We start from the raw sequence: 1,115,460 nt of genomic DNA, 5'->3' as shown, positions 1-1,115,460 counted from the left end.
GGAAGAAGGTGGACCCAGGTAACTATAGGCCGGTGAGTCTGACTTCTATACCAGGAAAGATCTTTGAACAAATTATTAAACAACATGTATGTCAATACCTGGATAAGAATGAAGTGATTAAACAGAGTCAGCATGGGTTTGTAACTAATAAGTCATGTCAGACTAACTTAATTTCCTTCTATGACGGTATCACTGATTGGGTGGATCAAGGAAATGCTGTAGATATAGTATATCTTGACTTCAGCAAAGCATTTGACAAAGTCTCTCATACAATCCTTATTGAAAAAATGACTAAGTATGGAATGGACAAGGCAACTGTTAGGTGGATTCATAACTGGCTTAGTGATCGGACCCAAAGAGTGGTCGTAAATGGCTGCACATCCAGTTGGAAGAATGTCTCAAGTGGGGTACCACAGGGCTCTGTCCTGGGCCCTGTATTGTTCAACATCTTTATCAACGATTTAGATGAAGGCATTGAGGGTAAACTGATTAAATTTGCTGATGACACAAAGCTAGGAGGGATAGCTAATACTAGAGAAGAGAGAGAGAGGATTCAAAAAGATTTAAATAAACTGGAGAAGTGGGCAGCAACAAACAGAATGGTTTTTAACAGGGAGAAATGCAAAGTACTACATCTGGGCAATAAAAATGGAAAAAGCATATATAGAATGGGAGGAATAGGGCTAAGTGACAGCACATGTGAAAAAGACTTGGGTATACTAATAGATCACAGACTGAATATGAGTCAACAGTGTGATGCAGCAGCAAAAAAGGCAAATGCAATTCTAGGATGTATTAACAGAAGCATACAGTCTAGATCACGTGAAGTCATTATTTCCCTCTACTCCTCTTTGGTCAGACCTCATCTGGAATATTGTGTCCAGTTTTGGGCACCACATTTTAAAAAAGACATCAACAAACTGGAGCAAGTTCAGAAAAGAGCGACCAGAATGGTGACCGGTCTGCAAACCCTGTCTTATGAGGAAAGGTTGCAGGATTTGGGAATGTTTAGTTTGCAAAAGAGAAGACTGAGAGGAGACTTAATAGCTGTCTACAAATATCTAAAGGGCTGTCACATTGTAGAAGGATCAACTTTATTCTCATTTGCACAAGGAAAGACTAGAAGCAATGGGATGAAACTGAATGGGAGGAGACACAGATTAGATATTAGAAAAAACTTTTTGACAGTTAGAGTGATCAATGAGTGGAACAGGCTGCCACGAGAAGTGGTGAGTTCTCCTTCAATGGAAGTCTTCAAACAGAGGCTGGACAGACATCTGACTGGGATGATTTAGCGAATCCTGCTTTGAGCAGGGGGTTGGACCAGATGGCCCAGGAGGTCCCTTCCAACTCTACGATTCTATGATTCTATGATTCTATGATTCTACTAAAGCACTTTATGTACACCTTAGGTAAAAGGATGCAAAATAGAACAAAGGTAATGTTCTTCCTACCATGACATGTATACATTTGCTAACGCAGGAGAGCATTTCATCCCCATAGAACCTCCCAAAATCTGCAGATAAAAATTATCAAATATAAAAAATATAGGTAAGGAGAAAAGATACAGCAGATAAAATAAAGGGACTAAATAGTATGCAGACTTAGATAAATAGGTGGATAATGCTAACCTCTGACAGCAGACCCGATTAATCTGGAATACAATTTAAACACATTATATAGGATTTGGAAAAGCTGTTCTCACAGAGATTACGGGTGTGGTGGGATGCCACTACTCTTCAGCAGTATTTGGACACAAACAACATCCCCGGAGGAGTTAGGGCCCCGTCACACATAGCGACTCACCAGTGATCCCGACAACGATATGAACTTGTCAGGATCGCTGGTGTGTTGCTACATGATCGCTGGTGAGCTGCCAAACAGGCAGATCTCAGCAGCGATCAGGACACCGACACGTGGGTAACAAGCGACGCATGTCGCTTAGTTACCCGCAATGTTCGTTAAGATACCAGCGTGCTGGTCCGGGGAGCTGGTAACCAAGGTAAACATCGGTTTTCTAAGCGCCGCGCGGCCCTTAGAAACCCGATGTTTACCTTGGTTACCAGCTCGCTGATCGCTGGTCTCGCGCCTGCCACATGCAGCCAGGCATGCTGGGCAGCAGGAGACCAACAATCAAAAAAAGTCCAGGCCATTCAAGCATGATCAGCGATACCCGGCAGGGGGGCCGGTCGCTGATAGGTGTCACACAGCGATCTCGCTGGCGAGATCGCTGTTGCGTCACAAAACTTGTGACTCAGCAGCGATCTCGCTAGCGAGATCGCTGTGTGTGACAAGGGCTTTAGACTTTAGAAAAAATTCCAAATGCACAATTGTTTATTGTTTATTAGAGTGAAATGAGATTTTGTCTAAGTGTTCTGGCAAACTAATACAGTTAATAATTAAATATGAACATCAGAAGCTAAATAACTTTGTAAAATCTATATTACCGCGCCAAGAAAAACTGAGCACATTTTCTAAATTGTCAGATTATGCCAAACTAAATTGCAAACTTTCTTTGAATCTTGCAGAAATGGAGGAATCAATCGTATCCATAAAACAGAAAAGATTTAATAGAGATTCACATGATCTGATTGTGAGAGCGTGTCTGTGTATACAAGGAAAAGTTCTGGTTTTAGACAGTTATCTACCTCAAAAACACGTCTAAACCACGCAGGCAGGAATAGAGAAATTCACGAGTAAGCTTCAGCTCATCTGAATTGGATACCACAGATTGCATATTGGACCTGTCTGAACAAGACCGCTCAGACTGTAAATCCAAAGGAGATCTTCTAGAGGCAGTAGATAACCTATTCTAAACGCCACAATATGGACAGACCACATGTGAGTTCAAAAAAGATCTAAAGGGGGGCGTGGCCTAGGTGCAGGTGATGTAAGTCGCACTGCGTGCGTGCTCCTGAGGTAACCCTCTACAGCTACTGACTACACAACTATATTTCTAAATTTTCGCTCTCATTCATACTTACGTTTATTCAGCAAGTTGTTTGGCACGTTTTAAGACGTTTCCTGTCAAAATCGGATATACCTAGGACATTTTATCCTGTGGCGAAGACTGCGGCCTGCTAAAATGGCGTCGGTTGATGCCGTGTCACTGTGAGAGATCCTGTCTGAGGTAAAAAAAAAAGACTGAGAGACTGCCTCTTTCTTCTTTATAGATATTTTATTTTTCACCTTTCATCACATTGGTGTTGATTTATATTCATTTTCCCACAATTTTTTTGACTTTTGGAGCTTTTTTCAATTTTCAGTGACATTTTCGTTATTTTGATATTGCGCCGATTTATTGGAAGATTTCCTCTTGGACCCTCTCTAGATGTACCCCTGTTCAACCAGGCGGTTTTAGCCCCCTTTTGACTGTGTTATACCCTGGCACAGCGGGGGGTGAAGATCCTGTCAGAAATTTCTCTGGGCGCCATCTTCTGTCTTCCAGTGACATCACCGCTAATCGGTGGGTATCATAAAACATATCAAAACACCTTCTGGGAACTTCTGTGTGTGTGCCCCTACCCAACCGGGGGGTTTCGCCCCCTTTTAATTTTGTTTAGCCATGGCACATCGCAGGTGAAGACTTGGACTGAGACCGCTGCAGGCGCCATCTCCCTCCCTCTCAGTGATGTCACCGCTATAAGCGTTTTTTTTCCTGTGATCAAATTTGAACTAGACTGGTTTTAACTCTTATTTTGGGGCTGCCCCTTGTGGACCGGGGGGTCGAGGATCTCTTTTGTGTGTGTTTTCATTGGACACACTGCTGTGGATCCTCCTCTGCCAGTGACGTCACCGCTATTCGGGTGGCGTCACAAAATACATTGGAACCCCCCCGTGACCTTCTATAGGTCTGCCCCTGTCTAACCGGGGGGTTTGCACCCCCTTTTAACTTTATTTTGCCTGGGCACATCGCAGGTGAAGATTTGGATTGGGACTGCTGCAGGTGCCGCCTCCCTCCCAGTGAAGTCACCGCTATATGCGTTTTTTTTTCTGGGCTCAAAATTGAATAAAAATGTATCCCCATTTATGGGGTTGCCTCTGATGGACCGGGGGGGCTTTGGATCTTTTTTGAATTTGTTTTACCGGGGCACATTGCCCGAGAAATTCCTTTGTCAGCTCGCCCTGTTCCTCTATACTCCGGCTGCTCCTCCTCCTGTGACATCATCGCTGGACCAGGGTCTTCTTCTGAATGAAGTGGAGATCCCCAGCTGCATTGTCCTGACCTGTCTGGCTGTGACAGGCACGGATCACTGTATACTCCTGCTCCACAGGCTTCCTCACCTCTGCCTGTGACATCGCCGTCGATTGCAGCCTGTCTGGAAGCTGTGGGGGACTGCAGTCGCCGCCTATGGTAGCGGCCATTTTATTGGTGGGTCTAGTGTCGCAGCTGCTGGGGGCGGCCATATTCTTGGTGGGTTTGAACTCAATATTTGATGTTGCTTTATTTGCTGTTCTTGCATTGAAAAGTGTATACACATACTTCATCATACTGATTGGTATAGGGGATTGTTGCTCATTTAATATATAAATAACAAATATACTATATAATTAATATTATTTAAAACTAAATAATTTTATAAAGTATAATTATAATATTTAATATATAAATTGGGGAGAGAGGAAACAGAAGAAACAATAATAGAAATAATAAATAAAACATAATAAAATACAAAAAACAAAAAAATAAATAAAACAAATAAATAAATAAAAATTTTTAGTAAAAATTGATGTTGGGTAGCGGTGGTCCCTAGCCGGTCACCTCAAAATAACAACCCTATACACTTCTGTGACATTATCTCCCGGGTTAATTTATTTAATATAAAGTTACTATTCTACTCTTTCTCAGTTCTTGGTTATATCACTTGGCAAAATGAGTCATTTCAACTCAAAATTACCTATGGCTAAATCTACAGGTGTCTCTAGAGGGCAAAAGCAAAATAAAGAACCCAAGTCTCCTCATGGTTCTTCCAGGGACACGGTTAATCTATTGAGTCCGCTTAAGTCCCGTTCTCCCATTGACAGAGACTGTTCGCAGCTTTCTACTGACAATGCGTCTCTCTCGTTGTCCACAGATGGTGCTTGTTTGACAAAGTTAAGTGAAGATCTTCCTTCCTCAAATTCTCATACTGAGACAATGGATCTTTCTTCCTCTTCAAAGAGGAAGGGTCCCTCGGGTGGGGGGAGTACACGGTCTTCCAGTGCCAATTCCTCGGGGGAGGATTGTAGCTCTTCTTCCCCCAACCCTACTCCAAAAAAATCCAGGCCGAAACCTGAGGAGTTGTCCAGGGCCTTCCCTGGTGCTACAACCCTTGAAGCATATATGAACACATTAGATGAAAAACTTAGTGTCAGGATGTGTATCGACATGGCTAATCAAACAAAGCTTTTTCAAGACACTCTTGAACACTTTACAGCTCGGTTGGATAACCATGAGTCTAGATTGGGGGAATTGGAAAAATCACAAACGCTATCTCTAAAACACCATTCGGAGTCCAAGTCTGAGATACACCAGTTGCGACTTAAATTGGCGGATCTGGAGGACCGCTCCCTCTGCAACAATATTAAAATCGGGTATATCGGAAGATATTTTACCTGTCAAGCTTTCTGACTATGTTAAGGGAGTTTTTAGGAGGATGATTCCCAATCTTTCGTATACGGATCTTATCATTGATCGTATCCATCGTCTTCCTAAGCCTCCTTCCATCCCTAAAGACCTACCCAGGGATCTAATTATGAAAATTCATTTCTACCACATAAAAGAGAAAATTCAGAATTTGGTCAGAATTAAGGGAGGCTTCCCGGAACCATATCACCATCTAAAGTTGTTTTCTGATCTATCTAAAGCAACTATAGAAGGTCGGAAACACTTTCGATCACTGACCTCTGTGTTGAGGGAGCGAGGCCTTCCTTATAAGTGGGGCTTTCCTCTACGCCTCTTTTTTAATTACAAAGGGAAGAATGCAACTTTTCTATCACCTGAAGAGGGGTTCCATTTTCTGAAATCTCAGGGTGTCTTGTCCTCTGTTCCTACAGTTTCTTCTGCTGGTCCAGGACATGTCACCTGAGCCTATTGTGATGTGTGTCTATGGGTTATATGATATTATATGATTTAATATTGTGCTTAGCTTGTATATTTGTCTATTTGATATAGGTGTTAATGAGGGTTTCCTTAGCCTTGCGCTGCATGGACTTTTCCCCCGGGGCAAGTAGGAGACCCATCTTCTGTGGTTTCCCTCTTAGGGTTCTAACACTGTACAATTTTAAGTTTGTACTTATTTTTTGGTTATTTAGCTTTGTAGTGTTTTTTTTTTGACACTTTCCAGCTGGTGATTGTTTTTTAACGCCAATTTTTCTCTTTTTTTATGGTACTTACATTAATTACTTATAACGTTAAGGGGCTTAATAGTCCAAATAGGCATTTTTCCTTTCAGAGAGAAATTAATAAATCTGCAGCAGATGTCGTGTGCCTCCAGGAGACTAAATTTAAAATTAATAATCATCCCACGTTTTCCCTAAAAAATTACCCTCTTGTTTTTGAGGCCTCGGGTCCCTCTAAAAAGGCAGGTGTCATGACCCTAGTCAGGGACTCCTTGTCGTTCGAACTGCTGGAGGAATTGGTTGATGTGAATGGTCATTTTCATGTCTTTGTCTGTTCTATAGACTTCCAAATTTATACCATTGTCAATATCTGCACTCCTACTAAAGGTCAAATTAGGTTTTTGAACAAATTACTAAAAAAAACTTGAACCTCTAAAGAGAGGCATTCTTTTACTCTTAGGTGATTTTAACTTGGTACCCGATAATACGCTTGATGCCTCTTCTTCCAGTAGACTTAATTTCCCTTCTTTAAATAATTGGCTTTTCACTAATGAATTTTTTGACGTTTTTCGTTGTCTCAATTCCACCTCAAAGGAATATACATTTGTTTCTGACTCTCATTTATCTGCCTCTCGTATTGACCTCATTTTGTCAGACGTTTTTTCTCTCCCTAGATTTTCCTCAGTTTCAATTGGAAATAAATCTATTTTAGATTATGCTCCTGTTATTGCCAAGTTGGTGGAGGGGCACTCTGTTAATAATCAGCAGTTGTGGAAGTGTAATGCTTCTAGTTTTAAAAATCCTACTTACCATGAGGAAATATCTAAATCTCTCAATTTTAATTTTTCAGAAAATATATTTGATCCTTCCAAACCATTCCTCCAGTGGAATGCTCACAAGGCGGTTATACGAGGCACTCTTATTCGTATTTCCTCCCGTATAAAAAATTTTAACCGTCAAAAAATTAAAAATTTGCAGGCTTTGATTAAGGAGAACGAGTTGGAATTGTCCTTATCTAAGAATCCTCCCTCTAGCTCCACATCTCTAGCTGATTTATCCCGTCTTCGAAATGAATTAAGGGCCACAATTTTTTCGTTCTATGATTCAACAGTAAAGCAATCAAAATTTCATCATTACATGTCCCTTAATAAACCCAACCGTTTTATGTTTAATCGAATAAAGTAGCTTAGAGTACACAACCGCATTGACAAAATTACTTATCCTAAGGGATTATCCCTCACCCACCCACAAGACATTGCAAATGAATTTGCGAAATATTCCAATCAACTGTATAATTTGAGGTCTGATCCCTCTCTTCCCGCTCCAGATGCGGACTCTATTAATAATTTTTTATCTTCGGTTAACCTTCCAAATCTCAACTCTGTGGACGCAGATTTTTTATCTGCTCCTTTTACTGCTGAAGAGATTGGTGACACCATTAGTCAATTAAAGTCATATAAAGCCCCTGGTCCCGATGGTTATAGTAACAACTAGATGGTGGCCCGATTCTAACGCATCGGGTATTCTAGAATATATATGCAGTTTAGTTTTGAAGATTTAATAATAATGCAATAATGCACCCCCCAATCCTGATATGTATGGTCCCCTCACCCCCCAATCCTGCTATGCATGGTCTCCTCACCCCCCTATCCTGGTATGCATGGTCCCCTCACTCCCCTTTCCTGATATGCATGGTCCCCTCACCCCCCAAACCTGGTATGCATGGCATCCTCACTCCCCCTTTCCTGGTATGCATGGTCTCCTCACCCCCCATCCTGGTATGCATGGTCCCCTCACCCCCCTTTCCTGATATGCATGGTCCCCTCACCCCCCAATCCTGGTATGCATGGTCCTCTTACCCCCCTTTTGGGGTATGCATGGTCCCCTCACCCCCCAGTCATGGTATGCATGGTCCTCTCAACCCCCAATCCTGGTATGCATGGTCCCCTCACCCCCAATCCTGATATGCATGGTCCCCTCACCCCCCCTTTTCTGATATGCATGGTCCCCTCACCCCCCTTTCCTGGTATGCATGGTCCCCTCACCCCCCTTTCTTGGTATGCATGGTCCCCTCACCCACCAATCCTGGTATGCATGGTCCCCTCACCCCCCAATCCTGGTATGCATGGTCCCCTCACCCCCCAATCCTGGTATGCATGGTCCCCTCGCCCCCCAATCCTGGTATGCATGGTCCCCTCGCCCCCCAATCCTGGTATGCATGGTCCCCTCGCCCCCCAATCCTGGTATGCATGGTCCCCTCGCCCCCCAATCCTGGTATGCATGGTCCCCTCGCCCCCCCAATCCTGGTATGCATGGTCCCCTCGCCCCCCAATCCTGGTATGCATGGTCCCCTCGCCCCCAATCCTGATATGCATGGTCCCCTCGCCCCCCAATCCTGATATGCATGGTCCCCTCACCCCAAATATACCTTCATGGGTGGACTTGGAATTTTATTATAATAAAAATTCCCCTCCTTGTTCTCTTATTTTGAATCTATTGACATCTAAACATTTATCTCAGTCTAATCATCCAATTTTTATGGCTGCTATTGTGGCTTGGAGGAAGTTTTTTAAATTTAAGAGTGGTTTTTCTAGGATTCAACTCCTGTTGAGGTTTCCTCTCTCTTTTCTGGCCTCTGTTTATTCATTCGATTTGCATTCTACTTGGGCTGACTGGGGTATTTCTAAATTAAATGACATCTTTGATGGTCATAAATTTGTATCTTTTTCTCATCTTAAGAATAGGTTTGGGGTTCCCGCCTCTGCTTTTCTACACTTTACTATGTTGAAAGAATTTTTGACTCCATTGGTGACTCGCTGCCCTCCGCTATCGGAGCCAGCGATCAATATTTTATGCAACTCAGGCCATAATATTTTTTGGTCCACTCGTTATATCTACCAGTGGTTCAACAATGATTCTGCATTTATAAAATCCCCATATATGAAAAAATGGGAATCGGTTTTGAATTTTTCTGTTACCCCAGATGTTTGGCAACTGACCATGTCTCTAACCTATTCTGCTACCATGTCTATGGCTCTCCATGAGTCCTACTTTAAAATCATATCGAGATGGTACTATTTGCCATCTCGTCTAGCTTTTATCAACCCTTCCACCTCCCCTCTCTGTTGGAGGGATTGCAGGCATCATGGTACCCTTTCCCATTTATTTTGGTTTTGTCCACGTCTTCAGCATTTTTGGGACGACATCTCCTCTCTTATTTCTCATATTTTAAATCAATCAGATTTTTCACTGACTCCTCAGTTCACCCTTCTCTCGTTGGATGCAAGTCGTTTGAATCCTTATGTTAGGAAATTGGTTATTCATTTACTTTTGGTTTCTAAAAATGAAATTGCGTTTTATTGGAAATCCACTCGAGTGCCCTCTTCACTCGATATTATTGCAAAGCTGACTTTACATAAGTCATATGAGCAAAAATTGGCGTTGCTGAATGGCTGTCTTCCTTCCTTTATAAAGAAATGGTCTCGCTGGCTGGAAATGTTTCCATGAGTTCTTATTATTATTATTTATAGTCTGGTTGTGTTTTTTTATTTTTTCTTTCATGTGTCATGAATGCCTCATGATATTGCATTTATGTATGCTCTGTTAATAAAATTGTTTGGAAAAAAAGATCTAAACACCGAGGGGTGTTAGAAAACAACATGAGGAAACAAAACAAAACCATATTACATGAGGAATCACAGAGCGCTCCTACTTAATTCACAAAAATACAGTACAAATGTCTCACTAATAATCAGTCTGGTAGAACCTCCATCATTTCAGTTATTAATATGTCTACCATGGTACTAAGTCATTCACAATTGTTAGTATATAGTGACATTTAGCTAGTTGCTAGTGAACATAACCATGGATTCCTAAAGTCCTGTAATGCCTGCACATGAGGAAAGAGAAATAGCGAATCAGAAAAATTATACTACATTTATAATTAGAGGTATTTGCTAATATTATTATTACGCCTACTACATATTGGGATAGGATCTTGGAGAAGGGAATACCCCCTTTATCCCCTTTCTGACATTGGACGTACTAACCCGTTCACGTGACCCGGGCCCATATGACTGTGGACGGTATAGTACGTCATCGCGATCAGCTGCGCAAACGGGGGGAGCGCAGCTGATCGCGGCCGGGTGTCAGCTGATTATCACAGCTGACACCCGGCACTATGTGCCAGGAGCTGTCACGGACTGCCCCCGGCACATTAACCCCTGGCACACTGCGATCAAACATGAGTGCAGTGTACTGGGGCATAGGGAAGAATCGCACAGGCAGGAGGCTCACTGCATGCTTCCCTGAGCCCCTCAGAACAACACGATGTGCTTGCGTTGTTCCGAGGGCCTCCTTACTGCAGGCCCCCGGATCCAATATGGCCACGGAGGCCTTCGGGGTCCTGCAGGGAGGCGGCTTTCTCAGTGCCTGCTGAGAAAGCCTCCTGCAGTGTCTGTCAGATCGCTGATCTGACACAGTGCACTGCAAAGTGTCAGATCAGCGATCTAACACTACCGTATATAGTGATGTCCCACACTGGGACAAAGTACTAAAGTAAAAAAAAAAACAAGTGTAAAAATATTTTTTTTAATTCCTAAATAAATTAAAAAAAATTTCCTAATAAATTCTTTTTTTGTAAATAATAAAAAAACAATAAAAGTGCACATATTTAGTATTGCCGCGTCCATAACGACCCGCCCTATAAAACTGTTCCACTAGTTAACCCCTTTAGTGAACCCCTTAAAAAAAAACAAAAAAGGCAAAAGACAGTGCTTTATCATCATACCGCCGATCAAAAAGTGCAATAACACGTGATCAAAAAGACGAATATAAATAAACATTGTACCGCTGAAAATGGCATCTTGTCCCGCAAAAAAGAGCCATCATACAGCGTCATCAGCGAAAAAATAAAGTTATAGCTCGCAGAATAAAGCGATGTAAAAATAATTATTTTTATATACAATTGTTTTTATTGTATAAAAGCGCCAAAACATAAAAAAAGATATAAATGAGGTATCGCTGTAATCATACTGACAAGAAGAATAAAACCGCTTTATCAATTTTACCACACGCAGAACGGTGTAAACCCCCCCCCAAAAGAAATTCATGAAAAGCTGGTTTTTGTTCATTCTGCGTCCCAAAAATAATAAAATAAATAAAAAAATAAATAAATAAAAGTGATCAAAAAATGTCACGCGCCCGAATATGATACCAATCAAAACATCAACTCGTCCCGCAAAAAATAAGACCTCACATGACTCTGTGCGCCAAAATATGGAAAAGTGATAGTTCTCAAAATGTGGTGATGCAAAAACTATTTTTACAATAAAAAGAGTCTTTTAGCGTGCAACAGCTGCCAAATATAAAAAAACACCATAAATAGTAAATAAAAACCCCCTTTATCACCCCCTTAGTTAGGGAAAAATAATAAAATAAAAAAAAATGTATTTATTTCCATTTTCCCATTAGGGTTAGGGCTCGGGTTAGGGCTAGGGTTAGGGGTGTGTTGTGGTTAGGGTTGGAGTTAGAATGGGGTGGTTTCCACTGTATAGGCACATCAGGGGTTTTCCAAACGCAACATGGCATCTGATCTCAATTCCAGCAAATTCTGCGTTGAAAAAGTCAAATGGTGCTCCTTCCCTTCCAAGCTCTGCCATGCGCCCAAACAGTGGTTTACTCCCACATGTGGGATATCAGCCTACTCAGGACAAATTGTACAACCACTTGGGAAAATAAAAAATTGGGGTCAAAAATATAATTTTGTGGAAAAAAATATGATTTTTTTATTTTTATGGCTCTACGTTATAAACTTCTGTGAAGCACTTGGGGGTTCAAAGTGCTCACCACACATCTAGATAAGTTCATTGGGGGGTCTAGTTTCCAAAATTGGGTCACTTGTGGGGGGTTTCCACAGTTTAGGCACATCAAGGGCTTTCCAAACGCGACATGACACCCGCAGACCATTCCATCCAAGTCTGCATTCCAAAACATCACTACTTCCCTTCCGAGCCCCAGGGTGTGCCCATACAGTGGTTTTCTCCCATATATGGGGTATCAGCGTACTCAGGACAAATTGGACAACAACACTTAGGGTCCAATCTCTCCTGTTACCCTCGGGAAAATAAAGTATTGGGGACTAAAAGATCATGTTTGTGGAAAAAATATGATTTTTTTTCACGCCCGGGTGTTATAAACTTCTGTGAAGCACTTGGGGGTTCAAAGTGCTGACCACACATCTAGATAAGTTCCTTGGGGGGGTCTAGTTTCCAAAATGGGGTCGCTTGTGGGGGGTTTCCACAGTTTAAGCACATCAGGGGCTCTCCAAACACGACATGACACCCGCAGACCATTCTATCAAAGTCTGCATTCCAAAACATCACTACTTCCCTTCCGAGCCCAGACGTGTGCCCATACAGTAGTTTTCTCCCACATATGGGGTATCAATGTAATCAGGACAATTTGGACAACTTTTGGGGTCCAATTTCTCCTGTTACTCTTGGGAAAATAAAAAAAATTAGGGACTAAAAGATCATGTTTGTGGAAAAAATATGACCCACATATGAGGTATTAGCGTACTCAGGACAAATTGCATAATAACTTTTGGGGTCCTGTTTCCCTTGGGAAAATAAAAATTGGGGGTGAAAAGATCATTTTTGTGGAAAAATATGATTTTTTAATTTTACGGCTATATGTTATAAAATTCGATATGGCATCAAGCCAATTCTGCGTTGAAATAGTCAAACAGCACTCATTCCCTTCCGAGCTATACCATGCACTCAAACAGTGGCTTACCCCCACATATGGGGTATCAGCATACTCAGGACAAATTGTACAATAAATTTTGGGGTCCTGTTTCCTTTGGGAAAATAAAAATTGGGGGTGAAAAGATCATTTTTGTGGAAAAAATATGATTTTTTTAATTGTACGGCTGAACGTTATAAACTTCTGTGAAGCCCTTGGGGGTTCAAAGTTCTCACCACATATCTAGATAAGTTCCATGGGGGTCTAGTTTCCAAAATGGGGTCACTTGTGGGGGGTTTCCACTGTTTAGGCACATCAGGGGCTCTCCAAACGTGACATGGCATCTAATCTCAATTCCAACCAATTTTGCATCGAAAAAGTCAAACGGCACTCCTTCCCTTCTGAGCTCTGCCATTCGCCGAAACAGTGGTTCCCCTTCACATATCAGGTATCAGCGTACTCAGGACAAATTGCACAATAACTTTTGCAGTCCAATTTCTCCTGTTACTGTTGGTAAAATAAAAAAAATTGGACCTGAAGTAATTTTTTGTGAAAAAAAGTTAAATGTTCATTTTTTTTAAACATTCAAGAATTCCTGTGAAGCACATGAATGGTTAATATACTTCTTGAATGTGGTTTTGAGTACTGTCAGGGGTGCAGTTTTTAGAATGGTGTCACTTTTGGGTATTTTCTATCATATAGACCCCTCATAGTGACTTCAAATGTGATGTGGTCCCTAACAAAAATAGTGTTGTAAAAATGAGAAATCGCTGGTCAACTTTTAACCCTTATAACTGCCTAACAAAAAAAAAATTTAGTTACAAAGTTGTGCTGATGTAAAGTAAACATGTGGGAAATGTTACTTATTAATTTTTTTGTGTGCCATGTCTCTGTGATTTAAGGGCATAAAAATTCAAAGTTGGAAAATTTTCGCCAAATTTTCATTTTTTATGAATGAAATTTTACCACTAACATGAAGTACAATATGCCATGAGAAAACAATGTCAGAATCACAGTCATCCATGGAAGCGTTCCAGAGTTATTATTACATCTAATATATAAAGCTCAAAGTGTGTATGTATGTATGTGTGTATGTGTGTGTGTGTGTGTATGTCCGGGATAGGCATCCGCACCGTCGCAGCTGCAGCCACAAAATTTGGCACAGTCACACGTCTGGACCCCAAGAGCGTCCTAAGCTATGTTGTGAGGCAAAATTTTAACCCCGCGCGTTCCAATTCACCAAACAATTTTGCCCCTATCTACATACTGGGGAAAAAGTGTGTGCGCGTCAAGCCCCGCCCCTCATTATGATGTCATAATGCCCCTATCTACATAATGGGGAAACAGTGTGTGCGTATCAAGCCCCGCCCCTCATTATGATGTCACAATGGTTGCCATGGCGACGCTGATGTCATCATAGGTTGCAAGCCCCGCCGCTCATTATGATGTCATAATGGTTGACTATGAGCTGGAGGATGTGTGATGGGTATATGGGCACTGGACTATGGGATGGAGGATATGTATGATGGGTATATGGGCACAGGACTATGGGATGGAGGATGTGTGATCGGTATATGGGCACGGGACTATGGGATGGAGGATATGTAAGATGGGTATATGGGCACGGGACTATGGGATGGAGGATGTGTGATGGGTATATGGGCACTCGACTATGGGATGGCGAATATGTATGATGGGTAATATGGGCATGGGACTATGGGATGGAGAATATGTATGATGGGTATATGGGCATGGGACTATGGGATGGAGGATGTGTGATGGGTATATGGGCATGGGACTATGGGATGGAGGATATGTATGATGGGTATATGGGCACGGGACTATGGGATGGAGGATGTGTGATGGTATATGGGCACGGGACTATGGGATGGAGGATATGTATGACGGGTATATGGGCACGGGACTATGGGATGGCGGATATGTATGATGGGTATATGGGCACGTGACTATGGGATGGAGGATATGTATGATGGGTATATGGGCATGGGACTATGAGATGAAGGATGTGTGATGGGTATATGGGCACTCGACTATGGGATGGCGAATATGTATGATGGGCATATGGGCATGGGACTATGGGATGGAGAATATGTATGATGGGTATATGGGCATGGGACTATGGGATGGAGGATGTGTGATGGGTATATGGGCACTCGACTATGGGATGGAGGATATGTATGATGGGTATATGGGCACGGGCCTATGGGATCATGGATATGTATGATGGGGATATGGGCACGGGCCTATGGGATGGAGGATAATTATAATTTGTTATAACTAACCACAGTTAGTTACTTGCCCGGGCAGTGCCGGGCTCTTCAGCTAGTTACATCATAAAGGGACAGTGGTCAGAATTGTAAAAATTGGCCCGGTCATTAACATGGAAACCACCCTTGGGGGTAAAGGGGTTAAGATTCATGTCTGAAAAGAAAAAAATATCACTTCCTTTTTCATTACACTTTTGAGGGGAAATTTGTCTATAGGAAAAGCTGTACCACAATTATACAGAAAAACTACTGGTAATACTCTCCTACATGTCACCAATTTTAGGAGTAAGATAAGTCGCTAAAAAATCTAAAGCTTTACTAAACATTTTATCACCCAAGATATATTCTAATGTACAGTAGATATACCTAGAGAAACATGGTTATCAACGAAAGGATGTTGCAAATGTGGCACACCACGATGTGTATTATGCAGGCACATTCAAAAAGCAGCTAATTATACATTGAATGTTACTGGAGTTAAGGCCCTGTTACACATAACGATGTCCCAGCGATCCCACCAACGATCCAACATGATGGGATCGCTGGGACATCGTTAGGCTGATCGCTGGTGAGCTGTCACAAGACAGCCCCTCCAGCGATCAGGACCAGCGACGCTGGACGCTGGTTCCTAATGTAAACATCGGGTATCCAGGAGCCGCGGCTCCTGGATACCCGATGTTTATATTAGAAACCAGCGTCGCTGATCGCTGGTCTCTCGCTGCCACACGCAGTGATGCGTGCTGGCCAGTGGGAGACCAGCGATCGAAAAACGGCCAGGCCAATCGAGGACGATCAGCGATCCCCGTCACACACAGCGATCTCGCTAGCGAGATCGCTGTGTGTGATGGGGCCTTTACTTTAGGAATAAAAACATTTATCATCTGCATTTCTACACAATTGTTATATCTGGCTACATGCAGGGCTTGTAACCTTCAATTTGGAGACACACAATGGGGATACAGTGAATCTGATGGTCTGTGGCATAGGGAGAGTTTACTGCCCTCCAAGAGGTGGAGATTGGTCTGTCCTCATGCAGACACGTGAGGCGTTTTGGATTCTGTGTATGGAAACCTGGGCACCATTAGGTTTGTATTTTAAAACAGATTTGCTATACTATTAAGATAAACTAATACTAAAATATACCTACCTGGATGCCTGTTTCTTGTACATCTTCTGTTGAAGTAAATAAATGATGAGATAATTATTGTTTTCCATTACAGGGTTAAATCTATGACACTATATCATTGATTCTAGACATGATTAGGGACAGCAACCCTGTGAAGTGTCATGATGCTTATAGGTATATAAGGATTACACTTAAGGCCCCGTCTCACTAAGCGATCTCGGTAGCGAGATCACTGCTGAGTCACAACTTTTGTGACGTAACAGCGATCTCACCAGCGAGATCGCTGTGTGTGACAGCGATCAGCGAGCGGCCCCCCTGCCGGTATCGCTGATCGCTGGAAGAAACCTCTGGACATTTCTTTGGTCGCTGGTCTCCCGCTGGCCAGCACGCATCGCTGTGTGTGACAGGCGGGAGACCAGCGATCAGGTGTAAAAAATAATTAAAAAAAATATATAGTTATTCTCACCTTCCGACGTCGCGTTCAGCCATCCTGCCTCTCTCCACGCTCCGGTCCCAGTGATCCTCTGCACGAATGACCGCGAGACTTTGTTATCCCTCGAGACCGTGACATCTCGCGGTCATTCGTGCAAAGGATCACTGGGCGTGGAGAGAGGCAGGATGGCTGAACAGGACGTCGGAAGGTGAGAATAACTATATTTTTTATTTTGATTCTATTTTTTACACCTGATCGCTGGTGAAGCTGTCTGTGTGACAGCTCACCAGCGATCACATAGCGACTTACTAGCAATCCTGACACCTTGATATCGGTGTCGGGATCGCTGGTAAGTCGCTTAGTGTGACGGGGCCTTTACACAACTAATAGCGCCATGACTAAGCATTCTAATACTTGAAATGTGCAGGACAAGTGGTTCCCTTTGTTTTTTACTACTTCTATTTTTAGAGCATACCAACAGAAAATGATTTTAAGTAAATAATAATTATTTTGGACGGATGCTGGATACCTGTTTGTATATAGCTGTAATACAGTGTCCATTTTAGGACATGATCATATATCAAAGTCAAACATCAGAAATACTCTGTCTGATACCTGACTCATACTTGAGTCTGATCAGAATCAGGTATCAGAGTATTTCTGATGTTTGTCTTTGATATATGATCATGTCCTAAAATGGACACTGTAGTGGTAATATGAAGTCAACTAGTGTGTTAAAGATATTTGGCAGTGTAACTGAATAACTGAAACAGCAGCTACTGGGAGAAAATAAAGTTACAGTTAGGTCCATATATATTTGGACAGAGACAACATTTTTCTAATTTTGGTTCTAGACATTACCGCAATGAATTTTAAACAAAACAATTCAGATGCAGTTGAAGTTCAGACTTTCAGCTTTCATTTGAGGGTATCCACATTAAAATTGGATGAAGGGTTTAGGAGTTTCAGCTCCTTAACATGTGCCACCCTGTTTTTAAAGGGACCAAAAGTAATTGGACAATTGACTCCAAGGCTATTTCATGGACAGGTGTGGGCAATCCCTTCGTAATGTCATTCTCAATTAAGCAGATAAAAGGCCTGGAGTTGATTTGAGGTGTGGTGCTTACATTTGGAAGGTTTTTGTTGTGAAGGAAACATGCGGTCAAAGAGCTCTCCATGCAGGTGAAACAAGCCATCCTTAAGCTGCAAAAACAGAAAAAACCCATCCGAGAAATTGCTTAAAATTCATTGTGGTAATGTCTAGAACCAAAATTAGAAAAATGTTATCTCTGTCCAAATATATATGCACCTAACCGTATATTCTTCCTGTAGCTGCTCACTTCCAGACATAAGTGTAGGAGACATTAAAGTGAGTTTGTTAACACATAAATGTATTTTAAATGGGCTACACAGTGTTGTATGGGACTTAGCCCCTGTAACAACCATACCGGCACTGGATACAGTGCCTTAAAAATATAAGTTTTACTTCATATGCATATCAGGAGGCTTTGATGCATCCTTGGTGTGGCCAAGAGTTTTGTACACTGTTTTGCCTCCTCAAATGCATATTGGGGTTTAGAAAATATCACAATTTATGAAATATTTGTTGGTTTTAATAGAAACTTAACAGGAAGTTGTGTATTTCTGAATAGCTATTTGCTAAATATTCTAAAAAACCTTTTTGAAAGCATAAATATATCTTGTATATATGTGATACTTATTTACAGTGGTGTGAAAAAGTGTTTTCCCCTTACTGATTTCATATTCTTTTGCATGTTTGTCAATAGGCCCCCTAACCCCTCGAGGCCCCATAGCAGTCACGTGGCCTTCTGCCATTGGCGGTACGCCACTGACGGCAACAGCATCACAATGCAGCCTCAGACATCTGAAAGAATAGCAAAGCTGCTGGCCATAAATAGATGACTTAATGATTATGCCACATATTCAGAGACAGAGCACAGTTAATTTTATTAATGTCTGATGAAAATATAATAAACGCAATACATCCTCATGTATATGAGGGACAAATAAGATAAGAGGTGTCATGATCCAGCACCCCGTGGTGGAGGTTGCGCTATACTGCACTGCAGTAGCATGACATTATCGCTAACCTGAAGCCAGGCTGAGGCAGAGATAAGTTAACCCCTGGAATGACCAGACTGGGAATATGGAAAGACAGGACTCAAAACCCGGTCTGGTCATTTCAGGGGTTAACTTTTCTCAGCCTCAATTTGGTTTCAGGTATACTGCAGTGCAGTATAGCGCAACCTCCACCAGGGGGTGCTAGTGAGGAAAGAGATTTTGCACATAGTGTAGCAACACTGAGCAGCAGCACAAGCGCCACCAGGTGGCGAAAGATTGGTCAGACGAGCCGAGTCAGAAACAGTCAGGAGTACCAGAGGTCACAGCAGTACATGTGGTCCGAAACAAGTCAGGGGATCAGCAATGGTCAGAAGCAGATAAGACACAAGACAGAAGCAGGTCCGAATGCAAGCCAAGTCAAAACCAGGGAGTCAACAAGCTTACAGGGAAACACTGAGTCAGGACAGACAGAGGGAATAAACAGACACGGGGCAAGTCAGGGATCACAGCAGGAGAAATCAGGATATACCAGAGTCAGATACACACGCCGAAGGCAGAAATATAGCTGCACCGCCTGCAGGATGCAACGGAGCTAAATAGCAAACCTAAAACCAGACTGAGGCTGAGAAAATTTAACCTCTGATATGACCAGACTGGGAACATGGAAAGACAGGACTCAAAACCCGGTCTGTATCATGACAACAGGAGCATAATGTAGGAAGAATGTACCAAATATTCCAGGTAACTTTCGATAATCTTCTATGACGCTGTACAAGGTTTTCACAAAATGTGTAGAACAGAAAATACAAGAACGACTTAAAACATTCAAATGTCAGAAAGAAGATGTGGAAGGAGAAAGCCCTACCCCATGTGGAAGGAGAAAGCCCTACCCCATGTGAGCTTGCAATCTGAAGTTATCAGAGGAGATAGAAAAAGAGATGGAGGTTGTGGAAATACAGGATCGCTGGCACCATGCGCAACTACCAGAGCTATCTGGTTATGACAGATTATAAGATTATTCAGAGCGTTTAGGTTTTATTTGAAGTTTTGTAGCATTAGGAAATATGTGATTGCCTCGAGTGCAGAATTCCAGAAGCGGGGGAGGAAAATGAGAAGTCCCTAAGGCCTCCTTCACATGCCCGTGTTCGCAGTACATGTGCCATCCGAGTATAGAAGATTTTTCTTTTGTCATACCATAAAAACACTGATGGCACATTGATGACACCTGTACTGTTTTTTTCTGGTCCATTTTTTATGGAAGTGTGAAGATTGCCTTAAGGAAAGTGTAACAACCCTGCTGGCATCACTGCATGGCCTCCCATCCCCCGCACACCAACTTACTTTCTGCTTCAAGCCATGCTGTGAATTCTGTCTGTTGCCAGCCTCTGCTCTCCATGTTTCCTGCCTGTGTGTATAGGGGGGCAGCGCCTGAACTCTCTGGTTCTTATGCAGTCAGGGTGCACCTGGCTAATGGGTCCCTGACCAATCACCTAGAGCCCTTGACTATTTAACTCCGCCACAACCACTGAAACATTGCCTGAGCAATGTCTATACTCAGTTAGCAACTTGCTGCTGAGCTAGCCAGGCCCTGTTCTGTGTATCTCCTTCTCTGGAGGATTACTCCTAGTATTGCCTTGTACCTTGTCTGCCTGCCAGGAGGCTGAATATCCTGGCCCTTGAGTCTTGGTCCCTGTACCTTGTCTGTACTCTGTCCTACCTTAATCTCCTTTTCTCCTTGTCCGTGGCTTCCTTCCCTGCTGTGTCTTTCCTTGTGTCCTCCCTGTCTGTGAATCTGCACCCTTGCAGCTCTGTCTGTGAATCTGCAACCTTGCAGCTCTGTCTGTGCATCTGCTCCCTAGCCTCTCTGCCTGCACGGCTCCCTAGCCTCTCTGCCTGCACGGCTCTCTAGCCGCTCTGCCTACTCCACACTCCTGCCTATATCCATACCTGCACCTCCTGTGTGAACAGGTACAAATCCTGTTCCAACAGACACCACTCCCTCCAGCCTGCTCCTGCTGTGTGAACAAGTCCCTACCTGCCCCTTCTCCCAGCCGTGCCCGCCTGTCCTGTGTCTCCCAGCCGTGCCCGCCTGTCCTGGGTCTCCAAGCCGTGCCTGCCTGCCAGTGTACCAAGCCGTGCCTGCTTGCCCTGTGTCCCAGCCGTGTCCGCTTGCCCTGTGTCTCAGCCTGCTTGTCACTCACACCTATCCAGGTGTCCTGTTCCTGAGTGGGATCAGCAGTCACAGCCAGACACCACCCTGGAGTGGCACCCGGCAGCTACCTGCCGCAGAAGCCTGACCTCACCATCAGAGGCTCCAGCGAAGACCGAGGTAGCTGCCGTAGTTACACCCCTTCCAGGGTAGTCTGGTTTGTGGCACAGTGGGGCCACAACCCCCCGGCTCGCGCCACTCAGCCAAGGCGCGAGTGTGACAGAGATTTTGACAAGGTAGAGGAGATATGAAAACAAGAGTAAGGCTGGTTTAACATTTGCGTATCTGTGCACAGAGTTTGATCTGCATAGATCTGCATGCGTCATGCATACATATCTTTAACATGGTATACACAGGAACATGCGTTTGTATGCGTTCGCTTGTAGATACGTACGCATGCGTCATTTCGCAGTGTGCGGCGAATGCAACATGTTTCATTTTTCGAGGTGTCAAATATGCGCAGCCATACGCATGCAGATGATTGAGTTCTTAAGAATGAGCAGGTCCAGGAACTGTTAAATTTAACATTGCTTTTATTTTTGTTAATAAAATTATTTTTTTCACAATCCCTGTCTCCCTGTGTTTTCTTTATCTCTTTATTTAAACATGTGTGTATTGTTGAGTGAAGTATTAACGGGTGTTTCAGTCAAGGTGTTTAGTATTAAAGTTACAGAAAAGGTGTTAGTATTAAAGTCAGCAAACATTACAGGTACATTTTACTTATTAGCTGCTTAAACCATTTCGTCTTGCCATGCCACATGTCCAATATCAGAAACAAAGTAGGCAGCAAATTTATCCATTATGTGGGCAACCTTCCACTGTTGTCCTCAGTGGGTGATCTTGGTAATCTTGCAATGTGGTAGCAACAGGTTCATCAAGTTCTAAGTTGGGTCGCTCTTTTGCCAGGATGTAATTGTGCAGAACAACACACGCTTTCACAACCTCATCAATTGTCTTTTTTTAGATTGATGGCTGTTCCCAAAATGCGCCATTTAGATGCCACACAGTTCTTCGTGCCCTTGTCAGTCAGTAGTTGTAAATCCATTTGGTGTGATTCAAGTCCCGACTTGAGTACGGTTCTATGAGGTTGGCACACATTTGAAACACCTCATCCCCAACCACAACAAACGGCACTGGCGGTCCTTCAGTGTTCGGAAGAGGTTGTGGCTGTAGAAAATTAAAATTATTCCCACACAAACATTGTCCCATGTCAGAGTTTTTGAAAATCTGTGAGTCATTTTCTCGTCCAAATGAGCCAACGTCCATGGCGACAAATCGACAGTCAGCATCTGCAATTGCCATGAGAACAGTAGAAAAATATTTTTTGTAATTGAAATACCTGTATATACTCGTGTATAAGCCGACCCCCCCCTAATTTTGCCACCAAAAACTGGACAAACTTATCGACTCACGTATAAGCCTAGGGTGTAAAATGCAGAAGCTACTGGTAAATTTCAAAAATAAAAATAGATACCAATAAAAGTAAAATTAATTGAGACATTAGTAGGTTAAAATGTTTTTGAATATCCATATTGAATCAGGAGCCCCATATAATGCTCCATACAGTTTATGATAGGTCCCATAAAATGCTCCATACAAAATACACCCCATATAATGCTCCACAAAGGTTAATAATGGCCCCATAAGATGCTCCATAGAATAATATGACCCATATAATGCTGCTCAAACGTTATACCCCCATAAGATGCTCCATAGATTATCACACCATAAAATGCCCCATAGATTATGCCCCCATAAGATGCTCTATAGATTATGCCACCCATAAGATGCTCCATAGATTATGCCACATAGATCATGCCCCCATAAGATGCTCCATAGATTGTGCCCCCATAAGATGCTTCATAGATTGTGCTCTCATAAGCTGCCCCATAAAATGCTCTATAGATTATGCCCCATAAGATGCTCCATACATTATGCCCCCATATGCTGCCACTGCTGCTGCAAATAAAAAAAATGACATACTCACCTCTTGTCCCTAGGTGCCAGGTCCAGAGCAGGCCGAGACACCAGCGCGCTATGGGGGAGAGGTGCCGGTGTCACTGATGGCTCTGGACCCGTCACCTGTGATATTCACCTGTCCCGGGTCCATCACTGCTCGCCGCTGTCTGCCGGGGCCTCTGCAGTGACCTTCAGCAGAGGGCGCACACTGACTACATCATCGCGCCCTCTGCTGTCTGAATGTCACTGACAGAGGACCCAGCAGACAGTGGCGAGCAGCGATAGACCCGGAACAGGGGAATATCGCATATACTTACCCCCTCCTGGCGCGGTCTCTGAAGCCCCGCTTCTCCACGGTCTCCGGCAGCTATTCCTTCCTTCAGCGGACAAGTGGTACAGCTCATTAAAGCCATGAATATGTCCATATTCATGACTTTAATGAGCGGTACCACATGACCGCTGAAGGAAGGAGCCTGAGACCGTGGGACAAGCAGGGGGGCTGCAGAGACGCGTTAGGGTGGGTCAGTATGATATGACACCCCCGTTCCCCCTCCCCCACCACCCCCTCACGTATATGACTCGCATATAAGCCAAGAGGGGGACTTTCAGCCCCCCAAAAATGGGCTGAATATCGCGGCTTATATGCGAATATATGGTACTTGGATCCACTTCCAGCAGGTTTCTTAATCCGAATGTATTTGCCGTCCACAGCCCCCAAACAGTTGGAAAAAGGAGAAATGTCCTGGAACTTTCCAGCATTATTCAGCCAGAGTTCAGTTGTGGGTTGTGGGAGGAATTCCTCAGGCAGATCGTCATATAAAAAGCACGGCAGGTGCCTCCATCAATCCCAGAAAGGTGGACACTCCAATGCGGAATTGAAAATGTAGAGATGATAAGGTCTCTTCAGTAGCTAGGAATCTGCGGAACAGAAAATGGTGGGAAAAAAATCAGTAAATGGCTTTTATAACAATAATATTAATGACAGATGTTTCTTTTTCAAAATTACGTACCTTGCTACAAAATTGAAAGCGACTGGAAATGTAAGCGGCACTGATGAAAAACTGCTGAAGGGTCAATATTCAACTAAGTCACGTAACTTTGTATAAAAAGAGCACATTAGAGAGATGTCTTTCAGAATTTCACCAAATTGAACAACTGCATCTGAAAATTGTGGAACAATTTCAGAAAAATGTTCCTCAATGTAAAATTGCAAAGACCTTGAATATCACAGCATGTACAGTACATATCTTCAAAAGATTTAGATATTCTGGAGAAATCCATGTGCACAATGGTCAATATTGGATGTGCATGATTAATGGGCCCTTAAGCAGCATTGCATTAAAAACTGCACACTGATTCACTGCGGAGCCGAATTTTCATTCCGGCACCTGCAAACTTTTCAACACTACTAACCTGAAGACTGACCCTATATCTGCAGGATAGTATCATTCTTTGACATGACTGATTCCCTTGAAAATCCAGAATACTACTCTGGCTAGAACTCGTTCGGTCCAGCTCTAATTGATTTATACACCTGTTCCATAGCAAAGAACGAGAATATCTCATGATTTCCATTACATTTCTTAGGCTAAGTGCACACGTACCGGAACTCTCGCGGAAATTCCCGCGAGAATTCCGGAATTCCATTCCGCAGGAAAATCGCATTTTAAATTCCCGCGATTTTCCAGCGGAAAAACTAGCATTTTGCAAGCGTAATTAGCTTGCAAAATGCTAGCGTTATCCAAGCGATCTGTAGCATCGCTTGGAGAACTGATTGACAGGTTGGTCACACTCGTCAAACAGTGTTTGACGAGTGTGACCAACTTTTTACTACTGAGGCCGCCTATGCGGCCTCAGTAGTAAAAGATAGAATGTAAAAAAAAATGGTGTTATTCTTACCTTCCGACATCCCGCGCAGGCGTTCCCAGTAATCCTTTGCGAAAATGCCCGCGATGACGTCCATTCTCGCGGGATCGCGATGTCTCGCGGTCATTCGCGATGACGTCGCGCGAACGACCGCGAGACTTCGCGATCCCGCGAGAACGGACGTCATCGCGGGCATTTTCGCAAAGGATTACTGGGAACGGGAGCGTGGAGAGAGGCGGGAATGCTGCGCGGGACGCCGGAAGGTGAGAATAACAATATTTTTTATTTTAAAATTCTATTTTTTACAGGGATATGGTACCCAAAGCCCGGAGGACAGTCTCCTCTCCTCCGGACCGTGGCTACCATCCGCAATTGTTCTGCTTACTTTCCGCATGGTGTGCACAGCCACATGCGGAAAGTAAGCGGAACAATGCATTCCTATGGGTGCGGGATCGCTGCGATTCCGCAAATTAATGAGCATGCTGCGTCTTTTACCGTGAAGCGATTCCGCCGCGGTAAAAACCGCAGCATTAGCACAGCATTGCGGAATCCCATAGGAATGCATGGGATGCTTATTTTTCGCGGCAAAATCGTGCGGTTAAAACCGCTGCGGAAACGCGAAAAAAACGCCACGTGTGAACTCAGCCTTAAAGTGCTTGGCTGCTTCTGATGCTTTTTTTTTGTTATTATTTATGTTGTTAATGTGTTCATTAATTCTAACTTTTAAATTCCTGATGGTATCACCTTCATAAAAAATGTCACAACAAATGCAGTGTATAATATACACAACAAGATAACTATCACAAGTTAGCAATGACTTTATTCGACACGCTGTGCAGAGCATTGAAGCTGCTGAACAGAGGCGCTACAGAAACCAGAGCAGCAGGAAAAGGAGGAGAGGTGAGTATTGTATTTATTTATTTTTAAGTCAATGAGTACAGTACATGGTGGCAATAAAAATGGAGTAACAGGGGGTTTGTATTATACTATTTGAGGCTGTATTATACTCTATGAGGCTGCATTATACTATATGGGGCTACATTATATTATATGAGGCTCCATTATGCTCTATGGGGTCTGCATTATACTATATTAAGCTCCATTATACTATATGAGGCTGCATTATACTCTATGGGGGCTGTGTTATACTCTATCAAATACTATGGGGAGTGCATTATACTATGTGTACTATATAGGGACTGCATTATACTCTGCACTAGTGATGAGCGAGTATACTCATTGCTCGGATTTTCCCAAGGATGCTCGGGTGTCCTCCGAGCATTTTGGCGTGCTCGGAGATTTAGTTTTCGTCACCTCAGCTGCATGATTTGCAGCTGCTGGACAGCCTGAATACATATGGTAATTCCCTAACAAACAGGCATTCCTCACATGTATTCAGACAGAAACAATCTGCGAGCACGCCAAAATACTCGGAGGTCACCCGAGCATGCTCAGAAAAACTTGAGCAACGAGTATACTCGCTCATCACTACTCTGTACTATATGGGGGCTGCATTATACTCTGTGTACTATATGTGGGATGCATTGTACTTTGTGTACTATATGGGGGCTGCATTATACTCTATTAAGGACTATTGTAAGTGCATTATACTATATGGGGGCTGCATTAAACTGTATGTAGGACTATGGGAAATGCATTATACGGTATGGAGGAATATGGGGAATGCACTATATGAAGGACTACGGAGGTATATTGTACTATATGAAGGACTATGGGCGTGCTTTATATAATATGGAGGACTATAGGATGCATTATACAATATTGAGGACTATTGGGTGCATTATACTATATGGAGTGCTATGGGATGCATCATACTATATTTAGGACTATGGGTAGTATATTATACTATATGGAGGACTATGGGGAGTGCATTATAGTATATGGAGAACTATGGGCAGTGCATTATACTATATGGAGGACTATGGGGCACATTATACTACATGGAATAGTATGGGATGTGCATTATGCTAAAATAAGGACTATGGGGTACATTATACTATGTGAAGGACTATAGGGTGCTTTATACTAAATGAGCAAAATACTGCCTACTCACTGAGTGATTGGATTGTTTATGCCACAACAGAACTCATTGTTCTCAGCAGCACATTGCCCCTTGAAACCTGCAGCTCTGTGGCTGATAACTTGATACTGTATGGGGACAGATTGATCTACAAGTGAGCGTTCTGTGCCCATCATTCTTCCTCAGCCAGTGTAAAGAGGCAAAGAAACAAGCGTTGAACAACTTCAAGGTTGTTGATCAAGCTCATTTAATGGTCAGAACTCAACAAATATAAATACAACCAAAATGTTTCTGTGTAATGATGCAATAAGTTAGCATTTAGGGCATCACTTTAAACTTTTGCCTAGGGCCCCATTTTGTCTAAAACCAGCTCTGGATGCACAGGTTGCACCAATGGTGTGTATGCCACTGGGATTATTCATTCCCCAGTGTCTGTCCCCTCCTTGGCACACATTAAACACCCTGATAAAAAATATTGGACAGAATATTATATTGTATAATAGGTAAATGTTTATGAAAAATATCTTTAGTTGCCAAAAGTTATTACTAAAAGATGTGGGAAAAAAACATGTTTGTATTCATAACAGATTTTTTCTTTTTTTTTTTTTTTTCAGTAATTCACATAGTGTTTCATGCTTTTTTTTAATTTTCTGCATTATAGAGTAAACCTTCTGAATAACCTTTTTTCTTAACCTGTTCTTAAGTTTTTCTGTGGGATTTGAATAATCAGTAGTTCTGCTGCATGCTCAAATTTTCCCTTCGGAATGGCTTTTAGTGAATATTTTAAATGGACACTGTGAAGAATGGTACAGAGAGATCACGTAGATCACACAGCTGCTGCCCCCACTTCCGATGAACCCGCACTTCGGCGCACTGTTAACGGACCGGGCTTATATCTAACGAGGAACTTGTGACAGTTCTACCGGGCTGATAAGATTCTGTTTCATTGGCACTATTGAAAGGAGACTCTCAACCTGTCAGGGTTGCGAGTGTGGTGCTAAGGCTAGTTTCACACTTGCTTTTTTTTGCAGCGCGTTTTTCCCGCAAAAAAACGCATTGAAAAAACGCATACATAAGCATACAACTGCTGCGTTTTTTTCAAGCATTTTTATGAGCATGCATGAAAAAAACGCAGCGTTTTTATGCGTTTGTATGCGTTTTTAGCGCGTTTTTACCGCGTTTGCGTTTTTTTCCAACATTTTTAGGTGGCCCCTCACACTACCCAAACCATGACTTTACTAACCCTAACCCTGACCCTAACCCTAACCCTGACCCTAACCCTAACCCTAACCCTGACCCTAACCCTTAACCAAATCATACTTAACCCTAACCCAAACCCTAAACCCTAACTAACCCTAACCCTAACCCTAACCCTGACCCTAACCCTAACCCTGACCCTAACCCTAACCCTAACCCTAACCCTGACCCTAACCCTAACCCTAACCCTGACCCTAACCCTAACCCTGACCCTAACCCTAACCCTAACCCTGACCCTAACCCTAACCCTAACCCTGACCCTAACCCTTAACAAAACCATACTTAACCCTAACCCTGACCCTGACCCTAACCCTAACCCTAACCCTAACCCTAACCCTGACCCTGACCCTAACCCTAACCCTAACCCTAACCCTAACCCTAACCCTGACCCTGACCCTAACCCTTAACAAAACCATACTTAACCCTAACCCTGACCCTAACCCTAACCCTAACCCTAACCCTAACCCTAACCCTGACCCTAACCCTAACCCTAACCCTGACCCTAACCCTAACCCTAACCCTAACCCTGACCCTAACCCTTAACAAAACCATACTTAACCCTAATCCTGACCCTAACCCTGACCCTAATCCTTAACAAAACCATACTTAACCCTAACCCTGACCCTAACCCTAACCCTGACCCTAACCCTAACCCTAACCCTAACCCTAACCCTGACCCTAACCCTTAACAAAACCATACTTAACCCTAATCCTGACCCTAACCCTGACCCTAACCCTTAACCAAACCATACTAAACCCTAACCCTGACCCAAAACCCAACCCTAACCCTGACCCTGACCCTAACCCTAACCCTAAACCCCCTTAACTAACCCTAACTCTAACTCAAACCCCTAAATTCCATGGTTAAAAAAAAAAAACGCATATGCAAAAAAACGCTTACATGAGCATGCCAGTGCGCACATATGCGCATCCATAGGCTATAATGGCCCTTTTTAGCGCAAAACGTGCGCATATGTGCGCATGCGCTTTTTTGCAGGGCCAAAAAATGCAACATGATGCGTCTGGAAAATCCAATCGCACACCCCAAAAAAACGCAGCGCATGAAAATCGCATACATGCGCTTACAAGCGCGCAAGTATGCGCACCCATGTTAAAGATAGGGGAAAAAACGCATGCGCAGGTTAGCGTTTTTTTCCAGCGCTAAAAAACGCAAATGTGAAACCAGCCTAAGTCAGTGACGGCGCGGGCCACATCCTCTCATGCCCCGGTAGCATGGAAAGTTAAAACCGAGAACACAGACGTGTGGATTCATGGATCGAGATAAAAGAGCAGCCAAGGTTAAATTATATATTTAATCAACTTAAGGGCACACTAGACATTACATTATATACACAATGGTTATACATATACATTGGTCAGATATGCAAATACAGGTGATAGTACAAGAGTATAAGAAGATGATACAAAAGTCAGTTACCGGCTTGATGTTCGGTCGTTGGATGTTGGCAACCACATGGGAGGAATGGGGGGCCAGCTATTTCTGGCTTCTTCCAGCAAGCTGTACGGCGTGACCTCCCTTGAAAAAGAACAAAGGCTCACATCATCACATGTGCACTTAACCATTGGTTAGTCACTCCCTTCACCCGCCCCCCAGGATGGACCTAGTTTCCCTCCCATGTGTTCTGGCAGCTGAAACTCAAAACCTATGAGGGATCATAACTTCTCTATGGAAGATCATAGGACGGCGGTTTTGGCGCCATCGGATCTGACCGGGTCCCCGTCATACTTGGAGACCCAACACGGCTTCACTACCTGGCTTCTACTAGCTGTTCTACATATCTACCTACCCCTGGATGTAGAATGGGTCAAGATGCCAGCGGACATTCTGCCCGTTCCCAAGATCTTGAAAATTTAACCAATTTGTGACTAGGACTGCATATTCTCCTTAAATCTCCTTTTGAAACTCCCCTCAGACTGGAAGAAGTTTGAATGCAGCAGTCACACAGCATGGGCTTTACAGGTGGTCATTCTGTGTGAACTTGGATACTAGCTTGTATGGTTGGACCACCTGCTGAGCCAAGCATTCTATTACAGCTACACATGCTGAATGAGGATTGTAAGTTGCTAGTAAATCCCCCATATTCTTCAAAGTCACTATAAGTTTCTAGGTCAGTGTTCCCAGAACGAGGTTTCCTTTAAAGACAAGTGTAAACAATTGTATTTGTATTAGCTCCTTTTAAAGTTAAATCTAAAAATTAATTATTTGTTGATGGTAAAATTTTAGATTACAATTGTTATTATTAATGTAAGCAAGAAAAGTCGCACAGACGCGAGATCCCGAGCCCATACCAGTAGGAGGTCGTCTATGTACTGTCCATACCATTTAATACAACTGATGATTATCAATAAAAAAAAATACATGATTCGTCCCACAATGACATTTCTAGACCTGCAAGGGATTGTTAGATGAAGACCCCATTCGGGGCTCCCGTTACCTAAAGAAATTAATTGTCATCAAACATTAAAAAATGACATGTTATTGATTACTGATGAGTATGATGTATTGTGTAAGAGTAAGAACTGTACTTATTTAAATGAAATTCCACATCCATAACTGTTAGGTCGTATGGAATACAAGTAGTGTTGAGCATTCCGATACCGCAAGTATCGGGTATCGGCCGATATTAGCGGTATTGGAATTCCGATACTGACTTCCGATACTTTTGTCATATCGGATTCCGGAATCGGAAGTTCCCATCATGCTATGAGCCTGCTTGCTTTGATTAAGCCAATGGGAATCCTCCGAAGTGTGGGCACATCCTGTTGTAAATCTTTTGTGACAGGCAGAACGGAAGGTGTAAACTTCTAACTTTTCTAGATAACAACTACAGGAATGCCTGACACAAACAAGAATATGATGAAGAAGAATAGGAAGAAGATGAAGAAGTTGAATATGTAGAATAATAATTGTTGAATAAGAAGAATATGAAGAATGTAAGAAAAGGAAGAAGAAGAAGAATGTAAAAAAAAGGAAGTAGAAGAATTTAAAAAAAGGAAGAAGAAGAATGTAAAAAAAGGAATAAGAAGAAGAATGTAAAAAAAGGAAGTAGAAGAATGTAAAAAAAGGAAGAAGAAGAAGAAGAATGTAAAAAAAAGGAATAAGATGAAGAAGGTAAAAAAAGGAAGAAGAATAAGAAAGAAGAAGAAAGAAGAAGAAGACATACATGTCTGACAAAATATAAATGAGGCTAACATAGTCAATATCTTTGTAACTCCTAACGTCTTTAAAAAAAAAGTTTAATTCCTGCTATTCCATTTGATTGGGCTAAACCTCTATGGCTTTAATGTCTCCTCCACCTCCCACAATACATTCTACATTATTCTTAGTTGTTTTTCTTCATGTAGAATTAACCTACAAGGAAAGAAAGGGTTTTTTTTAATTCCGATATTTTGGCCCCATTGACTTGCATTGGTTCCCGGTATCGGAATCGGCGATACCGATACTTTTTTTTAAGATCGGCCGATCCATTCCGATCCGATATTTTCAAGTATCGGCTGGTATCGCTCAACTCTAAATGCAAGATTATAACCTCACGACATTGCATCATTCTCAGGCATAATTTTTATGCCATTTAAACTCAGAGAAAACCTCCAAAACATCTCTGCTAGCTTTCAGATAACATGGTCTTGTATGTGTCAATGGTTGGAGAAAATCATCTGTGAGGGAACTAAACCCCTCATTAAAAGAGGCTATGCCAGCGACCATCAGATGTAGATCCAGTGGGCCCTTTGGCATGTACTATAATAATTAACTATTAAAGTGCACCTCTTAACTTGCTGGTATATTTTGTTAAAATAGTGTGTTTAAAAAAAATTCTTGTGGATAATAATTTCATGAACTGCAATTGTATATGTCTTCTCTTACATAACCACTGTGTATCTATAAACTAATTAGAGGGATGCGTTTTTTCATTTTGCTAATTGGTTTATAGCTTGTATTTTGTATTTTCAGATTCATGCCATGAGTATGAACATTTAATTTTGAAATGCGTAGGTTTCTTCCAACACCTTTCTTGTCTGTGTGTCCATTTTACTTGTCTGTGTGTCCATTTAATCCATTTGGATTAAAACAAAGGAGTGATTTATGGATTTAAAAAAATGCTGGATTGCGCAGTAGATTTTTTTTACTTTGATGCCCTGCTGTCCTGCAGGTTCAGTGGATGACGATGAATGGCTGGACATTTGCCTTTTCTACTAGGTAAGCACCATGGATCTCACTTTCCTAACACATGAAACCACTGTCTAAAACCTGAGCATACCAGTGAGCTACAGGAGCGATTCACCAAAAAGCAACCATGGATCCTCCAAACAAAAGGAAACTGTAAAACGAAGGCTAGGTTGGACACCTCCACTCCATTGTATTTGGAGCTTCTTTCTTGATTGTCACCGTAAGGGCTGGCACATTTGTGTATAACACAGCCAAATATTATTTATGATTTGATCGCACTCGGCCCGATGTTATATCATGAGGCAGTGTAGACAAGCACCAAATAGGCATGAAAAAAAAATTGCAGTATGCTGTGAGTGCATCCGATAATCAACCCATGTGCATCCATACAAGTTTACGAGTGCCTGTAAAACGTCGGACTGAACTAAGATGTGAGAGAGAATGGGATCACACTAAGACGACACTCTGACAGAGTTTGAGCCAGTGATATTAGCATAATCGTCTCGATTCTCTCACATGAGAGAACATACAGACGTCAGACTGCAGCCTGACGGAAACTCATTGGCGGACGTACCGCCTGTGCAGCCTGTGCGGCTCCAAGGGGCCCCTGTAGGGCGGCTAATAATGAAGGCATCTGACCTGTTCCTTCGGGCCCGAGGCTCCGGGGGGCCCCTGGCCAGATTGTGTGGCGGGCAGGGAGTGATCCCAACAGCTCCGATGCCTACAAGAGAAAATAGCAGCGGAGCTGTAGGGATCCGTCCTGCTTCCTGCCCGGCGCCCTTGCTTCCTGTCTCTGACACTGACAGCAGTGCTGCTGGATGACGTTGCTGGATGATGTCATCATTCAGTGGCTGGCTGTGCCAGAGAGAGGAAGCAGCCGGAGGCGGTGATGCTGCAGCTGAGCGTGCGGACAGCTGAGAGGGGCTGTGTGTGTGTTTTTTTTGTATGTACGGGTGTTGTGTGTGTGTGTAGAGATGAGTGGTGGTGGTGTGTGTGTGTGTGCATGCGTAATGCTGCGGGGGAATGTGCAGAAATGTGAATGGTGCTGTGTGTGTGTGTAGGTGGAGGAGAAGGCAATGATGGGGGAGAAGGCAATAATGAGGGTGATGGAGAAGGCAATGATGGGGAGAAGGCAATGATGGGGGTGATCGAGAGAAGGCAATGATGGGGGTGATCGAGAGAAGGCAATGATGGGGGTGATCGAGAGAAGGCAATGATGGGGTGATGGGGAGAAGGCAATGATGGGGTGATGGGGAAAAGTCAATAATAGGGGTGATGGGGAGAAGGCAATAATGGGAGTGATTGAGAAGGCAATGATGGGGATGGTGGTGGAGGAGGAAATGATGAAGTTGGTGGAAAGGGCAATGATGGGGTGGAGGAGAAGGAAATGATGGAGATGAGGGAGAAGGGTATGATGGTGGTAGTGGAAAAGACAATGATGGGAGTGGTGGGGAAGGAGGCAATGATGGGGGGTGGTGGAGGAGAAGGCAATGATGGAGGTGGTGGAAAGGACAATGATGGGGTGGTGGAGGAAAAAGCAATGATGATGGGGAGAATGCAATGATGGTGGTGGAAAGGGCAATAATGGGGGTGGTGGGGGAGGAGGAAATGATGGAGTTGGTGGAATGGGCAATGATGGGAGTTGTGGGGGAAGAGACATTGATGGGGGAGGTGGGGGAGGAGGAAATGATTGAGGTGGTGGAATAGGCAGTGATGGGGTGGCAGAGGAGAAAGCATTGATAGTGGTGGGGGAGAAAGCAATGATGGAGGTGGTGAAGAGGGCAATGATGGGGTGGGGAGAGGACAATAATGGGATGCAGGGGAGGAGGACAATGAGGGGTGTGGGGGATTGGGATGGGAGGAAGGGGGACTTATAGTGAACTTAGGAACAGGGGGAGGTGGAGGAAGATTATTATTGCTTATTAAGTCTAACAGTCCCTTAGTATATAGTGTATGTACTTATTATGTATAACACAGTGCCTTACTATATAGTGTACTCACTTATTATGTCTAACACAGTCCCTTAGTATATAGTGTACATACTTATTATGTATAACACAGTCCCTTAGTATATAGTGTACTCACTAATTCTGTACTTCTGTATACCACCATCCTTAGTTACATAGTTTCCTCTTTTATAATGTATAACACCGTCCCTTATTAGGTACCATCCTCTCCAGTTATATATGGTGCCGTCCCTTATTATATAGCTTCCTCTGCTGTTATGTGCAGTGCTTTCTCTTACATAGTGTATTGTTAATTTTGTTATTCACAGCGCCCTCTTATGACATAGTCCCCTCTCTTTTTAGATATAAAATGACTGCTGATGGAGCAGCCGGTGACCACACTACCAGTCCATCAGCTCCTCCATTAGAAAGGAAGCTTTCCCATGCTCCATCAGCCATCATTGCATTATACAGCTAACAAGACTGGACGGTTTGTCATAAAAAACAGGGCTCTATATAATCCAATATGTAAGGGACGGTACTGTACATAACAAGAGAGGGCACTGTAAAAGGGACAGCAATATACATAATATAGGAGACTATGTAATATATATACATGTATGTGTGTGTGGATATATATATATATATGTTGTAAGGTAGCGCTTGTCATTCAGGTAGGGGATACTCGCTAGGCAGCCGATAAATCACGTCCGGCACAGGTTTCTCAACATAACTCAGTCCATTTGGTTTATTATGCAGCATAAACCATCAACAGCAACAGAAAGTTCATATACAACAGCAAAGCGTCCATGACAGAGCTTCACTCTGTTAATCCTGTGGTCACACAGGTTATGCAATGTCCAGCAATCAGGCTCTCTAGCCTCACAGTTATATCCTCCTGTTCGGGTTACCTCATGGTTGCTTCTCCGTGCAGATGTTCATTTCCTCTCCCTGGGAACTCTCAGATGTTTGCAGCCATTAGACACAGCCTCTCCACGTGCTGTCAGGAAGGCAGCCACGTCAGCCCAGACGAGACCTTCCATACGGACCAACCGGGTCCAAGCATTCACTCATGTGACCTACCCTGGCCACCTTATATGGTCCGTAGCCATGCCCACCGGATCACATGGCTATGACCTCATCACAGGTCCTTCAAGTATTCATACACATATACTTTACTATGGCGTTTTAGACACCCGTCCCTAGGTGGGTTTGTAGGTGATTGATCCCACCCGTCTCACCAATCACCTGAAGGCTTCTCCCTAATACATTGGCATGAAAGATCAGCTCTGCTGATCATCACATAATCAAGCCTTCATCCCAAGGCCACCCACCTTGGGATGCATAACGACACCACAATATATACAGTATATGTAGCTTTGTCGCCATAAAAGGAAGGGGGCCCAGACACATTTCTTGCACAGGGGCCCCAAGCTGTCAGTGTGCGCCCCTGGGGAAACTGTTACCTAGTTTTGCCTAAGATGTATGTTGTGATATAATTAAATTAGCTTATTGATATGACAAAAGAGGAGATGAGCTTACTTTGAGCTAATGTCAATGGTGCTTATCAGAAAGACAGAAATTGAAGAAAATTAACTTACACCTTCATCTCTCTTGTTTTAGTAGTGCAGCCTCTGGATAATGGATGCGTGTCCAGCCGGATATACCCATCATTGTGCCTTGCATAGCCGAACAATGACCTTTTGTTGTTCCTTCCCCTCTTGAGTTGCAGGCTTCTCAGGTGACTGTTTGTGCATTGCTCCTCTAATGAGTCTCTTCCTATCCAGATCACGGGTCTATTCTTCTGCACTCTGATCTATGTCACTGATAAGGAGCAGGATCCTGTGTATCACTCGGTGTACAACAAGGGGAAGTGAAGAGAATTGGTACTGAACCACAAAAATGTCAATGAGGCCACATCAAGGCTACTATGTATACAACAGCAAGTGAAAAACAATGTTTCCTGAGTGATGCAATACATAGAAAAAGGCAGATCTGTCATCCAACATCTCAACAGCAAAATGTGTCCATGTTACCAAGCCGATGTAATGGAGGCCGCATATGTCCTCACTTTCAAAGCATTTACTTGTGAATAGAGAAGTTGTTCCACTTTGTCAATTCCCATCTATTAGCCAAAGTCCAAAGCCGGTTTGACATATGAAGCTTTGCTCCCCAATGTAAGTGACAAGAAGCATATCTGATATACCTGGAATTGCAAATATTCATTCATCTATTAACATTGGACTCCCTGAGACTAATAACAGAATACCATTACATAGATATAAATCTTACAAAGTAGCTAAATTATACGGCACATAAAGAAGTTAAAATAAGACTCAAAGGGGTTGTCCACATTGTGTTGGGGGTATGAATTTTCCTCTCACACTACACAGCGCTTCTGTCCTCAAAATGGTGATTGCTGGAGGGACATGTGACTAGACCTGTTCATCAGCCTCCTTCTACGGAACAATACAGCCGTACCATGTGCAGTGTTTTTCATTTGGAGGCTGATGGATGAATCTGTCACAAGCGACTCCTGTCATTTCAGGTAACTTTCAGAATAGACTTTTGTTTGTGTGTACATGAGAAATAGCATTATGCACATGGACATTATATGACATATATCCTAAATTGTCATCATTTTCCCAGGGTGTGACAGGTTTAATGCAACAGATTGGAGCCGAAGGACAGCACCATCTTATTTCTCCTACTCTTGCACTGATTAGAAGCATGTAAATTTCTTTTAGCAGTGAAGGGGCTAATCTGCTCAGTTGAGAGTTCCTGGAACCTTTCTTGCATTTAGGCTCTCAGCTGTGCTCTGTTAGCCACTCCCATCTCCTATATAAACAAAACCATGGCAAGCACTCATTGTCAGAGATAGCTTATGCTGCATGGCTGGAGGATGTTGTTGGTTATTATTGGAGAAAGGTGTTTAGTGGATTTATCTGTGATTGTTGCTAGGTTTTGAATGTGTGATAATTCCCTTTCTTCTCCTACTTTGTTTTAACCCCATCCTCCCCTCCCCAGTGTATTCCTTTGTTGTTTGTGTGAGTATATTTGCATGTTTGGTATTTGTCGTTACCCCTGTTTGTATTACCTTGTTAGTCTGGTTAATGTATTATGGTACACTACTACTCCCCTCTTCCATGGGTTGCTGAAGGGTACAGACTGAGAGCGAATTCAGGAGCTAAGGTAAGGTATGTGGCCCCGGCATCTACACCATCAGAAGTAATCCAGGCAACAAGGCGAGCTAAGGAGCCAATAGTGTTAGGGACAGGAAAGGAGCCCCTGGTCTTGGGACACCGAACAACAGAGTCATGGCACTGGGGCTCATAACTTACCATTGTTGCTTAGCAAATCTGGGGTCCCATTAACAACATCTGGAAAGTGTATTTAAAAATAACAATCACAGTCATACAGTAAAGATATATATCTTTGTACCGGGTTAGCCAGTAGATAGAAAAATATTTAGAATTGAGAGTCCTCAGTGGATGATACCTTTTAATGGCTAACTGAAAAGATGGTAACAAATTGCAAGCTTTCGAGACTACTCATGTCTCTTCAGCAGGCATATAGACTAATACAAAATCTGAAGAATCACATATTTATACACAGCACAGAAAGAAATAATACAATAGATAAGTCAAGTGACGTGAAGCTTAACTATCATTATGGGAGAGTGATAAACAGTTGTGGCCATAAATATTGGAACAGTTTCCTAGATAAGGAGTGTGATATACAATTAAAGAATTTGCTCCTCAGACCTTGAGTAAAAATGGAAAAGTTTGTTTTGTTTTTATTTGAAATAAAAGACTATAGACGCTTCTCCATTACGAAGTCGTGGGTTTCATGTCACCGGACAATACAAGGGTATCATCAACCCCACAAATATCAACCCCACTTGCCACCACCACAGGGCAAGTGGAAAGAGCCGGGCAAAGCGCCAGAATTGGCACATCTAGTAGATGTGCCTTTTCTGGGCGGTTGCGGGCTGCTATTTTTAGGCTTGAGAGACCAATATGCATGACCCCTTACCAGCCTGAGAATACATTTATATATATTTATTTATAGCACAGGCAGAGGCTGATGAACAATCCTATCAACTGCCGATTGCTCTCACTGTTATTAGTGGCAGCAGGTGTAGGCTGATGAGAGTAGTAGGCCCATCAGCTGCCGCTTGCTCTCGCTATTTTCAATTGAATACAACACTCAACATTCCTCCCTGCTAGTGCTAATCTCAACGCGAGCAGGGAAGAATGATGAGAGAAGTCTTCTGCACCCGGCGCCGGGGAACAGCACGAACTGTGCCGCTGATTCTCAGGCGCCAGCACGTGTCACACGGATGTCATCAGTGTGTCAACAGTGTGCACGTGTGCGGGACGTTTTGTGGCCGGTGCTGCTGTTAAAAAACGGACATGTCATTGTATTTTGCCCATGGACACAGTACGCAGAAATTCACTGACATGTGCACAGACCCATTCACTTGTGTAAGTGTCTCTGGTACGTGTCAAAACTGTCACCACACGTCCCAGACACACTGACGTGTGAAAGAGCCCTAAAGGGGTATTCCTATCTCCATAATCATACCCTATTATATAGAAGATGTTATTGTAGAGATATGTGGATTATATCCGCGCTGCCATAATAATACAAATCTAGATATAATTGGACAGAAACTCAGGTGGTTTATTCTACGCATTTCAAAGTCTATATGACTTCTTCTTCAGGAAAATACCACAAAGACATCAGTTTCTTTCCAATTATATCTGGATTTGTATTATGGCAGCACGGATATAATCCACACATATCTCTACTATAACGTCTTTGATAAAGTCGCTAGTCGACTTGTGGATCTGCAGCAGCTGATATATACGTGCATTCATTCTACACCAGGTGAGTAGTTCTATGAAATCAATTGGAAATTATTCCGGGGGATAAGACCCTATTTGCGCTTTTTTTGTTTCCCTTGTTTTACTATTATATAGAAGGTGTAATAATAATAATATTAGCAAATACCTCCAATTAAAAATGTGGCATAGTTTTTCTGAGTCTCCATGTCATTTGTTCCATGTTCAGAGCATTGCTTATGTATCCATGGTCACGTCCACTATCAGCTAACTTTCACAATATGAGTGGTCGTAACCATGAATACCTAAGCTATTGCAATGCCCTGCACATGGATTACGTGAAATAGCGAATTAAGAGAACTATACTATATTTCTAATTGGAGGAATTTGCTATTATTATTATTATTATTATTACTACACCTACTACATATTGGGATATGATCTTGGAGATGGGAACACTCCTTTAACCCCTTCACGCCGCAGCTCTTTTTCGTTTTTGCATTTCTGTTTTTTGCTCCTCTTCTGCCCAGAGCCATATCTTTTTTATTTTTCCGTCAATATGGCCATGTGAGGGTTTGTTTTTTGTGAGACGAGTTGTACCATTGGTTTTAGCATATCTTGTACTGGTAAATGGGAAAAAAAATTCCAAGTGCGGTAAAATTGCAAAAAAGTGCAATCCCACAATTGTTTTTTCGATTTTTTTTTTTACCATGTTCACCAAATGCTAAAACTGACCTGTCATAATGATTCTTCAGGTCATTATGAGTTCGTAGATACCAAACATGTATAGGTTCTTTTTTAATTAAGTGGTGAAAAAAAATTCCAAAGTTTGTTAAAAAAAAAAAAAAAAATCCTCATTTTCCGAGACCCGTAGCAGCTCCATTTTATGTGATCTCAGGTTGGGTGAGAGCTTATTTTTTGCATGCCGAGCTGAAGTTTTTAATGATACCATTTTGGTGTGGATATGACCTTTTAGTCGCCCGTTATTGCATTTAAATGCAATGTTGTGACAACCAAAAAAACGTAATTCTGGCATTTTTTTTCCGCTACGCCGTTTACTGATCAGATTAATTCTTTTTATAGCTTGCTAGATAGGGCGATTCTGAATGCGGCGATACCAAATATGTGTATTTTTTTTATTGTTTTATTTTGAATGGGGGGTGATTTGAGCTTTTATATTTTTTTAAATATTTTTCAAAACATTTTCTTTTTACTTTTCACTTACTTCAATAGTCTCCATGGTAGACTAGAAGCTGCGATAATCTGATCGCCTCCGCTGCACACAGGCGATGATCAGATCGCCTCTGTGTAGCAGATATGCTCACTTGCAATGAGCACCATCCTTTGGGTGGTACTCATAGTAATCCGGCAATGACAACCACAGGGTCTCCTTGCAAACCCTGGGTTGCATGCCAACCCATCGGCGACCCACGGTCATGTGACACGGGCGCCGATGGGCAAGATCACATTAAATTCCGCTGTCAGAGATTGACATCGGCATTTAACAGGTTAACAGCCACGGGTGGATCGCAATTCCATCCGTGCATGTTAGGGGCACATGTTAGCTGTTCAAAACAGCTGACATGTGCCAGGAAAGATGTGGGCTCAGCGCCGTAGCCCACATCAAAGGAAGGGACACGACATGCGCAGTACTTGTACGTGCATGTCGTGAAGGGGTTAAAGTGCGCCAACAGTTCCTGTATGAGTGCCAAAATCAATGGTAACTGGACCCATCGCTGGATGGTGTTACTGACAGCCATTATAGGGCTATGTATTATTTAGGAGTGTGTTTGCTGTCACTTAAAGGTTAAGTGCCATCCTTAACTGAGGGTCAGCAGTGTTGGTAGAATTGGGGAATTTGTGTGATTCCTGTCCTGTTGTACCCCCCAGGGATTGCCCTGTGCTATCACAACACCTAGGCTGGATGAAAAGCACATCTTTTACCTTTAAGAGGGTCGCACATCTGCTGTGCGCATGTGATTTCCTTAATTCACTGTTCCCTATTAGCCCCCTGCCTTTTATACCTTTTAACCCCTGTACAATAAACTTGTTGGGTTGCTTTAATCTCATCTCTTGTGAGTGTGTACGGACCATGGACAGCAGTTTCCCAAGTCGATCCCTGGAAGAAGAGTTAGACCCTCCTGCATTCCCCTAGAACTCCCAGAATGAGTCGGGTGAAGGCACTGAGCCATATTAAAGTGAAAACTACCAGACACCCTGCCTATGGAGACAGCTTAGGCTACTTTCACACATCAGGTTTTCGGCGTCAGGCGCGATCCGGCGTCGTGCCGGAGCGCCGGATCCGGCAAATATTTCGTAAAACCGGATGTGACGGATCCGTTTTTCTGCCGGATCTGTCTTGTTCTTGACAGACAAAACCGGATCCGTCTCATCCGGTTCATCCGGTTTTTGTTCCGTTTTTCGACGGATTACGCCGGATCCGGTTTTTAAAATCGCCCCTTGTGGCCTTCCGAATGGGATTGGCTACTGAAAAACTATATATAGCATGTTCCTACAGCCCTTCTTTGACAGGTTGTAGAGGAGAAAGTGCAGGTTGGAGAGAAGAGCAAGTTACTGGCGAAGATGGATGTTGTGATTGGAAATATTTTGAAGAATTTGGCGGATTTTACAGCGGAGGCGAATCGTTTCAGGGTGATTGTTCTGGAGAAGGAGAGAGTGAGAGCAGCGCATCAGGCATCGTAGACGACGTTTGTGGATCCACCCCATCACAGCCAAGAGAATGACGCGTGGGGTCTATTCTACACTCTGCATGGACCTTAGACGAAACCCGGATAAATTTTTTGGATATGTTCGGATGAAAATGGAGAATTTTGATTACTTGGTGGAGCGCATTGCACACCTCATAAGAAAAGCGGACACCTATTGCCGCTTCTCTGTTTCACCCGCAGAGCGTCTGATGGTGACTTTAAGGTAAGCCACATTTATTGGATATGCTCGCGTCAGAGCACACTTTCACTGCAATCTTGTTGGTGGTAGTTTGTATCTCCAAGTGTTATAGCTGAGTTTTGGTATGTAATGCTGTGATTTTAAACTAATTGATTGTTTTTTAATTGCCCACAGATTTCTTGCAACTGGAGAATCCCTTTCGTCACTGCATTTCCAGTACAGACTCGGGATTTCCACCATATCTGGAATAGTGAAGTACACATGCCGTGCACTGTGGGACTCCTTAGCTGAAGAGTTTTTACCAGAGCCCACAACAGAGAGGTGGATTGAAATTTCAGAAAAGTTTCAACAGATATGTCAGTTTCCGAACTGCTTGGGCGCTATGGACGGGAAACATATCCGCATTGTAAAGCCAGCCGGATCGGGATCGGAATATTTCAATTACAAGAAATATTTTTCAATTGTCCTCATGGCCATCGCTGACGCGGAATACAAATTTATTGCTGTTGATATTGGGGCCTATGGCCGCTCCAATGACGCTCAAGTTTTCAAACTGTCTGCCATGGGGCGTAAACTGTATGGAAACACCTTCCAGTTCCCACTACCTAGACCGCTGCCGCAAACATCTGGTCCACCTATGCCATTTGTCTGTGTAGGGGATGAAGCCTTCCAGCTGTCAGAACACCTTTTGAAACCGTACGGTAGCAGAGGATTGTCAAGAACAAAACGCATTTTTAATTACCGCCTCACAAGAGCAAGAAGAATGGTTGAATGTACCTTTGGTATTCTGACAGCCAAATGGCGGGTCCTATTGACTGCGATCAACCTCAAGACAGAAACTGTGGACGAGGTGATCAAAGCTTGCGTGGTACTCCACAATTTTGTTATCTGCAAGGAACCCATTTCCATTGAGGACACCTCTGAAGAAACCACCTTGCAAGATTACCATGACATTACCACTAGAAGTTCTGTGACGGTTTCAGTAATGAGGGACAATTTTGCACTATACTTTATGTCACCTCAAGGCAGAGTACACTGGCAGGATGACAGAGTGTGAAAGATTTGTGCCCTTAACCAAACTTGTGTACCTTCTGTACCAACAGTATATACCTTTGCCAACCAAAGTTGGCTATCTTGTCATGATCTCTATTTTTACCTTTAGGCCACAGGTGTGTACCTGGTTGTGTTTTATGCAAAGTATTTCACCTTTTAACAAAAGTTGTGTACATTGTTAGGAAATCACCAACAATAAACACAACTTTTTAGGTGAAATACTTTGCTTCAAACACAACCAGGAACACAACTGTGGCAAAAAGCTAAAATTTACCCACAGTTATATACCTGGTTTTGAATACCTTTTTACCTTTGAAATACCCTGTATTTAACCTTTTTTTTAAACATAGTTCGCCGCAGAAAGAAATGACAGACAACCATTGTGAAACGATAATTTAACTTTTATTTAAAAATTTTTTTTTTTGTAAAATGTTTTTAATGTGCAAAAAAACTTTTTTAATTAAGGTTTTAAACCCAATGGGCATTTTTATTAAAAAGCACATTATAAATCTGTGTAGTGTGGGGTGGAAATACTGCTGGAGGGGCTGCGGGACACTTCGACACTGGGAGTGTGGAAAGAGGACTGGGATCGTGGTGGGGAAGGAACAGTTAGAGGTGAAGGTGTGGAAAAAGCTACAGAATGGGTGGACATGTGGGAGGCAGAAGAGGTGGTGGGCGGTGGAGTGGAGGGTTGGGCAGGGACTGTAGGAGCAGATGATGTTGATCGCAAGTTGTATGGGGAAGGAGTTTGGTACGGGGAAGGAGTTTGGTACGGGGCAGGTTGCTGGAAGTGGGGAGATGTCTGGTACTGGGGAGGTTGCTGGTACTGGGGAGGTTGCTGGTACTGGGGAGGTGGCTGGTATGTAATAGGAGGGGGAGGATGGAAAGTGGCTGGAGGGGGTGCAGGAACTACTGGGGTGGGAGGAGGAGGTTGGGAGGTAACGTGCTGGAGAGCACCGTGGCATGAATGCATTACATGCATCTGCTGGGTAGGAGAGAGCGTTTCCATGCGCTCCACATCAGACCTGAAAAAGGTGTGGTTTGGCGAAGATCTTGCTTCTGAATGCATGGTTTGCAGAAGTGTCTTCACCTCCAGAATGCTGGAGTTGATCTGCTGAAAGCCTGCGGAGATTTGCTCTGACAAGACTTTTAGACAGTTCTGGAAAAATGCATTCAGATGCAAGAACTCTGGCGCATAAGTCTTTTCCTGACCCCTCTGCCGCTGCCGCCCAGTACCCGCAGGTGTACTAGAGGTGGCAGGGGCAGAAGGGTGGGGTAAAAAATTTATGCGCCAGAGTAAAGGGAAAGCGATCTCCTCACCAGCAGCTTCATGTAATGTAGGCGGCCACGATGCTCCTGTGCTGGTGGATGGGACAGATGGGTCGAATGTGTGGGAAGGCTGGGAAGGTGCAGATGTACCTGAACACATGATCCGTGGGGACCACGAGGACTGGAGTTCGGGAAACACTGGTTTACATCAAGCAACCGGTACTGTATATACTTACGCTCTTTAATCTGGTCGAGGTCCTCCCAGCGGTCCACAAGGAGCGAACAGATTTCCTCCCAGAGTCGTCGGGTAACGATCAGGTCAGCATGGCGGCGGTCAGCCATATTCCATAGCGGCTCCCTTTCTCTGACGAGATCGATGAGGTGGTCCACATCAATTCCTCCATCCTCACCGTCTGAGTCGGGAGCACGCTGTGATGGCTGTTAAAGTAAAAGAGAAAAATAGCAAAATTAGTCACCACACTTAAGACATGATATAAAAAGTGTACCAAAATTTCACTTAAATATTATACTTACACGCTGGTGACCGCCGCGTTGCTGTCGCCGACGACCCTGGGAGGCACTGCGAGGACCTCTTGGCCGAGCACCAGATTGGGAGGACTAGAGAAGAAAAGAAAAAAATTTATGTGTTTGGATGTAGGCATTTGTTTGCTGTGTGTGGTCTGCAGAACATTGTTTTCTGTGTGTTGTGTGTAGTGTGATGTTGTGTTTCTGCGTTTGATGCCAAAAACTTACCAATTGTGAGCCCACTCCAGGTGTCTGTCCACCCCTTCCTTCTTTTTCTGGGAGCTCCTCTTCAGCTTGTGATTCCTGTTTTGAAATAAAAGGCAATGAATAGACATATATTACAGAGATGATGGATTTTGGAAATAAAAACTTACCGTCAAACGCTGACGATGCGAGGGAGGGCTCCCAGAAGAAGATGTGCTGTCTTCCTGCTGGCCAGACTCCATGCCTGTGGGTGGTGCTACTGCTGCTGCCAGTGCTGACACTCTTGCTGCTGCTGCATCTCTTGGGCGGCTGTTGAATAAAGAGAAACAAAGGGCCAATGAATATCTTGATATTCCATGGCCCTAGTTTGGAGGAATGGGGGATTTGATAATTACCGTCTCTCATCTGCTGCTGGACTCCCCTCCCGTTGTTCAGCATGCTGCTCCATTTGGGGTGGTGGTGGTGCTGATGGTGCTGCTGCAGTGGTCTCCTGCCTTCTCCTGCGCCTGGTTGCTGTCTTGGGTGGCATGTTGGGTGTGGCTGAGGGTCCCATTGTCATGCTTTTATATATGTGTCTTGTGGGCAGAGCTACTGAGCATGCTCAGACAAAAAAAACGGATCCGGCGCATTGCGGCGCTCATAGGCTTTCATTGTGTGAAAAAGCCGGAGACAAAAAACGTTACAGTAGCCGTTTTTTCCAGACGCCGGACTTGCGACACATTGCCGGATCCGGCGAAAACCGGATGAAACGCATGGCCATCCGGCACGATCCGGCGCTAATGCAAGTCAATGGGGGGAAACCGGATCCGGCATTGCATTTCGCCGGATCCGGTTTTTGTCAAAAGTGCCGGATTGCGCCTGACGGCGAAAACCTGATGTGTGAAAGAGGCCTTAAAGGTGTGTTACGTAACCTATTATGGTCTGTGGCGCTGTTCACATGTCCATGTAGTTTTGTGAACTTAGTTGTCTGCATCAAAACACGGAGACTTGTCCAATTTAGATCCAAGTTACAGATCAAACACCCCAATGAAATTCTGTGGGTCTATGAAAAAAATCGACCAGCACTCGCATTCCATCGCAGCATCTTACATTTCCAGGAAAGTAGATGGGATTTATAGAACTCTCATACCCGCTGTGCATTTGTTTGACCTGTGGTGCGTGTGTGAAATTTACAGTATGTTCATTTCTCTTGTGAATGCGCTGAGTTTTATGTGCAGATTTTCCCAATGGAATTGCATTAGATGCAGAAAATCTGCAGGTAAAAAGGCATTTTTAGTTGGTTTCTATTGTGGAGCACTAAACCGCATATAATCCTCACATGACTATCAGTAAAGTTTTGTCAAAAAACAAATGCCAGGAAGTAAAGCAGCTTTATGAACACTTGAAATACCCAAAAGCGACAAATACAGCAGTATCAAAAACGTGATAAAAACGCAAGTATTTAAATTCACCTAAAAGGTGCAGAAATTCTGCAGGAAAACTTAACATCAAGAACTCACCAAATATTCATATGTAGGAATGAGGCTTTGTAAGTTGTAATACCCTCCGTACGCACCTGCAGTGTAGAATATTGGCACCGCAGTGACTGATCTCATTGATACATCACACACCTGTTTCTCTAAACTGCCTGTTGTGCACCGGGACTTTTCCAATACTTTAATGTGGCAATTTCATGTGTTGTTGTAAGATAACGGATCTGCAAGTGCTGACAGCCCTGTCTGCGCACACGTTACCTAGCATGTCTGATAGGCAGATGAAGAATTCAGCGACTTCATCTTTAAGAACAGCATATGCCTTGTGTGCAGTTTGTAGCTATTTACTGTTTCTCTGAAGTACTTTGCTTATAGAACAGATACAATGATGTCAATGCTGATGGTGAATTAGAAATATAGAATAACATAATTATAAAGGTTGTTATGCAGCTTTCAAAACTGCCTCGCTATAATGAGAAAAATACTTCTGCTGTAGTAGCACAGCACCTGTCACGTGCTGATGCCATTACCAGTTAAATAACCCCAGTAAAGATATCAACTTAGTGTATATGTAAGGGGCTGTAAAGTCCAGCATCTCTCACTAACCCCTTAAGTGACGTCCCGGTTTTATATCATTGTGGTTTATTAATAATGTATATTAATGTAAATACTGTATGCATATAGGGAAAGTGCAGTGTTCCTTTTGACCACTAGATGGTGACATTATAATGACAGCTGTAAATAGTTAACAAAAGAGGAGCACGGTGGATAAGGCAGGAAAGATTTCCTGAAAGAGTCAGTGGGGGCCAGGGTGCCCGTTTAGCTCGGATGGGCCCTATAGCCCCTGGGCAACACCGTGTCGCGTAACGTTTTCCACAAGAACAGCGCTCAGCCTTCTATCATCTGGGGGGGAACATCAGCAGTGGAGGCAGTGCAGCAGAGCTAGTGGTGCAGTATAAGTGAGAATGCAGTTGCTATAGAGGACTAAACAGTACAGGCAGGTCGCTCATCATGTGGCAGCTTATCGCGTGGGCTGATGCCCTTAGAACCGGGGCGAAGCAGCTGAGGGAACTCCCAAACAAAGTAAGTCTGGCCAGGGAGGACGCTGAGGAACTGAATGGCATGGTTCATCCCAGAAGTGAGCTTAGTGACAGGAACAGAAGTGCAGGGAAAGAGAAAGAATTGTGCATTGTGGAATCTGATGTTTACGTATTGAAGAATATGGATGTGCTGCATACAGAAATGAGTAAAGATGCTTATTTAAAATTTGAATTGGACTGTGTCTCTATTTATGTGGAACCTTCTATAGGAAGCCTCCAGCACCGTAGAATGGGCCCTGACGGCGCAGAGAACGAAGACACAGTTACGCAGAATGATGGACAGTATGTGTAAGCGATGGGAGGACAGGGCGCGCTAACGCAAATGCTATCATCTACGACTACCAACCTAGCTTTCCCTCACATATACATCCTTTTATTTAAAAGGACGAGGAAAAATGTGCATGCCTCTTAGGCTATGTTCAGAAGTTTTGTTTTTGCTGCATTTTTAATGCAAAATTTAACCCCTTTCTGACATCTGTCGTACTATCCTGTCCATGGGACCCTGGCCCCTATGCCCATGGATAGGATAGTAAGTCATAGCGATCAGCGGCGCTCAAGTGGTGAGCGCCGCTGATCGTGGCCAGGTGTCAGCTGATTATCACAGCTGACACCCGGCACTATGTGTCAGGGGTGGTCACGGACCGCCCCGACATGTTAACCCCTGGCACACTGAGATCAAACACGATCGCAGTGTATAGGGGGTTTAGGGAAGCATCGGCAGGGAGGGGTCTCCCTCCGTGCTTCCCTGAGCCCCCCATAGCAGCGTGATGTGCAGCGCTGCTGTGGGGGCCTCCTTCCCTGCAGATCCCGGATCCAAAATGGAGGCGGTGACCTTCAGGGGCCTGCAGGGAGCCAGCTTCCTCATGCCTGCAAAACGCCAGCATGAGGAAGCCTCTAGCACTGCCTGTGACAGATCGCTGATCTGTCACAGCGATCTGTGATGTGACAGATCAGGAATCTGTCACATGACAGTTATGTCCCCCCTGGGACATTGTAATAAAGTAAAAAAAAAAAATGTAAAAATAATTTATAAAAAAAATCGCTAAATAAATAAAAAAAAAAAAATTCCCTAATAAATTCATTTTTTGGAAATAAAAAAAAAACACAATAAAAGTAAATATATTTGGTATCACCGTGTCCGTAACGACCCGCCCTATCAAACTGTCCTATTAGTTAACCCCTTTAGCGAACCTCTTAAAAGATTAAAATAAAAAAGCAAAAAATAATGCTTTATTATCATACCGCCGAACAAAAAGTGCAATAAAGCGCGATGAAAAAGATGGATATAAATAACCATGGTACCGCTGAAAACGTCATCATGTCCCACAAAAAACGAGCTGTGATACAGCATCATCAGTGAAAAAATAAAAAAGTTATAGCTCACAGAATAAAGTGATGCAAAAATAATTAATTTTTATATAAAATTGTTTTATTGCATAAAAGCGCCAAAACATAAAAAAAGTCATAAATGAGGTATCGCTGTAATCATACTGACCCGAAGAATAAAACCGCCTTATCAATTTTACCGCACGCGGAACGATGTAAACGCACCCCCCAAAAGAAATTCTTGAAATGCTGGTTTTTGTTCATTCTGGATCCCAAAAATCGGAATAAAAAGCGATCAAAAAAGTCACGTGCCTGAAAATGGTACCAATAAAAACGTCAACTCGTTCCACAAAAAATAAGACCTCACGTGACTCAGTGGGTCAAAATATGGAAAAATTATAGCTCTCAAAATGTGGTGATGCAAAAACTATTTTTACAATAAAAATCATCTTTTAGCATGCGACAGCTGCCAAACATAAAAACCTGCCATAAATAGTAAATCAAGCCCCCCTTTATCACCCCCTTAGTTAGGGAAAAAATAATAAAATTAAAAAAAGTTATTCCCATTAGGGTTAGGGATAGGGTTAGGGTTAGGGCTAGGGCTGAGATTAGGGTTAGGGGTGTGTTGGGGTTAGGGTTGGAGTTAGAATTGGGGGTTTCCACTGTTTGGGAACATCAGGTTCTCTCCAAACGCAACATGGCGCCTGATCTCAAATCCAGCCAATTATGCGTTGAAAAAAATCAAAAGGTGCTCCTTCCCTTCCAAGCTCTGATATGCGCCCAAACAGTGTTTTACCCCCACATATGGGGTATCAGCCTACTCAGGACAAATTGCAAAACAACTTTTGGGGTCCAATTTCTCCTGTTACCATTAGGAAAATAAAAAATTGGGGGCAAAAACATCATTTTTGTGGAAATAAAAATATGATTTTTTATTTTCACGCCCGTGCGTTATAAACTTCTGTGAAGCACTTGGTGGTTCAAAGTGCTCACCACACATCTAGATAAGTTCCTTAGGCGGTCTAGTTTCCAAAATGGGGTCACTTGTGGGGAGTTTTAACAGTTTAGGCACATCAGAGGCTCTCCAAACGCGACATGACACCTGCAGACCAGTCCATCAAAGTCTGCATTCCAAAACGTCACTACTTCCCTTCCGAGCCCCGACGTGTGCCCATATGGTAGTTTTCTCCCACATATGGGGTATCAGCGTACTCAGGACAAATTGAACAACAACACTTGGGGTCCAATTTTTCCTGTTACCCTTGGGAAAATAAAAAATTGGGGACTAAAAGATCATGTTTGTGGAAAAAATATGATTTTATTATTTTCACGCCCGGGCGTTATAAACTTCTGTGAAGCCCTTGGGGGTTCAAAGTGCTCACCACACATCTAGATAAGTTCCATGGGGGGGTCTAGTTTCCAAAATGGTGTCATTTGTGGGGTTTCCTCTGTTTAGGCACATCAGGGGCTTACCAAACGCGGCATGGCATCCAATCCCAATTCCAGCCATAAAAGTCAAATGGCGCTGCTTCCCTTCCGAGCTCTGTCATGCGCCCAATTAGTGGTTTACCCCCACATATGGGGTATGAGCGTACTCAGTACAAATTGCACAATAACTTTTGGGGTCCTGTTACTCTTGGGAAAATAAAAATTGGGGGTAAAAAGATCATTTTTGTGGAAAAAATATGATTTTTTAATTGTACGGCTGTACGCTATAAACTTCTGTGAAGCCCTTGTGGGTTCAAAGTTCTCACCACATATCTAAATAAGTTTCATGGGGGCACATCAGGGGCTTTCCAAACATGACATGGTGTCCGATCTGAATTCCTGCCAATTTTGCATTGAAAAAGTCAAACGGCGCTCCTTTCCTTCTGAGCTCTGCCATGCGCCGAAACAGTGGTTCCCCCCACATATCAGGTATCAGCATACTCAGGAGAAATTGCACAATAACTTTTGCAGTCCAATTTCTTCTGTTACCCTTGGTAAAATAAAAAAAAAATTGGACCTGAAGTAATTTTTTTGTGAAAAAAAGTTAAATGTTAATTTTTTTTAACCATTCAAAAAATTCCTGTGAAGCACCTGAAGGGTTAATAATTTTCTTGAATGTGGTTTTGAGCACCTTGAGGGGTTCAGTTTTTAGAATGGTGTCACTTTTGGGTATTTTCTGTCATATAGACCCCTCAAAGTGACTTCAAATGTTATGTGGTCCGTAAAAATAAAATGGTGTTGTAAAAATGGGAAATCGCTGGTCAACTTTTAACCCTTATAACTTCCTAACAAAAAAAAATTTTGGTTCCAAAATTGTACTGATGTAAAGTAAACATATGTAAAATGTTACTTATTAAGTTTGTTGTGTGCCATATCTCTGTGATTTAAGGGCATAAAAAGTCAAATTTGGAAAATTGCGAAATTTTCAAAATTTTCTCCAAATTTCCATTTTTTTCACAAATAAACGCAAGTTATTTGAATTAAATTTTACCACTATCATGAAGTACCATATGTCACGAGAAAATAATGTCAGAATCACTGGGATCCATGGAAGCATTTCAGAGTTATTACCTCTTAAAGGGACAGTGGTCAGAATTGTAAAAATTGGCCCGGTCATGAACGTGTAAACCACCCTTGGTGGTAAAGGGGTTAAGCTGCAATTTACAGTGCCAGAAAAAGCTATTAGGTTTCAGAAATCTCATGCACACATTGTTTTCTTTTTCTTGAAAGAATTGTAAAACTGCTGCTTTTTTTTTTAAACTGAAGCATGTCACTTCTTTCAGCTTTTTTGGTGCAATTTTTCACTCATAGAAAGCAACAACTGTAAAAGCGCAGAAAACTTACGTATCCGGTTTTGCAGCGTTTTTGGTGCAAAAACCTTAGGAAGTTGCATCATATTTTTGGGGGGGCACTAAACTTTATCAGCATGCACAAGAGACAATAAAAAGCAGCAAAAAAACACAGCCATAAAGCATCAAATATGCAACAAAATCTGCTTTTCATATGCATATTCTTTACTGCCAAGAGAGCAGGTTTTGCCTGCAGAAAAATACAGCTAAAACGCAACTTGTGAACATAGCCTTAATTAGGAAATGTTACTCCAGTTACTAATTTACTCCACTTTTGTGGAGCAAATTATAAAGAAAATGATGGTTGAAGATTCAAGAATAAAAAAACAGCAGTGAATTAGTTACTCATTAATGCTATCTATTCACTCTTCAAGCATATTTGTGACATACTGTGTGGATGATTATTAACTCACATATTCGACAAGCATATTCAACAAGCCTACAACCTGCAGTAACCACCGATCCACCAACCCGCAGCACGACCAGCTCTACCCCCGCCAGGGGCATAACTACCATGGTCGCAGCAGTCGCCACCGCAACCGGGTCCGAGGGGAGTCAGTGGCCCAGCAGGTCAGACCATGATATCTCCCAACCGTCCCGAGTCTTGCGAGACAGTCCCATTTTTGACACACCCCCCGCGTCCCACCCGGGACTCTATTCTTTCTGCACTGCACTGAGCCGCCACGCCCCCCATGCACCCCATACTCGCCCTCCCAGATAGACCCACTGCAGCCCCTCACAATGACGTCCTAGGCTGTTCTTTTATGTGCGCACAGGACCTGTGATGAGGTCACAGAAGGGGGGGAGTCAGGGGTCACATGATCAGGGGTCTCTTCTGCAGGACGCTGCCGTGCTGGTTGTCATGGTGCTGGATGAGGTAAAGTTTCTGTGTGGGGTCAGGAGGGGTTTACAGGGTGGCTGTAGAAGAGCTGTGTGTGTACAAGGTGTACGGAGTGGAGATGTGTGTATGAGGTGTATGGAGCGCACCCGTGTGTACGAGGTGAGTGGAGCCGCGCGTGTACGAGGTGTAAGGAGCAGAGCCGTGTGTGCACGAGGTGTACGGAGCAGAGCCGTGTGTGTACGGAGCAGAGCCGTGTGTGTACGAGGTGTACGAAGCAGAGCCGTGTGTGTACGAGGTGTACGGAGCAGAGCCATGTGCATACGAGGTGTACGGAGCAGAGTCATGTGTGTACGAGATGTACGGAGCGGAGCCGTGTGTGTATAAGGTGTACGGAGCAGAGCTGCATGTATACGAGGTGTACGGAGAGGAGCCGCGTGTGTACGAGATGTACGGAGCGGAGCCGTGTGTGTACGAGGTGTATGGAGCGGAGCCACGTGTTTACGAGGTGGACAGAGCAGAGCCGCATGTGTACGACGTGGACGGAGCAGAGCCGCATGTGTACGACATGGACGGAGCAGAGCCACGTGTGTACGAGGTGTACGGAGCGGAGCTAGGTGTGTACGAGGTGTACGGAGCAAAGATGTGCATGTATTTTGGCATGGGGGTTGGCCCCATTTGAAAGTTCGCATCGGGGCCCATAACTTTGCAGTTACGCCACTGACCCCTGCCTACTGTTTCCTCACCCATCCCTTGTAGATTGTGAGCCCACACAGGCAGGCTCCTCTCCTCCTGTACCAGTCATGACTTGTATTGTTTAAGATTACTGTACTTGTATTTATTATGTATACCCCCCTCACATGTAAAGCGCCATGGAATAAATGTCGCTATAATAATAAATAATAATTATAATATTCAGTGTACAGTGTGATTTCTGGCACCTTTCTATCCCAATTGCAGGTATTCTAATACTGAAGATTGTATTTGCTTAATATATGTAATTTTCTCATTATTTATGGATGAATCAATAGTAAAGTCGGTTAGGTCGTTACTGCTGAAATAGCTATTCTCATGTTATTAAATTGCTTTAATTAGAATGAAAATAAGCAAGTCTGCAATCAACTTGCTTTTCCTATCTGCTTTCATTCTTCTGCTTTTATCTTATAGGGTACGTTCCCATGGTCAGTAATTTGGAAGCAGCACCTGCCGGCTATTGAACGCAGGTGATTCCGCATGTGTTCATTGAACCATGCGGAACCACTGCGTCCAATACATTGTGCGGGTGTAATTTATCTTGCGAAGACTCACATCTCCACAAGATAAATTGACATGCTGCAGTCTGGAAAGACGCGCCCGCATGTTCGTCTCAACAGGTAAGCCGGTGGACGTCTGCATGCATAGTGAACATGGGATTTCTTGAAATGCCATCCACTATGCTGTAACATCTAGACGCTACGGGTTGGACACTACGGATGTATGCAGCGTCCAACCAGCAGCGTTTACAGATCATGGGAACATACCCATATAGGGCTCATATTCATCTGCACTCTGACCAATGTTAATCTATGAGTCCCTGCTCATCTGCCATTTTTTTTCTCAACTCAGATGGAGCTGAGAAAAAAATCACAGCATCGTGCGTTTGTCCTCATATGTCAGACGAGGCTCACCAATGCAAGTCAATGGGTGTGATAAAAAAAATCTCACAGCACTCGGACCATGCAGGTGCCACCCGATTTTTACACAACCATATCCTTCAAAACACGACATTTCATTAGCCTCGCACAGTAAAATCACAGCATGACAAGTTAGAATAGAAAACATACCGTATTTTTGGGATTATAAGACGCATCCCAAATTTTGAGGAGAAAAATCGGCAAAAAACTTTTTTTTAATAAAACGGTGCTTCTTATAATCCATGTGTCTTATTGCTTACTGGGGGTGGTGTCTGTGATGAAGCGGGTCCCAGGGTTGCTGCTGGAGGAGGCAATAGTGGAGCGTTGCTGCAGGCCGCAGGCTGGGATGAGGGGGTGTTCCAAAGTGCGGCACGCCGCTGTGGATGTGCAGTCCTGCTGCACTGTGTCCGGACATAGGGCAGGGAAGCGACAGCACCTGACATAGGGCAGCGGCAGCACTGGACACAGGGCAGTGGCAGCACCGGACATAGGACAGCAGCAGCACCAGACAAAGGGCAGCGGCAGCACTGGACACAAGGCAGTGGCTGCACCAATAAGGTATATATGCATTATAATATGCACCCCCATTTTCCCTCCAAATTTTTTGGGGAAAAAAGTGAGTCTTATAATCCGAAAAATACGATATATATAGATATATATATATAAAATAATTAGATATAAAGATGTCAGTTGCATATTAGTACAGTGCTTGTGTAGCTTACTGTACAAGTATTTAATTAATAAATAAATACATTTCTGAAAAAAAATGGTGAGGAATCCCTTGAAATTTTATTAACTAGCAGAGGGATAGTGGACAGCTGGAGGCAGATGTTTAGGCTGTGTGCACACGCTGCGGATTAGGTGCGGATTTATCCGCGCGGATTTTGTCAAATCCGCAGGTGAAACCGCATGTCAAAAGACCTGCGGTTTTACCTGCGGATTGCTCTGCGGTTTGGCCCTGCGGTTTTTCATCTCCTCAATGGAGGAGATGGGAATCCGCAGAAAGAATTGACAGGTCAATTCTTTCTGCGGATTGAAAACCGCAGATAATCCGCGCGGAAAATTCCGCACCGTCTGCATTGCGGTTTTTGATTCCCATAGGGAATCATGGTACTGTACACCGCAGCAAAAACTGCTGCGGGTCCGCAGCGGCCAAAACCGCAGCGTGTGCACACAGCCTTATAGCCTGGGAAGAAGGTAATACCCATCAAGCTTACCAGGCTATTAATATCAGCTCACAGCTGTATACTTAGGCATTACTGGTTATTAAAATGAGGGACCTCACAAAAAAATTATGTAGGGTCCCCCTACAATTAATAACCATCAAAGACTAGGAAAACAGCTGCGAGCTTGCGACACCGTCAGAAATCTCATCGGTGTTCCGAGCCAATGAACTCAGTTCAACTCAATGATGTCAGCGCGAGCGTCGTTAGAACCTCTCCTACGGCACTCGCGCTGATGTAATCAATGGGAAATAAAAGTCGGCATTGAGTGGATGAATGTCATCCGCTCAATGCTAAATTTTATTTCCCATTGACTTGCATTGGGGTCGGGTTTCGGACGAAACTCCGACTTTTTTTGCCGTAGTCGGACCAATTTCATCTGAAACAAATTTTGTTTCATGAAACCCGATCCGACTAAAGTCGCTCAACTCTACAGCCTACCATCTACATGTAGCAGAGCTAGACGTGTCGCGGGCCAATTGGATTATTATCTTCTCATTGGACAGGTGAGGAATATGGTTGTTTATTTTTTTTACTTTTTACAGGGGATATTGGCTTCAATGGATTGGGTGTAAAAGTGTGTAAGTGTTTTAATAAATTTAGATTCAATAATGGAGTCTGTATCATTATTTCAAATAAAGGACTTTATTCTGGGTGTTAAATTTTTTTACAAATTTACTATGGGGTTAGTAATGGGGGTGTCTTAAAGATGCCTCTCCATTACTAACCCCCGGGCTTTATGTTAGTTCTCAATACAAAGCTGACATCAACCCCAAACCTATCACCTCACTTACCAATGCACCAGGGCAGGGAAGAGCGAGGCTAAGCACCAGGTTTTCTGAGGTGGCTGAGTGCTGATGTTTTTAGCCTGGGACAGGGAAAATATCCATGACTCTTTACTACCTTATTAATAACAGCCCTCAGCTGTCTGCCTAGCCTTTGCTGGTTACTAATTATAGGGGGACCCTATGTCATTTTTTGGGGGGTCCTCCATTTTTAGCACCAGTATAGACTTAGTATACAGCTATGAACTTATATAAATAACCTGGGTAGCTCCATTTATATTATCCGCTTCCCTGGCTAAAAAAAAATCAGCCTCCAGCTGTCATTTTTCTGTCATGCACACTGTGGGAAGACCAAGTGCAACACGACGGCAAGAGGGGAAGGAGGCCCAAACGCCAGGGAAAGGGGGAGTGGAGACCCCTAGGTAGGTCTAATAGCACCCTGCCTCCCCTACCATCCCCATATTGGTTCCAAAATAATCATCGAGCAGGAACCTAAACCCTGTATATCCTTAGAGCTAGGCCCTGAATAGGGAAGGGGGATGAGCACTGGTCAATCCCTACTGAACACTATAGATAAGAAGGGAGACAAACAAGGGGAAGCAACTTAACCTGAGCAGACTCCAGAGAGATAACATCAAACGTCCTACAACAGCACCAGACAGGGAGTAAGCCGACTGCTATAGCTCCAAGCCTTCACGAGGGGAAAATGTGAATATCACCGGTGACTCCCTGAAGCAGAGTGGGAGTCTATACACACCCAGGCCCAGGAGTGTCAATTAAGGCATGAGGAAGGTTGCCACTGGGTCCAAAAGTCAGAAGGATTAAGAAGGGGTTTGCAATGCCAAATGCAGACACCTTCTGAAGCCAGATGCAGAGCGACTGTCTATAGCATCTGACGCACACATGACAGTGCCCCCCCTTCTATGAGTGGGCTCCGAACTCTCAGGACCAGGTGTCTCAGGATAACAGGTTGTAACAATTATATGGGTACTACGGAATCTGATTGCGTGGGATAATACGAAACTGAGACCAAAGTTGATGCAAATGACTTTATTAACAAGAGAAACAAAACTAACAGAGCACTTTCTGCAATAGTAGCAAAAACACAGCACAATATAAAATGATGCAAGTAAAGCAAAACTAACAGAGCACTTCCTGCAACAGTAACGAATGCACAGCCCAATGTGGAAATGTCCAGTGTAACTGAAGAGCGGGGCTCAACTGCTAATATGAACCAGTCCAACAGTAATATGATGCAGGTGTGCACAAGGCACTAAATGTGGGAGTCCAACAGTAAGTATGAGAGTAAGCACACTGCGTTTAATAAGTTAGTCCAGCTATATTATGAATGAGCTCACACACAGCACTAAAGTGTAGAAGTCCGGCAATCATATGGGTGGAAATCCACACGGCACTTAAATGTAGAAGACCAGCATTATACAGGAGTGGCATCGACAGGAGAAGGTCACTATATGTACCTTTTTGGGCTAAAAGTCCCACACAAGTCCAGCACTGCAGCCCAACAAACACAGGCCTAGAGGATATGGTGATGTCAGGATTCTTTACAGGCCACAATAGATCCAGAGGCGAATAGTTCCACACTAGAAGTCCAGACAGTATCTAAGCACAGACAGCATCAGGGAGACGCACAGAGGACTGAAGGCAGCATAATGTGGAGATGTAGAGCACCGAGTAATGAGCAGCAGCAGAAGCAGGGAGTCAACCAATAGACAGGCAGGAGCTCAGAATCCAACAGCAACAAAATACTCAGGCAAAGAGGAACACACGGCCCAGACTTAAATAATCAGAACAGACAGGAAGTTCCATGACAAGGCGAGATACAAGACTTCATCTTGGATAAGGGCGAACAGGCAGAAAGGAAATTCCAGAATCCTTACACAGGTGTGGAATGAACGAACCAGCCTGGGGGCATTCACCTCAGATGCTGAAACCCACATCCTTTCCTCTGGGCCATAACCCTTCTAGTGCACCAAGTATTGTAGGGAACGACGTTGGAGGCGAGACTCTACAATCCTCAAAATCTGAAACTCTAGATTTCCATCAACCATTATTGGGGTGGCCATAGGGTTGAGGACTCAAGAGGTTCCACATATTTCTTGAGCAGAGACCTGTGTAAGACATTGTGGATCTTAAGGGCCTGGGGTGGTTCAAGACGAAACGCTGCTAGGTTAATGATATTGATTATTTCATAGGGGGTCAATAAATCTAGGTCCCAACTTCCAGGAAGGAACCCTCATCTTGATATTCCTGGTAGACAACCACACAAAGTCATTCACATTCAGGTCCGGACCTGGCAAATATTTTCTGTCAGCCATACATTTGTATCTGTCTCCAATGATCTTCAAATTACTCAGAACCCCTTGCCACGCCAAAGAGAGCGACAAAGAAAAACATTCCTCCTGAGGAACTCCCGAAGCCCCTCTCCCGCTAAAAGTACCAAACTGTGGATGGTAACCGTACGCACCAAAGAACGGTGACCTTCAGATAGACTCCTGTCGATGATTATTAATAGCACATTCTGCCAGCGGTAAGTAGGATACCCAATCTTCCTGATTCTCAGAGACAAAACAGCTGAGGTAAGTCTCCAAATTCTGTTTAATGCGCACAGTGTGTCCATTTGACTGGGGAAGAAAGGCAGAGGAAAAGAACAGCTGCACCACCAGTTGAGAACAGAACGCACTTCAGAACTTGGAAAAAAATTGGGTCCCCCGATCTGACACCACATTGGAGGGAACCCCGTGAATCTTCATAATCTCATTTATAAACGCCTGACCAAGAATCTTGGCATTTTACTGAACCTAACTACAACCATCAAAACCACAGTCTTACCTGCAGATACTGGTAGGTCAGTAATAAAATCATGGACAAGTGCATCCATGGCCTACTAGGAATAAGTAGCGAAAGAAGAGTACCAGATGGACGGGTATGCAATACCTTAGAAAGGGCGCAGATTCGGGGCCTGCAGCAGTGCCTCAGTCCAAGATGGTGCTGAGAGAGAGGAGGAGGCGGGAAGAAGAAACACAGCCTTTGCACAGAGGCTGGAAGTCTCAGCCCGGCTGAACAGGTATGTGAGGGGCATAGAGACAGATGAAGAAGGAAATGGAGGGAGTGAGAAGCACAGAGATGAGGAGGAAGACGATGAGGAGATGCCTGTGCTGAATGCAGAGCTGGAGCAGGAGGAAGAGGGGGATGGTGACACTGTGCAGTTAGCTGAAAGTGCAGATGTAGCAGAGCCCACCCTGCGGGATGTATTCCAAGCTGTCTTATACTGCAAGACTGCCTTAACTTCTCTAACAAAGCAGGTGAATTGCTTGAAAGAAGAAATGGGAGGCATAAAAACATCTATGCAGAAAGTTACAGCCAGATTAACTGAGGTGGAGGACAGAGTTGGTGTAACAGAAGATCACTTAACCTCAGTGCAAAAGACACAACAACAGCACACTCAGAGGATCACGGTAGTAGCCAATAAAAATGATGACCTGGAAAACCGGTCACGTAGGAACAATTTGCGCATTGTGGGCATCCCTGAGAGAGCTGAGGGTGCTGACCCCACAGCCTTTATTGAAACCTGGCTGCTGGACAAGTTTGGTGCTGATAACTTGTCGAGAGTGTTTGCGGTGGAGCGTGCCCATCGCGTACCCATGAGACCCCCAGTGCCGGGAGATGGACCTCGCACGATGCTAGCCAGAATCCTGAATTGCAGAGACAGGGACACTATCTTACGAAAGGCTGGAAAGTTGACAGATCTTAACCTGGAGGGCAAACGAATCGAAATATACCCGGATTACTCAGCCGAGGTGCAAAAGTTGCGACTGCGGTATGGCGAAGTGAAGAAACAGCTCCGCTCTTTGCATTTGAAATACTCTACAATTTATCCTGCTAAATTAAGAGTGGAAGCTTTTGGAAAGGTCATTTTTTTCCCGTCACCGGTTGAGGCTGCTTCGTGGTTGGAGCGCAACCGGAGCAAATTGAGAGAAGATAATGGCAATATGACCACATGACCCTGCTAGACTGATCACTGGACAGGGTTGTGGCGTGGCTTTACTCTGCGAAATAGGAGCGCAGAGGAGGGGGAGAACTCCCCACTGGGATTTACGTATTATGGTTAATTGTTTGACTAATGGTTCGGGACTATGCATACTGTTGACAATATGGCGGAGAGGCTGCCAATGATGGAGGAGGACACGACGCATGTTGAAGTGCGGAATACTGAGAAGTTGCTCAGGTTCTTTGAGCTCCCACTCTCACGTTGCGGATTTGTAGAGAGATGGGGGTTTTCATGCTGTTTGACCGGGTATGATTGGGACCACAATGTAATGATGTTACTTGATGATGATGGATTGTTCTTTCTAATGCACAATGAGCAACCGTACTGTTCGGATGTTAAGTTGGAATGTGCGTGGTATATCTGATAAGGTTAAGAGGGCGGCTGTTCTGAATCATATCAAATCCTGTGAACCTATGATCGCGTGCTTGCAGGAGACACATCTCACTAGAGACACTATGCACTGGTTGTCAAGAGCCTGGATGCTAAAGACATATTCTACTTATTCCTCGTACTCCAGGGGGGTGTCAGTCCTAATACACAAAAACACACATTATGAAGAGCTGGAAGTGCATGTAGACAGTGAAGGGCAGTATGTATGGATTGCTTGCAGATTGTTCAGACACAAAATGATTTTAGTGGCTTTATATATCCCTCCACCTAACTCTAAAAAGAAACTACAAGCAGTACTGGAACTGACGGGCAGATGGGGGGAGACTCCGTTGTTGATTATGGGAGATGTTAACAACACTATGAATGATTATTGGGATAAAGTAAGACCGGCAGGTACGGAAGCTGGACAGGACAGGATGACTGCGTTTGGCAAGTATGTAGGGGAACTTGGGCTGGTAGATCTGTGGAGAGTACGAAATGAGGGTAAGAGGACTTTTTCATGTCATTCGGCAACACATGGAACACTGTCGAGGATAGACCTGGCTTTGGGGGATACTGCTATGGACGGGATGGTGGGGGAGGTGGAATACCTACAGAGGACTCTCTCGGATCATGGTCCTATGGTGGTCACGCTTCTGGTGAGATCTGCTCAGGGTCAGAGGGGAGGTTGGCGTCTTCACCCGACGTGGCTTAAAGTGGTGGACATGGGTGGCATAACCAAAGAGCTAGAGCACTTCTTCCAAATGAACGAAGGGAGTACTGAGGCCACAACGGTATGGGATGCCATGAAGGCGTTTACGAGGGGACTTTTTATAAGTGAGATTGCGAGGTGTAAGACCAAAACTAAATTGGCAGATCAACAAATAAAGGATGACCTGACAAGAGCGGAGGCAGACATGATTTTGGCGCCAACGAGTGAAGCTCACAATAGACTAAAATTGGCTCAGGAGGCAGTTGATAAACTGCACATGATGCAAGCTGAGAGGAAAAGGGCATTTCAGCAAGCCCAATTCTTTGAAGAAGGAGAGAGAGTGGGTCACTTGTTGGCGGTGATATCTGCGGCACAGAGGGAGTCTTCCAGGGTGTTTAAACTGAGAGATCAAACAGGGGCGACTCTGACAGACACAAAGGACATACTGGAGGTCTTCAAGGCATATTACATGGCACTGTACACTTCGAGAGCACGGGACACAGAGGGGGATGTGGAGAAATTTTTGGAAGGCATTTCACTACCTAAATTGTCTGAGGAAGATAGGTTGAGGTTGGAAGAACCTGTGAGTGTGGAGGAGGTGGAATGTGCAATACTGTCTATGCCCAATAACAAATCACCAGGAGCTGATGGTCTACCTGGGGAGATGTACAGGGAGTTAGTGGAACTGCTGGCTCCGAAATTGAAATCTGTGTTTGATGAGGCTTTAGTGACGGGGGCACTGCCAAGGTCAATGGAGGAAGCGGTGATAGTAGTTCTGCCGAAGGTGGGAAAAGATCCCATGGATGCGGAGTCGTACAGGCCCATTTCGTTGTTGACAACGGATGTCAAAATACTCGCTAAGATCCTGGCCACCCGGCTCACCGGGGTTGCGCATACCATTATACACGAGGACCAGTCGGGCTTTATGCCTAACCGCTCCACGGCTGTTAACTTAAGAAGATTATTTCTTAATATGCAACTGCCTGCTGATAATGGTGGCAGGAGAATAGTGATGTCATTGGACGCTAGGAAAGCATTTGATAGCGTGGAATGGCAATACTTATGGAAAATCATGGAACTGATGGGATTCGGCCCCGCGTTCATGGCCTGGGTGAAGTTATTGTACTCATCCCCAAAGGCGGTAGTTAAGGTGAATGGAGAACAGTCCGGGATGTTTGACTTGCATAGGGGCACAAGGCAGGGGTGTCCGCTGTCCCCGCTATTGTTCGCGGTGGCAGTGGAGCCCCTGGCGGGCGAAGATCAGAGCTGAGAGGGGAGTGGTCGGATTTAAATTTGGGAAGCTGGAAGAAAAAATATCATTGTATGCCGACGACATCCTGTTGTTTTTGGAAAGTGCAGGAGAGACACTGGGGTGCGCGATGGATGTAATCACACAATTTGGGTGCATTTCGGGACTGGAGATAAATTGGCACAAGTCTTATGTCATGGCTGTGGATAGAGCAATAGAAGCGGAGGAGATAGATGAGAGGGGGAAACAACTCCAGCTAGTTTCACAGTTTAAATATCTAGGGATATGGGTAGCTCTTCCACTGTCACGATTCACGGGTCTGAATTTGGTTCCTCTGCTAGAGAAATTTAAAGGGAAAATAGGTGCATGGTGCAAATTGGCTTTAACGGTAACGGGTAGAACTAACCTGATTAAGATGGTCCTTATGCCACAACTAATGTACGTTTTGCACAATTCGCCGATATGGCTACCCAAAAAACGGTTTCGGGGCATTAATTCTATCTTCAGATCCTTGATATGGGGCAAGAAGCAGGCACGGATTAAATTTGGAACTCTGCAAAAAGGAAAGGAAGAGGGAGGACTGGCCGCACCAAATCCATGGGTCTATTTCTTGGCAGTACAGGGCCAGCATGCCAGGGGATGGAGAGAGCTCGATTGTGGAGGAGCAGCTCACCGGGTGCTGGTACATGTGACGGGGAGACGCCCACTTATCCAGGGTCTAGAGGATGGTACCTTTAAGAAACTGGGAGCACCATATCCTACCATAGGCATGATTCAGAAGGTATGAGACACCATTAAAAGGATCAGAGGGGTGGATGAGCTGACTAGGTACTCACCGGTGTGGGACAATGAGCATCTGCCGGAAATTAATAAACTGCGTCAAATGGGCAATTGGAAGGCGAAAGGAGTGAGATATGTGTGCCAGCTGCAGAGTGGAACAGACCTGAAGACCTTTGAGACATTGAGAGAGGAATTTGATTTGCCTTCGGTATGGGGGTTTCAATACTATATGCTTCGACATGCTTGGAGGGCACAGTGTAGTTTGGGAGCCATGACGGTTCAGGGCGACATTGTACTAGACTTTGTGTGTATGAAGGGAGGGACGAGGGGAGTTATATCGAGCATATATCATGATCTACTACACTCCTATCTGGGGGACAATCACCTCACTGCAAAGAGTAAATGGGAGAGGGAGGTTGGTACCCTCACAACAGAACAATGGGCGGCTATTCTTGAATATGTCCCGAAGATCTCTCTAAGCGAGCAGGCACGGCTCTCCCAATTATATGTAATACATAGAACATACAAAACACCGCTGGTCCTATTCAAGGCGGGCTTGAGGGGAGACTCTAGCTGCCCTAGATGTGGCACAGACCAGGCCGGACTGTTACACATGCTATGGTCGTGTCTGCGGCTGGTGGCATACTGGCTGGTCGTTGTCAACAAAATTGGGACAGCTTATGCATGTACGCTCGACAGGAATCCAGTGCTGTGTGTTTTGGGGGAGGTGGATGGAATACCTGTCTCAGAACATTACAAAGTGGCAATAGCGAGGTTGCTGTATGTGGCACGCAAACTAATAGCACGAAAATGGAAGGATTCGGAACCCCCCACTAGGAGGGAATTTATTGCTCAGACACGTATGGTAATGCATTTAGAGGAAAGCATTTACAGGCGAAGGCATGGTGAAAGAACTTTCGAAAAAATATGGTCCGCCTGGATGGCGGTGATATGATTGCTAAGACTCTCAAGTATACCCGGCATAAGGAGTATTGGGGGAGGGGGGAGGGGGGGATGGCTTTGATTGTATTACTACAAGATATGTGAATTGTTACATGTATATTGATATCCACTGTTTATTGTTTAAAATCTTTTGAAACCTAAATAAAAATAACTGGTTTAAAAAAAAAAAGAAAGCGCGCAGATATTACAAGCAGATACGTGTTCAACCACATCCTGATGCAACCCCGGCCACCAAAAACGACAAGAAATGAGGTCCGCAGTAGCCTTAACACCTGGAAGGCCAGGAAGCACAGAGTTGTGATATTTCTTAATTACTTTGTGGCGCAGATTAGATGGTACTAATAAACGTCCTGAAGGGCAGGAGGCTGGGGCGTCCCCCTGGGCCTCCAATACCTCATTCTCCAGCTCAGGGTACAGTGCTGAAATGACTACCCCCTTCTGCAAAATCAGGGCAGGGTTCTCATGGTCACCATCACCAGGGAGGCTCTGGGACAAAGCATCAGACTTGACATTTTTGACCCCTGAATGGAAAGTGACAACAATATTGAACCCAGTAAAAAACAGGGACCATCTAGTTTGCCTAGGGTTGGGACATTTAGCAGATTGAAGATATGAGAGGTTCTTATGGTATTAGAGTTTTTATACTACTGTGTAGATAAACAATTTTTGGTTTATTTTGGTCCTTATGATACATAATTTTCTAAAAAATCTTATATACCATATCCTATATCTTAACTAGTATCCCCCCTTTTTTTTGCCCAGAGTCCCTTACGGTATTACTGCTTTATATGTCATGTGCATTTTTTTAAATAATTATCCTTAATAAAATGTAAATATTTTTATACTACTGGTGGATCTCTTCTCTTTTCCCTTGTTCATAGCTACATGGGTATTTGTTGTTTATGTATTTATGAAGTGCCTCTCCTTACCTAGGACTGTGTGGTGAATCATTACAGTACATTCAAGCCAGCCCATGAGTTCCAGCAAACTCAGCATCAATCATGCTGACTCCAGATCCACTGTCAACAAACATAGAAATCTCCTCGGTTTTACTCTCCAGCAGCCACTCTACTGTCAGGACAAATCGGGAACTGCAGATTGATGATAAATGCATCCCTTGCTTACTTGCTTATTCAAACAAGTCTCCTTTTGCTTAGGCATCAAAGGACAAAGCCCTTTTATCCACAATAAAACACACTCCCTTCTTTTTGCGAACCTCCAGGGAAATGTACAATGCAGAGGCACCCCCTAAAAGCATGGGTTCCTCCACCTTCCCCAGAACTGGATCGCTACTAGACCGCTACCCTGGCAAAGGAGCAATACCTTGAAAAAGAGGCTCCAGAGAAGGTTGTCTTACCCCTCTATCCCGAAGGTGTCTATCAACAGGTATAGCCAACGACATAGCAGCCTCCAAGGATTCAGGGGTTTCATACACTGCCAAAGCATCCTTCAACCTTTCAGTAAGGGCCTGAAGAAATTGGCTTCTGAGAGCCGGGTCATTCCATTTTGTATCAGTTGCCCATCAGCGGAGCTCGGAGCTAGTCGTCTCTACTGACCGATTTCCCTGCTAAGGGCGACGCAACCTGGACTCAGCCAAGGAGACTTGGTCGAGATCATCATAGATAAAGGCTAAAAAATATCCCTCCATAGACTGGAGACAAACCAAATCCTGCGGCAAAAAGAATGCCCAGGATTGAGGATTTCCTTGCAGCAGATAGATCACAATACCAACTCATTGCTCCTCATTTCCGGAGGAGTGAAGAAGAAGTTTAAAATACAGTTTGCAAGCTTCCTTGAACACAGAAAACTTGTCTCTACCTCTGGAAAACCTGTCTGGGAGCGCAATCTGGGGTTCCAGCTGGACAGGCCTATCTGCAGAGACCACAACATCAGCAACCTGCAGCCGCTGTAGGTGCTGCTACACCTCATAGCAGAGGTCATTCACCTCCAGAGACAGACAGCGTAGCTGTTCCACCAGCCCTGCATCTGAATCCATAACCAAAGGAGAAAAGAAAAAACAACACGCCCAAGGGAAAAAAAATGCACAAATAAAACCACATGTCAGTGTTTCTTTTTTCCTAAATATGCACGGCCGATGATAATGTCACGCACAGTGTGAAAAGAATAAGTGCAACATGAGGGGAAGGAAGCCCAAATGCTAGGAAAGGGGGAGTTAAGACCCCTAGGTAGATCTAATAGCACCCTGCCTCCTCTAACGTCCCTATGTTGGTTCCACACAAATCGCCGAACAGAAACCTAAACCCTATATATCCCTAGAGCTAGGCCCTGAGTAGGGAAGAGGGATGAGAACTGGATAGTTCCCATTGAACACTAAAGAGAAGAAGGCAGACAAACAAGGGGAAGTAACTTAACTTGAGCAGACTCCAGAGAGATAACACCAAACGTCCTCCAACAGCACCAGAGGAAGTAAGCCGACTGCTATAGCTCCAAGCCTTCACAAGGGAAAATGTGAATATCACTGGCATCTCCATGAAGCAGACTGAGAGTCTATAAACTCCCAGGTCCAGGTGTGTCAATTGGAGCCGGAAGGAGATTGACACTGGGTCGTAAAGTCAGAAGGATTAAAAAGGCGTCTGCAATACCAAATGCAGAAACCTTCTGTAGCCAGATGCAGAGCGATTGTCTGTAGCATCTGACACACCCGTGACACTTTCCCACTGCTGGTTAATCAAATTTCAGGAGAAATAAAATACATTTAGAGTAAACTACACACCCAAAGAACTCATTATATATCTCACTCACGCTTATGTCTATATTTATCTAATATATATATATATACACACAGTGCCTTGCAAAAGTATTTGGCCCCCTGGAACTTTTCAACCTTTTCCCATACAGTTGTGGCCAAAAGTATTGACAACCCTGCAATTCTGTCAGATAATACTCAGTTTCTTCCTGAAAATGATTGCAAACGCAAATTCTTTGGTATTATTATCTTCATTTAATTTGTCTTAAATGAAAAAACACAAAAGAGAATGAAGCAAAAAGCAAAACATGATCATTTCACACAAAACTCCAAAAATAGGTCAGACAAAAGTATTGGCACCCTCAGCCTAATACTTGGTTGCACAACCTTTAGACAAAATAACTGCGACCAACCGCTTCCGGTAACCATCAATGAGTTTCTTACAATGCTCTGCTGGAATTTTAGACCATTCTTCTTTGGCAAACTGCTCCAGGTCCCTGATATTTGAAGGGTGCCTTCTCCAAACTGCCATTTTTAGATCTCGCCACAGGTGTTCTATGGGATTCAGGTCTGGACTCATTGCTGGCCACCTTAGAAGTCTCCAGTGCTTTCTCTCAAACCATTTTCTAGTGCTTTTTGAAGTGTGTTTTGGGTCATTGTCCTGCTGGAAGACCCATGACCTCTGAGGGAGACCCATCTTTCTCACACTGGGCCCTACATTATGCTGCAAAATTTGTTGGTAGTCTTCAGACTTCATAATGCCATGCACACGGTCAAGCAGTCCAGTGCCAGAGGCAGCAAAGCAACCCCAAAACATCAGGGAACCTCCACCATGTTTGACTGTAGGGACCGTGTTCTTTTCTTTGAATGCCTCTTTTTTTCTCCTGTAAACTCTATGTTGATGCCTTTGCCCAAAAAGCTCTACTCTTGCCTCATCTGACCAGAGAACATTCTTCCAAAACATTTTAGGCTTTTTCAGGTAAGTTTTGACAAACTCCAGCCTGGCTTTTTTATGTCTCGGGGTAAGAAGTGGGGTCTTCCTGGGTCTCCTACCATACAGTCCCTTTTCATTCAGACGCCGACGGATAGTACAGGTTGACACTGTTGTACCCTCGGACTGCAGGGCAGCTTGAACTTGTTTGGATGTTAGTCGAGGTTCTTTATCCAACATCCGCACAATCTTTCCGTTCACATCTAGGGAGGTTAGCCACAGTGCCATGGGCTTTAAACTTCTTGATGACACTGCGCACGGTAGACACAGGAACATTCAGGTCTTTGGAGATGGACTTGTAGCCTTGAGATTGCTCATGCTTCCTCACAATTTGGTTTCTCAAGTCCTCAGACAGTTCTTTGGTCTGCTTTCTTTTCTCCATGCTCAATGTGGTACACACAAGGACACAGGACAGAGGTTGAGTCAACTTTAATCCATGTCAACTGGCTGCAAGTTATATAGACTTGGCACACACCAAAAAGATTCTGATGCAGAAAGGTGGTTTTAATGAATTGCAGTACATACATACAGACGTTTCGGTCTAGGACCTTCATCAATGTACAATAAGCTGTACTGTGAACTCTTAGTGACTGGGCTTTAAGGGAGACACCAATACTGCAAGGAGGCACCTGCGGCCGTCCCACGTGGTTCTATATAACAAGTGGACGCAGTATCCGCCGCGAATCCAATCCTTGGATTCGCGGCGGATACTGCGTCCACTTGTTATATAGAACCACGTGGGACGGCCGCAGGTGCCTCCTTGCAGTATTGGTGTCTCCCTTAAAGCCCAGTCACTAAGAGCTCACAGTACAGCTTATTGTACATTGATGAAGGTCCTAGACCGAAACGTCTGTATGTATGTACTGCAATTCATTAAAACCACCTTTCTGCATCAGAATCTTTTTGGTGTGTGCCAAGTCTATATAAATTGAAGTTCACGGATTGGGATCCTACTTGTGCACCACCTCCGGTTACCAGGGTTGTGCCAATGGTTTTGTTCTAAAACTGGCTGCAAGTGTGATTTAGTTATTGCCAACACCCGTTAGGTGCCACAGGTAAGTTACAGGTGCTGTTAATTACACAAATTAGAGAAGCATCACATGATTTTTCGAACAGTGCCAATCCTTTTGTCCACCCTCTTTTTTATGTTTGGTGTGGAATTATATCCAATTTGGCTTTAGGACAATTCTTTTTGTGTTTTTTCATTTAAGACAAATTAAATGAAGATAACAATACCAAAGAATTTGGGTTTGCAATCATTTTCAGGAAGAAACTGAGTATTATCTGACAGAATTGCAGGGGTGTCAATACTTTTGGCCACAACTGTATATCATGCTTCAAACATAAAGATACCAAATGTAAATTTTTGGTGAAGAATCAACAACAAGTGGAACACAATTGTGAAGTTGAACGAAATTTATTGGTTATTTTAAATTTTTGTGGAAATTCAAAAATTGAAAAGTGGGGCGTGCAATATTATTCGGCCCCTTTAACTTAATACTTTGTTGCGCCACCTTTTGCTGCGACTTCAGCTGCAAGTCGCTTGGGGTATGTCTCTATCAGTTTTTTACATTGAGAGACTGAAATTCTTGCCCATTCTTCCTTGGCAAACAGCTCGAGCTCAGTGAGGTTTGATGGAGATCATTTGTGAACAGCAGTTTTCAGCTCTTTCTACAGATTCTATGTTGGATTCAGGTCTGGACTTTGACTTGGCCATTCTAACACCTGGATACGTTTATTTGTGAACCATTCCATTGTACATTTTGCTTTATGTTTGGGATCATTGTCTTGTTGGAAGACAAATCTCCATCCCAGTCTCAGGTCTTTTGTAGACTCCAACAGGTTTTCTTCAAGAATGGTCCTGTATTTGGCTCCATCCATCTTCCCATCAATTTTAACCATCTTTCCTGTCCCTGCTGAAGAAAATCTGGCCCAAACCATGATGCTGCCACCACCATGTTTGACAGTGAGGATGGTGTGTTCAGGGTGATGAGCTATATTGCCTTTACGCCAAACATATCGTTTGGCATTGTTGCCAAAAAGTTTTATTTTGGTCTCAACTGACCAGAGCACCTTCTTCCACATGTTTGGTGTGTCTCCCAGGTGGCTTGTTGCAAACTTTAAACAACACTTTTTTATGGATTTCTTTAAGAAATGGCTTTCTTCTTGCCACTCTTCCACAAAGGCCAGATTTGTGCAGTGTACGAGTGATTGCTGTCCTATAGACAGACTGTCCCACCTCAGCTGTAGATCTCTGCAGTTCATCTAGTGATCATGGGCCTCTTGGCTGCATCTCTGATCAGTCTTCTCCTTGTCTGAGATGAAAGTTTAGAGGGATGGCCGGGTCTTTGTAGATTTGCAGTAGTATGATACTACTTCCATTTCAATATGATCGCTTGTACAGTGCTCCTTGGGATGTTTAAAGTTTTGGAAATCATTTTGTATCCAAATCCGGCTTTAAACTTTTCCACAACAATATCACGGACCTGCCTGTTGTGTTCCTTAGTCTTCATGATGCTCTCTGTGCATCAAACAGAACCCTGAGAAGGTGCATTTATACGGAGACTTGAATACACACAAGTGGATTATATTTATCATCATTAGTCATTTAGGACAACATTGGATCATTCAGAGATCCACAATGAACTTCTGGAGTGAGTTTGCTGCACTGTAAGTAAAGGGGCCGAATAATATTGCACGCCCCACTTTTCAGTTTTTGAATTTCCACAAAACTTTAAAATAACCAATAAATTTCGTTCAACTTCTCAATTGTGCCCCAATTGTTGTTGATTCTTCACCAAAAATTTACATTTGGTATCTTTATGTTTGAAGCATAATATGTGTGAAAAGGTTGAAAAGTTCCAGGGGACCGAATACTTTCGCAAGGCACTGTAAATATATATATATATGCAACCCCTGGCAAAAATTATGGAATCTTCAGCCTTGGAGGATGTTCATTCACTTGTTTAATTTTGTAGAAAATAAACAGCAGATCACAGACATGGCACAAAACCAAAGTCATTTCAAATGGCAATTTCTGGCTTTAAGAAACACTAAAAGAAATTAAGAACAAAAAATGTGGTGGTCAGTAATGGTTAGTTTTTTTAAACCAAGCATAGGGAAAAAATTATGGAATCACTAAATTCTGAGGAAAAAATTATGGAATCACCCTGTAAATTTTCATTCCAAAACTAACACCTGCATTAAATTAGATCTGCTCGTTAGCCTCATCTAAAAGGAGTGAGCACACCTTGGAGAATCAGGGCTCCAACACGAGAGATGTCAATTGAAACAAAGGAAAGGATTATTAATCTCTTAAAAGAGGGGAAATCATCACACAATGTTGCAAAAGATGTTGGTTGTTCTAGAGGAGATCTACATAGAGGAATGGGCCAACATACCACCAACAGTGTGTGCTAACCTTGTGAAGACTTACAGAAAACTTTTGATAACAAAAAACTGACCGTCACATCCAAACATAAATTGGGTCTGAGTCGCCAACTCATATACAATCAAACAAAAAACAGCACTCTGTTTTAGTGCTATAGCATGCAAATATGAAATATGAAAAATTAATTGCATTGCTGCACTAGAAATATGAAAATTGGCCATCCTCTTTTCAACTTTAGCTTTTTTAGAGATTATGTTATGTTTGCCCCAATAATTTGCTGAAATTTCATTGAATCCCTTGAATTTCCCTTTACATGTGAAATATTCCCAATGCCATTGGCTGCAACACAAACCCAAAGTATGATTGATCCACCCCCATGCTTAATAGTTGTCAACATGTTCTTTTCCTGAAATTCTGTGACCTTTTTTCTCCACATATACCATCATGATACCATCATTGTGGCCAAAGAGTTGTATCCTAACCTCATCAGTCCACAGGACTTGTTTTCAAAATGCATCAGGCTTGTTTAGATGTTCTTTTGCATACTTCTGACTCTAAATTTTATGGCGAGGATGCAGGAGAGATTTTCTTCTGATGACTTTTCGATGAAGGCCATAAGTTTGCAGGTGTCTCCGTACAGTAGAACAATGTACCACAACTCCAGAGTCTGCTACATTTTTTCTGAAGGTCTTTTGCAGTGTGGGGGGGGTTCTGATTTGCCTCTCTAGCAATCATTCAAGCAGCTCTCACTGAAATTTTGCTTGGTCTTCCAGGCCTTATCTTGACTTCCACTGTTCTTGTTAACTTCCATTTGTTAATTACATTTCGAACTAAGGAAAGGGCTACTTGAAAACGATTTGCTATCTTTTTATAGTTTACTCCTTCTTTGTTGGCCCCCACCATTTTCATTTTCAGATTGCTAGGCAGCTGCATATAAGAACCCATGGAGGCTTATTCTTAAAATTAAAAAGATGAAAATATATATATGTTTTGCCTAAAATACAAAAATGTGTCATCTTTAACTTTTGACCTTTTAGAGATCATATCATCTTCAACTTTCTTAACAGTTCACAATAACAGTAATTTTGACCAGGGGTGCCCAAACTTTTACATGCCACTGTAGTAGCAGATAAAGCTCTTGGATCAGAACTGTAATTCAAGGAGGAGTGTGCGCACCAAAAGGAACCAGGAAGTAAGGAGACCTAAAATACAAAGTAGAAAAGTGAGCAAAGAAAATCATTTAAGACATTTTTCTGTCATAAATTTCAACCATTGGATTTTTTATTGGATTGTACCACAAAATGGACCTAAAAAATTTGTATTTATGCAGATGTACCCTAAATTTGTTTTTAGAAGTTCAGTTAGCATTCCTCATCAGAACCTGGACAAGGCAAAAAAATGTCCCACATATGGAGATTAACATATTTAGGCTAGTTTCACACTAGCGCTTTTGAGCGCAGCGACGGCCTGCGCACGGCTGCCGCTAAGCCCCGCCCCCTGCCGCGCCTCCGCCGGTAGCTCCGCATACCGGCGCATGACGCTGCATGCGTCCTGTGTCCCCTATCTTTATCACTGGGGGCGCAGGCCGTGCGCAGTATGCGTTTGGCGGCGCATGCGCCTTTTTGACAGTGCGCCGAGCGCAACCAAACTGCAGCAGGTTGCGTTTGGCGCAGGTCGGCGCACCGTCAAAAGGACGCATGCGCCGCCAAACGCCTACTGCGCACGGCCTGCACCCCCAGTGATAAAGATAGGGGACGCAGGACGCATGCAGCGTCATGCGCCGGTAGGTGGAGCTACCGGTGGAGGCGTGGCAGGGGCGGGGCTTAGCGGCGGCCGTGTGCAGGCCGTCGCTGCGCTCAAAAGCGCTAGTGTGAAACTAGCCTTAGAGGCATGATCTCGCTGAATTAATGTATTCTGAATTGACATTTTATTCTTGTAGCTTCCTTTCAAGGTTCTCTACCTTTAGAAGTGAAGAAATATACGGTACTTTACAATTCTCATCTGATAATCTAGATATCTGAAAATGAAGCATATACCAGATAACATAAAGAATGTTACTGTCTACATTTTATTCAAAATTCATTGAATACTGAAAGGGTTTCCCCTACATACCCCGTTTCCTACTAAATGCCACCTCCTCCTCACCATCTATTCTCTATCACTTGGATAAAGAACTGATTTCGTCCCAGGATTATTATGTCCACATCAAATAGCCCTCTGGGGTGCTCAAGGGACAGAGAGAATGAATTGCTACAGCCTATATAAAGCTTGCATTGAACAAGGAGATGACCTTTCGCAAAGGTCCTACAAGCCACATTTAGAGTATTGTCTCATTGAATATTACTTTTCTGCCTCTTCTTTTCAGTGACAGGTCATTTTCTACAACCTTTAAATGTGGTATAAAGTATACACACATGGGTAATATGTGTTACAATATGTAGAAGGTAGAAATGCTCATTAGTGCAACATAAAAACTAGTCATTTCTTAGGGTCCTGCTCAAAATTGTGTTATAAAAGTGCGTAAAGAGCACATTTGGAATAATTGAGCCATTTCACTCTTTGGTAGTATATTTTATTTTAGTGTTATTGTGAACAACAATGACTATAGAACAAGGTTACAAAGACTGTTGCAAAAGCGCTGTTTGCATAAAATACACTCCTCAACATTAAAATTGCCAACCAAAATGGGAAAGTAAGGGCAGTGAGTATTCATTGCTCACTCTTTAGTAGTGCGCACATTATCAGCCGCCGGTTTCCTGCCGCTGCCGGAGATCACGTGTGTCAGCTGCCTAAGAAAAATGAATATTCACAGCATTCCATACCCATGGGTGTGGAAAGCGGTGAATATTCATTTCTCTTAAGTAGCGGGCACACGTGATCTCCGGCAGCGGCAGGAAGCCGACGTCTGACACTGTGCCCGTGACTAAAGAGTGAGCAATGAATACTCACTGCCCTCCACGCACATAGTCTCAGTGTGCAGAACAGTGAGTATTCCGGCAGCTGTGCTCTGCTTGTAAGCACACATGACATCTCTAGCATCGGAACAAGACACTGCAAGGGAACGCAGAAAGGAAAGGGGTGGTTCACATTGCGTTATGGCGCTGAGTTTAATGCATCTGTTACATAGCGGCACTAATTAACTATGTAACGGATGCGTTAACACGCCCATTGGCCGCAATGATAGTGACGCATCCTAACGCATGCCAATATCGGCATGCATTAGTGATGATGCGTTACTTTGTGACACACCTGAGAACGCGGTCTGCAGCATTTTCGGGTGCGTCAGGTCTAGCGCACAGCGAACGGATGCGTTCGCTGTGCATAGACCTGTATGGCTAACGCATGGTAGCAAAATGCTACCATGTGTTAGCGCATACCATTAGTGCTAGGGAACAAAAGATGTCATCTGCGTTAGCGCATCCGTTTAACGGATCCATTAAACGGATGCCCCTAATGCAATGTGAACCTAGCCTAAGTGTAATGTCTATTTTTAAATGTTATTTCTGATGGGGCCATACATACTAGGACGGGATGGGGCCAATCATACAAGGATAAGGATGAGCCATGCATACCAGGACTGAGATGGGGGACCTGCATGCCAGGATAGGGATGAGAAGGGGACCATTCCTACCAGGATAGGGATGAGGGGGCCATGCACACCACGATGGGCATGAGAGGGGCCATGCACACCAGGTTAAGGATGAGAGGGGCCATGCACACCAGGTTAAGGATGAGAGAGGCTAAGTATTCCAGGATAAGGATGAGGGGTCCATGCATTCCAGGATATAAATGAGGGGGCTATGCACACCTGGATGGGAATGATGGGGTCATGCATACCAGGATGGGGATGAGAGGACCATATATACCAGGATGGGGGATATTAAGTACAGAATTGACCACATTTTTTTCTTCAATTTTTTTTCTAATTTACTCCTCTAAAACCTAGGTGAGTCGTATGGTCCCGTGCGCCTTATAGTCCAAAACATAAGTTCTGTTTTTCTATTGTATCATATACTTATTTCATGCAATAAAATGCAAATTAATTATGTAAAAAATCATACCATGTGATTTTCTGGATTTATTTTTTTTTAGATTGTGTCACTCACAGTTGAAGTGTACCTACGATACAAATTACAGACCTCTCTATTTGATATATTGCCAATTTTGCAAGTTTTCCCACCTACAAAGAATAGAGAGGTCTGTAATTTGTATCGTAGGTACACTTCAACTGTGAGTGACACAATCTAAAAAAAAATAAATCCAGAAAATCACATGGTATGATTTTTTACATAATTAATTTGCATTTTATTGCATGAAATTACATATCATGTACAGTGGGGGAAATAAGTATTTGATATATTGCCAATTTTGCAAGTTTTCCCACCTACAAAGAATACTTATTTCCCCCACTGTACATGATATGTAATAGATCAGAATGTTTTAAACATGTTTAAATGTTTTCATAAATTTCATATCACTGACATGTCTATTTATACTGTAATTTCCATAATTCCACGACTTTTTCTACTTCATGTTGCAAGTTAAATGTCGAGGAATATAATAATATAAGGGTTGCGACTAGCGATGAGTGAGTACACTCATTGCTCGGGTTTTCCCGAGCATTTTGGCATGCTCGGAGATTTAGTTTGCGTTGACGCAGCTGCATGATTTACGGCTGCTAGACAGCCTGAATACATGTGGGGATTCTCTAACAAACAGGCATTCCTCACATGTATTTAGGCTTCCCAGCAGCCGTAACTCATGTAGCTGCGTCGACACAAACTAAATCTCCGAACACGACAAAATACTCGGAGACCACCCGAGCATGCTCGTAAACACCCGAGCAACGAGTATGCTTGCTCATCACTAGTCGTGACCCTAGACACCAGTGACATGGGTTCTTCTGGGTGTGTGTTCATTACTGTTTTGCTCTGGCATCCCTCACTCAGGTCACATACTGTTATATGATATAGGAACTCTCCGGTCTATGCAGTACACAAGGAAGATTTCAGTCAACTATGTTAAAATAGAACATTCTTTACTGATTGAACTAGAGTAAGATATATACAGTTGGCAGTAAGTACAAAGCTTCGTTTTCACATCTTCTTCTGTTTGGCACAGATATCCTGGTTGTAAATGGCATAGTTCTTGCAAAGTATTTTTTAATTACACGACATACATAACTTGAACTCTCCATCTCCATGTTATCTTCTTTCTGTCTATTAATACTTCTGCAGTATTACCTATGCCACTATATGGTGAGCTTATACTGTGTGCACAATTATTAGAAAATTTGTATTTTTTATCATTTAAGGGAATCTGTCACCAGTATTTTGCTACCACATCTGAGAGCAGCATAATGTAGGTAAAGTAGTTGTGATACAGAGAGTTTTCTCTGCTGTAGATGTAGCAGGGCTCAGAAAGATGACCTTGCTCAAGCCACTGAGTAGCAGTTTTCTGCATACATCATACATAGACAGTAAGCTGCTAATCAGTGCTGGGGGCTTGGTTGGACCAGGGGGCGTGGTTGGACCAGGAGGCGCACTCTGCAAGCTAGACCAGCAGTGAAATCTCCTGATGATAAAGCTCTGATAATATTGAATCTACAGCACGCAGCCCAGTAAGTGACAAATCATTAAAATCAGTGTCTTAGCCACTACATAATAGTGTTCTCAGATTACATAGCAAAAACTTGCTGACAGACTCCCTTCAATTTTATTATTGTACAACTACCATGCTGTCGGTCAATCCAAAAGGTTGATAAACCTGAATATTTTAGAAACTAAAGTTGCAGTTTTGACTTTCTTAGGAGAAAATCTACTCATGCATACTTATTAGGCAACTATTAGTGAATGGAATTATTATGCAAATAAATGAAAAATCTAAATTTTTCCATCTCCATTGCTTATTTCCATCTGTTAAAGTGAAAATAACCAAACAACTCAAAATGTACAAAAATACAGCCACCCTTCTATACAATAAGTTACAAACCTTTCATCCATAGAGTCTGTCAGTTTCTTAAAGAAGCACTCTCATCAAAGTTTTTATCCTCTTAATATATTGCAATCATCATACTTTAAAAACATATGTGACAAGTGTGAAGTCGGTCAGACACTGTTCACGCCACCCACTGGCTGAAACACAAGAAAACACAAAATGACAAATTTGCAAAAATACTTTGCAGTAAAAAAATGACAGTAATCAGCAAGTGCTGGATAACAAATACAGGGTATTTAGTCGATACATTTTTTGCAAAAACTGTATAGCAAGCTGCTCCACCACGTCACAGTAACCCTTCACGGAGCAGTCCCTATCTAATGTATTTAAAACCTGAACATGTGAACAGTGTCTAAATGAACAGGATACAGACAGGCGCCCCCCAGTATTGGCTCGTGGTGCAAGGCAGCTCATTTATGTGCATGTCACAAAAGAGAGGGGTGGGGTCTCCCAAACCATGCTAAGCAAGGAAAAAACGGATTAAAAACATATGTGACATACACAAGTGTGAACAAGTTGGTCAGACACTGTTCACGCCACCCACTGGCTGAAACACAACAAGCAAACACAAAATGACAAATTTGCAAAAATACAGTAAAAAATATGACAGTAATCAGCAAGTGCTGGATAACAAATACAGGGTATTTAGTCGATACTTCTAAGATCTATGTAGTAACTTGAAGTCAATTTTCCCTGTTTGACTCATCAGTCACTAAAAAAGTCAATGGCAGGGGGAGGAAGGAGCAGCTGGGTCAGGAGTTGAAAAGATAAATTATTTCTGCAAGGATAAGAAACTTCTACACAGAGCAGAGAAAAGAGAAGAATTAACTGGGTAGAAAGGCAAAATGAGCAAATGTAAGTACACATTGCTGTATAATATGATGATTGCAATATAATAACAGAATAAAAACTTTGAAAGGAGTGCATCTTTAATCTGTTGACTATTAACTGTTGGACAGCACTAACAAAACCCTCACAGACACTGTTTTGAGAGGTGTACAGTTTTTCTTCACAGTAAACTTTCCCTTTAAAAATGCCCACAAATTTTCAATATGGTTTAGGTCAGGTGAGGAGAAGTCCATGTCATCATTCTTTCATCTTTAAAGCCTGTCTTTCTTGAAAGATGCAATTTTGTTTCTGTACCACTGCTTGAAAGAAAGCTAGGGAGTTACTTTTGAGACCCTCTTCCACCCAAGAAGGTTCAATTAGCTCATCGATAATAATACCAGCCCATAGCAGTACTCCAGTATCTTGACTTCAGCAAAGCATTTGACAAAGTATCTCACACAATCCTTATTGTAAAAATGACTAAGTATGGAATGGACAAGGCAACTGTTAGGTGGATTCATAACTGGCTTAGTGATCGGACCCAAAGTGTGGTCGTAAATGGCTGCACATCCAGTTGGAAGAATGTCTCAAGTGGGGTACCACAGGGCTCTGTCCTGGGCCCTGTATTGCTCAATATCTTTATCAATGATTTAGATAAAGGAATTGAGGGTAAACTGATTAAATTTGCTGATGACACAAAGCTAGGAGGGATAGCTAATACTAGAAAAGAGAGAGAGGATTCGAAAAGATATAAATAAATTGAAGCAGTGGGCAGCAACTAAAAGAATGGCTTTTAACAGGGAAAAATGCAAAGTACTACATCTGGGCAATAAAAATGAAAAAAGCATATACAGAATGGGAGGAATAGGGCTAAGCAACAGCTGATGTGAAAAAGACTTGGGTATACTAATAGATCACAGACTGAATATGAGTCAACAGTGTGATGCAGCAGCAAAAAAGACAAATTCAATTCTAGGATGTATCAACAGAAGCATACAGTCTAGATCACGTGAAGTCATTATTTTCCTCTACTCCTCTTTGGTCAGACCTCATCTGGAATACTATGTCCAGTTTTGGGCGCCACAATTTAAAAAAGACATCAACAAACTGGAGCAAGTTCAGAAAAGAGCGACCAGAATGGTGACCGGTCTACAAAGCCTGTCTTATGAGGAAAGGTTGCATGATTTGGGAATGTTTAGCTTGCAAAAGAGAAGACTGAGAGGAGACTTAATAGCTGTCTACAAATATCTCAAGGGCTGTCACATTGTAGAAGGATCATCCTTATTCTCATTTGCACAAGGAAAGACTAGAAGCAATGGGATGCAACTGAATGGGAGGAGACACAGATTAGATATTAGAAAAAACTTTTTGACAGTTAGAGTGATCAATGAGTGGAACAGGCTGCCACAAGAGGTGGTGAGTTCTCCTTCAATAGAAGTCTTCAAACAGAGGCTGGACAGACATCTGTCTGGGATGATTTAGTGAATCCTGCTTTGAGCAGGGGATTGGACTAGATGGCCCAGGAGGTCCCTTCCAACTCTACGATTCTATGATTCTCCACCTCCACCTTGCTGGCATCTGAGCTGAAGCAGAGGTCTGTGAGCTTTACCGATTCAGGCACAGGCCCATCCATCTGGCCTGTCAAAAGTCACTCTCTCATAAATGTATAAAACTTCTGAAAAATCTGTCTTCAGATATTTCTTGGCTCAGTCTTAACATTTCAACTCCTGTACCTTGTTCAGTAGTATAATAATACCATAATCAATAGCTTAAAGCATCAAATATAGAAATTGCATTGAGTTTATAATCATCACTCTATATTCAATATTATACTATGCATTACAATTAACATCACACTTTCAGGGGGCGTTTCTTCTTCTGCCATATTCTTACAGTAATACAGAAAAAGTGATATGACAGACGTCAAAACGCGAACCATGTGAAATATATCAGTAATAGCAAAAATGTCCCTTGATAATTTCCTACAATATTAGATGATAGAGACACTTTCTGTTCATTGACAGTGTTTGAACAGTAGGGTAACATATTCCTAAGTTTTTTTAAGCTCAATAAATAATCATGAAGTTTCACTTGAATGGGCCATAAAAGGTTAATCCCTTCCTTCTGTTAATATCATAGAAAAAAGCAAACTGGAACCCTTGGACTGTAGTAGAAGATACTGTTAAAGGGAACCTGTCATCAGATTTTCCCATTTAAAGTAGGGCCAGCACCTGTAAGCCTTGCGTGACTGCATTCTAGAATGCACTCTCCACAAAACAAAAAATAGCTGCTACTATACTCACCTAGGAGGCGGCCCGGTTCATTGGGCATTTCTGGTCTTGTTCCGTTGCCTCCCTTCTTCTTGTGTTTGCCATCCTCCTTCTGGCTTGGTGTAGATGACACGGCCCACATCAACACACAATGTCCTCGGCATTGGGCTCCTGAGCATGCACACTTCTATCTGCCCTGCTAAGGGCAGAGCAAAGTATTGTAGTGTGTATTAGCCGACACTCTTTTACTTTTCCTCGCAACTGCACACAACAGTAGGCTTGGCAGGGCAGAGAGAAGTGCACCTGCACAGAGGCGAGATGCTGAGTACACTGTGTGGATGACATAGAACGTCATCCACACCAAGCAAGAAAAGTGGAGGCACCGGACCAAGACCAGCAACCCCTATCAGACTGGACTGTCCAGTACGTGAGCATAATAAAAGCTAATTTTAGTTTTATGGAGAGCACATTGGAGACATATAGACAACATTCTAGAATGCTGTATATGCGGACTTACAGGTGCTGACTGTACTTTATATGGGAAAAACCTGGTGACAGGTTCCCTTTAACAATACTAAGTAAAAGGAAGAAGAGACAAATGTGTAAGTGTAAAGATTATCAAATCATCAAATTTAATTTACAATTTAATTACAGAATGTTTTTGGAACCAAATGCAATTTTCTTGGTAAAGACATGAAATTTAGGATTGGGTTAACAAGCCACAAGTTTCAAAGCCATAACAGGTTGCACACTCCTAATGTCTAATCCACCTAGGGCAAGGTACACTGCCGTGGATTTTTTGCAATAAAGCAATCCCACTGTAAAATGTTCCCAAGTGCAAGAAATTGAATTGTAACCTCTGCAGTTAGGAATAAAAAACTACAGCCCCCTGAGGAAGCCAATGCGAAACGTGTGTTGGGGCTGTGCGCATGGCCTCACAAACTGGAATATGGGTAAGAGTCCTTGAATGAATGATGCATTTTGCCGTTAGAAACACTGGTAGTGGTACTAGGGATTTTACCACGTACAATATGATTTTATTCCTTTCCTTAATGGCCTAATGCTATTATGCTGATATTATGTTGCACTGTCACTTTATACAAACATTGTAATCCACTATTTACTCCCTCTTGACTCTATTCCAGCTGTGGGATACCCACGCTCCCCTATTATTGGTACCCGTTCTCCGATTTGAACTACTTTGTTCTTTGATAAATATTTTATTAATATATTTTTTGCTTTGTATGTCCTACTTTGAAGAAAATACTTTTTTATTGCGTCCTGGATTATACACTCCAATTCTTTTGTATGCATCCTTGATAGGAGTACCATGCACTTGATTTTTCAGTCAGCCCTGCTATGTAGGTATAGGATCACATAATTTTCTAAGAGACTAGGTGATTATGTCTGCTTTGAGGATATTGTATTAAGGAATAAAAACTAGTATGAGCTTTTTCTGTGATTCACTACTTAATATGTTATCAATATAAGACAAATGATACATAAAATTTCTACAGAAAGTGTAATTTAGAAACACATGAAATTTTTATAGTGTAGCTTACAATAAATATTGTAAACTGCTATTCCAAGGATACAATAGGTTTATCTGAACACAGCATCTTCATGGCAGGAGGCAGCAGCAAACTGATGGCTGTTCTCAGTTTTGGCTTCTAACATATACCGTATTTAAAGGGAACATGCATAGCTGACTACAAAGAGACCTATGGAGGCAGCGCTCAGTGACTGAATGAAAGCCTTCTTTTTCTATCAGTAAAGGATGAAGTAAATGGCAATAATTCCAGCAAATGATACATCTTCTTAGTGCAGCTAAATCCAGAATAGCATTTCAGCTTGAGGCCATTCTATGTGACTATGACAGAACGGGAAAAAAGCAAAGGTCAGATGGAGCAATCAGGTTTCCTTGTATGTTGTTTGAGCAGATGTTAATGGAGAACAGACAACAGATCAGATGGACAGGGACAAAATGATTTAACATAACATAAAACATTGCCTGGTAATTTGTAGCCAGACAAATAGAATTTCACAACAAACTATTGGAAAATACAAATATAGAAAGAAAAGACTGCTGTAAACATAATAAGGTCACAGCGTTCTGCCTCGTCTACCAATTGTAAGGACGTTCTGTCAGTAATCACCTGACAGCTCTAAAACGGCTACCACGGACAGGCTTAGCACAAGCCACTCTGCTCACCAGATCCCAGGGGTTGCTTGGCGTTCAACTTTAACCCCTGTACAGGGATCTGCACTTAAACAGGGGCCCATGGGCTGGGGCCATGGAATAAACTGCTGTTCGGTGGTGCAGGCTGGAAGAAGTGGTCAGGCAGCCAGTCACAACCAAGAGGGCAGGAAAGGTACAAAATCAGAATCCGTAAGAATAGTCAGAAACACAAGCAAAGGTCAAAACAAGGAACAATGATAACAACAAGACGCTAAATAGCCAGGACTAAACCAGAGAACACAAGACTATATCTGGCAACTTCCAGCAGTAAGCTGGAAGCTAAAAGGGAATCTGTCACCCATTTTTAGTGATATCATATAAAAATATCACCCAATTATGCGTCCCATAAGGATTCTATTAGGACTTTTGATTCCCCCCGACCCCGCACCTTTGATGCATAAATACCTTTTTTATCTTGGTGGAGATGTATGGAAATCGCCGCGGTCCGGTCCGATGGGCAGGGCTTATTCACCTTCTTCCCCCCCTCCTCGGCTTGCTGAACGTAATCTTCATCTGTGAATATCACAGATGCCGTAGTTTTCTGCACTTGCGCATTGAAAAGGCCTCCGGCACTTGCGCAGTATGCTTTGCCCAACTGTGGGCAAAGCATATAAACGGTACTGCGCATGCGCCTGTATTTTTCAGCTTGGTCTATGCCCCGGAAGTGTGTCCTACATGTGAAGACTTCCGGGGCATAGACCGCGCTGAAAAATATCAGCTAATACTCCACATTTTTTAATGTGTTTTTTACACTTTTTATTCAGGGTGCAGTTGGGCCCATTTGGTCTTGTAAACTGCGGTTTCTGATCACATGGCATGCATTTTGATAGCGCTGGGCAGCCCGACTGAGCTAACAGAAGGGTGTCACTACTAGGCTGGCCTGGATGTTGTGCATGGCCATAGTGTGAACAGTGCCACATACAAGTGTTTTGTTGTGCATTAACATACCAGGCAACCGCCCCCTCCATGTATTGGTAGGCTGTGAGCGGTTGTTTCATCGGTATTCTTGCACCTGTGTTGCCATCTTAATTATATGGGTCCACTGCATTTGTCTGGAGGCCTGGACGGGTAAACCTTTTTGCTCTTTTGCCGTTTTCTCTCTTCTCTATTGGAGCTTGACACCTCTTGTTGGTAGCAGATACATCTGAGTCTGTTAGCTGATCTGCTCGTCATAGGAAATATAGCTGAAAAGGGATAGAACAAATACAGCACAAATGTAAATATTTGATGTCATGCAGGGAAAGCACTGGTTATGATGGTATGTAGATCTAGTATACCTTCATGGAAAACAGGTGGCATTGAAGGAGTTTTAGAAATCTTAGTTTAAAAAAATCCTGAAATAAATAAGCAATCTCCTACCAATGTGAAGGCGAAAAACTGTTTCCTTATTTCTAATCTCTCTCCATTTGTAGTAGCAGAAGCCTTATCATCTTATTTGAAGAGAACAGTAAAGGGGAGGGTGGTTTCTGCTGAATTAAGGTGCTTCCCAGTCAAAGACAAATTAACCTAAGCTACAGTACGTCAACTTTACTAAATATATTCTTTAAACGGTTGTAGCATTTGAAGTGTAGGACAGAAAAATATCAATTCCTGTGTGAACTTAGCTGGAAGACTGTTTTTTACCCTTTTAACTGTGATATGCACCATACTAATTTGATCATCAGTCTTGTTCTGTTTCATGTTATTGTACTTTTCACATTCATTGTTCCATAAATTTTTTTTAGTCCAAAATTAATTTCACTGTAAGAGTGTCAGCACGTGCGTGATTACCTCTAGGCCAATATCCTTGACCTCCACTGTGTGCACAATTATTAGGCAATTTGTATGTTTGATGATTAATTTTATAATTGAAAAATTACAATCCTGTCAATCAATCTAAAAGGTTAATAAACCTGAAACCTAAATATTTGAGAAAGTAAAACTGAGGTTTTGTCTTCCTTAGGAGAATAACTATGTGCATAATTATTGGACAACTATTAGTGTGCAGAATTATTATGCAGCTAATTGAAAAGCATACATTTTCCCATTTCATTTATTTTCATCTGTTAAAGTGAAAATATTAACCAAACTACTCACTATGTACCAAAATACACTTCTGAAAGGTAAAAAAATATATCTGTGATCAATATGGCCACCCTTCTTTTCAATAACAGTTGTAATCCTTCCCTCCATGGAGTCTGTCAGTTTCTTAATCTGTTGATGATCAACGTTTTGGGCAGCACCAATCACAACCTACCAGACACTGTTCAGACAGGTGACTGTTTTAATTTACCGTAAATCTTCTATTTAAGCATGGCCCACAAGTTCTCAATAGGTCACGTGAGGAAGGGGCCATGTCATTATTGTTTCATCTTCAAGGCTTCCTCTGGCAGCCAACTGTGATGCATTCAATGAAGCATTGCATAAAAATCATGGTTTTATTGAAATGTACAGACTTTTTCCTGTACCACTGCTTGAAAAAAGTGTCTTCTAAAAACTGCCAGTAGGTTTGGTAGTTAATTTTGAGTTCTTCCTCAACCCAAAAATGTCCAACTAGCTCATCTTAATAATATTGTGACATGTTCTTATATTATTTTTTGCTCTGAAAAATGGGATAGTACTTATTTTCAGGGGATGTCTTATTTTTTCCATGAACAACAGTCCACATTTATTCTGAAACAAAAAATTTAAAACTTATTCAAATAGAATCATATCATAACGCACACTACACATAACCATGTATGCACACACACTGCACTTACACATGTAAATATACACACACTGCACATACACATGTATACACACACTGCATATATACATGTAAATATACACACACTGCACAAACACATGTGTTATGAATGGGTCACCGAGGTGGATGGCAGGAACAGGGTAAACCACCAGAAGACCAGAGAGGTTGGTAACTAAACGGATTGCAGACCCCTGATCCTATCCGCACAACTAGCAGTAGCCGTGGAGCGTTCCTACGATGCCCTAGACGCCTTGTCACAGCTGGAGGACTAACTAAGCCTAAAGACAGAAAGATGAAATCTAAACTGCACTGGAGCAGATCCCCAAAGGAATAGACAGCCCCCAAACATATATTGTCGGTGAGACATGATGACACACAAACACAGGCAGAGAACAGACTGAGCAAACAGTGGGGCCCAAGCAGTCTAGACTGGACAGGATAGAAAAGATATTGTCTGCAATCATGCACAAAACTGTTATGAATGGGTCACCGAGGAGGAAAACAAGACCAAGCTAAGTCATAGAAAAACCAGAGAGGTTGGTAACTACGTGGATTGCAGACCCCTGATCCTGACCACACAACAGTAGCCGTGAAGCTTACCTACAATGATTCTAGATGCCTTGTCACAGCCGGAGGACTAAATAAGCTTAAAGCAAGAAAAGGGGAAATCTAAACTGCCCCAGAGCAGACCCCAAAGGAATAGACAGCCCCCACACATGTATTGATGGTGAGACAAGATGAAAGCACAAACACAGGTAGGAAAATAGGCTGAGCAAATGATGGGGCCCACACTAACTAGAAACGACAGGAAAGGAAAGATACTGTCTGCAATCACACCAAAAACCCTGCAAAAAATGTCCAACACTTCTGATAGCAAAAAAACCCTGAAGTCACTAGACTTCTCCCACTATATCAGCACTCTGGCATATTCTGAGAACAGAGCAAAAAGAGGCCAATCTAATGAGGGACAAAAAGCAAACTGGCACATACAGCGCCATAAGAATAGAAATTCAGCACAGCCACAGCCGGGGCTGGCTGACCACACAAAAAACTGAATAGACCAAACGAAATCAAATGTGAACATTAGCAGAGAACACTTAGCTTTGAGAAGGCATGAACTGGACTGGAAACTAAGACCTCAGGAGGCAGGAAAAAATCACCAGCATGGTAATAGGGAGTCGGCTGTCTTAAATCCAGTCTGAGACTCCAGATGTCCACTCCTCATCCTCATTATCAGGGGGCAGGTCTCTGTCAATTAGATCATCTTCATTACCTCCTGCCACCACCAGAGGGAGCCCAGAAAGAGAACTCACAACTCCTCTTTCAGCACAACCAGCTCCTTCACCAGAAACCAGAGGCAGACCAGAAAATGAGTTCACAACACAAAACCCTGAAAAAGTCCAACACTACTGATATACAAAAAACCTGAGATCACACAATCTCACCCCCACTAGATCAGCACTCTGGTTTAAACTGGCAGCAAGCCAAAAGATACTAACATAACAAGGGACTTAACAAGCTGCAACATATGGAGCAGGGCCCAGCACTGCCCCCCAGCAGGGAACACACTGAACCCTAGCAGCAAAACAGAAAGCAAAAAAAGACACAACCAGATTAGATGCAAAGGATTAGCAAAAGAATCACTTAGCTGAACCATGCAGATCAGGCTCAGGACAAAAGAGCTCCAAATGCACACTGAGGAAATCACCAGCAACCTCCAAGAGCAGCCAGCTCAATTATATGCTCCCAGCCAGCAATCCCAGGTTTCCAATTATCGTCATCAGGTAGGGAACTTCCATCCACCTGGCCAGCTCCACTACTCTCAGCAACCACCAGAGGGAGCTTTTGCTCAGAACTCTGAGCAAGAGAATTCACAACACACATGTATACACACTCTGCACTTACACATGCAAATATACACACACAGCACATGCACACGTGTAAACACACACTGCATATACACATGTAAATATACACACACTGCACAAACACATGTTTACACACACTGCACTTACACATGCAAATATACAAACACAGCACATAACAATGTATACACACACACTGCACTTACACATGCAAATATACACACACAGCACATGTATACACACACTGCATATACAGTTAGGTCCATATATATTTGGACAGAGACAACATTTTTCTAATTTTGGTTCTAGACCTTACCACAATGAATTTTAAACAAAACAATTCAGATGCAGTTGAAGTTCAGACTTTCAGCTTTCATTTGAGGGTATCCACATTAAAATTGGATGAAGGATTTAGGAGTTTCAGCTCCTTAACATGTGCCACCCTGTTTTTAAAGGGACTAAAAGTAATTGGACAATTGACTACAAGGATATTTCATGGACAGGTGTGGGCAATCCCTTCGTAATGTCATTCTCAATTAAGCAGATAAAAGGCCTGGAGTTGATTTGAGGTGTGGTGCTTTCATTTGGAAAGTTTTGCTGTGAAGGAAACATGCGGTCAAAGGAACTCTCCATGCAGGTGAAATAAGCCATCCTTAAGCTGCAAAAACAGAAAAAACCCATCCGAGAAATTGCTACAACATTAGGAGTGGCAAAATCTACAGTTTGGTACATCCTGAGAAAGAAAGAGTGCACTGGTGAACTCATCAATGCAAAAAGACCTGGGCGCCCACGGAAGACAACAGTGCTTGATGATTGCAGAATAGTCTCCATGGTGAAGAGAAACCCCTTCACAACAGCCAACCAAGTGAACAACACTCTCCAGGAGGTAGACGTATCAATATCCAAATCTACCATAAAGAGAAAGTAAATACAGAGGGTTCACTGCACGGTGCAAGCCACTCATAAGCATCAAGAATAAAAAGGCTAGACTGGACTTTGCTAAAAAACATCTAAAAAAGCCAGCACAGTTCTGGAAGAACATTCTTTGGACAGATGAAACCAAGATCAACCTCTACCAGAATGATGGAAAGAGAAAAGTATGGCGAAGGCGTGGTACAGCTCATGATCCAAAGCATACCACATCATCTGTAAAACACGGCGGAGGCAGTGTGATGGCTTGGTCATGCATGGCTGCCAGTGGCACTGGGTCACTAGTGTTTATTGATGATGTGACACAGGACAGAAGCAGCCGAATGAATTCTGAGGTATTCAGAGCCATACTGTATGCTCAGATCCAGCCAAATGCAGCCAAATTGATTGGTCGTCGTTTCATACTACAGATGGACAATAACCCAAAACATAAAGCCAAAGCAACCCATGAGTTTATTAAAGCAAAGACGTGGAATATTCTTGAATGGCCAAGTCAGTCACCTGATCTCAACCCAATTGAGCATGCATTTCACTTGTTAAAGACTAAACTTCAGACAGAAAGGCCCACAAACACATAACAACTGAAAACCACTGCAGTGAAGGCCTGGCAGAGCATCAAAAAGGAGGAAACACAGCGTCTGGTGATGTCCATGAGTTCAAGACTTCAGGCAGTCATTGCCAACAAAGGGTTTTCAACCAAGTACTAGAAACGAACATTTTATTTACAATTATTTAATCTGTCCAATTTCTTTTGGTCCCTTTAAAACAGGGTGGCACACGTTAAGGAGCTGAAACTCCTAAACCCTTCAGCCAATTTTAATGTGGATACCCTCAAATGAAAGCTGAAATTCTGAACTTCAACTGCATCTGAATTGTTTTGTTTAAAATTCATTGTGGTCATGTCTAGAACCAAAATTTGAAAAATGTTGTCTCTGTCCAAATATATATGGACCTAACTGTACACATGTAAATATACACACACTGCACATACGGTACATATCAGCCTGTCTCCTCTTCAATTGCTCTATACTCTTGCATTAAACGACCTTTGGTGACATTATAATCACATGACCATGATGTCACTAAAGATCCTTAAGCATTTTTAATTTCAGAAAAGAAATACTGGGGGCTTTTAAGAGAGTGCGGGCCCTGGGCAATTGACCAGTTGGCCCACCATACCCCAAACGCCAGTTTTGACTATAACAAGGGCTTATTTTTTTGGAGGGCTTATATTTTGAGCATACTCCAAAAATTCTTTAAAATCATGCTAGGGCTTATTTTTGGGGTAGGGCTCATTTTTGGGGAAACATGGTGCCAGCCTTAGCAATACTCCACCTCCACCTTGCTGGTGTCTGAGTTACAGTGGAGGGCTGTGCCTGTTACTGATCCAGCCATGAATAAGTCCAGCCATGAGTCACTCTCATCTTATCAGTTCCTGAAACCTTTGAAAAATCTGTCTTCAGATATTTATATTTCTTGGTTCAGTATTTATAATTCAACTGCTGTGTTTTGTGCAGTGGTGATCTGGTTTCAGCCTTCCCTACCTCGGCCATGTCTCTGAGCATTGTACACCTTGTACTTCTGAGCTCTCCAGGGAGGTTGCAGTTCTTCAATATGAAATCACTGGAGGACATTGAATTCATAGCAGCTTCATGTTTAATTCTTCTCAAATCTTTGGCAGTTAATGTGCATCTTTTTTTGTAAACATGTTTTTGCGACTCTGATGACCAGTTCCACAAAACTTTTGATGGTTCTATGATCACGCCCCAATATCTTAGCACTTTCAAGAATGCTACATCCTTCTGTAAGACTTGTCACAATTTTTTACTTTTCAGAGTCAGCTAAATCTCTTATTTGGTGCATTTTGCTTAAGCAAAACAAGCTGCCTAATAATTCTGCACCTTGATAAAGGGTGATGATATCCTTAGGCCTCGCCCTCTCATAACACAAATACACATCACCTGATCTGCTTCATCCAATAAACAGTCACATTTATACAGCTTAGAGTTGGACAATCTGCATAAAAATGATGACACCCTCTAAAATGTAAAGTGCTGCTAAATATATTGGTAGAATAGAAATAGAAATTATTATTGTGATATGGAAAAAAAATCACTTGCAGAATAATTATGAACATAGTGTATATTGTGTTATTTACTGACGTCTATGAACTTCCAGTAGCCACCTTGTTAGCTGTACCTTTCAATGACCCATCTCACTTAAATCTATTGTTTATACTGTACTACCGTAGTGAATCATGAAGACAGAGAGGAACCAAAAATCTAGAAATCAAATTTTCATGCACAATGTAACAACAGACTGGAGGAAAAATCAAATTAGATTTTCAGAGGTTGTGTTGACAGATTTACTATAAGTCTAGAAATAATATCAGGATAGGGATCGAGCTTGATATGAAAAAGTATATGCGATTAAAAAGTAGCACCGGTCAGCAAAATTACCGTAATATTTACAAAGTGTGGGAGTGGTTAGACGGCAGTGAAAGTTATGGAAATTACAGTACATGAGCTTGAATGTTTCTCAGAGGACATATTTCTCTGGTCCCTTTGAGTTACAGCTCCTACACAGCGTCTATTCATAAGTGTTGTTGAGTTAAGGTTGCGTAACAGGTCACCTGGAGCAGGATGAAGGAAAAGATATTTTGAAGTTGTGCACTCAGTTCTATATGTTTGTAGATGTTGAGTGTAAAATCAGCACTTTGCCACTGAAGTTCTACAAAAAGGTGCGATTGAGGCGTGGCTTTAGAAAAACAGGAGCTGTACAGAAAAACAGAACACTTTGGAAGATAGAATGTAAAGAGAAGAGGGTAAAAAACTTTCCAAAGCCCTGACTGTGAAAGAGATCAAGCATATGGTAAATAGCAGTGGTCTATGAACCTGACCTATAACATCACAGACCTTCCTCTACATTTGACTCAGGTTATCTGTTCCTGTCCACATCAAATACTCCAGTATACTACTTTACCAAGCTTGACCTTGGACCTTTGTCACTCAACTGGAAATTCGGGCTAAGACACACGGGTGACATATGATTAGCAGAATTGCTTCTTACTGCGTGACTACAGTGGCTACATAAAGTATTCAGACCCCTTTAAATTTTTCACTCTTTGTTTCATTGCAGCCATTGCAAAAATTTCGACATTTCTGTGTTTTTTTTTTCAATCAAGATGGGGTGCATAGTTTAATGAGAAAAAAAATGAACTTTTTTGAATTTACCAAATGGCTGCAATGAAACAAAGAGAGAAAATTTAAAGGGGTCTGAATACTTTCCACACCCACTGTATAGCAGTCATGCAGAACTATGGAGCTTTGTGCAGAAGTTCAAGAATTGGCAGCGCTTTGGTCACAAAGCATGTCCGCTGCATCCAAAGCGCTGCCGTCTATTGAGCGCAGGTGATTCCGCATGTGTTCACTGAACCGTGCAGAGTCACCGTGTCCAATACATTGTATGGGTGAGATTTATTCTGCAGAGGCTCGCTGCTCCGCAAGATAAATAGTCATACTGCGGTGTGGAAAGACGCGCCACATGTCCTTCTCCGCAGAGAAGCCACGGGCTTCTGTGCGCGCATACCAGGAACATGCATATTTCTGAACAGCTTTATGATATTACGTGTTCTGCCAATTCTCACTGTACTGTTTCCTATGCGTCTAGACACTTCATATTGCACCATCAATGATGGTTATTATCGTTCAGAGTATTTAGCATAGAAAGAATCTATAAATCAACCAGAGGAGAAGATCTCAGGAGATGCCTCCTAACACGTGAGGCATTCTGGGTATACAACCTTGGGACCTACTGTATCTTCCCTGTGGTCTTAACAAACGCAAAGAAATTACGCTTATTCTTATCTATTAAGTACTTTATATTTCCTCCCTTGTGATTTCTGATTTGCTTTTAAATAGTTTTTCTGACCAAAAAAGTATGAAAGGCTAAATGAGGAGATCGTAATCTATGCTTCTTCCAGTCCTCTACTCATGTGACAACCACAATAAAGCTATTTTTTTTTCACATACCGGTGGTAAGTGCCGCACTCATTTAGTTTTTCATGTTTCTTTGCTCACAATTTTGTACTGCTTTATCTGAAGCTGAGCACTGCTATATCTAGTAATCCACAAATAAAGGGAAGGTGCCGCAATTTTTATTTTTGCATTAATAATTATTGATTATAAATTCAATTATTTTTAATACAAAATTAAATTCACAGATTTAATATATATATTTTTTAATTACCATTTTCTGCAACCACTGGGGGCTGCCATTTGCTGGTGTGTAATGACAGTTACACACCGCAAATACGGCAGCCCCTGGGCATACTAGACTGCGGTCACCATCCGACCCCATATCTTGTATTATGGCTGACTCCTGCTGGTACCTTTTTAGCATTTGTAACTGGAGTAATGATTTACTTCCATGCCTTAATATTTAAATTCCGTGTCTAAATGGTCCTTGTAATCCAATTCTTATGTAAATGAGTTACAGGTACAGGGGCTTGGTCTGCACTTACATCTCTCTGGCATCTTCTCTACCTCTTTCCTCTCCCTGTGCCAGTCTCCTGCCAATGATTGACAGGTCATTCTTCTCTGTGACCTACTGCTATCGCTGACATAATTCGAGGGTGCAGTGCAAGACCATCCATGTGTGCATGTGCCGCCTACGGATATCATGGTACCTACAGTGAAGGAAATAATTATTTGATCCCTTGCTGATTTTGTAAGTTTGCCCACTGACATAGACATGAACAGTCTATAATTTTAAGGGTAGGTTAATTTTAACATTGAGTGATAGAATATCATAAATATAATCCAGAAAATCACATTGTATTAATTATATAAATTTATTGCATTTTGCAGTGATAAATAAGTATTTGATCCCCTACCAACCATTAAGAGTACTGGCTCCTACAGACCAGTTAGACGCTCCTAATCAACTCATTACCTGCATTAAAGACAGCTGTCTTACATAGTCACCTTTATAAAAGACTCCTGTCCACAGACTCAATTAATCAGTCAGACTCTAACCTCTACAACATGGGCAAGACCAAAGAGCTTTCTAAGAATGTCAGGGACAAGATCATAGACCTGCATAAAGCTGGAATGGGCTACAAAACCATAAGGAAGACGCTGGGTGAGAAGGAGACAACTGTTGGTGCAATAGTCAGAAAATGGAAGAAATACTAAATGACTGTCAATTGACATCGATCTGGGGCACCATGCAAAATCTCACCTCATGGGGTATGCTTGATCATGAGGAAGGTGAGAGATCAGCCTAAAACTACACAGGGGGAACTTGTTAATGATCTCAAGGAAGCTGGGACCATAGTCATCAAGAAAACCATTGGTAACACATTGCGTCGTAAAGGATTACAATCCTGCAGTGCTCACAAGGTCCCCTGCTCAAGAAGGCACATGTGTAGGCCCTTCTGAAGTTTGCCAGTGAACACCTGCATGATTCTGTGAGTGATTGGGAGAAGGTGCTGTGGTCTGATGAGACAAAAAATTGGCATTCACTCAATTCGCTGTGTTTGGAGGAAGATAAATACTGCCTATGACCCAACGAACACTATCCCCACTGTCAACATGGAGGTGGAAGCATTATGTTTGGGGGGTGTTTCTCTGCTAAGGGCACAGGACTACTTCACCGCATCAATGGGAGAATGGATTGGAGAGTGGATTGAGCCATGTACTGTAAAATCCTGAGTGACAACCTCTTTCCCTCCGCCAGGACATTAAAAATGGGTCGTTGTTACAGAACCACTCAGCACCCAGAATATGTTGTACAGTTATATGTATATATAATAGGTTCCATGTGAGATGCATGTCCCTAATGTATCAGCAGTGTCCGCCCTCCCCCCACCTTTGTAATTCCCACAGTAAACCACCGCAGGCTCCGGCCACCTGCGGCTTTTGTAATGCATATCTGGCCTGACGCTTGTCTATTGGCCGGCCCTCTGTATCTGTGTGATATATTCTCTGTCCTGTGAGTAAAGTGTTGTCAGACTGGAAATACATGGAGAAGCAGTGATCTTTTATATGCGCCCATGCACTCAGAGGAATTCCAGCCAGCGTCATTCATTCTGACTCCAGCCAACGCAGAGCAGACCTCTGAAAACACGGGGTGGTACTGAAAGAGGTACCCCAGCTTGGAAGACCCCGTTACACTGGTGGCAGCAGTGGGATTTGATACCCCTTCTACAGGAGGAAAGGAATGAATGGAAAATAACTACCAGAAGTTAAAGAGGACTACATTAAAAGATCTGGTGGAAGCCCGAGGGTTGATCGCCAGCAACAAAACAAAAGCGGATTTGATAGCAGCCATCATGGAACATGACAGTGCAGCGCTCCACAATGTGAACGTGGAGGAGACCGAATTCCAGAGGGAGGTAAAGAACAGACTGGCGTTCTATGGCCCAAACCCTGCAGAAGAGATCATACGAGAGGTGATGGCTGATGTGCGTACTGATCTGAAGGAAAAGATGGCCGAGCAGACCAGGATAGCGCTAACCAAGATGGAAATGGCAGAGCGGACCAAAGTGGAGTTGGCCGAGATGGAGATGGCAGAGCTGAGAGAGGAGAGTCAGCGAGCAGGGGGAGCTCTGGCCTTCGACCAGGTACCTTCAACAGTAAGCCACAAAAAGATCCAGTACAATGCCTTCCGACAGTTGGGGGAGGCAGAGGAAGACATTGATGGCTTTCTGCAGGACTTTGAGCGGCAGTGTGCCCTTCATCAAGTAAAGCCGGAGGAACGGGTTCAGATTCTGGCCAGCAAGCTGACAGGCCGGGCAGCGGACGCCTATCGCACGGTACCTGATGAGGACTGTATGGACTATGAGCGGATCAAAGAAGTGATCTTGGCCCGGTATGCGCTGACACCAGAGGCCTACCGCCAAAAGTTCCGCGGACTTATAAAACTCGTAACCGATACCCACGCTGAATGGGCCTGTAAATTACGGCGGTCACTGCTACAGTGGGTACAAGGGAGCCAAGCAACCACTAAGGAGGACGTCCTCCAGCTCTTCCTGTTAGAACGATTCTTTAATGGACTAAACCCCGAGACACAGGAATGGCTTTGGGACAGGCAGCCAACGACTCTTGAGGAAGCCGCTCGTCTGGCCGATGAACATCATGATGCCAGGAGGCCGCAGTTCTCTGGATCAAAGGTGGTCACTAGGGGCCCGCCCAAGGACCTGGAGGGCCCCAAACCACCGAAGATTGTAGGGGGATCAGCTAGAAACCCGGCCTACCACAGTCCCCCTGGGGTGCGATGCCACACCTGCCGTCAGCTGGGCCACCTGCAAAGACAATGCCCCAACCGGACTCAGCATACCCAGTGGCCAAAGGTGGGAACAGCTACCTTCAGCCGGGCTGCTGTACACTGCTACCAAGGCGAAGCTGACCCGGTATTGGGGACTACGACTAACCAAGGGGTGGAAGAGATGGAGGAAGTGCTGCATGAAGTAGACCCCGTGCAAGCAGCCCGGGCAGATAATCGACAACAGCATCGACAGGTCGTGTGGGTTAATGGGAAACGTATGCAGGGACTAAAAGATTCCGGAGCAACTTTGACCCTTGTGAAGCCTCATCTCGTCCGGGACCAAGAGAAGACGGACCGGACAGTGGCAGTCCGTGTAGCAGGGGGAGCCATACATTGACTACCCACTGCCAGGATTCACCTGAACTGGGGAGTCGGGGATGGCCTTGTTGAGGTCGGCTTGATGGAGGATTTGCCTGCAGACGTCTTGCTGGGAAATGACTTGGGGCCCATGTTGTCTGCATTCTCGGTGGCCCCTCTGGCTGAGACCTATCCTGTGACCACCCGGAGACAAGCTCGAGCTGCGGAGGCGGAATCACACTCAGAGGAGGCCCAGGTAAGACATCCCAGCCCTGCACGTATTCCCATAGCCAGACACATTTCTTGGGCCACCCCAGATGAATTTAAGAGGGAGTTACTTGAGGATCCTTCATTGGAGGGATATCGTGGGAAGGCACAGGAGGGGAGAGGAGTACTAGAAGGGGAACAGTTTGTATGGAAGCAGGGACTCCTCTACCGGATCACAGAGCAGCACCACACAGGGATGAGCACCACTATAAAACAACAGCTGGTAGTTCCCAAGAAGTATAGGCAGGAGCTACTGCGAATCTCTCATGATATACCCTTGGCCGGGCACCTCGGCGTCAGTCGCACCAGGCATCGTCTGACACAAAACTTCCTTTTGGCCAGGGGTAACCTATGATGTTCGTCAGTACTGCCAAACCTGTGACAGTTGTCAGTGCATTGGCAAGAGGGAGGATCGATGCAAGGCCAAATTACGCCCCCTCCCCATTGTGGAGGAACCATTTAGCCGAGTAGCGGTTGATTTGGTAGGGCCGTTAGCCAAACCCAGTCCGTCCGGGAAAAAGTATATATTGACAGTGGTAGATTATGCCACACGGTATCCAGAGGCGGTTGCGTTACCTAACATACTGGCAGAGACGGTGGCGGCCGCCCTGCTCCAGGTTTTCTCACGGGTTGGATTTCCCCGGGAGATAATCTCGGACCAGGGTACCTAGTTTACAGCAGAGGTGACCAACCAACTGTGGAAGCTGTTCGGCGTAAAGTCCATTAGAAGTGCCCCGTACCACCCGCAAACCAATGGGTTGTGTGAACGCTTTAACGGGACATTAAAACAGCTCATTGGGACTTTTACCAGGACCTACAGGGACTGGGAGAAATTCTTGCCACACCTCCTGTTTGCCTATCGGGAGGTGCCCCAAGAATCCACGGGGTTCTCCCCGTTCGAGCTGGTATACGGGAGACGAGTAAGGGGACCCCTAGACTTAGTGCTGGAACACTGGGAAGGGGAGGGCCTCATAGAAGGGGTACCTATTGTACCCTATGTGCTGGAATTCTGGGACCGCCTACAGGAGCTGACTCAGGCTGTACGTGAGAACATGCAGGCGACCCAGCAGCGGCAGCGCATATGGTACGATCGGAGGGCCAGAGAGCGCACCTTGGAAATAGGACAGAAGGTCCTGGTGTTAGAGCCCACTAAGCAGAATAAGTTTCAAGCTGCATGGCAGGGGCCCTACCAGGTAGTGGGGAAAATAGCCGACGCAACCTATAATGTCGCCGATTGTGACGACCTCAGGGTTATCCGCATGTTCCACGTGAATATGCTTAAGCCCTACCGGGAGCGCCCTCAAGAGGTAGTGGCCATCTGTGCACTTGAAGCAGAGGATTTAGCCGGACTTCCCTTGCCGGATGTCTTAGGGGAAAGGACTCAGTCCAAAACATGGGACCAGGTACACTTGGGTGAAGACCTAGGCCCTCGGAAGAGACAGCAGGCGGAGGCGTTGTTGAGGCTGCGACAGAGGATGTTTTCAGAGAGACCGGGGTACACTCGCCTGGCACAACACAAGGTTGAGACCCAGGATCAGACCCCCCTGCGACAAAACCCCTTCCGCGTCCCTGAGTCTGTACGAGATGGGATGCGACAAGAGATACAAGAGATGCTGCGTTTAGGGGTCATTGAAGAGTCAGATAGTCCCTGGGCATCCCCTGTAGTGTCAGTGCCCAAGAAGGATGGGACTACACGGTTTTGTGTAGACTATTGTAAGCTCAATGAGAAAACAGTGATGGATGCATACCCCATGCTGCGTGTGGATGAGTTGTTAGACCGGCTAGCGGGGGCAAAGTATTTGACCACCATGCAAAGGCTACTGGCAGATTCCCCTTAGTCCTGACGCTATTCCCAAGTCGGCATTTGTCACCCCGTTCGGCTTATTCCAGTTTCGAGTTATGCCATTCGGGATGAAGAATGCCTCGGCGACCTTCCAAAGGCTGGCTGACCGGCTTCTGGATGGTCTCCAGGACTATGCTTGTGCCTACCTGGACGACATCGCCATCTACAGTGCGACATGGGAAGAGCATCTAAATCACCTAGAAACAGTATTGGACAGGATCCACCAGGCCGGAATCACCCTGAACCCAAACAAGTGTCACGTGGGCAAAGCAGAGGTTCAGTATTTAGGGCATTGGGTGGGAAGTGGGAAACAGCGACCAGAACCAGCCAAGATTGAGGCCATAGCCAAATGGCCCATGCCACGCACTAAAACCCAGGTAATGGTGTTTCTAGGGACAGCGGGGTATTACAGGAAATTCGTTCCCAATTACAGCAGCGCAGCCAAGCCCCTCACTGATTTGACCTGTAAGAACCAACCCCGCCAGGTAACCTGGACCTCAAAGTGTGAAGAAGCCTTCTGCCAACTAAAGGACGCCCTCACCAATACCCCTGTATTGGCCGCACCCGATCCAACTACACGTTTCCTTGTTCATACAGACGCTTCTATGTTTGGATTGGGAGCAGTACTGAGCCAAGTCGGGACGGATGGCCAAGAACACCCGGTAGCTTACCTGAGTCGGAAACTACTGCCCTGTGAAGTAAGCTATGCGGCCATCGAGAAGGAGTGCCTGGCGGTAGTATGGGCACTCAAGAAGTTGCAACCATATTTGTATGGACGACAGTTTTCCCTCCTAACGGACCATAATCCCCTAGTCTGGCTTAATCGGGTCTCTGGAGACAACGCCAGATTGCTGCGGTGGAGTTTAGCCCTACAACCTCTGGACTTCACCATCCACTACAGACCCGGCAAACAAAATGGTAACGCCGATGGACTAAGTCGACAAACGGAACTTGTACAAACCACATAAACTTCGGTCATCCCTAAACCGATCCGTTGAGGATCAGACTGTGTATGCCGATCGCGTCGCTGAAAAGGGGAGCCATGTTACAGAACCACTCAGCACCCAGAATATGTTGTGCAGTTATATGTATATATAATAGGTTCCATGTGAGATGCATGTCCCTAATGTATCAGCAGTGTCCGCCCTCCCCCCACCTTTGTAATGCCCACAGTAAACCACCGCAGGCTCCGGCCACCTTAAGGGTAACCCGGGTCATTAGGGTTAGCTGCCGATGAGTGGGGGTGCCATGCTGAAGAAACTAAAGGTGTCAACCCCCACTGGTAGGTAAGGTAACCTTGAGGGAACTCTAGAGCATACTAGCCCACACATACATATTGAGATTTTCATTGTTCCCTTGGTAGTAGACCCTTATATCCCCTTTTTTCCACATTCGGTATTGTTTTCCATATATTTCGTTAACATAAACCTGTTTTTTTAACTTTCTAATAAAAGTTTTATTTTAGGGGTCCATTTGTGTTCGGTTCTTTACTGTATGGAGCACTATGTAGAGCACATTATACTTTATATAACTAGCTTAGAGGATTTTCTTAATATATAACTTTTAGTAAACACAATGTAAAATCATCTGAGTCCGGTTTAAATAGATAAGTATAATCAAAAAATGCCCCTCATCATTTCCCAGATCTATAATTCAACACATAGCACATCATATTTAATTTATCCAAAATGATCAGTCAACAACAAGACCCATGTGATTAGTCAACAACAAAACCTATATCTGATCTACTAGTTTGTGAATATACATGGTAAGACATATCACATATAAAGTGTTATTGTGCATTCAAATTAAAATAAAATGTGTGGATCTCACCCATTTGAGCCGCACAGATGTCAAAGGTCACATGTTTTCTTCTACAGAGGTAGACTTGATCTAATTACTCTACCCTCATGCCCCTTGTATTAGAGTACAGCCCTTTGGCCTATTCAGTAAACCTATTTTTTTCCTCTACTGGCATTGTGAAGTGACTTCTAACTATTCTCCTTTGAGTGTTCTATTCTTTGTGGTTTTGGTCCGACACTTGCCTTCAAATCCCTGCTCATACTCAAAATACCCCAATATTTTTCCAGAATCATTTTAACCTGGGTTTTTCCATTATCATATGTTGCTATCAATCTGATAGGGTCATTATTTCCATTTTTTTTCACAACTGGAGAAAGTAGGGTTACCCTATTTTGTTTCAAGGAAAATTGATATGCCCTTCTCCAGACCCAATCCGGGTAGCCTCTCTTATGGAACCTCTCTCTTAAGTCCCTAGCCTGCCGTATAAATTCATTCGCAGTTGAGCAGTTTCTTTTCAGGCTAATATACTGGCTTTTGAAATGCAGTTCCTCAGAGGGAGAGGATGATGACTCTTCCAGCGGAGAAGGGAATTTGTAGCTCTGGGTTTTTGGAAGATTGTGGTGTACAGGATGCCACCATTTTGTTTTGTAATTAGGACGTGTAAAAATGGTAACTGTGTCTGGTCTATTTCAGATGTAAACTTTATACCCAGCGGGTTATTATTGAGAAATTCTACAAATTTTTCTTTTGACCCCTTCCATAGTACCAGTATATCATCGATATACCTTGTCCATTGTTCAACATGTGCAATATAGTTATTTATTTTATCGACAAATACTCCGTTTCCTCCCAACAGCCCAGGAACAAGTTGGCATAAGATGACCCACAGGAATTGCCCATGAGCTGGTGGAAGATTTTGTCAAAAAGGAAAACATTATTAGTTAGTACATTTTCCAAAAGGCTGAGTATTAAATCATTATTTGCCTGGAATTGTATACCTCTTGATGAAAGGAAGTGTTAGGAGTGGCGGAAGACACTAAATAAAAAAATATAAATAAAATGCCTTCGCCACTCGGGGTCCACCGCGCGGTGGATGGAAAAACCGCAGCCAGTAGATGCAGAGCACTAAGGCGGTAATGTGCACAGGGTTGCATATCACACAGGTGCAAATTAGCAGTCTCTGTTAAGGTACTGTCACACTTAGCGATGTACCAGCGATCCCGACCAGCGATATGACGAGGTCAGGATCGCTGGTACATCGCTAAGTGGTCGCTAGTGAGCTGCCACACAGGCAGATCTCACCAGCGACATCGCTGGGGACGGGGGTCGCTACTTACCTGTCACACTAGGCGATCCTGCGTCCTCCCGCCCGCGTCCACGCTCGTCGCTTGTCTCTCCACAGGAAGCGCCGCAGGAAGCTGACGACGAGAAACAGTCCTGAACGTTCTCGCGCGATCAGCGATAAGCAGCGGGGGAGCGGGCCGTAGGTATCAGACACAGCGATGTCGCTAGCAATATCGCTATAACGTCACAAGTTATAGCGCTATTGCTAGCGATATCGCTTAGTGTGACAGTACCTTTATGGACACAGAGCTGCAATGGCAGATAATAGAACTGAAAACGCTGAGCCTGTTAACAGCACAGGTACTCAGCGGCACACATGCGGTAACCGGTCACCAGAGTAGTTATAAAAATAACGTCACTACATCCGAAAGGACCTACCGTAACTGAACGTGTGAGTGGCATCGCAACTGCAAATGCCAGGCAGGACTGCAAGCACAGCACGGCGTAAACTGTGGCACTGCAGAGATGGCACTGCTATATCGCAAGCGCGATGCAGGATGCTAGCTGCTGAGGTAGATGGAGCATAGGCACGCTGGCGCTAGCGCTGCTACTGGCTGAACCTAAACACTCACACAATCGTATTATCAGAGGGAAGGGGTGTCTTAATAAGTCTGTCACCAGTCCAAGCATCCATCAGCAAACATACAGCAGCAAGTAAGAAAATACTAGCGCATGGCGCAACAGCCATGCATGCTTTTTATACCGAACGGGACCTTCCGGAAATCTCCAAGGCTCCAGGAAGAGCCAATGGGATTCGACACAGGACCTGAGCACCTGACTCCCGAACTCCAATGGGAGTTCGTCCCATGAGCATGCTCAGATAAGGGAACAAAGGACTTAGCCTCTGGAGAGAGCTGCTGCAGGGCAATCTCCTCTGCAATCTCTTCTGCAGCAGGAAAAGCACAGGAGACTGCAGAATGTGAGGACCTAGATTTCAACAAAGGAGAGGCAGAAATCTGAGTCCTAACATTAACACCCCTCCTAGGGCCCCCTCCTCCGTGAGCCCTCCGGACCATCAACCTGTGCCCTGTGGTGGCATAGGGCATAAACTCGTCCGAAGGCGAGCTTGGTGTCCTGGTAGGTGAGAAGGTAAACCGGGACACCTGGACGGCATCAGTGGAGGCAAGGTCACCAGGTTTCAGAAGAGACACATGAGGAATGGCGGGAGCGGCCGATGCAACAGAGCGTCACCATGAGTCGGCGGCCGTCGCCACCCTCTGCCTAGGAAGGCTATTCTGAGAACATGCGATGCAAGCCTGGATACATTTTTTGATGTCCCGAGCCCTGTGGGGCCACCAATACGCTCCAGCCAATAGCTTCAAGATTTGCATGTAACCCCGATGGTGGGGCGCATTGGACGCATGTGCCCAGGCGAGAACCTGAGCCCTAAGAAGAGGAGGGACAAAGGTCTCGATAACCGGTTCAGACTCCGACCATTGCGGGGAGCTGGCTTCCGGAGAAACCGCACATACATGGTGACAACCGCAAATGGATTCCTGGTCTGAGTCCGTATTAAGATTGGTACGAGACACCTCCATGGGCTCAGGGGGTAGAACCTCTGGCTCAGACAGCTCAATAGGTTCAAAAAATTTAGGAGCCGAAACAGCTCTTCGCTTGGAGTGAGCCCACTCCATACCGCGCACCGAAAAACGGAAGTCGATACGTGAGGAGACGGAGATTAACTCCTCCAAACTGGTGGGGAACTCTCTAGTGGAGAGAGTATCTTTCACGTGCTCTGCTAGACCTTGCCAAAAAATGGGGATAAGGGCTTTGTCGGACCACTCCAACTCCAGTGTCCGAAAATGGACGGCATACTGGCTAACCGAAAGTGACCCCTGAGTATGGGCGAGAAGTTGCAGAGACGTATCGTGCGTGACCCGTGGACCGAGAAGCACTTGCTTGATGGCTGTTAGCAAGTTAGCCGCGGTCCGAATCTCATGGTCACCACGCTCCAATAAAGGCGTAGCCAATTCCAAGGCCTTGCCCGACAGTAGGGAGATAATAAAGGCCACCTTAGCCCGCTCTGTAGGAAATTGCGCAGCTCCAGGTGTATTGAGCACGGGCTGATGAAACCCCTGCAGGAGGCGCCATCCCCAGAGTATTTTTCGGGCAACGGGAGGCGGGTAACTGTCGGCGCAATGGCGGACATGGACATACGCCCTACCGCATCTGCGAGTGCCTGAACAGCAGCATCCGTGGCCTGCGCAGCTGTGAGAGCTCTCTCAAGGGTAGCCAAGCGAGCCACGAGATGTCGCACACCCTGCAAAAGTTGCTGCTGGTCTGCCATCTCTAGCCAGACCCTAGCGCTAGTATTATGTTAGGAGTGGCGGAAGACACTAAATAAAAAAATATAAATATAGTGCCTTCGCCACTCGGGGTCCACCGTGCGGTGGATGGAAAAACCGCAGCTAGTAGATGCAGAGCACTAAGGCGGTAATGTGCACAGGGTTGGATATCACCCAGGTGCAAGTTAGCAGTCTCTGTTATGGACACAGAGCTGCAATGGCAGACAATGGAACTGAAAACGCTGAGCCTGTTAACAGCACAGGTACTCAGCGGCACACATGCGGTAACTGGTCACCGGAGTAGATATAAAAATAAGGTCACTACATCCGAAAGGACCTACCGTAACTGGACGTGTGCGTGGCGTCGCAACTGCGAACGCCAGGCAGGACTGCAAGCACAGCGCGGCGTAAACTGTGCCGCAGAGATGGCACTGCTATATTGCAAGCGCGATGCAGGACGCTAGCTGCTGAGGTAGATGGAGCATAGGCGCGCTGGCGCTAGCGCTGCTACTGGCTGAACCCAAACACTCACACAATCGTATTATCAGAGGGAAGGGGTTTCTTAATAAGTCAGTCACCAGTCCAAGCATCCATCAGCAAACATACAGCAGCAAGTAAGAAAATACTAGCGCCTGGCGGAACAGCCATGCGCGCTTTTTATACCAAACGGGACCTTCCGGAAATCTCCAAGGCTCCAGGAAGAGCCAATGGGATTCGACACAGGACCTGGGCACCTGACTCCCGAACTCCAATGGGAGTCCGTCCCATGAGCATGCTCAGATGAGGGAACAAAGGACTTAGCCTCTGGAGAGAGTTGCCGCAGGGCAATCTCCTCTGTAATCTCTTCTGCAGCAGGAAAAGCGCAGGAGACTGCAGAATGTGAGGACCTAGATTTCAGCAAAGGAGAGGCAGAAATCTGTGTCCTAACAGGAATTATTTTACTGCCTCAATACCTTTCTCATGTGGTATCGAGGAGTAGAACTCCTCCGTGTGATGTGTCTTATGTATAATTAGGAACTAGTGGATCAGATATGGGTCTTGTTGTTGACTATTCATTTTGGATAAAGTAAATATGATGTGATGTGTGTTGAATTATATATCCAGAAAATTATTAAGGCCATTTTTTTATTAATCTTGTCTATTCAAACTGGACTGGGGCTATGTTAGATGATTTTATACTATGTTTACTATATTTTAAGGGAATCCTCTAAGCTAGTTATATATATTCATTCTGAGGAGTAGAACCTGCATAAATTCAAGCAGGTTTTGATGTTATTTAATTTGCATTATACTTCATGTAGCACTATGTTGGGTCATTATACTGTATGGAGCACCATGTGTGGCCCTTTATACTGTATGGAGCACTACGGGAGGCCATTTTACTGTATGGAGCACTATATGGGGCCCTATATACTGTATTGATCCCTATGTGGGGCTATTATACTATATGGAGCACTATGTGAGGCCATTATACTATATGAAACACCATGTGGAGCCATTATACTGTATGGAGCATTATGGAAGGCCATTACACTGTATTGAGCACTATATGGGCCCATTATACTGTATTGAGCACTATGTGAGATCATTATACTGTATGGAGCAGTATAAGACCATTATACTGTATTGAGCACTATGTGGGGCCTTTTATACTATATGAAGAACTATGCGAGGCCATTATACTTTATGGAGCACTATGTGGGGCCTTGTTATATTGCATGGACCACTATGTGGAACCATCATACTGTTTGGAGCATTATGTGAGGCAATTATACTGAATGGAGCATTATGTGGGACCTTTTATACTGTATGAAGCACTATGTGAGGCCAATATACTGTATGGAGCACTATGTGAGGCAATTATACGATATGTAGCATTATGTGGGACTTTTTATACTGTATGGAACACTATGTAAGGCCATTATATTGTATGGAGCACTATATGGGGCACATTTTTCTGTATGGGGCACTAGCACTATGTCGGGCCTATTATACTGAATAAAGCACTATGTGAGGCCCATCATACTGAATGGAGCAATATGTGGGGTCCATTATACTGTATGGAGCATTACATAGGGTCACTATACTGTTTGGACCACTTTGTGATGCCCATTATACTGTATGAAGCACTTTGCGGAGCCCATTATATTGTATGGAGCACTATGTGGGGCCCATTATACTGTATGGAGCACTATGAGAGTCCGTTGCAGTGTATGGAGAACTATGTGGAGCTTATTATACTGTACAGAGCACTAGCTAGAGCCTATTATACTGTATTGAGCACTATGTGGGGCCATTATACTGTATGGAGCACAATGTGGGGTCATTATACTGTATGGAGAACCATATATGTCCTGTTATGAATGGGTCACCGAGGAGGATGGCAGGAACAGGCTAAGCCACCAGAAAACCAGAGGGGTTGGTAACTAAGCGGATTGCAGACCCCTGATCCTATCAACACAACTAGCAGTAGCCATGGAGCGCTCCCACGATGCCCTAGACGCCTCATCACAGCTGGAGAACTAACCAAGCCTGAAGTCAGAAGGGTGAAATCTAAACTACCCCGGAGCAGATCCCCAAAGGAATAGACAGCCCCCAAACATATATTGTTGGTGAGACAAGATGAGACACAAACAAAGTCAGAAAACAGAATGAGCAAACGGTAGGGCCCAAGCTGTCTAGACAGGACAGGACAGAAAAGACACTGTCTGCAATCACGCACAAAACCCTAGAAAAATCCAACACTTCTAATATACAAAAAACCTGAGGCCACACAACCTCTCCCCCACTAGATCAGCACTCTGGTATAAATTGGAAGTAAAGCAAAAGATGCTAACATAACAGGGTACTGAACAAACTGACACAAGCTGTAACATATAGAGCAGGGCCCAGCGCAGCCCCCAGCAGGGAGTACGCTGAATCCTAGCAACAAAGCAGAAAGCAAAAAAAAGGCACAACCAAATTAGATGCAAAGGATTAGCAAAAGAATCACTTAACTGAACCATGCAGATCAGGCAGGGGACAAAAGAACTCCAAATGCACAAGGAGGAAAATTACCAGCAACCTTCAAGAGCAGCCAGCTCAGTTATATGCTCCCAGCCAGTAATCCCAGGTTCCCAATTATCGTGGTCAGGTGGGGAACTTCCATCAACCTGGCCAGCTCCACTACTCTCAGTAATCACCAGAGGGAGCAGAGGGAGCTTCGGCTCAGAGATCCAAGCAAGGGAATTCACAACAAGGTGCATTACACTATATGGAGCATTATGTAGTGCGCATTATACTTTATCTAGCATTCATTGGGGCCATTATACTATATTGAGCAATATATGGGGACATTATACTGTTTGGGGCACTATGCAGAGCCATTACATTGTAGGAAGCATTATATGGGGGCTTTTATACTGTATGGAGCACTATGTGGGGACATTATACTGTATGGAGCACTATGTGGGGACATTATACTGTATGGAGCACTATGTGGGGACATATTGTATGGAGCACTATATGGGGCCACTATGTGTGGGTCATTATACTGTATGAAGCACTTTTTGTGGCCATTATACTGCATGGAGGGCTGTGTGGGGAGTACAGTTGGAGAATCATGCTGTGATGGTCACCATTCTTTGCCGAGTGGATTGAATGAGGAGGGTACAGTAAGGTCATCTTACCGTGCATGTGAAGGGTATTGTGGAGGAATTCACTGTGGGGGTATCATACTGCGTTTGCCATCACGTTTGTTGCATCATATTTTATTATTTGTATTATTCAAAGTTTTTTATCCTTTGTCATCACTGTGGTAGATTGGCTCACTCTGCTTCTTAAAGAGGTAGACACGGGAACCGTTTCTATTTAAAGTCCACCTGGTTTATTGAAATTCTCATAAACCACGTCACCAGAAAACGTAAATACAGCCTTTGTGTGGCAGAAGGTAAAACAAATACTGCAGGTTTGCCAACCAGGCTGATATTCCAGCTTCTAGGTCCTTAGCAAAAGACATTCAATCCAAGAGCCCTGCAATCTCCATACATCCAGCTTTTCTTAACAAAAAAGCACATCTCCTGAGCTTTCACCTCAAGACCCACCCACACTCAAACGCTCTAGAAAGCTGGGTATTTATCATCTGAACTCCTCCCACTCTACAGCTGCTCAATCATTCTAGCACTAAACATCGCTGATTAACCCCTCTCATCACATAGTGTGCTGGATGATTTTTCCTCAGTTTATTTTACTGAAGCTAACAGCCTCAGTGCTACTTTGGCAGTGACTTTGTCACATCACATATGTAAAATAGTACATTGAGCCATATGCTTTTTACAGCTCTTAGAAAACATATTTGTAACAATTATGTAGGTACTAAGGAATCTGATAGCGTGGGATAAAACTAGTCTACAGCAAAAAATGTATTTAACCCCTTTCTGACATGAGACGTACTATCCCGTCCACGATACCCGGGTCCCTATGACCGGGAACGGGATAGTACGTCTCAGCGATCAGTGGCGCTCCCGGCGGGGGGCGCCGCTGATCGCAGGCGAGTGTCAGCTGATTATCACAGCTGACACCCGGCACTATGTGTCATGGGGCGGTAACAGACCACCCCCGGCACGTTAACCCCTGGTACACTGCGATCAAACATGATCGTAGTGTACCGGGGGATTAGGGAAGCATCGGGTCTGCTGAGAGCAGGCATGAGGAAGCCTTTTGCAGCGCCTGTCAGATCGCTGATCTGACAGTGTGCTGTCCAAACTGTCAGATCAGCAATCTGACAAATGACAGTGATGTCCCCCCCGGGACAATAAAATAAAGCGAAAAAAAAAGTGTAAGAATAATTTATAGAAAATCGCTAAATAAATTTTAAAAAAAATATATATTCCCTAATTAATTTATTTTTTTATTTCCAAAAAATGAATTTAAGTACACATATTAAGTATCGCCATGTCCGTGTCGACCCGCCCTATAAAATTGTCCCACTAGTTAACCCCTTTATTGAATCCCTTAAAAAATAAAAAACAAAGCAAAAAACAATGCTTTATCATCATACTGCCGAACAAAAAGTGCAATAACGCGCGATCAAAAAGACGGATATAAATAACCATAATACCGCTGAAAACATCATCTTGTTCCGCAAAAAACAAGCTGCCATACAGCATCATCAGCGAAAAAATAAAAAAGTTATAGCTCTCAGAATAAAGCGATGCAAAAATAATTATTTGTTATATAAAATTGTTTTTATTGTATAAAAGCGCTAAAACATAAAAAAAGACATAAATGAGATATCGCTGTAATCGTACTGACCAGAAAAATAAAACCGCTTTATCAATTTTACCACACGCGGAACGGTGTAAACGCGCCCCCCAAAAGAAATTCATGAAATGCTATTTTTTGTTCATTCTGCGTCCCAAAAATCTGAATAAAAAGCGATCAAAAAAGTCACGTGCCCGAAAATGGTACCAATTACAATTTCAACTCGTCCTGCAAAAAATAAGACCTCACATGACTCGGTGGGTCAAAATATGTAAAAATTATAGCTCTCAAAATGTGGTGATGCAAAAACTATTTTTACAATAGAAAGCATCTTTTAGCGTGTGACAGCTGCCAAACACAAAAACCTGCTATAAATAGTAAATCAAACCCCCCTTTATCATCCCCTTACTTAGGGAAAAATAATAAAATAAAAAAAAAGTATTTATTTCCATTTTCCCATTAGGGTTAGGGCTAGGATTAGAGTTAGGGCTAGGGTTAGGTATGGTCTAGGGTTAGGGCTGAGAATAGGGTTAGGGGTGTGTTGGAGTTAGAATTGGGGGGTTTCCACTGTTTAGGCACATCAGGTGCTCTCCAAACGCAACATGGCGTCTGATCTCAATTCCAGCCAATTCTACGTTGAAAAAGTCAAACATTATTCCTTCCCTTCCAAGCTCTGCCATGTGCCCAAACATTGGTTTACCCCCACATATGAGGTATCAGCCTACTCAGGACAAATTGGACAACTTTTGGGGTCCAATTTCTCCTGCTACCCTTGGGAAAATAAAAAATTGGGGACAAAAATATCAATTTTGTGGAAAAAAAATATGATTTTTTTTATTTTTATGGGTCTAAGTTATAAACTTCTGTGAAGCACTTTGGGAATCAAAGTGCTCACCACACATCTAGATAAGTTCCTTGGGGGGTCTAGTTTACAAAATGGGGTCACTTGTGGGGGGTTTCCTCAGTTTAGGCACATCAGAGGCTCTCCAAACGTGACATGACACACGCAGACCATTCCATCAAAGTCTGCATTCCAAAACGTCACTACTTCCCTTCCTAGCCCCGTGTGCCCATACAGTAGTTTTCTCCCACATATGGGGTATCAGCGTACTCAGGACAAATTGGACAACAACTTTTGGGGTCCAATTTCTCCTGGTACCCTTGGGAAAATAAAAAAAGTGGGGACTAAAATATCATGTTTGTGGAAAAAATATGATTTTTTTTATTTTCACTCCCGGGCGTTATAAACTTCTGTGAAGCCCTTGGGGGTTCAAAGTGCTCACCACACATCTAGATAAGTTCCTTGGGGGGTCTAGTTTCCAAAATGGTTTCAGTTGTGGGGGGTTTCCACTGTTTTGGCACATCAGGGACTTTCCAAACGCGACATGGCGTCCGATCTCAATTCCAGCCAAAAAAGTCAAATGGCGCTGCTTCCCTTCCGAGCTCTGCCATGCGCCCATATAGTCATTTACCCCCACATATGGGGTATCAGCATACTCAGGACAAATTGCACAATAACTTTTGGGGTCCTGTTACCCTTGGAAAAGTAAAAATTGGGGGTGAAAAGATCATTTTTGTGGAAAAAATATGATTTTTTAATTTTACGGCTGTACGTTATAAACTTCTGTGAAGCCCTTTGGGGTTCAACGTTCTCACCACACATCTAGATAAGTTCCTTGGGGGGGGTCTAATTTCCAAAATGGTGTCATTTGTGGGGGGTTTACATTGTTTTGGCACAACAGGGGCTTTCCAAACGCGACATGGCGTCCGATCTCAATTCCAGCCACAAAAGTCAAATGGCGCTGCTTCCCTTCCGAGCTCTGTCATGCGCCAAAACAGTGGTTCCCCCCAACATATCAGGTATCAGCGTACTCAGGACAAATTGCATAATAACTTTTGCAGTCCAATTTCTCCTGTTACCCTTGGTAAAATAAAACAAAATGGACCTGAATTATTTTTTTTGTGAAAAAAGTTAAATGTTCATTTTTTAAAAACATTCAAAAAATTCCTGTGAAGCACCTGAAGGGTTAATAAACTTCTTGAATGTGGTTTTGAGCACCTTGAGGGGCCCAGTTTTTAGAACGGTGTAACTTTTGGGTATTTTCTATCATATAGACCCCTCAAAGTGACTTCAAATCTGATATGGTCCCTAAAAATAAAATGGTGTTGTAAAAATGAGAAATCGCTGGTAAACTTTTAACCCTTATAACTGCCTAACAAAAAAAAATTTTGGTTCCCAAATTGTGCTGATGTAAAGTAAACATGTGGGAAATGTTATTTATTAAGTTTTTTGTGTGCCATGTCTCTATGATTTGAGGGTATAAAAATTGAACTTTGGAAAATTGCGAAATTTTCAACATTTTCGCCAAATTTCCATTTTTTTCACAAATAAACGCAAGTTATATCAATGAAATTTTACCACTAACATGAAGTACAATATGTCATGAGAAAACAATGTCAGAATCACCGGGATCCTTGGAAGCGTTCCAGAGTTATGAGCGCGAACCAGTCACGGGGATGGCAATCAATCAGAGAATGCCCCTGCTATTCGGGTGAGATTGTTCCGTGTTTTACTAGATTTTTTGGTGTCATAATACTGGTCTCACTTTCATAAGAGACGGTTTATTTAAGATATTTATGCATACCTGGTGGATTTAGATCCGGTATTAAGATATATGAAGGGTATGCGGGAGTATATATCTCTATTATGACATACGATATATTTCTATCTGATATTATTTGTGTGTTATAGAACCCGTAGCAAATGCAGCAATTGAGGCTGGGTGGTTCTTATTAATGCTGTGTAGCAGTATTGTGCCTTGCATTACATGATACTCCTGATCAGGAGAGGGGTATGGTTATGCCTAACTTGGGAATATACTGATGGCATGACACCTACTCTCAATAAGAGATGGCTAATGTTATGATATGTTAAACATAGAGATTATCTTGAGAATTATGTACTCTATGTTTTTGGATGAGGTTGGCCGTATTTGAATTACTCTAGGCACCCAATGAACATTTGGATATTTGGGATGCTCAGCAATGATGGGCAATACTGTATCTACTAGCTTTTTTCATTTGTGTGTTCTTCTTTTGTGTTTGATGTAATTTGAGCACCTTGCACTTTATTTTATTTTATTGTATAGTAATCTAATAAAAGGTATATTTTAATTACTCTATCCATTGGCTGGTTAAACAATTTAGGAAGTGGATATCCTAGTGCTGTTTATATAGATGAAAATGAAGCCTTAAAGGAAGAATTGGCTTGTGTCAGTGATAAAACATACAACTTGGAGGATAGATCGCGCAGGAATAATGTTCGGGTGAGAGGGATCCCTGAGGAGGTCTTGGTTAAGGATTTGCCTGCTTTCCTGCATAACTTTTTAAAGGCTGTTCTCCCTGAAATGTCCATTAAAGACGTAATGGTTGATAGGGTCCATAGAACCCCCAAACCAAAACATGTGGATCAAGATCTGCCTAGAGACACGCTCTCAAGAATACACTTTTTTACCACCAAGGATGTATTCATGCAAAGAATGAGGAAAAACCCGACTCTGCCCCAGGAGATGCAATCACAACAAGTTTTCCCGGACTTATCTGCAGTGACTCTGGCCAAGAGGCGTGAATAAGCACATGTACAGTTGTGGCCAAAAGTATTAACACCTCTGCAATTCTGTCAGATAATACTCAGTTTCTTCCTGAAAATGATTGCGAACACAAATTCTTTGGTATTATTATCTTCATTTAATTTGTCTTAAATGAAAAACCACAAAAAGAATTGTCCTAAAGCCAAATTGGATATAATTGCACACCAAACATAAAAAAGAGGCTGGAAAAAAGTATTGGCACTGTTCGAAAAATCATGTGATGCTTCTCTAATTTGTGTAATTAACAGCACCTGTAAGTTACCTGTGGCACCTAACAGGTGTTGGCAATAACTAAATCACACTTGCAGCCAGTTGACATGGATTAAAGTTGACTCAACCTCTGTCCTGTGTTCTTGTGTGTACCACATTGAGCATGGAGAAAAGAAAGAAGACCAAAGAACTGTCTGAGGACTTGAGAAACCAAATTGTGAGGAAGCATGAGCAATCTCAAGGCTACAAGTCCATCTCCAAAGACCTGAATGTTCCTGTGTCTACCGTGTGCAGTGTCATCAAGAAGTTTAAAGCCCATGGCACTGTGGCTAACCTCCCTAGATGTGGACGGAAAAGAAAAATTGACAAGAGATTTCAACACAAGATTGTGCGGATGTTGGATAAAGAACCTCGACTAACATCCAAACAAGTTCAAGCTGCCCTGCAGTCCAAGGGTACAACAGTGTCAACCCGTACTATCCATCGGCGTCTGAATGAAAAGGGACTGTATGGTGGGAGACCCAGGAACACCCCACTTCTTACCCCGAGACATAAAAAAGCCAGGCTGGAGTTTGCCAAAACTTACCTGAAAAAGCCTAAAACGTTTTGGAAGAATGCTCTCTGGTCAGATGAGACAAAAGTAGAGCTTTTTGGGCAAAGGTATCAACATAGAGTTTACAGGAGAAAAAAGAGGCATTCAAAGAAAAAAACACGGTCCCTACAGCCAAACATGGCGGAGGTTCCCTGATGTTTTGGAGTTGATTTGCTGCCTCTAGCACTGGACTGCTTGACCGTGTGCATGGCATTATGAAGTCTGAAGACTACCAACAAATTTTACAGAATAATGTAGGGCCCAGTGTGAGAAAGCTGAGTCTCCCTCAGAGGTCATGGGTCTTCCAGCAGGACAATGACCCAAAACACACTTCAAAAAGCACTAGAAAATGGTTTGAGAGAAAGCACTGGAGACTTCTAAGGTGGCCAGCAATGAGTCCAGACCTGAATCCCATAGAACACCTGTGGAGAGATCTAAAAATGGCAGTTTGGAGAAGGCACCCTTCTAATATCAGGGACCTGGAGCAGTTTGCCAAAGAAGAATGGTCTAAAATTCCAGCAGAGCATTGTAAGAAACTCATTGATGGTTACCGGAAGCGGCTGGTCGCAGTTATTTTGGCTAAAGGTTGTGCAACCAAGTATTAAGCTGAGGGTGCCAATACTTTTGTCTGGCCCATTTTTGGAGTTTTGTGTGAAATGATCAATGTTCTGCTTTTTGCTTCATTCTCTTTTGTGTTTTTTCATTTAAGACAAATGAAATGAAGATAATAATACCAAAGAATTTGTGTTTGCAATCATTTTCAGGAAGAAACTGAGTATTATCTGACAGAATTGCAGGGGTGTCAATACTTTTGGCCACAACTGTATGTAAAGCTCTGCGTGATGTGGGCACCAAATATAGAAGGGGCTTTAACCCAGTGAAACTGTTGATTATGCATGAGGGGAGAATAATTGCTTGTCATACCCCTAAACAAGCTGAAGACAGACTTAAGGATTGGAATATTCCTTTTGCACAGTGACAAGTGCCTAGGGGGAAAATGTTAAACCCAGAATGGTCTCAACTATAAGGTGGCAGCCTGGAAAGGTCCGTCTTTTGGAGCTGGTGGAAGATTGCTCGGACTTTTATTCTGTTCTCACTGTTCCTAGCAACCTGTGTCTGTTGGCAACTCTGCTGAGGATCTCTGTAGAGTAAGAAGAGCTCACCAACCCCATTGCAGTCATTTTTCTGCATTCTTTGGATGGTACTTGAGGATGTGCATATTTTTTTGCGCATCCAGTTGTTTGGATTATGTTTTGAGTACTGCTGCTTTTTCTATTTTTTCCTTTTTTATGACTCTTCTTTTTTTTTTTGACTATTGTGCATTCTGTGATAATTGACACTTGCATATCTGTTCAGTTCATAAGGATATATAACTTATGGTTTTATATTTATGCTGGGGACCTAATTAGCTGTTATGGTGGAGGGGATTGGTGTGTTGGGGCCTGCTGCATCCATAGCAAGTTTGTTATTTAGACATGAGTACACAGTTTATGTCCTTGAATGTTCGAGGCCTCAATTCACCTATGAAACGTTCCATGTTATGGAGGGAAGTTAGAAATCACGTGCTGACGTCATATGTTTGCAGGGAACGCATTTATTGGAAGCTGATAATAGCAGACTTCACCCTCCACAGTTCCCTCATAGGTTTTTCGCTAATAATGCAAGTAAAAAGGCAGGGGTCTGCATAGTGCTTAAAAACACTGTGGCATTTAGAAATATAGAGATGTATGCGGATCCTATGGGCAGATTTTTAATCCTAGTCTGCTCCCTCAATGGTGAACTACATACGCTGGTGGTGGTGTATGCCCCTAATGAAGCCCAATGCACATTTGCTCGCAAGGCGTTTCAGAAAATGACTGAATTGGCTAAAGGAGAAAAGATTATATGTGGAGACTTCAATGCCACTATAGATAGAGAGATGGACTGCTCTAGAAAATTAACCCATTCTAGGAGGGACCTAAAAGTAGTAGTGAAGGAATATCGTTTCCATGATTATTGGAGATATTCCCATGCTACGGAGCATGACTATACATTCTACTCCTCCCGTCACCGGACATATAGTAGAATAGATTATTTCTTGGTTGACAATACGACTCTAAATAGATGCAGATCAGCGGATATTGGATTGATTATGGGGTCAGACCACGCTCCGATATTCCTGAGACTAAAGGGCCTGTCACACTAAGCGATATCACTAGCAATATCGCTATAACTTGTGATGTTATAGTGATATTGCTAGCGATATCGCTGTGTGTGATACTTACCTACGACCCGCTCCCCCGCTGGTAATTGCTGATCGCGCGAGAACGTCCTGGACTGTTTCTCGTCGTCAGCTTCCTTCGGCGCTTCCTGTGGAGAGACGAGCGTGGAGCCAGGTGGGAGGACGCAGGATCGCCTGGTGTGACAGGTAAGTAGCGACCCCCGTCCCCAGCGATGTCGCTGGTGAGATCTGCCTGTGTGGCAGCTCACTAGCGACCACTTAGTGATGTACCAGCGATCCTGACCGCGTCATATCGCTGGTACATCGCTAAGTGTGACAGTACCTTTACTCTAAGTCATCAGTCTAATCCTTCTGCTAGGTGGCAGTTAAATACATCCTTATTGTTACAAAGCAAGGTGGTAGAGAAAGTACAGACTGAGCTCCAACATTACTTCCAGTCGAACGACAATGGAGAAATCAAAGACGAGTCCTTGTGATCGGCTCATAAAGCTGTAATTAGATGCATCTTTCTGCAACAAGCTTCCTATATGAAGCGTAAAAGGGAATCCAGCAAAGTTACTTTGTTAGCCAGGCTTCAAAAATTAGAGTCTTTAAAGGGAATCTGTCACCCCTTTTTTGAGATATCATATAATGACATCATTCAATTGTGTGTCACATAAGGATTCTCTTAGTACTTTTGCTTCCCCCTGACCCCGCACCTTTCATGCATAAATACCTTGTTTATATTGGTTCAGATGTATGTAAACTGCCACGGTCCGGTCCGCTGGGCGGGGCTTATTCACCTGCTCTCCCCCTCCCTGTCTTGCTCTTCTTGTGTAGAGCAAGACAGGGAGGGGGAGCAGTTGAATAAGCCTCGCCCATCGGACCGGACCGTGGCAGTTTACATACATCTGAACCGATATAAAAAAAAAAAGGTATTTATGCATGAAAGGTGCGGGGTCAGGGGGAAGCAAAAGTACTAAGAGAATCCTTCTGTGACACACAATTGAATGATATCATTATATGATATCTCAAAAAAGGGGTGACAGATTCCCTTTAAACAAAACAGCGATCACACCTGCTCTGTCTGATGAAATCTATAATATCCGATTCAAACGACGAGAAAACCTGTTGTCGCTATATGAATATAATCTTAAGAAACTTAAAAGTAATTATTATGCAACAGGAGATAGAGCTGGGGCGCTGTTAGCCCGTAGAGTTAAAAAAAAGAGAGGGACGAGCTAGAATTGACCATTTGGTAGATCAACAAGGGAAATGTATCAGAAATCCAATAGAAATAGTAAAGGTTTTTGCTAATTACTATAAACATCTCTATATTCTAGTGACTGATCCCACCACTCCGCAGCCCTCCCAAACTAATATTGATAGATATCTCCAATCTATAAACTTACCCCAAATATCACAGGAACAACTGAACATACTAAATGCCCCATTTACAGAGGAGGAAATTCGGAACACCATCAAACTTACAAAATGTCATAAAGCCCCTGGCCCAGATGGGTTATCAAATGAGTACTATTGCCAATTTCATCAATATTTGACTCCCTACCTCCTTCGTATATTTAATTCATGGCAAAATTTAGAATCTGTATCTGTCACAAATCTAGAGGCCACTATTACTACTCCGGGGAAACCTCCAATATGTCCCAGTAATTTTAGGATCATTGCACTCAAACTGTGATGTTAAATTTTTTTCTAAAATGCTTGCAATCAGATTACATCATGTGATCCCCTCCTTGGTTTCATCTGATCAAGTTGGATTTGTAGCAGGGCAGGAAGCAAAGGACGGAACATGCATGTTTGATAAATTTAATCCTGATAGCGGAATTTAGTGGGGTCCCCAGTGCATTCCTGTCCCTAGATGCTAAAAAAGCGTTTGACAGGGTGCACTGGGGGTATCTCAAAAGTGTTCTACGAAAATTTGGTCCGACGGGCCCCGTTTACTCGGCAATATGTGCTATGTACTCAAATCCCTCTGCCAAAGTTTTATCATCAGGGTTCCTTTCAGAGTGGTTTTGTATATCGAATGGTACACGTCAAGGCTGCTCATTGTCTCCTATTTTTGCCTTGTGCATGGAACCTTTGGCAGAAAAAATAAGAAGTGCCCAGGATATAGCAGGTATTAGAGTTGGAAAGGTGTCTCACAAAATGAGGTTATACGCAGATGATGTGATTATCTCTTGTACTAATGTAGAGTCCTCCTTTCGTGCTATTATCCTTGCTTTGGAGGAGTTTGCTAATGTCTCATATTATAAACTAAATGCTGCTAAGTCTTTGGTCTTTCCTGTATTGGTTCCACCCACAATTCAGGAATGTTTGGCGCGGGAGTATCCCTTTAAGTGGGTGACTGATGAACTCCCATATTTAGGCATAGTCCTCACTAATTCTACACAATTGGTGGAAAGGAATTTCTCAGAATTGATACAAGAATCGACGTACAGCTACTATGTAATGGATAGCAAGGATTAACATTTATAAGATGTTGGTACTTCCCAAGGTTTTATATTATTTTCGTTGCGTCCCTGTCCAGATTCCTCTTAGGATAATTATATCCCTTCAAAAAATAGCTAATGACTTCATTTGGGCATATAAAAAAACAAGAGTGGCTGGTAGGTTACTATATTATCCTTATGAATTTGGGGGAGAGGTGCCCCTAACTTACATGCTTATCATAAAGCGGCGGTATTAACGGGTATTAGAGACTGGTGGTTATTGGATAAGACACATAAGTGGCTTCAGATTGAGTCATTTTATTCTAAATTGAACTCGACGCGGCTTACGTTGGAAATGGAAGCTATTAAATTTAGTAACTACACCCCGTGTCTACCTACCGCATCAACAGCAATACGTTATTGGAGGAAATTTGCTTCAAGCCTTCTAAATATTCCTTTAACAAATATTTCCTTAAAAGCTTTGGAAATGCATATCCCCTTTATTAACTTACAATGCTGGTCTACTGCAGGAGTTGAATCCCTCCAGGACCTGATAGATGGCTCTCTTGTCATCCCATTCGATCAACTCTGTTCCAAATTCCCTAGTATTAGGTATCTTTTTTTACCAATATCTACAGATCAGACATCTGCTCCCAACTATGGCAGACTCCCTCTTCCTTAAACCCCCTGTGAATCACAAAGCAATGGGATTCCTCCTACGACCTGAATCAGGCCCCAAAGGTGTTTCAATCCTCTATAGTGTATTAACCCCTTCACGACCCATGACGCCTACGTAGGCGTCATGAAAAGCCGTGCCCAAACGACCTATGACGCCTACGTAGGCGTCATGCTATAAATAGCCCCCCTGCGGGTCGGTTGACCGGGGTCACTGAAAGGTCACCCGACCCGCACACAGAGGACACTCTACAGTTAATCCCTGGGGGCATGGCTTAGCCCCCACGTGCCTACGATCGCTCTGATTGGCTGTTAAAAGTGAAACAGCCAATCAGAGCGATTTGTAATATTTCACCAATGAAATTTGGTGAAATATTACAATCCAGCCATGGCCGATGCTGCAATAGCATCGGACATGGCTGGACACCAACACCCGACCCCCCCCACACACCGACTGGCGGGGCCGATCGGCCCCCGCCACCGATGGATGGCGGCGATCGGTCGCCGCCGTCATCATCTGCTCCCCCTCCCCTTCCTATCGCTCCCTCCCACCTTCCGATCCCCCCGGGACCTCCGATCATGCTCCCGGTGTCCCACCGTGGCTCCCGGCGTCCGGATCATGGGGCGCCGCCATCTTGCAAAATGGCGGGCGCATGCGCAGTGCGCTGCCATTGTCCAAGATGGCGGCGCCCATGAATTTGCCGGCTGCCCGTTCATTTTTCATTTTGATCACTGTGATACACTCTCACAGTGATCAAAATTTAAAAAAAAGTAAATACACCCCCCTTTTATCACCCCCATAGCCAGGCGCAAATAATAAAATAAAAAAAATATTTTTTTTTCCATTTAGGGTTCGAACTAGGGTTAGGGTTGGAATTAGGGTTAGGGTTGGAATTAGGGTTACAGATAGGGTTAGAAATAGGGTTAGGGCTAGAATTAGGGTTAGGGCTGGAATTAGGGTTAGGGCTGGAATTAGGGTTAGGGGTGGGTTGGGATTAGGGTTAGGCTTGTAGTTAGGGTTAGAGTTGGGATTAGGGTTAGGAGTGTGTTGGCGTTAGGGTTGTGGTTAGGGTTATTATTAGGGTTGGGTTAGGGGTGTGTTGGGGTTAGAGTTGGAGTTAGAATTGAGGGGTTTCCACTGTTTAGGCACATCAGGGGGTCTCCGAACGCGACATGGCGCCACGATTTATTTCAGCCAATTTTGCGTTCAAAATGTCAAACAGCACTCTCTCCAATCCGAGCCCCGACGTGTGCCCAAACAGTGGTTTACCCCCACATATGGGGTATCAGCGTACTCAGGAGAAATTGCACAACAACTTTGGGAGTCTAATTTCTCCTGTTACCCTTGGGAAAATAAAAAATTGGGGGCTAAAAAAACGATTTTTGTGAAAAAAAATGATTTTTTTCGTTTTCACGGCTGAGTTATAAACTTCGGTGAAGCACTTGGGGGTTCAAAGTGCTCATCAAACATCTAGATAAGTTCCTTGGGGGGTCTAGTTTCCAAAATGGGATCACTTGTGGGGGGTTTCCACTGTTTAGCCACATCAGGGGCTCTGCAAACGTAACATGACGCCCGCAGACCATTCCATCAAGTCGGTATTTCAAAACGTCACTACTTCCCTTCCGAGCCCTGATGTGTGCCCAAACAGTGGTCCCTCCCCACATATTGGGTACCTGCGTACTCAGGACAAACTGGACAACTACTTTTGGGGTCCAATTTCTCCTGTTACAATTGTGAAAATAAAAATTGCGGGCTAAAAAATCATTTTTTGAGGAAAAATATAGATTTCTTATTTTCACGGTTCTGCGTTATAAACTTGTGAAGCACTTGGGGGTTCAAAGTGCTCACCACACATCTAGATAAGTTCCTTGGGTGGTTTAGTTTTCAAAATGGGATCACTTGTGGGGGGTTTCCACTGTTTAGCCACATCAGGGGCTCTGCAAACGTAACATGATGCCCGCAGACCATTCCATCAAGTCGGTATTTCAAAACGTCACTACTTCCCTTCCGAGCCCTGATGTGTGCCCAAACAGTGGTCCCTCCCCACATATTGGGTACCTGCGTACTCAGGACAAACTAGACAACTACTTTTGGGGTCCAATTTCTCCTGTTAACATTGTGAAAATAAAAAATTGCGGGCTAAAAAAAATCATTTTTTGAGGAAAAAAATAGATTTCTTATTTTCACGGTTCTGCGTTATAAACTTCTGTGAAGCACTTGGGGGTTCAAAGTGCTCACCACACATCTAGATAAGTTCCTTGGGTGGTCTAGTTTCCAAAATGGGATCACTTGTGGGGGGTTTCCACTGTTTAGCCACATCAGGGGCTCTGCAAACGTAACATGACACCCGCAGACCATTCCATCAAGTCGGTATTTCAAAACGTCACTACTTCCCTTCCGAGCCCCGATGTGTGCCCAAACAGTGGTCCCTCCCCACATATTGGGTACCTGCGTACTCAGGACAAACTGGACAACTACTTTTGGGGTCCAATTTCTCCTGTTACCATTGTGAAAATAAAAAATTGCGGGCTAAAAAATCATTTTTTGAGGAAAAATTTTTTTTTTATTTTCACGGTTCTGCGTTATAAACTTCTGTGAAGCACTTGGGGGTTCAAAGTGCTCACCACACACCTATATAAGTTCCTTGGGTGGTCTAGTTTCCAAAATGGGGTCACATGTGGGGGGTTTCCACTGTTTAGGCACATCAGTGGCTCTGCAAACGTAACATGACGCCCGCAGACAATTCCATTAAGTCGGTATTTCAAAACGTCACTACTTCCCTTCCGAGCCCCGACGTGTGCCCAAACAGTGGTCCCTCCCCACATATTGTGTACCAGCGTACTCAGGACAAACTGGACAACAACTTTTGGGGTCAAATTTCTCCTGTTACTATTGTGAAAATAAAAAATAGCGGGCTAAAAAAATCATTTTTTGAGGAAAAAAAATAAATTTTATTTTCACAGCTCTGCGTTATACACTTCTGTAAAGCACCTGGGGGTTCAAAGTGCTCACTATGCATCTAGATAACTTCCTTAGGGGGTCTAGTTTCCAAAATGGGGTGATATGTGGGGGAGCTCCAAAGTGTAGGCAGACAGGGCCTCTCCAAACACGACATGGTGTCCGCTAACGATTGGAGCTAATTTTCCATTCAAAAAGTCAAATGGCGCTCCTTCCCTTCTGAGCCCTGCCGTGCGCCCAAACAGTGGTTCCCCCCCACATATGGGGTGCCAGCGTACTCAGGACAAACTGAACAGCAACTTTAGGGGTCCAATTTATCCTGTTACCCTTGTGAAAATAAAAAATAGCGGGCTAAAAAATAATTTTTGAGGAAAAAAAAAGATTTTTTATTTTCATGGCTCTGCGTTTATAAACTTCTGTGAAGCACTTGGGGGTTCAAAGTGCTCACTACACATCTAGATAAGCTCCTTGGGGGTCTAGTTTCCAAAATGGGGTCACTTGTAGGGGGTTTCTACTGTTTAGGCACATCAGGGGCTCTGCAAACGCAACATGATGCCCGCAGAACATCCCATCAGTCTGCATTCCAAAATCGCGCTCCTTCCCTTCTGAGCTCTCCCATGCGCCCAAACAGTGGTTTCCCCTGACATATGGGGTATCGGTGTACTCAGGACAAATTACACAACAATTTTTGTGGTCCAATTTCTCCTATTAGCCTTGTAAAATAAAAAATAGCGGGCTAAAAAATCATTTTTGAGGAAAAAAAATTATTTTTTTATTTTCACTGCTCTGCGTCATAAACTTCTGTGAAGCACTTGGGGGTTCAAAGTCCTCACCACACATCTAGATAAGTTCCTTGGGTGGTCTAGTTTCCAAAATGGGGTCACTTGTGGGGGAGCTCTAATGTTTAGGCACACAGGGGCTCTCCAAACACGACATGGTGTCCACTAATGATTGGAGCTAATTTTCCATTCAAAAAGTCAAATGGTGCTCCTTCCCTTCGGGACCCTGCGGTGTGCCCAAACAGTGCACTCAGGAAAAATTGCCCAACAAATTTTAGGATCCATTTTATAACATTGCCCATGCGAAAATGAAAAAACTGAGGCTAAAAGAAAATTTTTGTGAAAAAAAAGTCCTTTTTTTTTTACGGATCAATTTGTGAAGCACCTGGCGGTTCAAAGTGCTCACTATGCATCTAAATAAGTTCCTTGGAGGGTCTAGTTTCCAAAATGGGGTCACTTGTGGGGGAGCTCCAATGTTTAGGCGCACAGGGACTCTCCAAACGCGACATGGCAACCGCTAAATATTCCAGCATATTTTCCATTCAAAAAGTCAAATGGCGCTCCTTCCCTTCTGAGCCCTGCCGTGCGCCCAAACAGTGGTTTATGACCACATATGAGGTATCGGTGTACTCAGGAGAAATTGCCCAACAAATTTAAGGATCCATTTTATCCTGTTGCCCATGTGAAAAATGAAAAAATTGATGCAAAAAGAAAATTTTTATTGGAAAAATTAAAATGTTCATTTTTTCCTTCCACATTGCTTTAGTTGCTGTGAAGCACCTGAAGGGTTAATAATCTTCTTGAATGTAGTTTTGAGTAGCTTGAGGGGTGCAGTTTTTAGAATGGTGTCACTTTTGGGTATTTTCTGCCATATAGACCCCTCAAAGTGACTTCAAATGTGAGGTGGTCCCTAAAAAAAATGGTTTTGTAAATTTTGTTGTAAAAATGAGAAATCGCTGGTCAACTTTTAACCCTTATAACTTCCCAACAAAAAAAAATTTTGTTTCCAAAATTGTGCTGATGTAAAGTATACATGTGGGAAATGTTATTTATTAACTATTTTGTGTCACATAACTCTCTGGTTTAATGGATTAAAAATTCAAAATGTGAAAATTGCGAAATTTTCAAAATTTTCGCCAAATTTCCATTTTTTTCACAAATAAATGCAAACATTATTGACCTAAGTTTACCACTAACATGAAGCCAAATATGTCACGAAAAAACAATCTCAGAATCGCTAGGATCCGTTGAAGCGTTCCTGAGTTATTACCTCATAAAGGGACACTGGTCAATATTGCCAAAAATGGCCAGGTCACTAAGGTCAAATAGGCTGGGTCATGAAGGGGTTAAATGAACCAGAGGTGGATGCTAAATTATCATATATACTAAAATGGGAGGAGGAATTGGGAACAACGTGGGATCCAGAGGAATGGAGGGATAGTTTAAGAGAAATACGTAGTGTATTGTATTGGTCACCTAGAACAGTTAAAGAAGATGCATCTTGGGAGGTATAGGTGTCCAAGACAACGGCTTGCTGGAGAGGTTGTGGTGGTTTGGGATCGTTGAGCCACATGTGGTGGTCCTGTCCAGTGGCGATCGGTTTTTGGAATACTATAAATATGTTGTTAAGGGAGGTGACTGGGATTCAGGTTAACTTGACACCATCAATGAGACTGTTGCATATAGGGACAACTGATTTTCCTTTAAATATCAGGGGTATAGTGTCACATATTCTGATTGTGGCTAGGCTCACCTTTGCTGCTAAATGGAAGGGGATGTCTCTTCCCACCATGAGAGAAGTGGTGGACAAAATTAATATACATTGTCAATATGAACAAACTCTGGCGCACTCGTCAGTTACCAAGAAAAAGGTTGATCGAATATGGGAAGCGTGGTTACTTAGTCAGAGGTGTGCTCCTTTGCATTGAAGATATATATCTTTTCATACGATTTTTTTTATGCAAGTGTCAATACGTTTTCTGTTTTATTCATTATGTCAATCTATGAGTATGCGCATTTATGCTTATGTTTCCCTTGTTTAAACCCCTACGTTGGGGGTGTTGTTAATTATATGTTTTCTATTTCGAAAATATGCAATAAAAATTTATTGAAGTAAAAAAAAAAAAAGAAGTTACACTTCTTACTGACCGCAGCAGCTGCTGAGGCGAGAGACAGCATCCAAGTATTCTGGTCAATAGGCAACCCCGGTCAGGATCCACTAGTACACGGAAAAGTAAAGGCAGCTGAATGAGGCGAGGCAGACCACCGAGTAATGAGCTGCAGTAGCAGGGAGTTCACCAGCACAACGGGCAGGAGCTCAGGAGCCAACAGCACAAAATACTCAGGCAAGGAGGAACACACAACCCGGACTTAAATAACAGGACAGACAGGAAGTTCCATGACAGGGCTAGATACAAGACTCCATCTCGGATAAGGGCAAACAGGCTCAAAAGGGAAATCCTGAATCCTTACAGTATTATTCCAATATTTTACTCTAAGATCTGTTATTTAAAATGTACTTTGTTCATAGGGCAACCTCTTTGAGTTTGTTTCCATATGAAAAAGTTAACAATTATATTTGATGATAAAGAAAAACTTTTGCAAATGTAGACATTTTTTTAATACAGTAGATATCAATGTTGGCCCGCAACTTTGGCCCTCTGTATTTGAGTTTGACAACACTGCCTTAAAGAGAACCTGTCAACACATGTGACCTATATAAACTACTAATCTGGCCATACAGTTTATAGACTGCTGAGGAGAGTGATACCTGTATGATTCATATCAGATGCCTTGTTATTAAAAAAAAATCATCTTATATAAATTACATCTTCCAGGCTATGGGAACGAGGCTGCCTGGAAGATAACTCTGCCCCCAGAGATTATTTTACATGATGGGGAGTTATCACTGTGAGACAAATAACTAACACAGAACAGAAGAAATGACATTTGTCTTCCTGCAAACACATTTTTTGCTTCTCTCTGAGCTCTGCTGTATTGCAACAATATTGTAACCCTGTCTGCCTGTGTAGATGGAATCTAAAGCTGAGGAACTTGCAGATGTGTCAGGTATACTCACACATTTCTGCAGTGAGATCAGGAGAGCAGAGAGCGGCCATTACATATCATACTAGTAACTCTCCTTCATGTAAAATAATCTCTGGAGGAAGAGTTATCTTACAGGCAGCATCCTCCTTATAGCCTGGAAGAGGTCATTTACATAAAGTGATAAAAGATGATTTATCAACAACTAATTTACCTTGTAAGGCATCTCTGGGAGAGATGAAAGCATGCATCAACAAACATGAGATTTCACACACTGTGCTCCAAAACCAATAAATGTTAACATGTCTGCAATGGAGCAACAAAGCACAAAACACAGGAAAAGAAGCAAAATAAGGGGAGCTCATGGATTTTTACAAGGTATTTAACTTTTTTAAGCAAATGAAAGGTCATCTTTAAAGTGTTTTCAGCAAGTTTTGTAAAAAAAAAAAAAAAATGAAAGAGGGCTCTTCATAGTGGAAAACCAAATGGCAATATGGGGTGATGTATATATGCTCACCTTGTCTAGTTGTGAAAAGGTCAGGCACTACTCTGAGGTACCTCCAGAGGTGTCTTACAAGACATTATTCCACTGTCCCTATTAAAAATGCAGGCAACCTTGGAGAAGCGGAACATGTATAGAGATGGGGGGTCTGGAGGAAAAGCTGCCGTCTTTGAGCTGACAGTGTATAGCCAACTTTACTTATTGGAAAGAATGTGAGATAAGAGAAGCTGCCCAAGTGCAGTTCATCAAGTCACTTATAATGAGAGCACACACCCATTAATAGCCATTAACTGCTTCAGGGCTAGCATTTCCTGTTAATACCATACGGTGTAACATATGTTTCTATCAGTCCAAACAGGAGGTCAGAGTTCACAGTATGATGACCCTCAGGCCCATACCTCTCTATAATTAAAACAAAAACTAATTTCAAGATGCTGCTATGAAAGCAACGTTGGGTAAATCCTCAGGAATGTTCATATCTGCTCACACGTAATACTGCATGAAGATTGTCCTAATAATGAACTTTCACCCAAAGAAGAAAAGCTGACCCTGTCCCGATGAATTCTTTAATGATGACAGACTGCAAATATAACAGAAAACCGGTAATTAACCTATGATACTCTAATTATTGCCAATAGAGAGCACTTATCAGTTCTCCAACACCTGCACAAAAGGGAAATATAGTATGTCTTTACAGCAAGTTAATAGGTAAAGACAGCCTAATAAATACTCCACTCAGAATTTCGATACTGCAAAATATCAAAGAAGATAGATATCAGTTTATCTAATTTCTGTATTTTCATAAAGAAAAATGTGCTCATCCAGCCCCAAAACAAGTTTCTCTAATTTAAAAAAAGACCGAAAAACTTGGACAAGTTCAGAGAAGAGCTACCAGTATATCTTGAACTGTCCTCCCACCTCTCCTCCTGTTCCCTCTTTGACCGGTTACAATCTGGCTTCCGACCCAATTACTCAACTGAAACTGCCCTAACTAAAGTCACTAACCACTTACTAACGGCCAAGAGCAAGCGACACTACTCTGTCCTCCTTCTCCTGGACCTGTCCTCTGCCTTCAACACTGTAGACCATTCCCTCCTGCTACAGACTCTCTCATCTCTTGGCATCACAGACTTGGCCCTATCCTGGATCTCATCATACCTAACAGACCGAACATTTAGTGTCTCCCTCTCACACACCACCTCCTCACCTCGCCCCGTCTGTTGGTGTTCCTCAAGGCTCTGTCCTAGGACCCCTACTATTCTCCATCTACACCTTTAGCTTGGGACAGCTCATAGAATCCTACGGTTTGTAGTATCATCTCTATGCCGATGACATGCAGATCTACCTATCTGGACCCAACCTCGCCTCCTTACTGACTGAAATCCCACAATGTCTGTCTGCTATCTCAGCCTTCTTCTCTGCTCGCTTTCTCAAACTGAACATGGACAAAACAGAATTCATCATCTTTCCCCCATCTCACTCTACCCCTCCACCAGACCTATCCATCAATGTCAATGGCTGCTTTCTTTCCTCAGTCCCGCACGCTCGGTGCCTTGGGGTGATCCTCGACTCTGTGCTCTCTTTCAAACCACATATCCAAGCCCTCGCCTCCTCCTGCCACCTCAAACTCAAAAATATTTCCCTGATCTGCACTTTCCTCAACCACGAAACCACAAAAACACTAGTGCATGCTCTTATCTCCCGCCTCGACTACTGCAACCTCCTACTCTCTGGCCTCCCCTCTAGCACTCTGGCTCCGCTCCAGTCCATCCTACACTCTGCTGCCCGACTAATCCACCTGTCTCCCCGCTATTCCCGTCTCCCCCCTATGCCAGGCCCTTCACTGGCTTCCTATTGCCCAGAGGCTCCAATTCAAAACCCTAACCATGACATACAAAGCCATCCACAACCTGTCCCCTCCATACATCTGTGACATGGTCTCTAGGTACCTACCCGCACGCAACCTTCGATCATCTCAAGATCTCCTTCTCTACTCCCCCCTTATCTCTTCTTCCCACAACCGCATACAAGACTTCTTCCATGCTTCCCCCATACTCTGGAACTCTATGCCGCAATACATCAGACTCTCACCATCAACGGAAACCTTCAAGAAGAACCTGAAGACCCACCTGTTCCGACAAGCCTACAATGATCGGTCTACTGAACCACCGCACGACCTGCTCTACCCTCTCCTACTGTATGCTCACCCAACCCTGAAGACTGTGAGCCCTTGCGGGCAGGGTCCCCTCTCCTTATGTACTTGTGTGTCCCTTGTCTTACACATGTTTATTATACTTGTCTATATTTCCCCTTTTCACATGTAAAGCGCCATGGAATAAATGGCGCTATATAAATGCATAATAATAATATAGTGAGTGGACTGCAAAGTATGCCCTACGAGAAATGGTTAAAGGATTTGGGAATGTTTAGCTTGCAATAAAGAAGGCTAAGAGGAGACTTAAAAGATGTCTACAAATATCTGAAGGGATGTCACAATGTAGAGGTATCATCCTTATTCTCATTTCCACATGGAAACACGAGTAGCAATAGAATGAAACTGAAAGGGAGAAGATACAGATCAGATATTAGAATAAAAACTTTTTGACAATGAGGGTGATCAATGAGTGGAACAGGCTGCCAGGAGAGGTGGTAAGTTCTCCTTCAATGGAAGTCTTCAAACAGAGGCTGGACAGACATCTCTCTGAGATGGTTTAGTGATCCTGAATTGAGCAGGGGTTGGACATGATGACCCTGGAGGTCTCATCAAACTCTAACATTCTATTCTACGACTCTATCCATGGACCTTCCCATCCTATTAATATCAGCATCAGCTGTCTGCTTTTCCTAGCTGGTTTCTAAAAATACAGGAGAACTCACATTGTTTTTTTTAAGGTCCCCCCATTTTTAGTAACCAGCAAAGGCTAATCAGACAACTGGAAGTTGATATTAAGAGGTTGGTAAGGTCCATGGATATTGGCCCCTTTCCAGCATAATAAGACCAGCTCACCGCTGTCTGCTTTCCCTTGGCTTGTTATTAAAAATATGGTGGACCCCACATAGTTTCTTTATACTTATTTATTTTTTACACTGTTCCAATGCTAGTCAGAGCACAATGGTGGCGCCAACCGTTATACATCGGATACATCTCCTCCCTCTCATGTCCTGATTCTGCATTGAAGCATTACAATGAAACACTTCAATGTGCCCTGAATGAATTTGCACCCCCTATAAATACAGTTAGGTCCATATATATTTGGACAGAAGACAACATTTTTCTAATTTTGGTTCTAGACATTACCACAATTAATTTTAAACAAAACAATTCAGATGCAGTTGAAGTTCAGACTTTCATCTTTCATTTGAGGGTATCCACATTAAAATTGGATGAAGGGTTTAGTAGTCTCAGCTCCTTAACATGTGCCACCCTGTTTTTAAAGGGACCAAAAGTAATTGGACAGATTAAATAATTTCAAATAAAATGTTCATCTCTAGTACTTGGTTGAAAACCCTTTGTTGGCAATGACTGCCTGAAGTCTTGAACTCATGGACATCACCAGACGCTGTGTTTCCTCCTTTTTGATGCTCTGCCAGGCCTTCACTGCGGTGGTTTTCAGTTGCTGTTTGTTTGTGGGCCTTTCTGTCTGAAGTTTAGTCTTTAACAAGTGAAATGCATGCTCAATTGGGTTGAGATCAGGTGACTGACTTGGCCATTCAAGAATATTCCACTTCTTTGCTTTAATAATCTCCTGGGTTGCTTTGGCTTTATGTTTTGGGTCATTGTCCATCTGTAGTATGAAACAACAACTAATCAGTTTGGCTGCATTTGACTGGATCTGAGCACACAGTATGGCTCTAAATACCTCAGAATTCATTTGGCTGCTTCTGTCCTGTGTCACATCATCAATAAACACTAGTGACCCAGTGCCACTGGCAGCCATGCATGCCCAAGCCATCACACTGCCTCCGTGTTTTACAGATGATGTGGCATGCTTTGGATCATGAGCTGTACCACGCCTTCGCCATACTTTTCTCTTTCCTTCATTCTGGTAGAGGTTGATCTTGGTTTCGGTCCAAAGAATGTTCTTCCAGAACTGTACTGGCTTTTTTAGATGCTTTTTTTTAGCAAAGTCCAGTCTAGCCTTTTGATTCTTGATTCTTATGAGTGGCTTGCACCATGCAGTGAACCCACTGTATTTACTTTCATGCAGTCTTCTCTTTATGGTAGATTTGGATATTGATACACCTATCTCCTGGAGAGTGTTGCTCAGTTGGTTGGCTGTTGTGAAGGGGTTTCTCTTCACCATGGAGATTATTCTGCGATCATCCGCCACTGTTGTCTTCTGTGGGCGACCAGGTCTTTTTGCATTGATGAGTTCACCAGTACTTTCTTTCTTTCTCAGGATGTACCAAACTGTAGATTTTGCCACTCCTAATGTTGTAGCAATTTCTCGGATGGGTTTTTCTGTTTTTGCAGCTTAAGGATGGCTTGTTTCACCTGCATGGAGAGCTCCTTTGACCGCATGTTTCCTTCACAGCAAAACCTTCCAACTGCAAGCACCACACCTCAAATCAACTCCAGACCTTTTATCTGCTTAATTGAGAATGACATAACAAAGGGATTGCCCACACCTGCCCATGAAATAGCCTTGGAGTCAATTGTCCAATTACTTTTGGTCCCTCTAAAAACAGGGTGGCACATGTTAAGGAGCTGAAACTCCTAAACCCTTCATCCAATTTTAATGTGGATACCCTCAAATGAAAGCTGAAAGTCTGAACTTCAACTGCATCTGAATTGTTTTGTTTAAAATTCATTGTGGTAATGTCTAGAACCAAAATTATAAAAATGCTGTCTGTCCAAATATTTATGGACCTAACTGTAGAACACCACAACACAGACGGCGACAACCCTGGCACACCCTGCAGACACGTTTCCTGCAACGGTGCTCCAGGTGCGCCGAACGTCTGTGGAGAAAATCCAATCTACATGAAGATTTCATCCATTATGAGTTTATGCTTAGAACATACAACACTGCCCTTCACCTCTCCAAACAAACCTATTTCAACACCCTCATCACCTCACTGTCCAATAACCCGAAAACGTCTCTTTGACACTTTTCATTCTCTACTCAACCCAAGAGTACAGGCCCCAATCACGGAGCTCCGAGCTGACGATCTGGCCAATTACTTCAAAGAAAAAATTGACCAGATTCGACAGGAAATTAGCTCCCAATCACCTCATACCATGCACTGTCCTCCCTCCCCCACTCCATCTAGCTCACTCTCTGATTTTGAACCAGTCACAGAAGTAAGCAGGCTCCTTGCATCTTCTCGCCCAACCACTTGCACCAGTGGCCCATTTCCGTCACATCTCCTCCAGTCCCTTTCCCCTGCTGTCACCCCTCAGCTAACTAAAATATTTATCCTCTCTCTCTTCTGGTATCTTTCCCTCCTCATTTAAGCATGCGGTCATACATCCACTACCTAAAAAACCATCCCTCGACCACAACTGTGCCGCTAACTATAGACCTGTCTCTAATCTTCCCTTCATCTCTAAACTCCTGGAATGCTTGGTCCACTCCCGTCTTATCCGCTATCTCTTTGATAACTCTCTTCTCGACCCTCTCCAATCCAGTTTCCGCTCTTTACACTCTACTGAAACTGCCCTCACTAAAGTCTCTAATGATCTACTAACAGCTAAATCAAATGGTCATTACTCCATGCTAATTCTCTTGGATCTGTCTGCAGCATTCGACACTGTGGATCATCAGCTCCTCCTCACTATGCTCCGTTCCATTGGCCTCAAGGACACCGTTCTCTCCTGGTTCTCCTCCTATCTCTCTGACTGCTCCTTTACTGTATCTTTTGCCGGTTCCTCCTCCTCTCACCTTCCCCTTACTGTTGGGGTTCCTCAAGGATCGGTTCTAGGCCCCCTCCTCTTCTCCTTGTACAATGCCCCTATTGGTCAAACAATCAGTAGATTTGGTTTCCAGTACCATCTCTATGCTGATGACACCCAATTATACGCTTCTTCTCCTGACATCATGCCAGCCTTTCTAGAAAACACCGGCGATTGTCTAAGACACAGATTAGATATTAGAATTTTTTTTTTTAACAATTCTTTAACATTTTTTTTTAAGTTAGCAGTAAACATTTGAACAGATAACTGTTACAATATAGTACCGAAGATGCAATATATCGAATGTAAGTGATAATGTCGGTACAACATGATTGCATTACATCAAACGTTGACATAAAACAAATTGGATAGTATAAACAGTGTATTCACATTACAGCAACTATAAATTACCAAAAAGGGGAGGGGGATCAGGCAACAGTCCTTGGTAGTGAAAATAACTAGGCTAGTTTATTTTGCAGAGTCAAAAATCATATCAAATGAGAAGGCAAACGGCAGACCCATCAAAGCTAGTAGTGTATAACACAGAAGTATTTATCTATAGGCCTTGTTTATAGACAGAAAAAATTAAATCACAACATTGGGTGACAGAAGGTGGAAGCAAGAGCTACAAGGATGCAAGAGAGGCGATAGGAAAGGCATAGCATAAAGGGTGTCAGGCTCGACCACTGCAGCAGGAAATGTGAAAAAAAAAATTACAGATAACAGGCAGCTAACTATATGGAGCGAACATATAAATCCCTTAAAACGAATTATTTATTTTATACATTAAAAAACACCTATCCCAGTGAAAAATGGCCAATGCCAAAATTAACCAGACCTACGCTGGGATGCTACATAGCCCTACTTTAAGGCTCACTGATACCTTCCTAGCCGTGGAGGTTGGCACCCTAAAAACGAGAACTGGCGCCCCCACTCAACGTGGACTATCCCTCACTCCCCTACCAGTCCCTATTCAGACAGGAGGGAAAGGTGGGATAGGTGTTTTTTAATGTATAAAATAAATAATTCGTTTTAAGGGATTTATATGTTCGCACTATTTCTGATTCCCATGAGATATATATTTCATACGTTCGACAGCTAACTATATGGACTATCAAAAGATGGGGAAGAGTTCAAAGGGGGCTTGATGTTCATAATGAGAGGCGAGTTCTCAGCCTCTGGGAATTTTTAGTCCAAGGTTGCCTAGAAAAAACTTTTTAACAGGGTGATCAATGAGTGGAACAGACTGCCACTAGAGGTGGTGAGTTCTCCTTCCATGGAAGTCTTCAAACAGAGGCTGGACAGACATCTGTCTGGGATGATTTAGTGAATCCTGCTTGGAACAGAGCGGTTATACCACATGGCCCAGGCGGTCCATTCCAACTCTACCATTCTAAGATTCTATAATCCTATGATATAGGGAACATAGGGCAATGTTAATTAGTTGTGTCCCAAATTTAAACAGTTTCAAATTAGAGTAGAAATAAACTTTAACTGAAGTTGAATGGAGAAATGTTTGGACTAGAGTAGCTAAAACGGCATCAAGCATCACATTTGGTATCACACACCCAAATTTTTCGATAAGTTGAACCTATATCTTGGTGATGCGCCTCAACAAGAGGCTCCATTTTTCATATATTTTTGGACAATTCTCTGATCAAACCACTGTGGAAAAAGGCCTATAATATTGCATGGAGGATTATGTGGTGCCCATAATACTGTATGGAAGACTATGTGTTGCTCATAATAGTGTATGGAAGACTGTGGTGCCTATAATACTGTATAGAGGAGTATGTGATGCCCATAATATTGTATGGAGGACTATGTTGTGCCCATAATACTGTATGGAGATCTATGTGATGCTCATTATACTGTATTGAGGACTATGTTGTGATCATAATACTGTTTGGAGAACTATACTGTCCAGTCTAAAATGAAAAGTCTGCAGTCACTCAGGTGTCAGTACTGTACTAATGATACTTCTGGTTCTGTATTCACGTACTAATGATGGTTTTGATTCTCTTTGCATGTACTAATTATCATTCTGGGTTCGTATTTATTTACTAACTTTAATTTTGAAACTGCATTCATGCACTGATAATGGTTCTGTATTTATGTAATGTATTATGTATGTTATGCATTTATGATAATGGCTCTTCGGTTTAATTCATATACTGATCTTGGGCCAGGTGCTGTATGTATATACTAATGGTTCTGATGATGCCTTCAATGCAATTACACACTAATGTTGGGTCTGGTGCTATATTCATAATAATAATTTTATTTACATAGCGCCGACATATTCTGCAGCACTTTACATTTCAGAGGGCACTTGTACAGACGATAGACATAACAGCATAACAGTAATCACATAGGTCATAACAGATACCAAGAGGAATGAAGGCCCTGCTCACAAGCTTACAATCTTTGAGGAAAAAAGGGAGACACCAAAGGTGGGTGGTAACAATTGCCCTGATTGTTTGGACCAGCCATAATGTTGAGTATGTAACAGTACGGACACAGAGGGATAATAGATGCATAAAGCATGTGGGAACATGATGCGGGGAACCTGGTTATGGTAAAACTTTTGACTGGGCCACCCAGGGATAGTTAGGTTAATGTGTTGAGGCAGTAGGCCAGTCTGAATAAATGTGTTTTTAGGGCACGCTTAAAATTGTAGGGATTGAGGACTCTTAGTTTTGACCTGGGTAGTACATTCCAAAGAATTGGCGCAGCACGTGTAAAGTCTTGGAGACGGGAGTGGGAGGTACTGATTATTGAGGATGCTAACCTCAGGTCATCAGCAGAATGGAGGGCACGGGTGGGGTGGTAGACTGAGATGAGGGAGGAGATATAGGCCGGTGCTGAGCCGTGGAGTGCTTTGTGAGTGAGAGTAATAAGTTTGTACTGGATTAAGGAGTGGATGGGTAACCAGTGTAAGGACTGGCACAAGGTAGAGGCACTCTCTGTAATGATTGGTGAGAATTATGGTCCTGGCTGCAGCATTTAAGACAGATTGGAGGGGGGAGAGTTTGGTAAGAGGGAGACCGATTAGTAGAGCGTTACATTATTCATATATTGATGCTATGTCTGGTGCTGTACTAATACACTGATGGTGGTACTGGTGCTGAACTCATGTACTGATGGTAGTTCTGGTGCTATATTCATGTACTGTTGGTAGTTCTAGTGCTGTATTCATGTACTTGTTATGACAGAGCATGTCAGTACATTTATCTAATTTGTGCCATCTTCGAGAAGCTATCCTGTTCACATGGTTCATTAGCTTTTCAGAATAATCTTAGCATACAGTAAAATATATGCCACTACAAATGCTGATGGTGTACTGATAGTGGTTTTGGGCCTACATCCATGTATTGATAATGGTCCTGATTCTATTAAGTTGTATAAAATAGTGTAGGTAGGTCAGTGCAGAAATGGCAAGGAAAAAAAAAATATGTGCACTGCTATTTTTTTTTTACCTCTACCTGTTCTACCAAATGTCCTTCCTTAGATTTGCCACGTATAGTTATATGACAGATCACCTTGGAAACATGGCCTTATACTATTAAAACACTTATTCTATAGTGTTGTTTTGATAATAACACTCCTCAATAAATCAGTCTTAAACAGTGTATTGATGAGTGTCCCTTTGGCTTGATCCAAGGTAAACTTCTGGGTGCACTGGTTCTGTCACTTATACAGAATTTCTACTAATAATGATTTTATGCTGCCCGGAGTGCAAGCAGTAAGATAAAGCATCCCATGGGTAAAAGGGTGCAAAGATCGGATCACTGAACAGTGGAAAAATGTTGGCTGACAAGATAAATTCAAATATTTGTGTACCATGCTGATGCCAGTATTAACAGTTCAGGCTGGTGTATGTAAATAGTATGTGAAGTGTTTTCGTGCCACATTGTGAATTCTCTGATACCAATTCATGGATATTTCAACAGTAGATTTGCCTAAGCATTTGTGGCCAACCAAGTTCACTCCTTAAAGAGGACCATTCATCAAATTTTTCATGTTGAACTAGACATACGATGCAATGGTGGCAATTGAGCACAATTATACATGTTTTTTTTTTCAATTTTGCCTTTCTGTTAAGAGAAACCTGCTGAGATATAATAAGGACGTGTTCTTATTTAGTTTGAGTGTTGATACCTGGTTATTATTGGCCAGCATCATACAGGGAGAAGTAGTACAAGCCCCAGTGAAAACTATCGGATAACACCCGCTTCAATTAAACATGAAAAAATTGTTGAAAAGTCATTTTTAATGCCAGTTGTTTACCCTATGACAGAAAGAATCATAGAATGGTAGAGTTGGAAGGGACCTCCTAGACCATCTGGTCCAACCCCCTGCTAAAAGCAGGATTCAATAAATCATCCCAGACAGATGTCTATCCAGCCTCTGTTTGACGACTTCTATTGAAGGAGAACTCACCACCTCTTGTGGCAGCCTGTTCCACTCATTGATCACCCCTGTCAAAAAGTTTTTTCCAATATCTAATCTGTGTCTCCTCCCATTCAGTTTCATTCCATTGCTTCTAGTCTATCCTGGTGCAAATGAGAATAAAGATGATCCGTCTACAATGTGACAGCCGTTGAGATAATTGTAGACAGCTATTAAGTCTCCTCTCAGTCTTCTTTTTTGCAAGCTAAACATTCCAAAATCCTGTAACCGTTCCCCATAAGACAGGGTTTGCAGACCGGCCACCATTCTGGTCGCTTTTCTCTGAACTATAGAATCATAGAATAAAATTTTTCCTCCTTCTATCACTCTCATTTCCCTAAATTCTCATCCAACCCTCAAAAACACCGGATAGCAGCTGTTTACCTCCTTGATACAGGTAACACCATCGTTCAGCACAGCACTTCCATCACTGTCCCCTACCTGTCTGTCTTTGGAGCAGAGGAATACAAGCTCCTTGCAGATGTCATCCATGGTGGAATATGAACCCTGGACTCTCATGCTGCAAAGCACCAGTGCTTTCCACTGAGCCACCGTGCTGCTCAAAAAACAGTAATTCTGGCTTTTTAATTTTTTTCTCATTTACCGATAGGATTAATTATTTTTATATATTGATAGATTGGTTGTTAGGTGCCAGAATTCTCCAGCTGCATGAGATGGATCTCAAACCTGGTGCTGTGGTCTCCCATTCAGGCTCGGCCGCTGGGATGACTGCTCAGCACAGACTTCGGTCCCAGCTCCTTGCCCAGGCTCGTGCTGCATGTGTAGTTAAGGACACTTTCAGCGCAACAGTGCACCATTTCACAATCATATAATCATGCATTGGTTCCAGGGACATGACAGAGTTTCCATGCTTCCACGTCCTTCACAATTTTCAAACATTAATTCTGTAGCGCACCTTTGGGACAAGAGACAGCATGGCAGTACATCCATTTAACTTGCATCATTTGCATCATTATTCTACTTGTTTCAATAATACTACAGAACAATTTCAGCATATAGTGGAATCTGTGCTACCACAAATTGATGTAGCACTGAAGACCAAAGGAGGTCTAAGAAGCTACTAGATGGAGGTAATTGTGTATACCGTATTTCACATATTGACAGCTAACTATTTACAACAGCTAAATAATATAACAGGACTGAGAATAAAGTGTCTACAATATGAAATCAAAGATGTATAGGACCTATCAGAATGCACAATATGAAAATTACAGGATATGCTATGAGACTTCTGAAGTTAGAGAACCATCAGTCTTATTTAAATATCAGGGACCCTACATGGTTCAAAGAGATGCTAAAAAAAGAAGCAAGGGAAATATAGTATAATAAAAGCTTAGACTATGTTGTGGGTGTAAATGAGTATTACATAAGTACAGAGGTGTAGGAGTGTTATTGAACACATGACATTTAAGGGAATATGTGGGAGGGAAGACGCATGACACATGAGATGAATAACACATCCTGTAGCACTGGACGTAGGCATAACAACATTATGTACTATGAAGATAGTTGGCCATTTTGAACTCTCCAGCACTTTTTTTTTTATAAAATTGTAATTTTTTTAAGTTTTTCAAATTTTGCAGGAAAAGAAAAAATAATTAGGTATTTTAGATTTTTCACTATAATTTATATGTTAACAACCAATCTTATACTATAGTAATACTTATACTATAGTAATAGTTAAACATGTTCAAGTTGATAAATAATAAAATTTTACAAACACACAGACTCAGACAAAAGGAAAAGGGGGAAATGATGTGGAATGTTACGACCTAGTTATAGCCATCTCATATATAGAGGTCATATATTTAATATGGACAGAAAGGAATCCCAAGGAGACCAAACAAGGCTAAATCTCTCTACAGTATTGTCTTGAAGTGCTGCCCGGTATAACTCTTCAGTCCTTTCATAAAAACACTATTCAAGGATCGTCATAAAGCAGTCATAGAATCATAGAATCATAGAATCGTAGAGTTGGAAGGGACCTCCTGGGCCATCTGGTCCAACCCCCTGCTCAAAGCAGGATTCGCTAAATCATCCCAGTCAGATGTCTGTCCAGCCTCTGTTTGAAGACTTCCATTGAAGGAGAACTCACCACTTCTCGTGGCAGCCTGTTCCACTCATTGATCACTCTAACTGTCAAAAAGTTTTTTCTAATATCTAATCTGTGTCTCTTCCCATTCAGTTTCATCCCATTGCTTCTAGTCTTTCCTTGTGCAAATGAGAATAAAGTTGATCCTTCTACAATGTGACAGCCCTTTAGATATTTGTAGACAGCTATTAAGTCTCCTCTCAGTCTTCTCTTTTGCAAACTAAACATTCCCAAATCCTGCAACCTTTCCTCATAAGACAGGGTTTGCAGACCGGTCACCATTCTGGTCGCTCTTTTCTGAACTTGCTCCAGTTTGTTGATGTCTTTTTTAAAATGTGGTGCCCAAAACTGGACACAATATTCCAGATGAGGTCTGACCAAAGAGGAGTAGAGGGAAATAATGACTTCACGTGATCTAGACTGTATGCTTCTGTTAATACATCCTAGAATTGCATTTGCCTTTTTTGCTGCTGCATCACACTGTTGACTCATATTCAGTCTGTGATCTATTAGTATACCCAAGTCTTTTTCACATGTGCTGTCACTTAGCCCTATTCCTCCCATTCTATATATGCTTTTTTCATTTTTATTGCCCAGATGTAGTACTTTGCATTTCTCCCTGTTAAAAACCATTCTGTTAGTTGCTGCCCACTTCTCCAGTTTATTTAAATCTTTTTGAATCCTCTCTTTCTTCTCTAGTATTAGCTATCCCTCCTAGCTTTGTGTCATCAGCAAATTTAATCAGTTTACCCTCAATTCCTTCATCTAAATCGTTGATAAAGATGTTGAACAATACAGGGCCCAGGACAGAGCCCTGTGGTACCCCACTTGAGACATTCTTCCAACTGGATGTGCAGCCATTTACGACCACTCTTTGGGTCTGATCACTAAGCCAGTTATAAATCCACCTAACAGTTGCCTTGTCCATTCCATACTTAGTCATTTTTTCAATAAGGATTGTATGAGAGACTTTGTCAAATGCTTTGCTGAAGTCAAGATATACTATATCTACAGCATTTCCTTGATCCACCCAATCAGTGATACCGTCATAGAAGGAAATTAAGTTAGTCTGACATGACTTATTAGTTAGAAACCCATGCTGACTCTGTTTAATCACTTCATTCTTATCCAGGTATTGACATACATGTTGTTTAATAATTTGTTCAAAGATCTTTCCTGGTATAGAAGTCAGACTCACCGGCCTATAGTTGCCTGGGTCCACCTTCTTCCCCTTTTTGAAGATAGGAACAACATTTGCTCTTCTCTAGTCTTCTGGGACTTCTCCTGTTCTCCAAGAATTTTCAAAGATTATGGAGAGGGGTTCAAAAATTTCTTCTGCTATCTCCTTCAGTACTTCCTTCAGTACTCTGGGGTGTAATTCATCTGGACCTGGAGACTTGAATTCATTTAGGTTAGCTAAGTGTTTCCTCACTATCTTTCTGTTTATAGATATCCTGGATTCTTCTATTCCCTTAATAGGACAGTGAATAACAGTTGATGTTGCATTTCCTTTCTGAGAGAAAACAGATGCAAAATAGGAATTTAAAAGTTCAGCCTTCTCAACATCCTGTCTTACCATTTCATCATTTTCATCCTGTAAAAATCCTATAGCATCTTTGACTTTTCTTTTACTTTTGACATATCCCCAAAATCCTTTATTATTGCTTTTGACATCCATAAATACTGCAAGACAGTTAATGTAGTAGCATGTGCAAGAATGTCCCAGAAAAGTAAGGCTAATTTCAGGTTAGTTTTATTTGGTATTTCACATAACTTATGTAGATTGTCACGAGAAATTATGAAAAATATAGCAGATTGAAAACAACCTCATTGTCATGTACTCACCTGTCCCTGCTCCCATGTCCATCTTCTCCGTTAGACACCACTACTTTATTCTATGCAGGTACCAGCCAGCAAGAGTGGTTTAAGATAATTAGGGGGTCCAGCAGATTGTTCAGTCAGAAAGACTGGTCATTGGATGGGTTCGATGGCCAATCACTGCTCCCGATGCAGCAATTAAATCCCCCCTTATTCTGTCACCTGTGTTACCTGCTATATACTTTTTTGGATTCTATTCTGGGGTACAACATGGATTGAACTACTGTGTTCTGACCTGGCTATATTCCTGGCTTTTCACTTGATTAACCCCTGGATGCCCTACCTAATTTAACCTTTTAGTTCTGACACCTCTTCTGCTTGATTACTCTTAATGACTCCCTGTATCCAGTTTTATTCTTGTCTCCATCTCTCTGGTACTGATTGAGCTTGTCATGTTATCCCTCATTTTGCTCTACAAGTCAGCAGCTACTCCACAGATGCAACTAAGGCCGGTTTCACACTAGCGCATTTTCAGCGCGCGCACGGCCGGGGGTAGCTCCGCCCCCGATCCGGCTCTCTGCCCGGCGTGCCCGCCCCTTCCTTGTAGCGCCGCCTCCTAGCGGACAGCGGCGCCTGCGATCGGCGCACCCTATCTTTAGCATAGGGTGCGCCGATCGTGCGCAGGCCGTGCGCTAGTTGCGCTTTGACCTGCGCTGCGCACTTTTGACGGTGCGCCGTGCGCGCCAAAATCAAACTTTTCGGATTTTGGCGCGCACGGCGCACCGTCAAAAGTGCGCAGCGCAGGTCAAAGCGCAACTAGTGCACGGCCTGCGCACGATCGGCGCACCCTATGCTAAAGATAGGGTGCGCCGATCGCAGGCGCCGCTGTCCGCTAGGAGGAGCCGCTACAAGGAAGGGGCGGGCACGCCGGGCAGAGAGCCGGATCGGGGGCGGAGCTACCCCCGGCCGTGCGCGCGCTGAAAATGCGCTAGTGTGAAACCGGCCTAAGTGGCCCTTTCAGCAAAGTGGAAAAATCAGAAAGCTCCTGGACCCTGCGAAGCACAATTTATCAAATCTGACTGTGACAGCTGTCTTTTAGTTTAGGACTTTGTTACAATTACCAACTCTGCAATACTGTACACAAATAGAACCATTGTTCCTAAATAGAAATGTGCAGAACACTAGTTTTGTTAGTGATACTGAAATACCCCTTAACATTTTGAGGATAAGATGAGAAACAGTTACAATAGCAAAAGGAATTGTATTCAATAGACAAAATATGATGAGACTGAAGCTCAGCATCAAAGGCATCTCAAGTCCTCAGTTTTCTTCTCTTTCTGTCCTCCATGATTAGTGTGGCACACACAGACACACAATGCAAAGAATGGGTCAACTCTTACCTTTTTTTCTTGTTTTAGGTGTGAATTTCATATTGCCCACACCTGTTACTTGCCACAGGTGAGTTTGAATGAGCATCACATGCTTGAAACAAAGTTGCTTACCCACAATTTTAGAAAGTGTGTGAAACTATGTCCAATTTGCCTTTTTTCCTCATTTCTTTGTGTTGTTCCAATACACACAAAGTGAATAAATATGTGCATAACAAAACATATATAGAAACAGGCTATGTGGCACTCACCACTTGTTTCGGGTGTTCAAATAGGAATCCACTTCAAAATAAGATATGAAAAATTAGGCACTCCAGATATTGATGCAAAAATTATTTATTTAATGTGATAACTCTGTTGCACAAGATAATATATATAACATTTGGTCTGGGTTAAAGAAGCCGGTCTGGAGAGTCAGATGTCGTGACTTGGGAGAGGAGGACCTCCCACGAGGCTCCAGAAGGAGCTGAGAACATTGTGTGGTGTCTGCTGGTGAAACCTGCAGAGAAAGGACTCTTTTTTACTTTGCTTTGCTTTCCATTAAGCCAGGAAGCCTCTGCTTATTTTCCCTGAACCCTGCTTTGGTCTATGCTGACTATAATAAGCCAGCAGGTAATTTACTACCAAAACGTTCCTGTATCTACCTTAAGAAGCACCTGAGTGTGTCAATCCCTCACACTATACACAGAGCTCCTGTGTATAATGTCACTGGTGATTACTGTATTACCTGTACACTACACACTATATACAGAACTACTATGTATAATATCACTGGTGATCCCTGTATTACCTGTACACTGACACTATAAAAAGAGCTCCTGTGTATGTCACTGGTGATCAGTGTATTACATGTACACTGACACTATAAACAGAGCTCCTGTGTATAATTTCACTGGTGAGTCACTGTATTACCTGTACACTGATACTATGCACTATATACTATGTATAGAGCTCCTGTGCATAATGTCACTGGTGATTCCTGTATTACCTGTACACTGACACTATATACTATATACTATGTACAGAGCTACTATGTATATTGGCACTGATGGTAATATTAGTATTGTGTTGTTTTTATTAATGATCAGTATTATAGAATTCGGTCACTATATGGTGATAATATGTGACATAGTCATGGTGTGGTGGTATTTGTTTCTTGTACGTTGTATTATTTGTCACTTTGTGGTGGTAACATATGATGTGGTGGCATTTGTCCCTTGTATGTAGCATTATTGATCATTTTAATAATGTGACTTAATCCCTTAAAGAAAAATGAATATATACCTAAAGAGAGTATTTAGAATTTTAGCACATTTTTAATACGATATAGGAGAGTAAGGCCCGGTCAAAACAGTCTACCTTGTCATGGTGGCAGCTTAAAAAAATATTTTCGCCAAATCAAAAGCTTATGTATTATGAATGAGTCACCGAAGGAGGAAAAAACACAAATACAAGCTAAGTCCAGAAAACCGGAGAGGTTGGTAGCTATCGGATTGCAGACCCCTGATCCTTTTCACCACAATTAACAGTAGCTGTGGGGGGTTCCTACGGTGCCCTAGACCCCTCGACCACAGCCGGAGAACTAAATAAGCCTAAAGAAAGAAAGGGGAAATCTAAACTGCCCCAGAGCAGACCCCAAAGCAATAGACAGCCCCCAACATGTATTGTCGGTGAAAAGCAGATGAAAACACAAACACAGACAGAAAGACAGGTTGAGCAAACGATGGGGCCCAACTAACTAAATAGGAAAGGACAGAAAAGATGCTGGCTGCAATCCGCAAAAAACCCTACCAAAAAAGTCCCAACCGTCTGATAGGGAAAAAGGCCCTGAAGTCGCTAGACTTCAAAATCCCTATATCAGCACTCAGGTATATTCTGAAAACAGAGCAAAGAGATAAACTGATCAGAGACAAAAATGGAGCTCAGCCCGTCCCAGCAAAGGCAGGCTGAACACAAAACACTAAGCAAACAGACAAAATCTCATGGAAAAATAAGAGAACAAAAACTTAGCTTTCAGTAGACAGGACTAAACAGGTTGCAAGAGCTCAGAGCAGAAAGGATCACCTGCACCCCTGTAGGGCGTCGGCTGCCTTATATCCACTCAGTGATTCCGGGTGTCCAATCAGGCTCCACCTCTTCAGATGACAGGTTCTTCTCAACCCAATCAATTTCACTACCTCTCTTCACCAGCAGAGGGAGTTCATCAGACATCAACGGTGAAAGGGAAAATGAACTCACAACACTTATGGCTATGTATGTGATATGATGTTTGATGGGAATTGTTAATGTATGATTGATGATGACATGGTGCACAAGTGGAGTTTTTTAAATAGTGAGCGGTGGTACTGTGGAAAGTTTGATAGGTGGAGGCGGAGCTGGGGTGGAGCTTGGGCAGAGTCTCAAGGAGGCTCGAAAATTTTGTCACTATGGGGTCCTGAAATTCCTGGTGGCAGCCCTGAATACAAGTCTATGGAGCGAGGCAGCTTCACTGCCCGGGAGTATGTATAACTCATCCCAGCAAAGAGCAAACAGATGAACGGCAAACTAGGGCACACAAATCACCACATTAACAGACGGAGCTATTTATCTGAAGTATTGCGGCATATGATTCAGACAAAAAATGGGGGTGCTTGCATGAAAAAACATGAATATTTCAATGTGAAGCAAAAAAGAAAAATATGCAGCGCTCACCAATGTAGCTGAAAAACTGTGTCTTTATTTCACATATTTTCCATCAAATGTGTGGACATGCAGAACGTGGAGGAATGCTAGAGGAGGGAGGTGCCGGACAATGGCCGTTTCGCGATTACTCGCTTCTACGGGTCCAGTCCGTCCCAGCAAAGGCAGGCTGAACACAAAACCCTAAGCAAACAGACAAAATCTCATGGAAAAATAAGAGAGCAAAAACTTAGCTTTCAGTAGACAGGACTAAACAGGTTGCAAGAGCTCAGAGCAGAAAGGATCACCTGCACCCCTGTAGGGCGTCGGCTGCCTTATATCCACTCAGTGATTCCGGGTGTCCAATCAGGCTCCACCTGTTCAGATGACAGGTTCTTCTCAACCCAATCAATTTCACTACCTCTCTTCACCAGCAGAGGGAGTTCATCAGACATCAACGGTGAAGGGGAAAATGAACTCACAACACATTTTTGCTATGTATGTGATATGATGTTTGATGGGAATTGTTAATGTATGATTGATGATGACATGGTGCACAAGTGGAGTTTTTTAAATAGTGAGCGGTGGTACTGTGGAAAGTTTGATAGGTGGAGGCGGAGCTGGGGTGGAGCTTGGGCAGAGTCTCAAGGAGGCTCGAAAATTTTGTCACTATGGGGTCCTGAAATTCCTGGTGGCAGCCCTGAATACAAGTGTATGGAGCGAGGCAGCTTCACTGCCCGGGAGTATGGATAACTCATACATACCCTCCGGTCCGAGCTCAGAAATTGGTGAACCCCTGCAATGCACAGTGTGTGCACTGGGGAGATTCATAAGTCTGCAGTCAGGCAGAGTCACTGTAGACTTATCGATTTGGATCGGATAACCTCTTTAACTGGGTAAAAGGGCACAATGAACAATTGTAAGCACATAGTGCTATATAATATGATGATTGCAATATATTAAAAGCCCTTCGTAACCAGGCCAATTTTTAAAATTCTGACCAATGTCACTTTATGTGGTCATAACTCTGGAATTCTTCAACAAATCCCAGTGATTTTGAGACTGTTTTTTCGTGGAACATTATAATTTATGATAGTGGTAAATTTAGATTGATATATTTTGTGCTTATTTATAAAAAATATCAGAAACTTGACAAAAATGTTAAAAAATTAGCAATTTTCAAACTTTAAATGATTATCCCTTTAATCCAGATAGTCATACCACAGAAAAACATTAATAAATAACATTTCCCTCATGCCTGCATTACATCAGCACCATTTTTAAAACGCTAATTTATTTTGTTAGCCTTTTAGGAGGTTTAAAAATGTAGCAGTAATTTTTCATTTTTTCAAGGAAATTTACAAAATTTATTTTTTTGAGGGACATATCCAAGTTTGAAGTGACTTTGGGGGTGCTATATATTGGAAAACCCCAAACGTGATACCATTTTAAAAACTGCACCCCCTGACATACTGAAAAGTGCTGTCAGGTAGTTCATTAACCCTTTAGATGATTTTCAAGAATTAATGCAAAGTGGTATAGCCGGAATGAAAAAGTGTGTGTTTACCATCTAAATGTCGCTAACTTCTGAACTGGCCACTGTAGCCGGCAAACTCTAAGGGTACTGTCACACTTAGCGATGTACCAGCGATCCCGACCAGCGATATGACGCGGTCAGGATCGCTGGTACATCTCTAAGTGGTCGCTAGTGAGCTGCCACACAGGCAGATCTCACCAGCGACATCGCTGGGGACGGGGGTCGCTACTTACCTGTCATACTAGGCGATCCTGCGTCCTCCCGCCCGGCTCCACGCTCGTCGCTCGTCTCTCCACAGGAAGCGCCGCAGGAAGCTGACGACGAGAAACAGTCCAGCCAGTTCTCGCGCGATCAGCGATAACCAGCGGGGGAGCCGGTCGTAGTTAAGTATCAGACACAGCGATATCGCTAGCAATATCGCTATAACGTCACAAGTTATAGTGATATTGCTAGCGATATCGCTTAGTGTGACAGGCCCTTAAGGCTGCTATTTGGTCATGAACTGCTATGGCAAACATCAGGACCACACAATCATGATCTTGGTGTGTCAATTAGATTAAAGTGCAAGCCCCCACAATCTATTAACCATTTATTTGATGTAGTCACTTTTGACAGCAGCAACTAAGGGGTTAAACAGATATGGACGGTGCCAACACTGATCATTTATGATACAGCAAGTTGTCAGATATAGTGGACAGCCGACAGCTGCTGGATTGTCATCTGTGTGGGGATGATATTCTCTTATATCTCAGGTCAGTAAAAAGACATATTGGCGGTCATGAAGGGGTTTTAAGAGGATAAACATTTTGATGAGAGGAGTGCTTCTTCAATCAGAGAGGTCACTTCAGAGCCAAGCGCGAAATAAAAGACTACAAGCTGTATAGGAGACATGGTCCTTTTAATATATAGCAGCCATTTATAAATCTCGTATATATTCTCATAATGAAGTTAAGTCATTGGAATTTAATTTAAACTGATTAATCCAAGCATATTAAATAATAGTAGTAAAACCATAATCTAACACAAAAGTGCTGAAAAGGTTAAAATCAGATTATTCAGAATGAGAATGCAATATTTACAACTGAATCATCTACATTTCATTGCGGTTTTCTCCTTGGACAGGAACCAGTCCTTGATATTGCATCTAAGCACTTGACAACAAGGTGGATGTGAATATTTGTTTCAGGATGTGTGGGATCTGCTTTGTATCCATTGCAACAAAAGACCGCCCCGCTGGAAGAGTCCGCTGGAGCCTTTGGGTTAAAGGGGGAAAGAAAAGTTTATTAGCAATGCAAATCTCTTGGCCATGGAGAGTTAGAGTTAAAAAAAGCTTTCAATTGTGAATAATGAAATGATACACACTATTCAATTGCCCAGTGAATAAATGTTCCTGAATAGACCAAGGAAGGATACACTAACACAGGCGGCTATGCCAAGGAAAGAAATAGAACAAGAAGGCTACACAACATTAGATAAATGACTCATTGTGTTTAAGATCATCTTTATTAGAATACTAGATGGAGGCCCGATGCACAGAAATATACTTACCTTCCGACAGCCCCCGATCTCCTCCCCACGCTCCGGGCATCTTCCGGTCCCAGTAATGCTTAGCGCGAAGGACCTGAGATGATGTCACTCTCGCGAGAGCGCGACGTCATCAGCGGTCTTTCACGCAAAGCATTACTGGAACCGGAAGATGCCGGGTGCGTGGTGAGAGGAGGGAAAGTGTCCGGGGCCGTCGCAAGGTGAGTATATCACTATTTTTTATTTTAATTCTATTTTTTACAGTTTTATGGTACCCAGGGTCCGGAGGAGTCTTCTCTCCTCCGGGCCCTGGGTACCGGCTAGCGCCGGTCATCTCCCGTCTGCGTCGCCGCTGACCTCCGTGCGGCAAGAGAAGAACCGCGGCAACTGTCGGGAGAACAGCGGCTAGCGCCGCAGATCTTCCGATGGTAGTGGTGGCATGTGTCGTTCGAATGCCACGCCAATTCGCGGCTGGACTGCGCTGTTGCTGATTGGTCGCGGCCGGCTGCGACCAATCAGCGACGCGGGATTTCCGTTACAGACAGACAGAACTAGATGATTATACAGTAGATTTCTTTATCTAAATTACCCTATATCGGCAGGACAATTGCTTGGCATAGCCTAGAGTACAATATACATTACTTACATCATTTCAACATATAATACACAAAATCCCATTTTAAAAGTAAAAGGGATAAAGAGGTAAATGTGCTAAAAAATTATATTTTATTCTCAAAGTTTATAAAATTGCTAGGAAATAAAATAAACAGGATAAACTCAAATTAGTTGGGTGAAAATCCACAGAGGCTCTGAACATAGAGCCGCTGAATACATACCCCCATTTGAGGAAGCCGTGTCAGGTGAAATGGCTCTGTCAGGGTTCAGCTGTGGTGCACCCGGGTCCAGGACTTGTACTCATGTACAGTAAGTTAAATTGGTAACTTCATATTTACTTGGCACCCGTGCAATACAGGCCCTTATGCACTTTATGTTTTATTGTACTCATATTTATTGTGATTAGATTGTTATTTGTTTTAATGACAGAATTTCACAGTATATAGAAGCACTTGGCACTTTATACTAATTTTTGTGATTGCTGCTAATAATGTATTAGTACATACCATGCTATTTAATATCAGTATATGTGAACAAAGGCTGCTCTAATTCTATGTCCTGAGCCTCTGTGGGTTATCACCCAGCGAATTTGAGTTAATCCTGTTGCTTATTTTATTTTCCAACAATTTTCTAAACTTTGAGAATAAATATAACTAGCTTGGCCCGTGCAAAATTTCCGCACATTGGTCGTTGGGGGCACAGGGAATTTCAGAAAAAGCAAGCTGGTGAAATATAAATGTATTTCATGAGATGATGAAGACAGACAGGTATTTATATATGTAGATTGGTAATACAATAAATTGTTTAGATAAGTAGAGGCCAAAAAATGTTTTCCAGTTGAGGTGCCACCTGTAGATCATTGTGTCTTTCTGCAGGTTTATGAAAATGAATGTTTAAACTGTATTTAGTGATATAATTGTGAATGTGTGGTTTGTTTGGCTAGTTTCTTGCTGAAGGGAGCAAGTTTACCTTTCAAATGGTGTATAAGTTGTGTGTGTGGGGAGAAGTAATCAGCGAAAAATCAGTGCATGTTTTCAAATGTGTTTGCATATGTGACTCACCATTTGCGTGTGTGGGGCGAAGCAATCACCGAAAAAGCAGTGCATGTATACAAATGTGTTTGCATATGTGACTCACCTGCAGTGAAGTGTGCAATCCTCCAATGTGCCTGAAATAGGCTGGGCAAGCACTTGAGCAAGCTGAAAAGACCCCAAGGCAAATGTTTGGAATTGTTTGTGATGTCTGTAAGCAGCTTTGTGGTAGTGTGCTGCCACCTGCAAGTAATTAGACCTTTCATATGGTGTATCATTTGTGTGGGTGGAGTATGAATGAAGCAAGTGTGCAATTCAATAGGCAGTGCATGTTTACAAATGTGTTTGCATATGTGCCTCTCCTGCAGTGAAGTGTGCAATCCTCCAATTTGGCTAAAATAGGCTGGGCAAGCAGTTTGTCAAGCTGGAAAGCCCCCAAGGCAAATGCTTGGATTTGTTTGTGATGTCTGTAAGCAGCTTTGTGGTAGTGTGCTTTGAGGTACTGTGGTGCCACCTGCAGGTCATTTTTCTTTACTGCAGGTTTATGAAAATTAATGTTTAAACTGTATTTTGTGATCAAATCGTGGATGTGTGGTTTGTTTGGCTATTTTCTTGCTGAAGGGGGCAAGTTTACCTTTCAAATAGTGTATCATTTGTGTGTGTGGGTGCAGTATGAACGGAGATACAAAGTAATCACCAAAAAACAGTGTTTAGAAATAATAGAATAGAGTTTTTAGCACATTTTGCCTATGCCTCTTTATCCCTTTTACTTTTAAAATGGGATTTTGTGTATTATAATTTACATGAGATTGGTTTCATATTTTGATGGACTTTTGATATGTATATAATTTCAACATGTCTGATGACCATTTATTAAAGAATTTTGGCATATAAAGGTTCTTACGATCTCATAATGCCTTTTGGGAGATTTATCAATACAGGAACACTATAAAAAACATTGCATTAGTCTCTTATTTATTATGCTTTGCTTATAAAGGGGTATCATATTGTTAGAAGCTTTACATACATTATAATCATTGTCCCCATTGGGGCTCACAATCTAGATTCCCTATCAGTATGTTTCTGGAATGTGGGAGGGGGAAACCCACGCAAACTTGGGGAGAACTTCCAAACTCGTTTTAGATGTTGTCCTTGGTGGGACTTAAACCCAGGACCCCAGCGCTGCAAAATCTTTATCTTCTTGCACATGATCTATTGATAAATATAATGGCCGGACTAAGCAAACAATAAGCCGAGAACAATGTAATTAAAGCCCTCACTTAGTGAGGAAGCACACAGCGAAACGCGTGTAGGAATGTGTGACAGGGAAACTGGAATGCTACTCAAAGAAGTTACTTCAGATCTTTATATATTTAGGTATATAACTGTTTGTTTAGGTTATACTTCAAAACCACAGTTACTTACATGAATTTTGGGCACCACTTGACCTGTTACCTATAAAGCCTGAACTAATATATGTATATCTATATTGCTTGTTATTTAATTCATTTGGGGCCAGCATGTGATCAAATATTGATAGTATTGATGAGCAGGAATGGTGTGAAGTGTTCATGATCAATAAGTTCACTTCGCAGGTCTTTACTTGTGATTTAAAGGGCCGGCATTTATTTACTTACAGTGCATAGACTTCGTCAGTAATATAATTGCTGATTTTGTATACATACATGGTCCTTTAAGCTTTGGTCCTACCTTTCCCCTCATCCTCTACTGTACATTAAGTCTGTCTATGTGGATGTTGTCTTTAATGTGTAGCAAAGTTTTACACATTACATTGGTTGAGGTACTTTTATTGGTACTCTGTCGCACTGGACATAAGTCAGCAGTATATATTCTTCAGCAATTGTCAGTATTTCCTCTGTTGATGGCCACATCCACTTGTGTCAAACACCAGGTTGCATGTGGTGAAAAAGTGACACAGCAGCATCATAAAAAAATGGCATTAATCTGAAAGTCATGTTTTTCAATATTCCACAACAGATCATTAAAAGAATGTATAGTATAAAAGCAATAAACCCATCTATAGCCACATTATTACTCATTTCAGCCTTCCATCTCTTCTGGCATGCAATGCTTTGTGGCAATAAAAATTAGTTTAACTGCACAACACCAACTTATAATCAGTTCTGGTTTTAGATCCATTTCAAGAAAGTTCAATATCATATTACACTGTTTTTAACTTTCTAAAAACAAGGAAAAAAACTTTGTCAGAAATAGGATGGGAAAGATTAATGTTGTATTGCAATAAGGGAACTGATGTAACCAACATCTTTTTACTTGGAAAAAACTAAATGTTTCACACAAATCAAGCAAGGAAAAAAGGCGGGCAAACACATGAAAGCTCAGCTGCTGGGAGGAAATTACCATATTTTCCAGCGTATAAGATGACCTTTTAACCCCTGAAAATCTTCTTAAAAGTCGGAGGTCGTCTTATACGCTGGGTGTCGTCTTGTACACCGAGTGCATATGTTGGGGAAGTGGCCCCGATGACGATGGGAGGGTGTAAGTGGAGTTATCATCCCCTTTTACCTCATTGGTGACAGCAGTGTGGAGGCTCCTCCTTCAGCAGTGTGGTGGCTCTGTGCTGGGGGTCGGCGGCGGCTCCTCTTTGTGCAGCGTGGGGGAGACGAGATCTGAATCTGAGCATGCGCGGGCTCAGGCGGCCATTTTCCCAGAGGCCACCGCATCGCAGCAATGGAGCTACCTGGGCCTCCGGTTTTGGGGGAAATGCCGGAGGAGCCCCGACACTGGACAAAGAGCCGCTGCAGCCGCCCCCAGTACAGAGCCCCCAAGCTGCACAAAGAGGAGCCACCTCCACCGCCGACCCCCAGCACAGAGCCGCCACACTGCTGAAGGAGGAGCCGCCAACCCCCAGCACAGAGACCAGCAGATAGCACCGCTGCCCCCAATGAGGTAAAAGGGGGATGATAACTCCACTTACACCCTCCCTTCGTCATCGGGAACACTCCCCCGCCATATGCAGATTGCTCCACACCCGGCATATAAGATGACACAAGGCATATAAGAAGACCCCCGACTTTTAAGAGGATTTTCTATTTTAACTGGAAAAGTTGGAGGGTCGTCTTATATCCCAGTGGTCTTATAAGTCGGAAAATACGGTAACTTTATTCTCCCTGGCAGTCTCTGGCTTTCAGTCATAGAGGCGTGGCTTCAGTCAGTGCTCAGTATACAGTAAGTTGCACCTGTCACTACAAACCGTCACTGATTGACAGCACTGAGGCTCTGTAGGGCAAATAAACTGTCCTACATGTTTCACTGAGAGGAGGATCTCTGTGAATATTTATCCCTTAGAGATTGGCAAGATATGGCCACAGTCCACAGCTAAATTTTCTACATATTTGAAGGAATCTGGAAATAAACTCCTCATGAGGTGGTAACTGACACCTCAGAAATTTGGCACAGATTTGTCCGGGACCCTCTCCCCTTTGTTACGGGTTGTGGGAGTGAGGGATTTGGCATTACATATCTGATGGTCCTGCCCTAGGGTACAATGATGTAGAGTTTGCTTTTATTACCCATATCTCCTTCACCTAATTGCCATGGGAGGCGTTACTAAACAAACTTATACCTGATATCCCGAAACAGTAGCTAGTCTCATATGTTCCTTGCTGCTTACTATGGCAGGTGCTTAGAGGACTCGTTCAATTAACAATCACTGACTAAAATTAAAATTCTCATGGATCATGGCTAATGATGTATTCTCTAGTATCCTTTTACATAAGGCTACCTTGTTTGATAAGACTTAGTTACCATTAATCTAATATATGAGTCTTAAACTAGAGTTTTCCGATGTGGGGTCAGGAATCGTAGGTATTCTCTCTCTAAATTTCAATTCTTGCTACCAGGCCTATGGAGTTGGAAAGCAAAACCTCAGACACACTATGACTCCTCAATTACCCTGACTCCCAGCTCCACAGCACCGGTCACTACTAAGTGTGTACATAAAGTGCAGCACAGATTCATCTCAAATAAAAGCCAAGATAGGACATTTCATAACTTTTCCAAATTATTATGAAAAGGTTTACAGCACATCCTGAACTAATCTATTGTACCCAATTTTTATTATATATTTTAGGAGTCGGTCCATTTTCCATTTTATACCGATTCCACCAAAATGGATACCGACTCCACAGCTGTGCTTGCTACCTAGTCTTCTCTTCCCTTCTTTTTCTTCCTATTGCTCTCTTCTCTATCTTATTCTTTTCATTTTATTGTGACTTCCTATGAACTGATTCGTGGAAGAAAAGTACTCCTATCAAAAAAGTGATTTTTTTGGGGGTCCTGGAGTTGACAGTCTTGCCATATCATAAGTTATACTTAAAGCCTCATATTCTAATTGACATAACGTCATGGTTCAGGGACATAGACTTATTTTTTTCCTGCTGTTATCTTTTTACCATTCAGATGATCTAAATGAAGTTTTCTTTTTATCTGCACTAATTTCAGTGTATAATGGTTAAAAATAAACATTTTGAAATATAGATTATATGGACAAAGATAAACACATTCAAATATAAAACGTTTTGCACTTTGGCTCCAATTCACAGAATTCTACAATCAACTTACATGTACTATTTCTCCAAAGAGGACTTTATAAGGGGTTAAAACCAATATATATTAGGTCACATAGACTCAGAAAAAATTGATTATTTCATAAAAATTAATAAAGTAAATTGTCTGAGTAACGTAATTCAGTGGTGACTTGGTGGTTATGTCTAATTTGAACCCTTACCTTTCAGCTTGGTCTCCTAAGGATCCAATAAAAATAGCAAAGGCATTAACCTGAGGATTAATCGTCAAGGCTTGGGAAAACCTTGCTGCTGGTATGCCATAACGTTCTAGGTTGGCATCACTCAAAACGATGACAAAATATTCATCTGCGTCCTCCTTGGCAATCTCTTTTATAGCATGCTCTGTGGCTTCTAGTGTGTAGTCTCCACTCATACAGAACTGCGAGTGGGCATGCATGGTCTAATGAAAAAGTAGGTAAGCAAATGGAAATTTTACAGTTGCCATAACATTCAATTCCTTTACAAATACAAATACTTTCGAAGACTGGGTCACAAAAGGTCTGTGGCAAACAATTAGTATTCCAAGCACAAAGTTTGGAAACTACAACATATAGGAAGAACCTTCTGTATGTAGACACAGAGTAGTCAAACCTTAACGGGAACCTGTTGTGTGGAAAATGGTGATATTCAGGCAAAATGCTATAAAGCAGGAGCGGCTGATCCGATCGATATATATCTTTTGTGGAAAAAGTTTCAGTAAAGCTTCCACTTTATTTATTGAAATTCATGATGTTTGTTTGCATATTAGCCCAGTTCTCGGTACTATTGGGTGATTGACAGTCTTCCCTGTGTGACTGTGTGTTCGGAAAGAGCTGACAATCACCAGTAGCACCACCCACACCAAGGATTTCAATAAATAACACAATCTTTTCCCACAAACCTGCATATCATTGTGCTCAGCTTTTCGTTCTCCGCACCCACCATAATGTCCACAGATCGGACTACATGTACAACCCGACAGGTTCCATTTAAGCTTCACAGAGCAGAAGAGAATTATTTTTCCTAACTGGGTTCACATATAGTACTATGCTGCTGGAAGTAAAAGACCTTCCAAATGTTCAACCAATACAAATATAACAAGAAGCTATGCCAATGTGAATATTTGCCTATGAATCGTTTAGCGAAAGGCAAGTATTTGTCTCCTTTCAGTTTCTACTCTAATGTTAGAAATTTCATTCGTAATGTTTTAAAAATTTAAATATCAATAACCAAACAGGACTTTTTGCCAATTACATTGCATTTCCAACCCGTTTACCTTCAGAATCTCCAGCCTCTGTTTATTATTTCTGGGAATCTTGTCACTTCTGATCAATTCAATGCTGTAGCCATCTCCTGAATGACCCGATACATCGTACTGATGTAAAATAAATAAAAAAAATGAAATGGTATCAAGACTGAAAACACACGCTCTGGTTACTCAGGACTTCAATTAAGGCAGACCTATGCATAGTTTTATTATTTAGGTTGTTTCCTACATCCCTTCATCCTTCCATGGAGACCAGTGTTCCACAGGCGTTCTACTTTTGAGGTACAGTGCTTAATTCCCTATATATAAATTATACATAGGAATACATTAACTGTCAGGCTGCATTGAATTTACGTGTTGTCTTTTGTACTTCAGTCCATGACGCACTTACAGCATACCACATACAAGCCGTACGTGTGATAGCTGTGCGGATCAATTAATACAGTTTGCACTGCTCTACTTCACGCCAGCATTTTCTACATTTCAGCCTGTTATGTTATTTCTGTACATTCTTCACCTTCTTCACACAGCCCCTAAGAAGGCCTGCACAGAAAGATTACCACACTTTAAAGTTTACTCATCTGCCTCCAGGTTGGAAACTACCCACTCGGCATTCCTAAACACTCCTGTGGATTCACACACTGAAGATGACCAGACTAGCTTGATCTGCTCATTACAAATAATCATTTGTTAACATCAACCAAGCATTTAATGTATATATTATATGGAACAAACATCTTGGCAACTGAAGTCTTGCCTAGCATATGGAGGCTTCGATATAAGGGCAATTCCATCCTTTCTTATCTTTTGACCTATCAGAAGAGTTATGGCAGAAGATACCATTGGTATGGAGATATATTCTACGTGTACCACTACTTAATCCACTAAACAAAGTGGAAATTTGAGAGATACATTATGAGACTAATTCATTATAGTCATCAATAATCTGGCAAAAATATCATATTGCCTGTGTAAACAGAGGCTTAAAGGGCTATTCCCACCTTAAGGCTGTGTGCACATGTCTGAAATTCCAGGAAAGATTTTATGTGTTCTTTTGCCGCAAAAACGCATAAAATAAGCAACCCATTGAGTTCAATGACATTCCGCACTTGCTGTGCTAATGCTGCGTATTTGTCCGCGGCGGAATCGCACTGCAGAAAAATAAGCAGCAGTCTCGTTCTTTTTGTGGAATCGCGGGAATTCCGCACACATAGGAATGCATTGTTCCGCTTACTTTCCGCATGTGGCTGTGCCCACCATGTGCAAAGTAAGCGGAAAATGTGTGGATGGTACCCAGGGTCTGGAGGAGAGATTCTACTCCAGACCATGGGTACCATATACCTGTAAAAAAACAGAATTAAAATAAAAAATTGTGATATTCTCGCCTTCCAGCGTCCCCCGCTGCGTTCCCAGGCTTCAGCAATGCTCCCGGCAACTCCCATTCATAGTGATGCCTTGCGACAATGACCTGTGATGATGTAGTGGTCTCGCGAGATGCTACGTCATCTGGGGTTATTGTCGCAAGGCATCGCTGGGAACGGGACCTGCTGGGAGCATCGTGAGAATCGTGAAGGCTGCAGGGGACGCCGGAAGGTGAGAATAACACGATATTTTATTTTTTATAAATTATTTTTATCTTTATATCTTTTACTACTGATGCTGCATAGGCAGCATCAACAGTAAAAAGTTTGTCACTCTTGTCAAACACTATGTTTGACGAGTGTGACCAACCTGTCAATCAGTTTTCCAAGCGATGCTAGAGATCGCTTGGAAAACGCTAGTAATTTGCAAGCTAATTATGCTTGCAAAACGCTAGTTTTTCACGTGAATTACGTATGCGGATTTCTAGCGTATTTCCCGCGGCAGGGAGTTGCAAAATTGCCGCGGAAATTTCCGTGAGAATTCCGCATGCGTGCACATAGCCTAATACAGGAAAGATATACATCTCTGTACAATGTTAGCTAGTAGACAGAAAAATATTTACATAAAGATGTGGTACATTCTGGTATCCTTCATTTTAAATAATTTTTTAGACCCATCTTAGACATCCATGGCATATCCTGTGAATGTGTGTAAAAGTAAAAAATAAAATATCCCCCAAAATGTCTACAGTCATTCTGGCAGAACATTTTAGCACATTAAACTCTTAGGCTATGTTCACACATTCTGCTTTTGCGGCATTTTTTATGCAAAGTTTCGGCTGCATTTTACAGTACCAGCAAAGTCTATGTGATTTCAGAAATCTCATGCACACAGGTTGATTTTTTTTGTCCACATTATTTTGCACAATACCTTGGTTTTTGCATAATGCAGCATGTTACTTCAGCATTTTTTCACACACAGAAAGCAATGGGTAAGTGCAAAAATGCAGCAAAAAATGCAGGTATCAGATTTTGCTGTGTTTTGAGTGAAAAAAGCACGTGCAGCACTATGTGAAAACCTATTTATTTTTGAGATTTTTCCCAAGTTTAAACCATATTGTTTTGATGTTCTTGGCAGTTGAGAATTGCAGTTTAGGATTAGTACAGTTTAATGGAATTAGTACAGTTTCATTAAATTAGTGATATGTACAAAGTAAATGTTAACCAACCAAAGTGTGAAATTGAATAATGCCTTTGGCCAAAAAAAGGGTGAAAGTAAACAGTGTCCTACAAACTTAATGTTCTGTCCATGTCTTAGGTAAACTATTCCTGACAAATTCACCTCCCCCTTTGGTACATTTTCCAAAAATGGTTTTATGTTCTCACATATGTCTCGCATTGGTGACCTAGGTTCATGCTATTGTGGTGGAAGCATCCATAGGAACCCCAGATACAGGGAAAACAGCCCCCTGCTGTGCCAGACATCACTAGCACAGCTGATCTGGCTCTGCTAGGACCCAGAATCTGTTATGCCAGCGGAGACCCAGGAGTCATATGATCGCAGGTCACACAGAAGCTTTAGCAGCAAAGGAGAAGACAGAAGAGGTAATACACCTTTACTATCTTCTCACCAAGGTCATCGATTGTGTCTGAAAGCGAATGGTCAGGCCTGCTCCTGCTAGATTACAAGAGGTTTGGTGATGGAATAGGGGTAAAGCCCAGGACCAAGCATTATAAATTATAAAACAATATTGTTGCACATCATGTATACTATGTAAACTTTGGCATTTTAAGTGGACCTAGTGCTGTTAATTGAAGGGTTATTCCCCTCCCAACCTTTCAGGTCTAGACAGGGATAACTACATCAAGGCCTTATCCACTGTATGTGGAGCACTGGAAATGGTTGGGGGTGGCTGAGCTACATTGTTTCCATAGCATTGAAATGACTGGGAATTATAGATATAACATTGGCTTTTGCAGATGCACCACCCCAGGATAATGGAGTTAACCCTTATCTGAAAGCTTAAAAATCCTTTAATTAAATGAAACCAATATTTTACTCTTTAAGTGCACAATTCTAGTTGTCAACTTTTTTCTATCATAGTTGACCATTGCTCCATACAAGATCCTTCTTGGCTTGAAAAATGCCCTGTGGGAGCGAATAATTGCGTTTTCACACTATGAGAAATAAGAGAATTACAAAAAATATTTGGCTCCTTGGAAAACTACTTGACTTCAGGAGAAGCCTGGAAATAAGGTGTAAGTAGAGATGATTTGTCTTTTATAAATTATGAGTTCTGATAAAGCTCTTTTAGCTACATGGTCTAGACATGTCTTGATCACAGTTGCCAACCGTCAGTAAATTTACGGACAATCCGTAAAATCCAGGTGCTTTTTTTCTGCCGTCTGTAGTGTCCGGTAGATCATCCAATATCCATCCATTCCCCACAGGTCCAGTGAAGTGTAATATATATAATATATACCCTGCTAGACTAGCATCGGCTGCTGCTGACTGTGTGTCCAGTAAGTTTGTACTGCTTATACTGGTTCTGTATGCATATGCAGCAATTAAACCACCTCAGCTGCTGCAGAACATCATATATGACTATTCTATATGCAGAGCTGCTGCAGTGCTGTATAATAAACTTCACTGTACATAATATGGGTTCAGAGGTGTATCTAGATTTTCTGGCACCTGGGGCAAGCATTCAGTTTGGTGCCCATCCCCCCCAAAGAGAAGCTCGTTGCCACAGGACCATAAGTATGAAAGTCGCATATGAGTGAACTGTCCATGTGATGACTGCTGGAACCTGCAGAGCTGAATCCTGACACTGCAGGCTTCTGAATTCTCACAAAGAATCCACTGCACACTTTTAGGATTTTGGTGGCAAGAGAGGACAGTCATGTCAGCACAAGCATGTAGTTTGTATAGAGTGGGGGAAAAAAAGTATTTAGTCGCCACCAATTGTGCAAGTTCTCCCACTTAAAAAGATGAGAGAAGCCTATAATTGACATCATAGGTAGACCACAACCATGAGAGTCGAAATGAGAAAGCAAATCCAGAAAATCACCTTGTCTGATTTGGCTAGATTTAGTTAGCAAATTATGGTGGAAAATAAGTATTTGTTCATTAACAAAAGTCCAGCTCAATATTTTGTTATATATCCTTTGTTGGCAATGACAGAGGTCAAACGTTTTCTGTAAGTCCTGACAAGGTTGGCACACACTGTTGGTGGTATGTGGGCCCATTCCTAAATGCAGATCTCCTCTAGAGCAGTGATGTTTTAGGCCTGTCGCTGGGCAACACGGATTTTCAAATCCCTCTGAAGGTTTTCTATGGGTTTGAGATCTGGAGACTGGCTAGGCCACTCCAGGACCTTCATATGTTTCTTACGAAGCCACTCCTTCGTTGCCTTGGTGGTGTGCTTGGGATTATTATCATGCTGAAAGACCCATCCACATTTCATCTTCAATGCCCTTGCTGATGGAAGGAGGTTTGCACTCAAAATCTCACGATACATGGCCCCATTCATTCTTTCATGTACACAGATCAGTCGTCCTGGTCCCTTTGCAGAGAAACAGCCCCAAAGCATGATGTTGCCACCCCATGCTTCACAGGAGAGGAAGGCGACTAAGAACCCTGTGTTATTTAGATGCACTTGTGCTTTTTACTTATTTAGTTACAGCAGGATTTTTGCTCATTTTATCTCTTGTAGGTTTTGTATGCTTTATGGCCAATGTGAACATTCGTTTATGTGCTGCATGTATACCAACTCATACCAAGCTCAATTTTTGTGTTTTTTCTTTGTATTTTTGCATTCTGTGCAAGCCGGGGTGTGGCCTCCCTTTCCTAAGCTGGTAATTACATTTAAAGGTTTCCCCAGATTGGTGTCTACAGGTCGGGACCCGGTCCTTTTGTCTGCCCTTATTCACACACTGAGGTCAACTTTGACACATGGTAAGGTTTTTAATATTAAACAGCCTAGGACCGTCCCAATCAAGGTCACCTTGTCAATGGTGGGACGGTTTTTATGCTATTTTTGATCAAAAACAGTATTACTAAGATCCCTGTGTTATTTAAATACACTTTTGCTTTTTACTTATTTAATTACAGCAGGATTTTTGCTCATTTTGTCTCTTGTAATTGTTGTATGATTTATTTATGGCCAATGTGAACATGCGTTTTATGCGCGGCATGTATATTAACTTAAACCAGCCTCAATTTTCGTGTTTTTTTCTGTATAGACATTGTTAATAGTCCAGAGAAGATATGCATATATTAATTATAGTGCTGTGCATATAGCAATCCCCTGGACTCCAGCAATATTGTATGCATAGCCCGGGGAACCACACAGTTACATAGCTCCTGTGGAGCTGTATAGAAAATTGTAAATATTCTAAGTATCGCCTCTGGCTCCTATTCAGGTCATTTTAGGATGTGGTCTTTATGGGGTATGGTCTTCAGGGGGGGCATGTCAAGTGTTTGTAAAAATTTTAGGCCATCCGTGAATTTGGGTCTAGTAGTCCAGAATTTTTTTTTTTTTGTTTTTCTTTTAGGAGGTTGGCAACCCTGGTCATGATCACCATTATTATATTTGCACAGCTTTACTTTTAAAATGGAAAATGCATAAAATCACTAACAATAACTAAAACTTTCATCAACTAATTTTGCAAATGAAAAGAAAGGAGTAATTATTTTTTATAGATTTACCACTGAACTTAAATCTGCTTTTTAGCAAAAAAAAAAAAGTGTCATCAACTTTCTGCTGACATATTCCTTTCCTAGTTTAATCCAGTATTTCATCTGAAAAATGAAACATCAACCGCGGTTAAGTGTTTTTTCTTATCCTGGCAACAGACACAATGAATCACACCATCACATGTGATGGGCCATGGAGCATGAATCAGCTCTCAGGTTACCTTTAAGGGCATCATGCATGTGTAATTCTTATTTGTAATTACCTTAAACTTATGCTCGTAGTTCTCAAATGCTTCCATCAGCATGCATGTTGCTTCCATAGAGCGCTCCAACCTGCCATCCAACCCATTAAAGCGATACATACTGCCAGAAACATCAACCAGGAGACGCAACCGCTTGGGTTTTTGCTGTGGACTTCCAAGCTGTGGAAGAGTTCAGTATATGAGACAGAGCTGTCAGGCATACTGCAGTTATATATTAAAAATATTGAATTTTTACTGATTGACAACACAGGAAAATTACTAAAAGTGGGTTTCTAGGCACGTAGTACATTTCTACAGTCAACCTATGTGATTGTAGGTTGCTGAATCTTGACAGTGAGCACAATGCACACTTTTAGGACTTTTCTCTACTGCCAGGTTGAGCAGACGACAAGAGTGCAAATTTTCGACTTGCAAACATGCTGTCTCATGCCAACTACAATCCGATGAGAATCTATGGGCAAGTGACCGCCAGTATGCAAATTGTGTACTCATGATACTCGAGCTGGCAATACAGGAGAATCCTGGCAGTGTGTAAGTTTTCAGTCACAGAAAACTGCAGAAATTTAGCCGAAGCCTTGGAAACCCATTGACAATGAACTATGCACCTATTTTATATTACACACATTTATTTTCAGCAGTCTTCGCAAACAATTTATATCTAAAATTGAATTTTGATAGCATTTCCCAAACAGGTTTGGTATCTGTCTCAGTAACAAGCACTGTTGGTGGGTTTCATCACTGAATTTAGTCCACATTCCAGGAGATACTTGATCCTTCCCTCACGCAGGACAGAATGGTCACAGATCAAGGCAGTGATCGATTGCTGATTTATCATTTTCACTGGTGGCACTGTCATCCAGAACATTAACCATCAGAGACGAACCATGAGTGACAAGTTGTTGAGAAAACGGCCATGTGAAATAATATAGTCACTGTGGTCAGGATTATGCATGTCAGGTATGTCACGCACTAGATTTTGTGTATACGTCTTGAGGTCCTTTGTACGGTCTTCTAACATTATCCTTATTGATAAATGCTAATGTCAGTTGTACAGAAATGGTAGTGGACCTACAATCAGCAGTAAATGTACTATATTTATATGTATATTCAGTAACTATAGAATTAAAAATCGTTTTTAAAATAATTAATAAAATAATCTGTATCACCCTTCAAAGTATTAACACTGGAAAAGAAATGTCTTCTGGAAAGGTCTACGCTTGCAGACTTGGTATTCACCTGCCATCTGACCAATATGATTAGTCAGACATGATTCCACTAGATAGCCGCACCTCGAGGACAACATGTCATAGAAACACTTCAGCAGACTACTTACTTCGGGCTCAAGCTCCCCACGCCTTTTGTAAATTGCTTTTTCTCCTGTCAAACCATCAATGATTTTGGTGTCATCCAGTTCTCCCATTGCTTGATGCTTAAGCCATTGTCGTTCTTTACCCTTTGCCTTTAATAAAACATAGGACAGGAAAAACACGATTATCTGTTATACTGTGCTGAATTGGGGATTTCACTCAACACTTTGTAGTACTATTAGCATTTTTTTATTTTCACATTCTGCTCAAAAGACCACTTTTAGTATGCTTGTACTCTCACATGATAAAATATATCTATTCAGAGGCCACAGTATTATCTTGTAGACTCATATTTGGACACCCATAAAACTGTGTTTCCTCTAGGAGGGATGGGAATTGACATAAATCTGTGATTTCCCTTTAGCGCTTGTTTTTAAATGCTTTTATTACTACTACTACTACTAATAATAATCTTTATTTATATAGCGCCAACATATTCCGCAGCGCTTTACAGTTTAACAGTTTCAAAACACAAGTAATAAGTGTAACGGGGTCTACCAAGCTGGGGTACCTCTTTCAGTACCACCCCGTGTTTTCGGAGGTCCGCTCTGTGTTGGCTGGAGTCTGAATGAATGACGCTGGCTGGAATTCCTTGGTTACATGGGCGCATATAAAAGATCACTGCTTCTCCATGTATTTCCAGCCTGACAACACTTTACTCACAGGACACAGAATATATCACACAGATACAGAGGGCCAGCCAATAGAAAAGCGGCAGGCCAGACATACATCACAAAAGCCGCAGGTGGCCGGAGCCTGCCGATGTTTACTGTGGGAATTACAAAGGTGGAGGGAGGGTGGACAAAAGGAGAATATCGAGTGGTTCTGTAACACGTAACAATAAGTAACAACGTTAACAATAGAATAATTAAAGCAAAATAAGACGACCCTGCTCGTGAGAGCTTACAATCTACAATGAGGTGGGGGAGATAAAAAGTACAGGTGTGTATTTACAATGATGTATTTACAATGATGGTCCAACCATCTTGAGTAGGTGGGGGATAGAGATAGGGAATGGGCTACACACGCACACTTACACACAAAATGACTTTGATTAGTGAATGTGATAGGCTGCTCTGAACAGATGTGTTTTGAGGGAGCGCCTAAAACTGTGCAAATTGTGGATAGTCCTAATTTCTTGGGGTAGAGCATTCCAGAGGATTGGCGCAGCGCGGGAGAAGTCTTGGAGTCGGAGGTGCGGATTACTGCAGAGGTTAGTCGAAAGTCTTTTGCAGAGCGCAGCGGTCGGCTAGGCCGATAGACAGAAATGAAGGAGGGGATGTAGGGGGGTGCCGCACTGTGGAGAGCTTTGTGGGTGAGAACAAGTACTTTGTATTAGATCCTATAATGAATGGGCAGCCAGTGTAACGATTGGCGAAGAGCGGACGCGTCCGAGTACCGATTAGCCAGATGGATGACCCTGGCTGCAGCATTAAGTATGGACTGGAGAGGGGAAAGTCAAGTAACGGGGAGGCCAATTAATAGAGCGTTGCAGTAGTCCAGGCGGGAGTGGATCAATGCGACAGTGAGGGTTTTTGTTGTTTCCATGGTGAGAAAAGGGCAAATTCTGGAGATGTTCTTTAGGTGTAAGCGGCAAGAGCGGGCAAGAGATTGTATATGGGATGTGAAGGAGAGATTGGTGTCAAACATAACGCCCAGACAGCGCGCCTGCTGCCGGGGTGTTATTATGGTGCCACCCACGGAGAGGGAAATGTCAGATTTAGGGAGGTTAGTAGACGGCGGGAGCAGAAGAAGTTCAGTTTTGGAGAGGTTGAGCTTCAGATAGAGAGCGGACATGATGTTGGAGACTGCGGACAGACAGTCAGTGGCGTTCTGTAGTACAGCGGGTGTAAGGTCGGGGAATGACGTATATAGTTGTGTGTCATCAGCATAAAGATGGTACTGAAAGCCAAATCTGCTGATGGTCTGTCCAATTGGGGCAGTGTAGAGAGAGAAGAGAAGGGGGCCAAGGACTGAGCCCTGAGGTATCCCGACAGCGAGAGGAAGAGGAGATGACGTGGAGCCAGCGAACAAAACACTGAAAGAGTGGTCAGAAAGATAGGAAGAGAACCAGGAGAGAGTGATGTCCTTATTGCCTAGTGACTGGAGCCTATGGAGTAGAAGACGGTGGTCAACAGTGTCAAATGCTGCAGAAAGGTCAAGAAGAATGAGCAGAGAGTGTTCACCATTACATTTTGCTGTCAGAAGGTCATTGGTATCTTTGATGAGTGCAGTTTCAGTCGAATGTAGGGGTCGGAAGCCAGACTGTGAAGGGTCTAGGAGGGAGTGAGTGGAGAGGTAACGGGTAAGGCAGAGTAGACTAGGCGCTCCAAAAGTTTAGAGATGAAGGGGAGACTGGTCTGTAGTTGTTTGTGCAGGATGGGTCAAGAGCAGGTTTCTTTAATAATGGAGTAATGATAGAGTGTTTGAAGGAGGATGGGAAAATGCCCGAGGAGAGGGAGAGATTAAAGATTGTAGTTAGGTGAGTTGTGACGACTGGAGAGAGATGGAGAGACTGGAGGAGATGTGAGGGAATGCGGTCGGTAGTGCATGTAGTTGGACGAGAAGAAGAGAGGAGTCTGGAGACGACTTCTTCTGTGATGGGATCAAATGTGGAAAGTGAGCCAGGGGAAATGCAGGTAGGGATGGGAATCACAGCATTTGCTTTTAATATCTCGTGTTCTGTATGTGATTGAATGAAGACTCCGACGCCTCAATTTCCCTGACTCGGACTCCACAGCGAAGTGATGGGACAAACAGACTTGAATTTTCCCCTGTGGAGTCAGGAATCGTACGTATACTCCCTCTAAATTGCAATTCTTGCTACCAGGGCTGTGGAGTCGATAAGCAAAACCTCCAACTCAGACTCTGACTCCTCAATATCCCTGACTCTGACTCCACAGTACCAGTCACTACTGAGCATGGACATAAAGTGCAGCACAGATTCATCTCAACTAAAAGCCGAGATCCTTAGATCAGGAAAAGAACAGACATTTATAGGAGATTTCATAACTTTCCCAAATTCTTAAGAAAACATTTACCACACATCCTGCATTGTACTACTGGACCCAATTTATTATTTATTTTAGGAGTCGAGTCAGTCCATTCTGTACCTTCTCCAACTCGACCAAAACGTACACTGACTCTGACTCCACAGCCCTGATAGCCATTTTGACTACCTAGGCATTTTCTCAGGGTCACACATTACTTTTACAACACACAATCAAAAGACGTAGAACTCATAATGTGATGATTTTTCCCATTTTGTAGAGATGACTTTTTGGCTTGAAGCAAAAAAACAAACCCAGACACAGGGCAGGGTCAGCAGTTACCTTATTTTCAGCAGAGGGCATGATTATAATGACAGGCAATATCTCAATTACAAAGCTGGAAGCACAGAACACGATTCAATAGAAGATGTGGACATATCACGCTCTGTTACGCCTTTCTACACAATGTACAAAGTGATTATCGGACATGACAAAAAGCATGCTCAAAATATTCTTCCACCGGGAGAGATATATTAATACTGTCTTAACGTAAAGAACATAAAACAAAACAAGGCATACAGAAGCTATGCCAACTTTTCACAGCGCAATACATTTGGCACATCTTGCTAGACACTGTTTTCTTTCGCTATATGTCATCTCTTGGTTTCTTTTTATTTCCATTGCATCTATAAAGGTTCCACAGACTGGAGATACTATTTTGACTTATAACTGAAAGTATCTGTAAAATCATGAGGTCTACACTTTTTTATTTTGCTTTTAACAGAACTATAACAAGAGAATGTAACTCCCTAAATTTATGCATGAATAAAGTAAAGCCATGTGGTTTCATTATATTAAAAGGTTATTCCCAAAATCATAATGTGGTCTCAGTTTTTGGAACATACAGAATTAGGCCCCCTTTACACGTCCTTTTTTTATGTCTGTATGTGTTTTGTTTTTTAAGGACTGCAAATATGGACACACGCACACCCATTGTATTCAATGGTGGTGCGCACATGTCAAGTTTTTCATACGGACTGTGTGTCTATGTTAAAAACTAACAGAAATGTCAGTTTTTTATACGTATCACGGACAAAGTGTGTGTGCAAACTTATGACATCCATATCTCATCTGCATGACACGTACCAGTGCCTGAGAAAATCCGTACAGTTAGCACTTTTCCAAGGTGTCGGGTGCTGAAGCCAGCTCTCATTATTGTCGCCTGGTCTCCCTGAGCTCAGCTCGACCAAGCAACAATGATGGGAGTTGTATTCAGCACCCGCTGTGTACATTGTGTGTAAAGTAAAGAATTAAAATAATTGGCGTGGATTCAAAGTAATTTTGATAACCCGGGAAAAGGGCATGGATTAGAAATCACACTGACATATTCTTGTCTGTCTATCTATCATGTTCATTATCACTATCTTCGAATATCTTTAATACATAACACTCTTTCATTTCTATGCTGCATTTCATTCCATATGTGTCACACTGACAGTTCACTGAAACACGGACATGGACAGCACACGGACACACTGATTTCACATGGGCCCCCGGATGCAGCACACGACCACACAGATGGCACACGGACCATAGATCACACCGGTACAGTTTTTTCCTGTACAGAAATCACCAGGACATGTGAAGAGAGGCTCAATCATGTGTGTCCATGACATCTCCATTTTTAACATATGCTCTGCTTTGCAGCTATAATTCCCCTTAATGACGCCTTCCCCTCCCCCCACTGGATCCAGCCTCCATTATTTAAAATGCCGAGCAGGCACAGATGCACCTTATGACCCCGTCTATTAAAACACTTGAGACATTGTCACTGATCTGACTGCAGGTTTGTAGCACAGCTCAGCTACTGAGGATCCTACTGATACTTGTTGCCTTTACACCTAATGACTATATCTAATTCAAGAAAAACTGATGCACCTAATGATTTCTACGAATAACCTATGACCCAAAACCTCTCACAGAATCTTGATTGCTCTCACTGCCAGGTTGTAGCACTACTCACTATGTTATGCTCAGCTCTGCTGTGCCTGCAGGATGCATGATCACATGTATAAGAGGAGACAGGAACACCCAAGTGTACATTGCAACAACAAAAATATTTAAACAATGTGTGCTTACCAACTCATCACTCTGATTACTCAACACATTGATGACTTGATGTGGATATATATTTTATTAACAATTTGCAAAAAAAAAAAAATTTTGAAAGGAAGGTAATGATCCAGCTTCTGTCCATAAAATGACTGAAAAAGTTTTATTGTTTCTTTTTAAAACATAGCAAGCACTACGGCATACACCTTAGCACAGATGATGGAGATAAGGGGTGTGAGGGAAAACACCGGACGCGTTTCGAACGTTAGCTGCATTTTTTATACTCCTTAGTATAGGTGTGAATTGGGGGTAAGAGGTGTGAGGAAACCGCTGGACGCGTTTCGAACGTTAGCTGCGTTCTTATACACCTTCGCATAGGTGTGAGTTGGGGATAAGGGTGTGAGAAAAAGGCCGGATGCGTTTCGATTGTTAGCTGCATTCTTAGACTTAGCCAAGTCTAAGAATACAGCTAGCATTAGAAACACATCCGGCATTTACCTCACACCCCTTATCCCCAACTCATACCTATGCTAAGGCGTATGCAGTAGTGCATGCTATGTTTTAAAAAGAAACAAAACTTTATGAATTTTATGGACTGAAGGTGGATCCTTACTTTCCTTGCAAGTATACATTGATGTCTGGCAGAGACGTGGCAGGGAGTTTCCACCAATGCGAGCTGATACTGTCTTTTTTTCAAAAACTATGTATCAAAAAAAATATTGCCATTGTGAGCATAATCCTTTAACTAAACCAGAAATTTATTTACCATATTAAATTTATTTAAATATGTGCTCCTCAATGGACACAACGTCCTAATTATCAGTTTGGCAGGTAATATTCTGTTTCTTTACTATCTTGCGCCTTCTTTACATTTGACAATGCCATGCTAGATTCCTGTAAAGCCTTACAAATGAATGAATGCCTGTGCTTCCTATGGGACGTATGCTCTCTTTGTTACATGTCTTGCTTATCAGCTGGTGTGCTAGCTCCCAGACTATGAGTAGCTCTTTCATAGCAAGCTGGCTGGCTGCCTTTTCACAGACATGATACAATCTCGCTGGAGTTAGCATCTTCATGCTGTTGGCCAGCTCAGAGCTGAGCAAATTATTACTTGAAAAGCATGTCTTGGAAGTGACATCATGCAATGCTGGATATGAGCCGCTCATGTGCATGGCTCACAAAGAGGTGCAGAAGTCCTTTGAAGGTTGAGAGCACTAACAAAAAGAGATGAATTTTTCTTGTTATTGGATCTGTATCTCGGTTAATGGCAGAACACATTAAGGCAGGTTTAAATGGCAGAAAAAAAGGACAAAAAATAGAAATCCATGTTTTCATCAGTATAAAAATTACTTTCCCATTTATGTGAATCTTATTTGTATTATTTATTATTAGGAATACACATCTTGATCATTAAAGTAAGGTTTGTCACTCAAGTCACACTAATACAGGTGGATAAAATCCAGCCCCTCACTATGCAGTCTGCCTTTACATACATTTTAGAAACAATGGCTCATTCTAAACTCACTGAATTAGAGAGTGGTACTGTAACAAGAAGTCACAGGTCTAATAAGTGAGGACATGAGAATTCTTCCCTCCTATGTATTCAATGATCAACTAAGAACAGTGGACACATATAGGAGCCACATTTAGGAACATATCAAATCATAGAGAGGGTCACGGAGTGCTGAGCCGCTTAGTGCATAAGTCACCAATGTTCTGCTGACTCAATAGCTGCAGAGAGACAAACCTACACTTGTATTAACATCAGCACAAAAATATTTCATTCCGATGTTCATGGCATGGGTTTCCAAGACCAAGCAGCTGCAGTCAAGCATTACATCACCAAGCGCAATGCTAATCGTTAGATGAAGTGACGTAAAGCACGCTGCTACTACACTTTGAAGCTGTAGAAATGTTTTCTGTGGAGTAATAGATCAGGGGTCCCCAACCACCGGTCCGCGGCCCAGGACCGGGCCGTTGCAGTTCTGTTGCCGGTCCGCGGAGCCATGGCTCAGAATGCTGGACACAAGGGGAGCTGGCAGCTGTAGCACTGTAGTGACAGCTGCAATCGCCGGCTTCCAGAAGACATCGATATTAACCCTCAGTTCTTGCATCCCTGTCGGGCGCGGCAGCTTCATCCAGTGATGAGCGGTCACGTAGTACCGCTCATTAAGGTTATGAATATGGATGCGACTCCACTCTCATAGGCGTGGCATCCATATTCATGACCTTAATGAGCGATACTACGTGACCGCTCTGCACAGGAAGAAGCTGACGCGCCAGGATAGAGATGCAGGGAAGTTCAGCGACGGTGTGATGGTAAGTATGTTGGGGGAGGATGGGGGATCCCAGCCATGCATACAAGGGTGGGAGCAGAGCCATGCAAACAAGGGTGGGAGCGGAGCCGTGTATACAAGGGTGGGAGCGGAGCCATGCATACAAGGGTGGGAGCAGAGAGATCGCCACAAAAGCACTGAAAACTCTGCTTCAATCTCCAACATCCTATCTGTGTGAAATTGGATTTTCTGCAATGACAGCAGCAAAAACGAGATTACGGAGTAGACTGGACATAAGGAACACACTTCGGGTGTCGCTGTCTCCCATCACTCCTAGATGGGACCGTCTTGTTGCAGGAAAACAAGCCCAGTGCTCTGCTCCCACTGATACAGGGAAACAAGCCCGGTGCTCCCACTCATTCAAAACCTATGGTGAGTTGAGTCACATTCACATTATAAATGTTATAATTAAATGATAAGTATGAACTACTAAACTACAACCCCATCTATAGCCCCACCCCCTAAAACCCCAAACCCCGCCCCTGCCACACCTCCATCCTCGCCCTGCCGGGCCATGGAAGAATGGTCATGCTTGAAGCCGAACCCTGGTGCAAAAAAGGTTGGGGACCACTGTAGTAGATCAAATTCTCTATCTGGCAGTCTGATGGATGATTGTGGATTTGGTAAATGTAAAGTGAATGTCACCTGACTGATTGCATTGCATGAACAACTGTGAGGTTTGGTGAAGAAGAGATAGTGCTATATGGTTATATTTAAAGTGTGGAAGCAGGCACGTTACTTCCTGTTAAGGGAAATCTTAATGTTTCGGTATACCAAGACAAGGCCCTTTCTGTTTCAGCATAACTTTGCCCTGATGCACAAAACATGGTCAATAGAAGCATGTTTGGGTAAGTTTAGTGTTTAAGAACTTGACAAACCCGCATTTCACCAAAGATCTTTGGGAAGAACTAGAGAGGAAATTGCAGGACAGGCCCTCTTGTCTAACTTCAGCTCATCTCACAAATGCTCTTCTGGATTAACGGGCAAAGATTCCCACAGACCCTTCAAAATCTTGTAGAACGCCTTCTCAGAAAAGTGGAAGCTAGTTTAGTTGCAAAACAGTGACTAACGTGTTAATTCCTATGGATTTAAGGTACTGTCACACTTAGCGATGTACCAGCGATCCCGACCAGCGATATGACGCGGTCAGGATCGCTGGTGCATCGCTAAGTGGTCGCTAGTGAGCTGCCACACAGGCAGATCTCACCAGCGACATCGCTGGGGACGGGGATCGCTACTTACCTGTCACACCAGGCGATCCTGCGTCCTCCCGCCCGGCTCCACGCGTCGCTCGTCCACACAGCAGGAAGCGCCGCAGGAAGCTGACGACGAGAAACAGTCCTGAACGTTCTCGCGCGATCAGCGATAACCAGCGGGGGAGCCGGTCGTAGGTAAGATCAGACACAGAGATATCGCTAGCAATATCGCTATAACGTCACTAGTTATAGCGATATTGCTAGCGATATCTCTTAGTGTGACATGCCCTTTAGAATGGGAAGTTATAAAAGCTCCTGTTAGTGTAACATGTAGGTGTCTCATATTGTCGATCAAGTTATCAGCTATCCATACATTTCTGACTGTTGGTGGTCTGACCTGAGGGATGATCCCCACTGATCTTGATGATTCTGTTCTGCAATGGGAGTCTAGCTTGTTCTCCGTTCATAGTATGGCGCAAGGCTATTTCCTTCAATTCCTCAAGCAATGATTGTCTGGTAGCTCTGCTCAACCACCATTCAGTTTTAATGGGGGACCACCCCACCCAGTTATTGGGACTAGCGGTTGGTCCTAGATTATTTCTTTTTACTTTAAAACAGAAAACATGACATTTTATATAAGAATAGAAATAATGAAGCTCCTCATAAAATCATTTTAATTATAAAAACTTATTTTCTAGTCCTGTTTGCTAGTAATTTGTCAATAATATACAGTGGGTACGGAAAGTATTCAGACCCCTTTAAATTTTTCACTCTTTGTTTCATTGCCACCATTTGGTAGGAGGCATGAAAGCGGCTAAGTACAGAGAAAGACTTAGCCGAAGTTTCACCTTCCAACAAGACAATGACCCTAAGCACACAGATAAAATAACAAAGGAGTGGCTTCAGAACAACTCTGTGACCATTCTTGACTGGCCCAGCCAGACCTAAACCCAATTGAGCATCTCTGTAGACACCTGAAAATGGCTGTCCTCCAATGTTCACCATCCAACCTGATGGAACTGGAGAGGATCTGCAAGGAAGAATGGCAGAAGATCCACAAATCCAGGTGTGAAAAACTTGTTGCATCATTCCCAAGAAGACTCATGGCTGTACAAGCGCAAAACGGTGTTTCTACTCAATACTGAGCAAAGGGTCTGAATACTTATGACTATGTGATATTTCAGGTTTTCTTTTTTAATAAATTTGCAAAAATTTCTACATTTCTGTTTTTTTTTAGTCAAGATGGGGTGCAGAGTGTACATTTATGAAAAAAATGAACTTTTTTGAATTTACCAAAATGACTGAAATGCAACAAAGAGTGAAAAACTTAGAGGGGTCTGAATACTTTCCGTACCCACTGTATTTTAGTTATCTTGTCAGAAAATATCTGTTTCTGAGAATTGATTGATGATAGCACATACAGACTTTTTGTTACATATGAATGACTAAACAATAATTGCCTAAGAGAAGCACCAGAGATAATCTATTGGGATGCAGAATTTTAAATTATATTACTAGAAAGTTTCAAAGAACTATCAATCTCCTGTATTCTGCAGAAATGTATTGTTTTGAAACCACAACAATGTCCTTTAAATGTCCGTAGTTTCTCTTCTCTGTGGGCGTGTGGTAGTTCTTATTATACACTGAGCATAATATCTTTGCAGCCAAGAATACTCTTGCCAGACTCATCAGTCCATATATAATGGTAAGTGCAACAAGATGACACGGAGTTTCGCCCTGGGGCTTCACCTGCCCTTAGAAATAAGGGCACTAATGCCCTAATGAGGAAACACAAAACACATGGGAAGGTATACGGAAACAGACAATGACAAAGGAGCAAGGTGCACAATTAGTGCATTAGTATATTTTAATCCTTGTTTGTATTTCACTTTGTAACCAGTGTTCAAGAGCCGTGTTGCTCCAAACACATATGGTCTCATTACACACCACCCCCTGTCATTGCTGTGCCATCTGAGATGTCTGTTTTGTCATTTTGAATTTTTTAAGGATCATCCAATAAAAATGTTCTAATTTTTAAATAAGCCCTGTGAGTGAGATGGATCCACTTCTATTTTTCCTATTGCCTTGGACGCTGTGCAGCAGTGAGGAAGCCATGCTCCTTCTTGTGCTTGGAATTACATCTCAGGGGTGAGCTGAATGTTCTCTTTTGTTTTTGTTTGGTGCAGGTCGCCGCACCGTCAAAAAGACGCATGCGAAGGCATCTGCATTCATCAGCACGTCCTGCATACCTAATGCTAAAGATAGGGTACGCAGACCGCATGCCAACAGAGGCGGGGCTGAACGGAGAAGGTGAAGCCTGGGGCGGAGCTTCATGGAAGAAGCCCTCAGCAGATCCTCCATAGCTTAACCTGTCACTAGGATTGCAGTCACTAAACCACCAGCATGTCATTATGCAGCTGAAGTTTAGTGTTCTAAACATGCCCATATCAAAACAGATTTCAGAATTAAACAGTATAACTAATTATACAATTTTGGGACGAGTGGGAGATGAGTTCAGGAGTAGAGGGCACATGTGTTTTGCACCCCTGAGTACAGTATATGTAAAATAATTCATCCCAAATTGCTTACCAAGCTGTGTAGCACTTGTGATTTTATATATACACACACACACACACACACACACAAAATAAAGATTTTTTACTTTTTTTTTTAACCAGGTGCTACATTGGATACATATTGTTACACTTGAGTAGTAGTTCTTGATGCCCCATAAGCTGGATATGTGCACAGAAATGTGTATTGCCTAAGGACTGGACAATACAACAGGTATAACATTGAATGCAGTGAGCTGTATCAAAACACTTATTTCACTGCTAAATTACCTTTCCTACTCTTGAATACCTGACTACAGTTGCGTTCAAAAAATTTGCTATCTACAGATGGTCTGAATGTGAACGCAATTAAGACTTAATCTGTCATCAAGGCTTCATTCGAGTAGTATTTGAAAAATTTCCAATATTCTGCTAATCCCTTATTTTCAAATAGTTAAATATTTATGTAAAATAACTGAATAATCCTTTGTACTACTAAGTCCATAAATTATATTGGAAATAAAAAGTCTACACATCCCTGTTAAAATATCAGGTTTTTGTTACCCTTTGAATTTATGGCAGCAATCAGTCTGTTTGGTTAGGAGTCTACCAGCATGGCACATCTAGAATTGGCAATCTTTGTCCACTCTTATTTATAGTAGTTCTCAAAATCTGTGAGATCAAAAATGCATATCCTGTGTACAACGCCCTCTTCAGGCTATCCACAGATTCCCAATAGGAATCAGGTCTGGCCTCTGGCTGGGCCATTCCAAAACTTTGATCATCTTCTGGTGAAGCCATTCTTTTGCTCATTTGGATGTATGCTTAGGGCTGTTGTCTTGCTGACTGGTGAAATTCCTCTTCATCTTTTTAGCAAAGGTATGAAGGTTATTATGCAAAATTGACTAATATCTGGAACTGTTCATAATTCCCTCCACCTTGACAATAGCCCCAGTTCCAGCTGCCGAAAAACAGACCCAGAGCACAATACTGCCTCCACGTTTTGCTGGGGTATAGTGTTCTTTTGGTGATGCACAGTGTTGGCTTTGCATTAAACATACCTTTTTGTAAGAAAAGGCTTCTGTCTTGCCAACCCACTCCATAAGCCAGACATCTGAAGAATATGGGAGACTGCTGTCACATGCAGTACACAACCAGTTCTTGACAGAAATTCCTGCAGCTCCTTTAATGTTGCAATAGACCTCTTTGCAGTTTCCCTGACCCATTTTCTTCTTGTCTTTCCATCAGTTTTTAAGGGACATACAGTACAGTACACACTCAAAACCTAACAACAGTCACAGATAAATTCACCAAACGCCTTCTCCAATGATAACCAACAACCTCCAGCGATGCTCCATAAGCCAACTCTGACAATGAGTGCTAGCCAGGGCCCAGGCTAACAGTGCACAGCTGAGCCTTAAGCAGGAAAGCTTCCAGGAACTCTCAACTGAGCAGATTAACCCCTGTACTGCGAAAAGAAATTTACACCGTTTAATATGTAGTTGAAGTGCTTCTAACCAGTGCAGGAGTAGGAGACGCTGCGGGTTTCTGGCTCCATTCTGTTCTGGTAAACACGTGACAGGTTCTTCTTGGTTTGATTTTTTTATTATGATAAAAATCTGGAGTTTTAACAGGAGTGTGTAGACATATCTATTTTACATGCATTGGCATGCAATCAATTAAATTATTAATAGTTGTCTGAGTGTTCTACCACTCTGAATACACTGAGGCAAGCAAATCATCTACATCCGCAGCTGGCAGCTCCCCGGACAATCGCCAACCAATGACATCCCAGATGTGCTTGATGGGAGACAAGTCCGGAGATGCTGTGAGCTGCACAGACTGCTCACAGTAGAAAGATGAACATGCAGCTTGGCATTGTAGTGTTGTAAAATGGCAAAATGAGATTTCTCAGAAGTTACTCAATCCAATAACCATATTATGTAAGATGGTATATGTGATCGTTAAAAGGCAAAAGGAGTAATTTTTCCTCATCTCCATTCTTACAATGAAATATCATAATTAGAGATGAGCGAATATTTCAATGTTCGCCGATAGATTCGTCGAATATTCGCCGAACATAACCGAATGCCATTCAGTTCAATGGGAGGCAAAAACAAACGCATGCAAAACACCTTATAATGGCCCCAAACGCTGCCAAAACACATCAAATGAGGGACAGACATCAGGAAAGTGGCCTCAATTCACCCACAGTACAAATTTTAGCATGGAACTGCAGCAGTCAGCCAGGCATGAGGTATCAGGGTCTGGGACAGCATTTACAGCTTTCAACTGAACGTCACAGTAAGATGAGGTGGGTGAGGGATCAGTGTAGGCCCCCTTTGCTGGGAGGCCTTATACCACATGCAACACCTCTACCTGCTTTCATGCTGAGCCACACTCAGGTGACACAAATCAGTTTTGCAGACTACCAATGTCAGAAAATTTTAAGGATAGGAACACGGGTAGTTGAGTCCAAGGAAATGGAGGCCTGACGGTGTCGGTGGCCTACTGCAACAGACAACATGTACGAAGGAGATCCAACCATGAATGTTCACATTTCCAAACATTATTGGCAGACACCACCAAAGTGGCATCAATTTCACCACAGTATAAATAGTATAATAGGGACCAATAGAATTTCCACTACATCCAAACCAACAGATGGACGCCCAACCACTAGTGTTCACATTTAAACAAATGAGCGCCTTACACCACGGAAGTGGCATGAATTTCACCATAGAAGAAGTAGTATAATAGGGACCGAAAGGTCTTTCATTACACTCAATCCAGCAGATGGACACCCAACCAGGAGTGTTCATATTTCCAAAAATTATTTAGAGACACCACCAAAGTGGCATGAATTTCACCACAGTAGAAATAGTATAATAGGGACTGACAGGTCTTTCACTACACCGAATCCAGCAGAAGGACACCCAACCAGGAGTGCTCACATTTAAACAAATGAGGGCCTTACACCACAGAAGTGGCATCAATTTCACGACAGTAGAAATAGTATAAGGCCGGGGTCAGACTTGCGAGAAACTCGCATGAGTCTCGCACGTCAATATCCGTCACTGCCGCCGGCACTCGGAGTTTCTCACAAGTCTGACCCCGAACAAATAGGGACCGATAGGTTTTCCACTACACCCAATCCAGCAGATAGACACCCAACCAGGAGTGTTCAAATTTAAACAAATGTGGGCCTTACACCACAGAAGTGGCATCAATTTCATGAGAGTAGAAACAGCATAATAGGGACCATTAGGTCTTCCACTAAACCCAAGTCAGCAGATGAACACCCAACCAAGAGTGTTCACATTTCCAAAAATTACTGGCAGACACCACAAAAGAGGCATCACATTATAGATAGTATAATAGGGCCCGGCAGGTCTTCCACTACACTCAAACTAGCCGATGGACACCCAACCAGGAGTGTTGACATTTTAAAAAATGAGGGCCTGACACTACCGAAGTGCAATAACTGTCATGAGAATAGAAATAGTATACGGTGCCTTGCGAAAGTATTCGGCCCCCTGGAACTTTTCAAGCTTTTTCCACTTTTCAGTTTTTGAATTTCCACAAAAATTTAAAATAACCAATAAATTTCATTCAACTTCACAATTGTGTTCCACTTGTTGCTGATTCTAAACCAAAAATTCACATTTGGTAACTTTATGTTTGAAGCATGATATGTGGGAAAAGGTTGAAAAGTTCCAGGGGCCCAATACTTTCGCAAGGCACTGTAATTGGGACCGAGACGTCTTCACAATTCCACAAATTTGTGTTAGCATCAGCAGGCGCCACAGCAGGCACAGAAGTCACACGAAAGATATCACAGAGTGCAGTTACGTGACATTAATATATCACATTAAAAACTGCAATATCGCTTAGTCTGTACATTCTGCGATTGGGGTGCAAAAGCCCTTGGTGATCCATGACTTGTTAATCTTCATGAAAGTTAGGCGGTCTACACTATCAGGGGACAGCCAGCTGCGCTTATCCGTCAGGACACCACCAGCAGTGCTGAAGACACATTCTGAGAAAAAGAATGTTGCCGGACACGATAAAACCTCCAAGGCGTGTGAGGCGAACTCAGGCCACTCATCCATTTTGGAAGACCAAAATGTGAAAGGGTCAAAACCCTCCCTGATACTCCTGTACCATCCTCTCTATTAGTTCACCACGTGTAAGACTTGGACTCTGCTGTGCTGGTGCATGAGTTGGTCTAAAAAAAAGTGTCAAAGGACTCACAGAAGTTGCTTCTTCCACTTCCACCACCACTGCTGCTAATGTTTTGGTGATGATGAATTGATGTGCCGGAGGTTGGAAGTGTAGAGCTGCAATGTGAACTGTGTGCTTCATTGTTTTCTTGGGGGAAAAGCTCTCTTAAAGGTTGTGATTCGATACATCAGCATTTGCGGGTCCCTTTCTAGGGAGGGAATCATCTGGCAGAACTTGGTTTTATAACGTGGAACTAACAGAGTGGCAACCCAGTAGTCAGCATTATTCCTAATCATATCTATACAGGAATCATGTTGCAGATAGTGCAGCAAGAAGGCACTCATATGTTGGGCTCTACCATCAGGTTCAAGTCCATGCTGTGTTGGTGACTGGGTAACAATGAGGCTTGTTTCCTCCATCCCCTCCCGCCAACCATGAACAACAGAGAGGGGAGGATTATTCTCTTCATATGACAGTTGCTCACTCATCATCTCTTCCTCCTCCATTTGTTCCTCGGATCTTGCACCTTCGATAACAGTTTGTTATCACCAGCCCCCCTCGATCGCAGTAATTCACCCTCCCTTGCCACGCCTGTGTGACGTCAGTCTTGAACCTAGAGACAATGTTATCCCTTCCGCATCCTCCTCTGCTTCCTCCTTTTCTTCTGGAACCACCATCTCCTCCCGCAGGCTATTCAAAATCTGCTCCAGCATATAGATGACCGAAATAGTGATGCTGATGATGGCGTCGTCAGCACTAACCATCTTAGTAGCCATTTCAAAACTTTGCAGAAGGGTGCAGAGGTCCTTAATCTATGCCCACTCTGTAAACGTGATATGCGCCATGTCCGTACTGCATTGGACCAGGCTATATAACATACTGCTTCAGGGATCGTTACTGCTGCCACAGTCGCTGCAACATGTGCAGAGTGGAATTCCACTATGTCGGCACATCGCATATCAACCTGTTAACTGGCTTGGACAAAGACCTCTGTATCGATGCAAGTCGATGACCAGAGGGGTGCGAACAGCGGAAATGAGTATACAGCTTACGTGCTTTCTGGAGCAGCTCACCCAGGCCAGGATAGTGGCGGAGAAAACACTGTACCACCAGGTTAAGGACGTCAGCCATGCAAGGCACGTGTGTGAACTTGCCTCGCCGTAGAGCCGCTACCAGGTTCGCACCATTATTGGACACGGCTTTCTCTGGATGCAGGTTCAGCGGAGACAGCCATTGATCAAACTCAACCTGGAGAGCTGTCCACAACTCTTCAGCTGTATGACTGCGATCTCTAAGGCATATCAATTTTAATACTGCCTGATTGCAGTAAGCCCTGGCTGCGCAGTACAGAGGTGGTGGGTATTTTTTCTGCACGGTTGGAACGCGTGTCTCGTTAAGGCAGAGGGTGCAGGTGGAGGCCCTAGTGGAGATAGAGGAGGCAGAAGCAGTGGAGGAAGTGTTAAATGTAGAGGTTTGTCCTGCAAACCTTGGAGATTCCCAGACTTGTGGAGCAGCGCCTGTCCCCACAGCCACCAGGGTCACCCAGTGTCCAGTTAGCAACATGTAACGCCCTTGGCCATGCTTACTCGTAAATGTGTCTATGGTGAAATGCAACCTGGCAGACAGAGATTTTTATCAAGGAACGGGTGATGTTGTCTGCGACATGCTGGTGTATCGTAGGAACAGCTTTCTTAGAAAAGTAATGGCGACTGGGTAATTGGTACTGGGGGACTGCCATGGCCATAAGCTTTCAGAAACCATCTGTATCTACCAGGTGGAAAGGCAGCATTTCCGTGGCCAACAGATTGGAGATGGTGGAGTTCAACCTCTTAGATTTGTCATGTGTAGGAGGAAGCAATCTTTTATGTGACCACAACTGCTGAACCCATGGGCTGGCTGCAGTGCTGAGAGAGGGCGGAGTACGGAGAACTGGACAAACTGCTGGATCGTGAGAGAGGTGCAGGCGGAGATGTTATGGTGGATCGAGAAACTTGTGGTGTGCTCGTTCTCTGAGATCGGTCAAAAACAGCAGGCATGTCTGCTTCCTCTACAGCTGAAGACGGGGTCTCAGTCAGTGTGACTGGAGCGGGTAAAGAACCTGAGGTTCTGCAGTTGACAACCTGCATCTCAATAGTTGGCATGGTAACCGAGGTGGAGGAAGCAGCAGATACGATTGATAGGGCAGCTGATGGTTGCTGAGGTCCGCTGGTCCACATTTTTGAGCAGTGGGATTCCCACAGTAAAGCATGTTGATTGCGCATGTGAAGGTTCATACATGTAGTAGTCAAATTATTGCACTTTTTACCTCAACTTTTTATTTTTTCAAAGTTTGCAGATTACGTGAGTTGGCTCATCCTTTGCAGTGTCAAAAAAGGCCCAGGCGATGCAACCATTGCACCTCTGCGAGCTGCAGACCCACGGACGATGCTGGTCAAAGACACAGTTATGGCTGAGGATGCATTGCTCGTCATGGCCGCATCACTATGTATCTGCGACAGACGGCGCAACATAACCTCCTCATCTTCCTCCTCAGATCACCTACTCAGCTGTGTGCCTCTATGTTCACGCCAACTGGGATCTAACACCTCATCATCATCATCATCCTCTGTGTTATCACATTTCTCGGCCTTGGACTCACCCTCCTCCTCTTGCCCTGACAGCACAGTACAGTCCGAGTGAGCCTCAGATGAGTCTCACCAGGATCACCTCCCCCCAGGGGTTAAAGTCTGATCACAAGAGTCAGGATGGTGTTAGGACCGTACTTTGTCCTGCCCTGAATCCAAGCTAAAAATATTTTGGGCAACGGTGCAAATTTCCTCCTCTTGACTCTGCGAAGCTTTTGAGTTCACTTCTGATGAACATGGTATAGAATTTGTGAACAGCTCTTCAGACACATCTATCTGTGGTTCCGTACAGTCAGTTGTACAGTTGGATAGTTGGGACGTGGGGGAAAGCAAGGAGAATTTGGGTGCCACCTTTGTGGACTGTACTGGGTGTGATGTTGAGGTGGAGGAAGAGGAGGAGAGGACAACTGAAGCTGCGCTTGCCATCCACTCGAGTACTTGCTCTTTCTGGGCATCATCGACAAGCCATACCGCTGTGCGTCTGCCAAAGAAAGGTATTGGTGTAGCCTGTCCAGTAACATAAGTTATCAGATATCTCTGTATTGGACGTGATATTGTTGGTTTACTAGTGCTCTCACTTACCTTACCACCTACCCCACAAACACCTTGAACACAAAGCATAATTCCCCTTCCACCACCGCCTTCCTTTTTCCTAGGCATGTTGCTCAGATAGTGTGGTAGGAGCACAGAATTAGCAACAAAAAATTAGATTTTAAACTCTGCACCACGTCTGTAAACAGCTGAATTTCAGCTACAGTAAATTCCAAGTTGAAATATAAGCAAAAATAAATTTGGCACTCAAATTGATGAAAGATGAGGAAATTTCACTTATTTTGCATCCAGAAAAATAGAAGAAATAACTGAACGTTTCGGTCCCACATTAGACCTTCATCAGAGTACTATTCTGGTTCAAAGGGATAAGACAGTGTTCTTCAAATTAGCTGGAAGGATGATAAGAGGAAAATGCCTGAATGAGAATGCCATTTAAGGAGGCAAGATTCAATGAGGCCAAAATAATTGTAGCGCGTCCATAAATGGCGACTACCGTCACTGTAGAAGAGTACTGGATGCTGCGTAGGGAATCAGGATTTAGTTCAGCATGTCTTTTATATGTAATTACTATCGCTGTAACCAAGCGCTGATTGCTGAATATGTAGATCAGATTATGGGCAGTGCATGCATGTGGGGCGACTATGGTCGCTGCTTCAAATTGCTGTGTGTAGAGAGATATTTTTCCGCCTATATGGCCGCGTGAGAGCTTGTTTTTTGCAAGACGAGTTGTACTTTTGAACGACCATTAGTTTTACCATGTCGTGTACTAGAAAAAGGGAAAAAAAATTCCAAGTGCAGTGAAATTGCAAAAAAAAGTGCAATCCCGCACTTGTTTTTTGTTTGGCTTTTTTACTAGATTCACTAAATGTTAAAACTGACCTGCCATTATGATTCTCCAGGTCATTACAAGTTCATAGACACCAAACATGTCTAGGTTCTTTTTTTATCTAAGTGGTGACAAATAATTTCATTCTTTGTTAAAAAAATTGCACCATATTCAGATACCCATAGCATTTCCATTTTTCGTGATCTCGGGTTGGGTGACTGCTTATTTTTTGCGTGTCGAGCTGACGTTTTTAATGAGACCATTTTGGTGCCGTTACGATCTTTTGATCACCCGTTATTGCATTTTAATTCAATGTTGTGGCAACCAAAAAAAGTAATTCTGGTGTTTTTACTTTTTCTCTCACTACGCCATTTAGCGATCAACTTAATGCTTTTTTTAATTGATAGATCGGGCGATTCTGAACACGGCGATACCAAAAATGTGAATGTTTGATTTTTTTTTTATTGTTTTATTTTGAATGGGGCGAAAGGGGGGTGATTTGAACTTTTATTTTTAAAAACATTTTTTTTTTAACTTTTGGCATGCTTCAATAGTCTCCATGGGAGACTAGAAGCTGCCATAACCTGATCGGCTCTGCTACATACAGGCGATGATCAGATCACCTCTATGTAGTAGAATTACTCAGTTGCTATGAGCGCCGACCACCGGGTGGTGTTCACAACAAGCCAGCAGTGACAACCAAAGAGGTCTCCAGGAGATCTCCGGCTGCCATGCCAACCCACCGGTGACCTGCAATCACGTGACGGGGGTCACCGATGTGTGGATTTCCGGCCCGATGGCTAGAAGCCATTTAAATGCCGGTGTCAGAGTTTAACAGCGGCATTTAAAGGGTTAATAGCCATGGGTGAACCGCGATTCCACCTGCGGCCATTCTGGGAACGTCAGCTGTTCAAAACAGCTGACATGTCCCGGGAAAGATGTTGGTTCACCACCAGAGTCTACATCAAAGGGAGGTTGTCCAACGTGGGCGTACTATTATGCCCAACGTCGGAAAGGGGATAAAGTCAGGTCCCTTACTGTAGGACGTTAATAACAGAAGACTTTTTTGTGGCCTGTGGATCAGGCCTCTATAACACACTACATGCTACAAACTATTTTAAAGTCAGGTCCCTTACTGTATGACGTTAATAACAGAAGAATTTGTTTGTGGCCTCTGGATCAGGCCTCTACAGCTTAATTTCAATCTAACCAAATGACAAAGTGTGATACAGCAGGTTGTCTAACTTTTTGCCACTGGAAAATTATAATTTTTTTATGTGCCTTAGGTCTGCAGACAGGTTCATATCACCGCCACAAAATGACAAAGTGGGACACAGCAGGCTGTGTCACATTTAGCAACAGAAAAAAAATCATAACTTTTTTTTTAATGTGCCTTAGGTATGTACACAGTTTTATATCACCACAACACTAAATGACAAGGTGGGATACAGCAGGCTAGTTCACATTTAGCTTGTGAAAAAATATTAATTAGAATGATATACTCGTGCATGGAGCACAATAGAAGCAGTGCACTTGTAGGACATGTGTCCTGCTGGCTTTGTCTGTGGACCTCAGTAATGACAAAAAAAAAAATGCTGAAAGGTAAATTTAACAGCTACACTGGACACTGGCTAGCTACACTATCTGGCTGATAAACAACCGCCCAACTAACTAGTTAAAATGTGGGATACAGCAGGCTTTTTCACATTTAGGTAGTGAAAAAATATTAATTAGAATGCTATACTCGTGCATGGAGCACAATAGAAGCAGTGCAAAATATATGCCCTGCTGGCTTTCTTTGTGGACCTCAGTAATGTCCAAAAAAGAAAAGAAAAAGTGATGTAAGGTAAATTTAACAGCCACTGTGGACAGTAGCTCACTACACTATCTGACTGATATACAACCGCCTAACTAGCTAAAATCTTGCTGTTAACAGTGGCAACATCAGGAGCAGCCTCTCTGCGCTGTTACAAGTGTCAAAATGGCACTATAAAACAAGATGTCCGCTATTTATATGGGTAAGGACATGTGATTTCAGCAGCCAATGACACAAGCCGTTGTGTCAGGACATTGTGGGTGTTTCCTGCGCCCTGATTGGCTAGCCGCAATATGCACACATAAAGTTAGGGGGAAAAAAAGACTGTTTGCAAGAACGCCGCACCTCTGAACACTGCAAACCCCCTCCCCTCGTCAAACACGTGCCAAACACTCATGATACACCACCATTATCGTTGCTAAAGTGCTGAAAATACTTTTGTGGCAACGCAAATATTTTCCGGCACTTTTTACTGAAAGTCCCTGATTTGATAAAATTTTGCTTGTGTTTCCGATCACGAAACTGAATATGCCATATTCGTGCCAAATTTATGTTTGGCGATCGTTTTCTGAACAAATTCGCTCATCACTAATGACAATTTTATAACTTGTACCTTTTGCATTCACTTTTACTAATATTTAATGTTCTATTAGTTGCTGTTTAGAAGAAAAAAAGGTTCTTTCTTACGCAATAAAACGTTTACTATGTAAAAGCAAACTCATCATTCTTGGCAGCATATCACCCTGTGAAAATACTACATGTGCTGCTGAGAATACTTATATTCTATGTGTGCAGAGTGATCTGATTAACCATCGTCTGTGCGCATGAATGTGTGGTAAGCAGGCATCAGCAGTAGTTGTCATAGGTCGCCCAATATAAACACACCATTAGGATTCAGGGATTGATTATTATTTTTAATAAAGGCAGATAAGTAATCATTTCCTCACATGGGTAAGGAGTATTGATAGGAATTAACAATGTGAAGGCGGCAGAAGTCCGCATATCTAATCTCAGCCTCACCTTGTAGCGGACATCATGATAATATACTCACTGCTATGAAGCCTGGGATTGCAGCCAGGAGGTAATCTGCTGGTGCTAAATCATGTTCTCTCCTGATGCCCTGATTATAATAATAATAATTACAAAAAAGTGAAAACACACACTGGCGCTCACTGAGTGCTGATATAATGAAGGTGCTGGTAGTAAGACAGGCTCTGAGAGATATCCTATCAACAAATGGGCAAAACGTGGTATCAGTGTATACTACCGCGCTAACACACATACATGGTACAAGTGATGTGTGTAGCCAAAGTTGTTGGATGTTAGATCACATACTGTATGTACATGAAACACAGCAATAGTTAATAGTTGCCAACTAATCACAGGCTGGCAGCTGATGTCAGTGTGCACGTCGCTGGCATATGATGTCACTGTCATGCGCCAGCGAGTCCGCGCTTCAAATGGATGGAGGAGATGACGCCGCTGGACTGCAGCCAGGTAAGGAGAAAGTGTTGTTTTTTTATTGAAAGCGGCAAGCTACAATATGTACACAGATTGGGCAGCATCATGTGACACATGGGGCAGGAACATGGGGCAGGATGGAGACACATGGTGCAGTATGGAGACAGATGGGGCAGGATAGACACACAAGGGGTAGGATCATGTGGCAGGATAGAGACACATGGGGCAGGATGGAGACATGGGGCAGGATGGTGACACATGGGGCATGATCATGGGACAGATGAGTCAGAAGCATGGGACATATGGTACAGGATCATGGGACAGATGGGGCAGAATCATGGGACAGATAGGGCAGGATCATGGGACAGATGGGGCAGGATCATGGGACAGATGGGGCAAGATCATGGAACACATGGGGCAAGATGGAGAAAGATAAGGCAGGATGATGGGGCAGGACAGAGACACATGGGACAGGATCATGGGACAGGACAGAGACACATGGGACAGGATCATGGGACAGTATCATGGGACAGTATCATGGGACACATGGGGCAGGATTATAGGACACATGGGGTGGGATCATGGGACACATGGGGCGGGATCATAGGACACATGGGGCAGGTTCATGAGACAGATGAGTCAGGATCATCAGATAGATGAGACAGAATCATGGGTCATATGGCGCAGGATCATGGAACAAATGAGGCAGGATCATTGGATAGATGGGGACACCTGGGACAGGATCATGGGACAGGACAGAAACATATGGGACAGGATCATGGGACACATGGGGCAAGATCATGGCACACATGAGGCAGGATCATGGGACACATGGGGCAGGGTCATGGGACACATGGGGCAGGATCACGTGGCAGGATGGAGACACATGGGGCAGTATGGGAGATCATATGACGCCGAATTGAATACCACATGGGGCAGAATGGAGACAATAGAACAGGATGGGAGAACAAATGGTTGGAGCTAGGAATGAGACACAAGGGTGTTGTAAATTCGCTTTCTTGCCTACCTCTGGTTACTAGTGAAGGTAGTGGAGCTGGTTATATTGACAGAGGGGTCGTGAGTTCTCTTTCTGGGCTCCCTCTGGTGGTTATTGGAGGTAATGGAGCTGATCTGATTAACAGAGGCTTGCCACCTGATAATGAGGAGGACGATTGGAGATCTGGAGTTTCTGACTGGATTTAAGACAGCCGACACCCTCTATCCCTGCTGGTGATTTTTTCCTGCCTCTTGAGGTCTTAGTTTCCAGCTCAGTCCCTGCATGCTCAGCTAAGTGTTCTTTTGCTATTGTTCACATTTGATCTGGTTTTGTCTATTTCAGTTTTATGTGGTCAGCCAGCTCCGGCTGGGGCTGTGCTGAATCTCCATCCATATGTTACTGCTTGTGCCAGTTTGTTTTTGTCCCTTATTAGATTGGCCTCTTTTTGCTCTGCTTTCAGAATATACCAGAGTGCTGATACAGTGGGCAAAGTCGTGCGACTTCAGTATTTTTCTATCAGACGTGTTGGACATTTTTTGCAGGGTTTTTTGCGTGATTGCAGACAGTGTCTTTCCTTTCCTGTCCTGTCTAGTTAGTGTGGGCCCCATTGTTTGCTCAGTCTATTTTCCTACCTGTGTTTGTGTTTTCATCTTGTCTCACCGACAATATATGTTTGGGGGCAGTTTAGATTTCCCCTGTCTTGCTTTAGGCTTATTTAGCTCTCCGGCTGTGTCGAGGCATCTAGGATCATTGTAGGTACGCTCCACGGCTACTGCTAGTTGTGTGGATAGGATCAGGGGTCTGCAATCCGCTTAGTTACCAACCTCTCTGGTTTTCTGTGGCTTAGCTTGGTCTTGCTCTCCTCCTCGGTGACCCAATCATAACACAAGGGGCTAGTAATGAGACACAAGGATACCAGGATGGGGGATATTAGATAGAGGCTCCAGTTCAAAACCCTAACTATGACATACAAAGCAATCCACAACCTGTCTCCTCAATACATCTGTGACGTGGTCTCCCGGTACTTACCCATACGCAACCATCGATCCTCTCAAGATCTCCTTCTCTACTCCCCTCATATCTCTTCTTCCCACAACCGCATACAAGACTTCTCCCATGCTTCCCCCATACTCTGGAATTCTCTACCCCAACACATCAGACTCTCACCTAGCATGGAAACCTTCAAAAAGAACCTGAAGACCCACCTTTCCGACAAGCCTATAACCTGCAGTGATCCTCAGTCTACTGAACTGCCGCACGACCAGCTCTACCCTCTCCTAGTGTATCCTCCCCCATACCCTGAAGACTGTGAGCCCCTGCGGGCAGGGTCCTCTCTCCTTCTGTACTTATGTTTGTCTTGTATTGCTCATGTTTATTGAACTTGTCTATATTTGCGCCTTTTCACATGTAAAGCGCAATTAAATAAATGGCGCTATAAAAATGTATAATAATATTATTACTGTACGAACTAACTAAGGGATATTTATTATTACTGCAGCGATGTATTTTATTTTTCAGGATACTGTTTTCAATGGGGGGTAATGGTGCTGTGTTCATATGGTGTAGTGTAGAATTTGGAAAAAATTAAGTAATGTGCTCTGCAAGCCGTGCTCTAGACAACTTATTTCTGCAGACACGTGTCCTGGTTGAAGACGTGATGGCGGTCTAAGCTGGATGGAGAAGAAAAGCGAAGATGAAGGACTTCAACTAGAGACGTCACTGGTGAGTCAGTGTATTACCTGTACACTTACACTATGCACTGTATATTATATGCAGAGCTCTTGTGTATGTCACCAATGACCCCTGTATTACCTGTACACTATATACAGAGCTCCTGAGTATAATGTCACTAAGTGATCACTGTATTATTGCTTGTATAATGACACTATACACTGTATACTACATACAGAGCTCCTATATATATTGTCACTGGTGATCACTGTATTATCTGTACATTGACACTATATACAGAGCTCCTGTGTATTATGTCACTGGTGATCGCTATAAAGTATTACCTGTACACTGACACTACATACAGATCAGTATTGTAGTATTCGGTCACTATCTCGTGGCAATATGTGATCTGGGTCATGGCGTGGTGGTATCTGTTTCTTGTAAGTGGTATTACTCCGTCACTGTGGTGGTAAGATCTGGTCTGCTCATTGTGAGGTGGTATTTATTCCTTGTATATGGTATTATTTGATCACTATGTGGTGGTAATATGTGATATGGTCATGGTGTGATGGTGTTTGTCCCTAGTATGTGGTATTATTTGGTCACTATGTGGTGGTAATATGTGGTCTGGTCATGGTGTGGCGGTGTTTATTCTTTATATGTGGTATTATTCAGTCACTATGTGGTGTTAATATGTGGTCCTGCCATGGTGTGACGGTATTGTATGTGGTATTATTGATCATTTTAAAAATTGAAAAATAAATAAACTATACCTAAAATGAGTACTGGATATTTTAACAAATGTTTAATAGATTATAGTAGAGTAGGGCCCGGCCAAAATAGTCTACCTTGTCTACCTTCTCTGATAGTCTGGTATGGGGGAGCCACTGCGCATGACAAACTCCGCTTACAAAGGACTTTCAGAACAGCAGAGAGAATTATAGGCTCCCCCCTGCCTAAAATCCAGGATCTTTATGATAAGAGTATTCGATCCCACGCATTGAAAATTTCATCCGATCCCTCTCACCCGGGACACTCCTCATTCCAACTACTCCCTTCAGGACGTCGCTTCAGAGTCCCCAAATGCAGTACCAACCGCCATATGAACAGCTTCTATCCACTCTCTGTTCAACAATTAAATCGTCATGTGTAGACTATATACTGTATCTGTCTTGTTAGATGTTACTTGTTGTATCTGTTGTTATATATTATGTTGCCTCTTTGCCACAAAGAATTCCTTGTATATATGTAATATGTACTTGGCGATAATAAATTTGATTGATTGATTGATGGTGGCGGATTAAAAAATATTTTGGCCAAAACAAAAGCTGATGGCTATGTATTTGATATGGTGATGGGAACTGTTAATCTGTGATTGATGAGGACGTTATACAGAGGTGGAGTTTTTAGAAAGAGGGAGCAGTAGGACTGTGGAAGCTTTGAGGGGTGGAGGTGGGGTTGGGGTCATGTCTGGATGGAGTCTCAAGGGAGCCCGAAACTTTTGCTGGTATGGAGCCCTGAAATTCTTGATGGCAACCCTGCCCAAAATGACATACAGTGGGAATAGAGCTGTAATTGAAATTCATGGAATCAATGATCCAAGGGTGTCCTCTGATCCACCGCGGAGAGACTGTTTAAATGTGATTTTTCTAAGTATGTGCTGCAAAGTTAGTTCCATTGTGTAAGTGGTGAACTTAGGCTACGTTAACATTAGCGTTCGGAGGCTCTGCTGAGGGCTGCGTACTTCCTCCGTTAAGCCCCGCCTACTTCCGCATACTTCTGCATGCGTCCTGCATACCTATCTTTAACAATGGGTATGTAGGACATGCGGATGCGTTGTTTTGACGTGCCCGTTGACCGCACGGGAACGCAAGTTGTGCTTTGCGCAGATGGCGAGCGCATCAAAACGATGCATCCATCCGCATGTCCTGCGTACCCAATGTTAAAGATTGCTATGCAGGAGTATGCGGAAGTAGGCAGGGCTTAACGGAGGAAGTACGCAGCCCTCCGCAAAGGCCCCGAACGCTAATGTGAACCCGGCCTTACTGATCCATAGCTTTGCATGTTAGTAGTTGGGATTCATCCAGCTCCCACTCCAGAATAATAATTATTCATGAAGGACATTTTGCCCTAACACATTTATCACACCATCTAGACTTGCACATACAGCCTACATGGCATTATGATCTAATAGAGATCACTGCTGCTGGTTTCAGTAGCTGTTTAGCAGACAATGTGGTATTTACCATGGGCTCAGTATAATTAGTAAGACATAATTACATAAACATATTAAATGTAATTGGTATTAATTGACAGCTGCAATGTACTACTGCTTATTACTTGTAGCTGGAATCAGCAGTAATTTCAGCATATCACGCTATGTGCATCAGCCTTGTTTTCTTGACCTGTTTTCCTACTTCATTTTTATAACATGTTTATTATACAGTAGTACCTATTAGGACATGTGCACATGTCTAGTATTAGGCAGTGCGCTCAGTGTTTTGTAGTTGGAGGTGCAGGTCAGGGTGGATCCCTTCATACATATATCTGTTTGCACTTGCACACTCATTGGATCAGGGACCGACATACTGGTGGTGTAACCTGTGCAGGGGCCAATTCCACCTCCAAAGCAGCAAGCATTGGACTGCAAAGGGCACATATACTGTTCTTACACAAAGGCTCTCTTTGTGTCCGCGCCTGTTTTGCATGATGCAAAAATTCACGTTTTATTAAAGCAGTCAGCATAATACACAGATGATGAAAGAATATTCGGTGCTTCAAGCGACCGGCAAAGATTGAGACTCGGGAGAGTCAAAACTTTTTGTCGCTTGAAGGTCTGAAAACACATTGCTGTTTGCATCAGCCAAGGAGTATACAGTCAATTCGAAAACGTTAATTATTTGCAGCAGAAATTTCTGCTCCCAAACCGAATCTCTTGGTGGAAAGAATGCTGCATAAAATACATGCATTTCTGATGATTTTTCCCCCATTCATTCAAACGCTGACAGAATTGACTGCTGCTGATTTCATACTGCTTCCAATCTACAAAAAACTGTAAGCGGCACAAGATTTCAGAAATCTCATTCATCTTGTTGGTTCTGTAAAATGAAGCGTTTTGGTGCTGAAGCTTCTGCTACAAATACTTAGCGTGTGTACATAAACTTAGGGTTTTTAACTTATAAACGGAGTGCAACATAGTTTAATTAAAAAATAATAAGTATCTATACTAATACATTAAAAAATATAATATTTAGGCAGGAGTATAAAAGAATTACTCTTAGCCTCGCGGTACCCGCTCCCGGGAACACCTCCCAGGACATTTTTAGGATGGAGCACATCATCGTCTGGGACCATGTCAGGATTGACCAGTTTTTCAGAGCATGGAGCCTTGGTTTTTATCTAAGTAATCTGAAGAATTCCTGTCTTGGCTAGATAACCAAATTAATTCCAAGATTGTAAGTTTGGACCAACACCCCCTTATTTCTCCCCTCTTTTCTTTATCTTTCCTTCTCAATTTCTCTTGTTTCTTTCTCCTTTCTTCATACTTCTTTTATAAAAATACTTGCACATTGTTTGTCATTTCCACTTTGCCTGTCAGTTTATCTACTGATTGTATCTCTAGTATGTTTCTTTTATGACACTGTTTAATAAGAATAATTGAACCACAAATGAATTACTCTTAGCTAAACATAACATTTTTCACTGCTTTGAAATGGCTGTGTCAAGCTGAAACATTGCATTCGGCTATTAAAGGAAATCTGTTGGAAAGAACAACCTCTCCCCAAGCGTTTTAATTCATGTGCAAATGAGGAGTTAAATGTCCTGGACATGACACAGCACTTAACCAGGGTCCCCAGGTTGGCTCCTTGCCCACCACCAACCTCTCTAGCTAGATTGATAGGTCACTGTCTATGTGATATCAGGCAAGAAAATCCAACAGTAAAAGCTATCAATCAAGCTAAAAGGGCTAATGCTGGACGGGGAACAAGCTGAGGTGGCGGTGACTGGTTAAGTGCTCTTTTAGGCTTAGAGCACATACCATGAAACAGCAAATTACAGCAACAAATAGAAGATATAAAGGTGTCAATGGAGCTACATGCCCATGTATGTGGTTCAGGGGAAAGTGATCTTACTGCTAGTGCCCCTTATTCCTTATCAATTTCATTTTTCGTGCTGCCTCAACAGTCTTACTTTTTTGGAGTTACTGGTGATAGGACTGCTTGGATCAACTTTCTTCAAGGCTTGTACTAACATACATTATTTTTTTCCAGTGCTGGTCTTTTTCCTCTATTTTTCTTTATTGCAATCAATCTTATTTTAAAAGATTTCTAAAGATGTCCAATTTTTGCACAATAAGGCGTTCATTTTGCAACTTTTGGCATCTTCAGTTTGAAGGAGTTCTGCCAAAATGGGCAGAGCTGTGGCGGAGTCAGAGGCATGGTCACACCTGCCCATCAAATTCATCAACATTGCCAGTTTTTGCACCCTAGATAGGCTACTCCATTCCTTGACTGGAGTATCATATCAGGTGTAGTTTGTGGAGACGCTCACCACTTAGGAGGGGTGCCAAATTCATTAATAGGCGTGTGCTTCTTAGTCATTTCGGCACCTTCTCCTCCTACAAGACGTAGTGTGACTGTGCGCTATGCCACTCTTGATAAATCGGCCCCAAAATGGTCTCTTCAGATCTCATTATTCATAGATTTGTATAACTAATTACAAATTTTGATAGTGGCACCACAGCACAATTTGAATAATAGCTATTAATTTGCATTATTACGCATTAGGCTAAGTTTAAGCAGATATCTTTTTTGCATCAGTTGTGCACTTAGTTGGGTGGGAGCACCAGTATAATTTTTTTCTTTACTACCAATTTTACAACTTTTTGCCCAATGGGGTACGATCAACAACAGCACAACAAATATACTATCATGCACGCCAGAAAACTGACATGCAATGTTTCTGAAATCTATGACAGGTTGTAGCTGCATTCAATCAATTTCGTTACACACAAACAGCCCAAAATTGTCCTAATAAATACATTTGCCACAACCTACTCCAGCAGTCTTATGTTTCAAGACTGGTGTATAAAATGCCAGGTTTGATAAATTCCACCCTATGGGTTCTCAACATGAAAGTAAGTTACTGGGATGTACAGAACAAGCTCCCAAAATGGCACCCCTATCTTTGACATCATATCCTGTGGTGCAGCAATAATCTTAAAGGGGTTGTCCGGTCTTAAACTACAAGTCTACAGTCACTGTATGTCACTGCAAACTTGTGCATCCTTAAATCGCGCACACTGTGAGGATTCTCCAGTACCAGGAGTGGGGAATAATGTGACTGCAAGTTTGTGATTTGCATACTGCGGGCCACATTCCGACTAGACTGTGTCTGGCCTCAATACAGTTGGATTGAAGGAGGCAGTGCCCATCTAGTTGGCAAGTGGCTACAAGTTTGCAAATCATATACTTGCAGTCACATTCCCTAGCACCAGCACAGGACAATCCTCGCAATGTGAGTATTCACAAGTGTCCAGTCACATAGAGTAACGGTAGACTTGTAGCTTAAGACCGGACAAACCCTATAAATTTCACACCTCCCAACTCTGCTACCCTCTGCACATAATACTTATAATAGAAAACTCCCAACTACATTTTAGCTGTTTTTTACTGCATTTGGTCCACAAACCAAAGAAAATGTTCGGGTCAGTTGTAGAGCTTCTTATGCAGACTCCTAAGTGGCTTATAACAGACCTTCTCCATTTTCATGACTAGTATAATCTTTGGTTGGGGCCTAGTAGATGAAAGGTACATTAAATTATGGGAACAAGTAAAACTCCATCAATTTGACCAAACACAGATTTTTTTGTTGACTTGCTGGAGTGTTTGGGGTAATGTTTCAGGCATACAATTTATCAGTGGTGCAACTTGAAGCTTCAGGGTCTAAATGCAAAATCTCCAACATGGCCCTCAATTATCATTTGTCACTAATAGTGCTGGTGTTTTCATGAGTCAATGAGACCATTTTGACCTCCCTAGGCTACATGTCATGGATGTAACTGCCAATCCTGCACCCAAATTGCATACTTCCGGCTACATTCTGTATGACTAGACTGTATCCTGTCTCGCTCAATACACTTGCATAGACTGAGGGTGGATAGAGTCTAGTCGGAATGTAACCGCATGTATCTCTCCCGGCGTCAGTAGTGGAGAATCTTCACAGCGCACAGCGTGTGGTGTGTGTAATGTGAGGATTCACAAGTCTGCAGTCACATAGAGTGACTACAAACTTGTAGGTTTTGACCAGACAACTCCTTTAATCTCTGTGGATCATTGCAACTTCCTAAAGTTATATATAGTAGTACAAATAAGATCAATGTCAACCAAATCCACTGATTTTGGGGGGACCAGTTGATCATATAATATGTATCGAGGTGTCCCAACGTGAGATGTCAAGACATAGAGGTCTGGTAGTGGTTTACTGGTTTACTCCCCTCAACCTTTTGAGAACACATGCATGCTCATCAGAGACAAGCATGCGTATGAATGTTGGTCCGAGGGAATAACTGTCAGCGGAACAAAATATTCAGCCGACAGCAGTCTACAATGTTTGATCAGCTTTACTCCTCAAGCAGCATGGCACACTTAAGGGAAAGGAGTAATCAGAAAATGACCTATGGGCCACATTGACTGCAAAAGACTGGCTCTGAATCTTTGACTTGTAAAGGAGCTTTCTAGGCATGCTCTGATCTGGGAAAAAGTCATTGGGAAGGGAGGGACAGCAAGTGACCATAATCTATTATGAATGGAGCATCTTCTGTTATCTACTGTACTGTATATAGAGGTGTTAACTTTCATTTTAATTATTTATGTGATGATAATGAGACTTCTGAAAAGTCATCTGTACAGGACAGGAAGTATGAGTCTATTAGGTAAAGTGGCTAATGTGAAAATTGCAAGTTTTTGTACATAGATATATAGATAGTGACATAGAGAATTGAAAAATAATATAAAAATATGTTTAACCAAAAAAAAACTGATTTATGCAACAAGTAATTTTTGGCTGATACATTCCCTTTTTAAGAAACAGTAAGATCTTTAAGTTCTAAGCAAGACTCTAAAAGGGAACACTGAACTGGCAGAAAAAGGCAAGCAAGTAAAATATATTAAGGATTATACTGGTTTGAGAATACAGGGCTGTATATAAGTTATGACAAACTGGTTTAACCCTTCAAAGGCATTTTTTTTTACAGGTCCCAGTGTATTTATTACTGCAATATGAAATATATTTGGGGTTCACATTTATTGATAGATTCTGGAGTCTTCTTGGTAAATACACCAAGGCATTGTTGTTGTGTCATAACACTGATCAGGTAATGCGTTATGTATATTGGCTGTATATTCTTCAGACGTACAGATGGCAGATAAATGACCACAGGCAATATTCAGTATCCAAAGCAATTTCCTTTATCCTTCATCTCAAGCATCAGATTACCTGTAGACTATCCAGGATAACCCGAAGAGACTGAACTTGTCTGCGCACGGCTCCTGAGAAATGCTCATATGTAGCGGCATCATACTCACTCATTTGAATTTCCTTCAACCTGTAAGCATAATTATATACAGAAAATGTTTTATTTCATTAAAAAATGTATAGACAAGAAACAAACAGACTATAAACATAAAGATGACCCATTGTTTTAATGTTTATCTCAAGACTCAAAAGTGCATGTGAGAAAAAGAAAAGTTGTAATTTATCTTTATCAAAGAAATCTGCTTCTTTCTCCATCAGGACTGATCATTAATTCTCAAATTTCACAGGTGAGATCTAAGGGGTAACGTTCCTCCTTGTGGAGAGTGACATGCCTAGCCTGGCATGTCAGACTGAGGAGACTTAAGGCCCCGTCACACTAAGCGATATTGCTAGCAATATCGCTGTAAGGTCACTGGTTTTGTGACGCAGCAGCGATATTGCTAGCGATATCGCTATGTCTGATACTTACCTCCGACCGGCTCCGTCGCTGATTATCGCTGATCGCGCGAGAACGGCCTGGACCGTTTCTCGTCGTCGGCTTCCTGTGGCGCCGTCGAGCGAAGCGTGGACGCGGGCGGGAGGACGTCAGGATCGCCTCGTCTGACAGGTAAGTAGCGACCCCCGACCCCTGCTATGTCGCTGGTGAGATCTGCCTGAGTGGCAGCTCACTAGCGACCACTTAGCGATGCACCAGCGATCCATATCGTTGTCGGGATCGCTGGTGCATCGCTAAGTGTAACAGTACCTTTGTTTAAAACCAGGGGAAGAGTCTTGAGGGGATCATTTGCATATTCCCAGTGCCTTCTGGGATAAGTGAAGAGTCTCCGCGAGCTCAACGATCACTGGGTTTTGGCCGTTGCAGCTGAAAAGAGGAAATTGGAAAACCAGGGGAAGAGTCTTGAGGGGATCATTTGCATATTCCCAGTGCCTTCTGGGATAAGTGAAGAGTCTCCGCGAGCTCAACGATCACTGGGTTTTGGCCGTTGCAGCTGAAAAGAGGAAATTGGAAAAACCGCGCGCCGATAGGCGCGCGAAATTTGGCTCATCTTTCATCGTTTTTAAGAAATCTCAAGATGGAAGAGGCCAGGAGCCATTTGGTGAGCTGCATTTCTTGCTACATGTTCACAGATTTACCAGTGGAAAAGCCAAACTTCACATGCCACAAATGCAAGCTTGTGTCCCTGTTGGAGGAAAAGTTGCAAAATCTCGAAGAGAGGTTAGCTACGTTGAAGATCATTAAGGAAGGTGAAGAGTTCTTGGACAGAGCAGAATTATCTCTTCATGTTACAGAAAGAGAAGAAATTCGAAGTGCACCTGAAGAAACAGAGGAATGGAGACATGTGACCCAGAGAAGCAGGAGGATCAGGAGGCAGTCAGCACCCATACTGCTCAGGAACCAATACCAGGCTCTCACGCAGGAAAACGATGAAGAAATACATCAGGATAAGACTTTGCCAACAAACAACAACCTTGTACGCCCTCAGAGTCCTCCTGGATGGAGAAAGAAAAATGTTGTGAAGAAGAAACGGAGAGTGGTGGTCATGGGGGATTCCCTGCTGAGAGGAACAGAGGCCGCTATCTGCAGACCAGATATAACTACAAGAGAAATGTGCTGTCTTCCAGGTGCAAAAATTAAAGATGTGTCTGACAGGATATCAGGACTCTTCAGACCTACAGATGACTACCCATTCCTGCTACTACATGTGGGGACAAATGACACCGCAAGAAACGACCTGGAAATCATCTGCAGAGACTTTGAAGACTTAGGCAAGAAAGTGAAAGAACTGGGAGCGCAGGTGGTCTTCTCTTCCATCCTCCCAGTGGATGGCCATGGAACAAGGAGGTGGAATAAGATTCTGCAGGTGAACAACTGGCTACGTCGATGGTGCCGTCAGCAACGATTTGGATTTCTGGATCACGGAGTGAACTACTTATACGATGGACTACTTGCTAGAGATGGGGTGCACCTTACGAAGACTGGAAAGCATGTATTTGGAAGTCGCCTTGCTACACTTGTAAGGAGAGCTTTAAACTAGAACAACATGGGAAGGGAAGCAAAAGACCAGAAAAAGCCATACACCTGACAAATGCTATTGAGAACTCTGCTATTAGAAGTGGAAAGGAAGAACAAAGACGAAAGAATCTAATTAATAAAAATATTGGAGAAAGAGAAACCAATCACAAACTAAAATGTTTCTATACTAATGCACAAAGCATGGGCAACAAACAAGGAGAATTGGAACTACTAACACAGGAACAGAAATATGATGTAATTGGAATCACTGAAACTTGGTGGGACAATACACATGATTGGAATACAAGACTAGAAGGATACAACTTATTTGCAAGAAATAGACTTGATAAACGAGGAGGGGGTGTCGCATTGTATGTTCGAAACGCGTATATCTGCACAGAGATTGAAGCTTCAGAGACTGGGAGTTCTGTGGAAACTGTTTGGGTAAGAATACAAGGACAGAACAATGGAAAGGACACCATTGTAGGCATTTACTACAGGCCGCCTGTGCAAGCCGAAGATATAGATGAACTCTTTATGCATCAGATGGCCAAGTTCTCCAAAAAATATGACATAGTTGTCATGGGAGATTTCAACTATCCAGACATTTGTTGGGAATCTCTCTCAGGCAAAACTAACAGGTCAAGGAAATTCTTATCCTCTCTTGCTGACAACTTTATCTTCCAAAAGGTAAGGGAGAAAACAAGGGGAACTGCTACCTTGGATCTAATCCTTATAAACAGGGAGGAAATGGTTGAGGAGGTAAAAGTGGCTGGGACCCTAGGAGGTAGCGACCATGCTATTTTAGAATTTTGGATTACTAGAGGTGGAAGACCTGTGAAGACTCAGACGTCAAGGTTAGATTTCAGAAAGGCAGATTTTAAGGGATTCAGAAAGAGAATTGGAGGGATCCAATGGCTGGATATCCTTAAAGACAAAAATGTCCAGGAAGGATGGGAAATCTTGAAAAATGAAATTCTCAAAGCACAGTTGTTAACAATTCCGAAAAGAGGGAAGAATAGGAAGCATTTAAGGAAACCAGGATGGATGAACACAGAACTTAAGCACATGCTAAAAAGGAAGAAAAAAATGTTTATAAAATGGAAAGAGGGAGGCATATCTAAAGAAGAATATAATGCTGTCTGCAGAACCTGCAGGGCACAAATCAGATTATCTAAAGCTGAAAATGAACTGAGGCTTGCAAGAGATGTCAAAAGCAATAATAAAGGATTTTGGGGATATGTCAAAAGTAAAAGAAAAGTCAAAGATGCTATAGGATTTTTACAGGATGAAAATGATGAAATGGTAAGACAGGATGTTGAGAAGGCTGAACTTTTAAATTCCTATTTTGCATCTGTTTTCTCTCAGAAAGGAAATGCAACATCAACTGTTATTCACTGTCCTATTAAGGGAATAGAAGAATCCAGGATATATATAAACAGAAAGATAGTGAGGAAACACTTAGCTAACCTAAATGAATTCAAGTCTCCAGGTCCAGATGAATTACACCCCAGAGTACTGAAGGAGATAGCAGAAGAAATTTTTGAACCCCTCTCCATAATCTTTGAAAATTCTTGGAGAACAGGAGAAGTGCCAGAAGACTGGAGAAGAGCAAATGTTGTTCCTATCTTCAAAAAGGGGAAGAAGGTGGACCCAGGCAACTATAGGCCGGTGAGTCTGACTTCTATACCAGGAAAGATCTTTGAACAAATTATTAAACAACATGTATGTCAATACCTGGATAAGAATGAAGTGATTAAACAGAGTCAGCATGGGTTTGTAACTAATAAGTCATGTCAGACTAACTTAATTTCCTTCTATGACGGTATCACTGATTGGGTGGATCAAGCAAATGCTGTAGATATAGTATATCTTGACTTCAGCAAAGCATTTGACAAAGTCTCTCATACAATCCTTATTGAAAAAATGACTAAGTATGGAATGGACAAGGCAACTGTTAGGTGGATTCATAACTGGCTTAGTGATCGGACCCAAAGAGTGGTCGTAAATGGCTGCACATCCAGTTGGAAGAATGTCTCAAGTGGGGTACCACAGGGCTCTGTCCTGGGCCCTGTATTGTTCAACATCTTTATCAACGATTTAGATGAAGGAATTGAGGGTAAACTGATTAAATTTGCTGATGACACAAAGCTAGGAGGGATAGCTAATACTAGAGAAGAGAGAGAGAGGATTCAAAAAGATTTAAATAAACTGGAGAAGTGGGCAGCAACTAACAGAATGGTTTTTAACAGGGAGAAATGCAAAGTACTACATCTGGGCAATAAAAATGAAAAAAGCATATATAGAATGGGAGGAATAGGGCTAAGTGACAGCACATGTGAAAAAGACTTGGGTATACTAATAGATCACAGACTGAATATGAGTCAACAGTGTGATGCAGCAGCAAAAAAGGCAAATGCAATTCTAGGATGTATTAACAGAAGCATACAGTCTAGATCACGTGAAGTCATTATTTCCCTCTACTCCTCTTTGGTCAGACCTCATCTGGAATATTGTGTACAGTTTTGGGCACCACATTTTAAAAAAGACATCAACAAACTGGAGCAAGTTCAGAAAAGAGCGACCAGAATGGTGACCGGTCTGCAAACCCTGTCTTATGAGGAAAGGTTGCAGGATTTGGGAATGTTTAGTTTGCAAAAGAGAAGACTGAGAGGAGACTTAATAGCTGTCTACAAATATCTAAAGGGATGTCACATTGTAGAAGGATCAACTTTATTCTCATTTGCACAAGGAAAGACTAGAAGCAATGGGATGAAACTGAATGGGAAGAGACACAGATTAGATATTAGAAAAAACTTTTTGACAGTTAGAGTGATCAATGAGTGGAACAGGCTGCCACGAGAAGTGGTGAGTTCTCCTTCAATGGAAGTCTTCAAACAGAGGCTGGACAGACATCTGACTGGGATGATTTAGCGAATCCTGCTTTGAGCAGGGGGTTGGACCAGATGGCCCAGGAGGTCCCTTCCAACTCTACGATTCTATGATTCTACCTTTAGGGTGTGTGCACACGCTGCGGATTCTGCTTCGGATCCGCAGCGGATTTGGCCGCTGCGGATCTGCAGCAGTTTCTGCTGCGGTGTACAGTACCATAATATCCTATGGATATCAAAAACCGCAGTGCAGACGGTGCAGATGTTTCCATGCAGTTTTGCTGCGGTTTCTAAACCGCAGAAAGAATTGACATGTCAAAAATTTTTCAAAAATTGCGCGGCCAAATCCGCAGAGCATTCCGCAGCGTGTGCACACACCCTTATATGTCACAGGAAATTAAATATGCAAATTGTCTCTTCAGAGTGGAAGAGGACTTGAACCCTAGCGCCACCTACTGGAAGTAGCAATCCTAGAAGTCTTGCCATATGACTTAAAAAGCCAAATCAGAATCTTAATTTGTAGACACTTTGTTTAAAAGCAGAGTTCAAGGCCTCGTCCTCTCTGAAGTGGGAATCTGCATAGTTCACAGGTAAAATCTGCAGGTAGTATGGACAGATTGTTACATTACTGAGATAGAAGATGACAGCTGCTCCTGATAGGATTTGATGTAGCTGGAGGGGCTCTGTTCCTCCCTTCTCCACAAAACCCTTATTAGTATCAACTGCCATCTCCTATCTTAATAAAGGGGTTCTCTGAGAAATGTAAGAAAATAATAAAATAATACCCATTTAAATATTAAACATTTTTCTAAACACCTTTATGTGACAAAATGGTATGTCTTATTTACTGCACTCTGTCAGGATTTTAAAGATGGCAACTGCCATCAATCACAACCTGTCCTAGATTTCAAAAGCACTAACTGTCAGGCTGACTAACATTAATGAGCATTCTCAGTCAATACAAGAAACGTATCTACTGTATCTTCTCATTTAGACCAGCTCGGCTCCACTCAGTGTCCTGTCAGGTTGACTAAATAGAGGAATGTGGGCTCACAATGGCTGACCAGATCAGACGGATGGACGCTGCTCTGGTGGGACCTTTGTCTCAAGCAGATGTTCTTCACCAGCCCGTCCTACCGCGTGACCTCTGAAATCTAGGATGGGTTGTGATTGATGGTAGCTGCCATCTTGGGTATCATGTCAGAGTGCAGTAGATAAAGAATACTAAATAAAAAAATAAATACTAAATAGAGGTATTTATGAAAATGTTGACTATTTAAATGTGTATGATTTATTTTATTTAATTATATTACATTTAACCCCTTTAATATAGCAATCTGTCTTCACCGAAACTGAAAATTTTGAAAAGAAATAATCAGTCTCGACAGATAAAGAAGCAGGTTTCTTTGATAAAATATATTACAAAGTTTGTTATTTTCATGTGCACTTTTCAAAAAGGGCACCATGAAGGAGCTGACATGTTCTTTTTAACAACCTTTGTGTCCTCCTGACGGCATATGGGGGAGGCTCCTGCTGCAAACAATTGACTTACAAGAAAATAGAAGATTGTGAGCAGGAGAAAGAAGGAAGAACAGCAGATCTCCTGTGACAGAGACAACATGTCTTTATATGTTTCTCAAATGTTAGAATAAAAGACTAGATGCAAAATCTGCTTTAATAAGCAGCATGCTCTACATTTCACACATATTATGTGAATGGGACAAAAAAGATTCCATTTAAACACATTTGCGGTTGAGTTTGTGCAGATTCTGTCCACATTTATCACACAATAGGCACACATCCAACTGACAAAAAGAATGAAAACATCTCGCTGTCAATTTATTCCCACATTCCCTGGAGGAAGAGCAGTTGATCATCAAAATGCAGAGTTCTAAAAGATGCCTCCGAATTGTAGTCTCATGGGGAATGCGCGTATTGTCTAGAATAAATGGGTCATGAGAGGTGACAGGTCCTCATTTATGTCATCACCAGGACATATGTTACCTTTGTTTAAAGGCTTTCTCTGCCATTTCTCTTGCCGCTCGCTTTACTTCCTCGGGGACAGCATCTTTTTCAGCTTGTGACACCTGGTAGACTTTGTGTCCTGCATCCAGACGATAAGGACCTCCCTTTCCACCCAATCCGGCAGTGTCCCTGCCACCTGGGAAATGATATCAATTTTCATTCTTTTGATTAAGGTTACTTTACTTAAACTCATGAAGATAAGATTTCAGGTTTTCAAAATCATCTCTACTAGCGTTCGGGGGTCCAATATACTAACAATGATATATTGTTTTATAGCATGAAACATATCACAGATACTCACATGAGCATATACTAATATGGGATAAATAAAAAAAAAGTTACTAAAAAATAAGATCCACGTCACTCCGTACTTGAAAAAAGGTGTTCAGAGAATCCCAAATTCATGTAACGTTTCAGTCTTACAATCAGACCTTTATCAGACTACAGTACTACTGTTCTCCACAGCTTCTATTCCTTCCATTTCAAGTCGAGCCAGTAATCATTAGATTCATGACCTGATCAATGAACGCTGCAGGAGCCAACATCACAGCAAGGGTCATTTCCGCTTCCGCGGCGGGTCTCAGGCGGACACCGGTGTGCTATTCAGCGGTGATTGATCATGTCACGAATCTAATGATTAGGGTTAAATTCCGCGCCAATATCGCTGATTGGTTACTGGCTGCGACCAATCAGAAAAGCGTGGTTCAAATCACGCGGCAATTCACGGGCGGACTGCACTTGTGGCTGATTGGTCGCGCCCGGCGCCGTAGATCTCCCGACGGTAGGGGTGGCGTGCGTCGTTCGAATTTCGTGCCAATTCACGGCCGGACTGCGCCTGTCGCTGATTGGTTGCTGCCAGCCGGGAGCGACCAGCGACGTGGGATTTCCGTTTCAGAGAAACAGACAGACAGAATTAGACGATTATATAGTAGATAAGTATTAGTTTCTTCCTGCCTTCTACAGGAAAGCATTAGCTGTACATGAACATGTTATCTTTTTATGTGTGTGAAACCAAACAATTATGTTATAACCACAGGCGGGTTTATTATCCTACATGGCATGCATGTGTGAAAAGATAGAGCACAGTAAATGATTGACAGCCATGTGCCACGAATGCGTAGGTTACACACTATCTGCACCTTGGTGTAGGCAAACAGGAGCAATCCCAAAGTAAATTAATTCTTGACCTTTCCTTTGACCCGCACTATGTGAACACTAATAATAAACACGTGTCAACACAAATTCTAAGGAATCGCTAGGTAGGACTGTCTAGTTTTCCTCAAAAGTTCACATAGGTGTCATAATACATGGCTATATTGGAATGAAGAAAACCCTTCAGATGTAGAAGACAGATTCCTTGTCCCAGATCTTCCATCTCTGAGGCCCACGGCGGAGTGATGGCTGGATGTTCTAAAGTAGGACCTCAAAACCTTTGAAGCTTTCTACCACTTTCATTTGTGAAAGCAAAGGTTGTTGACCTTGTCTGTCTCCTCCTCCCCCCACCGGCTCACAAGCAGGATAACCTGTGAACTGGGACAACTATTACTGATAAATAATGGATATATTATAAAGGTTAGTGTTCTAATTTGTTAATATAGTTTGTCTGTTGCTCTTTGCATATATTTAAGTTGCACGCTCTTACATTTGGATTTTATTATTATTATTATTATTATTATTTATTGTTATAGCGCCATTTATTCCATGGCGCTTTACATGTGAGGGGGGTATACATAAAAACAAGTACAATAATCTTAAACAATACAAGTCATAACTGGTACAGGAGGAGAGAGGACCCTGCCCGCGAGGGCTCACAATCTTCAAGGGATGGGTGATAATACAGTAGGCGAGGGTAGAGCTGGTCGTGCAGCGGTTTGGTCGATCGGTGGTTACTGCAGGTTGTAGGCTTGTCGGAAGAGGTGGGTCTTCAGGCTCTTTTTGAAGGTTTCGATGGTAGGTGAGAGTCTGATATGTTGTGGTAGAGAGTTCCAGAGTAGGGGTGATGCGCGAGAGAAATCTTGTATGCGATTGTGGGAAGAGGAGATAAGAGGGGAGTAGAGAAGGAGATCTTGTGAGGATCGGAGGTTGCGTGCAGGAAAGTACCGGGAGACGAGGTCACAGATGTATGGAGGAGACAAGTTGTGGATGGCTTTGTATGTCATGGTTAGGGTTTTGTAATGGAGTCTCTGGGCAATTGGGAGCCAGTGAAGGGATTGACAGAGGGGAGAAGCTGGGGAATAGCGGGGGGACAGGTGGATTAGTCGGGCAGCAGAGTTTAGAATAGATTGGAGGGGTGCGAGAGTGTTTGAGGGGAGGCCGCAGAGCATGAGGTTGCAGTAGTCAAGGCGAGAGATGATGAGGGCATGGACTAGGGTTTTTGCAGATTCTTGGGTGAGGAATGAACGGATGCGTGAAATATTTTTGAGTTGAAGTCGGCAGGAAGTGGAAAGGGTTTGGATATGTGGTTTGAAGGAGAGATCAGCATCAAGGATTACTCCGAGGCAGCGAGCTTGTGGGACTGGGGAGAGTGGGCAGTCATTTACTGTAATTGATAGGTTCGTAGGGGGGGTCACGTGAGATGGGGGAAAGATGATGAATTCTGTTTTGTCCATGTTGAGTTTCAGATATCTAGTGGAGAAGAAGGATGAAATAGTGGACAGACATTGAGGGATTCTGGTTAGTAGGGAGGTGATATCTGGTCCAGAGATGTAGATCTGTGTGTCATCAGCATAAAGATGATACTGAAAGCCATGAGATTCTATGAGCTGTCCCAGGCCAAAGGTGTAAATAGAGAACAGCAGGGGCCCTAGGACTGAACCTTGTGGGACTCTGACAGATAGGGGGCGAGGTGAGGAGGTGGTGTGTGAGTGGGAGACGCTGAATGTCCGGTCTGTTAGGTATGATGAGATCCAGGAGAGGGCCAAGTCTGTGATGCCGATGGATGAGAGGGTCTGTAATAATAGGGAATGGTCCACTGTGTCAAAGGCAGCCGACAGGTCCAGGAGGAGGAGGACAGAGTAGTGTCGCTTGCTCTTGGCAGTTAAGAGGTCATTGGTGACCTTAGTAAGGGCAGTTTCAGTGGAGTGGTGTGACCGGAAGCCAGATTGTAAGCGGTCGAAGAGGGAGCAAGAAGAGAGATGGGAGGACAGTTCAAGGTAGACGTGTTGTTCCAGTAGCTTGGAGGCGTATGGGAGAAGTGATATAGGGCGATAGCTAGATACAGAGGATGGGTCAAGAGAGGGCTTTTTGAGGATAGGTGTGATGGAGGCATGTTTAAAGCTTGAGGGGAAAACACCAGTTGTTAGTGATAGGTTGAAGAGATGGGTTAGGGTTGGGATGAAGACTGTGGTGAGGTTTGGGATGAAGTGGGATGGGATCGGGTCGAGTGCACAGGTGGTGAGATGTGATCTTGAGAGTAGAGTGGAGAGTCGATCTTCTGTAATGGTGGAGAAGTTGGTTTTGAAGGTGGAGGGCTGGGAAGTCGGGAGGAAGGGCTCTGGGGGTTGTTGACCAAAACTGTCCCTGATGTTATCAATTTTCTGCTTGAAAAATGAGGCAAAGTCTTCAGCTGAGATGAGTGGGGAGGGAGGAGGTGCTGGGGGGCGGAGGAGAGAATTGAAGGTGTTGAATAACTGTTTAGGGTTGTGAGACAGGGAGGATATGAGAGATGAGAAGTAGGTTTGTTTAGCTGTGGCGAGTGTGGTCTTGAAAGTAGTGAGGGACTGTTTGAATGCGATGAAATGCTCGTTGGAGTGGGATCTTTTCCATCTGCGCTCAGCAGCCCTGGAAGCTCGCCTCAGCTCTTTGGTCAGGCTGGTGTGCCAGGGCTGTCTGTTGATTTTGCGAGTTTTGGTATGTGTAAGTGGGGCAGCGGATTCCAAAGCTACAGCTATTGTGGTGTTATATAGAGCGGCAGCGTCATCCGCATTGTGTAAGGAACTTATATCTGTAAGAGGGAGGAGGGATTCGGAGAATGAGTGTAGGTCAAGGTGTTTAAGATTCCTGCGAGGGTGTGAAAGTTTGTGGGGTGGGGATTGTAGACATGGAGTGAAGAGGGAAGAGAATGTGAGCAGGTTGTGGTCAGAGAGAGGAAGAGGTGAGTTAGAGAGGTTAGATAGGGAGCAGAGGCGGGTGAAGATGAGGTCCAGTGTGTGGCCATCTTTGTGGGTGGCTGTAGAAGACCATTGAGTGAGGCCGAAGGAGGAAGTGAGAGATAGAAGTTTAGTGGCAGCTGAGAGGGAAGTGTCAATGGGGATGTTGAAGTCGCCCATGATGATAGTAGGGATGTCCGCGGAAAGGAAATGAAGTAACCAGGTGGTGAAGTGGTCAAAGAAGGTGGTGGCTGGCCCTGGGGGGCGGTAGATGACAGCCAGTTGGAGGTTGGAGGGGGAGTAGATGCGCACAGAGTGCACCTCAAAGGAAGGGAGGGTAACAGAGGGTGGCAGTGGGATTGGGGTGAAGGAGCAGGTATCTGACAGGAGAAAACCAACTCCTCCACCATGTTTGCTGCTGGGGCGGGGGGTGTGAGAAAGGTGGAAGCCGCCATACGAAAGTGCAGCAGGAGAGGCTGTGTCAGAAGGGGTGAGCCAGGTTTCGGTGATGGCGAGGAAGGAGAGTTTGGTAGTAACGAAAAGATCATGGATGTAGGAAAGCTTGTTGCAGACAGAGCGAGCGTTCCACAGAGCTCCTGTTAGTGGGACTGGGGAAGCGGGGGCTGGGTGAATGGGTATAAGGTTGGAGAGGTTACGGAAGGTTGTGATAGAGCGTGGATGGGAGGTAGAAATGACTGTGGGAATGTGGTGAGGAGGACCAGGATTTGGAGAGATATCACCAGCAGTGAGAAGGAGCAGAGAAAGTGTTACCAGGTGGGAGCAGGAGAGGGCATGAGGGGGCTGTCTGTGTTTGGAGACAGAGGATTGTATGTTAAGGAACAGTTTTGAGGCGGAGGTGAGGTGGATGGGGAGGATTGAAGAAGAGATGAACAGTTCCTTACTAGGAGTAGGGATTAGGGGAATTAGCAGAAAGTGAAGGATTATTGGGGTGAAAGTGAAAACAAACAGAAACATTGTTTACAGTGACTGTGTCCAGTTACCTTCAGTTCCCTTCTGGTTCAATTCTGGTTTTAATTCTTAAATTAATCTTCACACTTCTAGCACACACTTATAGCAATCACAATGCAGACTGAAGTCTATGCAGACTTGTACTCTGCAATATATGTACAACTAAGTGCAGTCAGGTGTGAAGCAGAGAGGAGTGGTCTCTGCTCATCTTGGCCAGACAATTAAGAGTGGACCAGATTTTATCTTACCCTTAAGGGTATGTGCACAGGTTGCGGATTCTGCTGCGGATTTTTCCTGGCGGATTTGGCTAAATCCGCAGGTAAAATCACCTGCATTTTACCTGCGGATTTAGTGCAGATTTTCTGCGGATTTTCTGCAGATTTTATGCGAATATCCCCTGCGTTTCTGCACCTCCGGATTTCTATAATGAAGCAGGTGTAAAACTGCTGCGGATTCCGCACAAAGAATTGACATGCTGTGGATTCAAATCCTCAGCAATTCTGTGCGGAAAAATCCACAGCATGTGCACAGCGTTTTTGGATTTACATAGAATAGAATGGTACTGTACAACGCAGGAGAATCTGCTGCGGATCCGCAGGGCCAAATCCGCAACGTGTTTTCACATACCTTAAAATGTTTAGTAAAGAGTTATAATATAAAATTATAGATTTATTAATTTGCCACCTGTAGACTGCTACTTTTATTCTGTGCATCTCCCATTCTATACAGAGTACTTGTGGTCATTTCCATGTTGAATATAATATTACAGAGGGATTCTCCAATATCAAAATAAGGGTTTATTCATATGTCACAGTTGTTGCCAAAATGTACTAAAATCTTAGAAAATTGCCTCAAGAAACATAACAAACAATTATTTTTGAACTTAAAGAGGCCAGTTTTTTTCTTACTTTATTCCCTAGGCTCCTTTGAGTGTTCCAGCTTTTGTTTTCTTTTCCTTAAAGGAGTATTCCCATCTCCAAGATCCTATCCCAATACGTAGTAGGTGTAATAATAATATTAGCAAATACCTCAAATTAGAAATGTAGTATATTTCTTCTGATAAGCTATGTCACTTTCTCCATGTACTGCATTGCAGTACCTTAGGTATCCAAGCTTAAGGCCACTAGTAACTAACTGTAGCGCTAGTGCTGGCGCCCTTGCATGGTGCCGCCTTCTCCCTCCATGCAAGAGACACCAGCTCACTCACCTCCTCGGCGCAGTCCCCGGTGTGCTCATGTTCCCTGGTCACTTCCTGGTCCTGTGTGCGCGACGCAGTTCTGGTAGCGCGCTCCCCCGTTTTTAATGGGGTAATATGCACATCTACTAAATGCCTTTGGTTTGTTGCTGAGAGGCTTTAAGTATAATGCAGTGCACCTGCAAGATGGTTCCCAGCCAATAGCTGGAAGGCATCTTGTATTCAAGACCCCGTATCCCCTAGGGAGTCGCCATGCAACTTGTAGAATCAATAGTTAGTAAGGTGTACTGCTATTGAGTTGTGAGGTCCCCTGGTCCGGGTATGGCCAGTGTCCTGAACCTGTACCACTGGTCCAGGTGTGACCAGTCCTGTATCTGAATTTCCCTGGTCCCAGTGTGGCCAGTCTTGTATCTGTTTTCCCCTGGTCCCAGAGCGGTCATTGTCGGAACCTTGACCCCCGGTCCCGGAGTGGTCAGTGCCTGAATCTTGTCCCCTGGTCATGGAGCGGCCAGTGCCTGAGCCTTGTTTCCTGGGGTGAGCAGGTGAAGTACCAGGCTCTGCCCAGGAGTGGTACCTGGCGAGTACCTGCAGCCCAGTCTTTTCTTCACCATTAAGAGCTCTAGTGAACACCACGTAGCCGGCCCGGCCCTGTGCCACAAGGGGTCTACAAATCCACATTACGGTTGGGCGTAACACTAACCGATTAACTGTCACTATATGAATGGCCGTAACCATGGCTACCTAGGGCTACTGCCCTGCATGCAAGAAAGCTATTTAGCTCATCAGGAGAACTTTACTACATTTCTAATTGGAGGTAATTGCTAATATTAATATTTTTACACCTACTACATATTGGCATAAGATCTTGGAGGTGGGAATACTTCTTTAATTCTTCCATACAGTTCTAGAGATACGAGTCCTTATAATTAATACTAATTTTTATAGTCTTTTCTAAAGGGGCATGGTTCACAGGGTAATAATGCAGAACAGCCAAAAGACCCCCCTAGAGAATCCTGTTAGCCACGCCCCCTTGAAAATATCATAAAAATTAACACCATCTCTGTAACACATAGGGGAGCAGTGGGAATACAATAAGAGCAAAACCTGGCCAATTTTGACCTTGTGACAGGTCCTCTTTAAATGTTGAATTGCAAATCTACTGATGTTCTTTTATTTTGTACATATCTTGAATTATTTGATCCTATCACACAGGCAAAAATGTAGATAATTACTATCTGAGGCTTGACAGCCAACATGACATATAGGTTAAAGCCTCCGTTACACATAGCGATACCGCTAGCAATATCGCTGTAACGTCTCCGATTTTGTGACGTAGCAGCGATATTGCTAGCGATATCGCTATGTCTGATACTTACCTCCGACCGGCTCCCCCGCTGATCATCGCTGGTCGTGCGAGAACGTCCTGGACCGGTTCTCGACGTCAGCTTCCTGCTGGGCTTCCTGTGGCGCCGACGAGCGACGTGTGGACGCGGGCGGGAGGACGTCAGGATCGCCGCGTCTGACAGGTAAGTAGCGACTCCCGACCCCCGCTATGTCGCTGGTGAGATCTGCCTGTGTGGCAGCTCACTAGCGACCACTTAGCGATGCACCAGCGATCCATATCATTGTCTGGTGTATCGCTAAGTGTAAAGGGCATGTCACACTAAGAGATATCGCTAGCAATATCGCTATAACTAGTGACGTTATAGCGATATTGCTAGCGATATCTCTGTGTCTGATACTTACCAGCGACCGGCTCCCCCGCTGGTTATCGCTGATCGCGCGAGAACGTTCAGGACTGTTTCTCGTCGTCAGCTTCCTGTGGCGCTTCCTGCTGTGAGGACGAGCGACGCGTGGAGCCGGGCGGGAGGACGCAGGATCGCCTGGTGTGACAGGTAAGTAGCGATCCCCGTCCCCAGCGATGTCGCTAGTGAGATCTGCCTATGTGGCAGCTCACTAGCGACCACTTAGCGATGTACCAGCGATCCTGACCGCGTCATATCGCTGGTCGGGATCGCTGGTACATCGCTAAGTGTGACAGTACCTTTACGGTACCCTAAGACTGTGTAAAAGTTATCTGATGTCCCACAATGCATTTCATTCAGGTATCAAGAAATCAACTACATTGTTTGAAATGCTTTAAATGTGAATGAAGGAGACAACCCATGTAATATATACTGTAACTTATCCCAAATGTAAAAAAAAATGTTCAAAAGTATAAAGTAATAAAATAAGGATGGAAATATGGAAACAAAAATGAACAAAAAAATTTGATTTTTTTGAAAAACTGACACTGCTCATGTTCTTAACTGAAAAAAAAAAAAGAGAATGATATAAAATTAAGCCTACCATTGCTGCCATATTGGTCTAGGATCTCACCCTGTAATTATCCACAGAGTGACTCAGAAAGGAAAGGCGTGGATTACAGTTGTATATATGTCATTTTAGAATGCATATAACCATTTGGGCCTTTAAATGTTTGAAGAACTTTGTGAAGTAAATAAAATAAAAAGGAACACTTAGAGCTGTGGTGACAGGGGAACTTGTGGTCACACGGTTACATTTTCATTACACAACAATGTTCCAGTTTGAATATAGAGTAACTAAACTGTGGAACATTTTTCGTTATATTTTTAATTACTATAATACCCTAATTTCACAACAAATTAGTGGGGGTCCATATCTCAAGTTCTTCTTCAATAATTCAAATGATAGATCAAAAGTGGCAGCTCAGGAGGCACAAGGGCACAGTTCCTGCCTGAGTACAGATTCAACATAAAGGGCCTGATACATCAAAGCTTTTACTTGTGAGGTTGGAGATGAGAGGGTTAAAATATGCGGTGCCACTAGTCCAGAGATGAGCAGGAGACTCTAAATGCAGCTTACTTTTAAACTGGTCTTGAAGTGACACACTTCTTTATCAGGACAAACCACATCAAAGTCAGGGACAAGACACATGACATGTGTGTGTGTGTGTGTGTGTGTGTGTGTGTGTGTGTATATACACATCATATGTCGAAAAGGGGTTAAAGGGAATCTGTCAGTAGGATCAACCCTTTTAAGTCATCTATATGGGCATACAGGTCAATTAAACAAACTTGCTTCCAGGTCATCTGATTTGCAAAGAGTGTCTACAAATATCTGAAGGGATCTCACAGTGTAGAGGGATCATCATTATCCTCATTTGCACATGAATACACAAGAAGCAATGGAATGAAACTGAAAGGAAGAAGAATCAGATTAGAAAAAAAACAACTTTTTGACAGTGAGGGTGATCAATAAGTGGAACAGACTGCCACAAGAGGAGTGAGTTGTCCTTCCATGGAAGTCTTCAAACAGAGGCTGGACAGACATCTGTCTGAGATGGGTTAGTGAATCTTGCATTGAGCAGGGGGTTGGACATGATACTAGAGTTGGGTTCTCCATGCATGTGTTGTGACTGTCACACAGCCGCGACACATGCAGCTGCGGAGCCGAACAGCTGATCAGCCAATGCGATCCAGGAAACCGGGTTCCCTCTGCAGCTTATTCGGTAAGCGATATAGCTTGCCAAATAAGCAGGGACCCGAGCAAATTCGATCAACTTTAACAATGACCCTTGAGGTCCCTTCCAACTCTAACATTCTATGAGTCTATTATATTTGTGCCATTTATGTTCTGGCTGCTCAAATCACTCACATCTACAATTCTTTCACAAACTCAACACACTCCATCCACATCAACACTCTCTACTCTCTTCTCTTATGTACAGCTCTCATCACATTGTTGAACAGCTCAGAGCTTTTAATTCCCACCATACAACACAAGAATCGCTTTCAAAAATCACTCAACCATCTACTCACTCTTTCTATTTTCCTTCTCCTAGTCGCAGGAGATATCTCTCCTAATCAAGGCCCTTCGTGTAATAATAATAATAATAATAATAATAATAATAATAAAAAAACTAAGTGCTTCCCTGCTTCACTCAGAAACCCCGATAATCTCATTAATATTACTTTCATGCGTTCTGTCTCTTTTAGTTGTGCCCTTTGGAAAGCACGGTCAGCGAGTAACAAACTCTCCAACATCCCTCTTACTGAAACCTGGATTCAGCAGTCAGACACAACCACTACTGCTGCTCTCTCATATGGTGTCCTACACTTTTCTCATATCCCGAGACCTGACTATTGATCAGGTGTGTTTTTCAGGTCATCCACCCAGTACAATCCCTTATCTTCCTTCTGAGGTCCACACTATCAGACTCTACCAACCTATCTCCCTGTGAGTGGTGGTTGTGTATCGCCCTCCGAGCTCCCCCCATCAGTTCCTGGATTTCTTTGCCACCTGGCTTCTAAACTTTAATTCATATGACATCCCCACTCTCATAATGGGGGACTTTACCATCCCCATTGGAGATCCCCTCTATCCATGCGCCTCCCACCTTTTATCTAACTTCCTTCTTCGGCCTTTCTCAGCTTAACAAATTTCCTACACATGAAGAAGGTAATATGCTGCACCTCACCTTCTCCCGGCTCTGCTCAATATATGACCACCAATTTCCCCCTTCTGCTCTCTGATCACAACCTTCTTCCATTCTCTGTCAAAAATTGTCTCCTGGTTCAGGACACCCCCACTTTCCACAATTCCAGAATTTCCAGTCATCATTGGCACCAATCTCCTCCCTCTGATGTCCTGAAACTTCACTTCAATGTGCCCTGGATAAAGCTGAACCTCCTACATTTAGCACAACTCAGCACAGATGGCGTCATCCCTAGCACACACTGCAAACACGTTTTCTCCATCGATGCTCCAGGTGCACTGAATGTCTGTGGAGAAAATCCAATCCGGCTGAAGATTTCATCCATTATAAGTTTATTATTAAAACATAAAACTGAGACCTTCACCTCTCTAAACAAACCTACTTCAACACCTCAATCATCTCACTATCCAATAATCCTAAACAACTCTGACACTTTTCACTATCTTCTGAATCAAACAGTACAGACCCCCACCACCGACCTCAACGCTGATGATCTTGCCAATTATTGCAAAGAAAAAATTGATCATATCGAACAGGAAATTTTCTCCCAATCCCCTAATGTTATGCATTCTCCTCCCTCCTGCACTGCATCTTGCTCCATTTCTGTCTTTGAACCAGTCACGCAAGAAGTAGTCACCAAGCTCCTTGCAACTTCTCGCCCTACTACCTGTATCAGTGACCCTATTCCCTCACATCTCCTCCAGTCCCTTTCCCCGTCTGTCACCACTCACAAACTAAAATATTTAATCTCTTCCTCTCATCTGGTATGTTTCCCTCCTCATTTAAACACGCCAGCATACATCCATTACTTAAAAAAAAAAATCCCTTGACCAGAACTGTGCTGCTATCTACAGACCTGTCTCCAATCTCTCCTTCATTTCTAAACTCCTGTAACGCTTGGTCCACTCCTGTCTAATGCGTTATCTCTCAGAAAGCTTTTTTCTTAACTTTTTAGAATTCTGGTTTCTGCTCTTTAAATTCAACTTAAACCGACCCTCACTAAAGTCTCTAATGATTTACTAACTGCTAAATAATGATCACTACTCCATACGGATTCTCCTGGATCTCACTGCAACATTCAACAATGTGGATCACCAATTCCTGCTGATTATGCGCCACTCTATTGGTCTCAAGGAAACTGTTCTCTCCTGATTCTCCTCCTACCTCTCTGACAGCTCCTTCATGTATCTTTTGCTGACTCCTCTTCCTCTCCCCTTCCTCTATCAAGGTTCCTCAAGGTTCAGCCATAGGCCCCCTCCTTTTCTCCTTGTACACCGCCCCTACTGGACAAATAGTCAGTAGATTTGGTTTTCAGTACTATCTCTATGCTGATGACACCCAATTATATACCTCGTGTCCTGACATTAACGGTGCATTACTACAAAATACCAGTGATTTTCTTTCTGCTGTATCTTACATTATGTCCTCCTATCTAAAACTGAATCAGTCAAAACTGAACTCCTTGTGTTTCCACCCTCCACTAACCTACTTATGCCCGATATTGCCAGTTACATGTGTGGCTCCACCATTACTCCTCAGCAACATGCCTGCTGTCTTGGTGTCATCTTTGATTCAGATCTTTCCTTCACTCCTAAAGGGTTTGTCACACTAAGAGATATCGCTAGCAATATCGCTATAACTTGTGACGTTATAGCGATATTGCTAGCGATATCGCTGTGTCTGATACTTACCTACGACCGGCTCCCCCGCTGGTCATCGCTGATCGCTCGAGAACAGGCTGGACTGTTTCTCATCGTCAGCTTCCTGCGGCGCTTCCTGCTGTGATGACGAGCGACGCGTGGAGCCGGGCGGGAGGACGCAGGATCGCCTGGTGTGACAGGTAAGTAGCGACCCCCGTCCCCAGCGATGTCGCTAGTGAGATCTGCCTGTGTGGCAGCTCACTAGCGACCACTTAGCGATGTACCAGCGATCCTGACCGTGTCATATCGCTGGTCGGGATCGCTGGTACATCGCTAAGTGTGACAGTACCTTAACATCTGATCACTTGCCCACTCATGTCACCTACAGTACACCTCAAAAATATGTCTAGAATTAGACCTTTTGTTACCTTTGACTCGGCAAAAAATCTTACTGTAGCTCTTATTCATTCTTGTTTGGACTATTGCAACTCTTTATTAATTGGTCTACCCCTTACTAAACTCTCCCCTCTCCAATCTATCCTGAATGCAGCAGTCAGGATCATATTCCTTTCCAACCACTACATCGATGCCTCTACACTGTGACAGTCATTGCATTGGTTGCCCATCCGATACAAAGTTCAATATAAACTTATCACTCTCACCCATGAATCCCTCCACAGTTCAGCACACCCCTACATCTCCTGCCTCCTCTCAGTCTACCACACTACCCGTGACCTCTGTACTGCTTATGAGTTAAAACTAAAATCCTCAATAATCCATACCTTCCATTCCCGTCTCAAAGACTTCTCGCGTGCTGCGCCAATTCTTTGGCATGCACTACCCAGAACAATTCGATTAATTCCCAATACCCAGTTTTAAGCCTGGCCTAAAAATGAATTTCTTTAGACTGACCTATTGCCCCACCACACTAATCTACCTAACCCCATTTGGCCCATTCAAAATTTTCTTCAAAATCATGACACTGTAGCATCTGTTCACACACCCTCCATGCACTTAATAGCACTGAGTCTGCCCTGTACACATACTGGCTGGCGACAAGTTCAACCAGTGTTGTGTACATACCTTATTTAGTAGATTATGGCTGTATTGTACAATATAAGCACATTCTAACCATTTAGCTCTCCTGTCTGCCCTATTTCCTTATAGATTGTAAGTTTGTGAACATAGCCGTCACTCCTTTTGATAGAAGAGTTATGCTTATTCCGTAATGTCTTTATTGTCTGTACAAGTCCCTCTGAAATGTTAAAGTGCTGTGTTATATGTTGGGGCTATAGAAATGAAAATATTTTTATTATAGGAAGCTGAATAAAGTGATACCTTGATATCTGCGATCTGATGTCTTATTCCACAGAAATCCATGTAGTTCTTATATGCAAATGTGCTCTTCCAGGTTATGGGGAAGACACTGCCTGGTAGATAACTCTGCCTCCAGAGCTTATTTTACCTGAAGGGGGACTTACCAGTGTGAGACAAGTAACTAACACAGAACAGGAAAAATGAACTTTGTTTTCTTGCAAACATATTTTTTACAGCTCTCTGAGCTCTGCTCTATTGCAACAATATTACAACCATGTCTGCCTGTGAGATGGAAGTTGAGAGGAACCTACTGATGTGTCAGGTATAATCACACACAGTTCTGCAGAGAGATCAGGAGAGCAGAGAGCGGCCATCACACAGGTAACACTAGTAACTATTACACATCACACTCCTAACCAATACATATCACACTGGTAACTCCCCTTCATGTAAAATAATCCCTGGAGGCAGAGTTATCTTCCAGCCACCATCCTCCCCAGAGCCTGGAAGACGTCATTTCTATCTTCTTATAGCCTTCTCCTGCTTTGTGGGCCTCCACCATTTTCATTTTCAGAGTGCTTGGCAGCTGCTTAGAATGGCTGCTGTTTTATGACACAAGGTTAGAGGAGGCTGGGTGTTTATAAAGCTGGGAAATTTGCATCACCCGGCCTTTCCTAACGATGATGGTGAACAAGCCACAACCCTAACAGACTAATTAAGGTCTGAAGCCTTGATCAAAGTTATCTGAGCACACAAACCTCCAAGGGTGCCCAAACTTTTGCATTGTCCCATTTTTCTTTTTGTAACTTTTAATATATAAAAGATGAAAATGTATATATGGTATATCTTGTTGGTGTTGACCATAATAAATAAATGTAAATAAATGCTTATTGCATGTGTGAAGAGTAACAGAATTCAGACTCAATTTTTTTTTTTAAATAGTATGAATGAGGAAAAAATAAATTTGCTGAAATAGAAATTACCAACATATTGTATACTCCAATATAAAACTGCAGCAAAGTTTCTTTCCATTTATGATGATTTCATGTGTATGGGAAGACTATCAAGCAGGGACATATGGGAAAAAAGTACACTTGTTGGCACTAAGTTATCATTTTTGAGCCAATAAATGTAAAGTATTTGTAATGAGGACATTTTGCCAGAAAGATCACAGAAATTTCCCAAGGGGTCCCTGAGTAGTAAAAAAAAAGCCCTTCCCTTCTACTAAGGTCAGGAAGGGGAGAATAAGTGACAGATGCTATATGCCTTCCTATGATGCATAAATAGGTATTTATAAAACTATAACTACAGTTTTCTGCGGGCTTCAGTGTCAGAAGGGAGGAAAACACTTTTACTTTCTGTATGAATACTCTCTTCAGTAAAAGGGTTATTCTAAAAAAAAAAATAAGTTAAGATAGGGAAGTGTTATGATTGAGTCACCGTAGGAGGCAAAAATAGAAATGCTAGCTAAGTCCAGAAAACCAGAGAAGTTGGCAACTATCGGATTGCAGACCCCTGAACCTATCAACACAACTAGCAGTAGCCGTGGGGGGCTCCTACGATGCCCTAGGCCCCTCGATCACAGCCAGAGGACTACATAGCCTAAAGACAGAAAGGGAAATCTAAACTGCCCCAGAGCAGACCCCAAAGCAAAAGGCAGCCCCCCACATATAATGACGGTGAAGCAAGAAGAAAGAACAAAACACAGACAGAAAGATAGACTGAGCAAAGATGGGGCCCAAGCTAGCTTAAATAGGAAAGGACAGGAAGGCTGCTGTCTGCAATCCGTGAAAAAACCTATGAAAATAAGAGCCAACAAACTGACAGTAAAAAAGGCCCTGAAGACGCTAGGCTTCAAAAAAGGCTATGTCAGTACTCAGGAATATTCTGAAGACAGAGCAACAGGCAAAAGGAGATTCAGCTCACCCTAGCAGGGAATGGCAGAATCCAGAAAAGCAAGGAAAACAAAACACTAATGCAAAAAGGCAAAGCAGAAATCTTAGCTTTAGATGAGCAGGAATCAGACTGGTTTCCTAGAAGTCCACAGAGAAATCACCCGCAGGCCAGAAGGGCGTCAGCAGCCTTATATCCAGTCATTAACTCCACTCAGCCAGTCATCATCATCAGCCCCAGGTGTCTGACAATCAGGCTCACTACCTTTCTTCACCAGAAGAGGGAGTTCCTCGGGCCTCAGTAGTGAAGGGGAAAATGAACTCACAACAGTACCTCCCCCTTGAGGAGGGGTCACCGAACCCTCAACCACGCCACCAGGGCGATCAGGGTGAGCCCGATGAAAGGCACGCACCAATCTTTTGGCATGAATATCAGAGGCAGAGACCCAGGAATTATCCTCCTGACCATAACCCTTCCACTTAACCAAATACTGGAGTCTCCGTCTAGCCAGACGGGAATCCAGTACTTTCTCTACCTCATATTCCATGTTACCCTCAACCAATACATGGTCTGGAGGTGCAACCCCCGGAACAACAGGTTCAACAAACCTCTTCAACAAAGATTTATGGAACACATTATGGATTTTAAATGTGACAGGAAGAGCCAAACGAAAAGAGACAGGATTAATAATCTCCAAAATCTTGTAAGGTCCAATAAATCTAGGCTTAAACTTAGGAGAAGCCACCTTCATAGCAATATTTTTTGATGATAACCACACCATATCACCAACCTTAAACTGGGGACCAATGGTCCTATGTCGGTTGGAAAACCGCTGGGCCTTTTCCTGGGAGAGAGATAACTTATCCACCACTTGGTCCCAGATCTGGTGCATTCTCTCCACCAGTGTCAACACCTGGGCAGGCAGAGGGCTCCACCTGCCCTGAAGAAAATCGAGGATGAAACCCAAAGTTACAAAAAAAAGGTGACATCAAAGTGGCAGAACTAGCTCTATTATTTAAAGCAAATTCGGCCAAGGGCAAAAATGAAACCCAATCATCCTGATCAGCAGAAATAAAACATCTCAAATATGACTCCAAGGTCTGGTTTGTTCTCTCTGTCTGCCCATTGGTCTGAGGGTGAAAAGCAGAGGAGAAGGACAACTGAATTCCCAGCTTGGAACAGAAAGTTCTCCAAAATCTAGACACAAACTGGACTCCTCTGTCAGATACAATGTTCTCAGGAATCCCGTGCAAGCGAACCACCTGTTGTAAAAACAGGGGCACCAATTCAGAGGAAGACGGCAACTTAGGGAGTGGTACAAGATGAACCATCTTAGAGAACCTATCACAAATCACCCAAATGACAGTCATCCTTTGAGAGACAGGCATATCAGAGATGAAATCCATTGAAATATGGGTCCATGGCCTCTTGGGGACAGGCAAAGGCATCAACAACCCACTAGAGCGAGAACACGATTTAGACCGGGAGCACGTCCCACAGGACTTCACAAAATTCCTGACATCACGAGACAAGGAGGGCCACCAAAAAGACCGACTCACCAGATCTCTAGTACCAAAAATACCTGGATGACCAGCCAAAGCAGAGCAATGAACTTCAGACATCACTCTCTTCTTCCACTGGTCAGGAACATACAACTTTCCACTGGGACAACGCTCAGGTTTGTCCTCCTGGAACTCTTCCAGAGCACGTCTCAAATCGGGCGAGATGGCAGAAAGAACTACCCCTTCGCCTAACATGGTAGCATGCTTGGTCACCACAGGAGAATCAGCAAAGAAGCTCCTAGAGAGGGCGTCAGCCTTGACATTCTTAGTTCCAGGAAGAAAAGAAACCACAAAATCAAAACGTGTAAAAAACAAGGCCCACCTAGCCTGTCTAGGGTTCAAGCGCTTAGCCGACTCTAGGTAAATCAAATTCTTGTGGTCAGTGAGGACTATGACTTGATGCTTAGCTCCCTCCAACCAATGTCTCCACTCCTCAAATGCCCATTTCATGGCTAACAGTTCCCGATTCCCCACATCATAGTTACGTTCAGATGGAGAGAACTTTCGGGAAAAGAAAGCACAGGGATTCATTTTAGATGTTACAGGATCCTTTTGGGACAAAACAGCTCCTGCACCAATCTCAGGAGCATCCACCTCTACCTGGAACGGAAGTGAGACATCAGGTTGCCGCAAAACCGGGGCGGAGGTGAATCTTCGCTTCAGCTCCTGAAAGGAAGAAACAGCCTCCGGAGACCAATTTAACACATCAGCACCCTTCTTAGTCAAATCAGTCAATGGCTTGGCAATACTAGAAAATTTTGCTATAAATTTCCGATAAAAATTAGCAAAACCCAAAAACTTCTGGAGGGCCTTCAAAGAAGTGGGCTGAACCCAATCGTAAATGGCCTGTACCTTGGCCAGGTCCATTTCAATAGTTGACGGGGACAAAATAAATCCCAAAAAAGAAATCCTCTGTACTCCAAAAAGGCATTTAGATCCTTTGACATACAGGGAATGCTCCCTCAAGATCCGGAACACAGTCCGAATATGTTCCACATGAGAATCCCAATCCTTGGAGAAGATCAAAATATCATCCAGATAGATAATCAAAAATTTATCGACAAAATCTCGGAAAATATCGTTCATGAAGCACTGGAAGACAGAAGGGGCATTAGTGAGCCCAAAAGGCATCACCAGGTACTCAAAATGTCCCTCCGGAGTATTAAACGCCGTCTTCCATTCATCCCCATGCTTAATGCGAATAAGATTATACGCCCCCCTGAGGTCAAGCTTGGTAAACCAGCAAGCACCTTTAACTCTGGAGAATAGATCAGAAATCAGGGGTAACGGATACTGATATTTAACAGTAATTTTGTTGAGAGCACGATAATCAATACAAGGTCTTAATGATCCATCCTTTTTGACTACAAAAAAAAACCCGGCACCTAAGGGTGACGAGGATGGTCTAATATGACCCTTCTCCAACGCCTCCTTAATATAGGATCGCATAGCCTCGTGCTCGGGTACAGATAAATTGAAGAGCCGACCCTTGGGAAATTTACACCCCGGGCTCAGTTCAAGTGCACAGTCATAACTCCTATGAGGAGGCAGAGACGCAGACTCATTCTCACTAAATACATCATAAAAGTCCGCCAAATAATCAGGAACATCATGCGACTGAGGAGAGGTGGAAAACACCGGAGCCTCACTAAAGGCACACCGACAACCCCAACTCACCACAGACACAGATTTCCAATCCAAAACTGGATTATGAATTTGTAACCAGGGAAACCCCAGAACAATAGTATCATGCAGATTATGTAACACCAAAAACCTGCAATTTTCTTGATGGTCTGGGGCGACCTGCATTACCATCTGGGTCCAAAACTGAGGTTTATTTTTAGCCAAAGGAGTAGCATCAATCCCCCTCAAAGGGATAGGCGTCTGCAGAGGTGTCATCGGAAATCCACAACGTTTAGCAAAATCCAAGTCCATTAGGTTTAGAGCTGCTCCCGAATCCATAAAAGCCTTGGCGGAAAATGTGGACAGGGAGCAGATCAGAGTAATAGCCAGAAGAAGCTTAGGTTGAACACCACCAATAGAAAACGTGTGTGCAAGGCGTTTCTCGCGTTTAGGACAGACAGAAATAATATGCGAGGCATCTCCACAGAAAAAACACAACTTATTACGCCTTCTGAACTCCTGACGCTGCTCTCTGGAAAAAACTCTATCACATTGCATAGGTTCAGACATCTGTTCAACAGGTGGCAACACCTCTCGTGCAGCTCTGCGTTCGCGCAAACACCGATCAACCTGAATGGCTAAAGACATAGAATCGTCAAGACCAGGGGGAACAGGAAATCCCACCATAGTATCTTTTGCGGCTTCTGACAACCCCTTCCGAAAGAGAGCAGCCAAGGCATTATCATTCCAGGTAGTAAGTACTGCCCACTTTCGGAATTTTTGACAGTACAATTCTGCAGAATCACGACCCTGGTTCAATGCCAGCAGGGTCTTTTCAGCCTGATCAATGGGATTAGGTTCGTCATACAACAACCCCAAGGCCTGAAAAAATGCGTTCACATTAGTCAGAATAGGATCATCTGGTTTCAAAGAAAACGCCCAATCCTGGGGATCGCCACGCAGCAAAGAGATGACAATTTTAACCTGCTGTGCGGAGCTCCCTGACGAGTTAGGCTTCAAGACAAAAAATAATTTACAATTATTTTTGAAATTCAAAAATTTAGACCGATCCCCAAAAAATACATCAGGTGTAGGAATCTTTGGTTCAGCAGCATGTGAATGAGCAAGGTAGGCGGAAATTCCCCGCACTTCCGCAGCGAGCTGCTCCACACGATCAGACAATTGCTTTATCTCCATTGAGAGAAAAAAAAATTCCCCCTACGGCCTCAGAGATATAGAGGAAAAAATATACACACTTTTTTTTTTTTTTTTTTATACAATTCTTTCCTGCAATTGAGTACCCTAGGATCTGCGGTATGGCGGGTGATTCTGTTATGATTGAGTCACCGTAGGAGGCAAAAATAGAAATGCTAGCTAAGTCCAGAAAACCAGAGAAGTTTGCAGCTATCGGATTGCAGACCCCTGAACCTATCAACACAACTAGCAGTAGCCGTGGGGGGCTCCTACGATGCCCTAGGCCCCTCGATCACAGCCGGAGGACTACATAGCCTAAAGACAGAAAGGGAAATCTAAACTGCCCCAGAGCAGACCCCAAAGCAAAAGGCAGCCCCCCACATATAATGACGGTGAAGCAAGAAAAAAGAACAAAACACAGACAGAAAGATAGACTGAGCAAAGATGGGGCCCAAGCTAGCTTAAATAGGAAAGGACAGGAAGGCTGCTGTCTGCAATCCGTGAAAAAACCTATGAAAATAAGAGCCAACAAACTGACAGTAAAAAAGGCCCTGAAGACGCTAGGCTTCAAAAAAGGCTATGTCAGTACTCAGGAATATTCTGAAGACAGAGCAACAGGCAAAAGGAGATTCAGCTCACCGCAGCAGGGAATGGCAGAATCCAGAAAAGCAAGGAAAACAAAACACTAATGCAAAAAGGCAAAGCAGAAATCTTAGCTTTAGATGAGCAGGAATCAGACTGGTTTCCTAGAAGTCCACAGAGAAATCACCCGCAGGCCAGAAGGGCGTCGGCAGCCTTATATCCAGTCATTAACGCCACTCAGCCAGTCATCATCATCAGCCCCAGGTGTCTGACAATCAGGCTCACTACCTTTCTTCACCAGAAGAGGGAGTTCCTCGGGCCTCAGTAGTGAAGGGGAAAATGAACTCACAACAGGGAAGCTTGATGATCGCTTCGTATCGGACCAACAGGACCTCTAGCAATTCCATGAACGGGTGTCTGCAGCCATGCTGTGAATGGGGCGATGGTATGTATACTCATCCTCTGTTCAATTTATTGTCTTTGGGACTGGCAGAAATCGCCAAGAGCTGTTCTCAGCGGTCACAAAGACAATAAATTGACCGGAGGCTGCTACATTCTGGACAGGGCTGCCCTGTTCTCAGGATCAGTGTGAGAGTCAGACCCACCGCATTCAGCAAGTTTTACCTACTCTATTTTTGAGAATAACCCGTTAAAAGAAGCCCTCTCCCTAATTTTTTTTTTTTTTAACTAACCTGTAGCGTGTGTTAATATACTCACAGCTTCCTTCTCCAGGATATATTGATGTTAAGCTTCTCTTCTCAGCAATGTCACCACTCTTCAGACTTCTCCAGGTCACACTGTGTGACCCAGAATTGACTTTTACAATGTAAGCCTAGATACTTCTGACTAATGCATGGAGCATAAAATGAGCGGGAGAGACCGAAGAGCGTACATCATAGAGAAGCGGAGCGGAATGCCGCTGGATACAGGAAGATGATGGATGGTAGGGAGAATATTAATACACACACACGCAATACTACAAGCACAAGTACACAGATTTAGTAAAATTAAAAAAATGTCTTGGGAATGCTTCTTTAAATATAATTTAGATTTAGCACCCTAAATTTCGCGGACTTAAGAAGCAGTACAGAATTTGTGATGCCAAATCCAAAAATTGCCAAATTAAAACTGCACAATTGTGGTAATCCACCAATTTACGGTAATTCAAAAAAAGATAACAGCTATGCAGGTGTCAGAATTCTCTGATAAAGAGTGAAATAAGTTTACTCTTCTAAGCCGTAATTAAGATGAGCAAATTCCAGGAGTGACATGTCACATAATAGCGATGATGACACCAAGCTACGGTTCTACACACCAGGGTGCTCCCCCATGATGCAGGATCACAGGTGCTGAGGCCCTGAATTGTGAACACCCAGGATTAGGATCAGAAATGATGCTAACAAGGGAGGGAGGCACGAAAGCTACAATGAAGTGTCAGTGAAAATCAAACAGGATTGAACACCAGCATTCCTACAGGAAACACATGTGGAAAGCAATGTGCTGATCACACGCATGTATCGGAATTCTTCACTGGCGCTGCAAATTCTGAATGTCTGAGATGGAGAAATGGGAATCACTGCTGTGGGTATGTGTCACAACAACATGTTACCGGGTATAGTGCCAGGTTGTTATGACATTTCATTCAGCTGACATATTGTGAAAAAAATCCACATTTACTCTATAGAAACAATGAAAACAAAAAGGTAACAGAAAAATTTCTAACAATTCTGGAGGGCTGCCCTGATGGACGACCCACGTTTAATTCAATACTTTCTAATCTCCAAATGGGAGCGCAAAAGTAATTAATAGATTAAGCTATTAATTGGGTACCCATCTTCCAAGTGTTTAATGTAGCTAGGTCTATGTGTACTGATGTTTGCAGATTACTGACAACAAACAACCCCATTCTGTTGTCATTTATGATCAGACGTAAATTTGATATCTGAAAATACCCTGAACTCAGTGTATGCACTCAGTGCGCTGGCTCAATGGGATGGGTTAGCTACAGTGACCTGTGATGTGGCTGAAAATGCAAGTCTACAAAAAATTTGTGTAATATTTAAATAAATTAATAGCTGCATGTTGTGCAGGCGGGAGCAGAAGTACCTGCAATGCTACTTAACCGTTAACAATTAGGTAGAAGTTATCCATACTGCCTCCTAAACCATCAAGGGCCTGGAAAAAAGTTCAGTTCTCCCCCACAACTTCCCATCGAGCCCAGACTGTAACATTCCACTAAATCTCTCTTAGATATCCCTTTAAGCCTTTGCGGCAGTAGTTGGGGACTTGGGCATTGTTATCTCTGGACCAGTCAATACATAACCACATCAATTAAATAGCAGCAAGAAAGTAGCTTAATAATGGACTATGAAGAAGCCAGATAATCGACAAGGGCAAATAGTATTAAACAGCACCCAGGTCTAACACAGTTAAAGGGGTTATCCTGTTAAAGAATATTGATAACTTATCCACATGACAGGTCGTGAATATGAGATCAGCTCGCGTCCAACACCCCCATTGATCAGCTTTTACTTGCTCGTTCTGCAGCCAGAGTTAAATACTTTGATTAGAGATACACTGCGCAGCTCCATTCAAATGTGTAGCGGCCACCGCCAACTACTGCAGATCAGCTCCTGTTCACTATGTGAGGCCATTATACTGTATGGAGGACTATGTGGGGCCATTATACTGTATGGAGGACTATGTGGGGCCATTACACTGTATGGAGGACTATGTGGGGTTATTATACTGTATGGAGCACTATGTGTAGCCATTATACTATATGGAAGGCAATGCAGGGCCCATTATACTGAATTGGGGACAATGTGGGGCCATTATACTGTATGGAGGACTATGTGGGGCCATTACACTGTATGGAGGACTATGTGAGGTTATTATACTGTATGGAGCACTATGTGGAGCCATTATACTATATGGAAGGCAATGCAGGGCCCATTATACTGAATGGGGGACAATGTGGGGCCATTATACTATATGGAGGACTATTTGGGGTCCATTATACTGTGTAGAGTACTATGTTGGGAATTTATAATGTGTGCAGGGCTGTGTGAGGTTTTACAGATGAGGAATCATAGTGTGATGAAGTCATCATACGTTTCCTGGGTGGCTGGGGGGGTATAGTAGGATCATCATACCGTGCGTATGGAAGGTTCTGTGGAGGAATTCATTGAGGCGGTATCTTAATGTGTTTTGTTGGCATCATACTTTACTGCCTGTATTATTCAAGTTTTTTTTATCCTTTGCTATTACATATTTAAATTAGGCCATTGGGCTACAAGCTTTTTCTGCATTACCTGTCATATTATGTTATTCCAATATTTTATTTTAAAATCTTTATACTGTACTTAGTTTGTGAAACAACCCCCTTATGTTTTTCCATATGAAAAGGTTCATCGTTATATTTAATGATGAGAAAAAAACTTCCTCAAATATAGACATTTTATTAATAAATATTAAGATCGGCCAATGATTTTGTCCAAGCTTTTAACTTTGGCTCTCTTGTTCTAGGGTATAGAAAAAGTTAATGTCAATATCCTTGGTGATCGATGCTGAATAAGGTGGTACTATTAAGATCTCTGATGGTCATTCACTTCTTCAGGTTCCAGCGTTGTGCCATCTTCATTTTCTCGTTTCCTCCCTGCTCTGATCACAAAGATGAATACAGGAAGGGAGCAGAAAAACATGCACCTGTCACTGGACAACTGCAAGGTATTCTCTATGATTGGGTAGAGCAATCCAGAAACAAATCTGCCCGATCACCAAGGGAGATGCAACACTGACCACTATGACCCTATAGATGAATATCTTTTAAAGCTTCTAATACTTAAAAATATATATTATCGATATTTATTCCACAAAAATGTCATTTGATATGCATGCTATAAATTTTAAAGAATGACCAGACTCTCATGTGCACATAGTATGAAAGTAAGATGTTACTTACAGTATAATAATGAGATATTATTAACTTGGAAATTTGCACAATGTATATTCAAAACTGTGTATTTCCTAACCTGTTCCTCCAGCCCATGTGTTACCACCGACATGAGGCACATTATCTGGATCCAGCTTTCCATGCTTTGGTGAGCTCACGTCCAAACCACTGTCTTTCTGCACCGTGATCTGAAAAAGACACATGGTTATATTCCATGGTATTATTAGCATTAGTGAATCACCACTGGAAGTATTACACCAAGCACAGGAGACTGTCATCAAAGGTAATGCAATATACAAGGGTCCAATGGCTACACATGACCAATGTGGGATCACACAGATTTAGCCATTAAGTTATAGCTTTTTATGACATTAAAGCGTGGAATAGTAGGTTGGCACTTGATTGATTATTTTATGTTTAGAATTTTTAATGGGTATTTCCAGTGAAATAAGCAAAATCCAATTAGGGTACATGTTTCAGGGCGTACAATAAAGGGCTCGCCATGATTTATACGTATTCCCATTTCTGTTCCACAGCTAAAATGATTATTGAACCCCAAGTAAACAAAGAGATGCCCGTTACATTTGTTCTTACTTACAAAACATTAATGAGTGATCAATGAGTGTCTGGCCCAAGGATCTTCAATGATCAGATTAATGAAAGGGTCTGTCCATCTTGTCTGGTATTGCAGCTCAGACAGAGGCAATTGGGGCTGAGCTGTGTAACCAGACAGAAAAGCATGTACGGAAAAGTCAGTGTGTCTGGGTAAACAATGAGAGGTAGCAATGCCTGACAGTGAATGAAGGAGGCCTTTCAGTTTATTGCTGTAGGTGATATGAATCTGGTGCCTACAATGATCATCCACGCTAAGGAGAGGTCATGAATAATTTCTGCTGCGTTTGAAACATCACTGACGTACAGCAGAGCATTAATCTCTACTCAGAAATTATATTCATGTCTGACAGAGGATAGCCGAGTGACCGAAAGAGCAGACCCCATTGCTGACAAAAGAAGTATATACCAAAAATGGAGAGCTGATAAGATATTTAGTAAGATATTATGTAAGTTTACGGCACATTGGGATGGAGGAATATATTGCATTTTATCTGTATGCATGTATTTATGTATGAGTAACAGTATGTACACGTGTACCAGTATTTATGTGTAACAGTATGTAGGTACAGTATGTGTAACAGTATGGATGTACGTATTTATGTATGTGTAACAGTAGTTATGTATGTGCAACTATATGTATTTTATTTATGTATTTAAATATCACAGTATGTAGGTACTGCATGTGTGTATGTTTAACATTGTGTATTTATTTCTGTTTATGTAAAGGTACAATATGTATGTATCTATGCATTGTAAGGAAGCAGGAGGTAAGGTCCTGAATGTCAAGTATGTGTTACTGAAATGGTTTTATTTTTGACTGGATTTTGGTTCTGGGATTAAGGAATGAGCAAAAGTGCCTGGGTGGGCAGGATCACTTCCATACTCTAGTCCGGGTCTTACCGAACTAATAAAATGCACCTGATGTAGCTCAGGTAAGGATTGTGCTGAGACTGGAGAAAGACGGAGCTGGTAGATAGTGTGTACTGCAGCCTGAGAGGTTCCTGTAATACCAAGTTGGTGAGACTTTGTAATTTACTTTGCCTTACCTAAAGAAAGGACTGCTTTATTATTCATTTGTGCTAAACAAAGGACTGTTTTGTTATTCATTTTTATTGAAGGACTGTTTTGTTCTTCAGTTGTGCTGAATGGACTGTTTCCATTTTGGAGCTGTAACGTTCATGAAGGATGTAGAGAATATGTGGGGATTTAATGACAGCTTTCAAATCTCCTTCAGCAAGTAGTAGCTCTAACAGGACACCTGGCTCAGCAGCTTGTATCCAGGTTCATACAGGATGACCACCTGTGGAGCCCACGATATGTGACTGCTTCATTCAAACTTTCTCCAGTCAGATAGAATTTCATAAGGAGATTTAAGGAGAATATGGAATTATTGTACATCCTAGGAACACACAGGTTACATTTTCTAGATCTCTGGAACGGGACGAACGCCTTCCATAGTCTCGGTCTGTTCTAGAACCCCAGGGTGAGGAAATATGCAGGACGTAGAAGCCAGGTAGCAAAGTCGTGTTTGGTCTCCAAGCGTAACCGGGGCCAGCCGGATCCGATGGCGCCAGAACTGCCACCCTATGATCTTCCATTGGGAAGTTATGATCTTTCATAGGTTTTGGGAGTTTTAGCTACAAACCCCCAGGGGAGGTGGAATAGGACAATCCCTGGGGAGCAACAGGGAGTAACTGACCAAGGGGTTAAATGATTGTGCAAGGCCATGTGCTCTCTCGATATCTTTGTCATGCTTGCTGTTCACTTCTAAAGGGGTGGCCACTAGGGTGCCAAGGAAAAATGAACTTTGCAAATTGGTAAGTCTTAGGGCCCCGTCAAACATTGCGACTCACCAGTGATCCCGACAACGATATCAACGTGTCAGGATCGCTGGTGAGTCGTTACATGATCGCTGGTGAGATGTCAAACAGGCAGTTTCACCAGTGATCAGCACCAGCGACGCCGAGCGCGCGGCGTCGCTGTGTACTTTAGTTACCAGCACGCTGATGCAGGGAGCTGGTAACTAAGGTACACATCAGGTTTCTAAGGGGCGTGCGTCACTTAGAAACACAATGTGTACCTTGGTTACCAGATCCCTGCATCAGCGTGCTGTTAACTAAGGTACACAGAGGGTTTCTAAGCACCGCCCGGTGCTTAGAAACCCTGCGTTTACCTTAGTTACCAGCGCGCTGATCGCTGATCTCCCGCCTGTCACACGCAGCGATGCGTGCTGGCCAGCGGGAGACAAGCGATCAAAAAAAGTGTCTTGGCTATTCCAGGACGATCAGCGATAACCGGCAGGGGGGCCGGTCGCTGGTCAATGTCACACACAGCGATCTTGCTAGTGAGATCGTTGTTGCGTCACAAAACTTGTGACTCAGCAGCGATCTCGCTAACGAGATCGCTATGTGTGATGGGGGCTTTACCCCTCAAATTTGTTCCTTTTGGATAAGGATTCACCATGTAAAATATGTTGACATTAAACTTAGATTTACCACTTGCTCAAGTATATATATATATATATATATATATACAGTATATATATATATATATATATATACACACACACACACAAACACATGGTATCACCGCCTTCAGAAACACCCGATCTATCAAAATATAAAGTCAATTAATCTGATCGGTAAATGGCATAACATACCATACATAACGCGGGATATGCATGACGATAAATACTAAACAAACAGTTAAAACTGCAATATGATGTGCCATTGAGCAACCAGTAAATGATAACTAATCTTAAAAAAAGAAAATTATAAAATATCTATGACCAAAAAGGAACAAAACTAGGAGGTAAGACCTTCAAAAACTTGCTACTTAATTTTTACCATGCATTTCCTTGGCACCCTAGCGGCCACGTGGAGTAACGTGCATGAAGGAACAAGAACCAGCTGGCACCATATGGCTCCATGTGGCCCAGCACACACGGTTGAACATTAAACTGGTAAGTGACATGATTCATCTGCTGATATCATTTGTACTCCACCTGTATTTGCATATCTGACCATTGTATATGTATAACCATTCTGTATATAGTGTATTGTCCAGTGTGCCCTTAAGGCGATTAAACATATAATTTAACCTTGGGCTGCTCTTTTATCTCAATCCGAGAATCCACAAGACTGTGTTCTTGGTTTTAACTTCACATGCTACCAGAGCTAGTTTCTGGCCCCAAATAATCCTGTTAAGGACCGGGCTTATATCTAGTGAGGAACTGATGCAGTCCTACCAGGGTGGCAGAGCTCTGTTTCACTGGTGTTAGTGAAAGGGGCCTCTCTGCCTGTCGGGGTTGTGAGCGAGTATGGTGCCACGTCAGCGGCTGTGTGGGCCACATTCTCTCACTCCCCGTGCCCCCCCTGCGTCTGTGTGGACAGGTGTTGTCTCTCTGTAAAAATGTGCCAAGCTGACCTTAAGTATCCCCAAGGGGTGCGAAACGTCACGGTGCAAGTGAGGAGACCGCACCGCATGAGTGGAGAGGTGCGGGTTCCTACAAAGGATAATAAACTTGATTCTTTTGTAATATAAAAACCCTGTGTGTATCCACGCAGCGATCAGAGAGCTGAAACTCCCTAATATGTATATATTACAGTAGGTATTTATATATGTATGCATACAGCGGATGAAATAAGTATGCATATAGTTTTCAAAAAATGGCATACTCTGCCTGCCCAATAGCCACCTGGCAGAATATTATTAAAACACAGTAATATGCAACAATGAAAGAATTGACATTGTCAGCTATCATCATGGCATCCGGCATCTCTATTATCCTTTTTACCTCCTGATGAACCGTGACATCTATAGACATGTATATAATGTAATAAATGTATCTGTTTCATCTCTACCCTTCACTATATTGTTTTCCCACCTATATTTGATAGAGTCATCATAGGAGAGTGAGGGACAGTCCAAGTTGAGTGGGGGCGCCAAATAATCGTTTCTTAGGGTGCCAACCTCCACAGTTAGGAAGAGGTTAAGAATAAGCCAATTGTAGGGTCTTGGCAGGCAAGTTGTTGGTCTATTGTATTTGTTGTTGCATCATTTGGTACATTACCAATTTTTTCACTGGGTAGGTGTTTTTTAATGAACAAAATATTAAAGTCTGTTTTTAAAGGGAATATACAGTATATGCTCACTTTATGAATTTGGATTTCCTTGGAATATTTGTTTGATACCATTAATGTTGGACATATGTCCATGACCTCCATTAGGACATGTCTGTGCATTCTTTTTTGACTAACAGCTATATCTTACCACTTTAAGGGGCTTTAAAAAGACAACCTCTCGTTAAGAGACTTTATAAAACGCTTGATTTGGCATGTGTGAATGACTGGTTGTCGTTATCATACTGAAAACAAAAAAATGTCTGTGCTCCATGCCCATCATCTAGACTTACATGTTTATTATCTGTAAGAAATTGGACAGTCACTTGTCTGTCTTGAGTCAAATTCACAAATGTTGGTGCTACAATTCTAACCGATACAATGCAACCTAGGGCAGTGTTGTTCCTATTATGCATATCCGGCCTGCAGTGTGGACTGTCAGCCCGGTGAAGGGCTGCAGGCATGTGCCGTGTCAGTTAATGGGGTACTGGTACTTGGACTTCTGAACTCGGGAAGTCTGGTGACCCTGATCAGTGCTACACTTCCCCACCAGTTGATCTTTGACAAATTCGTGGGCTTTTGCTGTATACACGGAGACGCCAACGACTACCAATGGCCAGAGTAACGATGGGAACAGACTGTGGTACCAAGTCCCATGAGGTCGAGGTAGCCAAGGACTTGATACATCCAGTTATATTGGGGCGGGACATTTCCTTGTTTTGGGACTTATGTCAAAAGGGGACCGTACAGAACGTTGCGCAAAAAAGCCAAACCCCAACCAAATTATTGTGGTTATTTCCTCAGGACCAAGTTTGAGTATCTCGAAACACGTAGATCCACTCCACAGAATAAACAAATGCTTTTATTTGATTCTCCATTATCCTTTGTGAGATATTGGCAGCAGAGCTGGAAAGCCATCCATCTCCTTCTACTATTCTCATTCTATCAACCATGGTCAGCAGCAGCTGCTCAAGCGTATTCATTATTTCAATTGCAACAAAACAAGGTGCGGTTACATTCTGTGTTTATTAACCCTTTGTGTCACGGGTATCACCCTATTTGCGCTATTGCTCCCTAGATTCTTCACTCAGTAAGGCTCTCCCGATCAGCCACCCTCTTGAAAACAGTGAGAAAGGATTCCATATCATCCCCCGGGGTCATCTTCTGCAGGGCTCATCTTATCGTCTTTCGGACATGTGAATTGTCATCTGGATTTGGGAAAGGGGCTGCCGGCCTCCCATGAACTGCCTCTGTGAGCAACTCAATCTGCTGCTGCTGTTTGGTCGTGTTGATGCTGCTGCTGTTAGAGCTGCTGCTGCTGAATCTGTTGCATAGACAGCTTACTTGTGTGCTAATGTGCCAGCTTTCGCTGCTGCGCTTTCACAAGGAGCTTTATCAGGTCCTCCATGTTATCTGACATTGCTTCCAAGCCCACTGCCAACTTCACTCAAGACATACATGTTATCAGTGTTCCTGGTATGTTGCCCGCATTCGAAACACCAACTGTGGTCGGTTGACTCACTCAGCTGCTCACAGAGGTAGGCAAAGGAACGTTTCTTTTGCTGGTTTATTTAAATGACGGCATAAAACAAGTGCAGGGTTCAACAAAATAAACGTGGCCTTTCTGGCAAAACCAGTAAACAAAAAAAGACAACGTATAGCACAGTTCTTATGCCTGCGGGAATCCGCCTGCTCAAGGTACAATCAACAGAGTCAATCACAGTTGCACATAACCACTTTTCTGGAGCTCTCCTGCTTCCAGACCCAAAGAGAGAGAAAAAAAACCTCAGTAGCAAGACATTTAACTTGCAGAATAACATCTTTGTGGAGAAGATAATGTGAGTAACAATCCTGCCCAAATCTTACAGCTACTCACAAAAAACCCCAACCCTGTCATAGCCGATTAACCCCTCTCTGCACATAACATGCTGGAGAGAAACTTCTGGGTTTTCACATGACGGAAGACAGCAATCTTCGTGATACATATCTCCCCTCACTTACATTGCCAGTGACTCTGACACAATACTAAGCTGAATGTTTTCTGTAATAACATGAGTAAGTTTTCATGTATCCTTTAATAAAATGTGTAGTAGAGGGGTTACAAGGACACTAAACTTCAGGAAAGCAAATTTCCAACGGATGAGAGATGATCTGATCTTGGTGCAATTAACTGGGACAATATCCTGAGACATAAAAATACACAAAGAAAATGGGAGACGTTTATTAGCATCCTGAATAGGACCTGTGCACAATATATCCCGTATGGGAATAAACATGCTAGAAATAGGAGGAAACCACTATGGCTAAATAGAGCTGTAAGGGGTGCAATAAGAAATAAAAATAAAGCATTTTGAGAATTAAAGCAAGTAGGTAGTGTTGAGGCATTAACTAAATACAGAACATTAAATAAATTCTGTAAAAAGCAAATCAAGACAACAAAGATTGAGACAGAGAGACTCATTGCCAGAGAAAGTAAAAATAATCCCAAAATATTCTTTAACTACATAAATAGTAAGAAACTAAAAAATGATAGTGTTGGTCCCCTTAAAAATAGTCTGGGTGAAATGGTGGCTGAGGATGAGGAAAAAGCCAATATGCTAAATGACTTTTTTTCAACAGTTTTTACACAAGAAAATCCCATGACGGACAACATGATCAGGGATAAAAATTCTCCATTAAATGTCACCTGCTTAACCCAGCAGGAAGTACGGCGGCGTCTAAAAATCACTAAAATTGACAAATCACCGGGCCCGGATGGGATGCACCCCCGAGTACTGCAGGAATTAAGCAAAGTCATAGATAGACCATTATTTTTAATCTTTAAGGATTCCATAAAAACAGGGTCTGTACCACAAGACTGGCGTATAGCAAATGTGGTGCCAATGTTCAAAAAGGGGACAAAAACTGAACTTGGAAATTATAGGCCAGTAAGTTTAACCTCAACTGTGGGTAAAATCCTGGAGGGTTTTCTAAGAGATACTATACTGGAGTATCTGGAGAAGAATAACCTCATGACCCAATATCAACATGGGTTTACAAGGGACCGTTCCTGTCAGACTAATCTGATAAGCTTTTATGAAGAGGTAAGTTCCGGACTGGACCAAGGGAATGCAGTGGACGTGGTGTACATGGACTTTTCAAAAGCTTTTGATACGGTGCCACACAAAAGGTTGATACATAAAATGAGAACAATGGGGATAGGGGAAAATATGTGTAGGTGGGTTAAGAGCTGGCTCAGGGATAGGAAACAAAGGGTGGTTATTAATGGAGCACACTCGGACTGGGTCACGGTTAGCAGTGGGGTACCACAGGGGTCAGTTTTGGGCCCGCTTCTTTATAACATATTTATTAATGACCTTGTAGGGGGCATAGAGAGTAGAATTTCAATATTTGCAGATGACACTAAACTCTGCAGGGTAATCAATACACAGGAGGACAATTTTATATTACAGGAGGATTTATGTAAACTAGAAGCTTGGGCTGATAAATGGCAAATGAGCTTTAATGGGGATAAATGTAAGGTCATGCACTTGGGTAGAACGAATAAGATGTATAATTATGTGCTTAATTGTAAAACACTAGGCAAAACTGTCACTGAAAAGGACCTGGGTGTATGGGTGGACGACAAACTCACATTTAGTGGCTAGTGTCAGGCAGCTGCTGCAAAGGCAAATAAAATAATGGGATGCATTAAAAGAGGCATAGATGCTCATGAGGAGAACATAATTTTACCTCTATATAAGTCACTAGTGCGACCACACTTAGAATACTGTGTACAGTTCTGGTCTCCAGTGTATAAGAAAGACATAGCTGAACTGAAGCGGGTGCAGAGAAGAGCGACCAAGGTTATTAGGGAACTAGGGGGTCTGCAATACCAAGACAGGTTATTACACTTGGGGTTATTTAGTTTGGAGAATCGAAGGCTTAGGGGTGATCTTATTACAATGTATAAATATGTGCGGGGACAGTACAAAGACCTTTCTAATGATCTTTTTACTCTTAGACCTGTGACGGGGACAAGGGGGCATCCTCTATGTCTGGAGGAAAGAAGGTTTAAGCATACTCACAGACGCGGATTCTTTATTGTAAGAGCAGTGAGACTATGGAACTCTCTGCCATATGATGTTGTAATGAGTGATTCCCTACTAAAATTTAAGAAGGGACTGGATGCCTTTCTTGAAAAGTATAATATTAGAGGGTATATACACTAGTTTCCTTAATATTGCGTTGATCCAGGGAGCTAGTCTGATTGCCGTATGTGGAGTCGGGAAGGAATTTTTTTCCCCAATGTGAAGCTTACTGTTTGCCACATGGGTTTTTTTTGCCTTCCTCTGGATCAACATGTTAGGGCAGGTTAGGACAGGATATGGGTTGAACTAGATGGACTTAAAGTCTCCCTTCAACCTTAATAACTATGTTACTATGTATGTTACTATTAGTGGAAAAAAGCTCATCATTTATAGATGCACTTTATGACATCATTCTCAAGACAGGCACAAAAGTGATAGCACATCTGATTCCATTAATGAGTGCTCACAAAAATCCTAAAAGTTATGTGATATCTTCACGGTTGGACTAAGTGGATAACTGAGCTGTTTATAAAAAAAAATATTCAAGGTTTGGAGGTTCACAAACGTAATATTAGTGACAAGAGAGTGATTTGGTCAGTGCTTCCTCAGTCACTTATACACACTCAATAATGCGTACTATTAGGTGTTGTTTTGCACACATGACTAGTGATTACTGCTCATGTAAGAAGTAAAATGATGGATTTAAATGTTGCGATTCCTCAATATTGAGATTAGATTGTAGCTGCAGTCACGTGGTACAGAGACGGTGCACTATAGTCTATATTGGTGGGCTGAGAGGTCATCCTCCATTGTTATTATAATAGCACATGCACAAACTAGTCAGATCATCAGTCTGATGGTCCAGAAGGATTTATGTGAATCAAGTCATAGAAAGTAGACCTAAGTGGCAACATGGGCTGTTTTCTACTAGAACACTGAAGCCCAGTAATGTGGTGGAATCTGGTCCCACGAAGGATGCTCTAGTATTAGTGCTCAGTCCAACCAGAGCAAGAAGAAGACATAGCAGGAAATGTTACCTAATCAGGTCAGGATGTCGGCTGTGTTTATCCCTGTCCTTGTGCACTTATACTTATGAACATATCTTTACTGCTAACTCAAGTGGCACAGATAACTGTCCACTTGTGTCAATGCACTTATCTCTATGGCTCCCATTATTATTATTATAGCGCCATTTATTCCATGGCGCTTTACATGTGAGGAGGGGTATACATAATACATACAAGTACAGTAATCTTAAACAATACAAGTCACGACTGGTACAGGATGAGAGAGGACCCTGCCCGCGAGGGCTCACAATCTACAAGATGTGGGTGATAATACAGTAGGTGAGGGTAGAGCTGGTCGGGCAGCGGTTTGGTGGATCGGTGGTTACTGCAAGTTGTAGGCTTGTTGGAAGAGGTAGGTCTTCAAGTTCTTTTTGAAGGTTTCCATGGTAGGCGAGAGTCTGATATGTTGTGGTAGAGAGCTCCAGAGTAGAGGGGATGCGCTCCCATCACTTGTATTAGACATATTTCTGCTACAGTGCATATCTCAGCTCCTGCCAGTTGTATCAATAATCCTCTCTTTACTGCTACCACATGTACTGCAGGTCATATCTCAGCTCCTGTCATTTGTATCAATGTGCCGGTCTATACTTCTGTAACTTGTGGTGTCTTTGGCGCACAATAAATTCTGGGCTCAAGAAAAAATTCTGCTGTCCCCTTACGTGACTGTAGATTGATAATGTGTGACAGTGAGCAATGTGCACAGTCAGGATTCTCCTCTATTTCTACAATGAGTGGACAGTTACGTGGCCGTAAGTTAGCATACTAGATTATCATCCACTTCTTTCAATGTATTTATTTAACTCACTTATATAGCGCCATTAATGCCACAGTGCTTTAAATACATCATCATCACCATCCCCATTGGGGCTCACAAAGTAAATTCCCTATCAATATGTCCTTGGAATGTGGGAGGAGACTGGAGAACCCGGAGGAAACTCATGGGCACATACAAACTCCTTGTAGATATTGTCCGGGGTGGGATTTGAACTCAGCACCCCAGTGATGCTAAAAACTGAGCCACCATGCTGCCCCAATAAAACATTCTTGCTATCACGTGACCTACTTGCGCTGGCAAAATAAGGGAATCTTGACAGTGTGCACATGGCCACAATTTGGCAATCTGAATTCATGTGAAGGGACTGCATACAGTCATGGCCAAAAGTATTGACACCCCTGAAATTCTGTCAGATAATATTCAGTTTCTTCCTGAAAATGATTGCAAACACAAATTCTTTGGTATTATTATCTTCATTTAATTTGTCTTAAATGAAAAAAACACAAAAGAGAATGAAGCAAAAAGCAAAACATTGATCATTTCACACAAAACTCCAAAAATGGTCCGGACAAAAGTATTGGCACCCTCAGCCTAATACTTGGTTGCACAACCTTTAGCCAAAATAACTGCGACCAACCGCTTCCGGTAACCATCAATGAGTTTCTTACAATGCTCTGCTGGAATTTTAGACCATTCTTCTTTGGCAAACTACTCCAGGTCCCTGATATTTGAAGGGTGCCTTCTCCAAAGTGCCATTTTTAGATCTCTCCACAGGTGTTCTATGGGATTCAGGTCTGGACTCCTTGCTGGCCACCTTAGAAGTCTCCAGTGCTTTCTCTCAAACCATTTTCTAGTGCTTTTTGAAGTGTGTTTTGGGTTATTGTCCTGCTGGAAGATCCATGACCTCTGAGGTAGACCCAGCTTTCTCACACTGGGCCCTAAATTATGCTGCAAAATTTGTTGGTAATCTTCTGACTTCATAATGCCATGCACACGGTCAAGCAGTCCAGTGCCAGAGGCAGCAAAGCAACCCCAAAACATCAGGGAACCTCCGCCATGTTTAAATGTAGGGACCGTGTACTTTTCTTTGAATGCCTCTTTTTTCTCCTGTAAACTCTATGTTGATGCTTTTGCCCTAAAAGCTCTACTTTTGTCTCATCTGACCAAAGAACATTCTTCCAAAATGTTTTAGGCTTTTTCAGGTAAGTTTTGGCAAACTCCAGCCTGGCTTTTTTATGTCTCGGGGTAAGAAGTGTAGTCTTCCTGGGTCTCCTACCATACAGTCCCTTTTCATTCAGATGCCGACGGATAGTACGGGTTGACATCGTTGTACCCTCGGACTGCAGGGCAGCTTGAACTTGTTTGGATGTTAGTGGAGGTTCTTTATCCAACATCCGCACAATCTTGCGTTGAAATCTCTTGTCAATTTTTCTTTTCCGTCCACATCTAGGGAGGTTAGCCACAGTGCCATGGGCTTTAAACTTCTTGATGACACTGCGCACGGTAGACACAGGAATATTCAGGTCTTTGGAGATGGACTTGTTGCCTTGAGATTGCTCATGCTTCCTCACAATTTGGTTTCTCAAGTCCTCAGACAGTTCTTTGGTCTTCTTTCTTTTCTCCATGCTCAATGTGGTACACACAAGGACACAGGACAGAGGTTGAGTCAACTTTAATCCATGTCAACTGGCTGCAAGTGTGATTTAGTTATTGCCAACACCTGTTAGGTGCCACAGGTAAGTTACAGGTGCTGTTAATTACACAAATTAGAGAAGCATCACATGATTTTTCGCACAGTGCCAATACTTTTGTCCACCCTCTTTTTTATGTTTGGTGTGGAATTATATCCAATTTGGCTTTAGGACAATTTTTTTTGTGTTTTTTCATTTAAGACAAATTAAATGAAGATAATACCAAAGAATTTGTGTTTGCAATCATTTTCAGGAAGAAACTGAGTATTATCTGACAGAATTGCAGGGGTGTCAATACTTTTGGCCATGACTGTACATTTCTCTTGAGACTTGTAAACCCCTTAACTTGAATTAATGTATTTTTTTTTTGTTCTTGTCACCTGTACAGATGTTATTTGTTCAGGGTCCATAGGTAAGTTCGTGCCACATAGTTCATTCACACAAAACCTATAGAACTTGCTGTACTACTGAATTTGGGAAACCATTAGTCCAATATGTCCAGTAACTGTTCCGATTTACATGCTTTGTAACTTGTCATCCACTCATTTTGAGTGGCTACCTACTTTTTATAAGTATTCTGTCAGTATTATCAGTGCGGGGACTTAATTTCTCCCATTTCCCATCATGTATTTCTCCATCTAACCATTGTCCAGTGACTTGCCTGCTATTAAAGAAGGACTTCCCATTTTGTTTGTTGAAGCTGCACCCTTAAATTCATTGTCATTCTCTGCAAGTCGCATACATAGTGTACTTACTTCTATCTAGTTGAACTTATTGTTTTATTCCCTTCAGCCTCCAACTTGATTTCTAATTTTAATCCTGAAGGTTATTCTTCAATGCTCTACTATAAAAATTCCATAATGCATTAGTACAAAATCACATACCCAGCTAGAGACAGTATTCTTTCTCTCTGCTGTGGTAACAATGCGATCATCTTTCTCACTTGAATAAACTAATAGATGACACTGCGCAACAAATTTCAGGGAAGTTCTTGTCCCCTGAGAAAATTTTATTGTATCTTATAGATTTTGATATGCTGAACACGAATATGTGCTCCAAAAGTCTGCATCACGTAAGGTTTTTAACCCCTTCATATCCTGAGCTTTTCTCGAATTTTCATTTTTCGCTCCCCTTTTTTCCAGAGCGATAACTTTTTATTTTTCCGTCAGTATGGCCGTTTGAGGGCTTATTTTTTGCAGGACGAGATGTACTTTTGAACGACACCATTGGTATTACCATGTTTTGTACTCGAAAACGGGAAGAAAATTCCAAGTGCGGTGAAATTGCAAAAAAAAGTGCAATCCCACACTTGTTTTTTGTTTGGCTTTTTTCCTTGGTTCACTAAATGCTAAAACTGACCTGCCACTATGATTCTCCAGGTCATTACGAGTTCATAGACACCAAACATGTCTAGGTTCTCTTATCTAAGTGGTGAAAAAAAATCCAAAGTTTGCTAAAAAAAAAAAAAAAAAAAAAAAAATTTGCAATTTTCCGAGACCCGTAGCTTCTTCATTTTTTGTAATCTTGGGTCAGGTGAGGGCTTATTTTTTGTGTGCCGAGCTGACGTTTTTAATGATACCACTTTTGTGCAGATACATTCTTTTGATTGCCCGTTATTGCATTTTAATGCAATGTCACGGTAACCAAAAAAACGTAATTCTGACGTTCTGATTTTTTGATCGCTCTGCCGTTTAGCGATCGGGTTAATTCATTTTTTTATTGATAGATCGGGCGACTCGGAACATGGCGATACCAAATATGTGTAGATTTGATTTTTTTTTAATTGTTTTATTTTGATTGGGGCGAAAGGGGGGGTAATTTGAAGTTTTATTTTTTTTTATATTTTTAAACACTTTTTTTTTTACTTTTGGCACACTTCAATAGCCTCCAGAGGAGGCTAGAAGCTGCCATAGCGCGATCGCCTCTGCTACAAAGAGGTGATGCTCAGATCACCTCTATGCAGCAGAATTACAGGCTTACTATGAGCGCCAACCACAGGGTGGTGCTCATAGCAATCTGCCGTCAACAACCATAGAGATCTCGAGGAGACCTCTGGTTGTGATGGCAACGCAGCGATGACCCCCCGATCATGTATTTCTGGATCGGCGTCCGAAAGTGCATTTAAATATCCGCTGTCAGAGTTTGACAGCGGCATTTAACTACTTAATAGGCGCGGGCGGTTTGCGATTCCGCTCACGCCTATTGCGGGCACGTCAGCTGTTATAGTCTACATTATGACGTCCGAGACACTACATTCATGTGCAACGATGTCAATAGCAAAAGCAATCGTTCAAAAGTGTTTTGCAGAGGACTTTCATTTATAATCCATGTCATATACTTCTCGAATAAGATTCCAGCAATAGTCAGCCAGCATTGACGTACTCCACTTTCCCTGGTACCATTTGTCCATCAGCGCAATGTCTTGGTGAAATCTTTCACCGTGTTCATCGCTAACGGCACCAAGATTGGCTGGAAAAAAGTCCAAGTGAGAATGTAGAAAATGCATTTTTAGTGACATACTGCATTTCATCAAATGATAGGCTGCAGGTCTGTGACTTTGCATAATAGATTATGTTCTTAACCACTCCTGACAGTGACCAACGGGTCTCAGCTATTACTTACACCAAGCTGCCGGCGGCGATCGCGTGGGACTAGAACCCTCTATCTACCATGAGTGGGTTCAGAGCAGGTACGAAGTATTTTGGCGCCCTAAGCAGATGAAGCCAATGGTGCCCCCCATCCCAAAGCAAAGGCTCAGAAATTAATGTAACATTAGCTCTAATGCACATCCCCACTTCCCCTCCAATGAGTTAGGTAGCCAAATCCGATAACTACTTTCCCCAGAATTCTTACCTTTTTCACAAAAAAACTCAAAAGTAAAAAAAAAAAGTGGTGTACTTTTGGGGATGCGACTTAACAGGGAGTGCAATGTCAAAGTCAGATGCAGAATCATTGCAGATCATTAACACCATGCAGGGAAAAAAAATAGCGATGCTCATCCCTGATGTCCTATATTTTAAGTATAGAACCCAAGGACAGTTCGGAAAACTAATAAAGCATATCTATAATTGGGGCTGTTTGGTTTCAATTAAGGTATCCAGCATTTGGCAAATATCCTAACGGAAAATAAACAGACCCCCATTATAAATAAAGGGATACATCTGATGGTTTTTGTGCCCGTCATGTTACATATACAGCTTGCACATTATCAGCTCTAAAAGTCACACCATCCTATACCATGGCTGTCCCATCTCTAATTTTCTACTACACTTTCTATATCTCCACACTGTCCCCCCACCATGCTAACCCCTCTCCATATTTTGCCTCCATTTCACTATCCCCTCTCCATATCCATTTTGTGCCCCTTTTTACACTATGCTCTCTTACTGCCCACTACTCTGCCCTCTTCAAACGATGGTCACCACAGCTGCCCATATGGTATTATCTCCACAGCAATCCCCCAATATATAGTATGGTCACCACCACAGCCACCATATACAGTATGATGCCCACCACAGACCCCTATACATAGTATGATGTTCTAAACAGCTCTCATGTATACTAAGATGATCCCCACAACACACCGTACAGTATAATGGCCCATAAACAGCACCCCAAAGAGTATGATATTCCCCACATCCCCCTATCCAGTATGATGACCTCCACAGCCCCATATACAGTATGGTCACCACAGGAACTCATATATACTTTAGTGTCCCACATTCGCAGCCCCTCAATTCATGGCCCAAATGGACATTCCTTTATTTTATGGCCCCCCTGCACAGCCCCTCATTTCATGTCCACCCCCACACTGCCTCTCATTTCATGCACCCCTGCATAGCCCACATGCATTTATATGTGTTTTTTGCACTTTTATATTTTTCGGGGTGCAGTGGGGCCCAGATGGCTCTGTAAACTGTGGCCTCTGTTCACACAGGATGCATCATAGTTAGGACTGGGCAGCCCGCCATAGGGCATCATTAATAGGCTTTAAGCCAGATGCTCTGCATCCTCTGTGTGTGAACAGTGCCGCAGACAGATTATAATTGTTTGCACTGGTGTACCAAACGGCCAATCCCTGATTGTAGGCTGGCTGTCTTATCGGTATTACTGCACCTGTGTAGCCGTCATCTTTAGTTGGGTCTCATTTTATTAATCCTATCTGCACAACCCCTCAGTTTATTGCCCCGTCTGTACAGCCAGCCCATTTATTCCCCCTTCTGCGGAGCCACTCATTTTATTTTTCCCATCTGCACAGCCCCTCGTTTTATTCCCTTATCTGAACAGACCATCAGTTCATATCCCCATTTACAAAGCCCCTCAATTTATTCACCTGCATCTGCACAGACCTTCATTTTTCCCCTCTGCCCAGCCCCCCAGCTTATTCCCCATCTGCACAGCCCCTCATTTTATTCCCCCATCTGCACAGCCCCCCAGCTTATTCACCATCTGCACAGACCCTCATTTTACTCCCCCATCTGCACAGCCCGTCAGTTTATAAACCTCATATACACAGCCCAACAGTTTATTTCCCCATCTGCACAGCTCCTCACCTCATTTTATTCTCCCCCATTAGCACAGCTCCTCACCTCATTTTATTCTCCCCCATTAACACAGTCCCTCGCCTCATTTTATTTCCTCCATTGGTACAACCCCTCACCTAATTTTATTTCCACTTCAGCACAGCCCCTAATCTCATTTTATTCCCTCTATCATCACAGCCCTCATCTCATTTTAGTACCCCCCCATCAGCACAGCCCCTCCACTCATTTTACCCCCCATCTGCACAGCACCTCCCTGCATTTTATGCCCTTCTGCACAGTATTATAAGAATTTAAAAAAGCCCATACTCACCAAATCCAAGCTCCCGGTCTACTGTCTTCTCCATGCAGCAGTGAATGCTGAATGGCGCGATGACACTGCACCACGCCATCCAACGTCCTCTGCGCGTGCATCTTCTCCAACAAAGCACAGTCCAAATATAGCCTGTGGCTTGCTAGAGATCCCGGCGGATCAGGGGAGATGACAGTTCCTCTGCTCGTGTCTCATGCAGCACACACACAGCGCATGGAGGGAGTGACGATCAGTGCGCGGGACAGAGAGAGGGGTGAGTGGTTCAGTGACTGACATTGCTCACCTCCGTGCCTGCGAACCCCTTGGGTAGGCAGGAGGAAGTGCTCTAGGTAGGTGCTTACCCTGCCTACCCCTCATCCTAGCCAAGTGTGGGTTATACAGTATCATGCTCTACCTGCCCTCTGTGTGGAGTCTGTCACTATCTACCTGCCCTCTGTGTATAGTGCAGGCGTCTGTCACTCCCTACCTGCCCTCCATGTGTAATGCAGGAGCCTGTAACTATCTATATGCCCTGCTTCTGTAGTGCAGAGGTCTGTCACTCTCTACCTGCCTTCCATGTGTAGCATGGGCGGACATACTGCCGGTTCAACCGGTGCGACTGCACCAGAGCCTACAGGGGGCCCTGCAAGGCGGCTAATGATGAGGGCAATCTGGCCGGCTTCTCCGGGCCCGAGTCTCCGGGGGCCCCTGGCCAGATTGCCCTCATGTGCAGTGGAGGGCAGGGAGCGATCCAAGCAGCTCCGCTGCCTGCAAGAGAAATTTGCAGGAGCGGAGGTGCAAGGATCCATCCTGCTTCCTGTCTCTGACACAGAGAGGAGCGCCGCTGAATGATGTCATCATTCGGCGGCTGCTGCTGTGTGAGAGCAAGGAAGCACGGGCGAAGCTGCGGACAGCTGAGAGGAGAGAGGTGGCGTGTGTGAGTGTGTGTGTATGTCTGTGTTTATATGTATGCATGTCTGTGTGTGTCTCTGTGTTTATAGGTGGAGCCTGGCCCTGGAGGAGATGGGGACATGAGAAGGCCGTGATGGGGAGAGTAGGCCATGAGGGGGTAATGGGAGAAGGCCATGATGGGGGTGATGGAGAGATGGCATTGATGGGAATGATGGGGAGAAGGGAGTGATGGGGAGATGGCAATGATGGGAGTGATGGGGAGAAGGCAGTGATGGGGTGATGGCGAAGGCAATGATGGGAGTGATGGGGAGAAGGCAATGATGGGAGTGATGGAGAGAAGGCCATGATGGGGAGAAGGCAATGATGTGAGTGATGGGGAGAAGGCAGTGATGGGGTGATGGAGAAGGCAATGATGGAAGTGATGGAGAGAAGGCAATGATGGGAGTGATGGAGAGAAGGCCATGATGGGGAGAAGGCAATGATGTGAGTGATGGGGAGAAGGCAGTGATGGGGTGATGAAGAAGGCAATGATGAGAGTGATGGTGATAAGGCAATGATGGGAGTGATGGGGTGATGGAGAAGGCAATGATGGGGGTGATGGGGTGGTGGGGCAAAAAGAAATGATGATGGGGTGGTGGGGGAGAATGCAATGATGATGGTGGTGGAAAGGGCAATAATGGGGGTGGTGGAGGAAATTATGGAGGTGGTGGAATGGGAAATGATGAGAGTGGTGGGGGAGAAAGCAAAGATAGTGGTGGGGGAGAAGAAAATGATGGAAATGGTGAAGAGGGCAATGATGGGGTGGGTGAGAGGACAATAATGGGATGCAAGGTGAGGAGGACAATGAGGGGTGTGGGAGATTGGGATGGGATGAAGGGGGCCTTATAACGGCCTTAGGAACAGGGGGAGGTGGAGGAAGACATTATTATCGCTTATTATGTCCCTTAGTATATAGTTATATATGGTGCCATGCCTTTATTATATAGCTTCCTCTGCTGTTATGTACAGCGCTATCTCTTACATAGTGTATTCTTGTTATTTTTGTTATTCACAGTGCCCTTTTTTTATTACATAATCCCCTCTGTTTTTAGATATAAAATGACTGCTGATCAAGGAGCCGGTGACCAGACTACCAGTCCATCAGCTCCTCCATTAGAAAGGAAGCTTTCCCATGCTCCATCAGCCATCATTGCATTATACAGCTAACAACACAGGACGGTATGGAATAAAAAACAGGGCTCTATATATGCAAGGGACGGTACTTTACATAATAAGAGAGGGCACTGTGTAAGGGACAGCAATATACATAATAAGGGAGACTATGTAATATATATACATGTATGTGTGTGTGGCTATATACATATATATATATATATATATACACACACACGTAGCTTCGATGCCATAAAAGGAGGGGGGCCCAGACACATTTCTTGCACAGGGGCCCCAAGCTGTCAGTGTCCGCCCCTGATGTGTAGTTTGGGATCTGTAACTATCTACCTTTCCTTCATGTGTAGTTCGGGGTCTGGCACTCTACATGCCATCCATGTGTAGTGCAGGGGTCTGTCACTGTCTACCTGCTCTTTATGTGTAGTGCGGGGGTCTGTCACTCCCTACCTGCCCTCTGTGTACTGGGGGGTCTGTCACTCCCAATCTGCCCTCCATGTGTAGTGCAGCGGTCAGTCACGCTCTACCTGCCCTCCATGTGTAGTGAGGGGTTGTCACTCCCTACCTGCCCTCCATGTGTAGTGCAGGGTTCTGTCACTCCCTACCTGCCCTCCATGTGTATTGCGGGGTTCTGTCACTCCCTACCTGCCCTCCATGTGTAGTGCGGGGTCTGTCACTGCCTACCTGCCCTCCATTTGTAGTGCAGGGTTTTTTCACTCTCTACCTGCCCTCCTTGTGTAGTGCAGCAGTCTGTCACTCTCTACCTGCTTGCTATGTGTAGTGTGGGGTCTGTCACTCTCTACCTACCCTCCACGTGTAGTGCAGTGGTCAGTCACGCTCTACCTGCCATTCATGTGTATTGCAGCAGTCTGTCACTCCCTACCTGCCCTCCATGTGTAGTGCAGGGTTCTGTCACTCCCTACCTGCCCTTCATGTGTAGTGCAGGGTTCTGTCACTCCCTACCTGCCCTCCATGTGTATTGCGGGGTTCTGTCACTCCCTACCTGCCCTCCATGTGTAGTGCGGGGTCTGTCACTGCCTACCTGCCCTCCATTTGTAGTGCAGGGCTTTTTCACTCTCTACCTGCCCTCCTTGTGTAGTGCAGCAGTCTGTCACTCTCTACCTGCTTGCTATGTGTAGTGTGGGGTCTGTCACTCTCTACCTAACCTCCACGTGTAGTGCAGTGGTCAGTCACGCTCTACCTGCCATTCATGTGTATTGCAGCAGTCTGTCACTCCCTACCTGCCCTCCATGTGTAGTGCGGGGTCTGTCACTGCCTACCTGCCCTTCATTTGTATTTCAGGGTTTTTTCACTCTCTACCTGCCCTCCTTGTGTAGTGCAGCAGTCTGTCACTCTCTACCTGCTTGCTATGTGTAGTGTGGGGTCTGTCACTCTCTACCCGCCCTCTATGTGTAGTGTGGGGTTCTGTCACTCTCTACTTGCCCTCCTTGTGTAGTGCAGTGGTCTGTCCTCCATGTGTAGTGTGGGGTCTATCACTCCCTTCCTCCCCTACATATGTAATGTGGTGGTCTGTCACTCCCTACCTGCCCTCCAAGTGCAGGTTAGGGTCTGTCACTCCTTTCTGCCGTCTATGCATATTGTGGGGTCTGTCACTACCTTTCTGCCTTACATGTGTAGTGCAGGGGTCTGTCACTATCTACCTGCCCTCCATGTGTAGTGTGGGGTCTGTCAGTTCCTACCTGATCCTCCATGTGTACTGCGGGGTTCTGTCACTCTCTACCTGCCCTCCATGTGTACTGCAGTGTTCTTTCACTCTGTACCTGCCCTCTGTGTAGTGCAGGGTCTGTATTTCACTCTCTACCTGCCCTCTATATGTAGTGTGGGTTTTAACTCTCTTTACCTGCCCTCCATGTGAAATGTTCTCTCACTATCTACCTACACGTCCAGCAAGCATTGGACTGGAGCACCCTGGGCCTACCAAAGAAAATCATTCTTGGGGCCCACTTTGTAGCTACACAGAAATAAATACAATACTACCAATTGTACGGTTATACACGCTAATGTCAGGGTATAATATAAGGTAGTACACTTCTTAATAATATAGTAGGGATTGGCACCCACATTGTGGTACAAACTCAATTATATATCTCCTGGTGCTTATTAACCATATAGAGTCTGCCTATGAGGAGTGCATTATACAATATAGAGTCTGAGTATGGGGGGGTGCATTATACAATATAGAGTCTGCCATAGAGGCCTATAGGGAATGCATTATAGTATATAGAGTCTGCCTATGGGGAGTGCATTATACAATATAGAGTCTGCTTATGGGTGGTGCATTACATAATATGGCATCTACCTATGGGGAGTGCATTATACAATATAGTCTGCCTATGGGGGTTGCAATATACTATATAGAGTCTGCCTATTGGGGTGCATTATACTACAGTTGAATCTAGATGCATAAAATGCCTTTAAACATTCTCTCTCTTTCATTATTCTGGCATTTGGCAAATATTAATAATTATGGTAATCCTAATCGACCTAAAACGGGAAAGATTTATTCAGATTTCATGTCAGATATTGAGAAAAATAGGCATATGTGTTTTTATATAGTGTATGTAAACTTCTGGTTTCATACATACAGTATATACGTGTCCCTATAGTTAGATTTCCTTTCTGTGGTAGAAAGCTAAATAGTTTTGGATGATTACCATTGACCCTTCATTGTCTGCGCCGCTGCATCCAAATAACCTGTTCACAATATCAATGTATGTCATTGGGTGGGCAAGGGTTAAACAGTCAGTTGTGATGGCATCACAAAGCACATAAACATCATAGTCATCATATGACATCACAATAGGCATAGAATGAGGAAAGTGCAACACATGAGCCATCTTGTTTCATTAGAGCCTGACAGCTGGAAGGAAACAAGACCAGGTTGGGAACTCTTCACTTATGACCCCACTCACAAATTGTTTAGATGGGGGTTAGAAGTGGGATTCAGACTGCATTCATTCTCCTGAAAACCTTATCAAAAAGCGCTATATCCTGTGTCCTGTGAAATTTATAATGATTCTATGATTTAAAAAAATGCTATTGATCAGATTCTAAGGAAAATCTGCACATTTGGGTTCTTTACCAAGCCAGTGTGAGCCCGGCCTAACAGTAGTTACCAATCTGGACCACCCCTTCCCTAAATGAGGACTTGCTGGCGATCAACTGATCATTGTCACTGGTCTTGAAAACCCTCAGCAATCGTCTGGTTTTACCCTCTATGACACCCATGTGTTCTAATAAAAGCATATAGAATGGGGTGGGCCAGTGAGACAACTCCACTTGGTTCCAATAATGTTGTGAAAACGTTATCATAACATAAATTTAATTGCAGACTGCTACAGTTCTCCATTGTTAGCACTCTTGGTCCTGTTGGATCAGGGGTGACCAGTAACTGACGGTTTATCGTGATCAGGAATTGCAGTATGGCGTCCTGTGTTCCATTAGTTTACAGAAAAGTAGGTGATACAAATTAGAAAAAATGGGTGCAAATACTTAGCTTTTAATATGCTTCATGACTCAATAAAAATGAGGCTGGTGGTTATTTGCGGCTTATGATTTTGTTTTATTAATTTTACTCTTGATGTTGGAAACTTGATACATAACACACCAGAGGCAGTTATTATATTATTGTTATTATTTATTGTTATAGCGCCATTTATTCCATGGCGCTTTACATGTAAGGAGGGGTATACATAAAAACAAGTACAATAATGTTAAACAATACAATTCATAACTGGTACAGGAGGAGAGAGGACCCTGCCCGCGAAGGCTCACAATCTACAAGGGATGGGTGAAAATACAGTAGGCGAGGGTAGAGCTGGTCATGCATCGGTTTGGTCGATCAGTGGTTACTGCAAGTTATAGGCTTGTCGGAAGAGGTGGGTCTTCAGGCTCTTTTTGAAGGTTTCGATGGTGAGAGTCTGATATGTTGTGGTAGAGAGTTCCAGAGTAGGGGTGATGCGCGAGAGAAATCTTGTATGCGATTGTGGGAAGAGGAGATAAGAGGGGAGTAGAGAAGGAGATCTTGTGAGGATCGGAGGTTGCGTGCAGGAAAGTACCGGGAGACGAGGTCACAGATGTATGGAGGAGACAGGTTGTGGATGGCTTTGTATGTCATGGTTAGGGTTTTGTACTGGAGTCTCTGGGCAATGGGGAGCCAGTGAAGGGATTGACAGAGGGGAGAAGCTGGGGAATAGCGGGGGGACAGGTGGATTAGTCGGGCAGCAGAGTTTAGAATAGATTGGAGGGATGCGAGAGTGTTCGAGGGGAGGCCACAGAGCAGGAGGTTGCAGTAGTCAAGGCGAGAGATTATGAGGGCATAGACTAGGGTTTTTGCACATTTTTGGTAGAGGAATGAACGGATTCGTGAAATATTTTTGAGTTGAAGTCGGCAGGAAGTGGAAAGGGCTTGGATATGTGGTTTGAAGGAGAGATCAGCATCAAGGATTACCCCGAGGCAGCGAGCTTGTGGGACTGGGGAGAGTGGGCAGTCATTTACTGTAATGGATAGGTTTGTTGGGGGGGTCACGTGAGATGGGGGAAAGATGATGAATTCTGTTTTGTCCATGTTAAGTTTCAGAAATCTAGCAGAGAAGAAGGATGAAATAGTGGACAGACATTGAGGGATTCTGGTTAATAGGGAGGTGATATCTGGTCCGGAGATGTAGATCTGTGTGTCATCAGCATAGAGATGATACTGAAATCCATGAGATTCTATGAGCTGTCCCAGGCCAAAGGTGTAAATGGAGAAGAGCAGGGGACCTAGGACTGAACCTTGTGGGACTCCGACAGATAGGGGGCGAGGTGAGGAGGTGGTGTGCGAGTGGGAGACGCTGAATGTCCGGTCTGTTAGGTATGATGAGATCCAGGATAGGGCCAAGTCTGTGATGCCAAGGGATGAGAGGGTCTGTAATAATAGGGAATGGTCCACTGTGTCAAAGGCAGCCGACAGGTCCAGGAGGAGGAGGACAGAGTAGTGTCGCTTGCTCTTTGCAGTTAAGAGGTCATTGGTGACCCTAGTAAGGGCAGTTTCAGTGGAGTGGTGTGACCGCAAGCCAGATTGTAAGCGGTTGAAGAGGGAGCAAGAAGAGAGATGGGAGGACAGTTCAAGGTAGACGTGTTGTTCCAGTAGCTTGGAGGCATAGGGGAGAAGTGATATAGGGCGATAGCTAGATACAGAGGATGGGTCAAGAGAGGGCTTTTTGAGGATAGGTGTGATGGAGGCATGTTTAAAGCTTGAGGGGAAAACACCAGTTGTTAGTGATAGGTTGAAGAGATGGGTTAGGGTTGGGATGAAGACTGTGGTGAGGTTTGGGATGAAGTGGGAAGGGATAGGGTCAATGTGCAAAAGTGGTGAGATGTGATCTTGAGAGTAGAGTGGAGAGTCGATCTTCTGTAATGGTGGAGAAGTTGGTTTTGGAGGTGGAGGGCTGGGAAGTCGGGAGGAGGGGCTCTGGGGGTTGTTGACCAAAACTGTCTCTGATGTTATCAATCTTCTGCTTGAAAAATGAGGCAACGTCTTCAGCTGAGATGAGTGGGGAGGGAGGAGGTGCTGGGGGACGGAGGAGAGAATTGAAGGTGTTGAATAAATGTTTAGGGTTGTGAGACAGGGAGGATATGAGAGATGAGAAGTAGGTTTGTTTAGCTGTGGCGAGTGTGGTCTTGAAAGTAGTGAGGGACTGTTTGAATGCGATGAAGTGCTCGTTGGAGTGGGATCTTTTCCATCTGCGCTCAGCAGCCCTGGAAGCTCGCCTCAGTTCTTTGGTCAGGCTGGTGTGCCAGGGCTGTCTGTTGATTTTGCGAGCTTTGGTATGTGTAAGTGGGGCAGCAGATTCCAAAGCTACAGCTATTGTGGTGTTATATAGAGCAGCAGCGTCATCCGCATTGTGTAAGGCTGGTTTCACATTTGCGTTTTTTAGCGCTGGAAAAAAACGCATACGTGCGCATGCGATTTTTCCCCTATATTTAACATGGGTGCGCATACCTGCGCACTTGTAAGCGCATGTATGCGATTTTCATGCGCTGCGTTTTTTTGGGGTGTGCGATGGTATTTTCCAGACGCTGCATGTTGCATTTTTTGGCCCTTGAAAAAATCGCATGCGCACGTATGCGCACGTTTTGCGCTAAAAATGGCCATTATAGCCTATGGATGCGCATACGTGCGCACTGGCATGCGCAGGTATGCGCTTTTTTAGCGCAGCGTTTTTTGGGTGGTGTCCACTTTTTATCCTAGTTAGAATCTTCTAAAGTCCAAAAAAAAAAGGCTATATAAAGGAGGTGCCTGCCAAAACTCTGCCACTACTACACTAGACAGATTGAAGAGCAGACATTCAACCAAGAACACATTATATCAGCGAAGAATGTGAGTATATTACATTATATGCCTGTCCTTTTAAATTATGTATGTACTAATGATTTTTATTATTTTTACATGCAGTATGTCTTCAGAATCGGAGTATTCCCCATCGCGGCAGGAATTGGCGCAAGCAGACCGTGAGGTGATTATTTTCGTGCATCTGGTAAGTATATCTGCTGCTTCTCCAAATCTCTTACGTTTTTTTCAACTTTCAGACATCGTCATCATCATCTGCGGACGGGAATAGTGAGGGCGAACAGCAGGAGCAGCGAAGCCAAGTCCCGGTGGTGATACGTAATGTAAGTATCAAATGATTTGTAATGTTTTTTTTTTTTTTTTATCTTCTATTTTTACTCTTTTTTTTTTTTCTTTTTTTGTAACTTTTTAGTCAATTTAAATTTGATTATTCTAATGAATGTGTTTTGTCTAGGTTCCACAACGGGATGAAGACGTCTACCTGGATAATGAGCAGCTCATCAGCCTGGTCCAGGAGCGTTCGCCGTTGTGGGACAGCCGTGACCGGCTGTACAAGGACAATGTGGTGACACGGCGGCTATGGAATGAGGTGGCCGCAGCGTTGATGGATGGCTGGGACAGCGCCACAGCATCCGCCAAAAAGGCGTTTAGTGAGTATTTCCCTGCTCTGTATTGTGCCGCAGTGACTGTTGTCCTTGACGGCACTGTTGGGTTTCGTGCTAGGCGTATTCTAGCAGGAAACCCAACAGTGTCATCGTGGTCTACAGTGACTGCTTTGAGTATTGTATTGCTACATTGTGCCGCAGTGACTGTTGTCCTTGACGGCACTGTTGGGTTTCGTGCTAGGCGTATTCTAGCAGGAAACCCAACAGTGTCATCGTGGTCTACAGTGACTGCTTTGAGTATTGTATTGCTACATTGTGCCGCAGTGACTGTTGTCCTTGACGGCACTGTTGGGTTTCGTGCTAGGCGTATTCTAGCAGGAAACCCAACAGTGTCATCGTGGTCTACAGTGACTGCTTTGAGTATTGTATTGCTACATTGTGCCGCAGTGACTGTTGTCCTTGACGGCACTGTTGGGTTTCGTGCTAGGCGTATTCTAGCAGGAAACCCAACAGTGTCATCGTGGTCTACAGTGACTGCTTTGAGTATTGTATTGCTACATTGTGCCGCAGTGACTGTTGTCCTTGACGGCACTGTTGGGTTTCGTGCTAGGCGTATTCTAGCAGGAAACCCAACAGTGTCATCGTGGTCTACAGTGACTGCTTTGAGTATTGTATTGCTACATTGTGCCGCAGTGACTGTTGTCCTTGACGGCACTGTTGGGTTTCGTGCTAGGCGTATTCTAGCAGGAAACCCAACAGTGTCATCGTGGTCTACAGTGACTGCTTTGAGTATTGTATTGCTACATTGTGCCGCAGTGACTGTTGTCCTTGACGGCACTGTTGGGTTTCGTGCTAGGTGTATTCTAGCAGGAAACCCAACAGTGTCATCGGGGTGTACAGTGACTGCTTTGAGTATTGTATTGCTAAATTGTGAAGCAGTGACTGTTGTACTTGACGGCACTGTTTTTTTTTATCAACAGTGGACAAAGTCCGAACACGTTGGCGTTCGATCAAGGACCGCTTCAACAGTGATGTTCGTGCTGAGGGCCAGGTTCGCAGTGGATCTGCGTCAAGGACCAGAACTAGATACCGTCACTATCACGCGTTGCAGTTCCTAAGACCGGTCCTTGCCACAAGATCGTAAGTATTATACATTTTGGGTTTTTATTTTTATTAATCTGTGTTTTTCTAATCCACAGCTGATGCTTCTTGTAAAGGCATGGTAGTAATGATTTTCCTTTCTTCCACAGCACCTGGAGCAGCACCCTGCAACCTGGCCCTGGAGCGGTCCTTCGTCGGACGTCCTCTGACCCGTCCCAGCCATCCGACAGCCAGGAAGCACCTTGCAGGTCCCACACACACACAGCTGGTGACCAGGAAGCTGGGCCATCAGGTGTTCCCCTGTCCCAGGTCTCTGCCACTGGTTATGCGGGCACTACCCGCCAGCGGCAGAGGGCCTTGGACAGGAATGTCTTGCCCGAGTTTATGCATTTGAGCGAGACATTTAATTCCAGCCTCAAGTCACTGTCCGACAGAGTTGAAAGCGGTTTTGCACTGATGGAACGTGGTTTTAACCACTTTGAACACCGCTTCAATTCTGTAGAACAGCGCCTTGACCGTCTGGAGGCCGACCTCAACAGACCAGCACACCATTTTTTTAGTAAGATTGAAAAGGGCATGGCGGAACACCTTAGTCCTGATCAACAGCTGAATGTGCTGCAGGCCTGCAACAATGCTTTCTTGCAGGCTATGCAGCATAATCGGTACGGTCAGCAGGCAGTGGTGTCCTTTCCACCTGTGCCACCATTGACTCGCTTCACCTCACTACCGACTTGTGCTGCATACCACTGCACGGACACCTCTCTTCAAAGGCTGGACACCCACCGTTACACCACCACAAGTCTGAGTGCAGCTGGTCACTTCACCGACACCACCATGGCAAGCGCTGCTCCTGTCTGGAGCACCACCGCCAATCCCATGCATGCGTGGAGCTCAGCCACCACTAGGCAAACATGGAACAGCCCTGCCGCTACAACAACATGTAGTAGCCCTGCCACCACCACTCTGCAAACCTGGGCCATCACTGCCGCCACCAGTCCTCCTGCAAGGACGAGCACTGAACAAGAAGAGCAGCATCAGCCACCTCAGCAGCAGCAGCCAACTCAGCAGACGCCACCTCAGCAGCAGCAGCCACCTCAGCAGCAGCCGCCACCTCAGCAGCAGCAGCAACCACCTCAGCAGCAGCCGCCACCTCAGCAGCAGCAGCAACCACCTCAGCAGCAGCAACCACCTCAGCAGCAGCTGCCACCTCAGCAGCAGCCGCCACCTCAGCAGCAGCCGCCACCTCAGCAGCAGCCGCAACCTCTGCAGCAGCAGCCGCCACCTCAGCAGCAGCAGCCATACCAGCAGACGGGGGACCTACATTCCATATTTGCCCCTACTTCAAGGCGAAATCAATCAAGGCGGGCATTGGGCCAAAGTCGGTCCAGGCACACAAGCCTACGGCGACATGCCATTACAACTAATGTAACTGAACAGATTTCCTCTCCTACAAGTGTTCCAAGTTTAATTCCCTTAACTGGACTACCTTCCCCCACAAGTTTTGTTGCCCCTTCCCCTCAAACACCGTCTTCAACTGCAAGTGTTGCATATTCCCTGCACACCCCCAAATTGAAACCATCTGCCCCCAAACGCCGTAAAAAATAATTTTTAAATTTTTTTTTTGTGATAAAAAATAAATTTACATTTGTGGTTCACCATTAATAAGTTTCATTAATGTTGTTTGCGCCACTCACAAACACTGATGGGTAAATACATGTTAAAAACCAACCCAAGGGCTAGTATAGTCATATGTGAAATAACATGGACTAGTATAGTCATTCAAAGGCCTAGTGTAATAACTCTAGTTTTACAAAATAGAATCTGGTTTCATGAAAAACAAACTGTTGAAACTTGTCTAAAAAATAAGTTTCTTTCTAGTTTCACCAGTTTGTTTTTGGTGAAACAAGATGCTAGTTGTTAAAAATCGAGTTATTACAGTAGGCCTTGGTATGACTATACTAGGCCGTGGTATTTCACATATACTACTAGCCCCAAGGCCTAGTATACTCATATTTGAAATACCACGGCCTAGTATAGTCATTCCAAGGCCTAGTGTAATAACTCTAGTTTTACAAAATAGAATCTGGTTTCATGAAAAACAAACTGTTGAAACTTGTCTAAAAAATAAGTTTCTTTCTAGTTTCACCAGTTTGTTTTTGGTGAAACAAGATGCTAGTTGTTAAAAATCGAGTTATTACAGTAGGCCTTGGTATGACTATACTAGGCCGTGGTATTTCACATATACTACTAGCCCCAAGGCCTAGTATACTCATATTTGAAATACCACGGCCTAGTATAGTCATTCCAAGGCCTAGTGTAATAACTCTAGTTTTACCAAATAGAATCTGGTTTCATGAAAAACAAACTGTTGAAACTTGTCTAAAAAATAAGTTTCTTTCTAGTTTCACCAGTTTGTTTTTGTTGAAACAAGATGCTAGTTGTTAAAAATCGAGTTATAACAGTAGGCCAATCGAGTTATAACAGTAGGCCTTGGTATGACTATACTAGGCCGTGGTATTTCACATATTACTATACTACTAGCCCCAAGGCCTAGTATACTCATATTTGAAATACCACGGCCTAGTATAGTCAATTCAAAGGCCTAGTGTAATAACTTTTAATGGAGCAGATTACATTCATCCACTCAATGCTGACTTGTATTCCCCATGGACTTTCATTGGGGTTGGGTTTTGAGTGTTGTGTTTTGAGAAAATCACATACTTTGTTTTAAACTATTTGCACAATTTTATCTTGAAAAAAAATGGTTTCCTGATTCATGGCCTGCAGCTTTGCTCATTCCAATATATTTCACGCAGACTAGCAATGCTGCATTTTAACTCGTATGTGTATTTACCTGCCCAGGTGTGTGAACATAACAAAATTCAGTTATACATGGGAAGTTTTTTAATTAATCGGAGTTTAAAAAATATAGTGCACTCAGTAATGGTATCAAATAAGGATTTTTATTACCATAAACAACAACATTACACCATTTCATCTTGCCAGTGCACCCGTCCTACATCAGAAATAAAGTAGGCCGCAAATTTGTCCCTCATTTGGCCAACTTCAACGGATGACCTGAGAGTGTGCTGAGTGAATTCAGGCAATGGGTTAGGAGCATCATCGTCCAGTTCAAAGGTCGGGTGCTCTTTAGCCATCACAAAGTTATGTAGAACCACACAGGCCTTCACCACCTCATCGACTGTTTCAAGTTTAAGATTAATGGCCGTGCCCAGAATTCGCCATCTGGAAACAAGAATCCCAAAAGCACACTCGACAGTTCTTCTGGCCCTGGTCAGCCTGTAATTAAAAATTTTTTTGGTGTGGTCCAAGTCTCGGCTGGAGTAGGGTTTCAGTAAGTTTCCGCACATTTGAAAAGCCTCATCGCCAACCATTACAAAGGGCAGTGGCGGAGCTTCGGTGTGAGGAAGAGGCCGTGGCATAGGGAAATTAAATTGGTTGCCATACAACCTCCGGCCCATGTCTGAGTTTTTAAAAGCCTGCGAGTCATTACCACGGCCAAATGCTCCAATGTCCACTGCTACAAACATACATCCGGCATCCGCAATTGCAATGAGTACTATTGAAAAGTACTTTTTGTAATTATAGTACTCAGATCCCGTTCTTTGGGGTTTGATGATCCGTATGTGTTTCCCATCAACAGCTCCCAAACAGTTGGGAAAATTGCATACTGTCCAGAATTTGTCAGCAATTTCCATCCACTTTTCAGCGGTGGGCAGGGGCATAAATTCTGGGCAAAGAACATTCCAGAGAGCCCGGCAGGTGTCAGCAACAATTCCAGACAAGGTAGAGATTCCAATACGGTACTGGAAGTGTAGTGAGGATAGGGTTTCTCCAGTCGCCAGGAATCTGTGAACAGACAAAGAAGTAAAATTAATATTTATGTATATTATTTTTAAAAACTATAAAAAAAATATTAGTACATTCACGAAAACTAATTACCCAAGGTTTTGAATACTAAATTTACAAAAAAAAACATCAGACCACACCCCTTTGTTTTTAAAACATACCGTAATGTCACCAGTAGCCGTTCCTCAGGAGGAATCGCACGACGGAGCTGTGTGTCCTGTCTCCGGATGGATTGTTGGACACGAGCAAGCAAATCCATGAAACTTTCGTGGGACATCCGGATATAATCTGTAAATTTCTCCGGGTTTGACTGGAGCTCGCTGTAGAGGGTATGGTATGCCCCACGGCTCTCCCGGAGTTCAACAATCGGATGTATCCACATACGCCGCCGTCTTCGCTGCCTCTCTCTCTTCCTTTGTTCATGGCAAGCAACTGCATACGCCTGAGCCATCGCGATGTCCAAATCCAAGTTGAAGTGAAAACTCTTCCAGCGCAGATCCATGGTCACGAGAAGAATCAAGCAAATGTGAAGAATACTGTAGACAGGGTGTATATATATTAACATACCACACCCACAATGAAGTCCCATTGGTCTTGTGTGTTGTTGAATGGTTGTTTTTTCTTTTTTGTGGGGTTTTTCCAAAATCTGTAAAAAAACGCAAACGCACAAAAAACGCATACAAACGCGCAAAAACGCTGCGTTTTTTTCCTGCATGCGCATTAAAATGCTGGAAAAAAACGCAGCGTTTGTATGCATTTGTATGCGTTTTTTTAATGCGTTTTTTTGCGGGAAAAACGCGCTGCAAAAAAAAGCAAGTGTGAAACTAGCCTAAGGAACTTATATCTGTGAGAGGGAGGAGGGATTCCGAGAATGAGTGTAGGTCAAGGTGTTTAAGATTTCTGCGAGGGTGTGAAAGTTTGTGGGGTGGGGATTGTAGACATAGAGTGGAGAGGGAAGAGAATGTGAGAAGGTTGTGGTCAGAGAGAGGAAGAGGTGAGTTAGAGAGGTTAGATAGGGAGCAGAGGCGGGTGAAGATGAGGTCCAGTGTGTGGCCATCTTTGTGGGTGGCTGTAGAAGACCATTGAGTGAGGCCGAAGGAGGAAGTGAGAGATAGAAGTTTAGTGGAAGCTGAGAGGGAAGTGTCAATGGGGATGTTGAAGTCGCCCATGATGATAGTAGGGATGTCCGTGGAAAGGAAATGAAGTAGCCAGGTGGTGAAGTGGTCAAAGAAGGTGGTGGCTGGCCCTGGGGGGCGGTAGATGACAGCCAGTTGGAGGTTGGAGGGGGAGTAGATGCGCACAGAGTGCACGTCAAAGTAAGGGAGGGTAACAGAGGGTGGCAGTGGGATTGGGGTGAAGGAGCAGGTATCTGACAGGAGAAAACCAACTCCTCCGCCATGTTTGCTGCTGGGGCGGGGGGTGTAAGAAAGGTGGAAGCCACCATATGAAAGTGCAGCAGGAGAGGCTGTGTCAGAAGGAGTGAGCCAGGTTTCGGTGATGGCGAGGAAGGAAAGTTTGGTAGTAACAAAAAGATCATGGATGTAGGAAAGCTTGTTGCAGACAGAGCGAGCGTTCCAGAGAGCTCCTGTTAGTGGGACTGGGGAAGCGGGGGCTGGGTGAATGGGTATAAGGTTGGAGTGGTTACGGAAGGTTGTGATAGAGCGTGGATGGGAGGTAGAAATGACTGTGGGAATGTGGTGAGGAGGACCAGGATTTGGAGAGATATCGCCAGCCGTGAGAAGGAGCAGAGAAAATGTTAGCAGGTGGGAGCAGGAGAGGGCATGAGGGGGCTGTCTGTGTTTGGAGACAGAGGATTGTATGTTAAGGAACAGTTTTGAGGAGGAGGTGAGATGGATGGGGAGGATTGAAGAAGAGATGAACAGTTCCTTACTAGGAGTAGGGATTAGGGGAATTAGCAGAAAGTGAAGGATTATTGGGGTGAAAGTGAAAACAAATAGAAACATTGTATACAGTGACTGTGTACAGTTACCTTCAGTTCTGGTTTTAATTCTAAAATTTTTCTTCACACTTCTAGAACACTTATAGGAATCACACTACAGACTGAAGTCTATGCAGACTTGAGCTATGCAATATATGTACAACTAAGTGCAGTCAGGTGTGAAGCAGAGAGGAGTGGTCTCTGCTCATCTTGGTCACACAATTAAGAGTGGACCAGATGCATATGATCAAGCCAGAGTAAACAAGGTCATAAATAACTCTGGGGTAAGCTGGGGTTAGCTGAAAGGCATACCATGTGAATGCTAGGTGCAGAGGCAAGTCTATGTGCAAAGCTGGGTGATGGACTATGTGCACTTCATAGACAGACAGCAGGAGAGCTGGGTGGATGAACATACCATGTGAATGCTAGGTGCAGAGGAAAGTCTATGTGCAAAGCTGGGTGATGGACTATGTGCACTTCAAAGACAGACAGTTATTACGACAGGGCACATGACATCACAGGGCACATGACATCATAGATATCACATGACATCACAGGGCACATGACATCACGGGGCACATGACATCATAGATATCACATGACACATCATAGCATACATATCACAATTGGTACAGAATGTATAAAGTTATTATCCTGAACCAATTTGTGTCCCCAGAGGAAGCATCTTGAGGAAGACAAGTCCAAGTAGGTAGCTGCTCAATTAACACTAAGGCCCCATTCACACATTGTGTAGCTGTGGGGTGTAGTGGTGAAGTTTAGAACTGCACCATTTACCCCTAGAAAATCTCAGCAAACATCTCTCTTTTGTGTATTAGAATGATTCCTTAAATAAAACCTACCATTTAATCCTCTTTTTTGCATTGTTAGGTGTTATGTCTCATCTAGTTCAGATCATTTGCTGTAATGAAGCACGGACAGATGACGGTGTCGCAGCAGGAAGGCTGAGCAGAAACAACGGAGAACATAGTAGCACGATGGAAGCAGGACAACCAGAACTGGAACCAAAGATATCATGAGCAGAATTGATTTAACGGCAACTGCGGTAAGAGTTGCAGACTCCAATCACGCACAGATCAGAGTTGCATCAGTTTTTCTCGGGCATGGAGAGGGGAAAAAAGGTTTCTCCACCTTCTTCATTATGTCAGTCTGTGAAAATCAGACACACTTAGATGTCATCCAAGTGGGGTCCATTTTTTTCAAGGGACCATAGACTTGCATTGCCAATTTTGATCTGACACTGGGATAGCAAACTCATAAATATTTAATTATTTTACTCATTTACATAGCGCCATTAATTCCACAGCGCTATGTATACATACTATATATAGAAATGAATTAAATATTTATAAATATAAATATATATATATTTACTCATATATATGCTCTTCGATTTTCACAAACTAACAAAATGGAGTAACTTTTTCCCCCCTCTCCACCTCCAAGAGAAACTGATGCAACTCTGATCGCACACTGATCAAAGCCTGATCGGAGTATGCAACTCTATTGTGTACGTGTGTGTATAGTATACAGTATGTATAGTATATGTATTGTATAGTAAATGTATTGTATAGTAAATGTATACTATATGTATTGTATGGTATATGTATGGTGTAGTACATGCATAGTATACGTGTATGTCTGTTGCAGAGCATACGTCTGTTGCATAGCATACATCTGTCTGTTGCACAGCATACATCTGTCTGTTGCATAGCATACGTCTATGTCTATTGCAGAGCATGCGTCTGTTGCACAGCATACGTCTGTCTCTTGCACAGCATAGGTCTGTCTCTTGCACAGCATACGTCTGTCTCTTGCACATCATACGTCTGTCTCTTGCACAGCATACGTCTGTCTCTTGCACAGCATACGTCTGTCTCTTGCACAGCATACGTCTGTCTCTTGCACAGCATACGTCTATGTCTGTTGCACTGCATACGTCTATGTCTGTTGCACAGCATACGTCTGTCTGTTGCACAGCATACGTCTATGTCTGTTGCACAGCATACGTTTATGTCTGTTGCACTGCATACGTCTATGTCTGTTGCACAGCATACGTCTGTCTGTTGCACAGCATACGTCTATGTCTGTTGCACAGCATATGTCTGTCTGTTGCACAGCATACGTTTATGTCTGTTGCACAGCATACGTCTATGTCTGTTGCACAGCATACGTCTATGTCTGTTGCATAGTATACGTCTATGTCTACGTCCATGTCTGTTGCATAGCATACGTCTGTCTGTTGCACAGCATAAGTCAATGTCTGCTCCACAGCATAAGTCAATGTCTGCTGCATAGCATAAGTCAATGTCTGCTGCATAGCATAGGTCAATGTCTATTGCAGAGCATACATCTGTCGCATAGCATAGGTCTATGTCTGTTGTACAGCATACGTCTGTTTCTTGCACTGCATACGTCAGTCTGTTGCACTGCATACGTCAGTCTGTTGCACTGCATACGTCTATGTCTGTTGCACTGCATACGTCTGTCTGTTGCACAGCATACGTCTGTCTGTTGCACAGCATACGTCTATGTCTGTTGCACAGCATACGTCTGTGTCTGTTGCACAGCATACGTCTATGTCTGTTGCACAGCATACGTCTATGTCTGTTGCACAGCATACGTCTGTCTGTTGCACAGCATACGTCTATGTCTGTTGCACAGCATACGTCTATGTCTGTTGCACAGCATACGTCTATGTCTGTTGCACAGCATACGTCTATGTCTGTTGCACAGCATACGTCTATGTCTGCTGCATAGCATAAGTCAATGTCTGCTGCATAGCATAAGTCAATGTCTGCTGCATAGCATAAGTCAATGTCTGTTACATAGCATACGTCTATGTCTATTGCAGAGCATACATCTGTCACATAGCATAGGTCTATGTCTGTTGCACAGCATACGTCTGTTGCACAGCATACATCTGTCTGTTGCACAGCATACGTCTATGTCTGTTGCACTGCATACGTCTATGTCTGTTGCACAGCATACGTCTATGTCTGTTGCACTGCATACGTCTATGTCTGTTGCACTGCATACGTCTATGTCTGTTGCACAGCATACGTCTATGTCTGTTACATAGCATATGTCTATGCCTGTTACACAGCATACGTCTATGTCTATTGCAGAGCACACATCTGTCGCATAGCATAGGTCTGTCTGTTGCACAGCATACGTCTGTTGCACAGCATACATCTGTCTGTTGCACAGCATACGTCTATGTCTGTTGCACAGCATACGTCTGTCTGTTGCACAGCATACGTCTATGTCTGTTGCACAACATACGTCTGTCTGTTGCACTGCATACGTCTATGTCTGTTGCACTGCATACGTCTGTCTGTTGCACTGCATACGTCTATGTCTGTTGCACAGCATACGTCTATGTCTGTTGCACAGCATACGTCTATGTCTGTTGCACAGCATACGTCTGTCTGTTGCACAGCATACGTCTGTCTGTTGCACAGCATACGTCTATGTCTGTTGCACAGCATACGTCTATGTCTGTTGCACAGCATACGTCTATGTCTGTTGCACAGCATACGTCTATGTCTGTTGCACAGCATACGTCTATGTCTGTTGCACAGCATACGTCTATGTCTGTTGCACAGCATACGTCTATGTCTGTTGCACAGCATACGTCTATGTCTGTTGCACAGCATACGTCTGTTGCACAGCATACGTCTGTTGCACAGCATACGTCTGTTGCACAGCATACGTCTATGTCTGTTGCACAGCATACGTCTATGTCTGTTGCACAGCATACGTCTATGTCTGTTGCACAGCATACGTCTATGTCTGTTGCACTGCATACGTCTATGCCTGTTACACAGCATACGTCTATGTCTATTGCAGAGCATACATCTGTCACATAGCATAGGTCTATGTCTGTTGCACAGCATACGTCTGTTGCACAGAAACATCTGTCTGTTGCACTGCATACGTCTATGTCTGTTGCACTGCATACGTCTATGTCTGTTGCACTGCATACGTCTATGTCTGTTGCACTGCATACGTCTATGTCTGTTGCACTGCATACGTCTATGTCTGTTGCACTGCATACGTCTATGTCTGTTGCACTGCATACGTCTATGTCTGTTGCACTGCATACGTCTATGTCTGTTGCACTGCATACGTCTATGTCTGTTGCACTGCATACGTCTATGTCTGTTGCGCAGCATACGTCTATGTCTGTTGCACAGCATAAGTCTATGTCTGTTGCATAGCATACGTCTAGGTCTGTTGCACAGCATACGTCTATGTCTGCTGCATAGCATAAGTCAATGTCTGCTGCATAGCATAAGTCTATGTCTGTTGCATAGCGTATGTCTATGTCTATTGCAGAGCATACGTCTGTCGCATAGCATAGGTCTATGTCTGTTGCACAGCATACATCTGTTGCACAGCATAAGTCTGTCTGTTGCACAGCAAACGTCTATGTCTGTTGCATAGCATACGTCTATGCCTGTTACACAGCATACGTCTCTGTCTGTTGCACAGCATACGTCTCTGTCTGTTGCACAGCATACGTCTGTCTGTTGCACAGCATACGTCTATGTCTGTTGCACAGCATACGTCTGTCTGTTGCACTGCATGCGTCTATGTCTGTTGCACTGCATACGTCTATGTCTGTTGCACTGCATACGTCTATGTCTGTTGCACTGCATACGTCTATGTCTGTTGCACAACATACGTCTATGTCTGTTACATAGCATACGTCTATGTCTATTGCAGAGCATACATCTGTCGCATAGCATAGGTCTATGTCTGTTGCACAGCATACGTCTATGTCTGTTGCACTGCATACGTCTATGTCTGTTGCACAGCATACGTCTATGTCTGTTGCACAGCATACGTCTATGTCTGTTGCACAGCATACGTCTGTTGCACAGCATACGTCTATGTCTGTTGCACAGCATACGTCTATGTCTGTTGCACAGCATACATCTATGTCTGTTGCACAGCATACGTCTATGTCTGTTGCACAGCATACGTCTATGTCTGTTGCACAGCATACGTCTATGTCTGTTGCACAGCATACGTCTATGTCTGTTGCACAGCATACGTCTGTTGCACAGCATACGTCTGTTGCACAGCATATGTCTATGTCTGTTGCACAGCATACGTCTATGTCTGTTGCACAGCATACGTCTATGTCTGTTGCACAGCATACGTCTATGTCTGTTGCACTGCATACGTCTATGCCTGTTACACAGCATACGTCTATGTCTATTGCAGAGCATACATCTGTCACATAGCATAGGTCTATGTCTGTTGCACAGCATACGTCTGTTGCACAGAAACATCTGTCTGTTGCACTGCATACGTCTATGTCTGTTGCACTGCATACGTCTATGTCTGTTGCACTGCATACGTCTATGTCTGTTGCACTGCATACGTCTATGTCTGTTGCACTGCATACGTCTATGTCTGTTGCACTGCATACGTCTATGTCTGTTGCACTGCATACGTCTATGTCTGTTGCACTGCATACGTCTATGTCTGTTGCACTGCATACGTCTATGTCTGTTGCGCAGCATACGTCTATGTCTGTTGCACAGCATACGTCTATGTCTGTTGCATAGCATACGTCTAGGTCTGTTGCACAGCATACGTCTATGTCTGCTGCATAGCATAAGTCAATGTCTGCTGCATAGCATAAGTCTATGTCTGTTGCATAGCGTATGTCTATGTCTATTGCAGAGCATACGTCTGTCGCATAGCATAGGTCTATGTCTGTTGCACAGCATACATCTGTTGCACAGCATAAGTCTGTCTGTTGCACAGCAAACGTCTATGTCTGTTGCATAGTATATGTCTATGTCTACGTCCATGTCTGTTGCATAGCATACGTCTATGCCTGTTACACAGCATACGTCTCTGTCTGTTGCACAGCATACGTCTGTCTGTTGCACAGCATACGTCTATGTCTGTTGCACAGCATACGTCTGTCTGTTGCACTGCATACGTCTATGTCTGTTGCACTGCATACGTCTATGTCTGTTGCACTGCATACGTCTATGTCTGTTGCACTGCATACGTCTATGTCTGTTGCACTGCATACGTCTATGTCTGTTGCACAACATACGTCTATGTCTGTTACATAGCATATGTCTATGTCTATTGCAGAGCATACATCTGTCGCATAGCATAGGTCTATGTCTGTTGCACAGCATACGTCTATGTCTGTTGCACTGCATACGTCTATGTCTGTTGCACAGCATACGTCTATGTCTGTTGCACAGCATACGTCTGTCTGTTGCACAGCATACGTCTGTCTGTTGCACAGCATACGTCTGTCTGTTGCACAGCATACGTTTATGTCTGTTGCACAGCATACGTCTATGTCTGTTGCACAGCATACGTCTATGTCTGTTGCACAGCATACGTCTATGTCTGTTGCATAGTATACGTCTATGTCTACGTCCATGTCTGTTGCATAGCATACGTCTGTCTGTTGCACAGCATAAGTCAATGTCTGCTCCACAGCATAAGTCAATGTCTGCTGCATAGCATAAGTCAATGTCTGCTGCATAGCATAGGTCAATGTCTATTGCAGAGCATACATCTGTCGCATAGCATAGGTCTATGTCTGTTGTACAGCATACGTCTGTCTCTTGCACTGCATACGTCAGTCTGTTGCACTGCATACGTCAGTCTGTTGCACAGCATACGTCTGTCTGTTGCACAGCATACGTCTGTCTGTTGCACAGCATACGTCTATGTCTGTTGCACAGCATACGTCTATGTCTGTTGCACAGCATACGTCTATGTCTGTTGCACAGCATACGTCTATGTCTGTTGCACAGCATACGTCTATGTCTGTTGCACAGCATACGTCTGTTGCACAGCATACGTCTGTTGCACAGCATACGTCTGTTGCACAGCATACGTCTATGTCTGTTGCACAGCATACGTCTATGTCTGTTGCACAGCATACGTCTATGTCTGTTGCACAGCATACGTCTATGTCTGTTGCACAGCATACGTCTATGTCTGTTGCACAGCATACGTCTATGTCTGCTGCACAGCATAAGTCAATGTCTGCTGCATAGCATAAGTCAATGTCTGCTGCATAGCATAAGTCAATGTCTGTTACATAGCATACGTCTATGTCTATTGCAGAGCATACATCTGTCACATAGCATAGGTCTATGTCTGTTGCACAGCATACGTCTGTTGCACAGCATACATCTGTCTGTTGCACAGCATACGTCTATGTCTGTTGCACTGCATACGTCTATGTCTGTTGCACAGCATACGTCTATGTCTGTTGCACTGCATACGTCTATGTCTGTTGCACTGCATACGTCTATGTCTGTTGCACTGCATACGTCTATGTCTGTTGCACAGCATACGTCTATGTCTGTTACATAGCATACGTCTATGCCTGTTACACAGCATACGTCTATGTCTATTGCAGAGCATACATCTGTCGCATAGCATAGGTCTATGTCTGTTGCACAGCATACGTCTGTTGCACAGCATACATCTGTCTGTTGCACTGCATACGTCTATGTCTGTTGCACAGCATACGTCTATGTCTGTTGCACAGCATGCGTCTGTCTGTTGCACAGCATGCGTCTGTATGTTGCACAGCATACGTCTGTCTGTTGCACTGCATACGTCTATGTCTGTTGCACTGCATACGTCTGTCTGTTGCACTGCATACGTCTATGTCTGTTGCACAGCATACGTCTGTCTGTTGCACAGCATACGTCTATGTCTGTTGCACAGCATACGTCTATGTCTGTTGCACAGCATACGTCTGTCTGTTGCACAGCATACGTCTGTCTGTTGCACAGCATACGTCTGTCTGTTGCACAGCATACGTCTATGTCTGTTGCACAGCATACGTCTATGTCTGTTGCACAGCATACGTCTATGTCTGTTGCACAGCATACGTCTATGTCTGTAGCATACGTCTATGTCTGTTGCACAGCATACGTCTATGTCTGTTGCACAGCATACGTCTATGTCTGTTGCACAGCATACGTCTATGTCTGTTGCACAGCATACGTCTATGTCTGTTGCACAGCATACGTCTATGTCTGTTGCACAGCATACGTCTATGTCTGTTGCACAGCATACGTCTGTTGCACAGCATACGTCTGTGTCTGTTGCACAGCATACGTCTATGTCTGTTGCACAGCATACGTCTATGTCTGTTGCACAGCATACGTCTATGTCTGTTGCACTGCATACGTCTATGTCTGTTGCACTGCATACGTCTATGTCTGTTGCACAGCATACGTCTATGTCTGTTACGTAGCATACGTCTATGCCTGTTACACAGCATACGTCTATGTCTATTGCAGAGCATACATCTGTCACATAGCATAGGTCTGTCTGTTGCACAGCATACGTCTGTTGCACAGCATACATCTGTCTGTTGCACAGCATACGTCTATGTCTGTTGCACAGCATGCGTCTATGTCTGTTGCACAGCATGCGTCTATGTCTGTTGCACAGCATACGTCTGTCTGTTGCACAGCATACGTCTGTCTGTTGCACTGCATACGTCTATGTCTGTTGCACTGCATACGTCTGTCTGTTGCACTGCATACGTCTATGTCTGTTGCACAGCATACGTCTATGTCTGTTGCACAGCATACGTCTATGTCTGTTGCACAGCATACGTCTGTCTGTTGCACAGCATACGTCTGTCTGTTGCACAGCATACGTCTATGTCTGTTGCACAGCATACGTCTATGTCTGTTGCACAGCATACGTCTATGTCTGTTGCACAGCATACGTCTGTTGCACAGCATACGTCTGTTGCACAGCATACGTCTGTTGCACAGCATACGTCTGTGTCTGTTGCACAGCATACGTCTGTGTCTGTTGCACAGCATACGTCTATGTCTGTTGCACTGCATACGTCTATGTCTGTTGCACAGCATACGTCTATGTCTGTTACATAGCATACGTCTATGCCTGTTACACAGCATATGTCTATGTCTATTGCAGAGCATACATCTGTCACATAGCATAGGTCTATGTCTGTTGCACAGCATACGTCTGTTGCACAGAAACATCTGTCTGTTGCACTGCATATGTCTATGTCTGTTGCACTGCATACGTCTATGTCTGTTGCACTGCATACGTCTATGTCTGTTGCACTGCATACGTCTATGTCTGTTGCACTGCATACGTCTATGTCTGTTGCACTGCATACGTCTATGTCTGTTGCACTGCATATGTCTATGTCTGTTGCACAGCATACGTCTATGTCTGTTGCACAGCATACGTCTATGTCTGTTGCACAGCATACGTCTATGTCTGTTGCATAGCATACGTCTAGGTCTGTTGCACAGCATACGTCTATGTCTGCTGCATAGCATAAGTCAATGTCTGCTGCATAGCATAAGTCTATGTCTGTTGCATAGCGTATGTCTATGTCTATTGCAGAGCATACGTCTGTCGCATAGCATAGGTCTATGTCTGTTGCACAGCATACATCTGTTGCACAGCATACGTCTGTCTGCTGCACAGCATAAGTCTGTCTGTTGCACAGCAAACGTCTATGTCTGTTGCATAGTATATGTCTATGTCTACGTCCATGTCTGATGCATAGCATACGTCTATGCCTGTTACACAGCATACGTCTCTGTCTGTTGCACAGCATACGTCTGTCTGTTGCACAGCATACGTCTATGTCTGTTGCACAGCATACGTCTGTCTGTTGCACTGCATACGTCTATGTCTGTTGCACTGCATACGTCTATGTCTGTTGCACTGCATACGTCTATGTCTGTTGCACAGCATACGTCTATGTCTGTTACATAGCATACGTCTATGTCTATTGCAGAGCATACATTTGTCGCATAGCATAGGTCTATGTCTGTTGCACAGCATACGTCTATGTCTGTTGCACTGCATACGTCTATGTCTGTTGCACTGCATACGTCTATGTCTGTTGCACTGCATACGTCTATGTCTGTTGCACTGCATACGTCTATGTCTGTTGCACTGCATACGTCTGTCTGTTGCACTGCATACGTCTATGTCTGTTGCACTGCATACGTCTATGTCTGTTGCACTGCATACGTCTATGTCTGTTGCACTGCATACGTCTGTCTGTTGCACAGCATACGTCTATGTCTGTTGCACAGCATATGTCTGTCTGTTGCACAGCATACGTCTGTTGCACAGCATACGTCTATGTCTGTTGCATAGCATACGTCTATGTCTGTTGCACAGCATATGTCTGTCTGTTGCACAGCATACGTCTGTTGCACAGCATACGTCTATGTCTGTTGCAGAGCATACGTCTATGTCTGTTGCACAGCATACGTCTGTTGCACAGCATACGTCTGTTGCACAGCATACGTCTGTTGCACAGCATACGTCTGTTGCACAGCATACGTCTGTCTGTTGCACACAATACGTCTGTCTGTTGCACAGCAAACGTCTATGTCTGTTGCATAGTATACGTCTATGTCTACGTCCATGTCTGTTGCACAGCATACGTCTATGCCTGTTACACAGCATACGTCTATGTCTGTTGCACAGCATACGTCTATGTCTGTTGCACAGCATACGTCTATGTCTGTTGCACAGCATACGTCTATGTCTGTTGCACAGCATACGTCTATGTCTGTTGCACAGCATACGTCTATGTCTGTTGCACAGCATACGTCTGTCTGTTGCACAGCATACGTCTGTCTGTTGCACAGCATACGTCTGTCTGTTGCACAACATACGTTTATGTCTGTTGCACAGCATACGTCTATGTCTGTTGCACAGCATACGTCTATGTCTGTTGCATAGTATACGTCTATGTCTACGTCCATGTCTGTTGCATAGCATACGTCTGTCTGTTGCACAACATACGTTTATGTCTGTTGCACAGCATACATCTATGTCTGTTGCACAGCATACGTCTATGTCTGTTGCATAGTATACGTCTATGTCTACGTCCATGTCTGTTGCATAGCATACGTCTGTCTGTTGCACAGCATAAGTCAATGTCTGCTCCACAGCATAAGTCAATGTCTGCTGCATAGCATAAGTCAATGTCTGCTGCATAGCATAGGTCAATGTCTATTGCAGAGCATACATCTGTCGCATAGCATAGGTCTATGTCTGTTGTACAGCATACGTCAGTCTGTTGCACAGCATACGTCTATGTCTGTTGCACAGCATACGTCTATGTCTGTTGCACAGCATACGTCTATGTCTGTTGCACAGCATACGTCTATGTCTGTTGCACAGCATACGTCTATGTCTGTTGCACAGCATACGTCTATGTCTGTTGCACAGCATACGTCTATGTCTGTTGCACAGCATACGTCTATGTCTGTTGCACAGCATACGTCTATGTCTGTTGCACAGCATACGTCTATGTCTGTTGCACAGCATACGTCTATGTCTGTTGCACAGCATACGTCTATGTCTGTTGCACAGCATACGTCTATGTCTGTTGCACAGCATACGTCTATGTCTGTTGCACAGCATACGTCTATGTCTGTTGCACAGCATACGTCTATGTCTGTTGCACAGCATACGTCTATGTCTGCTGCATAGCATAAGTCAATGTCTGCTGCATAGCATAAGTCAATGTCTGCTGCATAGCATAAGTCAATGTCTGTTACATAGCATACGTCTATGTCTATTGCAGAGCATACATCTGTCACATAGCATAGGTCTATGTCTGTTGCACAGCATACGTCTGTTGCACAGCATACATCTGTCTGTTGCACAGCATACGTCTATGTCTGTTGCACTGCATACGTCTATGTCTGTTGCACAGCATACGTCTATGTCTGTTGCACAGCATACGTCTATGTCTGTTGCACAGCATACGTCTATGTCTGTTGCACAGCATACGTCTATGTCTGTTGCACTGCATACGTCTATGTCTGTTGCACTGCATACGTCTATGTCTGTTGCACAGCATACGTCTATGTCTGTTACATAGCATACGTCTATGCCTGTTACACAGCATACGTCTATGTCTATTGCAGAGCATACATCTGTCGCATAGCATAGGTCTATGTCTGTTGCACAGCATACGTCTGTTGCACAGCATACATCTGTCTGTTGCACTGCATACGTCTATGTCTGTTGCACAGCATACATCTATGTCTGTTGCACAGCATACGTCTATGTCTGTTGCACAGCATACGTCTGTCTGTTGCACTGCATACGTCTGTCTGTTGCACTGCATACGTCTATGTCTGTTGCACTGCATACGTCTGTGTCTGTTGCACTGCATACGTCTGTCTGTTGCACTGCATACGTCTATGTCTGTTGCACAGCATACGTCTGTGTCTGTTGCACTGCATACGTCTGTCTGTTGCACTGCATACGTCTATGTCTGTTGCACAGCATACGTCTATGTCTGTTGCACACATACGTCTATGTCTGTTGCACAGCATACGTCTGTCTGTTGCACAGCATACGTCTGTCTGTTGCACAGCATACGTCTGTTGCACAGCATACGTCTATGTCTGTTGCACAGCATACGTCTATGTCTGTTGCACAGCATACGTCTATGTCTGTTGCACAGCATACGTCTATGTCTGTTGCACAGCATACGTCTATGTCTGTTGCACAGCATACGTCTATGTCTGTTGCACAGCATACGTCTATGTCTGTTGCACAGCATACGTCTATGTCTGTTGCACAGCATACGTCTGTTGCACAGCATACGTCTGTGTCTGTTGCACAGCATACGTCTATGTCTGTTGCACAGCATACGTCTATGTCTGTTGCACAGCATACGTCTATGTCTGTTGCACAGCATACGTCTATGTCTGTTGCACTGCATACGTCTATGTCTGTTGCACAGCATACGTCTATGTCTGTTACATAGCATACGTCTATGCCTGTTACACAGCATACGTCTATGTCTATTGCAGAGCATACATCTGTCACATAGCATAGGTCTATGTCTGTTGCACAGCATACGTCTGTTGCACAGAAACATCTGTCTGTTGCACTGCATACGTCTATGTCTGTTGCACTGCATACGTCTATGTCTGTTGCACTGCATACGTCTATGTCTGTTGCACTGCATACGTCTATGTCTGTTGCACTGCATACGTCTATGTCTGTTGCACAGCATACGTCTATGTCTGTTGCACAGCATACGTCTATGTCTGTTGCATAGCATACGTCTAGGTCTGTTGCACAGCATACGTCTATGTCTGCTGCATAACATAAGTCAATGTCTGCTGCATAGCATAAGTCTATGTCTGTTGCATAGCGTATGTCTATGTCTATTGCAGAGCATACGTCTGTCGCATAGCATAGGTCTATGTCTGTTGCACAGCATACATCTGTTGCACAGCATACGTCTGTCTGCTGCACAGCATAAGTCTGTCTGTTGCACAGCAAACGTCTATGTCTGTTGCATAGTATACGTCTATGTCTACGTCCATGTCTGTTGCATAGCATACGTCTGTCTGTTGCACAGCATACGTCTATGTCTGTTGCACAGCATACGTCTATGTCTGTTGCACTGCATACGTCTATGTCTGTTGCACTGCATACGTCTATGTCTGTTGCACTGCATACGTCTATGTCTGTTGCACTGCATACGTCTATGTCTGTTGCACTGCATACGTCTATGTCTGTTGCACTGCATACGTCTATGTCTGTTGCACAACATACGTCTATGTCTGTTACATAGCATACGTCTATGTCTATTGCAGAGCATACATCTGTCGCATAGCATAGGTCTATGTCTGTTGCACAGCATACGTCTATGTCTGTTGCACTGCATACGTCTATGTCTGTTGCACTGCATACGTCTATGTCTGTTGCACTGCATACGTCTATGTCTGTTGCACTGCATACGTCTGTCTGTTGCACTGCATACGTCTGTCTGTTGCACAGCATACGTCTATGTCTGTTGCACAGCATATGTCTGTCTGTTGCACAGCATACGTCTGTTGCACAGCATACGTCTATGTCTGTTGCATAGCATACGTCTATGTCTGTTGCACAGCATATGTCTATGTCTGTTGCACAGCATACGTCTGTTGCACAGCATACGTCTATGTCTGTTGCAGAGCATACGTCTATGTCTGTTGCACAGCATACGTCTGTTGCACAGCATACGTCTGTTGCACAGCATACGTCTGTCTGTTGCACACAATACGTCTGTCTGTTGCATAGCAAACGTCTATGTCTGTTGCATAGTATACGTCTATGTCTACGTCCATGTCTGTTGCACAGCATACGTCTATGCCTGTTACACAGCATAAGTCTATGTCTGTTGCACAGCATACGTCTATGTCTGTTGCACAGCATACGTCTATGTCTGTTGCACAGCATACGTCTATGTCTGTTGCATAGTATACGTCTATGTCTACGTCCATGTCTGTTGCATAGCATACATCTGTCTGTTGCACAGCATAAGTCAATGTCTGCTCCACAGCATAAGTCAATGTCTGCTGCATAGCATAAGTCAATGTCTGCTGCATAGCATAGGTCAATGTCTATTGCAGAGCATACATCTGTCGCATAGCATAGGTCTATGTCTGTTGTACAGCATACGTCAGTCTGTTGCACAGCATACGTCTATGTCTGTTGCACAGCATACGTCTATGTCTGTTGCACAGCATACGTCTATGTCTGTTGCACAGCATACGTCTCTGTCTGTTGCACAGCATACGTCTATGTCTGTTGCACAGCATACGTCTATGTCTGTTGCACAGCATACGTCTATGTCTGTTGCACAGCATACGTCTATGTCTGTTGCACAGCATACGTCTATGTCTGTTGCACAGCATACGTCTATGTCTGTTGCACAGCATACGTCTATGTCTGTTGCACAGCATACGTCTATGTCTGTTGCACAGCATACGTCTATGTCTGTTGCACAGCATACGTCTATGTCTGTTGCACAGCATACGTCTATGTCTGTTGCACAGCATACGTCTATGTCTGCTGCATAGCATAAGTCAATGTCTGCTGCATAGCATAAGTCAATGTCTGCTGCATAGCATAAGTCAATGTCTGTTACATAGCATACGTCTATGTCTATTGCAGAGCATACATCTGTCACATAGCATAGGTCTATGTCTGTTTCACAGCATACGTCTGTTGCACAGCATACATCTGTCTGTTGCACAGCATACGTCTATGTCTGTTGCACTGCATACGTCTATGTCTGTTGCACAGCATACGTCTATGTCTGTTGCACTGCATACGTCTATGTCTGTTGCACTGCATACGTCTATGTCTGTTGCACAGCATACGTCTATGTCTGTTACATAGCATACGTCTATGCCTGTTACACAGCATACGTCTATGTCTATTGCAGAGCATACATCTGTCGCATAGCATAGGTCTATGTCTGTTGCACAGCATACGTCTGTTGCACAGCATACATCTGTCTGTTGCACTGCATACGTCTATGTCTGTTGCACAGCATACATCTATGTCTGTTGCACAGCATACGTCTATGTCTGTTGCACAGCATACGTCTGTCTGTTGCACTGCATACGTCTGTCTGTTGCACTGCATACGTCTATGTCTGTTGCACTGCATACGTCTGTGTCTGTTGCACTGCATACGTCTATGTCTGTTGCACAGCATACGTCTGTGTCTGTTGCACAGCATACGTCTGTGTCTGTTGCACTGCATACGTCTGTCTGTTGCACTGCATACGTCTATGTCTGTTGCACAGCATACGTCTATGTCTGTTGCACACATACGTCTATGTCTGTTGCACAGCATACGTCTGTCTGTTGCACAGCATACGTCTGTCTGTTGCACAGCATACGTCTGTTGCACAGCATACGTCTATGTCTGTTGCACAGCATACGTCTATGTCTGTTGCACAGCATACGTCTATGTCTGTTGCACAGCATACGTCTATGTCTGTTGCACAGCATACGTCTATGTCTGTTGCACAGCATACGTCTGTTGCACAGCATACGTCTGTGTCTGTTGCACAGCATACGTCTATGTCTGTTGCACAGCATACGTCTATGTCTGTTGCACAGCATACGTCTATGTCTGTTGCACAGCATACGTCTATGTCTGTTGCACTGCATACGTCTATGTCTGTTGCACAGCATACGTCTATGTCTGTTACATAGCATACGTCTATGCCTGTTACACAGCATACGTCTATGTCTATTGCAGAGCATACATCTGTCACATAGCATAGGTCTATGTCTGTTGCACAGCATACGTCTGTTGCACAGAAACATCTGTCTGTTGCACTGCATACGTCTATGTCTGTTGCACTGCATACGTCTATGTCTGTTGCACTGCATACGTCTATGTCTGTTGCACTGCATACGTCTATGTCTGTTGCACTGCATACGTCTATGTCTGTTGCACTGCATACGTCTATGTCTGTTGCACTGCATACGTCTATGTCTGTTGCACTGCATACGTCTATGTCTGTTGCACTGCATACGTCTATGTCTGTTGCACTGCATACGTCTATGTCTGTTGCACAGCATACGTCTATGTCTGTTGCACAGCATACGTCTATGTCTGTTGCATAGCATACGTCTAGGTCTGTTGCACAGCATACGTCTATGTCTGCTGCATAACATAAGTCAATGTCTGCTGCATAGCATAAGTCTATGTCTGTTGCATAGCGTATGTCTATGTCTATTGCAGAGCATACGTCTGTCGCATAGCATAGGTCTATGTCTGTTGCACAGCATACATCTGTTGCACAGCATACGTCTGTCTGCTGCACAGCATAAGTCTGTCTGTTGCACAGCAAACGTCTATGTCTGTTGCATAGTATACGTCTATGTCTACGTCCATGTCTGTTGCATAGCATACGTCTGTCTGTTGCACAGCATACGTCTATGTCTGTTGCACAGCATACGTCTATGTCTGTTGCACTGCATACGTCTATGTCTGTTGCACTGCATACGTCTATGTCTGTTGCACTGCATACGTCTATGTCTGTTGCACTGCATACGTCTATGTCTGTTGCACTGCATACGTCTATGTCTGTTGCACTGCATACGTCTATGTCTGTTGCACAACATACGTCTATGTCTGTTACATAGCATACGTCTATGTCTATTGCAGAGCATACATCTGTCGCATAGCATAGGTCTATGTCTGTTGCACAGCATACGTCTATGTCTGTTGCACTGCATACGTCTATGTCTGTTGCACTGCATACGTCTATGTCTGTTGCACTGCATACGTCTATGTCTGTTGCACTGCATACGTCTATGTCTGTTGCACTGCATACGTCTATGTCTGTTGCACTGCATACGTCTGTCTGTTGCACTGCATACGTCTGTCTGTTGCACTGCATACGTCTGTCTGTTGCACTGCATACGTCTGTCTGTTGCACAGCATACGCCTGTCTGTTGCACAGCATATGTCTGTCTGTTGCACAGCATACGTCTGTTGCACAGCATACGTCTATGTCTGTTGCATAGCATACGTCTATGTCTGTTGCACAGCATACGTCTGTTGCACAGCATACGTCTATGTCTGTTGCAGAGCATACGTCTATGTCTGTTGCACAGCATAAGTCTGTTGCACAGCATACGTCTGTTGCACAGCATACGTCTGTCTGTTGCACACAATACGTCTGTCTGTTGCACAGCAAACGTCTATGTCTGTTGCACAGCATACGTCTATGTCTGTTGCACAGCATACGTCTATGTCTGTTGCATAGCATACGTCTAGGTCTGTTGCACAGCATACGTCTATGTCTGCTGCATAGCATACGTCTATGTCTACGTCCATGTCTGTTGCACAGCATACGTCTATGCCTGTTACACAGCATACGTCTATGTCTGTTGCACAGCATACGTCTATGTCTGTTGCACAGCATACGTCTATGTCTGTTGCACAGCATACGTCTATGTCTGTTGCACTGCATACGTCTATGTCTGTTGCACTGCATACGTCTATGTCTGTTGCACTGCATACGTCTATGTCTGTTGCACTGCATACGTCTATGTCTGTTGCACTGCATACGTCTGTCTGTTGCACTGCATACGTCTGTCTGTTGCACTGCATACGTCTGTCTGTTGCACTGCATACGTCTGTCTGTTGCACAGCATACGCCTGTCTGTTGCACAGCATATGTCTGTCTGTTGCACAGCATACGTCTGTTGCACAGCATACGTCTATGTCTGTTGCATAGCATACGTCTATGTCTGTTGCACAGCATACGTCTGTTGCACAGCATACGTCTATGTCTGTTGCACAGCATACGTCTATGTCTGTTGCACAGCATACGTCTATGTCTGTTGCACTGCATACGTCTATGTCTGTTGCACTGCATACGTCTATGTCTGTTGCACTGCATACGTCTATGTCTGTTGCACTGCATACGTCTGTCTGTTGCACTGCATACGTCTGTCTGTTGCACTGCATACGTCTGTCTGTTGCACTGCATACGTCTGTCTGTTGCACTGCATACGTCTGTCTGTTGCACAGCATACGCCTGTCTGTTGCACAGCATACGTCTGTCTGTTGCACAGCATACGTCTGTTGCACAGCATACGTCTATGTCTGTTGCACAGCATACGTCTATGTCTGTTGCACAGCATACGTCTATGTCTGTTGCACAGCATACGTCTATGTCTGTTGCACAGCATACGTCTATGTCTGTTGCACAGCATACGTCTGTTGCACAGCATACGTCTGTCTGTTGCACAGCATACGTCTGTTGCACAGCATACGTCTATGTCTGTTGCACAGCATACGTCTATGTCTGTTGCACAGCATACGTCTATGTCTGTTGCACAGCATACGTCTGTGTCTGTTGCACAGCATACGTCTGTGTCTGTTGCACAGCATACGTCTATGTCTGTTGCACTGCATACGTCTATGTCTGTTGCACAGCATACGTCTATGTCTGTTACATAGCATACGTCTATGCCTGTTACACAGCATATGTCTATGTCTATTGCAGAGCATACATCTGTCACATAGCATAGGTCTATGTCTGTTGCACAGCATACGTCTGTTGCACAGAAACATCTGTCTGTTGCACTGCATATGTCTATGTCTGTTGCACTGCATACGTCTATGTCTGTTGCACTGCATACGTCTATGTCTGTTGCACTGCATACGTCTATGTCTGTTGCACTGCATACGTCTATGTCTGTTGCACTGCATACGTCTATGTCTGTTGCACTGCATATGTCTATGTCTGTTGCACAGCATACGTCTATGTCTGTTGCACAGCATACGTCTATGTCTGTTGCACAGCATACGTCTATGTCTGTTGCATAGCATACGTCTAGGTCTGTTGCACAGCATACGTCTATGTCTGCTGCATAGCATAAGTCAATGTCTGCTGCATAGCATAAGTCTATGTCTGTTGCATAGCGTATGTCTATGTCTATTGCAGAGCATACGTCTGTCGCATAGCATAGGTCTATGTCTGTTGCACAGCATACATCTGTTGCACAGCATACGTCTGTCTGCTGCACAGCATAAGTCTGTCTGTTGCACAGCAAACGTCTATGTCTGTTGCATAGTATATGTCTATGTCTACGTCCATGTCTGATGCATAGCATACGTCTATGCCTGTTACACAGCATACGTCTCTGTCTGTTGCACAGCATACGTCTGTCTGTTGCACAGCATACGTCTATGTCTGTTGCACAGCATACGTCTGTCTGTTGCACTGCATACGTCTATGTCTGTTGCACTGCATACGTCTATGTCTGTTGCACTGCATACGTCTATGTCTGTTGCACAGCATACGTCTATGTCTGTTACATAGCATACGTCTATGTCTATTGCAGAGCATACATTTGTCGCATAGCATAGGTCTATGTCTGTTGCACAGCATACGTCTATGTCTGTTGCACTGCATACGTCTATGTCTGTTGCACTGCATACGTCTATGTCTGTTGCACTGCATACGTCTATGTCTGTTGCACTGCATACGTCTATGTCTGTTGCACTGCATACGTCTGTCTGTTGCACTGCATACGTCTATGTCTGTTGCACTGCATACGTCTATGTCTGTTGCACTGCATACGTCTATGTCTGTTGCACTGCATACGTCTGTCTGTTGCACAGCATACGTCTATGTCTGTTGCACAGCATATGTCTGTCTGTTGCACAGCATACGTCTGTTGCACAGCATACGTCTATGTCTGTTGCATAGCATACGTCTATGTCTGTTGCACAGCATATGTCTGTCTGTTGCACAGCATACGTCTGTTGCACAGCATACGTCTATGTCTGTTGCAGAGCATACGTCTATGTCTGTTGCACAGCATACGTCTGTTGCACAGCATACGTCTGTTGCACAGCATACGTCTGTTGCACAGCATACGTCTGTTGCACAGCATACGTCTGTCTGTTGCACACAATACGTCTGTCTGTTGCACAGCAAACGTCTATGTCTGTTGCATAGTATACGTCTATGTCTACGTCCATGTCTGTTGCACAGCATACGTCTATGCCTGTTACACAGCATACGTCTATGTCTGTTGCACAGCATACGTCTATGTCTGTTGCACAGCATACGTCTATGTCTGTTGCACAGCATACGTCTATGTCTGTTGCACAGCATACGTCTATGTCTGTTGCACAGCATACGTCTATGTCTGTTGCACAGCATACGTCTGTCTGTTGCACAGCATACGTCTGTCTGTTGCACAGCATACGTCTGTCTGTTGCACAACATACGTTTATGTCTGTTGCACAGCATACGTCTATGTCTGTTGCACAGCATACGTCTATGTCTGTTGCATAGTATACGTCTATGTCTACGTCCATGTCTGTTGCATAGCATACGTCTGTCTGTTGCACAACATACGTTTATGTCTGTTGCACAGCATACATCTATGTCTGTTGCACAGCATACGTCTATGTCTGTTGCATAGTATACGTCTATGTCTACGTCCATGTCTGTTGCATAGCATACGTCTGTCTGTTGCACAGCATAAGTCAATGTCTGCTCCACAGCATAAGTCAATGTCTGCTGCATAGCATAAGTCAATGTCTGCTGCATAGCATAGGTCAATGTCTATTGCAGAGCATACATCTGTCGCATAGCATAGGTCTATGTCTGTTGTACAGCATACGTCAGTCTGTTGCACAGCATACGTCTATGTCTGTTGCACAGCATACGTCTATGTCTGTTGCACAGCATACGTCTATGTCTGTTGCACAGCATACGTCTATGTCTGTTGCACAGCATACGTCTATGTCTGTTGCACAGCATACGTCTATGTCTGTTGCACAGCATACGTCTATGTCTGTTGCACAGCATACGTCTATGTCTGTTGCACAGCATACGTCTATGTCTGTTGCACAGCATACGTCTATGTCTGTTGCACAGCATACGTCTATGTCTGTTGCACAGCATACGTCTATGTCTGTTGCACAGCATACGTCTATGTCTGTTGCACAGCATACGTCTATGTCTGTTGCACAGCATACGTCTATGTCTGTTGCACAGCATACGTCTATGTCTGTTGCACAGCATACGTCTATGTCTGCTGCATAGCATAAGTCAATGTCTGCTGCATAGCATAAGTCAATGTCTGCTGCATAGCATAAGTCAATGTCTGTTACATAGCATACGTCTATGTCTATTGCAGAGCATACATCTGTCACATAGCATAGGTCTATGTCTGTTGCACAGCATACGTCTGTTGCACAGCATACATCTGTCTGTTGCACAGCATACGTCTATGTCTGTTGCACTGCATACGTCTATGTCTGTTGCACAGCATACGTCTATGTCTGTTGCACAGCATACGTCTATGTCTGTTGCACAGCATACGTCTATGTCTGTTGCACAGCATACGTCTATGTCTGTTGCACTGCATACGTCTATGTCTGTTGCACTGCATACGTCTATGTCTGTTGCACAGCATACGTCTATGTCTGTTACATAGCATACGTCTATGCCTGTTACACAGCATACGTCTATGTCTATTGCAGAGCATACATCTGTCGCATAGCATAGGTCTATGTCTGTTGCACAGCATACGTCTGTTGCACAGCATACATCTGTCTGTTGCACTGCATACGTCTATGTCTGTTGCACAGCATACATCTATGTCTGTTGCACAGCATACGTCTATGTCTGTTGCACAGCATACGTCTGTCTGTTGCACTGCATACGTCTGTCTGTTGCACTGCATACGTCTATGTCTGTTGCACTGCATACGTCTGTGTCTGTTGCACTGCATACGTCTGTCTGTTGCACTGCATACGTCTATGTCTGTTGCACAGCATACGTCTGTGTCTGTTGCACTGCATACGTCTGTCTGTTGCACTGCATACGTCTATGTCTGTTGCACAGCATACGTCTATGTCTGTTGCACACATACGTCTATGTCTGTTGCACAGCATACGTCTGTCTGTTGCACAGCATACGTCTGTCTGTTGCACAGCATACGTCTGTTGCACAGCATACGTCTATGTCTGTTGCACAGCATACGTCTATGTCTGTTGCACAGCATACGTCTATGTCTGTTGCACAGCATACGTCTATGTCTGTTGCACAGCATACGTCTATGTCTGTTGCACAGCATACGTCTATGTCTGTTGCACAGCATACGTCTATGTCTGTTGCACAGCATACGTCTATGTCTGTTGCACAGCATACGTCTGTTGCACAGCATACGTCTGTGTCTGTTGCACAGCATACGTCTATGTCTGTTGCACAGCATACGTCTATGTCTGTTGCACAGCATACGTCTATGTCTGTTGCACAGCATACGTCTATGTCTGTTGCACTGCATACGTCTATGTCTGTTGCACAGCATACGTCTATGTCTGTTACATAGCATACGTCTATGCCTGTTACACAGCATACGTCTATGTCTATTGCAGAGCATACATCTGTCACATAGCATAGGTCTATGTCTGTTGCACAGCATACGTCTGTTGCACAGAAACATCTGTCTGTTGCACTGCATACGTCTATGTCTGTTGCACTGCATACGTCTATGTCTGTTGCACTGCATACGTCTATGTCTGTTGCACTGCATACGTCTATGTCTGTTGCACTGCATACGTCTATGTCTGTTGCACAGCATACGTCTATGTCTGTTGCACAGCATACGTCTATGTCTGTTGCATAGCATACGTCTAGGTCTGTTGCACAGCATACGTCTATGTCTGCTGCATAACATAAGTCAATGTCTGCTGCATAGCATAAGTCTATGTCTGTTGCATAGCGTATGTCTATGTCTATTGCAGAGCATACGTCTGTCGCATAGCATAGGTCTATGTCTGTTGCACAGCATACATCTGTTGCACAGCATACGTCTGTCTGCTGCACAGCATAAGTCTGTCTGTTGCACAGCAAACGTCTATGTCTGTTGCATAGTATACGTCTATGTCTACGTCCATGTCTGTTGCATAGCATACGTCTGTCTGTTGCACAGCATACGTCTATGTCTGTTGCACAGCATACGTCTATGTCTGTTGCACTGCATACGTCTATGTCTGTTGCACTGCATACGTCTATGTCTGTTGCACTGCATACGTCTATGTCTGTTGCACTGCATACGTCTATGTCTGTTGCACTGCATACGTCTATGTCTGTTGCACTGCATACGTCTATGTCTGTTGCACAACATACGTCTATGTCTGTTACATAGCATACGTCTATGTCTATTGCAGAGCATACATCTGTCGCATAGCATAGGTCTATGTCTGTTGCACAGCATACGTCTATGTCTGTTGCACTGCATACGTCTATGTCTGTTGCACTGCATACGTCTATGTCTGTTGCACTGCATACGTCTATGTCTGTTGCACTGCATACGTCTGTCTGTTGCACTGCATACGTCTGTCTGTTGCACAGCATACGTCTATGTCTGTTGCACAGCATATGTCTGTCTGTTGCACAGCATACGTCTGTTGCACAGCATACGTCTATGTCTGTTGCATAGCATACGTCTATGTCTGTTGCACAGCATATGTCTATGTCTGTTGCACAGCATACGTCTGTTGCACAGCATACGTCTATGTCTGTTGCAGAGCATACGTCTATGTCTGTTGCACAGCATACGTCTGTTGCACAGCATACGTCTGTTGCACAGCATACGTCTGTCTGTTGCACACAATACGTCTGTCTGTTGCATAGCAAACGTCTATGTCTGTTGCATAGTATACGTCTATGTCTACGTCCATGTCTGTTGCACAGCATACGTCTATGCCTGTTACACAGCATAAGTCTATGTCTGTTGCACAGCATACGTCTATGTCTGTTGCACAGCATACGTCTATGTCTGTTGCACAGCATACGTCTATGTCTGTTGCATAGTATACGTCTATGTCTACGTCCATGTCTGTTGCATAGCATACATCTGTCTGTTGCACAGCATAAGTCAATGTCTGCTCCACAGCATAAGTCAATGTCTGCTGCATAGCATAAGTCAATGTCTGCTGCATAGCATAGGTCAATGTCTATTGCAGAGCATACATCTGTCGCATAGCATAGGTCTATGTCTGTTGTACAGCATACGTCAGTCTGTTGCACAGCATACGTCTATGTCTGTTGCACAGCATACGTCTATGTCTGTTGCACAGCATACGTCTATGTCTGTTGCACAGCATACGTCTCTGTCTGTTGCACAGCATACGTCTATGTCTGTTGCACAGCATACGTCTATGTCTGTTGCACAGCATACGTCTATGTCTGTTGCACAGCATACGTCTATGTCTGTTGCACAGCATACGTCTATGTCTGTTGCACAGCATACGTCTATGTCTGTTGCACAGCATACGTCTATGTCTGTTGCACAGCATACGTCTATGTCTGTTGCACAGCATACGTCTATGTCTGTTGCACAGCATACGTCTATGTCTGTTGCACAGCATACGTCTATGTCTGTTGCACAGCATACGTCTATGTCTGCTGCATAGCATAAGTCAATGTCTGCTGCATAGCATAAGTCAATGTCTGCTGCATAGCATAAGTCAATGTCTGTTACATAGCATACGTCTATGTCTATTGCAGAGCATACATCTGTCACATAGCATAGGTCTATGTCTGTTTCACAGCATACGTCTGTTGCACAGCATACATCTGTCTGTTGCACAGCATACGTCTATGTCTGTTGCACTGCATACGTCTATGTCTGTTGCACAGCATACGTCTATGTCTGTTGCACTGCATACGTCTATGTCTGTTGCACTGCATACGTCTATGTCTGTTGCACAGCATACGTCTATGTCTGTTACATAGCATACGTCTATGCCTGTTACACAGCATACGTCTATGTCTATTGCAGAGCATACATCTGTCGCATAGCATAGGTCTATGTCTGTTGCACAGCATACGTCTGTTGCACAGCATACATCTGTCTGTTGCACTGCATACGTCTATGTCTGTTGCACAGCATACATCTATGTCTGTTGCACAGCATACGTCTATGTCTGTTGCACAGCATACGTCTGTCTGTTGCACTGCATACGTCTGTCTGTTGCACTGCATACGTCTATGTCTGTTGCACTGCATACGTCTGTGTCTGTTGCACTGCATACGTCTATGTCTGTTGCACAGCATACGTCTGTGTCTGTTGCACAGCATACGTCTGTGTCTGTTGCACTGCATACGTCTGTCTGTTGCACTGCATACGTCTATGTCTGTTGCACAGCATACGTCTATGTCTGTTGCACACATACGTCTATGTCTGTTGCACAGCATACGTCTGTCTGTTGCACAGCATACGTCTGTCTGTTGCACAGCATACGTCTGTTGCACAGCATACGTCTATGTCTGTTGCACAGCATACGTCTATGTCTGTTGCACAGCATACGTCTATGTCTGTTGCACAGCATACGTCTATGTCTGTTGCACAGCATACGTCTATGTCTGTTGCACAGCATACGTCTGTTGCACAGCATACGTCTGTGTCTGTTGCACAGCATACGTCTATGTCTGTTGCACAGCATACGTCTATGTCTGTTGCACAGCATACGTCTATGTCTGTTGCACAGCATACGTCTATGTCTGTTGCACTGCATACGTCTATGTCTGTTGCACAGCATACGTCTATGTCTGTTACATAGCATACGTCTATGCCTGTTACACAGCATACGTCTATGTCTATTGCAGAGCATACATCTGTCACATAGCATAGGTCTATGTCTGTTGCACAGCATACGTCTGTTGCACAGAAACATCTGTCTGTTGCACTGCATACGTCTATGTCTGTTGCACTGCATACGTCTATGTCTGTTGCACTGCATACGTCTATGTCTGTTGCACTGCATACGTCTATGTCTGTTGCACTGCATACGTCTATGTCTGTTGCACTGCATACGTCTATGTCTGTTGCACTGCATACGTCTATGTCTGTTGCACTGCATACGTCTATGTCTGTTGCACTGCATACGTCTATGTCTGTTGCACAGCATACGTCTATGTCTGTTGCACAGCATACGTCTATGTCTGTTGCATAGCATACGTCTAGGTCTGTTGCACAGCATACGTCTATGTCTGCTGCATAACATAAGTCAATGTCTGCTGCATAGCATAAGTCTATGTCTGTTGCATAGCGTATGTCTATGTCTATTGCAGAGCATACGTCTGTCGCATAGCATAGGTCTATGTCTGTTGCACAGCATACATCTGTTGCACAGCATACGTCTGTCTGCTGCACAGCATAAGTCTGTCTGTTGCACAGCAAACGTCTATGTCTGTTGCATAGTATACGTCTATGTCTACGTCCATGTCTGTTGCATAGCATACGTCTGTCTGTTGCACAGCATACGTCTATGTCTGTTGCACAGCATACGTCTATGTCTGTTGCACTGCATACGTCTATGTCTGTTGCACTGCATACGTCTATGTCTGTTGCACTGCATACGTCTATGTCTGTTGCACTGCATACGTCTATGTCTGTTGCACTGCATACGTCTATGTCTGTTGCACTGCATACGTCTATGTCTGTTGCACAACATACGTCTATGTCTGTTACATAGCATACGTCTATGTCTATTGCAGAGCATACATCTGTCGCATAGCATAGGTCTATGTCTGTTGCACAGCATACGTCTATGTCTGTTGCACTGCATACGTCTATGTCTGTTGCACTGCATACGTCTATGTCTGTTGCACTGCATACGTCTATGTCTGTTGCACTGCATACGTCTATGTCTGTTGCACTGCATACGTCTATGTCTGTTGCACTGCATACGTCTGTCTGTTGCACTGCATACGTCTGTCTGTTGCACTGCATACGTCTGTCTGTTGCACTGCATACGTCTGTCTGTTGCACAGCATACGCCTGTCTGTTGCACAGCATATGTCTGTCTGTTGCACAGCATACGTCTGTTGCACAGCATACGTCTATGTCTGTTGCATAGCATACGTCTATGTCTGTTGCACAGCATACGTCTGTTGCACAGCATACGTCTATGTCTGTTGCAGAGCATACGTCTATGTCTGTTGCACAGCATAAGTCTGTTGCACAGCATACGTCTGTTGCACAGCATACGTCTGTCTGTTGCACACAATACGTCTGTCTGTTGCACAGCAAACGTCTATGTCTGTTGCACAGCATACGTCTATGTCTGTTGCACAGCATACGTCTATGTCTGTTGCATAGCATACGTCTAGGTCTGTTGCACAGCATACGTCTATGTCTGCTGCATAGCATACGTCTATGTCTACGTCCATGTCTGTTGCACAGCATACGTCTATGCCTGTTACACAGCATACGTCTATGTCTGTTGCACAGCATACGTCTATGTCTGTTGCACAGCATACGTCTATGTCTGTTGCACAGCATACGTCTATGTCTGTTGCACAGCATACGTCTATGTCTGTTGCACTGCATACGTCTATGTCTGTTGCACTGCATACGTCTATGTCTGTTGCACTGCATACGTCTATGTCTGTTGCACTGCATACGTCTATGTCTGTTGCACTGCATACGTCTGTCTGTTGCACTGCATACGTCTGTCTGTTGCACTGCATACGTCTGTCTGTTGCACTGCATACGTCTGTCTGTTGCACAGCATACGCCTGTCTGTTGCACAGCATATGTCTGTCTGTTGCACAGCATACGTCTGTTGCACAGCATACGTCTATGTCTGTTGCATAGCATACGTCTATGTCTGTTGCACAGCATACGTCTGTTGCACAGCATACGTCTATGTCTGTTGCACAGCATACGTCTATGTCTGTTGCACAGCATACGTCTATGTCTGTTGCACTGCATACGTCTATGTCTGTTGCACTGCATACGTCTATGTCTGTTGCACTGCATACGTCTATGTCTGTTGCACTGCATACGTCTGTCTGTTGCACTGCATACGTCTGTCTGTTGCACTGCATACGTCTGTCTGTTGCACTGCATACGTCTGTCTGTTGCACTGCATACGTCTGTCTGTTGCACAGCATACGCCTGTCTGTTGCACAGCATACGTCTGTCTGTTGCACAGCATACGTCTGTTGCACAGCATACGTCTATGTCTGTTGCACAGCATACGTCTATGTCTGTTGCACAGCATACGTCTATGTCTGTTGCACAGCATACGTCTATGTCTGTTGCACAGCATACGTCTATGTCTGTTGCACAGCATACGTCTGTTGCACAGCATACGTCTGTGTCTGTTGCACAGCATACGTCTATGTCTGTTGCACAGCATACGTCTATGTCTGTTGCACAGCATACGTCTATGTCTGTTGCACAGCATACGTCTATGTCTGTTGCACTGCATACGTCTATGTCTGTTGCACAGCATACGTCTATGTCTGTTACATAGCATACGTCTATGCCTGTTACACAGCATACGTCTATGTCTATTGCAGAGCATACATCTGTCACATAGCATAGGTCTATGTCTGTTGCACAGCATACGTCTGTTGCACAGAAACATCTGTCTGTTGCACTGCATACGTCTATGTCTGTTGCACTGCATACGTCTATGTCTGTTGCACTGCATACGTCTATGTCTGTTGCACTGCATACGTCTATGTCTGTTGCACTGCATACGTCTATGTCTGTTGCACTGCATACGTCTATGTCTGTTGCACTGCATACGTCTATGTCTGTTGCACTGCATACGTCTATGTCTGTTGCACTGCATACGTCTATGTCTGTTGCACAGCATACGTCTATGTCTGTTGCACAGCATACGTCTATGTCTGTTGCATAGCATACGTCTAGGTCTGTTGCACAGCATACGTCTATGTCTGCTGCATAACATAAGTCAATGTCTGCTGCATAGCATAAGTCTATGTCTGTTGCATAGCGTATGTCTATGTCTATTGCAGAGCATACGTCTGTCGCATAGCATAGGTCTATGTCTGTTGCACAGCATACATCTGTTGCACAGCATACGTCTGTCTGCTGCACAGCATAAGTCTGTCTGTTGCACAGCAAACGTCTATGTCTGTTGCATAGTATACGTCTATGTCTACGTCCATGTCTGTTGCATAGCATACGTCTGTCTGTTGCACAGCATACGTCTATGTCTGTTGCACAGCATACGTCTATGTCTGTTGCACTGCATACGTCTATGTCTGTTGCACTGCATACGTCTATGTCTGTTGCACTGCATACGTCTATGTCTGTTGCACTGCATACGTCTATGTCTGTTGCACTGCATACGTCTATGTCTGTTGCACTGCATACGTCTATGTCTGTTGCACAACATACGTCTATGTCTGTTACATAGCATACGTCTATGTCTATTGCAGAGCATACATCTGTCGCATAGCATAGGTCTATGTCTGTTGCACAGCATACGTCTATGTCTGTTGCACTGCATACGTCTATGTCTGTTGCACTGCATACGTCTATGTCTGTTGCACTGCATACGTCTATGTCTGTTGCACTGCATACGTCTATGTCTGTTGCACTGCATACGTCTATGTCTGTTGCACTGCATACGTCTGTCTGTTGCACTGCATACGTCTGTCTGTTGCACTGCATACGTCTGTCTGTTGCACTGCATACGTCTGTCTGTTGCACAGCATACGCCTGTCTGTTGCACAGCATATGTCTGTCTGTTGCACAGCATACGTCTGTTGCACAGCATACGTCTATGTCTGTTGCATAGCATACGTCTATGTCTGTTGCACAGCATACGTCTGTTGCACAGCATACGTCTATGTCTGTTGCAGAGCATACGTCTATGTCTGTTGCACAGCATAAGTCTGTTGCACAGCATACGTCTGTTGCACAGCATACGTCTGTCTGTTGCACACAATACGTCTGTCTGTTGCACAGCAAACGTCTATGTCTGTTGCACAGCATACGTCTATGTCTGTTGCACAGCATACGTCTATGTCTGTTGCATAGCATACGTCTAGGTCTGTTGCACAGCATACGTCTATGTCTGCTGCATAGCATACGTCTATGTCTACGTCCATGTCTGTTGCACAGCATACGTCTATGCCTGTTACACAGCATACGTCTATGTCTGTTGCACAGCATACGTCTATGTCTGTTGCACAGCATACGTCTATGTCTGTTGCACAGCATACGTCTATGTCTGTTGCACAGCATACGTCTATGTCTGTTGCACTGCATACGTCTATGTCTGTTGCACTGCATACGTCTATGTCTGTTGCACTGCATACGTCTATGTCTGTTGCACTGCATACGTCTGTCTGTTGCACTGCATACGTCTGTCTGTTGCACTGCATACGTCTGTCTGTTGCACTGCATACGTCTGTCTGTTGCACTGCATACGTCTGTCTGTTGCACAGCATACGCCTGTCTGTTGCACAGCATATGTCTGTCTGTTGCACAGCATACGTCTGTTGCACAGCATACGTCTATGTCTGTTGCATAGCATACGTCTATGTCTGTTGCACAGCATACGTCTGTTGCACAGCATACGTCTATGTCTGTTGCAGAGCATACGTCTATGTTGCACAGCATAAGTCTGTTGCACAGCATACGTCTGTTGCACAGCATACGTCTGTCTGTTGCACACAATACGTCTGTCTGTTGCACAGCAAACGTCTATGTCTGTTGCACAGCATACGTCTATGTCTGTTGCACAGCATACGTCTATGTCTGTTGCATAGCATACGTCTAGGTCTGTTGCACAGCATACGTCTATGTCTGCTGCATAGCATACGTCTATGTCTACGTCCATGTCTGTTGCACAGCATACGTCTATGCCTGTTACACAGCATACGTCTATGTCTGTTGCACAGCATACGTCTATGTCTGTTGCACAGCATACGTCTATGTCTGTTGCACAGCATACGTCTATGTCTGTTGCACAGCATACGTCTATGTCTGTTGCACAGCATACGTCTATGTCTGTTGCACAGCATACGTCTGTCTGTTGCACAGCATACGTCTGTCTGTTGCACAGCATACGTCTGTCTGTTGCACAGCATACGTCTATGTCTGTTGCACAGCATACGTCTATGTCTGTTGCACAGCATACGTCTATGTCTGTTGCACAGCATACGTCTATGTCTGTTGCACAGCATACGTCTATGTCTGTTGCACAGCATACGTCTATGTCTGTTGCACAGCATACGTCTATGTCTGTTGCACAGCATACGTCTATGTCTGTTGCACAGCATACGTCTATGTCTGTTGCACAGCATACGTCTATGTCTGTTGCACAGCATACGTCTATGTCTGTTGCACTGCATACGTCTGTCTGTTTCACTGCATACGTCTATGTCTGTTGCACTGCATACGTCTATGTATGTTGCACAACATACGTCTATGTCTGTTACATAGCATACGTCTATGTCTATTGCAGAGCATACATCTGTCGCATAGCATAGGTCTATGTCTGTTGCACAGCATACGTCTGTTGCACAGCATACATCTGTCTGTTGCACTGCATACGTCTATGTCTGTTGCACAGCATACGTCTATGTCTGTTGCACAGCATACGTCTATGTCTGTTGCACAGCATACGTCTGTTGCACAGCATACGTCTGTTGCACAGCATACGTCTGTTGCACAGCATACGTCTGTCTGTTGCACAGCATACGTCTGTCTGTTGCACAGCATACGTCTATGTCTGTTGCACAGCATACGTCTATGTCTGTTGCACAGCATACGTCTATGTCTGTTGCACAGCATACGTCTGTCTGTTGCACAGCATACGTCTGTCTGTTGCACAGCATACGTCTGTCTGTTGCACAGCATACGTCTGTCTGTTGCACAGCAAACTTCTATGTCTGTTGCACAGCATACGTCTATGTCTGTTGCACAGCATACGTCTATGTCTGTTGCACAGCATACGTCTATGTCTGTTGCACAGCATACGTCTGTCTGTTTCACTGCATACGTCTATGTCTGTTGCACTGCATACGTCTATGTCTGTTGCACAACATACGTCTATGTCTGTTACATAGCATACGTCTATGTCTATTGCAGAGCATACATCTGTCGCATAGCATAGGTCTATGTCTGTTGCACAGCATACGTCTGTTGCACAGCATACATCTATGTCTGTTGCACTGCATACGTCTATGTCTGTTGCACAGCATACGTCTATGTCTGTTGCACAGCATACGTCTATGTCTGTTGCACAGCATACGTCTATGTCTGTTGCACAGCATACGTCTGTTGCACAGCATACGTCTGTTGCACAGCATACGTCTGTTGCACAGCATACGTCTGTCTGTTGCACAGCATACGTCTGTCTGTTGCACAGCATACGTCTGTCTGTTGCACAGCATACGTCTGTCTGTTGCACAGCATACGTCTGTCTGTTGCACAGCATACGTCTATGTCTGTTGCACAGCATACGTCTATGTCTGTTGCACAGCATACGTCTATGTCTGTTGCACAGCATACGTCTATGTCTGTTGCACAGCATACGTCTATGTCTGTTGCACAGCATACGTCTGTCTGTTGCACAGCATACGTCTATGTCTGTTGCACAGCATACGTCTATGTCTGTTGCACAGCATACGTCTATGTCTGTTGCACAGCATACGTCTATGTCTGTTGCACAGCATACGTCTATGTCTGTTGCACAGCATACGTCTATGTCTGTTGCACAGCATACGTCTATGTCTGTTGCACAGCATACGTCTATGTCTGTTGCACAGCATACGTCTATGTCTGTTGCACAGCATACGTCTATGTCTGTTGCACAGCATACGTCTATGTCTGTTGCACTGCATACGTCTGTCTGTTTCACTGCATACGTCTATGTCTGTTGCACTGCATACGTCTATGTCTGTTGCACAACATACGTCTATGTCTGTTACATAGCATACGTCTATGTCTATTGCAGAGCATACATATGTCGCATAGCATAGGTCTATGTCTGTTGCACAGCATACGTCTGTTGCACAGCATACATCTGTCTGTTGCACTGCATACGTCTATGTCTGTTGCACAGCATACGTCTATGTCTGTTGCACAGCATACGTCTATGTCTGTTGCACAGCATACGTCTGTTGCACAGCATACGTCTGTTGCACAGCATACGTCTGTTGCACAGCATACGTCTGTTGCACAGCATACGTCTGTCTGTTGCACAGCATACGTCTGTCTGTTGCACAGCATACGTCTATGTCTGTTGCACAGCATACGTCTATGTCTGTTGCACAGCATACATCTATGTCTGTTGCACAGCATACGTCTGTCTGTTGCACAGCAAACTTCTATGTCTGTTGCACAGCATACGTCTATGTCTGTTGCACAGCATACGTCTATGTCTGTTGCACAGCATACGTCTATGTCTGTTGCACAGCATACGTCTATGTCTGTTGCACAGCATACGTCTGTCTGTTGCACAGCATACGTCTGTCTGTTGCACAGCATACGTCTATGTCTGTTGCACAGCATACGTCTATGTCTGTTGCACAGCATACGTCTATGTCTGTTGCACAGCATACGTCTATGTCTGTTGCACAGCATACGTCTATGTCTGTTGCACAGCATACGTCTATGTCTGTTGCACAGCATACGTCTATGTCTGTTGCACAGCATACGTCTGTCTGTTGCACAGCATACGTCTATGTCTGTTGCACAGCATACGTCTATGTCTGTTGCACAGCATACGTCTATGTCTGTTGCACAGCATACGTCTATGTCTGTTGCACAGCATACGTCTATGTCTGTTGCACAGCATACGTCTATGTCTGTTGCACAGCATACGTCTATGTCTGTTGCACAGCATATGTCTATGTTGCACAGCATAAGTCTGTTGCACAGCATACGTCTGTTGCACAGCATACGTCTGTCTGTTGCACACAATACGTCTGTCTGTTGCACAGCAAACGTCTATGTCTGTTGCACAGCATACGTCTATGTCTGTTGCACAGCATACGTCTATGTCTGTTGCATAGCATACGTCTATGTCTGTTGCACAGCATACGTCTATGTCTGCTGCATAGCATACGTCTATGTCTACGTCCATGTCTGTTGCACAGCATACGTCTATGCCTGTTACACAGCATACGTCTATGTCTGTTGCACAGCATACGTCTATGTCTGTTGCACAGCATACGTCTATGTCTGTTGCACAGCATACGTCTATGTCTGTTGCACAGCATACGTCTATGTCTGTTGCACAGCATACGTCTATGTCTGTTGCACAGCATACGTCTATGTCTGTTGCACAGCATACGTCTATGTCTGTTGCACAGCATACGTCTATGTCTGTTGCACAGCATACGTCTATGTCTGTTGCACAGCATACGTCTGTCTGTTGCACAGCATACGTCTATGTCTGTTGCACAGCATACGTCTATGTCTGTTGCACAGCATACGTCTGTCTGTTGCACAGCATACGTCTATGTCTGTTGCACAGCATACGTCTATGTCTGTTGCACAGCATACGTCTATGTCTGTTGCACAGCATACGTCTATGTCTGTTGCACAGCATACGTCTATGTCTGTTGCACAGCATACGTCTATGTCTGTTGCACAGCATACGTCTATGTCTGTTGCACAGCATACGTTTGTCTGTTGCACAGCATACGTCTATGTCTGTTGCACAGCATACGTCTATGTCTGTTGCACTGCATACGTCTGTCTGTTTCACTGCATACGTCTATGTCTGTTGCACTGCATACGTCTATGTCTGTTGCACAACATACGTCTATGTCTGTTACATAGCATACGTCTATGTCTATTGCAGAGCATACATCTGTCGCATAGCATAGGTCTATGTCTGTTGCACAGCATACGTCTGTTGCACAGCATACATCTGTCTGTTGCAGTGCATACGTCTATGTCTGTTGCACAGCATACGTCTATGTCTGTTGCACAGCATACGTCTATGTCTGTTGCACAGCATACGTCTGTTGCACAGCATACGTCTGTTGCACAGCATACGTCTGTTGCACAGCATACGTCTGTTGCACAGCATACGTCTGTCTGTTGCACAGCATACGTCTATGTCTGTTGCACAGCATACGTCTATGTCTGTTGCACAGCATACGTCTATGTCTGTTGCACAGCATACGTCTATGTCTGTTGCACAGCATACATCTATGTCTGTTGCACAGCATACGTCTATGTCTGTTGCACAGCATACGTCTGTCTGTTGCACAGCATACGTCTGTCTGTTGCACAGCATACGTCTGTCTGTTGCACAGCATACGTCTGTCTGTTGCACAGCAAACTTCTATGTCTGTTGCACAGCATACGTCTATGTCTGTTGCACAGCATACGTCTATGTCTGTTGCACAGCATACGTCTGTCTGTTTCACTGCATACGTCTATGTCTGTTGCACTGCATACGTCTATGTCTGTTGAACAACATACGTCTATGTCTGTTACATAGCATACGTCTATGTCTATTGCAGAGCATATATCTGTCGCATAGCATAGGTCTATGTCTGTTGCACAGCATACGTCTGTTGCACAGCATACATCTATGTCTGTTGCACTGCATACGTCTATGTCTGTTGCACAGCATACGTCTATGTCTGTTGCACAGCATACGTCTATGTCTGTTGCACAGCATACGTCTGTTGCACAGCATACGTCTGTTGCACAGCATACGTCTGTTGCACAGCATACGTCTGTTGCACAGCATACGTCTGTCTGTTGCACAGCATACGTCTGTCTGTTGCACAGCATACGTCTATGTCTGTTGCACAGCATACGTCTGTCTGTTGCACAGCATACGTCTGTCTGTTGCACAGCATACGTCTATGTCTGTTGCACAGCATACGTCTGTCTGTTGCACAGCATACGTCTATGTCTGTTGCACAGCATACGTCTATGTCTGTTGCACAGCATACGTCTATGTCTGTTGCACAGCATACGTCTATGTCTGTTGCACAGCATACGTCTATGTCTGTTGCACAGCATACGTCTATGTCTGTTGCACAGCATACGTCTATGTCTGTTGCACAGCATACGTCTATGTCTGTTGCACAGCATACGTCTGTCTGTTGCACAGCATACGTCTGTCTGTTGCACAGCATACGTCTATGTCTGTTGCACAGCATACGTCTATGTCTGTTGCACAGCATACGTCTATGTCTGTTGCACAGCATACGTCTATGTCTGTTGCACAGCATACGTCTATGTCTGTTGCACAGCATACGTCTATGTCTGTTGCACAGCATACGTCTATGTCTGTTGCACAGCATACGTCTGTCTGTTGCACAGCATACGTCTATGTCTGTTGCACAGCATACGTCTATGTCTGTTGCACAGCATACGTCTATGTCTGTTGCACAGCATACGTCTATGTCTGTTGCACAGCATACGTCTATGTCTGTTGCACAGCATACGTCTATGTCTGTTGCACAGCATACGTCTATGTCTGTTGCACAGCATATGTCTATGTCTGTTGCACAGCATACGTCTATTTCTGTTGTATAGCATACGTCTATGTCTGTTGTACAGCATAAGTCTATTTCTGTTGTATAGCCTTCGTCTATGTCTACTGCATAGTTTATGTATATGTCTATTGTATAGTATTCGTATATGTCTATTGTATAGTATATGTCTATTGTATAGTATTCGTATATGTCTATTGTATAGTGTTCGTACATGTCTTGTGTAGTATATGTCTATTGTATAGTATTCGTATGTCTATTGTATAGTATATGTCTATTGTATAGTATATGTATATTGCATAGTATATTTATATGTCTATTGTATAGTATATTTATATGTCTATTGTATAGTATTTGTATATGCCTATTGTATAGTATTCGTATATGTCTATTGTATAGTATTCGTATACGTCTATTATATAGTATTCATATGTCTATTGTATAGTATATGTCTATTGTATAGTATATGTATATGTCTATTGTATAGTATTCGTATATATGTCTATTGTATGGTATATGTATATGTCTATTGTATAGTCTATGTATATGTCTGTTGTATAGTATATGTATATTTCTATTGTATAGTAGATGTATATGTCTATTGTATAGTATATGTCTATCGTATAGTATATGTCTATTGTATAGTATATGTATATGTCTATTGTATAGTATTCGTATTTGTCTATTGTATAGTATTCGTATATATGTCTATTGTATAGTATATTTATATGTCTATTGTATATTAGATTGTAAGCTCCTAGGAGCAGGGTGTATATTGTATATTAGATTGTAAGCTCCTAGGAGCAAGGTGCATTTATCTTTTCCCTTCCAGATCGACTCTCATGAGCGTATAATACTTGCAGATATACAGCAATATGCAGCAGGACAGATGTGATCCAGGGAAATATCCCATCGCCACAGCTGATGTCAGGAAGGAATTTTTTCCCCCCCTGAGGCAGAACTCTCCGGGGGGTTTCTTCGCCTTCCTCTGGATCTTGTGGTCCAGTGGCTTTCAGCCGGTCCTCAATGCCCACAGATAGTTCTGTGGTCTGTATAGAGACTGACCTGAGAGTCACTGTGATCATGGTTTAATTTCTTAAAGGTTCAGTAATATTTTTATTACAGTGTTGCTTATTGCTATTCCAATAAAAAAACAATAAGAAAGAAAATAAAACTGTCATTGGAGCTTTTTTCTATTCACTTTATTTTTACACAGTTACAATGATTGGAGTGATCATTACTACCCTCAGTACTCTACAAGTTGAACCAGGAATTATGGGGGGCGCCATTTACAGAAGGCAGACCACATAAATCTCCACCCATTGTGGTATCGTAATGTCAACTCCTGTCCCAAGTTACCGTATATACTTGTGTATAAGCCGAGATTTTCAGCCCATTTTTAAAGGCTGAAAGTTCCCCTCTCAGCTTATACACGAGTCATATACCGGGGGTCGGTGGGGAAGGGGGAGCGGGGGTGTCAGAGATCATACTCACCCCCTCCTAGCACATCTCTGCAGCCCCTGCTCTTCTCCCAAGGTCCCCTGCGCTTGTATTCAGGGTTACGTGGTACCGCTCATTAAAGTCATGAATATGCGTATATTCATGCCTTTAATGAGCGGTACCACGTGACCGCTGAAACCTGAGAGCAGAGGCGCCGAGACCATGGAAGCAGGGGCTACAGACTCAGACCGTGCACTAGGAGGGGGTGAGTATGACGGGAGGACGAGGAGCAGAGCAATATTCACCTGTCCCCGTTCCATCGCCGCTCTGTCCTCAGCGTCCTCTGACTGTGACGTCCAGGTCAGAGGGCGCGATGACATAGTCAGTGCGCACCCTCTGCTGAACCTCACTGACAGAGGACCCGGGAGACAGAGCGGTGATGGAACGGGGACCGGTAAATATCGCCAGTGTCGGAGGCCTGAGCAAGCGGCGGCACCTGGCTCCCAGCGACGAGAGAGTATGTCATTAACCCTTGTGCAGCAATATATGGGGGGTATATCTACAGAGCATGTTATGGGCCACCATTAACCCTTGTGCAGCAATATATGGGGGTATATCTATGGAGCATGTTATGGGCCACTATTAACCCTTGTGCAGCATTTTATGGGGGATATTTATCTATGGAGCATCTTCTTGGCACACCATTAACCTTTGTGCAGCAATATATGGGGGTATTTATCTATGGAGCATCTTCATAGGCCACTATTAATCCTTGTGCAGTATTTTATGGGGGGTATTTAGCTATGGAGCATCTTCTTGGGCCACCATTAACCTTTGTGCGAGTCAATAAGTTTTCCCAGTTTTTGTGGCAAAATTAGGGGGGTCGGCTTATACGTGGGTCAGCTTATACACGAGTATATATGGTACAGTACATTAAAATTGTTTTGGAGGCAGTGCCCTAAAATAGTATATGTCCTACACAAAAAACTACCCGATAGAAGACTGAAGACAGGGACACAGAGCTGCAGAATACACGAGACACTAGCAGTATCGGACTGGGGTGCCAAGGGCCCACTGGTAACCAACTCCAGGGCCCCACTTTTACAGCTACATGCAAATGTGACATTATCCTCAATCACAAATTTATAAAACAATGAACTGGGAAGATTGTTACATGAATAAAATTCTGCCTCTGTAAGTACATAGTGAATAAAGGATATTTTCCCAATTACTGCTATATAATACACAGTGACCCACCGGAGGATTCTCCTGTGGGTCAGTCTAAGCCTATATGTGTAATATATGTAAAAGTAATACTTTGCGTTTGTGATAGAGATCTGCGCAGCTACATACTGTAGGGACAGACATAATTAAAGCTTAGGACTAGCCCATAGTGGGAGGGGAACCCCCCAGTAAAAGAGGACCACTTCCTGATAGGGAAGTACAGTAACCAAGGTCAAGTTCAAGTTGCAGTGGGAGGGCACTTATCACTCAAGGCAGTGGGAGGCCTTACTAGAATCTCTTGCGGACATTCCTGCAACATCCGGCGCCTAGGGTTCAGTACAGATACTGCCAAGAGTGCCTTATCCTCTAGTGTACAGAAGAAACAGATGTGAAACTGCATTAAGAGAAGGTAACGGAAGCCCGGTGCACTGAGGAACTGGACAGGAAATCCCTGGAAAACCAGTTAATGTGAGGATAGTCCAGGAGGAATGGAGAGCGATGCTCGAGACATACTGTACTAAAGAAACAAAGAATAAGAAGTGTTGTGCCAGAAACTGCATGTTACTGTCTGATGAACATAAACTGCCCAATAAATGTTTTCTTGTTACAATGAACTGCGTGTTCCCTTAGTTATGTGTGGCGTCTCCTGAGGAGGGAAATCTAGGGAAAGCAGAGGTCTGCGGTCTACAGGTGAATGTGATGCACTCCACACTTGCCAGTAAGTTGGGACCAGGACAAGGGCCGGTTTTAGACAAAGTGGGGCCCTGGGCAAAAATTTAAAGTGGGGCCCTAAATACTCACATACTGCACCATCACACAGACACATTTCTGTTGTATTTACATGCATACTCAGGCCGTTAAACGATCGTGACAGACAATATTGAAGTCATTTGACGCTTGTTTCCCGGCCTCTTTACTCCGGCTGGGGAAGAATGATGGGGACAGATGCAGAAATCTACAAGCCATCAACACTCATACACTTTCAGACTCCCTACACTCATCACTGTCCCCAATCTCATCTTTTTCATGTCCTGATCTGGCTGTACATCACTACAATGACACACTCAGAATCACCCTGGACCAAGTAGCTCCCCCCACCCTCAGAACCTCCAAACACAGAGTAAAACAGCCCTGGCTCACATTGCAAATTCGATTTCTCTAGCGATGCTCTAGGAGTGCTGCACGCCTATGGAAGAAAACTCGATCACCAGAAAACTTTATCCACTACAAATTTATGTTACGGACCTATAACGCTGGCCTTCAGCTCGGCAAACAGACTTACTTCACCACCCTGATCTCCTCACTGTCTAATGCTAGTTTCACACTAGCGTTTGGCAGAGCTGTGGAGGGCTGCGGTCTTCCTCAGGGAAGCTCCGCCCACTGCCGCACCTCCACAGTTCAGCTCCGCCTTCGTCTGCATGTGGCCTGAGTACCTACACTACCGTTCAAAAGTTTAGGGTCACCCAGACAATTTTGTGTTTTCCATGAAAACTCATACTTTTATTGATCAAATGAGTTACCAAATGAATTTAAAATCTAGTCTAGACATTGACAAGGTTCGAAAAAAAAGATTTTTATTTGAAATAATAATTTTCTCCTTCAAACTTTGCTTTCGTTAAAGAATGCTCCCTTTGCAGCAATAACAGCATTGTAGACCTTTGGCATTCTAGCAGTTAACTTGCTGAGGTAATCTGGAGAAATTTCACCCCATGCTTCCAGAATCCCCTCCCACAAGATGGTTTGCCTTCATGGGCACTTTTTCCATACCATACGGTCAAGCTGCTCCCACAACAGCTCAATGGTGTTGAGATCTGGTGACTGCGCTGGCCAAACCATTACAGATAGAATTCCAGCTGCCTGCTTCTTCCCTAAATAGTTCTTGCATAATTTGGAGGTGTGCTTTGCCCATATTAATCTTTTCCTTTTATTAGCCAGTCTCAGATATAGCTTTTTCTTTGCCACTCTGCCCTGAAGGCCAGCATCCCGGAGTTGTCTCTTCACTGTGGACGTTGACACTGGCGTTTTTCGTGCACTATTTAATGAAGTTGCCAGTTGAGGACCTGTGAGGTGTCAAGTTCTCAAACTACAGACTCTCATGTACTTGTCTTGTTGCTCAGGTTAGAGCCTGTGAAGGGAGTAGTACACACCGCTGTAGGAAATGTTCAGTTTCTTGGCAATTTCTCACATGGAATAGCCTTCATTTCTAAGAACAAGAATAGACGGTCGAGTTTCACATGAAAGTTCTTTTTTCTGGCCATTTTGAGAGTTTAATGGAACCAACAAATGTAATGCTCCAGATTCTCAACTAGCTCAAAGAAAGGTCAGGTTTATAGCTTCTCTAATCAGCCAAACTGTTTTAAGCTGTGCTAACATACTTGCACAAGGGTTTTCAAGGGTATTCTAACCATTCATTAGCCTTCTTACATAGTTAGTAAAAACACAAAGTACCATAAGAACACTGGAGCGATGGTTGTTGGAAATGGGCTTCTATACACCTATGAAGATATTGCATTACAAACCTGACGTTTGCAGCTGGAATAGTCATTTACCACATTAACAATGTATAGAGTGTATTTCTGAATCATTTAATGTTAGCTTCATTGCAAAAAACTGTGCTTTTCTTTCAAAAATAAGGACATTTCTAAGTGATCCTAAACTTTTGAACAGTAGTGTATGTTTAACATTGCATACGCAGGCCGTGCGGATGTATTCGGATGCATCCGTTTGCATCGTTTTGACGATGCGACGACTTGCGTCGAATGCGATTTGTTGCGGTCGCTGCATCGTCAAAATAACTTATTTGGACACATCCGCATACATCCGCACGGTCTGCGTACCCAATGTTAAAGATAGGTATGCAGGCCGCATGCAGACATAGGCGGAGCTGACCGGAGGAGGTGTGGCAGTGGGTGGAACTTCACAGAGGAAGTCCACAGCTTTCCGCAGCTCTGCCAAACGCTAGTGTGAAACTAGCCTTACAACCCCCCAAATTTTTTTGACACCTTTCACTCCCTCCTCAGTCCAAAAACACAAGCCCCTATCACAGACATCTGTGCTGATGAACTGGCCTCCCACTTTATAAAGAAAATAGAGAATATTTGTCAGGAAATCAGCTCCCAGCCATCAAGTGCCACAACTTCAATCCCTCCCCACATCTCCTCTGGCTCACTCTCCACATTTGATCCAATCACTGAAGTCGTCTCCAGGCTCCTCTCTTCATCTCATCTGACTACAAGCACTACTGACCCCATTCCCTCACATCTCCTCCAGTCTCTCTCTCCTGTCATCATTCACTACTCATCTACAGTAACTACAATCTTCAGTTTCTCCATCTCTTCTGGTATTTTTCCCTCCTCCTTCAAACACTCTATCTTTACTCCAATATTAAAAAACCCTCTCTCAACCCATCTTGCACAAATAAGTACAGACCAGTCTCCTACCTCCCATTCATCTCTAAACTCTTGGAGAACCTGGTCCACTCCAGCCTTACCCATTAACTCTCCACTCACTCTCTCCTAGATACATCACAGTCCAACTTCCACCCCCTACATTATACAGAAACTGCACTAATCAAACTGACTAATGCCCTTCTGACAGCAAAACGTAAGGGTGACCACTCTCTGCTCATTCTTCTAGACCTCTCTGCAGCTTTCGACACTGTTGACTACCATCTTCTACTCTCTATGCTCCAGTCAAAAGGCATAAAGGACAATGCTCTCTCTTGGTTCTCTTTCTATCTTTATGACTGCTCCCTCAGTTTTTCGTTCGCTGGCTCCACTTCCTTTCCTCTTCCTTTAACTGTTGGGGTCTCTCAGGGCTCAGTTCTTTGCCCACTTCTCTTCTCTCTCTACATGGCCCCAGTTGGACAGACCATCAGCAAATTTGGCTTTCATTACCATCTTTATGCTGATGACACAAAACTACACGTCATTCCATGACCTTACCCCCCCCGCCGTTGTACTATAGAACACCAGTGACTGTCTGTCCGCAGTCTCAAGCATCATGTCCGCTCTCTATCTGAAACTCAACCTCTCCAAAACTGAACTACTTCTGCTCCCGCTGTCTACTAACCTCCCTAAATCTGACATCTTTCTCTCTGTGGGTGGTACCAAGATAATATCCCGGCAGCAGGCAGCACTGTCTGGGTGTTATGTTTGACACCAATCTTTCCTTCACCTCCCATATACAATTTCTTGCCCGCTCTTGCCGCTTACACCTAAAGAACATCTCTAGAATCCGCCCCTTTCTCACCATGGAAACAACAATGACCCTCACTGTCGCCCTGATCCACTCCCGCTTGGACTACGGCAATGCTCTATTAACTGGCCTCCCCCTCACTTGACTTCCCACTCGTCAGTCCATCCTTAAAGCAGCAGCCAGGGTTGTACATCTGGCTAATCGGTACTCAGATGCGTCCGCTCTTTGTTAGTCATTGCACCGGCTGCCCATTCATTACAGGATCCAATTCAAACGGCTTATTCTCACACACGGTGAGGCACCCCGCTACATCTCCTCCCTCATTTCTGTTTATCTGCCTACCCGCTCGTTACGCTCTGCAAGCGATTTTTGACTAACCTCTGCACTAATCCATACCCAGGGGCAGGCTGGGCAAGGGGGAATATGCCCCCCCGAGCCGCTCCTCCAGCAGCTGTGCAGGGCCAGACCGGCTGCTTCTTCCGCCGGGCCAGCACTGCGCCTTTAAATCTTGTTTGTGTGCCGGCCGCATCACAGCTAGCAAACACAGCCCTGTGCTAAAATGATACAATGTAGTGCGCCCTGCACTGCCATCTTCCTGCTGGAGACAGAGGACCTTCAAAGGAGCATGTGGGGTAGAGACAAGTTGGGGAAGGTAAAAACTTCCCTATATGTTATTTCTGTATATTAATATGTCTCTACATATGAATTTTATAAGATTTTTTGTATCCAAGTCTATAAATATGTGTGTGACTGCATGTATATACAGTACTAGCTGAAGAGCCCGGCGCTGCCCGGGCATAGTAACGAACTGTGGTTAGTTATAACAAACTATAATTATCCTCCATCCCATAGTCCGGTGCCCATATACCCATCATACATATCCTCCATCCCATAATAATAATCTTTACTTATATAGCGCCAACATATTCCGCAGCGCTTTACAGTTTAACAGTTTCAAAACACAAGCCATAAGTAACAACGTTAAAAATACAATAAATAAAGCAAAATAAGACGAAATAAGACGACCCTGCTCGTGAGAGCTTACAATCTACAATGAGGTGAGGGAGATATTAAGTACAGGTGTGTATTTACAATTGTATATTTACAATGAAGGTCCAGCCATCTTAAGGGAGTGAAGGATGGATGGATATAGTGAATGGGCTACACTTGCACACTTACACATAGAATGACTTTGATTAGTGAACGTGATAAGCCACTCTGAACAAATGTGTTTTGAGGGAGAGCCTAAAACTATGTAAATTGTGGTTAGTCCTAATTTCTTGGGGTAGAGCATTCCAAAGGATAGGAGCAGCATGGGAGAAGTCTTGGAGTCGGGAGTGGGAGGTACGGATTAGTGCAGAGGTTAGTCGAAAGTCATTTGCAGAGCGCAGCGATCGGCTAGGCTGACAGACAGAAATGAGGGAGATGTAGGGGGGTGCTGCACCATGGAGAGCTTTGTGGGTGAGAACAAGTACTTTGAATTGGATCCTATAATGAATGGGCAGCCAGTGTAATGACTGACGAAGAGAGGACACGTCCGAGTACCGATTAGCCAGATGGACAACCCTGGCTGCTGCATTAAGTATGGACTGGAGAGGGGATAGTCGAGTGACGGGGAGGCCCATCATACATATTCTCCATCCCATAGTCCCATGCCCATATACCCATCATACATATTCTCCATCCCATAGTCCCATGCCCATATACCCATCATACATATTCGCCATCCCATAGTCGAGTGCCCATATACCCATCACACATCCTTCATCTCATAGTCCCATGCCCATATACCCATCATACATATCCTCCATCCCATAGTCCCGTGCCCATTTACCCATCATACATATCCGCCATCCCATAGTCCCGTGCCCATATACCCGTCATACACATCCTCCATCGCTTAGTCCAGTGCCCATATACCCATCACACATCCTCCATCCCATAGTCCCGTGCCCATATACCCGTCATACATATTCTCCATTCCATAGTCCCGTGCCCATATACTCGTCATACATATCTGCCATCCCATAGTCCCGTGCCCATATACCCGTCACACATCCTCCATCCCATAGTCCCGAGCCCATATACCCGTCATACATATCCACCATCCCATAGGCCTGTGCCCATATACCCGTCATACATATCCTCCATCCCACAGTCCAGTGCCCATATACCCATCACACATCCTCCATCCCATAGTCAACCATTATGACATCATAATGAGCGGCGGGGCTTGATGACATGGTAACCATTGTGACATCATAATGAGGGGCGGGGCTTGACACGCACACACTGTTTCCCCATTATGTAGATAGGGGCATTATGACATCATAATGAGGGGCGGGGCTTGATGCGCACACACTTTTTCCCCAGTATGTAGATAGGGACAAAATTGTTTGGTGAATTGGAATGTGCGGGGTTAAAATTTCGCCTCACAACATAGCTTAGAACGCTCTCGGTGTCCAGACGTGTGACTGTGCCAAATTTTGTGGCTGTAGCGGCGACGGTGCGGATGCCTATCCCGGACATACACACACACACATACATACACACACATACTTACACACACACACTTTGAGCTTTATATATTAGATATCTGTGTATGTGTCTGTGTTTATGTGTGTCTCAGTATGTCTGCATGAGTGTGTGCGCTTGTCTATGTGCGTGTATGCATATGAGCATGTCTTCGAGCATGTCTATGTGCATGTCTGCACGTGAGCGTGTCTAAAGTGTGTCTTTATGCATGTTGCGAGCATGTCTATGGGTGTGTCTATAAGCGTGTCTGCATGCATGCGTGTTTATAAGCATGTCTATGGGCATGTCTATAAGCTAGTCTATAAGAGTGTCTGTATGCATGCCTCTGCGTGTAAATAAGGGTATGTTTCCACGGTCAGTATTGGTAGCGCTTTGGACGCACACGTCTGCTCCGCCAAAGCGCTGCCGGCTTTTGTACGCGCGGTGATGTGGCATGTGTTCATTGAACCATGCGGAATCACCGCATCCTATACATAGTATGGTGCTATTTATCTTGTGGAGACGGAGCATCTCCGCAAAATAAATAGACATGCTAGATCTAGAAAGACACACCACATGTCTGGTTACACAGGGAAGCCGGATGTGGCCCTGCATAGTGGAGATGGGATTTCATAAAATCCCATCCACTATGCTGTAGCATCTGGCCGCTGCGGATTAGACACTACGGATGTACCCTTAGTGTCTCCATGCGTGTGTCTGTAAGAGTGTCTATAAGCATGCCTGTCTGTGTGAATAGCTATGTGTGTGTCTATGTACTTATCTAAATGAGTGTGTGCGAGCATCTTTGTGTGCATGTCTGCATGCATGTGTATGAGCGTGTCTGCGAGCGTATCTATGTGTGTGTTTGCTTACATGTCTGCGTGGATGTGTGTCGCGTCTGAAGACTTATTATACTTGATGAGACTATTAAGGGATACGATGTGAGGAGACATTACTGCATGTGGGGAGAAAAGTGTGAGGAGGCACAGCACAGAGACTGGGTAGTGTGGAGGGGCGGTATAGAAAAGGGGTAGCATGGGGGGACAGTATGCTGAGGAGGGGGGCATGATGTGGGGGCACAGTATACAAGGGACACCGTGTAAGAGGACAGTGTGAAGAGGGGGCCCAGTATGGAAATGAGAGCAGTGTGGACCGCATTTACCATTAGTCGGACAGAGAATGACGTCACATTTTTTGTGAAGGGAATACAGTGAAAGGCAACAATTTATTTATGGGTTCAGCATAAGGCCAGTTTCACACATCCGTTTATTTCCAGTACCAGAAAAAAACAGTACTGGAGATATCCGTGTCTGTGTGTGTAATACGTGCGGTACACGTGTGACAACCGTGTGCCGCATCAGTACCACACGGACAGCCGCCGGGAAGAAGCTTTACAGTAAGCGCTGTTCAACAGTGGCAGGTACTGAAGACAGCTCTCATCATTCTCTCCTGCTCTGCCGGCGATCGGTGCGAGCAGAGGAGAATGATGAGAGTTATATTCAAGTCCGAACGATGACAGCAGGTGGGGGCTTTTGGGACAATTACTCCCATTATCCGACAGTTGATGCCGCTAATAACAGTGACAGCAGGAGCGGATGACCGGGGTATTCCTCAGCCGCTGCCTGCGATCTAATGAAATAAATAAATTAATGAAAAACCAGACGTGGGTTCCCCCCCTATTTTAACCAACCAGGAGCAAAACTCACAGCTGGGGGCTGCAACCCTCAGCTGTCAGCTTCAGCAAGGTTGGTTATCAAGAATAAAGGGGTCCCCACAGTTTTTTTTAAATTATTTAAATAAATAATTAAATAAATAATTAAAAAAACGGCATGGGGTCCCTCCTATTTTTGACAACCAGACGTGCTAAAGCTCACAGCTGGGGGCTGGTATTCTCAGGCTGGTAAGGGGCCATTGATATTGACCCCCCTAAGCCTAAAAATAGCAGCCCGCAGCTGCCCAGAAAAGTCACATGTATTAGATGCGTCAATTCTGGTGCTTTGCCTGGCTCTTTCAACTTGCCCTGTAGTGGTAGCAAGTGGGGTTCATATTTGTGGGGTTGATGTCACCTTTGTATTGTTAGGTGACATCAAGCCCACAGCTTAGTAATGGAGAAGTGTCTATGAGACACCTATCCATTACTAATCCTATAGTTATATGGTAAATAAGCACACAGTCAGAATAAAGACCTTTATTTGAAAAAATGACACAGGCTCCTTTATTAATCTCAATTAAACCATACTTACTGCATCACCTAATACCTCGATGCCCTTGATCTCCTGTAACAAAAATAAAATTAAAAAAACAAACAATATACTATACCTGACTGTCGTTGTATCCCACGCCGTAATCCATGTCCGGGTGGATAAACAGTTTTCAACCTGGACAGTGCCAAGATGAGACAGTCCAGGCTGAAAACCACTGGTGATTGAGCTCCTGAGAGCGCAGTATCATTGACCAGCGGTGACATCATTGAGGCCGGGCTGAACTACGGTGACCTCAGGACTGTGGGAAAAAGCCAGTGATTATGTCACCGCTGGTCAATGATGCTGCGTTCTCAGCAGCTCATTCACCAGTGGTTTTTAGCTGGGACGGTCGCATCTTGGCACCGTCCAGGTTGAAAACTGTTTATCCCCCAGACATGGATTACGGCGTGGGACACAACGATGGACAGGTATGGTATATTGATGTTTTTTAAGGGCACTGTGTTGGGATGTGCTGCAGGAGACAGGAGAAAAGTCTGCAGAGATGAGATGCAGATGTGAGAAGTCCTTACGGCTTCTGAACAAAATGGAGAAGAAAATAAAGAGAGCAACTCTAATTAGAGAAGATGTCACTTGTAAGGTACCTGGATGAAAATGCTTGTTTATGATACTAATTCTCATCAGTACTGTGCTTCCTGTATGGTTCACAGTCTGATAATGATTGGTTACAACAACTATCATTAGAATTTTGGATAACTAGAGGCGGAAGACCTGTGAAGACTCAGACGTCAAGGTTAGATTTCAGAAAGGCAGATTTTAAGGGATTCAGAAAGAGTATTGGAGGGATCCAATGGCTGGATATCCTTAAAGACAAAAATGTCCAGGAAGGATGGGAAATCTTGAAAAATGAAATTCTCAAAGCTCAGTTGTTAACAATTCCGAAAAGAGGGAAGAATAGGAAGCATTTAAGGAAACCAGGATGGATGAACACAGAACTTAAGCACATGCTAAAAAGGAAGAAAAAAATGTTTATAAAATGGAAAGAGGGAGGCATATCTAAAGAAGAATATAATGCTGTCTGCAGAACCTGAAGGGCACAAATCAGATTATCTAAAGCCGAAAATGAATTGAGGCTTGCAAGAGATGTCAAAAGCAATAACAAAGGATTTTGGGGATATGTCAAAAGTAAAAGAAAAGTCAAAGATGCTATAGGATTTTTACAGGATGAAAATGATGAATCATAGAATCATAGAATCGTAGAGTTGGAAGGGACCTCCTGGGCCATCTGGTCCAACCCCCTGCTCAAAGCAGGATTCGCTAAATCATCCCAGTCAGATGTCTGTCCAGCCTCTGTTTGAAGACTTCCATTGAAGGAGAACTCACCACTTCTCGTGGCAGCCTGTTCCACTCATTGATCACTCTAACTGTCAAAAAGTTTTTTCTAATATCTAATCTGTGTCTCTTCCCATTCAGTTTCATCCCATTGCTTCTAGTCTTTCCTTGTGCAAATGAGAATAAAGTTGAGATCCTTCTACAATGTGACAGCCCTTGAGATATTTGTAGACAGCTATTAAGTCTCCTCTCAGTCTTCTCTTTTGCAAACTAAACATTCCCAAATCCTGCAACCTTTCCTCATAAGACAGGGTTTGCAGACCGGTCACCATTCTGGTCGCTCTTTTCTGAACTTGCTCCAGTTTGTTGATGTCTTTTTTAAAATGTGGTGCCCAAAACTGGACACAATATTCCAGATGAGGTCTGACCAAAGAGGAGTAGAGGGAAATAATGACTTCACGTGATCTAGACTGTATGCTTCTGTTAATACATCCTAGAATTGCATTTGCCTTTTTTGCTGCTGCATCACACTGTTGACTCATATTCAGTCTGTGATCTATTAGTATACCCAAGTCTTTTTCACATGTGCTGTCACTTAGCCCTATTCCTCCCATTCTATATATGCTTTTTTCATTTTTATTGCCCAGATGTAGTACTTTGCATTTCTCCCTGTTAAAAACCATTCTGTTAGTTGCTGCCCACTTCTCCAGTTTATTTAAATCTTTTTGAATCCTCTCTCTCTCTTCTCTAGTATTAGCTATCCCTCCTAGCTTTGTGTCATCAGCAAATTTAATCAGTTTACCCTCAATTCCTTCATCTAAATCATTGATAAAGATGTTGAACAATACAGGGCCCAGGACAGAGCCATGTGGTACCCCACTTGAGACATTCTTCCAACTGGATGTGCAGCCATTTACGACCACTCTTTGGGTCCGATCACTAAGCCAGTTATGAATCCACCTAATAGTTGCCTTGTCCATTCCATACTTAGTCATTTTTTCAATAAGGATTGTATGAGAGACTTTGTCAAATGCTTTGCTGAAGTCAAGATATACTATATCTACAGCATTTCCTTGATCCACCCAATCAGTGATACCGTCATAGAAGGAAATTAAGTTAGTCTGACATGACTTATTAGTTAGAAACCCATGCTGACTCTGTTTAATCACTTCATTCTTATCCAGGTATTGACATACATGTTGTTTAATAATTTGTTCAAATGAAATGGTAAGACAGGATGTTGAGAAGGCTGAACTTTTAAATTCCTATTTTGCATCTGTTTTCTCTCAGAAAGGAAATGTAACATCAACTGTTATTCACTGTCCTATTAAGGGAATAGAAGAATCCAGGATATCTATAAACAGAAAGATAGTGAGGAAACACTTAGCTAACCTAAATGAATTCAAGTCTCCAGGTCCAGATGAATTACACCCCAGAGTACTGAAGGAGATAACAGAAGAAATTTTTGAACCCCTCTCCATAATCTTTGAAAATTCTTGGAGAACAGGAGAAGTGCCAGAAGACTGGAGAAGAGCAAATGTTGTTCCTATCTTCAAAAAGGGGAAGAAGGTGGACCCAGGCAACTATAGGCCGGTGAGTCTGACTTCTATACCAGGAAAGATCTTTGAACAAATTATTAAACAACATGTATGTCAATACCTGGATAAGAATGAAGTGATTAAACAGAGTCAGCATGGGTTTGTAACTAATAAGTCATGTCAGACTAACTTAATTTCCTTCTATGACGGTATCACTGATTGGGTGGATCAAGGAAATGCTGTAGATATAGTATATCTTGACTTCAGCAAAGCATTTGACAAAGTCTCTCATACAATCCTTATTGAAAAAATGACTAAGTATGGAATGGACAAGGCAACTGTTAGGTGGATTCATAACTGGCTTAGTGATCGGACCCAAAGAGTGGTCGTAAATGGCTGCACATCCAGTTGGAAGAATGTCTCAAGTGGGGTACAACAGGGCTCTGTCCTGGGCCCTGTATTGTTCAACATCTTTATCAACGATTTAGATGAAGGAATTGAGGGTAAACTGATTAAATTTGCTGATGACACAAAGCTAGGAGGGATAGCTAATACTAGAGAAGAGAGAGAGAGGATTCAAAAAGATTTAAATAAACTGGAGAAGTGGGCAGCAACTAACAGAATGGTTTTTAACAGGGAGAAATGCAAAGTACTACATCTGGGCAATAAAAATGAAAAAAGCATATATAGAATGGGAGGAATAGGGCTAAGTGACAGCACATGTGAAAAAGACTTGGGTATACTAATAGATCACAGACTGAATATGAGTCAACAGTGTGATGCAGCAGCAAAAAAGGCAAATGCAATTCTAGGATGTATTAACAGAAGCATATAGTCTAGATCACGTGAAGTCATTATTTCCCTCTACTCCTCTTTGGTCAGACCTCATCTGGAATATTGTGTCCAGTTTTGGGCACCACATTTTAAAAAAGACATCAACAAACTGGAGCAAGTTCAGAAAAGAGCGACCAGAATGGTGACCGGTCTGCAAACCCTGTCTTATGAGGAAAGGTTGCAGGATTTGGGAATGTTTAGTTTGCAAAAGAGAAGACTGAGAGGAGACTTAATAGCTGTCTACAAATATCTCAAGGGCTGTCACATTGTAGAAGGATCAACTTTATTCTCATTTGCACAAGGAAAGACTAGAAGCAATGGGATGAAATTGAATGGGAGGAGACACAGATTAGATATTAGAAAAAACTTTTTGACAGTTAGAGTGATCAATGAGTGGAACAGGCTGCCACGAGAAGTGGTGAGTTCTCCTTCAATGGAAGTCTTCAAACAGAGGCTGGACAGACATCTGACTGGGATGATTTAGCGAATCCTGCTTTGAGCAGGGGGTTGGACCAGATGGCCCAGGAGGTCCCTTCCAACTCTACGATTCTATGATTCATTACCATTGTTAAGGACATACTGGGAGTTGTATGTTTGTGCAGTACAAATGTATATATGTCTGACCTGATATTACAATTGATGAACAATGTGTACTGATGGTAGTTGAGGTATTGTTGTCATGTATTGATTGATGTCTGCGTACTGTGTGTGTGTATGCGCGCGCATGCCTGTGTGTGCAAATGTTTGCCTACTGTGTGTGCGCGCATGTCTTTGTGTTTTTGATTGCTGCTGTTTTAAGTATTTAAATGCTCTTATCAATCACTGACAGCCGCATTTAGATACGATGGCCGATGCATGCACTAACCAGCTTCCATCAGCCCACTGTGACACAGTTGCAGGATGCTGATGGGTGGCCGTGTGTTGCTGCCATGCTGGTCATTCTATGAAGCCCAGCTTGAGGTTGGACTCTTTGGAAGACGTCACAAAGTGCAGGGATGTTATTACTGTACTGTCACTTTGTAGTGAGCAGTGACTGCAACTTCTCTTTGCTCAGAAGCTATGAAAGGAAACAAGTGGCAGCAGGGAGAATAAAATTTAATTTTCTCCCTGTAGCTAACACTTTTCCAGAAAAGGTCTAACTGGGCTTAAACCACTATTTACCTGCAGATTGACCCCAATATCGGCAGATAAATAGCGTTTCTCAAGATGACAAGTTACCCTTAAAGAAGTGTCCAGTACAGTTGTAGGATTTCACTCTGCCTCCTAACAGTACATTACACAATATTAAGCCACGTTCACACGTTCAGTATTTAGTGAGTCTTTTTACTTCAGTAATTGTAAGCAAAAATCAGGAGTGGAACAATCAGAGGAAAAGTATAATAGAAACACGTCACCACTTCTGTATCTATGACCCACTCATGGTTTCGGCTTACAAATACTGAGGTAAAAAAAATCACCAAATACTCAACATTTGCACATGGTCTTGGGATTCGGCTGTTTTCAAACTCTCTGAGCTCATTACATTACGGGTCCATATGCTAATTGCATAGAAACAATCACATGCCACCAGCTTTCTCTTCTGATTCTCTCATTGTTTCAATTGAGACAAGTAGAAGAGAAACAGGTTGGCGTGATTTTGTGTCGCCAAACTGTATATTGAGCGCTAATTTGACAAGTACACAGGGTGTGAAAACAGCCAATCCCTAACAATATCCTAAAATTAAATGAGAATATGTTTTTTGATGGATTTTTTAAATTATTTTTTAAGGTGATGTTCTAAAAGACCTCACTATATACCTTTTGTAGTATTCAGCTTTTGTCAACATAACTTGCTGTTTGATGAATTTGGCAAAACTATGAGAATAACATGCAATTTCTAACTCAGTTCATATTCTGAAATTGGGTTATGCCCCCATTTCTCTATAGTTAGCTTGGTTTTGCTGCTATACCTATGTAGTAAGAACAGTTCTGGTACTATATTTCTGTTGTAAGCTTGGTTCTGTTCCCGTCTCTGTGCAGTAAGCCTGGCTGTTTCCATACTTTATGTAGTAATCAGTACCATACCAGTACCATATTTATGCAGTAAGCTTGGTTCTGTCTCGATATCTACAGTATGTCGCAAGCTTGGTTCTGTTGCTGTATCTATGTAGTAAGTGTGGTTCTGCTTCCATATTGATGTACTAAGCTCGGTTCTGTTCTCGTGTAGAAAGTTTGTTTTTGTTCACATATCTGTTTAGTAAACTTGATGCTTCTCCCTTCTGTTCCTGTATTTATGTAGTAATTTTGGTTCTGACACCATATTTATGCAGTAAGCTTGGTTCTGTTTCTTTATCTATGTAGTCTCCATTCAGTTAACATTTCTATGTACCGGTCACCATTATATTTAACCCCTTCCTGACATGCGACGTACTATCCCGTCCACGGTACCCGGGCCCGTATGACCGTGGACGGGATAGTACGTCTACCGCGATCAGCGGCGCCCACGTGGTGAGCGCCGCTGATCGCGGCCGGGTGTCAGCTGATTATCACAGCTGACACCCGGCACTATGTGTCAGGGGCGGTCACGGACCGCCCCCGACACGTTAACCCCTTGCACACCGCGATCAAACCGGGAGTTAAAGGGAAGCATCGGCAGGGAGGGGGCTCCCTCCGTGCTTCCCTGAGCCCCCCACGGCAGCGCAATGTGCAGCGCTGCTGCGGGGGGCTCCTATCCTCCAGGCTCCCGAATCCAAGATGGCGACGGGGGCCTTCGGGGACCTGAGGAAGCTGGCTTCCTCAGTGCCTGCAAAGCGCAGGCAAGAGGAAGTCTTCTTCAATGCCTGTGACAGATTGCTGATCTGTCACAGTGATCTGTGATGTGACAGATCAGCGATCTGTCACAGGACAGTGATGTCCCACCTGGGACTATGTAATAAAGTAAAAAAAAAATTAAAAAAAAATGTAAAAATAAATTTAAAAAAATCGCCAAATAAATTAGAAAAAAAAAAATATATATTCCCTCAATAAATCCATTTTTTGGAAATAATAATAAAAAAAAACAATAAAAGTACACATATTAGGTATCGCCGCGTCCGTAATGACCCGCCCTATAAAACTGTCCCATTAGTTAACTCTTTTAGCGAACCCCTTAAAAAATAAAAATAAAAAACGAAGCAAAAAATAATGATTTATTATCATACCGCCAAACAAAAAGTGTAATAACGTGCGATCAAAAAGATGCATATAAATATCCATGGTACCGCTGAAAACGTCATCTTGTCCCGCAAAAAACGAGCCGCCACACAGCATCATCAGCGAAAAAATAAAAAAGTTATAGCTCACAGAATAAAGCGATGCAAAAATAATTATTTTTTATATAAAATAGTTTTCATTGCATAAAACCGACAAAAACATAAAAAAACTACCTAAATGAGGTATCGCTGTAACCGTACTGACCCGAAGAATAAAACCGCTTTATCAATTTTACCGCACGCGGAACGGTGTAAACGCACCTCCCCAAAAGAAATTCATGAAACGCTGGTTTTTGTTCATTCTGCGTCCCAAAAATAGGAATAAAAAGCGATCAAAAAATGTCACGTGCCCGAAAATGGTACCAATAAAAACGTCAACTCGTCCCGCAAAAAATAAGACCTCACATGACTCAGTGGGTCAAAATACGGAAAAATTATAGCTCTCAAAATGTGGTGATGCAAAAACTATTTTACAATAAAAAGCGTCTTTTAGCGTGTGACAGCCGCCAAACATAAAAACCGCCATAAACAGTAAGTCAAACCCCCCCGTTATCACCCCCTTAGGCCGGTTTCACATTAGCGCTTTTTCAGCGCGCGCACGGCCGGGTGTAGCTCCGCCCCCGAGCCGGCTCTCTGCCCGGCGTGCCCGCCCCTTGCTTGTAGCGCCGCCTACTAGCGGACAGCGGCGCCTGCGATCGGCGCACCCTATCTTTAGCATAGGGTGCGCAGATCGTGCGCAAGTTGCGCTTTGACCTGCGCTGCGCACTTTTGACGGTGCGCCGTGCGCGCCAAAATCAAACTTTTCGGATTTTGGCGCGCACGGCGCACCGTCAAAAGTGCGCAGCGCAGGTCAAAGCGCAACTAGCGCACGGCCTGCGCACGATCTGCGCACCCTATGCTAAAGATAGGGTGCGCCGATCGCAGGCGCCGCTGTCCGCTAGTAGGCGGCGCTACAAGCAAGGGGCGGGCACGCCGGGCAGAGAGCCGGCTCGGGGGCGGAGCTACACCCGGCCGTGCGCGCGCTGAAAAAGCGCTAATGTGAAACCGGCCTAAGTTAGGGAAAAATAATAAAACTAAAAAAAAAGTATTTATCTCCATTTTCCCGTTAGGGTAAGGCTGTGTGCACACGCTGCGGATTAGGTGCGGATTCATCCGCGTGGATTTTGTAAAATCCGCAGGTGAAACCGCAGGTCAAAAGACCTGCGGTTTTACCTGCGGATTGCTCTGCGGTTTTGTCCTGCGGTTTTTCATCTCCTCAATAGAGGAGATGGCAAACTGCAGGAGAATCCACAGAAAGAATTGACATGTCAATTCTTTCTGCGGATTAAAAACCGCAGATAATCCGCGCGGAAAATTCCGCACCGTCTGCACTGCGGTTTTTGATTCCCATAGGGAATCATGGTACTGTACACCGCAGCAGAAACTGCTGCGGGTCCGCAGCAGCCAAAACCGCTGCGGAACCGCAGCAAAATCCGCAGCGTGTGCACACAGCCTTAGGGTTAGGGCTAGGGTTAGGGCTAGGGCTAGGGTTAGGGCTCAGATTAGGGTTAGGGGTGTGTTGGGGTTAGGGTTGGAGTTATAATTGGGGGTTTCCACTGTTTGGGCACATCAGGGGCTCTCCAAATGCAACATGGCGTCTGATCTCAATTCCAGCCAATTCTGAGTTGAAAAAGTCAAATGGTGCTCCTTCCCTTCCAAGCTCTGCCAGGAGCCCAAACAGTGTTTTACCCCCACATGTAGGGTATCAGCCTACTCAGGACAAATTGCAAAACAATTTTTGGGGTCCAATTTCTCCTGTTACCCTTAGGAAAATAAAAAATTGGGGGCAAAAATATCATTTTTGTGGAAAAAAATTATTTTTTTATTTTCACGTCCGAGTGTTAGGGGCTCTCCAAAGGCAACATGACACCCGCAGACCATTCCATCAAAGTCTGCATTCCAAAACGTCACTACTTCCCTTCCGAGCCCCGACGTGTGCCCATACAGTAGTTTTCTCCCACATATGGGGTATCAGCATACTCAGGACAAATTGGACAACAACTTTTGGGGTCCAATTTCTCCTGGTACCCTTGGGAAAATAAAAAAATGGTGACTAAAAGATCATGTTTGTGGAAAAAATACGAATTATTTATTTTCACGCCCGGGCATTATAAACTTCTGTGAAGCACTGGGGGGGTCAAAGTGCTCACCACACATCTAGATAAGTTCCTTAGGGGGTCTAGTTTCCAAAATGGTGTCATTTGTGGGGGGTTTCCACTGTTTTAGTACATCAGGAGTTTTCCAAACGCGACATGGTGTCCGATCTCAATTCCAGCCAAAAACGTCAAATGGCGCTGCTTCCCTTCCGAGCTCTGCCATGCGCCCAAATAGTGGTTTACCCCCACATGTGGGGTATCAGCGTACTCAGAACAAATTGCACAATAACTTTTATGGTCCTGTTACCCTTGGAAAAATAAGAATTGAGGGTGAAAAGATCATTTTTGTGGAAAAAATATGATTTTTTAATTGTATGGCTTTATGTTATAAACTTCTGTGAAGTCCATGGGGGTTCAAAGTTCTCACCACACATCTAGATAAGTTCCTTAGGGGGTCTAGTTTCCAAAATGGTGTCATTTGTGGGGGATTTCCACTGTTTTGGTACATCAGGGGTTTTCCAAACGCGACATGGTGTCCGATCTCAATTCCAGCCAAAAACGTCAAATGGCGCTGCTTCCCTTCCGAGCTCTGCCATGCGCCCAAATAGTGGTTTACCCCCACATGTGGGGTATCAGCGTACTCAGGACAAATTGCACAATAACTTTTAGTGTCCTGTTACCCTTGGAAAAATAAGAATTGAGGGTGAAAAGATCATTTTTGTGGAAAAAATATGATTTTTTAATTGTATGGCTTTATGTTATAAACTTCTGTGAAGCCCATGGGGGTTCAAAGTTCTCACCACACATCTAGATAAGTTCCTTAGGGGGTCTAGTTTCCAAAATGGTGTCATTTGTGGGGGGTTTCCACTGTTTGGTACATCAGGGGTTTTCCAAACGCGACATGGTGTCCGATCTCAATTCCAGCCAAAAACGTCAAATGGCGCTGCTTCCCTTCCGAGCTCTGCCATGCGCCCAAATAGTGGTTTACCCCCACATGTGGGGTATCAGCGTACTCAGGACAAATTGCACAATAACTTTTAGGGTCCTGTTACCCTTGGGAAAATAAAAATTGGGGTGAAAAGATCATTTTTGTGGAAAAAATATGATTTTTTAATTGTACCGCTGTACGTTATAAACTTCTGTAAAGCCCTTGTGGGTTCAAAGTTCTCACCACATATCTAGATAAGTTCCTTGGGGGTCTAATTTCCAAAATGGGGTCACTTGTAGGGGGTTTCCACTGTTTAGGTACATCAGGGACTCTCCAAACGTGACATGGCGTCCGATCTGAATTCCAGCCAATTTTGCATTGAAAAAGTCAAACGGCGCTCCTTCCATTCTGAGCTCTGCCATGCGCCGAAACAGTCGTTCCCCCCCACAAATCAGGTATCAGCGTACTCAGGACAAATTGCACAATAACTTTTGCAGTCCAATTTCTCCTGTTACCCTTGGTAAAATAAAAAAAATTGAACCTGAAGTATTTTTTTTGTGAAAAAAAGTTAGATGTTCATTTCTTTTTAAATATTCAAAAAAATTCCTGTGACGCACCTAATGGGTTAATAAACTTCTTGAATGTGGTTTTGAGCACCTTAAGGGGTTCAGTTTTTAGAATGGTGTCACTTTTGGGTATTTTCTATCATATAGACCCCTCAAAGTGGCTTCAAATGTGATGTGGTCCTAAAAATAAAATGGTGTTGTAAAAATGAGAAATCGCTGGTCAACTTTTAACCCTTATAACTTCCTAACAAAAAAAAATGTTGGTTCCAAAATTGTGCTGATGTAAAGTAAACATGTGGGAAATGTTACTTATCAAGTTTTTTGTGTGCCGTATCTCTGTGATTTAAGGGCATAAAAATTCAAAGTTGGAAAATTGCGAAATTTTCAAAATTTTTGCCAAATTTCCATTTTTTTCACAAATAAATGCAAGTTATTTGAATGAAATTTTACCACTAACATGAAGTACAATATGTCACGAGAAAACAATGTCAGAATCACCGGGATCAATGGAAGCGTTCCAGAGTTATGACCTCATAAAGGTACAGTGGTCAGAATTGTAAAAATTGGCCCGGTCATGAACGTGCAAACCACCCTTGGGGGTGAAGGGGTTAAAGTCTTTTACCTCTGCTGCTTTAATGCAAAGATAAGCAGGCTGAAAATTAGCCACTGATGCAACTCGAGGGCCACTGCTTTGTGATGGCCCCCCCAAGTCAAACTTTGCCAGCCAGCCCCCGGCTGTGAGCATGTTGTCCATGAGTTGTTCAAAGTTTGGTGCCCTGCTGTTGCCCAAGGAAGCTGAAGGTCACATCTTTATAGGCTCTCCATGCCACTTGTTCAGCACCTTGCAAAAGACCATCAAAGCTACTGTCATCATTCTTAATATCTCTGATCTGTGGGCCAATAAAAATACCTTCTTTAATCTTTGCATCACTTAGGGTACCGTTACACGTAGCGATGCACCAGCGATCCCGACAACGATATGGATCGCTGGTGCATCGCTAAGTGGTCGCTAGTCAGCTGCCACACAGGCAGATCTCACCAGCGACATCGCTGGGGTCGGGGGTCGCTACTTACCTGTCAGACACGGCGATCCTGACGTCCTCCCGCCCGCCTCCACGCCTCGCTCGTCAGCGCCACAGGAAACTCAGCAGGAAGCGCCCGACGAGAAATGGTCCAGGAGCTTCTCGCGCGGCCAACGATGAGCAGGGGGGGAGCCGGTCGGAGGTAAGTATCATATGCAGCGATATTGCTAGCAATATCGCTGCAACGTCACAAAATCGGTGACTTTACAGCAATATTGCTAGCGATATCGCAGTGTGTAACGGGGGCTTTACTCTTGGAGATTTCTGTCGCAAGTAAGAAAAGGCTTCCGATTCTTAGGTCATTGCTTTGACAAAATTCTTCATGAGCCCAAGTTTAAAATGCATAGGAGGGATAAATTTATGTTATGGATAAAATGTTATTTGCTAGATCAACGAGAGGACGAGAGGATTATGTTTAACATTCTTCTGTCCAGCAACCAGGTTTCCATGGAGTGGTCAGTCCTTTCTGAAATGGTGCATTTCTCGTGCATGACTGTCCCACTCACAAATAAAACAACAATACTTGGTATATCCAAGCTGCAGTCCAACAAGAAGTGTAACAACGTTTAGATCACCACATTTGTACCAGTTATAATTTCAATAATTTTTTATGGGTCAACAGTAACTCCATATTCTCATACGTTTCTTTCATGTATACGGCATGTCCAATAGGTATAGAAGGATAGATATTTCCGTTGTGTAGTAAAACAGACTTAAAAATGACGAGTCAATGAACAGTCGCCATCCCTTCGGGTCATGTTCGCATCCAAGAGCACCAAACAACCACAATACTTCGTTGCAAAAGGTTAAACTGTCGACATGATTGAAAAATTGATTAAGGTCTTCTTGACGACTGCAAAAAACAAACTCTTGTTCCTGATAATAAGAGATTCCGTTTTTGTAGCCTTGACCCCAATAATTCTGCCTGCCTCTGACAATTTCAAATCTCTGACCAAGTCACTCAGATCAGCTTGACTGAACAGATGTGGATTAGATGTAGAAGGCTCAAAGTCTGGGCCTAAAGCAGTTTCATTTTCCACTGACATTGTTAGATCATCTTCGTTGTCCTCCATTGTCCATACTTTTGGCGGCTTTAGAATATGAAAACTTTCATCGTGTGGCACTGGTTTTGTGGCTGAAGGAAGATTAGGAGATTCTATTGATTTCTTGTTCTTTGCTGAATATCCTGTTACATTTGTAAGGCAGAAGTAGCAATCTGTTACATGATCTCTCTGTCTGCTCTCTCCATATCATTGGGACAGCAAACAGCATTGAAGGTCGCTATCAATTCAACCATGCTCTAAGGGCCCCGTCACACATAGCGACTCACCAGCGATCCCGACAATGATATGAACTTGTCAGGATCGCTGGTGTGTCGCTACATGATCACTGGTGAGCTGCCAAACAGGCAGCTTCACCAGCGATCAACATCAGTGACGATGAGCGCGCGCGTCGCTGTGTACCTTAGATACCAGCGCGCTGGTGCAGGGAGCTGGTAACCAAGGTAAACAGTGGGTTTCTAAGCGTCACGCAGCGCTTAGAAACCTGCTGTTTACCTTGGTTACCAGCGCACTGGTATGTAAGGTACACAGAGGGTTTCTAACCGCCGCGCGGCGCTTAGAAACCCGCTGTTTACCTTGGATACGAGCTGGGAGCTCGCATATCGTTGCTCTCCTGCCTGCCACACGCAGCGATGCGTGCTGGCCAGCGGGCGACCATCAATCAAAAAAAAGTCCAGGGCTTTTGAGCACGATCAGCGATACCCGGCAGGGGGGCCAGTTGCTGATAAGTGTCACACACAGCGATATCGCTGGTGAGATTGCTGTTGCGTCACAAAACTTGTGACTCAGCAGCGATCTCGCTGTGTGTGATGGGGGCTTAAGTATATCGGTATTGTTTTTTGATTCCTCCCCTGCCCAGGAGATGTAGTACGATCCATATACAGTCAGCCGAATGATTCACTGCACCTGCGCAGAATTCGCATAATAAGTGCTTGCATATGTGTACATCAGCGATTTATGTTATTTCAGTGGAAAATTCAAAATATACTGTTTCAGAAAAAGTTCATATGAGTTTTTACAATTGTAGCAGAATATTATAATGTTTTGTATCGTTTCTCAAAAACCTTACGTGATAGGAAAAATCTGAAGTCATTTCTGAAATCAGCATGAAAAAATCTATCAGGAACACTCAAAATTGTCCGAGGGACAATACCTTGGTAACACAGGGTTATAAGTAAACACGAACTGTAATCTCCTACATTATTACTGTGTGACAGGAACTGTGCAGTCATCATTATCTTTGATATTAATTTCTGGTCCTTCTCTGGAGAAATTTAGTGGTACATTCCATGCCATAACATCATACAGGAACTAGATTGAAATGCTGACCTCCATCAGAGAATATAAAACCATGACATTCCCAAGGAGTAACCACATGATCACATTATCCAAATGAAGAGAATACAATGAATTTTCAGATTCAAAGGGACAACTAAAGATGATAATACAAGCTGAATTATATATAATGGAGAACTAATGACAGGGAAAAAAGTAATAAATCAGGGGTGCTACTTTAACAGAGAGCCTGTATTTGTTATACAGAGAGCCTGTATTTGTTATCCCTATAGCTGTCTGGCAGAACCATGAGCTGGAGCAGACAAAGACTTTCCCTCACATCCTGTCATCTGCCTTGGAGTCTCTGCTGTTGAGACAGATTGCTCCTGACAGCAGACACTGGACAAATTAGACAGGAAGACACCTAGGTAGATGGCACCTTGGCAGCTTTTGAAGGATAAGGAAACATACATTTTTTTTTTACATTAAATGGTCCCTGTTATGTCGGGACATGCTATTTACCTGCAGAAATAGTTATTCTGCAGGTTAAAATAATGCCTGCCTGCCTCACTGGAAGTGCGAGTACAGAGAGAAAATGAACTTACATCCTTCCTTTAACAGCGTGCTTACTGTCATAGGGCCATGCATGTCAAAGAATCATAGAATGTTAGAATTGTAAGGGACCTCCAGGGTCATCATGTCCAACCTCCTACTGAATGGAGGATTCATTAAATCATCTCAGACAGATGTCTGTCCAGCCTCTGCTTGAAGACTTCCATTGAAGGAGAACCCACCACCTCTCGTGGCAGCCGGTTCCACTCATTGGTCACACTCACTGTCCAAACGTTTTGTCTAATATCTAATCTGTATCTTCTTCCTTTCAGTTTCATTCCATTGCTTCTCGTGTTTCGATGTGCAAAAGAGAATACGGATGATCCCTCTACACTGTGACATCCCTTCAGATTAACTCTCCTCTTAGTCTTCTTTTTTGCAAGTTAAACATCCCCAGATCCTTTAACCGTTTCTCATAGTACAAAGTTTGCAGTCTGCTCACCATCCTGGTAGCTCTTCTCTGAACTTGCTCCAGTTTTTCTATGTCTTTTTTAAAATGTGGTGCCCAGAACTGTAAACAGTATTCTAGATGTCATGCTTACTATACTGTATCGGCTATAAACACTTCCAGGGGAGCAAGAATAATCAGTATAGTAGGCACTGGAGGTCTCTATCCCATTTGACAAAACTATTACAATTAACCCCTTTAGCACCCAAGGTTGTTTGCACCATCATGTGCAGGCCAAGTTTTACAATTCTGACCAGTGGCACTTTATGAGGTAATAACTAGAGATGAACTAATCTGTCCAGATTTGCTCATCTCTAGTAATAACTCTAGAACGCTTCAACGGATCCCACTGTTTTTCATGACATATTGTATTTCATGATAGTAGTAAAATTTCTTTGATATGATTTGCGTTTATTTGTGAAAAAAACAAATTTTGAAAAAATGTTGAAAACGTTGCAATTTTTAAACTTTTTATTTTTGCGCCCTTAAAACAAAAAATGTTTAATAAATAACATTTAACACATGTCTACTTTAGATCAGCACAATTTTTGAAACATTTTTTTTTGTTAGGAAATTGACGAGCAATTTCTCATTTTTTTAACAAAATTTACAAAACAATTTTTTGTAGGGACCACATAACATTTGAAGTGACTTTTAGGGGTGTATATATGACAGAAAATACCCAAAAGTGATACCATTCTAAAAACTGCAACCTTCAAGATGCTCAAAACCACATTCAAGAAGTTTATTAACCCTTGAAGTACTTCAAAGGAATTTTTGGAATGTGGAAGCAAAAAATTAACATTTTATTTTTTTTTCACAAAAATTTCACTTTTGGACCCAAATTTTATTATTTTCCCAAGGGTAACAGGAAAAAATGCATCACAAAATTTGTTGTGCAATTTTTCCTGAGCACACCGATATCTCATACATGGGGAAAACCACTGTTTGTGCGCATGGCAGTGCCCGGAAGGGAAGTAGCGCTATTTGATTTTTTGAATGCAAAATTTGCTGGAATAATTAACAGATGGCATATCGCGTTTGTAGAGCCCCCGGTGTGCCTAAACAGTGAAAATCCCAAGTGCTACCATTTTGGAAACTAGACCCCTCAAGGAATGTATCTAGATGTGTGGTGAGCACCTTAAACCCCCAGGTGCGTCTCAGAAGTTTATAACATTGAGCAGTGAAAATTAAAAAATCTAATTTGTCCTACAAAAATGACTTTTAGACCAAAATTTTGCATTTTCACAAGAAATTGCACCATTCAATTTGTTGTGCAATATCTCCTGAGTACATTGATACCCCATATGTGGGAGAAAACTACTATTTGGGTGCTTGACACAGGGCTCAGAAAGGAAGAAGTGACGTTTTGCAAAGCTTTGATGGAATTGTGTGCAGGTGTCATGTCATGTTTGGAGAGCCCCTGGTGCACCTTAGCAATGGAAACCCCCCCCCAAGTGACCCCAAACTAGACCCCTCAAGAATTTTATCGAGACGTGTGGTGAGCACTTGAACCCCCAGGTGCTTCATAGAATTTTAAAACACTGATCTGTGTAAATGAAAAAAACATTTTTTCCCACAAAACTTTTGTTTTAGCCCAATTTTTTTTTTAAATTTTCACAAGGATAGCAGGAGAAAATGGATCCCATAATTTGTTGTGAAATATCTCCTGAGTACAACAATACCCCATAAGTGGTCAAAAACTACTTTTGAGGCACAATGCAAGGCTCAGAAGGGAAGAAGCACCATATTGGAGTTCAGAATTTGATAGAATGGTTTGAGGATGCCATGTCACATTGGTAGAGCCCCTGAGATGCAAGAACAGCGGAACACCCCCATATATGACCTCATTTTACAAACTACACTCGTCAATAAATAGTGATCATATTGACACCACATATGCCTCACAGATTTTTATACTATTGTGCGGTGAAAAAATAATAATTACATTTTCACCACTAAAATGTTGTATTAGCCCCAAGTTTTTAATTTTTCTAAGGGCTAATAGAAAAAAAAAAAGGACCTTAGATGGTTGTAAAAATTTCTCCTGAGTGCGCCAATACCATACATGTGAATGGGAAATACTTTTCAGGCACAATGCAAAGCTCATAAGGGAAGGAGCGCCATATTATAGTGCAGATTTAAATGTTATGATTTGCGGGTGCCATGACCCACTGGGAGAGCCTCTGAGGTGCCTGAACCGCAGAACTCATCAAAAGTGACCAAATTTTACAACATAAACATCTTGATGAATTAATATAGGGTTGCAGTGATCATGTTGACAAAGAATTTTATACCATTGGGCTGTGAAGAAAAAATAATTACATTTTTACCGCAAAAAAGCCCTAGATAGTTCATTTTCACAAGAAGAAATGGGTAAAAATAGCACCAAATTTTGTCCCACAAATTCTGCTGATTGTAGAAATACCCCATATGTGGCTGTACAGTACTGCTGAGCCACATGGTGATACTCGGGAAGGACTGAGCACTATTTGCCTACTGGAGCCAAGATTTTCCTAGACTAGTTTGTGGACTTTATATACAGAGTCCTTAAGTGCTAGAAGAGCAGAATCCCCCTCAATTAATTCCATTTTGGAAATTATATGCCTTTGGGAATTTATCTACAGTGACGATTTTGACTACATGGGTGTTTTCCAGAAACAAGCAGCAGTGGATTTTACTGAGTAAATTGCAATTTGCCATTGTAGTGACAAATAAGTTGCAGTGACCAGTATGTTGTACTGACCAGTACTTTGTAATGCCCAGCTCATGCTTCTAAAGACACACACCTGTAAATTAGGTGGGCTGTCATCATTACAGAAATGCCAATCATGTGGACACTAAATGTGGTTTAGGCACACTGGGGCTCAGAATGGAGGGGGCATTTGAATTTGGGAGAGCAAAATTCGCTGGATTTCTTTTGGGGTGCGAGGAGCCATAGCACTTTTCCAGAGCTTTTGTGCTACCAGTAATGAGGAAGCACCCTATATTTCCAGTGACAGGTGACGGACCTGAGTGGGGACTTGTTATTTTTCTGGATTGAGTTGAAGCTTTTATTTGGAACATTTTCCATAACATTTGGGATCACATTTATCCTGAGCTCTACCCTGAGAACTTAATTTGGGGTTTCTATCTAAATCGCCGAGTGACGTGATTCAGATGAAACCCATGAGTGATCCACTCACAATAATCAGGCAACAAAGTTAATCTGGACTCCGTCTGGCCTGTGTTCAGCGGTTTCCTTCTTTTCAGAAGTGCACAAAATTATGGCGGACCGTGGTTTTATGCACACCTAAAAGGACGTACACCGCAGAGTGTCCACAGTGCCTCTATTTACCTCATTATAGGAAATCTTCCACCGGGGGTTTTGTCTGAATCACGTATTGCAGAGATTTACAAAGAAACTCAGGTGTAAGCTCTCAGTGCAGGATAAATGTAAGCCAAGCCTTACTGTGATCTTTGGGAGGTAGAATAAACAAATCAACAGCAAAGGAAGAATTGTTTTTATTTATTTTTACCCGGTACCTTGTGCGATATAAGTGATTAGGTGACTTTAATCTTCGGTTCGTTGCGATTACAACGACACCAGATTTGTATCGGTCTTTTATATTTGGCTGCTGTCACACACTAAAAGATGTTTTTTATTACAAAAACTGTGTATCAGGATATCCAGGACTGACATAAGTCAGTGTCTGGACACTGAGAAATCCTCGGTGCTGCAGGGGCTTACCGGGCTCCCTAGGGAGAGGAGCACATCCCAGAGGCTGTACACTAACAGGACCTGCACCACGTGACTACCAAGGGGCGGAGCCGGCCACAGGTCTCCCAGAGGGAGCAGGAGCAGAGAGAGATGCCGCCCGAAATAAAGACCTTACCAGCAGGAGTAGCACAAACAGAAGCGCCGATGAGCGCTAGACAGGAGGGATGTCAGGGACAGGCCAATGGTCACAACCGTACGGGCAGCAGAAGTACCAGGGGGATAGACAGGCGGATATCCAGAGACGTAGCCGAAGTCAGAAACCAGGAGAACAGACATACAGTACCGAATAAGCAGGCAAGAACGTAACAGACCGGGTCAAAAGCAGGTAATCAGATAGAAAAGCAGGCATGCAGCACAACTCACAGGGGTCACTTAACTAAGTCGAGGGCAAAAGTATAACTGATAGCAGGGAATGCCTGAGCGAGGCGATAAAAAGCCCTCCCCCCATCAGAGTGAGGCCACAGAAATTAACCCCAGAAGGTCTGACACAACCGACGATGACACTGGGCCACCATATTTTGTGAGCTATAATGTTTCCATTTTTCATCCAATAGAGTCATGTTATGGCTTGCTTTTTGTGGGACGAGTTGTTTTTTTTATTGGTACCGTTTTTGTTTACATATCACTTTTTGATTGCTATCTATTCTGATTTTTGTGAAACAATGAACAAAAAACGGCAATTTAGGAACTGTTTTTTATGCCGTTCCACTTGTGGTAAAATTGACAAGGCAGTTTTATTCTTCAGGTCAGTAGGATTACAGCGATAAGAACATTCATATAGTTTTTTTAATGTTTTGGCGCTTTAACACAGTCAAAACTATTTTATAGAAAAAAATAATTATTTTTGCACCTGCTGGAGCTCTATGTGGGGTCTTTTCGGGACAAGATAACGTTTTCAGATATACCATTTGTGTTTACATTTGTCTTTTTGGTCGCATTTTATTAGACTTTTTGTTCAGCGATATGACAAAAAACATGGTTTTTCCTCCCATTTTTTATTTTTTTTTTACGTTGTTCCCAGACGTTGTTAACTAGTGGGACAATTTTATGAGGTGGGTTGATACGACGCGGTGATGCCAAATTTTTTTTTACACATACATACTATAATATATATATATATATATATATATATATATATATATATATATATATATATATATATTACTACTACTATTATTTACTGATTTTTACTTTTTCTCACTGTGGGACTTTCATTTTCAGCAGCATGAACCCTGTTATAATCCATTGCGATGGCTTATAACTGTCAGTGCTACACTGACACAAGCCCCTGAGACCATGCTCTCCGCATGGTCTGAGGGGCTTGCCGTAATCTGGTGACTCGGATGTCATCATGATGACATCGGGTCACCATGGCAACGACTGGGCCCCTTCTATGATGTTGTACTTTCTAAATGCTGCGATTGTTAGTGATCTCAGTATTTAGGGTGTTAAAGTGCTGGGAGCAGCATTGCTGCTGTGTGTCAGCTGTCAAAATTGACTGACACTCGGTGGCGATTGAGAGTGCACAGCTTTTGTGTATGCAAAATTGCCTGGACGTGCTCAGTACCTCCAAGGTCGGTAAGTACCAGCTGACCATGATGCACTGCGTACGTCCGAGATTGGTAAGGGGTTAAATACTTGCAATAATTGGTGGGCCCTATTGAAGTTTTTGCATTGGGGCCCACAAGCTTCCAGTTACACCACTGGTCACTCCCCAGCACTTTGTCAGTATGCTCTGCAGCATGTCTGTTCATTTTTGCCGCACTTACAGTAGGGCAGACATCATTTTAATGCAACTAACCTGCAGATTAGCCCTATATCTACAAATAAAAAGCATTTCCCGATATGACAGCTTCCCCTTAAATAAAGGGATTTGTACATTGTCAATTGTACAAATTATCTTCCTAATGAGATCAAGTTGCGCAGAAGTACAATGTTATGGGGTTGAACAACAAAAAATTATATAATATACGAAACAGATTTTTTATTTTATTGCATACACTGAAAAAGAAGACACAAAACTAAAGGGTGTCAGTTTAATTTTAGCCAAGTCTTGCCCATATGACCATAAGTAAACAGTACAACCACAGTAATGTGTTAGTATATATTGTTTACACGCGGCAGGCACTTTTATCACCTACACACAAATTGTCCTTAGCAGACTACTGAGCATTCTAGATGAGCTGACAAGTCTGCCCATTCAGGTTCAGCTGCCGCTTCCACTATACAGTACCCACTCAGCCCTTTCCAGCCACTCATCATTTCCCTTTTCAGACCTCAATGGCTTCTTGGCCACCCACAGAGTCAGCTAAAGATAGAATAAGACAAATGTGGGCACATAACGCAGTAGACAACATCATAAGAGCATGATATCTGGCAGCAGCTATCAGGCGAACACATTTGTATGGTCTAGGAATCAGAGCGCATGTATGGAACGCATTACGGTCAGACTAAACGGCAACTTGGCTAGTAACAATGAGATCTGCTGAAATATTGGATTTCAGATAACCAATGTTACTGATATTCTATTCATTCTAAAATATCTATTAAATGTAACAATACTGAAAATTCATATTAAATAGAAAGAATGCGACATTATATAAGGCAAACGAAGGACGAGATCCTAATTATAGTTTTTCCATTCAATTACTTATTTATAATGCAGCCTCTGAAGCTTCTATAGCAGCGTTTCCCAAATTCTGGTCCTCGCGGCCCCCAACGTGTCATGTTTTCAGGATTTCCTCAGTACTGCACAGCTGACGGAATTATTAAGGTATCAGAAATCTCTGCAAGTTCTCTCACCTGGGCAAAACTAAAAAAAATCCTGAAAACCTGGGATGTTGGGGTGTGGAAAATACTGTTCTATAGTTAAGAGTAGAAAACAACTTGATGGGGCTGTATAAAGGCTTGTTTGTTTGTGTGGCAAGCTGTGGCATTTTTTTTTATAGCATTTTGGGGTACATGTAAGATCTCTTTTTATTGATTTTTTTAGGAGAAGATTCAGCAATTTTGTTCGTTTTTATATATTTTTCTTTCTATATTTTTATTTTTTTTCTTTATTAAGGCACTACCTGAAGAGCCCGGCGCTTCCCAGGCATAGTAACTAAGACACCAGAAACGCATTGAGAACGCAAGCATCTATAACTTCTATGCTGGCATTTTAACCTCTACCCTGTATCGATTGAAGTGAATAAAAGAAATTTGTTTTCACTACACCGTTGAGCTGGACAACCTTTTTCCATGTCAGAACGAGAGTGCTGAGTGGAACGGTCCTAACTTCCATACCAGGGATCCCTTTAAGAGAGGCCTGGGGTGAGAATCAGAGCACTGAGGGTTTTACCCTAACTTCCATACCGGAGATCCCTTTAAGAGAAGCCTGGGTTGAGAGTCAGAGCACAGAGTGGATTTGCCCTGGCTTCCATACCGGGGATCCCTTTAAGAGAGCCTGGGATCAGAACCAGAGCGCTGAGTGGATTTGCCCTGACTTGCATACAGGAGATCCCTTTAAGAGAGCCTGGGCTCAGTACCAGAGCATTTGAAGGCAATTGCCCTGACTTCCATACCAGGGATCCCTTTAAGAGAGGTCTGGGGTCAGAACCAAAGCGCTGGATGGATTTGCCCTGACTTCCATATTGGAGATCCCTTTACAAAAGGCCTGGGGTCAGTACCAAAGCACAGAGTGGATTTGCCCTAACTTCCATACGAATGATCCCTTTAAGAGACCCTGGGGTCAGAACCACAGAGCTGAGTGGAACGGTTTTAACTTCCATAATGGGGATCCCATTAAGAGAGGCCGGGATCAAAACCAAAGTGCTCTGTGCTCCTTTCTGTGGGGCAGACAATGGCTGGGAGCTTAAGTTCCCAGGGATGCCAGATTTCTCCCACCATGTCAGTGTCTGCTGAGGTGTTGTCTGTCAAGTGGGAAAACTTGCTCATTGCAACTATTCACAGCTCAGCTTCTTTTAACCAGCTCTGGTGAAATTAGAGATGCTTAGTGATTGGTTGCAAGGAAAACTGTTGCTCATAGCAACCAATCACAGCTCAGCTTCTTTTGAACAGCTCTGGCGAAATTTAAGATGCTTCGTGATTGGTTGGTGATACACACATACCATACATTCAGTTTTATATATAACCTATACAGGTTTTTAACTTTCTAGTCTCAGACTTTTTTGAACAATGCAATAGCAAATAAATATTTTTAATTTCTTTACTTTTGAACGGGAAAAGGGGAAGAATCAAACTTTATCATTTTTTTAAAATAAAAATGTTATCCCTAATTGTTTAATCAACTAAAGGGAGTGGAACCTGTGATTGTTAGTTGACCATCTCTTATATAGCCCAGCCTCTGATGGCAGCGACGGGGCCTTTCAGCAGACCCTCAGCTGCCCATGATAACCCATCTGTGCATTGCAAGGGGCAGCGATAACACTAGTTGACAATGTAGGGGCAGGTGTTGTCTGTGTAGGGTCGGTGGTGGGTCGGGCGAGCTGGGGGGGTGATCCCTCGTTATACCACGCAGAGATGACACAGAGACAAGATGGAGGCAGGTACTGAGTACAACAGGTCCAAGTTTATTTCTTTACTTGCCATCCATTTAACGGCCTCCGCAACACACCGCACTTCTCTTCACTTGTCGGCCCTTCGTTTTCAGAGCCGTTTTCACACTGTACTTTTCACCAGGGACGTATTTGTACGTACCGTCCCTCCTTCAGTGTTTGACGTTCCTGACAGGTCCGTCACTGTGGCCGCCCTAGGCCCGTAAACCAACAGCGCTTCACTAGCCAGTCGTCGTGTTAAATACGGTATCTTGCACCCACTGCCACGTCTCTTCTGCGGTACCTTACTGTCAGGACCACCCCCCTGACGTTCTTTCTCCTCAGTCCCCTTGGTCGGATTCTCCTCAGAGCGCACAGACTGGCGCAGTCATCCTGTCACCTGAGCTCCCCCTGGGGACTGGAACTTTCTGGAACCCTCCCTCAGAATTTATAGCTCACCCGGTTCCTTGAAACTGTCACTCCAACTGTCACCACGCCCCCCATGACCAACGGTTTCTAAAGCCCTAAGCTGCTGTCAAGTCCTTTGCTCACACTCCTCCCTGCCATCTAATGTCCACCCAAGGTACTGCACGTCCACTACACTTTCCTAGCTGTTTCCCCACTGTAATAACTGACACCTACCTACACTGTGCATCCCTTTCCTTCTTCAGACTAGTCCGTCCGTCCGTCAGGTCACCTTCCCTACACTCTCCCTTCCTTTGTCCATTGTCGTCCTCGACAATCGTCATCCCTGCCTTCGTCGTTCTGAAGCTATACCTACATCCTGTTGTCGGACCAGCTGTTGAGCCAAACCCACTATCTGCGGGGGCCGAACCATACTGGGAGCACTATGCTCTGAGCAGCCTACTGCTACTCACCAGCGCGCACGCCACATGACATCTTTCACATTGGGCTAGGTACACCCATATTCTCTCTATGGCGTGTACCTTCCCCTACTCTCCCCTACTGTCACCTTCCACTATTCGGTACGCCATGATCGAGGTCTCTTACCTTCCAGATCATTACCAGCGCCCGCCTTCCTCCTTCAGGGGTGTCCGTGGTGTTGGGGACCTGACCTAGGACGGCTGTCTTCCTCACGTCTTCCAACTCATTTTCCTTTCTTTCAATAACATGTCATGGTCGGCGTCCCGGTCTCCCAGACCTCCTCAACTCTTAGATCCCTACCGGATCTCACACTTTCCTTTGGTCCCGCAGACCTTCCCTTACCCGGACCTGTTGCATTTTACTTTGCATATTATACATCAAACAACTTTATAATAGCACAAGTACCCCATTTTTTATAATTTTTTTTTTCATTTTCTCTTGCTTTTAAAACCAAAATATAACATAACATTGCATTTCCTCTTTCTTCCTCCCCCCCTTCCTTGGACCTGGACACTCCTCCACTTTTCCGTATCCCCGTTCTGTCAGGTAAACATATTTTCGTATATAAAGAACATAGAAAGAAGAAAGAAAGAGAGAGAGAAAATAGTTGCATCAGTTAAACAACAACAAAAACATTTTTTTCCTAAATGCAACTGTCCTAATAATCTGCACAACGGTGCAACGAACTCCTGACAGTTCAATCCTCATTCCGGTGGTCAGTAGTAAGGGACCCCACAACCGTGTAACTCCCAGAATGCAAGAAGTGTCCCTTTCTGCAAGTTAGTATTAACGAGCTGTCCCGGGGGTCGTGCTGCCGCCATGCCAGCCTCTCCCTTCTCATGGAGCAGGTTCCAGACTTCCTGCCCCCTGGCCCTCTTCTTCTCTATAACTCCTGCGACCCTAACAGAGGGTCCGGCACGAGCCCTGGAGTCCGGTGGGCGGGACTTAACCGAGGAAGGGCGTGGATCAGAGGCGGCCGATGATTCCTGCGGCTCAACAGCCGCTGGGGCCAGGTGGCAAATGGGGACAAATGGGTCCTCGGAGGCTGGAATCACAGGGCCCACTAAGTCAGCTGCAGTCGACTCCAGCAGTGGCATAACCGCGGCCTCAGGACAGGCTGCATCCACTACTTCCAATGGAGCCGGAGTAACGGCCGGTTCCAACGACGCAGCTGCTATCAGCAGGGGGAACGCAACAGCGTCATCTTTGGATGACTTCCACACTGGCGGCTCCAGGCGGGGTACCTCAGGGACTTGAGCAGGGGCCTCGCTCAACTCTGCATACACCACCGGGCCCAATGTACCAAGGCCTTCCAGTGCGCAGGGGGCAGCGTGCTGTGGCGGAATGATGAGGGCCGCTGGCGGAGGCACTGGTGGTGCCGGGGGTACTCTCACCTTCCCCGGCGCTGTGGCCTCCATCACATCAATACGCGGCTTCACCCGCAGCCTCCGTCGCTCGCTCCACTGTCCCGCGGGTTTTTCCCCTAAACTCGGGGGCTCCGCTGAGAAGTCCTCTGCTGGTATTGGTGGCGGCCGTTTTCGCTGACTCCGCTCAGGCTCCGCTCCCCAGCTCAGCATCCCGCTGCTCTCCCGTGGCTCTGAGGGCGACTTCTGGCACAGCTCCATCCCCTGCCGCCACTGCCACTCTAGGTGGCCGATGCCCCGACACCTGCAGAGTCTCATACCGTCCGTTGGGCAGCACTCGAATGGCATCAGACAGCCGCAGCCAAGTTTTTCTTCTGTGCCACTCCCTCTGTGAGGTGAGGTGTCGGCAGGCCTCTCCACCATCCTGTCAGGGTCCAATATATGGAAGCGTCGATTTCCAGGCACATACTGCTTCCTTTTGGGGTACGTTGGAGGGGGTCCCAGTCCATTCAACACGACTGCAAACACCCGGACCTCTCCTCTGCGCTGAAGCAACACCGCCATACTGCACAGTACCTGGTACCGCCCCGGATCCTCTGCTGGCCACACAGATCCGCCACAGCGCTTCCCATTTGTATTCCACAGGAAGGTCATTTGTAATCCACAGGTAATTGTAATCCAAACAGAGTAGTCCAAGTCCTTTTCCATTCTTTGAGGCAGGTCTGCCGCAGAAGATGGGGTATTAGCGGCGGCGATCCTGCCGACTACGCCAAATGTAGGGTCGGTGGTGGGTCGGGCGAGCTGGGGGGGTGATCCCTCGTTATACCACGCAGAGATGACACAGAGACAAGATGGAGGCAGGTACTGGGTACAACAGGTCCAAGTTTATTTCTTTACTTGCCATCCATTTAACGGCCTCCGCAACACACCGCACTTCTCTTCACTTGTCGGCCCTTCGTTTTCAGAGCCGTTTTCACACTGTACTTTTCACCAGGGACGTATTTGTACGTACCGTCCCTCCTTCAGTGTTTGACGTTCCTGACAGGTCCGTCACTGTGGCCGCCCTGGGCCCGTAAACCAACAGCGCTTCACTAGCCAGTCGTCGTGTTAAATACGGTATTTTGCACCCACTGCCACGTCTCTTCTGCGGTACCTTACTGTCAGGACCACCCCCTTGACGTTCTTTCTCCTCAGTCCCCTTGGTCGGATTCTCCTCAGAGCGCACAGACTGGCGCAGTCATCCTGTCACCTGGGCTACCCCTGGGGACTGGAAATTTCTGGAACCCTCCCTCAGAATTTATAGCTCACCCGGTTCCTTGAAACTGTCACTCCAACTGTCACCACGCCCCCCATGACCAACGGTTTCTAAAGCCCTAAGCTGCTGTCAAGTCCTTTGCTCACACTCCTCCCTGCCATCTAATGTCCACCCAAGGTACTGCACGTCCACTACACTTTCCTAGCTGTTTCCCCACTGTAATAACTGACACCTACCTACACTGTGCATCCCTTTCCTTCTTCAGACTAGTCCGTCCGTCCGTCAGGTCACCTTCCCTACATCTGTATAAAACAGCCAGCACCCACCGTGTATGGAGTCGGTTAGCTCCGGACCACGCTCAATACACCCGCAGTGTGACATGCAAGTACATCACAGTTCATAAAGGGTCTAGATGCCTATTACACAGGCCATTACAAACTGTACAGGGACAAATGATCGATGTTGATAACTGTTTTGTCTCCATATGTTCTGCACATTATTGGCATTACAAAGAGAGAAGCACTACCGACAACGATTATTTTTAGGCCATTCATTAGCTGTTATCACGGTGGCTCAGTGGTTAGCACTGCAGCCTTGCAGCGCTGGGGTCCTGGGTTCAAATCCCACCAAAGACAACATCTGCAAGGAGTTTGTATGTTCTCCCTGTGTTTGCGTGGATTTCCTCCGGGTATTCTGGTTTCCTCCCACATTGCAAAGACATAGTGATAGGGATTCTAGATTGTGAGCCCCAATGGGGACAGTGATGATAATGTATGTAAAGCGCTGCGGAATACGATCGCGCTATATAAGCAAAGCATAATAAATAAATTTACTGCCATGGGTCCAGCCTCAGAGTAGTCAACTAAGACATGAAAACTGTGTAAAGCATACACAGATACAAAATGTGGTTGAAGCAGCATCACTCAATGATAGGTTCCCTTTAAAGGGATTCAGACTGCTGTAAACTGCTCATGTTCTCATGTAACAAAGCAGACTTCCGTTCTACAGAATTTCTTGCTTCATCCAAGTGCGGGGCGCTTTACACAATGCCCAGAACCCAGGAGTAGAAGTATTTTTGGAAGAGCAAGGTATGCTGCTGAATAAGGCTAGGGCTGCATGGCTACTTCATTCAATAGCTGTCACATCACTGCACAATACAAGTGAATAGGGGGTCAGACTGCAACCCTGAGGGAACTGCGACTACGACAAGAAATTCATAAGAACTCCAGTTGTGTCTGATTTTTGAGACTTGCTTGTGGCAGTACCCTTGGTTTCACAATGTGAAATCATTCATTTGTATCACTTTATGATACAGCAGTGACATATAGTGAACTTTGGTCAGGTGACAGGTGTTGCAGTTGGTGTCACCATACAGCCCTAGCCTAAACCACACATTACTAATTGAATTTGATGTCTACCACTTCAGGAATATTGTTGAATGCTAAGGGCTCATTCAGACATCCATGAAAATCGGTCCGAGATAGGACCACATTGCACAGCCTGGCCGCAGATCTCCCCAGCGTGACAGTATATGAAGCTGTCATGGTCGGGTTGGGAGAGCCGTGGCCAGTCCGTGTTTTAAAATTCCGTGCCCGGACTGATTAGACTACAGGCTCATGTAGACGTCTGTAGCACACAGTTGAGTGTCACTGGCTCTGAAAACCAATAGCTTCATGCGGCTGTTACGATGAGCAATTATTCCTCATTATGACAGGCTTTTGTAGGCACACACATGCCTTCCAGCCATTTAGATGTCATTGCAGAGTGTTTTCTTTTAGAATGAGCTACATAAATTTGCCTTGTCTGCTAGCCAAGTAATCCCTATTCAATCAATCAAATTTATTATCGCCAAGTACATATTACATATATACAAGGAATTCTTTGTGGCAAAGAGGCAACATAATATATAACAACAGATACAACAAGTAACATCTAACAAGACAGATACAGTATATAGTCTACACATGACGATTTAATTGTTGAACAGAGAGTGGATAGAAGCTGTTCATATGGCGGTTGGTGCTGCATTTGGGGACTCTGAAGCGACGTCCTGAAGGGAGTAGTTGAAATGAGGAGTGTCCCGGGTGAGAGGGATCGGATGAAATTTTCAATGCGTGGGATCGAATACTCTTATCATAAAGATCCTGGATTTTAGGCAGGGGGGAGCCTATAATTCTCTCTGCTGTTCTGAAAGTCCTTTGTAAGCGGAGTTTGTCATGCGCAGTGGCTCCCCCATACCAGACTATCAGAGAGGAACAAATCACAGATCTGATGACAGCATTAAAGAATAAGATCAGCAGGTTCTTAGACAAACCATATCTTTTCAGCTGACGCAGGAAGAACATCCTCTGTTGTGCTTTTCTTATAACAGCATCCACGTTTTTCCCCCATTTAAGATCATGAGAGATGATAACACCAAGGAATTTGGTCTCTGTGACCCTAAGAACCACTTCGTCATGGATGTAGATTGGAAGTATCTCATGTTGATCTTTCCTAAAATCCACAACCATCTCAGCAGTTTTTTTTAGTGTTGAGTACAAGATTATTGGCTTTACACCAGTCACATATTCTTTCCACCTCACTCCGATACAAGTCTTCAGCATTTCTCCTGATGAGACCAATCAGTGTCATATCATCGGCAAATTTCAAGGTTTTTACTGAGTCTGCTGAAGAGATGCAATCATTCGTATAGAGAGAAAACAGTAACGGGGACAAAACACACCCCTGAGGTGCCCCGATGTTTGTGACCAAGGTGTCCGAAGTGAATGGTCCAACTTTTACACTCTGTATCCTGGCTGTCAGGAAGTTATAAATCCACAAGCATAAGTTGAGAGGGACTCCAAGAGCTACCATTTTCTTATGAAGTAAATTCGGATCAATGGTATTGAACGCTGAGCTAAAGTCCATGAAAAGAATCCGGACATATGAGTGCCGTTCATCTGTATGATCCAAAATGTACTTCAGTGCCAGATTGACAGTGTCGTTTGCCGAACGATTCTCCTTATAGGCAAACTGAAGCGGGTCCCATAGCTTCTGCGTGAATTTTATCAGGTGGGACATCATAATTCTTTCGAAGACTTTCATAGCTACAGATGTGAGTGCTACTGGTCTATAGTCGTTCAACTCAGAGGATCCCACTTTCTTGGGGACAGGGATAATTGTGGAATTTTTCCAACACTGAGGTACAACGCACTCTTTCAGTGACACATTGTATATATTTGTCAGTATAGGGGCAAGCTGGGTAGCACATACTTTCAGACACATTGGAGATACACCATCAGGGCCAGGTGCCTTTTTGACCTTAAGTCCCTTCAGGATGCGTATCACCTCTGCCTCGGAGATCACTACTTGGGTGTTGCACAATGAATGATCTTTATATGAACAGACTGAGGAGCTTAGAGATGAATAGCCACTGTGTGTAGAGCTTGCCTCAAATCTGCAGTAGAATTCATTTAACTCTGCTGCCAGACTTCTGCTGGGGTTCACTATAGTGGGGTGGCTTTTATAATTGGTGACCTCTCTTAATCCTCTCCATGCAGATCTAGTATCTTTTGATGAGAACCTTTCCTCCAGAATCTTTGCATACTCGTGTTTGGCTAACTTGATCTCTTTAGATAGCGAGTTCCTAAAGGGCCTTTTACACTAAACAACGCACCAGCGATAACGATAGCGATCCGACCAGGCATAGATCGCTGTTGTGTCGTTACGTGATCGCTAGATAGCTTTCAAACAGTCCACTCTCGTCAACGACTCTAGAGAGATCAGCGATCTGCATAGCGACCTCGTTGCTCGTTGAGTACCTTTCACATTACTAAACAAAAAACGATTCAGACCTCGGTGGGCGTGCTTCAGCGTTTAATTTACAACGCCCCCCAAAGCGCCGATTGGTGGTCACCGCTACGCTGTCATTGGCCGGCGGCGTCATTAAAGAGGACGTAATAGCGTTACAGTTTAAATCTCTGGAGCGCCGTGGTTAGCTTAAACCAGCATTTTTCTCCCTAGAGACAACAGTGCATTTTTGGTTCGATTTCGCTATTCGACCTTCAGCAACCCTCTTGAAGGATCATCATCATCATTGGTTATTTTCAAATACCTCCATTTTGAATATCATCTCAACAGTGCAAATTTTTTTATATTTTTTCTCCCTAACTTTCGGAATTTTCGCAACGTCAAAGGTAAGTTTATCTTGGTTCCAAAGTTTTATTTATTTTTTTATGCCCTTTTTTTTTTTTTTTTTTATTTTATCGTTTTATTTTTGTGTACTGTAGAAACCGCGCCCGCCCCCATTTTTGTAATTGTTGAACGGGATACCTTTCTAGGACAGCGACCAAGCTTATGCGATTCAAACTCTTTTTTATTGTGTCTATGTTCATTTTGTCCATATGCACATGTCCGAGCAGCCATTTTAGTTTTGAAACCGCGCCCGCCCCCATTTTTGTAATTGTTGAACGGGATACCTTTCTAGGACAGCGACCAAGCTTATGCGATTCAAACTCTTTTTTATTGTGTCTATGTTCATTTTGTCCATATGCACATGTCCGAGCAGCCATTTTAGTTTTGAAACCGCGCCCGCCCCCATTTTTGTAATTGTTGAACGGGATACCTTTCTAGGACAGCGACCAAGCTTATGCGATTCAAACTCTTTTTTATTGTGTCTATGTTCATTTTGTCCATATGCACATGTCCGAGCAGCCATTTTAGTTTTGAAACCGCGCCCGCCCCCATTTTTGTAATTGTTGAACGGGATACCTTTCTAGGACAGCGACCAAGCTTATGCGATTCAAACTCTTTTTTATTGTGTCTATGTTCATTTTGTCCATATGCACATGTCCGAGCAGCCATTTTAGTTTTGAAACCGCGCCCGCCCCCATTTTTGTAATTGTTGAACGGGATACCTTTCTAGGACAGCGACCAAGCTTATGCGATTCAAACTCTTTTTTATTGTGTCTATGTTCATTTTGTCCATATGCACATGTCCGAGCAGCCATTTTAGTTTTGAAACCGCGCCCGCCCCCATTTTTGTAATTGTTGAACGGGATACCTTTCTAGGACAGCGACCAAGCTTATGCGATTCAAACTCTTTTTTATTGTGTCTATGTTCATTTTGTCCATATGCACATGTCCGAGCAGCCATTTTAGTTTTGAAACCGCGCCCGCCCCCATTTTTGTAATTGTTGAACGGGATACCTTTCTAGGACAGCGACCAAGCTTATGCGATTCAAACTCTTTTTTATTGTGTCTATGTTCATTTTGTCCATATGCACATGTCCGAGCAGCCATTTTAGTTTTGAAACCGCGCCCGCCCCCATTTTTGTAATTGTTGAACGGGATACCTTTCTAGGACAGCGACCAAGCTTATGCGATTCAAACTCTTTTTTATTGTGTCTATGTTCATTTTGTCCATATGCACATGTCCGAGCAGCCATTTTAGTTTTGAAACCGCGCCCGCCCCCATTTTTGTAATTGTTGAACGGGATACCTTTCTAGGACAGCGACCAAGCTTATGCGATTCAAACTCTTTTTTATTGTGTCTATGTTCATTTTGTCCATATGCACATGTCCGAGCAGCCATTTTAGTTTTGAAACCGCGCCCGCCCCCATTTTTGTAATTGTTGAACGGGATACCTTTCTAGGACAGCGACCAAGCTTATGCGATTCAAACTCTTTTTTATTGTGTCTATGTTCATTTTGTCCATATGCACATGTCCGAGCAGCCATTTTAGTTTTGAAACCGCGCCCGCCCCCATTTTTGTAATTGTTGAACGGGATACCTTTCTAGGACAGCGACCAAGCTTATGCGATTCAAACTCTTTTTTATTGTGTCTATGTTCATTTTGTCCATATGCACATGTCCGAGCAGCCATTTTAGTTTTGAAACCGCGCCCGCCCCCATTTTTGTAATTGTTGAACGGGATACCTTTCTAGGACAGCGACCAAGCTTATGCGATACAAACTATTTGTTATAAAATGTATGTCCGTACCTAAATGAAAGAGTTCTCACCATTTCCTTTCTTTTTTATTACAGATGGCATCAAGTAGCCAAGTTGCTAACAGCCAAGAGTTCATACGCCTATTTATTGAGATGTATCGCTCACTGCCCTGCCTATGGAAGGTGAAGTCTCCTGATTACAGTAACAAATACAAGAAGAAGGTTGCATATGAAAAACTTGTCAATCTATATCAAGAAAATCACCCAAGCGAAACAGTTGACGAGGCTGTTATTAAAAAAAAAATTCAAGCTCTACGCACAGTGTTCAAAAAGGAATTGAACAAGGTGGAAAAGTCAACAAGGTCTGGGGCAGGTACCGATGAAGTGTATGTTCCGAAGTTGTGGTACTACAACTTGCTGGAGTTTACGCGAGACCAGGAAATCCCCAGGGTTATGCACTGTTCTATGTCACTGCCACAAGAGGAAGAAACAGTGACACGGCCTGATTCCCCTCTAGTCGATGTAAGTATGTTTTGGGTTTCCCTCCAATAACCTATGATACATATATATGTACATGGTACAGTTGAGTTTTAGTCATTAAGTTGATGATTTGTAACTTTGTTCACAGCTGATACCTCTTCATTTTAAATTGGTTTATCATTACATAATTTCTACACATTTTGTCGATGACAGTACATAGCCAGTACCAATGTTCACACCCCCTCTTAATAAATTATTGTTATGTGTTTAAAAAACACTCGTTTTACTTTTTCTGTGTTTTAACCTTTTTTTTCTGTTCTTGCAGCATGTAACAGAAGAGGTGTCACCTACACCATGTGTAATTCCTGAAACCCCTGCAACATCAAACCCAACCGACGAGGAGGCAGAGGAGGCAAGTGTGTCCGTGGGAGCGTACACTGTGCAAAGGCGTAACCCTGTGAGTAGAAAAAGAAAGGCCACCGCTCCACCTTTTCCTGAGTTTGTCGATATAGCAAAGAACATATTGTCGCTGCAGGAAAAGCAAGCCATTGGGGGCTTTGCGCACATGGTGGACGAAAGACTTCGGTCTCTGGACGTTACACAAAGGCTTCAGGCTGAGAGAATTATATTCGAAGCGCTAAATAAAGCTGCTGTTGGACAACTAAAAGACAGTTATATTCTGGTGGATTCCCAAGCAATGTCAATAACCCCAAGGCCGCAGACACAAGAACAGGTAACAAGCACGCCAAGAAGGGCGATTCAGCCGCTACACAGCATGAACTTTGGAACCCCACATTGGCAGTCTGGCCCATTCATAAATCCTGGAAGGCAGCAACTGAATGACTCAGACTTAAGTTACACTCAATTATAGTTGTTATGTTAACTTTTTGTATTAACAAAATTGTTTGGTTTTTCTTTTTTGTTTGTTTATAAAAAATAAAAAGTGTAATTAAAATCTTTGCTTTACACATGACTACAATTCCAAGTCCTTTCTAGACTGAGACAAAAATTGTTTTGCCAGTTAGGCTTTTTAATTTCTTTCTTTAAGACTGATTTTTAAACAAACCATGAAAGTTTAACATATGTCAACATGACATAGACAATTTTTTAAAACAAAACAAAAAAAAATTAAATGTTATCACCCTGCGGTTGGGCTGCCACAAATTGGTCCAGCATCACTCCGAGTTGGTGTAACGCAGACATCGCCCTCCTGTGTGCTGCCAAGAGTTCAGGTAAGGTTGGTATTTCTGTTGAGGAAATTTACATTGTTGATGGCGGTTTTGTAAATGTCCATGCATACGGTGCCATAGTATGTGGAGCAGCATATGGTGGCATAATGTGGGTTTGGTAGCAAATGGGCCATATCCAATGGATCGCAATATGGGGCCATAGTGTTAAGTGGCAGCAGATGGGTGCATACGGTTCATGCTTGTGGTGAAACACTTACGTTTTTGTTGCGCCTCTGACTCTTCAGAAGAGGAGATAACAGTCCTTCCACGTCGAGTGGCAACACGTACTAGAAAAAAAAATGTCTAAATAAAGAGTATGCCAGCAACTGTTACACAAATTATAATTTCACACATGCTTAAAAAAAAAAAAAAAAAAAAAAATTATTACCGGAGGTCGAGTCAGCTCCAGCTTCCCGGAGTGATACTGGAGAAAACACACCAATTGGGGATGAAGTGGAGGAAGCAATTTGTGGTTGAGGCGTTGAGGGGGGCGAGGGGGTCCTTACGGGCTCAGGTATCTAAAAATATGAAATTGAGCATTGAACATTTCCAAAGCGGTGAAAACATAAAAAAAAAGAAACGGTATTGTAATACTCCATTATTGTTTCCTCCCTGGAATAAACTTTGGTTTTTATTTTCCGTTCGGCTTATGTGAACCATGACTTCTTTCCCCCCCCCCTATTCTTGTAATTTTCAACCCAATAACAATACTAATAACATGAACAAACGCATTTTATACACTTACGGACTCTGCTTCAGGAGATGCTTGCACCGCCTGGCTTGCGTGTGCTGCGGGGGATGTTGGTGCTGCAGGTGCTGATGGGGCTGGGGCCGCCGCATGCGCCGCTGTTTGGAAAAAACAAAACTGAGGGCAAAACGACTTATATTTGCGTTGTGCAATTTCACTTGTGCGAATCATATTTTTTTTTTTTTTTTTTTACACTGTAAACCCAGTTGGAAAAAAAAAAAAAAAAAACAGAAAAAAGTTTAAAACATACTATCTGGAACACTCACCTCGGTCCCTCCGCACTTGTTGTTGGAGGCTGGTGAGGAGGTCTCTTGAGCGAAAGCGCAGATCTGCCAGTTTTTTTCTGATTTGCGTTGTGGTGCGTTCAACTCCGAACCGGCGTAACAGTCCTCGCCTGATCCTACGCAACACAGCCCGCTTGTGTCTCATGGGGTGTGCATGCGCCTGTCCACACGCATAATCGCGCCTCTCCATCTCCTGTACCAGGAAACGCATTTCGGCCTCCCCCCAAGGTGTAGCTCTCTGTCTACCAGCCATTGCTTCCTGTTTTGCTTTCACAACGCAGCAGGGACGGCCACAAGAACGTCGTGAAGTCACGACGTTTTCCCGCCTCATTTGGTGACGCTACTGCGTACTTTTTGTTATGGTACTACTGCGCGCTTATCGGTGACGCTATAGAGTCCACTTAAGGGCGGTTGTAAAATGGCGTGTTAACGGATCGCTACAGTGCTGATACTGTGTCTCAGGGCTTTGTTATTTTTTTTTTCTTTTAAAAACCAGTAACACTTTGAAAAGTAGCAACTATGTGAATTTATTGTTGTTTTTATCACACAAGAATGAAATAAACATGTTAAATAAACACTTTTGCTGTCTAGATTTCATGCTGCCAAGTAACAGCACCAGGCCCATTAAAATATTGGCAGTATTCGTCCCTGCAGGCCTTAGCATCATCACGGTTTCTTCCCCTTGCCAGTGCTTGAAGTCCAGGTACTGCGGGATCATTGTCGCGCCACCTACCAAGAACAAGCTGACCATTTGTTGTGTCAACAGAGTCCACAAAGGCAGGCGGAGTGTAATCATTTGCATCGCGGCGCCGCAGAAAATTGTGCAGCACGCAACAAGCCATAACGACCGAGTCAATGGATTGCAACTTTAGGTTTATGGGTGTGTGGAAAATCCGAAAGCGGCTGGCCATGATGCCAAACGCATTCTCAACAACCCTTCGTGCCCTTGACAAACGGTAGTTAAATATACGTGTTTGCTCCGTCACACTTTTTTGTTGGTACGGTTTCAGTAGATTCGCATGCAGCGCGAAGGCTTCATCACCGACAAAAACAAAGTTGAGGTTGGCGGTTGTCTCTGTGTTGGGAGGCAGGTTCAGGTCACAATTGGTCAATCGCTCGCCAAAAAGTGTATGTTCTAACACTCCACCATCTGAAATCCTGCCGTTCATGCCAACATCAACATTTATGAACTCGTAGTTTGCATTAACAAGGGCCATAAGGATTACACTAAAATAGCCCTTATAATTGTAAAAATAGGATCCACTGTTTGGCGGTTGGGTGATCCTCACATGTTTACCATCCAAAGCCCCCCCACAGTTTGGGAACTGCCAAAGCCGCTCAAAATCAGAGGCAATATTTTTCCACTCCGCCACTGTTGTAGGAAACTGGATGTAGCTCCTGAGGCTTTGAACTATGGCATTGCATGTTTCAGGAATCAAACTGCTGAGCAGTGACAAAGAAACGGCAGAAGAAAATTGCAGATCTTTCAGTGATCGTCCGGTGGCCAGGAATCTCAGCGTCACGGTCAATCGTTCGTCTACCGGCACAGCAGCTCGCATTTTGGTATTTCTCCTTTCAATCAATGGCGTCACCCTGGCTAGTAAAAATTTGAAAGAGTCCTCTGACATCCGCAGATAGTTCTTGAAATCCTGAGGATTGTTCTCCTGCAGTTCTCTTACGAGCTGCATGTGTGAGAATTCGGACCTCTTCGCCAACCACTCTCTGGTCCACATGCGCCGCTTTCTTTTGGAACGCCTCTCTTGCATCTGTGCCTCTTCATGTAGCCGACCAGCCTCCAACACCAAAGCAGCAGCCACAATAGCACGCTCTGCGCCGTTCATGATATACAAACTGCAACATAAAATAAAATCAATAGACGATTTGATAACAAGAGCTTCATTTGTATAAAGCCAACACAATAATCATTAACAGTATTACTCTAAAAAAAAAAAAATTGGTACTATTAAAATACATACCTGGCAAACAGAGTTGTTCTTTTGATGAATAAAATGAATCCACTAATAAAAGCGCAATAGCGATTACAATAGGGACGCCGAAGCAACCGCGTTGTGAAAGCCGTTAAAATATATACGCTGTAGCGACTCACACTGGAACCAAACCGGTTAACATCCAATATGCTTGGGAACAAAGTGTTGAATGAGGCGTTCAAGCGTTGTCTTTTATACCTTTTTTGTCAGATACATTTCGCACATTGTCAGCGCTTTGAAGACCAATAGGGAAGAGGAGGCGTGGCAGGTAAGTCACGCCTGTGTCGCTGAGCCATGCGTCGTTATTGACGTCGCTCATCGTTTTAAAAGCTTCAAACACAACGATAATTACTGGACAGCGGGACGTCAGCGATGGAAAAATGTACCTGCACATTCGAGCACGATCAGCGATAGCCGACGGGGGGTCCGGTCGCTGCTACCTTTCACACTTAACGAGATCGCTAGCGTGATCGCTGTCGCGTCACAATATCGGTGTCGCTTGAGCGATATCATTAGCGATCTCGCTTAGTGTAAAACCCCCTTAAGTTTCTTGAATTCAGTAATATCGCCTGCTTTATAAGCCTCCTCTTTTCTCCAGTGTCTAGAGCGGCACACGTGAGCCGAGCCACCTAACTAGATAGCATAGTTCAGCTTTACGGTCAAAGACTTCAGCTTTTAAATGTGACCTTTGCAGTTTTTCTCTCTAAATCAAGATTTAACTCAGTTGTTAAACTTATAATGGCTGTTTAGGAGCAGAGCTGAAGATGCCTTGGCAACTATTGTTCTTTTCCATATTAAATGACTCATAAATGAGAATGGGATTTATGAATAGATTTTCAATAGGTAATCTAACCACAATATATCCCTACACTTCAGCGTAAGATAGATAGATAGGGGATAGACAGACAGATAGATGGACATCCATGCAGACAGAATTGCTATTCAAGCACTTGACATGCAATGAGTGACAGAATTTCAGGATATATCCTCGTAAATTATTGATAGACATATCAAATGAAGAAAATAAAATAAATATTGAATTGAACAATTAAATATCTTGAAAACATTGACAACGCCTTCTCACTATCCATCAGCTGAATCATTTCATGATAAGGTCAAGCTTAACAATACATTTGAAGCGTTCATATGACAAAACTGTGGAGTGTAACCGCACTGACATAAGCCCTTCATCTTGGTAAGGCTAATTTCACATTTGTGTCTTTGTGCACATCGCATCGTGCGCAAGTAGAAACGCGTTTTGGCATGCGGTTGCGTTTTTTTATGCGCATGCGTTTTAACCAGTTTCTAGACATGTTTACTCTTAAAACGCATGCGTACGCAAACGCAGGCGTACGCATGTCCATGCGCACGCCTGCGTTCCCATAGACTGTAATGCGTTGTTTTGACGCATTCCATGAACAAGCGTACGCATGCGTTGTTTTGACGACTTTGGAAGGACCCAAAAATGCAACAGGTTGCGTCTAGACACACACCTTGAAAAAACGCATGTGCACGAAAACGCAGACGAACGCATGCAAACGCAAGACCATGCGTACGCCATGTTAAACATAGGTACGCATGACGCATGTGCACGGATGCGCACAATGCGCTGCGCAAAAAAAAAAACGCTAATGTGAAACCAGCCTAACTGGTTGCTATATGTAATCTATAGATGATATCAAAAGTTTCAGATTATTTGTAACCAAATAGCAAACACCACATCAGGGATTATGCAGACAATCAATATTAAAAAAAAAATAAAAAAAAATATAATAATAATAATAATAATAATAATAATAATGTAACAATACCACATGTTGTAAAAGCCAAAAAAGTAATAAAGATACATTTTAGGAAAAATAGGCACACTCAAAGTATTAACTTAACTTTCCACCTTTATTTAGATACATTTTTGCTAACCTTTCATTTCCAGTCATTTTCAAACAACATATTCCTTTTAAATTAAAGAATTATGGAAGTTATTTGATGCTGAGGTTTCTACATATTTCACAGCTGGCCAAACAATTTTATGATGCCGTAATGATTAGATATTTTTTATTAAACCACCGCGTCATTCATCATTACTTTGTCTTTGTTTTCATTAATTGGAATTGCTCTAAAGCAATAAAAAAAAATCAATAGTAAAACAATCCCTGGAGTGAGAGCGGCACAGCTCCCGTAGCTTCCATTTAAAGTAGAAAATTCCTCAAAAGAATCCTTGTGATTATAGCTTGGCTTCTTGCCCACTGCACGCAGAGAGAGCCTATTCTACTACAGTAGCCCTATTAACCAAATAATCTTGCTTTATATTGTGTTTATGAAGGAGCACATTCCGAGAATTCTAGATCCCCATCTGTGCTTGTAACTACATTGGGAAATCTACCCCAAATATGAATACCCTCTCTGATATAGCGAACTACTGGGACCAAAACAAAGAAGTCTTCAAGTACGGTACATAAGGAATTGGAGTTGTTCCATGCAAATAGTAATAACTCAATTTTTCTGTGCTCAAAGAAGAATGATTCATTTCCTTTATTTCACCCGGCATCTGATGACTGGCCGCATAAAAAATTATTTAAAGCTTTTGCGATGGCAAGTTACTTGGCGTCACCTCTCTATATTTAGAAATCTATACAAAAATCCTTCTTGAATAGGTATACCTATCTCCAAAAGTGATGATAAATTTCTAAGATCCCAATACATTTGATCAGTATGGGTTTGAACTCTGGGACCGCCATATCTTCTGTAAATGACTTTTCAAACTACTGATTGTTGGTGGCGAAAAGTCACCCCATGCAAAACAGCCTATACTCTGCTCCTTCGTTACCAATGGAACAATATTAAAGCGGATGTGTCACCAGATTTCCTAATACAGACTGCATACACTATTAAATAAATCTTTTGAACCCAATTAGGCTGGTGTACTAACTTTGAAATTCAATGTCGCAAATGGCGGCATTATCTTGATTTTAAGTATTTTCATTGTATACATTTGTGATGTGAAATAAAATGACAGATCCTCTTTAAGAATCTATAGGCTAAAAGAAACCTACGAGTCAATGAAAGTGTTATTAGGGCCAATGGTAAATGTGGTAAGCTTTTGGTGCTACATCCACTACTATAAAGGGCACAAATGGAGACACATGGCTGAACATTGTTGTGTCGTGGAATATCTACATCTTTCAAAACATAACTTGCAAACAGTAGAGAAAGAGATACAACGAAATACATAAGTGCATATACTAATGCCAGAAGACTCACCAAGGTGATGGAGGAACTATTGTTGGAAGAGAATTATGATATTGTGAGGATAACAGAGACATGGCTGGACGAGATCTATGACCAGGCTGTTAATTTACATTGTTTTAGTCTGTTCAGGAATGATCAGACAAGTAAGCGAGGGAGACGGGTTTCATTATAATTAAAATCGTCCCTAAAATCCATTCTATGTAATAATATACTGTATGTAAGACCAATGGAAATGTAGAATACCTATTGAAGCAGATAAGGGCAGAGAGAAACAATAATGAAATACTAATAGGAGTTTGTAATAAGTCTCCAATATAATGGAAATGTTAGAAAATACCCTCATAAAGCAAATAAATGAAGCAGCAAATCAGGGAGAAATCATCATTATAGAGGAATTCAACTAACGTGAAATAAATTGGAGAGTAGAAACCTCTAGATCCAGCAAAGGAAACAAGTTTTTGACAATAACAAAAGGCAATTACCTCTCAATTGGTGTAACAAGAAGGGGGACACTTCTAGATCTAATTCTAACAGTAAGACAAACACAATATCAAATGTATGGGTTGGGGGTCACGGGTAATAGTGATCACAAAGTAATAAGTTTTCATATATCATTTAATAAGATATTTTCTAAATGATCTACAAAAACACTCATCTATAGGAAAAGCTAATTTTTGTCAACTAGAGATGATCTTAGAGCCATCAAATGGAACAATGTCCTCTAAAAATATAAGTATACAAAGTAAATGTGAGACTATTATAAGTACCCTGAATAGGACCTGTGCACAACATATGCCCTATGGGAATAAACAAGTTAAACATAGGAGGAAACCACTATGGCCAAAGAGCTGTAAGGTGGGCAATAAATGACAAAAAGAAAAAGAAAGCTTTTAGGGAACTAAAACAAGAGGATAGTGAAAAGGCATTACATAATTCTAGAAGAATGAAGTGTTTAAAAAAAAACGAACAATTCAAGTCAGCAAAGACTGAGACAAAAACACTCATTGGTGTAAAAAACAAAAGCAAAAGTAAAAGTACTTTGCCAACTTCTCCATTTCCATATTTCAGTCTTGCGACCCAACTTTAAAATGCTGTAACAGAAACAAAAAAAATCAAAATAAATCCAGATTGCTCATGAGACCATTCAACTAACTAAATAACATATTGCATTGCAAAACAAGACCATGCAAAAAAGATTTCATGGGTGGGCCTCGAAGTTTTCAGGCGCCCCTCATAACCTACGGTAAATTACTATATTTTTCCAGAAAGACATCCAGGCCCTTCTTGAAGCTTTTTAGTGAATCAACCATTACAACAGCGATTTATCTGGACGTTGCAAAGGGATTTGATACTGTTCCACATAACAGCTTTATACTGAAGCTAAAGACACAAGAACTGGGGAAACTATACGCAGATGGGTAAGGAATTGGCTATATGACAGGAATCAAAGAGTCTTCATAAATGGTACGTTCTCTAAATGGGATATACGGTAGTGGGGACCGCAGGGATCTGTGCTAGGACCGCTTCTTTTTAACCTCTTTATTAATGACCTTTTGGATGGGATTGAGAGTAAAGTGTCAGTCTTTGCTGATGATACCGAACCATGTAGGATATTAAAATCTGACCTTGACATTACAATATTGCGAAAAGATCTCAATAAGTTGTCTGAATGTGCAAACACTTTGCAAAGGAGGATTTTTAAATGAGGTTTAATGTAGAGTAATGCACCTGGGACGGAGTAATCCTATTGCTGCATATACCTTACATATGACCATACCCGGGACTACAGAACAGGAGAAAGACTTGGATATTGTGATTACAAGTAAGATGAGCGGCAGTACTCAATGTCAAGCAGCAGCCGCAAAAGCAAACAGGATTTTAGGATGTATAAGAAGAGAGATAAAATCCCGTGATCCCAATGTACTGTTACCCCTTTATAAATCAATGGTGAGGCCACAACTAGAATATGGGATCTAGTTTTGGGCTCAAGAGGTTGGAAAAGTTGGGCTTGTTTAGTTAAAAAAAAATACGCCTCAGAGGAGATCTCATTTACAGGTATAAATATATGTGTGGCCAGTACAAAATACTTGCACATGCCTTATTACATAACCATACGAAGGACCAGGGGGGCACTCATTACGGGTGGAAGAAAGAAGATTCCAGCAGCTAAATAGGAAAGGGTTCTTTACAGTTAGAGCAGTCAGACTGTGGAATGCCCTACCACAAGAGGTAATAATGACAGACACCATGACAGCTTTTAAAAAAGGGCTGGATGATTTCCTCAATACACATAACATTGTGGGTTAGAGTTAAATTTGTGACAAAGTGTACAATTGGTGGAAAAAGGTGGAACTTGATGGACCGAGGTCTTTTTTTCAACCTATGTAACATCATGTGGCAGTTCCATAATCTCACTGGTCACATAAATGATTGAACATTCTTTCCTCTAGATCAGGGATGTCAAGCCCAAGCACACAGAGGGCCAAAATGAAACGCTTAGACAAAGTTGCGTGCCAACTTTGATATTTTTTGCAAAAATATCTACTATTGAGGAAGTTTTTCCTTATCCATCATACCAATGAACTTTTTCATATGGAAACAAATTTAAAGGTGTTGTCCCACAAATAAAGTCCATTTTAATGAATAGATCTTAGAATAAAATATTGAAATAATATAATATATTATGTAAGAGCAGTAAAAACCATATGGCCCTAATGGTCTAATTTAAATATATAATAGCAAAAAAATATAAAAAACCTCATACTGGCATCTGTGAATGGAATCTTTCGAAATATGTTTACTTAGAAAATTGGTGACATGTTGAATACTTATTTCACCCGCTGTATGTCGCTTATGAATTTATCTAATATTACACACTGATCATAAACTGTTTCCTATTAAAGAAGATAATTAAACAAATTACCACGTGGACCCCAGCATTTTGTAGTAATAACATGGTCATTCAAACAAATATAGAATATCCCATATTCTGATTTACAATACATATAGTACACAACACAAATCTATAATACACTTTGACAACAGACATTTTGATTCCAATTACCTAAGAAAATGCATAGAGGCCATAGACAAGAACAATAGTTTATAGATAGTGAACACTTCTAAAGGGGGTTTTACACTAAGCGATATCGCTAGCAATATCGCTAAAACGTCACTGGTTTTGTGACGTTATAGCGATATTGCTAGCGATATCGCTATGTGTGATACTTACCAGCGACCGGCTCCCCCGCTGCTCATCGCTGATCGCGCGAGAATGCCCGGCTCCATTTCTCGTCGGGCGCTTCCTGCTGAGACTTCCTGCTGTGACGACGAGCGACGCTGGACGCGGGCGGGAGGACGCAGGATCGCTGTGTGTGAATGGTAAGTATCGTGCGCTGCGTCGCTGCTGCATCGCTGTGAGGTCTTTCTGTATGAAAGCTCACTAGCGATCATTTAGCGATGCACCAGCGATCCTGACCGGGTGGGATCGCTGGTCGGATCGCTGGTGCATCGCTAAATGTAAAAGGGCCTTTAAGCTGGAGTCACACATAGCGACTTACCAGCGATACCGACACCGATATCAAGGTGTCAGGATCGCTGGTAAGTCGCTATGTGATCACCGGTGAGCTGTCACACAGACAGCTTCACCAGCGATCAGCACAGCGATGCCGAGCGCCCGGCATCGCTTGCCATCCCTGTAAAAAATAGAATTAAAATAAAAAATATTGTTATTCTCACCTTCCGACGTCCCGCGCAGCATTCCCGCCTCTCTCCACGCTCCGGTCCCAGTAATCCTTTGCGAGAATGACCACGAGACGTCACGGTCTCGCGGGAGTGTGAAGTCTCGCGGTCATTCGTGCAAAGGATTACTGGGACCGGAGCGTGGAGAGAGGCGGGAATGCTGCGCGGGACGTTGGAAGGTGAGCATAACAATATTATTTATTTTAATTCTATTTTTTTACAGCTGATCGCTGGTCTCCCGCCTGTCACACGCAGCGATGCGTGCTGGCCAGTGGGAGACCAGCGACCAAAAAAATGTCCAGGTTTCTTACAGCGATCCCGGCAGGGGGGCCGGTCGCTGATCGCTGTCACACACAGCGATCTCGCTGGTGAGATCGCTGTTACGTAACAAAAGTTGTGACTCAGCAGCGATCTCGCTAGCGAGATTGCTGTGTGTGACTCCCGCTTTAGACTTTCATTTAAAAAAGGAAAGTCTTTTGGGTTGGCTACATCTTTAGGTGTATGACCAGCTTTAATCAATAACATTATCATCCACTTTAGGTGGGTTTGATATGCTATAATTTCACCAATCTGTAATTTGCTATAGGACACACAGTTTGGATACATTTTCATCTTACGATATTTATGTTGCTCTATGCTGATTTATGACCAGGGTCTAGACATATTTTTCAATCCACAGATATCCTTATAATATTTAATAATAAATCTACCAGGGGCACAGGGAAATTCACATTGTAACAGATTTAACAGCCATATAAAGCCTTATTAACCTTGCTATATTCCACTGAAAATCGTACTACAGTCATGGAGTCTTCAGGTGTATTATTTTCCTTCTGTAATTTGGCGAGATATGAGCATATCTATCTTGCTATCAATATAAAGGAGGCCATAGACATTTCTGCTGATGGTAGTTGAATAATAATAATTTTTAAGTTGCAATAGGTCTCTCCCGCCAAGCTGCGATGTAATGGATTACACAGAGGTACAAGCAGGGCTGACAGCAGCTGTCTGATAATGCATGATGGAATATCCAAAAATCTACAGAAAAATAGTAATAAATCAATGTGGTTAATATAAACCATCACCTTTACATTAAGAGGCTGCATTCTTGTATGACTGCTATACTATGCATTACTTAATTGCACTACATTACCCTGGGGGGGGCGGACGCTGGAAAATGATCAGGATTGAGAGACCCTGAAGCTGCTTACTTTTCATGAAGAAGGAGCCTTTGTATTCTGTGCTTTCATGAAGAGATGCAAAACTTGTTTTGGTTATGGCTATGCTCCTTTCAAGGCTGGGGAGCTACGGAGCACATACCTATGGTTTTTTGTAGGAAGCCTTCCTGGCAGTGAAAGCGTTAAGCCGCCAGCACATTCCGCACAGGATTTGCTTTTTGATTATAGGATCACTATGTTATTGTATATGAGGGCAAATGATTAGGTAAAAGCCACTTTCAGGATAGCGCAGCGCTCATTATGAAATGCACACATCATCTGCCAGGTGCGGCACAATTGCTAGGTGCACTGTTAATACGATTACTGTACATGCTTGAAATGTTTTATTTTTCCTTTATTCCTCTAGATATTTTATACCTCTACCACTCCTTGCGCTCTCTTTTCTTCCCCGTAAATAATTAAATTAACTTGTGGGAAAAGAGAGCTATTCATTAAGCCGAATGGAGATGATGGGATTAATAGATGTGTGCACACAAAGGGGCAGATGTATGCATACTGTTGTATGGAAAAGTGTGGAAATGGTCATTAATCTGAACGATTTCTGTGGTTCACATACTGTAGTACATTTTTCACATCTGATGATTGATGTTTCTAATAATAAGAAATCTTCTATAACAGAAGCAGAAACAAGTCCCATTCTCTAGTTTTTACTTAAGACCAGGAGTCTTGGTTGGTAATATTGGGCAATCAGACTGATTTTATGTATGTATGAATCTCCAATGCTTTAAAACTATGCATATAATGCCAAAACTTGGGTTAATTCTAATTCTATGTTCAAGGCATCAGATATATCAAACATTATGTTTAAAGGGATATTCTCATGATATTAACTTACTTTAGTTAAACACCACGATAATAAGTTTACAATTAACTTGCTTTTTCTACCTGCTTTCAATGAGAGTTTTTATCTTACATATTGTACAGTTGTTTTTCTAGGAGCTCAGTCACCAGACTCTAGCTGAGTGTGCACAGTAGTTACAATCCAGGAGATAAGTTATCTTATAACATCCAAGTCAGCTCTCTCCAGCTCATTGATATTCATACTGCAGTTAGCTGATCACCTTCCTCCCCATCCCTCTCAGCTCCGGAGACGGCTTTTACCAGTCCTGTAGAAATACTTTTTTCCAGCACCCCAGCATTCGCAGTTTCCTGAGCAGTTCTATTAATCATTACTCTCACTTTCCTCAGAAGTGTGCTTGGTCAAAGGCTCTACTATCTCTACATGCGAATATAGTGATAACAGTGTAGACTTAAAACGAATATAGTGATAACAGTGTAGACTTAAAACGAGCACTGACAGTTTGTTAAAGTATTGTATCAGGACAGAGCTACAGACTAGAGCTGTCACTCAAGGAGGAGTGCCTGCCCACCAATCAACCAGGAATTAATGAGCTGTAATCTTCTCCAGAGGCAACCTGAGAATACAACTTTAAAGTGTATCTGTCATCATATTACAGTGAAGGAAATAATTATTTGATCCCTTGCTGATTTTGTAAGTTTGCCCATTGACAAAGACATGAACAGTCTATAATTTTAAGGGTAGGTTAATTTTAACATTGAGAAAATATCAAAAATAAAATCCAGAAAATCACATTGTATAAATTATATAAATTTATTTGCATTATGCAGTGAGAAATAAGTATTTAATCCCTCTGGCAAACAAGACTTAATACTTGGTGGCAAAACCCTTGTTGGAAAGCACAGCAGTCAGACTTTTTTTGCAGTTGATGATGAGGTTTGTGCACATGTCAGGAGGAATTTTGGTCCACTCCTCTTTGTAGATCATATCTAAATCATTAAGATTTTGAGTCTGTCGCTTGACAATTCGGAGATTCAACTCCCTCCATAAGTTTTCTATGGGATTAAAGTCTGGAGACTGGCTACGCTTCTCCATGACCTTAATGTGCTTTTTTTTTGAGCCACTACTTTGCTGCCTTGGCTGCATGTTTTGGGTCATTGTCTTGCCGGAAGATCCAGACACGACCCATATTTAATGTCCTGGCGGAGGGAAGGAGGTTGTCACTCAGGATTTTACAGTACATGGCTCCATTCATTTTTCCAGTGATGCGGTGTAGTAGTCCTGTGCCCTTAGCAGAGAAACACCCCCAAAACATATTTCCACCTCCATGCTTGACAGTGGGTACAGTGTTATTTGGGTCATAGGCGGTATTTCTCTTCCTCCAAACACAGCGAGTAGAGTTAATGCCAAAGAGCTAAATATTTGTCTCATCTGACCACAGTGCCTTCTCCCAATCATTCACAGAATCATCCAGGTGTTCATTGGCAAACTTCAGACAGGCCTGCACATGTGCCTTCTTGAGCAGGGGGACCTTGCGGGCTCTGCAGAATTTTAAACCTTTAAGGCTTAATGTGTTACCAATGGTTTTCTTGGTGACTGTGGTCCCAGCTACCTTGAGAACATTAACAAGATCCTCCTGTGTAGTTTTAGGCTGATCTCACACTTTCTTCATGATCAACGATACCCCATGAGGTGAGATTTTGCATGGTGCCCCAGATCGATGTCGATCGACAGTCATTTTGAATTTCTTCCATTTTCTTACTATTGCACCAACAGTTGTCTCCTTCTCAGCCAGCGTCTTACTTATGGTTTTGTAGCCCATTCCAGCTTTATGCAGGTCTATGATCTTGTCCCTGACATCCTTAAAAAGCTCTTTGGTCTTGCCCATATTATAGAGGCTAGAGTCTGACTGATTGAGTCTATGGACAGGAGTCTTTTATAAAGGTGACTAGGTAAGACAGCTGTCTTTAATGCAGGTAACGAGTTGATTAGGAGCGTCTAACTGGTCTGTAGGAGCCAGAACTCTTAATGGTTGGTATGGGATCAAATACTTATTTCTCACTGTAAAATGCAAATAAATTTATATAATTTATACAATGTGATTTTCAGGATTTTATTTTTGATATTCTCTCAATGATAAAATTAACTTACTTTTAAAATTATAGACTGTTCATGTCTTTGTCAGTGGGCAAACATACAAAATCAGCAAGGGATCAAATAATTATTTTCTTCACTATATATATGTATAGGCAGCATAATATTGGGACTAGTCCACTTTCATATTAGCCAAAACGTCACAAATGACTGATAGGAGGGTGGACCTATCCCTATACTATGATGCAGCAGTCAAACAACTGCAACAGTCTACACAATGAAGCTTACACATAAACTACAGAAAAGCATAGTATGCAGACCAGTAGTAGCCACTGTGAATACTGAAGTGTTTCAAGGTGGGATGATGTGGGATATTAGGGGTAGTAGTCCGGTAGCTCTGGCTGAGAGGATGATGTGAGATATTAGGGGTAGTAGTCCGGTGGCACTGGCTGATGGGATGATGTGGGATATTATAGTGAATGTGGCAATGCGGAGTGGGTGGGGCTCTACACTCAGCTTTATATATATATATATACACATAGATAGATACTAGCTGAAGAGCCCGGCGTTGCCTGGGCATAGTAACCAACTGTGGTTAGTTATAACAAATTATAATGATTATATTGCACATAAAAACCGTGCATCTAATCCTATCCAGTGTGATACTGCCTGCTGAGCCATGTGTCTAATCCTCTCCTGTGTGATACTGACTGCTGAGCTGTGTATCTAATCCTATCCTGTGTGATACTGACTGCTGAGCCGTGTATCTATTCCTATCCTGTGTGATACTGACTGCTGAGCAGTGTATCTAATCCTATCCTGTGTGATACTGGGCTCACCCTGCAGTCTGTGTCAGAGGGTGGTCTGTGTTGGCACGGTAATAAATTGTGTTATTTCCAGCTTTACAGAAGGACGATAACACCATAGAAATGATAAGAATAATAGGCCTCAGTTACCACAACTGTCTACAAAGAAAACTGTTGCTGATAGCAACCAATCACAGCTCATTTTTCATCTTTTAAACAGCTCTGGGACAGCGTGGCGAGTTTTGAGTGGCGACTTTTGTGTTTCGACTTTTATGTGCCGAGGTTGGTGTATGTGTGGTGAAATGTGTGCAAAATTTTGTGGCTGTAGCTATGACGGTGCAGATGCCAATACATACACTTTTTCCCCATTATGTAGATAGGGGCAAAATTGTTTGGTGAATTGGAACGCGCGGGGTTAAAATTTTGCCTCACAACATAGCCTATGACGATCTCGGGTTCCAGACGTGTGACTGTGCCAAATTTTGTGGCTGTAGCTGCAACGGTGCGTATGCCAATCCCGGACATACACACATACATACACACCCACGTTGAGCTTTATATATTAGATAATCATTATAATTTGTTATAACTAACCGTAGTTAGTTACTATGCCCGGGCAGTGCTGGGCTCTTCAGCTAGTATAAAATAAAAACCAATTTTAAAAATCATGACACTTTTGGATAATATATTTCCCTGTTTTAGTTTCTTGAGGCAGCAATTCCGGTGGTGAGTTGATTGTTGTCAGCCAATGTCTGAACCCAAAGTTGTCCGGGAATGATGTATTGAACGCTTATCCATATGATCAGTAATAAATATATGAGATTGTTAGGGATCCAGCACTGAGAACCCCCATGATCAACGGATATCTGCTCCAACAGCAGATAGATCTAATAATCCAATGTATGGAGTGTAAGACAAGAGCTCACACAATGTGTATTGCATACTGTTTAGTAGCCGCAGCTAAACACTACACTTTAGCTCCAATTCAGCTGGTTGCTGGGGGTGCTGGGTGTCGATCATCAATAGGTTAGTCCCGGGAAACTCCTTCAAAGGGACAGTCCAGTAGATTTATATTTTTGGCATATTTTTAGCATACGTGATCAACATCTAATAAGTCATCTGTTCCCAATGCTGGCTGGATGTTATCAATTGTGCAGAAGAACAGCACAGCTCCCTCATTTGTACAGTGGCCACAGCAGAGTAGTATAAATCCACTTTTATTCAATCGAATAGGGGAATATGTGCAGTACACAGCTGTGGCCACTATACAGTTGATGGAACTGTACAGCTCCACATCTGATATCTGGCTGTCGGTAACCGGGAACAGCTGATCGATGGAGGTGCTGGACGTTGCACTTCAATCAATCAGACACTGACGACCTATCCTAAGGATAGGCTATAAATATAAATGTACTAAGTTAACAACTAGTTGTACAGCAATGTGAAATATTCAACATTTAGAACTTTATAAGCCTATACAGATGATAGTTTAGGGCATCAAATTTACCTTATTATAAAACCTACGTAACCAGGGATACTTCGATAAAACAGATGCTCTCTCAGCTGTGATCTTGTATCAATGCTGTATGATACATAATCATGTTAGTCAACCAAGACTTTTCCTGTGTTTTCATTCTGAAAAAATGAATCTTAGCCACAATTCAAACCACTTGGACATTTCTTGGCCATCTGCCTCGCATCCCTCATCTCTCAAATTACATCTTGTGTCAGCCAAGACTCAGTCACCATTAAGAAGGCTTTGCTCAAGAGACAGACATGCAAGTACTTTGATTGTAACATCATGTTATCAGGCTGATAGCAGAGGATAACTATGGAAGCATCAGGAGCTGCCAAGATTATGGTTAATGAAGTACTACATCTCATTATGGAAATGTGGTAGTATCATGCTAGCATCAAGACTATTGACAGCCGGAAACTTAGTTAATCTTGTATTAGATCACTATAAAGTGTCCTGCAAAAAAATTGGCTCTGGACTAGAATACCAACTACAACTCAACAGTAATAAAATAATGTAGAACAACATATTCATAAACATTTTATGTTGATTAAATATACAAATGGTCACATTATTATTAAAATGGTCACATTATTAGAGACACCTATCTAGTAGTGTATAGAACATGTTCTTGCCTTCAGAACTGCAGAAAATTATTGTGGCATAAATTTTATGAGGTGTTGAAAATGTCCTGCAGGATCATAGGCCCATGCACGCCGAAACCTAGTTGTAGGTAGTGACATAAGTCTACTTCATCTCAGAGATGCTCTATAAGATTATGATCTGGGTACTATGAGGCAATGGAAGCAAGGAAAACTCACTGTCCACACTAGAAGGAATTCATTGTTAAAGAGAACCTGTCAGCAGCATTTTACTAAGTAAAATACAGGTAGGGCCATATTGGCACTGTCATACTGATTAAAATGATACCTGTGGAGAAGAAATCAGTTTTGTAGATTTTCTTTAACCTCTGTTTGAAGTTTCCTTGTATTCATATCTTCGTGCATCATGGCAGACCCATGGGTAGGGTCTTCAGCTTTGTTCCTTCCCCTTCACTGTGTCTGGGTGTATTTTCTTCTAATTTATTAAAAATTTTACGCTGACACCTGCACAGATTTAGCTCTTGGAAGTCTTCAGGAAAATGGCACTAGCTTCTGAGCATGCATAGATTGCTCAGTGCCACTGGCGCCATTTTACTGAGGCCCATCATTAGTCCTAGCTGCGGGTGGCGCTTGCGCAGTTTAATCTAAAGTAAAGCATTAAAGCAGGGGTGGGGAACCTTTTTCCATCCGGGGGCCATTTGGAAATTTCTACCATTATTCGAGGGCCACACAAAAAATGATAACCTTGAGGCGGAGTACCCACGTAAGCGTTTTTTTTCACTTTTTTTAAGCGTTTTTACCAGCAAAAACGCTTAAAAAAGCATCTCATTCATTTTAATGAATTCTGCACTTTTTGTGCATATTGATGCGTTTTTTTTTCGTAAAAAAAATGCAGCATACTCATTAATTTTGTGGAAAAATCCACATTTCTAGCTTTTTTCTATGAGACTGGGGACGCGTGGAAAAAACGCATAAAAAACACATGGAAAACGCGGAAAAAAACGCGCATTTTCTGGGAAGGAGTCCAGTTTTCATGCAGAAATTTTCTGCAAACGTGGGTACATAGCCTGAAAATTACCCCGGTATATTTAGTCAAACAATTAATTACGGTAACTCACCCTTATTGTGACGGCTGGAGCTGCTTTTCCATCACTGGGGGCTATATATATCACAGGTGGTAGGATATACAGTACTCGGGGGGATATACAGCACTTTCGGGGTAAATGCAGCAGCAGTGGGGAGATATATAGCACTGGGGGGATGGGGATCGTCGGGGAGGCTCATAAATCACCGGGGGGGGGGACAGATCACAGAGAGGTGACACAAAGATCACAGGGGTGCATATAGCGGGGGGGCACATAGCTTTGGGTGACAGATCACAGGGGGCACATGGGAACACTAACATCACAGGGGGCACATAGATAACAGGGGGCACAAAGCTGGGAGCCACAGATATCACAGGGGGCACATAGCTGGGGGCACAGATCACGGGGGCATATATCTAGGTGGCACAGATCACGGGAAAAAAATCACAGGGAGTACATAGATCACAGGGGACACAAAGCTGGGAGCCAAATATATCACAGGGGTGCACATAGCTGGGGGCATAGAGATCACGGGGGGCATATAGCTGGAGGGCACAGATCACAGGGGGCATAGATATCACATGGGGAAACAGCTGGGGGGGCACATAGATGGAGGGCACAGAGATCACAGGGCGGCATATAGCTGGGGTGGCACATAGCTGGAAGGCACAGATCACAGGGGGTATATATAGGTGGGGGGCACAGATCACATGTGGAAACATAGCTGGGGGCACAGAGATCACCGGGGGCACATAGCTGGAGGGCAAAGATCACGGGATATATAGATGGGGGGCACAGATCACATGTGGAAACAGCTGGGGGCACAGAGATCACGGGGGGCACATAGCTGGAGGGCACAGATCACTGGGTATTTAGGTGGGGGGCACAGATCACATGTAGAAACATAGCTGGGGCACAGAGATCACGGGGGGCACATAGCTGGAGGGCACAGATCACGGGGTATATATATGTGGGTGCACAGATCACATGTGGAAACAACTGGGGGCACAGATCACGGGGGGCAGATAGCTGGAGGGCTCAGATCACAGGGGGCATATATAGGTGGGGGGCACAGATCACATGTGGAAACAGCTGGGGGCACAGAGATCACGGAGGGCAAATAGCTGGAGGGCACAGATCACAGGGGGTATATATAGGTGGGGGGCACAGATCACGTGTGGAAAGAGCTGGGGGCACAGAGATCATGACGGGCACATAGCTGGAGGGCACAGATCCCCGGGGAGGCACAGAGCTGCGGGCACGCAGAGATCGCTGACTCTCTGGCAGCAATGCAGGATCCATCTCTCCTCTTCCGGGACATGTGGATGGGAAAGCATTGGGCGCTAATCCCGCCCACCTAGACGACATCATCATGTACAGGGCAGGCAGCATTTTGTAATGAACGCTGCGTGCCAGTGCACTTGGGGGTTAAAGGGTCGGCAGCTGACAGGATACAGCTGCCGCCCGAGCATTGGGGACTCCAGGGACCTGTCCGCGGGCTGCATGAAAAGTCAGTGCGGGCCGCATGCGGCCCGCGGGCCGGAGGTTCCCCACCCCTGCATTAAAGCATTGTGGAATTTATCTAGATGTGTGCTGAGCACCTTGAACAGATGCACTATCAGGATGCAGGGAACCCATATAGTTAAGATGGCAGCAACACAGGTGCAAGAATACCGATGAGACGCCCGCTCACATCATGGATGCAGCGGGGGCGTGGCCTGAGCTCTGCTCATGTAGGAAGCAGGAGACCAGAGCTCCTTACAGGCAACCATTTGAAAGCGACTTTAAAGCTACTTTAAAGTAGATTTCTCCAATAATCTTTATTGGGGCATATTCTGGAGAGTCTCTGGAGCATTTAGAGACCTCTCCCAACGAATTTGGATTAATATTTGCGGAGATATAAGCTGTTAAAGCTGGCAGGTCTGTGACACTGAGACAGCAGCTTCCCCTGCAGCACTGTGTGCAAAGGAAGAAGAAGCAAGGAGTGTCAACACGTGAGCCATCTTGAAAAGTATTGGACATCTTACCTAAGGGAGACAGAGGCTTCCAAAACAGCAACCAACCTTCACTGTGGAAGTTTAACACTCCCAGAGCCACTGGACCACGGACACCGCAAAAAGCAGAGGAGGAAAAGAGATGGACAAGCAGTGAGAACAGGCAAGTGCACAGTGCCCACACTGCCCCAGCTTGCTCCTGACCCAGGAGTTTCCTTGAGATAATCCCATTGTCTTCAACGAGCCAGTGGCAGGTTCTCTGGTGACAGGGAACTTTGCCTCTGCAAGTAAGAGACAGCGCGGGGAACCATCTCTCATTAAAAGCTGATAAAGCCAGAGAGAGGGAGCGGAGACGACAGAGTACGCAGCTGCGATCGGCAATCCCAGAGGTGCAGCAACACATAACTTACCAGAGTCTCCGTTTGGACTTTGAGATCGCAGCTACGATCGGCAATCCCATAAACGCCGCAACATATAATATTTTAGAGTCACTGATTGGACTGTGAGAGGATACGCTACTGTGACTCAGGAAGACGGAGGAGGACGCAGCTGTGATCGGCAATCTCATAGGTGTCTCAATACAAAGCATTTCAGAGTCACTGTTTGGATTTTGAGAGTAAAGAACCCATTATCCTAGATTATAGTCTAATTGCCACAAGAATACAGCTCAGGAACTTCCTCTTTCTTCAAAAACTACGATTACTGTGGTTCTGCAATAAAGAACTTAAAATTGGACTCTGATCACCATTGCTTCAAAAACGGCCAGAACTCAACCTAGAAGACTAGATCACAGATATTACAGCGCCTACTGGATTGAATCCCAACATTTCTTCTCTATTAATCCTGCTATTTCTTCACAGCATAAATTAAGTGTTTGATGGTGATATTTTATACACATATTCTTATTTGTCGTTAAAAGAACCACCAGGTATAATTCTTTATCCACCTTTCTCATTTAAAACAGATTCAAATGCCATAACATTGGTTTATACCATACTTTATAGAGATAGGTTATCCTGCTATTGTTAACCCATTTCTTTTCAGATAAACTTTGAAGGGGAAACTTTACCTTTTATTACTAAAATGTTGGTAACAAAATAACCATTTTGCATTTTCTGCATCGAACACAATAGGAACCAAGTCTCTTGGTTAACTCACTTAACGGTAAAATGAGTTCCAATCAAAAACCTAATAACTCCTCATCCAGCTCCTCACAAAAAAATAGACAAGGTAAAGATAAATCTGCCCATTTTCATTCATATTGCTCTCCTTCAGAAGATTTACGAAACTTGACTAGTCCTGTCAAATCAAGATCACCTCTTAAACGTCCGGAGGTTAAAACAGAGCTAAAAAAGAACACCAACTCGTCTACTAATAGTAATAAACTTCCCTCAAACAGTAACCCAATGAAAGTAACTGATCCCAAAAATGTCCTCAAATTACAAGCTTCCTCTGGCAACCCGCCTGGCGAGGAGATGGATGTATCCTCATCACATAAAAGACCTAAACCCGGTAGTTGGGGCCAAACCTATGCGGGCTCGGGCACTGGAGAAGACTCTGAATCAGAGTCAGAGTTCGCAGACTCCTCCCCCAATTTCGGCCCAGAAAAAAAAAAAACAAGCCCAAAAGAGATAACTCCCTTCAGGTATCAGACTCAGAAGGACATGTCATGGAGTCTCAACAATCTTGCTCCACCAAAAATGACATAGAGGTGTACATGTTGAACCTAGTCAGAGCCATCAATGAAAACATGAAAATTAATTTTGAAAAACAATCAATTTTGATTCAGTCATCTCTTGAATCTTTTAACAAAAGACTAGAAGAGAGTGAAAATAGGCTGCTGAAAGTAGAAGAGATAGTGGGTAAAAACTCTCAAATAAACCACGACACACAAAAACAATTGAACAAACTTAAAACTAAATTAGCGGATCTTGAAGACCGAAATCGTAGAAAAAACCTGAAAATCCGCGGAATCCCAGAAAATGTTGTACCAAGCTACTTGGAAGGCTACATTAAATCTTTACGTAAAAAAATTCTTCCTTCCACACTTGAACCGGAGTTGACAATAGATAGGATACATAGACTCCCCCGTCCGAACCATATTTCAGTTGACTCACCTAGAGACACCATAATGCGTGTGCATTTTTATAATACTAAAGAAAAGATACAAAATTTCTTAAAAGAACATAAGGCCATGTGCACACGATGCATTTTTCCTGCGGATCCGCAGCGGATTTTACCGCGCAGAAACGCTGCAGATCCGCAAAGTGATTTACAGTAGCATGTAAATCAATGAAAAAAAAACCGCTGTGCAGACGCTGCGGTTTTTTCCGCACGGTTTTTGTGCGGTACAAAAAATGCAGCATGTCACTTCTTTTGTGCGGTTTTCCACCTGCTCGATTCTCCAAATCCGCAGGGGGAAAACCGCAGTGGAAAACCGCACAAAAACCGCAGGAAAACCGCAATAAAAAAGGAAGAAATCCGCAGGAAAAATGCAGGTCATTTGACCTGCGGATTTCTTCAAATCTGCGCAGAAAAATCCGCAGGAGAAAAATCACTGTGTGCACTTAGCCTAAAACTTTTCCAGAACCTTTTGATCACCTGAAGATTTTTGCGGATCTCTCCAAAGAGACCATTGAAGGCAGGAAAGCTTTCAAAGAAACCACCTCTGTCTTAAGAAACGAAGGAATTAAATACAGGTGGGGCTTCCCTTTGAAGCTGCTGGTTCTTCACGGAGGGAAAACAATTTCTCTCTCAAATCCAGAAGATGGTCTTAGATTTATAGCAACATTAAAAAGAAATCGAGGCGCCAAGACACCCCCAGCATCTCCTCTTCCAAAGCGTTGAAATCTAGCGCAAATGTAATGCTTATAAATAACCGACAATGTTTAATTATCATTTTATCTTGCTTCAATGCTTCATTGTTTATATTTGTATACACCCTAGTTTCTTCTAGATGAGGAAATCTTCAAGCACTAGGGTTTGCCCTAAGGGCTTTTACACGAACTTTCCCCAGACAAACTATTCCTACACTTTGGTAGGATCTTCCAAGAACTCTGATCTAATTATTCTACGTCTGATACATTGTAACGTTTATTCGACGTTCGAATTTTGTATTGTTAGAGTTTTAAGTATTAAATACATAGACAAGCTTTAAATTTATATAGTCCAAGTTTACTTATAAATCATTCCATTACTTTGAAAACGGCTTCAATTTCTAACCATCTTTAGGAAGTCGATTCCTTATTATTAAACGAAATGAGTATTAACTTACTTACATACAATGTTAGAGGGTTAAATAGCCCACACAAAAGATTTACACTCTGGAAAGAACTTAATAAATACCAGGCAGAAATCATATGTTTACAAGAAATAAAATTTGCGACAGACAAACAACCACAATTTCATCACAAAAATTATCCCCATGTTTTCAAATCAACGAACAAAAAGAAGAAAGCAGGTGTAATGACTATTATAAAAAATACAATCTCCTTTAAACTAGAGGAAGAAATTTGTGATGCACAGGGAAGATATCATATTCTGATCGGCCAATGTAATAACCAGCTCTGCACCATAGTTAACTCTTATGCTCCCAACTCCAGACAAACCAAATTTTTAGATAAGCTTATGAAAAAAGTTGCAGAAAAGAAAAAGGGAGATCTAATAATCATGGGAGATTTTAACATTGTCCCTGATGGACACATGGATTCTTCAGCCCCAAAACACATCTATACCCCACGCTAAATAATTGGCTTGAAAAAAACAAATTATTTGACGTTTTTCAGTTTATCAACACCACATCAATAGAGTATACCTTCTTCTCAGATACCCATCAATCAGCTTCACGGATTGATCTGATACTTACGAATGTGATCACCATCTCCAAATTTAGCTCAATCTCTATTAATGAAAAAACCTTCTCAGACCATTCCCCTGTTACTGGTATAATTAAATTAGGCCCCAGTTTTAAAAATAATTTTTTATGGAAATGCAATTCTACTCTCTTGTATACCCCGGAATACAAAACCATTATTGAAAATTGCCTAAAAAAACTACTTTAAAGAAAATAAAGACAACTCACTTAAACCGTTTACCTGTTGGAATGCACACAAAGCCGTAATTTGTGGAACTATGATTCAACTCTCCTCTACACACAAAAAGAAAAGAAGAACAAAAATATTGAATATCCAAACTCAAATTAAGATTAAGGAGAATATACAGACTAATTTACAATCTCACTCAAAAAAACTAAAGCAAGAAATCACCCAATTTAGACAAGATCTTAAAAACAAATTGTTTGCATCATATGACTCAATGATAAAAAACTCAAAATTCAAATTATACTCCTCACTTAATGAGCCTACAAATGTTATGATGCGCCAAATAAAAAAAAAAAAAGAGAATTTACAATAGAATAGACAAGATAAGGTTTGGAAATGGTACAATTAAATCTCACTCCCAGGACATAGTCGACACCTTTGCTGAATACTATCATGACCTCTATAACATTAATGGGAATGATTCTAAATTTAAACCCAATAAAGACACCTTAGAATCATTTCTCTCATCCATTGATCTCCCCCAAATTAGCCAGCATCACTTAGAAGAGCTTACGTCTTCCTATACGGAAAAAGAAATACTAGCCACAATCAAACAACTCAAATCCTATAAATCCCCTGGCCCTGATGGTCTAATTAATGAGTACTATAAAACTTTTGACCAGATCCTCACCCCCCATCTTACTCAAATATTTAATCATGCATCTGTTACAGGTTCCTTCCCTGCGGAGATGCTTGGGGCCACTATAACCCTGATTTCTAAGCCTAAAGCAGATGCTAAAGCCATTGCAAATAGACTTAAAATTATACTTCCTTCTATCATCATTAATGATCAGATCGGTTTTGTGGAAGGCAGACAACCGACTGAAGGAACAAGAAGGTTAATCATTACAATAAAGACGATTAACTCTTCAAAAACTCCTGCAACATTCCTGGCCTTGGATGCCGAAAAGGCTTTCGACAGGATTAATTGGGACTATCTGATGACTACACTTTCAAGGTTTGGCTTTAATAATAAATTTATATCAACAATTCAGGCATTATACTATAATCCAGCAGCTAAAATTTACGCAAACAACCATATATCCAACTCTATCGTGATATCAAATGGGACCAGACAGGGTTGCCCTCTTTCCCCTCTCCTATTTGCTATTGCAGTAGAGCCTCTAGCTCAAAAGATAAGGGATAATAAGAACATAAAAGGATTTGACGCTGGGCCCCGACAATTAAAAATCAATTTATTTGCAGATAACATTTTTCTCACTCTCACAGATCCAGTTACTTCCATTAAGGAAGTTCTGCACATTTTAGAAGACTTCTCCAAAATCTCATACTTTAAAATTAATCGAGACAAATCAAAAATAATGCAGTTTAACCTAAGCGAGGTTCAGATAAAAAGAATTAAAGAAGAATCACAATTTGGATGGGCGGAAGATGAACTAATATATTTAGGAATAACCATTACAAAAAAGATTAACACCTTAATAACTAGAAACATGGAATCTATTATTGAAACAGTAACAAAGGATAAACTTTTTTTCACCGATAAAGACCTCTCGTGGATAGGTAGAACACTGATAATAAAAACCATCACTCTCCCGAAAATTGTATACATATTTAGAAATTTACCCCTTATAATCCCTAATACCCACATTTCAAAAATACAAAATTTAATCAACTCATTCATCTGGAATAACAAAAAGGCAAGAACTCCTACAAAAACACTGTATAAATGCAAAACGAATGGAGGATTGGGTTTACCAAATATTTATGCCTACTATTGGGCGAATATTGTTAAACAGAGCCATTTTTGGTTAAGGCCATGTGCACACGATGCAGATATGCAGCGTTTCCGCAGCGGATTTTACCACGCAGAAACGTTGCATATCCGCATTGTGATGCACAGTACCTTTAAAATGAATGGAAAAAAAAAAACGCTGTGCAGACGCTGCGGATTTTTCCGCGCGGTTTTCCTGCGGTACAAAATCCGCAGCATGTTACTTCTTTTGTGCGGTTTTCTATCTCCCCTGTCTCCAAATCCGCAGGGGGAAAACCGCAATGGAAAACCGCACAAAAACCGCATGAAAACCGCGTGAAAAATGGAAGAAATCCGCAGGAAAAATGCAGGTCATTTGACCTGCGGTTTTCTTCCATTCTGCACGGAAAAATCCGCAGGGCTCAAAACTCCGTCTGCACTCAGCCTAAATCAGGAAAACTCACGTGCTTGGTCTTGCCAAGAACTCTATCTATAATAATAAATGCCCTAAGCAACTTCCGGTTGTAACAACTTCCGTCCAGTTGTAACCGGTGACGTCACCGCACACCTCTTTCCATGTTAACCCTCAACACACACACTCCTCTCACCTTTCACCATCTCCACTCACTCTTTCACTCCACATACGACCCTTTCTCTCACTCCGTCTCTCATACTCACGCCGTCATCGCCGCTGATCGACGATGCCCGACATCTTCTTCCGCCGGCGCTATCCTGGATCCAGACGTCCTCCACGCCGGCGACATGTTCTTGCGGCGACGCCATTTTGGATCGGCGAAATCCCGCGATAGTCAAGATGGCGTCGCCGCAAGAACATGTCGCCGGTGTGGAGGACGTCGGGATCCAAAATGGCGTCGGCGAAATCTCGCAAGATTTCGCCAACGCCATTTTGGATCCCGACGGCATCCACGCCGGCGACGCTATTTTGGATCGGCGAAGTCCCGCAATAGTCAAGATGGCGTCGCCGCAAGAACATGTCGCCGGCAAGGACGACGTCAGGATCCAAAATGGCGTCGGCGAAAACTCGCGAGATTTCGCCGACGCCATTTTGGATCCCGATGTCGTCCACGCCGGCGACATGTTCTTGCGGCGACGCCATCTTGACTATCGCGGGATTTCACGATACTCAAGATGGCGTCGCCGCAAGAACATGTCGTCGGCGTGGACAACGTCTGGATCCAGGATGGTGCCGGCGGAAGAAGATGTCGGGGATCGTGGAGCAGCGGCGATGACAGCGTATGAGAGACGGAGTGAGAGAAGGGGTCGTATGTGGAGTGAAAGAGTGAGTGGAGATGGTGAAAGGTGAGAGGAGTGTGTGTGTTGAGGGTTAACATGGCAAGAGGTGTGATGCTATCGCATCCTCCCGATGCGATAGCATCGGGCCATAATCTAGTTTAAACAATAATACTCATCCATGTATTACACTCTATAACAGTATTTTCAAAAATCACACTATGAACCGTCTCATCCAATCTTTCAAGCAATTATTACAGCCTGGAAGAAGCTAGCGTCAATTAAAAATAAAAACAGGAATACAACAAATTCAAATCTTATAAATAATTTTGATCTTTCCTTTATCACCTCTTTGCACAACAAACCGATCCCCCCACATTGGTCAAAATTAAGGCCCCTTTACATTTAGCGATGCACCAGCGATCCCGACCAGCGATATAACCCAGTCAGGATCGCTGGTGCATCGCTAAATGATCGCTAGTGAGCTTCCACACAGGAAGATCTCACAGCGATGCAGCAGCGGTACAGCGGACGATACTTACCTTTCAGATGCGGCGATCCTGACGCCCTCCGTCCGCGCGTCGCTCGTCGGCGCCAGCAGGAAGCGCCCGACGAGAAATGGAGCTGCGCGATCAGCGACAGACAGCGGGGAGCCGGTCGGAGGTAAGTATCACACATAGCGATATCGCTGCTGCGAAAGGAGTTTCACAGAATTTGTTGTCTTGAATACGTCAATGCCCCATATGTAGTGGAAAATTACTTTTTGGGTGCATGGCAGGGTTCGGAAGGGAAGGAGCACCTTTTGATTTTTGGAGAGCAAAATTGGCTGGAATAAATTGTGGACACCATGTCACATTTACAATGGCGCTGATGTGCCTATAAAGTGGAGCCCCAACCCCCCAACAAATGATCCCATTTTGGAAACCACACACCTTAAGAAACTTATCTAGCGGTGTGGTGAGCACCTAAAACCCACAGGTGCTTCATAGAATTTTATAACGGTGAGCTGTGAAAATAAAAACATATTTTTCCAGCAAAAATGTTTCTTTAGCACAAAATTTTTCTTTTTTAAAATAACAGGCGAAAACAAATATTTTGACTTCTCCTGAGTACATAGGTACCCCACATATATGGTGGAAAACTATAGTTTGGGCACACAGCAGGGCTCGCAAGGGAAGGCGCGCCAATAGAATTCAGAAGCGCAATTTTAGCTGGAATAGATTGTGGATGTCATGTCACATTTGAAGAGCTCCTGACATGCCAAAACAGCAGAAACCCCTTCAAGTGACCCCATTTTGGAAACTATGCCTCTTGGTGAATTCACCTCTGGGTGTAGTGAGCATTTTTAACCTCACAGAATTGTATAACTTTGGGCGGAGTCAATACCCCATATGTGGTCGAAAATGATTTTTGAGGCACAGTGGAGGGCGGGCCATATTGTTCAGATTTTGCTGTAATTTTTTGAGGGTGCCATGTCACATTGGCAGAGCCCCTGAGGTGCCAGAACAGCAGAACCCCTCCATAAGTGACCCCATTTTATAAACTACACTTCTCTCAATGAATTCATCTAGGGGTGCAGTGAGCATATTGACACCACATGTACCGTACAAAAATTCAGACCATTGGGCGGTGATGAAACCACCATGGTTACTTACCGGTAGCCGGTTTTTCCGGAACCCATGACAGCACCACCTGAGAGAGGGATCCGCCCCGCCAGGACAGGAACCTACTGAGACATAAGGGGCGGCACCTCTCCCCCGCTTCAGTTGGGTTACAGAGCATTGAGAGGACTTCCCGGTTAGTTACATGTTTAATCCAACACCACAACACTCAAAACACCCTATTAATTGTGCACACCCATACAGTGAAAAAGGGGGGGAATGTACGGGTGCTGTCATGGGTTCCGGAAAAACCGGCTACCGGTAAGTAACCATGGTGGTTTTCCCTTCACCCATGACAGCACCACCTGAGAGATTTTTGGAGACTTCGAAACACCTTAGGGAGGGACCACCGCTTGCAGCACCCTTCTACCAAAGGTTAAGTCAGCAGAGAAGGATAGATTTAATCTATAGTGCTTAAAGAAGGTTGAAGGTGAGGCCCAGGTAGCGGCCTTACAAATCTGTTCGATTGATACCTCTGCCTTTTCAGCCCAGGTGGTCGCCACGGCTCTGGTGGAATGAGCCTTGATGCCGTCAGGAATCGGGATACCACTAGCTGAATAGGCTACACTAATGGCTTCCCTAATCCATCTAGCAATAGTCCCTTTTGAAACTCCATAGCCTTTCCTGGCACCCTGAAAAGCTACGAATAGGGACTGTGACCTCCTCCACTGGCTAGTGGCAGATATATATTCTACGAGAGCCCTTTTAACATCCAGACTATGGAATTTTTCCTCCCCCAGATTTTTTGGATTTTCGCAAAAGGATGGAAGGACAATTTCCTGACCCCGATGGAAATCTGATATTACCTTGGGCAGATAACTGGGGTCTGTTCTTAATACTACCCTATCCTGAAAGACTTGCGTATAAGGAGGATTTACTGAGAGAGCCTGTAAGTCGCTTATCCTGCGGGCTGATGTGAGGGCTACTAACAGGATTGTTTTTAGGGTCAAGAACTTTAGGGGTAGCTGATGTAATGGCTCATACGGATCTTTTGTAAGGGCTTCTAACACCAGGTTTAAATCCCAGGGGGCTATTCTGGGTATTGGAATAGGCTTAGCTCTATGGCAGGATTTAATAAATCTGGCTATCCACCTATCTGATGCCAGTTTGCAATTGTAGAGCGCCCCTAGTGCCGACACCTGAACCTTAAGTGTGTTTACTGCTAACCCCATCTGCAACCCAGATTGTAAGAACTCTAGGATGGCCCTAATCGGGGGTTCTTTTCCTAACGGCTTACCAAAGAACTGTAGGAACTTATCCCATGTTCTGCCGTAGATGTTAGTAGTCACCGGTTTCCTGCTTTTTAGCAGTGTGGCCACCAGCCCAGGGGAGAACCCCCTATCCATTAAAAGCGACCTTTCAAATTCCACGCCGTCAGATGGAATCCTTTGACCTGAGCGTGCAATATTGGACCCTGAGCTACTAGGTCCGGGATTTCTGGCAGAACCCATGGTTCGGAGAGGGACATCTTCCGTAGCAGAGCGAACCAGGGCCTTTTTGGCCAGAATGGAGCTATTAGAATCACCCTGGCTTGATCGCTTCTTACTACAGTTGGGATCAGAGCTACTGGGGGGAACGCGTAAGCCAGTCTGAAGTTCCACTGGATGTGCAACGAGTCCACTGCCCATGGATTTTCCCTCGGGTTTAGAGAGCAGAACCTTTCTGTTTGCCTGTTGTGCTTGTTTGCAAAGAGGTCTATCACCGGTTCCCCCCAAAGCTGAATTATCTTTTGAAAAATGGACCGGTTTAGCGCCCATTCTCCTTGCCTCAGGGTATTGCGACTCAGGAAATCTGCCTCTATGTTTTCTGCCCCTTTTATGTGTAGGGCTGTCACGGAGTGTAGGTGTTCCTCTGCACTGCTCAGAATGTCTGTTGCTGCTTCCATTAAGGAGTGTGATTTTGTCCCACCTTGGTGGTTGATGTATGCCACTGCTACCTTGTTGTCTGACATGATGCGTACGTCTCGACCCTGGAGTAGCGGAATGAAGTGGCTTAGGGCCTTGCCCACTGCCCACAGTTCTCTCAGGTTAGAGGATGCCTTCCTTTCTTGAGGTGTCCAGGAACCCTGACCTATGAGGCCCCTTAGGTGTGCCCCCCACCCCGAGGAGCTTGCATCTGTTAAAATTATATCTGTCGCCTGTCTGTCCCATGGTATTCCTAAGGTCAGATTTGTCCCGTTCAACCACCAGTTGAGAGAGTCTCTGGTTTTTGAGGAAAGCTCCAGCTTCCCTTCCAAACGCCCTCTTAGCGATCTTTGTGCTCTTAGTATCTCCCCCTGGAGTTGCCGGGTGTGAAACTGAGCCCACCTGACCGCCGGAATACAGGATGTTAGGGTACCTAGTAGGGCCATTGCTTTTCTTAATGTCATACATGGTTGGTTTCGGCCCGCCAAGGCCAGATTTTGTACCTTCTCTATCTTGGACTCTGGGAGCAGACACTCTTGCCTTTCTGAGTCCAGTATAAATCCTAGGAAGGTCTGTTTCTTTAGGGGTTGTAATTTTGATTTTTTTAAATTGACTATCCACCCTAACTCTTGCAAGGTGTTGATCACCTGAGTCAACTGTGCTGTACAGTGGTCCTCTGAACTGCCCACTATAAGAAAATCGTCCAGGTATGGTATTATGACCGTATCGTGAATCCGGAGAAAGGCTGTCACTTCCGCTATGACCTTGGTGAAGACCCTCGGGGCTATGGATATGCCAAACGGAAGAGCCCTGAACTGAAAGTGCCTTAGTGTGCCCTGAATATAAAGCGCTACCCTCAGGTATTTCTGGTAATCTGGTTGGATAGGGATGTGATAATACGCATCCTTTAAATCGACTACGGCCATGAAGCAATCTTGATGTAGCAGCTTCACTGCCGTAGTCACTGATTCCATCTTGAAGGTCGGGTTCCTTATCCAAAGATTGAGGCGTCTGAGATTTATGATTGTCCTGAACGACTGATCCGGTTTTTTTATTAGAAAAAGGGGTGAATAAAACCCCTTTCCTTCCTGTGAGCGTGGCACCTCGGACAGTACCCGCTTGTCTATCAGGCTCAGGATTTCTGTTTCTAAGGCCAGTTGTTCTTCGGTCATCTTCCTGATAGGTGTGATGACGACCACGGGTTTTGGCTGACGAATAAAGGGGATTTTCAGGCCTTCTTTTAGGATGCTCAGAATCCAGGTATTGGAGGAGATCTTTTCCCAGGCCTGGAAAAAGAGTGCCAATCTCCCTCCTACTGGAATACCGGCATCATTGTGGTGACTTTTTTGAGGTGGAGGTGCCTCCACCAAACATAAACCCTGATTCTTTCTTTCTTTTATCCTCCCATCTTCTCCTGTCAGCGGGAGGACGCCCTCTATTGAATCTCCCCCTCCGAAAGGGCTGTCTCCTCTGATCCATAGGGAATCTGGGGAAGCCTTTTTTCTTATCGCCTGCTTTCTCCAGAATATCGTCCAAGTTCTTGCCGAACAGGAATCGACCATCGCAGGGGAGAGAGCACAATTTGGCCTTGGACTGAAGGTCACCCGGACAGCCCTTAAGCCATAACGCGCGTCTAGCAGCATTTGATAGTGACGCTGCTCTGGCTGTCAATCGCATAGAGTCCGCCGAGGTATCTGCCAAAAAAGCCGCTGCCCCGTGCAAGAGATACATGTCTGATAAGATCTTCTCTCTTGGGACCCTTGACGCCAGCTTCTCTTCTAACTGCTGCAGCCAGATCATGAGGGAGCGTGCCGTGCAGGTGCCCGCTATCGCCGGCTTTAGACCTCCTGCTGTCGCTTCCCATGCGTGCCTCAAATATGAGTCCGCTTTTTTGTCCAGCGGGTCTCTAAGAACCCCTGCATCTTCCAAGGGCAGGGCCGACCTTTTGGAAGATCTGGACACCGCTGCATCTATTTTTGGGACTTTGTCCCATACCTCCGTATCCTTGTATTCAAAGGGGTATTGTCTCTTAGAGGCGGATGGAAGGGCCTCCGATTTTTCAGGCTTTTTCCACTCCTTCTCAATAAGCGCCTGGATTTTCGCGTTTACTGGAAAGGTTCGTTTTTTCCTCTCCTGAAGCCCCCCAAACATGACGTCCTCTAGGGTTTTAGCCGCCCTTTCTTCCTGTAGGCCCATTGTGGTTCTAATGGCCTTTAGGAGGGCATCTGTATCTTCTACAGGGAAACATGGCTTACCCCCTGTGTCACTATCTGAGGAGTCTGAGGAGGATGATTTTTCCGCCTGAGATGATACTGACGCGGAATCTGAGGGGGAACTAGGGAAATCCTTCCTGCTTTTTTTCCCTTTTTTCAATAAGGACTTAATTGAGCCTTCCATTTCTGACCTGAGGGCAGATATTAGATTGGCTGCGAAACTAGGCGCTTCCTCCGCCATAGTCCGCTGAATGCACGAAGCACAGAGATCTTTTTGCCAGTCTCTTGCTAGGGGAGATTTACATATAGCACAACCCCTATTATTCTTCTTGCTTCCCGCTTTTCTGGGCCTTTCCTACAGGGTGAAGCATACAATAGAAACATGGATTTTTGTGAGTACTCACCGTAAAATCCTTTTCTCCGAGACGCTCATTGGGGGACACAGAGACTGTGGACACAGAGACTGTGGGTGTGTGCTTCTGCCGTCTGGAGGCTGACACTAAGTATACAAAAAAAGAGTTAGCTCCTCCTCCGCCGCATACACCCTCGCCCCCAGACCGGGCGTAACTCAGTTTAGTGCATAAGCAGTAGGAGAACGCCCCTTAAATTCAGGCAAGAAATTATACGTCTGGAAAGGGACCACCCTGATCCTTACATAAGGATTTGTATAACTCAAAATAAGCAAAAGCCAACTGGCTAGTAGGGTGGGTGCTGTGTCCCCCAATGAGCGTCTCGGAGAAAAGGATTTTACGGTGAGTACTCACAAAAATCCATGTTTCTCCTTCGACTCATTGGGGGACACAGAGACTGTGGGACGTTCTAAAGCAGTCCCTGGGCGGGATCTTAGCTCACCCAATCCATGCTATTTTGCGCCCCTGATTAGAGGTGCGCAACTGCTGCCTGGAGAATCTTTCTTCCCAGGCTTGCATCCGAGGATGCCTGGGTATGTACGTTATAATGTTTGACAAACGTATGCAAGCTGGACCAGGTAGCTGCTTTGCACACCTGTTCCGCTGAAGCTTGGTGTCGCAGTGCCCATGAGGCACCCACTGCTCGAGCCGAGTGTGCCTTGATCCCTGCCGGAACCGGCGTGCCACTGATTTCATAAGATTCTTGGATCATCAGGCGAACCCATCTGGCCAAAGTCGCTTTGGACGCAGCGAGCCCCTTCCGCCGCCCTTCTGGGATCACGAATAGAGAGTCTGTCTGGCGAAAAGGTGCTGTCCTTGTCACATACCTCCTAAGAGCTCTTACCAGATCCAAGGTGTACAATGCCTTTTCTACCCTGTGCACCGGTGTCGGGCAAAACGAGGGTAAGACAATGTCTTCGTTGATATGGAATGCAGAGACAACCTTCGGCAAGAAGGGAGGAGCTGGCCTTAAAACTACCTTATCCTTATAAAAAGTCAGGAACGGCGGCTTACAAGATAAAGCCGCCAATTCCGAAACCCGCCTAATAGACGTAATAGCTACCAGAAAAATGACCTTCCTGGACAGGTAAGGTAAGGAGACTTCTTGTAACGGTTCGAAAGGAGGCTCCTGAAGGGCCCTGAGCACCAAGTTCAGGTCCCATGATTCCGTCGGCGCCTTATAGGGGGGTACTAAATGTGCGACCCCCTGCATAAACGTCCTAACCTGCCAGACCGAAGCGACCTTTCGTTGGAAAAGCACCGACAGGGCCGAGATTTGCGTTCTGAGCGAACTCGGAGCAAATCCTGCGTCCAGCCCTGCCTGCAGAAAAGCCAGTACGTTGGGGATCGAAAAAACCAGAGGAGCCACTCCGCTATCCCTACACCAACGGAAAAAAACTTCCCAAGTCCGATGATATACTCTCGCCGAGGAAGGCTTTCGGGCACTCACCATCGTGGCCACCACATCGCGCCTGAATCCTGCCTGTGTTAACAGCCAAGATTCAATGGCCACGCCGTCAAACACAGGGCCCCTAAGTTCGGATGGTAGATCGGCCCCTGGGACAGCAAGTCCGGCCGATCTGGGAGACGCCAGGGTACGTCCACCACTAGCTGAACCAGATCTGCATACCAGGCCCGCCGAGGCCAGTCTGGGGCCAGCAGAATTGCTGGAACCTTCTCTCTCCTTAACTTTCTGATGACTCTTGGAAGCAGAGGTAGCGGGGGGAACAAGTACGGGAGACGAAACTGGCTCCACGGAAGCACCAGAGCGTCTGCTGCGATTGCCTGCGGGTCGAGGGATTGAGCGACGAACCTTTGTACTTTGGCGTTCTCTCTGGATGCCATAAGGTCCACGTCTGGTGTCCCCCACCGTTGGCAGATCTGTTGAAAAACCTCGGGGTGCAGGGACCATTCCCCTGCCGCGACCCCCTGTCGGCTGAGAAAATCTGCCGCCCAGTTTTCGACTCCCGGAATGTGCACCGCTGAAATTACCACGTGGTTCTTCTCGGCCCAACGCAGTACCAGCCCAACCTTGCGCATGGCTGCTTGGCTGCGCGTGCCCCCTTGATGGTTTACATACGCTACTGCTGTAGCATTGTCCGACTGAATGCGCACCGGCCGGTGTCTCAGCAAACACTGAAACTGTTGCAGGGCCAATCGTATTGCCCGTATCTCCAGAATGTTGATCGGGAGAATTACCTCCTGAATGGACCACCGCCCCTGGGCTGTGTGACTCTGGAAAACTGCTCCCCAACCCTGCAGGCTTGCATCGGTCGTCACCACCAACCACTGTTCCGGGGGAAAGGGTTTCCCCTGGACCAGAGACGAGTCGCGAGTCCACCATCGGAGTGATCGTCGGACCAGCGGAGACAAATTGCACCGATGACTGAGGGATAGCAGCCTTCGGTCCCATGCTGACAAGAGCGCATGCTGAAGCGGACGGAGATGGAACTGGGCAAACGGGATTGCCTCCATCGCCGCCACCATTCTGCCCAACACACTCATGCCGTACCGGATGGATCTGGAGCCCGGCTGTAGAAGGTTCCGTACCCCCTGTTTGATCCTTCGCGCCTTGTCTTGAGGGAGGATCACCAGCCCCCGGGAGGTGTTGAAAACCATGCCTAGGAACACGATTCTCTGGGCTGGAACCAAGGACGACTTGTTCCGATTGATCAACCAGCCTAGACGGGCCAGGGTATCCAGCGTGATACTGACATTCTCCTGGCACGCCTGAAACGACGGCCCCTTTACCAAAAGGTCGTCCAGGTAAGGTAGTACCGTTATGCCCCGAGCATGCAGGATGGCCATAACCACCGCCATTATCTTCGTAAAGACTCTGGGGGCAGTGGCCAGACCGAAGGGCAGAGCAACAAATTGAAAATGTCGCCCTCCGATCGCAAAACGCAGGAACCTCTGGTGTGGAGGAAAAATCGGAATGTGCAGATATGCATCCTGCACATCGATTGAGGCCAGGAACTCCCCTGGATCCATGGCTGCAATGACTGAACGGAGGGATTCCATCCGGAACCGCCTGACTCTGATGAGTTTGTTCAGGATTTTTAGATCCAGTACTGGCCTTACTGTCCCGTCTTTTTTGGGGACCGAAAACAGGTTGGAGTAAAAACCTTGTGTCTCTTCGCTTTTCGGCACTGGGACAATGACCCCGTTGCGCTGTAGCGTCATTATGGCCTGTAACAAACCCTCCGCCTGCGATTCTGTTCCGGAAAGCCGGGAACGGAAGAATCGCCGTGGCGGGAGTCCGGCAAACTCTATCTTGTACCCGGACGATATCAATTCTGCCACCCAAGCGTCGCGTGCCACTGCGACCCAAACGTGGCTGAACCTTAGTAGGCGTCCGCCCACTCTGTCGTCCGTAGGTACGAAGCGCCTCGAGTCATTTTGCTGGAGGCTTTTGGGATCTGGCCCCCCTCGTTCTGGGCAAACGGCCTCTACCCAGCGGATTGGCTCTGTAAGAGGTTTGCCTTTCCCTAATCTGACCATCATTTGCGGAGGTGGATGCTCTGGCCGAAGTCCCCCTCCAGGGGTTACGAAAGGGCCGAAAACGCCTCTGTGTCTGCCTGAATGCTGGCCAAGTCCTCTGCTGCGGGAGGAAACTACTCCTCCCCCCTGTGGCTTCTGAGATAAGCTTATCAAGCTTCTCACCGAACAACCGATTGCCCTGAAAAGGCAATGAGGTCAAGGATTTTTTAGAGATAGAATCCGCTTTCCACAATCTCAGCCATAATGCTCGCCTAACGGCGATCGCATTTGCTGCTGCCACAGCAGAACACTCGGCCGCGTCCAGAGAGGCGCTGACGAGAAAATCACTTGCCCCTGAAATCTGATTTGTCACCTCCAAGACCTCCGCAGGCAGATCTCTGTCTTGGAGGGCCTTATGCAGAGCGTCCGCCCATGAAACCATGGCCTTAGCCACCCAAGTAGCCGCAAAGGAGGGGGCCAGGGCTGACCCCGCTGACTCATACACCGAGCGGGCAAGCCCCTCTATAAGGCGATCAGTTGGGTCCTTGATAGAAGAACCGCTGGGTATCGACAATAGCGATCTTGATGCTAAACGTGATACCGGTGGGTCCACTACTGGCGACTCCACCCATCCTTTATGGAGTTCAGGAGGAAACGGATACTTTGCTTGCAGCGCTTTTTGCATTGCAAAACGCTTATCCGGGTGTTCCCTATGTTTCTGGACTAGCTCCTCGAACTCCGGATGCATGGCAAACCTTCTATGCGGTCGCCTGGTCTTCTTGAAGGAGACCTTGTGACCTGAGGCCGTGGACACATCGTCCTCGATCTCTAATGTCTGGTTGACTGCCTCAATGAGGCTGTCCACCGAGTCTTGGTATCCTAGGCTTTCTGGATTCCAGGCCTCCTCCTCCTCCTCGCCCTCATCCTGCTCGCTTCCTGAGCTCGGCGACGGGGAACGAGATGCCCTAATACCCGCCGCCGAAGCCCCGGAGGGCCCGGCCGACGGGGAACGAGCTCTCTTGCCATGAGCTTGTCTGGTGCTGGAGCGGCCTCTAACAGTCGGAGGGTCCTGAGACGTGGACGAGCTGTCTTCCGCTGGCAGACCACCATCCTTGTCCCTGCCCGGGCCTCGAAGAGACTCAATTGCCCTTGTAAGGGACATCATAGAGTGTGATAAAGACACCGCCCATTCTGGGGGGTCCTGACCTCTGGGCTCTGCAACAATGGGGGGCTCCTGGGCTCGCTCCGACTCGCAGGCTTCACAAAATTTACCCGGCTGCGCCTTAGGCAGCCTGACCCCACAGGAAACGCAAACAGCGTATAGGAAAGAGTGAGCTTTCCCTTTGCCAGACATATTGCAAGGTAGGGTAGGAGGAGGAGGATAACCCCTTCCTTGACTACTAGTGCGGCACTCGAAACGGGGTTGCACTCACCCACCGGTAATGTCCCACCTTGCGTCTCTTCCACGGGGCGTGCGGCGTTACTCGCCGGGGCACTTGCGGCGCACTCCGGGAGATAGGCGGCGGCTTCCGGCCGCACTTCGGCGAGGAAATGTGAGGAGGGGGAGGGGGGCGGGAGCTCCCCGGTAACTGTGCGCGCCCGCCGCTCTCCGCCCCCCGGAAGTTAGTGGGCGGGGCTTCCGGCTACCCCCGGAAGTCGGCGGGCGGGCGCGCGGAACTCCGGACCTCCCCATACAGCGGGGGCCTCGGCCGCCGACGGGGCTTCTGGCCGCACTCCACGTGCGGCGTTCGAGGGAGGGGGGCGGGAGCTCCCCGGTAACTGTGCGCGCCCGCCGCTCTCCGCCTCCGGAAGTTAGTGGGCGGGGCTTCCGGCTACCCCCGGAAGTCGGCGGGCGGGCGCGCGGAACCTCGGACCTCCCCATACAGCGGGGGCCGCGGCCGCCGACGAGGCTCTGGCCGCACTCCGCGCCCATTAACAAAGGTGAGCCGGGCCGCCGTGGGGGCTCTCTTGTGGTGCTCTCAACCCCATCCCTGGGCAGGGAGGGGGAGGCTACTGCACCGGGACGCTTCGATCCCTTGGCTCACCTGCGCCTCCAACTCCACCCCTGGTCTCACTACCTAGGGGTGGTAGGGGCATTAATGAATTCCCACGTTGCAGGAGAGGAACAACGTGGAGGATCACTCACACGTGCTCGCCCGTTGGGGTTCATGGGGAAACCGAATCCTCTTATCAGGATGCGTTGCCGCCTCTTTAAAAAATAACAAAGAAAAATGGTTGTCTGGGGAAAAGTCCCAGATGTGTCCCTCGGTGCGGGAGAGGAAACACGTGGAGGGCTACTCACACGTGGTCGCCCGTTGATGATTTGGGGAGATCGGACCCTCTCTATAGGATCCGTCGCCCCTATCTTATCTTCATAGAAAGGGAAGAAAAAAAAAAAAAACTAGTCTGGAGCTCCAGACTGCGTGTGCCTCCATCAGACACTAAGCAAAAAACGGAGTTACGCCCGGTCTGGGGGCGAGGGTGTATGCGGCGGAGGAGGAGCTAACTCTTTTTTTGTATACTTAGTGTCAGCCTCCAGACGGCAGAAGCACACACCCACAGTCTCTGTGTCCACAGTCTCTGTGTCCCCCAATGAGTCGAAGGCGAAAACCCCTATTAATATACTGTTAACATTCACGAAGATCACTCACCACCCGTAATCAAGGGTACCGGACTTGGAGGCTGCATCGGAGCACCTGACCCGCGCTCTTTGGACCTTGAGGAGTGCCCCGACCTGCGGCTGGGGCGACTGCTGCTTGAATGGCTTCCATGCCTCCTGCCAGAGGGCTGTGAGGGAGGCAGGGACGCTGAACGTTCCTGCTCGGACTCCATTTTGCACCGCCGATCTACAGCTGTCTTCCTCCTTTTAAATTGCATGCCTCCACCTGGTGAGCGTCTTCCTCCCCTCCCCCCTGCGACCGCCGGCCCAGCGCTTCAGAAGCCGGCCGGCGTCGCACCCGGCACCATTACACCGTCGCCTTCTGCTGACGTCAGCCGGCGCACCCAGCATTCCAAGCGCCGCTGACGTCAGCGGCCGGAAGACGCCAGCGTCTCTCCCCTACCACGGGGATCGAGATGCGGCGTGCGCGAGGGGAGGGCGGCGCGGTGGGGGCTTCCCGGAGCCACCGGGATCCCATCCACGCCCGCACGAACCCAGAGCCCCAGGGACCCCGGGGACTGCGCTTCCAGGACCCGACGGCCGGCGCTACAGGTAAGCTACCTGTTCTTCCCGCGCCGGGACGGGCCTGGGTCTTTTATCTTTTTCTTCGCCCATGACAGGCACCGCCACAGTGGGATTCCTTCCAGGACAGGAACCCAACTGAAGCGGGGGAGAGGTGCCGCCCCTTATGTCTCAGTAGGTTCCTGTCCTGGCGGGGCGGATCCCTCTCTCAGGTGGTGCTGTCATGGGTGAAGGGAAAAGAATAATTAAATTTTTAGCACTGAAATTTTGTTTTAGCCCCAAGTTTCTAATTTTTCTAAGGGCCAATAGGAAAAAGTGGACCAAATAGCTTGTTGTGCAATTTCTCTCGAGTGCGCCAATACCCTACATGTAATCGAAAACTACTTTTTAGGCACAGTGGAAAGCTCAAAAAGGAAGAAGCAACATACTGTAGTGCAGCTTTTACTGACAAGGTTTGCGGATGCCATGACCCACTGGAAGAACCCCTGCGATGACAGAACTACAGAATCCCCTCTGGCCCCCCTCCTCAAAAGGCCCAATAAGCCAGTAATTGTGGGTGATAACACGGTCAAAGAGGAGCGCAAAAAAGGGTGGAATGGTCAAATAAAATCTTCTTTTTATTGCATATCCACAACGCGTTTCAACAGAATTGTCTGTCTTCCTCAGGTGGCAGTAAGACAAACGATTCTGTTGAAACGCGTTGTGGATATGCAATAAAAAGAAGATTTTATTTGACCATTCCACCCTTTTTTGCGCTTCTCTTTGATAACCCACAATTGCAACTACTTCCCACTTTTGAGGTACCCGGCTGGAGTCGCATTATTCTCATTATTTCGCACGACTGGTGCTCCTTTTTGACCGTCCTATCATTATCCAATAAGCCAGTAATGGCAGTAATGCCCTGATGGTGGCACTGAGTCTGTGATCTACAAGTACACAGAGATCTTTCTCTACAAGTTACTCTCCTAGTTTTACTACCAGTAGAACATATTATGCCGACCTATTACTAGTACCCAGGTGCAAAATTTTACATTTACCCGCATTGCACCTTATCTGCCAAGTGGATGCCCAAATACCCAAGTCAGTCTGTAAGTTATTAACATCCTCTATATACTACACTATGCTACATAGCTTAATAACTTCTGATAAAGAAAGAATAGTAATCTAATAATCCTGTCTTGTATATCATTAATATATAAATAATTTAACAGCGGATTCATCACTGAATCTTGGCATATGTAAGGTACAACTGGAGATTATTCAGAGTAGCAGTCATTCACCGCAACGCTGGACTGTAGACTTTGAAACAGTTTTTGATCCAATTACAAACCTTACTTTCTAGTCTTATAGACCTTACTTTAACCATTAGACATCTATGTGAAACAGTCAAATGCCTTTGCAAAGTTCAAAAACACTATATCCACAGCTACCCCTCTGTCCAGGTTTCTATTCATCTATTCTTACATACAAATCAGGCTGCTTTAACAACTTCTGTCCCCAGTAAAATCATGTGGCTATCACTTAGGTTATTTTCTACCACATGCTCCTGCACGTAGCCCCTTACAAGCCCCTCAAACATTTTTCCACAATGAATGTCAGAAGGGTTGTCCCCTTTCAGTTAATTTTTTTGAAGATGGGCACCACGCATTATCCAGCTCTGCTTATTCTTAATGTAGGAAGCCCCAGAATGTAAATATGGAGTTCTTTACAGCAATGAAGCCATGTGAAACATATTCCATGTTATAATGTGCTGCTTACTACAAGGCACTATGTGCTTTCCTTGTGTGGGAGACTGAGGATCACTAATCTTTGATGTTGTTTGTAAACTCTGTAAAACATTCTTCAAAGTGTAATACGGGAAGTATGAAGAATATCAGCTAAGCAGAGCATGGAAAAGCAAAGAATAATGTTCAGTAGGTCGCTACTGCGGAAATGACAAACATCAGGACAAACTAATCTTGTGTCAACATAAACCTGTGTTGGAGCGACAAAATATATTATATTACATTGCATTACAGGGGTAATATGCATCATGAAAATTAGCACTTAAAGCACCGCTCCAGCGTTTTTTTTTAAATTTTACCGCTGGAGTGGTGCCACTAAAATTCCCTGCCACTAGCATCATACTTACTGTCCGCCATCTTCTTCTTTTATCAGCGCTGCTCTGATTGTCTTCTGCAGGTTCCTGCAGTGTTTACTGGGTGATCAAGAAGTCATAACTCAATGTAAGTGTATGTGAGCCAGCACGATGCCAGAACGAGGCCAGAACAAGGCTCTCACAGACTGACACGGAGAGCTTTTGACTGTTACCTCTGACTTCTGGTCAGTCAGGAGCTGCGATCATAAGATGACGATTTGAGACCAAAGCAGCGCCACGAAGAGCTGAATATGGCGGATGGTGATTATGATAGTAGGGTCAGGGAGCTCAGATTACCCGCTGGAGTGGTGCTTTAAATATTGATGACCTTTCTGACAAACTTCGAGGTGGTCAAATGTAGGCCGTGTAAAACACAGCTGTGTACACTGTGTTACGCAGGACACTCGCATGCCTTCTAAGCGCCACCCTACCAACCATGTTTTTCGCTCTGCTCCACCCAGTACCTGACCTGCTCTGAGTTACTTTGTGCTGGATGTGAGGTGTGACTGAACTCTGAAGGAATTTGTATCCACTTTGTCCTGCAGAGATTTGCTTCCCAGCCTATCAACTGCTGACAGGTGATGTATTAGGTGACGCCACCCTCCATTCCTCGTCCGAACATTAGTTCCTAGCCTGCTAGCACCTGGTTAATGCGTATCTTTATATTCTGTCTCCAGTTATCGATCCGGCCTGTTTACCCGCTCTATTTGACATCTACATTTCTGACTCCAGTTTTGAATAGTGAAGCCTTCCTTGACCGTCAAACCTCGCTTTTGTCTTGCGCTTCTGTACCTTGCACCAGCGTCTCTGACCCTCAAGTCAGCTGCTGCAGACACAGGGAACGTCCTGGAGTAATACCTGATAACTACCGGCAGCCCAGCCTATCCTCACCATCAGAGGAACTAGTGAATACCCAGTCGTCACTTAGTTATGCCCCTCCAGTGTAAGCCCGGCCAATGGCGCCGTGGGCTCACACCCACCAGAATTACACAGAGCAGTGCTAGTTCTTGGGTTACTGCAGCTCAAATCCTATTAATTTTAATAGGAGCTGAGTGGCAGAACCAGATAGCGCCACTAGACAGTTCACAGAGCTGTGTACTCTTTACATCCAGACACCACAGGAGCTACAAAAAAAATGAACACCTGGATGCAGGCTGTCAGATTCATACAGATCGGATATTGATGTCTAAGGATAGGTCATCAAAATCAACAAATTAGAAAACCATGCCGCTAAAGACTGAAGAAGACTCTTAACACCTTTTATCTCCAGCATGTAAAGGGGATGGAAGAATAATATATTCAAAAGGATGTCTCAAAATACAAAACGTATATATTGATGGTGGTTGGAGAGCAGGACTCCATACATACAGAAGAGATGGTCAAACCTGCCATTTTTGCCAGGATGGGTGAATGATCTGATGCAAGGATGCACATTTTCTGCTCCTAGGGCCACATTGCTGAATTGATTCAGTTTGACAATAAAATGTAAAATGGCATTCCCAATAAAGGCTGGGATCACACATACATTGCTCTCCATCGAGAACTGTTGGAATTCCCAAAGAACTGCACTTTGACGGAAACCTTGACAGGGCCATTGACAAAGCCAATGGGGTCACTGTGGATACTGTCTGACCTTTGTCATGGTAGTATTCGTCTTTTTTTAAACATGTACAAAAACAATCAAAACATGAACACTTGGCTGAGCTAATTTTTAGACTTCAGTCTAGAAAGTAAATGTTTTCCAATGAAATAAGAGTGCGTAAGTGTGTCTTCTGACAGCAGGGCTTCTGTAACGGCATGTGCAGCTCAATGCTGCCGCCATGTGGTAAGAATAAGAAAATGGCAAAAAACAATCTCGTATGATATAAAGTAATAACAAAACGTTCATGCAAAGCACCACATCTTTGACATACTGTATTTACCCTCATCTATCATAAAAGTGCTTAATAGGAGAAAAACATCCACATTAGACCTACTCAGATGGATATAGTTTCCATACCAGTTTTTTTCTCTGTTGACCTACATGGACCCTGCTATTTATATCCAGTACATGATGAAGAATTCATAAGTTGAACTCTATGTACCCACACCACGTCCTAAGCATGTTGGTGTAAACAGCAAGCTCCATTTAACTACAGCCTCCCAGATCTGTCAAAAATTCCTAAAATAAAGCATTATTAAAATATTAGTCTAGCCTGATGAAGAGACCTGAGTAGTCTCGAAAGCTTGCAATGTGTTACCATCTTTTCAGTTAGCCATTAAAAGGTATCAACCACTGAGGACTCTCAAATCTAACATTTTAAGGACTTTTTCCGGTGTCCATGTTTATATAGTACAAGAAACTATGGAGAAAAATAACATTAAAGTTTTCTAATTTGTTCCTTAAAAAAGCATTGGCTGAAAAACAGATCAAACTGTAATGTATGTTTTTTTTCTGCAGATAAAACAATGTTTGTCTGCACATAGATCCATACTAAAGCCGGTTTGTGAACAGTGTGTTACAGAAGTGTAACAAGGCAAGAAGACGGCGCAGATTTTGGCAAAAATTTGATGATTTCTGTTCAGAAAACAGCAGCAAAATAAAAATAAAACACGTTAGTCACATTCCCTGGCGCTTCGGCGGCTTTAATGGCAGTTTCACCGGCCTCATACAATGATGTCTCACCCCACGTCACATGAAACGAGACTCAGTGCAGGAAGCCTGATTAAAGTATTTTTAAAAAGAGTCTATCACTCCCAAAGACCCACTCATACTACTGACACAGTCATAAAGGGACTCAGCGGCTGGTAAGATCATAAATGCTGTACACAATTTTACTAATTTTGTTTTATATAAGAAAACGTTTCATCATTACACATGTAAGTGAGGGGTCCTTGGTGCACCCGGGATGCGGTCAAGGACTCTGCACCTTTCCCCTCAATTAGCATCCTCTGCCTCTCTCCTGATATAGATTAATGGTGCTCGCTGAATTAAATCTCTAGCCCGTGCACACTGACACTGTATCTGGGCGAACGCTCATCCCCCTCTCCTGTCTGAATGGCCTCCCGCTATTGGGTGAGTCTGGGTGCAGCGAGTGGCCGCTGTAGACAGGAAAGAGGGATGAGAAAGTCCATGTACGCACCGACACTGTGTGAGCTCTTCAGTGTCAGTGTGTGTAGAGCTGAGGCAGCCGCCAAAGTGAGCACTGCCATAGGTGCTGAGGAACGTAATTGAGGGTGAAGAACGGATGCACCGAGCCTTTGGCCACACCAAGGGTGCGCAGAGAAGAATAATAAATGTTACAGAAAATTAAATTACTGAAATCTGCACAAGAGGGATGATTTCTATAGGAGCTAAGTCCCCTATATGAATATATTAGTGGTTTAATTTCAGCTTTGGGGGGGGGTGGCAGAGTAACTTTAGGGTATGTGTACACATTGCACATTTGGCCCTGCGGATCTGCAGCAGTTTTCCATGCGGTGTACAGTACTAGGTAATCCTATAGAAAACCAAATCCGCTGCGGTTTATTTTCCGCAGCATGTCAATTCTTTATGCGGATTCCGCAGCGTTTTACACCTCTTCCATTATAGGAATTCGCAGGTGTAAAAGCGCAGGCGAAATCCGCACAAAATCTGCACTAAATCTGCAGTAAAATGCAGGTAATTTTACCTACAGATTCAGCAAAATCTGCGTGGAAAAATCCGCAGCCAAATCCGCAACATGTGCACATACCCTTATTGTAAACTTCATTGAAAGCAATTTTGTTTTTGCTTTTTTAATTATTTGGAATGTGGATCTGAGAGTAATGTGCAGCAAAATCCGCAGTACCTGGGTATGTTGTTAATTTAGACTTCTCCATTAATCTCAATAAGGCCGGAGTCACACACAACAATGAAAAAAATCGGACCCTTTTTGACAGACCAAAATCGCACAAATGTTTCCTTAACAGTGATCCATATGTCGTCCGATTTTCGTATGACAGCCTTATGGCGAGATTTTCTCGCCTGCTTGCAAAATTGACATATAACAGTTTTTAGGCCTGAAAGCAATTTCCTGTCACCTGGAGAAGTCTTGCATTTTTCTCGCAAGTCACACTTGTGGTCTGTGTGTAATCCGATTTTTTTCTTGCATTCATAGACTTGCATTGGCGAGTCTCGGCCGAGAATTGGCGACAATCGCAGCATGCTGCGATTTTCTCAGCCCGTTTAAAATGGGTGAAAAAAAAATCGGATGCTGGGAGCTGCCCCATAGATTAACATTGGGACGAGTGCAATGGGATTTTTTATCGTATTGCACTCGTCCGCCCAAATCACATCAGAGGTATCCAAACCTTAGGGCAATTTCTGCACGATTAACAATGACCTGCAGTGTGGGGGTGAGATTTGGTGACATGTTGCTGCTACTTAAAACTCTGCCATGTGTGAACATCCCCTTATCGGACAATACTGCAGAGCAGCACCACTGAGTAGACGCTGTACAGTATACATTGTGCATTTCGGGACAAATGTGCTCATCTACAATACTGAGGAGGTTAATCATTCAGATGCACAGTGCCCCTTTGCTCTGCTATTTATTGGTCTGTGACCCTGCTTGGGCCCCTATTCATGACAATGGCACCAGACACATTTACAAAACCTTGGAGACTCTCTTATATTATAAAGAGACTTACCATAACCTACAGTAATTAACCATTCATTGGCCAGACTTTCCTGACCGAGGAAATACTTTCTGCTTTGTATATTACAGCTGCCTTCTGCAGTTCTGTCTTTTTGCAGGGAAGGGATAAAGATCTTTGCTTCTTCCTTTTATGTTAGAATTTCCCCCTAAAATTAACAATCACCGGGTGTTTACTGATCACTAATCATCTGGAATTGGTTGGGAAACCAAGAGTCCGATTTATTATTTTATCATTTGTTTTATTCTTTAAGTCATTTTTTTTAATCCTGCGATATTCGCCAAGGTTTTTGGCTCCAAATGCATCAAAATAGTACAAATGGTTCATAAATAATGCGCAAAGTCTAACATCGTCTTTTTTTTTTTTTATCTTTGACCATTTGTCAATTTTGACCAACATTTGAAAAAAAAGGGCTAAGTGGGCACAACCCTATTACCTGGAATCAACTAAAGCATAATATAATGAAGAACAACGGTATAAAGAAGTATGTCAAAACAGGGATCAGCTGCACATACTGAACATTTTTATTGAACAATTAAGCAAGACGAAACATTAAAAACAATTAAAATAGCCCAAAGGCTATGGAAAAATGACCGAACAAGCCCATAAAAGAACTATAGTCCACCCTATCTAATCAAAAGAGGATATTGATAATTAATATATCTAACATGGAAAAACCTGAGAACATGCCCTGATAGCGAAATAGTGCTGGTATAGTCTAAAGCCCCCTTCACACATAGCGAGATCGCTAGCGATCTCGCTACATGTGACACTTACCTCCGACCGCTCCCCCGCTGGCTATCGTTGATCACGCGAGATCGTCCTGGTCCATTTCTCGTCGTCAGCTTCCTGCTGGCGCTGACGAGTGACTCCAGAGACGCAGGAGGAAGTCATCATCATCGCCGCGTCTCACAGGTAAGTAACGACCACCGACCGCTGCTGCATCGCTGTGAGATCTTCCTGTTTGGCAGCTCACTAGCGACCATTTAGCGATGCACCAGCGATCCTGACCGGGTCGTATTGTTGTCGGGATCACTGGTGCATCGCTAAGTGTAACGGGACCTTAAGTGGCGATAACATAGGTTAAAGGACCCCACGCGTATCACCAACAGGAAAGGCTTCTTCAAGGGCAAAGCACCAAGTGGCTCTGCTTATCGTTACTTAATATGCAGATTGTCTACATCATGCCTGGAGTGCAGAAAATCACTTGGGTGGGAGGCTAGATTACATTTGTGACATTTTTTTTTACTTTTTGAAAAGTCTCAAATGATAAATCAAACGAAAACATCTGAAACCCTAAACTACACCAACAGGGACAAAAACTACAAAAAAAAAAAAAAAACAACAGACAAACACATGAAATACAGATTTCGAAAAACTTTGCAAGTAGAAAGATGAATTTGGAGTAAAATAAAAAAAAAAAAGGGGCAAAACACCGAAAACTCGACAAAAAACAGGCACGAATGCGAGAATGAATCCGGCCCCAAGTATTTACATTTCGTGCGGTACCAACAATAGTGAAAGCATCAGATGTCCTGCTCTGGTCGCTTTTCTCTATTTACTGGGGAAACTTCAATGAGATTTCTTCTTTTGCACCACAGAAAAAAAGCGGATGACACATGGATAGTGAAAATGAACACACAGGCCAAACATGGATGAGACCAAAAACAAGCACAAAGATAAAACCAGTTTGTGTTATGACCACGTAAAAAAACCAAACACTAATGTGACTGAAGAGTCCGTCAATAAGCAGGGCATAACTAGAATATAAAGAGCCCCAGAGCAAAATGAGATAAGTCCCCACTAATTAATATCAGTAAGCTGATCAGCAGCAGAGCAACAAAAGTAGGATAATAGCACCATTTACCACAAAACATGCACAGAAATGATATATTGTTAGATTATAAATTAAATGAATCATTCTAGATAAATCTATTCACTTCTTAGGCCATGTGCACACAGTGCGGATTTCTAAGCCTTCTTATAATAAAGTACCAAGAACTTTATAGCCCTAGCGATGAATTTCACTTTTTAATTAGTGAAAAAATGGAGTTGTACTCTTGTATGCCAATCCCTAGCCACTAGATGGTGCTATTGTAACTGGTAATGACATCACTACACTAGTAATACAGAAGACTATAGGAAGCCGGTAATGATAAACCTTTATTATGGCGGTATGGAGAGATAGCATATCCTGATCATTGAAGCAAATAACGATAGTAAACATTATTGCATATCAATATGTGGCTCAATGGACCTCGCTGTCAATGAATATGAAAACTTTTTTAATTCCGAGCTTGTACATACGGTATATTGCATATTCCCCGGATACGGGTCACACTGTTGAGTACTCCTCTTTCTGAAGAATGGGGACCTGATAAATGCCACTGTCAATGAACAGGTGGTCGGATATCCTAAGAATGTGCATGTGAATTCTGATCACCTCTCCACTGACAGCACTAGATGACGAGACCTCGCTCTCCAGACAGATGTGTGCCCTGTCCCATCGGTGGGCACCTGCGTCTACTATACATTTATTTCATCCTGCAGACAAGCCTTTAACATACAGGATGAGAATATCCCCTTTTAGTATATTTTAAGCACCCCTTTCCCAGTTAGTATTCATTTAAAGCATTTATGTAAAAACTACTAAAAGATAGAATAGTATAATAGATGTTATTTTTATTTTGCTATTTTTAGCATGAAGTTTTGGGCGAGTAATAAACTAGTCACAATGTGGGCCTGGGTATGTCACAGTGACTTGTGCACCATTTACTGTCGGAGCTGCCCCCGGCACGGGGAGTGAATTGTAAATTGGCAGTAGTGTCTTCTGCTTCATTACCCTTCTCCGTGCACACTTTTTATAGGGTGCTCAATAAAAGGGAATAATGAAAGAGGAAAAAAATAAACTGAAACAATTTGGAGACTGACCCTACTGTTGCTCTATGTCTATTTTGCCTATCATGTAGAAGAGGGCCTGGGTATGATGGAGTACCGTATTTTTCAGATTATAAGACACACTTTTTTCCCAAAAAATTTTTGTGGAAAATGGGGGTGCCTCTTATAATGCGGATATACCTTACCGGTAACGTTGTTGCAGGCCTCAGGCAGGGTTGAGGGGGTGGCCGATGGTGCTGCGGGTGCCCAGCGGTGCTATGGGGGTGTCCAGCGCTGGAGGGGTGTCTGGTACTGCTGTGCTGAGATCTCATCTACCGAAATCTTGGTGCTGAGATCCCCGTCTGCACATGCACCGTCCCCGGCGGCCATTTTCCCGGAGTTCACCGCACAAGAAACCATGGAACTATGGGGGCTCTGGCCTTTCACAAAATGTCGGCAGTGCCCCCGCAGCACTGGAGACTCCCGCAGCAGCACCAGCACCTCTTCAGTACCGCCGGACACCCTCGCAGTACCAACGGACACCCCCGCAGCAGCACTGGACACCTGCAGTGGCGCACCTCACATCGGAACACTCCCTCATCCCAGCCTGCAGCATCACCCCACTCCTGCCTCCTCCAGCAGCGACGCTGGGAAACCGCTTCACCGCAGCCACCACCCCCGGTAAGAAATAAGAAGCATGGATTATAAGAAGCCCCTTATTTTATTAAAAAAATAAAAAAAAATTTACTATTTTTATCCTCCAAATTTGGGGTGCGTCTTATAATCTGAAAAATACAGTACGTTGTCATCTTAACTTCAACTCAACAGTAATGCAACGCCTCTCTCTGTGGCCTGCCATGTTGTCCGCCCTCAGCTGCCCGATAAATCCTCTTTACCCTCCTTACTCCCCTGCTGATCCCTTTTCTGACTCCCTATTACCCAGAGAATTCAGATCAAACTACTAACAGTGACATCCAAGGCCGCCCATATCCTGCCCCTCCGACCACATCACACACTACCTCCTCTGTGCTTCTCCGCTCTGCAGATCACTACAGTCACCAAGTTTTCTCCTGTGCTTCCTCCCTTGTCTGGAACTACTTTTTGTAACCATTCAATCAGTACACTGCCGTATGTGCAGATGCTCCTCTCACCTACTCGATCCTCTCCAAGTGGGAAGACCACCTGTCCCTATGTACATGGCGGTCACTCATTTATTCATGCACAGCGATGTCTAGAGAATAGAAGGAAGAGCGGTGCTGCCTGTACTGTACTGCCTGCCATGGCAAGACCACACCAGCTCTGCCAGTAACACATATCACCGCAAATGGTTGATTTGTCCTGTAAGTATTACATTGGAATGCAGAAAAAAAAGATAAAGTGTGAATATCTTTCAGGGGTCTTTTATGACCTCTTGTGGGATATATTATATACAAAAAAATAGTATGTGCATACATATATACAAAAGATAATTTTAAAAAATCCTGCAGAAATGATAGATTGATCTTAGTGATTGTCAGCATCAGCAAGATTTCACCCCCCCCAAACTATTTATACGTACATGTGCTCTTTCATAGACAAGTCCAGCAATTCCTTTACATGGCCAGTCCATTTCTCCGTTACTGAGAAATCAGAAACTGAATTTAAATGCAAGTAGAATGGCAGAACAGAAGCCTCTGTCACTCCAGCTCTATTGCCCTGCCTGTGCCCCCTCCTCCTACTTGATTATCCACTCTATGTTGTGTGACTTGTGACAGAGCTGCCGTCTGACAGGTAAGTAACGACCGCCGGCCGCTGCTGCATTGCTAGGGAGATCTGCCTGTTTGGCAGCTCACTAGCGACCATTTAGCGATGCACCAGCGATCCTGACTGGGTCGTATCGTTGTCGGGATCGCTGGTGCATCGCTAAATGTGACGGTACCCTTAGGCAGGGAATAGAGCTGGAGTGACAGATAGAACATATCCATTAGCATATCAATTCAAATACTGATTTCTCAGTAAAAGAGGAATGGACTGGCCATGTAAAAGTATTGCTGGACTCATCTTTGAAAGAGCTAAATCCACATACAGTATAAACATTTGTGGGTGAAATCCTGCTGACAGATTCTCTTTAAGTTTTACCCAACAATTGATTGCTTTGCATGACATTGTTCATTTTCACCAACTAATATCTATGGTCACCGTAAAGCCCTAAACCGCTGAAGTGTATGTATTGTTATATCATCAACATGATTTTATATATATATATATATATATACACAGTATGTATGTATATATATATATATATATACAGTGCCTACAAGTAGTATTCAACCCCCTGCAGATTTAGCAGGTTTACACATTCGGAATTAACTTGGCATTGTGACATTTGGACTGTAGATCAGCCTGGAAGTGTGAAATGCACTGCAGCAAAAAAGAATGTTATTTCTTTGTTTAATTTTTTTTTAAATTGTGAAAAGTTTATTCAGAGGGTCATTTGTTATTCAACCCCTCAAACCACCAGAATTCTGTTTGGTTCCCCTAAAGAATTAAGAAGTATTTCAGGCACAAAGAACAATGAGCTTCACATGTTTGGATTAATTATCTCTTTTTCCAGCCTTTTCTGACTATTTAAGACCCTCCCCAAACTTGTGAACAGCACTCATACATGGTCAACATGGGAAAGACAAAGGAGCATTCCAAGGCCATCAGAGACAAGATCGTGGAGGGTCACAAGGCTGGCAAGGGGTACAAAACCCTTTCCAAGGAGTTGGGCCTACCTGTCTCCACTGTTGGGAGCATCATCCGGAAGTGGAAGGCTTATGGAACTACTGTTAGCCTTCCACAGCCTGGACAGCCTTTGAAAGTTTCCTCCCGTGCCGAGGCCAGGCTTGTCCGAAGAGTCAAGGCTAACCCAAGGACAACAAGGAAGGAGCTCCGGGAAGATCTCATGGCAGTGGGGACATTGGTTTCAGTCAATACCATAAGTAACGTACTCCACCGCAATGGTCTCCATTCCAGACGAGCCCGTAAGGTACCTTTACTTTCAAAGCGTCATGTCAAGGCTCATCTACAGTTTGCTCATGATCACTTGGAGGACTCTGAGACAGACTGGTTCAAGGTTCTCTGGTCTGATGAGACCAAGATCGAGATCTTTGGTGCCAACCACACACGTGACGTTTGGAGACTGGATGGCACTGCATACGACCCCAAGAATACCATCCCTACAGTCAAGCATGGTGGTGGCAGCATCATGCTGTGGGGCTGTTTCTCAGCCAAGGGGCCTGGCCATCTGGTCCGCATCCATGGGAAGATGGATAGCACGGCCTACCTGGAGATTTTGGCCAAGAACCTCCGCTCCTCCATCAAGGATCTTAAGATGGGTCGTCATTTCATCTTCCAACAAGACAACGACCCAAAGCACACAGCCAAGAAAACCAAGGCCTGGTTCAAGAGGCAAAAAATCAAGGTGTTGGAGTGGCCTAGTCAGTCTCCTGACCTTAACCCAATTGAAAACTTGTGGAAGGAGCTCAAGATTAAAGTCCACATGAGACACCCAAAGAACCTAGATAACTTGGAGAAGATCTGCATGGAGGAGTGGGCCAAGATAACTCCAGAGACCTGTGCCGGCCTGATCAGGTCTTATTAAAGAAGATTATTAGCTGTAATTGCAAACAAGGGTTATTCCACAAAAAATTAAACCTAGGGGTTGAATAATAATTGACCCACACTTTTATGTTTAAAATTTATTAAAATTTAACTGAGCAACATAACTTTTTGGTTTGTAAGATTTATGCATCTGTTAATAAATCCTGCTCTTGTGTGAAGTTTGAAGGCTCTAACTTATTTGCATCTTATCAAACCTGCTAAATCTGTAGGGGGTTGAATACTACTTGTAGGCACTGTATATATATATATATATATATATATATATATATATATATATATATATATATATATATATATATGAAATCACTGTCATATGTACAATACTACACAAATTTTATTAAGATACACAATAGTGTGGAGAATCAGAACATGCCCCTGATAACATGCCTGCATCGATTTCCAAATCTGCATCATACACCTTAGTGAGAGCCTCAATGAGACGTCTCTGCCTCTGCCCAACCCTAGAGAAGAGGGACATTTGCTTATGGTCAAATGGTTACATTCAATGCACTGTGTAACAGCTCCCTCTAGTGGAGGTTATAGGATAATACTTAACTTTATATCCACAAATCAGAAAATTGGAGTGATGACCAGTATAGCGATATATTAATCAGTATATCATATAAAACCTATTTAGAAAAAAAATATTGCTGATGGGTGAACATTTGCTTTCTAACCAGATGTGCTACCAAATATAGCAAACTTAAGAACAAAGACAAAAAAGATCAAGATGCTACCTGCACCGGTCGTCCGTCTTCTTGTCCAATCATATTTCTCCACTCAAGCAAGGAGCGTTGAATACTTTCCAGTCCAGTCTCCCACATCCGAACGCTGCCTCCCATATCCACAGTGACAACTCCTTTGTTTCCCAGCGGTGCCACCAAAATGTCACTGTCAGTAATTTTAGACAGCCATGATGTATAGGGAGACACCGAGGACGCTCTGCAAGACACATCATTACCATAAGCAGGTGTAGTATATTGGATATGGAGGAGGATTATTATAGAGGAGACCTTGTTGTAGAGGACATCTTAGCAGTTTTTGGCACAATATGTGTGCAGCCGGCCCATTTATGGTCCAGGCAGTCGATGCGTTCAGATACTAGGACACTCTTGGCAGGTAGAGTATGCATTATGTGTACAAGAATTTGGAAGACAATGCCAGTAGCATGAGCACCGGATTTCAGAGAGGAACATAGGGCTCGTCCCACTATTGCATTTGCTGAACTTTTACTATTTGCACCATTTTTTGTCATGTTTTTGGTGATATTTATCCTTCCATTTCCTCTTTCTAGTTCACAATTCGACATCTTATAGTCTTGATTATATTAGAAACCTTGAATTGTTGGGAGATCACGGAAAGTTATAATACAAACAATACTCTCTTTACACTGAATGAATGAACCAGCAATTACAATTTGCAAGTGCATGGCCTCGGTCATGCGTTATGCCTTAGTCCCACCTCTGGTACTGGAATACTATCAGCCTATGCTGTGAGAATTTTTTCTGTTTTTCCCTCAATGAAGCTACTTAGGCTCCGGTAACACGAGCCAACCGGCGGTACGATATGACTGTTGACTGGTAAGCTTTTACCGATCGGTGGTGGTATAAAGGCCTATTTATTTAGGTAGCCCAAAGTAAGCAATGAACAGCAAGCCATCAGTATTAGACCGCTCTGTGCACACAGGCGGCCATAGATCTCAGCAGTTTGGACTGTGCAATAGATCATTTCCCCAAATGAATGAGCATTTTGCTCATCCATCAGGAGATCGTCAGCTTGTTTACACGGAAAGATAGTCGTGAAATGAGCGATTTTAAGATGATCTTTCAGTCTAAATGCAGCCGTAAATTTCTAATGCCAATGACATGGAAACTGTACTGAGTGCACAAATGGCCCAAAGGGGTTGTTCAGCTAATAAAAATACATAAATGAGCTTTAAATAATAAGTTATATAACTTACTAATATAGGTCAAGCAGCCCCAACTCTCTGGTAGCTGCTCCAGTCCCGCACCCGGCTGCTTTATTTCCCGCATATCTGTATATACCAATTGAACATGGCCAAGATAAGGATTGACTTAGCCACTGAGCATTCAGCCAGCCCCCTTCACACACTTCCCTGTTCATGTGCCAACACAGAAAATGCTGTCCTATGCCAATCACCAGAACAGAAGTGAAGCTGCTGCGATCACAGAAACTTCCACAGTAACAGGTGATCTGGCCTAAACGATCTCCATTAGTGAAGTTGGAAAAGTTATGATCTATAGCTTATTTAAGCTTTATAAACGTTTTAAATAGTTTTCTGGTACCTGATTTCAAAGAAAATTATTTTCTTATCTGTTTGACCAACATGAAATATTGTAATACCAGATAAGTAAGAAGACTATTGGGAGTTCCGGGTGAATCAGCACCTGCTGGCAAGGAAGGATTCCCTTTTGCTCAAGAGTCCCACTGATATATCAGATCACGACTTGTCTTTTTTAAGTGCTCCAGATAAATGATACCTGGAAAGTGTCTGCCCTCGGTAACAGCTGACACCCCCGAAAACGTACTCCCTCCATAGCGCTGACCCTGCTCCGAGGCACCAGACACTACTGACCCCCCTTGGAAAAAGCTGACGACACAGGCTTCTGGGGACTGTCCAGTCATTGTGTTGTAAAGTCCAAAAAAGGCTTCTATTTTTTTCTTTGCACCATTAGGTAAAAGATTTATGTAGTTTTATTGCAGATCATTGTAAAAAAAAAATCATTTTCTGAGTAATATAAAGTGTAACCCCTCTATAGCTCTTTGGTTTGTACAGAATCACACATATAGTATGTTTGACCTGGACCCTGCAGGTGAATGATCCGGCTACTTTCATTAGCGTAATGAGACTTGATGTATTTTTTATCTATGGAGATAGGAACTAGCGCACACAATTCCTCTTGCTCATAATGACATGTCTTCTGGCTGGAGATGAAGCTTGACAAGAAACCAATGGCTCCAGGGTGTGAACTAGAAGAAGCACATTTATAAGACACTGTCAAGTATTCCTGTCAGACTCCGGGGAAGATGATGTTCAGACAAAGATTTGGGTCATTCTAGGAAAAAGTAATTAGGCGCTGCAGTGATAGAGAAGCATTCATCAGGCGGGTAATACTCCAGAGGCTACGGCAAAGATCATTACTACGTGGGCGACAACATGGACCAGAACCTGAGTGTCTGCGCTTGAGCGATCTGGCAGTATAAAAGCCTCAATTACAGATAGGTTTTCCCATCTCCCATGTAACAGGCGAAGTGTGATCCAGAATTGTCTATAATTAATAGTGGTCTAAAACAAACAAGAAAGCAAAAGTTGCTCAACGAGCTGCAAGCTGTCAGGGCACAAAAGAACAGGGTCAAGAACTAAAAATGAATTTGTCATAGAATTCTAAACTCTGATTTATTATAAAAAAAACATTCCAAAAGACTGTTCACATGAGCATTTCTGACCATAGCAAGGGCTGATCAACAATGCAACACGTGGTCTGAGGCTGTGTCACACAGCGGCCAAACCAAACTATAAGGGGACAGTGACGCCAGCACTGCAGCAGAACTCCAGACCCGTGAGTGCTGACACCGTGGGAGCGGCGCCGACACGAGAGGCGAGTATGGGTTTTTTTAATTTATTGGGATCAAAACTTTTAGTTCAAGAATGGGTTGTCCTGGTAGTGGACAACCCCTTTAATGCTCTCTGTGATTAAAAAAGGGTTTTATAGCACACACCCAGAGATTCCAGGACAGTCTGTAAGAATAGGACACTTTTTTGACCTGTCTGTAAAAAAAAACAAAAAAAAAAAACACTAAGGCGCCTATTAATTTTTTTGAAGTGAAATAACATTATACAGATTATTTTTACTTTAATTATCATCATTTTATAGTTCACAGGGAATGCGGCTGTGTTTTGGGCACCACATTTTAAAAAAGACATCAACAAACTGGAGCAAGTTCAGAAAAGAGCGACCAGAATGGTGACCGGTCTGCAAACCCTGTCTTATGAGGAAAGGTTGCAGGATTTGGGAATGTTTAGTTTGCAAAAGAGAAGACTGAGAGGAGACTTAATAGCTGTCTACAAATATCTTAAGGGCTGTCACATTGTAGAAGGATCAACTTTATTCTCATTTGCACAAGGAAAGACTAGAAGCAATGGGATGAAGCTGAATGGGAGGAGACACAGATTAGATATTAGAAAAAACTTTTCGACAGTTAGAGTGATCAATGAGTGGAACAGGCTGCCACGAGAGGTGGTGAGTTCTCCTTCAATGGAAGTCTTCAAACAGAGGCTGGACAGACATCTGACTGGGATGATTTAGCGAATCCTGCTTTGAGCAGGGGGTTGGACCAGATGGCCCAGGAGGTCCCTTCCAACTCTACGATTCTATGATTCTTTATATCAGAATGCTGGGCTGTAGACATAGCTCACTTATAATCATAATGATTTATGATGGTTTCCCTATCGGTCCGTAAAAAATATTGTCTGTCCATTATGTTTTGATAAGCTGTCCGGAAAAAAGAAAAATGTCTTGTTGACAACCTTGCTCACACTTTATCGGTCTTTCCTCTAGCAGCACTGTCAGGCTGTGTGTCCACGTAGTTTTTAGGTGCTGCGGATTTCTCCCTGCGGATTTTGTAAAATCCGCAGGTAAGTCCGCAGGTCAAAAGACCTGCGGATTAGCCTGCGGTTTTGCCCTGCGGTTTCTCACCTCACAATGGTGAAGGTAGGAAACCGCAGCAAAATCCGCACAAAGAATTGACATGCTGCGGATTGTAAACCGCAGCAAATCCGTGCGGAAAAAAACGCAGTATGGGCACTGTGCTTTTTTATTTCCATAGGAAATAAAGGTACTGTACGTCGCAGCAGAATCTGCTGCGGAACCTCGGGCCAAATCCGCTGCGGATCCGCAGTAGAATCCGCAGCGTGTGCACATACCCTCACAGGAACCGCCACTTCAGTTGGAGACCATGTCTATAAGTCTTTGGTTCTGCCCATAATACATGGCATATCTATCAGAACCAAGTCTCATCAAATGCGTGCCCCAAAGAGAAAGCTCATGTGTCTGTTCTGCTTTTATGCTCACTGGAAGCGAGAATGACAGTCAGATATAGCATATGCCTATGATAGCTAGATCCAGCCCTACGTCCCGTCACCCATCGGATCTCTACTGTTGGAGACTGATTTGCCAGAATAACAAGCAGCGGACAGCGTATTGTCTAATTCGTGTCTCAGGAATTAAACATCATATTTCTTAAAGTGATTTGCACTTTTGCTATTTAGCGCATTAGCTATCAGATGCCACTTCTTGCACTAAACATAACATAGGTAAACCCTACAATACAGTAATCTTTCAAATATTGAATATTGTTTCCTATGCCCAACGTTCACTCTATGACTGTGTCTACTTGTCTTTTGTTTCTCCGTCATAGACTGTATGACATTCATTACCTCTAAGCCAGGTTTAAGCAAGGACCAGGAAGCAAATAGTCATGAGATAGGAATTTGCTATTATGACCTAAAACGCTGATAAATATTAGATTTGATTTTGGCATTACTGAATGACAAGCTAATGTGTATGAAGGCCTTCTGACTCTCCCCCTGACTGACAATGGGGAAACAAACATCAGGAATGCTGAATTCTAAAGTCCAATCATTCCATCTGAAAGTAAGTGGATGCCATCGGCACGCATGGTCTTACGGGACGGGGTGGACATTTGTGAGGGGGTAGAATCCCTCCTCCAAAGACCATAAGAGAAAACAAGGGCGGGGGCGCAGACATAGGGCTTCACCTGGTATAAATCAATTAAAATATAAAAGTACTGTGGAGTACTCACCCTTTATGGGTTGTGTTCAGACACAACCACTCTCAACGTTTGTTGCAGTCATATAGCTGCTGCAGAGCTCGTGCAGGTGGACAGCGTCCACTAGGTATCATAAGTTGAGGATCCAAGAAAAGCACTTCTGAGCATCCGCGCTGCTTTAGTGATAAGAATTCTTCAGAAATCCATATAAATCTTTCAAGTTCTTTATTATAAGTACTACAGAAACTACGCGTTTCGAGGTGACAAACCGCACCTCTTCTTCAGGTAACAGTACAGAGTTGTGATCGGTCTATACAAATGACAGCTTTATATGCTGTGTGGGCGTAACCCCCCGTTGTGAGAGAAGGGCGTCAACCTGCACATGCTGCACATAAAGATATTTGGAAAAGACAAGCAAAGTGACATATACAGTGGGGCAAAAAAGTATTTAGTCAGTCAGCAATAGTGCAAGTTCCACCACTTAAAAAGATGAGAGGCGTCTGTAATTTACATCATAGGTAGACCTCAACTATGGGAGACAAACTGAGAAAAAAAAATCCAGAAAATCACATTGTCTGTTTTTTTTTCATTTTATTTGCATATTATGGTGGAAAATAAGTATTTGGTCAGAAACAAGCAATCAAGATTTCTGGCTCTCACAGACCTGTAACTTCTTCTTTAAGAGTCTCCTCTTTCCTCCACTCATTACCTGTAGTAATGGCACCTGTTTAAACTTGTTATCAGTATAAAAAGACACCTGTGCACACCCTCAAACAGTCTGACTCCAAACTCCACTATGGTGAAGACCAAAGGGCTGTCAAAGGACACCAGAAACAAAATTGTAGCCCTGCACCAGGCTGGGAAGACTGAATCTGCAATAGCCAACCAGCTTGGAGTGAAGAAATCAACTGTGGGAGCAATAATTAGAAAATGGAAGACATACAAGACCACTGATAATCTCCCTCGATCTGGTGCTCCACGCAAAATCCCACCCCGTGGGGTCAGAATGATCACAAGAACGGTGAGCAAAAATCCCAGAACCACGCGGGGGGACCTAGTGAATGAACTGCAGAGAGCTGGGACCAATGTAACAAGGCCTACCATAAGTAACACACTACGCCACCATGGACTCAGATCCTGCAGTGCCAGACGTGTCCCACTGCTTAAGCCTGTACATGTCCGGGCCCGTCTGAAGTTTGCTAGAGAGCATTTGGATGATCCAGAGGAGTTTTGGGAGAATGTCCTATGGTCTGATGAAACCAAACTGGAACTGTTTGGTAGAAACACAACTTGTCGTGTTTGGAGGAAAAAGAATACTGAGTTGCATCCATCAAACACCATACCTACTGTAAAGCATGGTGGTGGAAAAATCATGCTTTGGGGCTGTTTCTGTGTGTGCAAAGGGGCCAGGACGACTGATCCGGGTACATGAAAGAATGAATGGGGCCATGTATCGTGAGATTTTGAGTGCAAACCTCCTTCCATCAGCAAGGGCATTGAAGATGAAACGTGGCTGGGTCTTTCAACATGACAATGATCCAAAGCACACCGCCAGGGCAACGAAGGAGTAGCTTCGTAAGAAGCATTTCAAGGTCCTGGAGTGGCCTAGCCAGTCTCCAGATCTCAACCCTATAGAAAACCTTTGGAGGGAGTTGAAAGTCCGTGTTGCCAAGCGAAAAGCCAAAAACATCACTGCTCTAGAGGAGATCTGCATGGAGGAATGGGCCAACATACCAACAACAGTGTGTGGCAACCTTGTGAAGACTTACAGAAAACGTTTGACCTCTGTCATTGCCAACAAAGGATATATCACAAAGTATTGAGATGAAATTTTGTTTCTGACCAAATACTTATTTTCCACCATAATATGCAAATAAAATGAAAAAAAAACAGACAATGTGATTTTCTGGATTTTTTTTTCTCAGTTTGTCTCCCATAGTTGAGGTCTACCTATGATGTAAATTACAGACGCCTCTCATCTTTTTAAGTGGTGGAACTTGCACTATTGCTGACTGACTAAATACTTTTTTGCCCCACTGTATATATAGAAAAACATATATTCGGGATCGTGATAGTATTGTGTATCCTATTCAGACAATCAATGCAATAATATGGACTTTTATAATTAAATAAAAAGAAATATCTGAAATATGTAGAACACAAAAAAAAAAGGGAACAAGAGAGGATAAGAACCAGTTTCATTGTGGTGAGTTTGAGACAAATGTCTGGCGGTTTCACCACTGAGCTATCATGAGTGATGAGCTACCAGTGGTGAGGAGTAGTGGAGAGTAATTACTCATTTGATATAACTAGTGAAGATAGAGAGTGCAAAAAGTTTCCTTTCACCAATAGTAGTGATAAATGGGAGTGTATAAAAGGAGCTATATTTGGAGAAATTGTGTATTGTAAACCGATGTATTTTTTTTTTTTTTTTTTTATGTTGTCATTCACATGGCAGATCTATGAAAGAACTAGAAGCATATTGCCACAATTCCCAGTGTGCAAATATGCGAGAGAAAAATATAAAACCAAAGTGTTTAATTTAAAGATGTGTTTTAAAATTATTTAAAAAATTATTTAAAAATAATTTTGTGGGGAAGTTTTTAAATCCCAAAAACCAACTTAATGAAAGGACTGATACAAATTAAAAACAAATGTATTTAAAAATGAGAATTAGCGGTGAACCCAACTATAATATAATTATGTCCACCAGAGAGAGTAGTGCTGAGTGAACTAGAATGACCCAAGGGATCCCTGAGGTATATCCCGGCCAAGAGCGTAGTAGGGGAAAAAAAAAAAACATTAAGAAATGTATCTCACGTAACATATATTATTTTCTCATAAAACTTCTCAATTCACCAGATAAAATGTGAGGATAATTTAGTACACTTTAAAAAATTTTTACAAATAAATTAATATATTAAATATACAGAAAAATATGAAAAACATTCCTCAAGGTAAGACTTATATAAAAATATCGCATATTTCATTTAAACCTTTTGGATTAATAGTATCGAGTCGATAAATCCAATAAATTTCTTTTCTACTAAGTTGTAGAAATCTATTCGGAGCATTTTCAGGTATATGATCAATGGGAAAAAATGTTAGAGAAGAAAAATCATTTTTATGATGTAGGGCACAATGTCTAGATAGTCCATGTTTCATCTAGCCAATCCTCACATTGTGCCTGTGGGAGTTCATCCTTTTTCGAAAACACTGAGTAGTTCGTCCCACGTATTGTTTTCCACAAATACATTGTATTAAATATGTGAATCAAGTTTTATTATATATTTAATACAATGTATTTGTGGAAAACAATACGTGGGACGAACTACTCAGTGTTTTTGAAAAAGGATGAACTCCCACAGGCACAATGTGAGGATTGGCTAGATGAAACATGGACTATCTAGACATTGTGCCCTACATCATAAAAATGATTTTTCTTCTCTAACATTTTTTCCCATTGATCATATACCTGAAAATGCTCCGAATAGATTTCTACAACTTAGTAGAAAAGAAATTTATTGGATTTATCGACTCGATACTATTAATCCAAAAGGTTTAAATGAAATATGCGATATTTTTATATAAGTCTTACCTTGAGGAATGTTTTTCATATTTTTCTGTATATTTAATATATTAATTTATTTGTAAAAATTTTTTAAAGTGTACTAAATTATCCTCACATTTTATCTGGTGAATTGAGAAGTTTTATGAGAAAATAATATATGTTACGTGAGATACATTTCTTAATGTTTTTTTTTTTTTTTTCCCCTACTACGCTCTTGGCCGGGATATACCTCAGGGATCCCTTGGGTCATTCTAGTTCACTCAGCACTACTCTCTCTGGTGGACATAATTATATTATAGTTGGGTTCACCGCTAATTCTCATTTTTAAATACATTTGTTTTTAATTTGTATCAGTCCTTTCATTAAGTTGGTTTTTGGGATTTAAAAACTTCCCCACAAAATTATTTTTAAATAATTTTTTAAATAATTTTAAAACACATCTTTAAATTAAACACTTTGGTTTTATATTTTTCTCTCGCATATTTGCACACTGGGAATTGTGGCAATATGCTTCTAGTTCTTTCATAGATCTGCCATGTGAATGACAACATAAAAAAAAACAAAAAAACAAAAAAAAACATCGGTTTAACATACACAATTTCTCTAAATATAGCTCCTTTTATACACTCCCATTTATCACTACTATTGGTAAGAGGAAACTTTTTGCACTCTCTATCTTCACTAGTTATATCAAATGAGTAATTACTCTCCACTACTCCTCACCACTGGTAGCTCATCACTCATGATAGCTCAGTGGTGAAACCGCCAGACATTTGTCTCAAACTCACCACAATGAAACTGGTTCTTATCCTCTCTTGTTCCCTTTTTTTTTGTGTTCTACATATTTCAGATATTTCTTTTTATTTAATTATAAAAGTCCATATTATTGCATTGATTGTCTGAATAGGATACACAATACTATCACGATCCCGAATATATGTTTTTCTATATATATATGTCACTTTGCTTGTCTTTTTCAAATATCTTTATGTGCAGCATGTGCAGGTTGACGCCCTTTTCTCACAACGGGGGGTTACGCCTACACAGCATATAAAGCTGTCATTTGTATAAACCGATCACAACTCTGTACTGTAACCTGAAGAAGAGGTGCGGTTTGTCACCTCGAAACGCGTAGTTTCTGTAGTACATATAATAAAGAACTTGAAAGATTTATATGGATTTCTGAAGAATACTTATCACTAAAGCAGCGCGGATGCTCAGAAGTGCTTTTCTTGGATCCTCCAAAGACCAGGAAATGCAGGAAACATTGATACAGAGCTAATCTGTGTCTATACCGCATGGTGAAAAAAAGGATCCATTTTGGTTAATTTCTACATGTTACTATTATAATATCCAATGATACACTAGAGTACACATAGATTACAAATATCTTACTTTGGAACTGGAATATACTTTAGTTTCTTCAAATTAAGATCTGTAACTTCTAAGTATGAAGATGCATTTTGAGGAAGAACATCTACAAGAGAAAAAAAATTGAATAAGAATCAGAAAAAATATAGATTACAGATAATATGTCAAAAGGAACCTGTCAAGTTGGACATTCTAATCTTTAGACAGCATGGCTTGAAGGAGAACTTGAGCAGAAAGATATACAAGATTGTTGGAAAAGATTCAGTATAACTTGTATTTTATTTATTGAAATCTATGCTGTTGCAGATGAGTCCAACATGTTGTCCTACTAGTAACTTACAGTTATATCTTTCATGCACAGTAATACAAGGAAGACTGTGAGTCAGTCGGACTGCCCACTGCACTCACATGCAGACTAACTCTAGATATTTCAATTAGTGATGAGCGAGCGTGCTCGGATAAGGTGTTATCTGAGCATATTCGGGTGCTGAGTGACTTCGGCGTGCTCAAAAAATATGTTCAAGTCCATGTGCCTGCATGTCTTGTGGCTGTTCGACAGCGGCAACATATGCAAAGATTGCCTAACAAACAGGCATGTCCTGCAAATCCCTGTATGTGTTGTAGCTGTCAAACCGCCATGAGACATGCAGCCGTGGGGACTCAAACACATTATTCGAGCACGCCGAAGGCACTCTGTTAGCACACGAGAATACTCGGATAATGCCTTATCCCAGCACGCTCGCTCACCACTAATGTCAATGAATAAAATATAAGTTTTATGGAAATTGATTCCAAAAAAGTTTATTAATCTGATTAAGTCCTGCTTGCAAATCAAATACAATTTTCAACATTAAATATTTTCTTTAAATTATATTTCTTCATAAATCAAAATAGAAAACTAAGTGTCCACAAAAAGAAATTTTAACAAGAATAAAAATCAGGTCAAGTGGAGACAATAATTCTGATTAAGTCACATACAGTACAATGGGATGTTTGCATTGCACAACCTGAGAAGCCTATTAAGAGCAAAGTATAGAATTTCTGACATTCCTTCAGTCTTCTTGACGTATGTTACATTTATGGACTGTTGCAACATGATGGATGACCCTTCACATTATGAAAAAAGTAATCAAAGGAAGGAAATAACGTTATATGCAATGCTGTATAAATGATACATTCAGATCACAGATAGGGCATAATCACTGTTGTTTTGCAGCAACTATACAGTGAAAGTTGAAAATTCTCCAGCTCCTTAGTCTATATAAAAGGAGCAGGATTAAGCAAAGATTAACTTTGTTCCGATATTTTAAAAATATTAATAGCCAATGACACATCCGATCTGTCACATGGAATACATCTCAGTAGGTATAACAAAGTAATTACCGAAATTAAACTTGAGACTACTTGTCTTTGAAATACAAGATATATACATAAATGTGTCATTCAGCAAGCCCTTAGGTGCAGCCAGTCTACAAATCCAGCCGTTTATAAGACTTTTGTAATGCACATTAAAAATGGACCACTTCATATTCATATACACATTGTTAAAGGAATTGGTCAGCTTGGAACCCTGTATAATCAATGTCCGTCATGGTATACGGCAGCAGAAGGTGAGCAGTTTGATACATCGTTTTTGGCAAAATATTCAGTACAATGGGTATTTTATTAATTGTAGACCTAGCAGTCAAAAAAGAAAGGGGGGTGGAGGTCTGAGATACCTGGAAATCCTTGATTAGCACCACACTGTTAGCTTAACAGACAAATATTGGTGATTTAGACCCTTCCTCTTAACATGTTATGCTCATTGTAGAGTCTCTGTTTCATAACTTTCACTGGAGGACACAGGAATCATGGGTGTAGGCTGCTGCTATCAGGAAGCTGAGACTACGTAAATTAAAAAGTCGGCTCATTTTAGGCTTAGGCTATACCATGTTACTGGTACTGATCTAATAAGTAAGAGATAAGCAGTAGGTGAAGCAACATTAAAAGAGAACGGAGAAAAGAACAACTGAACCAAAAGACACACATACAAGATTCAGAGATGTGTATCCCAATGATGTCGATGAGAAATACATTTTACAATGAGTATAAAAAAAAATCCTCTTTTCTCTGTTTTTTCATTGGGGAACACAGGAAATAGATAGTGCACAGAAAAACATGAAGCTGCCTTTAAAACCTGAAAAGCTGAAGCCTGATGTCACACTGAGCAGGAGTCACCCACCACATGGGTAGGGTGAGCCATGATCCATAAAGAGGGCAGAAGTGATCAAGGGAATTTAACTGACTGGAAGCTGGGAGACCCTTGCAACTCTGGAATGACAAACAAGATTACGCTTAAAGCATTCATCTTGTGGAGAATCCTTTTCTTAAGTTGGGAAGAAGAAGGGCAGAAGGATGGGAGCACAATGTCTTTAATGAGGTGGAAGTAAGAGACCATCTTGGGTAGGAAGTAGGCTACTGGTTGGAGGACTACCATGTGTTTGGTGAAGATTACAAAAAGCAAGCAACAGGGTAAGCTCCATCATCTCGAACCCCCTACAGAAAAAAAATCACAATAACAAGAACACCACCTTCCAAGAAAGGAAAGGTCTCCCAGATGTATCAGAGGTCACTATGGAGGAACTGAGGGGGCAACTCCTTGAAGAAGTTTCAACATGAGATTTGGAACCTAAAGGCTTCTGAAAAATAATGCACAAAGCAAGGCCAGAGTGTTAAAAAAAAGGATTTAGAGAAGAGAAATAATCATTGGAGAGATATGGCTCTCATTAAATCAACGGAAATATAATTTCCAGATTATGGTGAGAAATGTGAGAGGAAAAAGGCTCCCTCGCTTTTATCACGATATGGCCAATATGATTGGAAAAGCTGCTTCCATAACACAATTACTGTGAGCTGGGTGTATGATCATGGGACAAAAGATAATCTAGAAGAAGCCATAGAATGTCTGCGACTAGGCTGACTATGTCCGTGTACCAGGAGCATCTTGGCCAGTCACAGGGCACAAAGATCACTGGAACTACTTGCACTGTGACCATCCTGAGAACCCTTGGAGAAGTGGGAGAAATGGGAAAATGTAGGGGACAAAAAAGAGATTCCATGGAGGTAATTATAAAATATCATAAGTTTGGGAAACAAACTGGGAGGACCTCGTGGTCTATCTTAGAGGACACGAGGTTGGTGCCTGGAGTATGCTCAAAATTGGCAAATCATGGAGAATATTACAGTGCGTAGAGAGCCCTTCCCCCAGCCCCAGCTGTTTTCTATTCCAAGTATGTGGGCTTTTAAGATCACTGGAATGTAGCACTGTAGTATAATCCAAGATCCTGCTTTCATGACTGCCTTGTTGGAGGTTCTGCCCTAATGGGCCATAATACTTTCTTGCCAGTGAATAAGGGAAAGAAGCATTGGCCTGAGTTTCAGGTTGTTGATGAGCAGATGTTACTCTTGTAGGTTCCAGCAGTGCTGAACTGCAAGAAAAAGAAACACTCCTCTGCTACCCAGGTGATTGGCATCTGTATATCCTACTAGCCAGTGATTCAGAAGTAATGAGCAGCCTGGTGGAATTAGCGGTAAGTGCATCCAACAAAGAATAGAGGGTTATTTGTCCCCCTTAGATAGGAGAGCTAATTGGAGGGGTCTTGTGTGAAAAGGTGCTGGTGGGGGTCCAGGAGGAAAGAAGATGCAGAGGATGCAAAAAATAAACTATAATCACTTGTCTAAAGATGTGGATCTTCACGAGTGATAGAGCAGCACTCAGAGTCACACTGCTACTTGACTTGCCCTGGCAGGCAGGCTGGCAAGAGTCTGTATCAAGGACTGTACAGCTGTGGCGGACGGAAGCATGACACTACAACTAGATGGCAGCAGCCGTCTACACCCAAGGTTACTGTAAAAATGTAGGCCTCAATTCATCAAAGTGCTTTTGAAGGAAATCTGGTGTAAAACACTTTGATAAGTGGCAACATTTTTGAGCAACTAGCATTTTAAGCCAGTTTTGTGATGCTCCACCAAAATGGGTAAAGCTGGGGTGGACGGGAGAATGTTGCTATAACTCGTCTAATTCATGTCTAGCTGTGGTATACTTTACACCAGAAGTCTTCCACCAGTCCGTGACTGGAGTAAGATTCGTGGCGAAGCGCATACCACTTTGCAGACAAGCCTGATTCATTAGGAGGCGTTTTAATGAATCTGGAGCACCTGACTCCAACATACCAGCCTTGATGAATTGAGGCCTTAGGGTCTCTAACAGTAACACATGCAACCTTATGGATGGACATCATACTACTATAAAGGGTCATTACTAAATACGGCACAAAGCATTGCATTTTTAAAACTGAAGCATAATAAATCTCTCACTTGATCATAATCAAGAAGCGCTGTCGTTCATCTTGTGCTTCTAATGCTGCAGAACTTTCGCTGCTAATACACAAAAAAATCCCATGACGGATAACATGATCAGGGATAAAAATTCTCCATTAAATGTCAGCTGCTTAACCCAGCAGGAAGTACGGCGCGTCTAAAAATCACTAAAATTGACAAATCCCCGGGCCCGGATGGGATACACCCCCGAGTACTGCAGGAATTAAGCACAGTCATAGATAGACCATTATGTTTAATCTTTAAAGATTCCATAATAACAGGGTCTGTACCACAGGACTGGCGTATAGCAAATGTGGTGCCAATATTCAAAAAGGGGACAAAAACTGAACTTGGAAATTATAGGCCAGTAAGTTTAACCTCAACTGTGGGTAAAATCCTGGAGGGTTTTCTAAGAGATACTATACTGGAGTATCTGGAGAAGAATAACCTCATGACCCAATATCAACATGGGTTTACAAGGGACCGTTCCTGTCAGACTAATCTGATAAGCTTTTATGAAGAGGTAAGTTCCGGACTGGACCAAGGGAATGCAGTGGACGTGGTGTACATGGACTTTTGATACGGTGCCACACAAAAGGTTGATACACAAAATGAGAACAATGGGGATAGGGGAAAATATGTGTAGGTGGGTTAAGAGCTGGCTCAGGGATAGGAAACAAAGGGTGGTTATTAATGGAGCACACATGGACTGGGTCACGGTTAGCAGTGGGGTACCACATCGGTCAGTTTTGGGCCCGCTTCTTTTTAACATATTTATTAATGACCTTGTAGGTGGCATAGAGAGTAGAATTTCAATATTTGCAGATGACACTAAACTCTGCAGGGTAATCAATACAGAGGAGGACAATTTTATATTACAGGAGGATTTATGTAAACTAGAAGCTTGGGCTGATAAATGGCAAAAGAGCTTTAATGGGGATAAATGTAAGATCATGCACTGGGGTAGAATGAACAAGATGTATAATTATGTGCTTAATTGTAAAACACTGGGCAAAAGTGTCACTGAAAAAGATCTGGGTGTATGGGTGGACGACAAACTCACATTTAATGGCCAGTGTCAGGCAGTTGCTGCAAAGGCAAATAAAATAATGGGATGCATTAAATGAGGCATAGATGCTCATGAGGAGAACATAATTTAACCTCTATATAAGTCACTAGTGCGACCACACTTAGAATACTGTGTACAGTTCTGGTCTCTGGTGTATAAGAAAGACATAGCTGTACTGGAGCGGGTGCAGAGAAGAGACACAAGGTTATTAGGGAACTAGGGGGTCTGCAATACCAAGACAGGTTATTACACTTGGGGTTATTTAGTTTGGAAAATCGAAGGCTTAGGGGTGATCTTATTACAATGTATAAATATATACGGGGACAATACAAACACCTTTCTAATGATCTTTTTACTCTTAGACCTGTGACGGGGACAAGGGGGCATCCTCTACGTCTGGAGGAAAGAAGGTTTAACCATACTCACAGACGCGGATTCTTTCCTGTAAGAGCAGTGAGACTATGGAACTCTCTGCCATATGATGTTGTAATGAGTGATTCCCTAATAAAATTTAAGAAGGGACTGGATGCATTTATTGAAAAGTATAATATTACAGGGTATATACACTAGTTTCCTTAATATTGCGTTGATCCAGTGAGCTAGTCTGATTGCCATATGTGAAGTCGTGAAGGAATTTTTTTCCCCAATGTGAAGCTTACTGTTTGCCACATGGGTTTTTTTTTGCCTTCCTCTGGATCAACATGTTAGGGCAAGTTAGGATAGGATATGGGTTGAACTAGATGGACTAAAAGTCTTCCTTCAACCTTAATAACTATGTTACTTTGTTACTAATATGTAGAAAAGCAGTTCAACAAGCAACAATAAGGTAAGATATGGTAACCACAAACAGCAAAACTTTGTCCCCTGCTATTTACATCTTCTCCAAAAGAAACTGCTTGCCTATGTGGTATAAGGAATAATGTGGCTGCAGTAAAAGCTTCTTCACAGTTAGTAAAAATATGCCTCTTTCTTCTCACATTCTTCGCACACACGATGTGAAATTCATTTGTCACCTCAAATTCACACTGTTCAAGAATATACTAAAGAAAGACTAAATTAACACAGAATTTTTGTATCAATAGCCCAATTCAGATCAGCAGAGAGACAACACAGCACAAATGTACAAGATTCCCAGCATTAGTGACCTCGAATATGTCAAATTAGCGCTACATTGGCCAACAACCAACTCTAACAATCAGAATGTAATAAACTGTATCCCAATGACACCAAAATATTCTGAAGCGCTGTACATGGATAACCAGCTGTGCCATTGATCCTGGGGTCCACTGTTCAGCTAAATGAAATATTTTCTGACTCTGTTTCACAAATTTATCTTTGCTGCTACAGTATAATAAACTATATTTGTTAAGTGAATGATGAGAGGTTACATGCTGTACATGCTGCATGAAAAGAGTTATCCACTACTCAGACAACTCCCTTCTCCATCCCTATGCTTTCCTCTTTTAAAATAATAACAATTATACTCACCTCTGTTGCTGGTGCCATTCCAGCAGTGTCAGCACTGGCTTTCCTAGGTATGGTATAACATTATTATGTCACACGATCTCTGTGGTCAATCAGCAGCCGCTTCACTCTCCCTGCCCTCAGACGAATCACATATATCCGAAGGAAGTGAGAGAGCAGTAGCTCTCACTTCCTCCAGGTGTATGTGCTTTGTTTGAAGGAGGGAAGAGTGAAGCCAGTGCTTATTAGCCACAGGGATTGCGTGACACAATTATGTTATGCAATCCCTGGGAAAGCCAGTGCTGACACTGCTGGAATGGCACCAGCAACAGAGGTGAGTATAATTGTTATTATTTTAAAAGGAGAAAACATAGGGATTGAGAAGGGGGTTGTCCGATTAATGTGTAGTACCAATTACTGCTGATGGAGGGGCTCACCCCTAAACAGAGACCCCTCTTCCCCAAGGGATTCATCAGTTCCTCAGATAAGGGAAGAACTGTAATACAGTGATTAAGTGATTCTAGATAATGTCAGTAGTGATTATTTATGATGTTTTCTATGGGAACAGAATCTGGCTTTTTCATGTTTCCCCTGCACTCGGCACATAACATGATGTGGCATTTGTAAGACTCAAGCTTAGTTCAGAATAGATGACTATGAAAGCAAAACGTTATATTTTATAACAATCAATTTTGCTTATTTTATTTTCAATGTGTTTCTGAAAAGCACTATTGAAGGGAGGGCGTCAATACTGAAAGGTCCGAAATGACATCACAGCCACTAATACATCCTTATTCTTGAGCGCTGGCTCTCATGGGAATAGCTGCCCAGCTTTATGAGATCAGATGAGATGAGCGTAACAGCATGACAAGCTTTTCTGATCTCTGATCAAGCTGTCAGGCACTTGTCACATATATCCAGCTGAGATTACATCAGCCTGACACTGGAAATTCAGGCCGTCTTAACTGAGGATGAGATCACCCCCAAGCCTGTCACTGTGCTTTAGTCTATTTTCATAAGTAAATCACATACAAGTATATTAAATCAAACCCCATTTTATATGTGCAGGGTGATTTGAAAACAATGTCTAAATAATCATATGGATCAATTACGACAAGATCTTGGACTTGTGACATTTTCAAATAAAACCAGTATTTCCATACATTATAAATAAAGAAAAATCCAGCTCACCAATATAGACATCTTGCAAATCGGCGCACGGAGCCGCCATGTCGTGGAGTAAAACAATTCCAATGAATAGATTGTCCAACTCAACGATGAAGTGAAAAAACAGATTCTTTATTCACTTAAAACATTCTCAAATAGAGGATGAAACATCAGCATAGATAGTACAGAGCATTGCGTTATCAACGCGTTTCTGGTGTCCAAGCACCCTTAGTCATGAAACGGACAATCTACTCATTGGGATTTCCATACATTCCTTATTGCCTAAAAGTGAACTTGAGAAATGATATAGATCCACAGATATAGGGTCAAATTGTAGGTAAATAGTATTTAAACCCTCGATAGCTAGTTTACTGGAGCAGCAGCTACAGGGAGAAAGTGAAGATAAGGGTCCGGAGCAGGTATTTCTATTTTCGCGAGTGATTACATATTTAAGAGCATATGCCCTTATTTAACGAACAATGGGGGTCCGAACTCTGGAACCCCTGCCAATCCTGAAAATGAAGAAGCCACAACTCTGCTTCAGCACGGTCTTCTTCACACTTTTCCCTCTGCATACAGACATTCCTGGTCACAAGCTGCAGTTCCTTGCTCTGCAGTGGAGCCAAAAGGGTCTTTGTGCAAGGAAAAGTAATGAAGGCAATGCAGTAATGAAGGCAATGCAGTACTGAGGCAGAGAGGTGATTCCTTCACTCTTAGTTTGCAAGAGCCCAAGAGGTAAGACTACAGCGATCAACTTGTAATAGCATATCCTAGCATTATGACATCATGTACTAAGATGGGAATACCCCTATGAGCACTGCAGTATGGAGTATGTACAGCAGTAACACATTACTGCCGGAAGTATTGTAGTATCACAGTACAGTAGTATCATATTACAGCTGACAGTACTTGTACCACATTACAGTGGTATCATATCACAGCTGACATTACTTGTAGTATCACAGTACAGTAGTATCATATTACAGCTGACAGTACTCGCATTATAAAAATACCGTCGACAGTACTTGTGTCACAGTACAGTACTATCACATTACAGCTAACAGTACTTGTAGTATCATTGTACAGTAGTATCATATTACAGCCAACAGTATTTGTAGTATCACAGTACAGTATCATGTTACAGCCGACAGTACTTGAAGTATCACAGTATAGTAGTATCATATTACAGCCGACAGTACTCGCATTATCAAAATACCGTCGACAGTACTTGTATCACAGTGCAGTAATATCACATTACAGCTAACAGTACTTGTAGTATCACATTATAGCTGACAGTACTTGTGGTATCACAGTACAGTAGTATAACATTACAGCTGAGAGTGCTAGTATTACATTACAAGTACTTACAGGAGTTGTCCCATGAACAATGACATTTTAATCAATATATCTTGGAACAATATTAATGTCCACAATTGGATGTGTTTAAAAAAATGTTCCTGTGCTGAGATAATCTTACAAATGTGCCCCTGCTGTGTACTGCGTAATGGCTGTGTCTGACCGTACAGAAACGTGGTCTGATCATACATCTCCTGGGCAGGGGAGGGGAAAGAAAAAAGCAAACAGACAGGACAGCATTAGAAATAATTCTTTCTTTGAGGTAAAACATTTTTAAAAAACAGGCAAGGAAATGTTTTACCTCACAAAAAGAATCAGCTGTGCTATTGGTATATTTTCTTTTGTTTCCTCCCCTGCCCAGGAGCTGTGGTATGATCAGACCATGTCCCTGTACGGTCAGACACAGCCATTACACAGTACACAACAGGGACACATGTATAAGATTATCTCAGCACAGGAACATTTTTTAACACATCCGATTGTGGAAATTATTATTCCAAGATGTATTGATTAAAATCAACTTTAAAATTAACTTTGTCAATGGAAAAACCCTTTTAACTTACACATTATAGTACTACTTATTAGTAGTCTCACATTACAGCAGACAGTACTTGCTCTCAAATTAAAAACAAAAGCCTAAGAGGCAGCGCAGGAAAGTAAGAGAAACTGTTTGACATTTTTTTTTTACCATTCTCATGAATTATTAGATAATTATCATAGCTAATACTGAAATGTTAATGCCCCCATTGCATATTGTGTTTTATATCACTGGCTGTATATAGATCATTTAACTTTCTTTAATGCTCCTATTTTAACTTCTCACAAGATTATAAAACTTCATAGTCATTTAAATGCAATGCAAAAAAAGTTTGTGTAATGAAGAAAAAACAAATGATGAAAGTTTTACCCTTGGGGTAGATTTCTTTTAATGGCACATCTGTAGAAGACACAGCTCGGACCACTTGGTTGGCCTCTAATAAATTCACACAATTGGTTCTCTTTAAGTTTGCAAATTTGGTTGGCTGGAAAAAGTGATCACTACTCGGAGAACCTGCTGGATTGCCTAGAGGATGTTTTCTCTTCCAGCTGTAAACTTCACTAGGAGACTGCAATAAAAAAGAACAAATAAAATGCACAGCAAATGTTATGGCAATAAGCATTTATTCCAGAGGCCATGGCTTTCCCCAGAGCTCAGGAGTCCGATCTGCACTGAGCTGATAGTATTAATACAGTAAGCTCGCACCATTGTGTGGATTTCCACCACTGTGGAGATCGGCTTTCACACTTAGACATTCTGGCTTAAAGCCCCTGTCACACATAACGATCTCGCTAGCGAGATCGCTGCTGAGTCACAAGTTTTGTGACGCAACAGCGGTCTTACCAGCGAGATCGCTGTGTGTGACAGGTATCAGCAACCGGCCCCCCTGCCGGGTATCACTGATAGTCCTAGAATGGCCAGGACATTTTTTTGATCGCTGGTCTCCCACTGGCCAGCATGCATCGCTGCGTGTGGCAGGCGGGAGATCAGCGATCAGTGAGCTGGAAACCAAGGTAAACATCGGGTTTCTAAGCGCCGCGCGGTGCTTAGAAACCCAATGTGTACTTTGGTTACCAGCTCCCTGCACCAGAGCGCTGGTAACTAAGGTACACAGTGGGTAACTAAGCAACGTGCGTTGCTTGTTACCCGCGTGTCGCTGTCCTGATCGCTGGTGAAGCTGCCTGTTTGGCAGCTCACCAGCGATCATGTAGCTGACACACCAGTGATCCCGACAAGTTCACATCTTTGTCGGGATAGCTGGTGAGTCGCTATGTGTGACGGGGCCCTAAGAATCACAGAATAAGCAGAACGTTTTCATTCATGATGCATATTACACATACTCTAGAAAGATATATCTGGAACTAATCCAGATGCACTGCACTATTATTTCCACCTTACAAAGGAGTTTTTTTTTTTTTAGATGAGATTTTAAATCTAAATGTACAGGCCATATGGTACAAATATATTATAAAAAATAATAATACAGTAAATTCATTTTACATAAAATGCAATAATAAGCGCTATTTATGGTACCAATGGCAGTAATAGTTGTCTTCTAGAGATGAATGGTCCAGAGGCCACGTCTGTAATCCATAGATGCCAGACCAAAGGCCGACAAACCTCCTCCTACCTTCTGATTAGCATGGCAAGAAAGTCATCATCATTGCTGCATGATGCCCGTTTTACATCAATCTGGACCTAATAATCAGAAAAAGAGCCATGGATCTCAACAGGCAGGAAGAGGTTCGAAAGGCTTTGGTTTGGTGACTATGGACTTCCAACATAGTCTCTAGATCACAATTCTGAAAATATCTTTGACTTCTCATTATTAGTACTTAAAATAGTAATATGATTCTGTAATGTCCATTAACTACACAGACACATATGGCATGTCAATGAAATATGCTGTATACAGAGCATATACTCCACAACGCACAGTTTGCTTTGCCTCTTCAGAATTCTTTCCATGGACGTGTATGGCATTTATGGGAACAAACCAGTCCATTCCCTGTATAACTTGCTGCCTGCAGAGTGGACTGCAAAGACGCGATAATAGCGTCACATTCAAATGTAGAATGCACTGGTTTGAGCCAACTTCACTTTTATAGCTCTTACCATAAGGTCAGGAAATCCTACTACTATAGAGGCATAGTGATTTTCATCCGAAAATATCCTATTAGGAGAGGTGATCTTCCGGTTAATCGCTGCGCTCAGGTTCTCAGGAGGCAGCTGATCACTGGAAATGACTTGCAGATTGCTGGGCTCCAAACCTGGACAAAAAGGTGGGAAACTCAGTTTTCATCTCCTGCTTATTATTATTTAGTGCACTATTTGGACCCTACATCGTATATAAATACTAAACCCCAATATATTAAATGTAGCCATGACCAAGTACAAACAACAAGTGCTATACTGTAAGTTACTTGCTTTAGGAAATTTCACTACCAAACAATATGTAAAGTAATCCAAACAGCATACGTTACACAATGTAGTTTTTATACGGAGCACACTATTTACTGCTACATTAAATACCTGCATTCACTCCAAAACCAGCACTCGCTGCTTCCTCTTCAAGGGCATGCAATTGGCAAACTTCGGTGTCCTCAGCGTCCATGTGTAAAGGAGTGGTCAGAAGAAATTTCCTGCAGGTTTCCGAATAAGAAAACGGACATTATATATTGAAAATATACAACAGTTTGTGACCGACACTGTAGTTTACAAATCCAGAAGCAATGATACAGAGGTAGAGCTTCAGAAACTAAAGCTTAAATTGGCTGACATAGAAGATAGGTCAAGACGAAATAACATCAAAATTAGGGGTATTTCGGAGAATGTTACCCCTAACAGACTTCCTGATTATATTAAATCGGTCTTCAAACACATGCTGCCAAATTTATCTGATTCTGATTTAATAGTGGACCGTATCCATAGGCTGCCAAAACCATCTAATATCCCAAGAGAATTACCAAGAGACACAATAATGCGGATTCACTTTTACCATATCAAGGAAAGGATACAGAACTATATCAAAGTAAAAAAGGGCTTCCCAGAACCTTATGGTCATCTTAAGTTATTCTCTGACCTCTCCAAAGAGACTAATGAGGGAAGAAAGCTTTTTAGACCCATTACATCAGTCTTAAGAGACAAAGAAATCCCTTATAAGTGGGGTTTCCCTCAAACTGTTGATCAATTTTAAAGGAAAGACATCTGTCTTATTCTCACCGAAAGATGGGTATGAATACCTGAAGATGAATGGCTTTGCGCTTCATTCGGGCAAAAATGGTTCTCCAGGCTCCAGACATGTTACTTGAGATCTAAAATGTATATTCTGATCTAACATTTTATGCAGCCTGAATTGGCTATTGTTTAATATTTCATGATGCTTTAAGTGTTTTAGTTTTCAGTGGCGCGCTAAGTTTAGATTGGGCCATTTTATTCTTACATTAGAGGCTGTTTCCTCGGATAGTGCACCACACGGACTTTTCCCCCACACCAGAAGGAGAATCCGTGGTGTAGGATTCCTTCTAGAGATTTGTATTTTGTGTTTATTTGTTTCATAGTTTGTAGTTTATTTTTATACAAAAGCCCTTAGTTTTCTTTGTAGTTAACCAACGGTCCATTGTTTAGTAATATGACTATTAAGTTGTGTTCTTATAATATTTTTAAGGGACTTAATAGTCCTAATAAACGCTTTACCATCCAGAGAGAAATTTTCAAATCTTTAGCAGACATAGTTTGTTTACAAGAGTCAAAGCTTAAACTAAATAATCACCCAGAATTTTCTGTACGAAATTACCCTATTAGTTTTGAGTTGTCAAGTTCCTCAAAGAAGGCGGGAGTCATCACTATGATAAGGAATTCTTTATCTTTTGAATTGTTAGAAGATGTTTCTGATATTAATGGACACTACCATACCTGGGTTTGTAATCTAAACTCTCAAATGTACACAATAGTTAATCTATACGTCCCAAATATGGGTCAAATTACATTTTTAAATAAAATAATTAAAAAAGTTGATCAAATTAAAAAGAGGTATTTTACTGATGTTAGGAGACTATAATATTGTACCAGATAACAGTCTTGATTCCTCCTCTACTAATAGATGCAAATCTCCCTCACTAAATTGTTGGATTTCTAAGAATCAATTATTTGACTCATTTAGATGTCTTCATTCCACATCGAAGGAATATTCCTATTTCTCTGACACTCATTTATCTGCTTCAAGGATAGATCTTATCCTGACAGATATATTTTCCCTCCCTAGATTCAAATCCACTTCTATAGTGAGTAAAGGGGGTTTTACACTAAGCAATATCGCTAGCAATATCGCTAAAACGTCACTGATTTTGAGACGTTATAGCGATATTGCTAGCGATATCGCTATGTGTGATACTTACCAGCGACCGGCTCCCCCGCTGCTCATCGCTGATCGCGCGAGAATGTCCGGCTCCATTTCTCGTCGGGCGCTTCCTGCTGAGACTTCCTGCTGTGACGACGAGCGACGCTGGACGCGGGCGGGAGGACGCAGGATCGCTGTGTGTGAATGGTAAGTATCGTGCGCTGCGTCGCTGCTGCATCGCTGTGAGATCTTTCTGTATGAAAGCTCACTAGCGATCATTTAGCGATGCACCAGCGATCCTGACCGGGTCGGATCGCTGGTTGGATCGCTGGTGCATCGCTAAATGTAAAAGGGCCTTAAGACTGTTTCTGACCATGCCACATTGTTTGCTGAATTTGAAGAAGGCCATACAATTAACAATCAATTTTTATGGAAGTGCAATTCCTCAATATTTCAAAATTCCAAATATCATAAAGAAATTTCACTGGCCCTAACTAATTATTTTAGAGAAAACCCTTTTGATTCTACTAAGCCCTTTTTACAGTGGAATGCTCATAAAGCGGTCATTAGAGGTACCTTAATACAAATCTCATCTAAAATAAAAAAATTCAACAGAAATAAAATCAAGGAATTACAGTCCATGATTAAAGATAAGGAACTGTCTCTGACTAAAGGCCCCTTTACATTTAGCGATGCACCTGCGATCCTGACCACGATACGACCCGGTCAGGATCGCTGGTGCATCGTTAAATGGTCGCTAGTGAGCTGCCACACAGGCAGATCGCACAGCGATGCAGCAGCGATACAGCGGTCGTTACTTACCTTTCAGACGAGGCAATCCTGACGTCCTCACGTCCGCATCCACGCGTCGCTCGTCGGCGCCAGCAGTAAGCGCCCGACGAGAAATGGAGCTGCGCGATCAGCGAGAGACAGCGGGGGAGCCGGTCGGAGGTAAGTATCACACATAGCGATATGGCTAGCGATATCGCTGCTGCGTCACCAAATCGGTGATGCTTTAGCGATATTGCTAGCGATATCGCTATGTGTAAAACCCCCTTTATATTTCTTCCCCTTGTCCCAAAATAAAAGCAGATCTATTAAAATTAAGAATGAATTGAAAGCCACTATATTCTCTTTTTACGACTCAGCAGTCAAAAACTCCAAATTTAAATATTACATGTCTTTAAACAAGCCATCTAAATTTATATTCAACAGAATCAAAAAACAAAGAATTCGAAACAGGATTGATAAGATTACTACCCCCAAAGGAATTACACTTCTATACCCACAAAAAATTGTTAATTCATTTGCAGAGTTCTATAAAAAAATTATATAATTTAAATGAGAATCCCTCCCATCCTATTCCCAATGAGAAAACAATTAAAGATTTTTTATCCTCAATAAATCTTCCTAAGATTACTATGGATGATTTGGAGTTTCTATCCTCTCCTTTTAATGACGAGGAAACATGTACTATTATAAAACAACTTCACTCCCATAAAGCGCCTGGTCCTGATGAATATAGTAATAACTATTATAAATCTTTCAGCAAGATTCTGGTACCCCATTTAGCGCAGATTTTTAATGCTGCTGCATCTACAGGTGCATTCCCGAAAGAAAATCTTGAAGCTAATATAATTCTTATTCCTAAACCAAACTTAAACCCAGACCAAATAATAAATTATAGGTCCACTAGATTATGGCCCGATGCTATCGCATCGGGAGGATGCGATAGCATCACACCTCTTGCCATGTTAACCCTCAACACACACACTCCTCAACAAACACTCCTCTCACCTTTCACCATCTCCACTCACATCCACTCACTCCTTCACTCCACATACGACCCCTTCTCTCACTCCGTCTCTCATACTCACGCCGTCATCGCCGCTGCTCCACGATCCCCGACATCTTCTTCCGCCGGCGCCATCCTGGATCCAGACGTCCTTCCACGCCAGTGACATGTTCTTGCGGCAACGCCATCTTGAGTATCGTGAAATCCCGCGATACTCAAGATGGCGTCGACGGAAGAACATGTCGCCGGCGTGGACGATGTCGGGATCCAAAATGGCGTCGGCGAAATCTCGCGAGTTTTCGCCGACGCCATTTTGGATCCCGACGTCGTCCTCGCCGGCGACATGTTCTTGCGGCGACGCCATCTTGAGTATCGCGGCATTTCGCCGATCCAAAATGGCGTCGCCGCAAGAACATGTCGCCGGCGTGGACGACGTCGGGATCCAAAATGGCGTCGGCGAAAACTCGCGAGATTTCGCAGACGCCATTTTGGATCCCGACGGCATCTACGCTGGCGACATGCTCTTGCGGCGATGCCACCTTGAGTATCGCGGGATTTCACGATACTCAAGATGGCGTCGCCGCAAAAACATGTCGCCGGCGTGGAGGACGTCTGGATCCAGGATGGCGCCGGCGGAAGAAGATGTCGGGGATCGTGGATCAGCGGCGATGACGGCGTGAGTATGAGAGATGGAGTGAGAGAAGGGGTTGTATGTGGAGTGAAAGAGTGAGTGGACGTGAGTGGAGATGGTGAAAGGTGAGAGGAGTGTGTGTTGAGGAGTGTGTGTGTTGAGGAGGAGTGGTGTGTTGAGGGTTAACATGGAAAGAGGTGTGCGGTGACGTCACCGGTTACAAATGGACGGAAGTTGTTACAACCGGAAGCTGCGTAGGGCATTTATTATTATAGATTTCCCTCATTAATACTGATTTAAAAATTTATTCCAAGATCATTGCTAATAGACTGAATTGTATTCTGCCCAGTATAATTTCAAACGATCAAATTGGTTTTATAAAACACAGACAGTCTGTTGAAGGTACCAGACGATTAATAAGCATAATTAAATTAATAAATTCCCAAAAACTTTGTTCTGCTGTGATTTCCTTAGATGCTGAAAAGGCATTTGATCGCTTGAATTGGAATTATTTAAATTGTACTAAACAAAAACTCGGTTTTAATATCCCCTGTATTACAAAAATTATGGCCCTTTATTCCAATCCACAAGCAAGAATTTATGTTAATAATCATCTTTCTACCCCTTTTAAAATTACTAATGGAACTAGACAGGCATGCCCACTTTCTCCTTTATTATTTGCTTTAACAGTAGAGCCCCTTGCTCAATTAATTAGGGATGAGCAAGATATTAAAGGAATTAGTACTAACTCCAGAGACTATAAAATTAGTTTATACGCTGATAATATTTTATTAACCCTGACAGATCCATTTAAATCCATCAATAAAATTCAAAATTTACTCAATGAATTCTCTTTTATCTCATATTTTAAAATAAATGTCACCAAATCTAAAATTCTACATTTTAATTTAAACTCTTCTCAAATTGAAGAAGTTAAAAACATATCCCCATGGAGCTGGGCAGAGAAAGACTTTGTATATCTAGGTTTAAAGTTTTCTAGGGATATTAACTCTTTGATCTCTACTAATCTCAATGATCTTATTAATTCTATTATTAAGTGCTTTTAATACCATACAGCCAGGTCTACTGAGAGACAAGTTGGGCCTTGCTGGCGTGGACCTCCATCTCTCCACCTGGATCCTTAACTACCTCACGAACCAACCTCAGTTTGTAAAGGTTCGGGACAGTGTGTCAGACACGGTGATCTGCAATACAGGGGCACCTCAAGGTACAGTTCTTGCCCCTTTTCTCTTCACACTGTACACTGCGGATTTTAAGTGCAACTCATCTAGCTGCTACTTGCAGAAGTATTCTGATGACTCTGCAATAGTAGGCCTCATCACAGGAGGAGATGAAAGAGAGTACAGTGATACTAACCAAGCTTTTGTGGAGTGGTGTCAGAGGAACCACCTTAGGATTAATTCCGGGAAGACCAAGGAATTGGTGGTGGACTTTCGCAAGGGAAAAAATCCACCAGTAGTGGTGAACATTCAGGGAAATGACATTGAGATAGTCGACACCTATAAGTACCTTGGTGTGATCCTCAATAATAAGCTTGACTGGGCCCATCACTTGGATGCAGTGTACAGGAAGGGCCACAGTAGGCTTTATCTGCTCAGAAGGCTGAGAGCTTTCGGAGTTAGGGGGGCACTCCTTGCATCCTTCTTCAACTCTGTTGTGGCATCAGTCATCTTCTTTGGTGTGGCGTGCTGGGGTAGTGGCATATCAACCAGGGACAGGAATAGGCTGGACAAACTGATTAGAAGGGCCAGCTCTGTCCTGGGATGCCCCCTTGATCCAGTTCAGGAAGTAGGCGACAGGAGGATACTGGCCAAGGTGAGCTACATGGTGCAGAGTGATTCCCATCCCATGCATGAGACCGTGACAAAGATGTGCAGTACTGTCAGTGACCGGCTAGTTCATCCTAAATGTGAGAGGGAGCGCTATCGAAAGTCCTTCCTTCCCGCTGCAGTTAGGCTGTATAACCAGTACTGTCCAAAACGGAGAACGACCCAAACAGTGAACTGATAGATCCAAAGTTGTGGTAGTCCGGTTATATATTTTTTTTTTTTCGTATATATACCTACCTACTGTCAATGTAATGCCTTTATGCATCTGTATCTGTACTTGTTCCTGCCTTGCTGCTGTAATGCTCTGAATTTCCCCATGGTGGGACAATTAAAGGATTATCTTATCTTAATCAATTATTTAAAAGCAAACCACATGGTGGAATGGGTCTGCCCAACATTACAGCATATTATTATGCTAATCTCATAAAGCAGTCTATTTGGTGGTGGCCTAGCTGTCATGATCCAGGTTGGATATGACAGGTTTTGAATAAGTAACCTTTTTTTTCCTTAAGCTGTGTGCTTAAAGGTAGTTTTGCCCCCGGTGGCCATTAGGGTCATTGCACTGTGGTGATTTCAGTTCTAGTTTTGCCCCCGGTGGCCGTTAGGGTCATTGCACTCTGGTTACTTTAGTTTAGTGCACGTGATTATGAAGCAGGTGTGATTGCTGGCTCTTACCTATAAAAGTGTGTCAGGTGGTTGCAATCACTGTTGGTGATATTGGTCTTTTCCAACCATCCTTGGTGAAGGAGCTAGAGAGAGTTCCTTGCAGCACAGTCAGAGTCCTGGTGTGGAAGGACCCACAATGAGGAGTGGCAGCTATGGTGTCATCGAGGAGTTCTTGCAAAGCTTGGTGGAGTGGCAGTTATGGTGTCAGCGAGGAGTTCTTGCAAAGCTTGGTGGAGTGGCAGCTGTGGTGAAAACTGCACTCAGATGCTGGACTCTGTTGCTGGAAGAGAGCTGCACTCAGATGCTGGACTCTGTTGCTGGAAAGCTGCACTCGGATGCTGGACTCTGTTGCTGGAAATCTGCACTCAGGTGTTGGATCCGGTTGGAGGAAAAGATGCACTCAGGTGTTGGACTCTGTTGCTGGGAGCATTAGCAACAGGGCAAAGCTAAGTGGTGTTTCCCTGTTTGTCACTTTCCTCAATGTGTGTTTTAGTGCATTGGTGGGATTAGTTTCTGCACCGTCCACTTCACTAGTAAGGGATTGGTTCAAGGCGAGCTACGGATTTTAGGTATCCTGATCAGCGCCCGGAGCGGAACCAGCCTAGGGATCGTTAGGAGTGTAGAGACACTGACTCAGGGGAGTGCAGGTGGTCTCCACGTCCCCGTTCCCTATCGCAGGGCCACCTTTGTAATTGTTTTCCCCTTCCCCGTGTCTTGTTGTTTTAGTTACTGACCTTCGGGTCGTGTCACACAGGACGGGTCCACGTGACACTAGCCTATATAAACCATCTTGGATTGACTTGGAATTATTTTTCAATAAAGATACCCCACTAAACAGAATTATTTTCAATCTGCTTATCAAAAATGGGACTTTCCCTATTAATCATCCTATTTTCTTAGCGATTTCGGAAGCTTGGATGAAATTATTCAGACTTGGAAGGCAAATTCCTAAATCAGAAATTATTAAAGTACTCCCTCTTTCTTTGGTAGAGGTTATTGCAGAGTTTAATCTAGATCCACGCTGGGCTACTTGTAGTGTTACCAAAATTCAAGACATTTACGATGGTAAATTTTTCTACCCATTTACACAAATCAAGGCCACATTTGGGATTCCCTCTTCTGCCTTTTTACAATTCTTAATCTTGAAGAACCAAATGGAGCTTTTTCTGCAGACCAAACCATCTCTCTCTGAACCTTCTGTCATTATGTTAAAAAATTTAGGTCATAATATTTTTTGGAGCATTCAATACCCTTATAAATGGTTTAACTTGGATCAAACCTTTTGTAAATCACCTTACATGATTAAATGGGAAGAAGACCTCCACCTTTCAGTACAGATAGATGATTGGGAAAAGGCGATTATAACAACGTACTCTTCCACTATTTCAATGACTCTTCAAGAGTCATTTTATAAACTATTATCACGATGGTACTATACTCCCTCTAGATTAGCCAAGATCAACTCAGACAACTCCCCAAATTGTTGGAGAGAATGTGGACAGATTGGTTCTCTATTTCACATATACTGGTCATGTCCAAAGATTAGACCATTATGGATAGAGGTTGAGTCCTTGGTTGGTCAAATTTTAAATATTAATGATTTTATTTTAACCCCTCAGTTGGCCTTACTCTCTATGAGCATTGATCAGTTCAATCCATCCTTAAGACAACTTATTCTTCACTTTTTTTTTTTACCAAAAATAATATAGCTTTTTTTGGAAGTCACCTAATATTCCCTCATTACAAGATTTAATTAATAAAACTTCTTTACATAAATCTTATGAAAATAAAACTGCTATTTCAAATAACTGCTTTAACAAATTTGCTTGTAAATGGAACCGTTGGATAGAACTATTTCCATAAGGGCATTGTTTTTTATTTCTAGTTTATATTTGTGTAAAATATTTTGACTATGTTTTTGATCTGACAAATATCTATCTGTTCTATGTATTTTATGGATTGATTGCATGACAATGCATTATTTCCCTTTCCCCCTACCCTTTCCCGGTTATTAGAAATTTTAATAAAATTTATTGGAAAAACAAATCCAGAAGCAATAAAAGCTTTGTCTCATATCGCATTTGTGACATTTCCACCTATTGTTAGTACGGATGGGCAAACCTGAAAAGCCCCCATTACTTACCTCATGTCATGGACACCGCACTGAAATTGCTCACTGAGCCAGTGCACTTGTCCTGAGGAAGACAGACTGTGCTCAGAGATACCTGTGGAGCAGGGAAGCAGCAGTGAAGATGCGTGCTTCAGACCAACAGGACCTGAAGCACGTGACTGCTGGGGGCATGGCCTAAGCTCCAGAAAACTAGGAGCTGTAGGAAAACTCCTAGAAGGGTAACTCCGGGATAAAGTTACCAAGGGGCATAGACAGAGACGTAAACCGATCAGGCCGGGGTCAAAACACGAGATAGCACGACAGTACCAAAGGATGAGACAGGATAGTCAGGACGTAGCAAGAAATCAGTAAACCAGAACGGGCAAATACACATTACCAAAACAGAAGACAAACTCACAACGAAGAGATGGACCGGGGCAAAACCAAACAAGGAACAAGATATCAGGCACAAGGCACACGTACGCAAGGGATCAACTAACTCAGCCGAGGGCAGGAGTATAACTGACACTGGACCTAGGTCGAGTGGCAACTAAATAGCTGCCCTCTGCTAGTGAAAAACTTAAATTTATTGTTGGTGACATTTATGTAGCACTGATTGTGTATGTATCTGTGTCATAAATAAATAAATATATACGGTATATATATATATAACACAGATACAAAAAAGGTATATATTTAGAAACACACACACATATATTTTGTATATATATGTGTGTTTGGCCTTGTACATTATATAATTATATTGGGTTTGTGCAGTTGTTAAAAGACCAGTGTGTGGAAGGTGTTGTCATTATGTAATTTTCAGTCCTGCTCCTGACAGATGCTAATGTGTCAAGAAGAGTATAACCAGCAAAAATTCAAAATTATTTACCAATTTTCACTTTTTCTGTAAAAAGTTTATTCATTTGGTTTAGAAGACAACATACACTTACTTATTGGTCTTATTCTCAACTAGAAGCCACTTATCTTCTGCCACCAAGAACACAGACTTGAGATTGATTGGCACGGATATTGCGTGTGTAGTGCCCTCCAGAACATCCAGGACATTAATACAGTTACTGTAAAACAACAAGAAATCTTCATTCTGCTGTGATTTATTGGAACAGAGAAATTTGTGATGCGAATATCGTAAGCCCACCTGTTTTCCTTAAAGAACACCAGCCAATTCTTGTGTGAAAACTCTCTACACATTCTGTAACCTTCCTAAAATAAATCACATATTTATGATTAACCAACAACTAGACTGGTGTTAAAACTGTGGGGAACACATAAGCCATACTTCACAAAGTGGTGTTAAAGTTATTAGATACATGGAAATGCTTACCTGTGCCTCTTTACTACCCCACCAAGAAGATTTTTTTGGAGCTTCTGCGTCTTGCTGTGAAAGCACAATACGTCGAAGCGCTCCACTTTTGGTGTCCAGCAAAAGAATGACATTACTCTATAAAGAAACATAAACACAATGAATAATGAGAAACGGCAAGGAGGGAATATGTCTATTTTATTAGGCTCTGATAAAAGAATTTAAAAAAGGAAAACATTACATTATATTTTAGCTTCCAAAGTTGTAATATAATATAATGTAATAATACAAACCAAATGGGAATAGGACAATGGAAAAAGCATACACCCAAAATTAGCAAACAACAATCTCCAGCAGAAACTCCTAACTCCAACAAGCCAGGAAGTAAACTTTCTCAGGCAGGGATCAAAGGTCTGGCCAGGTTTTATAGACAGAAAAAATGAGCAGGCCAGGAGCAGCTGTGAGATGGAGATGAATGTCTCTAACCAGTATACAAAAAGTCATTAACCTCTTCAGCAAACAAATGAAACTAAGTCCATTTAATATGAGGCTCAAAGCACACAGGCAACATGGAAAACTTGCGATTCACAATACATAAAGATCACCTATCCCCAGATGTCCCAGGAGGATGTGACACACTCGTGACACAAGCACTGGCAACAAGAAGGATATTAGGGTAACATTGCTGGACTCACACCAACAAAAGTAGGCCTTCCAAGTGCAATGGTTAAATACGCAATGAGGAAGGCTGTTGAGTCTTAATCATAGTCTGGATAACTCAGTCTTGATAGCTTCAAAATCACGGCTTCAACACCATGTCATTAATCTGTGCAACTGTAAGCTGAAGAAGTTATATTCGTCAAAACGCGTTGACCAATATAACCACCTGAAATTGGATTGGCAGTCTTTATTTTTTTGCTTTATCTCCTGAATCAACCCTCCATCTGTTCTGTTCCCCTACCCAGGGAAGGGGGGAGCTCCAATGCACGGCACTACACCAACCCAATGAGAACAAGGCAACACGAACAAGGGTAACTGAAAATACCAAGCATACAAATATTCACTCACATATAACAGAGGAATGCACCGGGGAGTGGAGGAAGGGGAAAAACCAAAGTAAGAGAAGAGAATTATCACACTTACAAACCCACGCAATAGTCACAGATAACTCCTCCAAACTCCTTCTCATATAACCACCAAAACACCTCTCCTTTAAGCCATGCAGCATAAGCTAGCTCTGATGAGGTGCTCAGCTGATAGTTCCAATGCTCCCCAACATGGCTGAGTAACGACTGTTGTGCCAAAAGAAATTAACACCATTTAAAAAGGTGAAGTGCTTCTTTTCAGCACAGGAATAGGAGCAATCAGACGTGTGGTCTTCTGGTTCCACTCAGTTGCGGTAATCCCGTGACAACAATCTGTAGGCTTTCCCAGTTCTTCAAGTAAGAAGAAGCCTTCATGAAAATGTTGTCAAGGTAAGGGAAGCAAGAGCAATGCAGGGTCACAATAAGGGACATGCCTAACTGTGCTGAAGGAAGATCCTGTGGCTAGGTGTTAGTGAGGTCTGTACTCCATCTTCCGCTCCATGCAAACGGACCGCGAGAAGATGGGCGGGCAGGCAAGAGTGAAAAAAAGGTAAAAGGACCAGAGTCCCAGGAATCTGATCGTCAACTGATTCAAAGTACATGGTCCTGCAATACTGGCAAGAGAGGATACAGGCTGTACTCTCCATCGCTCTAAGGGGTGAAACAGAGTGTTCATTCACACTCTGTCACCTCTCTAACATTTGAGATCTAAAAGGCAAAAAAAAGAATGTTAGCATCTAGCGGAGTAGCTGGCTTAAAAGGAAAAAAAAACCTGCTAACAGATTCCATTTTAGATTCATGATCTCACGGCTTACATTATACAATATATGATTTGTGTGCCCATACTCAATCCAAAAGCATGCCCTTCCCCTTCTTAAAGAGAATGTGTCATCGGAAAAGGATCTACTTTTTAAAACATAATTTTATATGGAAAACTGTTGATTTTTCTTTTGTAAAATTCCACTGCCTATTTGGGGTGGCACCCCAGAGATTTTTTTTAAATTAGCTACTGCCTTATCCATTGCTATGTGCCTAACTAAAATGCATATTGATAGCTGCCTTCTTTTTCCAGGGCTGTTTTGTACCTTTTCTGCACCACTTGACCTCTGTTCTGGTGGCTCACACAGCAACCACTGTGCGGAATGCGATTCACTATCCCAAGTAAGCCTATGAGAGCCTTGATGTAACTCTCAACGACATGCCTTGAGACTGTGACTTCTGGTTCACCCAGATGTTGTATGAGTTGGATAATCAGAACTGCAGGCACATGGTGTAGAAGAGGACCAAAACAGCGACAGGAACAGCAGGTAAGATGCACTGTGTACTTATAATAACAATGGCTAAACAGGTAGAAAATGTAAAAAAATAAATAAATAAAAATACAAAAAAAATCTGCACCGATCACAATAACATGTCCATGTGGCTACTGTAAAGCATATGTCTGAATAACAGAAGCTTAACAGAAGCTCAAGCAAGATGGCAGTCCTGACAACCATGTATGGAAAATAGCATAAAAATTCTACAATAAAATTTTTTTCAAAAAAATCCTAAATCTGTTTCTGATTTTAATTAGTAGAAAAATAAAGGTAATAAGTTTAACCAAAACTAAAAATTCCCTACAGGAATTAGCACACTGTCAAAATGTGTCTGTATTTGCAGCACAGTCGGAGGGTCACGTGACCCCATGTATGCAAATTGCATTTTTGTGGTTAAGTGCTGACTCAAGTCTCAGCTGCTGATCTCAATAAGAAAAGTGGATAACAAACTCATCAGCACGTGACTGCAAATTGCATTCATGGTGTCACATGACCGCCCATTCATGCTGCAACAGGAGACTCATGACTGGATGCACATTACACACGGTCATGAATTGGCAGGGTGCTATCACTCAGAGTGATTGGTGATTTTTTTCAGCCTGGAAAACACCTTTAAAGAGAATCTATCAGTAGGTTTATGCTATGTAGTTGAGAGCAGCATGATGTAGGGCCAGAGACCTTGATTGCAACAAAGTGTCACTTACTGGGCTGTGCGCTACTGCTTCATCAAAATCAGTAATTTATCAGCAGGAGATTATCACTACAGGACTAGATGTCTCGTGCCTACCAGTCCAATTCCCCCCATTACTGATTAGTAGCTTTCTGTCAAGATACAAGGTACACAGGAAGCTGCCAATCAGGGGTGTGGGCGGGATTATACAGGGCTCATCATTCAGAGCACTGCTAGATCTGTAAAAGAGAAAACTGAGTTTATCAAAATGTAACCATTCAAACCAGTAAGTGGCACATTGCAGTAATCAGGTTATCAGCCCCTATATCATGCTGCTCTCAAATTACACAGGACAAACCTGATAACAGATTTACTTTAAAAATAGAATTGAAGAGTTTAGAGCTAGTGGAAGTGCACACACATTAATTGGACTGGGTTGGGAAAGTCAGTTTTTAGGATCTTGCCACATGTGCGATGGGTATACCAGGTCATAACTCTGGCTGACTTGATAAGAGACAAGTGCTGAACACCAAGTATTTCCTAAATGCATTTGGTAATATCACGGTTTGGCCATCATTTTAATGATTTCCTAAATCAAATCATAATGTCCAGGTCATAGACTAACTAATCTGTGACTAAAGACCAGGATATAACTGCATTTATATATATATATATATATATATATATATATATATATTTTAGAATTTATGTTTCAAAGCTAACAACCTGTTGAATATCGTAAATGTTCCAGTTTATTAAGGTCATGTAGAAACGTATGTGTAGGTTTTTGTTTTATTTCTTACATGTATGTAATAAGATATATTTTCAATGAAAAAAAATCATTTTTTAGTTTTTTTTTTTCTGCTATAGAATTTTTTAGAAAAATGTTGTGCACATGTTTTATATGTATATATTTTTTATTATATTTGTATATTTTTTATCTAAATTTGTTCCCCAAGAGATCATCAATGATGTATTTAGAACAATGTTTTTCTTAATTGATAATTTTTTCTACAGCCTTTGGGGAGTCCATAACAGGGAAAGTTGAAGGAGGAAACAGTCAGATAAAATGAAAACAGCCCTCTCCAAAGGCATAATACACTACAGAGCAATTTCCAAAGTAAGTACTCCAGCCTCATCAGGTCTGAGAGATCGCTGTGGTAATGTATAAGGTATACTGTATATTGTTAAACGTGATGAAAAATCTATACCAAATTACTTAAAAGATTGTTACAATCACTACAATCCCATTACACGTAAATTTCCATCGTGATCATCATATGAAAGAAGAAAATACCTGGACTGCACAGGAGAAGGTGACAAAAGTATTAAGTTACGTACCGGTAACGGTATTTTTCGGAAGCCCATGACAGCACCACGGGAGAGAGGGGATCCGCCCTTTAGGAACAGGAAACCTACAGATACAAAAAGGGCGGCACCTCTCCCACGCATCAGTTGGTTTACAGAGCTTGAGAGGCTACCATGGTTAGTACACAACATATAATATATACAACCTATCTACCCTATATAGCAGAAATATATATATATTTTTTTACACCATCTCCCACATACCGTAAATTGTGGACAATCTTCTAAAGGAGTGCACCCCTATATGTGAACAAGGGAGGGAACTAAGGGTGCTGTCATGGGCTTCCGAAAAATACCGTTACCGGTACGTAACTTAATACTTTATTCGGACTCCCATGACAGCACCACGAGAGAATTACAGAGATGTAAACTAATTTAGGGCGGGACTACAGCCTGCAGCACCCTTAGCCCGAAGGTGAGATCTGAAGAGGCACCCATATCTAATCGATAGTGGTTAAAAAAGGTGGAAGGAGATGACCAGGTGGCCGCCTTACATATCTGATCAATTGACACTCCAGATCTTTCTGCCCAAGATGATGCCATGGCACGAGTGGAATGCGCCCTCAGGTTCTGCGGAGCCGGACCTCCACCTGCTGTGTAGGCAAGAGAGATAGCCTCCCTAATCCACCTCGCTAATGTGCGTTTTGATACCCTACAACCTTTCCTGGGACCTTGGAAGGATAGGAATAATGCATTCTCCTTCTTCCAAGGATCCGTGGCTGCTAAATATTTAAGTAAGCATCTCCTAATATATAATGCCTGAAGTTTTTGCTCCTTAGGGTTGGTCGGATTAGGGAGGAAGGAAGGCAGAACTATCTCTTGTGTCCTGTGAAATTGTGATGCTACCTTGGGAAGGTATGCTGGATCTGGCCTTAGGATTACTCTATCCTGTAAGAACTCTGTGTAAGGGGGCAATCTGGAAAGTGCCTGTATGTCGCTCACTCTACGTGCGGATGTTATCGCCACTAGAAAAGCTGCCTTAAGAGATATAATCTTTAATGAGGCCGAATCCAGAGGTTCAAATGGTTTTTCTGTCAAGGCCGTAAGGACTAAATTTAAGTCCCAAGGTACACATCTGTCTTTGTGTATGGGTCTCGATCTAGCCGCTGCTTTGATGAACCTTGCTACCCAATAGTTATTGGCAATATCACATGCAAACAAGGCCCCTAAGGCTGAAACTTGTACTTTTAATGTACTTGTGGAGAGACCCAATTCGAGACCCTTCTGGAGAAATTCCAGAATATGTTTCGTGGGAATTCCGTCTCTGGCGTCAAACTGAAAGGTGGACAGGAATCGCTTCCAGGTCCTAGCATAAATGTTAGTGGTAGTCAATTTCCTGCTTTTTAGGAGGGTATCAATTAACTTCTTGGAGAACCCTCTATTCTCTAACAGTGACCTTTCAAAGACCACGCCGTCAAATGGAGTCTCGCTACTTGTGGGTGGCTGACTGGCCCCTGGTAGAGGAGATCCGGAAGGTTCGGCAGCACCCAGGGATCGCATACAGACATGGTCCTCAACCATGCAAACCAGGTCCTCCTGGGCCAAAAGGGGGCAATTAATATGACTCTTGCCCGATCTTCCCTGATCTTCTTTACTACCAGAGGTAGAAGATTTAATGGCGGGAAGGCGTATGCCAGAGAAAAGTTCCATCTTATCAGGAGGGCGTCCACTGCTAGTGGATTTTCCCTGGGATTCAGAGAGCAGAACGATTTTTCTTTTCTGTTTTCTCTGGTGGCAAAGAGGTCTACCTCTGGCCGACCCCATCTGCGGACAATCTGGTGGTAAATATCCCTGTTCAAAGCCCATTCTCCTTGCTTTAGAGCCTTGCGGCTTAGAAAGTCTGCCTTTACGTTGTCTTTCCCTCTGATGTGGAGCGCCGTCATAGATAGAAAACTTCCCTCTGCTATTTGAAGGAGACGTTCTGTTGTCCGCATCAGGGCGTCGGAGCGGGTTCCACCTTGGTGGTTGATATATGCTACCGCTACCTGGTTGTCCGAGAGTATCCTCACGTGATGGCCCTGTAGGTACATAATGAGTTTTTTGACTGCCTGCTCTATCGCCAATAGCTCTCTTTGGTTGGATGAGATCTCCGTATCCGAATCCCACTGTCCCTGTACCACTATGTCCCCCATATGGGCCCCCCAACCGAAGGGACTAGCGTCTGTGGTTATAACACGGGTTATCTGCGTTATCCAGGGCACCCCTGAGGCTAGGTTCTCATCATCGAGCCACCATCTAAGCGATGTGACAGTCGAGGGGCTTAGCAACAGTTGACCTTGTAAGGAGTGTCTTAAGGCCCTGCTATTAAATAGGACATCCTTCTGAAGGGCTCTAGTATGGAATTGTGCCCACCTAACTGCTGGGATGCATGAGGTTAGAGATCCCAACAGGGACATGGCCTGTCTGAGGGTCATAGAAGGATTATCAACCGCCCGAAGAACCTGCTGCTGTATCTTTTGCATTTTATCCAATGGCAACAGACACTGCTGAGTTTCTGAATTTAATAGTAAGCCTAGAAACTTTTGTATTTTTGAGGGCTGAAGTCGGGATTTCTCGTAGTTTAATATCCATCCGAGGTTTTCTAACCTGGACTTAGCTCTTTCTATCTGGGATGTACAATGGCCCCCTGATTTTCCTACAATTAAAAAATCATCCAAATATGGATAGGTACATGATAGTACGCATCTTTCAAATCTATGACTGCCATAAAACACCCTTTAAACAATATTTTTATTGTCGTATTGATGGACTCCATCTTAAAAGTACGGTTCACCAAAAACTTATTAAGGAAACGTAAGTTAATGATCGTTCTAAATGTCTTATCAGGTTTTTGGATCAGGAATAAGGGAGAGTAGAACCCTCTTCCTCTCTCAGCTTCCGGAACCTCTATCAAGACGTTTTTCTGGCATAGGCTCAAGACCTCCGCTTCTAAAGCTGCTTGTTCAAGGGGTGAAGATCTTAAAGGAGTGGATTTAAAGGTATCCCGCGGGACCTGGGTAAACTCCAATCTAAGCCCGGTGGATATTACATTGCGCACCCAGTCACTATTTGTAATCTGTGACCATGCCTGAAGGAAGGATGATAGTCTACCTCCCACGGGAATTGCTAGTCATTGATTCTGTCTCTTTTGATCTCTAGACGAGCGTCTAAACATGTAGCCCGTACCTCTTCTCCTTCTATCTTCCCATCTGGGACGGTCTCTAGTAGGCGAAGAATTGGGCCTTCTCCCCAGACGGAATCTCCTTCTACCAAATGGGCGTCGGTAGGATGTAGGCCAGAGATTTGGGAATTTTTTCTTGTCGTCCCCAGCCTTCTCAAGCAGTTCGTCCAGGACTGCGCCGAACAAATATTCCCCCTCACACGGAATAGTACAAAGCTTCGCCCTGGTCTGAATGTCTCCCTGCCAGCACTTTAGCCACAGGGCTCTACGAGCCGCATTAGAGAGACCTGCTGCTCTGGCTGCCATTCTTACTGCATCCGCCGAGGCATCTGCTAGGAAGGCTGCTCCCTCTTGGATTGTTGGTAGGGCCCCAAGAATTGTTTGTCTTGACGTACCCTGTTTTAATTGTGACTCCAACTGGTCCAACCAGACCATCATGGACCTGGCTGTGCATGTTGACGCCACTGCTGGTCTTAAGGAACCGGCTGCCATCTCCCAAGTATTCTTAAGGAAGGTGTCTGCCTTCCTGTCTAGGGGATCTTTAAGGGATCCCATGTCCTCAAAGGGCAGCGAGGATCTTTTCGATGCCTTTGCAATGGCCGCATCTAATTTGGGGGCCTTGTCCCAAGTATTTACTGCCGGATCGTCGAAGGGATATCTGCGTTTGAGGGCTGGTGGTAGCGACCCTCTTTTATCTGTTTTTTTCCACTCTCTGTGGATTAGATCCTGGATCTTCTGATTTAACGGGAAGACTCTATGCTTCCTCTGCTCCAGCCCCCTGAACATGACATCCTGCATGGATAATTGGGGCTTAGGCTCCTCTACTTCCATTGTCCCTCTGACTGCTTTGACCAGCTTGTCTACCCGGTCAAGAGGCAGACAAAACCGCCCAGAGTCCTCTTCTTCTGAGGAGCACGAGGGAGATGAAGCCTGGGAGTCTCTACTTCTCCTCCATTCTGCCGAGGAATCGGACTCCACCGGGACCCCGCCCTTTATAGTTTCCGGCTGGGACAGTGACTTTAGGGTTTCCTTCATTTCTGCCCTAACAATGTCTCTCAAACTCGCTGCTACCGCGGGCGACTCTGCCGCCACTGTCTGCTGAATACAGGGGGGGCACAATCTTTTGGGGCATAAGTCCGGTAATGGGCATGCACAGAGTGCGCATTCCCTGTGTTTAGTTTTACCTGAAGCCTTCTTCCCCTAGAATAAAGCACAGAAGGGGGGCCCAGTCACTGAGTGAACTTTCACGAAGATCACTTACCAGTGCCACAATCAAGTACCGGAGGATGAGGGGGATTCTTCTCAGACGATGCTCCTGTCTGCCTAGAGGAGCTTTTATGGCTGGACTGGTCATTTCGTCCCGCACGTTCACTGTCACGTGACGCTTTCTTTTTCTGCTTGACCTGCCGAAGGTCATCCAGGGGCGGCAGAGATGTTTGTCGCTGCTGCCGTCGTTGCTGCTGCTGCTGACGCCGCTGACGCTGCTGCTGCTGCTCCTGCTCGCTCTCCATTACTGCTCGCAATAATGTGGCCAAGGCAAGGCACCCTGCCCGGGTCCTGCCTATATACCCCTCCTCCGGACAGCAGTATGCGTGCCGCTCCCCTCCCCCCCTAATAGGGCTCCCTTCCCCAGCTGGCGCCGCACCGGGCCGGAGAGCCGACGCTCATTGGCGCTTGCGATGGGCGCCGCCATCTTGTTTTTCTCGCGCATGCGCAGTGGCGCCGCCGACCCGGAAGCACCTCCTCCGGCCGCCCCCTGACGTCACCGCGACCCCGCCCGACCGGAAGTCACGGGGGACGCCCGGGAGCTTCGGGATACCGCGCTCCCCGGTCGCAGCGTCCCCCGCAGCGTGCCGGCCTTTATTCTGGAGTCGGACATCCTCCGGACGCCGCTCCCTGCTGACTACGCCACCGCCGTGCTACCCATCCTGGGCCACCGTGGCGTCTTCCAGGGATCCGCACCAGGCCGAGGTAGGAGACCCCCCCGCTACCTGTATCGGCCGGCCGGCCTGGGATCCTGGTCTTCTGTAGGATCCCGTCCCTTCAGGAACAGGAAACCAACTGATGCGTGGGAGAGGTGCCGCCCTTTTTGTATCTGTAGGTTTCCTGTTCCTAAAGGGCGGATCCCCTCTCTCCCGTGGTGCTGTCATGGGAGTCCGAATAAACAAAACCCCAATCTCTGACATCACTTTCTGTGGTATCTTAACCCCTTTCCGACATGTGACAAGACAATATGTTACAGGTTGGGACCACATGCATAGAGTAAGCTCAGGAATTGAGCCCAAACCAGGCCAGGGCGATGCCTTCTGCTTTGATTACCCGATCAGCCCGCCACGGCTGCCATTTTTATCCTGTGCAGTGAATCCTGTGACCGGACTTCAAAGGAGAATAGAAATTTCACAATAAATGCTATTGTACTGCAGTGTAAATTAAAAAGTATAAGATAATGGAAAATGGCGACAAAAACAATTTTTTGGTTTTTGTTTAATTGGAGAATGACAAGCCAGGCCTGGCATGTCAGAGTAAGGAGACTTATAAGCCATGCATGCTGCTGTGGGAACTTAACTATGCAAATTCTCTCCTCAGAGAGGAAGAGGACTAGAACAACGCTAGTGCCACATATTAAGATCGCTGCTTCCAATACCTGGTGCTAGAGTTCTACTCCTCATCCTCTCTGAAAAGACAATTTGCATATTTGTTATGGCTTACAAATTTCAGCATTTCTTTCATCACAAATAAAAACAAACCAGTTTTTATTTTATTCCTTTTATTTGTAAAATGATGGCTTATACTTACTGATCTGGAGAATTCGGTTGCCATTTCATTTTTACAGCACGATGAATGCCATAAAAACAAAACAAAACAAAAAAATAGTGTGGAATTGCCAGATTTTTAAATTTGTTTTGCAATTTTACCACACTTGGATTTTTTTCCCCTTTTTTCCCAGTTCATTGAATGCTAAACTGAATGGGAAAACTTCAACATGGACATCGCATGGCAATGTGGATGGAAAAATAACAAAAAAAATGATGGCTCTTGGAAGACGGGGCGGGGGGCAGAAAATTGTGAAACGGGTTATGCCCTCACGTTCTGCTCCTCCCATCCCATACGGCGTCTTAAAATTATTTGTAGCCCCCATTCATATTTGGAACAAAGCATTTAGTAGAATAAGAATAGCTGTAGTACTGCTACAATAGTTATAGAAAGATGGAGGAAAGAATGGCTCAATATAAAAAGTAAAAGGAGCGCTCGCATCTTCACAGATTCGTAAAATGTCACTCCGAAGAATACTTGTTCTAGATAAATAAAAAAAAATCTCTAGAAAAAAGGTACCTGTTCTTCATGTAGAACAACCTGTCCAGTCAGCGGATGGCCCAGAGATGCTACACTCAAAAATGGCTGCCATACACCTCCCGCAGTTCTGGGGAAGATGTCATACAAATCCACATAGTATCCCTTATCGCCGTCAGTCTTCATAAAGTACAGCGAGGCCGGATTGCAGGTCACCACGTACACTGTTCTGTCTGCATCGTTATCTGGGGGAGATACGGCTGACATTAAATACATTGGTTAGCAGAATGGGTTCAATTCATTGTAGGCGAATCCCTTTAGTGTCTATGAAAAATCTGTAAAAGGTCATATCTTCATTATTATGAAATTGATGACCTATCATTAAGTTGTATACTGTTTTTTTTATTTATTATTTTTAATAATTTTTGCGTCAATCTAAACCTGACTGCTTCACAGGTCACAGTTTTCTTTAACGCACGACTTAAGCTTTTTGTTTGTTTGTTTTGTATTTCGACGCTGGAGTGGCATCACTTTCCTACCCCTAGTAATATACTTACCAGCCGCTGTTCTCAGCGCCGCTCAGATCCCATTCCACGATCTGTGACGGCAACTTCTGACTGACCAGAAGTCAGAGGTAATGGTCACAAGCTTTCAATGTACGGCATCATTCAGACATCCGATTTATTCACATATACGATAAAACGGACTGATTATTCTGATCAGAGTTTGATACGAGTGTCAACCGATTTTCTCATACATGGTACTCTCCCATTCTGATAGTCCATGAAAATTGGACCGCATTTGGATATCAGCCGAGCGTGGTCCAATTTCATCATGGACTCATTGACTTGCATTGCCAATTATTATTCAACCCTTGGATCAAAACTGGACATGTATCCAATTTTTTCCGCAGATTACTCAGTCATAATAAAAAATCGGACATGTAAATGGTTGCATAGTCTATCACAGGTACGAGTGCTAGCCGTTAACTACACAGATGGCACTCTAATGCAAAAATTGTATGTCTGAATGTCCTAAGTGTAGGAAGGCCGCCTTCTGGTCTCATGCACTTACAACGAGCAAACACTGGAGCGAACCAAAGGTCACAATTTGCTGCAGACCGACCTGAGCAGTGCCAGGAACAGAAGAAGACAGCGGCAGACGAGTATGATACTGGGGGCAGGGAACTTACATTAGTGATACCATTCCAGAAATAAAAATGCTGGAGTGATGATTTAATAGGAATATTTTTAGCACTTAGATATTTAAAGATCTGATAAAAGGGATTAGAAAATCCAGGAAAAAATAAACACTAAAGAATAGAACAGACAAATAATTCTGGAACAAAGTAAAAAAAAAAAAAATTGATTGTTTATGAAATTAGCACTAACATACAAAATAACAACCTGTCAATCTCATTTGTTTTCATGTCACTGCAATATCGGAACAAGATGATTGGACAAACCTGAGGAGACATGGACATCACACACAATATTCACTTCATCTATAGGAATGCTCCAGTAAGCCATCTCTTCTGAAAAGCTCAGTGATCGGGATTCATAACGCTCTAAGAAAAAACCTTGGACATTTAAGTACACTGGACCCTAAATGATAAAAAGAATAACATTATAGATCATTATGGCGTAGGACATCTCAGAAGTGAAGGATTATCCAGCATAAGGGTTAAAACGTCCACGCTTTATTCCCATACTCAATGAAATACCCCCCCCACAGGGAGACACAGCGGCACACGACGCCCTATCTACGAGTATATAAAGGACTCACTGTGCTGCACATGCTTCGCTTTAGAGTTCTTTACCAAGTATAAAATAAAGTTTGGAAGTTTTATTCCCTAATAATAATAATACAGTATAAGGAAATAGGGGGGACACAATAGGTAGAACGTGTGTCATGTACGGTCCAGCCATCATTATAATAAGTAGGACGTTTCATATAAGCTGCCTGATCAGGTCATCAGCCAGGATCTGTCTAGGTACAGTTACCAAGCAAAATGTCTTCTGAGACGTTAATTCACTATTGTTGTACAGATCTGTATACATTACATTTTCTATTAGAAAGAAATTGATGCCAATATGTTTAAATGTATTGTTCAAACCGCAACAATGGATCTGTATGTAGAACTCCAGGGGTAAATTTATATAAGCGTGTTCCATGACTGCAGATTTGTATTCAATGAGTGTTCTACAAATGTGAAGGCAGTATCATGTAGTCATCAGCAAGGTTCTGTTAATCCATTTACACAATTGTTAATAATAAGATAACGGTCTGGTCTGCGCCTCTACAAGGGATATTGGGGAGAAAAACGTGGATTTTCACACTGCTGCTGAAGTGATCCACGTTTTTCTCCACATTATCCCTATCTGGTCTGGTGACCTGTGGACATGTGTCAGCTGAGCATCTATTCTCTGAAAACTGTTGTGTGCACACAACCATACTAGGTTAGCAGAACCTTTATAAAACCTAATTTTTATTCCGGATAAGACCCTACTGCGCTTTATTTGCTCCCTAGCTCCTGTCCAATCCTCTAATAAAGCTGTCTAAGGCTGTATTCCCACAATGAGTTTTTGGTAAGTTTTTGATACTTTGTATTTTGGCTGCCCTAATAACACAGTGCCAATAAATCCACTATAAAAACGCTAAAAATAAGCTTCCCATTCATTTCCATGCATTTTGCACTTTTTGTGCATATTGATGCGGTTTTTTTTTACCGCGAAAAAACCGCCTTGTGGTAAAAAACGCAGCATGCTCATTAAGTTTGCGGATTTTTCTGCATTTCTGGAAAATTTCTATGAGTCTGGAATCGCACGGAAAAAAACGCATACAAAAACGTGAGTTTTTGGCCCAAAAAAAAAACGCGCAGAAAAAACCACGCGGTTTCTGGGGAAGGGAGTCCGGTTTTTAAGCAGAAATTTTCTGCTACGTGTGCACATAGCCTTACAGTTCCAGCAAAGTGGATGGGATTTATAGGAATCTCATGCCGAATATACTTTTTTTGCTACACATCGTAAACTGCCTGCGGTGTGTAATTGAAATCCGCAATCCGTTAATTTTTCTTGCAATTATGCTGAATTTTATGGGCAGATTTTCCGCATAGATTAGTTTTAGGAAAATCTGCAGGTAAAAAAATGCTAATGCATTTTTCTTCCATTTCCGCTTCAGAAACGTACTAAAAAAGAATGTAATCTGCACATGACTGCATCAATAAAGTATTGTCGAAACCAAATGCCAGGGAGAATCAAAAACCATACAGCTTTAAAGATGAACTTAATGAAATAATGACAAAAATGCACTCAAAATCGTAATGAAAAAAACACAAGAATCCAAATTTACGGGATATGTTCAGAAATACTACAACAATTCTGCAACTTCAAATACTCATCATGGGAACATAGCCTAAGAATGCAAAGGGCAATGTATTGTGAACAAGAACTCCTAGGAGCGGTCATTTTCAATAATCGTGCCGTGTAAACAGGCTTGTTTGATGGGTGAAGTGATTTTTAAGCAGCCTTTAAAAAAAGCATCATTCTCAGCAGCATATTTTCCTGTGGAAATAGGGCATGTGCTGCTGAAAACAATCTATGATGACATAATGATTTATTACTGATTATTCCATGCACTTGGGAAGTTGGGCTGACTTGTCTAAATGACTGACGAATAGCAAACATTTAGCCAATCGTCAGTCACTCAATGGCTGCCATCGGCTAGCGTAAACCCATCATTATTCTTAGAACAGTACAAACTAAGCATAGTCTATTATAAGTTTACACTATAAGTTCACTTGCTTTCTGCCAGAAATGTAGCCAAATTTTTATTTACGGTACTTTTCACACAGTGGTGCAGGTTAGGCTACAACCTTCTTACCAAAGCCATGACCCCTTGTTGGGCAAGACACAGAAAGTGTCTAAAAAACATAGTAAATCTGGTGCAAATCAGGAAATAATTCTGGCACATGGAGACAGGATAAAAATGTTTTTTCTGCTTCGCAAGTGTCTCAGGTTTTAGAAGAGTAAACAAGAAAATATTAAAAAGATAACCTTTATAAAAAGTTGATGAGTTTCAGTTGGACATAAAAGTTTTCGGCGAGCATTTCCATCCAGGTTCATGGTCCAGTGGCCGGAAAAACTAACATCTGGAAGAGGCAACCTATGGAGGGAAGAAACAAATGCATTACATAGGAATGGGAGCGCAGACTCACTAAAAGGGAAATATCTACGAGTACAGCACTTAGATAAAGACCTTATGGAATGAGGCTATGGGATATGTGCTGCACATATAATGATCCAACATGTGAGGCAGCTCATCACAGCTGCAGTACCACCACCCCGCGTGCTCAACAGCCAAAGCAGGCATAAAAGTCGGAACTCCGTCTTCCTTGGATACAATCTTAATTATTTGTCCATGTGCAAAGACAACATTAAATGAGGAGTTTAATTCCAAAACCCGTCAGATGTTTGGATACCTCTTTTACTGTTGCCTTTGCACATGGACTAATAATAAGGATTATATCCAAGGAAGACGGAGTGCCGACTTTTCTTCGATTTACTTATAATGAAATAACAATGCTCATGCAACAAATTATAACAGAAAATGTTATCTAGACTTTATTCTGTACAGCAAAGTCATTTGTATAACACACAGGTGAAAAATTAATTCCCAAGTTAAAACATTACGTATAATGGAAGACCCGGTTAATTATTAATGGTGATGAGCCAGCATGCTTGGGTATTATCCGAGTGTCTTGGCTTGCTTGAATAATACATTTGGATCCCCGCGGCTGCATGATTTACAGCTGTTAGACAGCCACAACACATGCAGGGATTGCCTAACAAACAGGACTTGCCTAACAAACAGGACTTGAACATATTATTCGAGCATGCCCAAGATACTCGGATAACACCTGAGCATGCTCTGATAACACCTTATCCGACCATGTTCACTCATCACTACTTATTAACCATCTTTTTACAGTAAAATCTGACAAAAGAACATGTTAATCTCTAACAGTTCACTGATGAAACAAAAGAAAATGAGATGTTCCCCATGGTGCAGGTAAAAAATAATCAGCTGTATCTGAGTAAATGATGGAATTGTGTCACATCTTCATGTCCAGACTTGTGACTCTTCTTCACACTCCTATGCTTCATAGGTTTAAATGTGGTTTTCCGGATCAGTTAATAATTAGCTAAAGGGAACATGTAACGTTATATGTTAAACAATACACTGGACAAGCTAGGGATGATTCATGTACATCCATTTTCCTTACCATTGAACCAATACATAAAAATTAATGTTACTAAATACTGGATAAATTCACTACAAAAACTGTTAATTGTTTTCGCAAATTTACAATTTTTTTAAAATTTGTTTTTATTAACGATTATACAACATAACAAGGTTACATCATAGAACAAGCAGCACTTCTCATTAAAGAGGTTATGCGGTCCAAATCAAAAAGTCTGCAGTCACGCTGTATGACTGCAGACTTATGAATCCCTCTAGGGCATGCACTGTGCGCAGCAGGGATTCGCCGTTTGTTTGAGCTGGGACCGGACAGTATGTATGCGCTATACATACTCCTGACCGGGCCTGTCTAATGGGCGTGGCCTCGCTCTCCATACTTGTTTTGAGCGTATGGAAGCGAGGTCACACCCACTGGCCGGGAGTATGTATAACACATACATACCTTCCAGTCCTGGTTCAGAAATCGGCAAATCCCTGCAGCACACAATGTGTGCGCTGGGGGATTTATAAGTCTGCAGTCACACAGAGTGACAGAAGACTTATCGATCTTGACCGGACAACGCCTTTAATACTGTCTGGAAAAGTGAACCTTGACATTAACATACCCTGGATCTAAAATCTGAACCAAAAGCATAAGACAAATTTGCTAAATATTTAATCGGAGATGGGAATTATCTTCTAAAATCAACAATTAAACACAGTTGTCTCTGAAAATGACAAAAAAAACAAAACCAAGCCAAAGAAAAATGGGAGGTCCAAAAGCACGAACGCGAAACATGGACTGATACAGCACAAAGTGCCAGACCAAAAGTAAACACAATAATAGATGAAATATAACTTTTATTAGGTAGGAGTCTAAAAAGGTAAATCATGTATATACAACCAACACAGAAGACACAAAAATGCATTGGTGGGTGAACCAACATGGAAATCCCCTAAAACAGGAATCAGTGGCACCAATGACAGATTAAAGGTATATTTTTGTGGTGTACAAAAGAGGCAGAAGGGAAAAGTAAGTACAGATACAAGTAAGAGCATTTAGCAAATTTGTGAAAAGCGTGTTGGGTGTGCCTCCATACATTGCTCTCCCGGCATGTACTCCTTCATTTTATTTATTTATTTTTTTTACAGGGAGCAGATTTTCTTTGGCACCTTAATTTAACCTTCAAACTTGTGTTTACTTGCTTTTTACTAACTTTTCCCTTCCCATTCTTTTAGTACACCACATAAATATACGTTTATTCAGTAATGGGTGCCAATAATGCCTCTTTTGGGGGATTTTTCGGTTGGTTCACCCACCAATCCGTTTTTGTGTCTTTTGTGCTGACTGTACATCATGATTTACCTTTTAGACTGATACCTAAAAAAAAGTTCTATTTTATGTGCTATTGTGTTTACTTTTGGTCTCTCAGTATTTCCTCGAGGTTATCTTGATTTTATTTTTTACATAGTAATTATAGCCATCATCATATTTACCGCACCTATAGCATATTCCGTCTTGAGATACTTATTTTCCATCAAGCATCAATTGCTTTTTGATGGTTAGAAGAGATATAGTGATGTATTATCCTACCCAGTTAGAAAAAAAAAAGATAGAAAACTGAAGCACCCCAGCTTAGAGGATGGGGGATTTATAATTAGTTCTAATGGTAAACTTACTTTATTTTTCAGTTTGTTGGGTGGGGGGACAGAAAATATTTAAGGGTTCTAAAAAAAACCATGGAATTGTGACATCTAAAATGATGTCTATGTTGGGTGTCAGTCAACCCAAATTCCTGTGGCATATCCTCAGAACTAGGGTATTATATGAGATTAAAACACAGACCCATTGTCACTTTTGTGTTAGGCAAGCAGGAAAGTAATTCCAGAGACAAGAGTGGCGCAGTATCTGCAAGACATACATTTTTCCATAATTTAGATGTTGATGGGTCTTCTACTTGAGACAAAGAAATTATAATTGTCTAGCTTTCAAAGATGTTTAATTGGTGACCTTCAATTTAGGGTGAGAGGATTTTATTATACTTACTCATCGCCTGCAGACTGACATAGTGAGCATTACGTAGGATAATATTTTTAAATCTAAGTAATGAAATAACTGGGAGTCAATGACAAGTAAAAGGTGTCTGATAAATAAGAAGAGCAGAAGAAAAAACTTTATACAGTGATGGGAACACAAGATCTGGCAGTAGTTTCCAAACTTCTTTAGGCTAGGAACCCCAAAATCTTCCCCAGACCCTATTGAGGGACCATAACCTGTTGTCCATGTGGAAGACAAGGCCACAAGACTACCGCCGCGGTGTCATCCATGACAGGTGACTTTGCATTTTCTTGTGAATGAAAAAGTGTGCTGCGAGGATAAGCGGGAGCGGTAGTTCAGGAATAGAGTGGAGCACATGTAAAACTGCAGGACACCACTATATAATTACAGAGCCGTGTACTCTTTATTTTCCGTGGCGGCATATAAAGATTTACACTATCACTTTTCTCCAAGAAAAAGTTTCAAAAAATGTATAAATCACTTACGATTGCACACCAACTATGGTAGCACAGGTATAAACCAAAGAAGAAAATGGAACCAAGAGCAATTAATAAAATATAAGATTTTATTGTTATACAAAATTAGATAAAATACAATTTTAAGAAAAATTAGTAACAAAGTTATAAGGGAATCAGCGACACCCAGTTGCCACACAGGTATAGGTAACGGTAAAAATTGCAGTATCTAAATTAGGACTAGGCTCTCTCTCTCACATTGGCTGACAGCCTCTCTGTCTGTGGTTAACCAGTAACTCCTATTTTAGGATCACTCCCATTATATATATTTGTTTCAGACTTGTGTATATACTTATTTCCCTCTGATAGTAGCTGTGATTGACATAGGATTATATTCCTCTTTATGTGCCTGGCCTAGTCCCAATTTTGGACTATTCTCATGCACTATTGCACTTTATGTGAATATTGAGAAGATATTACTTAAGGGATATAGAGATAGACATCCATTTTTTGTTACCTTTACATGCCTCTGTTTAGATACTGCAGTTTTTACCGTTACCTATACCTGTATGTGGCAACTGGGTGTCGCTGATTCCCTTATATAGCTCTAACTTTGTAACTCATTTTTCTTAAAATTGTATTTTATCTAATTTTGTATAACAGTAAAATCTTATATTTTATTAATTGCTCTTGGTTCCATTTTCTTCTTTGGTTTATATATTACTATAATGGATGAGCTTTAATATTGATAGACTCCTTTTGGTATTTATGGTAGCGCAGGGCATGTGGCTTTTCAATATTACTTTCAAACCTCCATTTTGTTACATCTCAGACTATACAAATGTGGGTCGTGCTGTGAATAAATGAACAGTGATGAGTCGGATCATCCAAGCAGCCGCAGGTAACTGCGAAAAACACTCTGTGGAACCTACCACATAACCCAGTCTGGAAACTACTGAAGGCTATATGTTAGGACCCACTGAGAGGTTCGGCGTGACGTGGCAGTGGGCTTCATACAGTCTGACTAAAATGCTCACTAAGACCCCCATGTTTAGTTTTGTACATTTTTGCTTGGCGGCACTGATCAACGTATTATTTTTGGATGTGCGGTCCATGTCTTTTTTTCTCCAGTTCTAGCATACTTCATTAACATTTATTCAGGACTGGAAAGAAACTCAAAAATTTACACGAGCTCATTAATTTTCCATTTGGATTTCTTTTTTCATTTTTTATCTTACTGGATCGCATAGTAGCACAAGTTAACCTATAATATTAGCTAATAATATAAGTGTGCGCTTGGAACACTCAAAGAAGAGGGAAATCTAAATTGGGTGGTTATAGAAAAAAAAAAAAAAAAACCTCTTATAAGTGCTCTTTATGTAGCTGGATAATAGCGAGAAAATAGCAATTAGTAATAGTCAATTGTAAGACCTTAGCGCACACTAATATTATTAGTTATTTTACCTTATTTCTTTGACACCCTTGTGACAGTTGTCTTAGTGTTTGCTGCTGGAATTACACTCATACACAAGCGCCACTGAATCTCCATTTGTATTACCTATAATATTAGCTGTTAATAGAGTGATAGGAGGATGGGATAGGGAAACAAAAGTTTAAAGAGGGTCTTAATGATTTTTAAGAAGAAAAGAGCACAACCAACAAATAATAATTATTAAAAACAAACAAACAGCTATAATAAGTTCAGGAGAAAACAGGAACATCTGTGTAAAGGACCGTGGTGCTCACAGGAGCGCCGCAACCTCTTTAAGCTGTTCATACTAGCCCGCGTTGTACTTACTAGTCACCATGCAATATATTACAGCGCTAATCCACTTGAAAGCTACAATGTGTCAACACCTTGAACAACAGCTACTAAGCATGCTACAGGCAAGTATGATCCAGCCTGTGAACACACACGCCACAGCTCCTTCAAAAGGGTGATGGGCAGCGTCCAAAGTTGGGAAAGCCATCGGTCTCTTACTAAGGACAAGCAATATTACAAGGACAGACGATCATTTTTTTGCATTTGTTATATTTGAGTATTTAGAAATAGGAACAGGACAACAATGATAAACAATAACATTTCATAATAAATTAAATATCAGTTTGGATTTTTAAATGCTGTTCATTACAAGGCTGGCATGAATAGTTCATAGCTACCAATACATAATTGAATAGGCTTCATTCGGATTTTAGGTATAGAGCAATGTCATTTCATGGATGATAATCACAGTCGGGCTGCCCTCAACATTTTCCATCCAGTATTTTTTCCTATTATTAAACGTTTTACAAACTCATCATGTACGGTTTGATATGATGTTTATTTGTTTTCCACTGTCATCCTCCCCTCTCTACGTTCCAGGATTATAAATATGATCTACTGAAAAACTGAATATAACTCAAAGTCCCATCACACCTAGCGACGCTATAACGATCCCGACAGCGATACGACACGACAGGGATCGTTGCCGCATCGCTATGTGGTCGCTATTGAGATGTCAGACAGTCCAATCTACCCAACAACGGAGCAACGATCTAGCGTGTCATAGCGACCTTTGTAACGATGTCGGGAACGCTAATCCCCACCTTGTCTTGCTTCTGAGTCGCTAACGAGGTCAGTTAGGCTAGGTGTCAAACGTGACGATACAAGCCACTCAGCGGGACATGAGCGACCAAAGAAATGTCCAGACATTTCGTGCACGATCAGCGATACCCGGCAGGGGGGCTGGTCACTGTCACACACAGCGATCTCGCTGGTAAGATTCCTATAACATCACAGTTCTAGTGACTCAGCAGCGATCTCGCTTAATGTGACAGGGCCTTAAGTTTTAACATCGAAAGGTACGACAAGCCACTTTAAAATGGCCGCATTCATTATTTTATGACCTTTCAGGAAGAATACAAGGCAGGAATCACAAGGGAATAGCTCATTGCGAATTAACATTTGGAAACGCTAGGCAGCCATTTATGAGTAATACATGCAGCTCAACAACAAAATGGCATTTCTAGCACATCTCTCACTTACAGCTGACAGTATGATAAAGCCGGATTTAAAGGATTTCAGGAAATACAGAGGAATGTAAAGATCACAAATTAAACAGACAGCGAGGCAGATCAACAGACTGATAGATAAGCAGCTTTGGTACAGAAAATGAGATTTAAACTATGGCCATTAAGTCAGAGCATAATCTGTTGTCTGCAGCATTCCATATCCATGTCATCTCGGGAGAGAAAGGAATAAACAAGTTGAAATTAGACAGTGCACCCTCCATAAAGAAGAGAAGCAACAAGTGACGCATCTATCCTCTCGTTCTATAGACGCAATGCACTGGTTTGAATGTTGATGCTGGGCTATAGTGAGGACAGGAGTGGAGGTTATGATCAGCTTAGGATTACCAGGTCAACTTTGGCATTTAACAGTTACATGTAACATTTTTTCATTTATATTTTATTGGAGTTGTCAGTTGTTTTATATGATGTAGATATTGGGGATAAATATGTCTATTAACACGAACGCTTGGATCCATAAAATATCACAAATGTTTATTCACATTAAGGACTTTTAGGGTTACAAGATAAGCAAGTTTCATGTTAATATATGAACAGCAGTAATGCGCAGGCTTGACCTTCTATCAAGGACTCAGAATCAATGGGTTGTATAATATATCTTAAAAGATACTCTTCTTGGTTATAACAAAATGGAGGAATATTTATTTATAAGGAAAGAAATACCTCGATCTGGCATTGTCTCCTTTCTATAAAGATGATGAGGCCCACAACAGCCAGTTCAGGGACCCTCAATAACCATGCGTTGCACCCTGGATTAAGCCATTCCTGGCGAAGACGGATTCAGATAGAAAGCTTGGAGTCTGTATTTTAATTTTTAATGCCTGGTTTTTGAAAATGTGGGCTCCTGGTCAAATTGCATTTGCCTTTAAAAAGCAAGAGATATTGCCCTATATGGTTCGCCTTTGTTTTCTACAACGTGTAAGGGTGGCTATTCTGAGTCCTCAAAGAAGTTCAACCTATGCGATATTGCTATATTTTATTTTGAGGTATTAAATGGGGACTATCAATTATATTTTTAAGGGTTCTTCTACACTGGTAAAAGCTTGTTGAGGTCATTATCATTATTTTTCAGATATTTTTCCAGTGTGTAATACCTAGTAGTATTATCTAGTCTACCTTAACCAATTCCTCCAGAACTAACCTACTGGACTGTAGAGAAAGATGGAGCTGAGGCTGTTGCATAGACAAAGTAGCCTAGTGACTGCAGCGGTGGGCCACGGAAGCTTTCATAGAAGACCATCTAATAGGTATAAGCAGTGAATGGAAATCTGTGCCCAGGAAACTATTTGTTTGTCCTCTGACCCTGGTATTTAAAGCTGCTCAAAGAAGCAGCATTTTTAGAATCGTTTGATTGCAGTGATTGACTCTAAAGGTTGTGCAACAAAATATTACGTTAAAGGTACCATCATTTCTGTCCAGGCCTATTTCATGAGTTTTATTTTTTTTATATTCTGTGGAAGTATGGTTGAAAAGCAATGTCTGACTTTCATTTGTTCATTTTCATAGATTTTTGATTATTACTTTTTTCAGATTCAAGTTATTTATGTCACCATTGTAGGTTTTTCTGTCATTAAACAAGGGGTACCAACAATTCAGACCACGTGTCTATGTATCACAAAGTATCAAAAACACACAAACTAGTAAAATAAGAGCAATTATTTATGCCAACGTGGACAAGGAAATGAAAATATGGAATAGCAACATCAAGATTTAATAAGAGAGCTACTCTTAATAAAGCTGCTCTAGTTTTTTGCATCAACTGAAAAGGTTATTTTTTTTAGGTTCATATTGAGCTTTGTCCTGATTTGAAAGTTAAAAATAAGTAAGAGAAGAGCTTGTCCTATACAGTGGGTACGGAAAGTATTCAGACCCCTTTAAATTTTTCGCTCTTTGTTTCATTGCAGCCATTTGGAAAATTTAAAAAAGTTCATTTGTTTTTCTCATTAATGTACACTCTGCACCCCATCAAATGTAGTAGAGAGATGGGAGAAAGTTCCACAAAGTCAACTATCACGGCAGCCCTCCACCAGTTGGGCCTTTATGGCAGAATGGCACGATGGAAGCCTCTCCTCAGTGCTAGACATATGAAAGCCCACACAGAGTTTGCCAAAAAAAACGCATGAAGGACTCCCAGACTATGAGAAATAAGATTCTCTGGTCTGATGAAACGAAGATAGAACTTTTTGGTGATAATTCTAAGCAGTATGTGTGGAGAAAACCAGACACTGCTCATCACTTGCCCAATACAATCCCAACAGTGAAACATGGTGGTAGCAGCATCATGCTATAGTGGTGTTTTTCAGCTGCAGGGACAGGATGACTAGTTGCAATTGAAGAAAACATGAATGCGGCCAAGTACAGAGATATCCTGGATAAAAACCTCTTCCAGACTGCTCTGGACCTCAGACTTGTTCGAAGGTTCACCTTCCAACAAGAAAATTACCCTAAGCACACAGCTAAAATAACAAAAGTGGTTTCAGAACAACTCTGTGAGCATTCTTGACTGACCAAGCCAGAGCCCTGACCTAAACCCAATTGAGCATCCCTGGAGAGACCTGAAAATGGCTGTCCACCAATGTTCACCATACAACCTGTCGGAACTGGAGAGGATCTGCAAGGAAGAATGGCAGAGGTTCCACAAATCCAGGTGTGAAAAACTTGTTGCATCATTCCCAAGAAGATTCATGGCTGTACTAGCTCAAAAGGGTGCTTCTACTCAATACTGACCAAAGGGTCTGAATACTTATGGCCATGTGATATTTCAGCTTTTCTTTTTTAATATATTTGCAAAAATTTCTACATATCTGTTTTTTTCAGTGAAGATGGGGTGCAGAGTGTACATTAATGAGAAAAAAATAACTTTTTGAATTTAATGGCTGCAATTAAACTTTTGGGTTTTCATTGACTGTAAGCCATAATCATCTTTATTCATCTTTATTTTTATATAGCGCTAACATATTCCGCAGCGCTTTACATTTTGCACACATCATCATCACTGTCCCCGATGGGGCTCACAATCTAAATTCCCTATTAGTATGTCTTTAGAATAATCAGAAACATTAACAGAAATAAATACTTGTAATACATCAATCTGTTTGTAATGACTCTATATAATATATGAGTTTCACTTTTTTATTAAAGAACTGAAATAAATTAACATTTTGATGATATTCTAATTTTGTGAGAAGCATTTGTATCTTCTGGAGATCTAAGAGTTCTCTGAATGCCAAGTTCTGTATAAATGCACCCACACCACCGATCAGCAGCTTTTAGTGTACACTGTGCATAGGGAGAAAGCTGCCAATCAGTGGGGGGACAGGTTTATACACAGCTCACGAATGTGGAGGACTACATGGTTGCAGATTTACTAGTCCCCTAGGGATAACTTCCTGCTGCTAAAACAGTGATCTTTATCAAAACTACAGCAAGCAGCTCAATAAGTGACACATCACTGGAATCAGAGTCTTTGCTCCTATATCATGATGCTCTTAGATTAGGTGACAGATTCCTTTTAAAGTTGTGTACTGAATTTAACCCCCAAAAATCTCATTCTAAAAAGTAAAGGATTATCAAGAGATGAGTGAGCACTTAAAAAAACAGTGATACCAATTAACATTTCTATTTCCCTGTGGATATTTGGGCAAATAATTAAGAGGGACTAACTATAATGCAATAAAAGAAAAAACATAATTGACTTTAAGCACATCATGCAAATTTCCTGCTAAAAAGTAGCTCCCAAGGCAGTAAGCTAGCCATAAAACAAAAGCAAAATAGACTTCACATGTATCATGCATAATTCCCACTAATATGAAGCTCTCAAGGAATTAAGCTAGCCATACAGATGAGATGGCTGTCAACATTCGCTTGTCTCTAAGCTATCGCTTCCAATTTCCCACAGACATGAACACTTGGCAGTCTTTGTGGCAGTGGTGCCATTGGTGGCACCATGAAGCCACTCTCCCCGAACCAGCATCCCGATATAATTGCTATCTGCATCCTCAGGATGCACACAGTGGTAAATATAATGGGGCAAAAAGGAGCCATCGTCTTCTTCCACCATTCAGCATGTGTGACAGACAGCAGAAGTGATGACGGCACTATATTGTATATACATATACAGCTAAGACAGGAGTAGGAGCGCCAGTGAGTATTTGTTTTTTTGATTTTTTTTTAATGTGTGTGAATGTGTGTCTGTATAAAGAAGGGCTATGTGAGGGCTCAAGAATATTTTGGGGCTCACGCTGTATATATGAGGGCTTTCTGGGGGCTCATACTGTATATTGGGTGGCTATTTTGAGGCTCATATATATAGGGGCTAAGTGGGGGTTCATGCTGAATTTAGGGGCTGTGTGAGGGCTCAATCTGTTTATAGGGGACTGTTTGGGGGCTCATATATAGGGCAGCTGTGTGGGGGTTCATAATATATAAAGGGGGCTCATACCATATATATGGGGCTATGAGAGGGCTCATACTATATATAGGGGGCCTATTGGAGACATACTCTATAAAGGGGTACTGTGCAGGATTTCATCCTGTATATAGGGGGACTGTGGGGGGTACATACTGTATATAGTGCGACTGTGTGAGGGCTCGTAATGTATATAGGGGTGTCTCAGGATACTTATGTGATACATTTATTATTAGAAAAGAATAATTATAATTAATATGTTAATATTGAGCAGAATTATTTTCAGGGTATTGATTAGGCCCTCCACAACAGTCACGGTCTCACAAGTGGTCCATCAGGAAAATGAATTACCCACCCTGCGCTAGATGGTTTCTGGATAACTGCCGATTTAGTCAACTTTAATGTGCATGAGGGCCTTTACAGTGGCTTTTAAAATCAATCACAAAAATGTTTAAAGAAAAGCAAATGCACAAGACATTAATAAATGCCACATGGGAAGCAGACGCACGCATGAGGGTATAACGGAAATTTAAATATTAATCTCGTTTTCCTAAGTAAAAAGCCAGGATCCAACCAAGGTCATGCATTTAGGCAATATAGCTGGAGCTGGTAAAGAAGAACCCTTTATAGAAAGATTTTATTTCACTGACACTTTCTTCAGAAATGAAGAAGCACAAAAGCACACACACGAAAAAGCAACAGCTTTGTTTTATTAGAAATAGCTACTAACATTTACAATGTCAAGTAATCTGTGCTTCCATATTCTTCATTGATGTATAATATCTGATGACCGGGGACAGTAAAGTTCTAACAGACAATTCTTATAAAACGTTATTAATCCTTACTCCTTAGCGAGCTGGACACTGGATGGTTTGGCTCCTATTGGGATCCCATGCTTGTGTAAGGAGTTAATCAAGATTTCCCGCATTTCTTGGTTGTAGGAATCAAAATCAAAGACGTTGCGGACAACATTTGCCAGGCCCTCATTGGGAAATTTCTGGTTGGGAATAAACATGAAGAGATATATGTATGAGAATATTCTAGGTATTCATTATACATGTACTTTTGCGATTCTGCTGTGCAATCAGCAGTACGAAGACTGGTAAGGTGGAATGAGGGGATGAGGCAACAATGGTCTGGGATAGCTCACATTTTGGGCCTTTTATAGAAGGATTCTCATAAAAGGTTTTATCTTATCAATACACTGCAATTGTTATATAGCACTGTGCACTTACAATTGCTCATTTTGCCTTTCTAGCCAGTTAATGCTTCTCTTTTCTCTGCTCTATCTAGAAACAGGAAGTCTCTTATCCCTGCATGAATCATTCCCCTCTTCAACTCATAACCCAGCTGCTCCCTCCTCCCCCTGCCAGGGACTTTTGCAGTGATTACTCATGCAGGGAAAAGAGACCTCCTGTTTCTACATAGACCTTAGAAGGAATCAGCTTCTCTGCTTTTAATCAATTGATGTTATAGACCTAATGGAAAAGAAAGGAATTAAATGGCTAGAAGGGCAAAATGAGCAATTGTAAGTACACAGTATTAAATAGTATGATGACTGCAATATATTAAAGGGAATCTGTCACCGGAAGTTGGAGGCCTATGTAAATGGCCTGTGTCCAGTCCGATGGGTGGTGTTTCTTCTTTTTTTCTCCACCCCATCCGTAGCCCCTGTCCGCGATCTTCGGTATTAGAGTAGTTCTTCTCCATAGTTCGCACATGTGCAAAGCAATCTTGCTTCACACACGCGCAGTATGCTTTGCACAACTGCGGGGAAAGCTGAAAATTATTACTGCGCATGAGCCGGTACACTATGTCACGGAACACAGTGAAATACTTCCTGAACATAGTGTACCGGCGCATGCGCAGTAATGATTTTCGGCTTTGCACGCAGTTGGGCAAAGCATACTGCGCGTGAGCGAACTATGGAGAAGAACTACTCTAATACCGGAGAAGATCGCGGACGGGGGCCACGGATGGGGTGGAGAAAAAACGAAGAAACACCGCCCATTGGACCGGATACAGGCCATTTACATAGGCCTCCAACTTTCAGTGACAGATTCCCCTTAAGAAGTTGAAAATTTTGATGTGAGTGTTTCTTTAGTACATTTAATTTTCTCCTATAAAATCCAATCATAAAAATGGAAAGGATTATAAAGTAAAGCTACATGGTGCACATGCATGTGTCGTACGCCAAAACAGAAAGGTGCTCGTTTTCCTTTATTGCTATTCTATTGCTACTTGCCAAAAACCAACTTTTTTGCATGCTGCACAGTTCCATTAGGTCCAGAGAGTTTAAGAATTTATCTTCCCTGGAACATACTGTATATACAATATCTATTTTTTTCATAGAATAAGAAATAAATGTATAGAAATAATACTAAGATGTCATTAATGTTGACCAAACAGGCAACAACAGCCCATTAATTGCAAGAATTAGATTACTGCTGGAGACAATAATCCACACAGACAAACAGACACCAATTAGTCCAGTTTATTGATGAAAGGTGACATGTTTGTATATTTTGTTAATCTAGATTTTCACGTTTTAAGCTATGTGATTTAATTTGTAAGAGTTGCAGGGTCCCTTCAATATATACAGTTGTGCTCAAAAGTTTACATACCCCGGCAGAATTTTTGCTCTCTTGGCCTTTTTTCAGAGAATATGAATAACACCACCAATACTTTTTCTCCACTCATGGTTAGTGGTTGAGTGAAGCCATTTATTTTCAAACTACTGTGTTTTCTCTTTTTAAATCATAATGACAACCCAAAACATCCAAATAACCCAGATCAAAAGTTCACATACTCTGGTGTGATTTTGGCCTGATAACATGCACAGAAGTTGACACAAATGGGTTTGAATGGCTACTAAAGGTAACATCCTCACCTGTGACCTGTTTGCTTGTAATCAGTGTGTGTGTGCATAAAAGCTAAGTGAGTTTCTGGGATCCAGACTGTTGCAACTGACATTTCTGGATTGTGAGTCATGGAGAAAGCAAAAGAATTGCCAGCGGATCTACGGGAAAAGGTAGTTGAACTGTATAAAACAGGAAAGGGACACAAAAAGATATCCAAGGAATTGATAATGCCAGTCAGCAGCATTCAAACTGATTAACAAATGGAAAATCAGGGGCTCTGTAAAAACAAAACCACTTTTGCCTGTTTTTTGGTGTGTTTTTTCTAGGTTATTGGAGGATTTTCAAGTCCTCTTTGTGTGGTTTTGCTGTTAGAGTAGGACTTGCAAAAGTGGGGACCCTTGACGTGGGTTGCAAGCTTACGTATTTTGGCCAGAATATTAACCAATACCTCACATATATTGCTATGTGTCTTTTTGCACTTTATATCTTTTCAGGGAGCATTTGGGCCCAGATGGCTCTGTAAACTGTGGCCTTTGTTCACACAGGATTTTAGCACTGGGCTGCCCGCCCAGGCTGGCTGTCTCATCGGTATTACTTCACCTGTGTCGTCGCCATCTTTATTTGGGTCCACTGCACCCTGATAGTGCATTTGTCTTGAGGCCTAGAAAGGTAAGTATCTTTGCCTGTTTTTTGGTGTGTTTTTACAGTTAAAACTTACCAAATTCACAGATTTCAACATTTACACATAACTGCTTGCAGTGTGTAGATTTTGTAAGATATTGTAATATTGAGCTTTGCAGCCTTTATTCAGTAGTCTGCAATTATGCTGACATGTGAAATGTTCAAATGAATTATTCATTTTACAATTTAAAGGTATTTATGAAAAATGCAAAAAAAATGTTAATAGAACAGTACACAAGTTATAACACATTTTAGAACATCTGACCCACTGGGACCATCTGGCTACAATATTGAGGGATATTTGGTATTTTCATATAACAGGAAGTTAATGTTTCATATGTGAAGGACATAGTCAAACATCATTATAATTCATGCATTGGAATGGTGTATAGATGTGAATATTAAAATCTACATTTACCTCCAGGTGTTTCACAATATTAACAACTTCTCTGGTGGAATATGGATATGAGATAATTCCTTGATCTGCCATACTTCTAAGCTCTCCAAAGGCAGCTACAAGTTTTTGTAATATGGCTTCAGGCACATTGGGCCCATATTGTCTTAGCATGGCAAGTTCAGACTGCGGAACGGGATTATCCACTGCGTGGCAACTGAAGATATCTCCTGCAAGAGAAGACCTGTTACACCATCTCACAGGACACACACAGGACTGATATACTAAGCTGTATGTGCTATAAAACTGAACATGACTTCCTCCACATCTAGAATATCCTCTATACAAACTTTTTGATTTGCTGGGAAAAGAGGTGTAGCCCAAACGCAATGGGGCATGGTTTGACATGAAAGAGGGCGTGTCCTAAATATGATCTCAAGTGTTACTGAACGTAATTCAGCCATCTAATAGTGAAGAAAAAACAGTCTAAAGATGAGACAATCTAATCATCTCAGGCTAACATGGGACAAAATTTAAAAAAACATCAGAGAAACAGCCTTACCAACACCAGGTCAGATTACCAATGCACTATCAAGATGCAGCAGACCCCCATAATAAAAGAGGGGGCAGCACAGGTGCAAAATGCTGACTTTAACTGCCACTCACAAACCTACCATGCATGATGGGGGTGGCTGCGTAGTATCAAACATGCAGAAAGATGAAGCTTGCATAGGATGTCAGTCACAGTATTTTGCACCTGTGCTGCCACGCCTTTATCATGGAGGTCAGCTGCATTTTGCTGATGCATTTGTTATCTGACCTGGTGTTGGTATGGATATATCTTTTTCTGTGATTTTTTTTTACATTTTGTCACATGTTAGCCATTTTTAATTTTAGTGTTAGGACTCGCAAGTGTGAAGACCCTTGACGTGGGTTGTGAGATTGCATATTTTGACCAAAATATCGACCAATACACCATGTAATGTATTTATTTTATACACTATTATTCATCTTCTTATTGAACATTTTTCCATGTTTATGCAGGATGCAGCCAGGCCCTTTAGTGTTGGCTGGGTGAATTGGGGCGTCTGTCTTGTGGGGTGCACTTAGATGATGATGGGCTGCCTGCCTAATTTGACCTGGTGTTGATAAGATTGTATCTTTTTCTGTGATATTTTTTAAAATTCATCATCTAGTAAGAGAAACTTTGATATATGTGGTACATTTTAAGGAGAAAGAGCATACTCAAATTCCTGGAAAGGTACCGCTCCTCTGCTCCAAGATCTGTGTCAATGACAATCTTACCACACCAGTTATATCATTTGTGGACTGCTGCTGTTTAACATACACTGATAGACTGCGGCATTTACATGACACATACAATGTCACAGGATCTAGTCCAGTGTGTAACTATTCTACAAATTGGGGACAATCCAAGATCTAGTACTGGACGACTTGTTTAAGGCCCTCGTACAAATCTGATAAAAACCTGCTGTTCTTGCCTGAATCCGCTGACTTTCTAACATTTATGGGGGCGTCCAATTTTCCCTAGACAAATGATGTGACACATTGCACTTTATGTTGAAGGAAATTTAGGTCGATAGGTTTTTGTTTTATAAAAATATCTGAAATTTGCTGATTTTTTTTTTACATTAGCAAATTTCAAACTTTGAATGTTTATATCCTTAAACCAGACATTCAGACCAGAAACATAGTTAATAATTAACTTTTCCCAAATGTCTACTTTATATCAGCATCAATTTTGAATCATCCTTTTATTCTGTTTGGATGTAAAAAGGGTTAAAATTTACCAGCAAAAAAGAGCCGTAAAAAAGGTGCTGAGGAATAAGTCCCCTAATGGCCGTCGTTAAAAAGTTTATTAGTGGTCGTTAAGGGGTTACACTATCGACTGAAGCCTATTTGATTATCAAAATTAGGATGATACATGCCAAATATGATCTTTATGGCTACTGTGAGGCATTGAGGGGAATCATATGAGAGGGTTGATATGTGTCCCCCAGGATGCGAACGGAGTCATCAGCAGAACGCCTGTGAATCACAAGGCAAACTAAAAGGAAGTGTGGATTAGGTGGATTGGATCCAAGTAGTTGACCCAGTCAGATTTCTAAGGGCTTTTATTTTTAGAGGGATTTGCAGGATTGGTAGTGGGGCAAATCCCTCTCTGCACTCGGGTTTTGGAAGTGGCTCTATGGCCACGATTCCATTTAAAAATCTGTCAGTTGGGCCTTGGGTGTGGCAGTTTGGAGTTTGAAAGCTGCAGAGCAGGAGGCTCTGTGCAACCCAGGTCTATGTGGACCTAATACAGAGCCAGAGACTTCAAGGCGGCTGACGCACCCAAGAGCCACAGCGGTGCCATTATCCACGGCAACAAGTTTTGAACACGGACTGTATTTGTAGAAACCCGGCTACGATCTAGAGGATATCACTCCTGTATGTGAGTCTGAAAATAAAAACGCTGTTTATGTTGAACTTTCTGTGGTCCCTGCCGGACTGTCGCACTGTACCAACGCAGCTTAAGGTACAGTATGTAGCCCAAAGCAGAGAAGCTAGAAGCTGTAATAAACTGCCACTGTCTTCTCACCAGGGTCCCCGGTTGTCTCTAAGAACTCGTGATCCCATCTGCTCCTGCTATAGACCGCTGCAGACTCGCGAGTCACAGCATCAATTTTCAAAGAATAGTAGGGCTTAATGGGTTATTTAATATATTTGTTAGGGTACAAAACAATTAATGGAGGTTTTATAATAATAAAAAAAAAAATCTAACATTACTACTTACCCAATGCACCAAAAAAATCATTTCCCAAGAATGGAAACCCCGGTCTATTGGCCAAGACTATCATTCTGAAATCAGGGTGAATAGCAATTACATTATCTCTTCTTATGCGTTCTGATAAATCTGGAAAAAAGTAAAAACAGATTATATGGTATTCAAATTTTAGTGAAAAAAGAGATAAATCAGACTACAAAACCAACTAAAATATAGGCTATTATAATTAAAATACACTGCGCCAAAAGTGAACAGAACAATGAACTATCACATTGGATCTTGATGAACTAAAGATTTACCATAGTTGAAAATCTTTACTGATATAAATTGTGTATATCATGGAGAAGGAAATGATTTGTCAATGGAAACCAAAACCATCAACCAAATCATCCCAAAAATCAATATGAAACATTTTAATCACAGGTAAAACCAATATGCATTAATTTCATCACGTAAACTCATTGTGACTTAGTAGTGTGTATTGTACCATGATCCCTTGTGCACACTTGACAACGTATGGCCAAACTGCTGAGGAGATGGTGGATGGTGTCATCTCCTCCACAGCTGAATAGGGCATTAGTGAGCTCCTTGACAGTCTGTGAACTTGGTGTCAAATGAATGGGTACATAATATCCCAAAGGTTTACAATTGGATTCAAGTCTGGGGAATGTGAAGGCCAGCCAATGATATCAATGCCTTCGTCAAACAGGACCTGCCTACACACTCTTGTCAAATGAGGTCTGGCATTGTCCTGCACCAAGAGGGCCCACTGCACCAGGGTAAGTTCAGACAATGGCTCTGAGGACTTAATTACGGAACATAACAACAGTTAGGTTGGCTATCATGTGGAGGTTTGTGAAACTCTTCAAGGATATGCCTCCCGAAACTATCAGTGTCCCACCACTAACCTGGTCATGCTGGATGATATTGCAAGCAGCATGACCTTCACCAAGGCATCTCCAGACTCTTTCAAGTCTTTCACATGTGCTCAAAATGAACATGCTATTATTAGAGAAGAGAAAGAGGCAACAACGGTGGACATGACAATTATGGTATTCTCTAGTGAAAGCCAATTGAGCTGCACAGTGCCGATCTCCGAGCACAGGTCCCATTATAGGACGCTGGACTTATGCTCATTGAATCGGTTTCTAACAGATTTGTCAGAATTATGCACATTGGTAGCTGTCTAGAGCTCGTATTGTAGGGTTCTAGTCATGCTCCTCCTGTTCCTCCTCTTGCTGTTCCTTCTCCAATGGACCAGTTGTCACTTGCAATGGCACCAAAGCAGGTTATTCTTCCTAACTGGATAGATTAGAAAAGGGGGAGACAGGGCGCTTCCAATGCGTAGGTCTGTATGGAAAGTAGATGAGTGCGCAGCAAGTGTTAGGCTCACCTGATAGGGTTGTGAGAGTCACAACACCTATAATCGCATAAAACAGCTGCAGCAGTCTGCACGAGGTCCAAGGACTTGGTACAAAGAGAAGGCTGGTAGTGCAATAAGAGACTGCGCTGCTGTGGTAGAATTCAAGGTATCTTTATTGCCAACGCGTTTCCTGAGCCAGTCCCAGCTCACTTCATCAGGGCATGTTACAGAAGATCATTGCAGGGGTATATATACACATAAAAAAAAAAAAAAAAAAGGGGGGGGCGCCAAGAATAGTGGGGTGACACGTCAGCATGGATACATATACATGAATCATACAAAACAATAAAACTTTATTACAACCATATTAAAAACGATGTTTAAAATGCCATAAAAAGAGTGTTGGTATAAAAAACGTGATTAAAAAATAAAAAGACACGGGAGGGGGGGATCACGAGGTAAAAGATTAAAAAATTGCTCTCGAGTCCTGGGGTGGATTAGAACTTGCCTCAGAGGATATAACTCATGGTATTAGTCCACTATGCTACATGTGAAACTGGAAAGTAAGGAGAAAATGGTTAAAATCATGTGTAAATAGCTAAAACTAATCTCAAATATCTTTTTTCTAGGTGGTGAAAAGAGAAGAACAACAAGAAGAAACTCTCTGGAATAGGTGATATAAAAGTGGTTAAAAATTGAGTGTTAAAACTTAATAAAAAAAATAAAAAAAAAAATAAAAAAAATTTAATAAAAAAAAAAAAATTCATGGGTGAAAAAAAAAATGCATAAAAAATTTTCTTTAAAAAACGAAGAAGATATAAAGGAATTGAAAGGATAAGATATTAAAACACAGGGTCAAAATAAAATCAATAAAAAACATCATTGATGATATTAAGGCCATTGGGCTCGATAGATTAATAAAATTTGTTCTAAAGAGTTCAGCATCATCTTTCTTTTGTTTAGTCAGAGATTTGCTGAGGAGAATATTCTGGTTAAAATTTTTAAAAACATTATCACATGTAGAACTAATGAGTTTTTTTGGGATACCTCTGAGCAAGGAACCTTTACCTCAGGAAAAAACTCATTAGTTCTACATGTGATAATGTTTTTAAAAATTTTAACCAGAATATTCTCCTCAGCAAATCTCTGACTAAACAAAAGAAAGATGATGCTGAACTCTTTAGAACAAATTTTATTACAACATTCAGTTCACAACAGAACAGGATAAGAGATGTTCTAAATAATTTATGGCCCATCATTAAGAAGGACCCGATACTTAATGGGGTCCTTCCAGACAAACCTGCTATCACCTTCCGAAAGGCCAGGTCATTAAAGAATATTCTGGCTCCAAGTAGACTTCGAACCCAGATGCCTACTACCCATACCATTTCATCACCAGGGATTTATAAGTGTCACCGTCCTAACTGTGTTTGCTGTCATACCATTTCACACTGCACGTCTGTGTTTGTCCACCCCATTACACTTGAAAAATTTCCCCAAAATTCCACCTCACTTGTCATTCCTCTCATGTTATATATGTCATTTCCTGTCCTTGTCCCAGATTGTATATAGGTCGCACTACACAAGCACTACATTGTCGCATGAATTCACACCGTCACAATATCAATATAGGCTTCCAAAAACATGGACTTTCACGACACTTTGACACCACACATTCCAGAGATTTCAGTAAAGCCACCATTTATCCCATTGATCACATACCAGACCACATCCCCAATAGGTTTCAATCACTATGCAGAAAGGAAGTTTTTTGGATCTACAAACTGAAATCTATCGAGCCCAATGGCCTTAATATGATCAATGATGTTTTTATTGATTTTATTTTGACCCTGTGTTTTAATATCTTATCCTTTCAATTCCTTTATATCATCATCTTCGTTTTTTAAAGAAAAAAATTTTTATGCAAAATTTTTTAAAATTTTTTTATTTTTTTTTATTTTTATTAAGTTTTAACACTCAATTTTTAACCATTTTTATATCACCTATTCCAGAGTGTTTCTTCTTGTTGTTCTTCTCTTTTCTCCACCTAGAAAAAAAGTTATTTGAGACTAGTTTTAGCTATTTACACATGATTTTAACCATTTTCTCCTTACTTTCCAGTTTCACATGTAGCATAGTGGACTAATACCTTGAGTTATATCCTCTGAGGCAAGTTCTAATCCACCCCAGGACTGGAGAGCCATTTTTTAATCTTTTACCTCGTGATCCCCCCCGTGTCTTTTTATTTTTTAATCACGTTTTTTATACCAACACTCTTTTTATGGCATTTTAAACATCGTTTTTAATATGGTTGTAATAAAGTTTTATTGTTTTGTATGATTCATGTATATGTATCCATGCTGACGTGTCACCCCACTATTCTTGGCGCCTCCCCCTTTTTTTTTTTTTTTCCTTTATATATATACCCCTGCAATGATCTTCTGTAACATGCCCTGATGAAGTGACCTGGGACTGGCTCAGGAAACGCGTTGGCAATAAAGAAGATACCTTGAATTCTACCACAGCAGCGCAGTCTCTTATTGCACTACCAGCCTTCTCTTTGAAACTGGATAGATTGATATACCTGATATTCAATTGACTTGGGGCTATACTAAAATGTTTAAGCGCTCCTTTGTGACCACTTTTGCATCTTGGACTTTTCCATCAGCTGGGGGTGCCGGGAATAGGACCCCCATCTATCTGATTATGATTACCTAGTCAAAAGACAAGACATCAGTTTTAAAGTCCTGGAAAACCCCTTTAAGTAGATGAAATGTCAGAAGAGTGGACGAGGGAGCTGACAATTTCAGAAAAGTATTGTTATAAACAATATTGTGAATTTGCCGCAGATGTAATGTGGATTTCATCCTTTTTGTGGAATATGCATTCACTAAAATGTCACAGTATTGAGTAAATCACTTCCTTTCTGACTTTGTCACCGCATTTGTGTTTTCATTCCAGGGAGATTACAGTGAAATAGTTCTAGAGATTAAAACCATCTTGTTTCCAGCTTTAGCTTTTACACTTCTAAGTACTACATCTGCCATTATTGATGTTTACTCCCTGATATGCAACATTAGATGTACTTTTACGACTACACAGTAATCCTGGGATTTTACATTAATTAATTCTCCTGCACTACATAAATATTACCATGGAAAAGTGGAAGTCTATCCTAAGGCGGAAGGAAAGGACTAGTGCAATAAAACACATTGTGGCTTCTACTCTGATAACGCAAGGAGAATAGCATGCTTATGCTAATACAGTAGTGTTCAAAATAATAGCGGTGTGTTCAAAAACATGAGTAAATTACAAAATCTTTATACTAGTTTTTATTTCCATGCATTGGGAACATTGTACACTATTTACTAAATCAAAGCATGAAGAAAAATGTAAATAATTTTTAACGACTTTACAGAAAATAACAAAAATGGAACATTGGTCTGTTCTAAAAAAATAGCAGTGTCTGCATTTGTCTTTACAAACGCACAATATGTACTTTTTTTTGTGGATTTAGCATTCCTGTGAATCACTAACCTAATATTTAGTGGTATACCCACAGTTTTTTTTATAACTGCTTCACATCTATGTTGCATAGTCAACCAACTTCTGGCACCTGTTGTTCCAGCCCAGGATGCTTTGATTACATCCCACAATTATTTGGCATTTGTTGGCTTTGCCTCAGAAACTGTACTTTTTATGTCACCTCACAAAAGTTCTATCCAATTAAGGTCCGGGAATTGGGCTGGCCACTCTATAACCTCAATTTTGTTGGACTGGAACCAAGATTTTGCTTGTTTACTGGTGTGTTTAGGGTCGTTGTCTTGTTGAAACACCCATTTCAAAGGCATATCCTCTTCAGCGTAAGGCAACAAGACCTCTTCAAGTATTTTAATATAAGCAACCTGTTCCATGATCCCTGGTGTGCGGTAAATAGGTCTGGCACCATAGTAAGAGAAACATGCCCATATCATGATGCTTGCACCACCATGCTTCACTGAGTGTACTGTGGCTTGAACGCAGAGTTTGGGAGTCGTCTGAGGAACTGTCTGCGGCCCTTGGACACAAAAAGAACAATTTTACTTAAATTAGTCCACAAAATGTTTTTCAATTTCTCTTTAGGCCAGTTGATGTGTTCTTTGGCAAATTGTATTGGCTTCAGGACATTTTAACAGTGGGACTTTGCGAGGACTTCTTACTGAGAGGTTAGCATTACACAGGTGTCTTCTAACGGTCACAGGTAACTTGAGACTGTCTTTGATCATCCTAGAGCTGATCATTGGCTGAGCCTTTGCCATTCTGGCTATTCTTCCATCCATTTGAATGGTAGTCTTCCTTTTTTCTTCCATGTCTTTCTGGTTTGGCTTTCCATTTTAAAGCATTGGAGATCATTTTGGGTGAACAGTCTATCATTGTCTGCACTTCTTTATAGGTTTTACCCTCTCCAATCAATTTTTTAGTCAAAGTACGCCGTTCTTCTGAACAATGTCTCAAACGACCAATATTTCTCAGGCTTTCAAGGAGAAATTGATGTACAACATGTCCTGGCTTCACCCTTAAATAAGGGCCACCTGATTCACACCTGTTTCTTCACAGAATGATGAGAGAGAGAGAATTTTTCTTCCGCCAGAACGGAATTTGGGGTTAAATTTCTGGCAAGGAAATTCTTCCGGGCATGCTCAGTGTGAAAAAGCGGATCTGTTGCCGGATTCCGTTAAAAAACGGTTGGCAACGGATCCGCTGCCCATAGGCGACCATTATAACGAATGGCGGATAGCGGCGGATCCGTTGCTATCCGCTATTTTGACGCAGACAAAAAAACGTTTCATTGTCCATCCACTAAAGTCAGCGGACGTCAAAATTTTGGCGGATCCGTCAAAAAACGGATCCAACGGATGACCATTCATCAAAATCCGCCACTAATGCAAGTCAATGGGAAAAAACAGATCCGCCAAAAAAAATGGCGGATCCTTTTTTTTTTGCAAAACGGCGGATTATGACTGACGTCAAATAACTGAAGTGTGAAACAGGCCTTAGTCATATTGGGCTGCTATTATTCTGAACACTACTGTATAAATCACTACAACTGATGAGCTCTTCATATTGTACAGGTGCAATTAAGCAAGTCACTATGAAAAGAAGAAAAAGACACGAAAAAAGTTTAGGACCAGCAACACTGTTCAACAACTGATCAGTAGACAAAACGAAGAAAAAAGCAGTTACCATGGTAACAGCAATAAGTATGGCGAAGACACAGCATTCAGCAAGATACCAAAAATACATACATCGACACAAATGTACACATAAGCACAAAGACGCAGTGTAATTAGAGTAGACCTGTCACCGGCAGCACAGGCTGATGCATTGCTCTGGAATAAAAATGTTCTCAGAGACGTCAGGAATAGGCTGCAGAGATTTCTGGTGTAATAATGAAGTATATCTGAGTTCTGCTGATGGCAAAAGTCATGTTGCTTGCACAGAAGTTCAGCTTTAATCTTGAGACGGCAGAGTAGACCCCAGAATTGTGCCGGCATGCTTATGTTCTGTGCATGTACAGGTCTACAGGACTTTTGGCTTAGTCAGTCAAAAAAGCATTTGTAAGAACGAGATGAGAAGGCTGGCCAGTGAGCAGTGCTCCAATTCACCCCAAAAGTGATGAGGCTAAGGTCAGAGCTCATTTCAGAGCACTCATGTTCCTCCACACCAAACGCCTGACACCATATTTATAAGGTGCACAGTCATGCCAAAACTGGAACGAGTGTTACACTAAGCATCATGTAATTCTATAAAAAGGTCTTTACATACTGTAGTATTACCATATGCTGGAAATAAGGGGACAAACCACTAAACCTTGACCTCCAAATTCTACTGTAGGCTCTATAGGGCCAATTCTTCAAATTGTTTACAACAGTTTCCTTTTGGTGCTCTTACTCCAGTCAGGCAGCTCTGCCAAGGTAGATGGACATGGCATGGACAATGCCCAACCACCGAATTTATCATAAATTACAACACGTTACTTATGTCAGAAATGTTACTCCAGTCCCTGACTGGAGTTGCATTTCTGCTGATGCAATCGCCCTGAGAAAATGAACTGAACCAATTAAAAGCAATCTGTCAGTAAGATCAATCCTCCTAACCGGTCTATATGAGCCTGCAAGTCATAGATAGTTGTCTCATTCTCGATAAATCCACATTTTTCTTAACATGTAAATGAGGTGTTACGTTCTATGGGGCGGACGCAGTTCTCACTGGGAAGCTGACTCCAGAACTTGCTAGTAAGACACATGTAGATCAGGAGAGCAGACTATCAGTCATTACATGTCTCATACTGGTACCGCCTACCGTTCTTGTAAAATAAGCCCTGGAGGCAAATTATCTTGGAGATCTATGTTCGGCCCACAGATCTTAACAGCTCATTTGCATGTTAAAAAAATCATTTATTTCTCTGCAAGAAAACATTCAATTACAAATGCCGAGATATAATTTCATTCAGCTTTCTATGACCTACAGGCTCCTATAGACGGTTTAGGAGGTTGATCCTACTGATAGATTCCCTTTAAGTCGTATGTGCATCTTAATGAAAGTCGGAGCATCTTACCCACCAAGCCAGACTTAATGAATCTGCCCCTATGACTTTACGTTGTGTTCTCTGGGTATCTGCCCACCAGTGAAACATTATACAGTATATCACTCCATGAGGCATGTTTATCACTCCAAGCCAGTCTGGAGGTTGCTGACAGCTCCGAAAGCGATGGCTGCGGAGTTGATGCCACAGGACTAATGCCTGGAATTAGTTGCAACAGTCAGGTGACTGGATCTGTACATCATCGGATGATTCCATGCTTCTCTCAAACTTCCAGACAGCCAATCAGAGGCTTCAGCGGTGACAGGAGGGGAGTATACGTCCGCTTTTTATTTTATTGATTCATTATATAATGAATAAGTTTGATTGGCTGAAATTACAATATCCTTTACAGAATTACTATTTCATCCGTCACAAATGTCTAAAGGGTTGGCTTTTCTTTATTTTCTGTTTCAATGTCTAAGCCTTTATGCATAACATTGGGAAATGCACAATGTACTTACTGGCCACAAGTCTCCTTCCATCTGATAGAATCATCTCACCACTTTCTACCAAGGTTTTCAGAATACACGTGACATTAGTGGGGGCCTTGTCTGCCTCATCGATTACCAGGATATGGCCCTTTTTAACAGCTTTTACCTAAGCATAAAAAGGAAAGACAGTTGTTTCATTTATACTAATACTGAGTCTTACTTATTCATCACATATGATAGATTCCAGTGAAAAAGGGAATGGTGATACATCCATTACATGGATATATATATAAAGCAGTGAACCTAACCTTTCCAGAAACAGTTACTTTTTATATCCCCAAGTATGTCAACAAAAAATAGATGTATGTTGTATATATAATGTATGTATATCCATGTAACGGATGAAACCGTTCCCTTTTTTGCTGGAATCCACCATTTCGCACATAGTCCATACACCTGATGAACAAATCCTTATACTGTATATGGTCATTGGTGATGGCAACAACTATATCTAGAGATGTGACAGGTGACATGACTCACTGAGGGTTACAGATGTGACTGAGCACTCGGTCATACATATGACACCTAATCCTTCACAGGTGGGTGACAATTGCACTTTTGATAAAGTACACTTACCAGCGGCGAGTCTTCATACACTATAATCCCTTCCATCACAGATGGCTGCAGTGTGAGACTCTGCACAGTTGTGTCCCTGCAGGAAAAATAACAGATATATGGAAATCAAATACATTACTGATCAAAAAGAATCATCTACAGCTTATAAAGATACACTGCAGTATATCTGTCTATGGATCCAATCAACTTGTGTGTCCGTAGTATCTCCTAGGACACCCCCTGCACATATAACAAATTTGCATGAAAGTACCTTTTTTTTGTAACTTTAACATTTAAAAAAACATTGTTGCTTTCTGTGTAAAACATTGCAGCTTTTGTACATGGGCTGCCTTGGCGTTCACTATTAAGCTACATCTAAACCATGTACTTGTAAGCAAATATATAATTAATCTTAAGGCCAAGTTCACACGTTCAGTATTTGGTCAGTATTTTATCAATATTTTTAAGCCAAAACCAGGAGTGCATCAAGCAGAGGAAAAGTATAATAGAAATATGTCACCACTTTGACTTTTTTTTTTTTCCCATTCCCGGTTTTGCCTTATAAACACTGACCAAATACTGAATGTGTGAAAGGTGATTTCCAGCGGCAAAAACCTCCAGGCCACAGGTGCACTTTGTTCAACAAAAAAAAAAAAAAACAGGTTTCCATGATTTTAAGATCACTCGGTCTGCCAAAATACACGATCATGCGAACAGCCTCATAGACTACAGACACCGGGAGCAATGGCAGAGACTAAGCACTGGACGTGGGAGGGTGAGAAAAGCCGGGTTTGTCATTTTTAAAACAAGCAGCGCCTGGGACTAGGTGTTTTCTGAAAATGGAAAAACCCTTTAAGTCTAGATGACCAAAATACTTATTCTTACAATCTAGCTGCCGATGCCATGTAGAGCTGATACTAAATGCACATGGCAGTGTTTAACTGTAGATCACACTGGAGAACACTTTGCCATTAATGAGATTGGGCTTGGAGCCTCTTCAAGTGACAAGGACCTGAAATGAAGACCCCCGGTCACAGACCATGCTAAACACAGAAACGAATGTGTGTGCTGTTCACACATAGCGGAATTCCCGCGGAAGTTCCCGCGAAAATTCCAGAATTCCTTTCCGCGGGAAAATCGCATTTTAAATTCCCGCGATTTTCCCGCGGAAAAACTAGCGCTTTGCAAGCGTACTTAGCTTGCAGAATGCTAGCGTTTTCCAAGCGATCTGGAGCTTCACTTGGAGAACAGATTGACAGGTTGGTCACACTCATTAAACACAGCGTTTGACAAGCGTGACCAACTTTTTACTACTGTTGCTGCCTATGCAGCATCAGTAGTAAAAGATAGGATGTAAAAAATAATTTTAAAAAATATTGTTATTCTCACCTTCCGGCATCCCGCGCAGCCTTCCCACCTCTCTCCACGTTCCCGGCATCTTCCGGTCCCAGTAATCCTTTGCGCGAATGACCGCAAGACGTCGCGCTCCCGCGACGTCATCGCGAATGACTGCGAGACTTCGGCTCCCGCGAGACCGCGACGTCATCATGGTTATTCTCGCAAAGGATTACTGGGACTGGAAGATGCCGGGAGCGTGGAGAGAGGCGGGAAGGCTGCTCGGGACGCCGGAAGGTGAGAATAACAATATTTTTTATTTTAATTCTATTTTTTACAGGGATATGGTACCCAGAGCCTGGAGGACAGTCTCCTCACCTCCAGACCGTGGGTACCATCCGCAAATGTTCTGCTTACTTTTCGCATAGTGGGCACAGCCACATGCGGAAACTAAGCAGAACAATGCATTCCTATGTGGGCGGAATCGCCGCGATTCCGCTAAATTAATGAGCATGCTGCGTTTTTTACCGCAAAGCGATTACGCCGCAGAAAAACTGCAGCATTAGCACAGCATTGCAGAATCTCATAGGATTGCATGGGATGCTTATTTTTCGCATTTTCGTGGCAAAATCGCGCGTTTAAAACCGCCACGAAAAGCAAAAAAACCGCGACGTGTGAACACAGCCTAACACCCATGACCTACTAAAGTTTAAAAATGAAAAAGAAACTGGGTGTAGGTTCCTGAGCATTCCAATCCTATGGTTTACCCCCCACCTGCCATCCTTATGCCCGCCTGCTCAGAATGTGCGCTCGTTGTAGGCAGCTATTCACTGAAATGTTTCATGCATGTTATTACTGTACTGTCAGGCCAAGTTCACGTCAGATTTGGATTACACTTTGCAAATCTGCTACAATTTACAGTACAAGTAAAAAAAAAAACTGCACAGAAATAAAAGCAAGGTGCAGAAGTATTCTGCGACGTGACCATGGCCTAAGCCAGCTTCAGGGGTGTTGTTTATTTTTACATAGTAAGGGTCTGCTCAGACACAGAATGTTAATCTCTAATTCTATATATTCATGTCGCCTTTTAAATGTTTTTAACTTATATGGATGTTTGTCTTATATGTTCTGTATAATTGCATTAAATAATGCTTGTTATATTTAATATATTTTTCAGATGTGCGCTGCTCTCCTTTTCTATATGATGTGTGCTTGCTTTTTTTTTTCAGCATGTTAAGACTTGTTCATACGTGAGTGGAACTCCGTAGTTTTTTTTTTTAGGCTGCCGTGCATGATTCCTCCAGGTCACACTCCCAAAATAGACAATAAATACAGATGTGTGAAAAAAGTGTTTGCCCCTTCCTGATTTCCTATTCTTTTGCAGGTTTGTCACACTTACATGTTTCAGATCACCAAACAAATCAAAAGTTATTAGACAAAGATAGCACAAGTAAACACAAAATGCAGTTCTTAAATGAAGGTCTTTAAGGGAAAAATAAATCCAAACCTACAGGGCACTGTGTGAAAAAGCGATTGCCCCCCTTAAAACATAAATTAACTATGGTTTATCACATCTTTGGGAAGCAGAGTTCAAATTCCCTAGTCACACCCAGGCCTGATTACTGTCACACGTTAATCAAGAAATCACTGAAATAGGACCTGCCTGACAAAGTGAAGTAGACCAAAAGATCATCAAAAGCTAAACATGCCATGATGCAAAGAAATTTTGGAACACATGAGAAACAAAGTAATTGAGATCTATCAGTCAGCAAAAGGAACTAAACTGGAAGTGGCCGTGCTTAAACACTGTGTAATAAATTTACAAGCAAGCTGGAAATAACAGTGAAACTTAAAAGGATTGGCATTACTCACTGTTACAGAGACTGGCTGTTGGTGAACATAATGCTCTTGAAATCATAAATGTTAAAAAGAAAGGCCTCTAAACAAAAAGACTAAAGCAAATCCTGGGAGCGTCCTCCCGTTTGCAAAAGAAACAGCTCCCCGCAAAGGAGCGCGTCCCCCTGAGTGGCAGGCAGCCACGGCCGATGGCGCCGCCGGACAGTAGCGTGGTGAGCGAGGGGCGTGACTGGTGGGGGGCGTGTGTTGTGGGTGGTGACGTCACCGGTCCGTGCAAGACGAACATGTGCAAGGGACAATCCTGACGCGTTTCGGGGGAACCGTCCCCCTTCCTCAAAGGTATGGATCTTGCACTACCTCCCACACTCTATATACCCCTGCCTCCATTTAATGAAAATGACGCAAGCATAATCCATTATATGGCGAAATACCCTCAGGCTGAATATTACTAAAAATCAATAAATAAATAAACTTTATTCAAGTGAAACAATTTAAAACTTGAATAAAGTTTATTTATTTATTGATTTTTAGTAATATTCAGCCTGAGGGTATTTCGCCATATAATGGGATATGCTTGCGTCATTTTCATTAAATGGAGGCAGGGGTATATAGAGTGTGGGCGGTAGTGCAAGATCCATACCTTTGAGGAAGGGGGACGGTTCCCCCGAAACGCGTCAGGACTGGCCCTTGCACATGTTAGTCTTGCACGGACCGGTGACGTCACCACCCACAACACACGCCCCCCACCAGTCACGCCCCTCGCTCACCACGCTACTGTCCGGCGGCGCCATCGGCCGTGGCTGCCTGCCACTCAGGGGGACGCGCTCCTTTGCGGGGAGCTGTTTCTTTTGCAAACGGGAGGACGCTCCCTGGATTTGCTTTAGTCTTTTTGTTTAGAGGCCTTTCTTTTTAACATTTATGATTTCAAGAGCATTATGTTCACCAACAGCCAGTCTCCGTAACAGTGAGTAATGCCAATCCTTTTAAGTTTCACTGTTATTTCCAGCTTGCTTGTAAATTTATTACACAGTGTTTAAGCGCGGCCACTTCCAGTTTAGTTTCAGTTGTGTTTTTCAGTGGCAGACAGCACACTTAATCTGCCAGGTGTGCAAGCAGCTTTTCAATTGACTGTGTATTTGTAGCGCCGGTGTGTGTTTGTTTCTTCCGAGTCAGCAAAAGGGTATAAAGCCATTGGTGAAACATTTAAGTGTGAAAAACATGCAGAAGAATGAGAAATCAGGAAGGGGGCAAACACTTTTTCACACAAATGTATCTACTGTAAAGCAAATCTCTGAAAGCTGTTAACAGTTCACAAAAGATGACTTCCCCCCCATATTCTTGTAAAAAAAAAAAATCTACCATAAAAAACCAAGCAGGTAAGAAAAAAAAAACATTTATCAGAAGCTGGATGAAGAATTCAGATATATATATGTGGTGCATTCCCTCTGACTAGACAATACTACAACTACCGAAATAAAATATAATAAAAAGAAGATTCTGAGCGGATTAAAAGCTTAAAATGTCTTAGTTCTTTATACACTGCTCAAAAAAATAAAGGGTACACTTAAACAACAGAATATATCTCCAAGTCAACCAAACTTCTATGAAATCAAACTGTCCACTTAGGAAGCAACACTGATTGACAATCAATTTCACATGTTGTTGTGCAAATGGAATAGACAACAGATGGAAATTATTGGCAATTATCAAGACACTCTTAATAAAGGAGTGGTTCTGCAGGTGGGGACCACAGACCACATCTCAGTACCAATGCTTTCTGGCTGATGCTTTGGTCACTTTTGAATGTTGGTTGTGCTTTCACATTCGTGGTAGCATGAGACGGACTCTACAACCCACACCAGTGGCTCAGGTAGTGCAGCTCATCCAGGATGGCACATCAATGCAAGCTGTGGCAAGAAGGTTTGCTGTGTCTGTCAGCGTAGTGTCCAGAGTCTAGAGGCGCTACCAGGAGACAGGCCAGTACACCAGGAGATGTGGAGAGGCCCTTGGAGGGCAACAACCCAGCAGCAGGACAGCTACCTCAGCCTTTGTGCAAGAAGGAACAGGAGGACCACTGCCAGAGCCCTGAAAAATGACCTCCAGAAGGCCACAAATGTGCCTGTGTCTGAAGAGTTAGAAACTGACTCCATGAAGATGGTCTGAGGGCCCGACGTCCACAGATGGGGGTTGTGTGTGTTGTTTAAGTGTATGTAGCCATGAGAAAGCAAACAGCTGACCTTTTTGAATAAGTTCATAGATAAAATGGAAGAACAATAGCAAAAGGTAACTCCATCACCTGGTAGCAAATCTGTTTCCAGTGTATCTTTAAAGACCTGAAGATGCCACTATGTATCTGTAGTCCATACAGCTGTACGTATACAGGGAAATAAAGCAAAAGTGCACATTTCAATTAAGCATTTGAATTCCAACCCCAAAAAATGTTAAAGGGAATCTGTCACCTCATTTTTGGTCTATGAGATGCCACCACTGCCATCAGAGGCTTAGCTACAGCATTCTGTAATGCTGCAGATAAGACCCCGATGTAACCTGAAAGAGAAGAAAAATAAGTTAGATTATACTAACCGGGGGGGCGCGGTCCGGTGGGTGTCACGGTCCAGCGCCTCCCATCTTCTAGCGATGATGTCCTCCTTCTTACTTCTGCCGCATCTCCCGCACAGGCGTACTTTATCTGCCCTGTTGAGGGCAGAGCAGAGTACTGCAGTGCGCAGGCAACGGACCTCTCCGACCTTTCCCGCCGCCTGCACACTGCAGTACTTTACTCTGCCATCAATAGGGCAGATATAGTACGCCTGCACAAGAGCCACGGCAGAAGTAAGGAGGACGTCATCGCTAGAAGATGGGAGGCGCCGGACTGGACCGCGACACCCATCGGACCGGACCCCCGGGTGAGTATAATCTAACTCGTTTTTCTTCTCTTTTAGGTTACATCGGGGGCTTATCTACAGCATTACAGAATGCTGTAGATAAGCCCCTGATGGCGGTGGCAGCATCTCATAGGCCAAAAATGAGGTGACATATTCCCTTTAAATCTGATTAAAAACTTCATATACTATGGAGTCAAAGGTCACAGGTTACGGGCAATATCTGCTGTAATATCTTATAATTATATATATATATATGAAGAATGGTGTATGCAATACAGTTGCTCCAGTCTTTGTTGACAGGCTGCAGTGGTGATGTTATGACTGCAGTACACATGACCCTTGCAGCCAATCACTGTACTTTGTGTACTTGCTTTGAGTATCAGGGCACAACTCCTAAGTCCAGTGATAGGCTGCAGTGGTGAAAATGCATTGTAGTTGTCATACCATTGCTGCCGCCTGTCAACAAAGATTGGAGCAGAGGAAGGTGCGTCACACCGTTTCATTATTTTGACCTAGAAGAGGCACATCAACGTCCCTATAAATATACATGGAAAACCCCTGTAGTAGGAACAAGCTTTATGTTAAGGATTTCCATGCTAGATTCAAACTACCATTACTTTATGAAAAAAAAACAAAAAACTGCACACACGACGGTAGAAATTAATACTTTCTGTTGACATAAGTGAAACTACTGGCTCAGGTATATACTGCATCTTGTACAAAGTATCTTCTGTGCCATTTTGCATGACTTCACAGAAAATGAGCATATAAATACTTTGACTTAATTAAAAATACATGTATTAGGCCAGGTGCAGACGACTGGATATCCTCTCATCCAAGACAAACGAGCCGAATATGCAAAAGATACTCTGATCAAACAGTATGAGTGTGAGCTGAGTGTGAGATCTGATCCTCAAGAATGAGGAGATGCTGGGAAAACATTCTAAGTCTTCTCCATTCTGAGGCCCACCAACTCATTGACTTGCATGAACGACTGAGATCTTAATATCAGATCGAACTCGGGCATGAAGTGATTTTTTTCCCTTGGACAGTGTCTGTACATTTGCACATCCCCATAGCATAACATTAGCCCAGGGGCAATTTGAAGTTGTTGGATCACCCATGGACCGAAATTACATTTATCTGCACCTTCTCTTAAGAAACTATAGCAAAGGGTAGAGCCAATCAGAAAGGTTTGGCCTATTGTACTGGTCCGTGGCACCTCACTGCTATGTGGGACGTCAGTGAACCACAGAGAAAAAGTGAAACCTCTGTGACTCTCTCTGTATTCAGCTTTTTCCTGAAGAGTTACTATGAACCAATACATATAATGAAGATAGCAGCACTATAAAGCGATTTTAGTGGAGCGTTTAAGCCCATCAGTGATCCTATGGACATCTTTTGCATAATTAAAAGCCATGTGTATTTCGTGTTTTTCTTCTGAGACTAAATATACGGGAGAAATATTGAGTATTCCATGCTTTCAATCTATTTCTTGGCATGTTGTTCAATAAACAGATGGTGAATGATCGTACACAACATTTTAGGTTTAATTCCAGAGAGACTTTTGTCCATCTGTATTTATATTTGACATTCACTTTGGGAACGTCGGAGCACAGACTTGGCTGCCTGCATTTTAAATCTGTTCTAGAAATAACAACATGACTGCGCTGTGCTAACTTCCAGCAAGGAAGAGTAAATCTGAATGGTTTATTATGTAATCTCTAATAAATATTTCTGATGTTTTATACCCGAGGTTTGCCGTCTAGCAACCTCTTCCCTACTGAACATTCCAATCCGAGCAGCCTGAAAATAACTCCGCACACAGCAGAAGCCAACACAAGAAATATCTCACGGCTGCCATGATTCCTGCAATTATACGATACGGTTTAATGGATGAGTCCGTTACCTATATGTCTACTATGGCACTTACATAATATTAGGGGTAAATCGGAACATAAACTGAAAACCTTATCCGATTTCCCAGACATTTTATTTATGTCTGTATCTAAGGAGTTTGATTGCATGAATGAAATGGTTATTCCCATCTCTACCTTTCATGGCTGAGATCCAAATAACTGCTTCTAGGTACTGGATACCAGAGTTGGGGTTACTAAAAATGATGAGTGCAGCTGTACTACACCGCTTAGGAGAGTCCCATAGAAATAAATCATGGAAACAACGAGCTACCTTGTTGGCGTAACTCCCAAATTGCAGAAACAATGTAGCTTGCTTTGCTACTCTGGTTTTATAAATTAAAGGGGTACTAAAACCTCCAAAACCCTATCCCAATATGTAGTAGGAGCAATAATAACAGTATTAGCACATACTTTTTTTACAATTAGTAATGTAGTATTTGCGTGGGTATCCTCCGGGTTCTCCAGTTTCCTCCTAAACTCCAAAGACATACTGATAGAGAATCTAGATTGTGAGCCCTATCGGAGACAATGCTGATAATGTCTCTAAAGCGCTGTGGAATTAATGGCGCTATATAAATGAGTAAAATAAAGAAAGAAAGAAAATAAATAGTATAATTCTTCTGATTCACGGTATCACTTAGCCCATGTGCAGGATGTGACAGCAGGATTTATCAATCCTGACTCCATTTTGGTTATTCTACATACATCTCCTTGCTTTCCAAAATGTAATTTTGTATGTTTTGAGATAAGGAGTATCAGGAATTTCTTTATCTTAAGGTACTGTCACACTGTACAGTCAGGATCGCTGGTGCATCGCTAAGTGGTCGCTAGTGAGCTGCCAAACAGGCAGATCTCACCAGTGACATAGCAGGGGTCGGGGGTCGCTACTTACCTGTCAGACGCGGCGATCCTGACGTCCTCCCGCCCGCGTCCACACATCGCTCGTCGCCACAGGAAGCCCAGCAGGAAGCTGACGACAAGAAACGGTCCAGGACGTTCTCGCGCGATCAGCGATAACCAGCGGGGGAGCCGGTCGGAGGTAAGTATCAGACATAGCGATATCGCTAGCAATATCGCTATAACGTCACAAAAACCAGTGACATAGCGATATTGCTTAGTGTGAAAGGCCCTTTAGAGTCTTAGAAAAAGTGAAAGTATAGGAGTAGATCCTTAATCCCTTTCGGACATCTGACATAATAATCAGTCCTTGTGCCCTGGGGCATATTTGACCAGTGACAGATTATTATGTCATTTTGATCATCCACACACACGGGTGGTGTGTGGGTGATCGTACTTAAACCCCCGAAATGCTGCGATGGAACAGCCCCTCTGCCTTTGGATTGGAGACCCCGGAGAGTCACGCAGGGTCCCGATCGTTGTCATGGTAACCCGATGTCGTCATGACAACATCCGGGTCACCAGAATTAGGTAACTTGCTGATCATGCACAGTGCATGATCAGCAACTTTCTCTGTCAGTGCAGAGCTGACAGGTTATATACAGCATAGGGATGCTGCTGCATCCCCACGCTGTACAAGCAATCAGCCTGCAAAAAATGAGAGTCCCATAGTGGGACAAAGTAAAAAAGTAAAAAAAAAAATGTTTTAAATAATTGTAAAAATATATTTAAAAAATCATACATAATATGGGTGGCACAGCGGTTAGCACTGCAGCCTTGCAGTTCTGGGGTCCTGGGTTCAAATCCCACCAAGGACAACATCTACAAGGAGTTTGTATGTTCTCCCCGTGTTTGCGTGGGTTTCCTCCTACATTTCAAAGACATACTGATAAGGAATCTAGATTATGAGCCCCATCGGGGACAGTGATGATAATGTCTGTAAAGCGCTGGGGAATTAATTGTGCTATATAAATGTATAAATGAGTAAAATAAATAAATAATAAAAAATCAAAAGATATTGTATCTAAAAAAAAATTTGTATGAAAAAACAATACCGCTGAAAATGTCACCTTATCCCGCAAAAAAACAAGCCACCATACAGCGGCTTTATTTTTGAAAAATAAAAAAAGATATAGCTCTCAGAATAAAGCGATGCAAAAATAATTATTTTGTATATAAAATAGTTTTTATTGTGTAAAAATGCCAAAACCTATAAAAAAAACAAACAGAAAAAAAGATATATATGGGGTATTGCTGTATTGCCTTATCACTTTTACCACACACAGAACGGCATAAGCCCCGCCCCCTAAAATTCCTAAATTGCTGGTTTTTGTTCATTCTGCCTCCCAAAAATTAGAATAGAAAGCAATTAAAAAATGTCATGTGCCCGAAAATGGTACCAATAAAAACGTTAAATCGTTCCGTAAAAATCAAGCCCTTACATGACACTGTGGGGCAAAATATGGAAATATGGAAAAATTATAAATCTCGAAATGTAGTGAAGCAAAAACAATTTTTTTCTCAATAAAAAGCATCTTTTAGTGTGTGACAGCAGCCAATTATAAAAACCCGATATAAATCTGGTATAGCTGTAATCGCACCGACCTGAAGAATAAAGCTGCCTAATCACTTACAGTTAGGTCCATATATATTTGGACAGAGACAACATTCTTCTAATTTTGGTTCTAGACATTACCACAATGAATTTTAAACAAAACAATTCAGATGCAGTTGAAGTTCAGACTTTCAGCTTTCATTTGAGGGTATCCACATTAAAATTGGATGAAGGGTTTAGGAGTTTCAGCTCCTTAACATGTGCCACCCTGTTTTTAAAGGGACCAAAAGTAATTGGACAATAGACTCCAAGGCTATTTCATGGACAGGTGTGGGCAATCCCTTCGTTATGTCATCCTCAATTAAGCAGATAAAAGGCCTGGAGTTGATTTGAGGTGTGGTGCTTGCATTTGGAAGGTTTTGTTGTGAATGTGACAGGACCACCACATATGTAGATATGACCCTCTGTCCTTCTCGCATCTCCAACACAAGTTCGACAAGGTGGGAAGCCATTTGTGCAACATGAGGGGTGTTGTATACCAGTGAGTCAATATTTTATAGCTATTTTCTTGAGCTCTCACACAGTGTGAAGGGCTATATGAAAATGTATATATTAGGTTAGTTTGGGAGTCAGAAAAAGAGTGACCTAACTCTCTTTCCCATCTCCACACAAAGGCTCTTTTTTGAGAAACTTGCTGTACAAGCAACATATTATAGAGGGCGCAGAGCACTTTTTTCGGGGTTTTTGACAGATTTCCTTTAAACAACGATATTAGAATGAACTACTGCCTTTACATAATGTGAAATACATATTCATATTGTTGCAGAATAAAAAAGGAAAATACAATATGAGAAAAATAATGCAATATCCAAAGATGCTACATGAAAAAATATATGGTACTTATAGCTAACAACAAGATTTTAGCAATCTTTCTAGGATTTTGTATCCACATCTGACTACTTGTTAGTTCCAAGACGCAGCTTTGTCAGAAGAGATAAGGGTTTGTAAATTAATAGGCTTGTTACATAACCAGAACAAAAATGATGCCACTGCAGAGCTACACAAAAAAGCCAGAAGAAAAGAAGCTTGTTAAGAGTAGGGTCACGTGGCCAGGCGGCACTGCTGACAGTGTGATTTAGCCTGGTTACAGATTTTTCTGCCTGCCTGTGCCTGCTGGAGATGCAGAAAGTTGTATAAGAGATTAACAAGTACAATTTAGCCATTCCTACTACGCTGTCACTCGCTTTTAGGGCTCATACTCACTGGAGAGAAAATCGGATTGCACTCTGACCAATGATAGTCAATAGGTGACATCTCACTTGCAATTTTTTTTCTCATCCGAAATCGGACTGAGAAAAAAAATCGCAGCATGCTGCGATTTGCTGTGATTTTCAGGTGAAAATCGCCAATGCAAGTCAATGGGTGCGATAAAATATCTGACAGCACTTGCACCATGCGAGTGCTGTCCGAATTATACGCACCGGTGTCCTTTGAAAAAAGCCGGCAATTCATCTCCGGCTACTGTATAATCACACTGACATGTTAGAATAAAACAGATAGTATAGATATATACACATAGAATACACAGATATATATGTGTCTGTCACTGACATGTATATATCTATGTATTCTATGTGTATACATCTATTCTATCTATTCTTTTTTGAGCTGTCAGTGTGATTATAGCCGCATATGAATTGCCAGCTTAGCTATCTATCTAATATAAATACATATATATGTGTGTGTGTCACTGACATCTATATATGTATTTATATTAGATAGATAGATAGATAGATAGATAGATAGATAGATAGATAGATAGATAGATAGGAGAAAAGCCGGTAATTCATATATAAAAAGTGTTTTTTGTTGTTTTTTTTTTTGCTAATACAAAATGGTTGTTTCCTATTGTGAAAAATTTGGTATTGATGCCATACAGGTCATTATTATTCTCCCCTTTTTGGTGAATTTTTCCAGATCAAATTATATACATACATTTTTCTGATACATATCAAGTATATTTTGAATTTTTTGTACCATATCTTTACTTGTCTTTTAATCGTTTACTCCGCTGCTTGCAATTGTGCACCTTGCTCCTTTGTCATTGTCTGTTTCCTTATACCTTCCCATGTGTTTTGTGTTTCCTCATTAGTGCATTAGTATATTTTAATCCTTGTTTGTATTTCACTTTGTAACCAGTGTTCAAGAGCCGTGTTGCGCGAAACGCGTATGGTCTCATTACACACCACCCCCTGTCATTGCTGTGCCATCTGAGATGTCTGTTTAGTCATTTTGAATTTTTTAAGGATCATCCAATAAAAAAATTTCAAATTTTTAAATAAGCCCTGTGACTGAGATGGATCCACTTCTATTTTTCCTATTGCCTTAGACAAACAGCATGCAGAGCAGAGCAGCACAGAGATGTCATACTGTTCAGTGACCACTTCTAGATACCGCAAATCATCTGCTAGTGAAGTCCATACAGTTCAATCTATTACTGCACAGTATTGATCCAGAGCAAGGTAATAAGAAAATCTCAATGTGGTAGGGCCAATTATTGTGATAAGGTTAAACCAAACCTTCCAGACTACAAATATCTGTATTCAGTGACAAATCTATGAATCTGTTCACATTTGCTCTAGAACAAGGGTGTCCGCGATGCAATTCTGTACAGCCTCCAAACAAATGGAAACAAGAATGCTTGCGAGGCAGGTTAACAACGTGTGACAAGCAGCTGAGGAGCCGGGTCTGGCAAGTATTAATGGTCCACTGTGGGGACACCTATGGGGTCTCTTGACGATTTGGCACTACAGAACGGAGTATGCGAATTAGGCATGGACCTTCCATATCTGCGAGTCGCTCTACTGCAGTTTCTGGGAGTTGTGAAATATTAGGCAGTAAACAGATAACCCTATGCTATGGAAAGTTGGCCCAAATGCATCTATGACCTTATCCTCAATAGGGTATACAGACTGTAGTTTTTTCATGACTATTTAGAAATGGATTTTATATCTAATGCTTGTAGAAAAAAATTTCTTAAAATATTTTTTGAATAAGATTCTCATTAATTTTACTGGGAAATGCTCGAAATTACATGATTAAAACAGCACTGTGGGCACAATAGGAGCTTTACCAAAGTAAAATCAAAGAAGCTTTTTTCAAAGAGTAAGTGAAGAGGGTTTTGATGTGGATTTCAGAGCAGAATATATTTTTAAAAACTTGGCAAAAGAACTGTGTGAATGAACCATTAGGCCCAAATGATTAGACCATGTGCACACAAAGACTTTTAAACTTAGAGAACCTGCTAAGTTTTTTTAAGCAGAAGACGCTTTAGGAAAATGTTGGCGCCTTTTTTGGCGACTTTTCAGATGTTATTTGCAGTGGCGTTATTTATTATTTTACTTGTATGTATAAAATAGAGAGTGGGTTATAAACTGAAGCGTCCTAAAGAATTGTCAGCTCAGTTATTAATGACAAAATCTGCCACAGCATCAGGAAAAAAAAATAATCAATGAAAACATTTTAAACTTTTAACAGAAAAAAAAAATCCCAAAATTAGGTGCCAAGTGTTCCTGTAGGTCTTTATGTATCGGTAATGGACTGGGAATTAAAAAAAAAAAATATATAAAAAAAATTACTAGCAAGATGTGCGTGCATCCAAAATGTGTATTACCCAAGTTAAATAATACTGTCTATGTTCTGCTGTACGGTCACTGAAATCCACCCATCACTGGCCTAGTTTTGTTCCTCTGGTCTTTTTCTGTTTAAAGGTACTGTCACACTTAGCGATGTACCAGCAATCCCGACCAGCGATATGACGCAGTCAGGATCTCTGGTACATCGCTATGTGGTCGCTAGTGAGCTGCCACACAGGCAGATCTCACCAGAGACATAGCAGGGGTCGGGGGTCGCTACTTACGTGTCATACGCGGCGATGAAGACGTCCTCCCGCCCGGCTCCACGCGTCGCTCGTCGTCACAGCAGGAAGCGGCCGATGAGAAACGGCCCAGGACGTTCTCACGCGATCAGTGATAACCAGCGGGGGAGCGGTCGGAGTTAAGTATCAGACATAGCGATATCGCTAGCAATATCACTATATAACGTCACAAAAACCAGTGACGTCATAGCGATATTGCTAGCGATATCGCTTAGTGTGACAGGCCCTTAAGTGTCACATACCGGCAATCAAATCTATACAGACTATGCTATAGCCCAAATCATTATTTGAGCATGTCTTTTTGTCTTGTTTCTTTGTTTTTCTTATATTCGCTATGGTGGATGAAATGTAGCGTTTCAAGACTTTACATCGGTTTTGTTATGTCCCATGAATGAGACATTTTACAGACTGGCCTGTGCATTTTACATGCTGTATTGCAGTCTCTCATATTGTTTTATTGTTGCTATGTGTTCCTGTGTTTTGCATAGTTGAAATCCTCCCTCTCCATCAAGTTTGTCCCTTCTGTCTCCCTCTTCTGGGTGTGATGTCACTTCCTTCTTCTTCCCCTGTGTCTCATTCTCCATCTTGGCTTCACTAGAAGCACATGTGTTTTCAGCCTGTCTGAAGAAAGTCTTTTACCTGCTGCTGTTTGTATGCATTCAAAAAGAATTCTTAAAGAAATCAAAGTCTCTTCTGGATTCTTCATAACATGTGTGCCGGCAGCTGAGTTGAGCTATCTGTGACCGTCGCCAATTGTAAGTAAGGTGAAGGGATCCAGCATCTCACAGAGCCATATTTGCAGCCACAGGCCCCGGGGACAGAATAGGTTTCATCAATTGAAACTTTTCAAAAAGTAGCAAAGCTGTCACAAATGTACTCCAGTTCCCCCAGTGTGCGCCATTTTAAAGAATGTGGCACAAAAAAAAAATACGTGAGCGAATAAAACAAGTCAAAAAAGAAAAGTGACTTAAAAAAACAAACAAGTGATGAATCAGGGTGTTGATTACACAATGTATGCATCATATACATTAGGCCTCTTCTGTTGAATCCCACATGCTTTGTCAAGGTAGCAGCTGGCGTTACAGGTTTCATGGAAATTCTCAATTACTAAACTCAGTTTTATTGCATAAATTGTGTTAAAAGAACATTAGGTCTTATCAGGTTCCACACTGCTCTAGGCTGCACTTAATCAGCAGTAATATGGCTCTGTATGGAAGACGTACAGTATATTCAGTGCCAAGAGTATATTTTCTGCTTTATCCTGAAGGATCTACCGTAATCCTAACTTAGATTTATACACCAAATTATATTGCTATCTTTTACATTTAAGGTATACAGTTGTGCTCAAAAGTTTACATACTCCGGCAGAATTTTTGCTTTCTTGCCCTTTTTTCAGAGAATATGAATGATAACACCAAAACTCTTTCTCCACTTATGGTTAGTGGTTGGGTGAAGCAATTTATTGTCAAACTACTGTGTTTTCTCTTTTTAAATCATAATGACAAGCCAAAACATCCAAATGACCCTGATCAAAAGTTTACATACCCCATTTCTTAATACTGTGTATTGCCCCCTATAACATAAATGACAGCTTGAAGTCTTTTGTGGTAGTTGTGGATGAGGTTCTTTATTTTCTCAAATGGTAAAGCTACCAACTCTTCTTGGCAAAAAGCCTCCAGTTCCTGTAAATTCCTGGGCTGTCTAGTATGAACTGTGCACTTGAGATCTCCCCAGAGTGGCTCAATGACATTTAGGTCAGGAAACTGAGATGGCTACTCCAGAACCTTCATTTGTTCTGCTGTAACCAATGACAGGTCGACTTGGCCTTGTGTTTTGGATCATTGTCATATTGGAACATCCAAGTACGTCCCATGCGCAGCAGTATTTGCTGATAACTTGCTGCATTCATATTTTCTTCAACTTTGACCAAGTTTCCTGTGCCTTTGTAGTTCAAACATCCCCAAAATATCAGCGATTCACTTCCGTGCTTTACAGTAGGAATGGTGTTCCTTTCATCATAGGCCTTGTTGACCTGTCTCAAAATGTAACGTTATGGTTGTGGCCAAAGAGTTCAATTTTGGTCTCTCCAAATTACCTTGTTCTAGAAGTTTTGAGGCTTGTCTCTGTGCTGTTTTACGTATTCTAGGCGAGATACTTTGTGGCATTTACGCAGTAATGGCTTTCTTCTGGTGACTCGACCATGCAGACCATTTTTCTTCAAGTGCCTCCTTATTGTGCATCTTGAAGCAGCCACACCGTTAGTTTTCATAGAGTCAAGTAATTCAGCTGATGTTATTTGTGGGTTTTACTTTGAATCCCGAACAATTTTCCTGGCAGTTGTGGACGAAATTCTTGTTGGTCTACCTGACCATGGTTTTGTTTTTACAGAGCCCCTGATTTTCCATTTGTTAATCACTGAACGCTGCTGACTGGCATCATCAATTCCTTGGATATCTTTTTGTATCCCTTTCCTGTTTTAGGCTAGTTTCACACTAGCGTTTATGAGCGCAGCGACGGCCTGCGCACGGCCGCCGCTAAGCCCCGCCCCCTGCCGCGCCTCCGCCGGTAGCTCCGCCTACCGGCGCATGACGCTGCATGCGCCCTGCGTCCTCTATCTTTATCACTGGGGGCGCAGGCCGTGCGCAGTATGCGTTTGGCGGCGCATGCGTCCTTTTGACGGTGCACCGACCTGCGCCAAACGCAACCTGCTGCAGTTTGGTTGCGCCGGCGCACCGTCAAAAAGGCGCATGCGCCGCCAAACGCATACTGCGCACGGCCTGCGCCCCCAGTGATAAAGATAGGGGACGCAGGGCGCATGCAGCGTCATGCGCCGGTAGGCGGAGCTACCGGCGGAGGGGCGGCAGGGGGCGGGGCTTAGCGGCGGCCGTGCGCAGGCCGTCGCTGCGCTCATAAACGCTAGTGTGAAACTAGCCTTATACAGTTCAACTACCTTTTCCCGTAGATCCGCTGACGTCTTTTGCTTTCCCTATGACTCACAATCCAGAAACGTCAGTGGCTGGATGAAAGATGCAAGAGTCTGTCTGGATCCCAGAAATTCACTCAGCTTTTATGCACACACACAGATTACAAGGAAACAGGTCACAGGTGAGGATATTACCTTTAGTAGCCAGTCAAACCCATTTGTGTCAACTTCTGTGCATGTTATGAGGACAAAATTACCAGGGTATGTAAACTTTTGATCAGGGTCATTTGGATGTTTTGGGTTGTCATTATGATTTAAACAGAGAAAACACAATAGTTTGACAAGTTTTGGTGTTATCTTTCATATTATCTGAAAAAAGGCCAAGAAAGCAAAAATTCTGCAGGGGTATGTAAACTTTTGAGCACAACTGTACATACAGGATAAAATAAGGTCACACTTTTGAATCCAAAACACAGTATCAGAAAAATGGTGGTGCCAAAGGCAGCAAGGGGATATACTATATTTGATATGTGCACACAACATCTCTACAATTACGGTAGGAAGAAAAGGCCAACTTGGTAAACAAAGAGAGGAAGTTAACATTGAGTGATAGTAGGCGAGGGGAAAAAACTGACTATTAGGTGTGAATCCGGATGTGGGATAAGCATCTATTTCATGAATAAGGCTTCATCTTGCGTTGCAGACGTGGCCATACATGCATAGCTCTCACAATCTACTTCCATGTGAGTTAAAAAAATAGCACATCATGCTTGCCTGTTCTTGAGATAGGCACAGGTTCAATTAATGGGTGCTGCATTCATTAGAAACTTATGGCATATCCCACGCATATAAAAAGTCTACACACCCCTGTTAAAATACCAGTTTGTTATTATGTAAAACAAATCAATTGAAAAACAAATACTTTTTTCGGGAATTATGAAAATAACAAACCTACAAAAAATGTGGTAGCATAATTATAAACACCCTCTTGGGGATGTGGTTGTGTAAATAATTAGCCAATCACATTTTAACTCAAAATTTGAGCAAGAAACGGGCATGGCGGGGGTTGAGGGCCACAATTCATCTAATTTATGACGAGCTGTGGCATTCCTTAGGTCAGTTATCTTTCTCCAGCCCCTAAGGGTGTGTGCGGATTAATCCGCACGGATTTTGCAAAAACCGCAGATAATCCGCAGGTCAAAAGACCTGCGGATTATCTGCGGTTTTGCCTGCGGTTTGGTCCTGCGGATTCACTATCTCCACAATGGTGGAGATAGGAACCCGCAGCGGTTTCCGCAGAAAGAATTGACATGCAATTCTTTCTGCGGATTCAAAACCGCAGCAAATCCGCGCGGATTTTTCCGCAGCGCCGGCACAGCGGTTTTTTTCCCCCATTCATTTGAATGGTACTGTACACCGCAGCTAAAGCTGCTGCGGGTCCGCAGCGGCCAAAACCGCTGCGGAAACGCAGCGGAATCTGCAGCGTGTGCACGTACCCCAATTTCTGGCTTGATGCGTGCCACTTGTCACATACTCCCAATTCATTAAGAGGCACGCACCTGCGTGAATAAATGAATCAGGGGAGACTGACATGCCCCCATCTTGATGAATTGGGGCCACTGAATTCAGATGCATTTAACTTAGTGCAAACCTGTAAACTGCACCTGTCAAGTAATAGTCATAATCTCAATACAAAAAGTGTGTGCATAGCAAAAAAAAATCTAATCTTAAAGTCATTTTTTTTTTTTACAGAGCTTCTTTTTACTTACAATAGCTTTAACCCCTTCACCTCAAAGCCTGTTTTCACCTTCCTGACCAGGCATTTTTCAATTCTAACCACTGTCACTTTATGAGGTATTAACTCTGGAATGCTTCAATGAATCTCAGTGATTCTCAGTGCAAAGCTCAGAAAGGAAATATATATTACAGTGCAGATTTTGCTGAACTGGTTTGAGGGTGCCATGAAACATTGGCAGAGCATCTGAGGTGCCAGAACAGCAGAACCCCTCCCATAAGTGACCCCATTTTACAAATTAAACCTCTCAATGAATTCATCTAGGGGTGCAGTATTCATATTGCCGCCACAGAAGTGTCACAGAATTTTATACCATTGGGAAGTCAAGAAAAAACAATTACATTTTTACCACCAAAATTGCGTGTTAGCTCCAAATTTTTCATACTGGCAAATGGTTAAATATAACACCAAAATTTGTCCCACAATTTCGGCTGAATGTAGAAATACCCCATATATATGGCTGTACAGTACTGCTTAGCCTTACGGAGAGACTCGGGTCAGGACAGAGCACTATTTGCCTCCTGCAGAACAGATTTTCCTAGAACAGTTTGCGGACTCCATGTACAGAGCCCCTAATTGCTAGAAAAGCAGAATCCCCCCTCAAGTGACCCCATTTTGGAAATTATACCCCTTTGGAAATTTATCTACAGGTGTAGTGATGATTTTGACTCCATGGGTATTTTCGAAAAAAGTGGATATCGCTTAGTGAAAATTGCCAACTGCCATTGTAGTGCTCAGTACATTGTAGTGTCCAGTAAGTTACGCCCAGCTCATGCTTCTGGAGACACGCAGTTGTAAATTAGGCGGGCTCTCATAACTACAGAAATGCCAAACATGTGGGCGCTATATGTGATTTAGACTCACTGGGGTTCAGAAGGAAGGGGGGGGGCATTTGTTTTTGAGAATATGCTTTATCTTTTTTGAGGGGCGAGGAGCCATTTTGCTTTTCCAGAGCCTTTATGCTACCGGTAACGTGGAAGCCACCTATATTTCCTTTAACAGATGACAGACCTGAGCAGGGACTCGTTATTTTTGTGGATTGAATTAAAGCTTTTATTGGGAACATTTTACATAACGTTTGGGATCACATTTATCCTTGAGCACTTACTTTGGAGTTTCCATCTAAATCTCCGAGTGACATGATTCAGATGAAACCCCTGAGGGATCCACTCACTATAAAGAGGCAGCAGAGTTACTGTGGAATCAGTCTGGCCTCTGTTCAGCGGTCTCCTTTTGAGAAATGCACAAAACTGTGGTCGACCGCACTTTTATGCTCGCCTAAAAAGATGGACACCGCCGGATCACAGGTCAGATGGCGTCCACAGTGACTCCATCTGCTTCATTATAGGGAAGCTTCTGCCAGAGGTTATGACTGAATCATGTATTTCAGAGATTTACACTGAAGCCCCAGTGTAAGCGCTCCGTGCAGAGTGCAGGATAATGTGCCCGGACCTTACCGTGATCTTTGGGAGTCATAAAGGAAAAATCAATAGCAGGTGAAGAAATGGTTTTATTATCTTTTAAGCCATTCCTCGTGCGGTATAAGTGATTAGACGACTTTATTCTTCGGGTCGGTGAGATTACAGAGATACCAAATTTATACTTGTTTTCTATGTTTGACTGCTGTCACACAATAAAAGTAGTTTATGCATTCCCTTATTTTGAGTGCAATAATTTTTTCCATATTTTGGCCCACAGTCATGCGATGACTTGATTATTTTGCAGGACGAATTGATGTTTTTATTGGTACCATTTGCAGACATTACTTTTTTTGATCGCCTTCTATACTGATTTTTGGGAGGTATAATGAACAAAAATCAGCAATTCAGGATTTGATTTTTTTTTTAAGACCATTCCGCGTGTTGTAAAATTGATAATGCAGCATTACTCTTCTGCTCAGTACAATTACAATGATACCCCATTTATATCTTTTTTTTTTATTTATTAGCGCTTTTTTACACAATAAAAACAATTTTACAGCAAAAAAAATTTTCTATCACTTTTTTCTGAGAGCTATAACTTTATTTTTCTGCTGATGGAGCTGTATGGTGACTTGTTTTTTGCGGGACAAGATGATGCTTTCAGTGGTACCAATTTTATTTACGGTACATTTTGCCTTTTTGATCGCATTTTATTCAACTTTTTGATCGGCTGTATGATGATAAAGCATTGTTTTTTTGCCTCATTTTTTTTCTACAGTGTTCACTGAAGGAGTTAATCAGTGGGACAGTTTTATAGAGCAGGTTGTTACGGACACGGTGATATCAAATACCGTATGTGTATTTTTTTAATTTATTTTTGTATCTACGTAAATAAATATATTTATTGGAAAAATATTTGCTTCTTTTTTCTGCCCTCTATTTGGGGATTTTTAAAAAAAATATATATATAGTTTTACACTTTTTAATAACTTTTTTTTTTTTTTACATTGTCCCAGGATGCAACATCACTGTACAGTATCAGATCACTGATCTGATACTCTGCAATGTTACTGCATTGCAAGAGCATCAGATCAGTGTCTGACAGGCAGGGAAGTGACCTGTCCTAAAGCCCCCGTCACACACAGCGATCTCGCTAGCGAGATCGCTGCTGAGTCACAAGTTTTGTGATGCAACAGCGATCTCACCAGCGAGATCGCTGTGTGTGCCATCTATCAGCGACCGGCCCCCCTGCCGGGTATCGCTGATCGTTCTTCAAAGCTCTGGACTTTTTTTGGGTTGTTGGGTTTTTGAGTTGTTGGTCTCCCGCTGGCCAGCACGCATCGCTGCGTGTGGCAGGCGGGAGAGAAACGACCAGCGAGCTCCCAGCTCGTATCCAAGGTAAACAGCGGGTTTCTAAGTGCTGTGCGGCGCTTTGAAACCCTGTGTACCTTTGTTACCAGCACGCTGGTACAGGGAGCTGGTAACCAAGGTAAACAGCGGGTTTCTAAGTGCCGCGCGGCGCTTAGAAACCCGCTGCTTACCTTGGTTACCAGCTTCCTGCACCAGCGCGCTGGTATCTAAGGTACACAGCGACGCCCGCGCTCGTCGTCGCTGGTGCAGAACGCCGGCAAAGCTGCCAGTTTGGAAGCTCAACAGCGATCATGTAGCGACACCAGCGATCCTGACAAGTTCATATCGTTGTCGGGATCGCTGGTGAGTCGCTATGTGTGACGGGGCCCTAAGATATCAGTATGAATACCTAATCAGAGGACCACAGATCGCCTTTGAGCACGAGCATATAATTAACTCAAAACTGAAAATAAAGATTAAACAACAACCACAAGACGGATTTCATCAACAAAGGTATCATTCTAATCAGTATAACGGCGCCGGCCTGACACTGTCTGTAGGTTACTGTGCACAATCCTGCTGACCGGTTCCCTTTAAAGAGTTTCACTCATAACTCAGCCCTGGTAATGCTAGGAATATGAGAATTCATAGAAAAGAATTTCACAAACTGTATTATACTGACACACAGGAAACTTTTCAAGCCAAAGAATTTTGGAGATACTGTGCTTTTTTTTCAAGTAAGCGTGGTTCCAGTTTTATTTGTAGTCTAAAAATGACACTAGTTATGAGAAATCGCATGTGATTATATAATCATCAGATTCTTAGCTATTTTCTAAAATAAAAAAGTGGCTTTTCAACATCAACAAACTCACATTCAACATCCCATTAAAATGCCATTTCTGCAATGCATGTTTTATTCATAAAGTCTTTTACTTACCATCTCTAAACAATATATGGTGGCTAGCTTTAGATGATAGCAAGTCATCCAGTCTGGTATTGTTAACTACATACAGGTCATGTCAATAGCTGCAAAACTCATAAAGCACCACTCCAGCAGTTTTTTTTATTTCACCGCTGGAGAGGTGCTGTAAATCCAAGTCCCCTGCCCAATCTGAAATTCACCTGCTGGCGTTTTCCTCTGTTTTCGACACAGCTCCGGTCCGTCTCCTGCAGTTTGACCTGCCAGCTGCTCAGGTGTTTCATGGAGCGAGCCGGACATCGCTAATCAATGTAAGTCTACGAGAGCCTTGTTCTGCCTTCATTCTGGCTCTCAGACTTGCATTTAGAGCTTGTGATATAGCTTCTGAGTTCCGGCCAGTCATAACCTGTGCTCACAAGATGGCACCGTAGGACTGGACCGGTGCTGAAAAACGGTGAAGAAGCTGGAGGGAAAGTATGTGACAGGGGACTTGCGTTCAAAGAACCACTCTGGGACTGAAAAAAAAACGCTTGAGTGGTGCTTTAAAAAACACATAATCCCACAGAAAAAAGTAATGTTACAGATAAATGACATGCATGTTACAACTGTAACTGAACCTTGAAGGGGCTGTCTCTTTTCAGAGTCTCCAGGTTCCCAATGCAGACTCTTTGCTGCTGTAGACAGCATGACAGCCAATTATGGAGCTCAGCACCTCTGAGTGGGGCATTCTGTCTACACGGTTGAGCTAAGTGATTGGCAGCTGTACTGATGGCATGACTTCAGCCCTACAGCCAATACATTACACTAGGTTTAGTAACGGAGATCCAGCGCTGGACCCATGGAGGGAGAGTAAAGCCCAATTTGTTTGTTTTTTTAACAAACGTTGCTCCTTTAAATCCTTCTTTAGGCTTTTGAATCAAATGTCAAATGGGCACTCCTAGTAAGTCATTAACAGCATACACTGTATAAGTGATTGGATATATACTGTAATAATATATATACAGATAGAGAGAGAGAATGGTCAGTCACTGATTAGGACCAACCAATTGACTGGAAAGCCCAGAATAAGTTGAGCGTTAAGCTGAATTCACATTTCCATGGGTCATGGTCCAAGTCTCCTAACCTGAACTTGACAGCCTCATACATTAGACTGGTGACCTGCGGACAGTTCAAAATCATGGTCCGAGCTCGGACTGTGACACACGGATGTGTGAATGATCATTAAATACATAAAACAAAGGTTGCCAACAAACTATATATGAATCTGCTCTGCTCCTCCTGCTCTATAACATGCTGTCTGCAGATTGAACTGTATTTTAAATATCATTCACAATAGATCTACTAACACAATTTACACCTGCACTTCTTTTGTGTCAGAGTCTATAAATCTATAGTGCAGAAGACAGTCACTAAAGTTGTATCTCAGCGTAAACGACCCTACCACCATACGGTGACTCCTTCATTAATTTCCTGTAATTGCTGAAAAAATACATTCGTGCTCAAATGGTTATTTTTAAAAGTATTATTTTATAATTCAATTACCGTAACTAGATTTGGTAATCAAGCCCCCGAAAGATAATTTGATTAGAGAGTGATTTGTATGAAAATTAAAACTTAATCAGCTTTACACCTGATTTCTAAAGATCTATGACCGTCCTTTAATAGGTGTCACAAACAGCAAAGTGATACAGTGTACAATATTACCAAAAACATAACACAATGATAGCACAGTCTCCATTGTGCACCAGGAGTTATAATCGATGTATATGTACAGTATGTGTGTGTATACAGCTGCAATCAAAATCATTATTTCTGCTGTTGCAATAAACCAGTAAAACAAGAACAATCTAACACATTCTAAGGAACAGATGTGTTTTGCTTAGTTACACCATAACATGTTAAAACCATACAAGGCTAAATTTCCAGTTGTTCTGCTTTTTACAATAAGCCAATGAAATAAATACAATTTAAATGGCTCAACACAAATGGCTCCTGCAAATTAAACATAAAATGCCACTTTTAACCCCTTCGCCCGAAGCCTGTTTTCACCTTCCTGACCAGGCCAATTTATACAATGCTGACCAATGTCACTTTATAAGGTCATTACTCTAAAACGCTTCAATGGATCCCACTGGTTCTGAAACTGTTTTCTAGTGATATATTGTACTTCATGATAGTAGTATTTTTTTGTAAAAAAAAAAAATGGAAATTTAGCGAAAATTTAGCATTTTTCAAAATTTTAATTTTTATGCTCTTAAATCAGAGTCATATCGCACAAAATAGTTAATAAATAACATTTCCCACAAATCTACTTTACATCAGCACGATTTTTGAAATAAATTCTTTTTTTTTGTTAGGAAGTTTTAAGGGTTAAAGTTGACTAGCGATTTCGCATTTTTACAACAAAATTTGCAAAACCACTTTTTTAGGGACCCCCTCACATTTGAAGTGACTCTGAGGGACCTATATGAGAGACAATACCCAAAAGTGACACCATTCTAAAAACTGCACTTCTCAAGGTACTCGAAACCACATTCAAGAAGTTTAACCCTTCAGATGCTTTACAGGAATTTTTGGAATGTGGAAGGAAAAAATAAATATTTACTTTTCTTTCACAAAAATTTTCCTTTAGACCTAATTTTTTTTTTTACTTTCGCAAGGGTAATAGTAGAAAATGGACCATACAATTTGTTGAGCAATTTCTCCTGAGCATGCAGATAGCCTATATGTGGGGGAAATCTACTGTTTGGGCATACGGTGGGGCTTGGAAGGGAAGGAGCGCCATTTCATTTTTTGAATGTAAAATTTGCTGGCATAATTAGCGGCTGCCATGTCATGTTTGGAGAGCCCCTGATGAGCCTAAACAGTGGAAACCCCCAAAAAAATGACACCATTTCGGAAACTAGACCCCTTAGGGAACTTATCTAGCTGTGTATTGAGCACCTTGAACCCACAGGTGCTTCACAGAAGTTTATAATGTAGAGCCATGAAAATAAAAAAATAAAAAAAATTTTCCCAGATAAATCTTTTTTAGCTCCAAATTTTGCATTTTCGCAAGGGTTAAAGGAGGAATTGCACCATACAATTTGTTGTGCAATTTCTCCTGAGATATACCCAATATGTGGAGGAAAACAACTGTTTACTGGAATATTTATTGAATGTCATGTCGCGTTTGGAGAGCCCATAATGTGCCTAAACAGTGGAAACACCCCCACAAGCAACACCATTCTGGAAACTAGAACACTTAGGGAACATATCTAGATGTGTATTGAGTTCCTTGAACCCACAGGTGCTTCACAGAGGTTTATACAAACAGTGATGGTTTCGGGAGCCATGTCATCTGCTGGTGTAGGTCCACTGTGTTTTATAAAGACTAAAGTCAGCGCAGCCGTCTACCAGAAAATTTTAGAGCACTTCATGCTTCCCTCTGCCGACAAGCTTTTTGGAGATGGAAATTTAATTCTCCAGCAGGACTTGGCACCTGTCCACACTGTCAAAGGTACCAATTTCTGGTTTACAAACAACAGTATCACTGTGCTTCAGTGGCCAGCAAACTTGCCTGACCTTAACCCCATAGAGAATCTATGTGCTATTGTCAAGAGGAAGATAAGAGACACCAGACCCAACAATGCAGACGAGCTGAAGGCTGCTATCAAAGCAACCTGGGCTTCCATAACACCTCAGCAGTGCCACAGGCTGATCACCTCCATGCCACACCGCATTAATGCAGTAAATGATGCAAAAGGAGCCCTGACCAAGTATTTATTGCATTTACTGAACATACATTTCAGTAGGCCAACATTTCGGATTTTAAAATCATTTTTTCAAGCTAGTGTTATAAAGTATTCTAATTTACTGAGATAATGACTTTTGGATTTTCATGGGCTGCAAGCCATAATCATCAGCATTAACAGAAATAAACTTTTGAAATAGATCATTCTGTTTGTAATGACTCTATATAATATATGAAATAAATTCACTTTTTGATGATATTATAATTTTGTGAGATACACCTTTATAACATGATGCCTGCAGATTGTTCAGCATTTTCATTGTGACAGGTTTCCTTTAATTGTTAAATGGTCATTTAAGAAGAATTGTTATAGGGGCACTCAGGGCAATGTGACCATCAAAGGGGCATACAGGGTGAATAATTAGTTTCAAGGGGGGGTGAATTTGGGACTGTTTTCTAAGGGCACTTGCACTTGGCAATAATATATTCTAGGGGGCAATTTTACCATCTAGACTAGAGGATACAAATGAGACGCTTTATTTAATTTGAAAGGAGCAAAAAGGTGGGCATTAATATGTGTTGCACTCAGAAGTGCACTGTTTTTGTGCCATGCAGCAGGTCGAGTAACAGGGACAAATATGACAACAGAAAGCTCAGCAACTGGGTGAATGTAGGATGAGTAGTTTGTGCAGGTTGGAAATAGATGGGGACGAAGCAGGAAATGTGAGACGTCAATTGTGTCTTTGCAGTAAACTCTGCAGACGATCTATGGATGAAAGAAGTTGTCATGTTGGTCTTGGGCAAATGAAAAACGTTAACAACTCCATCAGAAAGAATGTCACCTCTAAATAATCTCTTCATATATTCAGCAGACCTGGTATCTACCACTATATGGTCACCGTATGGCGATAGTATCAGTGTTGCTGTTTGAATAGAGACATATTTTCACTAACAGCATGGCCATCTGCTCTTGTTCCTGTTTACCAACAATTAGAGTGCGCCATCTAAGTTGTAAACATGAATATCTGATCAGGTGACCAGTCAGACGTGTTTTGCTCCATTAGTGCTGAGACCCTACCCACGCTTCTGATTCAACCCCTTTATGATAAGCAACTTTTGTACTTTGTAAAGCATGCTTTGATTATTATCGGTTGCTGGAAGCATGAAGCATAGCCAGACATTAGCTTCTGGCAATGTTTCTGAGAAATTTTAGCCCATTCATCATGGACAAATTGATTTCTGGTCACTAATATTCTTCTGTTATTAAGAAAGTTAAAGAGGTGGTAAACTACAATCAATTTAAGCCACTGAAATAAATTCTTTTTTCATATTTACCTGTGAGCGACGCTATTTCTCACGCTCAGTGATGATCATGTGAGCACCGGCTACAGCTACCATTGATATTCCATGATGTCAAGTCAATTTACGGACTCTGGAAGTTGATGTTGCATCATAGAGGCGTGACCGAGTCTCACACATTGGCAAGTGCTTGTGGGGCTCTGTCAATGAAAGCAGAGAAGGAGAGGGGAGCTTCCTGCTCCTGGGCCTGTGCACGGTGCTCGGGTCTCCAGGCGGAGTGCTTAGTGCGAGAGCGCGCACTCCCCACTTCTTAAAGGGGTAGTGAGTGCACTCTATATTTGCCCCCAACCAATAGCTGGGGGGCATTTAGTGCTTAAGGCATCCTCCCCTCTAGGTAGGTGCCTATACAATGCCCTCTTTAGTGTTAGTTTGTCCCTGCCAGTTAGAAGTCAGGTACCTGAACCTGTTCCTGAACCTATTCTGTTAGACCCCGAACCTGCTGCTGAACCTGCCTAGTCTGAACAAGAACCCGTTCCTGTCATCTGTGTTACCTGAACCTGAAACTGCTCTGGTGGTACCTGAACTTGGAGCCACTCCGGTGGTACTTGAGCATGTAATTGCTCATGCGGTACCTGAACCTGAAACCGCTCTGGTGGTACCTGAACCTGAAACCTCTCCAGCGGTACCCAAATCTGAAACCTCTCCAGCGGCACCCGAATCCGAAACCTCCCTGGCAGTACCCAATTCTGAAATGTCTCCAGCAGTACCTGAATTTGAAACCTCTCCAGCGATACCCGAATCTGAAACCGCTCTGGCAGAACCTGAACCTACTCCGGCAGTACCTGAACCTGAAGCTACTCTGGCGGAACCTGTGCCTGAAAATGCTCCGGCGATACCTGAGCCTCACCGTCGGAGCCTACACCAGTGTCCGTCCTATCAAGTGTTCCAGGATCTGCACTGTCTGGACCTGCATCAGTCCGTCCTGTTAAGTGTTCCCTGATCCATACTGTCTGAACCTGTACGAGTATCTGTCCTACCAAGTGTTCCAGGATCTGCACTGTCTGGACCTGCATCAGTCCATTCTGTCAAATGTTCCAGGATCGGCACTGTCTGAACCTGTCCCCCTTTTTATCTGGTTTCAGGTGTGATTTTCATATTGCCCATACCTGTTACTTGCCACAGGCGAGTTTGAAGTAACATCACATGCCTGAAACAAGTAGTTTAGCCACTATTTTGGAAATTTATCAACAATTTTGTCCGACCCATTCTTGAGGTTTCGTATGTCCCATTTGCCTTTTTTCTGCTTTCTTTTCTGTTGTTCCAATATACACAAAGAAAATAAACATTTGTATAACAAGACGTGTAATTACAATAATTTTCTGGGAGAAATAATACATTTTCTGAAACAATTACAAAGGTGCCAACACTTTCGGCCATGAATGTATGTCCAAGAGAGGTAAAGGCTCCAGCTTCCAGCATATTTAAAAGCATCAAATTTTATTTAATCCATTAAAAAAGTGAAAATACTTTGCAAAATGTATGAGTGAATATCCTCCATAGAAAAAAACAAAAACAAGGCGTTTTGAAAGCTGTAGAGTTTAGTCACTTTTTTCATAAATTTAAAAAAATGTGATTTTTTTTTTTTATACGGTATATTGTGTGCCAACACATGCCTGAACGTTTCAGGTTAGGAAACTGCCAAAACTTCTGCTTTTATAGAAGGCATTTGATCAGCAGTACCACCTATCTGCTACTTGCCCTTTTTAAATGGAATCATTAAGCGTGTAGTTAGTTTAGTTAATTTTTCATCATACTTCTTCATTTTGCCTAATGTTATTAACTAAAATAATAAGTGTAACTTGCTTTGTAATGGTGTCTGTGTGAGGATGTACTGTATTTACCCAACTGTTAAGGCCTTTAAAGAACTAGATTTTTTTTTTTTTTAAATGTCTTGATATACAAAATTAAAAATGACACTGCTGTGCACGTCCCATCATTTGATATTTATTTTAACCGCTTAACTGTGGAAAAAAAGTACTGTAAGTGGAGAAAAAACATGCCAATGGCGGAGCTACCACAAAAAAGACGGCAAAATAGCCAGAAAAGACACATTTCAGCAAAAAGACTGCCGGTACTGGAAAAAACTTGGCAGTTGCACTGGCATCTTAAATACAATGTATGCACATAGCCTTATAACTAAGCAGCATTTTAATTCAGAATTGAGATGTCGAAAATACTACAAATTCAGAAAATTATCGTTTCCATTAGTCCAAGACAATTATATGCGAGAAATGCTCTGTGCCCCTTCTTTCCCAAAGTAGCAGTAAGCTTATAATAATTTGTTTATTAGTTAGTCTAAAAAATACTTAGCCTCAAAGAAAACAATCTATTTTCGTCTGCTTACATTTCCCTGCCGAGTTGAATGTGAGATTTAGGCAAGCCCACGCATCTTTTTTTACATAAAACCTTAGACGTCAGCAAATAATAAAGGCTTTGAGGGACCAAAAATACACATTTTACGATTCATACAAAAATAAAGCTAAACACAGCTGAGGTTTTATAGAGTGTTGGAATAAAAATGTACCAACCACATAGTGAGAGTTTATAGCTTCAAATTATATTACTGACCACATCAACATTCACAGAAACTACTGAGCGTTTCCTACGATTTTATAATCCATTATAAAATTATTAAATTACTGTAAAATAAGTTATTACTGGTGAGGATTTAAAAAAAATAAATAAAACCTCATATTTATCAACAATGCGCCAAGTCTTTAATAAATAATACATTTGACACAAATTGGTCAAACACAACATTTTAGAGGCATTTTCTGAGATCTATACCAAGATCTAAAAACCTCCAAAATCCCTGGTGTGATAAGTCGCTCAGCACTGATCATTTATATTGCAGGATAATAATTTTAAGCAAGTAAACTCAGCCTGTACCATTGTTTCTTTACATCCTGTTGTCATTCAGACTACTATGTCTGAGTGTCCTCCTCCAGTAGGCATATGCGCTAGAAAATTATGTATGGCTGAGCGCGCATTCGCTCTTCTGGCACCATTATAGTCTATGACCTCGTCAGCACATACGTCCGAATCCTGTTTTGCATGGCCATAAGCCCCGACAGGGAAACTGAACGGGTGCCTAAACACAATGTGAAAGCACGCTAATTAAGTCTTCACATACTACATTTCCCATCAGCGCTCTCACCTCACCCCTCCACTGTGTTGCAGAGACATTGCAGCTCTGGCTCTCCTTGCCTCTGCCCATTGTCAGATTCTACAACTTTCTGTTGCCCAAGATTGTGGTTCTAATACAGCCATTGTTTTGCTTGCTCTCAACTACTTAACACTTTTTTCCACCTTTAGAACTTGGCACCATCTCATTTAGCGCAAAAGCAGTAATAATGGATAGGTGCTATATATAATAAGGAAGGACACTATGCTACCTTTGCCCCTGTTACCATCATTTAATAGTACCTCTGGAGCGAACCCTTGTTTCAATCTTATTCTAAAGGCCCCCATACACATTACATTAAAGTTGTCTGAAGTGGCAGATATCGGCCATTAGTCTAATGTGTATGGGAGCTTCCTAACTCTCACCTACATGTCACTGGTGGAGAGAAGTGTCTGGCCTATTGGCTCTCCAATGTTCAATCCTTTTGTCCAGCACCAAGATAACCTGCGACCAGAGGAGTTTGGCAATGGCTCTCTTATAGAGAGCCATTGCTTGGCCAATCTGGCCAATCTGAATGTCTCCGTGTACGTGGGAGTCGGGAGAGATAGCTGGTGAACGAACAATTGTTCAGCCAACACCTATCTAAAGTGTATGGAAGGCAAATTTTCTTAAGAGCCATTTAGCTCATGTGTTGGAGCAGTAAGGCGAGCCTGGTGTAATAGGAATGCCTAATTTAAGGTCTTGTAGTGTCTAGACTTTGTCAGATTGCCTTAGGTGGTGTATCACATAGTCAATTGAGATGAACTGAACAGACGGACTTCACTCTCCTGACAGTGCCACAGTACATCTTTTCTTTCAGATCCTCCTTATAAGGCCTCCTGCAGCACAGCACGCCTCACCAATTCCCTACATACAGCCTTTTGCATCACTCCTATCAGCTCCTCTATATGTTCAGCCTACTGCAGAGCATCACTCCTCAGCCCCAGACTGTACAGTACATTTCTCCTCAGCCCCTCTATATACAGCTTCCCATAGTACATCATTCCCCTGACCCATCTATATAAATCCTCCTGCACTACATCAGTCCCTAGTAAATAAAGCCTCCTGAAGTACATCACTCCTCAGCCCCTTCTATATACAGCCTCCCGTTTCCAAGTCCTTTTTTAACCCCTTCATGACCTATGACGTCATAGATTGTGTCACGGCATTTGATGTGGGCTCCAGCTCCAGATAATAATGACCCCAGTGGAAGCTATGTCACGGCCCATTCACCGCTAATTTATAGTGTGCTGCCTATATCTTTCTTTTCTCTTCTCAGCACAATAATCTATTCTCTACTGACAAGGGAAGTCCTTTACATCACATGCAAGACAATGTCATGGACACCATGAAGGTAAAAATAATCAGTAATCTTCAGAAATAAGTTTGGCAATATAATAATCACAATTACCTGTGCAGCTGTAAATATTCCCGCGGTCGGTTTAGCAAATGCAAAAATCTATCCACAATCTTGTTCTTGCCAACACCCTGTGGGCACAGAAATACGTTACATGGATTACATTCTCACCAAAATCAATAACAGGATATAAAAAACTACAATACAAGAAAACTAACTGAAAAGCAATTAGAAAAACATGGTTCATATGCTGAAAAAAAAACAGATTACGGTATATCAAACATATAGCGGACATGACTAAGAGGATACATTTTTTATCTATTTCCATGCTTGCACTAAGTTCTACTCACTGAATAATACATATATTAATTACAATTTGGCCAGCGGTTCATCACTAATCATGTGTCCATGTACCCTAAGTTTTCCCTCCATATAAGAGATTATGTAACCAAGCCCACCAATAACAATATATATAGAGGCATACAATGGCCCATAAAAGATTATATCCGGAGATTATAAATTAATAATAATAATAATAAATTTTACTTCTATAGCGCTGACATATTCCGCAGCACTTTACATTTCAGAGGGGACTTGTACAGACGATAGACATTACAGCATAACAATAATCACATAGATTATAACAGATACCAAGAGGAATGAGGGCCCTGCTCGCAAGCTTACAGTCTATGAGGAAAAATGGAAGACATGAAAGGTCGGTGGTAACAATTGCTTTTATTGTTTGGATCAGCCATAATGTTAAGTGTGTAACCGTACAGACACAGAGGGCTGATAGATGCATAAAGCATGTGGTAACATGATGCGGGGAACCTGGCTAGGGTAAAACTTTTGTCTGTGCCACACAGGGATAGATTAGGTTAATGTGTTGAGGCGGTAGGCCAATCTGAATAAATGCGTTTTCAGGGCACGCTTAAAATTGTAGGGATTGGGGACTAATCGTATTGACATGGGAAGTGCATTCCAAAGAATTGGCGCAGAACATGTAAAGTCTTGGAGACGGGAGTGGGAGGTTCTGATTGAGTATGCTAACCTCAGGTCATCAGTAGAACGGAGGGCACGGGTAGGGTGGTAGACTGAAACAAGGGAGGAGGTGTAGCTTGGTGCTGAGCCATGGAGAGCTTTGTGGGTGAGGGTAATAAGTTTGTACTGGATTCTGGAGTGGATGGGTAGCCAGTGTAAGGACTGGCACAAGGTAGAGGCATCAGTTTAACGATTGGTGAGTAATGTGATCCTAGCTGCAGCATTCAAGACAGATTGGAGGGGGGAAAGTTTGGTAAGAGGGAGACCGATTAGAAGAGAGAATGAATAAGAGAAACAGTAAAGGTTTTTGCGGAGTCAAAGGTAAGAAATGGTGGAATTCTAGAAATGCTTTTGAGATGCAGATAACAAGAGCGAGCCAGTGATCGGATGTGGGGGACAAAGGAAAGCTCGGAGTCAAGTATGACCCCAAGACATCGGGCATGCTGCTGGGGAGTAATAGTGTAACCACACACAGAAATGGTAGTGTCGGGTAAAAGTACAATAGTAGAGGGAGGAAACACAAGGAGTTCAGTCTTTGACAGGTTCAGATTCAGACATAGTGAGGACATGATGTGAGACACAGCGCTGAGACAATCGCTGGTGTTTTCTAAAAAGGCAGGTGTGATGTCAGGAGAGGAAGCGTATAATTGGGTGTCATCAGCATAGATATGGTACTGGAAGCCAAATCTACTGATTGTTTGACCAATAGGGGCAGTATACAAAGAGAAGAGGACGGGACCTAGAACCGATCCTTGAGGAACCCCAACAGTAAGTGGAAGATGAAAGGAGAAGGAGCCGGCAAAAGATACAGTAAAGGTGCGGTCAGAGAGCTAGGAGGAAAACCAGGAGAGAACAGTGTCCTTGATGCCGATGGAGCGGAGCATAGTGAGGAGGAGCTGATGATCCACAGTGTCGAATGCTGCAAAGAGATCCAAGAGAATTAGCATGGAATAGTGACCATTAGATTTAGCTGTTAATAGATCATTAGAGACTTTAGTGAGGGCAGTTTCAGTAGAGTGTAAAGAGTGGAAACCGGATTGGAGAGGGTCGAGAAGAGTTATCAGAGAGATAGCGGATCAGACGGGAGTGGACCAGGCGTTCCAAGAGTTTAGAAATGAAGGGAAGATTAGAGACAGGTCTATAGTTAGCGGCACAGTTTTGGTCGAGGGATGGTTTTTTAAAGAGTGGATGTATGATGGCATGCTTAAATGAGGAGGGAAAGATACGAGAAGAGAGAGAGAGGGTAAATATTTTAGTTAGGTGAGTGGTGACAGCAGGGGAAAGGGACTGGAGGAGATGTGACGGAAATGGGTCACTGGTGCAAGTGGTTGGACGAGAAGATACAAGGAGCTTGCTTACTTCTGTGACTGGTTCAAAATCAGAGAGTGAGCTAGATGCAGTGGAGAAGGGAGGACAGTGCATGGTATGAGGTGATTGGGAGATAATTTCCTGTCGGATATGGTCAATTTTTTCTTTGACGTAATTGGCCAGACCGTCAGCTCGAAGCTCCTTGCTTGGGGCTAGGAGATTAGGTTAGGAGAAAGCGACCTCTCCAGAGTCAAGTACAGTGCCTTGCGAAAGTATTAGGCCCCCTGGAACTTTTCAACCTTTTCCCACATATCATGCTTCAAACACAAAGATACCAAATGTAAATTTTTGGTGAAGAATCAACAACAAGTGGAACACAATTGTGAAGTTGAATGAAATTTATTGGTTATTTTAAATTTTTGTGGAAAGTCAAAAACTGAAAAGTGAGGCATGCAATATTATTTGGCCCCTTTAACTTAATACTTTGTTGCGCCACCTTTTGCTGCGATTACAGCTCCAAGTCGCTTGGGGTATGACTATCAGTTTTGTACATCGAGAGACTGAAATTCTTGCCCATTCTTCCTTGGCAAACAGCTCGAGCTCAGTGAGGTTGGATGGAGATCGTTTGTGAACAGCAGTTTTCAGCTCTTTACACAGATTCTCGATTGGATTCAGGTCTGGAGTTTGTCTTGGCCATTCTAACACCTGGATACGTTTATTTGTGAACCATTCCATTGTAGATTTTGCTTTATGTTTGGGATCATTATCTTGTTGGAAGACAAATCTCCGTCCCAGTTTCAGGTCTTTTGCAGACTCGAACAGGTTTTCTTCAAGAATGGTCCTGTACTTGGCTCCATCCATCTTCCCATCAATTTTAACCAACTTCCCTGTCCCTGCTGAAGAAAAGCAGGCCCAAACCATGATGCTGCCACAACCATGTTTGACAGTGAGGATGTTGTGTTCAGGGTGATGAGCTGTGTTGCCTTTACGCCAAACATATCTTTTGGCATTGTTGCCAAAAAGTTCGATTTTGGTTTCATGTGACCAGAACACCTTCTTCCACATGTTTGGTGTGTCTCCCAGGTAGCTTTTTGCAAACGTTAAACAACACTTTTATGGATATCTTTGAGAAATGGCTTTCTTCTTGCCACTCTTCCATAAAGACCAGATTTGTGCAGTATATGACTGATTGTTGTTCTATGGACAGACTGTCCCACCTCAGCTGTAGATCTCTGCAGTTCATCCAGAGTGATCATGGACCTCTTGGCTGCATCTCTGATCAGTCTTCTCCTTGTTTGAGATGAAAGTTTAGAGGGACGGCCAGGTCTTGGTAGATTTGCAGTGGTATGATACTTCTTCAGTTTCAATATGATCGCTTGCACAGTGCTCCTTGGGATGTTTAAAGTTTTGGAAATCATTTTGTATCCAAATCTGACATTAAACTTCTCCACAACAATATCACGGACCTGCCTGTTGTGTTCCTTGGTCTTTATGATGCTCTCTGTGCTTCAAATAGAACCCTGAGACTACCACAGAGTAGGTGCATTTATACGGAGACTTGATTACACACAGGTGGATTATATTTATCATCATTAGTCATTTAGGACAACATTGGATCAATCAGAGATCCACAATGAACTTCTGGAGTGAGTTTGCTGCACTGAAAAGAGACCGAATAATATTGCACACCCCACTTTTCAGTTTTTGACTTTCCACAAAATTTTAAAATAACCAATACATTTCGTTCAACTTCTCATTTGTGTTCCACTTGTTGCTAATTCTTCACCAAAAATTTACATTTGGTATCTTTATGTTTGAAGCATGATATGTGGGAAAAGGTTGAAAAGTTCCAGGGGGCCGAATACTTTCGCATGGCACTGTATCAGCTGGACATGGGAACGAAGTGATAAGGGGAGGCTGACATGATGCTGGGAGGGCGGGACGACACAGATACAGCTGAGAGGGGGTTGTGTAAGATGAGCCGAGGGGTAGGGGTCTGGAGGAAAAGGGGATATGACATAGGTAGTAGAGTTGGGGTTAGGTAGACAAAAGGATTGACCGGGGTTAGTGTAGCCCTTTCTGACCTTCAAAGGACTGGACAGCAAGAATAAATAAAGAAATAATTTGCAATTTCTGATCCTTTAGTTCTCAGGGAATATAAATTGCCACTAAAGGAGAATGGCAGTGGAATACTCCTTTATCCCCATGGAAATCACATGCATGTCTAGGCCAAACAGAGCATATATATGTATGAAGAAGAATAGTTATTGGCCGAAGAAGCATTTGACTGTGTATAGCCAGATTTATAGGCTCTGACTTGCCAAATCAACAGAAAGGGAGAAGAGCTAGGGACTCTTTGTGCCAAAATCAGAATGATGAAGGAGATCTGCAATGGTAAACTGACGCATGCATTAACTGTTCCTAGGCAAATTACAGAGAATACTCGTTATTCAGAAAGCCAAATAACAGGCTTCAGATATTCACATGGAAAAATTGAGTTTTCACTGGAGTTACCTTTAAGGAGTAACTAACTTTTTTTTGGTCCAGCATGGAAAGTTATTAAACTTTGCAAACTACTTTATCATGTTATGTCTCTCCATCCCAGCCAAAAAAAAAAAAGAATGCATGCAAGCAGCTTCTAATCCCATGGTTCTCCCGAGTCTAGTTTCAATCCATCAGATGCGTTAAAGGGGTTGTCTAGTCTTAACCTCTTCACAAACTTTGATATATATTTACGTCAAAGGTTGTGCCCATATCTTTCTCTGCACATGATGACTGATTAAATCAGCCATCACGTGCTTTTAACAGCTGAGGGTGGAGCTGCGCACCGCCTGCAACTGTTTATCAGTTTAATCATGCTGTCAATCACTGACAGCGGGATTTAACATGTGCCGGGCAGAAGTGCGTCACAAATCCCCCCCATCGGCGACTCTGTCAAGTGATCGTGTGGTGCTGTTGGGTTGTCATAACAGACGGGAATCTTCTGATAACCCCCGTGTCGGTCGTCGGTCACTACAATCCTCCAAGCCCCCTGCCTAGGGAAAAACTTTGGGGTCTGATCCTAGCCCGGAAAACTCCTGAACTTTGTGTCCAGAGCTGGATCAGGGGTGACAGGATAGTTAGTGTAGGTGTGTGTTTTATATAGGAAAAAAAAATAGTAAAAAAAAAAAAATATATATATAAAAAAAATGTTTATTTTGTATAGTGTGTTGTATTTAAGTTTGTTGTAGTGTGAATATGGTGATGTAAGGGGGTGGCTGTAAGGTAAGGTAGTGGGACCAATAAGATTTTTTTCTGTTTGCGGTGTTGTATAATATTCAATTTAGTGCAATGTGTTTATATTGTGTATAATTTTTATGCATATAGGATGGTGTGAATGTAGTTTGGGGTTGTATATAATAGTATGAATGAATATGGGTTAGGGGTTTAACATGATTTTAGACTATTATTTTAGGGTGGTATTCACGTAGTTATGGTTACTTTGTTTCTTCCCTTTTAGTTTTGTTTTCTTTATTTCCTTAGTTTATTTGAATTTTTCTTTTTCCCTAATTAGTAGGTTGAGAACTTTCCTCCATTTTGTTTCAATTTCTGGTTTATTTCTTTGTGTTTTGTGTTGTGAGTTAATTTTCCCCATCACCATTGAGGTCTGATGAACTCCCTCTTCTGGTGAAGGAAGGTAGTGAGGCTGATTACCAAGCACCTGGGCAGGATGATGATGACTGGGTGACGGGAATTACTGACTGGATATAAGGCAGCCGACGCCCTTCTGCCTTGCTGGTGATCTCTCTGAGGGATTCTAGGAGACCAGTCTGATTCGTACTCCTCAAAAGCTAAGTTTTCTGCTCTACTTTTTGCATTTTTGCTTTGTTTTGCTTTGTTTTCCTTGATTTCTGCCATTCCCTGCTGGGGTGAGCTGAATTCCTTTTTGCTCTGTCTTCAGAAAATACCTGAGTGCTGATATAGTCTTTTTGAAGCCTAGCGTCTTCAGGGCTTTTTTCCCTATCAGCTGTTGGCTCTTGTTTTGATAGGGTTTTGGCGGATTACAGACAGCAGCTTTTCTATCCTGTCCTATCTAGTTAGCTTGGGCCCCATCATTTGCTCAGCCTATCTTTCTATCTGTGTGAGTGTTTTTTCATCTTGCTTCACCGTCATTATATGTTGGGGGCTGCCTATTGCTTTGGGGTCTGCTCTGGGGCAGTTTAGATTTCCCTTTCTGTCTTTAGGCTATGTAGTTCTCCGGCTGTTTTCGAGGGGTCTAGGGCACCGTAGGAACCCCCCACGGCTACTGCTAGTTGTTGTTGATAGGTTCAGGGGTCTGCAATCCGACAGCTGCCAACTTCTCTGGTTTTCTGGACTTAGCTAGTATTTCTGTTTTTGCCTCCTACGGTGACTCATTCATAACAGAATCACCCGCCATACCGCAGATCCTAGGGTACTCAATAGCAGGAAAGAATTGTAAAAAAAAAAAAAAAGTGTGTATATTTTTTGCTCTATATCTCTGAGGCCGTAGGGGGAATTTTTTTTCTCTCAATGGAGATAAAGCAATCGTCTGATCGTGTGGAGCAGCTCGCTGCGGAAGTGCGGGGAATTTCCGCCTACCTTGCTCACTCACATGCTGCTGAACCAAAGATCCCTACTCCTGATGTGTTTTTTGGGGATCGGTCTAAATTTTTGAATTTCAAAAATAATTGTAAATTGTTTTTTGCCTTGAAGCCTAACTCGTCAGGGAGCTCCGCGCAGCAGGTTAAAATTGTCATCTCTTTGCGGCGTGGCGATCCCCAGGATTGGGCGTTTTCTTTGAAACCAGATGATCCTATTCTGACTAATGTAAACGCATTTTTTCAAGCCTTGGGGTTGTTGTATGACGAATCTAATGCTATTGATCAGGCTGAAAAGACCCTGTTGGCATTGAGCCAGGGTCGAGATTCTGCAGAATTGTACTGTCAAAAATTCCGAAAGTGGGCGGTCCTTACTACCTGGAATGATAATGCCTTGGCAGCTCTCTTTCGGAAGGGTTTGTCAGAAGCCGTAAAAGATACTATGGTGGGATTTCCTGTTCCCTCTGGTCTTGACGATTCTATGTCATTAGCCATTCAGGTTAATCGGCGTTTACGTGAACGCAGGACTGCACGAGAGGTGTTGCCACCTGTTGAACAAATGTCTGAACCTATGCAATGTGATAGAGTTTTGTCCAGGGAGCAACGTCAGGAGTTCAGAAGGCGTAATAAGCTGTGCTTTTTGTGTGGAGATGCCTCGCATATTATTTCTGTCTGTCCTAAACGAGAGAAACGTTTTGCGCACACGTTTTCTATGGGTGGTGTTCAACCTAAGTTTCTTCTGGCAATTACTCTGATCTGCTCCCTGTCCACATTTTCCACCAAGGCTTTTGTGGATTCGGGAGCAGCCCTGAACCTAATGGACTTGGATTTTGCTAAACGTTGTGAATTTCCTATGACACCTCTGCGGACGCCTATCCCTTTGAGGGGGATTGATGCTACTCCTTTGGCGAAAAATAAACCTCAGTTTTGGACCCAGGTGGTAATGCGGGTCGCCCCAGACCATCAAGAAAATTGCAGATTTTTGGTGTTGCATAATCTGCATGATACCATTGTTCTGGGGTTTCCCTGGTTGCAAATTCATAATCCAGTTTTGGATTGGAAATCTGTGTCTGTGGTGAGTTGGGGTTGTCGGTGTGCCCTTAGTGAGGCTCCGTTTTTTTTCACCTCTCCTCAGTCGCATGATGTTCCTGACTATTTGGCGGATTTTTATGATGTATTTAGTGAGAATGAGTCTGCCTCTTTGCCTCCTCATAGGAGTTATGACTGTGCAATTGAACTGAGCCCGGGGTGTAAATTTCCCAAGGGTCGGCTCTTCAATTTATCTGTACCCGAGCACGAGGCTATGCGATCCTATATTAAGGAGGCATTGGAGAAGGGTCATATTAGACCATCCTCTTCACCCTTAGGTGCCGTTTTTTTTTCCGTGGCCAAAAAGGATGGTTCATTAAGGCCTTGTATTGATTATCGTGCCCTCAACAAAATTACTATTAACTATCAGTATCCGTTACCCCTGATTTCGGATCTATTCTCCAGAGTTAAAGGTGCTTGCTGGTTTACCAAGCTTGACCTCAGGGGGCGTATAATCTTATCCGCATTAAGCATGGGGATGAATGGAAGACGGCGTTTAATACTCCGGAGGGACATTTTGAGTACCTGGTGATGCCTTTTGGGCTCACTAATGCCCCTTCTGTCTTCCAGTGCTTCATGAACGATATTTTCTGAGACTTTGTGGATAAATTTTTGATTATCTATCTGGATGATATTTTGATCTTCTCCAAGGATTGGGATTCTCATGTGGAACATGTTCGGACTGTGTTCCGGATCTTGAGGGAGAATTCCCTGTATCTCAAAGGATCGAAATGCCTTTTTGGGGTACAGAGGATTTCTTTTTTGGGATTTATTTTGTCTCCGTCAACTATTGAAATGGACCCGGCCAAGGTACAGGCCATTTATGATTGGGTTCAGCCCACTTCTTTGAAGGCCCTCCAGAAGTTTTTGGGTTATGCTAATTATCATCGGAAATTTATAGCAAAATTTTCTAGTATTGCCAAGCCATTGACTGATCTGACTAAGAAGGGTGCTGATGTGTTGAATTGGTCTCCGAAGGCTGTTTCTTCCTTTCAGGAGCTGAAGCGAAGATTAACTTCTGCCCCGGTTTTGCGGCAACCTGATGTCTCACTCCCGTTCCAGGTAGAGGTGGACGCTTCTGAGATTGGTGAAGGAGCTGTTTTGTCCCAAAAGGATCCTGTAACATCTAAAATGAATCCCTGTGCTTTCTTTTCCCGAAAGTTCTCTCCATCTGAACGTAACTATGATGTGGGAAATCGGGAACTGTTAGCCATGAAATGGGCATTTGAGGAGTAGAGACATTGGTTGGAGGGAGCTAAACATCAAGTTGTGGTCCTCACTGACCACAAGAATTTGATTTACCTGGAGTCGGCCAAATGCTTGAACCCTAGACAGGCTAGGTGGGCCTTGTTTTTTACACGTTTTGATTTTGTGGTCTCTTTTCTTCCTGGCACTAAGAATGTCAAGGCTGACGCTCTCTCTAGGAGCTTCTTTGCTGATTCTCCTGTGGTGACCAAGCCTGCTACCATCTTAGGCGAAGGGGTAGTTCTTTCTGCCATCTCGCCCGATTTGAGACGTGCTCTGGAAGAGTTCCAGGAGGACAAACCTGAGCGTTGTCCCAGAGGAAAGTTGTATGTTCCTGACCAGTGGAAGAAGAGAGTGATGTCTGAAGTTCATTGCTCTGCATTGGCTGGTCATCCAGGTATTTTTGGTACTAGAGATCTGGTGAGTCGGTCTTTTTGGTGGCCCGCCTTGTCTCATGATGTCAGGAATTTTGTGCAGTCCTGTGGGACTTGCTCCCGATCTAAACATTGTTCTCGCTCTAGTGGGTTGTTGATGCCTTTGCCGATTCCCAGGAGGCCATGGACCCATATTTCAATGGATTTCATCTCTGATATGCCTGTCTCTCAGAGAATGACTGTTATTTGGGTGATTTGTGATAGGTTCTCTAAGATGGTTCATCTTGTACCACTCCCTAAGTTGCCATCTTCCTCTGAGTTGGTGCCCCTGTTTTTGCAACAGGTGGTTCGCTTGCACGCGATTCCTGAGAACATTGTAGCTGACAGAGGAGTTCAGTTTGTGTCTAGATTTTGGAGGACTTTCTGTTCCAAGCTGGGAATTCAGTTGTCCTTCTCCTCTGCTTTTCACCCTCAGACCAATGGGCAGACGGAGAGAACAAACCAGACCTAGGAGTCGTATTTGAGATGTTTTATTTCCGCTGATCAGGATGATTGGGTTTCATTTTTGCCCTTGGCCGAATTTGCTTTAAATAATAGAGCTAGTTCTGCCACTTTGATGTCACCTTTTTTTTGTAACTTTGGGTTTCATCCTCGATTTTCTTCAGGGCAGGTGGAGCCTTCTGCCTGCCCAGGTGTTGACACTGTGGTGGAGAGAATGCCCCAGATCTGGGACCAAGTGGTGGATAAGTGATCTCTCTCCCAGGAAAAGGCCCAGCGGTTTTCCAACCGACATAGGACCATTGGTCCCCAGTTTAAGGTTGGTGATATGGTTTGGGTATCATCAAAAAATATCGCTATGAAGGTGGCTTCTCCTAAGTTTAAGCTTAGATTTATTGGACTTTACAAGATTTTGGAGATTATTAATCCGGTCTCTTTTCGTTTGGCTCTTCCTGTTACATTTAAAATCCATAATGTGTTTTATAAGTCCTTGTTGAAGAGGTTTGTTGAACCAGTAGTTCCTGGGGTGGCACCTCCGGACCCTGTATTGGTTGAAGGTAACATGGAATATGAGGTAGAGAAGATACTGGATTCCCGTCTGGCTAGACGGAGACTCCAGTATTTGGTTAAGTGGAAGGGTTATGGTCAGGAGGATAATTCCTGGGTCTCTGCCTCTGATATTCATGCCAAAAGATTGGTGCGTGCCTTTCATCGGGCTCACCCTGATCGCCCTGGTGGCGTGGATGAGGGTTCGGTGACCCCTCCTCAAGGGGGAGGTACTGTTGTGAGTTCATTTTCCCCATCACCATTGAGGTCTGATGAACTCCCTCTTCTGGTGAAGGAAGGTAGTGAGGCTGATTACCAAGCACCTGGGCAGGATGATGATGACTGGGTGACGGGACTTACTGACTGGATATAAGGCAGCCGACGCCCTTCTGCCTTGCTGGTGATCTCTCTGAGGGATTCTAGTTGACCAGTCTGATTCCTGCTCCTCAAAAGCTAAGTTTTCTGCTCTACTTTTTGCATTTGTGTTTTGGTTTTGTTTTGCTTTGTTTTCCTTGATTTCTGCCATTACCTGCTGGGGTGAGCTGAATTCCTTTTTGCTCTGTCTTCAGAAAATACCTGAGTGCTGATATAGTCTTTTTGAAGCCTAGCGTCTTTAGGGCTTTTTTCCCTATCAGCTGTTGGCTCTTGTTTTGATAGGGTTTTGGCGGATTACAGACAGCAGCTTTTCTATCCTGTCCTATCTAGTTAGCTTGGGCCCCATCATTTGCTCAGCCTATCTTTCTATCTGTGTGAGTGTTTTTTCATCTTGCTTCACCGTCATTATATGTTGGGGGCTGCCTATTGCTTTGGGGTCTGCTCTGGGGCAGTTTAGATTTCCCTTTCTGTCTTTAGGCTATGTAGTTCTCCGGCCGTGATCGAGGGGTCTAGGGCACCGTAGGAACCCCCCACGGCTACTGCTAGTTGTTGTTGATAGGTTCAGGGGTCTGCAATCCGATAGCTGCCAACTTCTCTGGTTTTCTGGACTTAGCTAGTATTTCTGTTTTTGCCTCCTACGGTGACTCATTCATAACAGTTTTGTGTCTGATTTTGTCGTCTTGTCTGATTGGAGATTTGTTCTTAAGTTTTGTTCTGTTGTGTCTTATCCTGTAAAATATCGTAGTTGTGTCATGTGATGTATCTACAGGTGCTTCTCACAAAATTAGAATATCATCAAAAAGTTAATTTTATTTCAGTTCTTCAATTCAAAAAGTGAAACTCATATATTAGATAGAGTTATTACAAACAGAGTGATCTACTTCAAGAGTTTATTTCTGTTAATGTTGATGATTATGGCTTACAGCCAATGAAAGCCCAAAAGTCATTTTCTCAGCAAATTAGATTACTTTATAACATCAGCTTCAAAAAATTATTTTAAGATCCGAAATGTTAGCCTACGGAAATGTATGTTCAGTAAATGCACTCAATACTTGGTCGGGGCTCCTTCTGCATCAATGCGGCGTGGCATGGAGTCGATCAGCCCGTGGCTCTGCTGAGGTGTTATAGAAGCCCAGGTTGCTTTGATTGCAGCTTTCAGCCTGTCTGCATTGTGGGGTCTGGTGTCTCTCATCATCTTCTTACGGGATTCTCTATGGGGTTAAGGTCAGGCGAGTTTGCTGGCCAATCAAGCACAGTGATACTGTTATTTTTAAACCAGGTACTGGTACTTTTGGCAGTGTGGACAGGTGACAAGTCCTGCTGGAGAATGACATTTCCATCTCCAATAAGCTTGTCGGCAGAGGAAAGCATGAAGTACTCTAACATTTTCTGGTAGACGGCTGCGCTGACTTTGGTCTTGATGAAACACAGAAGATCTACTCCAGCAGATGATATGGCTCCTCAAACCATCACTGATTGTGGATACTTCACAAAACACCTTGGGCCAGCGTTCATAGGAGATTGTGATTTCTGCTATACATAGCTTGCTCATGCACAGTAAAATGTTAAAAAAAAAAAAAAAAGTTGTTAAAAATATGAAAAAAAAAAAAACAAGTTCAAATCACCCCTACTTTTTCCCCATTAAAAATAAAGCAAAAAAAAAAACCAACAACAAATATTTGGTATAGCTGAGTTTATAAAAATTTGATCAATCAAAATATCAAATAAATTAATCCTATTGATAAACCGCGTAACAAGAAAAAAAATTAAAGAACGCTAGAGTTAGGTTTTCTTTGCTGTCACAACATTGCAATAAAATAAAATTAGAAGTGCTCAAAACATTGTATCTACCCCAAAATGGTATCCATAAAAACATCAGCTAAGTGCAAAAATATCCCGAAAAATGAAACATGGCAACACAAGCAAAAATAAATACATGTTTGGTATCTGCAAACACGTAATGACCTGGAGAAACATATTGCCAGGTCAGTTTTAGGCCTCTTTCACACTTCAGTCTTTTGCATCAGTTCAAATCCGCCAAAAAGTCAGAGAAGCGGATCCGTTCTCAACTGATGTGAACGGATGGCACAGTATCCGTTTTCAGACGGATCCTGAAAATGAGGAAATAAAGGAACTGCTGGCCGGGAAGGGGAGAGAGAGAGAGAGGGAGAGAGAGAGAGAGAGAGAGAGGGAGAGAGGGAGAGAGGGAGAGAGGGAGAATATTTTTTTTTTCTTGTTTTGTCCGGCACCCAGAAAGAAATTCGGGTTAAATGAGTGTCTGGAGGATCCGCCAGAGAAAAAAACGTTGCAAGCTCCGTTTTGAAATCTTTGAGGATGGTGACGGACAGCAACTTTTGGCGGATCCTCAAAAAAAACGGATGCAACGGACAGCAATCCGTCACAATCCGCCATTAATGCAAGTCAATGGGGAAAAAAAAACGGATCCTCAAAAGAAAATTGAGGATCCGTTTTTTTTAAAACCTGGCGGATTGTGACTGATTGTAAAAAACTGAAGTTTGAAAGAGGTCTTACCATATAGTGAACATGGTGAATAAAAAAACAAAAGAAACAATTGAGGAATAGCATTTTTTTTTTTTACAATTTCAACGCACTTAAGAGTTTTTTTTCCAGCTTTCCAGTGGATCACACAGTAAACGTAATGGTGTCATTCAAAGGTACAACTCGCCCAGCAAAAAACAAGCCCTCACATGGCTATGGGGATGGAAAAATCAAAAAAGTTATGACTCTTGGAAAAAACATGAGCGCAAAAAAACGTAAAATCGTAAGGTCGTGAAGGGGTTAAGCTACAAGTCTGCAGTCGTTCTATATGAATCTTCACATCACCTCGCAGTGAGGCTCTTCTGGTGCCGGTAGTGCCGCCTGAGTCACCACAAGTGTGCGATCTGCATACTTTTGGACACATTCCTAATAAAGTGTATATGGCCTCGCTCAATACACTTTCATGGAGTATGCAAATCACATATTTCTGGTCACGTGCCTGCCGCTCCTGGCTCCGGAGATTCCTCACAGGCGCAAGTCTGCTGTCACATTCAGTCACCGACGATCAGTAGTTTAAAATTGGAGAACCGTATATAAATCTATTAAATTGGATTTACGATTTAAACATATTAAACCTTAGTTAATTTGGTTAATGCACTCGCTTTAATGAGAGTTCAAATACTGTGCGGTGCTGTATATGCATTACAGGCTTTTAGGTATTTGATTGTTCAAACAACGGGGATTTCAGGGATTCAAGCAGAATTTAGCAAACAGCTGAGATACAAGAGAAACAAAACCCATCACATGTGAGTCATAGGCTAAGTTCAGACAGTTGTGAAAAGCGGGCCAGTCAGATCTGCATTTTGCTCCATGCACGGCTCCGTGTGCCCGTCCGCAAAGCACAAGAGTGCAGGGGCTCACTGCTATTTACATGCAAATGGGACCACATTAGAGCATGCTGAGATTTTGACCTTAAGACCCAAGTGAACTATCACATGAGCTGACATAAGGTCAGTGTGCTGTACATTTTCCATACACGCCGTCAGTTTTGGATTTTTGCTGCAGATCCCCTCATAAAATACAAGTTGGATTAACCTAACAACATGCAGCGTTAACACACTCTAACGGGGAACACACCAGCCATTCCCTGCAGAAAGCCTAACCATGAATAAGGTAAGGGTGGTGCAGACTGCAGGCACTAGGGGTAACTGTGGCTGACCATAGGCACTGGAGGCACAGTGGCTGGCACTGAGAGTACGGTGAGGCATGCTACATGTGTTTGTATTCAATGGCTGATGAAAAAAAACAGTAGGTCAAAGCCACAGTCATGTTTAATCAAATTGTGAATTAATCAAAATAACTTGCAAACCACGGTGGCTCAGTGGTTAGCACTGCAACCTTGCAGCGCTGGAATCATGGGTACCTGGAATCCCATCAAGGACAACATCTGCAAGGAGTTTGTATGTCCTCCCCATGCTTGTGTGGGTTTGCTTTCAGTATTCTGGTTTCCTCCCACATTCCAAAGACATACTGATAGCGAATCTAGATTGTGAGCCCCATTGGGAATGATGATAATAATGTCTGTAAAGCGCTGTGGGATTAATGGTGCTATATAAGTAAAATAAATAAATAAAATAATAAACCGCCCCCTCTAAAAAACTTTACAATATATTGTATAAGGAAAAAAGCCTTTGCTCAATTTATGACAAAGACCCCCTCTAGAGCAAATCCTTCAGGGAAGATACATTTTAAGTTTACTGAGGAATCAGGTTCCACATTGTCTAATAAAGTCTACAAAGAGGGGAAAGCGTGGGGAGCTGCATTAGTGAGAGAGACAAACACAGTCCTGCTGCTTTCCATGGATTCAACTTTTCAGCTATGCAAAGGATTCTATTTAATGTTGATTTTATTTAGTAACATTTTTTTTCCTGAGAAGTGGATCAGTGCATCCAGTCTTATATTTTATGCTCTAAAGATCCAGCCAGGGGCCATAGACGAGACTAGTCCAACTCTGCCTTTGGCCGGCTCTTCCCAGTGCTGCTTCAGGTGATTGACAGTTCTTTTCCCTAATGTGTATAAGCTAAAGCCCCCTTTACACATAGCGATATCGCTAGCAATATCGCTGTAACATCACCGATTTTGTGACGCAGCAGCGATATTGCTAGCGATATCGCTATGTCTGATACTTACCTCCGACCGGCTCACCCGTTGCTCATCACTGGTCGCGCGAGAACGTCCTGGATCATTTCTCGTCGGGCGCTTCCTGCTGGGCTTCCTGTGGCGCCGACGAGCGACACGTGGATGCGGGCGGGAGGACGTCAGGATCGCCTCGTCTGACAGGTAAGTAGCGACCCCCGACCCCTGCTATGTCGCTGGTGAGATCTGCCTGTGTGGCAGCTCACTAGCGACCACTTAGCGATGCACCAGCGATCCGTATCGTTGTCGGGATCGCTGGTGCATCGCTAAGTGTAACGGTACCCTTACAATCACCTGCAGCAGCTCTGGCAAGAGACGGCCGGATACGGACTTGGTCTATTCTCTTTCTATGGTCCCTGGCCATATTTTTGCCCCCAAAATGCCAGAGGCTTTAAGAGAAAAATATACCTGGTACCTGGCCGCAATCGTGCAGCAAGGCTGTGATTCATTTTGCTTACGTTTTAAGCGGCATGAATCAGATGACAGGTTCCCTTTAATTAAAGCATACCTGTCTTTTCAGATGACTTTTTGAAATAAAAGGTCAAGTCTGTACACATGAGAAACAGCACTATATCTGGCCCTTTGACTTGTATCCTGTATTTCTCATTAGTTATCCCCTGTTATGCAGCATCTTTAATTTTCAGTAGCTAATTGGTGGAAACCGGCTGCCGTGATCTCTCTCATACACAGATATGAGGAGATCCTGTTCACTATCTCTCAGTAGTACAACATCAAAAGCAGCAGCATGGAGGACACAATGTCACAGTGCATAGCAGTATAGCTGGGAAGCTTCAAGGCCATGCTCCTCGACTCAGGTGTTGAGAAGAAAAGCTAGCAGCCCCAAACAAATCTACGTTTTTATCATTTTGACAGTTGAGATAGATAACCCAACACCGGCTAATCATACAGCTTAATAGATGTTAGCCATCCTCAAACACATTATTTGGTTTTCGTGCTCTTGGCTAAATAGCCAGGCTCAGGCGACAATCATCTAATGTGGATGAGAACTTTAAAACTCTATTAATGAATAGCATCTCACTGGAAGAATGCAGACACGTTTTAAAACTTGAAGAAACAATAAGAACTTAGAAAAAAGCTGAGCGTACCTGATTTCCAACAAGCAATAGGTGTTCTCCAAGGAGGAAGTCTTTTAGCATGTCTTCCATCACTCTCAGATGCTGCAAATACAAACACCACTGAAGTCAGGAATTAGGTTTTTCATGAAAACAAGTCACATTTCAAATGGAAAAATTAAATGCATCTCTTCCCTTCTGCATTTATTTTGATCACTGAAGAGGATAGTAAAGATGTTAGGAAGAACATCGGAATGGGACAGTATTTCTTGAACAATAGCTATCCATAAACACTAAATACATAAATTAATATCCTAAAAATACTGATCTGAATCAAGTCTGAATGAGGCCCATGTACTCACAACAGACAAAATGCAGACAATAATTAATTTATTGGAAATTTACACGTCACTAGAGTAAACCATTTATTTAATTTGCAATTCCTTGTTATGTCTGTATACTCTTTTGCTTCCTCCCCTGCTCAGGAACTGTGGTATGATCAGACCATATTCCTGTATGGTCAGACACAGCCATTACACAGTACACAGCAGGGACACATTTATAAGATTATCTCAGCACAGGAACATTTTTTTTTAACACATCCGATTGTGGAACTTATTTTAAATCCAAGATCTATTAATTAAAATGTACTTTGATAGCGGGAAAATCCCCTTAAAATCAGCATGACACAGTAATATTAGCTGTCTTATCCTCAGTAACACTTATTCCCGAGCTAATGAGATGACTGAAATGATACAAACAGCTCATTTTGTTGAAGGATTAAAATTCTGTGGAAATAGAATTTTTGTGATAAAGTTAAGGCCTCTTTCACACATCAGGTTTTCGCCGTCAGACGCGATCCGGCGCTTTTGACAAAAACCGGATCCGGCGAAATGCAATGCCGGATCCGGTTCCCCCCCCCATTGACTTGCATTTGCGCCGGATGGCCATGCGTTTCATCCGGTTTTCGCCGGATCCGGCAATGTGTCGCGATCCGGCGTCTGGAAAAAACGGCTACTGTAACGTTTTTTGTCTCCGGCGAAAAAGCTGGACACGCCGGATCCGGCGTGTCCGGCTTTTTCAAACAATGAAAGCCTATGAGCGCCGCAATGCGCCTGATCCGGCGACAGCCGGATCCGGTGGCCGGATACGTTTTTTTTGGTCTGAGCATGCTCAGTAGCTCTGCCCACAAGACACATATATAAAAGCATGACAGTGGGACCCTCAGCCACACCCAACATGCCACCCAAGACAGCAACCAGGCGCAGGAGAAGGCAGGAGACCACTGCAGCAGCACCACCACCACCCCAAATGGAGCAGCATGCTGAACAACGGGAGGGGAGTCCAGCAGCAGATGAGAGACGGTAATTATCAAATCCCCCATTCCTCCAAACTAGGGCCATGGAATATCAAGATATTCATTGCCCCTTTGTTTCTCTGTATTCAACAGCCGCCCAAGAGATGCAGCAGCAGCAACAGTGGCAGCACTGGAAGCACTGGCAGCAGCAGTACCACCACCCACAGGCATGGAGTCTGGCCAGCAAGAAGACAGCACATCTTCTTCTGGGAGCCCTCCCTCGCATCGTCAGCGTTTGACGGTAAGTTTTTATTTCCAAAATCCATCATCTCTGTAATATATGTCTATTCATTGCCTTTTATTTCAAAACAGGAATCACAAGATGAAGAGGAGCTCCCAGAAGAAGAAGGAAGGGGTGGACAGACACCTGGAGTGGGCTCACAATTGGTAAGTTTTTTGCATCAAACGCAGAAACACAACATCACACTACACACAACACATAGAAAACAATGTTCTGCAGACCACACACAGCAAACAAATGCCTACATCCAAACACATAACATTTTTTGTTTTCTTCTCTAGTCTTCCCAATCTGGTGCTCGGCAAAGAGGTCCTCGCAGTGCCTCCCAGGGTCGTCGGCGACAGCAACGCGGCGGTCACCAGCGTGTAAGTATAAATATTTTTGCTTTGTTTTTTTGCACTTTTTATTTCATTTCTTTTGTGGAGGCAAATTATGTTATTTTTGTCTTTTTCTTTAACAGCCTTCACAGCGTGCTCCCGACTCTGACGGTGAGGATGGAGGGATTGATGTGGACCACCTCATCGATCTCGTCAGAGAAAGGGAGCCGCTATGGAATATGGCTGACCGCCGCCATGCTGACCTGATCGTTACCCGACGACTCTGGGAGGAAATCTGTTCGCTCCTTGTGGACCGCTGGGAGGACCTCGATGCTCGGGCCTAGATTAAAGAGCGTAAGTATATACAGTACCGGTTGCTTGATGTAAACCAGTGTTTCCCGAACTCCAGTCCTCGTGGTCCCCACGGATCATGTGTTCAGGATTTCCATTTACTATGGAAATCCTGAAAACATGACCCCTGGGGACCATGAGGACTGTAGTTTGGGAAACACTGATGTTGTATACTAACCACTCCTTTCTCGTTTCAGGGGACAGAATTGTGAAGCGGTGGCGGTCTGTCAGGGATCGTTTCAAGAAGGAGTTCAATAAAGAGATGCGGGCCCCGAGTGGATCTGGAGGACGCAGGAGCAAGTACAAGTACGCACAAGCCCTGTCGTTCCTCCGGGAAACAATGGTCACCAGAAGGTAAATATTACACACCACAAGTGAAAAAAAATGTTTAGATGTAACTTTTTTTTTTCAGCCAGGGCCATACCATGTCACCATTTTAATTGTTTTTTTTTCTCTTTATTCCACAGCACGGTGAGCAGCACTCGGGAGCCTGCACGATTGGACCCTTCTGAGGAGACCGGCACCGAGGGACACTTTGACCGCCCCGGTACATCTGCACCTTCCCAGCCTTCCCACACATTCGACCCATCTGTCCCATCCACCAGCACAGGACCATCATGGCCGCCTACATTACATGAAGCTGCTGGTGAGGAGATCGATTTCCCTTTACCCCACCCTTCTGCCCCTGCCACCTCTAGTACACCTGCGGGTACTGGGCGGCAGCGGCAGAGGGGTCAGGAAAAGACTTATGCGCCAGAGTTCTTGCATCTGAATGCATCTTTCCAGAACTGTCTAAAAGTCTTGTCAGAGCAAATCTCCGCAGGCTTTCAGCAGATCAACTCCAGCATTCTGGAGGTGAAGACACTTCTGCAAACCTTGCATTCAGAAGCAAGATCTTCGCCAAACCACACCTTTTTTAGGTCTGTTGTGGAGCGCATGGAAACGCTCTCTCCTACCCAGCAGATGCATGTAATGCATTCATGCCACGGTGCTCTCCAGCACGTTACCTCCCAACCTCCTCCTCCCACCACAGTAGTTCCTCCACCTGCACCCCCTCCAGCCACTTTCCATCCTCCCCCTCCTATTACATACCATCCACCTCCCCAGCAACAGCCACCTCCCCAGTACCAGCAACCTCCCCAGTACCAGCAACCTCCCCAGTACCAGACATCTCCCCACTTCCAGCAACCTGCCCCGTACCAAACTCCTTCCCCATACAACTTGCCATCAACATCATCTGCTCCTACAGTCCCTGCCCAACCCTCCACTCCACCGCCCACCACCTCTTCTGCCTCCCACATGTCCACCCATTCTGTAGCTTTTTCCACACCTTCACCTCTAACTGTTCCTTCCCCACCACGATCCCAGTCCTCTCTCCACACTCCCAGTGTCGAAGTGTCCCGCAGCCCCCCCAGCACTATTTCCACCCCACACTACACCGAGTTATAATGTTTTTTGTTGTAATAAAAATGCCCATTTGGTTGGTTTCAAACATTTATTAAAAAAGTTTTTTAAACTTTAAAAACATTTTACAAAAAAAAAAAATATTTTAAATAAAAGTTAAATTATCGTTTTACAATGGTTGTCTGTCATTTCTTTCTGCGGCGAACTATGTTTAAAAAAAAGGTTAAATACAGGGTATTTCAAAGGTAAAAAGGTATTCAAAACCAGGTATATAACTGTGGGTAAATTTTAGCTTTTTGCCACAGTTGTGTTCCTGGTTGTGTTTGAAGCAAAGTATTTCACCTAAAAAGTTGTGTTTATTGTTGGTGATTTCCTAACAATGTACACAACTTTTGTTACAAGGTGAAATACTTTGCATAAAACACAACCAGGTACACACCTGTGGCCTAAAGGTAAAAATAGTAAGACCATGACAAGATAGCCAACTTTGGTTGGCAAAGGTATATACTGTTGGTACACAAGTTTGGTTAAGGGCACAAATCTTTCACACTCTGTCATCCTGCCAGTGTACTCTGCCTTGAGGTGACATAAAGTATAGTGCAAAATTGTCCCTAATTACTGAAACCGTCACAGAACTTCTAGTGGTAATGTCATGGTAATCTTGCAAGGTGGTTTCTTCAGAGGTGTCCTCAATGGAAATGGGTTCCTTGCAGCTAACAAAATTGTGGAGTACCACGCAAGCTTTGATCACCTCGTCCACAGTTTCTGTCTTGAGGTTGATCGCAGTCAATAGGACCCGCCATTTGGCTGTCAGAATACCAAAGGTACATTCAACCATTCTTCTTGCTCTTGTGAGGCGGTAATTAAAAATGCGTTTTGTTCTTGTCAATCCTCTGCTAGAGTACGGTTTCAAAAGGTGTTCTGACAGCTGGAAGGCTTCATCCCCTACACAGACAAATGGCATAGGTGGACCAGATGTTTGCGGCAGCGGTCTAGGGGGTGGGAACTGGAAGGTGTTTCCATACAGTTTACGCCCCATGGCAGACAGTTTGAAAACTTGAGAGTCATTGGAGCGGCCATAGGCCCCAATATCAACAGCAATAAATTTGTATTCCGCGTCAGCGATGGCCATGAGGACAATTGAAAAATATTTCTTGTAATTGAAATATTCCGATCCCGATCCGGCTGGCTTTACAATGCGGATATGTTTCCCGTCCACAGCGCCCAAGCAGTTCGGAAACTGACATATCTGTAGAAACTTTTCTGAAATTTCAATCCACCTCTCTGTTGTGGGCTCTGGTAAAAACTCTTCAGCTAAGGAGTCCCACAGTGCACGGCATGTGTACTTCACTATTCCAGATATGGTGGAAATCCCGAGTCTGTACTGGAAATGCAGTGACGAAAGGGATTCTCCAGTTGCAAGAAATCTGTGGGGAATTAAAAAACAATCAATTAGTTTTAAATCACAGCATTACATACCAAAACTCAGCTATAACACTTGAAGATACAAACTACCACCAACAAGATTGCAGTGAAAGTGTGCTCTGATGCGAGCACATCCAATAAATGTGGCTTACCTTAAAGTCACCATCAGACGCTCTGCGGGTGAAACAGAGAAGCGGCAATAGGTGTCCGCTTTTCTTATGAGGTGTGCAATGCGCTCCACCAAGTAATCAAAATTCTCCATTTTCATCCGAACATATCCAAAGAATTTATCCGGGTTTCATCTAAGGTCCATGCAGAGTGTAGAATAGACCCCACGCGTCATTCTCTTGGCTGTGATGGGGTGGATCCACAAACGTCGTCTACGATGCCTGATGCGCTGCTGTCTCGCTCTCTCCTTCTCCAGAACAATCACCCTCAAACGATTCACCTCCGCTGTAAAATCCGCCAAATTCTTCAAAATATTTCCAATCACAACATCCATCTTCGCCAGTAACTTGCTCTTCTCTCCAACCTGCACTTTCTCCTCTACAACCTGTCAAAGAAGGGCTGTAGGAACACGCTATATATAGTTTTTCAGTAGCCAATCCCGTTCGGAAGGCCACAAGGGTCAATTTTAAAAACCGGATCCGGCGTAATCCATCAAAAAACGGAACAAAAACCGGATTAACCGGATGAGACGGATCCGGTTTTGTCTGTCAAGAACAAGACGGATCCGGCAGAAAAACGGATCCGTCACATCCGGTTTTACGAAATATTTGCCAGATCCGGCGCTCCGGCACGACGCCGGATCGCGCCTGACGCCGAAAACCTGATGTGTGAAAGTAGCCTTACTTTCATGGCAAAGAATGATTTTGCAATTTTTGTCCAATTCATCTGACCTCCTTTGAAAACAATCTAGAGTTAAGCCCCCGTCACACATAGCGATCTCGCTAGCGAGATCGCTGCTGAGTCACAAGTTTTGTGACGCAAAAGCGATCTCACCAGCTAGATCGCTGTGTGAGACACCTATCAGCGACCGCCCCCCTGCCGGTATCGCTGATCGTTGTTGGAAAGCCCTGGACATTTTTTTGATCGCTGGTCTCCCGCTGGCCAGCACGCATCGCTGCGTGTGGCAGGTGGGAGACCAGCGATCAGCGCGTTGGTAACTAAGGTAAACGCAGGGTTTCTAAGCAGCGCGCTGTGCTTAGAAACCCTCTGTGTACCTTAGTTACCAGCGCGCTGATGCAGGGAGCTGGTAACCAAGGTACACATTGGGTTTCTAAGTGACGTGCGCTGCTTAGAAACCCGATGTGTACCTTAGTTACCAGCTCCCTGCATCAGCGCGATGGTAACTAACGTACACAGCGACGTCACGCTCGGCGTCGCTGGTGCTGATCACTAGTGAAGCTGCCTGTTGGGCAGCTCACCAGCGACCATGTAGCGGCTCACCAGCGATCCTGACAAGTTGATATCGTCGGGATCGCTGGTGAGTCGCTATGTGTGACGGGGCCCTTAAAAGAAATCTGTCAATAGGATCAACCCTCCTAAGCCATCTATATGGACATGTAGGTCATAGAAAGTTGAATAAGATGATACCTTGATATCTGCGATCTGATGTCTTATTCTAGAGAAATCAACATTTTTTTTTAATTACGCTTTTTCTAATTGCCACTTGTTTAAAATTTCCAATTCATGCCTTGCTAGTCTATTTGTTTCCACTTCTGATGACATTTCATTTGAAAACCCAGCTGGATAAGAAAATCTATAATCAGTGGGTTCTATTTGTGGCATGCTGTCCCTCCCTCTTGCTTGTTTCAGTACACCTTCTTCCTTAAAACAGAATGTCACTGGTGATGGGGCTGGTCTCTTCTACTACTCTGTGTGTCTGCTCTTCTCGTCAGTGATCTGTCAATACACTTTCCTCCAATGAGCCTCTGAACACCAGCAAGGAAAAAACACAGACAGCGCATACACCAGATATCTAACGCATACGCAGTGTGCTCTCTCTCCATGCCAATATTCTATTAGTGAACTCTGTGCTCTGCTCTGAAACATTTCTGAACAGCGACAAGGGAAGAGAACAAATCGAGTAATCCTCAGAATAGACCGCTGATGCACAGAGTGTTCTCTTTTCTCGCCAGTATTTAGAGATGTTTTGGAGCATTGTGCACTGACAGAATGATGGCAAAAAGAGAGGACACATTGAATAGCAGAACAGTCAGGAGAGCAGAATAACCCAACAAGCGGTAGAGAGGGACAGAATAGCCCAACAACAGCCCAAAGAGCGGACATTAGTAATGACCTTCCTTTTGAGACTCCCCAATATATGCTGGGAGTTTCAAGCAAGATGTCATCGGAAGTGAAAAATACAGAAGTGAGATTTACAAGGGAACGGTAGGGAAATTTACACAAGTGTCAATTGGAAAAATAATTTGTTGCTTTTTTTTTTTTCTCTTTTGAAACTTCATTTTTATTGATTTTGTAATGAAGTTGCATCTTACAAGTTATAAACATTGCATTGAATTGTTACAAAGAACATATATAAACATGCTTATCACCTAAGCCTGAATAAAAGCAAAAATAAACTTAACAAATATAAAATTATCAAACCCCCTTACGTCCACATTTTCATAGATTACATTGACTGAAATCAGACACCTTATCTCCAGCTCCACCTTATCCTCCATATAGCTCATATAACACATTTCAGTTTACCCAGAATAAAACTCAAATCCTCTAATAGATACCAATCCGAATCCACAAAGGCGCTCATTAAGTCTTGAATTTAAAATAAGTTGTTTTTAAAGATAGTTAGATACACATTTCAAGGTACTGGACAAGGCATTTAAGTATTTTTGTCCTAAAGTAAATTAACTTCCAAATCATCAATGAAATTCATTTGTTTTACTTGTGGACTTCATTGATTTTGGTGTATTTTGAGCATAGCAATTCCACAACAGATAGAGCATATTGTGAATCTGAAAATCGGCAACATGCATAATATACGTGGTGGAATTTTCACGCTGTCAGTGAATGGGGTTTGTTGCAACGTAATTTGTTGAGAAATTCTGGAATTTCTAGAATTTTCACAGACGTAAAAAAGTTTCATTGGGCAGACTTTTAGAAGAGCATACATCCCACATGAGGCCATCACTATTTCTGTCTTCTTGTGTAATGCACCACATTCATCAATTAGAAATATATGCTAGCCACTCTCCTGAGCTCCTCTACCTTACACATAAAAAAAAAAAAAACAATACACCTAGCTTCATCATGGGCAAAGTGGGCAGAAAAACAAGAGTACACTCTTCATCTTGTGCTCCATCTCACCGTGTAGACATTGAAAGCTTCCTGCGCCCACAGAATCCAATTCAAGACCTGCAGCTGTAAGGAGACATAGTGTCCGGGAATGAGACATGATGGAGCTCTCCCCCTTCTGTACTCCACAAGGCCCACTCACCGCACCTACCGGATACTGCTTCAAGAGCAAGGGTAACGTACACAACTGCCAATCATCCGTCCAGCATGCAAGACTCTTCAAGACTCTTCCGTTCTGCTCCCGAGTCTTGTCACCGTCCTGCCGCAAGATGGCCACCACAGGTGTAGTGGGGCGCGATTGTCTTCTGTCCACTCTTTGGCCCTGGAGGCTATCTCCTCCTAGCCCGCACCACCAGAGGGGGTCTGCTGGTCCTCTTCATGAATTGTGTGAGGGTTGACTGCTTACGGCTTGCCGTTTTCTATCTCAGTGGCTGTAGGGACACAAGATAATCAGTAACAGAGCTGACGTGAAGGAAGACACCTCAATTCTTCATGAGAGCAGCAATCTCGCCTCCTGACTGTGGGATTGACATGGGGCTCACCTCTAATGACTAAGGAACACACCAGGAGACAGGTAGACTGACCCCTGATCCATGCCATACTGATGAAAGAGCTCTCCCATATCAAGCTCTTAAAGAAGACAACACGTCCTTGCCAGTCTGTGGTGGATGCCCTGTCGGGATCCAGCCCATCTACCCCATGGTCAACAGGCTCCTCATGGGGTTCTTCGTCTCTTCATTACATCTCAAGATGCCAGCCGTTCCAGTTCCTGTCTCGTCCAGACTGGGCTGGAGATAAACTGAGCTTGTTTACATCCTCACACAGACCCTCGACCATCTATTCATGAGCACTAGTCGCAAAAAGTGGAGAAAATTGCGCTGCTCATCCCAGACACCAGGTACAATCTACATGGTCCCATATTCCATATTCAACAGACCCTAGGGGCTCTTGGTACTAATGTTCCTGTTCCCTCTTCTGGCGATGATAGTGGACCGGCTTCTCTGGAAGATCTTCACATGTTACTGCAGTCAATTCCCACAAGAATTGATGTATTATGTAAGGTAGCGCCCAGTGTTCATGTTGAGGAACACTCACTTGGCAGTGGATTAACCACGTCAGGCACGAGTTGTTCACATAAATCAGTCCATCTGGTTTATTGTGCAGCATAAACCATATAGCAGCAACAGTCTTACATCAGACCAAATGAAGATTCAATGTAGAGCTCCGCTCTCTTAGCCCTGTGGTCACACAGGCTCTACAGTCTCTAAGTTAATTCCCCCTGTCCAGGGTTACCTCTTAGCTGCTTCTCAGTCCTGATGTCCCTTCCCTCCTGGGGACTGTCCAGTACTCACAGGCTATTACACACAGGCCACACACGGTCAGCGGCGTCCTCATGTGCGCTTCAGAAAGGCAGCACACCTTCTAGCACGTCGGCCTTCCGGGACCTTCCACACGGACCAATCAGAAAGAACCAGGCATTCCCTCGTGTGACCTACCTTGGTCACCTTATATGGTCCGTAGCCACACCCACAGCATCACATGGCTATGACCTCATTGCAGGTCCTTCAGATTCACAACCACACACATAGGCTTTACTTCAGACACAAGCCCCTTGGTGGGTTTGTAGGTGACTGGTCCCACCCGTCTCACCAGCCATCTGGAAGCCTTCCCTGATACATTTTAACAAAAACTTCAGCAGTTCCTCTGCTGATTAACACACATGTTCAAGTTTCCATCCCAGGGCCAGCCATCCTGGGATACATAACTGTCATTTACCATTCTGCCGTTCATCCTATTTCCATTACCACAATGGGCAAGCCTGTATGCCTGTCCTGGGACACCCACACGGCGCCCCCTAGCGGACACAGTGGTCAATGCACCACAATTAGGACTTGCAAATCAAGTGATCTCAGAGTGCAAGCAGAGACTTGCTCTTTTCTGCAACAACCTTTCCTCTGTTTCAGCTAGACTTTACAAGTTATCTCATTCTCAAGCCACTGATACTAGTGCCATCCAGACTCTCTCTAGGACGCAGCTCAACTACACTCAGCTCAACTTTTCTCAATAAGGCAAAATGTAGATGACCTGGAGAACAGGAATAAATGCAATAACCTGAGCATTCGGGGGCTCTTGGAATCTATCTCCCCAGATGCCATCCCTTCAGTTCTTACAATCATCTTCAATGACCTTCTTGGGCGCCTCCCAAGACGTGCAATTGAGCTGGACAGAGCTCATAGAGCACATCTCCTGGTCGACGAAAATGTACTTTACCCCAGAGACATAATCTGAATCATCCACTTTTTTCTCCCAAAGACAAGATTTTGCAAACTGCCAGAAAAAAGCAATCTATTATGTACAACAGCATGCCAATCTGTATGATGCATGACCTTTCTCGAAATACCCGAGCACAGCGAGTAATCCCCAAGCCTGTTCAAGACTTGCTTAAATCCAAAGGGATCCCCTTTTGCTGGGGGTTCTCCTTCTTATTGAATGTGCAAAAAGGATCTTACTCTTTCACTCTCCACTTTCCTGAAGACCTCCCAGCTTTCCTACTAAGCCTGGAACTTCCCAAGACCCACCTTTCTTCCTGGCCTGTCCTATTTCTCAGCACCACATATCCCAGGAAAAGATCAAGTTCTAGAGCCACTCCATCGGTTGCTTCGACTCAGAAACTCAGAAAGGTCATTCCCCCATGAGAGAACCTCCGTTATATACAGAGGAAAGACCAACGCCAGTGGCACAGTCCGCTAGACAGCAACTGACTTTGTTATTGGGCGTGCTAGATAATTCCTGCCTGCCTTAATAGGTTTCTTTATTATCATTCAACTATGGTCCTTCTTTTATAGTTTTAATACAAATTTATATGCCCTTAATACATATGCTAGTCACATGCTCTGTTTTTAACAATTTGCTAATATGTTTCTCCTATGCACGATCAAGCATTGTTGTCCATTTTCCATGTTTATAGGTTCATTGGTGTTAACTCATGTTCTCTAGTATCTTCTGTTTCCTCCCATCAATAGTTTAGGAGCCCACGTCACTTATTCCAGCGACTCCCAAACTCCTGAATTACAAATATTCCTTGTTAGTTCAAATATTCCTTGTTAGTTCATGTCACAGTAACTATCCTACTGCTTTTGTTTTGTGCCTTTGAGAGCTGTTCTTTTTGTTTGTTATCCCTCCACTTCTGTCTCCAATGTGAATATAGTGAGATCATCCATCTTGGACACACAACAGTTGGCCGCATTCGTCAGAATTCTACAAATTTGCCATGGTAGTTCTAAACATTGCATCCTTAAATGCAAAGGGACTCGATACCCTAGAAAAACGAGCCCAGATTTTCCATAATTTCCACAGCCGTAAGGTGCGACTCATTTGCTTTCAGGAAACTAACTTTAAGGTAAACCACTCCCCAACTATTAAAAATAAACATGACACAACCTGCCACTCTGCTAACAATCCCACCTCACATTCAAAGGGAGTTGCGATTACGATGTATAGATCGCTGAGCCATCAAGTAATTGACTGTACCACCGATTCAAACTCTGGATACATAATTCTTACCCTCTCTACAGAAGGCCAAATCTTTACTATCATTAATGCCTATTCACCAAATCAAGATCAGCCTTCCTTCTTATCTAACTTAATTGACCTTGCCAGCCCCCTGGTGAAAGGTACCCTGATCGTTTTTGTGGCGACCTTAACATCACCTTGGACCCGACCCTAGAAAATTCCAAAGGCAAATCCTATCTCTCCTACATGGTCACTAGGGGTATCAAAAAAACATTCTTAAGCCTACACCTCTATGACACATGGAGACTACAACATCACTCTGACAAAGATTACGGTTTTTAATCCACCCCTCATGACTCTTACATTCACATAGACTATATTTTGCTTCAACACTGTACTTTAACCTGACTGACTTCTACAGCATAGGAAATATCTTATGGTCTGACCATGCTGCAGTATATTGCTCTAGTAAAATTCCCTCTTACAGAGGCAGTATTGTCTTGGTACCTAAATGAGGCTCTATTGCTAGACTCTCTTTTGTAGTGCAGACATCCAATCAACCATCGAGAACTTCATAGTGGACTACTTCTCCGACAAAACTTTCCCAATTAAATGGAAATCCTTAAAATGTGTTCGTAGAGGAGTTTTTAGAAAAAAAAAAGGAAAGATCTCAAACCCTCAGGAATGCCCTCCAGGAGGTCACTAAACTTGAACAGACACACAAAAACGCTCTCTCTCTCTACATCAACTCTAAGGCTATGTGCCCACATTGCTTTTTTGAATCAGAATATTCCTGAGCGGAAACGTACACCCTCTTCCCGGAAAACGCATGTGTTTTATGGAGCGCTTTTGTAAGCGTTTTTGATGCTTTTGTTAAGCGTTTTAGCATGCTTTTTCCAAAGGGTTTTTGCAATACAATTGTATGTATGCGGAAACGTATGCGTTTCCGCAAAATTAATGAACATGCTGCATTTTTTTCTGCTAAGTGTTTCAGCAGCGGAAAAAACGCACCATTAGCACAGCATGTGCGGATTCAATTATGATTACATGGGATGCTTTTCTTATGCGTTTCCGCGGCAAAAACGCTTAAAAAACCCAACGTGGGCACACAGCCTTAGAGAGCTTCTTAAAGCTAGATTGAAGGTCAACCATTTACTGGAGGCCTCTTATAATCGCTTGTTGCAAACAGGACGTAGCAAATTTGATGAGTATGGCAATAAGCCTGGTAGAATGATAGCTCGAGCTCTAAGAGATGAAATAGCACTAAATCATATCCCCTGTATCAGGAACACACGTGGCCTTCAAGTTCACACCACCAATGAGATTGCCAATATTTTCAAAATCTATTACTCAAAATTATATAACTTATCTGAGACAGATCCTTTCTTAGCTTCCTTAACCATGGTTATCACCTCCGATATGTGCTAGTCATGGAGAGCCTTATTGGTGATATCCAAAACAACCCTGATATTCAAGGTATTATAATTAAAAACAGAGAGTACAAATGTTTGGCATTTGCAGATGACCTTTTTGTATACCTCTCTAACCCACATATTTCTCTCCATTCACTAATGTTGGAATTGGACAAATTTGGGAAATGGTAAAATATGCTGGCATATCTGAGGCAATCACCATATTATTACCATCACAGATTATTAAATAGTTGAAGAACAACTACCCCTTTAAATGGCCTGCTGACGATTCCATCAGCTATCTGGGCATTCGTATCCCCTCTGTCCGCTCCAGGTTGCTCAAATTTATCTATCTTGATGGAATAAAGACCTTACTGTATGGAACCATAATTAATTCTCTTGGATCAATATTGTTAAAAAGACAATTCTCCCTAGATTGCTATACTTTTTCCAGACTGTCCAAATACACATCCCTTCATCTTTTGTGGTACAAAATTCAGCATATTATTACTTGCTTTGTCCTCAGGAAGACCAAGAATCAGATCTACCATATTAACCAGACCTAGGGATGCTGGTAGTACAGGAATGCCAGATTGCCGTAGATGTTGCTTGGCAGCTGCCCACTCTCGAGTTCTTGATATGGTTCACTGCTTTCCCTCTAAACTCTGGCTTACAATCCCATTTTCTATCCCTTCCCTGGCCTGGATCTAGTCCCTTATTGTTCAACATAAGGATGTTCTATTGTCATTCAGTGTGAACAAGACTCTTAAATCCATAAACTCAATTAACACTAAGGACCCACTAATTGTTTCTCAAGGTCCCCTAACCCCTATTACTGATAACCCTAGATTATCCAACGGGCTCTTCCTATAATGCATTTCTATACAGCTCAAAAAAAAACAAAAAAACAACAACTTTGTTTATATTAAATTCCTCCTCAGGAATTTATCCTTCCTCTTTCAGCTATTTTATGGGGTGGGGCATCCACATTGCGCCAATACTTAGCATACACTAAACTTGAACACTTTTCGCACCTTCGTTAGGAGCTCGGAATTTGCATGTCCCTTATCCCTGTTTGAAAAATTGTACATTGCCTCTTCAACGGCGAAACATGTTGTCTAGATTTTATACAAATTCCTTTAACTCCTAAATTGGAATATTTTCCCCACTTTCACAAGGCCGGGGAAACTGAGCTATAACTGAAAATCCCAGAGTCTAGGAGATGCTTCTATATTTCCCATAAATCCCGCATCGCAACCAAAGCTCAGGAGACAAACTATAAAATTGTGTCCAGATGGTATCGGGTTCCCGTGGTTTTGCATAAGTGGTTTCCAACCTGTGTTGGCGCTGTGGAGCACATGAGGGCACAATGACCCACATTTGGTGGTTTTGCCTAGTCCTGGTACTGTTTGGAGAGACAGTACTTGAGGTGATTCTAGATGGTACCAGCGTAACAGTCCCCAAAAGTTGAGAAGCAATTCTATTGCTCAAGTTCCATGTGCAGGGTACTGACTTTAAAAAAATCGCTCTTAAGACATTTGCTTCAAGCAGCGAAAACGATCATCCCATGACACTGGAAATCGCACACTGCTCCATCTATGGAGGAATGGTTTTCAAAAATTGCCACGACCCAGAGCATGGAGATGCTGAGTACAGACTCTATCAAAGAAAGCGCAAACAATGCTGAATAATGGTTTCAATGGAATGCCTTTCTAGCCTCCTCGCACTACAGGTCCATTAGCGGGTAATTTAATTTCAGTTTATGCCAACTGCGGCGGGCTTTTCTAAAGTCCCTTTTTAGGTTTCTTGTCCGCCTTTTATTCTCCTTTAGTCCTACCTTTATGTTTGTCCGAATCCTCTCCTTGGTGTATCTCCACAATTATGTCATCTTTTTGTCTCATTTATTGGTTTCATGTATTTTTATTTGTCTTGCAGTAGCTTGTTAAATTTAATATGTTAAAAATTTACAATCAACACTTGAATTTGAAATATATGCTGATGTTTTCCTTTTTTTTTTTTTTATAACAAAACCAATATCTGAAAAATAATTTCCCCTAGTCAATTAATTTTAAACAGACCCATATGGAAGGCATTTAAAGAGAACCTGTCATCAGAGGCTGCCATGCAGCCAGGATCATATTCCTCACCAATCGTTACACCGATGCCTCTACCTTGTGCCAGTCATTACACTGGCTACCCATCCACTCCAGAATTCAGTATAAACTTATTACCCTCACTCACAAAGCCCTCCATGGCTCAGCACCACCCTACATCTCCTCCCTTGTTTCAGTATACCACCCTACCCGCGCCCTCCGTTCTGCTGATGACCTGAGGTTAGCATCCTCAATAGTCAGAACCTCCCACTCCCGTCTCCAAGACTTTACACGTGCCGCGCCAATTCTTTGGAATGCACTTCCCAGGTCAATACGATTAGTCCCCAATCCCCACAATTTTAAGCGTGTCCTGAAAACGCATTTATTCAGACTGGCCTATCGCCTCAACACATTAACCTAATCTATCCCTGTGTGGCAGAGCCAAAAGTCTTACCATAACCAGGTTCCCCGCATCATTCTCCCACATGCTTTATGCATCCATTAGCCCTCTGTGTCCGTACTGTCACACACCTAACATTATGGCTGGTCCATACAATCAGGGCAACTGTTACCACCCACCTTTCGTGTCTACCTCTTTCCTCATAGACTGTAAGCTTGCGAGCAGGGCCCTCTTTCCTCTTGGTATTTGCTATAATCTACTGTATGTGATTATTGTTATGCTGTAATGTCTATTGTCTGTACAAATCCCCTCTGAAATGTAAAGTGCTGCGGAATATGTCGGCGCTATAAAAATAAAATTTATTATTATTATTATCAGAGTTATACATATTAAACTAAAGGCATTTCCGTAATGGAACTGGTATACTGATTTAATACATACTTTCAGTGAAGAAACTCGTACCCTGGTTTTTATAAAATCATCAAAAGAAGTTTTAGTGTCCATGCATCGGGGTGGGCCTGTGGGGTGGGAAAGTATGTATTAAAACAGTATACCAGTGCCATTATGGCAATGCCTTTACTTTAATATGAAAAGAACACACTGAGCAAAGCTCTAAAAAAGCGACTATAAGTCCAAAGTAAAATCAATAATTTTATTAAGACAAATCCAGATACAAGTGGGGGGAAGTGGACAATAACGTGCAGAAACCGCACACCGCATGGATAACAGAGGGCTGCTGTACAATCAGAACCTATACAATATCAAAAAATACATGCATTTTGATATTGTATAGGTTCTGATTGTACAGCAGCCCTCTGTTATCCATGCGGTGTGCGGTTTCCGCACGTTATTGCCCACTTCCCCCCACTTGTATCTGGATTTGTCTTAATAAAATTATTGATTTTACTTTGGACTTATAGTCGCTTTTTTGGAGCTTTGCTCTGTGTGTTCTCTTGGTAGATTGTGATTGTCCTTATTGTCCATTTATTGGTGTCTGCTATTGTATTATTATGCTGATTTTTTAATATTTGAAATGCAGATATTTTTCAAGGGCATTTTTATTCACTTTACTTTAATATGTATAACTGTGATGACAGGTTCTCTTTAAGGTAAAACCTCTTACACTGGATATTCTGATCAACAAAATTGTTTTAAAAATGTGTTACTAATTACAAGCAACAAGATGTTGCCAAAATATGCTCTTACCCACTTCCCTCTTTATGCTGATAGTTGTATTACCTAGAGGATAATATCACGCTCAGATAAACAAATTAGTTGGCTTAACTGCATGCATACATATTCTAAATCGAGTCTCCCTGTGACTGATGTACAGAATGCAATGATTTCCTCTTTGACGCCAACCCCTCTTGCTTTTTCTCAAGCCAAATGATGCTTTCACTGGAGACCCAAGAAACAGGTCATGTGGAAGTAGGTCAGCCAAAGTCCTTAGAAAATTACGGCTTGTCAGTGTAGACATGCCTCAGCGAACCCTTGTGTAAAATACGACCTCATATCACTCGGAACAGTCAATAAGTCATCAACTATATCTCCCATCCTGTCAGTACTAGTAATGGCTTCTTTTCTACCTCCTGAGTAAAACAGAGAAACAAATCAATTTAATTGCTGAAAAAATAATAACATGAGAAAAATTCTGGAAACAAAGGAAAAACCGAAGCAGCTGCCCATTACGACCAATTGTATTACTACATTTAGTGTGAACTTGGATTTGTATAATACAAACCAACTGCACTAGACTCAAAACTCCCTCCTACTAAGCTATCCCGACACCAAGACTTCTGAACCTTTATCTTTAGAGGCCTCACCAGACATACCAATGATGGTGAGACCAATCATCCTATACTCACCCAACCGCCTCCAAGACTTCTCCCGAATAGCCCCCATCCTCTGGAATTCCCTGCCCCAACACGTCCGGCTATCATCCACACTCGGATCCTTCAGACAGAACCTGAAAACCCACCTCTTCAGGAAAGCCCACAGCCTGCAATGATCCCCGCTGCCCCCTCACCACTACTGGAGCTACCGCCTCAAAATCACTGGAGCTGCTGCAACCTACTGTCTCTTTCCCCACCATCCTGTAGCATGTAAGCCTGAAAGGGCAGGGTCCTCTCTCCCCTCTATATCAGTCTGTGATTGTTAGTTTGTTTGCTGTAAGTGATATCTATAATTCGTATGTAACCCCTTCTCATGTACAGCACTATGGAACCAATGGTGCTTTATAAATAAATAATAATAATTCTAATTCCATACGAAATTAAAAAATATATGTCAATTTCCCTTTTATTTGTCTCAAACTCTGTATAACATTAAGGCAAGGACAAATGAGCTATAACGCTGCTAAACCAGACATAAGTTGCATCCAGAAAAAAAACCTACATGGTGTGGAGACACAACATTGTGTCTTAATTAATCAGACATCTATTTTCAGCAAGCCAGAAAGAATAAACTGTAATCTATATGTTGACTTTTTAATTCATGTGTTTCTTTCTGGTTGGTCAAGAAAACAGACTTTTGCTTGTGTAAGTCTGTAATATTGACTTGCAAGTTGACAATATGTTGTAACATATTGTGCTCTTATCCTGGATGACTAGTGATGTTTGCAGATATGTCAATTATACAATGTCCAAGCCAGCCAGTTTGTTGGCAAACAAAATAGAGGAGGAAAATCTATGCAAATAGATTACATAATCAAACAATGCAAGTTGATCTTATCACCATCAACTGTAAATACTGAAGGAAGGACACTTGAAGTTGATACCGTATTTTGCGGATTATAAGAGGCACTGGATTATAAGACACACCCCAAATTTTGAGGATAAAAAATAAGAAATAAAACTTTTTAAGTAAAATTGTGGTGCTTCTTAAAATGCACGCGTCTTATTGCTTACCGGAGGTGGTGGCTACGGTGAAGCGGGGTCCCAGGGTAGCTGCTGGAGGAGGCAAGATTGGAGCTTTGCTGCAGGCCACAGGCTGGGATGAAGGGGTGTTCGAATGTGTGCCGCTGCAGGTGTTCGCTGCTGAGATCTCATCTCCCAAGATCTTGGTGCCGAGATCTATATCTGCGCATGCGCCACCCTCAGCAGCCATTTTCCCGGAGTTCACAGCATAGTAAAACCATGTAAGTGCGGGGGGCTCTGGGCTTTCAGAAAATGTCGGCAGAGCCCCTGCACCACCAAACATCCGCAGCAGAGCACATCCGAACACACCCTCATCGCAGCCTACGGCCTGCAGCAACAGTCCACTCTTGCCTACTCCAGCAACGACCATGGGACCCTGCTCCACCACGGCCGGTAAGGTATATACGCATTATAAGACGCACCCCCAAATTTTGGGGGAATAAGAGCGTCTTATAATCTGAAAAAATACGGCAATTATAAGATGCTTTTTGCCTCTGTATAGAGAGACAGAGAGAGAGATAACAAGCCAAGACATCAAAACCCCCAGGGACTCTACAGGACTACAGCCAAGACATCATGGCTCCATCACGAGGGACACAGATTTGTCATTCTACAGGATGCCAGCTCAGGGGACCTTGGTCCAGCTCAAAGAATACAAATCTGCTCCATTGACCATCACAAATCCATGGATACTTTTGGAGAAAACCAGGATTGGGACCCACTGGTCTTCTGTCTCTATGGAGATGTTTGGAGAAGCCAGGTTGTGACCATACAGTCAACTGGCCCTGTACCTGAATTGACTGTCCTCTTCCTAAGCTTGTGTTTACCTTCTCTCTGGGCATGCCGCAGGTGGGGTAGTAGGCCCTGGGTGATGAAGCCAAGTTTTGATATTGTGATCAACCAGCCCTTGTACCTGAATGGACTGTCATCTTCCTACGCTTGTCGTTACCTCCTCTCTGTGTGTGCTGCAGGTGGGATAATCGGCACTTGAAGATCTGAAGTAACACCTGCTAACATCCCAGCGAGTCAGTGGAAGTGTGAGGCTCTGCGCACACGGTGCGGATTCTGCTGCGGATCCGCAGTGGATTTGCCGCTGCGGATCTGCAGCAGAACTGCAGGTGATGTACAGCACCATTAAAGCCTATGTAAAAAAAAAAACGCTGTGCACATGCAGCGTTTTTTTCCGCGCGGTTTTTGTGCGGAAAAAAAAAGCAGCACGTGACTTCTTTTGGGCAGTTTTGCTGCAGTTTTCCACCTGCTCCATTCTACAAATCCGCAGGCTGAAAACCGCAGTGGAAAACCGCACGAAAACCGCTGTAAAACCGCAAACAAAAAGGAAGAAATCCGCAGGAAAAAATGCAGGTCATTTGACCTGCGGATTTAGTAAAATCAGCACGGAAAAATCTGCGGGAGGATCCGCACTTTGTGCACATAGCCTGAGACTCTGTAATGTGCACCATCTTGAGTACTGTGCTGGGACTGTTCTATTTGTTATCTGCCTGTTTTGTGGTTCAATAAAGTATTGCCACTCTGCTTTACCCTCAACCTCTGTTGCCTCAGTAGCGTTATGTCAAAGTTAAAGGGAGAGCTGGCGTTCGGTGGGACGATTTCTGGCCCATGCGGTTTCAGGTAACGGACCAGGGTGCCCGCCGACCCACCGTGTCTCGACGCACAATTTACGCTACTTCTGTAAAAATTGCATCCCCAGCTGTGCCTCACCAACAAGCAGGGTGCAGCTCACTGATTAGGCCCACCTTAAAGTTTGACAAGCACTGCCCTCTATAAACCAAGGCTGGGGTCACATTGCGTTATGGCAGTCCGTTAGACAGACTGCGTTACACCGAGGCATAAAGCAGTCCGTTAACACTGCCATTGACTCCCATTGTTGGGCGCATTGCAACGCATGCCGTAAAGCGGCATGCGTTCGCAACGTGCCGTCATTCAGTGACAGAGCCTCGGACGCGGGCTGCAGCATCTGAGGCTCCGTCACCGCTAGCACAGATGAATTATCTGCGCTAGCGGGTATAGCATAACGCGATCGCGTTATGCTATAGTTAACGCAGCTGGTCAACGCTATGCGTTGAACGGGCTGGGTTAACGCAATGTGAACCTGGCCTAATTCTAGCAGTTATCAAAGCCAGTATAAGGGATTAGTCACCCCAGGGGCGGACACAGACTGCAGAGTGCCCCTGTGCAAGAAAACTTCCTGGGCCCCTCCCCCAATACTGCAACAAATTTAAAGGGAACCTGTCACCCCCCCCGCAGGCATTTATAAGTAAAAGAGCCACCTTGTGCAGCACTAATGCTGCATATTGTCAAGGTGGCTCTTTTATTTAGGGTACCTTGCACCGCAGAAATAATAGTTTTTAAAATTGGTCAGACATATCTGATATTTGGAGGTGGGCCTCCAAATCTTTATTTTCAAATCAAGACGCCTGCCCTGTATTGTCTTCTTGGTTACCGTCGCCCGCCCTCTGTCATGATGTCGACGGCCACAGATCCGGCCCCGCAGTCGCTTATGGTTTATTCACACTGCGGGGCTGGGAATCTCAGGCGCAGATAACTACTGCACATGCCCAAGATTCCTGCCCCGCAGTGTGAATAAACCATAAGCGACTCCGGGGCCAGATCTCTGGCCGCCGACGTCATGACAGAGGACGGGTGATGGTAACCAAGAAGACATAGCACAGCGTAGGCGCCATGATTTGAAAATGAAGATTTGGAGGCGGAGACACAATGCAGGAATACATGAGTGATGGATGTGAGGCATCTCTGTCAGATGGGGAAAGACCTGCCCACCTGACAAATATCAGGTATGTCTGACCAATATTAAAAAAGATTATTTCTGCGGTGCAAGGTACCCTAAATAAAATCCACCTTGACAATATGCAGCATTAGTGCTGCACAAGGTGGCTCTTTTACATATAAGTTGTATGAGCACGGGACTATGGGATGGAGGATAATCATTATAATTTGTTATAACTAACCACCGCTAGTTACTATGCCCGGGCAATGCCAGGCTCTTCAGGTAATATATTTATAAACAGCATAGAATGAATTGAATTACAATGCAAAGAAGCAGTGTTATCACTCATCAGTCTGCAAATGTTGGCTCTAATCCTGCTGTATGGAGGCAGAATGGGGTTTTAGGCCTGTAGTATAATGATCCCTGGCTTTATCTTTTCAGCTTCCCCATATATATATATATATATATAGTAAGTAAGAGTCTTATAGCGTATAGCATCAAGAACACAATCTGTCAAAGGACACTGTCCGCAGTGTTAGAGGAGGACACGATGATGGATCTGAAGCATTCCCTGAAGTGCCTCCATGGTTCCGTCACAATCTCCTCCCGAAAATTACCTAATTTCCGGTCAGCTTCCAGCACGTCACTTACGAATTTTAAAGTGCTTCTAGGGGCTCCGCTGTGTACGCCTGTGTCTGCGGGAAAAGTAAGCTTCCAGCCTGAGGCAGACTCAATCTCAAAATCGGGACTGTCTCACTGGGAGGTATGAATGCTCCCCACCATACACCTTGTACACGTATGGCTTCGCTCCGTGCACCTCGTACACGCACGGCTCCGCTCCGTGCACCTCGTACACGCACGGCTCCGCTCCGTACACCTCGTACACGCACGGCTCCGCTCCGTACACCTCGTACACGCACGGCTCCGCTCCGTACACCTCGTACACGCACGGCTCCGCTCCGTACACCTCGTGCACGCACGGCTCCGCTCCGTACACCTCGTGCACGCACGGCTCCGATCCGTACACCTCGTACACACACACACGGCTCTGCTACATCCACCCTGTAAACTCCCCTGACCCCACACATAAACTTACTTCCCCCTCATCCAGCAAGATGACATCCAGCTGACTATGGGTAAGAACTACTGAAATACTGTGATCTGGCATGTGGACTTTTGTGCCAACATGAGTGCTACTATGCTATTTTATGTATTATTATAATATGATTGACACAGCTACACACTGGGTCACTATTTTACTTTTCTGGATAGACTTGAAGCACCATCACTTTATTGGAGTCTACATATCCCGTAACTTACTCTTGCTAGGTTGTATTGTACATCTGCATGTGTGTTTTTTCTGCACCTGAGCCTCTTTTCTAACTGGAACTCTGCAATGATATGACTTTGTCTTAGTGCCTCATACTTGATGAGATAAATAAAGCTACTTTTTGATTTTATTCTTTTTTTTTTTATGGATTTTGTACTCTGATTCTGTATTTGTATACAAAAAAAGGTCAAGCAGCAGACATTGGGGCCAACAAAGCTAGAGACTGGCAGAGGGCGAAAATGACTCTCCATTGAACAGGATGACCGTCATCTTATTTGAATTTCACTCAGCAACCGTAGGATGACATCAAGTGACCTACAAAAGGAATGGCAAATGGCAGCTGGGGTGAAGTGCAAGAACAGTTCGTAACAGGCTCCTAGAGGCAGGGCTCAAGTCTTGTAAAGCTAGTAAAAATCCTTTCATCAATGAGAAACAAAGGAGAGCCAGGCTGAAGTTTGCCAAAGACCATAAGGATTGGACCATAGATGACTGGAGTAAGGTAATCTTCTCTGATGAGTCTAATTTTCACCTTCGCCAACACCTGGTCGTCTAATGGTTAGACGGACGCATGGATAGGCATACAAGCCACAGTGTCTTGCACCCACTGTGAAATTTGGTGGAGGATCGGTGATGATCTGGGGATGCTTCAGCGAGGCTGGAATAGAGCAGGTTAATCTTAGTGAAGGATGTATGAATTAAGCCACATACAAGGTTGTCCTGGAAAAACAGTTGAATCCTTTCGCTCAGGCAATGTTCCCCAACTCTGAGGACTTGTTTTTCCAGTAGGACAATGCGCCATGTCACACAGCTAGGTCAATTTATGGATGAAGGACCACCACATCAAATCCCTGTCATGGCCAGCCCAATCACCAGACCTGAACCCCATTGAAAACCTCTGGAATGTAATCAAGAGGAAGATGGATAGTCACAAGCCATCAAACAAAGAAGAACTGCTTACATTTTTGTACTAGGAGTGGCATAAGGTGACCAAAAGCAGTGTGAAAGACTGGGGGAAAGCATTCCAAGACACATGAAAGCTGTGATTAAAAATCATGGTTATTCCACAAAATATTGAGTTCTGAACTATTCCTGAGATATAACATTAGTATTGTTGCTTCTAAATGATTATGAACTTGTTTTCTTAGCATTGTGGTCTGCAAGCACTGAATTTTATTTGTTATTTTGACCATTTCTCATTTTCTGAAAATAAATACAAAATTTAGTGCTTGAAAATTCGAAGACATGTTGTCAGTAGTTTATAGAATAAAAGAGCAATTTACATTTTACTCAAAAATATACCTATGAAGAAAAAAATTAGAAAAACTGAAAATTTCGCAGTGGTTTCCTAATTTTTGCCAGAGCTGTATACAGTGGGGAAATAAGTATTTGATCCCTTGCTGATTTTGTAAGTGTGCCCACTGACAAAGACATGAACAGCCTATAATTTTATGGTAGGTTAATTTTAATATTGAGAGAGAGAATATCACAAACAAAATCCAGAAAATCACATTTTATAAACTATATAAATTTATTTGCATTTTTCAGTGAGAAATAAGTATTTGATTCTTCTGGCAAACAAGACTTAATACTTGGTGGCAAAACCCTTGCTGGCAAGCACAGCAGTCAGACATTTATTGCAGTTGATGATGAGGTTTGCGCACATGTCGAGAGAAATTTTGGTCCACTCCTCTTTGCAGATCATATCTAAATCATCAAGATTTTGAGGCTGTCGCTTGGCAACTCGGAGCTTCAACTCCCTCCATACGTTTTCTATGGGATTAAGGTCTGGAGACTGGCTAGACCTCTCCATGACCTTAATGTGCTTCTTTTTGAGCCATTCCTTTGTTGCCTTGGCTGTATGTCTTGGGTCACTGTCTTGCTGAAAGACCCAGTCACAACCCATTTTAAATGTCCTAGCGGAGAGGAGGTGGTTGTCACTCAGGATTTTACGGTACATGGCTCCATCCATTCTCCCATTGATGCGGTGAAGTAGTCCTGTGCCTTTAGCAGAGAAAATCCCCCAAAACATAATGCTTCCACCTCCATGCTTCTTTGGGTCATAGGCAGCATTTCTCTTCCTCCAAACATGGTGAGTTGAGTTAATGCCAAAGACCTCAATTTTTGTCTCATCTGACCACAGCAACTACTCCCAATCACTCACAGAATCATGCAGGTGTTCAGTGGCAAACTTCAGACAGACCTGCACATGTGCCTTCTTGAGAAGGGGGACCTTGCGACCACTGCAGGACTTTAAACCTTTACGGCGTAATGTGTTACCAATGGTTTTCTTGGTGACTGTAGTCCCAGCTGCCTTGAGATCAATAACAAGTTCCCCCCGTGTAGTTTTAGGCTGATCTCTCACCTTCCTCATGATCAAGGATAGCCCACGAGGTGAGATTTTTCACGGTGCCCCAGATCGATGTCGATTGACAGTCATTTTGTATCTATTCCATTTTCTTACTATTGCACCAACAGTTGTCTCCTTCTCACCCATCGTCTTACTTATAGTTTTGCAGCCCATTCCAGCTTTGTGCAGGTCTATGATCTTGTCCCTGACATCTTTATAAAGCTCTTTGGTCTTGCCCTTGTTGTAGAGGTTTAGAGTCTGACTGAGTCTGTGGACAGGAGTCTTTTATAAAGGTGACTATGTAAGACTGCTGTCTTTAATGCAGGTAACGAGTTAATTAGAAGCATCTAACTGGTCTGTAGGAGCCAGTACTCTTAATGGTTGGTAGGGGATCAAATACTTATTTCTCACTGAAAAACGCAAATAAATTTATATAATTTATACAATGTTATTTTCTTGATTTTATTTCTGATATTCTATCTCTCAATGCTAAAACTGAGCTACCCTTAAAATTACAGGCTGTTCATGTCTTTTCAATGGGCAAACATACAAAATCAGCAAGGGATATAAAAAAAAAAAAAAAAAAAAACTTATTTCCTCCACTGTATACATGGGGGTACATATGTAGGTATAGAGTTCATATTATTTTCACATTTCATATTTTCAGAGAGTTCATATTATATTCATATTATTTATTCATTATTATAAGTAGATAGGTAGACGAGACCTGATTGAATAGACACAGCGGTCACCAGACCTTAACCAGATGTTTTTGTTTTTAGGGAGTTATCAAAGATTAGGTGTGTTCAAGAAAAACATGCACAACTGATAACATAATTAAATTATTATTTAAACTGTATACCTATTTCTGCACCCCCATATATGTTTGTGTATATACACACACACATACATTTATAATTTTATGGATGTTTACATTAACATTGGCACTGGTACTTACCTGTGTATTTTCATAAAACAGGACATCCGGCACTTTCATCTTCTCACCGGCATTAAATACTGGTACGGTAACATTTCCAAGTCTTAGTATACCAGATTTTATTTCACCTAGAAAAATAGTACTAATTATTACAACGCTGTACAATAATGAATTTTTCCGCTTACACAAATGTTGAAGATATAAAAAAAAAAAAGAAACAAAAAGAGAAAAATAGCAAACGCTCATTTTGTCATTGGTACATAACAATAAATGCTGGTTTTCCACAGGGAAAACTGCCCATGACCCGTATTCGCCAATATATGCTGAGCAGCCCATAGACTGCAAGAGAATGAAACACCGAGTAGCATTTGTGTCTTTCTATTGCTCCTATAGACTTGAATAGAAAGAGCTGCATGTAAGTGAAGCTAGCTCCCTGCAGCAGTTTATGAGGAGTGTCAAGACACTGACCATAGAAGGGTAGATAATGCACCCATAACCACGCGAGTGCACAGCGCATGCGCGGAATTATGGCGCCGCACCCGCATATCACAGAGCTGTGTGACGTGCATGGGAGGGGATGCTATTGTAAGGAAGACAGGAGGCAGGGATTTCTTCCAGGCAATGCACGCCCTGGAGCCTGTAAGAAATCATTAACCTAAAACATTAAAAGTACATTTGTCAACTATCTAGACCTCAGCAATGAGGCATATAATAATAATAATCTTTATTTATATCAGGGCTGTGGAGTCGGAGTCGTGGAGTCGGAGTCGGTGCTCATTTTGGTGGAGTCGGAGTTGGAGTCGGTATAAAATGGACCGACTCCGACTCCTAAAATATATAATAAATTGGGTACAGTAATTCAATGCAGGATGTGCTGAATATTTTTTCATAGGAGTTTGGGAAAGTTATGAAATGTCCTATAAATGGCTGTTCTATTCCTGATCTAAGGCTACATTCACACACAGCGTTTTTCCTGTGTTTTTTGAGGACACGTTTTTCAGCTGCAAAAGCAGATCAGCTTTTTAAAAAACTGCATCACCTGAAAGGTTTTTGAGCTCATAGATAAAGTTTTCAATAGCAAAAGCAGATTAGAAATTTGCTCTATCTATCCATATCTGTCTATCCATATCGTATCTGTACCAAAAAGAATGAAAACCGGGTAGTACACCAATATATATTCTGTTCTATCTAAATATCTTGATTATTGGATCATAAAAATGATAAATGTCTGAGGTTCACATTGTACTACAATAAATTTTTCACTTAAATATAAGCAATCTGTGTGAGAGTCGGAGTCGTGGAGTCGGAGTTGGAGTCGGAGTCGGTGTAAGGGAAATTGAGGAGTCGGAGTCAGAGTTGGAGTCGCAGGTTTGGCTTACCGACTCCACAGCCCTGATTTATATAGCGCCAAAATATTCTGCAGCACTTTACAGTTTAACAGTTTCAAAACACAAGTCATAAGTAACAACGTTAACAATACAATAATTAAAGCAAAATAAGACGACCCTGCTAGTGAGAGCTTACAATCTACAATGAGGTGGGGGAGATACAAGGTACAGGTGTGTATTTGCAATGGTGTATTTACAATGATGGTCCAGCCATCTTGAGGGAGTGAGTGATGGATGGAGATAGTGAATGGGCTACACATGCACACTTACACATAGAATGACTTTGATTAGTGAACGTGATAGGCCGCTCTGAACAAATGTGTTTACGAGGGAGTGCCTGAAACTATGCAAATTGTGGATAGCCCTAATTTCTTGGGGTAGAGCATTCCAGAGGATTGGCGCAGCGCGGGAGAAGTCTTGGAGTCGGGAGTGGGAGGTACGGATTAGTGCGGAGGTAGTCGAAAGTCGTTTGCAGAGCGCAGCGGTCGGTTAGGCCGAGAGACAGAAATGAGGGAGGAGATGTAGGGGGGTGCTGCACTGTGGAGAGCTTTGTGGGTGAGAACAAGTACTTTGAATTGGATCCTATAATGAATGGGCAGCCAATGTAAGGGCTGGCGAAGAGTGGACGTATCAGAGTACCGATTAGCCAGATGGATGACCCTGGCTGCTGCATTAAGTATGGACTGGAGAGGCGATAGTCGAGTAACGGGGAGGCCAATTAATAGAGCGTTGCAGTAGTCCAGGCAGAAGTGGATCAATGCTACAGTGAGGGTTTTTGTGGTTTCCATGGTGAGAAAAGGGCGGATTCTAGAGATGTTCTTTAGGTGTAAGCGGCAAGAGTGGGCAAGAAATTGTATATGGAATGTGAAGGAGAGATTGGTGTCAAACTTAACACCCAGACAGCGCGCCTGCTGCCGGGGTGTTATTATGGTGCCATCCACGGAGAGGGAAATGTCAGATTTAGGGAGGTTAGTAGACGGCGGGAGCAGAAGTAGTTCAGTTTTAGAGAGGTTGAGTTTCAGATAGAGAGCGGACATGATGTTGGAGACTGCGGACAGTCACTGGCGTTCTGTAGTACCGCCGGGGTAAGGTCAGCGGATGACGTATATAGTTGTGTGTCATCAGCATAAAGATGGTACTGAAAGACAAATCTTCTGATGGTCTGTCCAATTGGGGCCATGTAGAGAGAGAAGAGAAGGGGGCCAAGGACTGAGCTCTGAGGTACCCCGACAGCAAGAGGAAGAGGAGATGACGTGGAGCCAGAGAACAAAACACTGAAGGAGCAGTCAGAAAGATAGGAAGAGAACCAGGGGAGAGCAGTGTCCTTAATGCCTAGTGACAGGAGCTTAGAGAGTAGGAGATGGTGGTCAACAGTGTCGAAAGTTTCAGATAGGTCGAGAAGAATGAGCAGAGAGAGTGGTCACCGTTACGTTTTGCTGTCAGAAGGTCATTGGTAACTTTGATGAGTGCAGTTTCAGTCAAATGTAGGGGGGAGGAAGCCGGACTGTGATGGGTCTAGAAGGGAGTGAGTGGAGAGGTAACGGGAAAGGCGGGAGTAAACGAGGTGCTCCAAAAGTTTAGAGATGAAGGGGAGATTGGAAACTGGTCTGTATTTGTTTGTGCAGGATGGGTCGAGAGCGGGTTTCTTTAGTAATGGAGGCAATACCAGTTTAACCATTATATTACCTGTATGCCTATAGTAATAGCTTAAAAGTGTCCCAGGGGGTGACAGATTCCCTTTAAATCGAGACTTATAAAAATATAATAAAAGACAAATATACTTACAGCTGTAATCTTTATTTTGAAGGGTTTCTATTTCTGCACTAGTTTCCTCTATTCCTGAATCCATCAATGCTTTATGTAGAGATGATCGAGCCAGACTTGGCAAAAATCTAGGAAGTCATTACAATAACGGTTTATTGAAAATGAGATCCAATTTAGAAAGAGAGAAACTAAGTACATACAATTGATTAGAAATGTGCAGTTAATCCAATAACTGTTCCAGGATGGCTTCCAATCGCTGAACATAAAACAAAATCTAGCGTAACTAACTCTTTATTATGATGTAACTCTTTTCATGTGCATGGATAGTGCTGCCACCTTTACACTATCTTTTTAAAAGTGGTTAAAGGTGTGAATAATATGTGAAGAAAATAGAAAAAAATCCAGCTCCACGAAAGGACATATTTCCAATTTTATTCCAACATGGATATAAAACAATTCAGCTCCAGGACTGCATCAGCTCAGACAGGAGAGACATAAGCGACGCGTTTCGATCTCTACATGCGATCAAAACACGTCGCTTATGTCTCTCCTGTCTGAGCTGATGCAGTCCTGGAGCTGAATTGTTTTATATCCATGTTGGAATAAAATTGGAAATCATATCCTTTCGTGGAGCTGGATTTTTTTCTATTTTCTTCATTGGATCGACCACTGCAGGATGGTGTTCCGTGCTCCCTTTGGAAGTCGGTGAGCTGACTATGTCTTTATGTGAATAATATATGTTCACCAATAAGTTGCCAGCTGGACAGGTCCTGGACAAGAGATCAGTATCCCCGAGATGCCAAGACTCGGTGATGTAGGACCCGGAGAATATGGGCCACAGCAATCAAAGGATTATAAATGCTCACCTGCCTCGGGAACTATTTGTCATATATAAATGTAAATTATGTTGCGTATATGAAGGATGTCTTAATATTGTATCAAAACAATAATAAGGAAAAATTGAAAAACTTATTTTTTCTTTTTATCCTTCTTTTTCCCATTTTTCTAGTTACCATATTTTATATATTTGGTGACTCCTCCTGACTGTGGATCTGCTGGAACTGGAAAATCATCTTGGGTTTTCAATAGTTTCATTTAATCCTTCAGGTGATAGTGTGGATAACTTGAAAATCCAGTAGGACTCTGGATTATTTCCTGATATCGATTTGTAATGTGATCAGATACACTCACTGGCCACTTTATTAGGTACACCATGCTAGTAACGGGTTGGACCCCCTTGTGCCTTCAGAACTGCCTCAATTCTTCGTGGCAGAGATTCAACAAGGTGCTGGAAGCATTCCTCAGAGATTTTGGACCATATTGACATGATGGCATCACACAGTTGGCGCAGATTTGTCGGCTGCACATCCCTGATGCGAATCTCCCGTTCCACCACATCCCAAAGATGCTCTATTGGATTGAGATCTGGTGACTGAGGAGGCCATTTGAGTACAGTAAACTCATTGTCATGTTCAAGAAACCAATCTGAGATGATTCGAGCTTTATGACATGGCGCATTATCCTGCTGAAAGTAGCCATCAGATGTTGGGTACATTGTGGTCATAAAGGGATGGACATGGTCAGCAACAATACTCAGGTAGGCTGTGGCGTTGCAACGATGCTCAATTGGTACCAAGGGGCCCAAAGAGTGCCCAGAAAAAATTCCCCACACCATGACACCACCACCACCAGCCTGAACCGTTGATACAAGGCAGGATGGATCCATGCTTTCATGTTGTTTACGCCAAATTCTGACCCTACCATCTGAATGTCGCAGCAGAAATCGAGACTCATCAGACCAGGCAACGTTTTTCCAATCTTCTACTGTCCAATTTCGATGAGCTTGTGCAAATTGTAGCCTCAGTTTCCTGTTCTTAGCTGAGAGGAGTGGTACCCAGTGTGGTCTTCTGCTGCTGTAGCCCATCTGCCTCAAAGTTCGACGCACTGTGCGTTCAGAGATGCTCTTCTGCCTACCTTGGTTGTAACGGGTGGCAATTTGAGTCACTGTTGCCTTTCTATCAGCTCGAACCAGTCTGCCCATTCTCCTCTGACCTCTGGCATCAACATGGCATTTCCGGCCACAGAACTGCCGCTCACTGGATTTTTTTTCTTTTTCGGACCATTCTCTGTAAACCCTAGAGATGGTTGTGCGTGAAAATCCCAGTAGATCAGCAGTTTCTGAAATACTCAGACCAGCCCTTCTGGCACCAACAATCATGCCACGTTCAAAGGCACTCAAATCACCTTTCTTCCCCATACTGATGCTCGGTTTGAACTGCAGGAGATTGTCTTGACCATGTCTACATGCCTAAATGCACTGAGTTGCCGCCATGTGATTGGCTGATTAGAAATTAAGTCTTAACACACAGTTGGACAGGTGTACCTAATAAAGTGGCCAGTGAGTGTATGTGTTCTAACATAGCAAGTCATAGACTTGTGCTGTGTTTCTTTTGCCCTTTTGTTTTATAATCAAGCAGTATTTACATTTACATTGCTGCAGTGAAAACATTCTTTTAATTTTGGAAAAAAAAAGGATAATCCCCCTGGTCTGATTTTGGTTGTATTATTCGTTGGTTTGATACAACTGGGGACTACATGATTTTTAAAGGTCATATTCTGCCTGAAAATGACCCCTGGGGGGTAGAACCTTTGACAGTACAGGGTCACTTTGAATAATGAGGCAATGTTAGACCAGTTCAGTTCTGATTGATTTGAATGACTTGTTGAAGGTTGTTATAAAGCTGTATTTGAATTGCTAACATCCGGTTCAGATTTGACTTTATCGTTTCTCATTGCACTGATGTTGCTTTTGATTAGATTTCTCATTTTGTTTTTTCTTCTTTTAGAAAAGCATTCTGTTTGCGCAATTAAATGCATCTTTGAGAATATTTTTAGGGTATCCTTTTCTTGGAATCATCTTTCCAATATCTTTGACTTGCTCAAAAAATCTGTATGTAGAGTACAGTTCTTCCTAATCCTTAAATATTGTCCATATGGAATATTTTTGATTCATTTGGGAAAGTGGCAGCTAGAAAATTCAAGGTAGCTGTTGACAGCAACGTTTTGAAGTGTGTAGAAGTTACAATATTCCCCTTACTGTCTTGATATCTTGAGTCTAAGCCAACCTTCTCTGCCTACAAGTGGCACCCTCAATCAGTGATTGAACATGTATGATGTCTCCTACACATCTACACCTCCTTAGAAGTCTTGTGAGTGCACATTGCGGTTTCCTGCTTTGTTAATCATAGATGAATGGGGAGTGATAGCAGGCAGAGAGGGTGCACAGAGCGTGACACAGAAAGGCCCATTACTTGGCGCTGAACAACGAATAGCACAGGAAAAACATACTGATAGGGAATTCAGATTGTGAGCCCCATCGGGGACAGAGATGAAATGTGTGCAAACTGTAAAGCGCTGCGGAATATGTTAGCTCTATATAAAAAAAAAAAAAAAAAAAAATAAAATAAAATAAAAATAAGAGGTATGCAGGGCAGCAGGACTGGTATAGGGAGGTTGTATGGAACTGACGGGCGAGATTAACAACATGGTATTGCCGGATTAATATCATGCGAAATCCTGGTGACAATTTCGTGACTTCCTACCGGCTTGATACTATTTGATTTTTTTCCCATAAGTGCTATTTGCTATTATTTCTTGTTGCGTAATATAGTACTATGCAATCACTAGGATCCAAGAATCCATGTAGCGTACATTAAAAAGCATTACCCCACTCGCAGACATGTTTCGTCCCATTTATGGCATAATCAGGGGACTGTGATACACAACTGATAGTAACAAACTTTATACGTATACAAGGTAATAGGGCAACAAACCTCACCTTGAGAGGCATGCCTTGTTAACAGCATGATGAAGACTCTCATCTGGATACTGAGACAATCGTCTGCAGATTCGAAGTAGCTGTCTTGTAGATAATGATGAAGCTAAAGATTGAGTCTGTATGGAAATCACAAAAAAATAATGACAAACTATTTTTTCATTATATTTAATAATGCAGATGGTTGCTGGTCACCAATTTAGGACCATGAAATAAGATCTTAGGGTTAGGTTTCATACATAACTACATTGTTCTGTTTAAAGGAACAGACAAACATTATTCATGTGCAAAATGGATCTGCTGCATAAATCATGCATACAAGAGCACAAGGGTCTCATTGATTATTGTGGGGTGATTCTGGGTACCACTATCAGTTTTTAGAAAGGCCAAAAAATATGTGCATGATGAGGCCGTATGAAGGCGACCAAAAATGACTCTCTAACAGTCAGAAATCACTTCTTAGCATCTTTAAAGGGAATCTGTCACCCCTTTTTTGAGATATCATATAATGATATCATTCAATTGTGGGTCACATAAGGATTCTCTTAGTACTTTTGCTTCTCCCTGACCCCGCACCTTTCATGCATAAAAACCTTTTTTATATTGGTTCAGATGTATGTAAACTGCTGCTGTCCGGTCCGATGGGCGGGGCTTATTCACCTGCTCAAGAAGAAATGAGTAGAGCAAGACAGGGAGGGGGGAGCAGTTGAATAAGCCCCGCCCAGCGGACCGGACAGCAGCAGTTTACATACATCTGAACCGATATAAAAAACGTATTTATGCATGAAAGATGTGGGGTTAGGGGGAAGCAAAAGTACTAAGAGAATCCTTATGTGACACACAATTGAATGACATCATTATATGATATTTCAAAAAAGGGGTGACAGATTCCCTTTAAGGCCTTGTACAGTAGACACATGACCCAGTTTTATTAACTGAATCTGGTCTTGTCTTAAGATGTCCTGAGAAAAAAAGCCGTATTAAGATGGAAGCAGCTAGAGATCACAGCAAGACTAGGGACCACTGTACTTGCTGTGCTCAAAAACTAAACTAGCTGTAAAAAAGTTGCTAGAAGTGAAACATCATACAAATAATGACTAAACTGCTCATTTATAACCTGCATATTCAATCTTACTTACAGAGTCAAAGAACAAAAAAATAAGTTCAGACAAGAAAAAAAGCAGAAACAGGTGTCAGACTATAAATAAAATAAAGGACCTGACAGCACATGATTGGAAATTTGGGACAATGTATCCTGCAGAAAATGATTTTTCAGTGTTCTGCTTTGAAATGTCTAAAAATAAGCTCAGACAGACCCAGTTTTTGCTGATAGCCTGCCAGAATTTAGAGATTTATTTCCTCAGCACCGGCTATTTATAGAAACCCACTTCTTTGTATTCCTAACACATTACATGTGTCTGCGTACCTCATTTTCCATTCCTTTTTACTCCGCTTTATTATCTACAGAGAAACCTCTTATTATCAAGTTGTATATTTAGAAAAGAAAAGATTTTGCTGCACGCATTGTATTTTTTAGCATTATAAAAAGTGAAAATCAGACAATTAAAAACAATATGTGATATATTTTTGTCTATTATTGACATTTAAACAGTGGTTAGACACAAGATTAAAAGGGGTTGTCCCCTTTCAGAAAATTCAGAACCCTGGGTGCAATTTGTTATAAGAAAAACAACTGCGCTTTATTCACCCTCCCTGGGTCCAGCGCTGCTCCTGGTATCTGGTATTGGCTGTGGGGCTGATGTTACATCAAAAGTGCAGCAGACAATCAGTGAGCTCAGGAGCTTTCAGCGGAGCATTCCACCTACACGGGCAGAGCCGTAAAGCTCACAGATTGGCTGCCACACTTGGCGTCATGTCAGCGCCGTAAGCAACACCAGACACCACTAGCAGCGCCCTTACTGCTGTATGGAGCCCGGTCAGCAGCAGTACACAGAGGGGCCTGCAGGTCAGGAGCCCCACTTTTGTGCTTCTGCTGATCGGTCCCCATCGTGCACTAAAATACTGTGCACTGCAGCACACACATCGGCGTTGGGGCTGGGGAGCCTTTTTGGAGCTGTCCACGGCCGTCTAGCCTAATTGGCTGCGCAGCTCCTGCTCGGCTGTAGCTAGAATGTATGGACTCGCTGCAGGTCCTAACTACAGCCCATACATTCTAGCAATCTCAATTGTGAATGCGCTAGAATGTATGGGCTTCTTTCAGGTCCTGAAAATAGCCCATACATTCTAGCTGCTTCACTGCTGAAAACACTGCGCCCCGGGAACGACTGAGGTAAGTATAAAAATGTTTTTGCTTTTTTAAATGGGTGAGGTGGGGAGTGAGACTGCAGATGATGAAGTGTGTTTGAGGGGGTACTGTACATGATGAAATGATAGGGAGATAGGGGGCTGCAAGTGATGAAGTAAGGTGGACTGCAGATGAAGTGAAGGGGGATAGGGGACTGCAAATGATGATGTGGAGGTGATGGGGACTGCAAATGATGACGTGGGGGTGATGGGGACAGCAAATGATGATGTGGGGTGATGTGGACTGCAAATGATGAAGTGGGGGTGATGGGACTGCAAATGATGATGGGGGGTGATGGGGACTGCAAATGATGAAGTGGGGGTGATGTGGACTGCAAATGATGAAGTGGGGGTGATGTGGACTGCAAATGATGATGTGGGGGTGATGGGGACTGCAAATGATGATGCGGGGGTGATGGGGACTGCAAATGATGATGCGGGGGTGATGGGGACTGCAAATGATGATGCGGGGGTGATGGGGACTGCAAATGATAAAGTGGGAGTGGTAGGGACTGCAAATCATGATGCGGGGTGATAGGGACTGCAAATGATGATGTGGGGGGTGATGTGGATTGCAAATGATGATGTAGGAGTGATGGGGACTGCAAATGATGAAGTGGGGTGATGGGACTGCAAATGATGATGGGAGTGATGGGGACTGCAAATGATGAAGTGGGGGTGATGGGCACTGCAAATGATGAAGTGGCGGTGATGAGGACTGCAAATGATGAAGTGGGAGTGGTATGGACTGCAAATCATGATGCGGGGTGATAGGGACTGCAAATGATGATGTGGGGGGTGATGTGGATTGCAAATGATGATGTGAGAGTGATGGGGACTGCAAATGATGATGTGGGGGGTGATTTGAATTGCAAATGATGATTTGGGAGTGATGGGGACTGCAAATGATGAAGTGGGGGTGATGGGGACTGCAAATGATGAAATGATAGGGAGCTGCAAATGATGAAGTAAGGGGGACTGCAGATGAAGTGAAGGGGGGATAGGGGACTGTAAATGATGAAGTAAGGTGGGCTGCAAATAATGAAGTGCGGGTGATGGGGACTGCAAATGAAGCGAGTGTGAGGTACGGGGGGACAGCAATTGAATTGAAGGTGGGGGTGGGGAGAGCAAATGGTGATTGAAGGTGGGGAATGGGGAGAGCAAATAATGAGTTTTGCGGGTGGGGGAGTAAATGATGTATTGAATGTGGGGAAGATCAGTTGATAATGAATAGAGGGTGGGAGAGAGAGAAGACATGACAATGAATTGAGGCAGAAGGGGCATGAAACTATAATGAATCAGGGTAAGTGTTAGAGCGGGAGGTACATAGTGGGGGTGTTGAAGATAAAGTGACTGGTAATGAATTGGGGGAAAAAGTACAGGTGCTAATTAATTTATATATATTAAATGGGGAAAGTGGCTATGTACAGATAGTGGGGGCACAGTGGCGGATTATAATTTATATTTGGAATGGTGGGTTGGATAATAACTAATTATATATTAATGATGGGTGAACGTCTGTATTCAGATGTCTAGTGTAGAAGAAAGGGAAAAAGTGGGGAATGTGATCTGGAAGCCGTGCTCTAGATAACTGTGTTATTTTATGCAGAGACGAGTCCTGGCTGAAAGAAGTGATGGTGATCTGTGCTGTATTAAAAAGAAATGCAAAGATGAAGGACTTCAGCTAGAGACGTCACTGGTCAGTCAGTATGTTACCTGTACACTGACACTATACACTGTTTAATGTATACAGATGTCCTGTGTATAATGTCACTGGTGATCACTTTATTACCTGTACACTGACACTATATACAGAGCTCCTGTGCATAATGGCACCGGTGATCACTGTATTACATGTACACAGACACTGCATACTAAGTACAGATCTCCTATACAGATCTCCTGGCACTTATGGTGATACTATTTTTTTTTTATTAATGATATTAATAGTAAGTATTGTACTATTCAGTCATAATGTGGTGGTAATATGTTGTCCGGCCATGGTGTGGCGGTATTTGTTCCTTGTATGTGCTATTATTTGGTCACTATGTGGTGGTAATATGTGGTCTGGTTATGGTGTGGTGGTATTTGTTCCTTGCATGTGCTATTATTTGGTCACTGTGTGGTGGTACTGTAATATGTGGTCTGGTCATGTTGTGTTGGTATTTGTTCCTTGTATGTAGTTGGTCACCATGTGCTGGTAATGTGTGGTCTGGTCATGGTGCTGTGATGTTTGTCCTTTGTATGTGATATTGTTGGGTCAAAGTGGTGGTAATTGTCATGATCTGCTTAGTTCATGGGATTAGGTAGTTCAGAGGTTAATCTGGACGGCCTCACTCAGATTCTGGGAGGCTTTTTATGGCCTCAATGTGGAATCATTCCTCGTCGCTTATACTCAGATCCTTGGCCGAGTGTTTGTGACCCTGGTGTGCTTTGTGACTGTGATACTTTATGCTTGTTTGGTTTTGACCCGGTTCGGTCCCTGTTACGAGTTCTGCCTGTTCCTTTTGTACTGCGTTGCCATCTCTGTGTATGACTCGTTGCTTACGTTCTGACTATTCTCTGCTTGCTCCTCTGGTACCACGCTGCCCTCTCTGTGTATGACCCCCCCGCTTGTCTGACCTGAGTTCCCCTAATCTTTACTCCAGGATTCCTGTAATAGAATCCTACAGTCATCTACTGCAGCAGGACGCTAAGCCACGCCCCCTGTGGTCACATGATCGTAGGTCCTTGTACTCTTTACTACCTTTAGTGTCGCAGGTCCTGTTCTCAGATCTTTCCCTGCAGTTTCAGACTCCGGGCCCTCCCATAGTCTGGTTGAGTGACCCTGTTCAGCCGCAGCAGTCCGCCGGAGCTGACAAGATCCTGATATTATAAGCGACCGTAAATTTTTAGGGTGGGGGAAGGTTGTGTTTATTTTCTGGGTTAATGAGCACTATGGATCCCCTGCAGGCTTTGGCCGATCAGGTCAGGAATCTAACTCAGATGTTCCAAAAACTCAATATGGAACAGCGCACAATGGCCCATACACAGCAGCAGTTGGTGGGCACCGTGCAGGGGGCTGTGGCAGCAGGGTCTCCTGGCCCCGGGGATAGGGACATATCTGTGGTATCCCCTGAATCTCGGGTCAAATTGCCCAACTCCTTTTCAGGGGATAAAAAAGAGTTTAGGTCCTTCAGGGAGGGATGTAAGCTTTTTTTCTTTAAGGCCCCGTTCCACTGGGGACGAATTCCAGAGGGTGGGGGTTGTTATTTCTCTTCTGCGGGGTGCCCCCCAAGCTTGAGCTTCCTCTCTGTCTCCCATTTCCCCCGAGAGAATGACAGTGGATGCCTTCTTTGATGCCCTGGGCCGCATATATGATGACCCTGACAGAACACGTGTGGCTGAAGATATGGTCATGAGTGTGCGTCAGTGTAAACGCTCGGCTGAGTGGTTTTGTGCGGAGTTTCGACGCTGGGCAGCGGAGATCTCGTGGGATGATGCGGCCCTTCGGGGTCTATTCCACAGAGGCCTGTCCGAACGCCTCCAGGATGCACTGGCCCTTCACCCTCCACCAGACACTTTGGAGGAGGCCATTACGCAAGCAGTGCGTATGGACCGCAGGCTTCGGGCTAGGGGCGTCATGCAGTCTGAGACATCTTTATTCTCCGGCAGCAAAGAGACTGGTGCCACACCTGCTCCTCCTGAGTCTATGGAAGTTGGCGTCACCTCTGTCAGAGAAAAAGAGAGAAAACGTCGCCGGGAGAAACAGCTGTTTTTACTGTGGGGAATCTGGTCACTGGAAAAAGGAGTGTCCCTTGTGTCCGTCATCCTCCAAGGTAAACGGGAAACGACTAGGTCTGGGTAGCAATCGAGGAAGCTGCCCAGACCTTCAGGTACTTTTTTCCTCACATGCTAAGATTTTTCTAAACGTTGAACTGCTGGTAGACAATTTCGGCTTTTTCTCTACAGCACTGGTGGACAGTGGTTCATCGCTCAACCTGGTCAGCTCTGATATCATTTCCCAACACCAGATAGGGACAGTCAGGCTTCATACCCCACTTAAAGTCGTGGCCATCAACTCGTCTCCTCTCACCCAAACGGGGATTCTATGTATTTCTGAGAAATTTGTGTTGAAAATTGGTTCTTCCCACGTGGAAGAAATTGAATGTTTTGTGATGGACAAATTGCCCGCAGGGTTGGTTTTGGGCATGCCGTGGCTTCAACGCCACAATCCAGTGATTGACTGGGAATCGGGGGAAATTGTCAAGTGGGGGCCCAAGTGTGTTGACTGTGACCATAAAATCTGTTTTTTGTGTGAAAATTTTAAAACCTGTCACTGTGTCTTTTGTCAGTCCGGAGGGTATTCCGGAGTACCTAAAGGACTTTGAGGACGTTTTTTCAGAAAGTGAGGCAGAGGCGTTACCACCCCATAGGCCATTTGATTGTGCCATTGACCTTATTCCAGGAGCCAAATTGCCCAAAGCTCGCTTGTTTAATTTGTCGGGTCCAGAGCATCTAGCTATGAAAGAATATATTGCTGAGAGTCTCCATAAGGGGCACATAAGACCTTCCAGTTTTCCCAATAGCAGCTGGATTTTTCTTTGTTAAGAATAAAAGATGGCGGCCTACGTCCCTGCCTCGACTTTCGAGAATTTAATAAAATCACGGTCAGGAACACATATCCCCTGCCTTTGATTCCCGACCTCTGTAATCAGATCTCGGGATCCTGATGGTTCTCTAAACTGGATCTCAGAGGGGCCTATAATCTGATAAGGATACGGGAAGGGGATGAGTGGAAAACTGCTTTCCTTACATCTGAGGGGTTATTTGAGAACTTGGTGATGCCGTTTGGTTTCACCAATGCACCAGCGATTTTCCAGAATTTTATCAATGTCGTGTTCTCGGACCTAATCGGCCGCTTTGTAATTATATACCTGGATGATATCCTGATATATTCCACCGATAAACAGTCACATTTGTTACATGTTAAAACTGTACTCCAGAGGCTCCGAGAAAATCAATTAATCGCCAGACTTGAGAAATGTACATTTTTTGTTCAAGAATTGTCATTTTTAGGTCTTAGGCTGGTTTCACACTTGCGTTTTTTTGCGCTGTATTTTAGCGCTAAAAAACGCATGCGCTTTTCCCCCCTATATTTTGCATGGGATGCGCTTATGTGCGCATACACATGCGTTTATATGCGTTTTTACGAGCATGCTTTTTTTGTGGTGGGCGCACAAAATGCATCCTGTTGCATTTTTTGGGCGTCCGACTTGCCTCAAAAAAACGCATGCGAGCGCAATGCGCTTTTTTCCAGCAAGACACCCATTGTAAGTCTATGTGTGTGCATACGTGCGCATTGGCATGCTCATGTATGCGTTTTTTTGCGCATGCGTTTTTTTGTTGACCATTGGTTAGACAATGGAAATTAGGGGTTTGGGTTAGAGTTAGGGTTAGTTAAGGGGGTTTAGGGTTAGGGTTTGGGTTAGTATGGTTTGGTTAAGGGTTAGGGTTAGTTAGGGGTAGTAGGGTTTGGTTAAGGGTTAGGGTTAGTATGGTTTGGTTAGCGTTAGGCTGTGTTCACACACAGCGTTTTTTTAGCGGTTTTTACCGCGGTGTTCACTATAAATCCGCTAAAAATAAGCTGCACAGTCATTTCTATGCATTTTGCACTTTTTGTGCACATTGATGCGTTTACCGCGAAAAAAACGCATCGCGGTAAAAAACGCAGCATGCTCATTAATTTTGCGGATTTTTCCGCGGTTTAGGCTTCTCCCATGCTTTTAGAAACCGCTGCGGAAAAAAACGCATCAAAACCGCTCAAAAAACGCATCGGAAAAAGAGGTGCAGTTTCTGGGAAGGGATTCAGGTTTTTGAGCAGAAATTTTCTGCAATGTGTGCACTTAGCCTTAGGGTTAGTATGGTTTGGTTAAGGGTTAGGGTTAGTAAAGTCATCGTTTGGGTTAGTGTTAATCCTAACCCTATCTTGATTTTTTTGGTGATGCCATCTAATGTTGGAAAAAAACGCAAACGCGGTAAAAACGCGCTAAAAACGCATGCAAACGCATAAAAACGCTGCGTTTTTTTCATTCATGCGCATAAAAATGCTTGAAAAAAACACAGCATTTGTATGCGTTTGTATGCATTTTTCCATGCGTTTTTTTGCTGGAAAAACTCGCTGCAAAAAAAAGCAAGTGTGAAAGTAGCCTTATAATCTCACCTCAGGGGTTTCGCATGGATCCCAAGAAGGTGCAAGCTATTGTGGAGTGGGTCCAGCCACGGGACCTTAAGGGACTCCAGCGCTTCTTGGGATTCGCAAATTATTATCGCAAGTTCATTAAAGGGTTCTCACAGATAACTAAATCCCTCACGGATCTCATTTGCAAAGGGGCAGATGTCAGGAACTGGTCCCCGTTAGCTAAACAGTCATTTTTAACGTTAAAAACTGTTTCACATCTGCTCCTATCCTGGTTCAACCCGACCCTTCGATGCCATTTGTGGTCGAAGTTGATGCTTCTGAGGTTGGGGTGGGTGCAGTGTTGTCACAGGCACCGGCTTCCCTAACCAATCTCAGGCCTTATGCCTATTTCTAAGAAATTTTCTCCAGCGGAGAAAAATTATGACGTAGGCAATAGGGAGCTCTTGGCCATTAAATTGGCGTTCGAAGAATGGAGGCATTTTTTGGAGGGAGCGGCCCACCCTATTACTGTTATCACGGACCATAAAAATTTAGAATATATCAAATCTGCTAAGAGACTGACTCCCAGGCAAGCCCGCTGGTCACTTTTTTTTTCCAGATTTCAGTCCTCTATCACTTTTCGTCCAGGGTCAAAAAACGTGAAGGCTGATGCTTTAGCACGTAGTTTTGAACCATTGTCCGCCCCTGATCCGCCGTCCCCCATTCTTCAACCCAGTATCGTGGTTGCCGAAGTGTCATCGGAATTGGAGCGGGAGATTGTGGGGGCTCAATCTTCAGCATCAAGGTGCAAACCTGAAGACAAATTATTTGTTCCGCAGCATTTGCGCACCAAATTCCTGTGGGAGTTCCATGATTCGAAGTTGAGTGCTCATATGGGTATTGCGGCCACACGGGCAGCAGTGGCATGAGTTTTTTGGTGGCCCCTAATGGCTTCGGATGTTAAGAAACATGTCGCTGCATGTGGAATATGTGCCCGTTCTAAGAGCTCTCATTGCCGGCCGGCCGGGGAATTGGTGTCTTTACCAATTCCGGGAAGACCATGGACTCATTTGTCCATGGACTTCATTACCAATTTACCATCGTCCAGTGGAAATACTGTTATTTGGGTAATCGTGGATAGATTTTCTAAATTAGTACATTTTGTACCCATGGCAAAGTTACCATCAGCAGAGACTCTCTCTAGACTTTTCCTTTCCCAGGTGGTACGTTTGCACGGTGTGCCTATGAATATTGTATCTGATAGAGGGACTCAATTTGTGTCTAAGTTTTGGCGGGCATTTTGCAAAAAACTAGGGATATCTTTGTCATTTTCCTCAGCGTATCATCCAGAAAGCAACGGGCAAACTGAACGCACCAACCAGTCGCTTGAACAGATCCTGCGGTTTTTGACTTCTACCCTGTAAAGCGACTGGTCTGATGCCTTACCGTTGGCAGAGTTCGCCTTCAACAATCGGGTAAACCAGTCTACCGGTAGGTCACCATTTTTTGTTAATTATGGGGATAAACCCTCATTTTGGCAAATTCTCACGTATGGATTCTGGTTGCCTGGGGGCAGAGGATGGGATCAATCATCTCAGGGATCTTTGGGCTAAGGTCGACTAAATATTTCTAGGGCTCAGGAAAAATATAAACGTTTTGCGGTTAAAAAACGGGACTCTGCTCAGATGTTGCGGTTTGGGGATAAGGTTTGGCTTTCCACGCGGAACATAAGCCTTCGATTGCCTTCCGCCAAACTTGGACCTAAATTTATTGGCCCCTATGAAATCACTGAGGTGGTAAATCCAGTAGCCTATCGCCTTTGTCTTCCCCCCTCTTTAAAACTCCATAATGTGTTTCATAGGTCCTTACTTAAACCTTTGGGCTCTGTGACGGAGGATGCAGACGCCGGTCCTTCGCCAGTCTTGGTTGATGGGCATATGGAGTTTGAAGTGCAACATATTGTGGACTCAAGGCGGGTTCAGGGGTCTCTGCAATATCTGGTGCATTGGAGGGGGTATGGTCCGGAGGATCGGTCATGGGTATCAGCCAGATCGGTACACGCTGACCGTCTGATTCGTGCATTCCATGCTCGGCATCCTGGGAAACCTGGGGGTCCGGAGGCCCCCCGTTGAGAGGGAGGTACTGTCATGATCTGCTTAGTTCATGGGATTAGGTAGTTCAGAGGTTAATGTGGATGGCCTCACTCAGATTCTGGGAGGCTTTTTATAGCCTCATTGTGGACTCATTCCTCGTCGCTTATATTCAGATCCTTGGCCGAGTGTTTGTGACCCTGGTGTGCTTTGTGACTGTGATACTTTATGCTTGTTTGGTTTTGACCCGGTTCTGTCCCTGTTATGAGTTCTGCCTGTTCCTTTTGTACTGCGTTGCCATCTCTGAGTATGACTCGTTGCTTACGTTCTGACTATTCTCTGCTTGCTCTTCTGGTACCACGCTGCCCTCTCGGTGTATGACCCCCCCGCTTGTCTGACCTGAGTTCCCCTAATCCTTACTCCAGGATTCCTGTAATAGAATACTACAGTCATCTACTGCAGCAGGACACTAAGCCAAGCCCCTGTGGTCACATGATCGTAGGTCCTTGTACTCTTTACTACCTTTAGTGTCGCAGGTCCTGTTCTCAGATCTTTCCCTGCAGTTTCGGACCCCGGGCCCACCCATAGTTTGGGTAAGTGACCCTGCTCAGCCGCGGCAGTCCGCCGGCGCTGACAGGATCCTGATAGTAATATGTAGTCTGGACATGGTGTGGCGGTATTTGTTCCTTGTAGATGGTATTATAGGTCACTATGTGGTGATAATATGGTGTCTATTCATGGTGTGGTTGTATTTGTCCCTTGTATGTGGTGTTATTGGTCATTTTAAAAATTGAAAAATAAATAAAAATATGCCTAAATTGTATTGCATATTTTAACAAATGTTTAATAGGTTAGAGTAGAGTAAGGCCCGGCCAAAAAAGTCTACCTTGTCATCGTGGCAGATTAAAAAAATCTTTTGGTCAAAATAAAAGCTGCTGGCTGTGTGTGTGATCTGGTGATGGGAACTGTTAATGTGTGATTGATGAGAAGTGGAGTTTTTCCAAGAGAGAGCGGTGGGGGGTGGAGGCGACGCTAGGGTGGAGCCTGGGCGGAGTCTCAAGGGGGCCCTGAAAATTTTGCCAGTATGGGGCCCCGAAATTCCTAGTGGCAGCCCTGAGCAGCGGTAAAGACTCAGCACTTGACCCAAGGAGTGGTGAGGAACATGCCGTATGTTTTTTTAATAACAAACTGAGTCCAGAGACCAAAATTTTCTAAAAGGGGACATTCCTTTCCACCACATAGCATCCAGCTTTATTTTTGCCATTTTATCACTGTTATGTTCCACAAGTCACAATTTGTTAATTCTTCCATTGTTGTAGCCAACTAAATGATTCTTTTTTTTCTGCGGGGATTGCCGTAAAACAGGCAACCCTTCAATGTGCTGCGGCTCCCTAACAGCTGTGACGACTCAACAATATTATTCGATCAAGACCAAGATACTCCGATAACACCCGAGCATGCTGGGATAACATGATATATGAGCACGCTCGCTCATCATTAGTGGGCACACATGTGGCACCTGCAACAATTTTGGAAAACTGTAACAACAAAAAATAAACAGCGGGTACATTGAGTGGACCTACTCTTAGAAAAAAAAACAAAAAAACAAGTCACTTGTTTTAAGTGTCACCATGTCCGAAGAGCCACAGCTTTGTATTTTTCGATCAATGAATCTGTGTAGGGCATGTTTTTTCTGCAGTATGAGTTGATGATTTTATTTTGAGGTTAAAATGGCATTTTATTCCCTAACTTGGAACTACATGAACAAAAACAGCAATTAAGTTTTTTTGTTTTTTTTTTACCGTGAGGTTTTAAATAACGTGATTATTTATTATATTAAAGTCATTGCAAATGCAACAAAACAAATTATGTAAATTTTTTGGTTTATATTTTCCTATTTTTGCACAATAAATACACTTAAAGGGGTTATTCGGGGCTATTTTATATTTTTCTCATAGGGCTAAGAACTGAAAGGCAGATAGTTGCTGATTAGCTGCCTGATGCCGGCTCAGAGCGCTCACAAACCGCTCCTGCAAGCGATTCTGCCACTTCACTTGACCTCACATAATAAGAGCAGCTCCTCATGCTGATGTCATGTTGATTGACAGATGGCTCCCCGCAGTTAGGCAGTGGGGAGCCACCTGTCAAAAAGTATGACATCAGGAATCTCGCCCTGTCAACACTGGAGCAGTAGAGAAGACACCACCGAATGCCGCAGAATCCTTGGCGGTCTGTGAATGCTCTGAGCTGGAAGAGATCAGCGCCAGGCAGAACAGGAAGGTAGATTAAAAACTGGCTTCCTGCAAGTTCTTAGGCTCATAAGACAAAATAAATAGTCCCCGATATCAACCATATGCACATTATTCCAGGGTGAGATGCAGTTTTCATTAGTACCATTTTGGGAGAAGGGGTTTTGTCAGAAACAAAATCGATTCTTACATTTTCATATGAAATGCTCAATGTGATTAAAATAATAGATCCACATTGTTGTTCTGGCAGTTAAGGTCACAGCTAAAAAAAATGTTATAAATACTTTACTAAAATAAAAAAATTTTTGGTAAAACTTTTTTTTTTCCTTTTTTTGTTAATATAAGACGACAATGTGGTACTGTGTATTTCGGATCTTACCGTGGGGTCCTTTGTATCACGGAGCTTGTGTGTTAATGTCAACAATTGATCAACAGCTTCATTTGGGACATTTGGTACCTTGAAATAAAGCAATACAGAATGGTCAACAAAATATAAATATATAATCACTATTTGAGTACAGTAATTGTTATTTCCCACTAAAATTCAATGTAGTCCAATACATGGAAGGTGGGTCACAATTCACATTGTTTTCACAATGAAGCCGACAATCTAAATAACTTAACCAAAAAGCAATGCACAAAGAGTATAGACAATCTCTATATGGAAACACTCTAACACTAAGTTAGAAAACAGAGTAACTGAGGGAAAGCCACAAAAAAAGTTTAGATTCATAGCAAAACTTCACTCATAAGACCAGATACCATCCTCTGATGACCCACATAATTTTAGATCAAGAATATGAGTTCACCACAGTTCTTTGATCCGCAGTGAACTCTTTGAGCTGAACTGCGGTAAACTCAATGACTTTGCCTCACGGTGCTGAAGTCACCACAGTTCTGCCCAGCTGCGAATGCAGCCTCAGTGACCCACGGTAACCTCAATGATGTCACTGCTGCTCACTGATGCTGCGTTCCCAGCAGCTCATTCATCAGTGGTTCTCAGACTGAACGGTCGCATTTTGGCACCATCCAGGTTGAAAACTATCCCCAGACATGGATTACGGCGTGAGACAGAACTTCGGATAGGTGAGGGATATTGTTTTTTTATTTTTGTTTTATTGCAGGAGACAATGGCGTCAATGTAATGGGTGTTAGGTGAGTATAACTGTGTTATTTTAAATAAAAATGGAAAAGTGTGTTTTGTTTTGATTTTAAATAAAAGACTTTATTCTGGCTGTGTGTTTATTTACCATACAACTATAGGATTAGTAATAGATATTTGTCTTATAGACGACTCTCCTATCCATGGGCTCGATGTCACCAGACAACACAGAGGTGACATCAACTCTACGAATATTATCCCACTTGTTACCGCTACTGGGCAAGTGGGAAGATATTGGCAAAGTGTCATAATTGGTGCATCTAATAGATGTATATAGTATAATAGTGAAATTAACTATCTAATGGCTAGGTTATATATGTGCATCAGCATTCCACAATTGTGACACGTGAGGGGTGGCTGTCAGAGATTGAGAGCTGCATCTAAATGGTTAAATAGCTGTGATGGGATCTAGCTCTGGTCACTGCTGTTAGAGGCAGTTGCCAACTGTATAACGCAGCAAGCGCCAGCCCTGTCTGGAGAGGGTCAGCTCCTGAGCCCGCTCCATACTCCCGCACCTGATGTAGGCTGTACATGTAGATCCTATGTGAGGAAAGGGTTAACTTTGTTTATTGACAAAACATTTTTTGTTTAACTACGGGACAAAAAATTTACAAACAAATTTGTTCTACATGGTGGCAGTGCGCCATCCGTCAGCTAGAGCAATACTTCATTGTTAAATTAATTCATTTTAGGCTAATGTATATGGACAACTTTCCATCTTGACATAACTATTAACTGTGGTGATCCTGGTTACGTTTCTGCCCCTCAAAGTCTCATAAAGACAACCCCCCTTGTAAATATGCCTTATTGGAACAATTATTTCATCCAATAAAAGTGGCGATTGCGAAAACCCTTTGAAAAGTTTTTAATTGAAGAATTTAGTCGATACAAGATCTAATTAAAAGTCACTTGCTGCAGTTCTGATAGAATTTGTGAGCCTGTACTGTAAATCACAGCAGAAAGCTCATTAAGCAGTGACTCCAGGACCTCAGCATTGACTAAAACTGACAACTGGAATTATTTTACTGCGTAATTAGCACACTTGAAAAGAAAAAATCTGAAGATCACAGATTTCCGTACCGTCTCCCTCATTATCTGAACTTCCTCTTGTCTGGTGGATGGCTTAACATTGTGATACAGAAACATGGTGAGGAGCTCTGGACCCAACCACTGCTGAGCGTTACTGCCAATAATCGGTGGTTCTGCCAAGGCAATTATTCTAAAAGAAGGGTGTATGGGAAAGATGGACCTGCAGAGAGGAAAAGAACCAGTTATTACAATTCTTTTAGTACTTGTCTCCAGTGGTATAGGCAGCATTGTTTTATAATGCATTAGTGACTTAGTCAAAACTGATCTCAATTTATTTCAACTGTACGAAAAAACACAAACATTCTGTTACAAGAACAAGAAAGATATAAAATTGCTGTTGTTGCTTCTTACTTTGAGAAATCACAATCTTCTGCAACACTTTACAGACTTTATCATCACTTTCCCCATTGGGGCTCACAATCTAAATTCTTCACCAGTATGTCATTGGAGCGTGAGAGGAAACGAGAGTCCACAGAGGAAACCCACTCAAGCAGCAATGCAAGGCTACAGTGCTAACCACTAAGCCACTGTGCTGCTCCAGGCCAGAAGATCAGCCATGTCCCATCTCACTGCACTGTGTCTGGTTGTAATACTACTGACTGGAGTAGGAGCCTCCCTCATATGTACATCTGCAGTAGGACAATAAGATTTAGCCCCATTCTTTGGATCAGCTCTGCCTCTCACCCTTATTAGGTTTATACATAGGTACCTTAATAGGTATAGTACCACAACTGTCAAAATTATCTTGTGTGGTACCAGTTCCGAAGAAACCTTATCCGAAAGGCCTTAATGACTATAGACCTGTAGCATTGACATCACACCTGATGAAGGTACTAGAGAGATTGGTTCTCACACATCTCCGTCCTCTAGTGAGCTCGGATATGGACCCTCTCCAGTTTGCCTACAGACCGGGCATTGGTGTGGATGATGCCATTATCCACCTTCTAGATAGGACTCTCTCTCACCTGGAGAAACCTGGGAACACTGTGAGAGTAATGTTCTTCGATTTCTCTAGTGCATTTATTACCATACAGCCAGGTCTACTGAGAGACAAGTTGGGCCTTGCTGGCGTGGACCTCCATCTCTCGACCTGGATCCTTAACTACCTCACGAACCAACCTCAGTTTGTAAAGGTTCGGGACAGTGTGTCAGACACGGTGATCTGCAATACAGGGGCACCTCAAGGTACAGTTCTTGCACCTTTTTTCTCTTCACACTGTACACTGCGGATTTTAAGTGCAACTCATCTAGCTGCTACTTGCAGAAGTATTCTGATGACTCTGCAATAGTAGGCCTCATCACAGGAGGAGATGAAAGAGAGTACAGAGATACTAACCAAGCTTTTGTGGAGTGGTGTCAGAGGAACCACCTTAGGATTAATTCCGGGAAGACCAAGGAATTGGTGGTGGACTTTCGCAAGGGAAAAAATCCACCAGTAGTGGTGAACATTCAGGGAAATGACATTGAGATACTCGACACCTATAAGTACCTTGGTGTGATCCTCAATAATAAGCTTGACTGGGCCCATCACTTGGATGCAGTGTACAGGAAGGGCCACAGTAGGCTTTATTTGCTCTGAAGGCTGAGAGCCTTCGGAGTTAGGGGGGCACTCCTTGCATCCTTCTTCAACTCTGTTGTGGCATCAGTCATCTTCTTTGGTGTGGCGTGCTGGGGTAGTGGCATATCAACCAGGGACAGGAATAGGCTGGACAAACTGATTAGAAGGGCCAGCTCTGTCCTGGGATGCCCCCTTGATCCAGTTCAGGAAGTAGGCGACAGGAGGATACTGGCCAAGGTGAGCTACATGGTGCAGAATGATTCCCATCCCATGCATGAGACCGTGACAAAGATGTGCAGTACTGTCAGTGACCGGCTACTTCATTATAAATGTGAGAGGGAGCGCTATTGAAAGTCCTTCCTTCCTGCTGCAGTTAGGCTGTATAACCAGCACTGTCCAAAACGGAGAACGACCCAAACAGTGAACTGATAGATCCAAAGTTGTGATAGTCCGGTTATATCTTTTTTTTTTTCGATATGTACCTACCTACTGTCAATGTAATGCCTTTATGCATCTGTACTTGTTCCTGCCTTGCTGCTGTAATGCTCTGAATTTCCCCATGGTGGGACGATTAAAGGATTATCTTATCTTATTACAAAAGACTGATAAAGAGTGCTGGCAACTTTTGCTTCTATTTACTTTCCACATTCATTTCTAGATTTGATTCCTAAAAGTTTTCGAGTAACATATATCTCGCACTAGCGGCTTTAATTAGATTTCAAAGCTTAAAAACCCACGCAAATGCTGTCATTTTCTATGTCTTGAATGTATTATTTTTTAATATTGACAAAATATGTATTAAATGGGTTTAAAGATCTCAAAGTCGAATATCAGTAAGATCACTTTTTGACTGGAGAAGGGGGGGAAGGTGGTGAAAATCAGTCTTTAGGGACTCCCATACTTTTTGATAAAAGAAATGCCATATTACTGGATAATTGGGTTTCATAGCTGCAAACCTGTTAAAGTACCCACGTTGTCACACTGTCCACCACAATGTACTTACTACATCAGATCATTTTCTTTTACAACATGTGGATGGCCTGGTACATGTTTGATGCTCACAAGAGGCAGTGGTAGCACCAGGATACATTATGGGAAGAAGGCAGGGGTAAATACACTGGACTCTGCTGGGAGACCTTTGTTCCTTACATTCGTGTGGATGTTACTTTGACACTTACTGCCTTAACATGGTACAGACCGAGAACATCCCTTCATTGAAAAATATTCACTAATGGCAGTGGCCTGTTTTAGGATAATGTTCCCTGCAAGATGGCGAAATTTATTCATGGATGGTTTGTGGAACATGACAAAGAGTCAAGGTGTTGACTTGACTTCAAAACTTTCCAGATCACAATCCGATCTGTGTGAACTGCTGGAAAACAAAGTCTGATCCAAGACCTAACTACTGCAAATTATAGGACAGAAAACATGTCAAAGGATGACTTCAAAGGTCTCATAGAGGACATATTTCAAAGTTCAAAGCTGTTTTTGTGACATAAGCAAGACCTACAGAATATTAAGTAGGTGGTGCTATGTAATGGTTGATTGGTGCACAAATGTGTAATTTACCTTTCTTGGAGCTCTGCATCTGACAGCTGTAACTCATTCTTTAAAAACTGATATCGATCTCCTCTAAGTAGCCTCGTACCATCATAAAGAGTCAACTCTCTGTCGTGGATTAACCTATAACCACAAGACAAGGTAGATGATTTCACAAAATAAGCTCACTTTGGTTGTGTTGAGAAGACTACATAGCCAGCCCTCCGATTAACTGGGGATTGTACATTGATTCTTAATTTTATTAATATCACATATTAAAATAAGTCTACAAACAATATGGGTATTCTACTAGTATATTCTAATATAAAAAAAAAACTTAGACAAATGTGTGTTTAATACTACATATTACCTTACATCAGTTCCTATAAAAGCCTCTCATTAAAGGAACTGAAGATGAAGGTTAACTTTCTATCCTACTTTATTTACTTGGATGCTTTTCCGATGAACAGTTTTGTCATACTATGCCTTTTCCATACAGTGCTCCCAGGGCTTGCACACAGATGGCCATCAAGAGAACACAGCAGTCAGCCAGGCAAAGTGAATTTTCTTTATTCCCATTTGAATAAATCATTAACCATAACCCCATCCATGCTCACCATTAACACAGGGAGTATTTTAAATTCCAGCCTACTTAACGTTTCTGAACATGAGCTATTAATGCTGCTTCAATAACCTTTTATAAATATTACATAAAGACTTAAAATGTTATAAATATTGCAAAAACCGAATGTAACATCATTCTTCTACAAGCCTCAAGCGGAGACCATCTACATGTTCGGCCATCGATGTGGGCATCACATTTTGATAGCTAAGAGGGTTGTGCGACATATTTTAAAAAGCAGCAAATGGTGTTAAAATGAAATAAGAATCACTTCCACATTCAAGCTGTGATCACATGAGTGTGCAGCAATTTCATTAAAAATGTGGCAAAACCTTTATCCTGGCAATTTTACTTACAAAAAGGGGCAAAAAATCAATCTGTGGCCACAATGTGTGAACATGGCCTCAATCCCCTGCTACTCATCCCCATCGATTACAATGATGTCATTGCTGCAGGACTGACAGGGACCACCGAAGGAGCCGCAGGGTTGGTAGGGAACGACATAGGTAAACAATTGTAATTTTATTGTGCTATAATGGGCTTACATATTTTCTTCTTTTAAAAAATCATCAGACGTTTTTTCAGACAGGTCATTGACTGGACACAAGATGCTACTACCTATTACTCAAACACTGAATTGGTGGCATCACCAAGGGATTTGATGGCACTGTTACATGCAAAGGTAGCAAATCTTCCTCATTTGGTTAAATGTACAGCCCTTTTGTAGGACACCATAGTCACATGGAAAGAGGTCAGAGGGCTTGTAGACTCCTTTTATCTATTTCTAAAGGGATGCCTTTGTGGGGCCACCCCAAAGGTGCGAACAAGGAGGGTAGATGGTCAATGGTCCATGGTGTGGAGAAAAATGGTCATCATGACAGAGAGGGATCTGGTGAGTGTGGAGCAGATGAGGTGGCTCTCAATACAGAAGATCCAAAGTAGGTTCTCACCTGATGAAACTGCAGAGGCAGTGAAACTCGCGTCGGGGTGCGTCACGGGCCCACACAACCAGGCGGCAGCATGACTACAGGTATATCTATTGTATATTTATGGTGACTCTCTCTGTTTTGCATACCCATTATAACCTATGCTGCTGTGCACAAGTCTGTTTTTTTACATGGACCATGTGTCTGTATAAACCACACGGAGACATGCTCGTTTTTACCGGCAGCATGGAAGACAAGGGCCAATACATGTCTGTGTGTTTGTGTAAAATAGTGCACTCAGCTATAGTGTGAGCTTTGTGACACTATTCCAAAAAACCCTCAGGGGATAAATATTGCACATAGCCTAGAGAGTATCCCACATAAAGTCAATTAAACCTTTAATGAACCATTAAAAGGACATAACACACAAAAACATTACAAAAAAGTGCTCATGTGAACCAGTGCTCAATAAAAAATGGTTTGGTCTCACCATTGGTATTAGATATAGCATTCCAGCATCAGGGCGTATCCTGCTGGAGAGACGATCCACTCATGGGGAGCCGAGACATGGGAAAACCAGTGTTAATGTAGAGTATTCCCCTACACTCCCTGTCGTGCCCCAGCGTTACTCTTGTCCTAACAAGGACAGGCCCCAAGTGGATCCTGTAGTGGACACCCCCACTGATAAGGGGAAAAATAGACAGAAGTTCCCTACGCTTTTCTTCCCCAATGGTGGGGATTCATCAGGCGAGTCAAATAGATATAAAGCAGTAGGAATGGATATATAGAAATAGCGTTGTCCGTTAAGTCCACAGGCCCTGCAGTGGCGAGGTGCCTAACAAACTAGTGTGACTGTCCCTGTCACTACCAAGTGGAGTCCTGGAGGGGAAAGCACATGGACTCTTGATAAAAACTCCATTATTGGTATGCTCCACCCCAGCGCCTGACATCAGATCACAAACTGCTACTGATATTAACCCTCTGCATTCCATCAGCTGCTACCGATATTAACCTCCTGTTTTCCAAAATGCAGGACACATGCAAGGAAACGGCCATATTACCTATTCATATTTCATGTGTCCAAAGTGTGAATGGTATCATAAACAAGTTAATGCAGCCTCTTCCTATATTCCAAAATACAGGACGCGTGAAACAAACTGCCACAGTGCACATAATTACCAGAATCGCATTTAATGCGATCAGAATGTGAATGGTGTCCTAGGGCAATAAATACGGCTCCTACTGATATCAACCCCCTGCATTCCATTAGCTGCTACGGATATTAACCTCCTGTTTTCCAAAATACAGGACGCATGCATGCATGCAAAGAAATGGCCATATTCCCCATTGTTTCTAATATCATATTTCAGCCGTCCAAAGTGTGAATGGTCTCATAAAAAGGTTAATGCAGCCTCCTCCTACAGTTGTGGCCAAAAGTATTGACACCCCTGCAATTATGTCAGATAATAATACTCAGTTTCTTCCTGAAAATGATTGCAAACACAAATTCTTTGGTATTATTATCTTCATTTAACTTGTCTTAAATTAAAAAACACAAAAGAGAATGAAGCAAAAAACAAAACATTGATCATTTCACACAAAACTCCAAAAATGGGCCAGACAAAAGTATTGGCACCCTCAGCCTAATACTTGGTTGCACAACCTTTAGCCAAAATAACTGCAACCAACCGCTTCCGGTAACCATCAATGAGTTTCTTACAATGCTCTGCTGGAATTTTAGACCATTTGGCAAACTGCTCCAGGTCCCTGATATTTGAAGGGTGCCTTCTCCAAACTGCCATTTTTAGATCTCTCCACAGGTGTTCTATGGGATTCAGGTCTGGACTCATTGCTGGCCACCTTAGAAGTCTCCAGTGCTTTCTCTCAAACCATTTTCTAGTGCTTTTTGAAGTGTGTTTTGGGTCATTGTCCTGCTGGAAGACCCATGACCTCTGAGGGAGACCCAGCTTTCTCACACTGGGCCCTACATTATGCTGCAAAATTTATTGGTAGTCTTGAGACTTCATAATGCCATGCACTTGGTCAAGCAGTCCAGTGCCAGAGGCAGCAAAGCAACCCCAAAACATCAAGGAACCTCCGCCATGTTTGACTGTAGGGACCGTGTTCTTTTCTTTGAATGCCTCTTTTTTTCTCCTGTAAACTCTATGTTGATGCCTTTGCCTAAAAAGCTCTACTTTTGTCTCATCTAACCAGAGAACATTCTTCCAAAACGTTTTAGGCTTTTTCAGGTAAGTTTTGGCAAACTCCAGCCTGGCTTTTTTATGTCTCGGGGTAAGAAGTGGGGTCTTCCTGGGTCTCCTACCATACAGTGCCTTTTCATTCAGACACCGACGGATAGTACGGGTTGACACTGTTGTACCCTTGGACTGCAGGGCAGCTTGAACTTGTTTGGATGTTAGTCGAGGTTCTTTATGCAACATCCGCACAATCTTGCGTTGAAATCTCTTGCAAATTTTTCTTTTCCGTCCACATCTAGGGAGGTTAGCCACAGTGCCATGGGCTTTAAACTTCTTGATGACACTGCGCACGGTAGATACAGGAACATTCTGGTCTTTGGAGATGGACCTGTAGCCTTGAGATTGCTCATGCTTCCTCACAATTTGGTTTCTCAAGTCCTCAGACAGTTCTTTGGTCTTTCTTTTCTCCATGCTCAATGTGGTACACACAAGGACACAGGACAGAGGTTGAGTCAACTTTAATCCATGTCAACTGGCTGCAAGTGTGATTTAGTTATTGCCAACACCTGTTAGGTGCCACAGGTAAGTTACAGGTGCTGTTAATTACACATTAGAGAAGCATCACATTTTTTTTCGCAGTGCCAATACTTTTGTCCACCCTTTTTTTTATGTTTGGTGTGGAATTATATCCAATTTGGCTTTAGGACAATTCTTTTTGTGTTTTTTTCATTTAAGACAAATTAAATGAAGATAATAATACCACAAAGAATTTGTGTTTGCAATCATTTTCAGGAAGAAACTGAGTATTATCTGACAGAATTGCAGGGGTGTCAATACTTTTGGCCACAACTGTATATTCCAAAATACAGGATGCGTGAAACAGAAACTGCCACAGTGCACATAATTACCAGAATCTCATTTAATGCGATCAGAGTGTGAATAGCGTCCTAGGGCAATAAATACGGCTGCTACTGATATTAACCCCCTGCATTCCATCAACTGCTACCGATATTAACCTGTTTTCCAAACTGCAGGATGCATGCAGGGAGACGGCCATATTACCCATTGTTTCCAATATCCTATTTCATGCGTCCAAAGTCTGAATGGTATCATAAACAGGTTAATGCAGCCTCCTATGTTCCAAAATATAGGACTGCCACTGTGCACATAACTACCAAAATCACATTGAATGCAATCAGAGTGTGAATGGTGCCCTAGTGCGATAAATACAGCTGCTACTGATATTAGCCCCCTGCATTCCATCAGCTGCTACCGATATTAACCTGTTTTCCAAACTGCAGGATGCATGCAGGGAGACGGCCATATTACCCATTGTTTCCAATATCATATTTCATGCATCCAAAGTGTGAATGGTATCATGAAAAGGTTAATGCAGCTTCCTCCTATGTTCCAAAACACAGGACTGCCACTGTGCACATAACTACCAAAATCGCATTTAATGCAATCAGAGTGTGAATGGTGTCCTAGGGCAATAAATGCAGCAAGTCTCTCCGATACTCTAAGCATAAACGGCCCACTAAATGAATGACTTTGGAAGGAAAGCACTGCAATCCCATTAAAGAGATGTCAGGCAGTCAGGGATATTCACGCAAATTGTGTATATCATTTGCACTGATCTTATATTTAAAAGTCCAAAATGAACAGGGTGAAAAATACCATCCTATAAATATTATAATGCGTTATCAATTACATGACTGGGGATGGAAGATTTTTCAATATCCACCGAGTATAATTATAAATTATACTCAAGAATCAATAGAATTTGTGAACCAATTATCTGGGCGAATCGACAAGAGGGGCCAAAATATCAGAAAAAAATATATAATGATGAGTAGGTATACAGAATGTACACTTAGTATCTCCAGAGGAACTCCACATCAGTACATGATTCATTGGTTGACATACACTCCCTTCAGAATTGTCCTTGTGTAGACTCTTATTTTCAAGTTTAGCCCCGGACGTACAGTAAAACAGAAAGGAGTGTCAAAAAGATACAGGAGAGATAATCTCCCTTCATATATGATAATTAAGCAATCCTGTTTTTTAGGCTGACTCTATAGCTCGCAGGGCCCGGAGCAAACTTTCCACATTGTACTAGGATTTTCAGCAGACCAAAAGATCCACCGAGCAGTTGAGAAAAGGAATATATTATAGAAAGCAGCCAAAATTTAACTGCTTATTCAAACCAAGGGGATGGCATGTATTCAAAAGAAAAATCCACCTTGTTTCCCTTTGTAGCAACATTTTATCAAAATCGCCTCCCCGTGGAGGTATCTTGAGTTTATCAATACCCATAAAGCGGATGGTGCCAGTATCCCCTCCATGAGTGCCATTTACATGTCTAGCAATGGGGGTATCCCTCTGGTTACGAATATCCCCCAAATGCTCACCAATACGTCTTCTGAATTCTCGGATCGTTTTCCCAATATAGGTCATTTCACAATCACATTGGGCCCTGTAAATAATACCTTTAGTTTTACAGTTAGTGAAAATAGGTAGCGCACACTGATGGCAGCCGTGTGTCATTCGTATGATGTACGGGTTTAAAATTGCAAAGTATAGCAAAAGCTTTGCAATTTCTTTTGCCATACTCGAAAAACATTGATGGCAAACTGGTCAGAAACAATGGTGACACCAGTACTGGTTTTAGTGTGGATCGAGAGAAAGCTCCCAATCAAGCACTACGTATAATAACTGGTAATGTGCTGCCTAAAGATTTCCGTAACTACACTATTTCAGGACAACACAGGATGAAAGGGAAAACCCTGAGCTTGGAGGTACACAGGATTCAAAGGTGAGTCCTGATTCAGCCGCCCACACGGAATGGCTGACAGCTCAGTTCTTCATGTATACCCATTCATTTTTGCACTGTGTGGGCAGGAGGAATACTTAAAAAACCCTTTTTTATGAGAATACTTCTGAATCAGATCATTAAATACATATATCCTATAACTCAGCGTTTCTCTTTTTCATGGTGCCTTCAGATAGAGACTTGACAAATCTAGTAATAGAGTTGTCTGACCGCTGACGACCTGCTTTATGTATGTCTTAGAGCTTTTGATTCATACATTTTTTATAACTCTTGCGTATTCTGAGATAATGAACAGAATCTGTGGCTACCAACCTTTGAAGAATAGCTAGTGTTCCAGGGTTAACACGATGGATACCATCAAGAATGACAAGTTTTCCTTCTAATGCAGCCATGACAAGAGGAGACCGTCTCCAGGCAGTGTCTCCATTTGGCAATGTGTGCCTCTGCTGTAGCAAATCTCTGGCTGTCATGTCCTGCACAAATGAATTCACAAGCAGTTAATGGAAAAATTGTCATAATGAGAACTAAAAGGATATTCTCATCTCCAAGATCCTATCCGAACATGTAGTAGGTGCAATAATAAAAATAACATTAGCAAATACCTCCAAATAGAAATGTAGTATAGTTCTTATAGTAATTATAGTATAGTTCTTATAGTTCTTGTACCATAGCACAATCAGTAACAATACTGAAAAGAAGGAATAAGAAGCATTTAAAGAGACCAGGATGGATATACACAGAACCTAAATACTTGATAAAAAGGAAAAAAGAAATCTGTATTAAATATAAAGAGGGGGAGATATTTAAAGGATATAATGATGTCTGCAGGGAATGCAGGGCAAGCGTTAGAAGAGCTAAAGCCAGTAATGAAGTGAGGCTTGCAAGGGAGACCAAAAACAAAAAAATATTTGGGGGGGGTATGCTAAAAGCAAAAGAAAAGTCAAAAATACTACAGGATTTTTACAGGATGAAAAGAGTGAAATAGTCAAAAAATGATGTTGATAGGGCCACAAACTTTTACATTTCTATTTTGAAACTGTATTCTCTAACAAATCAAATGTATCATCAACTCATCTTCGCTGTGCTATCAAAGGAATAAAAGAATCCACACTATCTATAAACAGAGAGATGTTGAGGGAACACTTAGCTCATGTAAATGGATTTCAATCTCCTGGCCCAGATGAATTACATCCTAGGGAACTATGCAAATTGTCTCTTCAGAGAGGAAGAGGAATAGAACTCTAGTGCCACCTACTGGAAGTAGCAATCCTAAAAGTCAATGTCGACTCTTTAACAAGCCTTGCTACATGACTTAGGATAAAAGCCAAGCCAGAATCTCAATTTGCAGACACTGTGTTTCGGGGTACTGCCCCTCGTCAGTGCAAAGCGTGAGATCTGGTTTGGCTGTGTGAGAGGCGTCTGACCGATATTCAAGAAGTATAATTTCTCCTTGCGGAGAATGACATGCTAAGCATGCCGAGATGAGGAGACTTAAAGCCGCAATGCTCCTCTGGGAAATATGCAAATTGTCTCTTCAGAGAGGAGGAAGACTAGAACTCTAGTGCCACCTATCGGAAGTAGCAATCCTAAAAGTCAATATCGACTCTTTAACAAGCATTGCTACATGACTTAGGCTAAGTCATGTAACAAGGCTTGTTAAAGAGTTGACATTCAGCAGAAATTGTGAGACAAATTTTTAGGCCATTTTCACCCATTTCCCCATGTGAAAAAGTAAAAACTGGGGCTAAAACAAAATTATTTTTTTCACTGCCCTAAGGTATAAAATTTTGTGACACACCCATGGTGTCAATATAATCACTGCACCTTTAGATGAATTCATTGAGAGTTGTAGTTTGTAAAGTATGTCATTAACGGGGGTGGGGGAGAGTTCTGTTGGTCTGGCACCTCAGGAGCTCTTCCAGTGGGTAATGACACCTTCAAACCATAACATTAAAATCTGACTATAATATTGCACTCTTTCCCTTCTGAGCTTTCCACTGTGCCTATAAAGTAGCTCCTGATTACATGTAGGCACACTTAGGAGAAATTGCACATTTTTTGCAATTTCCTTATTATAAAAATCAATATTTGGGGCTAAAACAATATTTCAGTAGTAAAAATGTAATTTTTTTCCTTCATAAAACGATGGTATAAAATTCTGTGAGGCAAATGTTGTGTCAACAAGCTCACTGCACCCCTAGATGAAATCATGGGTGGTGTAGTTTGTAAAATTAGGCCACTTATGGGGGGAGGGGGGGTTCTCTCACCTCAGAGGCTCTGCCAATGTGACATGGCATCCTCAAACCATTCCTGCTAAGTCTGAACTTCAATATGGCACTTCTTCCCAACTGAGCGTTACGTTGTGCCTTAAAAGTAGTTTTTGACCACATATGAAGTATTGGTGTACTCAGGAGTAATTGCGTAAAAAATTGTACAGTTCATTTTCTCCTATTATCCCTTTTTAAAATTAAAAACTTGCTGCCGAGTCAACATTTTTTTGTTAAATCAGATGATTTTCATTCAGCAGAAAAAAATTAACAATTACAACATATACCAAATCAACATTTTAGTGGAAAGAAAATGGGAATTTTCCATTTACTCAGTCTAATGTTATAAAATTCAGTGAATCACCTAAAGCTTAAAAAATGCTCAATAAACCCCTAAATTCATTCCTTGAGAGGTGTAGCTTCAAAAATGGGGTCACATGTGGGCTGTTTCCACGGTTTTAGGCATATCAGGGGCTCTGCAAAAGTGACATGGCATCCGCTTTCTATTCTAGACAATTTCGTGCTGTAAGCCTGGTTTCACATTAGCGCTTGCATGCGTTTGTATGCATTTTCTTGAGCATGCATTGCTTTGTAGTGTGCTCCTAGGCGCGCCAGACGCAACTTGTTGCATTTTTGGTCCGTCCAACCTGTGCCAAAAATACGCATGCGCACGCTTTAAATCACATTATAGTCTATGGGACGCATGATGCTTTTTTGCATGCATCTCTATTGCGCACGAAGCGCAGCGCTAAAAGACGCTAATGTGAAAGTAGCCTAAAAGTCAAACGGCGCTCCTTCCCCTCCGAGCCCTGCCGTGCACCCAAGCAGTCGTTTTCCACCACATATGGCGTATAGGCATACTCAGAAAAAATTGCCCAACAAATTGTATGCTCCATTTTTTCCTGTTACTCTTGTGAAAATAAAAAATTTGGGGCTAAATCAACATTTCTGAGGAAAAAGTAAAATGTTCATTTTTGCCTTCCACTTTTGGGTATTTTCTATCACATAGGCCCCTTAAAGTCCCTTCAAATGTAACATGGTACCTACAAAAATTGATTTTGGAAATTTTGTTGTAAAATTGAGAAAAACGATGCAGATATAAAGTTGATATATGGGAAATGTTATTTATTAATTATTTTGTGTGACATAACTCTATGGTTTAAGGGCAAACAAGTGAAAAGTTTAAAAATTGAGACATTTTTGAAGTTTTCGCCAAAATTCAGATATTTTCACAAATAAACTGTCATGCTTACCGCGGCTCCCGTGCCCGCCGCCTCCTTCGCGTTCGCGGCTCCTGCCTCTGCTCCCGTTCCTGGTCCCGCGCTGGCCACGGCTTCCAGGCGCGTCCGCCGCTCCCCGCACGCTCCCGCGGCAGGCGCGCGTCCTCCGGCTTCCCTGCGCCCTGCTTCGCAGTCTGTCCGCCGCTCCCGGTGCGCTCTGTAACAGGCGCGCGCGCGCCCGCTCTCCTGCGTCCTGCCCCGTGGTCAGCTTCTCTGACCAGCCCGGAGGCATGCGCGCCTCACCCCAGTCCTCAGCACAGTCTGGCTCAGCCCTTCTCTCTGCCTCCGTGACCCTGGAGGTCTGACCTGGAAGTCCTGCCCCTATAAAAGGGAGCTGCCCTTTCTGACCCGTGCCTGATTATCTATTGTACTAAAACTGGGAAACAGAAAAGCGCAATAGGGTCTTATCTGGTGGACAATTGAATAGATATAGCAGAAGTCTACTCACCCTTTCCAGGAATGGTATAGGCATATAAACCCGCCGTCAGCCTGCTGCACGCCCGAAGGTCCACTGTGTGACCGCCAATATGAATCCTTATGGATATAATGTTATTCTCGGGCTTACTGTGAGCTGCTTGACCAGGATAAAATCACCACAACGTGAGAAATTTAACCATTTAATTCCCAACGCGTTTCAAAGTGTGAACCACTTCTTCTTCAGGGGATGACATAAAGTTTCACAGAATAATCAGGCCATGGACCCCGCTGGTACCCCGACCCCGACCCAAAAGGAACTTTTGTTCCTACGGGAAAATCAGGCGAGGATCATGTCTTTCCTCAAATCCATGGAGTCCCGTTTGTCTTCGCTATAGGCCTCGGATCCGGGGAGTGCTTCCCAGATCGCCGGTCTCCAAGAGGAGCTCTCCCAGCAGCGTGACACCCAGGCCCACATTTTGAATTACATGGCTTCGGTAGATAACCGCCTGCTAGCTCTCCAGACCGCAGCCGCAACTCCGGTTCAGCCCGTGCCCCCGCTTCCCAGTCCTCGCTTGGCGAAGCCCCCGCGATACAGTGGCGAACCCAAGTCGTATAGGGGCTTCTTAAATCAATGTCAACTACACTTTGAGTTGCTGCCGCAACAGTATCCCACCGATCGAGCCAAGGTGGCCTTTATTGTGTCCCACTTAGAAAGGGAGGCTCTGGCTTGGGTTAACCCCCTCTGGGAACGTGAAGACCCCTTAGTCACCAACTCTCCTTTTTCCTGGATACCTTCCGTAAGGTGTTTGATGAGCCGGGTCGTTTGGCTTCCACCACCGAATCTCTATTCAATCTGCACCAGGGCTCGCTTTCGGTAGGCCAGTACGCCATTCGGTTTCGCACCCTCTCCTCGGAGTTGGGTTGGAACAATGAGGCCTTGGTGGGAGCCTTTTGGCGGGGCCTTTCTAGTCAAATCAAGGATGAGTTGGCGGGTCGAGATACTCCCACCTCCCTGGAGGATCTGATCTCTTTGGCCACCCGCATCGACCTACGCTTTCAGGAACGATCCCGAGAGGTCGCTAGAGAGAGAAGACCTTCTCGCGCTCCTTTGGCCACCCGTAGTCCGCCCCGCTCCCGCCCAGTGACAGCATCTGCGGCCCCGATACCGGAGCCCTACACCGGGAGAAGATTGTTTTCTACGTACTGCCTTCGTTATCTCATACCATCCTTTTGGGCCTCCCTTGGCTAAGAACACACGAGCCTACTCTTAACTGGCGTTCCGGTGACGTTCTGCGATGGGGCCAGCCTTGCCAAAATAAGTGTCTGCTCACCGTACAGCCGCAGAGTTTTCCACGTTCAACATCAACAGAGTTACCTTCCGCCTACTGGGCTTTTTTGGACGTCTTTGACAAGAAGGAGGCCGAGAGCCTGCCTCCGCATCGGCCATATGATTGTCCCATCAACCTTGTCTCCGGTTCCACTCCGCCCCGAGGTCGGATTTATCCGCTTTCTCCCGCTGAGACTCAGGCTATGTCCGAGTATGTTCAGGAGCTTGGCCAGAGGCTTTATTCGCAAGTCTTCCTCGCCCGCCGGGGCTGGGTTCTTTTTTGTGAAGAAGGATAGGTCCCTCCGTCCCTGTATTGACTACAGAGGTCTCAACGATATCACCATTAAGAACAAATACCCCCTTCCTCTCATTCCAGAGCTTTTTGACCGTCTACGGGGGGCACGGATCTTCACTAAGTTGGACCTTCGGGGGGCCTATAATCTGGTCCGGATTCGCTCTGGTGACGAATGGAAGACTGCTTTCAACACCCGGGACGGTCACTATGAGTACCTCGTCATGCCCTTCGGGTTGTGCAATGCTCCCGCAGTGTATTCCGAGATCTACTCTATTCCTGCGTGGTGGTATACTTTGATGACATCCTGGTGTTTTCTCCGGATCCGTCTACGCACCGAAAAGACGTCTGCCAAGTCTTGCTTCGTCTGAGAGAACATCGTCTCTATGCCAAGCTGGAGAAATGCGCCTTTGAACAGTCGTCACTGCCGTTCTTGGGGTACATAATTTCTGACTCTGGCTTGCGCATGGACCCGGGAAAAGTGTCCGCGGTACTCAACTGGCCGCGTCCCCAGGGAATTAAGGCAATCCAGCGCTTCCTGGGGTTTGCCAACTACTACCGGCAGTTTATCCCACACTTTTCATCATTGACCGCTCCTATCTCCGCTTTGATCCGCAAAGGTGCCAACCCCCACCGCTGGTCTCCTGAAGCCGAGAACGCCTTCCAAGCCCTGAGGCAAGCTTTCGCCACAGCTCCCGTACTTCACCGTCCAGAGGCTAACAAGCCATTCACCCTGGAGGTGGATGCCTCCGCCACCGGAGCAGGAGCGGTCCTCTCTCAAAGATCCTCCTCCAGACGACTGGTTACCTGCGGCTTCTTCTCCAAAACATTTTCTCCTTCGGAGAGGAACTATACCATTGGGGACAGAGAGTTACTCGCCATCAAACTAGCTTTGGAAGAGTGGCGGTATCTTCTGGAGGGCGCTGTACATCCACTCCAGATCTACACCGACCACAAGAATTTAGCGTATATCCAGTCTGCACAAAGGCTGAACCCCCGGCAAGCTAGGTGGTCCCTGTTCTTCACCCGATTCGACTTTGAGCTTCATTTCGGACCTGGTGACAAAAACCTTAAAGCGGATGCCTTGTCCCGGTCATTTCTGGTCACCGATACTGAAGAGGAACCTTCACACATAGTGGAGCCTAGCAAGCTCATCGTGGTCGCTCCAGTGAGCATGACTTCCTTACCTCCCGGGAAGACTTTTGTTCGAGAGGATGACAGGAGGCGAGTTCTCTACTGGGGTCATGCCTCCAAGCTAGCAGGTCATGTGGGCCTCAAGAAGACACTTTCCTTCATCTCCCGTTTTTATTGGTGGCCCTCCCTGCCTCAAGATGTCCGAAACTTCGTCGCTTCATGCCCATCTTGTGCCAAGAACAAGGTCCCTCGACACCAACCCTCCGGTCTCTTGCATCCACTTCCGGTGCCCTCAGCTCCGTGGCAGCATGTCGCGATGGACTTTATTACGGATCTACCTCAGTCTTCGGGCCACACAGTCATTTCTGTGGTCGTAGACCGCTTCTCCAAAATGGCCCATTTCATCCCTCTGCCCGGACTACCTTCCGCCCCCGAGCTGGCGCGGATTTTCGTCTCTCATGTCTTTCGGATTCATGGCTTCCCCAAGCATATTGTCTCGGATAGAGGGGTTCAGTTTACCTCGCGATTCTGGAGGGCCCTATGCAAGCTGATGGAGGTAACATTGGACTTTTCCTCCGCCTACCATCCTCAATCTAACGGGCAAGCAGAACGTACAAACTAAATTCTCGTAACGTACCTCCGACATTTTTCTAACGCCCACCAGAACGATTGGTCCAGCCTGCTCCCGTGGGCCGAATTTGCCTACAACAACCATACCAGTGAATCCTCTGCCAAGTCGCCCTTCTTTATGGTTTACGGACAACATCCTGGTGTGCCTCTGCCGGTACTTCCGGCTTCGGGTGTGCCGGCGGCCGATCTTCTAGCCGGGGAGTTCTCCAGGGTCTGGCAGGAGACCAAAGCCGCACTTGAACGGGCACGTGACAGTTTTAAGAAGCATGCTGATAAAAAACGCTTGGATGCCCCGTTGTACCACCCTGGAGATAAAGTCTGGCTATCTTCAAAATTTGTCCGCCTCAAAGTTCCCTCGTACAAACTGGGTCCCCGGTACATCGGTCCCTTTGAGATTTTAGCTCGTATCAACGATGTGGCTTACAAATTAAAACTCCCGGCCTCGCTACGAATCCCTAATTCGTTCCACGTTTACCTCTTGAAACCTGTTGTGCTTAACCACTTTCATGCTTCTGCTGGTCGCTCTCCAGCGCCCGTTTCCACGCAAGATGTCTTTGAAGTTAAGGACATTCTTGCCATGAAGAGATCTAGAGGTAAAACCTTTTTCTTAATCGATTGGAAAGGTTTTGGCCCAGAGGAGAGATCTTGGGAGCCCCGGGAGAACATTCAGGCTCCTCAGATTTTGGCAAAGTTCCTGTCCGGCCTTAAGAGGAGGGGGCGTAAGAAGGGGGGTACTGTCATGCTTACCACGGCTCCCATGCCCGCCGTCTCCTTCGCGTCCGCGGCTCCTGCCGCTGCTCCCGTTCCTGGTCCCGTGCTGGCCACGGCCTCCAGGCGCGTCCGCAGCTCCCCGCGCGCTCCCGCGGCAGGCGCGCGTCCTCCGGCTTCCCTGCGTCCTGCTTCGCAGTCTGTCCGCCGCTCCCGGTGCGCTCTGTAACAGGCGCGCGCGCGCCCGCTCTCCTGCGTCCTGCCCCGTGGTCAGCTTCTCTGACCAGCCCGGACGCATGCGCGCCTCACCCCAGTCCTCAGCACAGTCTGGCTCAGCCCTTCTCTCCGCCTCCGTGACCCTGGAGGTCTGACCTGGAAGTCCTGCCCCTATAAAAGGGAGCTGCCCTTTCTGACCCGTGCCTGATTATCTATTGTGTTCCACGACAGATTCTCGGGTCCCCCGGCTCCGGCGTTTTCTCTCGCTAGCACCCAGCCTTGTGCCTTTCCCGCCTTGTGTATTCTGCTGATCTCTCTCCATCTTGCATTCCCTTCCAGAGTCCGCCATTCCTGTCCGTTCCTGCCTACACCCGTGTGTGCCTTCCTGATCCGCTCCTGTCAACTCCGGTTCCTCCTGCCTGCTCTCCGTTCAGTCCTGCAGCCGTCTCTCCTGTGCTCGCCAGCCTGCCGGCCAGCTCCGTGTTCGCCTGTCTACTCCTCCAGTTGTCCCCAAGTACCAGCTTCCGTGGCGATAGTCTCCTCCGGGCCTGCCCCTAACACTCCCTGTATAGGGGGTGGTACACCTGGCCTGCTCGCCCGGGGGTAGGTTCGTCGTTGCGGTCCTGTGGGTTCACCTTTGGAGTCTCCACAGCTTCACATAAACGCAAAAAAATATTGGCCGAAATTTACGACTAACATGAAGCATGTAAGCCCGAAAGGGCAGGGTCCTCTACCCTCTCTATCAGAATCAATGGTGTTATATAAATAATAATAATAACAATAATGTACAATATGTCACAAGAAAGTCTCAGAATCAGCGGGATCTGTTGAAGCGTTCCAGAATTATTACCAGTGACACTGGTCAAAATTGGAAAATTTTGCCTGGTCACGACGGTGAAAACTGGCTCGGGGTTAAAGTGTAACCCTCATTTTAATGTGTATTTCATAAATCAATAATACACATGAAAATAAGCAACTCTAATATACCTTATCAGAACTCTGCTTCTTTCTCTGATAGAATGGATCAGTCATTATCAAAGTACCTCTTTAAGTACCAAACACATATTTCGTTTCCGGAGCAGTGGTTACTGAATAAAGTAGAAACAAACACTGCAAACCATTTGTGCTCTTAGGATCTCACACTTATCCCAGCTGGGCGCCTGCACATTGTTTTGCTATTACTGCAGTGCAATTTACCATTATGGTGTTTGTTATTATTCGCTGCAAAATATAATATCTACAAATAGCTTCAATAGGTGCACAAAGGCTGATCCACGGCTTTCCTACACTGGGGCGTGGGACTGGACGGCAGTATAGCAGCCTTTCTATAAATAAGAACATAAGATGGCAAAAGGCAAAAACCACTAAAACTTAGATAATGAGAGGTATTAACATATTGCTGACTGTGTGTGAATGTACAATAACATAGAAATACAACAATGAAAAAATCACCGACCCATGGATTATGAGAAATTAGTTTTGAAATAATAGGCTTAAAGGACAATCGCACTGGACCATGCAGTATCTGAGTGCTCATCTCAAGAGACTCATTGCCAAGATTGCAGCCAGCCATCAGCCTTCCACCTTGCTTTCCTATGCATTGTAAATCAAAACTCTCTTTCTAGCGCTAAAAAAAATGGTTTATTCAATAAATACAGATTTTTCCCCTTATAGCATAACTGTTTTCATACTTCTTAAAGGGAACCTGTCACCATGATAAAGCAGTCCTGTTATGAATGGGTCACCAAGGAGGATAGCAGGCCCAGGCTAAGCCACAGAAAACCAGAGAGGTTGGTAACTAAAGCGGATTGCAGACCCCTGATCCTATCCACACAACTATCAGTAGCCGTGGAGCGTACCTACGATGAACCTAGACACCTTGGCACAGCCGGAGAGCTAACTAAGCCTAAAGCAAGAAAGGGGAAATCTAAACTGCCACGGAGCAGCCCCCAAAGGAATAGATAGCCTCCAAACATATATTGTCGGTGAGACAAGATGAAAACACAAACGCAGGCAGAAAAATAGACTGAGCAAACGATGGGGCCCACACTGACTAGACAGGACAGGAAAGGAAAGACACCCTGCAATCATGCAAAAAACCCTGCAAAAGTCCAACACGTCAGATGCACAAAAATACTGAAGTCGCACGACTTCGCCCACTATATCAACACTCTGGTATATTCTGAAAGCAGAGCAAAAAGAGACCAATATAACAGGGGGCAAAACAAACTGCCATAAGCAGTAACATATGGGCGGTGATTCAGCACAGCCCCAGCCGGAGCTGGCTGACTCGCACAAAGCAGAGATAGACAAAACCAGATCAAATGCAGAGTAGCAAATGATCCACTTAGCTGAACATGTAGGGACAGAGCAGGAGACATCAGACCTCAGGAGGCACAGGAAGAAAATCACCAGCAGGTATAGAGTGAGTCGGCTGTCTTAAATCCCAATCTGAAACCCAAGATCTCCAATTGTCTTCCTCATTATCAGGTGGCAAGCCTCTGTCAATCAGATCAGCTCCACTACCTCCAGTAACCACCAGAGGGAGCCCAGAAAGAGAACTCGCAACCCCTCTGTCAATCTGACCAGCTCCACTACCTTCAGTAGTCACCAGAGGGAAGCCAGAGAGAGAATTCACAACACAGTCCATTCTGCAGGCACCATGTTATAGAGCAGGAGGAGCAGAACAGATTGATATATAGTTTTGTAAGAAAAGATTCAGTATAACCTGTGTTTTAATCATTTAAATCTGTGCTTTTTCTGGAATTCTCTGTCCCCTGTGCAGTCCTATCAATGACTGACAGCTATCTCTGTATGTACTCTTATACAAAGCTGTTAGTCACTGAAAGGCCCCCCAAAGGGGACCAAAAATCCCATAGACACCGGAGGTGTAAATGACTAAAGCACAAGTTACACTGAATCTTTTCCATTGAACTATATATCAATCAAATTGTTTCCCCGTGCTCTATAACATCCTACCTAGAGTAATGACTGCATTTTCACGGTGACAGATTCACTTTAAACAGTAAATATACATTTTTACCCCATAAATCAATAGTATAAGAAACTTAATTCTTACATATACCTTATCAACAAAACTATGTTTACTTATCCAGTTATTAGACATTTAGTCTCATAAACTGCCTAAATCTGTCACCAATAATGTTTGCTGTGCCTATAAAAGCCAATGGAAAGAGGAAAGAGAAACTAGAGAGAGGAAAAGGTGGCACGCACAAAGAGAATGGCGCATAACAGACTTCTGATGCAGAGGGGAAACACTGCTAAAAATGCAAGAATGACAGCCTGTTCGGAAAGTTATGAGAAAGTACAGTTACCGTTTCATTTCCACACATTTGTAAATGCTTAAATATAGCAACAAACACTGATATAAGCGGTTTAGAAAGAAAATAATTGCATTCCCTAAATCAGTCTGATCCTGCATTACCTCCCCAACGGTGGAAAATTGCCCTGAGTTAATTTCTTAAATGCACTTTAACTTTTCATGTGCTCTTTCATTATACACCTTGAATAAAGGTCACCAACCTTACCCATATATTTTGGGCTCATTACCGCACATTACTGAGTCTAATTTAATGGGAATTCAGAAGCAAAAACACTTTCATGCTGAGTGCTCGGTGCTCTGCTTTAATGAGCTTGTTTGCTTGGGCTTTATACGTTGTACAATTATTCAGTGACCTTCTTGCGTCTTCTGTAGAAACTTCTCCATGTAACTAAATATTTCTTTTTTTAAGTAACGCTTGAAATCATTGGGCTCATAATCAACAATAACATCTATTTTACAGAAATGAGTTTGACTGTCCTAAACCTATGTAGTTCAATCAATGAAATTTCATTCTAGCACTCAAGAACATATTAGACACCGTGTTCATATTTATAGCCCATGACCATGGGGAAATTATTCAGTGATGCAAACAAAACCCACTTTATAATAATTGAATCAATACGAACTGTTCAAAGCAAACAAAACAAAACTATTGTGCGCTCAGCCTGCTCAAAAAGACATATGGGCGGCACGGTGGCTCAGTGGTTAGCACTGCTGCTTTGCAGCGCTGGGTTCTGACCAAGGACAACATCTGCAAGGAGTTTGTATGTTCTCCCCGTGTTTGCGTGGGTTTCCTCTGGATTACCCGGTTTCCTCCCACAATCCAAAGACATACTGATAGGGATCCTAGATTGTGAGCCCCGATGGGGACAGTGCCAATAACGTCTGTAAAGTGCTGTGGAATTAATGGCGCTATATAAGTGAGTAAATTAACTGAATCTCTTCTAGTTCATTAATGCAGCTCCACTGCAGCTCTGGTCTTTATAATAATAATCTTTATTTATATAGCGCCAACATATTCCGCAGCGCTGGTCTGTGTTGATTGGCTGCAGTGGTGACATCACATCAACCATGCTAACACTATTCACTGAGCTCAGAGGCTCTACTGATGGAGATGGCCAAGCCACTAAGCCAAGTGATTGGCTTGCAGCACTGTAGCCACAACGTCACTCATGCAGCCTATCAACAAAGATCAGAGCAGCAGCAGAGAGGCATCGGGAGAGTGAGTAAATGCTCAAGTTGGCATTACGTCTTATAGCCTGTGGGAACATAATATCCCTCAGAGCCCCATACATTGGCACAGAGAGTCCACGGGTCAAGGATTTTAAAAGGAATGTTTTGTCAAAAAAATTACCTACTGTTTATATCAGGATTTTGTGTTAAATGTATTCTTTTTGTTTTAGGCCATTTTCTAATAACACATTGCCTTGATTGTATACTTCACATGCAAAATTTCAGTTTCCCTTTACTGCCCCTCATTAGATCAGCGGTATCACCAGCAATATTTTGTTAATAAGTGTTTTAGATGACAAAAAGGTTAAAAGTTATGACTGTTGCCTAACTGATACTCAAATAACCATGACACCTTCCAACAACTATTCCAACAAGCATTTGGGAACAACAATGATTTATTCTGGCACATGGTTACTACAAAATCCGCATTGCATGTAATACAGTATTGAGGTGTCTTTACAAGCTTTGGCGCTTACCGACTTACCCGATAGCAGTTAAGGGGAGAAATAAGGATTAAGCATGATGCATTTCAACATTTCTGGTCACTTGCTCTTATGGGAGATAAGTGGCTTCCCATTGTGTCTAGTAACAGCTTATTCTTCCCCTCCAAATTAAACTAACTTTTGTTTTCACATTACTGAAGATTACTAATGCAGTTGACTGCAAATTGTTACACAATTAGTTGAACATTGTAACATTGCACACATTGAAGCAAGTAAAATCCATCCGTGCAGCTTCATTACCTGGTACAGCATGATTGGTTCAACCTCGTAACCAAGCATATCGGCAAATTCTTTAGCAATAACACTTTTACCACACCCCTAAAAGACAAAAATAATATTACCCATATTAAGCCAATCATAAACTTAGAACATGAAAATGTAGGGGTGGTGTCTTCTACAATCTGAGATTCTAGCAGTCAAAACTATCTACAATTTACACAAAACTTGGAGAACAAAAGCATGGTATATATATGTTTTCCAACTATTAGACTCAAGACAATATATTTATTGGACTATAAAACATGCCTTTATTGAAAGAAATCTTGCTAAAAAGTGTGCGCATCTTATAGTCCAGATGTAGATCCCTCTGATCTACCTCTGGACTCAGGGTCCTTCCAGATTACTGAGAGAAGGAGGCAGCAACACAGTTCTCTCTGTGGAATTGATCTCCTATTTGTGCAAAAACTTTCTATCAAATCGATTTATGCCAGAATTCTGGAGTAATCACTGTTGAATCGAGAGCAGTGGGTAGGTTGCAGTAGAGGTGTGCGTGTGTTGGTGTAGCCAGGTGTGTATGTGTTTGTGTAGCACAGGTTTGGGTGTTAGTGTACCAGAGATGTGTATGTGTTGGTGTAGCACAGGTTTGTGTGTTGGTGTAGCAGAGATGCGTATGTACTGGTGCAGCCAGGTGTGTATGTGTTGGTGTAGCACAGGTTTGTGTGTTGGTGTAGCAGAGATGTATATGTGTTGGTGTAGAATAGGCGTATATGTCCCGGTGTAGCACAGGTTTGTGTGTTGGTGTAGCATGATATGTATGTGTTGGTGTAGCCAGCTCTGTATGTGCTGGTGTAGCACAGGTTTGTGTGTTGGTGTAGCATAATGTGTATGTGTTGGTGTAGCCAGGTGTGTATGTGTTGGTGTAGCCAGGTGTGTATGTGTTGGTGTAGGCTGGTGTGTATGTGTTGATGTAGGCTGGTGTGTATGGATTGATGTAGGCTGGTGTGTATGTGTTGATGTAGGCAGGTGTGTATGTGTTGATGTAGGCTGGTGTGTATGTGTTGATGTAGGCTGGTGTGTATGTGTTGGTGTAGGCTGGTGTGTATGTGTTGGTGTGGCACAGATTTGTGTGTTGGTGTAGCCTGGTGTGTATGTGTTGGTGTGGAACAGATTTGTGTGTTGGTGTAGCCTGGTGCACATGTGTTGGTGTAGCCTGGTGCACATGTGTTGGTGTAGCCAGGTGTGTATGTGTTGGTGTGGCACAGATTTGTGTGTTGGTGTACCCTCGTGTATGTGTTGGTGTAGCCTGGTGTGTATGTGTTGGTGTAGCCTGGTGTGTATGTGTTGGTGTAGCCTGGTGTGTATGTGTTGGTGTAGCCTGGTGTGTATGTGTTGGTGTAGCCTGGTGTATATGTGTTGGTGTAGCCTGGTGTGTATGTGTTGGTTTAGCCTGGTGTGTATGTGTTGGTTTAGCCTGGTGTGTATGTGTTGGTTTAGCCTGGTGTGTATGTGTTGGTGTAGCCTGGTGTGCATGTGTTGGTGTAGCCTGGTGTATATGTGTTGGTGTAGCCTGACGTGTATGTGTTGGTGTAGCCTGGTGTGTATTTGTTGGTGTAGCCTCGTGTGTATGTGTTGGTGTAGCCTCGTGTGTATGTGTTGGTGTAGCCTCGTGTGTATGTGTTGGTGTAGCCTCGTGTGTATGTGTTGGTGTAGCCTCGTGTGTATGTGTCGGTGTAGCCTCGTGTGTATGTGTTGGTGTAGCCTCGTGTGTATGTGTTGGTGTAGCCTGGTGTATATGAGTTGGTGTAGCCTGTTGTGTATGCGTTGGTGTAGCCTGGTATGTATGCGTTGGTGTAGCCTGGTGTGTATGCGCTGGTGTAGCCTGGTGTGTATGCGCTGGTGTAGCCTGGTGTGTATGCGCTGGTGTAGCCTGGTGTTTATGCGTTGGTGTAGCAAGGTGTGTATGTGCTGGTGTAGCACAGGTTTGTGTGTTGGTGTAGCATAATGTGTATGTGTTGGTGTAGCCAGGTGTGTATGTGTTGGTGTAGCCTGGTGTGTATGTGTTGGTTTAGCCTGGTGTGTATGGTGTTGGTGTAGCCAGGTGTGTATGTGTTGGTGTGGCACAGATTTGTGTGTTGGTGTAGCCTGGTGTATATGTGTTGGTATAGCCTGGTGTGTATGTGTTGGTGTAGCCTCGTCTGTATGTGTTGGTGTAGCCAGGTGTATATGTGTTGGTGTAGCCAGGTGTATATGCGTTGGTGTAGCCTGGTGTGTATGCGTTGGTGTAGCCTGGTGTGTATGCGTTGGTGTAGCCTGGTGTGTATGCGTTGGTGTAGCCTGGTGTGTGTGTGTTGGTGTGGCACAGATTTGTGTGTTGGTGTAGCCTGGTGTGTATATGTTGGTGTAGCCTGGTGTGCATGTGTTGGTGTAGCCTGGTGCGCATGTGTTGGTGTAGCCTGGTGCGCATGTGTTGGTGTAGCCTGGTGCGCATGTGTTGGTGTAGCCAGGTGTGTATGTGTTGGTGTGGCACAGATTTGTGTGTTGGTGTAGCCTGGTGTGTATGTGTTGGTGTGGCACAGATTTGTGTGTTGGTGTAGCCTGGTGTGTATGTGTTGGTGTAGCCTGGTGTCTATGTGTTGGTGTAGCCTGGTGTCTATGTGTTGGTGTAGCCTGGTGTGTATGTGTTGGTGTAGCCTGGTGTGTATGTGTTGGTGTAGCCTGGTGTGTATGTGTTGGTGTAGCCTCATGTGTATGTGTTGGTGTAGCCAGGTGTGTATGCGCTGGTGTAGCCTGGTGTGTATGCGCTGGTGTAGCCTGGTGTGTATGCGTTGGTGTAGCCTGGTGTGTATGCGTTGGTGTAGCCTGGTGTGTATGCGTTGGTGTAGCCAGGTGCGTATGTGTTGGTGTGGCACAGATTTGTGTGTTGGTGTAGCCTGGTGTATATGTGTTGGTATAGCCTGGTGTGTATGTGTTGGTGTAGCCTCGTGTGTATGTGTCGGTGTAGCCTCGTGTGTATGTGTTGGTGTAGCCTCGTGTGTATGTGTTGGTGTAGCCTGGTGTATATGAGTTGGTGTAGCCTGTTGTGTATGCGTTGGTGTAGCCTGGTATGTATGCGTTGGTGTAGCCTGGTATGTATGCGTTGGTGTAGCCTGGTGTGTATGCGCTGGTGTAGCCTGGTGTTTATGCGTTGGTGTAGCAAGGTGTGTATGTGCTGGTGTAGCACAGGTTTGTGTGTTGGTGTAGCATAATGTGTATGTGTTGGTGTAGCCAGGTGTGTATGTGTTGGTGTAGCCTGGTGTGTATGTGTTGGTTTAGCCTGGTGTGTATGGTGTTGGTGTAGCCAGGTGTGTATGTGTTGGTGTGGCACAGATTTGTGTGTTGGTGTAGCCTGGTGTATATGTGTTGGTATAGCCTGGTGTGTATGTGTTGGTGTAGCCTCGTCTGTATGTGTTGGTGTAGCCAGGTGTATATGTGTTGGTGTAGCCAGGTGTATATGCGTTGGTGTAGCCTGGTGTGTATGCGTTGGTGTAGCCTGGTGTGTATGCGTTGGTGTAGCCTGGTGTGTATGCGTTGGTGTAGCCTGGTGTGTATGTGTTGGTGTGGCACAGATTTGTGTGTTGGTGTAGCCTGGTGTGTATATGTTGGTGTAGCCTGGTGTGCATGTGTTGGTGTAGCCTGGTGCGCATGTGTTGGTGTAGCCTGGTGCGCATGTGTTGGTGTAGCCAGGTGTGTATGTGTTGGTGTAGCCAGGTGTGTATGTGTTGGTGTGGCACAGATTTGTGTGTTGGTGTAGCCAGGTGTGTATGTGTTGGTGTGGCACAGATTTGTGTGTTGGTGTAGCCTGGTGTGTATGTGTTGGTGTAGCCTGGTGTCTATGTGTTGGTGTAGCCTGGTGTCTATGTGTTGGTGTAGCCTGGTGTCTATGTGTTGGTGTAGCCTGGTGTGTATGTGTTGGTGTAGCCTGGTGTGTATGTGTTGGTGTAGCCTCATGTGTATGTGTTGGTGTAGCCAGGTGTGTATGCGCTGGTGTAGCCTGGTGTGTATGCGCTGGTGTAGCCTGGTGTGTATGCGTTGGTGTAGCCTCTTGTGTATGCGTTGGTGTAGCCTGGTGTGTATGCGTTGGTGTAGCCAGGTGCGTATGTGTTGGTGTGGCACAGATTTGTGTGTTGGTGTAGCCTGGTGTATATGTGTTGGTATAGCCTGGTGTGTATGTGTTGGTGTAGCCTCGTGTGTATGTGTTGGTGTAGCCAGGTGTATATGTGTTGGTGTAGCCAGGTGTGTATGCGTTGGTGTAGCCTGGTGTGTATGCGTTGGTGTAGCCTGGTGTGTATGTGTTGGTGTAGCCTGGTGTATATGTGTTGGTGTAGCCTGGTGTGTATGTGTTGGTGTAGCCTGGTCTGTATGTGTTGGTGTGGCACAGATTTGTGTGTTGGTGTAGCCTGGTGTGTATGTGTTGGTGTGGCACAGGTTTGTGTGTTGATGTAGCAGAGTTCTGTTTATGTGAATGCAACTGTGTATTTCAATACATAGTACAATTTGTATATACAGCAGTTAAGGGTGTTGTAATGTGAAAGCAGTAGTGTTGTGTATATGTGCACTGCAGAAAGTGGGCAATGAAGTAAAGCTAAATGTGTATAGCACACATGCTGCAGAGACACACAAACAATAGATCTATTACCTCCCAATTCTACACCAGTGAATTTAAATTAGTGATACTGACCACTCAACTTCTTTACAAAGGCTGAGAAGTTTTCATTAGCAGGAAATATGTTATTCGTATTTTCCGCTAACACAACCTTGGATGCATCTTATAGTAAGGTGCGTCCTATAATCTGAAAAACATAGCTATTTTTTTTCTAAAAGGTTTAAAGTGGCAGAAAAGTGGATATGGAAGAACTGATTTAATCTCTATTTCTTCAGTGTTACACTACTTATTCATTGTGTGGGGAAACAAAATCTTTCTTGATATAGGTGAAGATGAACGGCACTAGTTTTTTTTTTGAATCAGATCTTTTTTATTAAACATTCAGGAATCAATACAGAAAGAATATGACATCTTATATAGCTAGTAAAATTTACATTGAGAGCAAATATTATTTAAAGGGTAAAACTCTTCCTGTGTAAGAATAAATAAAAAGAAGAAATCTCAAAACACAGATATTTGCATAAAATTGAGCCTATAAACAACATGGCTCCACAAATAAACAAAAATCAAAATTATACATCAGTGCCTCATTTCAGCGGGAAAACCATCCCCGCCAGCCGCGCCACTCCGCATCATATTTCGCCCCCCCCGCCCCCCACGGATATCAGGTCCAATCCACCCCAGCTCCCTCCCACCGCGCCACTCAAAATCTACTTCGCCACAAAGGGCACTAGACTTTATTTTCACCCCCCAAGCATCCCCTCATCGCAAGCACAACAGCAACTGGTCCAACATCGCATCCCGTACCAGTGCGCCCGAGGGGAGAACGGCACTAGTTTTTTAATTACCGTATACACAATTTACCTTTCCTCCAATCAGGCACATGTCTTTGACCATATGGGACTGCGTCATCTCAGCCAATAGTTGATCATGGGTACTGGTTCTAATGAAGTGTGATGACCTGGAATGTAACTGCATGGGCCGTGGACCTGCTGGCACCTGTGGGGAAACAAATATGCACCTTAAAGCCAAATAAATGAAACCAACAGGATAATAAAGAGACATAAGCAATCGTACAAAGTCTCATTTATTTCACCAATTTTCCTACATGATGTGTCCTCCGTTTGATGCAGTTGGTTACTTGACCCTCTTAGGCATTAATTCCACCAGATTCCCGCACATCTTTTTTATTTCTTGTTATAAAAAACAACTTTGATCACATCTATGTTTTTGTTGCACAATCTATATTTCCGGTTCGTGCCGTCATGATAGACTAGAGGTTTTCTATCAGGTTAAATTCCACAAAGCTTCCAGGCCGCTATGATAATGCAAGCTTGTATTGGGCACCAATGTATTGGGTGTACCTAAAAAAAATGTCAGAATGGCAGGTCTTGTGGTAACACGCCATTCCCACTGGAAAACTTCTGCAGAACGGATAGCAGTTACGTCATCATTAGTGTTGAGCGATACTTTCCGATATAGAGAAATATTGGTTCGGATTGGATCGGACCGATACCCAAAAAGTATCGGGTATCGATTCCGATACCGGAAGTCCCATTCAAGTCAATGGGACAGAAATATCGGAATTAAAAAAAAACCTTTCTTTCCTTGCACATCTAGTTCGGGAGGGGGGGGGGAGAGTGTAGGCGGTGCGTGGGCGGACACTGTGCGTGTCTGTGTGTGCGGGCGGGGTCTGTGCGGGCTTGAAGGGGGTCTGTACAGGCCTGCCGGGGGCCTGTGCCGGCTACCAGGGGTCTGTACGGGCCTGCCGGGGCCTGTGCCGGCTGCCGGGGGTCTGAACGGGCCTGCTGGGGGCCTGTGCCGGCTGTCGGGGGTCTGTACGGGCCTGCCGGGGGCCTGTGCGGGCCTACTGGGGGTCTTGTGTGTATTCAGGCATCGTCCGATGGGACTACAAGTCCCATCAGGCTATGCCTGCTACAATGACAGTGATTGACACATTAGCCAATGATGAGACAGTAGTAGTCCCATCATCCGGCCAATGTGTTGAATGTAAAAAAAAAACAAACAAAACACATACATACTACACACATACAACATACATAAAACATGCTACATACATACAACATACATATAACATACTGCATAATATATACTGCATACGTACATAGTACATACATTGTACATGCTACATACATACAACATACATAAAACATGCTAGACATACAACATACATACTACATACAATACATTCATACAATACATACATATAGACATACAGTACATACAACATAGAGTACATACTCACGATCACTTGTCACTTTGATCCCCGAAGCCAGTGTAGTCTGTGAAAAAAATGAAAATAACAAACAACCGATATACTCCCTGATCCGCAGAAATCCACGAGTGTATTGTATGTAGTATGTATGTAGCATGTTGTATTATGTTGTATGTATGCAGTATGTATGTTGTATGAATGTAGTATATATGTATGTAGTATATATGTATGTTGTATTAATGTAGTATATATGTAGTATGTATGTAGTATGAATGTAGTGTATATGTAGTATGCATGTAGTATACACTCACTGGCCACTTTATTAGGTACACCTGTCCAACTGTGTGTTAAGACTTAATTTCTAATCAGTCAATCACATGGCGGCAACTCAGTGCATTTAGGCATGTAGACATGGTCAAGACAATCTCCTGCAGTTCAAACCGAGCATCAGTATGGGGAAGAAAGGTGATTTGAGTGCCTTTGAACGTGGCATGATTGTTGGTGCCAGAAGGGCTGGTCTGAGTATTTCAGAAACTGCTGATCTACTGGGATTTTCACGCACAACCATCTCTAGGGTTTACAGAGAATGGTCCGAAAAAGAAAAAAAATCCAGTGAGCGGCAGTTCTGTGGCCGGAAATGCCATGTTGATGCCAGAGGTCAGAGGAGAATGGGCAGACTGGTTCGAGCTGATAGAAAGGCAACAGTGACTCAAATTGCCACCCGTTACAACCAAGGTAGGCAGAAGAGCATCTCTGAACGCACAGTGCGTCGAACTTTGAGGCAGATGGGCTACAGCAGCAGAAGACCACACTGGGTACCACTCCTCTCAGCTAAGAACAGGAAACTGAGGCTACAATTTGCACAAGCTCATCGAAATTGGACAGTAGAAGATTGGAAAAACGTTGCCTGGTCTGATGAGTCTCGATTTCTGCTGCGACATTCGGATGGTAGGGTCAGAATTTGGCGTAAACAACATGAAAGCATGGATCCATCCTGCCTTGTATCAACGGTTCAGGCTGGTGGTGGTGGTGTCATGGTGTGGGGAATTTTTTCTGGGCACTCTTTGGGCCCCTTGGTACCAATTGAGCATCGTTGCAACGCCACAGCCTACCTGAGTATTGTTGCTGACCATGTCCATCCCTTTATGACCACAATGTACCCAACATCTGATGGCTACTTTCAGCAGGATAATGCGCCATGTCATAAAGCTCGAATCATCTCAGATTGGTTTCTTGAACATGACAATGAGTTTACTGTACTCAAATGGCCTCCTCAGTCACCAGATCTCAATCCAATAGAGCATCTTTGGGATGTGGTGGAACGGGAGATTCGCATCAGGGATGTGCAGCCGACAAATCTGCGCCAACTGTGTGATGCCATCATGTCAATATGGTCCAAAATCTCTGAGGAATGCTTCCAGCACCTTGTTGAATCTCTGCCACGAAGAATTGAGGCAGTTCTGAAGGCAAAAGGGGGTCCAACCCCTTACTAGCATGGTGTACCTAATAAAGTGGCCAGTGAGTGTATATGTATGTTGTATGAATGTAGTATGTATGTTGTATGAATGTAGTATATTTGTATGTAGTATGTATGTATGTTGTATGAATGTAGTATGTATGTAGTATGTATGTATGTTGTATGAATGTAGTATATATGTAGTATGTATGTATGTTGTATGAATGTAGTATATATGAAGTATGTATGTAGTATGTATGTATATTGTATATATTGTGAGGTAGCGCTGTCATTCAAGGTTGGGGGACACTCGCTTGGCAGCCACACAATCAGATCCAGCTCGGGTTTTCATAAGCCATAACAGTCCATGAGGTTTATTTGTCATCATAAACCACAGCAATATAAACAGCATTACAGCATAGCGTCCATTATACAGGCTATTCAGCCTCATCCTTATCTCACCCACGTCAGGGTTCCCACATGGCTGTTTCTCCAGGCTGCAGAAATCCACTCACTCCTCAGGGACTCTCAGACACTGGCCGCCATTACACACACAGCCGCTCCACAGGCTATTAGTGAGGAGATCCTTCTCCTCACGGTACCTTCCAAACTGGACCAATCAGGTCCCAGCATTCAACTACATGTAACCTACCCTAGCCACATTATATGGTCTATAGCCATGCCCACCGGGTCACGTGACTATGACCTCATCACAGGTCCTTCACATACTCACATAGTCTTTCACAATAGGTGTTATCAGACACACCCCTGGGTGGATTTGCAGGCAGCTAGAACCCGCCCATCTCTCCAGCTGCCTGAAGGCTTCTCCCTAACACATAGGCACGAAAGATCAGCTCTGCTGATCAGCACCTAACCAAGCTTTCATCTCAAAGCCACCCACTTTGAGATACACAACGGCCACTCAGTATTCTGCCACTCATCCTCTCTCTTGGGACATCCACACAGCGCCCCCTAGTCGACACAGTAGTCATTACACCACAATATGTAGTATGTATGTTTTTTTTTTTTTACATTCAACATATTAGCCGAATAATGGGACTACTACTGTCCCATCATTGGCTAATGTGTCAATCACTGTCATTGTAGCAGGCATAGCGACTTGTAGTCCCATCGGACGATGCCTGCACACACACAAGACCCCCAGAAGGCCCGCACAGACCCCCGACAGCCGGCACAGGCCCCCGGCAGGCCCGTACAGACCCCCGACAGCCGGCACAGGCCCCCGACAGCCGGCACAGGCCCCCGGCAGACCCGTACAGACCCACGACAGCCGGTACAGACCCCCGGCAGCCGGCTCAGGCCCTCGGCAGGCCCGTACAGACCCCCGACAGCCGACACAGGCCCCCGGCAGGCCCGTACAGACCCCCGACACAGGCCCCCGGCAGGCCTGTACAGACCCCCGGCAGCAGGCACAGGCCCCCGGCAGGCCCGTACAGACCGTCGACAGCCGGCACAGGCCCCCGGCAGGCCCGTACAGACCCCCGGCAGCCGGCACAGACCCCCGCAGTCGGCACAGACCGCGCATCATGATGCGCACAGACCGCGCATCATGATGACATCATTTCAGCAGCTAATCACAGCCACAACAGTGGCTCATTGCATTATGGGAACTTTCGATTCTGGAATCCGATATTGAAAAAATATCGGTACTCGGTATCGGAATTCCGATACAGCGAATATCGGCCGATACCGATATTTGCAGTATCGGAATGCTCAACACTAGTCATCATTTAATGTCACTTTCATTTGGATGGAGTACTTCTGGCCTACCAGATGTACATTACCCCTAAAATGTTATCATTTTAGGCAGATCTTTTGGGGCTTTTCAAATGTGGTCAAGTCAAAGAGGTTCTGATTGCACTCCAATGATAGTTTAATTTAAAAAAAGTCACTTTTTTTCTACTCATCTACAGCCCAGTCTTGGTATTTTTTGCCCAAGACATAAAACACTTCTTTCTGAAAGTAGCTTCTATTCAGGTTGGCTAGTCCTGTGGTCACATTTCAAAAATCAGTAGCTCACCATTGAGGCAGGGACATTTTTTCATGGATGATGTTGATTATTTTCCAAAATTAAAGTATAATCTTGCAGATATGCCTCTCTTTTTCTTCTACAACGTCTTTTATAAAAAGTTTCTGCTGCACACGCCGCTGATTGGAATGCTTGATACATTGATTTTCCTCGCCTACTACTTTAGTAATTTTCCAAATTGAAATTTCAGTATTATCTTTCAAGGTAATAATTTTGGGAAACGTTTGAGAGTGATATGATTTTTATCAACAAAAAAAATAAAAAGCTTGGAAAGTGTAATGACGACCTTAATGAGAAGTAACTTAAATCAGTCTGAAATAAACAGAAAACTATAATGTAATCTTAAAAAATACAGATAACCAACTTTCACCTAAAATATGTATATCCAGCATTGTGAGCATGTTAATATACTCACTAACCGCCGTCTTCTCCAGGATCCTGCGTCGTTCTAGTCCTCTCCTGAGTGGCACCACCGTTCTTCAGACACTCCGGGTCACGCTGTGCTCTGTGTGACCCAGTAGTGGCTTTTACAATGAAAGTCTATGGAGCATCAGAAAGTGGCTGACACACAGAGCATGAAGTGCGCCGGAAAGGCTGAAGAATTGTGATGTCACTCAGAAGTGTAGCCGAATGGCACTGGATGACAGTGGTAAATGGGTATATTAACAGCTGATCGGCAGGTGTCCTACTGCTGGGACTGGCACCAACCTGCAGATCTGGTCATTTTTATCCCCAAATGGACATCTTTATAGCTACAAAATGGACTGCCAAATGTAACACCCAACCACATCTTCATTCACTCTATTTAGTGCTGCCAGGAAGAGCCAGCCCCATAGGAAATGAATGGAGCATGTGCACTGGGCATCCTTTCTAACAGGAAAGTTGGTAGTCCCAGTAGTCGGACCTCCATTTAACAAGTGGATACATGAAAATATTTTTTCAGCAGACAACTCCTTAAACTACAAAGAAAAATCTGGACATGGAAAAGAAAGGCATTAACGAGTCCAAACATGAGCCAGCCAATGGCTGGGGGGGAATAACATTGAACTGCATGCCCCAATTTGCACTGTACTGTGGTATATCCACTTAGTTTAACAATTTTCATTTGGGCCATGTGGTAACCTTTATTTTGCAGGACATGTTTGCACTAAAAAGTGTATTCAACACTTTTCAATATAGTGACAGAAAGAAATCTAAGCTGAACTCATGTGCAAACCGTGTTCATTTAAGGTTATAACATTCCAAGAGAAAATAACACAAATTGTGTACATTAGTATCCTTAAAAAGTGACTAAATGAATATACACTGTGCATACATATAGGGTATTATACCTTTATTGTGATGTCCTTGTCACTAGTCTGAATATGGACTGAAGCCAAGAGGTCATCAGCATTCTGATCTGGATCCACTTTTACAATTTTTAGGGAAACAGGAGACCTTCCTGTGTCAAGCAGATCAAATCTCTAAAATGAAATTAAAAAAATGTGTTCCACATTAGGATAGCAAAACATAGCATAAAAATATTATCAGATCAACAATTTTACACAAACATAACACAATACATTCCAGTTCAGTGATATATACTGATGGTACAAGTTTGCTTTTCGTCAATAGGAAATGAATTTGTATGGAATGACCCCATCCTCTAACGCAAATATAAAATAAAGCAAGCACATAAAGAATACAGACACTTTCTGGGCACTTTTATTTTCAAATTTATGTATTAAAAATCAATTTTGCAATAGAGTTTTATCAAAACACTTCAGCTTCTGGATAACACTGCACATAGCCGATTACAGAATGTGTTGACTGTGACTTTGCTCCAACATCGGAGATTGTCGACAGTTAGGTTTCTGCTCCTTAAACCCTCTCATCAGCTCAATTTTAATATGGTCCTAAATCTGTTTAAAATCCATAGTGTTGTAATGATTGCTACAATGCCCAGTACAGCCTGATAATGTCCATTATGCTGCTGCTTCTAAAGTTTTGCTACAAAGATAAAGGGGTGCAGGATTGCTTCTAATTGTGTGCAATGAATGGTAGACATCATAGGAGTTAGTTGACGCTCAATACCTTGAAGAAAACCAATATTTGGTTGGTGGGAAACTAGTGAAAAATGGCATATACATTTGTTGTACTTTTCAAAAACACTTAAAAGAGAAAGATAATTAACTTTGCAGTGACAGTGTAAGAGAGGTCTTTTTTTGGAAGATCTTAACCACAAAACGCAACATTTGATTGAGTATATATTGTGATGTAAACTTAACACTTAAAAAACTCATACTGAACGCACCCCATGCATTCCTATGGCATTCCGCACATGCTGTGCTAATGATGCTTTTTTCCCCGCAGCGGAATTGCATCGCGGAAAAAAAAAACCAGCATGCTAATTCTTTTTGCGGAATCGCAAAGAAATGCCGCGATTCCGCACCCAAAGGAATGCATGAGATCCACTTACTTCCCGCATGTGGCTATGCCAACCATGCGCAAAGTGAGCGGCTCATGTGCGGATGGTACCCACGGCCTGGAGGAGAGGAAACTGTCCTCCAGGCCCTGGGTACCATATCCCTGTAAAAAAAAAGAAAAAGAAAAAAAATCGGGTTATATTCACCTTCCGGCGTCCCGCGCAGCCTTCCCGGGCCTCAGCGGTGCTCGCGTTCCCAGTAATGGGAACGTCAAAAGTAAAAGAAAAGTCAAAGATGCTATAGGATTTTTACAGGATGAAAATGATGAAATGGTAAGACAGGATGTTGAGAAGGCTGAACTTTTAAATTCCTATTTTGCATCTGTTTTCTCTCAGAAAGGAAATGTAACATCAACTGTTATTCACTGTCCTATTAAGGGAATAGAAGAATTCAGGATATCTATAAACAGAAAGATAGTGAGGAAACACTTAGCTAACCTAAATGAATTCAAGTCTCCAGGTCCAGATGAATTACTCCCCAGAGTACTGAAGGAGATAGCAGAAGAAATTTTGGAACCCCTCTCCATAATCTTTGAAAATTCTTGGAGAACAGGAGAAGTGCCAGAAGACTGGAGAAGAGTAAATGTTGTTCCTATCTTCAAAAAGGGGAAGAAGGTGGACCCAGGCAACTATAGGCCGGTGAGTCTGACTTCTATACCAGGAAAGATCTTTGAACAAATTATTAAACAACATGTATGTCAATACCTGGATAAGAATGAAGTGATTAAACAGAGTCAGCATTATTTCCCTCTACTCCTCTTTGGTCAGACCTCATATGGAATATTGTGTCCAGTTTTGGGCACCACATTTTAAAAAAGACATCAACAAACTGGAGCAAGTTCAGAAAAGAGCGACCAGAATGGTGACCGGTCTGCAAACCCTGTCTTATGAGGAAAGGTTGCAGGATTTGGGAATGTTTAGTTTGCAAAAGAGAAGACTGAGAGGAGACTTAATAGCTGTCTTCAAATATCTAAAGGGCCGTCACATTTTAGAAGGATCAACTTTATTCTCATTTGCACGAGGAAAGACTAGAAGCAATGGGATGAAACTGAATGGGAGCAGGCACAGATTAGATATTAGAAAAAACTTTTTGACAGTTAGAGTGATCAATGAGTGGAACAGGCTGCCACGAGAAGTGGTGAGTTCTCCTTCAATGGAAGTCTTCAAACAGAGGCTGGACAGACATCTGAGTGGGATGATTTAGCGAATCCTGCTTTGAGCAGGGGGTTGGACCAGATGGTCCAGGAGGTCCCTTCCAACTCTACGATTCTATGATTCTAATGCCTTGCGAGTCCTTTGATGATGTCACGGTCCCACGATACTGTAGCGGTCTCTATTCCTCGCGAGTCCTCATGTCATCAATGCTCTCGCAAGGCATTACTGGGAACGGGAGCATCGCTGAGGCCCGGAAAGGCTGCGTGGGACGTCGGAAGGTGAGAATATCAAGATTTTTTATTTTTTTAGTATTTTTAAGATTCTATCTTTTACTATGATACCGCATAGGTGGCCTCAATAGTAAAAAGTTGGTCACACTTGTCAAACACTATGTTTGACGAGTGTGACCAACCTGTCAATCACATTCCAAGCGATGCTTCAAATCGCTTAGAAAGTGATTGAATTCCGCACGCGAAAATCGCGGGAAAAATGCGTAACCACTAAAAAATTGCACAGAAAAAAACGCGCGTTTTCTGGGAAGGAGTCCGGTTTCAGGTGTCAGGTTTTAAACGCTACGTGGGCACATAGCCTTAAAGCTGGAATATTCTTGGACACACTAATCATCAAGATTTGCTGCTGGCATCTATTTTTGCAATTACTCACGAGTAACTTATGATATGTGCTTGATGGGATACAAGCTTGGAGATGCTGCAGACCATAGTAGCACATTTAGGCAACGCAGGCTGCTCACAATAGCAAGAGCAACATGTGGCCTGGCATTGCTGTACCAAACTCATTCCAACACCAAATCAATGTAAGACCAGAGCTGTTAGTGTGCATGAAAAGAAGACTGGAGGGCACCGGCTACCATATATTATCCCACTCCACACCATAATTCTGGTAGTATGATGAGTGTGACATTCCATCTTGAAAGGTTCTTCAAGGCATTGTTACTGTGGTCTCCAAACCAATCTCCAGCTATCATTGCTTCAAAAAAAAAAAAAGCATGACATTTCTGAAGACGACAGACCTCCATTGTAGCTTCAGGTCTTCATCTGAAGACCGTATGAGCAATACAATGAAAAAGCCTTCATAAGGTATCAATCCTGCTCATGAGATTATTGTGTGGGTAAGCATAACGTATGGTCATCGGACCCATCTAGTCTCCTCTATAGGTGCCAAAATGTTAAGGGCCTGTCACACTAAGCGATATCGCTAGCAATATCGCTATAACTGGTGACGTTATAGCGATATTGCTAGCGATATCGCTGTGTCTGATACTTACCTATGATCGGCTCCCCCGCTGGTTATCGCTAATCGCGCGAGAACATCCAGGACTGTTTCTCCTCGTCAGCTTCCTGCGGCGAGACGAGCGACGAGCGTGGAGCCGGGCGGGAGGACGTCAGGATCGCCTAGTGTGACAGGTAAGTAGCGACCCCCGACCCCAGCGATGTCGCTGGTGAGATCTGCCTGTGTGGCAGCTCACTAGCGACCACTTAGCGATGTACCAGCGATCCTGACCGTGTCATATCGCTGGTCGGGATCGCTGGTACATCGCTAAGTGTGACAGTACCTTTAGGCCGCATGTTGCTCACACTACTGTGAGCAGCCTGCATGGCATAAATGTGCTACCATGTGCAGCACAGGCCATGGTATCGTCTCCCACAAAACACATTTGGGACATCACTGGTTGGCAATTACCAATTGCTGCCAGCAGAAGATGCTAATGATTTGTGTGCCCAAGTGCATTCAGTGTGGCAGGACATTCCTCAGACAACTAATAATAACCTCAATGTTGTTTCCTTTCTTTCCTCATTTGCATTTCATTAACATGTCTATCGATCCTGTGATTTCCATTACGCCATGACTTCTCTTTTCTACCTTTTGCTACTTCAGTGCTCAGGGGTGTATCTCCAAAGATTGCATATTAGTGCAGACTATTATTTCGTTTTGACAAATGTACCTTTAATGTGTCCTCTACGGCCGTTCTGCCTTCTTTTCCCAACATCACAGTGTAAGGATAAAGTCTCTGAATGACTTGTTGGGAAGATATTGTGGGGAACACATTCTTCGGTTATAAAAAGAAAAACAAATTAGGTGTTAGTCTGACATAGCGGACATCGCAGCGGGGAAGGAAGAGGCCCCCATTTAACAATTTCATGAATTGAATCACTATTACACAGAGAGTTCACTGAGAGTACCGCCGGGTGGTATTCTTGGAAAGCCAGACGTGTCCTCGATCGCCATAAACTGAAAGCTGCGTATTTTTAGAAGTCATTACATAAACAAGAGTAGCTGTAATGTTTTAGCAAGGAATGTGCTGCGTTAAATACTCACAGATGTATTTTTAGGAGCACCATTAACTCTGCATGAAATGTAGTGAACAACCAGTATAATAATCCTAACAACCATTTCAACGGCAAGGCTGTTCAGTGTCAGATTTAATGGCCATGGACAATTTTCATTAATTTTATAAATAAGTCAAACATTTCCATGCTGCCAGCCTATTCTCAAACATTAGAACATGAAATATTCCTGCACATTCATGTGGCCTCTGCCATAAACCAATAGGAAAGCTGCGGCAGAACGTAAACTACTTAACGAGATATCATCTATTAACTATAATAAAAGACATCTATCTTTGCAATCATTGAGAAATAAATATGTGCTACATGTAGTTTATGTACAAGGGAATGTTTTATCATAAAAAAAATACTAAAAGAGCTCCCACTGATTGTGATTCAGCTTTTCCCAATGTGCAGCTTGTGTTTGCCACATGGGTATTTTTTTTTTTTTGCCTTCCTCTGGATCAACATGTTAGGTTATGGGATGAACTAGATGGACGTAAAGTCTTCCTTCAACATTAAAAACTATGTTACTATGTTTCTCTTGCAGCGTCACTAAAAGGGGTATAAAGAGAAATGGTTGTCCACATAAGGCTGGGTTCACACTAGTGTATTTCATGGTCTCATACCACAATACTCGGGCTGGCTGCAGATCTCCTGCCCTGATTTTCCAGCCTCACATGTGTCTATGTCCAGGTATTGAGATCCGTATATTGACGATTAAGTATGCTTGTGTGAACCCGGCATATAGAGAGCTACTTCTTGACATTGGCCCTCTACTGTGCTTAATGAATGGGCCCCATCTATGTTGCCCATAGGTACAAATGCAAAGTGGCTGACATTAGAAAACAACCCTTTAAAGGGGTTATCTGGGACTATTTAATGTTTTCCTATTGGGCCAAGAACTGACAGATAGATAGCTGCTAACTGCTTGCCTGTTCTGCCCAGTGCTGGCTCAAAGTGATCACAGACCTCTACTGCCGGCGATTCTGCTACTCCAAATCAACAGACCAGCTCTTCCACCGGGGGGGGGTGACTGCTGATGTCATGCTGATTGACTTGCCGGCTCCACACAGATATGCAGACGGCTGTCAATCAGCCTTACAACGGCAGTCACATCCCAACAGCGAAGTGGAAGAGAAGCAGCTGCTCTGACGACATGATGTCACAGGAAGTCATAGAATCGCTGGCAGGACCTGTCCATAACTGCTCTGACCCAGCTGAGATCAGCGCCGAGCACAACCTGCAGGTAATCAGCAACCATCTGACTGTAAAGATCCATAAAATAAAATTACTGCCGGATGCAAAATAACTATAATAATTTTATATCTCAATACGGTGATTCAGGAGCAAATTTTGCAGTTTTTGTGGGAAAAAGAAGATTATTTGCTTTTTCCTTCATTTTATCAAACCATCAGATACCTGTGCAAAACCCAAAATACCCCATTTATAAGAATTTATTCAGACACTAGCTTTTCTTGTATGAGAGGAGATATCTTATATCAGCGAGAGGCTTTGTCTCCATTTATCACTAAGGTGAAGGATATTTAATGTGCTAAAATAACAAAAATAAAATAGAAGCTAGGAGCAGTCATTGGCTGCAACAGTGAATTGTCCTTGTGTTGGGATATCCTCATTGTGCAGCAGGAAGCATAGACTGGCGGCCACAGGGCGGCGCAGAACTGGAATCGATGGGGTGAGTATTGTGTCTTTACATTTTCAGAACCTATTTTAAGCATTTTGTAAATCATTTTTTACCTGCCAACAATTACAATCGTTAGTAGTAGCCAGTAATTGTCAATCCTACTCTGCACGCAGATGTAGTAACAAATTACATTACATGTCGTTGCTTGTGTATGTAACATAAGCGGATTTTGCAATGGATATGTATCGGAAATTCTAAGTCCCATCTGGATCCAACCTTCCTGATGTTTTAATAATAAGTATTATGACTTGTTGTTTTACCCAGAAGAAGTCTTCAGTTTGAGATGATACACTAAAACAGATCCACATCATTAAGCGCAATCCCACTCTTGGTAAATTTATGCACTGATGCAATTGGCAGAACGCTCTGTCTCCCTTCACTACTGTCAGAGGAAATAAAACACAACCACATTGAAATTCACACTCTTGTCCCTTTTTGGCTCCTCTCTGTGATTATGTGATGCTTATATTACATAGGTTAACAATAGCTCCAGCCAAATTGTAAGCTTTCAGGTTCTCCCAATTCAGTTCCTGACCCACAAGTAGCTGTCTGACAGTCAAAGTTATTGGCGTGCAAAGTCGGCAGCACTATTCCCCAAAGGGTGATGTGGCATGTGTGTGTCACTTGACCGCTTCAGCCAATCACACTGGCTACAGCGGCCACTTGATGCAACAATGTCAAGTGTCCTGCCAGGAATAGCGCCTCTGGCAGGAAAGGCACCATTGTGGGAGGCAAGTATTATTTCTTTTTATTTTAAATGTGGCAATAAAGTGATTAAGAAAGGGTTGTCCAGTAGTGGATACCAAGAACCTCTTTATGACTGCTGCCTGAGGTATTTAAAGAACAGTTTTGAAATTGTATCACTGTAAGTAGTTTACCAAAATGCCAACGGCTGCTGCCAAATTGTCTGCTGGGAAGTCTGGAAGCCCCAGGGTGGAAGATTCAAGAGAGCACAGAGTGGTGGCAAAAGACAGGAGATGAGAAATTCTGAAAGAGAAAAGAAATGTAATATTTTTATCATTATTGTTAAAAATAATATATATTAGTATATTTTATATACACACATATATTTGAACATATAAAAGAGCAATGTCTAACATGGCTGGAGGGAAGACCTTTTTTACTCAGTTGAAACTATATATGACTGTTTGAAATGTCTATTTGGTACATTTTATGAGAAACTAGTATTTTTGCTACATTAACCAAAATTGTTATACCATGTAACGCCAAATGTACAGTAGAAAACGCAAACTTGATCCATCCTTTCTTCCACACAATAGAATTTCTGGACATACAAAAACTATCTTCTCATTCTTCACAAAACCACGATACTACAAAGTACATAAGTTCACTTATCACCAGAAAATAAATTCGACACAACACAGGAAAAGGAGAGTCATTCAGACTTAAAAAGGACCTGCCACCAGGTCAAAAGTGGAAAGTTTTTGCTGGAAAGTTTTTGCTGCTGTTGATTCTTGCTGCTAGCCTAAGTATTTAGTCTTATTTTATTTTTTTGCTTGTTTGTTTTTATTCCGCCAGACAGTTCCAGACATATGGGTCTTTTTTAGTGTTTCTTTTTATGGTTTTTCATGAAAGCCTCTTCATAGTGTTGACCAAGTGACACACATTCACCAAGTTCTAGACCATAAAGTGAAAAACTTCAAACTCAAGTTCCAAAATAAATTCCCAGATACAAGATTTCCCTTCTGTTCTTAGAAAAGTAACATTACATTACAACAATACTCCAAAATGTACCAGAGAAGTAAAGTCTGTCACCCCTGAATCACCTACCGATGGAATTTGACATCTCATATGGCGCCCATCCCAAGATTCTACACATAGATTCTTATGCAGACTACTCTTTTACTCAACTCCAGATTAACAAATAGATTCAAGAAGATCCTGACTTAACACCAAAAAATACCTAACTGCCAGTAGAGAAATCTCATCGGTTACTTCCATCATCACAGAAATGCTCTTGAAACCGATTCATATTGCTCACCTAACTCTTCTTACATGTTACAGAACGGGGATCCACCAAACCTCACTTAGCTTATAATGCCAGGAACCAAACACTAGTCTACATCAGTGAATTTGGGACTATGCATAAATACACAATTTCTTGTCCCATGTAAAGAGATTTCTCATTCCATATAGTCCCTAATGAATGAGATAACTTTACATGGGCCATCCTCAGGTAGATAAAAACACACAACCAAATACCAATCAATTTTATTTTAATTTTTTTTGTAAGAAATGATTGTTACACATATACTGTTGGGGTCGATATGAGACCCAATAGTGTATTATACAGATCTCCAGCCATATTTTCAGTCACAAGCAATGCATAGTATCATTTTGGATTATCTATTGCATCTACTATTGTTTATCAATTTCTCTAGTTCCTGCAGGTCTGTGCGCGATACATTTGCAAGTTACTGCAGATGGATGGGCTTTGAGTACAGGTCTGTTTCACTGTAGTACAGTATATAAGCTATTATTGTTTCTACTGGTTAGTGTTTGCAGTGATTTTATTATTATTGTTGTTGATTATTTATGTAGTGCTATTTTATTCCACAATGCAGATTTTTGGCTGGTTTCACACTAGCGTTTTTTAGCGCTGCGCTTTGTGCGCGTCCATGCGCATGCGTCCTGCGCCCCTATTTTTGACATGGGGGCGCATGGTCTAGCGTATGCACGCGTTCGTATGCGTTTTCGTGCGCATGCCTTTTTTTTGTAGTGTGCGTCTAGGCGCGCCGGATGCAACCTGTTGTATTTTTGTTCCGTCCGACCTGTCTCAAAAAAACCACATGCGCACGCTTGCGCACGGCATGCGCAAAAAAAATCACATTACAGTCTATGGGAACGCAGGCATTTAAAATCACATGCGTTTTAAGAGTTAACATGGCTAGAAACTGGTTAAAACGCATGCGCCTAAAAAAAGCAAACGCATACAAAACGCATGATGCGTTTTTTGCATGCGATTCTATTGCGCACGAAGCGCAGCGCTAAAAAACTCTAGTGTGAAACTAGCCTTAGCCTGTGAAAATCATGAGTGTTCAATATATTGAAAGTTGGATAAAAATGTGGCAAAGACGTCCATTGAGTGAACCAGAATTGGAAAAGCTTGCTATCGTCTCAGATTCTGAAGACCATATCCAAGTGGAGAAAGTGTCCAAAGATGAGGAACACATAAGTGGTGGGGAAAATGATTACAAGAATTCTGATTCTGAAGTTAAATCTGATGAGGCACAATACCCAGACAATTAGTCTGATGCAAGCAATTCAGTCTAAAAACAAAAATGCAATTTTGAACTGGCAGCCTTCTGCCCAGGCAGGAAAATAGTCTCTTCTAACATCAGCTAATTATCTAATAACTAGTCGCTATTATAGACGTTTGGGATAAGTTGATAGAGTCTTGCAAACTTATACAATACTGATGAAAATGTCACTGAGGATGAACAACTTAAGCACTTCGAGGTAGTTGACTGTACAAACAATATACTGTATACCGAGTAAGCCAGCATCGTACAGCATCAAAACATGGACACTTGTGACAGCAGCAGCTCATACGCTCTAAACGCTCAGGTATATACAGGAAAAAAGCCTGGAGAAAAACCTGAAAAGAGTCAGGCTATGTGAGTTGTTTCAGAATTGATGTATGGACTAACAAGACAAAATGTGACAACTTTTTTTTACATTGTACCAACTGGGGCAGCTGTTGCTAAAACGAAAACTTACGAGGAGCGTTCATTAAAGATTTCCCCTGACCCACTTCCTGTAGACTGAGAGCAATGAAACATGGCACAGTTATTAGTCCTTGTCTAAATAGGTGCCACTTAGGGACACACACTTCTCCCATGTCTTTAAGTAACTGTAAACACCTTGCTGTAAAAGTCGACAGGTTTCTCCAAGAGCCACGTTAGGACTTCAAAAATCAGAGTCTCATCATCTGGAAAATGCTTGCCCTTCAAAAATAACTTCATTGTTGGAAAGAGTGTGTAAGTCCGATGGTGCGAGGTCGGGTAAATAAGGGGGATGCGGTAGAATTTCAAAGTCACAGAAGCATGCTTCCATTTGGGAAATGTGAGTTGTGAACTGGAGCATTGTCATGCAGAAAGTGGACACCTATGGTGAGCAGGCCACATCTCTTGGTTTTGATGGACTCCCGCAATTTCTGCAGCAGTGATGCATAGTATGCCCCAGTGATCATGGTACCCATTGCTAGGGAATCCATCACTACTACTCTGTACTAGTCCCAAAATACTGTGAGCATGACCTTGCCTGCCGAGGGTCGGGCACGTGCCTTCTTTGGAGGCGGTGAATCATGATGATTATATTGTATTGACTGGACTTTAGTCTTAGAATCATAGTGATGGACCCAGCTTTTATTCTGTGTGATCATTCTGTTGAAAAAGTCCTCCTGGCTTCCATGGCACATTGGCAATAGTGCATGAGAGCATTTGACTCGATCTTCCCTCTGGAAAGGTGTGAGCAGCCGGGGAACCCAGCGAACGGATACCTTGTGCATGTAAGGATGGTCTTGGATGATTTTTTTTTCACGGACCCCACACTAATCTTGATATTTTGGGCTAGGTGGCGGTGATTTACCAAAATGGCAACCTCCATTTGCTGGATGGTGTGTTCATCAGTAGCAGAGTGGGGCCGCCCTGGAATTGGAGATGTTTGCACTGAAGTCCGACCATATTTGAATTGATGATGCCAGTTCTTGACTACATCATATGATGGGGAATCATCACTACAAATGTCTTGTCACGAAGTGACTGGCCCTGTGTGACATGACCCAACAATTGGTCAGTCACTAAATGGTAAAACAAACACGGGAACACCGGGGAAACAATTACAGCGGAGGGCCCTGCGATAGGAAACGGGGAAATGCACTCTCCTGAGGATGTGCTCTGCTCTTTCTAGTGTCCCTATACAGGTTCTTTCAACGTGTCACCGAGCATGATACCTTAGCCCTCTTGCCCGGCACCTATCCCTAAGTAGGGAATTGGCAAGTGAAGATACTGGTCGCACCAATGCACTAATACAACACAATGTAAGGATAGACAGACAGCAAAAGGAACAGGGTAACAAAAACTACACTTAGCTTTCTCTGCTGCAATGCACCGCACAGCAGAGTAAGGCACCAGATAAAAGTATTCAGCTGAAGTACCACTGCACCAGCAACTTCCTGTCTTCAGCATGGTTGGTATCCAAAAGGACCTGTATAACCATCAGTCAGCTGATGCATCAGGTGACATTTTAAAGGAAGGTGGGAGTGGTCACCACCTGCATCAGCAATGTAATTACACCAGCGGCCACCGGGGGGAAAAACAGACATTAACCCTCTCTGGCCAGAAAGGAAAAAAATTTATATGCGAGAATCCAGATTTGCCACAGATCCAAAAATGGATCGTGAAACATCTTTCATCTCATCTAACGTCTCCTTTGGTGTGTGACCTTGATGACTGCTCTGTATCCCACTGGGTCCATTATCAAACCTCACGCCACTTCAGCACCTGTAAAATCAAGAACCGTTACCTGTTCTGAGTTGCAAATTGGCACGTAACCTATAGAGACTTATTATCCATGCAGTTTCAGCGTCCAGTGATAAATAGAAGTGGGTCAGGGGAAAACTTTAATGAACGCCCCTGGTAAAATGGTGGGAACTGGAAAAAAAAAAAAAAAGCAAGCCGCAACGGACGCAAGGTATCGTTGGTAAAAGAAATGTTCATGGTTAAACGTTTTACTTTACAGGAGATATGAGAGTGGTTTTATATATTCCCAAAAATAAGAAACAGATTGATGAGCACGATGCACCACGACAGTGCACTAAGTAGTCGAGATGACAAAAAGCCACAGATTAGACTAGAATTCCACCAAAGAGGCAGTCGATACACAAGATCAACTAATACTTATACGCAAGCAAACGCAAAACCAGTGGTGGCCAATGGTATTATTTTATAACATTCTTGATATATCTGCCTACAATGCATTTGTTTTATGGCGTGAAATAAACCCTGATTGGAAAGCAAATACACTGCTTAAAAATAGATTCTTTCAGGAAGAATTAGGAACGTCACTTGTTATGCCATCTCCACTGCTCCAAAAAAATAAAAGGGAACACTTAAACAACAATGTAACGCCAAGTCGATCACACTTCTGTGAAATCAATCTGTCCACTTATGGAGCAACACTGATTGTGAATCAATTTCTCGTGCTGTTGTGCAAATGGAACAGACAATAGGTAGAAATGATGGGCAATTATGAAAACAACCCTTATAAAGGAGTGATTCTGCAGGGGTTGACCACAGACCATTTCTCTGTTCTTATCCTTTTTGATTGTTGTTTAGTCACTTTTACATTTTATTATTGCTCTCATCTCTAGAAGTACAGTAGCATGAGGAGGTGTCTACAACCCACATAAGTTGATCAAATAGTGCAACTCATCAACGATGGCACATCAATGCGAGCTGTGGCAAGAAGGGTAGCTGTGTCTGTCAGCACAGTGTCCAGAGCATGGAACATATACAGTACAGGAGACTGGTCAGAATACCAGGACACATTGAGAGGGCCATTGGAGGGAAATAACCCAGCAACAGGACTGCGACCTTTTCCTTTGTGCAAGGAGGAACAGGAGGAGCAGTGCCAGAGCCTTGCAAAATGACCTGCAGCAGGCCATTAACATCCATGTGTTTGCTCAAATTGTCATAAACAGACTATATGAGAGTGGTATGATGGCCTGACATCCACAAGTGGGTGTTGTGCTTAAAGCCCAACACTATACAGGGTGCCTGGCATGTGCCAGAACACACCAAGATTGGCAGATTTGACATTGGTGACCTGTGCTCTTCACAGATGACAGCAGGTTCACTCTGAGCACGTTGACAGAAATGATAGTCTGGGCATGCCTTGGAGCAAGGTTCCCCAACTCCAGTTCTCAAGGCCCACCAACAGATCAGGTTTTCAGGATTTCCTTAGTATTGCACAGGTGATGCAATTATCACCTGAGCAATACTAAGGAAATCCTGAAAACATGATCTGTTGGTGGGCCTTGAGGACTGGAGTTGGGGAACCCTGACTTGGGAGAACCCCCTGCTGCCTGCAATATCCCCCAGCATGGCCGTTTTTCCATGGGTCAGTAATGCTGTGGGGAAGCATTTCTTTGGACGGCTGCACAGCACTCCATGTGCTAGTCAGAGGTACTCTGACTGCCATTAGGTACCGGGATGAGATCTTTAGACCCATTGTGAGACCATATGCAAGTTCAGTGGGCCTTGGGTTCCTTCTGATCCATGATAATGCTAGGCTTCATGTGGCTGAAGTGTGTCAGAAGTTCCTGCACTATTAAGGCACTGATGCTATGGACTGGCCTACCTGTTCCCCAGACATGTATCCAATCGAGCACATCTGGGACATCATGTCTCACTCCATCCACCAATGCCATGTTGCACCACAGACTGTCCAGGAGTTGACTGATGCTTTAATCCAGGAGCTAGAGGAGATGCCTCAGGTGAACATCGGCCACCTCAACAGGAGCAAGCCCAGGCATTGTAGGGAGGTCATACAGACACGTGGAGGCCACACACACTACTAAGCATCATTTCCTTGTCTTGAGGAATTTCCAGTAAAGTTGGATCAGCCTCTAATTTGATTCTCCACTTTGATTTTAAGTATCATTCCCAATCCAGAATTTTGATTTACATGGACTATTATTATGTTTCATTATTCATTACTTAGTAGAATGCGTTGAAACAAAGATTTGCAACTGGAATATTTCATTCACTGATATCTGGGATGTGGTATTTTAGTGTTCCCTTTATATTTTTGAGCAGTGTAATTTAGGAATAAAAGTAAAAACCCGAAGTGAAGGAGCAGCAGCCATAGTAAATTGTATCCAGCAGCATGCTCAACAAAGCGAACCCATGGCCTCCACCAGAACCGGAAAAAGCCTAAAAAGGAAAAGATGCAGCATTTGTCCAACTTTTGTGATAAGACAAATATCACGTTCTAGTTGTAGTAAATATTTATGTGAAGCACATGTGAGTTATTTCTATGCAGAATGTAAGAATGCCTGAATATAGCAATAAGTGAACATGTACAAAATTTTTTAAACAAAATAAAACAAACTGAAGTTTTGATTTTCATTTGTTTTTGACCAAACATGTTCACATACAGTTAAATAATGCAACTGGTATTGAAATAATATGCTTAGAGTAGATGTGTCATAACTACCCGACTTTAATAGGTGTTGACCCGAACAGAATAAGTGTAATGCCAATATGAACAGAATAGCAAGGTTAAGCATATTATTCACCACCCTTTTACATCAGACAATTGCTTTTACATCATGATTGCTTCTCTACAACTATCTGGTAACATGAAAGAATGCTAGCAGGCGTCCAAGATATATCCAGTGATTTATAACAAATCTCTCACTGGTACAGTAGAGGAACTCATTCCTTATAACTATGGGTCTACCTTACAATAGCCGAAAATACACACGTGAACAAAACTGTTGGTACCCCTCGTTTAATGACAGAAAAACCCACAACGGTCACAGAATTAACTTGAATCTGACAAAAGTAATAAATAAAAAAAATCTATGAAAATAAACAAAAGTCAGACATTGCTTTTCAACCATGCTTCCACAGAATATAGAAAACAAAAACCTCATGAAATAGGCCTGGACAGAAACGATGGTACCCATAACTTAATATTTTGTTGCACAACCTTTTGAGGCAAATCACAGCAATTAAACAATTCCTGTAACTGTCAATGAGACTTCTGCACCTCTCGACAGGTATTTTCGCCCACTCCTCAAGAGCAAACTGCTCTAGTTGTCTCGTGTTTGAAGGTTGCCTTTTCCAGATGACATTTCAGCTCTTTCCAGATGCTCAATGGAATTTAGGTCAGGGCTCATAGAAGACCACTTCAGAATAGTCCAATGTTTTCCTCTTAGCTATTCTTGGGTGTTTTTAGCTGTGTTTTTTGGGTCATTATCCTGTTGCAAGATCCATGATCTGCAACTGGGAAAAAGCTTTCTGACACTGGGCAGCACATTTCTCTCTAGAATGCCTTGATAGTCTGGAGATTTCATTGTACCCTGCACAGATTCTAGACACCCTGTGTAAGATGCAGCAAAGCAGCCCCAGAACATAACACAGCCGCCTCCATGTTTCACAGTAGGGACAGTGTTCTTTTCTTGATATGCTTCATTTTTCCGTCTGTGAACATAGAGCTGATGTGCCTTACCAAAAAGTTCCATTTTTGTCTCATCTGTCCATAGGACATTCTCACAAAAGCTTTGTGGCTTGTCAACATGTAGTTTAGCAAATTCCAGTCTGGCTTTTTTATTATTTTTTTTTCCAACAATAGTGTCCTCCTTGGTCGTCTCCCATGAAGTTCTTTTTGGCTTATACAACGACGGATGGTGCCATCTGACACTGATGTTTCCTTGAGCTTGAAGTTAACCTTTAATCAGTTCAGAAGTTTTTCTGGGCTCTTTTGTTACCATTCGTATTATCCATCTCTTTGATTTGTCATCAATTTTTCTCCTGCGGCCACATCCAGGGAGGTTGGCTACAGTCCCATGGAGCTTAAATTTCTGAATAATATGTGCAACTGTAGTCACAAGAACATCAAGCTGCTTAGAGATGGTTTTATAACTTTTAACTTTAGGCCGGAGTCAGATTTGCGAGAAACTTGGACGAGTCTTGCACGTCAATACCCAGCACTGCCACCGGCACTCAGATCGGAGTGTTCAGCTGCATAGAAATACATGCAGCTGAACGTTCCGATCCGAGTGCAGGGTATTGACGTGCGGGACTCGTCCGAGTTTCTCACAATGCTGACCCCAGCCTCAACATGTTTGTCTATACTTTCCTTTCTAATCTCCTGAGACAACTCTTTCCTTTGCTTCTTCTGGTCCATGTTGAGTGTGATACACACCATGTCACCCAACAGTACAGTGAGTATCTGCAGCCTTCTATACAGGCCCAGTCACCGATTCCAAGACTGTAGACACCTGTGATGCTAATTAGTGGACATATTGATTAAACATGTCCATTTGTCACATTTTCAGGGGCACCATCATTTCTGTCCAGGCCTATTTCATGAGTTTTATTTTTGCAAAAATTCTGCGGAAGCATGGTTGAAAAGCAATGTCTGACCTACACTTGTTCATTTTCATAGATTTTTTATTACTTTTTTCAGATTCAAGATATTTCTATGACCATTGTGGGTTTTTCTGTCATTAAACGAGGGATACCAATAATTTTGACCATTTGTGTACAAACGACTTCTCATCAATACATTGTATGAATGTGTCATATTCGTCACTTGATAACAAATAAGAACTAAAAATTAAATACTCTAGTTGTACTTCATTCTGATTAACTCATTTCCCCATAGGTTCTCTCACTTTATGGCCATGTTCACGTGTTAAGTATTTGGTGAGATTTTTATTTTAGCATTTGTAAACCAAAAACAGGAGTGGAGCAATCAGAGGAAAAGTATAATAGAAACACATCACCACTTCTGTATTATCACCCACTCCTGGTTTTGGCTGACAAATACTGATGTAAAATACTGACCAAATAGTGTACCTGTGAATGTGGCCCAATACAGATAAACTCTATAGTCCCACACCTAGGTCCCCAATGAGACAAGCTTACTAGACTTTAGACTTTCACCTAAGTAACGCTCCTCACCTGATCTTCCGCTCTTCACTTTCCAGTTATCAAGAAGAGGCTCCGACAGCGGTCTCCTCTATATCTGATGAAACTCTACCAGATTACCGCCCAGATGGCTATCCTTCTTGTGATTAGGGCACTAATGTATAGTGCCAATGTAGTTAACTCATAGGACGCAAAACTCATTTATAACACACACTCCCGCACAAAGACACTTTCCGCTCTCATATTAAGACCTGGTGCTTTATGGCTGCAGGTCCAAGGTTGAAATTTTCATAATATAATTAAGTGGTTATTCAATTATTACCTCTTTAATTCCAATTATTTGTTTCCAGGGTTGACCATCTTTGCTAGGCTATGTTCACATAGCCTTTTAGCCTACAGTTAATGGCTCCATCGGGACTTATGTCTGAAGCAGGTCCAGCTCCAGGTTTTCGTGGGCCCCTTTAACACATACCATGATTCATGATGCACAGATACGGCATATAAGTATGGATATAGTACAATGCCAAATATTCCACTTACTTTTTACATTACGAGTGATATCTTATGTAAGGTGGCCGCCGGACAAGTCATGGAGGATAGATATGTGTCATCGCGGCCAATAGCTGCGGTGATGTGCACTCGGAAGTATGCTCCAGCACATATAGGACTGAGAGAGTTGTTTGGGCTGCTCCAGGGCCGGGTTTTACAAGCGGTCATAAGAGATGGGTGGGAATGATCGCTCACATATCTCTACCCCAGAGGCATGGTTTGGCTAATAAAATGGAGGCCAATTGCCTCATTTAGTGTCTGTGGCTGGAGGTGTAGACACCTCCATGTGTGTGTTGCTGAAGGCACTGACCTGAGCGGGCGGACCCGCAGTACTATATGGACTATTTCTGTTTGTTTTCACGTTGTGCCGTAACAGGCTGTTTATTTGTTTTTACTATCCAAAGCAGTTTATGCTGTTTAAATAAACTTGCTTGGACATTCCAGTAATACTGCTTTCTATGCCTGCCTCAACTGCAGCCGAGTGAGTACAGATCCCTACACTATTGTAAATTTTACAATAGCTCAGAAACTGTCTAGTCATCCATACAGTATTATGGGCACCACATAGTGCTCCATGCAGAATAATGAGCACCATATAATGCTCCATATAGAATAATGAGTCCCATATAAGGCTCCATACAGTATTATAGGCACCACATAGTGCTCCATACAGAATGAGATGTTTATATTGCTCCATACAGTATTATAGGCACCACATAGTGCTCCATACAGAATAATGAGCTCAATATATTGCTGCATACAGTATTATGGACTCCACATAGTGCTCCATACAGAATATTGAGCTCCATATATATTGCTGCATAAAGTATTAGGTCACCACATAGTGCTCCACACAGAATAATGAGCCCCATATATAGCTTCATACAGAATAATGGACCCCATATAATGCTCCATACAATATAATGATCCCCATATATTGCTCCTTACAGTATATGATGGGTCCCATATAACGCTCTATGTATAATGGGCCCCACATAATGCTTCATACATAATGGGCCCCATATAATGCTCCATACATAATGGGTCCCATATATTGCTCCACAGTATTTGATGGGCCCCATGTATTGCACCATATATAATGGGCCCCATAAAATGCTCCATATACTGTATAATGGGTCCCATATAATGCTACATACATAATGATCCCCATATAATTCTACGTACAAAATGGGTCCCATATAATAAAATGGGCCCCGTATAGTGCTCCATACAGAATGAGCCCCATGTATTACTCCAAAGATAAAAATGAAATACTCACATCTCTTTGCTGGACGCCAGTCTGCTCCTGACTCTTCAGCATCGCCATCTTCTGGTTCTCTGCACTGTGACTGTTCAGAACAGAAAGCACGCTGTAGTGACATCATCATGCCCTCTGTCCTGAAACATCACAGGTCGGAAAACGCAGAAGACACCGCAGCTGCAGAGGAACAGGGAGAAATAAGTATTGCAAGTAGCCCTGATTAAGTGGGGGGGAGGCCCATTCGTAGGCGCTGGCACCAGGCCCCCATAGTGCACTGGCACAACCCCCATGCTCAGGGCCCCGGCACTTGTTCGGGTGATGAACCCAGCCTGGGACCAGTGATTGTAATGATATGGACAGTGTTTACAGAGTGCTCTGCCAGACATCATTTTCAGCTGTATATGGCTATTTGAGGTGGGCTCAAGTGCATAGTCAACAACGTCATGGCGCCAAACTCAAATAAGTGTATACAGCCAAAAATGTCCAACAGATGACAATGTGACTGTCTATACCATTTAAGACAGACACCCCATCAGCACTTTAGCTGAATCAAATTTTCCAGGGTTTCAGACAGCAGTCCCAACTGATCCATTGAGAGTTGACTACAATGCTATGTGAACATAGCCTTAGATGTTTATTTTTGAGAAATGTACAACTTGATTGTAAATTGATAATATCTTTTAATATTGTTTGCCTGGAATGAATATGACTAAAAATCATTAATAAAAGCAGTGTTTAAAAATTGGGGGAAAATGGGGAAAAAACAAAACAAAAGAAAAAAGGGAATCTCATTGTTGCTAGATAATCAGATATTGTGGATTACTGGTTGCTCATATGGAAGTGTGTTAAAAAAAGCAAAACAATTACCAAAATCTGTAAGTACATCTTTGGGTTGCTCAATGTTTGAACTCGATTATAAAACCAGAAAACAAATGTACAATTATATTCCACCGTCTAAATGCAATTCTTTTTGATTTTCCTCATAAGTCCTGATATATATTGTCCTTTTCCTCCCACATTACATGCTTTAGGTCTTGGAGCACAAGTTATACCGATGCATTCTATATCAGGACAATCTACACATTTCAACATCACTGTATGAACTTGTAAAGTGAATTATCACATTTTAGATACTGTGGAAAACAAGTTTTGTTAATGTGGCGAAAAAAAAAGACAACGTAGTTTCCAATAAAGCAGCCAGATCACTTGTAATTGTAGTTTTCCACTGCTTTTATTTATGGAACAACTCCCAGAATAATCTCAATCCTTATAATTTAGGTGCTTGTATTTTCCCTGTTAGGAGAACTGAAAGAAAATTTCTTTACTGTTAAAGGTAATGTGCCATCAGAAAACATTCTATTTTTTAACCCCTTAGTGACCAAGCCAATTTTGACCGTAATGACCAAGCCAAGTTTTACAATTCTGACCACGGTCACTTTATGTGGTAATAACTCTGGAACGCTTCAACGCATCGCACGGCTTCTGCGAATTTTTTTATGACATTTTGTACTTCATGATAATGGTAAAATTTCTTCCATATGACTTGCATTTATTTATGAAATAAATAATCATTTGGCAAAAATTTAAAAAATGTTGCAATTTTCTAACTTTTAAATGTTTTTGCCAATAAATCAGAGTCATGTCACACAAAATGGTTCATAAATAACACTTCTCACATGTGTACTTTACATCTGCACAATTTTGGAAAGGTAATTTTTTGTTGTTGTTAGGAAGTTATAAGGGTAAAAAGTTGACCAGCAATTTCGCATTTTTCCAACAAAATTTACGAAACCATTTTTTTACGTACCACATGACATTTGAAGTGAAGTACCCAAAAGTGACACAATTCTAAAATCTGCACCCCTCAAGGTGTTCAAGACCTCATACCAGAAGATTATTAACCCTTCAGTTGCTTCACGAGAACTGAAGTAATGTGGAAGAAATAAATGAACATTTAATTTTTTTCACAAAAAAATTACTTTCGCCCAAACTCTTATTTTCACAAGAGTAACTTGAGAAAATGGACCCCAACATTAGTTGTGCATTCTCCTGAGTACGCCGATACCTCATACGTAGGGAAAATCCACTGTTTCGACTTTCTGAAGGGAAGGAGCGCGTTTTAACTTTTTAAAAGCAAAATCGGCTGCAATCAAGAGCGGACGTCATGTCGCGTTTCGAGACACCCTGATGTGCCTAAACAGTGGAAACCTCCCACAAGTTACACCATTTTGGAAACCACACCCCTCAAGGATTTTTCCCAGGGGTGTAGTGAGCATTTTGAACTCACAAGTACGACAGAGAATTTGATAACATTAGGTTATCATATTGTATATGTCGTCCTTAGTGTTGAGCACAAGTGCTCTTGATACTCCAGTTTGCTCAGGAGTGCATCAAACATCACAAGTGCTCGAACGACATACTTGAGTCCCTGCTCAACCACTTTTGTGGCTGTTGAGACCCCCCAAAAAACATGCAGGGACCCAGAATACTCCATGTATACCTGAGCACCCGATGCAAACTTGAATAGCAAGCACTTGCGCTGAAAACTAGTCATCAACATTTTTGCTTTTACTTTTGAAAAAAAATTCTATCTACAATCCAAACTGCAAATAAAGAAAAAAAATTAATTTTTTTTTCCAACTAAGGCTGGTTTCATATATTTGCGTTCAGGAGGGCTGCTGATGGCTGCCTACTTCCTCTTTTTTTTCCTTCCTGAAGCTCCGCCGATGCTCCGTCTACTTCTGAATGTGTTCTGCGCTTCCCTGCGTACCTATCTTTAACGTTGGGTACGCAGGGACATGCAATGTATGCGGATGCGATTTGATGTGTGCGGTGACAGCAAAAACTAAGCCTAAGGGGGTAACAAATTCCCTATTGTTGCTTGGTACCGGCCGGCAGATCTCCACAGTGCACTGCTGTCAGGAAGATGACACGGAGGGCCAGGAGACGGAGGAGGAAGGTCTGGGGAAGGCGGAGAAATCAGGGTGCTCGGAGGAATCCAATTCTCTCTTCTCTGATATGCTAGATTGTATCAGAGGAGAGATAAATGAATTTTAAATTGGACCTTTTTAAATATTTTTTTTTTACAGTCCCCTGTCACTTGATTGCCGTTATTCATCAAATAACGGTGATCTCGTGACAGGGGACTGTAATAAAGGCCCTGATCAAGTTCTCCAGGGTCTCAGCTCCCTACAGTAGCCGAGACCTCAGAGATTATTCCATTGCTGGGAGGCACTATACCCTTATTTCTCAGCACCGTTAAAAGAGCAGAGCTGAGGAATATGTACCCTTAATTACTGCTGTTAAAGGGTGTATCAGCGGTCGTTAAGGGATGAAAGCAGATTTTATGTTAAACGTAGGGTAAAAAAAGCATACTTTTTTTTTTTTAGTTTTCATATCACAATCTATACTACAAAAATATCTTGCAATTTTCTAACTGGCCACTATGCCTAATGTCAGAGTCCTACTTCTTTTTATTTATATGTACACTAGCAGCACTATGACCCCATTTGTTTGTATTGAAATATTATCTAAGCATGATACAATTTGGACAAAGGAAATTGTGAACAAGGGGTAGATGTGAGTTATGGCCTATTGTGAATGCTGGATCTTGTATTATTTACATTATATACAGTGGTGTGTAAAAGTTTGAACACCCCAGGTGAAAATTACTCTTATTGTGAACATTTACGAACGATGAAGATGAAATGATCTCGAAAAGGATGACCTTCATGGAAGAGTCATCAGAAGAAATCCTCTCTTGCATCATCACTATAAAATTCAGAGTCAGAAGTATGCAAAAGAACATATAAACAAGCCTGATGCATTTTGGAAACAAGTCCTGTGAACCAATGATGTTAAAATAGAATTCTTTGGCTACAATGATCTAAGGTACACTACCGTTCAAACGTTTTGGGTCACCCAGACAATTTTGTGCTTTCCATGAAAATTCATACTTTTATTAATCAAATGAGATGCCAAATAAATTTAAAATCTAGTCCAGACATTGACAAGGGTCGAAAAAAAAAGATTTTTATTTGAAAATAGAATTAGACTTACCGGTAATTCGGCTTCTAGGAACCTTCCACGACAGCTACATCGGAGGATGTCTACCCCGCCCTAATAGGGGACAGGAACAGGAAGAGGTTAAATATCCCTCCCCTTCCTGCAACCACCAGTGTTTTCCTGGACACCAGTATGAATAGTTACCACCAAAGTGCAGGAATCATCCAATAAGAATATCAGATAGGGAGGGAAATTAGTGCTGTCGTGGAAGGTTCCTAGAAACCGAATTACCGGTAAGTCTAATTCTATTTTCTCTAGTCACCTTCCACGACAGCTACATCGGAGTAATACCAACAGCCAATTTCTTTAGGGGGGGGAATCACGGCCTGCAGCACTCATCTGCCAAATGTTAAATCCCCATTGAAATTAAGCCTGTAACGCCTGGTGAACGTGTGGATGGACGACCAGGGGCAGTTCTGCATATCCGCTCTGACAAAGCATTCCATTCCCCTTTTTTTTTTTTGCTCATGACGTTGCTATCGCATGGGTAGAATGTGCCTCAGTGAGGCGGGTGGAGCCAGCTTCTGTGATGCGTAAGTCAGGCAGATAGATTGTGTGATCCAATTCGCGATCGTGTTCTTTGACTCCTTCTTGCCTTATTTAGTCCGGAGAACTGGATGAATAGATTCTGGTGAATCCGCTAGGCTTCACTCTATTGTCGGTAGACAGGACCCACTCTGCAAATGTCGAGAGTGTGGAAGGTCTCTTCCTTAGGGCTGGAAGAGCTTGGGCCGAATGAGGACAGTACAATGTCCTGATTCCTACGAAATTTTGAGAAGACAGGCATGATCTAATCTCAAGATAATATCTGCAGTGATTGCAAGGTAAGCTTCTTGAATTGACAGGGCCTGCTATTCTCCCATACATCTAGCCTCAGTAATTGCGACTAAGAGGACGGTTAAAGGGTTAGGTTTCCATGGTCAAGGAATCTAGAGGCTTAAATGGATCTTCGGTTTGAGCACTGTGTTGAGATCCCAAGGAGGCCCCTGACTGCGGAGTATAGGACGAATCCCGGCTGCCGAAGCCATAAACCGTAGGATCCAGCGGTGGCTGGCCAGGTCAAGATCAAAAAAGGTGCTAAGAGCTGATATTTATACCTTTAGTGCTGGGGATAAGGCTGTTCCAGACCTTTTGTAAAAATCTAGGGTCTGTGCTGCACTGAGATGGAAGGGATCAGGGGTGCCTGGAGAGCACCAGGGCGTAAACCTTTCCCAGACCTTGGCATAGATGGCCTTGGTTATTGGTTTTTGGTTTTCTTGAAGGGTTTGGATTACCCTATCCGAGAGCTATTTGGCTCTTAGGAATTCGGCCTCAATAACCATGCTGCCAGGTTCCCTTTGCCTACGTCTGGGTGTAGCAGAGGACCTTGGTGAAGGAGGTCGCCCTTTTTGAGGCAGAAGCCAGGACCTTCCTAGGCCATGGCAGGTAGGGCACTGTACCACTTCTTCCGGGCCACCACGGGGCGATTAGTATTGTGGGAACTCCGTCCGTCTGGATTTCCTGAGATGTTTTTTGCCCGCATCGGTGTGGGTGGGCAGGTATATGCGAGGTTGGAATCCCACCATTGGGTGAAGGGCACCTATTCCTTGCACTCCATCAATGTAGTTGAGGGAGACGAATACCTCTGTCTTCGCCTTTTCCTGTTGGTGGCTAGGTCCACCTCCACCCCATCTTGAGGCTAGGGACACGAATACCGCATGGTCCAGGCACCACTCCTCCGGATGAACATCTTTTCGACTGAGGAAATCTGTCTGGGTATTGTCTGATCCTTTCAGACGCACTGACCAGGAGAAGATCCTTGTTGCTATTGCTTTCAGGCCGGCGTACTTCGTACCCCCTTGGCTGGAGATAGGCCACTTTGGTCATGTTGTCCGAGTAGGTGCAGACGTGGCGATTTTGGATTAGCGATGATGACGTTTTTTAGCGCTTTTTCCTACCGCCTTCAGTTCTCTCAGATTTGAGGAACTGGTGCTGATGCTCGGCAGCCATCGCCCCTGAAAATAGGATCTCTCTACTAGTGTGCCCCCGCCTCGTTGGCTGGCATCTGAGCGGAGTGTTTTCAGGGGAAGCTGAATCCGGCTGACTCCCTTCTGAAGATTTCGGTAGTTCAACCACCACCTCAGGGCCGGTTTAACCTGACCAGGGAGGGGAATCCTTCAGGACAATGGAATTTGTAGCCGCGTAGGCCAGGCGGATCCTGGAATGTAAAAGCACGTGGCTTTGTGGGCCTGAGCCCAAGAAACCGCCTGGGTGCATGTGGTCTGAGATCCTAGAGCATACATTGACTCTGAGGGTCAGTGCCCGCTAGTCCTGAACCAGGTCCTTGGTGGACAAGGTCGACCTGACAAACCATAGGTAGGAAGGATGTCTTTCCCCTTGAGTCAGAGAGAACTCCCAGAAGCTTCCCTCTCGTGGAGGGATAGACCAGGTTCGGTATCCAACCCAGGGATCTTAATGTCCCCGGGTCTTTCCTATGTCCATCTTCTGACATGAGATGGTATAGAGAAGAGGAAGTCGTCCAGATATGGGATAATGCCCATCCCCTGGCGCCGGATGAAAATCACTGCTTCCGCCATGATCTTAGAGAGATACGTGGTCGGATGGATTGGAACATGGTAATATGCACCCTTCAGCTCTACCGTTGCCATTACCGAGCTCAGTCCGATGAGTGGGACTACCCCTGATTGACTCCATTTGACTTGCCTGTACCGGACCGACTCGTTTAATGGCTTCAGGTTCTTCTCTGATGGCTTCCTCACCAGGAAGGGACGTGCATAATGGCCGTGTCCTTCTCCCGCTTTGGCACCCTCGCATTGTACCGGAACAGATCTTTGGTAAGGAGCCCTGAAGGAGAGGAGCTGTAGGGAGGTTACCCCTAAGCATTACGGGGAAGGACTCTTGAACCCAATTTTTTTTTTTTTTAGTCCATCTCATATGGTACGATGGACCCACTGATTTGTGGAGATGGACTGCCAGAGGGTAAAAAAGAGCGAGAGACGTACCCCAACCGGGCGTCATTGCTTATCTGGGGTCTGTTGATGGTTAAGGACAAGGATGTTCCAGCCCCTGTCTCCCTATACTTTTCCTGAGTATGTCAACAGGACCAGGGAATCTCAGCCAGTCTCTCATGCCGGTACTGGCCCAGTTTCAAGCTGCTTAGCGGCTGTGATCTGATGAGGGCATGCAAATTCAGCTTAGATTAGCTGTTGACAGAGGTTTGGGAGGGACGAAAAATCCGTCTCCTAGGATTTCTATGTTTCGGAAGAGATGCTTTTGTCCGAAGCTGTGTCCAGGATGTTATCCAGGACAGGCTTGAACCCATTGTGGCCCTGGAAGGGGATGGCGCACCATTTGGAGATAAGTCGCCTCCCTTAGGATTTTAACCAGGGCACTCCTCTAGAGGAGTTAAAAAGGACGGCCGCTTTTGCGGCTACCCGGACCTGGTGAGAGCAGTCATGCTCAGCCTAGAAGAGCCGATGCATTAAAGAATTACCCGAGACCTGCGAATTACAGGCTGGTCTTCCTGGTCCCGGCCTGGTCCCAAGTTGTTAGCGACCGCCAGCGGAAGCATCGGTTAGGAACCTCGTTGCTTTCTGCAGTACGGGTAGGGCGTCCGGTATCTTTCCCCCTAAGGTGTCCTGAGTCTGTGCGTAATCACAGAGACAGGGCATGTGAAAGCCATATTAGCTTTCTAGCAGATTTGTAGAGGTGTCCCAAGACTTCCTTGATAAGCTCTCAAATATATGTATTTTTCCTCGATCCATTGGATCTTTGAGCTGGGAGGAGCCCTCATTTTTATATATGAAGGCCTCCATTTATGGAGGATCAGATTCTGTACGTTCTCGTGTACAGGACACCTCCTTTGGGCTTCAGCCCAACATATCGTCCTGTACCGTGTATTTAACTTCTTCCTCCTCCACCCCTATGGTGCTCTTAACCATACTGATTAGCTCACCCACATTCCCGGAACCAAGTGATATTTCTTGTTCCCTGGTTTTAGGGGTGGACGTGGAAGAGGAACCCTCAATCTCCCAAGCGTCCTCTGAATCCGAGGACTGAATTTCGTCTGAGTCTGGGTCAGATTCTATCAGAGCTTTCTTACTCCTCCTAGAGGGAGGCGGTCTGGGAGAAGGAAGCCATGGAGGAGTGAACCTCCTGTATTATGAGGGATTTGATGCTATCCAGGAGAGAGGGCTGCTCAGCGCAAAGGACCTCTCTGTACAGGACGGGCAGAGTTTTCCCCGTATGTCGAGGGAGTCTGGCAGCACACATTTTACACTTGTGGCTGGTTCTCATAGGGTCAGAGACCTTTTCTCCCCATATTAGAAAGAGAGAGGTATGCTACGCCATTTTAGTAAATAACGCTGGATAGCCAGTGCCGACGCCTGCTACTTACAGTAGGAGGGGGTATGCTGGGCTCTGCAGACGCAGAGAGAGAGGGCTTGTCATCGTCCATGCCGTCTACAGTCAGTGTCAGACAGGTCTTACCTGGTGATCTCCTCACACGGACCTTGAAAGATCAAGGGTCCAGCGTTGTTTGTGCACCTCCTCCTCCCTTTGGCCCAATGGGGGGAACCACATGAGGACGCCCCAGAATGTGACCGCTGTTCAAAGGAGTAACGCGCCCCCCGGCGCGCGCGTGCATGCGCTCCACCGTGGAACACATAGGGACAAACCGGAAGTGACGCGTGCCCCTAAGCGACGCGCGCCCCAGTGGAAAGCCCAGTAACGCCCGAAGTGGAGGAACGCCACCCCCGGCCAGCGTGAACCCCCGGGAACCGGCAGCACGGAGGAGGAAGCCGGGGAGCTATCTAGAGGACCCCGGCGTGCACATCACCGCCTCGCTTTACCCCCAAAGGAGGCGCAGGAGAGGCGGGAGAGTCCAGAGTCCCACAATGCAGGCGGAGACGGGAGCAGCCATCGGAGGAGGAGAGCAAGGCCTCCGACCTCGGCTGCCCGGCATCTGACAGGTATCCCAGCTGATACTGGGAGAGGGGTGCTCCCGATCGCCGGCCACGGCAGCACCATCGTAGACCTCTTCATGCCCCATAGGGGACAGGAAAACACTGGTGGTCGCAGGAAGGGGAGGGATATTTAACCTCTTCCTGTTCATGTCCCCTATTAGGGCGGGGTAGACATCCTCCGAAGTAGCTGTTATGGAAGGTGACTAGAGAAATAATAATTTTCTCCTTCAAACTTACAATTCCAGCATTGCAGACCTTTGGCATTCTAGCAGTTAACTGGCTGAGGTAATCTAGAGAAATTTCACCCCATGCTTCCAGAAGCTCCTCCCACAAGTTGGTTTGGCTTGATGGGCACTTTTTGCGTACCATACGGTCAAGCTGCTCCCAAAACAGCTCAATGGGGTTGAGACCTGGTGACTGCGCTGGCCACTTCATTACAGATAGAATACCAGCTGTCTGCTTCTTCCCTAAATAGTTCTTGCATAATTTGGAGGTGTGCTTTGGGACATTGTCCTGCTGTAGGATGAAATTAGCTTCAATCAAGTGCTGTCCACAGGGTATAGCATGGCGTTGCAAAATAGAGTGATAGCAGTCCTTATTCAAAATCCCTTTTATCTGAACATAACACTTTTTTTCCAATCTTCCTCTGTCCAATGTCTGTGTTCTTTTGCCCATATTAATCTTTTGCTTTTATTAGCCAGTCTCAGATATGGCTTTTTCTTTGCCACTCTGTCCTGAACGCCAGCATCCTGAAGTCGCCTCTTCACTGTAGACGTTGACACTGGCGTTTTGAGTGTATTATTTAATGAAGTTGCCAGTTGAGGCCCTGTGAGCCGCCGATTTCTCAAACTACAGACTTTAATGTACTTGTCTTGTTGCTCAGTTGTGCAGCGGGGCCTCCCACTTCTCTTTCTACTCTGGTTAGAGCCTGTTTGTGCTCTCCTCTGAAGGGAGTAGTACACACCGTTGTAGGAAATCTTCAGTTTCTTGGCAACTTCTCGCATGGGCTTAATTTCTAAGAACAAGAATAGACTGCCGAGTTTCACATGAAAGTTCTTTTTTTCTGGCCATTTTGAGAGTTTAATGGAACCAACAAATGTAATGCTTCAGATTCTCAACTAGCTCAAAGGAAGGTCAGGTTTATAGCTTCTCTAATCAGTCAAACGTTTTTCAGCTGTGCTAACATACTTGCACAAGGGTTTTCAAGGGTATTCTAAAGATCCATTAGTCTTCTTACACGGTTAGCAAACACAAAGCACCATAAGAACACTGGAATGATGGTTGTTGGAAATGAGCCTCTATACACCTATGAAGATATTGCATTACAAACCAGACGATTGCAGCTAGAATAGTCATTTACCACATTAACAATGTATAGAGTGTATTTCTGAATCATTTAATGTTCGCTTCATTGGAAAAAACTGTGTTTTTCTTTCAAAAATAAGGAAATTTCTAAGTGACTTTAAACTTTTGAACAGTAGTGTATGTGTGAAAAATAAAGGGCACAGAATTTCAGGAAAAGAACATCTCACCAAACATTAAGCATGGGGGTGGATCAATCATGCTTTGGGGTTGTGTTTCAGCCAATGACACAGAGAACATTTCATGGGTAGAGGGAAGAATGGATTCAATGAAATGTCAACAAATTCTTGATGGAAACCTAACACCATCTGTAAAAAGCTGAAGATGAAAAGAGGATGGCTTCTACAAACAGATAATGATCCTAAACACACGTCAAAATCCACAATAGACTACCTCAAAAGGCGCAAGCTGAAGGTTTTACAATGGCCCTCATAGTAATCTGATCATCACTGAAAATCTGTGGATAGAATCCAAAATAGCAGTGCATGCAAAACAAACCAGGAATCTCACAGAACTGTTAGAATTTTCCAAGGAAGAATGGATGAACATCCCTCAAAAAAGAATTGAAAGACTCTTGGCTGGCTACAAAAGGCGGATACAAGCTCAGATACTTTCAAAAGGGGGTGCCACTAGGTACTAATCATGCAGGGTGCACATTTTCCTTTTTGTAATTTTAAAAAATGTCAAAGATGAAAATATATTTATTTTATTGTTTTTGCCTAAAATACAAAAGAAATGTATAATCTTTAACTTTAGGCCTTTTAGAGATCATTTCTAGTGATAAGTGAGTATACTCGTTACTCGAGACTTCCTGAGCATGCTCGGGTGATCTCCGAGTATTTGGATGTGCTCAGAGATTTAGTTTCTGTCGCCGTAGCTGCATGATTTGCGGCTGCTAGACAGCCTGAATACATGTGGGGATATCCTAACAAACAGGCAATCCCCACATGTATTCAGGCTGTCCAGCAGCCGCAAATCAGGCAGCTACGGCGAAAGAAACTAAATCTTCGAGCACGCCAAAATACTCAGAGCTCACCCGAGCATAATCGGGAAATCTCGAGTAACGAGTATACTCACTCATCACTAATCATTTCATCTTCAATTTGCTTACCTGTTCACAATAACAGTCATTTTGAACAGGGGTGTCCAAACTTTTACATGCAACTGTAGAAGTCTTACTGGTCATTGAAATCCTGCGATTGAGTGAGACTATTGAAAAGTAATGTTACAGAACCACAAGAATGAATGTAGTATAAGGTGTAGTGGTCAGTGTGAAAATTGTAAGGTTGTTTTATATAAATATACAGATTGTGATATGGAAAACAGAAAAAAAAGTGTTGTTGTTTTTGTCATACATTTAGCATAAAAACTAATACAGGACCTGTATGAACTTTACTCTAAACCCAGATCCTCTTAATTTATTAGAAAAGGATCACACAGTGACACATGAACAGAACATTAACCCCTTTACCCCTAAGGGTGGTTTGCACGTTCATGACCGAGCCAATTTTTACAATTCTGACCACTGTCCCTTTATGAGGTTATAACTCTGGAACGCTTCAACGGACCTAGGCGATTCTGAGATTGTTTTCTCGTGACATATTGTACTTCACGTTAGTGGTAAAAAATTTTCGCTATAACTTGCGTTTATTTATGAAAAAAACAGAAATATGGCGACAATTTTGAAAATTTTGCAATTTTCAAACTTTGAATTTTTATGCCCTTAAAACAGAGAAATATGTGACACAAAATAGTTACTAAATAACATTTCCCACATGTCTACTTTACATCAGCACAATTTGGGAAACAACATTTTTTTTTGTTAGGAAGTTATAAGGGTTAAAAGTTGACCAGCGATTTCTCATTTTTACAGCAAAACTTACAAAACCATTTTTTTAGGGACCACCTCACATTTGAAGTCACTTTGAGGGTTCTATATGGCAGAAAATACCCAAAAGTGACACCATTCTAAAAACTGCCCCCCTGAAGCTACTCAAAACTACATTCAAGAAGATTATTAACCCTTCAGATGCTTCGCAGGAGCAGAAGCAACGTGGAAGGAGAAAATGAACATTTAACTTTTTAGTCACAAAAATGATATTTTAGCAACAATTTTTTATTTTCCCAAGTGTAACAGGAGAAATTGGACCGCAAAAGTTGTTGTCCAATTTGTCCCGAGTACGCTGATACCAAATATGTGGGGGGGAACCACTGTTTGGGCACATGGCAGGGCTCAGAAGGAAGGAGCCCCGTTTGACTTTTTCAACCTAAAATTGGCTGAAATTCAGATCGGACGCCATGTCGCGTTTGACGAGTGTCTGATGTGCCTAAACAGTGGAAACCCCCCACAAGTGACCCCATTTTGGAAACTAGACCCCCTAAGGAACTTATCTAGATGTGTGGTGAGCACTTTGAACCCCCAAAGGCTTCACAGAAGTTTATAACGCCGGGCGTGAAAATAAAAAATAATATTTTTTCCACAAACATGATCATTTAGTCCCCAATATTTTGTTTTCCCAAGGGTAACAGGAGAAATTGGACCCCAAAAGTTGTTGTCAAATTTGTCCTGAGTACGCTGATACCCAATATGTGGGGGGAACCACTGTTTGGGCACATGGAAGGGCTCAGAAGGGAAGGAACCCCGTTTAACTTTTTCAACCTAAAATTGGCTGGAATTGAGATCGGACACCATGTCGCGAATGATGAGCGTCTGATGTGCCTAAACAGTGGAAACCCCCCACAAATGACCCAATTTTGGAAACTAGACCCCCTAAGGAACTTATCTAGATGTGTGGTGAGCACTTTGAACCCCCAAGTGTTTCACTAAAGATTATAATACCCGGGCGTGAAAATATAAAATCCTGTTTTGTTCCCACATAAATGATCATTTAGTCCCCAATTTTAAATATTCCCAAGAGTAACAGGAGAAATTGGACCCCAAAAGTCGTTGTCCAATTTGTCCGGAGTACGTTGATACCCCACATGTGGGAGAAAACTACTGTTTGGGCACACGTCATGGCTCGAAAGGGAAGTAATGACGTTTTGGAAAGCAGACTTTGATGGAATGGTCTGCGGGCGTCATGTTCCGTTTGCAGAGCCCTTTACGTTCCTAAACAGTAGAAACCCCCCATAAGTGACCCCATTTTGGAAACTAGACCCCCTAAGGAACTTATCTAGATGTGTGGTGAGCACTTTGAACCCCCAAGTGTTTCACTAAAGATTATAATGCCCGGGCGTGAAAATATAAAATCCTGTTTTGCTCCCACATAAATGATCATTTAGTCCCCAATTTTTAATTTTCCCAAGAGTAACAGGAGAAATTGGACCCCCAAAAAAGTTGCCCAATTTGTCCTGAGTACTCTGGTACCCCACATGTGGGAAAAAACTGTTTAGGCACACGTCGGGGCTCGAAAGGGAAGTAGTGTCGTTTTGGAATGCAGACTTTGATGGTCTGCTGGCGTCATGTTCCGTTTGCAGAGCCCTTGATGTGCCTAAACAGGAAAAAAAAACCCACATGTGACATCATTTTGGATACTAGACCCCCAAAGAACAAATCTAGATGTGCCCCCAACTAATCTAATGTAAATTAGTAGTGCATGGAGGTGTGGTACAATTTGAAGCAATCCTTCATACACAGGCAGGTTTTTCGGGGCAGGTGTCGCATTGATAAGTGGTGTCCCTGCGTATTCCTTTTTTGTAACACACTCCACACCTTTTTTGCGGCTTACCTATTCTTGGGGTTAGCGGGACCACCCCCGGAAAATGCTGACCTGGTACAATACGAGCACCTTCAGTTCCAGAAGTACTGGGGCCCGCTCCTTCCTGAGCACCAAACATCAGGGCCTTAACCACTACCTCCTGGAACTGAAGGTACGACGTATCGCTGGGGCATGCACATTGTGACAGAAGGAATGCGTTGAGCATTGCCATTTGGATGATATGCACGGCCAGCTTTTTATACCACACCTTGGCCTTCCTCAATGCATTGTACGGTTGGAGGAGTTGATCGGAGAGATCAACGCCCCCCATGTTTTTGTTGTACCCCACTACACATGTCGGTTTGCGGACCTGTGTAGAGGTACCCCGTACATTGCAGAGGGTACTGCCATCACCATGTATGGTGGTCAAGAGATGGACATCTCTCTTGTCCTTGTACTTGACCACCAGCAGGTGGTCGCTACATTGGGCTCTGCTCTCACCTTTTCGGAGCATCTGCCCAAGTAGCGTCTTCGGGAGGCCTCTCTGATTTTTGCGGACAGTACCGCAGGCTGCGGTACGTCGCTCAGAGAGGGATTTGTAGAGTGGGATGCTGATATAAAAGTTATCAGTGTAGAGGTGATAACCTTTATCCAGCAGTGGGTGCACCAAATCCCACACAATTTTCCCACTCACTCCCAGGAAAGTAGGACACTCAGGGGATTCAATCCGGGTGTCCTTCCCTTCGTAAACTCTAAACCTGTAGATGTACCCTGAGGTACTCTCACACAGCTTATAGAGTTTGATTCCGTACCTGGCCCTCTTACTGGGCAGGTATTAACGGAATCGCAGCCTTCCCTTGAAGTGAACCAAGGACTCATCCACGCAGATGTCCCTTTGGGGCACGTACACTTCAGCAAACTTTTTGTTGAAGTGTTCGATGACCGGCCGAACTTTGAAAAGATGGTCAAAGTTGGGGTCATCTCGTGCGGGACACTGTACATTATCAGTATAATGCAGAAACTTGTGGATGGCCTCAAAACGCGTCCGGGCCATGACCATTCGGAACACTGGAGTGTTGTATAAAATATCAACACTCCAATATTACCGAATTTCCGGCTTCTTCAGTATCCCCATATGGAGGACCAGGCCCCAAAACTGCGTCATTTCAACTGTGTCTATAGGAGACCAGTTTGAAAATGAACGCGGGTTTTGCTCCAAAAATTGACGAGCGTACAAATTAGTTTGCTCCACCATGAGGTTAACAAAATCCTCAGAGAAAAAGACTTTGAAAAAGTCAATTTCTGTGAGGCGGGTGGTGTCAAACTTGATTCCTGATTCTGCCACAAAATCAGGAATCAGTGGCTCGTAATTTTCGGGGGGCGAGGCCCATATGGGGAGCACTGGGTCAGCTGCGGGCAGGGTGGGCGCTGCCTCAGCTTCTGTCCTGGAGGGTCTGCGTGGCGGTTCCGCAGGACCCGAAGAGGAAGATGAGGAGGGGGAAGAGGAAGAAGGAATTTGATGACATTTTTTGTGTAAATATGGTGCTTGGGTGAACACTTTATTGAAAACTGTATGTGTACGTGAGGGGGGGGGGGAAGTGATTGCTGTAAACTTTCTGTAAAGAAAAAGCTGTGGAAAAAAGTCTAAAACAGCAGGCCCTAGCTGATAAGTGTCACTTATCAAAATTAGGCTGCTGGATGTGCGCACGGGGTGGTGCAAGGGGGGAGGTGAAAAAAAAAAAGGAAAACGGCAGGCAAAAACTCTGATAAGTGAACTGTGTCACTTATCAAAGTTTGCCAGCTGGGGGATGTGTGCGCGGAGTTGGCGCTAAGGGGGCTGAGAAAAAAAAAGGAGCACGAGTGATGCCAATCAACGTTCGGCGGCTGCGCAAAGGTGGGTGGAGGGGTGTACAAAAAAGGGGGATGGGGGATTGGGGTGGATGAAGAGAGATTGGGCAGGGATCAACAGTTAGGGTTGTAGTTAGGTGGCACAAAGGGGGGTGAAAAAAATGAAAAACGGCAGGCACAAGCTTGGATAAGTGACGTGTGTCACTTATCCAAGTTTTGCGGGCACCACAATACCCAGCACAGGAGCTCTTGCTGCGTCCGACCTCTCGTGACCGCAGCGGTGCCCTGTGGTTGGTGCGAATGCTGATCTAATCGATCGCGCCAGCCAGCTCCTGCAAGCCCTGCTGGGCCTGCACCAGGCTCCAGCCTAGGATCGGTGCTAATATAGCACCGATCCGGGCCGGTACTGGCAGGGCACAGCGGCGCTATATTGGCGCGATCGATTAGATCGGCGATCGCGCCAATCCGGGGTTTTTTTACATTGGTACTCCGATCCTAGCCTATGACATCATTGTTTCAGCCAAACTGATTGGCTGAAACAATGAGAAACGCTGCGATTGGCTGTTCAGAATTGAACAGCCAATCACAGCGCTCTGGATGCAGGGGGGGTGGGATCGCAGCCCGGGAGGCCGACGCCATCTTCTGTAAGGTGAGATGGCGTCGGAATTTTAATGCGATCACCGCGACTTAAGTCGCGGTATCGCATGAAAGGGCCCGACGTACTATCCCGTCCACAGTCATAAGGGCCCGGGTACCATGGACGGGATAGTACGTCGGATGTCAGAAAGGGGTTAAAAAAAACACAGTTCTTAAGATGCATGATTTGTCTAATAAGTAGAGCAAATAGAAATATTACTCTGAGACCCAAAAAAACATGGAAAAGAAGACATGAAAGCAGTGTTTAAATCACATCATTACACGCTGCCTCATGGATAAAATGTATAATGTTCCATATTAAAAACACAACAGTTTCCTTCACATCATCCTCCATAGAAATGAGTTCATAACAATTAGTCTTTATCCCTTTTTAGATCACAAATTAGTCTAGGGATTGCATTAAGGGTCAGATTTAAGATGATACATCTCACTGATAACAAGGAACCTTGGCACATGAGATGGAAATGGCTCACAGTGGTGTACGCAGGAATACATTATTACGCTGAGTCCTATATGTTCATTATAGGAAACATCTTCCATTGTAATCATCCGTCATGATGGGGCTGTCAGCCTTAATCAGCTTAAAAACCTAGCATGTTTCCTAAGAAAGGATCCCAGCTTTAGACAGATCTGTCTTTATATGGACATAAATATTTCTCCCTGCCTTACCCGGCCAAGTTCAGTGATGACTGATGGGCTGCTGTGTAGCAAATGAGTCTGCTTGACTGTTTGATTTCTCCTAATAGCTAACTAGCACAATCAGCTTTTGTGCCTTTTAGCTATAAGAAGGGAAAACCTGTCCCCAAGCTATACTGGGTTTGCAGAGGGCAGCATATTCAGGTAAAAGAACTGTTGTAAAGGGTCTATCAGCAGGATTTCACACCGCAAATTATTTCTATGCGTATGCAGCTCTTTCAAACACAAGTCCAGCAACACTTTTACATGGCCAGTCTGTTCTTCCTCTACTGAGAAATCAGCGTTTCAATTGTTAATGCGGCTGAAGAGCTACTGAAGATCTAAAGCCTCTGTCACTCCAGCTCTATTCCTGTGTAGCACCACTTCCTCCTGACTGATGGCTTCTGTGCCTGTCATCACACAGTATTTTGGGCGTCAGTCAAGAAGGAGGAAGCGGCGCTGGACAAGGAATAGATTGGGGGTGAAATCCAGTGACAGATTTCTTTTAAAAGGGGCAAAGATCCTGGTTTCTGTGATGTACCAATTACAGGGCTGCACATTGCATTTTACATAAAATCACAGAGTTTTCTGCTGCAGATCTGCTAGTTTTCTGAATGCTGAACTCTGTATAGCTCTGCCCACTATACACTGTGAAGAGGCAGTAAGCTGCCAATCAGTGGTGGGGGCGGGTTATATGGAGCTCATGATTATGGGAGGGCTACCCAGAAGCAGATTTACTAGTCCGCTAGTGATAATCTCCTGTCAACAAACTGTTATTTTATCAATATTACAGTAAGCAGCACAGGAAAAGTCCCTGGGCAATCTATGCCCCTATATTATGTTACTCTCAGATAAGGCTTCAAAGTCTAATTGGAAATCGAAAACCTATTTAGACTGGCTGTCTACTTGTATTGGTGCTCTAGTATGGTCCGGTTCACATAGGCCAACAAGACTGTATATGGGGACAGCCCAATGGCGCTCTGTTCCCATACTGCATGCTTGATATCAGCAGAAGACTGCATGTTTATATAAGGAATTGTGCTGGCAACAATGATAAATTAATGGCCCACTCGAATGATCCAACTGGCCAACAGATGAGAAGGTTTCTCTTATGTCATTAAAGTACTGTACAATAAATGTTAAAACTGTTATTACTATGCTTATTTTCAAATTTCTAACATTTTCTACTGTCAATGGCTTCCCTCAGTATCATCAGCACCCTTCTCATATGACTGTGATTCAAAGCATACAGCAGCTTCTAACAAGGACTGGAGACTCCTGTGACGCATGGTCTATACTGATATACTGCAAGGAAAGAACCATGGAAATTGCACAATCCACCTGAGCTATGCCGGTGCAGAATGACAAAGAGAGCACCATATTATTGTTTACATTTTCTTCTTCAATAGATTAGTAGTAGAGAAGAAAAAAGGTGGAACAGAGATAGGAAAAAAAAGTGATAATCTAAGGTCCTGTTCTCATCCTTGTTTTTGCCCTATGCTTTGCTTATATGCAGAGAATGCTCCGGATCTACCTGCTAAATGTGTCTATACGGCTCTATCACCAGATGGAAGCCAAGAGAGCCTATTAGCCTTCTATCTGACCAGTATATGTCAGTATAAAGGAAAAAGGCAGAGTACACTTAAAAAAAAGGATCTATTAAACACATGCACTTATTTAAAATAGAAGTTTATTGATGACATTACCAAGATTTCCACAGTATTCCCCAGGTGATTATTCCATCATCTGTGCAATGCTAAGGAGATCCTAGACACCTGTTCTGTTGGTGGCTCTTGAGGACTGGAGCTGGGGAACACTCCTGGCATTCAACAAAGGCTCCACTATACAAATATATCATTGGCTTTTTAAAATCTTTTCACGATAGATATATTAAATGAATACCATGACAGCCTATGGGTGAAGAATCTGTCACATGGATGACCAACAGTGACATCTACAACCCATCTGCTAATGGCCGTAGTGTGAATGTGCATCTATACTAACAAGAATGCTGGCCCCGTTTTGCCGTAATTTCTTGTACTTTGCACATTTGGGTGATGTGCACATTGTCCATCTAGCTTTCAACAGGCAGGTGAGAAACACAGTCAAACCCAGGACTAGCTCTGCATTCCCCACCCCCTCGCTCCCGTCACTTACCGAGGTGAATTACTAAACTCAGAGACCACCCTTATTGGCCACACCTTGTCACAAAGCAATGGGATGGCTTTTAGGCTCTTTTGATCAAAATAGTGTCAACTAAATACCTAATGTTATTTAAATGTATTACTATTACTGCAGGGTATTGATTTACTGTTTTTATGCTAGGTTCTATCCATCATCCATAGGCTATAATGGGAACTGCTTAAACAATACGTCATGAGGCATCCAGTGTATTTCTGGCAGACAGAACAGCCAAAAGGCTGGAAATAGTGGCATAATACAGGGTGGGTCATTTATATGGATACACCTGGGTGGGCCATTTATAAAGTTGGATCCAAAATAGCCGACTTCAAAATGGCCGCGATGGTCACTACCCATCTTGAAAAGTTTTTACCCTCCCATAGGCTAATGTGACACAAACAGGAAGTTGATATCACCAACTATTCCCATTTAATTTAGGTGTATCCATATACATGGCCCATCCAGGTGTATCCATTTAAATGGCCCACCCTGTACAATCATACAACTGCCCCCTGCCCATCGTCTCAATTTCACCAATATCTGCATATTCAGGAAGCATACAGTTGAAAAAAATGGTGGAGCAGGGAGGTAGTTGGCTCCGTGTTTCACCGTTCAGCCTGTGCATCTGAGTCTCAGTGCAGCAAGCGCAATGACATCATTAGATCACTGTTGCGCAAAGCCTCAGTATACACAAAGCATAGTGGAGCGCAGAACTGGGGAACAGGGTGAGGAAAACATTTGTTTCATGCACTTGTGCAGGGGATTATGCTATGTGGTTTGCTACACAGACTCAATATAAATCTATGTCTAGCAGATACTAGATAAATATAAGAAAAAATAATAGAAAAATATCGATGTTACAAAGACAAAAAATGAAATTCTAACATAAGATGACACAAAAATAAACTACTGAGAAAAACGAGCATTCATTACAATTTACCTTTCTGCCGGGACATTTGGTCCAACTGAGTACAGTAGCTGAAGCTGATCCTGTTTGAGTGAAAAAAAGCAGAAGATCAACTACATATTCCAAATACAACAGTCCGAATTGTCAGGATTGTGGCGCCCTTCCTTAATCTTCAGTGATGGCAGCATTAAGCTGGCAACATATAGCTTAATCATACTACAGATGACATACAATCTTTGAATCGTTTTTCATGGTAGAATAAGGGTTTTGGAAGGTTGAACAAAAATCGCCAATATGGTTGGAAAAACAAAATATATATATATTCATCCAACCAGTGAAAATCAACTATATAACATGTAAACTGTAATTACCAGATATAGGAAACATTTTTTTCCTGATATTTCTATTAATAAAAACACATTTAATCTACTAATATACAAACATATCTACTAGCTTGGCCCGTGCAAAATTTTCGCACATTGGTCGTTAGGGGCGCAGGCAATTTCAGAAAAAGCAAGCTGGTCAAATGTAAATGTATTTCATGAGATGATGAAGACAGACAGGTATTCATATATGTAAATTATTAATACAATAAATTGGTTTGACAAGTAGAGGCCACAAAATGTCTTCTGGCTGAGGTGCCACCTGCAGGTCATTGTGTCTTTCTGCAGGTTTATGAAAATTAATGTTTAAACTGTATTTAGTGATAAAATTGTGAATGTGTGGTTTGTTTGGCTCTTTTCTTGCTGAAGGGAGCAAGTTTACCTTTCAAGTGGTGTACCATTTGTGTGGGTGGGGCGAAGTAATCAGCAAACAAGCAGTGTATGTTTACAAATGTGTTGGCATATGTGACTCCCCATTTGTGTGTGAGGGGCGAAGTAATCACCGAAAAAGCAATGCATGTATACAAATGTGTCTGCATATGTGACTCACCTGCAGTGAAGTGTGCAATCCTCCAATGTGCCTGAAACAGACTGAGCAAGCTGGAAAGACCCCAAGGCAAATGTTTGGATTTGTTTGTGATGTCTGTAAGCAGCTTTGTGGTAGTGTGCTTTGGGGAAGTGTGGTGCAACCTGCAGGTAATTTGACCTTTCAAATGGTGTATCATTTGTTTTGTGGGTGGAGTATGAACAGAGCAAGTGTGCAATAAAATAGGCAGTGCATGTTTACAAATATGTTTGCATATGTGCCTCACCTGCACTGAATTGTGCAATCCTCCAATTTGGCTAAAATAGGCTGGGCAAGCAGATCGGCAAGCTGGAAAGACCCCCAAGGCAAATGTTTGGATTTGTTTGTGATATCTGTTAGCAGCTTTGTGGTAGTGTGCTTTGGGGTACTGTGGTTCCACCTGCAGGTCATTTTTCCTTACTGCAGGTTTATGAATATTAATCTTTAAACTGTATTTTGTGATCAAACCGTTGATGTGTGGTTTGTTTGGCTATTTTCTTGCTGAAGGGGGCAAGTTTACCTTTCAAATGGTGTATCATTTGTGTGTATGGGTGCAGTATGAACGGAGATAAAAAGTAATCACCGAAAAACAGTGTTTAGAAATAATAGAATAGATATATTTTTTACAGCAACATTTTAGAGAAACAAGTAGCAAAATTAATTTAAAAAAATTCTACGATTTAGATTCCTGGACCAAATTTGGCAATTTATGTAGGACCCAAATGGAAGCAAATTCATAAAATCATAGAAAGTTAGAGCTGGAAGGGACCTCCAGGGTTATCGTGTCCAACCTCCTTGCTCAATGCAAGATTCACTAAACCATCTCAGACAGATGTCTGTCCAGCCTCTGTTTGAAGAACAAATAAAGTACCTCTCTGCAGCGCTATAGTATGCAAACATGAAACATATGAAATTTGAATTGCATTAATTAATGCTCTAGAAAATTGGAAAAATTGAGAATACTTAGCGCATAAATTGGCCAATTCAAATGTTGCCAGCAGTTATGATAAGGCGATCCTCATTGCTGGGAGCCTGCCTATGTGAATCCTCTTTTATAAATTTCATATATTTCAGGTTTGCACGCTATAGCGCTACAGATTGCTACTTTATTTGTTGGTTGTTTGCAGGCGATAGCTGCTGGGTGTCAGGTGATATTGACAGCTGATATCCGGCACTAGGTGCCAGGAGCAGTCACAGACCACAGACTGCTGCCAGCACTTTAACCCTCGAAATGCTGCGATCTAATACGATCGCATCATTCTGAAGCCGGGACAGGGCTGATAGCCCCTCAGCCTTAGGATCAGAGACCCTGCGACGTGATGCGGGGTCCCGATCGTTGCCATGGTGACCCCAAAACATAAAAGAAAAACTATATGAATGAGGCATTGCTGTAATCATACTGAGCCTAAAAATAAAACTGCTTTATCAATTTTACAACACCCGGAACGGTGTAAACGCCCCCTGAAAAAGAAATTCATGAATTGCTGGGTTTTTTTCATTCTGCTCCCAAAAATCAGAATAGAAAGCGATCAAAAAATGCCATGTACTCGAAAATGGTACCAATAAAAACATCAGCTCGTCTTGCAAAAAACAAGACCTCACATGACTCTGTGGGCCAAAATATGGAAAAATTATAGCGCTCAAAATGTGGTGATGCAAAAACTATTTTTTGCAATGAAAAGCGTCTTAGCGTGTGACAGCTGCCAAACATAAAAACCCACCATAAGGCCTCTTTCACACGTTCTGATATTTCCAGTACAAGAGATGTCAGTGTCTGTGTAATACATGTGGCACATGCGTGACAACCGTGTGTCGCATCAGTACCACATGGACGGGCGCCAGGGAAGAAGCATTGCAGTAAGCGCTGTTCCCCGGCGGGTGCTGAACACAGCGATTGGCGCGATCAGGGGAGAATGATGAGAGTATCCAAGCAGAAAACAGGTGTGAACAGGTGCTTACTAAGAGTAGCCATCTCCATAAATTACCAACAAATAAAGTAGCACTCTAAAGCGCTATAGTATGCAAACAACAAATATGACATTTGAATTGCATTGCTGCATTAGAAAATTTGAAAAATTGAGCATACTTAGCACCTAAATTGGCAATTTATGTGTACTGGACAGCAACTGGGCTGAGGGGTGGAGTGCTCAGTCAAAAAGTCTATGTATACACATGCACATCCAAACAAAAAACAGGTGTGAGAGCAGGTACTTACTATGAGTAGCTATTTCCATATATAACCAACAAATAAAGTAGCAATCTGACGATTTTCCCTTCTCACTACTTTCACTTTCCATAGATCACTGTTCAGTGTGTGTCTGGGGGAGGAGCAGCTGGGTGGTCTGCTCTCTGCAGTGAGGCTGCTAGAGGGGGAGGATTTGTTACTGTGTGATGAGGGCTTCTTCATGTGGACAGGGAGGGCCTGTAGCTATGGAGGGTGGGGTTGTTGCTATAGAGGGCATGTTTGGAGTAGAGTAGGAGGTTACGACCAGTTATCATTTCAATGCTATTACCCCCCCCCCCCCCCTTGGACGTTCTGTTCAGAGTATCTAGAAAACCGTGGAAACTAGTGACAGAAAGTAATTTACTTATTGTCATAATTCTGCAGCCCAGATATGTACTGAGATTATGTGAAAAGCCCGGACAACCCCTTTAATTAAAACCCTAGCTATTAGGGAAAGTATTATGAATCATGTTCAGTTCTTAATTGGGAAACTGAGCGCTTAGTCACATTGCTGTCCATTTTACAGAGGCCCAAAATGCAGTCTGGAAAAGTCCCTGCACAGCATTTGCATCAGGGATGTCTGGTCTAAAATGAAAAGCTGCGAGCTGCGAGAATTCGCTGCTGTTGACGGTCAGTAATGCAATATGCATACTCCCGGGCAGAACCCGTATTGAGCAAGGCTGTGCCCACTAGATGGATTCTTCCCAGGAGTATGAATATGGCATACTTGACAGCCATTTCCAGAGCAGACACCGGCGAATCCTTGCTGCGCTCAGTGAATACAATGGGAGGAATCACACAGAATGACTGTATAGACTTTTCATTTTAGACCAGACAATTACTTTATAGAAACACTGCCAGATCACATCTCAGGAACTTAGTCTGGTCCTCAGAATGTAAGGGTATGTGCACACAGTGCGGATTCTGCTGCGGTTCCGCAGCGTTTCTGCACCTGCGGGTTCCGCAGCAGATTCTGCTGCGTTGTACAGTACCTTTATTTCCTATTGAAATAAAAAAAAGCTGTGCACATGCTGCGGATTTTTCCGCACGGTTTTCAATCCGCAGCATGTCAATTGTTTGGTGCAGAAACGCTGCAGTTTTACACCTCATCCATTATGACGTGTAAAACCGCAGATAAACCGCAGGACTTTTGTCATGCGGATTTACCTGCAGTTTTCTCTACAAAATCCGCACACCCAAAAAACTACGTGTGCACATAGCCTAAGATGATTACTAGGCCCTAGATTTTCCTCCTACACAAACTGATTGATACTAGAGCTAAAGTAAAAGATCTAGCAATATATAAAGTAGAGCTTGGTATTATTCTAAGCTGTACTATGAAAGGGGCAAGGCTCATGCCCTCTTGGAAGGCTTTTACGGGACTGCTCTTTCAACAGTTTTCTGCAAGAGGTTAGGGGAATCTTTGAGGGTATCCAAAGGATATACCTGCTCCTTTCCCTAAATATTATTCAAATCTCTATATTTTTTTAATATGTAGATCTTTTAACTCGGCATTATCTAAGGAAAAGCTCACTAATACTTTTAAAGAATTGACTACTGGCTTGACACCAGGCTTTGATGGGTTTACATATCTTTACTTTAAAACAAATCGATCGCTGACAGATGCTATTGCACAGGCGGTGCCATCTTGCTAGAGAAAAAAAAAATAGCCTTTTTCAAGATGACGCTGCCGGCACCTGCGCCGTAGCATTTTTCAGCCCCTGCCTGCTGCAGGTGATTTTTTTTTTCCCTCAGTATATATAATATTCATTATGTAAAACAGGGGGCAGGTCAGTAAGGGACCAGTGACGTCAGAAGCCATACAGATGAACAGCTAAGTAGAGCATCACATGAAGCCCCCTCCCCCCCACAGGCCGCCCCAGAGCACGAGCATATCACTAACAAAATACTGATAATAAAGATTAAGCAACCACCATAAGACAGATTTCATCACCAGGTATCATTTGAATCAGTATAACAGCGCCGACCTGACATTGTCTGCAGGTTAACTGCACAATCCTGCTGACAGGTTCCCTTTATAATTTCAAACTATTCACCCGCATATTGCCGAAGTGATTGAATGCTTAGCTACTCACATTCATCCATAACGACCAGGTGGGTTCACTCCTAGCAGACTAAGAGGGGAGAACACCTGACGAGATTTAATTGATGTGGTTAAGAGATGGTCAGACTAACCTTGATGCTGAAAAGGCTTTCAACCAGGTAAGCTGGACAACTTTCTTCAAAACTCTGCAAATTTATCTGTAACACCAATCCACCCCAAACTCTTTATATGGTCACATTGCTCTTTAAAAGAAAATAGATCCATGTCTTGTATGTTGCTCCTTGATTGGAAAATTGCTGCTTTATTTCATATGCAAATGAGTCTTCAGTGCTCTGGGAGTGCTAAAGCACTTTCCAAACCTCTGCTTCCCAGTCTCCAGTTCCCATTGAGCCCAACTCTCCTCTGCTTGACTGACAGATCTTGATTACAAAGTCAGTAAAATATCAGTCAAGCAGAGGAAAGTGTGGCAGCAGAAGCTTGGAAAGTGTTTAGCCACTCCCAGAGCTCTTGAGCATCTTTTGCATGCAAATTAAAAAGTGATATTTCATGCAGGGAGCAACAGATTGCTTTGCTAAAGGTGTGCATGACATTTTCTTTCAGACATCAACATGGCCATATAAGCAGATTGGGGGGAAGGAGCACGTGGATTGCTATGCCAAGATTTCTTTTACGGCTTTGGATCCTTATTTGACGGCTATCTTTAGTCTCTTATTCAATCCTTTTGGCAAAAGTAAGGGTACTGTCACACTTATCGATGCACCAGCGATCCCGACCAGCGATATGACGCGGTCAGGATCGCTGGTGCATTGCTAAGTGGTTGCTAGTGAGCTGCCACACAGGCAGATCTCACCAGCGACATCGCAGCGGTCGGGGGTCGCTACTTACCTGTCACACTAGGCGATCCTGACGTCCTCCCGCCCGCGTCCACGCTCGTCGCTTGTCTCTCCACAGAAGCGCCGCAGGAAGCTGACGACGAGAAACAGTCCAGGATGTTCTCACGCGATCAGCGATAACCAGCGGGGGAGCCGGTTGTAGGTAAGTATCACACACAGCGATATCGCAAGCAATATCGCTATAACGTCACAAGTTATAGCGATATTGCTAGCGATATCGCTTCGTGTGACAGGCCCTTTACACTGCCTCATTTTTCTTTTTAAGTACTTAGTCTCTTTAACGGCACAAGACAAGATTGCCCCTTTTTTTTTTACTTATCAATTGAGCCTTTAACTGGTAGATTTCAACAACACTGAGACCTAAAGGGAGTGAAGGTAGGTCAGAGACAGAAAGTTTAAAATCTCTCATTTAGCTGACTATGTACTGATCAAACTCATCAACCTTTATGCCACCCTCCTTAATCACACCACACTACCCGAGTATGGTCGTCTCTCTGACTATAAAATAAATACTTCCATAACTGAAGAGTTGGTAATGCACAGGAATAACTACTCTGTAGCGACTCGCATCAGAACAGCAAAAGCGCAGTCACAGACGCACTTTGCACAAGCCACCACTGCTAGGCAAGTCATTAAGAGCTGGGATAGTCTTCACCCACTCCCGGGGGGGGGGGGGGGGGGGACTTTACAGAGCCCCTCCCAGATTACTGTCGCAGGATAACTGGCAGCTGGTCACGCGGATTATGTAGAGTCAGGTACAAGAGTAAATCTAAAGCTATCAGCAAAAAAACCCAAATGAAAACCAAAGGGAAACCCAGAGACATGAGCTTATAAGGAAGAACCAGTAAAGACCATTACTCGTAGCTACTACTGAGAAGCAACCAGAGCTCAACAAGGAAGCACTCACCATACCACTACACAAGGGAACTGAATAAACAGGACGGAACTGGATTAGAAGCAGGCCTATAAAGGCCTACAAAGTTAGCCCAAATCTAAAGGCCCCTTTTCATTTAGTGATGCACCAGTGATCCCGACCACGATATGACCCGGTCAGGATCGCTGGTGCATCGCTAAATGGTCGCTAGTGAGCTGCCAAACAGGCAGATCTCACTAGCGAGGCAGCAGCGGTCGGGGGTCGGGTCGCTCTTACCTTTCAGATGCGGCAATGAAGACGTCCTCCCGCCCGCGTCCATGGCTCGCTCGTCGGCGCCAGCAGGAAGCCGACAACGAGAAATGGACTCTCGCGATCAGCGATAGCCAGCAGGGGAGCCGGTCGAAGATAAGTATCACATGTAGCGATATCGCTAGCAATATCGCTGCTGCGTCACAAAATCAGTGACACTTTAGCGATATTGCTAGCGATATCGCTATGTGTAAAGCCCCCTTAAGGATAACAATCAAGTGATGCAGTCCTCCCAGTCATGTCCAGGGAGCCACTCCCTGTTCACCTGTATAGCAGGGTGCACACATTTCCACTAATGGCCAACACCAGGCAAGGTAGCGTCCTGTGTTGACGGGAGACACAGCATCTCAAGTCTCTCAGGCTGCAAAACAAGTGGGAAGCACAGCGTCCCGTGATCCCACAATGTTCACCAGATCCACACATGAGGAACCATTAGGTGTAGTCGCACCATCCAAGCGCGCGATAGCGCTGCCGTCAGAGCGGACAGACCGGTGGAGCAGTCTGGAGGACGACGATTGCAACCACGGCAGGTATTCCCAACTGAGTTGCCAGTAAATATTCCTACTACAACAGACCTTCTTTGTCATAACTTTCTAGATCAAAAGAAAGACATACAAGATTATGTCAGTAATTTTGCACCTTTTCTTTTGTGAATTGCACTCCCTCCTCAATGAATGGAAATCTTACCTAATAAGCTGCATTTCACCAGTCAAAATGACCCTTTTCCCTATAGGACTGTAATGCTTTTAAACTTTTGTTCAGGGTCCCATTGTCCAAATTAATGTCCGTCCAATCCGTCACATTTATTTTTCTTGGATCTCTAGGCGGCATTGGAACCCAAATCAGTAATGCTGTGTGATAGGGATTAGGGGGACCTCTTGTTTCCTGACATTTAATATACTGCTAGGTTGCTCCCCTAAGGCACATTCCATTACTATTGGGTTGCTCCCCTAAGGAACATTCCTTTCTGGCCATCTAATCTTAGTTTGCTTACAATAAGTTGATTGAAATGTAAAAGTTGTGGCTTATACCGGCGAATAACTCAGTGGAGTTGTTTCAAGCAATATAGCACCCATGGGACATCTAAACTATTTTGAGCAACATATAACCTCTGCTGTGCCTTTTTATATAGACCTAACAATTATGTACCTATTCTCCTTGTACCTGTATTCCTCCTGTCTCTTCCTATATATGTCACCCCTTATCTGGTGTCTTGTATCATTTATTCTATATAATTGTGGGGATTATTGATTGATATGCTGGTTATTTGTAATGAGTTTCTAAGCGTTACTTTTTTAGTTTTTAATTTATTGCTCTTATATTCCTTTCCAATTTTTTTCAGACTGATGGATGTCTAATTGATTTTGTACACTTTTTATTGATGGTTTGTCAATTCTTTGCTGGTACTCATTAAGCTTTTCTTTATTTTTGAAATATCCTAATAAAAATTACAGCTAAATGTTGAAAACTAGCTTCAACATGAACTCTTTTCACTCTCATTCACAGTAGCAGCCAGCGATTTCATTACAAGTTTCTGAATCAAAACATATTTCGAAATGCTTGTTTAGAGCTGCCAAACAATTAGCACAAAGTTTTACCTTAAATGGCAGATAATAAATATCTCTGGCTTGAAATCTGGAGCGCAGTGGTGGATCGAGAGGATTGCCAGAATATTTTGGAACTGGCAAACCCAAGGCAATCACTCGAAAATCTTCGCTGACACGCACAATCTTCCATGTGTCCAGTTCCTCCTTACTGTGTTCCTGGGAATAGAAGCAAAAGACGAAACTTGCTTAACTTCAGTTGTACATCCTACATGCTTTAATGGAGAAAGACCATGCTGGCACAGGCAACTACACGCTTGTAGAAACCATCCTCCACCTTTATGTGGAAGACATCTGCTTTTTGTACACTTTACAGGCATATGAATAATAAGTAAAGCATAAATGTGGCAACTTTAAATGTATAAGACCAAAATGTCCAAGAATTACAGTCACATGCACCATCAGTAGGACTTTGTGCCAGTGTCATGGTACAACAGACTTGTTATCAAGAAAAGAAATATACCCTGGCAGTCTCTTAAAAGTAATTCTGCTATTCTCTGACATTATGTTTCTGATCCTGACATTTATAAGTATACTCATACTGTATGTGAATATGTGGCACTGAGAGATTCTGTTCTTTTCATTTTACACCTTGCTTTTATGTACAATTTGAGGTTTAACCCCTTAATGACCGCCAATACGTCTTTTAACTGACCTGAGATATAAGAGAATAGCATCCTCATACAGGTGACAATCCAGCAGCTGTCGGCTGTACACTATAGATGACAACTTGCTGCATCAGCCACCATCAGTGTTTGCACCGTCAAAATCTGTTTAACCCCTTAGATGCTGCTGTCAATAGTGACTAGATATAAATGGTTAACGGAGTGTGGGGGCTTCCTCTTTATCCTCATCGGCACCCTGAGATCATGATTGTGTGGTCCAGATGTTTGCCATGGCAATTCACGACCAAATAGTGGCCTTAGAGTCTGACGGCTGTTGTAACCTATTCAGAAGTTAGCGGCACTTAGGTGGTAAAAATACACATTTTCATTTCAGTCATGCCACTTTGCATTAATTCCTGAAAATCACTTGAAGGGTTAATAAACTACCTGACTGCAGTTTTCAGTATGTCAGGGGGTGCTGTTTTTAAAATGGTATCACTTTTGGGGTTTTCCAATATATATGATCCTCAAAGTCACTTCAAACCTGGATAGGTCCCTCAAAAAAATAAATTTTGTAAATTTCCTTGAAAAATTCCTGCTACATTTTTAAACCATATTTCAACAAAGTGTCCAAATATACAAAAAATGGCACTTCCAGGCAAGATACACAACACTATGGTGGCAACAAATTAATGAGCTCACCATTAAAGGAGCGAACCAAAAAATAAGATTAAAAATTATCATTTATTACAAAATCATGTTATAATGACAACAAGACCACATATCTATTATAGTAAAAAATACCCCAATCTAGGAGACTACAGCATAACTTGAACACAATATTCCACAGGCAATAAATACAGATACCCCAAGGACACGTCTCCCTGTCAGCATAAGGATCCTATATTCATTTATCATATAACAAATGTGATTAGTGCTCTAGGCATCCATCCAAAATTTATTGATCCATTTGCTTACAAGTTAGGCTGCCCTAAAAGGATCCGCATTCAATGTAAAGCAACACATTTAATCCTCCCTTTATTTAGGGCTTAATTGAATGTAGCATAGAACATCATATCTTTTATCAAGTAAAAAGACCCCAATAAAGAAGGCCTATTTATAACGTATAGTATACAGCTCATATATAGCATCCAAATTACATCCACAATGGAGGACCTGAGACTAGTAACTTTGTCTCATTAATCAATGCGCTTCCCTGTACACAACATAAATGATGCGCCCATTGTAACTATAAACTCCTGCAAGGAAAAGCCCAAAAGAGGATGCTTTAATTATACCTGATGGTGCGTTTTTTCAATCCTGCCGCTGTCCCCTGCGCCCCGACGCGCGTTTTCGCCCTGCTGCTTCTTCCGGGGGCGTGGTTAGATAGGTGTCAGTGAGGGGTTTAAATCTTTCTAAAGAACCAATAAAAAAGCCCCTACCCCGTCATGTGACCCGAAGAGGAGTGTCAAATTATATGCGCATCACTGCCCTGATTACCATTACACGCTAGAAAGAAAAGAAACTGTGACGTCTTCATTAGAGGCAGGACACTTGCGGCACATGCGCCCATCATATGCCACCCGAAACAAATGTAGTTTCCCATCCAGCGTCTCAGTGGGTGGCGTCACATATAATGCGCCGCTCACATCTATGACACGGCAGAAAACAACGGGGCATTGACAGAAACGCGCATGCGCACTGCCTGTCAAAATGAAGGTTCCTTATATATAGATAAAATTAAACTAAATATACATCAGTACTTAAACCTTTCAATAAAGGCGGTAATTAAAGTGACCGATGCAGATAGGGTGCATCAATGTTTATTAAAGCAAGCTAACTTGCAACGTATCAAACATCCCTATATAAAAAAAGCATCATTATTGGGAAAGTGAAGTGAACGGCAGGGCACATTAGCAAAAACGCATATAGGCGCTACCTATCAAAATTAAAAATAAAAATATATTAAAAATGTGATTGCTTGAACCTATAAAAAATGGATTTAATACGTGACTCTTAATTGAATCATACATAACCCATAAATTGTGCCATTGAAAAACATGACATTAAAGTGACCTGTGCTATTAAAGTGCACTATGTATTTATAAAATATCAAGCATCTAAGGTATTGCTATATAGAGAGCACGCCTTTTATGTGAAAGTGACAAGTGCAAACAACATATATGTTACATTAATCGTAATAATAAAAAAATAAAAAAACAAAAAATAAAAAAATATATAGATACTAGATTATGGCCCGATGCTATCGGATCGGGAGGATGCGATAGCATCACACCTCTTTCCATGTTAACCCTCAACACACACACTCCTCTCACCTTTCACCATCTCCACTCACTCTTTCACTCCACATACGACCCCTTCTCTCACTCCGTCTCTCATACACACGCCGTCATCGCCGCTGCTCCATGATCCCCGACATCATCTTCCGCCGGCGCCATCCTGGATCCAGACGTTGTCCACACCAGCGACATGTTCTTGCGGCGACGCCATCTTGAGTATCGTGAAATCCCGCGATACTCAAGATGGCGTCGCCGGAAGAACATGTCGCCGGCGTGGACGACGTCGGGATCCAAAATGGCGTTGGCGAAATCTCGCGAGTTTTCGCCGACGCCATTTTGGATCCCAACGTCGTCCTCACCGGCGACATGTTCTTGCGGCGACGCCATCTTGACTATCGCGGGATTTCGCCGATCCAAAATAGCGTCGCCGCAGGAACATGTCTCCGGCATGGATGCCGTCGGGATCCAAAATGGCATCGGCGAAATCTCGCGAGATTTCGCTGACGCCATTTTGGATCCCGACATCCTCCACGCCGGCGACATGTTCTTGCGGCGACGCCATCTTGACTATCGCGAGATTTCGCTGACGTCATTTTGGATCCAGACATCCTCCACGCCGGCAACATGTTCTTGCGGCGACGCCATCTTGACTATCGCGGGATTTCGCCGATCCAAAATGGCGTCGCCGCAAGAACATGTCGCCGGCGTGGAGGACGTCTGGATCCAGGATGGCGCCGGCGGAAGATGTCGGGGATCGTGAATCAGCGGCGATGATGGCGTGAGTATGAGAGACGGAGTGTGAGAAAGGGTCGTATGTGGTGTGAAAGAGTGAGTGGAGATGGTGAAAGGTGAGAGGAGTGTGTGTGTTGAGGGTTAACATGGAAAGAGGTGTGCGGTGACGTCACCGGTTACAACTGGACGGAAGTTGTTACAACCGGAAGCTGCTTAGGGCATTTATTATTATAGATATATTTTTGTCATAATTTTCAGGGCGTTATCTACCACGCTAAATGTCCCTGTGGAAAAATATACGTCGGATTGACTACTCGAGAACTAAAGGTAAGAACCCGTGAGCATGTCCGGGATATAGAAAAAGCTAAAAATAGTGAGGATACCACTTCTTTGAAACCCCTACCCAGACATTTTAAAATGTTTCATAATTGTAATGCAAGAGGCCTAATGATCAAGGCCATTGACCAAGTTTGTCTGGGTTCCAGAGGGGGTGATTTGGGTAGAGTTCTGGCCCAGGTTGAGAGTAGATGGATTTTTCGGTTGGGGACCCTTAGTCCCAAGGGTTTAAATGAAACATTGTGTTTTTCAGCTTTCTTATAGTTATGCATATCTTGAGAGGTATTTTTATGGGTTAGGATATAATTTTGATATTCTGGTTTGTAATGCATGTTTTATTCTTATTTTTTATTTAGTGTCTATCATTCAGTCAGTTTTTGGGTTTTAGGATGTCCCCATAATTTCCCGTCTTGGATTCGGAGGTCATATAGTCTTCATGTCTTCACGCAGAAGGACGTCTCTTCAATCAACTATATAGAGGATTCAACAGGACTAGTTGAATTGAAGATTATGACAAAAATATATATCTATATATTTTTCTATTTTTTTGTTTTTTATTACGATTAATGTAACATATATGTATGCTATATATGAGCTGTATACTATACGTTATAAATAGGCCTTCTTTATTGGGGGCTTTTTACTTGATAAAAGATATGATGTTCTATGCTACATTCAATTAAGCCCTAAATAAAGGGAGGATTAAATGTGTTGCTTTACATTGAATGCGGATCCTTTTAGGGCAGCCTAACTTGTAAGCAAATGGATCTATAAATTTTGGATGGATGCCTAGAGCACTAATCACATTTGTTATATGATAAATGAATATAGGATCCTTATGCTGACAGGGAGACGTGTCCTTGGGGTTTCTGTATTTATTGCCTGTGGAATATTGTGTTCAAGTTATGCTGTAGTCTCCTAGATTGGGGTATTTTTTACTATAATAGATATGTGGTCTTGTTGTCATTATAACATGATTTTGTAATAAATGATAATTTTTAATCTTATTTTTTGGTTCGCTCCTTTAATGGTGAGCTCATTAATTTGTTGCCACCATAGTGTTGTGTACATTTTTAAACCTCCTAAAAGGCTAACAAAATAAAATAACACTTTACAAATGGTGCTGATGTAAAGCAGACATGAGGGAAATGTTATTTATGTTTTGTAGTGGTATGACTATCTGGATTAAAGGAATAATCATTCAAAGTTTAAAAATTGCTAATTTTTTAACATTTTTCTAAAATTTCTTTTATTTTTTATAAATAAACACAAAACATATCAACCTAAATTTACCATTACCATAAAGTACAATGTGTCACGAAAAAACAGTCTCAAAATCAATGGGATTTGTTTAAGCGTTCCAGAGTTGTTACCAGATAAAGTGATACTGGATAGATTTTAAAAATTTGGCTCCGTCACTAAGGGGTTAATCAAGCCCATGATGAAACCACTTAATGTTTTAATATCTCAATTTTCTTATATGAAACATGTAAAATGTTTTCTACTCTAGCACTATTCACGTACACATTTGAGAGATTAGCAGCACCAGTAATGTTACCTCTACAAATACGTCCCGGGACAGGGGTACAATCAGCAAATAATGTACGACTATACTAGTTAAACGAATGGCATGATATCTGCTGACCCCTTGAATAGAACCAAATATGGAATCTGTCTTGGCAGATATTTATGTAACATCACTGGCACTGATTACTTCCCACTGATGATCAGATAGTCACTGGAATAACCCTTTAATATTAATAATGACTAACAAATTATAACATCAGTAAAATTACATTGGATTAAGTCTGCCATTCACATGATTAACACTACAAAAAGGGCTATAACATCTATGCACTCTTATTAGAGGTATGAAAGCCAACAGACTCTGAGAACCAAGGTGGGTATCACTGGGACTACAGAGACGGTCATTCCTGACACCTCGGCCTTGTGAGCCCAAGCTTCAAAGCTTGGGTAGATGATTCTTTGTGGCAGGCTGGACATCTCCTATATATTACAGGGAGTAGAGGTTTGAAGAAAACAACATATTTAATCTGAGGTATTTAATCTGAGAGCAGTAGTTGGGATTACGGGATCATAGTCTCTAGTTTGTACAGGCCCCGGCAAGGTCAGTTGCAGTTTTTTGTTTTTTTTGTGCTTTATCTATTTTCCCATGTGAGTTGTTACACAATCACAACAAATATGCTCTCGCCTCCTAATTAGCCCATGGTCCAGTTACAGATCTGTGATTTTCATAATACCATTTAGGCCATCCTGGAAACTTGAGCCCGGGACCAGGCATATAAAAGATGGCCTAAACAATAGAACGGTGATCGCATGTGTGGGACAGCCAAGCTAAGTATGGTCCGTAACTTTCCCCTAACTTCAAGGTTACAGAATAACAACTTTAGATGGAAATGTATTTGTTATTTCTCTTTTTTATTATTTATAACCGTTTTGCAAATTTGTGTCTCACTATTCTTCTCTTTTTATACCTTTACAGGTAAGCACTGTATTTTTTACACTAAAGCTTAAAACTTAAACTAGTTTGGTCTTTGTGTGCTCCAAAAAACCCATAGCCTTTCAGAAAGTATGTGATCATTTACTGTTGGATAGTAGTATATACAGTATTTTGGGAACTGTTTGGTGATTGGTGGCACCGTGTTGTGTGCATCTGTGGTGCATAGACTGTGTGGGGGTGTGATTTATGCTCAATTTGCAGGTATGCCAGAGACTGAGCGCGAGATTGAGTGAGAGGATTTAGAAGAAACCATGCAGTCGCACCCAACGTGCTGTGAAGTATGTCGCGACAATGACATTAAACCTAAGAAGAAAACACAGTATATGATTTCCCATAGCTACACGTCAAACAGATATTCATCATGATTTTCACGGAGTCATATTTTTAATGAGCAGGAAATAAATATACAGGATATCATAATTGTACAAATGCAATAATGCTGGTGAAAGTTTACAGTAATTATGTTTATCACAAAATAATATAGGCTGAATGAGGTGGGAGCATTGACAAGCTCATCATTTATATGACAAGTGTAGAAAAGCAGGAGGTACAGTCCTGGATGGTAGGTAGGTGTCATTGAGGTGCCTGCCTTCGGTGATTTAAGTATCGGAAAAGAGTGCTCCAGTAACAATAAGTTACTGAGAGAAATTTTAGTGGACCAGATTTTGGGCCTGGAATTTAGAAGTGACAAAAACAGCTTAGGTAGGAAAGGTCGCTCCCATTCATTCCAGTCCAGGGCTTGCAGGTCCTATATAAGGCAGCTGGTTTGGCCCAGGGATGGTTTGTACTGTTGGAGAGGAAAAGACCATTTATTATGAACTAAAAAACGTGGAAAGAAAAAATGGTCATTTTAATTTTTCCAACAAAAATTTTCTTTTAGCATCATTTTTTTCATTTTCACATGGGCAACAGGATAAAATGGATCCTGAAATTTGCTAGGCAATTTCTCCTGAGAACACCGATACCTCATATGTGGTCATAAACCACTGTTTGGGCGCACGGCAGGGTCCAGAAGGGAAGGAGCGCCATTTGACTTTTTGAATGGAAAATATGCTGGAATATTTAGCGGTTGCCATGCCGCGTTTGGAGAGCCCCTGTGTGCCTAAACATTGGAGCTCCCCCACAAGTGACACCATTTTCAAAACTAGACCCTCCAAGGAACTTACCTAGATGCATAATGACCACTTTGACCCCGCAGGTGCTTCACAAATTGATCCGCAAAAAAAAAAGTACATTTTTTTCACAAAAATTTTCTTTTAGCCTCATTTTTTTCATTTTCACATGGGCAACAGGATAAAATGGATCCTGAAATTTGCTAGGCAATTTCTCCTGAGAACACCGATACCTCATATGTGGTCATAAACCACTGTTTGGGCGCACGGCAGGGTCCAGAAGGGAAGGAGCGCCATTTGACTTTTTGAATGGAAAATTAGTTCCAATCGTTATCGGACACCATGTCGCGTTTGGAGAGCCCCTGTGTGCCTAAACAGTGAAAAAACGCCACAAGTGACACCATTTTGGAAACTAGACCCCTTATGCAACTTATCTAGATGTGTAGTGAGCACTTTGAACCCCCCAAGTGCTTCACAAAAGTTTATAACACAGAGCAGTGAAAATAAAAAAATTTTTTCTCAAAAATGATTTTTTAGCACACTTTTTTTATTTTCACATGGCTATCAGGAGAAATTGGACCACAAAAGTTGTTGTCCAGTTTGTCCTGAGTACGCTGGTACCCCATATGTGGGGGGAAACCACTGTTTGGGCGCACAGCAGGGCTCAGAAGGGAAGGAGCACCATTTGACTTTTTGAAATGAAAATTACCTCTAATCATTAGCGGACACTAATGTCGTGTTTGGAGAGCCCCTGTGTGCCTAAACATTGGAGCTCCCCCACAAATGACCCAATTTTGGAAACTAGACCCCCTAATGAACTTATCTAGATGCATAGTGAGCACTTTGAACCCCCAAGTGCTTCACAAAAGTTTATAACGCAGAGCCGTGAAAATTAAAAAAAAAATTTTCCTCAAAAAATTATTTTTAGTGCGCAATTTTATATTTTCACAAGGGTACCAGGAGAAATTGGACCCCAAAAGTTGTTGTCCAGTCTGTCCTGAGTACGCGGGTACCCCATATGTGGGGGGGTCCACTGTTTGGGCACACGCTGGGGCTCGGAAGGGAAGTAGTGACATTTTGAAATGCTGACTTTGATGGAATGGTCTGCGGGCATCATGTTACATTTGCAGAGCCCCTGATGTCCCTAGACTGTGGAAACCCCCATAAGTGACCCCATTTTGGAAACTAGACCCCCCAAGGAACTTATCTAGATGTGTGATGAGCACCTTGAACCCCCAAGTGCTTCACAGAAGTTTATAACGCAGAGCCGTGAAAATAAAAAATCATTTTTTTTCCTCAAAAAAAAATATTTTTAGCCAGCAATTAATTTTTTTCACAAGGGTAACAGGATAAATTGGACCCCAAAAGTTGATGTCCAGTTTGTCCTGAGTACGCTGGTACCCTATATGTGGGGGACCACAGTTTGGGCACACGTCAGGGCTCAAAGGGACGTAGTGATATTATGAAATGCTGACTTTGATGGAATGGTCTGCGGGCGTCATGTTACATTTGCAGAGCCCCTGATGTGCCTAAACAGTAGAAACCCCCCACAAGTGACCCTATTTTGGAAACTAGACCTTCCAAGGAACTTATCTAGATGTCTAGTGAGCACTTTGAACCCCCAAGTGCTTCACAGAAGTTTATAACGCAGACATGAAAATAAAAAAATCATTTTTTTTTCCACAAAAATAATTTTTTAGCCCCCGTTTTTTCATTTTCCCAAGGATAACAGGAGAAATGAGATCCCCAAAGTTGTTGTGCAATTTTTCCTGAGTACGCTGATACCCCATATGTTGGGGTAAACCACTGTTTGGGCACACGTCGGGGCTTGGAAGGGAGGGAGCACCGTTTGACTTTTTGAACGCAAAATTGGCTGGAATCAATGGTTGCACCATGTTGCGTTTGGAGACCCTCTGATGTGCCTAAACAGTGGAAACCCCTCAATCCTAACTCCAACCCTAACCCCAACACACCCCTAACCACAGCCCTAATCCCAACACATCCCTAACCCTAATCCCAACCCTAACCATAACCCTAACCCCAACACACCCCTAACCCTAAGCCCAACCCTAACCACAAGCCTAACCCTAATCCCAACCCTAACCCCAACACATCCCTAACCCTAATCTTAACTCCAATTCCAACCCTAATTCCAACCCTAATCCTATTTCCAACCCTAACCCTATTTCCAACCCTAACCCTAATTCTAACCCTACTTCCAACCCTAACGGAAAAATAAAAATAGTTTATTTTATTATTTGTTCCTGCCTATGGGGGTGATAAAGTGGGGGGTATTTAGTTTTCATTCTATTTTGATCACTGTGAGTTTATCACAGTGATCAAAATAAATGAATGGAATCTGCAACCGGCGGGTGCACTGCGCAAGCGCCCGCCATTTTCCAATATGGCGGCGCCATGATCCGGGACCACGGGACACCGGGAGCGATAGCGGCACTTGGTAGGTACCGGGGGGTGGGAAGGGAGGTAATCGGAAAGGCGGGGGAGCGGAGGGAGGCGGGGGGAGATGATGACAGCGGCGGCACATCGCCGCTGTCATTCAGTGGCGGGGAGCAGATCGCCCCCAGTTAATAGGTGGGGGGCGGATCGGAGTCACCAGCCATGTTCGATGCTACTGCAGCATCGGCCATGGCTGGATTGTAATATTTCATCAACTTTCAGTGATGAAATATTACTATCGCTCTGATTGGCTGTTTCACTTTTAACAGCCAATCAGAGCGATCGTAGCTACGTGGGGGTGAAGCCACGCCCCCTGTGTTGGAGTACAAAGCCCCCTGTATCTGCGGGTCGGGTGACCTTTCAGTGACCCCGGTCACCCAACCCGCAGAGGGGCTTTAAAGTCATGACGCCACATAGGCGTCACTGGTCATAATGGCACAGGTTTTCATGACGCCTATGTGGCATCATTCGTCGTGAAGGGATTAAAAAGGGAAGACCTCCTACCTTTCTCAGCACCCACACCCAACAGGTCCCTGTACAGACAAGAAAGACTGTAGCAGCACAACTCAAAAAGACCACCTCAGACCTTGTTCCCTAAAAGGCCATCAAGTAGTTTCTCATACCTCCTGAGGAACCAGAGGGAAGTCGCAACACACTGCCAGCAAGAGGAGAGGAAAGTGTGCAGGAAGGTACAAAAACCCAAGGTGAGAAAATTCAAGGGTAGAGAGGGACAGCTAAGGAGAACCAAAATAAAAAGGAACAATTATTACCTATCAGGAACCAAAAGAGGTGACAGGAAAAGGAACTGGAAAGGCAAACAAACAGACTCACTACAGGAATTCATCTGGTGTTTACCATGCAAGTTAAACCCCTTAGTTTAATCCCTTAGTAACCAAGTCAATTTTGACCTTAATGACCAAGCTAAATTTTACCATTCTGACCACTGTCACTTTATGTGGTAATAATTCTGGAATGCTTCTACATATCCCATGGATTCTGAGAGTTTTTTTGTGACATATTGTATTTCATGATAGTGGTAAAACTTGTTTGATATAACTTGTGTTTATTTCTGAAAATATCGGAAATGTTGTAAAACTTTGAAAATTTCACAATTTTCAAATTTTTAATCTTTATGCCTTAAACCAGTGTTAATTCACACAAAATAATTAATACATTACATTTCCCACATGTTTACTTTACATCAGCACAATTTTGGAAACAATTATTTTTCTGTTAGGAAGTTTTAAGTTAAAAGTTGATCAGCGATTTCTCATTTTTCCTACAAAATTTACAAAACTATTTTTTTAGGGATCACTTCACATTTGAAGTGATTTTGAGGGGCCGAAATGACAGAAAATGCCCAAAAGTGACACCAATCTAAAAACTGCACCCCTCAAGATGTTAAAAACAATATTCAAGAATATTATTAACCCTTCAGTTGCTTCACGAGATCTGAAGAAATGTGGAAGGAATAAATGAAAATTGGTAATTAGACCAACCGGTAATTGTATTTCCAGGAATCCATCCTGACAGCACCATGGAAGGACGTCCTTCTTATCCTTCTTGGGACAGGAAACAACGAGAGGTTAAAAAGGACACTCCCCTTACCACCCTTCAGTGTTTTCTTAAAGTACCACGACAGAATAGATGCAACAAAATTTTATTAAGCAATCTTATACAAACGTTTCTTCACATTCGTATAGAATATTTGCAGTAGGGAGGGAACTAGTAATGCTGTCAGGATGGAGTCCTGGAAATACAATCACCGGTAGGTCCAATTACCATTTTCCAGTTCACCACCTGACAGCACCATGGAGAAGTACCAAAGATTGACAGTCTAGGGCAGGACTACTGCGTGAAGAACCTTCCTACCGAAGGCTAACAGCCCTGAGACTATGTCTAATTTGTAGTGTTTAATAAAAGGTACTAAGGTTAGAACTGGTTGCAGCTCTACAGATTTTTTCTGCTGAAGCCTCCCTTTTTCTGCCAATGAGGTGGCTATAGCTCTAGCAGAGTGGGCTCTAAGAACATCTGGAGGAGATCTCCCCTGGGCTTCGTAGGCTTGACTTATTGTGGATCTAATCCACCGGGCGATTTTGGATTTTGCTGCCTTCCTACCTTTATTTGGACCCCCGTACTGTATGAATAGGTTTTTATCTTGCCTCCAACCCCCTTGTTGCTTTTCAGTATATGAGAACCGTCTCCCTAACGTGTAGGTTATGATAAGTTCTCTCCTTCAGGTTTATTTATTGGCAAAATGAGGGAAGGACAACTTCCTGATTTATATTTGAGTCTGAGACAACCTTAGGAAGAAAGGTTGGGTCAAGCCTCAAAACTAAACGGTCTTCAAAGACCTGCAGGTACGGGTCTAGGACGGACAGGGCCTTTAGTTCCCCTAGCCTCTTTGCTGACTTAATGGCCACCAGAAATGCAGTTTTGAAAGAGAGCTTGCTGATCTCCATGTCTTCTCATAGGTCGTATGGGGGGTTTACATAGAGTATTAAGGACCAGATTAAGGTCCCAAGGTGGCACTGACCTCCGTATCAAAGGCTTCAGCCTCTGTACTGCTTTGGAGAACCTAGCTATCCAGGGGTGTAAGGACAAAGCCGAGTCAAAGAATACGCGAAGGGCCAAGATCTGCATCCTCAGGGTACTAGGCCTAAGGCCTTTTTTAAAACCTGCCGGCAGGAAGTCGAGAATCTAAGGGATGTTAGGATGGTCAGCATCTATTGATGCTTCTCCACATTAGCTGCAGAATCGTTTCCAAATCTTGATATAGATGGCGGAGGTCACCGGCTTCCTACTCGCTTGGAGCGTGGAAATCACCTCGTCTGATAAACCTCTGGATCTCAGGACCTCCCATTCAGGATCCAAGCTGCGAATTGCAGAGCGCCCGGGTTGTGGTGCGGTGCAGAACTGGGCCCTGGTGTAGGAGATCTTCCCTTTTTGGCAGTAGGATGGGGTCTTCTCTCGACATCTTCCTCAGCAGAGGAAACCAGGACTTCTTTGGCCAGAAGGGTACTTACTAAGATGACCTTTGCTTCTTCGTCTCATATCTTCCTCAGGATTCTCGGGATCAGGGGGAGAGGAGGGAAAGCGTATAGGAGGCCTTCTTCCCATGACTAGGACAGGGCATCGAGCCCTGCTGACCCATCCAGAGGATCTAGAGAGAAAAATGCCCTGACCTTTGCATTTTACCTGGTGGCGAATAGGTCCACGTCTGGTTTCCCCCCAGCGTTGGCACAACTTGTTGAACACCTCGTCGTTCGGTTCCCATTCCGTGGGGTATACCTTCTTTCTGCTCAGAAAATCCGCCACTTGGTTTATGGCCCCTTCTAGATGTACTGCCGAGATTGATAGGACAGAATTCTCTGCCCATGTGAAGATTCGCTTTGCTAGTCGTTGAAGTGCTGGGTGTCTTGGACCTCCTTGGTGTCGGAGAAATGCCACTGCCATTGTGTTGCCCGATAAGACCTTTACATGCTTGCCTTTGACCAGGGACTGAACCTGGAGAAGCACCTTCCATAGTGTATATAGCTCTCTGAAGTTTGATGACTTGGCTCTTGTCGCTGGGCTCCAATCTCCCTGGAAGTATCTCCCTTCCACGACCTCCCCAGCCTAGCTGACTTGCGTCATTGGTGATGATGACGCATGGGAAGAGAATCTACGGAACACCAATCTGATGGTTCTCCGGGGCAGTCCACCAGCGTAGAGACTTCTTCACCTGCAAGGATAGGGGCATTGCCTTGTCTAGCGAGAACTGACTTCTGTCCCATGCTGAGAGGACTTCCCTCTGCAGATCCCGAGAGTGGAACTGACTCCACCTTACAAAGGGGATGCAGGATGTCATCAGACCCAGAATCTTCATCGCTTCCCTGATAGAGCAGCGGTTTCTTGTGAAGTGGTGAATCCTTTCTACTATCCCCCTTTGCTTGTCTTCTGGCCCAAAAAATGTTCTTAGGTGGGAGTCTAGCAAGACCCCCCAAATTTTTCTCCTTGGTTCTTGGACCAAGTTTGATTTCTCCCAGTTTATGACCCATCACAGATTCTGCAGCGTGGAGATTTACATTTGACAAATGACCCTGAGCTGTTCTCTGGAATTGGCCCCTATTAAGAAGTTGTCTAAGTAAGGTACGATTGTGATGTCGCGACTGCTCAGATAGGCGGCCACTTCTACCATTATTTTGGTAAATACTCTGGGAGCAGAGGCTAGGCCTAAGGGAAGGCACCGGAACTGGTAGTGACTGACCTCTTCCGGACCCCCCAGGGCAAATCTCAGATATTTCTGATAGGATTTGTGAAGTAGGACGTGATAATACGCACTTTTAAGTCCAAAGTGCACATCACCATGTCCCTGTCTATTAGGGGTACTGTGGATCTTATGGACTCCATCTTGAACCTCTTATACCTGATGTATCTGTTTAGACATTTATTATCGTCTGGGTTTCTTTGGAAGGTTTTTTTTTATTGAGAAGAGGCTTGAATAATGTCCTCTGCCCTTCTCCTGAGCTGGAATTGGAACTATGGCTACAATTTTCAGGAGGTCCTGGATGTCTGACCACATTGAGGAGGTTGAGGGAAGGTCGGGGTTGGTTATTGCAAACCTCTCTGGAGGTAGACGGGTAAACCCTATCCTGTAACCCAGGGAGATGGTCTGCAAAACCCATGGATTCTGAGCTACCTCTTCCCATGCTCCCCGGAAATCCCTTAGCCGACCCCCTATTCTGATGGCGTCATTTCCTACGAGAGCTTAATCCTGAGCCTGAAAAGATGGAGTCTCTTACCTTACTCCCTATGGGGTAACTCCATCTACCCGTCTTTCCTTTCCCCTTGTAGTCTGACCTTTGACTAGGCCAGGGCCTACAAAAGGGCTGATATTTTTTCGGCTTCTCTTCCAGGAACCCTTTCTTTTTATCTGCCGTTTTCTCTAGGATGTTGTCTAGAATGGGCCCAAACACCTTACCCCCTGAGAAGGGGATGGCGCACAGCTTATTTTTAGATTGGGTGTCCTCGGACAAGGTTTTAAGCCAAATAGCCCTCCTAGCAGCGTTGGATAATGACTCGTTCCTGGATGCGAATCGTACTGACTCGGCCGAAGTGTCAGCCATGAACCCTGCCGCTAGCTTTAGAAGGGGCAGGGATTTAATGATAGTGTCTCTGGGAGTCTTTGCTCTTAGGTGTTCTTCCAAGTCATCCACCCAGAGGTATATAGAAGGGGCCACTGACTTCGCCGCAATATTGGCCCGTATTATGGCTGCCAAAGTCTCCCAGGTTCCCTCCAGGAGTCCATCTGCCTTTCGATCCATAGTCTCCTTTAGGCTGGAGGATTCCTCAAGCGGGATAAAAGTTCTTTTTGCCAATTTAGCCACGGGGACGTCTATTTTATGAGCGACCACCCAGGTCTTGACGTCTTCTGTATCAGCCGCAGTCTGAAGTCTCGCGGGATCACTAAGTCTCTTTTTCGGCGTCTTCCCATTCCTGCAGGATCATGGAGCGGATGTGGTCATTTACCGGGAACAAAAAAACCTCAAAGAAAAATAAAGAAAAAGGATCAAAAAGAAAACACAAAAAAACCAAGGTAGCAGCGAAAATGACCCCTTAAAAATTCACTTTTAATTAAATAATTAAAAAATTGGACAATCCCAGTTCAAAGGGTACAGGACAATCAATCACCAAAAGGTCACCAGGCAGAAAAATTTTTTTCAAAGTACTCAGGGCAACTACACTCGTCCTAATGGGCCCTATAAAAGGGCCCATTAGGACGAGTGTAGTCATTTACCAGGAACACTCTGTTCGTCTGAGAACGTAGGCCGCCGAACATCTCGTCCTGAATAAAGCGGGTTTTCGGTATTTCCTCTGCTTGCATCATATCCCGCACTGCCCGGAGGAGTTCATCCGTGTCCTCAAAAGAAAACAGGTACCGCTTCCTCCTATTGGATGGCTTGATAAGGGCTTCCCCCCTCTTCCTGGTCAGAATTCTCTGAAGCCTCGTCTTCCGAGAATATGTCCGATTTTCTCTGTCACTTCTAAGAACCCTGAGGTTCTGACTGTGAGGTCTGGGAGTATCCAAAGCCTGAGATAGATGCCTGGACCTCCTGACTTATGATGGACCTGATGTTTTCCATTAGGGAGGTTTGTTCCTCTCCCACAATTTTTGCCGTACAGGCCTCAGAGGTGCTTTTGCGAGGTCTTGGGCAGCTTGGCCGTACAGATGGGACATTTCTTATTTTTCCCCTACTCTTTCCTATCCTTTTTAGTAGCAGTCGTGGCCGGTTTCTCCCCCTAGAAGACACAGAGTACCCGCTATATGTTTCTGAGCGTAGGGAAGGGGTTAATGAGGTAATACTTTTTAGAAGCTTACTCACGTGCCCCTGGCTCTGTTCTGATCCGGCCTCTGTTTTAGTGGTATCCTCCATTCTAAGTAACAGGACAGTCCCTGTACGACAGTAGGGCAGCCTGCACAGCACAAATGACCCTATTTATACGATACCCTCAGAAGAGCCCACCTCCTGGATGCCGCGCCGCTAACTGTCACTCGGAAATCCTTTTGCTGGCTTCAGAGGAGACACTGCTGCAGTGCTGTCGGGCCCGTGACCCGGAAGTACAGCGGTGACGTCACCGGAAGTGGAGATCCTCTGGTGGAGCGCATGCCTGAACACATGACGCCCGCCGGGAGGAGGCGGCCCGAAGATTGCCCTGGGATGCCACATGCTAGAGGCGGCTTGTGGAGGCTGGCCATGGCCCGGACACTGGAGGGACGTGGCCGGAAGGGCCCGCTGGGATGCCCGCCGCCCGCGGGGAGGACTCTGAGGCAGTGTGTTCTGAGCTGAGAGCCCCCAAGTAGGGGCAAGCGGCTCGAACCTCAGGAGCAGCGCTACATTGGGGTAAGCCGAGGGACACTTTCGGAGTTGGGGTGTCAGTCGCAGATCGCGTGGCGGCCGGAAGGGAATGGCTGGGCCCCCCGATCCTAGCCGTTCTGCCCGGTCTGGTCAGGGATAGGAGCATTCTCTCGTCGTTCCTATCCTCCATGGGACAGGAAAAAAACACTGAAGGGTGGTAAAAGGAGGGTCCTTTTAACCTCTCATTGTTTCCTGTCCCAAGAAGGATAAGAAGGACGTCCTTCCATGGTGCTGTGAGGTGGTGATCTGGAAATTTAACTTTTTTTCACAAAACATTTACTTTAGACCTAAACTTTATTTTCACAAGGGTAACAAGAGAAAATGGACCACAAAATTGGTTGTGCAACTTCTCCTGAGTACGCCGATACCCCATATGTGGGGTATCCACTGTTTGAGAGCACAGCAGGGCTCAGAATTGAAGGAGCGTCATTTGACTGTTTGAACATAAAATTGGCTGGAATCGAGAGAGGATGCCATGTTGCATTTGGAGACCCCCTGATGTGCCTAAACAGTGGAAACCCCCCACAAGTGACACCATTTTGGAAACCACATCCCTCAAGCATTTTATCCCGGGGTACATTAAGCATTTTGAATACACAGGTATGACACAGAATTTGATAACATTAGGTCGTCATATTGAATATGTTGTCATTAGTGTTGAACGCAAGTGCTCGCTACTCCAGTTTGCATTGGGCGCTCGGGTATGCACCAAATATCGCAGGTGCTTGAGCGACATGCTCGAGTCCCCGCCCTGCATGTTTTGCAGCTGTTAGACACCCAAAAAAACGTGGGGATCCGTGATACTCCATGCATACCAGAGCACCCGATGCAAACTTGAGTAGCAAGCACTTGCGCTCAACACTAGCCGTCATATCATGTTTTTTGTTTTTTTTACTTTTGAAGACCCCTCCAATTTTAACTCATACCCTAACCCCAACGCTATCCCGAACCACAAAAAAAAATGGAAAAAATACAATTTTTTTTTTCCATCATTTTTATCTAACTAAGGCTAGTTTCACATTAGCGTTTTTTTGCGCAGCGCATCGGGCGCATAAAAAACGCAAAGAAAAACGCAAAACAAACGCGCGTTTTTTTAACGTCATGCGCACGCTGATGTGTAAAAAAAACGCAGCGTTGTTTGCGTTTTACATGCGTTTTTTGCATGCGTTGGCGTTTTTTATGCGCATGCGTTTTTAAGTGTGACGTTTTTTCCATTGTCTAGAGAACATTCTAGACTTGTTTAACTCAAAAACGCATGCGCAAAAAAAAAAAAGCGTGTGCAAGACCATGCGCACGCATGCGTTCCCATAGGCTCCAATGTGGTGTTTTTGCGCATTCCGTGCGCAAGCGTGCGCATGCGTTTTTTTGACGAGACAGGGCGGAACCAAAAATGCAACATGTTGCGTCTGGCGCGCCTGGCGCAAAAGACAAAAAAACGCATGCGCACGAAAACGCAAGTATGCGCAAGACCATGCGCACGTCATGTTAAGTATAGGTGCGCAGTGCGCATGCGCACGGGTGCGCACGATGCGCTGCGCACAAAAGCGCTAATGTGAAACCAGCCTAAGGGGGATTTGATTTACTATCTTTTTCATTTTGATCACTGTGATAAGGTCTATCACAATGATCAAAACAAACAAAAGGGAAAAATTCCCTATTGTTGCCTTGTACCGGCCAATTGATCTCGGTGGACGCCGTGCGCATGCGCCCGGCATATTTTTCCAGGAAGATAATGCAAAGGGGACGGGGCAGTACGGCCCGGGAGATGGCAGAGGTATTGGCGGTCGGGCTCAAAAGACCCCATTTCTCTCTTCTCTGATATGTTTGATCGTATCAGAGGAGAAATTAATTTTGAATAGGACTTATTGATAGCTGTAATTTGGTGAATAATGGTGATCACGTGACAGGGGACTGTAAAAACCGACCCTGATCATGTTCTCCAGGATCTCAGCTACCCCCAATTTTCCTACCTTTGTTTCTCAGTGCTGATAAAAAGCGGTGCTGAGGAATACGTAACCCTTAACTGCCACCATTAAATGGTGTATCGGCGGTTATTAACCCCTTCACCCCCAAGGGTGGTTTGCACGTTCATGACCGGGCCAATTTTTACAATTCTGACCACTGTACCTTTATGAGGTCATAACTCTCGAACGCTTCCATGGATCCCGGTGATTCTGACATTGTTTTCTCGTGACATATTGTACTTCATGTTAGTGGTAAAATTTCATTCAAATAACTTGCGTTTATTTGTGAGAAAAACGGAAATTTGGCGAAAATTTTGAAAATTTCGCAATTTTCCAACTTTGAATTTTTATGCCCTTAAATCACAGAGATAAGGCACACAAAAAACTTGATAACTAACATTTCCCACATGTTTACTTTACATCAGCACAATTTTGGAACCAAAATTTTTTTTTGTTAGGAAGTTATAAGGGTTAAAAGTTGACCAGCGATTTCTCATTTTTACAACACCATTTTATTTTTAGGACCACATCACATTTGAAGCCACTTTGAGGGGTCTATATGATAGAAAATACACAAAAGTGACACCATTCTAAAAACTGCACCCCTTAAGGTGCTCAAAACCACATTCAAGAAGTTTATTAACCCTTTAGGTGCGTCACAGGAATTTTTTTGAATATTTAAAAAAAAATGAACATCTAACTTTTTTTCATAAAAAAAATACTTCAGGTTCAATTTTTTTTATTTTACCAAGGGTAACAGGAGAAATTGAACTGCAAAAGTTATTGTGCAATTTGTCCTGAGTACGCAGATACCTGATATGTGGGGGGGAACGACTGTTTCGGCGCATGGCAGAGCTCAGAATGGAAGGAGCGCCGTTTGACTTTTTCAATGCAAAATTGGCTGGAATTCAGATTGGACGCCATGTCACGTTTGGAGAGTCCCTGATGTACCTAAACAGTGGAAACCCCCTACAAGTGACCCCATTTTGGAAACTAGACCCCCCAAGGAACTTATCTAGATATGTGGTGAGAACTTTGAACCCACAAGGGCTTTACAGAAGTTTATAACGTACAGCGGTACAATTAAAAAATCATATTTTTTCCACAAAAATGATCTTTTCACCCCAATTTTTATTTTCCCAAGGGTAACAGGACCCTAAAAGTTATTGTGCAATTTGTCCTGAGTACGCTGATACCCCACATGTGGGGGTAAACCACTATTTGGGCGCATGGCAGAGCTCGGAAGGGAAGCAGCGCCATTTGACGTTTTTGGCTGGAATTGAGATCGGACACCATGTCGCGTTTGGAAAACCCCTGATGTACCAAAACAGTGGAAACCCCCCACAAATGACACCATTTTGGAAACTAGACCCCCTAAGGAACTTATCTAGATGTGTGGTGAGAACTTTGAACCCCCATGGGCTTCACAGAAGTTTATAACATAAAGCCATACAATTAAAAAATCATATTTTTTAAACAAAAATGATCTTTTCACCCTCAATTCTTATTTTTCCAAGGGTAACAGGACCCTAAAAGTTATTGTGCAATTTGTCCTGAGTACGCTGATACCCCACATGTGGGGGTAAACCACTATTTGGGCGCATGGCAGAGCTCGGAAGGGAAGCAGCGCCATTTGACGTTTTTGGCTGGAATTGAGATCGGACACCATGTCGCGTTTGGAAAACCCCTGATGTACCAAAACAGTGGAAACCCCCCACAAATGACACCATTTTGGAAACTAGACACCCTAAGGAACTTATCTAGATGTGTGGTGAGAACTTTGAACCCCCATGGGCTTCACAGAAGTTTATAACATAAAGCCATACAATTAAAAAATCATATTTTTTCCACAAAAATGATCTTTTCACCCTCAATTCTTATTTTTCCAAGGGTAACAGGACCCTAAAAGTTATTGTGCAATTTGTCCTGAGTACGCTGATACCCCACATGTGGGGGTAAACCACTATTTGGGGGCATGGCAGAGCTCGGAAGGGAAGCAGCGCCATTTGACGTTTTTGGCTGGAATTGAGATCGGACACCATGTCGCGTTTGGAAAACTCCTGATGTACCAAAACAGTGGAACCCCCCACAAATGACACCATTTTGGAAACTAGACCCCCTAAGGAACTTATCTAGATGTGTGGTGAGCACTTTGACCCCCCCAGTGCTTCACAGAAGTTTACAACGCCCGGGCGTGAAAATAAAAAATTCGTATTTTTTCCACAAACATGATCTTTTAGTCACCATTTTTTTATTTTCCCAAGGGTACCAGGAGAAATTGGACCCCAAAAGTTGTTGTCCAATTTGTCCTGAGTATGCTGATACCCCATATGTGGGAGAAAACTACTGTATGGGCACACGTCGGGGCTCGGAAGGGAAGTAGTGACGTTTTGGAATGCAGACTTTGATGGAATGGTCTGCGGGTGTGATATTGCCTTTGGAGAGCCCCTAATGTACCTAAACAGTGGAAACCCCCCACAAATGACACCATTTTGTAAACTAGACCCCCCAAGGAACTTATCTAGATGTGTGGTGAGCACTTTGACCCCCCCAGTGCTTCACAGAAGTTTACAACGCCCGGGCGTGAAAATAAAAAATTCGTATTTTTTCCACAAACATGATCTTTTAGTCACCATTTTTTTATTTTCCCAAGGGTACCAGGAGAAATTGGACCCCAAAAGTTGTTTTCCAATTTGTCCTGAGTACGCTGCTACCCCATATGTGGGAGAAAACTACTGTATGGGCACACGTCAGGGCTCGGAAGGGAAGTAGTGACGTTTTGGAATGCAGACTTTGATGGAATGGTCTGCGGGTGTCATGTTGCCTTTGGAGAGCCCCTAATGTACCTAAACAGTGGAAACCCCCCACAAATGACACCATTTTGTAAACTAGACCCCCCAAGGAACTTATCTAGATGTGTGGTGAGCACTTTGACCCCCCCAGTGCTTCACAGAAGTTTACAACGCCCGGGCGTGAAAATAAAAAATTCGTATTTTTTCCACAAACATGATCTTTTAGTCACCATTTTTTTTATTTTCCCAAGGGTACCAGGAGAAATTGGACCCCAAAAGTTGTTGTCCAATTTGTCCTGAGTACGCTGACACCCCATATGTGGGAGAAAACTACTGTATGGACACACGTCGGGGCTCGGAAGGGAAGCAGAGACGTTTTGGAACGCAGACTTTGATGGAATGGTCTGCGGTTGTCATGTGCGTTTGGAGAGCCCCTGATGTACCTAAACTATTGAAACTCCCCACAAGTGACCCCATTTTGGACACTAGACCCCCCACGGAACTTATCTAGATGTGTGGTGAGCACTTTGAACCCCCAAGTGCTTCACAGAAGTTTATAACACTCGGACGTGAAAATAAAAAAATCATTTTTTTTCCACAAAAATGATATTTTTGCCCCCAATTTTTTATTTTCCTAAGGGTAACAGGAGAAATTGGACCCCAAAAATTGTTTTGCAATTTGTCCTGAGTAGGCTGATACCCTACATGAGGGGGTAAAACACTGTTTGGGCGCATAGCAGAGCTTGGAAGGGAAGGAGCACCATTTGACTTTTTCAACTCAGAATTGGCTGGAATTGAGATCAGACGCCATGTTGCATTTGGAGAGCCCCTGATGTGCCCAAACAGTGGAAACCCCCAATTCTAACTCCAACCCGAACCCCAACATGCCCCTAACCCTAGCCCTAACCCTAGCCCTAACCCTAGCCCTAACCCTAGCCCTAGCCCTAGCCCTAGCCCTAACCCTAGCCCTAACCCTAACCCTAGCCCTAACCCTAACCTAACCCTACCCCAACACACCCCTAGCCCTAACCCTAGCCCTAACCCTAATGGAAAAATGGAAATAAATACATTTTTTTTATTTTATTATTTTTCCCTAACTAAGGGGGTGATAACGGGGGGTTTGATTTACTATTTATGGCGGTTTTTATGTTTGGCGGCTGTCGCACGCTAAAAGACGCTTTTTATTGTAAAAATAGTTTTTGCATCACCACATATTGAGAGCTATAATTTTTCCGTATTTTGACCCACCGAGTCATGTGAGGTCTTATTTTTTGCGGGACGAGTTGACGTTTTTATTGGTACCATTTTCGGGCACGTGAAATTTTTTGATCGCTTTTTATTCCGATTTTTGGGACGCAGAATGAACAAAAACCAGCGTTTCATGAATTTCTTTTGGGGGGGGTGCGTTTACACCGTTCCGCGTGCGGTAAAATTGATAAAGCGCTTTTATTCTTCGGGTCAGTACGGTTACAGCGATACCTCATTTAGGTCGTTTTTTTATGTTTTTGTCGGTTTTATGCAATGAAAACTATTTTATATAAAAAATAATTATTTTTGCATCGCTTTATTCTGCGAGTTATAACTTTTTTATTTTTTTGCTGATGATGCTGTGTGGCGGCTTGTTTTTTGCGGGACAAGATGACGTTTTCAGCGGTACCATGGATATTTATATGCGTCTTTTTGATCTCGCGTTATTGCACTTTTTGTTTGGCGGTATGATAATAAATCATTATTTTTTGCTTCGTTTTTTATTTTTATTTTTTAAGGGGTTCGCTAAAGGGGTTAACTAATGGGACAGTTTTATAGGGCAGGTCGTTACGGACGCGGCGATACCTAATATGTGTACATTTATTGTTTTTTTTTTTTATTATTTTAAAAAAATGAATTTATTGGGGAATATTTTTTTTTTTTTTTACTAATTTATTTGGCGATTTTTTTTAATTTATTTTTACACTTTTTTTTACATTTTTTTTTACTTTATTACATAGTCCCAGGTGGGACATCACTGTCCTGTGACAGATCGCTGATCTGTCACATCACAGATCACTGTGACAGATCAGCAATCTGTCACAGGCAGTGCACAAGGCTTCCTCATGCCTGCGCTTTGCAGGCACTGAGGAAGCCAGCTTCCCCAGGCCCCCGAAGGCCCCCGTCGCCATCTTGGATTCGGGGGCCTGGAGGATAGGAGTCCCCCGCAGCAGCGCTGCACATTGCGCTGCCGTGGGGGGCTCAGGGAAGCACGGAGGGAGCCCCCTCCCTGCCGATGCTTCCCTTTAACTCCCGGTACACCGCGATCGCGTTTGATCGCGGTGTGCAAGGGGTTAATGTGTCGGGGGCGGTCCGTGACCGCCCCTGACACATTGTGCCGGGTGTCAGCTGTGATAATCAGCTGACACCCGGCCGCGATCAGCGGCGCTCACCACGTGGGCGCCGCTGATCGCGGTAGACGTACTATCCCGTCCCCGGTCATACGGGCCCGGGTACCGTGGACGGGATAGTACGTCTCATGTCAGGAAGGGGTTAAGGGGTTAAGGGCTGGGACTCCTAAACTTAAGTCTATCTAGAGGTATAGCCAACAATAAAGTGCAGTGAGGGGTGAACATATAAAACCCAACCCAGGATGTGATAGTGCAGACCAAAACGGGAAAATATCTGGAGAGGAGCAAACCAAGAATAGGAAACAAAGACAAATTAAACCATCAGCATTCGGACAGGGAACAAAAGGCAATAGCTCAACAGACAAAGAAACCGACCATGCAGCAACAGGTCAGCGAATTGAATCCCAAAATAGAGCCATGACAGGTTTCTGTCCCTGAAACATGTTGCTCTCAAATAGTGTACCAAAAACAGGGATTTTTGTGATCACTCACCCTAAAATCCTTTTCTCCGAGACGCTCATTGGGGGACACAGAGAATGTGGCTGTATGCTTCTGCCGCTAGGAGACTGACACTAAGTGGAAAAAAAAGAGGTTAGCGCCTCCTCCGCAGTATACACCCTCGCCCCTATTGCAGGCAGAAATCAGTTTGGTACCAAAGCAGTAGGAGGACAACAAAATCAACCTCAATACAGGTACAACATGTCCAAAGGGGAAAAACACCACCCTTATATCAAATAAGTAGACACATATTATTTAAACAAAACAAGAGCCAACTGGCTATCAGGGTGGGTGCTGTGTCCCCCCAAGGAGCGTCTCGGAGAAAAGGATTTTACGGTGAGTTATCACAAAAATCCCTGTTTCTCCTTCGCCTCATTGGGCGACACAGAGACTGTGGGACGTCCAAAAGCAGTCCCTGTGTGGGACATTGACTCACCGATCCAAGCTACATGCACCTCTTGTTTAAAGGTGTGCCACCGCTGCTTGGAGAATCCTTCTACCCAGGCTCGCATCCGCTGAGGCCTGAGTATAGATATTGTAATGTTTGGCAAATGTGTGCAGGCTGGACCAGGTTGCTGCCTTGCAAACCAGTTCCGTCAAAGCCTGATGCCGAAGCGCCCAAGAGGCGCCCACTGCCCGAGTAGAGTGCGCACTAGGGTGACCGGATCTCTTATGGGGGGAAAAAAATGTCGGAATCTTGTTCGTCTGGACCCCACAAAACGATTCCCCTTTCCAGATATTGAGATAGCCAAAATTTGAGCTCGATCAAATGATGTTAAGCCGTGCTGCTCGTTGCTCAAAGTTTGAAAAAATCCAAATTTTTGGACAAAAAGCTGACATATGGAGCCATAACTCCAGAACGGTAAATAATAAAAACACGCTTAATATCTCAAAAGAAAGCTAATGTTGTTCTTCAAAATTTATATTTTATACATAATTGTTATTTTAAGTCAAACTGAGTTACAACAGCTTTTAGCCCCAAGAACGTGACCTGGTACCACTAGGAGCAATGCAGCATACTTCGTATATTTTGTTATTAAGTGATACATTTTGGTTTTTTTTTGTATATTTTTGAGTTTAAAGTAGAAATATAACAAAAAAACAAGTAATACTGATAAGTCTAATGACATTTTTTATTGAAATTAAAGTTTGTAATATATTTTGTTTCGTTTTTCTAGTTAACTGTTATTTACCTATTGGACTCTGAAATGGCATTCACAACAGGTGTACAAAGCCGGAACAAGGATAAATTATTTCTTGTGGGCTATCCCATTCACCAGATCACCGGTTGTAAACTACCCTCAAATCGTCAAGTCTTATGTGCTTTATTTTATAATTTACGTACTGTGAAATTAACTGTAAGAGAATCAGCAAAACTGACCATACGAGAAGTGTTCATTTTTTGGGGGAAAGCTCGAATCCCGACTAAACATGAGCAAGATGCAATTACTAAGCTGGAAAAACTTCACGCCGAGTGGAGAAGTCTTCAAAAAGACCGGAAGAAAACATCGGAAACGGCCAAGAACAAATTTAAACAGTTTGTTGAAAAGTTGAATGATCTCTTTGATATTGCTCAACAAGATGCCTTGGCTCTGATGAAATTGGAAGAAGATAAGGCATTTCTCGTGAAACAGAGGCAGAAGGGCCGCCCAGGTTCCATGGCTGGAGTGGATCTCAACTTGTCTCGATCTGAAGAAATCAAGGCGCAAAAGGAACTTGCAAAAATGAACCGACAAATCCAAGAAGAAACTTTTGATATTGGTGAGTTTATTTTATTATTATTATTATTATTATTATTCTAAAAAGTAGATAAATAAGTAAATAGTTTCATTATAATTGAAAGAAAATTGTACATGAGAGCATCATTTGGCATCTTTATGATTGAGTTTATAGTCTTAAAATAATACCTATTGATAATTAGAAGTAGGTAATTTAGTACCTATGTATTATTACTATTCTGCTAAAACAACAAGTTTTTATAGTCTTTTTTTTCTCTTTCTTTTGTTGCTTCTTAGAGACAAATGATGAAGACAAGCTCGAAGAAGGAAAAGAAGAAGAAGATACTGAAGAGGACAGCATCTACCAGGAACTTGAGAGCTTGGAGGAAATGGACATCCCTGAAGAAGCTGCAGAAGATCCAGGACCATCTGAGAGCAAGAGGATGAAAGTTTCATTTGCAAGGGGCGTTAAAGAGATTTTAAACATGAAATTATCCATTGTGTTAGATCGATGTAAGGTATCCGACAGAAATGCCACGAGAATTTTAATAGCTACTCTAGAAGCACTAAACCTTGACCCTCTTGAGTACAAAGTCTCGAAAACTTTATTACATTCTAGAAGGCAAATGTTCAGAGAACAATATACTAAAAATTTTTTAGATAAAGTAAACATTCCTGAAAGAGCCCGTGGTTGTCCATTGGGATGGTAAACTTTTACCGGGTGTTTTAAAACATGAGCAATGTGAGCGAATAGCTATTGCTATTTCATATGGCGAAAAGGAACAGCTGCTGGGAGTTCCTGCAACAGCAAGCAGCTCTGGAGAAGAGCAAGCCATAGCCGTATATGAATGCCTACAGGAATGGGGTCTTCCCAACACCGTCAAGGCGATGTGCTTCGACACTACAGCATCGAACACGGGAAGACTCAAAGGAGCATGCGTCCTATTGGAGCAAATGTTAGGAAGAGAATTGCTACACCTAGCTTGCCGTCACCATATCTTGGAAATTGTGTTAAGAGGCGTATTCGACACAAAAATGGGATCAACCACTGGACCTCATCGAGACATTTTCAAAAGATTCCTCACTGCGTGGCCCAAGATAGACAAAGGAAAATACGACACAGGTATCAGTGACAATCTAATACAAAAGCAGCTAACTCCAGAAGTAATTGCAAATGTTACTGCTGAATTCGAGACCAAATTAACTGAGAGCCATCCCAGAGATGACTACAAGGAACTGTTGCAGTTGGTTCTCGTATTTGTTGGATCACTAGACAGCAATGTTGTGGGTTTTAGAACTCCAGGAGCCATTCATCACGCTAGGTGGATGGCAAAGGCTATTTACTGCTTAAAAATGTTCATTTTTCGTCGTCAATTTAAGATGTCTAAAGAAGAAGAAAGTTCTGTGCGTGCCATTACTGTTTTCCTAGTTAAAATTTATTGTAAAGCTTGGTTCAATGCTCCAAAAGCTCATCTTGCGCCAAAGCAAGATTTAGGTATTTTGCATAGTCTGTTAGACTATAAAGAATGTGACAACGACATTGCAGAAATAGCCCTGACCAAATTTTCGAACCATTTGTGGTATTTGAATGCAGAGTTGGTGGGATTATCGTTTTTTGATCCCACCATTACAGACGATGAAAAGTTGTTAATGGCTAATAAATTGCTCAGTAGCACAGATGAACCATCAGAGCATGCTAGGGTTGTAAATCCAAAAGTTAGGAAAGAAAAATTAAAAGAGGTAGTTGATGGAGGATTGGTAAATTTACTTACCAAAGAAACATTTACATTCTTTGAAAAATTTAATATAAAAACAAATTTCCTAAGACAAAATCCAAACACCTGGCCTCAAAATAATGACTTCCAAGAAGGATTGAAAATTGTCAAAACATTAAAAGTAGTTAATGATATGGCTGAGCGTGGTGTTAAATTAATAACCGACTTTAACGACCTTCTGACAAAAGATGAAGAACAAAAGCAATATGTCCTGCAAGTTGTAAGCAAATGCCGAACATTATATTCTGACGTTTCAAAAACTACTTTACCAAAAGCTCTAGAATAGATTAGATAACTATGTAAAATTATCAACTCATGTAGGTACTACGTCTGTATCTTTTCTGTGTCTGTTTTGTATGTATTATATACCTCATTTTTTTTATTTTAAAATAAAAAATGTCATTAGACTTATCAGTATTACTTGTTTTTTTGTTATATTTCTACTTTAAACTCAAAAATATACCAAAAAAAAACAAAATTTATCACTTAATAACAAAATATACGAAGTATGCTCCATTGCTCCTAGTGGTACCAGGTCACGTTCTTGGGGCTAAAAGCTGTTGTAACTCAGTTTGACTTAAAATAACAACAATTATGTAAAAAATATAAATTTTGAAGAACAACATTAGCTTTCTTTTGAGATATTAAGCATGTTTTTATTATTTACCGTTCTGGAGTTATGGCTCCATATGTCAGCTTTCTGGCCAAAAATTTGGATTTTTTCAAACTTTGAGCGACGAGCGGCACGGGTTAACGTCGTTTGATCGAGCTCAAATTTTGGCTCTCTCAATATCTGGAAAGGGGAATCGTTTTGTGGGGTCCAGACGGACAAAATTCCGACATCGATTTTTTGTGGTCACCCTAGTGCGCACTGATTCCTGCTGGAATCGGCGTGCCTCTAATGCGTTAGGACTCCTGAATAGTCAAACAAATCCATCTGGCTATGGCCGATTTTGAGGCAGCGAGTCCCTTCCTGCACCCTTCGGGGAGCACAAACAGCGTGTCCGTCTGACGGAAGGGTGCTGTCCTCGACATGTACCTCCAGAGGGCTCTTACCAAGTCTAACGTGTGAAGAGCCTTTTCCACATGGTGGACCGGTGCTGGACAAAATGAAGGCAAAGCAACATCTTAATTAAGGTGAAAAGACCTTCGGCAGAAACGGAGGGGCTGGTCTGAGCACCACCTATCCTTATGGAAAGTGATGAACGGAGCTCGGCAGGATAGGGCCGCCAGCTCTGAAACCCGCCTGATAGAAGTGATGGCCACTAGGAACACCACTTTCCAGGAAAGGTACCTCAAAGAGACATCCTGAAGCGGTTCAAAAGGAGCTTCCGGCAGAACACCTAGGACCAGGTTAAGGTCCCAGGCGTCCATAGGCGCCTTATAGCGAGGTACCAAGTGGGAGACTCCCTGGATGAAAGTCTTCACCTGCAAAATGGTAGCAATTCTGCGCTGGAACAGGATGGATAAGGTCGATATTTGTCTCCTGAGGGAACTTGGGGCCAAGCCTGAGTCTAGCCCCGACTGGAGGAAAGCCAAGATGTTGGGGATCGAGAATCTCAGCGGAGAAACAACGCGGCCTCGACACCAAGCAAAAAGCACATTCCCAGTGTGGTGGTAAATTCGTGCTGACGCAGGCTTCTGGGCGCTAATCATTGTAGCGACCACCTTGCTCCCAAACCCTGCCTGGGTTAGAATCCAAGATTCAACAGCCATGCCGTCAAGCACAGGGCCCCGGAGTTCGGGTGGCAAATCGGCCCTTGAGAGAGTAGATCCGGGCGCTCTGGTAGGCGCCAAGGGACTTCGGCGAGCAGCAGCATTAGATCAGCGTACCACGCTCGACGGGGCCAATCTGGGGCCAGCAGAATTGCCTGGACCCCTTCCGTCTTGATCTTCTTGACGACTCTCGAAAGTAGTGGTAGCGGGGGAAATAGATATGGGAGGCGAAACTGGTTCCATGGCAGAACCAACGCATCCACAGCGATTGCCTTCGGGTCCCTGGCCCGAGCGACATATGTGGGCACCTTGGCGTTGACTCTGGAAGCCATCAAGTCCACATCCGGAGTTCCCCACCGTTGACAAATCTGCTGAAAGACCTCGGGATGTAGAGACCACTCTCCGGACGCAAGACCCTCCCGGCTGAGAAAGTCTGCTGCCCAGTTTTCTACGCCCGGGATGTGAACTGCCCAAATCACCGAGTGGTTTGCTTCGGCCCACTGAAGAACGTGCCCCACCTCGCGCATGGTTGCTCTGCTGCGAGTGCCCCCTTGGTGATTTATGTAAGCCACCGCCGTGGCGTTCTCCGAATGAATTCGGACAGGGCGGCTTGCTAGAAAGTGATGAACTTCTGCAGTGCCAGCCGGATTGCCTGTAACTCCAATAAATTGATCGGGAGGCGTGCCTCTTGTGGCGACCACCGTCCCTGGGTTGTGTGGTGGTGAAACACCGCTCCCCAGCCGAGGAGACTGGCGTCTGTTGTCACCACCAGCCAATGGTCTGGGGGAAAGGGCTATCCACCATCCGAGCGACTGCGTGACTTGAGAGGACAGACCACACCGCCGATCGAGCGTGAAAGGGTTCTTGTCCGAGGCTGACAAGAGGGCGTGCTGCAAGGGGCGAAGATGGAACTGGGCGAAAGGTATTGCTTCCATTGCTGCCACCATTTTCCCTAGAATCCTCATCCCAGATCAGATGGTATGAGGGACTGGTTGGCGAAGTGTCCGGACTCCCTGCCGAAGAGCTAGTACCTTTTCCTGAGGGAGAATCACCAATCCTCGGCAAGTGTCGAAGATCATTCCTAAGAAGGAGATCTTCTGAGCTGGCACAAAGGATGACTTCTTCGCATTAACCATCCACCCTAAGCGGGCAAGAGTATCCAGCGTGATGCTGACATTTTCCTTGCATGCCCGTATTGACGGGCCCTTGACCAAGACTTCGTCCAGATAAGGGACGACGACTATGCCTCGAGAATGCAGTATGGCCATTACAACTGCCATAACCTTCGTGAACACTCTGGGAGCCGTGGCTAGCCCGAAGGGTAGCGCTACGAACTGAAAATGTCGAGCGCTGATGGCGAAGCGTAGAAACCTCTGATGAGGAGGAAAAATGGGAATATGCAAATATGCATCTTGGATGTCTATTGAGGCCAAGTATTCTCCCTGCTTCACGGCCGATATGACTGAACGGAGAGACTCCATCCGGAAATGTCTGATCCTGATGAATCTGTTTAGAAGCTTCAGGTCCAACACAGGCCTGACAGACCAGTCCTTTTTGGGAACCACAAAAAGGTTGGAATAGAAACCCTGAGCCCTTTCGTGTTCCGGTATGCTGGAGTAATTTGATGGCTCCCAATAGAGCCCTTGCCTGGGTATCTAACCTGGGAAGCCGAGAAAGAAAAAACAGTCTTGGGGGGTCTCTGATAAATTCGATTTTGTAACCTGAGGACACCAATTCTTTTACCCATGCGTCGTGAGCGACGTTGGCCCAGACGTGGTGAAAACAGAGTAGGCGGCCGCCCACCTTGCTGGTGTCGTCTGGTAAAGACCTCGAGTCATTTGGCCGATGATCGTTGGGATCTGGATCCCCTCGAAGCCTGTTGAGCACGCATTCTGCCCAATGGGTTGGCTCTATATGAGACCTGCCGCTCTCTATCCTGGTTGGGGCGGCCTGAGACGGCGGAATTGGGCCCCGTAGTCCACCCGGGGTGGCAAAAAGCCCGAAAACGTGCCTGAACCGGGTGACGAAAAAGCGGTTTAACTTTTTGTTGAGGGAGAAACCCGCTCTTGCTTCCTGTGGAGTCTGAGATAAGTTGATCCAACTTTTCCCCAAATAGGCGGCCGTACTGATAAGGCAGGGAAGTCAAGGACTTCTTGGAAGTAGAATCGGCTCGCCATGTCCTCAACCACAGGGCTCTTCTGATAGAGATTGCATTCGCGGTAGCAAGTGCCGAACAATTTGCCGCATCCAAAGATGCATTAATTACATAGTCTCCGGCCATCGCCATCTGACCTGCGACCTCCGAAATCTCTGCAGGTAGATCCTGCTCTTGCTTGACCTTGCTTAATGTTTCTGACCATGATATCATAGCCTTAGCTACCCAAGTTGATGTGAACGAGGGAGCGAGTGCAGACCCTGACGCCTCATATACTGAACGAGCTTGGCTCTCAATAAGGTGGTCCGTGGGATCCTCAATCGATGAAACAGTAGGGACAGATAACAGGGTCTTAGTGGCCAGGCGTGAAACCGGAGGATCCACCATCTGGGATTCCATCCATTCTTTACGGAGGTCCGGAGCAAACGGATACCTCGTTTCGAGTGCCTTTTGACCCGAGAAACGCTGGTCTGGACGTTCTCTGTGCCGCTGCACTATGTCCTCAAACTCAGGGTGAGAGGAAAATATTCTGTGCGGCCGCTTCACTTGTTTAAATGCCACCTTATGCCTCGTGGCCGCTGCGGAATCATCCTCAATCGCCCGGGTCTGATTGACGGCCTCTATGAGGCTGTCCACTGTTTCACGTGACCCTGGAGTGTCCAGGTCAAGGGGCTCGTCTGAGTCGCAATCTGAGGTCTGCTCGCTATCAACCACTGGTGACGGGGAGCGAGAAGCAGAGCTTACGAATGCCAAGGCACCGGATGGACTGGGCGACACCATGTGGATTCGTTTCTTCCGGGTCTGCCTGGAGTGAGAGCGGCCCCTGCAGGCCGGAGGCTCTAGTGAGGAGCCACTGTCCCGGCCCCTATCTGGGGCTTGAATGGACTCTATTGCTCTCGTAAGCGACGCCATGGACTGTGACAGTGATCGGGCCCACTCTGGGGAATTTGACACATTGGTCGCGGTCACAGGGGAGGGCTCCTGGGCGCGTTCGGATTCGCAGGCTTTGCATAAACGCTTGCTCTGCGCCTGCAGAAATGCAGCCCGACAAGAGATGCATGTAGCATAAAAGAATGTGTGTGTCTTTGCCTTTTCGGACATGCTGTATCTGTCTGCTGCTGGGGATATGGGGAGGAGGTAGCACCTCGTTTTTCCCTGTAGCGTGGCCTCTCGGGCAGCACTTACCCCAGTCCTGCGCCCCCTCTCGACCTGGATGCTTCCTTTAAATAGCGCGCCGACATCTGTGGCGCTCGTCAGCCTGTAAAAAAACGCTCTAGGGGCTGTACTTCCGCTTTGCGGCCTAGCCGCGCTCCGAAGCCGGGGCCTCGGTTTTTACCGCCACCCAGTGCGGGGCGGGCCGCCGGAAGTGATGCGCGGCCCCGGGGGCGGAACTTCTGGCCGCAGCCTAGCTCCGGCCGAAGCCGCGGCCTCAATTTCTCCCCTACCTGACCAGGGAGGCGCGGTACCCCAAAAAAGGCGCTACTGACCGGTGCAGCGTTCCTGACCCAGGCTCTTCCCTGACGGATTGCACCATCTCTTGCATGGCTAGTGGTTGCGCAGCGCAGGTATGCGAGGGGGTCTTTGATAAAAAATAGGACGGTGCAGGGAGCCTAGCTCCATCTAACCCCTTCAGGGGGTGAGGAGAGGGACCATCCGCCACCTTGCAGCACCGCAGTCTGAGCATTGGTGGAGCAGTGGGGGCCGCACGGACTAGTCTTGTGCAGCCCATGGTTTCAATTCAGTTTTTGTGTCACGCATAAATTACACGTGTCTCAAGATTTAACTTAGTCTAGATCTAAGTTAACACACTTTATGTAAGGCATTAGTAATTGAAAGTTTTGTAACCTATAATAATCCTTAGTTTTACAGTAAATATAATTATATCCAAGTTGGTACTTTCCACTTATATGAAGAAGCAGTGCTTAAGTGTAAAATTAACTACAGAATATTGGCAATTTGAGATGAGATAAATACCTTGGACTAATGATCACTACTATTCCTTCATCTCTTATGGTTTAACATTAAAACAAGATTAAACAGCAAAGCTAATTTTCTTTTCACCTCACTGATAATTAAATTCACTTTCAAATGGTTTCCAAATGAATATCAAAGACCTTTCAAAGACCCATGGTTTACATAAGCAAGCAGATGATTTCCCAGATCTTAAAGGGGTTGTCCGGGCTTTTCACATAATCTCAGTACATATCTGAGCTGCAGAATTATGACAATAAGTAATTTACTTTCTGTCACTAGTTTTCACAGTTTTCTAAATATTCTGAAGAGAACGTTCAAGGGGGGGGATCTTATGGCATTGAAATGAGAACTAGTCGTAACCTCTTACTCTACTCCAAACATGCCCTCTATAGCAACAACCCCACCCTCCATAGCTACAGGCCCTCCCAGTCCACATGAAGCAGCCCTCATCACACAGTAACAAATTCTTCCCCTCCAGCAGCCTCAGTGCAGAGAGCAGAGAGCTGCTCCTCCCCCAGACACACACTGAACAGTTATTTATGGAAAGTGAAACTAGTGAGGAGGAGGAAAAATCGTCCTGTATTCTGGGACACTCCATGATTACAATACATAACTCATTATCAGTAATTCCTTCCCTCACTGTCCCAGGCTGCTGGCAGCAGTGAGAACAGACTGTGTGATGGCCAGTGATGGGGGTCTGCAGCTTCTAATCTGCACAGGGGATGGCAGTCACTGATGTAATCTGTTGTGTGACAAAGCCTCTGCTGTGTGAATGAGACAGCTCTGTGTCACTGATGTCTTCACACAGCAGCAGATTTGGTGCAGTGTATGTGTGAGCACTGTGTCTCTAATGACACAAATACTGATGGGAGCAGCCTGTCCAATCAGCAGCTGTAACAGTGTGAAGTGTTGGGCGGTGTATGTATGTATTGTGCTGCTTTCACAAATACAGGATCACTACTGTGTTCTTTCCAATGCTGGAATAATGATAAAGATGAGTGCTGGTGCAGTTTACTGCCAGCCAATGAGTGGGCAGTGGGTGGTGCTGGTCACTGGAGCTTGGTGGTAGCTTGGTGGAGCTTCGCACATACACTGTACCAAATCTGCTTCTGTGTGAAGACATCAGTGACACAGAGCTGTCACATTCACACAGCAGAGGCTTTGTCACAGAACAGATTACATCAGTGACTGCCATCCCCTGTGCAGATTAGAAGCTGCAGACCCCCCATCACACAGTCTGTTCTCACTGCTGCCAGCAGCCTGGGACAGTGAGGGAAGGAATCACTGATAATGAGTGACTTATGTATAGTAATCATGGAGTGGCCCAGAATACAGGACGATTTTCCCTCCTCCTCACTAGTTTCACTTTCCAAAGATAACTGTTCAGTGTGTCTGGGGGAGCAGCTCTCTGCACTGAGGCTGCTGGAGGGGAAGAATTTGTTACTCTGTGATGAGGGCTGCTTCATGTGGACGGGGAGGGCCTGTAGCTATGGATGGTGGGGTTGTTGCTATAGAGGGCATGTTTGGAGTAGAGTAGGGGGTTACGACTAGTTCTCATTTCAATGCCATAACACCCCCCCGGACGTTCTGTTCAGAATATCTAGAAAACCGTGCAAACTACTGACAGAAAGTAAATTACTTATTGTCATAATTCTGCAGCCCAGATATGTACTGAGATTATGTGAAAAGCCTGGACAACCCCTTTAAGTAATTAGATAACTGCAAAAGTGTATTAGAAAAGTAATTCATTCCATGTAATAAAATTACTCTTTACGTTCCAGATGGTATTAGATACAATAAATTATTTGTATTTATTAAGGTGTAAAACAGTTGTTCTCCTCTTTCTCCATTAGTGCACCCTTTCCTTCCTCCTAGCTTCTTGCTTGTCAGGAGGGTGGTGCAAACTTACAGGCTGACAGTTTGACCCAGCGGCAGCAAGAACGGAGAGCTCTCTCATGTTGCAAGCAGAGGCAGTTTTTCCTCAGCATCACTCGAGAACATAGTGGCACTGAAACTAGTTGGTCAACTTCAGGGCAGCGCTTGCAATTTGTAAAGTAAAGAGCTTGTAAGCACGCTCTTCTTGCCTAGAAAACTTGCCAACTCTGATAGACATTGAACAGTAAACTATAGAACTAAAAATCCCTCCGTCTGTGAGAATGCAGAGGATTTTAAATAACAGTAGATTGCAATGTTGCTTGTTTTTACAAACACTTTGCAATTTTATTTATTTATGATTATGAAAAAAAACCTTTAAAGAGAGGATTTTAAAGATCTTTTCTATAAGGTTAAAGATTTTGACCATTTACAGGCCCCAGGAACAGCACGTATTATGTCATTTATCAATTGTTTGCTCATTGATATAAAATATCCATAAATATTTTCTTTTAACTTTTCATTTTTAGCTACTCCTCATAAGCTAATAAAAAATAGTCCCTGGAAATCTTACCTACATAAAAACACATACTTATTTCAAAACAAAGACGACTCCAGACACAATATATTTGTGTCTCCTAAAGACAATAGTGAAGTCATGCAGAAATATAACATGTCAGCGTGAACACCACTAGAATGAAGCAAATGTAGTACACTATGACATAACAACATAAGTACATCTGCTATGGTCATTTAATTGCTATCTGTGTACAGAACTGTGCAAAAGTTTTAGGCAGGTGTGGAGAAAATGAGATCACATGCAGCCTAAACCTGCTCTCTTTACAGTAAAAACGTAGAGCTCAAAACACCTCTTTTTTAGTGTTTTCACTGTGCTTTTGTTGCTTTTTTTATATGTTGCAGCGGTTTTCTTGTGTGCAGATAACATGCATGTTTTGTTTCAGCAAACAGAATTGTAAATTTGGGGGGCAACATTGTCCTTTGGCCAATCACTTTGCACGAAAAAAAGATGTTTAGACAACTCAGGAATGGAGAATATTAGAAAAGGCTTAACTTTTAAAGTGAACATGTAACCAGTTTTGTGAAATAGCAGCTAAAGATATCACCTTATTTAACGTCTGCGCTGCATTCCCTAAATCCTTATATAATCCCCTAACTCCCCTTGTATATACCGTATTTTTCGCTTTATAAGACGCTCCGGATTATAAGACGCACCACAATTTTTGAGGAGAAAAATAAGAAAAAAATATTTTTTAATAAAATGGTGGTGCCTCTTATAATCCTTGCATCTTATTGCTTACCGGGGTTGGTGGCTGCGGTGTAGAGGGGTCCCAGGCTCGCTGCTGGAGGAGGCAGGCGTGGAGTGATGCTGCAGGCCGCATTCAGGGATGAGGGGGGGCTCCGATGTGTGCTGTTGCTGCTGCAGTCTTGTGCTGGTGTCAGGTTTCTCCACTTGTCCGGCGGTTGGAGGCCGGTGCTGTAGGTGCTCCGGTGCGGCGTTGTGAGTCCATCGATGCCCGGGGCTCTGCCGACATTGTTTGACAGACCAGAGCCCCAGCATTTCCTTGGTTCCCTGTATATGTGCGCTGAAGTGCCGGTAAAAAAAAAATGTCCGCCGGCGCGTGCGCAGATGGGATCTCGGGACCAGTTCTCGAGAGATGAGATCTGAAATCTCATCTCTCGAGAGCTGGGTCCCGAGATCCCATCTGCGCACGCGCGGCGGCCATTTTTTTGCAGGCACCACCGCGCGCACACAGGGAACCCAGGGAAAATGGCCGCCGGCGCGTGCGCAGATGGGATCTCGGGACCCACCTCTCGAGAGATGAGATTTCAAATCTCATCTCTCGAGAACTGGGTCCCGAGATCCCATCTGCGCACGCGCCGGCGGCCATCTTTTTACCGGCACACAGGGAACTGAGGAAATGCCGGGGCTCTGGCCTGTCGCACAATGTTGGCAGAGCCCCGGGCATCGACGGGCACACAACGCGGCACCGGACACACCCGCAGCAGCGGCCAGCAACCGTCGGACGCCCCCGATCACAGCCTAGGTAAGGCATGTCCGCTTTGTAAGACGCACCCCTGTTTTCCCCCCAAATTTTGGGGGAAAAAAGTGCGTCTTACAAAGCGGAAAATACGGTATACTCCTGAAAAACCTTTTTAATTTCTCCTGTGCTGTATGGTAATCGTCTCAGTCCGGTCCGATGGGCATGGTTTCGGGCCTCTCCATCCCTCCAATCGGCAGTGGCTCGCTGTCCTACTTTGTGGATGATGCCTCTTGCGTCATCAACATCGCCATGCATCATCTAGTGCCTGCTCAGAAATATTGCATCTCGCACATGCGCAGTATGCTTTGCCCAACTGCAGGCAGAGCCAAAAAAAACAGAAGTGTCATGTACCGGCACATGTACCAGAACTAGTTGTTTTCCAAACAATTTTATTAACATTTTATAACAGAGCATACATTATTGTGAGGCACTCATGACACATGAAAGAAAAAAATAAAAAACAACCAGACTATAAATAATAAGAACTCATGGAAACATTTCCAGTCAGCGAGACCATTTCTTTATAAAGGAAGGAAGACAGCCATTCAGCAACGCCAATTTTTGCTCATATGACTTATGTAAAGTCAGCTTTGCAATGATATCGAGTGAAGTGGGCACTCGAGTGGATTTCCAATAAAACGCAATTTCATTTTTAGAAACCAAAAGTAAATGAATAACCAATTTCCTAACAGAAGGATTCAAACGACTTGCATCCAACGAGAGCAGGGCGAACTGAGGAGTCAGTGAAAAATCTGATTGATTTAAATTATGAGAAATAAGAGAGGGAGATGTCGTCCCAAAAATGCCAAAGACGTGGACAAAACCAAAATAAATGGGAAAGGCTACCATGATGCCCGCAATTCCTCCAACAGAGAGGGGAGGTGGAAGGGTTGATAAAAGCTAGACGAGATGGTGAGTAATACCATCTTGATATGATTTTAAAGTAGGACTCATGGAGAGCCATAGACATGGTAGCAGAATAGGTTAGGGACATGGTCAGTTCCCAAACCTCTGGAATAACAGAAAAATTCAAAACCGATTCCCATTTTTTCATATATGGGGATTTTATGAATGCAGAATGGTTGTTGAACCACTGGTAGATATAACGAGTGGACCAAAAAATATTATGGCCTAAGTTACATAAAATATTGACCGCTGGCTCCGATAGCGGAGGGCATCGAGTCACCAGTGGAGACAAAAATTCTTTCAACATAGTAAAGTGTAGAAAAGCAGAGGAGGGAACCCCAAACCTACTCTTAAGATGAGAAAAAGATACAAATTTATGACCATCAAAGATGTCATTTAATTTAGAAATACCCCTGTCAGCCCAAGTAGAATGCAAATCGAATGAATAAACAGAGGCCAGAAAAGAGAGGGGAAGCCTCAACAGGAGTTGAATCCTAGAAAAACCACTCTTAAATTTAAAAACTTCCTCCAAGCCACAATAGCAGCCATAAAAATTGGATGATTAGACTGAGATAAATGCTTAGATGTCAATAGATTCAAAATAAGAGAACAAGGAGGGGAATTTTTATTAAAATACCGTATTTTTCGCTTTATAAGACGCTCTGGATTATAAGACGCACCCCAAATTTTGAGGAGAAAAATAGGAAAAAAACTTTATTTTTAATAAAATGGTGGTGCATCTTATAATCCATGCGTCTTATTGCTTTCCAGGGGTGGTGATGGAGGAGGCCGGAGTGGAACATTGCTGCTGGGATGAGGGGGTGTTTTGATGTGCAGCGTGCCGCTGCCGGTGTCTGTTACTGCCGCCGCCCTCTGTCCCCTGATGCTTGCCACCACCGCCACGCTCTGTCCCCCGGTGCCTGCTTGCCACCACCGCCGCACTCTGTCCCCCAGTGCTTGCCACCACCGCCACGCTGTCCCCCGGTGCCTGCTTGCCACCACCGCCGCGCTCTCCCCCGGATCTTACCGCCACCACCGCGCTCTGTCCCCCCGGTGTTTGCCGCCATCGCTGCGCTCTGTCCCGTTCTGAGGGTACTTGCCGCGGCACTCTGTGCCCTGATGCTGCCGCTGCGCTGTCCGCCACCGCCGCGCTCCTGTCCCCCGGTGGTTTCTTCCGCCCCACCGCCGCCGCCGCGCTCTGTCCCGTTCAGCGTGGGGGGGTCTCTGTCGCTCCATGCCTGCTTTCTTCCTGGAAAATGGCCGCCGCGCATGCGCAGACGGACATCTCGGCACTGAAATCTCGGGAGATGAGATTTCAGCGCTGAAATCTCATCTCCCGAGATTTCAGTGCCGAGATGTCCGTCTGCGCATGCGCGGCGGCCATTTTCCAGGAAGAAAGCAGGCATGGAGCGACAGAGACCCCCCCACGCTGAACGGGACAGAGCGCGGCGGCGGCGGTGGGGCGGAAGAAACCACCGGGGGACAGGAGCGCGGCGGTGGCGGACAGCGCAGCGGCAGCATCAGGGCACAGAGTGCCGCGGCAAGTACCCTCAGTGGCAGCGCAAATGTATATCCTCTTTGTAAGACGCACCCCCTTTTTCCCCTCAATTTTGGGGGAAAAAAAGTGCGTCTTACAAAGCGGAAAATACGGTAAAATTCCAAGTCCGCCCATGAAGGTATATGGCCAGTTGACCACCAACATAGACTTTGTTTAATAAGATTAGAGTAATAATAAGCTGAGATGTTAGGCAGTCCCATACCTCCACGTAACTTATGTTTGTATAACTGATTTGAAGTAATACGGTCCTTTTTATTACCCCAAATAAATAAATTAAGGCGTGTCTGCAGACTAATTAAATAAGAAGTGGAGCCACGCAGGGGAAGGGATCTGAAAACATAGAGGATTTTGGGAAGGAATATTGATTTGGCTACTAGACATTTTCCCCACCAGGACAATTCTTTGTCCGCGTAAAAAAATTAAGGCCTTTAGAAATGGAGGCGATTAGGGAATCTAGATTAGTGGAAATCAGAGATCAAAGGTTTCTAGAAAACCGCAGACCTAAATAAACAATTTCCCTCTCCGCCCAACCCCAAGAAGAGACAGCCTTTATACTCCTGATTTGAGCATTGGTGAGGTTAAATTGGAAAATTTTAGATTTGGACTCATTAATCTTAAAATAGGAAAAGGAGAAAAAAATTTTAAGAAGGGATTGTAAATGTGGAATAGAGGAGCAGGGATTAGTGAGAGACAGGAGGACATCATCAGCATATAGACTGATCTTAAATTCCTGACGATCTGTTCGAACACCCTCTATGGAGGAATGATCTCTGATTAATTGGGCTATCGGTTCTATTGCAAGGGCAAAAAGCAATGGGGAGAGAGGACAACCCTGACGGGTGCCATTAGAAATTGAAAATGGGGAGGAAAAATGATTATTAATGTAAATTTTTGCTTGAGGGTCAGAATATAAAGCCATAATTTTTGTGATAAAGTCTAAATTAAATCCAAATTTTAGTAGGGAGCATCTGAGAAAGGTCCAATTCAAGCGATCAAATGCTTTTTCTGCATCTAATGAAATTAGAGCAGAAGGTAGTTTTTGGGAATTAATTAACTTTATAATATTTATCAGCCGTCTGGTCCCTTCAATGGACTGCCGGTGTTTGATAAAGCCAATTTGGTCCGTGGAAATTAATTTAGGCAGAATAAGATTAAGACGATTAGCTAAAACTTTAGAATAAATTTTGAGGTCAGTATTTATTAATGAAATGGGACGATAATTAAGAATTTGATCAGGATTAGTATTGGGCTTGGGAATTAGTACAATTGTAGCATCTAAATTTTCTTTAGGGAAGGAACCAACAGACGCAGCGGCATTAAAAAGTTTAGTTAGATGGGGGACAAGAATGTCACGGAAAGACTTATAATAATTGTTACTATAACCATCGGGACCAGGGGCTTTATATGATTCTAATTGACTAATGGTGTCACCAATCTCTTCAGCAGTAAAAGGAGCAGATAAAAAATCTGCGTCCACAGAGTTGAGATTTGGAAGGTTAACCGAAGATAAAAAATTATTAATAGAGTCCGCATCTGGAGCGGGAAGAGAGGGATCAGACCTCAAATTATACAGTTGATTGAAATATTTCGCAAATTCATTTGCAATGTCCTGTGGGTGAGTGAGGGATAATCCCTTAGGAGAAGTAATTTTGTCAATGCGGTTATGTACTCAAAGCTTCTTTATTCGATTAAACATAAAACGGGTGGGTTTATTAAGGGACATATAATGATGAAATTTTGATTGCTTTACTGCCGAATCATAGAAGGAAAAAATTGTGGCCCTTAATTCATTTCGAAGACGGGATAAATCAGCTAGAGATGTGGAGCTAGAGGAGGGATTTTTAGATAAGGACAATTCCAACTCCTTCATCAAAGCCTGTAAATTTTTAATTTTTTGACGGTTAAAACTTATTATACGGGAGGAAATACGAATAAGAGTGCCTCGTATAACCGCCTTGTGAGCATTCCACTGGAGGAATGGTTTGGAAGGATCAAATATATTTTCTGAAAAATAAAACTCGAGAGATTTAGATATTTCCTCATGGTAAGTAGGATTTTTAAAAATAGAAGCATTACACTTCCACAACTGCTGATTATTAAGAGAGTGCCCCCTCCACCAATTTGGCAATAACAGGAGCATAATCTGAAATAGATTTATTTCCAATTGAAACTGAGGAAAATCTAGGAAGAGAAAATACGTCTAACAAAATGAGGTCAATACGAGAGGCAGATAAATGAGAGTCGGAAAAAAAAGTATATTCTTTTGAGGTGGAATTGAGACAACGAAAAACGTCAAAAAATTCATTAGTGAAAAGCCAATTATTTAAAGAGGGGAAATTAAGTCTACTTGAAGAAGAGGCATCAAGTGAATTATCGGGGACCAAATTAAAATCACCTAAGAATAAAAGAATGCCTCTCTTTAGCAGTTCAAGTTTTTTTTAGTAATTTATTCAAAAACCTAATTTGACCTTTAGTAGGAGCATAGATATTGACAATGGTATAAATTTGGGAGTTTATAGAACAGACAAGGACATGAAAATGACCGTTCACATCAACCAATTCCTCCAGCACTCCAGCAGTTCGAACGACAAGGAGTCCCTGACTAGGGTCATGACACGTGCCTTTTTAGAGGGACCTGAGGCCTCAAAAACATGAGGGTAATTTTTTAGGGAAAACGTGGGATTATTAATTTTAAATTTAGTCTCCTGGAGGCACACAACATCTGCTGCAGATTTATTAATTTCTCTCTGAAAGGAATAACGCCTATTTGGACTATTAAGCCCCTTAACGTTATAAGTAACTAATGTAAGTACCATAAAAAAAAGAAAGAAAAATTGGCGTTAAAAAACAATCACCAGCTGGAAAGTGTCAAAAAAGAAAACACTACAAAACTAAATAACCAAATAATAAGAACAAACTTAAAATTGTACAGTGTTAGAACCCTGAGAGGGAAACCACAGAAAATGGCTCTCCTACTTGCGCCGGGGGAAAAGTCCGTGCAGCGCAAGGCTAAGGAAACCCTCATTAACACCTATATCAATTAGACAGTTATACAAGCTAAGCACAGTGTTAAATCATACAATATCAGATAACCCATAGACATACATCACAATAGGCTCAGGTGACATGTCCTGGACCAACGGAAGAAACTGTAGGAACAGAGGACAGGACACGCTGAGATTTCAAAAATAGAAACCCTTCTTCAGGTGGAAAAAAAGTTGCATTCTTCCCTTGGTAATTAAAAATGAGGCGTAGAGGAAAGCCCCACTTATAAGGAAGGCCTTGCTCCCTCAAAACGGAGGTCAGAGATCGAAAGTGTTTCCGACCTTCTATAGTTGCTTTAGATAGATCAGTGAACAATTTAAGATGGTGATACGGTTCCGGGAAGCCTCCCTTAATTCTCCCCAAATTCTGAATTTTCTCTTTTATATGGTAGAAATGGATTTTCATAATCACATCTATGGGAAGGTCCTTAGGGATGGAAGGAGGCTTAGGAAGCCGATGGATACGATCAATAATAAGATCCGCATCCGAAAGATTGGGAATCATCCTCCTAAAAAAACCCTTAACATAGTCAGAAAGCTTGACAGGGGGGAAATATCCTCCGAAATGCCCCCCGATTTTAATATTGTTGCGGCGGGAGCGGTCCTCCAGATCCGCTAATTTAAGTCGCAACTGGTGTATCTCAGACTTGGACTCCAAGTGGTGTTTTAGAGATAACGTTTGTGATTTTTCCAATTCTCCCAACCTAGACTCATGGTTATCCAGCCGGGCAGTAAAGTGCTCAAGAGTGTCTTGAAAAAGTTTTGTCTGGTTAGCCATGTCGATACACATCTTGGCACTGAGTTTTTCAACTAATGTTTTCATATATGCCTCAAGGGATGTAGCACCAGGGAAGGCACCAGACATCTCCTCAGGCTTCGGCCTGGATTTTTTTGGTGCAGTGTTGGGGGATGAAGAACTAAAATCTTCCCCTGAGGAATTGGCATTTGAAGACTGTGCGCTATCCCACTACGAGGAGCCCTTCCTCTTTGAAGAAGAAGAAAGATCCATAGTCTCAATATGTGAAATCGAGGAAGGACACACCCCACTCAATTTTGTTAAGTCAGCATTGTGCAAGGACACTGAGGGAGGCCTGGGGTTAGTAGTAGACTGTATGAGATCTCTATCAATCGGAGAACGGGACTTAGGCGGACTCAATAGATTAGCTGAGTCCCTGGAAAACCCATAATTGGATTTTGATTCTTTATTTTGCTTTTGAGATCTAGAGGCGCTTGCTGATCTAGCCGTAGGCAATTTTGAGTTAGATTGACTCATTTTCGCTAGTGACATTACCCGGACCAGAAGAGAGGAAAATTGCAAGCCGCGAATACAGAAAACAAAATTTCCTCAAAAATGCGCCCGTATAATGACCAGTTGTGGTTAGGCAATCAGAGCCCAAGCTCCAAAAGGAAAGCCGAAGGAGTAAACACCAAGCAAAACAAAATATTGCTTAATATATAGCCAGAATGTCCTGTATTTATTTTTGATACAATATATACGTTTTATATATAGTTTATGCCTAAATAATTATATTTTCTATGAAAAAGCAGAAAAATTTAACCTAGCAAAGAAATAAGAACAGTTAAACAATTATATTGTATTCTATATAATTGTTATTATTTATAATAGATTTATTATTTATTTTTATGAAATGACGTTAAATATTTTATTTTTTATATATTTATTTACTTATTTTTTTATTTTTTTATATGTGTCTGAATTAAAATCAATAAGCTGGATATTTATTCTAATAATTAGTATCTGTATATTTTATATTAATAAATGAAAATATCCTGTTAGAGAGGATTGTCGATACAAAAATCGACTGTAGAAGCTAATTATATATTAATTATAACTAGAAGTAATATCACTATATAATATATTATTTTGTGCAGTGTAATAGTAGATCCAATAAAATCAAGTCCCTAGAAATCAATTTTAATAAACAGATTATGCAGGTTAGCAGTCTTCAGAGGCGTACTTCAAGGTACCACCTCCATCCACACTGACAGGGAGCAGCTGTAAGGATCCACAATGCAGGGAAGTTGGCACAGATCCAGCGATGACGTCACAGACAGAGGAGGAGAGGCTGGAGCACATAGGAAGACAGCGGTCTGTGGTAAGATCCACCCAGGCAATGTGCCCGAAGGTCCAGACACCCCGGTCCACCAGGGGCAACTCCAGAGAAGATACAGGAGATCAATCCAAAAAGATCTCAGCCACTCACAGGAAGTTGGAGGCAGTGGTGACGTCACTGAAGGAAAGGAGCATGGAGCGGTCTATACAGCAAGATCACTGTGTGCCAGGAGAAAATCCATCCAAAAACCAGCGAAAAAACCCCAATGGGGTAGGGGCACACTCAGGGAAGATCCAGTGCCATGTTTAAAAGCAATTTGTCACCCTACCCGGGTAGCGGTGACGTCACCAAAAGGGGGAGGAGCCAGCACCTGAAGCCCTTATGAGGGAAAGCTTCACCCCTGCTGTGCCCTATGTAAAAACACTTAAAGGAGGGCGAAAATCCCCCAGTTGGGTAGGGGCACAACTGTAGAAGGTCCCAGGAGGTGAACTGTATTGATTTAGTATACCGCCTGATTAGCGGTGATGTCACTAAATGGGAGGGGAAATGGCGCCCAGAGCAGGCTGCAGTAGAAACTTCACCCCCAGTGTGCCAGGGGTAAACTCATTCAGAATAGGGCAAAAACTCCCTGGTAGGGCAAGGGCACAGTATAGGATGGTCCCAGGAGGTGTTCTGAGTTAATTTAGTACACCCCCCCGTCCAGCAGTGACGTCACTGAAGGGAGGGGGGCTGGCGCCCAGAGCGTTCTGCTGCAGAGACTTCACCCCGATGTGCCAGGGGCAATCACATTCAAAAGGGGGTGAAAACCCCCGATGGGGTAGGGGCACACCAGACAAAGGACCAGGAAGGTGTTTTGGGGCACTTTGTCACTTATGCAAATAACGGTGACGTCACCAAGGGGGCTGGAGAAGACGTCTGGAGCAGTCTTTGATGAGAACTTCAGCACTGGAGTTCCAAGAGAAAAAACAATCAAAAGGGGGCAAAAAAAAACCCGGTGGGGTAGGGGCACACCTAGAGAGGGCCCTGGAAGGCGTTTTGGTGTAATTTGATACATCCCTTAAATAGCGGTGACGTCACTGAGGGAAGATGGCGCCCAGAGCAGCCTCTGACAGGATCTTCACCCCTGGTTTGCCAAGGGTTAACACATTCAAAAGAGGGCCAAAACCCTCCGGTTGGACAGGGGCATACCTAGAGAAGGTCCAAGAGGATGTTTTGCAATAAATTGGCACAGTACCAAAATAACGATAATGTTACTGAAAATTGGCAAAACCGCCAAAAATCAAAAAATTGTGTGAAAATGATTATAAATCCACACCAATGTAATGAAGGATGAAAAATAAAATATTTAAAACGAAAAAAGAGGCAGTCTGAGTCTTTTTTTTTTTACCTCAGACAGGGTCTCTCACAGTGACACGGCATCAACCGACGCCAACTTAGCAGGCCGCAGTCTTCGCCACAGGATAAAATGTCCTAGGTATATCCGATTTTGACAGGAAACGTCTTAAAACGTGCCAAACAACTTGCTGAATAAAAGTATGAATGAGAGCGAAAATTTAGAAATATAGTTGCGTAGTCCGTAGCTGTAGAAGGGTTACCTCAGGAGCACGCACGCAGTGCGACTTACATCACCTGCACCTAGGCCACGCCCCTCAATAATTTACCAGAACTACTTGTGCCAGAGAATATCTTCAGTTACAAGGCAACGCTATAGGTGCGGCACTTGTACCGTCTTTCGCCAACCTATTTTTGGGCCTATGGGAGAAGGAAAATTTCCTTACAGATCTGCTCCCTCTTACTGAGAAGGTGTTACTATGGCTCATAGATTATATTTTTGTGATATCGCAGGGTTCGGAGAAAGAGCTGAAAATCTATGTGCAAAGCCTTTCAAACAATCAGATGAACATTAAATTAACTTGCAAAACCACCATTACCTGCCTGGATATAAGGATTTCCAAAGGTGAAGATGGTTTTCTCTGTACAGACATTTTTAGAAAAGTCACAGCAGTTAATGCGCTTTTGCTTGCTGGTCCCATCCATCACATCTCATTAAGGGAATCCCAATGGGTTAATTCCTTCAGACACGAAGGATATACTCCATATATATATATATGGTTGTTTTTTCAAACAGGCTGAAGAATTATGGAGAAAATTCGAGGAAAGAGGATATTTAAGGAGGATCAGCAATAGCTTTCAGAGAGCGCACCATTCCAAATGCACCAAAAATACAGCTATCAGTTTTTGCTGCGTTTTTTGTGCCAAAACCTCATTCGGAGGATGGATCACATTTGTTATTCTGTCCAATTGGTCAGCTCCTTATTTCAAGACTTATTTGGCCTTGCAGACTGCTTTTCACTTAAATGAGTCCCAGCACCATCATGGTACAAAAATGCAAATTATATGGGACACTGTAGATGCACCCCGTAACCAAAGGTTAATACACTCATGGTGATGTATTTGTATATTTATTTTAATTAGGATCTGTTTAAACATTCATTAATGTAACAACCCTGCTGGCATCACTGCATGGCCTCCCATCCCCCGCACACCAACTTACTTTCTGCTTCAAGCCATGCTGTGAATTATGTCTATTGCCAGTCCTGTGCTCCGTGCTTCTGCTCTCCTGTATGCTTCCAAGCTATGTGTGTATAGGGAGTAGGCGCCAGAACTCTCTGGCTCTTATGCAGTCAGGGTGCACCAGTGTAATATGTCCCTGACCAATCACATAGAGCCTTTGACAATTTAGTTCCGCCACTCCCACTAACCTTTGCCTGTGCAATGTCTCTACTCAGTTAGCGCCTTGCTACTGAGGAAGCCAGGCCCTGTCCTTTGTCTTGCCCTCCTTGAGAGGCTTTACTCCTAGCGTTTCTAGTTCACTCTGAGTGCCCGCCAGGAGGCTTATATCCTGGTCCCTGTCTTGTCCTAGCCTTGTCTGAGTACTTGCCTGGTACTTCTTTGCTCGCCCTCCAGGAGGCAGAATATCCTGGTCCCTGTATCCTTCGGTCCCTGTACCTTGTCTTGTACTGTGTCTCTGTCTGAACTCTGTCTTACCTCTGCCTGTCAGTCTCCTTGTCTGTGGTTCCTTTCCCTGCTGTGTCTTTCCCTGTGTCCTCCCTGCCTGTAATTTGCACTCTTGCAAGCTCCGCCTACCTTGCACTCTTGCGGCTCCGCCTACTCCGCACTCCTGCGGCTCCGCCTACTCCGCACTCCTGCGGCTCCGCCTACTCCGCACTCCTGCGGCTCCGCCTACTCCGCACTCCTGCGTTTGTCATATTCCACTCTTTCCTGCCTGTATCCATACCTGCACCTCCTGTGTGAACAGATCCACACCGGTTCCTTCATATTCCACTCCTTCCTGCCTATATCCATACCTGCACCTCCTGTGTGAACAGGTCCAAACCTGTTCCCTCATATTCCACTCCTGCTTGCCCTGTGTCTCAAGCGGTGCCCGCTTGCCGTGTGTCTCAAGCCGTGCCCGCCTTCTCTTTGTCTCAAGCCGTGCCCGCCTGCCCTGTGTCTCAAGCCATACCCGCCTGCCCTGTGTCTCAAGCCGTCCCCGCCTGCCCTGTGTCTCAAGCCGTGCCAGCCTGCTCTGGGTCTCGTCTGTACCAGCCTGCCCTGTGTCTCCATGCCGTGCCTGCTTGCTCTGTGTCTCCAAGCCGTGCCTGATTGCCCTGTGTCTCAGTCATACCTGCTTGCCCTGTGTCTCAGCCTGCCTGTCAGCCACACCTGTCCAAGTGACTTGTCCACGAGTGGGATCAGCAGCCACAGCCAGACACCACCCTGGAGTGGCACCCGACAGCTATCTGCCGCACAAGCCTGACCTCACCATCAGAGGCTCCAGTGAAGACCAAGGTAGCTGTCGTAGTCACGCCCCTTCCAGGGTAGTCTGGTTTGTGGCACAGTGGGACCACAACCCCCCGGCTCGCGCCATTCAGCCAAGGCGCGAGCGTGACAATTGACAGTTTTTATATATAAAAAATGGTCTTTAAAAAGAACATCGTTTTACAAATCCTCAACATATTTATATTTTTTATCTTGGTTTGTGATGGATTCTCTGACACATTACACTTCTATTGTTAGCACTTTATTAATTTTGCAATCATTTTACATTAAAATTAACAATAATTAAACACAAAAATTCCACAATTATTTTTATATATTTTTATTATTTTTTCAAATATGTTTTAATTATTTTAGACACACATGTAAATGATATATAGTATTAACACATACAATCCTGCTAATTTTTTCATTTTTTCGCTTTTGTACCTCATTAAATAGAATTGTCTTTTTTCACTTGTGGTATTTTATCAAAAATGTTAAATATCACTTCTGTAGACAACACACTTACACCTATTGTAGCTACTTTTTCAATAATCAATTTCATTATATACTGTATGTGTAAGCTGAACAAAGGGTGTTTTTATGTATTAATAACCTTATGCATATTTGTACGTTACATATAGGACACAAGTATTAACCACATAGGGTACTTTATTATATTAATTTAAATATTATATTTGTATTATTTAGGTTTCATATTTATAACATTGATTTTTTTTATCATATATGTGTTTCACTTTGTGTCATTTTACATGTGTTTCACTTTGTAACACCTTACATTTGGTCTTGTGATATTTTTTATTTTATTCATGTTGTCCTCACAGATTCTATGTCACTCATTTTTCCCATTAAAGTATGGGGCAGTATGCTCTTGCAGGTGATCATGTGGACAGAACTTTAAAAGGCTTTTCTTACTTGATCCTCCCTTGCACTGCAAGCTGATTGTTATCAATGGAGATGGGCTGGCAGCTCTAGAGTTAACCACCAACTGCTACTCACACTCCTTGTTCCAGTGGTGAGCGCTCACATGTCTGACTCCTCCCCCCAGTCTCCTGGGCAATGTGTGAAAAATTGTGTTAAAGTGATCGCGATGACGTACTATCCCGCCCATGGGCATTAAGTCCCAGGGCACATGGACGGGATAGTACGTCATATGTTGGGAAATGGTTAAATCAGATCAAACAGTAGAGTAAGTTCAATTCAATAATGGTAACAAACTAAAAAAAACAATGTGGTGAGCCAACCGACTATATGTAGTGTGGGGAATAGATAGCTCAGCTGGGATCTTTGCTTTGGCACAAGCGTGTGGCTATGAAGTCACTTCAGCAGACTAGCAAGTTCCACATGAATATGGACACGGCATATTTATTGTGCACACTTGTTATTCAATGTTACACATGCCAAACATGAAATAAAACATCTAAGGCCGTCTGGCCACTAACTAACAGTAGCAGGCTAACTACAAAATAAACCTATATAACAGCAAACAAGTCCATGTAATCTTACTGTGTCAGCTCCCAGCTCAGCAGACGAGATAGACTGAGAGATCCCAGCTCCTCCTGATTATATCAGCTGGACCAGTCAGGAAACCAAAACCTGGATTGAATAAGTGGAGGGGGAACTACCAGTCCTTTCCATGCTGATCACTAAGGAAACCAGGACTGGATTACAGTGAAATAAACTGGCTTCATCATCAGTACAGGGAGACATATGAAATGAAACGGGGAGAAATATACCTGTTTTCTAGTACCTCTCCCCTTGGCACCTCACAGTAGATATTTCCCCAGAGATGACAGAGGCAGCTTGTATTTAGAATTGATTTTACTGGAGGTAATCTGGTAGATAACTATACACAGGTGTGAGGGTAAATGGATCAGCCTATTGCTTACAGATGAACATTTGTAGACAGGCAGTGTCTCAGTGTTATATTGAGGCTATGTGCACACGGAAGTCTTCAAACAGAGGCTGGACAGACATCTGACTGGGATGATTTAGCGAATCCTGCTTTGAGCAGGGGGTTGGACCAGATGGCCCAGGAGGTCCCTTCCAACTCTACGATTCTATGATACTATTTAGATCCTGCGGATTTTTCTGCGTGGATTTGGAAAAATCCGCTGGTAAATTCTCAGGTCAAAAGACCTGCGGTTTACCTGCGGATTAGCCTGCGGTTTCAGACCTCTACAATGGAGGTGTGAAACTGCAGTGGAATCCGTACAAAGAACTGACATGCTGCGGATTTGATGCCCTCACTTAGTTACACATCAGTGACTGAGCTGTTTTCTTCCCTCTGAGGCAACTTTACCTTCCAGAAATGCAGTGAAAATCCTCTGACAATGGCGGCTGTCTTCCCTTCTATCTCCCTGTGGCAGGGCTCAGATCCCTGTAGAGGCCGGTCTCTTGTCAGAGTCTCACATACCAGTCCTTGCTGCCATCACCATCCTTTTCTGACTGACTCAAATCTTACCGCCTCATAACAGTTAGCTCCTCCCTATAACATGTCACTTTCCGAGAAGCAGTCATTGGTTGCCTGCACTGTCAATACTCCTTCCCATAAAACTCACTAAAACCTTTACTGATGTTGTACCTGTAAGAAAATTCACAAGTAAGACAGGTAAAGAAATGGGAATAATCTAGGGAAAATCACAGACATTGAAAATGCAGAAAAAAATGTAGTAACAAAAATACTTCTATCTCAGAAATTTTATGTGAAAGAGCGAAACTAAACATATTTTTGGAAACTTGATAAAACAGACATATTACATTTGCTGATACTTTTTGTGTGTTGACCAGTGGGTGACCCCATCACGATTGCGGGTCACCGATGGGTCGGCATGACAATCAGAGGTCTGAAGCAGATTGCTATGAACACCGCCCAGTGGTCGTCGCTCATAGCAAGTGAGCATTTCTGCTACAAACAGGCGATCTGATCATCGCCTGTATGTAGCAGAGCTGATCAGACAACTGATCAGACAACTGCAGCTCATAGTCTCCCATGGAGACTATAGAAGCATGCAAAAAGTTAAAAAATGTTTTTACAAATATTAAAAAAATTTAAAAATATATTTCAGAAAATAGTTGTAAATTTGGTCAAGATTAAAGGGCTATCCTCATGTTATTAAATTGGTATAGTTAATCATCATGAAAATAAACAATTTTGTAATTTAATTTCTTTTACTATCTGCTGTTATTCTCCTGCTGTTAGAGCTTTTACCAGAAATTGTATACTGCGTTTTGCTACGAAAATTGAACACCAGAGCCTGGTAGAGTGTGTGCATTAGTTACAGTACATTCAAAACTGAAGAGTTAACTCATGAGATCCCAGCCACCTCTCTCCAGCCCATTGATTTTAATATAGCAGTTAACTGCTTAACTCCCTCCTGGTCTGTCAGCTTTTGATCAAATTGCTGTTATCAATCATGCAAAATCACCCGCCCCCAGCATTGGCATTTCCACAAGCATTTCTCCTTATCACTGCTCTCACTTTCACAATCATGTGTGTTATGTCTCATGAATGAGACATTTTACAGACTGTCCTGTACATTTTACAGACTGTCATGTACATTTTACATGCTATATTGCAGTCTCTCATATTGTTTACTGTTGCTATGTGTTCCTGTGTTTTGAATAGCTGAAATCCTCCCTTTCCATCAAGTTTGTCCCTTCTGTCTCCCTCTTCTGGGTGTGATGTCACATCCTTCTTCTTCTCGCTGTGTCTAAGTCTCCATCTTGGCTTCATTAGAGGCACATGTGGTTTCAGCTTGTCTGAAGAAAGTGTTTTTACCTGCTGCTGTTTGTATGCATTCAACAAGAATTCTTAAAGAAATCAAAGTCTCTTCTGGATTCTTCATAACATGTGTGCCTGCAGCTGAGTTAAGCTATCTGCGACCGTCGCCAACTGTATGTAAGGTGACGAGATCCAGCATCTCACACAGCCATATTTGCAACCACAGACCCCGGGGACAGAATAATGTGCTTGTTCAGAGGGCCAATGCAAATATAGCGACAACAGTGTAGACGTCCCAATAAGAAATGACAGTCCGTTAATATATCATAGTAGAATCAGCTCAGCACTAGGATGAAGCTACTGAAGCAAAACTCTAAGTCGAGAAAGTGTGCCTACTCATCTAGCAACAAGGTAGTGAAGGAGGCTGGAAAACTGTATGCTGCTCAAGACAAAACTTGAAAATAAACCTTTCAAGGTGTGCCAATGCGGAGAACTACAGATACTTTTATTCATCATGCAACACCATCAGGAAGTCAGCTATTAGCTTCAAACTTATTATTCAACATCACAATAACCCTAAACTTACACCTGATGTCATTAAGATCTATATTGTCATAAAGAAGACCAAGGAGTTCTGGGATTGATGGTGTGGCTCCGAAAGAGCCCTAATCTCAACATTATAGAGTCCATATGGGATTATATGACAAGACAGAAGGATTTGTGCAAACCTAGAGAGGTGGGGAAAAGGTGAACACTTTGTTACCGACGGTATACATCGCTTATTTTTTATTGTAATCCTGCCTGTTATGAAAAGGTGACTACAGAAAAGTAAAGTACAGATTAAGAAGGGTCAGTCTTTCAGGCTTAGGCCAGGTTCATATTGCGCTAACCCAGCCCATTCAGCGCATAGCGTTGACGGGCTGCGCTAATGGTATAGCATAACGCGATCGCGTTATGCTATACCCGCTAGCGCAGATGATTCATCTGTGCTAGCAGTGACGAAGCCTCAGACGCTGCAGTCCGCGTCCGAGGCTCTGTCACTGAATGACGGCACATCGCGAGCGCATGCCGCTTTACGGCATGCGTCGCGATGCACCCGATAATGGGGGTCAATCGCAGCGCTAACGGACAGCGTTACATCGCGTTATGCCACGGTGTATCGCAGTCCGTCTAATGGACTGCCATAACGCAATGTGATCCCGGCCTTAGTAACCACATGTACATGTTTCTATGACTTTTTAGAAATATAATTTTATCTGCATTTTCCACTTTTTATATTGGAATACATTGGAGAATAAAACAATTAATTAAGCATTGTTTTGGGTGAATTAAGAAGCATTTAGTTGAATTTAGTTTACCTCCAGTAGTTTATCATAACGTTCTGCAGACATAAGAAATCGTCCATCTTCCAGCTGCATCTCCCTGTTCTCCAGTAAATTATTCAAAACTGGTAAGACATTCCTTTCTGCTTTTTCCAGTCCTTCCAGAACCAAAATTCTTCCCTCTGTGGCAGCACGAACAGCACACTATATTTAAAAAAAAAAAAAAAAAAAGTTTACAACAAAGAAAAATTTTAGACAACCGGTAATGATTAAAACAATAAATAAGATTGATAAGTGCCACTAGAGCGCACAATCTAGCTGCACATGACCACCATGATATGCAGTCTACCTGCACATTGTTATTAGGTTTTGTGGTAGCTCTGTGGCTTAATCATTGATAGTGAGATACACTGCATGCTTTACTACGTGCATGTTAATGTAGACTACAAAGTAGACTGGATGTTGTAGTAGATCTTATTTTATACTGTTATTTACTTATATCAGAAGTGACAAAACTAACATTTTTGTCACCTTTCAACTGTATAAAATGCAACACTTCACAAACAGGAACATAAATAGTACAGCCCAAACATTACCAATAACCAGCCGCACAAATATGTGTGTATATGCACACAAAGATATCTATATGTGCGAACCCATAGATACACACACACACACATATATTCATATTTATGTATTTTTCCCCCAATTTAGAGATAACGAAAGCTACAATCAAAAAGAAATCAAACAAGCAATTAAGACAATGGAAAACTAAAAGGTCAATTGTCATTTAATGTCTTTACGATGGCACTGCATACAGCCAGATTACTTTCCAGAGAGTCAGATGAGCACGCTGCAGCAGCACAGAACATGATTTGCATCTAGCTAATTAGAAAATATTTACTTAGCCATATCCCAATACACCTACTTACCATCTGTACATTCAAAACTCACTAAACATGTTGAAATGAAAAAAGAAAATGTTTTCCACTCAGTCTGATCAGAAAGGCCAACATCAGACATAGAATACTACAGCATTTTAAGTGACACATTACATACAGTTGTAGACTCCTTTCTAGTTTACGTGTAACGATTCATAAAGTGGATGATCTTTGTAGCGCGCTAACAGGATTTTATTATAATGATTATAACAAAATAAGGTACATTTAGTAATGAAAAGTAAAATTTTTATCTTTTACTTGTACAGTAGAGATATAATAACGCAAGAATACAATTATTTAAATGGACCATATAAAAACAAAATTATGGCACATTTCACTAACCCCTTTACCCCCAAGGGTGGTTTGCATGTTAATGCCCGGGCCAATTTTTACAATTCTGACCACTGTCCCTTATGAGGGAATAACTCGAACGCTTCCATGGATCCTGGTGATTCTGTCACTGTTTTCTTGTGACATATTGTACTTCATGTTAGTGGTAAAATTTATTTGATATGACTTGCATTTATTTGTGAAAAAAAAATGAAACTTGGCAGAAATTTTTAAAATTTCGCAATTTTCCAACTTTCAATTTTCATGCCCTTAAATCACAGAGATATGTCTCACAAAATACTTGATAAGTAACATTTCCCACATGTCTACTTCACATCAACACAATTTTTGAACCAAGATTTTTTTTTTTATTAGGAAGATATAAGGGTTAAAAGTTGACCAGCGATTTCTCATTTCTACAACACCATTTTTTTTTTTTTTTAGGGACCACATTACATTTGAAGTCAATTTGAGGGGTCTATATGATAGAAAATACCCAAAAGTGACAGCATTCTAAAAACTGCACCCCTCAAGGTGCTCAAAACCACATTCAAGAAGTTTATTAACCCTTCAGGTGCGTCACAGGAATTTTTGGAATGTTTAAAAAAAAATAAGAACATTTAACTTTTTTCACTAAAAATTTACCTCAGATCCAATTTGTTTTATTTTACCAAGGGTAACAGGAGAAATTGGACCCCAAAAGTTGTACAATTTGTCCTGAGTATGCTGATACCCCATAAATGCATGTAAACCACCGTTAGGGAGCATGGCAGAGCTCGGAAAGGAAGGAGCGCCGTTTGACTTTTCAAAGCAAAATTGGCTGGAATTAAGATCGGACGCCATGTCGCGTTTGGAGAACCCTGATGTGCCTAAACAGTGGAAACCCCCACAAGTGACACAATTTTGGAAAGTAGACCCCCTAAGGAACTTATCTAGATGTATGGTGAGCACTTTGAACCCCCGAGTGCTTCAAAGAAGTTTATAATGTAGAGCCGTAAAAATAAAAAATCATTTATTTCACAAAAATGATCTTTTTGCACCCAATTTTTTATTTTCCCAAGGGTAACAGAAGAAATTGGACCACAAAAGTTGTTGGGAAATTTGGCCTGAGTATGCTGATACCACATATATGGGGGTAAACCACTGTTTGGTGGCAGAACTAGGAAGGGAAAGAGCACCATTTGATTTTTTCAACGAAGAATTGGCTGGAATTGAGATCAGACTCCATGTCACGTTTGGAGAGCCCCTGATGTGCCTAAACAGTGGAAACCCCCAATTCTAACTTCAACCCTAACCCCAACACACCCCTAACCCTAATCCCAACCCTAACCACAACGCTAACCCCAACACACCCCTAACCCTAATCCTAATTCTAACTCCAACATACCCCTAACCCTAATCCCAACCCTAACCATAACCCTAACCACAAACCTAACCCTAACATACCCATAACCCTAATCCCAACCCCAACCCTAATCAACCGTAACCGTAATCCAAACCCTAACCCTAACTTTAGCCCAAACCCTAACAGGAAAATGGGGGTGATAAAGGGGGGTTTGATTTACTCTTTATAGCGGGTTTTTATGTTTGGCAGCTGACACACACTAAAAGACGCTTTTTATTGCAAAAAATAGTTCTTGTATCACCACATTTTGAGAGCCATAATTTTTCCATATTTTGGCCCACAAAGTCATGTGAGATCTTACTTTTTGTGGGATGAGTTGACGTTTTTATTGGCACCATTTTCGGGCACATTACATTTTTTGATCGCTTTTTATTCCGATTTTTGGGAGGCAGAATACAACAAAAAACAGCAATTCATCAATTTCTTTTGGGGGGCATTTATACCGTTCCGCATGTGGTAAAATTGATAAGGCAGTTTTATTGTTCGAGTCAGCACGATGACAGCGATACCTCATATATATATTTTTGTATTTTGGAGCTTTTATACAATAAAAACTATTTTATACAAAAATAATTATTTTTACATTGCTTTATTCTGAGAGCTATAACTTTTTTTTTGCTGATGACGCTGTATGGGGGCTTGTTTTTTGCAGGACAAGATGACGTTTTCAGCGGTACCATGTTTATTTATATTCATTGCGTGTTATTCGACATTTATATTTGATCGCGTGTTATTCCACGTTTTGTTTGGCGGTTTGATGATAAAGCATTGTTTTTTGCTTTTTTTTATGGTGTTCACTAAAGGGGTTAACTAATAGGACAATTTTATAGGTTGGGTCGTTATGGATGCGGCGATACTAAATATGTGTACTTTTATTGTTTGGATTTTTTTGTTTAATTTAAATATTTATTCATTGATGGAATAAATATTTATTTTTTTATTATTTTTACAATTATTCTAAAAAACTTATTTAATTCTTTTACACTTTGTCTCACTATGGGACTCATCCAGATCTGCATGCTATAGAAGCCTTCTGCGCTGCAGTTTCTATAACACTATCCTGAGAGACTTCCTGACATGCACTGCACATAACAGGAAGTCTCTCAGGTCTGGAGACCAGGATGTCGTCATGACGACATCGGGTCTCCATAGCAGCAATCGTGACCCCACATCATGCAGCGGAGTCTCCGATCCAAAGGCAGAGGGGCTGTCAGTAAATTCTCATGGTGATCAGCTGTGATTACACTGAGCATGAACTGCGACGCCCTCTTCACTGGCATTTTCCCACGGTCCAGAGGTCACCGCAGTTCAGTCTGTGAGGGAGCCTAGACTCAGTGACATCACCACTAGTCACTGAGGCTGCCCTGGCAGCATCTCCTCATTCATCAGTGTTTTTCAGCCGGGGCGATCACATCTTAGCACCGCCCAGGTTCAAAAATGTATATCCCCCAGATATGGATTACGGCGTGGGACACAATGACGGACAGGTATGGTATGTTTTTGCTTTCTTATTTTTATTACAGGAGAATGAGGGCTCACATGGATTAGGTGTGGTTGTAAGTATTTTTAATTAAGAGTAATAAAGGAGTTTATAAATTTATTTAAATTAAAATGATTTTTTACTGGGTGTCTGTCTTTTCTTTACCATTTGACTATGGGGTTAGTGATAGGGGCTTGATGTCACCTAAAAGGTGACATAAACCCCCCAACTATTACCCCATATGCCACCGCTACAGGGCAGTGGGAAGAGCAAGGCTATGTGCCAGAATTGGTGCATCTTAGACATGCGTCTTTTCTGGGGCGGCTATGAGCTGATGTTTTTAGCTGGGGGGGTAGTATCCATGGCCCCTTCTTAGGCTGTCAACAATGCATTCCCATGTGTACGGATTTTCCCGCGATTCCGCACAAAGAATGAGCATGCTGCGTAATTTTCCGTGATACAATTCCGCCGTGGAAAAATCCGCAGCATTAGCACAGCATGTGCGGAATACCACAGGACTGCATGGGATGCTTTTTTTTTTTTTTTTTTTTTTGCTTTTTTTGCGGCAAAATCGCGCGTTTAAAATTGCCGCGAAAATGCAAAAAAAAAAAGCTACGTGTGAACACAGCCTTAATGTTCTGATTTTTTTTTTCTACAATTGAACTCAGGCGCCGGATGATGAGACTATTCTCCCATCGTCGGCTCATGCTTTCTCTGTTATATGTGACAGCAGACATAGCCGAATGGGAGTAGTAGTCCCATCCGACAACGCCTAAGTACAATCATTATGGGCTGTTCGTCGCATGTGAATACACACACAGACACCGGCAGACAGACCCAGACACAAGCAGACAAACATAGACGCAAACACATGCAGACACACGCAACACACGTAGACACACAGACACACCCACAGACAGACACAAACACAAGCAAACACACATTTTCTGCCCACACACTCTTCCTTCTGACATAATTTCCTTTGACAATTCTCAAACCTTTTTACACCTGCATTTTTGCTGCAGATTTGACTGACTCAGTTGAAATCAATTAGTCAAAAACGCTGCAGAAACGCAAAAAGAGTTGACATGCTGCAGAAAACAAAATGCTGCAAATATGGACAGAAATTTACTGATCACGTGCACAACACTTCAGGATTCTCATTGCATTACCTTGCATAAGTATGCCATTGCGTTTTTGGACCATTTACGTGCGTAAAAAACCTGCTGCGTATTTTATATGCAGTAAAAATAGCAACGTTTTACAGTACCAGCAAAGTAGACGGGATTAATAGAAATCTTATGTCCACTGTGATTCTTTTTTTTTTATGTACTGCGGCAAATTTTTCGAATCTGCAGAATGCCAAATTTCTCTTGCGGGTACACGGAGTTTTCTGTTCGGATTTTTACCATAGACATATATTAGATGCGGAAAATATAAAGGTAAAAAACTCCAATCAAGAAGAAGTTAGCAGCCAGCCGCAGTTCTAACCCAATCTTGGTGGCTAATATGTCTAAAAGCGGCAACAGTAACGTCAGCGCTGACTGAGCGCAGGGCTCACGTGTCATAACAACCAAACGAGAGCGGTTCACCTTCAGTCACACAGGTAAATTAATATAATGACTGATCAAGTACTCAATGAGTTAATTTTGTAGCATATGAATTAATGAAATACTTTGTCATTCACTTGTACACAAATTAAAATCTCATCCTAATGCTTCTTTGTAATTAGCTGTACAGTTCCATTTGTTGTAATTAGCTTCTTGACCCTTTGAGCAGATGAAGGGTGCATTACCAGCCAGTTTATTTTTAAATAGATTCATCTCCAGCTCCCTGGCTTTTCAAATCCAGACACAATATTCAATTTTAAGGAACTAAAATTTATTAAAAAAGGAAATAATTGAAAATATGCACCCAATTTAGTAGTCATTAAAGCTATTCACACTGAAGTATTACCGTTTTCAGAACAAAGAAAAAAAGGATATTAGAACAAAATGAGTGCGAGCTAACGAGACCACAAATGCCACCTTTTAGGATATATGGTTCCTGCTCCCTTATATCAAGAAAGGAAAACTCATTATAAATTAAGTGACACAGTTACTCGAGATCCACAACTTGTCTGCTCTTTTTCAGCACCGTCGTGCTGTCTCCTTTTCCAACCCAAAATTACAGAAAAGGGACAGACAAACACTCCCATCCCAAATATTAAGGAATGGAGGCGTTCATTCTCTCCATTGTACTAAGCGATTATGGGGCTGATTCATCAGTTTTCACCGGAAATCTGGTGTAAATTGAAACTTTGAAAAATGCTTACACAATTTGTAGTTGCACAAAAATTTAGCAAATGTTGCTGTTTTATGTCTGTCTCGGCCAACTCCTCCAAATCTTTGAAGAGTAGGCAGAGCGTAGGTAGGGTGAGGCCGAACGCAGCTGAAAAATTCATTAAAAATCACACCACAAAACTGGCCTACATTACACAAAAATGTACACTACTCCATGAAGTGCCGCTTGGAAGCAAAAATATGCCCCATAAAAAAAGATAGATTATATCAGAGAGATCAGCTCCTCAAAAGTCTCAGAGACTTAGAGAATAGGATAACCCTTAACCCAACAATACGTACCTTTAGAGGTATAGTAAAGACTCGTGCCCAACTGAGGGACTTAGCGGTCAATACAACAGAAAAATTACTACTTTATAGCAAGCATAAATATTATGACAAAGGAAATAAACCTCACTCCCTTTTAGCCCGCCAACTTAGAGAGGATAGGGGGAACTCATCCGTTTATGCCTTGAGAGATTCGGGAGGGAATATGTTCTATGGTCCCACTAAAGTCGCAAACATCTTTCAGGATTATTTGTCAAGATTGTATTCTTTGCCTAGCACTCTTCCTACAGACCCAGGAAAACAGAGGGACCTAATCCACTCCTTTCTTGAGCAGTGTAAGCTGCCTACTCTTACTAAGAACACTGTAAATACACTGAATAAAGAAATCACGGGTGAAGAGGTAGGAGAGGTGCTTAAATTACTTCCTAATGGAAAATCACCGGGTCCAGACGGCCTGACATACTTCTACTACAAGGCGTTTGCGGTTCGACTCACCCCCTATTTAGTTAAATTATTTAATAGCTTCCTCACGGGCTCCCCTATACCCGCAAGTATGCTACATTCTTACATTACGCTTATACCCAAACCGGGGAAGGATGCTATGGAAAGTGCCAATTATAGGCCCATAGCACTCCTTAATGCTGATATGAAAATCTTTACTAAACTACTGGCTCTACGTCTTTCAGCGCTACTCCCTCACCTAATACACAAAGACCAGGTGGGTTTTGTCCCATGTAGACAGTGAGGAGACAATACCAGGAAGATCATTGACTTAGTAGAGGTTGTTAATAAGACAGAGAGTGAAGCACTCCTTCTTAGTTTGGATGCGGAGAAGGCATTTGACCGACTGGGGTGGCCATTCATGTTCGAAACGTTACATCATTTTGGAATTTCGGGTGCATTTATTACTGCCCTGAAAAGTCTATATTCATGCCCCTCAGCTTTGGTCAGGCTTCCTTATGCCACATCTCAACCCTTTCAAATACACAACGGCACCCGTCAGGGATGCCCTTTGTCCCCCCTTCTTTTTGTCTTGTGTCTTAAACCATTGGCTGCTGCTATTCGCAATGACCCTAATATACGTGGAGTAATGGTACGAGATAAGGAGTTTAAGCTATCTCTATATGCGGATGATGTCCTATTGATTTTGTCCCAACCACATATCACCCTCCCGAATTTGCATTCCTTATTGCTACAATTTGGAAGGCTGTCGGGGTATAAGGTCAACCAGAACAAAACGGAAGCTCTGCCTCTTAATATTCCACAGGTGCGGGTTTCCTCATTACAGGAAAACTACAACTAAAAATGGAAAAATATATCCTTGACATACCTGGGGATACAATTAACATCTAAGTATAAGCTATTATACCAGCAGAACTATCCTAGTTTATTTACTGAGATAAAAAAGCTCCTGCTCAATTGGAACAGGCTCCCGTTGTCTCTGTTTGGCAGAATCTCTGCAGTCAAAATGTCTGTTCTGCCAAAGCTACTTTACCTATTTGAGACCCTTCCGGTGTGTGTGCCATACAAAGAGTTGCGCAACATTCAGTCTAGTATACTTCAATTTGTTTGGGCCCACAAGAGACATAGAATCAAGAAAACCACTTTATTTGACAGTAAACTGAGAGGAGGCTTGGGGGTCCCAGATATTACTAGGTACTACTGGGCAGTACACTTACGTCACATCCCTGCATGGTCTAATCGCTGTGCCTTCTCTAGATGGATGGAAATAGAGAAGTTATGGCTTGCCCCAATACACCCCAACTCCTACCTCTGGGGCACCTCATCTAACAAGCTTGATCCACATACCCTGGGCCCTATAGCCTTCACTAAGAGGATATGGGACTGTTGTGTCAAAAAGTTTCCACTTAAATCCGAACGTTCTCCCTTGACTTCTTTTCTTTTTAATCCCAGAATGCCAGACGGTATGCAGGGTATAGCGACTAAAACATGGTTTGACAGGAAACTCTTTTGCTTTGCTGACATAGTAGACGCAAGTTCCAGAGTCCTTCTCCCCTACGCCAACATATCTGCTAAATTCAATCTCCCTGGCAATTTCCAGTATCGGTATTTACAAGTAAGACACCTGATGCATTCCCTTTTTGCCTCCTTAGAAGTCTCTATCCCTACACTATTTGAAAGATTATGCAGAGCTGGGGTTTCTACTAAAGGCCTCATCTCAGATATATATCGTATTTTAGTTGCCCCATGCCCAGAAGACAAGCCAAATCACACCTATATGAGGAAATGGGAAGATTTCCTTGGTGAGACCATTCCCTTGTGTACGTGGAAACGGATCTGGGATACTGCCTCAAAGACATCTTCGTGCTATGTTTATAAGGAAAATCAGTATAAATTAATTATGTATTGGTATCACACCCCATCACTACTACATAAACTAAACCCAACTATACCTGACAATTGTTGGAGGTGTGGAGCTACAGGAGGAGACATACCGCACATATTCTGGGTATGCCCCAATATCCAGGGTTTCTGGAGGCTGGTGCAATCTCTTATTTATAAAGTAACTAACCTTCGGGTTCCCCTGGATCCTAAATTCTACATATTAAATATACCACTTGTTCAGCTGGGGAAGAGAGTGAAGCGGTTACTGTTGCATATGACCACAGCCGCCAGGTGTCTGCCTGTAACTGTAGGTTAGCCCACCCACCCTCACTTGCCGATCTCCATTCTCGGATCCAAGATGTGAGAAGGATGGAGTATCTATCTGCCTTGTCAAATGACACGGTAGATCTTTTTGAAAGTGTTTGGTCACTCTGGGACACTTATTGGGCCAATAAAGAATAACAGTGAAACTTGGCCTTGATGGAAGCCTGAAATATTCACCTTCCCCGCTCCTTCCCCCCCCTCCTTATATTTCCCTGTCTAGTATTGTATTGTTCGTCTTGTCATATTCCCTGTTTTCATTGTATTAGTGGATATTAAGATATGTATACTGATTTCTGGTTTACAGTTATTGCTAACAAGCTTGTGAGACATATCTATACATTCATGTACTTTTTCTGTATCTGTTTAAAAATGTTAATAAAATACACAGTTAAAAAAAAAAAAAAAAAAAAAATATGCCCCAAAGATACACACTTCTTAATTTAGCACACTTTACTCTGATGTAATCTTCATCAACATTCATGTACAAAACTCCAGTCTTGATTAAAGGGGTCTGATGCGTCTTTATTCGATAGCACTAGCAGAGGGCTGGATGTTGGGACCCCAAGCAATTGTAACAAGGATGGTGAATTTATTTTACTTGCTTATATACAGTGCCTTGCGAAAGTATTCGGTCCCCTGAAACTTTTCAACCTTTTCCCACATATCATGCTTCAAACATAAATATACCAATTGTAAATTTTTGGTGAAGAATCAACAAGTGGGACACAATTGTGAAGTTGAACGAAATTCATTGGTTATTTTAAATTTTTGTGGAAATTCAAAAACTGAAAAGTGGGGCGTGCAATATTATTTGGCCCCTTTAATGTAATACTTTGCTGCGCCACCTTTTGCTGTGATTACAGCTGCAAGTCGCGAGGGTTATGTCTATCAGTTTTGTACATCGAGAGACTGAAATTCTTGCCCATTCTTCCTTGGCAAAAAGCTCGAGCTCAGTGAGGTTTGATGGAGATCGTTTGTGAACAGCAGTTTTCAGCTCTTTCCACAGATTCTCGATTGGATTCAGGTCTGGACTTTGACTTGGCCATTCTAACACCAGGATATGTTTATTTGTGAACCATTGCATTGTGGATTTTGCTTTATGCTTGGGATCATTGTCTTGTTGGAAGACAAATCTCTGTCCCAGTCTCAGGTCTTTTGCAGACTCCAACAGGTTTTCTTCAAGAATGTTCCTGTATTTGGCTCCATCCATCTTCCCATCAATTTTAACCATCTTCCCTGTCCCTGCTGAAGAAAAGCAGGCCCAAACCATGATGCTGCCACCACCACCATGTTTGACAGTGGGGATGGTATGTTCAGGGTGATGAGCTGTGTTGCCTTTACGCCACACACATCATTTGGCATTGTTGCCTAACTGTTCAATTTTGGTTTCATCTGACCAGAGCACCTTCTTCCACATGTTTGGTGTGTCTCCCAGGTGGCTTGTTGCAATGACACTTTTAAGGGATATCTTTGAGAAATGGTTTTCTTCTTGCCATTCTTCCATAAAGGCCAGATTTGTGCAGTGTACGACTGATTGCTGTCCTATGAACAGACTGTCCCACCTCAGCTGTAGATCTCTGCAGTTTATCCAGAGTGATCATGGGCATCTTGGTTGTATCTCTGATCAGTCTTCTCCTTGTTTGAGATGAAAGTGTAGAGGGACAGCCGGGTCTTGGTAGATTTGCAGTGATAAGATACTCCTTCCATTTCAATATGATCGCTTGCACAGTGCTCCTTGGGATGTTTAAAGTTTTGGAAATCATTTTGTATCCAAATCCGGCTTTAAACTTCTCCACAACAGTATCACGGACCTGCCTGTTGTGTTCCTTGGTCTTCATGATGCTCTCTGTGCATCAAACAGAACCCTGAGACTATCACAGAGCAGGTGCATTTATACAGAGACTTGATTACACACAGGTGGATTATATTTATCATCATTAGTCATTTAGGACAACATTGGATCATTCAGAGATACACAATGAACGTCTGGAGTGAGTTGCTGCACTGAAAGTAAAGGGGCCGAATAATATTGCACACCCCACTTTTCAGATTTTGAGTTTCCACAAAAATTTAAAATAACCAATAAATTTCGTTCAATTTCACAATTGTGTCCCACTTGTTGATTCTTCACCAAAAATTTACATTTGGTATCTTTATGTTTGAAGCATATTATGTGGGAAAGGGTTGAAAAGTCCCAGGGAGCCGAATACTTTCGTAATGCACTGTAGAGCCATTCAATTTCACAGAGCTTTACTGACATAATCATCACTGTACCGATTCGGGCTCGCAAACTAGATGGTTTGTCCAAGAGCTGTTTCCCATGAGCTCATAGCTTTAAGTAAATTGTAGCTCTGCGCTTTGCTAAAGGTAATTTAAAACCAGGGTTTTGCTACCCCATCTGAGAACATCATAATGTAGGGGCAGAGACCCCAATTCCAGGAATGTATTGAGCTGAGCTGCTTGCTGTCAGTTTGAAAAAAAATCACTGTTTTCTTTGCTGCAGATCTGGCAGTTCTCTGAATGCTGAGCTCTGTATAACCCCACCCACATCACTGATTGGCAGCTTTCTGATAATGTGAGGCGTACACAAAAAGCTCCAATCAGTGGTGAGGGCAAGGTTATACCGAGCTCATGAATGTGCTTGACTACCTGGCAGCAGGTTTATTAGCCCTCCAATGATAATTTTCTTCTGATAAAATTGTGATTTTAATCAAAACTACACCAAGTAGCCCAGTAATGACATCACTGGAATCAGGGTCTCTGCCCTTACATTATGCTACTCTCAGATTAGGTGGCAAAAACCTGGTAATAGATTCCCTTAAATCTGCATTATATGGTACAAAAAGGCACATTCTTTAAAAAAAAAACAAGCATGATTTTATAATGATGTTGTGCATACTCATAGTTTAATAGGGTGTCGATTTTATGGTACGAGCCAAAGAGCTCATAGATTGGTTGCAGCTGTCAACAAGACACCACTGCTGCAGCCAAAACCCTGAGAACGAAGCAGTGGCTGTAAGCTGGCATTGGACCTGGGGAGGGTAATACCTGACCGGTTTGATATGTTATCTACATTTTTAATAAATAAACAATTTTCATTATAACGCATTACAGATGGGCAAATTTAGGGAAGCAGAATTGAATTTGGAGGTAATTTTTCAAAAATTTGCAGTCTTGAAAATACAGATTTTTTGTAATTCACTCTGCGTGAATTTAGCAATATAACGACCAGTTGTGGCTGCCATCATACTAAGGGCAAGGTTATGATGGCCAGTAGAGGATGGCAAAAAGTAAATAAGGAAAAAAAAAAAAAAACATAACTCATCTCTCTGGCTGCCCCCTACTTGGTCCTGTGCGCCGTATTTCCAGTCCAGTGTTTATTCTAGGCCAAGGAATCCGGCCTTGTACCCTGGGCTGTGGAGTAGGTAAGCCAAACCACTGACTTCTACTACTCAATTTCCCTCACTCCTCGTTTAAGGACAGACAAAGCCACAATGGTGAAAGAAATAATTTGAATCTGACAGACAAAAGTAATAAATTAAAAATCTATGAAAATCAACAAATGAAAGTCAGATATTGCTTTTCAACCATGCTTCCACAGAATTTAAAAAAAAAAAAAATAATAAACCTCATGAAATAGGCCTGGACAGAAATGATGGTACCCCTGAAATAATGTGACAAAAGGGACATATTAAATCAAGGTGTGCCCACTAATTAGCATCACAGGTGTCTACGATCTTGGAATCAGTGAGTGGGGCTGTATAGAGGGCTACAGATACTCAGTGTGTTGTTTGGTGACCTGGTGTGTATCACACTCAACATGGACCAGAGGAAGCAAAGGAAAGAGTTGTCTCAGGAGATTAGAAAGAAAATTATAGACAAACATGTTAAACGTAAAAGTTATAAGACCATCTCCAAGCAGCTTGATGTTCCTGTGACTACAGTTGCACATATTATTCAAAAATGTAAGCTCCATGGGACTGTAGCTAACCTCCCTAGATGTGGCTGCAGGAGGAATATTGATTTCAAATCAAAGAGACAGATAATACGAATGGTAACAAAAGAGCCCAGAAAAACTTCTAAACAGATTAAAGGTGAACTTCAAGCTCAAGGAACATCAGTGTCAGATCGGACCATGCGTCGTTGTATGAGCCAAAGTGGACTTCATGGGAGACGTCCAAGGAGGACACCATTGTTTAAAAAATCCAGAATGGCATTTGCCAAAATACATGTTGACAAGCCACAAATCTTCTGGGAGAATGTCCTATGGACAGATGAGACAAAAATGGAACCTTTTGGCAAGGCACATCAGCTCTATATTAACAGACGGAAAAATGAAGCATATCAAGACAAGAACACTGTCCCTACTGTGAAACATGGAAGAGACTTATGTTCTGGGGATGCATCTGTGCAGGGTACAATGAAATCTCAAGACTATCAAGGGATTCTAGAGAGAAATGTGCTGCCCACTGTCAGAAAGCTTTATCTCAGTTTTGCAACAGGATAATGACCCAAAACACAGCTAAAAACACTCAAGAATAGCCAAGAGGAAAACATTGGACTATTCTGAAGTGGCCTTCTATGATCCCTGACCTAAGTCCTATTTTGCATTTCTGGAAAGAGCTGAAACATGCCATATGAAAAGGCAACCTTCAAACACGAGACAACTCTTGAGTTTGCTCTCTTGAGTTTGCTCTTGAGGAGTGGGCCAAAATACCTGTCGAGAGGTGCAGAAGTCTCATTGACAGTTACTGTACAGGAATCGTTTAATTGCAGTGATTGCCTCAAAAGGTTGTGCAACAAAATATTACGTTAAGGGTATCCTCATTTCTGTCCAGGCCTATTTCATGAGTTTTATTTTTTAAATTCTGTGGAAGCATGGCTGAAAAGCATGCCTGACTTTCATTTGTTAATTTTCATAGATTTTTGATTTATTATTAGTTTTGTTAGATTCAAGTTATTTCTGTGACCATTGTGGGTTTTTCTGTCATTAAACGAGGGGTACCAACAGTTTTGACCACATGTGTACATAAAGTGCAGCACAGATTCATCTCAACTAAAAGCCGAGATCAGTGATGGCAAACCTTTTAGAGACTGAGTGCCCAAACTGCAACCCAAAACCCACTTTGCATAGTGCCAACAAGGCAATTTAACCTGAATACTGAGGTTTTAGCTTAAAAAAAAAAAAAAACAGTCGAAGGCGGGGGCAGTAGAAGGCAGGCACAAACAGGAGCAGGGGTACCAGACTGCAGATGTAAAGGAATACGATTCCTATCCTGGCATATGTCCCAACATCCTGGTATATGGTCCTCATCCAGGTTAATGGCCCTCACCTTGGTATAAAATCTCCACCATTGTGGTATATGCCCTTCATCCTGGTATGCATGCCCCCATTCTCGTATATATTCCCCCCAATCCATGTATATGCTCTCTCATCAAAGTATACATACCCCCACATCTTGATATATGCTTCCCCAATCCATGTATATGCCATTCATCCTGGTATATAACCCCATCCTGCTCTACATGCCCCCATCCTAGTAAACATGCCCTTATCCTGGTATATGCTCCCCCAATCCATGTATAAGTACCCCATCCATGTACATGCTCCCCCAAATCCATGTATATGCTCCCTATGCTCCCCCAATCCATGTATAGTGGGTTCAGAAAGTATTCAGACCCCTTTAAATTTTTCACTCTTTGTTTCATTGCATCCATTTTGTAAATTCAAAAAAATTCAAAAAAGATCATTTTCTTTCTCATTAATGTACACTTTGCGCCCTATCTTGACTGAAAAAAAACAGAAATGTAGAAATTTTTTCAAATTTATTAAAAAAGAAAAACTGAAATATCACATGGTCATAAGTATTGAGATACTTTGCTCAGACACCCATATTTAAGTCACATGCTGTCCATTTCCTTGTGATCCTCCTTGAGATGGTTCTACTGCTTCATTCGCGTCCAGCTGTGTTTAATTAAACTGATAGGACTTGATTTGTAAAGGCACACACCTGTCTATATAAGACCTCACAGCTCACAGTGCATGTCAGACCAAATGAGAATCATGAGATCAAAGGTTCTGGCCAAGGAGCTCAGAGACAGAATTGTGGCAAGGCACAGATCCAGCCAAGGTTACAAAATAATTTCTGCAGGACTCAAGGTTCTAAGAGCACAGTGGACTCCATAATCCTTAAATGGAATTAGTTTGGGACCACCATAAGTCTTCCTAGACCTGGCCGTCCAGCCAAACTGAGCAATCGTTGGAGAAGAGCCTTAGTGAGAGAGGCAAAGAAGAACCACAAGATCACTGTGGCTGAGCTCCACAGATGCAGTAGGGTAAGGCGAGAAAGTTCCACAAAGTCAACTATCATTGCAGCCCTCCACCAGTCGGGCCTTTGTGGCAGAGTGGCCCGACGCAAGCCTCTACACAGTGCAAGACATATGAAAGCCTGCATAGAGTTTGCTAAAAAAAACACAAGAAGGACCCCCAGACTATGAGAAATAAGATTCTCTGGTCTGAGACGAAGATAGACCTTTTTTGGTGATAATTGCATCATGATATGGGGGTGTTTTTCAGCTGCAGGGACAGGATGACTGGTTGCAATTGAAGGAAACATGAATGCTGCCAAGTACAGAGATATCCTGGACGAAAACCTCTTCCAGAGTACTCTGGACCTCAGACTTGGCCGAAGGTTCACCTTCCAACAAGTCAATGACCCTAAATACACAGCTAAAATAACAAAGGTGTGGCTTCCGAACAACTCTGACCATTCTTGACTGGCCCAGCCAGAGTCCTGCCCTAAAGCCAATTGAGCATCTTTGGAGAGACCTGAAAATGGCTGTCCACCAACGTTCACCATCCAACCTGACGGAACTGGAGAGGATCTGCAAGGAAGAATGGCAAAGGATCCCCAAATCTAGGTGTGAAAAAATTGTGGCATCATTCCCAAGAAGACTCATGGTTGTACTAGCTCAAAAGGGTGCTTCTACTCAATACTGAGCAAAGGGTCTGAATACTTATTATCATGTGTGTCACAATCCATTATTGGACTTGTGGCAGCTTTGGTTCCACTCAGTTTAAAACTTTTTTACTTTTGGATCAGGGGGTTAATGTCAGTTTTTCCCCAGCTGGCAATCTGGTGTTACTGCAGTGCTGCTTGGTCAGCTGATGCAGGTGGTGACCACTCCCATCATCCTTTAAAAGGTCACCTGATGCATCAGCTGACTGTTAGTGATACAGTTCCTTTCTGAAGACCAGCCAAGCAGGTGCAGCTTTCTGGTATCAGCCACGTCTGGTGTTTGGAGTCCAGTTGCTGTTGCTATCTGCGGTGTGAAGCTTAGCGGCGGTGTACATAAGCTAAGTGTGGAGTTTTTGGTACCTTGTCCCTTTAGTGTTTGTCACTTTCCCCTGTGTGTATCATTCTGCAGAGGTGAGGCTAGTGCTCCTTGCCGGCCAGTGCACTAGCCAGGGCAGTAATAGATGACTACTAGGGACGAGGTATCCTGACGGCGGCAAGGGGAAGGACCCAGATAGAGCGTTAGGTGAGTGGAGGGACAGGCTCAGGTTGGAGCTCAGGTGGTGACCATCCCTCATTCCCCATTGGTAGGGCCTTCCTCTCCCTTATCTCATCTCCGTTGTCCCGTTGACTGACCGACCATCCGTTGGGTCGTGTCAATCTGTGAAAATGTGATATTTCAGTATTTCTTTTTTAATAAATTTGCAAAAATTTCTACATTTCTGTTTTTTTCAGTCAAGATGGGGTGCAGAGTGTATATTAATGAGAAAAAAATGAACTTTTTTGAATTTACCAAATGGCTGCAATGAAACAAAGAGTGAAAAATTTAAAGGGGTCTGAATATTTTCCGTATCCACTGTATAGAACTGTGTACATACAATTGCTCATTTTGCCCTTCTTCCCAGTTAATTCTTCTCTTTTTCATTAGGCCTATGACACCATGTGACTAAAAACTGACAAGCTGAATCTTTCTAATCTCTATCTAGAAAGCAGAATTTTTTTTTTTACTGCATGAGACAACATTAGAACTACAATTCTATATCAGTGCAAAGTCCTTGGCAGGGAAAAGAGAAAAGCAGCTGAGTCAGAAGTTGAAGAAGGGTGGAGCTGAGCTGCCAGGGACTTTTCAGCTATGTAGAATCAGAAATTCTATCACTGCATGATTCAGTGTGGGGGAGGGGTGGTGTAGCTGAGTGAGCCTGTGTCACATTATAAACTTTTCTCTCAGCTCTCCTGATAACTGAGTGTGTCTGTACTCCAATGTCTATTGTACACAAGGAGCTCACCTCACACAGAAGCAGTTTGTTCTGGGCTATTACTGTGTGAGGTGAAAGTACAGACTGCTCTGATCTCACTGAAGATCACATCCAAGTTGAACACAACAGACATAAGTGTGATTACTGATGCAGTACGGGAGGAGCACTACAGCTGAGCTGACAGTGCTGAGAGGTGGAGAGCTGATAAGGGAGTTTGTAATGTGGCACAGCTAAATTCAGCTGTCCTTCCTTCCCTCAAAAGGGATCTTATCTGAAAAGTTGTGACTGTCATCTGTGCTTTCTAATCAAGCAGGAGTTTAATCCAGAAGATCAGATCTGTCTGACATTACATCTCACACACTGAAAAAAGGAGAGTTCTTCTTTCCTTTGAGTGTTGTGGCCTGCTTATAATTGTTTAGCATCATACAGGGAGAAAAAGTACATACCCCCAATGAAAAAATATGTAATAACACCAAGTTTGACTAAAAAAAAATAAATGTTTTGGTTTGCTCTGTATCCATTATTGCATCCTATGTCAAGTTGAACATGAATAATTTGGAAAAAGGTCCCCAGCATGTTTATTCAGCATTTGAAAATTAATAGTATATCCTTAGGATATGGTGTCTGAATATGGGCATTCTCAGTCAGCTGTTTCAAAAGCCTGAGGAGCGCAAAACTGCCAGCGCCAGATTTTTTCAAAGCCATGCAAAATATTGCATCGTTGTTCCTCTGTAGTGAATAGGACAACAGCCATGAAAGGTACAGTGTAGGCAATTATGGGCCAGACTGCAAACTGCTGGAAACATTGAAGAGGCTGTGCCTTTAGGTAATGGACTTTTCTCACAGTGTAGTTTGAGTCAGTGGACTTTTTTAAGAGGCACAGGCTGCAGCTTTCGATAATGGACTTTTGGCACAGACTCAAGCTTTAGGTAATGGACTTTAGACACAGACCATCATAAAATAGTTTATGCAAGACAGGGGATGATGAATTTGAATGCACAATCTATACATATACAGTTAGGTCCATATATATTTGGACAGAGACAACATTTTTCTAATTTTGGTTCTAAACATTACCACAATGAATTTTAAACACAATTCAGATGCAGTTGAAGTTCAGAGTTCAGACTTTCAGCTTTCATTTGAGGGTATCCACATTAAAATTGGATGAAGGGTTTAGGAGTTTCAGTTCCTTAACATGTGCCACCCTGTTTTTAAAGGGACCAAAAGTAATTGGACAGATTAAATAATTGTAAATAAAATGCTCATTTCTAGTACTTGGTTGAAAACCCTTTGTTGGCAATGACTGCCTGAAGTTTTGAACTCATGAACATCACCAGACGCTGCGTTTCCTCCTTTTTGATGCTCTGCCAGGCCTTCACTGCGGTGGTTTTCAGTTGCTGTTTGTTTGTGGGCCTGTCTGAAGTTTAGTCTTTAACAAGTGAAATGCATGCTCAATTGGGTTGAGATCAGGTGACTGACTAGGCCATTCAAGAATATTCCACTTCTTTGCTTTAATAAACTCCTGGGTTGCTTTGGCTTTATGTTTTGGGTCATTGTCCATCTGTAGTATGAAACGACGACTAATCAGTTTGGCTGCATTTGGCTGGATCTGAGCACACAGTATGGCTCTGAATACCTCAGAATTCATTCGGCTGCTTCTGTCCTGTGTCACATCATCAATAAACACTACTGTCCCAGTGCCACTGGCAGCCATGCATGCCCAATCCATCACACTGCCTCTGCCGTGTTTTACAGATGATGTGGTATGCTTTGGATCATGAGCTGTACCACGCCTTCGCCATACTTTTCTCTTTCCATCATTCTGGTAGAGGTTGATCTTGGTTTCATCTGTCCAAAGAATGTTCTTCCAGAACTGTGCTGGCTTTTTTAGATGTTTTTTAGCAAAGAACAGTCTAGCCTTTTGATTCTTGTTGCTTATGAGTGGCTTGCACCATGCAGTGAACCCTCTGTATTTACTTTCATGCAGTCTTCTCTTTATGGTAGATTTGGATATTGATACGCCTACCTCCTGGAGAGTGTTGTTCACTTGATTGGCTGTTGTGAAGGGGTTTCTCTTCACCATGGAGACTATTCTGCGATCATCCACCACTGTTGTCTTCCGTGGGCGCCCAGGTATTTTTGCATTGATGAGTTCACCAGTGCTTTCTTTCTTTCTCAGGATGTACCAAACCGTAGATTTTGCCACTCCTAATGTTGTAGCAATTTCTCGGATGGGTTTTTTTTGTTTTTGCAGCTTAAGGATGGCTTGTTTCACCTGCATGGAGAGCTCCTTTGACCGCATGTTTCCTTCACAGCAAAACCTTCCAAATGCAAGCACCACACCTCAAATCAACTCCAGGCCTTGTATCTGCTTATTTGAGAATGACATAACGAAGGGATTGCCCACACCTGTCCATGAATTAGCCTTGGAGTCAATTGTCCAATTACTTTTGGTCCCTTTAAAAACAGGGTGGCACATTTTAAGGAGCTGAAACTCCTAAACCCTTCATCCAATTTTAATGTGGATACCCTCAAACGAAAGCTGAAAGTCTGAACTTCAACTGCGTCTGAATTGTTTTGCTTAAAATTCATTGTGGTAATGTCTAGAACCAAAATTAGAAAAATGTTGTCTCTGTCCAAATATATATGGACCTAACTGTACATCATGTCATAAACACCTATGTCCACAATTCATTAAAATTGTGGCTCAAATGCATCTGAATACATAGAAGACCCCAATATAAGAAAATGCAAGCTATCAAAATCAATATATACTTTATTAGTAAAAAATAAAACCACATACACAGAAAAAAATATGACAATGGAGAACACAGGTATTGAAAACCCGTGAGGGAATCTCACCACAAGACAATTCAAAGCATATAAAATTGGTGGTGGATTTTTTTTTTTTTAATGGGATGCAGCATTTACTTACCTTATATCAGTACATCGGGTCCAGCTATAGTTGGGGGATTTACTACAATTAACATGCTAATCCTACTTTGTCTCCTTAATTGCCTATTTAGCTACCAACCCATTGTACACAGCTGCTATACATTCTTGTTTATATCCCCCTTGTTGTATGTATTTATCCAGCTTGATGCAATTACGCACTCAATTATACATTTAATTGTCTTGTGGTGATAATCCCTCCCAGGGTTTCAAAACCTGTGCTCTCCATTCTCATACTTCTCTTTCTGTGTTTTTGATTTTATTTTTTATTAGTAAAGTATATATTGATTTTATTGGCTTGTATTTTCTTATGTTAGTGTCTTCCATATACAACATGTCTTCAAGTAAAGAAATCAACCTCTTAGAGGCCACATGAAAATCAATACTGGAAAATCTGTGAAATAGAGCAAGTCTGCATAAAAAGTCACAATAAAGATAGACGATCTGACACATCCACCAGGGAAAAAAACAATTTACAGTTGATAGTCATCCCAGAGAATAAATTCATTTCCAAAAGGACAATATTTCTGTAAAAAATTATCTCCAACTATGTCACATCCCCACCTATAAAGATTATTATTACTACGGTATTATAATTATTATTATCTGTGCCCTGAGTACAGACTGTGAAAATATTATCATGGTAAAAGTATAGTATACAAGTTGTTCCCATGCATTATGGGGACTTGTCCTGGTTGTTCTTTCCATATATGTTGTAAAAAAATTATTATATCATAAAGAAACTCCTTACACATAATCCCATATCAGCATCCTGTACGTTTTCTGAAAAACATGGGTAACACATGTAACTATCAGACCGTTCCAAAAAATTAAGTGGCTGTCCAGGCTAGGGACAAAAGTCGGCAGTCACTCAGACTGCCGAATATTCCCGCACACACTGGGAATATTGAGGAATTGTAACAGCATGTGCACAATTGCTGTCATAAATCGTCAGTCTATGTGACTGCAGACCTTTGCACACCATGGCAACCCCAATAAAGATTCTTGGTAAGGGTCCATTTACAGGGACCAACCGGCGGCACAGTAAGGCTACTTTCAGACTTGCGTTATGAGACGCAGCGCAGGGCCGCCGCTAAGCTCCACCCCCGGCCATGCCTCTTTCGGTCAGCTCCTCCTATGGGCGCATGACGCTGCATGCGACCGACGTACCCTATATTTAGCGTTGGGTACGCTGGCCGTGCGCTGGTCTGCTTTTGCTGGTGCATGCGCCCTTTTGGCGCTGCGCCGAGCGCACAAAAATGCAACACTGTGCATTTGGCGCGGCCGGGGTGGAGCTTAGCGGCGGCCCTGCGCCTTATAACGCAAGTCTGAAAGCAGCCTTAGACTGCCTATTGGTAAGACCAAAGCAAAATACCTATGTTAGATCACTCAGTGCGCATAGGCTGCCATGCTTCTCGGCAGCGTTAGTCCTGTTTACACCGAACGATGCACCCCCGGAAACAATGATTCTATTTTGTGCTGTGTAAAAGAAAATTTCACAAGATGAACAAGTGTTTTGCTTTTCAATGGGTGATCGGCAGCCTGATTACACTTCAATATGAGGTACGGTAATTGTTATTTTTTAAAAACACTCATTCCTTATCTTTCAGTGTAAATGCAGCATAAAGGGGTTATCCACTACATTTACAACCCCTTCTCGTCACTCATGTTTGGCCCTGTTCAAAACAAAAACACTTTAAAATATACACCTTCTGATGTATACGTAATCAAGAGGCAATGAGAGCAGAAGTTGCTGTTTCACTGCCTCTTCATTACGTACACATCCGAAGGTGAGGAAAGAGAGCTGATTGTGTGCAGGGCTCATGCGATGTAACAACCTCATATATACCCCTGGAGTACTAGTGTCAACACCGCTGGAACAACGCCAGAACGAGAGGTGCATATAGGTGTTTTTTTTCTAACAGGTCCAATCATAAGTAATGAGAAGGGGGTGTCAAAGTAGTGGACAACCCCTTTAAAAGCAAATCTGTCAGCTGTTTTGGCCGCTATAAGATGCGGCCACCGCCTTTTCAGGGCTCATCTACAGCATCTGCTGTAGATAAGCCCCCGATTCAACCTGAAAGATAGGAAAAATAAGTTTTCTTATACTCACCAGGGGGGTTTGCGGTCCGGTCCGATGGGTGTCGCAGGTCAGGGTCCTGCACCTCCCATCTTCTTGCAACGCCGCCCTCTTGCTTTATTCATCGCGCTCCTGCGTACTCGTACTTATCTGACCTTTCCCGGCACCTGCACACTGCAGTACTTTGCTCTGCCTTCAACAGGGCAGAGAAAGTACGCCTGCGCAGGAACGTGATGCCAGGGACGCATTAAGCAAGCAGGAGGGCGGCGAGGCAAGAAGATGGGAGGCGTTGGACCCGGACCTGCGACACCCATCGGTCCGGACTGCCCCCCCGGGTGAGTATAATAAAAATTATTTTTCTTATCTTTCACTTTGGATCGGGGGCTTATCTACAGCATTATAGAATGCTGTAGATAAGCCCTGAAAGGCAGTGGCCGCATCTTATAGCGGCCAAAACAGCTGACTGGTTCCCTTTAAGCAAACCTGTAAAAAACTAGAAACAGTAATAAACATTGCTATTTCCATTTATCAGCCTATGCTAAAAAGATTATTTTGAAACTAGATGGAGGCCCGATGCTATCGCATCGGGAGGGTCATAATGTCACGATGGGGGCAGGCTTTGCAGCGTTGAGAATCTCTCCCCCCATGTGCTCACCCACCTATCCACTCTCTCTTTCCCCATGTGCTGACCTCCCGTCTGTGCTCTCTTCTTTGACCTGTCTACCCCATGTGCTAACCCCTTTGTCTGCTGTCTCTCTCCTTCCTGTGCTGTTTTCTCCCCTCATGTGCTGTCCCGTTTGAGCTGTCTCCCCCCTGTGCTCTGTCTCTCTCACACCTGTGTCTGACCGTGTATGGAACATAACACAGCTCCTGGGCAGGGGAGCAAGCAAAAGACAATACTGACATTGCAGCAGATCACAGAGGATACATTTTGTGAGGTTAAATACTGTTTAAAAACAGTCGGTGTTCCGCTGGTGGTACCGCGCAAGAGGCGGCCTGTGTGTGTGAGTGGGTGTATGGTGCGTACGGCATATTGAGTGTGTGTGTGTGGTGCGACGGTGTTCCGCTGGTGGTACTGCGCTATAGGTTGGTGCCAGCAGCAGTTTCAATATTGAGACACCCATCACTTGGGTGTCCCAATATGGCGGTCAGTGAACTTCCTCTGCTTGGAATTCTGGGATACGGTGACATCTGGACAGAACAGGAAATGAAAACATTACAAGGCAATTATATAAATAGATGATACTGCCAAGATCACTTCTGTTTCCAAGCCTGGAGCATGCAGTTATTACCAATAAGTCATTTTTGCATTGATGATATGGTGAAGATCTGAAATTGCTGCTTGATCATATACCACTTCATGAAGACCAATGGTGAAACAATTTGAACAGAGCTTTATTTTTAAATTAATGCTCAAAAGGCCCTCAATTAGCTATTTCTGTTAAAACAGAACACAAGTGCACCCAATGGGAGAAGTACAAGTGTATTTTAACGACTGCAAAAACTCTGCTAAAAAAAAACAATTGTTAAAATATATTGCTCCAATATACACCTTTTTATTGCTAAAGGGAACCTGTCACCTCGTTTTTCAGCTATAAGCTGCGGCCACTGCCTTTCGGGGCTTATCTACTGCGTCCTAGAATGCTGTAGATAAGCCCCCGATCTAACCTGAAAGATATACTCACTCGGGGGCGGTCCGATGGGCGTCGCAGGTCCGGGTCCGGCGCCTCCCATCTTCATGCGATGTCATCCTCTTCCTTGCTTCGTGTTGTGGCTCCTGCGCAGGCGTATTGATCTGAGCAAAGTACTGCAGTGCACAGGCGCCGGGAAAGGTCAGAAAGGCCCAGCGCCTGCGCACTGCAGTAGCTCTACCCTCAACAGGGCAGATTAGTACGCCTGCGCAGGAGCCACTACACAAAGCAAGAAAGATGATGACATCGCATGACGATGGACCTGCGACACCCATCGGACCGAACCACATCGGACCACCCTGGGTGAGTATAATCTAACTTGTTTTTCTTATCTTTCAGGTCGCATTGGGGGCTTATCTACAGCATTACAGAATGCTGTAGATAATCCCCATAAGGCAGTGGCCGCATCTTATTGCGGGAAAACGAGGTGACAGATTCCCTTTAACCTCTACAGACAATCACTACCATTGTAAAGCATTGCTTTAATAACTTGCCTGATCAATGTAAAATGCAGTTCCAGCTCGTATCTCCCTCCTCTGCTTCAGATCAGATTCAGTAGTGTCTCTGGAGAGAGAGATATATTCAACTTCTCGCTTAGTCAGCTCCTGTAATAGCAATGAAACAAGTTAAATATTGGAACTCATTAACCAATAACATCTCTTAAAGTTGTCCAGTTTTAAAACAGATGCCCTACTCATTAAAGGGAATCCATCAGCAGGTTTTGCCATGTAATCTGAGGGCTGCACAATGTCCTGACAGAGGCCCTGATTCCAGAGATGTGTCACTTATTGGGCTACTTGGTGCAGCTTCGATCGAACCCATGTTTTCTGTGCTGTAGATGTAGCTGTGGTCACAATGCGGAGCTGTGTATAACCCCTCCCACACTCCTGAATGACAGCCTCCTGTGTGCATTGTACATGGTCAGGAAGCTGCCAATCAAATGTGGGGGCGAGGGGTTACACAGATTAGCCTGACTGCCTGGAAAGAGACACTGTCCTGCAGTGATAATCTCCAGCTGATAAAACACTGATTGCATTACAGCTATAGCAAGCTACTGAACAAGTGACACATCCCTGGAATCAGACTCTCTACACTATGCTGCTCTCAGATTTCATAGCCAAAACCTGCTTAAAGATTCCCTTTAACATTTTATCAGTGAGGATCTGACTCTAGACACCCCCAGAGGTCAGCTATTTGAAGGAGCCATGTCATGCTGGCAAGCACTGCATCTTCTTCATTTTTTATATAAGTCTGTACTTTTGTAGCGGTTAAGCTAGAGTATTCCAGCTTTATAGAAATCACAGAGCACCAAGAAAAGACCCTGCCCATACGCCGGGATGCACAGAAATATGATTACAGGAAAACTTCAGACACTGATTACACAAAAAGGATTTATTTACCACAGGTATCATTTCAATAAGTATTACAGCGCCGATATGGCCCTGTCTGCACTTTACAAAGCAAAATCCTGCTCACAAGTTTTCTTTAAACTTAGCCCCAATTCATTAAAGTCTGAAAGCTCATGAAAAACACTTGTTGAGACTTTTGGCGTTTTGACGATAGTTTCGAACAGCTGCCTGGCAAAATGGGAGGAGCTTAGGCAAAATAAAATGGGGCATAGTGACTAATTCATTACGAGCTGTGGCATACCGCACACCAGAAATATTACTCCAGTCACTGATTGGAGTAAGATTTGTGGCAAGGTGCATGCCACTTTTGTGATGCGCCTGGTTCATTAAGAGGCGTGCGATTATTAATGAATCGTTGTCTCTGACTCCAACACGCCCCACATCAAAACTAGCATGAACAACACGGTCTTTATGAAATGGGGCATGATAGTACAGTCAACATGATAGTACAGCATGATAGTACAACATGATAGTACAGTCAAGAGAAAAGCCCTTGTTTCATAAGATGGGAAATCCCCTTTGTACCATAGAAACATTAACCGTGCTCCGCTCACTTTCTCATTGAGAAGCAAGCACGTCTACAAATATCAAAGACTGACTCTCACTTCTAAACAGAAAACAAGGTGTGAACAGGAGCAGGCTAAAAGAGCCACTTCCCAACGTAACTAGCAAATTAAAGCTGCACTCTGTACTGCTATAGTTTGCAAACATGACATATATGAAATTGGAATTGCATTACTGCTCCAGAAAATAAGTTAAATTGTAGATACTTAGAGCATAAATTGGCCAATTCATGTGTGCTCAGCGGCAACAACAAGGCGAACTTCTTTCCTGGGAACCTACCTTAATATGATACCACTGCTGGGCTAAGAACAGAGTCAGTCTTTAATATTTGTATACAGAGGTTTTCTGACCGAGCTATCCACCCCTCAGCATATGGCGGTTTTATCATAGCTCGATCCTACCCATATATTTATAGGCTTTAGCCCTAGCCCACTATGCAATTCCAAGTTCATATACGTCATGTTTGCATGCTATAGCGGTACAGAGTGCAGCTTTAATTTGTTGGACATGACGTCTAGAGATATCTGCTGGCTTGTGTGTTATTCCAGTAAACAGGACAGGTGCGCAATAAGTGCTGCTCCTGCCAGCAGATATCTGTAATTGTGAGGTCATCTCTAATGTGAAATGAGTGGAACCTGGAGCTGGATTACCTTTCTAATGATACAGGCTATTTGTAACTTAATGGGAACCTACCAGAAGGATCACACCCCAAACTATTTATTTGCGCATGTAGCGCTTTGAAAGAGGAGACCTACAATACCTTTACATGGCCAGTCTGTTCCTCAGTTACTGAGAAATCGTCATTTGTCTTTCAGTAATTTTTATTACATTTTTTAATATTAACAGAAATAAAAGGGATGGGAAAAGGGAGGAAAGCGATGTAAATAATTCTTTAATAGGGAGTAATTGGGATAGTAGGAAAGGAAAGGATAATAAAGGAAATGGAGAACTTAAATGCACAGATCTTCCTTAGATGTTACAATAAAATGCTTTAACAAGCATAGGTTCATGTATACATAACAAAAATAACAAACAGAAATTATTTATTTTCCTTAGATAATTTAACGGTAACTTAATATTATAGTTCCATTTCATATCAAATAGAATTGTGAAAAGCGATAGTCCCATAATTCCCTTTTTTTTTTTCAAAGAGATCTGGCTAAGACACAGGATTATTCAGAAGGAAGTGAAATCATGATAATAATATCCAACACTCTAGGGACATTTGGTTTCTTCAAGGAGGCTGCGATTGAGTACTTACGCACCAGAAATGCATGGATTAACATACCGTATATACTCGAGTATAAGCCAAGCTTTTCAGCACATTTTTTTGTCTGAAAAAGCCCCTCCTCGGTTTATACTCGAGTGAGAATCCCAGAGAATGGAGGAGGAGCGGCAGCAGCGGAGCAGTAGGTCAGAGGAGGCAGGAGCTGGATGCTACGGCTTAAGTCCGTGCCCACTGCGAAATAGAAATTAATATTCACTGCGCTGGCAGTTAATATTCATTTCTCTGTAATAGACGGCACAGTAGTCACAGCCGCCAGATTCCTGCAGCAGCTGGGAGATCACGTGTGCCCACTAGTTAAGGGAATGAATATCCATTTGCCCTCCACTCCCATGGGCATGGAGAGCAGTGAATATTTATTCCTTTTAGTAGCGGGCACACGTGATCGCCGCGCCGCTGCTGGCATCGGAGCAAGATGCTGCGAGGGAGCGCAGGGACGGTAAGAAGGATGGTATATATTTTTTAATGTTTTTCTGATGGTGGCCATGCATACCAGGATAGTGATGAGGGGCCATGCATACCAGGATAGTGAAGAGGGGGCCATGCATACAAGGATGGGGATGAGGGGGGCCGTGCCTACCAGGATAGGAATGAGGAGATATGCATACCAGGATAGTGATGAGGGGGCCATGCATACAAGGATGGGGATGAGGAGGCCGTGCCTACCAGGATAGGGATGAGGAGACATGCATACCAGGATAGGGATGAGGGGGCCATGCATACAAGGATGTGCATGTGGAGGCCATGTATACCAAGATGGGGATGAGGGGACAATGCATACCAGGCTTATACTCGAGTCAATAAGTTTTCCCAGTTTTTTGTGGTAAAATTAGGGGCCTCGGCTTATACTTGGGTCAGCCTATACTTGAGTATATATGGTAGGTTTACAAGTGGGGTTATTATTCTCCATATCCAGTTAAAAAAGGGCTTTTTTGGAGAATTATAGTTATGTCTTGCTTCATTTAGCTGGTTAATAAATGAGGTTGCCTCTTTCCAAAATTTTTTTTAATTTAGGACGTTTCCAAAATGAGTGCTGAATGTCACTATCTGGTCCATAGTTTCTCCAACATGGAGATGAGGTGTTTGGAATTGCTTTTGCCAATTTTCTTGGGGAGAAATACCATTTGGTAAGATATTTGTAGCAATATTCATGGAAGGTCATAAGTATGTTGGATGAGTAATTTAGTTTCGTGTGTTCCTGCCATTGAGCTGTGGTAAATTGCTTCAAAGAGAATATTACTATTAAAATTATAAATATTGCTGACTTTCCAAATGAGTTGATTGTGGTGTCACACAAAATAGTTAATACATTTCCCACATGTCTACTTTACATAAGCACAATTTTGGAAACATAATTTTTTTTGTTAGGACGTTATAAGGCTTAAAAGTTGACCAGCAATTTGTTATCTCTTATTTTTTCAACAAAATTTACAAAATAATGTTTTTAGGGACCACCTCACATTTGAAGTGAGTTTGGGGGTCAATATAATAGAAAATAACCAAAAGTGGCACCATTCTAAAAACTGCACCCCTCGGTGTGCAAAACCACATTCAAGAAGTTTATTAACCCTTCAGGTGCTTGACGAGGACTAAAGAAATGTGGAAGGAAAAAAATATATATTTTTTTATTTTTAGCTAACTAAGGGGGTGATAAAGGAGGGTTTGATTTACTATTTTTATTTTGATCACTGTGATAGGGTCTATCACAGTGATCAAAATTAACCAACAGGAAAAATTTCCTATTGTTGCCAGGTGGCCGGCCAGCAGATCTCGGCGGGCGCACATAGCATGTGCCTGCCATTTCTCCCGAAAGAAGACCCTAGCGGCCCGAGTGACTTCACGGGGGGGTTGCAGGGAAATCTGAGGTACCGAAGGTGAATCGGGGGGACCCTATTTTTCTCTCCTCTGATGTGCGATCACATCAGAGAAGAGAGAAATTAAATGGAAAATCAGACTTTTTTGGCGACCGCCGTTATACCATTAATAATGGCGATCGCAACACCGGGGTTGGTAAAAACTGACCCGAATCATGTTCTCTGGGGTCTCAGCTACCCTAGTAACCGAGACCCCGGAGAAATTCCGACTCTGGGAGGCGCTATACCCTTATTTCTCAGTGCTGTTAAAAAGCGGCGCTGTGGCATAAGTACCCTTAACTGCTGCCGTTAAAAAAGGCGTATCAGCTAAAAGCCTAGAAATTTAAAATGCAAGTAGTATCCAGCACTACTTAAAAACCGCCTTGGGCTGATGCGAGCAGTGCTCAGTCAGAAAAGGAGGCAGTTAACATCTACAAGAGTATACTACAGAAAAACAAAATACTAACCTGCAACTCTAAACAGAATAAAGCAAGTGTGAACAGGTGCAAGCTACTATGACTACATAATCAAAAGGATGCCATTTAAAAATATTTTATTTGTGTTGCCATATTCAACTTTGGCACTGATGGGAAAGTGTGAGCACTGGGTTCTTGTGCCTTTCTGATAGATTTTTTTTTTCAAAAATCTCTTTTATTCAAGAAAACAACAATATGGATAAAGACATGTATATTCACATAGTTATCAATATTCAAAGATACGAATGGAAAGCAAAGATGCCAAAATAGCATTTCTGACTCGTAATATAACAAGGCAGAGTTTAACCCCTTAGTGACAGAGCCATTTTGAAGCTTAATGACCAGGCCAATTTTTACAATTCTGAACACTGTCACTTTATGAGGTTATAACTCTGGAAAGCTTTAAGGGATACCATCCGCACATGAAGAACTCACTTTATGCATGGTGGGAATAGCCACATGCGTAAAATGAACGTTTCAATGCAATCCTATGGGTGCGGAATCGCCGGGATTCCGCAAAAAGAATGAGCATGCTGCGGATTTTTCCGCGATGCGATTCCGCAGCGGAAAAATCCGCAGCATTAGCACAGATTGCATGGGATTTTTTGCGTTTTCGCGGCGATTCCACGCGTAAAAAAACGCTGCTTTAACGCCAAAAAACGCATCTTGTGCACACAGCCTTAAAATGCACAGTTGGGGCAATTTGACTCTTAATATTACAGGCCTTTTTATAGACAAATCTTGGGCCTCGAGGGATTAATGGACCTATAGTGTTGTACCCGCTCTGGGATTGTACACGTTTTTTACCATTTGCCCTACCTTTAGTCCTTCTGATCGTCCGTAATTTTATTATTTTCAATACCCTGTATACCATTGGTGTCTTTGTCCATTGGGCTATCTGTTGCCATGAAGTGGCTTTTCTTTTGGTTATTTAACCCATGCCAGTGATCGTTATATTTGGCTATATTTGGCTATTTCATTATCAGAATTAGTGATGTTACCTTAGGTTGAACTATCTATTTGGGATCAGTGCCTATTACTAATTATCTTGAATCTATGTTATTCTCCTGCTTTTACTCTATGGTTTTATGTCTCTCCATATACAAGAAGCTTTAGAGTGCAAGTTTTAATATTAACGTATATTATATTTATTTCTGACAATCTTGGTGACGATTGTCTAGTATTTGCTGCTAAAAACTCTTGTGCACTTTAGCGCCACTGTATTTATTTTACTTTTAGCTTCTAAAGTTTGTCTGAGAAAAGGGTGGGCCGATGAAATGGCATTGAACACCTTTGTTAAGAATGGCAGCAGCTGGGTTGCAAAGGTTTGATAAAATTTGGCAGTGAAGCCATCCGGCCCAGGGCTCTTATTAGGGGGAGTCTTTTTGATAATCAATGAGACCTCATTCTGATGGATTTTTATTCAACTGTTTTTAGAAGTGAAAAAAATACAACAATTTAGGCTTTGCTTATTTTTCATTTTTCATAGAGTTCAACGGGCGATTTAAGTGATATTTTAGTTTTATAGTCTGAACCATTACGGACTCTGAAATAACAAATATGCATACTATATTATTTTCTTGCCCACATTAAAAATGACGATTTGTTGGTTTGTTTTTTAAAAAAGGGGTGAAATTGGCTATTTCCACGGGGTGTCCTAAAACTTTCTTCATTAACTTTTCTTTCAGGAAACATGACCTAAAATTAAGCTTCTAACTACTGAGCAGGGTTGTCTAAATCACAACTTACCAAATATTGCATAGCTATAGCTCTCCGAAGAGGACCTGGAGGGCCAATGAGGAAGATGTCTTGCCCCAGAAGATCTTTTTGCATTATCCATCTTAAATGTTGCACAACAGACTGGCTTAGAGGATCAGAGACTGAAATTCAAAGAAATAAATAAAAGCATTGTTTTTGTCATAAATCAATAACACAATTTGAGAGAAACAGTGGCTTGGAACAGCTCAACCCCCATGTGCCTAAAAAACCTGCTGCTTGGTTGTCAAATAGTTGCACAAGGTTTAAGGGAATAGATTAGAAAAAAATGGTATTTACCTGCTGCCACAGTGGTAAATTGTAGGAGAGAAAGGTTTTAAACATGTGCTGCAGTCTAACTGGAAGTGTGGCTACTGGGAGAAAATGAAGTTATATCCTCACTGCAGCCACTTGCTTCCAGTCATCGGGGTGGAGCTATCGGTTGAGGGCATTCAGTGCTCAATAAACAGTGAGTGGGTCGTAATAACATTCACCGCATCTTGACCAACTTTCTGTTATGCACAAGTGCGCAAAACAGGATGTCATTCAAGGAGCAGGGAAAGTGATTACCATGCACACAAAAGTGTAGTGAATTCTGGCTGTCCACAGCCCCTAGTGTCACCTCCAGTGACTGGGAGTAAGTGGCTGCAGAATTACTTTAATAGCGGGCACGCTTTTTTTTTTTTTTTTTTATCATGATCACTGTTATGCATTGAATAACGGCGATCACTTGATCAGGGACCAGAACATCCGTCCCTGATCGTGTACTTTAAAGTCTCACCTACCTCTGGTTTTCTCAAAAATAAAATATGAAATGGTTATCATTATAGATCCTACAAAAGTATACAAAAAAGATCTGTCGCCTAAATATGTTGACCTATAAATGTGTAGTATATTACAGATCTGCTGTACAGGTTACTAAAGACAAAAACATTGTGCAGACTAGCTAATAGAAGCTATCCGAAAATAGCATATTACAGTGCATCAATCCAATTTCAAAGTAGACACAAAAGTCCATAAATCTCTGCAGACAGAACAATGAGAACTTAGATCCTGCCTTTAAAATACAGCTCTGGCAAAATATTAAGAGACCACTTCCAAATGTTCAGTTTGTCTGATTTTTCTCTTTATAGGTATTTTTTGGAGTAAAATGTAAATTGCTCTTTTAGTCTATAAACTTCTGACAACAGGTCTCCGAATTTCCAAGCCATAAATTTTGTTTGTTTTTCTCTGAAAAGGAGAAATGGTCAAAATTAAAAACAAAAAAAAAACTAAAAAAAACAGTGCTTTCAGACCTCAAATAATGCTAAGAAAACAAGTTCATAATCATTTAGAAACAACAATACCAATGTTTTAACTCAGGAAGAGTTCAGAAATCAATATTTTGTGAAATAACCATGATTTTTAATCACAGCTTTCATGCGTCTTGGCATGGTTGTCACCAGTCTTTCACACTGCTTTTGGGTGACTATATGCCACTCCTGGTACAAAAATGTAAGCAGTTGTTCTTTGTATGATGGCTTGTGACTATCCATCATCCTCTTGATTACATTCCAGAGGTTTGCAATGGGGTTCAGGTCTGGAGAACGGGCTGCCCATGGCAGGGTTTTGATGTGGTGGTCTCGTAATTTTTGCCAGAGCTGTATGTTCCCATTATATATGGCAGCATATTCAGGTGGCAGATCAATTATAAGGGTGGCAAAGTAATGGTGTGGTAGAAATAAATGCATAACCTGACACTTTAGATGGGAGTCTAGGAAAGTAAAGTGGCTGCACCTTTCAGAGATATAGAGAAGTAAAGGAACGTACATGAAATGTGATCTCGCCTGTCATCACCCTTTGCCTCACTCACATGATAAATCCATTTTCCTTTTCACTATGTGTCTCTATCTTGTGAATTTTCCCTCCATGAGGCCCATTTGTCCTGAATAATGCCAACTTCCAGCCTATAAAGTTAGTTAGCACATATGACATATCCTCCGCATACGCAACAAATCTAAAAGGTATAAATGGTGGATTTAAAGGTTAATTATGGCTTTGGGGATGTTAAAAATAATTAGGTAAAGAATTAAGATATATTAAGGGCTTTTCATGAGGGGAGAAACGTTGAATAATGAATCAATTATAATTCATTTTTAGCTTTGGACAAAATGAGATAATGTATTACAAGGTCTATAATTACACCTGGAAAATGCAAAATCGTTTTTAAAGGACTGCATACAGTTTTTTTTATGTCGGTGTTATCAGTTCTAAATTCTAAAGATTTTTGTAACAAATTAGATCCAGATAATGATTATAAAGTAAATGGAAAACACTGGAATTAGAAGAGGCGCAATAAATAGTATCTACTATGTAAATATTAATGTAGGTACCAATAACTGTTTTAGGGTGCATGCCCACAATCAGGAAATACCAGCAATTTGGACGCAGCGTTTTTTCGCTCCATTCATTCAAGCAGTTAAATCCACATGTGTTCATTGACCAATGCGGATTTACAGCATCCAATAAAAGGTATATACTGGAGTATAGGCCGAGATTTTCAGCCCATTTTTTTTAGGCTGAAAGTGCCCCCTCTCTGCTTATACTCAAGTCATTCTCCCAGGGGGTAGGCGGGGGACGGGGAGCGCAGGAGTCGGCGGCTGTCAGATCATACTCACCCCCTCCTGGCGCGGTCTCTGCACTTCCCTGCTTCTCCGATGGCCCCCAGGCACCGCAGCTCTTCCTGTGTTCAGAGGTCACGTGGTACCGATCATTAAAGTAATGAATATGCACGCATATTCACTACTTTATTGAGCGGTACCAAGTGACCGGTCAATAAAGTAAAGTCCCCAAACAGAGTGTGGACAGCAGCGCAGAGGGAGAGGGCTCCACAGCACCGCAACAGGCAGTGGGGTGGCCAGAGGGCGAAAACGGTCAACTGTTCTCTAGAGCACCCCCATAAAGCAAGCTCCCAGGCCAAGAGTTAGGTATTCCACAGTCTGGCACTTTTTTTCTTAAAGAAAGTGCAGACGAAAAATAAAAAAGTAATTTGCAGCCTGCGCTGTAGCAAGAACAGCAGGGGCCTGACCACTACCTGCATGCTCAGGAACATGTCATCAAAGCACCTGAGTAGGTGGTCTGAATGTCTTTGTCTACAATCAGCGTCTGCAGATGACACCACTGTGTCTTCCCCTGTGCTACGTGCTTGCCATTTTTCTGTCCAGGACGCAGGTGCTGATGCCTCCCTCCTTGCACCTTTCGTTGTACATTCGCAAGCACCATCAGCAACTACGTCCAATTACTTGTCTCATCACAGGCCTTGGAATGCAAATGCAATTACACAGTCACTATTTCTTCCGGTGTGCCGTCCTTGCCTTACAGTAGCATGTGTTCCATAACATCACCCGTTCTTTGACTAACGCAGTTACTGGGAAGGTCCACTTAGCAACCAACTCATGGACAAGTTCTTGTAGTCAGGGATGCTTGATGGCACATTGGGTGAACCTTGTGGAGATCGGGATCAAGTCAGATCCTGGGATAGCACATGTGCTACTGACGCCGGGGATTACCGGCCCTAGTTCCATTAGGATTTCCTTCACCTCCTAAACCAGTTCTTGCACCCTCCTCCTCCATATCCGAATTGTAATCTCGGAGCATGTCGTCCATATCAGTCGCAAGCTGGATTAACTGCAGCACTGCCTCGGTGAAGCGGCTAAAGACTCTGCTGAAGCTATTTTGTTTAGGTGACAAACAGCCCACAGCTGCAGAGTTGTGGAAGGATATAACAGACCAGACAGATTTGTGGCTCTCGCCATTGAACCTGCAACCAGGCATGATTCCTGTGTGATAATGGCTGTAACCTGAAGCTTGGTAACCTTGCACACGTACCATGCCTAGCCCACCTGCTCAACTTAGTGGTTACATAGTTTCTGAAAATCTACCTAGATTTGCCTGAGCTACTTGTGAAGATATGCTGTGTGTGCACCCATTTCTTCAAGCCAGTTACAGCTGCTGGCAGTGCTGCAGCATGTCTTGCAAGTTCCAGCTCACAGACTGGTGAGTGACGTGACCACGCACTGAAACTCCACATTACATATGTGTGCAAGGGTTGGAGAGCAGCAGACAGCAGTATTTGAATACCAATTACAACATGCCGGTCAGTATTTCCATCAACCTCCGCACATAACAACCGATGAGTGGGCATAAATGTCTGACATCTGTGAGGTCCTACAAAACTCTGAATAAATCAAGATGGTGAGTGGCGGCGACGATGCCATATTTAATATAACTATCCCGCTTCTGTGTTGACTCAAACACTCACTGCTCACAATTAAAGAGGAAGTTTTGCGTGTGGAGGAAGAAAGTTCACAAGGTAATACTACCCAGCTTTATATCATCTTCTCAGCACAGATTGGGTGATAATGAGAAAGCTGAGGAGGAGGTAGAACAGGAGATGGTTGCCTGCACTACAGAGAGTACTACCCACACCAGCTTCATCCCATCTGTTTAGAGGAGAAGGAGGAGGAGATGGAGAGTCTTCCTACTAGTGGGAACAGGGAAGTCTTACCTATTGGAAGTCTGGCAAACATGGTTGAATTTATGCCCTGCTACTTTTTCAGTGACCATCGGGTTATATGCATTTTGGCCAACATTGATTACTGGTTCTTTCTCTTCACCCTTCTCGACCCAAGGGGAACTTTCCATCTCTCCTTCCTGCGGTTCTAGACGAACAATAAGTACAAAAAAATTCCATCTGACAACACCTGGTGACCGAGGTCATAGGTCCTTGGGCAACCAAGGAGAGATGAGGGTGACAAGGTTCAAGAGAGGAAGGGGAACACTATCAACGGTCTGAGACAGTTTCAATAGCCTCTTCCAGTGAAGATAGAGGATGGAGAAGGAGCAGCTAGCCAACAGTACTAGTGTCCTCCTTGATTCCTCTGTGCCGTACAACTACTGGGTATCCAAGCGGGACACAAGGCATGAACTGTCCCTCTACGCCTTGGAGGTGCTGGGGGCATAACAAATGATAGGCGCATCCTCCTGTCAACTGAAAATGCTGACAGGCTGACTCTTAACAAAATGAACAAGGCCAGAATTGGCCCAAACTTCTCAACCCCATCGGAAGACAGCAGCGGAACATAAAGTCCATTCAAATGTTCCTTTTTTTCTGGGGTATTCTCACGCAACCTTTTCCACGCAAACCTGGTATACAATTCATGGATTCTTCTTTTTCTTGTCCTGTTCCTATTCCACCATATCTACAGGTTCATCATGCGGCACTCGCTCAAAATTTATAGTGGGTCATCCAGAGGCACTGGCTCATAATTTTTAGACGGTAAACAGGCGGCTATCGCTCATAAATTTTAGAGGGTCATCAAGCGGCCCTCGCTCAGAATTTTTGGAGGGTCATCATGCGACCCTCACTGTTAAATGTAAAATACCCTCCTTCATAATTGCAAAAGTTTGGGCACCCCTGGTCAATATTACTATTGTAAACAGTTAAGCAAGTTAAAGATGAAATACCGTCATCTTTAAAAGTATCACAGCTTGTAAAAGCTTTTTGTAGCCAGCCAAGACTCTTTCCATTTTTGTTTGAGGGATTTTCATCCATTATTCCTAGGAAAATCCTTCTAGTTCTGAGAATATCCCCAGTCGTCTTGCATGAATTGCATTAAAAGAAGCATAGAGGTTCACGACAAGAACATAATTTTGCCTCTATGCAAGTCACTAGTGCAGCCCAACTTAGAATAATGTGTATGAAAAGGACATTGGTGAATTTGAGGTCGTGCAGAAAAGAGTGACCAAGGCTATTAAGGGAAGGGGTGGACTGCAATACCAAGACAGGTTCTCAAACATGAGGTTATTCAGTTTGAAAAGCCGAAGTACAAATATATGATGACACAGTACAGGGATCTTTCTAATGATCTTTTTCCATCTAGGCCTGCAGTGATGCCAAGGGGGCATCCTCTACATCAAGAAAAGAGAAGGTTTAATCACAAGTACAGATGCAGATTCTTTACTGTACTGTAAGAGCAATGAGACTATGGAACTCTATGGCATATAATGTTGTAATGGTTGATTCACTACAAAAGTTCAAGGGGGTCTAGATGCCTTTCTTGAATAACATAACATTACAGGTTATGAGTATTAGATTCTGCGATGGGACGATGATCCAAGGAACTAGTCTGATTGAAGTATGTGGAGTCAGGATGGAATTTTTTCCCTAATATGGAACTGTTAGCACCTGGCCCATGTGTCTACAATAAACACTAAAATCTTTGAAACTATGGGGGCGTGTTCTTCTTTCTTTGGAGTGTTGCTGCCTGCTTATAATTTCCCAGCATCATGCAACAGGAAGCAATACACACCTACAATGGAAGCTATCTGATAATACCTATGTGGACTTAAAGTGAAAATTAACTCATTAGAGACCAGATACTTTGATTGCTAGTATATCAGCAATAGAGAGACAAAATTATGAAAAAAAAATATATATCTAAACATTTTATTCCATTCTGCAGATATTACATCCTGTCCTACATTGAAAATTTGGTCAGAGGTCCTCTTTGCATATCAAAATATTCACTGTACTAATACACAAAAAAATAAAAATTCAATAAACAAGATGAAACCCATACAACCCCCCCCCCTAAAAAAAATCACAGGAGGCCCCTGCAAAAATCACTTGATTCAACAATACAATTAAACCTCAATAGGAACATCCGCTGGTGCACATGTGCATAGCCTGCGTGGAGGTTTGGAGGAATGTTCAATAACACTGCACAACAAATTTCAGGGAAGTTCTTGTCCCCTGAGAAAATTTTATTGTATCTTTTACATTTTGATATGCTGAACAGGAATATTTGCTTCAAAAGTCTGTATCACGTAAGGTTTTTAACCCCTTAATGACCGGAGCTTTTTTCAGTTTTGCGTTTTCGTTTCTTGCTCCCCTTTTTCCCAGAGCCATAACTTTATTTTTCCATCAATATGGCCATGTGAGGGCTTATTTTTTGTGGGACTTGTTGTAATTTTGAACGACATAATTGGTTTTAGCATGTCGTGTACTCGAAAATGGGAAAAAAAATTCAAGTGAGGTGAAAATGCAAACAAAGTGCAATCCCAAACTTGTTTTTTGTTTGGCTTTTTTGCTAGGTTCACTAAATGCTAAAACTGACCTGCCATTATAATTCTCCAGGTCATTACGAGTTCATGGACACCAAACATGTCTAGGTTCTTTTTTTTATCTTAGTGGTGAAAAAAAATTCCAAAGTTTGCTTAAAAAAAAACCAAAAAAAACATTTGCGCCATTTTCCAATACCCGTTGCGTCCCCGTTTTTCGTGATCTGGGGTTGGGTTAGGGCTTATTTTTTGGGCGACGAGCTGACGTTTCTAAGGATACCATTTATGTGCAGATATGATCTTTTGATCGCCGGTTATTGCATTTTAATGCAATTTCGTGGCGACCATAAAAACCGTAATTCTGGCGTTTTGATTTTTTCCGCCACTATGCCGTTTAGCAATCAGGTTAATCCTTTTTTTTATTGATAGATCAGGTGATTCTGAAAGCGGCGATACCTAATGTGTATGTGTGATTTTTTTGTTGTCGTTTTATTTTGAATGGGGCGAAAGGGGGGCGATTTAAACTTTTTTTTTTCATATTTTTTAAAACTTTTTTTTATTTTGGCATGCTTCAACAGCCTCCATGAGAAGCTAGAAGTATCCACAACTTGATCGGCTCTGCTACATATAGGCTAGATCACCTGTATGTAGCAGAATTACAGCATTGCTATGAGCGCCAACCACTGGGTGGCGCTCATAGCAATGCATCATCAACAACCATAGAGGTCTGGGGAGACCTCTGGTTGTGATGGCAACACATCGCTGACCCCCGATCACGTGACGGGGGTCGGCAATGCTCGTATTTCTGGCCCGGTGGCCAGAAGCACTGGTTAAATCATGCTGTCAGCGTTTGACAGCGAGATTTAACTAGTTAATAGGCGCGGGTGGATCGCGATTCCACCTATGACTATTGCGGGCACATGTCAGCTGTTAAAAACAGCTGACATGTCCCGGCTTTGATGCGGGCTCACCGCCGGAGCCCTCATCAAAGCGGGAGTACTAGCATTGGATGTACTATTCCGTCCAATGGCAGTAAGGGGTTAGGAAACAACAGTTTATAGTCTACATTATGACGTCCAAGACACTACATACATGTGCATCGATGTCAGTAGCAGAAGCAATTGTTCAAAAGTGTTTTGCAGACAACATTCATTTATAATCCATGTCAGATGCTTCTTGAATAAGAATCTAGCAGTAGTCAGCCAGCATTGACGTACTCCACTTTCCCTGGTACCTTTTCTCCATCAGCGCAATGTCTTGGTGAAATCTTTCACCGTGTTCATCGCTAACGGCACCAAAAAAAAGTCCAAATAAGAATGTAGAAAATGCATTTTTAGTGACATATTGCATTTCATCAAATGATATGTTGTGAGTATGTTGTCCACAAGTTGTTCAAAGTTTGGTACCCTGCTGTTGCTAAGGAAGATGAAGGTCACATATTTAAAGGCTTTCCATGCCACTTGTTCAGCACCTTGCAAAAGACCATCAAAGCTACTGTCATTCATTATATCTCTGATCTGTGGGCGAATAAAAATACCTTCTTTAATCTTTGCATCACTTATTCTTGGAAATTTCTGTCGCAATTAAGAAAAGGCTTCCGATTCTTAGTTCATTGCTTTGACAAAATTCTTCATAAGCCCAAGTTTAATATGCAAAGGAGGGAGAAATATCGTTGCTGGATCAACGAGAAGATTATGTTTAACATTCTTCTGTCCAGCAACCAGGTTTTCGCAGAGTGGCCAGTCTTTTCTCGTGCACGACTGTCCCACTCACAAATAAAACAATACTTGGTATATCCAAGCTGCTGTCAAAGAAGTGCAACAATGTTTAGATCACCACATATGTTCCAGTTATAATTTTTATAATTAATGTGGGTCAACAGTAACTCCATATTCTCATACGTTTCTTTCATGTGTACAGCATGTCCAATAGGTATAGAAGGATAAAAATTTCCGTTGTGTAGTAAAACAGCCTTCAGACTTAAAACTGATGAGTCAATGAACAGTCGACATTCCTTCGGGTCATGTTCTCATCCAAGAGCACCAAACAACTCCAAGACGTCGTTGCAAAAGGTTAAACTGTCGGCATGGTTGAAAAATTGATTAAGGTGTTGACGACTGCGAAAAACAGAAAATCTTGTTCCTGGTAATAAGAGAGTCTGTTCTTGTAGCCTTGATCCCAATAATTCTGCCTGCCTCTTTGACAATTTCAAATCTCTGACCAAGTCACTCAGATCAGCTTGACTGAACAGATGTGAAATAGATGTAGAAGGCTCAAAGTCTGGGTCTGCAGCAGTTTCATTTTCCACTAACATTGTTAGTTCATCTTCGTCGTCCTCCATTGTCCATACTTTGGGTGACTTTGCAACATGAGTAGACTTTCATCGTGTGGCACTGGTCTTATGGTTGAAGGAAGATTAGGATATTCTATTGTTTTCTTGTTCTTTGCTGAATATCCTGTTACATTTGTAAGGCAGAAGTAGCAATCTGTTACATGATCTCTCTGCTCTCTCCATATCATTGGGACAGCGAACAGCACTGAAGATCGTGATCCATTCAGCCATGCTCTAAGTATGTCAGTATTGTCTTTTGATTCCTCTCCTGTCCAGGAGAGGTATGCTCCGCATACGGTCAGCCGAATGATTCACTGCGTCTGCGCGGAATTTGCATAATAAGTGCTTGCATATGTGTAGATGAGCGGTTTATGTTATTTCAGTGGAATATTCAGAATATACTGTTTCAGAAAAAGATCATATACAGTTGTGGCCAAAAGTATTGACACCCCTGCAATTGTCAGATAATACTCAGTACTGCAGTCCGAGGGTACAACAGTGTCAACCCGTACTATCCATCGGCGTCTGAATGAAAAGAGACTGTATGGTAGGAGACCCAGGAAGACCCCACTTCTTACCCCGAGACATAAAAAAGCCAGGCTGGAGTTTGCCAAAACTTACCTGAAAAAGCCTAAAACGTTTTGGAAGAATGTTCTCTGGTCAGATGAAACAAAAGTAGAGCTTTTTGGGCAAAGGCATCAACACAGAGTTTACAGGAGAAAAAAAAGAGGCATTCAAAGAAAAGAACACGGTCCCTACAGTCAAACATGGCGGAGGTTCCGTGATGTTTTGGGGTTGCTTTGCTGCCTCTGGCACTAGACTGCTTGACCGTGTGCATGGCATTATGAAGTCAGAAGACTACCAACAAATTTTGCAGCATAATGTAGGGCCCAGTGTGAGAAAGCAGGGTCTCCCTCAGAGGTCATGGGTCTTCCAGCAGGACAATGACCCAAAACACACTACAAAAAGCACTAGAAAATGGTTTGAGAGAAAGCACTGGAGACTTCTAAGGTGGCCAGCAATGAGTCCCTGAATCCCATAGAACACCTGTGGAGAGATCTAAAAATGGCAGTTTGGAGAAGGCACCCTTCTAATATCAGGGACCTGGAGCAGTTTGCCAAAGAAGAATGGTCTAAAATTCCAGCAGAGCATTGTAAGAAACTCATTGATGGTTACTGGAAGCGGTTGGTCGCAGTTATTTTGGCTAAAGGTTGTGCAACCAAGTATTAGGCTGAGGGTGCCAATACTTTTGTCTGGCCCATTTTTGGAGTTTTGTGTGAAATGATCAATGTTTTGCTTTTTGCTTCATTCTCTTTTGTGTTTTTTCATTTAAGACAAATTAAATGAAGATAATAATACCAAAGAATTTGTGTTTGCAATCATTTTCAGGAAGAAACTGAGTATTATCTGACATAATTGCAGGGGTGTCAATACTTTTGGCCACAACTGTATGAGTTTTTAGAATTATAACAGATTATAACGTTTCATATCATTTCTCAAAAACCTTACGTGATAGGAAAAATCTGAAGTCATTTCTGAAATCGGCACGAAAAAAATCTACCAGGAACACTCAAAATTGTCCGAGGGACAAAACCTTGGTAACACAGTGTAAAGGGAAAGTCTATCCTCCCTCCCATCAAAGAGGATGGTGGACTGCATCGAACTTATCAGTTACAGTGGAATGTAAAGATATGGGCAAACCTGGTAAAAATTACTGTTATTGTGAACAGCTAAGGAAGTTGAAGATGAAATGATAGATAAAAGGCCTAAAGTGAAAGATTACAAATTTCCTTTGTATGTTAGGCAAAAAATCTACAGTATATATTGTCTTTTTTTTTTCATTTTAAAAAAAGGAAAATGGGCAGATGCAAAAGTTTGGGCCCACTTAGAGATTTGTGTACTAATAACTTTGACCAATGTTTCAGACCTTAATTAGCCTGTTATGGCTTATTCACCATCATTATTAGGAAAGGCCAAGTGATGCAAATTTTCCTCTTACCTTGTGCCAAAAAGCTGCCTAGCACTCTGAAAACTGAAAATGGTGGAGGCCCACAAAGCAGGAGAAGGCTATAAGAAGATAGCAAAGCGTTTTCAAGTTGCTGTTTCTTCAGTTCGAAATGTAATTAAGAAATGGCAGTTAACAGGAACAGTGGAGATCAAGATAAGGTCTGAGACCAAGCAAAATTTCAGTGAGAGCTGCTCGTAGGATTTCTGGAGAGGCAAATCAGCACCCCTGCTCGACTGCAAAAGACCTTCAGAAAGAATGAGCAGACTGTGGAGTTGTGGTACATTGTTCTACTATTTAGACACACCAGCACAAATGTGTCATTCAAAGAGGAGTCATGAGAAGATAACCTCTCCTACATCCTCACCACAAAATTCAGTGTCAGAAGTATGCAAAAGAACATTTAAACAAGCCTGATGCATTTTGGAACAAGTCCTGTGTACCGAGGAGATTAAAATAGAACTCGTTGGGCACAATGATCAAAGGTATGTGTGGAGACAAGGGGCACAGAATTTTAGGAAAAGAACATCTTGCAAACCATTAAGCATGGGGGTGGATCAATCATGCTTTGGGGTTGTGTTGCAGCCAATGGCACGGGGAACAATTCGCGGGTAGGCTGAAGAATGAATTCAATGAAATTTCAACTAATTTTTCATGCGAACATAACATCTTTAAAAAAGCTGAAGTTGAAAAGAGGATGGCTTCTACAAATGGATAATGATCCTAAACACATGACAAAATCCACAACAGACTGCCTTAAAAAGCACAAGCTGAAGGTTTTACAATGGCCCTCACAGTCACTTGATCTGAACATCATTGAAAACCTGTGACTAAAACCTCAAAATAGCAATGCATGCAAGATGACCCAGGAATCTCACAGAACTGGAAGAATTTTCCAAGGAAGAATGGATGAAAATCCCACACACAGAAGTTGAAAGAATCTTGGCTGGCTACAAAAAGCATTTACCTACTGTGATACTTTAAAAAGGGGGTGCCCAAACTTTTACATTGGCCTATTTTACTTTTGTGATTTTTAAAATGTAAAAGATGAAAACATATATACTGTGGGGGGGGGGGGGTTTGACTAAAAGGAGGAGTATTGGCAGTTAATAAGAGAATAAATGAAATATCGGGACAGCGTCTAAACATGCATGATGAAGAAATCAATAGTATGTCTTTCTTTAAATTTAAAAAAAACAAAAAACATTTTTTTCAGAACTATGAATAACATTATTTACATGACTTAGATTTTGTGAATTACTACAAAAGAAAGCATGAGAACACTCGGCTGTTTAAGTTGCAAGAAAATCTGATGAGCATTAATTACCGTAATTGTTTTTTTCTGTACCTCCAAAACAGCACTACCGGGAGGAATAAAAAAGTGGTACAATATTTTAGGAAAAAACAGCAGTCGTGGATAACACTTTGGAGCCCAAGTGATTTAGGTCTGGTTCGAAAGGTCATCCAATCTGTATTGCTTGAAAATGTATGAGGTCTGGATCAGGTGGCTCATTTAATTTGAAATGCAGAGGACTTGCTGCCAATGAGCTGATGAGCTGACAACATTTGCAATTGGCTAGTCTATTCCATCTTAAAAAAGCTGACATTACTGCCATGGCATCCATGATTTGGGCCTAAGTATTGGATTAGAAGATAACAGTGGTTATCTGACCCTGATATCATCATCACAGGTTCTTCTGATTTCTATATTGCTGCCTACTTATGACTGGCCAGTGCTATACAGGAGGCAGAAGTACATGCCCCCAGTGAAAACTATCCAACACCACCCACTTGGACTTAACTACCGTATTTTTCGGACTATAAGACGCACCGGACCATAAGACGCACCCCAATTTTCAGAAGGAAAATAGGGAAAAAAATAATAATGTGTCAAATGGGGGTCCGTCTTACAGTCCGAATTCAGCTTACCCGGGAAGGGATCCGGCACAGGTGGAGAAGTAGTCACAGGGTCATTCAGTGGTCCAGGCTCGTGCGGTGGCGGCGGCTCTGTGCTGGGGCAGCTGCGCTGGGGCTGGGGAGGGTGGGCTGTGCTGGGGCAGCTGCGCTGGGGTGGGTGGGCTGTGCTGGGGCAGCTGTGCAGGGGTAGGGGCAGCTGTGCTGGGGCAGGGGCAGCTGTGCTGGGGCAGCTGGGCTGGGGCAGGGGCAGCTGTGGCAGGGGCAGCTGTGCTGGGGCAGGTGGGCTGGGGCTGGGGCAGGGGCAGCTGTGGCAGGGGCAGCTGTGCTGGGGCAGGTGGGCTGGGGCAGCTGTGCTGGGGCAGGGGCAGCTGTGCTGGGGCAGCTGTGCTGGGGCAGGTGGGCTCTGCGGTGGTGGCAGCGGGCGGCGCTCTGCGGTGCGGTGGTGGCAGCGGGCTGTGCTCCGGTGCAGGGGCGGCGGCTCCGCCGGCGTTTCTTCGTAGCCCGGAGGCCCCCCGCACACCCCTTGCTGGGCGCCGCCATGTTGCGGTGGCCTCCGGGAGCATGGAAGCCGGCAAGATGGCCGCCGGTCCGGGGACGGCGCTTGCGCAGCTTCAGATCTCGTCTGAATACATTAGTATTGTTGTTTCTGAATGATTGTGAACTTGTTTTCTTAGCATTATTTGAGGTCTGCAAGCACTGCATTTTTTTGTTATTTTGACCATTTCTCATTTTCTGAAAATAAAAACAATCCGAAGAAATTGGAAAATTCAAAGACATGTTGTCAGTAGTCTATAGAATAAAAGAGCAATTCACAATTTACTCAAAAATATACCTATAAAGAGAAAACTCAGACAAAACTGAAAATTCTGCAGTGGTCTCCTTATTTTTGCCAGAGCTGTGTGTGTGTGTGTGTGTGCATGTTTGTATATATAATAAATATATATATATATATATATATATATATATATATATATATATATATATATATATATACACACACTCACTGGCCACTTTATTAGGTACACCTGTCCAACTGTGTGTTAAGACTTAATTTCTAATCAGCCAATCACATGGCGGCAACTCAGTGCATTTAGGCATGTAGACATGGTCAAGACAATCTCCTGCAGTTCAAACCGAGCATCAGTATGGGGAAGAAAGGTGATTTGAGTGCCTTTGAACGTGGCATGATTGTTGGTGCCAGAAGGGCTGGTCTGAGAATTTCAGAAACTGCTGATCTACTGGGATTTTCACGCACAACCATCTCTAGGGTTTACAGAGAATGGTCCGAAAAAGAAAAAAAATCCAGTGAGCGGCAGTTCTGTGGCCGGAAATGCCATGTTGATGCCAGAGGTCAGAGGAGAATGGGCAGACTGGTTCGAGCTGATAGAAAGGCAACAGTGACTCAAATTGCCACCCGTTACAACCAAGGTAGGCAGAAGAGCATCTCTGAATGCACAGTGCGTCGAACTTTGAGGCAGATGGGGTACAGCAGCAGAAGACCACACTGGGTACCACTCCTCTCAGCTAAGAACAGGAAACTGAGGCTACAATTTGCACAAGCTCATCGAAATTGGACAGTAGAAGATTGGAAAAACGTTGCCTGGTCTGATGAGTCTCGATTTCTGCTGCGACATTCGGATGGTAGGGTCAGAATTTGGCGTAAACAACATGAAAGCATGGATCCATCCTGCCTTGTATCAACGGTTCAGGCTGGTGGTGGTGGTGTCATGGTGTGGGGAATTTTTTCTGGGCACTCTTTGGGCCCCTTGGTACCAATTGAGCATCGTTGCAACGCCACAGCCTACCTGAGTATTGTTGCTGACCATGTCCATCCCTTTATGACCACAATGTACCCAACATCTGATGGCTACTTTCAGCAGGATAATGCGCCATGTCATAAAGCTCGAATCATCTCAGATTGGTTTCTTGAACATGACAATGAGTTTACTGTACTCAAATGGCCTCCTCAGTCACCAGATCTCAATCCAATAGAGCATCTTTGGGATGTGGTGGAACGGGAGATTCGCATCAGGGATGTGCAGCCGACAAATCTGCGCCAACTGTGTGATGCCATCATGTCAATATGGTCCAAAATCTCTGAGGAATGCTTCCAGCACCTTGTTGAATCTCTGCCACGAAGAATTGAGGCAGTTCTGAAGGCAAAAGGGGGTCCAACCCCTTACTAGCATGGTGTACCTAATAAAGTGGCCAGTGAGTGTATATACACACACACACACACACACACACACACACATATATATATATACACACATACATACATACACACACTGTATATATACATACCGTATATACTCGAATATAAGCCGAGATTTTCAGCCCATTTTTTAAGGCTGAAAGTGCCCATCTCAGCTCATACTCGAGTCATATACCGGGTGTCAGCGGGGGAGCGCGGGTGTCAGAGATCATACTCACCCCCTCCTGGCGCGGTCTCTGCAGCCCCCCTGCTTCTTCTATGGTCTCGGCGCTCCAATTTTTCCTGCGTTCAGCGGTCACGTGGTACCACTCATTAAACTCATGAATATGCGCATATTCATGACTTTAATGAGCAGTACCACGTGACCGCTGAAACCCGGAAGAGCTGCAGCGCCGAGAACATGGAAGAAGCAGGGGGGCTGCAGAGACCGTGCGTCAGGAGGGGGTGAGTATGATGGGGGAGGACGGGGAGCAGTGCAATATTTACTTGTCCCCGTTCCACCGCCACGCGCCGCTCTGTCCTCCGCGTCCTCTGACTGTGACGTTCAGGTCAAAGGGCGCGTTGACATAGTCAGTGAGCGCCCTCTGCTGAACGTCACTGCAAAGGACCCGGGAGACAGAGCGGCGCGCTGCAATGGAACGGGGACAGGTGAATATCGCCAGTGCCGGGGGCCTGAGCCAGTGGCGACACCAGCACCTGGCCCCCAGCGATGTAGAGGCGAGCATGTCATTTTTTTTTATTTTTTTTTTAATTGCAGCAGCAGTGGCAGCAGCAATATATGGGGGGTATTTATCTATGGAGCATCTTCTTGGGCCACCATTAACCCTTGTGCAGCATTTTAGGGGGGTATTTATCTATGGAGCATCTTCTTGGGCCACCATTAACCCTTGTGCAGCATTTTAGGGGGGTATTTATCTATGGAGCATCTTCTTGGGCCTCCATTAACCCTTGTGCAGTATTTTATGGAGGTATTTATCTATGGAGCATCTTCTTGGGCCACCATTAACCCTTGTGCAGCATTTTATGGGGGTATTTTATCTATGGAGCATCATCTTAGGCCACCATTAACCCTTGTGCAGCATTTTATGGGGGGTATTTTATCTATGGAGCATCTTCTTAGGCTACCAATAACCCTTGTGCAGCAAGTCAATACATTTTCCCAGTTTTTTGTGGGAAAATTAGGGGGTCTCGGCTTATACTCAAGTATATATGGTGTGTGTGTGTGTGTGTGTGTGTGTGTGTGTGTGTGTGTGTGTGTGTGTGTGTGTATGTATATTTTATTATTCTCCGCAGCCACTATAAAATTGTGTTTCTAGTTCAAAATTAAAAGTTTGGTGAAAGGTCCTGCTTAATATTAGTTTGAGTGGGAATCTGTTTTTGATATCCCATCTGAGAGCAGGATGATATAGGGGCAGAGACCCCGATTCCCACGTTTCGTTTACTGGGCACTGTATAACCACGCTCACACCATTGATTGTTACCTTTATATGTAGACTACGCATAGGCAGAAAGCTGCCCATCAGTTGTGGGGTTGGGGTTATACAGAGTTCATAAATATGAACAACAACAGTTATTACTAGTGTTCTAGTGATAAAATTACTGTTTTATCAGCAGGAGATTATCAAAACAATAGCAAGTAGTGCAGTAAGTAACACATCGCTGGAATTGGGGCCTCCATCTTTACATTATGTTGCTTTCACTGTGGCAAAAATTTGATGACAGATTCCTTTTAAAGTAATCCAACAGATATCTGACTTTGAAAGGATTCATCATTATAGTCTGCCTAGATTATATTGTTTTCTCTTATTTTTTGCAATGACAACATAATACTGAAATTGTAAGTAAGCAAAGTGATGAGAATTTAAAAATATTAATTAAACCAGTAAAAGACACCATAAAAATACATTGTTAACATGATCGATCTAATGAGATGGTCAAGAACATAGGTAACAGATGTAAATAAGCTTCTGAATGTCAGAATGATGGCTTACTATAACTCTGGGGCACCAATTCCGGGTTCCGTGGTGTTTTTACTTTATAGGATACATCTCCAATATTAATTGTGTCACCTGCAATGTAAGAATGAAAAAAAAAACTGATTTAATCTCAATTTTTATAAAGTTATTTGTATGCAAATCATGATGAGTGACTAGCAGCTCCATTTCCTAACTCACATTTACATAATGTATTTAATAGGAATTTGTCAGTAGAATAAACTCTCCTAAGCCATCTATATGGGCATGCTGGTCATAGAAAGTTGAAAAAAATGATATCTTGATATCTGTCATCTGAGGTTTTATTTCAGAGAAATCCACGTTTTTCTTACATGTAAATGAGATGTTCCACGCTATGGGGAGGATGTTGATCTGCCTGAGAATCTGCCTTCAGAGGTCATTGTAATTGAAAGAGGGCATTACCAGTGTGAGATATGGAATGACTGACACTTTGCTCTCTTAATCACACACAGCTCTGCAGTGAGATAAGAACTAACACAGTACAGTAGAAATGAACTTTGTCGCATTACAAACATTTGCAGCAGCAGTTGTCCTCCCACAATGCTCTCAGCTTTGAAGCAGACTTGTGCCTGATTATAACTAACTAACACTGTACAGCAGAGTTGAACCTTGTCTCATTCCAGACACATTTACAGTGCTGTCAGCTCTGCTGTACAGCCCCTCTCCCCTGGCACTGGCTGGCTGTAAAATGGAAGCTGAAGCATTAAGAGGACACCTGCAATGCAAATGTAAACTTTGTCTCATTACAGTGTTAGCTCTGCAATACTGTGTTAGTTCTGATATCACTGTAAGGCCACATGCACACATTGAGTATTTGGTGAGTTTTTTACCCCAGTATTTGTAAACCACAACCAGGAGTGGAACGGTCAGAGGAAAAGCATAATAGAATCATTTGAACCACTTCTGCATTTTTCACTCACTCCTGTTTTGGCTTACAAAAACTGGGGTAAAAACTCAGCAAATACTCAATGTGTGCATGAGGCCTAAAACTGTGTGTCAGCATGAGAGCAGATTGTCAGTCATTACATGGTTCACACTGGTAATGCCCCCATTCATTAAAAATAAGCTCTGCAGGCAGATTATCATGCAGATCAGTGTCCAGGCCATGGCTCTCAACAGCTCATTTATTAAGAAACCCGTGGATTTCTTTGGAATAAGACACTGGATCTAAAAAATCAAGGTATCACTTTATTCATCCTCCTATGACCTGCGTACCCATATACACAGCTTAGATCCTACTGACAGATTACCTTCAAATACCCATTACCTACCGTTACCTTAATACTGAGGACTGATCCTCTGTTGCTTAGTGTTGTTTGTATTTCCTAAATACCGTATATACTCGAGTATAAGCAGAGTGTGCTGAAAACACCCCCCTCGGATTATACTCAAGTGAGGGTCCAGAACATGGAGGGGGAGCAGCAGGTCACAGGAGGCAGGAGCCGGCTGCTGCGGCTAAAGTCTGTGCCCGCTGCTAATGAGAAATTAATATTCACCTCTCTCCACTCCCATAGGCGTGGAGAGCAGTGAATATTCATTCCCTTAAGTAGCAGGCACAAGTGACCGTCCGGTGGCTGCAGCTGACACTGTGCGCACTACTTAATAGCAATGAATACTCACTGCCCTCCACGCACATAGTTCCGGTGTGGGAAGCGGTGAGTTTTATGACAACTGTGCTCTGCTTGTAAGCAGCTCAAGACTTCCCTGCCATGTTCTGCTTACAAGCATAAAGCAGCTGCTGGCAACGGAACAAGACGCTGAGTCTGCGAGGGTGCGCAGGAAGGTAAGTATAATTTTTTGCTTGTTTTTTATGGGGGCCATGCATACCAGGATGGGGATGTGGGCCAATCATACAAGGATAGGGATGAGGAGCCATGCATACCAGGATAGGGATGAGGAATCATGCATACCAGGATAGGAATGATGGGACAATGCATACCCGGCTTTACTCGAGTCAATAGGTTTTCCCAGTTTTTTTTTTTTAAAACTCGGGTCTTTTTTTAAGGATAAGTTCACATGTAGCGGAATTTCCACGGAAGTTACCGCGAGAATTCCGGAATTCCATTCCGCGGGAAAATCGCATTTTAAATTCCCGCGGAAAAACTAGCGATTTACAAGCGTAATTAGCTTGCAGAATGCTAGAATTTTCCAAGCGATCTGGAGCATTGCTTGGAGAACTGATTGACAGGTTGGTCACACTCGTCAAACACAGTGTTTGACAAGTGTGACCAACTTTTTACCACTGATGCTGCCTATGCAGCATGATCGCGGTGTACCGGGGTTAAAGGGAAGCATAGGCAGGGAGGGGGCTCCCTCCGTGCTTCCCTGAGCCCCCCACAGCAGCGCAATGTACAGCGCTGCTGCGGGGGGGCTCTTTCCCTGCAGGCCCTCGAATCCAAGATGGCGACGAGGGCCTGCAGGGAGCCGGCTTCCTCAGTGCCTGCAAAGCGCAGGCATGAGGAAGTCTGCAGCACTGCCTGTGACAGATTGCTGATCTGTCACAGTGATCTGTGATGTGACAGATAAGCGATCTGTCACAGGACAGTGATGTCCCACCTGGGACTATGTAATAAAGTAAAAAAAAAAAAAAAAGTGTTATAATAATTAAAAAAAAAAAAAAAAATCGCCAAATAAATTAGAAAAAAAAAAAATATTCCCCCAATAAATCCATTTTTTGGAAATAAAAAACAAAACAAAACAATAACAGTACACATATTAGGTATCGCCGCGTCCGTAACGACCCGCCCTATAAAACGGTCCCATTAGTTAACCCCTTTAGCGAACCCCTTAAAAAATAAAAATAAAAAACGAAGCAAAAAATTATTATTTATAATCATACCGCCAACAAGAAGTGCAATAACGCACGATCAAAAAGACGCATATAAATATCCATGGTACCACTGAATACGACATCTTGTCCCGCAAAAAACGAGCCGCCATACAGCATCATCAGCGAAAAAATAAAAAAGTTATAGCTCGCAGAATAAAGCGATGCAAAAATAATTATTTTTTATATAAAATAGTTTTCATTGCATAAAAACGCCAAAACATAAAATAACGACCTAAATGAGGTATCGCTGTAACCGTACTGGCCCGAAGAATAAAACCGCTTTATCAATTTTACCGCACGCAGAACGGTGTAAACGCACCCCCCCAAAAGAAATTCATGAAACGCTGGTTTTTGTTCATTCTGTGTCCCAAAAATCGGAATAAAAAGCGATCAAAAAATGTCACGTGCCCGAAAATGGTACCAATAAAAACGTCAACACGTCCCGCAAAAAATAAGACCTCACATGACTCGGTGGGTCAAAATATGGAAAAATTATAGATCTCAATATGTGGTGATGCAAAAACTTTTTACAATAAAAAGCGTCTTTTAGCGTATGACAGCTGCCAAAAATAAAAACCGCCATAAATAGTAAATCAAACCCCCCGTTATCACCCCCTTAGTTAGGGAAAAATAATAAAATTAAAAGAAAATGTATTTATTTCCATTTTCCCATTAGGGCTAGGGTTAGGGCCAGGGCTAGGGTTAGGGTTAGGGCTAGGGTTAGGGCTGAGATTAGGGTTAGGGGTGTGTTGGGGTTCAGGTTGGAGTTAGAATTGGGGGTTTCCACTGTTTGGGCACATCAGGTGCTCTCCAAAAGCAACATGGCGTCTGATCTCAATTCCAGCCAATTCTGAGTTGAAAAAGTCAAATGGTGCTCCTTCCCTTCCAAGCTCTGCCATGCGCCCAAACAGTGTTTTACCCCCACATGTAGGGTATCAGCCTACTCAGGACAAATTGCAAAACAACTTTTGGGGTCCAATTTCTCCTGTTACCCTTGGGAAAATAAAAAATTGGGGGTAAAAATATCATTTTTGTGGAAAAAAATGATTTTTTTTATTTTCACGCCCGAGCGTTATAAACTTCTGTGAAGCCCTTGGGGGTTCAAAGTGCTCACCACACATCTAGATAAGTTCCGTGGGGGGTCTAGTGTCCAAAATGGGGTCACTTGTGGGGAGTTTCAATAGTTTAGGTACATCAGGGGCTCTCCAAACGCACATGACACCCGCAGACCATTCCATCAAAGTCTGCATTCCAAACGTCACTACTTCCCTTCCGAGCCCCGACGTGTGTCCATACAGTATTTTTCTCCCACATATGCTCACCACACACCAAGATAAGTTCCTTGGGGGGTCTAGTTTCCAAAATGGTGTCATTTGTGGGGGGTTTCCACTGTTTTGGTACATCAGGGGTTTTCCAATTGCGACATGGTGTCCGATCTCAATTCCAGCCAAAAACGTCAAATGGCGCTGCTTCCCTTCCGAGCTCTGCCATGCGCCCAAATAGTGGTTTACCCCCACATGTGGGGCATCCGCGTACTCAGGACAAATTGCACAATAACTTTTAGCGTCCTGTTACCCTTGGGAAAATAAAAATTAGGGGTGAAAAGATCATTTTTGTGGAAAAAATATGATTTTTTAATTGTACCGCTGTACGTTATAAACTTCTGTGAAGCCCTTGCGGGTTCAAAGTTCTCACCACATATCTAGATAAGTTCCTTGGGGGGGTCTAGTTTCCAAAATGGGGTCACTTGTGGGGGGGTTTCCACTGTTTAGGTACATCAGGGGCTCTCCAAACGTGACATGGCATCCGATCTGAATTCCAGCCAATTTTGCATTGAAAAAGTCAAACGGCGCTCCTTCCCTTCTGAGCTCTGTCATACGCCGAAACAGTCGTTCCCCCCCACATATCAGGTATCAGCGTACTCAGGACAAATTGCACAATAACTTTTGCAGTCCAATTTCTCCTGTTACCCTTGGTAAAATAAAAAAAATTGAACCTGAAGTATTTTTTTTGTGAAAAAAAGTTAGATGTTCATTTTTTTTTTTAAATATTCAAAAAAATTCCTGTGACGCACCTAAAGGGTTAATAAACTTCTTGAATGTGGTTTTGAGCACCTTAAGGGGTGCAGTTTTTAGAATGGTGTCAATTTTGGGTATTTTCTATCAAATAGACCCCTCAAAGTGGCTTCAAATGTGATGTGGTCTGTAAAAATAAAATGGTGTTGCAAAAATGAGAAATCGCTGGTCAATTTTGAACCCTTATAACTTCCTAACAAAAAAAAATTTTGGTTCCAAAATTGTGCTGATGTTAAGTAAACATGTGGGAAATGTTAGTTATCAAGTTTTTTGTGTGCCGTATCTCTGTGATTTAAGGGCATAAAAATTCAAAGTTGGAAAATTGTGAAATTTTCTAAATTTTGCCAAATTTCCATTTTTTTCACAAATAAACGCAAGTTATTTGATTGAAATTTTACCACTATCATGAAGTACAATATGTCACGAGAAAACAATGTCAGAATCACGGGGATCCATGGAAGCGTTCCAGAGTTATGACCTCATAAAGGGACAGTGGTCAGAATTGTAAAAATTGGCCCGGTCATGAACGTGCAAACCACCCTTGGGGGTGAAGGGGTTAATTCTGTTTTTTACAGGGATATGGTACCCAGAGCCCGGAGGACAGTCTCCTCTCCTCCGGACTGTGGGTACCATCCGCAAATGTTTGGCTTACTTTTCGCATGGTGGGCAGTGGGCACAGCCACATGCGGAAAGTAAGCAGAACAATGCACTCCTATGTGGGCGGAATCACCGCGATTCCGCTAAATTAATGAGCATGCTGCATTTTTTACCGCAAAGTGATTCCGCCGCGGAAAAAAACGCAGCATTAGTACAGCATTGCGGAATCCCATAGGATTGCATGGGATGCTTATTTATCGCATTTTCGTGGCAAAATCGCACGTTTAAAACCGTCGCGAAAAACAGCGACGTGTGAACGCAGCCTTAAACTCAAGTATATACTGTATGTTTTTTACTGCTAGGGAATCTGATCTGTATTCGGACAAATATGGCATGTATACCAGTGGTTATTGATCAGAACCGATAGAGGAAGTAACTGAGGAACATATACAACTACGGCTGCATACACAGGGTGCGTGTTTGCATCGCTTTTCAATGCAGATTTGTAACAAAACCAGCAAAATATACTAGAATCCTGACGTCTCATGCACACATTGCTTACTTGTGAGTTGCAGATTTGGTGCAGATGTAACCCTTTAATGACCAAGCCAAATTTCACAAGTCTGACCACTGTCACTTTATGAGGTTATACGCTTTAACGCATTCCACCGATTCTGAGACTGTTTTTTGCAACATATTGCACTTCATGATAATGGAAAATTTTCTGTGATATGACTCGCGTTTATTTGTGGGGGAAAAAAAGGAAATTTGGCGACAATTTTGAAAATTTCACAATTTTCAGACTTAATTTTTATGCCCTTAAATCACAGAGATATGTCACACAAAATAGTTAATTAACATTTCCCACATGTCTACTTAACATCAGCACAATTACTGAAACATAATTTTTTTGTTAGGACGTTATAAGTGTTAAAAGTTGATTAGAAATTTCTCATTTTTCTAACAAAATTTACAAAACTTGTTTTTTATAGGGACCATATCACATTTGAAGTGACTTTGAGGGGTCTGTATGACACAAAGTACCCTAAAAACCGCACCCCTCAAAGTGCTCAAAAACACATTCAAGAAGTTTATTAACTGCTCAGATGCTTCACAGTAAGTGGAAAGAAAAATTAACATTTTACTAAAAAAAAAATTACTTTAGACCCAAACATTTTTTATTTTCACAAGGGTAACAGTATTATTATTATTTATTTATATAGCGCCATTAATTCCATGGTGCTGTACATAAGAAGGGGGTTACATACAAAGTTATAGATATCGTTAACAGTAAACAAGTTTCCACAACAAATTTACAATGACAGACTGGTACAGAGGGGAGAGGACCCTTGTCCTTGCGGACTTACATTCTACGGGATAGTGGGGAAAAGACAGAAGGTTGGGGGTGCAGCAGCTCTGGTGGTGATGAGGCGGCAGCTCAGGCGGTGGTGAGGCGGCAGAATGGTTATTGCAGTCTGTAAGCTTTCCTGAAAAGATGGGTTTTCAGGTTCCGTTTGAAGGATCCGAGGGTGGTGGATAATCGGACGTGTTGAGGCAAGGCATTCCAGAGTATAGGGGATATTCGGGAGAAATCTTGGAGGCGGTTGTGTGAGGAACGAATAAGTGTGGAGGAGAGTAGGAGGTCTTGGGAGGATCGAAGAGTACGTGAGGGAAGATATTGGGAGATTAGTTCAGAGCTATAGGGAGGGGAAAGGTTGTGGATGGCTTTGTAGGTCAGTGTTAGTAGTTTGAACTGGATTCGTTGGGGAATTGGGAGCCAATGGAGGGATTTGCAGAGGGGACAGACAGGGGAGTAGCAAGGAGACAGGTGGATTAGTCGGGCAGGAGAATTGAGGACAGACTGGAGTGGTGCAAAAGAGTTAGCAGGGAGGCCACAGAGGAGGGTGTTGCAGTAGTCACGGCGGGAGATGATGAGGGCATGTACAAGAGTTTTAGTAGATTGAGGACTGAGGAAGGGACGGATTCTGGAAATATTTTTGAGTTGGAGGCGACAAGAGGTGGCAAGAGATTGGACGTGCGGTTTGAAGGACGGGCAGAGTCGAGAGAAAAGCTGGAGTCACACATAGGGACTTACCAGCGATCTCGACAACAATATCAACATGTCAGGATCGCTGGTAAGTCGCTATGTGATCGCTGGTGAGCTGTCACACAGACAGCTTCACCAACGATCAGCACGCCGACGTCGAGGTGAGGAGCGAGCCCGGAAGCAGCGGACAAGTGTGCCTGCTGTTCCAGTCCTCCACCAGCAGAGGGCGCGCCTGCAACCCCGGCCTCTCCTGGCGGCGTCCTGCTGCCTCCTGGACCCCCAGCGTGCGGCGGCGGCAAACTAAGGTACGGTACACACTCCGCGGGCTCTTGGTCCCCAGCGTGAGGCGGCACCTGTAACTCGCTGGTAACTAACATACACATCGGGTATCCAAGGGACGCGCGTCCCTTGGATACCCGATGTGCACGTTAGTTACCAGCTGATCGCTAGTCTCCCGCCTGTCACGCGCAGTGATGCGTGCTGGCCAGCGGGAGATCAGCGACAAAAAAAATGTCCAGAGGTTTCTTGCAGCGATCCCGGCAGGGGGGCCGGTCGCTGATAGCTGTCTCACACAGCGATCTCGCTGGTGAGATCGCTGTTGTGTCACAAAACTTGTGACTCAGCAGCGATCTCGCTAGCGAGATCGCTATGTGTGACGGGGCCCTTATTCCAAGGCAGCGGATTTCAGGTGCGGGAGAGAGCATGATGCCATTTACCATAATAGATAGATCGGGTAGGGAAGATACGTGAGATGGAGGAAAGATAATGAGTTCAGTTTTGTCTACGTTGAGTTTTAGGAAGCGAGAGGTGAAAAAGGAGGATATGGCTGATAGACACTCCGGGATTCTGGACAGCAGAGAGGTGACATCTGGGCCAGAGAGGTAGATATGAGGGTCATCTGCATACAGGTGGTACTGGAAGCCATGGGACTTTCAGTTGTCCTAGGCCAAGAGTATAGATGGAAAAAAGTAGGGGCCCCAGAACAGAGCCTTGGGGGACTCCAACAGAGAGGGGGCGGGATGAGGACGTAGTGTGGGAGTGGGAGACGCTGAATGTGCGGTCAGAAAGTTATGAGGAAATCCAGGATAGGGCAAGGTCTTTGATGCCAAGTGAAGAAAGAATCTGTAGCAGTAGGCAGTGGTCAACTGTGTCAAAGGCAGAGGACAGGTCAAGGAGGAGGATGGAGACTTGTTTGCTAGCTTTGGCTGTAAGTCATTAGTAATTTTGGTCAGGGCAGTTTCAGTGGAGTGGTGGGGGCAGAAGCCAGATTGCAGGATGTCAAGGAGGGAGTTAGATGAGAGATAGGAGGAGAGTTGAGCATGGACATGCTGTTCAAGGAGAATAGAAGCAAACGGGAGCAGTGATAACGGGCGATAGCTGAGCATAGTAGTTGGGTCAAGGTTTGATTGAACAGTAGAAAATGGACCCCAAAATTTGTTGTGCGATTTCTTCTGAATACGCCAATACCTTATTTGTGGGGGAAATCTACTGTTTGGGTACATGGCAGGGCTCAGAAGGGAAGGAGGGCCATTTGACTTTTTGAATGTAAAATTTGCCGGAATAATCAGCAGACACCATGTCACGTTTGGAGAGCCCCTAATGTGTCTAAACAGCTGACCCCCCCACAAATGACCCCATTTTGGAAGCCACACCCCTCAAGGATTTTATCCAGGGGTATAGTGAGCATTTTGAACTTACAGGTACGACACGGAATTTGATAACATTAGATCGTCATATTGAATATGTCATCATTAGTGTTGAGTACAGGCGCTCGCTACTCTAGTTTGCATCGGGTTCTCGGGTATGCACCGATTATCATGGGTGTTTGAGTGAAATGTTAAAGTCCCCACCCCCTAGTTTTGTGGCTGTTAAGACATCCAAAAAGAAACATGCGGGGATCCGCAATACTCTGTGCATACCAGAGCACCCGATGCAAACTTGAAAACCTGAGTAGTGAGCACTTGCGCTTAACACTACCTGTAATATTGTAATCGTAATTTTTTTTTTTTACTTTTGAAAAAAAAAATTCTAGCCCCAACAGAACCCTAAGGACCTAACTTTCCTGAAAATGGAAAATTAATTTAATGATGTTTTGAACATATCTGATTGCTTATTAAGCTTTATTTTATATGATTTTGCCATTCTTTTATGAATAATGATGAAAGTAGCTATGAAGTTCCTGAAATCTCACGCATATGTTGCTTATTTTTTTCTTGCAGATTTGAAGTAGTTACACACCCGCAGCATATTTTTGGACCTATAATTTATGTTCATTCTTTTTATTTATTCATTTTCTTCATTCTTTTTAGCATGTCCCAATCTGTAAATATTTTTGCAGTGTTTTTCACCCATTAAAATGAATGGGAAAAAATGCATCAAAACCGCACGCAAAAATGTGGAAAAGCTCTACATATTTTAAGCAGCATTTTTCCTGTTAAAGGACATGTACACTACCATTCAAAAGTTTAGGGTCACCCAGACAATTTTGTGTTTTCCATTAAAACTCTTACTTTTATTAATCAAATGAGTTGCCAAATGAATTTAAAAATCTAGTCCAGACATTGACAAGGTTGAAAAATAGATTTTTATTTGAAATAATAATTTTCTCCTTCAAACTTACAATTCCAGCATTACAGACCTTTGGCATTCTAGCAGTTAATTTGCTGAGGTAATCTGGAGAAATTTCACCCCATGCTTCCAGAAGCCCCTCCCACAAGTTGGTTTGGCTTGATGGGCACTTTTTGCATACCATACGGTCAAGCTGCTCCCACAACAGTTCAATGGGGTTGAGATCTGGTGACTGCGCTGGCCAGTTCATTACAGATAGAATACAAGCTGCCTGCTTCTTCCCTAAATAGTTCTTGCATAATTTGGAGGTGTGCTTTAGGCCATTGTCCTGTTGTAGGATGAAATTGGCTCCAATCAAGCGCTGTCCACAGGGTATTGCATGGGGTTGCAAAATGGAGCGGTATCCTTCCTTATTCAAAATCCCTTTTAACTTGTACAAATCTCCCACTTTACCAGCACCAAAGCATCCCAGACCATCACATTACCTGCAACATGCTTGACAGATGGCGTCAGGCAATCTTCCATCATCTTTTCAGTTGTTCTGCGTCTCACAAATGTTCTTCTGTGTGATCCAAACACCTCAAACTTGGATTCGTCTGTCCATAACACTTTTTACCAATCTTCCTCTGTCGAATGGCTGTGTTCTTTTGCCCATATTAATCTTTCCCTTTTATTAGCCAGTCTCATATATGGCTTTTTCTTTGCAACTCTGCCCTGAAGGCCAGCATCCCGGAGTCGCCTCTTCTCTGTAGACGTTGACACTGGCGTTTTGCATGTACTGTTTAATGAAGCTGCCAGTTGAGGACCTGTGAGGCGTCGATTTCTCAAACTACAGACTCTAGTGTACTTGTCTTGTTGCTCAGTTGTGCAACGGGGCCTCCCACTTCTTTCTAGTCTGGTTAGAGACGGTTTGTGCTCTCCTCTGAAGGGAGTAGTACACACCGTTGTAGGATATGTTCAGTTTCTTGGCAACTTCTCGCATGGAATAGCCTTCATTTCTAAGAACAAGAATAGACTGTCGAGTTTCTCATGAAATTTCTTTTTTCTGCCCATTTTCAGAGTTTAATGGAACCAACAAATGTAATGCTCCAGATTCTCAACTAGCTCAAAGGAAGGTCAGGTTTATAGCTTCTCTGATCAGCCAAACTGTTTTCAGCTGTGCTAATATACTTGCACAAGGGTTTTCAAGGTTATTCTATCCATCCATTAGCCTTCTTACACAGTTAGCAAACACAAAGTACCATAAGAACACTGGAGTGATGGTTGTTGGAAATGGGCCTCTATACACCTATGAAGATATTGCATTACAAACCAGACGTTTGCAGCTAGAATAGTCATTTACCACATTAACAATGTATAGAGTGTATTTTTGAATAATTTAATGTTAGCTTCATTGGAAAAAAACTGTGCTTTTCTTTTAAAAATAAGGAAGTTTCTAAGTGACCCTAAACTTTTGAACGGTAATGTATATGGTGTAGAAATGTCTGCCATAAATTCTTAATGTGTGCACATACCTAAAGATGTTTGTCAGGCATACTATGTATATATGCAAATTATGAAGTGATGAGTAAACTTGAACAATATTGTACTATGCTTCTGTTACTCCTTCTAAAAAGAAATACATTTATTAACCAGTCTCAGGCCCAGCAAATTTTTTTTCATACACGCACTTTTAATGGTTATAAAAAAGTGGATATTCAAACATTTTGTCTCTATTTTTGATTATACATTTGCCCTAATTTTAATGTTCGGTGATTTTTATATACTTTTTTTTTTCATAAGAGAGCTTAGGAGCTTCACAGGAGACAGTGATTTACACTATACACTGCAATACTGTGTTATTGCAATGTATAGAACAAGCGATCAAAGGTTCTACTTCCCTGAGCGACTTAAAAAAAAAAGTAAAAAAAATAAAGATTAGAATCACTCCCATTTTCCCATTAAAAATGAATAAAAATAAAGCATATTTGGTATCACTTTCCATAAAAGTTTGGACAATCAAAAAATAAAATTTACCCATGTAGCAAATGCCGTAAAAGAAGACAAACTGAAATTCCAGAATTGCATTTTTTACTGTCACCATACCACCCGAAAATATATAATAAGATGTGTTCAGTGATTACTTCACTTTAATAAAGGTGACCTATCCTTAGATTAGGTCATCAAAAGCTGATTTGTGGGAATCCAATACCCGTGAACCACACTGATTATCTTATTTTTGAAAGAAATGTGCTGTCTTCCAGGTGCAAAAATTAAAGATGTGTCTGACAGGATATCAGGACTCTTCAGACCTACAGATGACTACCCATTCCTGCTACTACATGTGGGGACAAATGACACCGCAAGAAACGACCTGGAAACCATCTGCAGAGACTTTGAAGACTTAGGCAAGAAAGTGAAAGAACTGGGAGCGCAGGTGGTCTTCTCTTCCATCCTCCCAGTGGATGGCCATGGAACAAGGAGGTGGAATAAGATTCTGCAGGTGAACAACTGGCTACGTCGATGGTGCCGTCAGCAACGATTTGGATTTCTGGATCACGGAGTGAACTACTTATACGATGGACTACTTGCTAGAGATGGGGTGCACCTTACGAAGACTGGAAAGCGTGTATTTGGAAGTCGCCTTGCTACACTTGTAAGGAGAGCTTTAAACTAGAACAACATGGGAAGGGAAGCAAAAGACCAGAAAAAGCCATACACCTGACAAATGCTATTGAGAACTCTGTTATTAGAAGTGGAAAGGAAGAACAAAGACGAAAGAATCTAATTAATAAAAATATTGGAGAACGAGAAACCAATCACAAACTAAAGTGTTTCTATACTAATGCACAAAGCATGGGCAACAAACAAGGAGAATTGGAACTACTAACACAGGAAAAGAAATATGATGTCATTGGAATCACTGAAACTTGGTGGGACGATACACATGATTGGAATACAAGGCTAGAAGGATACAACTTATTTGCAAGAAACAGACTTGATAAACGAGGAGGGGGTGTCGCATTGTATGTTAGAAACGCGTAAATCTGCACAGAGATTGAAGCCTCAGAGACTGGGAGTTCTGTGGAAACTGTTTGGGTAAGAATACAAGGACAGAACAATGGAAAGGACACCATTGTAGGCATTTACTACAGGCCGCCTGTGCAAGCTGAAGATATGGATGAACTCTTTATGCATCAAATGGCCAAGTTCTCCAAAAAATATGACATAGTTGTCATGGGAGATTTCAACTATCCAGACATTTGTTGGGAATCTCTCTCAGGCAAAACTAACAGGTCAAGGAAATTCTTATCCTCTCTTGCTGACAACTTTATCTTCCAAAAGGTAAGGGAGAAAACAAGGGGAACTGCTACCTTGGATCTAATCCTTATAAACAGGGAGGAAATGGTTGAGGAGGTAAAAGTGGCTGGGACCCTAGGAGGTAGCGACCATGCTATTTTAGAATTTTGGATAACTAGAGGCGGAAGACCTGTGAAGACTCAGACATCAAGGTTAGATTTCAGAAAGGCAGATTTTAAAGGATTCAGAAAGAGAATTGGAGGGATCCAATGGCTGGATATCCTTAAAGACAAAAATGTCCAGGAAGGATGGGAAATCTTGAAAAATGAAATTCTCAAAGCACAGTTGTTAACAATTCCGAAAAGAGGGAAGAATAGGAAGCATTTAAGGAAACCAGGATGGATGAACACAGAACTTAAGCACATGCTAAAAAGGAAGAAACAAATGTTTATAAAATGGAAAGAGGGAGGCATATCTAAAGAAGAATACAATGCTGTCTGCAGAACCTGCAGGGCACAAATCAGATTATCTAAAGCTGAAAATGAATTGAGGCTTGCAAGAGATGTCAAAAGCAATAATAAAGGATTTTGGGGATATGTCAAAAGTAAAAGAAAAGTCAAAGATGCTATAGGATTTTTACAGGATGAAAATGATGAAATGGTAAGACAGGATGTTGAGAAGGCTGAACTTTTAAATTCCTATTTTGTATCTGTTTTCTCTCAGAAAGGAAATGTAACATCAACTGTTCTTCACTGTCCTATTAAGGGAATAGAAGAATCCAGGATATCTATAAACAGAAAGATAGTGAGGAAACACTTAGCTAACCTAAATGAATTCAAGTCTCCAGGTCCAGATGAATTACACCCCAGAGTACTGAAGGAGATAGCAGAAGAAATTTTTGAACCCCTCTCCATAATCTTTGAAAATTCTTGGAGAACAGGAGAAGTGCCAGAAGACTGGAGAAGAGCAAATGTTGTTCCTATCTTCAAAAAGGGGAAGAAGGTGGACCCAGGCAACTATAGGCCGGTGAGTCTGACTTCTATACCAGGAAAGATCTTTGAACAAATTATTAAACAACATGTATGTCAATACCTGGATAAGAATGAAGTGATTAAACAGAGTCAGCATGGGTTTGTAACTAATAAGTCATGTCAGACTAACTTAATTTCCTTCTATGACGGTATCACTGATTGGGTGGATCAAGGAAATGCTGTAGATATAGTATATCTTGACTTCAGCAAAGCATTTGACAAAGTCTCTCATACAATCCTTATTGAAAAAATGACTAAGTATGGAATGGACAAGGCAACTGTTAGGTGGATTCATAACTGGCTTAGTGATCGGACCCAAAGAGTGGTCGCAAATGGCTGCACATCCAGTTGGAAGAATGTCTCAAGTGGGGTACCACAGGGCTCTGTCCTGGGCCCTGTATTGTTCAACATCTTTATCAACGATTTAGATGAAGGAATTGAGGGTAAACTGATTAAATTTGCTGATGACACAAAGCTAGGAGGGATAGCTAATACTAGAGAAGAGAGAGAGAGGATTCAAAAAGATTTAAATAAACTGGAGAAGTGGGCAGCAACTAACAGAATGGTTTTTAACAGGGACAAATGCAAAGTACTACATCTGGGCAATAAAAATAAAAAAAGCATATATAGAATGGGAGGAATAGGCCTAAGCAACAGCACATGTGAAAAAGACTTGGGTATACTAATAGATCACAGACTGAATATGAGTCAACAGTGTGATGCAGCAGCAAAAAAGGCAAATGCAATTCTAGGATGTATTAACAGAAGCATACAGTCTAGATCACGTGAAGTCATTATTTCCCTCTACTCCTCTTTGGTCAGACCTCATCTGGAATATTGTGTCCAGTTTTGGGCACCACATTTTAAAAAAGACATCAACAAACTGGAGCAAGTTCAGAAAAGAGCGACCAGAATGGTGACCGGTCTGCAAACCCTGTCTTATGAGGAAAGGTTGCAGGATTTGGGAATGTTTAGTTTGCAAAAGAGAAGACTGAGAGGAGACTTAATAGCTGTCTACAAATATCTAAAGGGCTGTCACATTGTAGAAGGATCAACTTTATTCTCATTTGCACAAGGAAAGACTAGAAGCAATGGGATGAAACTGAATGGGAGGAGACACAGATTAGATATTAGAAAAAACTTTTTGACAGTTAGAGTGATCAATGAGTGGAACAGGCTGCCACGAGAAGTGGTGAGTTCTCCTTCAATGGAAGTCTTCAAACAGAGGCTGGACAGACATCTGACTGGGATGATTTAGCGAATCCTGCTTTGAGCAGGGGGTTGGACCAGATGGCCCAGGAGGTCCCTTCCAACTCTACGATTCTATGTTAGTAGATCCAGTTGAACAGCATAGATCCTTCAAAAGTGGAGCGAGAACTGCAGATCAGCTACTATTGAAGAGTATCATCGCATTTAAAAAAAGCTACTTTTACATTCAAGTCGGCCCTCACCTTTCCTAAACAAGACTACTTCACCACCCTATCTTCTTTATCCTATAACCCCAAACAGTTATTCAACACCTTTATCTCCCTCCTCCACCCACCACCATCCCTTCTGACCTCTCTCATCTCTGAAAAAGACTTTGCCCTACATTTCAAAAATAAGGTTGACCAAACAAGACACGTATTAACTGCACAACCACCACAACCCCTACGTATAACAGACCCTGTCCCTCCCCATAACCTACCTCCCCACAATGTCTGAAGAACTTTATCATCACCAAATCCCACTTCAACACTTGTGCACTGGACCCCATGCCATCCCACTTCTTCTCCAACATAAGTGCCCCTTCCCCAACCCATCTCTTCGCTATCGTTAACTTCTGGTACCTTCCCTTTTGCTTTCAAACATGCCACAATCACATCTATTCTGAAGAAACCATCCCTTGACCCGACCTCTGCATCCAGCTATCGTCCAAATTTCGCTGCTCCTGTTCGCCTCCAAACTCCTTGAACAACATGCCATACTGAAGTTTCCTCGCACCTTGCACCTAACTCACACTTTGACGACCTATCATCTGGCTTCCATCCCCAACGCCTCCACCGAAACTGCCCTAACCAAGATTACTCATCGCCAAAGCTAACAGACAATTCTCTATACCTGTCCTCACCTCGAATCAATGGTGCTTTAAAAATCTATATATCTATATATATATAAAACTGAATGTATGTGTCCATCACCAACCAATGATGTGGGATATTAGTGGTAGTAGTCCGGCGGCTGTGACGGGATGATGTGGGATATTAGTGGTAGTTGTCCGGTGGCTCTGGCTGACAGGATGATGTGGGATATTAGGGGTAGTAGTCCGGTGACTGACTGGATGATATGGGATATTAGGGGTAGTAGTCCTGTGGCTCTGACGGGATGATTTGGGATATTAGGGGTTGTAGTCCGGTGGCTCTGGCTGACGGGATGATGTGGGATATTAGGGGTAGTAGTCCGGTGGCTCTGGCTGACGGGATGATGTGGGATATTCGTGGTAGTAGTCCGGCGGCTGTGACGGGATGATGTGGGATATTAGTGGTAGTTGTCCGGTGGCTCTGGCTGACGGGATGATGTGGGATATTAGGGGTAGTAGTCCGGTGACTCTGGCTGACGGAGTGATGTGGGATATTATAGTGAATGTGGCTATGCGGCATGGGCAGGGCTCTACACTCAGCTTTATTTATATATATATATTCATTATAATTTGTTATAACTAACCGTAGTTAGTTATTATGCCCGGGCAACGCCGGGCTCTTCAGCTAGTAAATAATAATAATGAGAATATCACTCTACCGATCACATCCTGAAGACCTACCTATTCAAAGAACAGGAACAGGTCATCAATACTACCTTTCTAACCTCACAGATATTAAAAATATAGTCTTCTTTCAGAAAAAATCTTCTTGTACGATGATAAAAGAGCCGTCTAGTGTTTCATATAACATGACAGCTACACTTTTCCTTACAATGCAAGCATCCCACGCAGCATCCAGGTACCGCAAGCCTAAATCTTACAACTTCTTTTAACATGAAATCTGAAATTTGCATACATACAAATCACGATCCCTCGGCTGACACCGCTATGTCACGGACGGAGGGATGCGACGCACTGCCGACACACGACTATCACAGGCACAGGGGGGCTTATCTTAGTTATCCCACCGCTGGCACCATGTGATAAAAAAAACAGCAAGCTAGTCTTGCCCTAACAATTTATCGTAGGGGGGTTATTTTGGTTGTCCCACCACTGCCCACGATACTTCACGAAACTTTTCAGTCCCACTTTGGAACTCGCAGCTCTCCGGCGCCCCCCTTACCCTCAGGTCAGTCAGGGAACTGCACCTGGGATAATTGGTCGCCGGCCGGCTGCTTCAATGAGGTCTGGCCACTTGGCACGCTGCAGTGAGGGAATTATAAAATGCTCTGGCCACAGCCACCCAATTAGCTTATAAAATCCCTGTCCATTACAGCCAGCAGTACCCGGGGCCCAGACCACACGTCACCGCCACCAGCTACGATTCTCTTAATGAGTTAATTAAGAGGGTCCGTAGCAAATTAGTAGCGTAATTATCTTAAAGGCACGTGTTCGTTTTTAGAGCATGAATACTGACTAATAAAGTTATAATTTATTCCCCAAAAGGGGGGCAGTGATTACACAGACAAAAGATGTTACAAAGTTGAGACATTAGGTATGTACAATGCAAATATAAAATAAAAGGGATTAACATAGAGATCAACACTTACAGTTGCTTAGATGGTCTTTACGCTAACCATGTGGGGAGGCGGGGCCACATGTCTCCCTGCATCTGGGGTCCTTTTGGCATGAAACCTCCAGCTCAAATGACCAATTTTAGGGAGGGAATGCCTTATAGCTTTGGGTTTGTGACATCACGAAAGGGGCGGTCTGGGGATGTTTCTCCCCCTTTCTAGGAGTTACAATTCTGACTACAAAACTTATTATAACTATATATCACAGAGGGTACCTCGTATAAACACGCACATGGTATCATTCTTTTTAGCCTGTCGCAGACAATAATTAAAGACCAAACATGCAGTAATTATGTCCCACCGTTTAGGAGAAATCCAGTTCTCGGTTTCTGTGGGTGCTGGATCCGTAAAAATTATGGGCCAGATTGCTGGTTTCGTGCATTTTGCAGAAATGTAATTTTCATATCTCTGCCGCGTATGGTTTTCGAGATTTGGCCTCTTTCATATTACCCATACTTATATCCAGCCGCATGGTGCTACAAACAAAGACATTCTTTCCACTTAGCTTAATTAACATTCCTTAGCTGGAGAGGAGAATGTCTGCACAGGAAACGTCTGATGTAGGGTTACAAGCAGGCACAGAGCTGCGGGTGAAAAGAGGAGGGGTCGCAGCTATGTGATAGGCAAATCTCATCTGTAGTTTAGAGAATGGAAGATTCTGGAATGTTCCAGAGAAGTCATATCTTATCATATCTTACAGTATCATTACATGCTTATAAGCACTAGCACACTATTTAAATATGTTTTGTTGTTTTTTTTTTTTTTTTAGAGAACCTGTCAGTTAATTCATGCTGCTGAAACCACGGGCAGCATGAATCAGAGCCGAGCTGCATGATTGCAGCCAGGTATATTTCCTCTGAAATGCTCCAACGTTTCAGATAAAATATAGTTTGAAGAATTGGCCAGGGGACATAAGTGGGCACAAGACTAGTCTAGCGCTGCTGGCCGGCTTTTCCCAACTCCAAGGTAGGTGGTTGACTGGTCTCTCCCCTAGCAAAAGACCTGACAATCACTTAAACCAGTTATGGGAAAAGTCAGACGGGGGCGGCGCAACAAGTCTTGTGTCTTCTAATTACATTTTCTCTGAAACAGACGTTTCAGAGAAAAACATGCCTGGCTGCAATGTAGTGCAGCATGAATCTGCTGACAGGTCCCCTTTACATGTAGTAATACTGGGTAAAATGATCTGCCAAAATCTGAAATAACCTCATTTTACACATATGTTATTATAATATCTTCTTACAGGAAAGTGCAAAAATAGAAAAGTAATGACATAAGAGCCTAATGAATCATTTAGTCCGATCATTTGTACCTAAGCCCGGATGCCCCTGAAACAGAACTTTCAGGAGTAATTAAATTTGTCATTTAAACTGAAACACAGATAAGACATAACACATGAGACCTCTCCTAAAATAGTTTTCCAGTAATCTCAGGGACAATTCAGAAACTGACAACATATGACTCAATTAACTTCCTTACAGATGTGAGTGGGACAGCAAGAGCTCCTTGCCACCCCCAAATATATTCTTCTAGGCTACGTTCACACAGAGCGCTTTTTTTTTTTTTTTTTTTTTTTTTAAGAATCCGTTATAAAATCCTCCTAATTAAAGAGCTTCCACAACCTAGGAACATTTGTCCTATTTATTTTAGTGGAAAATCCACTTTGCTGTTCAAAGCAGGAGTTTGAGTTTTTATGTATTATGTAAATGGTTTGAAAAATGCTTTGTGGAGATAAAAAGTGCATGTCACTTTTTAAAGTGGATCCCAATAACATTGGCTTCAAACTAAGCACTGTCAAATAAAAAAGCAACAAAATAAAAAATTCTTCCAAAACAGACTTTAAAAAAATGCTTGAAAAAGAGAAGGTCTTAAAAGTTTTTGTTTTTTTTAAATGCCTCAAAAAAAACCAAATGTACATAGAGGTCTCAGCAAGATAGGAGAAGAAGAGGTCTGCTGTACCACTGTCTATGAGAAGAATTTTCCATGACATGAACTACAATCCGACTCTCTTCTGCCTTACACTGTATCTTAAAGGGAACCTGTCACCAGGTTTGGCCGATATGAGATACAGTCAACACCTGTCAGGGCTTATATACAGCAATCTATAATCCTGTATATATGCCCACAAACTGACCTGTAAGAGAAGAAAAATAACTTATTATACTCACCTGCGGGCGGTCCGATCCGATGGGTGTCGCTCTTCTTGGTCCTCCTGCTTGCTTCGTGTGGATGACATGTCCTTGCGTCAGCCACTCAGTCTCCTCGGCACCGCGCTCCTGCGCAGGCGTACTTCTGTGCCCTGTTGAAGGGCAGAGCAAAGTACTGCAGTGTACAGGTGCCGTGAAAGATCAAAGGGCCCCGGCACCTGCGCACTGCAGTACTTTGCTCTACCCTCAACTGGGCAGAGAAGTACACCTGCACAGGACGCGGTCTGAGGAGACTGCGAGGTTGATGCAGGGACACGTCATCTACACGAAGCAAGCAGGAGGGGGGCATCTCATGAAGAAGGGAGGCGCCAGACCAAGAAGAGCGACACCCCTCAGACAGAACTACCTCACAGGTGAGTATAATAAAAGTTATATTTCTTCTCTTACAGGTCGGATTGGGGGCAGATAGACATCATTATAGAAAGCTGTACAGCAGCCCTGAAATGTGATGGCCGTATCTCATATCAGCCAAACCTGGTGACAGGTTCCCTTTAAACCCTTACCACTGAAGTCAGTTTCTACCTTCCTAACTGGGCCAAATTTTTCAATTCTGACAAGTGTCACTATATGACAGTGTGCTAATAACTCGGGAATGCTTCAACATATCCTTAAAAAAAAAAAAATATATATATATATATGTATATATATATATATATATATATATATATATATATATCTTTGCACCGTGTTAGCCTGTAGATAGAAAAAAAATAAAGTTGAGAGTCCTCAGTGGTTGATAGCTTTTAATGGCTAACTGAGAGGAGGATAATAAATACTGGCTTTTGAGTCTACTCAGGTCTCTTCATCAGGCTCAGTATGAAAAAAATCTGAAGAGTCACATATTTATACTCAACAGAACACAGAAACAATGCAGTAAATAACAAATGATGTGAAGAAAATTATCGATGTGGGAGGCAGAGAAACAGTCATGGCAGTAAATATTGGAGAATTTCATAGGCAAGTACTGTGATAGCTTTATTGTCTTCTGTGAGGTCTGGTCCATGGTAGTGATGCCCTCACAGGTCTGAGGGGCACATGCCTTAATTGATGCAAAAAGACATAAATCCATGAGACACATTCATTCCTGCTCTGGTCATCATAAGTTTGTATTCTCACAATCTTCTGTCTCTGTGGGATGTGAAGCTACCTTTCAATACAGCAATTTCATGTCCATGATGCTGTGAACAGGGCTACAGAAATGTTTGGCCATAGGTAGATCTATTCTTTTTTCTTTTAGGGTACGTGCCCACGATGAGGAATAGCAGCATTTTGGAAGCAACGCATTTGCACTGTGTTCAAAATGCTGCGTTGTACAGTACAAGCACAGTGGATGGGATTTATAGAAATCCCATGCCCACTGTTTCTTTTTGATTTGGCGTAAACTCACCCGACGTGCGGGTTTATGAGCTGCAGCATGTCAATTTCTGTTGCAGAGACTAGTCTTCGCAACAAAAATTTCGACAACAGAATGTATTGGATGAAGAAAATCCGCATTGTTCAGTGAACACATGCAGATTTACCTGCGTCTAAAGCACTACTATTTTCTGACACTGTACTCCATGACAGTAGTAAATGTAGGTCGATATGGTTTGCGTTTATTTCTGAAAATATTTTTCAAAAAATCAAAAATTCAAAATATTGAACTTTGCATTTTTATGCCCTTAACGTTAACCACATGCCTACTTTACATCTGCCTCATTCTTGAAACAACATTTTCCGGGGATTAGGATTTTAGAAGGGTTAAATTTTAACACCAGTTTTCAATTTTTTTTCAATGAAATTTATAAAAACTATACTTTTATGGACCTCTTCACTTTTGAAGTGACTTTGAAGAGCCTGCGTGTCAGAAAACACGTAAATAGACTCCATTTTAAAATCTGCCCCCCTGAACGTATGCAAAGTAGCATTCATAAAATGTGTTAATGCTTTAAGTGTTTCACAGGAATTAATGCAATCTTGAAGAAAGAATTTCCAAACTAAATGCTTTTTGTTTTGTTTTTAACTAAAATGTCGCTTTAGCCCCAAATTTATAATTTTCTCAAGGGTAAAAGGAAAAACTGGACACCCCAATTTGATTGCAAAATTTATCCTGAGTACAAAGTGTGACAGGGTCACTGGCACAGTGTATGAGGGGAGATATGTATGTGTCACTGCGCATGTTGGCGTCAGTGGTATGAAACCAGGATATTTTTCCTCCAGCACAATAAGTGTTGGGAGGGTGAAAGCATTCAGCATACATAGGCTGGTATTATGTGAGCACTCAAGAGTGCTGATCATATCTCCTCCTGAAGCCGACACCGGCAGGTGTACTAGCAGGACCTCGGGTGATGTCACAATCATGTGATCATCACATGGTCCTGGTTAAATACCTGGACATGTGAGACAGTCTGGGAGGTGTCTTGGGAGAGGAAGTACTCCCACGTAGCTCCAAGGAGGAGCAGAGGACATTGCCAGGTGCCTGCAGGTTGAGACCTGCAGAGAAATGGACTCTGTCAAACTTTGTTTTGTTTTTACGTTAAGCCAGAAAGGCTCTGTTTTTGTTTTGTGAACCCTGCCTTGGTGTATGCTAACTTCAGTAAACCAGCAGGTGCTTCACCACCAAAGTGTTCCTGTGTCTACTTGAGGAAGCAGCTAAGCGGGTCAACCCCTCACAACAGATACCCCATATGTGGCCAGAAACTAGTGATTGGATGCATGGCAGGGCGGGAGAAGCGCTATTTGATTTTTGGAGCATAAATATGGCTGGTATAGATTGTGTACGCCATGTTGCATTCACAGAGCCCCCTAGGTGTCAAAATAGGAAATGTTAGTTTTTCATACAAAAAAACCGTACAAAAATGTTGACTTAGCCTCAAATGTTTCATTTTCATACAGATAAAAATAAACTAGACCACACAATTTGTTATGTAATTTGTTGTGAGTACACACATACCCTAAATGTAGTTGGAAACTATTACGGCAGAGCTTGCACGGGAAAGAGCAACTTTGATTTGGAGTGCAATTTTTGCTAGAAAATAAGGTGGAGGTCATGTCTCGTCTAGAGAGCGCCTGAGGTGCCTTAGGAGTATTAATTTCTTGGATCTCACTATTTCAATAGATGAAGATGGATGGATACTTATAAACATCTACCGTAAACCCACTGCAGCAAATAACTTGCTACATTGGGATAGCTGGCATCCATGAGCTAAAAAGCAGGTATTCCCGTCGGACAGTACCTGCGAGCACAACAGAACTGTTCAGATGAGAAAAGTTTTGGACAGGAGAGTAATAATTTATTTGGGAGATTCTACTTGAGAGGGTGTCCTAAAAGAGTCCCTCAGAAAGCCTTTAATAAGGCTAAAAAGACTAAAGCAGGGGTCAGACTTGTGAGATACTCGCATGAGTCTTGCGTCTCAATATGTGGCACTGCCGCCGGCACTCGGGACCGGAGTGTGCAGCTGCATGTATTTCTATGCAGCTTAGCACTCCGATCCGAGTTTCGGCAGCAGTGTCGGGAATTGAGATGCGAGTTTCTCACAAGTTTGACCTCGGTCTAACTGTGAAGGTCTCCTTAATGACCCAAATAGGAAATGAGAAGAAAGAAATCATCAGAACCGTGGGTACATATGATGGACATGCAGAAAGTGCCTCAAGTATATTACGCAGATACTGGCCAATCTAAAAGGCAGACTCGGATATTGCTGGCGTGATTGGAGAAAACCCGAGTATTAAGTACAGGAGGGGAAAAATTTGAAAGAACATCTGGTATACAGTCATTTTGCTCCCAAAAAGGGCGATACTCCTAGAAATTGGTTGGAAAACCTACGGGGAGGTTAACATACCTGTAGTACTGAAAACTTTTGTAAATTCATGCAAAATTTCCCCCATGATGGCAGGAAATATTATACTAAAGACCAGATCAACTGTATGATCAAGGAGGTGAGTTACATCACCATGTGCCCCTGTCAAAAGCTTTATGTGCGAAAAACCCTACAGGAGCTAAGGAGGAGGATATCAAAACGTGAGCTCAATTATTACGAAGCTAGATACCTCCCTATCCATACACATGAGAACTTATCATACAAAGGACCTCCTTGATCAGAGTGTATGGGGGTGTGGCGCCCCTGAGGGTTCAGTCGCCACAGAGGTACTGCATCTCCTCCTGAGGTGTGGTACCCCACCATCCAGGTAAGGTGGAGACACCTGACCACACTCCAACACCTGCATTCCACACAACATAGTAGTGTAGCAAAGCACCCTTTGGTGGCTGCCTGCTTGGAACACGAAGCGTGCTGGAAGGCAGGTGGAGTTTAGTTGCACCAAAAGAGCAGGAAGAGTTTAGGATTGGGTCAGTCTGTGAGAGAAGATCTCCTGAGTGGGATGGATAGAAGGAAGTGCTGCAGCCGACCTCAGTGACCTGGGTCCACTGGCACAGGAAAGGGACATTGATAGAAAGCCTGACTCTCCATAAGAAGGAAAGAATTAGTACGGAATGTGAGGAGAAGAAGAGAACTAAGGATTAGGGTAAGAGGAGAACCCTTCCCAAGTTCTAAGCGCAAGGCCTGGGTCCGGTCCCCGAGGTTGTATGGATACTAATGGTCCTGCAGCAGACACCAGAGGAATAGAAGTTGTCACCACTAGACTTGGGGGCACAACAGCATCGTGAGTGAGCCGGGACTAGGTAGTAAGGAGTCCCCGAAGCAGGCTACAGCTGTCTGCCGTACAAGTAGAGTTCATAGGCACATCTGACAGGAGGAACTCCAGTGTAACTCAGTACTGTGAGTACTTCACTAAAGGCGCAATAAGGGAGACGTTCAGAAAAGGCACATGTTGGTGGAGTGTTGGAAAGGAGGACTTCATCTTGCCTGAAGGTTGACTGAGCTCCTGACCCGGAGGACACGGCACGGATGCGGGCTCTTGTGCCACAACAGACTGAGTAAAGCTTTGGAACTACATGCCCTGGTGTCCTCCACTTATTCCTGCGTCAACCTGCCCGACACTGCTACATCCCCCCAGCGCCTGACACTGCACCATCTACGTGTCACTTCACCTACACTGCCCTGGGACTACAGCCCTGCCTGTGGAGGGCTATAACATCATTGCTGCACCACATTATCTGTCCCAGAGGCTCTGCCTGCAGCATCGGCTTAACATTTTCATTGCCGAACACCACAGGTGGCGTCACGAATCAATTCATAAACTTTAAGTCCCACTGGCCTTAATGTACGATTTTCATTCACTGCCTTCTTATAAAGGGAGTGAGAAATCGGTTTCTGTCAGTGGTTCAAACTATAATGAATGTTAAAAATACAATTTTGGTGCGAATAATAATAAATGAATATTACTTGGGTACTCCAGAAAAATTGCATGACATATAAGGAAGATAAAAATTATAATTTTATTCTGATAGTCTTACAATATGGGCAAAGTAGAACTATCCACTAATATTAGATTACGTGACATCCTAGTGAATGAAAGGAATTGATTAATGTTTTTTAGGGTCAAGAAATTAATAGTCATTGTAGGCGGTATGAAGAATAGCAAAGTCATCAAATGAAGGATATCGCATACACAGGGGAAGTTGTATGAAATACAGGTCATATAGCTCATAAACCTTGTTTATGCCATCATAATAATATAGGATGATAGTAACATTGTTCCATGCTTCCATTTTTCTCTTATTATAATGTATTTTACAGAGGGATAACTTATTATGTTATGTGATACTGGGATAATTCTCTGACATGTGCAATACACATTTTTGCAGACTTAGTACAGGTGGGCATTTTAACTGAGTTCTCTCCCTGCGCAACGAACGATGTGCATCTGCACAGGCGCGATCTTCTTCTGACATGCGTGTGGAGCCAATGCATACGGTCCACAGGAAAATGGAGGACATTTGAAACGCAGATTGTATTATGCCCACCCGGTCAACTAATACAACGGGGGACTACAGGACAAGGAAGCATGGGAAAGGTAGGATAGAGCATTCAGCTGGGAATGATTAATCTCTTCTACCTATCCGGAGATGGGACGCTCCCACTTTCTAGTGAATGACCTATCATGCTGTATTCCTAGCCAGTAACTGGGGACCGCATTGGCCAGCACAAGTAGATCTGTGAAAAGATGTGGGATTGGCAGAAATGTATTGATGATGTCATAGCCCAAACCGTTAAAAAGTCAGACTGTCAGGCAGCCAGCCTACTATAGCCTCATTCCCCTGATGATGCCTTCTGGTGAAACATATTGAAGAGGCTAATCGCTGATTATATTTCACAGCATGTGCTAGATTGGGTGATATTAAATGGCTAGGCAGGATAGCTGGGTATATACACGTGGTCAAAGTTGTTGGTACCCCTCGTTTAATGACAGAAAAACCCACAATGGTAATAGAAATAACTTGAATCTGACAAAACTAATAATAAATCAAAAATCTATGAAAATGAACAAATGAAAGTCAGACATTGCTTTTCAATCATGCTTCCACAGAATTAAAAAAAAATAAAACTCATGAAATAGGCCTGGACAGAAATGATGGTGCCCCTGAAAATAATGTGACAAAAGGGACATGTTAAATCAAGGTGTATCCACTAATTGGCATCACAGGTGTCTACAATCTTGGAATCAGTGAGTGGGCCTGTATAGAAGGCTGCAGATACTCACTGTGCTGTTTGGTGACATGGTGTGTATCACACTCAACATGGACCAGAGGAAGCGAAGGAAAGACTTGTCTCAGGAGATTAGAAAGAAAATTATAGACAAAGATGTTAACCCCTTTCCGACATTGGGCAATGTCGGACTCCGGCGGTGAGCCCACATCTTTCCTGGGACAAGTCAGCTGTTCTGAACAGCTGACATGTGCCCGCAATAGCCGCAGGTGGAATCGCGATCCACCCGCGGCTATTAACCCATTAAATGCCGCTGTCAAACTCTGACAGTGGCATTTAACAAGCAGTTACGGCAATCGCGCCGGAAATATGCCCACCGGTGACCCGGTCACGTGATCACTGGTCACCGATGTGTTGACATGACAACTGGAGGTCTCCTGGAGACCTCTATGGCTGTCAGTGCCGGATTGCTGTGAGCTCCACCCAGTGGATGGCGCTCATAGCAAGTGAGCAATTCTACTACATAAAGGCGATCTGACCATCGTCTCTACGTAGCAGAGCCGATTGGGTTGTGTCAGCTTCTAGTCTCCCATGGAGACTATTGAAGCATGGCAAAAATAAAAGAAAATGTTTTTAAAAATATAAAAAAATAAAAAAAAGTATAAAAGTTCAAATCACCCCCATTTCACCCCACTCAAAATAAAACAAAAACTATAAAATAAAACATACACATATTTGGCATCGCCACGGTCAGAATCACCCAATCTGTAAAAAAAATAAATAAATAAAAAAAAATAAAAAAGGATAAACCTGATCGCTACATGGCGGAGCGAGAAAAAAAAATCAAAACGCCAGAATTACGTTTTTTTTGCTCGCCGTAACACTGCATTAAAATCTAATAACGGGCGATCAAAAGAATGTATCTGCACCAATATGGTATGATTAAAAACATCAGCTCGGCATGCAGTTTTTGTTTGGTGATGTGTTTACAAAAGTTTTTACATTGGTATTTGTTTATTTTTTTATGGTGTTCACTGTAGGGGTTAAATAGTATGTGAAAAAATGAAATAGGGCAAAGCCAGCTCACCGACAACCACTGCATGTTCACGGAACTACGTCTTGATGAGACGTCAGACATATACCAAAGAAAGGATTATGTTCCAGCTTCTTAAAATTTCTTTAATCTTTATTACGCCATATTAAAATGGTAACAGTAGTAGGTGCTCCTTTGAATGTGTGACCAAAAGGGAAATGAACGAAAGGTTTCGATCTGAATAACGATTTTTGTGAAAGCTAAATCCCTTATGGCAACACAGACATTTTATAGCACCAACCAATCCAAAAATTCCTTAGTGTCACCTGACATTTGGCAGGTCCTGAATGATCAATCGTGCATCTATATATACTAGATGGAGGCCCTATCGCATCGGGAGGGCGGTGATGTAAAAATGGGGGCAGGCTTTGCAGCGTTGCGAATCTCTCCCCCCATAAGCTCACCCACCTATCCACTCTCTCTTTCCCCATGTGCTGACTTCTCCCATCTGTGCTCTCTTCTTTGACCTGTCTACCCCATGTGCTATCCCCCTTGTCATGTTTCTGCAGTAACTTGGATAGCCGTCCTTTTCTTTGACGGTATATTCTTGGTATTTTTTTGATGTTGGCGTTGATATTTGCTTTTTAAAGGGGTTTTCCCACGAACAAAAGTTCTTTTTAAAAATTTTCTGTGTCTGACCTTGTACAGAACATACCACAGCTCCTGGGCAGGGGAAGAATCAAAAGACAATACTGACATTACAGCAGGATATCGCAGAGGATACATTTTGTGAGGTATAATATTGTTTAAAAACGGTGAAATGTTTTACCTCACAAAATGAAACCTCTGTGATCCCCTGCTGCAATGTCAGTATTGTCTTTTGCTTCCTCCCCTGCCCAGGAGATGGGGTATGCTCCGTACACGGTCAGACACAGACAATTTTTAAAATGAACTTTCGTTCGTGGGAAAACCCCTTTAATGTGACTGGCTTCCTCTACCTGTAGACATGTCGCACATCTACCGCCGGGATCAGTCGAATGATTCACTGCGCCTGCACAGAATTCATGCAGGTGCAGTAAATCAGACGGCCGCCATGTTTGTGCAGACAGATAGTGGTGGTCACATTAAAACTGCGCATGCGCTCCTCTTGTACATGCGCTTCTCCTGTACAAAGATGGCGGCGGTCAGTGAATCATTCAGCTAATCCCGGCGACGGTGTGTTCGCGACGGTTTTCCGCTGGTGGTACCGCGCAAGAGGCTGCATACGGCGTATACAGTGTATGTGTGTGTGATGCATACGGCATATACAGTGTGTTTGTGTGTGTGGTGCATACGGCGTATACAGTGTGTGTGTGTTGTGACAGTGTTCCGCTGGTGGTACTGCGCAAGAGGTTGCTACCACTAGCAGTTTCCATATTGAGACACCCATCACCTGGGTGTCCCAATATGGTGGTTGGTGAACTTCCGCCGCTTGGAAATCTGGGATCTGGACACACCTGGACGGAATAGGAAGTGAAGATATTACAAGGTAATTATATTATATATTAGATAAAAATGAGTGTATGTATGTATGTATGTATGTATGTGTGTGTGCGTGTGCGCATCAAGCTACGCCCACTCTACATAGCCACACTCACTCCACACACAAAGCCCAGTATAGTAAATATCTAATCTAATACATATATATAAAATAAGTTTCTGATCTAATAAATAAATATATATATATATATATATATATATATATATATATATATATATATATATATATACCGGGTGAGTCATAGAGGACGGACGTTTTTAAACTAATCATAAAATCGTTAAATATTTATTAAATATAAATGTATTCACAGATTTGGTTACGTATACTAATAGCATTTGACAAATTCAAGTGTGGAAAACAACATCTGCCATGTGGTGGCCATTATCAGTGATGCATTTCCAAAGGCGTTCTTGGAAGTTGGCATCAACACGTTCCAACACTACTCTGTCGATTTGGGCAACTTCCACTCGAATAGCTTCCTTCAGTTCTTGTAATGATCGAGGCTTAAGCTTGTATACACGTGATTTGAGGTGACCCCATAAGTAATAATCGCACATGGACAGGTCTGGGGACCTAGGAGGCCAATTAATATCGCCAAACCTGGAAATGATGCGACCAGGGAAGAGAGGGCGAAGAACGTTCATTGTTGCTCCGGCTGTGTGGGCCGTTGCCCCATCTTGTTGAAACCACACACTAGAGATGGGGATATGTTGCCGTCGTAACTCAGGAACAAAGAAGTTATTTATCATGTTGTGAGTTCACGGTAACAGTATTGCCATTATCGCCTTCGAAAAAGTACGGACCGATCACGCCATATTTGCCCATAGCGCACCACACCGTTACCTTAGGGCTGTGCAGCGGTCGTTCATGTAATTCTTTCGGATTTTCATAGGCCCAATAACGGCAGTTCTGCTGATTAACCATGCCATTGACATGGAAATGAGCTTCATCACTCATGAATAAAATAAGGTTGTCGTTTTGCTCAATAATTGCTTCCATCTCATGTGCGAACTTCAGTCGCGCTGCGTAATCCCCGCGCTCCAACTGTTGCACAATGGCCAATTTATAGGGGTGGAAATGCAGGTCTAAATGCAAAATACGCCTTACTGTACGATTACTGAGGGCAAGTTCTAAAGAATGTTTCCGAGCAGATCGACTCGGACTACGCAGCATGGCTTGCCTGACGCGTTCCACATTTTCAGGGGTACGTGCCGTTCGTGGAGCCCCCGGTGGTCGTTTGTTCATTAGTGTACCTCGTGTACGGAGTGCTTCAACCCAACGTAGGATAGTGTTACGAGCGGGAACAGCTTGATTTCTGTGAATATTGAAATGACGCCGAAACTCACGCTGAACGGCTGTGATACACTCATTATTCTTGACAAAACTGTCGTACGCAAAAACGCGATGTTCTATCGTCCACGGCACCATAGCTTAAACTGAAACTAAAATAAAAACAATGCTTTCACCTCACAAACATAACCCCGCCTCCCGCACATCTCTACCTCCACCTGGTGGTGAGTTATAGCCACTTCAAATACATCCGTCCTTTATATTTAACGATTTTATGATTAGTTTAAAAACGTCCGTCCTTTATGACTCACCCGGTATATATATATATATACACACATACACACACACAGACACACACACACAGTGCCTTTGCGAAAGTATTCGGCCCCCTGTAGCTTTTCAACTTTTTCCCACATATCATGCTTCAAACATAAGGATACCAAATGTAAATTTTTGGTGAAGAATCAACAAGTGGGACACAATTGTGAACTGGAACAAAATTTATTGGTTATTGTGAATTTTTGTGGAAATTCAAAAACTGAAAAGTGGGGTGTACAATATTATTCGGCCCCTTTACTTTTAGTGCAGCAAACTCACTTCAGAAGTTCATTGTGGATCTCTGAATGATCCAATGTAGTCCTAAATGACTAATGATGATAACTATAATCCACCTGTGTGCATCATGAAGACGAAGGAACACAACAGGCAGGTCCGGGATACTGTTGTGGAGAAGTTTAAAGCCAGACTTGGATACAAAATGATTTCCAAAACATTAAACATCCCAAGGAGCACTGTGCAAGCGATCATATTGAAATGGAAGGAGTATCATACCACTGCAAATCTACCAAGACTCGGCCGTCCCTCTAAACTTTCATCTCAAACAAGAAGACTGATCAGAGATGCAGCGAAGAGGCTCATGATCACTCTAGATGAACTGCACAGATCTACAGCTGAGGTGCGACAGTCTGTCCATATGACAACAATCAGTCGTACACTGCACAAATCTGGCCTTTATGGAAGAGTGGCAAGAAGAAAGCCATTTCTCAAAGATATCCATAAAAGTGTCGTTTAAAGTTTGCAACAAGCCACCTGGGAGACACACCAAACATGTGGAAAAAGGTGCTCTGCTCAAATGAAACCAAAATCAAACTTTTTGGCAACAATGCTAAATGATATGTTTGGCGGAAAGGCAACACAGCTCATCACAATGAACACACCATCCCCACTGTCAAACATGGTGGTGGCAGCATCATGGTTTGGGCCTGCTTTTCTTCAGCAGGGACAGGGAAGATGGTTAAAATTGATGGGAAGATGGATGGAGCCAAATACAGGACCATTCTGGAAGAAAACCTGTTGGAGTCTTCAAAAGACCTGAGACTGGGACGGAGATTTGTCTTCCAACAAGACAACGAGCCCAAACATAAAGCTAAATCTACAATGGAATGGTTCACAAATAAACGTATCCAGGTGTTAGAATGGCCAAGTCAAAGTCCACACCTGAATCCAATCGAGAATCTGTGGAAAGAGCTGAAAACTGCTGTTCACAAATGATCTCCATCAAACCTCACTGAGCTCGAGCTGTTTGCCAAGGAAGAATGAAATTCTTGCCCAGTCTCTCGATGTACAAAACTGATAGAGACATACCCCAAGCGACTTACAGCTGTAATCGCAGCAAAAGGTGGCGCAACAAAGTATTAAGTTAAAGGGGCCGAATAATATTGCACGCCCCACTTTTCAGTTTTTGAATTTCCACAAAAATTTAAAATAACCAATAAATTTCGTTTAACTTCACAATTGTGCCCCAATTGTTGTTGATTCTTCACCAAAAATTTACATTTGGTATTTTTATGTTTGAAGCATGATATGTGGGAAAAGGTTGAAAAGTTCCAGGGGGCTGAATACTTTCGCAAGGCACTGTATATATTTATATTTCATAGGCACATCTTCTTGACCACAACAGGTTACACTGCCAATCACTAAGCATCTTTCATTTCACCAGAGGTGTTTAAAAGATGAAAGTTGAGCTGTGATTGGTTGCTATGAGCAACAGTTTTCCCTGTAGACAGTTGTGGTAACTGAGGCCTAGTATTCTTATCATTTCTATGGTGTTATTGTCCTTCTGTGAAGCTAGAAATAACACAATTACCGTGCCGACACAGACCACCCTTTGACACAGACTGCAAGGGGAGCCCAGAATCAGGAAACATCTCATTAACTTAAAAATTCAAACACAGATTAAAAAAGAAACACAAGACAGATTTCTCCAACCCAGGTATCATTTTAAATCGGTGTAACAGCGCCAACCTGACAATGCCTCGTTCGTTTTAAACTTATTTATACAGCTACAACTAATGCCATTCTAAATTAGTCCTTCTTTACAATTTCTAACTAAATGGTATTACACTCAGGGGGTGGAGCCGCCGCACTGAAATGCTCTGTGTACCGATGGGAGGGAACGTGGAGATGACATAAGTATATACTATATACAGGAGGAGATGATATACAGGTATATACTATATACAGGGGGAGATAACACACAGGTATATACTATATACAGGGGAGATGACATACATGTATATACTATAAATGTCATGACTCAGGATGGGGTGGTTTTGTCTACGTCCTTGTCAGATCAGGGTTAAGTCTGTCTGCCTATCTTTGGTTCTTGGGTGGCTATGTAAGGTTGGTAGTTCCTGGGTCCAGTGTCGGTGATACTCCTGCCTACTTGGTTTGAGGTCGCTGACCCAGGTTACTCTCTGTATCGCTATTCCTCTGTGTTTGCTGTGTATGACCCAATTTGCCCCCTGACTATTATCTCTGTCTTTCTGCTCGGTACTGATGCGTCCTTCCTGGTAATCTGACCCTTTGGCTTGCCTCTGGTTACTCGTCTGTCTTGTCCCCCGGTTACCTCGTTCCCGTCTGGCTTCTGACCCTCAGCTTTGCTCTCTGACTACGTTATTGGTTTTGTCCTTTGATTTCTGCGCCCTCAGCCAGCTCCCTGTCCTCGCGCGGGGAACTCCGCCCCTGTGATCATGTGACTTGCTAAGCGCAGGTCCTGTGAGCACTTCGCTCCTAGGTCTCCGCACACCCTGTCTATTGGCGCATGTCCCCTGTTAATGCACCCAGCCTTAAACCCGGTGACACTGTCCCCATGTCACTACATTATCACCGACATCACGTTTTTTCGGGGGCTTTGGGTTTCACTGTATGCCATGGACCCACTCCGTGCTCTGTCAGATCAGGTGGATAACCTGACCAAAATTATGCAGAACCTGTCTGTTGAGCAAAGAGCGTTGGTCACTTCCCACCAGCAGGTGCAAAAGGAGTTAGCTGATACTTAACTATTCGGGTTGCCCCTTTCTCCATCAGGCAATGTGGGTGGGTTGGTGTCAGATGTCTCTTTTTCTTCTCTTGAACTTTCTGTCAAACTTCCGGATACGTTTTCTGGGGATAAATAAAGGCTCCGGGTATTTAGAGAAAGTTGTAAATTATTCTTTTCCCTGCGCCCTTGGTCCCAGGGTGATGAGAGTCAAGGGGTGTGATATCTCTGTATCGAGAGGGGCCGCAGGCTTGAGCTTTCTCCCTATCTTCCACCTCTTCTGAGAGACTGTCTGTGGATCAGTTCTTCGAGGCCTTGGGTCTGATTTACGATGAACCCGATCGAGTGAGTTTGGCAGAGAACACGATTATGGGTCTCACCCAGGTATAATGCTCTGCTGAGTGGTATTGTTCGGAGTATAGGCGATGGGCATCAGAAGTGTCTTGGGATGACTCTGCGCTCAGAGGGCTTTTCCGAAGGGGTCTGTCTGAGCATTTAAAGGATGCGTTGGCTCTGGATCCCCAGCCAGACTCTCTGGAGGACGCCATGACACAGGCCATTCGTATGGACCGTAGACTGTGTGAAAGAGGAGTGGTGCAACATGAAGCTTCGTTATTGACGGTTAAACCTGAACCTCCTTCATCGGTTGAGCCCATGGAGGGGGGGCGGTGACCTCGAAAGAAAGAGAAAGGAGACGTCGAAACAAAAACAAACACTGCTTTTATTGTGGAGCTCCAGGCAATTGCAGAAACGACTGTCCCTCTTGCCCACCGGATTCCAAGGTCTCGAGAAATGCCTAGGTGTGGGTAGCTGCCGAGGAGGTTACCCAGACCCTCAGGTACTTTTTTCCCTCAAGTTTCAAATTGTTGCTAAAAGTGGAAGTGGGTGTGAACAATTGTTTTTTTTCCCTCTTCTGCTTTTGTGGATTGTGGATCCTCAGTAAACTTGATTAACTCTAAATTTGTGGCCCATTGTGAGATGGGACAGTCAGGTTAGGTAAACCCATGAAAGTGGTGGCCATTAACTCTACTCCTTTCACCAAGGATGGGATCCACTTGGTTACTAAAGAATTCATCCTTAAGGTGGGCCCTGTTCATTTGGAGCATATAGCATGTTTCGTTCTGGACAACCTCCCTGCCGTGTTGGTTTTGGGGTTCCCTTGGTTGCAATGTCATAACCCAGTCATTGATTGGGAGGCTTGAAAGATTGTTAAATGGGGTCTGAATTGTGAAAATAAATGTCTGATTTCTGCATCTGTGTCGTCCGTCGGTCTGGAGGGTATTCCGGAGTACCTAAAGGACTTCGAGGACGTGTTCTCCGAAATTCAGGCTGAGTGGTCGCCACCGCACCGTCCTTTTGATTGTGTCATTGATCTGGCGCCATGGGTTAAATTGCCTAAGGCTCAATTGTTCAACCTTTCTGGTCCTGAGCGGGTCGCCATGAAGGAATATATATCTGAGAACCTCCGCAAAGGACATATTTGCCCTTCTGTGTCTCCTGTTGCTGCAGGGTTCTTTTTTGTTAAAAAAAAAAAAAAAAAAAAGACGGTGGTCTTTTGCCCATGCCTTGACTTTCTGGAACTTAATAAAATCACAATAAGAAACACATATCCCCTTCCACTCATTCCCGATTTGTGTAACCAATTGTCCGGGCCCAAATGGTTTTCTAAGTTGGACTTGCGGGGGACTTATAACCTTATCCGGGTACGGGAGGGGGATGAGTGGAAGACTGTGCTTCTTACCTCTGAAGGGTTGTTTGAAAATCTTGCTATGCCATTTGGTTTGACCAATGCTCCTGCGGTTTTCCAAAACTTCATCAATTATGTGTTCTCTGATTTTATTTAGCGGTTTGTGGTCATATATTTAGATGATATTTTAATCTATTCATACGACAAACAAGCTCACATTGGTCATCTTCGGGCTGTTATCCAGATACTCAGGGAGAATCAGCTCTTTGCTAAATTAGAGAAATGCTCATTTTTTGTTCAAGAACTGTCAATCTGGTGGTTTATTGTCTCTCGTGAGGGTTTCTACATGGATCCCAAAAAGGTTCAGGCCATTGAGGATTGGGTGCAGCCCCGGGACCTTAAGGGTCTGCAGCGCTTCTTGGGATTCGCCAAGTACTACCGGAGGCTTATTAATGGGTTTTCACAGGTAGTTAAGCCCCTCACTGACTTGACACAAAAGGGGGCTGATGTGAAGAACTAGTCTGCCTCAGCGGTAGCGGCGTTCCTGACTCTGAAAAAAAAATTTAATGACTGCCTGGTTCTGGTTCAGACAGTTCCATCTGAACCCTTTGTGGTGAAGGTTGATGCATCAGAGGTGGGGGTGGGGGCAGTGCTGTCCCAAGGGTCCACCACATTGACCAAGCTGAGACCTTGTGCCTTCTTTTCTAAAAAGTTCTCCCCGGCAGAAAGAAACTACGATGTGGGAAATCGGGAACTGCTGGCGGTGAAGTTTGCTTTTGAGGAATGGAGGCATTTTTTGGAGGGGGATGGTCATCCCATTAAGGTGATTACTGATCACAACAACCTGGCATACATTCAGTCTGCTAAAAGAATGACCCCGAGGCAGGCCTGATGGTCCATTTTTTCCCCGCTTCCAGTTTTCAATCACTTTTCATGCAGGATCCAATAATGTGAAGGCCGATGCCTTGTCCCGAGTCTGGATCCGGTTTCTCCTCCTGAACCTCCATCCTCCATTCTTCAACCAGGGGTAGTGGTGGCTGATGTGTTGTCGGGGTTGGAACGGGAGATTTGAGAAGCTCAGTCTGAAGCTCCCTCATCCAAACCAGTTGATAAACTGTTTGTTCCAATTCAGTTTTGCCTCAGGGTTCTTCGAGAGTTCCATGATTCGGTTCTAAGTGGTCATCCTGGGATCTTGGCTCCGCAGGGGGCCATCGCAAGAGTATTTTGGTGGTCCTTGCTTTTGTCTGATGTTAAGAAGTTTGTGTCTGCTTGTGAAATTTGTGCCTGCACTAAGAGCTCTCATAACTGGACAGCCGGGGAATTGGTGCCTTTGCTAGTTCCTGATAGACCATGGACACATTTGTCCATGGATTTTATCACCAATCTTCCCTCTTCCAAGGGAAATACGGGTATGGGTATGGGTAGTTGTGGACAGATTTTTTTAAACAAGCACACTTCGTATCCTTGGTGGCTTTGCCTTCTGCGGAAACTTTGTCCAGGTTGTTTGTAGAGCATGTATATTGGTTGCATGGTGTGACCTTGAATGTGGTGTCTGATCGTGGAGTGCAGTTTGTGTCCAGGTTTTGGAGAGCGTTTTGCAAAAGGCTGGGTTTTGAGGTGCCCTTTTCCTCTGCATATCATCCAGAGACCAACGGCCAGACTGAGCGGACCAACCAGTCGTTGGACCAAATTTTGCGCTGTCTCTCCACTTCCAGACAGGATGATTGGTGTGATACATTACCTTTAGCAGAGTTTGCCTTCAATAACCGTCTTAATCACTCCACAGGCATTTCTCTGTTCTTCTGTAATTACGGGTTCAATCCACACTTCGGGGAGTTCTCCCGTTTGGACTCCGGTTGCCCTGGGGCTGATGTAGCTGTACGACGGTTGGGGGACTTGTGGTGGGAAGTCCAGAGCAATACTGGGGAGGTTCAGAGGAAGTTCAAGGATTTTGCGAACAGGAGATGGGCTGTGGAACCTACGCTCCGGGTTGGAGATAAAGTTTGTGTCATGGTATAGGACATGGTTATTGTCCTGTTCTCGCAGGGTTAACTTTTGCTGGCCTCCCTTTGGATCTGGGAGGAGTATTTATACCCACTCCAGACTAGGATTCCGTCTGCTATACTTTTGTTCTGGCTGTGTGTCTGATCCCCTGGTGTGCGTGTATACTGCATTGCTTGATTGCCTCCCGTGTATGACCTGGCCTGTCCACTCACTCTGTTCTCTGTCTCACGTTTTGGTACTATTGTCTTCTCCAGTTCTGACCTCCTGGCTTGGCTATTGTTACTCCATTACAGTTTGTCCCTATTGTCCGTCTATTGCCCGTTCTGGTTTACTGATCTATTGCTACGTCCTGACTATCCGTTCTGTCTAATCCTTTGGTATTGTTGTGCTATCTCGTGCTTTGACCCCAGCCTGATCTGGATTACGTCCCTGCCTATACCCCTTGGTAACCTTGTCCCGTAGTTACCCTTCTAGGAGTTTTCCTACAGCTCCTAGCTCTCTGGAGCTTAGGCCACGCCCCCAGCAGTCACGTGCTTCAGGTCCTGTTTGTCTGAAGCACGAATCTTCACCGCTGCTGCACCGATCCACAGGTATCTTTTCGCACAGTTTGTTTTACTCAGGACACACGCACTGGCTCAGTGAGCAAAAGCAGTGTGGTGTTCCTGACAGTTTGGCTGTCAACTAGGAACATAAAGCTTAAGGTTCCTGCGGAGAAATTGGGGCCTAAGTTTATCGGCCTTTATGAGATCACGGAAGTGGTTACCCCGGTGGCGTTTCGGTTGCGTCTTCCTTCATCTTTTAAGATCCCCAATGTGTTTCATAGGTCCCTGTTGAAACCGTTGGGGGCTGTTAAGGAAGGATCAGTGAATCCTTCGACAACCGTTTTGGTAGATGGGCAGGAGGAGTATGAGGTGGAGTGCATCGTGGATTCCCGGATGGTCCATCGTTCCTTTCAGTATCTTGTGCATTGGAAGGGGTACGGTCCAGAAGACCGATCTTGTGTTCCTGCTCAATCGGTTCACGCCGATCGTTTGGTGCGATCTTTTCATGCTCGATTTTCCGGGAAACCTGGGGGTCTAGTGGCCCCCCATTGAGAGGCGAGTACTGTCATGAATCAGGACGGGGTGGTTCTGGCTCCATCCTGGTCAGGTCAGGGTTAAATCTGTCTGCCTCTCTCTGGTTCTGGGGCGGCTATTTAAGGTTGGTAGTTCCTGGATCCAGTGTCGGTGATACTTCCGCCTACTTGGTTTGAGGTCGCTGACCCAGGCTACTCTCTATATCGTTGTTCCTCTGCGTATGTTTGTTTGCTGTGCATGACCCAATTTGCCCCGACTATTGTCTTTCTGCTCGGTACTGATTCTCCCCTCCTGGTAATCTGGCCCCTTGGCTTGACTCTGGTTACTCATCTGTCTTGTCCTCGGTTACCTCGTTCTCGTCTGGATTCTGACCCCCGGCTTTGCTCTCTGACTACGTTATTGGTTTTGTCCTTTGTATTCTGTGCCCACGGCCAGCTCCCTGTCCTCGTGCGGGGTAGCCCTGCCCCTGTGGTCACATGACCAGCTAGCCCTGCTCCTGTGATCAAGTCACTGGCTAAGCTCAGGTCCTGTGCGCACTTTTCTCCTCAGTCTCCGCACACCCTGTCTATTGGCGCATGTCCCCTGTTAGCGCCCCCAGGCTTAATCCCAGTGACACTTTCCCCGTGTCACAACATCATACAGGAGGAGATGACACACAGGTATACACTATATACAGGAGGAGATTACATACAGGTATCTACAGGAGGAGATGACAGAGATATATACTATACACAGGAGGAGACGACTCACAGATATACACTATATACAGGAGGAAATGACATATAGCGACAATTTATGTGCAATATAATAATTATAATTTGTTATAACTAACCACAGTTAGTTACTATGCACGGGAAACGCCGGGCTTTCAGCTAGTGCTATAATAAAACATAAGCATATAATAAAATCCCAGCTGGTCAAAAGCTTTACAAAAAATAAAAAAGAGAGATAATATACACACAATATGCACTGACTCTAAGGCCAGGGTCACACTTGTGAGTGCAATGCGAGAAACTCGTGTGAGCCTCTCGCATCAATACCCGCCACTGCCGCCGGCACTCAGGACCGGAGAGTGCGGCTGCATCATGTCTTTCTATGCAGCTGAATGCTCCGGTCCAAACCGCCGGCGGCAATGCCGGGTTTTGAGGCACGAGTTTCTTGCATTGCACTCACAAGTTTGACCCCAGCCTAATAGTGGAACATTATTTGATTGCACTTATTAAGGCCATTAGATAGTCTTGTGTAGATCCAAAATGCCTCGCATGTGAGGAGATCCCATATGACATCTCCCAACGCAGAGGAATGCTGACATGATCTATACCACATACTTGTAAAGACACAGTGCTACGTGTGTGGTGAGTTATGAAAGGTTTAGCTGCTGTAGATATGCTGTAATTAGAGTTGCTAATATTTGCTATGTCGCACAAATGTTCAGAAATACGTGTCTTCAGTTTTCGTGATGTACATCCTATGTATGATACTTGGCAAATTGTACAATTAATATTGTATACTACATTCATCGAATTACAATTACCGTAATACATTCTTTTATATTGAAATGTAGGGAATTATCATAATTACTAAATGTTTTGATGATGAGCACGTTTGCATGTTCTACACAATATTAACACACTTTAAAAAAAAAAACCTTACAATCCAACCAGGTTTTTATGGTGGTTTCGGAGCGAAACATGCTAGGGGAAATTTTATTTCCTATGGTTGGTGCTCTTCTAGCTACCACATTAACCCCAGACTTGTCGCCAAAGTTTGGTCCTCATATTAAAATTGGGAGAAATTTGTTAAGTTTTTTAATTTCTCTAAATTGGGGACTGTATTGTAAGCAGAAAAATGGTTTCTGTTAGTTGTTCCTACTCAATTCTGCCCGCATCCCCCGGTGTGACAAGATCACTCCTGTTTTTTCTTAATTACAATATTTTGTGCTCTGTTTAATGTCCACAAAGGATTGTTTGGATGTCTAAGCCTCCAAGTTAGGTGACTAAATTCCACTTCCAGGTCACCACTGTCACTACAATTCCTTTTTATCCTGGTAAATTCACCCACGGAAATAGATCTAATGGTTTATTTGGGATGACTACTAGTTGCATGCAAAATAGTGCTGCCACTCAAGGGTTTGCAGCCTCTCGTGGCACCCTGTCACAAAGTTTTTTCTAATATCTCATCTGTGTCTCCTGCCATTCAGTTTCATCCCATTGCTTCTAGTCTTTCCTTGTGCAAATGAGAATAAAGATGATCCTTCTACAATGTGACAGCCCTTGAGATATTTGTAGACAGCTATTAAGTCTCCTTTCAGTCTTCTCTTTTGCAAGCTAAACATTCCCAAATCCTGCAACCATTCCACATAGGACATTGTTTGCAGACCGGTCACCATTCTGGTTGCTCTTCTCTGAACTTGCTCCAGTTTGTTGATGTCTTTTTTAAAATGTGGTGCCCAAAACTGGACACAGTATTCCAGATGAGGTCTGACCAAGAGGAGTAGAGGGCAATAATGACTTCACGTGATCTAGACTATGCTTCTGTTAATACATCCTTGAATTGTTTTTGCTGCTTCATCACACTGTTGACTCATGTTCAGTCTGTGATCTATTAGTATACCCAAGTCTTTATCACATGTGCTGTTGCTTAGCCCTATTCCTCCCATTCTGTATACTGTATGCCTTTTTCCTTTTCATTGACCAGATGTAGTACTTTGCATTTTTCCCTTCACTATGGGGAGTGCAGTATACAATATAGAGGTATATGGGGCATGCAGTATATACTGCATGGACTATGGGGTGCATTATACTGTATGGAGGGTTATAGGGTTATTGGAAGTGCATTATACTGTATGGACTATGGAGGACTATGGGGAGTGGATTATACTGTATGTAGGACTATGGGAAGCACGTTATACTGTATGAAGGATTATGGGGTGCATTATACTTTATTGAGGACTATGGAGAGTGCATTATAATGTATGGAGGACTAAAAGGAGTGCAGTATATTGTATGTGTGACTATGGGGAAAGCGATACTCTATGGAGGAATATGGGGAGTGCATTATCATGGGGCATGCAGCATACTGAACGGACAGTGGTGCATTATACTGTATAGAGGACTATAGAGAATGCATTATACTCTATGGATGACTAAGGGGAGTGGATTATACTGCATGGAGGACTATGGGGTTCATTATACTGTATAGAGGACTATGGGGAGTGCAGTCCTACTGTATGTAGGACGATGGTGAGCGCACTATACTGTATGGACTAATGGGTGCATTATATTGTATGGAGGACTATGGGGGGGTGCATTTTACTGTATGGAGAACTATGGGTAGCACATTATACTATATGGAGGACTATGGAGAGCACAATATACTGTATTGACAATGGGGAGTACATTATACTGTATGGAGAACTATGGGGAGTGCATTATACTATATAGATGATTATGGGGCATGCAGTATACTGTATGGACTGTGGTGCATTATACTGTATGTAGGATTATTGGGAAGGCATTATACTGTATGAACTATGGGGAGTGGATTATACCGTAAGAGGATTATGGGGAGCACATTATACTATATGGAGGACTATGGGAGTGTAGTATACTGCATGGAGAACTATGGGAAGTGCATTAAGTGCATTATACTGTATGGACTATGGGGAGTGCATTATACTGTATGGAGAACTATGAGTAGAACATTATACTATGTGGAGGACTATGGGGAGTCCTTTATACTATATGGAGGACTATGGGGAGTGTATTATATTATACGGAGTACTATGGAGTGCATTATACTGTACAGTGGACTTTCATGTGAATTATACTGTATGGGAGACTATGGGGAGTGCATTATACTGTATGGAGAACTATGGATACTGCATTATACTGTATGGAGGATACTGCCCATCTCTCACCTACTCACAAAAACCCAAAACTTTGTAATGACTGGTTAACCCCGTCAGAACCTAGCACGCGGGAAATAAACTTATGGGTTTCACATCATGGAAGAAAGCAATCTTCATGACACATATCTTCCCTCACGTACAGCACCACTGACCCTGTCACATAGTGTAGAGGCCCATATATTTTAGCGCCCCCCATACATTGTGCCCAGCTTGTGCTTTTGGCAGTAAGCACCTATACATTAAGTGCCTTTTCTCCATTACAATAATGCCAAACATGTGGCCATTTTTCTGTGGTTTAGGCACAGTGAGGCTCAGAAGGAGGGGGGCATTTGGATTTGGCAGCACAGAATTCACTGGATTTCATTTCAGAAGCCGGGAACCATGTCGCTTTTCCAGAGTCTTTGTTCTACCAGTAACGTGGGTATCCCCTATAGTTCCAGTGACAGATGACGGACCTGAGTGGGGGCTGGTTTTGTGCGGGGATATATTAGAGTTTTTATTAATAACATTTTGGGGTACATAAAATTTTTTTTGTTGTTTCCAGAATAAGACTGGATCACATTCTTGTGTTCTATGCTGAGTACTTATGACAGGGTGTCCATGTAAATCAATACAGCAGAAAAGAAGCAGCAGTGTCTCCCAACGAATGCATTCTCAGGATGCAGAAAATCCATGCAGTAAAGATGGCAGCAACACAGGGGCAAAATACTGATAGACAAACACTCACAGCCTACTAATTAATGGAGGAGGTGATTGCTTAGTATATGATTGCACAAAAGCGGCTTGTATAGGGTGCTGTTCACGCACAGGTAATGCACAGTATCTGGTTTTAGTAATGCTCATACTATTAGATCAGGTGGGCTGCCCAGCACTATCTAAATGCATCCCATGTGAACAGACACCCCAGTTTAGAAAATAAAAAATGCTGGGCTTGGCTGCACCCTGAAAAATAAAGTGCAGAAAACACATGTAAACATGTGAGGTATTGGTCAATATTTTGGCCAAGATATGCTCGCAACCCCCATCAAGGTTCCTCACACTTGCAAGTCCAAACACTAAACTTAAAAGCAAAGCCACAAAAAAAGACTAACAATCCTCTAAAAATTGAAGAATTAATACAGCAGAAAGGGGGCAGCAGTGTTTACCTGCCCAAGTCTCCGAACAAATTCTTGAATTTTCTTTTAAGGGGATATGCCTAAACTGGCATCCCGTAGAATGTCAAATCTGTGACGTACTGGCAGCTATCCTGTAGAGTGTTCCTGGCTGTGGTTTTGTAAAGAGTCTCTGGTTCTTTGGATCTCTTTTTAGAGGCTTATCCCCTTTATATAGTTCACAACTGTTGTCCTTCAAGCCATCATCCAGTGGTCAAGAGGAATGTGTGATGAGGTTAACTCCCATTATTTTAGTATTTAAGCAATTTGCATAGTTTTTACTCCTCTGTTTTGCAAGTTAACAAGCCACAGAGTCCCATACAATGGTCATTCAACATATTATCAAATATTGATTGTTCAATGACCCTGCATCCCTGTCTTGCAAAAATAGCAGACAAAAAGCTGTAGCAGCTGATATAAGAGGCAAACATTAGCCATTAAAAAATATCAAAAATCAATGTTTAAGACTCATATGATAGCAATGTATGGTCCTTGACCAACTGAAGAACAAACGCATAAATTCATCATAAAATCAACATAAAGATAACAGTCTATGCCTCCTGGATTACTGAAATGGTCACATTAAATATCAACTTAATTTAGTTTTCTCTTTTAATCAGGATGCAGTGGACCCATATAATTAAGATGACAACACAGGTGGAAGAATACCGATAAACAACAACTCGCAGCCTACCAATACATGGAGGGGGCAGTTGCCTGGTATGTTAATGCACAACAAAACACTTGTATGCGGCGCTGTTCACACTATGGCCATGCACAGCATCCAGGCCAGCCTAGTTGTGACACCCTTCTATTCGCTGGGCAGCCTGCCTGAGCTCTATCAAAATGCATGCCATGTGAACAGACTCCGCAGTTTACAAGACCAAATGGGCCCAACTGCACCCTGAATAAAAAATGCAAAAAAAAACACATTAAAAAATGTGGAGTATTAGCTGATATTTAGTGCATTTGTCTGGAGGCCTGTACGGGTAAACCTTTTTGCTCTTTTGCTGTTTTCTATTATTGGTGGATTTTCAAGTCCTCTTTCTGTGCTGTTTCAGTGTTAGGATTTAGTGTTAGGTACCCGTAAACGTGGAGATCTTTGACGCAGGTTACGGGCTCACGTATTTTGGCCAAAATATCAGCTAATGCGCCACATTTTTTAAAGTGGTTTTTTTTTGCACTTTTTATTCAGGGTGCAGTTGGGCCCATTTGATCTTGTAAACTGCGGTGTCTGTTCACATGGCATGCATTTTGATAGCGCTGGGCCAGCCCGCCTGAGCTAATAGAAGGGTGTCACTACTTGTCTGGCCTGGATGCTGTGCATGGCCATAGTGTGAATAGCGCCGCATACAAGTGTTTTGTTGTGCATTAACATACCAAGGCAACCGCCCCCTCCATGTATTGGTAGGCTGCGAGCGGTTGTTTTATCGGTATTCTTCCACCTGTGTTGTCATCTTAATTATATGGGTCCACTGCATCCTGATAGTGCATTTGTCTGGAGGCCTGGACAGGTAAACCTTTTTGCTCTTTTGCTGTTTTCTATCTTGAGATAACCACATACTGTATGATTGGAAGATCATTTTTGTTGCATATATCAAAGCTTACCCATTGGACATACTCATGTGAAGCCTTAAAATTTAATTTAGTGGAATAAATGAGAGCTACAAAGAGGTTTCAGAGGGTGCTAGAAATTACACGTCCATGCATTTCTTTTGATCTCATTGGTCGCTATATAAAACCCCCAAAATGGCTAATTTGGGGTGAAAACCTACTCGAAAACAAAAAGAAACCCCCGACATATGGTAGACACACTGATGGCATACGGATAACAAAACAGATAAAATGGAAGAGAAAGAACTAGGAGACACGAGCGCAATAGGGTCTTATCCGATGATAACGGAAGGGTAGGAAACGTGAGAATACTCACAAGGTGTGGTTGCAAACAAGCAACATGAGGTGGACACGTACGTATTACAGCTGTTGCAGGACACTGGCCACGTATGGACCCATGGAAAGTGAAGAACAGGAAGGAGGTGTCATTCAATGTGCTGCTGAAGGAAACTTGGTGGCAAGGTGAAATCAATAGTATTTTATTGTAAAGGTTTATAGGTCAATGTGTTTCAAGGTTTCACACGGCCTCTTCATCGGGACAAAAACCAACAAACCTTCAGCAGCGCGATGAATGACACCTCCTTCCTGCTCTTCAAAATAGATGAAAATCAGACGTTCTTGCATACGCTCAACTGAACCCAGTCTTGGTCCCCAATACACATGCTGATGTTTCTCCATACCTGAAGATGTGGTATGACTCCTGAGGAGGACTGGCTGGGGGGTAATACCCCGATAGTTCAGCAACTGATTGAAGAGACATCTGACCCTCCGCAGTGAAGAAGCTGGGAGAGTCCCAGAGGCGGGAAAGCGAAGTAAGGACTGCATGGGTCATAGAGCTGGAAATAAGAGACATATATGTGAGAGAGTGGCAGTGATTTCTAACTTTAATCGTGAATGTTTATATACAGTGACAAAGTATTATAGTATGGGTACAAATTAGTAATTAGGTGCCCTGCAATAGAGCTAGTCCCGTCATATGAAATTCTTTAGGGCAGATTCATAAATTAAGTATTGTTGGTCTAGTATATTGGAAAATACAGCATGTTTGTATTTACAAAAGCCATATTTCTAAATCTATCACCAATTTTTACCCTTTTGGAGTATATGGCACATATCACAAAATAATTTCACACTGGCGTACCACTTTTGTTTTACCGTAGCCCACTGTATATAAAGAGCTAAACTTTCCTATATTAAACCTAGGATAAAAATAATGAGTGAATACCCTGGAGGAAGTAAAACAACTAGTAATAAATGTAAATAACATAGGGTAGTTAGTGGACACTATTTTAATTAAAGCTTTAAAGCCATCCCACAGTGACAAGCTGTACCCAGTCAAGATGGTCTCTAACTCTAGTCCGCCAGCAGGCCTCAAAATAGGCGAGGGGGAAAACAGGACCTAGACCTGACTGTTTTGACCCTGCCCTATATAAATAAAATGCACAGCCCAAAAAAGGGGGAACCAAGCCTCTATATGTACAAGGCACAAGGAACTACATCAAAAGCAAAGAAATGGGCCTTCACAAGTGCAATGCGTAGGTGCAACTTCACACTATGGTCAGTAACAGACAAAACCTAGAATACAAACAGTAATATTCTACATTAATAGGGTATAAAAACATGTACCCAGTGTAACAGAGGCCAAACTAATTAGCTTAAGCTAGAGTCACACGTCCGTCTGAAAGTTACCATCAGAGAGAAACGGACTGATTTTTTTCTCTTAGGTGTCTACTAGTTGCAGCAATTTTTTTTCTCATCCCTTTTTTTCACTGAAGCCGGTACACAGCCTGAATATGTTTAATCCATTGACTTAATGTATCAGTTAAAAACGGATAAAACTAGCAAGGAACTATAAAGTGAAAAGCAGGTCTTCAGTGTGTCATTCCGTGTCTCATGGTTCCCCACAGACCTTAATGGCCAAGTCTGATCCACAAAACAGTTGACAATAGGACATATGAGGAGTCTCGCCGACCGGAGACATGGATCCATTTCTCAAACCAATGTGTACGGCTCACACAAACGCTATGGGTCAGTGAGCTGGCCGAGAAAAAATGACAGAACTAGGAAGTGTCGCACAATGTGTGGATATAAACATAACCTCTGTTAGGTAAATGGATCCCTTGGATACTTCTCAGCTGCTTATTGGGAGTTTTCCAGCCATGTAAGCTTGGAGCAGATATGAGATAATACTAGAAAAATCAAACAACAGCAGAATGCCTGAAAGGTCGCCGGATGTGAGAGTAGCAGGAGGAAACTGCTCGCTTATTAGTGTGGAGGAAACAAAAACCAATGGAGAATGCAGTATGGGTAAAGCTGCCTTTATTCAGTTTTTTCTTTTATATCATCCGTTTCTCAGTTCTATAGTGGCCAGGGCCGTGTATTGCAGATCCACCCCCTATTCAGGGTGTACACCTGCAGTACCCGGCCCTGGCCACTAGAGTTTTTACAGAGCTTCTGTCTACAGACAGGATTTGAGAACTTATGCCTTTCGCTAAATAACACTTGATGTGTGGGTGCCATACCCCCTTTCAATCCATTGATTTAGCAACTCGGACAACCCCTTCTGAATTCATATGTTTCCCCCTTTTAAACAATTATACTAACCTCCGATGCCGATCCCGCAATGTCGCCAATGTTTCTCCCGGTGATCGTGTGACATTGTTATGTCACGTAATCCATGTGTCTAATCAAGGCTGGCTTCACTCTCCCCACCATCGGACACATCAAATGCATCAGTGGGAAATGAGAGCTGCAGCAATTTCACTTGATCTTTGCCTTATTACAAACACACCACCACTTTCAGTTGTCCTCCCATAGTGCTGTCAGCCCTGCAGTGTCTGATTTCCAGTAAAGGTCCTGTTACACTTATCGATGTACCAGCGATCCCTACAACGATATGACGCGGTCAGGATCGCTGGTACATCGCTAAGTGGTCACTAGTGAGCTGCCACACTGGCAGATCTCACCAGCGACATCGCAGGGGTCAGGGGTCACTACTTACCTGTCAGACGAGGCGATCCTGACGTCCTCCCGCCCGCGTCCACGCGTCGCTCGTCGGCGCCACAGGAAGCACAGCAGGAGGTGGACGACGAGAAACAGTCCAGGACGTTCTTGCGCGATCAGCGATAACCAGCGGGGGAGCGAGTCGTAGGTAAGTATCACACATAGCGGTATCGCTAGCAATATCGCTGCTGTGTCACAAAACCAGTGATGTTATAGCGATATTGCTAGCGATATCGCTTAGTGTGACAGGCCCTTAACTCACAGGCAGCCAGCACAACTCTGACTTGTTATAACTACATCTGCTGTTGTTCTCCTCTCACAGTGCTGTTAGCTCTGCTGTACTGTCTTTCCCCTCATACAGCACGCTAAAAAAGTGTTATGTGTAGTGAGGCATAGCTATGCAGCAAAGCTGACCGCAAAAGAGGAGGTGCAGCAACAAATGTGTTGGTAATGAGACAAAGCACAGCTCTGCTGTATTATGATGATAACCACCAGGGCACTGTTGGAGATTTTGCACTGATCATCACATACAGCTCTGCAGGGAGATCAGGGGAGCAGACTGTCAGTCATTACATGTCTCACACTCCTCCTTTCATCTATAATATAATGCTAGGAGCGTCACTCTGTCCGAAGCCTTTATAGACTGCGCAAGCGCCTGCGCAGTCTAGACTCCACAGAGTTACGCATCCGGGGATGAAGATTGTGGGCCAGGAGCACTGAATGCATACCGCGATCTCCGACACAAGATACCTATCCAGTATTGTCGCGGGGTCTCTTCGGGCCGGAGGCCAGGACATGAATCCTCCGGCGCATGCATATAGTGCCCTTCAGGAGCCATTTTGTTGGTGGGCGGAAATTATTGAAATAAGCCCGGGATGTCAGGAGAGGGCGGGTTCCGGCGCCTGTGAAGTCCACGCTTTCCGGCACCATTTTTATAGCTACGTCAGCGGAGCAATTCAGCCACTTTCTACTGAATATATATAGAAAATAAATCAGCGCAGCAATCAAACCACTTTTTACTAAATATATATAGCAGCACATGACAGGATGGGAGTGCAGGATGTGAGCACCACATGACAGGATGGGGACCCAGGATGGGAGCAACACATTATAGAATAGGGGCGCAGGATGGGATTAGCACATGACAGGATGGGGGCGCAGGATGGGATCAGCACATTACAAAATGGGGGGCGCAGGATGGGATCAGCACATTACAAAATGGGGGGCGCAGGATGGGAGCAGCACATGACATGATTGGGGCGCAGGATGGGAGCAGCACATGACAAGATGAGGGCACAGGAAGAGAGTAGCACATGACAAGATGGAGGCGCACAAAACAGGATGAGGGCACAGGACAGGAATGGGGCTCAGGATAGGAGCAGCATATGACCAGATGGGGGCGCAAGATGGTAGCAGCACGACAAGATTAGGGCACAGGATGGAGGCAGCACATACCAGGATGGAGACCATATACCAATATAAATGCTCGCCACCCGGGCGTAGAACGGGTTGAATAGCTAGTTTACAATAATCCCTGGAGTCAGATTCTCCTGCAGATCAGTGTCCGGCCCATAGACCTTAACAGCTCATTTACTTATAGAAAACGTGGATTTCTCTGCAATAAGACATCGGATGGCAGAAATAAAGGTATCATTTTATTCAGCTTCCTATGACCTACATCTCCATATAGACAACTTGGGACAGTTGATTCTACTGCCATGTTCTTCTATGGGTATAACTGCAAATTGCTTGTAAAAACAAGTAACTTTGCAACTTATTAAAAAAACTATCCAATATTGCTTGTGAGCACAAAACTAATGCTGGCTGTGTCGTACTGAAGTGCCAAGGGCCCACTAGTAGTCAACTCCAGGGCCCCACTTTTCAGCTACATGCTAATGTGACATCATCCTTAATCAAGAATGTATATACAATGAACTGGGTAGATTGATAAATTAATAAGATGTCGCCTTTGTCTGTACACAGTGATTCAAGTGCAGAGTGCTAAGTACTGCTCATCTAAGAAGGTGGTAGCCCACTCCCGCACAGAGGCCCACCGGAGGATTCTCCTGTGGTCCAGTCCAAGCCTGCTGGTGGGGATCACTGATCCACACTTCTGATCCGGCCAGCTTCAGTGCTCCTCCAATGCTGCAAAGACAAATCTGCCATATAGTAGCATGGAAGGGCGCACGTCTGTGGCAGCGACGCGACAACGCCGCTGATCTGAGCTGTTAAGGCCTGTTTCACACATCAGTTTTTCCTGTCAGTCTAAATACGCCAAAATAGCAGAAACCGGATCCGCAGGCGGACTGACAGAAATGGGGGACAGCGGGTCGGCAGATGTACGGATCCGCCGATGGTAAAAATTTAAAGGAACCGCGCCTGGGGAAAAAGAAAAAAAAATCAAAAATTAATACCGGCGGATGTAGTGGTATCCGGAAGAGAGCCGGCATCTGCGGTGATCGATAATTTCGCACGATGCCATGAGGGAGGGGATTGGGCAGAAATGGAGGAGAGAGTGAGAATTTTCATCCAGCAGCGAGACTTGATTCAGGGTTAAAGGGGGAAAATGCGGATCCGGACAGCAAAAAAAAGTTGCATGGTCCGTTCGGTTATCTCAGCAGACGCCACACTTTTGGCGGATCCGCACAAATACAGACGCAATGGATGATCATCAGCCAAAATCTGCCGATAATGAAAGTCAATGGGGAAAAAAACGGATCCGCAAATAAAAATGGCGGATCCGTTTTTTTTGGCAAATCGGCGGATCGTGACTGATTGTGAAAAACTGAAGTGTGAAACAGGCCTAACAGGAAGATATCACCCACAGCGCGAGGGGAGCGGTGTGCCCCTGAATGGGTAGACCCTGGCACAGTATTCACTCACATGGAGATAGTGAGCTAAGAAATAATATATCAAACAGCTGCACAACCTCATAAGACATAGATTAATGTTATTTATATACCATTCATTGGACAATTAACAAAACTGCAATCTCGAGGAAAATGTCATGTTAGATTCCAGAGCGTGGGGTCTCACTGATCCTGTAGAACCAGGAGAGGTCGGGGCAGGCAGCCACAGGACGGATGGAAATGAGTCGTATAGTGGGAAACCAGCACGATCAGGATACAGGATACCTCTCATTTTATTAGGAAACATCGTGATGTTACTCTGCCCTCTGGGGCCTTGTTGGTCACTTGCGATGTAGAATCGCTTTACTCTAATATTGACCATTTTGATGGCATCACTGCAGTACTGTATTTTTTTGATCAGATAGTTCATTCGGATAGAATGCACGATTCATTCATTGTGGATCTGTTAGGTTTTGTGATGAAGCATAATTTCTTCCTTTTTGACAGGTCTTATTTTCTCCAGACCTCCGGTGTGGCTATGGGGGCCAGATGTGCCCCGGTTTTGGCTAATTTGTTTCTCGGATGGTGGGAGGCCACTCGGGTATATGTGACACAAATGTTCAGAGATAAAGTGCGACTTTGGTCGCGCTTTATCGACGATATTTTTTTCATTTGGACTGGTACGGTAGAGGAATGTGATATCTATATGAGATTATTGAATTCCAAACCATACAACATTGTGCTCACTTATACTGTGTCCTCTGTTTCAGTTAACTTCTTGGATCTTACGGTCTCTAATATCAATGGGGGCATCTCTACAAGACTATTTAGAAAACCTACTGCTACAAATAGCCTTTTGGACTATACAAGTTTTCATCCAGCCCATACGAGAAATGGGGTGCCCATAGGGCAATTTTTGAGAGTACGAAGAAACTGCACATCAGAGGTAGTGTTTCGTGAGGAGGCTGCACAATTAACGAAGCGCTTTTCACGAGCTTATCAGCGAGCGAATGGTACTACGCAGGACTCTCTCCTGGTTACTCATGACAAGATTCGGAGTGTGATGCCCCGGTTCATTACGCAATATAATAGTCAGTGGTCACAGGTGAGAGAAGTGATTGGGAGACATTGGGGTATACTTACGACGGACTTGCAGACGTCTGCTCTGGTGCCGGAACGGCCCTGTATAACAGCAAGGAGGGCTCCAAACTTTAAGGATATTTTAACAAAAAGTCACTATATGAGACCAGTAATTGGGTTGGAAAGGGGAATAATGCTTAGGGGCTCATTTGCATGTGGCAATTGTACCATATGCCCCCATATGCATTCCATCAGGGATTATTTTGTGAACCCAAGAGACGGCACTAGACATAGGTTAAGGTCATATATGAACTGCAAAACTACTTGTGTGGTTTATGCATTAATCTGTCCATGTCATCAGGTTTACGTTGGTCAAACTTCTCAGGAATTACGCCGGAGGATCCAGAAGCATTTCTCAACAATCAACCTGGCACGTATTGATCAAACCAAGGGCAAGGTGTTGACATCTGTGGTGTCACGGCACCGCCAGACTCAGGGCCTGCTGTCCCGGCCTCGGCCAGTAGGAGGCGCCGGACTATCACATCACCGTCAGACTCAGGGCTTGCTGTCCCGGCCTCGACCACTAGGAGGCGCCGGACTGTCCTATCACCGTCTGACCCGCGGCCTGCAGTCTCGGCCTTGGTCTCTGGGAGGCGTTGTGCTTCAACCCCGAGTGATGGCGGCGATAGTCATGAGGCTCCTGCGCAGGCGTCCGCTGGATGCAGGCTTCGCTCCTCGGTCAGTCATGAAGGGGCTGGTGCAGTACCATCCAGCCTGGTCCTGGGGGCAGTCCGGATGACATCACCAGCCCACGGGCCTGTAAGGGATGACCTGATCCCTCAAATACCTTGGGACTGCTCTTGCAGGCCGCCGGATATATTCTTGGTTCCCCTGCGTGTTACTGTGTGAATTACTGTTGACTGACTCTGACTTTTGCCTGGACTTCTGACCCTTCTTCTGCCTAACGATTCTGTACCTCTGCGACTCTCCTGGTTTATGACACTGACTTCGGCCTGGATTCTGACTCTGCTTCTGCCTAACGATTCTGTACCTCTGCGACTCTCCTGGTTTATGACACTGACTTCGGCCTGGATTCTGACTCTGCTTCTGTCTAACGATTCGGTACCTCTGCGACTCTCCTGGTTTACGACTCTGGCTTCGACCTGGTATCTGTCTTTGCTGCTGTCTACCGTTGTTATACCATTTCTGCCTGAATGGTTTAGTCTCAGATATCATTGCCTTTGTGCCCTGTGTTGGAACACCTTTCTGGCGACCGTCCTGCTCTGGTCATTGCTCCTATTCAGACAGCACCTCCTGGGCTCTGCTATAAATCCAGATCCCTGTATAGGGGTAAAGGGTATCAGTGTTTCTCGGGGTGTTGTCCGACTGCAGCCCAGACCGCAGGCAGACGCCACATGTGGCAGCCCATTTCTTGAACCACCATGCTGGTAAGATTGCTGGTACTATGGTGGTCGCATTGGAGAAAATATCATTATCCAATAGGGGGGGTTCACCCAGAAAGCTATTATTACAAACGGAGTCCAGATGGATTTTTAATTTGGACTCACTGAGCCCAAGGGGTCTAAATGAGGAGCTCTTATTTACTGGATTTCTGGGATGAATATTTATGATATTCTCTTCTCTCCCCTCATGCAGTTATCCTATTGGACATCACTTCTCATGGGGAAGATGGTTACCCCTTACCTCATTGGAATCTCAGTCTGGATATATTGTGTTAGGTCTTCGTTCTCTTATATGTAACTAAAATCTGAATAAAGTTGTACTGTACTGATTCATATGGTTCTAATTGATAGGTTTACACGATGTCTCTGTAGTCTCTTTGAGATATTCCTTATCATTATCTTCTGTTTTCTGTATAGTTGGAGTCTGATGTGAGGGGGGTTTTATCATCATATTATCATTTTTGGCTGTGAGGTTTTACCTTATACATTGCTTGGGACATTAATCCCTTTATGGATTTTCTATCTAGTTCTATTGTATATTGTGACCTTGGAATAATATGGTGGATCCCTAGGTTTGAGCTCATGGGGACCATTGGGTTGGACCTGGGGATAGGTAGCCATTGTTATATTTTTAATGTCTTTTATGACATGTACCGTGTTCATGCTTCACATTAACTCTAATTAGCTTATGGCTCCTTTTCATGTTGTGACCCCCTCCCTATGTGTTTCTGTCTGTCTCATTGTTGTGTCTGTTCTTCATGTTTCATGCTCTTGTGAGCACTGTGTGTCGTTGGAGCTGCAGCCTCGCGCCCGGGTGTGGGTTACAGCTCGGTGCTGACCTTGATTGACTTCTTTGGCCAGCATGTGGGGGCGTGAGGCTTGCGTTTCAGGGGAGAACTCCATGCGTCTCACTGGACGCAGGTGCGAAAAAGAAGGAAAAGGAGAAGGAAAAGGAAAAGAAAAAAAAAATTTTTTTTTAACACCTTCCTGACATGAGACGTACTATCCCGTCCATGGGACCCGGGCCTCTATGCCCATGGACGGGATAGTACGTCTAGCGCGATCAGCGGCGCCCACGTGGTGAGCGCCGCTGATCGCGGCCGGGTGTCAGCTGATTATCACAGCTGACACCCGGCACAATGTGTCAGGGGCGGCCACGGACCGCCCCTGACACGTTAACCCCTTGCACACCGCGATCGAACATGATCGCGGTGTACCGGGGGTTAAAGGGAAGCATCGGCAGGGAGGGGGCTCCCTCCGTGCTTCCCTGAGCCCCCCACGGCAGCGCAATGTGCAGCGCTGCTGCGGGGGACTCCTTTCCTCCAGGCCCCCGGATCCAAGATGGCGACGGGGGCCTTCGGGGGCCTGAGGAAGCTGGCTTTCTCAGTGCCTGCAAAGCGCAGGCATGAGGAAGCCTTCTGCAGTGCCTGTGTCAGATCGCTGATCTGTCACAGTGATCTGTGATGTGACAGATCAGCGATCTGTCACAGGACAGTGATGTCCCACCTGGGACTATTTAATAAAGTAAAAAAAAAAATTAAAAAAAAGTGTTAAAATAATAAAAAAAAAAAAATCGCCAAATAAATTAGAAAAAAAAAAAAAAATATTCCCCCAATAAATCCATTTTTTGGAAATAATAAAAAAAAAAAAAACAATAAAAGTACACATATTAGGTATCGCCGCGTCCGTAATGACCCGCCCTATAAAACTGTCCCATTAGTTAACCCCTCTGGCGAACCCCTTAAAAAATAAAAATAAAAAACGAAGCAAAAAATAATGATTTATTATCATACCGCCAAACAAAAAGTGTAATAACGCGCGATCAAAAAGACGCATATAAATATCCATGGTACCGCTGAAAACGTCATCTTGTCCCGCAAAAAACGAGCCGCCACACAGCATCATCAGCGAAAAAATAAAAAAGTTATAGCTCACAGAATAAAGCGATGCAAAAATAATTATTTTTTATATAAAATAGTTTTCATTGCATAAAACCGACAAAAACATAAAAAAATGACATAAATGAGGTATCGCTGTAACCGTACTGACCCGAAGAATAAAACCGCTTTATCAATTTTACCGCACGCGGAACAGTGTAAACGCACCCCCCCAAAAGAAATTCATGAAACGCTGGTTTTTGTTCATTCTGTGTCCCAAAAATAGGAATAAAAAGCGATCAAAAAATGTCACGTGCCCGAAAATGGTACCAATACAAACGTCAACTCGTCCCGCAAAAAATAAGACCTCACATGACTCGGTGGGTCAAAATACGGAAAAATTATAGCTCTCAATATGTGGTGATGCAAAAACTATTTTTACAATAAAAAGCGTCTTTTAGCGTATGACAGCTGCCAAACATAAAAACCCGCTATAAATAGTAAATAATAAAATTAAACCCCCCGTCATCACCCCCTTAGTTAGGGAAAAATAATAAAATTTAAAAAAAAAGTATTTATCTCCATTTTCCCGTTAGGGCTAGGGCTAGGGTTAGGGCTAGGGTTAGGGCTAGGGTTAGGGCTAGGGCTAGGGTTAGGGCTAGGGTTAGGGCTAGGGTTAGGGCTCATGTTTCTGGAAAAAATACGATTTTTTTATTTTCATGCCCTGGCATTATAAACTTCTGTGAAGCTCTTGGGGGTTCAAAGTGCTCACCTCACATCTAGATAAGTTCCTTAGTGGATCTAGTTTTCAAAATGGGGTCATTTGTGGGGGGTTTCCACTGTTTAGGTACATTAGGGGCTCTCCAAAGGCAACATGACACCCGCAGACCATTCCATCAAAGTCTGCATTACAAAACGTCACTACTTCCCTTCCGAGCCCCGACGTGTGCCCATACAGTAGTTTTCTCCCACATATGGGGTATCAGCATACTCAGGACAAATTGGACAACAACTTTTGGGGTCCAATTTCTCCTGGTACCCTTGGGAAAATTAAAAAATGGTGACTAAAAGATCATGTTTGTGGAAAAAATACGAATTTTTTATTTTCACGCCCGGGCATTATAAACTTATGTGAAGCACTGGGGGGGTCAAAGTGCTCACCACACATCTAGATAAGTTCCGTAGGGGGTCTAGTTTCCAAAATGGTGTCATTTGTGGGGGGTTTCCACTGTTTTGGTACATCAGGAGTTTTCCAAACGCGACATGGTGTCCGATCTCAATTCCAGCCAAAAACGTCAAATGGCGCTGCTTCCCTTCCGAGCTCTGCCATGCGCCCAAATAGTGGTTTACCCCCACATGTGGGGTATCAGCGTACCCAGGACAAATTGCACAATAACTTTTACGGTCCTGTTACCCTTGGAAAAATAAGAATTGAGGGTGAAAAGATCATTTTTGTGGAAAAAATATGATTTTTTAATTGTATGGCTTTATGTTATAAACTTCTGTGAAGCCCATGGGGGTTCAAAGTTCTCACCACACATCTAGATAAGTTCCTTAGGGGGTCTAGTTTCCAAAATGGTGTCATTTGTGGGGGGTTTCCACTGTTTTAGTACATCAGGGGTTTTCCAAACGCGACATGGTGTCCGATCTCAATTCCAGCCAAAAACGTCAAATGGCGCTGCTTCCCTTCCGAGCTCTGCCATGCGCCCAAATAGTGGTTTACCCCCACATGTGGGGTATCAGCGTACTCAGGACAAATTGCACAATAACTTTTAGGGTCCTGTTACCCTTGGAAAAATAAGAATTGAGGGTGAAAAGATCATTTTTGTGGAAAAAATATGATTTTTTAATTGTATGGCTTTATGTTATAAACTTCTGTGAAGCCCATGGGGGTTCAAAGTTCTCACCACACATCTAGATAAGTTCCTTAGGGGGTCTAGTTTCCAAAATGGTGTCATTTGTGGGGGGTTTCCACTGTTTTGGTACATCAGGGGTTTTCCAAACGCGACATGGTGTCCGATCTCAATTCCAGCCAAAAACGTCAAATGGCGCTGCTTCCCTTCCGAGCTCTGCCATGCGCCCAAATAGTGGTTTACCCCCACATGTGGGGTATCAGCGTACTCAGGACAAATTGCACAATAACTTTTAGGGTCCTGTTACCCTTGGGAAAATAAAAATTGGGGTGAAAAGATCATTTTTGTGGAAAAAATATGATTTTTTAATTGTACCGCTGTACGTTATAAACTTCTGTAAAGCCCTTGTGGGTTCAAAGTTCTCACCACATATCTAGATAAGTTCCTTGGGGGGTCTAGTTTCCAAAATGGGGTCACTTGTAGGGGGTTTCCACTGTTTAGGTACATCAGGGACTCTCCAAACGTGACATGGCGTCCAATCTGAATTCCAGCCAATTTTGCATTGAAAAAGTCAAACGGCGCTCCTTCCATTCTGAGCTCTGCCATGCACCGAAACAGTGGTTCCCCCCCACATATCAGGTATCTGCGTACTCAGGACAAATTGCACAATAACTTTTGCAGTCCAATTTCTCCTGTTACCCTTGGTAAAATAAAAAAAATTGAACCTGAAGTATTTTTTTTATGAAAAAAAGTTAGATGTTCATTTTTTTTTTAAATATTCAAAAAAAATTCCTGTGACGCACCTAAAGGGTTAATAAACTTCTTGAATGTGGTTTTGAGCACTTTAAGGGGTGCAGTTTTTAGAATGGTGTCACTTTTGGGTATTTTCTATCATATAGACCCCTCAAAGTGGCTTCAAATATGATGTGGTCCTAAAAATAAAATGGTGTTGTAAAAATGAGAAATCGCTGGTCAACTTTTAACCCTTATAACTTCCTAACAAAAAAAAATTTTGGTTCCAAAATTGTGCTGATGTAAACATGTGGGAAATGTTAGTTATCAAGTTTTTTGTGTGCCGTATCTCTGTGATTTAAGGGCATAAAAATTCAAAGTTGGAAAATTGCGAAATTTTCAAAATTTTCGCCAAATTTCCGTTTTTCTCACAAATAAACGCAAGTTATTTGAATGAAATTTTACCACTAACATGAAGTACAATATGTCACGAGAAAACAATGTCAGAATCACCGGGATCCATGGAAGCGTTCCAGAGTTATGACCTCATAAAGGTACAGTGGTCAGAATTGTAAAAATTGGCCCGGTCATGAACGTGCAAACCACCCTTGGGGGTGAAGGGGTTAAAGAAAATTTTTTTGAAGGGTTTTTTTTTTTTTCCTCCCGTTTTATCAACACTCCTCACACAGCTCATTGCGCATGCGCGGCGGCCATGTTCCTTCAGTGACCGGGACGCCGGTCTTTTTGTAGTGATTGGAACTTTTGGATGGGGGCAGTTCACCTGTGGTGCATGTGCGGGTCATTTGAGTCTTAGTAAGGTATATAAGGCTGTTGGATCATGATCAGTGTACTTCCCCTGATGAAGCCGCATGGGTTGCGGCGATATGCGTGGGGTATGATCCTGGGTGTAGCACCCACTTGGTTATAGCTGTATTTTCACTGCGACCTTATTATTGGTTGCTCTGGAGTAATTTTTGTGTGGTACAATTGAATATTGGATTGTGGGCATTGGCCATATTGCTGTTGGCTTATTATGGCCTGTGTGCCCTAACCAGTGAATATTTAGGGACACATGCATGGAATTATTTCATGCAGCGATTGTGCAATATTAGGGCCCTTGGTCTCCATGAGCAGGTTTATGGGGTGGTTGTTGTGATTAATTGCAGTGAGGTTGGACCACATGGTTCATATACAGGTTATTACAGCATAATCTATAATTGTGATATGCCATACTTCACTTTTATATATTGTGGGATGCTTCATATGTTTTTAATTGTATTGCTGCATCAATAAAACATTGTTTTTGTACTGGTTCAGTGTGCGCTATTTGCAGTGGTTCTTTTTCTTCTCTTCTCTTTGTCTGTACACAGTGATTCAAGTGCAGAGTGCTAAGTACTGCTCATCTAAGAAGATGGTAGCCCACTCCCGCACAGAGGCCCACCGGAGGATTCTCCTGTGGGCCAGTCCAAGCCTGCTGGTGGGGATCACTGATCCACACTTCTGATCTGGCCAGCTTCAGTGCTCCTCCAATGCTGCAAAGACAAATCTGCCGTATAGTAGCATGGAAGGGCGCACGTCTGTGGCAGCGACGCGACAACGCCGCTGATCTGAGCTGTTAAGGCCTGTTTCACACATCAGTTTTTCCTGTCAGTCTAAATACGCCAAAATAGCAGAAACCGGATCCGCAGGCGGACTGACAGAAACGGGGGACAGCGGGTCGGCGGATATACGGATCCGCCGATGACAAAAATTTAAAGGAACCGCTCCTGGGGAAAAAGAAAAAAAAATCAAAAATTAATACCGGCGGATGTAGTGGTATCCGGAAGAGAGCCGGCATCTGCGGTGAGCGATCATTTCGTGCGATGCCATGAGGGAGGGGATTGGGCAGAAATGGAGGAGAGAGTGAGAATTTTCATCCAGCAGCGAGACTTGATTCAGGGTTAAAGGGGGAAAATGCGGATCCGGACAGCAAAAAAAAGTTGCATGGTCCGTTCGGTTATCTCAGCAGACGCCACACTTTTGGCGGATCCGCACAAATACAGACGCAATGGACGATCATCAGCCAAAATCTGCCGATAATGAAAGTCAATGGGGAAAAAAACGGATCCGCAAATAAAAATGGCGGATCCGTTTTTTTACGCAAATCGGCGGATCGTGACTGATTGTGAAAAACTGAAGTGTGAAACAGGCCTAACAGGAAGATATCACCCACAGCGCGAGGGGAGCGGTGTGCCCCTGAATGGGTAGACCCTGGCACAGTATTCACTCACATGGAGATAGTGAGCTAAGAAATAATATATCAAACAGCTGCACAACCTCATAAGACATAGATTAATGTTATTTATATACCATTCATTGGACAATTAACAAAACTGCAATCTCGAGGAAAATGTCATGTTAGATTCCAGAGCGTGGGGTCTCACTGATCCTGTAGAACCAGGAGAGGTCGGGGCAGGCAGCCACAGGACGGATGGAAACCAGCACGATCACTCGTGGCCACATAGTGTCCATCCCTGAGGCGACCCGCAGATCTGGAGCCATGTGCTGCTGCCCCCGAACATAACACCAGAGCCTTCTACCCTCAGAGTCCCCATATACACATTACATGCCGGCAGTATACGCTGTGCCAGTGTGAAGGGGCACCGTACAGTGACGGCGCAGCACTATCAGCACAGCTGGCAGCGCCGGCACCTGACGAGCCCGTGTTGCCCGGGTCCCACCGCCTCCGCTCCTCACTCTGTCACTCTGTGTCCTCCACGACCCAGGTTCTGGTGTCACCGGCACATGAGCTACGGGGGAAGGAGAATCCAGAGCACAAAGTCCGCCCGGAAACTCTTCCCCCTGTCATGTGCAGCAACAGCGAACCACAACATCATCTCGGTGACGTCGGGCAACACGTGACTGCACAGTGCTCAGTACCCGCCAGCGCCGGTGTAGTACGGAACTGAGGAGGCTGCAGTTGTATAGTCACTGGGAGAGAACAGCGAGGGGTCCGGCCCAGAATGTACAGGCTCCAAGTGGGTCCTCTCTGCACCCACACATCCTAGCCTGTACACTAGTGAGGCCATTACACTGTACGGGCACCTGGTGGGTCCTCTCTGCACCCACACATCCTAGCCTGTACACTAGTGAGGCCATTACACTGTACGGGCTCCAAGTGGGTCCTCTCTGCACCCACACATCCTAGCCTGTACACTAGTGAGGCCATTACACTGTACGGGCTCCAAGTGGGTCCTCTCTGCACCCATACATCCTAGCCTGTACACTAGTGAGGCCATTACACTGTACGGGCACCTGGTGGGTCCTCTCTGCACCCATACATCCTAGCCTGTACACTAGTGAGGCCATTACACTGTACGGGCTCCAAGTGGGTCCTCTCTGCACCCACACATCCTAGCCTGTACACTAGTGAGGCCATTACACTGTACGGGCTCCAAGTGGGTCCTCTCTGCACCCATACATCCTAGCCTGTACACTAGTGAGGCCATTACACTGTACGGGCTCCAAGTGGGTCCTCTCTGCACCCACACATCCTAGCCTGTACACTAGTGAGGCCATTACAATGTACGGGCTCCTGGTGGGTCCTCTCTGCACCCACACATCCTAGCCTGTACACTAGTGAGGCCATTACAATGTACGGGCACCTGGTGGGTCCTCTCTGCACCCACACATCCTAGCCTGTACACTAGTGTGGCCATTACACTGTACGGGCTCCTGGTGGGTCCTCTCTGCACCCATACATCCTAGCCTGTACACTAGTGAGGCCATTACAATGTACGGGCTCCTAGTGGGTCCTCTCTGCACCCACACATCCTAGCCTGTACACAAGTGAGGCCATTACAATGTACGGGCACCTGGTGGGTCCTCTCTGCACCCACACATCCTAGCCTGTACACTAGTGAGGCCATTACACTGTACGGGCTCCTGGTGGGTCCTCTCTGCACCCATACATCCTAGCCTGTACACTAGTGAGGCCATTACACTGTACGGGCTCCAAGTGGGTCCTCTCTGCACCCATACATCCTAGCCTGTACACTAGTGAGGCCATTACAATGTACGGGCACCTGGTGGGTCCTCTCTGCACCCACACATCCTAGCCTGTACACTAGTGAGGCCATTACACTGTACGGGCTCCTGGTGGGTCCTCTCTGCACCCATACATCCTAGCCTGTACACTAGTGAGGCCATTACAATGTACGGGCTCCAAGTGGGTCCTCTCTGCACCCATACATCCTAGCCTGTACACTAGTGAGGCCATTACAATGTACGGGCACCTGGTGGGTCCTCTCTGCACCCACACATCCTAGCCTGTACACTAGTGAGGCCATTACACTGTACGGGCTCCTGGTGGGTCCTCTCTGCACCCATACATCCTAGCCTGTACACTAGTGAGGCCATTACAATGTACGGGCTCCTAGTGGGTCCTCTCTGCACCCACACATCCTAGCCTGTACACAAGTGAGGCCATTACAATGTACGGGCACCTGGTTTGTCCTCTCTGCACCCATACATCCTAGCCTGTACACTAGTGAGGCCATTACACTGTACGGGCTCCTAGTGGGTCCTCTCTGCACCCACACATCCTAGCCTGTACACTAGTGAGGCCATTACACTGTACGGGCTCCTGGTGGGTCCTCTCTGCACCCATACATCCTAGCCTGTACACTAGTGAGGCCATTACAATGTACGGGCACCTGGTGGGTCCTCTCTGCACCCACACATCCTAGCCTGTACACTAGTGAGGCCATTACACTGTACGGGCTCCTGGTGGGTCCTCTCTGCACCCATACATCCTAGCCTGTACACTAGTGAGGCCATTACAATGTACGGGCTCCTAGTGGGTCCTCTCTGCACCCACACATCCTAGCCTGTACACAAGTGAGGCCATTACAATGTACGGGCACCTGGTTTGTCCTCTCTGCACCCATACATCCTAGCCTGTACACTAGTGAGGCCATTACACTGTACGGGCTCCTAGTGGGTCCTCTCTGCACCCACACATCCTAGCCTGTACACTAGTGAGGCCATTACACTGTACGGGCTCCTGGTGGGTCCTCTGCACCCATACATCCTAGCCTGTACACTAGTGAGGCCATTACACTGTACGGGCTCCAAGTGGGTCCTCTCTGCACCCATACATCCTAGCCTGTACACAAGTGAGGCCATTACAATGTACGGGCACCTGGTGGGTCCTCTCTGCATCCACACATCCTAGCCTGTACACTAGTGAGGCCATTACAATGTACGGGCTCCTGGTGGGTCCTCTCTGCACCCATACATCCTAGCCTGTACACTAGTGAGGCCATTACACTGTACAGGCTCCAAGTGGGTCCTCTCTGCACCCACACATCCTAGCCTGTACACTAGTGAGGCCATTACACTGTACGGGCTCCTGGTGGGTCCTCTCTGCACCCACACATCCTAGCCTGTACACTAGTGAGGCCATTACACTGTACGGGCTCCTAGTGGGTCCTCTCTGCACCCATACATCCTAGCCTGTACACTAGTGAGGCCATTACAATGTACGGGCTCCTGGTGGGTCCTCTCTGCGCCCATACATCCTAGCCTGTACACCAGTGAGGCCATTACAATGTACGGGCTCCTGGTGGGTCCTCTCTGCACCCACACATCCTAGCCTGTACACTAGTGAGGCCATTACACTGTACGGGCTCCAAGTGGGTCCTCTCTGCACCCATACATCCTAGCCTGTACACTAGTGAGGCCATTACAATGTACAGGCTCCTGGTGGGTCCTCTCTGCACCCATACATCCTAGCCTGTACACTAGTGAGGCCATTACAATGTACGGGATCCTGGTGGGTCCTCTCTGCGCCCATACATCCTAGCCTGTACACTAGTGAGGCCATTACAATGTACGGGCTCCTGGTGGGTCCTCTCTGCGCCCACACATCCTAGCCTGTACACTAGTGAGGCCATTACAATGTACGGGCTCCTGGTGGGTCCTCTCTGCACCCACACATCCTAGCCTGTACACTAGTGAGGCCATTACACTGTACGGGCTCCTAGTGGGTCCTCTCTGCACCCATACATCCTAGCCTGTACACTAGTGAGGCCATTACACTGTACGGGCTCCTAGTGGGTCCTCTCTGCACCCACACATCCTAGCCTGTACACTAGTGAGGCCATTACAATGTACGGGCACCTGGTGGGTCCTCTCTGCACCCATACATCCTAGCCTGTACACTAGTGAGGCCATTACACTGTACGGGCACCTGGTGGATCCTCTCTGCACCCATACATCCTAGCCTGTACACTAATGAGGCCATTACACTGTACGGGCTCCTGGTGGGTCCTCTCTGCACCCATACATCCTAGCCTGTACACTAGTGAGGGCATTACACTGTACGGGCTCCTGGTGGGTCCTCTCTGCACCCATACATCCTAGCCTGTACACTAGTGGGGCCATTACAATGTACGGGCTCCTGGTGGGTCCTCTCTGCACCCATACATCCTAGCCTGTACACTAGTGAGGCCATTACACTGTACGGGCTCCTGGTGGGTCCTCTCTGCACCCATACATCCTAGCCTGTACACTAGTGAGGCCATTACAATGTACAGGCTCCTGGTGGGTCCTCTCTGCACCCATACATCCTAGCCTGTACACTAGTGAGGCCATTACACTGTACGGGCTCCTAGTGGGTCCTCTCTGCACCCATACATCCTAGCCTGTACACTAGTGAGGCCATTACAATGTAGGGGCTCCTGGTGGGTCCTCTCTGCACCCATACATCCTAGCCTGTACACTAGTGAGGCCATTACACTGTACGGGCTCCTAGTGGGTCCTCTCTGCACCCATACATCCTAGCCTGTACACTGGTGAGGCCATTACAATGTACGGGCTCCTAGTGGGTCCTCTCTGCACCCATACATCCTAGCCTGTACACTAGTGAGGCCATTACAATGTAGGGGCTCCTGGTGGGTCCTCTCTCTGCACCCATACATCCTAGCCTGCACACGAGTGAGGCCATTACACTGTACGGGCTCCTAGTGGGTCCTCTCTGCACCCATACATCCTAGCCTGTACACTAGTGAGGCCATTACAATGTACGGGCTCCTAGTGGGTCCTCTCTGCACCCATACATCCTAGCCTGTACACTAGTGAGGCCATTACAATGTACGGGCACCTGGTGGGTCCTCTCTGCACCCATACATCCTAGCCTGTACACTAGTGAGGCCATTACACTGTACGGGCTCCTAGTGGGTCCTCTCTGCACCCATACATCCTAGCCTGTACACAAGTGAGGCCATTACAATGTACGGGCACCTGGTGGGTCCTCTCTGCACCCATACATCCTAGCCTGTACACTAGTGAGGCCATTACACTGTACGGGCTCCTGGTGGGTCCTGTCTGCACCCATACATCCTAGCCTGTACACTAGTGAGGCCATTACAATGTACGGGCTCCTGGTGGGTCCTTTCTGCACCCATACATCTTAGCCTGTACTCTAGTGAGGCCATTACACTGTACGGGCTCCTAGTGGGTCCTCTCTGCACCCACACATCCTAGCCTGTACACTAGTGAGGCCATTACAATGGACGGGCACCTGGTGGGTCCTCTCTGCACCCATACATCCTAGCCTGTACACTAGTGAGGCCATTACAATGTAGGGGCTCCTGGCGGGTCCTCTCTGCACCCATACATCCTAGCCTGTACACTAGTGAGGCCATTACACTGTACGGGCTCCTAGTGGGTCCTCTCTGCACCCATACATCCTAGCCTGTACACTAGTGAGGCCATTACAATGTACGGGCACCTGGTGGGTCCTCTCTGCACCCATACATCCTAGCCTGTACACTAGTGAGGCCATTACAATGTAGGGGCTCCTGGTGGGTCCTCTCTGCACCCATACATCCTAGCCTGTACACTAGTGAGGCCATTACACTGTACGGGCTCCTAGTGGGTCCTCTCTGCACCCATACATCCTAGCCTGTACACTAGTGAGGCCATTACAATGTACGGGCTCCTAGTGGGTCCTCTCTGCACCTATACATCCTAGCCTGTACACTAGTGAGGCCATTACAATGTACGGGCACCTGGTGGGTCCTCTCTGCACCCATACATCCTAGCCTGTACACTAGTGAGGCCATTACAATGTACGGGCTCCTGGTGGGTCCTCTCTGCACCCATACATCCTAGCCTGTACACTAGTGAGGCCATTACAATGTACGGACTCCTGGTGGGTCCTCTCTGCACCCATACATCCTAGCCTGTACACTAGTGAGGTCATTACAATGTACGGGCTCCTGGTGGGTCCTCTCTGCACCCATACATCCTAGCCTGTACTCTAGTGAGGTCATTACAATGTAGGTGCTCCTGGTGGGTTCATAGGGCCCATCTGTGAAATTTTGAACAAAATTCCTCTGCCAGTCGGTCTCCCTGCTGGAGCTCACGATGTTTAGACTCCTCCAGGGAGACCTGGTCCAGGTCATCATAAACGAGGCCCAGACCCGTGAAAAATCCATCCACCGACTAGAGTGACCGTGAGTTGGATGGGAGTGAAAAGGTCCACAAATTGAAAGTTTCTTTGAGAAGGGAGATAACAGTCCCCACCCTCTGTACCTCCCAGATGACAAAGGACAAAGCCTGAAATAAACAAGTAATTGGCTTGCAAATTTAGGATTTATAACAAAGATGTAGGCAAAGAGGAACTTGTTGCAAATGGTTAACCACAGGATAGCAGTGAAGTAATGGTAACGGATTCTTAGGGCCCCGTCACACATAGCAACTCACCGGCGATTCCGACAACGACATGACCTTGTCAGGATCGCTGGTGTGTCGCTACATGATCGCTGGTGAGCTGTCAGACAGCTGTGTAAGTTAGTTACCAGCTGATCGCTGGTCTCCCGCCTGTCACGCAGCGATGCGTGAGGGCCAGCGGGAGACTTGCGATCAAAGAAATGTCCAGGGCTTTCCAAGAGCGATCAGCGATACCGGCAGGGGGGCCGGTCGCTGATCACTGTCACGGCGATCTCGCTGGTTAGATCGCTGTTGTGTCACAAAACTATGTGAGATCGCTATGTGTGACGGGGCCCTAAGGTTCACTCAGCGTGGATACAAATGCAGGTAGTAGAATGGAGTACAGGAGAAGCAGGAGATAATTTAGCACTCGGCTGGAGCTTCTGCTAAATGAAAGATTAAAGTGGTGGTCCGAAATACAAGTTAATTTTCATTCTAAATGCCTATCTATTTAATGCCATAGTCAAAACTATTTACTAATATACTTTAATTACAAATTCCCTATTCTTCGCTATCTGCTCTTCTTTTCTTTACTTCTTTTTTGTTGACACTTTATTTGAGAATCACAGTGCATACTGGGATACTCAAATAAAGAGTCATTAGGAGGCAGAGGCTGTGGTCCCTGCTCTGTCACTGTGCACAAAGACAGTTTGCTCTCTCACCGTCTCAGATCAGTAGTAACGAAGAGGCAACAGAGCGCACTGTCATTGCACATTGTAAGACGACTACCCAACTTGCAGAGACCAGCGCTGCACCCGAAGGTCATTTGTATGAAGCTTGAAAAAGAGGGTGGTTCCTAGAAACGTCGCTCTGGTGTGAGTGATTGATCCAGCGTCTCTGCCTGTCTCTATTTGGAATGAAGTTTCCTTTTGTCTTTACCGCACTATGCTTGGAATGTGGTGTTTATCCTGCATATAAAAATAATAATAATAATACATTTCATTTCTATAGCGCCGACATATTCCGCAGCACTTTACATTTTAGAGGAGACTTGTACAGACGATAGACATTACAGCATAACAATAATCACATAGATCGTAACAGATACCAAGAGGAATGAGGGCCCTGCTCGCAAGCTTACAGTCTATGAGGAAAGAGGGAGACACGAAAGGTGGGTGGTAACAGTTTTCCTGATTGTATGGACCAGCCATAATGTTAAGTGTGTAACAGTACAGACACAGAGGGCTAATAGATGCATAAAGCATGTGGGAACATGATATGGGGAACCTGGTCTGTAAGTTTGGTCTCTGGATTCTGAAAATGTATGTTATTCTAAACCATTTTTTGAGATAAAGAAAAAGTTTTATAAAAAAAAACTAGAGCTGCCGTTGTTTTTATTTGTGGAGTGTTTAACCCCTTAGCGACAGCCAGTTTGCAGCTTAATAACCAGGCCAATTTTTACAATTCTGACCACTGTCCCTTTATGAGGTTATAACTCTGGAACGCTTTAATGGATCCCGCTGATTCTGAGATTGTTTTTTTCGTGACATATTGTACTTCATGTTAATGGTAAAATTTCTTCGATAAGTCTTGTGTTTATTTATGAAAAAAATGGAAATATGGCGAAAATTTTGAAAATTTTGCAATTTTAAAACTTTTAAATTTTATGCCCTTAAATCAGAGAGATGTATCACAAAAATTTCTTAATAAATAACATTTCCCACATGTCTACTTTACATCACCACAATTTTGGAAGCAAAATTTTTTTTTATTAGGAAGTTATAAGGGTTAAAAGTTGTCCAGCGATTTCTCATTTTTACAACAAAATTTACAAAACCATTTTTTTTTGGGACCACATCATATTTAAAGTCATTTTGAGGGGTGTACATGACAGAAAATGCCCAAAAGTGGCACCATTCTAAAAACTAGACCCCTCAAGGTGCTCAAAACCACATTCAAGAAGTTTATTAACCCTTTAAGTGCTTCACAGGAACTAAAGCAATGTGGAAGGAAAAAATTAACATTTAACTTTTTTTTGCAAAAAATTTACTTCAGAACCAATTTTTTTTATTTTCACAAGTGTTAAAAGAGAAAATCAACCACAAAATTTGTTGTACAATTTCTCCTGAATAGTCGATACCCCATATGTGGGGGTAAACCACTTTTTCAGCACACAGCAGAGCTCGCAAGGGATGGAGCGCCGTTTGACTTTTTCAACGCAGGACTGGCTGGAATTGAGATCGGATTCCATGTTGCGTTCAGAGAGCCCTTAACCCCTTTCTGACATCAGACGTACTATCCCGTCCATGGGACCCGGGACCCTATGCCCATGGACGGGATAGTATGTCTAGCGCGATCAGCGGCGCCCACATGGCGAGCGCCGCTTTTCGCGGCCGGGTGTCAGCTGATTATCACAGCTAACACCCGGCACTATGTGTCAGAGGCGGTCAAGGACCCCCCCTGACACGTTAACCCCTTGCACACCGCAATCAAACATGATCGCGGTGTACCGGGGGTTAAAGGGAAGCATCGGCAGGGAGGGGGCTCCCTCCGTGCTTCCCTGAGCCCCCCACGGCAGCGCGAATCCAAGATGGCGACGGGGGCCTGCAGGGAGCTGACTTCCTGAGTGCCTGCAAAATGCAGGCATGAGGAAGTCTGCAGCAGTGCCTGTGACAGATCAGTGATCTGTGATGTGACAGATCAGCGATCTGTCACAGGACAGTGATGTCCCACCTGGGACTATGTAATAAAGTTAAAAAAAAAAGTGTTAAAATAATTTTTAAAAAATCGCCAAATAAATTAGAAAAAAAAAAATTCCCCCGACAAATCCATTTTTTGGAAATAAAAAAAAAAAACAACAAAAGTACACATATTAGGTATCGCCGCGTCCGTAACGACCTGCCCTATGAAACTGTCCCTTTAGTTAACACCTTTAGCGAGCCCCTTAAAAAATAAAAAACTAAGCAAAAAATGATTTATTATCATACCGCCAAACAAAAAGTGCAATAACGCGCGAACAAAAAGACGCATATAAATATCCATGGTACAGCTGAAAACATCATCTTGTCCCACAAAAAACGAGCCGCCACACAGCATCATCAGCGAAAAATTAAAAAAAGTTATAGCTCGCAGAATAAAGCGATGCAAAAATAATTATTTTTTATGTAAAATAGTTTTCATTGCATAAAACCGACAAAACATAAAAAAAGACCTAAATGAGACATCGCTGTAACCGTACTGACCCGAAGAATAAAACCGCTTTATCAATTTTACCGCACGCGGAACGGTGTAAACGCACCCACCCAAAAGAAATTCATGAAACGCTGGTTTTTGCTCATTCTGCGTCACAAAAATCGGAATTAAAAAAATGTCACGTGCCCGAAAATGGTACCAATAAAAACGTCAACTCATCCCGCAAAAAATAAGACCTCACATGACTCAGTGGGTCAAAATACGGAAAAATTATAGCTTTCAATATGTGGTGATGCAAAAACTATTTTTACAATAAAAAGCGTCTTTTAGCGTATGACAGCTGCCAAACATAAAAACCCGCTATAAATAGTAAATCAAACCCCCCGTTATCACCACCTTAGTTAGGGAAAAATAAAATGTATTTATTTCCATTTTCCCATTAGGGTTAGGGCTGAGATTAGGGTTAGGGGTGTGTTGGGGTTCGGGTTGGAGTTAGAATTGGGGGTTTCCACTGTTTGGGCACATCAGGTGCTCTCCAAAGGCAACATGGTGTCTGATCTCAATTCCAGCAAATTCTGAATTGAAAAAGTCAAATGGTGCTCCTTCTCTTCCAAGCTCTGCCTGGCACCCAAACAGTGTTTTACCCCCACATGTAGGGTATCAGCCTACTCAGGACAATTTGCAAAACAACTTTTGGGGTCCAATTTCTCCTGTTACCCTTAGGAAAATAAAAAATTGGGGGCAAAAATATCATTTTTGTGGAAAAAAAATGATTTTTTTATTTTCACCCCCGGGCGTTATAAACTTCTGTGAAGCACTTGGGGGTTCAAAGTGCTCACCACACATCTAGATAAGTTCCGTGGGGGGTCTAGTGTCCAAAATGTGGACACTTGTGGGGAGTTTCAATAGTTTAGGTACATCAGGGGCTCTCCAAACGCACATGACACCCGCAGACCATTCCATCAAAGTCTGCATTCCAAAACGTCACTACTTCCCTTCCGAGCCCCGACGTGTGTCCATACAGTATTTTTCTCCCACATATGGGGTGTCAGCGTACTCAGGACAAATTGGACAACAACTTTTGGGGTTCAATTTCTCCTGTTACCCTTGGGAAAATAAAAAAATTGGGGACTAATTGATCATGTTTGTGGAAAAAATACGATTTTTTTATTTTCATGCCCGGGCATTATAAATTTCTGTGAAGCCCTTGGGGGTTCAAAGTGCTCACCATACATCTAGATAAGTTCCTTAGGTGGTCTAGTTTCCAAAATGGGGTCATTTGTGGGGGGTTTCCACTGTTTAGGTACATTAGGGGCTCTCCAAAGGCAATATGACACCCGCAGACCATTCCATCAAAGTCTGCATTCCAAAACGTCACTACTTCCCTTCCGAGCCCCGACATGTGCCCATACAGTAGTTTTCTCCCACATATGGGGTATCAGCGTACTCAGGACAAATTGGACAACAAATTTTGGGGTCCAATTTCTCCTGGTACCGTTGGGAAAATAAAAAAAATTGGTGACTAAAAGATCATGTTTGTGGAAAAAATACAAATTTTTTATTTTCACGCCCGGGCGTTATAAACTTCTGTGAAGTACTGGGGGGGGTTCAAAGTGCTCACCACACATCTAGATAAGTTCCTTGGGGGATCTAGTTTCCAAAATGGTGTCATTTGTGGGGGGTTTCCACTGTTTTGGTACATCAGGGGTTTTCCAATCGCGACATGGTGTCCGATCTCAATTCCAGCCAAAAACGTCAAACGGCGCTGCTTCCCTTCCGAGTTCTGCCATGCGCCCAAATAGTGGTTTACCCCCACATGTGGGGTATCAGCATACTCAGGACAAATTGCACAATAACTTTTAGGGTCCTGTTACCCTTGGAAAAATAAGAATTGAGGGTGAAAAGATCATTTTTGTGGAAAAAATATGATTTTTTAATTGTACGGCTGTATGTTATAAACTTCTGTGAAGCCCTTGGGGGTTCAAAGTTCTCACCACACATCTAGATAAGTTTCTTAGGGGGTCTAGTTTCCAAAATGGTGTCATTTGTGGGGGGTTTCCACAGTTTTGGTACATCAGGGGTTTTCCAATCGCGACATGATGTCCGATCTCAATTCCAGCCCAAAACGTCAAATGGTGCTACTTCCCTTCCTAGCTCTGCCATGCGCCCAACTAGTGGTTTATCCCCACTTGTGGGGTATCAGCGTACTCAGGACAAATTGCACAATAACTTTTAGGGTCCTGTTACCCTTGGGAAAATAAAAATTGAGGGTGAAAAGATCATTTTTGTGGAAAAAATATGATTTTTTAATTGTACCGCTGTACGTTATAAACTTCTGTGAAGCCCTTGTGGTTTCAAAGTTCTCACCACATATCTAGATAAGTTCCTTGGGGGTCTAGTTTCCAAAATGGTATCATTTGTGGGGGGTTTCCACTGTTTTGGTACATCAGGGGTTTTCCAATCGCGACATGGTGTCCGATCTCAGTTTGTCCCTATTGTACCGTCTAATGCCCATTCTGGTTTTCTGATCTATTGCTACGTCCTGACTATCTGCTCTGGTTATCCCTTTGGTACTGTCCTGCTATGTTGTGCTTTGACCCCGGCTTGATCTGGTTTCCGCCCCTATCTATTCCCCTTGGTAACTTGTCCCATAGTTACCTTTCTAGGAGTTTCCCTGCAGCTCCTAGCTCTGTGGAGCTTAGGCCACTCCCCCAGCAGTCACGTGCTTCAGGTCCTGATAGTCTGAAGCACACATTGTCACCGCTGCTGCCCTGCTCCACAGGTATCTTTGAGCACTGTTTTTGTACTCAAGACACGCGCACTGGCTCAGTGAGCAAGTGCAGTGCGGTGTTCCTGACAGTATACACATATATAATTAGTCATTATTATCACACTTTTATATTTTGTCTTTTCTTTATTTTATATATATTGTTTCACACATTTTTACATTCACTTCATCACTTTCACATTTACTTTATCATTAAGAATTCAGTTGTCACTTTAATTATTATTACTCTATCTGCGCTGCGTCTCTTCAGTGCCTCTGGTCCTCCTGCAATCTCTTAGTACTTCACATCGCGGTTTTCGGCGATACGGTTTTGCGCCACCGGCTCCCCACGGCTGTGCAGTGAAAGGAAGAGAGATCGTTGCTTGTAGGACCTGTGCGGTGCTCCAGGGCTCATGCGCGAAAACAAAACATACCATTGGCCCTTCTATGGTCATGTGACCTGGAAGGTCCTAAGATCCAAATATTCCAGCACATCTTACTTAAAAATAGAAACTTTATTGAGAAATCTTCATTAAAAATCCAAAAGCAGGATACAGGTTAAAAAACCATGGTGAAGACAGGCATTTACGCGTTTCGACTCGACAGAGTCTTACTCATAGTGACCACATACTAAAAATTCCCAACCATATGTCCTGCGCTACGAACTGAAGACAAATCTGTATGCACCTGATGAATTAACTGAATGTGAACCGCTAATAAACTCAAAGAATCATATGCTTGCAAAAAGTACCATCAAACCATCTACATATAAAGGCAACCAACCCAGTATGTATTAAAAACAGAATTGAAAACGCATGAGACAAAAAAAAAATAAACGCATGGGTCTCATGCGTTTTCAATTCAATTCCCCTTTTCCTTTCAGTATAAAAAACTTAGATCATTTTTCAAATTTAAACCGCCAGGCGTTCTTGTCTGCAAACACAGAATCCATTTCGCCTCACATTTTCGTAATTCATATACAGTTGTGGCCAAAAGTATTGACACCCCTGCAATTTTGTCAGATAATACTCAGTTTCTTCCTGAAAATTATTGCAAACACAAATTATTTGGTATTATTATCTTCGTTTAATTTGTCTTAAATGAAAAAAACACAAAAAGAATTGTCCTAAAGCCAAATTGGATATAATTCCACACCAAACATAAAAAAGAGGGTGGACAAAAGTATTGGCTCTGTTCGAAAAAATCATGTGATGCTTCTCTAATTTGTGTAATTAACAGCACCTGTAACTTACCTGTGGCACCTAACAGGTGTTGGCAATAACTAAATCACACTTGCAGCCAGTTGACATGGATTAAAGTTGATTCAACCTCTGTCCTCTGTCCTTGTGTGTACCACATTGAGCATGGAGAAAAGAAAGAAGACCAAAGAACTGTCTGAGGACTTGAGAAACCAAATTGTGAGGAAGCATGAGCAATCTCAAGGCTACAAGTCCATCTCCAAAGACCTGAATGTTCCTGTGTCTACTGTGCGCAGTGTCATCAAGAAGTTTAAAGCCCATGGCACTGTGGCTAACCTCCCTAGATGTGGACGGAAAAGAAAAATTGACAAGAGATTTCAACGCAAGATTGTGCGGATGTTGGATAAAGAACCTCGACTAACATCCAAACAAGTTCAAGCTGCCCTGCAGTCCGAGGGTACAACAGTGTCAACCTGTGCTATCCGTCGGCGTCTGAATGAAAAGAGACCACTTCTTACCCCGAGACATAAAAAAGCCAGGCTGGAGTATGTCAAAACTTACCTGAAAAAGCCTAAAATGTTTTGGAAGAATGTTCTCTGGTCAGATGAGGCAAAAGTAGAGCTTTTTGGGCAAAGGCATCAACATAGAGTTTACAGGAGAAAAAAAGAGGCATTCAAAGAAAAAAACACAGTCCCTACAGTCAAACATGGCAGAGGTTCCCTGATGTTTTGGGGTTGCTTTGCTGCCTCTGGCACTGGACTGCTTGACCGTGTGCATGGCATTATGAAGTCTGAAGGCTACCAACAAATTTTGCAGCATAATGTAGGGCCCAGTGTGAGAAAGCTGGGTCTCCCTCAGAGGTCATGGGTCTTCCAGCAGGACAATGACCCAAAACACACTTCAAAAAGCACTAGGAAATGGTTTGAGAGAAAGCACTGGAGACTTCTAAGGTGGCCAGCAATGAGTGCAGACCTGAATCCCATAGAACACCTGTGGAGAGATCTAAAAATGGCAGTTTGGAGAAGGCACCCTTCAAATATCAGGGACCTGGAGCAGTTTGCCATAGAAGAATGGTCTAAAATTCCAGCAGAGCATTGTAAGAAACTCATTGATGGTTACCGGAAGCAGTTGGTTGCAGTTATTTTGGCTAAAGGTTGTGAAACCAAGTATTAGGCTGAGGGTGCCAATACTTTTGTCTGGACCATTTTTGGAGTTTTGTGTGAAATGATCAATGTTTTGCTTTTTGCTTCATTCTCTTTTGTGTTTTTTCATTTAAGACAAATTAAATGAAGATAATAATACCAAAGAATTTGTGTTTGCAATCATTTTCAGGAAGAAACTGAGTATTACCTGACAAAATTGCAGGGGTGTCAATACTTTTGGCCACAACTGTATTATATAGTAAAAAGCCACTATGTCTTCTCTGTACCCATATATGTGGGAGTACTGTGCAAAATAGTCTTTGTGTGTACTCTGTCACCTCGCCTGTGGGAGAACTGTGCCCTTAAGCCTTTGTGTGTACTCTGCATCCTTGCCTATGGGAGTACTGTTCCAAAAAGGCTCTATCCTATGCAGCGCTGTTTGTATGAGTAGTATGCCCCCAAAAAATATTCTACCAAATAGTGTGTGTAAAAGATGATTCTACTATGCAGTCATCACTTTCCCATTTGTTTGCCGAAAAAATAATGTTATTCTACCGTTTTGTCTATACGAGTAATGTGTCTAAAAAGTAATTCTACTCTGCAGCCTTCTTTTTGTCAGTAATGTGTCTAAAAAATAATTCTGCTGTACGAGTTGTGGCTGTGCCTAAAAAACAGCTATGCCTTTTTAACCTCTCTGTGTGCTCTACAACTATGCCTCTGTTTGCACTGTGCCAAAAAGCATCTGTGTGTATTCTGCAACCCTTCCTCTGATTACTGTGCCAAAAAGCCTCTATGTACTGTGCCAAAAAGCCTCTGAATGTACTGTGCCAAAAATTCTCCGTATGTACTCTGCATCCCTGTCTCTGTGATTACTGTGCCAAAAAGCTTCGGTGTGTACTGTGACAAAAAGCCTCTGGGAGTACTGTGCCAAAAAGCCTCTGTTTGTACTCTGTAACCCTGTCTCTGGAATTACTGTGCCAAAAAACCTCTGTATGTACTGTGACAAAAAGCCTCTGTGTGTACTGTGCTAAAAAGCTGTGTGTAGTGTGCCAAAAAGCCTTTTTGTGTACTCTGCAGCCATGTCAGTACAAGTAGTGTGCCTAAAAAATAATGATATTCTGCAGATGTGTCTATACTAGTTGTGGGCCTAAAAAATAGTTTTGCTCTGCAACCATATCTGTGGGAGCACTGTGCTGTTATGAATGGGTCACCGAGGAGAAAAAAAAACAAAACAAGCTAAGCCACAGAAAACAGAGAAGTTGATAACTATGCAGATTGCAGATCCCTGATCTTACCACACAACTAGCAGTAGCCGTGGAGCATGCCTACGATGTTCCTAGACGCCTCGTCACGTCCGGAGGACTACATAAGCCTAAAGCAAGAAAAGGGAAAACTAACTGCCCCAGAGCAGACCCCAAAGGAATAGATAGCCCCCATACATGTATTGACGGTGAAACAAGATGAAGGCACAAACACAGGCAGGAAAATAGGCTGAGCAATGATGGGGCCCAAACTAACTAGACAGGAAAGGAAAGGCAAGTCACTGTCTGCAACCTGCAAAAAATCCTACAAAAATAATGTCCAACACTTCTGATAGCAAAATTAACCCTGAAGTCACTAGACTTCTCCCACTATATCAGCACTCTGGAATATTCTGAGACAGAGCAAAAAGAGACCGAACTAGTAAGGGACACAAAGCCAATTGGCAAAATACTGATAAATAAGAGTGGAAATTCAGCTCAGCCCCCAGCCGGGGCTGGCAGACCACACAAAAAACGGAATAGACCAACAAAATCAAGTGTGAACATTAGCAGAAAAACTTAGCTTTAGATGACTGGAACAGAGCTGAAAACCAAGAGCTGACAAACCAGAAGGAATCACCAGCAACTGAATAGGGCGTCGGCTGTCTTAAATCCAATCTGAGAATCCTGAGATCCAATCATCATCCTCATTATCAGGTGGCAGATTTCCACCGATCAAACCAGCCGCACCACCTCCCGTCACCACCAGAGGGAGTCCAGAAGGGGAACACACAACTGGTGAGAATGAACTCACAACACTGTGCCTAAAGCCAAATTTTTCTATTCTGAAACTGTCTGTGAGAATATACTGCCACCTGAAGAAGACACCTCAGTGATGACACGCATGGGGTTTGTCTGTCCTCCGTAACATTTGTTCGCCAATGTGGCCCCATGTACATTCTTTTCACACTAGCTTAAAGTGACCGGAGTCAATGTGCACACTGTCATGAACAAGGTCTCGTTTTTGTCTTGTCTCTCACTTCCCAGTCTGGTCATGTCAGGGGTTAATTTTTCCTGCCTCATTCCTGTGTCCGGTCTGCTATATCTGTGCTGCAACCTGTGTGCAGTGCCAGTTATATTGCTTACCTTCGGCATGTTTAGCTGGCTCTGGTGAGTTCCTGATCTGTCCTGCTGCGTTCATCTGACCCTACCCGTGTCTGTTGACATTCCTCCTGCCCAACCCTACTTCTTACTTCCCTGTGTGTTTAGATTCCCCGGTATTTGACTTAGCGAGTCCCTGACCTGATCCAGTCTCTCCCATCTGTTGGCTGAGCTATTGACCGGCACTGACCTTTTGCTCTCTTCTGACACTGTGTTTTGGATTTCCCCTTTGTACTGCGTTATTCTCTGATATCGACTCGGGTCTCTAACTATTCCGCTGCCACCTAGTGGTTGCTTCGCTGTATTTCTGCTGGTCTGCTTCATTGCAGGGTTTCAGCTCATTTTCCACTCTGCTGACATCTAGTGGAGTTTATGTTACCCTGCAGTTATCCTCAGTTTTACAGCGTGAAACACACATTTCGGATTTGTTGCGTTTCCGCAGCATTTTTTCAGCACGGAAATTCTCCAGAAACGCAATGGATTACTTAAGCAATGGCATTCCTGAATTGTTGTGCACATGCTGCGGAAATTTCCGTCCTTATTTGCAGCATTTTATTTTCCGCAGCATGTCAGTTCTTTTTGCAGATCTGCAGCGCTTTTCACCCATTGACTTCTATTGAGTCAGTCAAATCTGAAGCAAAAACGCAGGTTAAAAAAGATTTGTGGATTTGCTGAAGATTTACTGCCAAAAACGCGGAGAATTGTCAAGAAGGAGAAAGTGTGTGTGGGCAGAGAATGTGTGAGCGGAGAATATGTGCATGCATGTCTGTGTGTGTCTGCAGCTGTGTGCGGGTGTCTGTGGTTGTCTGCGGGTGTGTGTGTACTCTTGCGACAAATAGCCCATAGCGATTGTACTTAGGCGTCCTCTGATGGGACTACTACTCCCATCCAGCTATGTCTGCTGTCACATATAACAGAGACAGCATAAGCCGATGATGGGAAAATAGTCTCATCATCCGGCGCCTGAGTTCAGTTGTAAAAAAAATCAAAACATTGACATATCCGCATGCAATATACATACTCACCGAACACCTAATCCCTGACGGCCGTGTCTCCTGCAAGCAATCAAAAATAATAAACCAATATACTCCCTGTCCACCGTAGTCCATTTAATACCGAGTGTCCCACGTCGATGTCACCCGGCCGCTGACAATACACTTTATATAGACTTGGCACACACCAAAAAGATTCTGATGGAGAAAGGTGGTTTTAATGAATTGCAGTACATACATACAGACGTTTCGGTCTAGGACTTTCATCAATGTACAATAAGTTGTACTGTGAGGTCTTAGTGACTGGGCTTTAAGGGAGATACCAATACTGCAAGGAGGCACCTGCGGCCGTCCCACGTGGTTCTATATAACAAGTGGACGCAGTATCCACCGCGAATCCAAGGATTCTACTTGTGCACCACCTCCGGTTACCAGGGTTGTGCCAACGGTTTTGTTCTAATGCTGACAATACACTGACAGGAAGTAATCGCTCCCGCAGTGTATCACTGAGCTGCTGTGGTAGGGGCCGGGATAGGGGGGTGGACCACTGCTTACCACGACCAGATGACACGGACACCAGATGACGTAAGGACGAGGCGGAGACAGAATCCAGTTGTAACAGTTCCAGGTTTATTTTGTCGTCCTCCTGACGACCATCAAACACGCACCGCAGCTTCTTCACACTATCTCCAGGCCCGGGTACTTGTGCCTTCGTTCCAGTTGCAGTAACGCACCTCGCGGATCTTTCACTGGGGGCTGTCCTAGACCAATCTACCCCCAGCACTTCACCTGTCCGAGGTCGTCGTCCAGTCGGTACTCCCGAGCCACACTAGACCTGCGGTACCTCACCCCGCCTGTCCTGCGGTCCGTCGTGTCAGGGCAACCCCCCTGACTGTCCTCTCCGTCAGTGCACTGGCCGAGCTTTCTCCATTCTCTGTCTTCCGTCGTCTTTTGTCGAGCTCCTCCCGGGACTGACCAAACCCGAGCCCCGCCTTCTTCTATTTATCCCCTCCCTTACAGGGGAATTTCCCTCCCCGCCCCCCATGACTGTGCATTTCTCGTGCCATAAGCCGTTGCAAGGTCCAAAACTACTCTCCCCTGCCATCTTGTGGTCATTTCTCGGTACTGCACTCTCCTATCCACCTTTCTCAGCTGTCACCCTTCAAACCAGTCAATCTCCGTCTCTAGTGCACATACCGTCCCCTCCTACTACCAGTCAAGTCTGCCCGTCAAGTCACCTTCCCCACACTGCCATGAGAGTTCACCGGAGTACAACAGCTGATCAGCTCCGGTGCTCTTACGACATCGCTGCGTGAGAAAGTTCTCACACAGTGGTAGTGAACTCCGGTTAACTCTCACAGCAGCGCAGTGATACACTGCTGGAGCGATTACCTCCTGTCAGTGTATCGCCGGAGGTAGAGCAGTCACATCTCACGATGTGACTGTTCTACACGTGAGATCGCCGTGAGACACTCGGTACTAGGCCGGGATCACACATGCGAGAAACACGGCCGAGACCCAGCACTCGGGAGCAGAGCGTGCGGCTGCATAGCAATACATGCAGCTGAACGCTCTGCTCCTGAGTTCCGGGTATTAACATGCGAGACTCGGCCGTGTTTCTCGCATCTGTGATCCCGGCCTTAAATGGACTACGTCGGACAGGATAGTATTATATGTTTATTTTATTTTTGTTGCAGGAGGGAGTCGGGGATTAGGCGTTCAGTAAGTATTGTTAATTAAGATTCAATAAAGGAGTCTGTATGATTAATTCAAATAAAGGACTTTATTCTGTTTGTGTGTTTATTTACCATATAACTATAGGATTAGTAATGGAAAGGTGTCTTATAGACACCTCTCCATTACTAACCTGTGGGCTTGATGTCACCTGACAATACAAAGGTGACATCAACCACACAAATATGAACCCCACTTGCCACCGCTACAGGGCAAGTGGGAAGAGCGAGGATAAATGCCAGAATTGGCGCATCTATAAGATGCGCTATTTCTGGGGTGGCTGAGAGCTGATGTTTTTAGCCTGGGGGAGTACCAATATGCATGGCCCCCTCCCAGGTTATTAATACCAGCCCACAGCTGTCTGCCTAGCCTTTGCTGGTTCGATTTTATAGGGGGACCTCAGGTCAATTTTTCTCTGGGCTTCCCCTGTAAACTAGCCAGTAAAGGCTAAGTAAACAGCAGTGAGCTGATATTATTAGCCTGGGAACCTTTTATGGCTATTGGCTCCTTCCCAGAATATTAACATCAGCCGTCGGCTTTTCCTCTGCTGATTATGAAAATTATGCAACAGCCCGCGCAATTTTAAAAAAAAAAAAAAAAATTTTGAAAAATAAACATTGCGTTTCACCCAGATTTCGTGTGTGTCTTTAACTCTTTTATTAATGAGGGTATCTGTCTGACACCTGTTCATTACTAAACCTCGGGCTTGCTATTACATATATATATATGTAAGAAAAGCGACACCCCTCGGACCAGATTGCCCCAAAGGTGAGTATAATAAAAGTTATTTTTCAGTTCTTCCACTTTGGGTTGGGGACAGATATGCAGCATTATAAAGTTCTGTATATCAGCCCTGAAAGGCTGTGGAAGCATCTCATATTGGCCAAACCTGGTGACAGGTTCCCTTTAACAGTTGCCGGGGACCGAACTTCACTAATAGCACAGGTGGCTCTCTGGCAGCTTCTCTCCGCCTACTGACAGTGACTGACAAGTCTCTGCCTTTACACACATGTGGGCAGAGGCTTGCCAGTCACTGTCAGCAGCGAGGACAGTGCTGCTCAGTCTCCAGCAACTATTAAAAGTATGTTTTTCTTTTAAATGTTGCAGTGATTCTGTCATGCACAGTGTGGGAAGACTAAATGCAAAATCGAGGGGAAGGAAGCCCAAAAGCTAGGAAAAGGGGGCTGTTGAGACACCTAGGCAGATCTAATAGCACCCTGCCTCCCCTACCATCCCTATATTAGTTCCACACCAATCGCCGAGCAGGAACCTAAGCCCTGTATATCCCTAGAGCTAGGCCCTGAATGGGGGAGGAGCACTGGTTAGTCCCCATTGAACACTAAAGAGAAGGGAGACAAACAAGGGGGAAGCAATTTATCTTGAGCAGACTCAGAGAGGTAACACCAAATTTCCTCCTACAGCATCAGAGAGGATGTTAGCCGACTGCTATAGCTCCAAGCCTTCACAGTTGAAAATGTGAATATCACCGGCAACTCCCTGAAGCAGACTGGAAGTCTATAAATACCCAGGTACAGGTGTGTCAATTAGAGCTGGAGGGAGATTGCCACTGGGTCTAAACATCAGAAGAATTAATAAGGCATCTGCAATGCCAAGCGCAGAGACCGTCTGCAGTCAGATGCAGAGCGTCTGTAGCATCTAACACATGCATGATAGTTTCAGAGTGCCTGAAACTGTTACGTGTGGCTGTGATCGTACAACTAGTAGCTAATACATGCTGCCTAAGGTTTGGGCAGCATGTATTATCTGTCATCTCCGTTTAATGTCAAATGAGTGCCATTAAATCCCATTTAGATTCCTTTTAATGTCACTATACAGTGCCCATTCAAGCAAGTGAAGTGCCATCTGCACACTTTCCAGATTCTAGGCTACATTACCAGTCATGAAGCAACATTGCAACTATTGCCACTTTTTTTTTTGGGAGGGGGCACTTCATGCAGATTTTATTCTTTCAGCACTTTGAACAGTGCACAGTAATACTGCAGTCTACAGGCAAGCACCTGGCTGTGGAATATGCCATGTGTTATATTGGTATTCTACACTGGCTACCAACATAGGTCTCCCTGTGTCTTTGGTAAGTGTGCCATCTACAATGTGGTGGAAACAATGATCTTACACTTTCCAACAATTAGTTTTGATTTATATGGCTTGATCAGAAATAAGGTATAGAAGGCCTCTCAATAGGATAGAAGCAATGGAACAAAGCAAAACACTGGCATGAACTAGTGATCTCTGAAGGATTGCTAAAAACAAGGGTTTGATAAGATGGAAAATCAATCTGTTGTACGCAAGCTTATTTGTCTGTAATCCTAAATTCAGAGCTCATTAGTGCTGGAAATTTCATGCATAATTTATGAGAAGGCAACTGAAAATATATTCAAAGTGTAGGAACGTGGAAAGCTTTCATTATCATCGTGGCTTTTAACTGAACCGTGCAGCTTCTGTCCTTATGATTGAAAGTGGATAAACTTTAGTTTTGTTGAACTACAAACACAATCAACCTCTGCCACAATATCTGTCATTTTACTCTAAAAAGAATATGCACAAAGCTTTATGAAATTAGAGGCTATAGTAGCAATGCTTCACACACAGTATACATCGATTGTTTTCAGGCTCTAGTCACACAGGTAGTTATGGTAGTCTACCTGGGTTTAATGAATTGCAGCATGATGTGATGTAAATGTGCCCCTCATAGTGTATAATGAGCACTGATCCCCAGACAATAAATCAAACAGGAAACGTTCAGTGTGGCTTTATTTTCAGCTATTTTACGCTAAACACTGCACAACAGTCGAGTTTGTGCAAATCAATTTACAAAATCTGATCCAACTGCAATATCAGCAAGGCTGGCTTTACATTTGTGTTCAGGATGGCTGCGGATGGCTGCTTACTTCCTCCTTTCTTCCTCCCTGAAGCTCCTTCTGCTTCTGAATGTGTCCTGTGTTTCCCTGCGTACCTATCTTTAACATTGGGTACGCAGGGACATGCGTTGTATGCGGATGCATTCGAATACTGTGATTTGACGTTTGCGGCGACCGTCCGGAAACGCAAAATTTTGTGGAGCCAGAATGAACAAAAACCAGCAATTCAGGAATTTTTTCTTTTTATTTCTTTTCTCCGTTCTGCGTGTGGTTAAAATTGATAAGACAATTTATTCTTTGGGTCAGTACGATTACAGCCACGCCACATTTATATTTTTTTTTTTATGTTTTGGTGCTTTTACACAATAAAAAGTTCTATAGAAAAAAAATAATTGTTTTAGCATTGCTTTATTCTGAGAGCGATAACTTTTATTTTTCGCTGATGGAGCTGTATGGCGGCTTGTTTTTTTGCGGGACATGATTGGGTTTTCAGTTATAGTATTTTATTTACATTCGTCTTTTTGATCGCGTTTTTTTCCACTTTTTCTAAGCAGTATGATGATAAAGCATAATTTATCGATCAGGCCCTGCGATGACGTCGCGGGGAAGCCAATCTGAATGCAGAGGGAGCTTTTGTCCCTCTGCCGTCCTCCTGATTGCTGCGATCATGCTCAATCACAGCCATTAGGGGGTTAACAGCCAGGGGCAGCGCAGACACCACTCCTGGCTGTTAGTGCAGACTCTCAGCCACTGGCAGCGCTGAGCTGCTGCACTGACCGGGCAGGAGGTGCTGATATTTCAACATCTCCTGCGTTGTCATGCTGTGATCGGTTAGATTGACTGACCAATCACAGCGATCTGGGTGTGGGGATTGACAGCATGGGTCCACGCACATCTTCCCGTGCATCTTAGCTGTCTGTGACAGCTGTTGCCACAGAACTGTCAATGCGTGTTTACACGCAGTGACAGTTTAAATGCATGAAGGGCATAGTCCGTCATGGTGAGGGAACTGATGTAAGGGGAGGCCAGGACTGTAGTCATGGCCAGAGATACCGAAGCATCTGTGTCCCTACTTTCTCTCACAAAAAACTGTAATCCACTGGTCAGCGTACCTACATCTCCAGATTCAGGTCCCCCTGGGCACTTCCCAAGCGGCGACAGCCCTTCTTCCTGGAGACCCCCAGTAATGGAAACACAGTCGAGAATAACTTGAACGTTTTAGAACTTCACACATTATATCCACAGTTGGCATATCATGGAATTCACATTCAACTTTACTGGCTTCCTCAGCTTTCCCTACTTTTCTGATGCTTCTGTGTGGCACACGTCCGGACCGGAGCATCTTAGACTGCTTCCCAGGTTCTTCCTGGCCTAACCTCACCATGATGACAATTCCTTCTGCCTGTTTCGCCCCAGACTTGAAATCATCCACCACCCGGTTTAGTTGCCTCTGGCAAAGCATCCGGCCCGTCTGTATCATTCCCTGCGAAGCTTCAACTTCTTTCTGTTCCTCACTCCACACGACTCCAGCTCTAAAGGCGTCCGCCCAGGCTATGAGTCTCCACATCTTCTTCCTACTGTTCTGGCCCACTGCAATGATGCCCAGTGGCCGTGGATAATGTGGGCTGCCACTGTTTAACGTTACGTGGCTGCCGAGCCGTACTGGGCTTATAGCCCATGTGGACATTTCGGGCACCCTAGCCCCATCTGACTAACTTCCCTTCTGCTCTAACCTTAACTCTCAGCAGACCCTCCTTCACTTAACCCTATACTATCTACTAAATGTTCCGTATTAGAGTGCCCCCCTTTAGTGTCCAACTGAGAGCACTGCACTTTCCATGTACTGTACACGAAACATAGTGAACATTATCACACTATATATAAAGAAGAACAGGGAGACAATGCAATGGTAATACCATATCATACATGAGGTAGTACATGTAGCAATACCAGTAAACGAAAAGGCAGAAATACAACAATGAACATTATTAACTTAACCTCCTTTACACTGACATCCTTCCATGACAGACTATGTCCGTCAATGGATGTTAAGGGGTTAAATAAGTATATATGCTGTTTGAAAATTTGCATGATTAGAAATGTGTGATGTGTGTAGGATTATGTGATGTGTGTAGGATTTCTCTTCCTCCTACCAAGTTTAAAAGGAGTTAAAATTGGCTGATCTTTTCACTTAGATTTATTGTGAATGCCATCATCATTGAGAGGGATAGTTGTGAAGCTTCATTCCTGTATCTCTAACCATTAATGGACATGATTTGAATCTGATAGCATTACAGTGTCTATGACGCTGAAAGTATTTTGTGTTGTGTTTAGGGAATAGAAGATTTTCAAGTAGCTATTTGATAATGATTTGTAAAAACCTTCCTATTGCCTTTATGCAAACAGCATCAGTCCAATATCAACATTTCTTTGCAATCATTTTCAACCTCATTTATAATGTACCTACATGATTGTTTTTTACACTTATGCTATCCAGTAAGAAACACAATAGTTTCCTTGTTACATCTCATGTTATATTTTATGTTGCACACCATTTTACAGTTTGTAGATATAATTTGCAGAAAAAGTTGACCAGCTTCTGAATTACGTTGCTTTTAATTATCTTGTGCTCATTCTGAATGAGCAGCATACAGACTTCTGCTGACTGCTAGTAGAAATCATTGAGAGCTTGTTGACAAACACACACTTAACAGCTTAGCCCAGTCTCTATATTGCAGCGCCCTTTAATGCTGTAACGGTATATTGCATGTTAAATCCTTTCATTTAATAGTGCTTCAATGTGGGGACTTTGCTCAAACCACTTTACCTTGAAGGTCCCAAGGGAACCCTGGTCTTCACCCTTTAACCCCTGTAGAGTGAGCAGGATTTATGAAAAAGTCCCATTGGTTAAATCTACGGATTAGCTGCTGGCCGGCGGTGCAAGCTGGCAAAGAAGAGTCGACATATTGTATCAAAACAAGAGACGGCAGATACAAGACAAAGTCAGGGATGAGATCATAAGATATGAAAAGTCAAAGCCAAGAGAACAGATTCAGAGGCCAAAGTGTCTTGCAATAGTGCATGAAAATAATATAAGGTATTCAGTCAACATAATTTGGAAACGCATAAACTCTCTTAGGTTGGTTTCACACGTCCTGATATTTCTGGTACCGGAAAAACCAGTACTGGAGATGTCAGTGTCCATGTAATAATTGCAGCACACATGTGCCACCGGTGTGCCACATCAGTACCACACGGACGGGCACCAGAGAAGATGCGCTACAGTAAGCGCTGTTCCCCGGCGCCGGGTGCTGAAGACGGCTCTCATCATTCTCCCCTACTCTACTGGTGATCAGCACGTAGATATGATCCGCGCTGCTGAGTAAGATGTAGGTCCAGACATGTTGAATAAAAGATGGTGGTTTATTCTACGCGTTTCAAAGTCCAAGTGATTTCTTCCTCAGGAAAATACCACATGTATACAGAGACAAAGATTGGGTTCTGTTTAAATAGATTAGATTTCAAATAACAGCACCAAAAGAATCACATGACAAACAGTGTCAGAGTTCATGGGGCTGACACATTGTGTGACACGACATGTTAATAACCGACCTTCTGTTCCTTCCCCATTGTACCGTAGAATGTAAGTCCGCAAGGACAGGGTCCCCTCCCCTCTGTACCAGTCTGTCATTGTAAATTTGTATACTGTTAACAATATCTATAACTTTGTATGTAACGATATCAACAACTTTGTATGTAACCCCCCTTCTCATGTACAGCACCATGGAATTAATGGCGCTATGTAAATCTAATATATAAAGCTCAATGTGTGTGTGTGTATGTCCGGGATTGGTATCTGCACCGTCGCAGCTACAGCCACAAAATTTTGCACAGTCACACGCCTGGACCCTGAGAGCGTCATAGGCTATGTTGTGAGGCGAAATTTTAACCCCGTGCGTTCCAATTCACCAAACAGTTTGGCCTATTAGTCTTATCATTTCTATGGTGTTATCGTCCTTCTGTAAAGCTGGAACTAGCACAATTTATTACCGTGCCAACACAGACCACCCTCTGACACAGACTGCAGGGGGAGCCCAGTATCACACAGGATAGGATTAGATACACGGCTCAGCAGTCAGTATCACACAGGATAGGATTAGATACACAGCTCAGCAGTCAGTATCACACAGGATAGGATTAGATACACAGCTCAGCAGTTAGTATCACACAGGATAGGAATAGATACACGGTTCAGCAGACAGTATCACACAGGATAGGATTAGATACACAGCTCAGCACACAGTATCACACAGAATAGTATTAGATACACGGCTCAGCAGACAGTATCACACAGAATAGGATTAGATACACGATTCAGCAGTCAGTATCACACAGGATAGGATTAGATACACGGCTCAGCAGTCAGTATCACACAGGATAGGATTAGATACACGGTTGAGCAGTCAGTAACACACATGATAGGATTAGGTACACGGCTCAGTAGTCAGTATCACACAGGATGGGGTTAGGTACACGGCTCAGCAGACAGTATCACACAGGATAGGATTAGATACACTGCTCAGCAGTCAGTATCACACAGGATAGGATTAGATACACAGCTCAGTAGTCAGTATCACACAGGATAGGATTAGATACACAGCTCAGCAGCCAGTTTCACACAGGATAGGATTAGATACACTATGACAAAAAGACACGTCACTCCGAAAATAGATGAGGGGTGCTCAGAACAGGATACCAGTCCCAATATACCATATAGGAAAAACTTTGGGAGTGCCGGATTTTTCCTATATAGGATTAGATACACAGCTCAGCAGTCAGTATCACACAGGATAGGAATAGATACACAGCTCAGCAGACAGTATCACACAGGATAGGATTAGATACACAGCTCAGCACACAGTATCACACATGATAGGATTAGTTACATGGCTGAGCAGCCAGTAACACACATGATAGGATTAGGTACACGGCTCAGTAGTCAGTATCACACAGGATAGGGTTAGATACATGGCTCAGCAGACGGTATCACACAGGATAGGATTAGATACACTGCTCAGCAGTCAGTATCACACAGGATAGGATTAGATACACGGCTGAGCAGTCAGTAACACACAATAGGATTAGATACACAGCTCAGCAGAAAGTATCACACCGGAGAAGATTAGGTACACAGATCAGCAGAAAGTATCACACAGGATAGGGTTAGATACACAGCTCAGAAACAGGATATGCCAAAGGAGAGGACATTTTCATTCCAAGAATTCCACTCATTCCATCTGATTTGTTTTTTGATTTTATACGCCTCCAGTTTCCAGTTCAACTGCTATTTGCAATGTCCATTAACAATGCTCAGGGACAGTCCTTGAAAGTAGTAGGGATCGATTTGCAATCTCCATGCTTTTCTCATGGTCAACTTTACATGGTCTGTTCAAGAGTTGGAACTGCCAAAAATCTGTTCATCTTTGCACCGAAAGGAAAAACCAAAAATCTTGAATGAGTTGAAAATAAAATACTATCAATACTTGGGTAATCGTTTAGTTAATTTGTGTTGCAAATCTGTAGTGTTGAATATATGATGTGAAATGTTTTTATGTGCAATATAATCATTATAATTTGTTATAACTAACCACAGTTGGTTACTATGCCCAGGCAACACCGGGCTCTGCAGCTAGTAAATAATAATAATAATAATTAATTGGAGTCAAATTGATGTAAACATATGAAATCAACATAAATACTCTGTACTCATAACAGTATTTTCTATTTTGCAGTTTTAATTGCAGAAAAAAAAGAAAAAATGATGGAACAGGATAAGAACCTGCAACAAAAAAATGAACAGAAAAGGATCGTGATCCCTCTCCACGCCACCATTCAAGTGAGCCACGATTTCCAATGAAGAGCATTGATGAAAGATATTACCACCATCTGATGATTTAGTAACCAAAAGAAAAATATTTATTAATTAAAAATAGCTGAAAGACAGTTTAATCTTATATAAAATATTGATATTTTCTACATTAAAATGGGAAAAAAATTGTAATATGAATGTATATAAATATCTTTGTAGTAAAATAAGTGAAATAAATAAAATAAGCAACTTCATTAAATACAAATGGCAAAATTTGCCAAGTTATTAGTGATAAATATGTTTAAATTAAATATTCAGATGTTATATAATAAAAACAATTTACTTGAAAAAATTTGTATTGTTCATGAAGAGCGAACCAATATAAATAAAAAGTCAGAGTTTTGCTGGTTATTCTTCAGGTGGCTGTAGTTGCTACAGTTGCCACCCTGATGCCCAAGCATAAGTGTTGAAAAGGGGGTAATTTCATCGGGTTACGTTAGAACATACCAATAGCCATTCTTCCGATCATGAGTCATGATATATTAGTATCTCAGATTGCACGTTGTTTTATAGAAGAGAGAAGGTAAAAATTGTGGTTTAAGCGTCAAATAGTAATCGTCCAACCACCTATCCATCGGATAAGACCCTATTTGCGCAGATCTCTCCTGCAGTTTTATCGTTGGTGATCAGCACGAGCAGGGGAGAATGATGAGAGTTATATTCAAGTGAGAACAACGACAGCAGGCGGTGGCTGATGGGACTATTACTCCCATCGGCCTACACCTGCTGCCACTAATAACAGTGACAAGAGGATCTGATGTTGTGAGTATTCATCAGCTGGCTCCTGCGCTCTAAAAAAAATAAAAAAACCCACAAACTTTATTTTCTATAACCAGCCAGGCAAAACTCACAGCTGGGGGCTGCAACCCTCAGCTGTCCGCCTCAACAAGGTTGGTTATCAAGAACAGAGCAGTCCCCACGCAATGTGATCGCGTTGTCCTGATGGACTCAATGGAGACTCCCGTCACCAAGATGGCCACGGGGTCCTTCCAGGTCCTGCAGGTAAGGTGGCTTGTGCGCTCCTGCTGAGAGCAGGTGCCGGCATGCCTCCTTCCTGTCAGACCCTGATGTGGGAAGCATTGCAGAGTATCAGATATGAGATCTGATGAATTATAGTAATGTCCCATACTGGGACTATGCAAAAAATATTAGGTTTAGAATGTCTAAAAATATATTTTTTTAAATCCCTAAATAAAGAAAAAAATCAAATAAATATTTTACCAATAAATAAATGTATTTATGTAAATAAAAAAACAATAAAAGTTTACATATTTGGTATCGCTAGGTCCGTAACTACCCACACTATAAAACTGTCCCACCAGTTAACCCCTTCAGTAAACACGTAAAAAAATAAACGAGGCAAAAAACAATGCTTTACCATCATACCGCTGAACAAAAAGTGCAATAAAATGTGATCAAAAAGATGGTTGTAAATAAAAATGGTACAATAGTTTTTATTGTGTAAAAGATCCAAAATATAAATGATATAAATGAAGTATCTCTGTAATCGTAGTGACCTGAAGAATAAAGCTGTCTTACCAATTTTACTACACGCAGAACAGTATAAAAACAAAAAATAAACAATAAGCAATTCCTGAATTTCTGTTTTTTTTCATTTTGTATCTCAAGTATCAGAATAGAAAGTGATCAAAAAATGTCATGTGCTCGAAAATGGTACCAATAAAAACGTCAGCTCGTCCCGCAAAAAAACAAGCACTCACATGACTTGTCAGCCGAAATATAAAAATATTATAGCTCTCAAAATATGGTGATGCAAAAACTAGTTTTCGCAATAAAAAGCATCTTTTAGTGAGTGACAGCAGTCAAACATAAAAACCCAATATAAATCTGATATTTCTATAATCACACTGATCCGAAGAATAAAGTCGCCTATTCACTTATACTGCACGAGGAATAGTGTAAAAAAATAAATAAAACCAATTCTTCACCTGCTGCTGATTTTTTTCATTCTGCCTCCCCAAGATCGAAGTAAGGCTCGGCACACATTTATCCTGTGCTCTGCACTGAGCGCTTACACCAGGGTTTCCGTGTAAATCTCTGAAATATGTGATTCAGACAGGACCCTCAGCGGAACATTCCCTATAATGAGGCAGATGGAGGCACTGTGGACGCTGTCTGACCTGTGATCCGGTGGTGTACATCTTTTTAGGATTGTATAAAAGTGCCATCGGCCACAGTTTTGTGCATTTCTGAAAAGGACACCGCTGAACAGAGACCAGACGGCGTTCAGAGTAAACGGTACTTCACACTAAGCGAGATCGCTGATGCATCACCGATTTTGTGATGCATCAGCGATCTCACCAGCCATCTCGCTGTGTGTGGCACGCATCAGTGACTGGCCCCCCCGCCAGGTATCGCTGATCGTGCAGGAATGTCCTGGGCTATTTTTCGATCGTTGGTCTCCCGCTGGCCAGCACGCATCGCTGTGTGTGGCAGCGGGAGACCGACGATCAGCGAGCTCCCAGCGCTGTAAGCAGACGCTGGGAGCTGGTATCCAGGGTAAATAGAGGGTAACTAAGCGTGTGCGTCGTTTAGTTACCCGCTGTGTACCCTGGATACCAGCATGCTAGCGCTAGGAGCTGGTATCCAAGGTAAACAGCGGGTAACTAAGCTCCACGCACGCTTAGTTACCCGCTGTTTACCCTGGATACCAGCTCCTCGCTGGTCCTGATCGCTGGTGAGATCTGCCTGTTTGACAGCTCACCAGCGATCATGTAGCGACGCACCAGCGATCCTGACAAGGTCGTATCGTTGTCGGGATCGCTGGTGCGTCATTTAACGGGACCCTTACTCTGCTGCCTCATTATAGTGAATGGATCCCTCAGGGCTTTCATCTGTCACGTCACTCAGAAATTTAGATGGAAACCCCAAAGTAAATGCTCAGCGTAGAGCACCAAATGAATGTGATCCCAAACGTTATGGAAAATGGTCCCAATAAAAGCTTTAACTCAATCCACAAAAAAAGAAAGAAAGTACCCACTCAGATCTGTCATCGGTTAAAGGAAATATAGGGGCTTCCACGTTACTGCTAGCACAAAGGCTCTGGAAAAGCTAAATGGCTCCTCAATCCCCGAAAGAAATTCAGCAAATTGTCAGCTCCCAAATCCAAATGCCCCTCTCCCTTCTGAGCGCCATTGTGCCTATAGAACATTTAGTGCCCACATGTTTGGCATTTCTTTTTTTTTTCTTTTTTTTTTTTAAACCGTCTTTATTGAGTGTAATGCAAAGTATACTTATAATGTCCAATAACAAAACAGAAGAACATTTATGCAATATTATTAACATTAGATGGCATTTTTTAAACTATAAACCCCCCCTCCCCGTCCTCCCCCCACTCCCCCGGGCAGACTCCATAACTTCGTAACACAATTTCAATCTAGTCTAACAGGGATATTACCGGCAAGCTGCTCTCTCATATACCAGTTGGTGAGTTGGAAACAACTATGTATCGCCTGGCGTGTGGAAGATGTCCGAGTATTGATAAAAGAGGACCATGTGAAAAAAAGCGTTTGGTGTCTTTTTCTTTATTAAGTAAGGCCTCTATCCAATCCATTTTGAAGAGATATGTTACTTTTGTAGTAATTAGGCTCAAAGAAGGTGTTACATCTTGTGCCCAAAAAATGGAGAATGCTTTTACGTTTGGCTGCCACCCATATGAACAAGATGTGGCGCTGCTGGACAGAAAACCTCACCAACTGGTCCTGTGCGAGAAATATTAAATATGGCCCACTCCGGGGAGAGATAGATATGCCAAAAGTGTTGATGAGATGTTGCAGAAGTGTATCCCATACCTCCCTTATTTTTGGGCAGTCCCAAAGGCAATGGAAAATATCAGCTGGGGAGTGTAAGCATTTAGGGCATGGATAGTCCCCTGAGGGGGACATTTTAGACTTGACCATGTTTGGCATTTCTGTAGTGATGAGGACCCGCCTAATTTTCAGGTGCATGTCTCCAGAAGCATGAGCTGCGCTTAACATACTGGTGACTGCAAAGCACTGGTCACTGCAAAGTACTGATCACTACAATGGCAGTTTGCAATTTTCCAACAGCAAAATCCACTACTGCTTGTTCCTGGAAAACACCCCTGGAGTCAAAATCATCACTACATCTGTAGATAAATTCCCAAACGGTTATACTTTCCAAAATGGGGTCACTTGAGGGGCGATTCTGATTTTCTAGCACATAGGGGCTCATTACATGGAATCCACAAACTAGTCTATGAAAATCTGCACTCCAGGATGCAAATAGCACTCCGTCCCTCCCGAGTCTCCCCGTATGGCAAAGCAGTACTGTACAGCTACATATGGAGTATTTCTACATTCAGCAGAAATTGTGATACAAATTCTATTGTCGTTTTTTACTATTTCCCAGTGTGGAAATGTAAAACCTTGGGCTAACACACAGTGTCGGACTGGATCACCTTCTGGGGCCCACTATGTATCTATATAGAAATAAATACAAGACCACCAATTGTGTGGTAAAGCACACTAATATCAGGGTATAATATAAGGTAGTACACATCTTAATTATGTAGCAGGGGCTGGGGTAGCCTCCTCATAGAATATAAAATAGCCCCCTCATAGAATATAATGCAGCACCCTCAGAAAAAAATGCAACCCTCTCAAAAGGTATAATGCAGCCCCCCATAGAATATACCGTAGCCCCCTCATAGGGTATAATGCAGCCTCCCTCATATAGTATAATGCAGCCCCTCCACAGAATATAACGTAGCCCCCTCAAAGTCTAATGAAAGCCCCCCATAAGGTATAATGCAGTCCCCCATAGAACATACTCTAGGCCCCTCATAGGGCATAATGCAGTCCCCGTCATATGGTATGATGCAGCCCCCAGAATATAATGTAGCCCCCACACAGAATATAATGTAGCCCCCTCATAAAGTATAATGCAGCCCCCCACATAGGGTATAATGCAGCCCCTCTCATAGGATATAATGCAGCACCCCTCATAGGGTATAATGCAGCTCCCCTCATAGGTTATAATGCTGCCCTCCTCTCATAGGGTATAATGCAGTCATCTTCCATCTCCATCATTGTTCTCCCCCTCCACCCCTATCATTGTCATTATCACCACCTCCATCATTGCCTTCTCACCCACCACCCCTATCATTGCCCTTTCCACCACCTCCATCATTACTTTCTCCCCACCTCACCATCATTGCCCATTCCACCATCTCCATCATTGTCCTTTCCACCACTATCATCATTGCTTTCTCCCCACCACCCCCATCATTTCCCATTCCAACACCTCCATCATTGTCCATTCCACCACAACCATCATTGCCTTCTCCCCAACCACCCCATCATTGCCCATTCCACCATCTCCATCATTGCCTCCTCCCCCACCACCCCCATTGTCCTTTCCACCACCACCAACATTGTCTTCTCTCCCACTACCCCATCACTAATCTCTCCATCACCCACATCATTGTCAATCTCCAATATGCACACAGCACCACACACCCAGCACTGCACTACATACACACATGCACACAAGCAGACAGACACACACAGCACCACTCACCTCTGCACGCACTCCCTGCAGCACATTCGGACAGCATCTTCATCGCAGGCAGCTTTCTCTCTGAAACATCCGAGCACTGAATGATGATATCATCCAGCTGCGCTGTGTCAGACAGGGCGCGACAGGCAGGAAGCTGCAAGGATTGCTTCCTGCTCACTGATTGCCCTCAGCAATCTTGGTGGAAAAAATGTACATTATTTTTTCTTTACTGCCCAATCGTATAAAAGTTTGTGACACACCTGTGGTGTCAATATAATCACTACATCCCTAGATGAATTCATTGAGAGGTTTAATTGGTAAATTGGGGTCACTTATGGGGGTTCTGCTGTTCTGGCACCTCAGGGGCTCTGCCAATGTAACACTGCACACTCAAACAAGTGCAGCAAAATCTGCATTGTAATATGGCACTACTTCCCTTCTGAGCTTTGCACTGTGTCTCAAAAGTAGTTTTTGAACACATATGGGATATCGGTGAGCTCAGGGGAATTGCAAAACAAACTTTAGGGTCCATTTTCTCCTTTTGCCCTTGTGAAAATACAAAATTTGTAGCTAAAAAAGATTTTTGTCGGAAAATTTTTTTTTTTTTTTATTTTCAGGCTTAACGATATAAACTTATGTGAAGCACCTGGGGGTTCAAGGTGCTCAATATAAATCTAGATAAGGTCCCAAAGGGGTCTAGTTTCCAAAATGGTGTCATTTGTTGGGGGTTTCCACTGTTTAGGCACATCAGGGGCTCTTCAAACGCCACATGGCATCCGCTAATTATTTAATCAAATTTTGTATTCAAAAAGTCAAATGGTGCTCCTTCCCTTCCATGCTCTGCCGTGCACCCAAACAGTAGTATTCCCCCACATATGTAGTATCAGCGTACTAAGGAGAAAATGCACAACAAATTGTATGGAGCAATGTCTCCAGTTACCCTTATGAAAATGCAAAACATGGAGCTAAAAAAGATTTATTAGGGAAAAATGTGATTTTGTTATGTCCATGGCTCTACGATATAAACTTCTGCGAAGCACCTGTGGGTTCAAGGTGTGTGTTCAATACACATCTAGATAAGTTCTCTAAGTGGTCTAGTTTCCAAAATAGTGTCACTTGTTGGGGGTTTCCACTGCTTAGGCACATCAGGGGCTCTCCAAACATGACATGGCAACCGCTAATTATTCCAGCATATTTTACATTAAAAAAGTCAAATTCCCTTCCAAGCCCTGCTGTGCACCCAAACAGTTGTTTTCCTCCACATATTGGGTATCTGTGCACTGAGGAGAATTTGCACTACAAATCATATGGATCAATTTATCTTGTTACCCTTATGAAAATGCAACATTTGGAGCTAGAAAATATTTATATGGGAAAATTGTGATTTTTATTTTTTATTTTTTATTTTCACGGCTTAACGTTATAAACTTCTGTGAAGCACCTGTGGGTTCAAGGTGCTCAATACACATCTAGATAAGTTCCCTAAGGGGTCTAGTTTCCAAAATGGGGTCATTTGTTGGGGGTTTCCACTGTTTAGGCACATCAGTGGCTCTCCAAACATGACAAGACGCCCGCTAATTATGCCAGCAAATTTTACATTCAAAAAGTGAAATGGCGCTTCTTTCCTTCCGAGCCCTGCCGTGTGCCCAAACAGTAGATATCTCCCATATATGGGGTATTGGCATTCTCTGGAGAAATTGCACAACAAAATGTAATGTCCAATTTCTCCTGTTACCCTTGCAAAAGTAAAAAAAATTAAGTCTAAAGGAAAATTTTTGTGAAAGAAAAGTAATTGTTTATTTTTTCCTTCCGCATTCCATACATTTCTGTGAAGCACCTGAAGGGTTAAATGTGGTTTTGACCACTTTGGGGGGTGAAGTTTTTAGAATGGTGTCACTCTTGGTATTTTCTGTCATATAGGCCCCAAAGTAATTTCAAATGTTATGTTGTCCCTATAAAAATGGTTTTGTACATTTTGTTAGGAAAATTGAGAAATTGCTGACCAACTTTTAACCCTTTTAACTTCCTAGCAAAAAAAAATATGTTTAAAAAATGATGCAGATGTAAAGTAGACATGTGGGAAATGTTATTTATTAATTATTTTATGTGGTATAACTCTCTGATTTAGGGGCATAAAAATTAACATGAGAAAATTGTGACATTTGTGGCATATGTAATGAAAAAAACAGCCTCAGAACAGCTGTTAAAGCGTTCCAGAGTTATTACCTCATAAAGTCACAATGGTCAGATTTAAAAATTTGGCTTGGTCATTAAGGTTAAAATTGGCTCGGTCACTAAGGGCTTAAAGTGATGATGAAGGACTTGAAATTGATCACCTATTTGTAGAATAAGTTATCAATATTAGCTCAATGGGTATCTTACTCTTTGCATCCCTTCCCATCAGCTAGAAGAAGATCCTGGAGCACTATGGAGAGCGCAAAATCTTCATGATTATCTATAAGGCCCAACTCTGTATGTAAAATTAAAGCTTTGCCAGATCCTGCAACTAAGAGCATTAAATAGGACTGAGCTGTAATACTGGACACAGCTGTGACTATACAGGTGTTAGGGCTGGCGGAACGTACCAAATTATAAAATAATAGTAGGTGCGTTCACAACCCGGGGTCCACCGTGCAGAGGTGGTACTCTGCTGCTAGGTAATGGCGGAAGAATAGAGCGGCGTAAAAACAGTCACACGTGGGTTACGTCACCTAATGTGAACAGATGCAAACTCTGTTAATGCACAACCGCTGAACGTTGATGCCGGAGCCTGTTTAGCTCACAGAGACCGGCCAATGAGCGCACAGTGTACGGCCACAGAACTCCACCCTAAGGACACGGGGTTAGAGTCCTTCTAGGCCCACTGAGCGCGCTCGTCGCTGCCGCGAGCACCGCTATAGACGTTGGCTATGAAGTGGAGCACGTGCACTGAGGCGTGCCGAGTCCCTGGTGAGGACTGATGCCTGACTCAACCTCTGTCCTACCTACACCTAAGCCTGGGCGCTAGCAGGCTAGGCTGCACAACACATGCATACCAAGGGTAGGGGTTTCTTAATGAGTCATTCACCAGAGACATTCATGCATACGTGCATACGTGCATACATCACTCACTCCACATAGTCTGTAAATATAGTCTATGGCGAGCGGCCATGCGACCCTTTTATAGCCACGGGCGTCCGGGACCTTCCTGGCTTCTCGGATGGGCCAATCCGAACACGAGCAGGACCTGAGCACGTGACCCTCGATCTCCAAAGGGAGATCACTCCACGGGCATGCTCAGTGGCCCGACATGAGGACTTAGTCCCTGCAGAATCTCGCTGCTGAGCAGCATGCATTGTCATAGCTGTGCCAGAGGTAGCAGCAGAAAGCAAACCCACGGAGTTGGCCTGGGCAGAGCGCTGGGACCGACGAATCTGCTGAGCAGGCTCCACTGTGGCCGAAGAAGAATGGAAGACCGCTGGGTGCAAGGCTCTGGATTCCTGCTGTGCAGTGGCAGGAACCCGATGCCTAACATTACCCCCCCTCCCCTCTGAGCCTCGCTACGCTCAAGCGCCGCAATGAGGAGCGGAGCGTGGATGTTCTCCACTGGTTCCCAGGTCCGAGCCTCTGGACCATGACCCTTCCAATCCACCAAATAAAACTTTTTGCCCCGCTTCACCTTGCATCCCACGATGGCATTGACCTCAAACTCATCCGAGGACAAGTCTGATGTCCCGGCAGATGACTCGGAGAACTGAGACAAGTGAACAGGCGTAAGGAGGGACACGTGTAATGTATCAGAGATAGCCAAGTGTGGTGGAAGGGCCAAACGGTAGACCACAGAGCTGATCTGCTCGAGGACCTTGAAGGGACAAATGTCTTGCCCGGAGGTACTGACTCAAGGGCAACCAGAGCCACAGTCCTCAGGCTCTCGGATGGGATGATCAGCCGAGGCTCCTCCTCCTCTGATGACAGAAAATGGAGGGTGAAGTGGAACCGGGAAAAGAACAAAGACCATCTGGCCTGGCGAGAATTTAGCCGCTGGGCTGTTTGCACATACATCAAGTTTTTGTGGTCGGTGAACACCTGGAAAGGGTGGCGAGCCCCCTCCAGGAGGTGTCTCCACTCCGAGAAGGCCAACTTCATCGCTAGCAACTCCCTGTCCCCGATGGCATAATTCCTCTCCGCCGGTGTGAAGCTCTTGGAGAAAAAGAAGCATGGGTGCTTCCGACCTTGCGTGTCCTTCTGAAACAGGACCACTCCAGCACCGACGGAAGAGGCATCCAATCAATCAATCAAATTTATTATCACCAAGTACATATTACATATATACAAGGAATTCTTTGTGGCAAAGAGGCAACATAATATATAACAACAGATACAACAAGTAACATCTAACAAGACAGATACAGTATATAGTCTACACATGACGATTTAATTGTTGAACAGAGAGTGGATAGAAGCTGTTCATATGGCGGTTGGTACTGCATTTGGGGACTCTGAAGCGACGTCCTGAAGGGAGTAGTTGGAATGAGGAGTGTCCCGGGTGAGAGGGATCGGATGAAATTTTCAATGCGTGGGATCGAATACTCTTATCATAAAGATCCTGGATTTTAGGCAGGGGGGAGCCTATAATTCTCTCTGCTGTTCTGAAAGTCCTTTGTAAGCGGAGTTTGTCATGCGCAGTGGCTCCCCCATACCAGACTATCAGAGAGGAACAAATCACAGATCTGATGACAGCATTAAAGAATAAGATCAGCAGATTCTTAGACAAACCATATCTTTTCAGCTGACGCAGGAAGAACATCCTCTGTTGTGCTTTTCTTATAACAGCATCCACGTTTTTCCCCCATTTAAGATCATGAGAGATGATAACACCAAGGAATTTGGTCTCTGTGACCCTAAGAACCACTTCATCATGGATGTAGATTGGAAGTATCTCATGTTGATCTTTCCTAAAATCCACAACCATCTCAGCAGTTTTTTTAGTGTTGAGTACAAGATTATTGGCTTTACACCAGTCACATATTCTTTCCACCTCACTCCGATACAAGTCTTCAGCATTTCCCCTGATGAGACCAATCAGTGTCATATCATCGGCAAATTTCAAGATTTTTACTGAGTCTGCTGAAGAGATGCAATCATTCGTATAGAGAGAAAACAGTAACGGGGACAAAACACACCCCTGAGGTGCCCCGATGTTTGTGACCAAGGTGTCCGAAGTGAATGGTCCAACTTTTACACTCTGTATCCTGGCTGTCAGGAAGTTATAAATCCACAAGCATAAGTTGAGAGGGACTCCAAGAGCTACCATTTTCTTATGAAGTAAATTCGGATCAATGGTATTGAACGCTGAGCTAAAGTCCATGAAAAGAATCCGGACATATGAGTGCCGTTCATCTGTATGATCCAAAATGTACTTCAGTGCCAGATTGACAGTGTCGTTTGCCGAACGATTCTCCTTATAGGCAAACTGAAGCGGGTCCCATAGCTTCTGCGTGAATTTTATCAGGTGGGACATCATAATTCTTTCGAAGACTTTCATAGCTACAGATGTGAGTGCTACTGGTCTATAGTCGTTCAACTCAGAGGATCCCACTTTCTTGGGGACAGGGATAATTGTGTAATTTTTCCAACACTGAGGTACAACGCACTCTTTCAGTGACACATTGTATATATTTGTCAGTATAGGGGCAAGCTGGGTAGCACATACTTTCAGACACATTGGAGATACACCATCAGGGCCAGGTGCCTTTTTGACCTTAAGTCCCTTCAGGATGCGTATCACCTCTGCCTCGGAGATCACTACTTGGGTGTTGCACAATGAATGATCTTTATATGAACAGACTGAGGAGCTTAGAGATGAATAGCCACTGTGTGTAGAGCTTGCCTCAAATCTGCAGTAGAATTCATTTAACTCTGCTGCCAGACTTCTGCTGGGGTTCACTATAGTGGGGTGGCTTTTATAATTGGTGACCTCTCTTAATCCTCTCCATGCAGATCTAGTATCTTTTGATGAGAACCTTTCCTCCAGAATCTTTGCATACTCGTGTTTGGCTAACTTGATCTCTTTAGATAGCGAGTTCCTAAGTTTCTTGAATTCAGTAATATCGCCTGCTTTATAAGCCTCCTCTTTTCTCTTACGGATCAACCTGACTTTATTTGTAAACCACGGCTTGTTGTTTCCCCGAAAGTGGACAGATTTGGATGGAATAAACGTGTCTTCACAAAAACGGATATATGAGGACACTGCATCAACCCATTCATCCAGACCCGAGCATGTTTCCTGGAATACCTCCCAGTCCGTGCATTCAAAGCATGCTTGCAGTTGCAATTTTGCCTCCTCAGACCATGTCTTCTTTGTATAAACTGTAGGTTTGGATGTTTTCAACCTTTGCCTGTAGGCTGGAATTAAATGAATTAGACAATGATCTGAAAAGCCCACTGCTGCTCTCCTCACTGCCCTGTAGGCCCCTTTTAAGACAGTATAGCAGTGATCAAGCGTATTGTTCTCTCTCGTGAAGCAGTTTATATGTTGAGTAAATTTGGGGAGATCCAGGTTGAGTTTTCCTTTGTTAAAGTCCCCCATTACGATCACAAATGCTTCAGGAGATCCTTTCTCCCATTCTGATATTTTGCAAGCTAATTCACCAATAGCAGCTTTAACAGATGCTTGAGGGGGAATATATACTGCAACCAGAACCATAGATGAAAACTCTCTTGGAGCGTAAAATGGTCTACAATTGAGTGCAAGGTACTCTAGATCTGGAGAGCAACCTTTTCCCAGTATGTTAACATCACAGCACCAGCTAGTGTTGATGTAGAGACATACCCCACCCCCCCTTTGTTTACCTGAAGCTACACAATCACGGTCAGCTCTGTAGATAACAAAACCAGGTAGATCCAGACTACAATCAGGGATGGTGTCATTCAACCAGGTCTCAGTAAAACAAAGAGCAGCTGAATTGGCCATATCAGATCTCATGTTACAAAGTAAGTTCAGTTCCTCCATTTTGTTAGATAAGGAACGGACATTAGCCAAGTGGAGTGAAGGAAGAGCTGTTCTGAACCCTCTCCTCCGAAGGCGTGCCAGGACTCCTCCTCTCCTACCTCTCTTGCAGTACACCTCCACAGGTTTCACAGAAGTAATGGATTTTATGTACTCAATTGTTGAATTAGCAATCATGCTCCAAGAAGGGGAGTCCATGAGAAATTGCGGATGATTCCAGAATAATAAATCGTCCCTTGAAATCATAAGAGTAGGTTTACAGAGTGCAGTGGCCATGACTACACTCAGCTTGTAGCTATAAAGACTGAACAGTCACAGCTTAGCAGAGTTAAATGTACAACTTTCCATAAAGGGTGCTCCCAGCACTGCTGGGGGGGAGGGCATGGGTGCAACAAGACAGGGACATCAGGGGACACGCCAACAGTCAGTCCAAACCTGCCCAGCTCACCCTTTCAGCTCCACCTGGATCACAAGATCTCCAGAACATCTCCAGCACCGCACACTCCACCAGCTTTCCTATCCCGGGATCATCTGCATGCTGGAAATGGGTACAAGGCAGGTAGCCAGCAGCTTCACTCTCTCCCAGCTGAAACCAGGCACGGAGCTCCACGAGGACAGAAAGACACCGGTCCCAGCTGGTCGCAGTCTCCACACTACTCCCAGCTCTGCCGAATCCTGTAGCCCTACAGCTCCATGTGGACCACAAGATCTCCAGAACAACTCCAGCACCGCACACTCCACCAGGTTTCCTATCCTGGGATCATCTGCATGCTGGAAATGGGTACAAGGCAGGCAGCCAGCAGCTTCACTCTCTCCCAGCTGAATCCAGGCACGGAGCTCCACGAGGACAGAAAGACACCGGTCCCAGCTGATCGCAGTCTCCACACTACTCCCAGCTCTGCCGAATCCTGTAGCTACGCAATGGTGAGTGAACCAAAGGGAGAATTAACAATTAAACGGGGTAAAAAACTAAAAAACTCAGGAGCCTCATGCCAGAGCAGCCATCTCTCGGCGCTCCTCCTCCTCCTCCTTCCAGAATGAAGAATCCACTTCCAGAATGAAGGGCTTATCTACATCGGGGCGATGTAGAATGGGAGCGCTAGCGAAATGGGACTTAATGGAGGAGAAGGCCTTGGAGACCGGTTCCGACCACAACTTTGGATTTGCACCCTTCTTTGTGAGGGCTACCAAGGGTGCTATCAAAGTCGAGAAGTGGGGGAAGAATTGGCGATAGTAATTTATGAACCCCATAAAGCGCTGCACCGCTTTGAGAGAATGAGGTTCCTGCCAATCCATCACCGCCTGTAGCTTGGCAGGATCCATGGCCAATCCCCTGGCGGAGATGATATAGCCCAAGAAAGGCAAGGACTCCTGCTCAAACACACACTTCTCCAACTTGGCATAGAGGGAGTTTGCCCACAGGCGATTGAAAACTTTGCAAACATCTCTCCGGTGGGAGTCAACATCTGGAGAGTAGATGAGAATATCATCCAGGTAGATTACAACCGAGGTGGTAAGCATATCCTGGAAGATATCGTTCACAAAGTCTTGGAAGACGGCCGGGGCATTACAGAGGCCGAAGGGCATCACCAGGTATTCATAGTGCCCATCCCTGGTGCTAAATGCCGTCTTCCATTCGTCCCCATCACGGATGCGAATCAGGTTGTATGCCCCCCGCAGATCAAGTTTGGAAACCACCCTCGCTCCCCATAGCCTATCAAACAGCTCTGATATCAGGGGCAGAGGATGCTTATTCTTAATGGTGATGGCGTTAGGATCCCTGTAATCAATGCAAGGATGTAGTTCCCCACTCTTCTTCTGGACGAAGAAGAATCCCGCCCCCGCTGGTGACACTGACTTCCTAATGAATCCTCTTGCCAGATTCTCCCTGATGTATTGAGACATGGCCTCTGTCTCTGGGAGAGATAGGGGATAGACTCGACCCCGGGGAGGCTCATCACCAGGCAAGAGGTCAATAGTATAGTCATAGGGGTGATGCGGTGGAAGGGTCTCCGCCGCCTTTTTGGAGAACACGTCCGCATACTGTCGATAGTGTTTGGGGAGCGAGGAGAGATCTGCGGGAACCTCGGTGGAGGCAACCTGAATGCACTCCCTCAGACATCTACCCTCACATGATTTACTCCACCCAATAATCCTCCCTGAGGACCACTCTATATGGGGGAAATGGTACCGCAACCAGGGGACCCCTAGAAGAACCTGGTCAATACCCTCGGGCATGACGAGGAGGGATATCATCTCCTGATGAGATGGAATCAGTGAGAGTAACAAGGGGGCGGTCTGGTGGGTTATCTGTGAGGGTAGAGTGGCGCCGTTCACCACTCTGACGGTGACAGGTGTAGACATCATAACCAGGGGTATAACGTGCCATTGAGCGAAGGCTGATGACATACAATTGCCCTCTGCCCTGGAATCCACGCAAACCTCCACTGCCAGAGTGGATGAATCAAACTCAAGTGTCCCCTTAAAGGACAGCTTGGAGGAAAACGCCGCTGATTCTAGTACGCCCCCTCCTACAGCCACTAGGCGTGAGCGTTCTCCCAGCTGCTGTGGGCACCGGTTGGTAAGGTGACCGGACTGCCGGCAAACATGACAGCTCACAGGAGCTCAAGCGGACCAGGGCCTGGATCCCTCACGGGAAGCCCCCCTGACGCTCGGATGCCCGATCAGAAGATTCCAGAGGTTTAGCAAAACTAGGTGCCAACCTAAACCTCAGCCTACACTGGGCCCGTTCCAACCCTCGCTCGGCGAAGCGAAGATCAATACGGGTGGCCACTCTAACTCTGAGGCCAGCGTCCTGACCAGGATGGCAAAGTGGCTGACCATGGCCGAGCCCTGTGATAATGCCAGCAGTCGGAGCGCGGTGTCATGGGTGACTCGTGGTCCCAGGAAGACATGCTTCAGAGTGTCCAGGAACCGAGAGGCACTCTGCACCACATGATCATAACGCTCCCACAGCGGTGTGGCCCACTCCTGCCCGACAAGAGGGAAATAATAAATCCCACTTTGGCCCGCTTGGAGGGGAATCGTGCTGCCAGCAGCTCCAGCTGTATCGAGCACTGGCTTACGAAAATCCTACAAGAAGCACTATCACCCGAGAACTTCTCGGGCAGTGGGAGGCGGGACAAAGTCAGGGCAGGGATGGCAGTGGTCACATGGGAGACAGCCTCTGTGGCTGCTTGAACAGCGACTGCAGTAACATCCGTAGCTGAGGCTGGACGCTCAAGAGCCGCCAACCTGCCCTGCAGCTGCCGGATGTACTACAGCAGTCGCTGTTCGTCCGCCATTACTAGCCAGACCCTGGCGCTAGGATAATGTTAGGGCTGGCGGAACACACCAAATTATAAAATAATAGTAGGTGCGTTCGCAGCCTGGGGTCCACCGTGCAGAGGTGGTACACTGCTGCTAGGTAATGGCGGAAGAATAGAGCGGCGTAAAAACAGTCACACGTGGGTTACGTCACCTAATGTGAACAGATGTGAACTCTGTTAATGCACAGAGTCGTCCAACCGCTGAACGTTGATGCCGGAGCCTGTTTAGCTCACAGAGCCCGGCCAAAAGAGCACACAGTGTACAGCCACAGAACTCTACCCCAAGGACACGGGGTTAGAGTCCTTCTAGGCCCACTGAGCGCGCGGCGTCGCTGCCGCGAGCGCCGCTATAGACGCTGGCTATGAAGTGGAGCACGTGCACTGAGCCGTGCCGAGTCCCTAGTGAGGACTGATGCCTGACTCAACCTCTGTCCTACCTACACCTAAGCCTGGGCGCTAGCAGGCTAGGCTGCACAACACATGCTTACCAAGGGTAGAGGTTTCTTAATGAGTCATTCACCAGAGACATTCATACGTGTATACATCACTCACTCCACATAGTCTGTAAATACAGTCTATCCTAGCGCATGGGCGAGCGGCCATGCGAACCTTTTATAGTCACGGGCGTCCGGGACCTTCCTGGCTTCTCGGATGGGCCAATCCGAACATGAGCAGGACCTGAGCGCGTGACCTTCGATCTCCAATGGGAGATCACTCCATGGGCATGCTCAGTGGCCCGACATGAGGACTTAGTCCCTGCAGAATCTTGCTGCTGAGCAGCATGCATTGTCATAGCTGTGCCAGAGGTAGCAGCAGCAAGCAAACCCACGGAGTTGGCCTGGGCAGAGCGCCGAGACCGACGAATCTGCTGAGCAGGCTCCACTGCAGCCAAAGAAGAATGGGAGACCGCTGGGTGCAAGGCTCTGGATTCCTGCTGTGCAGTGGCAGGAACCTGACGCATAACAACAGGTGCTTCTCACAAAAGTAGAATATCATCATTTCAGTTCTTCAATACAAAAAATGAAACTCATATATTATATAGAGTCATTACAAGCAGAGTAATCTATTTCAAGTGTTTATTTCTGTTAATGTTGATGATTATGGCTTACAGCCAATGAAATCTCAAATGTCATTATCTCAGTAAATTAGAATAATTAACAAGAAACACCTGCAAAGGCTTCCTAAGCATTTAAAAAAGGTCTCTTGGTCTGCTTCAGTAGACTCCACAATCATGGGGAAGACTGCTGACTTGACAGATGTCCAGAAGGAAGTCATTGACACACTCCACAAGGAAGGAAAGCCACAAAAGGTGTAACAACCCTGCTGGCATCACTGCATGGCCTCCCATCCCCCGCGCACCAACTTACTTTCTCCTTCAAACCATGCTGTGAAATCTGTCTGTTGCCAGCCCTGAGCTCCATGTGCTATGCCTCTTATTTTCCTGCTTGCTCTCCATGTTTCCTGGCTGTGTGTATAGGGGGGTGGCGCCTGAACTCTCTGGTTCTTATGCAGTCTGGGTGCACCTGGGTAGTCTGTCCCTGACCAACCACCTGGAGGCCTTGACTATTTAGTTTCTCTACTCCCACTGAAACATTGCCTGAGCAATGTCTATACTCAGTTAGTATCTCGCTGCTGAGGAAGCCAGGCCCTGTTCTGTGTGTCTCCTTCTCTGGAGGATTACTCTAGTCTTGTTCCCTGTACCTTGTCCGTATTCTGTCTGCCTGCCAGGAGGCAGAATATCCTGGTCCTTGTGTCTTTGTCCCTGTGCCTCTGTCTGAACTCAGTCTTACCTCTGTCTGTCAGTCTCCTTGTTTGTGGTTCCTTCCCTGCCGTGTCTTTCCTTGTGTCCTCTTTATCTGTGCATCTGCACGCTCGCAGCTCTGTCTGTACGGCTCCCTAGCCGCTTTGTCTGCACAGCTCCCTAGCTGCTCTGCCTGCTCCGCACTCCTGCGGCTCTGCCTGCTCCGCACTCCTGCGGCTCTGCCTTCTCCGCACTCCTGCGGCTCTGCCTTCTCCGCACTCCTGCGGCTCTGCCTGCTCCGCACTCCTGCGGCTCTGCCTGCTCCGCACTCCTGCGGCTCTGTCTACCTGCACCTCCTGTGTGAACAGGCCCAAACCTGTTCCTTCATATTCCATTCCTTCCTGCCTAGATCCATACCTGTACCTCCTGTGTGAACAGGTCCTGATCCTGTTCCAGCATACACCACTCCCTCCTGCCTACACCTCCTGTGTGAACAGGTCCAGATCCTGTTCCAGCATACACCACTCCCTCCTGCCTACACCTGCTGTGTGAACAGGTCCCTACCTGCTCCTTTTCATACCACGCCAATCTGTCCTGTGTCTCCAAGCCATGCCCGCCTGTCCTGTGTCTCCAAGCCGTGCCCGCCTGTTCTGTGTCTCCAAGCCGTGCCCGCCTGTCCGGTGTCTCCAAGCCGTGCCCGCCTGTCCGGTGTCTCCAAGCCGTGCCCGCCTGTCCTGTGTCTCCAAGCCGTGCCCGCCTGCCCTGTGTCTCAGCCGTGCCTGTCGTGTCCACCTGCCTGCCTGTCTATAGCCTCTGTCAAGGTGTCCTGTTCCCGAGTGGGATCAGCAGCCACAGCCAGACACCACCCTGGAGTGGCACCCGGCAGCTACCTGCCGCACAAGCCTGACCTCACCATCAGAGGCTCCAGTGAAGACCAAGAAAGCTGCCGTAGTTACGCCCCTTCCAGGGTAGTCTGGTTTGTGGCACAGTGGGGCCACAACCCCCCGGCTCGCGCCATTCAGCCAAGGCACGAGCGTGACAAAAGGTCATTGCTAAAGAAGCTGGCTGTTCACAGAGCGCTGTATCCAAGCATATTAGTGGAAGGAAAAGTGTGGTAGAAAAAGGTGCACAAGCTGCTTGAGGTCTAGTGTGAAGTTTCCACAATCAGTGATGGTTTGGGGAGCCATGTCATCTGCTGGTGTAGGTCCACTGTGTTTTATCAAGACCAAAGTCAGCACAGCCGTCTACCAGGAAATTTTAGGGTACTTCATCCTTCCCTCTGCCGACAAGCTTTTTGGAGATGGAAATTTCATTATCCAGCAGGACTTGACACCTGTCCACACTGCCAAAAGTACCAATCCCTGGATTAAAAACAACAGTATCACAGTGCTTGATTGGCCAGCAAACTTGCATGACCTTAACCCCATAGAGAATCTATGGGGTATTATCAGGAGGAAGATGAGACATACCATACCCAACAATGCAGACAAGCTGAAGGCTGCTATCAAAGCAACCTGGGTTACCATAACACCACAGCAGTGCCACAGGCTGATCGCCTCCTTGCTATGCCGTATTGATGCAGCAATTGATGCCAAAGGAGCCCCGGCCAAGTATTGAGTGCATTTACTGAACATACATTTCAGTAGGCCAACATTTCAGATTTTAAAATCATTTTTCAAGCTGGTGTTATAAAGTATTCTAATGTACTGCGATAATGACTTTTGGGTTTTCATTGGCTGTAAGCCATAATTATCAACATTAACAGAAATAAACACTTGAAATAGATCACTCTGTTTCTAATGACTCTATATAATATATGAGCTTCACTTCTTCTATTGAAGATCTGAAGTAAATTAACGTTTTGATGATATTCTGATTTTGTGAGAAGCACCTGTATGTTATATAGTCTAGTTACACTCACCCCACTTCTGTATTTTGCCAAGAAGAGAGTGTCCAGTTTCTGCACATTCTCATTTATAGTAAGTATTGAGGTGGCCATTAGCTTATTAGTATCTTTTCATGTATATGTTTCATGCAGCAAATTGCCTACACCTAACATTCCGTGTATCCAAACACAGCAAAATTTCAACAGTGAAACAAATACTCCATATGACATGAAATGAAGCATTTTCCCCTGATTACTTCCCACATGTACAGTGGGGAAAAAAGTATTTAGTCAGCCACCAATTGTTCAAGTTATCTGTCACGTTGCCGTCAGACTCGGGGCCTGATGTCCTGGCCTCGGCCACTAGGAGGCGCCGGACTGTCACATCGCCGTCAGACTCGGGGTCTGTTGTTCCTGCCTCGGCCACTGGGAGGCGCCGTGGTTCGCCCCCGAGTGATGGCGGCGACAGAGAAGGAGCTCCTGCGCAGGCATCTGATGTACGCAGGCTCCGCTCCTCTGTCGGTCATGGAGGGGTTGGTGCATCGCCATCTGGCCTGGTCCTGGACGCGGTCCTGATGACATCATCAGTCCGGAAGCCTGTGAGGGATGACCTGATCCCTCAAATACCTTGGGACTGGTCTTGCAAGCCGCCGAATATATTCTTGATTCCCCTATGTGATACTGTGTGATTTGTTATTGCTTGACTCTGACCTCAGCCTGGATTTCTGACCCCTCTACTGCCTGACGATTTTGTACCTCTGCCATTCTCCAGGTTTGTGACCTTGGCCTGGATTTTCGACTCTGCTACTGCCTGCCGTTTTTGTACCTTTACCGCCCTCCCGTTTTGTGACCTTGGCCTGGACTCTCGACTCTGCCACTGCCTGCCGTTTCTGTACCTCCACTGCTCGCCCGGTTTCTGACTACGTTTTTGGTTCCCTGCCTTCTTCCCTATTGGCGACCGTCCTGCTCTAGCGCACTGCTTCTAGACAGCCACCCCCTGGGCCTTGCTACAATTCCAGATCCCTGTGTAGGGGTTAAGGGTCTCGGGGTTTCTCGGGGTGCTGTCCCTACTGCAGCCCAGATCCGCGGACGGACGCTACAATAGGTAGACCACAACTATGAGAGTCAAAATGAAAAGACAAATCCAGAAAATCACCTTGTCTGATTTGGCAAGATTTATTTTGCAAATTATGGTGGAAAATAAGTATTTGGTCACCTAAAAACATGCAAGATTTCTGTCTCTCACAGACCAGTAACTTCTTCTTTAAGAGGCTCCTCTGTCCTCCACTCATTACCTGTAGTAATGGAACCTATTTGAACTTGTTATCAGTATAAAAGACACCTGTCCACAACCTCAAACAGTCACACTCGAAACTCCACTATGGTGAAGACCAAGGAGCTGTCGAAGGACACCAGAAACAAAATTGTATCAATCCACTACGCTGGGAAGACTGAATCTGTAATAGGCAAGCAGCTTGGTGTGATGAAATCAACTGTGGGAGCAATAATAAGAAAATGGAAGACATACAAAACCACTGATAATCTCCCTCGAGCTGGGGCTCCATGCAAGATCTCACCCCATGAGGTCAAAATGATGACAAGAACAGTGAGCTAAAATCTCAGAACCACACGAGGGGACCTAGTGAATGACCTGCAAAGAGCTGGGACCACCGTAAAAATGGCTACCATCAGTAACACACTACACCGCCAGGGACTCAGATCCTGCAGTGCCAGATGTGTCCCCCTACTTAAGCCAGTACATGTCCGGGCCCATCTGAAGGTTGGTAGAGAGCATTTGGATTATCCAGAAGAGTATTGGGAGAATGTCATATGGTCTGATGAAACCAAAGGAGAACTGTTTGGTAGAAACAAAACTGGTTGTGTTTGGAGGACACAGAATGCTGAGTAGCATCCAATGAACACCATACCTATTGTGAAGCATGGGTTTGGCAACATGACAACATCATGCTTTGAGGCTGTTTCTCTGCAAAGGGACTAGGACGACTGATCCTTGTACATGAAAGAATGAATGGGGCCATGTATCATGAGATTTTGAGGGCAAACTCCTTCCATCAGCAAGAGCACTGAAGACGAAACGTGGACCGGTCTTTCAGCATGATAATGATATCAAGCACACAACCAGGGCAATGAAGCGTATGAAGGTCCTGGAGTAGCCTAGCCAGTCTCCAGATCTCAACCCATAGAAAACCTTTGGAGGGATTTGAAAGTCCCAGCGACAGGCCCAAAACATCACTGCTCTATTGGAGATCTGCATGGTGTGTGTGCCAACCTTGTGAAGATTTACAGAAAACGTTTGACCTCTGTCATTGCCAGCAAAGTATATATAACAAAATATTGAGATGAACTTTGATAATGACCAAATACTTATTTCTTTCTCACTTCATTGGGGGACACAGGTTACCATGGGTGTATGCTGCTGTCGCTAGGAGGCTGACACTATGCAAATAAGAAAAAGTTAGTTCCTCCCCAGCAGTATACATCTTCCGACAGGCCCAAATTACCTCAGTTTTTGCTTAGTGTCTGAAGGAGGCGGACCTGGATCTAACACCAGATCTGCAGTATTTTTTCTAGGTCCTGGACCGTATGCCGCATCTCTCTGCTGCCACCAGTGCTCCGAACACCTCTCACGGTGATTCGCACGCACCTGACCATGACCTTCCCAGGGACAGATTAGAGGAAAGAACTAGGAAGCGGACTCTGTCTAGCTCTTCCTCAGATTCGGCAGCATCAAGGGTGCCCCTCTCTGCCCGTTTCCCCTCCTCGGAGGCGGTTGTCGGGTCAGACGTAGCCTCTCTGTCAGAGTCTGACTCTGACGCAGATCACACCTTATTTCGGCTATTGTGCAAACCCTCGAAATTAAGGAGGAAAATGCTACTGCTCAGGACCAATCTGTTTCTTTCAAATGGGTAAAACGTCCTTCCAAGCTTTTTCCCAATCACAAGTTTGACATCACTACCTCTAGACACTGGGAAAATCCTGGAAAACGCTTCCCGTGAAGAAAACATCTGGACATCCTTTACCCCTTTAGTCCTGACCTCGACAGCAAATGGTCAGAATCTCCTAAGGTGGACCTGCCGGTTTCACGTTTAGCATCTCAAACAGTCCTGTCGATTCCCGATGCGGCATCTCTCAAGGACGCTACGGACAGACAGACTGAGGCCTTAGCCAAGTCAGCCTTTGAGGCATCAGGCTCTTCCTTTTGCCCTAACTTTGCTTCCTCATGGGTGGCGAAAGCAATATCTGCCTGGGCCAAGAAACTCTATCGAGGCATTGTGGCGGCAGCTCCCGCAGAGGAGCTAGCAGATTTAACAGATCAAATGGCCCATGCTGGTAAATATTTGTTGAACGCCTCCCTGGATGCTGCTGTTTGCTCAGCAAGAGATAACAGCAACATTATTGCTATTCGCCGCATCCTTTGGTTGAAGGTGTGGAACGCAGATCCGGCTTCCAAAAAATCTCTCACTGGTCTACCTTTCCAGGGCGCCAGACTCTTTGGGGCCAAGCTAGACCAGATCATTTCGGATGCCACCGGAGGCAAAAGTACTTCTCTTCCCCAATCCAGGCCAAGACGCACCTTCAACAGAAAGGGCCCTCAGCCTTTTCAGCCTTTCTCTTCCTCAGGCAGATCCTCTCAACAAGATCGTCCTTCCGCTCAGGGAGAAAGAAGGAAACCTTCCTTCAAACCTGCCCCTCGCTGGAGGTCTAGGAGCCGCCCCTCTAAGCCCTCCGGTTCTCGCGGCCACAGATTTTCCTCTAAATGACTGGTCACCCCCACCTGGGCATCTTTCCAGGGTGGGAGGCAGGCTTATTCTTTTCAAGGAAACTTGGTTGGCGGCGGTCGACGACGCCTGGGTCAGGGAGGTTGTCACATCAGGCTGCAAAATAGAATTTTCTTCACCCCAAAAGGACGTTTCTTCCTTTCTCATCCACCAAATCAGCCCTCTCATGCCCCAGGGCTTTTCCAAGCTGTCTCTTCTCTCCTAAACTCAGGAGTGATCGTACCCATCTCTTGGCACGAACGGTTTTCCGGGTTTTACTCAAACCTGTTCATAGTCCCAAAAAAGGACGGCTCCCTTTGACCTATCTTGGACCTCAAGTAGTTGAATCGTCACCTTCGGGTTCGCCATTTTCGAATGGAGTCCTTGCGCTCGGTGATCGCCTCCATGGAAGCGGGGGAATACCTTTGCTCTGTGGACATTCAGGACGCTTACTTGCACGTTCCTGTTTGTGTGCTGCATAAGAAGTTCCTCAGATTTGCCATACAGGAGTGCCATTACCAGTTCTCAGCTCTCCCAATTGGTCTGGCATCCGCCCCCAGAGTCTTCACGAAGATCATGGCGGCGGTCATGGCCATCCTTCGTTCAAAGGGGATTCTTATAATCCCTTATCTCGACGATCTCCTGATCAAGGGTCCATCTCGCCGAGACTGCAATCACAGCCTCCAGATCACTCTGGACACGCTGCATCGCCTCGGCTGGATAGTCAATAAAGAGAAGTAGACCCTGATCCCAACTCAGCGTCTCGTATTTCTGGGCATGGAATTCGACACCAGCTAAGCTCGAGTCTTCCTTCCAAAGAAGAAAATTTGTTACCTCTGACAGGAGATCAAAGTCCTAAAGCGCCCGGTCCCTCTTCCTATTCGGCTCTGCATGAGAGTCCTAGGGAAGATGATTGCTTTCTTTGAAGCAGTGCCGTATGCCCAGTTCCACTCCCGCCCTCTCCAGCTGGCCCTCCTGTCTGCTTGGGACAAGACAACATTCTCCCTGGACCGCCCAGTGCTTCTGCCTCTCAAGGTGAGGCAATCCCTAACCTGGTGGACGCTTCCCACCTCGGTCCTACGCGGGAGATCCTTCCTTCCCATTCGATGGCAGGTCATCACCACCGATGCCAGTCTCTTGGGTTGGGGAGCGGTTTTTCTCCACCTCACGGCGCAGGGCCGCTGGAATGCTCAGGAAGCTCTCCTACAAATCAATCTCTTGGAGATCAGGGAAATCTTTCTTGCCCTCATCCGCTGGCAGCCCATCCTTGCGGGGAAGCCGGTCCGCATCCAGTCGGACAACGCCACGGCCGTGGCGTACATAAACCACCAGGGTGAAACTCGCAGCAAGCAGATCATGTTGGAGGTGGCAAAGATTCTGCGTTGGGTGGAAAGCCATGTTCCCACCATTTCAGCCATACACATTCCAGGAGTGGACAACTGGGAAGCCGATTTCCTGAGCCGTCATGGGCTCGTGTCAGGCGAGTGGGCTCTCAACCCCGACGTCTTTCACCAAATTTGTCTGAGGTGGGGCGTTCCGGATGTCGACCTCATGGCATCTCGAGCAAACTACAAGTTTCCCCAGTACGTAGCCAGGTCTCGGGATCCGATGGACATCGGTTGCGATGCTCTGGTATTCCCGTGGTCCCAGTTTCGCATGCCTTATCTGTTCCCACCTCTTCCCCTGATCCCAAGAATCATGAAAAAGATAAAGGCAGAAGGGGTTCCTGTTCTGTTAGTAGCTCCAGATTGGCCACGAAAGGCCTGGTATGCGGAGCTAGTAAACATGCTCTCGGATGTCCACTGGAGGCTTCCAGACTGTCCGGATCTTCTATCGCAGGGGCCCCTCTTCCATCCGAATTCTTGGTCTCTGAATTTAATGGCATTTGCGGTCCTGAGAGACGCAAGTTTTTCCCACAAGGTCATCCAGACCATGATTAAGGCAAGGAATCCGGCGTCATCTCGCATCTATCACAGTGTTAGCGTGGGTGGTCAGGAGCCAGAATCTCCAGGAGTGGACCCTCTGGACCGTGGCACCGAGGGGCCCCGGGCGAGCTGCCAGGTGGAACCGACCCCTATACAGGGACCATTAGGAGCAGGCCCAGGGGTTCGAGTACCACGGTAGCCGGTACCAAGAGGGGTGGCTCAGGATGGACTGGAGTAGGACAGTGGGGCTGAAGTGTAGATGACGTTCTGTCTGAACAGGGCTGGAACACAGGAGACAGGAATGGAGTAAGACTTTACAGGGCTGGAACACAGGAGACAGGAATGGAGTAAGACTATAGACTGGAACGTGGAGGAACTGAAGTGTAGATGACAGGACAGAGTTGGAACACAGGAGACAGGAATAAAGGAGGAAGGAAGGACTGGAGCAGGATGGAACATGAACACCGGAGGCAGGACTGGAACAGGATGGGACAGGAACACCGGAGGCAGGACTGGAGTAGGACGGCAGGACTGGAGCAGGATGGATCAGGAACACCGGAGGCAGGAGACAGAGGAAAAAGGAACACTAGGGCAGGACTGAGAATGACTGTTAGCAAACACGGAAGACAGGCTGCGAGGCTGCTGCAGGAAGCACTGAGGATGGCACCGAGAGATTGTAGAGAGCAGAGGAGGAAGCAGGGCCCAGTGTGCAAGATAACACAACGATCAGGCGCCTCCCTTGGGGGGAAGCGGCCTGATATAGCCCCGTCTGGTCTGCCATTGGTGCGAAGGTGCTTCCGGGTCAGGGCACAGCCGGAGCACAAGAAGCAGCAGGGAGGCGCGGCCTATGGCGCATGCGCATTGCATGCAGTGATGTCGTCGGCCGCGAGTCCATCAGAGGTGACCGCCGTGGCCATCGGGTGGAGAGAGGCTGCGGCGTGGGAGCGGAGGCTCGGTGGTGCGAGGACAACAGTGTGTTTCCTATGACTTTTTCTCTTCCTTACGTTCTGGGTTTTCTGCAGATGGGTCTCGACTCCGGCCTTTCCCTCAGTACCTTACATGGTCAGGTGTCCGCTCTAGCTATCCTCGTCCAAAGAGATCTGGCTTCCTTTCCCCAGATGAAGACTTTTCTTGAGGGCGTCGCTCACATAGCGCCTACTTATCAGTCTTCTGTCGATCCATGGAACTTGAATCTTGTTTTAAGCGCTCTTCAGCGTGCGCCTTTAGAGCCGATTCAGGACCTTTCTCATTCCCTCCTCTCGTGGAAGGTCACCTTCCTAGTCGCTATCACTTCTATTCGGAGGGTCTCTGAGTTGGCAGCATTGTCCTGCCATTCCCCTTTCCTGATTTTGCACCAGGATAAGGTAGTGCTCAGACCGGTTCTGGCCTTTCTGCCTAAGGTGGTCTCTACTTTTCACATCAATGAGGACATCGTCCTGCCCTCTCTGTGTCCCTCTCCAAGTTATCCCTTGGAGAGATCCCTGCTCAAGTTGGACTTGGTCAGGGCAATTCGAATCTACCTTGCTAGGACTGCTCCTTTCCGTCAGTCCGACTCCCTGTTTGTTGTCTTGGATGGCCATCGGAAAGGGTTCCCAGCCTCCAAATCCACCATTGCTCGTTGGATTCGTTCAGCGGTTCTGGAAGCATACCACGTCCAGGACAAACAGCCTCCTCCGGGGGTGAGGGCTCACTCTACCATTGCTGTATGAGCTTCCTGGGCCGTTCGTCACCAGGCTTCGGCTTTGCAAGTTTGCAAGGCCGCTACCTGGTCATCACTCCATACCTTCGTGAGGTTCTGCAAGGTAGATACTCACGCCTCTGCTGATACAGGCTTAGGCAGGAAGATACTGCAGAAGACGGTCTCACACCAGCCGACCTAAGTTCCCTTCTCTCAGCATTTGTTTCCCACCCTGGGGACTGCTTTTGAACGTCCCATGGTAACCTGTGTCCCCCAATGAAGCGAAAAAGAAAGGGGGATTTTTGGTACTTACTGTAAAATCTCTTTCTTGGAGCCTTCATTGGGGGAAAAAGCACCCTCCCTTAATGTTGTACCGTGTTTGCTAATGTGCCTTGTTTGGTTGGTTTATAGGTTGAGTTCTTATGGTTGCGTTTCTTATAGTAGCTCCTTATACTGCTTTAGCACCAACTGAGGTAATTTGGGCCTGTCGGTACGTGTATACTGCTGGGGAGGAGCTAACTTTTCTTATTTGCATAGTGTCAGCCTCCTAGCGACAGCAGCATACACACATGGTAACCTGTGTCCCCCAATGAAGGCTCCAAGAAAGAGATTTTACGGTAAGTACCAAAAATCCCCCTTTTCCATCATAATTTCAAAAATAAATCTTGCTCAATCAGACAAGGTGATTTTCTGGATTTGTTTTCACATTTTGACTCTCATAGTTGTGGTCTACCTATGATGTTAATTACAGGCCTCTCTCATCTTTTTAAGTGGGAGAACTTGCACAATTGGTGGCTGACTAAATACTTTTTTTCCCAATGTAACCTTACACACATTTTTCAATTAGTTCTGATGAAGGCCCAATAAACCGAAACGTGTATGCAAAGCTGAATGCTGTTATGAAATGAGATCACAATTTATATTGCATCTATATTGGAGTGCCAGGTTTGCTGTTTATTTAAAATAATAGCATAGGCAGTAGTTGACATTTTTACTGTTTTAAGATACAGCATGTCATGGGGTTACCACAACAGTAAGGAGCCAGAAGACTGCAGCGTCTGATTGCTCCTACTCCGGCGCTGAGAAGAAGCACTTCTCCTTCATTTTAAACATGTTTATGACTTCTGTCAGTTAATCGGCCATGTTGGAAATTCCTGTGCTCACAGCTGAACTCAGTTAGCTACTCCTTTTCCCTTTATAATCTGGGCTCTGATACAAAACCGTGTCAGAGCTAGCTTTATTTCTGCATGGCTAACGGAGGGAGAAGAGAGAGGTGTGCTTATGAGAAGGAGAAATGGAGGAGTTATTAGTGACTATTGCTTGGTTTGCATGCGTGGTAATTCCTTATCCTTCTTTGTTTTGGTTTATTCCCCTACTTTCACACCCCGGTGCATTCCTCTGTTATATGTGAATGAATATTTGTATGCCTGGAGTTTTCTGTTAACCCTTGTTTGTGTTGCCTTGTTTGTCGGGTTGTGTACTACGGTGCAAAGTAGTGCCCCTCTTCCCTGGGTGGGGGAAGAGAACAGATGGAGAGCTGATTCAGGAGATAAGGCAAGGGCGGAGGCCCCTGCATCTTCACCTTCAGAAGTATCCCAGGGAATAGGGTGAGCTAGGGTACCCCCTAGTGTTAGGGACATTGAAGGAGCCCCTGGTCCCGGGTCACCCGACAACTCTGTCATGACACAGCAATTCACTAATCTCGTACAATCCATATTTAAAGACACCTTCTGCCTACCTATCAGAATGTAAATTCAAACGGCATCTTACCAAGTATGTATTATCCTGCTATAAAAACAGCATTAATCAGACTCCTAGCAAGACAACATTTCTGTTGCTATTTAAGAGGAGGCTGTGTTACAATTAATGACAAATTGGATTATTGAAACAGGTAAGATATGAATTGCATGAAGAGATGTTAGAAATATGATCGTGCATGAAAACTAATTAAGAAGAATGTATATTAAAATCTTATCTTCTCTTGCAGACAACTTTATCTGTCAAAAACTACACTCACTGGCCACTTTATTAGGTACACCTGTCCAACTGTGTGTTAAGACTTAATTTCTAATCAGCCAATCACATGGCGGCAACTCAGTGCATTTAGGCATGTAGACATGGTCAAGACAATCTCCTGCAGTTCAAACCGAGCATCAGTATGGGGAAGAAAGGTGATTTGAGTGCCTTTGAACGTGGCATGATTGTTGGTGCCAGAAGGGCTGGTCTGAGAATTTCAGAAACTGCTGATCTACTGGGATTTTCAAGCACAACCATCTCTAGGGTTTACAGAGAATGGTCCGAAAAAGAAAAAAAATCCAGGGAGCGGCAGTTCTGTGGCCGGAAATGCCATGTTGATGCCAGAGGTCAGAGGAGAATGGGCAGACTGGTTCGAGCTGATAGAAAGGCAACAGTGACTCAAATTGCCACCCGTTACAACCAAGGTGGCCAGAAGAGCATCTCTGAACGCACAGTGCGTCGAACTTTGAGGCAGATGGGCTACAGCAGCAGAAGACCACACTGGGTACCACTCCTCTCAGCTAAGAACAGGAAACTGAGGCTACAATTTGCACAAGCTCATCGAAATTGGACAGTAGAAGATTGGAAAAACGTTGCCTGGTCTGATGAGTCTCGATTTCTGCTGCGACATTCGGATGGTAGGGTCAGAATTTGGCGTAAACAACATGAAAGCATGGATCCATCCTGCCTTGTATCAACGGTTCAGGCTGGTGGTGGTGGTGTCATGGTGTGGGGAATTTTTTCTGGGCACTCTTTGGGCCCCTTGGTACCAATTGAGCATCGTTGCAACGCCACAGCCTACCTGAGTATTGTTGCTGACCATGTCCATCCCTTTATGACCACAATGTACCCAACATCTGATGGCTACTTTCAGCAGGATAATGCGCCATGTCCTAAAGCTCGAATCATCTCAGATTGGTTTCTTGAACATGACAATGAGTTTACTGTACTCAAATGGCCTCCTCAGTCACCAGATCTCAATCCAATAGAGCATCTTTGGGATGTGGTGGAACGGGAGATTCGCATCAGGGATGTGCAGCCGACAAATCTGCGCCAACTGTGTGATGCCATCATGTCAATATGGTCCAAAATCTCTGAGGAATGCTTCCAGCACCTTGTTGAATCTCTGCCACGAAGAATTGAGGCAGTTCTGAAGGCAAAAGGGGGTCCAACCCCTTACTAGCATGGTGTACCTAATAAAGTGGCCAGTGAGTGTAGAAGAGAGAACAAGAGGATCTGCAATCTTAGACCTAATTCTTACCAACAGGAAGGAAATAGTCGAGGAAGTAAAGGTGGCTGGGAATTTAGGAGGCATCGATCATGCTATCCTTGAATTTTGGTTACAAGAGGAGGAAAACCAATGAGGACTCAGACTTTAAGGTTGGACTTCAGAAAGGCAGATTTTAATGGACTCAGAAAGAGGGTAGGCAAAGTCCAATGGCCGGATGTTCTAATGCAGGGGTCCCCAACCTGTAGCTCGGGAGACACATGCGGCTCGCGGTCCCATGAATTGTGGCTCGCGGCTGTCAGCCAGCTTGGTACATTAACTCCAGGTCTAACAAACAGGTATGAAGAGCACATCTCAAACTGGTGAATTTTGTGAGTAGCCCTGCACAGAAGAGCAGATCTGGATGCACATATACTGGTCTTAAAAGTTTCGATTTAATTTAAGTATGGTACACTGGAGACAGGATGATTCTACCTGTGAGAGGTGGTGCCTGAAGCTGGATGTTACAGTGTGTTAGAGTGCTGGATGGGAGAATACTGAATGGGGGTATTGTGGGGATCACTGGATCTTGTTGTACAGCTTCGGTGTGAATTCTGTGGGAAAGCTTTGTTTATCATTATACCCATAATGGGGGTTCTGGTTGCCATTGCTGTGAGGGGGAGGGAACTGGATTTGGCTCACGACCCTCTCTCAGAGCTGAATTTGGCTCTCTAGGTCAGAAAGGCTGGGGACCACTGGTGTAGCCTGATGAAGAGACCTGAGTAGTCTCGAAAGCTTGCAATTTGTTACCATCTTTTCTGTTAGCTATTAAAAGGTATCAATCAATCACTGAGGATTCACAATTCTACATATTTTTCTTACTGCATAGGTACACACACAGATACACATATATATGTACAGTTGTGGCCAAAAGTATTGACACCCCTGCAATTTTGTCAGATAATACTCAGTTTCTTCCTGAAAATGATTGCAATCACAAATTCTTTGGTATTATTATCTTCATTTAATTTGTCTTAAATGAAAAAACACAAAAGAGAATGAAGCAAAAAGCAAAACATTGATCATTTCACACAAAACTCCAAAAATGGGCCAGACAAAAGTATTGGCACCCTCAGCCTAATACTTGGTTGCACAACCTTTGGCCAAAATAACTGCGACCAACCGCTTTCGGTAACCATCAATGAGTTTCTTACAATGCTCTGCTTGAATTTTAGACCATTCTTCTTTGGCAAACTGCTCCAGGTCCCTGATATTAGAAGGGTGCCTTCTCCAAACTGCCATTTTTAGATCTCTCCACAGGTGTTCTATGGGATTCAGGTCTGCACTCATTGCTGGCCACCTTAGAAGTCTCCAGTGCTTTCTCTCAAACCATTTTCTAGTGCTTTTTGAAGTGTGTTTTGGGTCATTGTCCTGCTGGAAGACCCATGACCTCTGAGGAAGAACCAGCTTTCTCACACTGGGCCCTACATTATGCTGCAAAATTTGTTGGTAGTCTTCAGACTTCATAATGCCATGCACACGGTCAAGCAGTCCAGTGCCAGAGGCAGCAAAGCAACCCCAAAACATCAGGGAACCTCCGCCATGTTTGACTGTAGGGACGATGTTTTTTTCTTTGAATGCCTCTTTTTTTCTCCTGTAAACTCTATGTTGATGCCTTTGCCCAAAAAGCTCTACTTTTGTCTCATCTGACCAGAGAACATTCTTCCAAAACATTTTAGGCTTTTTCAGGTAAGTTTTGGCAAACTCCAGCCTGGCTTTTTTATGTCTCGGGGTAAGAAGTGGGGTCTTCCTGGGTCTCCTACCATACAGTCCCTTTTCATTCAGACGCCGACGGATAGTACGGGTTGACACTGTTGTACCTTCAGACTGCAGGGCAGCTTGAACTTGTTTGGATGTTAGTCGAGGTTCTTTATCCAACATCCGCACAATCTTGCGTTGAAATCTCTTGTCAATTTTTCTTTTCCGTCCACATCTAGGGAGGTTAGCCACAGTGCCATGGGCTTTAAACTTCTTGATGACACTGCGCACGGTAGACACAGGAACATTCAGGTCTTTGCAGATGGACTTGTAGCCTTGAGATTGCTCATGCTTCCTCACAATTTGGTTTCTCAAGTCCTCAGACAGTTCTTTGGTCTTCTTTCTTTTCTCCATGCTCAATGTGGTACACACAAGGACACAGGACAGAGGTTGTGTCAACTTTAATCCATGCCAACTGGCTGCAAGTGTGATTTAGTTATTGCCAACACCTGTTAGATGCCACAGGTAAGTTACAGGTGCTGTTAATTACACAAATTAGAGAAGCATCACATGATTTTTTGAACAGTGCCAATACTTTTGTCCACCCTCTTTTTTATGTTTGGTGTGGAATTATATCCAATTTGGCTTTAGGACAATTCTTTTTGTGTTTTTTCATTTAAGACAAATTAAATGAAGATAATAATAACAAAGAATTTGTGTTTGCAAAAGTTTTCAGGAAGAAACTGAGTATCTGACAAAATTGCAGGGGTGTCAATACTTTTGGCCACAACTGTATACTTGACAGGTCCTGCTGATTCACTTGTGCAGATCCCAGGACAGTGGTTTATTAGCAGCCATGATGAGGAGGAGGTGACACAGACACACACAGGGCTGCATGTATCTTCCTGCCCAGCATCTGGCCTCTGCTGTGCTGTGAGACAGCCTCTCCCCCTCACTCACAACTTCTAACCACTGCATGGAGAGAGAGGGGGGATACAGGGGGGTTTGGAAGAGATGCTCAAGGACTACAGAGGATGCACAGCATTATTCACTGTAAGTTATGCTGTACACCGTCTGTACACTTTATAAAGGGGCTGCAGATGCAGGGGACCCCCTTTAATAGTGGGGGCCCTAGGCAGCTGCCTTCTCTGCCTGCCCCAAATGCCAGCCCTGGTGCTAGGCGCCTGCTTCAGTCTTTTGTGGTAAAACTCCGGGTGCTGAGTAAACAGCCAGCACCTGTCAAATATGGACCTTGTTCAGAGCATGAGCCCACTCCATATAAATCCTTCCATTCTCTGTCACACATGTAATGCGGATGCCTGGAGAAGTGGGTAGATGCCATCCCATGGCTGAGGACGTTAAGGAATGGACTTCCCTCCTCTGCTCACAAGTCCTATTCTGGTTAGGTACCTACAGCCAATATCCACATCACAAATGTACAAAGAATATGTGGTTCCTCTGTGCTGTTGATGAAGATTCAAAGGAGAAATCTAGGAGACCCGATGAACTTGATTTGGTTTTATTATCATCGCGTTTCACAGTCATCCAACTTCTTCAGTAGGATACAAACCACAAACAGATTGTGATTTTTGATTGTGATTGCATCCTGATGAAGAAGTCGGATGACTGTGAAACTTGATGATAAAACCGCATCAAGTTCGTGTTTCCTGGATCTCTCCTTTGGATCTTCATCAGCAGCACAAAGGAACCACGTATTTTTTGTACTTTTTCCAATCTACAGTTTTGCAACCTGTGAATCTTAACCAGCAACACAGAGAATCCACATATCCCTTGTACTTCTGTCAATCTATGGTTTTACAACCCATAGATCTGCAACAGGTGATTTGTTCAAGCTTCATTTATGTTATGTGTCTGTCATGGTTACACCCTCAGTGTGTCTGGGATGCAGATACTGACAGCTCACCCATTCAATCTGGTAACGGGGCATGCTGAAGCTGTCAGTACTTTGATTGACAGCTTAGTTGTCCAGTCTGGTGCAGGGGTATGCTAAGCTGTCAGTGTTGAATGACCGCTAAGGCATCCAACCTGAGACCAGGAGGCACTGGCTTTCTCCAGGTGTTCATTATCCCAGGTGACTGCCATGCTACTAAACTTGTCTGATACTCCTAGATCTCTGCCAATTCAGCTGCTGTGTGGGTTGTCTCTCTGTGCCTTGCGTTCTGTTTGTAGATCTTTCATTGCCTGACCTTGGACCTTGTACTCACAATCCGTCTGTTTAACCCCTTCTGCTCTGATCTGCAATTCTGACCTCGTAACATTACCTGACTACGCATTTGTGTCTTCCTTCTGCTTATGATGTGCCCTCCTGGCTTTTGACCTTAGACCTCTTGACCACTCTGCCTCACGGCTAGTCTGTGAGTAGTGCCTAGCATCATAGTAACACAACTGAACCAGGTGAACAACTCTTTGGTATTTCTTGCCTTCTATTATTGGATAGATGACAGATATTTAGCCCCTTCCACAATTACATTAGGTCATCAGGATATTAATAAAAATACCAAAAAGCAGATCTATATATCAGAAGAATCTATCTAGAAGCAGCATAGATGTTCAAAATATTTATTTTTGCATGAAAGTTGTTACTAATATGCAAAGATGGAATAAGAAAGTCTGTAGATACAGTAACTTTCTATAGAAAGGAGCAGATGTTCATGATTCCTCTCCTCAGGCCTTTGGTTTCACTTGTGATGTTTTGTGCACATCCAGGTCTGGATCACACACGATAGAGAGAAGAGCAGGAATCTGTGATCTGTGTAGATGGAGTTCTGGATTCTTACAACACCACGATTAACCATATGGCCTTCTGTCTGGCCATGGCCAGGTAGATGAAGGAGCAGCCGCTTCTTCATTCTGTCCATGACCAGGTAGTGTCTGTATATGGCCGGGGTCACACTTGCGAGAAACTCGCACGAGTCTCGCATCTCAATACCCGGCCATATCCGGTGGAGAAGGAGCAGCCGCTGCCTTCTTTTTGTCTATATCGGGTGGAGAAGGAGCAGCTGCTACCTTCTGTCTGTCCATAAATGGTGGAGAAGGAGCAGCCGCTGCCTTCTCTGTCCATATCCAGTAGTCTTGTCCTTACCACCGCATTGTAGATGACTCAACCAAATGGCAAGTTTGGCTGAAAGAAGTCCTTCAATTTCAGCCTTTGATTACTTGCCATTTCAATCCAGAGGAAGGCGAAAAATAACCCCAAGGACTTGTTGTTGGAATATCCTCAGGGGAAAAAAAATTCCTTCCTGACCCCAAATATGGGGATCGGAATACATCACTGGATGTTTGGAGCTCGAATCTATGTGGCTGTTATGTGGTGGAAGCTCTGTAGTATTTGTCACAGTCCAGTAAATTAGAAAGTCCAGATAATTGTCTCATCCGATTAATAAAAAGCTTCATTCCTCGATGTTGTTGGAATGGGGCTGATTTGTATCAGCCTACCACTCCTGTAAGAAACAAAATATATTCAAAATAAAGACACTGAAGCGACTCGACACCATCATAAAGTCTGGGCGGAGATCACAATATCACAGGTTGCACATTTAAAAAATGGTCCGTGAACCACAGGGGAGCTCAGTTTAATAGACACCAAACTGGGGAAACAATTGCAGGTCAAAAATGAAGAAAAGCGTCACTCGCTGTATAAAAATACACCTTTATTAATGTCCTGCAGAACATATCGGCTGGTCTCTCTGAGCAGCCGCAACTGATTCTTCTCTCTCTACTGATGATATGTCTTAAAGGACGTTATTAAAAAAGTGATTACTAAAGGTGAGCGCTGCTTTTCTAATTTTTAAGAAGAGAAATTTACATTACTTAGAACTGGTTCCTCACATATATACTGTATACTGGGGGATATAATGGTGAGGTGTATGGTGGGTATGTGTACTACTTTGTTTTATTTTCAATGTTTTATTTATTGAAAATTATTGGTAGCAATGCAGTAAATCCAACAATGCAGGCGTAATACAGCACAAGTAAATAATACAGTGCTCAGAGGACTGTGCCGGTCTCAAGAATGGTAATGAAAAAGCAGAAGATTGACCAAGTCTACAGGTTTGTAAACACCCACTTCGCCGTCAGAACATCGTTACCATGAAGAACGATCAATTCTTACTTGTTATTAACACATAAACATACACTGGTGCCCCGATGTTCAATAATAAACCTTCTGATGAAACAATTGACTTAGTAGGAACCAAATCAGGGCCTAAAGAAAGGGGTGAAAAAACCACAGGAGTGTACCAATAGAACAGATGGGGGGTAGGGAGTCGAGGGGCGGGGGAGGTTGGTGGGAGGTCCGTAGACATGCTGCTCAGGTCTAAGATTCAAGATGTAGGGTCAGTCGTAATCACAGAAATGAATTTTTCTGATTTCCTGTAGGACACCCAAGGAGTCCAGACATGCGAGAAGGCAGAAAAGCTATGTGTAGAAAGTGCTACCAATTCTTCAGAATGATACAGTTGGTCAATTTTAGCTAATAACTGGCTCAAGCTTGGAATATTAGACGTATGCCAAAAAGTAGGTAGGAGGAGCTTGCCGGCTGTAAGTGTGAAGGAGACCAGTTTAGATATGGCTTTATTATTTGGAACAATTGGAAGATTGAGGAAAACATGTTCCGGTGTGAATTTTATATGGGTACGTACTACCTCATTCAAAACCTGGGATACCATTTTTGTATGGTGTGACAGGACCACCACATATGTAGATATGACCCTCTGTCCTTCTCGCATCTCCAACACAAGTTCGACAAGGTGGGAAGCCATTTGTGCAACATGAGGGGTGTTGTATACCAGTGAGTCAATATTTTATAGCTATTTTCTTGAGCTCTCACACAGTGTGAAGGGCCATATGAAAATTTATATATTAGGTTAGTTTGGGAGTCAGAAAAAGAGTGACCTAACTCTCTTTCCCATCTCCGCACAAAGGCTCTTTTTTGAGAAACTTGCTGTACAAGCAACATATTATAGAGGGCGGAGAGCACTTTTTTCGGGGTTTTCGTTTGGGAGCACAGTGTTTCAAAAGTGGTTAAAGGTCGTGTAATGTCGCCATTTATCATGGCGTGGTGCAGCGACTTCCTTAGAGATTCATAATGTAAGAAGGTATAATTAGACATTGTGGGTAGTGCTTTCATATCTTGAAAGGGTATAATAGTCCTCTCTTTATATATCTGATCCAATAGAGATGATTTATCTGTTGATGCAGGTTTCACCAATCCCGCTGCCATGACATCCGAACCCTTAGCAAGCGGCGAGGGGGTCGGCGCTAAATAAAATGCCACTGACTTCCAGCATTTAATCGTCGCCCTAGTAAGGAGATTCGGGAAGGTAATTTTAGGTGTCGCTGCAGGAGACAGGATAACAGAGCGCAATTGAGTCGGAGCCAGAGGCGTAGCTAGGGTTTTGCTTTGGGGGGGCGAAACTTCTGCGTGGGCCCCTAACTAGGTAACTTTGATTACAACTCGGTGACGCACCCTAATAGTGGATGTAGAAGATGACTGCGCTGTTACTGAAAATAATCCCAATATAGAGACCAACATGGATATTACATGGTCAGTGGTAAATACCAGTCCTACAAAACATACAAGTGATTACTGCATAGTTACAGATAGAACGTCAGTGTCCCTATTACTGCACGTGATACCCCAATACTGAGCCTCTGCTGTCGTATGTGTCCCTATTACTGCACCTGATATCCCAATACTGAGCCGCTGCTGCCGTATGTTTCCCTATTCCTGCACCTGATACCCCAATGCTGAGCCTCTGCTGCCGTATGTGTCCCTATTACTGCACCTGATACCCCAATACTGAGCCACTGCTGCCGTATGTGTCCCTTTTACTGCACCTGATACCCCAATGCTGAGCCGCTGCTGCCATGTGTCCCTATTACTGCACTTGATACCCCAATGCTGAGCTGCTGCTGCCGTATGTGTCCCTATTACTGCACCTGATACCCCAATGCTGAGCCTCTGCTGCCGTATGTGTCCCTATTACTGCACCTGATACCGCAATGCTGAGGAGCTGCTGCCATGTGTCCCTATTACTGCACCTGATACCCCAATACTGAGCTGCTGCTGCCGTGTTTCCCTATTACTGCAGCTGATACCCCAATACTGAGCCTCTGCTGCTGTATTTGTCCCTATTACTGCACCTGATACCCCAATGCTGAGCCGCCGCTGCCATATGTGTCCCTATTACTGCAGCTGATACCCCGATACTGAGCTGCTGCTGCCGTATGTTTCCCTATTACTGCACCTGATACCCCAATACTGAGCCTCTGCTGCTGTATTTGTCCCTATTACTGCACCTGATACCCCAATGCTGAGCCGCTGATGCCATGTGTGCCTATTACTGCACCTGATAACCCAATACTGAGCTGCTGCTGACGTATGTTTCCCCAATACTGAGCCGCTGCTGCTGTATGTGTCCCTATTACTGCACCTGATACCCCAATACTGAGCCGCTGCTCCCGTATGTGTCCCTATTACTGCACCTACTGTGTGGTTCTGTGTGACCTCTAAATTCTAAAGCATCCCTCTATAATATAGTAATGCCGGGTGCAATTGCCCTAGAAAACAATGCCCACATATTGTCTACTAGAATGTAATATTGCCCTCTGTGTGCCCCATTTGACAGTCACTGTAACCTGAGTTCCCCTATAACAATAAGTGCCCATTTTACATTTATTAATGTCCTGAGCCCCCCTGTACAGCTCCCCTATACACAGTAATATGCCCCCTCACTGTATACATACTGACCCCTTAGTATCCCCCAATGATGGCTCCAACGCTGTATGATGGCCCCCTCAATAATCTCCACATTGTATGATGGCCCCCTAGATAGCCTCCATATAGTATAATACACCAGATAGTCCTCAATATAGTATAATGCAGCCCCCATAGGCAGACTCTACAGTATAATGCAGCCCCCCCATGGGCAGACTCAATAGTATATTGTAGCCCCCCATAAGCAGACTATAAGGTAAGGCAGCACCTCCCCAACCCCCCTATAGGCAGCCTGTATTATAAGGCACCCCCCCATCCCCTATAGGCAGACTGTAGTATAAGGCAGCACCCCCCATTCGCTCCATACACCTTGTACACATACGGCTCCCCTCTGTACACCCTGTACACACACGTTTCCACTCCGTACACCTTGTACACAAACAGCTCCGCTCCGAACACCTTGTACACAAACGGCTCCCCTCCGTACACAAACGGCTCCGCTCACGGCTCACCCCATACATACGTGGCTACGCTCCTCCGTACACCTCATACATGCATATCGCTGCTTCGTACACCTACACACACGGCTCCGCTCTGTACACCTCATACACACTGCTCTGCTACATCCACCTGGCTGTAAACCCTTCCCGACCCCACACATAAACTTCACCTTATCCAGCCCCAATGCATGACAACTAGCACAGTAGAGTCCTGCAGCCAGCCACTGAAGTCCCTGATCATGTGACCCCCTGACTCCACCCCTCGTGTGACCTCATCACAGGTCCTGTGCGCACAGAGTAACTCAGGATGACATTGCTGGCTGTGAGCCCACTGCTGGCACCGGGGCCCCCACTGCCTTCTCAGGGGCCCATAGCGGCCGGGTGGCAGAGTAGGGAGATCGATTCTCCCTGCTCTGCCGCAGAATGTAACTGTATGGGCGCGCTGTGCACGCCGATACAGTTACATTAGTATAGCTCCGGTGGTCCCTCTCAGAGAGCAGGGCCCGGGGCGACCGCCCCCTCCGCCCCCCCCGGTAGCTACGCTACTGGTCGGAGCCATCTGCTCTTCAATATTGAGCCAGGGTTTCTCTCCAGTCTTCCTGACCCATTCGACAGTCCTTGATAGGACAGCAGCCAAATAGTAAGTGCGAATATTAGGGGCTCCCATGCCACCTTTCCCTCTGGGCAATGAGAGTGTATGTGAGTTAAGTCTCGGCCTATGTTTATTCCAAATATACTTAAAGATAGAACAATTGATCTGGGCTAGGAACGACCTGGGCAAATCTATAGGCAGCATCTGAAATAGATAGATTAATTTAGGCATGAGGATGCTCTTAATCAGGTTTTTTCTGCCCATCCAAGATAAGTACGGGGCCCTCCATCTTTTTGTCTGGTCTGCAACTAAACTAAGAAGCGGTTTATAATTTAAATTGAATAAGTCTTTAAAGGACGGACTAATTTTAATACCTAGATACTTTATATAATTGCCCGGCCAGTGGAAGGGGAATTGTGACTTAAAATCATTTATAGTGCTAGCAGGTATATGTATGCCCAGTGCTTCGGATTTAGATGGGTTAATTTTGAAATTATACAGAGAGCCGTATCTCTCTAGAATCCGCATAAGGGCTGGTATGCCTCTGTGGGGACAAGTCATAGTGACTAATAAATCGTCAGCAAAGGCCATGGTTTTATGCGTTAAACCCCGTGTGGACACCCCCTCTATGTCTTTGCACAAATTTATAGCTTTGATAAGCGGCTCCATCACCATTATGAATAATAACGGCGAGAGAGAGCATCCCTGCTTTGTTCCATTATGAATCTCTAATGAGTTGGTAAGGGAGTTATTAAGTTTAATTCTGGCTGTGGGGTGAGAATACATTTGCAATATTGCCGCTACCAGCAGAGGGGGAAAATTAAAGCTAAGGAGGGTTTCCTGCAAGAAGGTCCAATTCACTCTGTCAAATGCTTTTTCCGCGTCTGTGCCTAGTAGCACCAAGGGTATCTTATGGAAATCAGAATGTTGCATCAAATATAGAACTCTCCATGCATTTTCCTTGCCCTCTCTACCTCTAATGAAGCCGGTCTGATCTGGGGAGATCAGTTTAGGTAAATACTCCGCAATGCGCCTCGCGAGCATACTGGCATAGATTTTTAGATCCATATTCAGTAAGGAAATGGGTCTGTAGTTACTACAAAGTTCTGGGTCCTTGCCTTCCTTGTAGATTAGAGAAATATGAGCTTCCAAGGATTGGGGAGGGAAGGAGTTACCTTGGAGTATTTCATTACAAAGATTAACTAAGTGAGGTTCTAGGGCCTCAGAAAAGGTTTTATAATAGATAGCAGGAAATCCATCGGGGCCTGGGTCCTTCCCTGAGGGACTGCTTGAAAGAGTGGATCGGACCTCCCCCCGGGTGAAGGGCCTAGTGAGGAATTTTTGTTCTTCTGATGTAAGTTTGGGGAGATTAAGGCTAGCTAAAAAGGACTGGATTTCTGCTTGTTTTCGTAACCTGTCCGCGTCAGATTCATCAGGTTTCAAATTGTAAAGGCTTGAATAATATTTTAAGAATTCCTGTGAAATTTGGCCAATGTCAGATGTTTTAGGTATGTGTACTACTGAGCAGAGGTAACACTATGGATGTCCCCATGTGCTATACTTACATCTTCGTAATAGAACGGTGGTTCCGCTCTGCCGGACTCCACGTCACTCCAGTTTATGGAGTGAAAGAATGGGCGCTCTAGGATGAACGATGTTATGGCATTCCGAGCAGATGGAGTTTTGCAGAGAAGCTGGAAGATGAGAGAGACCATTGATCATTATATTATGTATTATTACTGATACGTTATTACACTGTCTATGGACTGTCAGCATCATGTCCGATATCCTTCCTTATAACCTACCATCATCCTTCTTCACCTATTCCTACTTACCCCTTCTAGGATGTCAAGTTCATCGATGGAAATGCAGCGTGGAAAATACAGGACGTTGTCCAAAGACTCTTGGTAGTCGTCCATATCGCCACTTCTATAGAATGGAGACTTGACACCAAATGAAAAGGAATCAGTCAGATGATTGTATCCTTTTCTATCCATTACCTGTAGGAACATAAAATAGGAGATGAGCTGAATATACCGTGGAGGAGATTTACACACAGAGCGAATGAGGACTGGTCTGTGATGAAATATGAGCAGGATACTCAGATTAGTACTCAATCCTACTATTGGCATCAATCACTCAGGGATGTTCCTTACCTCAGGCGCAATGTAACCCTTCGTGCCAACAAGTTCTTCCAAGAGGTCATCCTCGCCCACATTCACGGCTGAAGTGCCAAAGTCACAGATTTTTATGTGTCCAATGCCATCGATGAGGACGTTCTGAGGCTTCAGGTCACTGCGGGGAAAAGGAACAAATACTGATGGTGAGGATAATTCATAAAAAGAACTTTTTACAATAGATATATAAGGTGACAACATAGATTTTTGAAGATGAATTGATTACCGATGTATCACGCCGTGTTCATGGAGGAACTGGATTCCGCAAACCATTTCTGCTGCAAAGCGTCTGTGGAGAAGAAAGTAGAGGACGGATCAGTGGTTACACACACTTTAGGACCATAATGAACGGGCAGCAGATTATTACGATTTAGCCTAAGACATTTACCTTGTTGTCTCTGTATCGAACATCATTGATTCTCCCATTTGGCTAAACAGATCTCCTCCGGCCATTACCTCCATGGCCATTATATATCCTTGTGGTGTTTCAACAAAGGCCCGCAGAAATGTTATGAAGCTGCAGCCGACGCCCATAGTTAGGACCTTTAACTCTGTAGAGAATGTGTCCTCATCACAACAACTCTTTTCCATGATCTTAAGGGCTAGTAGTTCTTTGCTGACCGGATCTGATGCCAAGATGACCTGTAGAAAAATCACAGAAGATCAGACCAAACTCTTATCTATTATAGGGATCTGTGTAATGGATCACTGGTGTAACCCAATTATCATTGCATATGAAGATCCTGTAATGAATATTTATACCATCCTGTGTATCTGGTGAAGAATACATTGGGAAGCATGGAGTAGTATAAATTCATTCTTACCTTTCCGTAGCTTCCTCTTCCAATATCAGTGAGTAAATCAAGCCTGTAAAGGTCAATAGGATTTTCCATTTTAACCAATTGTCTCACAGGTAAAATAGGGGAGCTGGCATCACCGAGGTCTTCTGCTTTCACATCTGCTATGTCAGAGGGCATCATAACGTTTGCACCTGCTGAGATGACATAAAATTTGTTAATTTCTTTGAGAACACATAATGGAAATACACATTCCATTAAATGCGGGCTCAGGCGCTGAGCATGCATTTTACCAGGCTAACACCAGCTGTATTACATAGCTGCCACCTGCCTATAACTGCAGCGACTGGAGCACACTCCGATTGCTTCAGTTTAACTATTTCATTGCGGACAGTGCTACCTAATTAAGTGAATGTGGATTTGTGCGTACCAGCGTCAATTAGTCCCCTCAGGACACAATTGCAATTGGTTTATTGGTTGTAATGACTATATGGGCCCTATCATTTACTTTCATCCAAATGTTAAGACCAGCCTGGCTTAATTTCATATGAGAACGTCACTAAAGCCATATACAGCGATATAGTCCCATTACAAGAGATCAGAAAATCTCAGGGTCAAGTCTTCTAAAGAGACAAAAAAAATGAAATAAATAAAAAAGTAAAAAAAAAAAAAATTCAAACATTTAATCTTAATTCTTTAGGCTGTGATCACACGTGGCTTTTTTTCGTGGTTTTACCAAATAAACCATGTCAAAAACGTTTAAAAGAAGCTTACCATTCATTTACATGAATTCCGCAATTTTTGTGCAGATGTATGCGTATTTTACCGCGAAAAAAAGCTTTGTGGTAAAAAACGCAGCATGCTCATTAATTCGCGGAAAATTCCGCATTTTTAGCTATTTTCTATGGGTCTGGAACCGCGCAGAAATAAACCGCAAAAAAACCGCTCATTTTTTGTGCAAAACCGTGCAGAAAACACGAGAAAAAAAACGCACGTTTTCTGGGAAGGATTCAGGATTTTATGCAGAAATTTTCTGCATACGTGTGAACATAGCCTTAACCTTCCCAATTAATAATAATAAAAAAATGAAAATTAAGCATAACTAGGATCACTCCATTAGTATAAGTCCACTATACAAAAATATAAAAATGATTATCCCAAACAGTAAATACTGAAATGAGAAAAAAAATGGAAACACCAAAATTGCGCTTTTTTTTCATAATCAGAAAGTTACAATGTCTCAGAATATGGCGACACAAACCAATTGTCTTTTTTTTCTTATTAAATTTCTAATTTTCTTCCACCATTTTAGTAAATAGAAAATTTATGCATGCTGGGCATTACCACTATTGTATCTGACATGAAAAATTATTTTGTAAGGTCATTTTTACAACACAATTAACACAATAAAAAAAATGTCGGAATCCCTTTTTTCTACACAATTTTACCACACTAAATTTTTTTTCTTTTTTTAAAAAAAAACAAACATTGAATGACAAAATAAATAGTGTCATTCATAGCTACAGCTCGGCCCACTGAAAATAAAAAAAGCTCACATACGGCTGTATTAGAAGACAAATTAAGAAAAAAAAAGTTATGGCCTTTCGAAGAAGAAAGGAAAAAAAATGAAAAACTACACAATCAAGAAGGGGTTAATAAATATAGCTCCAGATATCATATATTACAATTTTAAACAGAACTCTATACATCAGCAGGAAATGTCGAATATTTGGTGTTTCGTTTATCAAAACTGTCTAATTGCAAAAATGTCTCTGTTGCCAGTAGCAACGATTCACAGCACAGTTTCCGGATCTTAACATTCTATAGTACACTGAAATGTGACTGGTTGCTACGGGCAACAAGGACAGTTCTTCCACAAGTCAGCATTGATAATTGAGGTCTGCACATAATTTTAGGAGTATAATACCCTCACCCCCCAGTCTTATTCTACTGAGCTGACTCCATCTTACCTGTTTCATCTTCATCCATTGCTCTTTCTGGTGAAGAAACACTTAGATGGAATAGAAAACTCGGGATGGAGACGGTTTTGGCTGATGACTGGGATCTCCATAGTGCACCATTCCCATTAATAATGGGTGTAGCATAGGTCAGATATCTCCTGCATTGGATAACCCAGTCTCTGCTGTTCTGAATTCTTTTCTTGGCAGGTCCTGGATATCTTTTCTTTCAGATCTGGATGAGACCAGTCTTGGAGTTTCTTGAAGAACCTCGTCCAGCTTTATATCTGCACTGATGTTTCTCCGCTTATTTAGGATGGCTTCTTTATTCCTCATCCTTATTGCAGGAGTCATATCTCCAATTTTTTTTAAGGAGGTAAGTATGGCCCTCTGAAGCTCAGTGGAGGCTGCAGAGTGGGATTCCATGAGGTTCTCCATGATCTTTCTATCTGTAAGGATCTCATGTCTTTTTGTCTTTCTAATTTTCTCTAGATTTTGTCATTTGGACGCCAATTCTGAGGCATGTGTGTCCATGTTTGGTAGAAAAATGTCTTTTTGCCCTAAAGCGAATAAAAATACCTGTTCTTCATTTAATTCTCTCCTCTCTCTCAGTACCCGATCTCGTTTGGCTTGTCTTCTCTCTTTATCCATTTTGGAATCAATTTTTTCTTTGTTCGTCATGAAAAACAAATGGAACTCCCTTACCCTTGGGGGTCTGTGAGGCAGTGATTTCCTATGGGCTGTAACAGCCCCATATATTGCTCCATACATAATAATAAGCCCCATATATTGCTTCATGCAGAATAATGAGCCCCATATATTGCTCCATACAGAATAATGAGCCCCATGTATTGCTCAATACAGTATGAGCCCCATATATTGCTCCATATAGTATAATGAGCCCCATATATTGCTCCATACAGAATAATAGACCCCATATATTGCTCCATACAGAATAATGGACCCCATATATTGCTCCATACAGAATAATGAGCCCCATCTAATGTTCTATACAGTATGAGCCCCATATATTGCTTCATGCAGAAGAATGAGCCCCATATATTGCTCCATACAGAATAATGAGCCCCATATATTGCTCAATACAGAATAATGGACCCCATATATTGCTCCATACAGAATAATGGACCCCATATATTGCTCCATACAGAATAATGAGCCCCATCTAATGTTCTATACAGTATAAGCCCCATATATTGCTTCATGCAGAATAATGAGCCCCATATATTGCTCCATACAGAATAATGGACCCCATATATTGCTCCATACAGAATAATGGACCCCATATATTGCTCCATACAGAATAATGAGCCCTATCTAATGTTCTATACAGTATGAGCCCCATATATTGCTTCATGCAGAATAATGAGCCCCATATATTGCTCCATACAGAATAATGAGCCCCATATAATGTTTGAAACAGTATGAGTCCCATATATTGCTCCGTGCAGTATTATGGACACCACATAGTACTTCAAACAGTATAATGAGTGTCATATATTGCTCCATACAGCATTATGGGTGTCACATAGTGCTCCATACAGAATAATGAGTGCGATGTATTGTTCCATACAGTATTATGTGCACCACATAATGCTCCATACAGAATAATGAGCCCCATATATTGCTTCATACAGTATTATGGGCACCACATAGTGCTCCATACAGAATAATGAGCCCAATATATTGTTCCACACAATATAATGAGCCCCATATATTGCTTCACATAGTGTAAAGAGCCCCATATATTGCTCCATACAGTATTATGGGCACCACATAGTGCTCCATACAGAATATTGAGCCCCATGTATTGCTCCACACTGTTTAATGAGCCATATGTAAAATAATGGACCCCATATAATGCTCCATACAGTATAATGAACCGCATATATTGCTCCATACAGTATAATGAGCTCTATATATTGTTCCATACAGAATAATTGACCCCATATAATGCTTCACACAGTATAATGAACCCCATATATTGCTCCGTATAGAATAATGAGCCCTATATATTGCTCAATACAGTATGATGATCCCCATATAATGCTTCATAAAGAATAATGAGCTCCATATATTGCTCCATACAGTACAATGAGCCCTATATATTGTTCCATACAATATAATGGTCCCCATATAATGCTCCATAAAGAATAATGAGCTCCATATATTGCTCCATTCTGAATAATGGACCCCATATAATCCATTGTTAATTCATATATATCCCTAATAATTTTTTAGGGATATATATGATTTAACAGTTGATACCCTTTTTGGATCAATTTTTGATATTTTTTTACCCCATATAATCCTCCACACAGTGTAATGAACCCCATATATTGCTTCGTTCAGAATGAGTCCTATATATTGCTCAATACATTATAATGAGCCCCATATAATGCTTCATAAAGAATAATGAGCCCCATATATTGCTCCGTACAAAATAATGAGCCCCATATATTGTTCTTCATAGTATAATGAGCCCCATATATTGCTCCATATAGTATTATGTGCCCCATATAATGCTCCAAACAGTATTGAGGTCACCATATAGTGCTCCATACAGAATAATGAGCCACATATATTGCTCCATACAGTATAGCGAGCCCCATATATTGTTCCATACAGAATAATGGAACCCATATAATGCTCCACACAATATAAAGAACCCCATATATTGCTCTGTACAGAATAACGATCCCTATATATTTCTCAATACAGTGTAATGAGCCCTATATAATGCTTCATATATAATAATGAGTCCCTTATTGTCATGCCCGCCATGTCTGTTATGCCGCATGAACCCTGGAGCAGTGTGAATGAGCACCAAACTATCATGCCTACCCTGTCTGGTATGCTGCATGACTCCTGGAGCAGTGTGCACGTGCACTGAACTATCATGCCCGTTATGTCTTATGCTGCAAGATCCCTGGAAGCAGTGTGCACATGCACCTCGTGACTGTTGTGCTGCAAGATGCCTGGAGCAGTGTGCACGCGCGCCTCATCTCATGGATGCCTGCCATTGCCAGTGCGCATGTGTGTTTTACCTCATGGCTACACGCCGTTGCACTGTGACCAGCCGTCTTTGCTCTGCCTGCAGCAGTCCTCCCTGTGTTCCTGTAGCCCCTGATCATGTGACCTTTCCTAGGCTCCACCACTGTGTGATGCAGCAATCCTCTCTGTATTCCTGAAGCCCCTGATCATGTGGCCTTTCCTAGGTTCCAGCATAGTCTGATCCAGCAATCCTCTCAATGGTCTTAGAGGCCCTGATCATGTGACCTTCTCTATGGTCCAGCCCAGTCTGATCTAGCAATGCTCTCTGTGATCCTGGAGGATCTGAACCGGAAGTCCTTCCCTGGTCCTGCCCCGGAAGTGCAGGTGCTATGGTGCTATATCAGACCGCCCCTTACTATGGTCGGCGCCTGAGTATCGTGTTGCTTCCCTGCATGGCTGCTTGGTGTGCTCGGTCGCTCCCTGTATTCTGTGCCCCTGCACTCTGCCCTGTTGTGCGTCTCTGCACACGCTCTGTGCTTGTATTCTGCCTCTTGTCCCGTGCCATGTCTTGTGTTGTCTTTTGTGCCATGTGTTGTCTTGCTATTCTTTGACTTGTAGTACTTCCTATGTTCTCTGCCTTGCCTGTTTCGCAATGTCTGGTCTTTGCTATTCTGAGCCTTGTAGTACTTCTCATGTTCCCTGTCTTTGCCTGGTTTTCCTTACTCTGTCTTCTGGTTCTCGCTAGCACATTCCATGTCTAGTCTCAAGGTTCTGCCTTGACCCGGCACTGGGCTTCAGACTACGCTCCGCTGCTAGACTCTGTCCTATCGTGCTCTCTAGCACATTTCATGGCTAGTCTCAAGGTTCTCCCTTGACCCAGCTCTGCTCTGCCCTAGCCTGCTCCTTGGCATACTTCCCCGTGCTTCTGTAAAAGTACGCGCAGGTCTTGCCATGTACCCTGTCGTGCCCTCTTGCACGCACAGGCCCTAGCCTATACCCTGTCGTGCCCTCTTGCATGCACAGGCCCTAGCTTGTACTCTATCATCCCTCTTGCACGCACAGGCCCTAGCCTGCACCCTGGCATGCCTCATAGCATGCGCAGGCCCTTGCCTTAGCCTGAACCCTGGCGTGTCTCTTAGCACGCACCCTGACTTGAACCTGACCCTGGTGTGTCCCTTGGCACGCACAGGACCTTGCCTTGAACCCTGACCCTGGTGTGCCCCTCAGCACACGCAGGACCATGCCTTGGACCCTGGCGTGTCCCTACACACGCACCGTGTTTTGTACTTTGAACCTGGCGTGTCCCCTACACACGCACCTTGCCTTGCACCTTGCCCTGGACCCTGGTGTGCCCCTAGCACGCACCCTGCCTGGAACCTTGCCTTGGACTTTGGCGTGTTCCCTAACTCGCATCATGTCTTGGACTCTGTCGTGCCTCCTTGCCTGAACCCTGGTTTGCCTGCCGGATGGCCGGAACCTGCTTATCTCTGCCTGGGATCTGAGCTTGACGACTGCGGCCTGATGTCCGGAGCTGATGTCCGCAGCCTGAAGCCCTGATCCTGTTGATCGTCGCCAGCTGTCTCGAGTCCAATGCCATTGACTCCTTGCCGGTATCCTGGCGTGCCACCTGGCACGTACCATGCCATGGACCTTGGCGTGCCATGCACGCAGGGGTGAACTTAGCCTCTATGCTGCCTGAGGCGAACAGCAAAATGACGCCCCCCCCCGCACACAAAGTAAATTTTCATATCTATCCTGTAAAACTGAGTTCAATAGTGGACATTTTGATTTAGATAAATAGAAAAAAAAAAGGTGTCCAAACACAAGGATGTCAGAACCAACACACGCACATACAAGAACAACACAGAAGTATCCAGAACAAAGGTCAATAATGGCAATGGTAGGCCTGGCACAGGGCCAGACTGGGACAAAAAAGCAGCCCTGCCTCACAAATCCCACCAGCCCACAAACTATAACACTCCTCACCCTGATCAGTGAATTTTTCCTATACTTTGTCGTCCCCTCATCACTCTCTTTAAGGAGTTATTTGAAGAGCCACATGTGAATGGCACCACAGTGCGTATGATTGACCAAAGCTCCATTTACATGGTGCTCTTCAAAGCTATGTTTCCTAGGATCATGGGGGTCCCAGCGGTCAGATCCACTTCAAACAGAAAGTCATCCCCTATCCCCACATAGTGCTCCATACAGTATTATGGGCCCCATATATTACTTCATACAGCATAATTGGCCCCATATATTACTTTATACAGTATAATGGGCACCATATATTACTTCATACAGTGTAATGGACCCCATATAATTCTTCTCCCCAAACCCCGCTACTCTGGTCTCCTCAGTGTATTCTGATCCTCTGCACTGCTTGGCACAGGGACATCATTAACTTTACGTATATAATTGTCCACTTGGACTGATAGTAATAGTGATTTGTTTGTACCCTGTTGTCTGGGGCTGGCCCTCGTTATGGGGGGTGCTCAGGGCATATGACTATACACCAGTAAAAAGTATGAGAGGCTCAAAGTGACCAGTGCCACCTAGTTTCCTACCCCCCTTATTCTACTGGTACTGTCGGCACACTGATTGGTACTGAGGAAAAGAAAGATAGAACAGAGAGAAAAAAGAAAACAGAGAGAGAAAGAAAGAAAGAACAGAGAAAGAGAAAGAAGGGAAAGAAAGAAAGAACAGAAAGAAAGAAAAGAAAGAAGAAAGAACAGAGAGAAAGAAAAAAAGAAAGATTAGAGAGATAAAGAAACAGAGAAAGAAAGATTCTATAAAGATACTATAGCAGCCCGGGTCCCACTGTAGTGCCCACCTGTGCCTCCCGATGCAGGACATATCATGATCCGCTCACATGGCCGGCATCCCCGAGATCAAGGCGATCCTGCTGTCCGTGTTGTTGGAGGAGGACACGGTGATGGATCTGAAGCATTCCCTGAAGTGCCTCCATGGTTCCGTCACAATCTCCTCCCGAAATTACCTAATTTCCGGTCAGCTTCTAGCACGTCACTTCCGGTGGAACGTCACGTGCGAATTTGTAAGTGCTCCTCGGGGCTCCACCGTGTACTACTGTGTCCGCGCAAAAAGTAAGCTCCTAGCTGGGGCAGTATCTCTCTCAAAATTGGGACTGTCCCGCTGGGAAATGTGAATGCTCCCCACCATTCACCTTGTACACGTTTGGCTCCGCATACATCATACACACACGGTTCCGCTTTTTATGCCTCGTACACATGGCTCCGTTCTGTACACCTTGCACACACACGGCTCCACTCAGTACACACATGGCTCCACTCCGTAAACCTCGTACACATGCGGCTCTGCTCCGTACACCTTGTGCGCACGTGGCCACGCTCTGTAAACCTTGTACACAAATGGCTCCACTCCGTAAACCTTGTACACATGCGGTTCCGCTCCATACACCTCACACACACGTGGCTCCGCTCCATACACACACGTGCGGCTCCGCTCCGTACACCTCACACACTCGCGGCTCTGCTCCATACACACACGACTCTGCTACATCCACCCTGTAAACCCTCCCTGACCCCACACATAAACTTCACCTCATCCAGGACGATGAGAACCAGCACAGACAGCAGAGTCCTGCATAAACCAAGGGCTGATACTGGGTACTGGGGGAACATTATACTGTGCATGGGGGGGATGGTGGTACTGGGGGAACATTATACTGTGTGGGGGATGGCTGTACTGGGGGAATATTATACTGAGTGTGGGGGTGACGGTAGTGGGGAACATTATACTGCGTGTGGAGGATGGCGGTACTGGGGGAACATTATACTGTATGTGGGGGGATGGTGATACTGTGGGAACATTATACTGTGTGTGGGGACAAGAAAGGGACATTGTAATATATGTTTCGTTACTTCCTGTTTTCCATACTTGGGTCACATGTATCTACCAGAGGAAAAGGAACAAAATGCTATGATTCTTAGAAAGTGACAACAAAAAAGCACCAAGATAGTCTCAGCTCTGAAAAGGTTACTGCCCCCTGTGCCCAGTAATGGGGAATCTTCAGCACCTATCTCCACCTGTACAGCCCCACTCCACATAGAGAATAATGTGGCCTCCAGCACCGACCTCCACCTGCAGAGCCGCACTCCACATAGAGAATAATGGAGCCTCCAGCACCTACCTCCACCCGCACTCCACATAGAGAATAATGGAGCCTCCAGCACCGACTGCCACCCGCACTCCACATAGAGAATAATGGAGCCTCCAGCACCTACCTCCACCCGCACTCCACAAAGAGAATAATGGAGCCTCCAGCACCGACCTCCATCTGCACTCCACATAGAGAATAATGGAGCCTCCAGCACCTACCTCCACCCGCACTCCACATAGAGAATAATGGAGCCTCCAGCACCGACCTCCACCCGCACTCCACATAGAGAATAATGGAGCCTCCAGCACCTACCTCCACCCGCAGAACCGCACTCCACATAGAGAATAATGGAGCCTCCGGCACCGACCTCCACCCGCACTCCACATAGAGAATAATGGAGCCCCCAGCACCGACCTCCACCCACAGAGCCGCACTCCACATAGAGAATAATGGAGCCTCCGGCACCGACCTCCACCCGCACTCCACATAGAGAATAATGGAGCCCCCAGCACCGACCTCCACCCGCACTCCACATAGAGAATAATGGAGCCTCCAGCACCTACCTCCACCCGCAGAACCGCACTCCACATAGAGAATAATGGAGCCTCCGGCACCGACCTCCACCCGCACTCCACATAGAGAATAATGGAGCCCCCAGCACCGACCTCCACCCACAGAGCCGCACTCCACATAGAGAATAATGGAGCCTCCGGCACCGACCTCCACCCGCAGAGCCGCACTCCACATAGAGAATAATGGAGCCTCCGGCACCGACCTCCATCTGCACTCCACATAGAGAATAATGAAGCCTCCTGCACTGACCTCCACCCGCACTCCACATAGAGAATAATGGAGCCCCCAGCACCGACCTCCACCCACAGAGTCGCACTCCACATAGAGAATAATGGAGCCTCCAGCACCGACCTCCACCCGCAGAGCCGCACTCCACATAGAGAATAATGGAGCCTCCGGCACCGACCTCCATCTGCACTCCACATAGAGAATAATGGAGCCTCCGGCACCGACCTCCACCCGCACTCCACATAGAGAATAATGGAGCCCCCAGCACCGACCTCCACCCACAGAGCCGCACTCCACATAGAGAATAATGGAACCTCCGGCACCGACCTCCATCCGCACTCCACATAGAGAATAATGGAGCCCCCAGCACCGACCTCCACCCGCAGAGCCACAATCCATATAGAGAATAATGGAGCCTCCGGCACAACCTCCACCCGCAGAGCCACACTCCACATAGAGAATAATGGGGCCTCCGGCACCGACCTCCACCCACAGAGCCGCACTCCACATAGAGAATAATGGAGCCTCCGGCACTGACCTCCACCCACAGAACCACACTCCACATAGAGAATAATGGAGCCTCCAGCACCGACCTCCACCCGCAGAGCCACACTCCACATAGAGAATAATGGGGCCACCAGCACCGACCTCCACCCGCAGAGCCACACTCTACATAGAGAATAATGGACCCTCCAGCACCGACCTCCACTCAACATAGAGAATAATAGGGTCTCCAGCACCTACCTCCACCCACAGAGCCGCACTCCACATAGAGAATAATGGGGCCTCCGGCACTGACCTCCACCCGCACTCCACATAGAGAATAATGGAGCCCCCAGCACCGACCTCCACCCGCAGAGCCGCACTCCACATATATGGCTGCTCTCAGTGCTCTGTGCTGTGCGCATGGGTCGCCCTCCCAGGGCTGTGGGGTACTCGGTACCGGGCCGGTGTCAGGGGGATGTGTCACAGCAGCGGTGACCCGGTCCGTGGCCCTGGGTGCCCAAGCAATGGGGAGATGTAGTTAATGGTAGGATAGTTCGTGACGCCACCCGTGATGTTTGGCAAATATGGTGTTAGGCCAACGCTGCATACAGATCCGCTGGGACTGATGGTATGTGCAGCTTAGATGGTAAAGCTCCCCACAGGTGGAGCTGTAGTCCCAGGGCAGCGTAGATGTAGCTGGCACGGGGATGTAGCAGTGCCGAAAGCGTAGGGAACAGACAAGACACAGTTTCTGTACCTTTACTGAGTATATGCAGTCCAGAGTCCTGATTACAGATGGTATTGGAGCAGGTTAGGATTCTCTCTCAGCAGAAGGGCTGTGCAGTCTCCTTCCTAGCGCTTTGTAGTGTGAAGCACTCCAGTACTTAGTTACTCTGAAATGCCTCTCCTCAGATGTTCCTAGAACTTTACTTGTATGACAGACAGCTGTAGCCTCTCTCGGGGACTCCTCTCCTGAGTCCTGGCTCACTAGTCAATTGCTGTTGTGTCCCAAGTCTTTGCTGGGAGCAGGGCATTTACAGCCTCCTACTCCTCTGGTATCTGTGGTAGGACCGTCAGTATCGGTACCACCGTGGAGACCAGGCTCCAGTTCTGTGCACTCTCAAGCTGAGGGAGCTCGCCTTCTGCAGCTCAACCTCTCAGCTTCGCACCTCCCGTCTGCACACTTCACCCTCCGCTGACTATCTGACCCTTCTTCCTCCTGGCCCTCAGAGGACACTCCTCTCCAGAATCCTAGTTCAGAGTTCCCCCTGCTGGCCCGGAGTGGGACTGTGTTGCATGCATTAGGTTAACTGCTGGAGAGACCCATCACTGCTTCCAAGCCTGGCATTACCCTCCCCTGGAGGAAGGCAAAGCCAGTGTGGCGTCCATACTCCTGGGGGCGCCACATTCCCCCCTAGTGAAAGTCAGCACTCCTGGGCTGAACAAAAACATGAAAAACAACATATAAACATTTAAACAACAATAATTGTACAAGATTTGAAAAAGAGAAAAATGTACAAAAACCAAGAGCTCAAAAATGGTCCTATGATGATAAGTCCAGCATCAATGTCCATGGTCCATCCTTGGGCAAATGGTAAAAGTTTTTGACCACACACAAGTCCTGTGGTTCAGTGCCCATAAAACAAACCGAAGAGAACTCTTACAGGTCACCTGTAGGTACAAAACTTGAAAAACAGTTACATATTTACACAATTTCCACAATTACATTACTTTATATACGATATCTAACTGGTAGTATGCCTTGTGTGGTGCAGGTAGATCTGCGTAAGACTGGTGCAGTGGGTAATGTACTGGATACACTACTGGGTGTTCCACATGGCACAGGAATTCCAGATTGTCTAGTAACTCTTGGACTCACCATGGGCATAACAGGTTCACCACTGGCAGGGCGAGGGTTCTCTGGCTCCACTGCTGGTGTGGCCTCTGTTGCCTGATTTTCTCGATCTTCAAGGTCTTCTTGAGTCCTATTCTCCAGTGTTTCTACTTGAGGAAATAACAACATCGGCACCACAATTGCATCATTAACTCTAGTCCAATTCGCAGGGAACTCTCCCAGCACGGTACTGACTGTCTTTCCTTCCTCTGTAGGTGGGATGTTATCTGATCCTCCCGCTTTTTCTTTCAACTGGTCAGGGCATAACTTCAAGTGATCCCTGGATACCGCTGCTGAGGTCTCTCCTCCATCTTTGCTAACAAGGCATACTTTGGCATTATCAAAGTTCGAGGGCAGAATTGTATAGGGCTCCTCTTCCCATTGATCATCCAGCTTATGCAGTCTTCTTTTTCTCTTGAGAACTTGTTCTCCCGGCGAAAAAGGAACAGCAGGTGCATTTTGGTTATAAAGTCTCTCCTGCTTCTGCCTTGCCTGAGCCAGACTCTTCTCCACACACTCCTGTACCCTTCTGTACTGCTGCTGCCTCTCCTTGTCCCAGTCAGCATCTGGTGACGTTACTTCAGGCGTCAGGACTCCCATGTCCAAGTCAATATAACTCCTTTTGGATAAAATATTTAGGCTTACTGTGCGCTGCTGAGACCAGGATAAAATTCACCACATGAGGAACTTTTTAAATCTTTATTCCCAAATAAAGGGAATAAAGATTTAAAAAGTTCCTTATGTGGTGAATTTTATCCTGGTCTCAGCAGCGCACAGTAAGCCTAAATATTTTATCCAAAAGGAGTTACATTGGCGGTCACGGTTGTGAACCTCGGGCGTGCAGCAGGCTGACATTGATTTACATGCTTTAATCTGCTTCGGTAAAGGTGAGTAGATTCCATTTGAATTTATTCCAACTTTTACCCAGATAAGACCCTATTGCGCTCTTTCTTTCCTCAGTTTTTATCATGTCCAAGTCAATAGGCAGCTTACCAGGCCTTGCTCTCATCAGGTACGCTGGAGTACAGTTGGTAGAGTTCACTGGGATATGGTTGTAGATGTCCACCAGATCGGGCAACTTTTCTGGCCACAGATTTCTCTCCTCCAAGGGCAAAGTCTTCAGTAAATCAATCACTACCTGGTTCATCTTCTCGCACATGCCGTTGGTCTGTGGGTGATAAGGTGTTGTCCGGATCTTCTTACAACCATGCAAGTTGCAGAACTCATGGAACACTTCTGCCTCGAAAGCTGGACCTTGATCTGTGAGTACTCTTTCAGGATACCCATGTGGCCTACAGAAGTGCCGTTGGAAGGCTCTGGCCGCTGTCCTGGCCGTTAGATCTTTGACGGGCACAACCACCAGGAATCTTGAATAGTGGTCCACAATGGTAAGGGCATAGAGGTAGCCTGACCGGCTTGGAACCAGCTTCACATGGTCCAGGGCTACCAACTCCAGGGGCTGTTTGGTGATGATTGGCTGTAAGGGAGCTCTCTGGCTGTCTCGATCCTTTCTGCGCAGGTTGTCCACACTCCCAGCACCACCTCTCAATGACTTTTCTCATGCCCGTCCAGTAGAACCTCTCTCGGAGCAATGTTTCCAACTTCTTCCATCCAAAGTGTCCAGCTCCATTGTGGTATGCTCCTAGGACCATTGATGCATCTCTCTTTGGGACCACCACCTGCCAAACCAGCTCATGTGTGCGGGCATTGACACTCCTCCGACACAGCTTCCCTTCATAAATGAACAGCCGACCTCTTTCCTTCCACAACTGATGAGTTTCTTCAGGAGGATTCAACTCTGGGCGTGAGTCACCTTGTGTCAGCAGCTCTTTCACCATGCGGATTGCAGGGTCATTATCTTGTGCTTCTGCCCAATCATGATGGGGCAACGGATTCAGAGTGACTTCCTTCAAGTCCGGCCGCCTGTTTCTCACTCCTTGAGCTCGTTGGGCCGCCAGTGGCCGGTGGAAGGGAGGCAATTCTACCTCTTCCAGAGCCTCAGGGTCTTCTCCTGCATCTGGCAGATTAGGCATCCTGGATAGCGCATCAGCATTGGCATTCTTGTGCCCTGCCTGGTACTTGATGGTAAACTCATAATTGGATAACTGAGCCATCCATCACTGCTCCAGTGCTCCTAGCTTGGCAGTGTCCAAGTGGGTCAACGGGTTGTTGTCCGTGAAGATTGTAAATTTGGCCGAAGCTAGGTAATGCCTGAACCCTTCGGTGACAGCCCAGACTATGGGAAGGAACTCCAGCTTAAAAGAACTGTAATTATCAGGGTTCCTCTCAGTGGGATGCAGCTTCCTGCTGGCGTAGGAGATCACTCTCTCTTTTCCATTCTGTACCTGCGACAGTACTGCTCCTAATCCCACGTTGCTGGCATCCGTGTACAGCACAAAGGGTTTGTCATAATCTGGGTAGGCCAGAACTTCGTCACCTGTGAGGCCATCTTCAATCTGGTGAAAGACCTCTCCAACTCTTCAATCCATTCAAATATGGAATTCTTCTGCTTGCCTTTCTTGGACTGCCCCACCAGAAGGTTTTGCATCAGGGTGGCTATTTCAGTAAAGTCTTTGATGAATCTCCGGTAATAACCTACCAGTCCCAGGAATTGGCGTACTTCATGGAGGTTGTTGGGCTTCGTCCAGTCCTGGATGACCGTGACCTTGTCAGGATCTGGTGCCACACCTTCTGCACTGACCACATGACCGAGGTACTGTACCTTAGGCTTCAGGAGGTGGCATTTTGAAGGCTTCACTTTCAGGTCAAAATTGGACAAAGCTTCAAACACTTCGGCCAGGTGTTCCAGATGCTCTTCATAGGTCTTGTAGAAAACAATGACATCATCCAAGTACAACAGGACTGTTTCAAAGTTCATGTGTCCCAGGCAACACTCCATCAGCCGCTGAAATGTTCCTGGAGCAGTGCAGAGTCCAAATGGCATATAATTGAACTCACAGAGACCCATTGGAGTGGTAAATGCGGTTTTCTCCTTGTCTGCCTCTGCCACGGGAACCTGCCAATAGCCACTGGTGAGATCCAAGGTGGAAAAGTAGTTAGCAGTTTTAAGTGCAGCTAATGACTCTTCAATTCTAGGCAATGGGTAGGCATCTTTATGTGTGATACTGTTAATTTTCCTGTAATCAACACACATTCTCATAGTACCATCCGTTTTCTCTACAAACACAATTGGAGCTGCCCATGGGCTACAACTGTCCCTAATGACCCCAGCTTCCTTCATCTCTTTAAACATACTCTTAGCACATTGGTACTGTGTTGTGGGTATAGGTCTGTACCTCTCCTTTATGGGTGGATGGTCTCCAGTGGGGATATGATGTTGCACCCATTTTTCCTGCCCAAAATCTAGTGGCTGTTTGCTGAATACCCGCTCATACTCTTGTGTCACTCTGTAAACCCCATTTCTCTGGTATGAAGGTGTAGAGTCAGTTCCCATCTGCAGTTGCTGGCACCACTCTTCTAGCTGCTTCACAGGGCCATTGTCCTCCACCGGATCGGATGAGACCAAAGGCTCTGCTGCCAGCAATGAGTTGTTATTAACAGTGAGCAGTTTAGCAACTGTGGCGTACCGAGGTATTGTGGCTTCCTCCTCCCCACAATTCAGAAGGTGTACAGGTACTCTCCCCTTTCGTACATCAACCACCCCTCTGGCTGTCAGGACAGTGGGCCTGCTATCTGAATATACTGGCTCTACCAATGCCTGGTAATCCTGCCCTCTGAGCCCTATGGCTGCCTGACACCAAACCAACATTTCACATCTAGGTGGTATTACAATGGGAAAAGCATCACTCACTCTGAAGCTGCCAATCTCTCCACCAGAGAGTTATACCTGTTGCCTTTGCATCAGGGCTCGGACCTCCTTCTGCAGGACTCTTTCTTCTCCGGAACCAGCAGTCTCAGCCACCTGTTGCAACAAGACAATAACCTCGGACAGACAGTTTTCAATTACATTTGTAGCAAGGGTCATCATGGGATTACATTCACGTCGATCAATATCAACAATTATCAGACCTTGTGATTTTAGCTCCACCCGGCCCACTTTAACAGTAATTTCCTTGCATCCAATCTGTGGCAAGGTATGACCATTACTAGCAACTACTGTTAGTTCATCAGTTGGACCACGGGTGAGTTCAGAATCAGCCCAGTACCTCTTGTACAAAATATACGGCATAGTGGTCACCTGGGAGCCAGTGTCCAGCAAAGCGTTCATGGGGATGCCGTCAATCACCACAGGAAGGATCGGTCTCCCTCCCACATACTTGGCTCTCCAGTTCTTTGGGCCTGGTGATCCTACTCCTGGGGGTTGGCCCTCTGCCCCAGGGGTTGCTCGTTTAAAGGACAATACCTTGCAAGATGACCTGCCTTGTAACAGCGGCGACAGATGGGACGTCGGTCCTGGTCGTAGCGATCGTTGTTCCTTCCTCGAAGTGGCGGGGTTCTCCTCCTCCGGAGCCACGGGACATCCTCTGGACTGGAAGCAAGCTGGACCTTTTCTTTGGAGGAATCCTGCAGGGACTGCACGGTTCTGGTGAGTGCAGCCATCCCTTTGGTCAGCTCCTGGACCTGAAGACGCAGCTCCTCTGTTGGATCTTTATCCAGGGTCTGGGCATCAGCCTCCACAGGGATGGAAGGAAAGGATGTAGCTTCCTGATGGTAGGTGATCGCTGGGCGCCTAGGGGGCGCTGGACGGCTGTCAGAGGATTCCTGTAGTACCCGGATAGCCCTGTCCTTGAAATTAGCAAAGTCCAGATCAGGGTTTTGCAGGGTTAAAATACGTAACTGCCCTCTGTGGGTACTGGACAGGAGCCCTTCAATTAACTGCTCCTTTAACAGTTGATCTTCTTCCTTTACACTGTCAGGGTCAACTTGTTTAACTGCTCGCAGCGCCTCCTGCAGGTTGAGAGCATAGTCTCTGATACTGTCCTGTGCCCTCTGTTTACAGCCAAAGAACCTCATCTTGATTTCAGCTGCAGTGCGGGTGTCAAAAGTGCTCTTCAGCTTGGCCAGGACCTTTGCAACAGTCTCATTATCAGTGTCCTGCCAGGCTTTCACCTCCCTCAGTGCTGCACCCGTTAGCTGTCCAATCAGGATATTCACTTTCTGGCTTTCAGACAGGGCTTAAACTTTAAACAAGCTACACAGTCTCTCTTTAAATTCACTCAGGGTATGTGACTCACCCGAGTACTGCAGTAGCCATGCTGCTCCCGGTATGTAGGGCATGGATAGCGGCATTATGGGGACCGCTGCGGTGGGTGCTCTGCCTGGCGGTACCGCAGGGTTGGCAGCGGCGCCCGCCGCTGCATTGGCTTGTTGCGCAGACATTCTCTCCCTCCAGTTAATGTTAGCTAGGGCCGGGGGTTGCGGGAGCTCACCGGCGGCCGCTTCACAGGCCCGACGCTCCGGGCTGTAGGCCTCAGCTCATCCTCCTCTCGCACTGTCCTCTCTTCCCGCGCGGCACTTCTCTTCTTCGCGCTCTGCGGCAGGCTCCGCCCACGAAGGCCGCGCCTATTTCCTCCCGCGCGCGCCAAGCAGCGCGGCAATGGCGGCAAATGGCGCCAAATTCACACAGTTCACAAACACAGTCTATGGCACACAGGACCCGGGGATACCGGGCTCCGTAATCCTGTTTGTGACGCCAAATTGGGTCACCCTCCCAGGGCTGTGGGGTACTCGGTACCGGGCCGGTGTCAGGGGGATGTGTCACAGCAGCGGTGACCCAGTCCGTGGCCCTGGGTGCCCAAGCAATGGGGAGATGTAGTTAATGGTAGGATAGTTCGTGACGCCACCCGTGGTGTTTGGCAAATATGGTGTAAGGGTACCGTTACACCTAGCGACTCACCAGCGATCCCGACCAGCGATATGACGCGGTCAGGATCGCTGGTGAATCGCTGGGTGGTCGCTAGTGAGCTGCCACTCAGGCAAATCTCACCAGCGACATCGCTGGGGACGGGGATCGCTACTTACCTGTCAGACGCGGCGATCCTGCGTCCTCCCGCCCGGCTCCACGCGTCGCTCGTCGTCACAGCAGGAAGCGCCGCAGGAAGTGGACGACAAGGAATGGTCCAGAAGCTTCTCGCGCGATCAGCGATAACCAGCGGGGGAGCCGGTCGGAGGTAAGTATCACATGCAGCGATATCGCTAGCAATATCGCTGTAACGTCACAAAATCGGTGACTTTACAGCGATATTGCTAGCGATATCGCAGTGTGTAACGGGGGCTTTAGGCCAACGCTGCATACAGATCCGCTGGGACTGATGGTATGTGCAGCTTAGGTGGTAAAGCTCCCCACAGGTGGAGCTGTAGTCCCAGGGCAGTGTAGATGTAGCTGGCACGGGGATGTAGCAGTGCCGGAAGCGTAGGGAACAGACAAGACACAGCGGTTGTAGTTTCTGTACCTTTACTGAGTATATGCAGTCCAGAGTCCTGATTACAGATGGTATTGGAGCAGGTTAGCCTGGAAGTAGATCAGGATTCTCTCTCAGCAGAAGGGCTGTGCAGTCTCCTTCCTAGCGCTTTGTAGTGTGAAGCACTCCAGTACTTAGTTACTCTGAAATGCCTCTCCTCAGATGTTCCTAGAACTTTACTTGTATGACAGACAGCTGTAGCCTCTCTCGGGGACTCCTCTCCTGAGTCCTGGCTCACTAGTCAATTGCTGTTGTGTCCCAAGTCTTTGCTGGGAGCAGGGCATTTACAGCCTCCTACTCCTCTGGTATCTGTGGTAGGACCGTCAGTATCCGTACCACCGTGGAGACCAGGCTCCAGTTCTGTGCGCTCTCAAGCTGAGGGAGCTCGCCTTCTGCAGCTCAACCTCTCAGCTTCGCACCTCCCGTCTGCACACTTCACCCTCCGCAGACTATCTGACCCTTCTTCCTCCTTGCCCTCAGAGGACACTCCTCTCCAGAATCTTGGTTCAGAGTTCCCCCTGCTGGCCCGGTGTGGGACTGTGTTGCATGCATTAGGGTAACTGCTGGAGAGACCCATCACTGCTTCCAAGCCTGGCATTACCATCCCCTGGAGGAAGGCAAAGCCAGTGTGGCGACCATACTCCTGGGGGCGCCACACACACAGGACCTGTGATGAGGTCACAGGAGGGGAGGAGACAGGGGTCACATGATCGGAGGCCCTGACTCCTTCCCTCCTGTGATCTCATCACTTACAAGCTTTTGCACGCTACCAGCAGCACCAACGTTCAGGCTAAATTGTAGGTGCTGCTGGTAGCAGAACACATAATGCCGCCCCCTGCTGCCTGCCGCTTGAGCAGGTCACTCAAATGGCCTCATTATAGGTGCGGCCCTGCACGCACGCACCTTGCTGTGTTTTGCCTGTTATCATGTTTTGCACCTGATGTTACCCTGAGTTTGCCTTAATGAAGATACCTTGAATTCACGTCTTGTCTTGTCTTGTTTCCTGCACGTCCTTTGTCGTCAGACACTCGTACTTAGTGTCTACATGAGCCGGCCGTCTGGTCCCAGCTGTCGTGGTGGCTCACCCCCTTGGTCTTGCCCCTGACACTCCCTGTATAGGGGGTGGTTCCTCACAAGGTCAGCTCGCCCTAGGTGGGTGGGTGCCACGAACCAGAGGGTCCACCCTAAAGAAAACGACTCAGCATAAGCTGACTCCGTCACAGAATACTCAGGCCATGTTTACCTCGGCCATTGTTCTGATGAGGAATCAGACCCAGCCCATGTCCTCCGAACTCGCTTGGAAAATAGCGGTACCTCGGCCGTTGTTCTGATGAAGTATGAGACCTGGCCCATGTCCTCTGAACTCGCTTGGAAAATTGTGGCAGCCAGAGAAAGAAGACTTCCTTGTCTACTCGCAGTCCTCCCCATTGGATCCCCGTGTCTTTGTCTGCGGCTCCTGTATCTGGACCGGTGCAGGTGTCCGTTTCAAGATGGCGGATCAACATTGTTAGGAGTGCCTTGTACTAAAACTCTGCATTCTGCCAAAGATTTTTTTTTCCAGCCCCGGTAAGAGGGGGCTTAAGGAGGGGGGGTACTGTCATGCTCGCCATGTCTGTTATGCCGCATGAACCCTGGAGCAGTGTGCATGCGCACCAAACTATCATGCCCGCATGTCTAGTATGCTGCATGACTCCTAGAGAAGTGTGCACGTGCACTGAACTATCATGCCCGTTATGTCTTATGCTGCAAGATCCCTGGAAGCTGTGTGCACACGCACCTCGTGACTGTTGTGCTGCAAGATGCCTGGAGCAGTGTGCATGCGCACCTCATCTCATGGCTACCAGCCTTTGCCAGTGCGCATGTGTGTTTTACCTCATGGCTACACGCCATTGCTGTGTGACCAGCCGTCTCTGCTCTGCCTGCAGCAGTCCTCCCTGTGTTCCTGTAGCCCCTGATCATGTGACCTTTCCTAGGTTCCAGCACTGTCTGATGCAGCAATCCTCTCTGTATTCCTGGAGCCCCTGAACATGTGACCTTTCATATGTTCCAGCCCAGTCTGATCTAGCAATGCCCTCTATGATCCTGGAGGATCTGAACCGGAAGTCCTTCCCTGGTCCTGACCCGGAAGTGCAGGTGCTATAGTGCTATATCAGACCACCTCTTCCTATGGTCGGCGCTTGAGTATCATGTTGCTTCCCTGCATGGCTGCTTGGTCTGCTCGGTCGCTCCCTGTATTCTGTGCCCCTGCACTCTGCCCTGTTGTATGTCTCTGCACACGCTCTGTGCTTGTATTCTGCCTCTTGTCCCGTGCCATGTTGTGACGTCCACCTGCAAGTCTGGGCTGCAGTAAGACAGCACCCCGAGCATCCCCGATACCCTTTACCCCTATACAGGGATCTGGATTTACAGCAGAACCCAGGAGGCGCTGTCTGAATATGAGCAGCGGGCCAGAGCAGGATGGTCGCCAGAGAGGGGTTAAAAAACGGGACCAAAAGCGTAGTCAGGAATCTGAGTCTTAACCAGGCAGGCAGCAAAGGTACAAAAAACGGCAGGCAATAGCAGAGTCAAATTCAGGCCAAGGTCAGAGTCATAAACCAGGAGGACGGCAGAGGTATAGAATCGTTAGGCAGTAGCAGGAAAAGGTCAGAATCAAAAATAGCAAATAACAACTAGCACACTGGGGAAACCAAGACTATATCTGGCGGCCTGCAAGACAGGTCCCAAGGTATTTGAAGGATCAGGCTATCCCTCACAGGTTCACAGTCTGATGATGTCATTTGGACCGCCCCCAGGACCAGGCCAGATGGTGATGCCTCAACCCTTTCATGACTGACAGAGGAGCGGAGCTTGCGCCCACCAGATGCCTGCGCAGGAGCCCCTTCTCTGTCACCACCACCCATTGGAGAAACCACGGCGCCTCCTAGTGGCTGAGGCAGGAACAGCTGTCCCCGAGTCTGACGGTGACGTGACCGCCCGGCGCCTCCCAGTGGTTGAGACCGGAAAAGCAGTCCCTGTAACTGACGGCGACGTGACAGTCCGGCGCCTCCCCGTGGCCGAGGCAGGAACAGCAGTTCCTGTATCTGACGGTGACGTGACAGTCTGGTGCCTCCCAGTGGCCGAAGCAGGAACAGCAGTCCCTGTATCTGACAGCGACGTGACAGTCCGATGCCTCCCAGTGGCCGAAGCAGGAAAAGCAGTCCTTGTGTCTGACGGCGACGTGACACATGTCTTGTGTTGTCTTTTGTGCCATGTGTTGACCTTGCCTTGAACCCTGACCCTGGCGTGCCCCTCAGCACGCGCAGGACCTTGCCTTGGACCCTGGTGTGTCCCTACACACGCACCTTCTCTTGTACTTTGAAATTTGAACCCTGGCGTGTCCCCTACACACGCACCGTGTTTTGTACTTTGAACCTGGCATGTCCCCTACACACGCACCTTGCCTTGCACCTTGCCCTGGACCCTGGTGTGCCCCTAGCATGCACCCTGCCTGGAACCTTGACTTGGACTTTGGCGTGTTCCCTAACACGCACCATGTCTTGGACTCTGTCGTGCCCTCCTTGCCTGATCCCTGGTTTGAAAAAAGAAGAAAACAGAGTAACCATAAACCACAAAAACCAATGTGAAAAAAATAAAATCAATTCTTTATTGACTGAATCATTAAAAATATCAGACATTTATCAATACATATGAGGTGTAACAGGGAAAAATTGTTTCCAGATAAAGGAGCAAGTAACCTCCCCCACACATAAAGGGAGTGATAAAGGATCACAGATAAATATAATTACTGCGCACAAAACGCCATCAATAACGTCTCATAATCTCATAGAAAAGGCCCAAAAAGTGCTGCATGCAAAAATAACGCCACAAATAACGGCGAGATGTGCATCCAAAGAGGTCCCACTTAAACCGACCAGGATAATACCTGACATCTAGCCGCTAATATCACTCACCCATAATGGAAATATAATGTAGGGGAGATGTCCCGCTCCACCCCGACGCGCGTTTCGCCACGGCTTTCTCAAGGGGAAGTGTATGTCTGGCATAATCCACCCATATATGTATACCGCATCCCCGGTGTGTATAATCAAAGCGGCGCATGCCCAGTGGGACCGAGCAGTGTCAGTGCGATGACTCACCGCCGTCCATGAGTCGCACACACCGGTGGTAAATTTACCACTCAGACGTCATCAGTATGCGCGCGACTCATTTAGTGACGGCCAGGCCATCGCGCACCAAGACGGTCACACGGCGCATGCGCACAAGATCAGCGCCATCTTTGTGTAGACTAAAAAGCGAGCGGCCATGATAGAGAAGTCTAAAACTGGAATACCAACATACAAAAGATGTAAATGGAGGAATGAGGACGGGGCATCAATTTATATATATTTTTAGCCTCCACCATATCTGTATATCACATAATATAGTATACAAAGGGGGAAACAGAAAAAGGGGGGGGTTCTATGTCTTTCAAGGGAATGTACTATAAGATCCACCTCAATAACGAGATTTAATAGACTCATACTGTAACCCTCTCCATAGAATAAATAACAGATCATCAAGGCATACAAGAAATTAACAAATACCCGAGATCACACCATGAGTATATAATCAGGAAAATAGGTGACACTTATACTAGGCATATCAATAAAAAACTCAAATATCAAAATTTATAAATAACAAACATCAGTGTACATATATTAGACATCACAAACTGTACAGTATTATTTGGACCTGTGTAAAATGGCCAATAATTGATCACTGATGTATAAACCCCCAAGAAATAACAAGAATACCCGCCAGCCCCTCAAAGTGCATCCTGTCCATAGATACAGGCAGAGCTCAGAGGAAATCCCAATCCTCCACCAAGCCGTCCTCCGGATCCTCAGAATGTCTTAATTGATACTACTCCATCGTGATCTCCTTGATATGTTGGTAAACGGATACTATCTAGTATCCAAATAGGAAGACGGCATCCGTAGCGACCCGCTGATCAGAATACACATAAACCACACCGAAGGTTCAGTTCATGTACAAACATGGACATCAATGAAAATAAATGCGTGATAACTAAAAAAGACAAACACAAAAACAAGTTAAAAACACACAAACAGGACACATACATGTTATGCAAAAAGGAAGAAGGAGAGAGATGGAGACCCTAAACAGTGTATAAAAACAACACCAATAAGGCCCAGAGATATATAGGGCCGTCAAGACATCAACCACCCAAGCTGTATCACATAACAATGAACCATAGTTTATAAAAAATATACAAGACTATTAGTCTCATTTAGCCCAGCAGGTGCCAGGGTGTCTAATGTCACGATCCATCTGCATTCATGTTGTGCAAGGATTCTTTTGACATTAGCACCTCGGACACCACAATCAATTCGGTCAATCCCACGAACCAAAAGACCCTTGGGATTGAGCTGAATTCCTTTTTTGTCAGTTTGCTCTGTCTTCAGAAAATACCTGAGTACTGACATAGTCTTTTTGAAGCCTAGCATCTTCAGGGCCTTTTTCCCTGTCATTCTGTTGGCTCTTATTTTGATAGGGTTTTTCGTGGATTGCAGACAGCAGCTTTCCTATCCTGTCCTATCTAGTTAGCTTGGGCCCCATCATTTGCTCAGTCTATCTTTCTATCTGTGTTAGTGTTTTTTCATCTTGCTTCACCGTCATTATATGTTGGGGACTGCCTATTGCTTTGGGGTCTGCTCTGGGGCAGTTTAGATTTCCCTTTCTGTCTTTAGGCTAGGCAGTTCTCCGGCTGTGATCAAGGGGTCTACGGCATCGTAGGAACCACCCACGGCTACTGTTAGTTGTTGTTGATAGGTTCAGGGGTCTGCAATCCGATAGCTGCCAACTTCTCTGGTTTTCTGGACTTAGCTAGCATTTCTGTCTTTGCCTCCTACGGTGACTCATTCATAACAGAATCACCAGCCATACCGCAGATCCTAGGGTACTCAAAAGCAGGAAAGAATTGTAAAAAAAAATAAATAAATAAAAGGTGTGTATATTTTTTCCTCTATATCTCTGAGGCCGTAGGGGGAATTTTTTTTTCTCTCAATGGAGATAAAGCAATTGTCTGATCGTATGGAGCAGCTCGCTGCGGAAGTACAGGGAATTTCCACCTACCTTGCTCATTCACATGCTGCTGAACCAAAGATCTCTACTCCTGATGTGTTTTTTGGGGATCGGTCTAAATTTTTGAATTTCAAAAATAATTGTAAATTATTTTTTGCCTTGAAGCCTAACTCGTCAGGGAGCTCCGCGCAGCAGGTAAAAATTGTCATCTCTTTGCTGCGTGGCGATCCCCAGGATTGGGCGTTTTCTTTGAAACCTGATGATCCTAGTCTGACTAATGTGAACGCATTTTTTCAAGCCTTGGGGTTGTTGTATGATGAACCTAATGCTATTTATCAGGCTGAAAAGACCCTGTTGGCATTGAGCCAGGGTCGAGATTCTGCAGAATTGTACTGTCAAAAATTCAGAAAGTGGGCGGTCCTTACTGCCTGGAATGATAACGCCTTGGCAGCTCTCTTTCTGAAGGATTTGTCAGAAGCCGTAAAAGTTACTATGGTGGGATTTCCTGTTCCCTCTGGTCTGGACAATTCTATGTCATTAGCCATTCAGGTTGATCGGCGTTTACGTGAACGCAGGACTGCACGAGAGGTGTTGCCACCTGTTGAACAAGTGTCTGAACCTATGCAATGTGATAGAGTTCTGTCCAGGGAGCAACGTCAGGAGTTCAGAAAGCGTAATAAGCTGTGTTTTTTTTTGTGGAGATGCCTCGCATATTATTTCTGTCTGTCCTAAACGAGAGAAACGTTTTGCACACACGTTTTCTGTGGGTGGTGTTCAACCTAAGTTTCTTCTGGCAATTACTCTGATCTGCTCCCTGTCCACATTTTCCGCCAAGGCTTTTGTGGATTCGGGAGCAGCCCTGAACATAATGGACTTGGATTTTGCTAAACGGTGTGGATTTCCTATGACACCTCTGCGGACGCCTATCCCTTTGAGGGGGATTGATGCTACTCCTTTGGCGAAAAATAAACCTCAGTTTTGGACCCAGGTGGTAATGCGGGTCGCCCCAAACCATCAAGAAAACTGCAGATTTTTGGTGTTGCATAATTTGCATGATACCATTGTTCTGGGGTTTCCCTGGTTGGAAATTCATAATCCAGTTTTGGACTGGAAATCTGTGTCTGTGGTGAGTTGGGGTAGTCGGTGTGCCCTTAGTGAGGCTCCGTTTTTTTCCACCTCTCCTCAGTCGCATGATGTTCCTGACTATATGGCGAACTTTTATGATGTATTTAGTGAGAATGAGTCTGCGTCTTTGCCTCCTCATAGTTAGTTATGACTGTGCAATTGAACTGAGCCCGGGGTGTAAATTTCCCAAGGGTCGGCTCTTTAATTTATCTGTACCCGAGCACGAGGCTATGCGATCCTACATTAAGGAGGCGTTGGAGAAGGGTCATATTAAACCATCCTCTTCACCATTAGGTGCTGGTTTTTTTTTCGTGGCCAAAAAGGATGGTTTGTTAAGGCCTTGTATTGATTATCGTGCCCTCAACAAAATTACTATTAAATATCAGTATCCATTACCCCTGATTTCGGATCTATTCTCCAGAGTTAAATGTGCTTGCTGGTTTACCAAGCTTGACCTCAGGGGGGCGTATAATCTTATCCGCATTAAGCATGGGGATGAATGGAAGACAGCGTTTAATACTCCAGAGGGACATTTTGAGTACCTGGTGATGCCTTTTGGGCTCACTAATGCCCCTTCTGTCTTCCAATGCTTCATGAACGACATTTTCCGAGACTTTGTGGATAAATTTTTGATTATCTATCTGGATGATATTTTGATCTTCTCCAAGGATTGGGATTCTCATGTGGAACATGTTCGGACGGTGTTCGGATCTTGAGGGAGAATTCCCTGTATGTCAAAGGATCGAAATGCCTTTTTGGGGTACAGAGGATTTCATTTTTGGGATTTATTTTGTCTCTGTCAACTGTTGAAATGGATCCGGCCAAGGTACAGGCCATTTATGATTGGGTTCAGCCCACTTCTTTGAAGGCCCTTCAGAAGTTTTTGGGTTTTGCTAATTTTTATAGGAAATTTATAGCAAAATTTTCTAGTATTGCCAAGCCATTGACTGATCTGACTAAGAAGGGTGCTGATGTGTTGAATTGGTCTCCGGAGGCTGTTTCTTCCTTTCAGGAGCTGAAGCGAAGATTCACTTCTGCCCCGGTTTTGCGGCAACCTGATGTCTCACTCCCGTTCCAGGTAGAGGTGGACGCTTCTGAGATTGGTGCAGGAGCTGTTTTGTCCCAAAAGGATCCTGTAACATCTAAAATGAATCCCTGTGCTTTCTTTTCCCGAAAGTTCTCCCCATCTGAACGTAACTATGATGTGGGGAATCGGGAACTGTTGGCCATGAAATGGGCATTTGAGGAGTGGAGACATTGGTTGGAGGGAGCTAAACATCAAGTCGTGGTCCTCACTGACCACAAGAATTTGATTTACCTGGAGTCGGCCAAACGCTTGAACCCTAGACAGGCTACATGGGCCTTGTTTTTTACACGTTTTGATTTTGTGGTCTCTTTTCTTCCTGGCACTAAGAATGTCAAGGCTGACACTCTTTCTAGGAGCTTCTTTGCTGATTCTCCTGTGGTGACCAAGCCTGCTACCATCTTAGGCGAAGGGGTAGTTCTTTCTGCCATCTCGCCTGATTTGAGACGTGCTCTGGAAGAGTTCCAGGAGGACAAACCTGAGCGTTGTCCCAGTGGAAAGTTGTATGTTCCTGACCAGTGGAAGAAGAGAGTGATGTCTGAAGTTCATTGCTCTGCATTGGCTGGTCATCCAGGTATTTTTGGTACTAGAGATCTGGTGAGTCGGTCTTTTTGGTGGCCCGCCTTGTCTCGTGATGTCAGGAATTTTGTGCAGTCCTGTGGGACTTGCTCCCGGTCTAAACCTTGTTCTCGCTCTAGTGGGTTGTTGATGCCTTTGCCGGTCCCCAGGAGGCCATGGACCCATATTTCAATGGATTTCATCTCTGATATGCCTGTCTCTCAGAGAATGACTGTTATTTGGGTGATTTGTGATAGGTTCTCTAAGATGGTTCATCTTGTACCACTCCCTAAGTTGCCATCTTCTTCTGAGTTGGTGCCCCTGTTTTTGCAACAGGTGGTTCGCTTGCACGGGATTCCTGAGAACATCGTATCTGACAGAGGAGTTGAGTTTGTGTCTAGATTTTGGAGGACGTTCTATTCCAAGCTGGGAATTCAGTTGTCCTTCTCCTCTGCGTTTCACCCTCAGACCAATGGGCAGACGGAGAGAACAAACCAGACCTTGGAGTCGTATTTGAGATATTTAATTTCCGCTGATCAGGATGATTGGGTTTCATTTTTGCCCTTGGCCGAATTTGCTTTAAATAATAGAGCTAGTTCTGCCACTTTGATGTCATCTTTTTTTTGTAACTTTGGATTTCATCCTCGATTTTCTTCAGGGCAGGTGGAGCCTTCTGCCTGCCCAGGTGTTGACACTGTGGTGGAGAGAATGCACCAGATCTGGGACCAAGTGGTGGATAAGTTCTCTCTCTCCCAGGAGAAGGCCCAGCGGTTTTCCAACCGACATAGGACCGTTGGTCCCCAGTTTAAGGTGGGTGATATGGTTTGGTTATCATCAAAAAATATCGCTATGAAGGTAGCTTCTCCTAAGTTTAAGCCAAGATTTATTGGGCCTTACAAGATTTTGGAGATCATTAATCCGGTCTCTTTTCGGTTGGCTCTTCCTGTCACATTTAAAATCCATAATGTGTTTCATAAGTCCTTGTTGAAGAGGTTTGTTGAACCAGTAGTTCCTGGGGTGGCACCTCCGGACCCTGTATTGGTTGAAGGTAACATGGAATATGAGGTAGAGAAGATACTGGATTCCCGTCTGGCTAGACGGGGACTCCAGTATTTGGTTAAGTGGAAGGGTTATGGTCAGGAGGATAATTCCTGGGTCTCTGCCTCTGATATTCATGCCAAAAGATTGGTGCGTGCCTTTCATCGGGCTCACCCTGATCGCCCTGGTGGCATGGATGAGGGTTCGGTGACCCCTCCTCAAGGGGGAGGTACTGTTATGAGTTCATGTTCCCCTTCACCATTGAGGTCTGATGAACTCCCTCTTCTGGTGAAGGAAGGTAGTGAGGCTGATTACCAAGCACCTGAGCTGGGAGAGGATGACTGGGCGACGGGGATCTCTGACTGGATATAAGGCTGCCGACGCCCTTCTGCCTCGCTGGTGATTTCTCTGTGGAATTCTAGGAGACCAGTCTATTCCTGCTCCTCAAAAGCTAAGTTTTCTGCTTAGCATTTTTGGAATTGTGTTTTGGTTTTAGTTTGCCTTGCTTTTCTGGATTCTGCCATTCCCTGCTGGGGTGAGCTGAATTCCTTTTTTGTCGGTTTGCTCTGTCTTCAGAAAATACCTGAGTACTGACATAGTCTTTTTGAAGCCTAGCGTCTTCAGGGCCTTTTTCCCTGTCAGTCTATTGGCTCTTATTTTGATAGGGTTTTTTGCGGATTGCAGACAGCAGCTTTCCTATCCTGTCCTATCTAGTTAGCTTGGGCCCCATCATTTGCTCAGTCTATCTTTCTATCTGTGTTAGTGTTTTTTCATCTTGCTTCACCGTCATTATATGTTGGGGGCTGCCTATTGCTTTGGGGTCTGCTCTGGGGCAGTTTAGATTTCCCTTTCTGTCTTTAGGCTAGGCAGTTCTCCGGCTGTGATCGAGGGGTCTAGGGCATCGTAGGAACCCCCCACGGCTACTGCTAGTTGTTGTTGATAGGTTCAGGGGTCTGCAATCCAATAGCTGCCAACTTCTCTGGTTTTCTGGACTTAGCTAGCATTTCTGTTTTTGCCTCCTACGGTGACTCATTCATAACAGGGCAGAGTCCTGTGTCTTAGCTCTAGGTCTCTCCTGCCGAGTCCTGTGAGGATTAACAGGCTCTCACACTTGTTCCAGCGGCTCAGTGAGGTAACGGAGTTCGCTCCTGTACACACCGGGTCAGCGGTTAACCCGCCGGTGTCTAGTTAGTACTCCGCCATTACCAAGCAGCAGTTAACATCTCTGCACGGTGGACCCCGGGCTGCGAACGCACCTCTATACTATCTTATAATATTTGGTGCATTCCGCAAGCCCGTAACACCTATATATTGTTCCATATAGTATAATGGGCCCCATATAATGCTCCATAAAGAATAATGAACCCCATATATTGCGCCATACAGTATAATGAGCCCTATATAGTGCTCCATACACAATAATGAGCCCCATATATTGCTCCATACAGCATAATGAGCCCCATATATTGTTCCATACAGTATAATGAGCCCTATATATTGCTCCATACAGTACAATGAGCCCCATATAATGCTCAAAACTGTATAATGAGCACAATATACTACTCCATACAGTATAATGAGCTCCACATATTGCTCCATACATAATGGGCCCTATATAATGCTCTATACCAGGGGTCTCTAACACGTGGCTCGCTGGCCACATGCGGCCCCTGAGGAAGGCATCTGCAGCCCGCGGTGCACCACATGCAAGGCTCCCAACCATCCCGGATTTCGCGGGACTGTCCCGATTTGGACTCCCCCACCCGCTGTCCTGCACAGGATTTTACTTTCCTGCACTGCAGGGAGATAAGCCGCCATGCCCCACATGCACCCCATCCTCACCTTCCCAGAGACCCACCGCAGCCTCTCACAGCCTGCAATGACGGCGCTAGGCTGTTCCCTTCTCTGTGCACAGGACCTGTGATGAGGTCACAGGATGGGAGGAGTCAGGGGTCACATGATCAGGAGCCTCTGTGTCTGCAGGACTCTACTGTGCTGGCCGTCATGGTGCTGGATGAGGGGAAGTTTGTGTGGGGTCAGGAGGGGTTTGCAGGGTGAATGTAGCAGAGCCGTGTGTACAAGGTGTACAGAGCGGAGATGTGTGTGTACGAAGTGTATGGAGCGCAGCCGTGTGTATGAGGTGTACGGAGCGGAGCTGTGTGTGTACGAGGTGTACTGAGCAGAGTCGTGTGTGCGAGGTGTACAGAGCGGAGCCATGTGTACGAAGTGTACGGAGCGGAGCCGTGTATGTACAAGGTGTGCAGAGCGGAGCTGTGTCTGTACGAGGAGTAAGGAGTGGAGCCTTATGTACGAGATGTACAGAGCGGAGATGTGTATGAAGCAGAGCCGTGTGTGTATGAGGTATTCGGAGCGGAGCCGTGTGTGTACGAGGCGTACAGAGAGGAGTCATGTGTGTATGATGTGTGCGGAGCCTTGCGTGTACAAGGTGTATGGTGGGGAGCATTTATACCTCCCCACCATCCCGCATCCATCCCGATTTTGAGTCTGCCCCACTGCCCCGGCCAGGAAGTTACTTTTCCAGGGGACACAGGAGTACATGGCGGAGCCCCGAGGAGCACTTTAAAACTGGCACGTGACGTTCCACCGTAAGTGACGTGCTGGAAGCTGACCGGAAATGAGGTAACTTCGGGAGGAGATTGTGACGGAACCATGGAGGCACTTCAGTGATTACTTCAGATCCATCACTGCTTCCTATCTAACCTGCCCTAACATGTTGATCCAGAGGAAAGCAAAAAAACCCATGTGGCAAACAGTAAGCTTCACATTGGGGAAAAAAATTCCTTCCCGACTCCACATACGGCAACCAGACTAGCTCCCTGGATCAACGCCCTATCAAGGAAACTAGTGTATATAACCTGTAATATTATACTTTTCAAGAAAAGCATCCAGTCCCTTCTTAAATTTTAGTAGGGAATCACTCATTACAACATCATATGGCAGAGAGTTCCATAGTCTCACTGCTCTTACAGTAAAGAATCCGCGTCTGTGAGTATGCTTAAACCTTCTTTCCTCCAGACGTAGAGGATGCACCATTGTCCCCGTCACAGGTCTAAGAGTAAAAAGATCATTAGAAATGTCTTTGTACTGTCCCCGCATATATTTATACATTGTAATAAGATCACCCCTAAGCCTTCGTTTTTTCCAAACTAAATAACCCCAAGTGTAATAACCTGTCTTGGTATTGCAGACCCCCAGTTCTCTAATAACCTTGGTCACTCTTCTCTTCACCCGCTCCAGTTCAGCTATCTCTTTCTTATACACCGGAGACCAGAACTGTACACAGTATTCTAAGTATGGTCGCACTAGTGACTTGTCTAGAGGTAAAATTATGTTCTCGTCGTGAACATCTATGCCTCTTTTAATGCATCCCATTATTTTATTTGCCTTTGCAGCAGCTGCCTGACACTGGCCACTAAATGTGAGTTTGCTGTCCACCCATACACCCAGGTCTTTTTCAGTGACAGTTTTGCCCAGTGTTTTACAATTAAGCACATAATTATACATCTTGTTCGTTCTACTCAAGTGCATGACCTTACATTTATCCCCATTAAAGCTCATTTGCCATTTATCAGCCCAAGCTTCTAGTTTACATAAATCCTCCTGTAATATAAAATTGTCCTCCTCGGTATTGATTACCCTTCAGAGTTTAGTGTCATGTGCAAATATTGAAATTCTACTCTCTATGCCCCCTACAAGGTCATTAATAAATACAGTATGTTAAAAAGAAGCGGGCCCAATACTGACCCATGTGGTAACACACTGCTAACCGTGACCCAGTCCTAGTGTGCTCCATTAACAACCACCAGGCCCGGAGATTTGTCAATTTTAGTGATTTTTAGACGCGTCATACTTCCTGCTGGGTTAAGCAGGTGACATTTAATGGATAATATTTTTTTTTATCACTGATTATGTTATCCGTCATGGGATTTTCTTGTGTAAATACTGTTGAAAAAATGTCATTTAGCATATTGGCTTTTTCCTCATCCTCCATTTCATATAACTTGTGTTTATTTGGGAAATAAAAGGAAATTTGGCAAAAATTTTGAAAATTTCGCAATTTTCCAACTTTGAATTTTTATGCCCTTAAATCACAGAGATATGGTACACAAAAAAACTTAATATGTAACATTCCCCATATGTTTACTTTACATCAGCACAATTTTGGTACCAAAATTTTTTTTGTTAGGAAGTTTTAAGGGTTAAAAGTTGACCAGCGATTTCTAATTTTTACAACATTATTTTGTTTTTAGGGCCCACATCACATTTGAAGTCACTTTGAGGGGTCTATATGATAGAAAATACCAAAAGTGATACCATTCTAAAAACTGCACCCCTGACAGTACTCAAAGACGGTACTCAAAACCACAATCAAGAAGTTCATTAACCCTTCAGGTGCTTCACAGGAATTTTTGAATGCTTAAAAAATGAACATTTAACTTTTTTCACACAAAAATTACTTCAGGTCCATGTTTTTTATTTTACCAAGGGTAACAGGAGAAATTGGACTTCAAAAGTAATTGTGCAATTTGTCCTGAGTATGCTGATACTTGATATGTGGGGGGAACCACTGTTTTGGCGCATGGCAGAGTTCGGAAGGGAAGGATCGCCGTTTGACTTTTTCAACGCAAAATTGGCTGGAATTGAGATCGGACGCCATGTCACGTTTGGAGAGCCCCTAATGTGCCTAAACAATGGAAACCCCCAACAAGTGACCCCATTTTAGAAACTAGACCCCCAAGGAACTTATCCAGATATGTGGTGAGAACTTTAAACCCCCAAGGGCTTCACAGAAGTTTATAACGTACAGCCGTACAATTAAACAAATCATATTTTTTCCATAAAAATGATCGTTTCACCCCCAATTTTTATTTTCCCAAGGGAAACAGGACCACAAAGGTTATTGTACAATTTATCCTGAGTATGCCGATACCCCATATGTGGGGGTAAACCACTGTTTGGGCGCATGGCAGAGCTCGGAAGGGAATGAGTGCTGTTTGACTTTCTCAACGCAGAATTGGCTTGACGCCATATCGCATTTGGAGATCCCCTGATGTGCCTAAACAGTGAAAACCCCCCACAAATGACACTATTTTGGAAACTAGACCCCTCAAGGAACTTATCTAGATGTGTGATGAAAACTTTGAACCCCCATGGGCTTCACATAAGTTTATAACGTACAGCCGTAAAATAAAATAATCATATTTTTTCCAAACAAATGATCTTTTCACCCCCAATTGTTATTTTTCCAAGGGAAACAGGACAACAAAGGTTATTGTACAATTTATCCTGAGTATGCCGATACCCGATATGTGGGGGTAAGCTATTGTTTGGGCGCATGGCAAACCTCGGAAGGGAATGAGCGCCGTTTGACTTTTTCAATGCAGAATTGGCTTGATGCCATATCGCATTTGGAGAGCCCCTGATGTGCCTAAACAGTGGAAACCCCCCACAAATGACACCATTTTGTAATCTAGACCCCCCAAGAAACTTACCTAGATGTGTGGCGAGAACTTTGAAGCCCTATGGGCTTCACAAAAGTTTATAACATACAGTGGGGAAAAAAAGTATTTAGTCAGTCAGTAATAGTGCAAGTTCCACCACTTAAAAAGATGAGAGGCGTCTGTAATTTACATCATAGGTAGACCTCAACTATGGGAGACAAACTGAGAAAAAAAATCCAGAAAATCACATTGTCTGTTTTTTTTTTTCATTTTATTTGCATATTATGGTGGAAAATAAGTATTTGGTCAGAAACAAAATTTCATCTCAATACTTTGTGATATATCCTTTGTTGGCAATGACAGAGGTCAAACGTTTTCTGTAAGTCTTCACAAGGTTGACACACACTGTTGTTGGTATGTTGGCCCATTCTTCCATGCAGATCTCCTCTAGAGCAGTGATGTTTTTGGCTTTTCGCTTGGCAACACAGACTTTCAACTCCCTCCTAAGGTTTTCTATAGGGTTGAGATCTGGAGACTGGCTAGGCCACTCCAGGACCTTGAAATGCTTCTTACGAAGCCACTCCTTCGTTGCCCTGGCGGTGTGCTTTGGATCATTGTCATGTTGAAAGACCCAGCCACATTTCATCTTCAATGCCCTTGCTGATGGAAGGAGGTTTGCACTCAAAATCTCACGATACATGGCCCCATTCATTCTTTCATGTACCCGGATCAGTCGTCCTGGCCCCTTTGCAGAGAAACAGCCCCAAAGCATGATGTTTCCACCACCATGCTTTACAGTAGGTATGGTGTTTGATGGATGCAACTCAGTATTCTTTTTCCTCCAAACACGACAAGTTGTGTTTCTACCAAACAGTTCCAGTTTGGTTTCATCAGACCATAGGACATTCTCCCAAAACTCCTCTGGATCATCCAAATGCTCTCTAGCAAACTTCAGACGGGCCCGGACATGTACAGGCTTAAGCAGTGGGACACGTCTGGCACTGCAGGATCTGAGTCCATGGTGGCGTAGTGTGTTACTTATGGTAGGCCTTGTTACATTGGTCCCAGCTCTCTGCAGTTCATTCACTAGGTCCCCCCGCGTGGTTCTGGGATTTTTGCTCACCGTTCTTGTGATCATTCTGACCCCACGGGGTGGGATTTTGCGTGGAGCACCAGATCGAGGGAGATTATCAGTGGTCTTGTATGTCTTCCATTTTCTAATTATTGCTCCCACAGTTGATTTCTTCACTCCAAGCTGGTTGGCTATTGCAGATTCAGTCTTCCCAGCCTGGTGCAGGGCTACAATTTTGTTTCTGGTGTCCTTTGACAGCTCTTTGGTCTTCACCATAGTGGAGTTTGGAGTCAGACTGTTTGAGGATGTGCACAGGTGTCTTTTTATACTGATAACAAGTTTAAACAGGTGCCATTACTACAGGTAATGAGTGGAGGAAAGAGGAGACTCTTAAAGAAGAAGTTACAGGTCTGTGAGAGCCAGAAATCTTGATTGCTTGTTTCTGACCAAATACTTATTTTCCACCATAATATGCAAATAAAATGAAAAAAAAACAGACAATGTGATTTTCTGGATTTTTTTTTCTCAGTTTGTCTCCCATAGTTGAGGTCTACCTATGATGTAAATTACAGACGCCTCTCATCTTTTTAAGTGGTGGAACTTGCACTATTGCTGACTGACTAAATACTTTTTTCCCCACTGTACAGTCATAGATTTAAAAAATCCTATTTTTTTCACAAAAATGATCCTTTCACCCCAATTCTTATTTTCCCAAGGAAAACAGGACCCCAAAAGTTATTGTGCAATTTGTCCTGAGTACACTGATACCCCATGTGTGGGGTAAACCACTGTTTGGGCGCAAGGCAGAGCTTGGAAGGTAAGGAGCGCCGTGTGACGCAAAATTGACTGGAATTGAATCGGGTGCCATATCGCGTTTGGAGAGCCCCTGATGTGCCTGAACAGTGGAAAACCCCCACAAGTAAACACATTTTGGAAACTAGACCCCCCAAGGAACTTATCTAGATGTGTGGTGAGCACTTTGAACCCCCAAGTGCTTCACAGAAGTTTATAACGCCCGGGTGTGAAAATAAAAAAATCATATTTTTTCCCACAAACATTATCTTTTAGTCCCCAATTTTTTTATTTTCCAAAGGATAACAGGAGAAATTGGATCCCAAAAGTTGTTGTCCAATTTATCCTGAGTATGGTGATACCACATATGTGGGAGAAAACTACTGTGTGGGCACACGTCGGGGCTCGGAAGTGAAGTACTGATGTTTTGGAATGCAGACTTTGATGGAATGGTCTGCAGGTGTCATGACATGTTTGGAGAGCCCCTGATGTGCCTAAACTGTGGAACCCCCCCAAGTGACCCAATTTTGGAAACTAGACCCCACAAGGAAATTATCTATATGTGTGGTGATCAATTTGAACCCCAAAGTGCTTCACAGAAGTTTATAACATAGAGCCATACAAATAAAAAAATCATTTTTTTTTTCCACAAAAATGATATTTTTGCCCCAAATATTTTATTTTCCTAAGGGTAACAGGAGAAATTGGACCCTAAAAGTTGTTGTGCAATTTGTCTTGAGTAGGCTAATACACGATATGTGGGGGTAAACCACTGTTTGGGCGCTTGGAAGGGAAGGAGCACCGTTTGACTTTTTCAACGCAGAATTGGCTGGAATTGAGATCAGACGCCATGTTGCATTTGGAGAGCCTCTGATGTGCCTAAACAGCGGAAACCCCCCAATTCTAACTCCAACCCTAACACCAACACACCCCTATCCGTAATCTCAGCCCTAACCCTAGTCTTAACCCTAACCCTAGCCCTAACCCTATACCTAACCCTAAACCTAATGGAAAAATGGAAATAAATACTTTTTTAATTTTATTATTTTTCCATAACTATTTAAAAGGTGCATCAGCTGACTGTCAGTGTTAGTTCATTATACAGCAACCAAGCTGCAGGAAAGAGCTCTCTGGGTGCAGTTGTGTTTTGCTGAGTTCGCTTGTCAGGTGCCTTACTCTGCTTTGCTGCTTTGCGGTGCTTTGCAGCAGAGAGAGTTAAGTGTTGTATTTTTTGTTTACCCTTTCCTTGCAACCAGAAAAAAATGTAAAACCTGTCCATTTATAATGACCACTGACAAGGTAAAGATCTCCAATTCACATCAGGACTACAAGATCCCAGGTTCTTTCAGCTGCATCATATCTAATGTGGTGTACTTAATTATTTGTACTAAATGTCCAACTGGGGGTCTGTATGTGGGGGAGACCGGGCAAGAACTGAGAACAAGGATGAATTCTCATCGCCACACAATAAGAAAAAAAATAATGGATCTACCTGTGGCAAAACATTTTTGTATGCCTGATCACAGCACCATGGACATGAATTTACTTGTATTGAAAATTAACTTCAAATCTCAGAGAGACAGAAGAGTCTTAGATTATAAACTCATGACAACCTTTGATTCACTCAGAGCAGGAATGAATGTGTCGCATGGATTTTTGTCATTTTACATCAATTAAGGAATTTGCTCCTCAGACCTTGTGGGGCATCACAACACAGATCCAGACCCCAATCAGAGAACATTAAAACTTTCATACTTCTTATCTATGAACTGTTCCAATATTTATGGCCATAACTGTCTATCACTCTCCCATAATGATAGTTCTGCTTCATGCCACTTGTCTTATCTATTGCATTATTTATTTGCTGTGTTGTGTATAAATATGTGATTCTTCAGATTTTGTATTAGTCTAGCCCAGGGGTCCCCAACCTGTAGCTCGGGAGCCACATGTGGTTCGCGGTCCCATGAATTGTGGCTCGCAGCTGTCTGCCAGCTTGGTACATTAGCTCCAGGTCTTGCAAATGTGGTGCCCCTGAGGCTCAGTCGCCACAGAGGTACTGCACCTTCCCTAAGGTGTAGTGCCCCACTAACTAGGTAAGTTGGGAACGCCTTTCCACACTCCAACACCTGCATCCCACACACAGGATGGTTCAGCACTGATCACATTGCGGCTCATACTTAGAGGGTAGCATAGCACCTCTGGTGATTCCTTGCTTCGTAACACGAGATGTGCTGGGAGGTGGGTGGAGTGGAGATCCATATAAAAGAGTGGGAAGGTTTAGAATTGCAGGTCAGTCTGACAGGAGGTCAGGCGAGAGGAGTTCAGTTCTGAAGTTAGTTTTGAGTTCAGTTTGAGTTCAATTTAGAAAGAGTGCTGCAGCTGCCTCAGTGATCTGAGCCAGCTTGCACGGGAAAGAGAAGAGAAGGAGAAAGACGTAGAACTGCAACCCAAGCTTCCATAAGAGAGAGAAGGAACAGCGCGGAACGATGGAGTAGGCGAACAGAGAGGAGTTGTGGGTTGGAAGAGGAACCCTGCCTATAGGTTCTCAGCGCAAGGCCGGGGCCCGGTCCCCGAGGTTGTATGGACACTTATGGTTCTGCAGCAGACACCGGTGGAGTAGTTGGCTGTAAATGCACTACTCCCATCTGAGACTTGGGACACAACAGCAACACGGATAGAGAGCCGGGATCCAGGAGGTCCCTGATCGGGCTACAGCTGTCTGTCATACAAGTAAGGTTCTAGGAACATCTGACAGGAGGAACTTCAGAGTAACCACGGTACTGGAGTTTTTCACACTAAAAGGCGCAATAGAGGAGTCGTTCAGGAAAGGCACATGTTGGCGGAGTGTTGGAGAGGAGAACCCTGACTTGCCCGGGTGATTGACTGAGTCTCTACCCCGGAGGATACGGCACGGAGGCAGGCACCAGTGGGTACCACGAACTGTGAGTAAAGCTTTGAAACTACAAGCCCTGGTGTCCTCCATTCATTCGGCGCTAGCACCTCCAGCACCGCTACATCTGGGTAACAGCATCTATACCATTCTGCGCCTCTCCTCGTCCATTGCACCTACACTGCCCTGGGACTACAGCTCCACCTGTGGGGAGCTACACCATCTTTCCTGCAACATATCATCAGTCCCAGCGGATCTGCATGCAGCGTTGGCTTAACATCTCCCTTGCCAAACACCACGGGTGGCATCACAAACTATCCAAATAAACTATTACACTATTAGCATCACCGCCATTGATATTGGGCGCCCAGGGCCACGGACTGGGTCACTGCTGCTGTGACACATCCCCCTGACACCGGCCCGGTACCGGGTACCCCGCTGCCCTGGGTGTGAGGGCGACCCAATTTTGGCATCACGAACAGGATGACGAGACTCAATGCCATCGGGTTCTGTGCGCCTGAAATTTGTGAGACTTTGTGCTTTTGAAAATGTGCAGAAGACCTGATTTAATAGACTGTAAAATGGACATTAGAAATGGCCACTGGTGCGGAGAAGAAGGGCATGAAGAGATGGGAGGTCCTAGGAAAAGACAGCGAAGAGTATTGGGCCTTCCCTGCCTTAATTACTATGTGATGGATACATGGCCCACCCCCCGAGGGGTTCGTATACTGGCTTGGTATGGAGGCGCTGGAAGAAGACGCCGCCCCCGGAAGGAGGGGCAGAAGAAGCCAGTGGCGGGAAAGGGGCCGAGGCAGGAAGAAGAACGCGAGAACGCCATTTTGGAGAGTGAGGGAAGGAGGCCTGTGGAGCGCGGGGAAACGGATCTCCCTGGCGCCATGGCTGACGGCTCCGACCCGTCTCCGGAATGAACCGCCAGCAATTAGAAGACGAAATCACCGAATTGACCACTCATCTGCAGCTGAGGAAGGAATCCTTAGAGAAGCTGAGACGGTAGTGCGCCCTGGCGGGGCCTACACCAGCGGTACCCTCTCCATCAGTACCTGCCACTAACACACCGGACTGTCCCCGGGCAGCGCTGATCTATACCTTTACACTGACTATACGGCTAGGTGCCGCCTGCCCGAAGGAGTTACCGGAGGACCCGGGAGTGGAAGTGGAGCTCCCGCCCGGACCTGACGCGGCTGTGCAGGTCCCCGCAGAGACCCCTGCTGATCCGGAGCCACCATCTGCTCCATCACCGCCTGCACCGGAGCAGAGGCCGCACCTCCCGGAGGCCCCAGGTATGTCGGATGTTCCTCCACCTGGGGAGGCCCTGGGGTGTACCGCAGTTGCAGCGGCTGGCCAGGTCGTCCTGGATCTGGTCTGGGATCGGGATGCTGGTGCCGTGGGTGAGAGCAGGTCCCGGGAAGAGCGGGAGGAGGAAGAGAAGTGGGCAGGATGCCGGGCTACCATCCGACAGCTGGCATCGGAATACCGGGAGAGAGAGCAGAGAAAGAAGGCTGTGCTGGATCTGGCCCGGAAGGAGAGGGCCCGTGCAGGTCATCATGGTCCCCGGGATGCAGCTGGATGGGGGCAGGTGCTGAATGTAAACCGAGAGAAGGGGTTCGGATTTATTGCGGACCCCAAAAGAATCAGTGACTTGTTCTTTAACCGGAGGGATGTTGAGCCACATCTGCGGAAGGGACATCCTGACAGAGACCTGCAGCCTGGGGAGTATGGGACCTTCACCCGGCATGAGGGACTCCGGGGGTGGTACACCCTGAATATCTGCCGTATTTTGGAGGAGTTTATTGAAAGGTACAAGCCAAAGAGACCTGTTGTTGCCCCTCCACCCACCATTGCCACTCAGACTGCGCAGGTACCCGATCCTAGGAACCAGGCTGCTCTTGCATCACCTCCAGTTCGGCAGCCCAAACCAAAGATCCCTGGCTTGACACTGTGGGAAGAAGAGTACTTAAGGATTGCCAACGACTACTTTGAATCTGGTAGCAGTTCCAGTTCAGCCTCCAGAACCCCAGGAGGGGACCACCGTTAAAAATTTACAGTAAATCTTGTTACCCAGGAGGGTTTGTTTGCACCAGTTGTGCCTTTTTGTTATCATGTTTTTCAGGTAGCACTTTTGTTGCCTAAGTTTTTGCAATGGCAGCGTTTTCCCAATTTGAACTAGCGATCATGAACTTGCAGTGATCCAAAAACTTTTATTGTAAATAGTTGCGCCTCTTTAGGTGCCCTTTCTTGGTTTTACATAAAAAGACACTTTGCGAAGATAATGTTTTTGCATGGACACTTTTCGAAGATGATGTCTACCTCAAAGGACACTGCAAGAGATCCCGGCTGGGAGCGGTGTCCAGCACTTACAAGAATAATTGTTGAATGTTTTACTGTGAAGTATTTGATAATGTGTTTTATAAGAGTATTAGTAACTGAGAAATGGCTTTTATAGAAGAATTAGGAATGTCTGATCTAGAGATGAGTGATGTGAATAAAGAATTGAAAGTAGACAGGTGACGGACCAGGTACTTGCGGTCAGCATCTTGCGTCGAGAAGAGACAGTGAAAGTAGAAAAATAAATGTATACTAGAGAAGGAAACTGAAAAATGAGAGAAAAATGTGTTACAGAGAATAGCACTTTGAATTGAGAATTGCACTTAGAATTAAAAATTTTAGATAGAATTTTAGAAAGAATTGTTTGTAACATTCAAGATGAGTACCTCCTATACTAGGAAGATTAGTATAAGAAATGTTTATGCATTACAAAATTTTTGTATGTTTCTTTGCTGTCTACTTTGTTACCTTGCAGCCCACGGACGTGCTGTGTTTAATGGGGGCGTATGTGGCGCCCCTGAGGCTCTGTCGCCACAGAGGTACTGCACCTTCCCTAAGGTGTAGTGCCCCACCAACTAGGTAAGTTGGGAACTCCTTTCCACACTCCAACACCTGCATCCCACACACAGGATAGTTCAGCAAAGGACCAGATTGCGGCCCATGCTTAGAGGGTAGCAGAGCACCTCTGGTGATTCCTTGCTTCGTAACACGAGATGTGCTGGGAGGTGGGTGGAGTGGAGATCCATATAAAAGAGTGGGAAGGTTTAGAATTGCAGGTCAGTCTGACAAGAGGTCAGGCGAGAGGAGTTCAGTGCTGAAGTTAGTTTTGAGTTCAGTTTGAGTTCAGTTTCGAAAGAGTGCTGCAGCTGCCTCAGTGATCTGAGCCAGCTAGTACGGGAAAGAGAAGATAAGGAGAAAGACGTAGAACTGCAACCTAAGCTTCCATAAGAAAGGGAAGGAACAGCGCGGAACGAAGGATTAGGAGAACAGAGAGGAGTTGTGGGTTGGAAGAGCAACCCTGCCTATAGGTTCTCAGTGCAAGGCCGGGGCCCGGTCCCCGAGGTTGTATGGACTTATGGTTCTGCAGCAGACACCGGTGGAGTAGTTGGCTGTAAACGCACTACTCCCATCTGAGACTTGGGACACAACAGCAACTTAGAGAGCCGGGATCCAGGAGGTCCCTGATCGGGCTACAGCTGTCTGTCATACAAGTAAGGTTCTAGGAACATCTGACAGGAGAAACTTCAGAGTAACCACGGTACTTTAGTTCTTCACACTAAAAGGCGCAATAGAGGAGTCGTTCAGGAAAGGCACATGTTGGCGGAGTGTTGGAGAGGAGAACCCTGACTTGCCCGGGAGGTTGACTGAGTCTCTACCCCGGAGGATACGGCACGGAGGCAGGCACCAGTGTGTACCACGAACTGTGAGTAAAGCTTTGAAACTACAAGCCCTCGTGTCCTCCATTAATTCGGCGCTACATCTGGGTAACAGCATCTATACCATTCTGCGCCTCTCCTCGTCCATTGCACCTACACTGCCCTGGGACTACAGCTCCACCTGTGGGGAGCTACACCATCTTTGCTGCAACATATCATCAGTCCCAGCGGATCTACATGCAGCGTTGGCTTAACATCTCCCTTGCCAAACACTACGGGTGGCGTCACGAACTATCCAAATAAACTATTACACTATTAGCATCACTGCCATTGATATTGGGCGCCCAGGGCCACTGCTGCTGTGACACATCCCCCTGACACTGGCCCGGTACCGGGTACCCCGCTGCTTTGGGTGTGAGGGCGACCCACAAACAGGTATGAAGAGCACATCTCAAACTGGTCAATTTTGTGAGTAGCCCTGCACAGAAGAGCAGATCTGGATGAACATATACTGGTCTTAAAGGTTTCGATTTAATTTAAGTATGGTATGCTGGAGACAGGATGATCCTACCTGTGAGAGGTGGTGCCTGAAGCTGGATGTGACAGTGTGTTCGGAGTGCTGGATGGAAGAATACTAAATGGGAGTATTGTGGGGATCACTGAATCTTGTTGTACAGCTTCAGGGTGATTTCTGTTAAAAAGCTTTGTTTATCATTATACCCATAATGGGAGCTCTGGTTGCCACTGCTGTGAGGGGGGAGGGAACTGGGATGTGGCTCACGACCCTCTCTCAGAGCGGAATTTGGCTCTCTAGGTCAGAAAGGTTGGGGACCACTGTTCTAAAGGATAGAAATGTCCAAGAAGGATGGGAGATTTTGCTAAATGAAATTCTCACTGCACAATCATTAACAATCCTGAAAAGAAGGAAGAATTGGAGGCATTTAAAGAAACCAGGATTGATGAGCACAGAACTTAATCACCTGTGAAAAAGGAAAAAAGAAATGTACAGTATATTAAAGGGAATCTGTCACATAACTTTTCTCATATAAGCTGCGGCCACCGCCATTAGGGGCTTGTCTACAGCATTCTGTAATTTTGTAGATAAACCCCTGATGTAACATGAAAGATAAGAAAAACAAGTTAGATTATACTCACCCAGGGGAGGTCCGGTGCGATCCGGGTCCGATAGGTGTCGGAGGTCCGGGTCCGGCGCCTCCCATCTTCATTCGATGACGTCCTCTACCTTGCTTCTGTCGTGGCTCCTGTGCAGGTGTAATTCTCTGCCCTGTTGAGAGCAGAGCAATGTACTGCAATGTGCAGGCAACAGGAAAAGTCAGAGTGCACTTGCACACTGCAGTACTTTACTCTGCCCTCAACAGGGCAAATCAGTACACCTGCACAGGAGCCGCGACAGAAGTAAGGAAGAGGACATCATCGCATGAAGATGGGAGGCGCCGGACCCGGACCTGCGACACCCATCGGACCGGACCGCCCCCCAGGTGAGTATAATCTAACTTGCTTTTCTTATCTTTCAGGTTACATTGGGGGCTTAGCTACAGCATTATAGAATGCTGTAGACCAGCCCTTAATGGCGGTGGCCGCAGCTTATATGGGAAAAATGAGGTAACATATTCTCTTTAAATGGAAAGAAGGGGGCATATCTAAAGAAGAATATAATGCTGTTTGCAGGGAAAGAGTTATAGAGCTAAGGTCAGTAATGAAGTGAGGCTTGCAAGGGAGACCAAAAACAGTAAAAATGCTATTATATCATTAGTTTAGTTCATTACATCCACAGTTAAGTCCTGATTTGCAGTCTTAACACAGATGTAGAAATATTTTATTACTTTTTTACTGAGGACTAAAGCCTTTCATATGTGTTATTTCGGCCACATGCTATCATCCCTAAGTCCACCATACACAGGAACTATATCCACTGCTAGAGGAATCCAATTTACCGACTCCTTCTCTCCTCCTATATTATCTGTCAGGAGATTGTTGGGAGGTTGCCATACACACTGACTGCTGATCCTGAGGATATTGTGGGGTTTGGCTGTTTTTAACTTAAAGGGGTTTTCCCATCTTCAAGATCCTATCCAATTAAGATAGTTAGTAGTATAGTTTTTCTGATTTGCTATGTCCATGATACATCATTACGTCCACTGATAAATTGACAGTTAAGGCCCCTTTACATTTAGCGATGCACCAGCGATCCCGACAACGATACGACCCGGGCAGGATCGCTGGTGCATCGCTAAATGGTCGCTAGTGAGCTGCCTCACAGCGATGCAGCAGTGATACAGCGGTCGTTACTTACCTTTCAGACGCGGCGATCCCGACGTCCTCCTGTCCGCGTCCACGCGTCGATCGTCGGCGCCAGCAGGAAGCAGCCAACGAGAAATGGAGCTGCGCGATCTCGCGCGATCAGCGACAGACAGCGGGGGAGCCGGTCAGAGGTAAGTATCACACATAGCGATATCGCTAGCGATATCGCTGCTGCGTCACCAAATCGGTGATGATTTAGCGATATTGCTAGCGATATCGCTATGTATAAAACCCCCTTTAGTTAGCTTGTTGCTAGTGGATGAATCTATGAATACCTAAGGTCCTGCAATGCCTGCACATGAGAAAAGAGTCATAGAAAAACAATACTACATTTCTAGTTGGAGGTATTTGCTAATATAATTATTATTACACTTACTACATATTGGGATAGGATCTTGGCGATAGGAATTCCCCTTTAAAGAAAAAATAGTTTGCATCACTATGTGTATATGTCTGGTGACTATTCACATTAGAACACAGCTTCTCTAGAGATATGCTTGACCAATGGTAGGTATAATCAATAGGAGAAAAATTCTGGAATGTGGCCAAGTAAAATCTTCTTGAGCTCAGTGATCAAGGTCAGCTATGCCTGAAACGCCTCTGAGCGTTCCTCCATGGACTTTTATATAACCTTTAAAATATACAATAAAGTATTGAAGACTATTTGGCTGCAATCCGGAATTTGGCTGTTTTTAGTCTGTGTGCGGCGTGATTTTTCAAAATTGAGTCTTGTATCTGAAACCATCAGTTAGTACCACAACTTGAAGCCATAGACTACTGTTTTTTTTCTTGTGCAGTGGCCATTGTAGGCAAAAAGTAGTTTTACATGGTCCTCAGTGAAATTTATTGTTTACCCTATAATTTATGTGCTTTATACCAGTACAAAGCATGGCATTTTTAAATTCCAGTTCAACCTTTTCATTTTTAATGTCCAATTGGTTACTTTGTTTAAAGCCGGTTTTAATGCGTTAATCACATGTACTGAACTGTATTTGATGACTTTGAGACAACATTTTTTCTTTCCATTTTATATATTGTTATATTAGAATATAAATCTCCAACATACAGCTCTGGAAAAAATTAAGAGACCTCCACATCAAAACCCTGTCATGGGCAGCCCTTTCTCCAAACTTGAACCCCATTGAAAACCTGTGGAATGTAATCAAGAGGATGATGGATAGTCAAAAGCCATCAAACAAAGAAGAACTGCTTAAATTTTTGAGCCATAAGCAGTGTGAAAGACTGGTGGAAAGCATGCCAAGACGCATGAAAGCTGTTATTAAAAATCATGGTTATTCCACAAAATTTTGATTTCAGAACTCTTCCTGAGCTAAAACATTAGTATTGTTGTGTGTAAATGATTCTGAACTTGTTTTCTTTTCATTATCTGCGGTCTTTAAGCACTGGGGTTTTTTTAAATTTTGACCATTTTTCTTTGTCAGAAAAAAAATACAAAATTTATGGCTTGGAAATTTGGAGACATGTTGTCAGAAGTTTATAGACTAAAAGAACAACTTACATTTTTACTCAAAAATATACCTATAAAGAGAAAAATCAGACAAACTGAACATTTGGAAGTGGTCTCTTAATTTTTTCCAGAGCTGTACATTTAGAAATACTCCACACCATTTAATCAGGTACAAAATCCCAAAAATTCTGAATAAAAAGAGATAAATTCGTACAACAAACAGAAGTAAACTGCAATAATCCAACCATTTTATATATTTTGTCTTTTCATTAAACAATATATTAGAATTGATTCGAAAAGAATGGCCAGGGCATGGACATCATTTCAGTTAAAGCCTCTTTTTGCATTTCCTCAGAGATTTACAGACATTAACTTGCTCAAGTTTCAGATTTAGGGGATAATTTAATCATGCTGAATCTGCTGTTCAGAAGGTTATTGGACAAACCCCCACTGATTTAAGTGAGTGTTTCCAGCTGATAACATCCTATAAAGCCACTTTACTCATTATTAAATTACTGCCTCAATGTGGAGGAGACACTATAACAATGCTAATTGGAATCATTCATGAAGCATAGGACCTAATGATGCTTTAGCTTACAACTTTGATGCATTTGACAGGCAGCTCAGGGATATGTCTTAGTGAATTGGATAATTCCAGTATCCACAATTGAAATAATAATAATAATAAAAAAAACAACATTTATTTGGTCACTTTAAATTTTTAAAGACAAAAAAATAAAATAAACACTTGGCCTAAGCGTTTCAAGCTCATACAGTGCCCGTAGGGGCTGTGAATAAAGGCCCTGCATGGGCTTATAATGCATAGGAAAGGGGTTTCTTTTGAATTTTATGTCTTTGAAATGTTAGAGCGAGTGTTTTATTTATTTTTTCATTTTTATTGTGGATGATGAAATTATCCACTATACTTTATTATGTTAACGGCCCACACCTTTGTCCGTGCACCGCCGCACCCAAGAAAGTACTATTGTTACTTTTTAGTGATGAGCTAATGAATTTTGCTTTTCTATATGACATAGTGTCACATGCTAAATTTCTAATTTGTATTTTTTTTTTATCTTATAAATAATTTGCATTACTAAATCTAGGCAATATATAGATAATTATCATTGTTTTAATGGAAGACTTTGGTGCCATACACAAGCAAACATTGGTGTACAGCGTACCAATATGTCTGTGCAAAATTATATGACTCTTTAGGGCAGCTGTACAAGCCTCCATTGCACAAAAACCTAAGACCAATAATCTCTTAATTACAGTATATGTGAAACAATGTACAGTAGTGTTCGATTTATGGTGGCCATATACCATGGAAGCAGTTATTTGTTTGGACACCCCCATACAGTCTGTATGAAAAACCATACAGTGCAAAATAAGTTTGTTACTAGATACCTCTGCATATAAAACCTAAGGGCACACGCCAGATTAATTTGTGTCATATGATCATCGTAGTCCACTAAACTAATGAGACTATATCTTTACCAATTTTTTGCTATTGCACTTTTGTTTTATCCTCCCCTTATTCAAAGAGCCATAACATTTTTATTTTTCCGTCGATATAACCATGTGAGGGTTTGTTTGTTTTCGTGGGAACTTTTGAACAGTACCATCCATTTTATAATGAGATGTACCAGACAGGGGGAAAAAAATTCCAAGTGTGGCGAAACAGCAAAGAAAGTGCGATTCCGCAATAGTTTTTTGGGTTGTGTATTTATAGCATTCATTTTGTGGTAAAAATTACCTAGCAATATGATTCCCCAGGACACTATAATTGTAGAGATACCAAGCATGCATATTTTTTGTTTTACTAAATTGCGGTGGACGCAAATACACAATTCTGGCATTTTGATATTCTCATTACAGGTTTTATTGATCAAAATAATTTATTTTAGATTTTGATTGGACTTTTACAAACGCAGTGTTATCAAATATGTGTGTTTTTCATGGGTGGAAAAGAGGGTGATTTGAACTTTTTTTTTCATATTTTTTTAGACTTTTGCTTTTACTTTTCACTGTATTTGTTAGACCCTTAGGGGACTGGAACCTGTGATTACCAAATCTCTTGTGCTATGAACACTACTGCAAGAGTATTTATTTATCTTGCAAAAATCATGTTCTCCTATCAACTCTAGCCATGGGCTGGCTTTTACAGGAGTACTGTCGTGACAGGCACAAGGGTCTTCAGCAGACCCCTGGACATCTTGGTAAGCCATCAGCGCCCCACAATCACTCCACAGGAGCGCCGATGTGGGCATAGAATGATGTGACCCTTGCCGGTACGTTAGAAATTAAATTGCACAGATTGACAGCAGCAATTCGTAGGTTAACAGCCTCCGGCACGCCCATGGTTGTTAGAGGCAAATAATGGCTGATTCACTGGTATACAATGATCTTGGTGCCAACGATGTCTGAGCAGTTTTATATTAAGTTTATGGTGCTGATTAAGTATATAACTTCGGTTTTGCCAGGTTGGCTCTAGTTTCTGAGATATTTAATAGTTAATTAATTACAGTAGAATTCTGGCTTTAGAAAAATTGGCTTTATAGATTGTAGGTCTACAAATTGAAATACAAAATAATTAGATGGGTTATTTCATTACCTAAGACACTGTAAAAGAGTCAAAAGACAGACCATAAGACCAAAAGCTGTTGCATTTGTTATCACACACGTCACATTGGGGGAATGCATTATTTTTATGGCTAAATAATTTAAAAAACTACAAGCAAGTCAGCAAAAGTTTTGGGATTTTTTAATTCACTGCCCACAAAATACCCTAAATCCATCCAAAAAACGTTAGCACCTGAAAAATAAATTTTGTAGACCTATGTGATCATGGTATCATATGCCGACAAAGATGCAGGCTTGGCTTGCGAGCCCGCATCAAAGTCAAATGATGTATCGTCATACATGGCTAAGGTGTTAAATCCAACAGTTTCACATTTCATGACATCTTCAAGTGCTATTTTTATGAGGAACCTATCAGTGCTACTTTTTGTGTGAATCTTTTTGCTAGGTTCTTTAAGTTGAATTACATAGTGATTTTGGGCTACATTGTAGAATATGTCCATGCAGGACCATTATAAGTACCTGAGGTTCCTTGATAATAGTGTCTTATTTTGCATGTTTTAACCCATTATTGCTGAAGTCTGTTTTGACCTTCCTGACAGAGCCCAATTTTTCTAATCTGAAGTGTCACTTTATAACTTTGGATGGTTTCTAAATATCCCAGTGATTATGAGACTGATTTTTTTGTGACATTTTGTACTTTATTATAGAGGTAAATTTAGGTCTTTAAAATTTGCACATATGAAAATATCCCATACAGCATGTGGCAAATATTTAGAAAAATTAGCCATTTTCAAACTTTAAACTTGATGCCCTTATAACAGATAGCCTTACCAAACAAAATTCTCAGTAAGTAAGCTTTACCATATGTCCACTTTACATCAACTTAAGTTTTGAAACACGCTTTTAGGCTTTTGCAGCACGGCGCCATGCATCACGTGACACTGAAATCGCAGTGAGACATTGCAATATTGGATGCAGTTACTTCCTATGATGTTGCTTTGCAACTTGCAACATACAATTACACAGAGTCGTATAAGTTCCTAAAATTTGTTGGATATCCTGATGCTCACCATAGACTTCGGTGCACATTCCGCGTGATATGTGACTCAAAAATAGTAATTTTATGGAGCTTTGTGCAACTTTACAGATAAATTCTGTCTCCTGACATGTCACCATGTAGCCCCAGCTTTATTATGTTAGCATTAAAAGTTTAGCAGTAATTTTAAACTTTTCTACAAAATTTGCTAAATCTATTTTGTTAAAGAGTTTCTAATGATGAGCAAACATGCTAGGATAATGTGTTATCCGAGCATGCTTGTGTGCTAACCAAGTGTTTTCAGCGTGCTTGTAAAATATGTTCGAGTCCCCGCGCCTGCATGTCACGCGGCTTGTAGACAGCCACAACACATGCAGGGATTGCCTAACAAACAGGTAATCCCTGCATGTGAAATGGCTGTCGAACAGCCGCGAGACAAGGAGCACTGGGGACTTTAGCATATTATCCGAGCACGCCAAAGACACTCGGTTAGCACACAAGCATGTTCGGAAAACATTTTACCTGAGCACATTCGCTCTTCACTTTGAAGACCTACCGTATTCAGTTTTCATGGGTGTGTGTGTCAGAAATCCCACAAAAATTCTATTTTAAAAACAGCACCCCTGGAGGTAAACCACATTAAGGAAGTTTAATCCTTCAATTGCTTCACAGCAATGGAAAATGGAATAAAATACCGTAATAATGAAAAATAATAATGTAAAATTATGTTCTTTCAAATAAAATGTTTTAGCTTCAAATTTTTCCCTTTACAAGTTGAAATAAGAGAAAATGCACAGAAAAATTAGTTGTACAATTTCCAATGAATGATATGTATTTGGGCACAAGGTAGGCACAGAATGTCTTTTGGAGTGTACTTTTGGCTCGAATTCAATGTGAACGCCATGTCACATTTACAGAGTCCCCAATGTGCTGAAACAGCATAAACCCCCACAAGTGGACCTATTTAGGAAACTACACCCCCTAAAGAATAAAGAAAATCATCTAGGGCTGTAATAAACTTTTTAGACTCCTAGGTGCTGCTCAATAGTTTATAAGATTTGGACATGAAAATTAAAAGTTACTGGTACGTTTTTTCCATTAAAATTTAGATTTAGCCAAAATGTTTACGTGGCACCGCTGATGGTTCAGTCGCCACAGAGGTACTGCACCTCATCCAGAGGTGTGGTATCCCACTTCCCGGGTAAGGTGGAGGCATCTGACCTGGCTCTGACACAACACCTGCACCCACCACACACCATAGCAGCAGGTGCTCCTATATCCTGGTTGGCTAGGAAAGGGTGTTGGGAGGTGGGTGGGGCTTGATGGTTAGAACGGGAGAATAGAAGGAAGTTAGGACAGTCTTCCCGTAGGGGAAGAGGTGGAAGAACTTGCATAGGCAACCTTCCCATAGGGGGGGAAAGTGATAGAATTGTACAGCAGCTACTGGTCTGGAGGATCTGCTGGAAGGAACAGAAAGATAGAAGGAAGCTCCCTGCAGAAGGAAAGGATCCTAAGAGGCATGGAGCAGTTTATATACTGGCTGTGAGGATCGTTCCACGCTGACGGACGTCGGGTAGAGGGATCAGGTTACAGAAGGGTATCAGCCCCTAGCCTAGTGGAGTGGACAACGGACTCAGCTAGAAAGCAGACAGCTGTGGTACCTTTACCACGGACCGGGTCACAGCTGCCATGACACATCTCTTTAAGAAGCGGCTCGGTACAGAGTATTCCCACTGCCCTGGCGGGTGCTCAACTTACAAGAGTGACATCAATTTCTCCTGAGTATGCCAAAACACACAAAAGTGGTTGGAAATTACTAATTGGGCACATAGAAGGGCTACGAAGAGAAGGAGTGCTATATGACTTTTCTAACGCAATTTTGCCTGGAATTGATTAATGAAACCTTTGCATATTTAGGGCTTGCCCACATGAGCACATAACACGGCCGAGTGCTATCTGATGTTTTATCGGATAGCACTCGGACCAATGTTATACTATGGGGCAGAGTAGATCTGCAATTTTTTTTCTCATGCTGATTCGGCATGAGAAAACAATCACAGCATGCTGCAAGTGGCTCTGGAATTCAGATCAGTCACACCCATACAAGTCTATGGATGCGTGTGAAACATCTGTTGAATTTCCGTGATTTTCGGCTAAGTTAAGGGATATGACAATTATAAGTACCTGAGGTTACTTGATAATAGTGTATTATTATGCATGTTTTAACCCATTATTGCTGAAGTCTGTTTTGACCTTCCTGACAAAGTCTCGGATGTCACGCAAGGGCAGTGTGATTTCTGCAGGTTCAGACAATGGATAAGAAATTAAGTTTTCCGTGTTCTCTACACCTGCTCTATGATTCTCATATGCTAGATAATTGGATCACACTAAGACTCGTGTCTCAAACTTTTAGCATAATGGAGCCAATTCTCTTGCATGAGAGAACATAAATGCGTGTGACTCTGGCCTTACAATGCGTTCATGGTGAAGAAACAGCAGTAATTCTCCACAATAGAACCCATTTTGGAAACAAAACCCCTCAAGGAACTCAGCTAGTGGTGTAGTGACCTTTTTTGGCACAGAGGTGATTCTTAAAACTTGGAACATGAAAATGAAAAATTATTTTTTGTTTTACTTTAAAATCATTCTTTCACCCTATATTTTTAATTTTCACAAGGGGTAATAGGAGAAAATGGATCCCACAATCTGTAAAGCAATTTCTCCCAAATGCGGAAATACCCAATATGTGGTTGAAAACTACTGTTTGAACAACCACCCAGCAGGGTTCAGAAGGGAATTAACGTTATTTGGCTTTTGGAGCATAAAATTGTCTGTGATAGTTTGCAGGTGCCATTTTCAGAGCCCCTAAGTGCCAGAACAGCAGAAAATACAAAAGTTACCTATTTTTAGCAACTACATTCCTCAAAAAATTGATCCAGGGTGTGGTGAGAATTTGAGAATTTTTGTCCTACAGATGTTATGACTGCCAAAGCATATTCACACGGGTAGCATACAAACCAGGGAGACAAATACCTGAATCTGACAGGTCCCTGTTAAAAAAAGGAAAAGTCCTTATCTGACCCTGTTCTGTCCCTGACTGTCCTTGCTTAAGTTGGCACCCTAAGATACTAAGATAACGCAAGGGCGCCTCCACTTGACAATGGCTTACCCTGAATGTCCCTAGCAGCTCCTAGGATTGCTAGAGTAGCAGTTCCCTAAGGAGTAAAGAAGTCACACACAAAACAACTGCAACCAATGCAAACTACAGCAAAGTGAATGAATACAACAAAGTCTTTCACCAGCAGGAAACACCAGTACGGAAAGTTATTTAAAGATGCAGCCAAAAGGTGATAGGGCAGACAAACCGTAAATGAAAAGCAAATGTTGCCCAAAACCAACAGAAACAAAGATAACAGAACTAAAATTCCCCCAAAAGTGTATCTGTTGTGGCTCAGCAGAAAGAGACTCTGTTCACAGAACATAGAATCAAGGGTTTGAATCCAAAAGCATGACAGTACCCCCTTCAAGGAGGAGTCACTCGACCCACCGTGATCTCCAACTGCTGATATTGCAGATAGAACTCCCTCACTATGCGATTGGTCTTTAGCCTCCACCCAGGACTTATCCTCCGGAACTAAACCCTTCCACTTAACGAGAAACTGAAGTCCGCATCTGACACATCTGGATTTCAAGACTCCTTCCAGTTCATACTCCTTATCCTCCTCCAAGTCTATCTTCAAACTTTTTAAGAAGAGAGACATTGAAAGAATTATTAATCCTCCATGTAACTGGTAGTTGGATTTTAACCGTGACCCTGTGGGGAAGGTGACTTGACAGACAGACTTGACTGGCAGTAGGAGGGGACGATGTGTGCACTGTAGACAGGGATTGGCAATGACAGAAAGGTAACAGCAGGGAAAGACAGAAAAGGGAGTGCAGTACCTAGAATTGACCACAAGATGGCAGGGGGGAGTGTAGTTCAGGACTTGACATCAGCTTAGGGCTTAAGAAACTGCTTAGTCATGGGGAGCGGGGAGACAGTAACCCAGGAGGGAAATTCCCAGTGAGAGAGGGGATAAATAGGACAGGTTGGGGTTCCAGAGAGGCTAGTTCCGGGAGGAGCTCAGCAGAGGAAGACTCAGGACAGAAGATGGAGAACGGTGAAGAGCTCGACCAGGGGACTGACAGGAGAAGACAGTCAGGGGGGGTGGCCCTGACACGACGTACCGTAGGACTGACGAGGCCCCGGACGGTACCGATTGGACGACAACCTCGGGCAGGTGAAGCGCTGGCGGTAGATTGGTCTAAGACAGCCCCAGCGAAAGATCTGCGAAGGACGTCATCACAACTGCAGGAAAGGTGAAAGGTACCTGGGCCTGGAAACGGAGAGCTGTAAAGGAACTGCGGTGCATGGCTAAGGTCGTCAGGAGGACGGCCTATAAACCCGGATCTGTTACAACTGAATTCTGCCTCCGTCTCGTCTTTGCATCGTCCAGTCGTGGTAAGCAGTGGACCATCCCCCAATCCGGCCCCCCCCACCACAACCTGATTACTGATCTTGATTATCTTATGCTGTCCGACAAATTTAGGAGCAAAATTTAAGAGAGAGATTTTTAGAGAATAACCACATAAAATTTCCCACCTCAAAAACAGGACCCCTTCTACGTCTGCGGTTGGCAGCTCTCTAGGTCTGATTGCAAATTATCAAAAGACTTATTTTAACTTCTTTTAAGTTTTATCCAAACCTTTAGGGAAAAAAGGAAGAAAATCCAGCTCCTTGTGATAAAAAATTCAAATTTTTATTCCATCAGAGGTATAAGAACAAATACGGCTACTCAGGACAACATCATACAGGAGAAACATAAGCGACGCGTTTTGATTGCTAGGTGCGATCTTTACCCCAACCTTAACCAAATGAGAAAAATATCTTTCCTCCTCTGAAACTGAAGACTGCAATCCAGAAAAATTTCTGAAAACCACCACAACAAAAAAAGCAAGGTACTGGTAGCAGTAGAGATGCTGTTATTGCGTGAAGCTTGAAGAGGACAATTTGCATATTCCAGGTGCCTTCTGGGAAAAGCGAATTCTCCCTCAGCAAGAAGATCGCTGGGTTCAGCTGGGACCAGCTGGTGATGCTTTCTAAGCAGCTGGTCCCGGCTGTACCCAATGATCTTCTTGCTGAGGAGACTCTACGCTTTTCCCAAAAGGCATCTGGAATATGCAAAATGCTTTTTTTGTTGTGGTTTTCAGAAACATTTCTGGATTGCAGTCTTCAGTTTCAGAGGAGGGATTGAATCCCTTCAATCAGCCATTAGAAATGAAGGAATGAAGACATGCATGTTTGATGGACAGGTATTGTACCTAAGACTAAATAAAAACATCAAAAACAAATAGTTATTTACAAATAAGTTCTTATTTGCAGCATGGGGTAACCGCATCCCTTGAAAGCAGATAAGTCCAAGTGGTGATCCTTCCTACAAGCGTAAATGTGAAACTGTAGTAATCAAAACATTAACATTGTATCTAATGAAACAGTTGGGGAGGAGGAAAGTAAGGGAGGGGGTGGCTTAATTCCAATGACTTGCAAAGGGTGTAGTCAATGAAAGGGGTGGGGAGGGAAATAAAGGGTAGTGAGCCCTAGACCCTTGAAAAGGATTTTCTCCTTAGCTTCATAGAGGTGGGTCTCTTGAAACTTGTTTACTGGCCATGGGAGAAGCAGTTTTCTTGCGTACTGTCCAATCATTTGCTTTCTGTAGTTGAGTGAAATCCAATCCAGCATTTAGTGGCATCCATGACCTCAACTGAGGAGATTTGTAAGGTATCCCAAGTTTTTTGCAGGTCTTCTGGAGAAAGTACAGTATAGTGATTTCTTTCCCATCTTTTATTACTGCTAGGTCAATGAGGAATAGCCACCTGTAGTTAAGCTTATTGGCTCTTAAGACTTCCAGGAGTGATTTTAATTTTCCTTCTTTATGCAAAACTAGAGGGTGCGACAATTTATTAGAATATTTGAAAAGGAATGTTATAATAAAAGAGAGAGATGATAATAATAATAATAAATTGTATTTCTATAGCGTCGACATATTCCGCAGCACTTTACATTTCAGAGGGGACTTGTACAGACAATAGACATTACAGCTTAACAATAGTCACATTGATCATAACAGATACCAAGAGGAATGAGGGCCCTGCTCGCAAGCTTACAATCTGTGAGGAAAAAAAGGGAGACACGAAAGGTGGGTGGTAACAGTTGCCCTGATTGTATGGACCAGCCATAATTTCAAGTGTGTAACAGTACAGACCCAGAGGGCTAATGGATGTATAAAGCATGTGGGAACATGATGCGGGGAACCTGGTTATGGTAAAAACTTTTGGCTGTGCCACACAGAGATAGATTAGGTTAATGTGTTGAGGCGGTAGGCCAGTCTGAATAAATGAGTTTTCAGGGCACGCTTAAAATTGTGGGGATTGGGGACGAATCGTATTGACCTGGGAAGTGCATTCCAAAGAATTGGCGCAGCACGTGTATAGTCTTGGAGATGGGAGTGGGAGGTTCTGATTATTGTGGATGCTAACCTCAGGTCATCAGCAGAACGGAGGGCGCGGGTAGGATGGTATACTGAAAAAAGGGAGGAGATGAAGGGTGGTTCTGAGCCATGGAGAGCTTTGTGGGTGAAGGTAATAAGTTTGTACTGGATTCTGGAGTGGATGGGTAGCCAGTGTAATGATTAGCACAATGTAGAGGCATCGGTGTAACGATTGGCGAGGAATATGATCCTGGCAGCAGCATTCAAGACAGATTGGAGGGGGGAGAGTTTGGTAAGAGGGAGACCGATTAGAAGAGAGTTACAATAGTCGAGACGAGAATGAATAAGAGAAACAGTAAGAGTTTTTGCGGAGTCAAAAGTAAGAAAAGGTCGAATTCTAGAAATGTTTTTGAGGTGCAGATAACAAGAGCGAGCCAGTGATCGTATGTTGGGGACAAAGGAAAGTTCGGAGTCAAGTATGACCCCAAGACAACGGGCATGTTGCCGGGGAGTAATAGTGGAACCACACACAGAAATGGCAATGTCGGGTATAGGTACATTAGTAGAGAGAGGAAACACAAGGAGATCAGTCTTTGACAGGTTCAGTTTCAGATATACTGAGGACATGATGTTAGACACAGCATTTAGACAATCGCTGGTGTTTTCTAGAAAGGCAGGCGTGATGTCAGGAGAAGAAGCGTATAATTTGGTGTCATCAGCATAGAGTAGGTACTGGAAACCAAATCTACTGATTGTTTGACCAATAGGGGCAGTGTACAAAGAGAAGAGGAGGGGGGCTAGGACTGATCCTTGAGGAACCCCAACAGTAAGCGGAAGATGAGAGGAGGAGGAGCCAGCAAAAGATACAGTAAAGGAGCGGTCAGAATGATAGGAGAACCCGGAGAGAACGGTGTCCTTGAGGCCAATGGAATGGAGCATAGTGAGGAGGAGCTGATGATCCACAGTGTCGAATGCTGCAGAGAGATCCAAGAGAATTAGCATGGAGTAATGACCATTTGATTTAGCTGTTAGTAGATCATTAGAGACTTTAGTGAGGGCAGTTTCAGTAGAGTGTAAAGAGCGGAAACCGGATTGGAGAGGGTTGAGAAGAAAGTTATCAAAGAGATAGCGGATAAGACGGGAGTGGACCAGGCGTTCCAGGAGTTTAGAGATGAAGGGAAGATTAGAGACAGGTCTATAGTTAGCGGCACAGTTTTGGTCGAGGGATGTTTTTTTAAGTAGTGGATGTATGATGGCATGCTTAAATGAGGAGGGAAAGATACTAGAAGAGAGAGAGAGGTTAAATATTTTAGTTAGGTGAGGGGTGACAGCAGGGGAAAGGGACTGGAGGAGATGCGATGGAAATGGGTCACTGGTGCAAGTGGTTGGGCGAGAAGATGCAAGGACCCTGCTTACTTCTTCTTCTGTGACTGGTTCAAAATCAGAGAGTGAGCTAGATGCAGTGGGGGAGGGAGGACAGTGCATGGTATGAGGTGATTGGGAGATAATTTCCTGTCGGATCTGGTCAATTTTTTCTTTGAAGTAATTGGCCAGATCGTCAGCTCGAAGCTCCGTGGTTGGGGCCTGTACTCTTGTGTTGAGTAGAGAATGAAAAGTGTCACAGAAACGTTTAGGGTTATTGGACAGTAAGGTGATGAGGGTGTTGAAATAGGTTTGTTTTGAGAGGTGAAGGGCAGTGTTGTATGTTCAAAGCATAAACTCATAATGGATGAAATCTTCGGGTAGGTTGGATTTTCTCCACAGACGTTCGGCGCACCTGGAGCACCGCTGCAGGAAACGTGTTTGCAGGGTGTGCCAGGGTTGTCGTCGTCTGTGTTGTGGTGTTCTATTTATAGGAGGTGCAAATTCATCCAGGGCACTTTGAAGTGTTTCATTGTAATGCTTCAATGCAGAATCAGGACATGAGAGGGAGGAGATAGGGGCCAATGAAGACTGCAAGTTCTTCATAAGTTTCTGGGTGTTAATGGCCGGTATGTTTCTATAAATATGGACAGTGGGGGTGACCTGAGCAGCCTGGCAGTTCATGATAGAGAATGAAAGAAGGTTGTGGTCAGAGAGCATGAGAGGGGAGTGATAATTCTCTTTCGCCAGCAAGGACAGCTGAAGTATCTACAAAACTCAGTAGACCACATATCAGAGCTTGTGTGGGGTCAGCGGGCTTCAGTTTAGATTGTAGAGCTCTATCAACACTCTCAATTGCTATTTTTTTTGAGCTTCTTCAGTGTCTAATATGAAGGAGAAAAAATGTATTTGTTGAATTTTTCGAGGAATTCTGGGGGAAAGGATTCAGGAATTCCTTTAAGTCTGATGTTCTTACATCTGTTTATTTTTCCTGGTCTTTCAGAGCCAGAATGGTAGTCTTGATGTAAGAGGACAAGATTCGTTGGATGCAGTGAAGAGCTGGAGGCAGAGAAGGGGTTGACAGGATTTACTAGAACAGGTTATTAGCATACAAGGAATACTCCATGCAGGGAGATGGGGTCAATAACGGCAACAACAGGATTTGTCTCTGGCTCTGTTACGGAGGAACAAAAAGCACCATCTCCCAACTGTGCTGATGTATCCGGTCCCTCTTGGCTTGAGTGCGCTGGAACGTAGAAACAGTCCTTTATGTAGATTTCTCTGGAACGGCGCTAAACACGAACCGCATGCACGCTCGCAGGCCACAGCAGCGTGCGACCCTCTGAAGTAGTCTATTGGAACGGAGCAAGTCAGATTGTCTCTCACTGAGGACAGGAAAGAGCCGTCCAGCAAAGAAGGGTCCAAAGACAGCTCACTAGGGACACAGTCAGTTTGGAAGTCAGAACGTTGGAGGATGGATGACGTGGAGTTAGCAGTCGGAGCAGTGGGGAGGGAGTCTCCTTGTTCTCCTGTCACCTTCACGCCAAATCTCTCATTCCCTCGCTCAGTCCCTTTTTCTCCTCCATGCCCCCTGCTGTCCAGTACAAAGGTCCTCCCCTCCCAGAAGAACCTTCCGCCGACAACAGTGGTGACAGTCCCAATAGTTCTGGCCCTAAAGTGCACCGGAAACCACTGACTCTGTCCTGGCTCATCTTCTTACAACGAGCTGATGTTGGTGGTTGATCAATTTTTCTCTTATGCTATTTGGAAGTTCATAAGGTCCGCATGAGATGTCTCTAGAAATTCTACTCTGTGTCCCACTTGATTTAGATCTGATCTAAGGCCAGAGAGTTCTTGCAGCAAAGGATTCATAGCTTGAACAAGAGATTTTTTGAGAAAGTACTTGGTGATAGGAGTCTGTGGATAGTGATTCGCTTTCAGAATCATCGTAGCTGGAATCTGATTTCTCCATTAGTGCGGTATCAATGGATTGTAAAGATGATTTTTTCGTAGGATGGTTGAAGAGTAGAACGTTTTTTTCCTTAAGAATTTGCCTAGTTCATATTGTTGTTGTCACGATCCATGCTGGATTGTGACAGATGAAAGCACATGTAACCTTTTTTTTCCCTTTAAGCTGTTTGCTTAAAGTTAGTTTTGCCCCCGGTGGCCATTAGGGTCATTACACAGTGGTGTCATTAATTCTAGTTTTGCCCCCGTGGTTGCTAGTATTATTACACCGAATCACTAGCAGGTGTGATGGCTCTGGCTCTTGCCTATAAAGGAGTCAGGTGGTCTCACTCACTGTTGGTGATATTGTTCATTTCCAACCATCCTTGGTGGAGGAAGGAGCTAGAGAAGAGTTCCTTGCAGCTCAGTCAGAGTCCTGGTGTGGAAGGAGCAACAGTGAGGAGTTCCTTGCAGCTCTGACAAAGCTTTGTTGAAGTTGCAGCTATTCAGGAGGAAAGCTGCACTCAGGTGCTGGACTCTGTTGCTGGGAGCAATAGCAACAGAGCAAAGCTAAATGATTTTTCCCTGTTTGTAACTTTCCTTATGTGTGTTTTAGTGCAGTGGTGGGATTAGTTTCTGCACCGTCCAATTCATTAGAAAGGGATAGGTGCAGGGCGAGCTAGGGTTTTTAGGTATCCTGCTTGTCGCCAGGTGCGGAACCTGCCTAGGGACCGTTAGGAGTGTAGAGTGTAGAGACACTGACTGGGAGTGCAGGAGGTCTCCACGTCCCCGTTCCCTATTGCAGGGCCCTCCATTGTATCGGTTTCCCTGGTGCTTCCCGAATCTCTGTAAATTTGCCCTGCTGGAGGCGGTGTATTCAGATACACGTGTAACTATTGAAATTTGCCTGCTGGAGGCGGTGTATCCGGCTGCACGTTTCATTGCTTAAATTCGCCCTGCTGGAGGCGGTGTATCCAGGGTCACGGGTGTCATAGAAATTCGCCCTGCTGGAGGCGGAGTATCCAGTCACCCGTGACATCACAGTTGTTTACGAGAAGCAGACTTTTCAGAAGACTTCTGTGCACTCTTTACTAGACTTAACCATTTTTTAACGTGAGCGCATGTCAGGAACAGTCACCGCTTGTTCATAGAAAGGTGTTTAGACTAGGTTTAACAGTAGTATATGGTTTATGCAGCGCATAGAGAATGTATATGCAGTACTTACACTAGTAGTAAGAAGGGGGTAAGATGACAGTTGTAGTAGTAATTGAGGGTGTAGAGGAGAGTTGCAACTCTTAATATATATGTTAATGTGCTGCAGAGATCATATACTCTCAAAATGGCCGCCAAAGCGCTAAAAAAGAGCTTATAATGGTGTCTTAGGAAGAAGGGTCTCTGGGGAAGGGAGAGGAGAGCCCCTCTGAATATCACAGATGAGTGCACTTTGTTCTCAGTGTTCTCGAAAACTGACAGCAATCGTTTTATGTTTGTCGCAGCATATACTGTGAGCGCTGAGCGTTATGCTGCTGAGACACTGTGGGTGAGTCCCCATCTCCTCACCCCTGCAGTGTGTGGTGTTCAGTGTGTATTCGGGACCCAATCCCAGCATGGAGTGTGGGTAGAAGGAAAACACCCGAGTTCTTCTTACCAGAGAGGTCTCTGGTTTGAGCTTGAGATGGCGTTGCAGGCTTGGATGTCGGGATCGTTGCTTTGTGGAGGGTTAAAACTAAAATCAGAGTTGAAGTTTCGTTTTATCCATTTTTCCTGAAGGATTTGTTTCTCCGTTTTTGTTGCTGTAAGATAAATCTTTGTAATTGGGATGGGCTGTCATGAAACCAGACTGTTCCCATCAGGTGCAAGATAAGGGAACTGGGGGTGTAAAACTCTGAAGAATATGCCATTATACTACTTTCTATTTGGATATGGACATATATGTAGCTTCCGGTATTCTTGCAATATTATTGGCTTATAAAGTAAAATGATGTTATTGGTAGTTGAGAACTTTGCATAATTAAGCAAAATGTTATAAAATATGTGACTAAAATAAAGGGGCTTGGTGATCTGCCTTGATCCTCCCGTATAGAGACCCCCGTCTCCGTGTGGTCATTTGAGTTGCTAGCAACACTCTGTGGAATAATTTGGACATCACTGGCTCAACCGTGAAGGGTTAATTTAGCCCTCCCTAAATAGCTACCCCGACAGCTGACCGCCCAACGTGGGGCCCCCGAATAGGGACGCCTCTGCCCCCGGAGGACAGCAAGACAAAGGACCCTCGGAGTGGACACAGGTGCTGGAAAATTGGGACTGATCATCCCCCTCAACAACCACGGTAAGTTGGCAGTTATACTGTTCAGACTGACCTTTGGTGTGCTTTTCCTGTGCTTGTTGCTGCAAAGAGGATCTGAGGTTTGTCCCCATGGTGGGGTGATTCATGGGTGGAATCATATAGAGGTGCAGTCCCGTTGGGGGCCCAGTGCTCGAATCGTACCTCATAAGGGATGGACACCCTGGATTGACCAGTGATTGTGACTCTCTTTATAGTCAAAATATCCTGAAATCCTGAATTCACTGTTAGAGTCAGGCGTGGTGATGTAACATAGTAACATAGTAACATAGTTATTAAGGCTGAAGGGAGACTTTAAGTCCATCTAGTTCAACCCATATCCTATCCTAACTTGCCCTAACATGTTGATACAGAGGAAGGCAAAAAAACCCATGTGGCATGTGATCGAAGACTGGTGTCAGGAACACCGCACTACACTCGCTCACTGAGCCAGTGCGCGTGTCCTGAGTACAGAAACAGTGCTAAAAGATACCTGTGGAGCAGGGCAGCAGAGGTGACAATGCGTGTTTCAAACTATCAGTGTCAGGATCCTGTCAGCGCCAGAAAGTAAAGATGCACAGGACCTGAGGACACTGAAGTTAGCAAGCTGGCACAGGACCTATGGTCATGGGACTGCAAGGGGGAGGGGCTTAGCGTCCTGCTTTCAGAGATGACAGGACACCATACAACAACTCAGAGTCAGGCAAAACGGAGGTCACACACAGTACGGGCAAGCGAGGCACAGGAGGGACAAACAGACAGGTGGTCAGACAAAGCCAAAGGTCATACACAAGAGGGCGACGTGGTACCAAGGGGACGAGCAGAGAGAGGTCGGTCACAAGCAGAGAGTCATACATGAGAGGTAGCGCAGTACATGAGGGACAGGCAGAACTCGTAACAGGGACAGAACCGGATCAAAACCAAACAAGCAAGCAAGATATCAGGCACAAGGCACACGTACGCACAAGGTCAACTAACTCAGCCGAGGGCAGGAGTATAACTGACACCGGACCTAGGTCCAGTGAGCATTAAATAGCTGCCCTCTGCCAGAGAGAGGCGGAACAATTAACCCCCAGTCTGATCAGGACCGGCCAAAGCGAAACCCCGTCCTGGATCATGACAACTGGGTAGGATACGTAACTCAGGTATATATAGATATATATATAACCAGAGGTGTCCAGAGGGATAGTCTGAGACGCCCTCCTCCTTTTACTGAGAACCGCGAATTTTGGGCAATCCCAGAGGGGGATTATTGACCCGGTGGAACAGACTGATACGGCCACTCCAGATCTGTGCACAACTAAAGTAAGGATATTTAGCTCTAAATGAGAGAATCCGTGGAAGGAAAAGAAGAATTTTGTGGCTTGGCAGATGAATTGTGTGACGAACGTGTTAGGAAGAACGAGGAAGTGAATTTCTGTTACTGCTATGTTGAAGAAGGAAAAATTGTCTATTATTATGACAGGGACTGGATGTATTGTGGTTCAAGAAAGTGATTGTGGTGTGAGAATTGAGGAAGTGATTAAAGAAGAAACTGATATCGAGACTAATATGTCACGCAGATAAACAGTTAAGAATGATTTGAAAGAAGAGGTCTCCCTGCTTGATGACAATTGTACAAGGAGACCGGGAGTTGCAGACTCCACCTTTTTTTTGTTAAACGCTCACGGTATCTATTATCAGCCACCGCCGCCAGCCTCAGTCCCTGTTATGCCTAATATTGCTAGTGGTTTTGAGTATCCACCCCCTTCCAGATCCAGAAAAAAAAGTTTTCAGAAGACTTTAACCGGCTCTGTTCAGTAGGGAGAGGGAAAAAAAAAGCAAGCTAGCAGCTGCAGCTGCTTCAGTACCCCCTCCCATCTTAGCTCACACCATATCTCACATCGCCCCCACCGCAGCTTGTTCACACACAGCTCCCACTCAAACTCCAGCTCCCGCGCTCCAATATCTCTTCCAATCCTATGACTGGGAACCCTGCTAATTCTCGTCAGCAATTCTGGCGCTGTGCCCGATTCGGACACTTTCTGAGAGATTGTCATTCCCCTGCTGCTTTAATCGGAGTAGATGGCAGACCCAATTAATATAGTTTTATAAACCCCATAAAACCCTTCCCCGAGGTTACTATTCAGTTTGTAATCTCTCCCACATGTCCAGTAAATTTACTAGGGGGCAGATTTATTATCACAGTTCCGTTCCAGAATACAATTCCAAGATGATGGTCAGATGGCTCTTACATTATATAATCCCTATGTAGATGAAGACAGTGAGGAAATCTGTATTTTGCATGCCTTTCTCACAGATGCCACAAGGGGCCCAAAACAGTCCCAACCAGTTTGCAAAAAAAAAAAAAATATGAGCAGGTGTCTTTTGCCATTGCTGCCATTGTTAGCCTCCTCAAGCATCTGGCAGCACTGAACTGTTGGGTTTCGGCCTCGAGACTTCAGTTCTGCCTTGGTCAAGTGATATTCTTGGGTCACTGTCTCCTTCAGGGTGCCAGACACCTCGCAGAAGAAAGAAAGATAGCTGCCAGCTCCCTTCCTTTCCCAAAGGATGAAACTAGATGAAACTGAACTCCAGCGTTTTCTTGGACCATGCACTTATTTTTGTCAGTGGATACCGGATGCATCCTGCATAATGCAACCCCTTTACAATGCCTTGAAAGACGGTATAATGAACTATAAGGAAAGATGGCAGTGATGAGGATTACCTCCAATATGACTGTTCCCAACTTCTGACTGAAGAAACAGCTACTCCACCAAATGTCAGTGAGAATTCACTCCCAAATCCCGATCTGGTGTTGTACACGTATGGTTCAAGATATGCTGACGAGTTTGGTAGATTCCACACGGGATACGCTGTTACCACTGAGGACAATGTAATGCACGCAGCTGCACTCCCGCCCTCACAGTCAGCACAAGAAGTAGAACTCCAGGCTCTGTCTACTGCATGTACTTTGGCCAAGAACAGACGGGCTAATATATACACGGACTCACGGTTAACATTTGGTATTGCTCATGATTTTGGGGCTCTATGGGCCAATCGAGGGTTTATTATTACTGCCGGAACTCCAGTGAAAAATGCTGAAGCTGTTAAAGCCCTCATGGACTCAATCAAATTACCTACTCAGGTGGCCATTATCAAAGTTAAGGCGCACGGTCCTAGGACCAGTCCACAGACTGTTAGCAACATATTTGCGGATATGCAAGCAAAAGCCGCCGCTCTTTTACCCGTTGAACCAACCATAACAACTATGGTGACCACACGCTCTCAGCGTAAACAGTTACAAGAAGCATTGACCCTACAAGAACCTGATGATCTACGACAGACTGAAGTTTTCTGTTGGACCCCGCGAGACCGCTTAATGACGATGCAGAGAATGTCTCCAAAGGAAGAGGTGAAGCAATGGAAGACTGATGGGGCACGTATGGATTATGGTCTCTGGAAAAAGGACCAACTCATGTGTTTCCCTAAGTGGATGTACCCTGCTCTTTCCACATGGGCACATGGACCTATATATAAAGGAAAGAATCAGGCCCTCGCCCTGGTGCAAAAATTCTACTGGGCCCTGGTTCTCCAGTTGGCCGGAAGCATTCCCTGTTACCAACATGACTGCAAAGACCACAGCGAAGAAACTGGTGATGGAAGTCATATGCAGATATGGGGTTCCAGAAGTTGTTGAAAGTGATCAAGGCCCGGACTTTTCTTCTCATGTGTACCAAAAAGTTCTGACAATACTTGGATCCACTGTAGCCCTCCATACTTCGTACCACCCATAATCCAGTGGGGAAGTTGAGAGGCTGAACGGCACACTGAAAGGACAATTGACCAAAATGATGCAGGAGACTACGGCTCCATGGCCAGAGCTCCTACCCATTGTACTATACCACCTTCGTACTACCCCTATTGCAAAACATGGCCTGTCCCCATAAGAGATATTGTTTGGTGCTACGCCCCCAGTTGCAAATTTCCAGCCTCAGCAGTTATCAGAAGAAACTGACCGTGCTGTTCAATATGTTATTCAGCTTAGTAAAAATCTTGCTAACACCTATGCTCTAGTTTCCTCTTTTCTTACGGATTCAGCAGAAACCGACACCTGTTATAACCTGAAGCCTGGTGATTTGGTAGTCGTGAAGAGGCATGTCAGGAAGCACGGACTAGAACCCTTGTATGACGGTCCCTATCAAGTTCTCCTCATCACCCAACAAGCCAATAGCAAATAAAGGGGGCATAATATTTTGGTTTTCCGCATTTTCCATATTATTATTGGTAGAAGTTAAAAGTTAAAGTTAGAAGATATTCAAAGACTCAGAGATCAATACGATAAAGACAATGATTGCAATAAGGACAGTTGGTGGTCAGACACTTTCTCCTTTCTCAATCCAGCCAATTGATTTAAGGGAATTGGGGGCTGGATAGCTGGGATCTTACAAAGTTTGTTACACATTGCTGCCTGTATCCTTGTTGCATATGTGATACTAAAACTTGTTTTTTTGGTGTATTTCTGTATGTATTAGGAAATTCTGCACTAAGACACCTAATGATGATACCAAAGGCGTCGTTGCCCCTGCTCTTCTCTGCACCGATCTCAAAAGGCTATTTGATGAAGATGTAGAAGCCAAGCATATGGCTACCTTCAAAAGATCTCCACCACCGTCATCAAAAATTGTTATTCGTGAACTGCAGTATACAGGGGGATGGGTGCGCCGCGACAGCCATGACTGGTAACACGGCATCAGTCATGTGAAGACCAGTACCCCTCAAGCTGTTAGCTTGGGATAGCACCTCTGATGCTGCATATGTGTTAACAAAATTTATCTAGAGGGGAATGTGAAGGGTTAAAACTAAAATCAGACTTGAAGTTTCGTTTTATCCATTTTTCCTGAAGGTTTCATTTCTCCGTTTTTGTTGCTCCAAGATAAATTTTTGTAATTGGGATGGGCTGTCATGAAACCAGACTGTTCCCATCAGGTGCAAGATAAGGAAACTGGAGGTGTAAAACTCTAAAGAATATGCCATTATGCTACTTTCTATTTGGATATGGACATATATGTAGTTTCTGGTTTTCTTGCAATATTATTGGCTTATTAAGTGAAATGATGTTATTGGTAGTTGAGAACTTTGCATAATTAAGCAAAATGTTATAAAAGAAGTGAATAAAATAAAGGTGTCACGTCGCCGTCAGACTCGGGGCCTGCTGTTCCGCCCTCAGCCACTAGGAGGCGACGGACTGTCACGCCGCCCTCGGGCTCAGGGCCTGCTGTCCAGGCCTCGGCTACCAGGAGGCGCAGGACTGACATGTCATCGTCAAATTCAGGGCCTGCTGTTCCGCCCTCAGCCACTAGGAGGCGCCGTGGCTCGCGCCCGAGTAATGGCGGTAACAGTGAAAGGGCTTCTGCGCAGGCATCTAGTGGACACAGACTCCGCTCCTCTGTCAGTCATGAAGGGGTTGGTGCATCGTCATCAGGTCTGGTCCTGGGGGCGGTCCTGATGACATCATCAGCCCGGGAGCCTGTGAGGGATGACCTGATCCCTCAAATACCTTGGGACTGGGCTTGCAAGCCGCCGGATATATTCTTGGTTCCCCTGCGTGTTACTGTGTGAATTGCTGTTTGACTGACTCTGACTTTTGCCTGGACTTCTGACTCTGCTTCTGCCTAACGATTCTGTACCTCTGCTGCCCTCCTGGTTTATGACTCTTACTTCGGCCTGGATTCTGACTCTGCTTCTGCCTGACGACTTTGTACTTCTGCTGCCCTCCTGGTTTATGACTCTTACTTCGGCCTGGATTCTGACTCTGCTTCTGCCTAACGACTTTGTACTTCTGCTGCCCTCCTGGTTTATGACTCTGACTTTGGCCTGGATTCTGACTCTGCTTCTGCCTAACGACTTTGTACTTCTGCTGCCCTCCTGGTTTATGACTCTGGCTTCGGCCTGGAATCTGACTCTGCTACTGTCTACTGTTTTTGTACCGTTGCTGCCTGACTGGTTTAGTCTCGGATATCATTGCCTCTGTGTCCTGTATTGGAACACCTTTCTGGCGACCGTCCTGCTCTGGTCATTGCTCCTATTCAGACAGCGCCTCCTGGGCTCTGCTATAAATCAGATAAATCCAGATCCCTGTATAGGGGTAAAGGGTATCAGTGTTTCTCGGGGTGCTGTCTGGCTGCAGTCCAGATCGCAGGCAGATGTCACAAAAGGGGCTTGGTGATCTGCCTTGATCCTCCCGTACAGAGACCCCCATCTCCGTGTGGTCATTTGAGTTGCTAGCAACACTCTGTGGAATAATTGGGACATCACTGGCTCAACCGTGAAGGGTTAATTTAGCCCTCCCTAAATAGCTACCCCGACAGCTTCTTTCTCCTCTGAAGAGATCCCCGGGAGGGCTGAGGAGCAGGTGTGATCGGTGTGGTAAGGGGACTTGTGGGGTTATCTTAGAAGGCAAATTACCAGAATCAGAAGAACTACCAGCAGGGGTGAACCTAGCCTCTCTGCTGCCTGAGGCAAACAGCAAAATGATGCCCCCCCGCACACAAAGTAAATTTTTATATCTATATTGTAAAACTGAGTACAATAGTGGACATTTTGATTTAGATGAGTAGAAAGAAAAGGTGTCCAAACACAAGGATGTCAGCGCCATCACACGCACATACAAGAACAACACAGAAGTATCCAGAACAAGGTTCATTAATGGCAATAATAAGCCTGGCACAGGGCCGGACTGCCGGACTGGGACAAAAATGCAGCCCTGCCACACAAATCCCACCAGCCCACAAACTATAACACTCATCAGCCCCAATCAGTGAATTTTTGCTATACTTTGTCGTCCCCTCATCACTCTCTTAAAGGAGTTATTTGAAGAGCCATATGTGAATGGCACCACAGTGCGTATGATTGACCACAGCGACATTTACATGGTGATCTTCAAAGCTACGTTTCCCAGGATCATGGGGGTCCCAGCGGTCAGATCCACAACAAACAGAAAGTCATCCCCTATCCCCACATAATGCTTCATAAAGTATTATGGGCCCCATATATTACTGCATACAGTATTATGGGCCCCATATAATGCTCCATACAGTATGTTGGGCCCATATATTACTTCATACAGCATAATGGGCCCCATATAATTCTTCTCACCATACCCCGCTGCTCTGGTCTCCTCAGTCTATTCTGATCCTCCACACTGCTTGGCACAGGGACATCATTAACTTTACATATATAATTGTCCACTTGGACTGATAGTAATAGTGATTTGTTTGTACCCTGTTGTCTGGGGCTGGCCCACTTTACGGGGGTGCTCAGGGCATATGATTATACACCAGTAAAAGGTATGAAAGGCTCAATGTGACCAGTGCCACCTAGTTTCCTACCCCTCTTATTCTACCGATACTGTGGGCACACTGACTGGTAGTGAGGAAAAGAAAGAAAGAACAGAGAGAGAGAAAAAAGAAAACAGAGAGAGAAAGAAAGAAGAGAGAAAGAGAAAGAAAGAGGGGAAAGAAAGAAAGAACAGAGAGAGAAAGAAAGAAAGAAAGAAAGAAAGAAAGAGGAAGAAAGAAAAACAGAGAGAAAGAAAGAGGGGACAGAAAAAAAAACAGAGAGAGAGAGAAAGAGAGAAAGAGGGGACAGAAAAAAGAACAGAGAGAGAGAGAAAAAAAGAAAGAGGGGAAAGAAAGAAAGAACAGAGGAGAGAGAAAGAAAGAGGGGAAAGAAAGAAAGAACAGAGAGAGAAAGAAAAAGAAAGAGGGGAAAGAAAGGAACAATAGAGAGATAAAGAAAGAAAGGGGAAAGAAAGGGGAAAGAAAGAAAGAACAGAGAAAGAAAGAGGGGACAGAAAAAAAGAACAGCGAGAGAGCAAAAAAAAGAAAGAGGGGAAAGAAAAAACAGAAAGGGAGAGAGAAAGAAAAGAGAAGGAGAGAGAAAGAGAGTGAAATAAATAAAAAAAAAGAGAGAAAGAAAGAAATAGTGGAAAGACAGAACAGAGAAAGAGAAAGAAAGATGGGAAAGAAAGAGAACAGAGAGAGAAAAATAACAGAGAGAGAGAATGAGGAAAGAAAGAAAGAAAGAACAGAGAGAGAAAGAAAGATTGAGGGGAAAGAAAGAGAACAGAGAGAGAAAGAAAGAACAGAGAGAGAGAAAAGAAGAACAGAGAGAGAGAAAGGAAGAACAGAGAGAGAGAAAGAAAGAACAGAGAGAGAAAGAAAAAGCAGAGAGAAAAAGAAAGGAAAATTAGAGAAAGAAAGAGGGGAAAGAACGAAAGAACTGAGAGAGAGATAAAGGAAGAGGGGAAAGAAAGAACAGAGAGAAAGAAAGAAGATAGAGAGAAAGAGAGGAAAGAAAGAAGAGAGAGAAAGAAAAAAAGAAAGATTAAAGAGAGAAAGAAAGAACAGAGAGAGAAAGAAAGATTTTATAAAGATACTATAGCAGCCCGGCTCCCATTGTAGTGCCCACCTGAGCCTCCCGATGCAGGACATATCATGATCCGCTCACATGGCTGGCATCCCCGAGTCCAAAGCGATCCCGCTGTTGGAGGACACGGTGATGGATTGAAGCATTCCCTGAAGTGCCTCCATGGTTCCGTCACAATCTCCTCCCGAAATTACCTCATTTCCAGTCAGCTTCTAGCACGTCACTTCCGGTGGAACGTCATGTGCGAATTTTAAAGTGCTCCTCGGGGCTCCGCTGTGTACTCCTGTGTCCGTGGGAAAAGTAAGCGCCCGGCCGGGGCAGAGGGGAAGACTCTCTCTCAAAATCGGGACTGTCCTGCTGGGAGGTATGGATGCTCCCCACCATACACCTTGTACACGTATGGCTCCGCACACCTCATACACACACGGTTCTGCTTTTTATGCCTCGTATACATGGCTCCACTCAGTACACACATGGCTCCTCTCCGTAAACCTTGTACACATGCGGCTCTGCTCCGTACACCTGTTACACACGTGGCCACACTCTGTACACCTTGTACACACATGGATCCACTCCGTAAACCTTGTACACATGCGGCTTTGCTCCATACACCTCGTACACACTAGGTTCCACTCCATACACGTGTTTCCACTCTGTACACACATGACTTTGCTCCGCTCCATACACACACGGCTCTGCTCTGCACACACACGGCTCAGCTCCGTACACTTCGTACACACAGTGCTTCATTTTGTACGCCCCATACACACACAGCTCCACTCTGTACAACCCTTACACACGCGGCTCCGCTCCGTACACCCCGTACACACTTGGCTCCGCTCCATACACCCCGTACACACATGGCTCCGCTCCGTACACCCCGTACACGCGCTGCTCTGCTCCATACACCTCGTACACACGCGGCTCCACTCTGTACACCTCGCACACACACGGCTCCACTCAGTACACACATGGCTCCACTCCGTAAACCTCATACACATGCGGCTCTGCTCTGTACACCTTTTACACACGTGGCCACGCTCTGTACTCCTTGTACACACACGGCTCCGCTCCGTAAACCTTGTACACATGCAGCTTTGCTCCATACACTTCGCACACACGCGGCTCCACTCCATACACACGCGGCTCCACTCCGTACACACGCAGCTCCGCTCCGTACACCCCGTACACACGCTGCTCCGCTCCATACAGATGCGGCTCCGCTCTGTACACCTCACTCCACTCAGTGCACACATGGCTCCACTCCGTAAACCTCGTACACATGCGGCTCTGCTCCGTACACCTTTTACTCACGTGGCCACGCTCTGTACACCTTGTACACACATGGCTCCACTCCGTAAACCCTGTACACATGCGGCTTTGCTCCATACACCTCGTACACACGCGGTTCCACTCCATACACACGTGGCTCCACTCCGAACACACATGGCTCTGCTCTGCTCCATACACACACGGCTCTGCTCCGCACACACACGGCTCAGCTCCGTACACTTCGTACACACAGGGCTCCGTTTTGTACGCCCCATACACACACAGCTCCACTCCGTACAACCTTTACACACGCGGCTCCGCTCCGTACACCTCGCACACGCATGGCTCCGCTACGAACAACTTGTACACATGGGTCTGCTCCGTACACCTCGCACACGCACAGCTCCACTCCATACACCTCGCACACACATGGATCTACTCCGTACACCTCACACACGTACGGCTCCGCTCCATACACCTCGCACACGTGCAGCTCTGCTCCGTACACCTCACACACATGGCTCTGCTCCATACACCTTGCACACACACGGCTCCGCTCCATACACCTCGGACACATGCGGCTCTGCTCCGTACACCTCACACACACATGGCTCTACTCCGTACACCTCACACACACATGACTCCGCTCCATACACCTTGCACACGTGCGGCTCTGCTATATCCACCCTGTAAACCCCTCCTGACTCCACACATAAAATGTTCCCTCATTCAGCAGAATGACACAACCAGCACAGCAGAGTCTTGCATACACTGATGCCCCTGATCATGTGACCTCGACTCCTCCCCTCCTGTGACCTCATCACAGGTCATGTGGGAGAGAATAGAACATAGCGGCAGAGCAGGGACGGAGATGATCGATAGACCGATGGCTGATGTGCACAGCACAGGACCTGTGATGAGGTCACAGGAGGGGAGGAGTCAGGCGTCACATGAACGTGGGCCCAGACTCCTTCCCTCCTGTGACCTCATCAATTACAAGGCTCTGCACGCTACCGCAGCACCAGCATGCAGGCTAAATTGTAGGTGCTGCGGGTAGCAGAGCGAATAATGCCGCCCCCTTGAGCACAGCAGCTGTCTGCCGCCTGAGTCACAGGCTCAAATGGCCTCATTATAGGTGCTGCCCTGACTACCAGATGTAGACAGTGACACATCTTATGTTACTAGAGCTAGCAGAATTGTTTTATTATTTTTTATTGTTCCTCCAGTTAAAAGAGAAAGGATGTAGCAATACGTTATATGATGATGTGGCCTTTAGGGGTCTCACTACGTTTATGTATGTACTATAGTCTTTTTTGGAACTTGTTGGTTAGTTGTTGTTGGGAGATATCATGTAATGGAGGATTGCACCTCATGTAACAAAAAGACTGGAGATACCCACAGAGTGTGATCCATGACAGGAAACAACTAACAGAACAATGTTTAGCACACTTTTAGCCCCAGAAAACGTGTACAGTGAAGCTTAGGAGCGGGAGCTGTGCAAACGTTCTCCATTTGGTACGCAGGCCACCAAATGCAGGGCACATTGTATACAATAGCCAGAAATAATGCTTACACCTTCATGTGCTCACACAACTTCTTACTCTAAGAGTTTGCATTGATATTTTAATAAATTGTATGGGAAAGATATTTTTAGTTACATGGTACACAGGGTATCAGGAGATTTTATTAGAAAGTCACGGATAGTGCTATTTATGTCTCGCCTCCACCATTTAGCTAGCCGACACTGGCTTTTCTGGCTTTTAGTGTTTTTGAAACTCTGCATATTTTAAGCTCTCTCCACAATTTATTGTGGTAAAGTATTTTGACAGCCGTCCATTCAAATGAGTAATATATCCAATAATGCTAGACTTCAAGAAGTGCTTCTGAAAGCATTTAGCTGGAGGCATTATCAAGAATAGTATTTTAGGACAGTATTGCCATGGGATATGCCCATGGATCGCTCACAGCTTCCATCTTTTATTACCATTGCAATGTGGATTTTATTTATAACAATATTTCATTTCAATCATATGTGAGTTTCTCCAAATACTGAAATCTAATATGTGGAACTAAATAGTATTATGAAGCGTATTTCAGCTGGACTGTGTACAGTGGATTTGATATAGCATATAAGATATAGAAATGTAAACAGATTAAAACAGCGGATGAATATAATATCTTCCAGCAGCAAGGAATGCAATATTGGGATTATTACTTTTCTCCAAGCTATGTTATTGGAGTTAAATGTTGACTGCTCAAATTATTATTTCTGACATTGCGAAGTACTTTGTTTCCAGGAGGTCTAAAAGCAGATCACAACAACCGATGAGAGTCAACCGATTTTCAACCATTAAAGTCCTACTTCAATAGGCACCATTCCCAGCCTGTCTTCCAGCTTTGCTGGGGACAATACGCTCATGGAGATTGACAGTCCGCTGGTCTGAACAATGCTTTACCTCTGCAGCATGGGAGAAGCACAGGGGAAAAGTTGGACGGATCCAGTGATCTGACCAGCTTCAGAGTGGCACAAGCAGACTGGAACACAGTTTGCTCACACCATGCTCTCCTTGCCTATGTAAATTGCCTGGATGGGACTGCAAGGTGGCAGGTGAACTAAGCAACAAGCTGTGCACTGTAGAATTAAAAATTGCCCCTATTCTTAAAGCAGTTGTCCCACTAACAAAGTACATTTTAACCCCTTAGTGACAGAGCCATTTGCAGCTTAATGACCAGGCCAATTTTTACAATTCTGACCACTGTCACTTTATGAGGTTATAACTCGGGAACATTTTAACGGATTCCGCTGATTCTAAGAATGTTTTTCGTGACATATTTTAATTCATGTTAGGGGTAAAATTTATTTGATATGACTTGCGTTTATTTATGAAAAAAGCAGAAATATGGCGAAAATTTTGCAATTTTCACACTTTAAATTTTTATGCCCTTAAATCAGAGATATACTGTATGTCACACAAATTTCTTAATAAATAACATTTCCCACATGTCTACTTTACATCAGCACAATTTTGGAAACAAAATTTTTTTTGTTTGGAAGTTTTAAGGGTTAAAAGTTGACCAGCGATTTCTCATTTTGCAATAAAAAATTTACAAAACTATTTTTTTTAGGGACCACATCATATTTAAATTCATTTTGAGGGGTGTACATGACAGAAAATACCCAAAAGTGACACCATTCTAAAATTTAGACCCCTCAAGGTGCTCAAAACCACATTCATTAAGTTTATTAAGCCTTTACGTGCTTCACAGGAACTCAAGCAATGTGGAAGGAAAAAAATTAACATTTAACTTTTTTTTGCAAAAAATTTAATTCAGAACCAATTTTTTTTATTTTCACAAGTGTTAAAAGAGAAAATGAACTACAAAACTTGTGCAATTTCTCCTGAATATGCTGATACCCCATGTGTGGGGGTAAACCACTTTTTGGTCGCATGGCAGAGCTCGCAAGGGAAGGAGCGCCGTTTGACTTTTTCAGTGCAGAATTGACTGGAATTGAGATCGGACGTCATGTTGCGTTTGGAGAGCCCCTGATGTGCCTAATCAGTGGAAACCCCAAAAAGTGACTCCATTTTGGAAACTAGACCCCTTAAGGAACTTATCTAGATGTGTGGTGAGCACTTTGAACCTCCAAGTGCTTCGCAGAAGTTTATAACGTAGAGCTGTGAACATAAAAAAATTTTTTTTTACACATAAATGATCTTTTCGCCCCCAAATTTTTATTTTTACAAGGGTAACAGGAGAAATTAGACCCCCAAAGTTGTTGTGCAATTTGTCCTGAGTACGCCCATACCCCATGTGTAGGGGGAAAACCACTGTTTAGGCACACGGCAGAGCTCAGAAGGGAAGGAGCATCGTTTGACTTTTTCAATGCAGAATTGGCTGTAATTGATATTGGAAGCCTTGTCGCATTTGGAGAGCCCCTGATGTGCCTAAACAGTGAAAACCCCCAACAAGTGACCCCATTTTGGAAACTAGACCCCTTAAGGAACTTATCTAGATGTGTGGTGAGCACTTTGAACCCCCAAGTGCTTCACAGGAGTTTATAACGCAGAGCAGTGAAAATAAAAAAATCATTTTGTTTTCCTCAAAAAATGATTTTTAGCCCGCTATTTTTTATTTTCCCAAGAGTAACAGGAGAAATTGGACCACAAAAGTTGTTGTGCAATTTGTCCTGAGTATGCTGATACCCGATATGTGGGGGAACCACTCTTTGGGCACATGGGAGAGCTCTGAAGGGAAGGAACGCCATTTTGGAATGCAGACTTTGATGGAATGTTCAGGGGGCGTCATGTTACATTTGCAGAGCCCCTGATGTGCCTAAACAGTAGAAACCTCCCACAAGTGACCCCATTTTGGAAACTAGACCCCCAAGGAGCTTATCTAGATGTGTGGTGAGCACTTTGAACCCCCAAATGCTTCACAGAAGCCGTGAAAATAAAAAATCCTTTTTTTTCCACAAAAGTGATTTTTTAGCCCGCAAATTTTTTATTTTCCCAAGGGTAACAGGAGAAATTAGACCCCCAAAGTTGGTAAATAGTGGAAACCCCTCAATTCTTGCTCCCACCCTAACCTCAACACACCCCTAACTCTAATCCCAACCCTAACCCTAATGCTAATGCCTAACCCTAATCCTAACCCTAATTCCAACCCTAACCCTAATTCCAACCCTATTGGAAAATTGAAAATAAATATATTTTCTGTATTTTATTATATTTGCCTAACTAAGGGGGTGATAAACAGGTTTTTTTTTTACTATTTTTTTATTTTGATCACTATCATAGTTTATCACAGTGATCAAAATGAATGAATGGAATCTGCCGGCGCATGCCATCTTCTTCCGGGACCAAGATGGCGGCGCCCACCGAAGAAGGCAGGAGGGCCCAGGGACCACGAGGACCACCGGGAGGTACCGGAGGCAGGATCGGGGACCCTATTTCTCTCTTCTCTGATGTGTGATCACATCAGAGGAGAGAGAAAATAATGCAAAATTGCGGCTTTTTTTGCGATCGCCGTTATAGGGTTAATAACGGTGATCGCAAAAGCGAGGTCGGTAAAAACCGACCCAAATTATGTTCTCTGGGGTCTCGGGTACCCCCGGTAGCCGAGACCCCGGAGAAAATCTGACGCTGGGGGACGCTATCTACTTTCTCCACAGCGCCGTGAATTAACGGCGCTGTGGTTTAGGTACCCTTAACTAGCGCCGTTAAAAGGTGTATCAGCGGTCGTTAAGTGGTTATTCAATAGATCTAAGAATAATAAGTTCCACAGTTGGATGTGTTAAAATAAAATGTTCCGGTGCTGAGATAATCTTATAAATGTGCCCCTGCTGAGTACTGTGTAATGGCTGTGTCTCACTGTACAGGGACATGGTCTGATCATATTACATCTCTTGGGCATGGGAGGAAGCAAAAGAATGTGAGGCAAAACATTTCTCTGACTGTTTTTATATTAAGTTTTGCCTCAAAGAAAGAATCAGCTGTGATGCCCTGCTGTCCTGTCTATTTACACTTTTGCTTCCTCCCCTGCCCAGGAGATGTAGTATGACCAGACCATGTCCCTATACGGTCAGACACAGCCATTACACAATTTCCTACCGGCAGCGTTAGCCTAAGTGCCAGCGCCGGGCAGGCTCACAACACTATTAACCTGCAGATTAACCATATATCTGCATGCTAACAGGCTTTCAGGTGACAGGTTTCCTTTAAAAAAGGGTCTGGATGCTTTTTTAACTTGAAATAACATAGTAGGTTTTAAATCTAGCAATAGAGAATGGATAACTGGTGGAGAAAGGTTGAACCTAAGAAAAACCTGTCATGTTGTTTTTAGCTATTAACCTGCCTCAGTGTGTTGTTAAATACCAAAAGACTGACCGTCAATTCCAAGCGGAAACCAGGTGTGTACAGGCGCAAACTAAGAGTAGCCATCTCTGTAGCGCTATAGCATGCAAACATGAAATATATGAAATCTCAATTGCATTACTGCGTTAGAAAATAGGAAAAATTGAGAATACTCAGTGCATAAATTGTCCAATTCATGTGTATCTGACAGACACGATAAATCGATTTTCGTTGCTGGGAACCTGCCAAATGGGAACCCTCTCCGAGGCTGAAGCATGCATTTATGTGGGTAGATAGGATCCTGAGCCGCTCCGGAGCCACTGTGAGTCAGTGGTTATATGATGCGTGATCGCGCACGTTATGTGTCACCTGTGTCCCCTCCATTCTGCTCTCCATGGAGTGGATGGGCAGGGCGCATGCGCAGGATTTGTTGGGTGGTTGCCGTGACATCAGGCAACCAATTGCTTTGCTGTGGCCGTGCATAATTTGAACAGGACTTCAACTGATCGGTGAATGAACTGGTAAAAATTGCAACCCCCATGACTGAAAGAAACGTAGGTGAAGCAATCCCCTAATGATATAAAGCGTTTTTAAAAAATTATACTGGGAGCTTTTCTTTGCATCACTAACCATGCACTGGGGCAGTTTAATAGCTAAAAACAATATCACAGGTTCCCTTTAATGGACCTATGCCTTCTTTCAAGCTGGCTAATATGGTGTTATTTCTACTGCACATGTGGAATATCACCATTGTAAATTACCATAGCTCATCAACTTACATATGATTGTTGCCCAGATGCAGACTGAAATGTATTCTTGTCTCAACTGGTGCTGAGTATTGGCTGATAAATGATGTCCTCTCCAACCAAGATTACATACTAGTATTGAAACCTGGTGAGTTTTACTATAAACTGTCCTGTTGATATTGCTACTATGTGAACCTTGTATTTGTAAACATAATTTAATTTCAAATATGTGCTCTAGCAATCCCTTCAGATCTACCAAAGATATGTCTACAAAAGGACTGATGGGCAGTCTAGATTGATACATTTCTAATCATGACTTGATAATTCCTTTGGATGTTAGAAGAGTTTTCTTCCTTTAATTATAGAATCATAGAATCGTAGAGTTGGAAGGGACCTCCTGGGCCATCTGGTCCAACCCCCTGCTCAAAGCAGGATTCGCTAAATCATCCCAGTCAGATGTCTGTCCAGCCTCTGTTTGAAGACTTCCATTGAAGGAGAACTCACCACTTCTCGTGGCAGCTTGTTCCACTCATTGATCACTCTAACTGTCAAAAAGTTTTTTCTTATATCTAATCTGTGTCTCCTCCCATTCAGTTTCATCCCATTGCTTCTAGTCTTTCCTTGTGCGAATGAGAATAAAGTTGATCCTTCTACAATGTGACAGCCCTTTAGATATTTGTAGACAGCTATTAAGTCTCCTCTCAGTCTTCTCTTTTGCAAACTAAACATTCCCAAATCCTGCAACCTTTCCTCATAAGACAGGGTTTGCAGACCGGTCACCATTCTGGTCGCTCTTTTCTGAACTTGCTCCAGTTTGTTGATGTCTTTTTTAAAATGTGGTGCCCAAAACTGGACACAATATTCCATATGAGGTCTGACCAAAGATGAGTAGAGGGAAATAATGACTTCACGTGATCTAGACTGTATGCTTCTGTTAATACATCCTAGAATTGCATTTGCCTTTTTTGCTGCTGCATCACACTGTTGACTCATATTCAGTCTGTGATCTATTAGTATGCCCAAGTCTTTTTCACATGTGCTGTTGCTTAGCCCTATTCCTCCCATTCTGTATATGCTTTTTTCATTTTTATTGCCCAGATGTAGTACTTTGCATTTTTCCCTGTTAAAAACCATTCTGTTTGTTGCTGCCCACTTCTCCAGTTTATTTATATCTTTTTGAATCCTCTCTCTCTCTTCTCTAGTATTAGCTATCCCTCCTAGCTTTGTGTCATCAGTAGAGTTGAGCGATACCGTCCGATACTTCAAAGTATCGGATCGGAATGGATCGGCCGATCTTTAAAAAAAGTATCGGTATCGCCGATTCCGATACCGGAAGTCCCATTCAAGTCTATGGGACTTCCGGTATCGGAATAAGAAAAACCCTGTTTTTGCCTTGTACAGCCTCTCTGGGGTCTGTACGGGCCTTTCGGGGGGCTGTGCCGGCCTGCCAGGGGGTCTGTGCAGGCTCCGGTGGTCTGTGCCGGCCTGCCGGGGGGCTGTGCCGGCCTGCTGGTGGTCTGTGCAGGCTCCGGTGGGCTGTGCCGGCCTGCCGGGGGGCTGTGCCGGCCTGCCGGTGGTCTGTGCAGGCTCCGGGGGGCTGTGCCGGCCTGCCGGGGGGGCTGTGCCGGCCTGCCGGTGGTCTGTGCAGGCTTCGGGGGTCTGTGCAGGCATCGTCCGATGGGACTACAAGTCCCATCGGGCGATGCCTGCTACCATGACAGTGATTGACACATTAGCCAATGATGGGACAGTAGTAGTCCCATCATCCGGCTAATGTGTTAAATGTAAAAAAAAAATAAAATAAAAATAAAATACTACATACATACTACATGCATGCTACATACATACTACATGCTACATACATACTACATGCTACATACATACTACATGCTACATACATACTACATGCATGCTACATGCATGCTACATACATACTGCATGCTACATACATACTACATACATACTACATGCATGCTACATACATGCTACATACATGCTACATACATACTACATGCTACATACATACCACATACATACTACATACATACTACATACATACTACATGCATGCTACATACATACTACATACATACTACATACATACTACATGCATGCTACATGCATGCTACATGCATGCTACATACATACTACATGCTACATACATACCACATACATACTACATACATACTACATGCTACATACATACCACATATATACTACATACATACAATACATTCATACAATACATACATAGACATACAGTACATATAACATAGAGTAACATACTTACCAATACTTGTCACATTGTTCCCCGAAGCCATTGTCTTTTCCGGAATAAATATTAACATAACAAACCACAAAAATACTCACCCACGATCCGAAGCAGTCCACGAGTGTGTCCCACGACGATCTTGGGTAGAGAACTGCAGCATCAGCTGTTGCTGCCGTTCTCTACGGGCTGCAGGAATCCAATGACGGAAGGTAGGTATCCTTCCGCACTGTATTCCTCCGCCACTTAAAAAAAAAAAGTCCCTAGTCTCACTTTATGCCATTGCTGTGTGGGAAATTCCCACGCAGCAATGGCATAAAGTGAGACTAGGGACTTTTTTTTTTTTTAAGTGGCGGAGGAATACAGTGCGGAAGGATACCTACCTTCCGTCATTGGATTCCTGCAGCCCGTAGAGAACGGCAGCATCATCTGATGCTGCAGTTCTCTACCCAAGATCGTCGTGGGACACACTCGTGGACTGCTTCGGATCATGGGTGAGTATTTTTGTGGTTTGTTATGTTAATATTTATTCCGGAAAAGACAATGGCTTCGGGGAACAATGTGACAAGTATTGGTAAGTATGTTACTCTATGTTATATGTACTGTATGTCTATGTATGTATTGTATGGATGTATTGTATGTATGTAGTATATATGTGGTATGTATGTAGCATGTAGTATGTATGTAGTATGTATGTAGCATGCATGTAGCATGCAGTATGTATGTAGCATGCATGTAGTATATATGTAGTATGTATGTAGCATGCATGTAGTATATATGTAGTATGTATGTAGCATGTAGCATGTATGTAGTATGTATGTAGTATGTATGTGGTATGTATGTAGTATGTATGTAGCATGCAGTATGTATGTAGCATGCATGTAGTATATATGTAGTATGTATGTAGCATGCATGTAGTATATATGTAGTATGTATGTAGCATGTAGCATGTATGTAGTATGTATGTAGTATGTATGTGGTATGTATGTAGCATGTAGTATGTATGTAGCATGCATGTAGCATGCATGTAGTATGTATGTAGCATGCATGTAGCATGTATGTAGTATGTATGTAGTATATATGTAGTATGTATGTAGCATGTAGTATGTATGTAGCATGCATGTAGTATGTATGTAGTATGTATGTAGCATGCATGTAGCATGCATGTAGTATGTATGTAGCATGCATGTAGTATGTATGTAGCATGCATGTAGTATGTATGTAGTATGTATGTAGCATGCATGTAGTATGTATGTAGTATGTATGTAGTATGTATGTAGCATGTATGTAGTATGTATGTGGTATGTATGTAGCATGTAGTATGTATGTAGCATGCATGTAGTATATATGTAGTATGTATGTAGCATGTAGTATGTATGTAGTATGTATGTAGTATGTATGTGGTATGTATGTAGCATGTAGTATGTATGTAGCATGCATGTAGTATGTATGTAGCATGCATGTAGTATGTATGTAGCATGCATGTAGTATGTATGTAGGATGTATGTAGCATGCATGTAGTATGTATGTAGTATGTATGTAGTATGTATGTAGCATGTAGCATGTATGTAGTATGTATGTGGTATGTATGTAGCATGTAGTATGTATGTAGCATGCATGTAGTATATATGTAGTATGTATGTAGTATGTATGTAGCATGCATGTAGTATGTATGTATGTAGTATGTATGTAGCATGCATGTAGTATGTATGTAGTATGTATGTAGTATGTATGTAGCATGCAGTATGTATGTAGCATGTATGTAGCATGTATGTAGTATGTATGTAGTATATATGTAGTATGTATGTAGCATGTAGTATGTATGTAGCATGCATGTAGTATATATGTAGTATGTATGTAGCATGTAGTATGTATGTAGCATGCATGTAGTATGCATGTAGTATGTATGTAGCATGCATGTAGTATGTATGTATGTAGTATGTATGTAGCATGCATGTAGTATGTATGTAGTATGTATGTAGTAAGTATGTAGTATGTATGTAGCATGCAGTATGTATGTAGCATGTATGTAGCATGTATGTAGTATGTATGTAGTATATATGTAGTATGTATGTAGCATGTAGTATGTATGTAGCATGCATGTAGTATATATGTAGTATGTATGTAGCATGTAGTATGTATGTAGCATGCATGTAGTATATATGTAGTATGTATGTAGCATGTAGTATGTATGTAGCATGCATGTAGTATATATGTAGTATGTATGTAGCATGTAGTATGTATGTAGTATGTATGTAGTATTTTTTTTTTTTTTTTTTTTTTTTTAACATTTAACACATTAGCCGGTTGATGGGACTACTACTGTCCCATCATTGGCTAATGTGTCAATCACTGTCATGGTAGCAGGCATCGCCAGATGGGACTTGTAGTCCCATCGGACGATGCTTGCACAGACCCCCGGACATCAGCACAGCCCCCCGGCAGGCCGGCACAGCCCCCCGGCAGGCCGGTACAGACCCCCACAGGGTGCACAGACCACCGGCAGGCCGGCACAGCCCCCCGGCAGGCCGGTACAGACCCCCACAGGGTGCACAGACCACCGGCAGGCCGGCACAGCCCCCCGGCAGGCCGGTACAGACCCCCACAGGGTGCACAGACCACCGGCAGGCCGGCACAGCCCCCCGGCAGGCCGGTACCGACCCCGGGCAGTCCACACAGCCCCCCGGCAGGCCGGCAGAGACCCCCGGAAGGCCCGAAATGACGGCGCATCATGATGCGCACACACCGCGCATCATGATGACGTCAGGCCGTCAATCAACTTTGAACTTCCGATTCCGATGCCGAATTCTGATATTGAAAAAATATCGGAAGTCGGTATCGGAATTCCGATACAGCAAGTATCGGCCGATACCCGATACTTGCGGTATCGGAATGCTCAACACTAGTCATCAGCAAATTTAATCAGTTTACCCTCAATTCCTTCATCTAAATCGTTGATAAAGATGTTGAACAATACAGGGCCCAGGACAGAGCCCTGTGGTACCCCACTTGAGACATTCTTCCAACTGGATGTGCAGCCATTTACGACCACTCTTTGGGTTCGATCACTAAGCCAATTATGAATCCACCTAACAGTTGCCTTGTCCATTCCATACTTAGACATTTTTTCAATAAGGATTGTATGAGATACTTTGTCAAATGCTTTGCTGAAGTCAAGATATACTATATCTACAGCATTTCCTTGATCCACCCAATCAGTGATTCCATCATAGAAGGAAATTAAGTTAGTCTGACATGACTTATTAGTTACAAACCCATGCTGACTCTGTTTAATCACTTCATTCTTATCCAGGTACTGACATACATGGATAAATACTTCTTATAGACTTCTTACTTTTGTCTTAGGCCGGGTGCATGCGCATGTCCGCTGCATACAAAGCGCTGCCGTCTATTGAACGCAGGTGCATCCGCATGTGTTCACTGAACCAAGTGGATTTACCGCATCCAGTACATTCTATTGGTGACATTTCTCTTGTGGAGGCTCGCATTTCTGCAAAATAAATAGACATACTGCGGTCTGGATAGACACGCCACATGTCCGTCTACGCGGGTGAGCCACGGGCATCTGTGGATATATAGTGGACAGCCACTATGATGTAACATCTGGCCACTGCGGGTCTGATGCTGCATAAGTACACAGCATCAAAACCACAGCAATTACTGATTGTGTGCACCCTTATTAGCACATCAATCTTTTGGATCAGTATTTGTACATAGAAAGACAAATCATGGAAACACTTGCATTTCTTCAGGTTTTTTTTTTTTACCTACTTTTGATTTTGGCTTATAAATACTGATTCAAACTACAGACCAGAACATTGATGTGTAAAAATGGCTAAGGGCTGTATGAATTCTCTTGGGAAATTAGAACCAATCTGTATCTTACTTATTCCACATGTATCCCACACATAGGCGAATTATAATGAAGGCAATCTGGGTTACCGCCTGGAGCCTGAGGATCCTCCAGATCTCCCTCGTTATAATCTTTTATCCCAGCAGCGAGCTTTCCTGGTGCTGTGCTGCCGACAGTACAGAATGGCAGGGCAGATAAAGGGGAGCTCCCATCGCCTCTATCGTGACATGCCCTCGCAATTACATTGTAACAAGGTGGCACAGGGTGGTAGTTGTGGGTGAGTCCACTAAGACACAGTCAGTCAGCACCCCGGCACCTTGCACATAATCGACATTTGAAGTCCCAGTCGTGCAGTACTGTCATTTACCTTCATTGCATGCTCACTTCAGTTGCTGGGTATGAGTACTCATGAAAACACCACAAGTCACAGTTCTGTTCCAATGGGAAAACTTTACTGCAGACAAAGCAATGCTTCCTGCTCTGTCCCTGTAACTTCAGTAGGCTGCACGACCTCAACGGCTCCCATCCAGGTTTGGGAATCTCCACTCTTTCCGGAGACTTTACCACACTACCAGGGCCTGTCCACACTGCCCGACAGTCCGTGGCAGCTTTTGTCCCCTAGACCGGTGCGCCCTCTGTTCCTGGCTGTGGAGAGCATCTTGCCCTGGGCAAGCCTGCCCAGGCTCTGCCCTCAGAGCAGGAAGTCCTCTTCCTGCAAGCCTTCAGTACAGCCTCTCTGCTGAACTCAACAATTAAACTCATTCTATCCTTGAGCTGCGTATTTACAAAGGCAGTCACATACTGTATTTAGGGAGTTATGTACGGGCTCTTACTGTAAATAGGCTATATGGGTGCTCATACTGTAGGGAGCCATGTGCGGGCTCATTTTGTATATAGGATGTTATATGGGAGCTCATACTATATATAGGGAGCTATTGCGGTCTCAGGCTGGGATCACACTACCGTGTGTGATGCGAGAAACTTGCACGAGTCTGTATTTCTATGCAGCCGCAGCTCCGGTCCTGAGTGCCGGTGGCAGCGCCGGGTGTTGATGCGAGAGATTCGTGCGAGTTTCTCGCATCACACACGGTAGTGTGATCCCGGCCTCATACTGTAAATAAGAGGCTATATGGGGGCTCATACTGTGTATAGAGAGCTGTTGTGAGCTCATTTTCGGGTTTGCCTCTGGCTTCTGGTGAGGGTTATGGAGCTGGCTGTGCTGACAGAGGAGTAGTGAGTTCTCTATCTGGACTCCCTCTGTTGGTGAAGGGAGGTAATGAAGCTGATCTAAATGGCAGAGACCGGCCACCTGAGGAAGAGGACTGCAATTGGACATCAGGAGTTTCTGATTGGATTTAAGGCAGCCAACTCCCTAGTTTCTTGCAGGTGATTTTTCCTGACTGTGGCTTCTGGTTTCCAGTTTGGGTCCTGCCTTCCTAAAGCTAAGTTTTCTCTGCTATTATTCATATGAGTTTTTGTCTGGTTTACTTAGTTTTTGTGTTCAGCCAGCCCTGGCTGGGACAGGGCTGAATCCCCATTTTGTCTCTGATCAGTTGATCTCTTTTGCTCTGTCTTCAGAATATACCTGAGTGCTGATATAGGGAATTGAAGTCTAGCGACTTCAGGGCCTTCTTCTATCAGGCGTGTTGGACATTTTTTGGCAGGGTTTTTTGCGTGATTGCAGACAGTAGCTTTTCTTTCCTGTCCTTTCTAGTTAGTGAGGGCCCCATCATTTGCTCAGCCTATCTTTCTATCTGTGTTTGTCTTTTCATCTTGTTTCACCAACAATACATGTTGGGGGCTGTCTATTGCTTTGGGGTCTGCTCTGGGGCAGTTTAGATTTTCCCTTTCTTTCTTTAGGCTTATTTAGTTCTCCGGCCATGGCGAGGAGTCTAGGACCACCGTAGGCACGCTCCACGGCTACTGCTAGTTGTTGTGGATAGGATCAGGAGTCTGCAATCCGCTAGTTACCAACCTCTCCGGTTTTCTGGGCTTAGCTTGCTTTTTGTTTTTTCCTCCTCAGTGACTCATTCATAACAGAGAGCTATGTGTGGCTTATACTCTATATACAGAGTTATGTGTGTGCTCATACTGTATCTAGGTAGCTTCATGGGGCTCATGCTATTGTAAGGTAGCGCTTTCATTCAAGGTTGGGGACACTCACTTGGCAGCCAAATAATCACGTCTGGCACGGGTTTTCCATAAAACAATAACAATCCATGCGATTTATTCAGGCATCATAAACCGACAGCAGCAACATAAAGTTCATATCCATAGCATAAATCCATAGCATAACGTTCATGACAGAGCTTCCCTCTGTTATCCTTGTGATCACACAGGTTACACAATGTCCAGTACTCAGGCTCTTCAGCCTCACAGTTATCTCACCCTGTCAGGGTTACCTCATTGTTGCTTCAGACTCCAGACGTTCATTCCCTCCCCTGGGAACTCTCAGATACTGCCAGCCATTCCACACAGCCACTTCACGTGCTGTCAGGCAGGAAGCCCCATCTCCCAGCGGGACCTTCCACAACGGACCAACCGGGTCCAAGCATTCACTCATGTGACCTACCCTGGCCACCTTATATGGTCCATAGCCACGCCCACCGAGTCACATGGCTATGACCTCATCACAGGTCCTTCACACTCACATAGTCTTTTACTACCAGCGTTTTCAGACACACCCCTGACACATTGGAACGAAAGATCAGCTCTGCTGATCAGCACATAAGCAAGTCTTCATCTCAAGGCCACCCACCTTGAGATACATTACGATCATTCAGCATCCTACTCCTATCAGGACACTGGAAATGCTTATACTCCTGTCCTGGGACACCCACACAGCGCCCCCTAGCTGACACAGTGGTCACTACACCACACTGTATATAGGGGCTATGTGGGCTTATACTGTATATAGGGAGCTATGTGGAGGCTCATACTGTATGTAGGGGGCCATGACAGGGCACTCATACTGTATATAGGGGATGTCGGCATAGTTAATTCTGCTCAATATTAAGTCATACGATTATTAATAATTTTTTTATATTATATTAATATTGGGCAAAATTAAATTCAGTCTATTGGTTCGGCCTCCACAGTAGTCACAGTCTGTCATGTGGTTCCTTGGGAAAATTAATCTCTCACACCTGCTCTATTTTTTATACACTATCTTATGTATAGTGCTATACATAAGGGAAAAATGTGTATCATTTTATATGTACGGTTCGAACCAGAGCAGCCGCATGTTACTCGAATGACCTATCACATGATCGATCAAAGGGAATCATGTTACATGTCAGGTGATATATCGGGTACCTGGGGGGCCCACACCTTCTAAACTGCCCCAGCTACTCTTAATCTGCCCCTAATCCCACAATTAATATAGAAATGTATTAGAATGGATATTGGTAATCATTAAATAAATGTAGACTTTACATAAGGCTGTATTTTCTAATCAACCCCAATCTAGTATGAAGTAACTATAAATTTTCATTTTAGAACACGGTGCATAAATCCCAAAGAGGATCAGTCATGTTAATTGGTTGGGGTTTCGGGATAATTAAGTATTGTACATAGGAATTGATCCCAGAAGAAGGCATGAGGGAAAAAAAATTCTATTTTTTTGCTAGGATCAATTCTAATTTTTATGCTAAATAAAAGTATTAAAAGTATTCCTGTGAAAATTACCAGTAATCCTGTAAAACAAGATATACTGCTGGATTTATTACACCTATATTCCTATTTTTCATTAGTCTGTGAGGCTGTACTGGATTAGACTGCTGCCAAATCAGAGCAAATTAATCAGGCTTAATCCCTTTCAGCAAAGACATCATGTCACTGGCACTGTCATTATTTCAGTTAATGGAAAAGGGACATAAATGACATTCCTCAGTGTTCAGAATACACAGTAAATTATATTATATTATATTTGCATTTAATCTGTAATCTATACTTTCAGTGGCAGATTAAACCCTGTGGAGCCCCCTAGGCAGTCGATATTTTGGGCCCTCTACAGCAAATTATCTCCTAAAATGGTTACTAACAAAAATTTTAATACAGTAATTAGATTTTATTAAACAGAGCAAAAATTAAGTTAATCAAAGTTTATTATAACACAGTAAAGTTGATTAATTACCATGATTTCGGGTGCAGGTCTATATGTATTAATCTATGTCCCCAACACTTCTACTCATGAATGTTCTATTATGATCTAGAGTTGGTGAGAACTCGTAGCCTCTTACTTTTCCTCCACTCCCACTCCCTGTTCTGGCCATCACACAGTTACCACGCCCGATCAAATAGATACCCCTCCTCTACTACTTGTGAATTCTTAAATATTCATAGACTGTCATAGAGGAAAATTAAAACCCATAAAGACATCTCCTGAGAGGGGAAATACCACTCTCACATTGAATATACTGTATGTTATTAATTATAACTAGGGGAGGGAGAAACTCATTATAACTGGGGAAGTGAGAGAAAGCTGACAATTAAAATTCCATTGAAGTAGGGTCCTCTTGCAGTGACCAGGTAATTACAACACAGAATCTGATGAGAATCAGCCAAAAATACTAGGATTTGTATACACAGAGGCAGAGAAGAGAGAAGTACAGGGGCTTCCTCTATTCAAAGGATTGTCTGAGACACTTTGGAGCCAGTGGTCAGTGATGAATATTGGTGTTTTCATCGATTCAATATCTATGGGAGATATATTTTATATATTCTAACCCCTCCTACTTAATATTGGTACGATGAATGATGCTATCCATGTGCTATCCATGTCATGTCTCATCTCTATAGAAAAGTGAAATCACAATAGGAAACATGACAACAAAATTTACTGCCTGGGGCCTCGAGGGGTGAAAATATCCTGAAAGTAAGAAATCTCAACAAATTCTAAAAGACCAAGCACATCCCACAACAAGCTCCCATATGAGCTCACCAAGGGGAGGTATGTGGTCATAACTTTGATCTAGTAAAATTGAAAGTTTGGGTGTCTGTTATTGTTCATTCTGAATGTCACAGGTTTGCCACGGCGGAAAGGAGCTAGAGGACAACAGTGTCTGATTTCTGCTACTCCTGCACTATTTGGAGGCACTTCACCTTCATATTGAATGAAAAGAAAAGAAACTGTAATAATAATAATAATTTTTTACAGGATGACTTTTTTTTCTGGTAATAAATTGAAAAAGAGAGGATATTCTGATTGGATGCTAAACAGGGCTTTTAATTTGGTATCCTCTAATAATTCCAATAATGTAATTGGCTTATCAAATATTCAACATAAAAATAGAAAACGTAATTTTCATAATAAACCCTTTGTTTGTCTCCAATTTAGTCCTCAATTTTCTGAAATCAAAAACATAATAAATAAATTCATTCCAATCCTGCATGAAGATCCTATTTTAGCTACCATATTGGATCAAGGTTGCAATGTTGTAGCAAGGAGGGATCTCACTTTGGGTAACATTATATCTCCTAGTTTATTTCATTCAAAGGAAACTTGGTTAAATTGTAAAGGTAGTTATAAATGTGGCATGGCTGCTTGTAAAACCTGCAAACAAATAGTTAATTGCAAAACTTTCAATGATTACAACAATACTAATACATTTGTTATAAGAGACTTTATTAATTGTAACAGCAAGTTTGTAATCTACAAAATTGATTGTGACTTGTATAAAAAATCTTATATAGGTTGCACTTCGAGAAAATTGAAAACACGCATTAATGAGCCTCTTTATGATATTTCCAACTTTTTAGGTGGTAATCGTAACATTTCTTCAGCTGCCAGACATTTTATTGATAGTCATTCACGCAACATTGCGTCTTTGAGAGTAACAGGTCTAGAAAAAATCAAAATAATAATAAAGTAACTTGGCACTCAACTGAGTTGTCCTTTTTAAGTGAAGTTTTTATTTACAGTATGTGCAGTCCTACAAAAAGACGTTTCAGCCTACACTTGGCCTTCGTCAGTCCGACTGCTGTCTATATAGTATGAACAAACGCATGTCCACGAGCAAAATAATTTTTTTGTAAGTTCCTGCTTCCAAATATGGTGTAGGCATATAGCAGGCTTCCAGCTACCCTTAAGGTGTGCTGTGCTGGTAATTCAATTAGATGCAATATCTTCCATAAGGAAATGAGGAGAGGTTCCCGCTGGATTGCTGAAGCAATTTGCCTGTGGAAGATGTCTGTACTGAGACCGGTGTAAAAATATACCTGTAGAAAATGTCTGTACTGAGACCGGTAGCAAAAGGCCCATATGGGGCATATAATAATGGATTGCAGGTGTGCAGGTGAGACCGGCAGCCTAAGGCTAATATGGGGCTTATAGAAGTAGGTTGCAAGTGTGCAGGGCTGAACACGGTATCCACACTTGCAATCTACTTCTATAAGCCCCATATTAGCCTTAGGCTGCCGGTCTCACCTGCACACCTGCAATCCATTATTATATGCCCCATACGGGCCTTTTGCTACCGGTCTCAGTACAGACATTTTCTACAAGTATTTCCTTATGGAATATATTGCATCTAATTGAATTACCAACACAGCACACCTTAAGGGTAGCTGGAAGCCTGCTATATGCCTACACCATATTTGGAAGCAGGAACTTACAAAAAAATTATTTTGCTCGTGGACATACGTTTGCTCATACTATATAGACAGCAGTCGGACTGACGAAGGCCAAGTGTAGGCCGAAACGTCTTTTTGTAGGACTGCACATAAATAAAAGCTTCACTTAAAAAGGACAATTCAGTTGAGTGCCAAGTTACTTTATTATTATTTTGATTTTTTCTAGACCTGTTACTCTCAAAGAGGCAATGTTGCGTGAATGACTATCAATAAAATGTCTGGCAGCTGAAGAAATGTTACGATTACCACCTAAAAAGTTGGAAATACAGTTGTGGCCAAAAGTATTGACACCCCTGCAATTCTGTCAGATACTACTCAGTTTCTTCCTGAAAATGATTGCAAACACAAATTCTTTGGTATTATTATCTTCATTTAATTTGTCTTAAATGAAAAAACACAAAAGAGAATGAAGCAAAAAGCAAAACATTGATCATTTCACACAGAACTCCAAAAATGGGCCAGACAAAAGTATTGTCACCCTCAGCCTAATACTTGGTTGCACAACCTTTCGCCAAAATAACTGCGACCAACCGCTTCCGGTAACCATCAATGAGTTTCTTACAGTGCTCTGCTGGAATTTTAAACCATTCTTCTTTGGCAAACTGCTCCAGATCCCTGATATTTGAAGGGTGCCTTCTCCAAACTGCCATTTTTAGATCTCTCCACAGGTGTTCTATGGGATTCAGGTCTGAACTCATTGCTGGCCACCTTAGAAGTCTCCAGTGCTTTCTCTCAAACCATTTTCTAGTGCTTTTTGAAGTGTGTTTTGGGTCATTGTCCTGCTGGAAGACCCATGACCTCTGAGGGAGACCCATCTTTCTCACACTGGGCCCTACATTATGCTGCAAAATTTGTTGGTAGTCTTCTGACTTCATAATGCCATGTACACGGTCAAGCAGTCCAGTGCAAGAGGCAGCAAAGCAACCCCAAAACATCATGTAACCTCCACCATGTTTGACTGTAGGGACCGTGTTCTTTTCTTTGAATGCCTCTTTTTTTCTCCTGTAAACGCTATGTTGATGCCTTTGCCCAAAAGGTCTACTTTTGTCTCATCTGACCAGAGAACATTCTTCCAAAACATTTTAGGCTTTCTCAGGTAAGTTTTGGCAAACTCCAACCTGGCTTTTTTATGTCTCGGGGTAAGAAGTGGGGTCTTCCGGGGTCTTCTACCATACAGTCCCTTTTCATTCAGATGCCGACGGATAGTATGGGTTGACACTGTTGTACCCTCGGACTGCAGGGCAGCTTGAACTTGTTTGGATGTTAGTCGAGGTTCTTTATCCAACATCCGCACAATTTTGCGTTGAAATCTCTTGTCAATTTTTCTTTTCTGTCCACATCTAGGGAGGTTAGCCACAGTGCCATGGGCTTTAAACATCTTGATGACACTGCACACGGTAGACACAGGAACATTCAGGTCTTTGGAGATAGACTTGTAGCCTTGAGATTGCTCACAATTTGGTTTCTCAAGTCCTCAGACAGTTCTTTGGTCTTCTTTCTTTTCTCCATTCTCAATGTGGTACACACAAGGACACAGGACAGAGGTTGAGTCAACTTTAATCCATGTCAACTGGCTGCAAGTGTGATTTAGTTATTGCCAACACCTGTTAGATGCCACAGGTAAGTTACAGGTGCTGTTAACTACACAAATTAGAGAAGCATCACATGATTTTTCGTACAGTGCCAATACTTTTGTCCACCCTCTTTTTTATGTTTGGTGTGGAATTATATCCAATTTGGCTTTAGGACAATTCTTTTTGTGTTTTTTCATTTGACAAATTAAATGAAGATAATAATACCAAAGAATTTGTGTTTGCAATCATTTTCAGGAAGAAACTGAGTATTATCTGACAGAATTGCAGGGGTGTCAATACTTTTGGCCACAACTGTATAATGAGAGAAACGTTTTGCGCACACATTTACTGTGGGAAGTGTAAAACCTAAGTTGCTTTTGGCAATTACTCTGATCTGCTCCTTATCTACATTTTCCGCTAAGGCTTTTGTGGATTCAGGAGCAGTTTTGAATCTGATGGATGTGGACTTTGCTAAACATTGTGGTTTTCCCATGATACCCCTGCAGACTCCTATCCCTTTGATGGGTATTGATACTACTCCTTTGGTGGAGAATAAACCCCAGTTTTGGACCCAGATGATAATGCGGGTCGCCCTGGACAACCAAGAAAATTGTAAATTTTTGGTGCCGCACAATTTGCGTGATACTATTGTTCTGGGTTTTCCCTGGTTGCAAACTCATAATCCTGTTTTGGATTGGAAATCTGTGTCTGTGGTGAGTTGGGTGTCACGGTCACGCGTGGCTGGACACAGCGCCTCCAGCAGGGCGGATTTAGATGACACGCGTGACCCTGGATACACCGCCTCCAGTGGGGCAAATTTAAATAATAAGACATGCAGCTGGATACGCCGCCTCCAACAGGCGAATTTAGGTAATACACGTAACAAGTAAATCTGGAAACCCCGCCTCCAGTAAGGCGAATTTAAACAATAAGGGAAAAACCTGGGTAACAATAACAATGGTGGCCCTGCGATAAGGAACAGGGACGTGGAGACCTCCTGCACTCCCCTGAGCCAGTGTCTCTGCACTCCTAACGTTCCCTAGGCCGGTTCCGCACTGGGCGACGATCAGGAACCTAAAAACCCTGACTCGCCCTGCACCAAAACCCTCACTAGGGAAATGGTCGGTGCGGAAACTAATCCCACCACTGCACTAAACACACATAAGGAAAAGTGACAATACAGGGGAACACCACTTAGCTTTGCTCTGTTGCTTACGCTCCCAGCAACAGAGACCACCACCTGCGTGCATCTTTTCCTTCCAACACCATAGTGCAGCCTTGGAGCAAACAGAGTCCACCACCTGCGTGCAGCTGTCCAGAAACAGAGTCCCGCAAATGAGTCCAGCTTTTCTGCCAAAAAGTCCAGCATGCTTGAGTCCAGCTCTCAGCAACAACATCCAGCATTTTGAGTGCAGCTCTACATCATAGCTGCCACTCCACCAATCCATGCACGAACTCCTTGCTGACACCATAGCTGCGACTCCACCATGCCATGCCAGCCCTCCTTGCAGACACCATAGCTGCTACTCCAGGAATCTCACTGAGCTGCCCGTGACTCTCCTTTAGCTCCATCCTTCACCCAGGCTTGCTTGCAAATGAAGACCTATCACCAACCGTGATTGACACACCTGATACTCTCTTATAGAGCAATCACACCTGTTACCTAATCACGTGCACAAACTAAAGTAACCAAATGCAATGACCCTAATGGCCACTGGGGGGAAAACTACAACTGAAACCACCACAGTGCAATGACCCTAATGGCCACCGGGGGCAAACCCACCTTTGGCACACAGCCAAAGGAAAAAAAAAGGTTACTTTGTGCATTTAATCTGTCAGATCCAACCTGGATCATGACATTGGGGTTGTCAGTGTGTTCTTAGTGACACTCCTGTTTTCTCCACTCCTCCCCAGTCTCATGATATTCCTGATTATTTGGCTGATTTTTCTGATGTATTCAGTGAGAGTAAGTCTGCATCTTTGCCTCCTCATAGGAGTTATGACTGTGCAATTGAGTTGATGCCCGGGTGTAAATCTCCCAAGGGTCGGCTTTTCAACTTATCGGTACCCAAACATGATGTTATGCGATCTTATATCAAGGAGTCGTTGGAGAAGGGTCATATTAGACCATCCTCTTCACCCTTAGGTGCTGGTTTTATTTTGTGACCAAGAAAGATGGTTCATTAAGGCCTTGTATTGCCTATCGTTCCCTTAACAAAATCACTGTTAAATATCAGTACTCTTTACCCCTGATTTCTGATTTATTTTCCAGAGTTAAAAGTGCCTGCTGGTTTACCAAGCTTGATCTCAGGGGGGCATATAATCTTATTCGCATCAAGCACGGGGATGAATGGAAGACGGCGTTTAATACTCCGGAGGGACATTTTGAGTACCTGGTGATGCCTTTGGGCTTACTAATGCCCCTCCTGTCTTCCAATCTTTTATGAACGATATTTTCTGGGACTTTGTGGATAAGTTTTTGATCATTTATCTGGATGATATTTTGATCTTTACCAGTGATTGGGATTCTCATGTGGAACATGTCCGGACTGTGTTCCTGATTTTGAGGGAAAATTCCCTGTATGGTAAGGGATCGAAATGCCTCTTTGGTGTACAGAGGATTTCATTTTTGGGATTTATTTTGTCTCCGTCTGCTATTGAAATGGATCCAGCAAGGTACAGGCCATTTATGATTGGGTTCAGCCCACTTCTTTGAAGGCTCTCCAGAAGTTTTTGGGTTTTGCTAATTTCTATCGTAAATTTATAGGTAATTTTTCTGGTATTGTCAAACCACTGACTGATCTGACCAAAAAGGGAGCTGATGTGGTGAGTTGGTCTCCAGAGGCAGTCTCGGCATTTCTGGAGGTTAAGCGGAGATTCACTTCTGCTCCGGTTCTACGGCAACCTGATGTCTTACTTCCATTTCAGGTGGAGGTAGATGCTTCTGAGATTGGTGCAGGAGCTGTTTTGTCCCAAAAAGATATGGTGACTTCTAAAATGAATCCCTGTGCCTTCTTTTTTCGAAAATTCTCCCCATCTGAACGTAATTATGACATGGGGAATCGGGAATTGTTGGCCATGAATTGGGCATTTGAAGAATGGAGACATTGGTTGGAGGGAGCTAGACATCAAGTTGTGGTCCTCACCGACCACAAGAATTTAATTTATCTTGAATCAGCCAAACGCTTGAATCCTAGACAGGCTAGGTGGGCCTTGTTTTTCACGTGTTTTAATTTTGTGGTCTCTTTTCTTCCGGGCACTAAGGATGTTAAGGCGGACGCCCTTTCTAGGAGTTTCTTTGCGGATTCTCTTATTGTGACCAAGCCTACTGCCATTCTAGGTGAGGGGGTAGTTCTTTCCGCCATCTCGCCCGATTTGAGACGTGCCCTGGAGGAATTTCAGGAGGACAAACCTGAGCGTTGCCCTATGGGAAAATTGTATGTTCCTGACCAGTGGAGGAAGAGAGTAATGTCTGAAATTCATTGCTCCGTGTTGGCTGGTCATCCAGGTATTTTTGGTACCAGAGAATTGGTGAGTCGGTCTTTTTGGTGGCATGCCTTATCTCGTGATGTCAGGAATTTTGTGCAGTCCTGTGGGACTTGTTCTCGGTCTAAACCCTGTTCTCGTTCTAGTGGGTTGTTGATGCTCCTGCCGGTGCCCAAGAGGCAGTGGACCCATATCTCAATGGATTTTATTTCTGATCTTCCTGTCTCTCAGAGAGTGACTGTTATCTGGGTGATTTGTGATAGATTTTCTAAGATGATCCATCTTGTACCACTAACAAAGTTGCCATCTTCTTCAGAGTTGGTGCCCTTGATTTTACAACAGGTGGTTCGGTTGCATGGGATTCCTGAAAACATTGTGTCGGACAGAGGAGTCCAGTTTGTTTCCAGATTTCGGAGAACTTTTTGTTCCAATCTGGGAATTCAGTTATCTTTCTCCTCTGCGTTTCATCCTCAGTCCAATGGGCAGACTGAGAGAACAAACCAGACTTTGGACTCCTATTTGAGATGTTTTATATCTGCTGATCAGGATGACTAGGTCTCATTTTTGCCCTTGGCCGAAGTCGCGCTAAACAAAAGAGCTACTTCTGCCACTTTGATGTCACCTTTTTTCTGTAACCTTGGGTTTCATCCTTGATTTTCTTCAGGGCAAGTGGAATCTTCGACCTGCCCAAGTGTGACACTGTGGTAGAGAGAATGCAGCAGATTTGGGACCAAGTGGTGGATAAGTTGTCCCTCACTCAGGAAAAAGCCCAACGGTTTTCTAACCGGCATAGGACCATTGGTCCCCGGTTTAAAGTGGGTGATATGGTTTGGTTGTTGTCAAAGAATATTCCCATGAAGGTTGCGTCTCCAAGGTTCAAGCCAAGATTCATTGGACCTTATAAGATTTTGGAGATTCTTAATCCTGTTTCTTTTCGATTGGCTCTTCCAGTTACGTTTAAGATCCATAACGTGTTTCATAAATCTCTGCTGAAGAGGTTTGTGGAGCCAGTAGTTCCTATGGTGGCACCTCCTGACCCTGTATTGGTTAACGGCAATGTGGAATATGAGGTAGAGAAAATTTTGGATTCTCATTTGGCTAGATGGAGACTCCAGTACTTGGTCAAATGGAAGGGTTATTGCCAGGAGGATAATTCTTGGGTCTCTGCTTCTGACATTCATGCCAATAGATTGGTTTGTGCTTTTCATCGGGCCCATCCTGATCGGCCTGGTGGCGTGGATGAGGGTTCGGTGATCCCTCCTCAAGGGGGGGTACTGTTGTGAATTCACTTTCTGGCCTACCTCTGGTAGCTGGTGAAGATAGTGGAGATGGTTGTATTGACAGAGGGGTCGCGAGTTCTCTTTCTGGGCTCCCTCTGGTGGTTACAGGAGGTAATGGAGCTGATCTAATTAACAGAGGCCTGCCACCTGATAATGAGGAGGACGATTAGACATTGGGAGTTTCTGACTGGATTTAAGACAGCCGACTCCCTCTATCCTTGCTGGTGATTTTTTCCTGCCTCCTGAGGTCTTAGTTTCCAGTTCAGTCCCTGCATGCTCAAGCTAAGTGTTCTTTTGGTATTGTCCCCATTTGATTTGGTTTTGTCTATTTACGTTTTGTGTGGTCAGCCAGCCCCGGCTGGGGCTGTGCTGAATTTCCATCCTTATGTTACTGTTTGTGCCAGTTTGTTTTTGTCCCTTGTTAGATTGGCCTCTCTTTGCTCTGTTTTCAGAATATACCAGAGTGCTGATATAGTGGACGAAGTCTAGTGACTTCAGTATTTTTTCTAGCAGATGTGTTGGGCATTTTTTGCAGGGTTTTTTGTGTGATTGCAGACAGTGTCTTTCCTTTCCTGTCCTGTCTAGTTAGTTTGCTCAGCCTATTTTCCTACCTGCGTTTGTGTTTTCATCTTGTCTCACCGACAATATATGTTTGGGAGCTATCTATTCCTTTGGGGTCTGCTCTGGAGCATTTTAGATTTCCCCTTTCTTGCTTTAGGCTTATTTAGTTCTCCGGCTGTGTCGAGGCGTCTAGAATCATCGTAGGTACGCTCCACGGCTACTGCTAGTTGTGTGGATAGGATCAGGGGTCTGCAATCCGCTTAGTTACCAACCTCTCTGGTTTTCTGTGGCTTAGCTTGGTCTTGCTTTCCTCCTCGGTGACCCAATCATAACAGCACGGCACCTCGCTCTCTGCCAGTGACCGGGCACACTACAGTTGCCTCTCTGGAATCCCCATTGGTGAAGGTGGGAGTACCCGTACGTGGGCCAGCACAGTCTCGGTGCTCAAGGGATGGAGCACTCCCCTCTCTGTGCTGCGCGCTGCCTGTTTCTGCCAAGACTGACTGCTTCCGCGCGCGCTGTGGTTGTTACCGCTTAGTCACACCCCCTGATTCCGAGTGCAAAGGACTGTCCGGTCTCTTACTCTTTCCCCCTGACAACAGAGGAAACAGCCCCGACAGTTCCGAACCCGGCACAGGACAGGTACCCACGGCCCGGTTCTCCTCCTTACACTGGCAACGTAATGAAACAAACCGATGGAGCCAGGATTTGTCTGTCAATGGAGGCAATAGTCAGGGGATGATACAGCTGTTGTGCAGGGAGCTGAAGTCAATAGACCAGATCCAGATGAATGAAGTTGTCTGCAGAGCAGGAATCCAGATGGGCAAAGATGGAGAGGGACCTCTCCTGTCAAGTCAAGGTAACTTCAGACATTAGTCTTGGAGGTAGTCTCTCCTCTCAGCCCTAGGTGCAGGAATTCCCCAGTCTTACCGGGTACTAGCAAACAAAATGTCCCTTGCCTCCACAATACAGACAAACATTCTCTAGTGATGAGTGAACGTGCTAAGATAACGTCTTGTCCTAGCACGCTGGGGTGTAGTTATGGGCGAGTAGCATCGTTGCTCGGGCCTCCCCGAGCATGCTCGGGTGGTCTCCAAGTATTTTGGCATGCTCGGAGATTTAGTTTTCGTTTTCTCAGCTGTATGATTTGCGACTTGTACACAGGCTAAATACATGTGGGAATTCCCTAACAAACAGGCATTCCACACATGTATTAAAGTTGTCTAGCAGTCGCAAATCATGCAGTTGATGCAACGAAAACTAAATATCTGAGCACGACAAAATACTCGGAGATCACCCGAGCATGCTAGGGGAGACCCGAGCAATGAGTATATTTGCTCATCACTACTGGGGTGTTATCCAAGCACCTGGGAGTGCTTGTATATTATGTTCAAATCTCTGCAGCTGCATGATTTGCGGCTGTTAGACTGCCTCAGCACATATGGGGATTGCCTGTTTGTTAGGGAAACCCACATGTGTTGAAGTTGTCTAATAACCGCAAATCATGCAGCCACAGAGACTGGAACACAATATATGAGCACTCCCTGATGCTCTGTAAACATCCGAGCATGCTCAAATAAGATGTTATCCGAGCATGTTCGCTCATCACTAACGTTTTCTCTGTACCTCCGCTGTAGTTTCTGTACAAAAAGTGTAGTGCGCTCAACCTGCATTGATTCAGGAGGTGGTGGTGACACTTGCAATGGCAAAGGAACTGTCATGATCCAGTTCGGGGTTTGCTTTCTGCTTCCCGACCTAGTCTGGCGAGGGTTAACCTTTTCTGTGTGACTGTTCCCCGCAGTGTATGACCCGGCTTGACTTCTGACCTGCCCATCCGTCTTCCATTCCTGTTTTGGATTGTGCTGTCTGGCTGTGATCTTTGGCGTGTTTCTGGCTGTGGTTTCGTCTCGTCTTGTTACCGCGCTCCCGACCGGCTTTTGACCTCTGGCTTGCTTCAGACCTTGTTCCTGCCTTCCCCTCTGACACTGCGTTCCTGGCTGTTGCTGATTTGGCTTGTACAACCTCTCTACTGCCCCCTAGCGGAGTTTGCTTAGCTCTACAGGTCTTCACTTGAGGTGAGCGCCTGTTACCTCACTTCCTCGCCCTCTGGTGGTTGTCCCTGTATTGCACGACAAGGACCCCCTAGTTCAGAGGGAGCAGGTCCTCTCGCATGAGGAGACGCTGGTTTGTTCCAGTGCTCACTCAAGAAAGCAGATATCAATCCTGGTGTATCATGGCGTCCAGTGAGCTGGGTAAGTCTTTGCCAACCAGCTCATCCTTAATTCGACAGGAGAGACTGTTCTAGAAGGTTGCAACCTGAGCTTCTTCATTTCAAGCCACCTCAACCACCAAGATACGGAAGCGCAAGGCATAATGAGTTATGTTATTCATGCTCTCCCTTAGAATCAACAGGGATGAGGTAGCAGAGTAGTTACGACCTGAATCATTGAAAACCTCATGGAACTTCTCCAGGAACTTTTCCAAAGCGCAGGTCTACAGACTACCAGGCTCCCAAATAGGGTTCGCTCATGCCAGGACTTGTCCAGACAGCAAAGAGACCATAGATGCTATCTTAGTCTGGTCCGAAGGGAAGAGGTGAGCTTGGAGTGTAAAGTTGATTTTACACTATTTCATGAAACCGTAGCTCTCCTTAGGGTCTCTATCAAACCGGGATGGAAGTGGAAGCTGTAGTTTGGCAGCTCCACCATAAACCGGCGCATAAGGTGTATCCCTCATAGAGACTGACTGTCCAGAAAGGGGCTTGTTTGATATGGCGTTGGACAGACCCTGCAGCTGGGTTGCCACCATGTTGATGGCCTGGTTCAGCTGTTCCTGACGCTCATTCTAAGAGTTGACCTACTCATACAGCACTTGTACTGTCATCTTGGGATTCCTGGATCCTGACTTGTCCGCGGGGTCCATGGCCCAATCTTAATGTAACGCTGGTGGGTGTGGACCCACTGCACTATGGACAGTCCCTGTGTCAGTAGCAGCTGAATTGAGGGTCAGAGGCACGGGTGTACAGTACAGGAGGGCAAAGACAAAGCCTGGTCATATGGCCCAATGTTAGGGCAGGCAGCACAGGATCAGTAAGTAAAGCTGGGGTCATGAGCGGAGAGGTCAGACAGGACGGAAAACTAGTTGAGGTTGTTAACAAAAAACTAAGTACAAAGACAAGAACACTAGCGGACTAATGGGGCAGGAACAAACATTTGGGCAGGGTGCGGTAGTAGGAGCTGTCTGCTAAAGGTTCTGCTGGCATGGGATAAGCCCATCTCTGTACTACACAGCAGGGTTAAATAACTGCAGAGACCGGCCACGCCCTCCTATGGCTAAATGGATACACCATGCTGTAGCAGCCATGTGAAGGAGTGCTGCAGGAAACAGTCTCAGAGAACCGACCTGATGCAAGTATACACCTCGTGATGACCATGGGGAGAACGTCGACGCTGGGGAGGCCCGCGATTTGCCTCCATGGTACAGATTTACACATGAATAACAATAACAAATATAAGGAACTGACCAGGACTATGATATTGATGTCCTCTCCTTTAGTGGGAGGACATTGTCACTGATTGCCTAATTCTGGCAGTAATACTGTGGTGTGTGTGGTGGTGGACCGTTTCAACAAAATGGTTAATTTACTTCCAGTTCAAAAGTTGCCTACTGCTAAGACCTTAGCTACATTGCTCATTTCTCACATTGTTAAATTACATGACATTCCCAGTAACATTATTTCTGATAGAGAGGTTCAGTATTTGGCTAGATGTGAAGACACTAGGGTCAGTGGGTGCTCTCGTCCGCTGGCCTGGCTGTCTTTAGAAAGATCACTTGGGCCAAGGTTCATCCCACTGAACGCTCGTACTCCTTCCCCATGGGCAGAACACTTCTCAGACAACACAGGGTGAGGGTACCACACTCTGGTAAGACTTTATTGGATCACCAACAGTCAACACCATAGAGTACATTCCCAGCAAGTACACAAGATGGTGCAAATAAAAGAGTCTCACCCTTCTGTTGGCTTGCCGGGGATTAGAATCTCCGTGACTTTGGGACATCCAGGGCCAACTACCCCAATTAACAGCATCCCGCTTTTGTTGTGCACCCACAGAGAAGAGGTATCAGCAAGCTTAGGAAGCTGACTGAGCATAGCAAGGTATGTGGCCACTTGACCTGATTGTCTCAACCTTGGTTCTCCAAACAACTTAGTACTGTTGTGAGTTCATTTTCCCCTTCACTACTGAGGCCCGGGGAACTCCCTCTTCTGGTGAAGAAAGGTAGTGATCTTGATTGTCAAACACCTGGGGCTGATGATGATGACTGGCTGAGTGGAGTTAATGACTGGATATAAGGCTGCCGACGCCCTTCTGTCCTGCAGGTGATTTCTCTTGGACTTCTAGGAAACCAGTCTGATTCCTGCTCATCTAAAGCTAAGATTTCTGCTTTGCCTTTTTGCATTAGTGTTTTGTTTTCCTTGCTTTTCTGGATTCTGCCATTCCCTGCTGGGGTGAGCTGAATCTCCTTTTGCCTGTTGCTCTGTCTTCAGAATATTCCTGAGTACTGACATAGCTTTTTGAAGCCTAGCGTCTTCAGGGCCTTTTTTACTGTCAGTTTGTTGGCTCTTATTTTCATAGGGTTTTTCACGGATTGCAGACAGCAGCCTTCCTGTCCTTTCCTATCTAAGCTAGCGTGGGCCCCATCTTTGCTCAGTCTATCTTTCTGTCTGTGTTTTGTTCTTTCTTCTTGCTTCACCGTCATTATATGTTGGGGGCTGCCTTTTGCTTTGGGGTCTGCTCTGGGGCAGTTTAGATTTCCCTTTCTGTCTTTAGGCTATGTAGTCCTCCGGCTGTGATCGAGGGGCCTAGGGCATCGTAGGAGCCCCCCCCGGCTACTGCTAGTTGTGTTGATAGGTTCAGGGGTCTGCAATCCGATAGCTGCCAACTTCTCTGGTTTTCTGGACTTAGCTAGCATTTCTATTTTTGCCTCCTACGGTGACTCAATCATAACAGAATCACCCGCAATACCGCAGATTCTAGGGTACTCAATAGCAGGAAAGAATTGTATGAAAAAAAAAAAAAAAAAAAAAAAAAAGTGTGTATATTTTTTCCTCTATATCTCTGAGGCCGTAGGGGGAATTTTTTTTTTTTGTCTCAATGGAGATAAAGCAATTGTCTGATCGTGTGGAGCAGCTCGCTGCGGAAGTGCGGGGAATTTCCACCTACCTTGCTCATTCACATGCTGCTGAACCAAAGATTCCTACACCTGATGTATTTTTTGGGGATCGGTCTAAATTTTTGAATTTCAAAAATAATTGTAAATTATTTTTTGCCTTGAAGCCTAACTCGTCAGGGAGCTCCGCGCAGCAGGTTAAAATTGTCATCTCTTTGCTGCGTGGCGATCCCCAGGATTGGGCGTTTTCTTTTAAACCAGATGATCCTATTCTGACTAATGTGAACGCATTTTTTCAGGCCTTGGGGTTGTTGTATGACGAACCTAATGCCATTGATCAGGCTGAAAAGACCCTGCTGGCATTGAACCAGGGTCGTGATTCTGCAGAATTGTACTGTCAAAAATTCCGAAAGTGGGCAGTACTTACTACCTGGAATGATAATGCCTTGGCTGCTCTCTTTTGGAAGGGGTTGTCAGAAGCCATAAAAGATACTATGGTGGGATTTCCTGTTCCCTCTGGTCTTGACGATTCCATGTCTTTAGCCATTCAGGTTGATCGGCGTTTACGCGAACGCAGAGCTGCACGAGAGGTGTTGCCACCTGTTGAACAGATGTCTGAACCTATGCAATGTGATAGAGTTTTTTTCCAGAGAGCAGCGTCAGGAGTTCAGAAGGCGTAATAAGTTGTGTTTTTTCTGTGGAGATGCCTCGCATATTATTTCTGTCTGTCCTAAACGAGAGAAACGCTTTGCACACACGTTTTCTGTTGGTGGTGTTCAACCTAAGTTTCTTCTGGCTATTACTCTGATCTGCTCCCTGTCCACATTTTCCGCCAAGGCTTTTGTGGATTCGGGAGCAGCTCTAAACCTAATGGACTTGGATTTTGCTAAACGTTGTGGATTTCCGATGACACCTCTGCAGACGCCTATCCCTTTGAGGGGGATTGATGCTACTCCTTTGGCTAAAAATAAACCTCAGTTTTGGACCCAGGTGGTAATGCCCCAGACCATCAAGAAAATTGCAGGTTTTTGGTGTTACATAATCTGCATGATACTATTGTTCTGGGGTTTCCCTGGTTACAAATTCATAATCCAGTTTTGGATTGGAAATCTGTGTCTGTGGTGAGTTGGGGTTGTCGGTGTGCCCTTAGTGAGGCTCCGGTGTTTTCCACCTCTCCTCAGTCGCATGATGTTCCTGATTATTTGGCGGACTTTTATGATGTATTTAGTGAGAATGAGTCTGCGTCTCTGCCTCCTCATAGGAGTTATGACTGTGCAATTGAACTGAGCCCGGGGTGTAAATTTCCCAAGGGTAGGCTCTTCAATTTATCTGTACCCGAGCACGAGGCTATGCGATCCTATATTAAGGAGGCGTTGGAGAAGGGTCATATTAGACCATCCTCGTCACCCTTAGGTGCCGGTTTTTTTTTTGTAGCCAAAAAGGATGGATCATTAAGACCTTGTATTGATTATCGTGCTCTCAACAAAATTACTGTTAAATATCAGTATCCGTTACCCCTGATTTCTGATCTATTCTCCAGAGTTAAAGGTGCTTGCTGGTTTACCAAGCTTGACCTCAGGGGGGCGTATAATCTTATTCGCATTAAGCATGGGGATGAATGGAAGACGGCGTTTAATACTCCGGAGGGACATTTTGAGTACCTGGTGATGCCTTTTGGGCTCACTAATGCCCCTTCTGTCTTCCAGTGCTTCATGAACGATATTTTCCGAGATTTTGTCGATAAATTTTTGATTATCTATCTGGATGATATTTTGATCTTCTCCAAGGATTGGGATTCTCATGTGGAACATATTCGGACTGTGTTCCCGATCTTGAGGGAGAATTCCCTGTATGTCAAAGGATCTAAATGCCTTTTTGGAGTACAGAGGATTTCTTTTTTGGGATTTATTTTGTCCCCGTCAACTATTGAAATGGACCCGGCCAAGGTACAGGCCATTTACGATTGGGTTCAGCCCACTTCTTTGAAGGCCCTCCAGAAGTTTTTGGGTTTTGCTAATTTTTATCGGAAATTTATAGCAAAATTTTCTAGTATTGCCAAGCCATTAGTCGACTGATTTGACTAAGAAGGGTGCTGATGTGTTAAATTGGTCTCCGGAGGCTGTTTCTTCCTTTCAGGAGCTGAAGCGAAGATTCACCTCCGCCCCGGTTTTGCGGCAACCTGATGTCTCACTTCCGTTCCAGGTAGAGGTGGATGCTTCTGAGATTGGTGCAGGAGCTGTTTTGTCCCAAAAGGATCCTGTAACATCTAAAATGAATCCCGGTGCTTTCTTTTCCCGAAAGTTCTCTCCATCTGAACGTAACTATGATGTGGGGAATCGGGAACTGTTAGCCATGAAATGGGCATTTGAGGAGTGGAGACATTGGTTGGAGGGAGCTAAGCATCAAGTCGTGGTCCTCACTGACCACAAGAATTTGATTTACCTAGAGTCGGCTAAGCGCTTGAACCCTAGACAGGCTAGGTGGGCCTTGTTTTTTACACGTTTTGATTTTGTGGTTTCTTTTCTTCCTGGAACAAAGAATGTCAAGGCAGACGCCCTCTCTAGGAGCTTCTTTGCTGATTCTCCTGTGGTGACCAAGCCTGCTACCATCTTAGGCGAAGGGGTAGTTCTTTCTGCCATCTCGCCCGATTTGAGACATGCTCTGGAAGAGTTCCAGGAGGACAAACCTGAGCGTTGTCCCAGTGGAAAGTTGTATGTTCCTGACCAGTGGAAGAAGAGAGTGATGTCTGAAGTTCATTGCTCTGCTTTGGCTGGTCATCCAGGTATTTTTGGCACTAGAGATCTGGTGAGTCGGTCTTTTTGGTGGCCCTCCTTGTCTCGTGATGTCAGGAATTTTGTGCAGTCCAGTGGGACGTGCTCCCGGTCTAAATCGTGTTCTCGCTCTAGTGGGTTGTTGATGCCTTTGCCTGTCCCCAAGAGGCCATAGGCCCATATTTCAATGGATTTCATCTCTGATATGCCTGTCTCTCAAAGGATGACTGTTATTTGGGTGATTTGTGATAGGTTCTCTAAGATGGTTCATCTTGTACCACTCCCTAAGTTGCCGTCTTCATCTGAATTGGTGCCCCTGTTTTTACAACAGGTGGTTCGCTTGCACGGGATTCCTGAGAACATTGTATCTGACAGAGGAGTCCAGTTTGTGTCTAGATTTTGGAGAACTTTCTGTTCCAAGCTGGGAATTCAGTTGTCCTTCTCCTCTGCTTTTCACCCTCAGACCAATGGGCAGACAGAGAGAACAAACCAGACCTTGGAGTCATATTTGAGATGTTTTATTTCTGCTGATCAGGATGATTGGGTTTCATTTTTCCCCATGGCCGAATTTGCTTTAAATAATAGAGCTAGTTCTGCCACTTTGATGTCTCCTTTTTTTTGTAACTTTGGGTTTCATCCTCGATTTTCTTCAGGGCAGGTGGAGCCTTCTGCCTGCCCAGGGGTTGCCACTGTGGTGGAGAGAATGCACCAGATCTGGGACCAAGTGGTGGATAAGTTGTCTCTCTCCCAGGAAAAGGCCCAGCGGTTTTCCAACCGACATAGGACCATTGGTCCCCAATTTAAGGTTGGTGATATGGTGTGGTTATCATCAAAAAATATTGCTATGAAGGTGGCTTCTCCTAAGTTTAAGCCTAGATTTATTGGACCTTACAAGATTTTGGAGATTATTAATCCGGTCTCTTTTCGTTTGGCTCTTCCTGTCACATTTAAAATCCATAATGTGTTCCATAAATCTTTGTTGAAGAGGTTTGTTGAACCTGTTGTTCCGGGGGCTGCACCTCCAGACCCTGTATTGGTTGAAGGTAACATGGAATATGAGGTAGAGAAAGTACTGGATTCCCGTCTGGCTAGACGGAGACTCCAGTATTTAGTTAAGTGGAAGGGTTATGGTCAGGAGGATAATTCCTGGGTCTCTGCCTCTGATATTCATGCCAAAAGATTGGTGCGTGCCTTTCATCGGGCTCACCCTGATCGCCCTGGTGGCGTGGTTGAGGGTTCGGTGACCCCTCCTCAAGGGGGAGGTACTGTTGTGAGTTCATTTTCCCCTTCACTACTGAGGCCCGGGGAACTCCCTCTTCTGATGAAGAAAGGTAGTGAGCCTGATTGTCAAACACCTGGGGCTGATGATGATGACTGGCTGAGTGGCGTTAATGACTGGATATAAGGCTGCCGACGCCCTTCTGGCCTGTGGGTGATTTCTCTTGGACTTCTAGGAAACCAGTCTGATTCCTGCTCATCTAAAGCTAAGATTTCTGCTTTGCCTTTTTGCATTAGTGTTTTGTTTTCCTTGCTTTTCTGGATTCTGCCATTCCCTGCTGGGGTGAGCTGAATCTCCTTTTGCCTGTTGCTCTGTCTTCAGAATATTCCTGAGTACTGACATAGCTTTTTGAAGCCTAGCGTCTTCAGGGCCTTTTTTACTGTCAGTTTGTTGGCTCTTATTTTCATAGGGTTTTTCACGGATTGCAGACAGCAGCCTTCCTGTCCTTTCCTATCTAAGCTAGCGTGGGCCCCATCTTTGCTCAGTCTATCTTTCTGTCTGTGTTTTGTTCTTTCTTCTTGCTTCACCGTCATTATATGTTGGGGGCTGCCTTTTGCTTTGGGGTCTGCTCTGGGGCAGTTTAGATTTCCCTTTCTGTCTTTAGGCTATGTAGTCCTCCGGCTGTGATCGAGGGGCCTAGGGCATCGTAGGAGCCCCCCACGGCTACTGCTAGTTGTGTTGATAGGTTCAGGGGTCTGCAATCCGATAGCTGCCAACTTCTCTGGTTTTCTGGACTTAGCTAGCATTTCTATTTTTGCCTCCTACGGTGACTCAATCATAACAAGTGGGCTCACTGTTGGGCAGTGGAGCAGATGTGTTTTCTACCAGCTGGAATTGTAGTTCCTCAGCTGGCATCCTGTAGAGTCCTGCCAGTGATATTCCACAGCTGTTATTTCAGGATTGGGAGAAGGTGGAATAGGTAATCCCTCACTGTTAGTTTGCTCAATTAGACTGCATATTTGCCCTCTAAGTTGTGCACAATAGTACACCCCAGTGGGCTGATATAATACTTAATCCGCAGGCATTCCACAAATTAACATATAAGAAGGGTTAATGGGCAGTATCACACAAAACAATGGCTCATGTCCCTTGGCCTACTAAAGAAATGAACAGTACATCTGGCATAATTAAGAATAATTCACTCCTGTTCTAGTGGCCAGATTGACTCTGCGTCATTACACTAGCTTTTGGTGTAGTTTTTGCTCCAGATTGGGTATCAAACTGTCATTTTCCCCAGGTTTTCATCCCAAGACTAAAGGACAGAGAATGTAAACCAAGAGGTCTAACAGTATTTGAGGTCTTTTGTGTCATCTAATCAGGAAGACTGGGTGGAATTTCTGCCCCTTGTTGAATTTGCTCTAAATAACCATACTGTCACAATTCCTCCTCACTGAGTGATTGGATTGCTGTCCTATGGAAACTGGGTCATGCTGAGTTGTCAGTTTTTGATTGACAGCTTAGCTGTCCAATCTTCTCACGGGTGTGCTGAGCTGTTGATGCTTTGACAGCTCGGCTGTCCAATCTTTGACTGGGAGGTGCGGGGCTTCCCCCTGGTGTTCTCTGTCCTGGAGATTGCACAAGCTATTTAACTGAGCTGTATGCCTCTGATACCTGCCAGACGTAGTTTGTGCTTCCTGGTGTTTGCCTGATTCTGTTGTTCTGAGTTCTGAGCTTCCTCTACCTGACCCTTGGACGGTGTTCTGACTATCCCTTTGCCTTGTCCTTTTGCTCTGATATGATTTCTGCTGATATTTTGACCCCATACCATAACCTGACTTACACCGTTGTTTTTTTCCCTTAGTTTTCTACGTGCTCTCTTGATACCGACCCCAGAACAGAAAAGTCTGCCATGTACCTCTACGGCTGCTGGGACCCCGCCTTTTTTTGCTGTGGGGTTTTTCATTCAGTATTTGGGATTTTTTCAGGTTTACTGCAACACTGGCATCTCTGCACCCCCTTCCCTGGCAGAAGCCGATGCTCTCACCACCGCGTCCCTGCACCTCTCTCTTCTACTGTCCATCATTGGCACCAGCATTACTGTATTCTGCCTTCCTCCCCCAGCAGAGAAGTTTACATACTCACTGCCATGGTCCCAAGTCTTGTCCTCATCCTTCTGCGGCTTCCCATGGTCCCATTGGCTGGGGACACTTTAAGATGAGACCGCGCGATCAGTCCTAAAGTGTTCCCTGCCAACGGCTAGGAAACACTTATTATTTAAAGCACCTCCACCAGGTGGGAGATGCCAGAGCAATGTTGTTGGTTTGTTCTTTATACTCTTGTTAGTTCTCAGGTCCCAGTGCCCATATTCCTGTATGCCTGCCAAATCTACCATCCCTGGCTGTTCCTGCCTCCTGTTCCTTGGAGGCAGCTGCCATCTACCTGAGGTCAGACCTGGAGTAGCATCTGGTCCCGCCTCCCTCATTTCTCCTCGGTTCACGGTATCATCAGCCCCTGTGCAGCCTAGATCAGACTTGGTGAGGCACCTAGTCACGCCCCTCCAGGCTTTCCTCGGATCACGGCACAATGGTTCCACCACCCAGTCCATTACATTTGTAATCCTCCGTGCCAGAGGATGAGAGATTTTCTTCCCAATTAAAGTGTGGGAATTTGTGTGGTTGTCTATGTCATCACCATGTATTGTTGAAAATTCTGAGACATTGTGTCTGCTCCAAATTAAATTGTAAAATCCAAGTACATGTACAAAGAGAGAGAACCACACTGACACTCTTAGTATCAGAATCAAACTATTTTATTACATCATTTGGTCAGCCCTTATATAGGTTATACTTCATCCCCCTGTAGCTTGGAAAATCAATAACTCCTTTCATTTTTTTTCACTTTGATAGAGAAAAGAGGAGACACCTGGACTTCGAGACATAAATAGAATAAGGTGGATTTGGAGGGAGGATGAGGAGTATGAGGTAGAGCAAGTTCTGGGTTCCAGGCAGGTCAGGCGACGTTTACAGTATCTCGTCAAGTGAAAGGGTTATGGTCCTGAAGATAACGCCTGGGTTAATTTGGACAATCTTCATACGTATCGCCTGGTAAGAGTTCCATCAGTAACGTCAGAGGATAGGGGTTTCTGAGGGTCCAGTAGCCCCTATAGTGCAGCGGGGTTGGTGCAGTGTGAAAGACAGGCAGTGACCACAGAAAAGTTCAAAAACAAAGTCTCTTTAATGTACAGCGTACTCACAAAATGTAAAACAAAAGGGTATCCTCCGGATCGCAGCCGGGAAACAAGATAGTCCGTAACTGAGATCTGTTGCCATGGACGACTGCACCGCAGTGTACGCTGAGGGGTGCCAGGCCTTTTGGCTCTACTGGGCTCTGTGTTGCTTCCCACAGGTTGATCTCTGCAGAGCCTCCTGTTCTGCATGCTTGCAAAACCAAATTAACACACTCAACCCTCTGCTGCAGGGTTCTTACAAGGAACCTGTTGCCGTAGGCCACATGGAAGACCTGGACTGGCCTGGAGGAAACGGACAGCCCCACTACCATCCTGTAGTCCATTTTAAAAATAAAAGCCCATGGCTGGTTTTCTTAAATCTGCCTTGGACAAATAGCTTGCCCAAGACCAACACTCCCTTTTATTTTGCATTGCAATCACAGCTATGCCTATGCCTGAAATGCACTCCCGCGGCCTCAATACACTTCTGTGTGCATCCTTGGGGACACATAGCGACCCTTGCATATGACACCGGTCACTGCCTCACACCCTTTATAGATGAAGGATACTGTCACGACTCAGTTTTGGGACTTGATCCAGTGACCACTTGCTGCACTGTCGGATTACCGCTCTTCGGAGCCACAGCCTGTTAGGTCTCTTTCCAACTGCTGATAGTTCTTTCGTTTTTGCTCTCCTTTCCTTGGTTTTCCTCAAGCTGACAGCAGAACCTAGTGTGCGTGTTTTTTAATATATTGTCTGAAACAGTGTCAAAGGGGGTGGCAATGTGGTAGGGGGCCCAGATTGGGGGGTGGTCCACTGCTTACCACGACCAGACGATGCAAAGACGAGACGGAGGCAGATTTCAGTTGTAACAGGTCCGAGTTTATTGGCCGTCCTCCTGACGACTGTAGCCATACACCGCAGCACCTTTACAGCTCTCCGTATCCAGGCCCAGGTACCTTCACCTTTCCTGCAATCGTAGTGTCCTTCCTCGCGAATCTTTCGCTGGGGCTGTCCTAGACCAATCTACCGCCAGCGCTTCACCTGCCCGAGGTCGTCGTCCAATTGGTACCCCCGGGGTCTCGTCTGTCCTGCAGTCCGTTGTGTCAGGGCCACCCCCCTGACTGTCTCTTCCTGTCAGTACCCTGGTCGAGCTCTCCACCGTTGTCATTCTTCTGCTCCTGAGCTCCTCCTGGGACTAGCCTAGCCTGGAACCCTGTCCTGTCCGATTTATCCCCCTTGTATTGGAATACAAGACTAGAAGGATACAACTTATTTGCAAGAAACAGACTTGATAAACGAGGAGGAGGTGTCGTATTGTATGTTAGAAACGCGTATATATGCACAGAGATTGAAGCTTCAGAGACTGGGAGTTCTGTGGAAACTGTTTGGGTAAGAATACAAGGGCAGAACAATGGAAAGGACACCATTGTAGGCATTCACTACAGGCCGAATGTGCAAGCTGAAGATATGGATGAACTCTTTATGCATCAAATGGCCAAGTTCTCCAAAAAATATGACATAGTTGTCATGGGAGATTTCAACTATCCAGACATTTGTTGGGAATCTCTCTCAGGCAAAACTAACAGGTCAAGGAAATTCTTATCCTCTCTTGCTAACAACTTTATCTTCCAAAAGGTAGGGGAGAAAACAAGGGGAACTGCTACCTTGGATCTAATCCTTATAAACAGGGAGGAAATGGTTGAGGAGGTAAAAGTGGCTGGGACCCTAGGAGGTAGCGACCATGCTATTTTAGAATTTTGGATAACTAGAGGAGGAAGACCTGTGAAGACTCAGATGTCAAGGTTAGATTTCAGAAAGGCAGATTTTAAGGGATTCAGAAAGAGAATTGGAGGGATCCAATGGCTGGATATCCTTAAATTCAAAAATGTCCAGGAAGGATGGGAAATCTTGAAAAATGAAATTCTCAAAGCACAATTGTTAGCAATTCCGAAAAGAGGGAAGAATAGGAAGCATTTAAGGAAGCCAGGATGGATGAACACAGAACTTAAGCACATGCTAAAAAGGAAGAAAAAAATGTTTATAAGATGGAAAGAGGGAGGCATATCTAAAGAAGAATATAATGCTGTCTGCAGAACCTGCAGGGCACAAATCAGATTAGTAAAGCTGACAATGAATTGAGGCCTGCAAGAGATGTCAAAAGCAATAATAAAGGATTTTGGGGGTATGTCAAAAGTAAAAGAAAAGTCAAAGATGCTATAGGATTTTTACAGGATGAAAATGATGAAATGGTAAGACAGGATGTTGAGAAGGCCAAACTTTTAAATTCCTATTTTGCATCTGTTTTCTCTCAGAAAGGAAATGTAACATCAACTGTTCTTCACTGTCCTATTAAGGGAATAGAAGAATCCAGGATATCTATAAACAGAAAGATAGTGAGGAAACACTTAGCTAACCTAAATGAATTCAAGTCTCCAGGTCCAGATGGATTACACCCCAGAGTACTGAAGGAGATAGCAGAAGAAATTTTTGAACCCCTCTCCATAATCTTTGAAAATTCTTAGAGAACAGGAGAAGTCCCAGAAGACTGGAGAAGAGCAAATGTTGTTCCTATCTTCAAAAAGGGGAAGAAGGTGGACCCAGGCAACTATAGGCCGGTGAGTCTGACTTCTATACCAGGAAAGATCTTTGAACAAATTATTAAACAACATGTATGTCAGTACCTGGATAAGAATGAAGTGATTAAACAGAGTCAGCATGGGTTTGTAACTAATAAGTCATGTCAGACTAACTTAATTTCCTTCTATGGCGGAATCACTGATTGGGTGGATCAAGGAAATGCTGTAGATATAGTATATCTTGACTTCAGCAAAGCATTTGACAAAGTATATCATACAATCCTTATTGAAAAAATGACTAAGTATGTAATGGACAAGGCAACTGTTAGGTGGATTCATAACTGGCTTAGTGATCGGACCCAAAGAGTGGTCGTAAATGGCTGCACATCCAGTTGGAAGAATGTCTCAAGTGTGGTACCACAGGGCTCTGTCCTGGGCCCTGTATTGTTCAACACCTTTATCAACGATTTAGATGAAGGAATTGAGGGTAAACTGATAAATTTGCTAATGACACAAAGCTAGGAGGGATAGCTAATACTAGAGAAGAGAGAGGATTCAAAAAGATATAAATAAACTGGAGAAGTGGGCAGCAACTAACAGAATGGTTTTTAACAGGGAAAAATGCAAAGTACTACATCTGGGCAATAAAAATGAAAAAAGCATATACAGAATGGGAGGAATAGGCCTAAGCAACAGCACATGTGAAAAAGACTTGGGTATACTAATAGATCACAGCAAAAAAGGCAAATGCAATTCTAGGATGTATTAACAGAAGCATACAGTCTAGATCACGTGAAGTCATTATTTCCCTCTACTCCTCTTTGGTCAGACCTCATCTGGAATATTGTGTCCAGTTTTGGTCACCACATTTTAAAAAAGACATCAACAAACTGGAGCAAGTTCAGAAAAGAGCAACCAGAATGGTGACCGGTCTGCAAACCCTGTCTTATAAGGAAAGGTTGCAGGATTTGGGATTGTTTAGTTTGCAAAAGAGAAGACTGAGAGGAGACTTAATAGCTGTCTACAAATATCTAAAGGGCTGTCACATTGTAGAAGGATCAACTTTATTCTCATTTGCACAAGGAAAGACTAGAAGCAATGGGATGAAACTGAATGGGAGGAGACACAGATTAGATATTAGAAAAAACTTTTTGACAGTTAGAGTGATCAATGAGTGGAACAGGCTGCCACGAGAAGTTGTGAGTTCTCCTTCAATGGAAGTCTTCAAACAGAGGCTGGACAGACATCTGACTGGGATGAATTAGCGAATCCTGCTTTGAGCAGGGGGTTGGACCAGATGGCCCAGGAGGTCCCTTCCAACTGTACGATTCTATGATTCTATGATTCTATGATTCCTCGGGAATTTCCCTCCTGGGTTCCTATCTCCCCACCCCCCATGACTAAGCGGTTTCCTAAGCCCTAAGCTGATGTCAAGTCCTGAACTATGCTCCCCCCTGCCATCTTGTGGTCAATTCTAGGTGTTGCACTCCCTTTTCCCTCTACCCCCAGCTGTCTCCCTTCTGTCATTACTACCATCCATCTCCAGTGCACAAACCATCCCTTCTTCCTCCAGTCAAGTCCGTCCGTCAAGTCACCTTCCCCACACTCCCCTTCCTTTGTCTATTGTCGCCCCCGACAATCGTATCCCCTACCTACGTCGCCCTGAAGCTTGTCCACCGTCTGTTGTCGGACCGGTTGTTGAGCGAAACCCGCCCCTCGCGGGGGGCCGAACCAAACCGGGAGCACCATGCTCCGAGCAGCCTATTGCTACCCGCCGGTGCGCACGCCACGTGACAACTCCTTTCAGGTTGGCGAGGTCCACCCGGACTACTCTACGGCGTGTACCTCCCACTGCTCTCCCCATCTGTTACCCTCTACTGTTCGGAACACCATGACCGAGGCCTTTCGCCTACCAGGTCATCGTTAGCGCCCGACTATCCTTTTGGGTGTGCGTGGTGTCGGGGACCTGGCTGACGGACCACTGTCTGGTTCAATATCTCCCGCCTCTTTGTCCATCTATTAAGAAAGTCATGGTCGGCGTTTTTATTCTACCCTGTACCCGGGACCTGTTACACATACTTTATACATACTACACATTAAATCAACTTGTTAGCATACCGTTGCCTCTACTTTAATAATAGTATGAGTTACTCAACAGGAGCAACCCCTTCTTTCTTTTTTTTTTCTCTTTTCTTTTTTTCTTTAACTTTAACTCCTTCTGTAACCACAACATTCCAAAAAACTAAATGTAAGTACTTCCCCTTCCTTTAACATTAGCACTTTCTCCCCCGCATCCCTGCAATGTCAGGAGAAAACAATAAACAACAAAAAACATAAAAACATTTCCCTTAACTTGGACGCATAACTGTCCTTTTGGGCGAAATCCCTGAAGTCCGGGCCATCTCCTGATAGCCGATGTCTCATCAGTAGTAAGGGGCTCCACAGCCGTGGAGCTCCCAGGATGCTGGGAGTGTCTCTAGGGGTCCTTTTATGGGGGCTCGTGGCTTTCGGGTTCAACAATCACGGCTACCGCATAGTAGCCGCGGGGACAGTACTCCTTATAGTATGACACCAAGTCCCCCACTTGCAAAGCCCGGCTGTGACGGATGGAAGTCACGTTGATATATACCTTCTGGCCGGTTGCGAGGTCCCGAATGAACCTGTATCCTTTTTCCAGATTGGTATACACGAGCCGCCCCGTGGATCGGGAAGCCGCCATGCCAGCCTCCCCTCTCGTGGAGCAGGCTCCAGACCTCCCGCTCTCTGGCCTTCTTCTTCTGTATGACCTCTGCAACCCAAACGGAGGGTCTGGTGTAGGCTGCGGAGTCCGGTGGGCAGGACGTGGCCGAGGTCGAGAGCGGGGCACAGGCGGCCACAGACTCCAGGGGCCCAGCGGCCGCTGGGGCCGGGCGACGGGCAGGGGCAGCTGTGGGTCCCAGTGGATAGGTCGCAGAGCCCGACAAGCAGGCCACAGCCGACTCCGGGGGTGACGCAGATGCGGCCGCGGGGCAGGCCGCAACCGGAGTCACAGACGGGGTCAGGGTGGTGGCAGGCCCCAATGGATAGGGCATCAAGGCAGAGCATGGCAGGGACGGCCACAGGTGGACTCCTCACCGGCGACACAGGACGTGGCGCCGCCGGACGGGGTGGCTCGGGGACGCGGGCAGAGGCGTCGCTCAGCCCAGCGGAGGCCGCAAAGCCCTCCGCCGCTGGCCCACGGGAACGCAGGAGGCCACGTGGGAAGGCCACATGGCGGGGGCTGGTCGCGGAGCCACCGGCTGGGCCGGGGATCTCTCACCTTCCCCGGCGCCGCGGCCTCCGACCGGCCACCCCGCAGCTCCTCCCGAAGCCTCCAATCTTCACCCCGCCATCCGGCAGGGCTAGCCTCCAGGCTCGTCGGTCCCACGGGGAGGCTCCCAGGAGATGTCTTTGGTGGCTGCTCCAGCAGGGCCCGCAGTCGCTCCTCTTCTCCGCCCGATGTCTGAGGTGCTGTCAGTGGCTCCCAGGGGCAGGTCTCCCCCTGAGATTCGACCTCCTGTCGCCACTGCCATTCCAAAAGTCCGAGACCGCGGCAACTACAGCGTCGCATCCCGTCCGGTGTACAGCAGTCGAATGGTGCCAAACAGCCGCAGCCGGTCTTCCCACCGGGGCCACTCCCGCTCTTGAGTGGGGCGATGGTCGGCTTCTCCACCCATCTTCCTGGGTCCAGCATGAGAATTAGGCTTTCAGTCTTTGTCGCTCTCTCACTCTTCCTTTCCTGTGCCAGCAGACCCAGGTCACTGGGATCTGCTGCAGCACTTCCATCCATCCATCCCTCTCTCTGGGGATCCACTTAGCCGCGCTCGCTGGCTGACTGCTCACTCTCCAACTCAGATAGCCAAAGACCCTAAAGCTTCCCGCTCTTTTAATATATACTAACTCCACCCGCCTCCCAGCATGTTTTGTGTTCCAAGCAGGGAGCCATCAATGGGTGCTTTGCTATACCACTTTGTGGTGTGGGGGTGCAGGTGTTGGAGTGTGGTCAGGAGTCTCCGCTTTACCTGGATGGTGGGGTACCACACCTCAGGAGGAGGTGCAGTACCTCTGTGGTGACTGAAGCCTCAGGGGCGCCACATAGGCGGACATTCTTACGCAGTCTGCTACGTCTGGGTGTCCACCTCCTGTATGCGTACAGTCCTGAAAAAAGTGCACATTCGCTCTGCCATCATCATTAGGGTATGTGCACACGTTTGCAGATTTAGATGCGGATCTGCATCGTTTTTGGCTGAACGGATTCACATCAAATCCGCAGTGTGGTGCATAGCCAGCGTTAGTGAATGGAAAAATCGGGTTCGTTGTGCACATACTGAGGAAAAATCTGCGCAGATTTGCAGCGTTTTTTTTCCCGCAGCATGTCAATTCTGTTTGCGGATCTGCAGCGTTTCTGCACCCATTGACTTCCATAGTCAGGCACATCTGCAGCAAAACCGCAGGTGTAAAAAAGATCTGCGGATTTGCTGTGGATGTGGGTGCGGGAAATGGAAGGAGGAAAGTGTTTGGGTGGAGTATGGGTGGAGACTGTGCGCGTGTCTGTCTGCAGGGGTCTGCGTGTATGTGTGTGTACAAGTCTGTGTGTCTGTGTGTGTCCCTGTGTGTGCGTGTGTCTCTGTGTCTGTGTGTGTGTAATGGCTGTGTAAGCAGCCATTGTTTGATGGGACTATTGCTCCCATCCAGCTTTGAATGCTCACAGTGATAGCATTGCTGATTATGGGATAGTAGTCCCATCAGACAATGCATGTGTTCAGTGGTAAAAAAAAAACAAGCAAAAAACATACAGCGCACACAGTACATATATATACACATACATTACAGACAGTACATACAACATATAACATAGAGTACATACTCACCAATCTGCATGCCATATAAGCGATCAGCCTGCACAAAATGAGTGTTGCATAGTGGGACACCGTGTAAAACATACAATGAAATAAAAAAACATTTTTTTAAATAATTGTAAAAATATTAAAAAAATAAAAAATAAATATTTATTCCATTAATAAATCAATATTTGAATTAAAAAAAATCTAAACAATAAAAATACACATATTTAGTATCGCCGTACCTGTAATGACCCGACCTATAAAACTGTCCTACTAGTTAACCCTTTTAGTGAACGCCATTTAAAAAAAAAAAAACAAGGCAAAAAAACAATGCTTTATCATCATACCACCGAACAAAAAGTGGAATAACATGCGATCAAAAGATGGATATAAATAAGCATGGTACCGCTGAAAACGTCATCTTTTTCCGCAAAAAAACAAGCCCCGATATAGCTCCATCACCAGAAAAATTAAAAAGTTATAGCTCTCAGAATAAAGCGATGTAAAAATAATTATTTTTTCTATAAAATAGTTTTTATTGTAATAAAAGCGCCAAAACATAAAAATAGATATAACTCAGGTATCGATGTAATCGTACTGACCCAAAGAATAAAACTGCTTTATCAGTTTTACCACACACGGAATGGTATAAACGCCCCCCAAAAGAAATTTATGAATTGCAGGCTTTTGTTCATTCTGCCTCCCAAAAATCAGAATAAATAGCGAGAAAAAAAAGTAATGTGCCTGAAAATGGTACCAATAAAAACGTCAACTCGTCCCACAAAAAACAAGACCTCACATGACTCTGTGAGGCCAAAATATAGAAAAATTATAGCTCTCAAAATGTGGTGATGCAAAAACTATTGTTTGCAATAAAAAGCATCTTTTAGTGTGTGACAGTTGCCAAACGTAAAAACCCGCTATAAAAACCCACTATAAATAGTAAATCAAACCCCCCTTTATCACCCCCTTAGTTAGGGAAAAATATTAAAATAAAAAATGTATTTATTTCCATTTTCCCATTAGGGTTAGGGCTGTTAGGCCTCAAGTTTCCCCCACTGCACAGGGGGGATCTCAAGTCACATCCTCTGCAGTCTCCTATTCTTCTGCGGCCGCAGAGACGTCGGTCCCAGCGTCTTGCCCAGGCTAATGCTAGGCATCTGGTTGCTCCTCCAGGCTCAACTATTGTACCATGCATGAGTCAGCGGCTAGCAGACGCTCCTGGGACAAAGTCCTGCTTTTCTCCTACTGAGCATGCCCGTGGGGCGACCTCTCATTGGAGATCGGAGGTCACATGCTCAGGTCCTGTTGCTGCTCCGACCACCAGGAAGGTCCCGGAAGACTGCAACTATAAAAGATTCGCATGGCCGCCTGGCCATGCGCTACTATAGAAATGGATTCTAGAACATGTGGAGTGAGTGTTGTATGCATGTATAAATGTCTCTGGTGAATGACTCATTATGAAACCCCTACTCTTGGTACGCATGTGTTGTGTGGCCTTGCCTGTTAAGCGCCCAGGCTTAGGTGCAGGTAGGAGGCAGAGTCAGAGACTGGCACCAGCGCCCACCAGTGGCTTTGTCTGTATGCCACGGTACATGTGGTCGGCACTCCACATAAGCCAGCGTCCATTAGTCGTGTCCTCAGGTGTGACGCCACACGCTTAGTAGGTCTAGAGGGACTCTGACCCCGTGTCCTTGGGGTTGAGTTCTGACCATTTACTGAGCGCTCCCTTGCCGAGCTCTGTGAGCTTAAACTGGCTCTGGCATTTATGTTCCGCGGTAGTGCGGCTCTGTGAGGTAACAGTGTCCGCTCCTGTACACACCGGGTGACGATAACCTGCGTGTGGTCTTCCTTTATACCGCCATATAGCGTCTGCCATTACCAAGCAGCAGTTTACCATCTCTGCACGGTGGACCCCAGGCTGCGAACACACCTTTTATCATCTTTTATTATTTGTTGCATTCTGCCAGCTCTAACAGGGGCTAGAGTTAGGGTTGGGGCTAAATTTAGGGTGTCACTCTCGCGCCTTAGCTGGTTGGCACTAGCCGGGGGTTGTGGCCCCACTGTGCCACAGACCAGACTACCCTGGAAGGGGCGTGACGAAGACAGCTGCCTAGGTCTTCTCTGAAGCCTCCAATGGTGAGGTCAGGGTTGTGTGGCAGGCAGCTGCCAGGTGCCACTCCAGGGTGGTGTCTGGCTGTGACTGCTGATCCCACTCGGGGACAGGACACCTGGTCAGGTGCAAGTGACAGGTAGGCTGAGACACAGGGCAAGCAGACACGGCTTGGAGACACAGGACAGGCGGACACGGCTTGGAGACACAGGACAGGCGGGCACGGCTTGAGACACAGGACAGGCGGGCACGGCTTGAGACACAGGACAGGCTGGCGTAGTATGAGAAGAAACAGGTAGGTGTTATGAATGGGTCACCGAGGAGAAAAAGGCAAAACAAGCTAAGCTACAGAAAACCAGAGTGGTTGGTAACTATGCAGATTGCCGATCCCTGATCTTACCACACAACTAGCAGTAGCCATGGAGTGTGCCTACGATGAACCTAGACACCTCGTCACGGCCGGAGGACTGCATAAGTGTGGCGCCCCTGAGGCTTCAGTCGCCACAGAGGTACTGCACCTACTCCTAAGGTGTAGTGCCCCACCATCCAGGTAGGCTGGGAACTCCTTTCCGCATTCCAACACCTGCACCCCACACACAGGATAGTTCAGCAGGGACCCATCCATGCTTTATGCTGGAAAGGTCATAGGGTGCCTTTTGTGGTCCCTGGCTTCGTAACACGAGAGGTACTGGGAAGGCGGGTGGAGTTAGATATAAAAGAGAGGGAAGGTGTAAGATTTCAGGTCAGTCTGGGGTGAGTCCCAGAGAGAGAGGGCAGGCTGACAACAGGTCAGCCTGAGAGGAGCTCAAGGCGGAGGAAGGCAGTCAGTCAGGAGAGGCTGAGGACTGGTCTTAGTGGAACGAGCTCACTAGGGAAGGAAGAGAAGGAGAAAGAGACGTAGACTGGAGACTACAGATTCCATAAGAGAGATAGAACAGATCGGAACGAAGGAGAATAGAAGGACGGTGGGAAGCTAGTTGAAGAAAGATAGAGAACCCTTCCAGTCCAGAGAGCGCAAAGGCCGGGGCCCGGTCCCCGAGGTTGATTGGATCTTTATGTCCGGCAACAGACACCGGAGGAGTAGTGAGCCGCTAACGCCTTGCTCCCATCATAGACTTGAGACACAACAGCAATTGAATAGAGAGCCGGGACGCAGTGAGGAGTCCCCGAAGCAGGCTACAGCTGTCTGTCATACAAGTAAAGACTAGGAACACCTAGAGAGAGTCATTCCAGGGTAACTAAGTACTGGAGTGCTTGGCACCTAAAGGCGCATTGGAGGAGTCGTTCAGTAAGGTACATGTTGGCGGAGTGTGGAAGGGAGAATCCTATCCTGCCTGGAGGTTGGCTGGAGCCCTGACCTGGAGAACACAGTACGGAGGCAGGCAGTTGAGTGAACTCCAAAAAGGAGTAAAGCTTTGGAACAGCATACTCTGGTGTCCTCCAGTTATTCCCGCACCACTATACCTGGGTACCAGCCTCCATGCCATTCTGCGCCTCTCCTCATCCATTGCACCTTCACTGCCCTGGGACTACAGCTCCACCTGTGGGGAGCTATACCATCTCTGCTGCACCACACCATCAGTCCCAGCGCATCTGTATGCAGCGTTGGCTTACCATCTTACTTGCCAAACACCATGGGTGGCGTCACGAACTATTCTAATAAACTTTAACACCATTAACATCACCGCCATTGATATTGGGCACCCAGGGCCATGGACCGGGTCACCGCTGCTGTGACACATTCCCGCCTTGACACCGGCCCAGTACCGAGTACCCCCGCTGCCCTGGGTGTGTGAGGGCAACCCAATTTTGGCATTATGAACAGGATGACGAGACCCGATGCCATCGGGTTCTGTGTGCCTTGGATTTACAACTTTTGAAAATGTGCAGAAGACCAAATTAAATAGACTGTAAAATGGACATTAGAAATGGCCGCTGGCGAGGAGAAGAAGGGCGTGAAGAGATGGGAGGTCCTAAGAAAAGACCGCGAAGAGTCTTGGGCCATCCCTGCCTGAATTACTATGTGACCGATGCATGGCCCACCCACCGAGGGGTTCGTATACTGGCTTGGTATGGAGGCGCTGGAAGAAGACACCGCCCCCGGAAGGAGGGGCAGAGAAAGCCAGTGGTGACCAGAAGGGCGGAGCAAGAAGAAGAATGTCAGAACGCCATTTTGGAGAGTGAGGGAAGGAGGCCTGCGGAGTGCGGGGAAGTGCAAACCCCCGGCGCCATGGCTGGTGGCTACAACCCGAACTCCAGAAGGAACCGCCAGCAATTAGAAGATGAAATCGCTGAACTGACTACCCGTCTGCAGTTACGAAGAGAAGCGCTGGAGAAGCTGAGACGGCAGCGCTCCCTGGCGGGGCCTACACCTGCGGTACCCTCTCCATCGGTACCTGCCGCTACCACAACGGACTGTCCCCGGGCGGCGCTGACCTACACATCTACTTTGACCATGCGGTTGAGCACCACCGGCCCGGAGAAGTTACCAGAGGACCCGGGAGTGGAAGCAGAGCTCCCGCCTGCACCTGGCGCGGCTGCACCGGTCCCCACAGAGATCCCTGCAGATCCAGAACCCGCAAATGCTCCTTTATCACCTGCACCGGAGCCGAGGCCGCACGCCCAGGAGGGGCCTACATCTGCGGTGACTGCCGCCGCTGCACCGGAGCAGAGACCACACCGCCAGGAGGCCCCAGGTACGTCTGATGTCCCAACAACTGGGAAGGCCCTGGGGTGCACCACGGTCGCAGCGGCTGGCCAGGTCGTGCTAGATCTGGTCTGGGAACGGGATACCAGCCACTGGAGGGGATCACCAGTAGAAGAATTATAATTTTCCAAATCTCGTTACCCAGGAGGGTTTGTTTGCACCAGTTGTGCCTTGTTTTTGCTATCATGTTTTTTCGGTAGCACTTATGTTGCCCTGCTTTTGATTGGCAGCGTTTTTCTACATTTGGAACTGAGGAGATCATGAACGCTGTATGATCCAAAACTTTTATTGTAAATAGTTTGCACCTCTTTAGGTGCCCTTTCTTGGTTTTACATATAAAGACTCTTTGTGAAGATGATGTTTTTGCATGGACACTTTTCGAAGAATGATGTCTACCTCAAGGGACACTGCAAGAAATCCCGGCTGGGAGCAGTGTTCAGCACTTTGCAAGAATCTTTGAATGGTTTATGATAACGTATTTGATAATGTTGTGTCTTGTGAAAAGTAAATGTCTTTTATAGAATATTTGATACAGAGAATTAGAAAATGTTTTGAGATAGAATGTGAGAATTGAATAAAGACTGAAGAATTGAAAGTGACAGGTGACAGGCCAAGTGTAGATGGTCAGTGTCTTGCGTCCAGTAGAGAGAGAAAAAGAAAAAGAGAATAATTGATAGAAAATGTAATAAAGAAAATGTGTTGAGTATAGCACTTTGAATTAAGAATTGCACTTAAGTAAATTTTTGATACTAAGATAGGAAGTTAACCTGTTTGTAACGTTTAAGAAATGTGCCTCCTACATTAGGAAGATTAGATAAGTATTGTTGAATAACATTTAAAATTTTTTGTGTGTTCCTGTATTGTACCTTTTGTTTTCTTGCAGCCCGCAGACGTGCTGTGTTTAATGGGGGGGTATGTGGTGCCCCTGAGGCTTCAGTCGCCACAGAGGTACTGCACCTTCTCCTAAGGTGTAGTGCCCCACCATCTAGGTAGACTGGGAACTCCTTTCCGCATTCCAACACATGCACCCCACACACAGGATAGTTCAGCAGGGACCCATCCATGCTTTATGCTGGAAAGGTCATAGGGTGCCTTTTGTGGTCCCTGGCTTCGTAACACGAGAGGTGCTGGGGAGGCGGGTGGAGTTAGATATAAAAGAGAGGGAAGGTGTAGGATTTCAGGTCAGTCTGGGGTGAGTCCCAGAGAGAGAGAGAGCAGGCTGACAGCAGGTCCGCCTGAGAGGAGCTCAAGGCGGAGGAAGGCAGTCAGTCAGGAGAGGCTGAGGACTGGTCTTAGTGGAACGAGCTCCCTAGGGAAGGAAGAGAAGAAAGAGACGTAGCCTGGAGACTACAGATTCCATAAGAGAGATAGAACAGATCGGAACGAAGGAGAATAGAAGGACGGTGGGAAGCTGGTTGAAGAAAGATAGAGAACCCTTCCAGTCCAGAGAGCGCAAAGGCCGGGGCCCGGTCCCCGAGGTTGATTGGATCTTTATGTCCGGCAACAGACACCGGAGGAGTAGTGAGCCGCTAACGCCTTGCTCCCATCATAGACTTGAGACACAACAGCAATTGAATAGAGAGCCGGGATGCAGTGAGGAGTCCCCGAAGCAGGCTACAGCTGTCTGTCATACAAGTAAAGACTAGGAACACCTAGAGAGAGGCATTCCAGGGTAACTAAGTACTGGAGTGCTTGGCACCTAAAGGCGCATTGGAGGAGTCGTTCAGTAAGGTACAAGTTGGCGGAGTGTGGAAGGGAGAATCCTATCCTGCCTGGAGGTTGGCTGGAGCCCTGACCTGGAGAACACAGTACGGAGGCAGGCAGTTGAGTGAACTGCAAACAGTGAGTAAAGCTTTGGAACCGCATACTCTGGTGTCCTCGTTATTCCCGCACCACTACACCTGGGTACCAGCCTCCATGCCATTTTGCGCCTCTCCTCATCCATTGCACCTACACTGCCCTGGGACTACAGCTCCACCTGTGGGGAGCTATACCATCTCTGCTGCACCACACCATCAGTCCCAGCGGATCTGTATGCAGCGTTGGATTACCATCTTACTTGCCAAACACCACGGGTGGCGTCACAAACTATTGTAATAAACTTTAACACCAATAACATCACCGCCATTGATATTGGGCACCCAGGGCCATGGACTAGGTCACCGCTGCTGTGACACATTCCCGCCTTGACACCGGCCCGGTAACGAGTACCCCCGCTGCCCTGGGTGTGCGAGGGCGACCCATAAGCCTAAAGCAAGAAAAGAGAAAACTAACTGCCCCAGAGCAGACCCCAAAGGAATAGATAGCCCCCACACATGTATTGACGGTGAAACAAGATAAAGGCACAAACACAGGCAGGAAAATAGGCTGAGCAAATGATGGGGCCCATACTAACTAGACAGGAAAGGAAAGGGAAGACACTGTCTGCAACCTGCAAAAAACCCTACAAAAATAATGTCCAACACTTCTGATAGCAAAACTAACCCTGAAGTCACTAGACTTCTCCCACTATATCAGCACTCTGAAATATTCTGAGACAGAGCAAAAAGAGACCGAACTAGTAAGGGACAAAAAGCCAATTGGCAAAATACTGATAAATAAGAGTGGAAATTCAGCTCCGCCCCCAGCCGGGGCTGGCAGACCACACAAAAAACTGAATAGACCAACAAAATCAAGTGTGAACATTAGCAGAAAAACTTAGCTTTAGAAGACTGGAACAGAGCTGAAAACCAAGAGCTGACAAGCCAGAAGGAATCACCAGCAACTGAATAGGGCGTCGGCTGTCTTAAATCCAATCTGAGAATCCTGAGATTCAATTGTCATCCTCATTCTCAGGTGGCAGATCTCCACCGATCAAACCAGCCACACCACCTCCCGACACCACCAGAGGGAGTCCAGAAGGGGAACCAGAGAATTAACTCACAACAGGTAGGGGCCTGTTCACACAGCAGGCACAGGTATCGGTATTGACAGGAAGGAGTGGAATATGAAGGGACAGGTTTTGGACCTGCTCACACAGGAGGTGCACGTATGGCTACAGGCAGGAAGGAGTGGAATATGAAGGAACAGGTTTGGACCTGTTCACACAGTGGGTGCAGGTACGGATACAGGCAGGAAGGAGTGGAATATGAAGGAACAGGTTTTGGACCTGTTCACACAGGAGAAGTAGGTATAGATACAGGCAGGAGTGTAGAGTAGGCGGAGCCGCAGGAGTGCGGAGTAGGGACACCCACAAGGTCTGCGGAGAGAAGCTGCAGCAAGAGGTTCTGCAGCAGCAGCAGGAGCGGAGCAAAGCTGAACCACAAGGTCTGCGGAAGGAAGCTGCAGCAAGAGGTTCTGCAGCAGCAGAGCAAGCTGAACCACAAGGTCTGTGGAAAGAAGCTGCAGCAGGAGGTTCTGCAGCGGCAGCAGGAGTGGAGCAAAGCTGAACCACAAGGTCTGTGGAAAGATGCTGCAGCAAGAGGTTCTGCAGCAGCAGAGCAAGCTGAACCACAAGGTCTGTGGAAAGAAGCTGCAGCAAGAGGTTCTGCAGCAGCAAGAGCAGAGCAGGCAGAGCTGCAAGGGAGCAGAGCAGGCAGAGCTGCAAGGGAGCAGAGCAAGGACAGGGAGGACACAGGGAAAGGCACAGCAGGGAAGGTAGCCAAAGACAAGGAGGCAGGGGAAGGACAGAGTTCAGACAAGGTACAGGGACAAAGACTCAAGGACCAGGATATTCTGCCTCCTGGCAGGCGGAAGGACAAGTAAACCCAAAGCTAGGACCAAGACACAGAGACCAGGATATGCAGCCTCCTGGAGGGCAGACAAAGAACACAAAGCAAGACTAAGAGTATTCTTACAGAGAAGGAGATACACAGAACAGGGCCTGGCTTCCTCAGCAGCAAGATGCTAACAGAGTTTAGACATTGCACAGGTAATGTTCCAGTGGGTGTGGCGAACCTAAATTTTCGAGGGCTCTAGGTAATTGGTCAGGGACGGATTAGACAGGTGCACCCTGACTGCATAAGAACCAGAGAGTTCTGGCGCCGCCCCCCTATACACACATAGCCAGGAAGCATGTAGGAGAGCAGAGGCACAGAGCACAGAGCACAGGGTTGTCAGCAGACAGAATTCACTGCATGGCTTGAAGCAGTAAGTTGGTGTGCGGGCGATGGGAGGCCATGCAGTGATGCCAGCAGGGTGGTTACATAGGGTTAAGGGCCTGTCACACTAAGCGATATCGCTAGCAATATCGCTATAACGTCACTGGTTTTTGTGACGTTACAGCTATATTGCTAGCGATATCGCTATGTCTGATACTTACCACCGACGGCTCCCCCGCTGGTTATCACTGATCGCGCGAGAACATCCTGGACCATTTCTCGCCATCAGCTGCCTGCTGGGCTTCCTGCTGTGGAGACGGGCGACGCAAGAACGCGGGCGGGAGGACATCAGGATCACCTCATCTGACAGATAAGTAGCGACCCCCGACACCTGCTATGTCGCTGGTGAGATCTGCCTGTGTGGCAGCTCACTAGCGACCACTTAGCGATGCATCAGCGATCCTGACCGCGTCATATCGCTGGTCGGGATCGCTGGTGCATGGCTAAGTGTGACACTACCTTTAGGGTTGGGGCTAAAGTTAGGGTTGGGGTTAGGGTTGGGATTAGGGTTAAGGGTGTTTTAGGGCTAGGTTTGTGGTTAGGGTTATGGTTACTGTTGGGGGTATGTTGGGGTTAGGGTTAAAGTTAGAATTAGGGGGTCCAATGTTTAGGCACATCATGGGCTCTCCAAACACGACATGCGTCTGATCTCAATTCCAGCCAATTCTGCGTTGAAAAAGTCAAACGGTGCTCCTTCCCTTCTGAGCTCTGCCAAGCACTCAAACAGTGGTTTACTCCCACATATGGGGTATCAGCATACTGTAGCAACCCTGCTGGCATCACTGCATGGCCTCCCATCCCTGCACACCAACTTACTCACTGCTCCAGGTCATGCGATGATTTCTGTCTGCTGCCAGCTTTATGCGCTATGCCTCTTGTTTTCCTGCTTCCTCTCCATGTTTCCTGGCTGTGTGTATAGGGGGTGGCGCCTGAACTCTCTGCTTCTTATGCAGTCAGGGTGCAGCGGTCTAATCTGTCCCCGACCAATCATCTGGAGCCCTTTACTATATAGGGTCGCCACACCCATTAACCTTGGCCTGTGCAATGTCTATATTCAGTTAGCTCCTTGCTACTGAGGTAGCCAGGCCCTGTCCTTTGTCTCGCCTTCCTTGAGAGGCTTTACTCCTAGCATTTCTAGTACACTCTGAGTGCCCGCCAGGAGGCTTATATCCTGGTCCCTGTCTTGCCCTAGCTTTGTCTGAGTACTTGCCTGGTACTTCTTTGCTCACCCTCCAGGAGGCAGAATATCCTGGTCCCTGTATCCTTCGGTCCCTGTACCTTGTCTTGTACTGTGTCTCTGTCTGAACTCTGTCTTACCTCTGTCTGTCTGTCAGTCTCCTTGTCTGTGGTTCCTTTCCCTGCTGTGTCTTTCCCTGTGTCCTCCCTGCCTGTACCTTGCACTCTTGCAAGCTCCGCCTACTCTGCACTCCAGTGGCTCCGCCTACCTTGAAAACTTGCAAGCTCCACCTACCTTGCACTCTTGCAAGCTCCACCTACCTTGCACTCTTGCAAGCTCTGCCTACTTTGCACTCTTGCAAGCTCCGCCTACTTTCCACTCTTGCAGGCTCCGCCTACTTTACACTCTTGCATGCTTCGCCTACTTTGCACTTTCACAGGCTCCGCCTACTTTGCTCTCTTACAGGCTCCACCTACTCCGCACTCCTGCGGCTCCGCCTACTCCATACTCCTGCGGCTCCGCCTACTCCGAACTCCTGCTTTTGTCATATTCCACTCTCTGCTATCTGTACGCGTACCTGCACCTCCTAATCGAACAGGACCCTACCTGTTCCTCCATATTCCATTCCTTCCAGCCAGTACCCGCTCCTGCTGTGTGAACAGGACCCTACCTGTTCCTTCGCGCACCATGCCTGCCTGCCCTGTGTCTCAAGCTGTGCCTGCCTGCCCTGTGTCTCAAGCTGTGCCTGCCTGCCCTGTGTCTCAAGCCGTGACTGCTTGCCCTGTGTCTCAAGCCGTGCCCACTTGCCCTGTGCCTCAAGCCGTGCCCGCCTGCCCTGTGTCTCAAGCCGTGTCCACCTGCCCTGTGTCTCAAGCTGTGCCCGTCTGCCCTGTGTCTCAAGCCGTGCCCACCTGCCCTGTGTCTCAAGCCGTGCCCGCCTGCCCTGTGTCTCAAGCCGTGCCCGCCTGCCTTGTGTCTCAAGCCGTGCCCGCTTGACCTGTGTCAAGCCACAGCCAGACACCACCCTGGAGTGGCACTCGGCAGCTACCTGCCGCACAAGCCTGACCTCACCATCAGAGGCTCCAGTGAAGACCGAGGTAGCTGCCGTAGTCACGCCCCTTCCAGGGTAGTCTGGTTTGTGGCACAGTGGGGCCACAACCCCCCGGCTCGCGCCAATCAGGCTAGGCGCGAGCGTGACAGTTTGCACAGGCCATGGTCCCCGCTGAGTCCCATGTCCTTTCGCTCTCGGAGCAAGATGAACTTTTTTGCCAGTATGGGCAACCAAATAAATTTACCCGGTCTGAAGCCCAATCCTTCACTGCTCCACCCACCATTGTGGTCTTCAATAGACTGTTTGCTCAACTAGAGGCTGGCATACCTAAAGTTGAACCCCCCTCGGACCCGCCAAGATATGATGGGGATCCTAAGCAGTGTCGTGCCTTTATGGAGCAGTGCTTACGCTATTTTAAATGGTATGCTCCCTTCTTCGCCAGTGATCGGGTAAAGGTAGGATTGCTAATGTCCTACTTAACAGGAGATGCGTTGCAGTGGCTTAACCCCCTCTGGGAAGCTGGGGATCCCATCACCTTGAGCTTACCGACCTTCCTGGTGGCCTTCTGCAAAGCCTTTGGCAAGCCAAGTACAGTGTCTCCTGAAGAGTATTCCTCCCCAAGCTTCCAGAAACGGACTGTACGAAAGAAAACTGTGACCGTCCATGACCCATCTGTTCCTCAGCCTGCCAAAGCAGCCCCCCGTGCAAGATCTAGGAAAAAGGGACTGGCTAGGTTGTCGCCAGAGTCCAGTCCTGAGAAGGAACATCCTGACGGTCTCTGCCCTGCGAAGCCAAAGCTCCAAAACCTTGGGCCAGTAGGAGAGACTGCCCTTGGTGAGAGTACCTCCTCTCCACGAAAGTCTGTGACTGTTCTGGTGCCGCCTTGTGGGAGTTTCGGCCCTGTAGATGTATGCAAGCTGCAAGCCAGACGAAGTCTGTGCGTGGTTCCTGCTCCACCGCTCCAGAATCCATTGAGGGTGTTTGGTGATGGCCAACCCCTACTTGTGAACAGTCCAGTATTGAGGGGTCAACTACAGCTCCTAATCGGAGCGTTATACACAGAGACATTTGTCTTCCACCTGCTGACCAATTTGCCCACCGGTCGTTCTGAGCCGGTGCTCTACTGCCCCTTCCGATCCAGCGTGGTGCTGCGTTTAGAACTGCCTATCCAACAGAGGTGTCTAGTCCCATTACTGCAAGGTCAGTCTTCTGTATCGTCACCTTCTCCACCTGATCTGCCGGCTATTAAGTCATAGTGTGCTGATGTCACTGAAGAAAAGAAAGCAGTGGCGCCCTGTCCGCACACCTCCGGTGGCCATACCAGTGATCAGTCCCCAGGAACATCCCTGTCACTTGATTGTCTTCCCCAGGATAATAGGCTGAGGATGGATCCTGAGTGGATGCCCTCGGCTCCTCTATGGCCAGTGGGTGAAGGCCCCAAGATTAAGCATTACTCGTTTGCCAAATTGAAAGAAGTGGCCCAGTTTTTTCCTGGTAACAGGCGGAAGTGGCTCCCCGTATGTATGTGTGGTGCCCCTGAGGCTCAGTCGCCACAGAGGTACTGCACCTTCTCCGAAGGTTTAGTGCCCCACCACCTAGGTAAGTTGGGAACTACTTTCCACACTCCAACACCTGCACCCCACACACAGGATAGTTCAGCAAAGGACCAGATTGCAGCCCATGCTTAGAGGGTAGCAGAGCACCTTTCGTGGGTCCTTGCTTCGTAACACGAGATGTGCTGGGAGGTGGGTGGAGTTGAGATATATAAAAGGTTGGGAAGGCTTAGAATTACAGTTTTCAGTCTGGCAGAAGGTCAGGCGGGTAGGAAGTGACCTGAGCCAGCTGGCACAGGAAGGGAACAGAAGGAGAAGGGCGTAGAACTGCAACCTAAGTTTCCAAAAGAGAGAAGGAACAGCGCAGAATGAAGGAGTAGGAGAACAGAGAGGAGTTGTGGGTTGGAAGAGGAACCCTGCCTATAGGTTCTCAGCGCAAGGCCGGGGCCCGGTCCCCGAGGTTGTATGGACACTTATGGTTCTGCAGCAGACACCGGTAGAGTAGTTGGCTGTAAATGCACTACTCCCATCCAAGACTTGGGACACAGCAACTGAATAGAGAGCCAGGACTCCGGAGAAGGGAGTCCCCGCGAGAGGCTATAGCTGTCTGTCATACAAGTAGAGTTGTTAGGAACATCTGACAGGAGGAACTTCAGAGTACCACGGTACTGGAGCTCATCGCACTACAAGGCGCAATAGAGGAGTCGTTCAGGAGAGGTACATGTTGGCGGGGTGTTGTAGAGGAGAATCCTGACTTGCCCGGGAGGTTGATTGAGTCTCTACCCCGGAGGACACGGCACGGAGGCAGGCACCAGTGTGTACCACGAACTGTGAGTAAAGCTTTGGAACTACAAGCTCTGGTGTCCTTCATTCATTTGTGCGCCAACCCTGTCAGCACCGCTACATCTGGGTACCAACATTCCTCACAGCGCCTGCGCCTATACACTGCCCTGGGGTTACAGCTTCACCTGTGGGGAGCTACACCATCTATGCTGCAACACACCATCAGCCCCAGAGGATCTGCACGCAGCGTTGGCTTAACATCTTGCTTGCCAAACACCACAGGTGGTGTCACAAACTTTCACATAAACTATATCTCAAACCACCATTGATTTGGGCGCCCAGGGCCACGGACCGGGTCACAGCTGCCGTGACATATCCCACTGACACCGGCCCGGTACCGAGTACCCCACAGCCCTGAGAGGGCGACCCAATTTTGGCGTCACGAACAGGATGACGAGACCCGATGCCATCGGGTTCTGTGCGCCTGAAATTTGTGAGACTTTATACTTTTGAAAATGTGCAGAAGACCTGATTTGATAGACTGTAAAATGGACATTTGAAATGGCCGCTGGCGCGTAGAAGAATGGCGTGAAGAGATGGGAGGTCCTAGGAAAAGACCGCGAAGAGTATTGGGCCTTCCCTGCCTGAATTACTATGTGACAGCGACATGGCCCACCCCCCGAGGGGTTCGTATACTGGCTTGGTATGGAGGCGCTGGAAGAAGATGCCGCCCCCGGAAGGAGGGGCAGAAGGAGCCAGTGGCGGGAAAGGGGCCGAGGCAGGAAGAATGCCAGAACGCCATTTTGGAGAGTGAGGGAAGGAGGCCTGCGGAGCGCAGGGAAACGGATCTCCCTGGCGCCATGGCTGAAGGCTCCGACCTGGTCTCAGGGATGAATCACAAACAGCTGGAGGATGAGATTATCCAACTGACGCGCCGCCTGCGACTGAGGCGAGAAGCGCTATGGACATTGAACCACCAGTGTGCCCAGGAGGGGCCTACACCTGCGGTACCTGCGACACCGGTACCCGCCGCTGCTGCACCGGATCTTTTCCTGGCAGACCTTGCGGAGCTTGGAGCCGCTCCCATGCCATCGGAAGCGTTTACTGTCCACCCTTTTCCGCTGATACCGGAGGAGTTATATACAGCCCAGGGAGCTGAAGCAGAAGAAGAGAAGCTCCTGCCCAGATCTGGCACGGCTGCGCAGGTCCCGCCAGCGACCACAGCAGAACCGGAGCTGCCATGGGCTCCACCGCCGTCCCCGGTGTCTCACCGGGCAGCGCCCACTACCCCCACGCCTGCACCGGATCAGAGGCCGCACCGACGGGAACTCCCAGGTATATACCCCGGCCTTCCTAATGGGTTGATGGGGAGGAGGAGGAGGAGGACCATGCTGCTAGGGGTACGGTTGGAGCTGGCATGCCCAATCTGACATCTACAGAGAAGAGTGGGATCTGGATCGTTTTGGGACGGTGATCTCGGGATTCCTTCACTGACAAGTCCCCAGGTAGTTGCCTTCCAGCGCCGACAAGCTGCAGAAGCCCTAGGAGCTAGACCTCGTACCAGGACAGCGGAACCACCTAGCGAGGAAGAGCAGTTGATGGGCATTGAGATACATCATGGGTTCCATTTGCCACAGCTTCAAGGTCCTTTTGTGAGAAACCAGCAACAGGATGAGGACATTCCAAGTACCACATCTGGTAGCAGTTCCCATTCAGCAGCTTCCAAAACCCCAGGAGGGGACCAGCATTAAAAATAAGTTGTAACTCTCGTTACATAAGTTGTAACTCTCGTGCATCAAACGGCCAAGTTCTCCAAAAATATGACATAGTTGTTATGGGAGATTTCAACTATCCAGACATTTGTTGGGAATCTCTCTCAGGCAAAACTAACAGGTCAAGGAAATTCTTATCCTCTCTTGCTGACAACTTTATCTTCCAAAAGGTAAGGGAGAAAACAAGGGGAACTGCTACCTTGGATCTAATCCTTATAAACAGGGAGGAAATGGTTGAGGAGGTAAACGTGGCTGGGACCCTAGGAGGTAGCGACCATGCTATTTTAGAATTTTGGATAACTAGAGGCGGAAGACCTGTGAAGACTCAGACGTCAAGGTTAGATTTCAGAAAGGCAGATTTTAAGGGATTCAGAAAGAGAATTGGAGGGATCCAATGGCTGCATATCCTTAAAGACAAAAATGTCCAGGAAGGATGGGAAATCTTGAAAAATGAAATTCTCAAAGCACAGTTGTTAACAATTCCGAAAAGAGGGAAGAATAGGAAGCAGTTAAGGAAACCAGGATGGATGAACACAGAACTTAAGCACATGCTAAAAAGGAAAAAAAAAATGTTTATAAAATGGAAAGAGGGAGGCATATCTAAAGAAGAATATAATGCTGTCTGCAGAGCCTGCAGGGCACAAATCAGATTAACTAAAGCTGAAAATGAATTGAGGCTTGCAAGAGATGTCAAAAGCAATAATAAAGGATTTTGGGGATATGTCAAAAGTAAAAGAAAAGTCAAAGATGCTATAGGATTTTTACAGGATGAAAATGATGAAATGGTAAGACAGGATGTTGAGAAGGCTGAACTTTTAAATTCCTATTTTGCATCTGTTTTCTCTCAGAAAGGAAATGTAACATCAACTGTTATTCACTGTCCTATTAAGGGAATAGAAGAATCCAGGATATCTATAAACAGAAAGATAGTGAGGAAACACTTAGCTAGCCTAAATGAATTCAAGTCTCCAGGTCCAGATGAATTACACCCCAGAGTACTGAAGGAGATAGCAGAAGAAATTTTTGAACCCCTCTCTATAATCTTTGAAAATTCTTGGAGAACAGGAGAAGTGCCAGAAGACTGGAGAAGAGCAAATGTTGTTCCTGTCTTCAAAAAGGGGAAGAAGGTGGACCCAGGTAACTATAGGCCGGTGAGTCTGACTTCTATACCAGGAAAGATCTTTGAACAAATTATTAAACAACATGTATGTCAATACCTGGATAAGAATGAAGTGATTAAACAGAGTCAGCATGGGTTTGTAACTAATAAGTCATGTCAGACTAACTTAATTTCCTTCTATGACGGTATCACTGATTGGGTGGATCAAGGAAATGCTGTAGATATAGTATATCTTGACTTCAGCAAAGCATTTGACAAAGTCTCTCATACAATCCTTATTGAAAAAATGATTAAGTATGGAATGGACAAGGCAACTGTTAGGTGGATTCATAACTGGCTTAGTGATCGGACCCAAAGAGTGGTCGTAAATGGCTGCACATCCAGTTGGAAGAATGTCTCAAGTGGGGTACCACAGGGCTCTGTCCTGGGCCCTGTATTGTTCAACATCTTTATCAACGATTTAGATGAAGGAATTGAGGGTAAACTGATTAAATTTGCTGATGACACAAAGCTAGGAGGGATAGCTAATACTAGAGAAGAGAGAGAGAGGATTCAAAAAGATTTAAATAAACTGGAGAAGTGGGCAGCAACTAACAGAATGGTTTTTAACAGGGAGAAATGCAAAGTACTACATCTGGGCAATAAAAATGGAAAAAGCATATATAGAATGGGAGGAATAGGGCTAAGTGACAGCACATGTGAAAAAGACTTGGGTATACTAATAGATCACAGACTGAATATGAGTCAACAGTGTGATGCAGCAGCAAAAAAGGCAAATGCAATTCTAGGATGTATTAACAGAAGCATACAGTCTAGATCACGTGAAGTCATTATTTCCCTCTACTCCTCTTTGGTCAGACCTCATTTGGAATATTGTGTCCAGTTTTGGGCACCACATTTTAAAAAAGACATCAACAAACTGGAGCAAGTTCAGAAAAGAGCGACCAGAATGGTGACCGGTCTGCAAACCCTGTCTTATGAGGAAAGGTTGCAGGATTTGGGAATGTTTAGTTTGCAAAAGAGAAGACTGAGAGGAGACTTAATAGCTGTCTACAAATATCTAAAGGGCTGTCACATTGTAGAAGGATCAACTTTATTCTCATTTGCACAAGGAAAGACTAGAAGCAATGGGATGAAACTGAATGGGAGGAGACACAGATTAGATATTAGAAAAAACTTTTTGACAGTTAGAGTGATCAATGAGTGGAACAGGCTGCCACGAGAAGTGGTGAGTTCTCCTTCAATGGAAGTCTTCAAACAGAGGCTGGACAGACATCTGACTGGGATGATTTAGCGAATCCTGCTTTGAGCAGGGGGTTGGACCAGATGGCCCAGGAGGTCCCTTCCAACTCTACGATTCTATGATTCTACCCAGGAGGGTTTGTTTGCACCAGTTGTGCCTTTTTCTATTTTTTTGTTATCATGTTTTTCTGGTAGCACTTTGGTTGCCTAGTTTTTGATTGGCAGCGTTGTTTTCTGATTGGAACTGAGGAGATCATGGATGCTGAATGATCCGAAACTGTGTTTGTAAATAGTTTGCACCTCTTTAGGTGCTCTCTCTTGGTTTTACATATAAGAGACACTTTGCGAAGATAATGTTTTGCATGGACACTTTTTGAAGATGATGTCTACCTCAAAGGACACTGCAAGAAATCCTGGCTGGGAGAGGTGTCCAGCACTTACAAGAATAATTGTTGAATGTTTTACTGTGAAGTATTTGATAATGTGTTTTATAAGAGTATTAGTAACTGAGAAATGGCTTTTATAGACGAATTAGGAATGTCTGATATAGAGATGAGTGATATAAATAAAGAATTGAAAGTGACAGGTGACGGACCAGGTACTTGCGGTCAGCGTCTTGCGTCTAGAGAAAGAGAGGAAAAATTAGAGAAAACTGTGTTACAGAGAATAGCACTTTGAATTGAGAATTGCACTTAGAATTAAAAATTTTAGATAGAATTGTTTGTAACGTTCAAGATGAGTACCTCCTATACTAGGAAGATTAGTATAAGAAAAGTTTGTTATGCATTACAAAATTTTTGTATGTTTCTTTGCTGTCTACTTTGCTACCTTGCAGCCCGCGGACATGCTGTGTTTAACGGTGGGGTATGTGGCACCCCTGAGGCTCAGTCGCCACAGAGGTACTGCACCTTCTCCTAAGGTGTAGTGCCCCACCACCTAGGTAAGTTGGGAACTCCTTTCCACACTCCAACACCTGCACCCCACACACAGGATAGTTCAGCAAAGGACCAGATTGCGGCCCATGCATAGAGGGTAGCAGAGCACCTTTCGTGGGTCCTTGCTTCGTAACACGAGATGTGCTGGGAGGTGGGTGGAGTTGAGATATATAAAAGGTTGGGAAGACTTAGAATTAGTTTTCAGTCTGGCAGAAGGTCAGGGGGGTAGGAAGTCACTCAGATAAGAGTGAGGATCCCTGGAAGGGATGGAGGAAGGAGTGCTGCAGCTGCCTCAGTGACCTGAGCCAGCTGGCACGGGAAGGGAACTGAAGGAGAAGGACATAAAACTGCAACCTAAGCTTCCATAAGAGAGAGAAGGAACAGCGCGGAACGAAGGAGTAGGAGAACAGAGAGGAGTTGTGGGTTGGAAGAGGAACCCTGCCTATAGGTTCTCAGCGCAAGGCCGGGGCCCGGTCCCCAAGGTTGTATGGACACTTATGGTTCTGCAGCAGACACCGGTGGAGTAGTTGGCTGTAAATGCACTACTCCCATCCAAGACTTGAGACACAACAGCAACTGAAAAGAGAGCCAGGACTCCGGAGAAGGGAGTCCCCGAGAGAGGCTACAGCTGTCTGTCATACAAGTAGAGTTGTTAGGAACATCTGACAGAAGGAACTTCAGAGTACCACGGTACTGGAACTCTTCACACTACAAGGCGCAATAGAGGAGTCGTTCAGGAGAGGTACATGTTGGCGGGGTGTTGGAGAGGAGAATCCTGACTTGCCCGGGAGGTTGATTGAGTCTCTACCCCGGAGGACACGGCACGGACGCAGGCACCAGTGTGTACCACGAACTGTGAGTAAAGCTTTGGAACTACAAGCTCTCGTGTCCTCCATTCATTTGTGCGCCAACCCCGTCAGCACCGCTACATCTGGGTACCAACATTCCTCACACCGCCTGCGCCTATAAACTGCCCTGGGGTTACAGCTTCACCTGTGGGGAGCTACACCATCTATGCTGCAACACACCATCAGCCCCAGAGGATCTGCATGCAGCGTTGGCTTAACATCTTGCTTGCCAAACACCACAGGTGGTGTCACAAACTTTCACATAAACTATATTTCAAACCACCATTGATTTGGGCGCCCAGGGCCACGGACTGGGTCACAGCTGCCGTGACATATCCCACTGACACCAACCCGGTACCGAGTACCCCACAGCCCTGGGAGGGCGACCCATATGCCTCCAGCTTCCATGTGGCAGGTGGATGAAGAGGTGAGAACAGTGGCCTACGTATCTCCGTTTTTTACCCACCTGGAGGAGGAGGTCCAATTTACTTGGCATAGGCATAATGGGCTGAAGTTGGACTCAGTGAACGTGTCTTCAGTTCCCAGGGGGACGGCTGATGTAGAGGTTGAGACAGAAGCTTCCAAACCCCTGCTTTCTGCTAACCAGGAGGAGGAGGTCCTGGTCCTCGTATCTTCAGTGTTGGGAGCTGCCCTCGCTGGGCACAAAGACTTGGCAAACTGAAATCCCTGATGTCACACTTGCCTCATCCTACCCGAGGAGTGCTATGATGGCTCTGACTGTGTGTGCCCCTATCCTTCTTCTACAAGTTATTCTGGTGGGCTTGAAGAAGAGGGGCCGTAAAGGGGGGTACTGTAACAACCCTGCTGGCATCACTGCATGGCCTCCCATCCCCGCACACCAACTTACTCACTGCTCCAGGTCATGCTGTGATTTCTGTCTGCTGCCAGCTCCATGTGCTATGCCTCTGGTTTTCCTGCTTGCTCTCCACGTTTCCTGACTGTGTGTATAGGGGGGCGGCGCCTGAACTCTCTGCTTCTTATGCAGTCAGGGTGCAGCGGTCTAATCTGTGCCCGACCAATCACCTGGAGCCCTCTACTATATAGTGTCGCCACACCCACTAACCTTGGCCTGTGCAATGTCTATATTCAGTTAGCTCCTTGCTACTGAGGTTGCCAGTCCCTGTCCTTTGTCTTGCCTTCCTTGAGAGGCTTTACTCCTAGCATTTCTAGTACACTCTGAGTGCCCACCAGGAGGCTTATATCCTGGTCCCTGCCTTGCCCTAGCTTTGTCTGAGTACTTGCCTGGTACTTCTTTGCTCGCCCTCCAGGAGGCAGAATATCCTGGTCCCTGTATCCTTCGGTCCCTGTACCTTGTCTTGTACTGTGTCTCTGTCTGAACTCTGTCTTACCTCTGTCTGTCTGTCTCCTTGTCTATGGTTACTTTCCTTGCTGTGTCTTTCCCTGTGTCCTCCCTGTCTGTACCTTGCACTCTTGCAAGCTCTGCTACTCTGCACTCCAGCGGCTCCGTCTACCTTGCACTCTTGCAAGCTCCGCCTACCTTGCACTCTTGCAAGCTCCGCCTACCTTGTACTCTTGCAAGCTCCGCCTACTTTGCACTCTGGCAGGCTCCTCCTACTTTGCACTCTTGCAGGCTCCGCCTACTTTTCACTCTCGCATGCTCCGCCTACTTTGCACTCTTGCAGGCTCCACCTACTCCGCACTCCTGCGGCTCCGCCTACTCCACACTCCTGCGGCTCCGCCTACTCTGAACTCCTGTTTTTGTCTTATTCCACTCTCTCCTATCTGTACCCGTACCTGCACCTCCTAATCGAACAGGACCCTACCTGTTCCTCCATATTCCATTCCTTCCAGCCAGTACCCGCTCCTGCTGTGTGAACAGGACCCTACCTGTTCCTTCGCACACCACGCCTGCCTGCCCTGTGTCTCAAGCCGTGCCTGCCTGCCCTGTGTCTCAAGCCGTGCCTGCCTGCCCTATGTCTCAAGCCGCGCCTGCCTTGTTTCTCAAGCCGTGCCCGCCTGCCCTGTGTCTCAAGCCGTGCCCGCCTGCCCTGTGTCTCAAGCCGTGCCCGCCTGCCCTGTGTCTCAAGCCGTGCCCGCCTGCCCTGTGTCTCAAGCTGTGCCCGCCTGCCCTGTGTCTCAGCCTGCTTGTCACTCGCACCTGTCTAGGTGTCCTGTTCCCGAGTGGGATCAGCAGCCACAGCCAGACACCACCCTGGAGTGGCACTCGGCAGCTACATGCCGCACAAGCCTGACATCACCATCAGAGGCTCCAGTGAAGACCTAGGTAGCTGCCGTAGTCACACCCCTTCCAGGGTAGTCTGGTTTGTGGCACAGTGGGGCCACAACCCCCCGGCTCGCACCAATCAGCCTAGGCGCGAGCGTGACACATACTAAGGAAAAATTGCACAGCTTTTTACGGCTCTACATTATTAACTTCTGTGAAGTACTTGGGGGAGCAAAGTGCTCAGCACACATCTAGATAAGTTTCTTAGGGGGTCTACTTTCCAAAATGGTGTCACATCTGGGGGTTTCCACTGTTTAGGCACATCAGTGGCTCTACAAATGCGACATGGTGTCCGATCTCAATTCCAGCCAATTTGGCATTGAAAAGTCAAACAGTGCTCCTTCACTTCCGAGCTCTGCCATGTGCCTAAACAGTGGTTTACCTGCATATATGGGGTATCAGTGTACTCAGGACAAATTATGCAACAACTCTTGGGGTCCAATTTCTCCTTTTACCCTTGGGAAAATAAAATGAATTGAAGCTGAAGTAAATTTTTTGTGAAAGAAAGTTAAATGTTCATTTTTTTTAAACGTTCCAAAAATTCCTGTGACGCACCTTAAGGGTTAATAAACTTCTTGAATGTGGTTTTGAGCACCTTCAGGGGAGCAGTTTTTAGAATGGTGTCACTTTTGGGCATTTTCTATCATATAGACCAATCAAAGTGATTTCAAATGTGATGTGGTCCCTAAAAAAAAATAAATTTTTTTTTAATATATTTTTTCCTCTTTTTCTCTGGGGCTGTAGGAGGATTTTTTTTTCTTTAGTGGAGACTAAGCAATTAGCCGATCGTGTTGAGCAGCTCGCAGCTGAAGTGCGGGGAATTTCTGCCTTTCTTGCTCAATCATCTGCTGTAGATCCAAAGATCCCTACTCTTGATGTGTTTTCTGGGGATCGGTCTAAATTTTTGAATTTCAAGAATAACTGTAAACTATTTCTTGCTTTGAAGCCTAATTCATTGGGGAGCTCGGTGCAGCAGGTTAAAATTGTCATCTCTCTGCTGCGCGGCGATCTCCAGGATTGGTCTTTTTCTCTGACACCTGGAGATCCTATTCTGGCTAATGTGGATGCGTTTTTTCAGGCCCTGGGGTTGTTGTATGATGAACCTAATACTATTGATCAAGCTGAGAAGACCTTATTGGCATTGAACCAGGGTCAGGATGCTGTGGAGTTATATTGCCAGAAGTTCCAAAAGTGGGCGGTCCTTACTAAATAAAATAAAATAATGATGCCCTAGCAGTTCTCTTTCGGAAAGGTCTGGCAGAAACCGTAAAAGATGTTATAGTGGGATTTCCTGTCCCCTCTGGTCTTAACGACTCCATGTCATTAGTCATTCAAAATGATCGACGTTTACGTGAATGTAAAAGCATGCGAGAGGCGGTGCTGCCTTTTGAACAAACTTCTGAACCCATGCAATGTGATAGAGTTGTGTCTAGGATGCAACGTCAAGAGTTTAGAAGGCGTAATAAGTTATGCTTCTTTTGTGGGGACACCTCTCATGTTATTTCTGTCTGCCCTAAACGAGAAAAACATTTTGCTCATGCATTTGCGGTGGGCAGTGTACAGCCTAAGTTCCTTTTGGCGGTTACCTTGATCTGCTCCTTGTCTACTTTTTCTGTTAAGGCCTTTGTGGATTCAGGAGCAGCTTTGAATCTGATGGATCTTGACTTTGCCAAACATTATGGTTTCCCCATGGTGCCCCTGAGAACCCCTATTTCCTTGAGGGGGATTGATGCTACCCCTTTGGCGGAGAATAAACCCCAGTTTTGGACCCAGGTGGTAATGCGGGTTGCCCCGGACCATCAAGAGAATTGTAAATTTTTTGTGTTGCACAATTTACATGACACTATTGTACTGGGTTTTCCTTGGTTGCAAACCCATAATCCTATTTTAGATTGTAAATCTCTGTCTGTGGTGAGTTGGGGTTGTCAATGTGTTCTTAGTGACACTCCTGTTTTCTCCACCTCTCCCCAGTCTCAAGATGTTCCTGACTATTTGGCTGATTTTTCTGATGTATTTAGAGAGAGAATGCAGCAGATTTGGGACCAAGTAGTGGATAAGTTATCCCACTCTCAGGAAAAGGCCCAACGGTTTTCCAACCGGCATAGGACCATTGGTCCCCGGTTAAAAGTGGGAGATATGGTTTGGTTGTCCTCAAAAAGTATTCCAATGAAGGTTGCATCTCCAAAATTCAAACCAAGGATTATTGGACCTTATAAGATTTTGGAAATCCTTAACCGCGTTTCTTTTCATTTGGCTCTTCCAGCTACGTTTAAGATTCATAACGTCTTTCATAAATCTTTGTTGAAAAGGTTTGTGGAGCCAGTCGTTTCCATGGCAGCACCCCCTGACCCTGTACTGGTTAAGGGTAATATGGAGTATGAGGTAGAGTAGATATTGGATTCTCGTCTGGCTAGACGGAGGCTTCAGTACTTGGTCAAGTGGAAGTCTTATGGCCAGGAGGATAATTCTTGGGTCTCTGCTTCTGACATCCATGCCAAGAGATTGATTCTTTCGTTTCACCGGGCCCATCCTGATCTGCCTGGTGGCGCAGATGAGGGTTCGGTGACCCCTCCTCAAGGGGGGGGTACTGTTGTGAACTCCCTTGCTTGGATTTCTGAGCTGAAGCTCCTTCTGCTCCCTCTGGTGGTTACTGAGAGTAGTGGAGCTGGCCAGGTGGATGGAGGTTCTCCACCTGACAATGATAATTGGGAATCTGGGATTGCTGGCTGGGAGCATATAATGGAGCTGGCTGCTCTTGAAGGTTGCTGGTGATTTTTTCCTCTGTGTGCATTTGGAGCTCTTTTGTCCCCTGCCTGATCTGCATGCTCAGCTAAGTGATTCTTTTGCTAATCCTTTGCATCTAATATGGTTGTGTCTTTTTTTTTGCTTTCTGTTTTTGCTGTTAGGGTTCAGTGTGCTCCCTGCTGGGGGCAGCACTGGGCCCTGCTTCATATGTTGCAGCTTGTTCAGTTCCCTGTTATGTTAGTATCTTTTTGCTTGCTGCCAGTTTATACCAGAGTGCTGATCTAGTGGGTGTGAGATCGCGTGATCTCAGTTTTTTTGTATATCAGAAGTGTTGGACTTTTTCAGGGTCTTATGCGTGATTGCAGACAGTATCTTTATCTGTCCTGTCCTGTCTAGACAGCTTGGGCCCCACCATTTGCTTAGTCTGTTCTCTGCCTGTGTTTGTCTCATCTTGTCTCACTGACAATATATGTTTGGGGGCTGTCTATTCCTTTGGGGATCTGCTCTGGGGCAGTTTAGATTTCATCTTTCTGTCTTTAGGCTTAGTTAGTCCTCCGGCTGTGACGAAGTGCCTAGGGCATCGTAGGAATGCTACACGGCTACTGCTAGTTGTGTGGATAAGATCAGGGGTCTGCAATCCGCTTAGTTACCAACCTCTCTGGTCTTCTGGTGGCTTAGCCTGTTCCTGCCATCCTCCTCGGTGACCCATTCATAACACCCAGGCCTGGTGTAATGGTGAAGTTATCACAACCGGGCAGGTGAATACACATATTAGTTAAACTCCAGCATCGCTCCAGTCTGCGTGCAATAGATAATGCAGACTGAAGCGACGCTGCAGATGACAACTCATAGGTATAGTCACCTGCCTAGGTCTGATAAATAGTTATGATACGAGGCAAGGGTATTGCAGATATGATGTGTATTTTCTCCATCATCTCTTCAGTGTATTCACCACACACTGAATAGAGGATGTAATTAATTACAAGGTATATCTAGAATCCCCTGGCCTTGTGTCACAAAGAGTGAAATGATGATGGTAAAAACACACCATCCTCAAATCACTCTTTATGATACCTGGCAAGATAACCATAGATATGCAGAAAAAGCTCCAAAAATACATATTCAATACATAACGGTAAATGCACAAATGATGCCTCATAACTAGTGTTGAGCATTCCGATACCGCAAATATCGGGTATCGGCCGATATTCGCTGTATCGGAATTCCGATACCGAGTTCCGATACTTTTTGCATATCGAATACCGGAATCGGAAGTTTCCATAATGCTATGAGCCCGTTTGATTTGATTCAGCCAATGAGGAATCCTCAGAAGTGTGGGCACATCCTGTTTGGCATGTAGGCATGTTAACTAATGGCACAGCTGTGATTGGCTGCTGAAATGATGTCATGATGCACTATAAAAGCCGCCACCATTTTGGGTTCACTCTGCTGTGAATTCAGTTAGGGACAGGCTGCTGTTCAAGACTCTGAGGGACAGTTAGAGATAGCGATTTGCTATATAATATTGTGCTTTACCCAGGCTACATTATCAACCACTGTAGCTTTCTTTTGCCTTGCAGCGCTGTTCACAGCTATCTGCAAGGTCTGTGTGAGTGCAGCTCACGCTGTGTAGTGTGTCCTGCAGCCACCTCTGGTTGTAGGCCGCTCAGCGTGCGTCACTGCCTCATACATATTTATTTTTGTTTTATTGCTGCTCATTTTTCATTAATTCTCCTATTAGTGTGCATCCATCCGTATCCATCTACATTGGTTGCAAACACTATATAGGAGTAGACAGCGGAGCCTTTCTGCAGCCTTTCAGTGCTAGTGCACAGTTCTCTGCACTGTTCACGGCTGTCTGTGAGCTCTCTGTGTGTGAGTACAGCTCACGCTGTAGTGTGTTCTGCAGCCACCTCTGGTTGTAGTCTGCTCAGCGTGCGTCACTGCTTCATACATTGTTCTATTTTGCTGTAGTGCTGCTTATTTTTCCAGAATTTCTCCTATTAGTGTGCTTCCATCTGTATCCAGCTAGATTGGTTGCAAACACTATATAGGAGTAGATGGAGGAGCCTTTTTTCTGGCTTGTGCCCTGCAGCCCCAGCCAGATTAGTATTAGCCTATTTTTTGGAGCCTCATCTATTGCATTGTAGGTTACCTTCCTGCATTGTAATAGCTCCAAAAAGTTTGTGATACTATTGCTTTCACATCTTTGGTCACATCCTTTTTATTTTTTTGAAAAAAAACACGTACATAAAGTTCACCAAACACTCCACTTGACAGTTGTGTAGGCCACATTAGCTCATATTAAAGTGTACTCCACACACTTTATAAAATTAGTGTTTCTTATAACTGTTAGCAGCTGTTCAGGAATAAGCACACTAAGCCCCCCCTTTGTACTTTTCTGCCTATCTTTATCAGTCTACCAAGATGAAGAAGGCAGGGAGTAAGGCATGGGGTCGTGGGCGTGGAGTTTCAGCAGGGAGAAGACGTGGGGATTCTGTGCCTGCTGCGGGCACCAGTGACACAGCATCCCCCAGTTTTAAAGGGAACAGTCCTTTATGCGCAGCTTTGTAGGACCTCGCTGTACCCCACTGCTGCGGGATGAACAAATTGAAGCCATTGACGGATGGATGGCAGCTAACGCATCGACTTCAATTACTTCCACATCCTCTCAGGGCCAGAGCACTGAAGAGCAACCATCTGCCAAATTGCCCAGGCAGTCAGAGAGCCCTGGACAGGAGCCATCTTCTCTACTTCTGTTCTCTGAATCTCTTGGCTTGGAAACAGGGGGCCAGCCAAGCAGCATTCTAGAATGTGAAGAAAAGGGAGTATGCAGTGATGTGCAACTGCTTTGTCCCTCTGAATCTGAAGAGGCGGGTGGGCCAGTGCCTATGGTCAGCACACCTCAGTACGCATCAGATGATGAGACTCAGGTGCCACTTTCTGGTGCGTACTGTGCTGGCGAGACTACCCAGGAGAAGCAGGTGTTTGAAGAGGTGAGTGTAGATGATGAGGTCCTTGACCCATCATGGCGTGAGGAACAGGAAGGTGGTGGGAGCAGCTCTGAGGAAGAGATTCCCCGAACGGCCAAAACAGGAGGGAGAGGGAGGGGGCAGACTTGGTTGCCTGTAGCCTCCACTTCGGCCCCCGTTAGGAGCATTCCTCTTCCAAAACCCAAAACGGGTGCTCCCAGGACTTGCAGTGTGTGGTCCTTTTTTGACACAGTTGCAGATGACATTTGCTTTGTCAAATGCAAGCTGCGTAATCAGAAAGTCAAAAGAGGGAAAAGTGTCAGCAACCTCAATACCACAAATATGTGGAAACATATGCGGACCAAGCACGTGGTGGAGTTACAAAGACACACTGAAGACGTATGCCAACCTTCCATCGCCATGGAAGAACCTCTCTGGCACTGTTGTCCAGAGAGCCAGTGACATTCCACCCACAGCACCATGTTCCCTGTCATCCTCACACTCCCAGGCCACTCTACAGCCATCGGTAGCACAGGCATGGGAGAAAAGGCGGCAATACTCGGCAAACCATCCCCGAGCACAGGCTCTGAATGCTGGCATTGCAAAACTACTGGCCCTTGAAATGCTTTCATTCAGGCTGGAGGAGATTGACACCTTCCGTAACTTCATGGCATTGGCAGTCCCACAATACACCGTGCCAAGCCGCTTTTATTTCAGCAGGCAAGCCGTCCCTGCCCTGCAAAAGCATGTGGAAGGAAAAATTAAACATGCGCTACTAAACGCCGTCAGTAGCAAGGTCCACCTGACCACCGATGCGTGGACCAGTAACCATGGACAGGGACGATACCTTTCCCTCACTGCCCATTGGGTCAATGTTGTGGAGCCGGGTACAGATCTTGAGAGTGGTGCTGTACGTGTTCTGCCAAATCCAAGGATTGCAGGAATCCAGTCTGTACACATTGACTCCTCCTCATACTCCAGTTCCTCAGAATCAACGCTGCAGGAGCCTTCACGGTCTACCTCCACATGGACCCGTGAACGCTTAACTGTTTCGACCGATATGAGCACAGCCGTGGCCAGACGTCAACAGGCCGTACTGAAATTAATTTCTTTGGGGAATCGAAGCCACACAGCGCAGGAGCTCTGGAATGCCATCAAGCAGGAGAGCGACGTGTGGTTTGTGCCAGCGAATCTCCAGCCAGGCTTGGTAGTGTGTGACAATGGCCGAAATCTGGTGGCAGCTCTGGGCCTAGGCAACCTCACTCACATCCCATGTCTGGGACATGTGCTCAACTTGGTCGTGCAGAGCTTTCTGAGGGACTATCCGGATCTTGATGCACTGCTGCACAAGGTCCACATAGAGTGCGCTCACTTGCGGCATTCCAGCATGGCAAGATCGCGCATTGCAGCTCTGCAGCGCCGATTCCGCCTTCCGGACCATCGCATCATATGTGACCTACCCATCAGGTGGAATTCAACGTTACATATGTTGGAGCGGTTGTGTGAGCAGCAGGCAGCAGTAATGGAGTACCAGCTGCATCAGGCGCAAACAAGTCGCACTGCGCGCCGATCACACTTCACCACCACTGAGTGGACCTCCATGAAGGACATCTGCCATGTTTTGCGTGCCTTCGATGATTCCACGTGGATGGCGAGTGCAGATGATGCACTAGTCAGCATGACTGTCCCCCTTATCTGCCTGCTTCAAAAAACACTGCAAGCACTAAGGGAGGAGGTTTTGGAAGAGGTGGAGGATGAGGAGTCACAAATGCCATCTGCTTCTGGACAGTCTGCACAACGTGGTTCTTCACAAAGGCCTAGGCAGGGGACACTTTGTGAGGAGGAGGATGAGGAGGAGTCAATGGAGGAAGACATCTCTCCAGAGGAGGGAGGTACACAATGCTCTAGTAGTCAGTATGTAGAGCGAGAGTGGGGTGATGCAGAGCAGGCAGAGATGACGCCTCAAGCAGGGGACAGCGTTTCTTGGCCAGTTGGGAGTCTGCAGCACATGGTTGATTTCATGCTGCAGTGCCTGAGAAACGACCGCCGCATCGCCCACATTCTCAACACGGCTGATTATTGGGTGTACACCCTCCTAGATCCTCGCTACCGGGACAACTTACAAAGCCTCATACCACCGTTGAACCGGGAGCGTAAATTGCGGGAGTACCAAGACACATTGGTGCATTCCATCATGTTCTCCATTCCATCCGAGAGCAGTGCTGCTAGTGCTTTACAAAGCAGCTCTGTGCGTCGAGGCAGTGGAGGAAGATCTGCACAAAGAGGGAGCAGAGGCAGCGCCTCAGCACAAGGCAAGACCAGTATGGCCCAAATGTGGCAAAGTTTTGTGTGCCCGCCACAAATGTCTACACCATCACAGACGGCTCCAGTCAGCAGGAGGCAACGTTTCCGTCAGATGGTGACAGACTACATGTCTTGCCCTGTCAGTGTACTCCCAGACAGCTCTTCCCCCTTCAAGTTTTGGGTCTCTAAGCTGGATACATGGCCAGAGCTTAGGGAGTATGCATTGGAGGTGCTGGCTTGCCCTGCTGCTAGTGTATTATCGGAACACGTCATTAGTGCCGCAGGTGGTGTACTAACAGACCGCCGCACGCGACTATCCTCCAATAACATTGACCGGCTTACTTTTCTGAAAATGAACAAGGCCTGTATCTCGCCGGAATTTGCCAGTCCTCTTCCAGAATAAATAATTGGTTGGCAACAGTATCCAGGTCTCCTGTTGTGTTCATGTTTCTACCACCTGAACTGTAATCCCTGGGCTCCAACACCGCCAGTTGTTGCTCAGAAGTGCCGTCTGCACAGAGACAAACACTAGCTCCTATGTTAGTGGGGTTCAGTAATGTCAGCTGCTCCCCTGCTGTGTGTCCGGCAATGGCACCTGCTCCCGCCACATTCACACTACATCAGATATTAAACTTGTTCCAATTGGGCCTCAGCCTACACCCTGATTGACCCTGGGCTCCAACACTGCCAGTTGCTGCTCAGAAGTGCCATCTGCAGAGAGAAAAACACTAGCTCCTGTGTTAGTGGGGTTCAGTAATGTCAGCTGCTCCCCTGCTGTGTGTCCGGCAATATCTCCTGCTCCATCCACATTCACACAACATCAGATATAAAACTTGCTCCAAGTAGGCCTCAGCCTACTCCATGATTGATCCTGGGCTCCAACACCGCCAGCTGATGCTCAGAATTGCCGTCTGCACAGAGAAAAACACTAGCTCCTGTGTTAGTGGGGTTTAGTAATGTCAGCTGCTCCCCTGCTGTGTGTACGACAATGTCTCCTCCTCCCTCCACATTCAAACTACATCACATATTAAACTTGCTCCAAGTAGGCCTCAGCCTACACCATGATTGATCCTGGGCTCCAACACCGCCAGTTGTTGCTCAGAAGTGCCGTCTGCACAGAGAAAAATACTAGCTCCTGTGTAAGTGGGGTTCAGTAACGCCAGCTGCTCCCCTGCTGTGTGTACGGCAATGTCTCCTGCTCCCTCCACATTCAAACTACATCAGATTTTAAACTTGCTCCAAGTAGGCCTCAGCTTACACTATGATTGATCCTGGGCTCCAACACCACCAGCTGTTGCTCAGAAGTGCCGTCTGCACAGAGAAAAACACTAGCTCCTGTGTTAGTGGGGTTCAGTAACGCCAGCTGCTCCCCTGCTGTGTGTACGGCAATGTCTCCTGCTCCCTCCACATTCAAACTACATCAGATATTAAACTTGCTCCAAGTAGGCCTCAGCCTACACCATGATTGATCCTGGGCTCCAACACCGCCAGTTGTTGCCCAGAAGTGCCATCTGCACAGAGAAAAACACTAGCTCCTATGTTAGTGGGGTTCAGTAACGCCAGCTGCTCCCCTGCTGTGTGTCCGGCAATATCTCCTGCTCCTTCCACATTTAAACTACATCAGATTTTACACTTGCTCCAAGTAGGCCTCAGCCTACTCCATGATTGACCCTGGGCTCCAACACCGCCAGTTGTTGCTCAGAAGTGCCGTCTGCACAGAGAAAAACACTAGCTCCTGTGTTAGTGGGGTTCAGTAATATCAGCTGCTCCCCTGCTGTGTGTCCGGCAATATCTCCTGCTCCGTCCTCATTCACACAACATCAGATATAAAACTTGCTCCAAGTAGGCCTCAGCCTACTCCATGGTTGATCCTGGGCTCCAACACCGCCAGCTGATGCTCAGAATTGCCGTCTGCACAGAGAAAAACACTAGCTCCTGTGTTAGTGGGGTTTAGTAACGCCAGCTGCTCTCCTGCTGTGTGTCCGGCAATATCTCCTGCTCCCTCCACATTCAAGCTACATCAGATTTTAAACTTGCTCCAAGTAGGCCTCAGCCTACTCCATGATTGATCCTGTGCTCCAACACCGCCAGTTGTTGCTCGGACGTGCAGTCTGCACAGAAAAAACCCTAGCTCCTGTGTTAGTGGGGTTCAGTAATGCCAGCTGCTCCCCTGCTGTGTGTACGACAATGTCTCCTCCTCCCTCCACATTCAAACTACATCACATATTAAACTTGCTCCAAGTAGGCCTCAGCCTACACCATGATTGATCCTGGGCTCCAACACCGCCAGTTGTTGCTCAGAAGTGCCGTCTGCACAGAGAAAAATACTAGCTCCTGTGTAAGTGGGGTTCAGCAACGCCAGCTGCTCCCCTGCTGTGTGTACGGCAATGTCTCCTGCTCCCTCCACATTAAAACTACATCAGATTTTAAACTTGCTCCACGTAGGCCTCAGCTTACACTATGATTGATCCTGGGCTCCAACACCGTCAGCTGTTGCTCAGAAGTGCTGTCTGCACAGAGAAAAACACTAGCTCCTGTGTTAGTGGGGTTCAGTAACGCCAGCTGCTCCCCTGCTGTGTGTACGGCAATGTCTCCTGCTCCCTCCACATTCAAACTACATCAGATATTAAACTTGCTCCAAGTAGGCTTCAGCCTACACCATGATTGATCCTGGGCTCCAACACCGCCAGTTGTTGCCCAGAAGTGCCATCTGCACAGAGAAAAACACTAGCTCCTATGTTAGTGGGGTTCATTAATGCCAGCTGCTCCCCTGCTGTGTGTCCGGCAATATTTCCTGCTCCTTCCACATTTAAACTACATCAGATTTTACACTTGCTCCAAGTAGGCCTCAGCCTACTCCATGATTGACCCTGGGCTCCAACACCGCCAGTTATTGCTCAGAAGTGCCGTCTGCACAGAGAAAAACACTAGCTCCTGTGTTAGTGGGGTTCAGTAACGCCAGCTGCTCCCCTGCTGTGTGTCCGGCAATATCTCCTGCTCCCTCCACATTCAAACTACATCAGATATTAAACTTGCTCCAAGTAGGCCTCAGCCTGCACCATGATTGATCCTGGGCTCCAACACCGCCAGTTGTTGCTCAGAAGTGCCGTCTGCACAGAGAAAAACACTAGCTCCTGTGTTAGTGGGGTTCAGTAACACCAGCTGCTCCCCTGCTGTGTGTCCTGCAATGTCTCCTGCTCTGTCCACATTCACACTACTACTGATTTTAAACTTGCTCCAATTAGGCCTCTGGCTCCACTGTCATGAACTCATTTTCTGCTCCACCAGCTGAGAGTTCCCCTTCTGTTCTCCCTCTGGTGGTGACAGGAGGTAGTGCGGTTGGTTTAAGTGGTAGTGATCTGCCACCTGATGAGGACGATAACGATTGGATCTCTGGAGTATCAGACTGGATATAAGACAGCCGACGCCCTATCCGGGTGCTGGTGATTCAGTCTGCTTCTCAGGTCCTGGACTTCAGCTCTCTTCCAGTCTTCTCAAGTTAAGTTTGTTTTTTGCTAATGTTCACACTTGCGCTTGTTGGTCAATTCAGCTTTTTGTGTAATCAGCCTGCCCCTGCTGGGGCTATGATGAAATTCCATTCCTATTAATCAGTATTTGCCAATCTGCTTTTTGTCCCTTATTAGATTGGCCTCTTTTTTGCTCTGTCTCAGAATATTTCAGAGTGCTGATATAGGTTTAGAAGTTTAGTGACTTCAGGGTTAATTTTGCTATCAGAAGTGTTGGACAATATTTTTGTAGGTTTTTTTTGCAGATTGCAGACAGTGTCTTTCCTTTTCTGTCCTTTTTAGTTAGCCGGGCCCCATCGTTTGCTCAGCCTATTTTCCTGCCTTTGTTTGCATTTTCATCTTGTTTCACCGTCAATACATGTGGGGAGCTCTTTCCTTTGGGGTCTGCTCTGGGGCAGTTAGTTTTCCTCTTTTCCTGCTTTAGGCTTATGTAGTTCTCCGGTTGTGACGAGGCGTCTAGGACCAACGTAGGAACGCTCCACGACTGCTGCTAGTTGTGCGGGTAAGATCAGGGATCTGCAATCTGCATAGTTACCAACTTCTCTGTTTTTCTGACACTTAGCTTGTTGTCTTTTTTCCTCCTCGGTTTTCCATTCATAACACTCCACTCTGTCTCTAGTATTTACCCTGGGCTCCAACACCGCCAGTTGCTGCTCAGAAGTACCGTCTGCACAATCGACACTCCTGTGTTACTGGGGTTCAGTAAAGTCAGCTGATCCCCTGCTGTGTGTCCGGCAATTTCTCCTGCTCTGTCCACATTCCCACTAGAATGTGGACAGAGCAGGAGAAATTGCTGGACACACAGCAGGGGATCAGCTGACGTTACTGAACCCCAATAACACAGGAGCAAGTGTTGACTGTGCAGACGGCACTTCTGAGCAGCAACTGGCAGTGTTGGAGCCCAGGGTAAATACTAGAAACAGAGTGGAGCCAGAGGCCTAATTGGAGCAAGTTTAAAATCAGTTGTAGTCTACAACAGATATTAATCTTGATCCAATTAGGCCTCTGGGTCCACTATGTTTGTAGTATTAACCCTGGGCTCCAACACCACCAGTTGCTGCTCAGAAGTGCTGTCTGCACAGTCAACATATGCTCCAGTGTTATTAGGGTTCAGTAATGTCAGCTGATCCCCAGCTGTGTGTCCTGCAATTTCTCCTGCTCTGTCCACACTCACACAACTACAGATTTTAAACTTGCTCCAATTAGGCCTCTGTCTCCACTCTGTAGTATTTACCCTGGGTTCCAGCACCGCCAGCTGGTTCCCGGCAGTGTCTTTGGCACGGGTACTCCCTCCTGCCCAGCCTGGTTCCAGCACGCCAGCTGTTTCCGGGTAGTGTCAACGTCACTTTGCCTCCAAAACTTTGTCCTGTCGTGTTGCGGTCGGGTTAGCCGACTCTATGGTGCCTGCAGTTTAGGTGCTTCCTATGTGGGCTGCAGGATCTGGCAATAAAGGCTGGTTCCGTAGTGCCAATAGGACAAGCACCCCCTGTAGGACTGTGGGTTTCGGTAACTGCGGCCAGCTCGCGGCCTTGCAACTTTGTTTTTCATGGGTACCTTCTGCTACCCATCCAGGTTCCAGCACCGTCAGCTGGTTCTCGGCTGTGCCTTTGGCTTAGGTGCCTCCTTCTCGGTAGCCGAGTTCCAGCAACGTCTGCTGGTCCTTGGTAGTGCTTTCTGGCAAAGGTACCTCCTGCTTAGTAACCGGGTTCCAGTACCATCAGCTGGTCCTCGGTAGTGCCATTGGCTCTTGTTCTTTCTGCTACCCATCCGGGTTCCAGCACCGTCCACTGGTTCTCGGCAGTGCCTTTGGCTTAGGTTCCTCCTTCTCAGTATCCGAGTTCCAGCAACGTCTGCTGGTCCTTGGTAGTGCTTCCTGGCACAGGTACCTCCTGCTTAGTAACCGGGTTCCAGTACCATCAGCTGGTCCTCGGTAGTGCCATTGGCTCTTGCTCCTTCTGCTGCCCCTCCGGGTTCCAGCACCATCAGCTGGTCCTTGGTAGTTCCATTGGCTCTTGTAGCTTCTGCTACCCATGCGGGTTCCAGCACCGTTAGCTGGTTCTCGGTAATGTCTTTGGCACGGGTACTCCCTCCTGCCCAGCCTGGTTCCAGCATACCAGCTGTTTCTGGGTAGTGTCAACTCACTTTGCCTCCAAAACTTTGTCCTGTCGTTTTGCGGTCGGGTTAGCCGACTCTATGGTGCCTGCAGTTTAGGTGCTTCCTATGTGGGCTGCAGGTTCTGGCAATAAAGGCTGGTTTCGTAGTGCCAATAGGATAAGCACCCCCTGTAAGACTGTGGGTTTCGGTAACTACGGCCGGCTCGCGGCCTTGCAACTTTGTTTTTCATGGGTACCTTCTGCTACCCATCCGGGTTCCAGCACCGTCAGCTGGTTCTCGGCAGTGCCTTTGGCTTAGGTGCCTCCTTCTCAGTATCCGAGTTCCAGCAACGTCTGCTGGTCCTTGGTAGTGCTTTCTAGCACAGGTACCTCCTGCTTAGTAACCGGGTTCCAGCACCGTCAGTTGGTCCTCGGTAGTTCCATTGGCTCTTGTTCCTTCTGCTACCCATCCGGGTTCCATTACTGTCAGCTGGTTCTCGGCAATTCCTCAGCCTTCTTGTACCTTCTGCTACAATTCCAAGTTCAACCTTTTTTAAATGGTTTTTGGTAATCACTCTGGATCTCCCTGACGACGACCCTGAAGACCACCCCAAAGAAGATCAAAAAGATGACCCTGAAGAAGATGACCAAGAGGACAAAGAACATGAAGACAACCACCAAGATACAGAACAACAAGAGACAGAAGACCAAGAAGCAGAAGAACAAAAAGCAGAAGAACATTAAGCATAAGACTAAAATTCAGAGCAAAAGATATTATCTAAATTATAAGCAGAAGAAGACTAAGCAGTGTATGGGGGTGAGTCTGTTCCTCCTCGTGGTGCCCCTGGAAAATGCCTGCTGCTGCAGGACAAATCCTGTTGTAAATCTTTTGTGACAGGCAGAATGGCTGGTGTAATCTTCAAACTTTTATAGATAACAACTAGAGGAATGCCTATCACAAATAAGAATATGATGAAGAAGAAGAATAGGAAGAAGATGAATATGAAGAAGAATAATAGTTGAAGAATATGACGAATGTAAAAAAAAAGAATAATAGGAAGAAGGTGAAGAAGAAGAAGATGAATAAGGTGAAGAAGAAGTTGATGAAAAAGATGCTGCTGCTGCGGATCATGAAGGAGAAAGTGTGGGAGATGTAAAAAAGAAGGTGAAGAGCATGGAAGTAGTGAAACAAGTATCTGACAAAATATAAAATAGGTTAACATAGTCAATATCTTTGTAACTCCGAACGTCTTAAAAAAAAAATGTATTCCTGCTATTCCATTTGATTGGGCTAAACCTCTATGCCTTTAATGTCTCCTCCACCTCCCCCAATACATTCTACATTATTATTAGTTGTTTTTCTTCATGTAGAATTAACCTACAAGGAAAGAAAGGGCTTATTTTAATTCCGATATTTCTGTCCCATTAACTTGCATTGGTTTCCGGTATCGGAATCGGCAATATCCGATACTTTTTGGGTATCGGTCCGATCCAATCCGATCCGATATTTCACAATATCGGAAGTTATCGCTCAACACTACTCATAACGTATCCATAGAGATGACTCCCAATCAAATGAAAAACCAGGAGAACAATGGAGTCCAAACTAAATTAGTATATGTAAATTTATTAATACAAATACAAGTATATTAATACAAATACAAGTATATTAAAATGGTCAAACGAATTGTTTAGCCTGAAACTGCTGTTTTTCAGTTTCAGGCTAAACAATTCATTTGACCATTTGACTGAGCGTGGTCAGGAGCCTCCAACTTACCTGGATGGTGGGTTACCACACCTCAGGAGGAGGTGCTGTACCTCTGTGGTCAGGGGCGCCACACTCCCCCCCGTTAAACACAGCACGTCCGTGGGCTGCAAGTTAAACAAAGTTGACAATACAGGAACATACAAAATTTTTGTAATACTGAATAAACATGTCTTATACTAAACTTCCCAATGTGGGAGGCACAGTTTCTTGAATGTTGCAAACAGTTTTAACTAGCTATCTAAATTCAAAGTTATGCTACCTAATTTAAAGTGCTATGGAAGCAACTCAGTATCAATTCACATTTTCTAGCAACACATTTTCTTTCTGTTACTTTGCACATTTTCTACTTTCTTACATGACAACCGCTGGTGTCTGGTTCATCACCTGTAACTTCAATTCTTTATTCACATTCAAGGGGTTTGTACTTCAAAATTTCTTTAGTATACCATTTACTATATTTCTACATTTGTAAAACATTCACTGTATTCCTTTCTCAATTATACCCTATAAAATTTGTCATTAAACATTATCACTTTCTAGCTTTTTTTTTTAACCATTAACCATTATCAATAAGTGCAAACAATAGACACTGGTCCGGCCAACATGTCTGGAAATGTCCCTATGATGAGGTAATTCTTCCTTCAGGAAGAGAGTCCTATGTAAAACAGAGAGAGAGCGCCTAAAGAGGTGCAAACTATGTACAAATTGCAGTTCTGGATCATTTATTGTTCATGATCTCCACAGTTCAAGTGTGAAGGCTGCCAATAAAACTAGGCAACAACTGGAAAAACAAAACTAAACCATGATGATCAACATAGAAAACAAAAGGCACAACGGTGCAAATACCCTCCTAGGTAACAAGAGTTATTTTTGCTTGAGATTGCTAGTGGTGGTCTACTCCTGGGATTTCTGGAAACTGGTTACTGGAACTGCTTCCAGGGGAGAAAAATGCGTTGGCAGTCCGCAGGTAATCCTCTTCCATCGGAGTCAAACTTGTAGCTTTCTGTACTCTTGGCTGCAGGACTGGTGTTGATCCAGCTTGGCACATGGGGGTAGGCACAAACACTGTTGTAGTAGTCACTGGGGATGAAGGGGCAGTAGGCGTTTTCTGCCTGCAGGTCTTGATGAGATCCTCCGGGACCCGTCTGATATTCATTGCATACCAGCTTCTCAATCCTTCATGTCTGGTAAACGTCACATGATCTCCCGGATGTAGGCTTCTGGCAGGGTGCCCCTTCCTCAAGTGTGACTCCACGTCCCTCCGATTGAAGAACAGATCAGAGATTCGGCTGGGGTAAAGGATGAAGCCGAACCCCCTCTCGTGGTTCACATTTAGAATGTATCCCCAACCTGCTGAGTCCCGGGGGCCATAGTGACCGGCACGGACCTGCTCTTTCTGGTCCAAATCAGGGCCCAGCACAGCCAGCTTGCGCTTCTCCCTCGTCTGCCAGCTGGCGTATGGTCGCTTGGCAGCTAGCCCAATTTTCATCTTCCTCCCGTTCTTCCCGAGACCGGTCCCGGCTCATTGTGTACCGCGGCGCCACCATTAGGGGTTCCGGTGTGTTCCCCGGGGGACTGGTATCCCGGTCCCAGACCAGATCTAACACGACCTGGCCAGCCGCTGCGACCGTGGTACACCCCAGGGCCTTCCCAGGTGTAGGGGCATCAGACGTACCTGGAGCCTTCTGGCAGTGTGGTCTCTGCTCCGGTGCAGGCATGGTGGCAGTGGACGATGTTCGTTGGGATACCGGGGACGCGGTGGAGCTAATGGCGGCTCCGGGTCCGCAGGGGTCTCTGGAGGGACCTGCGCGTCCGCGTCAGGTCCGGACGGGAGCTCTTCTTCCTCCGCTTCGGCTCCTGAGGCCTCAGACAGCTCCTCCGGTGGTAACGGCAGAGAGGGGACAATGGATGCTGCAAGGGGCATGGCAGCGGTCGCACGCTCCACAGAGACTGCCTGGAAAAGATCCGGTGCAGCAGCGGCGGGTACCGGTGTTGCGGGTACCGCAGGTGTAGGCCCATCCTGGGCGCACTGCACATTTAAGGTCCATAGCGCTTCCTGCCTCAGTTGCAGGCGGCGCGTCAGCTGGGCTATCTCGTCCTCCAGCTGCTGGCGGTTCATCTCGGACACTGGGTTGGAGTCTTCAGCCATGGCGCCGGGGAGATCCAGCATAACCTCCTCACGCTCCATAGCCCTCCTCCCTTCTCCTTTCAAGATGGCGTTCTGGCGTTCTCCTTCCTGTCTCGGCTCCTTTCCCGCCACTGGCTTCCGGTCCTCCCTCTGGGGGCGGCGTCTTCTTCCAACTCCTCCATTCCCAGCCAGTATACGAACCCCTCGGGGGATGGGCCATGTCGCCGTTGCATAGTAATTCAGGCAGGGGAGGCCCAGGACAGTTCGTGGTCTTTTCTTAGGACCTCCCATGTTATCACACCCTTCTTCACCGCGCCAGCGGCCATTTTTAGCGTTCATTTTACATTAAATTGGGTCTTCTGCACATTTTCAAAAACTTTAAGTCTTAAGCACACAGAACCCGATGGCATCGGGTCTCGTCATCCTGTTCGTGACGCCAAGTTGGGTCGCCCTCCCAGGGCTGTGGGGTACTCGGTACCGGGCCGGTGTCAGCAGGATGTGTCACAGCGGCGGTGACCCGGTCCGTGGCCCTGGGCACCCAAGTAATGGGGAAAGTGAAGTGGTGGAATGTAGTTGATTGAATGAATAGTTTGTGACACCACCTGTGGTGTTCGGCAAGTGAGATGTTAAGCCGACGCTGCATGCAGATCCTCTGGGACTAGTGGTGTGTTGCAGCCAAGATGGTGAAGCTCCCCACAAGTGGAGCTGTAGTCCCAGGGCAGTGTAGATGTAGGGGTAGAGGAGAGGCACAGGCGGTGTAGAAGCTGGTACCCTGATGTAGTGGTACAGGGTGTGTTGGCGCAAGAATAAATGGAGGACACCAGGGCTTGTAGTTTCAAAGCTTTACTCACAGTCTGTAGTACACACAGGTGCCTGCATCCGTGCTGTGTCCTCCGGGTCAGGGACTCAGACAACCTCCAGGTCAGATGGAATGCTCCCTTCCAACACTCCGCCAACATGTGCCTTTTTGAACGTCTCCTCTTATAGCGCCTTTTAGTGAAGTACTCCTAGTACTGAGTTACACTGGAGTTCCTCCTGACAGATGTTCCCAAGAACTTTCCTTGTACGGCAGACAGCTGTAGCCTGCTTCGGGGACTCCTTGCTCCTGAGTCCCGGCTCACTATCAATGTTGCTGTTGTGCCCCCAAGTCTGAGATGGAAGTAGCGCATTTACAGCCTGCTACTCTTCCGGTGTCTGCTGCAGAACCATTAGTGTGCATACAACCTCGGGGACCGGGCCCCGGCCTTGCGCTTAGAACTTCTAGGCAGGGTTCTCTCCTAACCCATGTCCTCTGTTCCCTTTTACTCCTACGTTCCGTACTAGTCTTTCCTTCTTATGGAAGATCAGGTTTCTGTTCAATGTCTTTCTCTTTCTTTCCTTTCCCGTGCCAGCAGACCCAGATCACTGTGATCTGCTACAGCACCTCCTTCCTCCATCCCTCTCTCAGGGATCCTCACTCCTCGCTGACTGACTGACTGAAATTCTAAACCTTTCCGCTCTTTTATGTATTCTAACTCCACCCGCCTCCCAGCATGTTTCACGTTCCAAGCAGGGAGCCACCAAAGGTGCTCTGCTACACTCCAAGCAGGTAGCCGCAATGTGGCTTTGCTACACTACTTTGTGATGATGGGTGCAGGTGTTGGAGTGTGGTCAGGAGCCTCCAACTTACCTGGATGGTGGGGTACCACACCTCAGGAGGAGGTGCAGTGCCTCTGTGGCAACTGAACCCTCAGGGGAGCCACAAACGCACCTACTATTATTTTATAATTTGGTGCGTTCCGCCAGCCCTAACATTATCCTAGCGCCAGGGTCTGACTAGTAATGGCGGACGAATAGCGACTGCTGCAGTACATCCGGCACCTGAAGGGCAGGTTGGCGGCTCTCGAGCGTCCAGCCTCAGCTGCGGATGTTACTGCGGTCGCTGTTCAGGCAGCCACAGAGGCTGTCTCCTGTGTGACCACTGCCATCCCTGCCCCGACTTTGTTCCGCCTCCCGCTGCCCGAGAAGTTCTCGGGTGATAGTGCCTCTTGTAGGGGTTTCGTGAGCCAGTGCTCGATACAGCTGGAGCTGCTGGCAGCACGATTCCCCTCCGAGCGGGCCAAAGTGGAATTTATTATTTCCCTCTTGTCGGGCAGGGCTTTGGAGTGGGCCACACCGCTGTGGAAGCAGGGTCATCATGTGGTGCAGAGTGCCTCACGGTTCTTGGACACTGTGAAGCATGTCTTCCTGGGACCGTGAGTCACCCATGACACCGCGCTCCGGCTGCTGGCATTGTCACACGGCTCGTCCATGGTCAGCCACTTTGCCATCCAGTTCCGGACGCTGGCCTCGGAGTTAGAGTGGCCAGATAAGGTCCTCATTCCGGCATTCTGGAGAGGTTTGGCTGGCCATGTGAAGGACGCTCTGGCCACCAGGGAGATTCCTGCTACACTGGAGGAGCATATCACCGTCTCCACCCGTACAGACCTTCGCTTTGCCGAGTGAAAGTTGGAGCGTTCCCAGTGTAGGCAGAGGTTTAGGTTGGCACCCAGTTTTGCTAAACCTCTGGAATCTCCCGATCGGGCGTCCGAGCGTCAGGGGGCTTCCCGCGAGGGATCCAGGCCCCGATCCGCTCGAGCCCCTGTGATCTGTCATGGTTGCCGGCAGTCCGGTCACTTAGCCAACCAGTGCCCACAGCGGCTGGGAAGTCGCTCGCCCCAGTGGCCATAGGAGGCGGCACACTAGAATCCGCGGCGTTTTCCTCCAAGTTGTCCTTTAAGGGGACACTTGGGTTTGGTTCCTCCACTCTGGCGGCGGAGGTTTGCGTGGATTCCGGAGCGGTTTATGTCATCTGCTTTCGCTCAACGGCACACGATACCACTGCTTATGATGTTCAAGCCAGTCACCGTCAGAGTAGTGAATGGTGGGACTCTGCCCTCACAGATTACCCACCAAACCGCTCCACTGTTACTCTCGGTGTCTCCATCTCATTAGGAGACGATATCCCTCCTCGTCATGCCCGAGGGTATCGACCAGGTCCTTCCAGGGGTCCCCTGTTGCGGAATCACTCTCCCCATATAGAGTAGTCCTCGGGGAGAATTCTTGGAGTAAATCATGTGAGGGTAGATGTCTGAGGGAATGCGTCCAGGTTGCCTCCACTGAGGTCCCCGCAGATCTTTCCTCGCTTCCCAAACACTATCGACAGTATACGGACGTGTTCTCCAAAAAGGCGGTGGAGACACTTCCACCGCATCCCCCTATGACTGTCCTATTGACCTCTTGCCTGGTGCTGAGCCTCCCCAGGGTCGAGTCTATCCCCTATCTCTCCCGGAGACAGAGGCCATGTCTCAATACATCAGGGAGAATCTGGCAAGAGGATTCATTAGGAAGTCAGTGTCACCAGCGGGGGCGGGATTCTTCTTCGTCCAGAAGAAGAGTAGGGAACTACGTCCTTGCATCGATTACAGGGGTCTTAACGCCATCACCGATAAGAATAAGTATCCTCTACCCCTGATATCAGAGCTGTTTGATAGGCTACGGGGAGAGAGAGTGTTTACCAAACTTGATCTGCGGGGGGGCTTACAACCTGATTCGCATCCGTGATGGGAACGAAGGGAAGACGGCATTTAACGCCAGAGACGGGCACTATGAATATCTGGTGATGCCCTTCGGGCTCTGTAATGCCCCAGCCGTCTTCCAAGACTTTGTGAACGATATCTTCCAGGATATGCTTACCACCTCGGTTGTAGTCTATCTGGATGATATTCTCATCTACTCTACAGATATTGACTCCCACCGGAGAGATGTTTGCAAAGTTTTCGACCTCCTGCGGGCAAACTCCCTCTATGCCAAGTTGAAGAAGTGTGTGTTTGAGCAGGAGTCCTTGCCTTTCTTGGGCTATATCATCTCTGCCCAGGGTTTGGCCATGGATCCTGCCAAGCTACAGGCGGTGATGGATTGGCAGGAACCCCATTCTCTCAAAGCGGTGCAGCACTTCATGGGGTTCATAAATTACTATCGCCAATTCATTCCCCACTTCTCAACTTTGGTAGCGCCCTTGGTAGCCCTCACCATGAAGGGTGCGAACCCCAAGTTGTGGTCAGAACCTGTTTCCAAGGCCTTCTCCTCTATTAAATCCCATTTCGCTAGCGCTCCCATTCTACATCACTCCAATGTGGATAAACCCTTCATTCTGGAGGTGGATGCCTCTTCCGTCGGTGCTGGAGCAGTCCTGTTCAAGAAGGACTTGCAAGGTCCGAAGCACCCATGCTTCTTCTTCTCCAAGACCTTCACACCGGCGGAGAGGAATTATTCCATCGGGGACAGGGAGTTACTAGCAATGAAGTTGGCCTTTTCAGAGTGGAGACACCTCCTGGAGGGGGCTCGCCACCCTTTTCAGGTATTCACTGACCACAAGAATTTGGTCTATTTACAAACAGCCCAGTGGCTGAATTCTCGCCAGGCCAGATGGTCCTTGTTCTTCTCCCGATTAGACTTCACCCTGCATTTTCTCTCCGGGGACAAGAACGTCCGGGCTGATGCTCTCTCCCGCTCTGTGGTGTCATCGGAGGAGGAGGAGCCTCGGCTGATAGTCCCATATGAGAGCCTGAGGACCGTGGATCCGGTCGCCCTCGAGTCTGTACCTCCGGGCAAGACTTTTGTCCCTGCCCATCTGCGACCGGAGGTCCTTTCTTGAGCTCATTCGTCCAGAGTGGGTGGACATTTTGGGACCAAACGGACCTCTGCGTTTCTGGCGAGGATGTACTGGTGGTTGCATATGGCCCGTGACGTCAGGGACTATATACAGGCGTGCGTCTCTTGCGCCCAGAATCGGTACTCTCGGCAGCGGCCCGCTGGGCTACTCTATCCCCTGCCGGTAGCAGACAGGCCCTGGGAGATGGTCGGTATGGACTTTGTGGTGGGACTGCCCAAGTCCTGCGGCAGCACCGTCATTTGGGTTGTCACCGACCATTTCTCCAAGATGGTGCATCTGGTACCACTCTCTCGGCTACCTTCTGCACGGGGCCTGGCAGCGTTGTTAATTAAGCATGTTATCCGCCTACACGGCAAGCCAGATAAGATTGTCAGCGACCAGGGTCCTCAGTTTGCGTCTCGGTTCTGGAGAGCGCTCTGTTCCCTGCTCAGCATTGATCTAAATCTCTCCTCGGCCTATCATCCCGAGACGAACGGGTTGGTAGAGAGAGCTAACCAGACCCTGGTCACAGATCTATGACATTTTGTCTCGGCCAGGCAGGATGACTGGGCATCCTTGCTGCTGTGGGTGGAGTTCGCTTTGAACAATGCTGTGGCCGACTCCACCGGTAAGACCCCATTCCTCCTAAATTACGGCCAGCATCTGCACGTCCCTGTGCCCATGCCCGTGTCATCCACTGACTCTAGGGTGGCAGACTGGGCGGTGGAGGCACGTGACATTTGGGATCACACTCAGGATGCTATCCGGGCCTCCAAGGAGAAAATGAGGATCTCCGCTGACGCACACCGGCGCCCTGCTCTGACCTTCGCCCCTGGTGACTTAGTGTGGCTCTTCACCCGAATCATCAGGCTGCGGGTCGAGTCCGCTAACACCGCGCTACATTGGCCCCTTCAAGGTCCTCGAGCAGATCAACCCTGTGGTCTACCGTCTGGCCCTTTCACCACACTTGGCTATCTCTGACACGTTCCATGTGTGCCTCCTTAAGCCTGTTCACATGTCCCGGTTCTCCGAGCCATCTACCGGGACATCAGACCTGTCTTCGGACGAGTTTGAGGTCAATGCCATAGTGGGATGCAAGGTGATGCGGGGCAAAAAGTTTTATTTGGTGGATTGGAAGGGTCATGGTCCAGAGGCTCGGACTGGGAGCCAGTGGAGAACATCCACGCTCCACTTCTCAGTGCGGAATGCGGCTCAGAGAGGGGGGGCCCTAGGAGGGTGGTAATGTTAGGTGTCAGGTTCCTGTCGCTGCACAGTGGGAATCCCGAGCCTTGCTTCCGGCAGTCTCCCATTCCTCTCCAGCCGCAGAGGAGGTTGCTCAGCAGACTCGTCGGTCCCGGCGCTCTGCCCATACTAGCTCCGTGGGTTTGGTTGTTACTGCCACCTCTGGGCCAACTATAGCAACGCATGCTGGTCAGCAGTGAGTCTCTCCAGGGACTAAGTCCTCATGTCGGTCCACTGAGCATGCCCGTGGAGTGATCTCCCATTGGAGATCGAGGGTCACATGCTCAGGTCCTGCTCCTGTTCGGATTGGCCCATCCGAGAAGCCAGGAAGGTCCCGGACGCTCGCGGCTATAAAAGGTTTGCATGGCCACTTGGCCATGCGCTAGGATAGACTGTATTTTCAGACTATAAGGAGTGAGTGATGAATGCACGTATGAATGTCTCTGGTGACTGACTCATTATGAAACCCCTACCCTTGGTACGCATGTTTTGTGCAGCCTAGCCTGCTAGCGCCCAGGCTTAGGCGTAGGTAGGTCAGAGTCTGAGTCGGGCATTAGGCATCATCAGTGACTTGGCATGCCTCAGTGCAAGTGCTCCACACTCCATAGCCAGCGTCTTTAGCGGCATTCGTGCCAGCGACGCCGCGCGCTCAGTGGGCCTAGAGGGACTCTAACTCCGTGTCCTTTGGGGTAGAGTCCTGTGGCCGCTTTCTGTGCGCTCACTGGCCGGGCTCTGTGAGCTGAACAGGCCCCGGCATTTATGTTCAGCGGTAGTGCAGCTCTGTGAGTTAACAGAGTTCGCTCCTGTTCACACTGGGTGACGTAACCCACGTGTGACCTTTCCACACCGCTTTATACTTCCGCCATTACCTGGCAGCAGTGTACCACCTCTGCATGGTGGACCCCGGGCTGCGAACGCACCTACTATTATTTTATAATTTGGTGCGTTCTGCCAGCCCTAACAGACACAGTGTGAGGAGAGGGGGGAGGGACAGACAAAGTTTTTGGCTTTTTGTGTTTCATAGAATCATAGAATCATAGAATCATAGAATTGTAGAGTTGGAAGGGACCTCCTGGGCCATCTGGTCCAACCCCCTGCTCAAAGCAGGATTCGCTAAATCATCCCAGTCAGATGTCTGTCCAGCCTCTGTTTGAAGACTTCCATTGAAGGAGAACTCACCACTTCTCGTGGCAGCCTGTTCCACTCATTGATCACTCTAACTGTCAAAAAGTTTTTTCTAATATCTAATCTGTGTCTCCTCCCATTCAGTTTCATCCCATTGCTTCTAGTCTTTCCTTGTGCAAATGAGAATAAAGTTGATCCTTCTACAATGTGACAGCCCTTTAGATATTTGTAGACAGCTATTAAGTCTCCTCTCAGTCTTCTCTTTTGCAAACTAAACATTCCCAAATCCTGCAACCTTTCCTCATAAGACAGGGTTTGCAGACCGGTCACCATTCTGGTCGCTCTTTTCTGAACTTGCTCCAGTTTGTTGATGTCTTTTTTAAAATGTGGTGCCCAAAACTGGACACAATATTCCAAATGAGGTCTGACCAAAGAGGAGTAGAGGGAAATAATGACTTCACGTGATCTAGACTGTATGCTTCTGTTAATACATCCTAGAATTGCATTTGCCTTTTTTGCTGCTGCATCACACTGTTGACTCATATTCAGTCTGTGATCTATTAGTATACCCAAGTCTTTTTCACATGTGCTGTCACTTAGCCCTATTCCTCCCATTCTATATATGCTTTTTCCATTTTTATTGCCCAGATGTAGTACTTTGCATTTCTCCCTGTTAAAAACCATTCTGTTTGTTGCTGCCCACTTCTCCAGTTTATTTAAATCTTTTTGAATCCTCTCTCTCTCTTCTCTAGTATTAGCTATCCCTCCTAGCTTTGTGTCATCAGCAAATTTAATCAGTTTACCCTCAATGCCTTCATCTAAATCGTTGATAAAGATGTTGAACAATACAGGGCCCAGGACAGAGCCCTGTGGTACCCCACTTGAGACATTCTTCCAACTGGATGTGCAGCCATTTACGACCACTCTTTGGGTCCGATCACTAAGCCAGTTATGAATCCACCTAACAGTTGCCTTGTCCATTCCATACTTAATCATTTTTTCAATAAGGATTGTATGAGAGACTTTGTCAAATGCTTTGCTGAAGTCAAGATATACTATATCTACAGCATTTCCTTGATCCACCCAATCAGTGATACCGTCATAGAAGGAAATTAAGTTAGTCTGACATGACTTATTAGTTACAAACCCATGCTGACTCTGTTTAATCACTTCATTCTTATCCAGGTATTGACATACATGTTGTTTAATAATTTGTTCAAAGATCTTTCCTGGTATAGAAGTCAGACTCACCGGCCTATAGTTACCTGGGTCCACCTTCTTCCCCTTTTTGAAGATAGGAACAACATTTGCTCTTCTCCAGTCTTCTGGCACTTCTCCTGTTCTCCAAGAATTTTCAAAGATTATAGAGAGGGGTTCAAAAATTTCTTCTGCTAGCTCCTTCAGTACTCTGGGGTGTAATTCATCTGGACCTGGAGACTTGAATTCATTTAGGCTAGCTAAGTGTTTCCTCACTATCTTTCTGTTTATAGATATCCTGGATTCTTCTATTCCCTTAATAGGACAGTGAATAACAGTTGATGTTACATTTCCTTTCTGAGAGAAAACAGATGCAAAATAGGAATTTAAAAGTTCAGCCTTCTCAACATCCTGTCTTACCATTTCATCATTTTCATCCTGTAAAAATCCTATAGCATCTTTGACTTTTCTTTTACTTTTGACATATCCCCAAAATCCTTTATTATTGCTTTTGACATCTCTTGCAAGCCTCAATTCATTTTCAGCTTTAGCTAATCTGATTTGTGCCCTGCAGGTTCTGCAGACAGCATTATATTCTTCTTTAGATATGCCTCCCTCTTTCCATTTTATAAACATTTTTTTCTTCCTTTTTAGCATGTGCTTAAGTTCTGTGTTCATCCATCCTGGTTTCCTTAACTGCTTCCTATTCTTCCCTCTTTTCGGAATTGTTAACAACTGTGCTTTGAGAATTTCATTTTTCAAGATTTCCCATCCTTCCTGGACATTTTTGTCTTTAAGGATATCCAGCCATTGGATCCCTCCAATTCTCTTTCTGAATCCCTTAAAATCTGCCTTTCTGAAATCTAACCTTGACGTCTGAGTCTTCACAGGTCTTCCGCCTCTAGTTATCCAAAATTCTAAAATAGCATGGTCGCTACCTCCTAGGGTCCCAGCCACTTTTACCTCCTCAACCATTTCCTCCCTGTTTATAAGGATTAGATCCAAGGTAGCAGTTCCCCTTGTTTTCTCCCTTACCTTTTGGAAGATAAAGTTGTCAGCAAGAGAGGATAAGAATTTCCTTGACCTGTTAGTTTTGCCTGAGAGAGATTCCCAACAAATGTCTGGATAGTTGAAATCTCCCATGACAACTATGTCATATTTTTTGGAGAACTTGGCCATTTGATGCATAAAGAGTTCATCCATAGCTTCAGCTTGCACAGGCGGCCTGTAGTAAATGCCTACAATGGTGTCCTTTCCATTGTTCTGTCCTTGTATTCTTACCCAAACAGTTTCCACAGAACTCCCAGTCTCTGAAGCTTCAATCTCTGTGCAGATATACGCGTTTCTAACATACAATGCGACACCTCCTCCTCGTTTATCAAGTCTGTTTCTTGCAAATAAATTGTATCCTTCTAGTCTTGTATTCCAATCATGTGTATTGTCCCACCAAGTTTCAGTGATTCCAATGACATCATATTTCTTTTCCTGTGTTAGTAGTTCCAATTCTCCTTGTTTGTTGCCCATGCTTTGTGCATTAGTATAGAAACATTTTAGTTTGTGATTGGTTTCTCTTTCTCCAATATTTTTATTAATTAGATTCTTTCGTCTTTGTTCTTCCTTTCCACTTCTAATAGCAGAGTTCTCAATAGCATTTGTCAGGTGTATGGCTTTTTCTGGTCTTTTGCTTCCCTTCCCATGTTGTTCTAGTTTAAAGCTCTCCTTACAAGTGTAGCAAGGCGACTTCCAAATACATGCTTACCAGTCTTCGTAAGGTGCACCCCATCTCTAGCAAGTAGTCCATCGTATAAGTAGTTCACTCCGTGATCCAGAAATCCAAATCGTTGCTGACGGCACCATCGACGTAGCCAGTTGTTCACCTGCAGAATCTTATTCCACCTCCTTGTTCCATGGCCATCCACTGGGAGGATGGAAGAGAAGACCACCTGCGCTCCCAGTTCTTTCACTTTCTTACCTAAGTCTTCAAAGTCTCTGCAGATGGTTTCCAGGTCGTTTCTTGCAGTGTCATTTGTCCCCACATGTAGTAGCAGGAATGGGTAGTCATCTGTAGGTCTGAAGAGTCCTGATATCCTGTCAGACACATCTTTAATTTTTGCACCTGGAAGACAACACATTTCTCTTGAAGTTATATCCGGTCTGCAGATAGCGGCCTCAGTTCCTCTCAACAGGGAATCCCCCATGACCACCACTCTCCGTTTCTTCTTCACAACATTTTTCTTTCTCCATCCAGGAGGACTCTGAAGGCGTACAAGGTTGCTGCTTGTTGGCAAAGTCTTATCCTGATGTATTTCTTCATTGTTTTCCTGCGTGAGAGCCTGGTACTGGTTTCTGAGCAGTATGGGTGCTGACTGCCTCCTGATCCTCCTGCTTCTCTGGGTCACATGTCTCCATTCCTCTGTTTCTTCAGGTGCACTTCGAATTTCTTCTCTTTCTGTAACATGAAGAGATAATTCTGCTCTGTCCAAGAACTCTTCACCTTCCTTAATGATCTTCAACGTAGCTAACCTCTCTTCGAGATTTTGCAACTTTTCCTCCAACAGGGACACAAGCTTGCATTTGTGGCATGTGAAGTTTGGCTTTTCCACTGGTAAGTCTGTGAACATGTAGCAAGAAATGCAGCTCACCAAAAGGCTCCTGGCCTCTTCCATCTTGAGATTTCTTAAAAACGATGAAAGATGAGCCCAAATTTTTCCGATTTCCTCTTTTCAGCTGCAACGGCCAAAACCCAGTGATCGTTGAGCTCGCGGAGACTCTTCACTTATCCCAGAAGGCACTGGGAATATGCAAATGATCTCCTCAAGACTCTTCCCCTGGTTTTCCGATTTCCTCTTTTCAGCTGCAACGGCCAAAACCCAGTGATCGTTGAGCTCGCGGAGACTCTTCACTTATCCCAGAAGGCACTGGGAATATGCAAATGATCTCCTGAAGACTCTTCCCCTGGTTTTCCTTTTTCCTCTTTTCAGCTGCAACGGCCAAAACCCAGTGATCGTTGAGCTCGCGGAGACTCTTCACTTATCCCAGAAGGCACTGGGAATATGCAAATGATCTCCTCAAGACTCTTCCCCTGGTTTTCCGATTTCCTCTTTTCAGCTGCAACGGCCAAAACCCAGTGATCGTTGAGCTCGCGGAGACTCTTCACTTATCCCAGAAGGCACTGGGAATATGCAAATGATCTCCTCAAGACTCTTCCCCTGGTTTTCCGATTTCCTCTTTTCAGCTGCAACGGCCAAAACCCAGTGATCGTTGAGCTCGCGGAGACTCTTCACTTATCCCAGAAGGCACTGGGAATATGCAAATGATCTCCTGAAGACTCTTCCCCTGGTTTTCCTTTTTCCTCTTTTCAGCTGCAACGGCCAAAACCCAGTGATCGTTGAGCTCGCGGAGACTCTTCACTTATCCCAGAAGGCACTGGGAATATGCAAATGATCTCCTCAAGACTCTTCCCCTGGTTTTCCGATTTCCTCTTTTCAGCTTTTCCTTTGTCCCGGTGTGTCCTGCCTGGACCTTCTGGCACTGTGTGACCGCCTTGAAGTGCTTGACCGCCTGGAGCTGGTGGACCTTCCCTGGCTTTCCACAAAAATGGAATGGGGGTCATCCCTCTGCTGCTGCTGCTCGGTGGTGGCGGTGGCAGTGCTGGTCCATGCAGGAGTAGCGGTGGTGGTGCTCCATGCAGGAGTAGCGGTGGCGGTGCTCCATGCAGGAGTAGCGGTGGCGGTGCTCCATGCAGGAGGAGCGTTGGCAGTGGTGGTGCTCCATGCAGGAGGAACGGTGGCGGTGGTGGTGCTCTGAGCAGGAGGAGTGGTGGCGGCAGCGGTGCTCCAAGCAGGAGGAGTGGTGAAGGCGGTGGTGGTCCAAGCTGGCGTTGTGGTGGCGGTGGTGGTCCAGACAGGAGCAGTGCTTGCCATGGTGGTGGCAGTGGAGTGTCCAGCAGCACTCGGCCTTGGGATGGTGTAGTGGTGTCCGACTTGGCTTGGAATGCAGGTGGAATGTGCAGTGGTATGCAGCAGAAGTTGGTAGTGTGGTGAAGCGAGTCAGTGGTGGCACAGTTGGAAATGACACCACTGACTGCTGCACGTACTGACTCTGCTGCATAGCCTGCAAGAAAGCAGTGTTGCAGGCCTGCGTCACAGTCAGCTGGAGATCTGGACTAAGGTGTACTGCCATGGCCCGATCAATTTGGTGGAAAAAATGGTGCGCTAGTCTGTTGAGGTCGGCTTCCAGACGGTCAAGACGACTGTCGTCAGCCTGGAAGCGGTGTTCCATGAGGGTAAAACCGCTTTCCACTCTGTCTGACACTCCTCTTCCTAGCATCAAACACACTTGTGTTATCATGGCCAAGGTGACTGCCGCATCACACAGCACTATAATAGACAATGCACTGTTGGCTAAGATAACACAATTGTGTGTGATGCTAGAAACTCCTGTTCCTAGCATCACACACACTTGTGTTATCACGGCCAAAGTGACTGCCGCATCACACAGCAATACAATAGACAATGCACTGTTGGCCAGGATAACACAAGAGTGTGATGCTAGAAACTCCTGTTCCTAGCATCACACACACTTGTGTTATCACGGCCAAGGTGACTGCCGCATCACACAGCAATACAATACACAATGCACTGTTCCTGTCCTGTTCCTAGCATCACTCACACTTGTGTTATCACGGCCAAGGTGACTGCCGCATCACACAGCATTGAAATACTTATGAAAATCCTTGCGGACCTGGGGAGAGGCGTTGTCCCAGTCATCCATCAGCGCTGCGGCCACCTCATTCCACTGCCGCCGGGTCACCACATGGTCTGCGTGCTGCGGATCACGGCTGTCCCACAACGGGACTCGCTCCTGGACCAAGTTGATTAGAGCGTCGGTGTCCAGGGCCATTTCTTCGTCCCGTTGTGGAGCCTAGAAAAAAAAGAAAAACATTATAATCTTGGAAAAATTTGGAAATGAAAAAGATAGAAAAAGATGCAGAAAAGAAGCAAGATTGAAAATGTAAAACAGGACAAAAAAAAGGCAGGGGGAAAAAAAATGACATTCACAGTCAGTCTGTACTTACAGGCCGTCTCCCTGCCCACACTTGGCTTGGCTGCTCCTGCTGTTCATCCTCTGAAACCGTGGCCGATGAGGTCTGAAAAAGAACAAAACTTAATTTGGTACATTTGTAGATGCAGCAGTGAATACTTACCCAAAATGTAGGGCAGGAAGATACTCACTTCACGCTCTGCTTGGGCCAGCTCACCCCGGGACGGTGTGTACTCCTCTCCAGAAGACATGCTGCAATAAAAAAAAGACATTAGCACATAATAGATTTAAAAAAAGGACAGGCAGATATTAGGTTAGAATACTCACATTCTTGAAGGTGCTGCTTCGCTCCAAATTCCTGTAAAAAGCGCATGCGCACGAAATAGCAGATGAACGCTTGCAAGCGCTAGACCATGCGCCCGCCATGTTAAACATAGGGGTGCATGCGACCGATAGCGCACAATGCGCTGCACGATAAAACGGTAATGTGAAACCAGCCTTAGAGATGCGCCATTTCTTGGGCGGCTGGGGGCAGATGTTTGTAGCCAGGGGGGGGGAGGCAAGAAATGACATCACAACTCTTTCTTTTTTTGTTAAATAATAGATCTTTATTTAGCTTACAAAAGCACATGAAAATCTGCATCAAAAACGTGCAGATTTTTTGCTGCGTTTTCTGCAAAAAAGAGATGCAGATTCTGTGCAGAAAATTCCACAGGCAAATCTGCAACGTGTGCACATACCCTATGGCTAATGCTATGTCTTCATGTTCAGGATTCCCTGCATTTTGGACGCAGCGGATACCCACTCCGCCCAAAGCGCTGCCCTGTTGTACGCGCGGTGATTTGGCATGTGCTCATTGAACACATGAGGAATCAGCCCATCCTATACATGGACTGGGCTATTTATCTTGCGAAGACGGAGCGTCTCCGCAAGATAGACATGCTGCGGTCAGGAAAGAAGCACCACATGTCCGGTTAAGCAGGGTCGCTGGAGGCGTCCCTGCACGCATAGTGGAGATGGGATTTCTTAAAATCCCCTCCACTATGCTGTAACTTCTGGACGCTGCGGATTGGATGCTGTGGCTGTATGCAGCGTCCAATCGGCAGCAAATCCTGAAGGAATCCTGACCTATTGGCCCCATCGGTGCATCCGTTTTATGGGGGATTTCGGACGTATGCCCTGAGGGGGGCACACAATGCACTGTGACCGCACCCTAAACTTCTGAAATCCATATAGTTGTTCTTCGGTAACCATAGAAACATGACTCTAAAAGATGTAAAAACACTGAAGAAGCAACTTCTGGCCGGGACTGCAGTGCTGGGAGCGCTTGTGTAATTCCCTTCTGACCCCCACGTTCTGGAGCAGCTCCTCGGGGTGTAATGGGGCAGGGGCACTGATCCCCAGGACCCCACAGTCCTACACACACCAGGCTGCAGAGTCAGGGTGCAGGGCGGCTGGAGGCGGGAGACTGGCAGGGAAGGGGGCAGACAGTGGACGGGACTGGAGCTGGGCGGGGAGAAGGAGGGAAGAAGCTGCAGCCTGAAGAGTAGGAAGATGAGGAGAAGGAGTGTCAGCGGCACCGGAGGAGCGGGAAGCACGGAGCTGAGCACCCCGGGGCTGTGAGCAGCCAGAAGACACTGTGCTCGGAGCGGCCGGCTGTGCCTGCAGTGCTGGATCCCCAGTGTCCGGCATTGCGCCTCCTCCCGGGACCGGCTGAGCCCTGCTTCTTCCTGACACCTCTGGCGATTTCCTGGGGGGATGATGGAGCACACATATCCTTCCTACAGCGGCCGGAGCCCGGTGTGGGAGGAGATGGTGGGTACTGGGGGCACGGAGTGCCAGCACTGCGGGGTGGTCGGGACTGGAGGAACTTCGTGTCCCTGTGTGACTGCTGCACGGACCGGGGCAGGGTGGGGACAGCGGGAACTGGCAGCTAGCGCATGGTCCTGTGGTGGAAGCTGCCAGCCAGGCTGGGGGCATCCTGTGCACGGACTGTCCCAGTTGGTAGGGTGCGCTGGTAGTGGCAGGCACTGGGTAGTGTTTGTAATGGACTGGCTCATTAGAGAGTTATATACGACTTGTACCTTGGTTATAATGGACTACTAGTCTTTATTGGTTCTTATGGACTAGTACTGTATGCCAGGCAGTGTCCAAAGGTTATAGTAACTGGTACTGTATGCCAGGCAGTATCCAATGGTTATAGTGGACTGGTACTGTATTATACCAGGCAGTATCCAATGGTTATTGTGGACTGGTACTGTATTATACCAGGCAGTGTCCAAAGGTTATAGTGAACTGGTACTGTATTATACCAGGCAGTATCCAATGGTTATTGTGGACTAACACTGTATACCAGGCAGTGTCCAAAGGTTATAGTGGACTGGTACTGTATACCAGGCAGTGTCCAAAGGTTATAGTGGACTGGTACTGTATACCAGGCAGTGTCCAAAGGTTATAGTGGACTGGTACTGTATACCAGGCAGTGTCCAAAGGTTATAGTGGACTGGTACTGTATTATACCAGGCAGTATCCAATGGTTATAGTGAACTGGTACTGTATACCAGGCAGGATCCAATTGTTATAGTGAACTGGTACTGTATTATACCAGGCAGTATCCAATGGTTATAGTGGACTGGCACTGTATTCCAGGCAGTATCCAAAGGTTATAGTGAACTGGTACTGTATCCTAGGCAGTATCCAAAGGTTATTATGGACTGGTACTGTATACAAGGCAGTATCCAAAGGTTATAGTGGACTGCTACTGTATCCCAGACAGTATCAAATGGTAATAGTGGACTGGTACTGTATAACAAGAAGTATCCAAAGGTTATTATGGACTGCTACTGTATACCAGGCAGTATCCAAAGGTTATAGTGGACTGGTGCTGTATACCAGGCAGTATCCAAAGGTTATAGTGGACTGGTGCTGTATACCAGGCAGTATCCAATGGTTATAGTGGACTGGTGCTGTATACCGGGCAGTATCCATAGGTTATAGTGGACTGGTGCTGTATACCAGGCAGTATTCAATGGTTCTTATGGACTGCTATAGTATGTCAGCCAGAATCCAATGGTTATAGTGGATCTGTACAGAACGTCAGGCAGCATCCAAAGGTTATAGTGGACTGGTAGTGTATGTCAGGCAGTATCCAGTGGTTACAGTGGACCAGTACTGTAAACCAAGCAGTATCCAATGGTTCTTATGGACTGTTACAGTATGCCAAGCAGTATCCAATGGTTCTTATGGACTGTTACAGTATGCCAAGCAGCATCCAATGGTTCTTATGGACTGTTACAGTATGCCAAGCAGTATCCAATGGTTTTTATGGACTGGTATAGTATACTAGACATTATCAAATTGTTCATATGGACTGGTACAGTATACCAGGCAGTATCTAGTGGTTCTTATGGACTGGTACAGTATGCCAGGCAGTATCTAATGGTTTTTATGAACTCGTGCTGTATGCCAGGCAGTATATAATGATTTGTATGGACTGGTACAGTATACCATGCAGTATTCAGTGGTTACAGTGGACCAGTACTGTAAACCAAGCAGTATCCAATGGTTTTTATGGACTGGTACAATATACCAGGCAGTATATAATGATTCTTATGAACTGGTACTGTATGCCAGGCATTATCCAATGGTTACAATGGACTGGTACAGAATACCAGGCAGGATTCAGTGGTTCTAGTGGACCAGTACATTAAAGCAAGCAGTATCCAATGGTTCTTATGGACTGGTACAGTATACCAGGCAGTATACAATGGTTAAAGTGGATTGCTACAGTATACCAGGCAGTATCCAGTGGTTATAGTGGACTGGTATTGTATACCAGGCGGTATCCAATGGTTTTTATGGACTGGTACTGTATGCCAGGTGGTATATAATGATTTGTATGGACTGGTACAATATACCAGGCAGTATCCAGTGGTTATAGTGGACCAGTACAGTAAACTAAGCAGTATCCAATGGTTCTTATTGACTGGTTTAGTATGCCAGGCAGTATCCAATGGCTTTTATGGACTGGTACAGTATATCTGGCAATATCCTGTGTTTAGAGTGGACTGTTACACCAATAGTACTTTTTTTTCTGGACTGGTATCATTACACTGGTTCTCTACTGGACACCAATTTTTGTATATGTCACTTGTCTAGGGAGCAGAACATCCAAACTTCTCATGAAAAACGAGTGGTTTGTAAGACTTCTTAGAAGATCCAAAATGCAAATTCTCAAATGTCTTGTCAGTGTAGTGCATGAATTTGAATCACCCTAATTTTCAGGAAAAAGGCTACAAGGCTCCTCAGGCTCCAAACCAACTGTATTATTGTGTCAGCGATTGTCATTTACGTAAAATGTGCCCAAGGGCTTTGGAAGCTTCATAGATGTGGTCTCCACGGTGTGATCTACCGACACTGCTGTCTGGTATGTGTCAGATATAATTTGGGTGGATTTTAAAAATAAGCTTTTTGTCTACCAAAAATATTGAGAATAACCAGTTTATTCTCAATCAGTTTTGATGTTACGCTTTACTTCTAAGGGCACCTTTGTAATTTTTTTTTCTTCCGGCTATACATTTTTGCCTTATTTTAGGCTGTGTTCACACTTGGGTCTTGTTTATATACATCTATGACTACATCTATGACTGGAGCTAGGACCCTCTATCAGATCTTTTATATGATGGATCACCCTGGTTTACAGTGGGGTCTGTTGGCTTCAGCTGCTGACATACATGTGGTAGTATTATTTGTTTCATGTCTCATGACATTTAGGAAAATATAAATAGATCTTAAAGGTGCAAAAAAAAGTGTAGTGAAGAGCAAACATTGCAGAACCATGCTGACTTCTAGTAAAACCTCGGTCTGCATCATAAGAGTCTACAAATAGTTTTGTTTATGAGGCCATCAGATCTTTATCCATCTAGGAGATCTATAGTATCCAGTGTATGTTGATTTTTGGATTCCTTATGGCAGTAGTGTAAATATTACTAATAGTATCACAAGTCTCAGCCGTTATTCACAGCTCGTATTTAGCTGCTGGCTGGATGTGTCAGCATAGTTGCTAATGTCCTAAGGAGCTGCCTACAAAGAACTTCTAATTATTTTTATCCAACAACTTGGCCATTAGCCACAATCTGAAAAAAAAACTATTTGATAACATTAAATGTATAAGGTAAATTTTTAATCTTTCTTTTTATGTGAGTCACATCTATGATATTCGTGTACAGAGCACATTTTAACGATAACGCTAGGACAACCTACATCTCTGATTTTCTTTTTTTCTTTCCAGTACATTTTTCCTTTAGTGTTATATTCATGTCACCAAATATTTGGTCCGAGTTCTGTCCATGCAAAAATCTGACAGCACTTCGACTACTATAGGGCTGTTCAGATGAATTGTTGAAAATCACAGCATGCACAAGCCTCATCGTATTTTGGATGGGATTCACCCAATTTTGGGTCAATGGGTGTCCAAAAAAAAATCAGACCCCTTCCGGATCAACAGTTGTAGCATTCGATTTTTATTGGTACATTGCAGTTATTAACATGGAAAACGGTGTTTGGTCTTGTAATGCATATGCATAAATATTGGACATACAGATGAGAAATCATCCATTTTTTCTGGGTGCCAATCGGACTATTTCATGCTCTTGTGGGCATAGCCTAATAGATATCTTTGGGGATTGACAATGTCTATAGAGTACACACCATCACTTGACCACTAGTCAAATAGTCTTGAGACTAGAGAATGGGATGGAGTAAAAAAGGCATCCAGTTTATAATCACACAATAACACAGTATTAGAACATTACAATAGATGTTCCCTTCTGCTCACATCTGCATTTATTTCTTTTCGACGATCAGAGTGACTGTAATTTTATCTGATTAAAAATGTATCCCTGATGAACCCAATGAACCTTACAGATCATATCAGATCATGATGGATTATAATGGATCTTTCCTAGCTGTCGGGGGGTGCACAGGGCATTAGGTATTCCCAATAGATAGCCTCACTGTATTTAATACAAAAGTCTAGTTTGCACTCTGGGTTATACATGTCTGGAGGATGTGTCCCACATGATCAATGTCACAATTCCAGTTAATGCATGAAATTGCCATCTCCTTAAGGCTGAACCATTACGCCATAAGCTTGTCATTGCATACAACACCCATGTACCACATATACAGTGGGGCAAAAAAGTATTTAGTCAGTCAGCAATAGTGCAAGTTCCACCACTTAAAAAGATGAGAGGCGTCTGTAATTTACATCATAGGTAGACCTCAACTATGGGAGACAAACTGAGGAAAAAAAATCCAGAAAATCACAAGGTCTGTTTTTTTTTCATTTTATTTGCATATTATGGTGGAAAATAAGTATTTGGTCAGAAACAAGCAATCAAGATTTCTGGCTCTCACAGACCTGTAACTTCTTCTTTAAGAGTCTCCTCTTTCCTCCACTCATTACCTGTAGTAATGGCACCTGTTTAAACTTGTTATCAGTATAAAAAGACACCTGTGCACACCCTCAAACAGTCTGACTCCAAACTCCACTATGGTGAAGACCAAAGAGCTGCCAAAGGACACCAGAAACAAAATTGTAGCCCTGCACCAGGCTGGGAAGACTGAATCTGCAATAGCCAACCAGCTTGGAGTGAAGAAATCAACTGTGGGAGCAATAATTAGAAAATGGAAGACATAAAAGACCACTGATAATCTCCCTCGATCTGGTGCTCCACGCAAAATCCCACCCCGTGGGGTCAGAATGATCACAAGAACGGTGAGCAAAAATCCCAGAACCACGCGGGGGGACCTAGTGAATGAACTGCAGAGAGCTGGGACCAATGTAACAAGGCCTACCATAAGTAACACACTACGCCACCATGGACTCAGATCCTGCAGTGCCAGACGGGCCCGTCTGAAGTTTGCTAGAGAGCATTTGGATGATCCAGAGGAGTTTTGGGAGAATGTCCTATGGTCTGATGAAACCAAACTGGAACTGTTTGGTAGAAACACAACTTGTCGTGTTTGGAGGAAAAAGAATACTGAGTTGCATCCATCAAACACCATACCTACTGTAAAGCATGGTGGTGGAAACATCATGCTTTGGGGCTGTTTCTCTGCAAAGGGGCCAGGACGACTGATCCGGGTACATGAAAGAATGAATGGGGCCATGTATCGTGAGATTTTGAGTGCAAACCTCCTTCCATCAGCAAGGGCATTGAATATGAAACGTGGCTGGGTCTTTCAACATGACAATGATCCAAAGCACACCGCCAGGGCAACGAAGGAGTGGCTTCATAAGAAGCATTTCAAGGTCCTGGAGTGGCCTAGCCAGTCTCCAGATCTCAACCCTATAGAAAACCTTTGGAGGGAGTTGAAAGTCCGTGTTGCCAAGCGAAAAGCCAAAAACATCACTGCTCTAGAGGAGATCTGCAAGGAGGAATGGGCCAACATACCAACAACAGTGTGTGGCAACCTTGTGAAGACTTACAGAAAATGTTTGACCTCTGTCATTGCCAACAAAGGATATATCACAAAGTATTGAGATGAAATTTTGTTTCTGACCAAATACTTATTTTCCACCATAATATGCAAATAAAATGAAAAAAAAAAACAGACAATGTGATTTTCTGGATTTTTTTTTCTCAGTTTGTCTCCCATAGTTGAGGTCTACCTATGATGTAAATTACAGACGCCTCTCATCTTTTTAAGTGGTGGAACTTGCACTATTGCTGACTGACTAAATACTTTTTTGCCCCACTGTACATATAATGATAGCCACGTCATCCTATAAGACTATGTGCCCACGTAGTTTTTTGTGCTGCGGATTTCTCCCTGCGGATTTTGTAAAATCTGCAGGTCAAAACACCTGCGGTTTACCTGCGGATTAGCCTGCGGTTTTGTCCTGCGGTTTCTCACCTCACAATGGTGAAGGTAGGAAACCGCAGCCGAATCCGCACAAAGAATTGACATGCTGCGGATTGTAACCCGCGGAAAAATCCGCAGCATGTGCACTGCGTTTTTTTATTTCCTATGGAAATAAAGGTACTGTACAACGCAGCAGAATCTGCTGCGGACCTGCAGGGCCAAATCCGCTGCGGAGCCGCAACAGGATACGCAGCGTGTGCACACGCTGCGGATACTGCTGCGGATCTGCAGCGGTTTTGGCTCTGCGGGTCCGCAGCAGATTCTGCTGCGTTGTACAGTACCTTTATTTCCATAGGAAATAAAAAAACGCAGTGCACATGCTGCGGATTTTTCCGCGAGTTACAATCCGCAGCATGTCATGAGGTGAGAAACCGCAGCACAAAACCGCAGCATGTCAATTCTTTTGCCCTGCGGTTTGCCACCTGGACAATGGAATAGGTGGCAAACCGCAGCAGAATCCGCAGAAACAATTGACATGTCAATTGTTTCTGCGGATTCAAAACCGCAGCTTTTCCACAGTTAAAAATCCGCAGCATGTGCACAGCAGAATGTTAATCCCATAGGATAACATGCTACTGTACACTGTCTGCAGAACTGCTGCAGTTCTGCTGCGGTCAAAACCGCAGCGCAACCGCAGCGTGTGCACATAGCCTAAAGGTCAGCACAGCAGTGGGTTAGTTATATTCCAATGCCAGCTCATAACATGGCATAGATTGTGTCCATTATTATGTGATTTTATGTTTTCTTCAGTTTCCTAATAATTTGTATTAAAAAAACAAAATCTAGAAATAATTATTCTTTAAAGAGAACCTGTCACCTGGTAATTTGTGCTCCTTTTTTGCTTTTGTTTAATTCCTGCAGCTACACCTGTGTAATTTTTGTTCCAAACCACTATATGGTTCTAGAAATATGAGCTTTTTTGAGTGGTAATAATTATGGTCTGCACCTAGGGGGCGTAGCTCACAGGATTCTCTGGGGCGTTATTACTCTATAAGCACCGCCTCCTTGTTAAAGACCACACAAATTAGCATAAATAAACTCCCATGTCACTGGAACCATATGGCAGATTACAAAAATTAATACCTAAAAAAAAAAGACCTAATACTAAATTAATAAAAATATACAGAAACAGGAATAAAATAAACTTCCCACATTTGACCCAGTGACAGGTACTTTGTAAGGAGGATTGTTCAGTTATAGTCAGCCTATTGTTAGATGTATCTCGGGGACTGAAATGGTGCTGATTATTTATGCAGAACTGTACGTAGAAAGTCTGCAGCGGAAATAGGTAACAGGCGAATAAATGAAATTTACACAAATGTCATCCTAAGAGCTCGTTTAGACAAGAGAATTATACATATGTGTCTTTTTCGTGTTACAATCCGATAGTGTTATATTTAGGATGACACTCACCTAGTCAACTCAATGGGTGCGTAAAAATTAAAATCCCATATGGCATCCGATTTTTACGGATACATTGCAATTATTAAGATGGAGAAACTGTATTTAGTCTCGAACATTTTATTTCCCACTGATTTTTTTTAACAAACGATTCTCATATGGATGATACACGGATGTAAAAAAACCACATCTGGATGTCATGCAGATGTGATATGGATGAGTCGCCTGAACCCACCTTTATGCTATCTAAATAATTGTGCATAGAAAGGGACCTGTGGTTAATTTCTGTCTTAGATTTCACCCTTGAAAATCCACAGTTAGATCTTGTTCAGATGTCTGTGAATCACGTACATGTTCTGTGATTTTCTCATATAGAACACGTACCCATTACAGGCTATGGGGCTGGTCACATGTTCGTATTTTTTGTGTACCGTGTATCCTCAAAAAAGTCACAGAACTATGTCTGTTTTTAATCTATTTCATTGATCAAAATGACCTCTCGAAGTTTATGGGTCTGTGAAAATTGCCGATTGCACAGGACGCCTTCTGTGTGTAGTCCATGGGCCTTCTGTGACTAACATTGTATTGTACAGGAGACGCTTTGTAATTTATTTATCCATATGTAAAAATCACTGATGATAAAAACTGACACACGGACCAAACCCCGATGAAAAACACTGACCCACGAACCAAACCCCGATGAAAAACACTGACACCCGGACGAAACCCCGATGAAAAACACTGACCCACGGACCAAACCCCGATGAAAAACACTGACACCCGGACGAAACCCCGATGAAAAACACTGACCCACGGACCAAACCCCGATGAAAAACACTGACACCTGGACCAAACCCCGATGAAAAACACTGACACCTGGACCAAACCCCGATGAAAAACACTGACACCTGGACCAATCCCCGATGAAAAACACTGACACCTGGACCAAACACCGATGAAAAACACTGACCCACGGACCATACCCTGTTGAAAGACACTGACCCACGGACCAAACTCCGTTGAAAGAAACTGGCCCCCCGGACCAAACACCGATGAAAAGCACTGACATCTGGACCAAAACCTGATGAAAAACACTGACCCACGGACCAAACCCCGATGAAAAGCACTGACCCCCGGACCAAACACTGATGATAAACACTGACCCCCGGACCAAACCCCGATGAAAAACACTGACCCCCGGACCAAACCCCGATGAAAAGCACTGACATCTGGACCAAACACCGATGAAAAGCACTGACATCTGGACCAAACACCGATGAAAAGCACTGACATCTGGACCAAACACCGATGAAAAACACTGACCAAACACCGAAGAAAAACACTGACCCCCGGACCAAACCCCGATGAAAAGCACTGACCCACTGACCAAACATGATGAAACAAACTGACCAAACACCGATGAAAAACACTGACCAAACACAGATGAAAAACACTGACACACAGATTTTTTTTTTTGCATAGAATTAAAATCACTGACATCTGAGTGAGGCCTTAAAGGGGTTGTCCACTATTAGGACAACCCCTTCTCATTCCTCAGTTTTGGCCTTGTTATAATAAAAATACTTGTACTTGCCTCCTGTGCCTGCACCGTTCTGGCAGTGTCAGCACTCGCTTTCCCAGGGCTCACATGAGATTGTTATTAGTGATGATAAGGTGTTATCCGAGCATGCTCAGGTGCTGACTGAGTGTCTTCGGCGTGCTCAAAAATATGTTCGAGTCCCCACTCCTGCATGTCTCACGGCTGCTCAACAGCCACAACACATGCCAGGATTGCCTAAAAAACAGGCCCATTCACTCATCACAAGTTATTTCACACGAGTTCTGCGCTCAATCACCGCTGGCGTCACTTCATTGGCCCCGCCTTCAGAAGTATTCAACATCAACAGTAAGCCAGGACTGCGGCTGCTCTCTGACTTCCTCTTGATGCTTGATTCCCTCAAAGGCAGGAGACAAGGACCTATTTTTAGCCCTATCAGCTGCCGGCACCGCCATCAGGGGCTTATCTACAGCATTCTGTAATGCTGTAGATAAGCCCCCGATGTAACCTGAAAGAGAAGAAAAACGAGTTAGAATCGTAGAGTTGGAAGGGACCTCCTGGGCCATCTGGTCCAACCCCCTGCTCAAAGCAGGATTCGCTAAATCATCCCAGACAGATGTCTGTCCAGCCTCTGTTTGAAGACTTCCACTGAAGGAGAACTCGCCACATCTCGTGGCAGCCTGTTCCACTCATTGATCACTCTAACTGTCAAAAAGTTTTTTCTAAAATCTAATCTGTGTCTCCTCCCATTCAGTTTCATCCCATTGCTTCTAGTCTTTCCTTGTGCAAATGAGAATAAAGTTGATCCTTCTACAATGTGACAGCCCTTTAGATATTTGTAGACAGCTAGTAAGTCTCTTGCAAACTAAACATTCCCAAATCCTGCAACCTTTCCTCATAAGACAGGTTTTGCAGACCGGTCACCATTCTGGTCGCTCTTTTCTGAACTTGCTCCAGTTTGTTTGTCTTTTTTAAAATGTGTCGCCCAAAACTGGACACAGTATTCCAGATGAGGTCTGACCAAAGAGGAGTAGAGGGCAATAATGACTTCATATGATCTAGACTGTATGCATCTGTTAATACATCCTAGAATTGCATTTGCCTTTTTTGCTGCTGCATCACACTGTTGACTTATATTCAGCCTGTGATCTATTAGTATACCCAAGTCTTTTTCACATGTGCTGTTGCTTAGCCCTATTCCTCCCATTCTGTATATGCTTTTTAATTTTTATTGCCCAGATGTAGTACTTTGCATTTTTCCCTGTTAAAAACCATTCTGTTAGTTGCTGCCCACTGCTCCAGTTTATTTATATCTTTTTGAATCCTCTCTCTCTCTTCTCTAGTATTGGCTATCCCTCCTAGCTTTGTGTCATCAACAAATTTAATCAGTTTACCCTCAATTCCTTCATCTAAATCGTTGATAAAGATGTTGAACAATACAGAGCCCTGTGGTACCCCACTTGAGACATTCTTCCAACTGGATGTGCAGCCATTTACGACCACTCTTTGGGTCCGATCACTAAGTCAGTTATGAATCCACAGTTGCCTTGTCCATTCCATACTTAGCCATTTTTTCAATAAGGATTGTGTGAGATACTTTGTCAAATGCTTTGCTGAAGTCAAGATATACTATATCTACAGCATTTCCCTGATCCACCCAATCAGTAATTCTGTCATAGAAAGAAATTAAGTTAGTCTGACATGACTTATTAGTTGCAAACCCATGGCAGACTCTGGTTAATCACTTCATTCTTATCCAGGTACTTACATACATGTTGTTTAATAATTTTTTCAAAGATCTTTCCTGGTATAGAAGTCAGACTCACTGACCTATAGTTGCCTGTGTCCACCTTCTTCCCCTTTTTGAAGATAGGAACAACATTTGCTCCTGTCTTCTGGGACTTCTGTTCTGCAAGAATTTTCAAAGATTATGGAGAAGGGTTCAAAAATTTCTTCTGCTATCTCCTTCAGTACTCTGGGGTGTAATTCATCTGGACCTGGAGACTTGAATTCATTTAGGTTAGCTAAGTGTTTCCTCACTATCTTTCTGTTTATAGATATCCTGGATTCTTCTATTCCCTTAATAGGACAGTGAAGAACAGTTGATGTTACATTTCCTTTCTGAGAGAAAACAGATGCAAAATAGGAATTTAAAAGTTCTGCCTTTCAACATCCTGTCTTACCATTTCATCATTTTCATCCTGTAAACATCCTATAGCATCTTGGACTTTTCTTTTACTTTTTTACATATCCCCAAAATCCTTTATTATTGCTTTTGGCATCTCTTGCAAGCCTCAACTCATTGTCAGCTTCAGATAATCTGATTTGTGCCCTGCAAGTTCTGCAGACAGCATTATATTCTTCTTTATATATGCCTCCCTCTTTCCATTTTATAAACATTTCTTTCTTCTTTTTTAGCATGTGCTTAAGTTCTATGTTCATCCATCCTGGTTTCCTTAAATGCTTCCTATTCTTCCCTCTTTTTGGAATTGTTAACAATTGTGCTTTGAGAATTTTATTTTTCAAGATTTCCCATCGTTCCTGGACATTTTTGTCCTTAAGGATATCTAGCCATTGGATCCCTCCAATTCTCTTTCTGAATTCCTTAAAATCTGCCTTTCTGAAATCTAACCTTGACGTCTGAGTCTTCACAGGTCTTCCTCCTCTAGTTATCCAAAATTCTAAAATAGCATGGTCGCTACCTCCTAGGGTTCCAGCCACTTTTACCTCCTCAACCATTTCCTCCCTGTTGATAAGGATTAGATCCTAGGTAGCAGTTCCCCTTGTTTTCTCCCCTACCTTTTGGAAGATAAAGTTGTCAGCAAGAGAGGATAAGAATTTCCTTGACCTGTTAGTTTTGCATGAGAGAGATTCCCAACAAATGTAAGGATAGTTGAAATCTCCCATGACAACTGTCATGTTTTTTGGAGAACTTGGCCATTTGATGCATAAAGAGTTTATCCATATTTTCAGTTAGACTATACGCACCTGGGCGTCCGGTCCGATGGGTGTCGCGGTCTGGTGCCTCCCATCTTCATACAATGATGTCCTCCTTACTTCTACCTCGGCTCCTGCGCAGGCGTATTTTATCTGCCCTGTTGAGAGCAGAGTAAAGTACTGCAGTGCGCAGGCGCCGGACCTCTTTGACCTTTCCCGGCGCCTGCGCACAGCAGATTACTTTGCTCTCAATAGGGCAGATAAAGTACGCCTGCACAGGAGCCGAAGTAGAAGTAAGAAGGACGACATTATTGTATGAAGATGGGAGGTGTCGGACAGGAACGCGACACCCACCGCACCCGACTCCACCCCCCGGTGAGTATAATCTAACTCGTTTTTCTTCTTTCAAGTTACATTTCAAGTTACAAAAAATTCTTCATTTATTAGAGAAACAATTGGAATTAAAAAGAGTCCACAACGCGTTTCAACGGAATAGATCCGTCTTCCTCAGGTGGCAGGCTCGCTCACACTAGTGTATAAATCGGAAGAGGGCAAACTAATTAAAAATCAGAGTTTGCACTAAGATCAATGATATTCAATGGAGCAGTGCAGATCTGAGCTTTTTTTCTCAGCTGTATTTGGCATGAGAAAAAAAGATTTCACTCCAAAATCGGTACAGTGCGAGAAAAAAATCACATGCCATATGTCGGACCATCGGTATGTCATCTGATTTTTAAGGATAGCTTACAATTCTGTAGCACAGGAAGCTGTAAATGGTCCTGTAAAAGATTAATAACTGCTGAGTAAAAAATGGATTGAGTACGGAGAGCACACGGATGACAAGTGATTAACCCCTTAATGACAGCCAATACGTCTTTTTACTGACCTGAGATATAAGAGAATAGCATCCCCATGCAGGTGACAATCCAGCAGCTTATAGCTGTACACTATACCTGACAACTTGCTGTATCACAAACGATCAGTGTTGGCACCGTCCATATTAAGCTTGCGAGCAGGGACCTCACTCCTAATGTCACTGTTTGAATTGTCTTAACTTGTATTGAATTTATTGTCTGTACATGTCCCCGCTTAATTGTAAAGTGCTGCGGAATATGTTGGCGCTATATAAATAAAAATTATTATTATTATTATTATTATTTAACCCCTTAGTTGCTGCTGTCAAAAGTGACTACATCAAATAAATGGTTAATAGATTGTGGGGGCTTCCGCTTTTATCTAATTGACACACCGAGATCATGATTGTGTGGTCCTGATGTTTGTCATAGCAGTTCATGGCCAAATAGCAGCCTAAGGCAACTTTCACATGTCCGTCGGTGGCATTCCGGCGCCGTGCGGCAAAAAGATGGAGTGCCGGATCCAGCCGTGAACGGATGGACCGGAAGTATATGCGGCGCATCTTACGGAACCTGACACGGCTATGTTGCAAAGGAGTCGCCGGGGAAGAAAAGGATCCACGAGCCGGTGAACGGGGTATGAAAAAGAGAGAGAGAGACAGGGGTATGAAAGAGAGAGAGAACGGGGTATGAAATAGAGAGAGAGAGAGATATCCGGGCATGCACACAGGGTAAAACCGTGCATGCGGTGGCCGGATCAGGTAGAAGGCTGATCCGGCGGCCGGAATGTGTCATTGAGAAACATTGTCCCGCAGAGCCGGAAGGGCCGCATACGTCCATGTCCGGCTTTTTTCGCCGGACAAAAAAAAACGCTGCAGCACCCGTCCTGTCCGGCTGCCAGACAGAGGAATTCAGCCGGATCCGGTAAAAACCGGAACAAACGGAAGCACATGCGACGCGATCCGGCGCATGTGCTTCTCAATGACAAAAAAACGGATCCGTTTTTTTACACACATGCCGGATTGTGCCTGACGGTACAAACCGGATATGTGAAAGAGGCCTTAGAGTCCCCCCGGCTATAGCAGTCGGTTCACAGAAGTTAGCGACATTTAGGTGGCAAACACACACTTTTCCATTCCTGCTATACCTCTTTGCTTTAATTCCTGAAAATCATCTGAAGGGTTAATAAACTGACAGAAATTTTCAATATGTCAGGGGGTGCTGTTTTTAAAATGGTATCACGTTTGGAGTTTTCCAATTTATGGGACCCACAAATTCACTTTAGACTTGGATAGGTCCCTCAAAAAAATAAATTTTGTAAATTTCCTTGAAAAAATGAAAAATTGCTGCTAAATTTTTAAATCTCCTAAAAGGCTAACAAAATAATTTAGCATTGTAAATATGGTGCTGATGTAAAGCGGGCATGAGGGAAATGTTATTTATTAATGTTTTTGTGTGATATGACTTTCTGGATTAAAGGGATAATCATTCAAAGTTTGAAAATTAAAATTGCATTATTTTTGCATTTTAGTCAAGTTTTTGATATTTTTAATAAACACAAAACATATCAGCCAAAATTTACCACTATCATAAATTATAATGTGCCATGAAAAAACAATCTCAAAACCAATGGGATTTGTTGAAGCGTTCCAGAGTTATCGCCACAAAGTGACATTGGTCAGAATTTAAAAAATTGGCCCCGTCACTAAGGGTTAAAAATCATCCCATTCTCCCGGATGAATATGGGACAGAATTTTTTTTAAACGCCAGTGTGAACTCTCACATGAACGCTTTTTGCTTCTTTGTGCTGAGATGCAGTTCACAATGTGATTAAAATGACAACACAGACTGGAGAGAATGGATTAATGAGGATTATTTAAGACCGGTACAGCTGCATCTCACAAAATTAGAATATCATCAAAAAGTTAATTTATTTCAGTTCTTCAATACAAAAAGTAAAACTCGTATATTAGATAGCCATTACAAACAGAGTGATCTATTTCAAGTGTTTATTTTTGCCAAGTCCTGCTGGAGAATGAAATTTCCATCTCCAAAAAGCTTGTTGGCAGAGGGAAGCATGAAGTGCTCTAAAATTTCCTGGTAGACTGCTGCACTGACTTTGGTCTTCATAAAACACAGTGGACCTACACCAGCAGATGACATGACTCCTGAAACCATCATTAATTGTGGAAACTTCACACTAGACCTCAAGCAACTTGGATTGTGACCTCTCCTCTACTCATCCTCCAGACTCTAGAACTTTGATTTCCAAGGCCTAGTGTGAAGTATCCACAATCAATGATGGTTTGGGGAGCCATGTCACCTGCATACATTTCAGTAGGCCAACATTTCAGATTTTAAAATCATTTTTCAAGCTGGTGTTATAATGTATTCTAATTTACTGAGATAATGACTTTTGGGTTTTCATTGGCTGTAAGCCATATTCATCAACATTAACTGAAATAAACACTTGAAATACATCACTGTGTTTGTAATGACTCTACATAAAATGAGTTTAACTTTTTGTATTAAAGAACTGAAATAAATTAACTTTTTGATGATATTCTAATTTTGTGAGCTGGACCTGTAGGTCTGTGGATGCTAAGGGTCTTTTTTACATAAACTGACCGATGGCACTAAATGACCGCCAGTCGGCTACTTTTTTGCCGTTTAATAGCCTTTTCGCATAGGCAGAGTGCGCTTAAGACGTGCACTGATCGACTATAATAAATCATTCTGTGCTTGGAGACTTTCATTATTCTCGTATAGGCCATGTTCACACATCTGTGTTTAAGCACCTACATGGTCCCGGTGTCCTCAGTGCCTTGAGTCAGGCTGTCATCTGTATGTTTTTCACTGACCTATAGGCTTGAAATGGCCCTTTTCATCCTTGCTTTTGGAAAACAGACGGACATGTCTCCGTGACTTTTGCATTTAGTTATTATGGGTACGTGTTGTGTCTGTGAAAAACCCGGATGTAACACGTATGTGCAGCACAGATGTCTGAGCGGGGCCTTACACAGCATGATGCGCTGCTGAGAACTATGATCTTTGTGCAGCTCATCATTTCTCTTACCAGATGATGCTCATTCTCCGGACGATTGGCAAACTGTTTACACCAAACTTATCGTGTTCCTAGGTTCACGATAATCTCAGTGTAAATGGATAAATTATACATTTGTTTTTACTTAACGGGGTTGTCCCTTTTCAGGAAAGCTTTTCTTATAAGCTTTGTTAACAGTAAAAATACCACTGTGCTTAGCTCGCCCTCCCCGTATTCACCGATGCATCTCCGCTACTGCTGTTGGTTTCTATACTTGCGTCAGCCAATCAGTGAGCTCATCCACACATGCCGTCTATACTTGGAGTCTGTAGACAATACCAGTCATAGGTTGTAGTAATAGAGATTCAACTCTGGACCCGGGGAGTGTGGGTAAAGAACAGTTTTGGTTTTTTTTTTCCACTACTAATGGAACTAACTTTTCGACAGGATTACCTAAACCGATCCTTTAACTTCGGCATTTTATGTGGCACGTTGGCAGTTCAACTTTCTAAACAAGTGACCCTGCTCAGTGTTTGTTTGCGCCCCTGCTCCCAGTCAGCATGCCGCCACTGACATGAACTGTGTATTCCCAACTTTTCAGTATCTTATATGCTGGGGATGAATTCTGCGTACGTGGCTGCCACAGCTAGGACAGGTCACTTTGTACTTTTGGATCCCTAACATACAGTGCCTTGCGAAAGTATTCGGCCCCCTGGAACTTTTCAACTTTTTCCCACATATCATGCTTCAAACATAAAGATGCCAAATGTAAATTTTTGGTGAAGAATCAACAAGTGGGACACAATTGTGAAGTTGAACGAAATTTATTAGTGATTTTACATTTTTGTGGAAATGCAAAAACTGAAAAGTGGGGTGGGCAATATTATTCTGCCCCTTTACTTTCAGTGCAGCAAACTCACTCCAGAAGTTCATTGTGGAGCTCTGAATGATCCAATGTTATCCTAAATGACTAATGATGATAAATATAATCCACCTGTGTGTAATCAAGTCTCCGTATAAATGCACCTGCTCTGTGATAGTCTCAGGGTTCTGTTTGATGCACAGAGAGCATCATGAAGACCAAGAAACACAACAGGCAGGTCCGTGACACTGTTGTGGAGAAGTCCAAAGCCGGATTTGAATACAAAATGATTTCAAAAACTCAAGGAGCACTGTGCAAGCGATCATATTGAAATGGAAGTAGTATCATACCACTGCAAATCTACCAAGACCCGGCCGTCCCTCTAAACTTTCATCTCAAACAAGGAGAAGACTGATCAGAAATGCAGCCAAGAGGCCCATGATCACTCTGGATGAACTGCAGAGATCTACAGCTGAGGTGGGACAGTCGGTCCATAGAACAACAATCAGTCGTACACTGCACAAATCTGGCCTTTATGGAAGAGTGACAAAAAGAAAGCTATTTCTCAAAGATATCCATAAAAAGTGTTGTTTAAAGTTTGCAATAAGCCACCTGGGAGACACACCAAACATGTGGAAGAAGGTGATCTGGTCAGATGAAACCAAAATCGAACTTTTTGGCAACAATGCCAAACGATCTGTTTGGCGTAAAGGCAACACAGCTCATCACCCTGAATACACTATCCCCACTGTCCAACATGGTGGTGGCAGCTTCATGGTTTGGGCCTGCTTTCTTCAGCAGGGACAGGGAAGATGGTTAAAATTGATGGGAAGATGGATGGAGCCAAATACAGGACCATTCTTGAAGAAAACCTGTTGGAGTCTGCAAAAGACCTGAGACTGGGACGGAGATTTGTCTTCCAACAAGACAATGATCCCAAACAAAGAAAATCTACAATGGAATGGTTCACAAATAAATGTCTCCAGGTGTTAGAATGGCCAAGTCAAAGTACAGACCTGAATCCAATCGAGAATCTGTGGAAAGAGCTGAAAACTGCTGTTCACAAACGATCTCCATCAAACCTCACTGAGCTCGAGCTGTTTGCCAAGGAAGAATGGGCAAGAATTTCAGTCTCTCAATGTACAAAACTAATAGAGACATACCCCAAGCCACTTGCAGCTGTAATCGCAGCAAAAAGGTGGCGTAGCAAAGTATTAACTTAAAGGGGCAGAATAATATTTCACGCCCCACTTTCCAGTTTTTGTATTTCCTCAAAAATTTAAAATAACCAATAAATTTCGTTCAACTTCACAATTGTGTCCCACTTGTTGTTGATTCTTCACCAAAAATTTACGTTTGGTATCTTTATGTTTGAAGCATGATATGTGGGAAAAGGTTGAAAAGTTCCATGGGGCCGAATACTTTCGCAAGGCACTGTAGTAGGGGAGTAAATCTGAGATAGGATGAAGTCTGAGTTTTCCTCATTTTGCTAACGAGTCCCAGTGAACTGCTTGCTGCCGGGGTCAGGTTGAAATCACAAGAGGGTCTCAGGACTGGTATAATCGCCATGTGATCTCTGCTTTTGGCAGGATTAGCGAGCTGCTATACAACTACAGAGCAGATGTGAAATCTTTAATGCTTGCAGTACAGATTAGGACTCACATTTTTACACTTGAACATATTAAATTTCAGACAGATCATTTTGAAGAAGAAATGGTCAGAAGAAGATAGGGTGGGATGAGTGACCCACTGTCCCGTGCACGGTGTGTAGTAAATAGGAGAGTGATACGTCACTTTTTGGAGCCACAGCAAAAGTTGTTTTTAATAATTTCATGTTCCCGTATTGTATATCAGACCACCAGAATGCTGCACAGGGAAACTTACAGACACTCATGTAATGCAAATATATATGCAATATTACTGCCCCCTCCCCATTGACAGTGCCATCAGTTCTAATTAATGACGCCCATACACATTGGAGAGAAATCGCCTGATTTCGACCATAATGAACGACTGATGGTTAGTTAGATCAGTGGAATGAACGATGGTTAGCCTCATCCTATGGCCGGGATCACACATGCGAGGAATGCAGCCGAGTCTCGCATGTTAATACCTGGCACTCGGGAGCGGAGCGTGCGGTTTCATGTATTGCTGTGCTGCCGCACGCTCCGATCCGAGTGCCGGCGGCAGTGCCGGGTATTAACATGCGAGACTCGGCTGTATTCCTCGCATGTGTGATCCCGGCCTATGGCTGATTGATGAACACTTATCAATGAAAAGATGGATTGAACACATAGGATTTTTTTTTTCTCAATTAAAAGTAAGCTCTGACTTTATCAACGGACGGAAAAAAAATATACAGTCAGATTTTTTGTCTCCTGCAGTTGAATGACTATGCTTCTAAGTGGCAGACAACCATTCAACATCTACTGAATTGTAATTGTGATGGCCTACTGTTCCAAATCCGGACAGTGTTAGATTGCTACGTTTCTTGCTATTTGTTTGCATGTAGGGAGTACAATTTCCTTATCTGAACATTAGTCATATTTCCCAGTCACTTTGATATAGATTAAACGGTCAGAAACCAAGATAGTAGAGCTAGAGCTATAGGCATCATGCACAAGATTACATGTATTTAGAATTTGCCATCCATTGTATACCATGGACCTATGCTTTACAAATGGGTAGATCATTTCTCTACTTATTATTTATTATTATAGCGCTATTTATTCCATGGCACTTTGCATGTGATTGGATTGCCTTAGAACGTAAGAGTTAAAACTTCTAAAAACTCTATTAAAAAGTTAGAATATGTGCACAAAATGTGTTTTTCAGGCAGATTCCATTTGAAAAAGTGCCACAAAACTACATTGCTGTACATGTTCAAGTAGCGTGTCTTCTTCCGGGCGGCTTCCGCTAGGAGACAGTTACCACTATAGTGGAAAGTATGACAAAAATGACTCTCCAAGAAAAGGACTGCTGGCTTTTTTCCAAAGCAGCATGGCCTAGAGAAATTCATTTGCTGTCGACGAAAAAACCCCCCATTGTGTGCATAGCCGTATTCTGGTTTTTACTTCTGGTGAATAGAGTGGCTGCTGCAGGGAATTTAGAGCCCTATAGGACCTTGTGTTGGCGGTCTGGGTTTGGTGTACATGAGCTCAGAGATGGAAGGACTGATTGCATTATGATTTTTACTAGTCTTGAACAACATAAGAAAAGGTATAAGGCATCATCTCCATGTCATTACTTTCAATAACATTTTTTTCTGGTCATATCAATGAATTTCCTTGTAGCATGACTGACTTATACAAACAGCATTAAATAAAGGTGTTGGCTGCACAAATAAATCATACCGTACAAAGCAAACAGTGTAGTCAAGTGTGTTAGCGGACTGCTCTCCACGTTTTCGCATATTTGCATTTTACGGTATGATATATTCATGGAAAGTGAAAATACGTATTAGAACCCTATTGACCATTTTCTAACACCAAAACAACGGTGTATAATGAAGAAAATGGTAACTAGTGCAGTAATCATATATTTATCAGTAGAGCAGATTGATTGCATAGGGACATCACTCATTAAGAAGTATAATCATTTTGATTACTTCAATAAGAAAATGACGTGGTGTGTGATTCATCAAGATCGGGGTTCTTATGGCTCATACCCATCACCGTAAAAAAACAAAAAACAAACTCAAATATCGGTCCTGAAAAGTGGGACAAAGCGATTTTTAGCACTTAGCATTCGAATGACATGAGATTTAAATGCGAATGCAATTTTAACATGAGCTTTTATATAGAGTAATTTTCTGTCATTTACACACAGTTTTCCAAGAAAATCATCTTCTTCTATACATATAAAATCAGTGCTTTGCATGTGTAGCTTACTGTATTACCTGTATGTCCAGAAAGTGATTAGTCGTTAGACACTTCAAACAATATACAGTATATCAAAAAGATGTCAGTTTGTGGCGTCAAGGCCACTAGACCAGAAGAGATTCCAACAAAAGTAAGATAAAAAAATCAATGGGAAGGGAAGCAAAAGAGAACTCTGCTATTAGAAGTGGAAAGGAAGAACAAAGACAAAAGAATCTAAATAATAAAAATATTGGAGAAAGAGAAAACAATCACAAACTAAAATGTTTCTATACTAATGCACAAAGCATGGGCAACAAACAAGGAGAATTGGAACTACTAACACAGGAAAAGAAATATGATGTCATTGGAATCACTGAAACTTGGTGGGACAATACACATGATTGGAATACAACACTAGAAGGATACAACTTATTTGCAAGAAACAGACTTGATAAACGAGGGGGTGTCGCATTGTATGTTAGAAACGCGTATATCTGCACAGAGATTGAAGCTTCAGAGACTGGGAGTTCTGTGGAAACTGGGTAAGAATACAAGGACAGAACAATGGAAAGGACACCATTGTAGGCATTTACTACAGGCCGGCTGTGCAAGCTGAAGATATGGATGAACTCTTTATGCATCAAATGGCCAAGTTCTCCAAAAAATATGACAAAGTTGTCATGGGAGATTTCAACTATCCAGACATTTGTTGGGAATCTCTCTCAGGCAAAGCAAACAGGTCAAGGAAATTCTTATCCTCTCTTGCTGACAACTTTATCTTTCCAAAAGGTAGGGGAGAAAACAAGGGGAACTGCTACCTTGGATCTAATCCTTATAAACAGGGAGGAAATGGTTGAGGAGGTAAAAGTGGCTGGGACCCTAGGAGGTAGCGACCATGCAATTTTAGAGTTTTGGATAACTAGAGGAGGAAGACCTGTGAAGACTCAGACTTCAAGGTTAGATTTCAGAAAGGCAGATTTTAAGGGATTCAGAAAGAGAATTGGAGGGATCCAATGGCTGGATATCCTTAAAGACAAAAACGTCCAGGAAGGATGGGAAATCTTGAAAAATGAAATTCTCAAAGCACAATTGTTAACAATTCAGAAAAGAGGGAAGAATAGGAAGCATTTAAGGAAACCAGGATGGATGAACACAGAACTTAAGCACATGCTAAAAAGGAAGAAAGAAATGTTTATAAAATGGAAAGAGGGAGGCATATCTAAAGAAGAATATAATGATATCTGCAGAACCTGCAGGGCACAAATCAGATTATCTAAAGCTGACAATGAATTGAGGCTTGCAAGAGATGTCAAAAGCAATAATAAAGGATTTTGGGGATATGTCAAAAGTAAAAGAAAAGTCAAAGATGCTATAGGATTTTTACAGGATGAAAATGATGAAATGGTAAGACAGGATGTTGAGAAGGCCGAACTTTTAAATTCCTATTTTGCATCTGTTTTCTCTCAGAAAGGAAATGTAACATCAACTGTACTTCACTGTCCTATTAAGGGAATAGAAGAATCCAGGATATCTCTAAACAGAAAGATAGTGAGGAAACACTTAGCTAACCTAAATTAATTCAAGTCTCCAGGTCCAGATGAATTACACCCCAGAGTACTGAAGGAGATAGCAGAAGAAATTTTTGAACCCCTCTCCATAATCTTTGAAAATTCTTGGAGAACAGGAGAAGTGCCAGAAGACTGGAGAAGAGCAAATGTTGTTCCTATCTTCAAAAAGGGGAAGAAGGTGGACCCAGGCAACTATAGGCCGGTGAGTCTGACTTCTATACCAGGAAAGATCTTTGAACAAATTATTAAACAACATGTATGTCAGTACCTGGATAAGAATGAAGTGATTAAACAGAGTCAGCATGGGTTTGTAACTAATAAGTCATGTCAGACTAACTTAATTTCCTTCTATGATGGAATCACTGATTGGGTGGATCAAGGAAATGCTGTAGATATAGTATATCTTGACTTCAGCAAAGCATTTGACAAAGTATCTCATACAATCCTTATTGAAAAAATGACTAAGTATGGAATGGACAAGGCAACTGTTAGGTGGATTCATAACTGGCTTAGTGATCGGACCCAAAGAGTGGTCGTAAATGGCTGCACATCCAGTTGGAAGAATGTCTCAAGTGGGGCACCACAGGGCTCTGTCCTGGGCCCTGTATTGTTCAACATCTTTATCAACGATTTAGATGAAGGAATTGAGGGTAAACTGATTAAATTTGCTGATGACACAAAGCTAGGAGGGATAGCTAATACTAGAGAAGAGAGAGAGAGAGAGGATTCAAAAGATATAAATAAACTGGAGAAGTGGGCAGCAACTAACAGAATGGTTTTTAACAGGAAAAAAATGCAAAGTACTACATCTGGGCAATAAAAATGAAAAAAAAAACATACAGAATGGGAGGAATAGGGCTACGCAACATCACATGTGAAAAGGACTTGGGTATACTAATAGATCACAGACTGAATAATATGAGTCAACAGTGTGATGCAGCAGCAAAAAAGGCAAATGCAATTCTAGGATGTATTAACAGAAGCATACAGTCTAGATCACGTGAAGTCATTATTGCCTTCTACTCCTCTTTGGTCAGACCTCATCTGGAATATTGTGTCCAGTTTTGGGCACCACATTTTAAAAAAGACATCAACAAACTGGAGCAAGTTCAGAAAAGAGCGACCAGAATGGTGACCGGTCTGCAAACCCTGTCTTATAAGGAAAGGTTGCAGGATTTGGGGTTGTTTAGTTTGCAAAAGAGAAGACTGAGAGGAGACTTAATAGCTGTCTACAAATATCTAAAGGGCTGTCACATTGTAGAAGGATCAACTTTATTCTCATTTGCACAAGGAAAGACTAGAAGCAATGGGATGAAACTGAATGGGAGGAGACACAGATTAGATATTAGAAAAAACTTTTTGACAGTTAGAGTGATCAATGAGTGGAACAGGCTGCCACGAGAAGTGGTGAGTTCTCCTTCAATGGAAGTCTTCAAACAGAGGCTGGACAGACATCTGACTGGGATGATTTAGCGAATCCTGATTTGAGCAGGGGGTTGGACCAGATGGCCCAGGAGGTCCCTTCCAACTCTACGATTCTATGATTCAATATTTATTAATAACCAATTTAAAATAGTAATAAAATTGACAGGGCTAAAACCTCCATGAAGAGGGAGAGAAGACAGCACAATATCTTAGCATGATAGTAAAAACTAGAGGTATCAGAACAGTAGTAAAGGTATATCAATATAATAGTTGTAAATAGCCAAGGTATTGTATCTGTTTATTAAAATATGTATGGTATTATCCATGTACAACTAAATACCTGGCGCAAACAATAGATTAACCCATATACAGGCGAACCAGAAAACAATATACCACAGCAAAACGGCGCCCGTCGGGCGGGAGGGAGAGCACAGTCCTGTTAAAAACATAGTGACCAGCATTCCAGCTTCACTATCCATCAGCCGCACTATTTACCCACCAGCCCTACTTAAGTAATGAATGCTTCATAGGAGCTCCTTTTTGATGGTAATTAGATATATTGTGGTTGAATTAGGTAGTGTGGTATATTGTTTCCTGGATCGCCTGTATTGTGGGTCAGTATATGGGTTAGGCCTGTTTCACACGTCAGTGGCTCTGGTACGTGTAGTGACAGTTTTCTCACGTACTGGAGGCACTGACACAGGTAGACCCATTCAAATGAATGGGTCTATGCAGATGTCAGGGTGTTTTCACGGACCTTGTGTCCGTATGCAAAACATGCAGACATGTCCGTTTTGACCCGGACACACGGGCCGCAACACGTACAGCACACGTGTACACTGTCCTTGTTGAGCACGGACGGCCGCCAGGGAAGAAGCTGCTACTGTAAGCGCTGTTCCCCTGCATGTGGTGCTGAATGTGGCTGTCAGCAACAGCATGAGCAGGAAAGAATGAATGGAAAAAAAAATGATGCGGGGTCCCCCTTATATTTTGAACCAACTTGGAAAAACTAACAGGTACGGGCTGCTATTCACAGGCTGGTAAGGGGCCATGAATATGGGGCCCCCCAGCCTAAAAACAGCAGCTGCCCAGAAAAGGCACATCTATTAGTTGCCCCTATTCTGGAGCTTTGTTGGGTTCTTCCCACTTGCCCTGTAGCGGTGGCAAGTGGGGTAATAAGGGGTTAATGTCACCTTTCTATTGTAAGGTAACATTAAGCCCGGCTTAGTAATAGAGAGGTGTCAATAAGACACCTATCCATTACTAATCCCATAGCAAGTAAAGGGTTAAACACACACACACACACACACACACACTCATTCACACGTCAGTATTTGATCAGTATTTTGCATCAGTGTTTGTATGCCAAAGCCAGGAATGGAACTTACCGAGAAAAAAATATAATTGAAAGACTGATGTCTGTTCTTTGGAGACATTCCTGGTTTTGGCATACAAATACTGATGTGTGAAAGAGGCCTAAGAATAAAGTCTTTTAATGAAATAATACACCACACATTTTTTCCATCTTTATTACACTGCTAATCCCATCTCGAATCCTTCGATCTCCTGTAAAAAAAATAAACAATATACCAGACCTGTCCGGCGTACAGTCATTCCCACTGTGCAATCCACATCTGGGGATAATCAGTTTACAGCCGGAGCGCTGCTAATGCGACCGCTCGGACTGTAAACTACTGGGGAATGAATGGGAAGCAGCTCCCACAGGCTCTATGACTAGCGGTGACGTCACTGAGTCTGTGTTCTCTGGCAGCATTAACTCCTGTGACCTCAGCACAGTGGGAAAATAAATTGGTTATTAATAAATATTGATTATTGATCTTTTGTTGGAATCATTTCTGTTCTAGTGGCCATGATGCCACAAACTGACGTTCTTTTAATATATGTGTAGCTTAGGCCTGTTTCACACATAATTTTTTTTTTTGTCAGTCAAAATCCGCTAAAATGGCGGATAGCGGATCCGTTCCTGTACTGACCACAACGTTTGTCACCGGACCGTTATTTTAACGGATCCGTCAAAGGAAGAATTTTAAAGGAACTGCTGCCTGGGGGGGGGGGGGGGGGGGAAGAGAGAGAGAATTTTTCAGCCGCCTGAACAGAGTTTAGGGTTAAATTTCCTGCTGAGTGAAGTCCTTCGGGCATGCGCAGTGAGAAGTGCAGATCCTGCCGGCCGAAAAAACGTTGCATGGTCCGTTCGGGCATGTCGGCGGACGTCAAAATTTTGGCGGATCTGCAAAAAACCGGATCCAACGGATGGCCATCCGTCAAGATCACCCGGTAATGCAACTCAATGGGAAAAAAAACGGATCTGCCAAGAAAAATGGCGGATCCGTTTTTTTTTGCAAAACGGCGTTTTTTGACTGCTGGACACAAACGAATGTGTGAAACAGACCGTACTGTACATGTATTTTATTAATAAATTATTTTCTAAAAAAAATGGTGCGTTCGGCGCGCAGCGGTGCACCGTCAAAAGGGCGCAGCGCACGCTAAATTCTAGCGCACGGTCAGCGCACCCTATGCTAAAGATAGGGTGTGCAGATCGCATGCAGCCGTGTGCGACACTAGGCGCAGATGACCGGAGGGGGCGGGGCTTAGTGGCGGCGTGCACTGCTGGCAAAAAACGCTAGTGTGAAAACTAGCCTAAATTAAACAAAAACACTTATACTCACCTTATACCCAATCCGCTGAAACCAATGTCCCCTCTAAAATAATTGAAATAATAAACAACTATATTCATCACCTGTCCGAGGAGATAATTGAATTGTCCCGCAATGTGTCTAGCTCTGCTACATCTAGATGGCATGTTGCATGATGCGGCTATATAGCCTGCCATCAAGCAGAGACACTGAGCTGCGCATGCTTGTTCAGCTTAGTGCCTCCTGGTGGCATGCTAAAGTTGAGCAGAGTTCATATCCAATTAATTTCTTTGACCTCACGTTGCCGCAGGTGTGAGAAAGTTCTCATGCTTATGGTGCCGTCAGAAAGGTCATCAGAGCTCAGAAGCAATGAACTCAGATAAGCTGAATTACATTTTTTTATGAATTTCATGCTCTGTGGTCAGATCTGAGTTACGCCTAAATTTTGTGACATTTCAAAGCTTTAATTGTTGATGAATCATGTCCATCATTTCTACTAGGGTGTGTGCACACGTTACGGATTCTGCTGTGGAATTTTAGCCTGCGGTTTGACACCTGGACAATGGAGTAGGTGTAAATCCTCTGCGGATTCCGCACAAAGAAGTGACATGCTGCAGTTTTGAAACCGCAGCAAATCCGCGTGGAAAATTCCGCAGCACAATCCGCAGCGTGTGCACATACCCTTAGGCTGGGGTCCCACTAGCATATGGCATCCCATGAGAGAGCATTGGATGCGATATGCTAATGATCCTTGGCTGCTGCGAGCAGGAGCTGAGTTTTGCCCTGCGGTTTAACACCTTATAATGGATGAGGTGTGAAACTGCAGCGTTTCTGCACTTAAGCATTGACATGCTGCGGATTGTAAACTGCGGAAAAATCCGCAGCATGTGCACAGCGGGTTTTTTTTTTTTACATAGAAAATAAAGGTACTGTACAACGCAGCAAAATCTGCTGCGGACCCGCAGAGCCAAAACCGCTGCGGATCCGCAGCAGATTCCACAGCGTGTGCACATACCCTCAGTGTTCTGCGCTCAGAGCCTCTCGCACAGAGAAGATCGGAGCACAGCTGCGGAGGAGGTGGAGAAAGTAATTTCACCATCTCCTCCATTGCCGGGGTCAGCGTATATCGCACAGCACTGAGATGATATCCGAGTGATGTGCGCTGTGTCACTCTCACCCATAGACTTATATGTGTGCGAGTGAGCCAAGACTTGGCCGAGTCTCGGTGCCAATCGCAGTATGCTGCGATTTCTCTTGCACGTAGAATATGGGCGAGGACAAAATTGCTGATGGGAGCTGCCCCATAGATGAATACTGGTCCGAGTGCTATGCAATGTTTTTTTTTTCATCGCTAGTGTGACTCCGGCTTTAGCCAGACAAAATCAGGAGTGGAGCAAAGAGGAAAAATATAATAGAAACACCACGTCATTACTTCTGCATCCATCACCCGCTCCTGGTTTTGGCTTACAAATAGTGCTATAAAACACAGGTTAGGGCGCGCTTAGGCTGTGTGCACACGCTGCGGATTTTGCTGCGGTTCCGCAGCGGTTTTGGCCGCTGCGGACACGCAGCAGTTTTTTGTGCGGTGTACAGTAGCATGATTCCCTATGGGAATCAAAAACCGCAATGCAGACGGTGCGGAATTTTCCGCGCGGATTATCTGCGGTTTTCAATCCGCAGAAAGAATTGACATGTCAATTCTTTCTGCGGATTCCCCTGCGGTTTGCCATCTCCTCCATTGAGGAGATGAAAAACCGCAGGGCAAAACCGCAGAGCAATCCGCAGGTAAAACCGCAGGTATTTTGACCTGCGGTTTCACCTGCGGATTTTACAAAATCCGCGCGGATGAATCCGCACCTAATCCGCAGCGTGTGCACACAGCCTTACACTAGCGTATAGCATCCGATGATTCTCTTATGTGAGAAAATCGGATGCTATATGGAAATGACTCTCGGCTGAAACTTGGCTGCAACGGTGAGCCCAGTGACATTTTGCTGTCATCTGATTCTTTTGCATCCAACAATCTGATCACAGGTGTGGTGAAGGTGAACTTAATTTCTCCATCTTCTCCATTCTGTGAGTTGGCATATATCGGACTGCACTCGGATGAAATTCCTCACGGTAGCCTCATTCTTTCAATTCAACAGAGGCGGGCGCCGTGGCTTCATTCACCTCTCAGTTCATAGTGAGTTGCTGCTGCAACCACGCACCCGTCACTGCCTCATATCTGACTCTGTACTGATGCGCTGCTGAGCCGGCTTTCAGTCAGTGCCGTGGTGTGGTTGCAGCAGCAACTCGCTATGTACTGAGGGGTGACTGATACCGTACCTCTATGACTGAAAGCCAGGGGCTGCCAGGAGGAATAACGTCCCATTTCCTCCCATTAGCCAGGCTCTCAGTGCGGGCAGTGGGCAGTTTCAGAATGCTATTAATCTGCAGATTAACCCTATATCTGCAAGTTAATACATAGACAGGTTCCCTTTATTCCCTCATGTCACTAACTTGTCTCCACATGATGCAGTTATGTTATGAAATATCCCTGGCTTTATTATTAGTTTTTAAGGTGCAGACACAAACAGTGGTGTACCCGCGTAGTTTTTGAAGCAGAAGACGCGTCAGGAAAATGCCTGCATTGTTTTGCGGAAGCATCATCTTTGTGGTCTCTTCAGATGTTTTCTGTGGTAGCTATGGTTAGGTAATTTTTATCTGCTTCACAGCATTCAAAGCCTGAAATGGTTAAACAAAATTACGAAAGAGGCCTGAAAAAGATGCTGTATGCACTTACCATGCAGGTTATTTATTTTTTTTATTTTGCACCTATTTTGTAGTCATTTTTCCACTCCAGATGTGTGCGGCTGATTCATTCTTTGCAATTTTTAAAGAAATGCGACAAAATGTTTGCACAAATGTACTTCACTTACCCCCTGGATTTTTTTTTTTACTCTTTTTTTTTTAAGTACTGAAAATTTTTGCACAAAGGTTAGAGTTGCGTACAACATTTTAATGGCTCTCATAACTTTGTTTCCAAAAGGTACAAATAATGTAAAATGACAAACAAAAAACGTTTTTAATTGAACCTGTGTGCATCATTTTGAAGAATTTTGTACTAAAAACAAAGAATGCCACTAAAAAAGCTGAGCGCAAATGATGAATCGGGATTATCTTTGCGAAAAATTCTGCATTTCTTTCTGCATTTTTCTGTCACTTTTTTTCTAAAACGTAGCATGCTTTAGGGCAGTTTCACACGTCCAGATAATTCCGGTACCGGAAAAACCGGTACTGGAGCTGTCCGTGTGCATACGTATGCCATCCATGTGCTATCCGTATGTCCTTGTGTACCATCCGTGTGCTGTCCGTGTTTTTGAAAAATTATTTTCATTGTTAACCCTTTGACTTTTAAATGCACACGGACAGCATCCATGTGCGGTACGTGTTTACATGTACCCATTGACTTGTATGGGTCCGTGTGATACGTGCTGTTGCACAAAATCGGACATGTCAGCGTGTTTTACACACGGTCCGTGAAAACACGCTGATATCTGCATAGACACATTAATTCGAATGTGTCTAGGTGTGTCAGTGTCGCCGGTACATGAGAAAACTGTCACTACACATACCGGAGACACTGACGTGTGAAACTGCCCTTAGGTGTAGGGAAAACTTAATCCTTTTTATTGGGTTTTATATAGGGTAAATGTTTGTGCGTAAAGCATAGACAAAAGAATACAAAAAAAAACTTTAAAATCACTGATCTTTTTACAAGTCAGATTCCATCAGATTTTACATTAAATGCATCCTGTCAGCATGTTTTCCATGTGGCAGAAGTGCGAAGGCTGTATAGTCACTTGCCCCTACTTCCAGATGCATTAACACTCCCCAATGCACTTCCAGCATAATTTGCATATTCAAAATCCGCGCGTTTTTTAATGCGGATGTATTGCGGATTTGGCATGAGTTTTTACACCTGCGGATTCCTATAATGGATTGGGTGTAAAAACGCTGCGGAATCCGCACAAAGAATTGACATGCTGCGGAAAGTGAACCGCTGCAGATTCTGTGCAGAATTTTCCACAGCATGAGCACAGCCAATTTTTTTCCCCATAGGTTATTATTGTACTGTAAATCTCTTGTGGATACACAGCAAATCCGCAACGTGTGCACATACCCTTATGGGGCGCCTTTGTGGTGCTTTTTCAAGTGATATTGGGCAGATTAGCTTAAAACCTCTCACCTGGTGCTGAGGATATGAAACTTGCTGCATTTCAATTTATGCAGGGTGAAACCTGCTGCAATTCCTCACCAAAAAATCTGCATCATTTGGTGCAGAATTCCCTGCGGAAATCCTGTATCGCAGATAAGTCCCATGTGCACATACCCCAATGGTGGTTCAACGCTCGACGAAGTAGAGGTCATTGATTTTCTATGTCCCATTCCTTATGCATTCTGTCCTGGCCACACGTCTGAGCAGATTTAGATTATAGTTGGGTTTGGCTGCTGCAATCCTCCTATTGCTCCTCCTTGTACTAGTGGCTGCTGGCAGGTAATCACAAGGTTTATTTGTTTCTTTTTATGAGTTGCAGAATTGCCTGCGGCAAGTATAAGCCATCCGGCTAAATAGCGGAATAATATTACTCACCATCCTATTGGACTGACGTTTGGCATGCACCAGCCTGTCTCTGTTGGAAAGTTCAGCTGCAGTCTTGACTTGTTGAGCTCTTTCATTACGTCATTATGTAATCTACAATGTTGTGAAATTCTTTAGTAAACCCGGTATGAATGAGACAAGGCATTGATTCTCAAACACAAGGCTTTTATTACTCATATGCCACAAATTTTGCTTCTGCATGTGAAAGCATGCTTCCTGTAGTCTCCTTGGCTTATAGTAGGAGGCTTGCATTGGGAATATAAAGTTTTTTACTATTTAAAGGGAACCTGCTGCAGCCATCGCTAATAACGTCAGCAGACATGGCGATTACATCAGTGTATCTGTGCTATGTGACTATAGTGTCGCAGTGTAGTTGTTGTGCGCCGGGATTCTTGTACTTCACGGGATAGATCCAAAGCCTTGTCTGGTGCAGTGGTCTCCCATTCCGGCTCAGCTGCTGGGATGACTGCTTAGCACAGACTTCGGACCCAGCACCTTGCCCTGGCTTGTGCTGCATGTGTAGGTGTAGGGCTCATACTCACTTGCGGAAGTTTGTTTTTGCGGTGCACCGTGACTTCTGGTTTTGTGGAATGCAGTTTTTTCTTTCCAATACTATTTCCATAGTATTGGAAACATGAAAAAAGTCGATCCGCAAGTTTTTTGCGGTCCGTTATTGCGGCAGACCATAAAAATTGCGGCGATACAGGCTGCAAAAACCCCGGTAAGTGTAAAAGTAGCCTTAGCTGGAGAGCCACAGCAACTATGGTGACTACTGGTTTACACGTACAGTGCTGTACTCTGGAGCCTAAGTCCAGATTTCATCCTACTAAGCATGTGGCACCTTCTCATTGGTGCTTGGACTTCAGGTGCTCTGGTGAGGTGGCAGCTTCAGATTGGTCCACAGGCAAGGTCTTGTCTGTCTGGATTTGAGCTTAAGGTTTAAAAGACTCAATGCGCATGCCTGTGCGCTAGTATCATATGTGTTTGTGGCTACTATACCATCCTGTGTGCACGTGTGTCGCTAATAACACTGCATTTGTTGGTCTAGACTGGCAGTGTAGGGTGGGAACTCCCGCTTGAACTTAGCAACTGCATCGGGCGTCCTCAGGCAGATTTAGATTATAGGTGGGTTTGGCTGCCGCAGTCCTCCTATTGCTCCTCCTTGTACTAGTGGCTTCTGGCAGGTAATCACAAGGTTTATTTGTCTCTTTTTATGAGTTGCAGAATTGCCTGCGGCAAGTATAAGCCATCCGGCTAAATAGCGGAATAGTATTACTTTTCACCATCCTATTGGATTGACGTTTGGCCTCCAACACCGACCTCCACCTGCAGAGCCGTGCTCCACATAGAGAATGGAGCCTCCGGCACCTACCTCCACCCGCACTCCACATAGAGAATAATGGGGCCTCCGGCACCTACCTCCACCCGCACTCCACATAGAGAATAATGGAGCCTCCAGCACTGACCTCTACCCGCAGAGCCACAATTCACATAGAGAATAATGGGGCCTCCATGTGGAGTGTGGCTCTGCGGGTGGAGGTAGGTGCTGGAGATTCCCCATTACTGGGCACAGGGGGCAGTAACCTTTTCAGAGCTGAGACTATCTTGGTGCTTTTTTTGTTGTCACTTTCTAAGAATCATAACATTTTGTTCCTTTTCCTCTGATAGATGCATATGACCCAAGTATGGGAAACAGGAAGTAACGAAACACATATTACAATGTCTTTCCTGTCCCCACACACAGTATAATGTTCCCACAGTATCACCATCGCCCCACATACAGTATAATGTTCCCCCAGTACCGCCATCCCCCACATGCAGTATAATGTTCCCCCAGTACCGCCATCCCCCACACGCAGTATGTTCCCTACTAGTCACCCCCACACAGTATAATATTCCCCCAATACCGCCATCCCCCCATACACAGTATAATGTTCCCCCAGTACCGCCATCCCCCCCATACACAGTATAATGTTCCCCCAGTACCTCCATCCCTCACATGCAGTATAATGTTCCCCACTACCGTCACCCCCCCACACAGTATAATGTTCCCCCAGTACCGCCATCCCCCCATACACAGTATAATATTCCCCAGTACCCAGTATCAGCCCTTGGTTTATGCAGGACTCTGCAGTCTGTGCTGGTTCTCATCGTCCTGGATGAGGTGAAGTTTATGTGTGGGGTCAGGGAGGGTTTACAGTGTGGTTGTAGCAGAGCCGTATGTGCGAGGTGAACGGAGCAGAGCCGTGTGTGTGTACGAGGTGTACGGAGCAGAGCCGCGAGTGTGTGAGTTGAGCGGAGCCGCACGTGTACGGAGCAGAGTCGCACGTGTTATGAATGGGTCACCGAGGAGGAAAAAACAACACAAGCCAAGTCTCAGCAAACCAGAGAGGTTGGTAACTATGCAGATTGCAGATCCCTGATCTTACTACACAACTAGCAGCAGTCGTGGAGCGTACCTACGATGATCCTAGATGCCTTGTCACAACCGGAGAGCTACATAAGCCTAAAGCAGGAAAAGAGGAAAACTAACTGCCCCAGAGCAGACCCCAAAGGAAAGACAGCCCCCCACATGTATTGACGGTGAAACAAGATGAAAACACAAAAAAAGGCAGAAAAATAGTCTGAGCAAACGATGGGGCCCGACTAACTAGAAAGGACAGGAAAGGAAAGACAGTCTGCAATCTGCCAAAACCTTACCAAAATAATGTCCAACACTTCTGATAGCAAAATTAACCCTGAAGTCACTAGACTTCTCCCACTATATCAGCACTCTGAAATATTCTGAGACAGAGCAAAAAGAGGCCAATCTAATAAGGGACCAAAAGGCAAATACAGATAAATAGGAGTGGAAATTCAGCACAACTCCAGCAGAGGCTGGCTGACCACAAAAAACTGAATTGACCAACAAGAGCAAGTGTGAACAATAGCAAAAACAAACTTAACTTGAGAAGACTGGAACAGAGCTGAAGTCCAAGACCTGAGAAGCAGACTGAATCACCAGCATAGGGCGTCGGCTGTCTTATATCCAGTCTGATACTCCAGAGATCCAATTGTTATCCTCCTCATCAGGTGGCAGATCACTACCAATTAAACCAACCTCACTACCTCCTGTCACCACCAGAGGGAGAACGGAAGGAGAACTCTTAACTGGTGGAGCAGAAAATGAGTTCACAACACGCACGTGTGTGTGAGGTGTATGGAGCGGAACCGCATGTGTACAAGGTTTACGGAGTGGAGCCATTTGTGTACAAGGTTTGCAGAGCGTGGCCACGTGCGTACAAGGTGTGCGGAGCAGAGCCGCATTTGTACGAGGTTTACGGAGTGGAGCCATGTGTGTACTGAGTGGAGCCGTGTGTGTGCGAGGTGTACAGAACGGAGCCGTGTGTACGAGGCATAAAAAGCAGAACCGTGTGTGTATGATGTATGCGGAGCCATACGTGTACAAGGTGTATGGTGGGGAGCATTCATACCTCCCAGCGGGACAGTCCCGATTTTGAGAGAGATACTGCCCCGGCTGGGAGCTTACTTTTCCCGCGGACACAGGAGTACACGGCGGAGCCCTGAAGAGCACTTTAAAATTAGCATGTGACGTTCCACCAGAAGTGACTGCTAGAAGCTGACTGGAAATGAGGAAATTTCGGGAGGAGATGGTGACAAAACCATGGAGGCACTTCAGGGAATGCTTCAGATCCATCACCGTGTCCTCCTCCAACAGCGCGGATAGCAGGATCGCCTTGAACTCGGGGATTCTGGCCATGTGAGCGGATCATGATATTTCCTGCATCGGGAGGCTCAGGTGGGCACTACAGTGGGAGCCGGGCTGCTATAGTATCTTTATAGAATCTTTCTTTCTCTCTCTGTTTCTTTATCTCTCTAATCTTTCTTTTTTCCTCTCTCTCTGTTCTTTCTTTTCTTTTATTTCTCTCTGTTCTTTCTTTCCCCTCTTTCTCTCTCTCTCCTTTCTTTCTCTGTTTTCTTTTTTCTCTGTTCTTTCTTTCTTTTCCTCAGTATCAGTCAGCGTGCCCACAGTACCAGTAGAATAAGGGGGGTAGGAAACTAGGTGGCACTGGTCACTTTGAGCCTCTCATACTTTTTATTGGTGTATAATCATATGCCCTGAGCACCCCTTAAAGAGGGCCAGCCCCAGACAACAGGGTACAAACAAATCACTATTACTATCAGTCTAAGTGGACAATTATATACGTAAAGGTAATGATGTCCCTGTGCCAAGCAGTGCGGAGGATCAGAATACACTGAGGAGACCAGAGCCGCGGGGTTTGGGGAGAAGAATTTTATATGGGGCCCATTATACTGTATGGAGCATTATATGGGACCCATTACACTGTATGAAGTAATATATCGTGCCCAAATAACTTCTTAAAGAGAGTGATATGGGGACGACAAAGTATAGCAAAAATTCACTGATCGGGGTGAGGAGTGCTATAGCTTGTGGGCTGGTGGGATTTGTGTGGCAGGGCTGCTTTTTTTGTCCCAGTCTGGCTCTGTGCCAGGCCTACCATTGCCATTAATGGCCCTTGTTCTGGATACTTCTGTGTTCTTCTATGTGCGTGTGATGCTGCTGACATCCTTGTGTTTGGACACCTATTTTTCTATTTATCTAAATCAAAATGTCCACTATTGAACTCAGTTTTACAGGATAGATATGAAAATTTACTCTGTGTGCGAGGGGGGGGGGGCGTCATTTTGCTGTTCGCCTCAGGCAGCAGAAAGGCTAGGTTCACCCCTGTTTAGACCCCTAACAAAAGTAGAAAAAAAAACAGACTTTGCCCACAAAGCAACTTTGATCCCATGAGATCAACTCTTAGATAAATAATTTGACAAAAATATTTGTGCAGTTTGTGACTTGCTGCAACTAGTGATGAGCAAACGTGCTCAGATAACTTGTTATCCGAGTATCTCGGGCATGCTCGAATTAGGCTAGTTTCACACTAGCGTTACCAAGGGCAGCGCCGCCGCTAAGCTCCGCCCCGGCCACGCCCCCTCCGGTCAGTTCCTCCTCTAAGTGCATGACGCTGCATGCGACCAGCGTACCCTATATTTAGCGTTGGGTACGCTAGCCGTGCGCTGGTATGATGTTGCTGCTGTCTAAGGATATGTGCACACTAGGGTGACCGGATCTCATATGGGGGGGAAAAAATGTCAGAATCTTGTTCGTCTGGACCCCACAAAACGATTCCCCTTTCCAGATATTGAGAGAGCCAAAATTTGAGCTCGATCAAACGACGTTAACCCGTGCCGCTCGTCGCTCAAAGTTTGAAAAAATCCAAATTGAGGTATTTTAAGATTTAGGTATTTTGCATAGTCTGTTAGACTATAAAGAATGTGACAACAACATTGCAGAAATAGCCCTGACCAAATTTTCGAACCATTTGTGGTATATGAATGCAGAGTTGGTGGGATTATCGTTTTTTGATCCCACCATTACAGACAATGAAAAGTTGTTAATGGCTAATAAATTGCTCAGTAGCACAGATGAACCATCAGAGCACGCTAACCTACATGAGTTGATAATTTTACATAGTTATCTAATCTATTCTAGAGCTTTTGTTAAAGTAGTTTTTGAAACGTCAGAATATAATGCTCGGCATTTGCTTACAACTTGCAGGACATATTGCTTTTGTTCTTCATCTTTTGTCAGAAGGTCGTTAAAGTCGGTTACTTCCTACCTCTTTTAATTTTTCTTTCCTAACTTTTGGATTTACAACCCTAGCGTGCTCTGATGGTTCATCTGTGCTACTGAGCAATTTATTAGCCATTAACAACTTTTCATTGTCTGTAATGGTGGGATCAAAAAACGATAATCCCACCAACTCTGCATTCAAATACCACAAATGGTTCGAAAATTTGGTCAGGGCTATTTCTGCAATGTTGTTGTCACATTCTTTATAGTCTAACAGACTATGCAAAATACCTAAATCTTAAAATACCTCAATTTGGATTTTTTCAAACTTTGAGCGACGAGCGGCACGGGTTAACGTCGTTTGATCGAGCTCAAATTTTGGCTCTCTCAATATCTGGAAAGGGGAATCGTTTTGTGGGGTCCAGACGGACAAAATTCCGACATCGATTTTTTGCGGTCACCCTAGTGCACACGTTGCGGATTTGGCTCTGCGGATCCGCAGCAGTTTTCCATGCGGTGTACAGTTCCATGTAAACCTATGGAAAACCAAATCCGCTGTGCACATGTTGCGGAAAATTCCGCGTAGATTTGCTGCGGTTTATTTTCCGCAGCATGTCAATTCTTTGTGCGGAATCCGCAGCGTTTTTACACCTCTTACATTATAGGAATCTGCAGGTGTAAAAACGCAGACAAAATCAGCACAAAATCTGCGGAAAATAGACAGGAAATCTTCACTAAATCCATCAGGTAAAACGCAGGTCATTTTGCCTGCGGATTCAGCCAAATCCGCACAGAAGAATCCGCAATGTTTGCACATACCCTTAGGCTGTGTGCACACGCTGCGGATTTTGCTGCGGTTCCGCAGCGGTTTTGGCCGCTGCGGACCCGCAGCAGTTTTTGCTGCGGTGTACAGTACAATGATTCCCTATGGGAATCAAAAACCGCAGTGCAGACGGTGCGGAATTTTCCGCGCGGATTATCTGCGGTTTTCAATCCGCAGAAAGAATTGACATGTCAATTCTTTCTGCGGATTCTCCTGCGGTTTGCCATCTCCTCCATTGAGGAGATGAAAAACCGCAGGGCAAAACCGCAGAGCAATCCGCAGGTAAAACCGCAGGTCTTTTGACCTGCGGTTTCACCTGCGGATTGTACAAAATCCGCGCGGATGAATCCGCACCTTTTCCGCAGCGTGTGCACACAGCCTTACAGCGAATCATGCAGCTGCAGGGACAAGAAGATAATATTCCAGCACGCCTGAGATACTCAGATAACATGTTATCTAAGCACGTTTGCTCACCACTAGCTGCCGTACAACGGTTTTAGAATTCTGATTTGGCACAAAAAAACCTCGAACAAGCAGACAGTTCAAGCAAAGTGAATGTGGTTTAAAGGGAATCTGTCACCTATTTTTTCGTATATAAGATGCGGCCACCGGCATCAAGGGCTTGTCTACAGCATTCTGTAAGCCCCCGATGTAACCTGAAAGAGAAGAAAAACGAGTTAGATTATACTCACCCGGGGGTCCGGTCGGGGTCTGATGGGTGTCGCGGTCCGGCACCTCCCACCTTCTAGCGATGATGTTCTCTTCGCTTCCCGTCACTGCTCCGGCGCAGGCGCACTGCTCTGTTGAGGGCAGAGCAGAGTACTGCAGTGCGCAGGCGCCGGACCTTTCCGGGCGCCTGCACACTGCAGTACTCTGCTCTGCCCTCAACAGGGCAGTGCGCCTGCCCAGGAGCCGCGACGGGAAGAAGAGAACGTCATCGCTAGAAGATGGGAGGCGCCGGACCGCAACACCCATCTGACCCGGATTGGACCTGGGTGAGTATAATCTAACTCGTTTTTCTTCTCTTTCAAGTTACATCGGGGGCTTATCTACAGCATTACAGAATGCTGTAGATAAGCCCTTGATGCCGGTGGCCGCATCTTATAGGTGACAGATTCCCTTTAATGAAAACTCATGCCCACTGTGCATTCAGAGATGCTGTGGAGCTGTGTGTGTGTTTTATCAAGATAATCCTATATAGGGAACCTGAAAAAAATGCAATTGCCTTTTTAAGTGAATAATCCCAGAGTTTATTCTGCAACAAAAACGCATAATAATTAGGGAAAATAGAGCAAAGAAAAACGCAGTTAAATCACTATTGCGAAAAGCAGGATAAAAGTTGCATTCTTTTCACAAGTGGAAACCTGGCCTTATGGTTAAGTTCACAAAACATCAGTTTCATCCAGAAAACTCAATTTTTTTCTCACTTGTCATCAGTGTGGAATTCCTTTTTTTTTTTTTTCACATCCGCAGTATTTATTAATTTGGAAGACCATTTACAGCTTCCGCACCTATAGATCTGAATGAGTGAGTCTCTTCTGACACAGAGGAAGCGAGTGCATGCTGCGCAATTTATTTTTTTACACAGATTCATTAAGTGAAAAACATTTGCTCACATGCATTGCCCCACTGAATAACGTTGGTCTCAGCGCTATCAGTTTCTCGACGGACAGCACTCAGGACTAAACACTTTAGGCCTGTTTCACACTTCAGTTTTCTGGCGTCAGTCAAAATCCGCCGTTTTGACGGAATGACGGATCCGTCGAAATTGGTGAAAAAAGGATGCAACTGATCAGTTTTTTCGACTGATCCGTCTAGCGGATCCGCCGAAAAAATGGATCCGTTTAATCAGTTGCATACATTTTTTTCATCCATTTGTTCCGCCACCCATAGGCGTCCATTGTAGCTGAAGACTGACTGCGACGGATCCGTCATTGTCCGCCTTTTTGACTGAGACAAAAAACGTTCCTAGGGAAAAAAAATTTTTCGGCCGACAGCTATTTTCTGACGGATCCGTTATACGACGGACAAAACGGAAGGCCATCCGTCACAATCCATCACTAATACAAATCTATGGGGAAAAAAACGGATCCACCAGGCAAATCCGCCAGATCCGTTTTTTTTGCTAATGACGAATTGTGAGTGATGCCAGAAAACTGAAGTGTGAAACAGGCCTTAGGGTGAACCTACCCACAATGTAGCTGCTGTAGACCGATCACCTTTATAACATAAGTGAATGTGCACATAGGCCACCATTAGGTGGCAGCACTTTTCAGTCTGCTGTCTTTTTTTCCTCCCTTTGTCTGTGGTGTGCTGTTATAGAAGATTCATTTATCAATTAATTGTCCAATTATTACAACCAAAATAGTCCTTGAGTCTCACACATACAAGTGCACAATTATAGGGAAAATGCAGCAATAACAGCATCTATGGAGGGATCTGTTTTAAATGTTCTTAAGATCTTTCCAGTTTAGAAAAATAATTTGATCCCCTATTAGAGAATCCTGAGTTAAAGCATTATTCCCACATTGTAGACTTATGATATATCCACAGCTTGCGCCACAATTGTCTAATAGATGCGACATCCGCTCCCAGCCGGCTGCGGTATTTGATGGACGCTGCAATGGCCTCCAATTCAGGTGTGCAGCCAGCCTTGTGACACTCAGCTGAAATGTGTGGAGATTGGGCAGAGTCGGAGCAGGGCATGGCCACTCGAGCCCTTTAAAGTCATTGAAAATGCCCACAACGTGTCATAAATGATACTCCAGTCGCTGACTGGAGTAGCATTTCTGGCGTGCCACGTGGATGCGTCTGCCATAGAGACGATATGCCAAATTTATTAAGTGGATTGCGCCTCTTAAATTTAACAATGTGTCCTCCAGTAAGATTGGCCAGTTTAAATTAATCGGCCCCCTAGATATATTTTTCTACGCCAATAATTGCAGTGAATCCATGAAAAATTGATTTCATAGACTGTGTCCATATGACATCCGTTATGTCCTCTTGCATATTGAGTTTAATGGGTGAGTCTCCTCCAGAAAACAGATAAGACTAATGCATGCTGCATTTTTTATTTTTTCTTGCACACAGACCATTCATATTTAACAACATGCATGTGACCGTCACCACCACCGAGCTTTGGTCTGTGTGCGCGCCGACTGCTCTCCATTGTGCAGATGGAAGCATAACATGCTGGGCTGAGTGAGTCCTTTCACACGTGTTCTGCCCATGTTTTTCACAGAACATATTCTGGTCTGTGGAGCTGTTCACATGTTCCTGTTTTTTTGCGGACAGTGTCCCTTAAACTATAGTAGCATTCAGGTGCCTGTTGTTTTTCACTTACGGTATTTTAAAAAGACGATCCGAGTGTCGTCAGAGTTTTAGACCCGATTTTCGTCAGTGTTCGGTCCTTGTGTCAGTGTTTACCATCAGTGATTTTCTTGTATGCCAAAAAAATTGTAAAGCTTCTCTTCCTCATTACAATGTTCGAGTGTACAGCACGCGGATGGCGTCTGTGGTCTTCCCAGATCTATAGACTTCTATGGGCAACTTTGATCCATAACTTGGACAAAAATCAGACATGTTCGTGTTATTTTTCTTTTATACAGTTAGCAAAAAAACATGGACGTGTGAACAGCCCCATAAAGTATACTGATAAATTGTGAGTTTTTCTTCATGAAGAAAACCTGACACTGTGACCACATTCTTCCCTATGAGCATTTTTTTCACATGTGTATGCCATCCAGTTTTTATATCCATATTTTAATAAATTATTAATGTTAAAAATGCAATGCATCTGTGAAAATGAAGGCCATATAGATGTCCAGCAGTTTTTTTTTTTCTTGGACACCAAATGAATATAAATTTAAAATTTTTTTTTTTTTTTTTTTATAAACGCAAAACATCAATTTGTGTGTCAAAGTGTCTGTGAACTTCCGCATTGGCTCGCTTTAGTCAGTATACTATTTGCATATGTGCAGCACACCGACGTTTCATCGGAACAAACCATAAAACAGAGACATTTAATTTTTTATCCTATTCGTGGATCAAACTCACCCATACAAATTTATAAGACTTAGGGTGTTTTCACATTGCGTTCTGTGTCCCCATCGGGGCATACGTCCGACGTCCCTACAAACCGGGATCCGAACGTATATCCACCGACAGGGCCATAGACTGTAACGTTGACGCAGAGTGACATGCATCATTTCCGGAAGTGTAAGCCTACAGGAGGCGGACACTCATTTAGTAGACTGCGTCTGAGTGTCCACCTCCTGTAGGTGTACACTCCCGAAAAAAGTGCACGGCCTAGAGCACATTTTTTCTACCGTCACCATTAGTCTATTGGCCCCATCGGTTCATATACGTGTGGGCCCTGTTTTGCGTGGGGGGAGTTGGACATATGCCTTGTCGGGGACACAGAGCGGTGTAAAAGCACCGTTAAGGCTCGTTCACATGTCAGAGTGTCCGGTACGTGTGGTGACAGTTTTTCACATGTACCAAAGACACCTACACACGTCAAGTGAATGGGTCTGCGCACATGTAAATGTGTTTCCATGGACACTCTGACATGTCCGTTTTTTAGCAGCAGCACAGGCCAAAACGTCTTGCACATGTGCACACTGAGGACTCATGGATGATAACCGTGTCATCAGTGTGACGTACCGGCGCCTGGGAAGCAGTACTGTTTGCGCTGGTTCAGGGTGATGAAGACAGCAATCATGATTGTCCCCTGCTCTGCCTGCGATCAGCGCAAGCAGGGAACAATGTTGAGAGTTTTATTCAAGCGTAAAATTAAGAATAAAATAAAAATCACATTATACTCACCTTAATGCCTGATCCTCTGCAGGCATTTTCCCCTGTAAATAAACAAACAAAAAAAAAACAATATTCCTCACCTGTCCGAAGTTGAAATGTTGCCTCCTGTCACAGAATTCACAGGCCTACTACTCCCATCAGCTTACACCTGCTGTCGCTGATAACAGCGAGAGCAGACGGCACCTGATGGAAGTATTCATCAGACGATGCCTGCGCTATAGATTAATTTAAAAAAATGCCATGGATTGTATTTTTGACAACCAGCCAGGCAAAACTGACAGCTGTGGGCTGCAACCTTCAGCTGTTAGCTTTAGGGCTCATACTCCCTTGCGAGTCCGAGTGTCGGCGGCAGTGCCAGGTTTTCATGCGAGAGATAAAAAATAACCATATACCTCACCTGACTTTTGTACTGTCCCACGACGTAACTCCATGTCTGTAATAAGAAGTTTTCAACCTGGACGGTGCCAAAATGCGATCTTCCAGGCTGAAAACCACTGGAGAATGAGCTGAGCGAGCGCAGCATCAGTGAACAGTAATGACCTCATTGAGGTTATCGCAGGCCACTGTGGTGACCTCCGTGAGATCACCGCTAGCACAGTGAGAAAAAGTCTCATGGTGCAGCGCTGAGCTCAGTGAGTTCACTGCAGTTCACCTGTGAGGCCCGCTCTCGCTGCAGCGAGTCATCCTCCCCAGCTATTCAGCGTTGGATTCAGGCAAGAATAATGTGAGTATGACGTGATTTTTTTATTTTATTTTTAATTTTACACTTGAATACAACTCTCAACATTGTTCTCTCCTCGCGCTGATCGCAGACAGAGCAGGTGACAATGATGTGAGCTGTCTTTAGCACCGGGGAACAGCACACACTGATGAAACACTGATGGTAAAATCTGAGACACTAACCAAATGCTCATAAAAACCTGATCCAAAACACTGATGGAAATTGGTCCAGTTTTTGGTGTATGAGAGAAATCACTGATGTATAAGTGTCTAACTGATACATAAGAATTTCAGTCAGTTATAGGATGTGTGATCTTGTACGTAAGGAACAGGATTTCTAACTTTACTTGACTTTTATGTACCGTAATATCTTATTGTAGCCGTTCCAGTGTAGGAGGGCAAAGAATGCAGGATTTAGGAACCAGTAAGCCACGGATGAAGAATTATCACCAGTACAGATGATTTATCCGCCCTGACTATCTGCCTTCTGAGAGTGTCCAGATTGTATTACAACATAAACCCAAATCAATATGAGACTTAACCGCCCTGCATTACAGGCTGGGGAATCAATATCAAATCGGATAAAACCATTAGATACACCACCCATTTCAGCGCTAGTGGAAAAGCGTGAAGCTACAGATTGGCTTCCTTTAAAATGTTCTGTTCCTAGACAATGAAACGGAAAGCATAAAGGATGGTAATGGAAGTTTTCAGGGAAAATGAAGCCTGAGTATAGCTATTAGGCTGGGGTCACACTTGCGAGAAACTCGTATGAGTCTTGTGTCTCAATAACCGGCACTGCCGCCGGCACTCGGACCGGCGCGCTCAGCTACATAGAAATGCATGCAACTGTAGACTGCGGTCCCGCGTGCCGGTTATTGAGATGCAAGACTCGTACAAGTTTCTCGCAAGTGTGACCCCGGTCTTAAAGGGGTTGTCTGGTACTTTTATACCGATGACCTACACTACAGGGAGGTGCAGATGACAGTATATAATCTCAATGTACAAGTTTGATCCAGTTATTGGATTGCACTTGGTCATACAAGTCAATGATTCCATTGAAAACTTGTGAGTGCAGTCCAATTGTGTGACGATGGCCTTGAGACAGGTCATCAATATCGCATAGTTGGAGCTGCAGCCGCTATGCCAATGACTGAATTGTGCTGTGCAGCTCTGCAACTGATCACATCCGGCCGCTGCCAGTACTGGATCAGCTGATGAGTGGGGAAGCCAAATCAGATAGCCATGGTCTATCCCTAGGGGAGGCCATTAGTATAAAAGGAGTGGACAACCCCTTTAATGATTACCATGTAACAGATCCATTTGCCATATGAATGCCATTTCTCTGTCTTAGGTGAAATTCACATAGAGACGTGTGAGTTCTAGAAGTTGCAGATAAGTAACAGGAAATATTCACATGACAGTTTTATGTGAAACACGACCTACCAAAGAGAGGCAAAATGCGCAGCTTTTAGAAAATCACAATGTAAAAAAAACAACAAAAAAAAAAACCGAAAGGTGCAAAATCGTCCTCCACCCTCGTTCCCCAATTCATATATGTGAAAATTAAAAAAATAGCGGATTTGTTGTGTCCTCGTTTTGTAAAAGTCAATATTATGGAAATATAAAATTAATTTAACCGCAAACTACGAGAGGCCACAGATCTGCCGCAGTTTGGTCTCTGCACCTTTTAAAGAAAAAAAAATTCAAGAAACAATCTAAACTCTATATCCCAAAGTATTATCAGTAAAACACCAAATCAAGTCCTCATCTATCAATGAAAAAATACGTTATGGAGCTCAGAAGATAGCGACACAAATTACGTTAGTTATATTTTTTCTTAGCTCAGAATTTTTTTGAAAACCACTAATAATTGAAGTTTACTATGTTTGTAATCGCACTGCCCCGAACACTTGTGTCATCAGGTCACTTATCGCACAATGAATGATGTGAAATCGCCCCCAAAACAGCGGCACCATGAGATTTCTCCCTTTTACCGTTTATAATCCATTTTGGTGAATGGAAAAATAAAAACCATTCTGGCTCTAAAATGAAAAAGCAAAAACAAAATATGAGCGGTGCTGAAGAGGTTACAAGCTGCCCTCCGGTGAGCAGTGGTGCAGGGCGCCCCCCTCTCTGCCCTCCGGTGAGCGGTGGTGCAGGGCGCCCCCCTCTCTGCCCTCCGGTGAGCGGTGGTGCAGGGCGCCCCCCTCTCTGCCCTCCGGTGAGCGGTGGTGCAGGGCGCCCCCCTCTCTGCCCTCCGGTGAGCGGTGGTGCAGGGCGCCCCCCTCTCTGCCCTCCGGTGAGCGGTGGTGCAGGGCGCCCCCCTCTCTGCCCTCCGGTGAGCGGTGGTGCAGGGCGCCCCCCTCTCTGCCCTCCGGTGAGCGGTGGTGCAGGGCGCCCCCCTCTCTGCCCTCCGGTGAGCGGTGGTGCAGGGCGCCCCCCTCTCTGCCCTCCGGTGAGCGGTGGTGCAGGGCGCCCCCCTCTCTGCCCTCCGGTGAGCGGTGGTGCAGGGCGCCCCCCTCTCTGCCCTCCGGTGAGCGGTGGTGCAGGGCGCCCCCTCTCTGCCCTCCGGTGAGCGGTGGTGTAGGGCGCCCCCTCTCTGCCCTCCGGTGAGCAGTGGTGTAGGGCGCCCCCCTCTCTGCCCTCCGCCAGCTGATGGTGCTGATATACTTTCGGCTGCAGACCTTAGGTCTGGGAACTTTCTTCTGAGGCTGCGGTATCCCTAGTGACGGGAGTACAGCGAGCTGTGAGGCGCCTCCTGGCTCCGTTATGTAGACACACGATCCCGGGCAGCCTGCTCGCCGACACTTGTGTAGATTGCTGTAAGGGGCGGGGCTGTGTGGCCGGGCGTGATCTGCGAGCGGAGGGGCGGGGTTTTGCAGTTGGGTGTGATCGATGGGCGGGGTCATTACTCAGCGGGGCGGGGCAGGGTGGTCTGCCCTGGTACTACGGGGAGTAGTAAGAGGGGGCGGTGTCGGTGGAAGATGGCGGCCAGGCGCGCCACCGTGCCCGGCACCTCCACTCTACCCCCGGCCGGCAGGAGAGGAGTGGACGTCCTGGCTGACTCGGATTGGTTTGTGTTTCCTCGGCAGGAGTGTGACAAGGTGTCCGGGAGCGGCATGATGAGGGATCCTCCAGCCGGGACTACTTCAGGGACTGCAGCGGGAGACGAGTCCTCTGACAGCGAGGGCGAGCATGAAGGACCCCAGAAACTCATCCGCAAAGTGTCCACCTCCGGCCAGATACGCAGCAAGGTGAGATGTGTGTTCTGTCTTCTCCGTGCAGGGAGCGCACACTGCACCGCGGATGTCAGCAGCCTGTCAGCCGTGCTGCCTGGAGACTGAGCTGCTGCCGATCTGGGGCTGTCATCAGGTGCTGAACTGGGACCGTACTGTCACGGGGCGCTGGACTGGGACCGTACTGTCACGGGGTGCTGGACTGGGACCGTACTGTCACGGGGTGCTGGACTGGGACCGTACTGTCACGGGGTGCTGGACTGGGACCGTACTGTCACGGGGTGCTGGACTGGGACCGTACTGTCACGGGGCGCTGGACTGGGACCGTACTGTCACGGGGCGCTGGACTGGGACCGCACTGTCACGGGGCGCTGGACTGGGACCGCTCTGTCACGGGGCGCTGGACTGGGACCGCTCTGTCACGGGGCGCTGGACTGGGACCGCTCTGTCACGGGGCGCTGGACTGGGACCGCTCTGTCACGGGGCGCTGGACTGGGACCGCTCTGTCACGGGGCGCTGGACTGGGACCGCTCTGTCACGGGGCGCTGGACTGGGACCGCTCTGTCACGGGGCGCTGGACTGGGACCGCTCTGTCACGGGGCGCTGGACTGGGACCGCTCTGTCACGGGGCGCTGGACTGGGACCGCTCTGTCACGGGGCGCTGGACTGGGACCGCTCTGTCACGGGGCGCTGGACTGGGACCGCTCTGTCACGGGGCGCTGGACTGGGACCGCTCTGTCACGGGGCGCTGGACTGGGACCGCTCTGTCACGGGGCGCTGGACTGGGACCGCTCTGTCACGGGGCGCTGGACTGGGACCGCTCTGTCACGGGGCGCTGGACTGGGACCGCTCTGTCACGGGGCGCTGGACTGGGACCGCACTGTCACGGGGCGCTGGACTGGGACCGCACTGTCACGGGGCGCTGGACTGGGACCGCACTGTCACGGGGCGCTGGACTGGGACCGCACTGTCACGGGGCGCTGGACTGGGACCGCACTGTCACGGGGCGCTGGACTGGGACCGCACTGTCACGGGGCGCTGGACTGGGACCCCTCTGTCACGGGGCGCTGGACTGGGACCCCTCTGTCACGGGGCGCTGGACTGGGACCCCTCTGTCACGGGGCGCTGGACTGGGACCCCTCTGTCACGGGGCGCTGGACTGGGACCCCTCTGTCACGGGGCGCTGGACTGGGACCCCTCTGTCACGGGGCGCTGGACTGGGACCCCTCTGTCACGGGGCGCTGGACTGGGACCCCTCTGTCACGGGGCGCTGGACTGGGACCCCTCTGACACGGGGCGCTGGACTGGGACCCCTCTGTCATCAGGTGCTGGTCAGGTACGGACTGGGACAGAAATTCAGCCCTGGCACTTGAAATCACACAGGCCCATGCTGTCCCCGTCCCCATGAACCAGATGGGATATATTACTAATATTACCGTGGATGGAGGAAAGGAAGATTTACTAAAAGACGAATATTTCTAATGATACCCATGGCCTGCTGGGGTAAGTGATGGAGCCAGCGACTTTGTGCTCCATCACAACTCTTAACAGTATTGGTGTCTTTAGACATGGATTCTGTTAACAATGTAGCAGACAAAGCAGCTCACAACCAGTCAGACCCTGGTGCTGGTGGAACACTGCGCTGACACTCAGGGACCACACTATCGCTATGTGCTGGTGGGACACTGTGCGCTGACCTCAGGGACCACACGGTTATTATATGTTGGTGGGACACTGTGCACTGACACTCAGGAACCACGCTGTCATTATGTGCTGGTGGGACACTGCGCTGACACTCAGGGAGCACGCTGTCATTATGTGCTGGTGGGACACTGTGCGCTGACCATAGGGACTACGCTGTCATTATGTGCTGGTGGGACACTGTGCGCTGACACTCAGGGAGCACACTGTCATTATGTGCTGGTGGGACACTGTGCGCTGACCATAGGGACTACGCTGTCATTATGTGCTGGTGGAACACTGCGCTGACACTCAGGGACCACGCTGTCATTATGTGCTGGTGGGACACTGTGCGCTGACCATAGGAACCACGCTGTCATTATGTGCTGGTGGGCACTGTGCGCTGACACTCAGGGACCACGCTGTCATTATGTGCTGGTGGGACACTGTGCGCTGACACTCAGGGACCATGCTGTCATTATGTGCTGGTGGGACACTGTGCGCTGACACTCAGGGACCATGCTGTCATTATGTGCTGGTGGGACACTGTGCGCTGACCTTAGGAACCACGCTGTCATTATGTGCTGGTGGGCACTGTGCGCTGACACTCAGGGACCACGCTGTCATTATGTGCTGGTGGGACACTCAGGGACCACGCTGTCATTATGTGCTGGTGGGACACTCAGGGACCACGCTGTCATTATGTGCTGGTGGGACACTGTGCGCTGACACTCAGGGACCATGCTGTCATTATGTGCTGGTGGGACACTGTGCTCTGACCATAGGAACCACACTGTCTTTATGTGCTGGTGGACCCCTGTGCGCTGACCATAGGAACCACGCTGTCATTATGTGCTGGTGGGACACTGTGCGCTGACACTCAGGGACCACGCTGTCATTATGTGCTGGTGGGACACTGTGCGCTGACACTCAGGGACCACGCTGTCATTATGTGCTGGTGGGACACTGTGCACTGACACTCTGGAACCACGCTGTCATAATGTGCTGGTGGGACACTGCGCTGACACTCAGGGACCACGCTGTCATTATGTGCTGGTAGGACACTGTGCGCTGATACTCGGTACTGTCATTAATATGTTCTTTTCATACATGCTTTGTTGGGAGGTCTCTAGAGCTGCCCCAGTAGTGTGGCGCACACCTTTGCCTTTTACAATGGTTCCAGGACCTCACCTGTGCTGTGATCCCGAGGGTGAGTTGCCCCCTTGTGTGGTGGTAAATGTTCTGCACATTTGGGTGGCGAGCCTGCAGCAGCCGCCGGCGTGTTGGGTGGCGAGCCTGCAGCAACCGGCGTGTTGCGTGGTGAGCGTGCAGCAGCTGGTGGCGTGTTGGGTGGCGAGCCTGCAGCAGCAACCGGCGTGTTGTGTGGCGAGCCTGCAGCAGCCGCCGGCGTGTTGCGTGGTGAGCGTGCAGCAGCTGGTGGCGTGTTGGGTGGCGAGCCTGCAGCAACCGGCGTGTTGCGTGGTGAGCGTGCAGCAGCTGGTGGCGTGTTGGGTGGCGAGCCTGCAGCAGCCGGCGTGTTGCGTGGCGAGCGTTCAGCAGCCGGCGGCGTGTTTGCCGCATAGTGCCATGTAGGCACTGAGGGTAAGCCTGCCATGTAAGCTGGTATTCTGTGCATGGTCTGGCTGGTCCATGAGCCTGCACAGTAATGTGCCTTCAGCAGATGTGGTTACATAATGTGAGTGACGCTTCCCACGCTCCGGAGATGTTGCTTGTCTCCTGGTCTCTGATACGCTGAGCGGATTACACACGCTGTGCAGGCTGCCAGCCGGCTCGGTGCCCTTTTAAGCTCAGCACAGCATCCAGGGTTACAAGAATTAACGTAAGCTCGGGGACCAGTGTTGATCCAGGAGAAAATCCAATTCACAACTGGACCATGAAAAGATATTTCTCTTGTTTCTAGGCAAATAGTTATTTTGTTACTTTTTTCCTGATAGTGCTGTAGAGTCTGTCAGCCCAGAACGACTGTGCAAAAAAAAAAAATCAGATTTCCCATTGAATTTCTCCCCCAACCCCCCTGGTACCTCTGGTGTCACTGGACCCTCCTGCATCCCCCGGTGATGTTCCCCTCCTGTCGCGTCTTCCGGGAAGAAAATGGCAGGCGCATGCAAGGTGAGCCCGTCGAGATCTGCCGGCTGGCACCTGACAATAATAGGAAATTTTTCCTATTGGTTCATTTTGATCACTGTGATAGGGTCTATCATAGTGATCAAAATTAAAAAAAAATAGTAAATCAAATCCCCTTTTATCACCCCCTTAGTTAGGGGAAAAAGAGTAAAATAAAAAAAGGAATTTATTTTGATTCTTCCTTTAGGGTTGTGGTTAGGGTGATGTTTGGGTTAAGATTGTGGTTATGGTTGGGATTACGGTTAGCGTTACGGTTAGGGTTGGGATTAGGGATAGGGGTGGTTTGGGTTGTAAATGGGGGGGGTGGGGGTTCCACTGTTTAGGTACATCAGGGGGTCTCCAAACGAGACATGGCGACCGTCATTGATTCCAGCCAATTTTGCGCTCAAAAACTCGAACGGTGCTCCCTCCCTTCTGAGCCCAGCCATGCACCCAAGCAGTGGCTTTTCCCCACATACGGGGTGTCGGCGTCCTCGGGAGAAATTGCACAGTAAATTTTGTGGTCCATTTTCTCCTGATACCCTTGTGAAAGTAAAAAAAAAACTGGTTCCAAATTAAATTTTTTGTGAAAAAAATAAAATGTTAATTTTTTCCTTCCACATTGCTTTAATTCTCGTGAAGCACCTGAAGGGTTAATACTCCTTGAATGTAGTTTTGAGCACCTTGAGGGGTGCAGTTTTTAGAATGGTGTCACTTTTGGGTATTTTCTGTTATGTTGACCCCTCAAACTCACTTCAAATCTGAGGTGGTCCCTAAAAAAAAAAAAAAAAATGGTTTTGTAAAATTTTGTTGGAAAAATGAGAAATCGCTGGTCAACTTTTAACCCTTATAACTTCCTAACAAAAAAAAAATGCTTCCAAAATTGTGCTGATGTAAAGTAGACATGTGGGAAATGTTATTTATTAGCTATTTTGTGTGACATATGCCTCTGATTTAAGGACACAAATTAAAAATTTGAAAATTGCAACATTTTCAAACTTTTTGACAAATTTCAGGTTTTTTTTTTCATAAATAAACACAAGTTATAGCGAAGAAATTTTACCACGAACATGAAGGAAAATGTCACGAAAAAAGTCTCAGAATCACCGGGATCCATTGAAGCGTTCCAGAGGATAACCTCAAAGTGACACAGGCCAGAATTGTAAAAATTGGCCTAGTCATTAAGTACCAAATTGGTTCTGTCGCTAAGGGGTTAAAGGGACTCAGAACGTCAGTGTTTGTTCTTACATTATTCCCACTGCTCCCATGAGTATTCCAATTATTTTTTTTTAAAAAAAAAATTTGCCGTACGGTTCTAGAGATATATGGGCCTTTTCATTAAGTGCTACATTTTAGTCTTTACAAGGGGGCGTGGCTCAGACTTCACTGGGGGCGTGTCTTTAGGCTTCTCCGCATTATAGCCCTGATAGCACCACCCCCATTGTGAGGACCATAAAAACGAGCATTAATTAAGGCTGTGTCTCAGGAACAGTATAGTGGATCTAAGAGAAAAAAAAGTCATACTCTGGGGGGAAAAAGCGGGAATAGATTAAGAGCAAAAGCTGGCCATTTCTGACCTGGTGACGACTCCTGCTGACATGTCTGTGTTGGTAAATTCTATCATTCTACGTGCAGTAACAAATCTGGAGCCTCCACTCTGATCAGTGTTGGCAGGGCCAGCGACACTCCCCAAGTGGTAACACCCAGTTGTCAACTTATTCATTTACTTCTACGTGGAACAGGACAGTACACAGCTCTGTGAAATGATGCTCCACAATGTAGTATTTGCAGAGGATATAAGTGCTTATTAAAATACTAGATGGAGGCCTGATGGGGGCAGGCTTTGCAGCGTTGAGAATCTATCCCCCCATGTGCTCACCCTCCTCTCCACTCGCTCTTTCCCCATGTGCTGACTTCTCCCGTCTGTGCTCTCTTCTTTGACCTGTCTACCCCATGCGCTATCCCCCTTGTCTGCTGTCTCTCTCCTTCCTGTGCTGTGTTCTCCCCTCATGTGCTGTCCCGTTTGAGCTGTCTCCCCCCTGTGCTCTGTGTCTCACCCCTGTGTCTGACTGAACTTACCACAGCTCCTGGGCAGGGGAGGATGCAAAAGACAGTACTGACATTACAGCAGGCGATTACAGAGGTAAAATATTGTTTAAAACACTAGTGAAATATTTTACCTCACAAAATGAATCTTCTGTGATCCCCTGCTGTAATGTCAGTATTGTCTTTTTCTTCCTCCCCTGCCCAGGAGATGAGGTATGCTCCGTACACAGACAATTTTTAAAATGAACTTTCATTTATGGGAAAGCCCTTTTAGGCTATGTGCCCACGTATGCAGAAAATTTCTGCATGAAAACCGGACTCCTTCCCAGAAAACGCGTGTTTTTTTCCACGCAAAAAACGCACGTTTTTTTTTATGCCTTTTTTCCCGCGCGTCCCCAGTCTCATAGAAAATAGCTAAAAACGCGGACTTCTGCAAAATTAATGAGCATGCTGCATTTTTACCGCGATGCGTTTTTTTTCGTGGAAAAAAACCCATCAATATGCACAAAAAGTGCAGAATGCATTAAAATGCCGGTAAAATCTCTTAAATAACGTGAAAAAACCGCTTACGTGGGCACACAGCCTTAATGTGACCGACATCCTCTGCCTGTAAACACGTCGCGCGTCTGCCACCAGGATCAGCCGAATGATTCACTGTGCCTGCGTGGAATTTGTGCAGGCGCAGTGTGACTGTGTTCCACTGGTGGTACCGCGCAAGAGGCTGTGTGTGTGTGTGGTGCGACTGTTCCGCTGGTGGTACCGTGCAATTGGTTGGTACCAGCAGCAGTTTCCATATTGAGACACCCATCACTTGGGTGTCCCAATATGGCGGTTGGTGAGCTTCCGCCGCTTGGAATTCTGGGATATGGTGACATGTGGACAGAACAGGAAAAGAAAACATTACAAGGCAATTATATAAATAGACATGCAGTGATGGGTGAGGACTGATCCGTTTTATTAATGAGTGATTGCCATAGTCTGATATAATATATGTCGATCATTAAACATAAAACTGAAGTAATCATGAATAGACCGATCAGCCATGACATTAAATCCACCTGCCTGATATTGCTTATTCCTCCTCATACCTCTAGAGCAGCTCTTTCATGTTGAGGTACGGTCTCCACAAAACCTCTGAAGATGACTCTGATGGAACGTTATGTGGCACCATGACATTAACAGCATTTCCTTTAAGGCCTATAATTTTTGAGGTTGGACGTCCATAGATTGGGCCTGGTTTCCATTATATTCCATGGAGGAGACAGGTCAACACATTGAACTATGCCATGTTCCTCAGAGTGTTTCTGAATAAGTTATGCATTGTAGCAGAGTACATAATCCAAGAGCCACAGGCAATGCTCTCCATCAAGGGGGTTCTTGGTGTGCATCAATGTCTACAGTAGGTAGATGGCACAATTGTAACATCCACATGAATGCCAGGACCTAAAGGCTCTCAGCAGAGTGTTATCCAGCTCATCACACTACTGTCTGGTGTTTTTGGGAGAGAAGGTCAATGAAGGCACCAGCACCAATATAAAAATGTTAAAACCTAACTTTTACTGTGATATTAAAAACGTGGTGAGAAAAAAAGATTACGATCCATAATCTTGCACCTTTCAGGTGAGCAACGCTTATTCATAGCTCCTCAACTGGTTTGCTCACCTGAAAGGTGTAAGCCTATGGATCCGTTATCTTTTTTTTTTCATTTTTTTTCTTTTCTCACCATGTTTTTAATAGCACAAAGTTATGATTTAACTTTTTTTTTTTTTTTATTAGTGCTGGAGCCAGTCCTCATGACCCCTTCTTCCATTTCTGACCTGACCACAGCCTGACCACACAAGGTCTACCAGGGTTTCTATGTGAATGCAAGTGGTTTTCCCACTGAGTTGCCCTCTCTGGAAGGTGATCTGATTACCGTTTTTTCTTCTGTCATACATGTTTTTTTTGGCATGCAAGTGGAACACAAATGGCTCTGAGCAGTGAACACTTTGTGCTTCTTGGTTCTCCAGGGAGTTTGCAGTTCTGGAATATGACAGCACGGGAGGGTAATGGGTTCCTGGTCGCTTCATGTTTGATTCTTCTCAAATCCATCAAAGTTAATATGAAGCTTTTTTTTTTTCCAACATGTTTTTGTGATCCTGTTGACTATTGGCAGCTTACATTTTGATGGTTCTGTCATCACGCCCCAATATTTTAACCATATCAATTGTCCATTTGTAAGACATGTAACAATTTTACTTTAGATTTGGGCATTATGGATAGACAGGTCGGGCCTTGCATCCAGAGAGTTACAGAGATTCCGATTAGGTCTTATTTGAGTGCACCTTTGCTGAATTAAAGAGAAGTCTTGTCTATATGTAGCACATTTGGAGCCTCTCTTGTATTTCTAATTATTGTTATTCAAGGAGACGTGACATTGACGCTATATAATATGTTTATTTTTGATAAGATGGGGGACAATTCAGGGGGGAGGGGGGGTGGGGTAAGGGGACTGCGTTCCCCTGGGTTGTTATACCTGTTTTGTTGGAAAATGTTCAAATAAAAAATATCTGATTTAAAAAAAAAAAAGAAAACAATTTTACTTTTCAGAGTCGGGTAATTTTTATTCGGTCGTCCATGACAGCACCACCTGAGAGAGGGGATCCGCCCTTCAGGAACAGGAAACGTACAAATACAAAAGGGCAGCACCTCTCCCACGCATCAGTTGGTTTCCTGTTCCTTGAGGACAGGACTTCCTACAGATCGTCCGTCATGGATCGTCAATGAAATTCCCAGGCTGGCTGACCGACCCAGGTAGCGGGGGGTTCTCCTTCCTCGGTCAGTGCGAGGTCCCTGGAAGCGCCACGGTGGGGCCGGGCAGGTCTCCACGGCAGTGTGTGGAGCAAGGGGTCCGGAGGACTGCCGTCTCCAGAGTGCCAGCACCAAAGGTATGTATTCCCCAGGCCCTTCCTGGTGCATCCCCCCGGGGTCCGGTCTTCATTTTGGCCCGGTCCTGCGTTTAGGGCCCAGTCGGCGGTGCATGTCGGCGCACGGGGGGCTGGAGGCATACCGAGCCGGGGACGCCGTGCCAGCTCCCTATCGCGCGTCCCTGCGGGCTCATTTTGAGCGGCGGAAGTGACGCGGCGGGGGCGGGGCCGGGAACGCCGAAACCGGAAGTCGGGTGCCGGCCGGCTTTTTTGTATGTGCCGCAGGAGCGCAGCTGTCCTGGGTCGCGTGCAGCGGCCGGGAGGAAAGGGGGAGCCGGAGCGCAGGGCGGGGAGGTCACGGGGAGGGTCCCAAGTGGGAGGTGCCCTTGGCCAGAACCCTGCTGACCCGGATATCCAGAGGAAGGCAATATAAGGCAGGCTGGGACGCTGCTGGGGTGCTTCTGAAGGCCCATTGCAGCAAAGGATACGACGGAAGCCCCCATAGACCAACAGGATGAGGTGCAGGAGCACCCGCAGAGACAGGCCTCAGTGAAGCCCCATACAAGTGCCCAGCTAAAGAAGCAA

At 44.0% G+C, this 1,115,460-nt stretch overlaps 3 protein-coding genes across 6 annotated transcripts in view; 2 read left to right on the top strand and 1 right to left on the bottom strand.

The window, feature by feature from the left end:
• Positions 1-146,825: 146,825 nt before the first annotated feature.
• VWA8 (von Willebrand factor A domain containing 8) lies at positions 146,826-816,991 on the bottom strand. 2 transcript variants are annotated; one of them, XM_073580317.1, is made up of 46 exons: positions 816,873-816,991; positions 801,960-802,115; positions 755,658-755,735; positions 738,091-738,221; positions 731,249-731,359; positions 706,361-706,528; positions 651,980-652,144; positions 643,102-643,151; positions 611,095-611,203; positions 608,130-608,234; positions 603,879-604,010; positions 597,670-597,804; positions 592,185-592,262; positions 578,907-579,067; positions 572,046-572,159; positions 568,910-569,078; positions 567,047-567,124; positions 553,868-553,983; positions 550,051-550,157; positions 546,899-547,005; positions 520,805-520,876; positions 503,984-504,060; positions 471,546-471,621; positions 470,940-471,075; positions 462,500-462,619; positions 459,727-459,932; positions 456,612-456,763; positions 444,590-444,698; positions 442,000-442,138; positions 440,577-440,779; positions 429,666-429,782; positions 429,480-429,544; positions 429,274-429,399; positions 419,462-419,571; positions 419,045-419,199; positions 417,299-417,497; positions 407,001-407,082; positions 396,961-397,165; positions 227,103-227,211; positions 202,466-202,622; positions 195,518-195,626; positions 162,627-162,752; positions 161,294-161,452; positions 154,980-155,078; positions 153,886-154,124; positions 146,826-147,197 (listed from the first exon to the last, which is right to left on the bottom strand). In XM_073580317.1, exons 2-46 carry the CDS (start codon positions 802,102-802,104, stop codon positions 147,089-147,091), a joined length of 5,715 nt encoding a protein of 1,904 aa, XP_073436418.1. In that variant the 5' UTR covers positions 802,105-802,115; positions 816,873-816,991; the 3' UTR covers positions 146,826-147,088. The 2 variants fall into 2 exon arrangements, with proteins under 2 accessions (XP_073436418.1, XP_073436419.1); XM_073580318.1 differs by lacking the exons at positions 146,826-147,197; positions 153,886-154,124; positions 154,980-155,078; ... (3 more) ...; positions 202,466-202,622; positions 227,103-227,211 and adding an exon at positions 347,748-350,210.
• On the top strand, positions 339,505-342,587 carry LOC141094484 (uncharacterized). The gene is made up of 2 exons (XM_073580316.1): positions 339,505-341,663; positions 341,947-342,587. Exons 1-2 carry the CDS (start codon positions 341,238-341,240, stop codon positions 342,490-342,492), a joined length of 972 nt encoding a protein of 323 aa, XP_073436417.1. The 5' UTR covers positions 339,505-341,237; the 3' UTR covers positions 342,493-342,587.
• Positions 816,992-1,059,686: 242,695 nt separating the features above from the next.
• DGKH (diacylglycerol kinase eta) overlaps positions 1,059,687-1,115,460 on the top strand; it is a 356,048-nt gene continuing 300,274 nt past the window's right edge. Inside the window, exons 1-2 of one of the 3 annotated variants that reach the window (XM_073580313.1) lie at positions 1,059,687-1,059,954; positions 1,105,976-1,106,137. In XM_073580313.1, coding sequence (XP_073436414.1) covers positions 1,059,898-1,059,954; positions 1,105,976-1,106,137 — 219 coding nt within the window. In that variant the 5' untranslated portion in view covers positions 1,059,687-1,059,897. Of the gene's footprint in view, positions 1,059,955-1,105,827; positions 1,106,138-1,115,460 lie in introns of those variants that run through there. The other 2 variants (XM_073580314.1, XM_073580312.1) reach the window with 2 other exon arrangements.

Source organism: Dendrobates tinctorius, unplaced genomic scaffold (assembly GCF_039654945.1).
Source record: "Dendrobates tinctorius isolate UK_male_01 unplaced genomic scaffold, ASM3965494v1 ptg000064l, whole genome shotgun sequence".
NCBI classification, from domain to species: domain Eukaryota; kingdom Metazoa; phylum Chordata; class Amphibia; order Anura; family Dendrobatidae; genus Dendrobates; species Dendrobates tinctorius.
Note: the sequence above shows the minus strand (reverse complement) of the source record. Positions and strands in the feature narration are given on the sequence as shown.

Coding starts and splice junctions, on each gene's coding strand:
- LOC141094484 (XM_073580316.1), top strand. CDS start 341,238: ATGGCATCAAGTAGCCAAGTTGCTAACAGCCAAGAGTTCATACGCCTA. Junction 341,664..341,946: donor CTGATTCCCCTCTAGTCGAT/GTAAGTATGTTT, acceptor CTGTTCTTGCAG/CATGTAACAGAAGAGGTGTC.
- VWA8 (XM_073580317.1), bottom strand. CDS start 802,104: ATGCAGTCCTTACTTCGCTTTCCCGCCTCTGGGACTCTCCCAGCTTCT. Junction 459,933..462,499: donor TGATTTTTTTGGTGCATTGG/GTAAGTAGTAAT, acceptor CTTCTCTTGCAG/GAGATATCTTCAGTTGCCAC. Junction 195,627..202,465: donor GAGAAAGCCTTTAAACAAAG/GTAACATATGTC, acceptor TTATGCTTACAG/GTTGAAGGAAATTCAAATGA.